Source organism: Ambystoma mexicanum, chromosome 3p, assembly GCF_040938575.1.
Source record: "Ambystoma mexicanum isolate Mex_15411 chromosome 3p, UKY_AmexF1_1, whole genome shotgun sequence".
In the NCBI taxonomy this organism is placed as follows: domain Eukaryota; kingdom Metazoa; phylum Chordata; class Amphibia; order Caudata; family Ambystomatidae; genus Ambystoma; species Ambystoma mexicanum.
This window is the reverse complement of record NC_090925.1, coordinates 584,111,339-585,264,771: the sequence shown is the minus strand read 5'-3', so window position 1 is coordinate 585,264,771 and position 1,153,433 is coordinate 584,111,339. Positions and strand designations below refer to the sequence as shown.

The 1,153,433-nt window shown below is 47.4% G+C and overlaps 1 protein-coding gene across 1 annotated transcript; it reads right to left on the bottom strand.

The window, feature by feature from the left end:
• Positions 1-198,242: 198,242 nt before the first annotated feature.
• Positions 198,243-1,131,143, bottom strand: GDAP1L1 (ganglioside induced differentiation associated protein 1 like 1). The gene is made up of 6 exons (XM_069651319.1): positions 1,130,870-1,131,143; positions 962,128-962,320; positions 592,252-592,425; positions 442,822-442,916; positions 395,723-395,837; positions 198,243-199,591 (listed from the first exon to the last, which is right to left on the bottom strand). Exons 1-6 carry the CDS (start codon positions 1,131,131-1,131,133, stop codon positions 199,248-199,250), a joined length of 1,185 nt encoding a protein of 394 aa, XP_069507420.1. The 5' UTR covers positions 1,131,134-1,131,143; the 3' UTR covers positions 198,243-199,247.
• Between the last annotated feature and the right edge of the window lie 22,290 nt (positions 1,131,144-1,153,433).

Below are 1,153,433 nucleotides of genomic sequence, written 5' to 3'. Positions count from 1 at the left end.
ATCTCTTTCAGAGTTGCTAGAGGAAATCTCCCCCAAACTGGGGTCTGTCCTGATCCAATACTTCTCCAGCATGGGGTCTGGCATGGATTCACATGCTCATGAATATTCCCCATCGTCAGGCTGGGAATCCTCGGTAAAGAAAAAATCAGTATCAGTTTTGATTCTGATCTGTCTTTCTTAGTAGTAACCAATCACTGATCTCTGGGTCATACTGCCCCCAGCCAATGACTGCCCTCTCCCTAAGCCCCGCCCCTGGCAGCCATCCTCAGATTTTTAACGCACGCTCAAGTGTTGGGAGTCCTCGTGCTTTAGCTCTCGAGTTTTTGCTGCGTTTTCACGCTTTTTCAGGAGATTTTCTAATTTTTCCGGTTTAATCGAGCCTCAAGCTCCACCGTTTCTACTTCCGATAACGGGGACCCATTTCGGAATTCTTCTACGCCCCTCAAGGGTGAAGTTTTCGTCGAGTTTACACTTCTTGGAGGATTCCGGAAGATCTGCGGCCTACCTCAATGGACATGGCCCAGGACAAGGGGAGCTCGATGCCTGGATCCAAGCTGTTCAGGAACTGCCCTGGATGTGGATTATATAACGTTTTCGAGGAGGATGAGCATTCGCGATGTCTCTACTGCCTCCATGGGGACAAGACGCACGTGGAGAAGGACTGTGTGTTCTGCAAGAACCTTTCGGAACGAACCAAACAAGATCGTCGTTCCCGCCTCGCCACCTGGCTGGAGAAGGGCACAGCAAGTGAGAAGGCGAAGAAGAAGTCTGAGCGGGCTTCTAAGTCCTTTGAGGCCGCCCCGGCGATGGGGGCCCAACAGAAGGCCAAGCACCGCGAGTCCGCGGGCTCCGGGAGCGCCGAAAGGCCAGGCTCTTCGGTTGCCAAGCAGGGCGCTACTTCCCTGGCACGTTCGACCACGAGCCAGTGCTCTGGTTCGGGGAAGAGGAAGTCCGAGAACCCGGGTAGGCCGCTGGAGCGGACCCGGTCGATCTCGAAGGGGGAGCGAGGCGCTGACACTCCCCCCAAGGCGAAGGCCCAGGACGCACCTAAAGTGGTGAGGACTTTGATCCACCCGGCTAATGCCTCTACCGAAGTGGTCGCCGCGGAGCCGGCTGAGACTACGCCAATGGAAACGGCCTCTGGGGCCAGAGTATCCCTGCCGCCGCGGAGGGAATCCTCTTTCCAGCCCGTTGCTAAGACCCCCGTGAAGCCCCCGGCTGAAAAAGAGGGGGGGCCGGTGGCCATTATAGACTCAGAATCAGCCTCTGAGGAAGAACTGGTGGAGACCGAGAAAGGCCTCAATGAAAGGTCCATAGGCCTCAACGAGAGGTTCATAAACCTCAATGAGAAGTTCGAGAAGGTTCGATCCCAGGGGACGGTCCCTGCTGACGTGATCGAAGATAGCAACGACGACGACGAACAGGGCCCAGTGCAGCGGCCATCCCGTCCGTCGCAGCCATTGCCCGAGCCCCAGGATAGCTCGGCGGCCATTTTGTTGGCAATCTAATCATTATGTACCGAGATAAGGGCGAGATTGCTATGCACCCCGATGGAGGAGCCAGAACCAGGCCCGTCGGGAAGCCCTCTGAACAAGCGGAGGAGAGTCCACCCCGCTCCGCCCTTTGTGCCTGCGAGACCGGTGGACCCCTCATCCCCCTCGCCGGGAGAGGATACGGCAACGGATGATGACGGCGGCAATGACACAGCGGACATCCCATCGTCACCCCCCCCCCGCGGGCGTCCCCAGCTGACCAGTCTGGCTCTTTCCACGCCATGATAACCAGGGCATCCAAGCTCTTCCAGCTCTGCCCTGAAGAACAGAAAAAGGAGGGGTTTCTGTACCGACGACGAGAGGCTAAGAGGAAGTCGGTCCTTGCGGTGCCTTTACTCGACGACATCTGGGACGAGGTGCTTGCTGTCCTCAAGAACCCTGCCACGACACCCGCCAAGAGGGACAGGTACGAGAAGAAGTACCGAGTCCCCGATGCCGCCACCTTGTGCCTCAGGGCCCAGCCTACGCCGGACTCTGTCGTCTCGGCAGCGGCTAAGAAGAAGGCAGCGGGCGTGGCGGCCTCAACTTCCACTTCCCCGCCAGACAGCGAGGGCAAGAAGTTGGACTCTATGGGACAACGAGTCATCTCGTCGGCGGCGACGACGATTAAGGCGGCCAATGCCTTAGCTATCGTGGCCCGCTACGACAGGGAGCTCTGGTTCAAGATAGCTCCACTGCTAGATTTCCTGCCTGATGAAAAAAGGGCAGAGGCCCTAGAAATTCTGCAGGAGGGCTAGGTGGCGTCGGATCAAGCCATAACGGTGGTGACGGACATTGCCGATACTGGATTTCGCCAACTGGGCAACGGAGTTTTCCTCCGATAACGAGGATGGCTCAAGGCGACAGACTTTCGCCAGGATGTCCAGACCAGAGTGTTGGACATGCCGTTCGACGGCAACAACCTCTTTGGTAAGGTGGTGGATGAGTCTCTACAGGCCATCAAGACCGACTCGGAGACGGCCCGGGCCCTTGGGGTGCTGCAGTAGCGACAGCCCTTTCGGAGCCCCGGAGGCAGACAGGGTGCCTCCAATGGATCCAGCGGTGGCTCCTCCACTTACCGCCAGGCGGCCCGCTCCTCTTCCCAGGAGGCCTACAGAGGTCGCGGCAAGCAAGGAGGTTCCCGCCGTCGTCGCCAAGGAGGCCAAGGCGGCAAGGCCGCTTCCAAGCAAGACTGACCCGGCCGGGTTGTCGGGCCCCCACCGAAGCACCCCGGTGGGAGGCCGGCTGACGAAGTTCGTCAGAGTGTGGGAGTCTATCTCCACCGATCGTTGGACACCCTGGCCAACGGGCACTCGCTGGAATTCCTAAAGAAGTGCCCTCGCATTCCTCCCGTGGCCAGGAAGGAGAATCACGTCCCTCAACTGCTGTTGGAAGTAAAGGCGATGCTCAGGAAAGGTGCCATCGAGCTCGTCCCCAGGAGGCTCCGGGGCTCCGGAGTGTACTCAAGGTACTTCCTCGTCAGAAAGAAGACAGGCGGTTGGCGCCCCATCCTGGACCTGCGTCGGTTAAACAAATACATCAAGGCGCAGAAATTCAGGATGGTTACCCTCCAGCACGTGCTGGGACAGCTGGAGGAAGGCGACTTCCTATCGTCGTTGGACCTGAAGGATGCTTACTTCCACATCCCCATTCTAAAAAGGCACAGGAAGTTCCTCAGGTTTGTGGTTCAGGGACGCCACTACCAATTCAGAGCCCTACCGTTCGGATTAAAGTCGGCACCCAGGGTTTTCACCAAGTGCCTGGCACCAGTGGCGGCACAGCTGCACCTGCAGGGGATCCACGTCTACCCCTACCTGGACGACTGGCTAATCCGGGCAAGGTCAAGGGAACTCGCCGTCGATCATACGGCGAGGACCGTCCGGTTGCTCACAGAGCTGCGGTTCGCCATCAACTACCCCAAATCCCACCTGGTTCCGTCACAAGTAGCACTGTTTTTGGGGGTGAAGCTCGATACTGTGGAGCAATTGGCCTCCCCTTCAGAGGAGAGGACCAAGACCATCCTGGGCAAGGTGTGTGCCTATTAGCCACGGACGTGGCCAGGCTGAGGTCCATCAAGTCCCTGCTCGGGATGATGTCCTCATGCATCTACCTTGTGCCCCTTTGCAGACTTCGGATGCGTCCGCTACAGGAGTTCCTCGACGCCCGCTGGCTTCAGGCAAGGGGCTGCTTCGAGGACAGGATCCCCCTCGACGAGGAGTTCCATCGGGCGATCCTATGGTGGGGCACCCGGGCTCACCTCACGACGGGCACGGACTTTCAAACCCCGGCGTTTCAGGAGACGGTGACTACGGACTCCTCTCTGGATGGTTGGGGGGCCCACAACGGAGATCTCCACGCAAGAGGCCTTTGGCTCCCGGAGGAGAGGTCTTTTCACATCAACATCTTGGAGCTCCGAGCAGTGTTCTGGGCGCTCAAGTCGTTCCTCCCGTCCCTCCAGGACAAAGTGGTGAGGATCTTCACCGACAACACCACAACGATGTTCTACATACGGAAGCAGGGGGGCACCAGATCCCCAGCCCTATCCAAGGAGGCCCAGGATCTGTGGCACTGGGCCGTCACCCAGGGGATATTTCTGGTTCCCTTCCACCTGGCAGGAATAAAAAACACCATCGCCGACTCACTCAGCAGGGAGCAGCGCTCGTGCCACAAGTGGGAACTGCACCAGGATCAAGTGGATTGACTCTTCCAATGATGGGGCAAACCCCAGATCGACCTGTTCGCGATGGCAACGAACTCCAAGTGCCAGAGGTTCGCCAGTAGGTTCCCACAGCCGAGGAGCATGGGCGATGCTTTCTCGTTCCCTTGGGACGGCCTGTTTCTATACGCGTTCCCTCCTTTGCCGTTGCTGCTCTGCCTCATCAACCAGCTCAAGAAGTCCAGGTGCAGGATGATACTCGTCGCACTGGCGTTGCTGAGGCAGGTCTGATTCCCGGACCTTCTGGACTTGTCAACGTCCACACCAGTCAGGCTGCGGGCGGACGCAGATCTTCTCTCCAGAGAAGGAGGCGCCATTCTCCACCACGACCCACAGTCGCTGAACTTGCAGGCCTGGCTCCTGCAGCACTAGAGTTTGGAGGGTACGATATCCCGGCTGATTGCAGAGAGGTTCTTGCAAAGGCCAGGGTGTCCTCAACTCTCAAATGTTACGGTCATAAATGTAAGAGGCTCTCTGTCTGGTGCCGTGCACAGAAGAGTAAACCTCTGTGAATTACGGCCCCTCAAGTGCTGCCGTACCTGCTATCGCTGGCCAAGGCTGGACTGGCTCACGCCTCCATCAAAATACATCTGGCTGCCATCTCCCGATATACCAGGACTACGGGACGGGCGTCCTTGTGGTCTCATCGCCTGGTGAAGGAATTTATGAAGGGACTATTCCGATCATTCCCGCCGGTGAAGGCTCCTGCCCCGGCGTGGGAGCTTAATGTGGTGCTGATCAGGCTCATGGGAGCCCCATTCGAGCCTATGCATTCGGTGCCTTTGAAGTTCCTGTCATGGAAGACAGCGTTCCTCGTGGCCATCACCTCTGCACGACGAGTGGGAGAGATGCAGGCAATATCTTGCAAGCCTCCATACCTGACTTTTCATGACACGAGGGTGGTGCTGAGAACGCACCCCTCCTTCATGCCCAAGGTGCCGTCGGACTTCCACCTCAACGAGCCCTTGGTGTTACCAGTTTTCTTCCCGTCGCCTTCAACGCCGGCCGAGAGGACTTTGCACTCGCTGGATGTACCTAGAGGGCTGAAGTTCTACGTGGACCGCACAAAGAGTTTTCGGAAGACGTCACAACTGTTTGTGAACTTTGGGTCTGTGAATCAAGGGAAGGCTCTCTCGAAGACTTCCATTTCCAGATGGCTCTCCGGCTGCATCATGCATTGCCACCGGTTGGCAAACCGACCGCTGCCCGGCCGTCCGAGAGCCCATTCGACCAGAACGATCGCTGCTACCACGGCGTTCCTGTCTGGTGTGCCCCTGCTGGACATCTGCAGGGCTGCTATGTGGAGGTCGACGCACACCTTCACAAGATTCTACTGCGTCGATCGGGATTCCAGGGAGGAGTCCAGGGTCAGCCAAGCAGTGCTGCGCAACCTGTTCGCTTAAGGTGAGCCTGGTGAGGAGGTAAGAGATGCTTAATGTTGAGTTGTTGTATTGCTTAATGTTGAGCCTGTTGCCACCTCCCGTGGTTGTGCATGAGTATACTGCTATGTATTCTTTTATTCATGAGCATGTGATTCCATGCCAGACCCCATGCTGGAGAAGGAATAAGTTACTTACCTGTAACTGTTGTTCTCCAGCATGGGTCTGGCATGGATTCACATGCGAACCCTCCCACCTACTCCTCTGCGGCTCTTCACTTGGTCATACTGCCACTTGGCGTGCTACCAAATCTGAGGATGGCTGCCAGGGGCGGGGCTTAGGGAGAGGGCAGTCATTGGCTGGGGGCAGTATGACCCAGAGATCAGTGATTGGTTACTACTAAGAAAGACAGATCAGAAACGAAACCGATACTGATTTTTTCTTTACTGATGATTCCCAGCCTGACGGCGGGGAATATTCATGAGAATGTGAATCCATGCCAGACCCATGCTGGAGAACAACAGTTATAGGTAAGTAACTTGTTCCATATTGAACGCTGATGCTATAGTTTCGCTTGACTACACTCCAGTGGGATGATAAGGTTCTTTGAAGGCTACTTTTGACTGTAGTAAGGATTTGGACTTGGTAATCAAGGTTGATGAATCCAAAATGATGGCACTGAACCCAGTAGGAGTGTGAAAGGTATAATGGCGACCAAATCATTTAGCTGGTGTATTTTTGGGGAAAAGCTAGAGAAGGTAGACTCATTTAAATGCCTAGGGATGCTCATAACAGCCAAAAATAATAAGAGATCCCAGTCTTCAATCCTTAATTCTCATGTGCAAGTAGCAATAACACAACTGCGGCAATTCGATTTTTGGTTTGGGAAATGCTCTTTATGCCCAGTATTAAAATATTACCAACAGAAAATAGTCCCAAAATGGATTCATGCCGCTGAAACGTATTTAGTTTAAGGGGATTGGGATGAAAAAGAGGCCAAGATTTGGAGGGCAGTCTTGTCATTTCCGCAGGGAGTCCCTTTGCCTGCAGTCAGACATGTCCTTGGTTTACTATCACACCAAGCTTGTATAACTTGGCGCAGTTTGCAATTGTTAAGAGGGTTTTTAGATCAACCATCAGGTCCACTTTTTAAGGTATTTGATCCTGTGTTGAACAATTATTCTTGTTCTGTTCTGACCTCATGGAGAGAGGGTGTGAAATTGACTTTTGCTTGTTCGCCAGAGGAGGAATTGATTTGTCGTCCCCTTGCTACAAAGAAAAAATTGTTTTATATGGATTGGATCAATTTGTTGGCCAAGTTTAATATTTTTAATCATATTTATTATATACAATCTTTTAATGTACTTCAATCCATTTTATCCAAGCACCCTTCTAGATACTAGCTCCAAATTATGTTAAGCCTTAAATTGGACTTATTCCCAGCCTTTGATCTATTGGATGCAAGACTAGCATTTTTTTGAAAAAATGACAGAATATGCAGATAGTGCGTCTTGTCTATAGAAACTCTTGAGCATTCATTCACTGATTGAGTGAGGTTCGAAACTTATTTTTTGATACATTTCTTTATACAATTGATGAAAATATTTCTGTCTATCTGGGTCAGCTTTCATTAGAGAATTCTTTGATCTAATTATGTATAGCTGCCAGTAGGTTTTTACATTGGTTCTTCGGATGATGAATTTTGGGGATAAGGTAATTAATTTTCTATGAATTATGTAATGTTGATAAGATTACTATTGGTTGTCTTTTTAATGTTTCTTCTTTTATGAATGTTTTAAGCTTTTATATTTACTATTTGTTTTGAATGTTCTTTGTGTGAAAAGATTTATATTTGATTTTAAACTGTGTCACACAATAAACAAATAATATATTACATACGAGTGGGAAATCACACCCACAGAACAGAATAATTAAGCTTCAGGATGGGTAAGTGTTGTATGGACTTATTCTTTCTAAACTAGATTGTACAAACCAATCTGAGAATATTTTGCACTAGCCCATGTATCTTCCAAAAGGTGGGATTGTGAGGAATGGAAACCCCTTGACACTGGCAACATACATTGGATGATTGCCAACCTAGGATTATACAGTACAGTCCTTGCACAAGTGGGCCTGCACAGAGAGGTAATATAATCTAAGATTTATCAAACTGACAGTACTAAAGTTGTAGCCAATGGGATTTACATTTTCGGGGGTAGGAGGATAAAGGTTTGCTGGGAGGGTGATCCCATTCAAGTGTATGGAAGGCTTGTTTGGAGGGTGGCATTAGTCAAAGAAAGGTGACATCCTCCAAATGTGGGTGATACAAGAGGTGTGTATCTGAATACCATTGCAGTGCAGCTGTGGTGGTATAACTCGCACTGATTGCTGACTTTACATTTTGATTACCACCATTAGTTACTAGAATCACATAGGATGCTGATTTTATTGGCATGCTTAAGCACATTAACTAATACATAACAGAATTTCCTGTGCCCTGAAATTGCTAAGCAGCCCTGATACTCAGATACATTGCTTTCACCCTGTGCTTAGACATTTTGATATATTTGAAATATGTTATGACTACCCCTTACAGAACCCTAAAAGCATGGGCAAATCCCTCTGTGAAGCATACACTCACGGTGTTCTGAATTTGCCTGATAAAAATGTGGTAACCTTATTCTATAGAACATTACCATTCCTTTTTTTTGTCATTCACGTTAGGCATCAGTGCAGTAAGACGACAAGAGGACAGTTTGGCATCTAAAGGTGATCCTGTTGCCTAATCATGGTCATCAAGATCAGCATAGGTGTAATCGTCCATGCTCGCCTGGCTCTGGGCTGGAATTGGAGGACTACAAGGTCAGTTGTACAGTGTATTTGTTTTGTATTTGTTTGGTGAAGTATTCATTTCTTTATTTTATTCATTTGTAAAGCCCCAACGCCCACGGGCATTAGGGCGCACAAAAAGACTGAAGACAAAACAAAGCACAGGACAAGCGGAGGCAAAGTGACTTAGGGCAGAAATGTTTATATGAGCAAAAACGTCTAGAAACGTTTTTGAAATTAGCATGAGTTACATTTTTGCAGAAGATTCAAAGGCAGAGTGTTCCATGCTTTCAGGGCCAAAGTGATGAAGAATCTCCCATTGTCCAAGGCGTGTCTTGCTTTTGGACATACAAGAAGCCAGGTACCTGAAGATCTTAAAGTTCTACTCGGTTCTTATTTGGCTAAACTGTCCAAGAGGTAGGTGGGCCACTCCGACCCACCTACCTCCTAGGTAGGGGCTCAATGGGAATGAGGAGGATGCTAACAAAGGGCCCGTTAATTACGGGCCCGTTGTTAGCATCCTGTTCTGCTAACGGGTCCCGCTAAGGACGCCTGGTTTTACCAGACGTCTTTAGCGGGGCCCACGAGCAGACCTCAGAATGAGGCGGTAGAGGGTTAACGGCGCCAGCAGCTTTACCGGCACCGTTAACCCTCTACCGCCTGGGTCGTAATGAGGCGCATTGTGTTTCAAAGTGCCCCAGGGCAAGTGGGGAGGGAACATGTGGACAACAAGCAGATAGAAATAAATCTGATGAACAGGAAAGAGGTGGGCCTACTGGGCATTGTGAGCATTCAGAAGGGGTAAGTGCTAGGAGATTCCACAGAGGAGGAAGTGCCATGGAGTCAACCAGTTGCAGGCAACCGGTAAGTGTCTGGCAGAGAACACTTGGTAAGGAGTGCTCACATGCCAATATTAAGTGCAGGCCCAGTATCTTGAACTGTACACAGGCTGCACAGGCAGCCAGTGCAGTTCCTTCCTTATTTCGAGATGAGAGTGTTGCGAGGTATGTTTTTTGCAATGCGAATAAAAAAGGTTTTGTACGACTTAGAATTTCTGAATGCTCCTTTTTTTTTGTCGCGCCTTCCAACAAAGCGTTAAAGTAATCAATTCTGGGAAGAATAATAGCTTGAGCAAGAGAAATTCAATTCTTTTCTGAGGGGAATGGTCCTATTTGTCTCAGCAACTTGAGGTAGTAGTGTATGTTTTTGGAGATGTAATTCACTTGAGCATCGGACTCCAATGATGCGTCTAAGTTGATACCCAAGGTTTTTAATATATTGAGGACTAGAATTACACAGTCCTCAATTGAAAATCTGGAGTAGTTTACATAGAGTTTTGACCTAGATTGATGAGATCCAAATAGGAACAACTATGTTTTGTTGCTTTTGAGGCACATCCAATTAGTAGTCATCCACTGCTTAATAATGCTGTAACTGGACTGTAGATTTGCAGTGTCTGTTTTACATGTCCCCTCCCGCTCAAACAATAGTTGTGTCATTGGCGTAGTTCATAAAGAGTATGCTCATTTTGTCCAATGTCTCACAAAGTGGTTTGATATGTATTATAGTGATAATATCGAAAAAATAATACCGAAAACAAAAAATGTTGAAAAAGAAAATGTCGAATGTGAATATGTCGAAATTACATACATAATATGGGCATAGTCATTTATTCGAGAAAAAAAAGTCGAAAAAAATTTCAAAAACGCAATGCTGAAATATCAATGTAAAATGTCCAAAACAGTAACGTTGTTATGGGAGGGGGTTCCCCCACAAACCCCCCACGGTACCGTCTCGCCCTCCACGATAAATGGGTATATATTACACATTATGAATGACTATGAACAAAGAATTCAACAAATAGTAAAACAGTTTGAACAAGAAGAAAGACAAAACTAGTTGAACTCAATTGCATATAATTTAAAATGTTAATATACTCACAGATTGAAGAATCCTCAATGGGAAATCCAATGTAACCAATGATGCCACTCCACCGCGCCCAACGATTCCAATCAGTCCAACCTAAAATCCAACCAAAATAAAAAAACAAAATCCATTTTCCAATCCATGCTCGAAAAATGAAATCCAGCCAGGAAAAAAACAAAATCCATATCCCAATCCACGGACGAAAAGTCAGATCCAGTGAAAAAAAAAACGTCAGAATCCATGCTCAAAAAGTAAAATCCAGCCGAGAAAAAACAAAATCCATATCCCAATCCACGGACGAAAAGTCAGATCCAGTGAAAAAAGGGTCAAAATCCATGATCCAAAGGAAAAATCCATATGCAAAAAAACAATCCATCAGGTCCAGGAATTCTACGAAAAAAAACAAACAAAAAATCCAAGAAACCGCAGCGAGGAGACCCGACCGGAACGAAAGCGCGTAACAAATGGACTTTATAAATGGCGCTTACGTCGATATAACACATACGTACAGTTACGTCAAGAACTTAAGAAATAACAATACTACATACATTGGAATTTGTTATACAATGGCACCATCTAGTGGTGAAAATAAATAGAAATTAATCTAAGTTACAATTCACAAATACTAAGGTTATTATTTAATAAAATATTTATAGCTACAAATGTTATAATTTAATAAAATATTTATTTAACCAAAGTTACATTTTAATAAAATATGTACTGGACCACTGTTACTTTTTAATAAAATATAAATATAATGTACCAATTTTACTGTTTAATAAAATATATACTATACTACAACACTTAACTTGTATGTAGAATTATTTCGAAAAAATTTGATTTATTGTTTATTCGACATTAATATTTTCAAAATAACATTTTCGACATTTTGACTTTTGAAATTATTACATTCGAAAATATAACTGGATACCGTTTGATATAGATATGAAATAATACTGGTGACAAACTTGCACCCCGAGGAATGCCGTAGTCTATTGGAGCTACGGCTGAGGAAGCATCTCCCCATCGCATGGCTGACCTTCTGTTGCCCAGAAACGACTGAACCCAGCAGATGGCATTCTCTGAGCAATGACCCATGGTAGATAAGGTGGTTAAAAGGCGGTCATGATCCAGTAGGTCAAAGGCTGCCAAGAGGTCCAGTAAGACCAACAATCATGCAATTCCTCTATCCGTGATGTTAAATATGTTAGATTGTAGGTCTAATAGTGTACACTCAGTCCCATGATGTGGGCAGAAACCTGATTGCATTGGATGCACAAGAGTGGCTTCCTCTAGATGTTTTTGAAGTTGTACATAATATAATATGATATGATATGATATGGCATCTATAACGCGTCTATACACAAGGGTTTCAAAGCGCAACGAGGCAAGGGAGGGGGAACAGAGGGAAGACATAGACAACGATCTTACTAGGCCAGGTGACATTGAGATCGCTCAAGTGCAGGGGAGGAGGAAAGGGAAAATGCAGGTTGGGATAGGTGGCAGTGCAATACATAGAATCAAAAGTAAAAAATAAATGGAATAAATAAATACAGTAGGTAAAAGTGGGGCCATCTAGGGGCAACTGTGAGGGTAAGTGCAGACAGCAAGTGTCAAGAGCTGGTGGGGACTGTAGGGATACAGAAACGGCCCCCAAATGCAGGGACTACCCGGGAGGCAGTGCAGGTGTGCAGCTGGTGGGGGAGGGGTCATGGGCCCGAGAACAGAGGGTAGCCACGTGACCAGTGCATTTTCAGTCAGGAGTTCAGCAAGGGAGAGGAGGAGAGAAAGCAGAAGCAAAGAGGAAGGTCTTGAGGTGTTTCCAGAACTGGAGATGGTTCTCAAGTTTCAGGGAGGCAAGAAGGCTGTTCCAGAGGGAGGCCCCATCAGAAGAAAGAGATCTACCACCAACTCGTTGCTTAGAGAAGCGACTGACCCTAAGAGTTGGAGGCGGATGAGCGAAGAGCTCAAGAAAGAAGATATTTAGGAAGAGAGAGTTGGAGGTATTGAGGCCCCAGGCCACAGAATGCAGTCTTATCGATTACCTTCAGTATAAAGTATTAGTGATAGGCCTAAGGTTTACAAATTAACAAGGGAGGTCCTGGGAGTCCCTCTGTAGTCCTGGTTACGAGAGACTTACCCAGAGTCTTTAGCTCACTATCTTTCACAGAGAAGTAGTATCCCAAACATATCAGTCTTTGTCCTGCCCTGGGGCAGTCCAGCACCGAAATGCTAGGCAATTCTCCTCTGAACAAGAGTACCAACAGAAACCCCAGACACGTGTTTCGGTCTGGTTGGACCTCATCAGTAGGGTGGATTTGTGCCTCTCTGAGAATAGTGAGCAAGGGGTCCACGTCTGGATTCCCCTAGTAACTTAGGGTGAGACCCAAAGTTACTTAAATATGCAAATTAACAAGGGAGGTCCTGGGAGTCCCTCTGCCAGACATTAGTCCTGGTTACGAGAGACTTACCCAGAGTCTTTAGCTCACTATCTTTCACAGAGAAGAAGTATCCCAAACATATCAGTCTTTGTCCTGCCCTGGGGCAGTCCAGCACCGAAATGCTAGGCAATTCTCCTCTGAACAAGAGTACCAACAGAAACCCCAGACACGTGTTTCGGTCTGGTTGGACCTCATCAGTAGGGTGGATCTGTGCCTCTCTGAGAATAGTGAGCAAGGGGTCCACGTCTGGATTCCCCTAGTAACTTAGGGTGAGACCCAAAGTTACTTAAATATGCAAATTAACAAGGGAGGTCCTGGGAGTCCCTCTGCCAGACATTAGTCCTGGTTACGAGAGAGACTTACCCAGAGTCTTTAGCTCACTATCTTTCACAGAGAAGAAGTATCCCAAACATATCAGTCTTTGTCCTGCCCTGGGGCAGTTCAGCACCGAAATGCTAGGCAATTCTCCTCTGCACAAGAGTACCAACAGAAACCCCAGACATGTGTTTCGGTCTGGTTGGACCTCATCAGTAGGGTGGATCTGTGCCTCTCTGAGAATAGTGAGCAAGGGGTCCACGTCTGGATTCCCCTAGTAACTTAGGGTGAGACCCAAAGTTATTTAAATATGCAAATTAACAAGGGAGGTCCTGGGAGTCCCTCTGTAGTCCTGGTTACGAGAGACTTACCCAGAGTCTTTAGCTCACTATCTTTCACAGAGAAGTAGTATCCCAAACATATCAGTCTTTGTCCTGCCCTGGGGCAGTCCAGCACCGAAATGCTAGGCAATTCTCCTCTGAACAAGAGTACCAACAGAAACCCCAGACACGTGTTTTGGTCTGGTTGGACCTCATCAGTAGGGTGGATCTGTGCCTCTCTGAGAATAGTGAGCAAGGGGTCCACGTCTGGATTCCCCTAGTAACTTAGGGTGAGTCCTGGTTTCTTAACCAATGGGGGCACTGTAACTTTCTTGATGTTATCAGGCACTCTGGTATGTAAGAATGATGAATTAACAAATCTTGTGTAGACTAGGGACAATATTTTGATGTTGTCCAGAACTAATTTAGTCTGGCTAATGTCCCCAAAACATGAGGTAGGATGACATTTTCTCAAAACATCTTCCATCTGAGTGGAATTAAATTTTTTAGCACCTGGGGAGCTGTTACCCAAGTCGGCAGTTACCTCATCCGTATGTGGAACTGAACTAAAAGCATTGTTTACTTTTTCCGCAAAGGCTTGTTAAGCTGTAGTACAATCCACAATAGATGGAATACATGATTGAACTTGTGCTTTAGGGTTCTCTAATGAATCATAATTCTAAAGAGTGTCTTTGAATTATTCTCTGCATTCATGGGCATTAAAAAAGTTTTCTTTTGCTTTATATGTGGCCATTTCATAAGTTTTTGCAAGGCCCTTCCACGGTGGTTTATTAGCCTCTGCTTTGCTTTTTTCCATGACCTTTTGGCCTGTCATTTTGGCTTTTTAAGAACCCCTAGATCCAGTGTGAACCAACTCTTATGGTTAAGACCATCCCTAACAGTCTTCCATGACAAGGGAGCTAGTTGATCCTATTGGTCAGTCAGGATTGTTCTGTAAGTGGTAGCCAAATTATCTAGAGGGAAGTCTGAGTCCTTGGTGGCTTTCAATACCGCCTCGATGCATTTTGAGAGATCATTAGTTAATAGATCTTGTAGTATATTTATTCTGAAATGTTTTATCCACTGTCTTGGCGAATGCTGCATCTTTCAGAGGCAAACACGCATTGGAAATTCCAATACTGTAGGCATATCTTTGTAAATGTGGATAAGAGGTCAGTGTGCTTATACATTCAAAGCATCTTTGCAGGTATGTTTTATCTGATTCCGGATATAGCAGCACTCACCTTTTTTGTGCTTCACTTTAGATATCTGTGAAATATGGTGTTCATTTCCTTTTAATGTACCCATGCCTTGTTAAAAAAAAAATATGCAGATAAAACGGACTCATCTGCCTACCTAGTATTACCATATAACGATGCTGGCTACACATCACTATCAATGCTCTGGCGAATCCTGCTCCTTTCAGAGACGCTGTATACGTCCTGTACAGTGATGCATCTATAAGAATAAGCATTGGCAAATCAAATACGGTAAATCTGTCTTATTCATATTCATGTACAATCTGATTCAGGTAGAGTAACATTCACTTTGTTGACATTCAATTCACATTTCTGTGCAAGACAGTGTTCATTTTCTATTATAGCCATGTCTTCTTCATTATCCCCATGCTTTGCCCTATGATATGTGACATCAGTAAGAAAACCTAGGATGCCCATAAGAAGGTCTGAATGAAGCTGATGGAAAACTTGGGAATGTGCTATTTAGTACTCTCACCCTCAAAAGATTCCCTGGGATGACATTCAGCAGAAAAGGACACTTTTCAAGTAAACTCGCTCCAAACTATCCAATCAAAGTACATGTCTGGGGCAGCTTCTTTAAATAGAGCTGAAGACCCTTATAATGTTTATGGAGGGCATAATGCACACAGCCTTCTTCAAAGAGGACATCATTGTTCACGGTCTGTTGCCATATGCATGGAGGCATTACCTGGAGTACACCTGCCAATTACGTATCATACAGGAAATAACCACAAATACTCTTCTGCAGCAAGCTCCATGGGGAAACAGATGCATTGGTTTCTAATTCTCTTGGAATCTCCTGACTTAAGTCTTATGTAGTTCATCTGGATACAACTTAAACGCACCCCAAATATGTCTGCAATCCCACCAAAAAGGCAGAACTCTTTGGAGGTTAAGTGACAGGTCTTGACCCCAGATACCTGTTTAAAGAAAATAAACCTCATTAAGAAGGTGCCCTCCCTTCCCCCTCGATGGTCAGGGAGCGGAATGGAGCCACAAAAAATATGGGAATGCTTGTATCATTTTTATATTTTATGTTACCTAACTTTTTACTGTGCCAGTCACCCAAAAAGTACAGTATAATGAATAAGTATATACCACAACCATTGTCAAAGGTTTTTATTTTGGGAGCAAAAACACAAGTGCTGCACAGTATGGTAAAGTGTTAAGACAAAGAGTTGCCTTTTGTACAATGTAATTGTTGAAGGAGGTGAAGGAACAGTCAGTCAGCAGGGTGGGAGGGGTGATGGCTACCAGTGGAAAAGCCACCATGTTCTCAGAGGCTATGGGAAGGAGAGTACACCTGCCACTTATTAATACTCCAAGTGAACATAAAAGGTGGCTCGCACAAAGCACACTTTGAGCAAAGATGGGTACGAGAAGGAACAGCTCTTCCGAGGCTAATCCAAATCAGGCTGTGGAAGGCCAGTGGACTGATCAACAGTGGAGCGGATCAAGAGAAAGCCAGGCAAGATGTCCATGCATTCGGGAGGCCGTGAGCATTCAAAAAGCAAAGCCGAGCAAGCAAAGGAAAGAAACCTTCAAGTTGCCAGAAAGTGGCCCGCGAGCCTCCTGGGTGAACGGCAGAGTTGGGGATGAACAGAAGAGGCATTGGTAACAGCCTTGAGCTGCAGGAAAGAGATGAACAAAATCCAATTAACATAGTTGAAGAGTTATCGAGGGCAACAAAAGTCTGGTTCATGTTAAAGGGAAAGTGACTATAATTAGAAAGTTGAAGGTTGCACGTGTGCTGATAAAATGCAAATGAAGAGAGCAATTATTGAAAGACAAGTATACAAAGTATCAGAGTGGTCCTGCACGATGAAGCCGTACATTTGAAAGTCTCTGTGAAATGTTTTTGGATTTTGAAAGATATTGCAAGCAGAGGTCAAAAGAAACCGTGATAAGGATAGAAAGTAAATAAGAGGAAAGTGACATTTGTGTACTGTGAAATATGCCAATAGGGCAAAAGTAAAATATAACTTTGGAACATTTGTGGACTGTGCAATATGCCAAGAGGGTGAAAGTAAAATATAAGAACTTTGGAAAACGGCCAAGAAGGCAAGTGAAAGAGAATAATAATTACAAGTACCAAGAGGCATTGTTGCTAAAAGAGGAAATTGTGAATTGAAAGATTATTGCAAGAGAGGTCCAAGTGGTCATGCAGAGGCCTATGTAAATTCCTTGCAGTCTCAAAGGTCTTCGACAGAGATAAGATCTATGTGATTAAAACATGGGGAAGGGAACCCCCAGGAAGGAGAGACAGGCTCAAACCCAGTAGAGGGAAGCCTGTGCAGAATTGAGAGAAATTGTGTGATAAAGTGAAACAAGACAGGCTGGAACCCGGAAGAGGGAATCCTGAGTGGAACTGAGAATATATTAACTAAGTATTGATGGCAAGGCGGGCAAAGCCTAAGGAAGTGATTGAACTACCAGGGGTTGAGAGCCTAAGATTGAACTGTTGAATTGTACCAGTAAGCCAAAGTGTGCAAGACTGACAGAACTGTGCCATCCACCTATCCTTTTATTTTGACAGACTCTCTAGAACCCGTGGGGTTGAACCTGGGTAAGGGAGTTGGCGCTGAAGCCATTCTGACATTTTTCTTTTGAGATACCATTTTCATTTTGTATTACCTTAACACATTTGTTATTCTAAGCAGGAGGGCAAGGTTAGGGTTTCTTAGTATGGGCCATTTTATTTTGACCAGATTGACTTGGATGTATTTGTTATTGTTTAATGGTTGAGATTACTCCCATTTTAGAGTTAGGGCCATTTTGGAATTCTATTGTCCCAATCAAAAGTGTAAATAAACGTTTTCGAAACTTGTATCTGTATCTATTATTGATACCATGTCTTCCTTACAGGGGCTAAGGATAGGAGAAGTGGGAAGGATACAGGGGAGAAGGTTGATGACTGCCCTAGGAGAGTAAGTGGAGGTCATGAGAGAGTGGTTACTGTGGAGACATAGTTCTGCCTTTTCATCTGCAAGATTTTGGTTATTCTATTCTTTGAAAGCTGGGTATGATCACAATTGAAATGTGTGTGCTCTGAGGTAAGGATATCGGTCATCAACAACACAGAAGATAATCCTTTGTCTGATCTACCATGCTTTAGTCACTTGCACCACTGCTCATACTACTCGGAGTGACCAAATGTTTGAACAGTATGCCCAGCGTATTGCTTGGGCAGTGCTTATAGGTATTAATAATTACTTGGTCATCATCTGCTGAAATGGTTTTTGGTGCGGAATCAGGGAATGGAGTATGTAGACTCTTCTTTCTTGGAGTCATGGGAATGGGGATGCATGACATGCAGGGCATTAAACAGGTAAAGGGTTGAAATCACTGGTGCTAAAGCAGCCGGTGGGAACTATACGGTTGTGGTTGAAAAGGCAGGGTACATGTATGGGGTTGGAAAGCAAAGGTTGGTATACAGGTTTGGGGAGGATGCAGTGAGGGTTGGGGCACAGGAGGGAAGACAGGTGGAAAAGTGGGAAAGGCCAGAAAGGAGAAGACAGAGGTGCAACCATAGGGGTATATGTGGGGGAAGCGGCAGGTTCAGATGTGAGGCAGATGAGAAGGCATAAGGTACAAGGGTGGGCGAGGAGAATGCAGGGGTACAGGATGAGGGCAGGTGAGAATAAAGTGGCGGGTGCAAGAGTTGGGGTGGGCGAGACGGTGGGCTAAAAGAGTGGTAGTGAGCAAGAAAAAGGAAGTGGTGGGTGCTCCAACATCAACCTATTGATGCTACTCAACAAATTAAAGTTAAATATGGAAGTGGGTAGTAGCTTGCTCTCCGCCAGCATGTTAAAAGTATCCCTCAGTAAGTATACTTTAGAGATGAGATGTCAAAAAAGCATCTGTTGACCCACCAGCTGAGAGAAAATCCACCACATACTGGGTGTTGCTTGTCCGGTGCTGAGTGGCAAAGGCATGGCTTTCGTCCAATCCAAGCTGAATAGTGCAGGCTACATCCTGCATCTTACATAAGGGTTCTATGACTGTATGGTGCAGTCTATCGGCTACTTCTTGAACTGCAGAGCTTCACAATGGAGCTTTTGTTCTAGAAAGTTATATACTAATACCATAGTATTACATTTCAGCACATCAACCCCTGGAATAACACATTGCTGTAAGTTACAAAAGAAAGGGAGAGGGATAGACATAGAGCTAAAGAAAGAAAGAAAGAAAGAAAAAGATTGAAAGAAAGAAAAACGAAAAAGATTAAGGATGGAAGGGAGGCTAGAGAGTGAGAAAGACATGCAGGGTTACAGCACAGAGGGAGAGATAGAGCTAGAAAAAGAGAGAGAGGGGGTGAGATAGCAATGACCAAGTCATCACTATATTAGAAAAAGAGAGGGAAGTCGAAAATAATAGAGAAGGAGAGAGGGTGCAAAAGAGAGAGGGAGGGAGACAAATATGTGTGGTGTGAATCCCAATAACATAATGTAACATAATGAAAATAAACTGTACTATTTACAATGCCTCCAAGCAAAATGATGCAGGGAATGTGCTGCTTTTGACGGCGGATGATCGCCAACTCTTCTGGAAGCCTTTCGTTAACAAAAAATGTATTCTAGTATTATAACATAATATTTTTGCACATCACCCTGCAGCAGAACACCTTGTAGTATTCTAAACAAAAGGCAAGAGAGAGAGACGGACAGACAGAGAGAAAGAGAGAGAGGCAGCAAGAGGGGAGGGATGACCAACACTGCAACACACTGAGAAAGAGAGTGGGAAAGCGACCATGTGATTGGCATTAGAAGCAGTGTGCATTATAAATCCCAGTGACATCCTGTAGCATAACATAATGAATGTACACTTCATGTCGAATATAATGTAGAAAGGTAAAGAGGAAAGGTTGAGACTTTACCAGCCTGACGGTACACTGCCTACTAAGTTCAAGCTCAAGCACCTCCTTCTGATGTGCAGGCTTGGAGGCTGAATTTTCAGGGCTCTTTGGTATGAGAGTACATTTGCACTGAGAGATGGTAGTGTCCTTTTACCTCTTGATGTTCAAAATGGAGATTTTTTGGCAGGTTGTTGGTCTTCAAGAAGGTCTCTGGTTCCAATGTCAGTGAGTAGTCCAATACTAAGAGCAAAAATGACCCATCAGAATATTGGCTGTGCTTTTAAACACACACAGGCCATTGTCAACACCGACCCAAACACATGTGTAAGCTAATTGTGACATCCACTACAGGTGGACCAACCTGAAGGTGAGGTACAAGCAGGTGGGTTGGGGAGTGGTTGGCCCAAAGCGAGGAATGCCTGTGCAGAAATTCTATTCTGCATACCTGTGTCCTGAATTGACTAAGCTATATGGTTAAAAAAGGTTTATATGTACAGTACTTTCCTCATATTCAGAGATTTATGGGCCCCTTCTTTTTCTTTATTTGGGTGACTGAGTATGTGCTAAGGTGAGAACCTACAGGGGCAGAAGAAGCATTGCATTGCATCATATTCTTCTCATCTGATGAAGGACCCACACGCCTCTGGTGTGCCTAAACTATATATGATGGTACAGACTTGCAGGTTGCATGGAGCTTTAGCAATCATTATTAGGTATTGGCAACAACTTGCTTGTTTTAAGATTCTACAAAACACTACATTTGACTTGGAGAGAACTGTTTGATTTTTCTGCACACAGGTATGTCCTAGGATATTACTGTAGCTATGTTTATTGTAGGTTTAGACATTTGTGAGACATGATGTGCTGTTATGCCATTTTCCTCAATCAATATAGAATGCTGTGTATATAACATTTGCATTTGACAGATGTCACCTCAGAATCCCAAAATGGATCCACAGAGACTTGATCAGGAATGCAGTCCCTGATTTAACCCTTTAAGGGCTATGGGTATTTCCCCCCCCACCAGTGCCAGGGCCTTTTCTGGTGATTTTGGTATGTGGCCATTCAATGTCTTGTAACTTTTTTGTTACATGAGGTATCTCGGCCAAATGTGGCTCCTTATTTTCCCACATGTAGGCGGTCGTAACGCCACCCAGGAATCCCAGGTTGCTGTAGGGGGGTGAGAGAAAATAAGCAAAAAGGGGGAAAATCTTGGGTTTTTTTCAAAAAATGCCAATAAAATGATGTACAAAGAAGCCTGTGGTTTTTTTCCTTGTAAGATCTAGGAACGAATGGTTTGCTGTGCTGAATTCTCCAATTTCCTGGCTTTCAAGAACAGGTTGAGTGGAAACAAATAAAAATTATTTTGATGTGGTTATCAACTGTTTAGTGAGAGGTAGGCGACTTTGGCCATTTTTGCCAATTGGACATGCATGGACGGAATGGGAGAAAAGGGTAGGAAAGCCGAATTGGAGGACAGAAATGCATATATTTCTGAAAAGTAGACAAAATTCCAAGTTTACGAAGGGATGATTTGCATAGGTCAGGCAAACATTAGGTAGGGGAAAATGCCATAGATTGGGGGAAAAGCGGGAAAATGACTGGAAAAAAAGGTATGTGTTGGACATGGTTGGCTTGGTACGGCAATGGCTTCTATGAATTTTGAGAAAAGCAATGCTCCGCTACATTCCCCCGACTCTTGCAGTTAGGAAAGCACACATTTTCTATAGTGTTTTACAAAACAAGCAATACCACAAGCTAAACACTGAGCCATGGTACACAGGAGTTTACGCTCACGGCCTGAACAGACGCACTTAGCATGTGTAAATCGGGAAAACCAATGTGTTGAGGAATGGCAAGCACACATTTTTTGAAAGAGCACAGGCAGACCTTTTCAAGGGTAGGTGACTTGTGCAGGTTACAAAAGTGTATGGTGCCTAAAGCAGCGACTAAATGTAGGTCACGTTTGGGAAATGAAAGGGTTGTGTGACAAAGGGCACCAGTAAATGGGTCAAAACGTTATGAAAACCACACAAACACAACAAATGTCATACCTTCACGCATTCCCACAGGTGTGCCGATGGAAACGGTACCTCACACCCCCGCAGAGTCCGAAATGTGGGAAAAAACGCATTTTCTGCACTTTTCACTCGGCGCACCCATCGAAACACGCCGCCAACAACACATGGCCTACCGTCCCGCATTCCCACAGGTGTCCGGATGAAAACGGTACCTCACATGTATGGGTGCACCTACCTGGGCGCCAAGGGGAAAGCCTAAAACGCAGGTAACCCCAAGTCTGTTTCGACACCTGAATTTGACACTTTCTCCAGACAAGCACAACATACAGTTATGGTCCTCGAGTGTGCAAGCCACCAAGGAAAACAGGGAACCCCATGCATTTCCGAAAAGAGGACACCCGTGGGAATCCCAGAGGTATGATTTGCGCGAATCGGCCCAAAATGTATTACCCAGACACCCCCGCAAAGTCCGAAATGTGGGAAAAAAACGCATTTTCCGCACATTTCACCCGGCGCACTCATTGAAACACTCTGCCAAACACACATGGCCTACTGTCCCGCGTTCCCACAGATGTCCCGATGAAAATGGTACCTCACATGTGTGGTTGCACCTACCTGGCCGCCAAGAGGAAAGCATAAAACACAGGTAACACCAAGTCTGTTTCGACACCTGAATTTGACACTTTCTCCAGACTTGCAGAACATAAAGATATGGGCCTCGGGTGTCCAAGCCACCAAGGAAAACAGGGAACCCCATGCATTTCCGAAAAGAGAACAACTGTGTGAATCCGCAGAGGTATGATTTGTGCAAATCGGCCCAGAATTTATTACCCAGACACCCCCGCAAAGTCCGAAATGTGGGGAAAAAAATGCATTTTCTGCACATTTCACTTGGCTCACCCATCGAAACACACCTCCAACAACACATGACCTAACGTCCCGCATTCCCACAGGTGTCCCGATGAAAACGGTACCTCACATGTGTGGGTGCACCTACCTGGGCGCCAAGGGGAAAGCCTAAAACACAGGTAACCCCAAGTCGGTTTCGACACCTGAATTTGACACTTTCTCCAGACAAGCACAACATATAGATATGGGCCTCGGGTATCCAAGCCACCAAGGAAAACAGAGAACCTCATGTATTTCCGAAAAGAGGATACCCGTGGGAATCCGCAGAGATATGATTTGCGCAAATCGGCCCACAATTTATTACCCATAAGCCCCGGCAAAGTCCAAAATGTGCAGAAAAAACCCACATTTTTCATTTTGTCGGGGGTTCTGGGTAAAACATTCTGGTCCGCTCCATGCAAGTTGGACCTCTGTGGATTCCTACTGGTGCCCTATTTTAAGAAATGCATGGGGTTCCCAGTTTTCCTTAGTGGCTTGGACACCCTATACCCAAATCTGTAGGTTATATCCCAAACCCTTTATGGTTACCAGTGGGTTAGCCGTTTCCCTTTGCGGCTAGATTGGTGAACCCACACATGTGAGGTACCGTTTTCGTTGGGACACCTGTTGGAAAGCGGGAAGGTATGACATCTGTTGTTGTCGGCGTGTTTCGGTGGTTGGGCAGAGTGAAATGTCTGGAAATTGTGTTTTTTAGGTTCTGGGTAGTAGATTCTGGGCAGATTTGCGCAAGGCAGACCTCTGTGGATTCCCACGGGTGTCCTCTTTTGGGAAATGCATGGGGTTCCCTGTTTTCCTTGCTGGCTTCGACACCCTAGGCCCAAATCTGTAGGTTGCCCACATGAACAAATTGTGCTGTGGCGAAAGGCTTGGGATTACCAGCGGGTTACCCTTTTCCTTTTGCGCCCCTGGTAGGTGCACCCACACATGTGAGGTACCGTTTTTGCCGGGACACCTGTGGGAACGCGAGAAGGTATGACATCTGTTGTTGGCGACATGTTTCGGTGAGTGGACACAGCGAAATGTCTCTGAAATTGGCTGGAAATGAAGACAATTCTCAGACATTTCGCTCTGGCCACCCACCGAAACACACCGCCAACAACACATGGCCTACCTTCCCGCGTCCCCACACGTGTCCCGATGAAAACGGTACCTCCCGTGTGGGTGCACCTACCGGGGGTGCAAAAGGAAACGGGCAACCCACTGGTAACCCCAAGCCTTTGGCCACTGCCCATTTTGTTCATGTGGGCAACCTACAGATTTGGGCTTAGGGTGTCGAAGCCAGCAAGGAAAACAGGGAACCCTATGCATTTCCCAAAAGAGGACACCCGTGGGAATCCACAGAGGTCTGCCTTGCGCAAATTGCCCCAGTTTTTATTAGCCACAATCCCCGACAAAGTGTTATATTTGGTGGGAAAAAACACAATGTTCACTTTGTCTGGGGTTCTGGGTAATAAATTTGTGGCCGCTTCACGCAAGTCAGACCTGTGTGCATTCCCACGGGTGTCCTCTTTTGGGAAATTCATGGGGTTCCCCGTTTTCCTTGCTGGCTTCCACACCCTAGGCCCAAATCTGTAGGTTGCCCACATGAACAAATTGTGCTGTGGTGAAAGGCTTGGGGTTACCAGCGGGTTACCCTTTTCCTTTTGTGCCCCCGGTAGGTGCACCCACACATGTGAGGTACCTTTTACATCGGGACACCTGTAGGAACACGAGAAGGTATGACATCTGTTGTTCGCGACGTGTTTCGGTGAGTGGACACAGGGAAATGTCTGAAATTGGCTGGAAATGAAGACAATTCTCAGACATTTCGCTCTGGCAACCCACCGAAGTACACCGCCAACAACACATGGCCTACCTTCCCGCGTCCCCACATCTATCCAGATGAAAACGGTACCTCACATGTGTGGGTGCACCTACCGGGGGCGCAAAAGGAAACGGGTAACCCACTGGTAACCCCAAGACTTTCGCCACTGCCCATTTTATTCATGTGGTCAACCTACAGATTTGGGCCTAGTATGTCGAAGCCAGCAAGGAAAACAGGGAACCCCATGCATTTCCCAAAAGAGGACACCCGTGGGAATCCATAGAGGTCTGCCTTGCGCAAATTGCCCCAGTTTTTATTAGCCACAATCCCTGACAAAGTGTGATATTTGGTGGGGAAAAAATACAATGTTGACTTTGTCTGGGGTTCTGGGTAATAAATTCTGGGCAGCTTCGCGCAAGTCAGACTTCTGTGCATTCCCACGGGTATCCTCTTTTGGGAAATGCATGGGGTTCCCTGTTTTCCTTGCTGGCTTCCACACCCTAGGCCCAAATCTGTAGGTTGCCCACATGAACAAATTGTGCTGTGGCGAAAGGCTTGGGGTTACCAGCGGGTTAGCCTTTTCCTTTTGCGCCCCCGGTAGGTGCACCCACACATGTGAGGTACCTTTTTTGTCAGGACAGATGTGGGAACGTGAGAAGGTATGACATCTGTTGTTGGCAACGTGTTTCGATGAGTGGACACAGAGAAATGTCTCTGAAATTGGCTGGAAATTAAGACAATTCTCAGACATTTCGCTCTGGCAATTCACCGAAACACACCGCCAACAACACATGGCCTACCTTCCCATGTCCCCACACGTGTCCCGATGAAAACGGTACATCACATGTGTGGGTGCACCTACCGGGGGAGCAAAAGGAAACAGGAAACCCACTGGTAACCCCAAGCCTTTCGCCACTGCCTATTTTGTTCATGTGAGCAACCTACAGATTTAGGCCTACGGTGTCGAAGCCAGCAAGGAAAACAGGGAACCCCATGCATTTCCCAAACGAGGACACCCGTGGGAATCCACACATGGCCAAATTGGGGGGCGGCCCATCTCATGCAGCCCTCCCCAGGGGCAGATAAGGGGGGGCTGTCCTGCACTCCTCCCTGGGCTCAGGCGTCCGTTCCTAGGAGCAGATATCTGGTCCCAGGGAGGGCTGCATGACATGGCACCCACTCCATTGCGGCTGGGGGTGGGAGGGTTAATGCCCCATCCCATTAGAAAATTCCCAGACCCTTTGGGGTGCCCCACAGCCCCCCCTAAAAAGCGTTCCACCATTTTCACTTTTTTCCTTTGGTAACCCAACTCCCCTTGGTGAAGAGAGGCACATTGATGTGCCAATCTGGCCCCGGGGTGCCCAAACCTTACTGCCCCACCCAATGGGGGGCCTGTCCCACCATTTTCGGGGGTCCTGTCCCCCCACACTCCAAATGGGTGGCAGGGGCACCTCATGCAGTCCTCCCTGGGCCTCCAACAAACAGCTGCGTGAGGTACACCCCCCTCCATATGGGTTGGGGGGAAGAGGGCCCCCAAAAATGGTGGGACAGGCCCCCCAGTGGGTGGGACAGTAGGGTTTGGGCACCCTGGCACCCAATTGGCACACCAATGTGCCCCTCTGCACCAAGGCAGGTATAGTAAACAAAGAAAATAATTCAAAATGGCAGGCTGCCCTTTAGCGGGGGCTGAGGGGCCCCCTACACCACTGTAGAATTTTCTAATGTGAAGGGGGGGCACCTCTCCACCCCCACCCCAATTGGAGGGGTGGCGCATCTCATGTAGCCCTCCCCAGGGGCAGATAGGTTGGGGGGGCTGTCCTGCACTCCTCCCTGGGCTCAGGCGTCCCTTCCTAGTAGCAGATATCTGGTCCCAGGGAGGGCTGCATGACATGGCACCCACTCCATTGCAGGTGGGGGAGACGGGGTCACTACCCCGTCCCATTAGAAAATTCCCCGTCCCTTTGGAGTGCCCCACAGCCCCCCTAACATGCGTTCCACCATTTTCCATTTTTTTCTTTGTTTACGCAACTCCCCTTGGTGAAGAGAGGCACATTGGTGTGCCAGTCTGGGCCCAGGGTGCCCAAACCTTACTGCCCCACCCAATGGGGGGCCTGTCCCACCATTTTCGGGGGTCCTGTCCCCCCACACTCCAAATGGGTGGCAGGGGCACCTCATGCAGTCCTCCCTGGGCCTCCAACAAACAGCTGCGTGAGGTACACCCCCCTCCATATGGGTTGGGGGGAAGAGGGCCCCCAAAAATGGTGGGACAGGCCCCCCAGTGGGTGGGACAGTAGGGTTTGGGCACCCTGGCACCCAATTGGCACACCAATGTGCCCCTCTGCACCAAGGCAGGTATAGTAAACAAAGAAAATAATTCAAAATGGCAGGCTGCCCTTTAGCGGGGGCTGAGGGGCCCCCTACACCACTGTAGAATTTTCTAATGTGAAGGGGGGGCACCTCTCCACCCCCACCCCAATTGGAGGGGTGGCGCATCTCATGTAGCCCTCCCCAGGGGCAGATAGGTTGGGGGGGCTGTCCTGCACTCCTCCCTGGGCTCAGGCATCCCTTCCTAGTAGCAGATATCTGGTCCCAGGGAGGGCTGCATGACATGGCACCCACTCCATTGCAGGTGGGGGAGACGGGGTCACTACCCCGTCCCATTAGAAAATTCCCCGTCCCTTTGGAGTGCCCCACAGCCCCCCTAACATGCGTTCCACCATTTTCCATTTTTTTCTTTGTTTACGCAACTCCCCTTGGTGAAGAGAGGCACATTGGTGTGCCAGTCTGGGCCCAGGGTGCCCAAACCTTACTGCCCCACCCACTGGGGGGACTGTCCCACCATTTTTGGGGGCCCTCTCCCCCTCACCCCAAATGGGTGGCGGGGGCACCTCATGCAGGCCTCCCTGGGCCTCCTACAAACGGCTTTGTGAGGTACACCCCCCCTCCATTTGGAGTGGGGGGGAGAGGGCCCCCTAAAATGGTGGGACAGGCCCCCCCAGTGGGTGGGGCAGTAAGGTTTGGGCACCCCAGAGCCAGACTGGCACACCAATGTGCCCCTCTGCGCCAAGGCAACTTTGGTAAACAAAACAAAAAATGGAAAAGGTACACTGCACTTTAGGGCGGGCTGAGGGGCACCCTAAACCGCTAGGTAATTGTTTAATGTACTGGGGGGTGGCCCTCTACCCCCCACACACCAAATGCAGGGGGGTCATCTCATTCAGCCCTCCCTGGGGACAGATAAGAGGGGGGCATCTCATGCAGCCCTCCCTGGAGTCAAATGCCCCTTCCTAGGAGCAGATATCTGCCCCCAGGGAGGGCTACAAGGGGTGCCCCCATTTCCCCTTGGGGTGAGGGGGAGAGGGCCACCCCCCATTTCTGTAAAATATATCCCTGCTGCCTAGTGCCCCCCCATCCCACCCAAAATTTCCTTTTCTTATTTTCATTATTTTTTTTTGCCATCTGCCCCCAGGGGGGGCTAACCTGCAGGCCCCATCCTTTGGGGGGCCTGCACACTAATTCCTGGTAGCCCTCCCCCAACCCCCAATTGGATGGGGGACCACCTTATGTACTCCTGCCTAGGGCCATAAATCTGCCCCCAGGGAGCGCTACAAGGGGTGGCCCCCCTTTCCACTTGGTGTGGGAGGGGGAGGGCCACCACCATTTCATGGGGGCAAAAAAATCCCAGGCCCCCCACCCCATTCTATTTTCTATTTCTTTAAATACATGTTGCCCCCCCTTCCCTGGGGGCAGCTGATCAGCCATCTGCCCCCATGCTTTAGGGGCTGGGGGGGGAGAGGGCTGCTTACTTGAAGCAGCCCCCATTTCCATGGTTGTCCAGTGGGTTAGATGGTGTCCTTGGAAAGGGGAGAACCTCCCCTTTCCAAGGACACCACTTTTTCCTATATCCCTGGTGGTCTAGTTGTCCCCAGGGCCCCAAACCCCCTCCTACCTCCCCCTTCCCTCGACTTTTATTTATTTATATTTTTTTATTTTTCACCCCTGGGGCAGTGATCATCTGCCCCCCGGGGGTCTCCAGCGCTGTGGCCCCATGCTTTGGGGCCATGGGGGGAAGGGGGGCTGCTTACCTAGTAAGCAGCCCCCTCTACCCCCGCATCACAAACAGATCTGTATTGATCCTGTGACATTGCTGCTCACGGATCGTGCGCCCCGCGTGTCCAATCCGTGAGCAGAAATGCCACATAATGGGTATCGTTGGAAAGGGGAGAATCTCCCCTTTCCATCGATACCCGCCTCAATCTCCGGCTTGAAATACAGCCAGAGAGCGACGCAGAGAAAGAAGGGCTCTTACCTTCTTTCTTCACTGCAGCAGCCGAAAATGGCTGCTGCAGTGATTTTACTTCCAGTTTCATGCCGAAGTGCTTTACGCACGCCGACGTGAAACTGAAGGTAATACAGCCCCCTGGCAGTGAGGGACCTCCCCCTCACATAGCCCGGGGGTTGGATTACAGTTTTTTGTGATCCCTGCTTTGCAGGGATCACACAAAACAAGGTGCCAAAAAGGATGAGCTATCTCGTCCTTGGCACTGCGTATGCACTTCCAAGGACGTCCTTGGCACTAAAGAGGTTAAACTGTACAGTAAGCACAAAGTTGGGCTCTGCAATTTGTGATCCTCAAGATATTTTAGACTACATGACACCTCACCATGCTGTCTAGTGTAAGGAAGGCATAGTATCAACAGCAAGACAGACACAAGTGACCACAGTTCAGTGGTGTTTATTGAATGTGCACAAGTGTGTGATAAACGCCTATCATCTAAACCTAAAACTACAGATGAGCAAGCTAAGGCCATCAAATAATAATACAGTCCTAGTGGAGTCTTTTCAATATAAAAGGGCCTGTACTAAAAAACCTATTGCCAATCCTTACAAATAATGTGGGGTAATGTTCATGAAAAAGAAAGAAGTGTTTACAAAATAATATGTCACGATGCGTGGACCATTGGCCTCTCTTCCCCATGTTTTAAGCGCGGGACATGTGGGTCACTCGAGTAAAGCACACACTCTGGCTTCTGCGGCCCGCGGATACAATTCAATTTTCCCAGTTCAGGACCTTCAGTGTCCATGTCTCTTTACTTTTTGCAAGTCTCTTGACGCAGAGAGCCTCCTGTACCAAAAATAACACACAAATGTTCTTTTCCTTTCACCAATATTCAAATTGGGTGTTCACCCTGGATCCCCCTCAGCCATGCTCAGATCCTTCTCAAAACAAAGTTCAACATTGGATCCTCCTCTTCCGGGCTGAAATCCCTTTCTTTCATTCATTTAGTCTCCCTCAGCCAGGCTCGGACCAATTGTGATGTACATTAAACTATCGAAGACTTTCGAATGTGCACACGGTTTAGCTAGACCCATTGCATGACCACTTTGATATCAATATTTCTTTCTCATGCACTCAGCATCAGTTGGATACCTAACAGAGACTTTCAAATGAGCACCCACGTGGCGCTGGACCACTCTATGTATGGTATTTTTTCTTGGCCTCCCAAAGTTCAATTATGAAATTCAACTACTTCCTTTGTCTTCCAATTGTATTTGCGTCACTCATCCGAAATGCCTCACACATTGTTCTCTTTATAAAATGTTGCCGCTTGCAACCTTGGTTCAAAACGCAAGTTGGTTTGGTATCAGTCACTCCGACTCACCTGCTGTGCTGTCTTTTCTTACGCTGCTTTGTTGTAGGAGCCAAAGACAGTACCACGGCGGGAATCACTCTTCACCACCTTGGTTATTGATGCAAGAGTGCCCCGGATACCTCCGAGACAGTGTGCAGGTTTGATCAGCCTTAGTTCCTGGTCTTCAGTTTCTTACTTTACAAAGCTCACTAAAGTTAGTCTTTACAGGTGAAGGGTACTTCCCTCCTTGCAACCCTCTCTGGTCTCGGCGTCTTTCTCCTTGTACTGAACTACCATCTTGGAACTTCTTTTTCCTTATGTGTTTTGCCTCGCTCCGAGAGTGATTTCACACTCCGCCTTTTATCCATGTGGGGAAGTGTGATGGAAGTCGGGTGTGTGTAATGATCCGTAATTGCCTGACCTTGGCTGACAGGACATGTCTGGTATACGGCTCTGGTATTAGTGCGTTGTCGCTCATGGTGAACTGTCCGTGAGAAAGTGTTTGTGTCGGGAGAGGAGAGGTAGGGGTTGAGTTCCTAGGTATCCTACCTGGTAAAATGGGGTAAAGGTGTTTCTACTTCCACTTCCACTCCCCGAAGACCCCTCATCCAGTTGATCCTCACACACTGGTCCACCACCGAGAAATGGATCCAAAAGAGATGGCTGTGTCCTGGCCATCTGGTTGAAAGATCTCTGGGGACTAGCGGGTGAGACACCTTCAGGTTTCTCACACAAGGGAAGATGGGAGCTGTAATCCAAAACATCTTGAGAGCCAAGAGTTGCAGATCTCTAACACTCGCGTAGTGAAAAGAAAGCCCTTTTCTTATCCCAGGGTATTTTTGTAATGACTTTAAGTATCCTGTTTTATTCTGTGAATGCTGTGGCATGATCATTTCAAGCAGTGTCATATTCAGCTGTGCAGTAAACGTAATCCTGCCCATGGGAGCCACCGTACTCATCTTGTCTTTCGACACAGCAGCTGTCATATTCGTCAAAGCTCAGTTTGGTTATAATTACTGTCTCAGTGGTTTTCAACTTTTAACATTGCATTGTACATACACTACATAGGAATACGTGTTGTATGTATATGGAAATGTTGGCATTGATTAGAGAACGCAGGAATAACAATGCTTTTGGGGCAGTTTAACAATCACTTTGCCTAATATCAGCTGGTGCCAGATGGAAGGGGAAAGGTCTATTGTGCTGGTTCCTCATTTATCCAATAACTAGGGTCCTGTTAAAGGAACATTATTAAAGTAAATGTGCTGCTTTGCTGTAAAGACATTGAGAGGCAGAACGTTGAGAACATTCAAGTGTGGGGGGGGCAGTAAGGTGGATGGCATTTACAAGAGACAAAGGCATTCAATACAGGTATGCCAGGGGAAGCGACAAACCGTTACCGCCGCCTGATATCCCGGAATTACCAGGATGATTTTTGCTGGTGAGGGCCTGATGTACCTCCAGCTCTTGGATGTAGTTTGCCAGTCCTGGAAAAGTGCTGGTCACGGTATTGTCACCAATATTACCAGCATTTTTCCCAGAGCGGCAAACTTGTAGTGAGGGCCAGTATTTGCTACCTCTCCAGTTATTCTATAGTTAGGTACACACAAGAACAGTGCTGAATGCATTGTCAGCAGATGATGTGGAGGTGTACATTGTACTGTAACATGGAGTGCTGAGAGAATGGTGATGCTACTGTAGAGGCACTGGCATCAGTGACCTCACTGAAAGACCTAAAAAACATACCACAAAAAGTTCAAACTACCAAAAGTCTGAACTTTTTGTGGTATGTGTTTAGGTCTTTTGGCTGCAGGAGGGTCTCCCGCAACAGCCTGCTCAACATACTATACAGTATAGTGAACAGAGGTTGCGGGGACACCCCTGCAGCTGACCTGCTCAAAATAAAAAATAAAAAAGCTGGGGGCTGCGAGGGTGTCCCCCGCAACACCCCACTCACTATACTATCCAGTATAGTGAGCAGGGGTTGCGGGGGACACCCCGTAGCTCTCCCGATCAAAAGAAAAAAAAAGGATCCTGCAGCGGTGGTTCCGATCACGGAAGTGATGATCGGAACCAGGGCAGCAGGGACACAGCGCGTTGGAAGGAAAGGTAAGTAAGGGGATTGGGGGGGTGGTGTGGCTGTGTTCAGGGTGGGGGTGTGTTGTGGTGGGGGTGTGTGTTTGTATGGGTTTGGGGTTGTTTTGTAATGGATGTCCCCATGGGAAATGTACGTACGTTTTGTATTCGTGCATTTCCTATGCAAACATTTCCGTCGCAGGTAAATTATCCATAGGGAAAATCACTTAGATCATTTTAAATACTGTCTATTACACATTGTACCCTTATACCCAATGCAAACCCTTTGCCTCAGTGGCCTATTACTGGTTTGTGGCCAAGTTAAGTCCATTCATCTGAAAACTACACTGCCCACTTACAAGGTTTTGGCTGCTGAATGGAGTTTTTGTTACTTTTATAACAGTACAAACAAAACAGACATGCTTGATTGTCAATGAGCCTTGCATACTGTGTTATGGTTCAGTACAATGTGTTGGTCACTTGGTCGTTGGGTACATTGTGCTGAACACTGGTGTTTTGGTGCTTTTATGCATTTCTACATGCTTTATATTCACAACTTAGGTTGTGAAGGGGTGGGAGACTTGACCTTTGATAACAAGAAGTCAGTGGAGCTGTTTTTGACTTTTACCTCCAACAAAGCCTTTTGAAATGAGTTTTTCTTTCATTTATGTTCATGCTTTTGATATCTTCAAACAATTAAAATACAAAAAAGAAAATAAACAAAATAATTAGGTAACAGAAAGACAACACAGCTAGGCCGCTTTTTTTAATTTCTAACCTTTCTCACAGTACCTTTGAATTTTCGGTTTTGGTGGCAGTTTTGACGGTTGTCGGATAAGGGCACACCAGTCACATGGTCACACAAGTCATATGGAGATGTTAACCTTCAGCAGAAGGCTTTGTGGCACTGACTCTTGTCACTTGAATCGCAACTCTTTGTAAAGAGGACCCACAAAAAAATCTGCATCTTGTCCAGCACCCAAGCTCTGGAACTCTATCCCTGTATCGTCTGGAAATGCCCCCACAATTCTCCAGTTTCTCAAATCTCTCAAAACCTGACTTCTTCAACAAACCGTTGACCATGAACTAATGCCAATGGATGCACAGACCCCATTTGCAGCGTACCTGTGGCCAGATACAGTACAAGAATGTGCAGATGCTTGCAGCTACTGAATGAAAAAGAGCCATCTACTTGTGTAAGGGAAGGCATGGTATAACAAGTGTGACACTGACACAAGAGGTAACATTTGAAAAACCTTTATTCAATTTTCGGGGGTTTGGAAAAACTCCTTCTTTGCACTATAGCTATAATGGGAGTAGTCGCTACCATCAAATAATAAGGAAAACACGGTCAGTCTCTGTCAAATCAAAATGGCCTACACCAACAAAACCGAATGCCTGCCCTATCTCTTATACAAAACGTGTATAAAGAGGAATATGTATGCAAAGGAAAATCAGTGTTAGAATATAAAGAATCAATGTAGCTGAGTCAGCTCTCCTCCCCACTATGGACAGCATGGAGAAAGGCGGCCCCAATAGACAGGATGACACACTTTGGCTCAGGTTCTCAAGAAAAAAGGCAGGTCAAAATAGAGATTGAGGCCCGCTTGGCCTTCCATGTTAAAGTCACTTATTCCAGATTTCAAAAGTTCTTTCACAGTTCAACAAAGGTTCACATCGGTCTCCCTTGGTCGGGCTCAGACCTTTTAATCACAGCACTTGCAGTGAATCCCTTTCCCAAGCTTAATTCACCTTCTTTAGGGGCTCCCTTCCCCTAACTTATAACACTTCCGGTCTCCCGCTGTCAGGCTTAGACCTTTTCCTTATGTCGAAGACTTTTGAATGTGCAAGGCTTTTACTATAGTACTCCACAGGACCACTTTGACTTTCCCTTCAGCTCACAATCCTGTGTTATTTGCCCCAGTGTCTCTTGTTCTGGGTAGTTCAGTATCATAAGAACAACAGTTCAACATTCACCTTTTCATTTCCCCTTTCCCCGGGGATAATCTTGACCAATACACATTTTAGATTTCATTCACTTTGTTGCTGCATTATAACAAAACATTTCACCTTTTGCGCCGACTTTTGATCTGGCTACTTCCTTTCGCCGGACCACTCTGCTGCTCAGTATCACTGGCTTCACAGTTATCAGTAATTTAAATTTCACCACAGGTCTGCCTTTGCTCGCATCTCTTCCACACACGTCCAACCTTCAATTGTGAGATATACAGTTGCAACTTCAATCTTTCCTTAACAGACACCAGCCTTTCATGTTGTTTGCCAACTCACCGGCTGTGTGTATTTCTTTCTTTTTTTTGCGGTTTTAATCATGAGTCAACAGGCTTGGTCTCAGCTCCCCAACTCCGTCATTCACCCGGGAGGGTCGCTGGTGCCCTTGAAACAAAATGCAGTGCTCTTGTTTGGGATTTCTCTGCATATCTTTCACGGCTCTTTGGAGGCAACAACTTCCTGCAGGGATCTCCTGGGTTTTTCTACCCTTTGCTCGTGTCCCTCTGTCAGTCGCTCTGCTCCAGTAGGTTAGCCTTCACTGCAGAGGTTCTGCTCCTTTTCGTGTTCCACCTTGCTCAGAGTGTGTCTCTATGTTCCCCCTTTTATCTTTGCGGGGAGAGCTAATGGGTATCAGATGTATGTAATTAAAGTCAAGTGCCTGACTTTGCCTGACCCGATTAGCGGGACAAGTCTTTCCCAGTGCGTACAGTCTGTGTGAAAGCGTTTGTGTAGGAAAGGGGGGGTTGACATCTCAGGATATCCTACCATGTAGGATGGGGCATGGGTACAGGAAAGGGGGGTATACCGTGCCTCACCATCGTTCGTCTCACCCCCACTCCCTGAAGCCCCCCCACCCAGGTAATCCTCCTGCACTGGTTCACCTCCACGGTCTGGATTTAAAGACGATGGCCGTGCCCTGCCACCTGATAGAGAGATCCCCAGGGATTAGTAGGTGAGACACCCTTTGGTTTCTCACAGTGATGAAATGATAAGCAGCATCTTAAGTCGTTGTGTGCGACGAGTATCAAAGGTGCATTGGGGCTGGACTAGCTTCAAGATATGTGGACAATGTGGCCAATTCACCTCATGAAAAAAGAGATTTACAAATGTTGCTGAAAGACACACTACTTTCCTCCTTCTTTACTGAATCACTAGTCATTAGTGGATGATAACCTATCTCTAGGCTCTCCCTTCAGCTGTCTGATGACCTCATGGCCAATCCCCCACAAACTAATTCCTCTCTCAATCTCTGAGAGCTGCAGTCTCTCTGACCTTGTACTTCCAAGGGATATTCAACTACCTTTTGTCCTCTATCCTCCTAATTTCCTCTAGCTTCTCTTCCCATCGTTGATGTTCTCCTATTTCACACTCAGTATCTTTTCATCCTTCTTGATAGTCTTCATTTGCCGCCTGTTGCCTCAGCACCTGATGCTCCACAGGCTTCTTCAGGCCTCTTAGGTCTGTACGCTACTCTACCCCTGGATCTCCCAACTCTACCTGTATCACCAACAACCTGTGCACCTTCAGATATCTCCCCACCTCGTCCATCATCAGCACCTTCACTCCTTTCCACACGCTTACTTTCCAACCCTCTATTCCCTTCTCCCTCCTCCTCTACCTTCTGATCTTTCCACAATGCGTTCTAAACCTTCACTTTCCTCTTTTCCCTCCACTACCTCTTGCACCTTCATCTTCATAACCCTAATCCTACTTCACATTTGCCTCTCTCTGCCCCACATCCTGCTCCTCCTCCTACACCTTCCATTCTCTTTGCTTAAACTACTTCAAATACCAATGCTCATTTCCATCTTCCCTGCATTTATAGAGGCTTCCACACTCCTCTTGGGTTGGGCTTGCACTGTTGGTTGCACCTGGGGTGGGTGATTACAGTAGCACTAGGATTGATGGGAGAGTGAGACATCAGGCATTTCCCCTGTTTGTTTGTTTCTGTCTGTCCTGCTCCCTGGATTGAGCCTTGAATAGCCCAGTCTGTCATTTTATATTCTATCTGCTCTTGCATGCACATTGGAGATTATTGGCAGAGCCTGTCAAGGAGCAGCAGCAGGGCCGGCAATTATATTGTGGTTTGATGCTGGGATGCAACAGCACAGATCAAAACTCCTGCTTTGTCTCTAATCTGGTTACCGTCTTTTCTTCTTTGCACATTGTCTAAGTCCATGGCTCTTCAGAGGAGCGACTACAGAAACTGTTGGTGACATATTTGAGGTGAACTTGAAAGGGAAAGCAGTATAGTCTCAATCCCAGTGGTTTGAGCATTGGGGAACATTGTGTGTGACATGGCTGAAATGGCCAATTCTGCTTTTCACATTTCAGGTAGTTTTTTATATCCCACCATAACTTTGCTGGTGTTTGCTCACCATGCCCGAGTAAAAGGATGAAACATGTATGCAGCAGTTGTCAAATCCTTGTGAGTCGCCTGCCTGGGGTTGAAAAATGCTATATCTAAAATAGCACTGTCCTATATACAAAGACATTTTCCTGGAGCCAAAGGCTTGATATTTGAGCTCCTTTGCCTAGAGGCAATGCATAGCCCTTCTAGCCCAACTGGAGGTGACCTTCCTGTGATCGCTACTAGGTGGCACTGTATGTTATGTGATTTGGCTGAAGTGGCTAATTCTGCGTTCACATTTCAGGTGGAAGAGTTTTTAAAACCATTTAAACCCACCATAATGTTGCTCGTGTTGGATATTGTGACGAATGTGCGGATGTCGTCCCTTCTTCCCTAGGGGGAGATCCTTCCCATGGGGCCAGGGTGGTGCGCCCACAGTACAATAGTCCCCTTGGGGGGGAGGGAGGGAACAGTGGCAAGATCACATGAGGAAGGAAGCATGAGGAAGCAGCTATTCCGGGATGGCAGTTTAAATTGAGGAGAAAGGCAGTGAGACCATAGAGGACGACGAGGAGGGAGTTAGTTACCCTTGCCCTTTTCAAGAAAGGATCGCGACTTTCAGGAAGCCTCAAGGAAAAGAAACATAAGACCCGGAATTATAGCTGACAGGAGGTCTAGTGTGTGTCAAAGGTACACCGGGCCCTCCTGCATTGATAGCCAAGGCAGGGAGAAGCAATTGCCACTGTGGTATGTCCTTGACTCTGACAGCAAAACAACAACATTGTGTTCAGCACAGCCGGTGAGTCGAGAGAAACTGATAACAGACCAGACTGTGTGATGCTCAAGGTTGCAAGCAGCAACATTGTATGAACAAAGAACATATTGTCGATTGAACTTTAAGAAAACCCAGTTCAGTACCAGATACAGAGTGGTCTGGTGCCATGTGGGTGCTCACTCGAAGGTCTATGTTTGGTACCCCCCAGACCATGTGAATATTGAATGGCAAAATCAAGGTTGTCCTGTAACAGGTTAAGTTAAATCCTGGGCACATTCAAAAGGCTTTGATTTTATAGAAACTGAAATTGGTCTGAGCTCGGCTGAGGGGGACTGATTGTTTAAAAGGGGATCTGAGTCTGGAAGAGGGGCTACCGGGGTGAAAAGCAAAACTCACCCACGAAGATATTGTTGTGGCAAATGTGACCCTGACTGAGGGATGCCTGTGAATTAAAGTTGGTCTGAGCCCGGCTGAGGAGGACTAATTGTGAAAGAAGGCTCTGAGCCTGGCTGAGGGGGATCCAGGGTGAAGAGTAAATTGCATGGCTTGATTATTTGGAAGAGGAACTTTTCTTTGTTGTTTACATCAGGTTCTCTGAGGCAAGAGACTTTGCACAAAGAGAATTGGGCGCAGACCCCTGATGTTGGTGAAGGAAACTGTGACCTTGTGTGGAAGAAGCCCAGGAGTGTGCCTTGCTCGAGTGACCCCGCCTTGTCTCGTGCAAATAATGTGGGGAAGGAAGGCCCAGTGCCTAAGCATCCTGACTTATCATTTTGTGAACACTTCTTTCTTTTTGTGAAAATGATCCCACACTATTTTATAGCATAGCGGTAATGGTTGGCAATTGATATTGATAATGATACTTTATTTCTATTGCACTTGTATACAAGTGTTTCAGAGCGTGACAAGATAAGGGATGGGAACAGGGGAGAACAAAACAACGATCTTACTAGGCCCAGTGACATTAAGAACACGCAAGTGCATGGTAGAGGGGGAGGGGAAAAGTGCATGGAAGGTGGAGAAGTGGAAAGTGCGAAGCAAAGGAGAAACAGTTAAATATGAATAAATACATAAATAAATAATAAAGGCAACAAACAGTGGTAGTGCAGCCAGGGTAGGTCTTATAAGTGCAGGAAGAAAAGGGGGAACTGTATGGGTAAATATACAGACCCCAGTGCAAGCAGTGGCCCGGAGGCAGTGCAGGAGGGTGGCATGATGAGCAGGTACCTGGCCCCGGAGGACAGAGGGTGGCCAGGTGCACGGTGCCAAGAGAGAACAGATCAGCAAGGGAGAGGGGAAGCGAGGGCAGAAGCAAGGAGGAAGGTCTTGAGGTGCTTCTGGAACCGGAGATGGTTCTCCTCAAGTTTTAGAGTGGCAGGGAGGCTGTTCCAGAGGGAGGCCCCAGTCGAAGGCAGAGCTCTACCCCCAGCTTGTTTCTTTAAATAAAGACTGACCCTGAGGGAATTAGAGGTAGAGGAGTTTAGAGCTCAAGAGCCGAGGTATTTGTGGAGGGGTATTTTGGACCCAAGCCCAAGAAAGCCTTGTGGACAATGCAGAGGGTTTTGAATTTAATCCTTGCATCCACTGAGAGCCAATGGAGAGATTTCAGAGCTAACATCCACAGCTTTAAATCTCATCTAAAACTACTGCATCCCACAGTTCACCCGTTATTGCGATTATTGCGGAGTGAATAGTTTGCCACAAATGTTCGTTTTGGGAAATTCTGACACGTGTAAAACAGCTTTTGATTGCTTCCAACCTTAAATTTAAGATTTCATATGTTTTCTTGGTATTGAATCATTCCTTGTGTTTATGTACAACTATCCAAAGTGGCTCCCATAAGAATTATAACAATTTCAGCAATTTAGACTATATTTAGTGTTTTTGCCCAGTCAATTCTAAAATAACTTTAAAACCATTCTGACAGCTTGACAGTCAATTCCGTTTTTCTCTTGTGTTTGCTGGGGGGAAAGTGGGATTGATATTCTGTTTGAATTTTTACAACTCCTGAATACCTGTTCCCTCCTCCTATCCTTTTACTTTGTCTATTGAGTGGTTGAGGGGTCTGCAGGGGGAACCTTTAACCACAGTGCTATCCTATCTGATCTGAACACACACACAAAAGTATTATTTCGGTCGATCGCAGAGTCTTTGGGTCTGTGTCTGCTTCAAACTCACTATTGGATTGCCTATTGAAGTGAACAGCATTTCCTGAACTAACTACGAAATTCTAGTCCTCTCTTTACTTCTATTGATCTGGAAACCCACCTTCCACCACTTCAAAAGCCATTTCCTGCCGCGGAGCGGGCCGCAGAGTCATTCGCAGGGTCTTTGGGTCTGTGTCTGCTTCAAACTCACTATTGGATTACCTATTGAAGTGACCAGCATTTCCTGAACTAACTCCGAAATTCTAGTCCTCTCTTTACTTCTATTGATCTGAAAACCCACCTTTCACCACTTCAAAAGCCATTTCCTGCAGCGGAGCGGGCCGCGCAGTCGGTCGCAGAGTCTTTAGGTCTTTTGGCTCTGCGGGACTCCTGCGGCCCGCCGCGCTCATCCTCGCCCCTCTGCATGTTCATCATTTTTCGGCAATTACAGGTGAGCCACGTTATAAACTTTTTTTTCTGATAACACTTGTCCCTACACACTGTGAGAGAATCATTTATTGCTCACAGAATGTTCATATATTTTGACAACATTGGCTCCCAGCCCTTACTTAATGTGTCTTCCACACTGCACCGAGCCTGCCTGCTCTGGTGGACATCTGGCGCACTGTGTCGGATCTTGGGTGGAGCCAAGAGATCAGCGAGCAGGGGGCGGCTGCTTGCGGGAAATTCTGCTGTTCTGTCCCCTCCATCGGACAACCGTCAGCTATTAGTGTCCTTTTGGGGGGCTCTGAGGGGCTGAATTGGATGTGTTGAAGGCTGCGACTCATACATTCTGATTTAGTCCACGAACGCATTTCCGACTGACCTGCTGGTAACTCTGCCCACGCGTGCCACAGCAGGCCACATCTAACTGTTTCCTCTGAAAGAGTTTTACACACGTTTCTCACAAGACTATCTGTCTTCAGATCCCTGACGAAGCACTGCATTGCTAAAAGATTTCCCTTCACCTTCCAACGGGTTGTGAGAGCGAGCAGGGAACTCCACCCGAGAGACTGCAGGGATCTCCCACGCTTCTTCCATTAACGCACATTCAGCACACAAACCCATCAATCTGGTTGCCCCGCCCATACTAAAACTACCGGAGCTAAGAGTGAAAATCCCTCAGCGTGTGAGGGACTGCGGGGTGCTTGCTCCTTGATCTCACATGCCCACCGAGCAACTATTCAACTACCGCAGCTGTGCAAACCACTTGACACACAATAGCTAATTTCGAAAGTGACACCTGTGTGGGGGGATCTGCGAGATAAGGGCCTCTTGTCCCCAACACTTGAGCAGTTATATCTGCTCTCAGCTTGCAAGCGCCTGCTGTGCGAGAGCCTGCGGGGCATCTGCCCTTTGATCCCGCACGTGTTTGTTTCATACACTCTGACCTGTTTTCAGCTTGCAAGCATCTGCCATGCGAGAGCCTGTGGGGCATCTGCCCTTTGATATCGCACGAATTTGCTTCACCTATTCTGACCTGCTATTAGCTTGCAAGAGCGTTCCGTCCGAGAGCCTGCGGGGCATCCGCCCTTTGATCTCGCACGTTTTTGATTCATCTATTCTGACCTGCTTTTAGTTTGCAAGTGCCTGCCGTGCGAGATCTTGCGGGGCATCTGCCCTTTAATCCCGCACGCTTTTGCCCCATCTATCCAGTTATACCACATTTTACACACTAACTAACTGTGCCTTTGTACACAAGAATCAAACCTCAGAACGACTTTTCACCAGTGTGCGAGAAACTGTGGGGCAAGGACCCTTTGATCTCGCAACACAAATTACTACCCTTTTCTACTTTAAGTAGTGCCTGCACTTTGAGACTCTCTCATAATACAGACTCTAGTGCCCCTTGCAAATCTGGCAACCAACAACATGACCTCCAAGACTCCTCAAACCATCTCTGGCCCTAAGACTAGGTTACGCTGTAAATTAGGCTCTGCCTCTCCCGTGCCCCTCCAGAATGAAATAAAACAGCTGACCTTGGAACAAACCATATCCAAGAAACTTAAACGTGTGACATCGAATTACCCTATCTCAGAGTCAACAACTGATTAAGAGCACCATCAAATAAACCCTCGAGACCAAAGTTACAAGGTGAAGGATCATAATAGAGACTCACATCAACATGTGGAACCCGAAATAGCTCATCCTGATCAAGACCCACCACATATCCAAGATACAACCACGGACACACTCCGACGTTTAATACCCCCAACGAAGGTCCAGACCTACGAGACAGAACAAACGCTGATTATTACAGCTATTAACAAAGATGACTTCATAACATCCAGCAACATAGAGCCCGACCTGCTCTCAGTCCTCTCAGCCAGTAAGAAGGAAGGTGTACTTACACCTTGTAATGGAAAAGTGAACCACCAGATCATTCACCAATCCAGTCTCAATGACACTAGAAATCCACACATTAACCTGTCCCCACTTAAATCGCCCCTGCAGCAAATTTTGTGTCAGAGCCAAACACAGAGATGTTAGAGCTGCACATCCCACCAACAACTGAGATCACTCAGAAGAATCCCACCACCCTACCCAAAGAGACTTCGGATGCCATCGAAACGGACTCCCTAGCTATAGCAACTACCCATCAGAGGAATGCTCTAATCAACCTCCATCTATATCCACTCCTATATGTTCTTTACCCCTAAATCCACAGCGAACAACAGCCAAAAAGGAGTAAGCTAGATTAGCAAAATGAAAATGGCTCAGTGCTCATTTTAACATACCACAATCCAAAATCAAAAACACTTACCAACCTTCTTAAGACACTGCCAAAGCGGCTAGACTCTCACTTGACATCACAGAAATTGAGTCCTTAATGAATAGCATGGAGAAACGGAAAGCAATATTTGGTAACACTTCGCTTAGATGTCCAGAAGCTACCTCCACTCCAATGAACAACATATATCCGCCATCATAATAAAGGAAAAGAAACCGCAAGAATCAAAGTCATTTCTACCACAAACCACCGAAACAGCAAACTATCCCACTCAAAGAACGAAACCTGAGGAAAGAAGTCCCCCAACTCATTTTTTGTATGATTTTCAAGAATCCTTTATACACCATTGGCTGATCAAGAAACTCAGAAATTAAGTACGTCAAACCAAACTAAGAAAAACGACAACCCTGATCGGCACACTGAGAATTTGACTCCCGATCAAACAAATCAGCCAAGAATTCCAACAACAATGATGGATCTACAAAACATGCTGATAGCAGTCGTATCACAATCAATGATTCCTTTCCTTAAATTACAAGAAGACTCCAAGGATGCCATTCGTGATCAAGCTACGCTGCTAGCCCTAATTCACACAAAACAGGTATACATCGAGAATGTTCTAACAACACTCGAAAAAAGATTGGACTTGAAGCAGATCATTCGCTGAGATGGCAACAGAGATTATTTGAAATAGCAAGAGGAGACAGAGAAGAGAAAAATAGACTCATGACTAATGTTATGGCTTGGATGCAACCACCACCGCAGCTACAAACATTGACAACGGCCACTACCAGAACGATACCTGACATACAAACACACATACTTAGTATGCCTGCAACATCTAGAGATTTACAAACTCTAGCAGGGGGTATCGATAATTTTTCAATTATGTAACCAACCATAGTACCTTTAAACGCAAATAAAGAAGGAATTCCAAGTGCGGAAATTTTTCATATCTTTACGCCAGGAGCCAAACCTATAAATCCACAGATAGGAAAGCCACCGATAACAACAAAAAAAAATCTGTAAATATCAGACAGAATGGCTCAAGGGCCTTCCTACGTGCAGTAAATCAACCAACAAAACACTCAACCATACCCCTTGTGAGTCGACCAAAGAAACCCAACGCCATACCAGAGGAAAGGAACACTCTAACGCAGCCGCTTGCACCGCCAAATGGCACCGATCAGGACATTTCAATTACGATAGTTGACCTATTAAATCTCACTACGCACACAGACCACCAGGATGAAGCTGATAATGAACACATCTTATTTAACGAATCGAGTCTTATTATCGTGGATGAGTATGTAGCAATTCCATCCCAGAGCCTTGACCTGACATGCGAGGACATATCAGATGATTCAATGCTAGATGAAATTTCCACAGACACAGAACCCTCAACTGATGAAGATCATCCAGACAGCTCACCATCACCCAGACAAATCAGAGAACACTGAAATTCTAACTTGAGGAGCCCGAACGAAATCACGCACGGACCTGACTATGACCAGAAAGCTTGATACAATCAAAGAAAAGCAAAACTCGATGACCAGAGTAGTTATGTAGACTTCATCAATCCAATTCCAGATTGATCCCAATATATGTTGCAGATAGCCAATCAAACAACTAAAAATGAACGACTGATACTGAACCGTACTAACATGCTTTTACTCCTAAAGGCAATACTTGATCTATCTCAACTCGAGACATTAAACTAATAACTTTCCAGGATCACACTCAATTGGATAGAGTGTCACTCGAGCTATGGGATCGGGTGACATTGGAAAAAATACTTGCACAAACTGAAGCACTAGCAACCCTGGGCTTGAGCTGCAACCAAGTAGTAATAGAGACAACACCTGAAATATCACGAAAGTGGAAGAACCAAATTAACCCTCTACCTACTAAGAACCTGGAGAGTGAACGACTGATACACACAAGATGTGACCCCGACTACAGGGTCCCTGGCCACCAAAAACCACAAGAAACGACAGAAATTTCTTTTTACCAAAGCAATGCGAACCAACCGTTCTATCACGACTATACTGAAGATTGTACCATTACTCAAGATCTATCATCTGTATCGTAACCATCAACAACAAATGACTTCCATTGGTCATTATGCAGCTGGAATAAAAGGGGCAATACCCACCTATTTAATCAGACAGCAACGGAATTTGAACTAACAACCATAGTATGCCTACAAGAAACTTGGCTAACTAAATTACTAAGTTGCGACGGCTTTATCACGTTCCTGAATCCTGCAACAAAAGGCATCCTGGGCAGACCAGCATCAGGTCTTCTAACACTAATTTAAATCCTACCACAATGGACAATGGTAACCAGTAACAATATCAACCCATGGATACAAAATACTATTATTCGAATCCAAGCATCCAGCGCTAACAACCGTGATCGAGTCATATCCATCATGAACCTATACTGGAATCCAAAAACCTTAAATGACAGCAAATTTCTAGACGATGTCTTTTTAACTATTGATAACACACTTGTAGAACACCATCACATGGAATTCATCATATGTGGTAATTTAAACTTTCACCTATATAATAAACTGGGCCAACGGATGGAGTACGTTGAATTGTCAATACGCGCAAAAAAATGGTACAAAGAAACTTCCATTAGAAATCTTAAACAAGTTGAGCATCCCACAGATGCCATGGGCAAAACCTTACCTACATGGGATAGCGGGAAGGCAACAGCGATAATAGATTATGTATATCTGACAATAGATCTATTCGAATCCATCACAGAGACACTAACCAACACATCGAAAAAAGCGACCATAATCAACTAATAATCTTCGGCTCCGGACTTGCGCAGTCAAAAAAGATTGATTTCCGCATACAGACAGAAGTCACTGGCAACAATCGTAGCTTGTGATTGAATGAGGAACAATTAAGAGACCTCACAAATCTAATCCAACTAACATCAATGCCTGATATTGACAAACTTAATTACAACGGCCCTCATTACGACCCTGGCGGAGGTCCATGGTGCAATTTGCACCATGGACCATGGCGCAGAGCTGTCAACTCCGCCATGGGGGTTGGCGGACTTACCGCCCCATTCCGACCTTGGCGGGGCGGTAAGTCCCCAATCCCCATTTACCCTTCCCCATTCCCATTTTTGCCCCATAGGGTATAATGGGAGTGGGGAAGGCGTTAATTACGCCACCGTAGAATACGGTGGCGTAATTAACGAGTTGACCCGTAGCGCCATGGATTTTTCCGCCCGGAAAATCCGGGCGTAAAAATCGCCATGGCGCTACGGAAAGTCCTAATCTGGCGGAGAGGTACGCCATGCATTATGCTGGCGTAAACCCCTCTCCGCCAGGGTCGTAATGAGGGCCAACGTCTTTTTGATCCCTTTCCTAAAGCCAAGGAAGAATCAAACAAAACTATATAACCATCATTATAATACTATGGTTGCTCAAAAGAAAAGAGATGCGTAATGACATGCACAAATTAAAACCAGCAAACAGAATTTCAATTCTATCATAGAAGAAAAAAATAAAACAAGCATACACAAATCGGAGGAAATCATATCAGGCAACATTGCTACAAAATGATGCAGAGGCCATGATGAAGGCCTACAAGAACCACAATTCAAGACACCTGTGGAACTTGCTGAATAACAATGACAACCAACAACTTCTGATAGCAAACATGACAATGCAAAAATGGATAGATCATTTTACAAGCATTTATAACGACTCCAACATTACTACACCTCCTGCCTCACAGATTGCGAACAATTTATGGAAAATTTGCTATGACAAGGAAGACCTGATCAAGATCTTTGGCAAACTAAACACCTCACGTGCCCCGGGCCCCGACGGTCTTTCAAATGCAATCTTAAAACAAAATCCGGATCTATGGATTCTTTTCATGATACAACTTATAGAAACCATTAACAAAAAGAATACAATACCACCGTCGTGGAAAACAGCAACAATTGTCCCTATATACAAACAAGGGGCACGAGACAATCCTCAGAATTTTCAGCCAATTGCATTATTAGATCCACTGGGCATGATCTTTGATGCACTACTCCTTAAAAACCTCAAGGAATGGACAACGAATACAAAGCGATTTGCACCAAGACAGACGGGATTCACTCCCAATGTAGGCACAAATGTAAATCTCCTAATAATGAATCTACTTAAGAATGAAGCAATAGAAAAGAAAACACAGATCTGTGCTGCTGCTTTTATAGCTCTGCATATGGCATTCGATTCCATATCAAGAACACAACTATGGGAAAAACTATCGGCGTGGAATTGCCCAAAAGAAATCCTAGAGCCAATAAAATGATTATACTCTAACACCCACATTGCTGTGAGACAGCACAAATACCCCTCTGATAACTACAATGAAAGGATTAAAGCAGGGCTGTCCTTTTGCAGCCACTTTATATAATCTATACACAGGAGATTGCGAAGAACATCTAAATGACATGGCTCTGAATCCTCCGAAATTGAACTCTGTCCCAATTTGACCCCTGTTCTACGCAGAAGACATCATCCTTTTAGATAAAACCATTTCAGGCCTACAACGGAGTTTACACCTTATGGGAACTTATATGAAGACCAACGATCTAAGGATCAATACTACAAAGACCAAAGCTATGGCCTTAGTAAAACTCCCATTTAAGAAACAACCATCACTGAAACTCTCTATTGATAACATCTCCCTACAAGAAGTTTCAACCTTCAAATACCTCGGGATCATGCTAAACCAGTCCAAAATAGAAAAGCAATGGCTCGACACTGTGGAAATAAAAACTCAACCACTCGCCAGACACGGATGTGTTTTACACCGGAAATATGGTAAATTTTCATTTAAACCAATCATAACATTTTATAGACAGAAAGTAATTCCGGTAATCACATACGGCAGCGACGCAATGATCCACTCATTATCCAAAAATTTGATGAAATTTGAAGCAATTTTCTGGAGGAAGATCTGAAGACTACCAGATTCATATCCAATGGCCAGAATTCGCTATGAAGTTGCAACTCAATCACTATCTTTGATACTGATCTGGAAGAACCTTGATCTCCTAAGGAAACTATTGACAAAGGATGAAATACTAACCATAGCAATTCTGAAAAATAATCCAACTGCTTCCCACAACACATGCTTACGGAAATGGAAAGAACAATTATTCCAACAACTAAAAGACAAAGAAATATTGCTCAAAACTCTCATGAACAGACCTCAATACGCAAAGCGCAAATTGGCAATTAACGACTGGATCAGAACCTGCCAGACTATAACCCTATACTCAAGAAATCTCCAAAGCCAATTTGACGTTCGAGGACTAAACAAAACTCCAAAGTACATGGAATTATTTCCCGATGACAAACTCTGTACAGTGTATATGAGCCTTCGCTTGAGCAATCTGCCCACAAGAGACAAACTTGCAATGATAGGACAATTAACTGAAAACTGAAAGACATTGCCGCTTCTGCAAAGATAGTGAAGCACCCGAGAGTATCCATCATCTAGTAATGATCTGTCCAGAATTAATGCCTAAGAGACTGACTTTCGGCAAATTCTTCAATATATCAACCCAACAGATGGACAAAGAGTTGCGCTGGTCATTGCTATTGAATGGACGTGAAAACAAATACATTTTCACGATAGTGCAATTTCTACAACACATTTTGGGATTAGATGCACGAAACCAACTCGAATTGAAGTGAGGACAACAATGAACATTATTCTTTTATTACCTGTATTGTTGTAACATTTCTCTTTTTGTTTACAACCATCAATTTAAAAAAAAAAAATCTCTCTCTCTTCTTTCCCTTTTTATTTTCTTATTTTTCTTAAACCTTCTCAATTCCAATATGCTAAAAATGAAAAGTTTGTAACAAACTAAATCATTTTATTAAATTTTTTTTAAAAAAAGTATTATTTCTGTGCTGAATTGTTTTGCTCACTATTACTCCTTGTGTATTAAATAGATTATCCATTGTTACATCAGCCCATTGGTGATCATTGTGTACCCATTAAAACATACTGTGATTAAAATGTGAATACATAAATAAATATTTTAACTTTGCAAACCAGCCTGATTCCTAGTTCATTGTGACCGGGGGGGTTCCTGGAGAGGGGTGTGATATGAGTGGTATATCGTTCAGAATAAAGAACTTTTAGACACAAAAATAATAAGGATTTCAGTTGTGCATTACACGCTAAGCGTTGACTTGGGTGTGTGCCTGATTGAAAGCACTTACAACCTCTTAAGCAAATTGTAAACTACTTTGCACAATGTTTTCTCTGTGTTCCCATTGTTTCACGTTTGTGTTCATCATTAGTTTTCACACAGTGCAGAATTAATTGGGTACATTGATAAATTAAAATAAAGAACAGTTACTGAGAGACATTTCTGTTATGTTTTCCACACAGCTACATCCTGCCTTTCTGCAAATGTCATCGATTCCAGATACCAATTGATAGCTTCTTTAGCCGGCAGCTACAGATATACTTAAATGGCTGGATAACTATGACGATGTTTTGGGACGATCGCCACGTTCTGATATGCCCTTTTGCGGTACCAGCGATAAGGAGCAACCTGACATTGTTTACGGTGGCCTAGCGCCAAGCAGATGCCGAACCCTTGCGATTCACGATGCGTCCAATGCGCTTTTCATACCCAAAAGGAACACCGTGTGACTCACGATAAACATTTGTGGATCGAGAACTAAGAAAAAAATTACCCATATGGTTGAATATGGCAAGCGCTGATGTTCTCGGAGCGTTTATTGTGAACTAAAAGTACATTACAAATTGGAGAGTGTTGCTCTTTCCTTTTAAAAATATAGTTTTGTATTCAAAATTGGGATGCGCTGTGTTGTGAGATGATGTGTGTTTTGTGTCTACTGACATTAACATGTAGGTGATGATTGGGTGTGTTTGGCTATGCTGCCCAATAACGTCATTGAGATAGGCAGAGAATATCACTAGGTTTGGTGATGTCAGCCTCAGGGGCGGGGGATATGATTTAGTGCCGCCAGGTCAGTTCACCTTAGGGCGATGCAGCAACGTATAAGATTAGAACAAGATGGCCGTGCCCTGCTGCCTGATTTCACATGTGTAAAAGTGAGGAAAACTACAGTAAGGTGCATAGGAAATGTTTGTACAATTGATCAACGTATGCTTAAAAACACATGCCCGAACCCTTGGGACAATAATATTTTTGAGCACACTATTCCTTTAACTACCCAGTCGCAACATTTTGTACACATGACTTTCATCATGGTTAGATTAGGTGTATGTTAGAGAGGAGTTTGTGTACTGGATAACACTGCTGATGTAAAGGCTTCATTTGCAGTTGGAGTTGTTGATGCACTGGTGGATGAAGGTTATATAGGTGGTGCTGATCACCTTCTATGCAAGGAATGGGTCCCAAGCATTTTTCTTTTGTGATGTTCATGTGCTTTACGATAGCCATCATCAACTTCATACCAATGGATTTGCACTAGATGGGTATTCATAATAGATATTAAAAGGCTTTGAAATGGAACATCTGAAGGCCCACAGCATAGAGTTTTATTGCAGAAGGTGCACAGTTCCTACGGTGGCTTTTTTCTGGAGCTGTGTTCTTTCCCTTTGAAGAAGCACCAACTGTCAGCTCTTTTTTTCATTTTTGTGTACTTCTGTCTTGGTGGTGACGGATTGTCGACCCAAATAAGATCTCATGTCCAGACATGTTTGGAATGCCTTAGTAGGAAGGAAAAAGTTAAACTTTCAAAAAGACAAGTGAAAAAAGACAATGCTGCAAAAAATGGAAAAGTAAAAAAAAAAGGAACTGTAGTTTGATAAACTTGATCTGTTTGGTGACTTGTTCTCCAGGTGTACTTGACCTTCTCATAATTTGGGCCTCATCACGAGTTTGGCGGTAACCCTTAAATCCGGCATTCATGCTATTACCGCCAGATTTAAGGGTCTGCCAAATCAGGGCTTCGGCGGATTTCGCCCCAGCTCTGAGCTGGGGGGAATTCCGCTGAAAATTCGTGCTATTACCGCCAGCGGGAAATCCGCTGGCGGTAAGATCGTGAAAATTCCCCATTGAGCCCAACGGGGAATGGGGCATTCCCGAATGGGCTCAGTGGGGAATGGGGAATTCCATTACCGCCAAACCCGTGATCCAGCGCTAATAGCGCCGGGGGGTTTGGCGGTAGGGCTAATACCACCGGCGGTAATACCACAGGTGTTACCGCCCAACTTGTGATGAGGCCCTTTGTCCTGCATACACCTAGTATAATGTACTTTGACCCAGTTTATATATCCCTGTTTGTTTTTTGTATTGGTATTTTCTTATTTTTTTTTATATTGTAGTATGGGTTTTTTGAAGCGAGCTTGGATTTGTTTTCTCCCAATGAGCAAATGATTAATATGCGCAAAGAGAACAACAGTGTACTATGCACTAATGTTGTATCTTTTATGTAGTGCATTTGATGCACGGCATATAAAATATGAGGGTCATAAAAATGTGTGTATTAAATTGTGTTTATTAAATTGCGTGTGTCATTGAACTGATTCTGTTTTCTTTTTTTCAGCTAGAAGGATATTATATATTTTTTTAAACATGGATATATAGCAGCTGATATGATCCAGCCTAATGAGCCATTGGGATTTGGAGATGCGTGTAACTGCAGCAACGACCGGGGGAGTCCTAGGCGCAATTTCAATGACACATACCCGCGACTATAGCTGTAATGTGTGAAAAGTGCATTCTTCAAGTACTCCCTTTTCAGTGTGTCTTTTGTTATTAATATTTTGCATTAAATGTATGGAAACAAAGACATGCAATCACATAGGCACGGTTATAAGATTGGGGTGTAATTGTATTTTTTTTGGTATTTGCTTTTATATTTGTTTTTTGAAAAACAAAATTAAATGTGCATTTTTGTAAAAATATGTATTGAGTGTAGTGTTTGCAAACAGTGTAACATTTGAAATACTTTTTAATCAATAATAATGCGTGTACACACTTCAAAAGGGTAAATAAATATTCAAACACAGTTTGTTGAAAACAGGTTTATTTGGGAGGGGATGTGGTTGTGGGTTTACTTTGTGTTTTACTTCAAACACATGGTATATCTTCTTCCGTAGTCAAATTTTCTGGATTTCTACTGTCCATGATTAGCATTAAATGTTCAATGTCCCTTTTCATTGATTGCATGTCTTTTTGAATATGAATTAATAGTTCTTTTAATTCTGTCAAGGAATCCATAATAAGATCTGTGGGTCCTTGTTGTGGTGCTTCCTTTTGTAATCTTCTAGAGACTTGAATCACTTCTTCATCTGTTTTAAAATATTTGAAATATTTTTAAACAATTGAAGATATAATACACTTTTAAAATATATGTGTTGGTTGTATACAGATTTATAGTTTGATAGTAGGTAGATACATTATATGTGTTTGGTGACTGATATTTGTCCTTTTAATATAATTGTTAGTCGCATTTTACATGAATCTATTGAATGTACTTACACAATCCTGATTATGGTGTATTTTCTTCTGGAGCATTGTTTTGAGCGTCTTCCTATTTTATCTCTTCGTCTGTAGGGTAATTGTCCTCCAGCCATTACATGTACTGTTCCATTTTAGTAGTGGTACAGGGAATCACTTCTTGTGAGTTCCGAGTTAGAATTTGGAATGGAGGAAGATTAATGAGGAGAGAAGGTGGAATGTTTGTGTTTGCTTTGTGATTGATTGTTCATTCTTTGTGTGGTGGGTGGCTGCCAATAGGATTTCAAGTACCTCAGATGCTGTTGAACTGTATAGAGCCTTTGAGAGAATGTAATTATTTTTGAGTGATGTTTATATATGCCAATACAATTGTATTGATATTGATATTTTATTTCTATCGCGCTCATACACAAGTGTTTCAGAGCGCGACAAGGCAAGGGAAGGGGAACAGGGGAGAATAAAAACAACAATCTTACTAGGCCCAGTGACATTGAGAACATGCAAGTGCAGGGTAGAGGGAGAAGGGGGAGAAGTGCATTGAAGGGGGAACAAAAGGAGAGTGCGGAGGGAGAAGGAAAAAACTAAAATAATAATAAAATTATAAATAAAAAGGCAACAAACAATGGGAGTGCAGCCAGCAATTGGCAAGTGCTGGGTTTATGGCAGCAGGCCATGTAGGTCTGAAAGTGCAGGAAGAAAAGGCCAGGGCTGTATGGGTACAGATACAGACCCCAGTGCAGGGGATGGCCCGGAGGCAGTGCGTGAGGGTGGCAAGATGAGCAGGTACCTGGGCCCGGAGGACAGAGGGTGGCCAGGTGCATGGTGCAGAGGGAAATTAGAATCAACAGGGAAGAGGGGAGGAGAAGGCAGAAGCAAAGAGGAAGGTTTTGAGGTGCTTCCATATCCGGAGATGGTTCTCCTCAAGTTTTAGAGTGGCAGGGAGGCTGTACCAGAGGGAGGCCCCAGCCGAAGACAGAGATCTACCCCCAGCTCATTTCTATGAGAAACGACTGACCCTGAGGGAGTTGGAGGTAGAGGAGCGGAGTGCTCGAGATGGGAGGTATTTGCGGAGGGATAGCTGAAGGTATGTTGGACCCAGGCCCCAGAAAGCCTTGTGGACAATGCAGAGGGTTTTGAATTTAATCCTTGCATCCACTGGGAGTCAATGGAGAGATTTCAGAGCTGGAGAGATACGATCCCAGGGCTTGAGGCCAAGGACAAGTCTTGCAGTCCTGTTCTAGATAAGTTGTAAAGGGCAGAGAGTAGAGGCAGGTAGATTAAGAAAGAGGCTGTTGCAATAGTCCAACTTAGAGAGAACCAGAGCTTGGGAGACAGTGAGCTTCTGGGGGAATGAGAGGAAAGGAAGAATACCTCTGAGGAGGTGCAGTAGGATGTTTGACTTTTTTGATACATCAGCGATGTGGGCAGAGATGGAGAGTGTGGAATCAAAGGTGACACCAAGTTTCTTGGCCTCGCAGGTGGGGATAGGAGGAGGGCCAAGGGAGGCCGGCCAGAGATAGATTGTATTATTAGTTTTTGTACATAGTACGTTTTTATTGTTTGAGGGTGAGGTGTGCCCTTAGGAAATAGTGCTGGCTTTAGTGCTGTTTTTGGGGTATATGTATTGTTTCATTTGATATTTGAAACATGGAGTCAATTTCAGAAGGAGAGAAATCTCTTTGCTCAGAAGATTGTGGAAAATGTTTTCAGAACGGGGTTAATTCATATGTTAAGGACATAGGTGATGAGTTCTCAAAGAATTTGGTTACAAGGTTTTTAGTTTGATAATATTATTTTATATGGAGTGTTTGAAATGAGATGTCTATGCTGCGATTGTGGATGAATATTTTTGACAAGGAGCAAAGGTTTTTTCTCTTTGGGAATAGAAAATTAACTAATCATCTAAAGAAAGAGCACAGACAATTTTTTCAAAATGTTTTGAATCATGAAGAATTGAAGAGTATTTCACTGATTGAAAATATATTATTTGGTGATATTTTGGTAAAAGAACCCAAAGGCTCTTTTAAGAGCCACCGAGAGGACTTTTTAAGTGCATTGGAAAAGGAAAATACCTTGGATGCCTTTTTTTATTAAATAGCCGTGGTTACGGTATAAGGCAATGAAATGTTGTGTCCTGTCAGGTGTATTAAAGCCGTGGGTACCAACATCAGGAAAGGTAATAGCTGCTGATATGAGTAAGCAAATGGCACGTTGTGTATTTTTGGCAGGTGCATCCCCGGCTATAACTATCGTACTTTAGCCACGTTTACAACTCTTCCAATTTCTATACATTGATCATGTTGTTCCATTGATTTTACACCACACAATTTCACATGTTTTTCTTGATTCCATGCCCTCATGTGTACCTTTATGTTGTTTGAATTGTTACAGCTTGTCAATATGCCTTTTTGAATCTGTAAAAATGGTACGGGTAGCCACGACTACTGGCGGTTGAAGTGATCCGTGGCTATGAACAGGCCAATCGCATGTCATGCTTTATTTGATAGCCATGGTTCCCAATCGCAAGATGGGCCATAGCCGTGGGTACGAGCAGGCAAATGGCACGTTGTGCATTTTTGGCGGTTGTAGCTGCGGCTATATCTAACACATCTCAGCCGCAGATATAACCATTTGAATTTCTATGCATTGATCATGTTGCTCCATTGATTTTTACTCCACACAATTTCACATGTGTTTCTGATTCCATGGCCTCATGTGTAACTTTATGTTGTTTGAATTGTTACATCTTGTCAATATGTCTTTTTGAATCTGTGAAAATAGTATGGGTAGCCTTGACTGCTGGCAGTTGACACGATCGGGTCATAGCCGTGGGAACGAGCATGCAAATGGCACGTTGTGTATTTTTGGTGGGTGTAGCCACGGCTATAATTATCACGCCTCAGCCGGGGTATAACCATTCCAATTTCTATGCATTGATCATGTTGCTCCATTGATTTTACACCACCCAATTTCACATGTGTTTCTGATTGCATCCCCTCATGTGTACCTTTATGCTGTTTGAATTGTTACAGATTGTCAATGTCTTTTTGAATCTGTAAAAATTTAACAGGTTGCTGCAACTATTGGCGGTCGATGCGATCTGTGGGTATGAACAGTTCACTCACATGTCGTGTTTTTTGGTGGTCTTTGATAGCGATGGGTACTGTACCCACGGCTATAGCTGCTTGTATTTTGGTGTAGTGATCATATTATATTTTGGATGTTTTAGCTCAGATTTGTACATGTGTTTCTGTTTGGATGTTCTCACCTGAAGGCTAATGTGAATTGATTTTGAAATCTTTGTAATGTGTTTTTGAGCGCATTAGAAATGTTTTCATGTAACTGCGTCTATAGGTGGGTTTTCATTGTGTAATCGGGGTTATAGCCGCGGTTATGTTATTGGGAAAAATGTGAAGAAATAAAAGTTGATGTAGTGTGAAAATATTGAATGCAAGGATTGTATTGGGGTTTATTGGTTGATATAGTTTGTAATTGAAATGTGGTTTTCATTTTACTTGTTTGCTTTCTAAAGTCCTCCTTGTGCACTATTGAATTGTGAAAGCTATGAAAGTGACATTTGTGTGAACATTTTACAGTATGATTCGAGAACTCAGAGTGTGCACATGTTCTGTGTTTGGCTATGGTGAAGATCTATTCATTATTTGGAGCAGCTGAAGGTGAGTGATGTGTTTTTATATATTTTATGTACAGTTTCAATTATTGAATTTGTAAGATAACTGAAGTATGTTTAGGTGTTTCATTTGGTCAAGTCTATAAGAATTGTTTGCAAAGTAGGGTTTTCTTTATTTTACTTCAATGTTTTTAGGAGGGTGATGAAGCAGTATGACATGGTAGGCTATGCTTATGTTTGCCAGAAAATATATTTGAAATAAAGGTTGTTTCTCAGTGACATTGGAAGATGTGATATGAATGAGGGTGCAATGGAAACCCTATTGTGAACCAAGCAATATAACAATACCCTTGACAAATATTGTGGCTGTCTGTGTGCTTTGTAGTTGGATATTAAGCTGTTTTATGTGACCCTATATTGGTAATTTTCTACTGTGTTAGAATTGTGGAAGTGTAACATTACAAAGTGAAGAAGGTGAAGTTATACTGGTTAAGTGGGTAGGGTTTCATAGTATATGGGAACATACTGCAGGATTTCCACTGTCATGTAATTGTTGGTAGTAATTTAGAAATAATAATGAACAATAATATTTGACATTTTTCCAATTTACTTGCAAATGGTGTGCTTTGGCAGTACAGGCATCTATTTGGGTTCCATTCTGTGTAATGCAAAATGTTGTTATGCAATGCACTGACATAGAGAGATGTAAAATGAATGGGGGTGCATAGTGTGTTGGGGGAAACAGTAGTATGGATGAGGTTTGCTAACATGGTTTTCTGGGTCTGCTTAGGCCACATGGCCATTGCAGGTTTAGTGCAGTGGTGATGGGCAGTGAAGGGACGACATACATGTTGATATATTTTGTTGATTAGTAGTAGTGATTAGTTTGTAGGTGAAATGTAGGATAGTGGGTTTGGCTGTTGGCCCAATGACAGTTCAATAGATAGAAACAGGCAGGGCGTTTGACTTTACATATTATTGGATGGGGATGACTAAGAAGGACTGATTAAATGGGTGTTAGGAGGATGAAGGTTGTGACAGAGCATATTTATGGGAGTAGCAGTAGACTGAATGTTGTCTATCTGAAGTTGGAGCACAGATATATTAGAGGTTGGCAAAGTTAATGGTAAGTTAATGACATTCTACTTTTTGTAAATTATGTATGAAATATGGGCATATCATACATATAGTTGCATTCACCATTATTTAAGCAGTTAAAGGTGAGGCATAGACAGGACATTTATTTGTACTGCAGGATTGTTGGTAGGAGTGATGGCTTATGACTTAATAAAGGTGTGGGGCATAAATGGGGGTTCTCTGAGTTTAGGAGCATGTATATCCTCCACAATGGGGTCAGAAGGTTCTCCCCAGGAGAACAGTGTTGAAACATAGGGTATAATGTGTGTAATTTGCAGCATAGTTCCACAAAAGCAGTACCCTAAGAGCATTTGTTTTTTGATGCAATAGAGTATTTTAAAGCAAGTTGTACTGCATATGGCTTTTACTAATATGTTGTACAAACAAAAAAATCTTTATACTATATTTGTCAATGTGGAACATGGGTGCGTACGATGGGCATAGCGGCTTTAACCATAAATATCATCCTAAAAAGTTCTTGTTTAATGTGCACTTGCTAATCACAGGCAACTAAGCAGACCATCGTGAAAAATTGATGCCTTTCCCTGGCCATTATTATGGATGGATTGAACTCCTATGATGACTGCCCTCTGAGGTGTTTACTTCAGCAGATGTTGTATTTCTGCTTCCAGTACGAGCATTACTGGAAGCAATGATACATTACTGGTTTTCTCAAATGCAATTTGTTGTGTTTTTACATCCAATAATTACTGTTACTGCATGTGTGGCGGCAAAGGTCTAATCATCAAGTACAACTCTCTTTACCACATATGGTATCAGTATTTACTGGATTGATTTTCTGCAGACATTTTATCACCATCATCTTTGAATAAAGCACTGAGTACATTATTTTCACCACTCTTCATGAACAGGTGACAAAATTCCTGAGAATAATACCACGGTAGTTGAAAGAGTATGAGTAATCAGTAGTCTCCTTGCACTACCCAGAGCCGCACTGCCCTGGCAGTACCTACTCAGAGCAATTTGTGCCCTGTTTTACCCTCTCTCTGCCTTGCACTTCCTCCCTCCTTTTCTCTTTGCACTTTTGTTCCTACACTTGCATGATCTGAATGACAGAAGGCCTAGTAAGATTGTTTGTCTTGTCTTCCCTCTGTCTTCCTTCCCTTTGCTTGTTGCACCTATAAATACTTGTGTACAGGCGTGTTATAAATGACTTATATCATATCATTTGGATGTTCTTGGGGATATATTTGATAATTGTAGGTCATATGATAACTGTCCACCTCCAATCAGACGTGTCCCATCACCCCCACTCTCATAGGCAGTCCCACTTCAGCCCTCCACCTTAAGCAGGCACTCACTCTTGATCCTCTCAGTCACTGCTTTGTCACTCTCTGTTTCACTTACCAATGAGGCATGCCAGTTGTGCTGTGTGGCCATAAATGCATCCAGAGTACTGTTTCACAGTACCATGCAGTCCTGTGTGGACCTAGGGATCCTGGTGAAACAGGGTGTGCAGGTCATGTCTGCATCACATGCAATCTGTACGTTTAGGGTTTGCTATTGTTTACAGTTATGGAAGACATGCTTCCTTCCAATGGGTGACACATATGGCATATCACACCATTGCAGTTGCAGTTCAGGAAACATTGGTGTTTGGGAACTGGTCATTGATGTAAAATCATCTTTTTATATCATCTGTTGCCACTGGGATTTTGGGTAAACATGTGTGCTGTTGCATGGTGTAGGGGAGTTATTACCACCTTTGTCAGTTTGTGTGGACATGTTGGCTGTATCAGGTCATGAACATGCCAGCAGTGTATTGGGAGGAGTCTGTTTAAAACAGTGGCGTGCAGCTAGCAACTTCAAATGGTGTGACATGGCAGTGTGTATATTTCCTTTGCATTCGAGGTGTCTCTCAATGCGTTGGAGTATGTAGATGATGGTGGGCTGGTGCAGCTAATACGGTCTCCTGATTTTCTACTCTGTCCCTGTGGGGACAGTCTGATCCTGGGTATGTGTGACCATCATGCTCCTTACTTTCAGGGCCATCGTTTGCATGAATTTTATTATGCCTTTAATTAGTAGAGACAGCTCCACAAGATACAACAGGGGAGTTCCATCGGGTTGTATGGTACTCTGAGTCTTCTCTGAGATGCAGGTAGGCTTGTGTATGCACTTCTGCTTCCTTTTAGAGCATGTGGCAGTCATACCCACCTCCTTAGTGGTGGAGGTTATTTTGGTGGTTTAACATGCTATATTTGACATTGTAGGTAGACCAAATGGCTGATTTTCCAGGATCTGTTCTGCCAGCTTATCTACATCCTGTTTTTTCCAAATCCTGTTTTCTCTGTTATGGCATGTATTGGGTTTTGACACAGCACACTCTTTTTTTCTGCATGTGGCGTGGATGCTGAATTATTATGGTATGTAAGAAATGGGTAATGTGCTGTATAAGATATCACATTAATGGGGGTGCATAGTGGGTTGGGGGAAACAGCACTATTGATGGGGTTTCTTAAGAAAGTGTTCTGGGGCTGGCTAGGGCATATGGCCATTGAAACCTTTGTAGAGTGAGGATGGACAGTGAAGGGAGGACATACATGCTGATATCTTTTTGCTTATTAGCAGTAGTAGTTATTAGTTTGTAGGTGAAAGGCAGGATAGTGGATTAGGCTATTGTGTTATGCTGAAATGGATGGAATCATATGAGGTAGTTAATTGTGCATGGTTTTTGTTGAGAATGGCTAAGGAGGTGTAATTAAATGGGTGCTGGGAGAAGCAAGGGTGTGGTAGGGCCTAGTTATGTGAACTCTAATATACTTAATGCTGTGTGCTTGGAGTTGTCGTTTATCTGTTAAGTAGAGGTTTGTGAGGCGTTATATGGTGTTATATGGCATTGCTAGGAGACTTAGCTATTCAAACTGTAGTGATATTGGTGATGGGTAGTGGAGGAAGGGTGCACATGTTGATGTTTTGTTGAGTAGTAGTCATTTTATTCTAAAGGTTCCTTTTTAATTATTTTAAAGGTTCCCTTTTTAATTATGGTGGCCAATTTGGAACAGTTTTTTCATGCTTGCTGTCATCTGAAAAGGGAACAGGTGTCTTTTTGATTTAAATCGTGGTGGTATATTTTTTCTTTCTGGTGGGAGGTGTACTCCACTTTAGTATATATCATATCAGGAATGAAACAAAAGAAAATTATCTGCACCCAGGAAAATTCCCAGGGTGCAAATTACCATTACACTTGGACTGACGGGCAGACACAGGCTTTTCTGTTCTGCATCTTTGAGTGAGTGTCTTGTTTCGCTTGGCTTTACATATCCTGGGTTGGCGGGCTGTTAAACTCCATCTCCACCTGTTAGCGTGGGCTTGAAAGTTATATTTTATATTGAACAGATAAAGAAGGGGGTGTGGCTAACTAGCCATGGTGTAGGACGTGTCTTCCTGAGCAGCTCCTGTGGATCCGGCAATGATCCGAGAAACTACGCTTTAAAAACAACTTATATGCCCCAGGATTGGAAGCACAGCCGTGGGAACGTGTGTCCTGCACGAACCACGAACTACAAATAGCAAACGAATCATGTGCAGTACCAGGAAGGAAACTTATCACGAAGAATACGGCTGTGTGGATAAAAAGTAACTAAAATGGCCGACAACAAAGGAATCACAGCCGTGGCAGCGGGAGTGGCTGCATAGATCTGGGTGGCGGAACGAAGGGGCGAATGCTGGCCTCTGGTGGCCGAGTGGAGCCCTGCTGGCTGCATGCCACGCTCCTGATATGAGGAGCGGCGACTGACAACGCGGACATCGGCCATTGTGTGGCAATTTGTTGTGGCGGGTGACTTGGGGCCACGGAAACAACAGCATCGCGAGCGAAATGCAGAAGACCGGAATTTATTGCTCGCGCTTCCCCCAGCCGCACACAGCTGGCGTCCGTGCGGCGCTCGGCTGCAAGTGTATGCAAGCGTTTAGTACCGAACAATAACGTGGATCACTGGGCTGCGTGTGATGGATGATGGTGGCAACGCGCAGTCCATGCTCAAAGGCGGTGGAACTCTGAGCGCTCATCGGATGCTTTGCGTGAACGCAGGAGCATTCACTCACTAACAGCCGAAAGATAGAACAATCTCTGCTATCCATAATTGATGAGAAGCAGGCCGCGCTGCGTGCGATCAGTGAAACACACAGGACGTTTCTTCCGTTCACAGCGGTGTGCGGATGACTGAACAAGACAGCAGTAATAACGCTGCCCTGCTATCCGGATAGGAGGTATATAACTAAGCGCAGCGCTGGTGCATGGAGGGTGCTGGGGCCGGCTGACAGAGTGTTTTTTTCTGACTGGGAGACTTGTGCCCAAGGCCCTAAATCAGAGAACCCATCCCTAAAAGTAAATGGCACTGGTGCAATCAAGGTGGATATGCTGCTAGAAATAAGGAAATATAGGAGGACCTTTGCATTGTAATAACTGGAAGGGGTCAGAACCTAATTTGCCCTGGATGGTCGCTGGATGGCAGAATAATAAGAAGTAAGGAATCAACCAGGCTAAATGCAGATGCTGCGGGAAAGTTCCCTTTAAGGTGGATATATAGCACCTAACTCCAAGGAGGTCAGAGGCACAGTGGTGGTGGCAAGGAGGGTGTGCCTATTGGCCTGCAGGAACAAGCTAATGGAACATTGACTACAGAAGTCAGAGGAGGGACGTGGGAGGACACAGCCCACTCGAAACGCAACCTTTCATGCCACCATATATCGCAACTCTCTGAAATAGACGCTCCAGCGCCTGACTGAACTGGTGGAGGCACGATAACACTGAAGAGCTGGAACCAGACACGCAGGGAAGTTTGCATAATGTCAGTGAAAGGAGTGAGGGCTAAGAGCAAAAAACCTACAATGGAGACCTTCGCAAAGGCACAGCGGACTCCCTTGACCACAGCGCAAAGTGCAGCGATGGCTTCCGTGGAGGGTACCCCAGAATGAGAAAACCATCAGGTCCTAGCAGCCATAACAGAACTGAGCGGGGGACAGCAATGGCAGATCTACGGACGGCCTTGGAGAACAAAATAGATGCAGTAGGAATCAAAGTCACCCTGCTGCGACAGGATGTTAGGGCGCTGGCAGAAAGGACAAGTGGCCTGCAGAGTGCAGTCAAGACTAACACAGATGTCAGTACAAATAATGCGAAAGAGGTCCACATACTAAAACAGCAGGTTGAACCTTGAAAACTGAGTGGAAGAAGCGGAAGGAAGGGCAAGACGGAACAACATCCGGGTGGTTGGCCTGCCGGAGGGAGAAGAGGGCCAAGACCCCAAAGACTATGTGGAGAATATGATTCTGCAAGAGATAGGGGCAGACAAGCTCTCACAAGGGTTCACGGTTGAACCTGCACATCGGGCCCTGATGAAGAAGCCACGGCCTGGGGCCCCACCGTGAGCAATAATTGCGAAAATCCTGAACTATCAGGACAGGGAAAAGATCCTGGAGTAAAGGGGGAATGATAGAAAGAGCATCCACCAAAATCACGGTGTGTCCTGACTATACTATGCTGGTGCAAAGACAGCGGTATAGCTACGTGGCAGTCAAGAGGAGACTGCGTACGGCTGGTATCAAGTGCATGCTCTTGTACCCTGCGAAGCTAAAAGTTTTGCATAAAAGTAGAGTGCTCTTTTTTGATACCCCAGTGGAAGCGGCGACATGGCTGGATTTGCAGGGCTGTCCAGAGTGAGACGAAGAGCAGGATTGCCAGGAGCACGATAAGTGAGGAGAATGTATCGTGCACACTGAGGGGATAAGCGGGAGGGGAGTCCTAGCATGAGACTTCGGAACATTTGAGCTGTATTGTGTAGCTTACGGACTCTATCACCCTGTTGGACTGGAATATAGCGAATAAAATGCGCAAGTGAATTGGGTAGAACTAGGCGTAGTAAATTTTGAATAAACAGGAGCAACAGGATGGAGGCAACCTACCCCCAAGAATTAGTAATAAGGTGGCCATTAGGGCGACTTTACCCTGCTGAGCCGCGAGTACAGGCTTTTGCCAGAAAGGGCTAGATGTGGGGGTGCCTGAGATCCAGGGATGGAGCTGGGCAACAGTTGGGGAGGGTGTTGTTGGGGAAGGGTAGGGAGGTGGGAGGGAGGGAGGCGGAGGGTTTGTTGTGTTTATAGTTAGGGGGAGTTTAAGTTGGGGTACGAGCTTACATAGATGAGTTAAGCAACTGCAGTTGGATTGCATAGGCGGGGGAGGAAGAGGGATTCTGACATGCCATGGGGGATCTTAAAATAATCACTTTGAACATCAGGGGACTCAATAGTTACCTGAAGAGAAATAAGGTTATGCTATACCTACGGAGACAGAAGATAGATATTGCCTGTGGTGGGATCACCATATTCGGCTTACTCTAGGGGTGTGATCATCCGGGTGGCTCCACAAGTCCCGTTTCAGCTGTTACAGACGCTGGTTGAGACGGAGGGGAGGATGTTCGTGGTGAGGGGATTGGTGGAAAATAGGGAAATAAGTGTTGTGAATATGTATGCCCCGAACCAAAATAAAGTGCCATATTTTAAAACGCTGTGAAACAATCTTAGCATGTGTGTGGGGAGTGCAGTGATTTGGGGAGGGGACTTTAATTATGTATTAAACCCTAGGGTAGACAGATCAGATGGAAAAATGGAGAGGCCTGCCCCGTCGGGTAAAGTGTTACAGACGCTGCTGCAAGACTTTGGGTTGGAAGATGTATGGAGGGCGCGCCATCCTCAAGAGAGGCAATACTCACATTATTCTGCCCCTCAACAACTACATACAAGGCTGGATTATGTATTCGTCACTCCAGAGATACTGACAGAGATCACGCAAGTTGAATATAAAGCTAGGGTCCTCTCGGACCACTCGCCTTTGATCCTTAGATGACAATGTTGTCCCCGAGAGCAAGAATCCTGACGTGGCGCCTCAGGGCAGAGGCGCTCAGAGACCCCCTTTTAGAGAGGACATGAGGGAAGAGATTGTTATCTACTTTGAGATGAATACGGGCAGTGTGGATTCGGCAGGCACATTGTGGGAGGCTTTCAAAGTTGTGATGAGAGGAGTGGCTATAGCAAAATCTAGGGGATTGCAGGGAGGGATCCTGGCGGACCTGCAGGAAACCGAGGGAGAACTGGAAAGAGCACTTAAGGGAGAAAACAGTACTAACCAGGACGCTGATCTGATACTAAGACTGCAGCAAAAGTGCGCAGGGCACTGGGAGAGATTGTGTAACCTTAACTATAAAAAGTACATAGAGAGACAGCATGCAGGAGGAGATAAACCAGGAAGTATATTGGCATGGTTATATAACAGTGAAACCCCTAAACCCCCGATTAAATCAATAACAAGGGAAGACGGAAGGGTGGTGGATACCAAAGAGGGAGTTAATCAGGAGTTTGCAAACTATTATGGGCTGCTATATGGGGATGATGGAGAGGATAATCGTGCAATGATAGTAGAAACACTGGAAGACATAGGATTGCCACAGATCAGTGCTGAGGAAAGAGAGGAGCTGGACGCACGATTACCTTAGAGGAGCTAGAAGAGGTGGTGAGACAGTTGCCAACTAGTAAAACCCCGGGGGCTGATGGACTCCCAAGTGAATTTTATAAAATATTTAAGGATGAGGTGCTCTCCTCGCTGTTAGATATGTTGAATGAGGCGTATGAGCTATGCAGACTGCCAGAGTCACTCAGAGAAGCGATTATAATACCACTTCCCAAACCTAACAAGCCAGGGCATAGCTGCAGTTCTTATAGACCCCTGTCGATGTTAAATCAAGGCAGTAAAATTCTGACTGCCGTTTTGGCAAACAGGCTAAGGAAAGTCATAGGCAAATTAATACATCCAGACTAGATGGGCTATGTCCCTAATAGAAACATATCTAATAATCTTAGAAGGCTCCATAGAGTCATTGAATATGGAAACAAAAGCGAGGATGAACTGGCAATTATGTCGCTCGACGCAATAAAGGCCTTTGACTCAGTCAAATGGCCATGGTTGTTGGCGTCCCTGGCTGGCTATGGGATGGGTCCAGGATATCTACAGTGGGCTAAAATGTTATACAGTGAACTGCTGGCCAGAGTTAAAACAGTGTCGGTGATATCAGAAAGGTAGAAACTCCGAAGGGGAACCAGACAAGGCTGTTCATGGTCCCCCATGATCTATATATTGGCTCTGGAACCCCTAGCGATCTATTTAAGGCAACAATATGACACGATAGGCATCCCTGTGGGTGGTGACCGACACTTGATATCATTATATGCTGATGACATACTACTGTATTTGCGGCACCCAGAGGAAAACCTCCAATATATTTTGGAGGTGATGGGAAGATATGCTGGAATGTCTGGTATAGCGGTGAACCCTAAGAAGTCTAGCATGTTCCCATTAGGTGTATATAAAAGGATCCTCCTGAAACAATTATCGGTGTTGCAAGTACCATGGGCAGCTAGTACATTTCACTATCTAGGAATAGATATATACCACACGGTGGAAGAAGAGCAGAAGCGCAATACAGAGGTAGCCAGTAAGAAAATTGAGAATTGCATGCGGTTCTGGGTAAAGCTGCCTTTAGCAATGATGGGACGTGGTGCAATGTTAAAGATGGTGGTCTTGCCTAGGCTCCTGCGTTGTTTCGGGAACATCCCGTATTTGGTACCAAAGACGTTTTTTAGTAGACTGGACAGCATGTGCAGGGACTTCCTGTGGCACGGTACATGAAACAGAGTAGCCCTCTGGAAGCTGCAGAATTTTTACGAGAAGGGGGTATAAAATTGCCTAATTATGAAGTCTATTATGTTGCAAGTCAGCTGCAATATGTGGCTAAATGGCTCTCAGAGGAGGTAACCTCTGAAACCAGGTTGTTCATGCGGGACTGTGCCCCATTTTATCTGAAGGAGATTATGTGGTTGCCCCAAGCAGTAATGGACGGGCGCCAAAAGATGATGGTGCTTGGATGGAAGATGTGGCGCAGGGCTTGTCAATTGATGGAGAACCCATACCTGTGCTCCCCTCAGGTACCACTGGTTGCACTGGCGGGTGGAGAAGAGCAGTTAAGGATGATAATCAGAAACCACTGAGAGCCGGCTGGGATAGCGACAATAGGGGATATTTGGCAGGAGGGGACTATAACAGATTTTGAGGAGCTGAAGGGCGGAAACTGGGCTACACATTGGCCAGTATATCACGTATCATAGACTGGTGCAAAAGATTAAGAGAACGTGGCCCGAACTGGTGCTGGAAGAAGAACCAGACGCTACTATAGACATGAAATATGACATAGCGGAGGGGGGACATGAGATATCTAGAATATATGGGATGATGATGTCTAAAGTGGCAAAGGAGGTGGCGCAACTAAGACTAGAATGGGAGGGGGAAGTAGGAGCCCTGATGGAGGATGGGATGTGGGAACGAGTCCAAGGGTATCACTAGAAGGTGTCGAGGAACGCAAGACTTAGGGCCTCATTACACGGATGGCGGTATTAGCACATGGACCAAGGTGCTATTAGCACCTTGGTCCATGCCGGTAAAATACCGGCACCGCCTTGGTGGAAGGGGGAATTACCGCCCCATTCCAAGGTTGGCAGGGCGGTAATTCCCCCTTCCACCACTGCCCTTCCCCATTCCCATTTTTGCTCCATAGGGCATAATGGGAATGGGGAAGGTGCTAATTACGGCACCGCAATTTTGCGATGCCGTAATTAGCACCAAGGTCCCTTAGCAGGTTGGTTTTTAACGCCTGCAAAAAGCAGGCGTTAAAGCACCAACCCGCTAAGGGACCTCGTAGTAAGGCGGTAATGGTTAACGGTCACCGTTACCATTAACAGTGACCGTTAACCATTACCGCCATCCGTGTAATGAGGCCCTTAAGCAGATGCAATTGTATATTATGCATAGGGCGTATCTGACACCCCAGAGGGTAGCCAAGTTCAAAAATGCAGGACGGCAGGCATGCCCTAAATGTGATGAGGAGAACGCGGGCATGGTGCATATGTTTTGGTCATGCCCGGATATTGAGAGCTTCTGGGGTGAGGTCACACATAAACTAGCAGAAAAGGTTATTAAGATTGTGGTGGATACAGTGTGGGCCTGCCTGTTAGGGGGGTTCCCTAGGCCACGTAAACTTAGGCATGTAAGCAAACTGAAAGATCTGGTATATTGCGCTTGCGAAAAGGAGAATTGCTATGGGATGGAAGACATGCCACAACCCACGATTAGAGGTATGGTGGAAAGATTTACAGAAATGGGCGGAGGCGGAAACCATGGTATGGCAAGAAGCTAGCAGTGCTGAGGGGGAGGAGGAGGCTGAGACCTTGATGGCCTGGAAACTACTGATAGCAGAACTATTTGGGTCAATGCAAGACCCATCCGAACCCACAGAAAGGAATACCCTATCACAAGATGCAGGAATAGAACATTAGTAGAAGTAGGCTCGTAACGGGGGGTGGGATAAGGGAAGCAGTGAACACGATTGAAGAATGTATAATTGAAATGTTATTGTATACACAGCAAGTTTGGCTTGTGTTGTTTGTTTAAATATTTAATAAAAATGATTTTTTTTAAAAACAGATAAGGAAACACAATGCGTGAACTTTATACAGCTTTTTTGGTAATATGCCAACAAGAAAACAACAACATCGAGCTATAAGAAAGAGTTATCTGCAGACTTTAACAATATATATTTTTTAAAGTAGTGTTTTTAAACCTGAACATACACATCCTGAAGATAATGCAACAATGAATAGTATTGAGGATAGTTTTATAAATGTTGAAGTTGAAATAAGAGATATGCCAACACAAAGTTTTACTGAACTGATAATGATTTTATTGAAAGTAAAAAAAGAAAACAAAATCAAATGTGTTATTAGCTATAGGAAAATGTATCATTCCTGAGTTTTTACCAATCTTTGGACACGTGTGAAACCAAAATCTAGATATCTGATAAAACATATCTTTGCAAAAGAAAAAAGTAGAAGCAATCATTAAGAAACATTTTGATATGAAAAGAAAATTGTTAATTTTCATTTTAAACTTAAGAAATTACTTAAGGTGACTACACCATTGTATCCAAATATACTAACAGTTCATGTGCTTACATGCCTGATCAGAAACTTGGGATCGCCAACCTGGTTTGTGACTTTAAGTTGCACTGAGTATGGTTGGGATGATCTTCCACAGAGTGTATTTGGGAAACTAATGTGGAGAAAAGCAGCATGGAACACATAACACCAGGAGAATTGTGTTGTATCGACCTTGTAAGTGTATCACATTTTTTTCATCACAGATTCTTAGCCATGTTACACTTTTTATGTAATAAAGAAAATGGTCCACTAGGCCCTGTACAACGTTTCTTTTGGAGAAAAAAGTACCAAGCACGTGGGGTTCCACATATACATATGCTGTTGTAGATTAAAGATGCTCCTCAGTTTGGTAAGGAAAGTGATGGCTGTGTGCTGGAGTTCATTGAAAAATATGTTACTTGTATTCCAGCTCAGCATGTTAATGTTGATCTATGAAACAAGGTGGAAAGGTTTCAAAAGCATTAATGTGGAAAGTACTGTCAAAGAAAATACAAACATAACGACAAGTACCACACTCAGTGCAGATTTGGCTTTCCAAGGCTTGTGACACCAGTTGCTTGAGTTTTTACCAATCTTTGGACAAGTGTGAAACCAAAATCTAGATATCTGATAAAACGTATATTTGCAAAAGAAAAAAGTAAAAGCAATCATTAAGAAACTTTTGATATGAAAAGAAAATTGTTAATTTTCATTTTAAACTTAAGAAATTACTTAAGGTGACTACACCATTGTATCCAAATATACAAACAGTTCATGTGCTTACACGTGACAACTTTGTGACATCTTTGGTGGAGAGTGGAAACACACTTCTCATACTGAAAGGTTTTTTAATGAGGAGAGTTAAATTCAAGGAAAGAATGTTCCACTAGCTATTGATGAGAGTGGACGTAGCTATGTAGTCTGAAATTATGTGATTTCTAAAAAAGAAGAAATCATACAGTGCAATAATATGGAAATGGAAACTGTAGGTCAGTCAAACATGAGATGAAAGAATGCTTGTGAGGTATGGACTTGCAATTTTTGGTGGAATATTGATACATATTCTTGTAAAGTTTTAAAGCGAATTTTGCAAGTATTGTACAAAAATAATGTTTAAAGACAGATCAAGAGGCTACAAAGAATAGACGACTGTGAAGTTTGTGAAAAAACAGGACTTTTGGGGCACTCTCTAGCTTGTCTTGATAAAAGAAGATGTAAGAGGCAGACGTTGACATTTTGCTTCTAGCACAAAAACTGAGGAAGTCATGGATGTTGTAGTGGAGGTTGTTTTTTCGAGATAGGCGCAAAAATGGAAAGCAGGAATGCACTTTTAAAAGACAAATGGGATTTGTTACACTAGATTATGACTGCACATGAATCTCCACAGTTCCTGGCCTGGGAACCCTTCATGTGGTGGATACGCAATTTCTTTCAGGGGTTCACTTTAGTTACTCACAACACTAATGACTTATGATTTTGGAAAACAAATAAGAGAAATTTAACGCAAGAAAAATTCTGACAATACTATGATTCTGAATTTGCGGATAGGATGAATTGAGATTCGGATGAGACTATGCAAAGTACATATGTTATGTGACACAATTCTATCTATAGATTCTCACTAGATATATTTTTAAACGGAACTGTCAGGATTCTGGTCCATCAAAATTCTGGTCAGGGAAGGGAATCTGGTTCTGGGACAGACAGATGGGCACCTTGGACTGGGTCTGCAATCAGCAAGGCGCTCTGGTCACCGCACGGCAGGACTGGATTGGATCTGCAATGCACTCTGGTTACAGCACGGCACAGGATTGGATTGAACCGCCCTTCTTGGTTCTGAAGATAATTATTTTAGCAGGCAAGCAGTACAACACAGCCCAGCTGTATATGATGCTCCCCTTAGGTGGTGGGATTCTGGTTCTGGAATTTAAGGCATAGCTGAGAATGGTTCAGCTATGCAATGATATAATAATAATGCAAGAATGGACCTTTCTGCTTTGCCAAGTTTCTGGAGTCTGGAGCAAGGAAGATGGAGGCTTCTGCAGCAGGGTGCTCTGCCAGAATCAGGATAGTGGGTGAATCTGTCTGTCTCTCTGAGTCCTGAGCTGTCTCTATTTATGCTATGAAAAAGGGGGTGTGTGTGCTGGTTTATCCTAAGATCGCCCCTTTGGCAGGCGATTGGCCAGAGTCTCCTCTCTGCCTTCATAGGAGGAGAAAAACAGCGTGTCTCCTTTATGGTGTGGGTTTATGAGGCTTAGAGTCCACCCCTTGCCCCTTGAACACAAAATCTACTTTTGGCACAATCCATATTTACACAGGTGCAACCTCCATAACAATCACCTATACAGATTACATATTTTGTGTAGCAGCTACTCCTCAAAACCCCGTGGCTGTGAGATCTTTTGTCTGCTTTCCCAGTATTTTGCCCTTTTCATCAGGAACACAATGTTCACAATGTTCAATTTATCAGCAAATTTCTACTAGTGTGCGCGTATAACATGGGCATAAAGTTTCATACTTCTAGCAAAAATACATTTGGTGTAAAATCACATTTTCTGCCGTTTTCTTCCAGAATATGTCTCAGGATTTTGCTGCCTCTTAAAATGTCCAGCCAAAATTTAGATTCACAATTATGTTATTTTTGTATTTTTAACAATTTTCTCTGGTAAGTTATATGTATTTAAACAACATGTTCTTGGTGAATGTTCAGCCACAGATGGCTGTTGTGGTCCACCTCTTTCTGTCTCCCTGCAGTTCAAAAGCACCCTCCTCCCTGTTGTTCCTGGCAGAGGACATTTACAACCCTTTACACTTAGCATTTCCTTTAGGGGGAGGATGTCCATTGTTTATTTCCCCACTGCAGCCCAGATTCTTCCCCCACCCTATAATTATCGCGTGGGTGTGATTTCCTGGTGGACGGAGAGGCCTTGCCACTGTGAGGAAAGCTGTTAGTCCAGTCTTGTAGCTGTGAGCCAAGCATGCTTTTAATTGTTATTTCTGTTGCATTTTTCCTTAGTTTAAACAAACTTGTGATTTCAAAACAGAAGCTAGCATTCTCATTCAATATTTAAACCATGAGATAAAAAACAGTTACAAGATGGGTTACTATCAGGAACAAGCCTTTTAGATTGTAAGCACTTTATTTCAGTTTATACAAGTTTAAAGTTTAATCAAGCAGGCTTCTGACAGCTGTCATTCAGGCGGCCCAGGGTACTGCACCCATATTTTTGACAGACTCCACAGGCAGGCAATTTTTGCTGTGAGAATCTCCTTATGCCTTCAGCTTTCCAAGACCTGCAAGTGCACAATGATTTTTTAAACCAAGTGAATTGTAGCACCCAGTAAGAATTTTGGATGTTTGATAGTGTTTTGTACTGACATCCTGCAGGTTCAGCACCAAGAAAAAAGGATTTAAAGCAAGATTTTGGAGTTTCCTTTTGCAAAGCACTGCTTTTTACTTCCTTGCTTCATTTTCACTTGTTGTGGAGCCCAGTGATATATTTCAAGATTGAGATCTCTGTTCCACACTGACAACATGTGTGGTAGATTGGGCCACCATCTTTTTGTGCTTTGCAGAGCATGATCTTCAGAGGTTTTGACGCGCATAAGGGTTTTGCAGCCATTTTACTATTTCTGGCACCATCAGAACACAGTGATGCCGCACGGCAGAGCATAAGTGGGTTAAAACACCCCACAAGGTTAGTGCTATGGAGTATGTTTAGCTCGCAATGGGATGCGGAAGCTGACGATAGAATTCGAAGAACACATAGACAGCATTTTAACTACATATTAGCATAGAATTTGGCGTTGGTGGAACTTGGTGGATCCCAGATGTGGACTACATGCATTTCTATGCTGGACTGCCCATGTGCCAGGAACAAAGACAAGTACACACAGGTTGTTTTTCCGTGTCGTTCCAATATGCCACAAACAACAACCCAGTACAATGTAAGCCAGCAATAACAGTCCGAAAATGAAACCTTGACTCATTCGTCTATAAAATTGTCTACAGTAAAACGTACATAATATTTGGCATTTCCATTCTCTCAGCGTAACGCAAAGTGTCAGTTCAGATCAACAAATTTTCATTAAATGAAATTACATGTTCCTTTGTGCAGTTTTGGAATGGTGGACCTTATCATATTTGATGGTATTACCTTCCATCATTCATTCCTTTCGGAATCCTCCCTTTTTCCAAGGTTGAAAAGCAATTGAACCTTATACTGTGTACGGTGCGTGGGTGTGCTCAGCTCACAAGCACCATTCAAAGTTGCTGACCTTCACTCCGAATGGGAGCGAATAGCTCTTCAGACCACATTGGCATTTGAAATATTTTTGAAAAACAAATTGTTTGCTGCCATCCACCAATGGCACGTGAAATTTCTACTGATTTACTTTTTTCTATGAAAACAGTTACAGTTAGTTTACTTCCAAATTCCTTACTTATATGTCCCTCTGGAGAACTTTGCACTCTCCCAGCGACTCCCACAGCCAGCCCACTCCACCTGTCAGCTCAGCCCGTCTCCTGTTCACACGGCAAATCACGTATTCATTTTTCGCAAGGAGTGAGTCTCGAGCACTGACAAAATGTGCTCATACGAGAATGTCAGAGCAAGCCCTGCTGCAACCCCCTCCTGTCAGGCCACGGTCCCCTGAACCCATGAGCCCAGTTCCCTTTGAATGCATCTGGTCGCCAGACCCTAACCCCGCACCACCTCAACCTCACCTCCCATATACCTATTCTGGATTGGTCATATATTCTGGTAACGCTGACACCTACCCCCACTGGGTTTGAAATCGTAAGACGCTGAGGGCTCCAAATCAAAGATCAGCCCCTGTGATAAGGCATCCGATAACAACAACCACTAACACATGCCCCCCTAAAAATATAGGTCAGAATGAACCTATTTCTCACCAACAACCCCCTTTGATGCACTGTTTTGCTTACAGTCAGTAGAGCTTGTGTGCCAAGTATCTTATCTAGTCTAAGTCTCATTTCTTTTTGTGGTACTCGTATTTATTCAGCTATTTGGACACGTGTTTGGTAAGGCAACTGCAGAACCCCAAAGTTGCGTTTATGCTGTTATCCATCTGACCCTCCCCATATCAGTGAAGGACCCCCCAAGAGCTTGACGAAACCGGGAAGTGTGAAAGCACAGTGTTACACTCTTTGGCATCCCCCAGAAGGATACATAAAGACAATTTGGATGCTTTATTTGGACACATTATATAAATATTGTTGAACAAATAAATAGCTGCTAATCATTTGTACCGGGAAGTTAACTGTTCCACGAGGTCTGCTTTCGGTGGACAGGGCAAGTTTGCAATGTTTTGTGGCAATGTATGTGTCCTCAGAACAAAATCATGCGTGATTCCATGTGTATGTATGTCCAACACAGTCAAAATGAGATCTTTCACAAAATCGAATTTGATTTCCTGGTATATTGGCTTCACCGCCCATTTTTTGGTTCTTTTTGTAAAGGCTGTTGTATAATGAAGCATCCCAAAGTTTCCTGCAGTCCTCGATTGTTCATGCACAACGTTCTCATTATGCGCTAAAATGGCTAATAATGCCCTACATTGCATCCTGTCCATGCTGCAATGAAATCTCTTGGGCCTCTACTATAGGCACATATTGTGGAACACCTGCAAACCTCCCGTGTGACAGAATTCTGTGAGTCCCTTCAGATCTCTTGACAGAGTTTTATCAAAAACGATCTTCTCACGAGCTTTGCATGGAGGTGAAGATGGAATCAACCACGTCTTCTTGCGTTCCTGCTCCTCCGACAAAGGTCCTTGTGCACATTGGTGAAAATTTAGGTTTTCTGTCCAAGAGTGAACGTTGGAACACTGATGCATTAGTAAACGTCATTTTTCAAGTAGGATTTTCACAGACCCACCACAACTTTTGGAGTGCCAGCAAAGATGGTTGCTGAAAGACTGGGACCACTGTAAAATATTTTCGTAACCTTTTTTTCCAGCAGCTGAGATTTTTTTATTGATTGATTTGGCAACGTGCCATACATCAAATTGATGGTGAATATTTGGAAACTGCTCTCTCATGTTCCTGGCTATTGAAACATGTCTGTCGGTGGCTATGAGGTCTATTTGCATTCCCCTCGATTTGAGATCTTCCAGGGATTTGATAAAACCATGTTTCTCCATGGCCACTGAGGATTTACATTCAGACACCTGCACAAACACCAAACTCACATTTTCTTTAGTTTTGATGTTCTGAAAGTGGTATGTGCAGTACTTTGCTGAAAATCCGGGGCTGTCACACTGTCCATCGCCAGCTTGTCTGAACCGTTTGTCAGAGAATGTCCTTTAAATTGATATTTGTTCATATTCCAAGCTTCACTAATAGCAGGGAATAAATATTCACGTTGATATTTGTAGTACTGCGTTTTAGAAAGGAACTGGAGTCCCACAAATTGACAGAAACCGGACAATTTACTAAAAGTAGAGCCACTGAAAAGTAAAGCTGCTGCACACAGTAGATTTCCAGCTCGCACTTTCCCCAGCATCGGTTGAGCGGACCATGAAAATTTAGCATGGAGCAGATCACAGGTGGCTTGTATTTTAAGGTTAGTGCCTTGTGATACACAAGTCACATTCAACAATGGCTTCCGGCATACTCTTCCCCCCCTCACTGGATGGATACATTTCAGCATCAGTATAATCTCTACCAGGCAGCTGTCGAATACAATATATTTGGGCTCCTTTATTAGACTATCGTCCTGCGCCAAAATATATTTGGGCTCCTTTATTAGAATATCGTCCTGCGAATGTGGTTTGTGACTGAACTGTGGTGGACATATCAGCCAAACAGGACACACTGAAGTCAAGATCTTTGGCTGGTTCCTCGGTCAACTGCGTTGAGGCTTCAGTCTCTGTTATTTAAGCTTGTGTTATTTGAACACAAATTGAAGAAACCATCAATGTCGATTGTTGGTTGGGTGGCCCTTTGTGCGGGTGTAGATTGTGTCAAGTGGTCTGTTAGTAATTCAAAAGCATCTTCATTATATTCAGTTTCATCTTCATCTTGTGGAGTTCTCACATTGTAGTAATGGTCCAACAACACTTTGCTGGCTTCGCCGGTCGCATTCAATTCATTTTCTGGCCATTGGGCATAAGCATCTCGAGTGCCTGCTTATTGATTGGACCACGCTGCGCCTCAAATAATAGCAACATCTCTGGTTTCATTTCTTGCCTGTGTCATCATACTTCGTTTACTTCTGGGCCTCTAGGAGATGGGTTGTAAAAACATGTTCAATGTAAATCCAGCATACAGTATATAACACTTTAGATTTTTTTAAAAGTAAGTTATGAAGACACCAGCCCAAAACACTTTTTGTAATCAAAATTGTTTGTTAGTTACCCTTTCCTTTCTAGATTTTCTGTGAAACCGTGTTCTTCACTGTAACGACTGCACCAGCAATCTGGAGCGCCACCTCAGATCCACGTGTCTCCTCTTCTATTTCCCGATCTTGTATACATCCCTTGAATAGAATATTCATTAAAAAAAGTCAATCGTATTTGAAATCAAATTCTTTCGTCACACATATGGCTTACATAGATACCCTTGTACACTGTGTACATCATTTAGTCAAAATATACATTTCGGATTTCACCTGATTGATGGCTAGTGTACTCAATCAGAGATCACTGTGCAAAACCTACTGATTGTTATGTTGCACTCAAGCATTTTGCATTCTATTTCGGCATTAGGGTGCAAATTGTAACGTTCAAACTGAAATGGTAAAAGTTTGAAAAGATGCTAGTTTTTAATAGTATCAGATGTAGGATATACTTTCTTTCATTCAAGGGAACTTTCAGTACGCATACCTCAGGCTCTGGATCAGCTCCAAAGGATGATGTAACTGTAGTCGAAGTACCAGCATCACCCTGTAACACATTACTTGTTTTAGTATGGATGAAAAAAATGAAATTGGACACACGCAATGGGATGCAGAAAATGGTACATATCAATAAAAACCCATAAATGAAACATTATGAAAACAAACCATTGGATACGTAAACTATTTCATATTATCTAAAATTCCACGCATAATACAATTCCGGAATTGAAAAAAAACTACCTGCTAGGCGCTCGAAGTTCTTGTTGACTCCGGGAAAGAAAAGGATGCAGGATCTTGCTCCTTCAATTTCAATGCATTGTCATGGAGTTGTAAAGGGAAAATTAGATTTGAATTAGAAATGTGCGAAGATCCAACTCTGAACAATATGAACTTAAAGCAAGTCTGTATGGCTCACCATTGGTATACTGGATGTGTCTGTGATGTTGTCACTACCGTTAGTCTGTGCTTCAGTCAACATGCTAACCTAAAAAAATTGACATGTAAAGCAACCAATTACGAAAAGATTATGCTTATTTGCAAGGGCACTATAGCATAGTTTTCTGTGTCCATAAATGGTTTTCAATGATGCTCCTAAAACCAAAACCAGGGACAGATGTATAGCAAAATGGGGTGTGGTTATAAAGCAATACAATCTGGTCAATATGCAAAATATGATAAGAAACATTTAAACCAAAAACACCAATCCATCCATGTAGTTACCTGTTCAGTACCCCAAGGCCTACAGCTAATTCATGAACCGTGACTCACCTGAGGCAGCGTGTGCATGAATAGAGTCGGAATTACATTTGGAAGCAATTTACGAGATGTTCTGAGTCGATGCTTCTTTGTGTACTGCGATTCGTTGTACATATTAGTGGCAAAGTGTAGGCTGCAGATGCGGAATCAATCTCCCCTCAAGTCCCCCAAGACTTCCTGGACTCGACTTTCAAGCTTGTCTGGTGCAAATCCGCAATACCTGACCAATTCTCTTATCATCAGATCTATATTCCTCAGGAATATATGCGTTATTGTGCCCTTAGGTTTGTTATGGGTCTTAGAACGGCAGCCGAAAACCATACAAGCAGGCATTGTTGAATAATCTGTAAAAACAAAAGTCCACATCGTTAAAAAATGATGTTGCATGTATGCGTGAGAAAGATGGAATTTTATCATACATTTTTCTATGCAATGTTTCTTTTGGTTACAGAGGCAGAACCTGTGTTGCGTAGTCAAATATACACTGGGATCATTTTCTTACAGAATTGATTGATTCAACGAAAATCGCAACATGTTACTCGTCCATTGAATGTACTTTCTTGCATCAAAAGGAAACATGCTTATAGACATGGTCCGCGAAGGATGCAATTCTATCCCAATTGACACTGATGACAATTGCTATATATCGAGAACAGAACAAATTAAACAGAAGTCAATGGTAATGGCAATGAGATGAATGAACATTACACTACTGGGTACATTTGTTCGAAATACATAGAAATTTAGAGATCAGGAAGAGATGATTAGGTGATCTGCCCTTACCTTGACCAACAAACAGTTAGATTCAGTAAACAGTGTAGTTAGTAGCAGGAGAACAGGTAGCGCGATCACGAGTTGACTTGCAGTGCTCACAGATGTTCTAATTATAAATATCAAGGGGCTTTGTAAAGAATTTGAAAAGTGGGTGTGTATGTGAATGAGTGATGTGCATATGGTGTGGTCTTCTGTGGATTGCAGGGATGCGGCCTGATTCAGGGGAGCCTGCCTGGAGACACTGGGTCTGGTTAGGACATGTGTACAATGGCCTCTATGCGGAAGATACCTTTGAAGTGTACACAGTATTTGGCACCTTGGCCATTCCCACCCTGCCAGCTCCCTTGGGAGGGCACGGCCACAAGTGCTTACAGTCATTGATTCTGGATTGGGGATGGAGGGGCATGAGGCATGCAGAAAAAGGGCTGGAACACTGCTGGATGGAGACACACTTGATTCACTGAAAAATTGAAACAACCATTCATAAAGGTTCAGTTGTATTTTATTTTGTTGCTGATGTTGATGGCACAAATGTACTACACATTATATACTTCGGGTTGCAGCACAGTGTGGGAAAATCCCCTGTACTGACCGCTGTCACTGGGGAATGTATCTCTAATGGCACCAATGACACAGGCGGGTATTACTCATCGAACACGGCATCAAAGCCTCCCATTAAGACACCATGTAAACGAACAATAGGCCACCAGCCAGAACCACCTGTGGAAGAGAAAGATACAAACTGTTTTTAAATGAACAAGGTAAGTGTATTAAACCTTAGTTGAAAATGCAATCTTGTATCGTATGGCATTGTTGCCAGTACAAATGTTACTTCACGGATCAATCCACTTGGGCTTTAAAGTGTAGACACATTACAATATTGAACAACTATGCATTCCATTACATTTGGGATACAAAGAAATATTGTTTCATGGTTGTACATGAAATAAACATAAGATGACCACTATGATTTCCCCAAATCACGATTGATGTATAGAATTGCAAGACTACATTCATTTGGCAGTGATAGATCAAAGTTACAACAATATAGGAGACACACATGAAATGTTAGGTGCCTAAGTGACATCGCATCTAGAGTACACTTACTCATTACTTGGATTGTGAGGGCGAAATGTTGTGCGTAGTTCGTGCATAAGCACCATCATCATCCTCAACACAGACCATGTGAGTCAGGCTGCCCTGAAGTCATGCAGTTCGGTAACGCATTGCAGCCGGGTCTCGTGTTCCGATATATAGGATAAGCATCCAGAGTTTTCTTGGCAGCAACAGTTCTCCTCCTCGGTTGGCAGGACCCTTCACCGATTGCAGGTACACCAGGTGGAGACGTCATCCATGCGACTAGGCTCAGGCTCTTGATATGGTTTTTCATCCTCCCAACTGTCGTCCGAAGCCCCATCGTTTCTGCATCTTTCTCTTTCGAGTAATTCCGCCTCGGAATACTCCAGCTCATACTGGTAGGGCTGTATTGTTGCCATTATGCGACAAAATCAAAATAGATAGTAATGATAGTACTAGCATCTGTTTGCATGGACTACAAGCAACGAAAATAGCTGAACAGAGCAGAAACGAGTCCCAGGATACACAAAAAAAGACAGTGAAAAGATTGAAAAAGCAAATCTGATGTTGTCTGATGAGAAGCGGTTTATTTATACTTATTGAGGAAAGAGGCGTCCTGCCATTTCCACAGAGACACGTCATTAGCTGGAGCGCAGAGAACGTTGACACGAGACGTGCATTGGCATTGTGAAATGGGCCCCACTTGTCTAGTGATGTCAGCCTCAGGGGCGGGGGATATGATTTAGTGCCGCCAGGGCAGTTCACCTTAGTGCCTTGCAGCAACGGATAAGATTAGCAAAAGATGGCCATGCCCTGCTGCCTGATTTTGCATGTGTAAAAGTGAGGAAAACTACAGTAAGGTGCATAGGAAATGTTTGTACGGCCGATCAACGTATGCTTAAAAACACATGCCCGAACCCTTGTGACAATAATATTTTTGAGCGCACTATTCCTTTAAGGAAGATGCCACATTTAGCGAATGGCAGAATTATATCGCAGAACACCAGATTACCTCTCATTGCTAGGCCATAAAGACCGCATATGGAAACTAAGGCACAATAACCATATACACTAGTGACATGATAGACACAAGGTTCAATTTCCAAACAAGTCTGGTTTATTTTCTGAGTATCTCAGTCGGCCGACTGGGGTCTCAACGTCTCACAACGTGTGTACCCAGACCTCGTGAGACGCAAGAGAGCGAGCAACGCTCAAGCAACAATATATATATACATAACATGCAATCTTTTGAAAGCAATTCAATCCGCCCATAAATGTATCATTCAGGCTAGGGTTCGGTGATTGACAATCATGACAATTATGACACGTTATGAAAAATCTCTATTCAGTCTAAATATAGTTATTCTAGCAATAGGAGCAGAGACAGCTTTCTGTTATGGGGAACATAGAGCTCTTAGTTTGGCAAGGATATCATGTTCGTAGGAGAGAAACATTCCTTAGCACGTTATCTATGTGTTTTGATTCCTGAACTAAGGGTCAATCAGTTCTGAAGCAGAAAATACCAGTCTCCACGAAGGCGTACCGCTAAAAGAATATAATTCATGCTTTAGCTGCCTTTTACTACAGCGTTTGCAAGACAGGTTGGCACCTGGTCTACAGATTAGATGCAGCTTCTGCTCGCCATCAAGGACTTCATGAGGGAGGAAAACAATGTATTTCTGTTTCGTTTGACATTCCTGTCTGTGTTAGTCTTTCAGCATTCAGGCCTTGGCCTTGCACCGTGTGTGAGTTTGAGGCATAGAATACATTTTGCAAAGCGTTTTGACAGAAAGGAAAAAATGAAATGGCTGACATTTCACAAAATGGATGCCCTCTGGTTACATTGACGATTCTGCAATTGCGATGTTTGTCACATGATGCGATTGGTTTTTGGCCACAGACTATACATACTATAGGGTTGTTTCTGGTCTAACAAACCCTCCTTTTGGCCATAAGCCAAGAGCATCATCCATACATCGCATCTTCATCAGACCAAGTGTCTGATTCTGAACTACCCATACTACTGTAATTATCATCAGAAATATTAATTGCCATGAATTCTTAGATTGTTTCATTTTCGTGATGGGCACCTTCACTTAATATGTGAGGAGGTTTTGTTTTGATTGCGTGTACACACTCATTTGTAATTTGGGAGCAGAGGATTGGCAGACATTGTATGCAACAACAGCAGAACATGAGGATTCCAAATATCATGACCAAAATTGCAATTAGTTTACATCCCCATGATCACACCAGATCTCAAAACCATGAACTTATATTCAGATTCCAACCACCTGTGGGGACATGCATATCAGAACTCAGGACATACAATTTCTTGATTGCTTCAAATATCGTGGGGGAGGATTCACTTACGAATACACAGCACGCTGACCCCAAGATTCTGCATACCCCTCCACGATCAGGCAAAATTATATGAAGTACCATTATATTCTGAAGTGCAATTAATCTAATTGCTCTCTGTTTTAGTGTCATATTATAGAGTATATCTGTAGTTCCATTTATCGTCTTTTCTAACACCCTGGACAATTTCCTTATATTCCATGAATTTGTTGCTTGTCCCCAAAATGGCATGAATGACTTCGCTATATCCCCTGCAATCTGCCCTGCGGTATCATATCGTCGTGGCCTAGATCTGGATAGTTTTGATATTTCAGAGGTTTTGGAAAGAAATACACCAGGAAAAAGTACACCTAAATAACAGGTCCCTTCCCAAGTTCTAGGTTACCATGGACAGTCCTGATCTCCACATACAAAATAAAAAGAACCTCCTATATATAATGATTTCTTTTCTTGCTCAAGTACGGCAGTATTCATGCATCTATTAAACGTTCCCACTGGATATGAACCCTTTTTCCGTAAGCAAAATGGGACAGAACGCGGACTGTGAATAATAGTATAGGAGGGAGGTACAGCATCTTTGTTTCCTACTGGAGCCATGTTAAAAGTGGTTAGGGATTTGTAAGGCATAGAGAGCCTATATACTGGACTCGTTGTTACCGTGTTTATTTTGCTTGTGCTTGTAAATATGGAACAACCCACCGGTTCCAATACCACTCTTTCAAACTCATTTATGTTTGTTCCATCAAACTGACAAGTAACATGGTCGTTCCACTTTCCATAAAATAACACTCTCAATGTTGCATAACATGCGGTCTTAAGAGGCAAAGGATGTAGATACCAACCCATTCCTTTTCCACCATGCTGGGGTAAATGGGAACAGACCCAACAATGGACCTATTCAAGATAGCATGTGTCATATTCATGATCAATAGCAATGCATTATTGTCATAACCTTTTCTATGTTTCACTTCTTGTGAGGGGAGAGTATAAGAGAGCACATGTACTGGGCTGCTCGTAGTAGGAGCATTGGTAGCAGGCAAAAGAAAGTTCAAGGGATGTACAGTTTCCAGATACCAGAATATTGGGATCAGCGTAATCAAAATGCAAAGCGGTATCATAATCATTAGCATATTATTCTTTCTGAACCAAGTTTTTCTAAGAGTAGAATTAGCCTCTATATCTACAATATCAACAGCATTGGTGCAGGAGGGAGCAGGAGTGAGTGTAGGCATTGTCTGTAATGTTTATCTCAGGAAAAGTTTTCAATGTTCGTCGCGGAAAAGTTCTCCACAGCAACACACATTAACATCAAAGTGTTCAAGTAGCAGCAAAGCGTTCAGGCCAGTTCAGGCTAGCCTGCTTAATAAATGACAGCAAGCTGATGTGATTTTGCACAGAGCTCCAAAAAGGCAGGAGGAAGCATCAATTGTGTTGGTACCATATGCCCCCCGCTCGTCCACATGAGGTTGCACTGGTCCTTCACTTTTCAATGGTAGCACCCGGAAACCGTGTGTCAGAGCTTTCAATTTGACGCAGCTTGATACAGCTCATACGCTCCTTTTCCCTAGGCCTCCGTTCCCACTTCATCCATGTTGGGAACAAAGGCAGACCAAAAATGCAGATAACTTCCAATTTTGTGAACGTAGATTGTACCTTATGACTCCAGGTACAGTAAGATCGATGAAAAATGCACTCTCATTTCCAGATGCAAGATCAGTGCCAGTTTACGATGCAATGAGTGATGATGCGGCAGTAGTCGGACAAGGTTGAAGCACCTTTGGCCTTTCAATCTTTGTTGCAATCTCCCCAGGCCCTTTCTCTGGCTTAGGAAGCACTTCTGGCAGAGAACTGGCGATGGTATCTTTTGTGATTAAGTGCAGCTGTATTTCCTTCAATGTCAGGATCAGGCAGCTCTTTCAAAGGAAACGGAATTCTTTTTGTGTGTGTTGCATGGATCCAGGACTTGCAGCCATCCACTCGGACTGCAGTCTGTGTAGCCAGCAGCACCTGGTAGTGCCCCTTCCATCGCGGTGCGAGTGAGGATTTTCTCTCAATATCTTTAATCAGTGTCCAGTCCCCAGGCTGCAGACAATGTCCTGGTCGATATATCTGACAGGAAGAGCCTCCTGCACCTGCTGATGAATTAAACGCAAGTTTTGAGTTAACTGTTTACAATAGCTAATAAGCAATGGGTATTCTATGTCCCTCAGCCGTTTCGGCTGCAGAGCATTCCAAACATTTGCTGGTCTCCATCACTATTTCATAAGGGGAGAGTCCAGTCCTTGCTTGTACAGATGTTCTCATGCATAGCAAAGCTAGCGTAATGCATCATGCCATTTCAAATTGCTCCTCTCATAGATCTTACTCAATTTATTTTTCAAGATACCGTTCTGATGTTTCACCAAACCGGCACTCATCGGGTGTCTGGCCGAATGGAATCGTTTGTCAATTTGGAGGCATGCACAAATTTGTAATATCACAGCTGCACTAAAGTGCGGACCGTTATCTGACCATATGACGAGGGGTAGGCCAAAACGGGAAAAGTACTCTTTTAGCATAACTTTAGCTGTGGACATAGCTGTACAATCTTTCAGGGGATAGGCCTCTACCCATTTGCTAAAGGCGCAGACCACCACGAGGACATACTTATAGTTTTGGCACCTTTCTATTGCTATGAAATCAAAATGGATGACTTCAAATGGCATAGAGGGGGGGGCAAAACTTCCTACTGGCGTCGCTGTTCCTTTTCCAATCTTATGTAGTAAACGGGTCATACCATTTTGGACCAAACTGTCAGCAGTTTTCTAATTTGTGGATTCTGCCATACAGAATCTAGATGTTAAATCATTTTCTTAGCACATATGTGTGTTGGACTGTGGGCCATACTGACCATTGCCATTTCATAGGCATTTGGCAACATCCATCTTTTGTTCTGCTTGTCCACCCAACAACCTTCAGAATATAATTCTGCTGGACCCTCAGACCATGTTTTTATTTCATTTAATCTACAGTAGCTCCTGCTTGCATTTCCTTCACTGTGGCAATCCCATTTTCTATCATGCAGGGTACTTCTTTCATTTTTTCAATGTACATTTTAGTGTGTAAATCAGTGGCAGCTTGTTTCGCAATTTCGGTCTGCAAATGCATTTCCCTTTCCAACATTACATGTTACTTTTTTATGTGCTTCACATTTCATTATTGCTAATCGTTTGGGAAGCGCAAGTGCTGACAACAGTCTCACTATCAAAGTGCCATGTTGGATTTTGGTTCCGTGTAATGTCAGGAAACCATTTCAGCACATAATCGAACAAAATTGTGTACCACCCCAAATGCATACTGACTGTCAGTATATATGTTTACATTAAGGTTTGCAGAAATTTCACATGCTCTGGTTAACACTATTATCTCTGCGGCTTGTGCTGTGTTGTATGGGATTCTTTTGCTTTCTACAATACTTTTCAGTATTGTGATGGCATATGCAGCAGTTGATGCACCATCGGGTAATTTAAAACAAGAACCATCACAAAACAGTTCTGCATCTGGCTCTTTCTGTGGGGTATCAGTTATATCAATTCTTTCTTTTGTCTCTTGTTCAGTAAGCATTAAACAATCATGGGGGAATTCTTTTTCACCCGCTTTGTCATTGGGAGGGGGCATTAACTCGGCGGATTTAAAGCGAAACACCTTCTTATTTGGATATGCGGTGCAAACAGGACAATTTCGTACCTTGTTAATCTGGCTGATGTAAGGTGTTGCGTCTGCGTTTTAATTAAAAGGAACGTCCACTGCGTGGGGTACCATAATGGTTAAGGCGTGACCTAAAACCATTCCCTCAGTTTGTTTTACTGACGCAGCGACTGCAGCAACAACTTGCAAGCAGTGCGGAAAAGCACATGCAACAGCACCCAACGTGGAAGAGAAGTAGCCACATGGTCTATTTTTCCCTCCTTGTCCCTGAGTCAAAACAGCCAAAGCACAACCGTTATTTTCATGCACAAATAGCTTAAAACACTTGTCATAATTTGGTGTGCCCAAAACTGGAGCTGGACATAATGCAGCTTTGAGCAGGTCAAATGCTTCTTGACATTCCATGTTCCATGGCAAAGGTAAAGTAAAATCTTTCCTTGTCAATGTCACTATTGGTTTCACAATCATAGAGAAATTTGCGATCCACTGCCTACAATATGAAACCATGCCAATAAAAGCCCTGCCTTCTTTCTGCGTCTTTGGAATAGGTATATCAGAGATGCTTTCTATTCTTTCTGGTGTCAATCTTCTTCCCTCCTTTGAAAGGAGGTAGCCCAAGTAGGTTACTTCCTTTCAACAATATTGGAATTTCCTTAGCGAAGCTTTGTGTCCATGCGCCGCTAAATGTGTCAATAGTGCAAATGTACTTTCTTTACAAATTTCTTCTGTGTCTGCTGCTATCAATAAATCATCTATATATTGTAACAAAACACAACCTGCTGGTAGTTCTAACATATCTAGTTGTTCCTTTAATGCTCTACTGTAAATACTCTGACTTTCAGTGAAGCCCTCTGGAATTCGTGTGAATGTGAATGAACGTCCTCCTAGAGTAAAAGCAGATAAATATCTGCTATCTGGATGTACTGGAATACTGAAAAAGGCATTCTTCAAATCTACAACACTAAAATACGATGCAGATGCTGGAATCAGTCAAACTTTTAGTCACCTCCGGGACTAACGGAAATTGCGGATCAACAACTTTACTCACTCCACGCAAATCAATTATGAAACGGTACGGTATGTCATTACCTCCTTTCTTGTAAACCAGAAGGATCGGACTATTGCAAGTGCTACCAGAAGTTTCTTCAATTACGTTTCTTTTAATCAAATCTGACAAAATGCATTTCAATGTTTTCTCTCCTCTGGCCGAAATTGTATATTGCGGAATACACAGCAATATAATTCCTTCTTTCAAAACAATTTTCACTGGCTCTACTTTTAAGCAACCAACATCATTGTCGTTCACTGCCTATATACAAGCCAGTACTTTACTCAATTCGGTCGGTAATGGCTTAGATAAAAATTGTGATACACGAGTCTTTTGTGGCGATATCGTCAAATACACTCCATCAGGACAACAATAAATAACGACATTCAATTTCTTCAACAAATTTAATCCCAACAAATTTTCACCGCACTTTTTCATCAAAAGGAATGGGCAAGATTCAGTGAACGGACCTACTGTTATAGGTACTGCATGTGACACTGGACTAATTACTGGTGTACCTGAGAACCCTACTGAGACATTCTCTTGCCCTGACAGTGGTATATCTGGAACCTGCTGATGGTCAATCGAACACTTTTGTGCACCTGTGTCCACTAGAAAAATGTGTTCCCTATTCCCAACCTTCATTTCTACGTAGTGCCCTTTCTGGTCTAGGGGAATAGATACTGGTTCCAACCTCTGTCCTGGGCTGTCCTAGTAAAACAATACATCGTCAGATGTAAAGTCGCCAGTGTAATATGCATTGGACTGATTGTCAAAAATATTTCCATAACTTGTGGTGTTTCACTGTTGGTTCTGATTCTGATTCCGATTGCCCTGGTTATTCTGAAATTGTGGCACTCTTTGGTTTATATTCTGTCCTTGTGTTCCCGGGGGACTTCTATTCTGTCTTCTCGGGAAACTCCCATTTCCATTCTGCATATGCAGGCACTGTGTATGCCAATGGCCTTCTTGTCTACAATAGGCACATTGATTATTCCCTATTGGACCACTTTGCATATTGGAAAATTGGACTCTGGATGGTGCGTTCCCGCCACCTCTATTATTGTTTGCTCCTCCTGCTGCAACAATACCCTTGTTTTCAAATTCCCTTTGTCCCTTATTTCTTTGTCCTTCTCTGAATTTACTCTATTTTCATAACACTGGTCCATGTGTAATACTTCACTTTGTGTTTTTGCTTGGCATGCACTTTCAGATGTCATTATTAAACTTTGAATTTTTGGTAACAACCCTCGCACAAACTTATCAACAATCAACCTCTTCCCGGGTTCAGTACTCAAGTCTTGACCACTAAAATCTGATAATACTTCTTCAAATCGATTACAATAATAAGTTGCTCCTTCTTCTTTGCCCTGTAAACAAGCAGTTAATTTTTTCCAAACTATTCTCTTCTCGGGTACCAAAGTTTTCAATTTCTCTATTATTCGTGATGGTAAAGTCAACATTACTTATATAGCGGCTTTTCTCCAGCCTTTCTCTCACCATCAATTCTAGTCAAATTCTCCCATGTTTCACCTAATATCGGAACGTCATTTATATTTCTATCCTGTTTCCATATGTCTAGAGGAAGAATGACAGGAAACGATAAATCAATGTCACCCAATGTAAAAACAGATGAATTCAAAACAGATTCAATTTCTTTATAGAATCCTGACGGGTTTTTCCTAATATCAGAGATCGTCTGCCTGATATTATTTACCTCTTGCCTAGAAAAAGGGACATGTACAAATTGTGCAATATAATGGGCTTCTATCGTTCGCCCTGGAGATGCTCCAGAAGCGGCAACTTCTACTTTCGGAACAAACATGGGAGGCACTTCCTTAATGGGTAATTGCAAACAAGGTGTTTCTACATGTGTTTGTTTATTAAGCAACAAAGCTAAATCAAGGGAAAAAGCAGTCGTTCCAGTTTCAGGTGAAAATGCTCTTTTGTAAATTACCTGTAATACCTTTCTCTGCATTTCTGGTGTATACTGACTAAATGTATCATGCACTTCCATTGGAGAAATGGCGGCATCTGTAATCCATCTAAGCGCATCTCATGTACAAATTCTCATCTCTTCACTAATAGGTTTCAGCGATGGAAAAAATTGTTGCTGGACATATGACATATGTGGGTTACCTTTCTTCACTGATTCTCTATGCAATCAATCAAGATTGTGCTTAAACACAAATATTCGGCCTACATGTTCTCATACTTTTGTCGCATTATCTCGCAAATGAGAAAGAACAATCAAATCACGCAACTCTTGCGGTGCCAATGTGTCAGTCAAATCACTCCAGATTTTCACAAGATACTTCCCCATGCATTCTAACAATACCTGCTGTTCACCAAGGCCTCTATGATCAGATATGGAACTTTGCACAGCTGCTTCATCGCCACCATCAATAAACGTTTCTGCCCAATCTCTCAGTTCTTCTTTCCTTACTTCACTAACCGTACTACGGGTCACTCTACTGCTTCCTTGCACAGGCCCCATCTCTGTAGAACTGCCTACGAAAGCGGCTAACTCATGCTATGAAGGCAGTGGAGGAAATGCTGTCACAAGCATTGGGTAAGAGGAACTTACTACTGGGGCAGATGGAATAACGGGAATGGTAGGTACATAAGGAGGAGGTGCAACTGAGTCAGTACTTTGATGTTCATTTCTTCGCTCATTCAATATTTTGTTTATTAGCTCATCTGATGTATGCAAATCTTGCTGAGGATATATTTTCTGTACACCTAATTGGAAAGCCCTATCCATGTTCCTTAGGGCTTCTGTCTGTTGATGCTGATCATGCTCTAGCGCTTTCTCTGCATTCGTATTATGTCTGCGTGCGCGTTTCTCTTTAATTCTCAAACGGAGATTAGCTTCCTTCCTCCAGTCTCTCACAACATCGAATGCCGCTGGTCTGGCCTTCTTATGTAGCAATACTGATTTTAAGTGTTCTATGCATGCTAATTCAAAGCTACCATCATTAGGCCACTGTAAGTCTGATACACGTCTGGTCTGCCTATGCCAAATCGCATTAAACACTATTGCCCTTTTATCATATTTTACATACATTTCATTAGCCGGCGACCCTGCGGTTGGCACGACCTGGCCAGTTTCCAAAGATTGTCTACCCGGTGGAAAAATCTAACTAAGCAGGAAGACAACTTCCCTGGCATGGTTAATCCTTACCCTTCTCTTACCCTGGGCGTTTGATTTTGCAAGAGCAACTCTCGACCAATATCAGGACGTTAAAGAAACGTGGCACGACTCACCTGATCAATCAATTCGTCACTCAGGACGCAATTCGTCGATATACAGACGCAACCACGAATCGTCGTGACTGCGTGTCTGGCTCAATCTGCCTCGTTCCAGGAACCTTGCCTCGATGCTCTCTGCTCGTCGATCAAGGATCGGCTGTGTACAGATCTGCAAAGGAGTCTCTCATCACGTCTCTCGTCTCGCAACGTGTGTACCCAGACCTCATGAGACACAAGAGAGCGAGCAACGCTCAAGCAACAATATATATACATAACATGCAATCTTTTGAAGGCAATTCAATCCGCCCATAAATGTATAGTTCAGGCTAGGGTTCGGTGATTGACAATCATGACAATTATGACACGTTATGACAGATCTCTATTCAGTCTAAATATAGTTATTCTAGCAATAGTAGCAGAGACAGCTTCCTGTTATGGAGAACATAGAGCTCTTAGTTCGGCAAGGATATCATGTTCGTGGGAGAGAAACATTCTTTTCCTGAACTAAGGGTCAGAAAGTTCAGAAGCAGAAAATACCAGTCTCTCTGAAGGAGTACCGCTAAAAGAATATAATTCATGCTTTAACTGCCTTTTACTACAGTGTTTGCAAGACAGGCCGGCACCTGGTCTGCAGATTAGATGCAGCTTCTGCTCGCCTTGAAGGACTTCATGAGGAAGGAAAACAATGTATTTCTGTATCGTTTGACATTCCTGTCTGTGTTAGTCTTTCAGCATTCAGGCCGTAGCCTTGCACCGTGTGTGAGTTTGAGGCATAGAATACATTTTGCAAAGCGTTTTGACAGAAAGGAAAAAAGCAAATGGCTGACACTTCACAAAATGGACGCCATCTGGTTACATTGACGATTCTGTGATTATGATGTTTGTTTCATGATGCGATTGGTTTTTGGCCAACCTACTATACATACTATAGGGTTGTGTCTGATCCAATACTCATAGTTATTTTTTTTAAGTGACAATTTATTTTCACCCCTTTTTTTTCTAAACTTCAACAGCAGTATCATAACTAAGTTCGCATTCACCAGGTGCACTGTCTCATAACTCTTGTCAGATTCAGTGATGAAAGTCCTGTGTGGACGATGCATCGAATGGGTAGCCAAGGGAGATGCCGCAATTAAGGAATGGGAGAGATTCCACTCCACGTGAAAAATAATTATAAATACTAGAAAGGTCACTAAGAAAGATTTCCATACATCTCCTGGTTACATCTGCAGCAGTACCACTATCTTTTGAATATAGGTTGACTTTTCACGGGTTTTAACTGTACAACATCTAGTGCAAATCCACTGGGATGATGACAACAATACAGCTACAAAAAATACAAAAATAAGCACATTACAAAAAGGAACTTGCACAACACCAGCAATTGAACTACCTCAAAAACCACTCCAAACACCTACAAGTATTGCCTATGTCAAAATACATTAAATGTACAAGAACAGCAAATGAAGAAAATAACAATGAACACCATCTGATAGCAATAGTCACTACAACTAACACACACAACATTGCAAATAAACCTTCAAATGTGTAAATAAAGATGTACCTTTACTTTCACATCAGCCACACTCCTACCATGTGCACATTTGGAGTTCAGGAAAGAAAAAAGAATAAAACTCCAGAAAATGTTGACTTTTATACTTTCCAAAACAAACACCAAAAAGAGGACTATATACCAATAAAACTACTAAAATAGCTGACACATTTTCAGCACAACTAAGCTATACACAAATGCAAAATGAACAACAACCAATAACAAACAATGAAACTGACACAAACCCATTTTTACCCCACTTAGCATCCTTCATAGCCACAGCTATTTAATGCGGCTACAGATCTTGATTTGTATCTGCGACTACAGGCACATTTTCCTGCAAGCCCCAAATCAAACTAAATTGGCCTTCAAACTTTCAAATCAAATAAGCGAACAACTAAGTACATAAAATAATACAAACAAATTAAATGATATACTATATAATCCACATGAACATTTGATTATTGCCCAGAAAATGTATATTTATAGACACAGCTTTAAAAATACCCGCGGCTCCAGCCACATTGAATGAAATGCAGAAAAGTATTGATGCACCTAAGGACATGCTTTTTATAGACATGGCTATTCAAGAGACCCCCCTGCACATTTGCTGGTAGCCACATCTACGACTACGGCTATTCGCAAGTACTACGAATTCAAAATTGCATTTCCACTCCAAACTCCCAAAACTGTCCCCAACCTACCCGCACCACCTCCACTCCTCATAGTCCTCCTCCACTCCCCTAGTCTCTTACAATCCCCCAAAACACACAATGCATATAAGATGTCCACTCACCCAAAATTTTGGATATCCGCGGCTACCCCACATCCACAAACACACGACGTGTCACTTGCTCGAATATATGCCGCGGCTGCAATGGGGATGTGTGAGGATATACCGGTGATTAGCAATGCTGCATGCTGGTCGGCTGTTAGGTAGTCGCAAATACTAACAACAGTACCATCGACCAATTAGAAAGTACAACACACACCACATCATACATAACCTGCTCATACAAACTACTAGAAATTCAAACTAGGAACTTTTCCTGGAAACAGAGAAATACTGCAGATAGCCTCCCCCGCCCCAAGTGCCCCCTCATCTGTGCCAGCTCCCCCGCACACCCCAGATGGCTTCCTCCCCTCCCTTGCCCACTCCCTTCCCCCCCAACACACTCTGCTTCTATGGCGCAGTTTGCTATGAGATGTTAGCTATTTGCGGCCATAGCCGAGGCTACGGAAAGCTTTGTGTTGCAAACTCGGTTCTATACCTGCTCCAACTCCCAAACTTCACTTAGTGCCCTCTAGCCATCCCCCCACCTCTACCCTGACTACATTTGCATTTTTTTACCCGCAAAAAATAGCTTTTTACTGTGTTTCATTTTACCATAACCTCAGTTACAGCCGAGAATATCTCTCGCATCGAGAGAAAACCAAGATGGCGGTTGTTTCATTTCTGAAAACCATGATCCTGCAATGCACTATGGGAGATATAACTACCCCCCGCGCCCCTTCTCCGTCAAATTTTAAAATAACCACGGCACGGGAATAACCCCAAACCATGCATGGATTGTGAGTCATTGCATCGTGCCCAAGTTGTTTCAGACCTGGTCCAAATCCGTCCAGCGGTTTGGGCTGTGTGCTTTGGCAGAAATTGACCTTTTTTGTTTATGGGAAAATGAATGGGAAGTAGGCTGCACTTTTGGAGAAAATAAAATGTTTTTGACGCTTAATAACTTTTTGTTTTTTTAACGAATCTTTATGAAACTTTGCAGTCTGGGCGTCCTGCGCACTTTTAATCACTTTTGGAATTTTGGCCGAATTTGTTACTCGAATTAAACTTTATTAACAATAGAATTTTGAGGGGTTCCTATGTGTCTCCCACTCTCCTTAGCTATAGGGCGGCGACCGCCGTCCTATAATATACATATCAAACAAACAGCAGGGCTGCTCCTGTTCACAAATACTGACAGCACTCCACTAATTAACCAGACCCCTCAGTCCTCCATAATTTTAAATATTTATTCGGCTACATAGATGGATAAAAGAAGAAAGCAGAAAACCACACCAACGCATTTCACCCACACCTGGGCTTCGTCAGAATGTGCACCATTATGTTATGTGAATACATTTATTCATAGTGTTATCCCTCTTTCATTTTCATTGCCTGCATCAGATCCTGTGTTAATCATTTATTTGCACAGCAGCATCTTTGACCACATGTCACATGCAACTATACTCTGTTGTTACTCTTAGGTATATTACTCATATACACTAAATACAGTGCAAATGCATGAACCATAAAAGAAACCAGAGTTAATGTTGTACACATACCTACCACATAAAATCGTGCTCTCTTGCTTTACTGCGCTGAATCATAACGCGCAAGTGCGTCAAGTAGTATGACGTAGTTCACCATACAAAACAGTAATTTCATGCATTGCTACTGCATTGTTAAAAATGTTCCCCATATCCATACTGTGAAAATATGCCTTCATATCAGTGTTCGAAGTGAGCAGGAGCAGTTGAAAGCGGTGCTCCTCTACTTTTTTAAATAAAGTTTTATCGTTCCTATACTTTTATTTTAAAAAGAAACCGTTCCCGAATGGTTTTGTTTTTAAAATAAAAGTGTAGGAAGAAGTTGAAACTTGCACTTTCACTGCCACACAGAATGTTTCCTTAAACAGCACGTGCATGTGTTTGGGGGTTTGTATTGTGTGTGGGAGGGGGCGTGGTGATGGGGTTTTCGGGGAGTGTGTGCAGGCCCTCAGGGAACATAGTTCCACTACTTCTTTTTGCACACTTCGACCACTGCTGCATATTGTATTGCACTGAATTACTAAAGCATTTCTGTGCTAATTGAACAGTTGAAAAATGTACCTCAAACGCATAGTGGTTACGATCATACAACATAGAATACTAATGCACAGATAAAGTGCAAGTGCTTAGAACTGCTACTTGCATGTAGTTCTAATCCCTAAATAGGTTGACTATATGGTTGAATATAGGACTTCACTGCATTATACGAAAACATACTACACTGTATGATGCATAAAGTGCTACTGCCTGAAAGTATGACATCATTTCACATATTCCACATAGCCAAAACGTTAAAATGCATTACATTATGACATTGCACTAAAATATATCCATTTAAAAGAAGAAATAGAAGCAACCTGGCCAAACCGGTCCTTTTTCAATTACCACCCACTGTGACTACTATGATTCCAGTCTCAGGAGGAGAGGAAGGAGTGGGGACAGAAAACACAACAGACCAGCTCGCCATACAACACCCAAGCAAAAGAATAACCAGGGCCAGCGTGAAAGTGGTGACCAAGAGACACATACGACTAACCGTGTGGTGAATCTGTTGAAGAGAAACATGACCCCTGAGGAGCTATCCATCCTAAATAAGGGTTTCTCATTTGCAGCAAACACGTCATTTGATCCAATTGATCTCCAAAATTGATTTTTTCAAATTCATCCGAAAACCCAAACAAAAAAAGTTATTTTCAACCCAAATGGACACATTTATAATCAACGTATAGGTCAGTCACAAGTGAACTTACCATAGCTGATATTAAAAATACTTTTCTGTTGAGGTCTCTGTATGAAACAGATGATTTTGAAATGAGAAACCTCCTGCAAGAACTACAGATCAGACCAGCCAGCTTTCAAATGCTGGAATACAAACCTCAATTGGAGTTTGTCCCACAAATGCCACAAGATAATCTTATAAATACATCATAGAAGGCAGTAACCAATGACATTAATAAAAGACGATATGTATCCAAAATGAACTATGGTAAGGCTGGTAGTACTGACAACCTATCTCGCAAAGAAATAATGGCCCTCATTCCGAGTAGGGCGGTAAGTATAGGCGATTACCGGCATGGCGTAAAGAGCATTTCCGTGCTGGCACAAGACCGTAAAAATCGGCCTATTCCGACTCCGCGTGTACGCGCTTTGCGCCATGCCGGTAACGCACCTCAGCGCAATGCCGTAAAAGGGCCCCAAAAGCCCTTACCGGCAACAGGCGCACCGTACATAACACTACCGACATAGAGAACTCAGCGGTAACCGTAAATAGCGGTCACCGCTATTTACGGTGACCGTTAAAAAACGGAACCGGAAGAAACTTCACCGCATAGGAACGGGAAGGAGCACGGCGGCCATCTTTAAAATCACAATCCATTGCCATCATTTCCATACAGGACACCTAGCCATACAGTGATCAGAGAAATAGGCTTTGGAGACCAGCATCATGCCCAAAGCATTAAAAAAGGGTGCTGCAGGCATAAGAAAGGAGCGCTTTACCCAGGATGAGCTCTGGGTACTGGTCGACACTCTGCAAGAACATGCAGACACTGTATTCAGCAGTGATATGCGGAGGCCCACCGTCATCAGGAAGAAAGAGATCTGGGCCTTGGTGGCAAAGAGGGTGAGTGCCGTGGGAAACACCCCCCGCACCACCAAGGACTGCAGGAAACGTTGGGATGACCTCCGTCTCAGGGTGCGGGCCATCCTCTCGGCAAACCGAAGTCAGGCTCTGGAGACAGGAGGAGGGCCAGGTTCCCCCATCAAAATGATGCCGTGGGAGGAAACGTGTGCGGCCATGATGGGCACAGAAGCCATAGAAGGTGTTGGAGAAATGGAGTGCGGTGCAGCGTCATCCGCTGATGGAGGTGAGTGTCATGAGTCAAGACAGAACATGCATTCCTAACGTAAGTCACTGCCAAGGGCTGGGCAAGGTGTCACGTCATGGTTGGGCAACCCCCCCCCCCCAATGAAATCATGCTGTAACAAGTGGGACCCAGGCCGATTTCAGGTGCAAGACTGTAACCCATATGGCCCATACCACACAAAGATGCCGAATCTGTGAGGCACACGGGGCAGTGATTGTAAACATTGTGAATGTGAGTCATCACAGTACTCCGCCAACATGAGTGACCCAGACATCTGCATGCATTGACCATCCAAGCACAGATCACTGTCCCACTCACCACCCAAATGTCAACAAACCGCTGCAATCCCATTGTGATACCATAGGCATGTAGAAATGCTGAGCCCCAAATTATTGGTCATGCCGTCTCTCTCTTCCCCCCCACAGAAAGTGAGCATGACAGCGAGGACCAGGAAAGCACCCGGGCCAGTACGTCCAGGGGCAGAGTCAGGGGCCGCCGCATACCTGCAAGTAGGAAGACAACACAGGCAACACCACCTGCTCCAGTAACCCCCATGGAGGGTGCACAACCCCCACCCGCACCCCTACCCATGCCTGCAGTGCCGCTGGACACATGTCCCACGCTGCACTCTGAGGTTTCCAGTGTGGCTGGTGAGATTGCGGCCATCTGCCTCCTCGATGTGCCAGACAGCTCCCCATCAATATCGGGAGCCAACGTGGAGGACAACATTGACATTGGCCATACTCCTGACACACCATCATACAGCCAGGTGGCACACAGCGACTCCGGGGAGAGTGAAACCCCAGGGCTCACAGGGCAAGAAGTACAACCTGCCTGTCCTGTATCTACCTCCCCTGCAGAATCTCTGCTAAGGCCTGCAGGCCCAATACCAAGACTGCCAAGTACATTGTCACATCGGCCATGGATGTAGTGCGCTCCCAGCATCTCACAGGCCTCATTGAGGAGTTCATCAGGGACAATCGCGAATCAAGGGTGGAGTGGCGCAATGACCTTCAGGCTCTGGGCGAGGTGATCACAGCAAACACAAACTGGCTTCTGCGACGTCCTTGGCCGGATCGCAGATGCCCTGGAAGCAGCACACCCCACACCACAGCTCTAGCGGGAGGAGCCACCTTCACAAAGCTCCTCCACCCAGACCAGCCCGGTCCGTCGTTCACTGCGTACATTGCGCCTCCACGACATGGATCCCCCTGGCTCTGGGAGTGCACATTGACCATCCTGGCACACACATGTGGCCTATGTTGCCCCAATTGAACTATTGTGGGGTTGTTGTGGGGGGAGGTGGAGGGGGGTGAGGGTGTGTGTGGGAGTTGTGGGGGAGGGGGAGGGAGAGGGTGTGTGTGGGAGTTGTGGGGAAGGGGAGGGGGGTGAGGGTGTGTGTGGGAGTTGTGGGGGAGGGGGAAGGGGTGAGGGTGTGTGTGGGATTTGGGGGGAGGGGGAGGGGGAGAAGGTGTTTGTGGGAGTTGGGGTGGAGGGGGAGGGGGGTGGTGGTGTAGGTTTTGTTGTAGAACTGTATCATTCAATACACCGGTTGATCATCCAAAAAAAACAGAGCGGACATTGATCATTGTGCATGTGTCTTTTAATGTTCCACAGTGCATGGTGTACATGTATCCCCACACCCAGTGCCTGATGTCCTGTCATCCTCACACCCTCAGCTGACTAGTGAGTCAGAAATATTGTCCGATCAATGATTGCCACACGGCACGTCCCTCCTGTGCATCGGCACCATGATGCTGTCCTGCCATTCCTTCATCCTCCCCCTCATCATCATCTGGGGTAGCAGTTCCACGTCAGGGGGCAGTGGCACGTTCCGACGGATGCACATGTTGTGCAGCATTACACATGACATGGTGATCTTGGACACCTTCTCGTGGCTGTAGATGAGTGCCCCACCCGACCGGCTGAGGCAACGAAATCGTGCCTTCAACAGGCCGAAGGTCTGCTCTATCACCATCCGTGTACGGGTATGGGATCTATTGTAGTCCTCCTCGTGCCCGTTCTGTGGGTTGCGGACAGGGGTCATGAGCCACGGCTTCAAAGGGTAGCCAGCATCACCTTCATAAGAGTGGAATGAAGGTAAGTGTTTGTAAATTCATGGTGGAGAACTGTACTAGTCTTACATGGCAGCAGGTGATAACTGGCCAAACACACATATCCCAGGATGCATTCACCCCATTACTGGCGCCGGCTATGTGTCCTTTGCAATGGAATGATGGAGGGGGTAGCTTCTTCATGATGGGTTATGGTGTGCACTCACGTCTTGTTGCATGTGCATCGTATATGCATGCAGCAGTGTTGGACTGCAGTCATTGATGTGTTGTGCAAGTTTTGGTGACAGGGGGGTTGCCTGTAGTTAGTAGCATACTCATCATTCTGCACTGATCTGTGCCATGGTGACTTGCAGCAATCCTATGGGTGTGCAGGACCAGTCACACGCAGTGGGATCCCTGTTGGACTCACTTCTATGCACTCCCAGGGATGACTGTCCTGTGTGGTGAGATGCAGGAGTCTGCGACATGGTGCTATTGCATTGCATGGTGCAGGATGCGCTTACGGTGTGTAAGGGCCACCGATGAGTAGTGCATTTGTTGTGGTATTTGGGAAGGTTTCCTGTTAGTCATGTTGTGTTAGGTGTCGGCTCTAAATCATCACTGTGTGGTAAGGTAGTCATGTGCCGTGTCACTTGCCTTGGGGCACAGTGTTCTGTGAGGTGCACATCGTGCACTGGCGTGAACATTCCCACACAGGTGAAGTAGGCACCCCCCCTTCCCACCCAGGTGAAGTAGGCAGCCAACATACTCACAGCCCCAATGCACTGCCATGGCCCATTCAGGTTACTCACCAAGCAGCCAGGCACGTCGTCCGGCATGTCGCTCCATGTAGCATGGTAGTGTCGAGCTCCGCAGGACCAAGGAGTCATGAGTTGATCCGGGGTATCGGGCATTGCAATGTGTGTTGGCTTTACTGGCATTACACACCATCTGGACGTTGATGGAGTGGTATTGCTTGCGGTTGCGATACGGCACCTCCATGGCATGCGGGACCACCAATTCAACGTGGGTGCAGTCGAGGGCACCTATGCAATTTGGCATGCCTGCCAGTGCATGGAAGGCAACTTTTGTATAATATATCTCCTGGGGAGTCCGGGGTAGGGATATGTAGTCCGTTGTGTGGTTGAGGAGGGCATCCAGCACTTGGCTGAGTATCTGGGAAAATATGGGCTCTGAAATGCCATGCATGTGTCCGACTGTATGCTGGTAGGTGCCTGTGGCAAGGAAGTGGAGCACAGACACTACCTTCAGTAGAGGGGGGATGGCAGTGCTGTTTTCTATGAGGCTCACTATATCGTCATGTATCAGGTCCACTATGATGGTAATCATCATCTGGGGGTAGCAGTTCCACGTCAGGGGGCAGTGGCACGTTCCGACGGATGCACATGTTGTGCAGCATTACACATGACATGGTGATCTTGGACACCTTCTCGTGGCTGTAGATGAGTGCCCCACCCGACCGGCTGAGGCAACGAAATCGTGCCTTCAACAGGCCGAAGGTCTGCTCTATCACCACCCGTGTACGGGTATGGGATCTATTGTAGTCCTCCTCGTGCCTGTTCTGTGGGTTGCGGACCGGGGTCATGAGCCACGGCTTCAAAGGGTAGCCAGCATCACCTTCATAAGAGTGGAATGAAGGTAAGTGTTTGTAAATTCATGGTGGAGAACTGTACTAGTCTTACATGGCAGCAGGTGATTACTGGCCAAACACACATGTCCCAGGATGCATTCACCCCATTACTGGCGCCGGCTATGTGTCCTTTGCAATGGAATGATGGAGGGGGTAGCTTCTTCATGATGGGTTATGGTGTGCACTCACGTCTTGTTGCATGTGCATCGTATATGCATGCAGCAGTGTTGGACTGCATTCATTGATGTGTTGCGCAAGTTTTGGTGACAGGGGGGTTGCCTGTAGTTAGTAGCATACTCATCATTCTGCACTGATCTGTGCCATGGTGACTTGCAGCAATCCTATGGGTGTGCAGGACCAGTCACACGCTGTGGGATCCCTGTTGGACTCACTTCTATGCACTCCCAGGGATGACTGTCCTGTGTGGTGAGATGCAGGAGTCTGCGACATGGTGCTATTGCATTGCATGGTGCAGGATGCGCTTACGGTGTGTAAGGGCCACCGATGAGTGGTGCATCTGTTGTGGTATTTGGGAAGGTTTCCTGTTAGTCATGTTGTGTTAGATGTCGGCTCTAAATCATCACTGTGTGGTTAGGTAGTCATGTGCCGTGTCACTTGCCTTGGGGCACAGTGTTCTGTGAGGTGCACATCATGCACTGGCGTGAACATTCCCACACAGGTGAAGTAGGCACCCCCCCTTCCCACCCAGGTGAAGTAGGCAGCCAACATACTCACAGCCCCAATGCACTGCCATGGCCCATTCAGGTTACTCACCAAGCAGCCAGGCACGTCGTCCGGCATGTCGCTCCATGTAGCATGGTAGTGTGGAGTTCCGCAGGACCAAGGAGTCATGAGTTGATCCGGGGTATCGGGCATTGCAATGTGTGATGGCTTTACTGGCATTACACACCATCTGGACGTTGATGGAGTGGTATTGCTTGCGGTTGCGATACGGCACCTCCATGGCATGCGGGACCACCAATTCAACGTGGGTGCAGTCGAGGGCACCTATGCAATTTGGCATGCCTGCCAGTGCATGGAAGGCAACTTTTGTATAATATATCTCCTGGGGAGTCCGGGTAGGGATATGTAGTCCGTTGTGTGGTTGAGGAGGGCATCCAGCACTTGGCTGAGTATCTGGGAAAATATGGGCTGTGAAATGCCATGCATGTGTCCGACTGTATGCTGGTAGGTGCCTGTGGCAAGGAAGTGGAGCACAGACACTACCTTCAGTAGAGGGGGGATGGCAGTGCTGTTTTCTATGAGGCTCACTATATCGTCATGTATCAGGTCCACTATGGTGGTAATGGTGTCCCAGTCGAGCCGGTACAGTGTGTGGATCTGCTCTGGTGTGAGGTTGAAAGGGGTGGCTCTGATGCGGGGGATTGGGAGCTGGCGGCGTGGTAATGGTGGCTGCACCGGTAGGGCATGCTGGGCCTGTCTCACCCTCCGTATCCTCCTGTGTTTCCTCTGTGGTGGGGGCTGTGGTTGTTGTTGTTGCTGTTGTTGTAGTTGCTGCATTGCAAGCAGGGCCTCCAGCTGCAGGAATGCTACTACAATTGGTATCATCTTGGTGTGGGAGGGGGTGTGGTGTGTGGGTGTGCTCTTTTTGTGCTGTGCCAGACTCCATTGCCTCCACCTGTGCTGATTCAGTTCACCTGTGCCTCTTGGAAGCACTGCTCATGGTTCTTAACACCTTCTCGGCGATGTTGTTATTTACTCCATGCCGGTAAGGTACTTTGCGACCTTGTGGAGGCCGTTTTTTGCATGTCCGCATTATTTGGGATCAGCTCCAGTTTACGCCATGTCGCTAATTTCGGCATGGAGTGTCGGGCGCGCGCCACTAGACCGCTATTTACGACCTCGTATTTTACGGCGCCGTAAATAACGGTCTGGTAGGGCAGAATAGTCCGTAACGGGAAACGATGACGGTAATCCTTTTCTGCCATCGTTTGCCCCTTACCTCCTAACTCGGAATGACCCCCAATGTCTCTAAACGAATTGAAAAATGACAAATCAATCTTCATCAAAGAAGCGGACCAGTTCTAATGAACAGGAATTATTATATTACTATGGATATGCACCATTTGAACAGCCCAGGCTGTTATAGAACACTCAAATAAAACCCTAGGAAAGATGTTATTAACCAAATAGGAGAACTGATTCTGAAATGGCACAGACAAGGCTTGATCACGGATGGAGGGAAGTCCTTCCTCAGCATAAAAGAACCGGTATTACCAACCATGTATTTCCTCCCTAAGATACACAAAGACTTTGAGCTCATTCCAGAGGCAAGAACCATCTTAAGTGGAATAGGGTGGGCAACTGAACCGATCTCTGAGCATTTTGATTTCATGATTAGACCATGTGTGAGCAAGCTACCAGCCTACCTTAAAGATACAACTAGTGTACTGAACATTCTCACCAAAATAATTTGGGATCATAACTGTCTATTGGTCACACTGGACATTCAGGCTTTGTACAATTTGATCCAATATGATCTAGCTCTCAAGACAATAGAATATACTTTCAAGGTTAGCTCTGCCTCACAGTACCAACCGAGAAACATGCTTATGGAGATTTTGGAAGCAATGTTGCAACATAATAAATGTATCTTTGATGAGAAGTACTACCAACAAACGAAGGGAGTGGCCATGGGCACCAAATATGTGCCAGCTTTGGCAAAATTATTTATGGGCTTATTTGAAGATACCGTAGATCACACAAATTATAACTACCGAGAAGATCTATCAATGTGTACTAGATGTATAGAGGACATTCTACTAATCTGGATGGGAAGCCCGCACCAATTGGAGAAGTTTATAATGGAACTCAACACTAACACTTTTGGAATATCATTCACTGGATCTCATGGTGAGGAGATAAAGTTCTTAGACTTGATTTGTGTATCAGGGAACAAACTACTGACCTGCACCTACAAAAAACCAACGGAAGTCAATTCAACTTTATATGTGACAAGCTGTCACCACTATTGTTATACGCAATATACCGGTTGGTGAGTCTATCAGGGCACAAAGGAATTGGGAGGATGAAACCATTTTTGAGCAAGAGTGTGAACTGTTACAGAAAAGATTTCACCAGAGAGGGTACCCCAAAGCCTGTATACAGGAGGCACAGACAAAGGCGAACCTAACAGCCAGAACGGAAACGCTGAAACTGAAAGACAAGAACACAGATGCAGCGGCAACCAAAGTTAAGTTCATCACTAATTACTGTCAGAACCACCATAGGATTTAGGATATACTTAAGAAGCATTAGCATCTTTTATTATTGGACAATGACCTTGTCAAACATTTGTAAGAGAAACCTATGGTTGTCTTCAAATGAGCAGAAATGCTGAAAAACAAACTGAGCCCTTCTTCTCAACCAAGTACTATCAATGAAAGGACAATGACCTGGCTGCAGCTCTTAAGACCAGATTTTCAAAGATGTGGCACATGTACGATGTGCAGATTTGCACTGAGAATACAGATATGCTTGTAGATTTGAGTGTAACAACATTACATATCAAGGACTATATCAATTGAAAAACGTCTTTTGTTGTATACGCATTAGTATGTGTCTGCAAGAAGGTATATATTGGCAGTACGATCAGGCCAGTAAAACTCAAATTAGGGAACACATGTCCTCTATTAACAGCCAAGACCCTAGACTACCCCGCCACAGCAGTCGCAGAGAGATCATCAGGTGCATAATAAGCATGATCATAGGTTTGAAGAGAATAACATTAAGTAAGAGTGGGGAAACAAGGAACGCTTACTAAGGCAAACCGAGGTGAGAATTATATGTAAGTTTCGTGCAACAGAGCTCGGTTTACACGTGGATAATGAGACGTGTTTGTTTTTTATAAGGCATTGGCATTAAGCTGGTACCCAGTAATTGATCAAATACATTGAGGAATCGATGATACATTAAAGGATGCACATGAATAGAAGGTATTTAAAAAATTGATTGGTTAATTATTAAATGATGCATACCATGAAAGGATTTGCTCGCAACAAAAGGGCTTTTACATTGACTTAATTAAAAAGTTGGTTTTGGAATAACAAGGGATGAGAGGCTAGTATCAATCTTGATACAATTACAAATATTTGTTCTGAATAACTTTTCATAAAGTAAATAAATAAAAAATAAAAATAAATAAACAAAATAATAAATGTGAGTATATGTAGGTTTCCGAGTTATGAATTATGCTGGGAGAAACCCAGATATTTGTCTGTGACATGGAGGAGGATTAACCTTACAGGTATACACTTTAAGAACTTATCAAAGGTGATGCAGCATGTAATGCGGTGGGCGTGGTGATACCCACGCGCTTGTCTATAAAGATGTCCAAAATGGCGACCGCATCTTAAGGCACTGGATGCGATCGCGAGGTGATTCAACTCCGAGATTCAAGGCAAGTGAATATAACTCTGCTAATGTCAATTATTGGCTTTACCTACCGTTTGATTAATGAATCGATCTAAACTATGCGTATGTGCAAGAAGGAATCATCTATGTCATGAAGGGTTTTAAAACAGTTGGGGGTGGATATTAAGACCCTTGAATGTGATTCAGTATAGGACTAAGAAATGTAGAATCGATTTGTTAACCAATGCTGGATAACTTGTGACGCACAATTAATTTGCCAACATTCTGGGCATACTAAAGGGCTATACCACGTAACCTGTAGAAACAGGTGGGGGCGGGACTTAAGAACACAAAGAGGAGTTTGCATTAAGTTACCTAAATGGCAGATGTAATATTGATTCCGTCAATATATGTACACAGAGGAAGTTGATTTAATTTAGGGGAGATGAACCTATCTAATTTTTGATCAAGTATTAAGATTAGTTGGTAGCAAACTAGATTGAAATCACAATGTAAATTGTTTCCATTGTAGAAACAGGGAATTAACCCGGTAACAGAAATGTTCTAAAATCTATGATATTCGTGCAATATGCAAGTAAATTGAATTGGGCGAGTAAGACGTAAGACAAATAATGTAAATGATAGATCTGATATCCCTGAATAGCAATTACATTAGGAAGTCTCAAACATGACTAATGAAATCTGTGATATGTTCCATTATGTTTTGTTTACCCTCAAATCCTACCTTTTGCCAGTCCCTAATTTTCTGTCTAATATTCACACCTGATACATACTATCAACATACCTAGAATAATCATTGTCCGGTTTTGAAAATGTACGATTTTGAAAAAGGATCAAGGCGAAACACGTGTTAACCTAAGGACATTTTTTTCTATAGCATCTACACATATGCAGAATAATATATGCATATACTAATAAATGAGCAAGTAAAACAAAAAATGTTTCCTTGCTAATCTGATTTTGTGCTGTTTGTCCTGGCGCAACTTCACAAGTACCAAGGTCCTTAATAGTTCTGTATGAAGGAGGGAGTAATACTTCCCGGTATTCAACAAGTGCGATGGACTTCAATAACCTCAAGTGTCCAAGGCACTGTGAGGAACTCATAGTGACAATTAAGACTGACACAAGTGATCACAGTTCAGGGGTGTTTATTGAAAAATGAATTTTGTATGCAGGTTGGTGGAAAAACGCCTAAACCTAAATCTAAGCTCGGAGCAAGCATCGACCATCAAATGAAAAGTAAGGCAGTCCTAGTGGTGTTGTGTCAAATCAAAAAGGCCTATACTAAGAATCCTATTGCCAAACCTCACAACTAATATAAAAAGTGGTGTGGGATAGTTCTCAAGAAAAGAAAGAAGTGTTTTTAAATAATATTTCAAGATGCGGTAGCCTGGTTCTCCCTGTTCCACGTTTTGACCACATGGTAGGATGGGAGCTTGGAGCACAGTACAGTATCTGGCTTCTCCAGCACGAGACAACAGTTCCAATGGCAACTTGCAGGACCGTTGATGGCTAAGTCTCATTTCCCTTGAAAGTCTCTGGCCTCCGAGGACCTGGCGTGTTCAGCTAACAAAACAAAAGTTCATTTAACAAATTAAAGTTTGTTTCCAATAATCGTTCAGTGATGGGTTCACCCCTGGGTCCATCCCTCTTCTGGGTGCTGACCTTTCTTGACTTCACATTCACTTTACTCTGAAGTGTTATGGGATTTGCTTCCCTTGCTTTCGCTCAATGCGGTATTCACGTCTTTGCTTACTCTTAATGCAGGATTCACTTCCCCTGCTTTCAAAGTGCTTGCAGATCACAGTCTTTCAATTGCATGGGGATTTTGCTTGACCCTCAATATGACCACTTTCACCTAATTTGCTGGCCTTCCTACAGCCTTCTGGTACTTGTAGTTTCTCTCATATGTGGCTTGACTAGAGTCTCTCGAGTTAGCACCCACGTTTTCCCTTTGTAGCTTGTCTCCCCTTTACACTTCCAACAGTTCACTCAAAGTACATTTAGCTTTGGTTCAAAACTTGCCAATTTGCGATTCTCACTCCTCCATCGGTTCTCTCTTCGACTCACCGGCTGTGATGAACTGCTTGACCTTTGGCTTCTCTGGAGTCAAGGCCAGTACCACGGGCACAGGAGCTTGCCTCGCTCCTGCTTATTGGCATAGAATTGCCCCGTGTACCTATGACATCTGCTGCAGGACACTTGTGCTATTGTTTGCGATCTTAGGTTCTCTTCCGTCAAGGTTAAGCGGGTCTGGAACAAGAATTGCAAGGTCACTTCCTTCCTCGCCACCCTCTCGATTCCAGCCGCCTTCTTCCTTCTTTTGAATTGCTGCATGGTAGCGTCTCGTCGTGCTGTCTGCTGTACTTGCCTCACTCAAACTGTGCTCTCTGGTGTCACCTTTTATCCCTGTGGGGAAGGGAAAGGGTTGTCAGGTGTGTGTGTGTGATTCTTGCCTGACTTTGCCTGACCCTTGTATTGGGACATGTCAGGGAAATGGCTCTGGTGTTAGTATGTTGTCCTTTGTGTTGTGCGAAAGTGTTCCTGTTGGAAAAGGGGGGAAGGGGCAGTGGTTTGGAACATCCTGCAAAAAGTATGGGGAAAACTGTTAAAGGAAGGGGATACCATGTCTTACCCATCCGTGTCCCACTCCCCAAGGACCCCCATCCAGGTGATCCTCCCTCACTGGTCCACCCCCAGTAACTGGATACAATAGCAATGGCCTTGTCCTGGCCACGCAGTTGACAGATCCACAGGAACTAAGTAGGGAGACACCTTCAGGTTTCTCACCGTGCTGACTTTCTTAATACCCCAAACCTTTAAGCTAAAATATATCGTGCCAGTGAGCTAAGGTCGCAGGTTTAAATATACGTGCACCTAAAGTGCTAATTGCATACAGTTCTATTTCATATAATGCCAATGCAATATTACATCATAAGTATACCATATTGGGCAACTGCGCTAGATAAAGTGCAAATGCTTAATACCACTTTTTGATATAGTAAATATGCATATACAATTGAAAGGTACCTCTCTATTATATTGCACTAAGATATACTGTGCATGCGCACGCTATAAAAGTGCCAATACTCAGATATAAAAAAAACATTGCACATATTACACATACTAGCAGCCATCAGATTTGTACCAACCCTTCTTGAAAATACTTGCCGGATACAGTGCAAGTGTTCTTACCAAAAACAAAGATTACAAGATGTATATTTATATTCTTATATCAGCAACAATCATCTCCCAGGATTATATGAACAAAAACCTAAATATGTGGCCCAATACAATGGCATATACTCCAGTATATTTAGTGCTACATATATCCCAATGTAAATCTATTGGTCCATGTTGAGAAAGAGGAAATGTGATCTCATCATTTAAGAATATGAAAAAGAAAATGTGCAACCTTATGTGAAAAATATATTTCAAAGTTAAAATAACCCTTTGTACACAAATATCTCATCAAATTAAAATTTTGGAGGAACAAGCTGCTACTCACCAATAAAGACATGTGACTCCCCGTCTTTATTATGACCAATGGGTGCTTTTCTATCATAATCTATGTTGTATCTTGCCTCAGGTTGTCTTTATTTGTTCTCCATATCTCCCCCTCTCACATGAGTGGTTATGGTATCAATTGCAAAGTATCTAAAAGACGACATGTTATCATTGTGTTTTTCCTTAAAGTGCTTTGCTATGGGATACTCTGCGGCTTTATTCTTTTTTGCTCTTCTATATTGCAAAATCCTTGTAATAACCTCTAATTTGGTACTTCCTATATACCAGAGGTTACACTCACTGTTGAGTACAACAACATATCTGGTGGTGCATGTTAACCAGTTATTTATTTTAACATCATGGCCTGTACGTGGGTGTCGATATTTTTGCATGTTCAACCCAAACCTACAGGCATTACATTTGGAACATTCATAAAATCTTCCCGGCTTTTTCATCAACCAGTCACTATCCAATACAGGATCATTATACTTGTATGTATCGTAAGGTTGCATAAGTAAGGCTCGGACACAATGGTGGCATATTTTTGGGTACAGACATTTATTAATCAAAAAAGGGCTGAAAACATGCATCTCTTTCACTAAAGCTAAGAGGTGTTTCCCTGCCTCAAAGAAAACGAGTGAATTTGCAAGGATGTCCAAAACCAAAATGTCTGTCACTGTCGTGTGTCAAACCCCTACCTCTGTCCCTAACACTAATAACTTAAACCAACTGTACAATATGATCTCTTCCCAAGGTAAAGTGTTCAGGGTGCTTCCAACCAACAGAAAGGTTCACAGTCTCCCAGGTAATCAAAACTGGTGAAATGAACAATGTTCACAAATATATGATTCCAAGGCTAGTGTTGTACTTCTTTCCCCTAAACAACTTCTTATTTTACTTTCCTTCCTTTTGGGCTTCTGACCCCTGTATCCTTTTAGGTAAATGTCACTTGGCAATTCACAAGGATATACTTCTCAGATTCACAGTTCTTCATCCCACCAGCTTGGCACAATTCCCTACCAAGCATAGAATTATATCCTTCTAATTAGTCGTTTCCATTCCAGGGTGCTCAACCCACTTGTTCCCAAACTCTCATTAATTAATCTTCTCCAATTCCCGGGTTCTTCACCCTTTTATTCTCAACCTCTCATGTGGGTGTGGGTCATATTCTTAATGACTTGATTTACTCTCCTGCCAAGCAATTGTCCCCTCATGGACTGTCTCTCTTTCTCTCACAGGTCTCAGACCCTCTTATTCTTCGTTACTTTAGGCTTTGGCTTTTCATATGGGTGTGGATTCCAGACTTGCAATGTAAAGTTGCATCTGCTTTGCTTACTCCCCTGCCAAGCAAACAACTCTTCCTTGTTTGCTTCTTTTACAATCTGGATCCCAGACCCTTATATTCTTAGTTTCTCATATATGGGTGTTTGTCCCAGACTTGCAATCTGTTATCATATCTGTTTGGTTCACTCTCCAGCCAAACATACAATTCCTCCTTCTCTATCTTGGCTGTTCTCAGGGTCCCAGGCCCTTTGATACTTTGACTCTAATTTGTGTGCGGGTTCCCCAATTTGCAATCTCATCTCAAGGTCCAGACCCTCTTCTTCCAGGTTCTGCTTTCACCTGCTTGCATACCCAGACCTCTAACACCTCTCAGGTAACACTGCATACCTGTTTGTTTCTTCCTTGGAGATACCAATGATTCCTGAGCAGCTGCATTGCTTCTCGAGCCTCTGGTAGCGTTCAGGTAACCAGCAGGGTCTGCAGCAGCTCTGCAGATGTCTGACTCTGCCCAGCTGTGCGTCATCTCACTCAGATGCTTTGCCATGGCCTGGGGCATCCAGCGGTTCATCTTTGCAGCAGCCTGAGTTTTCCTTCCATCTTGGACCACGTTCAAGTTCTCCTTCTCTGTTCATGTCTTCCCTTTTTACTCTTGTCTGTTTGCCCGGTACACAGCGCATTCAGTTCCTCCTCGGATGACAGCTTTCCTCTAGCATCCCAGCCGACCTCCTTTTGAACTCCTGTGCTGGATTGGTTTATTCATTTAGACCAACCACCTACGGTGGGAGGCTAGACGACTCACTCTGGTTCACTAGAGTGATCCTCACACTCTTCTTCACCAAACTGATTTGATTTTAAAACCAGATGCAGTGGTATTGCTTGGTATTTTAGTCTTGCCAAGTATATCGGGTTGACTGACTTGACAACAGAACACATTGGTTCCATCTAAAGAAGGGGACGGAGGATTTGGCATTGGAGAATGGGGTGGGTCCATTGAAGTGTGGGCATACCGCATTCTCTGAGAATAGTTCCCGTCAATACTTCAGGGGGCATCCTTCCCCATGTGATCCTCCCTCGGTGCGCCACCCCCAGGGGGATTATTGTACTGTGGATGCACCACCCTGGCCCCATGGGAAAGGTCTCCATAGGGAAGAAGGGACTACTGCATCAGATTCATCACATTCCTTTCCCCTTATGCTGCTGGTTTCCTCATCTCCATGTGGAAAATAGGACAAAAAGTCTACATTGTTCTTCTCCTTACCTTTCCAGTGCTCTACACGAAAGCAATAATATTGGAGATCAAAATACCAGTGCATAATCCTGGGGGGTGTGTCTTTATGGAGACTCATCCAGGTAAGGGGTGAGTGGTTGGTAACTAGCCGAAACTTTTACAGGTGAGATGGTGCTTCAAATACCCCACGATCCATTGTATGGCTAGAGCCGTTCGATTGTTGCATAATTATTTTCTGTAGGGGATAGCTTTCTGCTGATGTACAATACCAAATGCTCTTATCCCTCATACTCCTGGGACAAAACGTCTCCTAGGCCAACTTTTGAAGCGTCTGTTTGAAGAATACATTCTTTGGTGAAATTGGTTACTTTAAATACTGGTGTACTACAAAGCATAGATTTTAAAGTATTAAAGCAGGCCGTATCAGATTTATCCCATTTGATTTTTGGGGGTTCCGCTTTTCTTAGCTTGTCAGTAAGACAGGAGATGATAGAGGTATAAACAGCCTGTAATACCCTACGAATCCAAGAAAGTCTCTTGGATCACATTTAGTTTTGGGTACAAGGGTCTCCTGTACTGCTCTAACATTTTAGGTTTGTGGTTGCAGAAGGCCATTGCCAAAAAAAAAAAACTTAATGGCAGATTGGGCCAAATAGCATTTTTTTGCATTGGCGGTAAGGCCAGTTTCCTCAGGGCCCTAGTAACATCATAGAGGTGAATAAAGTGTTCCTCCCAGGTTCTACTATGAATATTATATCATCCAAGTAGGCCCTGCAAAATCCAGAGAATGGCCAGAAGACCTGATCGATTCATCTCTGAAAGGTCGCGGGTGCCCAGTGGAGACCAAACAGTAGAACTTTAAACTGAAATAGCCCCGTTGGAGTGGAGAAAGCGGTCTTCTCCCTGTCTGATGGATTCATTGGTACCTGCCAATAGCTTTTAGTGAGATCAATCACAGAGAGAAAACTTGCAGATCCCATTCGACCAATAAGGTTGTCTTATCCTGGGCATGGGACAGTTGTCGAACTGGGATAATGCGTTTAACTTCAAAAAGTCAATACACAATCTCCACGACTGATCATATTTTGCTAATAAGACTATTGGCGAGGACAAGGGGCTCGAAATGGTTCTATTATATTGGAAGCCAGCATTTTCTCCACTTCCTGTTGGAGTATTTCTCTAAATTGAATACTTTATCAGGAGGAGTACATGTGTAATGAACAAAACTCTTTTACTCTTCCTGGTTCGCTGTCAAAGACATCTGGGAATGGGTCTAACAGGGTGTGTATGTCCTGTTTCTTTTTGGGTGACAGATCAGCAGGGACTAAATTGATCTCATCTACTTCCTCAACCAGGAGACTTGCTATCAATATAGAAGCTGTTTCAATTGAGTCCTCTCTCCACTACTTTAATAGGCTGACGTGATAAATATATTTTTTGGCACTTCTATCTAGCTGTGACACCTGATAATTATAGGGTCCCATTTGGTCAAGAATGTTATGTGTAAGGAAGCCATGGTATCAAAGTAAGACTGACACAAGTGATCACAGTTCAAGGGTGTTTATTGAACTTGTATCAGTGGTGTGAAACACACCTATCTAAACCTAAATCTAAGATGGGAGCAAGCTATGACCATCAAATAATAATAATAATACAGTCCTAGTCCAGTCAAATGAAAAGGGCCTACACTAAAACAAAAAACGATTGCCCACATCTCTGATGTCTCTAAAAACTTCCTACTGCACCTCCTCACAGGTACTCTGCCTTTCCTCTCCTTCCCCCAGAACTCATGGTCTCCCAATCTCTGGTTCTCTCTCGGTTGGACTATTATAACAGCCTCTTTCTAAATCTACCTGCCTCTACTCTCCACCCCCCTCTACAACTAATCCAGAACAGGACTGTGAGACTTGTCCTTGGCCTTAAGCCCTGGAGTCAATTTCATCATAAACGGATGCTGGCTGCACATCATACTAAAATGAGATATTTTCTATTTAAACTGTATAAGTGCAAAACACCAAGTATGTCTCCTGCAGTTTAAATCAAATACTTTCAACTAGATCTGTAGAACATTTAGTTTCTGCAATGCATATGATAAATAAGATGCATTTAAAAGAGTATGCCTGAGAGTTCGTAGTGCTATATAAGTGCCAAATTATTGTTATTATTATTATTATTATTATTATTATTATTATTATTATTATTATTATTATTATTATTATTATTATGTGTACGTAGATGAAACACTTACAGGAAGTGGAAATGATGATCCTATTCTTTCAAAGGATCCGATTAGTATAAAAGAAGTATTGCAATGTTTGCCTTGCCTTCTACTGAAAGACCTGACATTGTTTGTGTATCTTGTCGAAACAATTGTTATAAATCTCTAGTGCAACTAGTGTATGTTGAGAACAAAATTAAACATACTGCAGAAGATGTTTGGAAAGAACTTTAGCTGTATTTGTTTTTAAAAGAACGATTTCACACAAGTGAGGCACTTTATGTTTGTAGACAATGTGTTGGATTTTATAATCAAACACGTATTCCGCCAAGAAGTGTCTTTAATGATATGGTAGTGCTTGATATCCCTCTTGTGCTTCAAAAATTGAACATGTTTTAAGTGATTGCATTGCAAACTGTTCATCCTTTTCAAGTTATTCAAACAAAGATGTCAAATATGCCTAAGAAGTCATTATTGCAAGGTGTCAGAGGCAAAGTTGTGTATTTACTCCTGAATTTGGAAGAACATATTAATACTCTAGGAGTGAAGCGTGACATTGCAGATTCTTTGTTTTAGTAAATGGTGTTGCCACTAAAGATAGGAGGATTTGGCAACAGCTTATCAATATTGGAAAAGTGAAAAATGCATTGGTGTTTCTATTGGAGCACAATGAATTATACAAAGGCAGTCTGACTTTACCAGACTTGCCCATGCTTGATGTTGAGCCAACATACAAAAGCAGTGAATGTCAGTTTCAGCATCTATCTGTTGCAGAAGCGAATAGTTTCTATTCATACTCTAAACTCACGTGAAGTCATGGCCGACACTTTAGAATTGTATCAAATGAAAGCAATGAAAGGTGCACCAATTAGTATTTGGGAAAAGACATTAGAAGCCTGTTGTTTTTCGATGCTTTTTCCAACTGGTACTGGAGGGAGATTGGATGATCGGAAGGTGATAATCTCTGCTTCAGAATATCGTTGTACAAGAATGTTTTAATATGTTTCACAATTCAGCACCAATGATGAATATATTCGTCACTTATTGTATGAAAGTGAATTTTCAACATTATGTTATGCTGTTGCCCATACACTTCAGACCAGAACTAGATTTCAAAGTCTTTCTGCATGTGAGAGGTCGCAACAGATGGAAGAAAACAATGAATTTTTAGAGGGCAAACTTACGAATATTGTTGCTACAATGAGAGGAGCTAAAGACTATTGGTATAGGAGACACTCCGAGGTTAGATGCCTGATCAGAAACTTGGGATCTCCAACCTGGTTTGTGACTTTAAGTTGCACTGAGTATGGTTGGGATGATCTTCCACAGAGTGTATTTGGGAGACTAATGTGGAGAAAGGCAGCATCAAACACATAACTCCAGGAGAATTGTATTATATCGACCTTGTAAGTGTATCACGTTTTTTTCATCGCAGATTCTTAGCCATGTTACACTTTATATGTAAAAAAGAAAATGGTCCACTAGGCCCTGTAGAACGTTTCTTTTGGAGGAAAGAGTACCAAGCATGTGGGGTTCCACATATACATATGCTGTTGTGGATTAAAGATGCTCCTCAGTTTGGTAAGGAAAGTGATGGCTGTGTGCTTGTGTTTCTTTGAAAAATATGTTACTTGTTGTATTCCAGCTCAGCACGTTAATGTTGATCTACGAAACAAGGTGGAAAGGTTTCAAAAGCATTAATGTGGAAAGTACTGTCAAAGAAAATACAAACATAAAGACAAGTACCACACTCAGTGCAGATTTGGATTTCCAAGGCTTGTGACACCAGTTGCTCGAGTGAATAGTTAAATGTCATCTGTTCGACACCATATTACTGGTAAGTCACAGAGAAATACCTATCATTTGAGAAGAAATAAAGAATGCTAAACTGCTCAACTATGTAATGCAAATACTTATGTGCAGTTTATTGCTGATAATTCAACGGCTGTTGCTCGTTATGTTACAGCATACATAACAAAAGCAGAAAAGAGCAATGCAGCTGAAGTATGGCCAGATTTATCATCAGATAAAAGTCTCAGTCAGAAACTTTTAAGCTTTGATTTGAAGATGTTTTCACATAGAGAGTGTGGTAGCTATGAAGTTGCAGATCGGCTAAATAGTTTGCCTCTGTACAGGCATAGCATTAATGTAGTTTGGTTTAGTCTTGGAACAGCTAGTAATAGAAATCGGGTATTGAAGCCTTTGACTGAAATTGAGCAGTTAGCTGAAGCAGCACCTGACAGTACAGAGATTTTGCGAACCAACTTGATTGATATATATTATCCAAATCGATCTGAAATGTTGGAGGATTTCTGTTTATATTTAGTGGCACAATGCTACTCATATCAAAATATTGAAGCAAACAGGGACCGAACATGGTTTAAAGTACATGGATGTAGTGGTTGTCTAGTGAGACATGAAAAGGCAAGTCTGGAAACTGCCTTGCCAAAGTGTAGAGAAAAGGGAATTATTTTTTATTTTGCAGTTGTTCTTCTCATGGCATGCAGACAGTGATTTACTTGGAAGTTTTGAAACTTTTGAAAAATCATTTTTTGCTAAAAAAATGCTTAATTAAATCCAAACTCTGAACAGTACTTGGAGTCAATGGAGAAAGAACTATGTTGAGAACTTTTGACAGCTGAATTGGCAAAAGAGACTCCTGAGGGCAGTCAGATTCTGCAGCAGGAAGTCAAAATGTTCTTGGTGAGCCAATTATTCAAACTGATGTTGAGCTTGCTATGGAGGAAGTAAAAATTGCAGTGCAACAAAGTAGAGTTGCAGCTGTGAATTGTGATGAAATTATTAGTAAAGTTAATATAGAGCAAAACGTTTGTTATAAAATTAAAGATAGGTTCTTACATGGTTTACTGCATGACACGTGTGAATGCTCTTGTGTGCAATACAAACCTGTATTGTTGCAAGTTAGTGGACAATAAGGAACAGGGACATCTTTTTACTGCAATAAGAGCTATGATACAAAATGTAGCAGATTCCTCTTTGTCATGTATTGTAACTGCTCCAACAGGCTTAGCAGTGTTTAATGTAGGAGGTGTTATTCTACATCGCCTGTTCATATTACCAGTGGAGCATCTCTAAAACTCAAACTAAAACTTCATCTCTAAAACTCAGGACGTCCTGTCCTCTCTCTCCTCCTCTCCCCTTCCTCCCTCTACTCCCTGCTCTTCCTCTGGCCCTTCTTCGGCCACCTCTCCTCCCTTCTTCTCTTCCTTTCCTCTGTTCCCAACAGTCGAGGTTCCTAGACAAGTCTGATCTATGAAAGTCTCACCAAACAGGTTATTCCGTGCTCCTCCAAAACCATCAAGGACCACATTGACTCCCTGGCTCCTGCTCTGTCCGACTTCTGCAATCACCCCTTTGCCACTGGAGTCTTCCCTTCCCCCTGAAGCACTCCCTTGTGCACCCTCTTCTTAAGAAACCTTCTGCCGACCCATCCTGCCCAGCTAATTATCGCCCAAACTCCATCACTCCTTTCCTGGGCAAACTATTGGAAAAGTTGTCCATCTCCCAGCTTAATCTTCACACTGAATCTGTTGGTTGTCTCCATGATCATCAGTCTGGCTTCAGAGCTGCCAGAAGCATGGAAACTGCTCTCCCGAGCATCCGTGAAGACCTGCTCTCCAACTTTGATTCCAACACCCCTGTGTCCTCTTCTTACTTGATCTCTCCTCTGCCTTTGACATGGTCAACCATGCCATCCTGCTCAACTGCCTCCGTGATAACCTGGGTATCACCAGTCAGGTCCTGGCATGGCTGACCTCTTTCCTCTCTGATCGTCCCTCCCAGGTTCAACTTGGGTCCTTTCTCTCCTCTATCTCTATATCTACCTGTGGTGTTCCCCAGGGGCCAAACCTCTCTCCCTGGCTGTTCAACCAATACTTGGCACTTCTCGCCCACCGCATGTTTGCACTCTGCCCCAACTTCCAGTGCTATGTGGATGACACTCGGCTCATTTTCAGGCTACCTTCTGCCACCTTTTCACTCTCTCTCATCTCTGACTGTCTGTCCACCATCGGGGAATGGTGTGGCGCCAATGATCTCTGCCTTAATGACAGTAGGACTGAGATTCTCCTCATCGGCACACCCACTGCTTCTTTTCCTGTCACTCTCTGGCCGGCCTCTCTTGGCCCTCTTCCTGCTCCCACCTGTGAGGTTAAAAACCTCGGGGTCATCTGGTTCTCTCTAGGCTGGACTTTCTAAATCTGCCTTCTTCTGCTCTCCACCCTCTGCACCTCATCCAGAACAGGACTGCGAGACTTGTCCTTGGCCTCAAGCCCAGGGATCATATCTCTCAAAGACTGAAATCTCAGCATTGGCTCCCAGTGGCAGTGAGGATTAAGTTCAAAACCCTCTGCATTGTCCACAAGGCCTTCTGGGGTCGGGGCCTCAATACCATCAACTCTCTCTTCCTAAATATCTTCCTTCACAAGCTATTGGCTTATTTGCCTCCAACTCCCTCAGGGTCAGTCGCTTCTCCAAGAAACAAGTTGCTGTTATATCTCTTTCTTCGGCTGGGGCCTCCCTCTGGAACAGCCTTCCTCCCTCCCTGAAACTCAAGGTGAATCATCTCTGGTTCCGGGAGCCCCTCAAAACCTTTCTCTTTGCTTCTGCTTTTTTTCCTCCTCTCTCCTGCTGACTTCCTGGAAGAAACTGAATACACACTGGTTTCCTGGCACCCATTGTTTTGGGGCCCAGGTCCTATCACCCGCCAGTTGCACACCTACACTGCCCTCTTGGCATCCCCACAGTTGGGTACTGTCTTCCGTATCCCTACAGTCCCACTACCAGCACTTGATACCTGATGTCTGCACTTACCCCTGCACTTGCCATCAGTTGGCCGTACTTTTACTTTGTTATTTATTCTATTATCCCATGTTCTTCACTGTCCCCTCTCCCCTTCCCCCTTCCCATACAATTGCACAATCTGAATGACACCTGGCCTAGTAGGATTGTTGTCTGTCTTCCCTCTATTCCCCCTCCCTTGCATAGTCACACCTTGAAATACTTGCATATAGGCGCGTTATAAATGCCATATCATATCATGACAACAAACTAGAATATCGTAACCTTTTATCAAGTGCAGCAAAAGAACTAGTAAAAGTTCTTAGAAAATTAAATACCTTGATTATAGATGAAGTAAGTGATGCTAGCTTTCATTCACTTGCGAATGCAAGAGGTTTTGAAGACACACTACAACATGTTGTTTGGAGGTAAACATGTACTTGTTTTTGGAGACTTGTTACTATTAAATCCTGTGAAAGGTCAACCAGTTTTTAGAATGCTGCAATCTAAGGATGGTCAAAAAAGTATAGAAAGTATTGGTCATTTTAACCTTTGGAATTGTTATGAATTCCAGGAACATACCATTAATATGAGGCAATCTTGAGACTTAGAGTATGCAGAAATGCTTAATAAGATAGAGTTTGCAGAAATGCTTAATACGATTTGCATAGGTGTTCTTGAGGAAAATGTGAAAGCAGTCTTAAAGGAAAGACTGATTTCTAACATGTTTCATGTAGATTGCAGTCCATCTGATGTTATGATGACACTTAAGGAAAGAAACATGTTTTGTGTTGCTTTGATATGCACACTTGCAGAGTGTAACTCTACAAGGCTACTGTCAGAAAATCAAAATATTGTAGAGATAAAATCATGTGATGTTTTAGATGGTCATGTTATGCCTTTAGAGTTGGATAAGAGAGCAAAAGCTTGATTAGGTCAACTAGAAAATTCATTTTCTAAAACAACAGGTCTGGAAGCAGTTTTAAAACTGTACATCAATGCACAAGTAATGTTAAAGAGGAACTTGAATGCAGAAATTGGTCTAGTCAATGAAGTAATGGGAAGAGTGATTGCATTTCACACTTTTCCTCACAGTACAAGTACTGAACATGTTGAAGTTAAGTTTGATCGTGTAGAAGGAATTCACTTCATTTCTCGGAGCTCTGCACGTTTCATGCTTTTTAAGGATACCTTTGTGAAAAGAGCACAGTTTCCATTGTGCTCTGCTTATGCAATAACTATTTATAAATCACAAGGGTTGACTTTAGAAGCAGCACGTATTGACATTGGTCATATACTGTTTAAAGATGGAATGTCATATGTAGTTTGTCACATTTGATAAATATAGAAGTTTCAATTCTAATATACTTTGATGAAAGTAAAGTAACAGTTGAAATTCCTTGCATTCGAAGAATATAATAGGTTGCATGTACTGTATGCTCCTCACATGAGCCTTATACCCGTACCTGTGAAGCACTCATCCAGGAATTGTAAGGAGTCAGTGAAACTACATTCAAATGAAATCAGTCCTTGTAAAACTAAACATTTACAGAATTTAACAGAGTTGGAGAGTCATTCAACTATAACATACTCTCATTGCAGCTTTAGTAATAAAACAGGAGTTGAATGCTATTGTAATGCAGCTTTGTATATATTGTTTCAAATGACTCCATTGATGCAAGAACTAGCTTCTACAGCAGAGAAGCAGCTATGTATTGAACATTCATTTCTTAAAATCACTGTAGATGAAAATCCACACGGTTTAGATTCAGCGTTGTCAATCCGAAATGTAGTAGCTGTTGCAAGTGGAAATCAAACAGTTTCTCAAATTACACATGAAGATAGTCAAGAATTTGTAATGAATGTATTTGAGAAATTAGTGAAAGAAACTGTTAACGTAGGATAGGTATGTAGGAATTAGTTACAAATGGAATCATGTGTCCAAAATGTAAGAAAGGTTGTTCTACTCCAAATCTTTGTGAAAGATGTGTGTATCTGCATGTGCCTGATCCGAAAAGTGTAAAATGTTCTGATCTAGTAACTAAAGCATTGCATGACAAGCATTGCAGTGATTGTGGTTGTAATTTACAACCAACACTGCAAAATCAAGTTTTTAGTAAGTATGTATTGATTATGTTTCAACAATACAATTTAGATCGTAGGATAATGAGCATGTCAATAATTAATTTTGTAAATAGTAAAGTTTCTGTTAGTAAGAGCACTTTTAAAATATGTGCAATTATTTTTCATGAGGGGGCATTCATTGAATCTGGACATTTCACAAAATGGGTGCATACAGAAGTAGATTGGCTTGTTTGTAATTACTCTATAGTCACACACCAAGCTAGATTGCCAAATGGTTTAAAGAATGCTTACTTAATGTTGTTAGAAGCCAAGTTTTAAAATATATGTGTAGTATTCTTTCTGAATATAAACATGCAAAATACAAATTTGAAATAGAAAAATAGGCTAATGAGTGTTTTATGTAAATTGCGACATGGTTTGTTACAAGGATGTTTTTTAAAAACATTACTAATTAAATGTAGAGGTTGTATTGTGAAGATTATTATAATAGCATTGTGAAGATTATATAATTTAGAAGAGGAAATAGTGGGTTTGTAGTGAAAATGTCGACTGCAAAAATGTCGACTGCAAAAATGTCGACTGCAAAAATTTTGAATATTTTTTTTTTAATATGTTTTTTTAAAAAATAAAATGAATGGCAGGAGCGGGGGCTTGGTCCCGAAATGTGCTTTTGCAAATTTGGTGTAAATCCGTCCAGTAGTTTTTTATAAAATGACCAAAACGTAAGGCAAAAAAATTAGTGATATCTGTGTTCGCTTCGCGGACGTACTTCCCTTTTCGCTCCGCGGACAGCACCCCGATTGGCCCATGGCCTTGCGTCATGTCCGCGGACATGCGACGTGTTCGCTGATTGGACGGCGAGGGGCGTGGAGCGCGTCAGATTTTCTGTGGCGCCCGCCATCTTGCATTCGCGGACGATCGCGGACAGTGCAGTGAAACGTGGATAAAAAATTGTATTTAGTGCCGTGTGTTGGTGTGTAAGAGTGTTTGGGCAAGGTGGGGGAGTATGAGATAGGTTCAATGTTTTGTTTTTTTATGTGCTAGACGTTTTTGTTGTGTTTGATTTGTCCGCAGAGAACACGGCTGTTGTGACAATTTGTAAATAAACTAAATGGTGGGGTGTTTAGAGGACGGAGTATGTGTCATGTGTCGCAAGGAAGGTAAAAATGAGCTATCAACACTCGCGGTGTACTTAATTGTTCGTAAATACACAAACTGGGGGTGTCCTCAGGACGCTGTCCGTATTGTAATCTGTCTAGTTGAATGTGTTCTAAGAACACTAGCGGTGTCCCGAAATGGTTGCAATTACACAAAATGGGGGTGTTCTGAGAACGTTGTTTGTATTGTTCGTTGTCAGGGTGAAAGTGTTTTAAGACCACTCCTTTTGTCCGCTAATAGTACAATTTCCTATGGGCGTCAACCGACTTTTTGTCCAGTAAAGAAACGATAAATCCGGCTGGTGTGCGCCGACATCATGTGATAATCATATGACTGGCGCTATTGACCTGGCTGACTTGCTTTTGCGACACTAAATCATATTTCCCGCCCCTAAGCCTGATATTATCAAAGCATTCATATTCCCCGCCTCTCTGACATTTGTGATGTCATCTTTGATATCCTGGGTGTTAGTGTTAGCAGTGCACAGTGGCGCGAGTTATGGTTGCTTATCTTACCATAACTGCCGAATTTCAGGGGTTTTTCGGTTTTACTTTGAACCATAACGTCCCTTTAACTAAGTTTTTTCACTGAATTTCATAGGTTTTTAGTAGCGCAACTTAACCATAACGTCCCTTTAACAAAGTTTTTTCACTGAATATATATGTATATATTTCTGTTTAAAAAAAGGGGGGGAAATTGCCACTTAAAAAAAGATACTAAGCATGACAGGTAATCTGATGTTCAGCGATTAACTTCAGCCATTGCTCAATTGTGGCATCTCCTTTGACTACCCAGTCGCAGCATTTTGTACACATGACTTTCATCAAGGTTAGATTGAGTGTTGGTAAAAGAGGAGTCAGTGTAGTGCATACCACTGCTGATGTAGAGCTTCATTTCCACTTGGCATTGTTGATGTACTGGTGGATGGAGGTTCTGCAGGAGGTGCTGTTCTTCGTCTATACAAGGAACGGGTCCCATGCATTAATCTTTTGCAATGTTCATGGGCTTTACGACATTCATCAACATCATCCCATTGGACTCTCACCAGATGCTTGATCATTATCGATGTTCCTAGACTTTGAGACAAAATATTAGAAGGCCCACAGAGTCTTATTGCAGAAGGTGCACAGTACCTCCTCCACCTCTTTCCTGGAGCGGTGTTCCTTCACTTTAAAGAAACACCAACTGTCTTCAGTTTGTTTAATTCCTGTGTGCTTCTTCCTTGGTGGTGAAGGATTGTTGACCCAAATGATGACGTCATCCTCACTGCTACCGAATGTCCACCCAGGGAGGAAAATTTAAAGGAATAAAAAGGACAAGACAAAAAAGACAATGCTGCAAAAAATGAAAAAGTAAAAAAGAAAAGAAAAAAAAGTAAAACAAATAATAGACAAACTAAACAAATCACAAGGCAGAGCTAAATTGGATTTTGGGAAAACTGGGTAAAAAGGATGAAGAGATTAAGGGGTAAAGTGGCAAAGTGCTTGCAGTTACTCAGAAGTACAGAAAGCATTGATTGATGTATAGTTATGTTTTTGTGGGTGTGGTGATTATTTGCGGCTACAAACTGCTGCGCCGTCTGATTGGACAGTCTCGTATGCGCGGATGTCATCAAACAGCTTGGGCGTAGCTGCATCGATGCAGCACAACATGTGATTGGTTTGTTCGTTGACCCGTATAAAATTCACATGTAGGCACGGAGCCGTAGTGCGTGCCATGATTGGCTGGTGTATTTTGCGGGAAGAGGAGTAGCCACGTTACAGGGGTTCCACGTCTGATTGGCTTATTCATACGCATGGGTTACTTCAAATGGCATGGGCGTACTCGCGTCCATACTTTGCAATGCGTAATTGGATAATTTTTTGGTGCGTAAAACGTGTATGTGTGGAACCGCAGTGCATGAAACAATTTACTGGCATATTAGGCGTAAAGATGCGTAATGAGTGGAAGGAGGGGGCATTTTGAACCCCCCCATTCCTACACTTCCTGGATAGGCCCATTTGCGGCTACTTTGGGTCCAGTGGCCCGGCCCCAGAGCACTCGTGTGGGAATATACTTAGGAACTGTGGCCCCCCCTTGTAACAAATGTAAGACCAGAGTTGAACGAGACTCTATTTTGTAAGCTACCAACTCCATTTTGTAATGGTAAGATAGTTGTGAAGTTTCAACCTAGGCCGGCAGCTCTCCCAGCCAGGTGCGCACAGAGAGCAAGCTACTCCCCCACCTCCTCCCTCTGCATTTGTTTGGTTCCCATGAGAGAAAAGCTGTGAGAAGGCAACAAACTTTATACTGTATCTTCTGTCTTCCGTCTCACTTCATTGACCCAGATCCAGCCCTGAGCAGGGGCCAGTGCAAAAGCCACCAGTCTCTATAAACCTGCCCCCACACCCAACAGACCCCGGCCATAAAGAACATTGTCCCCATATACCTTAAAACAGGGTCAACAGTTAAAAGTGACCCTGGAGTCTGTTTGATTGTTCATGTCTTAATAAGGACAGAGCCAATGTGCCTTTTTTGCATGCAAGATAATGGCCCTCATTACAACCCCGGCGCTAAACCATGGCGCTATTAGAACCATGGTTGGTGCCAGTGTTGTAACGAGTCCGCCATGGTGGAATGGGGAAATACCGCCCCATTCCAAGGTTGGCGGGGCGGTATTTCCCCATTTCACCATGGCCCTTCCCCATTCCCATTTTCGCCCCATAGGGCTCAATGGGACTAGGGAAGGCGCTAAGTACGGTACCGCAAATTACGGTACCGTACTTAGCTCCGAGGTCCCTTTGCGGCACCCTACTTTAACGGCTGGTAAAACCAGCCGTTAAGGTCGGGTCCCGCAAAGGGACCTCGTAATCAGGCTTTAAGGGTTTAACGGCGCTGACACCTTTTACGGCGCCGTTAAACCCTTAACGCCAGGGTCGTAATGACCCCCAATGTTAAACTAATAATGGGGCAATAAGTATGCTAGTTAACAATATAACATATATTTGTAATTAGAAGTTTTCACGTTAAAGCTTAATTATGAAAGTGTGATGTATATTAACATATGGTATAACGTTGCTCATAGAAATAGATTGCAACAACAAGATGCATAACCAGTATAATACTGTGCATGCCAGCACTAAGCTACCTCATTTTTGTAAGTTCAAATGTAAATATATGTACGATATCGTGTACATGTAATACAGCAACTAATCATTTTTGGCAAGTTACAACATCTGTTAAGGTTGCATGCACAGACCCCGAGCCATGAAATGCTTTTAATGAAAGATGACCACTAATCCAAGTACATGTTTAATTTTTTGATGAGTAACTGTTACAATGAGAATGTTTAGCCAGCTAGAAAATATAGTATATTCTAAATCAGTATAACCTGAATGTAATATAGTAAGCCACGTGTAAAGGCTTGTATGTAAGATCTATTTTTGAAGGCCCTGTTTCTTTGTGCAATGAAGAACTATACCCAAAGAGGTTTTAATTCTCCTCTACCCTTCATGGTGTCAAGATAGATTAGCAGAGATTTAATGATGTTTGGACAACCCACCACTAAACCCCCCACAATGAAATGTATGCCCATGATGGTATGTGCCTCTTGTGACCTATTTGTTCCAGTCATAGATTTAGAGCCCTCTTTGATGTTTATCAGATGGAATTCCCAGATCACACAATGACCCCAAGAGATCTACCCCTTAGTATATTCTGAGTCGCCTGAACAGGTTAAGTGATGCAGTTAATGACTGTATTTTAACCTATGCCCAATAATAAATTAACCTGTAATTGAACCACGTTTTCATAAGTGTTTAAGCCACAAGTCTTTGAGCTCACAGGACAAGCAGATTATGGTAGTGAATGAATGGGAATGTGTGGCCACAAGGACAAATGTCAAATGGTTATTTAACAAAAAAAACATCACAAGTTGCCGATCCTACATGCCAGCTCGATGAGCCCAGCTGATCGATTGACCCAAGACACGTCATCGCCACACCATGTGTTCTCAAGCCAACCAAGCGCCTCCGACCCTATGGCACCTATAGGTGTCCGCTTTTAGTGACCAATCCCAACTGTTCATGTGCCCCCTAGGCCTTCCCTCAGCTTGATGATGAATTTTCTGTTTAATAATTAATGGTAACCTGTTTTCTACAGAGCGCTCTCGGCGTGAGCAGAGTAGATTCTGCTTACCCTATTTAAGATAAAGCCTTTGATATAACCAGCACTTGGTCTTGGTCTCATTCCCTCCTGGGGTGTGTCTTGATTGACTCCGTTGGGAGAATTAACTGTATTTTTTAGGGCCTCTCACTTACATTGGTGACCCCGATGTGATTGCGTTCTTTTCCGTCCTTCTGGCACAAGACGTCCCCCTGTTATGACCCAGAGCGCGCTCCCTCAAGAGCTTCCCACCAAAGGCAACTGGTACACCTAGACGTGCGCACGCACTAGGGGGAAATGGTATGGGATCCCCCTTTACAAAACCCACTGTACCACTCGCCAGAGCCGGGTGTGGTCTTTGAGCGAGGAGCGGTTCTCTGACCAATCGGGCCCAGTGGATCTCAGATCAAGACAGACATGTGAGTATCAAGTGCAGGTGATATTGGAAGGCGGGTGGGAGTCAGATTAGAAGGTTTTGGGACTAATGGCATAATGTGGGTGAAAAAGGTGTGGAGATCTGTAGCACAAGGGGGGAAAGGTCCTGGGGGCCTGGGTCTTTTCTCTATTTTCCGTTCTATTCTCATTCTATCGCATATTGCCATTAGGACAGTGACAGAGCACAAGGTGAAAAGAGGTTAAAAGGTATCCGATCTACGGTGGGGGGTGGAAGGTGGTGCCGCATAGTGCTATCGCGACTAGTACAGGATATATTAGTGTGGGAAAACTGAGGCAAAAGAGGATAATGTAGGGGTCTCAAAGGAAGACTCAGAGTAGTATTTAGAAATGCTTTTTCCAACCTCGTTTTACCTATCTCTTTCTCTCTCCCTCTCGAGTGGACTGGAGCGAAGTGAAGGGAGAGAACTGTTCTAGGGAACTGCAATTAAGCAGGGGTAGAACGGCATTAGGGACGGTGAAGCACAATTTATGTTGTCTATGTTTTCCGTTGTATGTGAAATTTGTTAAGTGTTGGTCTTTTTGTGGAAACATTGTCTTTCGTAAATGAACATTAATGGATTGATCTGACATTGCATGGAAATAGTTGTATTCACATTGATGTGGTTTAGAAGTATTGAAAAGTAAGTGAACAGTTGATTCCTTGTGAGAAGGGTTGCATAACATATTGAGTTGGCCATACAAGAAGTGTACGAGTCTAGATAAGGATTGTCAGTTGAGTAACGCTTGTAGTAAAGTACAATGGGTGCGGAGACACCCCTTGTCCATATTTGTAAGACCCTGCCAGGTTATGCAGAAAAGGTTAGTAAATACCATGACTAGTGGGTCATGGAGCTGAAGCGAGAAGGATTGCCCCAAGTTTGGCCACAGGGAGGGTCTTTTGATAAAGCGGTACTAGATATGGTTGCCACCTGCCTGGGCATTAAATATAAAGGGAAACAGTTGCAAAACAGGAGAGAAATATTGGACCTGTGGCGGCTGTTTGAGGAAGTGCCCCCAGACAAAAGCGGCGAGTGCAATATGTCTCCCCTGACAACAACTGTCAGTGAAGGGCTAATCACACAGAATGAGAAGACGATAGAGGTCACATGAGAATATCCCTTATTGTCAAAACGAGTGCCCGCAGAAGGATATAGTGACCCGGTATATGTAGCACAACCCACATTGCCACCCATACTTAAACCATCTGCCACAGCTCCACCCCCGTATGAGAGTAAAGGAATGACAGGACAGGTGAGTACCCCTACAATCGATATTGATAAGCTTACACAGGATCTAGATTTGCGACTAACAATGGCTCAAACTGATCTGCCCCGTTTATGGGCCATGGGAGGACAAGGGGGGTCACACACCCCCCGGGTAGAATGTGATGAGAAGCCTCAACCGAGTGTAGGGGCGGGGGAAGAATGATGGAAAAAGGGAGAGATACTATTTTGAATAAATGATACCCCCACGCGAATAATAGAAATAAACACAGCTGATAGTGAACACGAGTTAGACGAGGGAGGGGTGACATCAGACAGGGAGAAAGAATATTGGTGTGACATAGAGGAGCAAGAGGAAGAAGAAAGGAGGCTGGGAACTGCCACATGTGGGGCCTCATTTGGGGAGGGGTTTTCTCCCATGGAAGAGTGGAGAGGGAGGTTAAGGAACAGAACTGGGTGCATGGCAGTGGTCGGGAAAAAGGGGAAGAAGGTGAGTACTGAAAAGGGGGAGAATCTACAGCTGCCACTAATACACAGATGGACCGGAAGGCCAAATTACATACCATGGGCCCAAATGGACAATTTATTTCGTAGATGGGTCTGCCTCTATAGCTTGTGAAACAGGCAATAAACATGTAGGAGCAGCAGTAGTTTTGGTGGAGGATGGGGAATTTGAAGTAATTGCACAGAAAAGATTACCTCCGCACTTCTCAGCCCAAGCAGCTGAACTGGTAGCGCTCATAGAGGCATTACACACGGCAAAGGGGTGTGCAGTGACCATCTATACAGATTCTGCCTATATGGCAACAACAGTACATGGAGGGTTAGCGCGATTGGGGAGGAGAGGATTCCGAAGGACAGACAGGTCCCCAGTTCAGCAGGCAACACTTCTAGGGACTTAAGTGATGCGTTAAAAGAACCTACTAATGTGTAGCAGTCGTGAAATGTCAGGCCCACACACAAGGTGATGATGTCATCTCGTTAGGAAATGCGCGGTGGACGCTGCTGCCAAGTAAGCCTCCTATTTACCAAAAACCCCAACATGTGAGTACATACTACAGAAGATAGTGGAGGAAGCACAGCCAGAAGGATTCAACTCATTACCAGTCTCTCAAATCATTGAGCTTCAGCAAGACGCACCCAGCGAGGAGAAGGAGACATGGGTAAAAAGGGGGTGTAGCCAGTCATCCACTGATCTATTATGGAGACAGAATAACACTGGAAAGGTAGTGATGTCAGCAAAACTATTATAGGTAGCATTCAAACAGTTTCACTTCCCAGCTCACAGTGCAAAGCAGCACATTATTGCAGATATACAAGAAAATTGGTTTGCTCCTGGATTACAGGAGCATGTGACAAAGTTAATAATAGAATGCATCACATGCCAAACCTACAACTCTAGCATGACATTACGAACCCTCAGAGGAACATTGCCAAAACCTGAAGGGCCATTCAGAGAATTGCATATAGATTAAGCAGACATGGGCGAGCGGTGTAATGGGGCCAAATACTTGATTGTTGTAGTATGCTCCTTTTCCTGGTGGGTGGAAGCAGGTCCCTGCGCTTATCTAGAGGCACAGTGTTCTTAGTGAGAGAAGTGTTTCCCCACTGGGGCATTTGTGACATCATACGTTCCGACAACGGAACGCACTTTGTGAATGACATGTTCAAGCACATTACTGCACTGCTAGGTATAACTCATAAACTCTTGTTGAAAACATGAATGGACTACTAAAGAGCAGATTGTCAAAACTGTGCCTTACACTCAAGAAGAACTGGGTGTATTGTTTACCCCTGGCGCTTTTTGAAATGAGGATCTAGCCGAACAAGGACCACCACCTGTCAACCCATGAAATTGTGACAGGTAGTAGGATGCACACAGCTCACTCACCCCTGCATAGACAATCCGATGCACACCAACGTGCCACAGTGCTAGGAGAAGAATTCCATGAGTATCTTAGGAATTTGACAAGAGCTGCACAAGCCATAGCCAAACAAATAGCACCACCATTCACACAGGAAAACGCCACTGTTAAAATTACCCAAGACACAGAGAGTCCAGACTGCCATTTGATGACAGGTGACATGGTATATGTGAGGAGTTTTGTGCGTAGGTGGAACGGGGCAAGGTTCCATGGGCCATACAAGGTAATATACTGCACGCCTACAGCCGTCAAGGTACAGGGCCTAAAGTATTGGGTGCACTTGGCAGATGTTCGTAAGGCTCATGGGAGCATGAACTGCACAGGCCACGAAGGTAATAGAGACGAGCAGAGCGCACAAACATAGAAGGGGGGAAAAGTAGGAATACAAGGGCAGGTGTTAGGCATGGAATAAGAGTAAACAAAGGATAAATGAAGACATGTAAATAGATGTATAGCATCAATGAGTACTAGTAATATGTGTGACGGAATAAGATAAAAATCAAATGTCTGCTCTCTCTCTCTTTCTCTCTCTCTCCACCTTTTTCACTTTGATTATGTGATTGAAAATATACGTGACAGTAATGTTTTCCTTCCTCGGTGATGACTCCAACTGATAGTAAATTGTCTCCCTCAGTTCGTCTCCCCCAGACTTGAGGTGTGGGGAAGGGAAATGGAAGGAGGCAAAAAATACTTACCCATATAAGAAATGAAAAGTAATTCAATAGTAAACAGTGTGTAAAACATGAAAGAGTTATATGCATGATTAACAAATGCTTATATTTCATTTATCAGGAGCTACAATGGGCATGGGTGAGGCCCCAGCAACAACAAATTATAGTGTAGATAGGAATAGACAAAGAAGACATGTTTATCCTATATATTCATGTGAATGTGTGTTGTTTGTGTGTGCAGTGGTATTCTTTTCAACATTATTTGGCCTAGTTTTGTATTGGTCAATAATTTATATTTCAATTCATGTGAGCCAGGGGAAAAAAAGGAACCTATCTGATGTGGGATGTGTTAAATTGATATGGGCCCACAGGAGCCATGGGGACGAATATAAAAGCACCACAAATATCACAAATACCACAACCGTTGCAAGCCACCCCACAGTCACCATACATAAATGAATCTGATTTTATTATTTATGCAATGAATGACAGAACTCCTTCAGAGCTCACATTGGTGCAAAATCACCCATACCAAACGACCATGCCAGTTTCAAAAACTGTAACATCAAGAAACATATCCACCAGAGAAGAGAGCAGTTATAACAACCATATGGCTGTCAGCTACTATAATGTATACACAGAATGGGAGGAAAAAGAGGGTGGCAGGCAGGCCATGGGAAATTAGGGTGGTGGACGTAGAAGGAAGAAGAGGGAAACACAACAGGAACAATGGGAAGAGCATTATAAATTTGGCTTAGACACAGTTAATGATCCCCGGCACCCACAACAGACAAATGGTATGCAGACATGAGCAACACGGCAAAACAAACAACTAACAAGAGTTGTTATGTGTGCTCACTTATACCTCATGCCTCGGGCACTCCCAAGGTATTGCTGCCACAACAAATTCCATTTGCAGAGGCTCAGTGTCTCCTACATCTCGCACTATGCCGAATCAAAAATACTTTTCAAGCACACACAGTTTCATTTGAACTATTACAGAATGAGCAGACATGTTACTCCCAGCCACAAGGAGTAATTTGTGTAAAAGAGCCTTTTCTGGTGACAAAAGGGACATTGCACTTGGACAATAAATGGCAAAACGAAGAAATACTGTGCAAAGCAGAAGCACGGCGATGGCTGTCAGAAGAAGAACGTTCATGGGTACAGAGAACATGCTGTCCCATATGGACTGAACACATAACGAAGATCACTTGGGTTACCGCTATCGAGAAACCCTTCAAACTGCAAAAAGACATTTCTTCCGAACTATGCTTCCGTGGGGAAGGGAAAAAGAACATGGGGGAAAACTGCAGCAAAATGTTAATAATACCTGAAATGAAGAAGGGAACGGCTGCAATGATGGACACATACTGGGTTTGCGGCAACATGACGTACCTGCATCTCCCGCAATCATGGAGAGGCACATGCTCCGTGGCAACGCTGCATTCTGCTTAATGGTGATCCCAGAAAGCCACATCCATGGAGTAAGCACACAAGTGGCGGCCCAAGATGAACTGTCACCAATGCCACCTGATGCAGCTCCGGTGTATGCCATAGACGAGGAAGGTGTACGATGCAGAGGAAGAAACGATCATCAAACTATATTTCAGCCAAATCTTCAGACCTCCTGGCCCAAATACCAGATCGATTCCGGTTGTTCAGCTCTGTCGAGACATTTTTTGCATCCCTTGTTCCTGGTATCCAGGCGAGAGCGAATGCCAAGTGGCTCCAGATAACAAGGTGGGAGTTCATCCAACTGGCCAATGACACTGAAGAAGGATTAATGTCATCAAAGTGGAACTCAAAGCCCTGCAATTAATGACCATACAAAACAGGTATGTGCTAGACCTGTTAACAGCAATCGATGGAGGTGTTTGCCGAAAAATCGGGAGCGCATGTTGCACATTTGAACCTTCTGCAGATGCAGAGAATGTTTCCCTCTCACACGTGATAGCAGCAGTGCACAACCTCGGAGAGCGAATGAAGGACGAAGGAGGGGCACACCCCAGCACCTGGTTCGATAATCTCTTTTCCTCGTTACCATCCTGGCTTGAAATGATAGTGAAACTTCTCCTACCACTCATCATCGTTTTTCTCCTCATTTTTTTGCGTGTGCCAATTAGGACTCCAATGCTGCGCAAATGCAATACCTAATGGTGCGCTGATGATGGTAACAATGGGCCGTGCAAATGGAGTGGCGCAAATCAAACATGAGGAGGAGGTTCAAACAGGAGATAATTCAGAGCCCAAATATAGAATGACTACCATATACAACACAGGGCACAGAGTGGATAATTTATATCACACAACCATAAAGCCACCTAGAGAGATACAATGGTACAAAGAAGTATGGGTGGACCTGGAGGGTGAGGGAGGGTGTATTTATATGACCTGCACCCCAGGTGAGTATGCTGGAAGGGGGGGAAGCCTCTGAATCGGATGTACAGCATGGATGCCAATAAAGGGGACACTCGCATGGGATGAAGCAGTGGCAGAGGAAGAAGAACGTAAGAGATTGGGGCAGTTACAATATTCATTACTTAAGTAATGAAAGGGGGGAATGAGTGGAAGGAGGGGCATTTTGAACCCCCCCATTCCTACACTGCCTGGGTAGGCCCAGTTGCGGCTGCTTTGGGTCCAGGGCACCGGCTCCGGAGCACTCGTGCAGGAATATCCTTAGGAACTGTGACCCTCCTTGTAACAAATGTAAGACCAGAGTTGAACAAGACTCCATTTTGTAAGCTACAAACTCCATTTTGTAATGGTAAGATAGTTGTGAAGTTTCAATGCAGGTCTGCAGCTCTCCCAGCCAGGTGCGCACAGTGAGCAAACTACTTCCCCACCTCCTCCCTCTTGCCGTCTCTGCAGTTGTTTGGTTCCCATGAGAGACTAGCTGCGAGAATGCAACAAACTTTAAACTGTATCTTCTGTCTTCCGTCTCACTTCATTGACCCAGATACAGCCCTGAGCAGGGGCCAGTGCAAAAGCCATCCGTCTCTATAAACCTGCCCCCACACCCAACAGACCCTGGCCATAAAGAACATCGTCCCCATATTCCTTAAGACAGGGTCAACAGTTAGAAGTGACCCTAGAGTCTGTTTGATTGTTCATGACTTAATAAGGACAGAGCCAATGTGCCTTTTTTGCATGCAAGATAATGTAAAATTAATATTCGGGCAATAAGTATACTAGCAAACTATATAACATATATTTGTAATTAGACGTTCTCACGTTAAAGCTTAATTATGAACGTGTGATGTATATTAATATATGGTATAACGTTGCTCATAGAAATAGATTGCAACAACAAGATGGACTACCAGTATAATACTGTACACGACAGCACTAAGCTACCTCATTTTCGTAAGTTCAAATGTATATATATGTACAATATCATGTAAACATAATACAGCAACTAATCATCTGTTAAGGTTGCATGCACAGACCCCGAGCCATGAACTGCTTTTAATGAAACACTAATCCAAGTACACGTTTAATTTTTTGATAAGTAACTGTTACAATGAGAATGTTTAGCCAGCTAGAAAATATAGTATATTTTAAATCAGTATAACCTGAATGTAATATAGTAACCCACGTGTAAAGGCTTGTATGTAAGATCTATTTCTGAAGGCCCTGTTTCTTTGTGCAATGAGGAACTATACCACAAAGAGGTTTTAATTCTCCTCTACCCTTCATGGTGTCAAGATAGATTAGCAGAGATTTAATGATGTTTGGACAACCGACCACTAAACCCCCCACAATGAAATGTATGCCCATGATGGTATGTGCCTCTTGTGACCTATTTGTTCCAGTATAGATTTAGAGCCCTCTTTGATGTTTATCAGATGGAATTCCCAGATCACACAATGACCCCAAGAGCTCTACCCCTTAGTATATTCTGAGTCGCCTGAATAGGTCAAGTGATGCATTTAATGACTGTATTTTAACCTATGCCCAATAATAAATTAACCTGTAATTGAACATGTTTTCATAAGTGTTTAAGCCACAAGTCTTTAAGCTCACAGGACAAACAGATTATGGTAGTGAATGAATGGGAATGTGTTGCCACGAGGGCAAATGTCAAATGGTTATTTAACAAAAGAAACATCACAAGTTGCCTATCCTACATGCCAGCTCGATGAGCCCAGCTGACCGATTGACCCAAGACACGTCATCGCCACACCACGTGTTCTCAAGCCTACCAAGCGCCTCCGACCCTATCGCACCTATAGGTGTCCGCGCTTAGTGACCAATCCCAACTGTTTATGTGCCCCGTAGGCCTTCCCTCAGCTTGATGATGAATTTTCTGTATAAAAATGAATTTTAACATGTTTTCTGCAGAGCGCTCTTAGCGTGAGAAGAGTAGATTCTGCTTACCCTTTTTAAGATAAAGCATTTGATATAACCAGCACTTGGTCTTGGTCTCATCCCCTCCTGCGGTGTGTTTTAATGGACTCCATTGGGAGAATTAATTGTATCTTTGGGGGCCTCTCACTTACAGTAGCCATGTCTAAGGATGCAGATGTTATATTGGCTTATTGTTGGCTTAAATGTTTTTGAATGTATATATTCATATATTTATGGGCAGTAGTCTTGTCAATATTTATATTAAAGAATATTGACAGTTACTTTAACATTTTAATAACTATTCATGAACAGAACATACACATGCAAATACTTTAAAAAGTTAAGCACATATTCAAACTCATTTTTGTAACGACAGGTTAATTTGGGGGGAATGTGGTTGTCCAATTGATTTTACTTTCTAGACATAATACAGTGTTTTGATTAGCTGAATCATCTATATTAGTAATGTTAATTATGTATGCAATAACAAAATGCTTGAAATTCAAGGAAAAACTTTTTTTGCGGGGATCAGTGATGTGATCTGTGATGTCATCATTGTGGTCATAGGCTGCGCAACAGGGGGCATGAGAAGTTTAGTTGGCTTTAGCTGAATTTCCAGGGTTTTGTTGCATTAAGTTCTCACCTTAATGTCCCTGCAACTAAACTTTTTCCCCTGAATATATATAATTGGGATGCGCTCATCACCCTATAGTTAAGGTGAGTAGTGGGTTCCCTAGGAAATAGAAAAAATTTATTGCTATTAACCTTTGACTCATGCGACAGATATGGCTGCAATTCTGCAGACTAATCTGTACGCCCCCAAACTCCTGGCTGTTAAGTTTGGAAATGATTTGTTAAAGAATAAAAAAGTTATTAAGAAAACAAAAAAGCACGTTCGGCCAACTTCCCATTCGTTTTTCTATAGACAAAAAATGTACATTTTTGCTCCACCACACAGCCCAAACCGCTGGACGGATTTGGACCAGGTCTGGAACAACTTGGGCACGATGTATTGACTCGCAATCCTTTTGTAGTTTGGTGTTATTCTGTCCAGTAGCTTTTGTATTATTTGACAGAGAAGGGGGTGGCCTTTTCTCCAAAAATTATAGCTATATCCCCATGATGCTTTGCGGCATGAGGCTTTTCAGAAATGGAAAAGCCGGCATATTGTTTTTTCTTGATGCAAGAGATAACCAAGGGTACATACAGAAAAATATACAGTGGGCATGGCCGAAAGCCATCGGCCATGCCCAGTGGCGCTGAAAATTATACAGTGCCCATGAGAAAAAACGATGGTACAACAAAACCCTTGAAATTCAAGGAAACATCTTTGGTTGAAGTACAGTTAAGGTGAGGGAAGTTAACGCAACAAAACCTTTTAAATTGAGCACATTGGGAACCTCAGAACAGCTTTAACTCAGGGTATTGCCATTGCAAAGCCCAAGAACACATATATATATATATATATATATATATATATATATATATATATATATATATATATATATATATATATATATATATATATATATAATCAGACAATTGATTGACAATGCCATACAAAATGTCATAATGGGCGATATGGCATTAGGGGGAAGATCAATGGGAACGCGGCAGGTTAAGCCAGTCCTGAGTTTCCCAATGCACTGAATTTCAAGGCTTTTGTTGCATTAATTTTACTGCACATCAACTAAAGTTCTTTCCTTGTATAAATATATATATATATATATATATATATATATACACATACGTATATATAGTGCGGTGGTCGTCGCAATATGGTTCAGTTGAGTATCAGGCTCCATAGGAAACCCGAAATTGAATTGCTAATAAGTTTTGACTTGTATGACAGGTTTGGCTGATATTTTGCTATGCCCTCTCCGGCACCAATCCCCCAAACCCCCCTTCCTGCCCCCGACTGGACATTTTGGAAATGATTTGTAAGAAAATGAAAAAGGTATTAAGAAAGCAAAAAAATGCTGTTTTTGGCATACTCCCGTTGATTTACCTATAGAGAAAATGTCTGAATTTCTGCAGAGCGCACAGCAAGACCGCTCGATGGAATTGGACCAGGTAAGAAACAACTTGGGCACAAAGCGGTTATTTTACATGTGACACACTTTCAAAAATAACCCTGAATTTGAAAAAAGTACCTTGAATATGTGAAAACCTTCCAGCTCTGAACTTTTTACCCAGCCTCGACCCCCAACTATGTAGGCCACTATACATGTCTTTCAGGCCCGCTTGCCAGGGTTTTGGCCCTGGCCAATGAACATGGCATTTGTGCCACATTGCACCCCTTGACATGTTGCCCAAATAGGTTACCCTATGCCTCACTGTAGCTGCAAAATTACACTTTTTATGTATTAATCTAATTTTTGTCACTTTTTTCTTTTTTAAACCTATTTTCCCATAACCATGTTTATATCAACCATAACCAACAAATAAGCCTGAATATTTCGAAAATATTCTGAGTTATTATACACATGATGCACTTACATGGAAAACTAACCTCGAATATATGAAAACATGTTCAAGCTCTGAACCTGTTCCCCAGCACCCACCCCAACTCCCCAGGTTCACATGGTGTCCTCTTTTCTGATGCCATTTCATCTGTTTTCCTCTTTCAAATTGCATTTGTTCAACTTTTCGTTTTTGGTTAAGTATCTCTCGCATCAGACAAATAAATGGTGGCTTTTCATTTCTGAAAAGTCTTGGTGCTGCAATGCACCATGGGAGATATAGCTATAAATCAGGTTGAAGTGCGCACCACCTATCCGTCAAATATGTTTTAAACTACTGGACACAATAACCCCCAGCTCCCCCCTGGAAATCATGTCAATGTTTGTTGTTTCATACCTGGTTCAATTCCGTTCAATTCCGTTCAATTCCGTTCAGCGGTTTTCGCTGTGCACTAGAGTGTTTTTTGTTTTCTTAATCACTTCTTTATTTTTTAACAGATATTTCCCAATATTTCCAGTAAAGGGGGGGGTGGACTGTGAGTACAAGTTTGTCTGCAAAATGTCTGCCAATTGCTACTTCGTTTTTTTCATCATCACCACAAAGGAATATGCCTGCCAGCTAATGTATTCATCACCATTTGCAGCAGTTACCACCCACCATTTCCCAGTAGGATAAACAGCCATCTTACCAAGCACTGCATCAAGATGGACCCTGAATTATTTGAAAGGATTGTAAGATTCCATCATTGCATTGCAACTAGTCAGATACACCATCCTGCCCACGATTAATGTGATAGTTTCCAAAGGCATGCTACTATGATTGGGCGAAAATGTATGTCAGGTAAAAAATGAATCTACATTTCTGACATTTGTCTAGTATTAAGATCCTAAAATGTAGCTAATATTTGATGATTTCGTGTAGCTTTCCTACGTTTTCCAGGAGGATTAAGTGTGGATCAATGTAATGGGTAAATCATCCCACAATGAATATTTACATTAAATAAAAATAGATTCAATTCTGTAAAATAAAATGAAGTAATTGAAAACAAATTATGATACATTACAGCTGTGGTATAATGGATAATAATAAACACAGTTTAAATCGTGCAATGGTTTTAAGGAAATATACATAAAAATGAGTTCATTAAATAGAGCTAAATGCTGTATAAAAATGTATGTTAGGCAAATTAATTTTCCTGTAATAAAACGGAAATATTTTAATTGGAATGTGTTTAACTAATACATGATGGTACATTATGTTTCCCTTCTGGCTTGTCGCCATGGTGAACTGGTCAAGAACACAGATCCCAGCAGAAAGCTTTTAGCCTTCTGATCTATCTTACTGGTTATAATGTTGTGGAACATTCCTGTTCTTGCCTGCTTCTCCCACACGCTGGCTCACAACTATGATATCATCAGACAAGTATCATCTTCTAATCAAATGATTGCGATAGCTCTAACATAAACAAAAAACACATGTAAAGTATGGCAAATGGACCATTTTATGTAAAAGAAATAGCCCTTTCGAATATCATCTAAACTGGATCAGTCACCCTTATAGGTGCTCACCGTTTACACCATTTAGATTAAACATGTTACCCGTGGCCTTGTGTACACGCAAATGGAAAACCGGCCCACAACTTTAACTGCCCGCTGTGCTCGAACCATAGTTGAATCCGAAGTGAATTTTTTAATTATTTTGTGCAGCTTATGCTCGAGTCCGGTCCAAGAGGATTCTCCCGCTCTTAAGGTTGGCGGTCCTAACAACCACCTTCGAGGCTCTGAAATATTAAAACACTTCAGATACCCTGCCTGGGGGGATAGCTGTTGCTGACACTTTATATTCAGCAACGTTCTGCAGACATACATATGTCAAGAAACTAACTGTAAATAATGTGCTCAATTTGTATGAGTTACCTTGGTTTTATTTTTATAATGCCTTTTTGGACTGTGCTAAAATCTCAGAATCAATTTAAATCTTTTATTAGTCTGTGTGGTTTCGATGTATTATTATGCTGATTGTAATGTTTTATGTTTGCTTTTGTTTTATTTTATTTGCTGTGAAACCTCTATGGCAATCTTTGCCAAATAAAGTTATTTACTTAATTAAATAATGTGTCGCCACTGCATTCCCAATGAACATTGCACTTTTGCAATGACAGTTTAAAAATTGTTTGAAAACGCAACCAAAGAATTCATCACTCGAACATAACAAACACAGACAAATCAATTGTTAATTGTGTTTTATTAATGTAAATAGAATAGAATGAGATAACAGTTCCAATGTTGATAAGGTTATAGGACTAGTAACAGAGGTGGAAGAAGTATTAAGTAAACGGGAAAACCAGGAAATAGTAGGGGCACTGTTCATTGATTTAGACAAGGCATATGATATAATGTGTAAGGAGGGACTACGATATAAGATGAAAGCCATAAGAATAGCAGGTTCTTTGAACGATTGAGACTTTTTATGAGGCAAGAAATGTAAAGTTAAATAAATGCACAATGTTACACCAGAGGGAAGCATAGTGAGACCAATATTATTAAACATAATGTTTAATGATTTAAAGGGATGGTCTAGTAAAAATTTTTATTTAAAAAATAGATAGGCCACATAAAAAAAAATACTAGCATCCTCCGTTTTAAAACTTCCTATGTAAAATTTTGAGCTATTCAAGCTCAAAATTCGAAAAAGCAAGCACAGGGGCGCAGCCATTTTGTGAAATGGAGGCCCTCCTGTGCTGGCCTTTGCTTTTGCGACACTAATGAAGGAAAAGCTAGCCAGCTGTAGTAAACAAAGTCTACCGCTGGGTGGCTTTCCCTTCATTAGTGCCGGGACTCGGAGGACGCGGACCGGAGACCAGAGCAGGGAAGCTGCAGCTGAATCTCGGTAAGTGCTATTTATTTTTTTTACAAAAAATAAGCACTAGCTGCGGTTTTTTTTCTAAGTTTTCCGGGCTGGAGGAGCCCGGAAAACTTAGAAATAAAACCGCAGCTTTAAAAACGTTGTATTTATGTTTGCGGTCGCTTTTGAAGCGACCGCAAACATACAGCCCGGAAAACTTTGAAAAAAAAACGCAGCTAGTGCTTATTTTTTGTAAAAAAAATAAATAGCACTTACCGAGATTCAGCTGCAGCTTTCCTGCGCTGGTCTCCCGTCCGTGTCCTCCGAGTCCCGGCACTAATGAAGGGAAAGCCACCCAGCGGTAGACTTTGTTTACTACAGCTGGCTGGCTTTTCCTTCATTAGTGCCGCAAAAGCAAAAGCCAGCACAGGAGGGCCTCCATTTCACAAAATGGCTGCGCCCCTGTGCTTGCATTTTCGAATTTTGAGCTTGAATAGCTCAAAATTTTACATAGGAAGTTTTAAAACGGAGGATGCTAGTATTTTTTTTTTATGTGGCCTATTTTTTAAATATTTTTTTTTTACTAGACCATCCCTTTAATAAACGAAATACAGAGGAGCCATTGTGTACTGAGTTTTGTCGATGAGGGGGTAATATGGGGCAGAAGCAAATATAGAGTATGCGTACAAGATGCGCTCACAGAGGCCATACATAAAATGGAGCATTCGTCCAACCAGTGGGTTTGCAAGATATCTGTTGGGAAAATAGAGGTTATGTTATTCACATAAAAAAGGAAAAGGGACATTTAGTTTTACATCTAGATAATCGACAGATCAAGAGTGTGTAAAGCTTCACGTATTTGGGGATACAGTTGGACGATCAGTTATCATGGAATAAGCAGGTGGAAAACGTTGACAACAAAAGCAAACAAGATTAAACTTAATGAGAGCAGTGGTTGGAACGGACTGACGTGATGGTGAAAGTTCAATGATAACGGTATACAGAGGAATGATCAGAAGCCTATTCACTATGGACAGCAAATAACAACAAGTTTTAGTTGACTCAAAAGAAAAGGTTGGCGAAGATACATGCTAAGGAACTGAGAATTTGTACGGGAGCAGTGTCATCAACTATCATAGAAGCAATGCAAGTGTTAACAGGGGAAATGTCAGTGGAATTAAGGCAAGAAATGCTAAGTGTCAGATACTGGAGTAGGACAATGTCGCTCATTGATAGACACGTGGTGAAAGAATGTATGCAGGAAAACATGATGCATATATGTTAGGAAAGACAGTGGAAAAAGAAAGGAGGAACGTATGGCTATCATATGAAAAGGGAGGTGCAGCGAATGGCATTAAACAAGGTACAAAGGAGGAAAGATCACAACTTCATTTACCACTATAGAAATATGACTTGCCCAAGGATGCGCGTCATTGCTTAGAGATGTAAGAAAGAAAAAAGATAACAAAGGATGTGGGCAGCTAAAGGGGCAAAATATGCGGTGGGGAAGAACATACAGCTACATGTATACACAGATGAACACAAAAACCCAGAAACAGGAAGGATAGGAATAGCAGAATACGGGAAAAACAAATATGCAAAATAGGAAAAGTATGGGCTGATGTGCACTGCTCAGGAATCATCACCCAGCCCTGTTGTGAACTATTCGATTCAATGATGGTTTCCTTCTGCCACACACCTTCACGGCTGTCACGATCCTTCTCTGTCTACACCTTAATTCATCTCGTCCTGGTGTGAGTGTTCCAATTGTAATTGATGATATCACTGCCTACCTTAAGTTTAGTCTACTTGCTGGCTAAAGGTTTAAGATTGAAAGAAGAGGTGGACTAATGTTCATCATTTTGTGACACTCCTGGCTTTGGCCAACAACCAGGACCATTATAATGTTCACATTGGGCTTTCATTTTGTATCTTTTTGCTTTTCATTATAAATGGTTATGTCTGGATGGTATGCACGCGGTAAGTATATGGATGATAGAAATGTAGAGGGGTTTGCATTGGCACCCATGAATGAGTGCAAGCAGGTTTTTTAATCCAGGTTATAAATATTGATTTATGATTATGAGTTATGATTATGTTATATTGACAATGCATTTCATGTATAAAAGATTGATGAATTAACAGAAATAATACAAACATTTATAAAAGCATTCATAGATGTTTCATGAATTGGTGTATTGACTATTCCTAAAGGGTATTTTGACAGTGTGTTTTGTGGTATTGTTTAATATTATACCCTAGCCTTTTGCAAGCTTTAGCTTTACTTCCTTTCCTTGTTTTTGTTTCTAATTGCTTTTGTATCCACTTTTCCTCCAGAAATGCTAGAATTGGAGGTAGAAGACAACCCCATATGTGCGGTTAAGTTTTATCTGATGAAGGTGCATTCTTCCAATAATACAAAAAGCTCAACTCGGATGTGTGGTCAAGCTTTCTGATGCGTGGCATTGAGAATTTTAAAAACAGCAAGAGATACGCGGAATCCTGAATATCAGCAACTTAAGATTCTTCTCTTCATAGATCTTGCACCAGTAATTGAGAAAAGAAGAAAGAGACTAAACTCACTTGATTGATATTTTATTTCTATCGCACTCATACACAAGTGTTTCAGAGCATGACAAGGCATGGGAGGGGGACAGGAGAGATTGAAACAGCGATCTTACTAGGCCCAGTGACATTGAGAACGCGCAAGTGCATGGGAGAGGGGGGAGGGGGAAAGTGCATGGAAGGGGGAGAGGTGGAAAGTGCGAAGCAGAGGAGAAACAGATAAATAACAATAAATAAATAATAAAGGCAACAAACAGTGGTAATGCATCCAGCAATTTGCAAGTGCTAGGTTTAAGGCAGCAGACAGGGTAGGTATGATAAGTGCAGGAAGAAAAAGGGGGGCTGTATGGGTACAGATACAGACCCCAGTGCAAGGGGTGGCCCGGAGGCAGTGCGGGAGGGTGGCAGGATGAGCAGGTACCTGGGCCCAAAAGACAGAGGGTGGCCAGGTGCACGGTGCCAAGAGAGAACAGATCAGCAGGGGAGAGGGGGAGTGAAGGCAGAAGAAAAGAGGAAGGTCTTGAGGTGCTTCCGGAACCGGAGATGGTTCTCATCAAATTTTAGAGTGGCAGAGGGAGGCCCCAGCCGAAGACAGAGATCTATCCCTAGCTCGTTTCTTAGAAAAACGACTGACCCTGAGTGAGTTGGAGGTAGAGGAGCGAAGAGCTCGAGAGGGGAGGTATTTGTGGAGGGATAGCTGAAGGTATTTTGGACCCAGGCCCCAGAAAGCCTTGTGTACAATGCAGAGGGTTTTGAATTTAATCCTTGCATCCACTGGGAGCCAGTGGAGAGATTTCAGAGCTGGAGAGATACTATCCCAGGGCTTGAGGACAAGGACAAGTTTCGCAGTCCTGTTCTGGATTAGTTGCAGAGGGCGGAGATTAGAGGCAGGTAGATATAGATAGAGGCTGTTACAATAGTCCAAGCTAGAGAGAACCAGAGCTTGAGATACCATGAGCTTCTGGGGGAAGGAGAGGAAAGGCAGAGTACCCCTGAGGAGATAACAAAGAAAAATGTGCTCGCCCGAGGTTAAAATCGGGTATGGTCCAAACAGCTAAAGTAAGTATCACTTGGAAGGACACATAATAAATCTTTTGGGATGCTTTAAGACTGGAAGAGCTTTTAAGATCTATTCCTGAGATGAATCCTGTTGATATAGGCAAGGATTAAATGAAGGTGGTTTTAGTTAATAACTGAGATAGTTGCAAACTAGCACCAGGGAGGTTTAATCACTTAGTATATATTATCTGTTCAAGTAAAAATACGTGAATGCCATTGGAGAACTTACTTTTTTTTAAAAAAACACTCTTTATTGGCATTTTGTAATAACAAACCAGAAACCGGTAACAAACCCCATCCTCCTCCCACCAACTCCCCTAACTCCCCAGTTTCCCCCCCAACACTTTTATTAACTTTTAATAGTATCATCGAGTTCACAACTGCACCGGGCCCCCTCTGCCCTCCCCCTCCCCCCTTCCAGTGTTCAGATTAGCCCTTCAGGCATCCATTCCTTCCATAGGTCACGGCAAGCAATCCTCCATCGTCTATAGTGTCCCTGAAAATCGGGTGGCTCAACCGCCATTCCCATGGTTCATGTCTTCCCTATTTGTCCTTACACCCCCCCCCACCCAGTCACTTTTCATGGCAGCTGTAAATCATTAGCCTTTGACAAGTAATTCAACAGTTGAGTCCAATGTATCGAAATTCCCTCCCCTTCCATTTCAGTATCTGCCTTCTGCAAAATCGTTAGTTCCGCCATGCCCCATCTCCGGACATCCATCCGTCACATATTTATCGCCGGGCCTTGTGGGTGCTTCCATGCTATTGCCATTCAGTGTTTAGCTAGTATCAACAGGAACGGGCCCATATTGTTCCGTATTTTGTGCCTTTTCCCCCCTGGGAGCTTACCCCATATACATATTCTTGGACTCCGTTCACATCTGGTCCCCAACAATCCATTCATGCCTTTAATAACTAGGGCTCAAGTCGAGGGTACACGCGGGGGGATGGAGTCCCCCCACTTTATTCAGATGGTGGACTCAGTCCCCCCCAGCTAAAATGAGAAACATTAAAAGTCCTCTTTAAAATGTATGAATTAAAGTAAACCTCGTGGATCGAACCGCAGTCGTCAGGCTGGACACTTCACCACTGCACTATATAACCTGATGAAGAATAACAAACAACTAAAGGTGAAATGTCCCATTTTGGTACTGCAAGTCTCAGGGAAAACATTTGTATTGGTTCTTGGAGTTTAAAACATGCACACCTTTAAACGATTTCAAAAATACTATTAGAAGAAAATATCCTCTCTTGGTTTTGCGTGTGTGTTTGTGTGTGTTGGTTTTATGAAAGGCAAATGCCATTCGTCCAGTGCAGTTTGGGTGGTTATGCAAACCTAATTTAATGAAATGTGCATATTTCACCTTGTTATGCTAATTTATAGCGACGTCACATCTCATTGTGTTTGTTGATGAGTCCCCCTACTTTAATTTTTAGGACTTGGCCCCTCTTAATAACCTCGTCCCAGTACTCCGCTATTATCCCACACTCCCATATCATGTGCCAGAACCCCGCCTGTGCCGTGCCAAATCTAGGACATTGAACTCACTTACTTAATTGTGAAATCTGAGTCTGGTAAAAAGTCGGAATCACCAACTTCGATCAATGTTAGCAATGGTTCCATAGATAGGTTATTTGTATCAATGTTTTACTTTTGGGTGGCCGCTGACTGAGTTGATACACTCTTTGGGCCTTTGGGGAATTGTGCTGCAGTGCACTGGCGTAACAGGGGCCCCCGCAGCCCCCGCGGTGCGGGGGGGCCCGTGGTGTGGGGGGCCCCACCAGCACATGGCTGGGAGGGGGCCCCAGTAAAAAAAAAGAAGAAAAAAAAAAAAATGAAAATATTTTTTTCTAAAAAAAAAAATGTTTCTTTTGAAATTCACTCTGCATTCATAAAGAACATTTCTGTAACAGAAATAATTTCTTTATGAAGGCAGAGTGACTACAAAAAGAAACTTTCTTTTTGAAGTCTGAGGGCCCCCGTACCCCATGACATGGAAGACCCTAGGCTGGAGGCCTCCATGTCATGGGGTGAGGGGGGGGGGAGAACCCTATGCCTTCAAAAAGAAATTGTTTGTTTTTGAAGCCACTCAGCCATCATAAAGAAATTATTTTGATTATGGTTCGATCCTTAACTGAAATAATTTCTTAATGAAGTTATAGTGACTTAAAAAAGAAACAATGGGGCTCATTCTGACCATGCCGGTCCGGAAACAACGGTGCTGGTAAGCTTACAGGCACTGTTGTTTCCGGACCGGCATATTACAGGTCTGCCTGGTGGGGCTGCCGTGCCCGACAGGTCTGACCCTGCCAGGCACAGCAGCCACGGTAGGCAGACCTGTCACGGAAGCACCGGCACCGTTAACAATGGTGCAGGTGCTTCTGTGTCCCCATTCCCGTGGAGTCTGGGGTTTAACGAAATTACCGGCACCTGATTTCCCATCCGCCGGACTTGAAATAGCACGGTGGCACCGGGAAGTCAGGCCATAGTAATTTTTTATGGGTCTGGCGGCAACCCGCCGGTAGCACCGGCACGGTTACCGCTGGACCCGTAATGAGCCCCAATTTCTTTTTTAAGTAATAGGGCCCCCCCTCAACTCCATGAGGTGTGCGTGTATGAGTCTATGGTGAAAGGGTGCACACTCAAATGTATGGGTGGCTGTGTGGGTGTGCCTGCATGGTGAAAGGGTGCACACTTAAATGTATAGGTGGCTACCTGTGTGAGTGTATGGTGAAAGGGTGCACACTTAAATGTGTGGATGACTGGGTGTGTATAAGGTGAATGGTGTGTGTACTTGTGTACAGGGGCACAAGAAAACCTTCATTTCGGGGGGGCTAACCCTTCAAATGTTGGGAGAGGCGCTAACTTCACATGCGGTGGGGAGGGGGAAACTTATTTGTGTGGGCGCATCCAAATTATTTACGCATTTTAATGAGACTATTCTAGTGCAGATTCAATGTTACAAGCAGTTAACTCTCTCCTATAAGTCTCCTGTTCCCTCTCTACCCTTCCAATCACTCCCCTGGCATGCAAGTACGAAACCCACATCACGATTTCAATCGCCTAAACAATGTGGCATTTGAATGCAGGTACTAACAGTGAAATGCTTTATGTTGGTAATTGCTGGGTTCTTGTTAACAGCAAAAACCAGGTGCCGTTTAAAATCTGTGTCCTGTTCGGTCTGGCAACTGCTCTAAAGGTTAGCCAAGTTGAGTCAATATAGCCCAAAATGTCAGGGGGGGTAGTGCTGAAGCCCAGTCAACTCAATGGTGTTGCGCTACTACTTGTGTTTAATGCCTTGCTTACTCCTAGCCCTATTCTTCCTCGTCCCAGTACTTATATACGAGGCAGTACGTGTGTTTGAGGCACTCTGCCTCATACAAAAGTACTGGGAAGAGGTAGAGGTACATGGAGGTTATGCCTGATTTAGCTACCTGTAATCTTCATCACTCCTAGTCCCACTGTTCCTCATCCCAGTACTTACCTATGAGGCAAGGAGCCTCATACGAAAGCTCTGGGACAAGGAAGAGGGACGCAGAGGTAATTCTGGGCCAAGGAGCTGATTGTGGAGGTTGGGGTTGTGGGTGGGAGGGAGAGTGGATGTGTGGGGGGGCAGGATTGTGTGATAAATCATAATGGTTGTCCATGTCCAGGCTAAGCAGGCATGATATGTGGTATTAGTGGCTAGAGAGGCATTTTGATTTAGCCAGTCTAGTCATTCCTCAGTTTGGTATGACTTTCTTTTAACTGGACATTTCTGATAAAGTAGTCCTGCTAACTTTAATTACCTGGCTAGATTGGCATTTGGGTGCTGCCAGTCTAGCCATTTCTGACTGCGGCATTGTATATTTTTCTGGGCATCTGTGATAAAATGATATGATGTGATTCAAGTCATTTATAATGCGCCTGTACACAAGTGTACACAAGGGAGGGATGATAGAGGGAGGACAAGACAAACGATCTCACTAGGCCTTGTGTCATTGTGAGAACGAGAAGTGCAAGGGAAAAGGGAGCAGGGAAGTGCAAGTGAGAGGGGAGGGGAAAACAGGGCAGCAATGCTCTCAGTAAGTGCAGCCAGGGCAGAGCAGCTATTGGTTGTGCAAGGAGAACAATGGACTGCAGGGTTACAGTTACAGCCCCTAAGTGCATGGTAGGCCCGGAGGCAGTGCAAGGGTGACCAATCAAGAAAGAGCCTGGACTCAGAGAGACTCTGAGGGTAGCCAAGCAGCCAGTCAGTACAGCAGACAGGTAGGTCAGGTAGGTCAGCAGGGGGGGAGAGAGAGCGAAAGCAGCAGAGAAGAGGAAAGCTTTTAGCTGCTTCCGAAACTTCAGGTTGTCCGCCTCAAGTTTGAGAGGGGCAGGGAGGCCATTCCAGTTGGAGGCACCAGCAGAGGAGAGAGGTCTACCCCCACTCTCTGCCTGGAGAAATGTCTAAGCCTTAGAGAGTTGGAGGTAGCTGAGTGAAGGGTTAGAGAAATAAGGTATTTTGGAAGAGAGCATTGGATTTAGTGTTGGCACTGGCCCCAGAAAGCCTTGTGGGCAATGCAAAGGTTCTTGAACTTGATCCTTGCAGCCAGTGGAGAGATTTCAGGGCTGGAGAAATACAATCGCAGGGCTTGAGGCCAAGGCTAAGTCTTGCAGTCCTGTTCTGGATTATTTGCAGATGACGGAGACTAGAGGAAGACAGATTGAGAAAGTGGCTGTTGCAGTAGTCCAGCTTAGAGACAGTGAGCTTCTGGTGGAGAGTGAGAAAGGGAAGAGTCCCTTTGAGGAGGAGCAGCTGGTAGTGGGACTTCTTGGTGATGTCCGAGATGTTAGGAGAGAAAGAGAGTGTGGCGTTGAAGATGACACCAAGGTTTTTTGCCTCGCAGGAAGGCAAAGGAAGAGGGCCCAACGTGGTCTGCTATAGTGAGAGAGGAAACACAGTGGCAAGGGTCCCAATGAGAAGGATCTCTGTCTTACTGGCATTAAGGCAGAGATTGTTGGAGGCGCACCAATCCTGAATCGTGGATAGACAGTCAGGAATGAGCAAGAGAGGAGAGGAGGATGAGGGGAGCCTGAAGGAAAGCTGAGTCATCCGCACAACACTGAAAGTTAGAGGATAAGGTAGAGATCAGGGAGGCCAAAGTGGCCAAGTAGAGGTTGAAAAACCAGCGTGAGAGGATAGAGCCCTGGGGAATGCCACAGGTAGAGAGAGGTGGCGGAGAGAATGGGACCACGATCGACCTGGGAGCGGAGTGGCGGTCCAAGTGGAAGTAGGTCAGTCCCTCTAGGGTCTGATCTGTGATGCCCAGGTTCTCACAGAGTCGATTGATCAGGATGGCGATGTTGACCCTGTCGAAAGCAGAGGAAAGATGAAGGATGAGAATAGAAGGAATGCTGGAATCAAGGTTAGAGAGCAGCACAGGTGTTAAGGAGAGCAGTTTCCATGCCTCTGGCAGCTCTGAAGCCAGACTGATGGTCATGGAGACAACCAACAGATTCAGTGTGGATAGTAAGCTGGGAGATGGCAAGCTTTTCCAAGAGTTTGCTCAGGAAAGGTGGAGATTGAGCGATAGTTTTCCAGCAGGTAGGATCAGAAGACTGCTGCTTGAGGAGTGGGTGCACAAGGGAGTGCTCAAAGGGAGAGGGGAACATTTCAGTGGCGAAAGAGTGATTACAGAAATCGGCCAAGGCTGGAGCGAGGGTGTCAATATGGGCTTTGATGGTTCTGGAGGAGCAGCGGAGCACCTGTTTGGACGACACTTTCATAGATCGGACTTGTCTAGAAACCTCGTCAGGTGTTGTCAGAGAGAAAGAGGAAAAAGGAGGAGGAGAGAAGAGATGGCCAAATTGGGCCGAGAGAGGAAGAGGACATAGAGGACAGGATGTCCTGAGATTTAGCAGAGAAATGAGAGGCCAGAGCTGTACAGAGGGCATGGGAGGGAACAGAAGAGGTATATACCACAACAGGATTGACCAGTTCCTTGCAGATTTTAAAGAGTTTGGCCGTGTTGTTCGAGGCCATGGAGACACATGTTTTATTGTGTGCTCTCTTCTTGATGAGTGTTATTGCTTTGACTGGCATTTTGCTGAAAACAGTCTAGGTATGTCTAAATGTGGCCTGGCATTCTGTACTATAATGTTATTACGTGTTTACACTGGTCTACATTGTGCAGCCAGTTGGAAGCATTAATTTTCCTGTGCACTGTTGGTGACTTGCATGTATTGGATTGTGTTACCCTACAAAACAATTGCAAACACTCTGGCTTTATAGCCAATTTATCCCAGAAAGTGTGCTGTATATTGCATTAAAACACATATTTATATCTTTTTCCTAGTGCAGTGTGCGGCATACCCCTTCAGCAGCACGTTCATGCGTATTGTGCAAGCGTGACAGTCTAGGCCGGCCCAGAGTGTGGCGCAACCCGTGATTTGTTGCCGAGTTGGGGGGCCCCCTCAGCATGGCTCGCAGGGGGGCCCCCACATTTTGTGTTACGCCACTGCTGCAGTGTAGAGGAACAGATGATGAGTTTTGATAGTTTAATCAAACGATGGCTAAGTTAAAAGTACTCAGACATGTACACTAGGAATGTCACTATTTACCTGGAGAAGGAAAATATGAATTAAGGGAATATGTGAAAAGCCCAAAGCACTTAATGATTCGTTTTAATGCGGATCGATACAACCATAATTATTAACGTTGTTGTACATATTGAGATTCGAGATGGGGTCATTTTGTTTCCTGAACTGACACATTTGACCGTTTGTTTTGTGGTATGTTGTTTCTTCTATTGAAGGGGCCCATTGAGGACTCTAACAATGGGACTATTAGCATTTTTACAACCCTACAATGATTGTCGGGACACTCAGAGAAGTCTGGATTTCTACCAAAAACTGTCAGTGCTGCAATTAAAAGACATACAAAAACGTGGAACTTCCAGTGCCAATTACCTACGGCCTTCATTGTTGCCCAACAGAGCAGTGTAACCACTACCATGAAAATAAGGCATCAACATCAATGTAAATATGGTAGTTATAAATTATGGAAGCAAGCCTTGATAGCGTGAAGGCCAATACAGATTTCTGGGAACGAATCATTTGAGCAGAATTCATGATTTACCGTTTTCTAATGGACTACTGAAGCAGCTGCTATACATGGAGGCCGATTCATGCAACAAATGTGGGTCGAAATTTGTTGCGCAAGCGTGAAAAAGCAAGCTCACGCGCATGCGTGTGATTCATGGAAGGCCCTGCGTGTGTTTTTCCCGGGATGTGCGCCAAATCCACAGGTGGCGCACATGGGTGCACACGTCACTGCGACATCCTGAACGCTGTGGGCGATGCGCACAGCGAAAGGCACAACGTGTAGCGCACACACCAAAAAGGGAGCGGAACATGCGGAATGGGGAACTACACGTGAAAATGAGGGCGTAACTGGGGAAGTACTGCTGGGAAATACACGGAACGCCCACACACGCGCGAACAACACGTATTCATGGAATCGAATACGGGAAACCCACGCCCGCCAAAAGACACGCACAGGCGTAAACACGTCCGCCACACAGTATAAAAGTGCGGGCAAACAACAAACACGCATATACAGCTACTATGAATGTCCCATTTCTAGCAGCACTGATCGTGGGACACCGCAGGAGGAGGAGAATAGCCAGGCCCTGCATTTTTTTGCCCAGGACCAGCCTTTTTGGGATGCCTGATGACGAGGTCTATGGCAGGTATAGGTTTCCACCTCGTTTCATCCTAGACCTGGTCACTGAGTGAGAGGATGACCTCACATCACCCACCTTGTGCTCCCAAGCACTGAGCCCCTTCAAAAAGGTGCTCAATATCCTGCATTTTTTGGCCACTGGGTCTTTTCAGCGGATAACTGCCATAGTGGGGGGTGTCTCACAGCCCACACAGTCACGCTGCCTACACCAGGTGTTGGCAATCATGACTGCGCGCCCCTCAGTCCGCAGGCACATATACATGCCCAGAACACCCGCAGAAAGGCAGGCCGTGGTCCAGGACTTTTACAGGGTGGCACACTTGCCCAAAGTGCTTGGTGCCATAGATTGCACCCATGTGGCCCTACGTCCACCTAGGGGCACCGAGCACATCTACCGCAACCGCAAGCACTGGCATTCCCTCAACATACAGATTTTATGCGATGCCCATGGAATCATCACCTCTATCTATGCAAACTATCGTGGGTGTACCCATGACAGTTTCATATACAGAATGTCTGCCTTGAGCGGGGACCTGGAAGCTGGGAAGCATGGCGACACATGGCTTATTGGTGAGTACAAATGTCTGTGCACATGCATGCATGTCACACACAGACAAATACACAAACCCAACTAATGACAACCACCCTCACCTCCCCAGGGGACAGTGCCTACCCTCTGAGCAACCATATGATGACACCAATACGGAACCCCACCACACCACCCCAGGTAAGATACAACACTGCCCATATTGCAACCAGGGGCATAGTGGAGCACACATTCGGAGAGCTCAAGCCAGGCTTCCACTCCCTTGACCGCTCTGGCGGCCAGCTACTATATGCACCCCCAGTAGTGTGCAGGATCATTGTGGCAGTATGTGTCCTGCACAATGTTGCAGCACGGCGGGGCGTACCGGTGGACATGGTGGTGCCCCCACATCCCCAACCACAAGCACAGGCGCTGGTCATGGGAGGGGAAAGGGCACGTGGCGAGGCAGCCCGGACCCAGCTTGTGGGCACATTTTGCACCTAAACTCCCCCCCCCCGCGGAGTGCACACAGGCCTGGCACATACCAGGTGACAATCGATGATGACAAAGAGACAGTCAAGTGTCACAACCTTACCACCCTGAGAATGTTGCCACTGAAGTGCTACATTGTGTGCATCCTTAGGTACTTAAACATAACCAATCCTGCGTGACCAAAAGGAACACATGCAAGGTGCATATCACACCACCCCCTGCAAAACAGGCCATGACAATTGCTGGTATGTCACCCAAACCCTCCCGATCCACATCACCCTTGTCGGCCACAACGTGACATGGCATGCAACAGCAAAAGAGCAAACCAAAAACACAACACATGACCAACTAGTTACGAAGTGACACATGATAAATGGAAAGATGCCTGAGACAATCACACCTGACATGGAATCAGATGAAATGGCTGACCAACAACCTCCCACACATACAAAGTCATACACAAATGCATGCCACCAGTGGTACCATCAACAAAAGACAGAATGCCTGTTGGCATGCACATTTGCCAATTCAAATCCACAAATCCCAAACCCGTGTGCTGTGTGTGTCTCCTGCTACACACCGCTCAGCACACAGTGACCAGCCATTGTGTTGGGGATACACTTTGAGCATCATATAAAAAGTACAAGCAACAAAAATAACCCAGTGATGCATGTACACGATCGCCAAATGGTAAGTGATTGTGCGCTACAGGGCCACAGCATGCCAGAGAAGGCAATCTGTGTGCACGTGTGGGCATGTAAGAGTGGTTGTATGTGTGATGGAGCATTCCGTAAGTTTGTGTGTCAGTAGGGACATGCACTGAATACATGCATGCAAAATAAAGTGACCCTCAGTGTCCTGTACACATCACATGTGAATATTGCCCATGTGTACACCCTAGTATATCAAACCACAACAATCCCCTGACACCTGAAAAGTAAACCCAACACAGGAACAGCCATTGACCAGAAGAACACATCATGTACATAGTACCCCACAATGACAATGTCAGAAAGTGCGCAAACACTGTAGCCCAAGCGTACTGTCCGACAACAAAAGCCCCTCCCTCATTTACTCATCACAATGACCTTCAGAAGAACTGTGTCTGGGGTCCATTGGCTTCTTCCTTCTAGTCTCCCTGGCTTCAGGATCCCCCTTCCCCTTGGTTTCCTTGTTCTTCCTTTCATGTAAATAGGGTCCAGCCCCGTCAGAGGCCACCTTGACTGGTAAAAATACCAAATCGCAGAGAACTCCAAGGAGCCAAACCCCCAAACAAGGGAAAAAGCCTTTAGCCACCAAAAAACCCTGGAAGAGTCTCCAGTAGATGACTTGAAGTCGCTGAATATGGCCAAGCACATGTCCAAGCAGAATGATAGAATAACTCAAGGTAGCACAGTTCAACAATCTTTCAACAGGATGGGTAACAATTTCAGTACACAATAATCAATGAGGATGCCACAACTAATGGGTAGTGTCACAGCTCTGGTCGCCAGGTGCAGGAGTGGCACGAACCAACCACCCCCTCCGCAGTCTGGGCGCCTGCAAGGTAAAACTTACACAGGCCTCCGAGACCCAGACAGGGAAAGAGGGTTAGGGATCTGTTGATTGGATAGGTATCGGTATTTAGGATAACTGGAAAGTGGGTCAGGAAAGGGGAGGTGGATGGTCAAGGGAAAGTAGGGAAAATACAAAATACAACAATTGACAATTACACATACTCAATCAGAGAAACCATGTTCTTCATGCACATTGTACAAAATGGCTCAAAGGCGAGCCAAAGGCAGACTTATCTCTGGGGTGAGTGCTGGCCTCCTGTCTGCACACTCTCAGGTCCGATAACAGGAGCAGTTCAATGCTGCAAAGAGAGCATGAGTTACTATTCTGTGTGTGTTTTCCCCACACACGCAACACCATTCATGCCTCGAACTTAGTGACTCCTCCCCAAACAAGCACTCTTGTCTGCTGCTTCGTTCGTATAGTTTTGCTTGCCCCGTGATGGTTTATACACTGTTAATGCAGTAAGGTAACCGCACGTGGCCCCGCAGTAAACGGAAGACCATGTGTTAAGAATCACACATGATAGAATGGGCCTTTGATGTGCTGCTAGCCGCGTGTGGCGAGGTGCAACTTCAATACAAGTCGCGTTCTGCCAGCCGCAGCTTTCTATAGGCAGCGCATGTGGCTAATTGCATATGCTAATGATATGCACTGCACTTGAGTTTGTGCGTCGCTTGGTGCCCCCCCTTGCGCTGTATTAGTTTGTGGCTAGAAACACTACTGCGCTAATAACTTAGCTTCTCTGAAGCAGGGGGGACTCGAGGATATGGGTGATGCCTCCTGCGTGTGCCCCTGACAACTTGGAAAGCTTCTTGGCATTTGCTGCTTAGCGCGGCTTTGCTGTACTGTGCACGTCTTCCCCAACGCCTGGCTAAGCTCCCCAGCGCAGGCACTACTTAGCTTGCCTGGAGGAAGGGTGCCTGGGGTGTGACCCCTCATGCTGCTCTCATTGCTCAGAGCTCCTGGAAACACGTCTGCTTCTGTCGGACATCCAAGCACAAGACCAGTGCTTCTGTAGTTCTTGGCCCTGTGTCTGCTGGGAAAGGTAGTTTGCAGTCTCCTTTTCCTGCAGAAAGGGCATACAAGCCTTTTATAAGGTTGGAATCTTTTCCGTGTGTGTGTCTTAATGCTGCGTGTTACTGGACCATGTCCGAGACCTACATCTGACCTCCTCCCACACAACCCCAGAGTCTGTACTCTGACAGGTAGAGCTGGAACTTGAGTAGAACATAACCAAGGAGGCTGGCACAACTGGATGGTTGAGCTAAAACCCAATCAATCCTTGATAGCGTGAACAAAGAAAGGCAGAGACAGCACAAGTCTGGAAAGGCACAGTGAATGTGAGATAGCTGGAAACAGCTGACAGCAAGTTAAGAGCCACAACATTTGAATAGCATTGGTAAAAGCCAAAAGTCAACATAAAGGCATGGATGAAATAGATGAAAGACAAGAGGAGCGACAGAGAGATGCTGTTGAACAGAAGTGTACTGAGGCAAACCGAGGCAGTGTAAGAGTATGTGGAAATAACTGCTCGAGAGACGGGTGGATAGATCTGCAACAAGGACAGTAGCAGGAAGAAAGGCACCAGACTGTGAAAAACAAGTAAAAGAGCTGTAGTCCAGTAGGGAAACTGCACCGTCAGGCAGCATCAAAGTCCAAGAGGGAAGACAGATACAATGTGCTGTCCAAACGGAACGGAGCGTAGTAGTAGTATAGGTGGACATCTCAGGTGAGGACTGGACCGTGACTTGTGCTTCTTGGGTCACATTCCTAATGCATCCTCCTTTGCCACAATCCCCAAGGCTGAACTCAACACGTACCAACTTGACATTGTCAACACCCGGCCCCCTCCCACCATCAGTGTGACTTTGACAGCTTAAGGGTACAGGCTATCGTCTACAGCATGAAGTGCATCAAGCACGTATACAGGCAAGAAATGAACATACATCACAATCAACATCAATAAATGGACAGTTCAAAAATGTACTCACCAAAATTGATTGCAGACATGCCATGGAGAAAACATCCATAATCCCCACTAGGGGTGTAAACACAAGTAGTACAGCAGCAGACAGTCCACAGATATGATCAAAGTCCAATGCCCTTGTGTAAATGGTTGTCACACCGAACCATCCTTGTAAGCCCATGGAAAGGGGAAGCAGGAGTGGCATATGTGTAAGGACCCCAAGCCACAAACACAAACATGAGACAAGCTTAAATGGGCCCAGCTGGAACAGACAGTGGATGCTTTCAAAAGCCACAAAGCACCACACCGTCACATGAATGCACAATAGACAAACAATATTAAACTAATTTAACTGATTAAACTAATAATATAAAAAATGGCCACATACGACTCGGGGGGGGGAGGCACCCAGGAGGGGGGAGTTACAGGGTGCACCTCAATACCACATGCGATGATGATAAGATGAAAAAAAACACCTCCATGGGCTCAACGCCTGTACGGCCCAACTTGTGTGGGAGATAAGTCGACATCCTGCTCACCCTCTGGATGGAAAGCAGAAGGTAGACGTGGCACAGTACCCTGACCACGCTTCTGTGCAGCTTGCCCCTCATCGGCAGCAAGTCTGCGGGAATGGTAAGCCTGGTCCTGTGCGAAGGTCAGCATGCAGCACCTCACGTGATACGCGTGCTTCCTCTTGCAAGGTAGCACGTGTAACACAGAGTTCTGCCTGCATGGCCTCGCATGACATCTGGAGCACCTCCCGGCATGCACGTAGCTCAGCCGAGATGGTATTCTCAAGCTGCTGCAACCTCTCCTCTGACCGCTTCCTCTGGGACATGTTGACATGTTGAGCACTCCCAAAGTAGATCTGAAGGATTGATGGTCATGCCTCAGGGCCTTCCTGTGTGCCACTGCGTGAGCAGTAAGTGCTTGACGCAGAGACACCATTTCAGCCCGGCGTGCCCTGTCTGAGGCCGCCATGCCCAGCCTGAACGAGCGGGCCGTGGCCTGTGCTGCCTGCTGCTGGAGATCCACCTGCCTAGCAGGGGGGAGCATGGATTGGGCCACACGTTCCATGCTCTGAGCGTTCTTATCAATAGCTGCCCCCTGTTGTTCTGAATTGGTATACATGGATTGCTCCCACCCAGTATAGCCCGGTGGCGCACGCCTGCCGTGTTGCCGGACTTGACACCCGCAGGGCCCAAGGAGCCGTGGTCCTCGCTGGATTGGCACCGCCCGCGGCTGCAGGACTACATCCCTCTGTTGACATGATGCCCCAGGCACATCAGCAACTGGTGTCGAGTGTGACAGTGCATCCCGATCCACCACAAGCGGAGGTTCCAACAACGTCTGGCCCCTTGGTGCAGGTGTTGCAGACAGAAGATCATCCACATCAGAATCACTCACCGTCGACGAATGGACCTGACGCGCATCCAACTCAACATTGTTGTCAGAGTGATCATCCGAGCTAGACTGATCGCCAGCCCTGGACACGATGGTCTGGAGCACAAGTGGGTTCTCGTGGCCTACGATCCCACAACCCCCACTTTTGCTGGGTTACTGATGTAATAGCAACTCTGTGTCAGGAATGATATCACCATCCTCTGGCTCCATTGCGTCATCGTCTGTAATGTGGAAAAAACAAACATGAATACACATGTTAGATGCACATAACCCACACACACATAGACATCACGTCGACAGCCAACACATGAAGCAGACATATCACACACAAATGAAATTCTGGCATGCATCCAGTGGCATTGATATGCAAACACATCCCAAAAGCAGAAATGGATGTGTGTAAATAGCAAAGCCTACACATGTACTGAATGTAGTATATCACCTCCATCACACACCACCTCTGTCAGGCATATGTCACAGGCAGAAATGACAGATGGCAACAAAGAGATGGAACATATCATAAGCATGTCTGAACTGCCAAATGGCCACAGCTGCAAGTGAATCCAAACACACCATGACAAACGTAATATGCATGTACACATGCATCACTAAACCATCATCACCAATATTGCTTCATCCATCTGCAGCTTGGCCCGTACCAAGTGTCATGGGCCATGTAGACATAGTGAATGTCCCGAGAAAAGCGAAGGCCTGCAACCAGGCATGAGGGACCATAACGCGCAGTACAGTCCGAGCTGTCAGCCATGAAGCCTTCAGAACACCCCTCAGGGCCTGATTGAGCACATTGTGCTATGATTGTGCCCTAAACCATAATTCAGTGTGTCAAATCATCACGGCCAGGCCTCACTAGATTATCTAAGTGGGCCTGGGCGTACACATACTGCATGACAGTGCACCTTCAGGATTGTGCCAGTTGAACATAAAGGGCGCAATGCTGAAATCTCACCAGCATTAATCAACTACATATTAGTCATTCAACAAAAAAGCTGCAGAGGATACATGTGTAAATTAACACTTTCCTACACACATAAGTGAGTAGCCGCAATGTTGCACTGCTCAACGTTGAAGCTGCTTGCATATGTACATGTGAAAGTGTTCAAAAACACCTGTGTCCATATACACCCGTATTGTGATCATGAATAGCATCCTATACAGCGAAGCAAGGAGCTACAACGCTGCTTGCTTTGATGTATGTGAAAGTGTACACATACACACGTGCAGGCAGCTCCACAGTCATTACAACCCGATTGGCAGGCTACAGTCAATCTGCGGCCTATGCCACTTAGTGTAGGCCACAGATTGACCTAACAACTTTGCTAAACACCCACTAGGGTGTTCCAATACTGAGTACATGTGTCACAGGATGCACCTGTGCCCGTGCCTTTCATGACAGTGAAGGGATGACAATCTGACCATACATGCCAGGTCACTTTGACATTGCAGCAGTGAGTAAGCATGTAGAACAGTGTAACATGGTTCAGAAGTGGGTTGGTGCAGTGCAGAGCATGTGTACGTTACCGACTATCTACATCAACAAGTACATTATGATGTCAATCAATAAACAAGAAGGCAGTGTAAGGGCAAGGTCAGGCATCACGTGCAATGTGCATGCAATGGGTTGCATGGCTACAGGCAACCCCCCCTCCCACCCCTTAGTGAAAATGCAGGGAGGCATTGCATGGCAGTGAAAGGTTGACCAGTTAACTGTGTATTGGCAGACAGTGTTGAGTAGTGTCAATTGCATCATCTGAGTCAACTGACAACACAGCAGATGAGAATGGGACAGTAAGCAGGACACATGATGAACCCTTTGTAGTACACCCATTTGTGCAGAAGGCACTACACCAGTTGAACAGAGTCAGGGGGCCTGGAGCAGGGGGAGTCCTGTGCCCCACACAGACTATGACACCCTAAACATGTGCGTGATGCAGGACTGAGCCAGAGTGAGCATGGAATGGATTATCAAATGCCATTAAATGTATGTCAACCTGGACACGTACTACAATGATCATCCTGCCAAGGACACATAGGGGCATGCATGGAATGCACATGGAGCATGAATGGGCACTCATGTCCCTGCGGAGCATTTGCCATCTGCACAGTCCGAATGAGACACCCTGCATCAAGGACAAAGGATGTACCCCACAGTATGTGTCTGGCAGGTTGGCAGGGTAAAGTGTGCATGTACACAGGAGCATTGAACAGGCCATTGCAGTAGTCCAACATGTTACCCACCTTTGCAATGGTGTAATAGTGGTGCAGGGGGGTTGAGGGGCAAGGGAGCATGCCTACGTGGAGTACCCGCATGCAGGCAGAACACACATGCACATCAGTCATGCGATGACATAGTCCGAGTGCTGAGTGGAAAGACACCCCAGGCTACATGCAGAAGGGCCAGTGAGCTGGAACATGGACCGGAGGGGCAGCCGGGTGACTAGCATGTGAGTAGGGTGGAAGTGGGTGATGAGGACAGTCCCTGTCTGCACTACATGTCCAGCATGCTGCACAGTAGGCACGCATCAGTGAAGCATTGCATGACTCGCACATGAGAACCATGTACACATAGCATGTATTGGCAGTCAAGCACAACACATTGCACAAGCAAACCACACATGGGCTGGACAAACACGCAACAACACTCACTGGACGGGGCATCAAAATCCAGCATCTCTCCCACTCCTTCGACCAATTATGCCGGTATGAACTCTGCAGCGATCACCTCATGCAGAGTGAATTCTTCCTCCTCAGGTGGTGGCCCACTGCCAGTCACCTGAGTCATGGCATAATTTGAGGCACGCTTTAGCTTAGCACAGCGTCAGAGGTCATCCCAATGTTTTTTCCACTCCTGAGCTGTGCGCACCTCATGTCCGAATGAACAAACACCCTCCGCAACATGCTTCCAGTGGTCCCAACGCTGGGCAGCCGTAGTGTGACAATTTGGGCCCAATAGCATATCACGGTAGTGTTCCGACACGTAGCCCACAAAGAAGTCCAGTTCTTGCTTGCCGAAAGGCTTCTTCCTCGACGTGCCAGAGGACGGAGCCGTGTCTGGGGTCCCAGCCTCTAGTGCAGGTGCAATCTTCCTCATCTTGGGCAGTGATCAGGATCCTGACTGGCAAATGCTGCCCTGATCAGTAGGGGCAGTGGCGCTGGTGGATTGAACCAAGGGAGTGGCAGGTGGAACTAGGACGGAAGCTCTGACTTGTGTCAGTGGCTGCCGGGTGCTCTTGACTGGACCCAGCGCAGCAACAGCCGATGTGCCATGGTCATTGACCGAGACTGTCCTGGCTGGCAGACTCACAGCCGGGGTGGTGTCGGCTGCATCTGCCCATGCAGTTGCCAACACCCGGCTGCTCGAGGGCAGCAGATGACAAGACTGCCCAACGGACATGTGCCTCGGTCAGAGCATTCCTGCGTGCACTTACCACATGCCTCCTGACCACCTGGAAATCATCCTGGGACTCTTCAGGTGCCAATGCAGCATGCGCTGGCTGACCCTGAGCCTGGGTGGTGGTGGCCACAGCTGCACCTGCACCTGTAGCTACCACTACCCTTGGGCCCGTGGCAGTCGATGAAACGGCTGCTGGGTCCCATGGGCGCCAGTGTCAGATGCAAGAGCTGCATCTCCCGGAACCACAGGGTGTGGTTGCATGACTGCACCAACACGTGGCAAAAATCCTTCTGAAGTGGCCACCCCTGCCTCTTCCCCCTCTGCAGCCACCCTGGAGTCCCCCTACTCCCTGGTCACCCCGGCCACGTCCCTGACCATGCCAACCACGTGGAGGATGCCCAGCTGAGGTGCCCCTTACCTTAATGTGGCCTCCCAACCATGGCACAGATGTAGTAGTGGCAATGGGAGGTGTACACGACAACTGTCCTGGGCAATTGGGGTGAAGGGGGTGGGGTACTAGATGTAAACAGCACCCCTGTGCACCTGCAAGGCTGTATGTGACCCCGGTGATAAAGTGACAGGTCACGCAACGCTCAGGCACCCCAAAACTGTAGTAAAACCGTGCACGCAACCCCCGGTAGCCCACGTGTGAGGAATTAACTTCCCGCAGTACGCGGTGGCACTCGGGGACACGAAAAACACATACGTGTGGGACATGCAGGCTACTATGCCCTAAAAAATGGGTATGCGATACACAGGGGGACCCACAGTGGGAAAAATAGCATGCACGACTCACCGTTTGACTAGCGTGGTAATGAAAAACACGCGTAGCCAATACCCCCGCCAAAAGAAGAGATACGTCCTCCATCTTCTGTGAAGTAGTGATGGCGCGTTAAACAACTAGAAGTAGCAACACACACGTCGGTTTCCATGAAAAGCACATACAGCGAACTGCTGGCCCTGCTCGCCTTTAACCTGTGCCGGGAAACGCCTGCGCGCGTCATGTCACTTACGTGCTTAGGCCCTTTCCTCTAATTACACGTATTAGCACGCGGATGTGCTGTTTTTGTACGTGCGTATTCACTATGCACCCGTGCCGAGGGAAACACCTGCGCGCGTCACGTCACTTGCGCGCTAAGGGCCTTTCCTCGAATTACATGCTGACATGCTTTTTTTTCACGTGCCAAATCACTCTGTATCAAGCTGGCCACGCGACAACACACGGAAGACCATGCTCCTGCCCAGAAGGCCATTTTCCTGCCGCCCAGAGCCCCGAGCCGCCTCCCACGAGCCATCTGCTGCTGCCTGGCTGCCTGCTGGCCACATCACCTGCTATTTGATGCCTGCACATCAACCATCTGCAGGGCTCCAGTTGCTGTGACCACCCCGGCTGGAACAGAAGACTCCCGGCTGCAGTTCCATCGCTCCACAGCACAGCACCAGGACCCAGTTGCCCACCCACACCTGCCTCGGGGGTTGCCATGTCGGGGGAAACAGCATCTGAGACCACTGGCAACCCCCAGCCAGAGAGGCAGAGGGCTGCCAGCTTCACAGCAGGTTGGCATCCTGGTGGAGCAAGTCCTGGTGCATTATGATGCCCTCTTCGGAAGAACACGTGCCGACAAGGATGGACGGAGGAAGATCTGGATGGACATCGTGGTTGCCATCAACGCAGAGGGGTTAACAACCCGTGACCTACCACACGTCCATAAGCGCTGGGAGGACTTCAGGTCCAGGACCATCAGGAAGGCCCGGCGCCTCTTGGACGCAGCGGATGAAGTGGGGTGCCAGGTCCGCCTTACCAAGGACCAGATGAGGGTCTTGGAACGCATACACCCAGCGCTTCACCTTCAGGTCCTCGAGAGGCAGACTCGTCCGGAGTTGAGCGGTAAATGTCCATGCATACTGATTGGACTCAGTGCATGTTGAGGTGTGACAGGAGTGTGCAGCTTGGACATATGTCTGAAAAGGCCCATGTATGGATGTGTATGTGCAGGGACACGAGTCTGCCACATGTGAGTCCAGTCATGTGTGATGCACATCAATGGGGTATGTGTTCCAAAGCATGATGCACAAATGCATGTGGAGATGCACACATGTTAGCATTTCTGTGTATGTACTATTCCATGGTTGGGGTGTGACAGATGGATGCTGGGTCCACCTTAATGTACGTGCACGGTGTACATGTGCATGTGTGTGTGTTTGAAATGTGTGCGACTGTGATACGCCATGGATGCATGTGACACAGACATATAGGAAGCCGATTGACAGATGTGACATAGTTGCCGATGATTGCACTGTGACAGGTGGTGGAGATGTACAGATGCATGTCTTTCTGGTGGCGTGTTTCCATGTCTTTGGCACTCCCCATGTTGCTTGTGACGTCAGGCTAACCTTCGGATGTTCATGCTGGTGTGTGTGTATGGGTGCTGCTGCCGGCTGCACGATTCCTGTTAATGTGTGCATGCATGTGGGTTCTAATGATAGGAGTGTTGGGGAGTGTGATGCCATCTGTGAAGTTTGACACTGCCACTCATGTGCAACTGTGATGTGTGTATCAGACCATTGTACAGTGCCCTGATGCCTGTGTTCTGTCTCTCCCTGACTGCAGCGTTGACTGATGAAGAGGGCGGAGACGGTGCTGTGGAGCACAGAGGCAGGGATCCCACCATCAGCCGGAGACGCAAGGCCCAGCTCCCCTCCCAAGTAGTGATCTCTTCCGGGAGTGAGGAGTCTGGTGCCGCGTCCATGGCCGCAGCTGCCGAGGGACGGTCCAAGAGGCGTAGTTTGGTTTGGAGGTGAACTCCTCAGTAGCAGTAGGGGCAGTTGAGCCCACAGAGGGGCCTATGGAAGTAGGTGGCACAGAGTCATCCAGGTTGGTGGGGTGTTTGGTTGAGGAGGAGGCTGTGGAAGGCCCATGCAATGGGCCTGGAGGGGGGGATTCCACTGGTGCTAGTGGTGCAGTCCAGGGGCAGGGACAGGAGGCTGCACAGGCTGCCGCGGAGGTGCCTGTGTGTAATCCTGTCCCCGATCCTGTGACTGCATCATCCGGCACCAGCAGGGATGCCTCCGTCCAGACCCATTTTCAGGGAGGGGATGCGCATACAACAACTGGCCTTCCTCTCCCTTCGGACGTTTCAATTCATGACCGTATTGAGCCTGTCCTAGCTGGGATGGCGTTGCGCCAACGTGGTATTCGGGATGACGTGCAGGGTTCTCGTCTGGACAATGCACATCATTTCAAATACCTCTTTGGCCGCGTTGACCTACTAGGACAGGTCGTTGACACTGGGTTCATCTGTGTGCTGGAACTTCTTGTGACCCCCTCCTCAACTGAGCCCCCTATGCGCCAGTCGTCCTCCATGCCATCTTCCGGCCCAAGTATCACCTGGGCCCCCTGTGGAGCTGCCCCTGAGCCAGCGGCCAGGCTGGCGGAGGACACATCCCTGCCACAGTCGGGAGTCGGAGGTCCAGCAGGGGTGGCCACCCTACCAACTGGACCCCAGCAAGAGGAGGACATGCAGGCATCAACAGGCAGGCCACGTGCACGGCAGCAGCAGGGTTAGGGTGGGAGCGATCATGGCTCGGGGCCAACAACATCCCAGGGGCAGGCATCGGCCATCAGGCAGGAGGACCCAGGATAGAGAGTGTCTTCCTTGTGGCAGCGGTTGGGCCGGCAAATAGATTCAGAGCGGCGGCGGGCGGAGAGGGCACGGGTTAATGCAGAGAACTCCATGCACCGGGCGTTGAGGCGGGCTGCGTGCCTCGAGGCAACTTGCAGGAAGTTGGAAGAGGCCATGGCTGCATCCTTGCGAGACCTCGAGGCCCGGGAAGAGGCCCGCCTCCGGGACATTGAAGTGGAGTTCGATGATGCCCTGGCCCCGGATACCAATGAGTGAGCCGTCGGACTAGCCCGCTGCCTTTGTAAATAGTTATGTAGGTGTAGGTTTCCTTTTTGTTTGTTTTTTCCTTTAGGGCGCATGGACTATGCCCCACATTTTTGTATATAGTTATTTATTATGTAATATTTTGGTTAGGTTCTTTTTGGATTGTTGGGCTCATGGATCCTTGGATATTCTTTTGTATATAGTTATGGACCTGGATTTACTTTATTTTTTGACCTATGGTGGAATGCTTTGCTTTTTTTGGAACTTTGGGTTTTGTTTTATGGACGGACGCATTGGAGCCATTTTACTTTGGATTTTATTGATTTCAGCCTTTATTTTATTTCCTTATCCAGACGTGTATTTATTATTTGTTTTCTTGTGTGACTTCGTTTCATTCATTCATTTTTGTATTTAATACATATTTTTTGTACTTTATTTGTGTGGTGTTCTCTCATTGTTTTCGTGCATGTCACAATGTGGGTTTTCTCAGTCATGTGTCGGCATTGTGGGTCTCTGATGGACATGTATTCATGGGCATACTGGTTATTTGGTATCTATCATGACATGGGGAATTCAATGTGGAGTGGATGGAATGCTTGGTTGGGTGTTTGGACTGGGGTTGCGTGGTTGCGTGGGGTGGGATTTGGGTGGCCATAAGGGCCATGGGTCTGGATTGTGATGACGTGTTGGGTGGGGGACATGAGTCAGGGTCTGCTGGCAGGTGCCCTCACTGGGGGTGAGGTGGGGGACATGAGTCGGTGCCTGCTGACAGGTGCCCTCACTGGGGGTGGAGGACATGAGTAGGGGCAAGTGCATGGTGCCATGTGGCCTGCCTGTGGGGCATGGTCAGGGGTGATGGGCTGCCTACGGATCATGGTCTGGGTGGATGGGCTGCCTGTGGGGCATGGTCAGGGGTGATGGGCTGCCTGCAGGTCATGGTCTGGGGTGATGGGCTGGCTGAGAGTCATGGTCAGGGTGGATGGGCTGCCTGTGGGCCATGCCCAGGGGTGTAGGGTGGTCCCCTGTGGTGGGGGCTGCCTACGGGTCATGGTCTGGGGTGATGGGCTGCCTGCGGGTCATGGTCAGGGGTGATGGGCTGCCTGCAGGTCATGGTCTTGGGTGATGGGCTGCCTGCAGGGCATGCCCAGGGTGTAGGGTGGTCCCCTGTGGTGTGGGCTGCCTGCGGGGCATGGGGATGAGGGGCGGGGGCCCACACTGCCAAATTGCATGTAAAACACCCCACGCAACCCCGGAATACGTGTACCCCGCTCGCGCCAGGCCAATCCCGCCCGTGCAAACCTCCCTGTGCACCCCTGGAATATGCATACCCCGATCGCGCAAGGCCAATCGCATGTAAAACTCCCTGTGCACCCCCGGAATACGCGTACCCAGCTCGCTCCAGGCCAATCGCGTGTGAAGCTCCACATGCACCCCCGGAATACGCATACCCCACTTGCGCCAGGCCAATCGTATGTAAAACTCCCTGCGCACCCTCTCAATACGCGTACCCCGCTCGCACCAGGCCAATCGCGTGTAAAACTCCTTGCACACCCCCGGAATACACCTACACCGCTCGCGCCAGGCCATGTGAAACTCCATGCGCATCCCCATAAAATACGCGTACCCCATTCGCACCAGGCCAATCGCGTGTAAAACTCCAGGCGCACCCCCGGAATACGCGTACCCTGCTCGCGCCAGGGTGATCGTGTGTACAACTCCCTGCGCACCCCAGGAATATGCGTACCCCGCTTGCGCAAGGCCAATCGTGTGTAAAAATCCACACGCAACCCCGGAATACGCACAGGCAGCAGCCCATCCACCCTCCCCATGCCCCGCAGGCAGCCCATCACCCCTGACCATGACCCGCAGGCAGCCCATCACCCCAGACCATGACCCGTAGGCAGCCCACACCACAGGGGACCACCCTTCACCCCTGGGCATGCCCCGCAGGCAGCCCATCACCCGAGACCATGACCCGCAGGCAGCCCATCCACCCTGACCATGACCCACAGGCAGCCCATCACCCCAGACCATGACCCGCAGGCAGCCCATCCACCTTGACCATGACCCACAGGCAGCCCATCACCCCAGACCATGACCTGCAGGCAGCCCATCCACACTCCCCATGCCCCGCAGGCAGCCCATCACCCCTGACCATGACCCGCAGGCAGCCCATCACCCCAGACCATGACCCGTAGGCAGCCCACACCACAGGGGACCACCATTCACCCCTGTGCATGCCCCACAGGCAGCCCATCACCCCAGACCATGACCCACAGGCAGCCCATCCACCCTGACCATTCCCTGCAGGCAGTCCATCCACCCTGACCAGGCCCGCAGGCAGCCCATCCACCCTCCCCATACCCCGCAGGCAGCCCATCCACCCTCCCCATGCCCTGCAGGCAGCACATCACCCCAGACCATGACCCTCAGGCAGCCCACACCACAGTGGGGACATTTTCCACGCAATTTGCCTGGCACAGGCGGAGTACGCGTATTCAAGGTGGTGCGTGAGTTGATTTCCACACGTTTTGGCTGCCATGAGCGGGGTACACGTATCGAAGGGTGCGCAGAGAGATTTTCACGCATTTTGTCTCCCGCAAGCGGGATACCCGTATTCAAGGGGGTGCGCGAGTGCATTTTCGCGTGTTTTGGCTGCCGTGAGCAGGGTACGCGTAGTTTTTCACACGATTACAGTGTAGCGGACATGTAAGGTGGTCAAGGGTTAGCGCGGCCTTTGCGCCGCATTGGGGATTTCTATGGCTTTTCCTTGTGCAAGGGGCGTTCTTGGGGGCGTAACTGGCGCTGCGAAATGTTCGCTGCGCCACAGCTCAGAATGGCTTGGGAAATCCATGAATATGCGATGCGCCAGAATGCTGTTTAGCGCACATGGCTGGCACATGATTGCGCACGCTCCCTCTCTGCACAAGCTGCGTGTGCTGCTTCTGCGCCGAATTCTATGAATTACCCCCTTAGTGTTTACCTGCAAATGTTCTGCTACATAAAAAAGTTTCATCTTTACTTCAAAATCTCCATTAATATGAGAGTCCGATTTGTGAAATGTAGAAAGACCACACAGTAATAAATATGGATATTAAGGAGGTGGTTGTTTCAGTGTGACAGACCAACATTCTCAGATCACATCACATGTTCTGCTTACATCATCTAGCCCCCCCCTTACAAACTCTCCATGAAGGCTTTGCATCTTTTTTGCCTTTCTTACACCATTTCCAGTCCAAGTGCACCACATACCCCAGTAAGGTGGGAAAGAGAGAGAACATGCAATCTAAAAAGAGAGAAATACTGAGACAGAGTAGGGCAATAAAGAGGAAAAGAAGAAAAGATTGTGTGATTCTTAGGGCAAGGAGAGTGAAAATTGTGACTGGCTTGGAGAAACAGAGACTGACTGGGTGGCTTTCCATGAGAGACTGAGAGAAAGTGAATGAGAGACTCAGACAAGGACTTGGACTGGTTTGAATGGAAGACAAGGACTAGCATAAAGGAAAAAAAGATGAAGACAAGGATGACAGACTAGAATGAAATTGTAGATTTAGAACGAGATATTAGGATTAAGACTAGGACAAGAGACTAGGATCATGACTAAACCAACGATATTAGGAAGAGATAATGGCATGGAGGAGAGATAAAAAGGAGAGGCTACGTCTAGGACAATGATGAGAGACTAGTACTAGGTCTAAAACAAGATACTAGATCTAGGATGAGAGATTAGGACAATGGTCTAGGACATGAGATTAAAAAAGTGACTAGGACAAGGGAATGAGACGTGGGTCCAGAATGTGAGACTAGGATAAGGATCAGAGACTTGGATGAGGTCCTTTGACAAGGGACTAGGCGAAGGGACTACAATTAGAAATGGGTTGAGGGACTACAATGAGGGACACAGTACTACGTACAAGGGACTAGGGTAATGGCCTAAGATTATTACAAGACACCAGGAATTTGGACAGGGGACTATACTAGGGGTGAGGGAAAAGAGCGAGAGACTATGATGAGAGTTTTGAACATGAGAGTAGGATTAGGATGAGGGACTAGGACAAGGGCATGGGATGAGATACTAGGATTAGAATTTGGATGACGATTTGGCATGAGGGACTAGAATGAGACACTATGACGAGGGACTATGTTGAAGCCCTAGAGTGATGGACTAGGGTGAAGCACTAGGTTGATGGATAGAGAAGTAGAGATGGGATGAGGGACTATGATGGGAATGAGAGACTAGGATTAGGATGCCTGACTAATATTAGGATTAGGTGAGGGACTATGATGAGGGACTAGGATTAGAATAAGAGACTAGGATAAGTATGCAAAAGTAGGATAATGTTGATAGACTAGGATGAGATACTATGTTTAGAGTAAAGGGTTAGCATGAGGGACTAGGACTAGGCCTATGGTGAGGGGCTAGGGTGAGAGACTAGGATTACAGTTACAATGATAGACTAGGATGAAAGACTAAGATTAGGACTGGGACAAGTCATTAGGATGAGGGAATGGAATGAGGGACTAGGATGAGGAACTATGATGAAGGACTAGGACTGGTGACTTGCATGAGGGAGGTGGACCAGGAGGGACTAGGGCCTAGGACAAGGGACAGTGCACTAGGTTGTAAGACTACAGTGAGGGGCTAAAACCAGCAATTTGATGATGGACTAGCACCATGGATTTGGACCAGGATAAGAGGCTATGGTGAGTGATTAGGTTGATGTATGAGGACTAGGACGAGCTACTACGACTAAAGATTAGGACTAGGATGAGGTATGTGGAATATTAGGATGAGGGATAAGTATGAGGGTCTAGGTTGCAGGACCAGGACCAAGACAAGTGACTAGAATAGGAAACTAAATACCAGGCAAGCGCCTTTGAATAGGACTAGGATTAAAGGCTCAGGATAGAGGTTAGCATTATCTGAAATATGTGGGTATGACACGAGGATTAATGACAGACTAGGGCTAGAATGAGATAAGAGGGCAAGGCTAGGTTGAGGCACTAGGAAAAGGCACCAAGACTAAGATGCAAGACTAAAACAAGAGACAGGGATTAGAAGCTGGGCGTGGGACTAGGGTAAGAGTCTAGGTGGTGGACTAGTACGAAGGACAATGATGAAGGAATTAGATGAGAGCCTATGATGGACTCTGGCAATGGGCTAGGAACAGATACTAGGATGAGGGGCTAGTATGCAGGACTAGGACCACAATGAGAACATGATACCAGGTTGAGGGACTAGGCCGATGGACCAGGATGAAAGTCCAGTACTAGTACAAGAATGTACGTCAATGAACTAGGATAATGGAGTAGGACAACAAACTAGGACTCAGACAAGAGATTTGCACTATGGCTAGAGCAAGGGAGAGAGACTAGGATGAGAGACTAGAATTAGGATGAGGCACTAAGACTGGAATGAGAGACCAAGACTAAAACAGGAGGGTCCGCACTGCTGTGGGTTTAATTAATAATTAGTTTGAGTAACACGTTATTTGTCAGGGTCTACTACAAAGGTATCACTCAAATTTTTAGGCTGTAACAGACTCTGAAAGCAAACAGGGTAGTCTTATGATTGAAAAACCATAAAAAATATTTATTTATCAAAGAAATAGTTATGTAAATAATACATAAACAACTAAACATAAAGCAATATAACAAACATATAAATGCATTTGTTCGATGGTTAGAAGGTTAATAGTCAAGAGACACCAAACACAAAAACTTAAATGTGGGTTTTTCTTCAAACTTTTGAACAAAGTAGACAAAAGAGAATTCTAAAAGAAACTGGACAACAAACTGCCAACTGTATGGTGGCCTAGATCCCAGCCAATATTCTTATTTATGGCTTGTATTGGGCCACTGCATAAGTTGTTCTCAAAAGAGTTGACAGGAGTAAGATTTGTTCTATGTCCTAGGACATAGCTCTTAATCCCTTTCCTCACCGCTTATGGGATAATTCCCCCCTTTTTCTTTGTGTTGGAATGAGAGACCAAGACAAGAGACTAGGCCAATGGACCGGGACTGGGATTCATATTATAATGAGAAAAAAAGAGAAGAGACTAGGATAAGAGGCTAAAATAGGGAATAGGATTAGGGATTGGGATGAGGAACTAAGGTAAAAAACTCTGACAAATATTCTAGATACTGTCTCTCGTTGCTTTCAATCCCCATTTCCAGGCTATTTTCAATTAAACTCCCGGAGTGATTCCCGCGTGGCATCTCCTTTCTTTTTTGGTTTTCCTGTCCTGCTGCTGTGCAAGGAGTCTGCTCTTGCTGGCAGCTATCCAGAGGGCGGAGCACATTTTCCAAAACCTAATCTTCAGATGCGTAGCTTCACAGAGTATCCCGGAGTGTCTCTGTGACTACCGGGACCGTTGTGATGTTGGGGTATGAGGAGCCATCCACAAAGCTTCAGAGGTGACTGGTAAAACACTCCCGCTCACGGCAAAATTGACACTTGTGTGATTGTCAAGTAACCTCTTCAATACTAGCATGATATATATACACTGCCTATTACTACTCTGCACGCTAGGGAAAATGACTCCTTAAACAATGCCCAATGGCCGAAGAATGCGGCAACAAACTTGATCCTTAGAAAAAGGAAAGCAAGGGTTGATTAAAAATGACACATACCCGATACATTTGACATTAGTGCACTCTGCAAAACCGCAGGAGCCCTTTCCTGAATCAGCAGACAAGTATGGTCAGGCCCTCGAGGAAATTGCTTTGAAAGATGCTAACATGTGGGCAGAAGGCTCAACACTGGGTGTCGAGTGTGCAAGGCTCTCCAGAGCCCTGAAGGCAGAGAAATCACCTTCCATTTTGATTGCACCCCAACTCCCAAGCAAAATCAAGGACGTCACAATTACTGAAACAAGTAAAGAATTTCACCAACTGTCATCAATGCTTGATTCCTCTCATATAAGGAAATACACAAATGACTTGATGGATGCAGAGATCTTATAGACAGATCTTTCACCGATCTTTCCACACCCCTCAATAGCAGCCTACTGGAATCCTGTGGAGTCTACATCTGAGGCCCTACATGGATTTAACAGCGACAAGTGCCCAGCATCTTCTCATGAAATTCTAACAGCAGAGACTATCTCTTACACATAGGGAAACTGGGGCTACTTCTCCTACACCTATGTTGCCTACTGTGGATGCAGAGAGTGTGGGCAGAATAGGTACCTCCTTGGCGCTTGCGGCACATCTGGTCAGAGACATTGCCTGAATAAAGAAGGATCTGGACGATAAGGTCAACGGCAGAAACGTAGACCTTATCAATGAAATCTCTAATAAGTTTTGATTACAATGCAGAAACGTAATGACGCAAGTGGTGGCTGCTCACCCCCACAGTATGGAAGAGAAGATCATCAAGAAAATGAGGAGAAAGAACAGCATCTCGGCAGTGGTTCCTAAAACTCACCCACAGCAAAAAAAGTTGCCACTGCCGTGTTACCACCTATTTCTAAAAAGCAACCATCAACATCTTGTTCTACATCCATCCTAGACGATGACCAATATGTTCACCCAGAACACTTCAGGATCATGCTTACTTGCCCATCTGAAATAATCTTAACATCCAAGGGGAAGTAATGTCAGCAGCATCAATTTCCCTTACGCCGTTCATAAAATTGTATGAGGCAATAAATGAATCCTTTAATGATCAAGCCACGCTCCTAGCAATAATTCATATGAAAATGATTTACAACAAATCATTTGTCACATCACTTCAGTCGAGGGCGGACAATGAGGCAGCTACTTCGATCTATGTACAGAAAAAACTGCGAGAGGCATTGGACTTGTAGCATGCTGATAAAAGAAACAGACTGGATTCTCTCTTGGGGAATTTGCAGGGGGAAAAATGCCAAAGGATTATTCCACTGCCTCCCTCGGAACCCAAGCTTTATCAGCCCTCTTCAACTCATAAACTCTCTAGCAAATTGAAAGAATCTGGGGTAAAGGCTGCATTTGAAACCATGACAGAAAAGAAGGCCTGTATAATCGATTGAATGAGGTACCCTGTCCACTCAAAAGAGGAGAAATGGAACCTCCTCCTGCAACAACCTACCTTCGAGATTAATACATAAAAAATGTATCCTCTGAAAATATTGTCAACTTTTTAAAAAGAAAATGATTTTATTAGTGGATTGACACAATCAAGACAAATATAAAGGTTACATCAACACACATTGTGCGTTTCACAGCCAATTTTTCTCCAACTTTTTTGCCCCTTCTACCTCTCGAACCCTACCAAGCCACCCTCCACCTCTCTTCCCCTTATGGCCTCAGGGCAGCCAATCAAAGTGTCTCTTTGAAGTATTCTATTCCAGCTCTTCCTATCACTGATTCCACCTAGTGGTGAGAGTATTTCTTCCATATTCATTTTTTTATTTCCCCACACACCTTGCCGGGGTCTGATCTAGGGTTCACTTGAACCTTTCATACTTTCTTGTGCCTCTGGCTTGTGTCGCTGCGCTATTCATTACTCATTACCATCTGCACCGTCCTTCATATTCTGTCCCCTTCCCTTGAGACTTTCCACTTTCTATGAGTCCACAATGCTTTCGTCTGGCTGTGACCTCCTTGGGCCATACCTCTCAAGGAAGACTAACCATTCGATTTCCCTCAATGGGGCCAAGCCATGTATCTGCCTAGTCAGCTGTTCCATCATATACATGTCCATGGCTTTCAAGGCCCATTGGTGCTCACCTGGGAGCTTCTCTCTCTTCCATACCTCTGCCAGGCAAGCCCTTGCTGCCAGCAAAAGGTAGTGGGGCATGTAGGGGAGTTTCACCCATTCCCCCTCCACCACCTCCATCCCAAATACTACAAGCAGGGGGTTTATAAGTCTTTCCACCACTTCGAGGGCCTGTATCCATCCCAGTACATCCTTCCACTACTCTTGTACCTTCCCCCATGACCACCTCATATGCCAGTAACTTGTTTTTCGCCCACATTTCCTCGAGCAATGGGGGTCCGTCCCTGGGTACATCCTAGATAGCCTTATTGGATCCCACTGTCATGTAAAGTTTGATTCCATGCAGCTTGTACTGACAAGCAATGGATGTTCGGTGCACATTCTCACATAGCGTTCTCCACTGGTTGGCATCCAACTCTATTTCCACATCCCTATCCCATTTCTTTTTAAATGTTTCTATCTCCCCTCCCTGCACCTCTAGTAGGGCCTGGTACAGTTTGGATATCAACCCCTTCGTTCCCCTCACTGTGCTCAATATCATTTGCGTGCCCGTCAGTTCCCTCTGCAGTTCGTCTTTCCATTTTCCTGACATCAACACTCCCTTAAACTGCAGGTATTTGAATACTGAGATCTTAACTATGCCCATATTCTCCTCCAGTTCTGCCAACTCTATAAAATCGCCTTTCTTGAGGACTTGTCCCACTCTTTCCAAACCCGCCTCACACCAGTCCTGGAGTATGGCATGGTCCGGGATGTGATCACGTATTGGGGCCCATTTTTGACTCAGCAGGGATGTCCAGGTTGTAACTCTACCATTTCTTTCTTGACCCTCCACAGCGGCCAGAGCAGTCCCAGAATTCTATGTGCCTTTACCTTTTTCGGGATCGCCTTCTGCGGTGCTCAGAGCCATTCCCCCAGCGTGACTGGCCTCCATTGGTAGTTTTCGATACCCACACACTGTTTCTGCTGGTCCACCCGCAAGTTGGGGAACAGGGCTCTAAATTGGGCTGCTCTATAATAGGTGCGCATGTCGGCGAGGCCAACTCCACCCTTCTCTGTGGGATGTACCTGCATTCTATAGGCAACCCTCTGTTTCTTTCCTTCCCATTGAAATTTCCCAATTCTCCTTCTCAACTCTGCACATTGTAGATCTGGAAGCTCTATTGGCAACGCTTCATATAGGTACATTACCCGGGGGAGCAGTATCATTTTAACAGCATTTAATCTGCCCAACCAGGAAAGGGTGAACCTTGACCATGTTTCCAGTTCTCCGAAAAGCCTGTGCAGTAATGGGGGGAGGTTCAGCTTGTATAGTCTATCTAGATACTTGGGTATTCTCACCTCTAGGTATTTTATGTGTTCATCTTCTACTGGCATCCTCAGGCCGCCCCATTCCCCTCTTTTCTTCCTAGTTTTCCCCTCAAGGGAAGGAGAACCGACTTGCGTACGCTTACCTTCAATCCCGACACTCTCCCATAGTCCTCCAGTATCTGGAGCACCCCTGGGATCGATGCGGTTACCTCTGAGAGGTACAACAGCATGTCATCTGCATACATACTTATTTTGTCACTCTCCGCTCCGAATCCTCTTGGACCGGATGGCCACTGTGGGGGGCCGCTCTATGGAGGCTATAAACTGGCTTAGGTCATTCCTTGAGGATCGCCACTAGCGAGTTCACTGGGACGACAGTGCATCCGAAGTGGAAATCATGACTTGTGGTGTGCCACAGGGGGTCTGTCTTTCCCCCTGTTATTTAACATTTACATCCTCCCACTGTGCAAAGACCTGGAGTTGCTAGACCTATTCTTCTGCAACTATGCTGAGGACTTCCAACTTATTTTGGAGATCAGCGGGGACCACGAGAAGGACCAATTGATGCTGGACTCAGTGTACCAGACCATCAAGTGCTGGATGTCAACGAACTGGCTTTGCCTGAATGCGTAAGACCGAACTTATGTTGTTCGGTCCCTGGCAAACCAGAGATAGCCTGGGTCATCTGTATGCCAGTTTTGAAATTGATGGCAGTCCGATCATGGTAGTTCATAAGCAATTACCTGGAAGAAGGCCTGGACAGTGATGCCCATGTAGCAGCATCACTAAAAGTACCAACTACCATCTCAAGGTGCTACAGCAAGTGGCCCCAGAAAATTGTACTAAACTTGTCAGAGCGGTGATCCTCCCTCGCGTGGATTATTGCAACACCTTGTTGGGAGGCGCAAATAGGACAGACATTTAAGGACTACAAAAGATCCAAAAATGCCATTCGCATCATATTCTAGATGAAGCGTTTTGAACCGACTTCAGCAGCACGAAAGAAACTGCAATGGTTACCCGTCACGGCGCGGATCCAGTTTAAATTGCTGTCCATCTGCCTTTAGTGTGTTTTCGGAAACGCCCCAGCCTACTGAAAGACAGGGTGAAAGTCTAGCAACCCACAAGAAATCTGTGATCATCTGATGATTGCCTGCTGGAAGTACATTGCGTTAAGCGAGCCCGTTGATACGGCCGTGCCTTTCATGTACAGGGAGCACGTGCCTGGAATGCCTTACCTGCACAGTTGCTCGACACAGAGAATCACTTGGCTTTCAGAAAGCAGTTGAAAACGGTTCTATTCTCACACAAAGAATCATTTTCACTGCCATCTTTCTCTGGTACCCCCTCACCTCTCATTTCTTCTGGTGCCAGAATGACCTCGGGCTTTGGCGCGGTACAAGTACAATAACATAATATAACATAACAGGAAGCCCCATTCAACCCGGTCAAAGGCCTTTTCCGCGGCCGAGTCCCCAGCAACGTGCTCCATGAGGTCCAGGATTTTCTGTATTGCGTCTGGGCCCTGTCTTCCAGCTATAAATCCCATTTGATCTTGGTGGATATTGCGGGCCATCTTCTCTTCAAATCGTGTTGCTAGTATACGTGTGAATATTTTTTCATCCGCGTCTAAGAGTGAAATAGGGTGGCATGATGAGCATTGGTCTGGGTCCCTCCCTTCCTTAGATATTACCATTATTAATGCCCTGCTAAAGGTTGCCAGTGCCTCCCCTGTGTCTAGAATATGATTATAGAGCTTCACCATGTGGTGTGTCAGGACCCCTGCAAATCTCTTATAGAACCCGATGGTGAAACCATCTTCTTCTGGGGCTTTCCCATTTGGGAGGCGAGTAATCACCTCCTGGATCTCTTCTGCGTTTATAGGGCTCTGTAGGTGATTTACTTTTGGGCTTGTGAGCTTAGTCATTTTTACATCTCGCAGGTACTCCACTGCAATGTCCACCCTGGGGCCCTCCGATTTATTAAGATTCTCGTAGTATTGGGCAAAGCCTTCCGCTATTTCTATTGGTGTGCTCCTGTGACCCTCTTTGGGATCTTCCAGAGTGGACACCCATTTTTCCGCTCTCTGCATCCGGAGCCTTGGTGCTAAAAGTGCATCCGCTTTGTCCCCATTTCATAATATTTCTGTTTAAGGTATCTTAGCTTCCCCAGTGTTTCCCCTATTCTAAGCGCTTTCAATTCCGCCTTTGTCACCAATTCCTCCCTCATCTCCCCTGTCCTACCCCCCTGACATGCATCCTTTCCTCCCCTTCAACTATCTCTTTTCGGAGTCTCTCTTCCTGCAGGTATCGTTGCCTTTTCCATCGCGAGCCTTCTCTTATCAGGAGCCCTCTCCAAGTTGCTTTACCCGTATCCCAGACTACCCCTGTGCGCACCTCCCCAGTATCATTTAAATCAAAGTATTCTGCTATACCTTTAGTAGTTGGTCTGCAGAATGTGGGTCTTTCCAGAGTAGTTTGTTGCAATGCCAGCAGCTATATGTTCTAGACAGCCTTTCTATATCTAGGGTCATCTGGACCATATCGTGTTCAGTCCATCCCACTGTTCTGATATCGCAGTTCATCACCCACTTCCCCTGATCCCTGTTCATTAGTAAATAGTCAATCCTGGTGTACGTAATGTGTGGTGCAGAGAAAAAGGTGTAGCCTCTCTTGCGCCGGTGTTGCATTCTCCACACGTCCACTAGGCCGCGTGTCTCTATGGCCTGCCCCAGATGTCCTAATATGTCCTATTCTCCCTGGGTCCATTCCTCTCCCTTTGTTCTTCTATCCCATGTTTCATTCGCCCAGGAATTAAAATCTTCCCATATGATATAAAGCTCTGCTTCCAGCGTTTGTACCGCATCCAATGTTCTTTGTATGAATCCCGCTTGTCCCTGGTTGGGCACAAATATAGTGGCCAGTACCACTCTTGCCCCTTCCAGAGTGCCCTGCAGTATCAACATCTGCCCGCCATTAGTTTGGACACTACACAATCCTGTAGTCTACATTGTTTATGCACGATCATTCCCACGCCCCCTCTTTTGGTCGGCCCAGAGGCCCAGTGAACCTGTCCTATACCCGCTTCTGTCAGAGCCTGCTCTTCCCCCTTTACCTGTCACGTTTTTGCAAAAAAGCACATCTAGGGAGGCATTACGTAATTCCTTTGCCACTAAAATTCTCTTTGTTAGTGAATTTAACCATTTTACATTTGGTGTGCCCATAACCAGACCCCTGTTACCTTAATCTTTCCCCATTTTGTTTACCCCCATTTGTTCACCTTTTTATCCCTTTATGGGTACTGACTCTCCCCCTACCAAATCGCCTTTGCTGTGGAGTCTACTCTTTTCTTGACGGACACATGGCATCATGAAGCCTAACCCGCTACTTAAACCCCCATTAAACTTTTTTACTGTTTGTAACTTTAACCTATTGAATTCTGTAGAAGTCGATGAGATGCCCTCTTTTCTACAGAGGACCACCTTGGAGTGGAATTGGTTCCCTCCCTCCAGCATTTAGCTTTCATACCTTTACACCGCCTGGGATAACCACTGTTCTGTCTTCACCCAGTCTATTCTCATGAATTGCTATTTGCGGCTGCTTTGGTGTCGTGGGCGTCTTGTGTGGCAATGGTCCATTCAGATGTATGTATTTTCCCCCCATGTTTCCTCTTTTCCTTCTCTGTGGGCCTGGGCTAGATCTTGGCTTTTCCCTACTCGTAGTCGGTCCTTCAGGTCCCCTCATTTCAACCTCCATGTCTGCAGTGAGGAGGCACAGGGCTTGTTCTGCCTCGTCTTTCAAAGGTATGCGATAATCCACTGATTCCACTTCAAATTGCAGTGAAAATGGGTACCTCCATCTGTACCTGATGCCTTTTTCTTGCAACCATTTCGTGAGGGTTCTGCAGTCTCTTCACCTGGAGAGTATGAGGTTGGACAGGTCTTGATATTTTGTCACCTTACAGCCTTCGAAGTCCACTTCTGTACGTTGTTTCTCTCTATTCAGCACTTCCATTTTGTCCTTGTACCTTAGGAATTTTGCTGCAATGCAATGATGGCCGCTTCTATATGGTTTCCCGCCTCTGTGCTCTCTTTCTAGCTGTACCACTTTTCCTCCTTCAGCTTCAAAGAGGTGATGTACGAGGGCCTGAACCATCTCCTCTACTTGTCTCAGGATTTCTCTCACTATTTCTTTGAGGCCCAGTATTTGTATATTGTTTCTACTCTCTCTATTTTTCAAATCATCTATTTTTAGCATTACTTCCTCTTCTTGGAGCTCCAGTTCGGTCATCCTGGCCTTTAGCCGCATTTCCACCAAGTCCGCATTGAGCTGATTATGTTCCAGGCTCTCTGCTTTGCTTTCAACGGTGCCCATCCTGCTTCTTAGGTCTGCCAATGAGGACTGCAGATCTCCTCTGAGGGCCTTAATTTCTGCCAGGATATGCCCCGAGTCTTCCTTTGTGGAGAAGAGGGAAATGTCTACCTCTGGCAGCAGCCTCCCCTCTGGGGCCTTCTTTGCTAACCCTCCTTGTTTTCCGGGATGCAGCGCCATTGAGTCCATCCTTTATTGTAGCCTGCAATGCTTCTTCTTCTGCTCTCCTCCTGTTTCTTTCTTTTCATTCTTCCTTCCTTTGCCTTCCTCCCTTCACCCTTCTTCTCTGTGTCCATCCTACGCCGCTGACTCTGCCTTCTGGGTACCCCGTCTGGGCATACGACTGTGGGTCCCCCTCCACTTCACCAGCTCTTTAGTATTACTTCCCTACCTCAGGTTTCTATGGACTCTGTTCCCGCCCTAACTGACGGTGTGCTCGCTGCTCTTCTTATCCAGCCGCTGTGAGGTGCTCCGGGGTCAGGCCCCAGCAGATGGGTAGAAACGTAGCGCATGCTCACTCCCTCCTTATGTCAGTCTTTTGCTACGAGGTGGCTCCCCCTTTCCCTCCTTTGGGTGAACTTTCCCCTCTGTGGGTCTGCTTTATTCAGGGTCTGTACATAAATTAAATGTTAGGTTCCATTTTATTGCGTTGTTTTGGAGGGTATGGGTTGAGTAGTCGGGGCCCAGGTCTGTCACTGGTATGATCGGTCCTGGCTGCGTAGGGACCCCATGGAATGGGGGCTTTTCTCTGGCTTTAATCCACCTTCCAATTGTCCCAGTGATGCATGGAGCTGGGGCGCCACTTCAGCAGGCAGCCTCAGCCACTTCCTGTCGTCTGACTCTCCTCTTGTGTTTTATATCCCCTGCAATGCCTGCTCCTGCGGGATAGCCAACCACCCGAAAGACGGGGAACCCAGAGGGCCCGGCCTGCCCTTCCCCTCTTTATTCTCCAGCATCTGTGTTGGCCTTCGAATATTTGGGGTGTTGTTTTCCTTTCTCTGAGATTTGTATCCTCCTCACAGCTTGAGTGGAGATGTACTGGGATTGGTTCCACTTTGCGGCCATTAGCGGGCCAGTTATAACTCTGCGTCGCAGCTTTATGCCCTTTTGCGGATATGGATTAACTTTACCCCCTTCCCAGGGGACCTACCCCCTTCCCAGGGGGGCGACCACCCCTATGTGTCACATGGCCGCCTCTCCGGACGCTGCCACTGATGGGCCTTTTTTCCATTGGCCTTCTGCCCACTATGGGATTGGAGGGGACTTGTGGGGGGCCAATTCCACAGTTTTTCAACTCTGTAGTCTTTCTCCTGCCGCCCAGTCCCCACCACCCCACTGTGGGTCGCTCTCCCTCACCGCCGCCGCTCCTCTCTCAATTGCAGGCCTCCCTCCTTACTGCAGCAGCTCCTCCTCCTCTGCAGCATTTGGATCTGCCAACTTGCACATCTCCATGGTCCACAGGCATCAGTCCTTCCACTCTTTGGCGTCCCTCACACGCGAACTACTCCTCTGCTGCTGGGCTTCACCCCAGATCTTGTCTCCCCAGCACTCCTCGAGGAATCTTTGGGACACGCCTCTGTCCTTGTATAAACCCCAGCCAGTATCAGAGGCACTGATCATCGCGTACTCCCCACTGCCGGGAGGTCTCATCTGCACCTTCTTTGCCAGACGCAGTGGCAGGTCTCCGTTACCACGTCCGCTTGTGGATTCCAGTCTCACTTAGGGTGTTCTATTACACTTCTCCCACCACTGCATACCAATTTCAGGTCTCTCCTCAGGCTGGGGGTGCTCAATCTCATCACAGTTAGGAGCAGGAGCCGTACACTATGAGGCCATGTTCTCCCACGTCCCCTGATGGTCTCTCAAGACCTTTTCACCTTTAAGGAGAAAAATTGAGCCTGATGTGAATTTGGAACTCCTCAGCAAGGTGCCTGTAATGAAAGTAAATTGCCGCCCGGATTCCCCATTTCCAATTTTCCAGAGTAGGAAAAAAAGAAAAATTGGATAGAAGGCCCAAAGACAGCAACTACACAAAAAAAGTCAAAGAATATATTACATTTAAAATATAAAAAGTCTAATGATGCAAAAAATATCTTTCACAACCTACTATCTTTGACAACTCTGGGCAAAGTAAAACAAATGAGAAATATGTCAGACCAACAGGCAGGCCAAAACACATTGGCATCAGGGGACTCCAAAACATTTAGTCTGGCCAGAAAACAGGGGCTGCAGGAACCATTGATTATGACTTCAAATGCAGCCCATAAAAAAGCTCCCAAAAATGATTACTTGGCTGACCAATTTGACCAACTGGGTCCAAGATCCATAGATCAAGTTACGTAGGGGACGGCAAGAACTGTTTCAGGTCACTAATTGCAACTAGAGCATGTATTAAAGGCCGACGATGGCTTGACAGGTCGAATGTATTGAGACTATTGCACCATATTCCATTACTCGAATCGGTCAATACAAATGACATCAGAATGTTTGAATTGCCGAGGGAAAGGGATTTGGATAAGGTCTTTGTACACCTGACCTCAATCTCGACAAAATAATTCCTGTTGGCAGCAGCCCACTTACTACTCCCATTAGGCTTTGAATTAACAAACCCTATTGCCCATATAAACTCAAAGGGGAATGTGGGTTTTGTAATAAATTCATCTTACAAAAACTCTAATTTTGACAAGGCATTGTTTGAGGCAATATTAAGAAGTCCTTTAAAAACTAATTAAAGGACAGACTATATCACAGAGAACCAGGAGGATGAGGCTAACAAATTTGATGGAACAATAAAAGTCACCTTCAATTGCCAGATTCATTGTCAAGGCTTATTAAAGTTGGGGACAATTCAACCAAACGCAGATTTGCAGGCCAAAAATCCTGTTTGATGCCTGCTGAAGGCATTCAATTTAGAAACAATTAACAGCGAGCACTATGTAAAGAAGTAGGATGGATTTTCGGATCCTGGAATACACAGGGGTTTAAACGTTTGTTCAATGATAGTCAATTGCCTAGTGATAACTTTGATGTGCTGTGCCTCCAAGAAACATGGCTACTTTACTTTTTTAAACCCAGACTATCAGCATCTTAGAGGGAGGCTGGCTAGGGCCTTCTTATTTTAGTGAAAAATAGTTCTGGGTGGTCTGTAGTGGCTGAAGGAGCACCAAGTCCTTTTGTGCAGTCCTTGTGTTGAAATGTGTCCCGTTGGTCTTCAACGTAGAGATGATGATACTTTGTGTGAATCTTTACTGGAACCTGGTTGCCGTTAACATAGATGGACTCATTGACTCGATTTCTGAAATCATTGATGAAACTTATGCCCAATTTGATAATCTCTTGATAGTTTTATGTGGGGATTTGAACATTTTCCGAGGAGATATGTTGGGGGAGGGATCTGATGATATGAATGGAGGTTTATTCAGAAATGATGAGAAAATAAGAAAGTGGACAAATATGATGAGCACAAGAGACATGCAAATGTGGAATGGGTTTATAGCGAGGGACATTCCTAGCAATCCTACCTGGACCAACGGAGCACCACATAGAGTTTTGGACTATGTTTATGTCTCTCATAACTTGGTTGACAAAGTCAAAAACTTAATAATTTCAGAAAAGCTAAACAGTGATCATGCGCTATTGAAACTGGCATGGATTTTGGGTGGAAAGCAACATAGAGACCACTGGCCCCATGTGGTGAATGTCAGACAAGACAGGACCCATTTACACATGGGTTTAGCAGTGGTGATGCATTTCATTCGGGGCTTTAGAGAAAACTTGATAAGTAGCAGCATGCAAACCAATTATGCGCCTCTATTGCTGGAATTCAAGGCCAAGGAGGGAAAAAAGAAAAATCTGAATTTCAATCCTAAGCATGTTTTTGTTCAAAAAGTATTCCTTGAAAAAAAGAAAACCTGGGAAGGGAGCTTCGAGCATTCACCAGATACGGTGTTGCTCGGTATCTCCGTTTAGCCAAAAAAGAAAGCAGAGATATAAGAATTGTCTTTGCTTGCACAAGGCCCAATTATTGCAACATGATTCGAATATAATGTTGCAAGGAATAATGGGAAGAGAATCCAGACAAATTTGGTGTTCAGACATCATCCGAGGCAGCAGTGTTAACTAATGGGATCTCAGACCATGACTGGGTGGAATTTTATGCCGCCCTCTTTTGTGACCCAGAATCAACTCAAAAGCCACTGCCAGAAAAGAGGAGGGGACCCTGGTCAATCCCCTTTGATCAAGGGGAACTTGAATATCTGATCAGTAAAGCGAATTCAGCTGGTGTACCAGGTCCGGTTGGCATTACTTATCAAACCCTAAAGCAGAACCTGGTAGTATGGCTACCTTTTTTGGTTGTTTTATTTGAATGGCTAAATTGACTTGGTGTAATACCGAACACGGGGAAGTCAGCTATAATAGTGCCAATTTATAAGAGAGGCAATAGGGCAGATCCTTCCAACTATCACCTTATTGCCCTCTTGGACATTATAGGCAAACTCTATGCATCATTAATTCTCTCACAGCTACAAAAGTGGGTAGCTGCCACCAATAGATGCAACCCTAGTCAAACATACTTTGTTAAAGGTGTTGGGACTGACCTGAACTTATTTCTATTGAATCTTTTGAAGTAGAAGGCAATAAAACAGCATTCAAAAATGTACCTTCCCTTCATCGATATGACAAAGGCATTCGATAGTGTCAATAGAGAGATTTTGCAGTCCAAATTGGAAGCCTGGAACTGCCCAGAGGATCTTTTCTTGGCGAACATGGCTCTATACACGTCCACAAATGTACGCATAAGGCTTAACCTTCAGGGCGGTTTGACAAAAGAGATTCCAACGTACAAATGCTTGAAGCATGGATGCCCTATGGCTCTGACACTTTTCAATGTATTCTTTTCCGATTTGGCAGATGCTCTAAAAACCTCCTCCAAATATGGGAAAGCAGGAGTTGGGTTGGATGCTCTATGCAGACGACCTTGTCCTGATCGACCGAACCCTTGTAGGACTCCAATGTAGATTGAAAGCACTACATGGATATATGAGGAAAAATGAACTAGAGATAAATACTTCAAAAACTAACATCTTAGTTTTGGGGCTTAGGGGGAGACTTGGCATTAATTTACGGTGCAGGGGGCTTCTTCTGCATTTCACACACATTTTGGTAATCTAGGGAAGGCTCCTTTTGGAGAGCTGTATTAAGGCTACCATGCATAATTCCAACAGTTATAATCAGATAGGAATTTCATTAGCTGCAAGAGTGACTCGGAAAACTCTTTCCCTTTTTTCAGAAGTGTTTTATGCCGGCTATCGCAGGCCCTTATTACATTATAAGAGAGGAAATTGAAAGGGATAACAAGAGCCTGCTGATATACTGGAAATCCGAGTGTCTCCTTATTTTGGAACAGCTTGGAGCAAACTAAGATGCCCTGATGACTAATCCAGAAGGTGTTAAAAAAGGCTGTGGCGACAGGACTGGATCTGCACGTTGGAAGCCAAAAATAACCCTTGTCGGTTTGATGAGTTGAACAAGGAAACAAAATGCCATAGTTGTCTTCCTAAATACTTGATTAAATTCCCATGTCCCAGAGTGAGTTGTGTCTTTCTGAGATTCAGATTAAATTTGTACCCAACAAGGCACATTAAATTGCTTTATGACCAATTAGTGCAGGATAATAGCTGCAGATGCTGTGGCTGCCGGGAAGAGACAGAATCATTGAAACACATCACTCTCTTATGCACTGGCCTCTTAGAACTGAGAACGTTTTACTTGGGAAGCTTCATAGAAAGGGTGAGAACTCACAATGTGGACGACTGGTGGGTTATGCTGATGTCAGGAGAACATTACTCAATGACTTTTGCTCTGGTCAAGTATCTGGAAAGGGTTTTTGCATCTTCTAATTGCTGATTTTAGGTTAGGAGGTTTCATTTGATGTTGTTCTCTGTTGTTTTCTTTCTTTTCTATAGACAAAGGTTTGTAATAAACTAAATGTCTAATATATAAAAAAATTCAAAACAAATAAATAAATAAACTCAAAGTCAGCTGTCAAATCTTTAGTATTACATCTGGATCCTGGGCTTTGCCTAAAACACATATAAACAAGAAAGCACAAAACAGCTCATTCCAATCTATCAGTACTTCAAGAAACTAAGCAATTTTTACTCTCAAGCTGTTTCTGCACTCTTGTTCAATCCCTGGTTCTCTTGCACGTGGATGAAGTGAATGCCTTACTTATGGGAGTCCATGTTTCTGCTTTAAACCCCTGGAAATAGCTTGTCATAGTCCAGCCAAATTGATTGCTGGAGACAGAAAGTTTAATTCAGTAACACCTTTTTTTTAGGTCCCTACATTGGCTTCCCTTTCAGGCTCAGATTCATTTAAATTAGGCTGCCTGACTTTTGAAGGTATTTGTTTAGGCCGCACGACTAATCTTTCTAAACAGTTATCAATTTGAAAAAAATTAATATTAGAGCTTTCAGCATAAAAAAGTACAAACTTTTGCTTTTGATAGAAATGTTCCCACTTTCACAAACACAAGCCAAACACTTCCTCTTTTTCTTTTCCCTTCATCAATTTCAGTCCTGGTTTGGCTATGTGTTTTATTTTTGCCTAGTACCATTCTATTTTAACAGGTCCACTATTTGATTGTTCTTTAGGCTTGGTCCAGTCTCTTTAGCATTATTTCCAGAAACATTCCCAAGCCTCTTGTAGTTTTTCGATTTGGCTCGTCAAACACTGCTGACCACCATAAGTCCGGGTCTAGATCACATGTTGGCGTTAATATTGGTTGTAATAGGCGTCCCCTTTCTGTTCGTAGTTCTGGGCAAAACAGAATGAGGTGTAGTGTTGATTCTTCGTCTTGTCTGCACAGTCGACATCCTTTTTCCTTTACCAGGTCATAGTTTAACAGATTCATTTTCGTTCTTAATATATTCAGGCGAAAGCGCATTACTAGATCTCTATGGTTCTGGTTTGCGCTTTTTTCTAGATATCCTGGTCAGTGGAGCTCTGGTGATCTTAGTTGACAAAGTATGGAAATTCGAAGCTGCTCGCGCACGTTCTGTTTCCGCCAACAGACAACAGGAGTGTTTTCACTTTTTTTGGCTGTTTGCACAGGGCTTCAGTTGTTACACTCATATTTTGCAATATCTCCTTGCATTTTGTCTTCCATTCAACTAGTGGCCACAAAGGCATTTTTTCGGTTTCTCTTTTCAATATTAAGTATTGTCTTGTACAGTTGAACAAAATTAGCTTTCTGAAGGTGGCAAGAGCTTGCCAGACAATTTGGACTTACATTGAATGTAGTCCCAGTTCATGTCGTATTATACTTATTGGTATGCAGGACGGGATTCTCAAGATTTTGCAACAGAATCTGGCCTCAAGTCTGTCCCAGATTATCCATTTTATGCAGAAATGGGCGTTTCCAAAATAAGTCAGTACTTTTTATCCCAAAGGCAAAGAAAAATCAAACAAAAAAACATTCTTGAGTGCAGTCCCAACTTTTTGGAACTCTCTTCCAATTCCTATCTGTAAATCTGATTATTTATTGCATTGTAGGACATTTCTGAAAACCCTGCCTTTTTACTAGAACTTAATGTGTGATTATACTAAGGCTTTTTAGTATTGTATATCTGAAGTCTTCTAGTATTTCTAGTGTTTTTATTGGAATAGTATTTTTAAAACCATATAATCTTTTATATATGATATTTTTCTAATTTTATTTGAATTTTTCATGTTTTTTACAGGAATTGTACTTTCACTTGAACAGTACAATGCTGTTTATGTTATCCGTTGGTAAGGTTCTTAGTTCTGTTCTTTAATTTTGTTGTTCTCACTCTGTTAGATTGCATTTCTTACAATGCTTCGTATATCACTTGTTGATAAAGTTTGTGCTATATATATATATAAATAAAATTAAAATAAAAAATATGGCAGGGGTCTACGAAAGGAAAATATACAAAGATGAGAGTCTAGGGTTGGAGACTAGGGCTAGGATGAGAAACTACAATGAAGATATGGGATTAACTACTAGGACTGGGACCAGGGACATGGCTAAGATACTATGGGCCGCATCACGGGTTGGGCGTAGCGGCAAAAATTGGGCAGTGACACCAAATCCTTTTGGCAATATCGGGCACTCATCTCTAGCTTTGAGCTGGAGGTGTTTTCGCCAACTTTCGAGCCATTTTACGGTGCTATTACTGTCCAGCGGTAATAGCACCGAAAGTAGCACTGGGAGGAATTTGGATGATTGATTTGGATGTGGGGCTAGGAAGAAGGATGTTGGGGCTAGGAAGAAGGGTGTTGGGCTAGGAAGAAGGATGAGGGATTAGGATTATGATGATGGACTAGGATTAGGGAGTAGGTTTAGAACTAAGATAAGGGATACGAGCGTGTGATTGGGGACTAGGTTGAGGAACTAGGCTAAAATACTAGAATTTTAGACTAGGAAGAGGGACTAGAACTAGGACTTGAGATATTGAATTATGACAAACCAGGAGCACTAGGAAGAGAAAATATTATGGAAACTAGAATTAGGACTGGGATGAAGGAATATGACTAGGATGAGAGGAGACGACTTTGATGGGAGACCAGGATAAGGTTTGAGGGACTAGGACAAGGATGAGAAAACAGGATCACGACTAGGATAAAATAAGAAAGAGAGAATAGGATTATGATTTTGATGTGGGTCTAGGATGAGAAATTAGCGCTAGGATGAGGGACTAGACTGATGTGCGAGGATAACAGACAGGGAATAGGATGAAGGACTGGAATGAGACACTTGGATTACGAATTAGGATGAAAGCCTAGGACGATGAACGAGCAGGGACTAGAATGAGACACTTGGATGGATGAGAGAACAGTATTTGTACAAGAGACTAGGACTAGGATGATTGATCAGGATAACATACAAGTACTTAGACTAATGCAAGGGGTTAGGATGAGAGATTATTAGGTAGTAGAATATGGACAGGGAAAAGAAAGGACTAGAAAGAAAGAGTATGATGAGGGACTGGGATGAGAGACTGGTACTAGAATGAGTGGCTAGGACAAAACTAGGATGAGAGATTAGATCTGGGGATTACATCTAGGACTAGGGCCATGGATTAGGATGAGAGACTAGGAGGATGGAAAGGGATGAGTGACTAGGACAAGGGACTAGAACAAAGCACTAGGACATGGTTACTTATTTTGTTGCCCTCCAGATGTTTTGGATTTCACATGCCAAATCCCAACACAGTAAACATCTTCCGAGCCGCAGAAATAGTAGCCATGCACTAGGACATGAGATTATGATTAGGGTGAGAGATTTGGATGAGGGATTAGGACTAGGATTAGGAATATGACTAGGATAAAAGACTACGATGAGAAACTAGGACAAGAAATTAGGATGATGGACTTCCCCAAGAGACAATGATTAGGGCTAAAATGAGGGACTAGGATTTGGTCACATTTCTAGAATTAGCACTAGGACAAGGGACAGGGATAAAAGAATGGGACTGGAAACTCGAATTATGCCATGACGAGGGACAAGGGAAAATGACCCGGATGAGGGAAAGGACAAGGGGAGAGAGAGTAAAACTAAAAGGAGAGAATAGGCTTAGGGATAGGATGAGGAACTACGATGACAGACAAGTGTTAGGACTAGCATGTTGGTATGAACAAGGGAAACGGATGAGAGATTAGGAATAAAATGACCAACTTTATTAAGGAACTCAGATATGTGACTTGGACGAGAGGCAAAGACTAGGATGTGGAACAAGGACCAGGATAAGAGACGAGAGCGCAAGACTATGCCAAAGGGTTAGGGCTGGGACTAAGATGAGCTGCTATGCTAAGAGGCTAGGATTAGTTATTTGGACAATCATGAGCAACTAGGATTTGCACTACAAAGAGGGACAATTATGAGAGAATATGCCTAGAACAAGGGACAGCATGAGTGATGATTGTTTAGAATGCAAGACTAGTTTTAGAACTGGGTAAGGGGTTAGAAGGAGAGACAAGGATAGGGGCGAGTACAAGGTACCAGGACTAGGAGAAGGAACTAGGATGAGAGGCTAGTACTAGGAAGAGATGCTAGGGCTAGGAACTAGGACAAGAAAGTAGGACTCGGACAAGGTACTCGAATGAGACCGGGAGGAGAGATTATGCCAGAAGATTTAGACTAGGACTACAATGGAGGAGTAGGGATGAAACACTAGGATGAGGGATTAGTATGAGTGAGTAGTCCAAGGAACTCGGACTAGGATGAGAATCTACAATGAGTGACTAAAACAAAGGACTAGGCCAAAAACAACGAGGATCAGGGGGCTTTGAAACAGAATTAACTTACTGTACAAGTGCCTAAACAAATGCAAAAAAAAAAATTAAAAATAAATGAGGATACAGGACTGGGCCTATGAAGAGGGACCCAGCTAGGATGAGAGACTAGGATAATAAACTAGGCCACAGAACTAGGGTGGGTACTAGAACAGGAGAATGGGATTATGACTATAATCAGGGATTATGACGAGAGACAATGATTAGCAATAGAACAGGGGGTGAGACTTTAAGATTAGGACTAAAGGGAGCTAAAGGGAGGGATAAGATGAGGGATTAGAACTAGGAGGAGAGACTTGGATAATGAACTAGGATGAGGAACCAAGACTAGGACACGGTACTAGGACAAAGAGGAGGGTCTATGGCCAAGGATTAGGATGTGAGAATAGATCAGGGACTAGGGGAGAAACTCGGGTTAGAGATAGATGATGGAAAAACTGTGGGCTCAAGGTTAACGCCTCTTCATTTGTGAAACCTCTGTGGAACGCTGGTGCTGTTGTGTTTTGGGTAGCAGTTGTACGAGCATGGACAGAATGCAGCAGAGCGATTGTGAGTGGCAGTGGCAGTGACAGCAGTAACATGGAGGAACCCAGTGACCAAACTGCACTTCAATTTGACCCCATACAAGTAAGGGGATTGTGGTGAGGCAAGCACTGTTCTTGCTCTGTTCCCTGGCCCAGGTAAACTTGCAATGAGTGTACTCAACACCCTGCTAGTCTGCAGTTAAGCAGAGCTCACTGGGGGCTGTGGTCTGGCGTGTGGCCCCGGTGACCCTGGAAATTTTGAAAGAAGTTGGTAAGTCTGCCATACAAAGGAGGTCAATTGCTTAGTTTGGTTGAACAGGCTTATATATTTGGTAGTGTAAGGCAGTTTCTGGAATGGCTCCCGGACAGCTGCCTTTGAGTTGTTAGTCCCAGTTGCCAGTTGCGTTGAAGTTGAGAAACTGGTACTGTGCTTCTTTGCCCCTGGACATTAGGACCCATTGTTTGATACTGTGAACCAGTATCGTGAAATTTCTAATTGGCAATTTGAATTTGAGACCACGTATTTGGTGTTGCTATTTGATAGCTTGAATTTACGAACTTGCATAGCGAACAGCACTTTTATTCAGGGAATCCCACACTCTGTTTATGCACATTATATTTGAAACCCAAGAATTGTAGTTTCAACCTGTCAACCGGTATCCTGAAATTGACAGCAACCATACTGAACTGAGAACTTTGTATAGTGGCTCTATTAGCTAGAACTAGTGTTTTTACACAGTGAATCTAAATGGTGTAAGGTGTGAAGTGTAGCGGAAACCGTCCGCTGCTGTTCAGCAAAGGGGCCGGTCAAGGAGACCGTGAATTTGAGCGGGACTTTGTTGCAGCTAGATATCGACTGTGGAAGTAAGACTACAATTTACCGTTGGTTGATGGAAATTTAGTATGCCTGCAGTTAATAAATATATATTGCACAGTAATGTACGCCCCACAAAGAAATAGCTACTGCCTGTTGGCAATAGAATGCAAAAATCCAAGGAGAAAAAAATGCAAAAAAACAATAATATTACAATGGTGTCGAATACACTAATAAATCGTGAGGAAACAAATACAGCCACTAAATGGAAAATCAATGCATTTTGGAAACAATGTGCCTCTATAGAAATTGGAAAGGATTTACGGAAAGCACACTAAAGTAATAAACAACCCATCAATACAATTGCAAGCAGATATCTCTGCCACCAATCTAATTAATAAATCCCTCTGTTTGAACTACCTCTGTTTGAGTCTCCAGAAGGATGCAGTGTCTGTAATGGATTTGGAGTTGACAAATGCTGGTGAAATAGTTGACACTCCAGAAATTTTGTATAATATATCCGACAACCAAGACATAGGGAAAATCGTAGAGAAGGCGCAGGCTTCCTCTCCTTTACTTACTTCCCCATTTACCTCACAGGATATATATGAAGAAACACTGGATAATCAGGCAGAAGTTATGGTCATACTGAAAGCCTTTTTATCGCTTTGTAATACTTTGTATCATGAATGGCAAAGCATTAAGAATGGGCTAGTATGCTTAGTCGACAGCGTATTGGAAGTTAATTCCCCGAAGGTACGCATGGAGGAAGAAGTGGCGAATGCTGAGTTGAAATTGGTGGAAGGAAAGAGAATTCATTTATAAGCATACAGGCAAGGGAAATGGTGCGTGACTGCAGTCTGTCAGAGGCCTTAGGTGAGCAAAATTTGAATGCTTCAAATAAAGACCCGGTCCACAATAAGAGAAATTATAAATCTCAGGTGAAGAGAAACAAACAACGTACAAGTGTCATTAATAAAGTCGGTTGTAAAGCCCATGACCAACATAAAGCCCAAGACAAGCCGATTGCTAAGAAGGAAAAAAAATAAGAAGGCCACAGAAGTACTAATTGTGGTAACAGATCTTTCCTCAGTGTATTTTGAAGCAGGGCTATCTGGAATTAGTGAGTCTCTGTCTCCTCAAAAGACACATAAACTTGCAGTGCCAACTAATATTAGTAAGCAATCAAAATTGCTGGACAAACGGATAAAAAGAGATGGTATAACAACTGTCTTAGTGGGGAATAACGGTAAAGTGATCAAAAGAAAAGAAAGTGTCCAATATCGGCAAGCTAAAAATCAGCCTAAAGAGGGAATGCATGAAGATATGACACATATACCCCAGCCGTGGATGCTTCTGATTTAGTGAAGACGAACAAAATGCATTATACAATAGAGGAACAATGGGGCACTAAGTATTGGACCAAGACAATAAACCTTGAGGAAACACCAGCTTGGAGGGACAGCCCCTTTTTAAATAGAAATAATGTGATATCCTTACTGCATTGTTGTGTGGATTTACATGTTATTACCTCCAAAGACATTGGGCCTCATTCAGACCCTGCCGGTCCGGAAACAAAGGTGCCGGTAAGCTTACTGGCACCCTTGTTTCCAGACCGGCATATTACAGGTCTTCCTGCTGGAGCCGCCGTGCCTGACCGGTCTGATCCTGCCGGGCACATTGGCCCTGGTAGGCAGACCCATCATGGAAGCACCAGCAACATTAAGAACAGTGCCGGTGCTTCCGTGTCCCCATTCCCTGTCAAAGTCGGGAAAGTTATTGACAGACCTACCAACGGATGAACTTAGAATCCTGCGGGTACAGAAAAGGAAATATTTCTACCAATGGAAATCATCCTGTAACTCTGAGGAGAAACAAAGGTACATTACTCCAGCCAAGAACTATACAATTGCATCAATTACTGCAAAAAATACCATTTATAATGCCAGAATGGATCATTCCCAACAGGAACCTAAAGAGATTTTTAGCATCCTTAAAGAGCTTGAGAAACCGAACATCTCTCAAGAGGATAATATTTTGAGAGATGCGTACTGTTGTACCAGTATTCAAAAAGCTTTGTTAGATAAGTTAGAAAAAATTAAGAGCACCATTGATAAAGAGAAAGTCTTAGATCAGACTTCTCTACCGATCTTCGATGCAGGTCCCTCTCACATGACTAACCTCAGAAGCAGAGCTTAGGTTAATGATATCTATGCTTCAACCCTCTGCTTGTAAAGGGGATACATTTCATGCCACGTCAATTAAAGCCCGTTCTGAATCCCTCATAAGCTCTTTGACAAGAATTGTTAATGCATCTCTCAAAAGAAGGGTGTGTTCCCATACGCTTAAAACAAGCATGGGTGAACTCACATTTGAAAAAACAAGGGGGCTGATTCATGGAATTATTTGTGCCGAAAAACGGGTATTTGTGCGCCATTCTGCCCGCAAATCCCCATTTGTTAAACAGGGATTTGCGGGCAGAATGGCGCACAAATCCCTGTTTTTTGGCGCAAATAATTCCATGAATCAGCACAAAGGTCTGAATCCTGTGATTCCCACCAATTACAGACCTATTACAAACTCACCATTTCTTCTCAAACTTTTGGATAAAATTGCATACGAACAAGTTTTAGCTCATCTACAGAATAATTCTATCCTTTCGGCTTCAGCACGGAATCTGCTCTTTTGGATCTTAAATCGAACATGTTGAGAAGAATCAATGAAGGACAAAACACTATGCTTATGGCTTTGGATTTGTCTGCTGCGTTTGATCTGGTGGATCACTCGCTGCTCCGTCAAAGACTTTGCAAAGTTGCTAACTTCAGTGACCATGCTTTAACCTGGATCAAATCTTTTTTGGGTAAAAGAACCTTTAGAGTCTGTAGTAATACGGCAGAAGCCTTTCCTGTTCCTTTTGAAGTACAGTGTCCCGCAGGGGGCCTGTATATCACCTATTTTGTGTAATATCTTTACGACCCCCCTCTTTACCATGCTAGAAAAGAATGACATCTGTTTTTCAAACTATGCCGATGATACACAGTGCCTCATCACTTTGACAGGTAATTAATTACCTGGAGGATGTGAAACGTATTAATAAGATCTATAGTCTGATTAATGGTTGGATGTGTACGAATGGCTTGGCACTCAATTGTAAAAAGACAGAATTTATGATCATAGGTCCCAGCTGTAGACTGAAAAGTCTCATTACTGACTTTTCCCAATTCCTAATAGGAGACTGTGCAATCAAGTTGATAGATAAAATAAAGACTTTTCCTCACAATGAATGCCCAGGTCAGTAGTCTTGTATCGAATTCTGCTTATTATGTCAGATTATTTTGTGCCATATCCATCCCTATCTTTCGGAAAAATCTTGTGAAACTGTAGCAAGGGCCTCCATTGGCTCTAAGATTGACTATTGTGGCAGTCTCTTGGTAGGCATTGGTAAGAAAGCGATAGCTAGACTCCAAATGATTCAGAAAAGTACAGTAAGGGCTATTCTAGGCCCCAAGAAATTTGATCATGTCTCTGATGCTAGGAGAAGTCTGCATTGGCTCCCCATAGATGCAAGAATTGAATTTTGCCTGCTTACGATCACATTTAAATGGCTAGCTAGTCAATTCCCGGCCTATATGGCAGACAACTTGAAGAGTAAGAGAATTATCAGGAATTTGAGATCCAATAATCTCAAACTCTTAGAAGTCCCCATGACCAACCTTGTTTGTGTCAATAAATGTATGTTTTGGGTAGTGGCACCCAAAAAGTGGAATGCCTTGACCTTGGATCTCAGAAGTTGTGCATCCCTTGGTATCTTTAAGAAAAAACTCAAAACGCATGTATTTAGCTAGGAGATTCATCGCTTCTAATTGATAGTGTCTAGGTTAGGTTTGTCCTTCCCTTCTGTGTTTAGGACCTCTGTCCTCGGTGCCCCTATGCCTCCGGTCTGCTTGGTTGTGCCAGAAACGAATGACAAATAATAATTCCCATAGAGTCCTATTGGACTCTATGAGAATGGGGAACAACATTCTGTCGGCGCCTGACTTTCTGGGCAGCCGGAGTTGTAATCCCTTGATGACACCGGGAAGTCAGGCGCCAGTAAATACTTATGGTTCGTCGGCAACCCGCCGGTAGAACCGGCACGGTTACCGCCAGACCCGTAATGAGCCCCATTGATTGGGTGAAATTACCTGAGTCAATGGAAGAAGAAAATTGGGCAATCGTCCACTTAGGTTCCCCCATTATAGTGGAACTGATCATGCTGCATAGATTAATGTTTGAGGAAAAGGGATTTATAGTTGAAAGAATGTTTAAGGTGGTGGAAGAGACCACTCAATTAGAAACCCTAACAGATGCAGGATTTACTGCACAACAAGATATATATCATTTGAATAAACTAGCGGAAAAAATACTAGTTGCAATAAAGCTATATAGACAGGAAAATACTATTTCTTAGATAACAAAGAATTCAACCTGCATTCCAGTCATGTCTTGGAACACGAGAGGATTCAGGTCCTTTACCTCAAATAGTGAGGGCCAGGCCCATGTTTTGGCTGCAGACATATTCCTTTTGCAGGAGATCTGGATGATGGGTTCCTATTCACTAGATGGCTTCCAAATCATACAACGTTTTGCAACTCTGCATAATAAGGGTAGACCCTCAAGAGGTGTGATAGTAGGGGTGACAAACCATATTGGTATGAAGGAATATGCTCTGGCGAAACAGTCTATGTCTTGGCGGTTGTAGTGGACCTCCCTAAAAGGAACAAACAGGAAAGATTCTTCTTATTAATATGTATAGTCCCCCTGACCCTGAAGATTTGAAGAGGATAATAGAAGTGTTGGAGGTCACTATGGTTGAGTGGTACCAGCAAAGGTCGCATGGACAGTGTATCAGTGTATTATTGCTGGGGAAATCAACTATCAGCTGTTATATGGTAAAAACAAGAGTACGCCTGCCTGCTACTCCCCATCAGTAAGTCAGCATAAGGTGAATGGTGTAGAACATGTACTGGAAATGACAGCATGTGGGGTGGAGCAGTGGCATGAATTCTTTGTGACACTAGATTTGCTCCTGCTGATGGAGCCGTTGGAGATTCCAGGCCAATGCCCCTACACCTGGAATAATGGCCATAGATTTTCCTTGATAGATTATGGTTTGTTAACTAAAAATCTATTTAAGAACATCACAAGGTTTTAGACGTTAGACACAGTGCTTAGTGATCATAAGATGTTCTGGTTGGAAATTGACCTGCTAATTATTGGAGCATGGGAGAAGTTGGGAGGTGATTTACAGGTAAACAGCACAGCTAATTTCGCGATATGGACAGAAAAGAACTTACTTACATTTAAAACATGCTGTTTTCAAAGCACTATAGAAGAGAAACTTATATCTACTATTGACATTTTTGAATATGAGAAGGTAAATAGCAACATTATTTATACAATGATTGCGGGCCTGAGGAAAAACTACTATCAAAGACCCAGTGAGGATAGAATTAACGACATGGTGATCGCTAGTAATAAAAACTGTTAAAAAGATCAACCAAAGCTACTAGACAGATGCTAATAACATAACGGGAAAAGGATAGTGAGATGGCTCATTTAAAGACAGTTTATAAGAACTGAATCCAAGAACTTAAGAATTCAGTGATGTCGGCCCGTTGGCTGATCATGTTTAAAGCCATCAGAAGCTGGCATCCAAAGAAAATGTGGGCACTCATAAAACGGGACACGATCCTGGTACTAGCTAAAAGGGAAATTAATCCCATGCAGGAATCTACCTGGGTTACCTATATACGAGCAATGTATTTTAGAGAATTAAGGATTATCGGGTAAAAAATGGCCTCCTGGATATCACAATTGAGGATCTAGAATATAAAATAAACAGTCTTAAACGTTTGAGAGCCCCCATTCCAGATGATTTAGCAAATGTGGTGATAAAAAAAAGACCTGCTGAATTGGGCCACAGTGTTACATAAAATGTCTACTCTGGCAATCAAGACAGGGATTATACCCCCAAGTTGGAAGAAATCTATTTCTATAGCTGTACACAAGAATGGGGACAGAGAAAGCCCTGATAATTATCATATTTTGGCCATGGTGGCCAAGTCTCTCAAATCTTAAAAAAGCTCACAGGAAGACCGCTCAGCGACTTCAGCACACCTCAGAAAAGAAGGGTAATTGGCTATTGAAGCAACAACAAAGGAAGACCCATAAGAACTATATCAAGGAAGTGGAAACAGAGAAGTCCGATATGACAGATGACACTGACGTGGATATTGAGGATGAGATACGTATTGAGGCCAACAGTGTCCTGTTAACAGGGGAAGAACAGACTGTGTGTTAAATCATTCCCGCCGAGGATTGGTTGAAGCCTGAACCTTTATCCACTAGCTCATTTAAAATAACCAGACTCTTTGATGGTGATGCCCTGCCAGTTGACAGAAGTTGTGTTGATATTGATCGGCCGGTGGTAAAAATGAAGACAAATTATGATGGTGATAGTAATAAAGGGCATGTAAAAGTGCCTTGCAGAGATGTTTCCTCTGGCAAAAAATGCATTACAACCTGCGATAGACATAGTTACTAAAACACATTTGGAATGGCTTTCATCCTTTCTTCACAGGCCGCTGTTGAAGTCCTGATCCACGGTTGTAAATTAAGTCATGGAATACCAGGGGACTTGCACATTTGTTTGAGGATAATGCGTCAATGCCACTTCTCTGCCCAGCCGATATAATACTTCTCCAAAAAACTTGGCAAATGGGGATTGCAGATTTTGATGGAGATACATGTGCTTGTAGACCGGCTAAAAGCAGTATTAGAGGTCACCCATACAGTGGGTTGATAACGTGATGTGTGAAGTTAGGTCGACCAATGAAAGTTCAAATGCATTGGCTGTGGAAGTTGTAGCAGGTGAGGACCTGCAAAGGATAGTTATTAACATTAACGTGTATGACCCCCCCCAGTGGGCAGAGTACTGATGCATCTCAAATCATCAGTGCTGACACAATATAACAGATCTTGCAGGAAATAGTCATAAATGTGGAATTTTATTTGGAGGTGATTTGAATGCTGAATGCCTAAACTACACTATTCAGAAGGGTGGGCCAATCCCCAATAGTATTGTGGAAAGTACAAGATCAAAGGCTGCTATGGTGGCCCGGTCATGGGTCAAATGCTTTAATGATCATGAGATTTGAATGTTTAATGTGAAGTGATGAGGGATATTCCACAAACTAAGACATGGAGATATGGGGCCAAGGGGAGTACCATTGATTATGTTTATGGTTGTGGTATGATGCGATATATGGCGGAAGAACAGAGTGGTTGTTTTAAGCAGTCCAGTGATCATGCCATACTTATGGTTACCACTATGTGGGGCAAAAAATTGTAATATGTGGGAGTGGTAGAGGTTAATGAAAGTGCAAGTCCTATAAGATGGACCGACCGTAATGTGGATGTAATGACAAGGTATATGAGTACTCTCGGTGAAAAGTATAAACGGCTTGACTCACCTGTTGAGGTGGTCAAATTGATATCCCAAACGACATCGCGTTAAGGATGTGGTATGGGAAAGGCAGAAGGTAAACACGCTCATCGCTATGACAAGGTAATTAAACAAGAGAAAAGGAAGAAGCGATAAGCCGAGAAGTTTAAATATCCGTATGATGGACGAAAGAGCCAAAAGGATGGAAATTAAAGTATGATTTTTTTTAATGAAACTGGCTTAAATGTTATTAAGTATTTGCTCGAAATAGCGCATGGCAAGAGCTATATGCGGTACTTAATGGTGATGTTAAAAAGCTATGGCGAACATTTCACTTGAGATATAAGATGTGGGGTAAATGTGTCTGCGTGGGGTGATTTCTTGAAGGAATCATTTAGAGAGAAGTGGCCAGCTAAAAAAATTGGGACCCATTCAGATCTGCTTTGAGAGAGTTTATATAAATAAAATCGTACAAAGCCTTAAACTTCCTCATGCCCCAGCCCCCCATGGGGTATCGGAAAAAAACATGCGGGCAACCCCGGCTGTATCGTCTGATATTTCAATTACACTGTTTGAGATGGTAGCAAAACGTGGGGGGATTCCTGATTCCTGGAGACAGGTCTGTTTGATCCCGGTGCATAAGAAGGTTGATGGAAGCGAGACCTGTAATTACAGGCTCCTGTCATTGCTGGATGTGTCGAGCAAAGTGTTTTTGCGACCTACTACTGCAGGATATATTGCCATGGATAAGTGAAGAGCAGGTTCGGACATGGTACTAAGTAGGGTTCCACATAGGGTTCTCCAGGACATATACTATTTTCTTCTTGAACTCTTTCATACAGCGGGCAAGAAAGAAAGATGCCCTTCCCCGTATGTTCTGTTCATCGACTCTGGCATAATTTGTGCAAAAATGTGGGCAAAGTTAGAAAAGATGGGTATGGCTAAAGAACTGCTATATGCATGGCAATTGTTTATTTTGTTTATTTTATTTAGCATTTGTAAGGCGCTTCATACAACAGAATTGTGTTTCATTTAGTTTCATTGTTACATCAGTTCAACGCGGCCCGCTGGTCTCGTTTATCATTTCAAGCTTCAACAGGGATAACAGTGACCCATTCACCTCACACATTATCTTGATATAAAGCTTCCCCCTAATCATATTAATTAATGTTGCCATGGAGGTGAGACTCAGCTTGAGCCAAATAGCTTGTATAGATGTGGCATTTGTCAAACCTAAGATCTTTTGCCATATTACATCTTCCAGTGTATTAGCCCCCTCATCATTAACTCTATACGCTATTTCTAAGGCGTAAGTTACACTAACTATCAATGTTTGCCTACGAATAGAGATCAAACCCACTAGGCTATATGGTCTTTGATCTATGCCTTTTCAGAAGAACATCATCATCTTTCTGAATAGTAATCAATAACAGTTAACATATACAATGCACAGGGTGTATCCTTCAATCCACTCCTCTTTGGACACCCATCTTCATGGAGCTACATAAAGGGAGGCCTTCAGTGAGGTGCTAGCTCATGAACAGAGAACATCCCCACATCTTAGTTTCTCATTTTCACCCTTTTAATAAAACAACCTCTCATTGGATGACATGACTGAAAACCAAATATTCTGCTCCTCAAGAACCATTCTCTTCTCTCACTCTTCTCTCTGTGATTTTCTTTGGCCACAAGGTCAATGTGAAAATCTCCAGGCCATCATTTTAAGTTTAAGCAACAAAACAGATAATTTGTTTTTCAATCTCTCTGTCCTGATTCACAAAGATTTCTGCTGGTTCATATACTTGTGTGATACCTGTGTGCATCTTTGCAATTCCTTTGTTATCATGCCCACTTTGCTACAGATGTTTATTGGACTCATTACGAGTAGGCCGGTCCAGTAAAATTGCCCAAATAAATGCTGGTAATACCGGCTCTGGCATTTTTACTGGACCAGCACACTACGAGTTTGCCAGTAGGGGCAGTGAACAACCGGCATGCCTGACCTGCCGGGAGTTCAGGCCCCTGCCTGCAAATAATTGCTGCAATCACCAGCCCAGTACTACTGGTGCCGGTGATTGTGGCAACCCCATTCCATGGAGGCCGTAATATTCTGCTAACACCCGGATATCGGGCGATGGTAACATTTCAAATGTGTGTACTTGACCAGTTTAGCTGGAATCAGAATATGAAGATTTAAAAAAAATTATGCAGTTGATGATGGTTGGTTGAGAACGCCTGCGATAAAGCTATGCTGTAGATTTCACACCAAACGTTAAGGAATTGCTTTTTGATGTTTATGGTAATAAAAAAGGCAATTTGTTTATGTTAATGATTTTGGTGAGAAATGATTTTGGGGGTTTGTTTGGAAAAAGTGTAGATATGTGTGGGCAGGGGGTAATGTGTTTGAAAAGCAGGGGGCAAGAGACACCTCCACGTCCCTATATAGGGAAAACAGAAAGGGGTCTATTTTACCAACCTGCATTTCTGAAACTATAGGTTGGGCTAATGAAGGTCGAGATGGCCGATTAAAAACACCTTTGAGAAGACTGATCCAATCTCCTTTCGGGAAATGTCTGTCCTTAATAATACATTCATTTACATTTTTTTATTTCCTTTTTATTTTATGTCTGACAGATAGCTGTCTTGGCAAAACAAAGTCTTCAATAATTTATTTACAGAGAGACAGCCCTTGTTCAATGCAATGTACAGTAACCACACAGCACACCTTAGCAATTAATTCCGTATAAAACAGCCTGAGTGTAAATGCACATGGTTGTGATACAGAAGCAGACAGGAGAGGAGGGCTCAAATAGCACGAGCCATTTTGTGGCACTAGCTCTAACAGTCAAGATGCAGGGACCCAAATATGGCTTAGAAAAGGTCTCTGCAACTTTTGGCTCCTTAGAGGATTTGGACTACAACTCCCATCATTCCGAGCCTGCATAGCCAACAAAGAAAACATCTTGAGAGCTGTAGTCCAGAGCAGCAGGATGCAGACTCTTGGCTTAGAACGTTCTAAATGCGTATTCCGAACTTTCATTCCATTTTGTAAGGCTAGGGAGAAAGCGTTGCGTATATCCTATCAATCATGCTCTGTGCATGACATGTTAGGATCTGATATGTTTTTTGGTCGTGCACTAGCTACTGCACAATTTGCTACTGTGATTGGTGCTTCCAGAAAACGACTGTAGAAGAAATGAGCAACATTCATGAAAGAAAGGCTCGACTCGCGTTAAGCCCTTAACGGAGTGCACTGTGCACAAGTTTCAGAATAAAGATAAAACAACCTGAAGCGGTTTTAGAAGTGTAACGTTTTTGTCCCACCAAGCGATTTATTTTGGATAGTTTCGACCTTGCAAGAATTCAAGCAATGTCTTCCCACATGCAAAAGGCACACGAAAGTGTCTTACTCAAAGGTGAATAAATTAACATGAACATATTAAGACAGCATGGTAAACGATTTTAAAATGCAGGGGTGATGCAATCTTTGAATTTGCGCCCTAAATCCGTCACACAATAACATGTACATAAGAGGAAGATTCATTTATGAACCAACATAAATTTACAAAATAGGCAATGAAAACAAATAGTTTAAGAAAATAATGCATAAGGTTACTCCTTAAAATGAAGTCTGCTCTCGGTTGAATAAGAGTTTTTCTTTTAAAAAAGATGAAACCAAATATAAGGCTAGTACATTATAAAACAGTCCAATACAAAATATTCAATTCAATGAAAATAATAGAAAATGTGATCGTTGTTGCGGTATTACTATGAACAAGTGGAATTGCAGCTGCCAGTAACCCGTTGTTGGTGTTCACCATACTTCTATGAAAGGTCCCTGTATTTGTGCTATTGCAGTGTCAGTTTGTTTATAACAATAAACAGTTTATTGAGACAATCCAACTTGCTCTCAATAGTCCTCCAACCTGCTGTGCTGAAACATAGCTCGCAACTTTGTATGTGAGGCGGAGAACAAATGATTGTAGCCTACTTGAGCATGACATAATTTGGAATCATTCAAACAGTGGCACTAATCTCCTTTTTAGAAAATAATGTAACACAAATCATATGTTTCACTCCATTTGTTGTTGGTTAGGGTCATCATATTCTGAATATAATGTAGATCATTCACTGTTCAATTATTTAACCTAAAAAAAAGGCATTTACAAGTTTGAGTATTTTTTCAGTATAAGTCCTACTTCTATGTCGTGGAATGTTTACATTAACAATATAATTATTCATACCATTTTTAACTTGTGTTCACACAGCACAGACACCAAACTAACATCAAACATCCGGCATTAGATGTATTTTTTCTTTAAATACCAATAAGCAAAGTAGCCCATGCCTCCCAGTGATCCCATGAGGAAGGAGGCGCCGAAGAAAGAGGGCGGTTTCCTTTTCACCATGCGGAAGGCATTGGGCAACACCGCAGAGAGAAGGGTGGTGTGTATATCTCCTAACACTTTCCGGAACGCATATCGCTTCAATACTCTGTCGAAAAAAGACTGCAAGTTGGGTCTGCTTCCGTCTTCCCAGTATTTTTTAGAAAGTCCAAGGAATTTAAGTCGATGTAGCGTGGCACCAAGTAAAATATCCGCTAGAGTAAAAACATGTCCACATAGCCATAGTTCACATTTCTGTCCTGCGAAAATAAAAGAAGATATATTCTTTAAAAATCAAGCAAATATAAGCATATGATCTCAAATTTGAATGGTCATATGATTAGCATAGATATATCGATGGTCACACATATGCTATCTATCATACCTGGTCTCATAATTTCAGAGGTAAATTAATGACAATTTACTAGTTTGCTCACAAATCAACTCCTTCAACTTATAGGATAAGCACCTGCATTCTCTGTTGATTGCCATATTGATGTACAAGCCACAGACATTTATCCATACTTGCACACACAATTCATATAAGGCCCTGAAGAAGTGCATTTGGCTAGTTTATCCCTAGGAGTGGGAACAGTGAAAATCGTACCTGTATATTATTTCCAATTTGTATCACTCTTAGATGTCTAATCAAATAAAACATGGGTGCATAGCAGCAATCAAGTATCTGCTCATTCTACTGTACTGAGGAACCAACCTTTCTATGACGCTGTACCTATTTGCAGTTCCTTAGCATTCCATCCAATCATCACTTCTGTTCAATGTTTGTTGAGAAGAATATTCAAATTTAAGCTATAGTGATGGACTCAGATTAGACTGCTTCTGACTGACCTGTCCTAATCCTCCTAACCAGGGCTTGTGCTACAATGAGCCTATTATAGGAGGCAGTCAAGGGAGCAGGAAAGTGGCCCCAGCCGGTGTCATTTTGTCCGATATATTTTAATTCATGTATGGATACTACGACAAGTGGTGTGACAATCCTGCAGATGACGCCACTTCTCCCCAGAGGGGATCCCCTTTCCATGAGGCTATGGAGGTGAGGCCACTAACCAATATCCCCCAAAGGGGTGGTAACATGCAGAAGGTTCTCATAGGGAGGGACTCTCCTCATGGGGACAAGGACGTGGGTCTGGGACATTGCCTCTTTATCTCCCATCGAACCAGGGTAATAACACCCACCCTTTCCTTGTGTATGCTAAAGTCCGAGACTATGGGCCTCATTACGGGTCGGGCGGTCCGGAATTAACAGTGGCGGTAAACCCGCCGCCACTGTTAATTCTGGACCGCACAATCCCGACCACTGCAGGCGAAAGGTGATCTTCCCGCCAGGTCTGACCTGGCGGGTTGAAAACCTCCCGCCTGCAGGCGGACGTGGAAACACCAGCACCATCACGAGATGGTGCCGGTGTTTCCACTTCCCCATTCCCATTGAGTCCTATAGGACTCAATGGGAATTGGGATTTACACCATTCCGCCTCTGTGACTCCTGGGTCACGGGATCTGTAATGCCCTGGTAATTCCGGGAGTCACGGAGGCGGAATGGTAATACGAGTCTGGCGGTAACCAGGTGGTTTTACCGCCGCGGTTACCGCCGGACTTGTAATGAGGCCCTATGTCTTACTGTAATGTGTCAGACAGTTTCACTATGATAGGTACTGGGATGAAGAAGAACCAGAGTACGCTACACTCAATCATGAAGAGTGTTCAACCAACTGTTGCAGTCAAACTGACGTTATAATGTGGCAGTCCTTGCTACTTAAGCTAAACAGTACAGAAGGACAAGGAGACCGACATCAGGAAAAAGAAATTGGAGAGCTAGGAGGCTGCCAAAAACCCAGCAAGTTGGAAACAGCGTGTTCAAATGCTGTATTGAAGCAGCAGTGTGGAGTGGCGAGAACGAACCGAGGGACACCAGGAAAGCGTCTCACCAGTCGGCTGATAGTCGACAAACTTAAATTTCAGAGTCAGTGTGGTGGGTGCACCGCGATGTCCAAGAATTACAATGAGACCATCAACAGTAGCCTACTGTGAAGTGGAGTAGGCGATTGCATGGCAAGTACGAGGAACTGTAGTGGTTGCGTGACCTGTAACGGGTGGACCATCTAGTCCGAAACTTGCACCCATACCGTCAATGGAAATGGACTACAAAGTCAAGTGGGCTGAAGAAGAGCAGAAGAAGAAAAAGAAAGAACAAACCCACAACCTCTGGCGAAACCAGTGAAGAGTTGCCTGAGAGAAGGTAACGGGAACAATAATAAGCTGCCGGGAAAACTTGAGAAGGTGAAACCAGAAGACAAGAGAGAAGTAGATCATTTTGTGAGACAACTTCTGGTCAGTTCTATAAGACTGTGGTATTGAAGCGTCAAGAGATGGGAGTCATACTCCTGGGTTGCGATTATAACTCTTTTGTTAGCTTAGGGATTTGTGTTTAAGTGACAGGGGTAGAATAGGAGTTTTGACTAGGACGCTATTCTTTTGAACACAGCAGACTTCCTGACAGGGTTTTAGTTTCGTTGGGGTGGAGAGACCACCTCTAGTTTTAGGGTTAGATAGGATTACAATTTTTGTTTAATAAAAGTCTGGAGCAACACACATGCCTTCACTTGGCCAGACTCCTCATTCCAGGTCAAAACAAATGGTGTCAGAGTGGGACCCAACTGACATAAACTGGCAGACCCTCAAGTTCACTAAGCTGACCACAAGAGCTTCCAATCCCACAGCAGAAACTCCTGAATCTACTGGATTTGACATAGGGAGCAGTCGGCATATGGTTGTTGGTGCAGGAGAATGCAACTAGTACCAACAGGGTTGATTTTATCTCCTCCAAAAGGCACTTATGTCAGACTTGTGTTGAAAATCCAGATTAGCCTGGCGACATGGTTTGCATGTAGTAGTGCGAGTTATATACCCGGACTCTCAGGGAGGATATAAAAATGTGCCTCCGTAATAATGGGAAAAAGGCCTAACATGAAAAGATCAGGGAGAAAATATCCCAGGGCATATTGGAGAGCACTCTCGTTCCCAAACCTGTGGAGGTATAGGAACATGAGATCACTGAGAGACATACAAAGAGATCTGAGGTAGCTGATGAACATCTCCCAATTGCACCTCAACAGAAAAAAAAATGTGTCTGTCGGTGCTGAAATGCCTGGGCTGGTGGATGAAGACATCAAGTAATCCTGGACCTTGCATTCACACAACAGAACAATCCCATTTTAACAGAAGCTTTCACTGAGGCCATTACAGAATAGGAAGGTGGGAAAAAGGAAGACCCTCCTTTATAAAAAAAAAAGGTCTCCTCTACTGAGCAGATCTAACAACGGATCGAGGACTCAACAGGTGGTTCCCCAGAGTCACTGGCAGATAGTCTTAGAGATGGCACATGCCCATCTGGCCTCCAGACACTTTGGGACCACTAAAGCACTGAAACAGATAGTACCAAGGTTCTACTGGCTGGGTGTACATGCAGACATTAAAAACTTTGTTTCCACATGTGCACTATGTTAGAAGACAGCTAACGCCAATGTGCCAGCCGCCCCATTGCAGACCCTTCCGATCATCGAAATTCTTTTTTCCAGAATAGGCATGAATATTATCGGCCCCTTGCAACCATCCAACCTAGGAAACAAGTATATTTTTGGAATCGTGGATTACACAACCAATTACCAGCGGCGTTTCCCGTGAAGAATAACACCTTGCAACAAATCTTGAAATACTTAATCCCTTTTTTGTCATGGGCGGCTTTTCCAAAATACATTTTAACCGACTAGGGTAGTATATTTATGTCGAAGCTCATGACAGAGGTAAAACAAATCCTCCACATTAAAACACAGTTAACCTTTGTGTACCACGCACAGGTGGATGGACTGGTGGATCAATTTAATCACACTCCCAAGAATATACTCAAGAAGCTGGTCGAGGCCGACGGCCAAAACTGGGATATAATGATACCCTGTGTGCTTTTTGCTGTCTGCAAATGCCCCAAGCTTCTTTAGGTTTTTCCCTTTTTGAGCTCTTGTATGGTCGGGACCCAATGGATGTCCTGGATATGCTCTGGGAAACCTGGGGGGAACGTGAGGAGGCTGTCCTTCCGTTATCACAGGTGAGCCAATGCTTAAAGGAACACATGGCCGTATGTTGAGACCTAGTACATAAACATCTAGAAAAGGCACAGGGAACACAAAAAGCCTAATACGATCAGAAAGCGGTGAAACAATAATTTTCCATAGGTCAAAAGGTTCTGGTATTGTTAGCCACGTCAGAACACAAAATTACTTCAAGATGACATGGTCCATACGAGGTATTAGAATGAACTGGGCCATATAACTACCAAGTGTCCCAACCTGACAGAAAAGCTAAGACTCATTCCTTCCTCTTTCCTTACTCCTCTTGAAACCTTCTCACACTCTATACTGTTGATACACACACAGAATCACTGGCCCAAACCCAACAACACAGCTATCCACCCAAACCTCCACGGATGCTGGCAGCGTTCGCAGCGGCACACTGTGATAAACTCCCCCTGCTCCCAGATGATCGTACATCACTCTCCATCCCACCGTACCCCTCTCCCACTGTTCAGGTTCTCAATCTAGGGAGACCACAGCCGGCAAGACCAACCAATCATATGGAAACTAGGAAAATGACATTGAAGATGAACTCCGTCCAAGTTTAAGGTATGTATACCTTGCACCACATCTGTGGACACAGGCACGGCCACCCATCCATGCACTATAGAATGCAGCTATAACTATGTAAATCTGGTCTAGCAGCTTGCATAGCCGTCTACACTGAAACCCCTGATGTACCTCAACACTTCTGGCAATAGTATATAGCAACAACCTATGAAAAATGTCAGTCTAGCTGGCACACATTGAGTCTCCGGCACTAGCACTCTATACTAAACCACCAACAGCACCCACCCATGTGTCTGACCTAACCGGCAATATCTACACACGCATCTAAAAGGTTAACTCTTAGAATCTACCACACTTGTACTTCGGTCCCTGAGGGTGCTCCAACCACAAAGCACATTGAGGCTATACAAATGGGGAAAGGGCGCTATATAAATGATGAATACAACACAATATAAATGTATTAAAATAGTGGAACGAAAATCCTGTCTAGAGTATGTCAGTGGTCATGGCCGCTCTTTTGTCTGAGGGTACCATAGACTATAATCTAGTACTACCTGATTAGCATCACAAACAACAAAGGGGCCGATTCATGGAACCAACGTGCGCCGAAAATCTAGGCGCAAGCATGCGCAAGCATGCGCAAGCGGAAAAAAACAGGCGCACACGCACGCGTGCGATTCATGGAAGTCCCTGCGCGTGTTCACCGCGGGATGGCGCCAAACCCGTGCATGGCGCACAAGTCACTGCAACATCGCGAAAGGCGTGCGCGACGGCGCGCAACGCGCACAGTGAAAGCGCACAACCTCAGCGCACACAGCAGAAAGTGGGCGGGACATGGGGCGTAACGCGGAATGGGGAACAACACGCGAAAATAAGGGCGTAACTGGGGATGTACTGCACGGAAGCAGAGGGAACGCCCACACGCACTCGAACCACACGTATTCATGGAATGGAATAGGGCAAACCCACGCACAGCCAAAGCCACGCACAAGCTGAAACACGGCCGCCACACGAAGGCAGGCGGTAGAGTCCCAGCGCATCAAAAAAGTGGCGCCGCGGGAAGTAAAATAGGTGATTGAGCGGGGTACGTGTATTCCGGGGGTACGCGGGAAGTGACACACGCGAGAGAGCGGGGTACGTGCATTTCGGGGGTGCGCGGGAAGTCAAATATGCGATTGAGCGAGGTACGTGTATTCCGGGGGTGCGCGGGAAGTTACACACGCGAATGAGCAGGGTACGTGCATTTCGGGGGTGCGCGGGAAGTCAAATATGCGATTGAGCGAGGTACGTGTATTCCCGGGGTGCGCGGGAAGTTCCACACGCGATTGAGCGGGGTACGTGTATTCCGGGGTTGCGCGGGAAGTAACACACGCGAATGAGCGGGGTACGTGTATTTCGTGGGTGCGCGGGAAGTCCCACACGCGATTTGTCCGGGTACGTGGATTTCAGGGGTGCGCGGGAAGTTCCACACGCGATTTGGCCGGGTACGTGGATTTCAGGGGTGCGCGGGAAGTTCCACACGCGATTGAGCGGGGTACGTGTATTCCGGGGGTGCGCGGGAAGTTCCACACGCGATTGAGCGGGGTATATGTATTACAGGGGTGCGCGGGGAGCAGCACACGTGAATTGCACGTGTGGGTCCTCCCAGGTGTACCCTCTACACCCTCCACGGCCCCTGCAGGTGGCTCACACCACAGGGGCCTACCCAGCACATGTCCTGCAGGCACCCCATCCACCATGGCCATGCCCACCAGCCAACCCACATATCAACTAGCACTACTGCCCACCAACGCATGTCCCCCTGCACCCCCAGCCACCAGGGGCAGCCCCCACCAGGCCCCCACCCATGTCTCCCACCACCCCCACCCCCCAGTCACCAGGGGCAGCCTCCACCAGGCCCCCACCCATGTCTCCCACCCCCCCCCACCCCCCAGTCACCAGGGGCAGCCTCCACCAGGCCCCCACCCATGTCTCCCACCCCCCCACCCCCCAGTCACCAGGGGCAGCCTCCACCAGGCCCCCACCCATGTCTCCCACCCCCCCCACCCCCCAGTCACCAGGGGAAGCCTCCACCAGGCCCCCACCCATGTCTCCCACCACCCCCACCCCCCAGCAGTGCAGGGGCAGCCTCCACCAGGCCCCCACCCATGTCTCCCACCACCCCCACACCCCAGCAGTGCAGGGGAAGCCTCCACCAGGCCCCCACCCATGTCTCCCACCACCCCCACCCCCCAGCAGTGCAGGGGCAGCCTCCACCAGGCCCCCACCCATGTCTCCCAACACCCCCACCCCCCAGTCACCAGGGGCAGCCTCCACCAGGCCCCCACCCATGTCTCCCACCACCCCCACCCCCCAGCAGTGCAGGGGCAGCCTCTACCAGGCCCCCACCCATGTCTCCCACCACCCCCACACCCCAGCAGTGCAGGGGCAGCCTCCACCAGGCCCCCACCCATGTCTCCCACCACCCCCACCCCCCAGCCACCAGGGGCAGCCTCCACCAGGCCCCCACTCATGTCTCCCACCACCCCCACCCCCCAGTCACCAGGGGCAGCCTCCACCAGGCCCCCACCCATGTCTCCCACCCCCCCCACCCCCCAGTCACCAGGGGCAGCCTCCACCAGGCCCCCACCCATGTCTCCCACCACCCCCACCCCCCAGCAGTGCAGGGGCAGCCTCCACCAGGCCCCCACCCATGTCTCCCACCACCCCCACACCCCAGCAGTGCAGGGGCAGCCTCCACCAGGCCCCCACCCATGTCTCCCACCACCCCCACCCCCCAGCCACCAGGGGCAGCCTCCACCATGCCCCCACTCATGTCTCCCACCACCCCCACCCCCCAGTCACCAGGGGCAGCCTCCACCAGGCCCCCACCCATGTCTCCCACCCCCCCACCCCCCAGTCACCAGGGGCAGCCTCCACCAGGCCCCCACCCATGTCTCCCACCCCCCCACCCCCCAGCAGTGCAGGGGCAGCCTCCAGCAATCCCCCACCCATGTCTCCCACCACCCCCACCCCCCAGCAGTGCAGGGGCAGCCTCCACCAGGCCCCCACCCATGTCTCCCACCACCCCCACCCCCCAGCAGTGCAGGGGCAGCCTCCACCAGGCCCCCACCCATGTCTCCCACCACCCCCACACCCCAGCAGTGCAGGGGCAGCCTCCACCAGGCCCCCACCCATGTCTCACACCACCCCCACCCCCCAGCCACCAGGGGCAGCCTCCACCAGGCCCCCACTCATGTCTCCCACCACCCCCACCCCCAGTCACCAGGGGCAGCCTCCACCAGGCCCCCACCCATGTCTCCCACCCCCCCACCCCCCAGTCACCAGGGGCAGCCTCCACCAGACCCCCACCCATGTCTCCCACCACCCCCACCCCCCAGCAGTGCAGGGGCAGCCTCCAGCAGGCCCCCACCCATGTCTCCCACCACCCCCACCCCCCAGTCACCAGGGGCAGCCTCCAGCAGGCCCCCACCCATGTCTCCCACCACCCCCACCCCCCAGTCACCAGGGGCAGCCTCCACCAGGCCCCCACCCATGTCTCCCAACACCCCCACCCCCCAGTCATCAGGGGCAGCCTCCACCAGGCCCCCACCCATGTCTCCCACCCCCCCACCCCCCAGTCACCAGGGGCAGCCTCCACCAGGCCCCCACCCATGTCTCCCACCACCCCCACCCCCCAGCAGTGCAGGGGCAGCCTCCACCAGGCCCCCACCCATGTCTCCCACCACCCCCACCCCCCAGCAGTGCAGGGGCAGCCTCCACCAGGCCCCCACCCATGTCTCCCACCACCCCCACCCCCCAGCCACCAGGGGCAGCCTCCACCAGGCCCCCACTCATGTCTCCCACCACCCCCACCCCCCAGTCACCAGGGGCAGCCTCCACCAGGCCCCCACCCATGTCTCCCACCCCCCCACCCCCCAGTCACCAGGGGCAGCCTCCACCAGGCCCCCACCCATGTCTCCCACCACCCCCACCCCCCAGCAGTGCAGGGGCAGCCTCCAGCAGGCCCCCACCCATGTCTCCCACCACCCCCACCCCCCAGTCACCAGGGGCAGCCTCCAGCAGGCTCCCACCCATGTCTCCCACCACCCCCACCCCCCAGTCACCAGGGGCAGCCTCCACCAGGCCCCCACCCATGTCTCCCAACACCCCCACCCCCCAGTCACCAGGGGCAGCCTCCACCAGGCCCCCACCCATGTCTCCCACCCCCCCACCCCCCAGTCACCAGGGGCAGCCTCCACCAGGCCCCCACCCATGTCTCCCACCACCCCCCAGTCACCAGGGGCAGCCCCCACCAGGCCCCATGTGCGCCTCAGTGGCGGACTCCTCCTCCTCTGTGGAAACCACCAACCTGGATGGCACCTTGCCGTCTACCGCCGTAGCAGGCCCCTTTGGGGGCTCACCCACCCCTTCCGCTGCAGCCATGGGGGCATCCCTGCCGCCTTGCTCCACAGCGCCGTCTACACCCTCTCCTTCACTAGCCGCTGTGTAGAGGGAGACATAGAACCCAAGCATCAGGGTACTGTACAATGGTACCCTAGACAGGAAGCAATAGCAGATGAGTGCCACTGTCAAAGTACACTTCCATCATGTCACACCACAACACATGTGTCAGTCCAGGCAAAACACACACAGTGACAGTCATGCTGCGTGCCATGGACATTTCTATGCATGTCCAATGGACTCACGAATCATACAATGTAATGGGACTCACATGCATCATGGGTCATGCCTATCACATGCACACACTTCACCTCAGTCACATCCATCTGGCCCCGTACACCCCAATCACAGTGCATACAGGGATGACTAGGCTGCATCAGTGAATCAGTACATTGTCACAGACATGTGTCATGCATCCATGGCACTCACAAGTCACAGACACGCAGGTCAGGCACACAGACATGGATACCACATATGTATCTGGCATCAGCACCCATCCCTCGCCCCCACCCATGTCCAGGAACAGAGACTGCCATGCTGTCATGTGTGCAATCTGCACAGGGCTCCCCATGTCGCATTCAAACACATGCAACAACCATGCGGTTCACACATTACAGGTCGCACATGCATTACCATGATGTCCCTGCACACATACATGCGTACATGGCCTATGTCACACATGCAGGCAAGTATCAGACAACCAGCACACTGCAACATGCCCTGTCTCACACAGCAATGCTTGGCCACTTACCGCTCAACTCCAGACGGGTCTCCCTCTCAAGGACCTGGCTGTGGAGCGCTGGGTGTGCGCGTTCCAGGACCCTCAACTGGATGGAACTCATGCGGCCCCGGCCCCCCTCCACAAGGCCCCGGGCCTTCATGAGGGTCCTGGACCTCAAGTCCTCCCAGCGCTCCTTGACCTTCTGGATGGTGTGGGTTGCCACCCCCTCCGCGTCCTCTCCTGTCCTTCCCTGTTGGCGCGGGACGATCCGAAGAGGGCATCATACTGCCCCAGGACTTGCTCCTCCAGGACACCAACTTCGGTGGCAGTGAAGCTGGTGCCCCTCTGCCCCTCTGGCCGGGGGTTGCCACTGGTGTCAGATGTGGATGTGCCCGACATGGCAACCCCAGGGGCAGGAGTGGGTGGCCAACTGGGTCCTGGGGCTGGGCTGTGGAGCGATGTCATTTGAGTCGGGACTCTTCTGTACCAGCAGGGGTGGACACAGCAACTGGACCCCTGCAGATGGCTAATGTGCAGGCACCAAATGGCAGGGCACGGTGGCAGCAGGCAGGCAGGCAGGCAGGCAGGCAGGCAGGCAGGCAGCAGCAGATGGCATGTGGGAGGCTGCTTGGGGCACTGGGGGCCAGTGAATTGGCCTTCTGGGCAGGAGCGTGGTCTTCCGTGTGTTTCCGCGTGGGCAGCTTGATACGGAGTGATTAGGCACGTGAAAAATCTGCACGCAGCGTGTAATGCGCGTAAGCGCGCGTGAAACACTGCAAGTCTGCTTGTAATAGGAGGAAAGGGCCCATGCATAAGCGTGCGCGCGTGAAAAACTGCACGTCCGCGTGTAATGCGCGTAATCAAACGTGAAAAAGTGTACGTCCGCATGTGACGTGACGCGCGCGTGCGTTTCCCTCAGCACGGGTTAAAGGTGAGCGGGCCCAGCAGTTCGCTGTACGTGCCTTTCGTGGAGACCGACGTGTGTTGCTGCTTCCAGTTGTTTCGCGCGCCATCTACTTCACAGCTCTCAAGGACGTATCTCTTCTTTTGGCGGGGGTATTGGCTACGCGTGTTTTTCTGCATCGCGCTAGTCAGACGGTGAGTCGCAAACGCTCCTTTTCCCACTGCGGGTGCCCCTGTGTATCGCACCCATTTTCGATGTCATCGTAGCCTGCGTGTCCCACGCGTACGCGTTATTCGTGTTACTGGGTGCCACCGCGTACTGCGGGAGGTTTAATCCACGCACGTAGGCTGCAGGGTTGCGTGCACGGTTTTACTGCAGTTTTGGGGTGCCTGAGCGTTGCGTGACCCGTCAACACATCACCGGGGTCACATACAGCCTTGCAGGTGCAGGGGGGCTGTTAACATCTTGCTTCCCACCCCCTTCACCCCAATTGCCCAGGTCAATTGTGCTGTACACCTCCCATTGGCACCACTCCATCTGTGCCAGCACTATTACATCTGTGCCATGGTAGGGAGGCTACCAAAGGTGAGGGGCGCCTCAGCTGGGCGTCCTCCTCGTGGCGGGCGTGGTCGGGGACGTGGCCGTGGTGACCAGGGAGTAGGGGGACTCCAGGGTGTCCAGGGCAGCCACAGAGGGGGAAGAGGCAGGGGTGCGCCACTTGAGCACAATGTTGTGCCATGTGTTGGTGCAGCCATGCCACCACCCCCTGTGGTTCAGGGGGATGCAGCTCCTGCATCTGGCACTGGCACCCGTATGACCCGGCAGTCCGTTTCATCGACTGCCACGGGCCCAAGGGTAGCGGTAGCTGCAGGTGCAGCTGTGGACACCGCCACCCAGGCTCAGGGTCTGCCAGCGCAGGCTGCGTTGGCACTTGAAGAGCCCTTGGTAGATCTCCAACAGGCCAGGGGGGAAACCATTGGGGCAGGCCGGGCTGCTCAGACCAAGACACGTGTCCCTGGGGCAGTAATGTCATCTGCTGCCCCGAACAGCCGGGTGTTGGCAAGTGCAGGGGCAGATGCACCCAACAGCACCCCGGTTGTGAGTCTGCCAACCAGGACCGTTGCGGTCAATGACCCTGCCACAGCTGATGTTGCTGCGCAGGGTCCATTAGTGGGCACCCAGCTGCCACTGACACAAGTCAGGCCTTTGGTCATCCCTCCACCTGCCACTCCCTCGGCTCAATCCACCCAACCCACTGGCCATACTGGTCAGGGCGGCATTAGCCAGCCAGGGTCTGCGCCACAGTCCAAGAGGAGGAAGGTTGCATCTGCAGCACAGGCTGGGACCCCACACACAGCCACGACCTCCTGCACGTCGAGGAAGAAGCCTTTCTGTAAGCAGGAACTGGACTTCCTCGTGGACTACGTGCGGGGACACAGCCGTGACATGCTAGTGGGTGCCAATAGTCAGACTACGGAAGCCCAACATGACACCCACTGAGTGCCCATTCATGCTCCATGTGCATTGCACGCATGCCCCTATGTGTCCTTGACTGGATGATCACTGTAATATGAGTCCTTGGTTACATACATTGCCTGCCATATTATCAGCCTCCCCATGTCAACTGTGGCTCAGTCCTGCGTTGCACACATGTTTAGGCTCTGACAATCTGTGTGGCTCACAGGCCTCAGCCTGTTCAATGGCCAATGACTCTGTCCAACTCTTGTTGTGTCTTCTTCACACGTGGCCGGCCTCCGGATCTTCCATCATGTGTCCTGCCCACTGTCCCAGCATCATTTGCAGTGTTGTAATTGAAATCACATTAAGCTGTTGATGCCAGTCAACACTGCTTGTCAATACACAGGTGTATGGTCAGCCTTTTGATACCATGCTAGGCATCCCTGCTTTGGTACTGGGGTGGAGGGGTGCTTGCCTTCTAGACATGGTACACATTGAATACACAATGCACGTGATGTCTGATTTTGACATTGCACTGCCTTCACATTTCCTGGCACACACCATGGAGTGCTTGTACATGTAGGTAGTGAGTGGCGTACACATTTTCTGCACTGCATAGACCCACTTCCATGCAAACTGCCACCTTTCAACAGGTCTGATCACAGAAGCTATTCTAAGTAGACCCAGCATGCATGCCAGGTCATATGTTGTGTGTCACATGTCTGCCGGATGCCTTTGCTGTCGGTGTGTGTGTGTGTGTTGTGTGCTTCTGACATGTGTAGTGACCTTTTCCTCTCTATTTTTCAGGTGATGACGCAATGGATGCAGAGGATGGTGTTGTCATGCCAGACACAGGGTTGTTAAGACCACATCAACCCGGCACTAGTGGGGGTCGTGGGGTGGTAGGCCACGAAAACCCCCAAGTGCTGCAGTCCATCCTGTCTCTGGCTGCCTATGAGTCCAGCCTTGATGACGACTCTGACGTCCATGTTGAGTTGGATGAGCATCAAGTCCATGTGTCAGGGGTGAGTGATTCTGATGTGGACACTCCTCTGTCTGCGACACCTGCACTGAGGGATCAGACAGTCTTGGTTCCTCCGCCCGTGGTGGATCGGGACGCAGGGTCACCCTCCACACCAGTCACTGATGTGCCTGGGACATCACGTCGACGGGGGCATGTAGTCGTGCAGCCGCAGGCGGTGCCAACACAGCGAGGACCCCCGGTCCTTGGGTCCCGCAGGGGTCAAGCCCGGCAACGCGGTCGCCGCGCGCAACCGCTGTATACTGAGTGGGAGCAAGACATGACTGCCAATTCAGAACGGCAGGGGGCAGCAATGGAGAACATCGCTGACAGCATGGAGCGTGTGGCCCGATCTGTGCTCCCCCCTGCTAGGCAGGTGCTTCTCCAGCAGCAGGCGGCACGGTCCACGGCCCGCTCACTCAGGCTGGGCATGGCGGCCTCAGACAGGGCACGCCAGGCTGAAATGTCGTCTCTGCGTCAAGCAATTGCTGCTCACGCAGAGGCGCACATGGATGCCCTGAGGGAGGAGTATGCCTCCCTCAGATCCACTCTGGGTGTCCTTATGATGTCCCAGAGGCAGCGGGCAGAGGAGAGGTTTGCACAGCTTGAGCGCACCATCTCGGCTGAGCTACAGGCTTGCCGGGAGGTGCAGCGGTTGTCCAGCCAGGCCTTGCAGGAGGAACTCCGTGTTACACGTGCTACCTTGCAAGAGGAAGCACGTGTATCACGTGAGGTTCTGCATGCAGACCTATGTAACATCGCCACACAGAACCAGGCTCACCTGTCCGGCAGACTTGCTGACGACGAGGGGCAAGCTGCGGCTAGGCGTGGCCAGGCTACTGTGCCACGTCCTCCTTTCCAGGATGAGCCAGACTCGGACGACCATCTATCTCCCACATAGGTCGTGCTGTGAAGGCGTTGAGCCCATGGAGGTATTTTTTTTTGGCTCAGCATCATCGCATGTGGATGTTGAGCAGCACCCTGTACCTCCCCCCTCCTGGGTGCCTCCCCTCCCCCCCGGGTCGTATGTGGCCATTTTTGATTTTTCTTTTAGTTTAGTTAGTTAAGTTTCAGTTTGATAGTTAGTTTAAATAGGTAATGTAGGTTTTCCATCGTTAGTGTAATTAGTTAATAGTTGAGTTAGTTTAAAATTTGTAGTCTATTGTGCTTACATGTGACAGTGCGGTGCCTTGTGGTTTTTGAAGGCATCCACTGTCTGTTCCAGCTGGGCCCTTCATGGTTGTCTTGTGTATGTGTTTGCTGCTTGGGTTCCTTGACTCACATATGCCACTCCTGCCTCCCTTATCCATGGGCTCGCAAGGATGGTTCGGTGTTACAGAATTTTACACAAGGGCTTTGGACTGTCATATCTGTGGCATGTCTGGTGCTTTGTGACTTGTGTTGACACCCCTAGTGGGGATGATTTAGGTGTAATTGTCCACTGTTCAGCTTTTGCTAGATGGGGCGTGTCATGATTAATGTGGACATTGATTGCTATGCATTTTGTATTATGTTGTATATCTTTCCTGTACACGTGCTTGTTGCAAATCATGCTGTAGATAGTGTTCCACACTTTGGAGGTGAAAGACGGACTGATGGTGTGATTTGTGATGTGACTCTCTGACATGGTCAAGTAATGAGATGCCTGAGGAGACACACACAGATCACTTTGATGCATTAATCATGTGTTTCATGCACCTTCTGCAGGGGGATGAGGCACCAGAGCACCTTTGCCAGCAGACATGGCCCATTGGACGACGTAATTCCTGACCCGTTTGTTGGTGCCCACATGCACATGTGTGCACAAGCAGAGCCACAGTGATTGCAGACCCACATCCAAGAACTGCTGACATGTTCCAAGGAACTCCAGGCAAGGTGAGCATCACAGGGGGGCCACGAGACAGCAAAGCTTGCACCAGGCGAGTTGCACATGCAGGCTTAGTCACAGCACTGAGGGTGAGCTTAGACAAATATTGGTGTTGAAGCACACAATGCAGCTCAGATGTGTTTGTGGACTGATGGCTGTTGAAAGTAGGGTTGTCTGGGACACATGCGGGGGCAGTGGCACATACCCTGCGGTACACCAAGGTTCATTGAGGCACTTGTATCAACCATGTAGCCTTCCAAGACATGGAAAGGGGCAGCTCACAGGGACATACAGCAAGGGACATACTCGGGTGCAGTGCATGTCTATTCCACGTACTTCATGATAAATGCACTGGCAACTTTGTTTTGGTCATGGTGGTACGCAACTTGCTCTGTAGTCATGGCTTGCCATATGGGTCTGTCTGCTTACCCAGGGAACATTGCATGTTGTGTGAATTGTGACACATTGGTGTTCCATTTGCCACGCACCCACCAGCGGCTGACTTACTGCATTGACTGTGAATGACCCGTCACAGGGGTGATGTTATATATGGGTACGAAGCATGGAGCACAGATTGTCTGTTTGTAGAGTAGTTTGTTGTTATGGGGCATGTTTTGTGTTGTGTTTTTGTGTAATTGGCACGTACAGGTTGTTGACTGTGTCTCTCTTTGCAGCATTGCAGTGCTCCTGTAACCGGACCTGAGAGTGCGCAGGCAGGAGGCCAGCACTCAAAACCAGAGATAAGTGTCTTGTTGTTTTTCTTACAAACTGCCCTGCATAGGCTTGCTGGGGAGTGTACTGATGCATGGATGTATGTGTGGTCCTATTTGGTATGTTTTTTACCCTAATCACCCGTGATCCTATGCAATTTTGAAACCTGTACCCTCTACCCGGTGTTCCTGCTTCCCATGCCTATCCAAGCAACGTTCCCTGACCCTCTTTCCCCACTGGGGTTGCGGATGCCTGTGTAAGCCCCGAACTTGCAGGCGCCAAAACCCTAGAGGGGGTGGTTGGTTCGTACCGCTCCTGAGCCTGGACTTCAGAAGGCCATGACAATGATGTCCAAGTTTGTTTGGATTGTGCATGTGTTCATGCAGGTTGTACATTTTCGTGCATTCCCTAGTTTCATGTTTCATTCCTACTCCCCTCACCTGCCACGCATTCCAGTCATCCAGTGTGTCTACACCTGTCCCGACTGCATATCCCTGAACCTCATTCCCCACCAGGATCTCAGGAGCCTGTGTGAGTTTGACCTTGCAGGCCCCCGGGACATGGTGTGGGTGGTTGTTTCATGAGACTCCGGCGCCTGTACAGGGGACCTGTGACAGTACACATCCATTCATGGTGCATCATCCTATGTCATGTACCACACATGTCTCACATCCTGTCGTGACATTGTTTTGCTGTGCTACCTTGGTTGTTGCATCATTGTGGTAGTACTTGGCCTTTGAGACGTACTGCTGCGTCAAGTCATCTACTGGAGGGTGTTTGGGTTCCTTTTCATGCCTTGGATTATGTGATTATGGAAATGAGTGTGGATTCTGAGGGTTCAGGCATCTCTTTACACACAAGGTGGGAGATGGACACGAAGGGTAAAGGTGATCCTGTGGCCAGGTGGGAATGAGGGTTGGAGGCTCCATGACCCAGGTGCAGTTGTTCAGTGGGCATGGTCATTTGCGAGGGGGGGGTTGTTGTTGATAGTTGCGTTGCCCTGCAGTGTGATGGGAACTCTGACATTGTAATGTTGTTGTCCTATGTACATGTTGTGTTCTGCTGATCAATGCCTGTTCATGTGTTGTGTTTTCCTTTCAGGTGCGAGGGGATAGTAGTGGTTTGACATGCTGGGGTGTACACATGGTGGATGTTCACATGTGATGTGTAGGGAACACTGATGGTCACTTGAGTGCACATGCATATGTGGAGTGCATGTCCTTGCAGAACCACACACTTGCACTCGGATGCACTCCATGTACTCCCCCCCCCTTGCATATCCACGTGTACACTGTTTGCCTTCTGGTGCCCACTGTGTCCCGGCAGCACATGTTCTGTGACCGATTATGGTTCCAGTACATGCCTAATTTGATGTTTGATGTAGTCTGTCACTTAGATGTGATGCTCAGGGTGTGCATCACACGCAATGGCTGTTCACTGTGCTGTGCGCTGAGCAGTGTGATGCAGGAGTAGGACACTGCACACATGAGTTGCAGTGTTGATTTTGCAATGCATAATGTGCATATAGACAGGCATTCATTGTGATGTTACGTCTACGACTGTTGTAATGCATTTGGAATGGACGTATTTTGGGTGGGACTTTTTGTTGGTCTGTCATTTCATCGGATTCCGGGTCAGGCATCATTGTCCGATGCCACTGTACATTTAGGACATGGCAATGTGTACCTTATCGTTACTGGGTCGGTGTATGGGTATTGCCTGCCATGTCATGTTGATGTTTGGGAGGGTTTGACTGACATGACAGTGATGGCCATGGCCTGTTTTGCAGGTGTGTGTGATGCACACCTTGCATGTCCAGGTCATCCGCTTCTCAGAGCAACTAGCTGGGGGTAGGTTTCTCTCCGCAGCAGGGCCCTCCCCCTCGAACAGACTTCCTGCCTGACTTGAACTTGAGGGGAACCATCTCCAGTTCTGGAAGCACCTCAAGACCTTCCTCTTTGCTTCTGCTTACTCTCTGCCTCTCCCTTGCAGAATTCTTCACTGGAACTGCACAGGAGCTGCAACTGGGACACTCTCACCAACCTCGGTCCCTGGGCCAGCCACTGTCCACTTGCACTGCCACCCTGGCAACCCCTGCACTGCGGGACTGTCTCTCTATCCCTACAGCCCTCCCTTCACAGCACTTGTCTGCACTTACCTTTGCAGTTGCCACCAGGCGACCTATGTATTATTTTTTGGGCCTACTTCCCCTGTACTGGACTCCCCCCCACCCTTCCCCTTGCACTTTTCCCTTCCCCCTACACCTGCACTTGCACAATCTCAATGACACCTGGCCTAGTAGTACCGTTCTCTGTGTTCCCTTGTTCCCCCCCCACTGCCTCATTGTGCCTTGGAATACTTGTGTATGGCTCATGTCATGTCACATGTCATATGTGTGCATTTTGGTTGCACAGGATAGCTTGTGTTTAAGTAGCTAGGGATGCAGACGATGTGGCACTTCCATGGCAACTATCTCAGGGTGGTAGGGTTGTGACAGTTGATTGTCACTTTGTCATCATCGATTGTCACCTGGTATGTGCCAGGCCTGTGTGCACTCCGCAGGGGTGGGAGTTTAGGTGAAAAATGTGGCCACAAGCTGGGTCCGGGCTACCTCGCCACGTGCCCTGTCCCCTCCCATGGGCAGCGCCTGTGCCTGTGGTTGGGGATGTGGGGGCACCACCATGTCCACCGGGACGCCCTGCCGTGTTGCAACATTGTGCAGGACACATGCTGCCACAATGATCCTGCACACAACTGCTGGTGCATAGAGTAGTTGCCCACCAGAGCGGTCAAGGGAGCGGAAACGTGACTTGAGCACTCCGAATGTGCGCTCCACTCTGCCCCTGGTTGCAATATGGGCAGCGTTGTATCTTACCTGGGGTGGTGTGGTGGGGTTCCGGATTGGCGTCATCATGTGGTTGCTCAGAGGGTAGGCACTGTCCCCTGGGGAGGTGATAATTGTTGGGATTATTAGGGTTGGTATATTTGTCTGTGTGTGACTTGCATGCATGTGCAAGGGCATTTGTACTCACCTAGGAGCCATGTGTCGCCATGCTGCCCAGCTTCCAGGGCCCGGCTCAGGGCGGACATTCTGTATATGAAACTGTCATGGGTGGAGCCAGGGTAGTTTGCATAGACAGAGGTGATGATTCCCTTTGCATCGCATACCACCTGTACATTGATGGAATGCCAGTGCTTGCGGTTTCGGTAGATGTGCTCAGTGGCCCTAGGTGGACGTAGGGCCACATGGGTGCAATCTATGGCACCGAGCACTTTGGGGAAGTGTGCCACCCTGAAAAAATCCAGGACAACGGCCTGCCTTTCTGCGGGTGTTCTGGGCATGTATATGTGCCTGCGGACTGAGGGGCGCGCTGTCATGATTGCCAGTACCTGGTGTAGGCAGCGTGACTGCGTGGCCTGTGAGACCCCCCCCACTATGGCAGTGGTCCGCTGAAACGACCCAGTGGCCAAAAAATGCAAGACATTGAGCAGCTTCTCCAAGGGGCTCAATGCTTGGGAGCAAAGGGTGGGGGATGTGAGGTCATCTTCCCACTCCCTGACCAGGTCTAGGATGATATGGGGTGGAAACCTATACCTGCCGTAGACTTGGTCGTCAGGCATCCCAAAAAGGCTTGTCCGTGGTGCAAAAATGCATGCCCTGGCTATTCTCCTCCTCCTGCGGTGTCCCACAATCAGTGCAGCGACAAATGGGGCATTCATCGTCGCTGTATATACGCGTTTGTTGTTTGCGCGCACTTTTATGCTGTGCGCGGGCGCGGGACGCCTCCGTGTGGGCGGACTCGTTGGTTTCCCGTATCCGGGTGTCATCGCGTCTGATCGGAGGGGAGCGAGCGTACACGCGATTGGCCTGGGTACGTGTGTTTCGGGGTGCGCGGGTAGTTCCACACGCGATTGGCCTGGGTACGTGTGTTTTGGGGTGCGCGGGTAGTTCCACACGCCTTTGGCCTGGGTACGTGTGTTTTGGGGTGCGCGGGTAGTTCCACACGCCATTGGCCTGGGTACGTGTGTTCCGGGGTCCCGTGAACTTTCACACGCGATTGGTTGGAATCCACGTGTGTACTGTCATCACGTGCAATGAGGGATACTCCCTCGCACGTCACGTCACAGACGCGCTCACGTGCTGAGGGCCTTTGGTCCAATGAAAATGCGTATGCGTGCAGACGCGCTTACGCGCTAAGGGCCTTTCCTCGAATTACACGCTGACGTGCAGAATTTTCACGTGCCAAATCACTCCGTATCAAGCTGGCCACGCGTAAGCACACGGAAGACCACGCTCCTGCCCAGAAGGCCAAACTACTGCCCCCCAGAGCCCCGAGCACGCTCCCACCTGCCATCTGCTGCTGCCTGACTGCCTGCTGCCCACGTGCCCTGCCATTTGCTGCCTGCACATCAGCCAGGGGTGCTGTTGGTGTGACCACCCCTGCTGGAACCAAAGACTCCCGACTGGGATTCCATCGCTCCACAGCCCAGCCCCAGGACCCAGTTGCCCACCCACTCCTGCCTCTGGGGTTGTCATGTCGGGGCAAACTCCATCTGTGACCACTGACAACCCCCGGCCAGAGAGGCAGAGGGGCACCAGCTTCAGTGGCACCGAAGTTGGTGTCCTGGTGGAGCAAGTCCTGGGGCAGTATGATGCCCTCTTCGGAAGTTCCCGCGCCGACAAGGAAGGACGGACTCGGATCTGGACTGACATCATGACTGCCATCAACGCGGAGGGGGTGGCAGTCCGCGACTTCCAACATGTCAAGAAGCGCTGGGAGGACTTCAGGTCCAGGACCCTGAACAAGGCCCGGCGCCTCTTGAAGGCAGCGGATGCCAAGGGGCGCCGGGGCCACTTGTCGGAAGAACAGATGAGGGTCCTGGAACGCATATCCCCAGCGCTCCACGTCCAGGTACTTGAGAGGCAGACCCGTCTGGAGTCGAGCGGTGAGTGTACATGCATCCTGATTGTGAGCAGTGCGTGTGGTGATTGTTCATTAGTGTGCAGGTTGCACATCTGTTTGTATGGGGTCGAGTATGGGTGCGGGTGTACAGGGCCGTGGGGCTGACACATGCGAGGGCTGTAATGTGTGAGACATGGATGGTGCCTGTGTGTGTGGGCTTGCATGCCAAATGCAGTTGTGTGGGCACACAAGTTTGCATGAATGTGTATGTGAGTAGACATGTCCGTGATGTCACGCATGTATGTTGTTTTCAGCTGCATGTATCAGCGCTGTGTACATGTGCATGTGTGTGTATTTGACAAGGGTGCAACAGTGATGCAACATGGATGCATGTGACAGCTTTAAGTGGAAGCCTGATGGGCAGATGTGACATGGATGCCCGTCTGAACACTGCGACACTTGGCAGAGGTGTACACATGCATGCAAGTGTGGTGGTGTGTGTACATGTGTGGTGCACTTCCTGTGTTGCATGTGATGTCTGGCTCACCTTTGGCTGCTGATGCTGTTGTATGTGTATGGATGGTGTTGGCAGTTGCAATATGGCTGTGGTATGGCTCGTGTGTGCAAGTTGTAATGACATGTGTGTTGGGGATTGTGATGACATGTCTGAGGTTTGCCAATGCCACTCATGTACAACTGTCATGTGTCGATGTGTCCATTGTACAGTGCCCTGATGCGTGTGTTTTGTTTCTCCCTGTCTGCAGCGTCAACTGATGAAGAGGGCGGAGAAGGTGCTGTGGAGCACAGCGGCGGGGATCCCACCGCCAGCCGGAGACACAAGGCCCGGCTCCCCTCCCATGTTGTCATCTCATCGGGGAGTGAGGAGTCCAGTGCCGCGTCCCAGGCCGCAGCTGCCGGGGGGAGGTCCAAGAGGCGGAGGTTGCAGTTGGACTCCTCCGCAGCAGAAGGGGCAGCTGGGACCCCACAGGGCCCAACGGGGGAAGATGGCACAGAGTCATCCAGGTTGGTGGGGGGTTTGGTGGAGGAGGAGGCCGTGCAAGCACCGGAGACGGGGTCTGGGGGTGGGGATCCCACTGGTGCTAGTGGTGCAGTGCAGGACCAGGGACAGGAGGCAGCACAGGCCGCCGCGGAGGTGCCTGTGTGCAATCCTGTCCCTGATCCTGTCCCTGCATCATCTTGCACCAGCAGGGATGCCCATGTCCAGACCAGTTTTCAGGCAGGGGATGAGCTGACGTCAACTGGCCTTCCTCTGCCTGCGGACGTGGCTATCCAGGCCCGGGTTGAGCCTGTCCTGGCTGGTGTGGCGTTGCGTCAATGGGCCATGCGAGGTGACCTGCAGTCTTTTCATGAAGAGACTGCAGGTCATCTCGAATGGCTCGTTGACCACGTCAGCCTGCTGGGACAGGTCACCCAGGCCGGATTCCTCCGTCTGATGGGGCTTGCCACGACCCCCTCCTCAGCTGGACCCCCTACGCGCCAGTCGTCCTCTGTGCCATCTTCCCACCCATCAGTCACCTGGGTGCCCTGTGGAGCTGCCTCTGACGGTGCGGCCAGGCTGGTGGAGGAGGCATCCCTGCCACAGTCGGGAGTCGGACGTCCAGCAGGGGTGGCCACGTCAACGACTGCACCCCAGCCGGCGGAGGATGTGCAGGCAGCAGGAGGCAGTGCAGGGGCAGAGGCACAGCAGCAGCAGCACCATGGTGGGAGCCATGAAGGCTCGGGGCCTTCGACATCGGAGGGGCAGGCATCGGCCGGAGGGCAGGAGGACCCAGGACAAAAAGTGTCTTCCGTGTGGCAGCGGTTGGGCCACGCCATAGATGCGGAGCGGCAGCGGGCGGAAGAGGCACGGCTCTCAATGGTCAGGGCGGAGAACTCCATGCAGAGGGCCCTGAGGCGGGTCGAGTGCCTCGAGGCAATCCGCAGGGCTTTGGAGGTGGACACGTCGACGGCCCTGCGGACCCTCGGGGCCATGGAGGAGGACCGCCTCCGGGACATTGAGGAGGAGTTCGATGATGCCCTGGCCCGGCACATCCAGAAGTGAGCCGTGGAACTAGCCCGCTGCCCTTGTACATAGTTATGTAGGTAGTGTTAGGTTTCATTTTTGTTTTTATTTCATTTGGACCTTTTGGACATTGGCCACATTTTTGTATATAGTTTTTTTAATTAGTTAGTGTAGTTAGATAGGTTTCCTTTATTTTGTTGGGATAATGGACCCTGGCTTCTTGCATTGTACATAGTTGTGGACTTGTACATACTTTCTTTTTTAACATTCTCCATGGATCAATGGCTTATTATTTTTATTTCCCATTGGATTTTGTTTGGTGGACATTGACTTTGTACTACATTACTTTGGATTTCTATATTCTTTATTTTTTTTAAGTTTTGAACGGACATGCTTCTTTTCATTTTTTTCCATTCACATTTCTGTTTCTTCATTTTTGTTTCTATTCATCTTTCCTTTAATACATTATTTTTTTGTTGAACTTCAATGTGTGGTATCTCATTGTTTTCATGCATTTCATGTTATGTGTTTTGAGAATCACTGACACCCATTGGGTGTATGTGAGGGACATGTGTGTGTTTAGGAACTTGCAATTGGTGTTCTGTGATGTAATTGCAAAATATGAGTGGGTGGATGCAATACTCGGGTGGGTGTTTTGCATTTGGGGGCTGACCATAGAGACCAGGGATCTGGACTGTGATGACATGTTGGGTGGGGAACATGAGTTGGACATGGGTGGGCGCCTGTTGGCAGGTGCCCCACAGTGCTGGGGGGTGGGGGTGGTGGGAGACATGAGTTGGACATGGGTTGGGGCCTGCTGGCAGGTGCCCCACAGTGCTGGGGGGTGGGGGTGGTGGGAGACATGAGTTGGACATGGGTGGGGGCCTGCTGGCAGGTGCCCCACAGTGCTGGGGGGTGGGGGTGCTGGGAGACATGAGTTGGACATGGGTGGGGGCCTGCTGGCAGGTGCCCCACAGTGCTGGGGGGTGGGGGTGCTGGGAGACATGAGTTGGACATGGGTTGGGGCCTGCTGGCAGGTGCCCCACAGTGCTGGGGGGTGGGGGTGGTGGGAGACATGAGTTGGACATGGGTGGGGGCCTGCTGGCAGGTGCCCCACAGTGCTGGGGGGTGGGGGTGGTGGGAGACATGAGTTGGACATGGGTTGGGGCCTGCTGGCAGGTGCCCCACAGTGCTGGGGGGTGGGGGTGGTGGGAGACATGAGTTGGACATGGGTGGGGGCCTGCTGGCAGGTGCCCCACAGTGCTGGGGGGTGGGGGTGCTGGGAGACATGAGTTGGACATGGGTGGGGGCCTGCTGGCAGGTGCCCCACAGTGCTGGGGGGTGGGGGTGCTGGGAGACATGAGTTGGACATGGGTTGGGGCCTGCTGGCAGGTGCCCCACAGTGCTGGGGGGTGGGGGTGGTGGGGAACATGAGTTGGACATGGGTGGGGGCCTGCTGGCAGGTGCCCCACAGTGCTGGGGGGTGGGAGACATGAGTTGGACATGGGTGGGGGCCTGCTGGCAGGTGCCCCACAGTGCTGGGGGGTGGGGATGCAAGGGGACATGTGGCTTGGCTGGGGGGCATGGCCATGGTGGATGGGCTGCCTGCGGGACATGACATGGGGTGCAGGGTAGTCCCCTGTGGTGTGGGATGCCTGCAGAGGTCGTGGAGGGGGTAGAGGGGAGACCTGGGAGGACCCACACTGCCAATTCACGTCTTGAACTTCCCGCACACCCACGTAATACACTACCCCACTCGCACAGGCCCTTTCGCGTGTGGAACCACCCGCGAGCCCCTGAAATCCACGTACCCAGGCCAATCGCGTGTAGATTTTCTCGCGCACCCCTGAAATCCACGTACCCAGCCCAATCGCGTGTAGATTTTCTCGCGCACCCCTGAAATCCACGTACCCAGGCCAATCGTGTGTAGAATTTCTCGCGCACCCCTGAAATCCACGTACCCAGGCCAATCGCGTGTGGATTTTCTCGCGCACCCCTGTAATACACGTACCCAGGCCTATCGCGTGTGGGGACACCCGCACACCCCTGAAATCCACGTACCCAGGCCAATCGCGTGTAGAATTTCTCGCGCACCCCTGAAATCCACGTACCCAGGCCAATCGCGTGTAGACTTTCTCGCGCACCCCTGAAATCCACGTACCCAGCCCAATCGCGTGTAGATTTTCTCGCGCACCCCTGAAATCCACGTACCCAGGCCAATCGCGTGTAGAATTTCTCGCGCACCCCTGAAATCCACGTACCCAGGCCAATCGCGTGTGGATTTTCTCGCGCACCCCTGTAATACACGTACCCAGGCCTATCGCGTGTGGGGACACCCGCACACCCCTGAAAACCACGTACCCAGGCCAATCGCGTGTAGAATTTCTCGCGCACCCCTGAAATCCACGTACCCAGGCCAATCGCGTGTAGAATTTCTCGCGCACCCCTGAAATCCACGTACCCAGCCCAATCGCGTGTAGATTTTCTCGCGCACCCCTGAAATCCACGTACCCAGGCCAATCGCGTGTAGAATTTCTCGCGCACCCCTGAAATCCACGTACCCAGGCCAATCGCGTGTGGATTTTCTCACGCACCCCTGTAATACACGTACCCAGGCCTATCGCGTGTGGGGACACCCGCACACCCCTGAAATCCACGTACCCAGGCCAATCGCGTGTAGAATTTCTCGCGCACCCCTGAAATCCACGTACCCAGGCCAATCGTGTGTAGAATTTCTCGCGCACCCCTGAAATCCACGTACCCAGCCCAATCGCGTGTAGATTTTCTCGCGCACCCCTGAAATCCACGTACCCAGGCCAATCGCGTGTAGAATTTCTCGCGCACCCCTGAAATCCACGTACCCAGGCCAATCGCGTGTAGAATTTCTCGCGCACCCCTGAAATCCACGTACCCAGGCCAATCGCGTGTGGATTTTCTCGCGCACCCCTGTAATACACGTACCCAGGCCTATCGCGTGTGGGGACACCCGCACACCCCTGAAATACACGCTCCCCGCTCTGCGTTTGCTGCTGCCCTTTGCGCTGGATTGGGGATTTTGATGGCTTTTCCCTGCGCAAGGGGCGTTCTTGGGGGCGTAACTGACGCTGCTGCAGGGTCGCTGCGCCACTCTGCGCCACGGCTGGTTGTGGATGTTGGAATCCATGAATACGCTGTGCGCCTGAATGTGTTTCGGCGCACGCGGCTGGCGCAGACTACCGCACGCGCACACTGTGCGCCAGCCGCGTGCGCCACTTGTGCGCCGAATTCTATGAATTGGCCCCAAAATATGCAGGATCTGTTGGACCAGTTCCGTGATCTGTTTAATGAGGAGCAGGGAAGAGTTAAAAACTTCCAACATCATATCCGTACGGCCCCTAGAATGGTAGTTAATTAATGAGTATACCGTATTCCCGAGTCTAGAAAGGAAGTAATTCTAAAGGAGGTGGAGAAAATATTGGAGGCGGACATAATAGAGCCATCTGAGAGCCCATGGTCCTTGCCAATAGTCCTAGTCTCTAATCCCAATCAATTGTGGACATTGTGTGTATGTTTCCGAAAATTTAACATATCCCAGTTGGATAAGTACCTGATGCCCAGGATCGATTACCTTATTGACAGGCTGGGATCCGCGTTATTCATTTTCATGATTGATCTGACTAAAGCGCATTGGTAGATGCCATTAAACCCCTCCAACAAAGAAACAAATAACTTCTCCACTCTTAGAGGATTACTCCAATTCAAGGTCCTCCCCTTTGGACTCCATGGCATCCCAGCGACTTTCCACCGACTCATGGATAAGATATCGCAACCCTTTTGCCACTTCGGCGGCACATATCCTGATGATATCTTAGTCCATTGTCAAACCTTGGAAAAACACCTATGCCACCTTTATGAGATCGTAAGAGTCCTAAGGGAGGGGTGACTGACGACCAACCTAAAAAAATGTCATCTGGCTGAGTCGGCCTTGACCTGGGTTTCTTTGTAGGGAATTGCTTGGTGAGACCTCAGCTTGAAAAAGTCACGGCTGTTAGTTAAACACCTACCAGAGGGACTTATGAGCATTCTTGGGCCTTACTAGCTATTATCAGAGTTCATCCCTAGCTATTCTGGTATAACATCTGGCTTGAGCAATAAGCTAAAGAATGCTGAGCCCCAAAAGATACACTGGAAGAAACAAGACTATGCTAGTTTCAACACACTGAAACACATCCTCTGTAACAAACTGGTGCTCAAAGTGCCTAAACTTAGCAAAGAGTTTGTTTTACAGATGGATGCTTCTAAGGTGGGTCTCGGGGCAGTCCCATCACAAGTGAACGATGGGGGTGGAACATCTGGTCCTATACACAAGTAGGAAACTTTTTCCCCCATGAGGAAAAGTATGCCACCATAGAATTTGAGGTCCTTGCCATTAAGTGGGCCATAGTACATCTGCGATATTGCCTAACTAAGTGCAAATTCTAGCTGGTGACAGACCACTCCCCCTTAACCTGGCTAAGCCTGCGCAAAGACACTAACCCACGCATCAGGCACTGGTTTTTAGACTTGCAGCCGTTTTGCTTTCATGAAGAGCATAGGAAGGGGAAGGAGCAGGGAAATGTCAACTTCCATCTTGATTTCCAATCGAAGTGAATGAGGAAGTCAAAGGTTTAAGGGAAAGGGTATGTGACGATCCTCCAGATGAGGTCACTTCTCCTCAGGTGAGAGCTCCTTTCCATAAAGATAGGGAGGTGAGGCAGCTAACCAATAGTCCCCTAGGGGTGGTAACAAGTGGGGTGATCAAATGGGGAGGGACTCACTCTTGGGGACAAGGAGGTGAGTCTGGGACACAGCCCCTTTATCTCCCAACTCCACAGGGTAACAACAACACCCAACCTTTCCTTATGTATGGTAAAGTTTGAGACTATGAGTTACTGCAATGTGTCAGACAGCCTCACTACGATAGGTACTGGGATGGATAAGAACCTGAAAATGCTACAGTCAAGCATGAAGAGTGTTCAACCAACTGTTGTCAATCAAACTGACATAACGCTGGAGCAGTCCAAGCTACTTAAGCTAAAAATTAAAGAAGGACAAGGAGAGCGACATCCAAAAGGAGAGGTTAGCGAGCTAGAAGTTGTAAACAGGGCATTCAAAGGCTGTATCAAACGAGCAGTGATGCCAGCGAGAACGAAGCGAGGAACGCCAGGAAAGCATCTCGCCAGTTGGCTGAGAACTGACAACCTTGAAGCTGAGATTCAGTGTGGTGGTGACATGACCTGTGGTGGGTGGACCGTGCGGTCAAAGGTCTATGCTGAGACCGCCAACACTAGCCTACTGCAGAGACGCATAGGTTATTGCATGGGAAGTACGAGGAACTGTGGTGGTTGCACAATCTGTAATGGGTGGACCGTCTGGTCCTAAACTTTCTCCCAGACCGCCAACAGTAACGGACCGCAAAGTCAAGTGGGCTAAAGAAGAGCAGAAGAAGAAAGAGAAAGAACAAACCCATGACCCCTGGTGAAACCAGTGAAGAGTTCCCTGAGAGAAGGGTACCTGGAACAGTAATAAGTGCAGCAGGCAGGGCGGGAAAACTTGAGAAGGTGAAACCAGAAGACAAGAGAGAAGTAGATCATTTTGTGAGGCAACTCCCCAGTCAGTTCCATAAGACTGTGGCACTGAAGAGTCAAGAAGAACTAGGGGAGCCTCTTCCTCATCCTGGTGGGGACAGTTTGAAGAATATTAGTAAAACATTGAAGAATCAAGGGGAGCACCAGGAGTCTCTCTGCCGTCCCATTGGAGGCAAGTTGAAAGACACTGATCAGCTGGAGATAATACAAAATACATAGAGAGAACTTAAACAATTGATAAAGACTGTAAAATTAAAGTAATTCAAGCAAAACCTGTTCAAAACTGTGTGTAAACTAGGAAAAGTGAGTCATTCACCTAGCCCCGTGATATTTCTGGAACTTTGTGACAACTGAACTTTAAGAGACTTCTACCCAGGAGAAGGGAGTCATATTTTTAGGTTGGGATAAGAACTATTTCTTTAGCATTGTGATTTGTCTTTAAGTGAAAGGAATAGAATAGGAGTTTTGACTAGGACGGTACCTTTTCTTTTGGACACAACAAACGTCGTCCCCAGTTTTAGTTTTGTTGAGGTAGGGAGACCACCTCTAGTTTTAGGGTTCGGTAGGATTAGAGTTTATGTTTAGTAAAAGTTTGTAGCAACAAACATGCCTCCACATGGGCAGACTCTTCATTCCAGGTCACCACAGTGGACATTTTGATATAATGCCCTCTAATTAAACTATCCCATCCCACAATACTGGACAAGACACAGGTGGTTTGATCAAAACACACATTTATTTAAGTAACTTAATTAAAGTTAAAATAAAGTCAAACCTAGCCCCTAGCGTTATGCAGGGGAAGTCATCACAATGTTAAGCAATCACGGACAGCTTGTCTACAAAAACAAAATGGACTTGCCTTCATTTATATCACTATTTTCCACATACAAGCATGTGTTTCCATAATCAATTCTGTATACATACTGATGTCTGAATAACAAAATCTTTCTAATTCTATCTTTGTCGCTTATCGGCCATTGGGTTTAAATGTGCCACATAGAAATCAAATGTGCCACATAGAAATCAGCAGATGGGTAATCACAATAACATGATTCTTCAAAAGCATCTTACTTTCACTAATATGCTAGTAGTGTCTTTAACATGCACATAAAGTTGCACTTGCACATTATACACTGGACCTTTTCTTTGCCCACAATTACCAACCAGTGCTGTTATAAGGGAAGTATTGCATGTCCACCTTTCGTATGTAAATATGGTGCTGATGTTTGCTAGTATGTGTGTGTGTCATTTAAATACGCTCATAGTGAATGACAATAGAGCCATGCATGTTTCAGGTTATGGAAACAGTGTCACTGATTTAGAACACACACAAATTCAGCTCACTCACCCAACCTGGGAGAATGGTTTTTAGATTGCGTTAAACAGATATAAATAACCCTCCTATTTCAATTCACAAATGCATCTCACTGTGCAATTTCGGAAAGGAAGGGTTGCATAGAATTTAAATTTACACAATGTTCTTTTTAGAAATTACTTTTTTAAGCTCACTACATGCCTAAATATGTTTTTTAAATATCTGCAGCTTCCACAGGTAGTAAGTTATAACTAAATTATCTGTTAGGCTATGAAGCACGGGCCTTCGGTTCATAGTCTGAACTGCCAACTACACATGTGGAAAGACGCGGGGGTTCAATTTGATGAGGTTGTAATTTTCAAAGAGTGAAGCACCAATTGCAGAAAATTGCTCTCTGAATCATGGCACTTGCAGTTCAAAATGCATTTTGGTTTGATTTAATATTTTCTATTTAATCAATGTCTTATGATATTCCCTTCCCAAACCACGTCCCTTCTTGTGACTTAACAGGAAAAATAAAAATGGTGGCTGAAGAACAGATATCATTTCATTTGGGGAATTATACTCACTTTAGATCAGTCTTTAAAGGCATGGAACTGACAAAACCCTCAAATGTTCCCAGGGATATCTCAGACAGCAGTCCCCACCAAGTCCCCTGTGGACAGGACTCATTACCTGAAACAGGAACCTTCCTTTCTCCAGTTCTTAAATTGGTCTCTCTTTGATTTATCCATCCGCAATACCTCACATTCGCTATGCCCTCAGTCATAATCATAGATATGTTCACACTCTGTCATCTTGATGTTGCATATTCTAATTGATTAATCCCTTCCAATGGTTTCCTCAAAAGACAGACAATTCAAGATAATACACACCATAATCTTCATTGGATGTTCATATTTCTATATTTATGATCAGAAAAAAAGGTGGGAGCCCAAATTGCTCATGCAAAAGGTATTCTTGTGTGATTCATGGCAGCAACATGCAAACTCAATGAAACCTTGATTACTGTAATCAATCAACATAGACACAGGTCTGGGTTTGCAACATAAATATATTCATCTCCATTCATAATTGGATGCATTTTAATGTTTTTACTAATTATTACAAATCAGAGACAATGCAAATTAGATGTCAAACCGAAGAGGAGAATCTGAGCTTCAAAAAACACTATTTGTGATTTCTCTAAAACATATGTCTACAGAATTATGAGCATACTTGATTTCTCTACGTAAAATATAATATTTGATCATGCCCTGCAGGCTAAGGCCTCATGCTTTTGACATGAATCATTGAAATACACCTTCATATGTGTTTTTTTCCAATGATGAATTTGAGTGAAATGAAAGTTTTTTTTTGTTCTGCTCACATTGGACCAACGCACAGTTGTGGTTTTATGTATGTATCACATTTGTAAATTGCTAACTATGGCTAAGAGGCTTATAGGCACTATGGTAGACTTTAAAGGAGACTGTCCCGAGAGCAATGGGCTTTTATAATCAGTGAGTTTTAAGAGCTTTGCAAAAATAGAGATGGTAAGTACTTTCTCGGAGATGGGGTGGAAGAGAATTCCCCAGAGAAGGGGTGAGGATGTTGAACAAACTTCTTCCAGCTCAAGCTCTGCAGTATCTTGGGATTCTCAGTAAGGTTTGTGAGGCCGAGTTCAAATGTCTGGTGGGATTGTAGAGAGTCATCTTAGATTGAGGATAGTCAGTGCCCGATTTATAGATTGCTCAATGCTTGACACATTAAACTTAATTCAGCTTTTCACCGGAAGCCAGTGGAGTTGTTGTAACAGATGTTGAGAATTGGGGAATCTAGGGTCCCCCAAGGGCAGACGGGTTGGAGAGTTTTGCAGGATCTGCAGATGTTGCATCAGAAAAGCTGGTTGGCCAAGGTAAATTCTGTTACAGTAATCAAGAGATTCCATAATGGATGAAGTCACTAATTTGGTGCAAAACTCAATCGTTTGGAAAGGCAGAGCTTTCGTCAAAATGTTGAGTTTAAAAAATCCTGCATCGCACACAGAAGAAATTTGGGCTTCTCTTGAGCCTGATGGGAGAGGTATAATGCCAAGACTCTTGATTGATTCGCTAGGGGCAGGACACAGAATCCAGCTAGTAATCATTGTTCCAGACTGTGCAGGGGTTGGAGGTACCAATCACAAGGATCTCTGTTTTGTTCTCTTTATTTCAGCCAATTACTTGCCATCCAGTCACCAATCACAGATAGACAGTTTCTCAGTTTGGATGGAGGTTCAGATACAGGTGAATCAAGACGAAAAAGCAACTGAGTGTCATATGCATATGTATAAAAATGCACCTTGTGTTCAGCATTAAGACAGCAGTGGACGAAGATAAAGATTGAAAAGAAGAGGAGAAAGAGAAGATCCCTGAGGATCACAACATGAAAAGCTGCTGGAGCAGATTGAAAAGGAGAGAGGGATACCGTTTGAGTACGTTCTGTAAGAAAAGAGGAGAACCAAGAAAGAGGTTGGCCAGATATTCCAGTCTTTCCAGGGCAACAGAGAAGGATGCCATGATCAATAGTATCAAAGTCTGCAGCGAGGTCGAGGAGAATCAAAACTCTGACCTCAACATGGTCTTGAAGCAAAGCAATATCATCTATCGAAGATGGAGATCATGACAGTCTCTATGCACATAAGTGGTCTGAAGCCAGATTGTAAAGGGTTTAGAAGATACTTAGATTCAAGAAAATGAGAAAATTAAGAATTGACAATAGATTACATGAGCTTCATAAGAATCAGTCGAAGAGATATTGGTTAATAGTTTGCTGCTAAGACTGGATACAGGAGGGTCTTCTTCAAAAGCGGGGTAGCCAAGGCGTGTTTCAAAGGAACAGGAATCCCACCTGTGGTAAAAGAATGATGAAGGGCTGCAGTGAACTAGGGAATATTTTTTAAAGGGAGAGACTGAATAACATGAAGAGGTATTGGGTCAGCAAGGAAAGCAAATTTGAGCTTGCGTAAAGCAGCCAAACCTGCATCATCAATGGCTGCTTCAAACTGAAACAGCTCAGAAGAGTTCATATTCATGGTTTGTGCCAATTGAGCATGGTCTGGGGAGCTCGGGCCACCACTGGCAATCATCTCCACAAAATACATTGTAATAGCATCACACTTGGCTTGTGAGTGAGTAGAATCAACTGCTGGCAGGAGCAGGGCAGAAAGTTCCTTTGCAATTCTGAATAATTCTCATGTAGAGCACAATGCTATGTTGCGAGTTACGAAGAATTGAGATTTTGCTGCTTTAATCGCACCATGATAGTCAGACAGGGCCTGTTTAGGGATCTGCTCAAAATCGGGATCATAGCTAATGTGCCATTTGTATTCTGAGCGATGACACACTTGTTTAAGAGCCCTGAGGTCTGAGGAAAACCAGGGAGCCAGGTTTGGATTGATTGATAATGATCTTAGCAGAAGCAAAAGTATCAGCCACATCTGCCAGAGCATTAAGAAGAGCAGTGCAGAGATCTTGCTTATCTGTCATGGTAAAGTGGTTTGTACTTGCCAAAAGAGTATTCATCAAGGGGGAAGGACACACCTTACCTCAGTGACGGTGACGTTCTAACCTCATTTTGTCATACCCTCGATGTCTATTTTAACTTCTTAATTCTATTTTCTCCTGACACCTCACTTTCTACGTCACTTCCTGCTCCTGACTTTGCAAATGTGTTAATTTCTAAGGTTGCACTATTTCATTACTCCTCTTCTTCTACTAGCAGTGCATCATCTTTCATCCCTCCTCTCCTTCCTTCCCCTCATTTTGTTCTATATCTGAGTCCAATACCACGTTATACCTTGTACGTGCTCACCCAACTGCTTCTCACCTTGATCCATTTCCGTCTCCTCCTATTATTAAGATCTTCCCTCTCCTATTATCTTATCTAAGCCATTTAATTAATATTTTTTTTTTCTGCTACTTTTCCCACTGATTTTAAGATTGTGGTTACACTCCCACTTCTGAAAAAACCCTCATTATTAGACACCTCTTCACCATCAAGCTATCAACCTATTTCTTTGCTTCCTTATCTCTCTAAAATCTTGGGATGCGTTGTTTATACTCAAGTCTCCCCCGGCCTCGATCATAGCTCTCTTCTGTATCTGATTCCATCAGGTTTTTGTCCCTTTCATTCTACTGAAATGGCTCTTCTCTATGTTTCTAACTCCCCTGGCATATCTGCTAGGCACTCTAAACTTTCTTCTATTCTCATTCTTATTGATCTCTCAGTGGCCTTCGATAATGTGGACCAATGTAGGCCACTTTCCACTCTATACTCTCTTGGATTCTCTGGTACTGTTCTCTCTTGGTTTAGGTCCTACCTATCTGACTTCTCTTTCTCTGTTGCAAGGGGCACCTCTAAATCCCCCTCCTTTCCTCTTGCTCCCCCAAAGGCTCAGTCCTAGGTCCTCTTCTTTTCTCGTTGCACACTTCTCCTTTGTCTGCTATTATCTCCAATTTTAGGATGTCATCACACTTCTATGCTGATGACTGACAACTCATTATTTCCTTCTCCTCTTTCTCCAACACTCTTTACACCACCATTTGTGATTGTCTTCTCTCAAATCAAACATGTTATTTACACCTAAACGCCTCTAAGACAGAAATTCTCCTTTTCCCTGCCCCTACCATTCCTCCTCCCATTCCTCCACTTTCCATTAACTTTTCTCCTGGCTTTCTTCCCTTTTTCGTCTTCTACCCATAAATGAGGTGTTCTCTTTGATTCCTCACTCTTCTTTTCTTCACATATCTCTAGGATTCCATAAAATGTGGTCATGTAATGTTCCACTCTTTAATATTTGTAAACATCATCCTTTCCTCACATTCTTATCACTGTTTTAGTCTTCTCTAACCTTGACTACTGTTCTAGTCTCCTTGTTGGTCTTCGTTCTTCCCATATTGCTGCATTGTGCTCCATCTTTACTCAGCAGTTCACAATCTCTGTGGTATTCACCCTCGCTCTTCTATTTTCTCTTATCTTCAATCTTTTCACTAGCTATCTTTTGAATCTCTTCTGCAGTTCTGTTTTATTTGCATTATCTTTAAATGTGTCCATGGGCTTGCTCTGGGTTATCTTTGCTCACTGGTTACTTTGTATACCCATCTCATTCTCTTTGTTCCCAGTTCCAGTTTCTTCGATCCGTTCCCAAGCCCCCCTGTGCCCAATCATGTTTCCTTTCTTCTCTCTTGTCGCTCCCAAGTTCTGGAATGCTTTGCCACTTCACATCGGATCTATTCCCTCCTACTCTCAGTTTCACATGCACCTTTAGGAATCATCTTTATGTGTGTCGCTTTGGTGACAGCGTCTTATAAATAAATAAAATACAAATACTAACTACAGCATGGGTGGGTCTAATAATGGGATTGGCTAAATCTATGGAAAAATGACTGGAACCCACAACCATTCCTGATGTGGTATCTGGGGATAAAATTATGCTTTGTGGGTCATTATTATCAACTGATATTCGTATGGTGTCATCTTTGAGATCTACTTATGGGGTTTGATGTAGAGACAGGTTGTGTTGCTGAAGAATATTATTTACATTTATAAAAGCATTTTCATTAAACAGGGTTTGTCAATTCTAATCTTCATTGGTGACATGCATTGTCAGATGTTTCCTGGAATAGTTTCGTTTTTAATTTAAACTTCAGCAGCATAAGATTGCAATTGAGCCAAACAAAATTTCTTTTTTAGATCTGTGATGAATCCCAAGGTGCCGTCACTGCTTTGGATGGGGAGGCCCCTTTCCATGAGGCCAGCCATGGCATGGAGGTGGGGATGCTACACGATAGTCCCCCTGAAGGTGGTACCCAGCGGGTGAATCTCAGGGGGAGGGAGGACCCCATTGGCAGTAGTGACCACTTCGGGAGAACGCAGTATCCCTTTGACCCTCCCACCATCCCTCAAAAACCTTCTCTTACCCTCTCACAAGATGCCCCAGTGTACTTTTGCTACACATCTCAGGTGGAAACCATTGGGAAGGAAAACATCTGTAAGGTATCCAATGGCAGTACCGGACAAGAAAGAGAACAAGCACAATGAAGATCAATGCTGAGAACCAAGACACGCAGTCTAGTCGTTCCAATCAAACGATTGACCCGCTGTCATTCACAACAGGAGACAGAATGGAATGATGGTGTCTTCTACCTCTCGGCACAGACTGGGAGCTCGGCAGGCTATGTGAAGGATGTCAGACTATAGAAGCAGACAGAGTTGGAGAAATCAGCGCATCCGCGAGGCTCCCCTGAAGTACGCAGGTTCTCGCAGAGGCAGATGTATGCTCGCTAGGAACGGTGACTGACGGGGCACAAGAATCCCACTGTTGGGCTGCTGGAAAGGCTCACGGGACATCAGAGAAGGCTCCAGTTAGCTGGTGTAGAGAAGCCCCTCAAAGCGCACACCAGAAAAATACAACCCATTAGGGAAAAATGCCCAGCACACTTCTTGCAAAGAGAACAAGGTTTATTTCCATAAAAACAAGTATGCAATAGCAATGAACTCTGCTGCCATGCAGCGCTATGGCAAAATCAGTACAAACATTAGGCTTTAAAGGTAGAAGGCATCATAGCACTATACATCAAATAGGTTATAAATCCACATAACTGGTTGGTGCAACCCTATACATAGGCCTCTGCTCCATAGGGGATGCCAGGCCATTGGTTCCAGCATTGTGTGCTCATCTTCTTCCATGTGGGATCCTTCTTCATACATCATCAGGCACTGAGTTCCTTATTGGTCATTATTAAAACAATTCAGCACATCTCCTATCTATGGCCAAATGGGCACCTGGTACTGCAGACATCGGCGTAGAGGCTACTTTCGAGGTCTCCATGACTCTAAACGTCTGCCCAATCCCAGATGCATTGGCGCCTTTCCAAGCCTTCCCACCACAGGCTTACATGTGTTACTTTCCCTCCCTGGCACCTCACAGTACAAATCACAGGAACCCCAGGTGGGGTTAACTGTTTATTCTATGATCTTTCTGATGTATTAGCACACCAACAATTTTATGGTCAGTTGTCTGGGGTTGACCGGTACACTGGAATTCTGGGGTCTTGAGAGAGTGGCATCGGGGACTAAAACTTAAGGTTTGGACTGGTGAAGGTCGGTGGCTCATGCCCTCCTTCTCATGAGATAGTGTTCCACAGGGAGCTCTCGGCCCCCTCATTGCCTTGCAGGGTGCATTCCTTCTAAGATACAAATGCTAACAGTGTGAGACAATGAAAGGTTTATGAGTCTCCACAGAGTTGGTCTTTCTCTCTGCTCCCCAAGCTGCAACCCCACCCTGCGTTTACACATGCATCTCTATGTTTTGCGCCTGAACCTAATGTCAAGTCTGTATCGGAGGGCCAGGCATAGATTTCAACATGGCTGCTATATGCTAAAATGGCATTTCCCTTGTGCAATCTACACCCGCTCACATTGTAACATACCCATATTGCAGCTTCTATCAACACACTCCTTGTCCCTATAACCTTCCCTGGCATTTATAACACGCTCTTAGGCATCCGATGCATCCTAAACCTCTTGGGGGCTTGGACGATAGTCCACCCTTCCCAATATTCCCCCCTTTTGTCAATCCAACATTAACAAACTGCCATGTAAGCAGTGGTCGAAGTGTATGAAAAGAAGTAGTGTAACTATGTTCCGACTAGCCGGCGCCCACTCCCCACAAACTCCATCAGCACGCCCCCTCCCACACACAATGCAAACCCCAAACACATGCACCTGCTGTTTAAGGGAACGTTCAGTGTACTGCACTGAAAGTGAAAGTTTCAACTTCTTCCTACACTTTTATTATAAAACAAAACCATTCCAGAACACTTTCTTTTAAAAATAAAAGTATAGGAACAGTAAAACTTAATTAAAAAGGTAGAGGAGAACCGCTCCCGGCCACTCCCGCTCACTTCGACCACTGCATGTAAGCCTTTCCCTGTCATCCTTCTCTATTTTCTCCCTCTATGCTTCCAAGTATGGCAGTGTCCATGCCTTATAAACAGAACGTAGGCTCTCCCCTGCTTGTTCATACTGTTCAGCGGTATATGTCATATACATGTACACCCCATCTCCTGCTAGGTCCACCCAGTGTTCCACCTTGTTCTTGTGGTCTGGTGGGGGAGTTGTGATAGTGCCTGGGGGCTGAAGGCGTTGCTCCAATCTGACCATGGAAGGCTTGTTAGGGTCATCTGATTGTACCTGACTGTCCTTTGTACCACGAGGTGCGCCCTGCACCTCAATAAAAAACCATCATCATTCCAGCGCTAGGCATCACTTTGGCACAGCATCAATGTTCCATCTGATAGGTACAGAATAATCACCAACACAACCAGCCTCACTTGTACCTGTATCTTCACTATCACCCCCATCCATGATGGCGCCCAGGAGAATAGGTAATCAAACCAGTCATTTTCCTGGATGCCAGCCTCTGTTTGCATGTGCGTGCCGAGGGTGTGCAGGGCCTCTATTATGTGCCTTAGTGATCCATTGTGAGCATCATTTGGAGGTACGTATATGCAGCACAAATTCCTCATTTTTTGGCAAACCCTGCCTTCCATTGCTGTAAGCAACTCCAGCACATAGTGGTTCTGCAACATCATCAGCCGGTTCACTCGCATCTCCATCTTTATGGCATTGAGTCCGAGTTCAATGTCAATCGCCAACTGTACCACCTCCCAGAGCACAATTTGGATCCATTTGGCATTGGCAGCTACTTGTACTCTCGACAGTAATAGAGATGCGAAGAAAGTCTCTTCTTTGTTATACAGTCTGTACCAATCTGGTATTTCCTTGAGCAACTGTGATGAGTCCTGGGACAGATAATTGGATCTTCTCTTTCCCTGCAACTTTTACTTCTTTTCGTTCTCTTGCAGGATATGAAATATTGGCCGCAGCAGTGCAATATGGTAGGGAGATCGATCATAGGTGCTTTTGTTAGGGTGGAGAACCCGCTGGGTCCCACTATCAGGTGCTCTTCAGGGACCATGGGGAGAGCTCAGTGCAATGAGGCCAGTGAGCAAGTGCCCCTCCATAGTGGCAGGAGGTGCAGAAACACCTGCTGGCCGTAAATCAAATAAATGTCCATTACTGCAGCTGTCCCTTTTTTGAGGTATGGAATGTACAATGTCTTGTTGCATTTGCTGTTGGCCCCTACAAAGACACTTACTTCATTGTAAAAGCACAGTTCAAATTCTTCTTGCTTTTGCACTTTCACTGGTTTCTCCATGGCCTCGATTCACATGAGTTATGCCACATGTTTATTCCAATAGTCTCTGCATACTGCATTCACTCTTTTCACTACTTCTTCTCTGAATCCCATATGGCCTCCTGCCAAGCAGCTCATTGTACCCTCTTGCCATCTGTTTGCTACTAATCTCACTCCTTCCAATTTCAGGGTACATAAACTCCAGTCACATGCTTCGTGGCTGTACAATACTTTGCAGCCTGCGTAGTGAGAGATGGACCAAACATTGGGCATCCAAGAGTGAAACCTCTTGTGGCATTAATACCTTGGGAGCCCCCAACATGTGTGGTATCAAGGAAAAAATGTAACAGCTCCCATGAACCCTCTTTTTCCCCACTGAGCTCATGTCTGTATATCAGCTATAACTCAATTCGGGGTGGTGCACATTCAACCCTAATCCTCTATACTCGTCATATTTACCGCTTTTCACGTGTCTTCTAAAACAATTAAATGTACTTGCATTTCCAACTAAGTCACAAAATATATCAGAGATTAATAATGAAACAGCAAGTTTAGGAAAATTCATCATCTCTTTTTGAGCTGCATTTATATTAATACCAGTTGTGTCATGCTTCCCTGTCACATTCAATGGTAATTTATTGACCTTCTGTGAGGTAGAAATGTTAAAATTCAATGATGATGAAATGTTGGCATTGAAATTCCCCTGTGCCCCTGCTTTTATATACCCTCCTAATATAAAACTATACCCCAAATATATTCCTAACAAACACATAGACAAACTAAATAATCCTACTAAACAATGCATCACACAATTATAAAAGGAGAACAATTCATAGGGCTCATGAGAAGGAAGGTGTGGGCGTCCATCAAAACTCATTTATAGGCATTTTTATTTTGATCATAGCAGAAGGGGTAAAGAGATAGGCAAAAGAGGGAACGAGGGATAGGTGGCAGGACAGAGCTGGAGGATGAAAGGGAGGAGAAGCAAGGGAGGAGAAGCGTGGGAGGATTCCTAGAGACTGCAACAGCAATTATATTGGATTCACACGAAAGCGCTAGGAGGAGAACAGCAGTGCAAGAAGGGATTCAACCCTGTGAACATTTTGGCAGCAATTGTGATTTCACCCTGTGAATGTACTGAACACTTTGGGATTTAACCCAGTAACCTTTTTTTCAGGTAATATATTGGCCAGGAACTGGAGTGCACGCCTCACCCCTTCTTGCTGTTTAATACTACAATCAAATACCTTGACCCATTACACTGCTCACCCATATCCGCATAGTCGTTATGGAGCTCTTTGAATGGCCCAGTAGGGCGGCGCAGAGTTCCTCGTTTGGTTCTTAGAGTATGACATGTGCTGTATGTCTGACAAGTTATGCTGTTTATCACCATAGTAGAAATAGCCTCCTGCATGTTCGGAACAAACCAGATCTCCAGCATGTCTGCAGCAATGTGTTGTTTGGAGAAGTGTGCGGGATAGTGCAACTCGTTTGTGCCGCATAACAACTTTTGCCTGTGCTATCTTGCCACTGTAACAATTTGTCAGGGACTGTGTACACCCTCTCTTCTTCCACAACTCTGTCTCCTTCTGTGATTTCTGCGTGTGTAGCTCGATTATCTGAGCAAGGGATGAGTGCAGTTCTGGCAACTGCTCGTGTCTGTGCATCACTGTATATTCTGAGATGAAAGGCACAGGGAGATATGTAGCTAGTTTGGCTGGCGCATCCACAGAGGCATCACAGAGGGAAACTGCATCTGTATCATTGGTATGGGTGGTGCATTTAACCACTAATGTCATTGACGGTTGGGAGAGTGCATCGATCAATGTATGCAATAATGCGATGTGCTGCATTGGGGACCCGTCAGCTCTTCTGAACCATCTCCTTTTCCAATGTGTTAATCCTGAATTTACCATTGTAGTGACATAGGTGGAGTCAGATTAGATGGTAACCCAACACCCCATGGATGCTAGGAGCCCCTCTATGAGCGCTATAAATTCTGCTGCTTGTGCGGAATAATGCACCCCCACCTCACTCTCTCCCTCCACCAGGAGAACTACTGATGTACCAGTGTATCTCAGGCCTGTCCCCAGGTCGATAGTTGCTGACCCATCAATGAAAAGGACCCCCTCCCCCTTTCGAGCGGACTGTCTTTTGCTCTTGGTATGTCTTCCTCCTCCCATTCAAATGTCACACAGTCGTGTTTTGCAATGTTTTCTATAGTACACAACTCTGTTAAAAAGGTAGCAGGGTTCTCTGTCTTACACCTCACTATATGTATGTTTCGGCTGGACAGAATGACCTCATAAGTGGATGCCATCTGAGTGGTCAAGGTTGATTTAGACCGCTCCAGAAAGTGCAAACACTGCATGCTACACATACAGTGTTACAGAGCACCCCATGGTAATCGTGGAGCTCTTTTCATTCACGAATGCAGCAGCGGTAAATGCCTGCTTGCAAGGGAACTGTCCCTGCATCACTGAGTCTAACACTCTGCTGTAATAGGCCGGTGGGTTGTGGCCCATTGTGCTTTTTTGGGTGAGTAATGCCGTCATCATCTGGCCATTGGAATGGGAAAACAAGTAAATCTCTTGTGTGTAGTAAGGGTTGCTAGCACTGAGGCAGTTTATATTACTTCTTTCACGTCATTAAAGCTAGTACTCATTTCCTTTGTCCAAACAATTATATTGTCAGTCTTTTGTGCCTCCTTAAGGCCTTGCAACAATGGCATAGTGTATGCTACGTGATCTAGGATCCAGGTCCTACAGTAGTTGCACAACCTGAGAAACCTTTCTTTAACGTCTTGGGTTGGGGTGTGATACGCACAGATGCAGCACATTCTGGTATGATTTTCTTTCCATGGAATTGGAGGGCACAATAATCCCTTGGTTTAATAGTGCAGTAATGGTGTCTCATATTCATTCCTCTGCCTCTTTGGATAGTGGATATTGCTTCATTCAGGTTAACACTGAGCCCGGTATGAGTGTTATCTTTACGGGTGTTGCTCCCTGTAAGAATCCTACATCATGGGCACTGGTCGTCTATAGTCTCTCAGGGAACTGCTTTAGGTCTGTGTCAGTGAATGAGGGCGGAATGACAAGGGCCATCAAAGAGCATTGCACCTTGCGATATTGCACCATAATCTGTCAGGCTATCGACCAAAAGGGTTGTATCCAGAAGTCCGTACACATGGTTTTCCCAAATTAGGCATATATATAAAATCACAATTCTGGAAATACTGAGGTAGGTGTGCAAGGGATGCAGGGGTGTGGCATCACAAGATCGAATTGCAAAATTTGGCACAGTGGGCCTCCACATTTTTCCATTCGATCTTTTTATCCTACGTTATTTTAACGTACATCCATCTCACAGGGTATTCAGATAGCCAGCACTATTTCTCGACCATCAGCCTGATCCTCAAACAATTCTGCATCTGCTACCTCTTACAGGGGCACTGTCAGCTCAATACCAATACAGTATGCCACTCCCACCTGTCTAACTATGTTCCCACTATGACAATTCTTTTCGCAGAGACCACCAACCCCTGTAGATCCAATGAAAGTAACATCCCTGCTACAAACTCTGGCGTTACAGCAGGCCTGACGATAAAAACAGATGGTATTCGCCAGCAGGCTTTAGCAATTTGGGCACGGCATCAAGAAGAACTGTAATCCCAAACACAAACATATCAGGGTCAACAGGAATGCCACAAACCATCACCTCCCCTCCACGGCCCTGTATTATCACCATCGCCCTCACAGCACACATTCCTGGGGTGGCACATATTATCCCTCGATCTGTGAAGGAGATGGTCATATTCAGTTTACTTAAGAGGCCGCGCCTTAACAAAGTCTCTGAATACAATAAGAGTGCATGCACCACTTTTCCTCCTATTTTGACATCTACCTCTTTTGTGTATTGAACAGTGGTGACAGCCCCAGAGAAGCCTTGTGTGTCAAGAGTTTCACCTGATAGCGTGAAGTTTCCCTCACTGATGCATGATTTAGTGACACCTGTCTCAACCATGAAGATGAATTGTTTGTTGCCTATTTTCAGTCACAGTGGGTAGTCACTGACAAGGCTGAGCTTTCTGTGGGCTGCCCTAACCTAGGTATGTGTTGGTATCTGGAAATGTGAAAGGGTTACCTCTGAGAACACTCACCCCCCACCCCTATAGGGTGTTATTGGCCCGTTTGGGATGGCATTACTTCCAGCTATTGGGCCACTGTATGATTGATTCTGATGTACTGCGTGTACTGGGGTGCTGGGCGGGGCCAGCAGTTGCACCTATGGGGGGCTTGGTGGTAGTTCTGTGAATGCTTGATGCATTTCATATGGGATGGACGTGGGCATGGGTGGTGCGGGGAAGTGCTGTTGTTGTATCAGACATGAGGGGGCATATGGATTGTATCCCATTCCCATTCTGCTTCTACATTCCCAGGAAAAATGACCCCACTTCCTGCATCCCCAGCACTGTACTGGTCCTGCTCCCCCCCTCGACCCCATCACTCCAAATCTAACCTTGTCCTCTCTCCCTACATAGAATTCCCCTCTTGTGCGTTGCTGACCTCCATGAGAACTGTAGTAGCGTAAAACCTCTGATCTTGTCTCCTGAGGTATCCGTTGGTTGACCCTTGACCCTGATCCTCACTGGTGGTCTGCAATGGATAGAATGTCAAGGTATTTCCGCCTAAAGAACCACTCTTTATTTGGAGGACAATGTATTCTCAAAGGCTTTTAGGAAGTCCCTTCACTATTATCCTGTTCTTTCACATATTTGATAGTGATGTCTGAGGCTTGAGTCTTCAGAAAATTAAACACCACTCTGTCAGGATCTGTTTCAATCAAATGGCAGTTGACACTCAAACTGATATAGTCGGCACTTTTCTTCACTTTGATAGCAGCGATTTTGAGTTCAGAGGACCTGGTTCACGCAATCTATCAGAGGCGAAGTCTTGAAAGTAAATAGTTTCCCAGTAAAACGGGAGGGCAGGGGTCTCTGAGGAGACACAGCTATCACTGTATGGGAATGTTTATGTCGCCCTATTTTGTTTTTTACTTTATTAACTCCATCTACTGGAATCTCCTTTCTATCAAAATTATGTAGATCCAAAAGGAGAGGTTGGAAGTTAATACAGTGACTTTTCCCTCTTCCTCGGTTCAGAGTAACAAGTACTTCTTCAGATACCAATGATCACCTGATACCTGTATCTATTAGAGCCAATAAATCACAGTGTTCTTTATTTGGATATGTGAAAAAAACCTTTCATTTTTCATCTCCAGCTTACAGACAAAGTGTGCGTTAGCAGATAATTCTGATTACAACTTGTTGATGTCTGGAATTTCATGAACTTGACCTTGGGCAGTCCCCTCATGGGTAGTCTCCTCAAAATCAACGTCATGTTGATTGGTCAATCACTCTGTAGGAAAAAAATACTTTCAAAAACCAATATTGGCAGAGACAATTCCCCCTTCCATAAGTTCCAGGTGACCACTACTGCTTGGATTTGGATACTTAAAAGAACCTGGCGAGAAAGGAAAATCTTTTGTTCTAATATCTCGACAACCTTCTCTGGAAAGAATTCCTCTTTAGTCTTGTCTCTAGTGATTTCTTTGCTATTCTCTTTTCATTCCAGCTTCTGTTGTACTTCTCTTAACTCGGATTCTGAGCTCTTTTGGAGGAGGCCTTACACTTGGAAAAGAAGGAACAATGGGCCTCATTCCGGGTTTGGAGCTAACCATGGAGTAATTAGCTCCATGGTTGCCTCCGAAACCGTCCCAAATCCAGCATGGTGAATGGAGTAATTACCGGTCCATTCCAGGGTTGGAGGGACCGGTAATTCCCCATTCACCTTTTGCCCTTCCCCATTCCCATTTCTGCCCCATAGGGCTCAATGGGAATGGGGAAGGAGGTAATTATGGCACCGTAAATTACGGTACCGTAATTACCTCTGAGGTACATTTGCGGGTCCCGTACTTAACTCCTGCTAAAAACAGGAGGTAAGGAAGGACCCGCAAAGGGAACTCGGAATACAGAGGTAAGGGATTACTGGCATCGGCACCCTTACCGGTGCCAGTAATCCCTTACCTCCAACCTCGTAATGACCCCAATGGGTTTAATGTGCACAGAGTTCTCCTCTTTTCCAGATGTAATTGTCACATTTTTCTCCTCTTTAAACTTCCCCCTTTCTTCCCCCTAATTTTGTTTCAAGGAATAAAGAGGGTTCACCATTAGCCTTTGCTAATTTTTCAGAAAACTCATTGGCATATCTTTTCTGTCGCATCCCTCCTTTCCTGTTCTCCATTACATTTTTAACTGGAACAATTTCCTCTTGTCATTGTCCACCCTGACCTGTTGTCTCATTCTGGCCAAGGGTCCTGTGAGTATTAGAATTAGGATTGCCCCCGGGAGGGATCCCATGATTTGACCAATGCTCTTTGTCAATTGCTTGACTTGTCACTCAAGTGAGAATTTCTCTCCACTCACAAGACTGCAGGGTGACCTTTGGTGATATTGCTGTTCTTTCCTTGAAGGGTAACTATATTTATTTATTTTATTTTATTTATTTATTAAATTTTATATAGCGCTTTAAACCAAAGTGCTTCAAATAAAACAACATGAATACAATAGAAGCAATAAGTACAAGTTATGAGTTAAGCCATCAAGAACAGTAAGTAGAATAATTTGGAGAGATCATTGGATTAAGGACGTGGGTAGGGGAAAGCAAGGGAGGAAGTAATAAAGGACTGTCAGGAGGGAGGATGAAGTAGGTGGGATTTTAAGGAAGAGTGGAAGGACGAGTATGAAGAGATAGAGTGCATAGGGAGAGGTAAAGAGTTCCAATGGAGAGGGCAAAGGAGCTGGAAATATCGGAAGTGGGAAGGGGCACAAGGAGGGGGTGGGACAATGAGTAGGAAGTGGTCAGCAGAACGGAGGGGGCAAGAGGGAGAGTAGAAAGAGAGGAGGGAGGAAAGGTAAGGAGGGGCAAGATCATGAAGAGATTTAAAGACAAGACAGAGGAAGTTGAATTTGAGTTGGGAGTGAAAGGAAAGCCAACCAGGAGAGGAAAGCGAGGAGGAGATGGAAACATGAGCAGAAAGGGAGCAAAGAGTGCGGATTGCAGAATGGTAGTTGGATTTGAGGGGGGCCAGATGAGAGGCATAGAGGCCAAAGAGGAGACCTGAGCAGTAGAAGAGACAAGAAAAGATAAGGGAAAAAATTAAGAGTTTGGTGGCATGGAAGGTGTGGGAGGAACAGATTTTGTGAACATTGTAGAGATGGAAGTGACAAGCACAGGAGGTAAGAGAGATATGGTGAGTAAAGGAGAGGTTGGGGTCGAAGTGGAGGCCTAAATTGCGGGCAGATGCAGAGAAGTGGAGATGAACAGGAGGAAAGAGGACATAAGGAAGGGGAGAAGGGGGAGGAAGGGAGTTGGCACAAAGGAATAAAACTTCAGTTTTGTCAGTATTTAGGGTGGGAAAGTGGTAGGACATCCAGTTTTTGATAGCAGTGAGACAGGAAGAGAGCTTGAGGTGGATGTCAGGTGTGAAGGAAGAGAAGGAGAGGAAAAGCCAGGTGTTGTCAGCATGGAAATGGTAAGTTATACCAAACAAAGAGATGATTGGGGCTAGAAAAGAGTTATAAAGTTGGGAAAGGAAAGGGCCAAGCACAGAGCCTTGGGGAACACCAAAGTCAAGGGAGTGAGTAGGGGAGGAGGAGCCGCCCCAAGAGACGGCAAAGAAGCTGTTGGAAAGGTAGGAAGAAAACCAGTTGAGGACAAAGGAAGAGAGAGTGTTGAGGAATAAGGGGTGGTCGACGGTGTCAAAGGTGGCAGAGAGGTCAAGGAGAATGTGAATGGAAGAGTGTTTGGAGTAGCCAGCAGTGAGGAGGGAATTGAGAACGGAGATGAGAGCAATATCAGTAGAATGTTTGGGGTGAAATCCAGATTGGGTAGGGGGAGGCAAGAGAGGTTGGAGACAAATGCTGAGAGTTGGGAGTAGACTAGACGTTCCAGGAGCTTGGAGAGGAATGGTAATAGAGAGATGGGGTGATAGTTGGAGGCCAGAAGGGTGTTAGCAGAGGGTTTTTTTCAGGATAGAAATGATAGTAGCGTGTTTGAAAGCTGATGGAAAGGTAGCAGTGGTAAGACAGATGTTGAAGAAAGAGGTGAGGTAAGGTATGAGGAGAGGGTAGATTTTGGGAATGAGAGGTGTCGGAAGTGGGTCAGAGGGGGCAGGAGTGGGGTGAGTTTTAGATAGGAGGAGGGAAACATCAGAGTGAGTGACAGGGGTGAAATTAGACATGCAGGAGGATGGGGTGGAGAGAGATGGGGAAGGAGGAGAGTAAAATGGGGAGTGTAGAATGTTTTGTCATAAGGTGAGTATCTTAGAGGAGAAGAAGTCAGTGAAGTCCGAGGGTGAAAGAGGAGAGGAGGTAGAGTGGTCAGGAGTGGGAGGGGAGAGAAGACGAGTTAGGGTTTGGAAGATACATTGAGGGTGAGAGGATTGAGAGTGGTGAAGGTTAGAGAAGTAGGATCATTTGGCTGAGCTAAGGCAGGAGTCATAAAGGGAGTGGTAAGAGAAGTAGGAGGCGTGGTTAGCTGGTGATATGTAACAGAAGGCATAGCCCTAATAATGTGTGAGGATGTAGAGCTCTAATAGAGTGTACAACAAAAAAGTGGGGGGGGCTCCAACCACATATCAATTGGTTTACACTGCTATCCTATTTGAGTGTCTATTGCGCTGTATCAATTTCATTATGTATTCAAGCTTCAAGAGTAAGCTAAGTATCCCATGGTGGAATAAGACTTTAGTCCATGCAGAAATCTTGACACAGCAATTTCATTCTCAAGGAACTGCTTTATTTAGCAGGTCAAGCCCTATGACTGGGCACACATTTTTCATTCTCATGCTTCATCAAATGAACAAAATGTAAATAGTATAATACTTTGTACAGTATTAAGTCACAAAACCAACGTCTGAATCAATGGTGTGTTAGTACTGTTTGTGTGGTAAATATTGCATCATATTTTGACCATATTGTGAAATAATAAAGAAAAGAATGACAATGTTTATACATAGAGGATACAGTTGTGCGCACAAAGCACACATTCATTGTACACATATTTCCTGGTACTAATTTGAGATAGAAATATGCGTGTGAACTGTATTTGAAGGAGGTTTAAGGCTAGACTATTGCTTGCAAGCTAGCTTTCGAAGCTGGGAGTTGCTAGAGTACCCAGCTTTGAGGTGGGTTAAAATATTCCCACAGAAGACCAAACTGTTAGTCTATGTCAGGGGGAGGAGCCCCCTTGAAAGTTCTGGTGGGTTGAAGAGCAAGGTCTATGCTTAAACCACAGGCGTTTCGGCTCCTTGGTGAAAAGCCTTCATCTGGGCCTCTGGGTTTGTCTCTCTGGAGAGGGGGGCAAGGGGGCAGGCAAAACAAAGAAAAAGGGGGGGGGAAGAGAGACAAAAAGGAGAGGTGAGACTTGACCTTAGTCTCAAAAAATGGATGTGCGCCTTAAAATACTAATTACTGCATGGTATGAGGGCTAATGCAGAGAAAGAGAGACTATAAACATTTCATGACAAACCATGCAAAGTCTGGTTTGTGCAACTGGAACTGGACAAAGACTGACCTACTGGAAGTCCTAGGGGGAGGGCTGGGGCTCAAAATGCCCTTCAGTCATTGTGGCAATATTCGGAGATGTGGAAGTGCTGCTTCAAGGGAGAGCAGGAGGGTAACAAACTTGGCCATCGCTGCGTATGTGGGTGGAATGGTGGGAGGGCTTCTGCCGGCATAAATGCAGTGGCCTCTGTCTCATTCCCGGCTCCAAATGGTGTTTCCCGCAAGGGGAGGGAGAGCGGGCAGGGAAAGAAGTCAACATTGCGACCTGTATCGCATATGGATACAGTTCAGTCCGGATGTTAGAGCGTTCTGAAGTGGCAGCTGCTTACCTCGAGATGAATCAGTGAAACACTCTGCTAGACAAATTGAATCAGGAGCGTAGTGACAGCAGCTCCATCGCTGTGGGTCTGCGTATGAGAGTGAGCTGTGCTGCAGAGCGAAGTGCGCATGTGGATGGGATCAGTGTGTATTGTCCCACGCATGCGTTTTCGGTTCGCTCACGTTAGGTTCTTGTAGCAGCCCAATGATGTTGCTGTGATGACGTGCTGTAGGGCATATGCTCGGAGGAGGGGGGAGGGTGAAACTAGGGGGTGGCAGGACACCATTGGGCGTCAGTAGCTGATCACGATAAACAAGGGGGCCTGTTGCTGCCAAAACGCATTACTGGGTGCGAATGCTGCAAGCAAAGTGCTCCCTGATCTGAAAAAACTCAGATAGTACAAAGAATGTAGCGAAAGTAACTGGGTAGGGGAACGTACGGGTCCCTGCCTCAAAGGCCCAGATGGAGCCTGTGGTTCAGCATAGTGCAGGTAGATGGTGCACGGTAAGGACCATGCTGCACTTATCTGCTGGTGTCACTTGGTTGAAATTGATTCAATGTCACGGTAGCATGGACTTTAGACAAAATGAGTGACTAGTTGTGTATATATTGTTGTAGCAAAAACCCTGTTTGGCTTGACCTGCTAAATAAAGCAGTTCCTTGAGAATGAAATTGTTGCCTCAAGATTTGTGCATGGACTAAAGTCTTATTCCACTATGGGATACTTAGCTTACTCTTGAAGCTTGAATACATAATGAAATTGATACAGCGCAATAGACACTCAAATAGGATAGCAGTGTCAACCAATTGATATGTGATTGGAGCCCCCCCTTTTTTGTAGTACACTTGGTTAGCTGGTAAGCAGTGTTTAAGTCAACGTCTTTCAAGGCATCGGAGAAAGCGGGGTATTGACAGAAGATGAGGGGGAATGCCAGGGTTGGGCTGGTTTGCAGAAGGGGCAAAAGGGGGAGAGAGTGTGTAGCTGGTCATGACTGGAGGAGAGGGAGGAGGATAGAGTGGATAAGACTTCATTAGCAGAGGGAGAAGAAAAGTGAGGGAGAGGAGGTAGGAGGTAAGGTATCATAGAAGTGAGAGGGGTTAAAGTTGCAGAGGTCCCATCGAGAGAAAGAGATGGTGGAAGAGGGAGGAGGGGGTGGAGAGACAGGGGGAGTGAGGGAGAATGAGTAAAGCATGGTCGGAGAGATAGTTGGGGAGGGTGGTGACAGGGGAGGGGGAGAAGGAAGAGACAAAGATAAGATCAAGAGCGGAGCCAGAAGAGTGTGTAGGTGAAGTAGGGAGTGGGGTAAGAAGATAGGAGTCGAGAATAGAGAAAAGAGGGGAGGTTTGGTGGGAGGAGGAGAGATGAAGGTTAAAGTCGCCAAGAACAGTTAGGGGTAAGGGGGTGGGATAGATGAGGGAGAGGAGGTGGTCAATGTCATCATAGAAGGAGGTGAGGGGACCAGGTGGGCGGTAAATAATCTTCTATGAGAGTAATTTCGGTAATTCTGATAACTGCTATGTGTGTTGCATAGTCTCCACTCGCCTTGGCACTGAGATCTATTATCTTGGAACCTATGAGAAGGAGGATTATTTTCTTGGCAATTAGTTCTCAGAGGTGGTGATTGGAGGTGGGCTAAGGAGACGTATGGGAAAAATTCTAACTTGGATTTCCCTGGGATCCCAATCCTGGATTATGACTACTTCTCTTAGGAAGAGGACCATATTTGCAGCTCATGATAAGCCTTGAGCTTAAATACCAAGGGCTAACGTAAGTCTCGAGTTTTGTGGTATCCTCTCTCTTTTCTCTTTCCCATTGCTCATCTGGGTTGTGGGTCTGACATTAGTTATGAGGGGTTAGATAGTATGGTGTGTCTTCATATTGTCCTTGGAAAAGATGTTTTTTTTTTTAAATGCCCTTTCTAGGTTGCATTTTCTGTCTCTCGATGTCAGCCAAACGGCTCAACGTCAGTCAAATGGCCTAAATGGTCTGTTGGTGCATGCGCTTCATTCGTGTTCCCTTAACTCATTTTCATATCTTGATCCAATAATTCTCTGTTTGGGGATGCTCTCATTTCCTCTCCTGAAATACTAAATTGCCAATCCCCTCTACTGTGAATTTCTCTATATTTCTCTGTATCTGACAGAGAAATCGGATCTTCCTGTATATCTGGGTGAGTTTGGGAAGGGGAATTGCTATGTCTGCTGCTTCCTATGTCCTGACTATCACAAGGTGTACCAAAACCACCAGTATGACTCTGGAAAGTTCTGGGCATTAGTGAGTAAATCTCGGGGATTGGGGATAATCTCCCTTCTTCCATTAAATGTATCTATTTGCAAGTTTTAGATTATGATTCAGAACTCAACTGCATATGTTTGATTTCTGGTCTCAACCTGGCATTATGATCTGTTTTAATTATCATCTGCTGTTTACTCTATACCCACTTCTCTCTGGAGTAATTCAGATAAGCATGATTAGTGTCAAAGCTTCAGTTTTGGAAGCCTTTTTCAATGTTGTGTTGCTCTTTCTGCAAAAAATCTTTGTCCTTCTGATAATGACTTTTATATCCTTATATAGCTGATCAGATTCAGAACCATCAAACAATCGCATCTATACAAGCAGCTGCAATTTCAGTTTGGAAGTGTTGATCCTTTAGGAGCTTCAATTCCAGTGGTTAGAAACATTTGGGCCAATTCAAACCCCATTGTTTAGATATTCTAAACTATGATTTGCGCCAGTTCACCCACCCGGAGTATAATCCAAGCCATACACATTGACATGAAAATAAAGGGAGATTGTGGGATCGGGAAAGATTTACAATGGTTAAATATAATGGGACAGATTTTCAAAAATGCACGCAAATAATATAAAGTGCAGAGGATGAGCTTTTTTTCATTTGCGTTCATTTCAGAAATGAGAATTCAAAGGTAGCCTTTCCATTTCAGGGGGGCTCTACAGCAACAGAAACATGCTCCTTGCCTACATTAGTCTCAGGAGCACGTGCTCCCGGGTCCCAGGTGGGTGATGGGAGTGCATTTCACAGTGGCAAGACCTTAAAGAGACTATCACTTGGAAAATCTGAAAAAAAGACAAATGCATTTTTCATCCTTGTTTGAAGGATAGAAATGCAAACAACGATTAGCACCCAGGCGGATGCAAGGGGAGAAATCAGGCAGCCTCCCAGCTGATCAGGAAGCTTGGAAAGGGGGCTTTCACTTATGTTAAAGCCCTAGTTCCAAGCCTCCTCAAAAGAGGGAGGCCATCATTTTCCCCGCTGGATGAAGTTAAGTGCGCACCCTTGCTCCAATGCATCCCTTTAACCCACCCACAATTTTTGCATCACTAACCCACGCCCGCATCACTAACCTGCGGCTTCTTTGTTGCTCCCTGGCATCGCAAACCCTGAGTGTTCTTAGCACATCTCTGCTGACATAATGGCTGCCCTGGAAAGGGAGAAAGGACTACGTGTACTTACCTTTTCCCTTTTCTATGGTGGCCATCTTATTTTGTAGTTTTTTTCATCTTGAGAAATAGCAACCATGCTGTTTTTCAACTTGAAAAAATAAACTATTAGCATCCTTGTTAAATAAGACCTCTGTCTGGTCGCCCTCTGAAACACTTGTGTATGAGCGTGATATAAATAAAATATCATTTCATTTCATTTTGCTTCTTGCCTCTGCCAGTGGTATACACATAATGATTTAGAGTGGACTAGATTGCAGGGCAACAGGGGGCTATTATTTATTACAGCTGTTTGGTTTGGCACATTGGATACAGCACCCGTGTGTGTGTGAGTGGAGAGGAGAGGTCGTTTATATGGGGAGGGGAATCGCTTTCTTTTACATGCAGGGCACGGCCGCTATGGTTCATGTCACCTCCTTTGGCTGGGCAGGAGAGCCGGGCGATGTGGGGATGCCAGCGCTTTTGGGGTCTCTATGCGCATATTGTGGGTTGGGTTGCGCATAATGCGAGTTCTCCTGCTAGGTGTGCATTCTAGCGACTAGAACGTCAGCGGGATTGTGCGCACATTGTGGTGCGCTGGTGTGGCACTCGTCATCTAGAAAGCATCCCTTGTGTGCACGCGTGTGTGTTTGGAATGAACACATGGGCTCTCATATTAGGCACCAGGCCGGAAGGGGCAGGGCTTGTCTGTGGTGGTGTAGGGACATTTTTTGGGGGTGCTGCTGGAATAAGGGGGCAATCTGCATTCAAATAAAAAAGCGCCTTTATATCTGGACAGGTCTGTTATAGGTCTCTCTCATTTACGCTGGCTTTGTCGACATGGTGGCATTGCCCGGGCATAGTTGTGTTTGCGGCGCACTTTTCGGGGTGCGCATTTGAAGACAGGCATTCTTATTTTCAGATAAATTAAGCCCATTTCCGTAACAAAACATAAAGGTTACTTACATCGGACACATCCACATGTTCACAGTCCTTTAAGGAGGAGACCCTCAAGGTTGGCAGTAGTGCCAAAATACTTTGGTGTATGTCTGTGCTTTTTTGGCATTCTTTTTCTGTTTGCGTATTTTTTGTTTGTGTGTCTATGCTGGTCCTTCCAACCAGAGGGCATTTCCCCTTCAAGGCTCTGTGCCGCATTGACGGAGCATGGCACTGCCAATGTGTTTTAAAAATAATTTCAGATGCATTTTATAGGGGGTCGGTGGGGTTTTTATCGAGTGCTTAATTAATTTTTTGAGTAATCGTTTTTCCCATTGTATGTGTCACATCATATGCCTGCTTCGCAAACCATCTATACGCAGTGCAACACGCTGGCCCTGCCACCGTACTCGTTTCATGTTGGGTTGTAATGGTTTTTGAAAATAAATGGCACGGCGTTTGTTTACAGATGCCGTGTCCCATTTACGATGTGGTATTTCTCTTCTAGCCCACCTGCGTATCCTGCAGGGAGCCTGCAGGCTGGCACTGCTGAGTGTGAATAGAATTCACGGCCGAAATATTATGTTTCATCCCCCTACTTTGCCCAAAAGGCCATCAAAATCCCCCAGAGTGTACAAATAAGACATAAAGAGCTTGCACCTTGGCTTCGCCCCTCACTTTTACACCCTAGGACTTTGAAAATGGCCCCCATGGATGGCCTGTTGTGTGCCCCATAGAAAGAAGCCTTCCCATTTCCATGCGTGACACCTCGAGCCAGTGCTGGTTTTCCCACTGCATGATGGTACTTGTATGTCCATACTTGCAATGGGAAAAACGGAACTCCAAGTCCCAGCATGCAAATCAGGCCTGGCTCGAGGTGTCATACACATGGAAACATGGCGGCTGATGTCCAGTTACGCTCTGCAGCTGTCCATGCCTAGAAACACAAATACAAGCCTAAGGATGCAGATTGTAGGGTCCTATGTCTATGTATCCATCGGTCACAGAACGGGCCTAGGGGATATCTGTAACACACTTACAACAATGAGGAGAAGCAGGCAAAATGGCGACGAGAAGGGAGGAGGGCACAGGGTGCACAATGATGAGGCCACAATGGCAAAGATGAGGCCACAATGGCAGGCAGCGCTTCCAACACACGTTCACTATTTGGCGATTCATGGTTTTAGTGGGTGCCTTCAATATAGTGTGTGCCGAGTGCGGTTTCTCTTGAATCTCTCCCAACATTCTTGGGCCAAGCAGGGAGGCAGCTGGCACTACTATCCTGCGGGGGGAATGGCGCTGCTATTTTGCCTCTGTTGTCTGCGGGCTCGGGTCCGGCGAAGCTATTTTGCACATGCCCGTGATATTTCCCTGCCAACCCGTGCCCCTGGCATGTGGAGTACAACGTGCCTGGCTGGCTAGTGGCACCGGATCTTGGCTCACGGGGCATTATGAATAGAGGTTGTTCCTTTTCAATGGGGCCTGCAAATGGCGTTCCAACGGGCATATGAGTGCGTGTTTGTGTTTGGTGTGAAAGAAATGCGAAGGGGTCAGGTGTTTAGAAAGATGCCCCTTCCTACCCTGGCTGGAGTTCATATGAGGGATGCATGTCTCTGCCCGGTGCCCACGTGTGTGTGTGGTGTGGGTGAGATAGACCGTCGGGCGTTGGCCTAGTCATGGGTGGCTGCCATGAGGGATGCGTGCCTCTGCCTGGCCCTAATAAATATCTATAACAGAATTCAATGCACCTTCACAATCTGAACAAAGTGGGAGCTCACTCAGCTCAGCAGACTTGGAAAGGCCGCCCACTCTGGCCACAGGCCACGGTCTTAAGGTCCCACACTCTTCGACTCTTGCCCTCTTGGTGATGCGGGAATAGTGATGCCAGGCACGATGATCTGATTGTGTGTCTGCCCGCCGCCTGCAGCTAGTGCCACAAAGAAGAAGTTAACTGTCTCAGGCAGGCTGCAGATTCACTGTCACTGACTCAGTCAGTCCAGGGGCAAGTGCGGTGCTCCGGCGTTCGTGTTGCCAATGCGCAGGGGCTAAGAATGATGCCAGTGCTTGAGTGAGTGCACTGCCACGCCCATGCGTGACTGTTAACTGACCTCAATAATTTCACGGGGCCTGGTGCCACGCTGCCGCTCCTACAGCCAGCCAGCACGTGCGGCGCTCTGGCGTTCGTGTTGCCATTCATTGCTAATGCATTGCGCAGGTGCTAAAATGCATCATGCCAGTGGTTGAGCGAGCGCTGACCACGCCCAGGCATGGCCGAAACTGATCCCAATCATTTCACGGGGCCTGGCTGGTGCCGCGCTGGCGCTCCTACAGCCAGCCTCAGGCTCGGTCTGCAGGCTGCCTGCAGCCTCGCCTCAGACAGTGTGAACAGGGCGAACAGCAGGGCCGGTGCTATGTGACAGGCAGTGTTAGCGTTTTGCCGCTCTAACATTTGCGAATATAGACAAACGTCTAACCTAGCCTAGTGATAGGACCCTGTCAATGCCATTAGTAAGATGTTTGTCAAGATCTCAGCGTTTTAGAAGGGGTGGCAAGGGGTGGCAAATTGGGGGGAGGGCGTATTTAACAAAGGGGCATGGCATATGTTCTGGGTGTGGTGTAAAGGGGAGGGCACGGGTGGCGTAGGTAAGGGCTTCCTCTGCCAAGCAAGCGCTGGGGTGGGGGCTCTGTATGCAGTTCATTTTGCAGTCACACACATGGCAGCAAGTGCGTTTTATTGCAGACGTCATCATGAGGGTAGAAGAAAGAGGAGACAGCGGTTCTGCTCAGGGACGTCATTTCACCAAAATGCCAGGGGTAGCGGAAGTGACATCACAGTGCCACGCCCCCAAGAGTGACATCACAGAAAGTGAGGTCATTTGGCCACACCCCCACAGGAAGTGATGTCATTAGACCACACCCCACAGGAAGTGGTCATTTGACCACGCCCCCACTATGAGATCACAGAAGTGGCCTCATAAAGCATTATCCCTCAGTGCACTAAGAAAAAAATGGTTACGATATCAGTGTATTGTGACATTTCATACAAGAATGGATCATCATATGTAGAAGAATTCATGGTCAGCAGTGTACACATCTATCAAGATTCGGTCCAGGCTGCCCTAGTTGGGCGCCAAGCATTGAAGCCATTAATGGAGAAATTACAGAAGCAGGCCATTCACTATGAATGTACATACCCATTCGCCTCCTATTCATATTAAATGGAAGGTTCCATGCGCCTGATATTCAAATTAAATGGAAGATTCCATGCGCCTGCTATTCAAATTAAATGGAAGGTTCCATGCCATCTTTTCTCTTGAGAGTGGCTCCGAACCTCTTAATGTTGATGTGGCATCAAGCACAGGTTCATCTTAATTTTTGCAAGAATGATAAAAGTCAGATAAACTCCCGTCTTTATGGTCACTTTGAAGTTTCATAGAGAGGGTGTTATCCACAGTCACCTGCATTCATTTGCTAAACACAAAACTGGATACACAGATATACAAGGATGACAATAGTGATCTTATAAGAGTACATTTCCCCTCCCTCCCAGTAATCAGAATTACTGCAGAGCTTGATGGGCCCAACCTGTAAACAAGGTCTCGACAGTGCACTCCCTTCAAACCACCAAAAACACTTTTTACCTATATCAATGGGCATGCTAACCAGAAAAGCTACTGCAAGTCACTTCCCCCCCAAGTAAATATGAGCCTTCTGGCCCTAAAGTACCCTGTGATGTGTCTAATGGAGCACATAATTCCTTCCACGGGCCTTCTACACTGGCTAAGGTCCCTTAAACCTGCCCTCCCACCAAAGTGCCCAGCGACCTGCTCTCTGCAGCCACCCAGTTTCCCCATCAGAGCTCCAAAGTACCAAGCTTGGCAAACTCCCCAGCCAAGGTTTCAGCTCATTTATATACCAAATGACCATAATTTCGTACCAATTTGGTGTTCATAGCTTCTACTAGTTCCAGAGCTGAATCAAACAAACTTGTGCAGATTATTTTTATAAATAGGTCTCAGTGTTCTGCTTACTGCAGGTTTGTCAAAGCCGTTTTTACATTTTTAAATATTCAGCTGCATGGGATTTTCTTAGGTAACTAATGAATTAATTTAAAATGAACACTGACAAGACATGCTTAATTACCGTGTACTACTTGAAATAGACAGTATCTCACTCCATCTGCAGTGAGAGAGATTGTTGTTGTGTGCAACCAATTGTGAACCAAGGAATCAATGAAATCAGTTTTGCCTCTAAAACGTTAGACGCCAGATTACTTGCTTGTGAAGGGGACCATGTTATGTTTCACTGTTGTTGCTACTTAGCTGAAAAAATAAGCGATGGCCTGACAAACCTGTCCTTTCTCTCAAAGTGCCCTGCATTTGCCTTCTGGTCACCAATTGCCCTGCCCTGATACCGTCCTGCTATCTACCCCCTCTCTTAGAGAGAACAAGTGTCCCAGACACAAAGTACTTATTTTGTTTCATAGGTCTCGTGCACCTACCATTTCTTGAAACCATATGGGGCATAATGGGAGTGGGGAAGGCGTTAATTACGCCACCGTAAATTACGGTGGCGTAATTAACATCAAGGTCCCTTAGCGCCATGGATTTTAGCACCTGCTAAAAGCAGGTGTTAAAACCTCCATGGCGCAAAGGGAACTCGGAGTATGGCGGTAAGGGATTACCGCCACCGCTCTCGTTAGCGGTGGCCGCTATCCCTTACCGCCATACTCGGAATGAGGCCCTATGTGTTCTTTCACACCCAAGGGGAGAGGGGTGATGTGCACACTTGCTTTTTGTTAAGCAGAAAGGTCATGGAAGGTTTTTCATTATGTATGTTTGCGTGCAAGGTAGAGGGTAGGAGTTGGAAGGAGGCATGTGGAGGAGATGGAAAGGGGTGGCACACTGCACTACCGCCTGGTCCCCTGGTGTTTGCATTTTCTTAAAGGGCAAAGCCTTATCGGCAGGGCCGGCCTTAGGGCAGGGTGTAGTCTCACTCAGGGGCACTGAGTATGCGGGTGCTCTGGGGCACGCCGCCCACCCTGCAGGAATGGCCAATTACGTGAAAATCCCCATATGTTGCAATGGGACTTTTTTTGCCACCCCCACCCACAAAACCAAAAGTCTACAGCCCTTGTCTCACTGGCAAATTGTGCTTTGCTTAGGCCCCACCCCAGACAGCACTCAACACCAGTTAGCCCCCCACGAAATGTAGGTTTCGTTGCAACCCTGCCACTCATCAAACCCACTACAGCCCCTTTTGAGCCTTCAGCCACTTCCCTCATACACCAAGCCATCAGCTACCACCTCTCTCATTGTAAACTGAATGCTTTCCCCTTCAACGACCCCCAGTTCCCCATATCTCACTTGCTGCCCAGTACTTTCAATTGTCACTGCCTCCCCACGTCCTTTTCACCATCACTAAGCACCCAAACCTTCTGCCCCTATTCAAAACCCTAATATGCCAGTACTCAACCATCCCTGCATTATTGACCTCCAGAACCCACTTGACGGAATTTTAACGGATTCAGTCCATTGTTGCGGGCTCTCAGAACCCGCCCTTCTCCAACCTTCAAATCCCACTTTCACCACTCAGGCCCCCCTTTGCTGATCATCATCACCAGCCGCTTTCACAGCCCTAAAACCAAAAGTGAAAATCATACTTGACTGACCTCAAAATTCCTCAGCCTTGGCCTCCTCCTACTAACTACAGATCACATATGGTACTCTCGGGTGACGGGTCACACTTACAACCAACACTAGTGCCAAGTGACAAAGCTGTACAGCCCAGGTCATACCTACGGGATCAGCATGTCTCTGCGACTCTGCCGTGGTGGTGGTCGGAAATGTGCCACTGCCCTCGCCTGCGGCGTCGCCGCCGGGTCCTCGCGGCAGGGATGCTTTAAAAACAAAACCACTCAGGCAGCCAGCAGCGCGCACCGCAAGCCGTCGCCGACGGCGGCAGTGCTGCACGCCAGAGGCCCGGCCCCCCCACCGCCCACACACACACACACACACACACAGCGACACCGGGCACCCACTACTCACCAGACTTAGTCACGGCACGGCAGCTGGTCTTCAGGGCACGGGTCACTGGAGCAGCAGCCAGAGTTGATCGGGGAGCAGCTGCCAGCACGTGCAGTTAACCGCAAATGAAATCAAAATGGAGGACCAGGACCACAAGCATCGCAGCACGCTGTGGCCACGCCCCCTCCTCCTCTGATTGGTCAACAGCCAGAGGTCGCAAGAGATTGACAGGGGTCGCTGGCCAATCACCAGCGGTCGCTCTTGCGACCTCTGGCGACCCCCAAATGACGTCCCTGGTTCTGCTCTCTGTGGCTATAATGGAATATTTAAGGAGACCAGGTGGGAAATCAGACTTTAAAAGGGGGCAGCCTGAAGGACCAGCATACCTCCGCCATAGTCACCTAATCTCATTTCTATGTATCTTCAAGAGCCCTGGCAGAGAGCAAAAAAAGAAAGCTTTTGCCCGATATACTTAGGGACGGTAGTAAAGACACGACCACACCCCCTCTCTTTTGCCACACTTTTATGGTGCCAGAGTTGTGGCACACGTCCCTTATCGAGGCATATAAAGAAAGCTTCCCTGTATGAAAATGGTATCCTGTAAAATGCAAAAAAATCAAGTCATTAAAAGTATGCATGCTACAGCCGGCATATCCTTAAGGTAAGGACTGCGTTTGACCATGTAAAAAAATGCAAGCAGCCCCTTCATCAAAAGCAAGATTGAAATTGCAATTCTGAAGCCATTCAGTGTGCTGGAGAGGCAGGCCCAGTTATATCATTCCTTCTGCTGCACCCACCTCTTCTTTTGCTTTTTAACCGCAGCGCCAACCCCTTCACTGATCCCCATGTAATAATTCTCCTCTGTCAAGGCCTCGCCAGGGTACCTTCCAACTGTGGCTTCCCAGATAGTGCATGAGTCAGCCATGTGCTGTTTCTCTCTAGCGCCACCTCCTGGTGTGTGTAAGTTCTGGGTACCACCTCTGAAAAGTTGCCAGATACACCTGAGCAATTATCCAACTCCGGGCCTTGAGGGCCAGAATCCCGATGGGTTTTCGGGATATCTCTGATTAATATTCATGAGGAAAAATGTGCATACATTTGGAATCATTGTATGCAAATGTGTCTCATGAATATTAATTAGGGGTATCATGAAAACCCAGCATAGATCCGGCCCTTGAAGCCTGGATTTGGACAACCCTGTGCTAGAGGAAAGTAAAGCTGTCACAGGTGCTTGCAAACCATTGGTTCTTGTAGAAATAGACTCGATTGTAGGAAATCCTCCTGCTTTCGGGCCCTTGCTGCTGGATGGCTGACAGGGCCTGGAAAGTTAGTTGCATGCAGGGTTGTCTTGTGTGACTGACTCTGCCCAGCCATAGAGACCCTTAAGGGTCAGCCACGGAGTACTTCCCTTCCCTGGAAGACTCCTCAGCACTGTCATTTAATGCCATGCACTCACGCTGCAATAAGAAACATTGGTTTTGATGCATAATGTACTTAGGCCATACAACTTTCGTGCGCTGAGTGCTAGAGTGGCCAACTTTACAGAATGGTTTTGCAGGACACTTTGGACGTGGAGACACAGCAGAAGTAGTTTGTGGTGCACATGGACCACATCATCATCATCATTCCCGCCCCTATTTCTGCAGGATAGACTTTTATGGTAACATGGCATTTTAACAGAAGCATAGCACGCACAGATACAACTGTAGGATTGTTAGGCATGCAGGGTGGGGGGCAGACATATTAGATTTATGTTGATGGCCCATTCGGGGATGTCCAACGCTCTGTGTTGTGCAGCAAAACACCTGTAGAACCCCTAATTTGCAAACATTCGGACATCACAGAAACACATTAAAAGGAGTGTCAATATTAATGCTAACTTTTATTATATATGTAGTAACTCAATATTATAGCAAATAATGGAGGGGGTGTATTTTTAAATTGCAAATACTTCAAACTGCATCAATTTTAGAGGCTCCCAAATTGGCCGATAAGACAGAGAAATATTACATGATTTTACAAGGAGCGCACACTCGGGATAAGGGGTGATACCAGGATTTGGGCCGACTCTGCGATTTAAGCTTTTGACCACACATTTTCCCAGCTATAATTTATATAAGACTTTATTAAGGTTTGAGTTTCAAGAGCTTAAAATAATTTGTTTTTCAATTCAATACCTTGAAAGGAACACACATTACTTAAGCAATTAACCAGACCAAATGTAAATTGTTGTAGATATGTGTCAAGGAAAACGAATACATTTATACATTTATCTTCTCCATCCTGAATGCAACATTACAGTAGCATTCTGCAATCGAATAGAAACTTCAACAAATCTCGTTTTTTTAAAAACGGTATACACGTTGAATATAAAATAACACAGATGACAGCGAATGCAGCCTTACGCTCCCCTCCCATTTATTCGCGAAGCATTCACACCTCCCAGGGGACAATGGTCCTTTCCCAAGCCTTGCAGTGCCTGGCCATAAGCCTCCAATCCTCAAGGCCCCGGGAGAGGGGCTGACCTTCCCTGCGCTGTGAACCATCACACACACATGTGTGAACTCCGTTTTCGAGCCAGGAAGGCTTTGAACTGCTGATAGTAGGCTCAGACAGAAAGTCAGTGCTTTTCGTTGTCCAATGTGGGACACATCCCTTTAAATCAGGAGAGTCCCGCAAAATACGGGACAGCTGGCCACCAGTGCTAAGCCCTGGCGAGCCCTGACTCATGAACACTTTCTGAACACTTCCTGGGCTCTGCCACTAGCTAGCCCCATCCCACTTCAAGCCCTGCAAGAACTGCTTCATGAATGTCTCGCATTTCTCTCAGATAAGGACTGTGAGTGGTCAGGGGCACACTTTTCTGCATTTCATAAACTGAATGGGCCTAATTCATGGAAGAGTGTTACAATGGTAAAACCCCATTGGAAAGTGTTCTGCGAATAAGGGCCATTTATAACTTTTAACCACGTGCTGCGCTTCAGAACAGAGCAATTGTGTTTGCAGCCTACGACCTCCACCTTCACCACTTTAAACAAAACCTTTAAAGGATGAGCTCTAAACAGGAGAACATGAATCTGTGACTGTCTTCCATCCTAGACTGAAAAGTCAATGTTTAAATTTGAACCCCATTTGATCATGAAGCTGGGTAGAGCTTTAACTGTGGAGACACTACGGAAGAGGCCATCATGAGAGAGGATTTGCATAGCGGTGAAATGTGCTTTTGTGTGTGACGATTGTGATGGCAATTAAACAGTATGTCTGGTATCATTGTCGAAAACACCTGTTCCAGACTGTTTTGCAATGTGGTGTTCTTATGATAAATCGGTGCAGACATCAGAGGATGCACTGATCTGCTGTGCCTTCCTGTCACCAATGATTCTTTATTTGCAATTCTGAACTTTCTTTCCATAAATGATTGTCATCCAAATGATTCACTTGGTGTGTGCAAGACCACACCCCCCACCATGCATTCGACTGCTACAGAAAAGTATAGGAATCGGGGAATTGGTCCCCCGTGACGCGGAACCCTCTGATAACCCCAATTCAATATTTCCATTTCTAACGTTGACCGACGAATGATCGGATTGAAGTATGAGAGCAAACATATTAATTCCACTAGGTGGCAGACTAGCCTAAGATTTCAGAAGTCGTCTCAAAAAGAGGAGAGGCACATTTCAGATGCTGAACTGAAGGTGCAAACACATTTAAGCGGCGATGCAGGGAAAATCCGTTTAAGTGTTTCTAAGGGGGGAATATTCTAAGAAATACAAATTGCTTGCAAGGAGCAACAACGTTTGCACGCACATTTGTTGAGTCCCCTGCATGCAATTTTAGGTGGAGTGGAAAACTGAAAAGTGAAACCAGACAAAATCCCCTTTGCGCTTCATTTTTTACTCTCCATTCTTTTTCCGTTTATTGTATGGTGTAAAAAAAAAAATACGACCTCAAAATGATGCTTTGCATTCGGCATTTATTAGTGGGTTCCCATGAAATCCAATGCATTATTTTCCACCTGCATGAAAATGTAATGGAAGCGTAAAGCAAAGTGTACACACAAGATGGCGGCGGCGAGGAGGGCGAGATCTTAATCCTGCTCGAATACCCCTTGCCAGCTTGTCAGGGTTCCAAGGAATTGTAAAACTATTAAGCCTCGCTTTTACACCCCCATTCCAGCAGCACGTATAACATTGGCCTGTACGTGTTCAAACTTTGAAAGCTTTCTACATTAGTTCAAAATCCCAAGTTGGGATCCATCACATTCTCCAAAGCAGTGACTGGTCTTGCAAGTTGAAAAGTTCAACATTTTAATTGGACGCTTTGGCCGTTAGGCCTCTGGTGCATCGGAATTGTAGATATCAGGGCTTTAAACCATGTAACAAACACATAGATGACACAACATGAGAAGATGACCTGCAAGTAAATCTACACAGTAATTAGTATGTCTCTTCCATAGTTATACTATTTCTAATAGGCAAACATATCAAAATACATAACAGCTTAGCTATGTCCGCAATAGGATAATCAATTTGACTTCCAGAATGGTGAGTGCCTTTTTCAGAACAGCTGGAAAAAAGTAAGGGCAGCAGCCTCGCCTCAGCTGAGTTAGCTATGTATACTATAAATGTTAAAACTAATCAATCATAATTTTCAGATTAGATGAGCCATATGCCATATTGTTAGAGATGCTTAGAAAATGGGGGAGATTGCTCTTACCACATGCCACAACAATACAGTCTCGTCTGCCAGAGGGACACCATTCATCCATGTGTAACTTGTCAAGGGATTTCAAGTCATGTGATCTTATGAACCCATGCCCCATCTTCTGGTGCAACCAATCTAGAACATTATTTCTCAAAGCTTCTCCGGGTTCATTTCTCACCGTCTTCTCCACCTTTGTGATAATGATGTTCCTTTTGTGCTGGATCTGTTTGCTTATTTTGCTATTTGCGATCGCTGGCTTTTGGGTTTTCCTTAAGCAGAGATCACTGGGCGTAGAAGTTCTTAGAAGTAGAAGTTCTTTGCTTATGACTAGCAATTCTGTCTAGATTTGCATGAGGCTGTACGCGCCAGCCATATTTGGCAACACTACTAGCGGGGAAGACGGTGATAGAGGTTCTCACTCCCCCCTGCAATTTGCCACCAATTTCTGCTCTGACCACATTTTTGCCCCTGGCTGCTGTTAAAGTAGATAAGGTGGCGGTGCCGTGCCTGTCCGCTGTTCTCTGGGAGGCCTTGGGTTCTCGAGGATTGCCAGTCTCAAGCCAATGCTGAGAATCCTTTAAATGTGCCGTCTGGGTGAGTTTTACACGATCTCTTCAGGATGGCCAATTCTGCAAAATCGTTAAGCTTGGAGCCTGTCATGTGCAAGGTGGAAGTGACATAACAAGGGGGTAGGTGGCCTGTGATCGTGCTCCTACGGCTACCCTCATTGAGGGCTGTGGCGGGGGGGGGGATTCTCTGTTGTTGGAGCAACAACTGGAGTTCCCACTGCTCCTACTGTCACGCTGGCTAATGTGACTCCCTTTTGCTCTTCTTGTTCTTTTGACCCACAAAACTACCAACATTTTCATCACAGATCTCAGGCCTTTTCTTGGCTTTCCAAAATATCTTGATAGACCTGCGATCGGGGGACGCAGTCGTGATCCGCTCCTGGGAATCTATTGCAGCTGCAGACTTTTCTGGGACGATGGTAGGAGGGGTTTTCGAGGACAAAAGAAGACACCTCCTATCTCTTGAATCCCCCTATATCCTCTGAGGCTTGTCTCCACTTTGTCCTTTCCAACGTCATCCAAGTCGCCCACTCTCAGCAGTTCCCTTAGTAATGTTCCACTCCTTGTGCTCCTCTCTAAACCCTTTGAGAGCTGACTTGATTTTGGCGATGAAGGTGTGGAAGAAGGAATATGCTCTAATTGGGGCTGTTTGACTTCTCCGGGATGTTGAGGGAGACCCTTCCCCCATATCAATAGGTCAGTGATCTTGGGCTTGATGGAACGTTTGATTTACACATGTATCAACCTGAATAAATCCCCACTAGTGCTCATCTGGAAATTTTTCTTCCAATCATGAGACCTTGTAGAAGCCATTTGATAGGATAGCCCAATAGAGGAGTAAGAATACAAATGTGAATAATGTGAACAGAGATATAAAAGAGGGGAGGCGCAAAAGGCAAACTCACTCACTCACTTACACACTACAAAGATGCTGTACTGTTGTACTTGCAGTGTTTAAATATTGCAGCATTGTGACGATAACTTGACTGGATAAGGCATATGTAGTGCAACATACCACCTGCCAGGACCTATGGATACCTTCGCTCCAGACCACCTTTGTCTGCTCCCGAGAGAGACGATGGTGCCAGCGAGAGGAACAGCCAATCACCAGCCGAAGAAGGATCCATGGCAACCACTTGGACATCCGGACGCCCGGATATCCGAGAACGACAGGAAGAGAAGGATGCTAGCTGTCAGAGCGGGGCCAGAGAGGAAGATAATGACAGTCATGGCAGATCAGCAAGCCGCACCACGGGTGTGCACGCACGCTGTTATGTGCTTGCTCCATTCACGGCTGCTTCTGCCATCGCGAGGGAGTGGAAGGAGGAGATCTGTGAATGTTCCCAGGTCGAACAAGACTGGTCTTGAAAGATATCAACAATCCATTCTGAATAAACAGAGATTTAAATCCTAAACAGGGTCTTTGCATAAAATGTGTTTTAAAAAAAATAAAAAAATACATTTGTATTCTGTGCCGAAAGCCTGCGGGCATTGGGGCGCAGCATTTACACGTTATGTACATACAAAAAGAGACAGGACAGTCAGATCCGGCAAAGGAAATCAGGGCGCAGTTATGGAGATACTTGAAAAGGCGAGTTTTGAGAACTTTACAAAAGGACTTTAAGTCCACCTCGAGTCTAAGCGCAGAGGGTAATGAGTTCAACCGGTTAGCTGCTTTTACTGGGAATGATCTCCCGAAGCACCTTGAGCGTTTGATAGCCGGACAAAGCACCTGCATTTGGTTAGAGGAGCGTAATGCTCTTACTGGGCTGTAGCAAGGAGTCCATGCTTGAAGGTAGGAGGGAGCTGTTTCAAAAACGCACTGGTGGATGAAAGTGCATGCTTTAAAGTTGATACACTATTGTACTGGAAGCCAGTGAAGGTCCCTCCTATGGTCTGGGTCTGAGATATTGACCCTTCTTGTGATCTTTTTAACAATCCATACAGCGTCATTCTGGAGAACTTGGCATTTTTTGAGGTTGGCGAGTGAGGCTCTGATCAATAACGAGTTACAATAGGCGAGCCTCGACAGAACAGTTGCTTGGGCAATGATTGCACAGTTATTTTCTGTAATGTATGGACAGATGTTTTTCAGCAGGCAAAGGTAGTACTTACAGTTTTGGGTTACCTGGTTGATATATGTATCTACATTCAGTGATGCCTCCAACTGAACACCCAAGCTTTTAACCTTTTTTTTTTTTTTTTAAATATTTTTTATTTTCAAAATAAAACAATACAAACCAAACTTGCAGCATTATACATTACACACTGTAAACATCAATTAATGCCATGTTACTGCACTTCAAACCCTCCCCCCTCCCCCCAAGAGCTTATCAACCTTACAGTTCTGTGTACACTTGGTGGGGCCGGGCGTCGCCCCTCTCGGAAGCAGCAGGGTCCATCTCCGTGCCAAACAGTCCCGTAATTAACATTCTCCAAGCCGCCAGGTTGCCCACTTCTTCCTCCCCACAATTACCACACGCTTCCTGCCATACCACTGTTTCAGCCTCCGCCCACTTCTGCAGGTCCCGCCACCATATCTCTATTCTTGGCCCATGGCGTTGCTTCCAACTCATGGCTATCCTTCTCTTAGCAAGTACATATGCCAGGTCTCTCAGTTTCCCGAGATGTTTGGTGTTCCGTGGTCTAGGGAACCCTCCCAGGAGGCAGGCCCAGGCCGTGTCAATGCGTAGCAGAACACCCTTATCTGCTAATTTCTGTGCCACTTCCCCCCAAAAGCCTTCAATCACTGGGCAGGACCAGAACATATGTGTCATACCTGCGTCTTCTTCATCGCATTTCGGGCATGCTTGTCTACCTGCGCTCGCAAACTTGGCTATTTTCTTCGGGGTCATATATGCTCTGTGCGTGATGTACAGCTGTATTTGCTGCAATCTAGCATTCCTGGACACTTTCTTATGGTATCCCATGGCCCGTTCCCACATCCCATCAGTCATCTGTGCCCCCACTTCCGCTTCCCAATCGAGCCTCAAATCCATCAAGTCCTTCCCCACCCGGGTCATCACCACCTCATATAATCTAGAGATCTCATGCCCGCCCTCTGATATATCATATATCGTTCCGATCAGTGCGTCCGGATCTTTCGCTAGCACCGTCTCCGGCCAAGTCTTGCGGATGATCTGTACCAGCCTTAGATATGTAACATATTGGCCCCCGTGCAGCCCTGTTTCTTCACCCAGGTCTACAAATTCTCTAATGGCCCCATCCTGCCATATGTCTCCCAATGTGGCCAGCCCAACCGTTTCCCAATATGTCCTGATAATTTTCCTGAGCTGGCTGTCCCCCATAGTTAGGGCGGCCAGTGGCACATGCGGGGAACACGGGCACAGGCTCTCAATCAACTGGCACATTCTGCGCCAAATTCTCCACCCCAACAGCAACATACATGGGCGTCCTTGCAAGTCCGACCTAGGGACCCAGACGACCTCCTTTAGATAAAACGGGGCGCAGTCCCTCCCAACCAGCCTAGACTCAGGAGTTTCCTCATCAGAGAGCCATTTGGTCACGTATTGCAGCTGGCTGGCCACATAATAGGCCTCAAAGTTCGGCAGCTTGATGCCTCCCCTATCGTGGAAATTTTGGAGTTTCCACAAGGCTACCCTGTTGCGGATGCCGTGCCACAGGAAGTCCCTGCATACACTATCAAGTTTGACAAAGAACTTCCTGGGTATCAAGTATGGTATATTGCTGAAAAAGTGCAAAAGCCTGGGCAGGACCACCATTTTGAGCATCGCCCCCCGGCCCACCATTGCCAGCGGCAGCTTCTCCCTAAACCGCATACTATCATGGATTTTCTTTACCGCCGCCTCGGTATTGTGCAAGTGTTCTTCCTTCACAGCATGATATACATCAATTCCGAGGTAGCGGAAAGACTCAGTTGCCCAGGGCACAGGAAACACCGGCAACCGTTCCAGAGGGACCCCAATGAAGCTCCCCAGCGGGAACATGCTCGATTTACTGGGATTAACCGCTATGCCGGACAACTCCGCATACTTTTCCATGACCTCTAAAATGTACTGGAGGTTTTCCTCCGGATACTTCAGGTACAACAACAGGTCGTCAGCATATAGGGATATCAAATGGTTCTCTCCTCCCACCTCGATGCCAACCAAGTCATATTGTTGTCTGAGGTACACCGCCAGGGGCTCCAGGGCCAATATGTACAGCATCGGGGACCAGGGGCATCCCTGTCTGGTGCCTCTGCTAAGTCGCCACCTTTTGGATATCACAGATCCCGTGCGCACCCTGGCCAGTGGCTCGCTGTACAGCAGTTTCGCCCACCTCACGTAGCCAGGCCCAAACCCGTACCCCTCCAAGGCCGCCAGCAACCACGGCCACCTCACTGAATCAAATGCCTTAACTGCATCTAGGGACACCACCACCATCTCTTCATCACTTCTGTTCCCCTCTTCAATCACCCGGTGAAGTCGCCTATGATTGTGAGTTATGTTTCTGTTGGGGACATAGCCCGTCTGATCCGGGTGTATCAGTTTACTGATGACCCTTCGTAGCCTGTTGGCCAGGACCACCGTCAGGATCTTGCTGTCCTGGTTCAACATCGACAGCGGCCTATACGATCCACAGCTTTGTCGGGGTTTATTAGGCTTGGGGAGCGGCACTATCAGCGCTTCTCTGAGCGTTTCCGGTAACCGACCCTTCTCGAAAGATTCATTGAACATTTCTAGCATCGGGGGGAGTATCTCTGCCCCATACACTTTATAAAACTCACTCGGGAGTCCGTCCGTGCCCGGAGTCTTACAAGTGGGCAATCCCTTCACTACCTCCTCCAGTTCCTCTAGTGTAATAGGTGCGTCCAGCTCCTCTCTTTCTTCATCACTAATCCTGGGCAGCTCTATGTCTTCCAATGTAGTTCTGATCTCTGCCTGATATTCTCCCCCTTTGTCCTCATACAGTGCTCTATAATAATCAAGGAAGGCTGCATTAACTCCTTCCTGGGTGTCTACCTCCTCTCCGTCCTCTCTAACTATCATCCTGATCGGGGGCCTAGGGGTTTCTCTCTTATATAGCCATGCCAGTAGGCGGCCAGTTTTGTCTCCACCCGCATGCTGCCTCTCAACATATTTCCTATAGTTAAGGTTACAGAGCCTTTCCCAAAGCTCCGAACACCGCTGCTGCAGCTCAAGTACTAGGTCTGCGTCCCCTCCTGCCTCGCTACATTCGCGCTCCAATTGTCTCTCCGCCTTCTCTAGCTCCATCAGAACCCCACCCTGCAGGCCCTTTGACTTGGAAATAGCGTCCCCTCGTAACACAACCTTGAATGCCTCCCAAAGTGTACCAGCCGAATCTACACTGCCCGTGTTAACCTCAAAGTACCGCTGGATCGCCTCCCTGATGTCCTCCCTAAAAACCGTGTCCCTAAGCGCCTCCGCACGGAGGCGCCATGTAGGTATCCGTGCACGAGGGCGGCCATACTGCCAGGTCAACACTAAGGGCGAGTGGTCCGACAGGACCCTCGCTTTATATTCAATTTGAGTGGTCGCCATCACCACTTCTGACGTGGCAAAGAAATAATCCAATCTCGTGTGTAGGCGCTGTGGAGCAGAGTAGTGAGAATACTGCGAGGTATCAGGGTATTTCAGTCGCCAAACGTCCGCCAGCCCAAAGTCGCCCAGCAACGTCTGTAATACTCTGGCCGCCGGGGTGGGCCGATCAATCCTATCATCGGACCTATCTGCCCTTGGGTCGAGAACACAGTTAAAGTCCCCTCCCCAAATGATCGCTCCCCCCACGCATGTGCCCAGACGGGTGCATAGGGTCCTGAAGTATGCAGCAGCATTCTGATTGGGGGCGTATGTGTTAATAATGCAAACCTCTCTATCCTCTACCAGGGCTCTGAGCATAACCAGCCTGCCCTCCGTGTCCACCTCCTGCCACGTGACTCTGAACGGAACGTGCGGTGCTACCCAGATTAGCACTCCCCTGGCATAGGCAGAGTACGGGGAGCCCACCACCATGCCACTCCACTTTTTCTCAACCAGTTCCAACTTGTGCCGGTTCAGGTGTGTTTCTTGCAATAGTGCAATGTCAATCCTCTGCCTTTTGAGGTACAACATAACTTTATTCCTTTTTAAATAACTATTAAGTCCCCTGACATTCCAGGTGACAATCTTAAGGTCTCCCATGGCAAGTACGTTCCTCCCTGCCTCCCATGTAGCGACCCCCAACCGCCCACATGACACAGATAGCGTTTCGGTCCAGTAACTCCTCATATAAGCTCAAACTCCCTTCAACTATATACACAACTAAACCCCAACTTCCCTCCCCTCCCCCCACCCGTGCCTTCCCCAACATCACACACCCCAACTGCTGCCCAGCTCCAGCATCAGAGCTCAGGCACCCCCACATCTAGCTCCGCAAGCACCGGTCGGTGAACGGAGCCCAGTAGGGTGAGGTCACCCTAACGGCCACCCAACTAAAACTATTGTGGGGTAGAGAGTATCGCCCCGTAGGGCTCCCGATCAAATAAACATTCACAGTGTCTTGACAAAATAGTGCAATCATCTGACCTTCTTTACCGAAGGTGTCACACCGACTATATTCAAGTCCCACGAGCCACGCCATCTTGCGACGCCATTTTACGATTCCCGTATCTCTTCCGAGCCCTTTCTGGGCCGAACTTCTGATTCCTGGGGGCATCCTTGCGCATCGAGCCATCCCATAGCATCCTCCGGGGTTTCAAAAAACAAGGTTTTATGTGCATGGAAGACCTTCAATTTTGCAGGATAGAGTAACATATATTTGTGGCCCGCTTCTCTCAGCCTCCGCTTTACAGACCCAAAGTTCATGCGACTACGCTGTACAGTCAGAGTATAATCTGGATAAGCCGTGATGTTTGCCGCTCCTCTCGTGATCGTCCCTCCTTTACGGAAGTATTCCAGTATCCTCTCCCGGTCGCGGTAGTTAAGGATTTTGGCGATCACAGGCCTAGGCGGGTTCCCCGGAGGTGGCCTCCTAGTTAGGGCTCTATGTGCTCTTTCTACTGCAAATCCTTGAGATAGGGCCCCTCCAGGTATCTCCTGTAAGAACATGGATTCGATGAAATCCGTAGGGTCACGGCACTCTATCCCCTCCGGTAGGCCCACGATGCGGATGTTGTTGCGACGGGCTCGTCCCTCAGCCTCCTCCGCTCTGCTCTCCAGGTTGCCCATCCTTTGTGTCAGGGCATGCAAATCGGCCTTATGAGTGGCGCAATCTGCTGTATTCGGGCCAACTTCTTTTTCGAGGGACTCCGTGCGCTCCGCCAGGGCCCTGACATCTTGTCGTAGCAGATTAACGTCCTCTTGGACCTCTCCAACCTTGCGGTCCAGTGCAGTCTTTAGTTCAGTAACGGCCAGTTCCAGCTTTGATTCCCAGGCCGCCCTCAGTTCCACAATCGCCGCCAGGATTTCTTGGTTGGTGCACGAGGACGTCGTGCCACTCCCAGCCAGCGCATCCTTACTTTTGGTAGTGTCCTGGCTCGGGGGAGTTTTAGTGAAATCGTCTAAGGTAGGCTGTTTCACCTTCGGCCGCACCGGCCTGCTCGACATGACTCAGGAAATCGATCGGTTGCTAAAGTAGCAAGTTTGTGTACAGTGCACCTTCACAGCTAGGCCACCGTTCAACTCGCTCCTATTCCAGTCCCGGGCCCTGGTCGGCCATTTTGAGTCGCCCTTTGTTCGCGGAGTCTTTTAACTCGTAGCCACCGATCTCCGTCGCCGTTGATCCTATTCTCTCCAGAAGTTCACAATGCGTGGCCAATACCTTCACACACCATCATGTGTATCGTCGGTGGTCAGCGATCCGTCGTACCGCACATATTTGCCCGAATCGTTGCAGGATCTCGGGAGCTCCTCCAGAACGCGTCCTCCTACATGGTTCTCGTAGCCACGCCCCACCCAAGCTTTTAACCTTGTTTTGCACTTGGATGATACTATTTTCAACTCGGAAGCTTTTTTTTACTCTGCGCTCAGTTTAGCACAGGCCTGCCGAGATCCAAAAGTAAGGAGCTCTGTTTTTCTGCCGTTCAGGCACAGCCAGTTTTTGGACATACATAATTCAATCTCTTCGTAAACATTGGCTAAGGCAGCAGAATCAGAGGTGTAATTACTGCTAATTTCCAGAACAAACTGAGTGTCATCAGCATAGTTTGTGAAGAGCACCTCCAGATCATCCAGAAGCGCGCATAGTGGCCTGATGTAAATATTGAACAGAACAGGCGACAAGCACGCTCCCCGGGGAACCCCACACAGAGTAGGAGCCGTTGGCGAGGAGGCAGAACCCCACTGAATTCACGACTCTCAATTTGCTAGATAAGAGTGAAACCAATGGACAGCCTCTTCAGAGCAATGTCATAGGTGGAATAAGGAGTCTAAGAGGTGGTTGTGGTCCACTAAATCGAAAGCCACGATAAATCTAGTAAGATGAATGTGTTAATTGAATGCAGGAGCCTGAATGCAATATCAAACATTCACAAAGCAGACTATAACAACGAAGTATAAAACCAGTTGAATTTGCCATCACTCCTCATTTTTAGTCTCTGTTCTGTTAAAAATGTAAATGCTGTTTGCCAATTGCACTTTGCAGATAGCATTTACAAAGCTCAGTATGAAAAACTTTGAAGACCACTGCACTAGACCAGTGCTGGATTAAACCCTGTGGAGATCCCTAAGGCAGTTGAAATGTCAGGCCCCCTCTCGCAAATCATCTCCTTAATTTTCTGGCCCGCTTTACTTTGTTCCGTTGTCACGGTGGCCCCTAAAAGAGCGTGGGGCCCTTAGGCCGTTGCCTGCTTGGCCTAATGGGTAATCAGGCACTGCACTAGACAGTGGGTGAGCGTCAGTGTACCAATGGTGTGGCTTGCTGAATCACTGCCCTGTTTGCATCATAGGGACCCTAGAATGTCATCACTGCTGGGGAATCTGAGAGCAGCAGCTGCTTTTGCCTTCCAGCACACCCCACTAATGACTTTGCATGCATTTGCCAGGAGCAATGATGAACCTCAGTCTTAGCCTTCATCAGGCACACACCTTGTTCTCTTTCTTCTGACATAGCTTCCCACTGTTGCTTGGTTTTTGGTTTATTGTTATATGCGTGCAAATGTCAGGAGCAAAGGCAAGCATGTCATTTTTAGAATGGGTGAGGGTTGGACAAGTGATCTGTGTACATGGTCGCAATAAAAAGAAGGGTGAGTCAAAATTAAAGAGGACAAATTATGGGGAGGCAAACGTGAAATACTAGAAAAGCAATTTCCGGGTCTGCCATATGCTCTCCGCTTTGTATTCAGATTTGTGGTGCTATTAGGTGCCCCTGCTAGGAGGGACCCCATCTAGTGCACGTCCATGAGAATGCTAAAGGAAATGTCTTTTACAACCCACTTTCTGCCCATCCTGTCAAATGTCTCCTTTCAAGGTGAACAATGGTGGCTATTGGACTGCCATCTTTAAATGCAAGCAGTCTTCTGAAACACAATTGGTTAACTGCAGCTGTAAATCTACTCCTTGTGTATTAAAAACATCTTAACCGAGTGTGCCTTCATGAGCTTGATTTATAAGCAATGCCTTACTGTGTGTAGTCTCACATTTGTACTTTGCACTGACTTTCTGTTCAGTTTTGGCTCTGAATGGGCACACATAGGCATTTGCCAGGCGCTGCCTATGAGGAATTCGACCATCCACACAGGGGGAAAGTGGAGGTACGCGTGCCTGGGCTTTTCTGAAATTTGAAACAAAATTGAATGATGGTAGGTCATTTCCAGAAAATGTGTCAGGGCAATCTGCACACATTTTCCCATGCTCACTGCATGACATATGCATAGACCCGTGTACCCTGGGTGCAGTTCCCCCTGTCTTATTTAGTTGGGATATGACAGCCACGAGTACACCATGTAATCTCAGAAGTGGGAGGGCCAAACATTCTCTTTGCCATGGACAGACTAATGAACTAACAAAGGCTCCATGGAACTGCCATGTCCTTTTGTTGAGCCATGCAGCTGGTGGCAGCTTCACATACTAATAAGAATTTAATTCAAACAGGCCTACATGCGGCATGGCTGCAGAGTCTAACAAAGTAGACTGGAAACCCCAACACCCTTTCATATGCACTGTGTCAACCTGAGGCCTGCTCCCACCCTCAGCATCAATTGTCAGTGAAATGTCATGCCTGGGACTGTGTGTTTACATACAATAATCATCCTCACAGGGAAACCCCATTCAGAAGGTACAAGTATGTGGATTAACGGCACCAGAAAGTCTGGTCTCGCAGCAGTTTCAAGAGAGACCTGCTGCTTTAATCAGGAACCACAAAGAGCTCAATTAACCAGCGGGATGCTTTGATCCTCAACAGACAGGAAGAAGGGTGGGACTTAGTATTACATGTTTTCACCCTTTACCTTTTCTGTGGCTAACCATTCTATCATCAAGGTAGGCTTTAAAAGAGGGCTGAGCCACTCTTTTGACAGATCATCTGAAGACGTCACAAGGAGTAACAAGAAGAATTCACTATTGGACCCTGGCTGGAGGTACAGTCTGCCTTACATCTTCTGGCATTGAAGGAAGGCCAGGACCTCCAAGAGGGAAGCAAGATCCCTCCCCTAAACATCTCCCAGGGTACATAGGGAAAAAACGAATCCAGAGGACCTTCCAGCAGCTCCAGAACAGGTACCCTGCTAGAACACAGCATTCAGTGCTAGGCTTTGCAGTAAGCTTCCTAGGTGGGAAGTGCCAGAGAGTGTCTGAACCGAATCAAAGGCACAGCAGCTGCCTGCAACACTCTGCTCAGCTTTGGGGCATCCGCCTTAAAGGATGACACAAGCCCAGTGAAGAAACTAGGAGGAGTGCATCGACAAGCATCTAGTGACATATGCCTTAAAGGATATTTACCAGATAGTTGAGCCCCTTGAGCTGCAAACAACTGCACCACTGACTGTTGTTACGCTGCAGTCTCTAAAGCCGTCTGAAGGCCTCAACCAGTGCTTCAGAACCACTGACCAGCACTGAGACAAGGATTCCTGACCACGAGTGGCCGTGTATACCAGCCGACAGCCGTTCATCCAGCTTCGCTCGTCGAATTGCCTGCTGCCTGATACCTGCAGCTGTCTCCCATCTTGTCACAGAAGCTGCAAAGAACCCTGAAACTGACTCGACCCTGTCAAGCACCAACAACTCCTACAGCATAAGGTACATTGTGATTCTCTCCCCCGGTTCCTTCTCCGAATGCCCCTAGTGACATTTTATGACCCATTGCTCCCTTTGTGTTGAAACCAAGTATCCTTGAACTATTGCGATAAATTACTAAACCGACTACCCTCCTGTCAGTCTCCAGAGTGAATCCCCTTTTCTTCTTTGAAACTGTCTGTACTCTGCATTCCTTTGCAGGGTGGGTTGTATTTTGTATTGTGTTAGAACAGTCTGTTTTGATAATAATAAAGTGAATATGTTTATCCAACCTTGACTGGACAGTCCCTTTTATCATTGGGTAATAATTGTATTTTCACTGTGTTGCAACTAATCAACGAATCACAACCTTTCTGAGATAAGCCTGCCATTCTGTCCACGTTATCAAAATTGGACAAGGAGGTTTATAGTTTGCTTGTGTTTCCAATATGTTTGAATCCCTTCTGGTGTACTAGAGGTGTGGGGCTGATTGATGGTTTCAAAACTGATATTCATCCCTCAACCATTGGTGCCCCGGAAGTGTATTCGTCACATTGTCGTCATATGCCCAGACACTCACACCATTTGCCTGCTGTTGCAATCTTATGGCTAGGTCATACTTTTAAGGCAATGCTTGGTGAATATTTACACCACACCTGCACATAAGCCAAACCTATTTTTCCTTAACCTTACTACAACAACCTCAGTTTCTGGGCTCTTTACCAGTAATCCAAAATCTCTGAGACCTTCCTGGGAAGCCCTCGTCCTCAAAAAGCCCAAAGAGCAACCTGAAGTCGTTTAGACCTCAATGCTTTCTCAACAATCAACAATGAACATTTTTCATATAATACAGCATGTAGATGTTACAATAGATGCGAACAAGCTAAGGGTGGTACACAATGTATTAGTTGCAATGCTACTCCTGTTCTCTTATATATTTTCAAACATCTAAAAGGTATTCTTTGGCATCACAACAGTGATAAAATATATGACTTGGTGCTTAAATGACTGAACAAAAGTCATGAACTCATTTGTCATTTCACACAGTGTTGCTGTGTAGCTTACTTTGAATTTCTTTTTTGGAATTGCGGCTTCTTCGACTCAAGGGGGCATCAGGTTTGATCGGCTTTCCAATGGTTCCAGGTTTTCATCAGGGATCTTTATGCTGGATCTCTATCTGAATTGGGGCACTTATCATGGGCTTAGTTTTTGATATTATCAGCACCTACTTTCCAAGACTGCCATCTTCCACTGGCTTTACAATGAGAAGAACTACTTAGGAACGATCTTAGTGAATGTATTATTTTGAACTCTGAACAAAAGCTGAACGTTTTTCTGTCGAGCTCAACTGGACACCAGAGGAGGGCAGTGCACAAGTTGTAAGTGGCAATGCTATTCTTGCTTTCTAATGTACGTCTAACTATCCAAATTATTAATATCACATCAGTGACAAAATATGTGATTTCAGCATTGATGTTCATGCTACGTTTCTTATGTGAATTGAGGCACCTATCATGGGCTTGGTTTCTGATATGTGTACGTATTAGTAGAACGTTTATTTCAGGAATACAAAAAGTTCCCATAAAAACAACTATTGAAAATATAATTACACATCACACAATAAAAAACATTCCACCCTGATAAAAACAATGTAACATTTTAAAATACAAGAACCAACAATTCAGCCAATTTTAATACAAATTTCATCAGAGAAAGGCCATTCTTTAAAAATGATAAAAAAAATCCTAACCCAAGCAAACTGAGTCCACCCATAACAGGTAGCACAGTGCAGGTTCATAGTGAAGGAAGCGGCTTAAACATGTGATCTCTAATTAAAGAGAGAGCTGGACAAAACAATAAAAAATGGGCCAAGTCTTCCTTGGGCACGTCGCAAAAAATACGCGATTGGTTTTCATTGCCATTGGACCAGGCTGCCACCACTGCTCTTAGATGGATACTATTGAAGCGTGCCCTGGCATTGACAACACGCTGAGAAGCATTCTGTGCCCATCGCAAATATTTCTGCAGACCTGGGCTCATAATGGGCTCATAATAATCGGGTGTTTCCTATTAGCGGGCCTCTGGATCTCGGATGACTACCTATTATCCAGAATACGCTGGAATGCCCTTACTCGGGATGATAGCTCACCGGCAACGTGCCTTGGAAGCAAGATGACGCGGAGCAAAACAGGTTCGATCCCAGGTCTGCGCTTAGAAACCTCTGGGTATTAAGTGCGTTTTAAATAACCAATTACAATTGCAATTACTTTTATAGCTCTTAGAACATTGCACAGCATAACATCTCTCAAAACAAAATATTGAGGCATGTCTCCTTCTGGAAACATCCGCTTTACATACCTAAGCCAGGCAATCTTCAGATAAGGGTTCCTAGGAACCAAGTGTTTAATTAGCTCCTGGGTTAAACAGGCTTTGCTGTTCCCCCAGACTTTAAGCCAATGATTTACAGGCTGAGCTGCGATGGAGACACTAATAAACCTACAGCCCAATTCCTGGTGGATTGCAAAATTTGCGGCCGAGCGTGGAAGCCCCAAAACTCATTTCAGAAAAGTGTTCTCCATCACTTGGATGGGCTCAACATTTCTGTATCCCCATAGCTCCATGCCATATGGGCAACAGAAATAGATTTCCCATTATAAACCTTGAACACCACCTCGACCGGGTTAGCCTTAAACATGCCCATAGCTCCTGCCACCCCCTGATTGCCTATTTGAACCTTGCAGTCTGCTTGGTAACCTTGCTACAGCACTGAAGTTTGAAGGAAATCTAACCCCCAGAGAGTCAAAACTAGAGACTCTGGGGATCAAGACCCCCCCTTACTAAACATTGCCTGAAATTTTGGAGGACACTTTTCCCTGCTACAGACCCTGGCTGCCGATTTTTTGGCATTAACCTTTAGATCCAGTGAATCTATCAATGGAGAGTAATTATCGATCAAGCTCTGCAAGGCTCTTGGAGTGCGGGCCAGCAAGACTGTGTCGTCTGCATAAGCCATTAAAGGCACGCGCCGACTTCCCAGCCTGGGGACATCCTGAGTGGAATTAAAGGGATGGTCTAGTAAAAAAATGTATTTAAAAAATAGATAGGCCACACAATAAAAAAATACTAGCATCCTCCGTTTTAAAACTTCCTATGCAAAATTTTGAGCTATTCAAGCTCAAAATTCGAAAAAGCAAGCACAGGGGCGCAGTCATTTTGTGAAATGGAGGCCCTCCTGTGCTGGCTTTTGCTTTTGCGGCACTAATGAAGGAAAAGCCAGCCAGCTGTAGTAAACAAAGTCTACCGCTGGGTGGCTTTCCCTTCATTAGTGCCGGGACTCGGAGGACGCGGACCGGAGACCAGAGCAGGAAAGCTGCAGCTGAATCTCGGTAAGTGCTATTTATTTTTTTTACAAAAAATAAGCATTAGCTGCAGGTTTTTTTCTAAGTTTTCCGGGCTGGAGGAGCCCGGAAAACTTAGAAATAAAACCGCAGCTTTAAAAACGTTGTATTTATGTTTGCGGTCGCTTTTGAAGCGACTGCAAACATAAATACAATGTTATTGTGTTGGAAAACGCTGCGGTTTTAAAACCGCAGCGTTTTCCAACACAACCGCGTGTGTTTCTGCCTGCTGTGGCTATCACTTTGGGTCTCCGGAGACCCAAAGTGATAGCCACAGCAGGCAGAAACACACACGGTTATGTTTACATGCCGCGTAGTGTTTCTACCTGCAGCTAATTTCCCAGTTGGGGCTCTCCGGCTCCCCGTGGGGAGCCCGAGAGCCCCAAGTAGGAAAGCAGATTCAGGCAGACACAACGCGGTTGTTTTCCGCAATGCCGTGTTGTGTCTGCCTGAATCTGCTTTTCCATTTGGGGCTCTCGGGCTCCCCGTGGAGCCCGAGAGCCCCAAATGGTAAAGCAGATTCAGGCAGACACAATGCGGTTGTGTTGGAAAATGCTGCGGTTTTAAAACCGCAGCATTTTCTAACACAATAACGTTGTATTTATGTTTGCGGTCGCTTTTGAAGCGACCGCAAACATAAATACAACGTTTTTAAAGATGCGGTTTTATTTCTAAGTTTTCCGGGCTCCTCCAGCCCGGAAAACCTAGAAAAAAAAATGCAGCTAGTGCTTATTTTTTGTAAAAAAAATAAATAGCACTTACCGAGATTCAGCTGCAGCTTTCCTGCTCTGGTCTCCGGTCCGCGTCCTCCGAGTCCCGGCACTAATGAAGGGAAAGCCACCCAGCGGTAGACTTTGTTTACTACAGCTGGCTGGCTTTTCCTTCATTAGTGCCGCAAAAGCAAAAGCCAGCACAGGAGGGCCTCCATTTCACAAAATGGCTGCGCCCCTGTGCTTGCTTTTTCGAATTTTGAGCTTGAATAGCTCAAAATTTTACATAGGAAGTTTTAAAACGGAGGATGCTAGTATTTTATTTTTTATGTGGCCTATCTATTTTTTAAATAAAAGTTTTTACTAGACCACCCCTTTAAGTAGATGGGCAAAAAGCCTGTTAATGTACAAACAAAAAACCAGGGGGGCCAGCACACAGCCTTGGCACACCCCTTGCTCCACCTGAAAGAAAGCAGTACACCGTCCCTGCACCCCACACTTACACAAGCCACCGTGGATGAATGCAGTCTCTCTAAAAGATCCACCAGCGCAGCTGGACAGTTCATGCATATGAGCATACACCACAGCTTATTACGATTGACCATGTCATAGGCGGGGCTCAGATCCATGAAAGCAAGGGTAATAGGTTAATTCTTGATATACAAAGCGTGAGCCACCACCAAATAAAGGTTCAGGGACTGCTCAGCCATTGCTAGACGTGGTCTAAACCCCAACTGAATGGGGGAAATAATATTGTTACATTCCCCCCAAAACTCCAATCTCCCATGGGGAACCCTTCCCATGATCTTGAACACAGAGTTTAAAAATGAAATAGGCCTATATGACGCTGGTAGTGCCTTCGACCCCATCTTATATATTGGCTGAAATCGGGGCCCAGACATCCAGTTCTGAAAGGAACAAGTCTGCTCAAACATTATCAGAGCCTGGAGCCCTATATCTGGTTTGCCATTTTATGGCTGATAGAATTTCCCCTACTTTAAAAAATGTTTTCCTTCCACTGGGTGTGGCAACTGCTGGGGATCTACGGCCAGCAGTCCTTAAATGGCTGCAACCGCATGACCTGCACTATATAGAGCAGAAAAATGTGCCACCCAGGCCTGATCAGAAACCAAGACATCAGAACCTCTTGACATGAATTTGTAAAAAGGCCCAATATTTACTAGATACCAGAAAAGCTTATCATCATTAGTGGCAGAAGAATTGACCCAGACCTCCCAAGACCCAGCTTCAATTTCAGACTTCCTGACGGTGATAGTCCTTTTAAAAACGGTGCAGGAACTAACTATATCCCTTTTTGAGGACAGTAAGTCTCCAAGGTTTCGAGTAAAATACTCTTAGATTTCATGCAGCCCGGCTTCCTCATTATCAATTGTTTTCTAACCTTCTGCGTGAATGAAGCAAATAGATTGGACAGTATTGATGCAAAATTAGTTAGTATGGCACTCTGATTAGTACCACCTGGGAAGAAGTTGTCTGGCAACTCCTGGCAGTTGTTTGTAACAATGTCCCTCTGCAACCTTTCTCGGTCTGCTGAATGGCATTTTAGTCTACAATTTTGGCCATCAAAGGACACCTCTGGCTGTTATGACAATGCTGGCAGTGCTTACCCTGTATTTTGAGCACAAGCCACATAGGAAAATGGTCGCTACAAATGTCGCCCAGCACACTGACTCGATAACATGGTCCCAGAATTTTACTGGGACACATATGTAATCGTAATCGATCGTTGTGCGACCCAAGGGTGAAGTAAAATTGCCTGTGATATGATCAGCGAAGCGGCCATTAACCGGACACAATCCCCAATCATAGAGAAAATTCCACAGCCAAAGCCCATCTAGAGCAGGGCAGTGCTCAACTTATAAGCTGCAATGCTATACTTGTTTCCTGATATATGTCAACTATCCAAATGATAATTCTGTGGTATCACAACATTGACAAAATATTTGATTTCAGCATGCTACGTTTCTTATGTGGATTGAGGAACCTATCATGGACTTGGTTTCTGATATTTTTACGTAACTTCCAAGTCTGCTAGCACCTACATGTTTTTATTGTGCGAGGAACTACTGATGAACAGTTTCATATCAATATCGTATTTTTTTATGTTTTTCTTGAACGGAAACACATTAGAGAAGCGTTATTGCCACATGCAGATGTGCTGGTAACTGTTTCCATTATGGTGCTTATGATACTTGTGACGTCACACGTCACGTGTGATGCCAACTTGTGTATTTAATTTCCATATAGAAGCATACCTACCTAACCTCAGGGTTTAGCCTGGAGACTCTGAGTTTTAATTCTCTTCTCCGGGTCTCTGCTAAACAGCATGGAGTCTCTGGATTTTCTGCAGACTGGGTTTACACTGTATCGAACACAGCTCTCCAGATGCCGCCATCTTGGATCGGGAACAAGCCTCTAGCCCAAAGGGATGCAATGACATGCAAATCCTCAGCCGAGCCTTGTAAATGAAGGGCGCCCATGCAGAGGACAGATGTCACTTGCAGCAGCCACCGGCCACATGGATTTGAGGCTTATGTTGCTTCAGTGTTCCATCCGACTCCACTTGCTCTGCCTGACCTCGATATGGCAGCCTGCAGTGCACAGCCTTTATCTTTTACCAAAATCAGCCCGGAGATCTTGCTGACAGACATGCAGAATGGGTCTAAGTTGCGACCGGCATAGGCCCCTTCTGTCACAGCCAAGCAAGGATTCTGCCCACATGTGTACAGTTTTAAAGACATTTCTAAACATGTGGGCGGAGCCTTCAGTGTGTTTGGGCGTGGTGTCTGTGACGTCATTCTCTGGGTTTTTTCATTTAAAATGTAGGCAGGTATGTATAGAAGGTATTTTTTCCCCTAGGTTTCCTATGATCCTTTGCCAACATATTGGTACGTGATGTTAGAGTGGTAACTGCATATTGTTTATCTTAACTCTCGTCTAAAAAAACATGGCTTAGTAAAATGCCCTTTTCTATTGTCATTTCTTATTAAGGTTTAACATTGATTGAGAAGAATTTTCTGCCCCGCTGTGGGAGCGCTACTAGAATGTTTCCATTAATAATTTGGTGGTAGGAATAAGCCAATTCTATTGAGGTATGGCCCTGACATGTGATTGTTGCATGGTGGCATTGGCACTCTGAATTCTCTGCTTTGTATTTAATTCCCGGTGTCTTTCAGCAGTATATGTATTTGTTTTCTTGCAGAGTTTACTATTCCACAAATACGACCACTAAGAGGTCATTAATTGATGTTTGGGTAATGAATAATGTTTGGAATTCCCTTTTGGTTAGAGAGACGTGACTAATTGTTTTTCCAGGGTATGAGCACCAGGTTCACAGCGTGGTGGAGTGTTTTTTGTTTTTTGGCACATGTCCACCTGACTCTGATAGTTCTATTTAGCATGCATAGGCTTCCTAGCTAAGAGGCATGAGGTTTTTTGGGAACCTTCACGGTGGCAGTAGCGGTACTTTAATCACCTGTACATTTTGAGTCAAGAGATGAAACGTCTGGGCACTTTTTTATGCAGTGATATGCAGTTTATAGATGGAATTGGACGGGAATATGTGAATTCCAGTCATAAAATGTTGTTTTATCTAACATGATCATACTTTTCTGTTTTTGTCATGCGCCCCTTCTATGTGTGATTGTGGGACCGATGGAGACACGGCCGCCATGGAATTGCTCCATCACGTTAGTCCACAACGCATTGCTGCGGTCTAGTCTTTCTTTCCATCATGGCCGCCGGTGGCTTTTTCGAGGTGCTTCCAGCCAGCGGCGATCGCATTGCAACTGTGTTACTTTTTCCACTTTGTTGCCAGTGCTTGCAGTGATTTACCCTTGGCTCCGCTGAGCCCTGCTGTTCTTCCGTCCTCTGGCCCTCCTCTACAGGTACTGCCTTCTGTTTCTCCTTACCTCTCTCTCCTGGTTTTCCTCCGCAGCTCTCCCTTTCTGGCGTTTCTCTGTTTGCCCTGCTTCTGTCTCATACCTTCCTTTCTGGGCTTCACACCCGTTCGATTCCTTTCCTCTGCTTTCTGATTACCCTTGGACTTTGCACTCCGGTTTTCCTGGAGACATTGCTCTTCTTTCTTCTACACCATACGTTGTTGGAAGTTCCTATTTATCGGACCGGCCACTCATCTGTATATCAGAAGAATCATTGCGTTTGTCCTTTGAAAGGCACTTCAGGGTTTTTTGCCTGAGCAGCTTTTTCCCCTATCAGCAGCTGCGGATCCGGGGCCTCTAGTTTCCGGATATTCCTGGTAGCCATTGTGGCGTCGTTCCGCGGTCGGCCATATCTTCATAAAAAGAAATCTTCAGTCTGAGAAAGAAAGAAGAAGAAGTCACCGAAGACCGAATCCTCAGGGGAGGAAGGGTGTGAGAGATCAGAATCAGACATTGAGGTTGATATACCTGACAATTTTTCTCTTTTTATGTATGTCTTCTTGTCAATGACCTATTATGACAATATTATTTATCATTATTATTGGACCTTTTTTCATAGCTTTTTTGATTTGTGATTTATTATTTGCGTGTGGTTTTCTTTTCTCTGTAACCACATTCTAACAGTAACTCATGTTTTTCAGTAAATGACTTCACTATGTCACAGCCCAGAGGAAGACCTTTTTTGATTGAAACACGAGTTGGCTGAACTGACTGATATAAAAAAAACGTTTGTATAGTAATGCTTTTTAGAGAAAACTCAATCTAAGTAATTTCTTGTATTACATGAGTAATGTCCATTGTGGATTGTTGAGAGCGCTTTGAGGTCTAAACCACTTTTTCACTTCACATTGTTGACTGTGGGCCTAGGGCCGGCACCACCCCAAGGTTTAGGCCTTTATGACTTAGCGGACAGTGGAGCTGGAGCCCTGGCAGGGCCTTACTTTTCTTACAACCTTATTACTTGCCAGCACTCACTCAAACCCTGTATGCATTTGACTATAGCTGGTACAGTGCTTTAGAGATGCGTCACACAACATTGCATCCAGAAGCTTCCGTGGAGCAAAGAGGAGAGCTGATAAATACTTCAGCACTCACGCCACTTATACCCATCAACAACAACTCCAATCATCCAGTTCCTCTTACACGTTTGTATTCATTGATTTATAAAGCTACACCAAAGTGCTAGGCAGACGAAGTAACAACGGTACAATCGTTTTAAAATGCTTATTAATACTTTATTCGGCACAAGGAGCCATTATATTTGCAAATTGAACAATCAGAATATTACAAAAATGTAAAAACTGATAGGGTACACAAATAAAGCATTCTTAAATAATACCATTTTAACAAATTACATGGGAACATTTGTTCTCTCAAACATCTAGGACCATCCTATCAAACACGATAACATCCCAAAAAACAGCAATACAGTTAACATATTTGGCTAACATGCCAAAATAGCTAATGTCACTAACATAAACAGGAAGAAATTCCTCACAGCCCCATTGACTACCAGATCTGTACAACTATAATTACCGTACCATTCTCACTATACATAGACGGGGAGAGATTCCTCACAGCCCTGTGTACGTCCAAGTCTGTAACACCCACGTGGGGGAAAACTCACACCCCTGGAAGCCACATTTGGTATTAGAACCATTCGTCACGCCCAAGCATGTGTCCACTAATATTCCCTCCGTCTCCGGAGCCAGGTCCGATAAATAGGTTAAGGGAGCCAGGTTATCAATACTTTTACAATACCTTAATGCTTCTCCGCCAGTACTCAGACCAGCAATTCTCAGAATTGGTTAGAAATACTGAGTCCTCAAGTCACTAAAGCACAGACAGAAAAATAGAAAGTGGCAAATAGTTTCTTCTTTTTGATTGCATAGAGGGCAGTTACCACAAGCCCCTGCACTCAACGACTTAGTGAATGAGGCCGGCCTAAGGGATCCCATTCTAAAATCGAAGAACAGCATTTGTGCATACAGTGGCTCAATTGAATCCAGATATTTTTCAAATCCAAATTCCAGCTTGATTTCCAAGTAGCCTTGGCCCAATTCGGCGGTTGCAAGATTCCACCGTACTAGGTCTATTCTTTGACTCTAAGACGCAAAGCCATGTCAATTTCCACAGGGCAGAGCCAAAGCTCATGTTCATTCAGAGCATGTAAGGTCTTCCTCACATGCTTACACCATGGGAGTTCCTTTCCCTCATCTAAACTCATTAGATGGGCAAGTGCATCACAATATCATTCTAGGCCTGGCGTGCTCCAGAGACAAATCCAGTACAAAACTGGTCTCAAGAGAAGCAAATCATCAATAGGGCACAAATCAACCTCCGGGTGAATAAGAGCTTTACGCGAGACCTGGGCTAGCAACAGCAGGCTCTTCAGAAATGCATTCTCTGCCTTAAGTTAGACTCGATAGATCTGAACATCCCCTGAGTTCAGCTCCATAGGACGCTGCGGTAACAGCCTACTTTTTGTATAATTCTAAAGCGGGAGTTGTAGCACCTATACCAAGTTGCTTGTAAAAAACCCTGTATCCCACCACCATACTTCTCTAGGGGCACACATGCCCTAGCCACCTGGGACAATAATTATGAATGTGGCAAGAAGAAGCAAGTTATCTATGATAACAAGCATTGGCAATGCCAATAGATTTTTGCGGTTACTGTTGTTCTTTGATCTTTGCATGTATAGGCACCAGGGTGCAAGGAGGAGAGTGCAACGTTTTAAAGGAGGATGCGATAAGGGGTGTAGGTGTGCAATGGAATGAGGAGGGGAATAGAGCAATGGAGGAAGCCATTGATAGAGGGTGCAGATGATGAGCAATAGGAAATATGAGCGCGAATGGGTGAGATAGTAAGAGAAAAAGTGAGTGTGAGAGGAAGGATGAGAGGAAAAACTAAAGGCTGAGAGCAAAGGTGAGAGTTGCAGAAGACGGAATAAGAGGATATCTTCAAGAGTGCCAGAGAGAGAGTGCTTGCGCATATGGGGAGGGAGAGAGTGACAGTGCATGTTGAGAAAGAGAGAGAGAGCGAGAGAGACATTACGCGTGCAGAGAGAGTGACAGTATGTGTGGGGAGAAAGAGCGACAGTGGACACAGGGAGAGAGAGAGTAACAACACGCACAGGGAGAGAGAGAGCGACAGCACGCAGAGAGAGCGACAACGTGCAGAGAGAGAGAGTGCAAAAATATGCGCAGAGAGCACAATTGTTGTAAAAATAGATGATGCAGCAGCAATCAAAGCCTTTATGGCAGCAACATTTAGGAGAGTGCCCGTCATTTGACACTGAACATAAACATGGGATAATTAATATACATTTTTGTCTATAATATTGTTCACACCACATAGCTAAAAAAGCACGGGTGTGCATTTACATACACATCTGTTCTTGCTCTATCATTCTTTGCTGCAATGCATAGGCACAGCAAGGGGTGCTGATAACATGACATCTAATAGTGTGGGAGTGGTGCACGCCAGGCCAAAAGAAGATCCCCCACCCCCTCATCCTACCCGCCTCCTCCCATCCACCCCTAACATAAAACCAAAACGTGCACATTCCTGAGTCCCCAATAGATTTAATGCAGATACATTATTGGAGGTGGACAGGTGTCCCCATTGAGGTTTATGGTGGTCATTGAGCTTGTTCGGAGGGGGACATTAGTTGAAGGCTGATGACAACCTCCAAATAACTAGATGCCAGGCTAATCTGTGGGGGGGGGCTATTGGTAAAATCACTGACATCGAAAGGGAGGGTTGGGGTGAGGAAAACGTGCACATTCCTGAGTCTCCAATAGATGTAATGCAGACGCGTTATTCGAGGTGGTGGAAAGGCGACCCTATTGACGTTTATGGTGGCCATTGAGCTTGTTCAGAGGGTGACATTATTTCAAGGCCTATGACAACATCCAAATAACTTGATGCCAGGCAACTCTGTGGGAAGGGTAAAATCACTTACATCGAAAGGGGTGTTTGGGTTTGAGAGGGCAATGGTGGTCACCCACTCCAGAGTTGGGTGAGTGAACGGGGCAAACATGAGAAGAACATTAGGATGTGGACACATGTCAGGCCTGACAGTGACCGGTCACGGATGCCTATGAGAAAAAACTGATTTCACACTCGCTTAGGCATCTTAACCCTTGCACCCCTTATTTATTCAATCCAAAGTTGAAAAGTGGAGACACTGATGCTCTGAAAAACAAAGCAAACTTGCAACTCACCAAACGTCTAAAGAATAAATGTGAAACATATTAGGCCATTCATCTCTATGGAGAGAAAAGGGAATCCACTTAATTCCAGTTTATTCGGAAATGATGCATCAAACATGAGCATGAACAAAGAAAAACCACAACATTAATACCAATAAGACTAGTGTTAAAACACTCGCAGAAATCAGCACACGGTCAAAATATCATAAACCTACATATACAATAATCACTAAAAAGCACCTTGTCATTTAAAAAATGGCCAATAAAAGTCCATTCAAGTAAGAGTCTCCAGGAAATGTGTTCTTGCTGACCAGGCCCTCTGCAGACAATTGAGGAGGTCTCAGGCCCCCGCCCCCTCCTCCAGCCTACCTCTGTAGGAGTCTGTCTTGATACATTCTGGTTTCACCATCACCGTCTTGTGGCCAATGCTGGATTTGACTTTTATTGACTTCATTGATTCACGGTGTGTCCCCCTTTCTCAACTCTCATGCTGAACTTCCTTTGCATCTTGTACTCATGGTGGCCCTGAATCATGCTGTTCCCATCTTCATCTTGTATCCTGGCTTGCAACATTATGTGTTACTACTGACTTATGCAATTGTATTCGCTCTCTCCTCTTGCCTCTCCACTCTTTTTGACTGCTTACTCTCTATTCTCTCCTCCTCTCCCTTTCTCCCTTTTCCTATCTCCTCCCCTTACTGTCTTATATCCACTTACTCTATCAGAATTGTCCTTGGACCTAGTATGATAGCAACCTCGTCTGTCCCCCCCACCCCCTCTCCAGCACTATCTGAAATGACTTCAGGCCTACTACGATAGTCGCTTGTTTTGTTCCTCCCCTCCCTTTCTGCACCCCTCTCCCTCACCTTTTGTTTTCTCCGGCTCTACCAGAAATGTCGCCAGGCCTAGTACGGTAGTCGTCTGTCTGTTTCCATTTCCTTCCCACTCTCGCCCTTCCTTCCTTATCTATGTTTTAGCGCTTGCACTTTCTGAATTGTCATCAGGCCGAGTATGATAGTTAATTTTACATCCATACTGTTCATGGCCTGTAAGAATGTCATTGTATTTTCCCTTGTTCCCTTCCTTGCCTTGAAGCACTTTGAAACACATTGTGTATAGGCGCTATATAAATAAACTATCATATCATATCATATCACATGGCTCTGCCTGAAGCAAAAACATTAAAGCAGGTCGACACTGGATGAATTTCCACTGTTTCAAAATTAGTAACAAAGTCTGTTTTCTAATGTCGCTATAATAGGGACACAATAACACGCAATAGGTCCTCTCTAGGCGAGCCACATCATGGACACTCTAAAACATAGGAATAACCCTGCCAACTCGATATATTTGCATGGAACAATAGCAAATCAAAACTTGCTCTCACCAAAATCCAGCATTCCCTTGGAATGTTACTATGAATTAAATATGATTGTATGGAGTCCACTTTTGTGACAATAGCATGTTTCCTGTTTGAGACCAAAAGCAGCCCTGCTAATTCACGCCTTTCATTGACCAAAATGCAAAGTTTTTTTTGTAAGCATTGCTCACCTGTCAAGATAGCAAATCTGTTGGTCTAAAAAGGCTGGAAGAATTAATCTTGGTTGTACAATCTCATATGTGCTTCAACCACGGTATCTTTTGCCAAACAGAACCACATAACGGGGCTTTCACTATATTTTGTGTAAGTAGTGCTCTGGGATTTAACCATATTATCAGCCAATGTTCTGTAGGGGCCCGATCGCAACAATCTTTCAAATGTTTAACGCCAAGCTCAGCATGAACTGTATAATTTAGACCCGAATTCAGTAGGCCCAATAGCGTTTTAAAGAACTTGTTTTCTTTGGTCTGCAATATGGCAACATTTTCATGCCCCACAGCGGGCCCCATAATTGGTGGCTGCCTTTGTCTGGCATTCTAACCCTTCAGAATCATTCCTTATGGTTTCCCCTGACACATTTGAATGTAGCGAAATACCCCTCTCATTGCCTGAATCATTTCAGTTCTCTGTCTCAACATATGTGCCACCGCCTGCCAGTTTTCCTCAAATCAAATGCCTAGGTAGTCAAACTCTAGGACCCTTGGGATTAAACCTCCATTGCTGTACATTCGATGCATCCCCATTTTTTTCTTTCCTCTGCCTGCACTAGATGCCATAACAGCTGATTTTGATGTATTAATTTTCAGATCTAAATTTACCACAATATCAATGTAAACATTTATACATTTCTGTAGTGCATTTGGAGTTCGAGTAATAATAACACTATCATCTGTGTAAGCTAAAAGGGGGACAAAATGGCACTGCAGGGTGCACAACATTAGACAGTAACCTACGTGGTTATTCAGGGCCATCTTAAGCAGTTTGGGGGCCCGGGGCACAGACACCTTTGGGGGTCCCCTCCATCAAGTCAAATGAATTAAGGTATCCAGAATGTCTGGTCGTGCCCCCGTCATCGCGATCACAACACATAGCTTGGCATGTTAGCTCGCAGCTATTAAAATAGCCAATGGTATTCCCTTTCAGTCCCCTTAGCCTCTTCATTCTTGCTGTAATAAGGATAAAGAAGTAGCATTTCAAGGCCAACATCAGCAGTCCACGACAAGGCTACTTGCATTCTAGCATAGGTACAGGCCATTTGTCATCATTAGCAGTAACGAGGAAGGTACACCAGTCATAGTATACATGATTCAGGACACAGATTTGTAAAAGGCACACATAATCCAGAATAGACAGACTCAGATTACCTCCCTCACAGAATGCAAAAATGCTCAAGCATGGATACAGGAGACCAATTAGAAGCAAGGAAAAAGATAAACCTACCATAGAATGGATAGTTGATAAAGATTAGAAGCTACCAGGAAGCTACACACATCCAGACAGATTGAGATTAGAAGAGGGACATGGTTTTCAAGTAGGGTTGCCATTACAGAGCAATTAAACAACTGGCTGTGGTGTGCAATATATCAATGCTCACTATTAGTATAGAGGAAGCAACACTATAGCCATGTGTGAAGCTGTTGTGAAGCTCATACCCTGAGAACAAAATCACTCAGAGGGGTTGGTTTAGGGACTGACAATTGTGACACATTGGGCAGTGCAAGATTAAATGAGATGTGCAGGGTTACACGTTGGTTAAAAGGTAAAGCTGGGATTTGCACTTTACCACTTGCTTTGCTAGTACGTACCATGAACTACAAAAATACCATTTTAGAGATCTGACTTAGAAAGTAGACCAATCACATAACCTAAAATGACAATTTTAAAAACAAAATTTTATAGAAGCTCATTATGCAAAATGGGAATTATTCTAGCTTCATTGTCTGGATCATCAAGGAAAGTATATAGGTGTCAACATACCATTTGATGTGATCCTAAAAGATTATCTCTGGGGTTCTCTTTTTTATTTTAATGATTTCAATTGGCTCAAAACACAGGCATGTGAAATTGTTATGTATAAACATACATAAAAACCTTTCAGTTTGTTTTTTTTGTGCCAAATGAGCAGACCTTAAAATATGCTTGCCACAGGCCTGCAATATCTGATTGGCTCTCTTCTGTCTAGGACCCCTTCCGCTGAAAGAACCTACATAAAAAGTCAGATCCGGTAATGAATGGGCTAAACAATACCCCCAACATGTGAGAAGGCAATCTTTTCAAGGAAGACAGTACAGTAATGTCAGTGAAATAAGTTGATTCGTCCAGGATCACTGTATCGTCTGCTGGGGAAGCCAGGATGGAAGCATGAACGCTTTGGTTCCACAGTCTTGAATTTGCATACCTAATCAGTTCTCTAACACTTTATTGGGCCTCATTATAAGTGTGCCGGTCTGGAAACAATGGTGCCGGTAGGCTTACCAGCCGCGTTGTTACCGGACTGGCACACTACGAGTCTGCGGGCGGGTACTGTCCTGCCCGCCAAGGTCAGACCTGGCGGGTGGAATGGCACCCACCCGCAGACTTGCATGGAAGCACCAGCACTGTTGCACACTGTGCCGGTGCTTCCATGCTCCCCATTCCCTTTGAGTCATATGGGACCCAAATGGGAATGGGGGTTTACATTTTCTGGCGCCTGCCTTCACGGACCACCGGGGCTGTAATGCCCCAGTGTTTCCGTAAAGTCAGGCTCCAGAAAAGTCCGGCGGCAACCTGTTGGTTTTGCCAGCACGGTTGCTGCCGGAATTGTAATGAGGCCCATAGTCTTTATTTGAGGTAGCTGCCTAGGTTTTACAAGCCTCCATCTGCAGAAATCAATTTCTAGACCATCACCATAGTGATGCTATATTCGTTTTTTTTTATAGCAACCAGTTATAGGTACACTGCTGAAAATAGCACCTGTTGCACTACAAAACAAAGTACACATACCTGCAGATTTATCAACTTCAAACATAGGAAAGGCTGAGTTGGCCTTGCTGGAATTCAGTATTATAATCTTGCATATGAACACAAATCTCTGCAATGAGGGCTTAACAAACCGAGCTGTCTTCTGAACCAATGCGGCACTTACATTTATCAGTGCGCATTTCAACTTTGGCTATTGCATATGTTCAATATTATTCCCATAGAAAGGTGAGATTGCTACAGGAGCTGTAGTGAACACACAAACTATGTGTGGGACAGTGAACACAGAAAGCATTACAGGATGAATTGATCAGAGCAGAAAGTATTTGTTGCAACAGGCAGGCAATAGGTTCAGAGCCTCAGCAACACGCCATACAATACCTTGCCGTGTGCTATTTAGGTTTTGTAAACAATGATCACTAACTTCTTTAGATTAGACACCCTTGTGGGGGGCCCCCTCCAAAGTGGGGGTCCGGGGTAAGTGCCCCTTTTGCCCTCCCATAAAGACATCACTGTGGCTATTTGGAAATCCTGTCTAGCCAACGCTGGCTGCTACTTGCGTATGCACTAGCAGAAGTGCACCGGGTTCCTAAGAGTGAATGCAATCAAAAATAAACACAGAAATAAACATGTGTCTGTCCAATAACTTTGTGCTCGATCGTCGAAAGGCAAACGCCAGCGGGTGTGCGAACTTTAAAGTCCTGTATTCAGACAAAGGGGGAAATTCATGGATTATTTGCGCTGAAAAAAACGGGATTTGTGCGCCATTCTGCCCGCAAATCCCCATTTGTTAAACAGGGATTTGCGGGCAGAATGGCGCACAAATCCCGTTTTTTTTTTCGGCGCAAATAATCCATGAAATAACCCCATTGTCGTTCAAACCTTTGAAAATTAAAAATAAATGGGGCCATGTATCATCATGTGACCCCACGTACCTCTGGAAGAAACCAAGCCATAGAATTAGTGAGGCGGGTGGCCATTATGGAGCAATAAGACATGTCAAAAACACATGCAAATTGCTTTGTAAAGTCATGAGAGATCATCAAAAAATGACCGGCGGCACAACAGGCACACGTGAATATGGCCATAAGTACTCTCATTGGGGGTGTGTCCGATACTGAAAATAATCTAGTGCATCACGGCGACGACCTGAACAAAGCTGGAAAAAAGGAATTGATCGTTTATTACTATAGAATTGTTAAAATACACAATTATAAAGGTATTAATAAAAGTTGCATGTGACATGCACAAGAATTTAAAAACAGAATGCAGTGCCTGATAGAAGGCTAATGTCTCAGTCGCTAAAAGAGATCACTCCGCTGATCCATCGTTGAAAGTCACACAGGCATGTGACATGTGATAGTACTCTCGATTGGGAGAAAATACTTTCATCAAGCGACTATTGGAGTACATATGTATAGTACAACAGGAATGAACTGCTTAGTGCATTGGCAGGTGTATGCCACAGAATTTCCAGTTGTCATACCAACCCCAAAGATTGCTTCTTGGAACCTTTTTCTTCTTGTAGCAAATATTTCAGCGATATTTGGTGGCATTTGCCACCAAAAAGTGCCAAAACCAAAAAGGATTAAGGTAATTAAGAAATGAGCTTTAAGATGAGAATTAAATAAGGAGAGTTTAGAAGAAGACCTTATTGAAAGAGGCAAAGAATTTTGGTATTAATGAGGCAGTACAGAAAAACAGAGTGAAAGTGGGATTAAGCAACAATTGGAAACATGAGGAGGTTTGGGAGCAACACAAAGGCACTGATTTAGAGAAAGTAAAGTACGAGGGCAATTGTAAATAGAGATAAGAGATGACAAATAAGGTATAGCAAGACTAGCACCCATTTAGGGCCTGTACTATAGTGGTGGGTGAGGCATGGTGCCTGGTGTGGGGCCTCGCTATTGGTGTTGGAGGGAAGGATGCCAGGTATGGGGTCTGGGCGGTAGTGGGTAGGCACAATGCCACATATGGGCCTTGCCTTCAGGCTTCTGGCTGATGAGGAGGCAGGATGCCAGGTGTGGGACTTGCCTTCTGGCCTCTGGCTGTTGAGGAGGCAGGATGCCAGGTGTGGGTCCTGAGCTCTGGTGGTGAGGAGGTAGGATGCTTGCTATGGGACTTGGGTTCTGTAGTTGGGGGGATGCCGGGTATGGTGCTTGGGTTCTGGGTGTTGGGGGAGGATGCCGGGTTTAGGGCTTGCATTCCGCCCGTGGCTGTTGAGGAGGCAGGATGCCAGATATAGGGCCTGTGCTATGGTTGTGGGGAGGCAGGATGCGACATATGGGACATGGGTCTGGGTGTTAGGGGGAAGGATGCCAGGTATAGGGTCTTGGCTCTGGTGGTGGTGAGGCAGGCTGCCAGGCATGGGGCCTGGGCTCTGGTGGTGGGGACGCATGAGGCCAGGAATCAGGTGGTAGGGAGGGTAGGATGCTCAGTATGGTGCCTGATTCTGGTGGTGGTGAGGCAGGATGCCAAGAATAGAAACTGGACTCTGGGTGGTGGTGGGGAAGGATGCCAGGTATGGGCCCGATGTCAATTTGGGAAAGCGTACGAAACACCCTTTTATAGGCAGCCTCCTACCTATGGCTGTGGCCCATTCTGTGCCCCCCCTAAATGTGATTCCTGGAGACGCCACTGTGGAGAGGTGCTGTTCAATCTCACTGGTTGGATCGTGGGCTTGAATCACCAGTATAAACCTGTGCTGCACAGCGGACAGCTTTTGGGCACTAGAGACCCTCCGTCACCCACAACTTAAATTATCAGTCCTGAGTGAGGTCAGTGTTATTAACAAGTGTTAAGGCAAATAAGAGAGGAGCAAGTGGAGGCCTCTTCTCTAGTCCCTGTCCCTTCACCACTGTCCTATTGGAGTAGCAGATGAAGGGCTACCATTGGGAATTCATGCACAAGTTTATATGACATGTCCATACTGTGTCGATTGTACGAAAGACGATATGCACTCAGACAGCCATTCATTGGGAATTAATGCACGAGTTTATGTGACATGTCCATACCACGTTGATTGTACGAAAGATGATATACACTCAGACAGCCATTCAGAAGAAATCCTCACGTTGAGACAATGAAAGGAAATTACCAAGAAAGATGTCAATTGCCTAAATGCCAGGATGCAACTTTGAGAAACATGGATGAACGCTAAACAAAAGTCTGATGACAGCAATATGATGTCATAAAGAAGACATATAAGCCTAAGTCGAAAACAATATAAACATACTTAAGACTGATGATGTAACAGAAGCATTAAGAGAAACATGTAACAAAAGATGAAGTTATCGTGAAAATAAGAAGATGAAGTAACGTGCTGACGAATAACTGTAAACATGCCGTAAAGCAAGGTAGAAGAAGCATATAGAAGCTTGCTAAAAAGAGGTATATATATATATATATATATATATATATATATGTATAAAAACACATGTGTGAATGAAAGTTTGTAACACTTCAAAAAAAACCCAATCACATCATGTAGAAAAAGAACCCTGCACACAAGACCATACCGCTTGCTACAAAAAAACGTCTTTTATTGCATTATAAAGAATCTCGTGCAACCAACACTGCCTAATGGCTTAAAAGGGGCAGACATAATTACCATGCCTCCCATGCTGACAATCAGGTTAAAAAAGGAACACTCACCCCACCAGGGTGGAAACCGCCACGCGTTCCGCTTGATTAACAAGCTTCTTCAGGCTATTTACTTCCCAAATACGTGAAAACACATTACTTTTTTAAACAGGAAACGGGTCAGCATCGGCATTAAGCTCCTCCCATATACTTTTAAGTTCCCGATCATGTGATCGCAGAAGGTTATAATAAATGACTTACAAACTTGGCAGCCATATTTGAAAGAGTTCAAGATGTTTAAATTTCAATGGGCGCTAGACCCATATAAGCAAATGCTATGATGAAAAGTGAATAAAAAGCGTGGATGGAAGCGCATACCAGATGCCAAACCCTATTTCCTGACAAAACAATTAAAAACAACAATGATGTGTTACTAAGCGCCAGTGCGCTAAAATATCATTAAATGGTTTGGTCTCATGCTACATGCTGAAAAACACAAACCATTACACTCCATGGTATGGAGTGACCTAAATTGAAGCCAGAGAAAAGTGCAGCGCCTTCATCTGTACTATAATAGTTTTACAAAAAGCTCAATTGGTTTAGCCTCACATGTGCAGAATACATGCCCAAGTAAACAGCAAACCAGAAGGTGCGTCGTGCATATATAGCAGCAATGACTCCCCTCTTAGAGGACAAATACTCTTAATAAAGTGCCAGTGCATCTTAATGGAGTCAATACATGCCACAAAATACATGTTCAAGTAAACAGCAGTCCGGAAGGTGCGTAATGCATATATAGCAGCAGTAACTCCCCTCTTAAAGGACAAATATTCTCGATAAAGTGTCAGTGCATCATCATGGAATCAAGACATGTCATATAAACATATTTGGTAGCCCAGAACAGCAGTAAAATTATATATATATAAAAAATGATGATAAATATATATATATATATAAAGTCGAAAAGTTGAAAAGTGCATGGTGCATATGCAGCAGCAAATGCTGAATAAACAGATTTTAGTAAAGTGCCAATGCATATTCATAGATTCACACAAGTTACAATAATGTACATGCTAGCATCCATTAATATAAATGCATGAAGATGCAACAGTGTTCCTACAAATATCATAATACGCAGTTGTTATAAAAACACAAACATTTGCTTATATGGGTCTAGCGCCCATTGAAATTTAAACATCTTGAACTCTTTCAAATATGGCTGCCAAGTTTGTAAGTCATTTATTATAACCTTCTGCGATCACATGATCGGGAACTTAAAAGTATATGGGAGGAGCTTAATGCCGATGCTGACCCGTTTCCTGTTTATAAAAGTAATGTGTTTTCACGTATTTGGGAAGTAAATAGCCTGAAGAAGCTTGTTAATCAAGCGGAACGCGTGGCGGTTTCCACCCTGGTGGGGTGAGTGTTCCTTTTTTAACCTGATTGTCAGCAAGGGAGGCATGGTAATTATGTCTGCCCAGGCAGTGTTGGTTGCACGAGATTCTTTATAATGCAATAAAAGACGTTTTTTTGTAGCAAGCGGTATGGTCTTTTGTGCAGGGTTCTTTTTCTACATGATATGATTGGGTTTTTTTTGAAGTGTTACAAACTTTCATTCACACATGTGTTTTTATACATATTTAGAAATCCGGCCAAGATTTCTGTCCCTAGCACCAGCTACGTGTAGGCTGAGCACTATTTTTGGCATATCCATTGTTTTTTTATATATATATATATATATATATAACATTTAGGGTGGCTATTGGAAGAAAATGGACAACAGCCTGTGTTAAAGAATAAACCCAACTACCTCAAAAACGAGCGTAGGATCGCAAATTGAAGAATTGATGAAGAAACTGCTTTCATGTGCAGAATAAGGGAGTACGTGGGCCTGAAGTCAAGGAGGCTATTTCGAGAGATGGGTGCAAGGCACAGAGAGGGCCAAATGAATAGACCACGTGCATGAGACATATTTCTACTAGGGGTTAGGAGGACAAGGACATCTGCTGATGCCAAGTATTGAACAACCACAAAGGCAAAAGCCTATGTGAGGTGGAGTGAGCATGTCTCTAAAGGCCAGAGAGGGTAATAGCACCCTGGTTAATTAAATCAAAAAGCAGAAATTGAGAGGCAGAAATGGACAAAATAGTGGTCTCCTGACATGTGATGAAGAACTCGAAACAAAGGCCAATTATTAGAGCTTTGTGTTAAGATAGTGGTGTGCTCACACTCTTTCGAATGTCCAAGAACAGTGAGCACACTATGAGGTCAGCTACAAACGATAGACTTTGGCAAGAGATCAGGTCAATGACATATGATGGACTAATTGGGAAAACAAAGAACAAGTTGATGCAGCTGGAACATCTAGGTTTCACTTTGTTCACATGCTGCTAAAACAAGCTGACAGTCCAAGGTTGGATAGGGTGGCCAACCAAAAGGCCTGCCATGCACTTTTATATGTAATGTTACAGTTATTAGCCTGCTGCCATATTCTCTGCTATAATCAGTATGTGACGTGCATAGAAGTAGCTCAGAGCGTGTCCTACAGACAAGGGTCAGCCAATGAGATATTAACACTTGTATTTTTCTAAAAGTAGATATCTTCCCTTAATCCACTCCCTCCCGGCATTAGGGTTTTATAAAATGCCAAGGAGGTTGACGACCTCAATGACATATGTAAAAGTATATAAAATCTGTACAAGAAAACTTTGGTGTGATATCCTTTGATAGCTGTATTTCTCCTTGCTTTCTTTCATTAGATTAAAGCAGTATTTTACCATCTTCCTTTGGTCTGTCTGATTATTTGGTCTTTGATAATTTTTGGTAATTCCATCTAGCCAACGAAGACGCTTCCATTTGCTAGAGCACACAATTAATATTTGCTATTCCCTGCAATATTGGGCATTATGGTTATTAGTCATAAAACGGGTTCCTTGAGTGTGTCATGAACACAGCATGCATGCAATCGTTTTATGGATCAAACAGGTTTATCAGTGTGTGACCATTCATGAAAATATATAGAAGCATTGGCAAAGCCAACAGATTTAGCTTTTGCTTCATGCTGCATCCTCAATGCCATGCACAGGTGATTAGAGGCAGCCTCTAAAGTCAGAAGTTGGAGCGGGATGCTACACTCCCAGGCAATGCACAGATTGAATATGGGAGTTGGAGAGGTGATTTTAATAAGATAACCAGCATACTTCAAACAAAGATTTCCGTGAGTGTTTGTGTGTGTGTGCATACGAGTGTGTGTATTTGTGAGTGGCATCTATTCAGTGGTGGGATGGATGGAAACGTGTGTGTGTGTGTGTGTGTGTGTGTGTGTGTATGTATTCAGTGGTTTGTTGGATGAACCAGTCGATGGACAGCTGGGTAATAGAGTTTGTGGCTATGCAGTGCATGGGTCTATTTATGTATCATGTGAAATGATGGGCAGTTGAGTGTGAGCATGGGTGGGATGCCGAATGCACGAGTAGAGGAGTAGGTCAGTGAGTGAGTGAGTGAGTGAAAGGATGGCTAAGTGAGTTTATGGATATGTGGATAGGGGTGTAAATGGGTTGGTGCACAGATTTGAGTGGGTGGATGAATGCGTGATTTGGTTGGTGGGTTCATGAATGGATCGTGAGTGAGTTCTCCGTGGGTCGTGATTCTTGATCCCTGCTTTAAGCTCATGTATTGCCATTCTCTAGAGTCTCTGCTGAGACCAATGACTTCAGGCAGGTGCAGATTCTTGTTAGGGGAGAACAGGTGAGCGCCAATGCCTGTTCAGGCCCATGCCACCCACCTGGCACAGACGGAATAGGGAGGCTGAGAAGGAAAGTATGTGAACACTACATATGGGAGGTGGATACGATCGTATTCTCGAGCTTCATGAATGAAATCTTGAGCAAACTGAAGCAAGACTTTCTGACAAGAGGACAAGAGCAACATCCTCGAGGGCATATGAGACACCACTCGACCAGGACACGGGCAGCGCCGGGGACCCCAGCTAGTCTGAACATAGTCACTTTGAGAACCCATTGATAAAAGTATATTGTATTGTGGCAATAAGTAAATGTTTCAAGGATTTTACGCTTTAAGGTAAAAAAAGAACTGCACTAAGTCACTTTTGGATTAAATTTGAATATACTTGCGGCACATCTACATATGATAAAATGAGTCTAGTTTTATGAATATACTTATTCATGCTTTATTGTGAAGTTCCATAAGGATTGTGTAATGATTGCACGTGTTTTATCTGTTTTTTGTGTGTGTTTAAATGCGCCGCAGAATTCTATCAAAGTGGATTGTGCTGTTGGCTGTGCATGTTTTCAGATTTTCCACAATATAAATGTTATCACAACTATATTGTGGAATCAGGCCTTACACTGTTAACTGATATACTATAAATTTGCTTAATGAAAATAGACCTTGAAGTGCCAACTGGACATGATCCAAACTGACCTTGCAGTTCAAACTGGACATAGAGGAATCTGTCTATGCTGTGTTAAATGGGCAAAAGGTAATGTGGTCATGCTCTGCTAAGTATGCCGTGAAGAGCAAAGAATGAGAGTCGGACACAAGGGCTTCCTAGTTTTGGTCAAAGACTTTTATTAAAATAAAAAGGGGTTGGGAAAGGCCTCTCTGTCCCTGCTCTAGAGGTGTTTCCCTACCTAAAACCAAAACTAAGAGTCTGTCAGTGGTCAGAATGTCCAAAGTAAAGTGTTATGTGTCCAAAGTACTATGCTGGCTCTCACATTCTAAGAAAACAACTCTAAGGTGAAAAGGGATAATGTTTTTGACCATTAGTGGTGAGTAAGTGTTCAAAAAGAAAATACGTAACTGTACCCACAAATGTTGCAAAAGGATAGAGCTCCTGGTTCCAGTGGGTGGCTCGCATTCCTATTTCTAGAGGGTGGTTCCCATCTCCTGGATTTCTCTCCTTCCTTGGTTGTCTTTAGGGATGTCAGTTCCTTGAATCTCTATTGTTCAATAACACAACCAGAACAAAATAACTTGGTTTCAATCTTCGTCTTGTTAGGACGCCTGGTGTACTCTCCTGCCAGGATTTTCCAGTCCTCTCTTGTATTTTCACAAACTTCTCCTGATGTACTTTAATCAGGACTTCTTGGCTTGTCTTTCTCCGAGACAGTGCTCATTTTGACTATGCCTGGTACATCTTCCTGCCAGTGCTTTTCCACATACACATGTTCATAACTTGTATCCACCTGGTACACTCTCCTGAAAAGGTTTTCCTTTATGGACGTACTTGCAATTGCCTGGTATACTATCCTGCCACAGTTGTCCTCTCATATATACTTTTATTAATGTATATTTGCCTGGTGTACTCCCCTGACAGGTCTTTTCATTTAAGCCAACACTTGCAATCTGTATTTGCCAGGTATACTATCCTGTCAGGGCTTTTCTGACGTGGGCTTTGCTCCCACTTCCAAGTTTGATAGTTCATGTTTTCTACTCTTCCATCTGCCCACTATATCATTCTGCCAGGGCTTTTCTTAGCTGTACTTCGTATACATTTACAAACTTGAAAGTTTCTTATTGTAGTTTTGTTTTCTCCTTTAAAATGATTCTTATCAGCTTGCTCGCTTTCGTGTGCTTTATTAACAAATGCCTGTATTCGGTATAACAGTCCATATGCCCTTGTGTCCCCACTTCCCTTAGGAGGGCTCACTGGTTATTCATGGCATTCTCTGTGTTTCCCATGTCTTCTCTTGTGGTCCTTGCTGGGTTTCTCAGTAGCCTCTCTGACATGGTGGAGGCTTCCCTGTACCACCTGCAAATGTCCAGAAGTCTTCTGTTGTCTTCTTGCGTCCCTGCAGCATGTTCTTGCTTCTGGACAGCTCTTCTTCTTCTCCTACATGAGCCGGTTGGCTCCACAGAGTTCTCTCTCATCTCATGGTCCCTCGATCTCGAGAGAGATAGCATTCTCTCGCTGTTTGTGCACTGCAGTCAGCTGTTGCTTTTGTTTAAATCTCCCGGCTACAGGTGAAGTTTCACAATAACTAGAGAATTGCTTGCGCTCGTGGCCTTCATTGTTCCACTGTGCTCGACTCATCTTCCTCGTCTCAGTATTTTGATGTTCATGGGAATGGATGTCCATTCCTGACGATTTTTACACAGAGTGCAGATCAATGTCTTCAATGAGGGTAAGTCAATTCTGGAGGATTTGTAGGTAGAGTCTGAAAATAGGTTTCCTTGAGTTTTAAAGGCGGATTAGATTTTGATGGTTTGCCTTCAGATTTTATAAAGAGGTGTTCAGTACTCTTCATGGGTGGACAAGGAGAAACATGACAATATGCCATGAAGGCAATTGGCATGGACGGGGTATCTCCTGAATAACAAGGGGGATATCATGTCTCATCTGATGATGCCATGATGCTCTCCCGGAGGTTGTTTCTCCCCATGTGATCCTCCCTCATATTGCCACCCCCAGGATCAGACTGTGGCTGCTGTCCGCTGGCCACAAGGGTAGAGGTCACTGCTGGGAAAGGAGTGATGACATCATCGGATTCATCACAATGCTTAATGGAGAACACTGCTATGTTGTGCTACTTGGATCTAATGTAGATCAACCATGATGTGCCTATGACATACTGAACATGCTGTGCTAAAAATGCATAACAAACTGCTGACACAGACAACTTAATATAATCAATGCATTCTGTGCTACCTGGCTCTAAACTAACATAATGAATTTTGGCCCAGATGTGCAAACCGGGCATGATGGATTCTAGCAATGTTAAGATAACGTTGGCAGAATGGAAATTGAAAATAAAGGCCCAACAGGCCATAATGGAAAAAGCTCTTTGTGGTGTTAACTGGGCATAACTGGTGAAATGGCCATATGATGTCAACACGTGGAAGATGGTGTACTTTGCACATGATGCCAGTGAACAAAGTGGAATAATGATGTGGTAGCCAGGCTTTTGAATGAACAATCTAGCAATGGTTTGAATATTTCAACTTGTGATGGCAAACCATGTCAATGTTCTGGGCATATATGAGCAATATATGACATATTACATAAATAAGCATAGCTTGGAAAATGAGAGTTGTATTTGAGCATATAATGGCAAAAAGCTGTTGCATCCTGTGAAGAGCTGCTGATAAGCTGGCAATACCAGAACATGTATATAAAGTGCCTATGAAGATGACAGGCATGAGACTACGGTGATATAACACAGGGTCCAATTTGTGGAGGAGGAACAGACCAGCAATCTCTCTGTAGAGAGGGAAGAGGCGGACTCAGAACCTTTTGTATGAAAACCCCAGGTGAGGCTGTCTATCCATGGCATTCCCTTGCATTGAACATTCATGATGTATCCATGGACTCTCCATGTAATAACATACTAGTAATGATCAGTAAACAATCTTGTTCATGTGCACAGGCAGATTTATCACTCGGACAAGGGACAAATTACAATACGGCCCCCTTGCTCTGCCACCTTCACCTCAAAGGCAAACAATCCAGACTGCACAGGGCCTCCCACTGAGATGTTATTGTTTTAACAGTCTCAGCAAGCCGACCATTTACAATATAAGGTGATTAGTGATGTTAACAGGTAGTGACCATTACTGTGGCACTTTCTCCTTAGAATAATAAGCTTTTAATAAGCTGTGAGTGTTGGGTGATTAGACATTATGGGGGTACAGGACAAGTTACAATCAGTGTGAAACAATTACCCCGTCATGCATTTTATTACACTTTGTATCATGGTCTGCCTGACTTTTATACCTTGTAAAAGTAGGCAGAATGGAATCCATTGTAGATCACTCCCACAATCTACAATATCAGGTGGCATTTACACTTTTCTTTTGTTCATTGTTGGGAGGCAGATGAATACGACAGCCATAGCTTCTGACCCTCCCTCTGCCCAATGCTGCAACTGTGACAAATGCTACTCACGAAGACAATCGTACCGCCTTTATCCCAGGCAGGTACAGCTAGAAATAGACACGATCTAAGCTGAAGATGGCAAAGGTAATCAACTTAATGTTGTGACAATAAATGTGCATGCATTAGACACAAAGCAAAAGTGCACTCAACATGAAGAACATGCAAACTAGGTAATATATGCAATTATATATGAAGAATATTAAGATAGCATTCAAAAGACATGGAAACATACTAACGTAACATAACACTTGAAGGGAGACACTGGGTCATTGGCAATCGGGTATCAAACCCAGAACAACAAAAGGTTATAATTTACAATAAGGAACCCGCCACTTCTTCACTGACTAGAAATATTTGCCCAATATAAGGTTAAATAGGATTAGGCAGGTATGAGATTAAAAGTATTCCTGACTATACTATATCGTAAGAATGCTAATATATGAGATCCAAAGAGAATCGTTACATAAAATAACACTACATGAAATAACACATTTTATTAACAATTGCATTGTATATAATACCACATTTTATTAACAATTTCATTTTAAAATCAATAAAAAACATTTCATGTTTCAATAAAGTGACAGGTGCAATTATTAAAGTGATTCATACAAAATGACTTCACAAAGTGCATACTACTAAAACCTAAAAAATAAACACCAGAGAATTTTTTAGGTAAAAGAATAGTGCCTCTTCATCAGTCACCAAATGACATTTGGGAGCATACATCAATTAGCATCGTGCTCAACCATGTAGGGACTACAAATACCAGGGCTGCTAATATGAAGTTCTTATATACATCAATGTTTAATTAATTTAACTGCTATTCAATACAGTCAAGAAATACCCCAACATGTTTAATTGTACTAAAAAACATTGGTAAAGATATGATAGGTTATTTATAACGCGCCTAACACCCAGAAGTTTCTAAGTGCGGACCCGGGGATCAAACCTGTGTTGCTCTGTGTCGTCTTGCTTCCAAGGCGTGTACTTGCCTCTGAGCTATCTTCCCAGGACTTGGTAGAAGGTAGAACTTCTTCAGAGGTATAAAGGCAGAGTTCTCAAAAGATAATAAAGTAGTAGAAGTACATTCTTAAACTCTTGCAGTGAAGAAATACCATAGACACAGTGGAGAGACAGCTATAATTAGTGCTGATATTAATTATATTGGTTCTGCTCTTGGAATTAATACAAACAAGGAGCACTTACCACCGGTGTACCAAGTGTCTTAATGACAGACATCGCCTTACTGATACAAACAGACAAAACCCAATGTATAAGCTGAATGCAACAAGAACGGCAAACAAATTTAGCTCACTAACATAGAAACGCAAGAGTAATGAGCAGCCATCTTTTTACGAAATGGAAGCTACAGCACGCTTTCAGATAGACAAAGGCCTCAAGGCTTTGAGAGAACACAAAATGCTGAAACCACAGAAATACAGATCTATGCAGAGCCCAGGCAGAAGCTGGCAACCACAGCCAAGGTTACCGTAAATTAGGGGAGAGTCATAACATTGCATAGAAGGCACGAGATAGCAATTCCCAGGATGCAGACGTATACACCCAGCAGGGCACAAAATGTCCACTCACCCCTCGCAATTGGCGAGCGGAATTTGGATTGAGGCGAATAGAAATCCTGAAGGCGGTGCACAGTATTTTTGGTTTTATTTGCCTTCTCCTTCATCTCTGCCTTGCCCTGCCACGTGGGAGGAGGTGCGCTGACTTTTTTTTCTGCACTGTTTTTTCTGTCCCATAGGTCAGAGCGTACTTCTGGCGCTCCCTTTTTCAGCAAAACCCGTGGCTGTGCAGAGCAGCGCCGGCCTACCCCTTCCGGGGCGCACTGACGTCAAATAATTTTCTACAGCTGCCATGCGTGCATGCCTGCTGCTCATTGTGGCCCTACTTTGCGCTCCAGGCTGCTGCTTCTTTGCCGGCTGCATTTGGTCCATTACTTTCCACCCACATCGGTCAAGAAGCACCTTGTTCTTTTCGGTAAATTCCTTTGGGAAACAAATGTCGGACAGATGGTGGGGAGGAGTGGTGTGATTGGGGGTGAAGGGGGAGGGAAGGGTTTGGCAGGTTATGTGTTTCGAGTGGGGATGGGTTCACAAACTTTGCTCAAATTCTTGGATTTCGGTCTAGGTTAAGCAAAAGGAATGTCACTGTGACTTTAATGTGCACATCATGAATTGTAAACTATAAGTCCTAGAATGCAAGGTAACGCCAACCTGAAAAATGTATTTAACCCCACTTTCAGTGATTTAAGACATGTAATGAAAGTTCTGTAATAAACAAAGATCGATATGTTGCAGATTGTTCGTCACAAATCTCCAGCACGTTGTTATTCATGATGTTGAAAACATTTGATTAGTGACTTAAAGCAACTTGATTTGTGTGCATGTCTAGACAGTAGACATGCATAAATGGGTGCTTTTTGTTGCTCGCTTTCACAGAGTTGCAGGGTAATGGGTGCTTTGCAGGGTCTTTCAGCTGGAAATGTTCCATCGCCCATATACCAGGCTCTGCCACTGATAAAAGAAATGTGATTGCCACCTGCAGAGCCACGGACGCATAGATGGGTGCTTGTGTTGCCCACTTTACATACAGAGGTGCAAGGTAACTGGTGCTTTGCGGGGGCTTTCAGCTCCAAATGTTCCATTGCGCATATGGAAGGCTCTGCCAATGTGTTTGCAACCTGAGCACCTTAACGACCTGCAGAGCCACAGACACTGTGTCTGTGTCAGCCTAGCTTAGACCTGGGAAACTGGCAGTGCTTGAATGTCTGGCCTGAGCCAATTCTATATTTGGCTCAGGAGAAAGAGTCAAGGACATGTTCTTGAGCTTTTGAACTAAAGGTAGTCTGTGGCAGAGGTTTTCCCTTTATGTCTATGCACAGTACCTTCTACTTCATCCATGACATCCATCGCTTGTCCCAGTTTTTGACAAGAATTGAATTTCAGATTGGTTGAGGGTGGTACTTTATTTGCCATGCTTTTTGCTAATGCAACACTAGTGCTGAAGTTTTTGCCACACATGGTCTTGCCACACCTCATCCATGACACGTCTTTCACAAATGGGGACGAGTGAATTCTGTGTGTGGCAAGTAGCTCACAACTTGAAATTTTGCTCTCTGCTCCCAGACTAATTAAAGTTCAGAGGCACCACCGACCATTGTTAGCCAGGTGCACACAATTTTAAGCCACGAGAAATCCATGCAGAATAACTCAATAGTGTAATAAAGTAAACCATAACACTCACATTAAAATTGGCTAAAATCCCAATAAATGCAAGGTGAAATAATTCCAAAGATGGTCCCATCCCATGTGACCCATATTCATTTGCATCGAACACAGATAGGACACCTGCCTTACTCCTTACATGTACATTCAGACACGAGATGCCGCATAAGGTCAAATTCAAAGAGATCACCCTGGCTCATGGCCTAAAACTGAGGGGTGGTATCTTTAATTGAAAGGAAAGCAGTCCATGGAACTCTCTCCCCCTACTCCTGTCTGACTCATAACTTGATGACCTGTCAGTTGTCCTGGGTCAGTTAGTGCAAAGACAATCAATAAAACCCCCCAATGTTATGCCGTCCATCAAGTAAGGTGCCAGCCAATTAGCTTTTACAGAGATGGTGTGTTTTTACCTTTATCAATTTAGAGGTGGTCACAGAAGTAGCCATCAGACAAGTGTTGCCCAATTTGAAATGTAACCCAAATAGAATGTATTTGTAATCCCCATCACTATCCAATCCCCGCCCCCGTCCATAGGTTTTTGGTAACTAAGATTACAGTATGATGTCAGTTATGACAAATGTTGAATATATAAACCATTGTTTTTGTAACGAGCAAGAGCTCCAAGAATTCAATGCTGTCCCTGCTTTATTTTGATAGTCATAAAGCTGGGGTTTGCCTTGCACTTTGCCTATTTCCATTATTTAGTCTGGTTTGACTGATTCCAGAACCTCTGTGCAATTTGGGACTTTCCGGGCCCGGACCAATACATAGGGGAAAAGTGAAGAATAATGGTTATCTCCCCGGTGTTTTACTGTTTACTTTTCCACTAGGTGTTGCAGACATTTAAAATTTCATGCAGGGGACAATATGTGTAGAATAAAAACTACACAACATTTATTCTTAGGTGATGAATCATGTGGATTCATCTCTCAGGCTCTTGTTCTGGGTTTGCTTAGCACAGTTGTCGTTTTTCATGCTGTGGCAGTTTTCCTTGTGAGGAAGATAAGAGTGGATAGAAGGTAAGGAGAGTAGTTTCTTAAAGGTGATAGGGATGGGGACAGATGGAGGATGAAGAGATTAGGAAATGATGGAAGAGAAAAGAAGATTTTGAAAGGGGTATAGGAGAGCTTGTGATTTTGGAAGGGATGAGTAGATTTTCCATTTTGAACAAATTGCGCATCCTGGGCAAATCACTTTGTCAGCAAGACCTTGTGATCTAAGTAAGGGTGGGCAAAAATCCTGTCGGCAAACAGAATTGGCGAAATTAGCCAACAATTCCTTTTTACCGGATAGGTCATTTAACACTTTTGTATTGCAATTTTTTGTTTTTGCTGTAAAAAATGTAGTTTTTTTGACAAAATTTCAATTTCAATTTTTATTAATATACAAACAGATAAAAGCTTTCTATTTACCACATAAAACCAACAATGTTTACAATATAAAATGTATAAGGTACATACAGTAATACATAAAAACACATACATACATCCAATAAAAACCAATAACACCAAGTCTATTAGAAATTAAAATCACATCTTATGTTTGGTTTAAAATTGATCAGAGCAGAGGACAACACATTCACAATATAAGAAAGAAACACCATTGGGAGTCATGTATTTCAACGGTCATATATATCAAATATTTCAGTACATTTCCTGTACAATCTAGTCATATAATAGATGAAATTCTCTTCATTCCCGTCAATAAACATTGTTAACAATATTTTTGGGTCATCACAATTAAAACAATTACTATAGGATTTCATCTTTTTATTTCTAATACTGTTTAAACTTTCACATCCTGTCATTATGTGCTCAAGGGATTCAACTGTGTTATCTCCACATAACCGGCAGTTACGCTCATTACAGTGTAGTCCTTTCTTTGCACGCTCACATTCCAATATTTTCCTTTTGTAAAATTTTAGCAACAAGTACTGTCTACCGACCCACGCTTCAGGAAATGCCACAATATACTTTGGCGGGCAATTTCGTGAATTAATGTATTCAATGAAGGGTCCACTATGTGAGTTACACAAGAGTTGTACCATATCATTCTCATGATTATAAGATCTAATCTTCTTTTTTAGCCAGTGTTTTATTCGATTAATGGTATTCAGGAGTATGCCAATTTCACACCCACTCTTCCATTTATTGAAGATAGTGAATATTTTTCCCCAAACACCAATCCGAGTACAATTATCCAGGTGTAGAAAGGCCTTAACCTAATCCCCCGTAACTGTGTTATTATTTAAAGTCATAAGATCCACTGAGCACATAAACGATCTGTTAAACAGGATGGATTGAATAAATGAAAGATCATACTCAAAATAAAAAATGTCAACTGACACAGATTGCAGCATTCAAAACAATTTTCTTAACATTCTGGCTTCACATTTTTTTAGCTGTTTAGTGAAGCAATGTCCCCATATCTCTATCCCATATGTTAGGCCAGGCACTATTTTCATTGTATAAAGTAATAGGACTGTCTTAACCGAGAAGTCACCATTTCGGCCAATAAAAGCATGCAGAGCTTCCACCAACGTCCAACATGATCTTGGTTCTCTCCCAATGAGACTTCCAGTTAAGTTTATTATCAACTAAGTGTAAGACATAACAGACTCTAATTTCTTATTATCTAGGACCCAACTCATGGACACCTGTTTTTTCAGAGTGCCTGCAAATACCATTATTTTGCTTTTTTCAGTATTGATACGTAACCCGTTCAGTTAAGCAAAACTACCTAGGCCATCAAGCACACCTTGGAGTCCCTTTGATGTATAATCTAATAATAATACATCATTCGCATAGCAAAGCCAGTTTATGCGCGGTGTACCAACTTTGACAGAATGTAACAAATTTAAATTGAAGGACGCAGGAAAGTCAGCCAAATATAGATTAAATAAGGTTGCCGCGAGTATGCATCCTTATCGTACCAGTCAAAATAGATGCAGACAGATGGCCGATTGCATTCAATCGCACTTTAACACTTGTATCAGAATGGAGTAGTGTCAACATCTTTAGGGGACCACAAGGGATGTTCCATACCTGCAATTTATGCCAGAGTTTATTGCTGAATACTGTGTCAAAGCGGCACTGAAGTCTATATAGGCAGCATATATTTTGATTTTTCTACAGATCCAGGCATATTCTACAGAAGATACAAGTGTAAGTATGTTATGACTGGTTCGTGATTTCACTCTGAATCCTGTCTGAAACTTACTTAATATTTCATGTTCATCTATTCATGCATTCAAATCGACTAATAATATCCGTGCAAACACCTTAGCAGGGATGTCCAACATGGGCAATGGTTGATAGTTACGGGGATCACAATGATGGCCCTTTTTATATATAGGGAGGCTATGACTCTCTCTCCAAGATAGCGGTACAATACCAGACTTCCCAATATCTACAAATAAGTGCCACAGTGCTTCCGCCTATATTGAGGGACACATTTTCATTAGACCATTATTGATCTCATCGGGGCAACACATTTGAGAACAGTTTAAATGTTCAATTATAGCTTGAATATCTGAGTGTGTCGCTTGACATATCCATGGTGTATCAGAGATGACAATATTTATCTCAGTTTCATCTACAGAACCCAAAGTGTTTGTTATATGATCAGCCCATAGCTCTTGAGGAATGGAATTAATTGGTAATTGGCACTTTTTGCTTGCCCTTATATCATTCCATGTTGCCACTGTATTCTTTGTGGTGGCCAAATGGGCAATGATTAACCATCGCTCATTTTCCCATACTCTTTTGTGTTGCCGTAGCCATCTTCTGTAATGTGATTTGGCCTTTTTAATTTTAATATTTACTGCCTCTGCATCAGTTTGCCATGCTGAGGACAAGAGTAAAGTGGTAATTACGGAACAAAGTTTCTTCTTTTCCTGAGTAATTTTAGGGTCAAAATTATTGCGTTCTTTGGTACCATATTGGTACGTTCCTGGACAGATTTGTATTCACGTGGACAGGCCACCTGGTTTTTAATTTGCGCAATGGATGACGTGAATACCTCACTTATATTCCGACCTCCCCCACTAGCTCTTTGACTAGCTCTTTGACATGCCTCAACAAAGGGGGGCAACAGTTACTCACAGACAATTTTATCCCTTGACAAGATTCGCTGGGTGCCATTGAATGCGAATTCCTTTGTTATTTAAGAAAATATTGCCAGATTTATCATAAGTCTTCTCACAGGGAATTGTATCAAAGGTCTTAAACAGTACACAAAGGGGTAAATTATCACTCTCATCACGCAGTGCGATCCCCATATCCATCACCCTTTCTAGCCCATATGCATGAGTAAACACATAATCAAGGGTGGAAGAGCTTTTTCTGCTAATTTGCGTGAATTCTCTTTGTTTATCACCTGGACACCACCTATTTAGACTCATCAATTTGTTTTCCACAAGCATGTTAACCCAAGGACTAATGCGACTCTCTGGTTTAAACTCTCTATTTGGGCTAGAGCAAAGTTTTACTTCTGTTTCTACAACCGGTAAGATAATGTTTGCATTGAAGTCACCCATCACATACAAAGGGAATTTAGTCCCATATTTCATCACTATGTCTTTTACCACTTTCAAAATGGTTTTTGTTCTTACCCTTGAAGGGGGCTCATATACATCAATTATTATAAGGGTTGTGCTGGGCCTTGATAATTTCCCGACCAGCACAGATGTGGAGTCACAAGGAATCTCCACACAGACCATGGTGGGCTTACTGTAATCAACAAACCGCCTTTATGCCGGCCAAGTTGACCTTTTAGGGCAGCTTTTTGTATGGTTACTCTTCCATCAAACAGCAATTTCTCTATTAACCAGGTTTCCTGTAAGACAATAATACTAAAAAAGTGCATATTGCACCACAGACCATTTTCTCCAAATAAGTGGTTAAACCCTCTAGTATTCCATGTATACAGTATATCAATGTCATTGACTTAGTTGGGACAGGTGAGGTTTTAAAGAGAGTGGTAGCCATTGCCAATACCCTGTTTCTTCAGAATTTTCAGCATTTGTATTTGCATTATTGATTCGATCTGTGGCTCTGCAATTCAAATCACGATGGGTACACTGGGTTAGATTACTGGATGGTACATCCATTATCTTATTCTTATTTAATTGCTGATTAGTGTTGACAATACTGGGAGTCGCTACAGATGGCAGTTTACCAGTAGGTCCTCCCTTATTGGTGATGTTGTTTTTCTCAATGTTAGGATTAGACTTTCTCCGCTTCTCAGGATATATATCCATATATCACAGGAGAAGCCCAAATGGAATATTTCTGTTTCATGTTTCAAGATGTAATCCAATATACAGGTAGAATTAAACCAAACATTAGCAATGCTAATTTTGCAATATTCGACTTGATCTACTATTCTAATCTCATCAGCGCTTATCACTCGCAATCCGACAATAGAATGAAATATTTGCAGGACCGCAGCCATATTAAGAGGTGGATATTTTGTTGCAACTGAGATGGGTGCTAATTGAATGGCTTTATGTACTGCCACATGGTTTTGTGCAGCAACACATTTGGACGCTATCAGGTAATATAATCGCGGCAAAAATGTCACGGTAAAAAAATATTCCGGCAAAAATGCTGCCATTTGACCCAGTAAAAGTGTGCCCCATTATACCATTTAAGGGGAGCAGGGGTTGCGGGGGTGTCCCCCGCTCCCCTTAAATGGTATAATGGGTCCAGGGATTGCGGGGGTGTCCCTCACATGTTTTACCTGGACTGCGGTGCAAAAACAGCTGCATTTTTGCCGCAATATTTTGTTACCACAGCAATTTTTGCCGCGAATATATCACATGGGACCATTTGGACTGGGTTGCCATCCAAAGATCAGATAGTCTCATCTGTTCCGTCAGGTCTATGCTATCCTTTTTCTGCAACACAATACTTCCTTTGGATTGGGACACAGGGAGGACAACATCATTTGATGGCTTAAGGCCATTCGACGATGGGTTTAAAGAGGAGGGCATGCATGGAGACATTTGAGGGATTAATATCTCCTTAGGTGGTGGTACCGGTGTGCCCTGTTGGCTTTCTGGATTCAAAGTTTTTAATAGGTTTGTTACACTTGATAAGGGATCTGATGGCTTAATCAAATTTCCCAGAACATTTTCCATATCCACACAACAGCAGTTATTTTTGGGCTTTGCACGTCTAGCATACATGAATGCCTGTGAGACAGATTTTGTGTTGTTTTTTTTTCTTTTGGATACATTCTTAGATATTGTTGGCAGTTTTACACATCCAGGGATTCTGGCTGCAATGATTGGAGCTGCCGTTTGTGGTTTATTTGCATGGAATGTAAAAATAGTACTAGCTTCTCTTCCCAGAATATCAGTATTAGTGCACTGATCATGTGTAATTTTCCTGTTTTTATTAATACATTTGTGAAGAAGTATAGACTGTGAATCTAGTTTACTTTCGAGTTTCCCACATGTATTTACTAGTGTAGCTAGCAGACACTCGAAAGCTTGAAACATTTCGTTAGATGTCATACTGGATTGGCTACTTTCAGATAACATGGAGATCTTGTTCTGAGACCTGTTCTCCCTCATTCACAGGCTTTCCCATATCCTCAATCTTAGTGCGTTCTGCTGGAGGTGGATCACTAAGAGAGGTTTCAAAAACCATGTGGGGGTCTATGGACATAATGTTCGGGGTAGAAGTGATATCAAATCTATCTCCCATGTATTCTATATCGTCCTTCTGTGGTGCTAAGTCAATATTTTCGTGTAGGTCAATCAGGGAGGAGGTTACTTCATTGTGTATCATCACATCAACTCTAGCAGTTGGAGACAATATAGGCGCAGTGATGACACCTGAGTCCTGGTCCTTATCTAGTATTTTCATAAGTGGGTCCATTATGTGGCATTCACCACTCTGCTTGACTTCACAACTTTCCAGGTAACTATTTCTGCCTAGAGATAAAGCATAGGGTGACAATGGTATTACTAGTTCTGTGTTTGGAGAGGAAACAGGTATTCCAGGATTTTTCTTTTGTAGCATGTCACCAATTAGTTTAGTTCCCAGACAATTTAAAGATACATTCAGTTCGGATGTAATCTCTTGGGTAGCACTTTCCTCATCAACAGCACTCGATGTATTTCTTTTCGGAAAAAATGCTGTCATCTTTTTAGTAGAATGAGTTACTAATTTTGAGCCCAAAATAACTTTTGGGGTGCAAATGCGTGAGAACGTAGCATAGGTCCAGTATTAAGGCTTTCAGGTGACACATTCGTATGTGTGTAAAGGGGTGTCGTTTGTGCACTATCAGGAGAGCTGATGCCACAAGAATCACTGGAAGGCTCGACCTGCTGCATGTTGTCCAGTCACGGATTCCAACAAAGTGCAACAAGGTATAAACAGTGTTAGTTAGTTATTCTAGTATTATATTTTCCCACTTGTTAACAGTACAGAAGAAGCTCAATAGGTACAAACACAGGTACAACCACAGCCGTGTTTTACCTTGTACAAATTACCAATTAACTTTCAAAAACAAGAAAGCACAGTATATTTCCATGTTTTCAGTGTTTTCGGGATGTTTCGAGTGCCTTGCCTTAGAATACAGCAACTTCTGAATACACAGAAGTACACAGGAGTACAAATGTAACTTTTTGTATGGTTCAAAACACACACAAAAATACATTTTCGGCAATAATTCTTTTTTTTCACTGCCCACAATTTCATTTCTTAAAAAATGAAATTTTCGGGAGGGCAAGGCCGCAAACTGCCTATTCCTCACCCTCAGAGAAATTGGTGGATTGGTCAAAATTCGACAGGAATCTGCCAATTTTCAAGCAGAACGGAATTAGGCTTTTTTGAGCACCCCTACTAACCAGGTTGTTTCCAACCATCCGAAACACACATCTCGGATATCAAAAAAACACAAAAGACATTTGACTCTAAAGTTCATCATTTCTGCACTTGTAACAGCCATTAACTCCTCCCACCCTAAATTCCACCTGCCCTAAATCTTCATTTTAATTCAGTGAGTAATTGACTGATTTAATTCAGTGAGTAATTATGTTCACGATGATCCATCAAAAAAAATTAAAAATACATATATTTAGCTTTCCTTACTACAAGCAATAACTGTATGTTTCAAATGAATCTTGATGGACAAAACATATCACTTCCCCCCCACTACAGCTTTACACAGAGGGCAACCAAAATAATCTCTGTCAACAATTGGGCCTAATGCATATTAGTACCCGGAGAAGGGGGTGTGGCAGCCTCCCAGCCAATGAGGAGGCTTGGAACGGGTTCCTTACCACAAAGGGAACAACCCCACTTCAAGCTTCCCCAGAGCGGGAGGCTGCCATCTTCTCACGCTGGGAATCAGTTAAGTGCGCTCCCTGCGCCACCTTTCCCCCACGCCCACCTCACTTACCCACATATTTAAGGGCCCACTTACCTTCTGCTGTGTTGTCCCTCTGTTCATGGCGCATCTCCGTCTCGTGATTAGCCCCATGGAAAGCGAGAAGGGACCATGGGTAGTCCCTTCCCAAGTCCCTTCCCCCTTTTGTTTGTTTACATTTTTTCATTGGCCAAGATGGAAAGGGAGAAGGGATTTAGGGACTACATGTAGTCCCTTCGCCCTTTCCATGGCGCCTATCTTCTTTGTTTATTTTTTCCATTCATTCCAATTGCCACAATGGAAAGGGAGAAGGGACTACATGTAGTCCCTTCTGCCCGATCCATTGCAGCCATTTCTTTTGCTTTTTTTTCTCAAGTTGAGAAACGTTTTCAATGCCATTTCTCAGCTCAAGAAAAAAATTATATTTGTATGACACGCCACGGTACTAATAGCAATAGGACCCTCAGCGGGGGACATTACCAGTCTGGTATGCCCCTGGGGCTAAGTTAAAACCCTTACTTCGCTTGGGCTTGTAACTATCACCCCAGGGGCATTACCAGACTGGTAATACCCCCCTCGTCAGTTTCTATTGCTTCAGAAATGCACATAGTTCTATGCAAGAAGCAGAGACACCATTCACAGAATTGCTAAAGGTAAGCACAATGTTCTTTACAGCTAAGCGCAGCGTTGAGCTGACGATGCTCTGTACTAATTCTGTAAACACAAGGGAAAAGCTCTGCCAGGCGCCTGATGAGGACTGCAGAGGTCAGATGAATTATTGATTATTTTCTTGTACTTTAATATTCACAGGAGAAGAGGAGAGAGCTGATGAAAGAACATCTGTGGACAAAAGGTGCCTAAATATACACATACCATATTTAATTTCATAAAGTATAATCGCCAGTGACACTTTTGACAGTCAGATGCCTAAATAATACAAGTTGCATTTCTAAAAATATTTTCTGGGTTCATAATTTCCTCATCCAATTATATATGGGATAAAATACCCCCCAACATACATTATAAGGATATTGCAAGTCACTGGGGTGTTTCACCGAGTGCCTTTACTTGGCCACACAATGTCAGTCTCTTTAATACCTTGCCTCTTGCATAATATAATGTACAGGACATTTCATATAATTAATACAGAATCTGTTTGTATTTAAAAAAGCAAAAATGCAGCTCCTTCTGTGTTACAGAAAAATAGTTCAAGCAGTGTAATAAAATGTATTGCAATTTTGTTTTCATTTTGTGCTTTAGAAAAAAGTAATAACATGCAGATTCCTGCACACCTGTGTTAAACTCCAGCAGTGCACAAATTACACATTGTACCATGGCCAGTTCTGTGTCAATTAATGGCTCTAAAGTAACACAGAAAACTATTCTTCAAGTAAGGAATTTGATAACATTTTCATAGCCTAAATTAAGTGCTGTAGTGATTGACAGCTGGAATTCTTTCTGCCGGGTCAATCAGCAGACATTGTGACATCACAACTGAAGCGAAATTACTGATTACAGAGTGGTTGTGATGACGTTTTCGTATTACAGGTCAGTTGTGATGTCATGTCACTAGCCTGTAATAAGAACATGAATTCCAGGCTTTTATACAGATATCGCAGGCTGCCATGTATTGTATTGTAAATGTTGTTACCCACCACATATCGGATTGTGACCCTTACACTCTTTTTTCAGTCTTTGAGTTCTGCTATTCTCAATGTTTTTTCTTTCGAAAACACCGCAGCAATTGGTTCCAAACAACGACATTACATTAAACCTGCAATAAAACTCTTTGAATTGGCATTAAGTTGCCTATAGAATTCATTTTAAAATAGCCTTTGGGGTTCTTTGGGAAATCTGCAATATGGCTCCCAGGTACATAAAACCCTAGGTCCTGATTCAAAATGCTGTCAAGAACACCGAGAGGGTTTGTCATGTTTCCCCTCGGTGCAGACATCTATCTGGCCGGCACATTCTCCTGCTCCTGACCTGCACCAGGCCAGACTAGAAGCAGGTGAAGGCTGTCTGGCGGAGGATTTCCATCTGATGCACATGGAATGCGCGCAGTGCATCGCCATACCCGCAACACAGGCATTTCATTATGGCCAAAACACATGTCCAAAGTGATTTCTCCATCAACCAGTAACCATGAAAATTGCCCTACTTCCAAAAACACTGAACTTACCAAGTAGCAGCAATAAGCATTTGTACACCATTACCTACATTTCTTCTTTTATATCTGAGATGGACACACTAAACTAACTTAATCTTGCTTAACATTTTATATAACATGTTTCAAATCACTGTCAGAGACTTCACTCTGCGACAGAGCTATGATTTGGAACAAACTACTACTCACTTTGAAAGGTAATGATATTTTGGAATAGTCCATTGTGGGATTCCCCACCTTCTAAGAAAGGGGTCCTCGACATTTGGCTCTCCAGATGTTTTGCACTGCAACTCCCATCGCACTAGCCAGCATAGCCAATGGTGAGACATCATTGGAGGCATGGTCTAAAACATCTGGGGTGTTGGATGAGCAGATGAATGAACAGAAGTAAATACGTTTAGTACACTTTACCTGGCATGGTTGCTAAGAGACTAATGATTTGGGCACACCTTTTTTTCAATTTAAACTTTATTATGCTGATTAGAAACCAAACACAATCAACCACAATCAATATCAGGCGCGGTCACATGAGCACTGTGAACAGGAATCCAATCTGGTATTTTGCCTCTGATTCCAAGAACAGCATGTGTGTTACAATCCGTATTTAAACGCGCCTTGCACAAAATATACAGTTCTGAAGGTAGACTGCAACATATTCGAACAGATAATGCAGTATATAAAGCAGAAAACAAAAAAGGGGAATAAAAAGAATATTCCAAGATTTAGAATGTGAGGTACAGTGTGCACGACAGTAGGGTAACACAGTCATAATTAGATCTTACAATAGCGAGAACAAAGCCATCTAGTGGGGTTTATGTGAATGCCAGTGTTATAGTTGTTACTCAATGGCCCCCACTCAACTAGGAATTGTGACATCCCCGAGTTAGCGCAGCATCACTTTTACATATAGCGGCCACAAACCACACTCTGGCCCACCATTTCTTCACAACTGGGACCACTGGAGACTTCCAATTCTTTGCCACCACAAATCGTGCAGCCACCAAAATGTGGGTTATCAATTTGGACATTTTACCACCCAGCTTATAAAGTCCCTGTGGGTCTTCATTTCCCAACAGCACTACTTGTGGATCCAGTGCTAAATCTATTCCGCATATCACCTTTATCTAGGCTAAAACCTCTTTCCAGAATATCTGCATAATAACTCTGTGCATCTCCAACAAATTGAGGGAAGAGTATGATCCATTTTGTGCAGGTGTTCCGGGGTAAGGTACCGTCTACACATCAGCGTGTAGCTGTTCTCTTTGAGTTGAACTGATCTGGATGACTAACTGGCCCTAGTCCAGATATTGTACTACGCTATGTCATCTGGGGTTTGGCCAATATCTTCCTCCCATTTAGCCATATAACTGTGTGGGGGTTTGAACCTATTGCAATTTACTACCCTATTTATAGAGGAAACCTTGCCAACTGGGGTATCACCTATGAATCAGTCCTCAAATTGGGTGTTTTCCCTTCTTGCTTGTCTTGCTACTTTCGGGTTAGCTAGCCAGTGTATGAGTTGCATGTAGCCATTTCCATTGGCAACTTCCACTAAAAAGGCCTTTTGGCATTGCACAAAAGTGAGGGGGCTTTGATCCACAACCAACTGACCCAGTCTATGTAACACCCCTTCTATCCACCTGCTGAACCGTCGCTTGTCCTGTCCCGGGGGGAAATCCTGGTTGTCCGAAACTCCTATAACGGGGGGAAGGAAACGTGGTTATACATACCCACAGGCCTCCTTATCCCAATAATCAAACATTGCCCTGGTCAATGGAAGTGCCTTTGCCACTTGCTTCCTCGCACCCGGAGAGTGCCAAAACATTTGGTGTAGGGGGACCCCCAACTATCCTGTTCAATGTCTGCCCAGTGTCTAGAATGTTGCGTGTCCCCCAGACTCCCCAAAAGAGTTGTACGTTGGGCGGTGTATAGATAAGTCTCAATGTCTGGCACTGCCAGACATCCATTTTCCTTCACCTCCATGAGCGTGTGTCTGGCCACCCTAGGGAACATTTTGGCCCAGATACATCGAAAAGTATGGGATTGGAGGTCCTTGACCAAGGTCCGTGGTATACAAGTAGGCAGAGCCTTGAATGTATATAACAGTCTGGGCAGTAGGGTCATATTGACTGCTGTTGCTCTCCCCAGCCAGGATATCTTTGAGCTTCCCCAGCATGACAGGTCCTGTTTAGCTGATGCAAAGAGCGCTGGGACATTGGCTGCATATAAATCAGTGTATCCTGTGGTCAGATAGATCCCAAGGTATTTCAAAGAGTTTGGGGCCCATGCAAACGGAAAAAAAGCGGCATTCAATCGAGTAATTGCCTCCGATGTTTCAGAGACATAAAAAATTGTAGACTTTCTGTAGTTGATTTTAAACCCAGTGACTTCACGGAATTGCTCCAGTAGGGAGACCATGTGGGGCAGAGAATTACGAGAGTCCCACATATAAAACAGGAGATCATCAGCATAGAGTGCCAGTTTATGTTGGTAGCCAGCAATCTCTATGCTATATATGTCATCGGATGCACGGACCAGCAGCTCCATGGGCTCCATAGCTAGGACAAACAAAAGAGGAGAGAACAGGCATCCTTGTCGGGTGCCTCTCTGTAATTCTATTGGGTCTGATAGGACGCCATTTACTTTGATCCGAGTGGATGGGAGCACAAACTTGACTAGCAGCAGTTTAAGAAAAGTGGGGTCTGAACCAAACCTTTCAAATACCTTTGACTGGTAAGCTCAATCCACTCTGTCAAAAGCTTTTTCAGTGTCGATAAAGAGGATGGTCATTCTACGCTTATGCATCTGCGCCTAGGCCAGGACATCAACCGTACAGCTAATATTATCAAACATTTGTCTCCCTGGGATTAAACCCTTTCTGGTCCCTTACTACCACCCTCAGGAGAACAGTAGCAAGGCATATGGCAAGAATTTAATAGTAGACACGGGAATCATAATTAAGGATCGCAATTGGCCTAAAGGAAGAGCAAACGGTGGGATCTTTGCTTGGCTTACTTATTAGTGACAGAGTCAACTCCCCCATGGAAGAAGTGATAGTCCCTGTGCCTGCAAATGAGTTAAATAGGGTCACCAAATGTGGAGAAAGTAAAGCCACAACTTTCTTGTAAAAAGGGATGTAAACCTATCCAGCATGGGCAGTATAGCTCAGGGGCAACCAGCTCGTCTTGGAAGCAAGACGATGCAGAGCAACACCGTTTTGAATCCCGGGTCCATACTTAGAAACCTCCTAGGTATTAAGTGCGTTTTAAAAAAACAATTATAATCTGGGCCTGGACCCTTATTAACCTGGAGAGTGTGAATTACCTGAGAGACTTCCTCCGGCGTTATAAGTGGATACAGCCTTTGTTTGCTATCTTCCCTGATACGAGGGAGGTTCACTGCAGGGGTGACTGTTTCCTGCTGAAATTCATTAGGGTGTTCGGCCATAAACGAAGTTGAGTAGTATTGTGTAAAATGCACATTTTGGAAGGCTCATCAACGTGCAGCATAGAGGCCTCATCCCGCAACCCCCAGGTGGCAGCAATATTTTTCTAAGCCTTCAGTTTGTATGCCAAGAGGTACAATGCTTTATTGGAGGTGCTGTAGTAAAAATGAGATATCATCTACCCATGTTGCTGTCAGCTCTGACCTTGCCACCTGTAACTGCCTATAAATGTTCCTGGACCCCTCCCACTTATAACAGGCTTGCCACTCTTGGACCCTCTACTTAGCCTGTTTCTGTTGTGCCAACAACTATTTCCTGTGCGCTGAGGCTATGCTGGTCAATTTACCCTTTAATGTGGGTTTGAAAGCCTTCCATACGGTTGTCAACGGGACATCCCCGGTCAGGTTTTCCTGGAAGTAGTGCGTGATCTTTTCAGAGATAGTCCCGCAAAAAGCTGTGTCCGCTAGTAGAGAACCATTTAACTTCCATATGTGTGTGACTTCCTACCCCCTAACCCGAAGGCATCAATCCTTAGCGTGACAGGCAAATGATCTGACACTAAAGCAATGTCCATGGCAGCAGAACTGATTCCCTGGAAGAGGGACTGAGATACCAAGAAATAATCTATCCTGGAATAAGTGCGGTGGATGTGTGAAAAATGATAGTCACAGGTATGTGGGTGGAGGTGTGTCCATGCATCCACTAAATGCATGTCCGCCATCACCTTCTTAAGGGAGACAGATTTCAAAGCCTGAGACTGGACCACAGGGCCTGACCGATCCATTTCCTCGTTGAGCACCACATTGGATTTGGTTACATCTTAATCATGACATTTTAAAACACGCAGCCTTGATTTGTTGATCTGTTTGACATTCTTTTATGTTGTTCCAAAAGTACCATTTCAATTGACCTAACAAACACATTGAAAAATTGTAGCGGGAAGTCGATGAATCTGTCCAGACTTAATTTCACAATCGTAATGAGCGGTTTTAAGTGATTTGGCTTTAGTACTGAAAACATGATGACCTATTTATGAGACAGGGGCTGATTCAAAAAGAAGTTACCAGGAGTAATTGTGAACTAATCTTGCAGGCAGACTAATGCATGCACAAAGAGGTTACCAGGGTTAACTCTGAATTAATCTTGGAGACAAACAAGCTACTGGTAGTAACTCTGGCTTACTCTTCTGTTTCAATGAGTAACTAGGGATTAGGTCAGAGTTGTTCCTGTTACATTTACCAGTGACACTGTGACGAATTGTCATCTGACAAGGGTGTAAATGGACTAGCTTTTTTGATTTGTATAAAATAATAAAATAATGCAGGTAATTCCATCTCTGAAAGGACAATCTGTTGTTCGATTCCACTTTCATAGGTTCTATCCCAAACACATAGTGCTATCTGTGACCTGCTGCATTAGTCTCCCGATTTACAGCTCCTGCTCTACCAGTGGCACAGAGCAGGTTCAGAGGCCCATTTGACAGCTGCAGTGATAGCCAAGTATCTGCAGCGCAGGGGATGCGTTTAAGACATGCGCCTTTGTAACAAAACCATAATTACCATAAGTAGCTATGGCGGAGGCTGTGTAAAATGTAAGAATAAAGCTATGCCTGGGTTAAGGTATGGTGCATGGCCCTACTCATAATCATTGCAGCCACATTACATTGTTATTGCACATATGTCAGCCCACTGCGCCCAGCTAAGCTCTGGAAGGGGTATGTGTATTCCCCCAGAAAGGCTAGACCCTGTCGTACTGGCAGGAATGTAGCCCGGTGGAGTTGCCTCGCTTTGTTCCTTTGTAAGGGCAGGTAACACCGTTCTCCCAAGGATAGCCACTTAACAGGATGCTGGCAAGAGAACAGGAATCAAATGGCAGACCTATTCGGAAAGAGCCAGGCCTTCTGCTGGAACAGAACCCGCCTCTCTGCCAGCCACAGCGGTACCCAGGACCTCATTGTGTTTGAGGACCCCTGCAGTTGTGTGCCAACCTCCCCTGTGTTTAGGAGCCTGAAAACAAGGACCCATCTTTCCCTGAGTCCCTGGAGTGGGCAATCTAAGAAGCAACGTTCTGCTGGAGGAAGACCACCTCTCTGCCAGCCAAAGTGGCAGCCAGGACCTCACTGTATGTGCCAGCCTCCCCCGTGTTTGGGAGCATGGGAAAGGCACTCATCTTGTCCCAGAGCCCCTGGATTCGGACTCATAGAGCTGTGATAGCCATGAAAGCTGGGATCCTAGTGTTTTTGCTGTCAAACTGCTTGCAGCATGCTTTAAGAACTGTTGACCACATTTGAACCTGCAGGACCCACCCTTGCTGCCTTTTGCTCTCTACCGATCTTCGTACAACACCAAGAAGTCTGGTTTTGAGTCACTTAGAACCCTTTTTGCTTATAAGTACAAATCCTTTTTCAAGAAGATTGCTGCTTTTGCTTGCCTTTCACCCCAGAATCATTACTCAGATTGCTGCATATACTATCTTTGCTTATTTTGTGCTCTTTCCTCAGGGGTGGATTTTGTTTAGTGCATGTCTTATTAGTTATTATTGTACATGGTGTGCTTACTTTAAGTGTATATGTTTTATAGAACCTTGAATGGGCATTCCTTTAACTTGGACTGTTATACGTCACTGTTTGGGTTGCTACTGAACCACATTCACACCACTCTTAAGATTATAGCCTTCTCGCTGCCCACATTAAGAGAAAATGTGAATTATATCTCTTGACTGTGCCTTTTTTTTACCTTTCTGATTGTGCTGGCTCTTGGTTTGTAGAATTGTGGGTACTGAGTGGGCATATTAGCCTCTACTCATCCTTGTACTCCTACAGGGCAGAAGCCAATTCGTCACAAGCTCTCCAGGAGAAATTCAAGAGTAAGTCAGAGTTACTATCAGTGATGATTTAGTAAATCAGTCACATTGTTTTAAAAGTGTCTTTTGATATCACCTTTTTGGTACTTGTTTTAATAAAAAAATAAACTAGAAGAAGGCCCTCATCCTCAATGAGCCACTGACACAGGAATTCTCCATGGTCTGAAACTGCAGATCACAAACCTGTAAACAGACAGATCAGTGCTCTGTCATCATTGGTAGGCAGGCACCGTCTAGGTTTTTACAAAGTATCAAATAAAAAAAGAATATATCCAGAAAAAAAATGTTGACAAAATGTTTTTGACAAATTTGCATTTTTAAAAAATGCATTCGAGATAATGACTGGATACCCTCTGAACATCTGCTGTTGCCATACAATAATCTATGCAAAAATAGGCCACGGCCAGAAATTACTGATACTGCTAAAGAGAGCAAAGCATTGACTTGCCCCGTGAATCCATCACACAATACCAAAACCATGAAGTGCACGATGGGAAAAAAACAAATGTTTTTATGTCGAAAAAGAGCAATGAAGCAGCTGCGATGCAACATCTGTCTAATGTAAAAGACTTACAATGTTTCCAATCAAAAATGGTAGACCATGTCCCTGTCTCCAAATTCAATCAAATGTAATCAGACTAACTGATCCCCTACAGCCACGAGGAACAATGCAAATCCAGCTTTCAAACCTGTTGAGAGAGTTCATAAATTAACTCAGTTAAGTCTGTTAGGGCGTGATATAGAAAGCCTTTTTCGATGGGCTACCACCATTGTAAAATGCCTCTGTAAATCAGGGCCTTAGAGTCTAGCCATCTGGGGGAAACGATATTCTGAAATTACACACTTGCCATATGGTCGCTACAAATGAGGGAACAATAGTAGCAGATAGCAATCACTCAATTGTAAGAATAATGCGCGTAAGAGCCAACACTGCTGTTAGGGTGGAAGACAGCGAAAGGCAGAATCAGACATCTGAAAAAGATTGTAGACATTACATACATGCTGCTGACATTCCCCTGAAAAGTGACAGGGGAACTTTGATGCACAAGATTAAAGAACATTTTATCAGGAGGAAAAATCGAAACAAAAACACGCCTAAATAGGGTTACAAGGATGGGCCACAGATTGTTATCCTTGTAGGTAATCAAGAAAGGTTCCACAACCTGGTTGACTTTGATAAACGGAAAGGAAACACGTAAATGGGGAAAAAGAGGCACAAGAAGAAAAGTAAAAACATTATTAGATTATTTTGAGCATCATGGCGGAACCCTATAAATAAACAAAAAATGTTGATGCTATATTAACCAACAATACCATAATTTCTTCCCTTGAGGGAAGACCCATGAATGACCCCTAAAACGTAAATGGAATAATTGATAGAAAATCGATAAATTCAGCAGAAGCCGATTATAATAGTGATTAGTTTTCTGAAATGGAGACTTTAGACCTTGAGAAAACGGAACAGTTCAGTAAGCTGTAGTCAACATAGGCTTACAACAAAGCATTTAATAAGGCTAAAAACAACAAAAACCATAGTCTCCAGTATTTTCCTCGAGGCAGAACAAGGTGTTCTTAATCACAGGCTTATTTTGCAGTTATTACATTGAATCTCACAGGTGTGTGCCATCAATAATAGCAATATTGATGTGATTGAAATATTCGACGACCACGCACTACCATAGAATTCTAGACCTCTAAGGTACACTTAAAAACAGTTACTACACAATACATTATGCTATCAGAAGGAGCAGTCTGCAGTGTGCAGCCAGTCCTCATCGTTGTCTTACAGGAGGCAGTTTAAAAACCCAAATACACTGCGAAGCGGTGAGCGGAGCTGGGAGCAGAGGTGAAGGAGCAGCCTGCAGTGTGCAGCCAGTCCTCATCATTGTCTTACAGGAAGCAGTTTAAAAACCTAAATACACCGCGAAGCGGTGAGCGGAGCTGGGAGCAGAGGTGAAGGAGCAGTCTGCAGTGTGCAGCCAGTCCTCATCGTTGTCTTACAGGAAGCAGTTTAAAAACCCAAATACACCGCGAAGCGGTGAGCGGAGCTGGGAGCAGAGGTGAAGGAGCAGTCTGCAGTGTGCAGCCAGTCCTCATCGTTGTCTTACAGGAAGCAGTTTAAAAACCCAAATACACCGCGAAGTGGTGAGCGGAGCTGGGAGCAGAGGTGAAGGAGCAGTCTGCAGTGTGCAGCCAGTCCTCATCGTTGTTTTACAGGAAGCAGTTTAAAAACCCAAATACACCGCGAAGCGGTGAGCGGAGCTGGGAGCAGAGGTGAAGGAGCAGTCTGCAGTGTGCAGCCAGACCTCATCGTTGTCTTACAGGAAGCAGTTTAAAAACCCAAATACACCACGAAGCGGTGAGCGGAGCTGGGAGCAGAGGTGAAGGAGCAGTCTGCAGCAGTCCACTGCAGATCCGCGGCAGAACCCATATGGAGCTTGAAGTACGCCCAAAGGGGAGAACCCAGAAAAAAACAAACGTGCCAAACACGTCCTCCCCGTGCAACAGATCCCCCTGCCCGTCCACTCCACAACCCTTCAGCAAGGTGGAAGAGACGCGCTCATTCAATAACAATGGAGGAAGGAATTTGCGGGGCTCAGGACCGAGCCAAACCGCGTCTAAGCTTAACACAGAATCAAATGGCACAAACCTGCATAATCTCAAAAACAATGAAAACACAAAATGAGAAACAGATCTTATCGGGGCTTCCGCCGAGAGGGTACCAGCAGCATCGGGAGCAGCAGCACCAACTCTGTCGAAACTGCCGTTGACGCCGCTCCCACCGCCGACTTTGCTGGTCCTGGTGGGAGCAGGAGGCATGGCTGGCCTGCTCGAGGGAAGTGAGGGTGAAGCGAGCAGCCTACCCCTCCCCACCGTGTACAGTGCTGTGCCCAAGACCGACACCCGGGACGAAATGGGTCGGTGAGTACCGCCGGCGAAGAGATGACAATCGAGGGATTGCCCTCGGCACCCCCTATATCAGCAAGCAGTCCGCTCGAAGCCCTCGTGGCGGGAGTACCCGGAGCGGGAGCGGACGGAGGTCGGCTCCCTCACAGAACAGGGCAGACTGCAAGCGGAGAAGAGGGGCGGCAACCAGCTGGTAATGAAGCTGAGATACTGATTCAGGAAAACGCCCTCCGGGCGGACACAGAAACAGAAGCGCGCACGACACCGACCGCCACACCTGAAGAGGACGAATTCCCGGACATCGGGCCTCTCCACCCTCCGCCAGCAACAGGGAAGGCGGGGAGAGAGGTGAGCCCCGATTCACCCTGCCTCCATCAGGAGATCACACATGGCCCACAGGATGTCCATCAACAGAATCAAAGTATGGAATTAACAGGGGCACAATGAAAATAAAGGCCATGTTCCACCGCCCAGAAAAGGCAAGCATGGGAAACGCACCACACCCTACGACTGAGAAGCAATGTGGGAAAAAACCTGAGACGCAGAATAAGGGATGTGATACGATCGGGTTCGGAACACACTCATCTTCCATCGTATCCATCGAAGATGATCCCAATTCCACGGGAGAGACACCCAACCTCTCGGACATTTCACACAAAGAATCAGAGGAGGAAGACGGCAAAGAAAACCCAAGAGCACTAAAGGAAAAAAGAATGAAAACAAAAAAAGGAATGAAAACGCTAAACCCAAAAAAAAAATCAACAACCAGACACACAAAACAAACCTCGAACAAACCAAAAACTATCCTAAAAGAGCTAGAGACTGTAAAAGTGATCAAAAGGAGAAGAACCTCCTCGAAACCCCTACCAAACCCTCTATCATGTCCCTTGAAGGCCTTTTTTACACAACAGTATAAAAGGCAGCTGACGGCGGAGATTGACATTTCTGATGCAGAAATGCTAGAAGTTGCCCACGATCACCCTCCAGGACCTAAACAAAGGAAAACCGACTCAATTTGGACCACAGCTCCACATGTAAACCATACAAATGACAATCAACAAATCAGCTTGAACAATACAACTTCGGAGCAAGCAACGGAAAAAACTGAGTCAACAGAGGCAAGCCTGGACAACTGAGGGATATCGTCCCACCAAAACAACAACTAAAGAAGTGGAAGGAATCTCCAAAAAAACAGAAGCATTGACGCATCCGCTTCACCCACAGGGAAAAAAACCCAGAAAGGACATGACAAGGGAAGATACCTCTGACATTGAACTCATAGAAATCGACATAGAGCTAAGACCAGAGGTAAGGGCAAAAGAGGGAAGATACGCATGGACCAAGCCCCATCTGACAACCGGCATTTTGAGGACACCGAGGTCAACCGACAAAGACGAAAGAGAGCTTGAACAGGAGGTGGAAGCACCTACGCAAAGACCGGCACGAGAAAGAGCAATTCCTGAACACCAGCTAAGTGTACTGCTTGCTAAATCCCCACCAAATACAACTTCGCTGAAAAAAAGACCAGAAAAAACACATACTTCACCGAAAAACCAAAGACTAAGCGACATAGCAGCCGGAATGCAGAGAGTTTCCCCAAATAAGAACCCAGACATGATCACAATCATGTCTGCTATGTCAGTTGTACTTGCACCATTCTGCAAACTCTACGAAGCAATAAAAGAAGAAATTCGAGACAACACGGCAATGATGTCTAATATGATTAACAAAATATTGCACGTGGAAAGCAATATAACGGCGATTGAAGATTTGAAATACACACACCAACGACCACAGGCAAACAAAATAGAAGAACTAGAAAAAAAAATCAAAGACCTAGTGTGCCAAAACAACATCCAAAAAGCACCGCAGACCGGGCATCAATTAACGCGCCTCGAAGAGGGCTTGTGGATTACAACTAAAAACGCATCGGCATCGGAAATGAGTACAGAACAAAACCAAATAAAACCACTGCCACCAAATAACAAAACACAGCAAAAGATAAAATTGGCACTTACTGGCCAAATACTCAAAAAACAGGTATCAACAGCGGAAGAGTTAAAAACACCAGCTACAACACACCTGGAGACTTGTCGGATAACAAATTCTCCCAAAACTGCAGAGGATTTTATGGCAGACCCGAATCTAATGAATCTAACACAACACTGGGAAGACCATAACCTCATTACTAATGAGCCCGATAACACGCCTGCCAAAAAGACCAAAGAAAGAAATGGGACACTCGAGGTCAACATACCCCAAAAAAAAGAGGACCAACACGAAAAAGCGGAAACAGAAAGACAAGCAAGCATCCACGAAAACCTGGACGAAAAAAACAAAAGTCGGGCAAATGAAGATAGAGAAAAAACCCCAGCTCCAAAGAACAGATAGAGAAGCAGAGTTGAGCTTGAACAAACAAAAAGAAAAGAAGAAACTCGCCTATTCAAGCTGGAGCAAAATGGTGAAAGGAAAGACTTTCTCATACTAAACCGACCAACTGTCATTCAGATAATGAAAAACACCCAATCTCTCAAGAATTTTAAAAGCAAAAACATAACTCTGGTAGAGCCGTATCATAGCGGGAGAACAGCGAAAGCATACCTACACGTAAAAGCAGAAAGTATTAATCACATTGAAAAAACAGCCTTCAAAGAAGTGGAGCAAACAGGCTTCCTTCTAACCAAAATAAAAAAGCACAAAACAAAAGATAGCCCGATAAGAAAAATTTCCGAGCAGCAACAAAAAGACAATCATCAGCGAACAGAGAGAGAGACAAAGCATAAAAAGGAAAACCCTAGCTGACACCCACGATTCATACCACAAAGAATCGCCCGCCAGACCCATAAGCACAAGCAGGGTCAAGACCCCGAGACAATGGGCTGAGAGAGCGGCAAAGGAAAACACACTTAACCATCAAACACGAACATTCAAGTTAGAGCAACAAGACCCAAGGAAAGATAAGGAGCCACTGAACCGGCCACCAATTCTCCAGATAATAAAGAGATTGAAATACCTGAGACATCTAAGATCGGAAGATATCAAGTTAGTGGAACCGTACCATGACGGTAATCAAGCAAAAGCGTACATTCACATCAAAATTAACGGAATGGAAGGAATTGACCAAGCAGCCTGCAAAGAACTGGAACTGACGAGTCTGCGTTTGACAGAAATAAAGCAATCAGAATCACCAGAAAGACGCCGGCCAGCTGGCACTACAAGAAAAGGGGGATTCCACCCGAGCCAAGAAAACCTAAGACACTGCTCATCCCAAAGTCCGATCACCGACGTACAGCCAGGTAAATCAAGACACGAATCTTCACTGACTCTAGAGACCCCAAAACAAAAGAGCAAGACGGCGGACCAGAGGCAGGCGAAGGGCCCTTGGAACTGGTTGACAGCAACGTGGAACAAAAAATCTGATAAATAGCAACGACCAGGGCCAGATTTCGACCTTAACACAACAGTGAAATTCAAAGAGGTACGGCCCAAACCAAAGAATTTCATCCTAGGATCCTGGAACACCCGGGGCCACGCGCACCTAACGGTAGCAGGAGATGTAAACCTGGGCAGCTTCGACATCTTATGCCTACAGGAAACGTGGCTGATGACTAAACCGGCACTGGACGGCTTTACAGTTGAAATTTCACCAGCCGAGAAAGGCCTTCTAGGAAGACCGTCATCTGGCCTACTAATCGCGATAAAAACAGGTCACGGTTTAACAGAGCCGTGAAAGTGGAAAGAAGCCTACGAACTGCTAGTAGTAGTGTCATCATGGGCCCAACAGGAACCAAAAAAAGGACAAAATCCAAATGTGTTAGCTATAGTCACCTGCTACTGGAACCCCCAGCGTATGTCAACGAAAACATTTTGCGCTAGTATGAGCTCCACGATTGACCAACTCTACGAAAATTTCGAAGACATCGAAATCATAATCTGCGGGGACCTCAACGCAAACTGTAACAATCAAAAACAGACAAACCCATCTGACAACCGGCGTTCTTTAACATCTGATCAAACAAGAGAGCGCGGGAAGGCCTGGAACGACCTCATCGTTACAAGAAATTTACAAAACTTAGATACGCTGTTCCCCAACCAAACTAACTTACCTACATGGGAACGTGGATCCTCAAGCGCCACCTTAGACTACATAAGCATTTCCACAGGCTTAACGCAAGCGATAAAAACTTTTAGAGTGGAAAGAACGCTGAACAGCGATCACAACCTGCTGTCGTGTAATTGGCAGGGTTGGAGACCTACAAAACCCAGGTATCTCCCAATAACGGAGCCAAACAATCAACAAACACGCCTGAGACTAACGGAAGCGAACATTCTGAAAATTAAAAACGATTGGGACCAAAAAATCCAGACCAACAAACTAAACAAAATAGACGAAAGACCAGACTACATACCACTGTTAGCCCCCTACAAAAAAACACTAAAAAAAACTGACGCCTCCGTGACCTATCCAAAACATGCCTTTAACAAAGAGGTGGTTGAACAGAGAAAAATGGGACGATGCCTGAAGGAAACGGCTAAAAAAACAAACACCAGCGAGGATTGGGCAAATTGGCACCAGGAGACAAAAAGGTACCGCAACTGGCTAAAACAACAAAGTGCGACACAATATCAACTGGACGCAGAGGAGATGATGAAGAGACTTTCGTCTAAAAAATCTAGCGAATTCTGGTCTCTAATAAAAACAACATCCGCGAATCAGACCGCGCCGATGATCAACGCAGTTGCGGAAGAAAAATGGACATCGTACCTAACGAAAGAATTCGAAGACCTGAAGGTTGCAAAAGTAGCGAAAGGGAAAAACCCAATTTCAACCTGGGTGAATCTATCCAACCCGGAAGACATTGCAGACAAAATCAAGAAACTGAAAACATTAACAGCCCCCGGGCCCGACAGTCTGACTAAAATGGAACTCAAGAAATTTCCGAATGAGTGGTCGAACGTAATTGGCGGAATTTTTGCAGAATGCGAGGCTAAACAACAGATCCCCGAGTCATGGCTGAAAGCGGTGATCGTACCAATATATTAAAAAAGGAGGGCGTGAATATCCAGAAAATTACAGACCTATCGCCTTGCTCGATATCATAGGCAAATTATACGCATCTCTACTGTTGGACCATCTCAGAAAATGGGAGAAAAACAGACCCTCAAAAGACAGCCTGCAAACAGGTTTCCAGAAAAATGGAAGCACTACAATTAACATCATGATACTTAACATCTTAAAAGCCAAGGTGAAGGAAGGGGCCCCAAAGGTACATCTAGCCTTTGTAGATTTATCTAAAGCCTTTGACAAAATCGATAGAAACATGCTCTGGGAGAAACTACTACTCTGGAACTGCCCACAATCGATACTCGAGCCCATCAAAGCACTACACTCGAACAACACCATAAGAGTGAAATTAAGTCAACACGGTACACTCTCCGAAGAGATCAAGATTTGTAGAGGGGTCAAACAGGGATGCCCCCTAGCCCCAGCTTTGTTTATTGCCTTCTTGAGCAATCTGCAAGCCTCAGAAGCCGAAATAAGGAGCTTCCCACCAAAACTGGGCAAAACTTTCATCCCCAGACTATTATACGCAGATGACGTGATCCTTATCGATCAAACCAAAGTCGGACTACAGCGCAAATTGTCAAACCTAGCTAAATACATCCACACTAACCACCTAGAAATCAACAAAAATAAATCTAAAGTTTTGTCATTCGAGAAAGCAATGAATAAAAAAACTAAAAAAATGGTTTGGCACCATGAAAACGACAACATTGAAACGGTTGAAAACATCAAATATCTAGGGGTCGAAATTGACAGGCCAGGAACTGACATAACCATGCAAAAGACGCTGTGGGAAAAGGCTAAAAGGCTGACATCACAAATGAAAGTGATCGACAGAAAATATGGCAAGTTCTCCCTAATGCCCGCAATTAACTTCTATAAAGGAAAAGCAGTCCCAGTTCTAACGTATGGAACAGAAGTCTCTCTATGCATTCCTTCATCAATATGGACAAAACTGGAAGGACAGATATGGAAGGTAGTGCTGGGACTCCCCAAATCCACTGCTATGAAGGCAATCCGAAGAGAACAAGGTCTGGTATCCCTGGCATCCATGGTAGAGCAAAGCGCCATGAGCTTTTTCCGGAAAGTAATTCTGCCTGAGTCGCTACCAGCCCTCAAAATCATAAAGGAGGAAATAGAAAGTGGCAAATGTGCAGCACTGAACAGATGGGTGGTAAAGAGAAAAGAGAAACTGGAGGAAATAACCTGCACAGAAAAAGAACTGATCGATAACCCAGAACGAATAAAGCAAAAAATGATAACCATGGATTGGATCAACACACTAGAGGCAGCAGCAGCGAATAAACTTCTATCACATCTCCCATCTACTTTTAACAAAGTGAAATCTCCACTGAAATATTGCGTCAAATTTACTGAAAAAAGAAAAAGAACTTTGTTTATGAAAGCTAGATTAAACTTGCTTCTAACTCAAGAAATTTTGTGCATCAGAGGTGCGTCCGAAAATAAGAATGGCGTTTGTGCAAATCGACGGAGGTGACAGAAACTCTGAAACACCTGTCAATAAACTGCCCAAAAACCAAGAAACACAGACTAGTTCACCTACTACCCTTGATCGAAAACCCCTGGATGATATGTGAAAACGGCCTATGGAAGCGCTTGATATCTTGTGAAACCACAAGATGCACGATAGCGTTGGTAAATCAAATTGATGCAATATTTCGACAAATCAAAGAGGAACATCTGTCTACCTAAATGACATCTGGAAACAAATGAACGACTCTGGTCTTAAGAGGCCACTCTGTACCAAGAAAACTTATTAATTGGTACAACAGAAAGAAGAAGTTTGAAAACACGGAAATCAACCAATTTGATACATTTTCTTAGGATAATTCCTAAGAAAAACAGTCAAAAAAAAAAAAAGAAACAGTTACTACACAATACATTATCATATACTTTGGTAAACTACGTAGGTTAGGTACATTTGTATGTCAAGGGTCCCAAACAGCAAATGATTAAGCACATTTACTGCTGTGGCTTAGAAAGAGCTAAGTAACTTGATTTTTTGTATTGAAGATGGGGTCTCGCCTAAGAGGAAACTTGAAAACGATTATAAAAAATAAAGGGGCTGCTGAAAACATGTTGCTTCGATCCCAGCAAGTAATATCCTTAAAATCATGGAAATCTAAAATGTGTGGCTAATTACCATCTATGCTACTGCCCAAACGCCTATTAAGATTCTAACAATATTGGTTAATTAACAAGAGTTTCCAGTAATATGACAATATGCATGCATTATAGGTTGGTAGGCTCACTGTTTAATTTTCCTATGTCCCAAGATAATGGGCCTCATTACTAGTTTGGAGGCAGCCATGCCTTAATAAGGGAATGGATGCCTCCAAACTCGGGTCCAGGTTCAGGTTCCCTGAATGGGGAAATACCGGGCCATTCCGACCTTGGAGGGCCCAGTATTTCCCCATTCAGGGAACCTGGACCCGGTCCATCCCCATTCCCATTTGAGCCCCCATAGGGCTTAATGGTAATGGGGAGCATGCTAACATCGGGCCCGTTAATGACGGGCCCGTTGTTAGCATGCTGGGCTGCTCGCGGGACCCGATAAGGACACCTGGTAAAACTCACGAGCAGACCTAGTAATAGGGCGGGAAGGGGTTAACGGCTCCGGCGCCTTTACTGGCGCTGTTAACCCCTTACTACCCACCTCGTAATGAGGCCCATTATCTCTTTACAAGAAATGAGGACCTTAGAAGAATGGTCAAAATGCTATACATGAAGTTGTTGATGTTAGTACACCTGTACACCATACATATATCGGAACCACTAGAAACTGAATACTCAGAAAGATTGAGAGAGACTATTGAGGACATCATTGTAAGGAGCAAGGCCTTAGCTCCTCATGATACTATTCTAACAGATGGGCATGTAAGCACTAAATGTCTACCCTCTGATGAGGATGATCTTTATAATACATTTGCTGATGGGATGGGAACAAACTGGATTCAATATCGGGAGCCCAGGTATCTAACGGTCATAAAATACAGCTCAACTAATACAAATGAACTTTACAATGAGAGATTTCATATTTACTTTGGGGTGCAACTTCACTGCTACATGTTCAATGGAAATTGTTCAATGACTTGAGCGTGACCATTTTGCATCTTTTTACTGAATGAAACAATTGCAAAGTTGAATGATAGGACAGGAAGCATCAGACTTAATACTCAGGATAACCAAATTAAATGGACAGATGTTAACTTGAGGATGATAGCTGCCAAGCAGAAGCCATACATATCATGTGTCTGGACTAAAATCATTGCAGCATAATACGTAAAGCATATGGAAGGTTGGTTGATATGTTAACACAAATTACCTACTCTCAAATAGTTTCACACAATGATCACATTTTCTGTAGGTTGTATCAATGTATAAACATTGATACAACCCTGCACTAGTGCTTAAAAGAGATGCAAGGAAGAAGACAGGCCATGCATAATGTCTATAGTCTGGCAGGCCAATTGCCGGCCTGTAAAAAGCTCAAACAAGAAAAGGAAAACTGAATTAAACAGTAAAGACGTATTACATACATTAAGAACTGCCCAGGCATCCGAGAGACTTAAAATGATCGGAAAAACTTCTGGTATCTGAGTAATCAACTTTACACTCAGTGAACTTAGGTTAATCCTACCTTTAGTAAAGAATGCAAATTCACATAAAGAACATACATGGTCACCATTGTGATCCGGCACCTAAAAGTCAAAACAAGTCGAGGGCTCCAGTCTATGATGATTTTTGCAACACTCTAATGAACCTTACTACAGATACATGGGGGATTGCATTACATTATATTTAGTTACATGTGAATATGATGGCTGTTAAAGTAACTGGAGCCATACTTTGCTCTTCGAAATATAGTATATTATTCCACTAAATAAAAAGGATGTGCACAAAGAGCCCTGGAACTATCGACTGTTTAATGGACGTGCTAAACCTTTTTCCAGTGTAGTACTTGATGAGCTAAACCAGTAAGTGGAAAATGGTAAAATCTTACTCCTAATCAGACTGGGTTTAGACCCAGTCTCTCCACTGTAGCAAGTGTTATGGCTTTAACAATGATCGCTGGACATGGTAAGAGATATCACAAGCAACCTGCATATGTCACCTTTGTCGACAGTACAGTAGAATCTGACCATATACATCATAGTAAACTATAGTAGAAATTATTAGAATCGGAAATCCCCCTCATGTTACTACATATTATAGCAATGTGTGATTTTACTACAGCTGAGATCAGATTGGTTATAAAAGGTGGTGAAACAGAGCATGTGGCTTAAATAAAACAAGGCTGCCTTCTTGCTTCAACTTTGTTTAATTTATCTCTTGAATATTTGGCTGCCACTTTAGCCCCAAAGGGCTCTTATACATTCAAATTCGGGTCGACATACCTACATTGCTTAGGTTATGTGCGTGATGGTGTCCTTTTGGACTACACACCCATAGGCTTGCAAAGGGCTTTCACCTGCCTTTCTAATCATTCCAAGGAACTTGAAGTAAATACAGCAAAAAATAAATATGTGTTTTAATGCATATGGTATAGGTGGGGATATAAATTACTCCTTAGAGTGCACACCCATAGACGTAGTAAAACTCTATAACTATCTGGCAAATGATAGACTCAGTTGGAATGAACATCAGAAATATATCACCACTAAAGTTGGCCAACCAATATCAGCATTGCAATAGTTTGAAGCTTCTTGTGATGGTGAAACTCTGAAACTTACTATTAAAGGCTAGCAGTTTAAAATAACTCATGTGATCTTTTACACATCTAAACTACAGGTTGTCCAGGAAAAACTGATAAGAAAGGTTGTAAGGTACTTGTTGGTACTTGTTGGAAATAATGTCAAGAAGTCAGATCGAATACATTTAGAATGATTTTTGACTGAAGTCTATAATTGACTGAGTTAAAAGTTTAGCCCTAAATTTATGTATGAAAATCAGTATGTTTAAATCAAACGCCTTGCTAAACATTTCAAAAAGAAGCCCATCAGGCTGGCCTTGGATTTTAAGAGGACTCCAAAATAGAGTCTTTACTACTTTATGTGCTAGGCTGTTTGCTCATTTTTATTTAGGAATTGATAATGAGCTGGACAAGGCTTCTCAGAATATCCGCTCTGCCTCTTTGACTGCTCTTCTGGCTACTCACCCTTACCGTGCTTCCTCTTGCTTCTGCTCTTTCTCTCTTCTTGCTCCATATGCATGGAATTCCATTCCCCCAGACATCCAAAAAACTGTCCACATGGATTTGTTCAAAACCAAACTAAAAGCCTACCTCCTTGCCTCTAGGTTACCCTCTTAATATACCTCTCATCTATCTGCTAGCTAATAAAAATTCCTTGCCTCTAACCTGCCTCTGTTCCCCACTTCCTCTGCCTCCACTTTAGCACTTCACCCATAATGGTCACATCCCGAGCACAGCTGGCCGAACCACTTACCTGCACTTAAAAATGTCCAATGTTGTGTGAGGAGCCAGGAATGAAATTCGGACCCAAGTGAGCCATGATTTTGGTTAAAAACCTTTATTGAAAATAAAATGGGTTGGGAAAATGCCTGTCTGACCCTGTTCTAAGAGGAGTTTCCCTACCTAAACCAAAAACTAAGGATATGTCTGTGTCAGAATGCCCAAAACAAAACTGTCCCGTGTCCAAAGTTCTATTCTGACCTTCACACTATTAACAAAATTCTAAGGTGAAGATGGTAATGTCTTTAGCCTTGATTGGTTTAGAAAAGTGTTCAAAAAGTAAGAATAAATAACCCCAACAAAAAAGTTCTTCAAGGATAAAGATCCTTGCTCCAGAGGGTGGCTCCCTTCCCCTGGATTCCACTTTCAACATAAAGGTTCTTCAAGGATAAAGATCCTTGCATCAGAGGGTGGCTCCCTTCCCCTTGATTCCTCTTTATGATATATTCACAAGTAATAGTTCCCTGTGCCTTTCTTGGCCAGCAACAACACTGACAGACAAAACTGTCTGGTTTGATACTGTTGTCCTTTTCAGGATACCTGGTACACTCTCCTGTCAGGGTTGTGCTCCTTCTCTCCTAGTTAACACAATTCTATTTCTAATCATGAAATTTCTTCTCAGGACCACTTTCACTTTCATACATTTCTTGTAACTGCCTGGTATACTCTCCTGCCAGGCTTCTTGTATTCACCCACTTGTAATTGCCTGGTATACTCTCCTGCCAGGGATTCAGTTCATATGGGCTCTCTGTCCTATCCCAGACTTACACATTTACTTTGTTTGATAATGTATCTCCCATGTACTTGCACTGCAAACATTCACATACTTGTAAGGTTTTTACTCGTAGTTCATTTCCCCTTTTTGACAATAAGCTCTCTTGCTCTTTCTCTCTTGGGTTCGTTATTTACAATTACTTGGCCACTGATACACCTTGGAGTCCCTGCTGTCTCTGGGTGGACTCACTGGTTCTTGTTAGAATTCCTGGTTCCTCCTGCGGCCAGCCAGTGATGGTCTTTCGGTTATTTCCATCTCGTGACCCCTTACTCTTGGCTTCCTCATCTCTCACGGTTTCCGCTGCTGTTGTCTGCTTCGTCCCAGGCTCCGGTGAGTTAGATGCTGCTTTATAACACCTGCGAACGTCCAGGAGTCTCCTTGCATTCCCGCAGCGTGTCCTCTTCGCGCGATAGCTTCTCTCCTGTTAGCTCTCGAGCCCGATGGCTCCACCACAATGCTCTCACCCTTTCAGTTTCTCAATCTGTACGGAGAGGCAGCTCTCTCCCAACAGCAGCTCACATCGACTCTGTGCTTCTGCTCTTTACATTTCCCAGGCACAGGTGTGTGTTTGTAACAACTAGAGAGATCCTTGGGCTTGTGGCCTCCTTCGCGCTGCATTACTTGGTTCCTCTTGGTTCTGGGAAAGGAAGTCCATTCTTGACGAATTGCACGATAAACTTGGTTAAACATTCTTGATGGTTTTCAAGGGCAGGTCAGTCCTGGAAGATTGGTAGGTGGAACTGGAGAAGACATTTGAATAGGTTTTACAGGCAGATCAGAGTTGGACGGTTGGTTTATGGGTCTTGGAAAGGGTTTTCACTACCCTTCATAGGAGGATCAGGAGACATATGACAATAGGCTATGAGGGTGTTAGGCATGGGAGGGTTATCCTCAAGGGAGAATGGGGGATACCCTGTCCCATCTGATGAGGCCATGATATCTCCCCGGAAGTTGTCTCCCCCCATGTGATCTTCCCTCATATGGCCGCCTGAGGGTCAGGATCAGGTAGCGGCTGCCGTCCCCTGGCCACATGGAGGAGGTCACCGCTGAGTAGAGAGGAAATAGGAGTCATCACAGTTGGTTGTCCTTAATCTATATATGTCCACATATGTATTGTCCTCACTGACTGTTCCATTTACTCCCCTCCACAACCTGGCCAGAATGACCCGCAAGCTCACCCCATTGTAAGAAGCTCACTTCTTCCTGTTGAATCTGATTTCTTATCTATTGTACATTCTTTTGTGATCAAAGAGCGTTGTTCCTCCTATATATAAATAAATAAATAAATAAATACATAAAACCTTTGCACAGTCAAAAGGGAGATCAAGCTAAACCTAAGCGAAGCTGAGTACAATAATAATTATTAGCACCTGGTTAAAAGTATAATGGGATGAGGAATGTATACAGGTTTTACCCAAACATCGGTTTAAGACCTTTATATGTGGCTAGATTTAGCTGTCCATAAAAGAGGGACTACATGCATATAAACATTCAATTTAATGGTTACACTCAATGTCACGGGTGCTTGGGAAAAATGGAGAGCGACGTTCAACACTGTCGGTTTTATGGAGAAAAAATTAGACATCTGCTGAGAAATTGTGAAGCTCTTGCTCAGAAGCATACATAGCATATACAAAAAATTGCATTTTTGGGAATACGTATAGTGGATATGTGAATCTGTTATGACACCTCAATGTGTTTGGAGAAATCTAAAACAGTCACTTTATCATAACGCATCACATTGCACTGGGTATAAATGAACATAATATCATAATACAACTCAGATGATTATGCCCTGTCTCAACCCGTTCATGGTATTTGTACATTTAATTGTTTTTCTTAAATTAAATGGTGCTATTGTAAGATTGACATTAATTATGGGATGTTAACTCACTCTCTAGGGTTGATCATGGTATAGACATTATATTAGACTGATGACTAACATAATTGTTTCAAATGTGTTTTTTAAGCATATTATATAAATAGTTAATATGGAATGCGGAATGCCATCTGCAAAGGTGGGGCTTTTTGGTATCTGTGTTACACAAAGCGGTGCTGCTTCTATCCCCCCGATATTGAGCTCTTCTAGCCAGGCGTTACTTTCCAATGCTCAATGATAAAGTGACCAAAAGAAGCTACCTTTGACTCTCTTTGCCGTTTCAGGCTCATTTGCGCTGCAGCACGTGCTCCAAACTCCTTCAAGCTACTGCAAAGATCCAACGGCATGGCCTTTGATATTCTGCACTTCCAACTGCTTTGAGTGCCTTTGAGCAGCACCGACTCTTCTTAGCCTGCCTGACCCGAGCTTCTTCTAGCATCGAGCCATTACTGCTTGTCGAACTGTATCACGTCAAATCAACGCCTCCAGCATCGAGACCCAGTCGAACCTTCGAACCGTGTGTATTTGAACACGGCTGCTTGTCCCAAGCTTCATCAATCCTAGCACGTCACTGCTGGTTGAATTGCACTTCATTGTTGAATCCCAGCGAATTAGCTCAACCGACGCAAGCCTGAGTGTATGCACTGATAAATTCACAGAAAGCCAGCTCAGCGCTTGGGTCTGGAAAGAAAACAATAAGCTGTGCAACATTGAATCACTCCACCAGGCCTGGTTCTACTGCAACCTAATGACATGCATTACCCCACTTTATACCTTAAAAGACATATTATGGAACTTGTTTGACTTTTCTGCAACACTGTTACTTGCAAGTCCCTGTTCTCCATACCCAGGGTGCCTTTTTCAACTAAAGTCTGCATTCACTGTGCATTTCTTTACAATGGCAGGTTGGTTGCATTTTTTTCAATGTGTCTGTCCTTTTAGCTTAATTAAAGTCTTATTATATCGACCCTTGATTGGAAATGTCTTTTATTTTGATACTGGGTGCACCATTGTTGTTTGAATGCTTCCAGAAGGCACTCACGACTCATGCCACCTTAAAGCGGTGAAGGCGGTACACCGTTCATGCTGTGCCTGTTCCAGCTTTGGGATTGAGGTTACCGCTGCTTTGGTAGTTGCCTGGGGACAATTAGGAGTTTAGAAACCACTACTCATCCCTATATTCCTGCAGAGCACTAGTCATTGTGTCACAGAACCGTATAGCAATTTTCTATGGAAAAGCCGGACTGAATGTGCAAGTCCATGGCTGAGAAGAGAGAAGTTAAATCACAGACTGCAAATACAGGACAGAGGACTAACATGCACATGAAAAGGAAAGGACAGGAAAGATGCAGGCAGCAGAGCTATCACGTCTCTGGAAATCACATTAGTGAGCTGGGATCATTACACTAGACTTGTGCACCAACATGGATGAACGAAACATCACTAGAAACTGATGTCAATACATCATGGAAGGAAGCCATACATAGCAACCACTGGAACACAGAATGCCATCACAAAACAAGACACTTGAGCTAAGGTATTTGAAATAGCAACGATTATCACAATATTGATATGATATAAGTCATTTATAATGCGCCTGTAGACAAGTTTTTCTAGGCGCGACAAGACAAAGGAGGGAAGACAGAGGGAGGAAAAGACAAACAATCTCACTAGGCCTTGTATCATTCAGATCGTGCAATGTTACAATACCTAGAGATTGGAAACATAAAGGTAGTTATTGTAGCAATTGGCAGCTCTGCGTTCTGTGGGGGGCTGCGTTGGAGGGCCCAGGGGTTGACGTTCTGAAGTCTTTTCAAGAACCGGTCTCAGACTTGCTGCTTAGAGATCTCAAAGCAACATAGAGAAGTTTAACTGTTTTGTTTCATTGTCAGTATTGCTGGGATCCCGTCATGAGCTTGATCATTTAGTTGTGATGTGAGGCCTGGTAATGGCTAGTGCTGTTATGGTGTGCTTGCGAGACCTGAGTGTTCTGCATGCGTTCCTCTGGTAAGTGACACACGGAACCTTTATCCCAGCACACAGGTAGTTTCCTCCTTCACTTTGGTCCCTGTGGTTGTTTGGAACCGCTTTGTTCAGCTGACGCTTGCAGCCATGCTGTTCTTCTTCTAACGGCTTGGCTGCCCCTCGCAGAAATGTCTCTGTCTGCCCCTCGCAGACCCAAAAGGCTGTTCCCCCAAAACACTGCTGCTAGTTGCCGCACGGCTGACACTCTGCAGCCCCAGCTGATCCTCTGCCCGCCACTTGCAAGGATGTCTTGGCTGCCCCTCACAGACCCTGTTCACCTCTGGTTCCAACACCTGCTAGCCAGGAGCACTGTTGCTCCACTTCGGTGACACAGATTTTGCCAGACTGCTGCTGCTGCTAACTGGACAGAGGGTCTTCTCATTTGGGGCAGGGGCTGGTGGATGTCTCTTCTTCTTGGTGTTCCTGTCTCACACATTCTCTTTGTCCCTTCCTTTCAGCTCCCCCCCCCCCCAGGACAGCCACACAGGCTCTTGAGGCAGCTCCTCACCAATGATATGAAGTGATCACCTGGCACAGATGAGACAGGAGCCTCAGGTAAGTGCAGAAACTCTTGTACTAGTTGCAGGTTACAAGTAGTAAGTTACTGATACACCAGGGAAACAGATAGGACAGCAGAAGACCTCCTCCAGCACATTCTCTCTCAGTCGGGCCTTCTTCAACTGCCGCTCTTGGAACACTCTGCACAAAGCACTCTCACAGGATTCTGTGTTACAGAAAAATAGTTCAAGCAGTGTAATAAAATGTATTGCAATTTTGTTTTCATTTTGTGCTTTAGAAAAAAGTAATAACATGCAGATTCCTGCACACCTGTGTTAAACTCCAGCAGTGCACAAATTACACATTGTACCATGGCCAGTTCTGTGTCAATTAATGGCTCTAAAGTAACACAGAAAACTATTCTTCAAGTAAGGAATTTGATAACATTTTCATAGCCTAAATTAAGTGCTGTAGTGATTGACAGCTGGAATTCTTTCTGCCGGGTCAATCAGCAGACATTGTGACATCACAACTGAAGCGAAATTACTGATTACAGAGTGGTTGTGATGACGTTTTCGTATTACAGGTCAGTTGTGATGTCATGTCACTAGCCTGTAATAAGAACATGAATTCCAGGCTTTTATACAGATATCGCAGGCTGCCATGTATTGTATTGTAAATGTTGTTACCCACCACATATCGGATTGTGACCCTTACACTCTTTTTTCAGTCTTTGAGTTCTGCTATTCTCAATGTTTTTTCTTTCGAAAACACCGCAGCAATTGGTTCCAAACAACGACATTACATTAAACCTGCAATAAAACTCTTTGAATTGGCATTAAGTTGCCTATAGAATCCATTTTAAAATAGCCTTTGGGGTTCTTTGGGAAATCTGCAATATGGCTCCCAGGTACATAAAACCCTAGGTCCTGATTCAAAATGCTGTCAAGAACACCGAGAGGGTTTGTCATGTTTCCCCTCGGTGCAGACATCTATCTGGCCGGCACATTCTCCTGCTCCTGACCTGCACCAGGCCAGACTAGAAGCAGGTGAAGGCTGTCTGGCGGAGGATTTCCATCTGATGCACATGGAATGCGCGCAGTGCATCGCCATACCCGCAACACAGGCATTTCATTATGGCCAAAACACATGTCCAAAGTGATTTCTCCATCAACCAGTAACCATGAAAATTGCCCTACTTCCAAAAACACTGAACTTACCAAGTAGCAGCAATAAGCATTTGTACACCATTACCTACATTTCTTCTTTTATATCTGAGATGGACACACTAAACTAACTTAATCTTGCTTAACATTTTATATAACATGTTTCAAATCACTGTCAGAGACTTCACTCTGCGACAGAGCTATGATTTGGAACAAACTACTACTCACTTTGAAAGGTAATGATATTTTGGAATAGTCCATTGTGGGATTCCCCACCTTCTAAGAAAGGGGTCCTCGACATTTGGCTCTCCAGATGTTTTGCACTGCAACTCCCATCGCACTAGCCAGCATAGCCAATGGTGAGACATCATTGGAGGCATGGTCTAAAACATCTGGGGTGTTGGATGAGCAGATGAATGAACAGAAGTAAATACGTTTAGTACACTTTACCTGGCATGGTTGCTAAGAGACTAATGATTTGGGCACACCTTTTTTTCAATTTAAACTTTATTATGCTGATTAGAAACCAAACACAATCAACCACAATCAATATCAGGCGCGGTCACATGAGCACTGTGAACAGGAATCCAATCTGGTATTTTGCCTCTGATTCCAAGAACAGCATGTGTGTTACAATCCGTATTTAAACGCGCCTTGCACAAAATATACAGTTCTGAAGGTAGACTGCAACATATTCGAACAGATAATGCAGTATATAAAGCAGAAAACAAAAAAGGGGAATAAAAAGAATATTCCAAGATTTAGAATGTGAGGTACAGTGTGCACGACAGTAGGGTAACACAGTCATAATTAGATCTTACAATAGCGAGAACAAAGCCATCTAGTGGGGTTTATGTGAATGCCAGTGTTATAGTTGTTACTCAATGGCCCCCACTCAACTAGGAATTGTGACATCCCCGAGTTAGCGCAGCATCACTTTTACATATAGCGGCCACAAACCACACTCTGGCCCACCATTTCTTCACAACTGGGACCACTGGAGACTTCCAATTCTTTGCCACCACAAATCGTGCAGCCACCAAAATGTGGGTTATCAATTTGGACATTTTACCACCCAGCTTATAAAGTCCCTGTGGGTCTTCATTTCCCAACAGCACTACTTGTGGATCCAGTGCTAAATCTATTCCGCATATCACCTTTATCTAGGCTAAAACCTCTTTCCAGAATATCTGCATAATAACTCTGTGCATCTCCAACAAATTGAGGGAAGAGTATGATCCATTTTGTGCAGGTGTTCCGGGGTAAGGTACCGTCTACACATCAGCGTGTAGCTGTTCTCTTTGAGTTGAACTGATCTGGATGACTAACTGGCCCTAGTCCAGATATTGTACTACGCTATGTCATCTGGGGTTTGGCCAATATCTTCCTCCCATTTAGCCATATAACTGTGTGGGGGTTTGAACCTATTGCAATTTACTACCCTATTTATAGAGGAAACCTTGCCAACTGGGGTATCACCTATGAATCAGTCCTCAAATTGGGTGTTTTCCCTTCTTGCTTGTCTTGCTACTTTCGGGTTAGCTAGCCAGTGTATGAGTTGCATGTAGCCATTTCCATTGGCAACTTCCACTAAAAAGGCCTTTTGGCATTGCACAAAAGTGAGGGGGCTTTGATCCACAACCAACTGACCCAGTCTATGTAACACCCCTTCTATCCACCTGCTGAACCGTCGCTTGTCCTGTCCCGGGGGGAAATCCTGGTTGTCCGAAACTCCTATAACGGGGGGAAGGAAACGTGGTTATACATACCCACAGGCCTCCTTATCCCAATAATCAAACATTGCCCTGGTCAATGGAAGTGCCTTTGCCACTTGCTTCCTCGCACCCGGAGAGTGCCAAAACATTTGGTGTAGGGGGACCCCCAACTATCCTGTTCAATGTCTGCCCAGTGTCTAGAATGTTGCGTGTCCCCCAGACTCCCCAAAAGAGTTGTACGTTGGGCGGTGTATAGATAAGTCTCAATGTCTGGCACTGCCAGACATCCATTTTCCTTCACCTCCATGAGCGTGTGTCTGGCCACCCTAGGGAACATTTTGGCCCAGATACATCGAAAAGTATGGGATTGGAGGTCCTTGACCAAGGTCCGTGGTATACAAGTAGGCAGAGCCTTGAATGTATATAACAGTCTGGGCAGTAGGGTCATATTGACTGCTGTTGCTCTCCCCAGCCAGGATATCTTTGAGCTTCCCCAGCATGACAGGTCCTGTTTAGCTGATGCAAAGAGCGCTGGGACATTGGCTGCATATAAATCAGTGTATCCTGTGGTCAGATAGATCCCAAGGTATTTCAAAGAGTTTGGGGCCCATGCAAACGGAAAAAAAGCGGCATTCAATCGAGTAATTGCCTCCGATGTTTCAGAGACATAAAAAATTGTAGACTTTCTGTAGTTGATTTTAAACCCAGTGACTTCACGGAATTGCTCCAGTAGGGAGACCATGTGGGGCAGAGAATTACGAGAGTCCCACATATAAAACAGGAGATCATCAGCATAGAGTGCCAGTTTATGTTGGTAGCCAGCAATCTCTATGCTATATATGTCATCGGATGCACGGACCAGCAGCTCCATGGGCTCCATAGCTAGGACAAACAAAAGAGGAGAGAACAGGCATCCTTGTCGGGTGCCTCTCTGTAATTCTATTGGGTCTGATAGGACGCCATTTACTTTGATCCGAGTGGATGGGAGCACAAACTTGACTAGCAGCAGTTTAAGAAAAGTGGGGTCTGAACCAAACCTTTCAAATACCTTTGACTGGTAAGCTCAATCCACTCTGTCAAAAGCTTTTTCAGTGTCGATAAAGAGGATGGTCATTCTACGCTTATGCATCTGCGCCTAGGCCAGGACATCAACCGTACAGCTAATATTATCAAACATTTGTCTCCCTGGGATTAAACCCTTTCTGGTCCCTTACTACCACCCTCAGGAGAACAGTAGCAAGGCATATGGCAAGAATTTAATAGTAGACACGGGAATCATAATTAAGGATCGCAATTGGCCTAAAGGAAGAGCAAACGGTGGGATCTTTGCTTGGCTTACTTATTAGTGACAGAGTCAACTCCCCCATGGAAGAAGTGATAGTCCCTGTGCCTGCAAATGAGTTAAATAGGGTCACCAAATGTGGAGAAAGTAAAGCCACAACTTTCTTGTAAAAAGGGATGTAAACCTATCCAGCATGGGCAGTATAGCTCAGGGGCAACCAGCTCGTCTTGGAAGCAAGACGATGCAGAGCAACACCGTTTTGAATCCCGGGTCCATACTTAGAAACCTCCTAGGTATTAAGTGCGTTTTAAAAAAACAATTATAATCTGGGCCTGGACCCTTATTAACCTGGAGAGTGTGAATTACCTGAGAGACTTCCTCCGGCGTTATAAGTGGATACAGCCTTTGTTTGCTATCTTCCCTGATACGAGGGAGGTTCACTGCAGGGGTGACTGTTTCCTGCTGAAATTCATTAGGGTGTTCGGCCATAAACGAAGTTGAGTAGTATTGTGTAAAATGCACATTTTGGAAGGCTCATCAACGTGCAGCATAGAGGCCTCATCCCGCAACCCCCAGGTGGCAGCAATATTTTTCTAAGCCTTCAGTTTGTATGCCAAGAGGTACAATGCTTTATTGGAGGTGCTGTAGTAAAAATGAGATATCATCTACCCATGTTGCTGTCAGCTCTGACCTTGCCACCTGTAACTGCCTATAAATGTTCCTGGACCCCTCCCACTTATAACAGGCTTGCCACTCTTGGACCCTCTACTTAGCCTGTTTCTGTTGTGCCAACAACTATTTCCTGTGCGCTGAGGCTATGCTGGTCAATTTACCCTTTAATGTGGGTTTGAAAGCCTTCCATACGGTTGTCAACGGGACATCCCCGGTCAGGTTTTCCTGGAAGTAGTGCGTGATCTTTTCAGAGATAGTCCCGCAAAAAGCTGTGTCCGCTAGTAGAGAACCATTTAACTTCCATATGTGTGTGACTTCCTACCCCCTAACCCGAAGGCATCAATCCTTAGCGTGACAGGCAAATGATCTGACACTAAAGCAATGTCCATGGCAGCAGAACTGATTCCCTGGAAGAGGGACTGAGATACCAAGAAATAATCTATCCTGGAATAAGTGCGGTGGATGTGTGAAAAATGATAGTCACAGGTATGTGGGTGGAGGTGTGTCCATGCGTCCACTAAATGCATGTCCGCCATCACCTTCTTAAGGGAGACAGATTTCAAAGCCTGAGACTGGACCACAGGGCCTGACCGATCCATTTCCTCGTTGAGCACCACATTGGATTTGGTTACATCTTAATCATGACATTTTAAAACACGCAGCCTTGATTTGTTGATCTGTTTGACATTCTTTTATGTTGTTCCAAAAGTACCATTTCAATTGACCTAACAAACACATTGAAAAATTGTAGCGGGAAGTCGATGAATCTGTCCAGACTTAATTTCACAATCGTAATGAGCGGTTTTAAGTGATTTGGCTTTAGTACTGAAAACATGATGACCTATTTATGAGACAGGGGCTGATTCAAAAAGAAGTTACCAGGAGTAATTGTGAACTAATCTTGCAGGCAGACTAATGCATGCACAAAGAGGTTACCAGGGTTAACTCTGAATTAATCTTGGAGACAAACAAGCTACTGGTAGTAACTCTGGCTTACTCTTCTGTTTCAATGAGTAACTAGGGATTAGGTCAGAGTTGTTCCTGTTACATTTACCAGTGACACTGTGACGAATTGTCATCTGACAAGGGTGTAAATGGACTAGCTTTTTTGATTTGTATAAAATAATAAAATAATGCAGGTAATTCCATCTCTGAAAGGACAATCTGTTGTTCGATTCCACTTTCATAGGTTCTATCCCAAACACATAGTGCTATCTGTGACCTGCTGCATTAGTCTCCCGATTTACAGCTCCTGCTCTACCAGTGGCACAGAGCAGGTTCAGAGGCCCATTTGACAGCTGCAGTGATAGCCAAGTATCTGCAGCGCAGGGGATGCGTTTAAGACATGCGCCTTTGTAACAAAACCATAATTACCATAAGTAGCTATGGCGGAGGCTGTGTAAGATGTAAGAATAAAGCTATGCCTGGGTTAAGGTATGGTGCATGGCCCTACTCATAATCATTGCAGCCACATTACATTGTTATTGCACATATGTCAGCCCACTGCGCCCAGCTAAGCTCTGGAAGGGGTATGTGTATTCCCCCAGAAAGGCTAGACCCTGTCGTACTGGCAGGAATGTAGCCCGGTGGAGTTGCCTCGCTTTGTTCCTTTGTAAGGGCAGGTAACACCGTTCTCCCAAGGATAGCCACTTAACAGGATGCTGGCAAGAGAACAGGAATCAAATGGCAGACCTATTCGGAAAGAGCCAGGCCTTCTGCTGGAACAGAACCCGCCTCTCTGCCAGCCACAGCGGTACCCAGGACCTCATTGTGTTTGAGGACCCCTGCAGTTGTGTGCCAACCTCCCCTGTGTTTAGGAGCCTGAAAACAAGGACCCATCTTTCCCTGAGTCCCTGGAGTGGGCAATCTAAGAAGCAACGTTCTGCTGGAGGAAGACCACCTCTCTGCCAGCCAAAGTGGCAGCCAGGACCTCACTCTATGTGCCAGCCTCCCCCGTGTTTGGGAGCATGGGAAAGGCACTCATCTTGTCCCAGAGCCCCTGGATTCGGACTCATAGAGCTGTGATAGCCATGAAAGCTGGGATCCTAGTGTTTTTGCTGTCAAACTGCTTGCAGCATGCTTTAAGAACTGTTGACCACATTTGAACCTGCAGGACCCACCCTTGCTGCCTTTTGCTCTCTACCGATCTTCGTACAACACCAAGAAGTCTGGTTTTGAGTCACTTAGAACCCTTTTTGCTTATAAGTACAAATCCTTTTTCAAGAAGATTGCTGCTTTTGCTTGCCTTTCACCCCAGAATCATTACTCAGATTGCTGCATATACTATCTTTGCTTATTTTGTGCTCTTTCCTCAGGGGTGGATTTTGTTTAGTGCATGTCTTATTAGTTATTATTGTACATGGTGTGCTTACTTTAAGTGTATATGTTTTATAGAACCTTGAATGGGCATTCCTTTAACTTGGACTGTTATACGTCACTGTTTGGGTTGCTACTGAACCACATTCACACCACTCTTAAGATTATAGCCTTCTCGCTGCCCACATTAAGAGAAAATGTGAATTATATCTCTTGACTGTGCCTTTTTTTTACCTTTCTGATTGTGCTGGCTCTTGGTTTGTAGAATTGTGGGTACTGAGTGGGCATATTAGCCTCTACTCATCCTTGTACTCCTACAGGGCAGAAGCCAATTCGTCACAAGCTCTCCAGGAGAAATTCAAGAGTAAGTCAGAGTTACTATCAGTGATGATTTAGTAAATCAGTCACATTGTTTTAAAAGTGTCTTTTGATATCACCTTTTTGGTACTTGTTTTAATAAAAAAATAAACTAGAAGAAGGCCCTCATCCTCAATGAGCCACTGACACAGGAATTCTCCATGGTCTGAAACTGCAGATCACAAACCTGTAAACAGACAGATCAGTGCTCTGTCATCATTGGTAGGCAGGCACCGTCTAGGTTTTTACAAAGTATCAAATAAAAAAAGAATATATCCAGAAAAAAAATGTTGACAAAATGTTTTTGACAAATTTGCATTTTTAAAAAATGCATTCGAGATAATGACTGGATACCCTCTGAACATCTGCTGTTGCCATACAATAATCTATGCAAAAATAGGCCACGGCCAGAAATTACTGATACTGCTAAAGAGAGCAAAGCATTGACTTGCCCCGTGAATCCATCACACAATACCAAAACCATGAAGTGCACGATGGGAAAAAAACAAATGTTTTTATGTCGAAAAAGAGCAATGAAGCAGCTGCGATGCAACATCTGTCTAATGTAAAAGACTTACAATGTTTCCAATCAAAAATGGTAGACCATGTCCCTGTCTCCAAATTCAATCAAATGTAATCAGACTAACTGATCCCCTACAGCCACGAGGAACAATGCAAATCCAGCTTTCAAACCTGTTGAGAGAGTTCATAAATTAACTCAGTTAAGTCTGTTAGGGCGTGATATAGAAAGCCTTTTTCGATGGGCTACCACCATTGTAAAATGCCTCTGTAAATCAGGGCCTTAGAGTCTAGCCATCTGGGGGAAACGATATTCTGAAATTACACACTTGCCATATGGTCGCTACAAATGAGGGAACAATAGTAGCAGATAGCAATCACTCAATTGTAAGAATAATGCGCGTAAGAGCCAACACTGCTGTTAGGGTGGAAGACAGCGAAAGGCAGAATCAGACATCTGAAAAAGATTGTAGACATTACATACATGCTGCTGACATTCCCCTGAAAAGTGACAGGGGAACTTTGATGCACAAGATTAAAGAACATTTTATCAGGAGGAAAAATCGAAACAAAAACACGCCTAAATAGGGTTACAAGGATGGGCCACAGATTGTTATCCTTGTAGGTAATCAAGAAAGGTTCCACAACCTGGTTGACTTTGATAAACGGAAAGGAAACACGTAAATGGGGAAAAAGAGGCACAAGAAGAAAAGTAAAAACATTATTAGATTATTTTGAGCATCATGGCGGAACCCTATAAATAAACAAAAAATGCTGATGCTATATTAACCAACAATACCATAATTTCTTCCCTTGAGGGAAGACCCATGAATGACCCCTAAAACGTAAATGGAATAATTGATAGAAAATCGATAAATTCAGCAGAAGCCGATTATAATAGTGATTAGTTTTCTGAAATGGAGACTTTAGACCTTGAGAAAACGGAACAGTTCAGTAAGCTGTAGTCAACATAGGCTTACAACAAAGCATTTAATAAGGCTAAAAACAACAAAAACCATAGTCTCCAGTATTTTCCTCGAGGCAGAACAAGGTGTTCTTAATCACAGGCTTATTTTGCAGTTATTACATTGAATCTCACAGGTGTGTGCCATCAATAATAGCAATATTGATGTGATTGAAATATTCGACGACCACGCACTACCATAGAATTCTAGACCTCTAAGGTACACTTAAAAACAGTTACTACACAATACATTATGCTATCAGAAGGAGCAGTCTGCAGTGTGCAGCCAGTCCTCATCGTTGTCTTACAGGAGGCAGTTTAAAAACCCAAATACACTGCGAAGCGGTGAGCGGAGCTGGGAGCAGAGGTGAAGGAGCAGCCTGCAGTGTGCAGCCAGTCCTCATCATTGTCTTACAGGAAGCAGTTTAAAAACCTAAATACACCGCGAAGCGGTGAGCGGAGCTGGGAGCAGAGGTGAAGGAGCAGTCTGCAGTGTGCAGCCAGTCCTCATCGTTGTCTTACAGGAAGCAGTTTAAAAACCCAAATACACCGCGAAGCGGTGAGCGGAGCTGGGAGCAGAGGTGAAGGAGCAGTCTGCAGTGTGCAGCCAGTCCTCATCGTTGTCTTACAGGAAGCAGTTTAAAAACCCAAATACACCGCGAAGTGGTGAGCGGAGCTGGGAGCAGAGGTGAAGGAGCAGTCTGCAGTGTGCAGCCAGTCCTCATCGTTGTTTTACAGGAAGCAGTTTAAAAACCCAAATACACCGCGAAGCGGTGAGCGGAGCTGGGAGCAGAGGTGAAGGAGCAGTCTGCAGTGTGCAGCCAGACCTCATCGTTGTCTTACAGGAAGCAGTTTAAAAACCCAAATACACCACGAAGCGGTGAGCGGAGCTGGGAGCAGAGGTGAAGGAGCAGTCTGCAGCAGTCCACTGCAGATCCGCGGCAGAACCCATATGGAGCTTGAAGTACGCCCAAAGGGGAGAACCCAGAAAAAAACAAACGTGCCAAACACGTCCTCCCCGTGCAACAGATCCCCCTGCCCGTCCACTCCACAACCCTTCAGCAAGGTGGAAGAGACGCGCTCATTCAATAACAATGGAGGAAGGAATTTGCGGGGCTCAGGACCGAGCCAAACCGCGTCTAAGCTTAACACAGAATCAAATGGCACAAACCTGCATAATCTCAAAAACAATGAAAACACAAAATGAGAAACAGATCTTATCGGGGCTTCCGCCGAGAGGGTACCAGCAGCATCGGGAGCAGCAGCACCAACTCTGTCGAAACTGCCGTTGACGCCGCTCCCACCGCCGACTTTGCTGGTCCTGGTGGGAGCAGGAGGCATGGCTGGCCTGCTCGAGGGAAGTGAGGGTGAAGCGAGCAGCCTACCCCTCCCCACCGTGTACAGTGCTGTGCCCAAGACCGACACCCGGGACGAAATGGGTCGGTGAGTACCGCCGGCGAAGAGATGACAATCGAGGGATTGCCCTCGGCACCCCCTATATCAGCAAGCAGTCCGCTCGAAGCCCTCGTGGCGGGAGTACCCGGAGCGGGAGCGGACGGAGGTCGGCTCCCTCACAGAACAGGGCAGACTGCAAGCGGAGAAGAGGGGCGGCAACCAGCTGGTAATGAAGCTGAGATACTGATTCAGGAAAACGCCCTCCGGGCGGACACAGAAACAGAAGCGCGCACGACACCGACCGCCACACCTGAAGAGGACGAATTCCCGGACATCGGGCCTCTCCACCCTCCGCCAGCAACAGGGAAGGCGGGGAGAGAGGTGAGCCCCGATTCACCCTGCCTCCATCAGGAGATCACACATGGCCCACAGGATGTCCATCAACAGAATCAAAGTATGGAATTAACAGGGGCACAATGAAAATAAAGGCCATGTTCCACCGCCCAGAAAAGGCAAGCATGGGAAACGCACCACACCCTACGACTGAGAAGCAATGTGGGAAAAAACCTGAGACGCAGAATAAGGGATGTGATACGATCGGGTTCGGAACACACTCATCTTCCATCGTATCCATCGAAGATGATCCCAATTCCACGGGAGAGACACCCAACCTCTCGGACATTTCACACAAAGAATCAGAGGAGGAAGACGGCAAAGAAAACCCAAGAGCACTAAAGGAAAAAAGAATGAAAACAAAAAAAGGAATGAAAACGCTAAACCCAAAAAAAAAATCAACAACCAGACACACAAAACAAACCTCGAACAAACCAAAAACTATCCTAAAAGAGCTAGAGACTGTAAAAGTGATCAAAAGGAGAAGAACCTCCTCGAAACCCCTACCAAACCCTCTATCATGTCCCTTGAAGGCCTTTTTTACACAACAGTATAAAAGGCAGCTGACGGCGGAGATTGACATTTCTGATGCAGAAATGCTAGAAGTTGCCCACGATCACCCTCCAGGACCTAAACAAAGGAAAACCGACTCAATTTGGACCACAGCTCCACATGTAAACCATACAAATGACAATCAACAAATCAGCTTGAACAATACAACTTCGGAGCAAGCAACGGAAAAAACTGAGTCAACAGAGGCAAGCCTGGACAACTGAGGGATATCGTCCCACCAAAACAACAACTAAAGAAGTGGAAGGAATCTCCAAAAAAACAGAAGCATTGACGCATCCGCTTCACCCACAGGGAAAAAAACCCAGAAAGGACACGACAAGGGAAGATACCTCTGACATTGAACTCATAGAAATCGACATAGAGCTAAGACCAGAGGTAAGGGCAAAAGAGGGAAGATACGCATGGACCAAGCCCCATCTGACAACCGGCATTTTGAGGACACCGAGGTCAACCGACAAAGACGAAAGAGAGCTTGAACAGGAGGTGGAAGCACCTACGCAAAGACCGGCACGAGAAAGAGCAATTCCTGAACACCAGCTAAGTGTACTGCTTGCTAAATCCCCACCAAATACAACTTCGCTGAAAAAAAGACCAGAAAAAACACATACTTCACCGAAAAACCAAAGACTAAGCGACATAGCAGCCGGAATGCAGAGAGTTTCCCCAAATAAGAACCCAGACATGATCACAATCATGTCTGCTATGTCAGTTGTACTTGCACCATTCTGCAAACTCTACGAAGCAATAAAAGAAGAAATTCGAGACAACACGGCAATGATGTCTAATATGATTAACAAAATATTGCACGTGGAAAGCAATATAACGGCGATTGAAGATTTGAAATACACACACCAACGACCACAGGCAAACAAAATAGAAGAACTAGAAAAAAAAATCAAAGACCTAGTGTGCCAAAACAACATCCAAAAAGCACCGCAGACCGGGCATCAATTAACGCGCCTCGAAGAGGGCTTGTGGATTACAACTAAAAACGCATCGGCATCGGAAATGAGTACAGAACAAAACCAAATAAAACCACTGCCACCAAATAACAAAACACAGCAAAAGATAAAATTGGCACTTACTGGCCAAATACTCAAAAAACAGGTATCAACAGCGGAAGAGTTAAAAACACCAGCTACAACACACCTGGAGACTTGTCGGATAACAAATTCTCCCAAAACTGCAGAGGATTTTATGGCAGACCCGAATCTAATGAATCTAACACAACACTGGGAAGACCATAACCTCATTACTAATGAGCCCGATAACACGCCTGCCAAAAAGACCAAAGAAAGAAATGGGACACTCGAGGTCAACATACCCCAAAAAAAAGAGGACCAACACGAAAAAGCGGAAACAGAAAGACAAGCAAGCATCCACGAAAACCTGGACGAAAAAAACAAAAGTCGGGCAAATGAAGATAGAGAAAAAACCCCAGCTCCAAAGAACAGATAGAGAAGCAGAGTTGAGCTTGAACAAACAAAAAGAAAAGAAGAAACTCGCCTATTCAAGCTGGAGCAAAATGGTGAAAGGAAAGACTTTCTCATACTAAACCGACCAACTGTCATTCAGATAATGAAAAACACCCAATCTCTCAAGAATTTTAAAAGCAAAAACATAACTCTGGTAGAGCCGTATCATAGCGGGAGAACAGCGAAAGCATACCTACACGTAAAAGCAGAAAGTATTAATCACATTGAAAAAACAGCCTTCAAAGAAGTGGAGCAAACAGGCTTCCTTCTAACCAAAATAAAAAAGCACAAAACAAAAGATAGCCCGATAAGAAAAATTTCCGAGCAGCAACAAAAAGACAATCATCAGCGAACAGAGAGAGAGACAAAGCATAAAAAGGAAAACCCTAGCTGACACCCACGATTCATACCACAAAGAATCGCCCGCCAGACCCATAAGCACAAGCAGGGTCAAGACCCCGAGACAATGGGCTGAGAGAGCGGCAAAGGAAAACACACTTAACCATCAAACACGAACATTCAAGTTAGAGCAACAAGACCCAAGGAAAGATAAGGAGCCACTGAACCGGCCACCAATTCTCCAGATAATAAAGAGATTGAAATACCTGAGACATCTAAGATCGGAAGATATCAAGTTAGTGGAACCGTACCATGACGGTAATCAAGCAAAAGCGTACATTCACATCAAAATTAACGGAATGGAAGGAATTGACCAAGCAGCCTGCAAAGAACTGGAACTGACGAGTCTGCGTTTGACAGAAATAAAGCAATCAGAATCACCAGAAAGACGCCGTCCAGCTGGCACTACAAGAAAAGGGGGATTCCACCCGAGCCAAGAAAACCTAAGACACTGCTCATCCCAAAGTCCGATCACCGACGTACAGCCAGGTAAATCAAGACACGAATCTTCACTGACTCTAGAGACCCCAAAACAAAAGAGCAAGACGGCGGACCAGAGGCAGGCGAAGGGCCCTTGGAACTGGTTGACAGCAACGTGGAACAAAAAATCTGATAAATAGCAACGACCAGGGCCAGATTTCGACCTTAACACAACAGTGAAATTCAAAGAGGTACGGCCCAAACCAAAGAATTTCATCCTAGGATCCTGGAACACCCGGGGCCACGCGCACCTAACGGTAGCAGGAGATGTAAACCTGGGCAGCTTCGACATCTTATGCCTACAGGAAACGTGGCTGATGACTAAACCGGCACTGGACGGCTTTACAGTTGAAATTTCACCAGCCGAGAAAGGCCTTCTAGGAAGACCGTCATCTGGCCTACTAATCGCGATAAAAACAGGTCACGGTTTAACAGAGCCGTGAAAGTGGAAAGAAGCCTACGAACTGCTAGTAGTAGTGTCATCATGGGCCCAACAGGAACCAAAAAAAGGACAAAATCCAAATGTGTTAGCTATAGTCACCTGCTACTGGAACCCCCAGCGTATGTCAACGAAAACATTTTGCGCTAGTATGAGCTCCACGATTGACCAACTCTACGAAAATTTCGAAGACATCGAAATCATAATCTGCGGGGACCTCAACGCAAACTGTAACAATCAAAAACAGACAAACCCATCTGACAACCGGCGTTCTTTAACATCTGATCAAACAAGAGAGCGCGGGAAGGCCTGGAACGACCTCATCGTTACAAGAAATTTACAAAACTTAGATACGCTGTTCCCCAACCAAACTAACTTACCTACATGGGAACGTGGATCCTCAAGCGCCACCTTAGACTACATAAGCATTTCCACAGGCTTAACGCAAGCGATAAAAACTTTTAGAGTGGAAAGAACGCTGAACAGCGATCACAACCTGCTGTCGTGTAATTGGCAGGGTTGGAGACCTACAAAACCCAGGTATCTCCCAATAACGGAGCCAAACAATCAACAAACACGCCTGAGACTAACGGAAGCGAACATTCTGAAAATTAAAAACGATTGGGACCAAAAAATCCAGACCAACAAACTAAACAAAATAGACGAAAGACCAGACTACATACCACTGTTAGCCCCCTACAAAAAAACACTAAAAAAAACTGACGCCTCCGTGACCTATCCAAAACATGCCTTTAACAAAGAGGTGGTTGAACAGAGAAAAATGGGACGATGCCTGAAGGAAACGGCTAAAAAAACAAACACCAGCGAGGATTGGGCAAATTGGCACCAGGAGACAAAAAGGTACCGCAACTGGCTAAAACAACAAAGTGCGACACAATATCAACTGGACGCAGAGGAGATGATGAAGAGACTTTCGTCTAAAAAATCTAGCGAATTCTGGTCTCTAATAAAAACAACATCCGCGAATCAGACCGCGCCGATGATCAACGCAGTTGCGGAAGAAAAATGGACATCGTACCTAACGAAAGAATTCGAAGACCTGAAGGTTGCAAAAGTAGCGAAAGGGAAAAACCCAATTTCAACCTGGGTGAATCTATCCAACCCGGAAGACATTGCAGACAAAATCAAGAAACTGAAAACATTAACAGCCCCCGGGCCCGACAGTCTGACTAAAATGGAACTCAAGAAATTTCCGAATGAGTGGTCGAACGTAATTGGCGGAATTTTTGCAGAATGCGAGGCTAAACAACAGATCCCCGAGTCATGGCTGAAAGCGGTGATCGTACCAATATATTAAAAAAGGAGGGCGTGAATATCCAGAAAATTACAGACCTATCGCCTTGCTCGATATCATAGGCAAATTATACGCATCTCTACTGTTGGACCATCTCAGAAAATGGGAGAAAAACAGACCCTCAAAAGACAGCCTGCAAACAGGTTTCCAGAAAAATGGAAGCACTACAATTAACATCATGATACTTAACATCTTAAAAGCCAAGGTGAAGGAAGGGGCCCCAAAGGTACATCTAGCCTTTGTAGATTTATCTAAAGCCTTTGACAAAATCGATAGAAACATGCTCTTGGAGAAACTACTACTCTGGAACTGCCCACAATCGATACTCGAGCCCATCAAAGCACTACACTCGAACAACACCATAAGAGTGAAATTAAGTCAACACGGTACACTCTCCGAAGAGATCAAGATTTGTAGAGGGGTCAAACAGGGATGCCCCCTAGCCCCAGCTTTGTTTATTGCCTTCTTGAGCAATCTGCAAGCCTCAGAAGCCGAAATAAGGAGCTTCCCACCAAAACTGGGCAAAACTTTCATCCCCAGACTATTATACGCAGATGACGTGATCCTTATCGATCAAACCAAAGTCGGACTACAGCGCAAATTGTCAAACCTAGCTAAATACATCCACACTAACCACCTAGAAATCAACAAAAATAAATCTAAAGTTTTGTCATTCGAGAAAGCAATGAATAAAAAAACTAAAAAAATGGTTTGGCACCATGAAAACGACAACATTGAAACGGTTGAAAACATCAAATATCTAGGGGTCGAAATTGACAGGCCAGGAACTGACATAACCATGCAAAAGACGCTGTGGGAAAAGGCTAAAAGGCTGACATCACAAATGAAAGTGATCGACAGAAAATATGGCAAGTTCTCCCTAATGCCCGCAATTAACTTCTATAAAGGAAAAGCAGTCCCAGTTCTAACGTATGGAACAGAAGTCTCTCTATGCATTCCTTCATCAATATGGACAAAACTGGAAGGACAGATATGGAAGGTAGTGCTGGGACTCCCCAAATCCACTGCTATGAAGGCAATCCGAAGAGAACAAGGTCTGGTATCCCTGGCATCCATGGTAGAGCAAAGCGCCATGAGCTTTTTCCGGAAAGTAATTCTGCCTGAGTCGCTACCAGCCCTCAAAATCATAAAGGAGGAAATAGAAAGTGGCAAATGTGCAGCACTGAACAGATGGGTGGTAAAGAGAAAAGAGAAACTGGAGGAAATAACCTGCACAGAAAAAGAACTGATCGATAACCCAGAACGAATAAAGCAAAAAATGATAACCATGGATTGGATCAACACACTAGAGGCAGCAGCAGCGAATAAACTTCTATCACATCTCCCATCTACTTTTAACAAAGTGAAATCTCCACTGAAATATTGCGTCAAATTTACTGAAAAAAGAAAAAGAACTTTGTTTATGAAAGCTAGATTAAACTTGCTTCTAACTCAAGAAATTTTGTGCATCAGAGGTGCGTCCGAAAATAAGAATGGCGTTTGTGCAAATCGACGGAGGTGACAGAAACTCTGAAACACCTGTCAATAAACTGCCCAAAAACCAAGAAACACAGACTAGTTCACCTACTACCCTTGATCGAAAACCCCTGGATGATATGTGAAAACGGCCTATGGAAGCGCTTGATATCTTGTGAAACCACAAGATGCACGATAGCGTTGGTAAATCAAATTGATGCAATATTTCGACAAATCAAAGAGGAACATCTGTCTACCTAAATGACATCTGGAAACAAATGAACGACTCTGGTCTTAAGAGGCCACTCTGTACCAAGAAAACTTATTAATTGGTACAACAGAAAGAAGAAGTTTGAAAACACGGAAATCAACCAATTTGATACATTTTCTTAGGATAATTCCTAAGAAAAACAGTCAAAAAAAAAAAAAGAAACAGTTACTACACAATACATTATCATATACTTTGGTAAACTACGTAGGTTAGGTACATTTGTATGTCAAGGGTCCCAAACAGCAAATGATTAAGCACATTTACTGCTGTGGCTTAGAAAGAGCTAAGTAACTTGATTTTTTGTATTGAAGATGGGGTCTCGCCTAAGAGGAAACTTGAAAACGATTATAAAAAATAAAGGGGCTGCTGAAAACATGTTGCTTCGATCCCAGCAAGTAATATCCTTAAAATCATGGAAATCTAAAATGTGTGGCTAATTACCATCTATGCTACTGCCCAAACGCCTATTAAGATTCTAACAATATTGGTTAATTAACAAGAGTTTCCAGTAATATGACAATATGCATGCATTATAGGTTGGTAGGCTCACTGTTTAATTTTCCTATGTCCCAAGATAATGGGCCTCATTACTAGTTTGGAGGCAGCCATGCCTTAATAAGGGAATGGATGCCTCCAAACTCGGGTCCAGGTTCAGGTTCCCTGAATGGAGAAATACCGGGCCATTCCGACCTTGGAGGGCCCAGTATTTCCCCATTCAGGGAACCTGGACCCGGTCCATCCCCATTCCCATTTGAGCCCCCATAGGGCTTAATGGTAATGGGGAGCATGCTAACATCGGGCCCGTTAATGACGGGCCCGTTGTTAGCATGCTGGGCTGCTCGCGGGACCCGATAAGGACACCTGGTAAAACTCACGAGCAGACCTAGTAATAGGGCGGGAAGGGGTTAACGGCTCCGGCGCCTTTACTGGCGCTGTTAACCCCTTACTACCCACCTCGTAATGAGGCCCATTATCTCTTTACAAGAAATGAGGACCTTAGAAGAATGGTCAAAATGCTATACATGAAGTTGTTGATGTTAGTACACCTGTACACCATACATATATCGGAACCACTAGAAACTGAATACTCAGAAAGATTGAGAGAGACTATTGAGGACATCATTGTAAGGAGCAAGGCCTTAGCTCCTCATGATACTATTCTAACAGATGGGCATGTAAGCACTAAATGTCTACCCTCTGATGAGGATGATCTTTATAATACATTTGCTGATGGGATGGGAACAAACTGGATTCAATATCGGGAGCCCAGGTATCTAACGGTCATAAAATACAGCTCAACTAATACAAATGAACTTTACAATGAGAGATTTCATATTTACTTTGGGGTGCAACTTCACTGCTACATGTTCAATGGAAATTGTTCAATGACTTGAGCGTGACCATTTTGCATCTTTTTACTGAATGAAACAATTGCAAAGTTGAATGATAGGACAGGAAGCATCAGACTTAATACTCAGGATAACCAAATTAAATGGACAGATGTTAACTTGAGGATGATAGCTGCCAAGCAGAAGCCATACATATCATGTGTCTGGACTAAAATCATTGCAGCATAATACGTAAAGCATATGGAAGGTTGGTTGATATGTTAACACAAATTACCTACTCTCAAATAGTTTCACACAATGATCACATTTTCTGTAGGTTGTATCAATGTATAAACATTGATACAACCCTGCACTAGTGCTTAAAAGAGATGCAAGGAAGAAGACAGGCCATGCATAATGTCTATAGTCTGGCAGGCCAATTGCCGGCCTGTAAAAAGCTCAAACAAGAAAAGGAAAACTGAATTAAACAGTAAAGACGTATTACATACATTAAGAACTGCCCAGGCATCCGAGAGACTTAAAATGATCGGAAAAACTTCTGGTATCTGAGTAATCAACTTTACACTCAGTGAACTTAGGTTAATCCTACCTTTAGTAAAGAATGCAAATTCACATAAAGAACATACATGGTCACCATTGTGATCCGGCACCTAAAAGTCAAAACAAGTCGAGGGCTCCAGTCTATGATGATTTTTGCAACACTCTAATGAACCTTACTACAGATACATGGGGGATTGCATTACATTATATTTAGTTACATGTGAATATGATGGCTGTTAAAGTAACTGGAGCCATACTTTGCTCTTCGAAATATAGTATATTATTCCACTAAATAAAAAGGATGTGCACAAAGAGCCCTGGAACTATCGACTGTTTAATGGACGTGCTAAACCTTTTTCCAGTGTAGTACTTGATGAGCTAAACCAGTAAGTGGAAAATGGTAAAATCTTACTCCTAATCAGACTGGGTTTAGACCCAGTCTCTCCACTGTAGCAAGTGTTATGGCTTTAACAATGATCGCTGGACATGGTAAGAGATATCACAAGCAACCTGCATATGTCACCTTTGTCGACAGTACAGTAGAATCTGACCATATACATCATAGTAAACTATAGTAGAAATTATTAGAATCGGAAATCCCCCTCATGTTACTACATATTATAGCAATGTGTGATTTTACTACAGCTGAGATCAGATTGGTTATAAAAGGTGGTGAAACAGAGCATGTGGCTTAAATAAAACAAGGCTGCCTTCTTGCTTCAACTTTGTTTAATTTATCTCTTGAATATTTGGCTGCCACTTTAGCCCCAAAGGGCTCTTATACATTCAAATTCGGGTCGACATACCTACATTGCTTAGGTTATGTGCGTGATGGTGTCCTTTTGGACTACACACCCATAGGCTTGCAAAGGGCTTTCACCTGCCTTTCTAATCATTCCAAGGAACTTGAAGTAAATACAGCAAAAAATAAATATGTGTTTTAATGCATATGGTATAGGTGGGGATATAAATTACTCCTTAGAGTGCACACCCATAGACGTAGTAAAACTCTATAACTATCTGGCAAATGATAGACTCAGTTGGAATGAACATCAGAAATATATCACCACTAAAGTTGGCCAACCAATATCAGCATTGCAATAGTTTGAAGCTTCTTGTGATGGTGAAACTCTGAAACTTACTATTAAAGGCTAGCAGTTTAAAATAACTCATGTGATCTTTTACACATCTAAACTACAGGTTGTCCAGGAAAAACTGATAAGAAAGGTTGTAAGGTACTTGTTGGTACTTGTTGGAAATAATGTCAAGAAGTCAGATCGAATACATTTAGAATGATTTTTGACTGAAGTCTATAATTGACTGAGTTAAAAGTTTAGCCCTAAATTTATGTATGAAAATCAGTATGTTTAAATCAAACGCCTTGCTAAACATTTCAAAAAGAAGCCCATCAGGCTGGCCTTGGATTTTAAGAGGACTCCAAAATAGAGTCTTTACTACTTTATGTGCTAGGCTGTTTGCTCATTTTTATTTAGGAATTGATAATGAGCTGGACAAGGCTTCTCAGAATATCCGCTCTGCCTCTTTGACTGCTCTTCTGGCTACTCACCCTTACCGTGCTTCCTCTTGCTTCTGCTCTTTCTCTCTTCTTGCTCCATATGCATGGAATTCCATTCCCCCAGACATCCAAAAAACTGTCCACATGGATTTGTTCAAAACCAAACTAAAAGCCTACCTCCTTGCCTCTAGGTTACCCTCTTAATATACCTCTCATCTATCTGCTAGCTAATAAAAATTCCTTGCCTCTAACCTGCCTCTGTTCCCCACTTCCTCTGCCTCCACTTTAGCACTTCACCCATAATGGTCACATCCCGAGCACAGCTGGCCGAACTACTTACCTGCACTTAAAAATGTCCAATGTTGTGTGAGGAGCCAGGAATGAAATTCGGACCCAAGTGAGCCATGATTTTGGTTAAAAACCTTTATTGAAAATAAAATGGGTTGGGAAAATGCCTGTCTGACCCTGTTCTAAGAGGAGTTTCCCTACCTAAACCAAAAACTAAGGATATGTCTGTGTCAGAATGCCCAAAACAAAACTGTCCCGTGTCCAAAGTTCTATTCTGACCTTCACACTATTAACAAAATTCTAAGGTGAAGATGGTAATGTCTTTAGCCTTGATTGGTTTAGAAAAGTGTTCAAAAAGTAAGAATAAATAACCCCAACAAAAAAGTTCTTCAAGGATAAAGATCCTTGCTCCAGAGGGTGGCTCCCTTCCCCTGGATTCCACTTTCAACATAAAGGTTCTTCAAGGATAAAGATCCTTGCATCAGAGGGTGGCTCCCTTCCCCTTGATTCCTCTTTATGATATATTCACAAGTAATAGTTCCCTGTGCCTTTCTTGGCCAGCAACAACACTGACAGACAAAACTGTCTGGTTTGATACTGTTGTCCTTTTCAGGATACCTGGTACACTCTCCTGTCAGGGTTGTGCTCCTTCTCTCCTAGTTAACACAATTCTATTTCTAATCATGAAATTTCTTCTCAGGACCACTTTAACTTTCATACATTTCTTGTAACTGCCTGGTATACTCTCCTGCCAGGCTTCTTGTATTCACCCACTTGTAATTGCCTGGTATACTCTCCTGCCAGGGATTCAGTTCATATGGGCTCTCTGTCCTATCCCAGACTTACACATTTACTTTGTTTGATAATGTATCTCCCATGTACTTGCACTGCAAACATTCACATACTTGTAAGGTTTTTACTCGTAGTTCATTTCCCCTTTTTGACAATAAGCTCTCTTGCTCTTTCTCTCTTGGGTTCGTTATTTACAATTACTTGGCCACTGATACACCTTGGAGTCCCTGCTGTCTCTGGGTGGACTCACTGGTTCTTGTTAGAATTCCTGGTTCCTCCTGCGGCCAGCCAGTGATGGTCTTTCGGTTATTTCCATCTCGTGACCCCTTACTCTTGGCTTCCTCATCTCTCACGGTTTCCGCTGCTGTTGTCTGCTTCGTCCCAGGCTCCGGTGAGTTAGATGCTGCTTTATAACACCTGCGAACGTCCAGGAGTCTCCTTGCATTCCCGCAGCGTGTCCTCTTCGCGCGATAGCTTCTCTCCTGTTAGCTCTCGAGCCCGATGGCTCCACCACAATGCTCTCACCCTTTCAGTTTCTCAATCTGTACGGAGAGGCAGCTCTCTCCCAACAGCAGCTCACATCGACTCTGTGCTTCTGCTCTTTACATTTCCCAGGCACAGGTGTGTGTTTGTAACAACTAGAGAGATCCTTGGGCTTGTGGCCTCCTTCGCGCTGCATTACTTGGTTCCTCTTGGTTCTGGGAAAGGAAGTCCATTCTTGACGAATTGCACGATAAACTTGGTTAAACATTCTTGATGGTTTTCAAGGGCAGGTCAGTCCTGGAAGATTGGTAGGTGGAACTGGAGAAGACATTTGAATAGGTTTTACAGGCAGATCAGAGTTGGACGGTTGGTTTATGGGTCTTGGAAAGGGTTTTCACTACCCTTCATAGGAGGATCAGGAGACATATGACAATAGGCTATGAGGGTGTTAGGCATGGGAGGGTTATCCTCAAGGGAGAATGGGGGATACCCTGTCCCATCTGATGAGGCCATGATATCTCCCCGGAAGTTGTCTCCCCCCATGTGATCTTCCCTCATATGGCCGCCTGAGGGTCAGGATCAGGTAGCGGCTGCCGTCCCCTGGCCACATGGAGGAGGTCACCGCTGAGTAGAGAGGAAATAGGAGTCATCACAGTTGGTTGTCCTTAATCTATATATGTCCACATATGTATTGTCCTCACTGACTGTTCCATTTACTCCCCTCCACAACCTGGCCAGAATGACCCGCAAGCTCACCCCATTGTAAGAAGCTCACTTCTTCCTGTTGAATCTGATTTCTTATCTATTGTACATTCTTTTGTGATCAAAGAGCGTTGTTCCTCCTATATATAAATAAATAAATAAATAAATACATAAAACCTTTGCACAGTCAAAAGGGAGATCAAGCTAAACCTAAGCGAAGCTGAGTACAATAATAATTATTAGCACCTGGTTAAAAGTATAATGGGATGAGGAATGTATACAGGTTTTACCCAAACATCGGTTTAAGACCTTTATATGTGGCTAGATTTAGCTGTCCATAAAAGAGGGACTACATGCATATAAACATTCAATTTAATGGTTACACTCAATGTCACGGGTGCTTGGGAAAAATGGAGAGCGACGTTCAACACTGTCGGTTTTATGGAGAAAAAATTAGACATCTGCTGAGAAATTGTGAAGCTCTTGCTCAGAAGCATACATAGCATATACAAAAAATTGCATTTTTGGGAATACGTATAGTGGATATGTGAATCTGTTATGACACCTCAATGTGTTTGGAGAAATCTAAAACAGTCACTTTATCATAACGCATCACATTGCACTGGGTATAAATGAACATAATATCATAATACAACTCAGATGATTATGCCCTGTCTCAACCCGTTCATGGTATTTGTACATTTAATTGTTTTTCTTAAATTAAATGGTGCTATTGTAAGATTGACATTAATTATGGGATGTTAACTCACTCTCTAGGGTTGATCATGGTATAGACATTATATTAGACTGATGACTAACATAATTGTTTCAAATGTGTTTTTTAAGCATATTATATAAATAGTTAATATGGAATGCGGAATGCCATCTGCAAAGGTGGGGCTTTTTGGTATCTGTGTTACACAAAGCGGTGCTGCTTCTATCCCCCCGATATTGAGCTCTTCTAGCCAGGCGTTACTTTCCAATGCTCAATGATAAAGTGACCAAAAGAAGCTACCTTTGACTCTCTTTGCCGTTTCAGGCTCATTTGCGCTGCAGCACGTGCTCCAAACTCCTTCAAGCTACTGCAAAGATCCAACGGCATGGCCTTTGATATTCTGCACTTCCAACTGCTTTGAGTGCCTTTGAGCAGCACCGACTCTTCTTAGCCTGCCTGACCCGAGCTTCTTCTAGCATCGAGCCATTACTGCTTGTCGAACTGTATCACGTCAAATCAACGCCTCCAGCATCGAGACCCAGTCGAACCTTCGAACCGTGTGTATTTGAACACGGCTGCTTGTCCCAAGCTTCATCAATCCTAGCACGTCACTGCTGGTTGAATTGCACTTCATTGTTGAATCCCAGCGAATTAGCTCAACCGACGCAAGCCTGAGTGTATGCACTGATAAATTCACAGAAAGCCAGCTCAGCGCTTGGGTCTGGAAAGAAAACAATAAGCTGTGCAACATTGAATCACTCCACCAGGCCTGGTTCTACTGCAACCTAATGACATGCATTACCCCACTTTATACCTTAAAAGACATATTATGGAACTTGTTTGACTTTTCTGCAACACTGTTACTTGCAAGTCCCTGTTCTCCATACCCAGGGTGCCTTTTTCAACTAAAGTCTGCATTCACTGTGCATTTCTTTACAATGGCAGGTTGGTTGCATTTTTTTCAATGTGTCTGTCCTTTTAGCTTAATTAAAGTCTTATTATATCGACCCTTGATTGGAAATGTCTTTTATTTTGATACTGGGTGCACCATTGTTGTTTGAATGCTTCCAGAAGGCACTCACGACTCATGCCACCTTAAAGCGGTGAAGGCGGTACACCGTTCATGCTGTGCCTGTTCCAGCTTTGGGATTGAGGTTACCGCTGCTTTGGTAGTTGCCTGGGGACAATTAGGAGTTTAGAAACCACTACTCATCCCTATATTCCTGCAGAGCACTAGTCATTGTGTCACAGAACCGTATAGCAATTTTCTATGGAAAAGCCGGACTGAATGTGCAAGTCCATGGCTGAGAAGAGAGAAGTTAAATCACAGACTGCAAATACAGGACAGAGGACTAACATGCACATGAAAAGGAAAGGACAGGAAAGATGCAGGCAGCAGAGCTATCACGTCTCTGGAAATCACATTAGTGAGCTGGGATCATTACACTAGACTTGTGCACCAACATGGATGAACGAAACATCACTAGAAACTGATGTCAATACATCATGGAAGGAAGCCATACATAGCAACCACTGGAACACAGAATGCCATCACAAAACAAGACACTTGAGCTAAGGTATTTGAAATAGCAACGATTATCACAATATTGATATGATATAAGTCATTTATAATGCGCCTGTAGACAAGTTTTTCTAGGCGCGACAAGACAAAGGAGGGAAGACAGAGGGAGGAAAAGACAAACAATCTCACTAGGCCTTGTATCATTCAGATCGTGCAATGTTACAATACCTAGAGATTGGAAACATAAAGGTAGTTATTGTAGCAATTGGCAGCTCTGCGTTCTGTGGGGGGCTGCGTTGGAGGGCCCAGGGGTTGATGTTCTGAAGTCTTTTCAAGAACCGGTCTCAGACTTGCTGCTTAGAGATCTCAAAGCAACATAGAGAAGTTTAACTGTTTTGTTTCATTGTCAGTATTGCTGGGATCCCGTCATGAGCTTGATCATTTAGTTGTGATGTGAGGCCTGGTAATGGCTAGTGCTGTTATGGTGTGCTTGCGAGACCTGAGTGTTCTGCATGCGTTCCTCTGGTAAGTGACACACGGAACCTTTATCCCAGCACACAGGTAGTTTCCTCCTTCACTTTGGTCCCTGTGGTTGTTTGGAACCGCTTTGTTCAGCTGACGCTTGCAGCCATGCTGTTCTTCTTCTAACGGCTTGGCTGCCCCTCGCAGAAATGTCTCTGTCTGCCCCTCGCAGACCCAAAAGGCTGTTCCCCCAAAACACTGCTGCTAGTTGCCGCACGGCTGACACTCTGCAGCCCCAGCTGATCCTCTGCCCGCCACTTGCAAGGATGTCTTGGCTGCCCCTCACAGACCCTGTTCACCTCTGGTTCCAACACCTGCTAGCCAGGAGCACTGTTGCTCCACTTCGGTGACACAGATTTTGCCAGACTGCTGCTGCTGCTAACTGGACAGAGGGTCTTCTCATTTGGGGCAGGGGCTGGTGGATGTCTCTTCTTCTTGGTGTTCCTGTCTCACACATTCTCTTTGTCCCTTCCTTTCAGCTCCCCCCCCCCCAGGACAGCCACACAGGTTCTTGAGGCAGCTCCTCACCAATGATATGAAGTGATCACCTGGCACAGATGAGACAGGAGCCTCAGGTAAGTGCAGAAACTCTTGTACTAGTTGCAGGTTACAAGTAGTAAGTTACTGATACACCAGGGAAACAGATAGGACAGCAGAAGACCTCCTCCAGCACATTCTCTCTCAGTCGGGCCTTCTTCAACTGCCGCTCTTGGAACACTCTGCACAAAGCACTCTCACAGGATTCCACATGCAGCAATCATCAATCATAACATTCTAACATGCATAGCAACAGGAGGGATGGTACATCCAAGTCACAGGAGTAGTGCTACATTTAAGGCCAAAGATCACACAATGATCAATATGTCACAAACAGGTTTTAGATAGAAACACGGAGCTTTCAAGCCAGGTTTCAAGCTGGAAACAGTGAGCTTGCCAAGTCGGGCTCCAAACTAGAAAACAGGGAGCTTGCAAGCAAAGCTCTCCTAATAGTATACAAACTGGAACAAGCAAAGTGTCAGCCAGGGTCAGGATCTGGTTTAGAAGTAGGTATGGCTGTTGCTGGAACTCTGAGTTCCAAGCGCAGAAGTTTTATGAAGGGGGGCATGCAGGTAAGAGCAGCTTGCAGTTTACGCAAATCAACCTTCTGAACATTGACTTCGCATTTTCCGGGGACAACGGCAAGGTTGCAAAAACCAACATGTGTTATGAAATGGACTTGGTTGCTGTAATTTATAAGGCATGTTGACAAGTGCCAAAGTGAAGGGGCGTAATAAGCTGAAGTGGGAACCAAGTATAGCCCTTGAACATCACAGTGAGAAGGAACACAATGTACCATTAGTCAGTGGAAGATCCTGAGCTGGATTCAGGAATGGAGTCAATTGCTGAATTCATGGTGAAGGTTTGTATATCATTAGCTGGATACTTGACCAGTACAAGATCAAAGAAGATGGACATCCGGACCCTACATTGTCTTCAAGAGCATACCCTCTTGACAGGTTAGCAGGACTTTAACAGCAGGGCACAGCGAAGGTGCTGAATGTGGTAGTGAAAATGTCGCCAGGGCTGGTGCAGCCAACGTGCCCAGTGATGGTTCTATTCATCGATGCACTGGTGCCACCTATGTTCAAAGTGTCGCTGCTTAAACAATGATAATAAGCCCAAGTACTGCTGCCTAAGCGCTGCAGGGTGTATGTCAAGTGTATCATGTACACAGCAGTGCTGCCTTTATGCTCAAGGGCTCACCACAGGTGTGTGGTCCCTGCCCACGGAGCTCAGGGTTCTGCTCATGGGTCACTCAAGTCTTCAGTCTCACTCACAGGGACATGCTGTGGCTTGCTGGCTAATATGGTGGTCTTAATCATAATGCATCTTTTTGATTTTGCAAAATGCTTGTGCTTCCAGTGGCTGTCGTTATCTTCATCTGAATTGTTCTGTGGTTAATAATACCGAGCTTCTCATTGGATGCAGGGGATCGTAAAAGCATGATAATGCTGCCAGTCCAAATGCCATCTGTTCTATTTAAAACCAGAGCACTCCTTAAAAGCCAGTAAAAGCACACATGACCTACTGTTCGCAATGCTCCTGATTACACCTTTCACCACATTGAGATGTTCCTGTTTATTGATGTAAAATTAGCGATAAACTTGGCAAATGGATTTGTCTGATGGGTCAGGGAGAGGAAAACAAAAAAGTAGGACTTGCACGCAACCTGTGACGAAGCTCCCTGCTTCACTTGGCTGGTGGATGGTGGGGTCACCCATGAGCCTAGGTGCTGGCACAAGCCAGGGGATGAAAGGCCCGGAGTTGGCGTAGTGAGTATCTCGTAGTCTGTGATTGAAGTGAGCAGGAGCATTTGAGAGCCGTGCTCCTCTACTTTTTCCATTTCATTTTACTGTTCCTATACTTTTATTTTAAAAAGAAACCGTTCCGCAATGGTTTTGTTTTCAAATAAACGTGTAGGAAGCAGTTGAAACTTGCATTTACAGTACTGCACTTCACTTAACATTGCCATAAACAGCGTGCGCATTTGTTTGGGGGCTTGTATTGTGTGTGGGAGGGGGCATGGTGACAGGGTTTGTGGGGAGTTGGCCAGGTCAGCATGGGAACATAGTTCCACTACTTCTTTTCATACACTTCAACCACTGCTCCTAGCGACCCACACCATGCTATGCGTGAAGGCAGGAGTTGGCTGACACAAATGCTCTTATCCTCATAAGGGACTGCAAACCTCCCACAGTGTTGAAACATCATGCACTGTCGTAAAGACTATCACCAGATCCGCAGGGAGTGAGCAGAGAAAAAGCAGGCATCTGCAAGCCCATGCTCACAGAGAGCCGCCGTCTCGCTGTGGTCATAGGCAGTCCTCTCTAATCAGACACGGAGTGCCCACTCCTTCTCACACAGGAGGGAGTCCTCACTCGTGTACTGCCTGACTCTCGGTTCCAGAAAGCAGAACGTTGCTAAGATATCTCAGCCCATGGGCTTCCCCCCCAACCCCCTCCAGCAAAATCTGAAATGTCACCAGGCCTAGTACGATAGTTGCTTGTTTTGTTCCTCCACTCCCTTTCTGCTCCCCTGTTCCTCACCTTTTGTTTTTCTCTGGCTCTACCAAAAATGTCGTCAGGCTTGGTATGTTAGTCACCTGTTTGTTTCTATTTCCTTCCCTCTCTCCCTCTCCCTTCCTTATCTATGTTTTAGCTCTTGCACTATCTGAAATGTCGTCAGGCCGAGCACGATAGTTAATTTCACATCCTTACTGTTCATGGCCTGTAAGAATGTCATTGTATTTTCCCTTGTTCCCTCCCTTGCCTTGAAGCGCTTTGAAACACATTGTGTATAGGTGCAATACAAATATGTTATCATATCATATCATGGATGAGCAAGGAGCAGGACCAAATTCGACCCAGGGGCAGGAGACCTGTCCATGCAAAGAGACCTCTAGCTACATGCTCAGGGTGAGATGGTGAGGAGGAGAGGGTGCTTGCATTGGGGAACAATAGACCTAGGACCTCGGAGAGGAAGGCAGAGAGTGAGTCAGGGGAAACCCCACAGGCAGCCTAGGAGGGCCCCTGCTATTCATATGGTCACAGGCCATGGCTTCAGGTCAGCTCCAATGTGACACCACCTACCGAATATTAATCAAGCCCTGGTGCAGACATGCCACCTGGTAGAAGGCGGCCTCCACAACTCCTCTAGTTGCGCAAGAGCATTGCCAAAGAGGCTACAAACACCAGAGACGTTGCTTTACAGTCTCAAGTGTTAAAATCATGAGGACATTTATTTTTAAATTCTTTTCCCCTTGTCTGGACATGAGCACGACCCCCTCATTTGATTCTGTTTGTTAGAGCAGCCTTCAGAAGAACCGAAACAGCAATGAGTGTGGACCTTCAGTACCTTCCTGAGAGACCCTTACATACACTTTAGTGCAGGACCACCCCAACCATATTTGAGATACTTTCTGGAACATTGTGAACCTTAAAGAATTGATCTATCGTAACAAGTGAAACATTGAGAATGATCATTTCTTTTTCAGATGTCTATGACGTCAATGTGGGAAGAATATCTTCCCCTACGTGTGGGAGCATCATTGATGACTGCGTCTGTGTTGGAAATGCTGCGAGTTTGGGTGAAGCTTTAAAAACAAAGGAATCTAACAAAATAGGGCAATGACCATTTCTCAATCAATGTAGCACTAAATTACATTTCTGAGAAATATCTGTCGCTTTTTAATGTTAAAATAAGCAAATTGGCCTGTTCTGGGTTTTGCTAATTTGTACAAAAGGGTGCAGGCATGGCATTTCTATTGCCTGATAGCCACTGACATGTCATTCATGCAAAGAGTAGCAGGAGCAACGATCTGTTAACTATTCAATGCAGATCTCTGATACTTATGGAAAAATCAAACACTTTTGCTTTTAGAATCTATCATCTGACTCAACTTTGACTCATTTAGTCCAGTCCAAATCCAAAATAAGCCTGAAACCTAACAATAGAGGCCATGATACAGAGCAATTGTACACGTCACCAAATCCTGAAATAGCCCCTGCGTTTCAGCAAAACACACAATCAAAACTCAAGTCTCCTAATTGCCTGGGGTTATATTTTTAGACATGGCACCTGATAGATATTACATAGATACTATAGCCCAATAAACCACATCTATGTTTTCCTTGGCTATAGGATTCTTGTATTCTATGGAGGTGGGCCACAGTTCACCTCTATGAATTCCAAACATTAAACCCCAAAATATCTCCAGGGAAACTCATCAGCAGGGTCCAACGCACAATGGAAACTCTATGTACAGCCAGTTTCTGCGCCTAAATTAATATTATTTTGTAATTAAGCATTGGTTGCAATCAATGCCTACAGTGTATTTAAACATGTTGTAAATATCAAGATCAAAACCAGTAGTAGAACAAAAAAAACGGCTTGATATGCAGAAAACCAGTATTGTGCATACATAACCACCCACTATGTTTATTTAAAGTCCCACCACATCCTCGTTATTAAAGAATTCCCTTCTGCTCTTCACATACAATGCTTCTGGATCTCAGTGACCCTTTCCAGCTGGGAATCCAGAACTAACAAACCCGTGTTTTGAGGCTGCGCTACAGTTCATTCTCAGAGTCTCCTTTTTTAAGCAATGTTACCTTCGTCAGATAAAGGGACAGAGACGCAAACACTCAACATCCTGTTTATCCTTTAGGTCCACACCCAATTCAATAGCAGTGGGCATTGGCCACACCTCTATTTTAGGCCCTTCCTCTTCCTATATACTGCCTCTCTGCATCATCATGTTGTTAAGCGGCTTCACTTCAACACTACAGCTAAGTCAATGCCTAGTCTGGGATGCTGAGGGAAACCCTTATAGATATATTTTTAGGTCCAGTTCATGTACTCTGGATGACAACCCTTATATAACACCCCTCTCTTAGAATCCCCCTGACCCCACTGAGCCAAGAAGTAGGTCTGTTTTGCAAATTTAAAAGGTTTATTTGGAAACTGAAACTATATATATATATATATATATATATATATATATATATATATATATCACACTTCTATAAATAAATTGATAATGGATAGTACACTTGTGAATATGAGCAGTAATCAGCAATAGGTAATCCTACAGTAGCACAGTTCTTTAAATCAATGAGGAGTTAGTATAAGATGGATAAGGTAGCAAAATACTTTTATGGTTTCAAGGGAAAAGCAATGAGGAATAAAATGCAGTACAGAAATACTTGATATGATTTTAGCACAAGATAAGATAATCACTTTTTCTCTGGCAATTCACCCCCTTATCCCCCATGCAATGTAAGACATGGAAGGAGATGGAAAGAGGAGCACACAGTTCTCAGGAATACAATCAAATACAATATGAAATTCAGTTCCCCCCAGCAAGCTTAGAGGAAACAGGTAGAAGTTTGAAACACAGGCCCAAAAATGCTTTTAAATGTGATGGCAACGGATGGGAAAATGTGCTAACTGATTTTAATTCCCTCTAGAGATTCAGGGTGAGTGAAAGATGCTTGTTGGTATTAGTTCAGGCTCACTTTAGCAATGCTCTATGAGTTATTACCAGGTTGCAAACGGATTTCAACAAAGGAAAGAATGGAGCTGCTATTTTGACAAGTGGAGAAATTGAGCCAAATCGCAAATCGCGGTAAATTTCGCAAGTGCGTAAATCGCGACTGCGGAAAAAGTATAGGGAGTACGAAGTCGGTTCTAGGTTCGTTGGAGCTTAGATTCTAGGCTTTCAGAGGAAAGTTAAATCTCGTTCCTAGCACAAACGGTTCAAGAGATACGGACGATTTAATAAAGGTAGTTTTTCGGATTTAAAGTAAACTCAAAATGACAGGTGACAGCTTGCAGCTGCAGAATTGACAGGTGACAGTTGTGCAGCTTTAAAAATGACAGATGACACGATTTCTAGGAGGCTGTTCTAATTAGGTTAAAATAGTTTGGATTAGATTATTTTAATTAAGAGATTGGGTTCTGCACAGTTCTGGCGGATACTCACTCCTAATTTTGAAATGAATGGGCCTCGTCACGGATCTGGTCAACACGTCCAGCGGCGGTTCTCTCTGCTCGGTGGGTCAATCAGGCACCGGTTCTGCTCACAGCGGTCCGGATCTCTGGTTCTGCTCACAGCGGTCTGGATCTGGTCTGCGGTTCCAGCACAAGTTCTTGGCAAAGAATTCAAACAGCTCGCCCGGCTGTTGAATAGTTTGGTTAGGTTTCCTGGATTCTGAAGGCCTGCTGAGAATACTTTTGCTTGCATTGGGCTTTCTTGGTTCAAAGTTCTGTAGTCTCTGTTTAGCTTGGAAGTCTAAATGTTGGATCTCTGGATGTGAAGTCGTCGGTCAGCACGCTCCGCAGCAAATGGAATTGAATGTCTCTACCTGTCCCAGCAGTCTCTTTTTATGTGTTTTGGAAGTGGGTGTGTGCGTGGCATAACTGAGCCTGCCCCTCTCTACTTGTCATTGGCCCAATTCTCTCCTCTCCCATGATTGGGGGAAGGAAATGGATTGTCATCATGATGAAGTCTGTTTATGGGTCAGAGGATCCTCCCCTGGTCAATTTGCCCAGAAATCTATATTTGATTCAAATACATATTTCCCAGATACACAATTTGTTGAAATGACATGTACACATTATATATTCCTTATGGTCCATGCTTGTCCGCCTCTGATCTTCCTGGGGGCTTGCATTCAAAAATGACAACATTTTGCGCTTTTTGACAGGTTTACCAATATCGGACATTTACCAAAAATTACACACTTGTGCGCAAGGAGTATGGACATTAATTGATGAAGTGTCAGATTTTTAACATGCAGACATTTGGAGTGAGACCCTATTTTTCGCTAGCAACCCCCCAGAATACACCACAGGGTCCTAACACCTCTTAAAACGTGCACAGAAAAATCACAAGAATAATGACATTACTTATATAATTTTGACCAGTCCGCACTATGAGTTATCTATCTTTTTAACTTATGCCCTGGTCAAAAAGGGGTGTGGCTTCCCACATCACATGGTGGAAGAACTGGTTTATCCACTTCCCCCAAGCTCAGCTGGCTCTCACAGGCACTTCTCCTCCCACTTCTCCCAAGAGGAAGCCACTTTACGCCCCCCCCAATATAACATTTGCCTGAGTCCATTGTTCAGTTTCCTGCAGTCCCCAGGTAATTCAATCAGAGAGGTGTCACCTCCTTTTTGTGGGGGCAGCAGAATGCAGCCAGGCCTGGGAACACAGCTGTTGATCCAGTTTCAACTCCTGTCGGGGGTAGTTGTCAGGCAGAATCCAGTTTCATTAAGCCAGGTTTCAGCTAAATGTCACTTTTTGTTCCCAGTTTTCTACATTCAAATCAAACTAACAATTTTTACACATGCAGCTAGAATGCTGATTCTAAGTTCAAAACTATGACATTTCAACAGTTACAAACTATGTGACACTCAAAAGTAGGTCCCTCATTTAATTTAAACATTTCGATTTTAGTGGTTTTCAGTTCAGTTTAACTTAAGCTGCTGACCTCCACAACTCAGCCAGTTTTGTTATGAACATTGTTTTGGGCTCTTTTTCTTTCCAGATTTTGTATGCACACAAAACTTCATTCTGCCAAATGTCTGCTGGTGTTCAGTGAGATTTTTGAATATCCTGCAATGTTTGAAATAGGCATTTTGAGCTTGCATTCAGAGAAACCAAGGTGATTTCAAAGGGCTTTTTAAGCTAACGGGCACTGCTGTTTTTCCTTTGGCACACATTCCACTCATGGCACCCCTGACCCATCACGCTCGCACTGGTGGGTGGAAGGTTAGGCGACCATTTTGGTGTGCGCACAAACTGCGCGGTTCTCCTGGATTCTGGCGCACATGTGGGCTTTTTGGCCATCTTGGATTTTCTAAGCCCACAGCACCAAATGTTGCAGCTTAATGACTCAAACGTGGGTCAATACACCTGACAATGCCCCCTCTCGGTTTCTACTCCATTGCTTTGATGGGGTCACTGAAAGATTCTTCTCCTTCTCATCCGATGCAAACATATTTCAAGTGGCTGTGAGCCGCAGCCTTCTACTGTGCAATACTAGCTCGTGACACTACGCTTAATGCTCAACAGTGGCGAGGTTGAAATTATCCTCTAAACTGATCCAAACCATTCCATATTCCATCTCCTTCCGAAATGACTAGCCTCCCTTCCCTTGGCCATCGGGTTCACTTCCGCAGAGAAACTAGTCTCTCAACCATCATCACCTCAGTCAATCGCCACCTGGGTGATGCCTATTTCATAAGCATTATAGACACTAATGGCTAGGAGACAGACTATGTTTTGCTTTGTCTGATTGCATTATCTTGAAAAAACAGCGACGTGTATATGATTTTCTCTGCAGGAATCTCCCAGGAATTAACCTGCAAATATCTGAAGCGCTCCCTTTACATTTTGCGACAACGTACTTGCAAGTTTTCACAGGTCAATTAATATCAATTCAGAATCCTAGCACACATTTACTCAACGGTATTCTGGAAAATCCCATCCTGTATCCCTCATCTGAACATGTGTCATGTTTTATGTGTGTAAAACCCAATGGTAGAGGACAGGCCCTTTCAGAATAGTGCACCATTTTGTAAATAAATCTCAGGCCCTATGGCTAATGGACGGTCCAAGCCGGGCTGCGCGGTTAGGATTGTATTTCCATGAACTACTCCCTGACCTGTGCTATGGACAAAGTCAAATCATGACAACCTTCCCCTATGCCTATATGTCAACATAGAAAACTATCTTCACAAATCTTTGCTATAGACATAGCAGAAGCTGATCCTTCGAATATGCTCAGAGTGGAAGATATCTCTCTTTCTATTATCCTTACACAGCTTCATTACTCATATTTAATAGCTATTCCTAATGCTAAATAATCCCAACTTCATATCTCATCACAAGCGTCCTCTCCTACATGGCTTCTTACCATGCTGAAAACATTTGAACCCCTTCTTCCGTCGACCCATTATCCAAATCTTCACTAAATTTGGGAGATTTTGCCCCTTTCTTAATTTCGAAATTGAAAAATATTAGGAATTATTTTTTACAACTGCTATAACCGATTATAGTGCAGTAGCAATGTCACAACTGGCCTGTAATAAGAAATATTTACAGTCTTTAATTACAGGTTGACGCGCATTGTGATGTAATAATGTAATTTTGAATATTTGTACAATACTCCTCTTTAGTTTGAAGAGCTTGAATACATGGAATAATGTTATGTTTATAAGTCGCCTTTTTCTTATATATTTAATGCCAATTTGTTCACATCCTCATAAGGTGGCTCACCACACGTTCTCAGCTTTGCGCAATTGCACAAGCACCCATCTGGGGAGTGCCTCCGCATTTGTAAATGTGCTATTGTAAGTAATTTGTGATTTACAGTTCTGTTCATTAGTGATCCCCGTGTCATTTGCAAATTTGCATTGCTTTCTGAAAGCCCTGTCATCTGTTCTGCCTGGTCTTTCGCCACGGCAGTAGACTTAAGAATGGTCTGAGAATTGTAGACCAAGTGCTGGAAATGAGATGGGGAATACCTTAACAGACTTTGTTGTGATCATATTGCAATCAATAACATATGGCCAGACTTTTTAGGTGGACAAGTGTCTTTTAGAGAATCAATGATTTCAGCCACATTTCGACATTTCTTTGCTTAAGCGGCCAATGCTCCTCAAAATGAATGTAAATGCTGTCCTATTAGCCTGTAGTGGGAGGACTGACTTTACAATGTTGCCTCTCATGGAGCACTGCTCTGGCTGTCAGCATATTCTCTGAAACCTTGACTGTCAGTCCCTTTAAGAACAAGTGCTCCAAATACATTGAGATATACAAATACTCCAGGGCATAGATACGTTTGCATGGCTATATTGGGATGTGTGGGGTTGAGTAGTTATCTCATCAGACTGGTGAGGATAAGTCACTACTTGAATACTTTCATATTCAGGTACCGATATATTAACTAGGGCTTCACTTGCTAACCCAATGAATAGTAAAAAGCAAGTTAGGGTTCCCGGTTATCCACAATACATTTAATTTCAAATTAATCTTAAAAGAGATAGCTTGCCTATTGTTCTGCCCATCTTCAAAACCCGAGAGTTATTACTTTTTGGGAGTGAGGGTCAACAATCTCAGGCCTAATACCAATGTACCAAGTTAAATGCTTTTCTACCCATGTGCCCAGCCACGTGGGACATAAGTGATCCAAGCAAGAGCACGTTTAATATCAGAGAAGCAGGAAAAGACAGAACTTCCTTAGAGGAAAGGCACACAGAAACAAACAGATCCGGTGGCTTCTCTCTTAGGGAGTGCTTCGTTCAGGAGCTGGTCTGTGGGTGCAAGGATAATGGGGTCCTGGTGGGAGCAGCCGTTAAAAAAGAATTAGCTATGGAGAGTTTCATTAGCCATGTATAACTCTGCTCTGTGGGGGAGAGGTTGTAATGAATACATGTTAAGGGGTCTCAGTAATCAAAGACTGCTCATGAAAGGATTGTGTTTCCATTGACGATTAGGAGGTGGGAAAGAATAGCAAGGCGTCACTCGTCAACTTGTGGCTCCCCCAAACCAACTCTGATTGAAGTGTCGAACAATAGGTTCCAGGGCCAAGGTCCAGTGAACAAAATAAGATGTTCAACCAAATATATCCTGAAGTTGTCAGGAACTTTAACCCTTCTCTCAGTGACCACAGATGACGTGTACAACTCTGCTCCTCTAACTTCAGTGCATTGCATGCATGTAATCATTACTATTAAAAATGTGTTTTACAAAGTAAGCTAGAAAAATAACTTAGGAAAAATAATTTGTCCAATATCTTTTATGATGGGATATAAAAATAAAACTCTTCAAAATGTGTTAAAGAATAGATTCATTTTCCTATGCGTGAGTGATGACAATATTATACAGATGTGCGGGTTACCGAGGCATTCCAATAACAGATGACTAGTCTTGGGAATAAACAATCACACACTGAAAGGATCCTGTTAATTTCACATCCAATGCTTTGTCTGGAACCATGTGAATGGGACATAGGAGTAGCCCTAGGGTGTGTCTTGGTACTAGAATGGCAAATGATCTGAGCTATATTCTATGAATGATGAACTTGCACAGGGAATGATCAGGGAAAACTTGAAAAAATAATGCACTCTCCCTTTAGCCTTTACAGGTAGGACCTATTTAAAATATATATATATATGTATTTATTTATAATGGAAGGAACAATGCTTTTTGATCTTAAAGGCATGGTCTAGTAAAACATTTTATTGTCCCTACGGGTCGGCCATGTTTTTTTAAGCCTAAGTGGCTCGATTTTAGAAAACTTTCCTATGGACCTTACCCGAGTTTTCGTCTATTAAACGCATGCGAAAACAAGCACCAGGGAGCCGCCATTTTCTGATAATCCTATCGTTTCCCTGATCGCCCTGGCTGACCTGCTTTTGCGGCACTAAATCAATTCCCCCGCCCCTGAGCCTGTCATCAGCAGACTCGTACCGCCCATTTCCCAATGCCAAAGCACGTCTCGTGTCAACATTCGCTGCGCTTCAGCTAATGACGTGTCGCCATGGAAATGGCAGGACGCCTCTCTCCTCAATAAGTATAAACAGACCGTTTCACAACACACAGCAGCCGATTCCATTCCTCTCTCTGTGTTACTTTGAGTATTCTGTGACTCGTTTCTGTGGTCTGGTCAGCTACCTTCGCCGCTTGTAGCCCGTGTGAACAGATACCAGTACCACACAATGGCTACAATAATGCCCTACATGTATGAGCCCGAGTATACCGAGGAGGAACTACTGGAAAGGGAAGCACGCGAAAACGATGGGGATTCGGACGGCAGTTGGCAGGACGAATAAACAGATGAAGAGCCTGGGCCTAGTCGAATGGACGGCGTCTCCACCTGGTGCACATGCAATCGGTGCGAGCTAATGCCAACTGAGGACGAGAACTGCTGCTGCCGAGAAAACTCGGGATGCCTGGCCTACATTTCGGAAGGCGAGCCACGACCGCAATGCATCACCGAGCTGCCAGACTTCAGGACAGCCTGCCTCACACGGGCCGTGTTGAGAATAATGATGGTGCTTATGCACGAACTTCGGGCAACTGTTCGTCCTCGTAATCCGAGTAACGAGTAAGTATACTCTGCTTGTCATGCCACTCCTATTTCATGGTCTTCTACTATATCCAAAATTACATCTACATATCATTGTAACACATGTAAGTCGTTGAATAGTGTGCATTCTCTAGATAGCATTTGTCCGTGTAAAATGCCATTAGTTACAAGAATTGTCATTGACAACAAACGTTTATTAAACTTATCTTGGTCATTTAAAAACAGTTTGTTTCATTCCTTTTCACAGGTGGTACAGGCTGGTGGCCTATCGTTCCTTTACATGGTGGCTTCACGGGAGGCTTGGACACCGCGTTCGAAGAGTGATACCTGCCTGTGCCGTTCGTTCCATTAGAGAAACGTTCCCGAGTGACAGCGGTCAGTACAGGGGATTTTCACCCGCTGTGCTGCAACCTGACCTGTATAATCTTTAAAGTCTTGTATTTTTGTGCCATGAAAATAAGATACAAAATAAAACACCACATATATTTTAACAACGCTTGTCTCGATTTTTTAAATGAATGAAGTGTGTCTCCATTCAAGGATGGACGTCAGACATCTGTGCTCCGAATGGGTGAAGGTCTGGTTGCTGTGAAGCAGGGTGGTCACTATCTATCTAAGCTAACATAACATATTATCGATAATGCATGCACTAAAACACACTTGTTCAAAATCTTTCAGTAGGTTATGTCTCTATAAAAGTCACACATATATCTATACAAACATTTACCATTCGATTATACAGTCTAGACCACTATAATACACTGGTTGAAGTGTGGGTCTGTGCTCACAAGATTCTCCGGTATGTGGCATTTGTTATTGATAAGCAACGATATACTATCATTGATATAAAGGCGATATACTGTATGTTGATATAAAGGCGGTTCGCGCCGGTGGATGCGCGCTGGCATGGGGGGCTGTGATGGGCGCAAACGGCCAAGGTGCCAAACTACATGTACACTTCAAAAGGTGTCCCACGCCAAGGGGCCATTGTTCACATGGCCTCCTCAGACCCTGTGTCTCCAGGCAGGCCTCCCCTGAGGCAGGCCGCCCCCCTGCAATCCACATAAGTGTGTCTCCATTCAGCAGTCTTCCTGTGCCTTATCTGCACGCCCCAGGGCCATCCATCCCACCCCCCTGTATCAAAGGCGGTTCGCGCCAGTGGATGCGCGCTGGCATGGGGGGCTGTGACGGGCACAAACGGCCAAGGTGCCAAACTACATGTACACTTCAAAAGGTGTCCCACGCCAAGGAGCCATCGGTCACATGGCCTCCTCCGACCCCGTGTCTCCAGCCAGGCCTCCCCTTGAAGCAGGCCGCCCCCCTAATACCACGACATACATACGTCATTCATTCACAAACACACCCCAGTTTCTAATACTTTATAAACCACTCGATATGTCTCATGAGAACATCTTTGTGCTTTGCAAGTCAACTCCTGAACGTGCTACCTGGGAACCACTGAGATCTATGCTAATCTGCTCGTCGTCCTGCTATCCGTGAACTTCTGTGACCGCTTCGAGCATACCCATCAGTGCGCTACCTGTGGCCATCCACCTATTCTCCCGCAACATACTGCTCTGCTTGCTGAATCCAACTGTTTGTTGGTCAAGGTAAGGCCATGTATCCTGGTCATATTTCGCAGATTTTTAAATTTCTATCTATTTGCGATTAGAGTACCCAATAGTGCTATGTTCATTGGTCTCATTGCTATTGACTTGAATTTCAATTGCTGTGCTATCAATAGATCTATTTATTTTCATCTTTGTCTATTGTCATTGAATTGCATCCTTCGGGGGTCCAGTCTATAATGTAAGCATGTTTCCTTCTCGTGCAAGACAGAACATCCAAGGGACGAGTCACATGTTCAGATTTCAGTCACATCAATTATACATTTCTGCAACTTATGCAAATACTAAGCCGCACATAATGAACTGGTATAGTTCCTGCGACCAAAACAAACCTTGCATTGATCATTGTATGATTCATTTACTTTTGTATCAAATCTTTATTCTTGAAGATTGTATAATAATGGCGATATTTACTTTTCAGATTTATCAACAATACCTGCCTGTTCGATTAGCGGTTTCCCTTTCGAAGACCCATTCGAAATCTGAAGGAACTACAATGCATGTATTCCCGAAAACTGTTGATCGAATAAGAGAATGGGTCAGACATTGCGGATATCCACTGGATGAGCTGGAAAGTAGAGTCCAACAAGTCTTAGAGGACAAGAGGGGTGATCGATACCGCATCTGCAGCCGGCACTTTTCCTTTGACATGTACACAACTTCTTGGGTAACAAAGAAGAATAAACGGCGAACGACACAGAAATTGCGCGAAAACGCTATTCCCACTCTATTCGTCCACATTCCGCCACCGGTGAGTCAAGTGTCCGGATTTAGCTTTCGGCCTTGCGGTAGTGTGTACCCGAATGGATTAATTGATATTGTAGGCGTTCTATCCCTTGTAATAATTTCGATATTGATATGAGTGTATAGTTTTTTGAATAATGACATTTCTCAATATATTCTTTTTCGATTTCATAACCCACAAACGCAATGTATATATATATGGGGACAGGGAACTGTGCTGTATAGAGCATTTTTCAAGTATTCTGTCGGCTTACATGGCTATTTTTAATATTGGCATTTCATTATCAATCATTAATTGACCTTTACAACTTCTTGACTATCCCTTGAATCTGAAGCAAGAACATTCTACATCCTTGACGTGGTCGCAGTTATCAACCCCTTCTAGCGCGTATCAGGTAATCTTACTAGGCTAATCCGCTACATACTTGTTTTATGCATGTCAAGTAATAGTTTTATTCTATCGTGTAATTATTTTACCGAATGTTTGGTTACTGCTTTCCAATTGATATACACCTTAGTTATCGTCCACTGGTGTTTGTTTTCAGTTATAATTAGTGTTATCCATACTAATGCAAGTACTGTCTTTCTGGGAGATGCTGAAGCGTCCACCACATCTACAACATTTCTAGATGTTTTTCAACATCAGGAGGTATGGATACTGACAGCTCCATCGAGCATCATCATCAGAGCTGGAATTCTTGTCGTTTGATTGTTCTACACAATGTTTCATTCGTGGTTAGCCGTTGATATATACCTGTGCTGTCGACCCCAGGTGTGTGTTATGTTTTCACAATTGTAAACCTCACTAATGCAAGTACTATGTTTCAGGCAGTTGATGGAGCGTCAACCCCTGCACTTGATGCAGAGCCTGACATTCAAGTATACGAATCGGCGCAACAGCTTTCGGAAGTGCGCACTACATTTGCAACATCCATAGATATTCTTCAGCAGCACGAGGTATGGATAATGACAGCTCCATCATGCGTGATCATATAACGTGATTCCATTTGCTATACTTTCTTCCCTATTATCGCAAGTACTGTGTTTCAGGGAGACGACGGAGCTTCCACCACAATCACAACATCTCATTTAGATGATGCAGATGTAAAGGAATCGTTGAAATAAGTCGATGAAATGTGATCATATTTGGATTTTCCTTGATTCTTTTGGACAATGCATCTTTCACGGTTATCTCTTTATATGTACCTGTGCGTTCGACCCCAAGTGTGTGTTATGTTTCCAATATTGAAAACCATACTAATCCAAGTACTGTGTTTCAGGGAGACGACGGAGCTTCCACCACAATCACAACATCTCATTTAGATGATGCAGATGTAAAGGAATCGTTGAAATAAGTCGATGAAATGTGATCATATTTGGATGTTCCTTGATTCTTTTGGACAATGCATCATTTGCGGTTATCTCTTTATATGTGTTGTGTTTCCAATATTGAAAAGCATACTAATGCAAGTACTGTGTTTCAGGGAGATGCGGATGCCTACTCTCCAATACAACCATTCATGGCAGTCCATGCCGAGCCAGAGGTATGGATACTGACAGTTCCATCGAAATAGATCATCACTGGTCGAATACTTGTCGTTTGATTGTTGCACACAATGTTTAAATCGTATTTGGCTATTGAGATGTACCTGTGTGTTCGTCCTCACGTGTGTTTTATGCTAACAATATTTTGATACATAGTAATGAAAGTACTATGTTTCAGGGAGACGATGGAGCCTCATTCCGTGCTGTCTATGCGGATACAGAAAATATAGTCGTTGCAGCGCAAGAGGAAGGGAGGACATGCGGAAAGGAATCGGAGCTACAGCGTGCAGATGTTGAAGGTCGAGTCAAAAAAGTTGCAAACAAAAAAAAACAAAAAAAGGTTAGTTACAAACAGTTCATAACTTTAAAAAAATGTTTGTGCTGGGGACTATTTTATGTTTTTTTCCAGTCAATTCTACTACACTCCATCTTGTGTTTAAACTGAACATCCCTTTTCCAATCTCTCTTCCAGTTACCCGTGGGTGTCAGAACTATACACACACAGACAGTGAAGCGAATTAGAGATGTGGCTTGCCAGACCGTGTACACTATGGAGGAACTATTAATTGAGGCGAGGCGTGTTCAGGCTCGAGATGCTCATGTCCAATGGCCAGAACATGAATTAATTGTGTTTGGAGACTACAGCAAAGTTGTATTGGACCATAGCTACAGTGCGACCGCACCACCACAAGAAGATGTTATTGAATGTATTGAAGATAGCTCTGAAGTAGTTGCAGATCAATTTACACAATCTACACCCGCCAAAAATTTGCCACCAAAAAACCTGTCGACATTGTTGTGTTCTCCGATCAATGTTGAAGTAATAGATGTTGAAATGACAGTGAATGAACCAGCCGCAGCATCCATAGACGCATCAGAACTTGATATCAGCGATATTACTTTCCAATGTGTTGAAATCTCCACAATGTCAAAGGCCGAAACAACGTTGACGCAGGATGACAGTCTAATGAAAGAGAGCAAATACATTGTATTCGACAGTTGTTTGATGGAAATTATAAGTATGCTGAAATGTGTGCATTCCATTAGAGGGAAAGTATGTGGGAAGCCATTGATTAATGTGACTCGTCAAATAAAAGGCAGTAATGTCAAAATAAATGCCGCCTGTAGATTAAATCATAGGTTCTCATGGTCTGCACAACCAATGCTGGGGAAACTGCCAGCAGGCAATCTACTGTGTGCAGGTGCATCACTTTTTAGTGGCTCCAGTTTTAGAAAGTTAAAGGCTTTCTTTCAGTTTTTGGGACTCCATTTCATTTCTAAAGCGCTGTACTACACATACCAACGTGATTATCTGTTTCCGGCCATTAGTGATGCCTGGAAAATTGAACAATTGTTTCTAGCAAGTACATTCGAAGGCAAACGATTCAGGCTAGCCGGCGATGGACAGTGCGACAGCCCTGGATTTTCTGCCAAGTACTGCACCTACCACTTTCAGAACATGGATAGTAAGAAAATTGTGAGTTTGGTGGTCGTGCAGGTAACACAATGCACATCCTCAGCGGCCATGGAGAAACTAGGTTTTATAAAATCAGTGGAATATCTACAATCGAGGGGAATGCACATCGACCTCATAGCCACGGATAGGCACGTTTCAATTGCCAAGACAATGAGAGAGCAGTTCCCACATATTAAACATCAATTTGATGTATGGCATCTTGCTAAATCAATCAATAAGAAAATCTCGGCTGCAGGGAAAAAAAAGGTTTTGAAAGTATTTTGCAGTGGTCACATTCTATCACCAACCATCTTTGGTGGAGCTCAAAAACTTGTGAGGGGTCAGTGGAAATACTACTTGAAAAATGGCGGTCACTGATGCACCACTGTACCAACGTTCACCGTTGGACAGCAAATGAACATTTCCACCAATGTGAACATGGCCCTTTGTCCCCAGAGGAGGCACGGAAGAAGAAGTGGTTGATTCCATCTTCACCGACACACAAAGCCATTGAGAAGATTGTTTTCGACAAAACTCTATCAAGAGATTTGAGAGGACTGACAGAATTCTGTCACACAGGAGATTTGGAGGTGTTCCACAATATGTGCCTAAAGTACAGGCCAAAGCGCTTGCATTTTAGCTTTCGGGGCATGAAACATTGCACTCTACTAGCGGTCTTGGCCCATAACAGCAATGTCGGGCGTGAACAATCTAGAACTAGGGGTAAAGTAAGGATGCCTCGCTACACTAAGGTGTTTTCAAAACGAAGTAAGCAATGGATGATCAAACCAGTCTATGATGAAATGCAGTTCGACTTTGTGAAAGGCCTTATTGTTGCTGTGTTAGAGAAGCACAGATATGGAATTTTGGACGTTTCTGTGCAGAGCAGTGATCCATTGCCACCGAACATTGCGACTGTGCCATGCCCACCCGATGCACAGCTGATTGTGAAGTACAAATCCCGGTTTAAATAATTGCAATACGATTGTCTTTTTGTAAATAAATGTTATTGTACAGTGTACCTGTAAACCTAACCCCTACCTTCACCATCATGGGTGGCGAACAAGCTGGGTGTCATCTTTGAATTCTCTCTATTCACCTCACATATGTGTATGTATATATTTTTCTCATGTCTCATCTCATGTAAATGTAATGCTGCACACTGCTAATGGAGTGGAGGCTTGCGTATTGCAAATAATAAAACAAACAAACAAACAATAAATCTCACTTTTAACTCAACTCCTGTGGTACTTTATACTTTCCCTGACGTTCCACCAAAAATTAAATGTCTCAATTTGGGCTGCAAAGCTCGCAGACAACGGGGCCAAAATTGGGGCACTTAGAACGCGCCAGCCAAGCGGGCCGTGGCATTTGGGAGAGAAGCCAGTTCGCATTTGCACATTGAGGCGCACTACATCGACGGATTCTAAACTTCAAGTTCTCATAGATGCCTATACTACGTGATGTTGCAAATAAAGAATGCGAAGGACAGCGCCCAGATGAGGCCCACAAGTCGCACTGGAAGTATAAGGGTCTATTGTTTTTGACCTTGAGACAGGGACCATGCCGAAAGAACTACATTTGAAGGGAGTGCGCAATAACGTAAGAGACGATAAGGCAGAAAATTCAGAAACTAGACCGAGTTTCAGTTTTAGGTCAGTATACGAAAAATCATTGTCAAGAGCACGGTCCGTTTTACAGACTGCATTACGAAGAGACACAATGGAAATTTCAAATATAATGTAAGTAAATCTTTACACGCTTTTATACCGGAATGAAGATTTAATGAATGGATGCATGAATAAATGAATGAATGAAGAGCTAGGAAAAGCAAGTAAAACTGTTCGTAGTGGGCACATGGGCATGCAGGTGCACTGGTCTCACCGATCTCGCTCCTTGGCCCAGCCACTTTTCCCTGCACTACGGGACTGTCTCTGTATCCTTCAGCAGCTTCTCCCAGCATTTACCTTGCACTTGCCACCAGCTGGCCCTATTATTTAATTTGTATTCAACTAACCTTGTACAGCCCATCCCCATGCGCGATCAGAAAGACACCTGGCCTAGTAGGATCGTTGTCTGTCTGCCCTTGTTCCCCACCTCCCTCGTCACGCCTAGAAACACTTGAGTATAGGCGCGTTACAAATGCCATATCATATATCATATCATTCCTCACGCATGTAGACTGTCGTTTATCATTGTGTGTTGGCCTCGATTTATCTCGTTACTTTTCGCATTGATTTTAGAGACGAACATACTCCATTGAACTACCCTTGCAAGCAAATAGTTTCTGATCAGCCGTAATAAATAAAATGAGTAATATTAATGAAGTTCGGCTAGCGAGACTAATTATCATTTTTTTTGTTTTCATAACAGGTATTTGATCCCTTACTGCCACTGCCATCTGTTTGAGACACCGGTGGATGGATTCTTCAGCAGACACCTGCAGCTTCGTGTCAACAACTGGAGCATGATCACCATATTATGGGACGATCGCCAAGGGCCCACATGCCCTTACGCTGTACTAGTGGCTAGAAGCAACATATCAACCTTTAGGCTGGACTAGTGCCTAGTTGATGGAACAGCCTTGCAGTTCACCGTGCTTCCAAAGTGATTCTTTTTACGAAAATGAACACCCTGTGTACCATAAAGGAACAGCGCGTGACTCAAGATGAAACGGAACAGTTATTGCGGATACAGATATAAGAAAATAAATGGCTTCCAGAGTTCATATGTCAATTGCTGAATATTCTCTAAACATTTAATGTCAAATAAATGTACTTTACCAAATGTACCGTGTTGCTGTTTCATTTTAAAGTACAGTTTCATATTCCGAATTGTGGCGCGCTGTGTTGTGAGTTGATCTGTGTTGGTTTCCGGGTTCTGTGTGGTGTCGCGCAGAAGACGACTGGGCGCGTTTGCCTACGCAGCACAGTAACATCACGGGGAGAGGCGGGGAATATGAATGTTTTGATAATGTCAGGCTCAGGGGCGGGGGAATTGATTTAGTGCCGCAAAAGCAGGTCAGCCACGGCGATCGGGGAAAAGATAGGATTATCAGAAAATGGCGGCTCCCTGGTGCTTGTTTTCGCGTGCGTTTAATGGATGAGAACTCGGGTAAGGTCCATAGGAAAGTTTTCTAAAATCGAGCCACTTAGGCTTAAAAAAACATGGCCGACTCGTAGGGACAATAACATTTTTTACTAGACCATGCCTTTAAAACAACATACAATAGATAAGAAATCGTATTTAACTGGAAGCTGTGAGCTTCTTACAATTGGGTGAGTTTTGGTGACATTCTGACCAGGTTGTGCAGGGGAGTAAATGGGACATTCACCGGGGACAATATATAAGTGGGTATACATAGATTAAGGACAACCAACATTGGACATTATTAAGTTCAGGTAGGCGGTATTGCCAGCTGGGCTCGGGATGCGACTATGATGGGGGAAGTGCTAGAGTGGAGGCAGAGAAAGTGAGGGACAGAGGCAAGGGAAACATTTTAGCGAGAAAATATATGGGAGGTGGGTTAAGAGGGTAACTCAGGGGCGGGAAGATAGGCTTTTAGTTAGTTTTGGAACAAATTCATGTGGGCCGTTTTTTGGATGTCTGTAGAGAATTCCATGCAAGTGGAGCAAGAAGAGAGAAAGACCGGAAGCGATAGGAGGCACAGGCAGGGTGAGGAGCCACAAGGGTACAGAGCTACGAGAAGGCTTGTAGAATTGGATAGAGGAAGATGGATACAGTGGTGCCTTGCCATGGATAGATTTGTGAACCAGGAGAAGAAATTTAAATCTGTCCCTGTTTTGCATCATCAGCCATCCAGCCTGGTGATGGTACGAGGAAGTAGGTGTGTAGTGAGGGAGTTCAAAGAGAGTCCTGTTAGCGAAGTTAATGAACTTGTCGAGAGGACAGAAAGCATAGTTGGGTAGAACAAAGAGGATGCTGGCACAGTAGTACAGTATAGAGACAAGAGTGTTTAAGAGATGCTTGATGGTGGTGAAAGTGTTGAAGGAGGTGCCTGATTTTCCTAATATTTAAGAGGTTGAGGCGAGCTGCTGTTGCAGTTTTAGAGATGAAAGTAGAGAAGGTGTGAGAAGAGTCATATATAATGCCAATATTTCTCGCTGAAGAAGAGTAGTGGCGAGTGTCAGGTGGGAATTGGATAGGCAGAGGAAGAGATGAGAGAGAGAATTTGACGGGGAAAAAGAGAACCTTTGTTTTGGTAGAGTTTAACATCAGAGAGTGCAAAGCCATCCAATATTTAATGGCAGAGACACAGTTGGAAAATTTGATAGAGAGAGCAGAGGAGAGTTCAGGAAAACTGAAGAAGATTTAGGTGTCATCCACAAATAGTTTTCAGGAGAACCCAAAGAAGGAGATTAGTGTCCCAAGAGTAGAGGTGTACAGTGTAAAGGGGAGCGTATCCAAACAGAGCCTTGTGGAACACCACATTTAGAGGAGTGAGTTAAGAGGTGCTGTTGTTCTAGGAGGAAGGGAATGGGCGAGGTGCAAGGTAGGGTTCAATCCAGGCAAGGACTTAATTGTGAATCCCAATAAGAAAGAGAGTATTAAGGAGATTAGAGTGATCTACAGTGTCAAAGGCAGCAGACAGGTCAAGTAGAGTTAGGATAGAGGATAGGTTGGAGTGCTTAGCAGAGGCAATGAAGTTGGACATATTCATGAGAGCAGATTCAGTGGAGTGACAGGAGCAGAAACCTGCTTGTAGGTGGTCTCGAAGGTTGTGGATGTCTAAGAAATGTGTACAATGGTTGAACACAACCCTTTCGAGCACCTTAGAGTAGTGCTTTTTTAGGATTGTAGGGGAGTATCAGAACATGGACACATTTATGCAACGTCCCAAACCTGCACAAAAGTATAAAGTCACTGTAAAAAAGGGCACTGTGATGACACAAGCAGCCCCATTTAGTAAAAAGGCTTCATGCTTAGACTTGCAGAGCACCAGTAGTCATGCTTTAATTAGGCAACAACACACACACGCACAAACACACACACATATATTATGAATAAACATAACCATGTCCCTCTTAGCTAGGCCAAGAATAATTTTGCTTTATTGCTGAATACATGATCACCATTATTTTACATTAGCTTAATGCACTACGCAGCACACTGCAGAATACAGCATTCAGACTTTCGCTCAAAGGCACACATTACAAAGTTGCAACATTTTACACGGCCAGAGGCTACGCAGGAACTGATTACAGTTAAGGGGAAGCAAAAAAGCTTTACCAGAATGCAGTTTGCATAGTGAGATGAAAGAGCAACATAAAAGTACACTAGACTCCGGAGGTTTAAAGACAAGACATTGTACTCTGCTTGATCAGACTACGTAAGGTTTGCTGACGTTCCCAGAGCCATGTCCCAGAGAAAATATGACAATTTTAACTTAATGAAGTTCGCACTTTGGCAGGGGTCGAGCAGAAAACACAATACAAAGTATATTTCTAGAGATAGAATGATTGCAGCAAAACACTGCCACCTGCATGGCAAATTACACTTGCAGAGCTCTCTTTGGCAAACAAACAGTTATGCAAAAACCAATATTCATTGCTCAGCCCTAATTAAGAAATAGAAAACAACACAGACATTTACACATAGCCCACTACATGAATGCAGCAGTAATGCAGACTGCTCATCTGCATAAGCACCTTTGACTATATAATAGAATTACATAAGAACTAATGAGTTGCTATAGCTGCCCACACCCATGTTACTCTGCCTGCATGCATTAGCAAAATAGAGACACTTTTATGGCAGTATGCACTGCACAAACACATTCACATTTGTGCCATTATGAATGAGCAATGTTTGTCAGCAGCAAGGTCCCGGCACATAAGGTCAGAAGGCGAACAAGGTGAACACATGCAGGAAGGACATGTGAGTAAACTTTCCACCGAGCAAAGTTACAACATGAACTGATAATGCACAGTTTATAACGGTGATAACAGTATTCTGGTGCCAAATCGCTTAGATCATTTACGACGGAACTTGGATCTTATAATTCTTTGTCACAATGTCACAAACTCACATTCTAATTGGCTGAGAATTCTCTGCTTGCTCACTCCACATTTACTCCTCCTGGAACAGCCAATAATGAACCAAAACAGTCTGCTACATGTTTCAATCTCTCACAATCCAATCACTGACCATGAGAATGAAGGTGACTTCATTAGAAATGAGCTCACTTGCATAAACATCACTATTACCACATGTTTAGAATAGGCCAATGAAAATGAGCAATGTACAAAATCATGCATACTGCAACTCTTGCCAGCCAATCACTGATGTAGAATTTTAAAACTAATTTTTGCTTTTTGCTTTCTGTAACCACAATATAATCATGCCCTCACTCTACTACAATTTGAATGTCTGTCGGATGTTTTCCAGCCTAGGCAGTTATTGCAATATATTTGTTTTTCCTGTATCTTGTGGATTGCATTTTTGGCTCTTTGGATTATGTTACTGGCATCAGAAGGGACTTGCCATACAAGATGACTGTGGCTGTTTTGAAAATAGAGGGAAAGCAAGCAGTGTTGAAAGGTAGGTAGAAGAGTTCAGCGAGGTGAGAGGCGGCAAAATGGGCAATAGGCTTGACTAGCTGAGGAGCAAGATGGTCTGATGGGGCACAAGAGGGGTTAGCTTTCATTGGTAAAGATAGACTTCTTCAGTTTTAGTGTGACTAAAGTGGGAGATAGAGGCAGAGGAGGATAGTAGAGTAAGCAGAGCGGAAAATGTAGGTGGAGAGAGTGTGAGGAAGGTCAGGAGAGAGTCTCTAATTTTGGGAATTTTTGCAGCAAAGTATTCAGCTAGGTCACTAGCTGTGAGAGTGGTGTTGATAGTCATAGATGAAGGAGGAGTGAGGATTGAGTTTAGGGTGCCCTATAGGTGGTGAGGATGGTTGGAGTGAGAGTCAATGGGGTTTAGGTAGAATTCCCTTTTTTCTCTATCAAAAGAGGACTTGAGAGAGTTCAGGGCAGAGAGGTAGAGTTACAGGTCCTCCTGCGAGTGGGTACGCCTCCATTTGTGCAGCAGCCAACGCATGTATGTGCGGAAAGTGAGTATGAATGGGGTGACCACTTGTCACTTTTTATTGAAATATGTTAATTTTCTGCAAGTTCTGTTTTTCCAAACTATTCAAGTAATATTGTACCACCGGTTTTGTTTCTGAAATTGAACCAGATGATGAACTGAGACGCATCGGCAATCTTATCAGCAGGGGAAACTCCATGGATAGTCGGAAGAAATTAAATAAATAATCTAATTGAGCCTCCTGGACATTCACATGCATTATTGGCCAGCAGTCTTCCAGCATCTGAGTAGATGAATGAATCTGTGGGGAGGCCAAGTTTACAATCTTACCATCATTGGACAAGTGATTATTCCATAAAAACTAGGAGTATTGTTCACTAAGTTACTTATCATTAGGCAAAGGTGTGGTGTCAAATATAAACTCCTTTCATACTTAACAACTATCTAGGCATACATTATTGGCATTTTAGCATGTAAATATTACCCAAAAACTAAATTTAGAATAGTTTTGAGGCCACAGAAAATGTGTAACAATACATACAGAAGAATGGCGAGCAGCTGGCTTTAAGTAATGGGGCAGGTATCTGATTCCAAATAAATAAATAGTTTCTGCTATTTCAGAATAATTGTAGAACATGTACTGTTATTGATGCAACAGAAGATCATCTTTTGATGACTATGATGTGTATAGAGAAAGGGGCTGCAGGGATAGTGGCAAGGAGGTAAACATGTGTGACCTCTTCTTACAAAGATAATATCCATACAATATAGATGGGTGATATATATATATAGCACTGATGCAACCTGCTTAATAATTTAAAGTGAGTGTTGTGAAGCAGTAGTTTGAGTTAGGGCTTAATTTGTAGTGCGCGGGAGTAAATAATTCTGAAATATTGACTTTCCACTGAGTGTTTGTAGTAAGCTTGCTTTGGCCTTCCTTAAAATTACAGTCTTTAACTTTGATTCAGTGGTAGAGCTAGCAGGGGCTAAAGGATGGCAGTCAATCCTCAGGCTCCTCTTCCATGCCCGGTGAGCCCCCTTGTGGTCCAGAATGGCCCACTCTTGCCCATTAAATGTACTTAATTTTGTTTTTTCAACTTGTGTGTGGGGTGTGGCATGCGCTGACCAGAGGTTGCTTAACAACCAACACAAGTTGATCAGTAAGCAATAGCACTTGGCATGCCCTGCATGCTCAGGTCCTTCTGGGGCATGCTGGTGCTTCCTGAATTTGTTCCTGGCATCCCGTTCAATGCCAGGGCGCTTGCATGATGTCCCCCAGTCAAAAGAGGAAATTAGTATTGGCAGCTAGCAGAAGACCTTAGGTAAGTGTTCAATTGTATTTGTACGTGCATGCATGTTTGATGAAATGCTTGAAGTGTGCTTGTGTATGTGCATGCAAGAGTTTTGTGCAGGTCTGTGCATGTGTGTCTGTGTGTATATGTGTACATGTGTGTGTGTGTGCACACGTGAAAGTGTGGGTGCTTTTGTCTACCTGAGTGTGAGCCATGAGAGCATGAACGAAGAGCATGTGCGTATTTGTATGGCGAGGGAGGGGAGAGGAGCTTGGAGCTGGTGATTGTATTTCTGCGATCAGCTCGGTTGATTTGTGTTTTGGAGTAGTCGAGCTTGCCATGGACGCGACTTGAGCATCGACCCTCTCGAAGATTCGAGCGAGTTCACTGACCTCTGGAATGGTTAGGGGCTTTTTAAGCAATTGTTTTTTGAGAGATGGTGAGAGGCAGCCCTCGATGATGTGTAGTCTTATGGCTTCATCGAGGGAGAAAGCATCAAACTGACAGTGGGCACCTTTTATTCTTAGATGGGTTATGTATTCATCTACCGTCTCCTGTGGCTTCTGTGAGCACTGGTTGAAGAGGTATCTTTCATAGTCTCTGTTGGGTTCAATTATGAGCAGTTTGTCAAGAGCCTTCATCAGGGAGGCAAAATCTGGTCGGCTGTCGGTATTGTTTTGACGATCATTTTTACTTCGCTCCATACCAGGTTGAGAAATAAATCGCATAGATGGGGCGAGTCGCCATCGCCAGACCCCCTGACAAAATGGTGGAACTCTTCCATCCACTCTGTCCATCACAGACCTTTAGTGGCCTGTGGCGTTGTGGAAAATGGTAGCGACATGTGCAGCTGTATGGACTGTATGCTGCCGGAGGGCTGGGGTGAGGGTGGGTTGCTCGGGTTGCTCATAGCGGCGATGCGTGTGCCACACACTGACTGTGATTGCTATGGCGGTGGCGGTGGCAATAGGGTGCCCCCGGCGTGACTGTCACTTGGAAGCAGGTGAGGGACCTCCCTTCGGTCTGCTGGAGGTCTGGAATATTTGTTGGACATGGGTGCAGGTGGCCCCCTTAATGGGCCTGTGTCTGTGGGGTAATTGTCCCGTTGTTAGTTCAAGCAGGATATGGCTGTTGTGGGTGCCTGCCTTTTGGGGATGGAGGACATGCTGAACCTTGGCTTGGTGTCTTCCTCGGCGGGTTAGCAGGAGCGGCTGGGGTGGATGGGCTCCTGTGTCACTGCTGTGTTGGAGTTCACTGTTGTGGGATTCACGTGTCCCTGGAGCGTGGAGGAGCGCTCTTCGTTGCGCTGCAGTCTTTGTTGGGCATCCTGCCCTCTAGCTGGAGCCTTGGTAATGGCCCAGCATGCCTGGCTGCAGTGGGAAGGCGTGTGTCAGGCCTGTAGGAGGATGAGGGGCCCGGTGGGATCACTGGCCGCAGGAGAAGGCGTGTAGGCGTGTGGCAGGTTTGCAGGAGGATGAGGGGCCCGATGGAATCACCGGCCAAAGGAGGAGGCATGTAGCGGGCTCGCGTGAGGAGGGCGGGGTTAAGTGACGTGGGGGTTGAGGGAAGTGTTTGGTGCCTTTTGCGTCAGTTGCTACTAGGACACAAATAAAGAAAGTTGTATAAGCTCCTCCGGCTCTGTGTCCTTTAATTGAAAAAGATATACGCTCAGTCCGGGCTACACTGCCACAGACATCATTCGTTCATGTATCAAAGCGAATGCATTTTACATTGAAGACTGCTTCCCACTCACTCAGCGTTGATAAAATGATTAGATATTAAACTAAAAGGAAACAAAAACAAGTGGATATTATATTACTAAAACAAGTACTGCTGGAACAAAACAGTGCTTTCTCTTTCAATGTACCTTATTAGATAAATTCAAAATTGTGGCACAGAATCCAGCATACCTTCATACTCCAATTTTCTCTTCTCCAGCTCTGCTTCAATTTGGTCTAATACCATGCCCAGTTCACCGAGGATTTTGGTTAAGTAGTTCACGTTGTCATGTTCGAGTATTTTGTCCTGTTGGAAATTAGAACACATTGATACATTTTCATATTCTATGGAACTCTCATTGACATATTCCAGATCCGCACATGACAAAAATTGACTTTTAATATCGGTTAGAACTCAGAATAAAAAGTGTGCACATGTAAAATAAGGAGAAAGGTCTCTCTTAACATACCACATTAATACATGCAAATTGCTGCGTGAAACCTTTTGTTGCTTTAAAAGGAATACCAGTTGTATTCACTGTAACAAAGAATGTCACGTTGTGTTTCAGCATCATGCGGGCACCTGTATGGAATCGTTCCACCAAGTGCAGCAAATAACATTGCCTTTTGGTTTGGTGTCAGGAGTGCACACGGCAATAGATATATGTCGGAGTACACACTGTTGTTTTGGGGCGACTCGGGAGGTAAAACTTAGCATGTAACAGAAACAGGGCATACCAAGATGATCTTTGTGGCGACGGGTCACAAGTTTCCATAAAGTCACAGTCACAAGAACTGTAGGTGCAGGAGTGGGCTGAAAGTAAAGTGACACCGAGAAAAAGAGAAGGCAGGCAATATACTGGGTAAACGGATTGATCAGAATAAAGGGTGTACTGGGATATGATAAGGGGTCTCTATCAGATTAGGTAAAGCTCTTGGGATCGGTACCAGCAGATTATTCTTAACAACAATCATGCAGCAACATCATGGGTAAGACATGCTGATGAGATGGTTGCACTCAGCGAAAGGGTAAAGCTGGAGACAATATACTGAGACAGGTAAGATTTGAACGAACTAGACTAAGGCAACCAAAGTCTTTTCCTTATCTGATCTTAATGGAGACTAACCTCGCAGTCACACTCTGTATGGATACAGAGCTTAGACACAACAGTGGACCAATTTGTAATCAATGCGGAAAAGCAGAGTGGATAGAAATAACCAAGTACAGGATAGGTGGAGAAAAGAAGCAAAGAGCAGAAACTGTAGACAGAGGCTGTAGGAGGGAACTTAGACAAGGAAGGTTTCCATACATAAACTTGGAAATCTACCGTTTTAGGAATATCATGAAACATAAAGCTTTTGTCACAGGAAAAGTAGTCGGTCACTGCCGACTCAGTGAATAGATGGCTCAAGAAACTCAGTGCACTAATTATAGACAAGAGAACAAGCGAAAGGGCCGCTGCCAACCCAGCGAATACGTGGTTCATGAAACTCAGTGCACTAATAACAGACAAGACAAGACATTGCTGCAAACATGTGGTTCAGAAAACGAAGTAAACTAAAAAGCCGATACTTAAATTATGGACAAAGGTCTTAGCAAGTAAAGCATGAAACTTAGATTGTAAAGCAACATGGGTAAGGGGCAGCTTGCCATAAACAAGGTGAGCCTGTGAGCTGAGGGGGTGGAATCTGCTCAAAGCAAATCAAGGTTTGGGAAAAGGAAAAAAGGCAGGACAAAATCCTTTCAGAAAAAGGATTAGCTTCAACAGCAAACAAGACAGAAACTGGAAAACAGCTATAGCAGGTAGGATTTATTAACCAAAGCTTGATAACATGAAAGGCTCAAACACCACATGAAGCAGGAACTCCAGGTAAAGGCAGTTAATAGAACACTGGGTACACCTCAGAGTGAGTTTATAAAGCCCTCCCAGCCCACAGTCCAACAAGGTGCAGCTGATTGCAGCCTGAGGCAGCTGTGTCCAATTAAGTGCAATCCAGGCTTCAGTAGTTTGCAGCAGTGGATTGCAATTAAAGCCTCACCCTCTTTTGGTAGCCTAGCCTGCAGGAGCTTGTAAAATGTGAATGCAATCAGGGTTTCTCCAACTTGTAGCAGCGTGTTGCAAGTGAATGTATTTAGTATGCCTCCCCGAGCCCTTTGCCTTCTGGACAGCATACATCCAGCAGAATGCATTAGGAGCTTTACCCCAAAACCCACACTGGAACATGAAAGTTGTTTTGTCCCAACCTGCAGCAGTAAAACAGAATGCCATGGCAGTTTGTGGGTTTTAACATCAGAGTTATAGCTACGAACAATGTCTATGAATGGGTGCATACAGTGGTACTGGGTAGCAGGTGGGCAGATTCCTAACACTGGGTTCCACCATCAAAAGATTAGAGTTAAATACTTCCAGATTTCAGGAATGTGCTGATGTAACAACTCAAGTGTCAGTTTGTACCACACACTGGCCACAGTTGACTCTTGGCTGATGGTCCCTAAGGCTGGGGATCTCAAATATGTTACAAGAACAGTTGAGTTTGCATTTGTGTTTATAAGAGAGATATCAGAAACACGTTCCAATACAGAAGGAAAGTAGATGTCAAATGTATTGATGAAGGGGAAGACGTTTACGAGGATAACTTCTTACAACTGGAAAGGGTGAAGCATCCGAACGTATGAAATTAGAATATAAAACTGAAGGACCCAGAAAGGAAAACAGTTGCCAGCTACTGTAAGGAACTCATGGTGGCAACAGTAAAGACAGACACAAGTGATAACAGTTCAAGGGTGTTTATTGAACTTTATAATGGGTGAGATAAACCTAAATCTAAGATGGGAGCAAGATACGACCATCAAATAATAATAATAAGGCAGTCCTAGTGCCGTCTTGTCAAACAAAAAGGGCCTATACTAAAAAAAACTATTGCCAATACTTACGACTAAATTACAAAAATAGTGTAGGATAATGTTCACCAGAAAAGAAAGAAGTGTTCACAAAATGATAAGTCAGGATGGTGTGGCTGGGTTTCCCTTACCCACGTTAGAAGCACGGGACAAAACGAGACTCTCGAGCAAAGCGCACTCTTTGGCCTCGTCAGCATGAGTTTCACAGTTCCAGTTCAATGCTATCAAAACTTTCAGAGGCTAAGTCTCTTTCCTGAAAAAGTCTCTTGCTGTAGAAGGCGTGCTGATTCAAAGTAACAAGAAAACAAACAAAAGGTTCCTTCGGTACTCTTGTACCCTGGGCGATTACTCTTGGCCCCTTGGATCTCCCTCCGTCATGCTCAGATCCCTCTTACAACTTGGACTTCCCTCTGTCATGTTCACTATGGCCTTCCAAACATTGCTTATGATATTCAAATGTCCTTTTAAACAATACCCCACTGTGGACACCCCTCGACTAGGTTCACTCTTGTCAACACAATGTTTACAGGTGTATTACTTATTACGATTGCCTTTCACCCCTAGGATTTCCCTCTGTCGGGCTCGGATCCGCCTTGCAAAAATGGGCCTCCCTACGTCGGGTTCAGTACGGCCTTCTTTAACAAAGTTTATGTATTTTTAACACGGTTCATGTATTGCTTCTTTACAGCAGAAAACAGTGTTTTTTCCTTCTCCTAGCTTTCTTTCGGCATCCCTCTGTCGGGTTCACACTTGACTTATTCCACAGTTCACAATCCTATTGGAAAGCGGGGTTCCCTTCCCCTAGTCTTCCTCTGGCAATGGGTCAGAGACTTTCGATTGTATAAGGGATTTGATTTAACCCTTATAGGACCACTCTGACGCCTTACGCCACCCTTTCCTAGGGTCTTCTGGTCCTTGTAGTTTCATAAACAGGTCCCTGTCAGAGTCTTCCGAATGAGCGCCCATGTGGCGCTGGAACCCTCTGCACCTGGACCTCAACTGGGCTTTCTTTAAAGTTCAAACACAGTTCTCTTTCCTGTTCCTTGTGTTCAAAATGTTGCTACTTGCAACCTTGGGCTCAATGCAGTTCGGTTTGCTATCAGCTGCCTCTCACTCACCGGCTGTACTGAACCCGTTGGCTTCTCCGTTCTCTGGAGTCAAGGATAGTACCACAGTAGCCATCTTGCCTCTACACATGCGTTATCAAAGGGGGAGACCCCCGTGTACCATTGACATCTGCTGATCCGCACACCAGCTGTAACTCCCAGTCTTATGCTTTACCTTTCAGAGGCATTGCAGGTCTGAGTTGAAAAGGGCAAGTGCAATTCCCCCTCTGCCGTCCTTCCAGGTCTCACTGCCTTTCTTCTCCATTTGAACTGTGGGTTTGGTGTAGCTGTCTCCTCGTGCATTCGGCCTTGCGCGAAGTGTGCTTTCATGCTCCGCCTTTTATGCCTGTGGGGAAGGTAAAGGGCCTTCAGGTGTGTGTGGTTATTGTCAATTGTCTGAGTCTGCCTGACCTGTGTGTTGGGACATGTCAGGTAAATGGCTCTGGTGTTATTCTGTTGTCTGTTACAGTGTGAGCAAGTGTTCCTGTGGGAAAGGGGGGGGGCAGAGCTTCTAAATATCTTCCAGGGTAGGATGGAGAAAAGGTGTTACAAGGAAGGGGATACCCACGTCTCAACCCTTGGAGTCCCACTTCCACTCCCCAGTGATCCTCACCCAGGGGTCTACCCCCAAGAACTGGATCCAATAGGCCGTGCCCTGGCCACTTGGATGACAGATCCCCGGGACTAGTAAGTGAGACACCTTCCGGTTCCTCACACTACCCACAAGAGAATAATGTCCAAATCAACAGCAGGGCATGATATACCATGAAGCCACACCAGACCCCTCATGCAAATAAGAGGTTTGGTGTATCAAAACAAAAAGTGGGAAAAAGGGATGGTCCATGTCATGCAGGGATTGGTGGGTTTGAAGAAAGGATTGTGAAAAGGGTAAATGCAGATTGTGGGGAGATATGTAACAGTAATATATATGCCTTAACCTGTATAGATGAAAACCACCACCCCATTAACATAAAACCACTTAGACAGTATAATTTATGTTTCAGAGCAAATGGAAAAGTGGCTCTGGGCACGAACACCAGCTGTGAGAGGGTGATGAGCGTTGCAGCATTGGAGAGAGGGACCGCTGCAGTGATGGACATCTGGTGCGTCTGTGGAACAAACGCATATGCCCAGCTGCCACCTTATTGGGGTGGAGTGTGTGCAATGGTGACCTTACACAGCCCGCATTGGTGGTGCCTCATGCAGACATGGCACCATTTGGTAACGTGTTGGCACAAAAAAGAAAGAAGGGGAATAGTAGGCCTCGAGAGACACTAGAGGAGTGGCCCAAGAGAACAAGGAGAAAGAGGGCCAGCTACTGCATCTCAGCTGAGTCCACCCAAAGTTTGAATGCTATCCCACCACATTTTAGACTCTTCAGCAAGGCATATGTGTTCTTCAACTCCCTCCTGATGCACGCAGTGCAAACTGCCACTAATGCAATATGGATCCAGATTACCAGATACGAGTTGCTTCAATTGGCTAATGCAACAGAACAGGGACTAAATGCAGTCTGAGAGGAGCTTCGAGCTTTGCGTCTGATGACCGTCCAAAATGGATTCATACTTGACCTATTGACGGCAATGGAATGGGACATGTGCCACAAGGTTGGCAGTACCTGTTGCATCGCCAGACCTGAAAATTATTCAGCAAATGGAACACTCACACAGGCTGTTGAGGAAATACAAACAATACACAAAGGAATGATGAAGAAAACACAGTATACTACATCACACACCTGGTTGGAGAGCCTACTTGCATGGGTACTGGACTGGTTGGCAGCAATGTTAAAAATAATTGTCACCCTCCTCGTCATGATACTGGTCACCATCTGCATCGGCCGGTGGGTCATCTGCACAATGGTCCTGCTGGCACAGAGAGTCCGGGAGAGGAACAAGGCCATCTTTGCACTAGCAGAGTCCCTCACCCTTACCAGGCGGCCCTAGAGTGCAGTGATACAGCTGGTTCTGACCCCCTCCCATATCATCACCATGCCTGCCAGCTCCCAACAGAGCAGCACAAGGATGGGTAAGTCCGGTGAGAAGAGGCCACAGAAGTGACCCTGAACAACAGTTCATGTGACACAACTGTGTCCTTGGGGGTGTGTTGGGGAGGGTGTGTTGGGCAGGGGTTTGGGGAGGATTGGTTGGGGAGGAGGTGGTGGGGAGGGTTAGTTGGGGAGGGGGTGGTGGGTCACACATTTTGTGATGAATGTTTACTTTTTTTTAATTTTTTTTAATTTTTTTATTGTGTTTATTTGAACAAGTCAACTTTACAATATTTTCATTCTTAATATGCAATTCCATTTGAACATACAAGAGAAAAGAAAAGAAACATAAAACAATAAAACAATTTCAAAACATCTGGATCAGGAAGAGAGACAGAAAATTGATATCATTGAGGATAATAGCATCACATCCAGGAAATATAATAAAAAGTAGGGATTAAAAAGGCTGGTCTGTTCAGCTCTATTCGTAAGCAGAGTCAAGAATATTTTCAATGGCATATCGGTGAACTGACTTTGTAAGTTCAAGTTCTGTCTCCCATATAGTTTTTTAACTCAGGGATGCTACTCAGAAAGCGAATAGTGCCAATTCTGAATGATACTAAAAGCCCCGACATAATCATAAGCCATAATGTTTCTTTCGATACATCACTATGTTCTTTCAATGGGGGTTTTAAATATAACAGTCTCTTGTCTCGTAGAGCAGTACATTGAGTTAGTATATGCTTTAAGGTTTCGGCTTCTAAGGTACTCTTACAAAATCTACAGAGAATAACTTGTGGGGAGATGATTTTCTGTTTGATTTGTACCTCTATTGTTGACCAAAGGTTAAATCTTATTCTCAGGAAATTAGATCTATGATTCCTTGAAGGGGACTTTATCAAATAAGGTTCTGGGAGTCTATATTTTTTGTGTGTAAAGACCCTTTCGTCAAAGTCCTTGTATTTTAAGCAAGTAAGTCGGTTTCTGGCCCAGTCCCATTGGAACAGCTTAGTTTTTACTCGGGTAGGGTTTTGTAACAATAATTCAATTGAAGCATCAGCATAGGAAATTGCATTAATAACCTCTTGTCGCCATTTTTTAGGGAAGGTATTGTCAGAATTAAGAAGATGATGTGCAAGAGTCCCCAATAACGTATTTGAGTTATATGCTACAAGGCATTTACGAAACAGGCTTATTAGTTGCCACAAATAGCGGCTATACAAGGATGTCAAGCCAAGTTCGTTGCGGATGACGGCAATCAGTATACAATTTGGTAAACATAAACTACGTCTCCAAAACTTTGCCTCAAATTTTTCCCAAACCATTTCTGACACAATCGGTAAAGTTTCTGCACCATATAAGAGAATTGGAGTAACTTTTTGTCTAAAGAATGTCAGAACTGGTATGATCGAAAACTTCCCGAATTTTGCTTGTATTATCGTAGATTGCGAGATCATTGTATTCAGCTAAGATTTCCATTTAGTCATTTGTACTTTACCCATGTCAACAGAGATCGTTATACCCAGGTAAATATATTCATCAACTTTGTCAAGATGTTTATCATTTAGTGACCATTTGTAATGTTTACTTTTTGAAGATCTGGTAGAGTTGCACAACATTACTTTTGTTTTTTCAAGATTGATTTTTAACATGTTATTGTCGACATACTCAGTGCATTCAAAAGATTTTGTAGTCCACCTGGAGTCTTAGAAATTAGAATCAGGTCATCTGCGTACATTAGGGCTGGTATTTTCCGTGATTCTAATTTTGGGGCATCAGATTCATTTGCTGCAAAGATTTTGTGCATGTCAGCTATAAAAAAAAGTAAATAATGTGGCAGCTAGAGTACACCCTTGGCGTAATCCTCTTTTGGTACTTATCTCATTTGACAGAAGCCCTTCTAGATTCAGCCTTACACAAAGAGTTGTTTTATTGTGCAAGGCATAAATAAGGGCAATAATGTATGCTGAACAATTATCTCTTGCAAGTTTTTTAATGAGAAGTTTTCGCGAAACCGAATCAAATGCAGCTCTTAAGTCCACGAACACCATATAAAGTGGTTGTTTCTTGTCCGCATTAAGGTTTATAATAGCTGTTAATGTGGTCAAATTTATTGATGTACCTGTTTGACATGGGTCTCTTAGGGAAGACAGGTTCAACCACTTGTTTAGATCTCTTAAAATAAAACGTGCAAAAATGTTCCCTGTGACATCTAAAAGGGCGATCGGTCTGTAATTTGCTGGATTAGACCTGACGCCCTTTTTAAAGATTGGTATAATTACAGATCTGAGCCATGATGATGGAATGGTGTTGGTGGCAAGGACCTGCAAAAATATATTGTACAAAGTTTTTGACCAAAGTAAAGGATGTTGTTTAAGAGTAAAGTTGCTCAGCCCATCTGGGCCAGGAGCTCTGGAATTATTTGATCGATTAATGAAGTATAGAATGTCTTCTTCTAAAACTTGCAGTTGATTTGTGTCCAGACTTAGTTTTTGAACATCATATTCATCCAATGGGGTATTCGCGTAGAGGGTTGTAAAGTACCTTGTCCAATCTGCTTCAAGAACTCCATTTATTTGAATTGGATATTGTGTAATTTTATTCGCTATATTCAAAAGAGCCCACGTTTGAGCAGAGTTTTTAGATCTGATTGTGTTTAGCATTGTTTCTCCATTTTGTTGGTAAAGCCAGATTTGATGGCCTTTTAACCAATTTCTGTATTTGTTCTTCAAAAATCTGAGACTTTCGTATTTTTGAGGACTTGGTAATTGTAAGGCAATTTTTTTATCTTTGCGTAGTTGTGTCTTACGTTGCTGAATTTGTTCGTCATAGCGGTCTCGTGAATTCGTATTTTTTTCTGTTATAACATTAGTATTTGTCTTGTAGTAGTGCATAGTTGTAATATATGTTTTGTCTTCCCAGTTGCAGTTCCTTTTTATTTCCACAAGTTCTTTATGGAAGCTCTCTAATTTTTTGGTATTCCAGCGGAATCAGATTTTACTGTTATTAATAGAGAGTTCGCCATTATAGCGCATAGTATGTGGTCTGCCAATGTTTTTGTTCAATTGGCAGCATGCTCTAAGTATTTCATGGTCGCTATACTTGGAGTGGATTACTTCAAATTGGGAGACTAAGTTGAAAGTTACTGGGTCGGGTCAACGTAGATATAATCGATAGTGGATGAGTTTAGACCTCTTTTCCATGTACTCTGAGCCGGAATATCATTTTTTATTGAACCATTTAACATTAAGAGGTCAAAACTCTGCATTATCTCTTCCCATTTTTTATATGAATTATTTTTTTTGTCTGCTGAAGATGTTATACAGTGGAGGTTCAAATCACCTATAATGATGATGTTTGTGATTTCCACAGCTAATTTGATGGTATTTAGAAGTTTTTCTAGCTCCAGAAAGAAGCTCTTATCGGACAGACCCATGGGATTTCGGTATATGTTTAGAAGCGCAATTATATGGCCTTGTGTAGTTATTTTCACTAGTTGTAAAACGGGGTTAGGTTGTGCCCATGCTTCTAATTGGACTGCAACCATTAGGCCAGAGGTAGGTCTTCCTTTGGTACCCTTCGTAGCAGGTGCTAAGATCATTTCATACCCGTTCCAAACTGGAACAGACGTGAACCATGTTTCTTGCAGTGCTATTATATTGTATGCCTTTAAGTGCGTATTGTCTTCTAACAGGTGGGAATGACCACAAGTGTTCCAACTTACAATTACCAAGTCCACATCATTTTCTCTTAAGCTTAGTTATGAATGGTAATCGCTGATGTTTGATGTGGGATAACTTGCTTGAGGGAATCAGTCTGTAGCTTCATTTTGGGAACGTTTATTATTTGCATTATACAATTTCAGTTCTTGTGATCTTGTAAATGGAGTGTTTTCAGTATCATGTGTTTTATTTTTACAGTTCTCAATAGGATCAATTGCCAAAATAAAACCATTTGCAAACAAGTCCATACGAGCTTGCCACAGTACATTCCGTACCATATTTGAACTTAACCACAGCCTCACAATAGACAAAGATACATCACTTATAAATTCAACCTGGGCAATGTCGTTTGATGTGATATCACTCAAGGCAGGAATGTCCTCAAAAATGGCCAGCACACTCGCTCGACACAAGTCATATGTGCCGAATGGTGCATCCCGCCATTTTAATATGAAGCGGTGGTTATCATTTTGATCGAGCATATGCCTAGACATACTGTTGGGAGCGATCACTTCATTTGGGTTTCCTGACTTTTTGCATTCAGAGGTGTACTCCTGAGATTTTTTGTCTACAATTCCTCTTGTTCGTAAAGGGCTTCTATCATATCTATTTTCAATGTTATTTGATAGGGTATCTTCCATTTTTTTAAAATTAAACTTGAAATAATCATCCATCGCCTGGTATATTTCTGATCTAATATTCACACTAGGATTTTCTTTCTCTCTGCAATTTCTCTGATCTGTAATATCTGCTTGCTGAGGTAGGTTTGTTACCACTGAGTCCTGCGATGTTGCGTCTCGTGCCTGAAGTATTTCTTCTTTATTTTGAGTATCTTCTAAGGTATTTAAAGGCAGTGTTTTGGGAAGCACAATCTGTTTGGTAACCACAACCACGTCACGCTGACTTACAGCAGAATTCGCTTCTTTGAATTGTTTATATTCATCTAGCGTTCTGTGTATTTCAGCCTGGATGTCTTTCAGAATTTCGTTCAAAAAGCTAGACTTGTTTGTACATATTTCTAGGTTGTTTTCATTTCTCAGTTGACATAATGGTAAATTATTTGTTTCTTCCGTTGTTTTAGTTGTCAATTGTACGGGTTGGCTCACAGTATCATTCTTTGTGTTAGAGAGAAGGGCATTCGTATGAGCATCAGAGGGACATTTCCCAACCGTTACGTTTGATTTTGGTATATCTGCTGTCTGTATCAGTGTATTTGTCTGTTCAGTAATTTCCAAGACAGGGGTTGCAATCATTGCAACTAGATCATTTAAGGGCTCGTAGGCAGGTGCAGGACAGCTTTTTTGCTTCAAAGCTTTACACTTGTTTTGTAAAGTCCTCCTTATAATAGATTTAGCGCTTTTTACCGAAGTCAGACGTTGACCAAACTGCTTCATATTTGAAGAGCCAAAGACGTGTTGAGTTTTTTGATTTTTGTTTTTTTTTTAAAGCATTTGTACCAATGATAGGATTATTCTCATCTTTATCATTTTTCTTTGCGAAATTGTCAAACAGGTTGTAGATTACGCCTGACTTCAGAGCAGATGGTGGTGATAAAACAGTATTTAGATTTGGCAAATTACCCTCCTCCTGAATCTTTATATCTTTATCACCAATCTCCTTTATGATTTTATCAAAGGTTGGCAGAGGGCAATCTTTAGGGAATACAAGAGGTTTTGTTGATTTTTGAGTTGTCTTTATAATTTGAATTTTATGTCTCTCAGAGATCTCATCATTTGCTAAGGAGAGATTTTCGTTCGTAATATCCACAATCTGTTTCCCTTTCATTCTTTTGTCCCTTTCACCCATCCATTTAGCAATTTTGTCAATTTTCTTAGATTGATGTATAACCTTTGTCTCTAATGATTCAAAAAGCTTAACTAGGGAGTTGATAGTATTGTTCATTGCATGTAATGTTATTTCAATTAACTGGTTTTGATTTCCTACTGTTTCAGGTTTTTTGACAGGAGATAGAGTATTATTACTACCTGTCTGCCTTTTCCTTGGCGTCGGATGTACATATGAAATTGGGCTCCCAGAAATGGAATCATTCGAGTTATTGAATAGGCTTGGTGACTGATATAAGGTTATTTCATCCTCCTTAGAAAAGGATGATGTTAATGGAGTTAACTTAGTATTAGATGGAATAAATGATTCATTAAGTTGGGGATTGCTTATATGTACACTTATCACAGAACTGTTATTTTCAGCCTCAAATTTGTTTTCCCCATTTTGATCTATCTCGTTTGGGGGCGAACAGGGACTTTTTTGAATGTTTACTTCAATGTACATATAGTTGTGCATTTACGTCTGGACATTCATTTTGTGAAGTGGTCTGCTTCATTGTGCCATGAGTTCTGTGCAGTGGATGGGTGCTCAAAAGAAATTCTCTATGAGATCCTGGCAGGCTGCACACCCATCCCTGATATCCCTGTATTGGTGTCATTGCATGTCTACAGCTGTATCCTTGTCACCATCGTCATTAGCGTACGCTGGAGGCATATCCATGTCCGGGGGCAGGGGTATGTTCCACCTGATGCACATATTGTGTAACATTGTACAGGCCAGGACTAATTTTCCCACCTTCACTGGCCTGTACATTAGTGCCCCACCTCAACGGTGAAGGCACCAAAAACATGCCCTCATTGGTCCAAATGTTTGCTCGATTGTCGTCCGTGTTTCGGATGCGAGCGCGATTGTATGCTATTTCCTGTTGAGTCTGGGGATCTCTCACAGGGGTCATCAGCCGTGGTAGTAAAGGATAACCGGAATCACCTGCAAGGAAAGGGACACAGAGAGGGCCATTACATTGAAGTGACTGAACAGTGCATACATCTAGGGATGTGAGTGTGTGACACATGCATCTGGGTCTCTGCCCTTGCAGGCCCTCATTCGCCCTGATGCACCCTGAGAAAGGAATTGCTAGTCAGGCCGTGTGTAGGGTCTGTGTCCCAAGGATTGTTTGATGGGGTTAGTGGGGCTGACTCGGGATGTGCTGTGTATTGTGACATGGCATTGATGCATTCTGATACCTTTAGTGCCTGTTTCATGTGTCTGTCCATCCGTGCTCATATTGTGATGGTGTGTCCATCGGTTGACACATGTGGTAGATGCCAGTCGTGGCCACCCAATTTTGCATGCCAATTGTGTCCATGCATTGGCATAGTGGTTTTGGGGCATGCACTGGTGCTAGACAACGACCCCCCCCCCTATTACCTGGTTCCCATCTTAAGTCAGTATCCTTATGGTTCTTTTTGCTGAAGTGTTCTACCAGGGGCTTATCCGCTATCTTGTTCCTAATGCAGGAACGGTGTTCTGAAATGCGCATCTTAATGGGGCGGATGGTTTTTCCCACATAAAGGAGTCCACAAGGGCATTGTATGATGTAAATCACACCTTTCGTGTTACAGTTCATGTGGTCCTTCATTGTCCACTTGATTTTTTTGTGTTCAAAAGTTTTCTTCTGTAGTGTGAGAGCACAGGCTATGCATTTACCGCACTTGTAGTGTCCCACGATGGGCGGGAGATTCCAACACATGTTGTTGACTCGTGGTGGTGGTTCCAAAAACGTGTGTACAAGGGAGTCTTTTAAATTCTTGTTTTTCTTGAATGCAAAACAGGGTACTTTGCTCAAAGTTCCTACCTGTTTGACCAGATGCCAATTTTTCTTTATAGTTTTTTGTACCAGATTGCTAAGGGGACTAAAAATAGTGACACAAACCAGTCTACCCAGTTCTTTCTTGGGCTTATTTTCAAGGCAGATCTCTCTAGGGGTATAAGTCGCCCTTTTTCGTTACTTTCTCCACTGCCATTGGAGCGCCATTTCCAAAATAGATATGAAGTGCCCCTTCCCGAATTAATCATTATTTGGCCACCACCGCACATACGGCCCTTTCTTTTAAAGAACCATGCCTGCATCCCATTGACTGCAATATCAACCATTGATACAGCCCACGCCGGTAGTTGCCATGGCAACGATCCGACACATGCAGTATTTTGTGACCACAATACATAACCCCCTTAGGGCATCTACTTATGTTTTAGTACCCCTTTGAGGCAATTAACTTAGATATTCACGATACGATGTAGCGCACTGTTCTAGATGGCCACCGGTATTTATACACTTGCAACCTAGCAACAGCGTTAGCAAAGCTGCTTTACGTGGTCCGCGAGCAAAATACAAGCCGGCTCCATGATCGCGCCTTAGACCGTGACTCAGCACTACATCCTGGGCACATCACACGCTGCTTACAGCAGGTGTACAGAAGGACGCCTGCAGATGTACTCTTGCCACTACACACTATAACATTCAAGTACGCTAGTTTTCAACCAAATACCACCGATTCCACTAATTATGTGCCCTCTTCTAGGACGCATTGACGTGGGTCCTTCCCAATTATGCATATACTGCATCCTGAAGTCCTCAGCTACCCACGTCGAGGTAAGCTGACGTATGTACGCTGTTATGACTCGCTTGTACACAATTCATATGTGCTACACGTATGAATAGATAATGAGGAGACAATACTTATGTCACCTATACTTTATTCAACAACAGGAGTCCACTGTGACCTTGACTGGTGAGAATTTTCCCATCAGAACATCTGTGGCCATTTCTTTCCCACAGGTAAGCGGTGTTCAACAATTATATCTGACACACGCAGTGATTTCATCACCTTGTTTAAAATAAATTGAGCTCAGCACTCCCCTGACTATACTTCCTTTCACTCTTTACAGCACCTTCTGAACATCCCGATCATACAGTCCCCCGTCCTGATGAAAGCCGTATCAGATATAAGGCATATCCAGCCACTATAGACGGCTGAAACACCTTGGTGTAGACAAACTTTTAACCACAGTGTTTCCAATGTTTCTACACTGCTCTGTATACAAAGTTTTTCTCGTATTCTTGTTCTAAATGTTCACTTTTTGATACTTGTCGCCATATATCGACAGTAGGGAATTGTACTCTGTTTGCTGCACAAGTAATTTGTTGATCAATTGTCTTGTGATTTTTTGTATGATCAAATTCGGAACTTTGTGATGTTTTACTGCGTACCTAACATTATCCAAATATATGTTATTACATAAAAACTAGAATTTACCATACCCAGGTACAATATTCAAAGTGTCTTTTCTTTGTTTATGGTGACTGAATAAAAGGGGAGTGCAACCCATTCACTTGGATCCTTGTTTCCCTAACACATAGTCTACCATCCCTCCATGAGGCTAGGTTTACCTCTTAGCATGTACGATGGTGGGACCAGTCATTCTCATTGTTCTCACGTTTATTCACCAACAGCTTTCTTACAGTAAACTAGTAAGCTCCCATAATGCAATGGAGCAGGGAAATATTTACCTTTAGGGATATTATGCAAATAATACCCAATACATAGGGTCATCTACATCAGTGATGTTTGTTTTCCAGCTGACGTTAAACATCCCCTACCATTACATGTGCCTTCCACAAACATGTAAACTTCTACAGAACTCCTGTAGAAGATCCCTCGATTCTTATATTGCCTCACATTTCAAGCTGCCTGCTTGAGGAGTGGTGCAGGGGTCAGGGTAGTGGGAGTTACATAGAACTCTAGGTGTGTTTTTATGTCAATTAAACATAAATAGGGAGGGGAGTGGTCATTTGATGGTTAATATTCAAATGTGATATCTCTGTGTACCCCACTCTATGAAACCTAAATCGAGCCCTAGCACCTAAGGCACTTTCTCTGCATTCAATATCTGATCAGATGGTGCTTAGAATTTCCTTGAGATTTCTATGTCACCGTTCTATTTTAGATTCAAAAGTATAGTTAGGATTCAACTCAGAAATTTAGAATGGCTGGCCCCATTGCCTCCTTTTGGTTATTGAGAACCACACAGCTAAATCAATCTCAGCACAGTCTGGAATGGTATCTACTTGAGCAACAATCAGCACACAATGGAACACAATGAGGGTGACTCTGTCAGTCCTGCTCAAGGAGCAGTAGACTACAACTAGATGGCATTTCATAGCCATGCCTCGGAGATGGGCAGCTACAAACAAAACAGCGTCAGTCTGGGTGCTGTGTTGACAACAGTGGTTGGCAAACTCCTGTGCATTTGCTCAACAAAAATGTTGGGGAAATTAGAGGACATTCGCCCACATTGAAGAATTTCACCCTGGAGAAAAAATGCATTTCCCTCGTGATATATTCTCACTTTTGCAGTAATTTCACAGCCTATACAATCACAATTATTTCACTGGATAGACGCCATTATTTTGGGGTTTTCGTTCCTTGGTTTTGGTTTACATAATCCTTTTTTCACAAAAGGGGAGAAGCAACATGTATTTCTGCTTCATTCTTTCTAATTTGACCCACCCTTACTTAACAATATTTACTTAAATGTAGGTAACATTTTTTTTTAATTTTATTTATTTGTCACCTAGTAAACCTTGTCAAAACGGCATTTTCGGATTCAGTAATTGTTAAATCTACCTGTCTTTGCTGCTCCGTGATCTTTGTCTCTCAGTGAGAGCACATCACCCTTCGGGTGGCCAGCCCTCTTTCCTTTGTTCCCTCAAGTTTAAACCTTGCACTAATGTTGGCAGCTTTCATGAGACTCTGACTGAAGCCAAAAATGCAGACCATGTTCGTTTCTTGCAGTGTCAGTGGTGGTGTTGCCATTGCAAGAAATGACTTCTACCAATGAATCATAACATAAAACTGTACACTGCTGACACTGGGAGAGAAGGAAAAAGGAGCCCTGTTTTGCTTCACACCCATTCTCAGTAATGCTGCTGCCATTAGGATGTTCAGGGTTTTCACCATAGTTCAGCAATTACAGTGTTTTACACCACAATAGACAAACTATGTCACAATGGTAGTATTGAGCGCTTTTGAATTTGAATGCGTTATTAATTTACCTTTTCACTGTTATGTTCCCAACATATGACTGACTGCACATTAAGCCAATGGTGGTAAATTCTTACATGACAGAAAGTATTGTGGGCCTCACATTCTTTCAGGTTTTAGGAATGAGTGGAATGTTCTATCATCAACCTACTCCTTGACCACCATTGAAATATAAAGCCAGCCTGATGTGTCAAAAGGTTCTCATTTTTAAGGTAATTTCTTTTCCAAATGTTTCTTTTTTTAAAATTACCTTTGGTTTGAAATGTTCACTAGAGATGAGGGTGTGTGACATGTCCTTAGGATTGAGCACTTCTTAACCTAATTCATAAGCAACTGACAAAGTGTACTTAACAGACAATAACAATGACATTGCTGATGTAGGAACCCACAGCTCATTAACAAATAATCCAACAGGGAGGCAACCAGCAAAGGCAGAGAAAGGGCTTCATTCCATGCAGCGGTGCCGAAATGCTTCAGGAATCCGGGATAGTAGCTATGTGTCAAACATTATGGCTACGGAGAACAGTTTTTTTATGATTCTTTACATAGAGAAAAGACAGTGTGATGCTTGTATTATGTCACATTAGCAATGGACTTCCTAACAGTACATCCTAGGGCGTAGGTATACAGGGCTGCCTGAGTTCGATGAAATATCGCCCCGTCCACCCATTTGATGCAGACCACCCCTCTTTGAGAGCTTTGCATCGCACCTAATGGTACTAAAACTGCTGGCTCAGCAGTCACATGGTCATTATTCCAGTTTTCAGGCAACCAAACCCAGCTTCATGATTTAACGTGAAGCGTGCTCACAGGCATACCTCTGCCCCAGATGGTGACATATGCCATCCTCTTACAGCCTGGTGGGCACCATGTGCTTGTGAACTAATTAGTAGTTGATCTGTGTCGCCACTCTTTAGCGTGGCTGCAGTTCCTACGTCAATGCCGCAGTGTTAGCTGTTGTTCTGCAGCATCAAAGGCTCATGTATCCAAAGTACAGTGCCACTGGTTTCCACACTATCAAGCATATTTCCAAGGAGGTGAAAGGCAGCTATCAAACAAAATCGAACTACTGCAGAAATCTGTATCCTCAGAAATGTGATAAGTCACAAAGAAATCAAATAAATATGCCATAAATATACATATGAATCCTGTGAATAAATCCACTGTAATCGTGTAATTAAAACTTTACGACAGCCTCGGGCACCTTCTAAATCCCAACAGCTCTGTCTCAGTCTTTCATACTTCGAGGGTTGAAAAATGAGCGCTATTAAATGAATCTAATGGCAAAACCTACTATTAGAGCACCCTAGCGGTGTTTCCACAATCCTCATTGGTCAATCTGCGGGCTATACAAACTGGTATAGCCCGCAGATTGAATATAGCCGGGTGTTTAATTGATCCTGGTTACCGCCTTGCATTCAATGAAAGTGTTTCTCTTCATGAAGCTGCTTCCCATTCCGAAACTTAAACAGTGAAAGTTCGGGTTGCAGTATTGCTGAGGAAAAGTGAACTCCAAAAATACTTTCATTTTCGTCCATCAATGCGAGCATGACTGATGTTGCCCCCTCACGGAAGGTACGGAAATGAAAGCTTAATGTTTAAGCTAATAATGTATGTGCCACGCTGCCGGGTGAGCAGACAAAACATAGCTCAGCCCCTTCACGAACGTTAACAAAATGAAAGGTTTCCTTTAAACTACATTAACACTCTCTGCCGCATTGCTGTCTCAGCATATAACGTGTCCTCTCAACGAAACTCAGTAAAGGAAATCTTTCTTTTAGGTTCCATAACAGTGCAATACAAGCGCTCCAAAGAAGGAAACAGAAACATCTACAAACCAAAGTTAGCAATCATTGCATAGTGCCCACCAGCTGAATGTTAATTACACACTCGATTTTGTGATATATGGCTCAATTTTATATTTACATTTAAAACAACTAACTTTGTCCCTGCAATGCTCTGCCAGATTTTAAAAAAAAAACTACTCACGCATGCAGTTGCTTTCCATATTTAATCACTCCACCCCCAATGACAATTACCTCCCACTACCCTATAAAAAACACACAACCATTCATTAGTCTATCTTTTTTCTAATTTAATTAAACACAGAAGGTGTTCTAATAGCTTTATAGACCTGCAGCTTGGGTCGCACCGGGCATTATGCTCTCTCATACCTCCTTAAAGGCCTGAGCGAAAAACTCGGTCTTCAGGGCCCAGAACGCCCGAAACGGCCCTCGCTGCAGATCTATAAAGCTATATTAACAGTGCTTAGAAGCAAGATAATCTAGTACGAAAGAACCATAACATTTGATATGTTATATTGTATATGTACACTGCTATGTTTCAGCTTCCACCATACTCGTAGCCTGTAATAAAGTTGATTTCTCAGTCCATGCATGGATGATAATTCTTGGATTACTTATTGCTAATCTTCGTTACACCTGGTCTTTACCTTTCTCATCACAATCCTTACAACTAAGAGGTGTATTCACACCCAGGTCTCCCAAAATAAGTCATTATCATTTTTTGAAAATGACTAACTTACCTGGAATTTATAAGACAAAGGCCCTCATTCCGAGTTTGGAGGTAGCCATGGCGCTACTAGTGCCATGGCTGCCTCCAAAATCGGTCCAACTCTGGTATGGTGAAGGGAGTAATTACCAGTCCAGTCCGAGGTCAGCGGGACCGGTGATTTCCCATTCACCAGAGCCATTCCCCATTCCCATTTGAGCCCCCATAGGCCTCAATGGGAAGGGGGAAGGTGGCAATAACGGTACAGCAAAATGCGATACCGTTATTGACCCCGGTGTCCCTTTGCGGGTCCCGTCCATAACGCCTGGTAAAACCAGGCTTTAAGGGAGGGACCCGCAAAGGGACCTCGGAATAGGGCACAAAGGGATTACCGGCACCAGTGTCATTACCGGTGCCCGGTATCCCTTTGCACCCAGATCGTAATGACCCCCAAAGCGTTGCCCCGTCATTTCCTGTACAGCGCTTAAGGGTTCCATGTAATAATGACCCCGGCAAAAATTGTCTCCTATATTTTGCATAGACATTATTACATTGAACAAGCGGGCGACACCCAGCAACCGTCATTTTTTTTTTTTTACATGTGGAGCAGGGGACATCCCTACAACCGGCTCCCATACATAATGTCACCATACATAATGTCGCCAATGGCTTTTCCCGGAGACATTTTGGCCCTCATTCCGAGGTTGGTGCTAGTCATGGCGCTATTAGCGCCATGATTAGCACCAATACCGGTACCGCCACCAACTTGGTAGTATGGGGACTTACCGGTCCAATCCCCATTTGTAAAGCCATTCCCCAATGCCATTTGAGCCCCCATAGGGCTCAATGGGAAGGGGGAAGGCGTCAATAATGGTACCGCAAATTGCAGTACCGTTATTGACCCCAGTATCCCTTTGCAGGTCCCGTCCTTAACGCCTGGTAACCCTTTGCGCCCACCTTGTCATGAGGACCTATGTATTGGGACATTGGCCCTCATTCCGAGGTTGGTGCTAGTCATGCGCTATTAGCGCCATGACTAGCACCATTACCGGTACCGTGTCCGCCCTCGTTCAATGGGGATTTAGCGGTCTAGTCTGACCTTTGCAGGACCGGTAAATCCCCATTGAAAATACCATTCCCCATTCCCATTTCAGCCCCCATAGGGCTCAATGGGAATGGGGAAGGTGCAAATAACGGTACCGTAAATTATGGTACCGTTATTTGCTCCCTGGACCCTTTGTGGCTCCCGCTAAGGGACCTCGTAGTAGAGCGCAAAGGGTTTACCGGCACTGATGTCCTTAACGATGCCCAGTATCCCTTTGCGCCCTACTCGGAATGACCCCCATGATGTATCGGGACATTATTACCCGATAACTTTCTTAAGCAGTAAATGACAGGAAGGTTAAAGTTGCAACAGTAGGGTTGGGAAGAATGACAGTAACAAAGAAAGAAGGACCAGATTAGGCAATGCAAGCGGCACCACAATGGATTTAAGCAGTCCTGTCATCAAAATGAAGATACTGCAGCAAACTGTCGTTTTCATAAATTGCACACACAGAGAAGAGACTTATTCAATAAAACCACAAATGCTGTGTGAATATCATTAGTGATATTTTGCTCAGTGGGGGGGGTCAAAAATACATTCTTTAAGAGACTAAGATGTGGTGAGTGGGAGGATGGATATCTTGAAGTGGAATCCAAGCAAGCTACGGGCTACTTCAGACTAGGGGTAGACAAAACAGACAGAAATTGCTCTGTGGAAAAATGTGCGAATTCTGGGAAATATTTACCTGCTTCTCCATTTTGGCCCGAAGAGCACACTCGGCCATTTCGGTCATTATAGTGCATGAAGTTTTCATTGTGGGGGTGGGGGACAACATTTCAGCAGTATGGGAGCTGCAAAATGTTTTCATATTTCATAAAAAAAGACTCCAAAAATGATATTTCAGCCCAAAAAGCGAAATTCGCACAAAATTTGGTTCACATTTCACTTTGCTGGGGCTAATTTCAGCCATCTCTACTCCAGAAATCATAAGCCCATTACAGTGAAAAGATAAAGATGAGGATTCTCCTCACTGAAAGGAATCAGGAGAGAGAGGAAATGGGAAGGGAAGGGAGGGAAAGTACCCGCATCATAGCAGGAGTATCAGCAGAACCTCTTCCTATCTAGAAAAACAATGGACAGAAAAAAGATGGTCTACTAAGCTGCCTGAAAAATGAAAAAAAAAACTGTCTCCCTTCTGACCTGAAGAAAATATTGAAAAATTGACAAAGGGGACACAGAGGGAGAAAATAACCTACAGATCATGCATGTCAGCTGTGAAGACAAGGGAGTATTGTAAGCTCTGAACCCTAATGGCACAAACCTTGATGAGTGAAGACAAAGGGGCCACTTTCTAGGAACCTCTGGCTAGTCAAAAACAAAATTGGACAAAAGAAAAGGTCCCTGGGTTCTCCTTCCCTCCATATAGCTGTTTAGCCAGGCACACTCTTGAAGGGGTCCAAGTCAGTTTTATTCCAACATTAAGGTTGGAGATTTAAGGGGACTGACTTTAATTTCACGCTTGCTGGCTAGCCTTTTGACCCCCCAAATGCCTCGCTTTTTTTGGGGTAATCTCGCTAGATCTCTAAATGATTCCTGTCCCTCAATAACAGCCCCTCCCACTGGTTTTCTGAAGGACAGATTCTCTTACAAAAATCCTCACAAAAGTGACAAGCAGTTGTCTTGATCTCCCAGTGTTCATTTCCCTGCTCTGAACACTATATCATTCTCACCATTGCACAAACTATTCTTCCTCTGGCAATACTCAGATAACTAGGCCATTTAGGCTGTGATTCAGGGACTCCAAGGAGGCAGAGTTTATTAATCCCACACTTAATTGTCAGATTGGAGTTCCTTATTTGCAATTTGTTCATTCCCTCCCTTTTCTATCCTCCTTCCAACCTTACTTCCAACAGCCTTTGCGGTCACTTGCACCCTTCGCCCCCGTGCCTGAGAATCTACGCTCGTACAACATCTTACTGGTATATAACACCAGCCCGGGCTTCATGTTCAGTGCCTCACTACCGGGCATATTGATGTCACAAAGCCCGGGACACATGATGAATCTGCAACTGCAGGGAAACAGGAAATTCAGGGAACTAATGTTCTTTATGGATCAACTTCCTACCCTCCTTTCTTGAATGTAGGGACATTACAACCTGGACATTGAATGGGCAAAAGAAAGATGCCCGTACTCTGCCTCCATGGATCTTAAGTACACTTGTATTGTATTGTTCCTACTGTCATGATTTAAGGGGGAGGAGAGTATACATATTCCAAACATGTTCCCTGATAATGTTTGAGGAGACTGGTGTTGGGTGTTCTTCTTTTGTATAATGTGGTACAATATTGTATGCACTGTTCCTATATGTTTCATAGTTGTCAATCCTTGGTGGGGCGTAAGTGGATGGTACTTGCTACGTTGAATCCTTTTTATTTCTATATTTCTCTTGTGGTTCTTCATTAGTGGAAAAACAGAAAAGAGCAGGGAAACTCTATACTCTGGACCAGAGTATTATTGTACCACAGAAATCCGGAAAAATGTGTCCAGACAACAAGAGTGTGTTGCTTACAAGTTATATCAATTTCATTTAGTCATGATACAGGAATTTGAAAAAATTATCAATTAATGACACAGTGCTTTAACGAACATATTATTCCATATCACAACAATAGGAGTACATCTAAAACATGGCTAAAATCAGTCCATCATTCAAACCATTCATAGTGCAGCATTCAACCCATACAACGTTCAACGTGACAATCATCCAGACAACAATAGCTAAAAATAACAAAGTTAATTCATGATGGGGAGCGAGCACAATCCTCACAGCCCAGTTAATAATTTTAATATGTTTTTTTTTGTTTTACAGAAGCAGAAAAACACACAATAGAAAAAATTATTAAAACAATCTATCACAAGGGCAGATCTAGAAATGAGCATGTAGTGTAGATCACCTCCCTTGGGGACTAAACTCAACTGGTTTCGACGTGGTATGTCTATTGCACTACGTCTTCATTAGTGGTACATCCGAATTTGATTGCTACCAGGTTTTCCTTTATTGGTTGCTGGGTAATACTTATACTAAAGCCCCCTTTTTAGCGATCCTACATCGGTGGTACACCCAACTATGACTGCTAAGTCTTTCTGGTGTTCTTCATTCCCCTCTGTGCTGATTAGGTATACCCTCTGCACTTATTTGGGGTCCTCTTTTTTGGGGGATATTTGGATATCATTATTTCCGTGAATAGGCTTGGGTGATGAGAGCAAGTAGTGTGGGGCCCTACCTTGAACTTCTATTAGCCTACAGATGCACTCTCCATATGGCAATCTCAAATCCTACTTCTCTTATTAGACACCTCAAGCTGGTCTCATGGAGTGTCAACATGTTAAACAATTCTGTTAAGCATACTAAGATCTTATCCTGTTGGAAGTCAATGTCCTGTGACATCGCTCTACTCTACGAGACTCCTCAAGGATAACCTTGGCTTCCTTTGCTCTATGGATTTCCCGTTGCTTTTTCGCTCCCTTACTGGAATCAGGTTGTCACATCTGTGTGTCTATCATATGATGGTATTTTTCTTGTTATGTGTTATCTGCCTGCGTCCTTAAGCCCCCGGGTCACTGGTGCGCATTATAAATTGAAAGTAAAGTTACTGATGTAGAAGCCCAAAAGCTGAAACGTGAATGTGTGGGACAGACATTCTATTCTACATTTAATGCCAGAGTGAGGGCAGTGTCCATCCTGTTCTGGTGATATCAAGCTCTACAGCTGCTGAGGGCAGAATTATCTCATTTAAGGCCTGAATAAAAGTGTTGGTATGTTGAGTCTATACACCCACTTCCGATGACCCTCACATTTTCCATCAGTTGGCACACCACATTCAAAGCTACTGCATGAATTCTATCATCCTTGGTGACGACTTCAACAACAGTTCTGGACCCAATGTTAGATCACACTAACTCTCTTGGAACTTGGTGAATAGCAGGCAGCGCTGCAAAGCTTGATCAAGAAATTCTATCGCCGGAGCACCTGGAGGCTGGTACACTTACCTGGAAGAGAATATAGCTTTCACTCTACATGCCACAAGGTCTTCCCTCTATTCAATTTCTTCTGGACATCGGACTGTGTAACCCCAGGTTGCCATGATTCAGAGATAGGCATGATAGTAGTAATGGATCACGCACCGGTATGTACCTCTTTTACTATCATGCATATGCTAATTAAATCCGTCATTTTGAGGATGACTACACTTATAATACAAAACGAGATGACTAAAGAAGAAATTATAAAGGAAATTGACAACCTTGAGTGTAACCAGATAGGAAGTATGTCTAGATCAATAATGTGGGTCACACTGAAATGCTACAAGAGGGGGGTGTTGATTAATATTATTGGGCATTACAGGAGAACAAAAGAGAAAGGGCCTCTTATCGAGTCGGGCTTTAGGTAGACCTTAAATCCGGTGGTAACAGTATTAGCGCCACCAATACAGCTCTGCTGGATCACGAGTTGTCTCAAATACTACCAGACCCAAAAGGTACCATCGCGACTACCGCCGGCTCTATTACTAACAGCGCCAACAACACAAAGCACAAATACAGCCGTATCAGAAGTGCATTCTCTGCAGTATTAGCACTGAAAAACAATGCTAATACATCAGAGAATTACCCCAAGCTAGAGGTAAATGAACGCAGGTGCCAGGAATCAAGCCACAGGTGAACACAATGCACATCAGAGGGCTGCATAAGACCCACCCAGGCTCAAAACACTGTTTCCAACACCATGCTGCTATTATTTGATGCAAGCTGGGACCAGCAGCTGGTCAGGCTGCGCCTGGACCTTCTGATCCCTTCAACCAGGCCAGGGCACAGGAAGTAGAGGGGGTGGCATGAGGAGGAGGGGGAGGGGGAGAGCAGCTCCAGCAAGGCGGGACCCTATCCCCAGGGTCAGGCCATCATCCTGGACTCTCAGTGACACCAGTTGGTACCCAGTACCCAGTACCAACTGGTGTCACGCTGATAGAGAGTACCGCCTGGATAGAGAGACCATCACTGAATTGCTGGCCACAATACATGAAGAAATTAGGAGCAGTATTAACATCCACACAGCCATGCCCCCATTGGTGAAGTTGGATGCAGTCCTGCAGCTCCTGGGGACAGTCACTTTCCAGCACTCCGTGGCCATGATGCATTACATGGCATGCCATGGTCAACATTCTGTGGAGTCCTTGGCCAGGTGCTGGATGGCCTTCTGCTCCATGTCAACCAACATATTGCACTGCCCACCATCCAGGCTCAGGTGAATGACATGAAGGTACGCTTTTATGCCACTGCACAACTGCCCAATGTGATATCAGCCATCGACTGTTCTGTTGGTGGCATCCAAGGCCCATGAGGTAATCTACAGGAACCGCAAGCAGTACCATTCCATGAATGAGCAGGTGACCTGTGACCCTGACCTCATCATAACCCACTGCTGTGGCCGCTACCCAGTATCCACCCATGACTGCATGGTCCTACACAACAGCACACTGCTGGGATACACAGAGAGGCACAGAGGGCAATGGACCTGGATAGTGGGTGAGTACAAACTCTGCCACATATTCACGTTGAAGCACAATAAATAAAGTGGGGATAGCCACAGGAAGCATTGTATGTTAAGAGGAGGCACAGGTAGCACCCGTGCAGCCCCTGCAACATCGATGGGGCATACAAGAGTGCATGCATATGTTTGACACCCCTGGACACAATGGTGATGGACACACCACTGCCATCACAATGACACATCAGATCACATATACCACAATGCATCTTGAATGTAGCACTGCACAGATCCACACAGCAACACCCAACAGCATGTCCACCCGTGCCACAGCTGACTGTCCATCTGCAGTCAACCCAGACATGCCACAGAACACATGCCACAAAATCACTGTGTGCATGTACAGGACAATAATTAATGGCATAATATAGAAATTATGCACACCCATCACACATACACATTGCATGGCCGGATGCACACACAAATGCTCACAGCTAACAATTGCCAGATACATTGAGACTGCAGGCCCATGCATAAGACAAATGACTGATGTCCGTATTACACCCCATGCAGGTGACTCTGGATATCCACAGCTGGCGTGACTGATGACCCCTGTGCGTGACCCACATGAGACCACCTACAACCATGCCAACAGCCGGACTTGCATTTGCATAGAGCGCATATTTGGCATCCCCAAGGCACGATTTTCAGGTGCCTAGATCACACTGGAGGGAGCAGGAGCCAGGGTAGACACACACAGGGATGAAGTGAGGGAAGGGAGAGTGGCTCGACATGCCCTAATAGACAATTACTTTTAATGTGTGGACCTGACCCAGTACAGAACCTGCACAATGTGAATAAAGAGCACAAGAACACAATCAACACCAACACCCCAGCACACCATCCTCCCTCCCTCCACCCACCACCGACACCCCAGCACACGTTCCCCTCTCCCCCACCCATCAACAACACCCCAGCACACTATCCCACCTCCCCGCATCCACCACCAACACCCCAGCACCCTATCCCCCACCCCTCACCCACCTCTAACACCCCAGCACACTATCCCCACTTCCCCACCAACCACCAACACCCCAGCACACTATCCCCCTGGCTCCACCAACCAATGTATCTACATGAAGGCCACTCAGCCCAACCATAGTCATGCCATTCATGATTGCCGTGCCCTCTTTACTTGACCCGCAGCATCCAGGGAGCGTGAGCACCTCTTAGGGACCTCTGCCTAGGGGTGCTTTGTTGTGATATTTCCATGGGGTGATGGAGGTGAATTGAATAGAAGCTGCAACCTGCAGTTGCTGGCGTTGGATGGCCTCGCTCTCCCTCAAATGCTCAGCTAGGGCAGAGACACCCTCGCTGGAGCCATAGGAGCTGGTGTCAGTGTCTGGTTCTGGGGTCCGTGCGTGCCCCCGGCGTGCTAGGCCCAGTGGCCTTGGGGTGCGCTCAATTTCCTGAACTTGTGGTGCTGATGGTGGGGCGGGATGTCGGACATGTAGATGGCCCTGCTGCATCCTTGTCCCCTGATGCCTCTGGTGATGCGTGTTTGCCTTTAGGGGACATAGGGGATGGTGTTAGGACACATTCTGTCAGTTATTGGATGTTGAGGGTTGTGGCATGGGGCTGTTGGACAGATGCACAGGCATGGAATGTTTGCGTCCGGTTGTGGTTTGCCAACGATTGGGGTCACGTGCTGGGGGCACTTGGGGGATTGCAATTGATGTGGTGTCCTAGCTGTTGCTAGACTTGCATGTATCTGATCCCCATGACCTACTTGGCTGGTGCACATGATGATTGGGGGGGGCTGGTACTTGTCACTGCCAGGTCCCAATGGGGCATTGCTATGCCACCACCATGGTTGTGTGGTGCATGGCGTTTGGATCTGACCCCTGGATTCCCACCCTACTGATTTGGCTCACAGGGGTGCCCTTGGTGCACTGGCACATGGGTGCTGACATAGGTGCCTGTAGTGGCTCCCATGCACTGCCCCCAGTCACAGTGCCCGGCTCATGGGTAGTCCCACTGGGGGATGCTGAGCTGTTATAGTAACATGCAAAGTGGGTGGAGTTTGACTAATCTTCAACCTCACGGCTGCCAGTGCCCACCTGATTCTCAAACACCCTCAATCCCCTCCATGTGGATCACAATGCTACATTTTTCCTCCCAGGGCCTCAGGTCCAGTACAGGTGGTGATCCTCCACCTGTGGCCATGCTGTCCTGTTGATGGTGTGACTGAATTCCCTGGACCCACAGGTAATTCCAACGCTTTTGGCAGTTTTCCCCCATCCCGAGGGAAACACAGCCGACTGCTGACACCTTCCAGCTCACCACCTGCCAGATCTGAGTGCGGCGCTGGGAGGATGTCTTCTTCTGCCTTGCTCCATATAGCTTGGTATGGTAGGCCACAACCTCATCCACCGGACAATGAATTCTGCCTTTGTAAACTTAGGTTTTCTCATACAATCTTGGGCTGCCTTGCTTCTTGCCCTCTCCTGAGACATGTTGGATGGTCTGGAAGTGTGGACGGCTGCCAAGGGCTATGATTTTGGATGGATTGTGATTTCCGAAATGGCCACTGCAGTGTTTCCCGTTCCGGGGGTGATGCATTTCCCAACGGTGTAAATATCGCGTGCTAATTGTGCTGGTGCTTGGCGGTAGCACTATTAGCTTTCAGATGCTGCTTCTGGCAGGTGCAATTAGCGTTACCGCTGGGGCCTTGTGCGCGTGCACGCATGCTTGTGATGCAGCGCTATTTGCGCCACAGGTCCTGGCGATAACGCTATATCCACTCGGCGGAAATAGCACCCGCATAAGGCCCAACTCATAATGAGACGCAGAGAGATAAAAAAAATATTTAAGGAAGACCATTGAAAACTTTTATGAGGCTACTAAGAATCAGACTCTCCAGACAGAACTTAGGATGAACAAATATGAATTGAACAAGATTGTGATGGGCAAGGTGGGATACACAATGTTCAGAAAATGGGTGAACTAGGAGGAGAAGCGAGGAGGCCTCTTCACACATAGGCTTAAAGTTCAGGAGAGCAAAAGGGCCTTTACAGCAAGCAGAGACAACATGGGGGCTCTAAACATGACCCCTGAAGCCATCAATGGAGAATCCAAGAGTTTCTGTGAGAGCCTATACTGTTCAGAGGCTAGATGTGAAGTTCTGGAAATAGACTTCCTCCTATCTCAGATTGACTTGCAACAACTGGAGAGAATGATTGAAGCATTTTAGAAGATATGATTTGTATGGAATAAATTAGTTAATCCTCAATCTAAATACAAACAAAACACATAGAATGGATGGCCTAACAGTAGAATTCTACCACCTTCCACCTAATTCTGCCATATAGCAATTGCATAACATTTTCTTTGAATCTCTCCGATCAGACATTTTACCAAACACTCTTAGACACAACTTAATCACAGCCATCTTGAAAAAGGATACATCACCCGTGCTAATTACAGACCAATAGGCCTGATCAACACTGATAGTAAAACTCTGGCCAAAATCCTGCCTAAAGGAATGGGAAAGTTGATACCTCTGCTAATCCATGAAAATCGATACGGCTTCGTCCAAGCAAGGCACATTGCGGAAACAAATTGCTACTGACTTTGGAACAAGGACAGAGTACCACACACCCTGTAGCTGCTGTGTCTCTTCATGCTAAGGAAGCATTAGGGAGTATCAAATTGGGGTAACTTTTCATGACCCTGCGAAGACTGGATTTGGACCGATATTCTTGTGATGGGTAAACCTCCTTTACACAGACCCTTCAGCCAGCATCATAACGAATGGCCTAATCTCGGGAACGTTCACTCTTCAAAGAGGTAATAGACACAGCTGTCCCCTGTTTTAGCCACTCTTATTCATTGTCACAATGGAACCCATGGCTAACATGCTGAGACACAACATAGACATCCAAAGACATGGGTATGGGGGAGAATCATGGAAGATTTGGCTATATGTATATGACCTTCTGGAGGTGCTGCAAAACCTTGATGTAAGCATGGCGTTCCCAATGGATGTGATGAAAGCCTTCATAAAGGTCTCCAGGTGCAAAGTTAAATGGAGCAAATTAAAGATAATGCCAATGTCTCCATCCTGCATGAAATACCTGTTTGATCAGTGGGAATTCACAGGGTTTTCCACTAAGATGAAGTACTTGGGAATATGGATATCCCCATTAGGGGAGGGATATATTACTGATGAAATTTGAGATGCTACTGCCGAAGACTAAAGCCAGTCATTGAGAGGTGGTAACTCTTGCATCTGTCTATATGGGGGAAGAACAACAGTATCAAAATGAATATTGCTCCCCAGATCAACTACGTCCTTTACATGCTCCCTCTTCAGCCACCAAAAGGACTCTCTATGAATATCAATATTATGATACAGAGATATCTATGGGATGGCAAACAACTGAAGCTAGGACTGTGAAAACTGCAGTTACCAACTTGCCTAGGGGATATGAATAGCTCTAATTCTCAAACTACCATTTAAAATTCTCTGTGAGACACATGCACAAAATGACAAATCCTGCTATTGATATATGGACACAGACTGAATCGAACCAGTCATCACAATTGGAACCAGGTGCCTTATTTACCACTAAATCCAGGAGCACACTTGAGAAGAAACCTCTCACAGAGTTTCAACAAAAAAGCTGGCATTCCATATCCTATTCATTTGGTGTGGACCCTTATGTCTTCTTAGCGTTGTCGATTTGGCTAAATCATGGCTTCAAAGTCCATGAAAAGATCAGATTCTCGCCCAATTGGTATTTGAGTGGCATACACTATGTTAAAGACACATATGAGGATGGGAAACGGATCCCTAAAAGCATGTTGTGTGAATGGCATAACCTGCAAGATTGCACCCACAGAATACCAACAATTGAAAGGAATATTAACAGAAAGCATTGATAACATGTCTAGTTTTCCATGCTGTTACTGTGGACCTGGAAAACTGAAGACCTGAAACCAGCAGGTTGGATGAGGTGCTGTCCCAATGTACGACTGGCATTGTTGGATTGTAATCTGAAAGCCTGTCATATCCAACTTCTACATCAGATATACTGGACACTTGAGTAGATCTATAAGAGGAAATTAATTGACGATGATGAGGCATGCTGGAAATGTAAGAAAGCCCCAGGAACATTGAGCCACTTAATTTGATTCTGCCACAAGACTAACACATTTTGGAAGGAGGTGTCTGAGAGAATAAACCTTGTTCTAGAAACAGACATCTAGATGAAAGCCTCCCTGTTTATTCGGGCCGATGACAAAATGGTACATGACCTGCCCAAAGCAAGCAAAACCTGGCCGTTCAGAGGGTGCACGCAAGCAAAGAAATGTATCTTATGTGCTTGAAAAATTTACCAAATGTCTGAGCACCAAAGATTGGATCCACGACTTATATGCTCTTTGGCCTTTCCCCTGGTCTCTGTGACCTGGGAATTCCTTATTTGGGCATGCATTTGCCAGTGAAAGCCTCTCCTTTCGCAGGCTCCTGCAGGTCACGTGTGTGGGTACCCAGGAAGTGGGTTAGGATTGTCTGGTCCCAATCCACACTACTTGTGCCAGGATGTCTGGTGTGCACAAGGGCATGAGTGCTGCAGTGGTCTCTGATTGGACTGCTGCTGGCGTGCATGAGTGGTGCAGATCTTCTCACTGGACGGCAGGGTGCAAGCACTCACCAGACTTGTGAATATGAAAAGGGGTCCTGACTGCAGACCCACAGATCAGCAACAGGTCTGAATTGACCTGTATATAGAGCCCAGTATCCAGACGAGCCGAGCAGATCCAAAGACTATCTGGAACCCTGCTGTGGGTTGTTGGCACTCTGAGCCTGCTGTTATCCCAGTAGAGCCCTGCTTTGCACTCAATCTCAGAAGACCTGCAAAGGTGCTTAAAACCTTTGAGTGGTGGGACTTATCACTCTCAACACCACCTGGTTAACCTGCAAAAGAGATTGTTTGGAATAGGCCCATCCAGTGGACTATCCAGCTCAAACCTTGGCCACCGTGAAACAGCGTCACCATGTCAAGTTTTGATTCAAACCTTGGGGGAATTCTAGCTTGCACTCTGTGGCACCTTTTCACTAGATTTCGTTGTCACAGCTGTTTTGTGCCATGAGAGAGAAGGCTGCATCAGATTGTGAGAGTTGGGTGCCCCTGCGTCACTGTGTGACAGTGATGGTCACTGAAGGAAGGTTTCCTACATTCCTTCTTGTGGCCTGAGAGCAGCTGCATCAGTGTTTCCTTCTTCAATTTAATTGACAGATACAGCTCCTATTGCAAACCGGACTCGCACCTGCACCTGCAGTGCCTGTGCATTCGGAGGCTAATCTGAGGGCGGGAAATAGAACCTCTGACAACCCTTTACAGACCTGCAAAGTTTGGACCAAACCCGAGCTAAGGGCGCTGAGCACTAAAACCGCTTACCAGTTGCACCTTGTTCATCCATAACGTTTTACGCACGAAGTATCCCTTGTGGTCCTCTCTTTGCTCGGGTAGCCCCTGCCTCCTAAAGTCCTCCGAAAGGTGGGAATAGATTTGGTCATCACAGCAGATCCTCCCCATACTCTTGTTTTTACCCTCCAGAATCCTGCCCCTAACTTTGCCAGCTTCCTAGAAATGTGATTTGTGTCTTTTACGCATGTCTGCAGGCTTTTACGTGCAGCTCAAGGTTACACTCATCGTAGGGTTGGACTTATAATGTTAGGGTTTTCCATTTCTGAAGATTGTCTATGCTTTAACGATTCTGCCTTTTTCCTTTGCAGTTATTGGTTGAGCTTCTAACTTTATCGCATTGACTCCAGTGACTGTATATATTTTACATAGTGTGTGGCGTGTGTGGTATTTTGCTATTGCTTTTCATTGTTATCTTTGGTTTATTCTTGGGCCTAATATATTATATATTTTCATACATGACTGTCTAATGATAATTCTTGGTGTTTCACTGTGTGTGCTCAAACGACCTATGATCACCCCCACTCCTACTTTGACTTAGCCTTGACTGCTCTCCAAGCTACATGAATTGGTCTGGCTACCTTCCCAGAAGTGTCCCTTGTTTCACTTTCAAGGGGGGCCTCCTAAACATCTGTCCATCAGGCCAGATTTTTTACCTCTATTCTAACATCAACATAGAGCCCATATCAGCTATGGAAGAAAGAATACCTTCGAATGGATTGTGTCCTCCAACATTTTCCTCATCTTTAAGATATCTTCCCTTCCAACTTTAGATGCTTCGGAAAATAAAGTTTTGTCAGAGGGCGTTGTACTTCAATACAGTCGACTCGATGTCCCTGGAGGGCTTCCATCTCGGGGTCAATGTCATTGCAGGTATATATGGCATGCACAGCACCTGTTAGCTTCAGTTTCATTTTTCTGCGATAGCTAACGCTTTGAGAATTACAGCGCACTTTGTTTTTTCCTGAAAAACTGTGACATACTCGAGTACGATGGTCTCGTCATCCACAACATCAACCCCAAAGACTAGGTTAAAAAAATATCACGACTGCAGCACCAAGATGTCTCTCACAGATCCTGATCGAGTGTGTCTGTGGTGCCTTGGTGTGGAGCATAGGACTGCAGACTGTGGGGCTTGTCAGTCCATGACTGGTAAGGCTCTGAAAGAGCATAAGGGGAAATTAGTGGCGGGTAGGACCCCTACAAAATCCCCCTCGATGACCCCATTGAAAAATTGCTCATCCGAAGAGTCGAGAGGCGACTCTCCTCCTCGGAAAAGATCTAAAAATCACTCACACTCCAGGAGTGGGTCGCACCACTCCTCGTCTTCATCCAAGAAGATGAAGAAAAGGTGCTATCGAACGCCTTCTGCTTCCTTCGATTCCCCTCCAGAAAGAAAAATAACCTGCCCAACCAAGTCCTAGACTGAATGGAAGGTATTCAGACAGGAAATACTTAAAATTTCGAGAAGGAGGCCCCGAGCCCCTCAAAACGAAAAGCAAAAAGCCATGCTCCTGTCACGCCGTGAAAAGCAGACAAGGAAAGGGCTAAGGCTAAATCCTGCACTCCCTTGAGCCTGAGATGAGATGTAGGCTAGAGACCCCTCGAGAACCGTCAAGATCTTGACTCAACAAAAAGCCACCAAAGACTCCACTGAGTCGAGAGTCAAGCCCTTTGAGGGCTCAGTCGATACCAAAATCGCCGTAAACATCGATACCATTGGTGTCGAAGCCATTGACGCCATCGGGTTTGAAGCCATCAATGTCATCGGGCTCAAAGCCATCAATGCCTTTACCTACTAAAGAGGTAGAAAAATCCTATAAACCTTTACCATGGAAGGATTTTTTCAAATCGTTATCCTCCATTTATGAGGAGCACGAACCATCGGATGAAGACACGCCACTATTTGGTTTGGCATTCGGCACACCCAATGTCCCAGATTTCCTTATTTCAGAAGAGTCCAGGACAAAGGACCTATATGAAAACCTTCAGTATGCAAGTGGTATAGACACGTCACCAGAGCTTTTGTTGGGCAAACCAGACCCAGCAGAGCATGCAGATGCCTCTTACAGGCAGTTTATGACCAGAGTAGTAGATTTTTTAGGATGGGTAGGCTTGCTCCTCCTTTCAAGCAAGACAACCTTACAGATATGCTTGACAAAGGTCCACAGAAGGAACCTGTACTTCCATGTCATATCATCCTAAAAAAAGGGTAAAGGCAAATTGGGAGGCTCCAGAAACAGGTCCAGCAGTAAATAAGAACCTCACCAAGAAGTACAGGCCTTCAAGCAGCAATCCTGACTACTTATCAAAACATCCAACACCAGAGAGCATGGTAGTTCAAGCAGCAACATCTACATCGAAACAGATATCATCTCCAACCATCCCACTAGACAGGGGCCCTCATTCCGAGGTTGGTGCTAGTCATGGCGCTATTAGCGCCATGACTAGCACCAATACCGGTACCGCCACCAACGTGGTGGTATGGGTACTTACCGGTCCATTACTCCCTTTGCAGGACCGGTAAGTCCCCATTTGAAATGCCATTCCCCATTCCCATTTGAGCCCCCATAGGGCTCAATGGGAAGGGGGAAGGCGGCAATAACGGTACCGCAAATTGTGGTACCGTTATTGACCCCGGTATCCCTTTGCGGGTTCCGTCCTTAACGCCTGCTGAAACCAGACGTTAAGGGAAGGACCTGCAAAGGGACCTCAGAATAGGGTGCAAAGGGATTACTGGCACTGGTGTCATTACCGGTGCCCGGTATCCCTTTGCGCCCGGGTCGTAATGACCCCCAGGGAAAGTAAGCATTTCGACGCTTGGGCAAGAAAAGTTTTTTCTGGCAGGAGCATGGCTCTAAAATCTGCAAATGCCACTTGTGCTTTAGCAAAGTTTTCATTCACCCTGTGGGACTGTATAGCCATGGTGGCTGGGCATGTTCCTGAAGGGGAAGAAAGAGACAGCTTCCTGAATATTGTAAGAGATGGAAAAGAGCAAATGTGTGAGTCTTCAGTCAGGACTGAATTCTGCTGAAGGTATCAGCCAAGACATGGCGGCAAGCACAATAATAAGCAGGTTTGTGCGGTTGAGGAAGTCAGGTTTTGCACCTGATTTGCCATCCAGACTCCTCAACATGCCCTTTGATGGCACTCTGCTGTTTGTCAGCAAGGGTGACGAAAGCCTGGAGAAGCTGCAGACCTCAAAGGCAGCAGCCAAGTCACTTAGCGTTGCTACCAGACAGCCACAGCCATCTCACCCCAGTGGATCAGCTTAAAGTGGTAGGCTCTATCTTTTCAATTTCTCATTTAGTAGAGCAAGAGGACTGGTTACTCAAAGGGGACAAAGAAGATTCCCTCGTGGTGGACTTGGGAGGGGTGCCAAGTCCACTCAGGTAACAGCTACTTTACCATCAGCCACTGCTTCAGCCGCCTCAAAACCTCTAGGAGGCCTTAACCCACAAAATCCCGGTGTGAGGAAGACTCTTACAGCATCTGCAAGAATGATGGAGAATGACTTCAGATGTGTGGGCATTGGAAATAGTAGGACAGGGTTACTGCTTCCCCTTTCTAAAAAGGCCCCAAGATCATCCACCAGGGAGCCACTCATTCAAGTTCCAGATCTTTTCCTTGTGCAGGAGATTTTGAGCCTGCTAGAGAAAGGTGCTATAGAAATCGTACCTGTAATGGAGAGGAACACGGGTGGCACTCTTCCTATTCCTCAGGAAGGACAAGTTCAAGATGGTTACACTTTCTCAGATCCTTCAGGCCCTCCAGCTCCAGGATTGGATGGTGTCATTGAGCCTTCAGGATGTTTAGTTTCATGTGCCTACCCATCACAAGCACAGAAAGTACCTGAGGTTCGCCATTGGCAGTTCTGACTGTCAGTTTTGAGTTCTGCCATTAGGGCTGACCTCCGGCTGAGGGTTTTCAACAAGTTAATGGCAGTAGTGGCAGCGATTCTCAGCAGAGGGGGGGATTCACATCTACCCCTACCTGGATGATTGGCAGATCAGGGCTTGGATTTGCGAACAGGCTCTGGAACATCTCAGCATAACTTGCCACTCTCTCCACAGGCTGGGCATCTCCCTCAATTTCAAGAAGTCACACATGATACCAATCCAAAGACTCCAATTCCTCTGAGCAGTCCTGGATGATGCATCCTTTGGAAAAGACCTACCACCCGAGGTAAGGGCTTAATACATTCTACAGATGGTCATCAAATTCCAGAGTGCCCTGCGTCTTCTGGCCTTCGGCTGATTGAGGTTGCTCGGCCTCATGACATCCTGCATTTTGCTGGTGCCAGAGGCTCGTCAGAGAATGAGATCCCCCCAATGGGTTTTCAGGACACAGTGGTCTCAGTTCTTGGACAAGATGTCAGATCTGCTTCAGGTTCCAATCAGGGTCACACAAGATCTCCTGTGATGGGCCTGTGAAGACAACATCTTAAAGGGAGAATGGGGTGGGGAGCCCATGCCAACGATCTAACAGTCAGCGGCCGTTGGTCTCCATCTGACTCCAAACTAAACATCAATCTTAGGGCAATCAGACTTGTGCTGTAAGCCTTTCTGACCTCTCTAAGGGGAAAGAATGTCCTGATAATGACGGACAACACCGTGGCAATGTACTACCTCAACAAGAGAGGAGGTGTAGCATCACTTCTATTGTGCAGAGAGGCAATGCATCTCTGGTTCTGGGCAATTCAAGAAATAATCTCTCTATCAGCAGTTCACCTAGCCGGAGAGGAGAACGTGGTGGTGGATGCTCTGGGCAGGAAGAGCACAGTCTCCCACTAGTGGGAACTAGCTCAAGAAGTCCTTCAAGAGATCTTCACCCTTTGGGGAACCCCTCAAGTAGATCTATTTGTAACCAGTATCAATCAAACATGTGAAATGTTCTGCTTCAAGGAATTTCCCACAAGAGGAGCTCTAGGGGACGTGTTCATAGTGGACTGGGAGTTTCCACTCTTGTATGTTTTTCCTCCAGTCCCAGTGATACCTCAAGTCATCAGGAGTTTGAGAAAGTTCAGGAGATCCATGATCCTAATTGCTTCAGACCAGGCCAGGAGGATGTTGTACCCGGACCTTCCAAACATGTCCATCTGCCCTCCAATGCTTCTTCCACAAAGAGTGAAGCTTCTCTTGTGACCGGAGGGTCAAGTTCACCATCTAGAGGGCAAGACACTCAACCTTCACGCATGGTTTCTGAGAGGTTGAGATATAAGGATTGGGACCTTCCGGAAGACGTAATGGAGATGTTGCTTTCGGACAGAAGGCCCGCAACAAAATCTTTGTACTGCTGCCTTTGGAGCAGATTCTGCAGCTGATGCAGGGAAAATAATGTGGACCCTTTTCAGTGCAATACACATATGGTGTTAACCTTTTTTATTACACTTGGCAAATCTGGGGCTCCAGATGGGAACTATGCAAGGGTATTTGCAGGTGCTTTCAATCTTAAAGTGCACATCATAAGAGGTATATTTCAGGATGCCGTCGATCATACAATTTCTTAAAGGGCTCACTAACGGGTTCCCTCCTACACCTTTTCTAGTACCTATTTGGGATCTGAATCGCATGTTGAAATTCCTAATGTGCCACTCCATTCATGTCCATTGAGACTACTAACATTAAAGACCATTTTTGTTAGTAGCATTAACATCAGCCCACAGGGTGAGTGAGTTGCAGGCCCTATCTAGTAAACCTCCATTTACAATCTTCTACAAGGAGAAGGTTGTTCTTGGAGTTAAACCTTCTTTTCTACAAAAAATGTTTTTGGATTTTCATTTATCCCAAAAAATAGTGTTACCAACATTTTATCCGCCCCCTCCTCCTGGCAAAGAAGAGGAAAGGCTACATAGGCTTGATCCTAGAAGGGCTATTAGCTTTTATGCTTCACAGATGGCAAAAATACGACAAGATGACGAACCTTTCATAGGGTATACTGGCCGCAAACTGGGACTAGCAGTTACAAAACAAACATTGTCCCGATGGATGATACAGGCCATTACGCAATGCTACAAATTGGCTGAGAAAGATCTCCCAGAAGACCTTCTTCTGCTCTGCAAAGAGGGGTGCTGATAAAGGACATTTGTGCGACAGCCACTTGGTCTACCATTCACAAAGCATTACTGCCTGGATTCATCCTCAGGCCATGAAGGAGGATTTGGGAAAGCAGTCCTACTTTCGGTCCATGACAAATCTTAAATCTGAAAATTCTTACTCCCTCCTCCAAAACCCAACAATGCTTTGGGATTCTATCTAAAGATGAGGAATACGTGGGAGGACACAATCCATTCGAAGAACAAGTTACTTATTCCTGGTAACGTTGTTTTGACTGGATGTTCCTCCCAAGTATTCCTCATCGCCCCTCCCAACCTACCCCGCAGTAGAATTTTGTGCATTGTGCTCTTTCAAGGTCTGATACTGTCTAGGACCCACTGATTCCGGCAATTCTGCAAGAGAAAGATGTAAAAACAAAACTGATGCTAACAAGCGCACGCTATATATACCTGCGATTACATCGACCACGAGATGGAAGCCCTCGAGGGACACGAGTCGACGGCATCGAAGCATAGCAGCCTCTGCCTAAATATTATTCTGAAGGAGCTAAAGCTGGAATGGAAGATATCTAAACATGAGGAATATGTGGGAGTAACATCCAGTCAAAAGAACGTTACCAGGGGTTAGTAACTTGTTCTGCTCTGTGGTGTAACTTGGAGAAAGGGGGTACAATAAATAGTGGCATATGGTTTTAAACAGCTGCTGGAAGACCGTAGTAGTGCTAGAGGGTTCAGAGAAGCTCATAGCCGTCTGAATACCGTCCTTTTGCTCGCAGGTTTAGACCATGCAAGCAAGCTATATTTCTTTGTATGGTTAATCTTGTAAAACTTGTTTTCCACTATTTCTGTATATGTGTTTAACTGGGAAGTATGCTATGCCAAATATGTTGTGACTTACTACATAATGAAGTGTAGAAATGTGTAGTATTCTTTGTAATCGTTTTCAAAGTTATTTATAGCTCTACGTTTATTTAGCAATCAAAACGAAAGCAGCGTACAATGACATGCTCTTGTATTATCATGTAGAGACTAGAGACTAAGGGCGTCATTACGAGGTAGGAGGTAGCCATGGTGCTATCAGCACCATGGCTACCCCCTTACCGCATTCCGGGTCCGGGTTCCCGAAATAGGGATTTACCAGGTCATTCCAGCCTTGGAGGACCCGGTAAATCCCCATTCCGGGAACCATTCCCTATTCCCATTCGAGCCCCCATAGGGCTCAATGGGAATGGGGAAGGAGCTAATAACGGTACTGCAATTTGCGGTACCGTTATTAGCTCTGAAGTCCCTTAACGGGTCCCTTCCATAAAGCCTGGTAAAACCAGGCGTTAAGGAAGGGACCCGCTAAGTGACCTCGGAATAGGGTGGTAAGGGATTACCGGCACCGGTGTCCTTACCGGTGCCGGTAATCCCTTACCACCTACCTCGTAATGAGGCCCTAAATGTCCAAAAGCGAAAACCTTAATCATGCAGGTTGAAAAGGTAATGAATAAGATATATTGCTTCACATACTACCTGCTGTTTAATGAGTCTGGCACTCACCGTGAATTAAGTGTTAAAGATTCAAATGGCCTGTGCATTTGGCAGAAATACATCACAATTAGTTACATACATTGCAAGCGCCATATCACGTGCTACTGTGCAGCTCTGTCTCTCCAAATCCCACTGTATTCCAGGTAAATTCCACATTTCAGCAGTGAAGCGGTCACCTGCTCAGCCCTGAAGCCGTCACTACTTTTGAAGAACAGTGACAAGACTTCAATTGTCTCCTGTTCTCCAGGCAACTATCCCGAGTCTATGCGGGTCCTTATGGTAACCTACAGAGTGTGGAACATAATAGTCTTCTTTTCTATATGTATGGTTTGGAATGTACCCTTGGACAGGAGTCTCTTCGGTTGTATTCTCGCTCCTGGCCACCCCACATGCGCACTGTGAGCGGATGAGCTATGTGCAGAGACTCCGGATGGGGTGGCTCGGGGTGTGAATGCTCCACGCAGCGGCAGTGTACATCATTATATTGTGTTCCAATGGCAGTCCCTCTTACTCCTCCCTGTAAATATGCTATTCACTGTCCTTTGACATCTCTGTGCAGTTAAATATATTAGCAACGGTAACCTGTAGATGCACAGCTGGAAGGAAGCCCCATCCCTAAGTATCAGGTGCACCAGTCTGATATTTGCTTTTGTTTGGGTTCCAGCATTCATGTGGATAGACAGCTGGGATATTCTGACCTGGGTGTTAGTGTTGTAGCTCCAGGCCGCCCATTCACACACGGACCTACAGTGAATGAGACGCAGACATGTCCGTATGCTTCAGGGTCCCGGCGGTTAATACTACCTTTGAGTTCTGCTTTATTTAACCTGCATGCGCGAGCCGGAACGAGGCTTGCGCATGTGTACAAACATGCGTTTCACTACGCAACATTCCTCCTTTTATTTAAATGAAAAACAGAACATCAATACAACATATTGCAACAACTCAACGTCGGTCAACTATCACCATCCCTGCCTTTCAGGGATCAGTGTCCATTATAAAGTCCTGGAATCAGGCTGGACACTTCCTCGCCTCCCTGCTCGGGTATCTCCTGATGGCGCCCTCGGCGGGATGTGGAGAGTCCACTGGTGGAGGGTCTCCTCCACCATCGCCATCTTCCTTTGTCGGGCTGGTGCTTGTTTCCTCTGGCTCATTGTCCCATTGGCCTCCAATGGATGGACGGGCCTCGATCTTCTTGAAATACGACACGTTACATGTCACAGTTCCATGTCCATCTGCTGCAGTTATCATGGATCCCTTGACATTGGTTACATCCATGGGTTGGGGCTTGTATGTAAGGGACATTTTACCCTCTGGATGTCGGTTGCGCACCAGCACTGTGTCTCCTACTGAAATTATAGGCTTTTGTAGATTTCTCAGGGCGCTCGCCCTCTCGTTCCGTGCCTGCCGCTCTTCTCATACTTGGTCATTGTCAATTGTTCCTGGTCTCTTCCCTCCACCTCAGGTATGAGACCTCTGGGGCATCGTTTGAACAGTGCTTCCGCAGGCGCCACTCCGGTGGACTAATGTGGAGTTGCCCTGTACTCCCGGACCAATTCAAACAGATTCTTTCGTAGCTCACCCCCTCCATTCAGAGATATCCAGAACACTTTGTTCAATGTACACATGAACCTTTCAGCCTCACCAATGGCCCTTGGCCAGAGGCAAGTCACTTTTCGATGTTGTATTTGGCCCTGAAAAAGGGGACCATTGTCCGAGCACAACTCATATGGAAACCCATGGGTTGCAAAGATTTTCTCCAGAGCCAGTATGGTGTGGTCGCATGTCGTTGATTGCACCAGCTTAACTTCAGGGTACCGGGACCACTGGTCCACCACCGCCAGGAAATATGTGCCCAACTTGTGGATCTGAAGTCTGCGTGCACTGTGACCCACGGTTGTTCACTCCTTTCCATGGATTGTATTTGAGGCCCCCTCTCTGCCGGACTGGCTGCTTGACATGGAATCCACTGATGCACTGATGCACATACTCTTCCAACCGGTTATCTAGGTTCGGGAACCTCACCTTGGCCCGTAAGCGCACCTTAGTTTTAGCCGTGCCCTTGTGTCCCTTGTGGGCAAGGTCCAACATTTTTGACACCAGTGCGCGAGGTATGACAATCTGGCACCCTCTCAGCATCAGCCCTTCTTCTGACCTTGAGAGATCATTCCGTGCCCCCCACAATGCTTGCATGTCTTGTTGGGCACCCTTCTCTCTTCTGGTGTTATTGCCCAGTACCCCCTTTCCAGTCTCCGCTGTCCATGGATGCTTCAATGACCTGAAAAACCTTAGCGGTTCTGGATACATCTACCAGCTCCTGGATTGTTAGCGCCACAGGCATTGCCGCCTCCGCCACAATGGCGGACCATTTTGACACATTCGATCACTTCAGCTTCTCTTTTGTCCGGCCTGAACCTGGGTGGCGAGACAAATAGTCTACAGGGTTGTTGGTACCTGGCCTATATTGTAGTTTCACCCCATATTCGATTAGGGACAGCATCCACCCCTCTATCCGGGGGGGGGCTTGGACGATCCACCAGCCATGATGGGGATCAGCGGCTTGTGGTCGGTGACGACAACCACTGGCTTTCCCAGAATATATAGGCAGAAGTTTTTACATCCCCATAGGATGGCCAGCACCTCTCTTTCAATTTGCGAGCATCGCTTTTCTGTGTCAGATAACGCCTTACTGGCATACACAAGTGGATGTATCTGTCCATGTGTGTCCACCTGTAGCAGCACCGTGCCCAATCCTACCGGGCTAGCATCTACCACAATTTCTGACTCCTTCTCGGGATCAAAGTAGGCCATTGTCTCACTGCCCGTCAGCGTTGCCTTGATGTCGTCAAACGCCTGTTGCTCCCTGGTGGACCATTCCCAGACGCCATCATTCCGAGTGAGGGCTCTCAATGGCTCTGACAAAGATCCCAGATCACGGATGAACCACCCACAATAGTTCACCATCCCCAGAAAGCTCCTGACCTCTGACGGTGACTCTGGAGGAGATGTTTTTCGGATGTCCTGCACTTTCTCCGGGTCAGGGGAAATGCCACCGGCATGGAAAATAAATCCGAAAAACTCAATTTAGTCTTTAAAGAATTCACATTTTCCTTTATGTAACGTAAGTCCCAGGCTCTTGACTCTATCTAGTGTTCTTTCCAGCCTTTCATATGTTCTGCCTCGGATAAAGCGAACACCAAAATGTCGTCGCTTAAATTTATCACAACTTTTAGGCCAGCGAGGGCGCCCCGAATCACATTCTGGAAGACGTCGGCAGCTGACGAGATGCCGAAGCTTAGTCTTTTGAACTTGTAGCTCATGCTCAACTTGTGCCCTCAGGTGGAATGGGATCCTCCTGTGCTTCAATGCCTCACCGACTCGTCGATATGGAGGCGTATGGGTTCCCCTTTGAGTTTACCTATGCTTCTGAAAACGTCTGCATATTGCTCCATAATGTGTCTAATGTCCAATGTCTTTCAGATACACTGACAACATAGCGAAGTGTACAATGTCGAGCACCTCTGAGGCCACACAGCTGAGTAATGAATGGGGGCTCACTTCCGTGACAAAAAATCTGGCTTTAATGGAATTTTGTCCGTGAATGACTGTTGATACAAATGCCCCTCTTAGTGGTAGAGGCGTGTCCCCTCCAAAGGTGTATATTTTGGCCTTTGTTTCCTCAAGCACCGGTGGGCCTGATAGAGCTTCATAATGCCCCGCGGCTAGGACACCCACTGATGCTCCAGTGTCTATCAGTACCAGCGTTGGCGTTGCTGCGATGCTGACCACACAGGTGGGTTGACGTCGCTTCCTTATGCTGGACGCTATGTTGGAGATGAAAAACACTTCTTCCTCCTCCTCCACTTCTTCAGCGATGTCCAGTTCCTGTAGGCCTTGCTATATTGCAGCGACATTCTTTGATTTTCTCGGGGTGCCACTGCCGACTCTTGCTGGACCTCTGGATGCAACAACCGGTACCGCCGCCCTGCAAACCCTTGGGTAGTGTCCTGATACCCCGCATCGACCACATACTCTTGCTTTTGCTGGGCATTCACCCGCATGAGGGAGATCGTAACCACAATATTGACAGGCATGCGGGTGATCCGATTTCTGAAACCCTTCCGGTTTCTTTGGAGCCCTCTGTTGTTTTTGGGTCGTTGAGCGTCCTATTGCAAAGGCTTCTTCACTTCTCCCTGGGCGGAATGCTGCGCCCATGTGGGCCCCTCTACTCTCCGCCAGTTCATACGCTCGCCCCATGTCCAAAATTTGAGCCAGCATCAAGCCAGGCTCGCAGAGTACCTGTCTTCTCAGCTTCCCAGAGCTGCATTCTTGAAGAAGTTGGTTGCGTACCATGCCCTCTTCATTTTCCCACCTGCATGTGCTAGCCAACTGTCTTAGCCTACCACCAGAACTGGTCCAATGTCTCTTTGCCAAACTGTTTCTCCGCACACATGACAAACCTGTCGTAGTCCATATATGCCAGGGGTAGAAAGTGATCCTGTAGGGCATTCTTGACTGCTGAATATGTTGTCGCCTGTGAGTTCAATGACTCAAAGATGCGGTGCACCTTCGATCCTGCCGAGTACAGCATGGTCGCCACCTTGGCACTGTCCTCAGTTTCGCCAGTGGCTCTAAAGAACATTTCCAATTTCTTCATTCATAATAACCATTTGGGGCCCAGCTTGGATGGGGGCCCAGACTGGTCAAATTCCAGCATGGGTGCTAATGTTCCTTGCTGTCTTCGTGGCAATGGCGCTGGGGCAACAGCAGCATCCTCTTGTTCGCCCATGTTGTCAGACCTCACCTTAGAGTATGAGGCCGCATGTCTGTCACTCTCTTCACACAGCTGCACACTCAGGCTGTAGATGTGCTGTATAGTCGTCCCCAACAGCTCTTAGGAACACCCACTCACAGCATTGGTTCACTGCTGGGCCCAAAACTATGTACTGGAATGACCAGTGTCCTGGACAGTGTCCAGTGTCTTTGTATCTTCTTTCCTTTTTCTAGCCACAGCAATCCATGCAGGGACAGCTGTGGAGTTTCCAAAAATTGTCCAATAATGCTTCGGACCGGTTCACGAGCACCTGTGAGTGCCGCAACCGTCATAGCAAAATCCAAAATGGCAGCCGCGAGAGCCGCGTAGGGATCGGCACTGTGTGGGCGTCAGATAGATTCTCTATTAATTAGGGTTGTCAGCCCAAGAATCCACCTCCCCCTCTCCGGTGTCTCCCTCGTCGCCAATGTTAGTTTTGTAGCCCCAGGCCACCCATTCACACACGCATCTAAAGTGAATGAGACGCAGACACATCGTACGCTTCAGGGTCCCGGCGGCTAATACTGCCTCTGGGTTCCGCTTTATTTAACCCGTATGCGCGAGCCAGAACGAGGCTCGCACATGCGTACAAACATGCGTTTCACTACGCAACACTGGGTATGTCCCAGTCCACACATGCTGAGAGCCCAACAACCTCTGATGGGCCCCTCGTGATGAACTAATGACATTTCAGTTTCTAGCAAATGAGTTTATCTGCATTTGGAATAGCAGCCACACATGCTGTGATGTCCCAAGTCACAACAATGCACAGAAGATTGAGAAATGACCTGTTGTGCCTTGCACTTTCCATTAGTACGAATGTGCTCACCTTAGTGAGTGCCCGACATGCATGAGTTGCACTCACAAATGCGAGGCCACACTCTCACTCAGCACAGCTTTGTGTAATTGGGAATTTTTGAAAAAAGGTCATGTAAATGTGCTCATTTTGAAGTTCCTTGGGCTTAAGTAATTGTGAATCTTTGTGCCATTTCTTTCCATTCATGAGCAAGCAAAAGTAAAACCACATTTATGAAAATACACTTTAGTTTGTAATTTGTAAACAGTGCAGATTAAGCCAATGGGCCTATTAGACTTGAACGCCAATTGCTGTTATCGGTGACGTACAACAACGGGAAAATGGATGGGTCACTGACATTACAATCTAATCGTACTGGTATTCATTTTATTTTCCTTGCAAGGACAAAGCCTTGATTGCGAGCATCGGGATTTTAACCGTTGACTTGAAGTTTCTAGAAAAATGTCTGCAGCAAGTGCTTATTCACAAATGACATCTCAGTGCATGCATCTTAGATGCACATTTGCAGAGGCCCTTTTTTGCCCCCTTTGCACATTTGTGCAAATTCAGTGGCGTTTTTCCTCATTTAAGAACGCATCCTGAATTCACACATAGGGTGTGCTTTTAAATGGACAGAAATTGGACACATTTCCCTGCATCTGTTCGTTAATTTCAGAATTTGTTATGCATTGTCAAAACCGCGACTCTCGCACTTGCATTTCTATTCCTCAAACAGGGAGAGAAATGCTTTTTTCCCTTTAGTTCACATTTTACTGGGAACGGTGAAATCTGCTGGGAGCTTGTAAAATGCTCCAGACACCAATGCATTCAAGGGGGCTGGCCGGAGCATCATTTACACTACAGATCAGCCACCTGTAAATGCACAAGTTACCTTTGAGAACAAGATTACCTGAGCCTATCCTAACATGGTGCATCTACAAACAGTACTTCCGATGTGCTATTTTTAGATGACCCATTTCTTTTTTTTGGGAGGATTCACTCCCTATTCTTAACGAAATGTGACATGGAGTTGATGTGAACAAGAACAGCGGGACATTCAATCTCAATCTTGAACTCATCTTCCCAATATTCGAACATGCAAGCAATCTGCTTTACCGTACAAAGGTTTCTCATTTTTATGTTGTTTCTCAATAATATATTTGTGGATTTTGTTTCATGATGGCAGAACAGACTAGTAGACATTTTATCACAAAGTACACATGGGTTTGCAAAATGTGTATCTCCATATGTTTTGGACCAAGACTACCATCAGACCTAGCCAGCAAAGCCAATGGCAAGAGATCATGGGAGTCATGGGAAAACCATGCGGGGGGCCACAGGATGCAGACTTCTGCTCTAGACGTACAAGAAGTAGTGTGGCATGCCAGAGATAAACCTCGCTAAGGGATCGCAAATGGATGAGGTTCTTGGGCTATGAAGAATAGGTATTACCGGAATTGACCGATCACAATTGACCTTTTGACCTAATTGACCGAATTACAGTGGTCCTAATTAATCTTCTTTACAGTTGACCTTTGAATTATTATATATATATATATATATATATATATATATATATATATATATATATATATATATATATATATATAGGGTTGGGTTTGGTTTATAATAATATAAGGGGATTGGGTGGGGGGTTGTGGTGGGTTTGGCTTGGGTGGGGAGATAGCGGGCAGGGTTCCCCCGCATATATGTCCTAATTGACGTTTTAAATTCGGTCAATTGTCAATTCGGTCAATTGTAAAAAAGGTCAATAGTGAAACAGCCAATTCGTATACAACTGAAGAATAGAGTAGTTCAGTCTTCCTCAGGTGAACTCATTTTTTGTCAAACCAACCCCACCAGAGCAGGGATGCAAATAAACACTGGAAGAGCCTACCATGAGCTTCTTCTGTTTGGAAAGATATGGCTCTGTTAGCTGCGGTTCTTCATGGTCCAGCTTCATGAGTTCTGTGGAAGCATTTTCTAAGTGTCCTAAGAAGAGATTAAAGACAGCTATTGAAATGTCACAACATGGAGTACAAAGCAGGCTTGGCAAATTTGCCATCATATAATAATCCTACAAGAAATTGAAACCTTACATGAAAATGGACGCGCGTGTGTGCATGTAGTATAACATGGGTAGATGATTATACATTTGTGTCGATGTGCAGTGAATCTCTACATTTCTATTTCAGCAATCTGATTCGCCATCTCCCATGATACATTAAAGGGTCTCTTTGTGACAGAGCGGGGGTCTGTAGCCTTTGGCCCTCCAGATGTTTTGTATTGCAACAACCCTTCACAGCATAGCCATTGTTGAGAGATCATGGACGTCACAGACCAGAACATCTGGACAACCACAGGTTGCAGACCACAGTGATAGAGCATGATAGAGCATGTGAAAGGTTATGTCTCCTTCACACATCGAAAATGATCCCATTGATTAGCATTTCTGATTGTGGGTTTGGGCCTTGAAAGCAAAAAAAATAAAACAATAAAAAAAAGTACCACTCATTGAACCTTATGGACCAAGCAGTCGTTATTGCAGGATACCTGCCCACCCCAAGTAATGGCTCAGGAGTACACAAAAGTCACAAGTTGGAAAAAGGAACACGTGTTCTAGGTGATTGGGTTCATGCCCATTTCTACCACTATACAGTATGTCAGTGGGCCTTTTAGAAGCCAATGATAGCAACTCACGAGTGGTTCCGGGCACAGAGACGCCCCTGACAGTTGTCCCTCCCCTTTATCACACAAACCAAAGAAAGGAAGAGCAAAGAGGAGAGGCTGTGCTCTACGATCGAGCATTTTACAAAGCTAAACGACAAACAGGAGAGAGAGAAAAAGAGAGAGAGAGAGAGAGAGAGGGAGAGAAAAGAACAGAGACATACTCGCTGCATCCTGTTTTCTTTTCTCCCTGCATGCAACTGGTCACAACAGCAAAACGCTACTCCACTCATACATGTCATATTGAACCCTCTCCTTCTGGGTACTAACAGCTGAGATCAGTAAAAAGCACAGGGCGAGTGCTGAGGCTTATATGACTAGAGTGACATCTTGTCATCATGACAGGAGGCCATGCAAGAATTTCCAGAAGGCAGCCATTAGGCACGATTAGCATCAAATCTGTCATCTAAACATCGCACAGCGGATGTGTTTCTGTTATATGTCCAATCTTTGGAAACAAGCTGTTCACCTTCAGGCTTCGACTGGCCTATAGGGAATAGGCCCATGGCCGAACCAAAAACGCCAAATTCTGGCGTGGGACAGTTTTTTTGGTCAATGTGGGCCAATGTGATGGGTTAATTCACTCTGCAGCTAGTAGTTTTGACCAGTGTTGCTGAATAAATATTCTTTGACATGCACAATTTGCATCATATTTGATTAAAAAAACTCCCCCTTGGGTACTATTCAAACAGTGTCACAAAAGGAATGAATAGCCATTTGCTACTGCGGGCCACTTTTTTATTGGTGCCAGAGACAATTTTAAGGCCCAGTCCGACTCTGTTCACCTTATTCGCAAGGGTCACGTGCGCTTTTCCCAGATGCTGTGTGCCAGTGCAAAGCATACAGCTTGCCAGCCCTCTTGCATACATTGCGTCGGGAGTGCAGAAAACGTTCTGAGAAACAGGCCCAATGTGTGGAGGTGTGGACTGCCTTCAAGGTGTTTCATTAGATAAAGCGCTTTCATTATCACACACAATGTTCTGATATCCATATTGTCTCTTTCTGATTGCATAGGTTTGCAGCTTTAGTTTAAGGAGGCCGCATCCCTGCCAATGCATACCGAAGCCACCACTAGTGCTTTAAAGAAGTTGATCTGTTTCCACAGCACTACTCCAGTGGCTTTTATCCTCTCGGAAAATGCAGACAAGTGGTTCCCCAGTCTGGAGAGTTGCTCCCCATTTTCTATTGTAGATGAATGTGGGACGGTCTATTGTCTTACGAGTGGAGCGTTTCACTGAGTTTTTCCAATGTGCCTTGCGATTCTCTGATTTACATCATGACCCCAGGCCACAGTTCCTGGTTCTGGAAAGACAGCCAACCCTGGATCCCACAGTTCTTACATAAATGACACCCTTATCCCACTTCACACGATGGAGTGGGATAGCAGGATGCTTTCCATACGCAGCTCATAGATTGGCTCGGGCCCAGGCTTGCTGGACCATGTGTTATCATTGCGACATGCTTACATCGATACATTATTGCGCAAAGCCCACGGAGACTCTAAAGGTCTAGTGTTGTAAACCGGGTGATTGATGCATTGAACGCATTTACCTAGAAACTGACTTCTCATTTCCTTCCTCTGCATGAGCTTAATATATTCAGTTTTATTCTTGGTCTTGCAGAAAGATGCCAGACATGTCAATCATGCCAAGTGCACCATGTTTAAAATATTTACACATGCTTTGTTAGTAATGCGTGTTAAAGACCTAGGCTTGTAATCTTGAAAATGAGAATGATTGCAGCATTCAAACTAGTGAACTAAAACGAACACACATCACCTGTCAGGTTCCTTCCCCCAATACACATAGAGCTTCTTCCATGCACCCTAGCCCTGCCAAAGAGGGGCTTTGGTGACTGGCGTTTCTGGAACCGGGTGTACGAGATCCTTTCTTTCTAGTTTCAACTTCTCCAACCCACTCACGTTGAGTTTGTGGGAGTCATCTCCAGGTTCTGGCACCCTTTTAGTCACCATATTACACAATGGATCGGTGGCTCTAGTGGACTCTACTTACTGATAAGACCTGATTCACAGAAGCATTTTATAATGGCGCTATCCCATTGAAAAATGCTCTGGGATTCAGGCCCTTTCACTGGCAGATGGCTTGATTTGTGTCGGTAGATGGAAGATTTGGAGGAAGGTATGGCTGGCTTCTGGAATTGGGCCTTCTCTACCCTGACATTTCATGGGATTGCTGATATAATTTGCCCATTTCCTTTTTTCTGTTTATTGATATATTTAGTCACCTGAAATCCATAGATAGTTCTGAAAAAGAACTACAATGGCACAAAGAAAGTTACTGTAAATGTTCACACCAGACAGTTATTTACAAAGAACTCATGGATGACAACTCCAATTATGGTTTGCGCCAATCCAGAGTTGTACCATAACACTGCCCAGTCCTAATTTACTCTTTTTCAGTTTTTCACATTTCCGAGTTGTGGGGTGAAATAGCACCGGATGCCATAAATAGAAGGCCAGAGTCATTGGGGGCCTAAAAATCTAAAGACACTAAAACATGCAAACTGCCTTTCATGAAGGAACAAAAATACACATGGGCCTAATGTGTTAACCAACCTAAATATGTGGTTGACGAAGGAACAAAAACACACATGGACATAATATGTTAATACATCTATGGAGAGCTGTGCTAATATTTCCAGGAATCGTAGTGCACAGAACCTGAAATGAAAATGCCAAGAATGTGTTTCAAGCCATCGCAGTGAAACAAAGCTTTTTACTATGAAATAAACAAATGCATGTAATTTCGTTTTTTTCCCTTTAAACTAAAACTAATAATATGCAAAGCAAAATGCTTGTCAGACTTTCAGAACGTGAACAGGGTTTCTGCTGTGCACAAACTCATAAAATGGACAATGTTCAAATAACTTGCATAGTTTTAAATGGTATCTTTTTAAGATGTCATTTTAAATGTATTTAGGTCTGCTGCTAGCCATTTCTTCAGAGGTTAAACCAAGCTCCAGGGCCTTCCCTTTGCTGTACTGAAGGCAGGCCTGGGGTGTCATCATCAATCAGGACTATGTCCTTAAAAACACAACTTTAAAATACTTTTGAGATGGGAGGCACAGGATGGACCAGATAAGAGTGGGTCTGTTCTCCAGCAAAGGTGACCTCCAGGTCAAAAGCCTCAATAAAAAAGTGCATTAGTGGTCATTATCTCTTGAATGGATAGGCTAATCTAAGCACAGACCTCTCTGCTGATGTCATATGCTCCAGGAGCATGGGGGTCTAGCCAATGAGGAGTGAGATTGCACATTGACTACAATGGGAGAAATGTGTTTTATCATGTAAAATTGACAATATTCATTGCACCACCGTCATTTTAGGATTTTTGGAAAGATGACAGTAAACCCCTCCTGATCATCCAAAAAAGGAGTTTGGTAGGAGAAACACAACTGAAGTTATTCATGAAAATGTGATTTGGGCCTCCTAGTGTTTACCAGTGATATGAAAAATTGATAAAGCATGTAAATTATGATTAGTATGACGCACATAAAGGGCCATGTTTGTCAATGATATGGCTCTGGAGTAAATGGAGAAAAACTGCAGCTCTGCACAGGAATGACATACAGACTTCTGATTAGTGTCATTTGACTCGCAGTGAAATAGAATTGTCAAATATGCATTCATACATGTAAAGTTTTGGAAGTTAACGGTACTTACAAGGTAGTGAGATTTTAAGTGCAAAAATATGACCGAGCCCCCCTGTCAAAGTGAGATGATGAAGATCTCTTCTCCCCTAGCCAGTCCAAAGCACTCTACCCATCCCTGGTCCTGTCAGCACACAGGTAGGAGTGGAGTAGTGACACTCAACCAATCCCTTCTGCAGGAATCATGACAAGTTAGTGATGTCATTTGCACTATAACTAAGTCAGCCCGCCTCAGAGCTGGACTCTTGCCACTAATCCCATGAGGTGACCTGCTGTCGAAGTCTGGTGTGAACATCTCAGCAGAGAGAGGCCTAATCTTGCAGAGAAGCCAGGAGACCTCGAAGCTGACAGGGGACCCCTTGGAGGACTCAGCAGAAACCTTGACTGAACCCCTTTTGCTGTCCCAGCAGTGCCCTGACGCTCCCCCTGATGTCCAGTCCAAACCTCTCCTGTAAGTAGAACTAAACCCCAAAATCCACAGAGTGTGTAGGCCCTGTATTCTTTCAGCATTGTCTTAGTCATTTCCTCATTGAAAAATCCAGTTTACCTGTGTATCTAGTTATTACCCCATTGAAAAATCCTTCATTTGCCTGTGTATATCCTAAGCATATTTCTCAAAGTAAATCAATTAATTTCGCCATTTATTTCACGGGATCAGTATTGTTGGCATTCAAACCCAACCATCTTTTCCCAGTGTATTGTGAGACGGTACAATCATAAAGAGTTATTATATATTATATATATATTGTATAAAATTGGAAGTGCATAGTCTGGTGTTAGCTCTGTGGTGGTACTCTACTAAAAAGGATATTTTGTCTTTGTGTTGCCACAACATTGGTGGCTGCTGCAATCTGATGGTTCTAATTTGCTTAAATAAATAAATTAGTAAATATATTATTAATACACACCAGCCTGGTTCCTAGTCCATTGTGGCAATGGGTGTTTGTTGAGGTTGTGTGTGAGACGGGTTGGGGGCCTCACCACAGTGATCCAAATAAAAACTCAGAGCGATTTGTTTTGTGCCACATTCATTGTAGAGGAAGGAGCTCCCTGACTTGATTGTGATCGTACAATAAACCACAACAGAGTGCTCTTTCTACAAGCTGCCCAATGTATAGCCCTCTCCCCTCCTTCCATCATTCAAATCTATGCATACTCTTTCACCCTTGGCAAGCGATTTTCCCCACAATGAATGAATAAATAAATGAAATATCATTTTGTATGTTCAAACATACCAAGAAAAAACTCAACCTCAAGGCACGCACACCACATAAAGCCAACATAGCACAATTAAATACACATGTCTAACAAGCCACCAAAACTCGCCCATCCCCAGCTGGATCATGATTCATCATTATAGCAGGGGACAGGCATGAATCATAGGGCCAGATTTATGGAATTTTTAGCGTGGTTGCACTGCCAGCAAACACCCTGATTCACAGAGCGGTGCAACGCGTACTTTTGCAGTGCAAAGTCACTTTTCACTGCAAAAATCCACTTTGCACCACTCTGTGAATCAGGGTTTTTGTTGGCAGTGCAATGTCACTTTGCGCGGTGCTAAAAATTCCATGAATCAGGCCCCATAATCTTGCCCAATTTAAATGATTGTACTTTCACCTGTTATAAAATCCTATTGTGAAAAGGCTCATGGTGCAGATCCATTCCATTCCCTCACTCCGCAAGCTTGAAGACATTCCGCTCCTTATTTCTAGGTTGTACCTTCACAGGTATATATTATGCCTGTTTTGTTTTTTCTAGTAGAACAGGGACACAATCATGCTTTGCTCGGTCCTTCTAATGGAGCAGACCGGCGGCCCGATCAGCCTCCATAGGGTAGAACACGCCCTTAGCTTGATCTGCTTTGCTCCAGGGAGCCAGCCAAGTCTCTTCCTATACTGTGCCGAGGTATCCCCCACTCCCAAAAATGTCAACTGGCTCTATTCCAGAGCATGCAGTGTTTATTATGGATTGAATTCGATGAGAGGGGCTGAGCATATACATCCTCTGCTGATTAATCATCTTCACTCTCAATTATTGAAAGGATCTCTTCATTGTGCATCTTCACAAGAACCAGAACCGATTTACACCACCTTCCACCCATATCATGTGGAGTTTGGCGCTGCAATGGCAAAAACGCTCTTGTGCAAAATGCGTTGCTCCAATGCATGTTCGCACCAGGGCACTGTTTTGCCCAACCGCTAATACTGTGCCTTTTTAGCACCAGGGCAGAGATTTCCCTGCTACAAAAAGGCAGTGAAAGAATGTGTTTTCACCACTAACGCAATGTTTGGCCTAGTGCAAATTCAGTGCACTTTCCCCAGTGCCAAGTTTCTGTAACGAGGCGCTAGTTTTGCTGATTGTGTAATGCGGCATGGAGCAGCCAGGAGATGGTTGTACGGCTCCCATAATGACGCAGATAGATGTTTATACTTTGTTAACCATGTGACGTGAAAACAGAAACAGACATTTTCTTAAACACGTCGTGCCTTTGAGGTTTGGAAAAATGTAGAAACATTATTTTCTTTCATCCATTATCAGCTACATAAGCAATGGAAAAGCAGTTTTGTACTCAGTTTTCTTGAATTGGTTTAAGATATGTATCAGGGACTTATGTAAATTAGGAGCAGGCCATATTTGTTTTAATCATCGTTGCATTAACAGTAACACTGGCCCAAACCATTTAAATCTTTTAAAAACATCTGTGTGTAGTCGATAGTAGGGAAACACCCGTTTGCTTCATTCCGTGTTACACTAGCAGCAAAGCTGGTGCTAACTGCATTCGATTCAATGCCCCTACACCAGTGCAAAGATTCCTCAAAATGGGCCCAAGTGTGCTCTTCCTGTTCATGAGTTCAATAAAGTTACATATCAAAAGAGACATGTAGACAGAAGGCTAAAATAGCCACCCTGTACAGCAAAACAATAACATTGATTCTGAAGCTAATTTATCCAATCATTTGACAGATTGTTTAGAACATGCACATACCCCAGCTGAGCACACTTCCTCATCCAATGCAACATTCCTAGTTATTACAGTCATGCAAGGCCTGTATATAAATATAATAATAACTTGTTTCAATATAGCGCTTTACATAGTATTCGGTTGGGTGATATACAGGCCGATTCATGGAATAATTAGCGCGGCGCAAGTGGCCAAAAACGTGCGATTCGCAGTGGAATAGCGAAAATCGCAGTGCAAGTGCAAAAATCGCACGAAAAGCAGCGCACATCAATTCATGGAAGGCCGTGCGCGAGAAAACCATCGGATGTGCGCTAAAAAAGTGCACGGCGCACGTTGTCGCACAGGCCATCTAACGGCGTGCGCCAGGTCACAGCGAAAATCGCACAGGCCACAGCGAAAATCGCACATAGCGCGGCGCACACAACAAAAGTAGGCGGAACACGGGGCGGAACACTCAGAATGGGGAACAACTTGCCAAAATGTGGGCGTCACGGGGGAAGTACAGGGTGCAAGTGTGCGGAACGCCCACACGCTCGCCTACAACACGTATTCATGGAATCGAATAGGGCAAAAAAGCGCACGGTCAAACCAGCGCATAGGCACAAACACGACGGCCACAAGAAAGCAGGCGGTAGCGTCTCAGCGCCTGTAATAAATGTGCGCCAAAAGGTGCGCCAACAAATAGCACCTATATACAGCCATGATGAATGTCCTATACTGTGGCCCTCCAGGACAAATGACGTGCAAAGGGGTACCCACAAACACGGACACCCGCTGACTGAAAAATAACGTGTGTGTGTATTCCGGGGTGCGCGGGAACTTTCACACGCGATTTGGCTGGGTACGTGGATCTCAGGGGTGCGCGGGAAGTCCCACACGCGATTTGGCTGGGTACGTGGATCTCAGGGGTGCGCGGGAAGTCCCACATGCGATTTGGCTGGGTACGTGGATCTCAGGGGTGCGCGGGAAGTCTCACACGCGATTTGGCAGGGTACGTGGATTTCAGGGGTGCGCGGGAAGTTCCACACGCGATTTGGCTGGGTACGTGCGCGGGAATTTACACACGCGATTTGGCTGGGTACGTGGATCTCAGGGGTGCGCGGGAAGTCCCACACGAGATTTGGCTGGGTACGTGGATCTTAGGGGTGCGCGGGAAGTCTCACACGCGATTTGGCAGGGTACGTGGATTTCAGGGGTGCGCGGGAAGTCCCACACACGATTTGGCTGGGTATGTGGATCTCAGGGGTGCGCGGGAAACTCACACGCGATTTGGCTGGGTACGTGGATCTCAGGGGTGCGCGGGAAGTCTCACACGCGATTTGGCAGGGTACGTGCGCGGGAATTCACACACGCGACTTGGCTGGGTAAGTGGATCTCAGGGGTGCACGGGAAGTCCCACACGCGATTTGACAGGGTACATGGATTTCAGGGGTGCGCGGGAAGTCTCACACGCGATTTGGCTGGGTACGCGTATTTCAGGGGTACGCAGGCAATTCTACACGCGATTTGGCTGTGTACTCTCAGGTATTCCCTGTACACCCTCCACGGCCCCTGCAGGCAGCCGACACCACAGGGGACTACCCTGCACACCTGCTCATGTCAACCAGCACCCCCACCCCCCAGCAGTGCAGGGGCAGCCTCCACCAGGCCCCCACTCATGGCCCCTATCACCCCCACCCCCCAGCAGTGCAGGGGCAGCCTCCACCAGGCCCCCACCCATGTCTCCCACCACCCCCACCCCCCAGCCACAATGGGCATCACCCACCAGGCCCCCACTCATGTCCCCCTGCACCCCCATCCCCCAGCATCCAGGGGCACCCTCCACCAGGCCCCCACTTATGGCCCCTATCACCCCCACCCCCCAGCAGTGCAGGGGCAGCCTCCACCAGGCCCCCACCCATGTCTACCACCCCCCACCCCCCAGCCACCATGGGCATCCCCCACCAGGCCCCCACTCATGTCTCCCACCCACCCCCACCCCCAGCCACCATGGGCAGCCCCCACCAGGCCCCCACTCATGTCTCCCACCACCCCCACCCCCCAGCAGTGTGGGGCACCCTCCACCAGGCCACCACCCATGTCTCCCACCACCCCCACCCCCCCAGCCACCATGGGCAGCCCCCACTCATGTCTCCCACCACCCCCACCCCCCAGCAGTGCAGGGGCAGCACCACCAGGCCCCCACTCATGTCCAACTCATGTCTCCCACCACCCCCACCCCCCCAGCCACCATGGGCATCCCAAACCAGGCCCCCACTCATGTCCCCCTGCACCCCCTCCCCCCAGCATCCAGGGGCACCTTCCACCAGGCCCCCACTCATGGCCCCTATCACCCCCACCCCCCAGCAGTGCAGGGGCAGCCTCCACCAGGCCCCCACTCATGTCTCCCACCACCCCCACCCCCCAGCCACCATGGGCATCCCCCACCAGGCCCCCACTCATGTCTCCCACCCACCCCCACCCCCCAGCCACCATGGGCAGCCCCCACCAGGCCCCCACTTATGTCTCCCACCACCCCCACCCCCCCCAGCAGTGTGGGGCACCCTCCACCAGGCCACCACCCATGTCTCCCACCACCCCCACCCCCACCCCCCCAGCCACCATGGGCAGCCCCACTCATGTCTCCCACCACCCCCACCCCCCAGCAGTGCAGGGGCAGCACCACCAGGCCCCCACTCATGTCCAACTCATGTCACCCACCACCCCCACCCCCCCAGCCACCATGGGCATCCCCCACCAGGCCCCCACTCATGTCCCCCTGCACCCCCATCCCCCAGCATCCAGGGGCACCCTCCACCAGGCCCCCACTCATGGCCCCTATCACCCCCACCCCCCAGCATCCAGGGGCAGCCTCCACCAGGCCCCCACTCATGGCCCCTATCACCCCCACCCCCCAGCATCCAGGGGCAGCCTCCACCAGGCCCCCACTCATGGCCCCTATCACCCCCACCCCCCAGCAGTGCAGGGGCAGCCTCCACCAGGCCCCACACTCATGGCCCCTATCACCCCCACCCCCCAGCAGTGCAGGGGCAGCCTCCACCAGGCCCCCACCCATGTCTCCCACCACCCCCACCCCCCAGCCACCATGGGGATCCCCCACCAGGCCCCCACTCATGTCCCCCTGCACCCAGGTCCTCACAATCCCCAATCATGTGCGTTATGGTCAGCCTCCACAGCCAAAAGGCCCTACCAAGTAACCCATTTACCCACATGGAAATGGAAATTACATGTTACACCCCCAATGTTCATAAAGCAAATGAACCCATGTGGGTCACACACAATGGTTGCAATTGAATGGGAAAACACCCAACATGACATGCATGAAACCAATGAGATGATACCACACAGTGAAGTATGAAAACAAAATTGTATTAAAAAAAATTGAATGCAAATGAAATGAAACAAACTACAATGGCAATGAAAAAAAGATAAGCTGCATGTCCGTCCAAAAAAATCAAAACTACAAATCCAAATCCAAAAAAATGTTGTTCAAAGTCACATTAAAAATAAAATCAATCCGAGAGAGAAAAATAAATGCAAAGACCATTGCTCCATGGAGAATAAATAAAAAATAAAAAAATAAAACAATCCAATGAAGAACTATGTACAAAACATCCAAGGGTCCATGAGCACAACTGAACAAAGGAAACCTACAAAAAACCCTAACTAAAATCCAACTATATACAAAAAGTGGAGCAGTGTCCGTCGACTCCAAATCATAAGAAGAAACAAAGGAAACCTAATACTAAAGAACTATATACAAAGGCGGCGGGCAAGTCCAGCGGCTCACTCCGTGGTGTTCCGGGCCAGGGCATCATCAAACTCCTCGTCTATGTCCCGGAGGCGGTCCTGTTCCATGGCCCCGAGGGTCCACAGGGACGACGCCATCTGCTCCTCCAACCCCCTGCGGATTGCCTCGAGGCACTCGGCCCGCCTCAGTGCCCTCTGCATGGAGTTCTCCGCCCTGACCATCGTGAGCCGCGCCTCTTCCGCCCGCCGCCGCTCCGCACCTATCTGCTGGCCCAACTGCAGCCACACGGAAGACACTTCCTGTCCTGGGTCCTCCTGCCCTCCGGCCGATGCCTGCCCCTCCGATGTTGATGGCCCCGAGCCATGATGCCTCCCACGTTGACTCTGCTGCTGCCTCCGACGCAACTGCCTCTGCCAGCACGACGGCATCCAGGCTGATGGAATCCACCAACGCCGTTGTGCACGTGCCCTGCCTGATGATGCCGGCACATCCTCCATCTGCTGGGGTACAGTTGCTGTGGTGTCCACCCCTGCTGGACCTCCGACTCCCGACTGTGGCAGGGATGGGATCCCCACCGAGCTGGCTGCATTGGTCAGGGCAGGTCCACAGAGGGCCCTGGTGGCATCTGGGCCGGAAGACGGCAAGGAGAACGACCGGCGTATAGCCTCCACAGAGGAGGAGAGGGCCGCCAGATTGGCAGACACATGCAGGAAACCCCCGAACCAGGAAGATCCCAATTGTGCCACGTCGGCACGGTGCTCTTCGTGATGATGTGCGTGCTCCTCCCGGGAAGCACGCACGTCATCACGAATTGCACCCGCGCGCATCGCGACCCCAATCAGGACCTTCTCCATACGGACACGGGTCCCCTCGTCCGCAGGTGGAGGGGAGTCAGGTGACATGGACATCCCCTCTACCTGCGGACGGGCCTGGGACGGGGCATCCCTGCTGGTGCATGGTGGTGCACTCACAGGGTCAGGGACAGCGACATGCACAGGCCCCTCCACGGTGACCTGTGCTGCCTCCTGCCCCTGCCCCTGGACTGCACCACTTGCACGAGCAGGGATGCCCCCACCAGGCCCCATGTGTGCCTCATTGGCGGCCTCCTCCTCCTCTCTGGAAACAACCAACCTGGATGGCTCCTCACCGTCTTCCGCCGTAGCAGGCCCCTGTGGGGGCTCACCCACCCCTTCCGCTGCAGCCGTGGGGGCATCCCCGCCGCCTTGCTCCACAGCGCCGTCTCCGCCCTCTTCTTCACTAGCCGCTGCGTAGAGGGAGATATAGAACACAAGCATCAGGGTACTGTTCAATGGTCCCCTAGACAGGAAGCAATAGCAGATGAGTACCACTGTCAAAGTACACTTCCATCATGTCCCTCCACAACACATGGGTCAGTCCAGGCAAAACACACACAGTAACAGGCATGGTGCATGCCATGGACATTTCCATAAATGTCCAATGGACTCTTGAAACATACAATGATATGGAACTCACATGCATCATGGGTCATGCCTATCACATGCACACACTTCACCTCAGTCACATCCATCTGGCCTCATACACCCCAAACACAGCGGATACAAGGGTAACTAGGCTGCATCAGTGAATCTGTGCATTGTCACACACATGTGTCATGCATCCATGGCATCCACAAGTCACAGACACGCAGGTCAGGCACACAGACATGGATACCTTATATGTACCCGGCATCAGCACACATCCCTCACCCCCACCCATGTCCAGGAACAGAAACTGGCATGCTCTCATGTGTAAAATCTGCATAGGGCTCCCCATTTCACATTTAAACACATGCAACAACCATGTGGTTCACACATCACTGTTCGCACATGCATTACCATGATGTCCCTGCACACATACATGCATACATGGCCTATGTCACACATACAGGCAAGTATCAGACAACCAGCACACCGCAACATGCCCTGTCTCACACAGCAATGCTTGGACACTTACCGCTCAACTCCAGACGGGTCTCCCTCTCAAGGATCTGGGCGTGGAGCGCTGGGCGTACGCGTTCCAGGACCCTCATCTGGATGGAACTCATGCGGCCCCGGCCCCCCTCCACGAGGCGCCGGGCCTTCACGAGGTTCCTGGACCTCAAGTCTTCCCAGCGCTTCTTGATCTTCTGGACGTCGCGGGTTGCCACCCCCTCCGCGTTGATGGCAACCACACAGTCGGCCCAGATCCTCTCCCATCCTTCCTTGCTGGCGCAGGACGATCCAAAGAGGGCATCATACTGCCCCAGGACATGCTCCACCAGGACACCAACTTCGGTGGCAGTGAAGCTGGTGCCCCTCTGCCCCTCTGGCCTGGGGTTGCCACTGTTGCCAGATGTGGAAGTGCCCGACATGGCAACCCCAGAGGCAGGAGTGGGTGGGAAACTGGGTCCTGGGGCTGGGCTGTGGAACGATGTAATCCCAGTCGGGAGTCTTCTGTTCCAGCAGGGGTGGACACAGCAACTGGACCCCTGCAGATGGCTGATGTGCAGGCACCAAATGGCAGGGCACGGTGGCAGCAGGCAGGCAGGCAGGCAGGCAGGCAGCAGCAGCAGATGGCACGTGGGAGGCTGCTCGGGGCACTGGGGGGCAGTAATTCGGCCTTCTGGGCAGGATCGTGGTCTTCCGTGTGTTTTCGCGTGGCCAGCTTGTTACGGAGTGATTTGGCACGTGAAAATCCTGCACGTCAGCGTGAAATTCGAGGAAAGGCCCTTAGCGCATAAGCGCGTCAGCACGCATACGCGATTCTATTGGACCAAAGGCCCTCAGCGCGTAAGCGCGTCTGTGACGTGACCCGCACGGGTGTTTCCCTCATAGCACGTGATGACGGAGCACACGTGGAAAGACTGCACGTCAGAGTGTCATCGCGTGTAATTGGACAAAAGTGCGCGTACACGCGATTGGCCTATGTACGTGTATTTCAGGGGTGCGCGGGCACTTACACACGCGAGTACATCAGCGCACGTGTATACCGGGGTGCGCAGGAATTTCCACACGCTATTGGCCTGGGCACTGGATTTCAGGGGTGCGCGGGAAGTTTCACACGCTCGCCTACAACACGCGCAAAGAAACACGTACGCCAGTAGGAAGCAGGCATACATCGACCTGCGACGCATAAATTTGCGCGCAAATAAAATAACAAGCTCAGACGCCAGGATGAATATACCGTTCCTAGCAGCAGTGGCCGTGGGCTACCAAAGGAGGAGGAGGAGGAGGATAGTCAGGGCCAGAATATTCACACCCAGAACCAGCCTTTTCGGGATGCCTGATGACCAGGTGTATGGGAGGTACAGGTTTCCACTAAACATAATACTGGACCTGGTGAGTGAGTGGGAGGATGACCTCACATCACCCACCCTGTGCTCCCAAGCACTCAGCCCCCTGGAGAAGGTCCTCAATGTACTGCACTTCTTAGCCACTGGATCATTTCAGCGGACAAGTGCCATAGTGGGTGGGGTGTCACAGGCCACGCAGTCACGCTACCTACACCAGGTCTTGAACATCATCACTGCACGCCCATCAGTCCGCAGGCACATATACCTGCCCAGAACACCTTCAGAAAGGCATGCTGCCGCCCTGGATTTTTACGGTGTGGCACGATTCCCCAAAGTGCTAGGTGCCATCGACTGCACCCATGTGGCTCTACGTCCCCCCAGGGCATCTGAGCACATCTATAGGAACCGCAAGCACTGGCATTCCATCAACGTGCAGGTAGTATGTAATGCCAAGGGAATCATCACCTCAGTATATGCCAACTATCCCGGGTCCACCCACGACAGCTTCATTTACCGAATGTCCACCCTAAGCCGGGACCTAGAAGCTGGGCGGCATGGCGATACATGGCTGCTTGATGAGTATGAATGCCACTGCACATGCATGCATGTCAGACACTGAGCAAGGTCACAACCCCACCAATGATACCAATCACCACCTCCACAGAAGACAGTGCCTACCCTCTCAGCCCCCACATGATGACGCCAATTCGGAACCCCACCACGCCACCCGAGGTAAGATATAACACAGCCCACATTGCAACATGGGGCATAGTGGAGCGCACATTCGGAGTGCTTAAGTCACGCTTTCGCTCCCTTGACCGTTCTGGCGGGCAGCTGTTATACGCTCCCCCAGTAGTGTGCAGGATCATAGTGGCAGCATGTGTCCTGCACAACGTTGCAACAGGCCGGGCCTGGCCGTGGACATGGTGGTGGCCCCACATCCCCAACCACATGCACGGCCGCTGCGCATGGGAGGGGAAAGGGCACGGGGGGAGGCAGCCCGTACACAGCTAGTGGCTAATTACTTCACATAGAAATCACACCCCTGTGGAGTGCACACTGCCCTGGCACATACCATCTGACAATCAATGATGACTCAACCTGACAATGATCCTGAATGTCTGGAGAATCAACCGTCCAAACCATATCAGCCTGAGATTGTTCACCTGGAAGTGTTACAATGTGTGGATCCCTACCTACACAGACACCACCAATGCAGTTTCGTGAAAAAACACATTCATGCAGCTAAAATGAATACCCACTTGCTAAATGCAACATGAGGACAGTGCCATGTCACCCAACCCATCCCCAGCACCGCCACACGACACACCGTGCCATGTCATGCTATGTGCAGGTAAACAAAGTAATCCCCACAACATGACACAAGTGTCACAATGTACAGTGTCCCTAATTGAAACTCGCGACACCTGAAAGGCTCACAGTAATACAGGACCAACAACACACTTGAGCAGGTATTTAGCAATAACACTTATCAGCCACTGACCCTCTAAACTACCATTAACATGACATCACGAATGTAAGGAATTAGTAGTCTCACCACCTCGAAATGCCTGCACTCCCACCACTTCCAACTGTACAGTGTTGCCGCCATGTAGAGTTGTAGGTGCACTGCTGCCAACATGGACCCCATCTCCAAAGTACAGGGCCTTGTGTAGACATGAGGAAAGGACCTGCAAATTAGGAGGTAGACACGGATGATGAGTTACACATCAATGCAACATGCAGTGTACAACACAACAGCAATATGCACTAGGAATGTATACACAGTATTGACTAGACTGCCCACACATGTAGTGGGAGTCCAATGTCAGCATGTACGTCAATGTCTCTTGGGCACACCCTTTGCAAGCCCATGGAAACGGGAAGCAGGAGGGGTGTGTGTGACAAAAACCCAAGCATCTGAACCAAATACATGACAAGCCTGCATGTGCCCAGCCACAATGCAGCGTATGCCCACAGGAGCCACAGAAGGCAACACATTGGGCCTCATTACACGGTAGGCGGTGAGCCATGGCGCTATTAGCGCCATGGCTCATGCCGGTAAAATACCGGCACCGCCTTGGCGGAAAGGGGATTTACCGCCCCATTCCAAGGTTGGAGGGGCGGTAAATCCCCTTTCCGCCATTGCCCTTCCCCATTCCCATTTCTGCCCCATAGGGCTCTATGGGACTGGGGAAGGCGCTAATTACGCCACCGCAATTTTGCGGTGCCGTAATTAGCTCCGAGGTCCCTTAGCGGGTTGGATTTTAACGCCTGCAAGAAGCAGGCGTTAAATCCTCCAACCCGCAAAGGGACCTCGTAGTACGGCGGTAAGGGTTAACGGTCACCGTTGCCATTAACGGTGACTGTTAACCCTTACCGCCGTCCGTGTAATGAGGCCCATTGTCCCAAAAAAAAAAAATGTAAAGAAAAAAAAAAATAAATAAATAAAAATCAAAAATGGCAATTAATGGGCCCGGGGGGGTTGGGGAGCCCACCCAGGAGGTCTGAGGACAGGGTGCACACCAAAACCCACCTGTTGGGATCTTGCGAAAAAAAAACACCTCCATGGGCTCCTGGCCCACACGGCTACCCTATTGTGGGAGTATCACTGCTGTTGCTATTATCACCCTGTGCAGCTGCATCCGGAGGTGGTTGCACTATGGGAGGCAGCCCACGCAAGGCCCTAGTCTGTTCCTCCATGGCTGCAAGCATGCGGGTGTGGTAGGTCTCGTTCTGGAGGATGAGTGTGCGGAGGTCCCCATGCAACAACTCACGGGATGCCCGGACCTCCGCCCTAGTTGCCTGCATCTCAGCTGAGAGCGTAGGGGTGAGACGCTCCAGCCGCTGTTCTGTCCTTCGGTTTGTTGAAACCTCAAGCTCAACAAGAGTCGTCCTGAGGTGAAGGAGCTCCAGCCTCAGGGCTTCCCTGTGGCCCTGGGACTCTATGGAGATGGCTTCCTGCAGAGTCGCCAGTGCCGCCCGCCTGTCCCTGTTGGACGCCAACATGTCCTCCCTGTGTGACTGGCAGATGGAGTCAGTTGCCTGCTGTAGTCCCACCATCAGCCTTTTGGGGGGGACAATGGAAGTGGCCACCCTATCCATGGCCTGAGCCATCATCTCTGATGATGCTGCCTGTTGGGTTGCCATACCGTAAATGGATTGCTCCCATGCAGTATTGCCAGGTGGCGTACGGCCACCACGTCGGCGGGCACCACACCTGTCTGGGGCAAGGCGAACTGCGCCTTGCTGTGCCGGCACTGCCTGAGGCTGCAGGACTGCATTCCCCCTCTGATCTGCTGGCCCAGGAACAGGATCAGATGTCGCGGAGTGTGACCCTCCATCCGTAACCACCAAAGGCGTAGCTGGCAACACTGACATCCCCATTGAGGGTTCTGACCCTGGTGCAGGTGGGTGGGACAGAACAGAATCCCTCCCAGGAACACTCACCTGCGACGGCACGTAGGTCTCATCATCCGAATCAACACCTGAGTACAGCTCGGGGGAGGTGCAGCCAGAGACACCCCTTGAGAGCACGACCTGCAGCACTTGTGGGTTCTCACCCACCACCACACCACGTCCCTCACTGGTGGTCGGTCGGCCCTCGGACCCCTCCTGGGTCTGCACCATCTCCACAACCCCAGCAGTATCAAGTGCGTCTTCCCCTGCAAAGACATAAAAGCAAACAAATGGAAACAGGCATCAGCACCATGGCACACAATGAGGGCTGAGAAGCAACAGAACCAGTACTTGATTGACACATGTCCCACATGACTAAAACCCTCCCATGCATGCACCCTCACTGCGTATGAAGGGCAGGCAAATGGCACACACTGATGACACCAAGATGGAAGATGAACACATTTTCTGCATGCTGCCTGGCAGTGGCATCACACATTAGCCTGTGATTGCCAGGTGAAATACACATGCTATCACACAGATGGCATGTACCATTGCTATTGAGTGAAGATGGAGAGGAGGGCAGCACTTATTCATTCAGTCCAGTTCCCTCATGTAATAGCTTTTCTAATTCAAACAGGTCTGATTTTTCACCTGGAGCTGCCAGTCCAAAATGGTCCGATTGCACAGGGACATGTGTGAACAAATGATATCCAGGTAACAAAGTCACTCCACTTTACCATAGCCATGTCAGACATGTGACTAGAGGACTGAGAAATGCCTAGTAAAAGTGGTGGAATGCAAACGATCTGCCTGAATGAACAGAGAAAAATAAGCAACAATGTTGTGGCAAGGTGACACTTCAAGGGCAACTGCCGTGCTGTTGGGCTAGATGTCTACTGTTGGCAGAAGGGATACTGCTATGGCCAAATGCTGCTGCGCAGAATGTATTGCATGAAGCACATGGGTGACCCAAACGACTCAGGCGCACACACCCTCACCTGCCACACAAACAGAAGCCCTCACACACACACCATGCACATGGATGACACACACATGCATGTGCACTCACCGGACAATGCCTCATAATCAGGCAGATCGCCAACGCCTTGGATCTGTTCCTCCGTGACGTAGGTCCCAGCGACTGACTCATGTGGAGTGAGTTCCATGTCTTCTACTGGAGACCCACCTCCAGTCACTAGAGTTGCGGCATGACTTGAGGCCAGCTTATTCTTTGCCCTGCGCTTTAGGTCATTCCAGCGCTTATAGCAATCATTGGCTGTGCGCCTAACGATTCCAAGGGCACTTACGATGTCCGCAACAGTCTGCCAGTGTGCCTGGCGTTGTGCAGGTGTGGTCTTGGATCCTGCAACAATGACCATCTCGTTATCATGTGCGGACACATACTCGACAAGTGCATTCAGTTCGGCATCCGTGAAGCTGGGCTTCCTCGACGGGCCGGACTGTGTAGCCGTGTCTGGGGCATCAACCTGTGCCGGACGAGCACTCTTCCTCTTCCGCTTGGAAGGTGGTGGTGATCCTGAGTGTCCTGCGCCGCTCTGGACACTAGGGGCAGGAGCCCTGGTGGACTCTGTATCAAGAGTGTGGGATTGCACACTCAGCATGGGAGTTGGTGCAGGCATTGGCTCAAGTGTAATGGTGTCAGGGGGAATGTCAGCAGGATGGACTAGGACCGACACTGTCCTGGCTGGGTGTGTGAGAGCTGGGGTGGATGGAGCCGCAGCTGCCCCTGCAGCCTCTCCACCCTGCCTACTTGGGGCAGCAGATGACCTTGCTGCCCCTGATCCACGTGGCCTGATGACATCAACGTGCACCAGCGCACGTGTCATAGGCCTGCTGACCTGGAAGTCAGCCATGGAGTCAGCCAGGTCTGGTGCCACAATGGGCTGGTCCAACAAGGGCTGAGCATGGATGGTGTCAGCCACATCAGCCTCAACCAGGGGGGGGGGATTATGGGTGCCCTTGACTGGTCCTCCACACATGGGGGGACAGGGTCACCCTGCAAGTAACGACCACGTCCCCTACCGGATCCACCATGGCCACCACTTGTGGCTCGTCCACCTTTGCCACCCTTACGGAATCCTCGCCTCCCAACCATGGCACTGATGTTAATGTGTGTATGGGAGTGGCTGTAAACTATTGTCCTGGGCAATTGGGGGTCAAAGGGGTTGGGTACCAGATGGTAATTGTACCCTAGTGCTCTAGCAAGGCTGAATGTGACCCCTGGGGAAAGATGACGGGTCACGCAACGCACAGGAAGCCCAAAAAAGGGAGATGACGTGCACGCAACCCCTCCTAGACCACGTGTGCGGAAAAAAAACCTGCACTACGCTGTGGCACCCAGTAACACAAGAATGAACGTATGCATGTCACACGCTGCCTAGAATGACCTCTGAAGGGGTAGGCTACACACGGGGCAAGCACAGATGTTAGATACGTGCGTGACTCACCGTCTGCCAGGAAAAAGAGCGTGAAAAAGAAGCGCGTTTGGTTGGCAACACCCCCGCCAAAAGAAGATTTGTACGCTGTCTGAGGAGACAGGACAACAGTAGAAGGGAACACTGTTTGAGGGAACAGGCCCAGGAAAACCAGAAAAAGAGAAAAAAGAGAAAAAGCTGTCAGACGTAACAGGGAGTACGAACTTGAAACGCTGTGAAGTAAATCGCGTGTGAAATGACAAGAAGTACAGAATTCACCCACTCGCTCTCCACGAAAAGCACGTACAAGGAAATGGTGTTCTACACGTACCTTTTATGCAGGCCCACACGTCCAGCGTCACTTACGCGTGTACGCGCTAGGGCCATTTCCACCAATTACAGCCGTGTCACTTCCGCGTGTACCCGCTGTATCCACCAATTACACGCTTTGTCACTTCCGCGGGTACGCGCTGTTTCCACCAATTACACGCTTTGTCACTTCCGCGTGTATGCGCTTTTTCCACCATTTACACGCTTTGCCACTTCCGCGTGTACGCGCTATTTCCACCAATTACACGCTTTGACACTGGGACGTGTCTTTCATTTTTTTAACATGCAACATTTCAAACGTGTGCCATATTCAACGTGCACGTGACTTCATAGACCTGCATACGCTGGTGGCCTTTGGGCCAATGAATGTACAGACGTGTGCTGACGAACTACGCGATAAGGGCCTTTCCTCGAATTACACGCAGACGTGCAGGATTTTCACTTGCAAATTCACTCCGTATCAAGCTGGCCACGCGTTATGATATGATATGATATGATATGGTATTTGTAACGCGCCTATACACAAGTGTTTCAAGGCGCGTTCACACACGGAAGACCACGCTCCTGCCCAGAAGGCCGAATTACTGCCCCCCAGAGCCCTGAGCACGCTCCCACCTGCCATCTGCTGCTGCCTGACTGCCTGCTGCCGACGTGCCCTGCCATTTGCTGCCTGCACATCAGCCAGGGGTGCTGTTGCTGTGACCACCCCTGCTGGAACCGAAGACTCCTGACTGCTTTTCCATCGCCCCACAGGCCAGCCCCAGGACCCAGTTGCCCACCCACTCCTGCCTCTGGGGTTGCCATGTCGGGCACTGCAAAATCGGGCACCAGTGGCAACCCCCGGCCAAGGAGGCAGAGGGGCACCAGCTTCACTGCCACCGAAGTTGGTGTCCTGGTGGAGCATGTCCTGGGGCACTATGAAGCCCTCTTCGGAAGGTTGCGCGCCGACAAGGAAGGACGGACTCGGATCTGGATGGACTTTGTGACTGCCATCAACGCGGAGGAGGTGGTAGTCCGCGACAACGAACGTGTCAGGAAGCGCTGGGAGGACTTCAGGTCCAGGACCCTCAACAAGGCCCGGCGCCTCCTGAGGGCAGCGGATGCTAAGGGGCGCCGGGGCCACTTGTCGGAAGATCAGATGAGGGTCCTGGAACGCATATCCCCAGCGCTCCACGTCCAGGTCCTTGAGAGGCAGACCCGTCTGGAGTCGAGCGGTAAGTGTACATGCATACTGATTGTAAGCTGTGCGTGTGGTGTGCCAGGAGTGTGCAGGTTGAACATGTATTTTTATGTGGGCAAGTAGGGGGGGGTGTACAGGGCCGTGAGGGTGACACATGCGAGGGGTCTCATGTGTGACACATGGATGGTGCTTGTGTGTGTGGGCTTGCATGGCACAGGATGTGGAGGAATGATTGTCAGGTGTGACATGGATGTCGATCGGAACACTGCGACAGTTGGCGGAGGTGTACACATGCATGCAAGTTTGGTGGTGTGTGTGCATGTGTATTGTACTCCCTATGTTGCATGTGATGTGTGGATGACCTTTGGCTGCTCATGCTGTTGTATGTGAATGGATGGTGCTGGCTGTTGCAATATGCCTGTGGTATGGCTCATGTGTGCAAGTTGAAATGACATGTGTGTTGGGGATTGTGATGCCATGTCTGAGGTTTACCAATGCCACTCATGTATGACTGTCATGTGTGTATGAGTCCATTGGACAGTGCCCTGATGCCTGTGTTTTCTTTCTCCCTGTCTGCAGCGTCAACTGATGAAGAGGGCGGAGAAGGTGCTGTGGAGCACAGCGGCAGGGGTCGCACCACCAGCCGGAGACGCAAGGCCCGGATCCCCTCCCAGGTTCTGATCTCGTCGGGGAGTGAGGAGTCCGGTGCCGTGTCCCAGGCCGCAGCTGCCGAGGGGAGGTCCAAGAGGTGGAGGTTGGAGTTGGACTCCTCGGCAGCAGAAGGGGCAGCTGGGACCCCACAGGGCCCAACGGAGGAAGATGGCATGGAGTCATCCAGGTTGGTGGGGGGTTTGGAGGAGGAGCAGGCCATGCAAGCGACAGAGACAGGGTCTGGAGGTGGGGATTCCACTGGTGCTAGTGGTGCAGTGCAGGATCTGGGACAGGAGGCAGCACAGGCCGCCGCGGAGGTGCCTGTGTGCAATCCTGTCCCTGCTCCTGTCACTGCATCATCTTGCACCAGCGGGGACAGAGACAGGGTCTGGAGGTGGGGATTCCACTGGTGCTAGTGGTGCAGTGCAGGATCTGGGACAGGAGGCAGCACAGGCCGCCGCGGAGGTGCCTGTGTGCAATCCTGTCCCTGCTCCTGTCACTGCATCATCTTGCACCAGCGGGGATGCCTACCTCCAGACCCGTTCTCAGGGAGGGGATTGGCTTACAACACCTGGCCTTCCTCTCCCTGCGGATGTGGCTATCCTGCACCAGGTTGAGCCTGTCCAGGGTGGGGTGGCGTTGCGTCAACGGGCCATGCGAGCTGACCTGCAGTCTTTTCATGATGAGTCTGCACGTCTTCTTGCATGGCTCGTTGACTGCGTTGACCCACTGGGACAGCTCACCAGGGCTGGATTCCTCCGTTTCCTGGACCTTGTTCCGACCCCCTCCTCCACGGAACCCCCTATGCCCCAGTCATCCTCCATGCCATCTTCCCAACCATGTGTCACCTGGGTGCCCTGTGGAGCTGCCTCCGACCGTGCGGCCAGGCTGGTGGACAACAGATCCCTGCCACAGTCGGGAGTCGGACGTCCAGCAGGGGTGGCCTCATCAACGACTGCACCCCAACTGGAGGAGGATGTGCAGGCACCATCGGACAGGGCACATGGACAGCAGCAGCTGCAGCAGCAGGAGGCTGTAGGTGGGAGCCACGATAGCTCGGGGCCTTCAACATCGGAGGGGCAGGCTTTGGCCGGAGGGCAGGAGGACCCTGGACGGGAAGTGTCTTCCGTGTCGCAGCGGTTGGGCCACGCCATAGATGCGGAGCGGCAGCGGGCGGAAGAGGCGCGGCTCATGATGGTCAGGGCGGAGAACTCCATGCGGAGGGCCCTGAGGCGGGCCGAGTGCCTCGAGGCAATCCGCAGGGAGTTGGAGGTGAACATGTCGGCCTCCCTGCGGACCCTCGAGTCCATTGGAACAGGACCGCCTCCGGGACATAGACGAGGAGTTCGATGATGCCCCTGGCCCGGTACACCACTAAGTGAGCCGCCATTGTATATAGTTATTTAGTGATAGGTTTCCTTTATAGTTTATTTTTATTTGGAGTCGACGGACACTGCTCCACCTTTTGTATATATTTCCAATACTTTCTACATACTTGGACTTTGGATTTGGATATTTTTTTTACTATGGATATTTTTTTCCATGGAGCAATGGTTTTCATTTTCTTTTTTCCCTTCATTTCCTTTTTATGGACTTGAACTTTGGAAGAAACTTTTTAGGATTATCATTTATTGATTTTAATTTGAAAAGGGACAGCCAGCTTGATTTTGCTATTTTTTTTACTTGTGTATTTTGTTTCATTTTGATTGCCATTACTGTTGTTATTAATACATTATTTGGATTGTTTCATTCTTCAATGTGTGGTTTCATCTCATTGTTTTCATGCATGTCATGATATGGGTTTTCAGGTTCACTTGCAACCATTCTGTGTGTGTGCGGCAATGTGTTGATTTACATTGTTTCCATTGGAGTAGTATCATGGGTGCATGTAATACTTGGTTGTGTCTTTGGGCTGTGGTGGCTGGCCATGAGGCCCATGCTTGAGGATTGTCAAGGCCTGTGGGCAGGGGGACATGGGTGGGAGCCTGGTGGAGGGTGCCCCACACTGCTGGGGGGGTGGGGGTGGTGGGAGACATGAGTGGGGGCCTGGTGGGGGATGCCCATGGTGGCTGGGGGGTGGGGGTGGTGGGAGACATGAGTGGGGGCCTGGTGGTGCTGCCCCTGCACTGCTGGGGGGTGGGGTGGTGGGAGACATGAGTGGGGGCCTGGTGGAGGCTGCCCATGGTGGCTGGGGGGTGGGGGTGGTGGGAGACATGGGTGGGGGCCTGGTGGAGGCTGCCCCTGCACTGCTGGGGGGTGGGGTGGTGGGAGACATGGGTGGGGGCCTGGTGGAGGCTGCCCCTGCACTGCTGGGGGCGTGGGGGTGGTGGGAGACATGAGTGGGGGCCTGGTGGCGGATGCCCATGGTGGCTGGGGGGTGGGGGTGTTGGGAGACATGAGTGGGGGCCTGGTGGGGGATGCCCATGGTGGCTGGGGGGGTGGGGGTGGTGAGAGACATGAGTTGGACATGAGTGGGGGCCTGGTGGTGCTGCCCCTGCACTGCTGGGGGTTGGGGGTGGTGGGAGACATGAGTGGGGGCCTGGTGGAGGCTGTCCATGGTGGCTGGGGGGTGGGGGTGGTGGGAGACATGGGTGGGGGCCTGGTGGAGGCTGCCCCTGCACTGCTGGGGGTGGGGGTGGTGGGAGACATGAGTGGGGGCCTGGTGGGGGATGCCCATGGTGGCTGGGGGGTGGGGGTGGTGGGAGACATGAGTGGGGGCCTGGTGGGGGATGCCCATGGTGGCTGGGGGGGGTGGGGGTGGTGGGAGACATGAGTTGGACATGAGTGGGGGCCTGGTGGTGCTGGCCCTGCACTGCTGGGGGGTGGGGGTGGTGGGAGACATGAGTGGGGGCCTGGTGGGGGATGCCCATGGTGGCTGGGGGGTGGGGGTGGTGGGAGACATGAGTGGGGGCCTGGTGGTGCTGGCCCTGCACTGCTGGGGGGTGGGGGTGGTGGGAGACATGAGTGGGGGCCTGGTGGGGGCTGCCCATGGTGGCTGGGGGGTGGGGGTGGTGGGAGACATGAGTGGGGGCCTGGTGGGGGCTGCCCATGGTGGCTTGGGGTGGGGGTGGTGGGAGACATGAGTGGGGGCCTGGAGGAGGGGGACCCACACTCCTGGGGGGTTGGGGTGGTGGGAGACATGAGTGGGGGCCTGGTGGGGGATGCCCATGGTGGCTGGGGGGGTGGGGGTGGTGGGAGACATGAGTTGGACATGAGTGGGGGCCTGGTGGTGCTGGCCCTGCACTGCTGGGGGTGGGGGTGGTGGGAGACATGAGTGGGGGCCTGGTGGGGGATGCCCATGGTGGCTGTGGGGTGGGGGTGGTGGGCGACATGAGTGGGGGCCTGGTGGTGCTGGCCCTGCACTGCTGGGGGGTGGTGGTGGTGGGAGACATGAGTGGGGGCCTGGTGGGGGCTGCCCATGGTGGCTGGGGGTTGGGGGTGGTGGGAGACATGAGTGGGGGCCTGGTGGGGGATGCCCATGGTGGCTGGGGGGTGGGGGTGGTGGGAGACATGAGTGGGGGCCTGGTGGGGGATGCCCATGGTGGCTGGGGGGGTGGGGGTGGTGGGAGACATGAGTTGGACATGAGTGGGGGCCTGGTGGTGCTGCCCCTGCACTGCTGGGGGGTGGGGGTGGTGGGAGACATTAGTGGGGGCCTGGTGGAGGCTGCCCATGGTGGCTGGGGGGTGGGGGTGGTGGGAGACATGGGTGGGGGCCTGGTGGAGGCTACCCCTGCACTGCTGGGGGGTGGGGGTGGTGGGAGACATGAGTGGGGGCCTGGTGGGGGATGCCCATGGTGGCTGGGGGGTGGGGGTGGTGGGAGACATGGGTGGGGGCCTGGTGGAGGCTGCCCCTGCACTGCTGGAGGGGTGGGGGTGGTGGGAGACATGAGTGGGGGCCTGGTGGGGGCTGCCCATGGTGGCTGGGGGGTGGGGGTGGTGGGAGACATGAGTGGGGGCCTGGTGGGGGATGCCCATGGTGGCTGGGGGGGTGAGGGTGGTGGGAGACATGAGTGGGGGCCTGGTGGAGGGTGCCCCACACTGCTGGGGGGTGGGGGTGGTGGGAGACATGAGTGGGGGCCTGGTGGGGGATGCCCATGGTGGCTGGGGGTGGGGGTGGTGGGAGACATGAGTGGGGGCCTGGTGGTGCTGCCCCTGCACTGCTGGGGTTGGGGATGGTGGGAGACATGAGTGGGGGCCTGGTGGAGGCTGCCCATGGTGGCTGGGGGGTGGGGGTGGTGGGAGACATGGGTGGGGGCCTGGTGGAGGCTGCCCCTGCACTGCTGGGGGGTGGGGGTGGTGGGAGACATGAGTGGGGGCCTGGTGGGGGATGCCCATGGTGGCTGGGGGGTGGGGGTGGTGGGAGACATGAGTGGGGGCCTAGTGGGGGATGCCCATGGTGGCTGGGGTGTGGGGGTGGTGGGAGACATGAGTGGGGGCCTGGTGGGGGATGCCCATGGTGGCTGGGGGGTGGGGGTGGTGGGAGACATGAGTTGGACATGAATGGGGGCCTGGTGGTGCTGGCCCTGCACTGCTGGGGGGTGGGGGTGGTGGGAGACTTGAGTGGGGGCCTGGTGGGGGATGCCCATGGTGGCTGGGGTGTGGGGGTGGTGGGAGACATGAGTGGGGGCCTGGTGGGGGATGCCCATGGTGGCTGGGGGGGTGGGGGTGGTGGGAGACATGAGTTGGACATGAGTGGGGGCCTGGTGGTGCTGCCCCAGCACTGCTGGGGGGTGGGGGTGGTGGGAGACATGAGTGGGGGCCTGGTGGGGGCTCCCCATGGTGGCTGGGGGGTGGGGGTGGTGGGAGACATGAGTGGGGGCCTGGTGGGGGATGCCCATGGTGGGCCTGGTGGAGGGTGCCCCACACTGCTGGGGGGGTGGGGGTGGTGGGAGACATGAGCAGGTGTGCAGGGTAGTCCCCTGTTTTGTGGGCTGCCTGCAGGGGCCGTGGAGGGTGTACAGGGTACACCTGTGAGGACCCACCCAGCCTAATCGCGTGTGATTATTCCCGCACACCCCTGTAATACACGTACCCAGCCAAATCGCGTGTGATAATTCCCGCGCACCCCTGTAATACACGTACCCAGCCAAATCGCGTGTGATTATTCCCGCGCACCTCTGTAATACACGTACCCTGGCTAATCGCGTGTAGAACTTCACGCGTACCCCTGTCATACACGTACCCAGCCAAATCGCGTGTGAAAATTCCCGCGTACCCCTGTAATACACGTACCCTGGCTAATCGCGTGTTTAACTTCATGCGTACCCCTGTCATACACGTACCATGGCTAATCGCATGTAAAACTTCCCGCATACCCCTGATATGCACGTTACCCGCTTTGCGTTCCTTGTTTGGCAGCCCTATCAACTGGTCCAGGGTTAGCGCAGCCCTTTGCGATGATTGAGCGATTTTGATGGCTTTTCCTTGCGCGAGGGCGTTCTTGGGGGCGTTACTGGTGCTGCTGCAGGGTCGCTGCGATACTCTGCGCCACGGCTGGTTTAGGAGCCTAAAATCCATGAATACACTGTGCGCGGAAATCGGTTTTGGTGCACGCGCCTGGCGCAGACAATCGCACGCGGACACTCTGCGCCAGCCGCTTGCGACACTTTTCTGCGAAATTCTATGAATTACCCTGATTGTATGTAAATAGGTGCTCTGTAAAGCGCTATATAAATAACACATCATTATTATTACATAGGACATGTTTACATGCATTAGTATTATTACCCAATTGAAATTGGTACTCATGTATCAACCTCGGATGGATGAGTTTGTTGGCCTTGCTAGGATTTGAACCTGCGACCTGCAAATCAAGCACAGATCACAGCAACGAGCGTTTAACCCCATGAGCTATCTTACCTGCTAAACATAAATAATTACAGAGCACACACACCTCTTGCTCTTAAGTCATGGAGCTAAGGGGGCTTACTTCTTCGGGAACTGCAAGTCCAGTTATGTATTCAGAAAATAGTACTGTGGTTTCACCCGCCAGCCTTCTAATGATGAGTTTATTTTGTTTTCAATGTGAGCACTTACACTAACCTCGGAAATGATACCAGTTACGATTAGAGAAGTCATGTATTCATGCTCGGACTAGCCTATAGGGCAATAGGCCCATGGCCGAACCAAAAACACAAAATGCTGGTGTGGGCCCGTTTTTGGGGTCAAAGTGGGCCACTTTTTTTGGCCAATGTTGACCAGTTTATGAGTTACTTCACTATGTGGCTAATAGTTTTGACTTGTGTTGCTGAATAAATATTCCTTAAAATGCGCAATTTGCATCACATTGCATCAACAAACTCGCCCATGGGTAATATTCAAACAGTGCCACAAAAGGAATGAATAGCCATTTGCAACTGTGGAGCACCTTTTCATTGGTGCCCGAGACAATGTTATGGCCCAGTCCGACCCTGCATGTATTTGATGCACTGGACTCACGAGCCGTTCTATTGACTGTTCTTTCGTAGGAATGTGCATTAATCACCGAGCATGAGCAACCTCGTAGCTCATGAACACGAATCCCATTTCTCAAGGCAGAGAACAGATGACCTTTCCCTGCCCTCTGGCATGCGGGAGCAAGGGAATCCAATCACACAATCGGTTCAAAGGCCTGCTAATCCCAGAGCAATGTATCCGCGAATTCACCTGAGAATCTCGCAAACGCCCATTACTCTAACCAAGAAAAAGTTCACAGGTCATTAGTACAGTTTCATTGCTTTCCCGTGAGTGCCTTGAGTGACTTTTCGATCAGGCGAGCGAAATGCATGTAAACACAGGTCAAAGGCGACCAATCATTTCTAATTGCGACTCTTTGATCATTGCAACTGTGTAAACATCAATAGCCATATGTTCTCAGTTGTAATCAAACATGTAAACAGCCATTAAAAAGATGAATAGACTTTTCATACCATTAATGTCATTAATACGTACCGTGATGCTGAAGCAATCGAGATTTGTGGTCAGTGTTCACGAGCACAAAAAACACTGTCGTAAAAGAACGCATTGGAGGACTGGAAGACGCCCGAGACAAAGACCCGTAACCAGTGAAAGTCAACAAACACCAACACATCTTGGCTTTAATGACATTCATGATCATCGGTCGAGTGCAGTCTCACTTACATACGTTGACAGTCAACTAGCAAAATGATGACCAAGTGGTTTTTATCTGTCTGACAAGATCAAACAGTCATGGAGGTACTTAATGTTCACACGTACAACTGGAAATCCTTTCTAGCCAGTCATTATATTTTCAAACCCTCACACACAGTTCATGGGATTACTTCATACTTAGGTTGGGTTTGCTTTCTCAAATCACACAGAGATATTCATGTTTACAACCAGTGCTTTGAGTGGCCGGGTCCAGCTGGGGCCAGGCCCCGCCAGTCTCCAAAAGGTGAGGCTGAGCCAGGCCCTGCCGGTGCCCTCTGATCCCACCACAACATTGGCAGGACACATTATCCCGCCGCGGCTGCAGCCGAGACGGGAGATGCGTCCGCCATTACAGGCAAGCTGACAGAGTGTCAGCCAGCCACAGCGACACTCTTCTGTCAGTCACTGTAAATTCCTCTGGTGACCCCTTGCATAAGGGGTCACCAGAGGAAGTCACTGTGCCTTTGTTTCCCCAGGTCGCCGATGCGTCTTTAACCCTTGGGGAACCTGGGATTCCTTGACATATTTCGAGGTTTATAAAAGATGGCTTGAAAAGTATATAATTCAAGCCATCTTTTATAAAGCTTTGCCGATGGACAAAGAGGCCTCAGGATTTGTCCGTCGTCAAAGCTTTATAAAAGATGGATTGAATTGTGTACTTTTCAAGCCATCTTATATAAACCTCAAAATGTTTAGAAAAGATAGCTTGAAAAGTATGTAGACCATACGGTATGCACACAAATATATACATTTTATATATTTGTGTGCCTACCTTACTATGGTTTGCGTACTTTTCAAGCCATCTTGAAGTACACACACCATAGTAAAACACGCAAACAAATATATAAATGTAAGAATTTATATATTTCTGTGCGTACCTTACTGTGTATTTTTCGAGCCATCTTTTATAAACATAGAAATATGTTACATATTTCTGTTTATAAAAGATGGCTTGCCTACTACACAAACCATAGTAAGGTACACATACAAATATATACATGCTTACATGCATTTATATATTTGTTTGCATACCTGACTATGGTTTGTGTACTTTTTTAGGGCACGCCCATCCCACAAGTTAAGCCCCCAAATGAGGCCCCCCCCCCTTGAGTTCTTACCACACTTAAAGTTCTGGTTACAACTGGGCGTACCCCTCCTCATGAGCCATGGCTGCATGTAAGTCAGTGTTTAGGGGTAAAGCTTAAGTGTGCCCATGACCTTCGTGAAGCAATTGGGAAGATATCTGACCTCAAGACGATGCCAATGTGAGACCTCAAATATTTGTGCTTTTAAAAGCGACAACACTTTTCAAAACGGATTCTATTTCTACATCTTTTCCCTGTAGTGGGGGTTTAATCTTGTAAAAAGCCCAGAATCAATAAAGAGGGTCATTCATGAAATAATTGTGCACCGAAATTTGTGGCACAAGCTGGCGCAAGCGTGAAAAAGCTAGCGCACGTGTGCGATTCGCATGCGTGCGATTCATGGAAGGCCCTGCACGTATTTTTCCCAGGATGTGCGTCAAATCCGCGCTTACCTTATACGTCACTGCGACTTCCCAAAAACGTGCGCACACCTAAAAATGGGGTGGAACACAGGGAATGGGTAACAACGTGTGAAAATGTAGGCGTAATGTGGGAAGCACCACTGGGAAACACACACAACGCCCACACGCTAGTGAACAACACATATTCATGGAATGAATAGGGAAAACCTGGGCATGTCAAAACACAGGCACAGGCACAAATACGTCCGCCACACCAAAGCAGGCGGAAGCGCCCCCACGCAGCATAAAAGTGCACGCAAACAACAAACAAGCATATACAGCTACGATGAATATCCCATTCCTCGCAGCAGAGATCATGGGCCCCCGCAGGAGAAGGAGAATAGCCAGGCCCCACATTTTTTTGCCCAGGACCAGCCTTTTTGGGATGCCTAATGACGAGGTCTATGGCAGGTATAGGTTTCCACCTCATATTCGGATAGAGCTGGTCACTGAGTGGGAGGATTAACCCACATCACCCACCCTGTGCTCCCAAGCATTGAGCCCCTTGGAGAAGGTGCTCAATGTACTGCATTTTTTAGCCACTGGGTCATTTCAATGAACAACTGCCACAGTGGGGGGCGTCTCACAGCCCACGCAGTCACGTTACCTACACCAGGTGTTGGCAATCATCACAGCGCGTCCCTCAGTGCGCAGGCACATATACATGCCCAGAACACCTGCAGAAAGGCAGACCGTGGTCGAGGTATAGACTCAGAGTTCAATGATGCCCTGGCCAAGACTCTTGGTAAGAACAGTGAGCCGTAGGACTAGCCCACCGCCATTGTAAATAGTTAATTAGGCTTAGGTTTCCTTTCATTTTATTTGTAGTTTGGAGTCCATGGACATTGCTCCACTTTTTTTATATAGTTGTATTTTATTATTTGATTGTGGGATCGTGGACCCTGAGAACTTTCATTATTAATATTTCTGGAACTGTGGACTTTATTATTTAGATTTTTTAACACACATGATGGAATGTTTTTTTTTTTTTATTTACCCTTTCGAATCTGCATTTTGTTTTCTGGACATGGACCACTGGGAGCTTTTCCTTTCCTTTTGTTTTGATCACATTTTTATTTTTATTTTGCATTTCAGTTCAGTTCACAATCATTTATTTTTCCTTGTCAAGATTGTTTTTCGTTTGGAAGATTGGTTTTTTAATACATTTTCTTCAATTCACATATTCATGTTGTATGCTCTCATTGGTTTGGTCCATGTGTCAGTTGTCATTGCCTCAGTCATGTGTCGCTGCTGTGGGGCCATGTTGGGCATGTCTTTGGGTGCATGCATCTGTGCTTCTGTGCATGACATTCCATAGGGCCTGTACTGGGAAGTGGGGACAATAGATGGGTGTGGAGTTGCACTATGGGGGGGCAGCGTGGGGTGGGATTTGGGTGGACATTTGCTACATGCATGTATGTTGTGACAAAGTGTTGGTTGGGTGGACATGGGTCGGGGCCTGCTGGCAGGTTGCCGTCACTGGGGGGGGTGGGTTCATGAGTCGGGGCCTGCTGGTAGGTTGCCATCACTGGGGGGGACCTGAGTCAGGGCCTGCTAGCAGGTTGCCATCACTGGAGGGGTGGGGGACTTGAGTCGGGGCCTGCTGGCAGGTTGCCGTCACTGGGGGAGGGGCATGAGTCAAGGCCTGCTGGCAGGTTGCCGTCACTGGGGGGGACATGTGTCGGGGCCTGCTGGCAGGTTGCTGTCACTGGGGGTAGGGGATGGCATGTGTTGGGGCTCCCAAGTGCATGGTGCCATGTGGCCTGCCTGCAGGGCATGGTCAGGGGTTGTAGGGGAGTCCCCAGTGGTGTGGGCTGCCTGCGGGGTATGGGGAGGGGGGAGGGCACACCCGGGAGGGCCCACACTGGCAAATTGCATGCGAAAGTCCTCGCGCACCCCAGAATATACGTACCCCACTCGCGTCAGCGGAATCGCGTGAAAAGCATACTCACGTACTCCCATATTCGCACACCCATGTGGTGAGGGGCCACATGCACCCCCTGCAGGCAGCCCACACCACAGGGGAGCCCCCTACAACCCTGGACATGTCCCATAGACAGCCCATCCACCCTCCCCAAGCCCCGCAGACAGCCCATCCACCCTCCCTATGCCTGGCAGGCACCCCATCCACCCTGACCATGCCCCGCAGGCAGCCCATCCACCCTGACCATGCCCTGCAGACAGCCCATCCACCCTGACCATGCCCCGCAGCCAGCCTACACCACAGGGGGGACTTTTCCCACGCAATTTGCCTGGCGCGAGCAGGGTACGTGTATTCCGAGGGGTGCACGGGGAGTTTTCCACGCGATTGGCCTGGTGCGAGCGGGGTATGCGTATTCTGAGGGGTGCGTGGGGAGTTTTCCACACGATTGGCCTGGCGTGAGCTTGGGTACACGTATTCCAAGGGGTGCACAGGGAGTTTTAAATACAATTTGCCTGGCGCGAGCGGGCTATGTGTATTCCGAGGGATACGCGGGGAGTTTTCCACGCGATTGGCCTGGAGCGAGTGGGGTACGCGTATTCTGAGGGGTGCGCGCAGAGTTTTCCACGCGATTGGCGGGGTACGCGTATTCCGAGGGGTGCACGGGGAGTTTTCCACGCGATTGGTCAGGCGCGAGCGGGGTACACGTATTCCGAGGGGTGCGCAGGTAGTTTTACACGCAATTTGCCTGGCGCGAGCGGGGTACGCATATTCCGAGGGGTGCGTGGGGAGTTTTACACGCGATTAGCGTGGCACGAGTGGGGTACGCGTATTCCGAGGGGTGTGTGGGGAGTTTTACAAACAATTGGGTTGTCGCGTGAGGGCTGAGTGGCGTTTTTAGCGCGAATTTGTGGTTGGGGGGCTGTATGCTGGTCCTTTGTTATTTGCACCAATTTTGGAGGATTTGTGCGGATGTTTTTGGCGCACGGGGCGGGTTGGGGGCGTAACTGCTGCTGCTGCAGGGTCGCTGCACCATGCTCCGCTTCGGCTGGTTATGGATGTTTGAATCCATGAATACGCGGTACCCGTGTGCGCTGAATCTGCGCTCAATTCTATGAATTACCCGCAAAATATGTTACGGTCTCTCTACTCTGTAATTACTCCAGCAAGCGCTACTCTTGATATATCAGCAAGGAAGGCACCATAGGAATTAAATACCTCTTATTAGCACATGGAAATCGTTAATGACCTATTCTCAGCCAATCACGATGTTTAGCATGCAGTCAATAACTACTGGTATGGCCCTTGGCTTCGTCTCAGGGCATAACTTGGTATCTGCGATAATGACCCCTCCCTCAATCTATAAGGTGTTATTTTGAAAGTTTATGCACATTTGGGAGACTCCTAATTTCTAAACTGAAAATTGGAAGTTAACTGTGGCATTTTAAAAATATTTGTATTGCTTCAGTTGGCCAAGTAAAAGCATCATAAAGCAACAGGAGGACAATGTCACATGCCTCTATTCGTTTCAGGACACTTTTTGGTTAATAGTTTGGTAGCCACTGATGGCCAAAAAGAACACTGAGAATGACACCTGCGGCCCCTTTTGTCTGATAGATCAATGACTAGGCTTGTGCATGGGGTATGAGCTCACCCCCCATTCCCCCCAGCCATTGTTTAACCATGATTAATGGCAGAACAAACGTGTATGTAATTTTGATAGGTTAATGACCAGTCTAGGGGTATTTTACAACACCATATCGATGATGAGCCATAATGGTCAGTCTGCTGAGAGAATTAGATGCAGTCATGGATAATGTGTCAGCAGTGCCCAAAACATTCTGAACATTAATGCTAATGTGACAGCAGGGAGATACCTGAAGCTCAAAATGCAGTGACACACCAACGCTAAGGTGCCCACATGACTGGAATTACCAGAAATGAAAATAACATTTTTGGGGGGCTTGTGGCAAAATGGTACAGGACATGGATAAAAATCACAACGCCAGAGCTATTAACTAATTTCATTAAAGCACGGCACCGGTCAAGGTAGGACAGATGAGAACAGGAGGTCAGAGGCATAGATCGGAAGGGGAGGGTGGGGGGATGAGAGACCCATTCACAGTCATCTGTAAAGTTTGTTCACATCAGTTGACATACATGTTTAAAAATGATGACCATGTTTTTCTGATATTTGTCAAAGTTGCCCTCTTGTCTAAAGGAGAGGTTTTTCCAGCGTTGCCAGGATTTCAAGGTACTCCAGCCATGTGTCAACCTGGTGTGGCCAAACACGCTTTCACTCACCCAGGTCTTCTCCCTTTGCACCTGTCACAGAATGGCATTTGAATTAAGGCTCTCATTCATGTAGGTTGGCCCATCGAAACCGTAAGTGCAACCAGAGTGAGTGGGGAGACAATAATTTGTATTTATTTATTGGATATTTATAAGGCGCTTATACAGCAAGACAGTGTTTCAAAGTGCCACAAGGCAAAAAGGGAAGGGGACAAGGAGCAATAAACATTGGAAAATTCAGAATGAATAAAAAGAAACAAAAAGCGGCCTTACTAGGCCTTGTGACATTCAGAGCATGCAATTGCAGTGAAAAGAAGAAAAAAAAAGAAGACAAAAAAGGGGAGTGGGGTAAGTGCTATTATGGTCCCCAGGGGTGGTGGGAGGAAGTGCCAGGTTTGCATGTTGGGAAGGAAACAGGTAAGTGCATGGGTGGAGACGTTCCAAACAAAGAGGGAGAGTTTACCGCCCAGCAGGTAAGTGCAGGATGGAGGCAAAACACCTGACGGGCAGTGCATGGGGGATGGAGGTGATTGGGGATGGTCAGATCCTGTTTGTACTCTTGAGGGACCAGGCCAACAATCTCAGCAACAGAGGGGATGGTTAGCATGGGAGGGGCAGAGTGGAGGAGGGCGAAAAGAGAAAGGTCTTGAGTTGTTTGCAGAACTTGAGGTGGTCTGGTTCAAGATGGAGAGAGAGAGGGAGACTTCCAGAGGAGGAAGCCAGCTGAAGAGAGCTATCTGCCCCCAGCTCTCTGCTTGGAGAAGCGTTTGACCACAAGAGAGTTGGAGCAAGAGGATTGAAGGGATCTTGACGGAGAGGATTTAGTAAGAGAGAGCTGCAGGTAGTGTGGTCCCAGGCCGCAGACAGCCATGCGGATGAAACAAAGGTTTTTGAATTTGATCCTTGCAGCAACCAGGAGCCAGTGGAGGGATTTTAGGGCTGGAGAGATACGGTACCTGGGCTTGAGGCCAAGGATAAGTCAAATTGCTTCCTCATGATAGTAATAATCTGATTCTTCTGCATAACTAAAACATGTGCAATAGGTCACCTACCCCTGAGGAGCAATTCCAAAGGTTGTTTGGGTTCACAAGTCCTAGCCTGTGTTTCTTTTCAGGAGCCCAGTGCAGCCTAATCAGAAAGCTATGCTTCATCCATCTGATTTTGAGATCTCTGAAACATATACAAACAATACAATACAATACAATCTCCTGAGGTTTCCCAGACTGTCACTCCACCTAGATGATGGTGACATGGATCCCAATTCCACCTGCCATCTTTTCTCTAGCAGTGCTGATGGAGATTCAGGCGCGTTGAGCAGTAGATGATACTCACTTGACATTTTCAAGTTTGTAGGGCCAGTAGTATCAATGAGATCTTTCGTCAGCAGGGAGATGCTGGATGAGGGTGAGCGGATCAGATCCACCACCTTATTCACCCCACTGTGCAAGGCTCTTTCTTGCTCTGACAGGCCTCTCTCCATTTCAAATTTCTCAAACCACATTGTTTGATTGGCTGGCAATATATATTTATGATTTTTCCATTCAAGGGGGATTCGTGTTAACCACCTCCATGCACTGCCATGCACATTTTCTTATTTTGATGCAAGAGTTGCCAAGAAGGGCAGCATCTCATGGCTCCAGGGATCAAGATGCAATGAGCTTGCATGAGCTATTGTTGGGATACATGTTCGCCTCCATGGACTACATTTCCCATGTAGGATTGGATGAGTTCCAACAGTGTCCATATCATTCCTTTCTAGCCTGGCCCAGGTTGACGCTTTGTTGCCTTCTTTTTCCCAGCTGCTTTCCTGCTGTAGAGCAACTGCATGTTAATATTGAGAGAGTAAAGCCCCCCATTTACTCACGAGTCTCTGAAGATTCACCAGAGACACAAGCAGCCCCCTACTAACACCCATAGGAATTACTTAGCATTACCTCAATTTTCTTCCTGTACTGTGCTGGAAAAATTATAGGTAGGGCATACAGCTAGTAGAGAAGAGGAAGTAGGAAGTTCACTTTTATGCAGAATATCTGATTAGGTTGGCCAGAAAAATATCTACAGTTCGTCAGTAAATATAAAAAATTCATCCAATGGTTTCCCAATTTATCATATGCATGGTCAAGGACGTCATTTTACCAAAATCTCAGTGGTAGCAGAATACCATCACACGACCCTTGACCTCTGAGGACATTACAGGAAGTGATGTCATTTGACCCCCGTTCACATCACAGGAAGCGATGGAACACAATCTTTCAACCCTTGACAAAACAGCATTGTTTCTAAGTACACGAAAAATATGGTTATGATATCACTGTAAACTGGTGATATACATTTCACACAAGAATGGATCACCATAGGCATCATTAATGTCAGCGTGTATAGGCCCATTTACCAAATTACTGTGAATGCAAACAGAAGTCCAAGGCCAAACGATAATGATGTGTTATTATATTGCACTTATGCGTAAGCGCTTCATATAGACCAAATATACATAAAATGTCACCTAACCTGTGTTGGTACTCATTTATCAACCTCAGCAGGATGAAAAGCCAAGTTGACCTTGCTGGGAGCTGAACCTGCAACATGCAGAGCACATGCACATTGCAGCAGTGAGCACTCAACCCACTGAGCTATCTTACTGGCTATAGCTATCAGAAAACGTTCCCAGACAGTTCTTCAGCTACTGAGAGGGTGGCCAACCACTCTCCAGTCCTAAGATGACTGTATAAGGGGCTCCTAACACAAGCTCCACTGCTTGCAAAACCACACACTTGACATGACTGGGAAGCAGTGGGGACAATAGGCCATGTAGTTGAAGGCTCAAAGGCTGCCAGTTCGAGGTCTCCATAGGAGGTAAAGTTAGGCCATTCCAGAGAAGCCAGGATAAGGCAAAGACTTTTTAGTTTTTGATAGTAGCAACATGGGAGGACCCCTCACCAGCATCTTACAGGAGCAGATGTTGGACTGAGCGAGGATTGGGACAGCAGCCTCTCAGGTGCACAGCGATTGGACCTTGGGTCTAACAAGCCTTTCCTCAAGATAAGGAGTGACGGCAGCAGAAGATTGTCAAGGCCCAGTAGAGCAGTGTGGATGCCAGAAATGTTTCCAGTGATGAGGCAAGAAAGAGCACATGCAAAGATGCAGCCCAGTCCCATTCGTTTGCAAGCCAAATGCAGACTCAGCCACGATGGGAACCTCAGGGATGAAACCGATAAACATACACTGACGGAAAGGAAATCAGTGGGGACAACAGAACGCACAGAAGGCTTTGTTGGTGAAGGCTCACGGGATGCGAGTTTGAGGTACCCACTGATGACTATATCAGGCCTTCCGCAGGGACCACAGGACAGTGTGAAGACTTTGTATGTTTGGTACCCGCAGAAAAGGAGGAACCCTCAAGACCAACACACAGTATCATTCATGGGTGTGACCTACGACACGGCCTTACGTCACTCGTGAGAAATGCAAGTGGACTTCAATTCCAGCAGGCCCTTGCTCCTGGTGAGATTTGGGAACAAAAGGTTAGCAAGGTCCCAGCAGCAGTGATGATGCCAGAAAAGCTTTAAGCAATGAAGCACCGTGCAGTCCTTCCCGGTGGTTGCAGTCCCAGTGACAATTCCAACCTCACTGATGCGATGACTGCAGAGCAGGGCTTCTGAGTGGTTGGTGCTACCAGTCCTGAGGAGGAGGTCACCTTGTTCAAGATTTTCATGTCAAGTAGCCGGCAGAGATCCACTATGCAGTAGTTAGCTTTGCCAAGGCTGATAACTGCACCAGTCCTCTGGCAGGACCCCTGGTTGTCCTTTGGTGTCAGATCCTTGGATCTTGTGATTAATCTCAAATGTTTCTGGACTACTCTCCTTTTATCCAGATTTGTTGCTCAGGTGACCCCATTCGACCAATGGAAGGGACCTGTAACATTCATACAGGTGGGAGCTATCAGGTTATAGGCAACCTGCCACCTCATAACATGCCCAGCAACAGCACGCACCCTGGCTGAGTGTGGATTGGAACCAGACAATCCAAAACCCTGTTTCACCCAGTTCACACACAATACACTGAGCGTCAGTGTGTAGTCCGACTACAGCCAAAGTGCATTCCCTCACATAGCACCTTCCAACCTGGAGGAGAAGGTTGATGGCCAACAATGAAGATGGCATAAAGAACAATGCTTGAACTACGAGCAGCAGCTACTTTGAGCATTCCTTACAAACAAGGCATTATTGCAGTAAAAAGAGGCATGGCTGTGCACTAGGAAAAGAAATACATCAGTTCAGTACCATTAGCCTGCTCAGTGCACATCACACAAGTAACTTGAGAAGCTGCAAGTAACTTGAGAAGTTGCACAGGAAATAGAAAACATTGACCACTCGACTAAAAGTGGCGTCTGCTATAATGTAAAAGCAAAGGTTAAAAATAATGGGAAACACAATTCCTGTACTGCACCACAGACAATGGCCAGTGCACCCCAAACGAAAGGAGTGAAGTAGGTGAGTGTGGCAAAGGGCTGCACTCATCCCATTGGATGAACGTTACAAGGGGAAAACGTTCTGATCTGATATCACTGTGTAGCATCTAACACAGTGACTTTTGAAACTTTGCCAACCCTTTCAAGGTCGTATTTACTAGCATCGATAAGGGACTAAAATATGTGCATTAATTTGGTAACAGTCTGCTCTTAGCATAATATGTAATTATACTTATGTTTATAGCCATTATCGATCAATTGAAATTAATAATGACTTTGGATGTCCTTAAACAAGAGAACAAATCAAAGATGAGTCTGCCAGCTGCTTCTATTAAATGATGATGATTCATTCCAAAAGAAAAGTTCAATAAATACTTGTGGTGATGAAGTGGTGAACCACGACTCCAATCCCAATGCACATGACACCCAACCTGACCCACCTTACCTACCTAAAATACATGTATTGCTGGTGTTATTTTAAAGCGGTCGAATATAAATGCGCTTCTGCTTGGTGTGTTTATAAATTGCAAACAAGTGTTTGTAGGGGTTTTCCCCAATCAAGTTTTTAAGCTAATGGGACAAAATAGCAAATGTCATAGGCACGAATTTCAGAAAAACGGGGTAAAAAGCTTTATCATTTGCTATCAGAGTTTTAGACGAAGGCATGAAATGCTCCAATAGATGGCAGGGGACCAAATGTATACGAGAACATTTCGCAAAATAATTTCGTGTTGTCTGTGCCTAAAGAAAACCATGGGGTATATCTGACACAGGCATCACCAGTGTAATTCTGACTATGCCAAAGGAAACTCGTGAGGTCCTACCTTAAGAATACATGCCAGCATTGCCACTTTGAAATAATCATGTATAACTTTATCCGGCCATTGTCCATCAAAGTACATCCTAATATGATACAAAAGCTAATACATTATTTAACAACCAAGGAATAAGCAATTCAAGAGAACACAAGAACCCCCCTTCAAAGTGGCTTGAACAGTAGAAGACACTCCAACTATTTGCCAAACCGGTGACCCATAGATCTAAAGCCCAATGAGATAAAGTTTGCACCCAAGAGAACAGAATTGTAGGAGTTGTAGTCAGGGAGGGAAATGTTACTATAAGCAGGGGTAGGGCTGACGGAAATCTTGCTAGGATTGTTCCGGGTGTAGCCCACATTTCTCTCCATTACCCTATTTGCCATTCTCCAATCCCTGAATTGTAGTTTCATAATGTCACCAGAGGCATCGTCCTCATCATGCAGTCTTTGGCAGCTCAATATGGCGTCTTGTGTTACAATGGATAGCCTCTCATTACAATGAACCAGTGAACACATTTGTTCAGAATCGTGTCCCTGGGTTCTCGTTGGGTACGGTGCAGCTTGGGTACCCCATGCAAGAATACAGTGCCCCTTCCTTGCCTCTCAATATTGTTGCTGTTAAACGGGCCATCCCAGGGTTCCACACGAGAAACACTATGATGGACTAGGGTACAGCCATGGGAGGAGCCAAAACGTATTCCATTTTTGGAGGCTTTATGGGTCCTATTTGCATGTGGTACATTGGTCTTCCGGACTTGTTGGTTTCGTTTGCAACGGGATGCCAAACAGATTGCTGCCCGGGATTCCTTGTTTTTGGGGATGGTACGTGTGGCTCATACTGGAAAACGCCCTGGGGTGCATTCCTGTCGGTAAGGGAGTAAGGCCAGCTATGTTTCCGGTGTTACGGGGTTCTGTGTTGGTCCGTGATTCAGGTTCCTCGTGGGGATTACAGGGTCCTGCAGCTGGAGCTATTCCATTGCTAGAAATTAGGCCTCACGTTATTCCCATATCGCCGCTTCCTCCAGATACGATTAAAGCTAATACAAGTCTTTTTATAACTGCCAGCTCATCCAGGATTTGCTTACACCTGCAGCCATGGGATGGACCCGAGTCCTTAAGAAAAAGACTGCAAAAGTCGATGGCTTCACCAATGGAAAGCAGGGTGGGGAGCTTGTTGCTGGACTTAGGTCCACCAGGTCCAGCTGATTCTTGCCTGCCCCAAAACCTGTCAGCATTGATGACAGCACGTCCTGCTACAGGCGTGGCCTCAGCCATGGTCGCAGGTCCCAATAGCTCCACAAGTTCTGGGGCTCCATTATGATCTGTAAGCAAAGGGTCCTTTGTGATCTCATGTGCAGGCAACTCCCCTCCTAGAGACCTGGGGAGGGATACGAGTGTGGTTAGACTATCATCGATGGTGCTCTGGTGGTAAAGAGTGGGGGAATTGGGGGTTGTGCCATCTCCAAGGGTGTCGTTGCTGAGTGCTGGGAGACAATGTGTGTAGTAGTTCTCTTCGGGATCTAACACTGGGGTGGGGATGGAGATGGAAGGGGGACGACGACACAAGGGGTGTGGTGTGAACAAGCATTTGATCTAAGTCTCCCGTAATGGTTTTGCCTTGTCCTTCCTTCCTTCGGCAGGCAGATCCAGCAGGGGTCCTCGACCAACGATACTGCTAACAGCAGTAACTAAACCAAATACCCCACCATTCTCACCAACAGGCACCGTCATCTCATGAGTCCCACCTTTGTAATGCTAAGACTTGAGGGTCACAGGGAAATAGGCGGAGGGATCGATTTACCCCCAGTGCCCAGCACACTGACCAGGAAAATACTCATTCCTCTTGTTCAGTTTGTATGCTTCGCCTGTGATCATTGGAGGGTGGCGTGGTGGTCATGCTTCAGCCAAGCTAGGGGTGGGCAGTGGCCGTGTTTTCAGCCTGCACTTAAGTAAGAGGATTGTCCTCCTGTGTCCCACAGATCAAGCTCAGGCTCAGACTTGAGCTTAAACTCAGGGGAGGGTTTCGAAAATGGAAAGGGTAATAAAGGGGGAGAAACAACCCTGTCCGTGGTATAGGTTTCTTCCATCTTCCTGCAGCCACCAGCTATCACTGAGCACCACGAGATGGCCGCTGGATTGAGACTCGTGGATTAGGGCTCGTGGAGGGGGGGGCGGGGCTAGAGGGGAGTCAGCTGTAGAGGGACGTAAAGTCATGTCAAAAGCAAAGCAGCATGGGTCTGGGTGACGTGGCACAATTCCCCCTCTGCCCCCCCTGGCCTCCCCGTTGCAGCTCCTCACCTTACCGTGAAAAATCGGATGCGGTCTGATGGCTATGCGTTAGTGAGTTCTATCCTCCGCAGGCGCCTAACACCCCGGGGGTGCGCAAGACCTCCACCGCCCTTAGCCAGCAGACTTCACCCTGAGGGGTGTGTCTACAGGTCTTGTAGTAAAGGGGGCTTGGCCAACAAACATGGAAACAGGAGCAGTAGAGAGCCAGCAGGTCCCCCTGGGTGCCCAACATCCCCAGTGCCCTTAGCCAGCAAATAATGTTCATACTGTATGTACCATAGGGAAACCTTAAGAAGCTGTATCAACACTATAGGCTCCTATTTCCTCTGTAAAACACATTTTCCTGATGTGTTTGCCCAAAGAATACCATGTGGCTTAGCAATATATGACAGCATTACTCCTTTTTTCTGCTGACTGCGCACAAAGAAAATCAAAAAACTCTCAACACAATGGGCAGCATGGCAGCTGCAAGCAACATATTTAATGCTATGTTTGCCCAAAGAAAATCACTTGGTACATATATGTCAGCATTGCCATCCCCTTCATACTGGTTGTGCACAAAAAATGTGGTCTGTCACAACAGAATGTGCTGTGTCAGAGCCTTTATTTTGCTGGGAGTGCCAAGGAAATTAATGGACCTATATGCTGGGAACAAACTAGAGTTGTAACAATTTGATTGTTCTGTTTTGAAAGAACCAATAATAAAACTGCATTTAACATACCCACCCAGTTGGTATGAACCTTCTCAGTGATTGGATTTTCGTGCAGCCTCTGTTGTTTTGGGGACTATATGGAATTAGCCTGAAGCTGTGCTTAGAAAGGAAATGCTTAATGAGGTACATACTCGCACTTGCAAAATGAGAACGCGCTGGCTGATATACATAAGAAAACATCTGAGAGATATGGGTCTGGAACACAACTCTTCAAACCAGGATTATATTTTCCCAGGCATTTAGAAGCACATTGAACTGTTGTTCTTTGACAGCTTAAGAATAGAACAAGAGTGTCTGCCAAGTCATGAAGTAAGCGTGAGAACATACTTGCCTACGGCACAGACAACATGGCTGGCGAGGTACTTAAAAAGTTTTACATCTAAGTCCCACAATACAGTCAGCCTAATTGTACAGAAAGCCCCTCCACCCTTTCCTTCTCATGTCTTCCTGGGGATCTTCTCTATCCCTCGCCCTCTTCCCAACTATCTACCCGACTTTGCTCCTCCCTACCACTACTGCATCTTTTAGCATACTCTCCCTTTGCCCCTCTGACAGGCAAAGCGCTTTGATACCATAACCTATAACCTGTGACAGTGGGTGCTATACAAATGAAAATAACATAAGTTTATTCTCCAACAGCTCAAAATGGAGCCTGCTGTTTAGTTGAATGCAAGCTGGCAACTGGCAGTGAAATGATATGAGCGGGATGAAGGATAATGCTTTTCTGCAGGAAGGACTTTGAGTCTCTTATGCACTTTATGATCATTTGCACGTTATGCAGACATATCAGGAGTAAAACATGTATACAGGTATGGGAGAAGTCTCAAATTAGAAAGTATATATTTGTATTTTTATTCTTTTATCAATCCCTGATCTATTCACTTGCTTTAGAATTGCACTGAAGAGAAGAACACCAGTCACCAGAGAAATTACTTTTGTTCTTCTTGAAAATTACTATGCCTGAAGTGTTCATTTAATGTATCCTTCTATTGTGAGATATGCTTACACTTGAACAATGTTTATGATCAGTATACATTGTTTCGTCACGTAAAATTTATTTTATTTTACTTTTGTTGATGAACCATGATTATATGAAGATTGTCTTATTTGTTGTTAATGACATTTTTATTTTTTTTAAATGTATTATGTGCTTTAATGGATTGTTTCAATCTAAAATAAAGTTACTTGACTGATGGATTGACTTGCTTTTCTCTCAAACTAATATTGTTTCAAGACTGCCTAGTTTTTCTGATCTTTGAATGCATCAAATAAGTACTTTACAAAATAGTGTGCTCTCCATGGTGTCTAAGTATTCACTTTCTAGAACGTGTTTTTCTCATACCACAATAGTTTTCTGCCTTTTTGTTTGAGATCAGGACACGCGCCTTCGTTGACTTTCTGGGAGTAAGGGTAACCCTCCTTGCCAGGCCCAGGCAAGCTCCCTTTTTGGTCTGTGTCTCTCCCAGTATCCTCGGCATGATTTAGTGCCCCCTTCATCTTGTTTTGCCCTACCTTTTGTAAATGTGTCGTTCCCCCAGCACGCTGCTGGGTGCCCATTTTCTATCCCATTTCAAAATGCCATAATCTATGCATGCTCCTTGCCTACCTTTATTTCATCCTAGCCCCATTTCTTTCATTTCATAATTTGCATTGCTCCTTGTTAAAGGGAATGTACTGCATGACAGTGCAGTAGTCGCTTGTGTGATTCCCCACAATGCTATTCCCTTTACATGTAATGTCTCATTACTCTTTTGTATGGGCACAAACTTCAGTGCTCACCGTGCAATTTTCTTTACATACACACTATTTTATTTTGAGGTTAATTAATTTAGCAATTCCCTTGGTAGGCCTGCTGTCTTCTCGCAGCACACCTCGCTGCTTTCCAAATATCCCTCACGTGTTTCCAGTTCTCACAGGAACTTTCATAACTACTGGGTTCTACAGCGGCTTCTACTACTTATGTGATGTTGTCCCCTGGATACAGATTCCCATGTCTCAAAACCCCACCACAAAAATAGGGTTCACTTCTGAAGTTCTCCAGCTGAGTCCAATCGCAGTAAAGTCACAGCACCTCCTCTTCACAGCACTCTCTGGGCCAACTTTCCAATAGGAGTCTGGAGTTTCTGTTTAATCTCTTCTAGCTCGTCACAGCTTCTGCATCTCTCTTGTGTCCCTTTCTTTTCAGGAAGCCCTGTGAGGATATGTTATCCGGTAAGGATGTAAAAGCCCGGGCTTTTTAAATGTTTATTAAATATTAAAATAAAGTGGGTAATTCCATTTCAGAAAGGGTGGTCTGAAAACCAGACTCACTTTAATAAAACTCCATGCCAAACGCATTGTTCCCTGCTGCATCAGTATCCCCGATCTGCTGCTCCTGCTCTCCAGTGGCACAGAGCAGTTTCAGGGACCACAGGTGCCCTTTTTGACAGCTGTTGTGACAGCAAATTCCCTGCAGTGCAGAGGTTTCAAAACCATAATCATTATTCTAAACTATATTCTGGTGGGGGCGTGGCCTGATGCTCAGTGTGTGAGGACGCTGTTCCCTTGAGCTCCGGCCGAGCCGCGCAGTCCGATCCTGTTTTGGGTACCGAAAATCCATCCATATAACCCATCCTTCGGTGCAGCTGTACATCAGGCGATTAGCTACACCCGCTGACTTGTTCCGACAAAAATCGGAGACCAGGGAACATCTGTGGGGCTTCGGCCCGGCCCCCCCCTGTCCCCGGAGGGAGGCGCACGGGAACTGGCCGAGCCGCGCAGTCGCATCCCGTTTCGGCTGGTGTGGGCTCACCTGTATTATCCAGCCTTTGGTGCAGTCGTACATCAGGCGATTGACTGCACCCAGCGATTTGTTTTGACGAAAATCGGAGGTCAGGGGCCCGTTGGGAAGCTCCGGTCCGGCTCCCCCTGTCCCCCGTGAGAGACACCCAAGATGGCGGCCATGCCGATCTGACGATTCCAGAGCGGCCAGAGAGCGGACGAGGAGTGTACACCCCGAAGGAGCCTGACCCCGGCCGCCCAGACACCTCTCCCATTGTTCTCTGCTGCCCGGAGGTGCGGGGTGCCGGTGGGCCCCATCGATACACTGGCTGGGGACCATGTCAGAGCGCCGGGTGCTGGTGCTGGCGCTCCTGCATCAACGGAGCTGGAGCGCGACTGGAGGGAGACCACCGAGGACTCTCTGGGCCACCTGCTACGACCCCGGTCCGAGGCGCCTAGGGCGGATCTCCCACATCCCGGGGAGCGGAGCTTCCCGCCCGCGTGGACCTGCTCATCTCGACCTGGACATGGACCGGCGGCTGGCTCCTGATCCACCTTAACCACTACTCTCACAGGTGAGATCTTCCCCCTCTTAAGAACAGACCTCACTACATTGCTCGGGCTGGGCCATATCTTGCAAGCTGGGCCCGACAACCTACCTACCAGATTCCAGGACCGCGCCTGCCCACCCCGAGCAACACAAAAAGGCCACACTGCGCCGCTCCCCCTGACCTCCCTGCTCCTGCATCCCCCCACCCCACCATACTTCATCAGGGGATCAGACCAGATATGCAGGCAACGGTGTCACCCTGAGCGACCCAGGCCTCAATTTCTCCTCTCCTACTAAAGCGGGGCGACTGCATCCTCTGAGCGCCCGGACCCCAGACCACATAAAGCCTGGTAGCCCTGCACTTCTACGTGCTGCCTCAGTCAAGCCGGAAAAGACGAGCGCAGCGGCTTGCCCCGACAGGGACCCCGGAATCCTCTGTGCTACCGACCAGGATCGAGACAATCCATCATGGCCGCAGCAAGAAGCAAAGCCAAAAATGCCACTTTAGATCCTTTAGTCACGGCGAAATCTCACCCCACCGCCCAGATCACACCCGATGACCCGGCAGCACGGGATAGTCCGGACACCAGACACAATCAGCTGCTAGGGGCGATTGAGGCCCTAAAATCATTCATAGACACGAAGATCGGCGAAGTAAAAGCCGACATCCAGCTGATAAGGCAAGATGCCCGTAACCTAACGGAACGTGTCACCATTGTGGAGTCCTCTCAGGAGGACATGGCAAGTGAATCGGCAGCCCTGAAATCCGAAGTCGCAGACCTTAAACACAAGGTAGCCCTGCTGGAGGCAAGGCCTGAGGAGGCGGAGAGCCATGCTAGACGCAGTAACATTAGGATACTGGGCGTACCGGAGGGGACGGAGACTACTGACCCGACGGCCTTCGTGGAATCCTTAATTCAACAAGAGTTCGGGGTGGCAAACCTCTCACAGGGCTTCGCCATAGAGAGAGCTCACAGATCGCTCCAGAAGAAACCCCCCCCAGGCTCCTACCCTCGCCCCATCATAGCTAAGGTCCTCAACTTCCGGGACCGGGAGGTGATCCTGAAATTCTCGAGGGAGGGCGGAGAAATAGAGCGAGGCAACTCAAGAATCACGATATACCCCGATTACACACAGTCGGTCCAGAGAGCGAGGAACTCTTTTGTCCCAGTTAAGGCCAGGCTAAGGAAACTAAACCTAAAATATATGCTGCTCTATCCCTCCAGGCTGAAGGTAATTTATAAAGGAAAAGCAATATTTCTCGAGACACCAGCCGCGGCTAACATGTGGATGGAACACAATAACCTGGCCGAGGTTCCTATCGAATCCTTCCAAGAGAAACTTAATGAAGGTACCCAAGGATGCCCCGACATAGGTGCTTGCACCCTTCCACAAAATACCCGAGAGCTCAGGAAATTCCCATCTCCGAAGCAAAACTACAATGTGAGAAGCTAAATGACTGCGGGGCTCACCCGATCTCCCAAGCATGGACACAGACCACGACCCCACGAAAGACCAGTGCAGGCTAGTTGCCAGCACACACCTACTCGCGCCAGACACCCGGATTGGGACAGGCAGCGCGAGAGCACCTGAGCACTCCACCTTGGTGTCAGTTGCTGGGTGCACCAGTTATAATTGTTCCACACAAGTTGTTATTGTTCTGACTGCCCTAACTCTGAGGACCTTTGACCAAACGGAAACAAACCCAATACTAACCATTGGAGTTGACCACTCCGCACAACCAGAACCAAACATGGCTCACAATAACACACGATCAAGCCCCAGAGAGGACATAGACCCCTCCGCGACAATTAATGCAACCATGCAATGGCATCAAAACTTAAGGTAATCACATGGAACGTCAGAGGGATGGGGTCCTACCTCCGGAGAAACCGAATACACTCTTACCTGAAGAGGAGGAAGGTAACAGTTGCCCTCCTACAAGAAACACACCTCTCCGCTGACTCTGCAGATAAGTTATCAAATTACTGGGGGGGTCAAGGTAACGGCTCATCCTACTCGAAGTACGCAAGAGGAGTGTACACATGGGTGAGCCCAGACACACCATTTCAACAGCTGGGGGTAGAATCGGATAATGAAGGCAGGTACTTGCTGGTGCGGGGAATGCTGCAGAGCACTCGGATATGCATAATGAACTCATACTTCCCACAACATGGCATACCTTCCTACCTCAAGAAGCTATGTGCCAAAGTCATGCTCCACAGGAATTACACCCTGTTGTGGGGAGGCGATTTCAATTGCGTCATGAATGTGGAAATGGACAGATCCACCACACCACGAATACACAATAACCTCCCCGCTCTGGCCCTCCATAGGGCAACCGAGGACTTGCATTTAGTCGACATCTGGCGAGACCTCCACCCCACTGATAGATCCTATTCATTCTACTCGGCCCCTCACAACCTGCACACCAGGATAGATTTCCTCTTTATAAATGATGAGCTAACCCCTCAGGTCGAGTCTGCAGATTACCTGGGCAGATCAATTTCAGATCATTCCCCACTAATAATACAACTCTGCCTGCGACCCCCCCTACCTCCTATCCCAATGTGGCGTATGCCAGTGGAGACATTAACGGACCCCGCATTCAGGGAGTCCCTGGCCGAGAAACTAGAAGAGTATATAGAGATCAATAAGGGATCAGTTGAAAAATGGAGCACTCTCTGGGAAGCAATGACGGTGGTAACAAGGGGAGAGGTGATTGCCGAGGCAGGTGGATTCAGGAAGCAATTGAGAAAGGAACTAGAGGCCGAGGAGGAAAAGATCAGGCACCTCGAAAACAATTTCCCTCCCACAATTGAGACAGAAACCAAGCTGAGGGAGATCAGGGAGGAATGCAGAACCGCATGGGAGAGGCTCTCGAAATTTGACTTCTCTACTCGCACCATGAAAGCTCATAAAGAAGCGGATAAACCAGGCAGGATACTAGCCTGGCTGTGCAGGAAGGAACAACCGAAGCGGGCCCTCACGGCGATCAGAGACGATAACGGCATAGTCCACAGAACACAACAAGCAATAAATGATGTCTTCTCCGACTTCTATGCGGAACTATATGCCCATAGCGACCAAATTCCCGAAGCAGACATAAGAGACATCCTGGCAGAAGTTGGCCTACCTAAACTGAACCAGGAGCAAAGAAATATGCTGGGAGAGAACATCACGATCGAAGACATTACCGAGGCGATTAGATCACTCTCCACGAGTAAGACCCCTGGAACCGACGGCCTTACCCCAGAGTTTTACAAGGCATACGAAGAGATCCTCTCCCCCATACTGCATGAAGTCTACGCGGAGGCATTCGAGACTGGCACGCTGCCAGGCACCATGAAAGAAACCCTCAGAGTGCCAATGCTCAAGCCTGGCAAACCACCTGAAAAATGTGACTCGTATCGCCCGCTAGCGCTTCTGAACTACGATAGCAAAATACTTACAACCATATTGGCTAAGAGGCCCTCAAAGGTGATAGGTTGCCTGGTACACGTAGACCAGTGCGGCTTTGTCCCCGGACGCAAACCACTACAGCCAATCTGAGAAGGCTCCAGCACATAATGGCACAAACAGAGGAATGCAAAGAAGAACTAGCGGTACTCTCGCTCGATGCCATCAAGGCTTTTGATTCAATTTTCTGGGAGTGGCTGATCGAAACCTTGAGAGAGTTTGGAATGGGCGAATACTTTATCCGATGGGTCAAGGTACTCTATAATAACCCAGTGGCAAGAGTTAAGACAGGGGGCTTGGTGTCAGGGGCATGGGCTATTCAGAGGGGGACCAGACAGGGATGCCCGCTCTCACCAATGTTATATATCCTAGGTCTGGAACCAGTAGCAATTTATTTCAGGAAACAGCTTTTTGACGCAGGCATAAGTATTGGTGGTACAGACAATATCATCTCCCTGTATGCAGATGATGTTCTTTTATATCTTCGTGATCCCCAGGAGAATGCCCCGACAGCTCTAGACATCCTAGATAACTTTTTGAAATACTCAGGCATAAAGTTCAGTCGGCAGAAATCATCCGCCTTCCCTCTGGCTGGTCTCAGGGGAAGAAGCACAGAAGAACTCACCGAGATTGGGATTCAATGGCAAGTGGAGGCCTTCCGCTACCTGGGCATTACCATCAAGCACACACCAATCTCCACCCATGAGTGCAACACTGAGGCCGCATTATCGGGGGTACGAAGATCCATTAAATTTTGGTCGAAACTACCGCTTTCGATGATGGGCAGAGCTGCAATATCTAAAATGATAATATTACCTAGATTCCTCTATTACTTCATCAATATAACATTCTACATTCCCCCATCCTTCTTCAGGAAGCTGGAATCCTTGATCAGAGACTTTCTTTGGGGACGAGCCAGGCACAGGCTCACACTGAACATCCTCACACTCCCCTACTCTACAGGTGGTATCCAGCTACCCGATTTACAAAGCTACTATCTAGCGGCACAATTAACACATGTCGCCAAGTGGCTGTGCGACGAGCCCTCAGCCGAGACGAATCTTCTCTGCCAACTAACCTCACCCTTGCATCCTAAAGAACTAATATGGAACACCAGATTGGGGCCCCCTGACCCGCCCATAATCGTGCAGGTGGGTCGACAGGTATGGAAAAAGGTTAGCTCTATGCTGGGGCTGCAGCACCCGTACTCACCTGAGATTCCCATCTTAGCAGATGTATGTAAAGTCCCCGGCGACTTACCAATAATGAGGAGATGGGAGAACTTTGGCATCTACATGTGGGGAGATATATTTGATGAAGGGCTATTCAGAGACTTTGAATCACTGCAAGGGAAAGACGGGCTCACCCCGAACCACTTCTTATGGTATCAAAAGGTGAAACTTATCGCCAAGGAGAAATGGAATGTGTGGCCCGAGGAGCCTGACACACACCCCCTGGTACAGGAGATATACAGAGTTAGCGATGGTTGGAAACCGACATCAAGGTTATACACCCAAATAAATGACAGGCCCAACCCAAGAAGTGCACGTTTGAAAGAGAGATGGGAGTCCGACTTGGGGACCGAAATCACAGAGGGAGAATGGTCGAGAGCTCTAGCATACCCGAAGGAGGTATCTAGGAACGCTAGATTCAGGCTAATAAAACTCAATGTCCTTTATAGGACCTACATGTCCCCACATAGAGTATCCACCTTCAACGATAGCGTCAGCCCGACATGCCCATGGTGCCCCTCTGACCATGCCGACATGATCCACATGTTTTGGACTTGCCCTAAGTGTCAGAAACTATGGTTCACCGCTGAACAGACCTGCAGGAAAGCTGGCCTGGAGGTATATGAATGGACACCGAAAGAGTGCCTCCTAGGCACCTACCCGAGGCTGAGCAAAATCAAGCACTTGGTGAAGCTAATGGACATAGCATGTGTGCTTACAAAAAGAGCGATCGCAATGGCCTGGAAATCCTCAGCAGGCCCCAGGTACGAACCTTGGATCAAGGAGATGGAAAGATGGACGGCAGCAGAAACTAGAGCATGGGAGGAAGGGAATAACCGGGGTGGGGAAGACTCGAGAACCACACTGGAGGCCTGGAAGACCCTTCTGGGAGACATGATCTTCTCAACGAGCTACAAACCCCCCTGAATCAACCCCTCGCACTTTGCATAATGGCCTAATCCATGTACTGCAACATCCATCCTACACACACTCCCCCCCCCCACGTTCCATGAAGACCAGACAGAGCCCAATGGAGTAGAGGCTGGGGTTCGACTACGAAAACAAGGATCGCAATAACTCAGAGCCTAAAGGACAGTCACTGTTACCACTGTTACTTGTTTATTTGTTTATTGTTGAATGTTATCCATGCCCTATAAGACATAAGTGATTTGTAACTCAAGCATTGACGCAAACCATGACTGTAATGGTTCGAAGTATAACTGTAAATGCCAAATGCCAATAAAAACATTTTAAAATAAACTAAACTATATTCTGGTGGCGCGATAATCTTAAAATATAAGCCATATGCAGCTTTGTATGGTGACTGGAAGTTCATAAAAATATTAATGCTATATCTGATTTGTAACACAGTGTCGACCATGTGAATTCAGATCAGCTATGAGAGGCTATATGGACTATAGGCAGCCTGACTGTCTTAATTCCAATGAAGGAGACAGAAAACAGGACCTGTGCCTCTGTTGACTTTCTGGGAGGAAGGGTAACTTCTCCATGCCAGGCCCAGTAGCTCCTTCAAGGGGATCATCTAAGAGCTTGGCTTCAAAGAGGCACTTCTATGTTAAAAGCCTGTCTCACACTGAGCTGAGATATGGGCACAGTTAGGTCAGTCAGAGACCAAAAGTGGGCTTGGGGAAGGATTCCATTATCTTGCTTTCCTTTGGGCTTCTCCTTCCTTCTGCTCCCTCCTCTTTCTTTGGACAAGACATTCTTGTTTTGATATCAGGAGGCAAGTGCCACCTGCCTCAAGGATAGGGTTTGGACCCCTTAAAGAAGGCGTGCTTTCATTCAATCCCCTTTGGCATTTTACATTCTCTTTTATTCTCTTTACATTCGCTTTTTTCTTGCTGCACTTCTGCATTGAGCAGAACAGCTTTTTTTTGCTGCCTCTGCGGTGCATATCTGCTGCCGGCCCTCTTTTAGACCAGGTGAGTGTTTGAGGCCATAAACCTCCATTTTCTGCTCCTTTCCCACCCCCCGCCCTCCCTCGCTTCATCCCCCGGCCCGAACCCCGACCTGCTATTGGTTGCTGGAGCTGGGTCAACACACCCTCTGCAAGCTCCTTATCATAGACGCCCCTAGGGCAGCCTTGCCCGGGCAGCTGGCCAAGGGCCACGGTGAAGGGTACCTCTCAATGGCACCTCCCCTCGCCTGTTTGCCCTGGGAGCCATAAAAAGCTGTTCTACAGCAAGAATAAGATAAGGTGACAGGATGCTGTGACACAGCCAGTGCAGTACTTTGGTAATCGTGCCATTACTTTAATGTTTACCATTCAACCTTGCTGCCATTGTGTTGAATCCAGGTTTTCACTGAAGCTTGATATCTGCTTTAAGTCTTGCTGTGTTCAGAAGCTAAGCGCAGCAATGAAATCCAGGGTCCCTCTAAAGTTTGATAACTGCTTTAAATCTTGCTTAGCTCAGAAGTTAGATATTGTGATTACCACTGTCTTAAATCTTGCGGCACTCTGAAGGTAGACATTGGGGGTCATTACGAGTGAGGCGGTAAGGGGTTAATGGCGCCGGTAAAGGGGCCGGAGCCGTCAACCCCTTACCGCCTCATTACGAGTCTGCTCGTGGGAACCCGCTAAGGACGCCTGGTTTTACCAGGCACCCTTAGCGGGTCCCACGAGCAGACCAGAGTTCTAACAACGGGCTCGTTATTAACGGGCCCATTGTTAGCACCCTCCCCATTCCATTGAGCCCTATGGCCCGGTAATTCCTCATTCAAGGAACCCGGACCCAGTACCCGGTAATAGCGGCATGGCTACCACCTACCTCGTAATGACCCCCATTGTGTTGAGGCCAAGTGCCCTCTGAAGTTTAATATATTCTTAAATCTTGCTGCGCTCCGAAGGTAGACATGTCTCCCACTTTAAATCTTGCTGCATTGAGAAGTTACACATTGTGTGGGGTCCGGCTGCCCTCAGAAGTTGGTTACCTGCTTTAAATCTTGCTGCACTCAGAAGATAGATTCTGAGTTGAATCCGGGTGCACGCTGAAGCGCGCCACTGCTTTAAAACATGTTGCTCTCTGCAATTTGATATCTGCTTTAAATCTCGCTGTGCTCTGAAGTTAGACATTGCTATTGCCACTGCTTTAAATCTTGCTACATTGAGAAGTTGGACATTGTTTTGAATCCAGCTGCCCCCTCTAGGGTTTTCCACTTCTTTGAATCTTGCTGCACCCTGAGATTGGCCGCTGTGTTGAATTCAGGTGCCATGTGAAACTGCCACTGATTTCAATTATCTTGCGCTAAGGCGCACAAGGGTACTGCATCCTGCTGTCTCAAGAACTCTGCAGTTGCTTAAAATCCTGCTGTGCTCGGAGGCTGCCCACTGCGCTGAACCCATCTGTCCTGTGAAGTCTGTCCCTGCGCTTCCCTCCATTCCCTCTCCCAGCCCATCTCCCTGCTCCACTCCCCTCTAACCCTTTCCTGACTGGCTCATTGTAACAGGAAACATCACCACTAGTGAGTCCCAGGGCAGCCTGCCTGGCCGGCTGGCTTGGAGGAGTGGCAAGGGCACCTCACCCCATCAGGGCACCTCTATAGCCTGCCTGTGTGTCCCCCCTGCTCCCCACCTCTGCAAAGTATAGCTTTTGCCGTCTGCAGTGACACACAAGTAAGGGACTTCATCACAGCGGGAAGGTTGCATTGTGAATTTAGATAATATTGTGTTCCACCACAGTACATTCTTCACCCACAACTACTAAATCGGGCTTGCTTTTATTTGACTTTAGTTGTGTTACACCACACTGTATTCCATCCCACAGTTCAGTCCTAAAGTAAGGTTGGCTACATTTTGCAGCCTCCTAGAATTAGACCACCATAGGCAGACTTTCGCCACTGTGAACACGATACAACTACAAAATCCCACCAACCTGAAGCTTGCAAGCCCCATGAGACTGAGTCTGAAATACAATCACCACAGAGAGGCCTTTGCCACGGTGAAGCTGAAAACTAAACAAGACCCCAAAAGGGAAAATCAAACTGTAGGGAGAATAAAACCAATCTAAGTCTCTCATTAATACAAGGGGACTTAGAGCCATAACTCTAAAACAACAGTGAAACAGATGTCACTGCAGAATACAGAATCACCGACCTAATACCATCCTCGAGAAAGCAAGCAACTCCAGGGGGGGACCCGCCCTTAAAATATATCACAAACCAGGACGACAAAGCTAGCCACCACAATTCGACACAAGGTGAGTTCACGTGGGATTTTCGTGCCCCAGAGAACCCATAATGCTGCATAAATCAGGACCCACCTAATCAAAACAAAACACCAAAATACAATAGCGAGACATGACTGCAGAGAAAGACAAACCACCACAACCCCTGACATCACTGGGCCAAAACACACTGAATTAACCCAAGACGAGGAAAGCAACAAATTCAAGGAGGGCACACCTCTAGGAATACACACACAGATACATCTCAATACATCACAATTCTGAAACCCAAAACATAGACAAAAAATAACAATCGCAGGGGGGCAGACACCACTGTGTGCCGGAGCACACCAACTTAATCCAGAGACCAGGAAAATAACCAACCTAGGAGGGCAGTTGACCCTGCAATTTCCACAAATATACCTCAAAACCGAATCACAACACAACAACCACAGCGAGGCAGACTCCACTGTGTTGAAGCACACAGATTTTAACCCAAAATCAGGAGGGCACCTGGTCCTGGAATATATATATATATATATATATATATAGATATTTAAATATATCACAAACCCAAACCCAAACAGAGGCACAACACAACAATCGCAGCAAGGTAGACGCCACTGTATTCCAGGCACACCAATTTAAACTGAAACCAGAAAGGTGTTGAAACACACCAATCTAACTGGAGACCACAAAATAACCAACCCAGGAGGGCACCTGCCTCTGGAATATACTACAATATACTACAATATATCACAAGCCAACTCTGTACCAAAACAGAGGCTACAATTTACAGCCACAGCGAGGCAGATGGCACTGTATACAACAACAGACTTTCCCTCACCTAACTCGAAAAGAGAAAAACACCCAGGAGGGCACCTGCTCCTGGAATCTACCGCAAATCTAAACCTTAGAACAATAGACATAGACCACAAGCATGCCAAGATATAAGAAGGACAAAGAAACAAGAAAGGAAGACAGAAATAGGAAGGAAACTATCCCTGCAGAATGGAAGCCACCTACCAGAATGTGCAACATCCCAAAACCCTCATCGACCACCACTAAACAGACAAAGAATACTAACCAAGACAGGAACAAAAGCAGAGTGCATCTCCCACTATCTCTCCACCTACAATCCTACCTCAACGGAAAACAAACAACCCACAAGTAAGAACCCAAGCAAACCTGGACCCCAACAGGATGTCAAATCTCAAACCACAGCACCCAGAAGACAGCAACTCAAAAGACATTTTTGGAAAGACCACAACAAGATTCAGAGCCAAGCTTGGATCCCTAACCATCCACACCCATTGCATAACCAAAGACGGGTAATAAAACCACACATACAAACAAACAAACCACCACTCTGAACAAGAACAAAGAAACCCATCCGTCATTTTAATTTTGCTCCTCAACGTAGAAACAGAGGCCCAAACCACAATATCAGCGAACAACAGCCTCATCCGTGAGAGACCCTCAAGAAAAGAAAACCCAACAAACACCACATAGACCGAGATGCAAGAAAGGATAGGCAACAATAAACAAGGAAAAAAACACACACTACACTGCAGCCTGCTGAATGTAAGATCAATGGCCAAACACAAAACCGAAATGTATGACCTCCTAAATCAGGGTGGTACTGATGCACTCTTTTTCACGGAAACATGGCAATTGCACAATTACAAAACAATCATCCATGAAGCCATACCCCACATTCAAACTAATACATGCCAACAGAGAAAACTGAAAGAGGAGGTGTAATCGCAAAGGCGCACAAAGACCACATCTGCACCACACCACTCCTACAAGTGACATAGAAGACTGCAAATCTCTCACTGATCAACATTAAGCTCAAAAGCCAAGCCTACTTACTGTTGCTTTTGATCTACAGACCACTATCCTACAACTTGAATTTTGCAACAAAGCTCACTGACTGCATTGCCAACCTTTTGACTTAGAATGATAACATAATTGTCCAGGGGGACTTAAACATCTGGTTTGAAAAACAAAACAAAACCACAGCAAACACATTCAGTGCCCTAATGGAAACACTCCACTTCAAACAAATAGTGAACAGACCCACCAATGGTTCTGGGCACACCATAGACACATTTTTCTGTAGTACTGATCATATGGAGTGATTACCACTTGATCCCATTCACTGTCGAAATCCCAAAACGCAAATTGCCCGGAAACACAATACAGCAAGCTACTAACAAAAGAAACTGGAAGAGTCTTGACCTGGAATTCCTGACAGAACTGACGGAATCAAGCAATCCAAACATCTCCCAGCTAAATCGAAAGACTTGACACTTGGATAACAGAGGCCCTAGACCAATTAGCACCAGCAAAACACTTCAAAGCCACTTCAAAAGAAATCGCAGCAAGATGATTCCGAGAAGATCTGAGTGAACTTAGAAAAATAAAATGCAAACTGGAAAAACTATGGAGAAAACATTACAACCAAGTGGACAAAAAGAAATATCAGCAACAACTCAGAATGTACAAATCAGCAGTCCTTAAAGCAAGAAAAGCATACTCCGCCACAAGAATCAAATCGGAAACAAACCCACAACAAGAACTATTTAAAATCATCAAAGAAATCAAAAACCAAACTTCCAACAAATGCTTCATATCATCGCAATTCCTATGTAAAAAGATCACTAACAATCTAAGAACAAACATAGAAACTATTCAACAGAACATTGTCGCAAGCCACACAACAATAAACACAAATCTGCAACCACCAAAAATGAGCACACCACCAACCACCGCTACACTCGACTGATTTGAACCAATAGATGACGAAGCTTTCAACAAACTAATAAAAGACACCAACCTCGCTGGATCCCCCAGTGACCCGTGCCCATCAGGCATTTTCAAAGAAATCCTCAACTACAGAACCACAGTATCTTACTTTTCACTACTGATGAACCTATCCCTGAAGGAATAGCACTTAAAGCCTTCAAGCCAGCACATACCAAGCCCCTTCTAAAAATCAAAACAAGAAGTGTGGACGATCTAACCAACTATATAGAATCTTCCCTACCCAGCGAAACTATTGGAAACCCACATATGCATAATTCTACTCAACCACGTAGAAACCAATAGAACACTCGACCACTCCAAAGTCAGCTTCAGACCCATGAGAGGAACGTAATCATCCCTTTTATCCATATGGGACGACCTAAAAATAAATGCAGACAATAGCACCAGATTTGCCCTCATACTACTAGACAGATCTGCCACCTTTGACACAATCAGACACACAACACTAATCCAGAGACTGGAAGAATGAGGCATAAAAGACTCCACTCTACAATGGCTAAAATCGTTCTTCACTAACCGAACTGAAATAACTTTCCTATACCCATTTACTTCCAACCCCAAAAATATCTCCTGTGGCGCACCACAAGGTTTTAACCTCACGTCACTCCTCTTCAACCTCTACATACCTCCTTATTGAAAATCATTCCAAGTTACGGACTGACCGCGTACAAGTATGCAGATGATACCCAACTCATCTTCAAGATAACCTCAACCCGAGACCCAATCAACACAATCAACAAATGCCTCACAGACATATACACCTGGGTGACAATCAACCATCTCAAACTTAACCTGAACAAAACAGATATAATGATCTATCAGCTTAACAGATTCTAGTCAGACATATATATTAGCCCCTGCATTGAGATTTTGGAACCCGTATAGAATTGTTGTGTTTGGAAACATTTTTAGTGATCTTAATATTGCTTTCATTTGTCTTCACTCGTGATAATTTTAACTTTTAAAATTGCTTGTGTGACAGCTTTTACGCTTCGTGTGGAGATTATTGTAATTTTGACTTTAAACCACTGCGAGTAAAAGTAGCGAGCTAGTCACTGGATGCACAGGAACTACAACTCCCTGACTGTTTGTAGTTTCTCTCCGCCCATTTCCCTACTAACCCTGTATGAACGCGCAGGTGCAGATGGGCAGTCTGTTGCCCTTATTTAAGGAAAGGGAAGAGTATTCTCACAGTTAGTCAGACATAAATATTAGCCCCTGCATTTAGCTTTAGGAACCCGTATACATTTGTTGTGTTTGGAAACATTTTTACTGATCTTAATATCGCTTTTATTTGTCTTCACTCGTGACAATTTTAACTTTTAAAATTGATTGTGTTGTGACAGCTTTTCTGCTTTGTGTGGAGCTTATTGTAATTATTTGACCTTTAAACGACAGCAAGTAAAAGTAGCAGGCTAGTTGCTGCACGCACATGGATTTTCTTCAATAAACTACAACTCCCTGACTGTTTGTAGTTTCTCAGTGTCCATTTCCCTACTAACCCTGCGCAAACGTGCAGGCGCTGGTGGGCAGTCTGTTGCAGTCTGTGGAAGGAAAAGAAAGAGCGAAAAACATACTAACGCAAAAAATTCGATCGTGCAAGTATGGGTATTAAAGAGGTGCTCGAGGCCATCTCTGAAGCTAAAGGTGAGTCGCACGTCCGACTGGCAACCAAAGAAACAACTAAGCAATGCCCAGTCGGATAAAATAAAATGCTAAATTAAGTAAGGTGAACATCCCAGTGGTGCATAAGGTCGCAGAAGTGAACCAACGCACTGCGGAGACCCTGACCCGGGTACATTGCAGCCATGTAAACAAGGGAAAGAAGGAGGGGGTGGATGGACAAAAGATCTCTACACCAATGGAGGCATCAGATCAAGTGAGAGACGGGAGCATCACTCCGATTACACCATAAAAAACACTTAAAGTAGGCCTACTGAATACACGATCCATGAGTAAACATGCCTACAATATCCATGATTCGATCATGGAGAAAAAATTAGATCTGATGTGTATCACGGAAATATGGCTAAAAGACTCTATTGGCCCCGTTTGCGAGAATGCAGCACCAGAAGGATATATAGTATATAATAAAAACAGGAATTGTGGGACAGATGGAGGAGTGGCTGTTATAGCGAGAGATTCTATCAAGCTATTTAAAGCCAAGCTAACATGCAGTGGCTGTGAAACTCTACATCTGAAATTCACACACACACACCCAATGACTGCCTTAATATCATAGTCATCTAAAGACTTCCATCTCTTGTATCAGAGTTTTGTAATGAGCTTACCCCTCAATTAAATCATCTAAAATCTACAAATACTTCCACTTTGCTGGTGGGAGATATTAATAGATGGAGAGGGAACATAGCAGATAAGGATGCCATCCTGCTGGAGAAAATTATGAAAAACATAGATTTTACAGTGATAAATAATGAACCCACAACCCCACAAGGTAACCAGTTAGACTGGGTCATAACACAGAATTTGAAGACCCAGAAAGTTATTACCGAGCTTTGCCTCTGGACAGACCATTTTCTGGTCACCTTTGAGGTACTGTTAAATAATTCAGCCAAACACGTAAACAACCCCCATTTTAAGGTGTCAAGCAGAAATGTTAAAAATCTGGGCCCAGAGCAATTAAAACCTTGCCTATCAAGGATCATAGATACTTTTCAAGACAAAGATCTCTTTAAGAACATGTTACAGGAATATATCACACATATGCGTGATCTGGTGGAACACGTTGCTCCCCTGAAAGCGAAACTGGTGAGGAAAAACAAAAACCATCACAAATGGTATAATGAGGAGATTAATAAACTAAAATTGGAACAATTAGCCATGGAAAGGAAATGGACACAAAATCCCACATCTGAAAATAAAGACAACTGGAAATGTTCAAATTATAAATATAGGAAAGGCATAAGAGAAGCGAAGGCAAAGTATTTCAATAAGGAAATAGCAGCAGCTCCCAATGCCACTAGAAACATTTTCACAATCCTTTTAGACACAGAAAAACCCAAGTTGCTTTTGCAGCCAAGATACAGAAGACTAGATATAATATTATCATCTCTAGAGAAGCTCCTGGCAAGACAATGCATCTAGTGGACCTACCCAAGTTAGGATAAATAGCCAGTTTCAATTTCTCACCAGTTTCAGAGGAAGAGATGTCCTCAGTGCTGGTGTCCAGTCATAATATCGAATACAAAATTTCGAATGTCAAAAAAGTCGAATCAAAAATGTCGAAAAAAAAAATGTCGAATTATTTTTTTTTTCGATATTTTTTTTTGGGCTCTAGTTTATATGAAAAAAATAGGTAAAAACAAAAAAAAAAAGAAAAAACGGGGGTTGGGGGGGGAACCCCCCCATTTCGAAAAAAAAACCGTCATAAAAAATAAATTCGACATTATTTTTTTCGACATTTTTTTTTCGACTTTTTGACTTTCGAAATTTTTGATTTCGAAATTATGTCTATAAACCCTCAGTACTGACTAAAATGAAACCAACGTTGTGCGCAGAGAACATCTTGCTGAAAAAAGTCATTTTAGACAATAAAGAATGATTCTCTCCAGTTTTGACCATGCTTGTAAACGCCTTGTTTAAAGAGGGCACAGTGCCTAGGGAAATCAAAGACTTGACCATTAAACCTTTGGTCAAAAAGGCTGGCCTGGATCTGAAAGACCCAGGTAACATACGCCCTATCACGAATTCTAATTTCATTCTGAAGATTCTTGACAAGATAGCGACAAATCAACTCCAGAAGCATATTGAAGCCAAGGGATCTCTTCACAAGCAGCAATCAGGTTTCTGGGCAGCTCTTAGTACTAAAACCGCTATGTTAGATTTACAGAATCATAAGCTTGAAATAGTAGATAGAGGCAAAGTAGGGATCCTGATGCTGCTTGATCTGATGCAGAACAGAAGTAATTTCCTCACAAGCCTCACAGTCAGTTCTTGCCAGACTTATTTATTTTGTACTGGCTTCTGTCACCATCTGGAACCCGAGCATTCCCTTTGTTTGTCAAATTGTCACATGACCTGAGAGGGGGAGGTAATTAAATCTCATGCCGTCATCTTGGTTTTCATTTCCCATGTGCTTTGGAGCTTCATGGTCAGAGGTGACTGCTCTCTGATCCGTTGTGTAGGTCAATTGGATCTTTGCCCTCACACATGGGCTGAATGAAAGATATGAGGCCACGGTCACAGGTATTTCAGGTGTGAAAGGGAGTTTGTTGTGTGCTTGTAAAGTGTTTGCAAGCATGTTTTCACCTTACCCTTGATTCTGCTTGCAATATGGCAAGCAAATTATCTTCTCTTACCTGGGAAAATGGGTTTTTAATCCATCTTCGCCTTCGTTTTTACATATGCAATATTTGTTTCTTTTGGAGGAAACAAGACTGGACTTTGATCAGTCGGTCAAGATACGACCTATTTTTAACGTGTATTGTTGTGGCATTGTCAGGCACATCTCACATACTTTAAATTGTCACTCATTTATCTTCAAGGAAACTATATTTAAAGTTTCCATTAATTGTAAAAGAACTTGTGTAACAGGGATGATTAAGTCGATTTTTGTCACAATCAAAATTAGTTGATCAACAGTGTAAGCAATATTTTTAATGCTGCTGATAGTTGATTGTCTCTAAAGCATTAAATACATGACATAGCATGTTATGTTATGTGAAGTTGTTTTATGGTGCGCACCGTTACCATTGGCATAGTCTCTAGGCGCTCACGTGGTTCTGCAAGAAAGTGGATACGGGGAGTTAGTGAGGGGAGAAGGATAGGGGTTGAGCTTTTCTGTTGGTCCTTGTAAAACCAGGAAGAACTGGCGCCTAGTGCGGGCCTGCTTTTTAGGTGCGTTTGGGTTGTGCGCCCTGGGGCTATTTTGTCCGTATGGGCACCGTCCAGTGGTTGGGCGTTTGTTTGCGGCAGTTCGTTTTGCGGTGGATGTGTGTGTTGCGTGTTTCAGGGGAATTAGAATGGTCAGGGGGATCGTGTGAGGTAAGCGCGGGCATATGTATCATCTAAAGCCAGAAGCATGTGCCATCAGTGTTTGAGGTTGGGATGTGTGGGAATCATAAGACAATTGAGAGGAAAGGGTTATTTGCAGGAAAGGGTGAAGATCAATAAGACCTAACAAGAAATATGACTCCAATAGAAATGTCTGTTTGAAGTGCCTGTAGTGCTGGCTCCAATGCACTGATGTGAAGTGGGCAGTGTGGGGCAAGATGTTCCAATGGATTACATGCAATGTCTGCACTGTGAATAGCTTTTGAAATTCTGTATGTCTTCAGGTTTAGGCTATGAGAGCAAATTTAAAGCAGCAACAGGCAATGCAATGAGCATGTTAGATGGATGCGGCCCAAACCTGCCAGCAAAATCCAGTGAACCTGTCCTTTTTCTATCTTTTCGTGCCACTAAACTTCTAATCCCTGCTTTCATCTTTTCTCGTCTCCATTATTTCTAGGTCGGTTTTCCTTCCTGCCTATCATTTAGCCCATCTTCACTGAATCTAGAACTCTGCTGTCCATGCTCTCCTTCTTCTCTCTGCTCGTGACGTCATTTCTCCACTTTGATTTGCATTTCTCGGCTTTCTTTTGATGTGTGTCTTCTCTTTCATTTTCTATGCATCCTTTTCAAGTATGTCCACGGTCTAGCTCCCGTTTATATTTCCTCTCTTGTTTCTATTTACACGCCTCCATGCTCCATTCATTCTCAAAATCGTATTCTTCTCCCTGTGCTTGATCTCGTTTCCATTCCTTCTCTCCTCTTGTTCACAAGCAGTGCAAGTCTCACATCTGTCCTTAAGGTCCATGTCCACATCAAATCCTTTTCTGACTTTAAGATGTTTCCCTCCATTGTTAACTCATTCTTGCTCCTAATCCTGCATACTGCTTTGGCAAAAGCACTTCATAGATTCAATAAAATTGAAATACAATTTATTGATATGTTTTTTTTTATCTAAGAGCAAAACCCATCAGGAGACTAGGTAGAGCAAATTACATTGCAGCAGGTCTAGAAATGAAAATACTATGCTTTGGTGAATCCTTACTTTTTCAAATGTTTAATTAGCTACCAATCTGTAGTACAATTCGTAGTACATTCTTAAGTAAATGTAAAGCCAGAGCTGTAGACTAAGTAGAGTGGATGATGGTGTTGACATGGCAAGTGAGTAGTTGGTTGTGATTGTTTGCTACTGTACATCATGGGTAGTCAACCAGTAACCCTCTGGATGACTATGCCTACCACTCCCATCAGCCCCAACCAGCATAGTCAGTGGCGGGAGATGCAGGATAAAACATTTGGAGGCTGCCCAATTGGCTACCCCTGGCATTACATAGTTTAAAGAGCAATCACTGAGCTGATGATGCATCCCAGTAAAATATCCCAGTTGATGAAGCACCTCTTCAGAGTTCTTTAAAACCTGAAGATCACAGAAGCAAAGCACTGTGAGACTGCAATGAGTGCTTGAACCACTGGAATGAGACTCATGCGTTGATAATAACTGGTTTCGTATAGAGCATACAATCAGACAAGTCTCAGAGTGCTATACTAACATGCCTAGCATGTCTTCCTATTGCTCTATTTAATGCTGTTAATTCTATCTACATCAGGGGCCAGATTACAGAAACTTTGCACTGGTGCAAGTGCAAAGTTTGCACAGTATTAGCACTAGGGCAAAGTTTGCCCTGTTTTTAAAAACACTGGGACACATTAAAAAACCATTGCACCTCCACAAGTGCAGTTTGACATATTAAAAGCGCCAGGGCTTAAATTGCCCTAGTGCTAAAAAGATACATGTTTGATGAATTTTGGTATCAAGGCAAAGTTTGCCCTAGTGCTAATACCATTCCGTATTAGCACTAGGGCAAACTTTGCCCTGGTGAAATTTTTTTGTGAAAATGCATCTTTTTTGCACTAGGGCAATTTTAGCCCCGGTGCTTTTAAAATGCCAAACTGCACTTGTCGAGGGGCAATGGTTTTTTAATGTGTCCTAGTGTTTTTAGAAAATAGGGCAACTTTGCCCTAATGCTAATACCTTGCAAACGTTGCACTTGCACAGGTGCAATGTTTCTGTAATCTGGTCACAGAGGGATAAGAGGCTGAGCTGCCAGGGTCTTATTTAGACAGGGATCTCTGTAGGGAATGCCCTGGCCCACTCGGCTATCTTAAAGATTATCATTTTGTATGACATCTATTGAACAGTGGCTGCAGTCATTCATATCCATTCACAAACGAAGGGGCAAAAAACTAGCTGTGAACTAGGAAGGACATACAGTTCTATAGCAGGCATGGAAATGAGAAAACTAAACAGGGCGGCTTACACTTACTTCCTAAACATGTATTGTTACCATTGCATACATAATAGATAGTACTTATACATAATAGTCAATAAGGAGCTGGAGACTAAGTAGCGTGCATTATGGTTTTGCAGGCAAGGGAGTGAGAACATTATGTGAGTATTCATCAGGGTAATCAAAGGTTTCTACCATTGCAAACCATATGTTCCCTTCCCATGGCCATTAAGGGAAACGAGCCAAACCTAAACTTACAGCGAAATTCAACACATAACATGGCCAAGTACATATAATGGGAAAGCATCTGCATTTGTAGGAATGTTCTTTCATGAATCACTCTTAAGCATGCTTAACAAAAGCACCAGTCATTTGCACCATCGCTATAATGCATTAACATGTTTTTGCACCAGGACACTGTTTGCCCTAGTCTAAATTGCATGTGCACTGATTCGATGTTTCTGTCATATGGCCATATATGTTAATTGGAACTTCTAACATTGTTTTGAAGGTCCTGCATTGTGGGGAAGACCCTCTGGGGTCTATGTAACTTTTTTTCAGGGCTCTCCCTTCCCCTGCAGCAGCCCATGGTTTCAGACTGCACTTGGTTTAATGTTGACCCCTATGAAGCAATATTATATGTATCATAAATTGTCAGGATTTTTTTCTACCCCCACGGACCTACAACTTACATATGTGATATGTTATGTAATGTTAAGTTGACTTATAATACGGCTCACTGTTACCATTTGCATGGTCTCCAGGCACTCAAGTGGCTCTGTAAGAAAGTGGGTTGGGTAGGTTAGTGAGGGAAGAGGGAATAGGATAGACAGTGTGCTCTTCTGTTGGTGCTTGTAGAACCTGGAGCAACTGGTGTCTCTGCATGTCTGTTTTCTAAGTGTGTTTGACTTGTGCGCACTGGGGTTATTGTGTCCGAAAGAGCAACGTCCAGTGACAGGGTTGTTTGTTCGCGGCAGTTGGTTCTTTTGGCGGATGTGTGGGTTGTGTGTATGAGCGATGTGGGACTGGCACGTTTGTGTGAAGTATGTGTGGGTATGCTGGAGCGGAGGAGTATCGGGGATCGTTAGTGGTTAGTACGACATGTTAGTTTTATTGCAGATACCAGAATCCGTACTATCATTTGGTTGTCTCAGATTGCCCAGTGATATTGCTGGCAGTGTCTGCTCTAAGCTAATCACAATGAGTTGAATAGCCAGGTTTTCAGTCATTTTATGAAGGTGAGGTGGTCTTCTGTCAGTCTTATTTCCCTCGGAATTGAGTTTCATAGATTGGCAATTAGACGTGAGACTGTGATTCTTCCGAATTTCCTTTTTTCGGAAGGTTTTGTTTTGGAGGTCATCGCTTGTTCCAAGGATTCTTCCTGATTGGTAGAGGTTGATGTTGGCTTGGAGGAATTCGGCTCCTTGTCCGTGCAATGATTTGTGGATGATGCAGAGGGCTTTGAAGTTAATGCGTTTTATTACTGGAAGCCAGGGCTCATATATTGGGCTCTTATTTCAAATAGCCAGTGCAGGCTTCTCAGGGCCAGTGTGATGTCGTCTCTTCGATTTATGGCAGGACTATCCTTGATGCAGCATTTTGGATGCTTTGGAGTTTTTTAGTTAGTTGTGTTGGCAATCCAAGGTAGCAGCTGTTTGCGTAGTGGATTCTCGATAAGGCTAAGGAGATGATTGCAAGGGATCTGTGTGGGAACGAGAGGTAGAGGAGGATCCCTGTGACATGGACATCAAGGCATTATAGGGGCATTTAAGACTGCAGAGAATGTACAATGGCAGGGCTTGCATATGTGAGGAGATAACTTATCATATGGTGTATACAGCAGGCATAAAATGCCATTATTGGGGCATATGATCAAGCATGTCACACTCGACATCCGAAACCTATTAGATGCGCTAAGGCTTCTTATTAGCATTGAACTGGCAATGCCAACATAAAGAATTGTGCCTCTGACGCGCCTATGGGAGAAAAACAACAGGATTGGGCAGAACTCTTCACTTTCACCCTTTCAGAGAGAGACTGCTGAAAAGTACTTTAAGGTCAGCACTTCGGTCTGACACAGAGCAGACTCGATCTTCCCCCACCAGAAAGGGAGCCGAGGGCTGCATGCGAAATGATGCTCGTAGTGGGGAGCGGGGGAGGGAGGCTGCACATCCAGGTGCCATGATTATTTTGATTTATTTATTTGCATTTTTAAAGCGCTGACACAGCCAGGGGGCACCGAGGCGCTGTTACAGGAATATGTCTCTTAGTTGCGTATTTATAAGGCGCCTAATTACTTGCCTGTATAGTCATGCATGTTTATGAAAAGCAGACAGCCAATTTCAAATCAACTTGAGTCGATTGGATAAAACCCCATAGACTCAGTAAACCACAAACACAAAGATTGCACGAATGTAACAAGTCCCTTAAAATGGTGTGCAGGTGTCTTTTCAAGGGATCCTCTCTTAATAGCATGGATGCTAATGTGCGGTGTTCTGGATGGCTCAGCTGAAATGCACTCTGTCATTTTTATGAGGGCCCATGGGGGCAGAAGGTCAGGGCAGAGTTCACAGTACATGGGCCCTTCGCCAATCCCCTGCCAGATCAATGAGCTTGAGCAGCGCAGGACAAGGACGCTGCAAGGCACGCAGGCTCCTGTGGGGTGGCGAAGGCCGGGCTTACTAATGCATGCACACACACACATGTGAAGCCGACAGGCCACTCGTTATTACATTAGTTATTGGACACCTCTTGGAAAGTTCACCTCTACAGGCGGTGATCGTTATCTACGAGGAAGCGTGAGGAAAATGGCCCGTTTTTCTCCAGGGAACCGACAATTTGCTGTTTTCGTGGTATCTCCCTGTTGGGATACATTTAAATGTCCTTGACGGGAAATCGATACATCACACAGCTGTCTCCAGGACGAAATAAAACAGACAGGGGTGGGGTGGGGTGAGCGAGAGAGAGAGAAAAGAGAGACGGAGAGAGAGAGAGAGAGAGAGAGAGAGAGAGAGAGAGAGAGAGAGAGAAAAGAGAGAGAGAGATGGGGTGGGTGAGGGGACGAGGCGGAGAGAGAACGATTGGGTTGGTTGGGGGCATTCTGAAGGAGAGAGCGAGATTGAGAGAGAGAAAGACAGGTGTGGTGTAGCAGAGAGAGAGAGAGAGAGATGGCGAGGAGGAAGAGGGGGGGGAGACAGAGAGGGAGGAAAAGAGAAATGGACAGGGAGAGAGAGAGAAAGAGAGAAGGGAGAGAGAAAGACAGAGGTGGGGTGTAGGAGAGAGAGCGAGAGAGGGGGAGAGAAAGGCAAGTGGTGTGTAGCAGAGAGAGAGAGGTGGGGTGTAGCAGAGATAGAGAGAGGAGAGAGAGAGAGAAGGGAGAGAGAGAAAGACAGAGGTGGGGTGTAGGAGAGAGAGCGAGAGAGGGGGAGAGAAAGGCAAGTGGTGTGTAGCAGAGAGAGGTGGGGTGTAGCAGAGATAGAGAGAGGAGAGAGGAGAGAGAGAGGGGGGCAGTGAAATTACAAGAGGGGAAGGAGCACAAGTGGTGGAAGTGGAAGAAGCAGAACGATTACAAGTAGGGAAGATAAGACAGACATAAAGGCAAAAAATAACATATGCGGAAGGAGGGCAAGAGACAGAGAGAAGATGGGCGCTAGAGAAACAGGGAGTGGGATAGCTATGAGAGAAGGAAACGGCTTGCCAAAATGCACCCCATTCTTTCCATGTACCAAAGCACAGCACCCCACGCACGTTTTTCAACTGTGCCAAGATTTGACCCTCGGTTGCAACAACTTTACAGAGGTGCAATGCAATTTTGCTCCGCCTTTTTGCTGCAAATCACAAAATCACATAGTGTGGCAGTGCATCTTGGTGAAATCGCAGCAGTACAAAGTGTGCGTGACGTCAGCCATCTACCTCTACTGGTGACATTGACCCGTCTCATCATTATAGAAAAACAAGTATGCACGCAGGAGTAGATAGAAATCAGATCGATTTGCAGCAGCCATCTTTGACAAGTTGTTATTCAGCGCCTACCAGTTGCTCTGACCCTAAAAATAAAACTATGGAGAAAGGTAGAGACAACGGGCCTGATTTACAAACGCGTTTTACAATGGTGCAATCCCATTGAAAAACGCTTTGTAAATCTGTCCCAAAATATAATGCTAGCATCCCAAAAACAAAGACTGCATTTACTTCGAAGCTATTTTTACAACGAAGACAAATGGATGATGTTGCTGCCTTGAAGGACACGGAGTGCAGAGAAGGGGACAGACGGGGCGTCGCCCTGGTGCAGCACGGAGCTGCTGAAGGGCGAAGCGGCAAGATTTGCTCTCGTCCAAAGTGACTTTTTCGTGCAAGTTGATGTGTGTTGCAGGCTGGACTGAGAACCAAACGTGGATCTGCAAAAACATTTCAATACGGCCAATTATACCCCCCCCCCCCCAGCCAGCGAAAATAGCAAGCCCCACCTTTCTAAGGAAAGTTTGGGGAGAAACCTTTGAATACATATGTCCACATGTTCCATTGTAAAACACCGGTTTCTCTCTCTCTCTCTCTCTCTCTCTCTCTCTCTCTCTCTCTATATATATATATATATATATATATTTGTGTGTGTTGTGATCTGCATTGCCCCAGGACACCCGCTTGTAGGCCTTGTTCCACCCATTCCTGAAAGAAACACACAGACACAGGTTCTCCTCACATATCGGGCTCCCGGCGTGCACTGGCGTGTTGCAGGACCGCCCCCTTTATTTGTTACAATGCGCAATGGCAAAATGTTGCCGTTAAGCCACGTAACTACATCACATTCCTCCTTTTTCATAACGATGGAAATACAGCTTTTTAGAATCTAGTCATTGTAAACAGGACAAACTTAAACATGGGAAAACATGGTAACATACCAAGCTGGGTTAGGCCCAACATGGGGCAACATCAGGTGGCTTGATTTGGCACGGGTCCTTTCAAACCTAGTCACCCATTATATCGTCTCGGAATCGTGCAGTGCTTCCTCCGGCTGCTTTCTCCATGGCATCTCCTTCGGCCCTGCCTTGTGTTGGCACTGCATCATCTGCACCGCCTTCTGGTGTTAGCTCCATACCGGTGGCTCCTGGCAGGTGACCTTCTCCCTCCGGGTCTCTTAGTCCCTCTTTATCACCAAACTTTTTTTTAAAAACTGGAATTACGAGTCACTTTTCCCCTTCGATCATCGGCAGTCACCATCGAGCCTTTGACCTGGACCACCGCCATAGGGGAGGGCTCGTAGGTGAGGGATAACTTCCCTTCAGGGTGACGATTACGCACCAGTACGGTGTCCCCTACAACTATGTCCAGTGGCTTGTGATGCCGTCAGAGGTTTTCCTCGTCGTTATGTATCCTCCGATCCTCAGACGTTCGAAAAAGTGCCTCTGCAGGGGCCACACCCGTGGACTGGTGAGGTCTTGCTCTGTATTCTCTCAGGAATTGGTATAAACTTCTCCTTAGTTTGTTTCCTTGGCCCTGTGCTATGCGGAACACTTTATTAAGTGTTCTCATAACAGGTGTGACTCTCCGGTGTGTGATCCCACAGTCCGCCATGAACCCAACGAAGTTCTTCCCTTGATACGGTGGACCCTTGTCCCAGCATATGATCCTGGGGAAGCCATGTGTTGCAAACATGTTCTCCATGACTTACACCACTTAGTCAAATGACGTGGACTCCACTAGCTCGATCTCCGGGTATCGAGACCATTGGTCTATCATCACAAGGAAGTGTATCCCCCTGCCCGTGGACCCAAAGTCTGCATGGACAATGTCCCACGGCTGGTCACTGCGTGGCATGGACTCTATCCTCGGCTCTTTGTTAACTGGGGCAGTTGCTTGACACCAGATGCAGTTGGTGACATGTTTGTCCACTTTCGCCTCTAGGCCCAGATACCAGACCTTTAGTCGCAGCCTTGACTTTGTCTTGGCTGTTTCCTGATGGCCGCAGTGTTCCAGCTCCATCGCTCTTCCCACCAGTGCTTATGGGATCACTTACTGGTGTCCTCTTAAGATTAATCCTTCATCCATTGCTGAAAGTTCATGTCTCACCCGCTACAGCTGCTCCTGGTCCTGTTGCGTCTTTCGACTCCTGTGGTTGGGGTTGGACAGGACGTTCTTCCATTCGCCACTAATCATGGCCACACAGATCACGTGAAAACATTTTTATTTTTTTATTTTATTTGTTTTGGTTTATTATAAACCTTTACAAAAATGTTAAGAACTACAATGTTATTAGTTACAGAAATTTAAGAAAATACACAATTATTTACGTGTTTATACGAAATACAAGAAAAAGAAAATTAAAGCATACAAAGAAGAAACTATGTTTAAACATTTTTTTCAAATTGTTCCAGAATAAAAAAGTGCTAACAAGAGTCATAAAACATTGCTCACTAAAGCATTGAATTATTTCCAATACCCAACTTAGGCCACAATACGATTAAAACATAAACAAAAGAGTCATAGCTAACAAGTGAGTAACTAATGTAAGTCAAACATTTCTCAGAAAGGAGGTTACCCATATATTTAAATTGACAGTGTTCTCATGCATCATTCTATTCCAGATAAATTCTCTGTTTACATCTTGGGTAGAGCGTACATATTGCACAAAATACTTAATCCTATGGGTTTTAAGTGCAGGACATACAAGAAGAATATGCTGCAATGATTCCACTACCCCCTCTATTTTACAAAATCTGCACCATCACCAATCATTGGAATTACAGTTTCTAATGCTCTTAATTTGATTGGTTAAGATCACATTGAATCTAAAGCGCATAAAGTTGTTGCATACTCTCTTACAGGGGTATTTCTTTAGATACCTTTCCATAACAGGATACCATTTACATGTTGAGCATGCATGTTTGTACTATTTAGATTCTGAAATTCTATTCCTAGTTTTCTGCCAGTCAAAACCCATAAGCCTTTCTTTGATTTTTCTGGGTTGGTTGAGCAGAGAGAAGACAGACATGCCTAACTCGCTGAGGCATTGCATCGTCTCTAAATTTAGAGTATGTATGAAAGGATTACTAGATTCCCTGCCAGCACATGCATACAAGTCACCCTAAGCCGCCTTTTTACATTTTTGCCATAAACACATTCTTTTCCAGTTTGCATGCATCGAAAGAGATTGTAAATCAAATTTGTATTTTATCAATTCAAACGGAATACTGTTGGGTAGAAAATATAACACCGACCTCCAAATGTTGCCTTCTAAGTACTTCAAGAACTCCTTCAATTCGTTTGAGAACAATTCCGTACCGTACACTAATCGGGTATGACTTTTCTGAGATAAAGTTCCCTAAGGGGTACCATAGAAAATTTCCCAAATTTGGTTTTGATAGCGCGCATTTGCCTAATTGCAATTTCCGCTTTTAGTTTGAGTTGACTTTTAATTAGGGCAGTAGTACCAACCCCTGAGAAATAGTAACCCAAATATTTAAAAGCAGGTTGTGTTTTAATCAAATTGTTTCCACACAGCCAAGAGAATGCACTTTCCCTCTTATTCGATCTCCCAAAGTGAACAATTATTGTTTTAGTTGCATTTATTTTGAGTGATAAACCAAGTACAAAACCCTCAAACACTTTTAATAGTCTTTGGAGGCCAAACTTGGTGTTATCCATCAATAAAAAGTCATCCGCATAGGCCATCCATGACAGACAAACACTGCTCAATCTAGGGGAGACTAAACCCTTATTAGTCAGGACAGTGTCTGCACCACTCACATATAAGTTATATATGGTTGGGGCCAACATGCAGCCTTGGCGGAGGCCATTGGGAATTTTGAGCTCATTAGAGAGAAGACCCTCAGAGTTTAGTCTAACCCTCAACCTGGTGTCCGAATACAGAGCCATGACAATATGCAAAAGATGGATAGGCATGTCAAGGTCTCTTAGCACATTCCATAAAGTTTTTCTATCGACCAGGTCAAAGGCCGAACTCAGATCCATGGACAAAACACATGTAGGCCCTGCTCCTGTTTTCATTGAATTAGCCATTATGCACTTTAAAATGAAACCACCGCAGTCAGTGCCGATGTTATTTTTGAATCCTATTTGTTTAGGATCTAGAATCTGCTTTCCCGAGATCCATTTTTGTATATCCTGGAGGACCAAGGAGGCAAACAATTTGGACTCCAGATTAGCTATAGCTATGGCAATCGGCCTATAACTAAAGGGACACTGACGGGATCCTTTTTTAAAGATTGGTATGACGATCGAGACCCTCCATGATTGTGGAATATGTTTACAAATTAAGATATTTTTAAATAGAAAAAACAAGATTTTAGCCCAGATGTCTGGGTCTAGCTTCAATAGTTTATTGGATAAATTGTTGGGGCCCGGAGCACCTGAGTTTTTTTATCTTTTAATAAGACACACAATGTCTTCCATAGTGTATTCCAATAACCAAGTTGGTCTCACCGTAGTCTTTATTACATCATTCGATCCATTATTAGTATAAAGTTTAGAAAAGTGTCCCAGCCAAGTGCCTTCATTTATAGGATTCAAGACTGTATCTTTCTGAGGTCTTTCTAGTTCCAATAATTGGAGGAGTTAGGGCCACGTAAGGACTTTAACGTTGCTTTTCCATCGAGCTGGGATCGAGAACCTCTATGATGTGTTATCCAATTTTTATATCTTTTCTTTTTCAGAATCAAGATGCTGCATACAGGAAGCCCCGATTTGGTTATCAATCTGTGTTCTTTCCTGAGCAAACATTTACGATCATGTACTTCAATGTCAGTTTGATGTTTCTGTGTTTTTTTTGGGCTTAACTATTGACCTGAAAACATTTGTCCCCATTCGAAGCATCTGCCACTTCCTGAATGGTAAGTGTAACTGGTTTGGCTGCCTCCACCGCCAAGCGAACTTGTGCCTCGGCCGCTACTGGTGCTGTGTCTTTCTGCTCCTCACCGCTCCTTGGATGACGCAGGTGGTAGTCAGCTGGGTTGTGGGCTCTGGGTCTGTATGTCAGTACCACTCAATACTCCATCAGGGCCAGCATCCATTGTTCGATCCTTGGGGGTGGCTTGGACGAGGACCCCGCCATGATGGGAAGTAGTGGTTTGTGGTCAGTCACTGCCGTAATGGGTTTGCCCAAAATGTAGATTTGAAAATGTCAGCATCTCCATAGGATGGCCAGGGCTTCTCTCTCGAACTGGGAGTAGCGTCATTCAGTGTCAGTGAGCGCCTTGCTGGCATACGCAATCAGTCTCTTCTGTCCTTGTGCATCCTGTTGCGACAGGACTGCTGCAAGCCCGACCGGGCTGGTGTCAACGATGATCTTGGATGGAAAAACACCATTGATTCCTTCCCTGTGAGTGCCCTTTTGATGGTTTCGAAGGCATCCTGCTCATTGGCGGTCCAGTCCCAAACTTTGTCCTTTCTCGTCAGTATCCTGAGGGCTCAAAGAGGGTCACCAGGTTTGGTATAAAGTGACCACAATACGTCATCATCCCCAAGAAGCTCCTGACTTCAGACACGTTCCCTGGTGGTTTCGCCTCTTGAATGTTGCACATTTTCTGCGGGCCCGAGGAAATGCCCTTCTCATGGAAAATGAATCCGAAGAATTCTATGCTATCCTTCAGGAACTTGCACTTCTCATGATGTAAGGTGAGCCCAAGGGTCTGAATTCTTTCCAGTGTCTTCTCGAGGTGAGCCATGTGCTCAGCCTCTGATGTGGCGTAGACCAGAATGTCATAGCTGAGATTGATGATCCCTTCGAGACCTGCCAAGGCTCCCTGTATAACATTCTGAAATACTTCAGCTATGGAGGAGACCCCAAAGATTAAACATGTGTATTGGTACAGTTGGTGGGTTGTGACAGTGGTGATCTAATGCAAGTCTGGGTGGAGCTCCAGCTGATGGTACCCACACTGCAGATCTAACTTCAAAAATACCTTTGCACCTTGCAGTTCCCCCAGCACATCATCAAGAGTCAGGGTGATGTGTCTTTCGTGCTCAATGGCCAGATTAGGATGCCTCATGTCAACACAAATACGTACCGACCGTGGTTGCTTCGGCTTGACCGCCACAACGATGGGGGACACCCATTGGGTGGGATCCTCCACTTTTTCTATAATGTCCATCTCCACCAGGTTCTGCAATTCAAGTTCTACCTGTTGTCGGAGATGAAAAGGGATTCAACAGTGTTTCATTGCAGTCAGGCATACCGTCTCGTTGATGTGCAGCTTGATGGGTTCACCCCTTAGTTTGCCAATGCCCTCAAACACCAACCTAAACCTCTCAAGGACCTTATTTGTGTGTTCGGCATAAACACTGAACTGTACTATTCAAAGGGCCTCTGCTGCCGCACAGCTCTGTAGAGAGTGAGTGCTCATGTCTGTGACAAAGAATTTCACACTAATCTCCTTTCCTTCGTGGGACACCCTGGTAATGAACATGCCTCTGAGAGGTATCAGTTGGGTGCCACCAAATGTGAAGATTTTTGCCCAGGCTTTCAAAAGCATTGGCGGCCCCAGGAGTGCTTCATCATGACGGGTCGCCAACACCTACACTGATACTCCAGTGTCTGCAAGTACTGGTGTCTTTGTTCCATCCACGGATGCCATGCACATGGGTTGTCTCCTCTTCTTCTTCATGGAGTCTATACTTGAGATGAAAAATATCTCTTCTTCCTTTTCTTCCTCTTCTGCCAGATCATACCCGGTGCAACCTGCTCAACAACCGCAACCTGCCTCTGTCACTGTACGGTGTCACTGGGTGACTTGCTGGGCCCTCTGGGAATAGTCACTGGTGTGGGGGCTTTGCACATCCATGTGAAATGACCTGCTGCTCCGCAGCATCCGCACACTTTCCCTTTTGCTGGGCACTCGCCTGCGTGTGGAAGGTCATTTGGGACAGGGCAGCAGTGTTTCAGTTCTCCTCATGGTCCATCTAGGCCTTGACGGACCAGCACTTTGCGGGCGCCCTATCGCACATGCGTCCTTCACTTTCAGCGCATAAATCGCAGTGTCCATCTTAGTTGTGTGGCTCTCCGCTAGTCATATGATCTGCCCATTTCCAAAATGCGATCTAACAAAAGACCAGGCTCACGCAGCACTTGTTGGCACAGCTTCCCTGAAGCACACCCTTGTATCAATTGGTTTCTCACCATACCGTCCTCATTCTCCCATGCACACCTACTTGCTAAGTGATTGAGCCTGCCATAGAACTGGTCCAGGGATTCCTCCTCCTCTGTTTCTCACTACACATAACAAACCTTTCATAGGGCCTCATTACGACCCAGGCGTTAACCATGGCGCTACTAGCGCCATGGCTGACGCCGGTACCTTACCGATTCGCCATGGTGAATGGTGAAATTACCGCCCCATTCCAAGGTTGGCAGGGCGGTAATTCCCCATTCACCATTGGCCCTTCCCCATTCCCATTTTTGCCCCCATAGGGCTCAATGGAAATGGGGAAGGTGGTAATTACGGTACCGTAATTACCTCCAAGGTCCCTTTGCGGGTCCCGTCCTTAACAGCTGGTAAAACCAGCCGTTAAGGGAGGACCCGCAAATGGACCTTGGAATTGGGCGGTAAGGGATTACCGGCACTAGTGCCCTTACCGGTACCAGTAATCCCTCACCGCCCGGGTCGTAATGAGGCCCATAGTCTTGATTACCCAGTGGCAAGAATTGTTCTTTGAGGCTGTCATTTGCTGCCTGGTAGAAGTTGTCGATGGGAGTGAGGGGCTTGAAAATTCTGTGAACCTCTGACCCAGCCAAGTATATGAGGACTGCGATTTTGGCCTCCTCATCTGTTTCACCGGTCGCTCTGCTCCTTCCAGGAGACCACACCCTGATGTGATGCACGTCAGCCCTTTTAAATGACAATTCAGTGTGACTTAAAAATTGTTGATTGCAGACAAAAGGGAAGAAAGAAGAGAAGAATGCAAATTCTCTCTCTTTGTTTGTTGTTGAAAGGGCCTTTGTGGCCTTGCTTCTCGTTTGTGGCCCTTGTGGGTCCCAAAAATTGCCCACATGGCACACAAGCCCTCCACGTGTAGAGCCGCTGCTGTTGGGACTTCAAAATGGTGGTGATTGCCTTACCGCAATGATCGATGCACCTGACAGGCGTCGGATTATGTTGCCAGAGATGTAATCAGAGCATCAGAGCACCTTCCCCCTGCCCAGCTGCATCCTTGTTGCCAATGTTGAGATCTGCATTGCCCCAGGACAACCGCTTGTAGGCCTTGTCCCACCCGTCCCTGAAAAGAACACACAGACACAGGTCCTCACATATCGGGCTTCTGGCGTGGGACCACCCCCTTTATTTGTTACAACGCGTGACAGCAGAAAGTTGCTGTTGTGCCACCTGACTCCAACACATTATGCAGGGATTGAAAAGTAGTACAATTTAACAAAAATAGAATATAAAAATCAACACTAGAGCAATACATTCTCACTAGAGCAAAAGACTCTTATAATGCTTTTGTGCACCAAGGTGAAGGACTGGGGCAAACATTGCCTGTTTTCACACTAGACTAATGTTTCCTCTAGTGTTCATTTCACTCGCACAGGTGCAAAGTTTCTGTTATACAGTACTATTTGCTATGCTTCAGGAAAAATATGCTAAAAGCTTTATAAAAATTGTTTACTTTAAAGGGCTGTAAGGAGGACGAGAGGAAACAGGAGCATGGCCACTGGGAGACGGGGTCAGAGGAGCAAAAAACACAAGAGAATCAATTACAGTTGGCTGATGTATAAATTAGGAGTGTCCAGAGGAGGCTTTACGATTCTAGCACAGAACAGAGAGTAGAGGGGATTGAAGTGGCTGCTTAAATGTACTCATGACTATTGGGTTACGGTGAAAGAGCATTCACACGTGTTGTTAACGGGGATGGAAGGCAGATTCGAAGTGCCTGCTACTCCTGATTTGCTGCTGTGTATTGCTACACAAATAGGTTGCTCCTAGTAGTGCCCCACTCACAGCCACCAGCTATCTCCCTTGGCCCACTTTCATTTAAGTACCATGCCAGGGCTTGAACATTGTGAGGAAGCATCAGTGCCGCCCACCTCGCGTTTTAAAAAAAAAAAAAACATGTAGCTCTCTGCGTACCCTGGCCGATGCAGCGTATGCAGAGTTCTGTTTGCTGTTTTTAACATCGTCATTGTGCAAGTACAATGAAACAATGTAAAACAATGCAGAGTATCATTGCGCTGATAGTCACTGGAAAATCCCTCTCCATCCCTGTTGGCCGCTCTGCCGATGTTGACTTTTAAGAAAAATATGTATTTTAAATACATGAATGTGTATTCAAATGTATCTACGTCCCTACTTCATGACGCTCTAAAAAACAAGTTTTGAAAGCGCCAACATTTTGGGCTTTTGTGTAGACACTTGCCAGGCACTGCCGTAGTAGTATTAACTGGCCATTGAAGGTAGTGGGTGCAAAATGGTGCGAGTACCTGGGCATCTAATAGCAGTGTCTGGCAAATGACTAATACTTACACACAAGCCAAAACTGTTGGCTTTGCCAAAGCTTGTTTTTAACAGGACTTCAGTGAAGGACAGGCATAGTGCTTCTGAATCGAGTGGCTGAAGGCAAACTTGATTAAGATATTTTAATTACACTAGTATCATGTTTAGTCAATTAGTCAATAAGTCAATGAGTCAATAACTCTCAGAAGACTGCTTTAAGAAAATACTTGCAGGCACTTCAAGCGCAAAGTGTGATGGTAAGGCTTGATTGAATAAAGCAAGCTCAAAGAGTTCCCATGGGGAGTTGTTTTGGGTGAGGAGGGGCAGGAACTTGGTGGGAATGGCCGTAGCTATTAGCATGGGTGGACAAATAATCAAACACCTGCAAGCTTTGTGTCCCTCCTCATATACCGTTTCTCCCGAGCTGTACACTAATGCAATAGTTTCAGCTTATAGGTGGTGCAAGCACTGAACCGCTTCTGAGCTACACAGACCCGAACATGACCTGCCTGTCCCACACTTCTTTGTGAGATGTGCCGCTGCTACTTAGACCGCACCGCTTGTTGGAACCAGTTGACCAGCTGACCAGCCCAATGCCGAATCACCACCTCAGGAAGATCCTAGAAGCCTGGCTCGATGCTGTAAGGTCCTGTGAATATACCCTTTCCCTGTGGTCCACTTCTGGGAGCAATAGTGACGTTTAAGCCCCATCCCTGCCTTTTTCATCAAAGGCATTTCTTTTGAAAGATGACATTGCTGCAATTGCTTGCCTCATCACCCCTGCTCAAGTATTCAGATGCTCCTCTAAACCAGTCCTTCATTTTCTGTGTTGTCTGCACAGAAGAGGGGTAGTTGTTTGCATTTCGGATGGTTTAATTACAGTATGTATATTTTTATAGACCTTGATAGAACTTTTCTTTATTTTGGAGTCTTTGCAGTATTGCATTTTGGGTTGCTACTCTTATCACTTTACAACCCTCCTCAACGTATAGCCTACCCTCGGTTCACATTCCCACAAAAGGCAAAGGCGGTATATGCATCGGCTGTGTCTGTTGTACCTGTATGATGGGATCACTGCTGGTTTAGTAATAGTGTGGGTCTCAGAAGCCAATACTGAACCCTGTAATCCTGCAGGGAAGTAGTCATTTAATCACAGTTACACTCTAAAATAAGGCGTTTTAACACTTTAAATAATACATTTGATTTTATTCATTAAACATTGTTTGACACGTAAAAAAACAAGATAGTGTTTTCAAATTCAATAAAATAGCATCTTAAAGTCCAAATTCCATAAATAAAACCAAGCTAATAACAAACAGAAATGTAATGTTAAATATGTGGGCAATCGATATGGGGATGGCACTCACAATATGAATATTCCTAAATTTCAATATAACATATAGACCAGTAGTGCATTTATGGAGGTGCTTACTGTCAAATGGTTTCAGCCCTTCATAGAACCTATAGAAATCACTAATGAAAGTCCAGACAGAAAGTACCTGGAGCCCAGCAGCACACGGAAAAAGGAACCGAACAGTTCTAATGTTTCGGCACTTCAACATGTAAAGTTCAACATATTATACATACAATAAAAACATCAACTTAAATAATAGGTGGAGTAAATCCTCTCTACAATGGAACTGCTCAACAACGGGAACACGTATATAACCACAAATATGTAATTGTCATGGAGTTAAAAAATCTATCCCAATGAATTCTAGTAGGATAAAGTTCATTAAATGCTCAGTGAAAATACATACTCAAAGGTTTGATAGTCCATAAAAACAAGTGTAGAAAATTGATCAATGTTGAGTAGTTTCTGCTCATGCAAATTCTTAGTTGTAACGTGGATACAGTTAAATGTAGGGATGTAAAGTGAAGTGGGCAGTTGGAATTAGACAGGTTAATTGACAGTATGAAAGACATCTGGATAATTTTCCAGGGTCTTTAAAATAATCTTGAAGAAAAGTCTGTGCTTACTCTCAACATCATCTATGGCCCACATATTTAATATAAGCAATCGTTGGAGTAAATCATCTCTACAATAGAACTGCTCAACAATGTGAAAACATATATAACCACAAACATTAAATTGTGATGTGGTTAAAAAGTCAATCCCAATAACATGCAGCTCACTGTTTTCTTTGCTAACACAGAGTTGCATGGCCTAATTCACAGAAGCATTTTATAATGGGAAAGCCCCATTGGAAAATGCTCTGTGAATTAGGCCCACAGTCTTCTTCTTCAGAAGAGTCTGGGGACTTTATCTAGTTTAAACCAAAAGCTACCTTCCACCCGACTGTAACTAGAAGATCCATCGAGGGTTTTGAACAGATGATCCTTCAGGACCTGAAGTCTATAAAGTTCTGACCTGGCAGCAGAGACAATTTGACTATTAATCAAAGACACATTTTGAAAGATTTAGCTAATAATCCAGCTCTGACTTTCAAACTGGCCGATAAAGGGGGTGCCCTTGTCGGGATGAGCATTTCTGACTATATCAAAGAGTGTCAGAAGTTAATGAGTGATAAAGATACTTACATGCCTCTACCTAATGATCCATCCGGTGAGTTACAAGCTTTAATTAAAAATGTACTAGATCAAGCAGAAAGTGCCAGACTTATCTCAACCACAACTAGGAGATTAACAAACAGTCATCCATTGACCCCCCATCTTCTACACTGTACCAACAATTAATTTCACTTGTAAATCCTCCAGGCCGCCAATAATGGCAACCACTAATAGCATATTGTAACCTTTATCTCAATACATCAACCGAATTGTACAGCCTTTAGTTATGGCAACATCAACATACCTCAAGGACAAAGGATGTTGGAGCTTAAAAACGTTCCTGTTAACACTCTTAAAACTCATTCTGAACAATATTTTCTTTTCGTTTCAGGGATGATATCTTACATATCACCAGGACCTCCATGGGGGCAATTATGCCCCCTGCTATGCTAAAATCTTTATGTACCATTTTGAACAACATAAGATTTTGACCACTGACGCTGCAAGATCTTGTTTGGCATTTTATAAATGATATATTAATGAAATATTTGGAGTATAGATGAGGACGGAGCCTGAACTTCTACTGTTGCTTGAGAGCTTTAATTTGATGCATGATCAAATCAAAATTACGCAGAATATGGATATTAGGTCCATCCATTTCGTAGACACACATATTGACTACCTTAATGGAGTATTGATTACATTGCTATTTACTAAGCCTACCGATAGGAACAGTCTCCTACAAGCAAAGGGATTTCACCCACGGAGTACCACGAGGAGTCTTCCCTATAGTCAAGTGATCAGATAATGACGTATTGTGTCAGACACTGTGGAATATAACAGACAATGGCTATAAGACCCTCGGCGGCAGGCCAATACCTCCCACAGTAATGCCACCGGCTAAGTTAAGTAACTACAGCCCCGGGGGCATTACCTTTGGCGGTATTGGCCCGCCACCTCAGGTCTTATTGCCACAGTATTAGAGGCAGCTAAAGAAAGATCAGCAGTGGTAGAATGCACAACATTACTACAGGAGAGCCCAAAACATCCACAGACCAGGTTGGTGTATGCATGCACTCATTCACGCCAGAGTAGAAGAATTAAGAGTATTATTGCTAAACACTTGAATATATCACAACATGATAGTGCCATTGTTGATTTATTTCCTAACTTGCCCATGTTTGTCTATAGGAACAAATCATCTTTGCAAAATGTTCTAGTACATACAGAATGTGGCAGTACAGCAAAGTCTAAACCTTCCAAGGTTGACACCTACCCGTCCCATGCTTGTCAACAATGCAATAATGTGTTCAAAGGATCTACTATCAACCACCCTTACACTGGCAAGAAAATCAACTTGAAATTGTTTTGTACCTGAGATACATCGAATGTTGTGTATGCATTGAGGTGCCCATGTGGGGTCTACTATGTGGGCTTAACTACTCAGAAAGCGAAACAAGGAGGGACAGAAGTCAAATCTCAGATTCGTAGACAAAACCAAAAATTCCCAGTGGCAATTGACTATACGGAGAAAAGACATTCCGTTGAACAACTCAAATGTGTTATTTTGGAACAAGTTGTCTGGCCTAGAAGAGGAGGTGACGTGATGAAGTTACTTCACCAATGTAGCATCTATTAGATAGATTCACTTCCAGCACAATACTCCAAAGGCATGACCTAAACAGCTTTCCCTAATCTAGCTGCACACATTAAGTGTTGTCTGATCATCTTCTATATTCATGAAGAGTGTTTCCTTTATTTGATGGAAGGGCAGAGTTATGTCTTTATTACCTACCTTAGTGCGTGTCGGAAGGTCAAGCCTTACCAATCATTGGTTCACACTGGTTGCGAGCATATTCTTATTTTTAACTTAATAACTCACATTTTTAGTTTTATGCTTTCTTTTTTCTTTGTTTTATTTAATATACTCGGTTTACTGTTCTCAACCTGCTTGACCTCGACTTTCTGTAAATACTTTTCACGCTCTTGATATATTTTGCTTTGGTAGTGTTAGAGAATTATTAAGTTACTCTTTTCTTATGTACTTTTATGGGTCCTGTGACCTACCTGACCGGATTGCTAACATATGTCTGCTGTTTTTTTCTTTTAATTATTTTCATTTAAAGATCTTTCACCTTTGACTTTTAGTGGGTGGACTTTGGCATTATGAAATGGTCTTTAGTAGGACTGGGCAACAGGCTATGCGTGTTTCTGGTTCTCGAGATATTCAAATATTGCGCTCTGTTTTCACCATATTACACACTTACCCCTTGCGTGCCTCGCGGATACGTCATGACTGGGCGTCCGCCGATCATATTAAGGGACGACCTCCCAGCGTGGCTGCGAGTGACGGCTGCTAGACTGGGTTGTCGGTTTCTCTATTCTTCAGTCACAATAAGCAACCCTGCAATGGCGGGGGTCCGACTAGCATTTTTATCCGATTGGCGTGCATTTACAACCATATTCTTTTTCTTGGTTGCAGTTTTTTCAAGATATCTTGATCGTTACTGGTCTTTGTTTGGTTGTAAGCTTCAGTTAGGTACATTATGGCTTTACCCTGTTTCGTTGGGTGCATTTGGTGTTTGTTATCTTTACAGCCTCCTTCAAACAGGTTTTTCTTGTTATGTTTTGCAGATTACTGACACTTTACTTCCTGCAGAGATCTTTGATCATGTTTTTACACCTTGTATTTCCGCACTTGAGACTGATTCAGAAAATCATTTGATTGATTGCTCAAGGTATGTTGAGACTACTAAGGAATGCTTCCAAAATAATGTATACCATTGATATATTTTCTCACTGATTAGATTTTGATGATACCTTTGGCCCTCATTACGTCTACCAGCACCGTTGTTACCGGACCGGCACAGTACGACTCTGTGGGTGGGTGTCCTCCCGCTCGCCAGGGTCTGACCTGGCGGGTGGAACGGCACCCGCCCAAAGAGTTTCACGAAAGCACCGGCACCGTTATTAAAGGAGCTGGTGCTTCCGTGGTCACCATTCCCATTGAGTCCTATGGGACTCAAATCAGAATGGGGATTTACAATTACCGACTTCCCAGAATGCTGGGGTTGTAATCCCTGGTGTTTCCGCAAGCCAGGCACTGGTAGATATTACCGCAGACTTGTAATGAGGCCCTGTTTCTATTGTAGTCAGAAATGAGGGTTTATCCCTGAAGATGGGACACAAGTCATGAAATTCTTAGGATTATCTGATCTCAACCCTCATACGTTATGTGGTGAATTGTTTAACCACAACACATTACTTTGTGTATATAATGGACTTTACTAGAATTCAATGGGACAAATGATTGTGGTTATATACAGTTTTACATTGTTGATCAGTTCTATTGTAGAGATTATTTACTCCACCTAATGTTTATATTACATTTTTGTGAAATAGATGTTGAGAGCAAGCACAGACCTTTCTTCAAGATTATTTTAAAGGCCCTAGAAAATTATCCAGAAATCTTTCATATTGTCAATTAACCTGTCTAATTCCAATTGCCCACATCACGCAACCATTTACATCACTACATTTAAATGTATTCACGTTAAAACTAAGAATTTGTCACCAGCAGATAGTACTCAACAGTGATCACGTTTCTACACTTGTGTTTATGGAATATCAACATGTTGAATCTGTATTTTGAAAGAGCACTGACTTGCACAGCGAAACGTTGTTGCCACTCTCTGAGTGTAGACATTTGTTGCACCCTAAACATCAAATTCACTCAGAATATAGAATGTGCTGAATTCAGGTTATTACCTCAGAGGTTCGAAGGGTCTGCGACTATCTATTTCTAAGCAGGCTAATATTGCTACATCACCTCCATTACAAAGAAATCAAAGTAGGACACATATTTCCTAATAACATATGTGAATTTCCAAATGTACAGTTCATAAATACAATTGGGTAACATGTAGAATCAGTCAATCAGAATAGATACATGGCAGAAAGTTCAAATATCGCCAATTGCAGCTTTATATTATGTACTCTTGCACTGTAAGAAAAGTCTGTGGAATGGGTGTGCATGGGGGGAAGAGTTTTAGGGGGACTCACATCAACAGGTTAACATTTTTGGATTGCTCAGGAAAATCCCATAAGAAAGATTCCAACTATCTGGCATTGCCAAACCTCTAGGTCTTGTACTGCTAGGACTGCGTTATTATTGCACACTTTCCTTTTAGTACATGTGTGTGCCTGGTCTAGGTTTCCAGACAAACATTCATCATAATACTATATTTTCAACGATAGGGCAGGAAAGGCTATGCGTAGTACCGCAGAGAAATCTACTTGCTTATACCACACTGCAGTGATTGGCAGCAGCAAGTGCCTAATGCCAAACAATCTGTCCCGCAGTGAAAATCAACATTCACCCGCCCTTTTCATTGTGGTGCTCTTCTGTGTGCCCAAAGGTAGTAAACAAGGCTACCTTTTGATTGTGATTTCTTACGAACATCTCACAATTGCTCTCTTCTTCCATTAGACCCAATGGGCCTCATTACGAGCATGGCGGTAGCCATGTCTGTATGGCAGGCACGGCTACCGCCATTCTCGCTACTGGCACCACCTCCCGCGATTGGGCAATAACCTGCCCATTACGACATGAGTGGGCTGGTAATTGCCAATTCGCGGGTGGCGGTAATGCCGGTCTCTCGATCCCCATTCTGCCCCATAGGACAGAATGGGGATGGGGAGCATGGTTGCACCGGCACCGTTGATAACGGTGCCGGTGCAATCACGAGTTCTGCTCGCCAGTGCCACAGGAACCCGCCAGGTGAGACCTGGCGGGCTGTCAGGAACCCGCGAGCAGAACTCGTAATGTGGCAGCCTGGTATGAATGGTGCTGGTGCCTTACCGGCACTGTTCATACCATTGCCGCCACCCTTATAATGAGACCCAATGTGTTTCAATCCAAATTGACTCTAAGTCAAGACTTTTATCTGAGGCCTATGCAACAATTTTATCAAAATGATTGACCAGAAAGCAGAAAAAGAGATCAGGTTACGACATTACTACATGCATTGACGGAGAAAGATGCATTTTGAAAATTAATAGCAAACTATGGGCCTGAAACAAACCTCCCCCACACTTGGAGGCAAATGGCTGAGCACTACGGGAGCTTCTCAGCATCAGCTGCCTCCATTCTGAGAGCCTATTAAGTTATAAATGCTGTAGAAAGAAACACATGTCTGCTTTACCAAACCTTGTATTTGATTTTCTCAGGGCTCTTGAGGCCACGTGCCTCTTCTAGTCCTTCTCGTCAACCTGATGCTCGTTGTGAATATGGCAGTAACAGTAAAAAGATGTGGTATTTAAAATACTGCCTATTTCCATAAGCCATGTTTACCCCACGGTGTAAAGTTTATGTATTCAGCACATACATTTCCCATGGAGTCCCACTCATAATTCAGTGTTATTTTAAAAATAGGAAGTATATAAGAAATAGCACTAGTGCTTGGTTACCACCATATGCAAAAAGAGGCGCTTAGCAGTGGCTATCAAATAGCAATTACATGCTATACCAATAGATGGAAAACAACAACTGTATGCCCCATGGGCTATAGTTATTAAATCAAATCCCAGTTTACGGAATTCTGAAATTGCAAACGTCCATTATGAAGTGGTAGTTGCTAAAACGTGCATTAATCTTCGTCTCTATACAGCATTTGATCATTAAAATCGACAAGGTCCTTTTACTAATATGAATACATATCTCGATCTATGATCAGCCGCCTCCTGTGACTTAATCCATAAATATGTCAATGCCTAATCAATATTTCAGCCCATTACACAGAGTTTAGTTCAGAGAACCACAAGAGATCTTTGCCTGGAGCTCATGTACCATGCAAGACTGGCAGGCACCAATTAAGTGATTCAAGGCGTACATTTGTAATTGTCATTGCTGCCGGCTCAATGAAAACTCAATCCAGTTGAAAGGTCGTGCGTTTATGAAATGAGCTGTCAATGAACATGTTGTTCTTATGATTTCTGCATTTAAATCTTTTTATTTATACAAACACAAAAATGAATTTCTGTCTAATATTTGGTCACATTGATCATGTTTTCCGATTTTGTTTTGCCAACAGTATGCCAGAAAAGTGCACCTTTCACGCAAATCATATTTAATATATTGCCTGAGAAAGTAAAAGGAAATTATACGCGCATAACGTAGCATGTGCGCTGTAAGATTTAAAAACAGACAACAGTTCCTATGACAATATTGCTCTTGTTTAAAGTTCAGCAACTCCCTAATGGATGTTTAGGTTCCTTAATGAACTTGTGTTATCTGTACTAAAATTGAAATTCAGAAACTCAATTTCTTATATGTGATCGATATCCTGTGATTTATCGGCACATTAATAAATAACAAGAATTGGAGCAAACACGTGTTTCGACCCACATGGATCTTTCCCAAGGCCTCTGACTGATGACACTTCCTATATAGGAATGTGATTTTGAGAACATGCATCCCAGATCCTTAGGTTACTGTTAATTTCCTTAACAGGATCCGTGAAAAAAATGGTATAACTTGGATCAATCCAGTAGGTTGCGCTTCCTCATATATGAATTAATCCTATAAAATGCCAATGCATTTTGCTGTGATCGGCATTACGAAGTGTGCCGCATGGAGAACCCGAGAACTCACATCCTATATTAATTAAACTGAACCTTCATTAGGGACTTTCTAAATTTTAAACAAACACGATATTGCCATGGTAACTGTTGTCTGTCTCATGTATCTATGGGACATGCCAGAGCACTCTTCCCCCACTTCCTAGGCAAACGCAGCTGTGTTTTTTTCAATTCTAACAATCAGGCGCAATTTGAGAGGAATGTTGTAGTGCTCTCATTATTGACTAGAATATTTAAAAACACTTTGGATTTGGTTAGAAGAGGGAGCATTGATTTTATAAGTGGACCTTTATGATGGGTTGGACAAAATTAGTTAACCGAAATGGGCAAAGAGTATATCAACACTTAGCGATAGTTTATGGCCTCCTCTACAGTTATGAGTTGTGGCAAAGTACCACGGGAAGAGCCTGTGTGGAAGAACAGATATAGAGAAACCAGTCTGAAAATCTGAAAGGCTTTCCACGCAAGAGGCCCCTCAGAGAAGCGGAAGGGCCCCAGACTAAGAGGGCCTATGGCTGGAGGAGTAGTGCTATTGGGATTCAGCTTTGATATTGATATTGATATTTTATTTCTATCGCGCTTGTACACAAGCTGATTAAGTCAGTGAGCAGGTGACCAAACCGAGAAGTTGGTGGAGAAGGAACAGGGCCAACGGTAACTGGCCTACGCCAGACACAGACTTTCTATCGAAAACCTTGGACTGGAGAGCAGGCACCTAGGGAGAACGCCAAAGAAGGATGCAAGCTATTAGATGTCCCTGAAGTTATAGCCAACTACTGCTGATCGAGAGTGAAGAAAACTTCCTAAGTGGTACCAGACGCCGAAGAGGAAACTGAGCGAGGAAGAAACCTGGAAGTGAAGAACGACTACAGCGACACCATGTCATGGTGAGAACAGGGTTGACAAGAGGCCCAGAAGGAGGCAGACACGTTGGATGCAGAGGCAGGAGCTTGCAAACCCAGTCTGTGAAATAAGTCCCGAATAAGGTGGGAAAGGCCTTGTACATCCCAGCAGTGAAACTGGGACGAGTCCAAAAGGAGGCTAGTAGAACCAGCTGGTAGAGGGAACAGCAGAGTCTGAGGCAACATCAACAGTCAAGAGCTTATTTGGGGGAAGTTCCTAGATATGTTTATTTAAGAGGTTTCATTAAACCTCTAAAAGGTTTTCTTCTTGATCTTAATCAACTGTGATATATGTGAAATATTTGATTTTATTATGTTTTTTTTTGTATTGATGTTACATTGATATGTATTAATGGTTCTATGCATATTAAACTAATAAAAATGTAAATACAAAAAAAGAGTCAAGAGCAGGAAGGCAAGCAACCGTTCACCCCAAGAAGGCAAGTGAGCAACCTGGGATCAAGGTGGAACCAGTGCCGCCTCCCAGGAGAGCGCTCCAGTACCGGAGTGTCACCCATGTGAGAGAAGAAAGAGGCACACGAAGCGTGGAAAGTCATATAATGGAGCAGTGCTCTTTGGGACATGACCATTGCATCACCATCGCAGGGATTACTACTAGTTTCTCAGTATACACATCAGGAATATGTCATGTAGTATTTAGCATTGCCGTGCTTATCCTGAACCTCGCACCCGAGCAATATGACCCGAGCGGCAGGGGCATTACCGACTCAGGTAATGCCCCGGGGCCCATAGTTATAGGCCCGAGCAAAGTGAGAGTCTTAACGAAGGCCCCAGGGCCTTACCTGAGTCGGTAATGCCCCCGCCGTGAGGGTCATATTGCTTTTAGTACCCCAGCCCGCAAGATGTGCGTGACTGGGGCATTAAAAGCATTTTTGGCAGAAATAAAAACGACCAAGAAAATGGCCGCCGGGAAAGGGAAACAGAGTCCATTTTCCCTTTCCATGGCGGCCATCGGGAGTGGACACACTGGAAACAGAAGTGTTCCCAGCGCGTCCACTCCTGAAAAAAAAGGAGAAGAAGGTAAGTGGGGTTGGGATAGAGGAAGGGAGGGAAAAAAAAAACGTACCTGCGTCCTCGGCGTGGGACGATGGAAGCCTCCAGCTGTGTGGAGGCGCGGAGCAGGGATAGCCCTGCTCCGACCCTCCACACGGCTGGAGGCTACTATCGTCCCCCACTGGGGACAAAGGAAGCAGAACGTAAGTGGGGTGGGGAGGTCAGGGAGGAGGGAGGAAAGGGAAAACCTCCCAAAAAAGCCTTACCTGAGTCCCCGGCGGGGGGCCAAGTCAGCCTCTAAGTCGTGGGGAGGCCCGGAGCGGGGATGGCCCCACTTCGAGCCTCCTCATTGGCTGAGGGGCTGCCACGCCCCCCGCCGGGGACAATGGCCGTGGAATCCCGGCCGAAGGATTCCCGGCCGGGTAATGCCTCGGCGAGGGCCAATCAGAATGGTTGTTTAATTTTGATTGAGCCCTCGCCAGGTACTAATGATTAATACATAACTGGCACTAGTGCCAGATTATCAGACGTTGCCCTTCTGTGAAATATGGATCTGATGAATTTAGCATAATTTTTGCTGCTTAGATAATACGGAATTAAGCAAACAGGGGTCGGCCCAGTCCAGATTATCGAGAAAATAACTCACTAGGGAAAATGTGAAGCAAACTATTTTATTTACTATGTTGGCTATGCAATATATAACAAATGTAGGCAGCAAAGATAGTTTAAAAACAGATCCTGATTCGTTTTTGGCTCTAGTGCATAGTTTTTTTTTAGACAATACGGATTGTGACAAAACCAGTTTACTCAATTCTTTATTATCTAAGCATTTACTAAATATTTAGCACTGATGCTAAAATTAGACAATCTGGTCCCAGGATGGTAAAAAGTCCTGTTAGGCATGCAGTATTTCAAAAGGACAGTATGCAGAAGTTCTAAAAGAAGCAACGCCCTTTTGTGTTGATAATTAGAAACTAAATATCCAGCCAGAAAAAATCCATGTCCTTGTTTATGCAGAATTAAAAGCAGTGCAGTTCCAATCCAAAAATGCATTTCCAATCCAAAAATGTGTATGGTAAAGAAGCAGCTCACACTGCTGCTATCCCATTAAATAAATGCAGAAGCGGGTGACCACAGGGTGTGCAGCCATGGAATGGGAAAGCTGACGTCAAAGAAGCTCTGAAGGCTTTGAGGCAATATGAGGTTTGAATGATGAGGACATGCATAGACAGACACAAGCACATGTTTGACGATTGTTGAAAGAATTTCCTTTTTTTAATTTATATATTCATAATAAAAATGCAATTTTTTGCCAATAATAAGGAAAATACATCACAAGAAAATACACAGCTATCCTCCAACTCACCATTGCAACACTGGTAGCCAGAGTAAGCCCACATGTACCTGCACTGGCCCCGCAATGACCTGCCTAATGGGGTCCTCCTGAATTGTGGGAGTGATTGTAGATGGTATTAAGCAGCACCACGTGGACAAACGAATGGTAGAATCAATATGTTGCTGCCTCGTTGGGTCGAGAACTCTGGATAGGAAAAACCCTGGCTGACAACTATGGAACAATTTGGAGAGGATGTTGAAATACATCTACAGTTGTTCAGGTCGTGATGGTTACATGGAGACAAAAGAACTCATCCCTGCCACTGATACCTTATTTGACCATATTAAAGATAAGATCTTGGTGATATTGACTGCATGCAGATACGGCCACCATGATGATGGGCCAAGTGCCCAAGAATAGATCCTTTAGTGCATTGATACTGGTCCTTTAAATGGAAATACTGCACGCAGCGGATTTTAAAGTGCCCGTAGTAGCCTTAAGAGAACATGCCGGTATGTTGTAAGACACCAAAACAAACAAACTGTTTCTAGCACCGTTTTTAGAGTCCCTATTTGTGAGCATTGTGGGATGAGATAGTCATCAACATCTGTGCAATCTGGCGTGAGGAATAAAGAATGCTACAGCCTATCACCCACACCTTACTTTTCCAATAACACTATGGACACTGGCAAATAGCAAAGGCCAATTTGTGAAGCAGTAAGAAGGGACAGTGTCAAACCCTTGCACATTTGGGGTGCTACATTTACACCTAGAGGGCACAATTCTCCAGGCCCTCTGAAACCCCAGTTACAAGGTGTTGTGACAGGATTAACATTGCTAGTTATGGCTCCTGAAAGACAGCTTAACCTATGCAAGCGGGTTGCAATGACCCAAAGCCTGAGTCCTTGTCATTGTTGACGCATGCCTCTTTTTCCATTGTATAGGCTATTTCAAGCTAATACCCTCACTTAGGGGGCGTGGCCGGAGCTCATGGAGTGAGGCAACAGCAGAGCTGAGCTCCCGTCCTGATTCTTACATTGATCCTTGAAATTGCTTCCACAGGCAATAATTTCTGGCAAATAATCACTACACCAGTTAGAACAGGCGCTGCTGTGCCTTTCCGGTGAAGACCCAAAGAAAACCGGAGCCTGCATACCCCGAAACGAGGTTTGCGAACGGGCCCCGGGGGTCCCACTGTAATGGCAGCCCAGCAGGAGAGGAGCTTATTCGGACGCTGTGTGGCCTGGAGAACGCCAGAGACTGCCACGGGCCAGATCCGAGGACCGCCGATGCCGAGAGACTGAGGAGGGCGCAGCGGCCCTCCGAAATAGCTACACGTTGAAGCCGCCACACATTGAGCCTGTTTCGGCCCACCCCAACCGGCTGCACAGCAGTTGGAGACGTGCTACGTGCTACGGACCTGCTTAAGTACCCCCCCAGCTGCCGCACCGAGTGAGGAGACCATCGGCAACGCAGATATACCGCCGGGGTAAGGACCGACTCACCATCTTCCCCCTGCAGCATCCGCGCATTCTGTTGGTTTCCCGCGCGGACGAAGATCGGGACCATGACAAGGTCTCCATATCACGAGTGAGATACGTGGAATAGCAGGGTTCCCTGCCAGGGCGCACACTCAACAGAACACTAACGCTGGAGCCCAGATTCACTTGCAGGCGAAACCCGTGAAGGCCTGAGGGTGTGCCGTGAAAGCACAGATAGAGCTTTGGACAGCAGCACTGTTTGCGCCCTCAAGAAAGGCTCCCCACTCGAGGGGCCTCATATACTGGGCCGCAGGGGTCCCAAGGACAATATCAGACCCAGGTGTTCCCCACCGCGCAAAGATACTGTCTGACAGAGTGCAGCCCACCCTTTCTTCCGCGGCCGGTGGGCGGTTTGGCGGGAAGTCCCAGTGAAGTGCGGTGCCCGGGGAGAGCTTGGAAGCACTGGTGGACACAAGTCACTGGCATCCAGGTAACACAAGGCCTGACACCAGGGCGAAGGATTAACGCCATTACGAGGGAGTGAGGGCCCATCACGACACGCTAAGGGCCACTTTGCACCACAGCGAGCTAGAACCTGCTGGAATAACCTGCGCAACACAGCGCAAGATGTCCGCCTCACGACACAAGAATAAGTCGGCTACAATTATGGACTCCTTTTCCGGGACAGGACCCAAACAGCAACTCCAACATGAAATTACCACGCAAACGGAGCCACCCCCACTCGAGGACAACCCTAAAAACACTCCGGTACTGCCGGCTATTGCGGCACTTCAGACACTTATTGAGACCAAAATAGGCAAATTCAAGGCCGACGTGCAGCTGATACACCAAGATGCCCGCAATCTTACAGATAGGGTGAGCAAAGCGGAGGTGAACTTGCAGGACACCACAGATACCTCCACATACTTGAATACCAAGGTAACTGAACTAGAAAGGCAGGTTGCACGACTAGAGGCGAGATCGGAGGAGGCAGAGGGGAGGGCTTGCCGCAACAATATATGTATTCTTGGAATTCCGGAAGAAATGGAGGGAACCGACCCAACAGAATACGTAGAGACCATGATACTTCAGGAGATTGGGCCCGGCAAGCTCACACAGGGATTCTCAGTCGAGAGAGCTCATCGATCCCTTCAAAAAAGACCCCCACCTGCATCACACCCACACCCGATGATTGCGAAGATTTTGAATTTCCGTGACAGAGAGACGATATTTAAATTCGAGAGAGAGAGAGAGAGAGAGAGAGAGAGAGAGAGAGAGAGGGAGGCGAGATCAAACGGAATGGCGCCAAGATCGTCATGTATCCTGATTATACCCTCAATGTGCAGCGAGCCAGGAATTCATTCATACCAATTAAAGCCAGATTACGCAAACTCAATCTCAAATACATGCTCCTATACCCCTCACGCCTCAAGATACTTTACAAAGGGAAGGCGGTTTTCATGGAAACCCCGACTGCAGCCAACATGTGGCTGGAGCATAATAACCTAGCCGAAGGTGACAAACGCACTTTAGGGGCCAAAGGTCTAAGCAGGAATCAGGAATCCTACGAATGAAACCTCATCATGTTACGAGACCTGAACATTGCATCTAAAAGGTGATCCTCTGTTGAGAAGTCAAAATGTGCTCCTACGGACGGGAGCTCAGACGATCACACATGGACTCTGTCACAACCCACCCCGTCGCAACCAGTGGCGGCCTGTTGCCAGCGCCACATCCGCATCTCACGACCTGGATAGGCCAACGGGAAGCGGAAGCCCCGAGTGTTGCCCTCCCAAAGCAGCTGCTGGGGGCAGTTCACAGTTGTTCCATGTTGTTAATCCACCTCTTCGTGTGGAAGTTGAAAACGTTAACAAATCTCCACTTTCTAAAGCAATTCAGTCACCAAAGACACGGGAGGGAATGGACTATCCACCAATACTGATCAGCCATGAGGGGAGGCGTCCAAAATACAAAGCCAACAGGAGGGTGACCCGGTTCAGCCGGAAGCGAGCATTCAAACTTTTCCTTGTGCTAACATGGCCACACCCATCAAGGTTGTAACCTGGAACATGAGGGGTCTGGGTACCTACCTTCGTCGCAAGAGGATTCAATCCTACCTCCACAGGAAGAAGGTGGGACTGGCCCTCCTACAGGAAACCCACCTAACGAAGGAGTCCATCGCAATGCTTCAAACACACTGGGGAGGGCAGGGGTTTGGATCACATACTCCAGATATGCCAGAGGGGTGTTCACATGGATTAGCCCCCAAATCCCCTTCCAACTCAACAGAGCTGAAACAGATCCAGAAGGAAGGTATGTGATATTGTGGGGCCACATAGAGCAAACTGAAATATGAATTGTTAATTCGTACCTCCCCAACAGCAACATACCAGCACATTTAGATCTGATGTATGCCAAGGTCACACAGTATAGGAACGGATTCTTTATTTGGGGGGGAGATTTCAACTGTGTCAGCAACCCAGGACTCGACAGGTCCACCCCTCTCCCGGGGGCCCATCGGCATCCACCGCGGCACTGAATGCCACGCTGAATCGCCTAGACTTCGTGGACATCTGGCGGGAGAAACATCCAAGAGACCGGGGCTACTCCTTTTACTCGTCCCCACATAACCTCCACACCAGTATTGACTACATTTTCACTGGCAGAGAAACCCTACCCCAGATCGATACGGCGCGATACTTGGGCCGGACCATCTCCGATCACTCGCCCTTAACAATAGAATGGAGCACCGCAGGGCCCAGATCTCCAATACCCACATGGAGGATGCCCACTGAAGCGCTAAAAGATCCAGCATTCTGAGACGACCTCAGGGAGTCCCTGGAGAACTACATAAAGGAAAACACGAATAGCGTTGACTACCTAAGCACATTATGCGAAGCCCTGAAAGTAGTTACACGAGGGGAAATCATAGCAAAGGCAGGGTGAGTCAGGAAGCACCTATGAACCGAACTGGAGCGATGGGAAACTGAAATTGAACAGCTTGAATCCGGCACCCGATTTCCCAGCAAGTAGAGGATGAGCTCAAGCAATTTAGAACTGAAAGCAGAAAGGCTTGGGACAGGCTAGCCAAGTTTGATTATACTACCAGGACCAACAGGGCACACACACAGGCAGACAAACCCGGCAGACTACTAGCCTGGTTGTGCAGGAATGAGCACCCCAGATACCCGACCACATCCTTGAAAGGTGCAGACGGCACACTACACCAGACCCAACAGGGCATCAATGACACTTTTATGCAATTCTATGCCCAGCTGCACTCCCATGATGCCCAGGTGCCCTTGTGCGAGATCTCGGACACCTTGGAGGAAATAGGCCTGCCTGAACTGCCGCTTGCACAAAAAAAAAGCCCTAGATGCAGACATCACCAAGGACGATATAACCGAGATGATCAAGTCCCTGGCCACGTGCAAAGCCCCGGGCAGCGATGGGCTGCCCACTGAATTTTACAAGACTTATGAACCTGAGTTAACCCCCCTGCTGCATGAGGTTTTTCAGGAGGCTTATGAACTGGGAATCCTACCTGAGAGTATGGGTGAAACGCTGGTGATTCCAATGCTTAAACCCAACAAATCTGCTGAAGATTGTGACTTTTACCGCCCACTTGCAATGCTCAATTACGACGTCAAGATTCTGACAACGATCCTAACCAAGCGGCTTTACAGGGTAATTGGAGGGGTGGTGCATCCTGACCAAAATGGCTTTGCACCAGGCCGCAACACCACCGCCAACCTCCGTAGGCTCCAACATGTTTTGTCTCAAACCAACCTAGACAGGGGTTCCTGCGCTCTGCTCTCCTTGGATGCCATCAAGGCATTTGACTCCATCTTCTGGGAGTGGCTGCTGGCGGTGCTCCGGGAATTCGGCTTTGGAGAGTAATTCATAAGGTGGGTCAAGGTCCTTTATACTAAACCAAGGGCATGAGTGAAATCCAAACGGCTTATCTCTGCAGCCTGGGACATACAAAGGGGCACTAGGCAGGGTTGCCCACTCTCCCCCATGCTCTACATACTTGGGCTCGAACCTATTGCCATCTATTTCAGAAAACAGTTTTTTGATGCCGGCATACGGCTGGACGGGACAGATCATATAATATCTCTGTACGGGGACGATGTCCTCCTCTATATAAGAGACCCGCACCTGAACGTCCCGACCATGCTGGAGGTCCTGGGCAACTTCGCCAAAGTATCGGGCATACAATTTAGCAGAAGTAAATCCTGCCTCTTCCCATTGGGATGCCTCAAAAGTAAACACATGGACGACCTGCCTTCATTGGAAGTGAATTGGCGCCTCACCACATTCCGCTACCTTGGAGTCAACATTTACCACACGCCTGAACTCATGCATGAAAATAACACAGCGTCAGCGCTGCCCCCTCTACGCAAGTCGATAGGGTTCTGGTCCCGACTCCCCCTGTCCATGATGGGAAGGGCTTCCATCATCAAAATGATTGTTCTCCCGAGATTTCTCTATGGATTTCAAAAAGGGTTCTACTATATTAAAGCTCCCTTTTTCCGACTACTAGATGCATTACTTAAAGACTTCTTATGGGGGAAAGGCATACACAAATTGGCACTATCCACGTTAACCCTTCCGTACAGAAAGGGTGGCATTCAACTCCCTGACCTGGAGAAGTATTATTTGGCAGCCCAGCTCAGCTTTGTAGCTAAATGGCTGGCTGATGATGTTACTCCTGAAACGGCACTACTGCAGCACTCAATCGCTCCAATCCGGCTAAATGAACTCATTTGGGCTCCCCAACACCTCACTGGCGGGACCCCCTTTTTTGACGCCCTAGGAAAACAAATATGGCTCAGAACAAAATCGCTTTTCCACCTGAAGCACGCATATACCCCGGACATTCCGCTCCTTTCCGACTTGTGCCAGAACAGTGTCGATCTAGCGACCATTAGATATTGGGAACGGCTGGGAGTGTACACCTGGGGGGACTTATATAACAAAGGCTCCTTCCGAGGCTTCTCCTCCTTACAATCTGAAGATGACATACCCAGTGGCCAGTTCCTTTGGTACCTAAAGATCCGGAAACTAGCACAAACCAAATGGGATACTTGGCCTGAAGAGCCAGAGTCCAACCCCTTCGTAACACTCCTGTACAGTCTGGGAGAGGGGTGGAGACCAGTGTCTCAAACATACTGTCACCCCATAGACAGGCCTAATCCCCACAGCCTTGAACTAAAACTCAAATGGGACAGAGACCTGGGGTGAGAAATGACCGATGGAGAATGGGAGAGAGCACTGGCGTTCCCTAAAGAGGTTTCTTGGAATTCCAGATTCAGATTGATCCAGCTCAAGGTACTGTATTGCTCGTACCTAACACCGCACAGAATAGCGAAGATCTACGAGCAACCCCAGCATAACTGTCCATGGTGCAACAGAGATAAAGCGGACCTAATGCACATGTTTTGGGAGTGCGTCAAGGCCCGACAACTCTGGGCCGAAGTTGAGCGAACCTGTAGGAGAGCTGGCATGACCAGGTATGAGTGGACCCCCGGAGAGTGCCTTCTAGGGACTTACCCCAGAGTAGCTAAAATCAAGCACACAGTAAAGCTCATGGACCTGGCGTGCATCCTCGCCAAAAGGACTATTGCCATGGCGGAGATTTCGGCCTGGGAGGAAGGTATTGCCAGGTCTTCTGAAGATGGGAGTCAGGCACTTGATGCTTGGAAGGCCCTCACAAGGGCTCTGTTCCACCCCTCCAATGATGACAAACCCTATGCTTAACGACCTATTCATCACAAGATACCTGAATGGACCACCGTCTGAATATACCTGGGCCCCCCTCCTTTTGGACTCCTTCCTTTCCCTTCCCGTGTTGACCCTCTCAAAATGAACTATTTACCGACCACTTGGAGACAGTTACTGTTATTGTTAAATGCTTCATGTTGAAGTTGTTTATTGTTCATTAAATGACTGGTTTATATGGAGAAAGTTATTCTATGCCGCAGTTGTCACCCACTGCCACACTGCTGTTGTACCGATTACAAATGCGAATAAAGAAATTTAAAAATAAAATACCCTCACTTAGGCCAGTGATATTCAAACCTTTTCATACTGAGCCCCCCACCACTCCCCCCACAGCGCCCCTTAGTTAAATTATTGTTTATGGAGCCCCCCTCAAGCTTTCATTGATTGCATTTTCGATTAAATGTTTATATTTTCTATTAAAAGCAGTCACCATGAAGAGTTTTGCAAGGAGTGGGTCATTATTAGAGTTGAGACATGGGCTTATCAGTGTGTTTGCCTGTCGTTGCAATAAGCCCCCACATACATCAAATGCAAGTGCACTATTAGCGCACACAACAACACCAGGCTGCAGGCAATGTCGCTCCTGCAGAAATGCAGCCAGTGTAGAGCACGCTCCATTCAGGCTATTACATGCAATCTCTTCAATTATAAAAAAAGAACCAATTAAAACCATTCTTCCCGCCAAAAAACAACCGCATGAGGCAGAGTGCAGGTGCTTGTTAGTCCACACATGCAAGAAGCAGCTCCGGAGTTTGAGGTGGGTTATTCCTTTCTGAACAGGCTCCTTTTGTAACCGTGCAGCACCTCTAGAGATGATGGCATGCTGCTCAGCAGCGTCCTCAGTGGATTAGACTCATAACCCAGCAAAATCTGTTACAGTTTTAGCATTTGTGTTTTGTTCACTCTTAACACCAGGGGAAATGACATTTCCTGTTATTTCAGGCCCATTGCCCCTTCGCGCCTCTGCTAGAATTACTGCACAGAAAAATAGCCATTGTCATTTCAGTAGCAGTTGCTTTTTTTAACCAGGATGTAACCGGATACCCTCTGAGTCGCAGTACCCACTTCATTGACAAGATGACAATGATAGGGCAGTGCCAAGTGTCACCTGGCATTGTTAAGGATCTATTCTATGTTCGTTCACCGACAGTGTTTTTTTGCAATGGGGGTTTTGCTGAAACAACTCACTGAAAAATGTTTATTTTTATTTTTGGGGGGGTTCCCGACCAACCCCCGTCCCCTATTCATTTTACATTATTTCCTATGCCCCACCCTTTATGTACCCTTACCCACAACCCTCTATATTTTTCAATGAGTTTTGCCCAAAAGAATTCGGCAAAAAATCCAGCGGAAAAAACACCATCGGCGAATAAGCGGCGTACCATTGTTAACAGTTGCCTAAAAGACAGAACACTGCTCCAAATGAAGCTTCCAAATTAAAGTACTAATATTAGTAGATGCTTTTAAAGAAATCCAAAACAATGCTTGTGTGCTCTTAACATTAACAATGCCTTGGCCTCCTCTCTAAGCAGACAATGTCCTGTTGAAAAGCCTCTGAACCTGTAGGAAGGGGTTACTCATCTACTGCACTGCAGAATACTGTGGGTGCCCTGAGAAAGACAAGTTCATGCTTATCCAGAAGCAACACAGGCCTCCTTCCAGGGTTACACCAGCGTTCAGTTAAGGAATATGAAAATCTCACTTAACAGCATCAAGAACATGAATGCGGTCATGTGTGCTGCATGAAAAGTGGAATAGAGATTGTATATTGATGTATGATTAATAATTGCACTGATGGTTTGCGAAACCAGCCAGGGCACTCTCTGTTAAACAGGGGGTAGAGCGAAGAACCAGCCAGTTTAGGAAGGTTTACCACGATTTAATGCGTTGGTTTGTTGGAAAGAGATCAGACACCTTTCCAATGCCCTCACTGTATCTTGAAATTAGCCCTTTTACTAATCCCTGTAGATCTGCCTTAATCAGAACGACGAAATGAATCTGCAAACGGTGCAACCATCTTAATTTTACAATGTCTCGCTATTACCATTGCTCAGTCCAATCGCATTAGTAAAATATAGTCAGTATCTGTCTATATTGCCTTTATCTTTTCCATTGCATGTCTTTCGAGAACCTTACTGATAGATAAACAAATATTTGTGTCCTGGATTGCTAGCCCACTGGATACATACTCGCCGCTGCTCTACAGACACGTAGGCTGCAGCCTGAATTTAACAAGTACTAATCCTGTGGCATGGCAGACTCAGCCCTTCATCCTCATGAGGTCAAAACATGTGTGTCATTAAATAAGGTAATAATCAGACCCTCTAGGATATTGCAGCATGCAACGGAACATTTTGCGGCATAAAAAGGCAGAATTTTAGCAGAAATTGTTTTGTTGACTGGAGCGCGCTAAAGAGCCAGGGTGATAAAAAAAAGACAGTGGCCCGAACCATGGAAAAGTGCGCGTTTCGTCCCGCAATTGCTGTGCACCGAGAACAGCATTGCGCGATCCTGCATGCAGAATAAAAAATGTGTGTCCCGCATATTCATGGAAGGTACTGCACAAAGTAACCGTATTCGCATGTCGCTCCCGGAACGCCCCTGACATGCCTCCATGCAAAGCATAAACAGCCAGAACAACTACCTTTGCGTGCTCCCCGAGCGCGAATACACGCACCCTTCAAACAGAGCGTGGGGTCCCCCACAAAAAGGGCCCCGTAACTGTTGCCAGCACCCTGACAACATGCGTATGAAAATTCGTAACTTGGGTTAAACTCAGAAAATCTGTGTGCGAAGAACCCCCGTAAATCATTTCTGCACCCTGCTACACTGCTTACATGCACCCTTAAGGTAGATCAGAATCCTGTTTGCATACACGCACCCTTAAATCCAACATGCAAACCTACCTTTGTGCTGTGATTCCTATGCACAAGTGTCTTTACACCTGCCTTCATAGAGATCAAGGGATTTGCGTAGCCATTTCTATGCAGAGAGACTGGGTGGGTGGTTCCACGAATACATGTCGTTTGGCGCAATTGTGGGTGCTCAAGGGACTGTCTGCGGGCCGTTCCTCGGAACGCCCACTTTTTCACAGGTTCTTCCCCATTTTCTGTGTTCCGTCCTCTTCTCAGCCCCCTGCGCAAGCCACTCCCAATCTGCAGTTTGTTCATCTTTCTGGCCCACTGCTTGCTCCCTTTCTGCTTTCTTGCCCACTGTTCCCCCCAGTGCCTCACTGCTCGCTTTCAGGCCCATCGTTTCTTATCTTGCCCAATGCTCACCCCTCTGGCCGACTGCTCCCCCCCTCTCTTCTTGTGATCCTTAAATTGTGTCTATTTTTTTATTTGTTTTAAAATGCAGATTTTGTGTTTACATATAAAAAAACACCAGTTTTTGCAAAAATGGCCAAATTCCTTGGTGTTTTTGCAAAAATGGCTGGTTTCACTGTCTTCATAGTGATTGAAAAAATCACTCTTTCTCAACCTGCCCTCTTCTGCCCTCCGTCCTCTTCAACTCATCCAGAACAGAACCGCAAGACTTATCCTTGGCCCCAATTTATGGCCTGAGGTGACTTACCCCTCCTTCCATCTGTAACATTACTTTATGTGCTTCCAGACATCGAGGTGGGAACCCACATTTTATAAAGGCAGGCAGTGTTTCCTTCCCATTTGTCCACAGTTGCCATCAGCTGAGGCATTCCTAGCGGGGTCATGCGCATGTCAGCATCCTAGCTCGCATCCTGGGTGTAATCTTTGTTCGGGTGAGTACATTTTGTGCCACCACATTGTTATCCGCAGATAACTTTGTCAAGAAGAACAGTGCAGCTTCCAATAAATCTGTGGCGAAGGGGGTGGACGCTAGTGCAATCTCTTTTTTACCACTGTCGAAATAGAAAGTATATCGTGCCTCCTATTGTAATGAATATATTAATATTGGCGTACGCCAAGCTGCTCGAAAGTCGCTTGCGGAAGAAATCTGTGTTGCAAGGTCCTGACCTTAAATCCATGTAAGCTGCCATTTTAGGTCAAACCGCCATTTTAGGATTAGTTGTGTAAAAGTCACCCTGTGAGCTAAAATGGTGGACAATGTCATTGCAGAATACAACATGGCCGTCTTGACCTCTGTACATAGCTAATGTGTAATCTGCCTGCAGGCCACTTGTTGAGGTCGTGAACTGAGACCCTGTGCTTCGTTGACCTATGTGTAGAAGGATTACTCGTGCAACAAAACTAATCCACGAGCATATGTTGAGACAATGTATTCAAATACTGAATGAAGAACATCTGTTTAACTACATTGTATTAATGTTTAAGAAGGCCTGCATAGAAAACTTTAGAATACACAGTTATTGCATACACTTGTTGATACATGTATTAAAGGCAAACCAGTTATATGCGGTTATTTGAGCCTTGGCACGAACCCTAGATCGGTGATGTATTAAAAGGAATATTAACCCGAAGTGGGGCTGGACATCGCGCCCACCAAATGTATAAAAAGCAAATGCATTCTAATGTACAGGGTCTCTCACTGAACACACTGAACCATGCTGGAGTTCATTGTGTTGTACTGAGGGCCGATAGCTATCTGATTTTGCTCTGTTTTTGTAACTGGATTCAGTATAAAATAAAGTACTTTGTATGTTCCTTTGTAACACGTGTTCGGTGTATTTCCTTTTGGGGTACTCAGCCTCAATATTTTATTTCTGTTTTCACCACAATGGTCTCTGTTGGTTTTCCCATTGCTTTCGTTCTTATCGTCTGGATCATTTGCATAAATGCAAAGCACAGAAAGCATCATTGGAAAAAATAGCATCGTATTCTGAAATCTCCCCTTCTATTTTAACATATGTGCAATAAGACCCCCCTACAAAGTTTACTCACTATACCAGCCTGACAATCGGGGTGCATCAAAAGAGTTCCAATCCCCACAAGCACAGAGAATAACTGATGGTGGGAAAAACAGCTGAAAATATGAAAAGCAAAAACTGTACCAGTGAATGTCTCACACGCAAAAAGCTCGTAAAAGTGCATTGCGTTCCAAGCCTGTGACCATTTGGGTGGGTGGGTGGCTGCTGCCACTGGCGAGAGCAATTGATTAAACCGTCATTAGCTAACTACACCCCAGCACTCCAATCAATAATTAATTACATTTAGCAAAGTAATCATTACAGTTCTGCCCACACACAGGTCTGCTGCATGGGTCTAAACATGCAATATTCAGATGTTATATAATGTCACCATAGCAACTACCACACATTAAGCTATTTTTTATGGGACAAATGTATTCATGTATGTATGCATTGTGTGTTGTTAAACGCTAGACTAACCGGGAAGGAACAAAGCACTTTAAGGCGATGGGATACAGGAGTAGGATTCATCAATAGGAATGCCATTAGCAGGATAGTACTTGAAGGGCACAGTTAGAAGGATATACCAAGAGGGGCTACAGAGGGAGGAGAGGGATCTAGATGAAGAGGGCAGGGGAGAGCATATTGTGACGCTGTAAGTTTCCAATGGTGTGGCCCTCATAGCTGCCTTAAAGCCCTATTTTTATTTATTTATTTTGCATTTTTAAAGTGCTCACACAGCCCAGGGGCATCGGCGCTTTTACAGGGATATGTCTCTTAGTTGTGTATTTATAAGCGCTTAATACCCAAACATTTTAAGAGCGGACCAGGGATCGAACCTGTGTTGCTTCATGTCGTCTTGTTTCCAAGGCGAGCACGTTGCTGCTGGGGCTGAGCTATCCTCCCGGGAATGTCCCTGGCTCTACTTTAGTTATTCCCTCCCCTGCCCTTCTCCAAAATGAAAAGTGCTTGTTTGGACCGCGCTGGAAGATCACAATCACGTCAAGGCACGTGCATGAGAAGGAGTATTCACATGTTATATGAATATTAAGGTCAAGTGGAGAGGGAAAAACAGGGCGCTGTTATGCTCAATAAAATGCTGCTCTGTCTTGTTGCATAATGCAACAATACGATATCCCATGAAGTGGTGGTTTATTCAATAAAAAGGCTCATTTTGGATTGTAACTCACACTTTCTTTTGGTGGCGGAGGGAGGACATTGAAACCAGGTAAGGGAGCTGCAATTATTCAAGATAAAATGTGAAAGTTTTAGGAACATAAATCTGTGTTCTTGTTATGGTTCTCTCAAGTAGACAAGGCAGGGCCTCCCAGGTCTACAGGCAGAAAGCGCCCCTCTTGACTGGCATTGGGATCTGGAAATAGCAACCCAGACCACATAGAGAAAGAAGCTGACAAAGCCCAGTCATCCAGATGCTAAAGCACACACCAGGGCCAATTGCCAGCCATGAGAGGTTTCATTCAGGTGTACCTCCAACCACAAAGCCTCATACCGAGATAGTAACTCAGAGGGCCTTCTATGCCGAAATAGTAACTAACCGGGGGAGATGGTACAAATCAGTTCTGGGGAATGTGTAGGGTACCACCAGCTAGAGACACCAAAAGGCACCAGATAAGTGCTTTGAGCAAAGAAATTAACCCACCACATGTATATGAGGCTGCAAAGATCCTGGCCATGCCGACAATTAGGTCACACCTGGGCACCTTCTCCAATTCACTTTTTCCTTGGTGTTGCCGAGAACCCAGAAGAAAATACATTTGGTGCTTTTCAAAATACAACAAATAAATAGTATTCAATTTCCTATTCCTTCATGAGGAAACATAATAGGTATGTGAAGGGAGTGTCAGGATCAATAAAGGATAAAAATTGCAATGAAGTAGAGGACTCTCATACCTACTTTCAGGCAACTCCAACAAACAGTGCAATGTTTATTATTATTATTATTATTATTATTATTAGGGTGGTTATGTTCATCGATGAGATTCAGCAATTAATCGTTTTTTCAATTATGAGTTGTGTTATTTATTTGTATGGTTTGTCCCAGGCCCAGTGGGATAGTAGCGCCGACGAGAACATAAAACGGTACATCCCAAACATCACATAAAACCTATAGTCAGAGGTGCCATATCATAGGCCTGAGCAAAACCCCAGGTCCCCGGCACATCAAGGTGTTTATTCCCTGTTGAAACGTAAAAGATGCTGGCATATTGAATCCATATTCCGACGTGCCACCTCAGAACCTGAGCTGGACTGAAGGTCAGCAGAGAATCAGTGTTATTAGTTCATGTTTCAACTTTAAGAAACACTGGCACCATTTCAAATCAGGAGGCAGAAGATTCCAGCTTAGGGGTAGTGTAAACAAAAGATCCCTGAGTGACAACATCAAGCTTGGCCCAGGGGGCCTTTAGGAGTCCCAGATTGTTTGACCTACGCGTCCTTCATGCCGGTAACCAGGCAAGGCGATTAGAGAGATATGCTAGGCTCATTCCGAATGGGCACTTGTGCGCAATACATAGGAGGTGGAATATCACTCTACTGGCTGTAGGTAGCCGGAGTAGCGCCCCCTTCTGGCTTCTGAGATATGCCCATTCCTCCTTAGGCCGTTCACAACCATGACAGAGTTTTTTGGGAATACCTGGAGTCGCATGATTTCTCCCTTGCCTGTGTCCTGCAACATACTAGTGCCATAGTCTAGCTTTGCACCGATAATTGCCCTTGCAATAGTATCACTGTTTCATTGAGTCAAGAAAGGCCTCAACTGTGCAAGCAGTTTTAGATGATATGAGGTGGACAAGACAAAGTAGCTTATGTGAGACTTCATGCTGAGCTCTTGGTAATTCACCATACCCAGAGCCTGATTCATGCAAGTGTTTTATATTGGTGCAATACCATAGGAAAACGTTCCATGAATAAGTCCTCCAGAGTCTTGGCTTTTGAGAGGGTGGTGATAACACAATCAAAAAAGATATGCACCTCTTTGTATTTCAGACTTAGTTTCCTTAGTCGTGCGACTGTGCCCACAATCATAATCTGCGTTTTTGCATCGTTAAGTGCCAGATAATTCTCTATCATCCACAACTGAATTAGAGAACAGGCCATGTTGGTGGACTCAGTGTCCCTACTGTAATCTCCAAAAAGTGGGCTGAGACACTGAGTATCATCAGCATAGTTGTTCTATAGCTCCCCTTGTTTGGCGTCCAGTGGTTTGAATAGAGGCAGGGTAAACAGGTTGAACAAAACAGGCGACAAGCATGAGCCCTGAGGGACTCTGCAGGGCACCATAAATTCATCAGCCCTGTGATTGTCTGCAAAAACCCTGGCGGTGCGGTCAGTCAGGAAGGATTCTACCCATTTTGCGGCTGCTGATGAGAAGCTGTCGGAGTGCATCGGTCTGGAGATCAACAAGGCGTGATCCACCAAATCAAATGCCACTGAAAGATCAATCAACATAAGGAGAAATGTTCTATGAAATGGATTGTAATGAATCATATTTAATTATGGATACTAGTGTATTTAACGCAAATCAGTGCATTTAATATAATTAAGGGTAGAAGAATCCGAAACTGAGAGAAAGGGATTTAATTAGTTGGAACAGAATATTTTTATCAGCAATTGTATGATTAGTATAACACTTTAGGCTTTATGAGTACACATTTTAAGCTCAAAACTGGTAACCAAAGGAAAAAAACCTGGATATAATAATCTTGAAAACATTTATTCTGATCTTTTATCACTTAATGTCTGAAAATAATACATGGGTATGGAAAGGGGGCTTTGTGTACCCTGTTCACAGAATTGTAAAACCTTCCTGTGAGAAATTGCAATCTGGCAAGTATGTAGAAGCCCTAACTTTTTTGATTTTCATTAGATAATGAAATTATGTGGGCAATTCTATCTCATAACCCCCTTTCAGTAAGCTCCGTGTCACAAAAACATAGTTTGTACCTGTGCCCTGCTGCATCAGTAACTTTATCTGCATCGCCTGCTCTTCAGTGGCACAGAGCCGGTTCAGAGGTCACAGGTGCCACTTTCACAGCTGCTGTGATAGCCAAATCACTCCAGGGCAGAGGCTGCATTTCAAATCTACACTTCTCTTCCAAAGCTACATAATTATGATGAACTACCCTCCTGATGGCAAATTAATCTGTAAACATAAGCTATACCTGAGTTTTGTGTATAGTGCTGGTAATTTGCATCATTATCAAAGCCACATCTGATCTGCATCATACATATGTCCACAATGTGAATCCAGGCCAGTCATGGACAGACTGTGTGCATTCTCTGTCTCTGTTGCAACTAGCAGGACAATAGCCAGTGGAAGCTACATCTCTTTTGATCCTTTTTGAGGTCGGGAAACACCTCTCTCCGGCAGAATAGCCCTCAGAAAGAGCTGTCCTAGGAAAAATAAAAATAAAGAGCACACACTAAACAAAGGGACAAGCTCCACACCAAGGTGTTGCATACCAAAGGTCTGAGAAGGGGCAGAGTAAGTGTAGCCTGAGGGAGCTCATCATAGTTGGGGAATAATTCCACCATCTTGCTTGTATCTACACTTCCTGTCTTTTACACAGTGATTTGATCCCTTAAAGCAGACTTGCTGACCTTGAATCCCCTGCAGACTTTTGCCTATGAAAAAGGAAGTCTCCCAACCTGTCTCTGATTCTCTTTTGGTCCAACTGAGACTTAAGAAAGTATTAATCTGGACCTCTTTTGGGAGAATTGATCTTTCCAAAGACCTCAGACATTGAGGTAAAGGGGTGCCCTAATGTAGGGGCAGGTTCTGCTCTCTAACCACTCCCAGAGGCCATCGAGAGGGTCCTTTGCTAAGGATCAGGATCTGCCACTCTGCTTGCAAATCTTCATTGGAATCGAGAGGAAAACCTGTAAGGAATCACCCTTTGCAGCATAATGAGGGCCAGAACTTCCAGCATTCCTTCTTATCCTCATTGAACCGATGAAATGGCATTCGAGTTGTGTGCTCTGCATGTGAACTAGAAGGATTTGCCAATGCTGCTGTTGCTGATATGTTGAACATGATCACTGCTGCATATTAACAGGTAGGGAATGACACCTGTTCAGCTCGAACCACCAGTTCACTGTTGCAGACAAACTCAAACCACCGACGCTGGTACATCGCACTGGACCATCAGAGTCACAGCTTTGAACCACCGGACATCGAATTGAACTGCAGGACCATCACCTAACACGTTGATCTGAACCAACGGTTACCAATGTCTCAAACTGGCTCGAATTTTGAACCAATCCTGGTGAGCCATTAGATCTGTATCGCTGGACTACCTCCTTTGAACTGCAGCAGTCATCCAATTCAAACCGATGCTAGCTTGACGCTTGGACTGATACGGATTGTTGCATCTGCATCTGTTTTGACCCGCAGCCGCAACACCTCAGAGCTTGGTTCAACACCATCGATCTGCATAAACCTAGAATTTGGGACTTTCAATTAACACTGTCCCCCTGGCCCACCTTGTGGGGCCCAGGGGACATTGTTAAGTCCCTTCTGCATTATTTTCCGGCAGGACATATCCTTTTTGAATTCCTTGTTTCATTATTTAGCTGTTCTTTCTCCTTGCTCATTATCCAGAGCGCTACGTCATAACATCCTGAATTTCTCTGGGTTCCTTTTACAGGGGTGTGTTTTTATAGTGCTTTTATTAGTTAAGTGTACAATTGATTTCTGTAAATTAAAGAGTATATTTTTATAGAACCTTGATTAGACTTTTTTCTACTTTGGAACTGTGTACAATTGTTGTTTGGGGTGCTACTGGATCACCTCCCCACCCCATTCTGAGAGTGTAGCCTTCCCTCTGCATATGTTACCACAAAATGCAAAGAGGGATACCATTTATTCGTGACTGTGTTACCTTTATGATTGGGATCGCTGTTGGTTTGTGGAAGTGTGAGGGCTGAGAAGGCAGTTTAGTCAACCCGAACATTCCTGCAGAAAATGTTTCTTTTTGTCACACTTCCATTCCTTTTGTAACGTGGTACAGAGGGATTTGGAAATCCCACTAGTAACATCTTGTAGGTTTTCATGATAAATAATTTTAAAAAATCAGATTGGATTTTACTTGATTGCAGCCTGTGTGATAGTGCCTGGATGAAGAGAAGATCGTTTATGAAAATTAAGTGCAAATAGGAAGAAATAAGAAGAAATATTGCCGTAGTCTATTGCCATCCAGCCGTACCACAATGTTCACAACCCGCATAACAAGATCACACTGCAAATGCAATGTACTGACATTACGTTCTCGGTATACAAACATACAGCCCTGTGCACGGTCTACTGACAAAGAGCACTGGAAGATGGCCACCAGCAAAACATTGGGCGACTCTGAGGTGTATGGACACTTTTTAAATCAGTAGCTCAAGTCTGAGACCCCAGAGTAAGGATATAGAAAGGAGACTAAACAGAGCAAAGCGGGATGACAGTGGGACACCAAGGGACGGTAGAGAAAGAAAGACATGGGAAGACATAAGTAGTACAGCACTGCAGGAAGCAAAAGAGCAGCAGGTCATCGTGTGACTGTTACACTGAGACAACTTGCACATCTTTAAGGCCTCCTGTCACAAGTGTTGTGCAAAGCCATTGTCATCCTTAGAAATTGCAGCCATACAACACGAGGTATAGTACGAACTCCAAAGATATGACTGGCTGATATTAACCCTCATTTCCTTTCAGAGGATAATGTCGACAGGTTGAAGAGCCCAACCTTTTCATATCTATATTGTGTTGATGGTGTGAGTACCACCTTTTGTGTGTGGAGTGGGTGTTTAAATACACATGGCTCTTTCACTCACTCACTACCTTCTTCAGGGTCACGTGCTTCATCCGTACTCTCACATTCTTGCGTAGACAGCATTAAAATGTTGCCCAAGAAAGACTGCTCTCGCTGTATTCCCAGATACCTTTGTCATATACAACCGAATTGACAGACCAGACAGAGGGGGCAGTCTAGCAGGCATACTCATGACTGCAATCCTAGATATACCCTTACACCTTGCTTAAGGTGTATGCATACATCCCATTTACCATAGGAAATCATTGAAGCCGCAGCAGTGAAAGGGTTAAAACAACATTTCTCCTTGATCTGCTGGTGGTAATAATTACTCTTCCCCATTCTGTTTCAAAATCTATCAAATGGGAATCTTTCCAAAGGGCTTCAAGGATCCCCGCCCCTCCCCCACGCCTCGACATCTTGCACAGCTTAAGGACGCAGCTTTCTGCCAGTTTGCTGCTGGTAAAAATAGGCCTAATTATCACACACGGGCCAGCCTTCTTTTAAAAATCCTCCTGGACTGATCGTTATTTTTTGCTCAGGTCTCGTCCTCTGAACGGTTTGTTCGTTTGATAGCGTAACCCCTTTTGCCGCCACCAGCTATCTCTGTGCACTTGACAGCGCGTTGTGATCCTCTTTCTTTTCTCTAAGTCGCTGGAGGACCATTTCCTTTTCTGCTGCCGCAGAACGTGGCAATTTCAAAAACTTCCATTTGTTCTGCGACACGCGGCTATTAACAGAATTTGAGACTGAGAAAAGCCCAACAATTACAGATGTACTTGTGTTTGACAGTCTGTGTAGGCTTGAATAGTGTCTCTTGCATTGTTCCTTATCGCTTGTTAGGCTGCACTCCTTCGCTTACAGCAGTAATAGCCTCCAGAAAATAGGTACGGGCCTTTCTCCAGGTGCAAATCACTCGTTTCTACCTCTCTCGCTCGCCGTGGGATGACGGATGAGGCCTCCTGGTGAATGTGGCCATAGGCTAAGTAGTGTAGGCTAAGTAGTGTAGGCTAAGTAGTGTAGGCGCCCGTGCTCTCCTTCATACTAACTAACTAACTAGTAATAACAACTACATATCATTCTGTGTGGAAAATGCTGTTTTTTCGCACCTTTCCTTTTTTGCTATCCCCCCCATCCAGCTGTTTGTTGTCATGTTGCCATGACAATTTCTGGTGACGGCACATTGCGCTGTGCGAGCCTCTCTGCCTATGCCCTGCGCCTAAATCCCCTGGCCCTCTATCGTCCGCCCCTATATGTCTGTCGGGGGCCTGTGGCATTAGCAGCAGTGTGCTATAGCAGTAAGGTCGGCACGCGTGATGGGTTGCTCTTTAGCTCGTTTGTTAAGCGGTTGGAATGTAAGGTGCAATCCATGATGTCCTGGTACTGGCACATGGTGCTCTGAACACGGGGACGAATCTGAGAGGACAGCAGAAATAGCCAGCAGCAGTAAAAACGCATGGTTGCTGTAGACTGAGCAAGCAGATGGCAGTACTACTAGACCAAAGGCTGGGTCAGGCGGCCTGGAGCAGGACAGGAAGGTAGTGACAGCTGGAGCTATAGAACGAAGGCGGGGGACAGAAGGAGTGGAGGAGCCGAGGGGAAAGGGAGGGAGCACTAAGGACTGGAACAAGAAGGGGGCAGAGAAAGAGCTAAGCACTGGAGGAGCGGAAACCACAGAGAACAGTGAGGGCTCAATGGAGAAGATATCAAGTAGTGTGATGCTCTGAGCCATAGGGGGAGCAGCTGCTTTAACTGTGAACATCAACTCTTCCAAAACACGGAGCAGGACGATTTGGCACGGTCAGTTCGGCGCGGGCCGATTTGCCGTGACCGCTTCGACGCAAGAGACATTTGGGCGTGCCCATTTTGTCATGCCTAGTTCGGCGCTGGAACGTTTCGCCGCAGGGCTCTTTTGGCGTGTGGGAGTGGGCAAATTAGCCCAAAATGAGGTCTGCGCAAGTTTGTGAATTCAGTCCGCCGCACCATAGTATGGCCCAGTAGTAAAAAAATATTCCATAATGTTTTATATAGCGCTACATACCAGAAATGATAGCTTCAGAGTGCTTGGTAACAGATATGGAACCCGTGTCTGTGTGGCAGCTCCCCCTTTTGGGAGATGCACTTGCTCTTTATAGATCTATCTGCTCACCCACTGAATCCACGTTAAAGGGGTTTTGTATTGCGCACAGATGTCATTAGTACGAATTTGCAGCGCTGCATTCTGGTCTGAATTTGGAATCCATGCACAGCTCAAGCGCTGTTGGGTTGCATACTGTCTACATGTGGTGGCGATGGAAGGGTGCTCCGCACCGGGGCTGGAAACGTGGCCTCTGCCAGACTGCGATGAGGCAGGCTGGGAGGAGAGCAGTGCGGCACGGACCATTCTGCGGACCTTGGGTTCTTCGGTCCAGCTGTGCACGGCTGCACCCAGCCTGACTGGTGGTGTCCTACATCTAGCGGATGGCGGCGATGTGCTGCATGAGCCCTGCAGTCTCCAGAGTGAGGGCATCCGGTCACAGTGTGGAAGGCCTGCCCTCTGTGTTAGGCTGAGTAGTGTGGGTTCACTTTGCTTCTCTTACCAGATCCGTATCTAAGTAATAAATCACAGACAACTTATGTGTATGGAAAAGTTGTAGGCCGTAGGCATTTAATTTTCTTACAGAAAATACAACACAACAAAATAAATACACTGCCATATGCTTTTGGGCACCTTGTGTCCAGTCCCGAAGTTGCCCAAGGCTCCTCCTGAGTCCTTGTTATCCCTGGGCCTTCGTTCCTGGGCACATGCCGCCTACGACATGTCTTGGACCGTGTACCGAAAGAGTACTCGGCGTTCCTTCTTCTGCCTGCTCCTTCTTTTCTTGGACCGTGTACCGAAAGAGTATTCAGCGTTCTTACTTCTGCTTGCTCCTTCTTTTTTGGACCGTGTACCGAGAGAGTACTCAGCGTACCGGCTCCTGCCTGCACCCCTCTTCTTCCGTTACTATTGTAGGGTGGGTTGGGTGGCAAACGTTTTTCCTTCCCCTTATCCAGGCACTAAGAGCCTACCCGAGAGAGGTGAGCTCTTACCTGGTTTGAGCCGCCTCTCCTTTTCCAGGCTTACTTATACCCCCCGGCCTTTTGTTCCTTCCTGGGGGCGGCCGGGTTACCCCCCTGACCCCTTGCTGTTACAATTCGCACCTTCCCAGGTGCTGTTTCCTGCCCTTCCTGGGCTTTTGTTTCTTGTGGCGCCATTCGGATGCCCCTCCCTACGCTTTCGCGCCATTTTCCCCCACCCCGCGCCTAAACTCCCAGTCCCTCTATCGCCCCTCATTTCATGCGGCCCGGGGCCTGGGTCATAGGCTGAGTAGTGTGGGTTCACTTTGCTTCTCTTACCAGATCCCTACTTAAGTAATAAATCACAGACAACTTATGTGTATGGAAAAGTTGTAGGCCGTAGGCATTTTATTTTCTTACAGAAAATACAACACAACAAAATAAATACACTGCCATATGCTTTTGGGCACCTTGTGTCCAGGTCCGAAGTTGCCCAAGGCTCCTCCTGAGTCCTTGTTATCCCTGGGCCTTCGTTCCTGGGCACATGCCGCCACACCTGGGTGGGTGTTCTTTACGCCCGCTCAGGTCCCCCCAAAAGCACCCTACAACCTCGTTCTTGGAGTGCCCTAAAAATGTTGTTGGCAAAAACCCCCATCCCTTTCCTTGATAGGTGTACCCCATCCTGGTGAAACATGCCCGGATTGCTCCGGTGTAAGCCATGTTTTATGAAGTGCAGACCTGTGTTCCTGCAGTACTTTACTACTGATTTATTCAGTTTCTTTCTGGCTATTTCGATTGCATGCCTCTCCTGTGCCCCATACCAGACCCTTTTTGGTATTATTTCTGACATGAAAATCTCGGTTTTCCACCAGCTGCGGGCTATGCTATGCAGCGACTCGCAAATGTTCCTTTGTAATTTACCCCTGTTTGTGCTCACCAGGTCGTTCCCTCCGAGATGTATAACTAGGTACTCGGGCGGGGTCCCTGAAACCTATCAGGTCCGACAGCCTGTCGTGGATGTCCTCCCAGTGCATCCCCGGGAGGCCCCACCAGGACGTAATTGTGTTCCTGAAATGTAGTCCTTGCTTCTCCTCTTCCAGCCACCTGCCTGCCCGGGTCACGAAAGAGTGCCCCACTATCCATGCCGATTTGTAGGGTCCAGCCTCTATGGAAACGGGGGAGATAAGTGTCATATCAGTTCCTCCCTTAAGTATTTTTTCAAACATTGCGACTTCCATCCGCCAATTCTTCTCACCCCCTTTGCTCCCAGGCCCCCCACCCACGTAGAGGTCGCTGTTCCTATACTGAAAGAGTGTGTCCCAAATTCGGCTGGATCCCATCCTGCTTTTGCCACCGCCTGTTTCAATACTGCCTGAAACTGGTACCTGCTGAGTGCGCTGCCGTCCCTATGTATTAATAACTGTCCGTCGACCTCTGGTCGCAGATCTAGGAATTCTTGGGTGATGCATCTGGGACAGTGGTCCTTCTCTCTGATGCAATTGAGATCTATTGATCTCCCCTTCCCCGTTTGGTCTGTTTTAGATTTCTTTAGCATTATAGACATCCCCTTGTTTCCCATACTAATGTCTTTCCTTGCCAGGCCGTCTCCTGCCACCGTATTCCTGGCCACCAGTTTCCCTACTCTGAAAGCCCCATAGTATGCTAGCGCAAATGCTGCCCTGAACAGCGCGGTTTCGTACGTGCTGCTGCATGTGTCTCGCAGCACTTTTAACAGAATTATCAACTTCCCAAAATTTACCGGCCTTCTGTTATCTGGTTTCTTCCCCTCCAACTTCGCCCATCCTCTCATAGCATATTTTATTTTAGCGCTGTCGGTCGGGTCCGGTATGCCCGCCACTTTTGTGGTATATGCCACCGCCGCTAGGTGCGCTGCTGCCCAGCTTTTCTTCTTCCCTTTGGCAAATGCCCCTTCGAGAAATTCACAAATTTTTTCAGTTGAATTTTTTTTCATCTCTTTTACACCTGTTTCCACCAACACATCTTTTACATACTTTTTGTACTGCTTACCCGCTTTGTACGTTAGGGCGTTCCTGGTCAGCTTGTTGATGACCCTTTCTTTTCTCCGTTCTTCTCCCACTTCTTTTGAGTCGACCTTGTGGCCAACCGTGCTTTCCTTTCTAGTGCCTCCAACAGGACCCATGCCTTCCGCGGCGTGGACGTCCTTTCCTTGTCAGCGTCCGGTCTCAGCTCCCTGAATTTCTTCCACTGAAAGCGAGAGATTGCATCAGCCACCACATTTTCTTCCCCAGCGATATGCCTCGCCTTTATGCATGTATTCATTTTTAGGCTTTCCAGTGTGATTGCCCTAATTAATTCCAACACTATCATGCATGACGCACTTCCTTTGTTTAACACGTGCACCACCGCCATGTTATCTGACCATACTGCCAACTCCTTGTTTCCTAGCTCTTCCCCCCATGCGCATAATGCGACCCATATCGGAAAGAGCTCCAGCAGCGTTATGTTTTTTGTCCATTCCGCCACTTGCCATGTTTTTGGCCACTTGCCTGTACACCATTATTTCCCCAGTATTGCGCCAAAACCAAGGCCACCTGCTGCATCGGTGAACTACACCCTTTTACCTTCCTTGTTCACCGGTGAGCGCCATATCACCGACCCCTTGAAGTATTTCAGAAATTCTGCCCACACTTCCAGATCTCTCTTGATTCCTCCCCCTAGCCTGACTCTGTGGTGCCCCTTGGTAGCACCTCTTTTTTTCAGCTCAATACTTCTCTGGAACACCCTCCCCTGTGGTATGACTCTTCCTGCGAAGTTCAGCTTTCCTGCCAGCGCTTGCAATTCTCTCACTGTCGCTATGTTTTTTCCCTGTAGTTCCTTTATTGTCTTCAGCAGATTCGTCACCTTGTCCTCCGGGATTCGACACCTTCCTTTGTTTGAACCAATTTCTATACCTAGGAATTGTATAATATGCATTGGGCCCATCGTTTTCTCCTCCGCCAGAGAAAAACCCCACTTGTTTGTTATTTCCACAAATTTGTCCAGGGTTGCCCTGCATAGCTCCGAACCTTTGGGCCCGAAGAATAAAAAATCATCCAGGTAATGTACCATCATGGACTCCCTCATCTCTTGCGTTACTGCCCATTGTAAAAATGAACTTACCCTCTCAAAATATGCGCATGAGATGGCGCACCCCATCGGGAGGCATTTGTCGATGAAGTATTCCCCCTCCCAATGCATACATAATCATCTTTGTGATCCGCTGTTGACTGGCAAAAGGCGGAATGCCGATTTAATGTCTGCTTTCGCCATCCATGCCCCTTTTCCCGCTTTCCTGACCAGTTCTACTGCCTCCTCGAAGTCTGAATATGATACTGTTGCATCGCTCTGGGCGATGCCGTCGTTCACCAAGGCCCCCGGGGGGTAGGATAGGTGGTGTAACAGCCTGTATTCCCCTTTGTCTTTTTTCGGCACCAGCCCTAGTGGAGAGCATATAAATTCTTCGAATGGTAAGGCCGTAAAGGGGCCCTCCAACCTCCCCAGTTCTACTTCTTTTTAAATTCCTAGGAATGTCTTGCAATCCCTGCCCGGTAAACGGGATGTTAAAACCTTCTCTAAAGCCTTGTCTGATCTGTTCAGCCGTTTCTTGGTCCGGGTATTCCTGGAGCCACCTTTCCATCCTCTCGATTTTTACTGGCGTGGCCCCTTTCCCTCCCCAGTTCTTATTTCCACGTCACGTCGCTTCTGCCACTTGGAGCTGCGGCTCTTGTGCACTTGGAGCTGCTGTGGTCACCCTTACATCTTTTGCACTTGTGGCTGAACTTGCACCTCCATCCCCAGCTACAGGGTACCCCCCTTTCAAAACTCGTGTTGTCCCCGTGCTCCCACTGCCCCCCCCCTCTGTGTTGTCAGGGGCAGACTGCTCTGCCACCCTCTCTGTGACCCATAATTTCTGCTCCGAAAACTCTGGTCTCTATTTCATCATAGCTGGATTCGTACTTTCTGCTATTGTATCTATAATCGGCTTTGTGATTATTCTGCCAATACTGCCTTCTCTGCTGTCCCCCTGTGCTCCGATCCTTGGAATACCATTTCTCCTTTACCTCATTAAATATGTAGAGATTAAAGTTTTCTTCATCTCAGCCCATATGCGGAAAGCAGTCCATCTCCTTTCTGAAATCGTGGTCATATTCCAGCCATGCGTCACCTCCAAACGCTGTGTGTACCTTCAGCACCCTCTGTTGATGCGCAAGTAATGCTACCCCGTCTTCCGGGAATTTTTGTAGTGTAATTGTAGACATTATGGTGAAGGCCGACATCCAGTTGTCAAAACTCCTTATTACTGGCCCCTTTTTTAGTAAACTTTTCTTGTCCTCCTTCATGTCCTCTAGGGCCACATTCATCCCCCTCTTTTGACAATCTAACAATGTAAAGATATCGATCAATTCCTTCCTCCATATTTTTTCCTTTACTTTGTCATTTATGTACCAAGCCATCGCTTTCATTGACCTTCCCTGTGCGTCTTTACCCATTGTTGGCCTGCCATATTTCGTCATGAGTGGCCCCCCATCTTCTGCCGCTGGCACTGTCGGTGCTGCCCCCGTTGGTGTTTCCCCTGCCACTACGTTTGGCCCTGCCGGTGCACCTTGCGGTGCCAGGATTATTGGTGCCCCTTGCAGCACCGGAACTACCGGTGCCCCTTGTGGTGCCGGGACCGGGGATTCCCTGGGTTCTACAGGTGCCCCTTGTGGTTCTGGAAGCAGGGTTCCCTGGGTTCTGCCCCTGCCCCACCCGCCCCCTCCCCTCTCTGTTTTTCCGTGCTCACCACTCCTCTCCATTTTACCCAAGCCCTTAGATGATCCCTTTCTTCGTCATCACAGGAACTCCCCTGCTGCACCTCCCTGGATCCCTTCCCCAGTCTGCTCTATTTGCCATTGGTTCTGGGCGACTTACCCGAAACCGTGACGCAATTTTTAAACATTTTTACGATTTTATTCCCCACATTATTATTCACAGTACCTTTCTTTTTATCTTTTTTCTTTCTCTTGGTCGGTGCCTCTGTCTGTTCCTCTGATCTCTTCGACTCCGCTCTTCCCTTTTTCTGTCCTTGCGGTACCTCGTCTTCTCCTTCGCTGCTGCTGGGCTCTATGAACAGCAGAGGTGACGTTGCCTTTGCCCTTTCTTCTTTCTGCATTACCTCCAGCACCCATTGTGCCCCATATTCCTTCTCTGCCTTCCTCGCCCATTCTGAGAATTCTTGGGCCCTTTTTGCTCTTCCTTCTGCCATCCTTCTCGTCTGAATTCTGTCGGCCATGCTTCTCGTTTGACCACGTGAAAGTTCTTTGTTCGCTCGCAGCTGGTGCTTCTGAGTCGCTCCTGCTCCGGCACCATTGGACGACTCGTAGCCACCGCGTTTAGATAGAAACGAACTCAGAGAGGTAGAAAAAACGTTTTCCTTCCCCTTATCCAGGCACTAAGAGCCTACCCGAGAGAGGTGAGCTCTTACCTGGTTTGTGCCGCCTCTCCTTTTCCAAGCTTACTTATACCCCCCCCCGGCCTTTTGTTCCTTCTTGGGGGCGGCCAGGTTACCCCCTGGCCCGTTGCTGTTACATTTCGCACCTTCCCAGGTGCTGTTTCCTGCCCTTCCTGGGTTTTTGTTTCTTGTGGCGCCGTTCGGACGCCCCTCCCTACGCTTTCGTGCGGTTTTCCCCCACCCCGCGCTTAAACTCCCAGACCCTCTATCGTCCCGCATTTCATGCGGCCCGGGGCCTGTGTCAGAAGTCACTACTGGAAGGGCAGGGCTTGTGTTATTGAATAGTAGGGCAGTGCCCAGTGGGATGCTCACGTACTAAAGGCCGGCCCTTTTTATAAGACTGCACTCATTTAGGGACCAATTCTGGTATCAAGTCACTGGAGCTGCAGCACCTGCCAGTGTATCATACCTAAAATAAATGAGCACTCCCAGTGTGCTTGCTGTTGCTGCAATAACAGTGTAAAGGCGTGTCACCGTGAGGTCACTGCGGTAAGGTCATCTCCCATTCTGATGTCATATCTAGGATGGCATCCCTCAATCTGATACCAGACCTGACACGGCTACTCCAACTCTGATGGCACTGTAATAAGGAAAACACAGCTTGGCGTCACAGTAGTGCGGGCAGCTTCACTGGGAGGTGACTGCAGTAAGGGCAACCCCATATTCTGATATCAGATCTAGGAAATCCCCTCCCATCGTGATGTCCTTTTACTATGGACGGGTTCATTGTGAGGTCACTGGAGTAAGGGCGACTCCCATTTCGATGGCATGCCTATGAAGATAGCTCTCACTGTAATAAGTAAACACACAGCATGATGTCACTACAGTTCGGGAAACGTCCGTTGTGATGTCACGCCTATGAAAGCAGTTCTCATTTTCAAGTCATTTCGTTCCAAGCAAGACACTGATTTCACATTTAATAAGGGGGTCCCACGAGAATGAAGTCAGGTGGACATGACGGCACACTGGCCGATCGCCTAATGTCAGTTATTTTAAGAATCACGTAGGAATTCTATGGAACGGCGTGTGGTACAGGGGAAAATGTGCACACGCATGAAGCAGAAACAAAGCATAATTGCACTTGCACGCACTACACCCGCACTACACCCGCACTACACCGAGAGCTTTTTCCCCAGGAGCTTATGGTGTGCACATTTTAACAGGCGTGCAGTGCACACATTCGGCCAGGTGTTGTCCCAAAAATACTCAACAACCACAGACGCTCTTGTGCTCCTGTGGGGTTCATCGGGTGATACAGTCATCTTTGTACATAGCCATGGACTTCTGGCAGTTGGCTGGCAGTCCTAGATTATAGCTTTGGGGTTATGTCAAGTGTATACATAGTGCTTGGTAGCAGTACCTGTGCCGTTTCACGGCGCTTTATGAAAGTGGGTAGGGCAGTCACTTTGAAAGTTGGCGAGTGAGGTGGGTGCCAGGGCAGCTAAGGTGCCCCTCACCTCCTGCTTGTATCAATTGCCAGAAGCACAGGTGGCAATGGGCCACGACCCTCCACTGCTCGCCCCAGAGTTAGGCCATGCATGTGGGCAGCACATGGAGGGCAGGTCCTGGCAATTGGCAAATCCATGATCCTGCCTCTACTGTTGGAGCCCCAAAGGCAGTGAGGAATTTTACGGGGGGCGGAGTCAGGCTGCCTGGGTCTCGGCACGGTGGCGAATTAACAGGCTCATCGCAGTGCCGCAGGCAAGGTGGTGAAGTCACCCCCAAACAGTCCCCCCTCCATAGCAGACAGGGGACCTAGCTGTCTCATCCTGGTCGTCACTGGAGCAGGGTGAAGTGCCCTGGTGGCAGCCAGCAGCGCTCTAGCTTACTTGTTCTGCAAGTAATTCATTTCCATTTGGCGTGAGGGCGTTTAGACGTGGCTGCAATGTCAGCCACGTCCAAACGTCCCTCGCGTCAAATCGACGGCGCCAGAAAGGCTTCTGCACCCAAATGGTCACGCCGAACAGGCCGCCGCGCCAAAGCAGTCGCGCCAAACCGGCCCGCGCCAAATTGGCGGCGCCAAAAAGGGGAGCACCATCCAAAACACAACTCATCAGCTTCAGCAACCCACCCATGTTGGTGATTGCACCAAGCCTTTCATCGTTCATCACTGATCCTATGCAAACCGGTCTACTGCAACAGCATGATTGCTACAGGCACTCCTGGGGAAATTGCCAAATCCCCAGGAACCCAAAACTGGGCAGCCCGCCTCATCATTTTAGGCCTAATCACAATAGCCCCTTGCACCTTACATTGGCTTCCAATCAAACAAATAATACATTTCAAAGTTCAATGCATTTTTTCCTAAAACTACCTGATCGCAAGGCCCAAAATACTTTCCCTACAAGTTACGTAAATATGCACCAAGAGGACTTGTTTTTGTTATTGTACATATAATCAGATGACGTTATACAATTCTTAACATTATCCACTCACAACAATTTCATAATTCATAACATCCATATCAAAAGGTTAATAGCACATGTTACTTCTCATACTTCTCATTTCATTCTGTCAACTCCTCTAAAATCTCAAATTATTTGCAATAACATTTCTTACTCTAAGACTTTTTGAACTTCAGGCCATGAAAAGCTCAGGCTCCCAAAGATTACGAAAGGCAGGAAGCAGACGCCTGGTTGCTGTTGCATCCGCCCTGCGTCCGCTACGCGGTGACGCAGGGCGTGCCAAATAAAAGCCCCGCCCCCGAGATCGGGTGGCAGTTCCGGGGCAGATCAGCTACGTGTGTGCAGCGTATTCTTTCAGCTCCTGCTGGAGCTGCGCCACAGGCCGCGTGGCCTGTCTCTACCAAGTGCCGGCCCCACGTGTGCGGGGCCGAAGGGTTCTGACACAACAATGGCGACGAGGTGGAGCTCGTTACAACACGCGCTCTGCACATAACGACACGCAGATGGCCCGCAACCATCGCAGTGACATTTTTGGACACCCGGTGGGGGGGGATCGCACACGTGACCCCACCCACCCACAAAATGTTTTCCTTGGGGATGCCATCCATTCATCAGGAGAAGATGCAACCCTCCCACATGCCACAAGTACAACGTGGAAGCACCTGAGTCAGCAGACACCTCTCTAGGTACCCGGAATCACAGCAAACTCCGAGGAAGGCCCCACGTGCCCCATCCTTAAGGAACATCTGAGGGGTGCATCGGATCTTGGCTACCACAGTGCAGTGGCACTATCTGGAGGACTCATACTAAGACAGTATGTGCGCATGACAACGTGGCGGCCGCAACATCCACTCTTGGGCCCAGCACGCCGTCAAGAATCGCGGCAAACTTGTCAATGGCATCACCACGGCCTCGCCCACAAGGTGGCTCATCAGCACTGGTCCAACCATTTGACCCCTTCACAGACCCATCATCAAGTGGACCCAGATGGCAGTTATGGATCCAAAAGTTCGAAATGGCGATGGAGTGCAAGGACATAACAACGGCCAGGAAGATGAAGGCGCACCTGCTGCTCAGTGTGGGCGATGAGGTACTACACATTTTCAACTCCCTAAGTGTTGACGACGGCCAAGATGCATATGTGAGTGCAAAGGATGCCTTAACGGCACACTTCCTCCCACAACTGAACCCGGACTATGAGACATTCATTTTTTGCACCACCATCCAGACAGTGGATGAAACTCTGGATGCCTACCACACTCGGTTAGGAAGTTAGCCATGTCCTGTGAATTCACAAATGTCGAGAGAGCGATCCGGAGGCAAATTATTAATGGCATCCACTCAGAAAAGCTGAGGCGGCTGATACTTAGCGAGAAAGGAATTCACCTACAACGGATCCTAGAATTGGGACGACAAAGGGAACTGGCACACACCAGGGCTGCCAACATGGTGGCCACACTACACAAACTGCAACCCGCCCTCACTACAGCCATGGTGTCCCAAATCACCAACAGACAATTCACAAGGGATGAGGTCAGTGGGAGCTATGCTCAAAACAGGTGGCAACCACGCATCCCGGGGTCCACAGAATGCGGTTGGTGTGGTGGACCGCGACATGGCCGATGAAACTGCCCCGCGCAAGGCACCACATGCGGAGCATGCGGTAGGAAGGATCACTATGCGAAGGTATGCAGGTCAGTAGGCACGACGACGCAGCCCTCGCAGAATCCTCAGGAAAAGAACGCAACCAAAAAGAAAAAGCAGGTCAGCGCAAGGAGGGTTGAGGCTGCCAACTCCTCAATGGAGGAAGATGGTGATGATGTCTCGGGCATGCAACGCGACCCCGGTAAGGAAAGTGACAGAAAAGGGAGGAAGGTCTACCTGGTGTCTGCACTGAACCAGGGTCAAGCACCGCTGAGAAAACTCGTCCGAAGGCGCAAGTGCGTGGTCACCATCCAAAACCAGCAAGTGGTGATGACCATCGACACGGGTGCCTCGGTGAACGTCATGCCCACAAGCGTATTCCAGACACTAAACCCACAACCGGATCTGAAGAGAACAGACACGCTGTTGTTTACGTACGGCAGCCAGAAGCCCCTACCAGTCGTTGGCAGGTTCCGTACCACTCTGGTCCATGGTGAAAACAGGCTATGGTCAAAAGTCTATGTCGTGAAGGCAGGGATCGAAAGGCTTCTGAGTGGGGACGCAGCGAAAGATCTGGGTGTGGTCAAATTCATCTGCCATGTCGATGAGGTCACAGAAGTCGAAAACATCTTAAGTCAATACCCCAAGCTGCAAGACGGAATAGGGTGTTTGAAAGGCAAAACCATCAGACTGCACATTGATGAATCGGTACAACCACGAGCAGTAAGGCACAGGAGAACACCTTTCCACATGCGGGAACAAGTGGAGAAAGAACTCAAAGCACTGGAAGACGCCGGCATCATAGAGGAGGTCACAGGGCCCACGCCATGGGTTTCTCCAATGGTGGTAACAAGGAAGCCAAAACAGCCCGGAAAAGTCTGAATTTGCATTGACATGCGTCTCCCGAACACTGCCATTAAAAGGGAACGCCACATCACACCGACGATCGACAAAATTGTGGCCGACCTCACGGGGTCTTGTGTGTTCTCCAAAGTTGATCTGAAGGCAGGGTACCATCAGCTAAACTTCACAGGGACTCTCGCTACATCACAACCTTTTCAACGCACCTAGGGCTGCGAAGGTACAAGCGCCTAAGCTTCGGGATATCGTCAGCGGCCAAAGTTTTTCAGCAAACTATCCAAGAGGTCATCAGGGGCATACCTGGTGTACTGAACGTCAGTGATGACATCTTAATCCACGCTCCTGACAGGGAAGAGCACCTCAAAAGACTCCAGACCCTACTGAGCAGGTTAGAAGATGCTGGTTTGACCATACACAGGGAGAAGTGCGAATTCCTCAGACCTGAAATCACTTTCTTCGGTTACAAATTCGGCAGCACTGGCATCTCCCCTGACCCCCAGAAGGTTGCAGACATTCAGGCTGCGAGCCCGCCAATGACTCCCACGGAAGTGCGCAGTTTCCTTGGCATGGCCACCTACTGTGGTAGGTTTATCCGAAACCTGGCCACTCTTTCGGAGCCTCTACGCGGCCTGACCAAAACTAACACAAAATGGGATTGGGGGCAGAAGTGCCAGGAGGCCTTTGAGAAGATCAAGGAGTCGCTATCTGTCGACACAAAGATGGCGTACTACAACACCGAACTCCCTACAGAACTGTTTGTGGATGCGAGCCCGGTGGGCCTCGGAGCTATCCTGATGCAAGTTACGAAAGAAGGGGAAAAAAGACCCATTGCATATGCTTCGAGAGCCCTCACGGCAACAGAGCAGAGATACTCTCATATTGAAAAGGAGGCCATCGCCGTGCTCTGGGGGTGTCGGCATTTTCATTTATACCTATATGGGCGCCGTTTCACGACAATCACTGACCACAAACCCCTTCTGCCTATCTTCATGGGTACGTCATCACACCCGCCGGCAAGGATCACAAAATGGCTGCTCCATCTTCAGCAGTACAACTTTGAACTGGTTTACCAACCGGGCAGCGGAAATCCGGCAGACTTCCTGTCAAGGCATCCTCGAGCAGCAACCCCACAAGACGTCCAAGTGGCGGAAGAGACAGAGGAGCACATATGCCAGGTGGTACGCGCCATGAGGCCCAAGGCCGTCAGCATTGAGGACATTGAATCGGAGACGCACAGGGATCCTTGTTGTGACTTAGTAAAAGATGCCATCCTCTGAGGCGATTGGAAGACATTCATGAAACACACACATAACAGAACGGTGGAGGCGAAGGGTTTTCTATCCGGCATGTTCACGGTACGACAAGATCTCTCAATTACCGAGAGCGGACTGCTGCTAAGAGGCAACCGCATCGTCATCCCATTGAGCCTACAAGACAGGATAGTGGCATTGGCTCATGAAGGACATCAAGGGATAGCACGAACAAAGGCACGGATCAGACACAGGGTCTGGTTCCCACAGATTGATGACCAGGTTGAAACACTCATAAGCACGTGCCTCCCGTGCCAGATCACGGGAGCCCCACTCGAACCAGAACCCATTTTGTCACCAGAACGTGGTCGCGCCCGATGGGACGCCATCAGCATTGACTTTTGCAAACTAAGTGAAGGACTTTACCTCTTGGTGGCAATCGACGACCATTCTCGCTACCCAGAAGTCGAAATAGTCGAATCCACGGCAGCGGAGGTGGTTATCCCTGCCATAGAGAAAATGTTCGCAACCCATGGGCTCCCATCCTCCATCAAAAGTGACAATGGGCCCCTCTTCACCGGGGTAGAATTCAAGCAGTATCTGCATGACCTCAACATAAAATATCATCACATCATGCCAAGGTGGCCACAGGCAAATGGGGATGTCGAACGATTTATGAGAACGTTAAACAAGGTGCTAAGAGTGGCGAGGGCGAATGCAAGCCCGTGGAAAATTGACCTGTACCGTTTTCTGCGGAACTATCGAGTCACCCCACACAGCACCACAGGCGTGCCGCCTGCCGACCTCATGTTTGGCACAGTCATCAAATCTTCGATTCCGCATCATCCAAGTAGGACCCCGGAGGAGGTCAACGAAGAACGCACAGAAAGGAGGAGAAGAAGCACCAATGCCCACATGAGTGACAAGAGGAGAGCGTGGCCGTCCAACCACCAAGTGGGTGACCAAGTGGTCATGCTACGTAACCCAACAAAGGCAAAATTGGATACCAGATATGAAGAGCTTCCATGGACTGTCAGTGGCAAGCAAGGAACCATGGTGACGGTGACAAGAGGACGTCGCCAGGTGACGAGGAATGCGTCGTGGTTCAAGGCGGTGCCATGGAATCTGTGGAACGATGGTGAGTGTCACCAGGAAGATGAAGACGCTCAGCCCAGCGAAGAAGAGCCCGTGTCCATCCCGGACGAGGCAGGAGCGGGTGATAGAACTTGGGAACAGTTGAGAGAGCCGGACCTGGGGGACCCGGACAGTGAAGGTGAGCCACCCCTTGGGCCGGCGGGGATGAGTCCTCGAGCGGGGCGGTACGGTTTGAGAACCGCTATTAAGCCGCCCGCCCGGCTAAATGACTATGTGTGGTAGTTAGCCCACGCAGATTATGAACAATAGGGCTGGGTGGTGTTTCCCGACATTTTGGACAGTTGTTGAAAGTTTCAGTTTAATGCATTTGTGTTAATGTTTGTTTTGTTTGAAATAAAGGAGGAATGTTGCATCCGCCCTGCGTCCCGCTACGCGGTGACGCAGGGCGTGCCAAATAAAAGCCCCGCCCCCGAGATCGGGTGGCTGTTCCGGGGCAGATCAGCTACGTGTGTGCAGCGTATTCTTTCAGCTCCTGCTGGAGCTGCGCCACAGGCCACGCAGCCTTTCTCTACCAAGTGCCGGCCCCACGTGCACGGGGCCGCAGGGTTCCGACACAACAACTCTGGAACAATGTCGTATTGGATCTCCATGGTAACCAGACCACCTCAAATTCCACCAAGGTCTCAATCTATTCTTTTCCATCAAACCTTTAGCGCTGGGGCCTGCTAGCCCTTTTCCTTGGAGAACACTTCCATCAAGTTTTTCTCATTGAGATCAAAACACCCTTTTATCTCTTCATGAGCGCAGCACATTTTTGCTCGCTCAGCGACTCATCCACGGAAAGCTATTTTGTTTCCTTGGTGCCCCAGGTCCTGCGGTTCGACAATGCCATGTTTCAATAAAAAACATTTAAATGCATGCTTTTACCGGTTGTAGGGAGCCTTGAGCCTGGCACTCTTAGCCTGAAAATGGACCTTTCTATTCACTCGCCCTCCTCTCTGTCGGTGCTCTGAAACATTTAGCATTTCTTTGGTGCATTAAAAGACACCAAGTAAGTAGTAATTGTGACCTGGAAGTACAACTGGCAGTCATCTTGCAACAGGCATATTCCAACTGGTTCTAAGAAACAGGTGTCTGAGGCCCTAATATACCATGGCGCTCTACGATAACAATGCAGTTCTGATCAGGGAGGGCTTACTAGAGCTTCGGCCATGGATGGAGACATGCCCACTAAGTTTCTACAGAAGGCACTGTTAGAGGTAAGCAAAAGACCCCAAACACCATGTCTCCCGCCCATGAAAGGCGAGATCGTGCCACATTGAGTGTTTGCGATTTGTGGATGGGGGCCAGTGGGTGCTAGTGGAAGGAACATCTGACCTGCAGGGTAAGGGATAGGGTGGCTTCAGTAGATTGCCAGGTGCTGCTGTGACAAAATCTGATTTGGCATGCTCCATTGGCGCAGGTGATGAACAAGGCCAAAGATGGTGGCAGCTCACAATTGACTACTCTGAATGTTCTCACCATTCAACAAGCAAAGTGGGTTTCAAATAGGTCTGTGATCTTCACTGTCAGAGGACATATATCCCAAGATCCTGTCTGATATGTGCTTCACCAGCATAGACCTATGTACTGCATCTTGCCAGAGAATGGTGATAATAGAAGCATGGCAGACAAATCCCATCGATAACTTTGAATGATACTTTCATATCAAATGACGATCTAGTCCTGAGCAGGGGCGTTGCGGGAGGAGGGTTCTAGGGGGGGGGCTAAGGCGGCTATAGCCCCTGATCTTTTGGTTGCAGCCCGGGAAAGAATCTCAGGAGCTACAGCCAAAAGACTAGCTAGCCCCCAGTCCCAACAGTTCTGAAATCAGCTTAGCCCCAGGTCTTTTCCAGACCTAGCAACTCCCCTGGTCCTGAGGTTTGGACCATCTCCAAATAGAGCACAGTAGATTCGAATGTTCTGTAAGGACATCCCAGTTTTCCTAAGCACAATATAGGCCATCATAATCTGAAATACAATATGACATTCTGCCAGTATTCTGTGAACCTTTTGATTTTAAATTTGTATTCTACTTTTCCATTAACCAGTCAGATAGCACAACGCTTGCCTTGACAAGGATGCAGAGCCTGCCGACGCAGGTTCGAATCCCGGCAGGACCAAACTCAGCCTTTCATCCTTCCGAGGTCGGTAAATGAACACCACACACCGTGGGTAATAATAAGCAGTGTTCAGATGCCTGAGGGTTCATAGCACTATATGAATGTGAATTATTACTAATATTATTATTAAAGTACCCCAGGGTGGCAGCAGGATGTCATTTATCACGTATTGATCAATACAATACAGTTGTCGATGTTCAGAAAAGTTAAGATAATTCGTATTCTTAAATAAACACATCAATGATTAATTTTCCTTTGCAGAATAAAAGGCAGATGTACAACTCGGGTACATCTGACACGATGTGTGATAAGGACATTGGTACATGCAGAGAGGCTGCATACGGTCGCAGGACTATGAGGCATTACAATTGTTTGTCTTTTTACATAAAGTGATGGCTACTTTGCTGTTTTAATAAAATGATACCAATCAGCCTGCCCAACCCTTTCAATACTTGGTCCTTCGGTAAATTTGGAGTATCTACCGGTATTCGGAGTGCAGAGGTAAAAAAGTAGCCTATCCCAGTGCCAGGAGAGCACCACATTTTGTAAGGGGTGGCCAACTGGAGAGGACATGTTCCCAACATGTTGGTGTGCACATGCACGTTCCACTTGGGTGCACAAGCAATATTAGACTTGTATCATCCATGTTTCACTGTGTTCTGTGCTCGTGGTGGGTTGTGCTTCTGTCACAGATGGCACACAAATTACTCCAATCTTCAGAGACGGTTCAATTATTGATTTATCAAAGGGCCCTATGGCCGTCACTCTTGTTTTACAAAGCTCCTCCTCCCTAATGCAGGGATCCCTTGCGCAGGTTAAAAGATAGCAATTATTGACCCTACTGTCTAAGATCTGACTTAGACTGAATGTGAGAACCTAATGACAATGAAACCGTGCTTGAGTCAATCTCTTTCCTTTGACACAAACACTCCTCTCTCCTTATCCTCCCTTTTCTTCTCCTACCCAACTCCTCCCTCCTCTATTTGCTTCTCCAACCCCTCTTCTGTCCCTAGCATCTCTCACTCCTTCTGGCCCTCATCTCCACCCTTGGATATTACTACCTATTCTCTGATCTCAGGTCTCCCTCCTACTTACTCCCAATTCCTCCTCCATGCTACTATTCACTCCTCCGCACTGCAACGCTCCCCATCCTCCTCCTTCTCCACACTACTTCTCCCTCATCCATACCACTACTTCCTCCTTTCTGGGTTGCAACTCTGTCTCCAACCAATCTGACTGTCTTTCTGACGCGGGCTGTGTTGTGTATTGTCAAGATTACAAAATGGGGGCTAAGCTCCACCCACTTTTGCTGTGCAGGTCAATTGCAGAAAAACAATGGTGGCTCAAAGGCTGAATGTCCAACTTGTGTTTGGGGGTTTTGTTCTTACTGCCCCAATGGTAAATTCCATGGTTAGTGTGACTTTGTATACACGATTTTAGTCTCTGGTGGTTGTCATTTTGTACAATATTGGTTCGAAAACAACCAGAAAGATCCTTTGATGTGGGAAGCATGGTTTGATACAATTGTGGACTGCATGGGGCATGAATCAGGCCCTCACAACTGCTACTGTCCACCACAGGGGTAGGACTGGCCCTTGACTTCTTCGATCTCTGTTCCTTTTGGAGGGCCCTCTATTCCCAATTGACAAGGCTACAATACCGGCCTTGTCGCATATCTCACAAAACCCTGATAGCACCATCAAATGAAAGATGGCCTGTGAGTTTGTCTACATTTAGATCTTCACAAGAAGGAGTGTTTTTTCTGGTGTATGTTACATGATGCAAGGAGCCATGAAACTTCAAGAATGAATTCGCCATTATAGAAGAGTCTGCACAGCCCTTTGTTTAATCGTATCCTGGTCATGGACAATCCATTACAAATGGAAATTTGCACTGTTTTGCTTGTGGAGACCATTGCATGCAATTGGGCTGCTGATGTCATGCTCAAACTGATGTAAAATGTAAATTGTTCTCGTATAGCCCAACCTCTGCAATTTCTGCCACTTCTTGTTGATAATGAGGTCTGCTGAAAAGTTCTGAATTTCTTGATGGGTTCAATTTTAACCTCTGGTATTGTCGCAGGAGTTCGCAGAAACACTCTTGACTGGTCTCAATCGACCTCTTTTGAAAAAACAACCATAGACCCAGATGACCTGGCCAACTATCGTCCCATTACAAACCTCATGTTACTTTAGAAATCTTGGAAAAAGTAGTCGCCACACAACTACTCACCAGAATCAAACAACTACACCACCTAAACGTCTGTCAGTTGGAGTTACACCTCAAGTGTAGCATCAAGAGACCTAGCTCCAGCTCTTTGCCGGTTGGATCTCAGAAAAATGATGTCATGTTTATGGGGTGATTTTTACAGTGTCCAGAAACCTCCCAGAGTTACTGGAACTAAAATCTAATTTTACCACAAACACATATTTACACAATTGCAACCTTTTATTAAATCAGATACACAGGTTACATATTTTTTCCTCACATTTCAATCCAGTCCGTGAGGCTTGGTTTCACTCCTCTGACAGTTTTTCGCGCTTTTCAATGGGAGAACGAAAACGGCTAAATTACCTGTTCTTTGGGATGGTACCCACTCAAGAGTTTGCAGCCACACCTGTGATAATTGGGTTGTGTTTCTAAGGCGTATTTAGAAAATTGTACTTTGGGGTGCAATATTGGATGCATGATGGGCTTGGAAATGGGATGCAGCAATCCTGGAGGTTTATTGGTTTATAAGCCTATACACCCCTATATGTTGTACCAAATGTCACACTCCAGAAGTGCAAATGACAGACATATGATGGGAGTGTATATTTAAAGTGGAGATGGGTAAGCAGGTAGTCGGCGCGGGAGAGTAATGTGAGAGTAGATATGCATGGTGGCTCTCCAGATCGTTTACACATTCCACCACCCCCAGCCAGCATGGACAATGATGAGAGATTCTGAGTGTTGCAATCCAAAACATATGGAGAGACAAAGGTTGCAGACCCCAGGGATGATCCTTCAAGCTCCAGCTTTAGTACAGATGTAAGAGTGTAGTGAAAACCGAACAGAAGACCTGCTTGCTAAACCTTTCACCCAGGAGTGACTGCACAACCAGCCTTCCTTGTTTGTCTGAAAGACAGGGGAATGAGAGGGGCACAACGCAGCCTCCTGAATTGGCTGCGCCATTATATGAGTAATTTGTGCCATACTGAATCTCTGACTGCTGCACTTATCAACCAGGTGTAGAAATGTAGGGAAAGTAGCCTAGAGGTTCTTATGTCTGTATAGAGGCTGGTGATTGAGTGGTTACACATATGGCTTTGAGTGGGCCTGGTGGTTCCAGGTCATGGACTGGCAAAGCTACAAAATGTCCTGAAGATGGATGCCGTTCTGGTCACAATTTCAGCAGAGGTTCGCCCTGGTAGTCACAGGCAGAACTCTCCTTTTAACTTTATTCCAGTTCCATGATATGCCCCTGCTGCTTACTTTCCAGTGTTGGCACAGGCATTGATTTGGGGGATTTATTAGGCTGTGGCTAGTGGGCCACATGCTTAGTTCCTCCCACATCTTCAGAGGTGCAGGCCCCCTGCTAATGGTATGAATCTGCAAATGTGCAAAGCTGAAACCGTCACTGTGAACAAAACTGCACTACAGTGTCTTTTCAAAGTAATAATGTTTCATTATTTTCTAGTGCATTATTTGGTTACATATATTGATATGCAGAGGTATGGTTTGTTTATTCAACTTTTCGGCTTCTCAGATGTTTTTTTTACAGTGGTTTTCCTTCCCATCACTTGATATTGTGCTGTGGAGAACAGCACAGATGCCCTTTTAGTCGACATGGCTTTCTGCTGTGTCTTTTGCAGATAAGCATCATCTTGTGAGCTTTTATTCTTTCTCAGTGAATCATATTTTTCACCTGTTTGCCATGAAATGCAGTGCTGTGCAAGTCTACTTCTAATGGATTCCTTGTCACCACAGATTCCTCATCTTTTGAAATTGCATTCAAACTTGTCCGGAAATGTTAAATAGCCACTAGAAGGTGTGTCACGGCTCCGCACCAACTTTGTCATGTCGTCAGTGGCACCCAGGAAACCTGGAAACTTAAAACCTGGCTCCTCTCTCTACCACCACCGTGTACTCAGTGTTTTGAATCAATCAATCTACATACTGTATATATGGTATCTAACTGTATTCTTAATGGTTATAACACTATATAACATCATATATCGCATAACCTATACTTGAAACTGTTACTGCTTTACTTGTTTTCTGTACCCAGTGCCCAGATAGCTATGGGTTTGGCGCGCTCTACAAATGATAAATAAATAAAGTGACATTTTAAGTTTATAAACACACTGAGACCTATGATATCTATTCCATTGGGACTTCTATAAGCTGGAACTATTGCATTAGAGTACAGATAGGGAGAAATGGCATAAGAGGGACACACAACTTGTAGGTGTTATTTGCCCGCCCATTGACTCCCCATGGACATGCTAATCCCTATGGCCATTCCCACCGAGTTCCTGCGAATCCCTACCCAAAACTCCCTGCTCATGGGAACTCTTTGAGCTCGCGTTACTCAAGCTTTACCATCAAACCTTGTGCTCCAAGTGCCTGCCAGTATTTGTGCAAAGCAGTGTTCTGAGATTTCATGACTTAATTGGAGTTGCAACCCACAACTGGGTAATAAAAATGTCTTAACAGGTCTGACTTCAGCCTCTCGATTTAGAAGGCCTCTGCGTGTCCTTCACTGAAGTCCTGGTAAATACAATCATTGCCAGAGCCACTAGTTTTGGTGTGTGTATAAGTATTGGTCACTTGCCAGGAACTAATATGCGATGCCCAGGTACTCGCATCATTTTGCAACTGCTACCATCCATGGCCAGTTAATAACACTACGTCCCTGGTGGCAAATGCCTTTCCCATGCCTACACACAAGCTCAAACTGTTGGCATTGCCAATGCGTGTATAGTAATGTGTCCCACATCATGTCACATTCAGAGTAGAGACGCAGTATAATGCTTACAATTTGGGTGACAAGAATTTTTTTTTGTATAAGGCTCCAACTTCAATACCCAGAATGTCATCCAAAACTGCAACAAGGGTAAGCGGTGCTGTAGCAGGTTGGTCTAGCAGGGATTGTTGAACACCGAAGAAAACAGACAGATCCAACTTGGTATATGCTGTGTGCTAATTCCTGTGCCTCTTGGACACCCAGGCAGAATTTGAGGAAGAGCGCCAGAAAGCTGGTGCCCTTCAAAGGCAGCGGGACGACCTGGCGGCACAGAGGCAGGCTCTTACTCAGGAAAGGGACACCTTAGGCCATGAAGACTGCCACTTAAAAAGGAAACTGGAAGAAAATCACCTAGCCCTCCCGGGACTGGGTGACCTCCAAAAAGAGCATCAAAACTTGTCAGAGCACACCAGGATGGTGGAAGATGCTCTGGCAAGAAAGGAACAGGCCAGTAGGGACGGGACTCAGGAGGTAACCCTCCTGCAGTAAAGACTGGCCCAGTACTCCAGGACCAACCAGGAAGCACAGAGAGAAAATGAGGCTTTCTGTCAGCACAATGATAGACTCCAGCAACAGGTAGCCATGCAGGAGAGACTGATAGAGTCTAGTAAGGCCTTGATAGAAGAACTGAAAGCACAGACTCTTGCATGGCAACATGGAGCAGGGTCTGATAGAGATGAGGTTCGCTGGGAATGGGAAATAGCTGAGCATAACCTCAGGAGCCCTAGTACCAGAGGCCTCCATCTCTCCCAGTCCCTGGACTCTGCCACCCCCATGTCCCCTGGCGCACATGAGCGCAGGGCCACAGGGATGGCAGATTACTATCCAGCCAGAAGTATGGGGCTCATAGGCCAGTACCTCCCAGGAATGAATGGGTGGGCATCCGGGTATGGACACCCAAGTACTGTGAAGTTTAGTGGGGCACCCCAGGAGAGTAGGCCCACTAAGGGCATCCTGAAAACCTCTGCCCAGTTAGGTCAGTGGGGTGGGTACCATTCAAATCCTGGGAGCATGGAGGAATCAGAAGACTCCTCTGAGCGTCCCAGGACACAGGAGACTAGGTCCCCACATTCTGCCAGCCATTCCCAGCCTTGCAGAATCTTGGGAAACCTGGAAGATCAGACGGGCACCTCTGGGAGCAGTGCTTCTGAGTCAGAGGATGAATGGACCAGGGTTACCCGAACCAAGAAGGCCAATAAGGCAAAAAAGGCCTTGCTTAAGGACCCCTTAAAACAGATCACAGCAATAAGGAGCGTCATCACTCCTTACCATAAGAACTCCAAGTATTCTGTTTGGGAACACTTGGAGCTCTTTGAGCAAATGATGGAATATAGACAGCAGTAGCTGCATTCAGTACGTAAAATGGACATTCTCCCCAGAATACTCCAGTTTCTTTGTGGGGCTGGAGGACCAAAACCATTCAAGATGGTCCACATATAGAACGCCCATCTTAAAGCACTTTTCTGTTCATAGAAAACCCCAAGAGGCTTGCAAGGCAGCCTACAATTTGCAATGTGGGGAGGATCAGGCCCCACAAGAATGTGTGCAAGACTTGAAGCATGCCTTTGCGCAGACTACCAAAAGGGTGCGCACAGAGAGTAAAGAATTTGTAAATAAGTTTTTCCATGCCTTACCCAAATACATCATGACCCAGCTAGTGAGAGATTTTCATGAGAAAAGGTCACTAGACTGGGTCATTGAACAGGCAACCCGAATCTATGAGGTGCAGAAGCCCATAGAAAATAAAAATAATGCTCAGAAAAAACCCAAACCGACCAGCACCCCTGCGGCTGCCAAGGTGGAAGAAGTAAAGGTTGCCCCCATTTTGGATTTGGAGATGGGGGGCCTAAAAGCTTGCCTGCACAGAAGAATTCCAAGCCCAGAAGGCCCTCGGGCCAGTCACAGACAGGGAGTCAAGGAGGTGACTATGTAAGTCCTCGCTGCAAGGGAAACCAACCCATCCTGGATTATGTGTGGACTCCTCCAGCCCAAGGGGGGGGGAATCCAACCAAGCACCTAATGCAGGGAACTTCCCTCCTAACCTCCCCCCGGGAGGGCAGAAATTCACCAAATCCTGGGCAGAACTTTTTCCCCAGGTATCCACAAAATTTCCAACCCCAAAATCATCCATCCTTCTTTCCCCACTTCCCTGAGCCCAGACCACCTAATCCGGGAGAGGGGAGGCCAAGGTGGAGGGGTACCCAAGTCTTCCCAATCTGGGGTACCTCCAGAGAAGGGATAGCTACCCTTCCTGGGATCAGCCCAGGGGAGAAAACAGAAGCCCGTATCAGCCTGAGCGGGTTTCACAGTTAGAGCGCCAGGTCCAAAATATGGCACAGGATCTGGGTCGCATGCTGAGGGCTCAGCAGAACCCTCAGATGGGCATGTCGGCGCAGAATGCCTCAAACTCTGGACCTGGTGCTCCAGAACAATGACGGGGGCAGCACCCCTACAACCCACCGGTTCCCAGGGAGGAGGCACAAGAGGAAGCTTCCTTCCCCACTTGTAAACAGCCCCTGGAAACCCAGGAACCGGAAACAAAATCTCCTACCCCTGAAAGTCTGCCACCTAAGGAGCAGAGAGGAGGTAGGAGAAACAAATGACCCAAACAGACCCACTTTGATGAGGAGGTATCCTCAGAGGATACTGGGAAAAGAATCTTCTCCTTCAGTCCAAGGGATTCACATCCAGACTGGGTAGATGTGGGGATTGAGCTAGCGCCGCCCATCATCCCATCCCAGAACCAACAACATCAAAATCCCCTGGTTCAAACCCATCCTGGTGACTGCCTCCAAAAAAAGGGGGGGGCAGCCCATAACCGGAACCAGGGGAACTCAAAACTTCTACTATCTCCAGTTGCCAACTTTTTCTTTCAGATTCCCAAGACTCTCCGCAGAATTCTGCCCAAATCTCTTCTCTCTCCATGTCCAAAACCAGAAAATTAGGCCACCACTTGTCCAAAAATGTGCATGATCTGTGCCCCTCGGATTTAGACATTAAAATTGGGCAACACAAGGTCAAAACACCCGGTCATAGTAGTGACTCCAGAGGGCACCCCTTGTTTACTAGGGAATGACCTCCTGAGAAGGTTGCCACCCCTAATAGACTGTGTAAACAAGGTCCTCTGGACCCAGACTAGCCGACCAATAAAGTTAAAACAGACTGTCAACCATGTTAGTTTCAATGGCACATGCCACATGGTTGAACAAAAATCTGACCAAGTAGAATTTCACTTCCAGAACAACCAAATTCCACATGTGACAGTAATAGCAGTAGGACAACAGACTGGTGATGGGGGGTCTATTTCTGAAAATCAACCTTACTTCCAATTTAAGGTGGTACTCCACACTGGAAGGAAACACTCTGAAATTCTTTACCAATCCACAATCAGACATTCCCACTCCTATAGTCCAGAAAGATGAGAAATCAGCTCAGAGCCTGACTGATATTCAGCAAATTGGAGAGCAGTTGTTCATCCCTGTTCAGTTAAATGATGGGAAGGACTCTGTTCTCGCCCGAGTGTGTGTGAACAACGGTAAGAGCTTCATCAGCGAAGCCATGTTCCGCCAACCCCCGAAAGATCCAGCCATTCCCACATTCAAACTGATAGACAAATGGGAAATGGATCTGGAAGCACCCAATTCCAAAATCTCCTACCAAGCAGGTGTATGCTAAAAATCTCCATAGGCAACAAGAGCATAGTTCATAATTGTTGGGTCGTGCGAGACGTCACTGCTGCCTTTTAATTAGGCAGTGACATTCTCAATCGATTTGTCATTAGTTTGGACCTAATAAACTTCAAAGCTTGGTCCCGATTAGCGGATAATCCCATGGGCTTTGATAACCAAGAGAAAGCATTTAGGTCAGCTCAACTGCTGCTTTATGCAGTTGAAATTCAGATTGGAGAGGAAGTCACCATCCCAGAAAGGACCCGACAATTCTCCCTGGAAGTGAAAGTTAAAAGAGGACAGAAATTGAAAAACCCTGATGCTTATATTCATCTAAATGCTTCTCTCCAACAGCAAGGGTTGGGGGTAAATCCAACACCATTAGTCAATATAGAACATGACACCATTTCAATAGAGGTGGATAACAGCGACTTAAAGAGTATCACTCTAGCCGCAGCCACCATTATTGGAATGGGTTGATGACTGACATTTTTCCATTGATTTAGGGAATGAACTGTTAGGACCAATCCCCAAGGACTGTTTTGACAGTGACAGTGATGACAATACAACACCAGACAGGATCTTTACCCGGCATGGGGGGAGCTTCCTGGTGTATACTTCCTGCCCTTATGGTAAGGAAGATGTGACTTGTGACTTCAGGAGGGATGAGGTGATTTTCCAGGTCCATGAGGGCTGCCTTTCCCACCTGAAGCCACCAGTCCAAATCAGAACTCTGACCAGGGACTTCTCCACCCAGCTGGAGGAGGCCGCTGAGATAGCGAAACCAGAAGTCTTTCCAGGCTTCAGGCAGATGGTTGAAGAGAGAGTCAACCTAGCTGATGCCTGTGTGACTTTGGAGCAGAAACAAAAGCTGAAACAAGTTTACTTGGATTTTCAAGATCTCTTTGCGGTGGACTCATATGACTGGTCGCACCGACATCCACACAACAACAATTCCAATGGACCCTAGCATGACTCCATTGTTTGTGAAGCAATATCGCTTGCCTCTCACATCAATGGAGTCCCTTACTGAAATAATTAAGAACCTTGAGTCCCACGGGATAATCCGTCCAGTCCACAGCACCTTCAATAATCCGGTGCTGGGGATATTTAAGCCAAACGGCCAGTGGAGACTCTGCGCCAACCTTAGGGAACTCAACAAACGGGTCCATACTTCCCGATGGCCTCTTCCCTACATTGACCAAGGGCTGGCCCAGATCCAGGGGTCACAGGTTTCACTGCAATAGACCTGACCAATGGATACTGGACTGTGCCTGTCAGTAGGGAGGACCAATACAAGCTGGCTTTTACCTTTGGGGGCCAGTAGTACACATGAACACGGACTCCCTTCGGATACCTCAACTCCGGCAATGAGATCAACATTTTCCTACATAAGGCCATGCCCGACCTGGGTGAAAGGGGTAACCTGGCCTATGTAGATGATGTCCTCATCAAAAGCTCAACTGTTGAGGAACACATAGCGGAGATCCGTTATGTTCTGACACAGTTGAGGGCCGCCGGAGCAAAACTTTCCTTTCAGAAAGCACAGTGGTGTAGAACCCGTGTTAATTTCTTGGGGCATGAGATTACTCCTCACGGTCTGTGTCCCCAGGAAAAGAAAGGGGAAGCACTCCAGAAACTGAAGGATCCCACAACTCTGCGGGAACTAAGGAGCCTCCTTGGACTGACTAATTACAGCAGAACGTTCATTGAGGGCTACGCAGAGATCACCAAACCCCTGATTCATCTTTTGAAGGGGGGGTCAAGTGGGAATGCGGTCCAGAACAGTCCGAGGCAGTAAGACAGCTCAAAAGAAGCCTCTCACAAGCACATTGCCTAGCTTACCCTGTCAGAAACAAGGAGTTCTTCTTGGAGACAGGGTTCTCTAATACATGCTTGACTGCAGTATTATACCAAAAGCATGACAAGATCAATAAAGTAATCTCATATGCAAGTAAAACTTTATCCTCTGTGGAGGAAAAATTCAACGACTGTGAGAAGGCACTCCTGGCAACGGTGTGGGCATTGAATAATTACCGCCTGTTTATCCAGGGGGAACACATCATAGTGCAGACCCCACACCAGCCTCTGCAATATCTCCAAAGTGACAGAATCCGGTCCGGAAATGTGAGTGATTCCCGAATTACTTCCTGGATTCTGTCAATGCAAGGCTTTCCTGTGGAGGTCAGATATGGCCAAAACAAGAAGAGTCCCCTCGCGCAAGGTCTCGCTGACTTGCATGATTGTGCCAGAGAAAACTGTCTCGAGGACGAAAGTCTAAAAATCAAGGACAACATGGAGGCACACCTCAATTCCCCACACAAAGTCTTTGAAGAAGACAAGTGTGAGGGAATGCCCACTGTCTATGTGGATGGATGCTCTTACCATGTTGATAACAACGGGGAAAAAGAACTTGTGGCCGGCGTAGGGAAAGCATGGGTGAATGATTCCCCAGAACCCTCCGCTGGGTACAAGATTGGTCCCCGAAGTAGTCAAGTGGAAGAGTTGATGGCTGTGCATCAAGCCATCCTCACTGCTGTCCAACATCAACTCCACAAACTGGTCATAATCACAGATTCGGATTATGTACGGAACGGGTTTGTGGAGAACCTGGTTACTGGAAAACCAGAGGCATGCTATGTGCTAACAACAAACCCTTGAAACATGGGAAGTTAATTCAAAATATTGATGATCTGGTCACCTCGAATGGGATGACCACCTACTGGAAAAATATCAAGGGTCATTCCAAAGTAGAGGGACCCGACATAACTGGAAATGACTTAGCTGATCAGCTGGCCAAAACCGGGGCCATCCAAGGGGATCTAATTGAGATCGAGTCCCTGTTGGGGGATATCCAGGTCACTGCTATCACTAGGTCCTAGACAAATGCTCACAATGATCTTTCAACTGCACAATGGAGTAAGGAGATCCCAGATGCTGATTTGATTACGGCTCAAAAAGGGGATTGAATAATTGGCAAGTTTTATCAACACATTGAGGACCCTGAGAACTTTCCCCTGACGGATACTGATTACATAGGGAAAGAGGACCTCAGAGTGTTGATGAAATGTCCAAAAATGTTCCGAATCCAAGACGGTTTGTTGGTAAGGAAATCCCTAGCTGGCCATGATCAGTGGGTGGTTCCTACCTCACTCCGAAGCGTGATGTTAAGTCACGCCCATGATGCGGCCACAGCCGGTCATAGGGGGTTTCATACAACACTTGAGATCTTAAGAGAGGTTGCATACTGGCCACACATGGGGCAGGACCTCGACCAATACTTGAAGGGGTGTCTTGTGTGTGCACAATTTCAGCCAACATCCCTCACACACCGTGCACCTCTCCAAAAGAGGGGGGTGATACTGCCATGGTCAGATTTGCAAGTCAACTTTATCGGGCCCGTGATTCGTTCCTCTAGGGGGAATAAGTACATGTTGATCGTGACATGCTTATTTACTAAATGGGTGGAATGTCCCCCGGCCCCAAACTGCAAGGCAGAAACAGCAGCTGCCCTGATGACCAATCACATCTTTTCGCGTTTTAGACTACCCCAAAGGATTGAGTCAGACAGAGGTAGCCATTTCACCAGCGAAGTAATGACAAAGATTTGGGAGATACTTCGGGTTAAAAGGAAGCTACACATTGCTTACCAGCTATCCTCTAGTGGTGCAGTAGAACGTTACAACAAAATCCTTGTGACCATCTTAAAAAAGTTTGTGGCAGATTCTGGGCCAAGTTGGGATATCTGATTACCTCTTGTCCTAATGGCCATCAGATCTACCCCTTCATTTGCAACTAAAATGTCACCGTTTGAGCTGATGACTGCACGCACGATGGTGCTTCCCCAGCATCTGCTTTATAGGACCCAAGAGCAGGCATTGATCAATGCCTCCACAACTCATGAGTATATTGAAAATTTAAGAAAACACCTTCAACATGCTTTTGCCTATGCTCAGCGAAATCTAGAAAGATCAGCCGATAGCATGAAAACCCACTATGACTTGAAGACTACCAGGAAAGAATACAATGTAGGAGACCAGGACTATCTATACAATTTCCAAAGGAACCAGGCTAAACAGTGTACATTTCTGCCTACCTGGAAGGGACCTTTTGAAATTGTACACAAGATCTCACCAGTCGCCTACAAGATCAGCATCCCCAAAGGCAGTTTGGCGGAGGGGGAAGATAAGTGGGTCCATATTAATCAGCTAAAGTGTTGCCATCCCAGGCACACTCTGCAGCAACTGGAGGAGTCCTCTGGAACCCCAGAGGCGGCCACTCCAGATCAATCAAATTCCAACTCTAAAACCATTCCACACATAGTCTAGAAAATACAATAATAAGAATGCAAATGAATGCTGATTTACAAAATGTATGTGCCCGCCCCACTACATTAATAGTGGTGGGGAAATGTCTATGAATATGTTGTTGCCTTTTTGCTTTGTCATCCTAGGAGAGAGAAACCATGGAGACTGGCCAAGGAGGACCACCCGGGGACCGGCAGCAAAGATCCGAGGGGCCCGGTGTATCGCTCAATACTCCCAGCAGGACTGGCGAGGAGAACCGATCGATCCACCCCTGATGGAGGAAAAGATGCTGAACTTTGCCATTTGTGGAATCCAGAGAGATGATGCGGACATCCCAGTCTTGCGAAGTTCCATTGATGAAAGGTCAATGGCCATCGCAAGAGGGGGGATTGTGGGATGCATCAACCCACTCATCCAAGCCCTGCAACATCAGTGGGCATTGCTGGCAGCAGAAACATCAGAATGGCCACTGGAATGCATACTGCTCGCTCAAAATCACCATAAAATGCGCAATGAAAACCTGAAAAACAGGCCACCATCCACCTTTGCCTATCTTAGTGAGCACGGGAGACCACTGCCGAAAACCACCATTGGGCTACCCACAAAGTATCCTGAAACCACTTGGAAATAGCAATGCTGATTGCAAAAGAAACAGAGATAGTTTCCAAAAAAATCTGTTTTCTTGATCTTCAAAAATTGCTAAAATCATGGCTCACAAAACCACCAAAAAGATCCAACCTTCTTGTTGGGTGTTCCACATTACTCTACTGCAAGAATCCACATCAATAAAATATCAGCAAAAATCATATGCTATTAGAGCAAAATCCCCTTTTAAAGATACTGATGGAAAGAAAGCTGTCAAAAATGGGTGTAGTACCGTTGCTCACCTCTACTAGAAAGCCGGCGTTTTAAAACCAGTTCTTTGTAAAGTTGAACATGGAACCCCAAACTATGCCAAAGAAAGACTTGCTCAGGGGTGGAGACAATGTAAAACTATATTCTGAAATGACTTGAAGGAAGCCATTGTTTAATGTATGTATAAAAAATGTGTGTTATATTATAAAAAAATAAAACAATTTGTAGACATTGGTTGCAGAGTTAAAAAGTTTCCCACACTGGGATCAAACAGATTCCACACCTTTTCCCTGGACAAAAGAAGTTTCCTTCTGTCCTTGGCCAAGAGATTGACAGACTGGTGTGAACAGGAACTATCCAAGGCACCCTGGCATGTTGCTCTCAGTCAAGAAAATGGGGGCTTTGGGATGAATAGGAATATGCTGATTTGGGTGTGACTGGTCAACAACTTGTTGTATTGTGCCTGTCTCTGGTGATGTAGCTGGTGATGGCATGTGGAATGTTTGTGTGTGGATGATAGAATATTCTTGGTGAGTGTTCTATTCAGTGACAGTTACTGCTGGCTGGCCCTGGGTGATGGGAGCCGGTGTCTGTCCACTATCTATGTCCTTAATGTCTTCATGTGGAACTGTAACTGTTAAGCTGGAATAAACTTACATGAATGAAATCCTAAAAAGCCTAGAACCTGCTTTATAACAATGGCGACGAGGATGGGATACGAACCCACGCGTGCATAGCACAACTGCTCTGGGAGAAACAAGACATGTGACCCTCTGAGTCAGCCAGCTCTGGGGGCGGAATCTGTGGATTCAGGTAGCCCAGCAAATATATGTTTTATAAAATTGCGTATAACAAAGTGTACCAAGTTGACAAAAATATGAAACTTTGGGATTCTTAAAATGAAAAATTCACACACAATTTAAGACTAAGGTGGACGCTGTGTGATGTTCTGAGACCAAACCCTGGAATTGATTAATATCGCAGCTGCAGTGTTGTTGCTATGAACATAAGAACTTACAGTAATTTGCCAGGGAGGATCTGCATGCATGTATCAAATTTGGTGCAGAACCAATATTGGGAAACCCACCAAAAGCACGAATAAGTTGTCATTTCTGAACTAAAGCTCTTAGGAAAATCAGAGTTGGACAAGAATGTACCTTAAGTAATTTGTGATGTGTATATGTATTATGGACAAGTTGTGCACCTTGTAAATATGTTTGTTATGAAAAATTGATTTTCTAAGTAAAAGCAAAGGGGAGTTTCTTCCCTAGATGGTAAATGGCAGCATCATGATGACACCTCATGACACGCTGATCCTTTCTCCAGTCAGGGGACAGGGAATCCACTAACCTATCAAATCCTTAGAGGGTTGGGTATAGAGAATCAACCTACCCACCCACTTTGGAAACACATAAATAGATACTCCTTAGTAAAGATAGGAGACTCTCTTTTTCCACTACTCACCAATTCCTGCGAAGCACTCTGCCAGACCAGATCCAGACAATATCCAGACAGAGACTCCAGACTCCAGATCTAGATCCAGAGACCAGAACTCTAGAACCCAAACTCTAGAACATTGAAGCAGAGAGGCCTAAACCAAAAGCTGAATCCTTTTCAGCAGGCTTCAGAATATTTTGCAAACCTGATTCTCACATTCAACAGCCGGGCTGAGCTGTCTGCTTCTAGCTAAGAACCCTGTGCTAGAACCAAGGTCCCGACCCAGAAAGTAGTGCTGTAATCCAAGACCCGTCAGATCCAGTTCAAGAGGCCACAGACCGCCGTGCAGTGCTGAACGCAGAACCCAGAGGGCCTGAGACCTGTCCGGTGGCGAGAGTGAAGCCAAACCCCTTGACCAGATCTTTGACGAGGCCCATTCCATTCCAAAGCTAGGAGTGAGTATCTAGTCTAGAACTGTCCTTAACCAAGCTCTTAGTTTAAAGTAATCCTCTTCCATCCATTTCAACCTGTCCAGAACTGCATTATGGAATCTTGTGTCCATCCTGTTGATTCCAAATCTGTAACGCGCAATCTGTCATTTGAAATCTTGACTTTATTTCTGAAAATCTACCTTCACAAAAACCTCTGTAACTTTCGAACCGCACGTCCTAGAAGCGAAAACTGTCATTTTAAAGCTAAGATCCTAAGCTTTCCAACAAACCCAAAACGACATTCCAATTCATTATAGTTTTTCCGTAATCGCGATTTACGGACGCGGAAAAAATGCCATGAATTGCAATTTGGCTCAATTTCATTTTCTGTCAAAATAGCTGTTTCTTGTTCTCAATTGCTGAAATTCGTTTCCAATCTGATAATCATTCATGAATCATTGCTAGTGTTGACCTGAACCAATCCAAAGTAACTATCACTTATCCTGCATCTCCCTTAGTGAATTAAAATCATTTTAGCATATTTTTCACCTTCATTGCAATCACATTCAAAAGTAGTTTTGCCATTTTAAAATCATTCCTGTGTCTCTCTAAGCTTGCTGGGGAACTGGGATTGAACTGCATTATTGATTGTCTTTCTGAAACCTGTGTGCCCTCATTTCCATCTCTTCATATTGCATACTGGGGGAGTGAGTAGTCACAGGGGAAAAACTGATTATCTTGTCTTTTGATTGAAACCATATCAAGTTTATTTCTGTGTTGCATTTTTGCACATTATTGCATTTCCTTGAATCCATATAAAGTATTCTCTGATACAGTATCCTTCCTATTCCTACTCCTTACTGATTAAAGAGATTGTTGAGACTGTAATGTTATCCATTGCTGATTACCGTTCATATTCATAAGTGTGCAATACCGATATTATTTTATTCATAAAAGTGTGATATATATATTGTTTAATTCATCAAATAAACCGTTTAATTTGCAAAACAAACCTACTTCTTGGCTCAGTGAAGTCAGGGGGATTCCAAGAGAGGGGCGTTAAATAAGGGTTCATCATCCAGATTTAAAGAACTTTGACATGAAAATATCTAATAAGGGCTTCCATTGGGCATCCCATACTAAGCATTGAATTAGTTGTAGTGCTGGATTGAAGTCACTTAAATTGGTAAATAATATTATTCCTTCATTATGGTCTGATGATATGGGAAAATAAGATTCATAAGATTGATTTTGGTATGTTCTAAGATTGCTGCCATGCAGGCCACTCTGTGCTACAACACTTTGGGAGTGTAATCGTATAGAGGAAGGACTAAACACAGTTGTGTATAGGTGTGTTTACCTAGTTCCCTGTACGTGATCAAGCGCTTAGTGTAGCACAAAACGCGTTATGGTGTAGGACTTGCCCCATGGCGTCCTGCTGTTGTTGTGTTTTTTTGCTGCTATCATCTTTTTCTTGTAAAGAATAAACTTGTGTGTATTACCATGTTAGTTCTTTATTTTTTCAGGGCTTACTGTGGAGATGGCCATTTGCCATGCCAGGAGTGCGGTTCTGCTTTTCCTGTTGATATATATATATATATATTCCTCGTTGGGCAACTAATGCTGGATGGTATTGGATTTCGAAATTGGATGGGAGTGCAGCATCTTAGAAAACAAGACTCTGCGGTTTTTGTTAGCTTTTGTTTCAATATATATATATATATATTTATTTCTCCTGCAAGCACTGTAATATTTATCCTTTGTCAATAAAGGAGCTAGGGGGTAACCTATGGAATAGATTTGAAAAGAGCGAAAGGTTATTTGTTGGCCTCCTGTGGAGAAATAAAAACGGTGTATTGCTGCTATAACTATTTTGATATCTTTAGGGTAGGGGCTGTTAACGCTATGCCTATGTATTTATCTATTTAATGATTTATTGTATTTATGGAATATTTGTGAGTATACATTTCACCCCAATCAGGGTTGTGACTCCCATTTTTGCATGGGTCAGAGTCTTAATGCATAAACTGATCGGAACAACTGCCAATATTGTATTTCCTTTCCCCGGAAGCTCTGAAATGCGCATGTGCAGCAAGGTGTACAAGTCCACTCGCAAGTTAACTAACAGGACGCCGAATCAACATACTTTCCCCCAGGTGCTCCTCATACCTTACTGATATAGGACAGATAAACCTGACACACAAAATATCAGATATCGCAAAAGGGTAATAATATTAATGAGACAAAGAAAGCCTTACATGGCCTCCCTCACTAATCATGGACATATTCTCTCTGTACTGTGGGATGTGCTGTGGATGAAGGCAATCATAGTGTGCATGAACAGTGCTGGTTTGTCCAAGGAAATGCTCTACATTAGCCTGAGGCCATTAAAATGTAATAATGTCCATTGACAAAGCAAGATAATGACCCCTCCCACGCCCTTTCCCACATGCTGCAGGTTTGGGGCAGAATGCTTACTGCATCCCAGGCTGTGAAAGGGATAGAGGAAGAGTGAAGGAAGGGACTATTTTCATAATCCATCCTCTTCTGGGCAGGGATTGCATTCTTGCACTTTGCATAAACAGCAATTCTGGGTACATTTTGGCACTTTGTTCATGGGTACGGGTATATATTGTGAGGCATTATGAAAATGTGTTTTACAGTGGCAATGTTGGTATACATGGTGGGCAAAGGCATCATGAAAATCTGTTTTACAGTGGCGATCGTAGCATATATTATGTGCACAGGCTTCACGAAAATGTTTTTTCAAGTGGCAAAGATTCCTTGTAGTTATGGTACCAGCCTTATATAAATGTGTTGCAAAATGTTGCTGCGTGCTGTCTCCGTGCTGTTCATAAACTGCCATCGATCGGTGTATTCAATGTGTTTAACCGCCAGAAATTATGAATACGTGTTTGGGTTTTTAATCATTTTTTTCTGCACTGTTTGCTTTTACATTCATAATTCTAACCATATGCGTAAAACAATGCTTGGGGGAAAACACCCTGCACCACTCAGGGTGCCCACTCGGGCAATTAGGGGAAAACATTTCCACCCCATTACTGTCAGAATTCACAATCTTCCTCTCTAAAATTGTACCTCCATGGCAATAAAATGTGAAAACCAAAAAAATGCTACCTCATAGGCTAAGGCAAATTCACTTCAGCAGTGCCAGTAATAGCAGAATTGTAGCTTGAATGTGCACACATCTGCATCATGTAAGATAATGTGAAGGGCACCACACTCCAGACACATCTGCAACACTTTCTTCAAATAATCTTTAGGTGACTTTTGCTTGTTTCGATTCTGGAGCGAAAGTCAACATTGTAATACACTTAACAGAGGAGGCAACATCACCGTTTAACATTGGTCTTTCCCTAAGAGCCTGGAATGGAAATGTGAAATCACTAACATTTTGCTTTATATAAAAGTCAATCACTTGCAGCAGTCAGTGCTAACGCTCTGCCAGGATCTATGAATCCCATCCAAAAGAACTGCGTTCCTTTTCCATTGACCAGATGCAGTAATATGCGAGCAGTAGGAGTGGAGACTTGTCTCTTGAAAAGAAAACGCTCTGGGTTGTTGCACTAGAATCTATATGAAGGTGTCCACGCCACACTTTGAAAGGGTTATATCCTGAAATACTGTCTAACAACAATCTGAAAACGGCAACGTGTCCAACTCTCAAAAGTGCAGCCCATATATTTGTGTCCCCTAAACATCTTCAAAATGTCCTCTGTTTAACAACAAAATAGCCCATTTTCTGCAACAAGAACATATGGGTAGAGCAGCAGAGACAAATGCAATACAACAGCTCAGAAAAAAACAAGGCAAACTAGTGAGTGCTCATCCAATATGCCATATATTTACTGTTGATTTTGGAGTTAAATTTGCATTTAAAACATAAAAAGCCTCAAATTTAGATATTTAGAAACATTGCTATGGACTTCTAAGTGCATTTAGCATCATTGTGCGTCATAGCTAATTGCAACCTGCTGTTGTCGGTGCTAGTCCTTTCTTCTTAAGAGGTTTAATTGTGTGAGCTCACCGAGTGCAAGAATAATGTTATATTGTTTAATATCTTATACTGGTGCCTCACGCCTGATTTACAAAGCGATTTTTCAATGGGGTTGTTCCATGGTTCCACACCTTTGTAAATCACGCCCTATGTCGCTTTGCAGCACATTGTTGTGTGGAGGAGCGCAGCGTGTGAGTAAAGTTGACACTTTGCACCACAATTAAAATCTCAGCTTTCAGTGGGAAATTAAAGACATGAACCATAGACAGAAGTGGGTCTAAGTTGTATTGTCTACTACACCTGGGCATTGATGATGCAGACTAATGTAACTCCTAGCTAAGCATAGGATTTCATCATTTGCAAGGGGCACTTGTGGGTTAATGTTGCCTTGGCTCTAAATGAAATCAGATGTATAAGCAGGCAGAGACAAGCTCTCTGTGTTTAGGTTCCATGCTTTTGTGCATGAAGTGGGGGTACGAGCATGAACTCCACTCGGCCTGTTTCCAAGTCTCCATGCAGGAAAACCACCAGCATCTCCACCTACATCTAATTTTGATAAGGCTAGTGGAGCTTTAATATCCATGGATTATGCCTGCTTTTTACATACCATGGAAGTTTATTGTAATGCTGGCTTCCATGCACATGCTGACAAACATGGCAACCAGCATTACCATTTCTTTCCTGGCTGGGATGTAAAAGGGCATGGGAATTCGGGATTGCTAGATTGCTGGACCTTCTTTACAGCCCAACTGGAAATGCATCACACATTCTACAGAGAAAGGCCATGAACGTATTAGTGGGTGGAGTCCTGGGATTTGCCTCCCACTTCAGAGGAACCCCTGGGTGTTTGCTCTGGCCTAATTATCACACCTGTAAACCTAGACCACCACGACCGAGCTAGTTCGTTCTTCACTCATGACTGCTCCTGGATAAAGAGCCACACAGCATAGCACACTTACGGCGGATCTCAGCGGTGGCATACTTTGGAATCATAGAATCTGTCGTAAGCTCCGGGTGTAGGATGCACCCGTGAGTGTAAGCGTCCATAGGCAGCGTGTCCAGCAGCTCCCGGTACTGCAGCACTCGGGAATGAATAAGGCTTCCGTCTTCTGGGATCAACTGTGGAATGAGTTCTGAAATGTAAAGGGAAAAGCTCTGTAAAAGGGGCATCCATTAAGATAAGTATCATCTCTTGTATAATAAAACCCAAGACAGTAATTCTAGTATTAAAATATTTTTAAACATATGATATAAATATATGTCATACAGTACCCCCTCTGAACTACACAAGTATAGTGCAAGTCATTGAGGCATTTTGTGACCAAATCGAAGAATGAGGCCGAAGGCTTAGTTCCTTTATAAGTTCACAGAACTCCCAGGTGACGTGCAATATCCTTTTTATGTATGGTAGGGGGTATTGTATTCCTTGTAATACATGGCCACACACTCCCATTCCCTGTAATACCAGGTTTCTTGCTTAATATAATGTAAGAGGTCTTCCACTTGCTGATCCATATAATCAATTTAGATTTTGTTTGGATTTTAAAAAGCTAAAATACAGCTCCTAGTGTGCTGCAGAAAAAATAGTTCAATCAGTTTAATAAAATGTATTGAAAAAAACGTTCATTTTGTGCTTTAAAATAAGTAATACCATGCAGATTCTTGCTCACATGCGTTAATCTCCTTCAATGCAAACATTAGGCACTCTACTGTAAACAGTTCCTTGTCAATTACCAGCTTCAATGTGCCAAAGAAAACTACTCTGCAAGCAAGGAAATTGAAAAGCTTTAATTAAGTGCTGCAGTTACTGCCGCAATTCTCTCTCCTGGCTCAAGCGGGAGTCATTTTGATGTCACAGCTGAAGCATAATAACTGATTACACAGTGGTTGGGATGTCACAACTAGCCTGTAATAAGAACATTATTTACAGGCTTCTAAACAGATATTGCAGGCTGCCATGTGTTATACTATTCTTAATATGAGTGGTCAGATACATCCTAGAATCCCTACCATTGCACATTGATCACGTCTTGCGATTGTAGGGTGATCAAATCCAATGACCTGAAATAGGATTTAGCAAATGTAGCACTTTTCAAAGTCTTCTATTGAATATTTGCCAAAAGGCAGTAACGTTTCATCCTCATTGGGGAGGACAGTTTATCCCTTGTCATCCAAGTCTGGATCCCTGTGAGTAAGGCTTGCACTGCAGTCCTGATGCTCTTCATTGACCTCTTCAGTTTGGGGTTGTTTGACTGCTCCATCCCATGCAGTTCTTTCTCTATGCAAGTGAAACTTATACTGTTGTGACCCACAATTGACCTTGTCCAAGTGTGGTGATCTTGTATTGTTGAGACTGGCTCTCAATGTTCCTGTTCTATGTGAAGAAAGCATGATCTACAGGGAAGTGTGCACTACTTAAGGCTTTCGTACACCTGCTTGATGTGAGAGGAGCTTCTGCAGAGAAACACTCCTGATCTTCTACCCTTGCTTTACACCTTGCACTGATCCACCCCACCTGTTCACATGATTAAAGCTTGCATTGGGGTTGCCCCGAGTCACCTTTTCTGTTTGTATGGGGAAAGACTGCATGGTTCCTGTGGAAGCTGATCTCCATTGTGTGATTGAAGCGTTAACAAGCTTAAACTTCTATTGTATCCTTTCTGTATATGCAAGTGATACTCTTGGCCTGATTCAGAGATGCGTTTTGCGATTGCGCATTCCCATTGGAAAACATTCTGTGAATCAGGCCCATAAAGTGTTAGTGTTCCATTTGTGAGAGGGTGTTTGTGCCACCGCACCGTGTGCTTTATTTTTTAATTGTGAGAGAAACCTGATTTTCTGTCACAATGCAGAAAGCCGCTGCATGGTATTGATTTCCATACAGTTGTAACTCTTTGCACACGTCGGGTGGATGTCACATACTTTTTACTCTCTTGCAAGAGAAACTCATTTTTACTCTCTTGACATCTGCGTTACTCGCAAAGTTTAAAAATAAGGAGTGAAATACTCCCACCTGCAAATCTTATCTGGAGCACTGCCTACTCAGCTTAGTTAATAGTTTCATTTTCTTCAGAGTGGGGTGAATGCTTTACTATGCCCACCAGTGCACTAGATAATCTTTCACACAAGCTTAGCTTTTCCCTGTAACTGAGGCAGCAGCCGTCAGGATTATTGGTGGCATAGGCGAGCCAGTACTGCACATCAATATAGTAGATCACAATTGTATGCTTCAGGCTCGTTTACCAATAGGTTGGCCCTGGTAAATATGAATCACATTTGGGAAAATTGATAGAGAGCACCACCAAACACACGTTTGTATATGTGAAAGTGTTGCACTTACAATATGAGTTCTATTAACATGTAAGTGCAAAATACAAAGACCTGAAAAAAAAATATCTTTGTATGACAACATTAAAATAATCTTTTTGAAATTCCAAAAGGTAATACTGCTTTGTCGGCAACTTAAAAAAAACAGCAATCCTTACATATATGTTTAAAATGTATGCTAAATCTGATCATAGCATTTGCTAAATGAGGATGCTTGGGTGGTGCTAATGACAGAAGACGCATTGTGGACAAGCAGTGTGCCTATAGCCCATATTGGGAAGAGAACATTATTATTATTTTCTTTTTTTTAATTAACCCTTTAAGTGCCATGGGTATTTCTCCCCAGTGCCAGAGCCTTTTTTGGTGATTTTGGTATGTGGCCATTCAATGGCTTGTAACTTTTTTGTTACATGAGATATCTCGGCCAAATTTAGCTCCTTTTCTTCCCACATGTAGGCGGTCGTAACGCCACCCAGGAATCCCAGGTTGCTGTAGGGGGGTGAGAGAAAATAAGGAAAATGTGCGAAAATTTTGGGTTTTTTCAAAAAATGCCAATAAAATGATGCACAAAGAAGCCTGTGGTTTTTTCCTTGTAAGAGCTAGGAACAAATGGTTTGCTGTGCTGAGTTCCCCAATGTGTTGGCTTTCAGGAACAGGTTGAGTGGAAATGGAAAAAAATTATTTTGATGGGGATATCAACCGTTTTGTGAGAGGTAGGCGATTTTTGCCATTTTTGCCAATTGGACATGCATGGACGGAATGGAAGAAAAGGGCAGGAAAGCCAAATTGGAGGACAGAAAGGCATATATTTCTGAAAAGTAGACAAAATTCCAAGTTTAGGAAGGGGTGATTTGTATAGGTCAGGCAACAACTAGGTAGGGGAAACTGCCATCGAATGGGGGAAAAGCGGGAAAATGACTGAAAAAAAAGGTATGTGTTGGACATGGTTGGCTTGGTACGGCAATGGCTTCTATGAATTTTGAGAAAAGCAATGCTCCGCTACATTCCCCCGACTCTTGCAGTTAGGAGAGCATACCATTTTTGTAGTGTTTGTACAAAACAAGCAATACCACAAGCCAAACACTGAGCCATGGTACACAGGAGTTTTACATTCTCACGGCCTGACCAGACGCACTTAGCATGTGTAAATTGGGAAAACCAATGTGGTGAGGAACGGCAGCCATACATTTTTTGAAAGAGCACAGGCAGACCTTTTCAAGGGTAGGTGACTTGTGCAGGTTACAAAAGTGTATGGTGGCTAAAGCAGCGACTAAATGTAGGTCACATTTGGGAAAAGAAAGGGTTGTGAGACAAAGGGCTCCAGCAAATGGGTCAAAACGTTATGAAAACCACACAAACACAACACATGGCCTACCGTCCCGCGTTCCCACAGGTGTCCCGATGAAAACGGTACCTCACATGTGTGGGTGCACCTACCTGGCCGCCAAGGGGAAAGCCCAAAACACAAGTAACCCCAAGTCTGTTTTCACACCGGAAATGTCACACTCTCCCATCATACAGATATGGGCCTCGGGTGTCCAAGCCACCGAGGAAAACAGGGAACCTCATGCATTTCCGAAAAGAGGACACCCGTGGGAATCCGCAGAGGTATGATATGCCCAAATTGCCCCAGAATTTATTACCCAGACACCCCTGCAAAGTCCGAAATGTGGGGAAAAAAACGCTTTTTCCGCACATTTCGCTCGACGCACACAACGAAACACGCCCCCAACAACACATGGCCTACCGTCCCGCGTTCCCACAGGTGTCCCGATGAAAACAGTACCTCACATGTGTGGGTGCACCTACCTGGCCGCCAAGGGGAAAGCCTAAAACACAAGTAACCCCAAGTCTGTTTTCACACCGGAAATGTCACACTCTCACATCATACAGATATGGGCCTCGGGTGTCCAAGCCACCAAGGAAAACAGAGAACCCCATGCATTTCCGGAAAGAGGACACCCGTGGGAATCCGCAGAGGTATGATATGCCCAAATCGCCCCAGAATTTATTACCCAGACACCCCCGCAAAGTCCGAAATGTGGGAAAAAATACGCATTTTCCTCACATTTCGCTCGACTCACCCATCGAAACACGCCCCCAACAACACATGGCCTACCGTCCCGCGTTCCCACAGGTGTCCCGATGAAAACGGTACCTCACATGTGTGGGTGCACCTACCTGGCCGCCAAGGGGAAAGCCTAAAACACAAGTAACCCCAAGTCTGTTTTCAGAGGGAAAACTCAGACATTCTGCCGACCGGCACAATGTACAGATATGGGCCTCGGGTGTCCAAGCCACCGAGGAAAACAGGGAACCCCATGCATTTCCGAAAAGAGGACACCCGTGGGAATCCGCAGAGGTATGATATGCCCAAATTGCCCCAGAATTTATTACCCAGACACCCCTGCATTGTCCGAAATGTGGGGAAAAAAACGCTTTTTCCGCACATTTCGCTCGACGCACCCATCGAAACACGCCCCCAACAACACATGGCCTACCGTCACGCGTTCCCACAGGTGTCCCTATGAAAACGGTACCTCACATGTGTGGGTGCACCTACCTGGCCGCCAAGGGGAAAGCCTAAAACACAAGTAACCCCAAGTCTGTTTTCACACCGGAAATGTCACACTCTCACATCATACAGATATGGGCCTCGGGTGTCCAAGCCACCAAGGAAAACAGGGAACCCCATGCATTTCCGGAAAGAGGACACCCGTGGGAATCCGCAGAGGTATGATATGCCCAAATCGCCCCAGAATTTATTACCCAGACACCCCCGCAAAGTCCGAAATGTGGGAAAAAATACGCATTTTCCTCACATTTCGCTCAACTCACCCATCGAAACACGCCCCCAACAACACATGGCCTACCGTCCCGCGTTCCCACAGGTGTCCCGATGAAAACGGTACCTCACATGTGTGGGTGCACCTACCTGGCCGCCAAGGGGAAAGCCTAAAACACAAGTAACCCCAAGTCTGTTTTCAGAGGGAAAACTCAGACATTCTGCCGACCGGCACAATGTACAGATATGGGCCTCGGGTGTCCAAGCCACCGAGGAAAACAGGGAACCCCATGCATTTCCGAAAAGAGGACACCCGTGGGAATCCGCAGAGGTATGATATGCCCAAATTGCCCCAGAATTTATTACCCAGACACCCCTGCAAAGTCCGAAATGTGGGGAAAAAAACGCTTTTTCCGCACATTTCGCTCGACGCACCCATCGAAACACGCCCCCCACAACACATGGCCTACTGTCACGCGTTCCCACAGGTGTCCCGATGAAAACGGTACCTCACATGTGTGGGTGCACCTACCTGGCCGCCAAGGGGAAAGCCTAAAACACAAGTAACCCCAAGTCTGTTTTCACACCGGAAATGTCACACTCTCACATCATACAGATATGGGCCTCGGGTGTCCAAGCCACCAAGGAAAACAGGGAACCCCATGCATTTCCGGAAAGAGGACACCCGTGGGAATCCGCAGAGGTATGATATGCCCAAATCGCCCCAGAATTTATTACCCAGACACCCCCGCAAAGTCCGAAATGTGGGAAAAAATACGCATTTTCCTCACATTTCGCTCGACTCACCCATCGAAACACGCCCCCAACAACACATGGCCTACCGTCCCGCGTTCCCACAGGTGTTCCGATGAAAACGGTACCTCACATGTGTGGGTGCACCTACCTGGCCGCCAAGGGGAAAGCCTAAAACACAAGTAACCCCAAGTCTGTTTTCAGAGGGAAAACTCAGACATTCTGCCGACCGGCACAATGTACAGATATGGGCCTCGGGTGTCCAAGCCACCGAGGAAAACAGGGAACCCCATGCATTTCCGAAAAGAGGACACCCGTGGGAATCCGCAGAGGTATGATATGCCCAAATTGCCCCAGAATTTATTACCCAGACACCCCTGCAAAGTCCGAAATGTGGGGAAAAAAACGCTTTTTCCGCACATTTCGCTCGACGCACCCATCGAAACACGCCCCCAACAACACATGGCCTACCGTCACGCGTTCCCACAGGTGTCCCGATGAAAACGGTACCTCACATGTGTGGGTGCACCTACCTGGCCGCCAAGGGGAAAGCCTAAAACACAAGTAACCCCAAGTCTGTTTTCACACCGGAAATGTCACACTCTCACATCATACAGATATGGGCCTTGGGTGTCCAAGCCACCAAGGAAAACAGGGAACCCCATGCATTTCCGGAAAGAGGACACCCGTGGGAATCCGCAGAGGTATGATATGCCCAAATCGCCCCAGAATTTATTACCCAGACACCCCCGCAAAGTCCGAAATGTGGGAAAAAATACGCATTTTCCTCACATTTCGCTCGACTCACCCATCGAAACACGCCCCCAACAACACATGGCCTACCGTCCCGCGTTCCCACAGGTGTCCCGATGAAAACGGTACCTCACATGTGTGGGTGCACCTACCTGGCCGCCAAGAGGAAAGCCTAAAACACAAGTAACCCCAAGTCTGTTTTCAGAGGGAAAACTCAGACATTCTGCCGACCGGCACAATGTACAGATATGGGCCTCGGGTGTCCAAGCCACCGAGGAAAACAGGGAACCCCATGCATTTCCGAAAAGAGGACACCCGTGGGAATCCGCAGAGGTATGATATGCCCAAATTGCCCCAGAATTTATTACCCAGACACCCCTGCAAAGTCCGAAATGTGGGGAAAAAAACGCTTTTTCCGCACATTTCGCTCGACGCACCCATCGAAACACGCCCCCCACAACACATGGCCTACCGTCACGCGTTCCCACAGGTGTCCCGATGAAAACGGTACCTCACATGTGTGGGTGCACCTACCTGGCCGCCAAGGGGAAAGCCTAAAACACAAGTAACCCCAAGTCTGTTTTCAGAGGGAAAACTCAGACATTCTGCCGACCGGCACAATGTACAGATATGGGCCTCGGGTGTCCAAGCCATCGAGGAAAACAGGGAACCCCATGCATTTCCGAAAAGAGGACACCCGTGGGAATCCGCAGAGGTATGATATGCCCAAATTGCCCCAGAATTTATTACCCAGACACCCCTGCAAAGTCCGAAATGTGGGGAAAAAAATGCTTTTTCCGCACATTTCGCTCGACGCACCCATCGAAACACGCCCCCAACAACACATGGCCTACCGTCACGTGTTCCCACAGGTGTCCCGATGAAAACGGTACCTCACATGTGTGGGTGCACCTACCTGGCCGCCAAGGGGAAAGCCTAAAACACAAGTAACCCCAAGTCTGTTTTCACACCGGAAATGTCACACTCTCACATCATACAGATATGGGCCTCGGGTGTCCAAGCCACCAAGGAAAACAGGGAACCCCATGCATTTCCGGAAAGAGGACACCCGTGGGAATCCGCAGAGGTATGATATGCCCAAATCGCCCCAGAATTTATTACCCAGACACCCCCGCAAAGTCCGAAATGTGGGAAAAAATACGCATTTTCCTCACATTTCGCTCGACTCACCCATTGAAACACGCCCCCAACAACACATGGCCTACCGTCCCGCGTTCCCACAGGTGTCCCGATGAAAACGGTACCTCACATGTGTGGGTGCACCTACCTGGCCGCCAAGGGGAAAGCCTAAAACACAAGTAACCCCAAGTCTGTTGTCAGAGGGAAATCTCAGACATTCTGCCGACCGGCGCAACTTACAGATATGGGCCTCGGGTGTCCAAGCCACCGAGGAAAACAGGGAACCCCATGCATTTTCGAAAAGAGGACACCCGTGGGAATCCGCAGAGGTGTGATTTGCGCCCATCGCCCCAGATTTTTTTACCCAGACAGCCCTGCAAAGTCGGAAATGTGGGGGAAAAAACGCTTTTTCCGCACATTTCGCTCACCGCACCCATCGAAACACGCCCCCCACAACACATGGCCTACCGTCCCGCGTTCCCACAGGTGTCCCGATGAAAACGGTACCTCACATGTGTGGGTGCACCTACCTGGCCGCCAAGGGGAAAGCCTAAAACACAAGTAACCCCAAGTCTGTTGTCAGAGGGAAATCTCCGACATTCTGCCGACCGGCGCAACTTACAGATATGGGCCTCGGGTGTCCAAGCCACCGAGGAAAACAGGGAACCCCATGCATTTTCGAAAAGAGGACACCCGTGGGAATCCGCAGAGGTGTGATTTACGCCCATCGCCCCAGATTTTTTTACCCAGACAGCCCTGCAAAGTCGGAAATGTGGGGAAAAAAACGCTTTTTCCGCACATTTCGCTCGCCGCACCCATCGAAACACGCCCCCCACAACACATGGCCTACCGTCCCGCGTTCCCACAGGTGTCCCGATGAAAACGGTACCTCACATGTGTGGGTGCACCTACCTGGCCGCCAAGGGGAAAGCCTAAAACACAAGTAACCCCAAGTCTGTTGTCAGAGGGAAATCTCAGACATTCTGCCGACCGGCGCAACTTACAGATATGGGCCTTGGGTGTCCAAGCCAGGGAGGAAAACAGGGAACCCCATGCATTTTCGAAAAGAGGACGCCCGTGGCAATCCGCAGAGGTGTGATTTGCGCCCATCGCCCCAGATTTTTTTACCCAGACAGCCCTGCAAAGTCGGAAATGTGGGGAAAAAAACGCTTTTTCCGCACATTTCGCTCGCAGCACCCATCGAAACACGCCCCCCACAACACATGGCCTACCGTCCCGCGTTCCCACAGGCGTCCCGATGAAAACGGTACCTCACATGTGTGGGTGCACCTACCTGGCCGCCAAGGGGAAAGCCTAAAACACAAGTAACCCCAAGTCTGTTGTCAGAGGGAAATCTCAGACATTCTGCCGACCGGCGCAACTTACAGATATGGGCCTCGGGTGTCCAAGCCACCGAGGAAAACAGGGAACCCCATGCATTTTCGAAAAGAGGACACCCGTGGGAATCCGCAGAGGTGTGATTTGCGCCCATCGCCCCAGATTTTTGTACCCAGACAGCCCTGCAAAGTCGGAAATGTGGGGAAAAAAACGCTTTTTCCGCACATTTCGCTCGCCGCACCCATCGAAACACGCCCCCCACAACACATGGCCTACCGTCCCGCGTTCCCACAGGTGTCCCGATGAAAACGGTACCTCACATGTGTGGGTGCACCTACCTGGCCGCCAAGGGGAAAGCCTAAAACACAAGTAACCCCAAGTCTGTTGTCAGAGGGAAATCTCCGACATTCTGCCGACCGGCGCAACTTACAGATATGGGCCTCGGGTGTCCAAGCCACCGAGGAAAACAGGGAACCCCATGCATTTTCGAAAAGAGGACACCCGTGGGAATCCGCAGAGGTGTGATTTGCGCCCATCGCCCCAGATTTTTTTACCCAGACAGCCCTGCAAAGTCGGAAATGTGGGGAAAAAAACGCTTTTTCCGCACATTTTGCTCGCCGCACCCATCGAAACACGCCCCCCACAACACATGGCCTACCGTCCCGCGTTCCCACAGGTGTCCCGATGAAAACGGTACCTCACATGTGTGGGTGCACCTACCTGGCCGCCAAGGGGAAAGCCTAAGACACAAGTAACCCCAAGTCTGTTGTCCATTCTGCCGACCGGCGCAACTTACAGATATGGGCCTCGGGTGTCCAAGCCACCGAGGAAAACAGGGAACCCCATGCATTTTCGAAAAGAGGACACCCGTGGGAATCCGCAGAGGTGTGATTTGCGCCAATCGCCCCAGATTTTTGTACCCAGACAGCCCTGCAAAGTCGGAAATGTGGGGAAAAAAACGCTTTTTCCGCACATTTTGCTCGCCGCACCCATCGAAACACGCCCCCCACAACACATGGCCTACCGTCCCGCGTTCCCACAGGTGTCCCGATGAAAACGGTACCTCACATGTGTGGGTGCACCTACCTGGCCGCCAAGGGGAAAGCCTAAAACACAAGTAACCCCAAGTCTGTTGTCCATTCTGCCGACCGGCGCAACTTACAGATATGGGCCTCGGGTGTCCAAGCCACCGAGGAAAACAGGGAACCCCATGCATTTTCGAAAAGAGGACACCCGTGGGAATCTGCAGAGGTGTGATTTGCGCCCATCGCCCCAGATTTTTTTACCCAGACAGCCCTGCAAAGTCGGAAATGTGGGGAAAAAAACGCTTTTTCCGCACATTTCGCTCGCCGCACCCATCGAAACACGCCCCCCACAACACATGGCCTACCGTCCCGCGTTCCCACAGGTGTCCCGATGAAAACGGTACCTCACATGTGTGGGTGCACCTACCTGGCCGCCAAGGGGAAAGCCTAAAACACAAGTAACCCCAAGTCTGTTGTCAGAGGGAAATCTCCGACATTCTGGCGACCGGCGCAACTTACAGATATGGGCCTCGGGTGTCCAAGCCACCGAGGAAAACAGGGAACCCCATGCATTTTCGAAAAGAGGACACCCGTGGGAATCCGCAGAGGTGTGATTTGCGCCCATCGCCCCAGATTTTTTTACCCAGACAGCCCTGCAAAGTTGGAAATGTGGGGAAAAAAACGCTTTTTCCGCACATTTCGCTCGCCGCACCCATCGAAACACGCCCCCCACAACACATGGCCTACCGTCCCGCGTTCCCACAGGTGTCCCGATGAAAACGGTACCTCACATGTGTGGGTGCACCTACCTGGCCGCCAAGGGGAAAGCCTAAAACACAAGTAACCCCAAGTCTGTTGTCAGAGGGAAATCTCCGACATTCTGCCGACCGGCGCAACTTACAGATATGGGCCTCGGGTGTCCAAGCCACCGAGGAAAACAGGGAACCCCATGCATTTTCGAAAAGAGGACACCCGTGGGAATCCGCAGAGGTGTGAATTGCGCCCATCGCCCCAGATTTTTTTACCCAGACAGCCCTGCAAAGTCGGAAATGTGGGGAAAAAAACGCCTTTTCCGCACATTTTGCTCGCCGCACCCATCGAAACACGCCCCCCACAACACATGGACTACCGTCCCGCGTTCCCACAGGTGTCCCGATGAAAACGGTACCTCACATGTGTGGGTGCACCTACCTGGCCGCCAAGGGGAAAGCCTAAAACACAAGTAACCCCAAGTCTGTTGTCCATTCTGCCGACCGGCGCAACTTACAGATATGGGCCTCGGGTGTCCAAGCCACCGAGGAAAACAGGGAACCCCATGCATTTTCGAAAAGAGGACACCCGTGGGAATCCGCAGAGGTGTGATTTGCGCCCATCGCCCCAGATTTTTGTACCCAGACAGCCCTGCAAAGTCGGAAATGTGGGGAAAAAAACGCTTTTTCCGCACATTTTGCTCGCCGCACCCATCGAAACACGCCCCCCACAACACATGGCCTACCGTCCCGCGTTCCCACAGGTGTCCCGATGAAAACGGTACCTCACATGTGTGGGTGCACCTACCTGGCCGCCAAGGGGAAAGCCTAAAACACAAGTAACCCCAAGTCTGTTGTCCATTCTGCCGACCGGCGCAACTTACAGATATGGGCCTCGGGTGTCCAAGCCACCGAGGAAAACAGGGAACCCCATGCATTTTCGAAAAGAGGACACCCGTGGGAATCCGCAGAGGTGTGATTTGCGCCCATCGCCCCAGATTTTTTTACCCAGACAGCCCTGCAAAGTCGGAAATGTGGGGAAAAAACTGCTTTTTCCGCACATTTCGCTCGCCGCACCCATCGAAACACGCCCCCCACAACACATGGCCTACCGTCCCGCGTTCCCACAGGTGTCCCGATGAAAACGGTACCTCACATGTGTGGGTGCACCTACCTGGCCGCCAAGGGGAAAGCCTAAAACACAAGTAACCCCAAGTCTGTTGTCAGAGGGAAATCTCAGACATTCTGCCGACCGGCGCAACTTACAGATATGGGCCTCGGGTGTCCAAGCCACCGAGGAAAACAGGGAACCCCATGCATTTTCGAAAAGAGGACACCCGTGGGAATCCGCAGAGGTGTGATTTGCGCCCATCGCCCCAGATTTTTTTACCCAGACAGCCCTGCAAAGTCGGAAATGTGGGGAAAAAACGCTTTTTCCGCACATTTCGCTCGCCGCACCCATTGAAACACGCCCCCCACAACACATGGCCTACCGTCCCGCGTTCCCACAGGTGTCCCGATGAAAACGGTACCTCACATGTGTGGGTGCACCTACCTGGCCGCCAAGGGGAAAGCCTAAAACACAAGTAACCCCAAGTCTATTGTCAGAGGGAAATCTCCGACATTCTGCCGACCGGCGCAACTTACAGATATGGGCCTCGGGTGTCCAAGCCACCGAGGAAAACAGGGAACCCCATGCATTTTCGAAAAGAGGACACCCGTGGGAATCCGCAGAGGTGTGATTTGCGCCCATCGCCCCAGATTTTTTTACCTAGACAGCCCTGCAAAGTTGGAAATGTGGGGAAAAAAAAGATTTTTCCGCACATTTCGCTCGCCGCACCCATCGAAACACGCCCCCCACAACACATGGCCTACCGTCCCGCGTTCCCACAGGTGTCCCGATGAAAACGGTACCTCACATGTGTGGGTGCACCTACCTGGCCGCCAAGGGGAAAGCCTAAAACACAAGTAACCCCAAGTCTGTTGTCAGAGGGAAATCTCCGACATTCTGCCGACCGGCGCAACTTACAGATATGGGCCTCGGGTGTCCAAGCCACCGAGGAAAACAGGGAACCCCATGCATTTTCGAAAAGAGGACACCCGTGGGAATCCGCAGAGGTGTGATTTGCGCCCATCGCCCCAGATTTTTTTACCCAGACAGCCCTGCAAAGTCGGAAATGTGGGGAAAAAAACGCCTTTTCCGCACATTTTGCTCGCCGCACCCATCGAAACACGCCCCCCACAACACATGGCCTACCGTCCCGCGTTCCCACAGGTGTCCCGATGAAAACGGTACCTCACATGTGTGGGTGCACCTACCTGGCCGCCAAGGGGAAAGCCTAAAACACAAGTTACCCCAAGTCTGTTGTCCATTCTGCCGACCGGCGCAACTTACAGATATGGGCCTCGGGTGTCCAAGCCACCGAGGAAAACAGGGAACCCCATGCATTTTCGAAAAGAGGACACCCGTGGGAATCCGCAGAGGTGTGATTTGCGCCCATCGCCCCAGATTTTTTTACCCAGACAGCCCTGCAAAGTCGGAAATGTGGGGAAAAAACTGCTTTTTCCGCACATTTCGCTCGCCGCACCCATCGAAACACGCCCCCCACAACACATGGCCTACCGTCCCGCGTTCCCACAGGTGTCCCGATGAAAACGGTACCTCACATGTGTGGGTGCACCTACCTGGCCGCCAAGGGGAAAGCCTAAAACACAAGTAACCCCAAGTCTGTTGTCCATTCTGCCGACCGGCGCAACTTACAGATATGGGCCTCGGGTGTCCAAGCCACCGAGGAAAACAGGGAACCCCATGCATTTTCGAAAAGAGGACACCCGTGGGAATCCGCAGAGGTGTGATTTGCGCCCATCGCCCCAGATTTTTGTACCCAGACAGCCCTGCAAAGTCGGAAATGTGGGGAAAAAAACGCTTTTTCCGCACATTTTGCTCGCCGCACCCATCGAAACACGCCCCCCACAACACATGGCCTACCGTCCCGCGTTCCCACAGGTGTCCCGATGAAAACGGTACCTCACATGTGTGGGTGCACCTACCTGGCCGCCAAGGGGAAAGCCTAAAACACAAGTAACCCCAAGTCTGTTGTCCATTCTGCCGACCGGCGCAACTTACAGATATGGGCCTCGGGTGTCCAAGCCACCGAGGAAAACAGGGAACCCCATGCATTTTCGAAAAGAGGACACCCGTGGGAATCCGCAGAGGTGTGATTTGCGCCCATCGCCCCAGATTTTTTTACCCAGACAGCCCTGCAAAGTCGGAAATGTGGGGAAAAAAACGCTTTTTCCGCACATTTCGCTCGCCGCACCCATCGAAACACGCCCCCCACAACACATGGCCTACCGTCCCGCGTTCCCACAGGTGTCCCGATGAAAACGGTACCTCACATGTGTGGGTGCACCTACCTTGCCGCCAAGGGGAAAGCCTAAAACACAAGTAACCCCAAGTCTGTTGTCAGAGGGAAATCTCCGACATTCTGCCGACCGGCGCAACTTACAGATATGGGCCTCGGGTGTCCAAGCCACCGAGGAAAACAGGGAACCCCATGCATTTTCGAAAAGAGGACACCCGTGGGAATCCGCAGAGGTGTGATTTGCACCCATCGCCCCAGATTTTTTTACCCAGACAGCCCTGCAAAGTCGGAAATGTGGGGAAAAAAACGCTTTTTCCGCACATTTCGCTCGCCGCACCCATCGAAACACGCCCCCCACAACACATGGCCTACCGTCCCGCGTTCCCACAGGTGTCCCGATGAAAACGGTACCTCACATGTGTGGGTGCACCTACCTGGCCGCCAAGGGGAAAGCCTAAAACACAAGTAACCCCAAGTCTGTTGTCCATTCTGCCGACCGGCGCAACTTACAGATATGGGCCTCGGGTGTCCAAGCCACCGAGGAAAACAGGGAACCCCATGCATTTTCGAAAAGAGGACACCCGTGGGAATCCGCAGAGGTGTGATTTGCGCCCATCGCCCCAGATTTTTTTACCCAGACAGCCCTGCAAAGTCGGAAATGTGGGGAAAAAAACGCTTTTTCCGCACATTTCGCTCGCCGCACCCATCGAAACACGCCCCCCACAACACATGGCCTACCGTCCCGCGTTCCCACAGGTGTCCCGATGAAAACGGTACCTCACATGTGTGGGTGCACCTACCTGGCCGCCAAGGGGAAAGCCTAAAACACAAGTAACCCCAAGTCTGTTGTCAGAGGGAAATCTCAGACATTCTGCCGACCGGCGCAACTTACAGATATGGGCCTCGGGTGTCCAAGCCACCGAGGAAAACAGGGAACCCCATGCATTTTCGAAAAGAGGACACCCGTGGGAATCCGCAGAGGTGTGAATTCCGCCCATCGCCCCAGATTTTTTTACCCAGACAGCCCTGCAAAGTCGGAAATGTGGGGAAAAAAACGCTTTTTCCGCACATTTCGCTCGCCGCACCCATCGAAACGCGCCCCCCACAACACATGGCCTACCGTCCCGCGTTCCCACAGGTGTCCCGATGAAAACGGTACCTCACATGTGTGGGTGCACCTACCTGGCCGCCAAGGGGAAAGCCTAAAACACAAGTAACCCCAAGTCTGTTGTCCATTCTGCCGACCGGCGCAACTTACAGATATGGGCCTCGGGTGTCCAAGCCACCGAGGAAAACAGGGAACCCCATGCATTTTCGAAAAGAGGACACCCGTGGGAATCCGCAGAGGTGTGATTTGCGCCCATCGCCCCAGATTTTTTTACCCAGACAGCCCTGCAAAGTCGGAAATGTGGGGAAAAAAACGCTTTTTCCGCACATTTCGCTCGCCGCACCCATCGAAACACGCCCCCCCACAACACATGGCCTACCGTCCCGCGTTCCCACAGGTGTCCCGATGAAAACGGTACCTCACATGTGTGGGTGCACCTACCTGGCTGCCAAAGGGAAAGCCTAAAACACAAGTAACCCCAAGTCTGTTGTCAGAGGGAAATCTCCGACATTCTGCCGACCGGCGCAACTTACAGATATGGGCCTCGGGTGTCCAAGCCACTGAGGAAAACAGGGAACCCCATGCATTTTCCAAAAGAGGACACCCGTGGGAATCCGCAGAGGTGTGATTTGCGCCCATCGCCCCAGATTTTTTTACCCAGACAGCCCTGCAAAGTCGGAAATGTGGGGAAAAAAACGCTTTTTCCGCACATTTCGCTCGCCGCACCCATCGAAACACGCCCCCCACAACACATGGCCTACCGTCCCGCGTTCCCACAGGTGTCCCGATGAAAACGGTACCTCACATGTGTGGGTGCACCTACCTGGCCGCCAAGGGGAAAGCCTAAAACACAAGTAACCCCAAGTCTGTTGTCAGAGGGAAATCTCTGACATTCTGCCGACCGGCGCAACTTACAGATATGGGCCTCGGGTGTCCAAGCCACCGAGGAAAACAGGGAACCCCATGCATTTTCGAAAAGAGGACACCCGTGGGAAACTGCAGAGGTGTGATTTGCGCCCATCGCCCCAGATTTTTTTACCCAGACAGCCCTGCAAAGTCGGAAATGTGGGGAAAAAAATGCTTTTTCCGCACATTTCGCTCGCCGCACCCATCGAAACACGCCCCCCACAACACATGGCCTACCGTCCCGCGTTCCCACAGGTGTCCCGATGAAAACGGTACCTCACATGTGTGGGTGCACCTACCTGGCCGCCAAGGGGAAAGCCTAAAACACAAGTAACCCCAAGTCTGTTGTCAGAGGGAAATCTCCGACATTCTGGCGACCGGCGCAACTTACAGATATGGGCCTCGGGTGTCCAAGCCACCGAGGAAAACAGGGAACCCCATGCATTTTCGAAAAGAGGACACCCGTGGGAATCCGCAGAGGTGTGATTTGCGCCCATCGCCCCAGATTTTTTTACCCAGACAGCCCTGCAAAGTCGGAAATGTGGGGAAAAAAACGCTTTTTCCGCACATTTCGCTCGCCGCACCCATCGAAACACGCCCCCCACAACACATGGCCTACCGTCCCGCGTTCCCACAGGTGTCCCGATGAAAACGGTACCTCACATGTGTGGGTGCACCTACCTGGCCGCCAAGGGGAAAGCCTAAAACACAAGTAACCCCAAGTCTGTTGTCAGAGGGAAATCTCCGACATTCTGCCGACCGGCGCAACTTACAGATATGGGCCTCGGGTGTCCAAGCCGGCGAGGAAAACAGGGAACCCCATGCATTTTCGAAAAGAGGACACCCGTGGGAATCCGCAGAGGTGTGATTTGCGCCCATCGCCCCAGATTTTTTTACCCAGACAGCCCTGCAAAGTCGGAAATGTGGGGAAAAAAACGCTTTTTCCGCACATTTCGCTCGCCGCACCCATCGAAACACGCCCCCCACAACACATGGCCTACCGTCCCGCGTTCCCACAGGTGTCCCGATGAAAACGGTACCTCACATGTGTGGGTGCACCTACCTGGCCGCCAAGGGGAAAGCCTAAAACACAAGTAACCCCAAGTCTGTTGTCCATTCTGCGGACCGGCGCAACTTACAGATATGGGCCTCGGGTGTCCAAGCCACCGAGGAAAACAGGGAACCCCATGCATTTTCGAAAAGAGGACACCCGTGGGAATCCGCAGAGGTGTGATTTGCGCCCATCGCCCCAGATTTTTTTACCCAGACAGCCCTGCAAAGTCGGAAATGTGGGGAAAAAAACGCTTTTTCCGCACATTTCGCTCGCCGCACCCATCAAAACACGCCCCCCACAACACATGGCCTACCGTCCCGCGTTCCCACAGGTGTCCCGATGAAAACGGTACCTCACATGTGTGGGTGCACCTACCTGGCCGCCAAGGGGAAAGCCTAAAACACAAGTAACCCCAAGTCTGTTGTCAGAGGGAAATCTCCGACATTCTGCCGACCGGCGCAACTTACAGATATGGGCCTCGGGTGTCCAAGCCACCGAGGAAAACAGGGAACCCCATGCATTTTCGAAAAGAGGACACCCGTGGGAATCTGCAGAGGTGTGATTTGCGCCCATCGCCCCAGATTTTTTTACCCAGACAGCCCTGCAAAGTCGGAAATGTGGGGAAAAAAACGCTTTTTCCGCACATTTCGCTAGCCGCACCCATCGAAACACGCCCCCCACAACACATGGCCTACCGTCCCGCGTTCCCACAGGTGTCCCGATGAAAACGGTACCTCACATGTGTGGGTGCACCTACCTGGCCGCCAAGGGGAAAGCCTAAAACACAAGTAACCCCAAGTCTGTTGTCCATTCTGCCGACCAGCGCAACTTACAGATATGGGCCTCGGGTGTCCAAGCCACCGAGGAAAACAGGGAACCCCATGCATTTTCGAAAAGAGGACACCCGTGGGAATCCGCAGAGGTGTGATTTGCGCCCATCGCCCCAGATTTTTTTACCCAGACAGCCCTGCAAAGTCGGAAATGTGGGGAAAAAAACGCTTTTTCCGCACATTTCGCTCGCCGCACCCATCGAAACACGCCCCCCACAACACATGGCCTACCGTCCCGCGTTCCCACAGGTGTCCCGATGAAAACGGTACCTCACATGTGTGGGTGCACCTACCTGGCCGCCAAGGGGAAAGCCTAAAACACAAGTAACCCCAAGTCTGTTGTCAGAGGGAAATCTCAGACATTCTGCCGACCGGCGCAACTTACAGATATGGGCCTCGGGTGTCCAAGCCACCGAGGAAAACAGGGAACCCCATGCATTTTCGAAAAGAGGACACCCGTGGGAATCCGCAGAGGTGTGATTTGCGCCCATCGCCCCAGATTTTTTTACCCAGACAGCCCTGCAAAGTCGGAAATGTGGGGAAAAAACGCTTTTTCCGCACATTTCGCTCGCCGCACCCATTGAAACACGCCCCCCACAACACATGGCCTACCGTCCCGCGTTCCCACAGGTGTCCCGATGAAAACGGTACCTCACATGTGTGGGTGCACCTACCTGGCCGCCAAGGGGAAAGCCTAAAACACAAGTAACCCCAAGTCTATTGTCAGAGGGAAATCTCCGACATTCTGCCGACCGGCGCAACTTACAGATATGGGCCTCGGGTGTCCAAGCCACCGAGGAAAACAGGGAACCCCATGCATTTTCGAAAAGAGGACACCCGTGGGAATCCGCAGAGGTGTGATTTGCGCCCATCGCCCCAGATTTTTTTACCTAGACAGCCCTGCAAAGTTGGAAATGTGGGGAAAAAAAAGATTTTTCCGCACATTTCGCTCGCCGCACCCATCGAAACACGCCCCCCACAACACATGGCCTACCGTCCCGCGTTCCCACAGGTGTCCCGATGAAAACGGTACCTCACATGTGTGGGTGCACCTACCTGGCCGCCAAGGGGAAAGCCTAAAACACAAGTAACCCCAAGTCTGTTGTCAGAGGGAAATCTCCGACATTCTGCCGACCGGCGCAACTTACAGATATGGGCCTCGGGTGTCCAAGCCACCGAGGAAAACAGGGAACCCCATGCATTTTCGAAAAGAGGACACCCGTGGGAATCCGCAGAGGTGTGATTTGCGCCCATCGCCCCAGATTTTTTTACCCAGACAGCCCTGCAAAGTCGGAAATGTGGGGAAAAAAACGCCTTTTCCGCACATTTTGCTCGCCGCACCCATCGAAACACGCCCCCCACAACACATGGCCTACCGTCCCGCGTTCCCACAGGTGTCCCGATGAAAACGGTACCTCACATGTGTGGGTGCACCTACCTGGCCGCCAAGGGGAAAGCCTAAAACACAAGTTACCCCAAGTCTGTTGTCCATTCTGCCGACCGGCGCAACTTACAGATATGGGCCTCGGGTGTCCAAGCCACCGAGGAAAACAGGGAACCCCATGCATTTTCGAAAAGAGGACACCCGTGGGAATCCGCAGAGGTGTGATTTGCGCCCATCGCCCCAGATTTTTTTACCCAGACAGCCCTGCAAAGTCGGAAATGTGGGGAAAAAACTGCTTTTTCCGCACATTTCGCTCGCCGCACCCATCGAAACACGCCCCCCACAACACATGGCCTACCGTCCCGCGTTCCCACAGGTGTCCCGATGAAAACGGTACCTCACATGTGTGGGTGCACCTACCTGGCCGCCAAGGGGAAAGCCTAAAACACAAGTAACCCCAAGTCTGTTGTCCATTCTGCCGACCGGCGCAACTTACAGATATGGGCCTCGGGTGTCCAAGCCACCGAGGAAAACAGGGAACCCCATGCATTTTCGAAAAGAGGACACCCGTGGGAATCCGCAGAGGTGTGATTTGCGCCCATCGCCCCAGATTTTTGTACCCAGACAGCCCTGCAAAGTCGGAAATGTGGGGAAAAAAACGCTTTTTCCGCACATTTTGCTCGCCGCACCCATCGAAACACGCCCCCCACAACACATGGCCTACCGTCCCGCGTTCCCACAGGTGTCCCGATAAAAACGGTACCTCACATGTGTGGGTGCACCTACCTGGCCGCCAAGGGGAAAGCCTAAAACACAAGTAACCCCAAGTCTGTTGTCCATTCTGCCGACCGGCGCAACTTACAGATATGGGCCTCGGGTGTCCAAGCCACCGAGGAAAACAGGGAACCCCATGCATTTTCGAAAAGAGGACACCCGTGGGAATCCGCAGAGGTGTGATTTGCGCCCATCGCCCCAGATTTTTTTACCCAGACAGCCCTGCAAAGTCGGAAATGTGGGGAAAAAAACGCTTTTTCCGCACATTTCGCTCGCCGCACCCATCGAAACACGCCCCCCACAACACATGGCCTACCGTCCCGCGTTCCCACAGGTGTCCCGATGAAAACGGTACCTCACATGTGTGGGTGCACCTACCTTGCCGCCAAGGGGAAAGCCTAAAACACAAGTAACCCCAAGTCTGTTGTCAGAGGGAAATCTCCGACATTCTGCCGACCGGCGCAACTTACAGATATGGGCCTCGGGTGTCCAAGCCACCGAGGAAAACAGGGAACCCCATGCATTTTCGAAAAGAGGACACCCGTGGGAATCCGCAGAGGTGTGATTTGCACCCATCGCCCCAGATTTTTTTACCCAGACAGCCCTGCAAAGTCGGAAATGTGGGGAAAAAAACGCTTTTTCCGCACATTTCGCTCGCCGCACCCATCGAAACACGCCCCCCACAACACATGGCCTACCGTCCCGCGTTCCCACAGGTGTCCCGATGAAAACGGTACCTCACATGTGTGGGTGCACCTACCTGGCCGCCAAGGGGAAAGCCTAAAACACAAGTAACCCCAAGTCTGTTGTCCATTCTGCCGACCGGCGCAACTTACAGATATGGGCCTCGGGTGTCCAAGCCACCGAGGAAAACAGGGAACCCCATGCATTTTCGAAAAGAGGACACCCGTGGGAATCCGCAGAGGTGTGATTTGCGCCCATCGCCCCAGATTTTTTTACCCAGACAGCCCTGCAAAGTCGGAAATGTGGGGAAAAAAACGCTTTTTCCGCACATTTCGCTCGCCGCACCCATCGAAACACGCCCCCCACAACACATGGCCTACCGTCCCGCGTTCCCACAGGTGTCCCGATGAAAACGGTACCTCACATGTGTGGGTGCACCTACCTGGCCGCCAAGGGGAAAGCCTAAAACACAAGTAACCCCAAGTCTGTTGTCAGAGGGAAATCTCAGACATTCTGCCGACCGGCGCAACTTACAGATATGGGCCTCGGGTGTCCAAGCCACCGAGGAAAACAGGGAACCCCATGCATTTTCGAAAAGAGGACACCCGTGGGAATCCGCAGAGGTGTGAATTCCGCCCATCGCCCCAGATTTTTTTACCCAGACAGCCCTGCAAAGTCGGAAATGTGGGGAAAAAAACGCTTTTTCCGCACATTTCGCTCGCCGCACCCATCGAAACGCGCCCCCCACAACACATGGCCTACCGTCCCGCGTTCCCACAGGTGTCCCGATGAAAACGGTACCTCACATGTGTGGGTGCACCTACCTGGCCGCCAAGGGGAAAGCCTAAAACACAAGTAACCCCAAGTCTGTTGTCCATTCTGCCGACCGGCGCAACTTACAGATATGGGCCTCGGGTGTCCAAGCCACCGAGGAAAACAGGGAACCCCATGCATTTTCGAAAAGAGGACACCCGTGGGAATCCGCAGAGGTGTGATTTGCGCCCATCGCCCCAGATTTTTTTACCCAGACAGCCCTGCAAAGTCGGAAATGTGGGGAAAAAAACGCTTTTTCCGCACATTTCGCTCGCCGCACCCATCGAAACACGCCCCCCCACAACACATGGCCTACCGTCCCGCGTTCCCACAGGTGTCCCGATGAAAACGGTACGTCACATGTGTGGGTGCACCTACCTGGCTGCCAAAGGGAAAGCCTAAAACACAAGTAACCCCAAGTCTGTTGTCAGAGGGAAATCTCCGACATTCTGCCGACCGGCGCAACTTACAGATATGGGCCTCGGGTGTCCAAGCCACTGAGGAAAACAGGGAACCCCATGCATTTTCCAAAAGAGGACACCCGTGGGAATCCGCAGAGGTGTGATTTGCGCCCATCGCCCCAGATTTTTTTACCCAGACAGCCCTGCAAAGTCGGAAATGTGGGGAAAAAAACGCTTTTTCCGCACATTTCGCTCGCCGCACCCATCGAAACACGCCCCCCACAACACATGGCCTACCGTCCCGCGTTCCCACAGGTGTCCCGATGAAAACGGTACCTCACATGTGTGGGTGCACCTACCTGGCCGCCAAGGGGAAAGCCTAAAACACAAGTAACCCCAAGTCTGTTGTCAGAGGGAAATCTCTGACATTCTGCCGACCGGCGCAACTTACAGATATGGGCCTCGGGTGTCCAAGCCACCGAGGAAAACAGGGAACCCCATGCATTTTCGAAAAGAGGACACCCGTGGGAAACTGCAGAGGTGTGATTTGCGCCCATCGCCCCAGATTTTTTTACCCAGACAGCCCTGCAAAGTCGGAAATGTGGGGAAAAAAATGCTTTTTCCGCACATTTCGCTCGCCGCACCCATCGAAACACGCCCCCCACAACACATGGCCTACCGTCCCGCGTTCCCACAGGTGTCCCGATGAAAACGGTACCTCACATGTGTGGGTGCACCTACCTGGCCGCCAAGGGGAAAGCCTAAAACACAAGTAACCCCAAGTCTGTTGTCAGAGGGAAATCTCCGACATTCTGGCGACCGGCGCAACTTACAGATATGGGCCTCGGGTGTCCAAGCCACCGAGGAAAACAGGGAACCCCATGCATTTTCGAAAAGAGGACACCCGTGGGAATCCGCAGAGGTGTGATTTGCGCCCATCGCCCCAGATTTTTTTACCCAGACAGCCCTGCAAAGTCGGAAATGTGGGGAAAAAAACGCTTTTTCCGCACATTTCGCTCGCCGCACCCATCGAAACACGCCCCCCACAACACATGGCCTACCGTCCCGCGTTCCCACAGGTGTCCCGATGAAAACGGTACCTCACATGTGTGGGTGCACCTACCTGGCCGCCAAGGGGAAAGCCTAAAACACAAGTAACCCCAAGTCTGTTGTCAGAGGGAAATCTCCGACATTCTGCCGACCGGCGCAACTTACAGATATGGGCCTCGGGTGTCCAAGCCGGCGAGGAAAACAGGGAACCCCATGCATTTTCGAAAAGAGGACACCCGTGGGAATCCGCAGAGGTGTGATTTGCGCCCATCGCCCCAGATTTTTTTACCCAGACAGCCCTGCAAAGTCGGAAATGTGGGGAAAAAAACGCTTTTTCCGCACATTTCGCTCGCCGCACCCATCGAAACACGCCCCCCACAACACATGGCCTACCGTCCCGCGTTCCCACAGGTGTCCCGATGAAAACGGTACCTCACATGTGTGGGTGCACCTACCTGGCCGCCAAGGGGAAAGCCTAAAACACAAGTAACCCCAAGTCTGTTGTCCATTCTGCGGACCGGCGCAACTTACAGATATGGGCCTCGGGTGTCCAAGCCACCGAGGAAAACAGGGAACCCCATGCATTTTCGAAAAGAGGACACCCGTGGGAATCCGCAGAGGTGTGATTTGCGCCCATCGCCCCAGATTTTTTTACCCAGACAGCCCTGCAAAGTCGGAAATGTGGGGAAAAAAACGCTTTTTCCGCACATTTCGCTCGCCGCACCCATCAAAACACGCCCCCCACAACACATGGCCTACCGTCCCGCGTTCCCACAGGTGTCCCGATGAAAACGGTACCTCACATGTGTGGGTGCACCTACCTGGCCGCCAAGGGGAAAGCCTAAAACACAAGTAACCCCAAGTCTGTTGTCAGAGGGAAATCTCCGACATTCTGCCGACCGGCGCAACTTACAGATATGGGCCTCGGGTGTCCAAGCCACCGAGGAAAACAGGGAACCCCATGCATTTTCGAAAAGAGGACACCCGTGGGAATCTGCAGAGGTGTGATTTGCGCCCATCGCCCCAGATTTTTTTACCCAGACAGCCCTGCAAAGTCGGAAATGTGGGGAAAAAAACGCTTTTTCCGCACATTTCGCTAGCCGCACCCATCGAAACACGCCCCCCACAACACATGGCCTACCGTCCCGCGTTCCCACAGGTGTCCCGATGAAAACGGTACCTCACATGTGTGGGTGCACCTACCTGGCCGCCAAGGGGAAAGCCTAAAACACAAGTAACCCCAAGTCTGTTGTCCATTCTGCCGACCAGCGCAACTTACAGATATGGGCCTCGGGTGTCCAAGCCACCGAGGAAAACAGGGAACCCCATGCATTTTCGAAAAGAGGACACCCGTGGGAATCCGCAGAGGTGTGATTTGCGCCCATCGCCCCAGATTTTTTTACCCAGACAGCCCTGCAAAGTCGGAAATGTGGGGAAAAAAACGCTTTTTCCGCACATTTCGCTCGCCGCACCCATCGAAACACGCCCCCCACAACACATGGCCTACCGTCCCGCGTTCCCACAGGTGTCCCGATGAAAACGGTACCTCACATGTGTGGGTGCACCTACCTGGCCGCCAAGGGGAAAGCCTAAAACACAAGTAACCCCAAGTCTGTTGTCAGAGGGAAATCTCAGACATTCTGCCGACCGGCGCAACTTACAGATATGGGCCTCGGGTGTCCAAGCCACCGAGGAAAACAGGGAACCCCATGCATTTTCGAAAAGAGGACACCCGTGGGAATCCGCAGAGGTGTGAATTCCGCCCATCGCCCCAGATTTTTTTACCCAGACAGCCCTGCAAAGTCGGAAATGTGGGGAAAAAAACGCTTTTTCCGCACATTTCGCTCGCCGCACCCATCGAAACGCGCCCCCCACAACACATGGCCTACCGTCCCGCGTTCCCACAGGTGTCCCGATGAAAACGGTACCTCACATGTGTGGGTGCACCTACCTGGCCGCCAAGGGGAAAGCCTAAAACACAAGTAACCCCAAGTCTGTTGTCCATTCTGCCGACCGGCGCAACTTACAGATATGGGCCTCGGGTGTCCAAGCCACCGAGGAAAACAGGGAACCCCATGCATTTTCGAAAAGAGGACACCCGTGGGAATCCGCAGAGGTGTGATTTGCGCCCATCGCCCCAGATTTTTTTACCCAGACAGCCCTGCAAAGTCGGAAATGTGGGGAAAAAAACGCTTTTTCCGCACATTTCGCTCGCCGCACCCATCGAAACACGCCCCCCCCACAACACATGGCCTACCGTCCCGCGTTCCCACAGGTGTCCCGATGAAAACGGTACCTCACATGTGTGGGTGCACCTACCTGGCTGCCAAAGGGAAAGCCTAAAACACAAGTAACCCCAAGTCTGTTGTCAGAGGGAAATCTCCGACATTCTGCCGACCGGCGCAACTTACAGATATGGGCCTCGGGTGTCCAAGCCACCGAGGAAAACAGGGAACCCCATGCATTTTCGAAAAGAGGACACCCGTGGGAATCCGCAGAGGTGTGATTTGCGCCCATCGCCCCAGATTTTTTTACCCAGACAGCCCTGCAAAGTCGGAAATGTGGGGAAAGAAACGCTTTTTCCGCACATTTCGCTCGCCGCACCCATCGAAACACGCCCCCCACAACACATGGCCTACCGTCCCGCGTTCCCACAGGTGTCCCGATGAAAACGGTACCTCACATGTGTGGGTGCACCTACCTGGCCGCCAAGGGGAAAGCCTAAAACACAAGTAACCCCAAGTCTGTTGTCAGAGGGAAATCTCCGACATTCTGCCGACCGGCGCAACTTACAGATATGGGCCTCGGGTGTCCAAGCCACCGAGGAAAACAGGGAACCCCATGCATTTTCGAAAAGAGGACACCCGTGGGAATCCGCAGAGGTGTGATTTGCGCCCATCGCCCCAGATTTTTTTACCCAGACAGCCCTGCAAAGTCGGAAATGTGGGGAAAAAAACGCTTTTTCCGCGCATTTCGCTCGCCGCACCCATCGAAACACGCCCCCCACAACACATGGCCTATCGTCCCGCGTTCCCACAGGTGTCCCGATGAAAACGGTACCTCACATGTGTGGGTGCAACTACCTGGCCGCCAAGGGGAAAGCCTAAAACACAAGTAACCCCAATTCTGTTGTCAGTGGGAAATCTCCGACATTCTGCCGACCGGCGCAACTTACAGATATGGGCCTCGGGTGTCCAAGCCACTGAGGAAAACAGGGAACCCCATGCATTTTCGAAAAGAGGACACCCGTGGGAATCCGTGATTTGCGCCCATCGCCCCAGATTTTTTTACCCAGACAGCCCTGCAAAGTCGGAAATGTGGGGAAAAAAACGCTTTTTCCGCACATTTCGCTCGCCGCACCCATCGAAACACGCCCCCCACAACACATGGCCTACCGTCCCGCGTTCCCACAGGTGTCCCGATGAAAACGGTACCTCACATGTGTGGGTGCACCTACCTGGCCGCCAAGGGGAAAGCCTAAAACACAAGTAACCCCAAGTCTGTTGTCAGAGGGAAATCTCCGACATTCTGCCGACCGGCGCAACTTACAGATATGGGCCTCGGGTGTCCAAGCCACCGAGGATAACAGGGAACCCCATGCATTTTCGAAAAGAGGACACCCGTGGGAATCCGCAGAGGTGTGATTTGCGCCCATCGCCCCAGATTTTTTTACCCAGACAGCCCTGCAAAGTCGGAAATGTGGGGAAAAAAACGCTTTTTCCGCACATTTCGCTCGCCGCACCCATCGAAACACGCCCCCCACAACACATGGCCTACCGTCCCGCGTTCCCACAGGTGTCCCGATGAAAACGGTACCTCACATGTGTGGGTGCACCTACCTGGCCGCCAAGGGGAAAGCCTAAAACACAAGTAACCCCAAGTCTGTTGTCAGAGGGAAATCTCCGACATTCTGGCGACCGGCGCAACTTACAGATATGGGCCTCGGGTGTCCAAGCCACCGAGGAAAACAGGGAACCCCATGCATTTTCGAAAAGAGGACACCCGTGGGAATCCGCAGAGGTGTGATTTGCGCCCATCGCCCCAGATTTTTTTACCCAGACAGCCCTGCAAAGTCGGAAATGTGGGGAAAAAAACGCTTTTTCCGCACATTTCGCTCGCCGCACCCATCGAAACACGCCCCCCACAACACATGGCCTACCGTCCTGCGTTCCCACAGGTGTCCCGATGAAAACGGTACCTCACATGTGTGGGTGCACCTACCTGGCCGCCAAGGGGAAAGCCTAAAACACAAGTAACCCCAAGTCTGTTGTCAGAGGGAAATCTCCGACATTCTGGCGACCGGCGCAACTTACAGATATGGGCCTCGGGTGTCCAAGCCGGCGAGGAAAACAGGGAACCCCATGCATTTTCGAAAAGAGGACACCCGTGGGAATCCGCAGAGGTGTGATTTGCGCCCATCGCCCCAGATTTTTTTACCCAGACAGCCCTGCAAAGTCGGAAATGTGGGGAAAAAAACGCTTTTTCCGCACATTTCGCTCGCCGCACCCATCGAAACACGCCCCCCACAACACATGGCCTACTGTCCCGCGTTCCCACAGGTGTCCCGATGAAAACGGTACCTCACATGTGTGGGTGCACCTACCTGGCCGCCAAGGGGAAAGCCTAAAACACAAGTAACCCCAAGTCGGTTGTCAGAGGGAAATCTCCGACATTCTGCCGACCGGCGCAACTTACAGATATGGGCCTCGGGTGTCCAAGCCACCGAGGAAAACAGGGAACCCCATGCATTTTCGAAAAGAGGACACCCGTGGGAATCCGCAGAGGTGTGATTTGCGCCCATCGCCCCAGATTTTTTTACCCAGACAGCCCTGCAAAGTCGGAAATGTGGGGAAAAAAACGCTTTTTCCGCGCATTTCGCTCGCCGCACCCATCGAAACACGCCCCCCACAACACATGGCCTATCGTCCCGCGTTCCCACAGGTGTCCCGATGAAAACGGTACCTCACATGTGTGGGTGCACCTACCTGGCCGCCAAGGGGAAAGCCTAAAACACAAGTAACCCCAATTCTGTTGTCAGAGGGAAATCTCCGACATTCTGCCGACCGGCGCAACTTACAGATATGGGCCTCGGGTGTCCAAGCCACTGAGGAAAACAGGGAACCCCATGCATTTTCGAAAAGAGGACACCCGTGGGAATCCGTGATTTGCGCCCATCGCCCCAGATTTTTTTACCCAGACAGCCCTGCAAAGTCGGAAATGTGGGGAAAAAAACGCTTTTTCCGCACATTTCGCTCGCCGCACCCATCGAAACACGCCCCCCACAACACATGGCCTACCGTCCCGCGTTCCCACAGGTGTCCCGATGAAAACGGTACCTCACATGTGTGGGTGCACCTACCTGGCCGCCAAGGGGAAAGCCTAAAACACAAGTAACCCCAAGTCTGTTGTCAGAGGGAAATCTCCGACATTCTGGCGACCGGCGCAACTTACAGATATGGGCCTCGGGTGTCCAAGCCACCGAGGAAAACAGGGAACCCCATGCATTTTCGAAAAGAGGACACCCGTGGGAATCCGCAGAGGTGTGATTTGTGCCCATCGCCCCAGATTTTTTTACCCAGACAGCCCTGCAAAGTCGGAAATGTGGGGAAAAAAACGCTTTTTCCGCACATTTCGCTCGCCGCACCCATCGAAACACGCCCCCCACAACACATGGCCTACCGTCCCGCGTTCCCACAGGTGTCCCGATGAAAACGGTACCTCACATGTGTGGGTGCACCTACCTGGCCGCCAAGGGGAAAGCCTAAAACACAAGTAACCCCAAGTCTGTTGTCAGAGGGAAATCTCCGACATTCTGCCGACCGGCGCAACTTACAGATATGGGCCTCGGGTGTCCAAGCCGGCGAGGAAAACAGGGAACCCCATGCATTTTCGAAAAGAGGACACCCGTGGGAATCCGCAGAGGTGTGATTTGCGCCCATCGCCCCAGATTTTTTTACCCAGACAGCCCTGCAAAGTCGGAAATGTGGGGAAAAAAACGCTTTTTCCGCACATTTCGCTCGCCGCACCCATCGAAACACGCCCCCCCACAACACATGGCCTACCGTCCCGCGTTCCCACAGGTGTCCCGATGAAAACGGTACCTCACATGTGTGGGTGCACCTACCTGGCTGCCAAAGGGAAAGCCTAAAACACAAGTAACCCCAAGTCTGTTGTCAGAGGGAAATCTCCGACATTCTGCCGACCGGCGCAACTTACAGATATGGGCCTCGGGTGTCCAAGCCACCGAGGAAAACAGGGAACCCCATGCATTTTCGAAAAGAGGACACCCGTGGGAATCCGCAGAGGTGTGATTTGCGCCCATCGCCCCAGATTTTTTTACCCAGACAGCCCTGCAAAGTTGGAAATGTGGGGAAAGAAACGCTTTTTCCGCACATTTCGCTCGCCGCACCCATCGAAACACGCCCCCCACAACACATGGCCTACCGTCCCGCGTTCCCACAGGTGTCCCGATGAAAACGGTACCTCACATGTGTGGGTGCACCTACCTGGCCGCCAAGGGGAAAGCCTAAAACACAAGTAACCCCAAGTCTGTTGTCAGAGGGAAATCTCCGACATTCTGCCGACCGGCGCAACTTACAGATATGGGCCTCGGGTGTCCAAGCCACCGAGGAAAACAGGGAACCCCATGCATTTTCGAAAAGAGGACACCCGTGGGAATCCGCAGAGGTGTGATTTGCGCCCATCGCCCCAGATTTTTTTACCCAGACAGCCCTGCAAAGTCGGAAATGTGGGGAAAAAAACGCTTTTTCCGCGCATTTCGCTCGCCGCACCCATCGAAACACGCCCCCCACAACACATGGCCTATCGTCCCGCGTTCCCACAGGTGTCCCGATGAAAACGGTACCTCACATGTGTGGGTGCACCTACCTGGCCGCCAAGGGGAAAGCCTAAAACACAAGTAACCCCAATTCTGTTGTCAGAGGGAAATCTCCGACATTCTGCCGACCGGCGCAACTTACAGATATGGGCCTCGGGTGTCCAAGCCACTGAGGAAAACAGGGAACCCCATGCATTTTCGAAAAGAGGACACCCGTGGGAATCCGTGATTTGCGCCCATCGCCCCAGATTTTTTTACCCAGACAGCCCTGCAAAGTCGGAAATGTGGGGAAAAAAACGCTTTTTCCGCACATTTCGCTCGCCGCACCCATCGAAACACGCCCCCCACAACACATGGCCTACCGTCCCGCGTTCCCACAGGTGTCCCGATGAAAACGGTACCTCACATGTGTGGGTGCACCTACCTGGCCGCCAAGGGGAAAGCCTAAAACACAAGTAACCCCAAGTCTGTTGTCAGAGGGAAATCTCCGACATTCTGGCGACCGGCGCAACTTACAGATATGGGCCTCGGGTGTCCAAGCCACCGAGGAAAACAGGGAACCCCATGCATTTTCGAAAAGAGGACACCCGTGGGAATCCGCAGAGGTGTGATTTGCGCCCATCGCCCCAGATTTTTTTACCCAGACAGCCCTGCAAAGTCGGAAATGTGGGGAAAAAAACGCTTTTTCCGCACATTTCGCTCGCCGCACCCATCGAAACACGCCCCCCACAACACATGGCCTACCGTCCTGCGTTCCCACAGGTGTCCCGATGAAAACGGTACCTCACATGTGTGGGTGCACCTACCTGGCCGCCAAGGGGAAAGCCTAAAACACAAGTAACCCCAAGTCTGTTGTCAGAGGGAAATCTCCGACATTCTGCCGACCGGCGCAACTTACAGATATGGGCCTCGGGTGTCCAAGCCGGCGAGGAAAACAGGGAACCCCATGCATTTTCGAAAAGAGGACACCCGTGGGAATCCGCAGAGGTGTGATTTGCGCCCATCGCCCCAGATTTTTTTACCCAGACAGCCCTGCAAAGTCGGAAATGTGGGGAAAAAAACGCTTTTTCCGCACATTTCGCTCGCCGCACCCATCGAAACACGCCCCCCACAACACATGGCCTACCGTCCCGCGTTCCCACAGGTGTCCCGATGAAAACGGTACCTCACATGTGTGGGTGCACCTACCTGGCCGCCAAGGGGAAAGCCTAAAACACAAGTAACCCCAAGTCTGTTGTCCATTCTGCGGACCGGCGCAACTTACAGATATGGGCCTCGGGTGTCCAAGCCACCGAGGAAAACAGGGAACCCCATGCATTTTCGAAAAGAGGACACCCGTGGGAATCTGCAGAGGTGTGATTTGCGCCCATCGCCCCAGATTTTTTTACCCAGACAGCCCTGCAAAGTCGGAAATGTGGGGAAAAAAACGCTTTTTCCGCACATTTCGCTCGCCGCACCCATCGAAACACGCCCCCCACAACACATGGCCTACTGTCCCGCGTTCCCACAGGTGTCCCGATGAAAACGGTACCTCACATGTGTGGGTGCACCTACCTGGCCGCCAAGGGGAAAGCCTAAAACACAAGTAACCCCAAGTCTGTTGTCAGAGGGAAATCTCCGACATTCTGCCGACCGGCGCAACTTACAGATATGGGCCTCGGGTGTCCAAGCCACCGAGGAAAACAGGGAACCCCATGCATTTTCGAAAAGAGGACACCCGTGGGAATCCGCAGAGGTGTGATTTGCGCCCATCGCCCCAGATTTTTTTACCCAGACAGCCCTGCAAAGTCGGAAATGTGGGGAAAAAAATGCTTTTTCCGCGCATTTCGCTCGCCGCACCCATCGAAACACGCCCCCCACAACACATGGCCTATCGTCCCGCGTTCCCACAGGTGTCCCGATGAAAACGGTACCTCACATGTGTGGGTGCACCTACCTGGCCGCCAAGGGGAAAGCCTAAAACACAAGTAACCCCAATTCTGTTGTCAGAGGGAAATCTCCGACATTCTGCCGACCGGCGCAACTTACAGATATGGGCCTCGGGTGTCCAAGCCACTGAGGAAAACAGGGAACCCCATGCATTTTCGAAAAGAGGACACCCGTGGGAATCCGTGATTTGCGCCCATCGCCCCAGATTTTTTTACCCAGACAGCCCTGCAAAGTCGGAAATGTGGGGAAAAAAACGCTTTTTCCGCACATTTCGCTCGCCGCACCCATCGAAACACGCCCCCCACAACACATGGCCTACCGTCCCGCGTTCCCACAGGTGTCCCAATGAAAACGGTACCTCACATGTGTGGGTGCACCTACCTGGCCGCCAAGGGGAAAGCCTAAAACACAAGTAACCCCAAGTCTGTTGTCAGAGGGAAATCTCCGACATTCTGGCGACCGGCGCAACTTACAGATATGGGCCTCGGGTGTCCAAGCCACCGAGGAAAACAGGGAACCCCATGCATTTTCGAAAAGAGGACACCCGTGGGAATCCGCAGAGGTGTGATTTGCGCCCATCGCCCCAGATTTTTTTACCCAGACAGCCCTGCAAAGTCGGAAATGTGGGGAAAAAAACGCTTTTTCCGCACATTTCGCTCGCCGCACCCATCGAAACACGCCCCCCACAACACATGGCCTACCGTCCCGCGTTCCCACAGGTGTCCCGATGAAAACGGTACCTCACATGTGTGGGTGCACCTACCTGGCCGCCAAGGGGAAAGCCTAAAACACAAGTAACCCCAAGTCTGTTGTCAGAGGGAAATCTCCGACATTCTGCCGACCGGCGCAACTTACAGATATGGGCCTCGGGTGTCCAAGCCGGCGAGGAAAACAGGGAACCCCATGCATTTTCGAAAAGAGGACACCCGTGGGAATCCGCAGAGGTGTGATTTGCGCCCATCGCCCCAGATTTTTTTACCCAGACAGCCCTGCAAAGTCGGAAATGTGGGGAAAAAAACGCTTTTTCCGCACATTTCGCTCGCCGCACCCATCGAAACACGCCCCCCACAACACATGGCCTACCGTCCCGCGTTCCCACAGGTGTCCCGATGAAAACGGTACCTCACATGTGTGGGTGCACCTACCTGGCCGCCAAGGGGAAAGCCTAAAACACAAGTAACCCCAAGTCTGTTGTCCATTCTGCGGACCGGCGCAACTTACAGATATGGGCCTCGGGTGTCCAAGCCACCGAGGAAAACAGGGAACCCCATGCATTTTCGAAAAGAGGACACCCGTGGGAATCCACAGAGGTGTGATTTGCGCCCATCGCCCCAGATTTTTTTACCCAGACAGCCCTGCAAAGTCGGAAATGTGGGGAAAAAAACGCTTTTTCCGCACATTTCGCTCGCCGCACCCATCGAAACACGCCCCCCACAACACATGGCCTACCGTCCCGCGTTCCCACAGGTGTCCCGATGAAAACGGTACCTCACATGTGTGGGTGCACCTACCTGGCCGCCAAGGGGAAAGCCTAAAACACAAGTAACCCCAAGTCTGTTGTCAGAGGGAAATCTCCGACATTCTGCCGACCGGCGCAACTTACAGATATGGGCCTCGGGTGTCCAAGCCACCGAGGAAAACAGGGAACCCCATGCATTTTCGAAAAGAGGACACCCGTGGGAATCCGCAGAGGTGTGATTTGCGCCCATCGCCCCAGATTTTTTTACCCAGACAGCCCTGCAAAGTCGGAAATGTGGGGAAAAAAACGCTTTTTCCGCACATTTCGCTCGCCGCACCCATCGAAACACGCCCCCCACAACACATGGCCTACCGTCCCGCGTTCCCACAGGTGTCCCGATGAAAACGGTACCTCACATGTGTGGGTGCACCTACCTGGCCGCCAAGGGGAAAGCCTAAAACACAAGTAACCCCAAGTCTGTTGTCAGAGGGAAATCTCCGACATTCTGCCGACCGGCGCAACTTACAGATATGGGCCTCGGGTGTCCAAGCCACCGAGGAAAACAGGGAACCCCATGCATTTTCGAAAAGAGGACACCCGTGGGAATCCGCAGAGGTGTGATTTGCGCCCATCGCCCCAGATTTTTTTACCCAGACAGCCCTGCAAAGTCGGAAATGTGGGGAAAAAAATGCTTTTTCCGCACATTTCGCTCGCCGCACCCATCGAAACACGCCCCACACAACACATGGCCTACCGTCCCGCGTTCCCACAGGTGTCCCGATGAAAACGGTACCTCACATGTGTGGGTGCACCTACCTGGCCGCCAAGGGGAAAGCCTAAAACACAAGTAACCCCAAGTCTGTTGTCAGAGGGAAATCTCCGACATTCTGGCGACCGGCGCAACTTACAGATATGGGCCTCGGGTGTCCAAGCCACCGAGGAAAACAGGGAACCCCATGCATTTTCGAAAAGAGGACACCCGTGGGAATCCGCAGAGGTGTGATTTGCGCCCATCGCCCCAGATTTTTTTACCCAGACAGCCCTGCAAAGTCGGAAATGTGGGGAAAAAAACGCTTTTTCCGCACATTTCGCTCGCCGCACCCATCGAAACACGCCCCCCACAACACATGGCCTACCGTCCCGCGTTCCCACAGGTGTCCCGATGAAAACGGTACCTCACATGTGTGGGTGCACCTACCTGGCCGCCAAGGGGAAAGCCTAAAACACAAGTAACCCCAAGTCTGTTGTCAGAGGGAAATCTCCGACATTCTGCCGACCGGCGCAACTTACAGATATGGGCCTCGGGTGTCCAAGCCGGCGAGGAAAACAGGGAACCCCATGCATTTTCGAAAAGAGGACACCCGTGGGAATCCGTGATTTGCGCCCATCGCCCCAGATTTTTTTACCCAGACAGCCCTGCAAAGTCGGAAATGTGGGGAAAAAAACGCTTTTTCCGCACATTTCGCTCGCCGCACCCATCGAAACACGCCCCCCACAACACATGGCCTACCGTCCCGCGTTCCCACAGGTGTCCCGATGAAAACGGTACCTCACATGTGTGGGTGCACCTACCTGGCCGCCAAGGGGAAAGCCTAAAACACAAGTAACCCCAAGTCTGTTGTCAGAGGGAAATCTCCGACATTCTGCCGACCGGCGCAACTTACAGATATGGGCCTCGGGTGTCCAAGCCGGCGAGGAAAACAGGGAACCCCATGCATTTTCGAAAAGAGGACACCCGTGGGAATCCGCAGAGGTGTGATTTGCGCCCATCGCCCCAGATTTTTTTACCCAGACAGCCCTGCAAAGTCGGAAATGTGGGGAAAAAAACGCTTTTTCCGCACATTTCGCTCGCCGCACCCATCGAAACACGCCCCCCACAACACATGGCCTACCGTCCCGCGTTCCCACAGGTGTCCCGATGAAAACGGTACCTCACATGTGTGGGTGCACCTACCTGGCCGCCAAGGGGAAAGCCTAAAACACAAGTAACCCCAAGTCTGTTGTCCATTCTGCGGACCGGCGCAACTTACAGATATGGGCCTCGGGTGTCCAAGCCACCGAGGAAAACAGGGAACCCCATGCATTTTCGAAAAGAGGACACCCGTGGGAATCCACAGAGGTGTGATTTGCGCCCATCGCCCCAGATTTTTTTACCCAGACAGCCCTGCAAAGTCGGAAATGTGGGGAAAAAAACGCTTTTTCCGCACATTTCGCTCGCCGCACCCATCGAAACACGCCCCCCACAACACATGGCCTACCGTCCCGCGTTCCCACAGGTGTCCCGATGAAAACGGTACCTCACATGTGTGGGTGCACCTACCTGGCCGCCAAGGGGAAAGCCTAAAACACAAGTAACCCCAAGTCTGTTGTCAGAGGGAAATCTCCGACATTCTGCCGACCGGCGCAACTTACAGATATGGGCCTCGGGTGTCCAAGCCACCGAGGAAAACAGGGAACCCCATGCATTTTCGAAAAGAGGACACCCGTGGGAATCCGCAGAGGTGTGATTTGCGCCCATCGCCCCAGATTTTTTTACCCAGACAGCCCTGCAAAGTCGGAAATGTGGGGAAAAAAACGCTTTTTCCGCACATTTCGCTCGCCGCACCCATCGAAACACGCCCCCCACAACACATGGCCTACCGTCCCGCGTTCCCACAGGTGTCCCGATGAAAACGGTACCTCACATGTGTGGGTGCACCTACCTGGCCGCCAAGGGGAAAGCCTAAAACACAAGTAACCCCAAGTCTGTTGTCAGAGGGAAATCTCCGACATTCTGCCGACCGGCGCAACTTACAGATATGGGCCTCGGGTGTCCAAGCCACCGAGGAAAACAGGGAACCCCATGCATTTTCGAAAAGAGGACACCCGTGGGAATCCGCAGAGGTGTGATTTGCGCCCATCGCCCCAGATTTTTTTACCCAGACAGCCCTGCAAAGTCGGAAATGTGGGGAAAAAAATGCTTTTTCCGCACATTTCGCTCGCCGCACCCATCGAAACACGCCCCACACAACACATGGCCTACCGTCCCGCGTTCCCACAGGTGTCCCGATGAAAACGGTACCTCACATGTGTGGGTGCACCTACCTGGCCGCCAAGGGGAAAGCCTAAAACACAAGTAACCCCAAGTCTGTTGTCAGAGGGAAATCTCCGACATTCTGGCGACCGGCGCAACTTACAGATATGGGCCTCGGGTGTCCAAGCCACCGAGGAAAACAGGGAACCCCATGCATTTTCGAAAAGAGGACACCCGTGGGAATCCGCAGAGGTGTGATTTGCGCCCATCGCCCCAGATTTTTTTACCCAGACAGCCCTGCAAAGTCGGAAATGTGGGGAAAAAAACGCTTTTTCCGCACATTTCGCTCGCCGCACCCATCGAAACACGCCCCCCACAACACATGGCCTACCGTCCCGCGTTCCCACAGGTGTCCCGATGAAAACGGTACCTCACATGTGTGGGTGCACCTACCTGGCCGCCAAGGGGAAAGCCTAAAACACAAGTAACCCCAAGTCTGTTGTCAGAGGGAAATCTCCGACATTCTGCCGACCGGCGCAACTTACAGATATGGGCCTCGGGTGTCCAAGCCGGCGAGGAAAACAGGGAACCCCATGCATTTTCGAAAAGAGGACACCCGTGGGAATCCGCAGAGGTGTGATTTGCGCCCATCGCCCCAGATTTTTTTACCCAGACAGCCCTGCAAAGTCGGAAATGTGGGGAAAAAAACGCTTTTTCCGCACATTTCGCTCGCCGCACCCATCGAAACACGCCCCCCACAACACATGGCCTACCGTCCCGCGTTCCCACAGGTGTCCCGATGAAAACGGTACCTCACATGTGTGGGTGCACCTACCTGGCCGCCAAGGGGAAAGCCTAAAACACAAGTAACCCCAAGTCTGTTGTCCATTCTGCGGACCGGCGCAACTTACAGATATGGGCCTCGGGTGTCCAAGCCACCGAGGAAAACAGGGAACCCCATGCATTTTCGAAAAGAGGACACCCGTGGGAATCCGCAGAGGTGTGATTTGCGCCCATCGCCCCAGATTTTTTTACCCAGACAGCCCTGCAAAGTCGGAAATGTGGGGAAAAAAACGCTTTTTCCGCACATTTCGCTCGCCGCACCCATCGAAACACGCCCCCCACAACACATGGCCTACCGTCCCGCGTTCCCACAGGTGTCCCGATGAAAACGGTACCTCACATGTGTGGGTGCACCTACCTGGCCGCCAAGGGGAAAGCCTAAAACACAAGTAACCCCAAGTCTGTTGTCAGAGGGAAATCTCCGACATTCTGCCGACCGGCGCAACTTACAGATATGGGCCTCGGGTGTCCAAGCCACCGAGGAAAACAGGGAACCCCATGCATTTTCGAAAAGAGGACACCCGTAGGAATCTGCAGAGGTGTGATTTGCGCCCATCGCCCCAGATTTTTTTACCCAGACAGCCCTGCAAAGTCGGAAATGTGGGGAAAAAAACGCTTTTTCCGCACATTTCGCTCGCCGCACCCATCGAAACACGCCCCCCACAACACATGGCCTACCGTCCCGCGTTCCCACAGGTGTCCCGATGAAAACGGTACCTCACATGTGTGGGTGCACCTACCTGGCCGCCAAGGGGAAAGCCTAAAACACAAGTAACCCCAAGTCTGTTGTCCATTCTGCCGACCAGCGCAACTTACAGATATGGGCCTCGGGTGTCCAAGCCACCGAGGAAAACAGGGAACCCCATGCATTTTCGAAAAGAGGACACCCGTGGGAATCCACAGAGGTGTGATTTGCGCCCATCGCCCCAGATTTTTTTACCCAGACAGCCCTGCAAAGTCGGAAATGTGGGGAAAAAAACGCTTTTTCCGCACATTTCGCTCGCCGCACCCATCGAAACACGCCCCCCACAACACATGGCCTAGCGTCCCGCGTTCCCACAGGTGTCCCGATGAAAACGGTACCTCACATGTGTGGGTGCACCTACCTGGCCGCCAAGGGGAAAGCCTAAAACACAAGTAACCCCAAGTCTGTTGTCAGAGGGAAATCTCAGACATTCTGCCGACCGGCGCAACTTACAGATATGGGCCTCGGGTGTCCAAGCCACCGAGGAAAACAGGGAACCCCATGCATTTTCGAAAAGAGGACACCCGTGGGAATCCGCAGAGGTGTGAATTCCGCCCATCGCCCCAGATTTTTTTACCCAGACAGCCCTGCAAAGTCGGAAATGTGGGGAAAAAAACGCTTTTTCCGCACATTTCGCTCGCCGCACCCATCGAAACGCGCCCCCCACAACACATGGCCTACCGTCCCGCGTTCCCACAGGTGTCCCGATGAAAACGGTACCTCACATGTGTGGGTGCACCTACCTGGCCGCTAAGGGGAAAGCCTAAAACACAAGTAACCCCAAGTCTGTTGTCCATTCTGCCGACCGGCGCAACTTACAGATATGGGCCTCGGGTGTCCAAGCCACCGAGGAAAACAGGGAACCCCATGCATTTTCGAAAAGAGGACACCCGTGGGAATCCGCAGAGGTGTGATTTGCGCCCATCGCCCCAGATTTTTTTACCCAGACAGCCCTGCAAAGTCGGAAATGTGGGGAAAAAAACGCTTTTTCCGCACATTTCGCTCGCCGCACCCATCGAAACACGCCCCCCCACAACACATGGCCTACCGTCCCGCGTTCCCACAGGTGTCCCGATGAAAACGGTACCTCACATGTGTGGGTGCACCTACCTGGCTGCCAAAGGGAAAGCCTAAAACACAAGTAACCCCAAGTCTGTTGTCAGAGGGAAATCTCCGACATTCTGCCGACCGGCGCAACTTACAGATATGGGCCTCGGGTGTCCAAGCCACCGAGGAAAACAGGGAACCCCATGCATTTTCGAAAAGAGGACACCCGTGGGAATCCGCAGAGGTGTGATTTGCGCCCATCGCCCCAGATTTTTTTACCCAGACAGCCCTGCAAAGTCGGAAATGTGGGGAAAGAAACGCTTTTTCCGCACATTTCACTCGCCGCACCCATCGAAACACGCCCCCCACAACACATGGCCTACCGTCCCGCGTTCCCACAGGTGTCCCGATGAAAACGGTACCTCACATGTGTGGGTGCACCTACCTGGCCGCCAAGGGGAAAGCCTAAAACACAAGTAACCCCAAGTCTGTTGTCAGAGGGAAATCTCCGACATTCTGCCGACCGGCGCAACTTACAGATATGGGCCTCGGGTGTCCAAGCCACCGAGGAAAACAGGGAACCCCATGCATTTTCGAAAAGAGGACACCCGTGGGAATCCGCAGAGGTGTGATTTGCGCCCATCGCCCCAGATTTTTTTACCCAGACAGCCCTGCAAAGTCGGAAATGTGGGGAAAAAAACGCTTTTTCCGCGCATTTCGCTCGCCGCACCCATCGAAACACGCCCCCCACAACACATGGCCTATCGTCCCGCGTTCCCACAGGTGTCCCGATGAAAACGGTACCTCACATGTGTGGGTGCACCTACCTGGCCGCCAAGGGGAAAGCCTAAAACACAAGTAACCCCAATTCTGTTGTCAGAGGGAAATCTCCGACATTCTGCCGACCGGCGCAACTTACAGATATGGGCCTCGGGTGTCCAAGCCACTGAGGAAAACAGGGAACCCCATGCATTTTCGAAAAGAGGACACCCGTGGGAATCCGTGATTTGCGCCCATCGCCCCAGATTTTTTTACCCAGACAGCCCTGCAAAGTCGGAAATGTGGGGAAAAAAACGCTTTTTCCGCACATTTCGCTCGCCGCACCCATCGAAACACGCCCCCCACAACACATGGCCTACCGTCCCGCGTTCCCACAGGTGTCCCGATGAAAACGGTGCCTCACATGTGTGGGTGCACCTACCTGGCCGCCAAGGGGAAAGCCTAAAACACAAGTAACCCCAAGTCTGTTGTCAGAGGGAAATCTCCGACATTCTGCCGACCGGCGCAACTTACAGATATGGGCCTCGGGTGTCCAAGCCACCGAGGAAAACAGGGAACCCCATGCATTTTCGAAAAGAGGACGCCCGTGGGAATCCGCAGAGGTGTGATTTGCGCCCATCGCCCCAGATTTTTTTACCCAGACAGCCCTGCAAAGTCGGAAATGTGGGGAAAAAAACGCTTTTTCCGCACATTTCGCTCGCCGCACCCATCGAAACACGCCCCCCACAACACATGGCCTACCGTCCCGCGTTCCCACAGGTGTCCCGATGAAAACGGTACCTCACATGTGTGGGTGCACCTACCTGGCCGCCAAGGGAAAAGCCTAAAACACAAGTAACCCCAAGTCTGTTGTCAGAGGGAAATCTCCGACATTCTGGCGACCGGCGCAACTTACAGATATGGGCCTCGGGTGTCCAAGCCACCGAGGAAAACAGGGAACCCCATGCATTTTCGAAAAGAGGACACCCGTGGGAATCCGCAGAGGTGTGATTTGCGCCCATCGCCCCAGATTTTTTTACCCAGACAGCCCTGCAAAGTCGGAAATGTGGGGAAAAAAAAGCTTTTTCCGCACATTTCGCTCGCCGCACCCATCGAAACACGCCCCCCACAACACATGGCCTACCGTCCCGCGTTCCCACAGGTGTCCCGATGAAAACGGTACCTCACATGTGTGGGTGCACCTACCTGGCCGCCAAGGGGAAAGCCTAAAACACAAGTAACCCCAAGTCTGTTGTCACAGGGAAATCTCCGACATTCTGCCGACCGGCGCAACTTACAGATATGGGCCTCGGGTGTCCAAGCCGGCGAGGAAAACAGGGAACCCCATGCATTTTCGAAAAGAGGACACCGTGGGAATCCGCAGAGGTGTGATTTGCGCCCATCGCCCCAGATTTTTTTACCCAGACAGCCCTGCAAAGTCGGAAATGTGGGGAAAAAAACGCTTTTTCCGCACATTTCGCTCGCCGCACCCATCGAAACACGCCCCCCACAACACATGGCCTACCGTCCCGCGTTCCCACAGGTGTCCCGATGAAAACGGTACCTCACATGTGTGGGTGCACCTACCTGGCCGCCAAGGGGAAAGCCTAAAACACAAGTAACCCCAAGTCTGTTGTCCATTCTGCGGACCGGCGCAACTTACAGATATGGGCCTCGGGTGTCCAAGCCACCGAGGAAAACAGGGAACCCCATGCATTTTCGAAAAGAGGACACCCGTGGGAATCCGCAGAGGTGTGATTTGCGCCCATCGCCCCAGATTTTTTTACCCAGACAGCCCTGCAAAGTCGGAAATGTGGGGAAAAAAACGCTTTTTCCGCACATTTCGCTCGCCGCACCCATCGAAACACGCCCCCCACAACACATGGCCTACCGTCCCGCGTTCCCACAGGTGTCCCGATGAAAACGGTACCTCACATGTGTGGGTGCACCTACCTGGCCGCCAAGGGGAAAGCCTAAAACACAAGTAACCCCAAGTCTGTTGTCAGAGGGAAATCTCCGACATTCTGCCGACCGGCGCAACTTACAGATATGGGCCTCGGGTGTCCAAGCCACCGAGGAAAACAGGGAACCCCATGCATTTTCGAAAAGAGGACACCCGTGGGAATCCGCAGAGGTGTGATTTGCGCCCATCGCCCCAGATTTTTTTACCCAGACAGCCCTGCAAAGTCGGAAATGTGGGGAAAAAACGCTTTTTCCGCACATTTCGCTCGCCCCACCCATCGAAACACGCCCCCCACAACACATGGCCTACCGTCCCGCGTTCCCACAGGTGTCCCGATGAAAACGGTACCTCACATGTGTGGGTGCACCTACCTGGCCGCCAAGGGGAAAGCCTAAAACACAAGTAACCCCAAGTCTGTTGTCAGAGGGAAATCTCCGACATTCTGCCGACCGGCGCAACTTACAGATATGGGCCTCGGGTGTCCAAGCCACCGAGGAAAACAGGGAACCCCATGCATTTTCGAAAAGAGGACACCCGTGGGAATCCGCAGAGGTGTGATTTGCGCCCATCGCCCCAGATTTTTTTACCCAGACAGCCCTGCAAAGTCGGAAATGTGGGGAAAAAAACGCTTTTTCCGCGCATTTCGCTCGCCGCACCCATCGAAACACGCCCCCCACAACACATGGCCTATCGTCCCGCGTTCCCACAGGTGTCCCGATGAAAACGGTACCTCACATGTGTGGGTGCACCTACCTGGCCGCCAAGGGGAAAGCCTAAAACACAAGTAACCCCAATTCTGTTGTCAGAGGGAAATCTCCGACATTCTGCCGACCGGCGCAACTTACAGATATGGGCCTCGGGTGTCCAAGCCACTGAGGAAAACAGGGAACCCCATGCATTTTCGAAAAGAGGACACCCGTGGGAATCCGTGATTTGCGCCCATCGCCCCAGATTTTTTTACCCAGACAGCCCTGCAAAGTCGGAAATGTGGGGAAAAAAACGCTTTTTCCGCACATTTCGCTCGCCGCACCCATCGAAACACGCCCCCCACAACACATGGCCTACCGTCCCGCGTTCCCACAGGTGTCCCGATGAAAACGGTACCTCACATGTGTGGGTGCACCTACCTGGCCGCCAAGGGGAAAGCCTAAAACACAAGTAACCCCAAGTCTGTTGTCAGAGGGAAATCTCCGACATTCTGCCGACCGGCGCAACTTACAGATATGGGCCTCGGGTGTCCAAGCCACCGAGGAAAACAGGGAACCCCATGCATTTTCGAAAAGAGGACACCCGTGGGAATCCGCAGAGGTGTGATTTGTGCCCATCGCCCCAGATTTTTTTACCCAGACAGCCCTGCAAAGTCGGAAATGTGGGGAAAAAAACGCTTTTTCCGCACATTTCGCTCGCCGCACCCATCGAAACACGCCCCCCACAACACATGGCCTACCGTCCCGCGTTCCCACAGGTGTCCCGATGAAAACGGTACCTCACATGTGTGGGTGCACCTACCTGGCCGCCAAGGGGAAAGCCTAAAACACAAGTAACCCCAAGTCTGTTGTCAGAGGGAAATCTCCGACATTCTGGCGACCGGCGCAACTTACAGATATGGGCCTCGGGTGTCCAAGCCACCGAGGAAAACAGGGAACCCCATGCATTTTCGAAAAGAGGACACCCGTGGGAATCCGCAGAGGTGTGATTTGCGCCCATCGCCCCAGATTTTTTTACCCAGACAGCCCTGCAAAGTCGGAAATGTGGGGAAAAAAAAGCTTTTTCCGCACATTTCGCTCGCCGCACCCATCGAAACACGCCCCCCACAACACATGGCCTACCGTCCCGCGTTCCCACAGGTGTCCCGATGAAAACGGTACCTCACATGTGTGGGTGCACCTACCTGGCCGCCAAGGGGAAAGCCTAAAACACAAGTAACCCCAAGTCTGTTGTCACAGGGAAATCTCCGACATTCTGCCGACCGGCGCAACTTACAGATATGGGCCTCGGGTGTCCAAGCCGGCGAGGAAAACAGGGAACCCCATGCATTTTCGAAAAGAGGACACCCGTGGGAATCCGCAGAGGTGTGATTTGCGCCCATCGCCCCAGATTTTTTTACCCAGACAGCCCTGCAAAGTCGGAAATGTGGGGAAAAAAACGCTTTTTCCGCACATTTCGCTCGCCGCACCCATCGAAACACGCCCCCCACAACACATGGCCTACCGTCCCGCGTTCCCACAGGTGTCCCGATGAAAACGGTACCTCACATGTGTGGGTGCACCTACCTGGCCGCCAAGGGGAAAGCCTAAAACACAAGTAACCCCAAGTCTGTTGTCCATTCTGCGGACCGGCGCAACTTACAGATATGGGCCTCGGGTGTCCAAGCCACCGAGGAAAACAGGGAACCCCATGCATTTTCGAAAAGAGGACACCCGTGGGAATCCGCAGAGGTGTGATTTGCGCCCATCGCCCCAGATTTTTTTACCCAGACAGCCCTGCAAAGTCGGAAATGTGGGGAAAAAAACGCTTTTTCCGCACATTTCGCTCGCCGCACCCATCGAAACACGCCCCCCACAACACATGGCCTACCGTCCCGCGTTCCCACAGGTGTCCCGATGAAAACGGTACCTCACATGTGTGGGTGCACCTACCTGGCCGCCAAGGGGAAAGCCTAAAACACAAGTAACCCCAAGTCTGTTGTCAGAGGGAAATCTCCGACATTCTGCCGACCGGCGCAACTTACAGATATGGGCCTCGGGTGTCCAAGCCACCGAGGAAAACAGGGAACCCCATGCATTTTCGAAAAGAGGACACCCGTGGGAATCCGCAGAGGTGTGATTTGCGCCCATCGCCCCAGATTTTTTTACCCAGACAGCCCTGCAAAGTCGGAAATGTGGGGAAAAAACGCTTTTTCCGCACATTTCGCTCGCCGCACCCATCGAAACACGCCCCCCACAACACATGGCCTACCGTCCCGCGTTCCCACAGGTGTCCCGATGAAAACGGTACCTCACATGTGTGGGTGCACCTACCTGGCCGCCAAGGGGAAAGCCTAAAACACAAGTAACCCCAAGTCTGTTGTCCATTCTGCCGACCGGCGCAACTTACAGATATGGGCCTCGGGTGTCCAAGCCACCGAGGAAAACAGGGAACCCCATGCATTTTCGAAAAGAGGACACCCGTGGGAATCCGCAGAGGTGTGATTTGCGCCCATCGCCCCAGATTTTTTTACCCAGACAGCCCTGCAAAGTCGGAAATGTGGGGAAAAAAACGCTTTTTCCGCACATTTCGCTCGCCGCACCCATCGAAACACGCCCCCCACAACACATGGCCTACCGTCCCGCGTTCCCACAGGTGTCCCGATGAAAACGGTACCTCACATGTGTGGGTGCACCTACCTGGCCGCCAAGGGGAAAGCCTAAAACACAAGTAACCCCAAGTCTGTTGTCAGAGGGAAATCTCCGACATTCTGGCGACCGGCGCAACTTACAGATATGGGCCTCGGGTGTCCAAGCCACCGAGGAAAACAGGGAACCCCATGCATTTTCGAAAAGAGGACACCCGTGGGAATCCGCAGAGGTGTGATTTGCGCCCATCGCCCCAGATTTTTTTACCCAGACAGCCCTGCAAAGTCGGAAATGTGGGGAAAAAAACGCTTTTTCCGCACATTTCGCTCGCCGCACCCATCGAAACACGCCCCCCACAACACATGGCCTACCGTCCCGCGTTCCCACAGGTGTCCCGATGAAAACGGTACCTCACATGTGTGGGTGCACCTACCTGGCCGCCAAGGGGAAAGCCTAAAACACAAGTAACCCCAAGTCTGTTGTCAGAGGGAAATCTCCGACATTCTGCCGACCGGCGCAACTTACAGATATGGGCCTCGGGTGTCCAAGCCGGCGAGGAAAACAGGGAACCCCATGCATTTTCGAAAAGAGGACACCCGTGGGAATCCGCAGAGGTGTGATTTGCGCCCATCGCCCCAGATTTTTTTACCCAGACAGCCCTGCAAAGTCGGAAATGTGGGGAAAAAAACGCTTTTTCCGCACATTTCGCTCGCCGCACCCATCGAAACACGCCCCCCACAACACATGGCCTACCGTCCCGCGTTCCCACAGGTGTCCCGATGAAAACGGTACCTCACATGTGTGGGTGCACCTACCTGGCCGCCAAGGGGAAAGCCTAAAACACAAGTAACCCCAAGTCTGTTGTCCATTCTGCGGACCGGCGCAACTTACAGATATGGGCCTCGGGTGTCCAAGCCACCGAGGAAAACAGGGAACCCCATGCATTTTCGAAAAGAGGACACCCGTGGGAATCCGCAGAGGTGTGATTTGCGCCCATCGCCCCAGATTTTTTTACCCAGACAGCCCTGCAAAGTCGGAAATGTGGGGAAAAAAACGCTTTTTCCGCACATTTTGCTCGCCGCACCCATCGAAACACGCCCCCCACAACACATGGCCTACCGTCCCGCGTTCCCACAGGTGTCCCGATGAAAACGGTACCTCACATGTGTGGGTGCACCTACCTGGCCGCCAAGGGGAAAGCCTAAAACACAAGTAACCCCAAGTCTGTTGTCAGAGGGAAATCTCCGACATTCTGCCGACCGGCGCAACTTACAGATATGGGCCTCGGGTGTCCAAGCCACCGAGGAAAACAGGGAACCCCATGCATTTTCGAAAAGAGGACACCCGTGGGAATCCGCAGAGGTGTGATTTGCGCCCATCGCCCCAGATTTTTTTACCCAGACAGCCCTGCAAAGTCGGAAATGTGGGGAAAAAAACGCTTTTTCCGCACATTTCGCTCGCCGCACCCATCGAAACACGCCCCCCACAACACATGGCCTACCGTCCCGCGTTCCCACAGGTGTCCCGATGAAAACGGTACCTCACATGTGTGGGTGCACCTACCTGGCCGCCAAGGGGAAAGCCTAAAACACAAGTAACCCCAAGTCTGTTGTCAGAGGGAAATCTCCGACATTCTGCCGACCGGCGCAACTTACAGATATGGGCCTCGGGTGTCCAAGCCACCGAGGAAAACAGGGAACCCCATGCATTTTCGAAAAGAGGACACCCGTGGGAATCCGCAGAGGTGTGATTTGCGCCCATCGCCCCAGATTTTTTTACCCAGACAGCCCTGCAAAGTCGGAAATGTGGGGAAAAAAACGCTTTTTCCGCACATTTCGCTCGCCGCACCCATCGAAACACGCCCCCCACAACACATGGCCTACCGTCCCGCGTTCCCACAGGTGTCCCGATGAAAACGGTACCTCACATGTGTGGGTGCACCTACCTGGCCGCCAAGGGGAAAGCCTAAAACACAAGTAACCCCAAGTCTGTTGTCCATTCTGCCGACCGGCGCGACTTACAGATATGGGCCTCGGGTGTCCAAGCCACCGAGGAAAACAGGGAACCCCATGCATTTTCGAAAAGAGGACACCCGTGGGAATCCGCAGAGGTGTGATTTGCGCCCATCGCCCCAGATTTTTTTACCCAGACAGCCCTGCAAAGTCGGAAATGTGGGGAAAAAACCGCTTTTTCCGCACATTTCGCTCGCCGCACCCATCGAAACACGCCCCCCACAACACATGGCCTACCGTCCCGTGTTCCCACAGGTGTCCCGATGAAAACGGTACCTCACATGTGTGGGTGCACCTACCTGGCCGCCAAGGGGAAAGCCTAAAACACAAGTAACCCCAAGTCTGTTGTCAGAGGGAAATCTCAGACATTCTGCCGACCGGCGCAACTTACAGATATGGGCCTCGGGTGTCCAAGCCACCGAGGAAAACAGGGAACCCCATGCATTTTCGAAAAGAGGACACCCGTGGGAATCCGCAGAGGTGTGATTTGCGCCCATCGCCCCAGATTTTTTTACCCAGACAGCCCTGCAAAGTCGGAAATGTGGGGAAAAAAACGCTTTTTCCGCGCATTTCGCTCGCCGCACCCATCGAAACACGCCCCCCACAACACATGGCCTATCGTCCCGCGTTCCCACAGGTGTCCCGATGAAAACGGTACCTCACATGTGTGGGTGCACCTACCTGGCCTCCAAGGGGAAAGCCTAAAACACAAGTAACCCCAATTCTGTTGTCAGAGGGAAATCTCCGACATTCTGCCGACCGGCGCAACTTACAGATATGGGCCTTGGGTGTCCAAGCCACTGAGGAAAACAGGGAACCCCATGCATTTTCGAAAAGAGGACACCCGTGGGAATCCGTGATTTGCGCCCATCGCCCCAGATTTTTTTACCCAGACAGCCCTGCAAAGTCGGAAATGTGGGGAAAAAAACGCTTTTTCCGCACATTTCGCTCGCCGCACCCATCGAAACACGCCCCCCACAACACATGGCCTACCGTCCCGCGTTCCCACAGGTGTCCCGATGAAAACGGTACCTCACATGTGTGGGTGCACCTACCTGGCCGCCAAGGGGAAAGCCTAAAACACAAGTAACCCCAAGTCTGTTGTCAGAGGGAAATCTCCGACATTCTGCCGACCGGCGCAACTTACAGATATGGGCCTCGGGTGTCCAAGCCACCGAGGAAAACAGGGAACCCCATGCATTTTCGAAAAGAGGACACCCGTGGGAATCCGCAGAGGTGTGATTTGCGCCCATCGCCCCAGATTTTTTTACCCAGACAGCCCTGCAAAGTCGGAAATGTGGGGAAAAAACGCTTTTTCCGCACATTTCGCTCGCCGCACCCATCGAAACACGCCCCCCACAACACATGGCCTACCGTCCCGCGTTCCCACAGGTGTCCCGATGAAAACGGTACCTCACATGTGTGGGTGCACCTACCTGGCCGCCAAGGGGAAAGCCTAAAACACAAGTAACCCCAAGTCTGTTGTCAGAGGGAAATCTCCGACATTCTGGCGACCGGCGCAACTTACAGATATGGGCCTCGGGTGTCCAAGCCACCGAGGAAAACAGGGAACCCCATGCATTTTCGAAAAGAGGACACCCGTGGGAATCCGCAGAGGTGTGATTTGCGCCCATCGCCCCAGATTTTTTTACCCAGACAGCCCTGCAAAGTCGGAAATGTGGGGAAAAAAACGCTTTTTCCGCACATTTCGCTCGCCGCACCCATCGAAACACGCCCCCCACAACACATGGCCTACCGTCCCGCGCTCCACAGGTGTCCCGATGAAAACGGTACCTCACATGTGTGGGTGCACCTACCTGGCCGCCAAGGGGAAAGCCTAAAACACAAGTAACCCCAAGTCTGTTGTCAGAGGGAAATCTCCGACATTCTGCCGACCGGCGCAACTTACAGATATGGGCCTCGGGTGTCCAAGCCACCGAGGAAAACAGGGAACCCCATGCATTTTCGAAAAGAGGACACCCGTGGGAATCCGCAGAGGTGTGATTTGCGCCCATCGCCCCAGATTTTTTTACCCAGACAGCCCTGCAAAGTCGGAAATGTGGGGAAAAAACGCTTTTTCCGCACATTTCGCTCGCCGCACCCATCGAAACACGCCCCCCACAACACATGGCCTACCGTCCCGCGTTCCCACAGGTGTCCCGATGAAAACGGTACCTCACATGTGTGGGTGCACCTACCTGGCCGCCAAGGGGAAAGCCTAAAACACAAGTAACCCCAAGTCTGTTGTCCATTCTGCCGACCGGCGCAACTTACAGATATGGGCCTCGGGTGTCCAAGCCACCGAGGAAAACAGGGAACCCCATGCATTTTCGAAAAGAGGACACCCGTGGGAATCCGCAGAGGTGTGATTTGCGCCCATCGCCCCAGATTTTTTTACCCAGACAGCCCTGCAAAGTCGGAAATGTGGGGAAAAAAACGCTTTTTCCGCACATTTCGCTCGCCGCACCCATCGAAACACGCCCCCCACAACACATGGCCTACCGTCCCGCGTTCCCACAGGTGTCCCGATGAAAACGGTACCTCACATGTGTGGGTGCACCTACCTGGCCGCCAAGGGGAAAGCCTAAAACACAAGTAACCCCAAGTCTGTTGTCAGAGGGAAATCTCCGACATTCTGGCGACCGGCGCAACTTACAGATATGGGCCTCGGGTGTCCAAGCCACCGAGGAAAACAGGGAACCCCATGCATTTTCGAAAAGAGGACACCCGTGGGAATCCGCAGAGGTGTGATTTGCGCCCATCGCCCCAGATTTTTTTACCCAGACAGCCCTGCAAAGTCGGAAATGTGGGGAAAAAAACGCTTTTTCCGCACATTTCGCTCGCCGCACCCATCGAAACACGCCCCCCACAACACATGGCCTACCGTCCCGCGTTCCCACAGGTGTCCCGATGAAAACGGTACCTCACATGTGTGGGTGCACCTACCTGGCCGCCAAGGGGAAAGCCTAAAACACAAGTAACCCCAAGTCTGTTGTCAGAGGGAAATCTCCGACATTCTGCCGACCGGCGCAACTTACAGATATGGGCCTCGGGTGTCCAAGCCGGCGAGGAAAACAGGGAACCCCATGCATTTTCGAAAAGAGGACACCCGTGGGAATCCGCAGAGGTGTGATTTGCGCCCATCGCCCCAGATTTTTTTACCCAGACAGCCCTGCAAAGTCGGAAATGTGGGGAAAAAAACGCTTTTTCCGCACATTTCGCTCGCCGCACCCATCGAAACACGCCCCCCACAACACATGGCCTACCGTCCCGCGTTCCCACAGGTGTCCCGATGAAAACGGTACCTCACATGTGTGGGTGCACCTACCTGGCCGCCAAGGGGAAAGCCTAAAACACAAGTAACCCCAAGTCTGTTGTCCATTCTGCGGACCGGCGCAACTTACAGATATGGGCCTCGGGTGTCCAAGCCACCGAGGAAAACAGGGAACCCCATGCATTTTCGAAAAGAGGACACCCGTGGGAATCCGCAGAGGTGTGATTTGCGCCCATCGCCCCAGATTTTTTTACCCAGACAGCCCTGCAAAGTCGGAAATGTGGGGAAAAAAACGCTTTTTCCGCACATTTCGCTCGCCGCACCCATCGAAACACGCCCCCCACAACACATGGCCTACCGTCCCGCGTTCCCACAGGTGTCCCGATGAAAACGGTACCTCACATGTGTGGGTGCACCTACCTGGCCGCCAAGGGGAAAGCCTAAAACACAAGTAACCCCAAGTCTGTTGTCAGAGGGAAATCTCCGACATTCTGCCGACCGGCGCAACTTACAGATATGGGCCTCGGGTGTCCAAGCCACCGAGGAAAACAGGGAACCCCATGCATTTTCGAAAAGAGGACACCCGTGGGAATCCGCAGAGGTGTGATTTGCGCCCATCGCCCCAGATTTTTTTACCCAGACAGCCCTGCAAAGTCGGAAATGTGGGGAAAAAAACGCTTTTTCCGCACATTTCGCTCGCCGCACCCATCGAAACACGCCCCCACAACACATGGCCTACCGTCCCGCGTTCCCACAGGTGTCCCGATGAAAACGGTACCTCACATGTGTGGGTGCACCTACCTGGCCGCCAAGGGGAAAGCCTAAAACACAAGTAACCCCAAGTCTGTTGTCCATTCTGCCGACCGGCGCGACTTACAGATATGGGCCTCGGGTGTCCAAGCCACCGAGGAAAACAGGGAACCCCATGCATTTTCGAAAAGAGGACACCCGTGGGAATCCGCAGAGGTGTGATTTGCGCCCATCCCCCCAGATTTTTTTACCCAGACAGCCCTGCAAAGTCGGAAATGTGAGGAAAAAAACGCTTTTTCCGCACATTTCGCTCGCCGCACCCATCGAAACACGCCCCCCACAACACATGGCCTACCGTCCCGCGTTCCCACAGGTGTCCCGATGAAAACGGTACCTCACATGTGTGGGTGCACCTACCTGGCCGCCAAGGGGAAAGCCTAAAACACAAGTAACCCCAAGTCTGTTGTCCATTCTGCCGACCGGCGCGACTTACAGATATGGGCCTCGGGTGTCCAAGCCACCGAGGAAAACAGGGAACCCCATGCATTTTCGAAAAGAGGACACGCGTGGGAATCCGCAGAGGTGTGATTTGCGCCCATCGCCCCAGATTTTTTTACCCAGACAGCCCTGCAAAGTCGGAAATGTGGGGAAAAAAATGCTTTTTCCGCACATTTCGCTCGCCGCACCCATCGAAACACGCCCCCCACAACACATGGCCTACCGTCCCGCGTTCCCACAGGTGTCCCGATGAAAACGGTACCTCACATGTGTGGGTGCACCTACCTGGCCGCCAAGGGGAAAGCCTAAAACACAAGTAACCCCAAGTCTGTTGTCAGAGGGAAATCTCCGACATTCTGCCGACCGGCGCAACTTACAGATATGGGCCTCGGGTGTCCAAGCCACCGAGGAAAACAGGGAACCCCATGCATTTTCGAAAAGAGGACACCCGTGGGAATCCGCAGAGGTGTGATTTGCGCCCATCGCCCCAGATTTTTTTACCCAGACAGCCCTGCAAAGTCGGAAATGTGGGGAAAAAAACGCTTTTTCCGCACATTTCGCTCGCCGCACCCATCGAAACACGCCCCCCACAACACATGGCCTACCGTCCTGCGTTCCCACAGGTGTCCCGATGAAAACGGTACCTCACATGTGTGGGTGCACCTACCTGGCCGCCAAGGGGAAAGCCTAAAACACAAGTAACCCCAAGTCTGTTGTCCATTCTGCCGACCGGCGCAACTTACAGATATGGGCCTCGGGTGTCCAAGCCACCGAGGAAAACAGGGAACCCCATGCATTTTCGAAAAGAGGACACCCGTGGGAATCCGCAGAGGTGTGATTTGCGCCCATCGCCCCAGATTTTTTTACCCAGACAGCCCTGCAAAGTCGGAAATGTGGGGAAAAAACCGCTTTTTCCGCACATTTCGCTCGCCGCACCCATCGAAACACGCCCCCCACAACACATGGCCTACCGTCCCGCGTTCCCACAGGTGTCCCGATGAAAACGGTACCTCACATGTGTGGGTGCACCTACCTGGCCGCCAAGGGGAAAGCCTAAAACACAAGTAACCCCAAGTCTGTTGTCAGAGGGAAATCTCAGACATTCTGCCGACCGGCTGTAAAGACTGGTAGGGGGGTCTGTACTTCCGCTCTCTATATGGTAGAGGGGAGGCACAGAGGACCCCAGCCAAGATTCTCTAATATGGTAACGATGGACGAGCAATCAAGGCTTAGCTTCTCAGGAGGTGATGCAGGCTGGTTCTTAAGTACAGTGTATCCCCAAGCCCCCACAAAGGAATGTCCACACACTGTATTACTGAAAACACAGTCTTTATATAATTAATATTCAAGGGTTATGTACACTTATCACAATAACGCACTTTGTGCTCAGGAAAATCAGCAATGGTAAATATCTACAATTCTAAAGTGGTACCACTAATATTAGACCTCATTAAAGTGCATTCACAATACTGTTAAAATGGCACACAGATCAATAAGAAGGAAACCAGCAATAGAGAGAGGAGAGATAACAGAGGGTTGAAACAATAGGCAGAATACTGGCCCCTACCACTGGACACAGTTCTGTGTGGAGATCCCCCCACCTGGGCAACCTGTAAAATAAAGAGATATAACACCAGCCCAGTCCATATATTGTTCAATAGTCTATTTCTCTCCTATAATGTTTTTACCCCCCCAATGTACCTGGTGGAGTCGAGTTCTTCGAAGAGGCGTCGACAGATCCTTCTTGAATGACCCCCTTTAAAGCAGGAGTCCCGGATCGTCGAGAGGCGTCGAGAAGCGTCGAGGAACTCGGTGTTCGGTGTCGGGGAATCGACGGCCCTTCTTGAATGCCTTCCCTTTCAAGCGGGAGACACGGGGCGTCGAACGTCCGACAACAAACAAGGTAGAACGGCGTCGATGAGGCGGCAGGCTTCGATCCGAGCGGTGCTCGTCGGCGTCGAGATGTCGGCGTCCTGCGAGGAAGAGGCGTGCGGGGCACCTCGGCGACACTAGTTCTGGACCGCAAAGATTGTGGGTGACGGTGGCCCAGCAAGGGCGTCGAGTCGCTCGAGTCTTTGGGGTCGTGAGGTGGCGGGAAACCCACCGGCGGATTCTCCTCGGCGCGTTGGTCGTCCTCGACTTTCTCCGGCGGGACAAAGCGGCCGACGATGCGGACGAGGGAGTCCTTCAAGGCAAATGTTCTTAGGCAAGGAGCGGACGGCTCCGGTCGTCGGCGGCACGGCGTCAAGTGGTTCCCACGGCGGGGCAACACAACTTCGACGGGCCTCCAGCGGTTACACAGACCTGCGAACCCTGGTCGACGGCAATGGACTTCGACAGCGTCGATGTCCGGGTGCTTCACTTCGATCTCCTCGGCGGTCCCGTCTCGGGTCGGCAGCCTTTCGAGGGTCTGACTTCCAGGGCGCTTCGGCGAAGATTCAGCGGTGCTCGATGGTCCCTCGGAGCACGGGAAGAGGGCGCCTAGCCAGGTCCTCTCTCGGGTCAGTCCTCGACGATTTCGACAACCTTCAGTTCCGTCGAAGCAAATGCCACAGCAAGTCTTCTTCTTCCAGCTGGACGTCGAGGATCAGCAAATCCAGTTACTCTTGAGTGGAGACTCAGCTTCTGAATGCTTCTGAACAATTTCCAGTGGTGAGAGGTCCCCAGATATACTATCCTGTCTCTCATCCACACTGCTGGCACACACACAGCAGCCAATCACACAGAAGGGCATTCATGCAGTCAGTCAGCCAATCAGGCACACAGTGCATTCAGGCCACACTCCTCCCTTTCAGACACTCACAACAAGGAATGTGGATTGGGACAAGTACCCAGCCATTCAACACTACACACTGCATTCAGGCCAGTTTCGGGCAGGGCTGTCTCAGTCTTTGTCTCACATGCCAGAAACCAGACAACCACAACAAGAAGTGTATATTGGTCACACACTCCATTCACCCAGGTCCCACCCACAGGAGGTACCCACAACATACAGTCAAAGGGAAGGCTCCAGTCAGTCTAGCTGGGCCTTCACAACAACACCATATATGGAACTTCCACCCAACAGCCAGTCAGGGGGAAGGGACAGAGTCAGGGCTTCCCAGGACTTTGGGAAAAACAAGACAACAGGCAATAGAAAGCAAGAGGCCACAGGGGCCATCTTGTTTTCTATCAGGAATCAACTGATCCCAATGGCAGGGCCTGGGTATCCCAAAATGGAGGACGCCCAGAGCACCTGTCTAATTCAGCATGGAGCTGCCACCAGCCCATACCCTGCTCTGTGGGCCACCCACAGGTGCCAAAAAACATACACTAGGGGCACAGGGTTGTACCCCTACCCATGGGTGCCATAAGGGTATCCCATGGGTCTGTTCACCAAACCAAAAGAGAGAGCTGCACTGCCAGGAGTCCCAAATGGACTCCTGGGCAGAAAACATAACAGAACACACGATAAAAGGCAGAAAAGGACAAGGATTCAGAGGCCCTGTCCCTCTGATGCATTTCCAGCATCACACCGGCGCAACTTACAGATATGGGCCTCGGGTGTCCAAGCCACCGAGGAAAACAGGGAACCCCATGCATTTTCGAAAAGAGGACACCCGTGGGAATCCGCAGAGGTGTGAATTCCGCCCATCGCCCCAGATTTTTTTACCCAGACAGCCCGGCAAAGTCGGAAATGTGGGGAAAAAAACGCTTTTTCCGCACATTTCGCTCGCCGCACCCATCGAAACGCGCCCCCCACAACACATGGCCTACCGTCCCGCGTTCCCACAGGTGTCCCGATGAAAACGGTACCTCACATGTGTGGGTGCACCTACCTGGCCGCCAAGGGGAAAGCCTAAAACACAAGTAACCCCAAGTATGTTGTCCATTCTGCCGACCGGCGCAACTTACAGATATGGGCCTCGGGTGTCCAAGCCACCGAGGAAAACAGGGAACCCCATGCATTTTCGAAAAGAGGACACCCGTGGGAATCCGCAGAGGTGTGATTTGAGCCCATCGCCCCAGATTTTTTTACCCAGACAGCCCTGCAAAGTCGGAAATGTGGGGAAAAAACGCTTTTTCCGCACATTTCGCTCGCCGCACCCATCGAAACACGCCCCCCCACAACACATGGCCTACCGTCCCGCGTTCCCACAGGTGTCCCGATGAAAACGGTACCTCACATGTGTGGGTGCACCTACCTGGCTGCCAAAGGGAAAGCCTAAAACACAAGTAACCCCAAGTCTGTTGTCAGAGGGAAATCTCCGACATTCTGCCGACCGGCGCAACTTACAGATATGGGCCTCGGGTGTCCAAGCCACCGAGGAAAACAGGGAACCCCATGCATTTTCGAAAAGAGGACACCCGTGGGAATCCGCAGAGGTGTGATTTGCGCCCATCGCCCCAGATTTTTTTACCCAGACAGCCCTGCAAAGTCGGAAATGTGGGGAAAAAAACGCTTTTTCCGCACATTTCGCTCGCCGCACCCATCGAAACACGCCCCCCACAACACATGGCCTACCGTCCCGCGTTCCCACAGGTGTCCCGATGAAAACGGTACCTCACATGTGTGGGTGCACCTACCTGGCCGCCAAGGGGAAAGCCTAAAACACAAGTAACCCCAAGTCTGTTGTCAGAGGGAAATCTCCGACATTCTGCCGACCGGCGCAACTTACAGATATGGGCCTCGGGTCTCCAAGCCACCGAGGAAAACAGGGAACCCCATGCATTTTCGAAAAGAGGACACCCGTGGGAATCCGCAGAGGTGTGATTTGCGCCCATCGCCCCAGATTTTTTTACCCAGACAGCCCTGCAAAGTCGGAAATGTGGGGAAAAAAACGCTTTTTCCGCGCATTTCGCTCGCCGCACCCATCGAAACACGCCCCCCACAACACATGGCCTATCGTCCCGCGTTCCCACAGGTGTCCCGATGAAAACGGTACCTCACATGTGTGGGTGCACCTACCTGGCCGCCAAGGGGAAAGCCTAAAACACAAGTAACCCCAATTCTGTTGTCAGAGGGAAATCTCCGACATTCTGCCGACCGGCGCAACTTACAGATATGGGCCTCGGGTGTCCAAGCCACTGAGGAAAACAGGGAACCCCATGCATTTTCGAAAAGAGGACACCCGTGGGAATCCGTGATTTGCGCCCATCGCCCCAGATTTTTTTACCCAGACAGCCCTGCAAAGTCGGAAATGTGGGGAAAAAAACGCTTTTTCCGCACATTTCGCTCGCCGCACCCATCAAAACACGCCCCCCACAACACATGGCCTACCGTCCCGCGTTCCCACAGGTGTCCCGATGAAAACGGTACCTCACATGTGTGGGTGCACCTACCTGGCCGCCAAGGGGAAAGCCTAAAACTCAAGTAACCCCAAGTCTGTTGTCAGAGGGAAATCTCCGACATTCTGCCGACCGGCGCAACTTACAGATATGGGCCTCGGGTGTCCAAGCCACCGAGGAAAACAGGGAACCCCATGCATTTTCGAAAAGAGGACACCCGTGGGAATCCGCAGAGGTGTGATTTGCGCCCATCGCCCCAGATTTTTTTACCCAGACAGCCCTGCAAAGTCGGAAATGTGGGGAAAAAAACGCTTTTTCCGCACATTTCGCTCGCCGCACCCATCGAAACACGCCCCCCACAACACATGGCCTACCGTCCCGCGTTCCCACAGGTGTCCCGATGAAAACGGTACCTCACATGTGTGGGTGCACCTACCTGGCCGCCAAGGGGAAAGCCTAAAACACAAGTAACCCCAAGTCTGTTGTCAGAGGGAAATCTCCGACATTCTGCCGACCGGCGCAACTTACAGATATGGGCCTCGGGTGTCCAAGCCACCGAGGAAAACAGGGAACCCCATGCATTTTCGAAAAGAGGACACCCGTGGGAATCCGCAGAGGTGTGATTTGCGCCCATCGCCCCAGATTTTTTTACCCAGACAGCCCTGCAAAGTCGGAAATGTGGGGAAAAAAACGCTTTTTCCGCACATTTCGCTCGCCGCACCCATCGAAACACGCCCCCCACAACACATGGCCTACCGTCCCGCGTTCCCACAGGTGTCCCGATGAAAACGGTACCTCACATGTGTGGGTGCACCTACCTGGCCGCCAAGGGGAAAGCCTAAAACACAAGTAACCCCAAGTCTGTTGTCAGAGGGAAATCTCCGACATTCTGCCGACCGGCGCAACTTACAGATATGGGCCTCGGGTGTCCAAGCCGGCGAGGAAAACAGGGAACCCCATGCATTTTCGAAAAGAGGACACCCGTGGGAATCCGCAGAGGTGTGATTTGCGCCCATCGCCCCAGATTTTTTTACCCAGACAGCCCTGCAAAGTCGGAAATGTGGGGAAAAAAACGCTTTTTCCGCACATTTCGCTCGCCGCACCCATCGAAACACGCCCCCCACAACACATGGCCTACCGTCCCGCGTTCCCACAGGTGTCCCGATGAAAACGGTACCTCACATGTGTGGGTGCACCTACCTGGCCGCCAAGGGGAAAGCCTAAAACACAAGTAACCCCAAGTCTGTTGTCCATTCTGCGGACCGGCGCAACTTACAGATATGGGCCTCGGGTGTCCAAGCCACCGAGGAAAACAGGGAACCCCATGCATTTTCGAAAAGAGGACACCCGTGGGAATCCGCAGAGGTGTGATTTGCGCCCATCGCCCCAGATTTTTTTACCCAGACAGCCCTGCAAAGTCGGAAATGTGGGGAAAAAAACGCTTTTTCCGCACATTTCGCTCGCCGCACCCATCGAAACACGCCCCCCACAACACATGGCCTACCGTCCCGCGTTCCCACAGGTGTCCCGATGAAAACGGTACCTCACATGTGTGGGTGCACCTACCTGGCCGCCAAGGGGAAAGCCTAAAACATAAGTAACCCCAAGTCTGTTGTCAGAGGGAAATCTCCGACATTCTGCCGACCGGCGCAACTTACAGATATGGGCCTCGGGTGTCCAAGCCACCGAGGAAAACAGGGAACCCCATGCATTTTCGAAAAGAGGACACCCGTGGGAATCCGCAGAGGTGTGATTTGCGCCCATCGCCCCAGATGTTTTTACCCAGACAGCCCTGCAAAGTCGGAAATGTGGGGAAAAAAATGCTTTTTCCGCACATTTCGCTCGCCGCACCCATCGAAACACGCCCCCCACAACACATGGCCTACCGTCCCGCGTTCCCACAGGTGTCCCGATGAAAACGGTACCTCACATGTGTGGGTGCACCTACCTGGCCGCCAAGGGGAAAGCCTAAAACACAAGTAACCCCAAGTCTGTTGTCCATTCTGCCGACCGGCGCAACTTACAGATATGGGCCTCGGGTGTCCAAGCCACCGAGGAAAACAGGGAACCCCATGCATTTTCGAAAAGAGGACACCCGTGGGAATCCGCAGAGGTGTGATTTGCGCCCATCGCCCCAGATTTTTTTACCCAGACAGCCCTGCAAAGTCGGAAATGTGGGGAAAAAACCGCTTTTTCCGCACATTTCGCTCGCCGCACCCATCGAAACACGCCCCCCACAACACATGGCCTACCGTCCCGCGTTCCCACAGGTGTCCCGATGAAAACGGTACCTCACATGTGTGGGTGCACCTACCTGGCCGCCAAGGGGAAAGCCTAAAACACAAGTAACCCCAAGTCTGTTGTCAGAGGGAAATCTCAGACATTCTGCCGACCGGCGCAACTTACAGATATGGGCCTCGGGTGTCCAAGCCACCGAGGAAAACAGGGAACCCCATGCATTTTCGAAAAGAGGACACCCGTGGGAATCCGCAGAGGTGTGAATTCCGCCCATCGCCCCAGATTTTTTTACCCAGACAGCCCTGCAAAGTCGGAAATGTGGGGAAAAAAACGCTTTTTCCGCACATTTCGCTCGCCGCACCCATCGAAACGCGCCCCCCACAACACATGGCCTACCGTCCCGCGTTCCCACAGGTGTCCCGATGAAAACGGTACCTCACATGTGTGGGTGAACCTACCTGGCCGCCAAGGGGAAAGCCTAAAACACAAGTAACCCCAAGTCTGTTGTCCATTCTGCCGACCGGCGCAACTTACAGATATGGGCCTCGGGTGTCCAAGCCACCGAGGAAAACAGGGAACCCCATGCATTTTCGAAAAGAGGACACCCGTGGGAATCCGCAGAGGTGTGATTTGCGCCCATCGCCCCAGATTTTTTTACCCAGACAGCCCTGCAAAGTCGGAAATGTGGGGAAAAAAACGCTTTTTCCGCACATTTCGCTCGCCGCACCCATCGAAACACGCCCCCCCACAACACATGGCCTACCGTCCCGTGTTCCCACAGGTGTCCCGATGAAAACGGTACCTCACATGTGTGGGTGCACCTACCTGGCTGCCAAAGGGAAAGCCTAAAACACAAGTAACCCCAAGTCTGTTGTCAGAGGGAAATCTCCGACATTCTGCCGACCGGCGCAACTTACAGATATGGGCCTCGGGTGTCCAAGCCACCGAGGAAAACAGGGAACCCCATGCATTTTCGAAAAGAGGACACCCGTGGGAATCCGCAGAGGTGTGATTTGCGCCCATCGCCCCAGATTTTTTTACCCAGACAGCCCTGCAAAGTCGGAAATGTGGGGAAAAAAACGCTTTTTCCGCACATTTCGCTCGCCGCACCCATCGAAACACGCCCCCCACAACACATGGCCTACCGTCCCGCGTTCCCACAGGTGTCCCGATGAAAACGGTACCTCACATGTGTGGGTGCACCTACCTGGCCGCCAAGGGGAAAGCCTAAAACACAAGTAACCCCAAGTCTGTTGTCAGAGGGAAATCTCCGACATTCTGCCGACCGGCGCAACTTACAGATATGGGCCTCGGGTGTCCAAGCCACCGAGGAAAACAGGGAACCCCATGCATTTTCGAAAAGAGGACACCCGTGGGAATCCGCAGAGGTGTGATTTGCGCCCATCGCCCCAGATTTTTTTACCCAGACAGCCCTGCAAAGTCGGAAATGTGGGGAAAAAAACGCTTTTTCCGCGCATTTCGCTCGCCGCACCCATCGAAACACGCCCCCCACAACACATGGCCTATCGTCCCGCGTTCCCACAGGTGTCCCGATGAAAACGGTACCTCACATGTGTGGGTGCACCTACCTGGCCGCCAAGGGGAAAGCCTAAAACACAAGTAACCCCAATTCTGTTGTCAGAGGGAAATCTCCGACATTCTGCCGACCGGCGCAACTTACAGATATGGGCCTCGGGTGTCCAAGCCACTGAGGAAAACAGGGAACCCCATGCATTTTCGAAAAGAGGACACCCGTGGGAATCCGTGATTTGCGCCCATCGCCCCAGATTTTTTTACCCAGACAGCCCTGCAAAGTCGGAAATGTGGGGAAAAAAACGCTTTTTCCGCACATTTCGCTCGCCGCACCCATTGAAACACGCCCCCCACAACACATGGCCTACCGTCCCGCGTTCCCACAGGTGTCCCGATGAAAACGGTACCTCACATGTGTGGGTGCACCTACCTGGCCGCCAAGGGGAAAGCCTAAAACACAAGTAACCCCAAGTCTGTTGTCAGAGGGAAATCTCCGACATTCTGCCGACCGGCGCAACTTACAGATATGGGCCTCGGGTGTCCAAGCCACCGAGGAAAACAGGGAACCCCATGCATTTTCGAAAAGAGGACACCCGTGGGAATCCGCAGAGGTGTGATTTGCGCCCATCGCCCCAGATTTTTTTACCCAGACAGCCCTGCAAAGTCGGAAATGTGGGGAAAAAAATGCTTTTTCCGCACATTTCGCTCGCCGCACCCATCGAAACACGCCCCCCACAACACATGGCCTACCGTCCCGCGTTCCCACAGGTGTCCCGATGAAAACGGTACCTCACATGTGTGGGTGCACCTACCTGGCCGCCAAGGGGAAAGCCTAAAACACAAGTAACCCCAAGTCTGTTGTCAGAGGGAAATCTCCGACATTCTGGCGACCGGCGCAACTTACAGATATGGGCCTCGGGTGTCCAAGCCACCGAGGAAAACAGGGAACCCCATGCATTTTCGAAAAGAGGACACCCGTGGGAATCCGCAGAGGTGTGATTTGCGCCCATCGCCCCAGATTTTTTTACCCAGACAGCCCTGCAAAGTCGGAAATGTGGGGAAAAAAACGCTTTTTCCGCACATTTCGTTCGCCGCACCCATCGAAACACGCCCCCCACAACACATGGCCTACCGTCCCACGTTCCCACAGGTGTCCCGATGAAAACGGTACCTCACATGTGTGGGTGCACCTACCTGGCCGCCAAGGGGAAAGCCTAAAACACAAGTAACCCCAAGTCTGTTGTCAGAGGGAAATCTCCGACATTCTGCCGACCGGCGCAACTTACAGATATGGGCCTCGGGTGTCCAAGCCACCGAGGAAAACAGGGAACCCCATGCATTTTCGAAAAGAGGACACCCGTGGGAATCCGCAGAGGTGTGATTTGCGCCCATCGCCCCAGATTTTTTTACCCAGACAGCCCTGCAAAGTCGGAAATGTGGGGAAAAAAACGCTTTTTCCGCGCATTTCGCTCGCCGCACCCATCGAAACACGCCCCCCACAACACATGGCCTATCGTCCCGCGTTCCCACAGGTGTCCCGATGAAAACGGTACCTCACATGTGTGGGTGCACCTACCTGGCCGCCAAGGGGAAAGCCTAAAACACAAGTAACCCCAATTCTGTTGTCAGAGGGAAATCTCCGACATTCTGCCGACCGGCGCAACTTACAGATATGGGCCTCGGGTGTCCAAGCCACTGAGGAAAACAGGGAACCCCATGCATTTTCGAAAAGAGGACACCCGTGGGAATCCGTGATTTGCGCCCATCGCCCCAGATTTTTTTACCCAGACAGCCCTGCAAAGTCGGAAATGTGGGGAAAAAAACGCTTTTTCCGCACATTTCGCTCGCCGCACCCATCGAAACACGCCCCCCACAACACATGGCCTACCGTCCCGCGTTCCCACAGGTGTCCCGATGAAAACGGTACCTCACATGTGTGGGTGCACCTACCTGGCCGCCAAGGGGAAAGCCTAAAACACAAGTAACCCCAAGTCTGTTGTCAGAGGGAAATCTCCGACATTCTGCCGACCGGCGCAACTTACAGATATGGGCCTCGGGTGTCCAAGCCACCGAGGAAAACAGGGAACCCCATGCATTTTCGAAAAGAGGACACCCGTGGGAATCCGCAGAGGTGTGATTTGCGCCCATCGCCCCAGATTTTTTTACCCAGACAGCCCTGCAAAGTCGGAAATGTGGGGAAAAAAACGCTTTTTCCGCACATTTCGCTCGCCGCACCCATCGAAACACGCCCCCCACAACACATGGCCTACCGTCCCGCGTTCCCACAGGTGTCCCGATGAAAACGGTACCTCACATGTGTGGGTGCACCTACCTGGCCGCCAAGGGGAAAGCCTAAAACACAAGTAACCCCAAGTCTGTTGTCAGAGGGAAATCTCCGACATTCTGCCGACCGGCGCAACTTACAGATATGGGCCTCGGGTGTCCAAGCCGGCGAGGAAAACAGGGAACCCCATGCATTTTCGAAAAGAGGACACCCGTGGGAATCCGCAGAGGTGTGATTTGCGCCCATCGCCCCAGATTTTTTTACCCAGACAGCCCTGCAAAGTCGGAAATGTGGGGAAAAAAACGCTTTTTCCGCACATTTCGCTCGCCGCACCCATCGAAACACGCCCCCCACAACACATGGCCTACCGTCCCGCGTTCCCACAGGTGTCCCGATGAAAACGGTACCTCACATGTGTGGGTGCACCTACCTGGCCGCCAAGGGGAAAGCCTAAAACACAAGTAACCCCAAGTCTGTTGTCAGAGGGAAATCTCCGACATTCTGCCGACCGGCGCAACTTACAGATATGGGCCTCGGGTGTCCAAGCCACCGAGGAAAACAGGGAACCCCATGCATTTTCGAAAAGAGGACACCCGTGGGAATCCGCAGAGGTGTGATTTGCGCCCATCGCCCCAGATTTTTTTACCCAGACAGCCCTGCAAAGTCGGAAATGTGGGGAAAAAAACGCTTTTTCCGCACATTTCGTTCGCCGCACCCATCGAAACACGCCCCCCACAACACATGGCCTACCGTCCCACGTTCCCACAGGTGTCCCGATGAAAACGGTACCTCACATGTGTGGGTGCACCTACCTGGCCGCCAAGGGGAAAGCCTAAAACACAAGTAACCCCAAGTCTGTTGTCAGAGGGAAATCTCCGACATTCTGCCGACCGGCGCAACTTACAGATATGGGCCTCGGGTGTCCAAGCCACCGAGGAAAACAGGGAACCCCATGCATTTTCGAAAAGAGGACACCCGTGGGAATTCGCAGAGGTGTGATTTGCGCCCATCGCCCCAGATTTTTTTACCCAGACAGCCCTGCAAAGTCGGAAATGTGGGGAAAAAAACGCTTTTTCCGCGCATTTCGCTCGCCGCACCCATCGAAACACGCCCCCCACAACACATGGCCTATCGTCCCGCGTTCCCACAGGTGTCCCGATGAAAACGGTACCTCACATGTGTGGGTGCACCTACCTGGCCGCCAAGGGGAAAGCCTAAAACACAAGTAACCCCAATTCTGTTGTCAGAGGGAAATCTCCGACATTCTGCCGACCGGCGCAACTTACAGATATGGGCCTCGGGTGTCCAAGCCACTGAGGAAAACAGGGAACCCCATGCATTTTCGAAAAGAGGACACCCGTGGGAATCCGTGATTTGCGCCCATCGCCCCAGATTTTTTTACCCAGACAGCCCTGCAAAGTCGGAAATGTGGGGAAAAAAACGCTTTTTCCGCACATTTCGCTCGCCGCACCCATCGAAACACGCCCCCCACAACACATGGCCTACCGTCCCGCGTTCCCACAGGTGTCCCGATGAAAACGGTACCTCACATGTGTGGGTGCACCTACCTGGCCGCCAAGGGGAAAGCCTAAAACACAAGTAACCCCAAGTCTGTTGTCAGAGGGAAATCTCCGACATTCTGCCGACCGGCGCAACTTACAGATATGGGCCTCGGGTGTCCAAGCCGGCGAGGAAAACAGGGAACCCCATGCATTTTCGAAAAGAGGACACCCGTGGGAATCCGCAGAGGTGTGATTTGCGCCCATCGCCCCAGATTTTTTTACCCAGACAGCCCTGCAAAGTCGGAAATGTGGGGAAAAAAACGCTTTTTCCGCACATTTCGCTCGCCGCACCCATCGAAACACGCCCCCCACAACACATGGCCTACCGTCCCGCGTTCCCACAGGTGTCCCGATGAAAACGGTACCTCACATGTGTGGGTGCACCTACCTGGCCGCCAAGGGGAAAGCCTAAAACACAAGTAACCCCAAGTCTGTTGTCAGAGGGAAATCTCCGACATTCTGCCGACCGGCGCAACTTACAGATATGGGCCTCGGGTGTCCAAGCCACCGAGGAAAACAGGGAACCCCATGCATTTTCGAAAAGAGGATACCCGTGGGAATCCGCAGAGGTGTGATTTGCGCCCATCGCCCCAGATTTTTTTACCCAGGCAGCCCTGCAAAGTCGGAAATGTGGGGAAAAAAACGCTTTTTCCGCACATTTCGCTCGCCGCACCCATCGAAACACGCCCCCCACAACACATGGCCTACCGTCCCGCGTTCCCACAGGTGTCCCGATGAAAACGGTACCTCACATGTGTGGGTGCACCTACCTGGCCGCCAAGGGGAAAGCCTAAAACACAAGTAACCCCAAGTCTGTTGTCAGAGGGAAATCTCCGACATTCTGGCAACCGGCGCAACTTACAGATATGGGCCTCGGGTGTCCAAGCCACCGAGGAAAACAGGGAACCCCATGCATTTTCGAAAAGAGGACACCCGTGGGAATCCGCAGAGGTGTGATTTGCGCCCATCGCCCCAGATTTTTTTACCCAGACAGCCCTGCAAAGTCGGAAATGTGGGGAAAAAAACGCTTTTTCCGCACATTTCGCTCGCCGCACCCATCGAAACACGCCCCCCACAACACATGGCCTACCGTCCCGCGTTCCCACAGGTGTCCCGATGAAAACGGTACCTCACATGTGTGGGTGCACCTACCTGGCCGCCAAGGGGAAAGCCTAAAACACAAGTAACCCCAAGTCTGTTGTCAGAGGGAAATCTCCGACATTCTGCCGACCGGCGCAACTTACAGATATGGGCCTCGGGTGTCCAAGCCGGCGAGGAAAACAGGGAACCCCATGCATTTTCGAAAAGAGGACACCCGTGGGAATCCGCAGAGGTGTGATTTGCGCCCATCGCCCCAGATTTTTTTACCCAGACAGCCCTGCAAAGTCGGAAATGTGGGGAAAAAAACGCTTTTTCCGCACATTTCGCTCGCCGCACCCATCGAAACACGCCCCCCACAACACATGGCCTACCGTCCCGCGTTCCCACAGGTGTCCCGATGAAAACGGTACCTCACATGTGTGGGTGCACCTACCTGGCCGCCAAGGGGAAAGCCTAAAACACAAGTAACCCCAAGTCTGTTGTCCATTCTGCGGACCGGCGCAACTTACAGATATGGGCCTCGGGTGTCCAAGCCACCGAGGAAAACAGGGAACCCCATGCATTTTCGAAAAGAGGACACCCGTGGGAATCCGCAGAGGTGTGATTTGCGCCCATCGCCCCAGATTTTTTTACCCAGACAGCCCTGCAAAGTCGGAAATGTGGGGAAAAAAACGCTTTTTCCGCACATTTCGCTCGCTGCACCCATCGAAACACGCCCCCCACAACACATGGCCTACCGTCCCGCGTTCCCACAGGTGTCCCGATGAAAACGGTACCTCACATGTGTGGGTGCACCTACCTGGCCGCCAAGGGGAAAGCCTAAAACACAAGTAACCCCAAGTCTGTTGTCAGAGGGAAATCTCCGACATTCTGCCGACCGGCGCAACTTACAGATATGGGCCTCGGGTGTCCAAGCCACCGAGGAAAACAGGGAACCCCATGCATTTTCGAAAAGAGGACACCCGTGGGAATCCGCAGAGGTGTGATTTGCGCCCATCGCCCCAGATTTTTTTACCCAGACATCCCTGCAAAGTCGGAAATGTGGGGAAAAAAACGCTTTTTCCGCACATTTCGCTCGCCGCACCCATCGAAACACGCCCCCCACAACACATGGCCTACCGTCCCGCGTTCCCACAGGTGTCCCGATGAAAACGGTACCTCACATGTGTGGGTGCACCTACCTGGCCGCCAAGGGGAAAGCCTAAAACACAAGTAACCCCAAGTCTGTTGTCCATTCTGCCGACCGGCGCAACTTACAGATATGGGCCTCGGGTGTCCAAGCCACCGAGGAAAACAGGGAACCCCATGCATTTTCGAAAAGAGGACACCCGTGGGAATCCGCAGAGGTGTGATTTGCGCCCATCGCCCCAGATTTTTTTACCCAGACAGCCCTGCAAAGTCGGAAATGTGGGGAAAAAACCGCTTTTTCCGCACATTTCGCTCGCCGCACCCATCGAAACACGCCCCCCACAACACATGGCCTACCGTCCCGCGTTCCCACAGGTGTCCCGATGAAAACGGTACCTCACATGTGTGGGTGCACCTACCTGGCCGCCAAGGGGAAAGCCTAAAACACAAGTAACCCCAAGTCTGTTGTCAGAGGGAAATCTCAGACATTCTGCCGACCGGCGCAACTTACAGATATGGGCCTCGGGTGTCCAAGCCACCGAGGAAAACAGGGAACCCCATGCATTTTCGAAAAGAGGACACCCGTGGGAATCCGCAGAGGTGTGAATTCCGCCCATCGCCCCAGATTTTTTTACCCAGACAGCCCTGCAAAGTCGGAAATGTGGGGAAAAAAACGCTTTTTCCGCACATTTCGCTCGCCGCACCCATCGAAACGCGCCCCCCACAACACATGGCCTACCGTCCCGCGTTCCCACAGGTGTCCCGATGAAAACTGTACCTCACATGTGTGGGTGTACCTACCTGGCCGCCAAGGGGAAAGCCTAAAACACAAGTAACCCCAAGTCTGTTGTCCATTCTGCCGACCGGCGCAACTTACAGATATGGGCCTCGGGTGTCCAAGCCACCGAGGAAAACAGGGAACCCCATGCATTTTCGAAAAGAGGACACCCGTGGGAATCCGCAGAGGTGTGAATTCCGCCCATCGCCCCAGATTTTTTTACCCAGACAGCCCTGCAAAGTCGGAAATGTGGGGAAAAAAACGCTTTTTCCGCACATTTCGCTCGCCGCACCCATCGAAACGCGCCCCCCACAACACATGGCCTACCGTCCCGCGTTTCCACAGGTGTCCCGATGAAAACGGTACCTCACATGTGTGGGTGCACCTACCTGGCCGCCAAGGGGAAAGCCTAAAACACAAGTAACCCCAAGTCTGTTGTCCATTCTGCCGACCGGCGCAACTTACAGATATGGGCCTCGGGTGTCCAAGCCACCGAGGAAAACAGGGAACCCCATGCATTTTCGAAAAGAGGACACCCGTGGGAATCCGCAGAGGTGTGATTTGCGCCCATCGCCCCAGATTTTTTTACCCAGACAGCCCTGCAAAGTCGGAAATGTGGGGAAAAAAACGCTTTTTCCGCACATTTCGCTCGCCGCACCCATCGAAACACGCCCCCCCACAACACATGGCCTACCGTCCCGCGTTCCCACAGGTGTCCCGATGAAAACGGTACCTCACATGTGTGGGTGCACCTACCTGGCTGCCAAAGGGAAAGCCTAAAACACAAGTAACCCCAAGTCTGTTGTCAGAGGGAAATCTCCGACATTCTGCCGACCGGTGCAACTTACAGATATGGGCCTCGGGTGTCCAAGCCACCGAGGAAAACAGGGAACCCCATGCATTTTCGAAAAGAGGACACCCGTGGGAATCCGCAGAGGTGTGATTTGCGCCCATCGCCCCAGATTTTTTTACCCAGACAGCCCTGCAAAGTCGGAAATGTGGGGAAAAAAACGCTTTTTCCGCACATTTCGCTCGCCGCACCCATCGAAACACGCCCCCCACAACACATGGCCTACCGTCCCGCGTTCCCACAGGTGTCCCGATGAAAACGGTACCTCACATGTGTGGGTGCACCTACCTGGCCGCCAAGGGGAAAGCCTAAAACACAAGTAACCCCAAGTCTGTTGTCAGAGGGAAATCTCCGACATTCTGCCGACCGGCGCAACTTACAGATATGGGCCTCGGGTGTCCAAGCCACCGAGGAAAACAGGGAACCCCATGCATTTTCGAAAAGAGGACACCCGTGGGAATCCGCAGAGGTGTGATTTGCGCCCATCGCCCCAGATTTTTTTACCCAGACAGCCCTGCAAAGTCGGAAATGTGGGGAAAAAAACGCTTTTTCCGCGCATTTCGCTCGCCGCCCCCATCGAAACACGCCCCCCACAACACATGGCCTATCGTCCCGGGTTCCCACAGGTGTCCCGATGAAAATGGTACCTCACATGTGTGGGTGCACCTACCTGGCCGCCAAGGGGAAAGCCTAAAACACAAGTAACCCCAATTCTGTTGTCAGAGGGAAATCTCCGACATTCTGCCGACCGGCGCAACTTACAGATATGGGCCTCGGGTGTCCAAGCCACTGAGGAAAACAGGGAACCCCATGCATTTTCGAAAAGAGGACACCCGTGGGAATCCGTGATTTGCGCCCATCGCCCCAGATTTTTTTACCCAGACAGCCCTGCAAAGTCGGAAATGTGGGGAAAAAAACGCTTTTTCCGCACATTTCGCTCGCCGCACCCATCGAAACACGCCCCCCACAACACATGGCCTACCGTCCCGCGTTCCCACAGGTGTCCCGATGAAAACGGTACCTCACATGTGTGGGTGCACCTACCTGGCCGCCAAGGGGAAAGCCTAAAACACAAGTAACCCCAAGTCTGTTGTCAGAGGGAAATCTCCGACATTCTGCCGACCGGCGCAACTTACAGATATGGGCCTCGGGTGTCCAAGCCACCGAGGAAAACAGGGAACCCCATGCATTTTCGAAAAGAGGACACCCGTGGGAATCCGCAGAGGTGTGATTTGCGCCCATCGCCCCAGATTTTTTTACCCAGACAGCCCTGCAAAGTCGGAAATGTGGGGAAAAAAACGCTTTTTCCGCACATTTCGCTCGCCGCACCCATCGAAACACGCCCCCCACAACACATGGCCTACCGTCCCGCGTTCCCACAGGTGTCCCGATGAAAACGGTACCTCACATGTGTGGGTGCACCTACCTGGCCGCCAAGGGGAAAGCCTAAAACACAAGTAACCCCAAGTCTGTTGTCAGAGGGAAATCTCCGACATTCTGCCGACCGGCGCAACTTACAGATATGGGCCTCGGGTGTCCAAGCCACCGAGGAAAACAGGGAACCCCATGCATTTTCGAAAAGAGGACACCCGTGGGAATCCGCAGAGGTGTGATTTGCGCCCATCGCCCCAGATTTTTTTACCCAGACAGCCCTGCAAAGTCGGAAATGTGGGGAAAAAAACGCTTTTTCCGCGCATTTTGCTCGCCGCACCCATCGAAACACGCCCCCCACAACACATGGCCTATCGTCCCGCGTTCCCACAGGTGTCCCGATGAAAACGGTACCTCACATGTGTGGGTGCACCTACCTGGCCGCCAAGGGGAAAGCCTAAAACACAAGTAACCCCAATTCTGTTGTCAGAGGGAAATCTCCGACATTCTGCCGACCGGCGCAACTTACAGATATGGGCCTCGGGTGTCCAAGCCACTGAGGAAAACAGGGAACCCCATGCATTTTCGAAAAGAGGACACCCGTGGGAATCCGTGATTTGCGCCCATCGCCCCAGATTTTTTTACCCAGACAGCCCTGCAAAGTCGGAAATGTGGGGAAAAAAACGCTTTTTCCGCACATTTCGCTCGCCGCACCCATCGAAACACGCCCCCCACAACACATGGCCTACCGTCCCGCGTTCCCACAGGTGTCCCGATGAAAACGGTACCTCACATGTGTGGGTGCACCTACCTGGCCGCCAAGGGGAAAGCCTAAAACACAAGTAACCCCAAGTCTGTTGTCAGAGGGAAATCTCCGACATTCTGCCGACCGGCGCAACTTACAGATATGGGCCTCGGGTGTCCAAGCCACCGAGGAAAACAGGGAACCCCATGCATTTTCGAAAAGAGGACACCCGTGGGAATCCGCAGAGGTGTGATTTGCGCCCATCGCCCCAGATTTTTTTACCCAGACAGCCCTGCAAAGTCGGAAATGTGGGGAAAAAAACGCTTTTTCCGCACATTTCGCTCGCCGCACCCATCGAAACACGCCCCCCACAACACATGGCCTACCGTCCCGCGTTCCCACAGGTGTCCCGATGAAAACGGTACCTCACATGTGTGGGTGCACCTACCTGGCCGCCAAGGGGAAAGCCTAAAACACAAGTAACCCCAAGTCTGTTGTCAGAGGGAAATCTCCGACATTCTGGCGACCGGCGCAACTTACAGATATGGGCCTCGGGTGTCCAAGCCACCGAGGAAAACAGGGAACCCCATGCATTTTCGAAAAGAGGACACCCGTGGGAATCCGCAGAGGTGTGATTTGCGCCCATCGCCCCAGATTTTTTTACCCAGACAGCCCTGCAAAGTCGGAAATGTGGGGAAAAAAACGCTTTTTCCGCACATTTCGCTCGCCGCACCCATCGAAACACGCCCCCCACAACACATGGCCTACCGTCCCGCGTTCCCACAGGTGTCCCGATGAAAACGGTACCTCACATGTGTGGGTGCACCTACCTGGCCGCCAAGGGGAAAGCCTAAAACACAAGTAACCCCAAGTCTGTTGTCAGAGGGAAATCTCCGACATTCTGCCGACCGGCGCAACTTACAGATATGGGCCTCGGGTGTCCAAGCCGGCGAGGAAAACAGGGAACCCCATGCATTTTCGAAAAGAGGACACCCGTGGGAATCCGCAGAGGTGTGATTTGCGCCCATCGCCCCAGATTTTTTTACCCAGACAGCCCTGCAAAGTCGGAAATGTGGGGAAAAAAACGCTTTTTCCGCACATTTCGCTCGCCGCACCCATCGAAACACGCCCCCCACAACACATGGCCTACCGTCCCGCGTTCCCACAGGTGTCCCGATGAAAACGGTACCTCACATGTGTGGGTGCACCTACCTGGCCGCCAAGGGGAAAGCCTAAAACACAAGTAACCCCAAGTCTGTTGTCCATTCTGCGGACCGGCGCAACTTACAGATATGGGCCTCGGGTGTCCAAGCCACCGAGGAAAACAGGGAACCCCATGCATTTTCGAAAAGAGGACACCCGTGGGAATCCGCAGAGGTGTGATTTGCGCCCATCGCCCCAGATGTTTTTACCCAGACAGCCCTGCAAAGTCGGAAATGTGGGGAAAAAAATGCTTTTTCCGCACATTTCGCTCGCCGCACCCATCGAAACACGCCCCCCACAACACATGGCCTACCGTCCCGCGTTCCCACAGGTGTCCCGATGAAAACGGTACCTCACATGTGTGGGTGCACCTACCTGGCCGCCAAGGGGAAAGCCTAAAACACAAGTAACCCCAAGTCTGTTGTCCATTCTGCCGACCGGCGCAACTTACAGATATGGGCCTCGGGTGTCCAAGCCACCGAGGAAAACAGGGAACCCCATGCATTTTCGAAAAGAGGACACCCGTGGGAATCCGCAGAGGTGTGATTTGCGCCCATCGCCCCAGATTTTTTTACCCAGACAGCCCTGCAAAGTCGGAAATGTGGGGAAAAAACCGCTTTTTCCGCACATTTCGCTCGCCGCACCCATCGAAACACGCCCCCCACAACACATGGCCTACCGTCCCGCGTTCCCACAGGTGTCCCGATGAAAACGGTACCTCACATGTGTGGGTGCACCTACCTGGCCGCCAAGGGGAAAGCCTAAAACACAAGTAACCCCAAGTCTGTTGTCAGAGGGAAATCTCAGACATTCTGCCGACCGGCGCAACTTACAGATATGGGCCTCGGGTGTCCAAGCCACCGAGGAAAACAGGGAACCCCATGCATTTTCGAAAAGAGGACACCCGTGGGAATCCGCAGAGGTGTGAATTCCGCCCATCGCCCCAGATTTTTTTACCCAGACAGCCCTGCAAAGTCGGAAATGTGGGGAAAAAAACGCTTTTTCCGCACATTTCGCTCGCCGCACCCATCGAAACGCGCCCCCCACAACACATGGCCTACCGTCCCGCGTTCCCACAGGTGTCCCGATGAAAACGGTACCTCACATGTGTGGGTGAACCTACCTGGCCGCCAAGGGGAAAGCCTAAAACACAAGTAACCCCAAGTCTGTTGTCCATTCTGCCGACCGGCGCAACTTACAGATATGGGCCTCGGGTGTCCAAGCCACCGAGGAAAACAGGGAACCCCATGCATTTTCGAAAAGAGGACACCCGTGGGAATCGGCAGAGGTGTGAATTCCGCCCATCGCCCCAGATTTTTTTACCCAGACAGCCCTGCAAAGTCGGAAATGTGGGGAAAAAAACGCTTTTTCCGCACATTTCGCTCGCCGCACCCATCGAAACGCGCCCCCCACAACACATGGCCTACCGTCCCGCGTTCCCACAGGTGTCCCGATGAAAACGGTACCTCACATGTGTGGGTGCACCTACCTGGCCGCCAAGGGGAAAGCCTAAAACACAAGTAACCCCAAGTCTGTTGTCCATTCTGCCGACCGGCGCAACTTACAGATATGGGCCTCGGGTGTCCAAGCCACCGAGGAAAACAGGGAACCCCATGCATTTTCGAAAAGAGGACACCCGTGGGAATCCGCAGAGGTGTGATTTGCGCCCATCGCCCCAGATTTTTTTACCCAGACAGCCCTGCAAAGTCGGAAATGTGGGGAAAAAAACGCTTTTTCCGCACATTTCGCTCGCCGCACCCATCGAAACACGCCCCCCCACAACACATGGCCTACCGTCCCGTGTTCCCACAGGTGTCCCGATGAAAACGGTACCTCACATGTGTGGGTGCACCTACCTGGCTGCCAAAGGGAAAGCCTAAAACACAAGTAACCCCAAGTCTGTTGTCAGAGGGAAATCTCCGACATTCTGCCGACCGGCGCAACTTACAGATATGGGCCTCGGGTGTCCAAGCCACCGAGGAAAACAGGGAACCCCATGCATTTTCGAAAAGAGGACACCCGTGGGAATCCGCAGAGGTGTGATTTGCGCCCATCGCCCCAGATTTTTTTACCCAGACAGCCCTGCAAAGTCGGAAATGTGGGGAAAAAAACGCTTTTTCCGCACATTTCGCTCGCCGCACCCATCGAAACACGCCCCCCACAACACATGGCCTACCGTCCCGCGTTCCCACAGGTGTCCCGATGAAAACGGTACCTCACATGTGTGGGTGCACCTACCTGGCCGCCAAGGGGAAAGCCTAAAACACAAGTAACCCCAAGTCTGTTGTCAGAGGGAAATCTCCGACATTCTGCCGACCGGCGCAACTTACAGATATGGGCCTCGGGTGTCCAAGCCACCGAGGAAAACAGGGAACCCCATGCATTTTCGAAAAGAGGACACCCGTGGGAATCCGCAGAGGTGTGATTTGCGCCCATCGCCCCAGATTTTTTTACCCAGACAGCCCTGCAAAGTCGGAAATGTGGGGAAAAAAACGCTTTTTCCGCGCATTTCGCTCGCCGCACCCATCGAAACACGCCCCCCACAACACATGGCCTATCGTCCCGCGTTCCCACAGGTGTCCCGATGAAAACGGTACCTCACATGTGTGGGTGCACCTACCTGGCCGCCAAGGGGAAAGCCTAAAACACAAGTAACCCCAATTCTGTTGTCAGAGGGAAATCTCCGACATTCTGCCGACCGGCGCAACTTACAGATATGGGCCTCGGGTGTCCAAGCCACTGAGGAAAACAGGGAACCCCATGCATTTTTGAAAAGAGGACACCCGTGGGAATCCGTGATTTGCGCCCATCGCCCCAGATTTTTTTACCCAGACAGCCCTGCAAAGTCGGAAATGTGGGGAAAAAAACGCTTTTTCCGCACATTTCGCTCGCCACACCCATTGAAACACGCCCCCCACAACACATGGCCTACCGTCCCGCGTTCCCACAGGTGTCCCGATGAAAACGGTACCTCACATGTGTGGGTGCACCTACCTGGCCGCCAAGGGGAAAGCCTAAAACACAAGTAACCCCAAGTCTGTTGTCAGAGGGAAATCTCCGACATTCTGCCGACCGGCGCAACTTACAGATATGGGCCTCGGGTGTCCAAGCCACCGAGGAAAACAGGGAACCCCATGCATTTTCGAAAAGAGGACACCCGTGGGAATCCGCAGAGGTGTGATTTGCGCCCATCGCCCCAGATTTTTTTACCCAGACAGCCCTGCAAAGTCGGAAATGTGGGGAAAAAAATGCTTTTTCCGCACATTTCGCTCGCCGCACCCATCGAAACACGCCCCCCACAACACATGGCCTACCGTCCCGCGTTCCCACAGGTGTCCCGATGAAAATGGTACCTCACATGTGTGGGTGCACCTACCTGGCCGCCAAGGGGAAAGCCTAAAACACAAGTAACCCCAAGTCTGTTGTCAGAGGGAAATCTCCGACATTCTGGCGACCGGCGCAACTTACAGATATGGGCCTCGGGTGTCCAAGCCACCGAGGAAAACAGGGAACCCCATGCATTTTCGAAAAGAGGACACCCGTGGGAATCCGCAGAGGTGTGATTTGCGCCCATCGCCCCAGATTTTTTTACCCAGACAGCCCTGCAAAGTCGGAAATGTGGGGAAAAAACGCTTTTTCCGCACATTTCGTTCGCCGCACCCATCGAAACACGCCCCCCACAACACATGGCCTACCGTCCCACGTTCCCACAGGTGTCCCGATGAAAACGGTACCTCACATGTGTGGGTGCACCTACCTGGCCGCCAAGGGGAAAGCCTAAAACACAAGTAACCCCAAGTCTGTTGTCAGAGGGAAATCTCCGACATTCTGCCGACCGGCGCAACTTACAGATATGGGCCTCGGGTGTCCAAGCCACCGAGGAAAACAGGGAACCCCATGCATTTTCGAAAAGAGGACACCCGTGGGAATCCGCAGAGGTGTGATTTGCGCCCATCTCCCCAGATTTTTTTACCCAGACAGCCCTGCAAAGTCGGAAATGTGGGGAAAAAAACGCTTTTTCCGCGCATTTCGCTCGCCGCACCCATCGAAACACGCCCCCCACAACACAGGGCCTATCGTCCCGCGTTCCCACAGGTGTCCCGATGAAAACGGTACCTCACATGTGTGGGTGCACCTACCTGGCCGCCAAGGGGAAAGCCTAAAACACAAGTAACCCCAATTCTGTTGTCAGAGGGAAATCTCCGACATTCTGCCGACCGGCGCAACTTACAGATATGGGCCTCGGGTGTCCAAGCCACTGAGGAAAACAGGGAACCCCATGCATTTTCGAAAAGAGGACACCCGTGGGAATCCGTGATTTGCGCCCATCGCCCCAGATTTTTTTACCCAGACAGCCCTGCAAAGTCGGAAATGTGGGGAAAAAAACGCTTTTTCCGCACATTTCGCTCGCCGCACCCATCGAAACACGCCCCCCACAACACATGGCCTACCGTCCCGCGTTCCCACAGGTGTCCCGATGAAAACGGTACCTCACATGTGTGGGTGCACCTACCTGGCCGCCAAGGGGAAAGCCTAAAACACAAGTAACCCCAAGTCTGTTGTCAGAGGGAAATCTCCGACATTCTGCCGACCGGCGCAACTTACAGATATGGGCCTCGGGTGTCCAAGCCACCGAGGAAAACAGGGAACCCCATGCATTTTCGAAAAGAGGACACCCGTGGGAATCCGCAGAGGTGTGATTTGCGCCCATCGCCCCAGATTTTTTTACCCAGACAGCCCTGCAAAGTCGGAAATGTGGGGAAAAAAACGCTTTTTCCGCACATTTCGCTCGCCGCACCCATCGAAACACGCCCCCCACAACACATGGCCTACCGTCCCGCGTTCCCACAGGTGTCCCGATGAAAACGGTACCTCACATGTGTGGGTGCACCTACCTGGCCGCCAAGGGGAAAGCCTAAAACACAAGTAACCCCAAGTCTGTTGTCAGAGGGAAATCTCCGACATTCTGCCGACCGGCGCAACTTACAGATATGGGCCTCGGGTGTCCAAGCCACCGAGGAAAACAGGGAACCCCATGCATTTTCGAAAAGAGGACACCCGTGGGAATCCGCAGAGGTGTGATTTGCGCCCATCGCCCCAGATTTTTTTACCCAGACAGCCCTGCAAAGTCGGAAATGTGGGGAAAAAAACGCTTTTTCCGCACATTTCGCTCGCCGCACCCATCGAAACACGCCCCCCACAACACATGGCCTACCGTCCCGCGTTCCCACAGGTGTCCCGATGAAAACGGTACCTCACATGTGTGGGTGCACCTACCTGGCCGCCAAGGGGAAAGCCTAAAACACAAGTAACCCCAAGTCTGTTGTCAGAGGGAAATCTCCGACATTCTGCCGACCGGCGCAACTTACAGATATGGGCCTCGGGTGTCCAAGCCACCGAGGAAAACAGGGAACCCCATGCATTTTCGAAAAGAGGACACCCGTGGGAATCCGCAGAGGTGTGATTTGCGCCCATCGCCCCAGATTTTTTTACCCAGACAGCCCTGCAAAGTCGGAAATGTGGGGAAAAAAACGCTTTTTCCGCACATTTCGCTCGCCGCACCCATCGAAACACGCCCCCCACAACACATGGCCTACCGTCCCGCGTTCCCACAGGTGTCCCGATGAAAACGGTACCTCACATGTGTGGGTGCACCTACCTGGCCGCCAAGGGGAAAGCCTAAAACACAAGTAACCCCAAGTCTGTTGTCAGAGGGAAATCTCCGACATTCTGCCGACCGGCGCAACTTACAGATATGGGCCTCGGGTGTCCAAGCCGGCGAGGAAAACAGGGAACCCCATGCATTTTCGAAAAGAGGACACCCGTGGGAATCCGCAGAGGTGTGATTTGCGCCCATCGCCCCAGATTTTTTTACCCAGACAGCCCTGCAAAGTCGGAAATGTGGGGAAAAAAACGCTTTTTCCGCACATTTCGCTCGCCGCACCCATCGAAACACGCCCCCCACAACACATGGCCTACCGTCCCGCGTTCCCACAGGTGTCCCGATGAAAACGGTACCTCACATGTGTGGGTGCACCTACCTGGCCGCCAAGGGGAAAGCCTAAAACACAAGTAACCCCAAGTCTGTTGTCAGAGGGAAATCTCCGACATTCTGCCGACCGGCGCAACTTACAGATATGGGCCTCGGGTGTCCAAGCCACCGAGGAAAACAGGGAACCCCATGCATTTTCGAAAAGAGGACACCCGTGGGAATCCGCAGAGGTGTGATTTGCGCCCATCGCCCCAGATTTTTTTACCCAGACAGCCCTGCAAAGTCGGAAATGTGGGGAAAAAAACGCTTTTTCCGCACATTTCGTTCGCCGCACCCATCGAAACACGCCCCCCACAACACATGGCCTACCGTCCCACGTTCCCACAGGTGTCCCGATGAAAACGGTACCTCACATGTGTGGGTGCACCTACCTGGCCGCCAAGGGGAAAGCCTAAAACACAAGTAACCCCAAGTCTGTTGTCAGAGGGAAATCTCCGACATTCTGCCGACCGGCGCAACTTACAGATATGGGCCTCGGGTGTCCAAGCCACCGAGGAAAACAGGGAACCCCATGCATTTTCGAAAAGAGGACACCCGTGGGAATCCGCAGAGGTGTGATTTGCGCCCATCGCCCCAGATTTTTTTACCCAGACAGCCCTGCAAAGTCGGAAATGTGGGGAAAAAAACGCTTTTTCCGCGCATTTCGCTCGCCGCACCCATCGAAACACGCCCCCCACAACACATGGCCTATCGTCCCGCGTTCCCACAGGTGTCCCGATGAAAACGGTACCTCACATGTGTGGGTGCACCTACCTGGCCGCCAAGGGGAAAGCCTAAAACACAAGTAACCCCAATTCTGTTGTCAGAGGGAAATCTCCGACATTCTGCCGACCGGCGCAACTTACAGATATGGGCCTCGGGTGTCCAAGCCACTGAGGAAAACAGGGAACCCCATGCATTTTCGAAAAGAGGACACCCGTGGGAATCCGTGATTTGCGCCCATCGCCCCAGATTTTTTTACCCAGACAGCCCTGCAAAGTCAGAAATGTGGGGAAAAAAACGCTTTTTCCGCACATTTCGCTCGCCGCACCCATCGAAACACGCCCCCCACAACACATGGCCTACCGTCCCGCGTTCCCACAGGTGTCCCGATGAAAACGGTACCTCACATGTGTGGGTGCACCTACCTGGCCGCCAAGGGGAAAGCCTAAAACACAAGTAACCCCAAGTCTGTTGTCAGAGGGAAATCTCCGACATTCTGCCGACCGGCGCAACTTACAGATATGGGCCTCGGGTGTCCAAGCCACCGAGGAAAACAGGGAACCCCATGCATTTTCGAAAAGAGGACACCCGTGGGAATCCGCAGAGGTGTGATTTGCGCCCATCGCCCCAGATTTTTTTACCCAGACAGCCCTGCAAAGTCGGAAATGTGGGGAAAAAAATGCTTTTTCCGCACATTTCGCTCGCCGCACCCATCGAAACACGCCCCCCACAACACATGGCCTACCGTCCCGCGTTCCCACAGGTGTCCCGATGAAAACGGTACCTCACATGTGTGGGTGCACCTACCTGGCCGCCAAGGGGAAAGCCTAAAACACAAGTAACCCCAAGTCTGTTGTCAGAGGGAAATCTCCGACATTCTGCCGACCGGCGCAACTTACAGATATGGGCCTCGGGTGTCCAAGCCGGCGAGGAAAACAGGGAACCCCATGCATTTTCGAAAAGAGGACACCCGTGGGAATCCGCAGAGGTGTGATTTGCGCCCATCGCCCCAGATTTTTTTACCCAGACAGCCCTGCAAAGTCGGAAATGTGGGGAAAAAAACGCTTTTTCCGCACATTTCGCTCACCGCACCCATCGAAACACGCCCCCCACAACACATGGCCTACCGTCCCGCGTTCCCACAGGTGTCCCGATGAAAACGGTACCTCACATGTGTGGGTGCACCTACCTGGCCGCCAAGGGGAAAGCCTAAAACACAAGTAACCCCAAGTCTGTTGTCAGAGGGAAATCTCCGACATTCTGCCGACCGGCGCAACTTACAGATATGGGCCTCGGGTGTCCAAGCCACCGAGGAAAACAGGGAACCCCATGCATTTTCGAAAAGAGGACACCCGTGGGAATCCGCAGAGGTGTGATTTGCGCCCATCGCCCCAGATTTTTTTACCCAGGCAGCCCTGCAAAGTCGGAAATGTGGGGAAAAAAACGCTTTTTCCGCACATTTCGCTCGCCGCACCCATCGAAACACGCCCCCCACAACACATGGCCTACCGTCCCGCGTTCCCACAGGTGTCCCGATGAAAACGGTACCTCACATGTGTGGGTGCACCTACCTGGCCGCCAAGGGGAAAGCCTAAAACACAAGTAACCCCAAGTCTGTTGTCAGAGGGAAATCTCCGACATTCTGGCAACCGGCGCAACTTACAGATATGGGCCTCGGGTGTCCAAGCCACCGAGGAAAACAGGGAACCCCATGCATTTTCGAAAAGAGGACACCCGTGGGAATCCGCAGAGGTGTGATTTGCGCCCATCGCCCCAGATTTTTTTACCCAGACAGCCCTGCAAAGTCGGAAATGTGGGGAAAAAAACGCTTTTTCCGCACATTTCGCTCGCCGCACCCATCGAAACACGCCCCCCACAACACATGGCCTACCGTCCCGCGTTCCCACAGGTGTCCCGATGAAAACGGTACCTCACATGTGTGGGTGCACCTACCTGGCCGCCAAGGGGAAAGCCTAAAACACAAGTAACCCCAAGTCTGTTGTCAGAGGGAAATCTCCGACATTCTGCCGACCGGCGCAACTTACAGATATGGGCCTCGGGTGTCCAAGCCGGCGAGGAAAACAGGGAACCCCATGCATTTTCGAAAAGAGGACACCCGTGGGAATCCGCAGAGGTGTGATTTGCGCCCATCGCCCCAGATTTTTTTACCCAGACAGCCCTGCAAAGTCGGAAATGTGGGGAAAAAAACGCTTTTTCCGCACATTTCGCTCGCCGCACCCATCGAAACACGCCCCCCACAACACATGGCCTACCGTCCCGCGTTCCCACAGGTGTCCCGATGAAAACGGTACCTCACATGTGTGGGTGCACCTACCTGGCCGCCAAGGGGAAAGCCTAAAACACAAGTAACCCCAAGTCTGTTGTCCATTCTGCGGACCGGCGCAACTTACAGATATGGGCCTCGGGTGTCCAAGCCACCGAGGAAAACAGGGAACCCCATGCATTTTCGAAAAGAGGACACCCGTGGGAATCCGCAGAGGTGTGATTTGCGCCCATCGCCCCAGATTTTTTTACCCAGACAGCCCTGCAAAGTCGGAAATGTGGGGAAAAAAACGCTTTTTCCGCACATTTCGCTCGCCGCACCCATCGAAACACGCCCCCCACAACACATGGCCTACCGTCCCGCGTTCCCACAGGTGTCCCGATGAAAACGGTACCTCACATGTGTGGGTGCACCTACCTGGCCGCCAAGGGGAAAGCCTAAAACACAAGTAACCCCAAGTCTGTTGTCAGAGGGAAATCTCCGACATTCTGCCGACCGGCGCAACTTACAGATATGGGCCTCGGGTGTCCAAGCCACCGAGGAAAACAGGGAACCCCATGCATTTTCGAAAAGAGGACACCCGTGGGAATCCGCAGAGGTGTGATTTGCGCCCATCGCCCCAGATTTTTTTACCCAGACAGCCCTGCAAAGTCGGAAATGTGGGGAAAAAAACGCTTTTTCCGCACATTTCGCTCGCCGCACCCATCGAAACACGCCCCCCACAACACATGGCCTACCGTCCCGCGTTCCCACAGGTGTCCCGATGAAAACGGTACCTCACATGTGTGGGTGCACCTACCTGGCCGCCAAGGGGAAAGCCTAAAACACAAGTAACCCCAAGTCTGTTGTCCATTCTGCCGACCGGCGCAACTTACAGATATGGGCCTCGGGTGTCCAAGCCACCGAGGAAAACAGGGAACCCCATGCATTTTCGAAAAGAGGACACCCGTGGGAATCCGCAGAGGTGTGATTTGCGCCCATCGCCCCAGATTTTTTTACCCAGACAGCCCTGCAAAGTCGGAAATGTGGGGAAAAAACCGCTTTTTCCGCACATTTCGCTCGCCGCACCCATCGAAACACGCCCCCCACAACACATGGCCTACCGTCCCGCGTTCCCACAGGTGTCCCGATGAAAACGGTACCTCACATGTGTGGGTGCACCTACCTGGCCGCCAAGGGGAAAGCCTAAAACACAAGTAACCCCAAGTCTGTTGTCAGAGGGAAATCTCAGACATTCTGCCGACCGGCGCAACTTACAGATATGGGCCTCGGGTGTCCAAGCCACCGAGGAAAACAGGGAACCCCATGCATTTTCGAAAAGAGGACACCCGTGGGAATCCGCAGAGGTGTGAATTCCGCCCATCGCCCCAGATTTTTTTACCCAGACAGCCCTGCAAAGTCGGAAATGTGGGGAAAAAAACGCTTTTTCCGCACATTTCGCTCGCCGCACCCATCGAAACGCGCCCCCCACAACACATGGCCTACCGTCCCGCGTTCCCACAGGTGTCCCGATGAAAACTGTACCTCACATGTGTGGGTGTACCTACCTGGCCGCCAAGGGGAAAGCCTAAAACACAAGTAACCCCAAGTCTGTTGTCCATTCTGCCGACCGGCGCAACTTACAGATATGGGCCTCGGGTGTCCAAGCCACCGAGGAAAACAGGGAACCCCATGCATTTTCGAAAAGAGGACACCCGTGGGAATCCGCAGAGGTGTGAATTCCGCCCATCGCCCCAGATTTTTTTACCCAGACAGCCCTGCAAAGTCGGAAATGTGGGGAAAAAAACGCTTTTTCCGCACATTTCGCTCGCCGCACCCATCGAAACGCGCCCCCCACAACACATGGCCTACCGTCCCGCGTTCCCACAGGTGTCCCGATGAAAACGGTACCTCACATGTGTGGGTGCACCTACCTGGCCGCCAAGGGGAAAGCCTAAAACACAAGTAACCCCAAGTCTGTTGTCCATTCTGCCGACCGGCGCAACTTACAGATATGGGCCTCGGGTGTCCAAGCCACCGAGGAAAACAGGGAACCCCATGCATTTTCGAAAAGAGGACACCCGTGGGAATCCGCAGAGGTGTGATTTGCGCCCATCGCCCCAGATGTTTTTACCCAGACAGCCCTGCAAAGTCGGAAATGTGGGGAAAAAAATGCTTTTTCCGCACATTTCGCTCGCCGCACCCATCGAAACACGCCCCCCACAACACATGGCCTACCGTCCCGCGTTCCCACAGGTGTCCCGATGAAAACGGTACCTCACATGTGTGGGTGCACCTACCTGGCCGCCAAGGGGAAAGCCTAAAACACAAGTAACCCCAAGTCTGTTGTCCATTCTGCCGACCGGCGCAACTTACAGATATGGGCCTCGGGTGTCCAAGCCACCGAGGAAAACAGGGAACCCCATGCATTTTCGAAAAGAGGACACCCGTGGGAATCCGCAGAGGTGTGATTTGCGCCCATCGCCCCAGATTTTTTTACCCAGACAGCCCTGCAAAGTCGGAAATGTGGGGAAAAAACCGCTTTTTCCGCACATTTCGCTCGCCGCACCCATCGAAACACGCCCCCCACAACACATGGCCTACCGTCCCGCGTTCCCACAGGTGTCCCGATGAAAACGGTACCTCACATGTGTGGGTGCACCTACCTGGCCGCCAAGGGGAAAGCCTAAAACACAAGTAACCCCAAGTCTGTTGTCAGAGGGAAATCTCAGACATTCTGCCGACCGGCGCAACTTACAGATATGGGCCTCGGGTGTCCAAGCCACCGAGGAAAACAGGGAACCCCATGCATTTTCGAAAAGAGGACACCCGTGGGAATCCGCAGAGGTGTGAATTCCGCCCATCGCCCCAGATTTTTTTACCCAGACAGCCCTGCAAAGTCGGAAATGTGGGGAAAAAAACGCTTTTTCCGCACATTTCGCTCGCCGCACCCATCGAAACGCGCCCCCCACAACACATGGCCTACCGTCCCGCGTTCCCACAGGTGTCCCGATGAAAACGGTACCTCACATGTGTGGGTGAACCTACCTGGCCGCCAAGGGGAAAGCCTAAAACACAAGTAACCCCAAGTCTGTTGTCCATTCTGCCGACCGGCGCAACTTACAGATATGGGCCTCGGGTGTCCAAGCCACCGAGGAAAACAGGGAACCCCATGCATTTTCGAAAAGAGGACACCCGTGGGAATCGGCAGAGGTGTGAATTCCGCCCATCGCCCCAGATTTTTTTACCCAGACAGCCCTGCAAAGTCGGAAATGTGGGGAAAAAAACGCTTTTTCCGCACATTTCGCTCGCCGCACCCATCGAAACGCGCCCCCCACAACACATGGCCTACCGTCCCGCGTTCCCACAGGTGTCCCGATGAAAACGGTACCTCACATGTGTGGGTGCACCTACCTGGCCGCCAAGGGGAAAGCCTAAAACACAAGTAACCCCAAGTCTGTTGTCCATTCTGCCGACCGGCGCAACTTACAGATATGGGCCTCGGGTGTCCAAGCCACCGAGGAAAACAGGGAACCCCATGCATTTTCGAAAAGAGGACACCCGTGGGAATCCGCAGAGGTGTGATTTGCGCCCATCGCCCCAGATTTTTTTACCCAGACAGCCCTGCAAAGTCGGAAATGTGGGGAAAAAAACGCTTTTTCCGCACATTTCGCTCGCCGCACCCATCGAAACACGCCCCCCCACAACACATGGCCTACCGTCCCGTGTTCCCACAGGTGTCCCGATGAAAACGGTACCTCACATGTGTGGGTGCACCTACCTGGCTGCCAAAGGGAAAGCCTAAAACACAAGTAACCCCAAGTCTGTTGTCAGAGGGAAATCTCCGACATTCTGCCGACCGGCGCAACTTACAGATATGGGCCTCGGGTGTCCAAGCCACCGAGGAAAACAGGGAACCCCATGCATTTTCGAAAAGAGGACACCCGTGGGAATCCACAGAGGTGTGATTTGCGCCCATCGCCCCAGATTTTTTTACCCAGACAGCCCTGCAAAGTCGGAAATGTGGGGAAAAAAACGCTTTTTCCGCACATTTCGCTCGCCGCACCCATCGAAACACGCCCCCCACAACACATGGCCTACCGTCCCGCGTTCCCACAGGTGTCCCGATGAAAACGGTACCTCACATGTGTGGGTGCACCTACCTGGCCGCCAAGGGGAAAGCCTAAAACACAAGTAACCCCAAGTCTGTTGTCAGAGGGAAATCTCCGACATTCTGCCGACCGGCGCAACTTACAGATATGGGCCTCGGGTGTCCAAGCCACCGAGGAAAACAGGGAACCCCATGCATTTTCGAAAAGAGGACACCCGTGGGAATCCGCAGAGGTGTGATTTGCGCCCATCGCCCCAGATTTTTTTACCCAGACAGCCCTGCAAAGTCGGAAATGTGGGGAAAAAAACGCTTTTTCCGCGCATTTCGCTCGCCGCACCCATCGAAACACGCCCCCCACAACACATGGCCTATCGTCCCGCGTTCCCACAGGTGTCCCGATGAAAACGGTACCTCACATGTGTGGGTGCACCTACCTGGCCGCCAAGGGGAAAGCCTAAAACACAAGTAACCCCAATTCTGTTGTCAGAGGGAAATCTCCGACATTCTGCCGACCGGCGCAACTTACAGATATGGGCCTCGGGTGTCCAAGCCACTGAGGAAAACAGGGAACCCCATGCATTTTTGAAAAGAGGACACCCGTGGGAATCCGTGATTTGCGCCCATCGCCCCAGATTTTTTTACCCAGACAGCCCTGCAAAGTCGGAAATGTGGGGAAAAAAACGCTTTTTCCGCACATTTCGCTCGCCACACCCATTGAAACACGCCCCCCACAACACATGGCCTACCGTCCCGCGTTCCCACAGGTGTCCCGATGAAAACGGTACCTCACATGTGTGGGTGCACCTACCTGGCCGCCAAGGGGAAAGCCTAAAACACAAGTAACCCCAAGTCTGTTGTCAGAGGGAAATCTCCGACATTCTGCCGACCGGCGCAACTTACAGATATGGGCCTCGGGTGTCCAAGCCACCGAGGAAAACAGGGAACCCCATGCATTTTCGAAAAGAGGACACCCGTGGGAATCCGCAGAGGTGTGATTTGCGCCCATCGCCCCAGATTTTTTTACCCAGACAGCCCTGCAAAGTCGGAAATGTGGGGAAAAAAATGCTTTTTCCGCACATTTCGCTCGCCGCACCCATCGAAACACGCCCCCCACAACACATGGCCTACCGTCCCGCGTTCCCACAGGTGTCCCGATGAAAATGGTACCTCACATGTGTGGGTGCACCTACCTGGCCGCCAAGGGGAAAGCCTAAAACACAAGTAACCCCAAGTCTGTTGTCAGAGGGAAATCTCCGACATTCTGGCGACCGGCGCAACTTACAGATATGGGCCTCGGGTGTCCAAGCCACCGAGGAAAACAGGGAACCCCATGCATTTTCGAAAAGAGGACACCCGTGGGAATCCGCAGAGGTGTGATTTGCGCCCATCGCCCCAGATTTTTTTACCCAGACAGCCCTGCAAAGTCGGAAATGTGGGGAAAAAACGCTTTTTCCGCACATTTCGTTCGCCGCACCCATCGAAACACGCCCCCCACAACACATGGCCTACCGTCCCACGTTCCCACAGGTGTCCCGATGAAAACGGTACCTCACATGTGTGGGTGCACCTACCTGGCCGCCAAGGGGAAAGCCTAAAACACAAGTAACCCCAAGTCTGTTGTCAGAGGGAAATCTCCGACATTCTGCCGACCGGCGCAACTTACAGATATGGGCCTCGGGTGTCCAAGCCACCGAGGAAAACAGGGAACCCCATGCATTTTCGAAAAGAGGACACCCGTGGGAATCCGCAGAGGTGTGATTTGCGCCCATCTCCCCAGATTTTTTTACCCAGACAGCCCTGCAAAGTCGGAAATGTGGGGAAAAAAACGCTTTTTCCGCGCATTTCGCTCGCCGCACCCATCGAAACACGCCCCCCACAACACAGGGCCTATCGTCCCGCGTTCCCACAGGTGTCCCGATGAAAACGGTACCTCACATGTGTGGGTGCACCTACCTGGCCGCCAAGGGGAAAGCCTAAAACACAAGTAACCCCAATTCTGTTGTCAGAGGGAAATCTCCGACATTCTGCCGACCGGCGCAACTTACAGATATGGGCCTCGGGTGTCCAAGCCACTGAGGAAAACAGGGAACCCCATGCATTTTCGAAAAGAGGACACCCGTGGGAATCCGTGATTTGCGCCCATCGCCCCAGATTTTTTTACCCAGACAGCCCTGCAAAGTCGGAAATGTGGGGAAAAAAACGCTTTTTCCGCACATTTCGCTCGCCGCACCCATCGAAACACGCCCCCCACAACACATGGCCTACCGTCCCGCGTTCCCACAGGTGTCCCGATGAAAACGGTACCTCACATGTGTGGGTGCACCTACCTGGCCGCCAAGGGGAAAGCCTAAAACACAAGTAACCCCAAGTCTGTTGTCAGAGGGAAATCTCCGACATTCTGCCGACCGGCGCAACTTACAGATATGGGCCTCGGGTGTCCAAGCCACCGAGGAAAACAGGGAACCCCATGCATTTTCGAAAAGAGGACACCCGTGGGAATCCGCAGAGGTGTGATTTGCGCCCATCGCCCCAGATTTTTTTACCCAGACAGCCCTGCAAAGTCGGAAATGTGGGGAAAAAAACGCTTTTTCCGCACATTTCGCTCGCCGCACCCATCGAAACACGCCCCCCACAACACATGGCCTACCGTCCCGCGTTCCCACAGGTGTCCCGATGAAAACGGTACCTCACATGTGTGGGTGCACCTACCTGGCCGCCAAGGGGAAAGCCTAAAACACAAGTAACCCCAAGTCTGTTGTCAGAGGGAAATCTCCGACATTCTGCCGACCGGCGCAACTTACAGATATGGGCCTCGGGTGTCCAAGCCACCGAGGAAAACAGGGAACCCCATGCATTTTCGAAAAGAGGACACCCGTGGGAATCCGCAGAGGTGTGATTTGCGCCCATCGCCCCAGATTTTTTTACCCAGACAGCCCTGCAAAGTCGGAAATGTGGGGAAAAAAACGCTTTTTCCGCACATTTCGCTCGCCGCACCCATCGAAACACGCCCCCCACAACACATGGCCTACCGTCCCGCGTTCCCACAGGTGTCCCGATGAAAACGGTACCTCACATGTGTGGGTGCACCTACCTGGCCGCCAAGGGGAAAGCCTAAAACACAAGTAACCCCAAGTCTGTTGTCAGAGGGAAATCTCCGACATTCTGCCGACCGGCGCAACTTACAGATATGGGCCTCGGGTGTCCAAGCCACCGAGGAAAACAGGGAACCCCATGCATTTTCGAAAAGAGGACACCCGTGGGAATCCGCAGAGGTGTGATTTGCGCCCATCGCCCCAGATTTTTTTACCCAGACAGCCCTGCAAAGTCGGAAATGTGGGGAAAAAAACGCTTTTTCCGCACATTTCGCTCGCCGCACCCATCGAAACACGCCCCCCACAACACATGGCCTACTGTCCCGCGTTCCCACAGGTGTCCCGATGAAAACGGTACCTCACATGTGTGGGTGCACCTACCTGGCCGCCAAGGGGAAAGCCTAAAACACAAGTAACCCCAAGTCTGTTGTCAGAGGGAAATCTCCGACATTCTGCCGACCGGCGCAACTTACAGATATGGGCCTCGGGTGTCCAAGCCGGCGAGGAAAACAGGGAACCCCATGCATTTTCGAAAAGAGGACACCCGTGGGAATCCGCAGAGGTGTGATTTGCGCCCATCGCCCCAGATTTTTTTACCCAGACAGCCCTGCAAAGTCGGAAATGTGGGGAAAAAAACGCTTTTTCCGCACATTTCGCTCGCCGCACCCATCGAAACACGCCCCCCACAACACATGGCCTACCGTCCCGCGTTCCCACAGGTGTCCCGATGAAAACGGTACCTCACATGTGTGGGTGCACCTACCTGGCCGCCAAGGGGAAAGCCTAAAACACAAGTAACCCCAAGTCTGTTGTCAGAGGGAAATCTCCGACATTCTGCCGACCGGCGCAACTTACAGATATGGGCCTCGGGTGTCCAAGCCACCGAGGAAAACAGGGAACCCCATGCATTTTCGAAAAGAGGACACCCGTGGGAATCCGCAGAGGTGTGATTTGCGCCCATCGCCCCAGATTTTTTTACCCAGACAGCCCTGCAAAGTCGGAAATGTGGGGAAAAAAACGCTTTTTCCGCACATTTCGTTCGCCGCACCCATCGAAACACGCCCCCCACAACACATGGCCTACCGTCCCACGTTCCCACAGGTGTCCCGATGAAAACGGTACCTCACATGTGTGGGTGCACCTACCTGGCCGCCAAGGGGAAAGCCTAAAACACAAGTAACCCCAAGTCTGTTGTCAGAGGGAAATCTCCGACATTCTGCCGACCGGCGCAACTTACAGATATGGGCCTCGGGTGTCCAAGCCACCGAGGAAAACAGGGAACCCCATGCATTTTCGAAAAGAGGACACCCGTGGGAATCCGCAGAGGTGTGATTTGCGCCCATCGCCCCAGATTTTTTTACCCAGACAGCCCTGCAAAGTCGGAAATGTGGGGAAAAAAACGCTTTTTCCGCGCATTTCGCTCGCCGCACCCATCGAAACACGCCCCCCACAACACATGGCCTATCGTCCCGCGTTCCCACAGGTGTCCCGATGAAAACGGTACCTCACATGTGTGGGTGCACTGTTAGGGAGAATTCTCTGTTTAGGCTGAATTTCCCTACCTAGTGAGTCCCCCAGCAGCTTTGCTGGATTTCTGGGGTTTAATTTTTTCTCCTGCCAAGAGTGAGACTCTTTTACCCTCACTCTTGGACATGTTGAAGTGTGTTTTCTTGGTTAAACCTTGTGTTGAATGGGCTATGGGGTCTTTTACTCCATAGGGCCTCATGTATTTTTGTGATGTGGGTCACACAGCACCCTCTGTGCCGTGACCCAGGGGTGTCCTAGGGACTCCCCAACATAGACTCCATACCCTGGGACTGACTACTGTCTCCCAGGGCATGTAAAGTCACCAAAGACTTTGCTAGTCTTGAATCCTGAACAGAACCAGTACAAACCATCATATTGTGGACGTACTGGCTGGGGCAATTCGATTGCCCCAGGGTCTGTTAGTCGAGGGGGCACGTCTCCGTCCCCCCTGATCGAGTTTTGGCTGGTGGCAGTGGAAACTACTTTTTATATTCGACCGCGAATATTTTCCTATGGGATTTCCCATTGTTTTAGGCTAACACATTTAATTATTTATTTACGGTAGCCTTAAACATACCGCCGGTTTATATATTTATTTTTATAACTCCGGTTGGGACTTTTTGCCAAAACTTGATTCTAAAATGGCGTTGGTGTTCGCCTCTGTAACTCTGACCCAAAGTGGAGCCCTTTGTTCCACTTTTGGCGGGCTTCTCCACAGAAGCCCTCCAAAGTGGTGCCACTCTGTCTGGGGTACTTAGGAGGGGTGGAGGGGGATTTAGGCACCCTGGACTGAGTTACCTTGGTAACTCAAGTCGCACTCCGTCCTGATTGGCCCAAGTGGTGAGCCGCCCGGCTCACCACTTAGCATGTTTGAGTGACAGCTAGGCTGGGTGAATGGGGGCTTGTTGCATAAAAGCAGGGCTTTGGGGACTGGGACTTCAGAAGTCGCCACAGGACCAAGAATCCGACGAGGGAAGAGCTGAGCCGACCTGCTTCGACGACACCACCCGGTGGAGCCCTGCTGAACCGTCTCACCACTTTTTCCCGACGACCGAGGAGAACTCTTAACGGAGTGGCTCCTTCCCTTGACTGGTGGGGACAACCAGTTTTCGCCTTCTTTCCGTTCTTTTGAGGTATCTCGTGGCCGCCTTGCCTGGGCCAAGCACCCCGGCATCCGGAATACCACACTTTACCCCCATACCGCGAAAGTCGGTACCAACCCTTTAACCGGAGGACTCCGCGGCTGGTTTCTTCCCGGGCAGTGCTACGACCTTTCTCTTCTGCTCTTCAGCGAGATATTCTTCTCCCCTGACCGACGTCGAGCCTTGCTGTCACTGCCTGGAACAACTGCCCCCGCTGGAGGATCCTTTCCGCTTAAGGTACTGTGTTCCGCCTGGCTTCCCTTGCTACCGACTGTACGGGGTAGATTTAGTCCCCGGCTTTCGAACCTGGGAGTGCCTGGGACACTTTGGCTAAACTTTCTGAGCCACTCTAAACTCTTTTTGACTCTTTGCAAGACTTTGAATCTCTAAACTAACAGTGTGATCTTGGGCACATTTTCGCTCCGGCTACTCTAAGAGTGGGCCCTGCCTAGTGACTTTTGCTCACCTGTGACTTTATTCTTCTTTAAGCCTATTGCAAGTGTTCTGGACCTTAGAGTGGTGTGTCTAACCTATTTCTGCTTTTTCTCTCCCTTTCTTGGAAACTACTAGAGTGTCATCTAACGTTAAGCACTCACCTCTGTTTTAATTAAGTGGTGTTAACCTAGAGTTGTCTAGATAGGAGAAAGGATTGAATTTACTTTCATTATAACTGTGTTGGAGTGTTTTTACCATATTCGTTGTTAGAGTGTTTTTACTTATGTGTGTTTTTAAATAAATAACTATATTCTTTTGAAACCAAGCTCTGGTCAGTGTTTGCTTGTGCTATTGTGTTTTGGTACATATTGTGTATACTTTGCATACTGCCTAACTCTTCTTGAGAGAAGTCTGACTGCTCAGCCACAGCTACCAGGTAAATCTGGGTGGTGCGGACTGCTACCAAAGGGGTTTACTGCTCTACCTGTGGTCTTAAATCTTTTGCAGTGTTCCCCAAGGGAACTGCACAGGTTTCTGCCTAACACTGGTGTACAGCGGTGGGATTTGTATTGAGTATACATTTTATTGTGCTTTAGATACCTTAGTGCAACTAACCACAAAGCTTAGCACTGAAAAAGTAAAACCTCTAACATGTCAGTTATAGAAAGCTATAGTCAAGAGTCCCTTGCAGCCAAAACTGCTGATTGTTTAAGAGTGCTCTGTAAACATAAGGATCTCCTGACTAAGGGCAAGAAAATGGAGCTGATTGAAAGATTGTTAGCTAACCAAAGTCTGGGTGATGGTTCAGAGGAGCCTACCACTCCAGCAACTGTAGATGACAGTATTGAAGTTAACATGGAGCAAAATGTTGATGATTCTGAGGAAGAGTCAGAAGAGGAGGGTGAGGCTGTTGTAACTGTCCCCCCTAGGCCTCTGCCTGCTCTACCTGCTGTGCCTACTGGACCTTTACCAGGTCCCACATTTAGTCCTCAGTACTTTGAACTGGAGAAAATGAAGCTAGAATTGGAGTATAAGAAACTTAATGCTCAAACTGACAAAGAACTAAGGCTAAGGGAAATGGAGCTCAAGTATGACTTAGAAATGAAGAAATTATCTGTTGAGAATGTTTCTCTCTCTGGCTCCTCTAGAAGTTCCAGTCCTAAAAGACCCCGGATGCCTAAAGAATTGGTTGGTATGTATGAGCCTAAGTTGGATGTGTTGGATTGGTTGTCTCTGTTTGAATATAATCATGGGCTCCAGAACATCACAGGAAATGACTTACTCACCTGGTTGTTCTCTAGGCTTCCCCCTGTTGCAACTGATGTGGTAATGGAGATGGGGGAGGAGGATAGGAAGGACTATGAATGTGTGAAACTAGCTTTGATAGCTAGGTTTGGGAAGACCCCTTCCCAGTATCTTAAGAGGTTTAGGAACCTCAAAAAGCATGATGGTACCCCTTGGGCTACCTGGGTGAGTGAATGTTTGAAAAACTTAGAGGGATGGATTAAGGGTTACAAGGTGAACACTTATGAAGGTATGAAGAATTTGTTTATGTTGGAGACTATTTATGATGCCTGCTCTCCTGAGCTCAGACAACACTTGGCTGATTCCAGGGAATTAGATTCCCGGAAACTAGCTAAGGCTGCTGACTTGTGGGTTGCCAACAGGGCCACTCACAAGGATTCTGGGGTAACTCAGAAGAAGGATGGGGAGAAACAGCCTAAAAAAGACTCCAAAGAGAATTCTAATAATTCCTATCCCAAAGAGGGCCCCAACCCACAAAATAACCAGGGTAAGCCACATGGGAAACCTAGTCAGGCTACTGTACCTTCTGGCCACAAGCCAGAAGGAGGTCAGAACAAGCCACCCTTCCAGAGAGCATTTGGACAATGCTATGTCTGTCAGGGTACTGACCATATCAAAGGAGATCCCAAGTGCAAGGGTAAACCTGCAGGGATCAGCACAGTCTCCTTAGCCTTCACTCCTGAGGATGAAGTACAGATGGCTAGTGCCCACTTTGAACTCTTTGCTGAAGAACCCTTGGGTCTTCAAGCAACTGTAAACTTAGAGCCTATGGGTCTGGTTAGTCCCCAGAATAGGGTTGTGTATAACTCCCTACCTGTTAACTCTAAGGTGTATTATGTGGACAGTGTTCTTGTCAATGGCCAGGATACTCCTGCCAGGAGAGACACTGGGGCCAGCAGAACAGTAGTGGATGAAAGCTTCTTTCAACCTGAGGATGTGGCCAAAGCACCCAAAGGTCCCACTAAAATGTCTGGAGGCCCTGCCCAAATGGTTCCTATTCTACCAGCCCTCATTCAGTGTAACAACATGACAGTGAGGATCCCTGTCAGTGTTCAGACTGAGGTACCTGGGAAGGTCCTGTTGGGGAATGACCTAAGAACTCTAGGAGTAGTGTCACATACCCCCAGGCCTCCCAGTATGGAGAAGCAGAACTTAACCAAATTGGCTAGACAGGCTACCTTGAAGGACCCTTCTAAGCCTGTGGGACCCTCTACTGAGAACCCCACTACAAGCCCTGGTGTTAGTAAGTTGACCTCTAACCCAGGCACATTTCAGGATAGTATGCTAGGAACATGGGAGCCCCAACCAAGCTCCACCCTTGTTCCCCTAGTTTCCGAGTCTCTGACCCCCCCTGCTTCTGAGGAAGAGGTGGATAGACCAACTAGGCCCCTATCTGGACCTGAGAGAACTGGTAATTCTCAGTGCTGGTGGAAAACCAGAAAAGAAAAGTCTAAGGCCAAAAACCTTCGGACTGTTGGACCTTCTACTGAAGACCCCAACTCCAATCCTAATATTAGGGGGGAAACTCCTAAAATAGGTAAAGGTAGATCTAAGAGGAAGGGGAAGCAGGTACATTGCCTAACCCCAACCCCTCCAACCAAGAGGCCTAAGACCCAACCTGCTCCCACAAGAGAGGTGGTGAGGAACCTTGGAGGCCCCTCTAGATCTAAGGGAATCCTTTATAAGGACCCCTTCAAAAAGCCTAACATAGGTTCAGAAGTTGTACCAACTTCTGAGGGACTGGTCAACCAGATCCCCTATAACAAAAAGACTGATGTTCCTCAAAGGGTTTGTAGGTCCTTTAGCTTGCAAAAGAAAACCTTTGAGTTCTCCCTTAAGCATAGGTCAAGGTGTCACCATCAAAATGCTGATGGACTCTCTAGGATGTATATCATCGACTAGAGGTATGAGGTTCATCCAGGAGTGGATTAAATCCTCCTGTCCCTTAGTCTGGGGGGGGCGAGTGTTAGGGAGAATTCTCTGTTTAGGCTGAATTTCCCTACCTAGTGAGTCCCCCAGCAGCTTTGCTGGATTTCTGGGGTTTAATTTTTTCTCCTGCCAAGAGTGAGACTCTTTTACCCTCACTCTTGGACATGTTGAAGTGTGTTTTCTTGGTTAAACCTTGTGTTGAATGGGCTATGGGGTCTTTTACTCCATAGGGCCTCATGTATTTTTGTGATGTGGGTCACACAGCACCCTCTGTGCCGTGACCCAGGGGTGTCCTAGGGACTCCCCAACATAGACTCCATACCCTGGGACTGACTACTGTCTCCCAGGGCATGTAAAGTCACCAAAGACTTTGCTAGTCTTGAATCCTGAACAGAACCAGTACAAACCATCATATTGTGGACGTACTGGCTGGGGCAATTCGATTGCCCCAGGGTCTGTTAGTCGAGGGGGCACGTCTCCGTCCCCCCTGATCGAGTTTTGGCTGGTGGCAGTGGAAACTACTTTTTATATTCGACCGCGAATATTTTCCTATGGGATTTCCCATTGTTTTAGGCTAACACATTTAATTATTTATTTACGGTAGCCTTAAACATACCGCCGGTTTATATATTTATTTTTATAACTCCGGTTGGGACTTTTTGCCAAAACTTGATTCTAAAATGGCGTTGGTGTTCGCCTCTGTAACTCTGACCCAAAGTGGAGCCCTTTGTTCCACTTTTGGCGGGCTTCTCCACAGAAGCCCTCCAAAGTGGTGCCACTCTGTCTGGGGTACTTAGGAGGGGTGGAGGGGGATTTAGGCACCCTGGACTGAGTTACCTTGGTAACTCAAGTCGCACTCCGTCCTGATTGGCCCAAGTGGTGAGCCGCCCGGCTCACCACTTAGCATGTTTGAGTGACAGCTAGGCTGGGTGAATGGGGGCTTGTTGCATAAAAGCAGGGCTTTGGGGACTGGGACTTCAGAAGTCGCCACAGGACCAAGAATCCGACGAGGGAAGAGCTGAGCCGACCTGCTTCGACGACACCACCCGGTGGAGCCCTGCTGAACCGTCTCACCACTTTTTCCCGACGACCGAGGAGAACTCTTAACGGAGTGGCTCCTTCCCTTGACTGGTGGGGACAACCAGTTTTCGCCTTCTTTCCGTTCTTTTGAGGTATCTCGTGGCCGCCTTGCCTGGGCCAAGCACCCCGGCATCCGGAATACCACACTTTACCCCCATACCGCGAAAGTCGGTACCAACCCTTTAACCGGAGGACTCCGCGGCTGGTTTCTTCCCGGGCAGTGCTACGACCTTTCTCTTCTGCTCTTCAGCGAGATATTCTTCTCCCCTGACCGACGTCGAGCCTTGCTGTCACTGCCTGGAACAACTGCCCCCGCTGGAGGATCCTTTCCGCTTAAGGTACTGTGTTCCGCCTGGCTTCCCTTGCTACCGACTGTACGGGGTAGATTTAGTCCCCGGCTTTCGAACCTGGGAGTGCCTGGGACACTTTGGCTAAACTTTCTGAGCCACTCTAAACTCTTTTTGACTCTTTGCAAGACTTTGAATCTCTAAACTAACAGTGTGATCTTGGGCACATTTTCGCTCCGGCTACTCTAAGAGTGGGCCCTGCCTAGTGACTTTTGCTCACCTGTGACTTTATTCTTCTTTAAGCCTATTGCAAGTGTTCTGGACCTTAGAGTGGTGTGTCTAACCTATTTCTGCTTTTTCTCTCCCTTTCTTGGAAACTACTAGAGTGTCATCTAACGTTAAGCACTCACCTCTGTTTTAATTAAGTGGTGTTAACCTAGAGTTGTCTAGATAGGAGAAAGGATTGAATTTACTTTCATTATAACTGTGTTGGAGTGTTTTTACCATATTCGTTGTTAGAGTGTTTTTACTTATGTGTGTTTTTAAATAAATAACTATATTCTTTTGAAACCAAGCTCTGGTCAGTGTTTGCTTGTGCTATTGTGTTTTGGTACATATTGTGTATACTTTGCATACTGCCTAACTCTTCTTGAGAGAAGTCTGACTGCTCAGCCACAGCTACCAGGTAAATCTGGGTGGTGCGGACTGCTACCAAAGGGGTTTACTGCTCTACCTGTGGTCTTAAATCTTTTGCAGTGTTCCCCAAGGGAACTGCACAGGTTTCTGCCTAACATGCACCTACCTGGCCGCCAAGGGGAAAGCCTAAAACACAAGTAACCCCAATTCTGTTGTCAGAGGGAAATCTCCGACATTCTGCCGACCGGCGCAACTTACAGATATGGGCCTCGGGTGTCCAAGCCACTGAGGAAAACAGGGAACCCCATGCATTTTCGAAAAGAGGACACCCGTGGGAATCCGTGATTTGCGCCCATCGCCCCAGATTTTTTTACCCAGACAGCCCTGCAAAGTCAGAAATGTGGGGAAAAAAACGCTTTTTCCGCACATTTCGCTCGCCGCACCCATCGAAACACGCCCCCCACAACACATGGCCTACCGTCCCGCGTTCCCACAGGTGTCCCGATGAAAACGGTACCTCACATGTGTGGGTGCACCTACCTGGCCGCCAAGGGGAAAGCCTAAAACACAAGTAACCCCAAGTCTGTTGTCAGAGGGAAATCTCCGACATTCTGCCGACCGGCGCAACTTACAGATATGGGCCTCGGGTGTCCAAGCCACCGAGGAAAACAGGGAACCCCATGCATTTTCGAAAAGAGGACACCCGTGGGAATCCGCAGAGGTGTGATTTGCGCCCATCGCCCCAGATTTTTTTACCCAGACAGCCCTGCAAAGTCGGAAATGTGGGGAAAAAAATGCTTTTTCCGCACATTTCGCTCGCCGCACCCATCGAAACACGCCCCCCACAACACATGGCCTACCGTCCCGCGTTCCCACAGGTGTCCCGATGAAAACGGTACCTCACATGTGTGGGTGCACCTACCTGGCCGCCAAGGGGAAAGCCTAAAACACAAGTAACCCCAAGTCTGTTGTCAGAGGGAAATCTCCGACATTCTGCCGACCGGCGCAACTTACAGATATGGGCCTCGGGTGTCCAAGCCGGCGAGGAAAACAGGGAACCCCATGCATTTTCGAAAAGAGGACACCCGTGGGAATCCGCAGAGGTGTGATTTGCGCCCATCGCCCCAGATTTTTTTACCCAGACAGCCCTGCAAAGTCGGAAATGTGGGGAAAAAAACGCTTTTTCCGCACATTTCGCTCGCCGCACCCATCGAAACACGCCCCCCACAACACATGGCCTACCGTCCCGCGTTCCCACAGGTGTCCCGATGAAAACGGTACCTCACATGTGTGGGTGCACCTACCTGGCCGCCAAGGGGAAAGCCTAAAACACAAGTAACCCCAAGTCTGTTGTCAGAGGGAAATCTCCGACATTCTGCCGACCGGCGCAACTTACAGATATGGGCCTCGGGTGTCCAAGCCACCGAGGAAAACAGGGAACCCCATGCATTTTCGAAAAGAGGACACCCGTGGGAATCCGCAGAGGTGTGATTTGCGCCCATCGCCCCAGATTTTTTTACCCAGGCAGCCCTGCAAAGTCGGAAATGTGGGGAAAAAAACGCTTTTTCCGCACATTTCGCTCGCCGCACCCATCGAAACACGCCCCCCACAACACATGGCCTACCGTCCCGCGTTCCCACAGGTGTCCCGATGAAAACGGTACCTCACATGTGTGGGTGCACCTACCTGGCCGCCAAGGGGAAAGCCTAAAACACAAGTAACCCCAAGTCTGTTGTCAGAGGGAAATCTCCGACATTCTGGCAACCGGCGCAACTTACAGATATGGGCCTCGGGTGTCCAAGCCACCGAGGAAAACAGGGAACCCCATGCATTTTCGAAAAGAGGACACCCGTGGGAATCCGCAGAGGTGTGATTTGCGCCCATCGCCCCAGATTTTTTTACCCAGACAGCCCTGCAAAGTCGGAAATGTGGGGAAAAAAACGCTTTTTCCGCACATTTCGCTCGCCGCACCCATCGAAACACGCCCCCCACAACACATGGCCTACCGTCCCGCGTTCCCACAGGTGTCCCGATGAAAACGGTACCTCACATGTGTGGGTGCACCTACCTGGCCGCCAAGGGGAAAGCCTAAAACACAAGTAACCCCAAGTCTGTTGTCAGAGGGAAATCTCCGACATTCTGCCGACCGGCGCAACTTACAGATATGGGCCTCGGGTGTCCAAGCCGGCGAGGAAAACAGGGAACCCCATGCATTTTCGAAAAGAGGACACCCGTGGGAATCCGCAGAGGTGTGATTTGCGCCCATCGCCCCAGATTTTTTTACCCAGACAGCCCTGCAAAGTCGGAAATGTGGGGAAAAAAACGCTTTTTCCGCACATTTCGCTCGCCGCACCCATCGAAACACGCCCCCCACAACACATGGCCTACCGTCCCGCGTTCCCACAGGTGTCCCGATGAAAACGGTACCTCACATGTGTGGGTGCACCTACCTGGCCGCCAAGGGGAAAGCCTAAAACACAAGTAACCCCAAGTCTGTTGTCCATTCTGCGGACCGGCGCAACTTACAGATATGGGCCTCGGGTGTCCAAGCCACCGAGGAAAACAGGGAACCCCATGCATTTTCGAAAAGAGGACACCCGTGGGAATCCGCAGAGGTGTGATTTGCGCCCATCGCCCCAGATTTTTTTACCCAGACAGCCCTGCAAAGTCGGAAATGTGGGGAAAAAAACGCTTTTTCCGCACATTTCGCTCGCCGCACCCATCGAAACACGCCCCCCACAACACATGGCCTACCGTCCCGCGTTCCCACAGGTGTCCCGATGAAAACGGTACCTCACATGTGTGGGTGCACCTACCTGGCCGCCAAGGGGAAAGCCTAAAACACAAGTAACCCCAAGTCTGTTGTCAGAGGGAAATCTCCGACATTCTGCCGACCGGCGCAACTTACAGATATGGGCCTCGGGTGTCCAAGCCACCGAGGAAAACAGGGAACCCCATGCATTTTCGAAAAGAGGACACCCGTGGGAATCCGCAGAGGTGTGATTTGCGCCCATCGCCCCAGATTTTTTTACCCAGACAGCCCTGCAAAGTCGGAAATGTGGGGAAAAAAACGCTTTTTCCGCACATTTCGCTCGCCGCACCCATCGAAACACGCCCCCCACAACACATGGCCTACCGTCCCGCGTTCCCACAGGTGTCCCGATGAAAACGGTACCTCACATGTGTGGGTGCACCTACCTGGCCGCCAAGGGGAAAGCCTAAAACACAAGTAACCCCAAGTCTGTTGTCCATTCTGCCGACCGGCGCAACTTACAGATATGGGCCTCGGGTGTCCAAGCCACCGAGGAAAACAGGGAACCCCATGCATTTTCGAAAAGAGGACACCCGTGGGAATCCGCAGAGGTGTGATTTGCGCCCATCGCCCCAGATTTTTTTACCCAGACAGCCCTGCAAAGTCGGAAATGTGGGGAAAAAACCGCTTTTTCCGCACATTTCGCTCGCCGCACCCATCGAAACACGCCCCCCACAACACATGGCCTACCGTCCCGCGTTCCCACAGGTGTCCCGATGAAAACGGTACCTCACATGTGTGGGTGCACCTACCTGGCCGCCAAGGGGAAAGCCTAAAACACAAGTAACCCCAAGTCTGTTGTCAGAGGGAAATCTCAGACATTCTGCCGACCGGCGCAACTTACAGATATGGGCCTCGGGTGTCCAAGCCACCGAGGAAAACAGGGAACCCCATGCATTTTCGAAAAGAGGACACCCGTGGGAATCCGCAGAGGTGTGAATTCCGCCCATCGCCCCAGATTTTTTTACCCAGACAGCCCTGCAAAGTCGGAAATGTGGGGAAAAAAACGCTTTTTCCGCACATTTCGCTCGCCGCACCCATCGAAACGCGCCCCCCACAACACATGGCCTACCGTCCCGCGTTCCCACAGGTGTCCCGATGAAAACTGTACCTCACATGTGTGGGTGTACCTACCTGGCCGCCAAGGGGAAAGCCTAAAACACAAGTAACCCCAAGTCTGTTGTCCATTCTGCCGACCGGCGCAACTTACAGATATGGGCCTCGGGTGTCCAAGCCACCGAGGAAAACAGGGAACCCCATGCATTTTCGAAAAGAGGACACCCGTGGGAATCCGCAGAGGTGTGAATTCCGCCCATCGCCCCAGATTTTTTTACCCAGACAGCCCTGCAAAGTCGGAAATGTGGGGAAAAAAACGCTTTTTCCGCACATTTCGCTCGCCGCACCCATCGAAACGCGCCCCCCACAACACATGGCCTACCGTCCCGCGTTCCCACAGGTGTCCCGATGAAAACGGTACCTCACATGTGTGGGTGCACCTACCTGGCCGCCAAGGGGAAAGCCTAAAACACAAGTAACCCCAAGTCTGTTGTCCATTCTGCCGACCGGCGCAACTTACAGATATGGGCCTCGGGTGTCCAAGCCACCGAGGAAAACAGGGAACCCCATGCATTTTCGAAAAGAGGACACCCGTGGGAATCCGCAGAGGTGTGATTTGCGCCCATCGCCCCAGATTTTTTTACCCAGACAGCCCTGCAAAGTCGGAAATGTGGGGAAAAAAACGCTTTTTCCGCACATTTCGCTCGCCGCACCCATCGAAACACGCCCCCCCACAACACATGGCCTACCGTCCCGCGTTCCCACAGGTGTCCCGATGAAAAAGGTACCTCACATGTGTGGGTGCACCTACCTGGCTGCCAAAGGGAAAGACTAAAACACAAGTAACCCCAAGTCTGTTGTCAGAGGGAAATCTCCGACATTCTGCCGACCGGTGCAACTTACAGATATGGGCCTCGGGTGTCCAAGCCACCGAGGAAAACAGGGAACCCCATGCATTTTCGAAAAGAGGACACCCGTGGGAATCCGCAGAGGTGTGATTTGCGCCCATCGCCCCAGATTTTTTTACCCAGACAGCCCTGCAAAGTCGGAAATGTGGGGAAAAAAACGCTTTTTCCGCACATTTCGCTCGCCGCACCCATCGAAACACGCCCCCCACAACACATGGCCTACCGTCCCGCGTTCCCACAGGTGTCCCGATGAAAACGGTACCTCACATGTGTGGGTGCACCTACCTGGCCGCCAAGGGGAAAGCCTAAAACACAAGTAACCCCAAGTCTGTTGTCAGAGGGAAATCTCCGACATTCTGCCGACCGGCGCAACTTACAGATATGGGCCTCGGGTGTCCAAGCCACCGAGGAAAACAGGGAACCCCATGCATTTTCGAAAAGAGGACACCCGTGGGAATCCGCAGAGGTGTGATTTGCGCCCATCGCCCCAGATTTTTTTACCCAGACAGCCCTGCAAAGTCGGAAATGTGGGGAAAAAAACGCTTTTTCCGCGCATTTCGCTCGCCGCCCCCATCGAAACACGCCCCCCACAACACATGGCCTATCGTCCCGGGTTCCCACAGGTGTCCCGATGAAAACGGTACCTCACATGTGTGGGTGCACCTACCTGGCCGCCAAGGGGAAAGCCTAAAACACAAGTAACCCCAATTCTGTTGTCAGAGGGAAATCTCCGACATTCTGCCGACCGGCGCAACTTACAGATATGGGCCTCGGGTGTCCAAGCCACTGAGGAAAACAGGGAACCCCATGCATTTTCGAAAAGAGGACACCCGTGGGAATCCGTGATTTGCGCCCATCGCCCCAGATTTTTTTACCCAGACAGCCCTGCAAAGTCGGAAATGTGGGGAAAAAAACGCTTTTTCCGCACATTTCGCTCGCCGCACCCATCGAAACACGCCCCCCACAACACATGGCCTACCGTCCCGCGTTCCCACAGGTGTCCCGATGAAAACGGTACCTCACATGTGTGGGTGCACCTACCTGGCCGCCAAGGGGAAAGCCTAAAACACAAGTAACCCCAAGTCTGTTGTCAGAGGGAAATCTCCGACATTCTGCCGACCGGCGCAACTTACAGATATGGGCCTCGGGTGTCCAAGCCACCGAGGAAAACAGGGAACCCCATGCATTTTCGAAAAGAGGACACCCGTGGGAATCCGCAGAGGTGTGATTTGCGCCCATCGCCCCAGATTTTTTTACCCAGACAGCCCTGCAAAGTCGGAAATGTGGGGAAAAAAACGCTTTTTCCGCACATTTCGCTCGCCGCACCCATCGAAACACGCCCCCCACAACACATGGCCTACCGTCCCGCGTTCCCACAGGTGTCCCGATAAAAACGGTACCTCACATGTGTGGGTGCACCTACCTGGCCGCCAAGGGGAAAGCCTAAAACACAAGTAACCCCAAGTCTGTTGTCCATTCTGCCGACCGGCGCAACTTACAGATATGGGCCTCGGGTGTCCAAGCCGGCGAGGAAAACAGGGAACCCCATGCATTTTCGAAAAGAGGACACCCGTGGGAATCCGCAGAGGTGTGATTTGCGCCCATCGCCCCAGATTTTTTTACCCAGACAGCCCTGCAAAGTCGGAAATGTGGGGAAAAAAACGCTTTTTCCGCACATTTCGCTCGCCGCACCCATCGAAACACGCCCCCCCACAACACATGGCCTACCGTCCCGCGTTCCCACAGGTGTCCCGATGAAAACGGTACCTCACATGTGTGGGTGCACCTACCTGGCTGCCAAAGGGAAAGCCTAAAACACAAGTAACCCCAAGTCTGTTGTCAGAGGGAAATCTCCGACATTCTGCCGACCGGTGCAACTTACAGATATGGGCCTCGGGTGTCCAAGCCACCGAGGAAAACAGGGAACCCCATGCATTTTCGAAAAGAGGACACCCGTGGGAATCCGCAGAGGTGTGATTTGCGCCCATCGCCCCAGATTTTTTTACCCAGACAGCCCTGCAAAGTCGGAAATGTGGGGAAAAAAACGCTTTTTCCGCACATTTCGCTCGCCGCACCCATCGAAACACGCCCCCCACAACACATGGCCTACCGTCCCGCGTTCCCACAGGTGTCCCGATGAAAACGGTACCTCACATGTGTGGGTGCACCTACCTGGCCGCCAAGGGGAAAGCCTAAAACACAAGTAACCCCAAGTCTGTTGTCAGAGGGAAATCTCCGACATTCTGCCGACCGGCGCAACTTACAGATATGGGCCTCGGGTGTCCAAGCCACCGAGGAAACCAGGGAACCCCATGCATTTTCGAAAAGAGGACACCCGTGGGAATCCGCAGAGGTGTGATTTGCGCCCATCGCCCCAGATTTTTTTACCCAGACAGCCCTGCAAAGTCGGAAATGTGGGGAAAAAAACGCTTTTTCCGCGCATTTCGCTCGCCGCCCCCATCGAAACACGCCCCCCACAACACATGGCCTATTGTCCCGGGTTCCCACAGGTGTCCCGATGAAAACGGTACCTCACATGTGTGGGTGCACCTACCTGGCCGCCAAGGGGAAAGCCTAAAACACAAGTAACCCCAATTCTGTTGTCAGAGGGAAATCTCCGACATTCTGCCGACCGGCGCAACTTACAGATATGGGCCTCGGGTGTCCAAGCCACTGAGGAAAACAGGGAACCCCATGCATTTTCGAAAAGAGGACACCCGTGGGAATCCGTGATTTGCGCCCATCGCCCCAGATTTTTTTACCCAGACAGCCCTGCAAAGTCGGAAATGTGGGGAAAAAAACGCTTTTTCCGCACATTTCGCTCGCCGCACCCATCGAAACACGCCCCCCACAACACATGGCCTACCGTCCCGCGTTCCCACAGGTGTCCCGATGAAAACGGTACCTCACATGTGTGGGTGCACCTACCTGGCCGCCAAGGGGAAAGCCTAAAACACAAGTAACCCCAAGTCTGTTGTCAGAGGGAAATCTCCGACATTCTGCCGACCGGCGCAACTTACAGATATGGGCCTCGGGTGTCCAAGCCACCGAGGAAAACAGGGAACCCCATGCATTTTCGAAAAGAGGACACCCGTGGGAATCCGCAGAGGTGTGATTTGCGCCCATCGCCCCAGATTTTTTTACCCAGACAGCCCTGCAAAGTCGGAAATGTGGGGAAAAAAACGCTTTTTCCGCACATTTCGCTCGCCGCACCCATCGAAACACGCCCCCCACAACACATGGCCTACCGTCCCGCGTTCCCACAGGTGTCCCGATGAAAACGGTACCTCACATGTGTGGGTGCACCTACCTGGCCGCCAAGGGGAAAGCCTAAAACACAAGTAACCCCAAGTCTGTTGTCCATTCTGCCGACCGGCGCAACTTACAGATATGGGCCTCGGGTGTCCAAGCCACCGAGGAAAACAGGGAACCCCATGCATTTTCGAAAAGAGGACACCCGTGGGAATCCGCAGAGGTGTGATTTGCGCCCATCGCCCCAGATTTTTTTACCCAGACAGCCCTGCAAAGTCGGAAATGTGGGGAAAAAAACGCTTTTTCCGCACATTTCGCTCGCCGCACCCATCGAAACACGCCCCCCACAACACATGGCCTACCGTCCCGCGTTTCCACAGGTGTCCCGATGAAAACGGTACCTCACATGTGTGGGTGCACCTACCTGGCCGCCAAGGGGAAAGCCTAAAACACAAGTAACCCCAAGTCTGTTGTCAGAGGGAAATCTCCGACATTCTGCCGACCGGCGCAACTTACAGATATGGGCCTCGGGTGTCCAAGCCGGCGAGGAAAACAGGGAACCCCATGCATTTTCGAAAAGAGGACACCCGTGGGAATCCGCAGAGGTGTGATTTGCGCCCATCGCCCCAGATTTTTTTACCCAGACAGCCCTGCAAAGTCGGAAATGTGGGGAAAAAAACGCTTTTTCCGCACATTTCGCTCGCCGCACCCATCGAAACACGCCCCCCACAACACATGGCCTACCGTCCCGCGTTCCCACAGGTGTCCCGATGAAAACGGTACCTCACATGTGTGGGTGCACCTACCTGGCCGCCAAGGGGAAAGCCTAAAACACAAGTAACCCCAAGTCTGTTGTCCATTCTGCGGACCGGCGCAACTTACAGATATGGGCCTCGGGTGTCCAAGCCACCGAGGAAAACAGGGAACCCCATGCATTTTCGAAAAGAGGACACCCGTGGGAATCCGCAGAGGTGTGATTTGCGCCCATCGCCCCAGATGTTTTTACCCAGACAGCCCTGCAAAGTCGGAAATGTGGGGAAAAAAATGCTTTTTCCGCACATTTCGCTCGCCGCACCCATCGAAACACGCCCCCCACAACACATGGCCTACCGTCCCGCGTTCCCACAGGTGTCCCGATGAAAACGGTACCTCACATGTGTGGGTGCACCTACCTGGCCGCCAAGGGGAAAGCCTAAAACACAAGTAACCCCAAGTCTGTTGTCCATTCTGCCGACCGGCGCAACTTACAGATATGGGCCTCGGGTGTCCAAGCCACCGAGGAAAACAGGGAACCCCATGCATTTTCGAAAAGAGGACACCCGTGGGAATCCGCAGAGGTGTGATTTGCGCCCATCGCCCCAGATTTTTTTACCCAGACAGCCCTGCAAAGTCGGAAATGTGGGGAAAAAACCGCTTTTTCCGCACATTTCGCTCGCCGCACCCATCGAAACACGCCCCCCACAACACATGGCCTACCGTCCCGCGTTCCCACAGGTGTCCCGATGAAAACGGTACCTCACATGTGTGGGTGCACCTACCTGGCCGCCAAGGGGAAAGCCTAAAACACAAGTAACCCCAAGTCTGTTGTCAGAGGGAAATCTCAGACATTCTGCCGACCGGCGCAACTTACAGATATGGGCCTCGGGTGTCCAAGCCACCGAGGAAAACAGGGAACCCCATGCATTTTCGAAAAGAGGACACCCGTGGGAATCCGCAGAGGTGTGAATTCCGCCCATCGCCCCAGATTTTTTTACCCAGACAGCCCTGCAAAGTCGGAAATGTGGGGAAAAAAACGCTTTTTCCGCACATTTCGCTCGCCGCACCCATCGAAACGCGCCCCCCACAACACATGGCCTACCGTCCCGCGTTCCCACAGGTGTCCCGATGAAAACGGTACCTCACATGTGTGGGTGCACCTACCTGGCCGCCAAGGGGAAAGCCTAAAACACAAGTAACCCCAAGTCTGTTGTCCATTCTGCCGACCGGCGCAACTTACAGATATGGGCCTCGGGTGTCCAAGCCACCGAGGAAAACAGGGAACCCCATGCATTTTCGAAAAGAGGACACCCGTGGGAATCCGCAGAGGTGTGATTTGCGCCCATCGCCCCAGATTTTTTTACCCAGACAGCCCTGCAAAGTCGGAAATGTGGGGAAAAAAACGCTTTTTCCGCACATTTCGCTCGCCGCACCCATCGAAACACGCCCCCCCACAACACATGGCCTACCGTCCCGTGTTCCCACAGGTGTCCCGATGAAAACGGTACCTCACATGTGTGGGTGCACCTACCTGGCTGCCAAAGGGAAAGCCTAAAACACAAGTAACCCCAAGTCTGTTGTCAGAGGGAAATCTCCGACATTCTGCCGACCGGCGCAACTTACAGATATGGGCCTCGGGTGTCCAAGCCACCGAGGAAAACAGGGAACCCCATGCATTTTCGAAAAGAGGACACCCGTGGGAATCCGCAGAGGTGTGATTTGCGCCCATCGCCCCAGATTTTTTTACCCAGACAGCCCTGCAAAGTCGGAAATGTGGGGAAAAAAACGCTTTTTCCGCACATTTCGCTCGCCGCACCCATCGAAACACGCCCCCCACAACACATGGCCTACCGTCCCGCGTTCCCACAGGTGTCCCGATGAAAACGGTACCTCACATGTGTGGGTGCACCTACCTGGCCGCCAAGGGGAAAGCCTAAAACACAAGTAACCCCAAGTCTGTTGTCAGAGGGAAATCTCCGACATTCTGCCGACCGGCGCAACTTACAGATATGGGCCTCGGGTGTCCAAGCCACCGAGGAAAACAGGGAACCCCATGCATTTTCGAAAAGAGGACACCCGTGGGAATCCGCAGAGGTGTGATTTGCGCCCATCGCCCCAGATTTTTTTACCCAGACAGCCCTGCAAAGTCGGAAATGTGGGGAAAAAAACGCTTTTTCCGCGCATTTCGCTCGCCGCACCCATCGAAACACGCCCCCCACAACACATGGCCTATCGTCCCGCGTTCCCACAGGTGTCCCGATGAAAACGGTACCTCACATGTGTGGGTGCACCTACCTGGCCGCCAAGGGGAAAGCCTAAAACACAAGTAACCCCAATTCTGTTGTCAGAGGGAAATCTCCGACATTCTGCCGACCGGCGCAACTTACAGATATGGGCCTCGGGTGTCCAAGCCACTGAGGAAAACAGGGAACCCCATGCATTTTTGAAAAGAGGACACCCGTGGGAATCCGTGATTTGCGCCCATCGCCCCAGATTTTTTTACCCAGACAGCCCTGCAAAGTCGGAAATGTGGGGAAAAAAACGCTTTTTCCGCACATTTCGCTCGCCGCACCCATTGAAACACGCCCCCCACAACACATGGCCTACCGTCCCGCGTTCCCACAGGTGTCCCGATGAAAACGGTACCTCACATGTGTGGGTGCACCTACCTGGCCGCCAAGGGGAAAGCCTAAAACACAAGTAACCCCAATTCTGTTGTCAGAGGGAAATCTCCGACATTCTGCCGACCGGCGCAACTTACAGATATGGGCCTCGGGTGTCCAAGCCACTGAGGAAAACAGGGAACCCCATGCATTTTCGAAAAGAGGACACCCGTGGGAATCCGTGATTTGCGCCCATCGCCCCAGATTTTTTTACCCAGACAGCCCTGCAAAGTCGGAAATGTGGGGAAAAAAACGCTTTTTCCGCACATTTCGCTCGCCGCACCCATCGAAACACGCCCCCCACAACACATGGCCTACCGTCCCGCGTTCCCACAGGTGTCCCGATGAAAACGGTACCTCACATGTGTGGGTGCACCTACCTGGCCGCCAAGGGGAAAGCCTAAAACACAAGTAACCCCAAGTCTGTTGTCAGAGGGAAATCTCCGACATTCTGCCGACCGGCGCAACTTACAGATATGGGCCTCGGGTGTCCAAGCCACCGAGGAAAACAGGGAACCCCATGCATTTTCGAAAAGAGGACACCCGTGGGAATCCGCAGAGGTGTGATTTGCGCCCATCGCCCCAGATTTTTTTACCCAGACAGCCCTGCAAAGTCGGAAATGTGGGGAAAAAAACGCTTTTTCCGCACATTTCGCTCGCCGCACCCATCGAAACACGCCCCCCACAACACATGGCCTACCGTCCCGCGTTCCCACAGGTGTCCCGATGAAAACGGTACCTCACATGTGTGGGTGCACCTACCTGGCCGCCAAGGGGAAAGCCTAAAACACAAGTAACCCCAAGTCTGTTGTCCATTCTGCCGACCGGCGCAACTTACAGATATGGGCCTCGGGTGTCCAAGCCACCGAGGAAAACAGGGAACCCCATGCATTTTCGAAAAGAGGACACCCGTGGGAATCCGCAGAGGTGTGATTTGCGCCCATCGCCCCAGATTTTTTTACCCAGACAGCCCTGCAAAGTCGGAAATGTGGGGAAAAAAACGCTTTTTCCGCACATTTCGCTCGCCGCACCCATCGAAACACGCCCCCCACAACACATGGCCTACCGTCCCGCGTTCCCACAGGTGTCCCGATGAAAACGGTACCTCACATGTGTGGGTGCACCTACCTGGCCGCCAAGGGGAAAGCCTAAAACACAAGTAACCCCAAGTCTGTTGTCAGAGGGAAATCTCCGACATTCTGCCGACCGGCGCAACTTACAGATATGGGCCTCGGGTGTCCAAGCCGGCGAGGAAAACAGGGAACCCCATGCATTTTCGAAAAGAGGACACCCGTGGGAATCCGCAGAGGTGTGATTTGCGCCCATCGCCCCAGATTTTTTTACCCAGACAGCCCTGCAAAGTCGGAAATGTGGGGAAAAAAACGCTTTTTCCGCACATTTTGCTCGCCGCACCCTTCGAAACACGCCCCCCACAACACATGGCCTACCGTCCCGCGTTCCCACAGGTGTCCCGATGAAAACGGTACCTCACATGTGTGGGTGCACCTACCTGGCCGCCAAGGGGAAAGCCTAAAACACAAGTAACCCCAAGTCTGTTGTCAGAGGGAAATCTCCGACATTCTGCCGACCGGCGCAACTTACAGATATGGGCCTCGGGTGTCCAAGCCACCGAGGAAAACAGGGAACCCCATGCATTTTCGAAAAGAGGACACCCGTGGGAATCCGCAGAGGTGTGATTTGCGCCCATCGCCCCAGATTTTTTTACCCAGACAGCCCTGCAAAGTCGGAAATGTGGGGAAAAAACGCTTTTTCCGCACATTTCGCTCGCCGCACCCATCGAAACACGCCCCCCACAACACATGGCCTACCGTCCCGCGTTCCCACAGGTGTCCCGATGAAAACGGTACCTCACATGTGTGGGTGCACCTACCTGGCCGCCAAGGGGAAAGCCTAAAACACAAGTAACCCCAAGTCTGTTGTCAGAGGGAAATCTCCGACATTCTGCCGACCGGCGCAACTTACAGATATGGGCCTCGGGTGTCCAAGCCACCGAGGAAAACAGGGAACCCCATGCATTTTCAAAAAGAGGACACCCGTGGGAATCCGCAGAGGTGTGATTTGCGCCCATCGCCCCAGATTTTTTTACCCAGACAGCCCTGCAAAGTCGGAAATGTGGGGAAAAAAACGCTTTTTCCGCACATTTCGCTCGCCGCACCCATCGAAACACGCCCCCCACAACACATGGCCTACCGTCCCGCGTTCCCACAGGTGTCCCGATGAAAACGATACCTCACATGTGTGGGTGCACCTACCTGGCCGCCAAGGGGAAAGCCTAAAACACAAGTAACCCCAAGTCTGTTGTCAGAGGGAAATCTCAGACATTCTGCCGACCGGCGCAACTTACAGATATGGGCCTCGGGTGTCCAAGCCACCGAGGAAAACAGGGAACCCCATGCATTTTCGAAAAGAGGACACCCGTGGGAATCCGCAGAGGTGTGAATTCCGCCCATCGCCCCAGATTTTTTTACCCAGACAGCCCTGCAAAGTCGGAAATGTGGGGAAAAAAACGCTTTTTCCGCACATTTCGCTCGCCGCACCCATCGAAACGCGCCCCCCACAACACATGGCCTACCGTCCCGGGTTCCCACAGGTGTCCCGATGAAAACGGTACCTCACATGTGTGGGTGCACCTACCTGGCCGCCAAGGGGAAAGCCTAAAACACAAGTAACCCCAAGTCTGTTGTCCATTCTGCCGACCGGCGCAACTTACAGATATGGGCCTCGGGTGTCCAAGCCACCGAGGAAAACAGGGAACCCCATGCATTTTCGAAAAGAGGACACCCGTGGGAATCCGCAGAGGTGTGATTTGCGCCCATCGCCCCAGATTTTTTTACCCAGACAGCCCTGCAAAGTCGGAAATGTGGGGAAAAAAACGCTTTTTCCGCACATTTCGCTCGCCGCACCCATCGAAACACGCCCCCCACAACACATGGCCTACCGTCCCGCGTTCCCACAGGTGTCCCGATGAAAACGGTACCTCACATGTGTGGGTGCACCTACCTGGCTGCCAAAGGGAAAGCCTAAAACACAAGTAACCCCAAGTCTGTTGTCAGAGGGAAATCTCCGACATTCTGCCGACCGGCGCAACTTACAGATATGGGCCTCGGGTGTCCAAGCCACCGAGGAAAACAGGGAACCCCATGCATTTTCGAAAAGAGGACACCCGTGGGAATCCGCAGAGGTGTGATTTGCGCCCATCGCCCCAGATTTTTTTACCCAGACAGCCCTGCAAAGTCGGAAATGTGGGGAAAAAACGCTTTTTCCGCACATTTCGCTCGCCGCACCCATCGAAACACGCCCCCCACAACACATGGCCTACTGTCCCGCGTTCCCACAGGTGTCCCGATGAAAACGGTACCTCACATGTGTGGGTGCACCTACCTGGCCGCCAAGGGGAAAGCCTAAAACACAAGTAACCCCAAGTCTGTTGTCAGAGGGAAATCTCCGACATTCTGCCGACCGGCGCAACTTACAGATATGGGCCTCGGGTGTCCAAGCCACCGAGGAAAACAGGGAACCCCATGCATTTTCGAAAAGAGGACACCCGTGGGAATCCGCAGAGGTGTGATTTGCGCCCATCGCCCCAGATTTTTTTACCCAGACAGCCCTGCAAAGTCGGAAATGTGGGGAAAAAAACGCTTTTTCCGCGCATTTCGCTCGCCGCACCCATCGAAACACGCCCCCCACAACACATGGCCTATCGTCCCCCGTTCCCACAGGTGTCCCGATGAAAACGGTACCTCACATGTGTGGGTGCACCTACCTGGCCGCCAAGGGGAAAGCCTAAAACACAAGTAACCCCAATTCTGTTGTCAGAGGGAAATCTCCGACATTCTGCCGACCGGCGCAACTTACAGATATGGGCCTCGGGTGTCCAAGCCACTGAGGAAAACAGGGAACCCCATGCATTTTCGAAAAGAGGACACCCGTGGGAATCCGTGATTTGCGCCCATCGCCCCAGATTTTTTTACCCAGACAGCCCTGCAAAGTCGGAAATGTGGGGAAAAAAACGCTTTTTCCGCACATTTCGCTCGCCGCACCCATCGAAACACGCCCCCCACAACACATGGCCTACCGTCCCGCGTTCCCACAGGTGTCCCGATGAAAACGGTACCTCACATGTGTGGGTGCACCTACCTGGCCGCCAAGGGGAAAGCCTAAAACACAAGTAACCCCAAGTCTGTTGTCAGAGGGAAATCTCCGACATTCTGCCGACCGGCGCAACTTACAGATATGGGCCTCGGGTGTCCAAGCCACCGAGGAAAACAGGGAACCCCATGCATTTTCGAAAAGAGGACACCCGTGGGAATCCGCAGAGGTGTGATTTGCGCCCATCGCCCCAGATTTTTTTACCCAGACAGCCCTGCAAAGTCGGAAATGTGGGGAAAAAAACGCTTTTTCCGCACATTTCGCTCGCCGCACCCATCGAAACACGCCCCCCACAACACATGGCCTACCGTCCCGCGTTCCCACAGGTGTCCCGATGAAAACGGTACCTCACATGTGTGGGTGCACCTACCTGGCCGCCAAGGGGAAAGCCTAAAACACAAGTAACCCCAAGTCTGTTGTCAGAGGGAAATCTCCGACATTCTGGCGACCGGCGCAACTTACAGATATGGGCCTCGGGTGTCCAAGCCACCGAGGAAAACAGGGAACCCCATGCATTTTCGAAAAGAGGACACCCGTGGGAATCCGCAGAGGTGTGATTTGCGCCCATCGCCCCAGATTTTTTTACCCAGACAGCCCTGCAAAGTCGGAAATGTGGGGAAAAAAACGCTTTTTCCGCACATTTCGCTCGCCGCACCCATCGAAACACGCCCCCCACAACACATGGCCTACCGTCCCGCGTTCCCACAGGTGTCCCGATGAAAACGGTACCTCACATGTGTGGGTGCACCTACCTGGCCGCCAAGGGGAAAGCCTAAAACACAAGTAACCCCAAGTCTGTTGTCAGAGGGAAATCTCCGACATTCTGCCGACCGGCGCAACTTACAGATATGGGCCTCGGGTGTCCAAGCCGGCGAGGAAAACAGGGAACCCCATGCATTTTCGAAAAGAGGACACCCGTGGGAATCCGCAGAGGTGTGATTTGCGCCCATCGCCCCAGATTTTTTTACCCAGACAGCCCTGCAAAGTCGGAAATGTGGGGAAAAAAACGCTTTTTCCGCACATTTCGCTCGCCGCACCCATCGAAACACGCCCCCCACAACACATGGCCTACCGTCCCGCGTTCCCACAGGTGTCCCGATGAAAACGGTACCTCACATGTGTGGGTGCACCTACCTGGCCGCCAAGGGGAAAGCCTAAAACACAAGTAACCCCAAGTCTGTTGTCCATTCTGCGGACCGGCGCAACTTACAGATATGGGCCTCGGGTGTCCAAGCCACCAAGGAAAACAGGGAACCCCATGCATTTTCGAAAAGAGGACACCCGTGGGAATCCGCAGAGGTGTGATTTGCGCCCATCGCCCCAGATTTTTTTACCCAGACAGCCCTGCAAAGTCGGAAATGTGGGGAAAAAAACGCTTTTTCCGCACATTTTGCTCGCCGCACCCATCGAAACACGCCCCCCACAACACATGGCCTACCGTCCCGTGTTCCCACAGGTGTCCCGATGAAAACGGTACCTCACATGTGTGGGTGCACCTACCTGGCCGCCAAGGGGAAAGCCTAAAACACAAGTAACCCCAAGTCTGTTGTCAGAGGGAAATCTCCGACATTCTGCCGACCGGCGCAACTTACAGATATGGGCCTCGGGTGTCCAAGCCACCGAGGAAAACAGGGAACCCCATGCATTTTCGAAAAGAGGACACCCGTGGGAATCCGCAGAGGTGTGATTTGCGCCCATCGCCCCAGATTTTTTTACCCAGACAGCCCTGCAAAGTCGGAAATGTGGGGAAAAAAACGCTTTTTCCGCACATTTCGCTCGCCGCACCCATCGAAACACGCCCCCCACAACACATGGCCTACCGTCCCGCGTTCCCACAGGTGTCCCGATGAAAACGGTACCTCACATGTGTGGGTGCACCTACCTGGCCGCCAAGGGGAAAGCCTAAAACACAAGTAACCCCAAGTCTGTTGTCCATTCTGCCGACCGGCGCAACTTACAGATATGGGCCTCGGGTGTCCAAGCCACCGAGGAAAACAGGGAACCCCATGCATTTTCGAAAAGAGGACACCCGTGGGAATCCGCAGAGGTGTGATTTGCGCCCATCGCCCCAGATTTTTTTACCCAGACAGCCCTGCAAAGTCGGAAATGTGGGGAAAAAACCGCTTTTTCCGCACATTTCGCTCGCCGCACCCATCGAAACACGCCCCCCACAACACATGGCCTACCGTCCCGCGTTCCCACTGGTGTCCCGATGAAAACGGTACCTCACATGTGTGGGTGCACCTACCTGGCCGCCATGGGGAAAGCCTAAAACACAAGTAACCCCAAGTCTGTTGTCAGAGGGAAATCTCAGACATTCTGCCGACCGGCGCAACTTACAGATATGGGCCTCGGGTGTCCAAGCCACCGAGGAAAACAGGGAACCCCATGCATTTTCGAAAAGAGGGCACCCGTGGGAATCCGCAGAGGTGTGAATTCCGCCCATCGCCCCAGATTTTTTTACCCAGACAGCCCTGCAAAGTCGGAAATGTGGGGATAAAAACGCTTTTTCCGCGCATTTCGCTCGCCGCACCCATCGAAACGCGCCCCCCACAACACATGGCCTACCGTCCCGCGTTCCCACAGGTGTCCCGATGAAAACGGTACCTCACATGTGTGGGTGCACCTACCTGGCCGCCAAGGGGAAAGCCTAAAACACAAGTAACCCCAAGTCTGTTGTCCATTCTGCCGACCGGCGCAACTTACAGATATGGGCCTCGGGTGTCCAAGCCACCGAGGAAAACAGGGAACCCCATGCATTTTCGAAAAGAGGACACCCGTGGGAATCCGCAGAGGTGTGATTTGCGCCCATCGGCCCAGATTTTTTTACCCAGACAGCCCTGCAAAGTCGGAAATGTGGGGAAAAAAACGCTTTTTCCGCACATTTCGCTCGCCGCACCCATCGAAACACGCCCCCCCACAACACATGGCCTACCGTCCCGCGTTCCCACAGGTGTCCCGATGAAAACGGTACCTCACATGTGTGGGTGCCCCTACCTGGCTGCCAAAGGGAAAGCCTAAAACACAAGTAACCCCAAGTCTGTTGTCAGAGGGAAATCTCCGACATTCTGCCGACCGGCGCAACTTACAGATATGGGCCTCGGGTGTCCAAGCCACCGAGGAAAACAGGGAACCCCATGCATTTTCGAAAAGAGGACACCCGTGGGAATCCGCAGAGGTGTGATTTGCGCCCATCGCCCCAGATTTTTTTACCCAGACAGCCCTGCAAAGTCGGAAATGTGGGGAAAAAAACGCTTTTTCCGCACATTTCGCTCGCCGCACCCATCGAAACACGCCCCCCACAACACATGGCCTACCGTCCCGCGTTCCCACAGGTGTCCCGATGAAAACGGTACCTCACATGTGTGGGTGCACCTACCTGGCCGCCAAGGGGAAAGCCTAAAACACAAGTAACCCCAAGTCTGTTGTCAGAGGGAAATCTCCGACATTCTGCCGACCGGCGCAACTTACAGATATGGGCCTCGGGTGTCCAAGCCACCGAGGAAAACAGGGAACCCCATGCATTTTCGAAAAGAGGACACCCGTGGGAATCCGCAGAGGTGTGATTTGCGCCCATCGCCCCAGATTTTTTTACCCAGACAGCCCTGCAAAGTCGGAAATGTGGGGAAAAAAACGCTTTTTCCGCGCATTTCGCTCGCCGCACCCATCGAAACACGCCCCCCACAACACATGGCCTATCGTCCCGCGTTCCCACAGGTGTCCCGATGAAAACGGTACCTCACATGTGTGGGTGCACCTACCTGGCCGCCAAGGGGAAAGCCTAAAACACAAGTAACCCCAATTCTGTTGTCAGAGGGAAATCTCCGACATTCTGCCGACCGGCGCAACTTACAGATATGGGCCTCGGGTGTCCAAGCCACTGAGGAAAACAGGGAACCCCATGCATTTTCGAAAAGAGGACACCCGTGGGAATCCGTGATTTGCGCCCATCGCCCCAGATTTTTTTACCCAGACAGCCCTGCAAAGTCGGAAATGTGGGGAAAAAAACGCTTTTTCCGCACATTTCGCTCGCCGCACCCATCGAAACACGCCCCCCACAACACATGGCCTACCGTCCCGCGTTCCCACAGGTGTCCCGATGAAAACGGTACCTCACATGTGTGGGTGCACCTACCTGGCCGCCAAGGGGAAAGCCTAAAACACAAGTAACCCCAAGTCTGTTGTCAGAGGGAAATCTCCGACATTCTGCCGACCGGCGCAACTTACAGATATGGGCCTCGGGTGTCCAAGCCACCGAGGAAAACAGGGAACCCCATGCATTTTCGAAAAGAGGACACCCGTGGGAATCCGCAGAGGTGTGATTTGCGCCCATCGCCCCAGATTTTTTTACCCAGACAGCCCTGCAAAGTCGGAAATGTGGGGAAAAAAACGCTTTTTCCGCACATTTCGCTCGCCGCACCCATCGAAACACGCCCCCCACAACACATGGCCTACCGTCCCGCGTTCCCACAGGTGTCCCGATGAAAACGGTACCTCACATGTGTGGGTGCACCTACCTGGCCGCCATGGGGAAAGCCTAAAACACAAGTAACCCCAAGTCTGTTGTCAGAGGGAAATCTCCGACATTCTGGCGACCGGCGCAACTTACAGATATGGGCCTCGGGTGTCCAAGCCACCGAGGAAAACAGGGAACCCCATGCATTTTCGAAAAGAGGACACCCGTGGGAATCCGCAGAGGTGTGATTTGCGCCCATCGCCCCAGATTTTTTTACCCAGACAGCCCTGCAAAGTCGGAAATGTGGGGAAAAAAACGCTTTTTCCGCACATTTCGCTCGCCGCACCCATCGAAACACGCCCCCCACAACACATGGCCTACCGTCCCGCGTTCCCACAGGTGTCCCGATGAAAACGGTACCTCACATGTGTGGGTGCACCTACCTGGCCGCCAAGGGGAAAGCCTAAAACACAAGTAACCCCAAGTCTGTTGTCAGAGGGAAATCTCCGACATTCTGCCGACCGGCGCAACTTACAGATATGGGCCTCGGGTGTCCAAGCCGGCGAGGAAAACAGGGAACCCCATGCATTTTCGAAAAAAGGACACCCGTGGGAATCCGCAGAGGTGTGATTTGCGCCCATCGCCCCAGATTTTTTTACCCAGACAGCCCTGCAAAGTCGGAAATGTGGGGAAAAAAACGCTTTTTCTGCACATTTCGCTCGCCGCACCCATCGAAACATGCCCCCCACAACACATGGCCTACCGTCCCGCGTTCCCACAGGTGTCCCGATGAAAACGGTACCTCACATGTGTGGGTGCACCTACCTGGCCGCCAAGGGGAAAGCCTAAAACACAAGTAACCCCAAGTCTGTTGTCCATTCTGCGGACTGGCGCAACTTACAGATATGGGCCTCGGGTGTCCAAGCCACCGAGGAAAACAGGGAACCCCATGCATTTTCGAAAAGAGGACACCCGTGGGAATCCGCAGAGGTGTGATTTGCGCCCATCGCCCCAGATTTTTTTACCCAGACAGCCCTGCAAAGTCGGAAATGTGGGGAAAAAAACGCTTTTTCCGCACATTTCGCTCGCCGCACCCATCGAAACACGCCCCCCACAACACATGGCCTACCGTCCCGCGTTCCCACAGGTGTCCCGATGAAAACGGTACCTCACATGTGTGGGTGCACCTACCTGGCCGCCAAGGGGAAAGCCTAAAACACAAGTAACCCCAAGTCTGTTGTCAGAGGGAAATCTCCGACATTCTGCCGACCGGCGCAACTTACAGATATGGGCCTCGGGTGTCCAAGCCACCGAGGAAAACAGGGAACCCCATGCATTTTCGAAAAGAGGACACCCGTGGGAATCCGCAGAGGTGTGATTTGCGCCCATCGCCCCAGATTTTTTTACCCAGACAGCCCTGCAAAATCGGAAATGTGGGGAAAAAAACGCTTTTTCCGCACATTTCGCTCGCCGCACCCATCGAAACACGCCCCCCACAACACATGGCCTACCGTCCCGCGTTCCCACAGGTGTCCCGATGAAAACGGTACCTCACATGTGTGGGTGCACCTACCTGGCCGCCAAGGGGAAAGCCTAAAACACAAGTAACCCCAAGTCTGTTGTCCATTCTGCCGACCGGCGCAACTTACAGATATGGGCCTCGGGTGTCCAAGCCACCGAGGAAAACAGGGAACCCCATGCATTTTCGAAAAGAGGACACCCGTGGGAATCCGCAGAGGTGTGATTTGCGCCCATCGCCCCAGATTTTTTTACCCAGACAGCCCTGCAAAGTCGGAAATGTGGGGAAAAAACCGCTTTTTCCGCACATTTCGCTCGCCGCACCCATCGAAACACGCCCCCCACAACACATGGCCTACCGTCCCGCGTTCCCACAGGTGTCCCGATGAAAACGGTACCTCACGTGTGTGGGTGCACCTACCTGGCCGCCAAGGGGAAAGCCTAAAACACAAGTAACCCCAAGTCTGTTGTCAGAGGGAAATCTCAGACATTCTGCCGACCGGCGCAACTTACAGATATGGGCCTCGGGTGTCCAAGCCACTGAGGAAAACAGGGAACCCCATGCATTTTCGAAAAGAGGACACCCGTGGGAATCCGTGATTTGCGCCCATCGCCCCAGATTTTTTTACCCAGACAGCCCTGCAAAGTCGGAAATGTGGGGAAAAAAACGCTTTTTCCGCACATTTCGCTCGCCGCACCCATCGAAACACGCCCCCCACAACACATGGCCTACCGTCCCGCGTTCCCACAGGTGTCCCGATGAAAACGGTACCTCACATGTGTGGGTGCACCTACCTGGCCGCCAAGGGGAAAGCCTAAAACACAAGTAACCCCAAGTCTGTTGTCAGAGGGAAATCTCCGACATTCTGCCGACCGGCGCAACTTACAGATATGGGCCTCGGGTGTCCAAGCCACCGAGGAAAACAGGGAACCCCATGCATTTTCGAAAAGAGGACACCCGTGGGAATCCGCAGAGGTGTGATTTGCGCCCATCGCCCCAGATTTTTTTACCCAGACAGCCCTGCAAAGTCGGAAATGTGGGGAAAAAAACGCTTTTTCCGCACATTTCGCTCGCCGCACCCATCGAAACACGCCCCCCACAACACATGGCCTACCGTCCCGCGTTCCCACAGGTGTCCCGATGAAAACGGTACCTCACATGTGTGGGTGCACCTACCTGGCCGCCAAGGGGAAAGCCTAAAACACAAGTAACCCCAAGTCTGTTGTCCATTCTGCCGACCGGCGCAACTTACAGATATGGGCCTCGGGTGTCCAAGCCACCGAGGAAAACAGGGAACCCCATGCATTTTCGAAAAGAGGACACCCGTGGGAATCCGCAGAGGTGTGATTTGCGCCCATCGCCCCAGATTTTTTTACCCAGACAGCCCTGCAAAGTCGGAAATGTGGGGAAAAAAACGCTTTTTCCGCACATTTCGCTCGCCGCACCCATCGAAACACGCCCCCACAACACATGGCCTACCGTCCCGCGTTCCCACAGGTGTCCCGATGAAAACGGTACCTCACATGTGTGGGTGCACCTACCTGGCCGCCAAGGGGAAAGCCTAAAACACAAGTAACCCCAAGTCTGTTGTCAGAGGGAAATCTCCGACATTCTGCCGACCGGCGCAACTTACAGATATGGGCCTCGGGTGTCCAAGCCGGCGAGGAAAACAGGGAACCCCATGCATTTTCGAAAAGAGGACACCCGTGGGAATCCGCAGAGGTGTGATTTGCGCCCATCGCCCCAGATTTTTTTACCCAGACAGCCCTGCAAAGTCGGAAATGTGGGGAAAAAAACGCTTTTTCCGCACATTTCGCTCGCCGCACCCATCGAAACACGCCCCCCACAACACATGGCCTACCGTCCCGCGTTCCCACAGGTGTCCCGATGAAAACGGTACCTCACATGTGTGGGTGCACCTACCTGGCCGCCAAGGGGAAAGCCTAAAACACAAGTAACCCCAAGTCTGTTGTCAGAGGGAAATCTCCGACATTCTGCCGACCGGCGCAACTTACAGATATGGGCCTCGGGTGTCCAAGCCACCGAGGAAAACAGGGAACCCCATGCATTTTCGAAAAGAGGACACCCGTGGGAATCCGCAGAGGTGTGATTTGCGCCCATCGCCCCAGATTTTTTTACCCAGACAGCCCTGCAAAGTCGGAAATGTGGGGAAAAAACGCTTTTTCCGCACATTTCGCTCGCCGCACCCATCGAAACACGCCCCCCACAACACATGGCCTACCGTCCCGCGTTCCCACAGGTGTCCCGATGAAAACGGTACCTCACATGTGTGGGTGCACCTACCTGGCCGCCAAGGGGAAAGCCTAAAACACAAGTAACCCCAAGTCTGTTGTCAGAGGGAAATCTCCGACATTCTGCCGACCGGCGCAACTTACAGATATGGGCCTCGGGTGTCCAAGCCACCGAGGAAAACAGGGAACCCCATGCATTTTCAAAAAGAGGACACCCGTGGGAATCCGCAGAGGTGTGATTTGCGCCCATCGCCCCAGATTTTTTTACCCAGACAGCCCTGCAAAGTCGGAAATGTGGGGAAAAAACCGCTTTTTCCGCACATTTCGCTCGCCGCACCCATCGAAACACGCCCCCCACAACACATGGCCTACCGTCCCGCGTTCCCACAGGTGTCCCGATGAAAACGATACCTCACATGTGTGGGTGCACCTACCTGGCCGCCAAGGGGAAAGCCTAAAACACAAGTAACCCCAAGTCTGTTGTCAGAGGGAAATCTCAGACATTCTGCCGACCGGCGCAACTTACAGATATGGGCCTCGGGTGTCCAAGCCACCGAGGAAAACAGGGAACCCCATGCATTTTCGAAAAGAGGACACCCGTGGGAATCCGCAGAGGTGTGAATTCCGCCCATCGCCCCAGATTTTTTTACCCAGACAGCCCTGCAAAGTCGGAAATGTGGGGAAAAAAACGCTTTTTCCGCACATTTCGCTCGCCGCACCCATCGAAACGCGCCCCCCACAACACATGGCCTACCGTCCCGGGTTCCCACAGGTGTCCCGATGAAAACGGTACCTCACATGTGTGGGTGCACCTACCTGGCCGCCAAGGGGAAAGCCTAAAACACAAGTAACCCCAAGTCTGTTGTCCATTCTGCCGACCGGCGCAACTTACAGATATGGGCCTCGGGTGTCCAAGCCACCGAGGAAAACAGGGAACCCCATGCATTTTCGAAAAGAGGACACCCGTGGGAATCCGCAGAGGTGTGATTTGCGCCCATCGCCCCAGATTTTTTTACCCAGACAGCCCTGCAAAGTCGGAAATGTGGGGAAAAAAACGCTTTTTCCGCACATTTCGCTCGCCGCACCCATCGAAACACGCCCCCCACAACACATGGCCTACCGTCCCGCGTTCCCACAGGTGTCCCGATGAAAACGGTACCTCACATGTGTGGGTGCACCTACCTGGCTGCCAAAGGGAAAGCCTAAAACACAAGTAACCCCAAGTCTGTTGTCAGAGGGAAATCTCCGACATTCTGCCGACCGGCGCAACTTACAGATATGGGCCTCGGGTGTCCAAGCCACCGAGGAAAACAGGGAACCCCATGCATTTTCGAAAAGAGGACACCCGTGGGAATCCGCAGAGGTGTGATTTGCGCCCATCGCCCCAGATTTTTTTACCCAGACAGCCCTGCAAAGTCGGAAATGTGGGGAAAAAACGCTTTTTCCGCACATTTCGCTCGCCGCACCCATCGAAACACGCCCCCCACAACACATGGCCTACTGTCCCGCGTTCCCACAGGTGTCCCGATGAAAACGGTACCTCACATGTGTGGGTGCACCTACCTGGCCGCCAAGGGGAAAGCCTAAAACACAAGTAACCCCAAGTCTGTTGTCAGAGGGAAATCTCCGACATTCTGCCGACCGGCGCAACTTACAGATATGGGCCTCGGGTGTCCAAGCCACCGAGGAAAACAGGGAACCCCATGCATTTTCGAAAAGAGGACACCCGTGGGAATCCGCAGAGGTGTGATTTGCGCCCATCGCCCCAGATTTTTTTACCCAGACAGCCCTGCAAAGTCGGAAATGTGGGGAAAAAAACGCTTTTTCCGCGCATTTCGCTCGCCGCACCCATCGAAACACGCCCCCCACAACACATGGCCTATCGTCCCCCGTTCCCACAGGTGTCCCGATGAAAACGGTACCTCACATGTGTGGGTGCACCTACCTGGCCGCCAAGGGGAAAGCCTAAAACACAAGTAACCCCAATTCTGTTGTCAGAGGGAAATCTCCGACATTCTGCCGACCGGCGCAACTTACAGATATGGGCCTCGGGTGTCCAAGCCACTGAGGAAAACAGGGAACCCCATGCATTTTCGAAAAGAGGACACCCGTGGGAATCCGTGATTTGCGCCCATCGCCCCAGATTTTTTTACCCAGACAGCCCTGCAAAGTCGGAAATGTGGGGAAAAAAACGCTTTTTCCGCACATTTCGCTCGCCGCACCCATCGAAACACGCCCCCCACAACACATGGCCTACCGTCCCGCGTTCCCACAGGTGTCCCGATGAAAACGGTACCTCACATGTGTGGGTGCACCTACCTGGCCGCCAAGGGGAAAGCCTAAAACACAAGTAACCCCAAGTCTGTTGTCAGAGGGAAATCTCCGACATTCTGCCGACCGGCGCAACTTACAGATATGGGCCTCGGGTGTCCAAGCCACCGAGGAAAACAGGGAACCCCATGCATTTTCGAAAAGAGGACACCCGTGGGAATCCGCAGAGGTGTGATTTGCGCCCATCGCCCCAGATTTTTTTACCCAGACAGCCCTGCAAAGTCGGAAATGTGGGGAAAAAAACGCTTTTTCCGCACATTTCGCTCGCCGCACCCATCGAAACACGCCCCCCACAACACATGGCCTACCGTCCCGCGTTCCCACAGGTGTCCCGATGAAAACGGTACCTCACATGTGTGGGTGCACCTACCTGGCCGCCAAGGGGAAAGCCTAAAACACAAGTAACCCCAAGTCTGTTGTCAGAGGGAAATCTCCGACATTCTGGCGACCGGCGCAACTTACAGATATGGGCCTCGGGTGTCCAAGCCACCGAGGAAAACAGGGAACCCCATGCATTTTCGAAAAGAGGACACCCGTGGGAATCCGCAGAGGTGTGATTTGCGCCCATCGCCCCAGATTTTTTTACCCAGACAGCCCTGCAAAGTCGGAAATGTGGGGAAAAAAACGCTTTTTCCGCACATTTCGCTCGCCGCACCCATCGAAACACGCCCCCCACAACACATGGCCTACCGTCCCGCGTTCCCACAGGTGTCCCGATGAAAACGGTACCTCATATGTGTGGGTGCACCTACCTGGCCGCCAAGGGGAAAGCCTAAAACACAAGTAACCCCAAGTCTGTTGTCAGAGGGAAATCTCCGACATTCTGCCGACCGGCGCAACTTACAGATATGGGCCTCGGGTGTCCAAGCCGGCGAGGAAAACAGGGAACCCCATGCATTTTCGAAAAGAGGACACCCGTGGGAATCCGCAGAGGTGTGATTTGCGCCCATCGCCCCAGATTTTTTTACCCAGACAGCCCTGCAAAGTCGGAAATGTGGGGAAAAAAACGCTTTTTCCGCACATTTCGCTCGCCGCACCCATCGAAACACGCCCCCCACAACACATGGCCTACCGTCCCGCGTTCCCACAGGTGTCCCGATGAAAACGGTACCTCACATGTGTGGGTGCACCTACCTGGCCGCCAAGGGGAAAGCCTAAAACACAAGTAACCCCAAGTCTGTTGTCCATTCTGCGGACCGGCGCAACTTACAGATATGGGCCTCGGGTGTCCAAGCCACCGAGGAAAACAGGGAACCCCATGCATTTTCGAAAAGAGGACACCCGTGGGAATCCGCAGAGGTGTGATTTGCGCCCATCGCCCCAGATTTTTTTACCCAGACAGCCCTGCAAAGTCGGAAATGTGGGGAAAAAAACGCTTTTTCCGCACATTTCGCTCGCCGCACCCATCGAAACACGCCCCCCACAACACATGGCCTACCGTCCCGCGTTCCCACAGGTGTCCCGATGAAAACGGTACCTCACATGTGTGGGTGCACCTACCTGGCCGCCAAGGGGAAAGCCTAAAACACAAGTAACCCCAAGTCTGTTGTCAGAGGGAAATCTCCGACATTCTGCCGACCGGCGCAACTTACAGATATGGGCCTCGGGTGTCCAAGCCACCGAGGAAAACAGGGAACCCCATGCATTTTCGAAAAGAGGACACCCGTGGGAATCCGCAGAGGTGTGATTTGCGCCCATCGCCCCAGATTTTTTTACCCAGACAGCCCTGCAAAGTCGGAAATGTGGGGAAAAAAACGCTTTTTCCGCACATTTCGCTCGCCGCACCCATCGAAACACGCCCCCCACAACACATGGCCTACCGTCCCGCGTTCCCACAGGTGTCCCGATGAAAACGGTACCTCACATGTGTGGGTGCACCTACCTGGCCGCCAAGGGGAAAGCCTAAAACACAAGTAACCCCAAGTCTGTTGTCCATTCTGCCGACCGGCGCAACTTACAGATATGGGCCTCGGGTGTCCAAGCCACCGAGGAAAACAGGGAACCCCATGCATTTTCGAAAAGAGGACACCCGTGGGAATCCGCAGAGGTGTGATTTGCGCCCATCGCCCCAGATTTTTTTACCCAGACAGCCCTGCAAAGTCGGAAATGTGGGGAAAAAACCGCTTTTTCCGCACATTTCGCTCGCCGCACCCATCGAAACACGCCCCCCACAACACATGGCCTACCGTCCCGCGTTCCCACTGGTGTCCCGATGAAAACGGTACCTCACATGTGTGGGTGCACCTACCTGGCCGCCATGGGGAAAGCCTAAAACACAAGTAACCCCAAGTCTGTTGTCAGAGGGAAATCTCAGACATTCTGCCGACCGGCGCAACTTACAGATATGGGCCTCGGGTGTCCAAGCCACCGAGGAAAACAGGGAACCCCATGCATTTTCGAAAAGAGGACACCCGTGGGAATCCGCAGAGGTGTGAATTCCGCCCATCGCCCCAGATTTTTTTACCCAGACAGCCCTGCAAAGTCGGAAATGTGGGGATAAAAACGCTTTTTCCGCGCATTTCGCTCGCCGCACCCATCGAAACGCGCCCCCCACAACACATGGCCTACCGTCCCGCATTCCCACAGGTGTCCCGATGAAAACGGTACCTCACATGTGTGGGTGCACCTACCTGGCCGCCAAGGGGAAAGCCTAAAACACAAGTAACCCCAAGTCTGTTGTCCATTCTGCCGACCGGCGCAACTTACAGATATGGGCCTCGGGTGTCCAAGCCACCGAGGAAAACAGGGAACCCCATGCATTTTCGAAAAGAGGACACCCGTGGGAATCCGCAGAGGTGTGATTTGCGCCCATCGGCCCAGATTTTTTTACCCAGACAGCCCTGCAAAGTCGGAAATGTGGGGAAAAAAACGCTTTTTCCGCACATTTCGCTCGCCGCACCCATCGAAACACGCCCCCCCACAACACATGGCCTACCGTCCCGCGTTCCCACAGGTGTCCCGATGAAAACGGTACCTCACATGTGTGGGTGCCCCTACCTGGCTGCCAAAGGGAAAGCCTAAAACACAAGTAACCCCAAGTCTGTTGTCAGAGGGAAATCTCCGACATTCTGCCGACCGGCGCAACTTACAGATATGGGCCTCGGGTGTCCAAGCCACCGAGGAAAACAGGGAACCCCATGCATTTTCGAAAAGAGGACACCCGTGGGAATCCGCAGAGGTGTGATTTGCGCCCATCGCCCCAGATTTTTTTACCCAGACAGCCCTGCAAAGTCGGAAATGTGGGGAAAAAAACGCTTTTTCCGCACATTTCGCTCGCCGCACCCATCGAAACACGCCCCCCACAACACATGGCCTACCGTCCCGCGTTCCCACAGGTGTCCCGATGAAAACGGTACCTCACATGTGTGGGTGCACCTACCTGGCCGCCAAGGGGAAAGCCTAAAACACAAGTAACCCCAAGTCTGTTGTCAGAGGGAAATCTCCGACATTCTGCCGACCGGCGCAACTTACAGATATGGGCCTCGGGTGTCCAAGCCACCGAGGAAAACAGGGAACCCCATGCATTTTCGAAAAGAGGACACCCGTGGGAATCCGCAGAGGTGTGATTTGCGCCCATCGCCCCAGATTTTTTTACCCAGACAGCCCTGCAAAGTCGGAAATGTGGGGAAAAAAACGCTTTTTCCGCGCATTTCGCTCGCCGCACCCATCGAAACACGCCCCCCACAACACATGGCCTATCGTCCCGCGTTCCCACAGGTGTCCCGATGAAAACGGTACCTCACATGTGTGGGTGCACCTACCTGGCCGCCAAGGGGAAAGCCTAAAACACAAGTAACCCCAATTCTGTTGTCAGAGGGAAATCTCCGACATTCTGCCGACCGGCGCAACTTACAGATATGGGCCTCGGGTGTCCAAGCCACTGAGGAAAACAGGGAACCCCATGCATTTTCGAAAAGAGGACACCCGTGGGAATCCGTGATTTGCGCCCATCGCCCCAGATTTTTTTACCCAGACAGCCCTGCAAAGTCGGAAATGTGGGGAAAAAAACGCTTTTTCCGCACATTTCGCTCGCCGCACCCATCGAAACACGCCCCCCACAACACATGGCCTACCGTCCCGCGTTCCCACAGGTGTCCCGATGAAAACGGTACCTCACATGTGTGGGTGCACCTACCTGGCCGCCAAGGGGAAAGCCTAAAACACAAGTAACCCCAAGTCTGTTGTCAGAGGGAAATCTCCGACATTCTGCCGACCGGCGCAACTTACAGATATGGGCCTCGGGTGTCCAAGCCACCGAGGAAAACAGGGAACCCCATGCATTTTCGAAAAGAGGACACCCGTGGGAATCTGCAGAGGTGTGATTTGCGCCCATCGCCCCAGATTTTTTTACCCAGACAGCCCTGCAAAGTCGGAAATGTGGGGAAAAAAACGCTTTTTCCGCGCATTTCGCTCGCCGCACCCATCGAAACACGCCCCCCACAACACATGGCCTACCGTCCCGCGTTCCCACAGGTGTCCCGATGAAAACGGTACCTCACATGTGTGGGTGCACCTACCTGGCCGCCAAGGGGAAAGCCTAAAACACAAGTAACCCCAAGTCTGTTGTCAGAGGGAAATCTCCGACATTCTGCCGACCGGCGCAACTTACAGATATGGGCCTCGGGTGTCCAAGCCACCGAGGAAAACAGGGAACCCCATGCATTTTCGAAAAGAGGACACCCGTGGGAATCCGCAGAGGTGTGATTTGCGCCCATCGCCCCAGATTTTTTTACCCAGACAGCCCTGCAAAGTCGGAAATGTGGGGAAAAAAACGCTTTTTCCGCGCATTTCGCTCGCCGCACCCATCGAAACACGCCCCCCACAACACATGGCCTACCGTCCCGCGTTCCCACAGGTGTCCCGATGAAAACGGTACCTCACATGTGTGGGTGCACCTACCTGGCCGCCAAGGGGAAAGCCTAAAACACAAGTAACCCCAAGTCTGTTGTCAGAGGGAAATCTCCGACATTCTGCCGACCGGCGCAACTTACAGATATGGGCCTCGGGTGTCCAAGCCACCGAGGAAAACAGGGAACCCCATGCATTTTCGAAAAGAGGACACCCGTGGGAATCCGCAGAGGTGTGATTTGCGCCCATCGCCCCAGATTTTTTTACCCAGACAGCCCTGCAAAGTCGGAAATGTGGGGAAAAAAATGCTTTTTCCGCACATTTCGCTCGCCGCACCCATCGAAACACGCCCCCCACAACACATGGCCTACCGTCCCGCGTTCCCACAGGTGTCCCGATGAAAACGGTACCTCACATGTGTGGGTGCACCTACCTGGCCGCCAAGGGGAAAGCCTAAAACACAAGTAACCCCAAGTCTGTTGTCAGAGGGAAATCTCCGACATTCTGGCGACCGGCGCAACTTACAGATATGGGCCTCGGGTGTCCAAGCCACCGAGGAAAACAGGGAACCCCATGCATTTTCGAAAAGAGGACACCCGTGGGAATCCGCAGAGGTGTGATTTGCGCCCATCGCCCCAGATTTTTTTACCCAGACAGCCCTGCAAAGTCGGAAATGTGGGGAAAAAAACGCTTTTTCCGCACATTTCGCTCGCCGCACCCATCGAAACACGCCCCCCACAACACATGGCCTACCGTCCCGCGTTCCCACAGGTGTCCCGATGAAAACGGTACCTCACATGTGTGGGTGCACCTACCTGGCCGCCAAGGGGAAAGCCTAAAACACAAGTAACCCCAAGTCTGTTGTCAGAGGGAAATCTCCGACATTCTGCCGACCGGCGCAACTTACAGATATGGGCCTCGGGTGTCCAAGCCGGCGAGGAAAACAGGGAACCCCATGCATTTTCGAAAAGAGGACACCCGTGGGAATCCGCAGAGGTGTGATTTGCGCCCATCGCCCCAGATTTTTTTACCCAGACAGCCCTGCAAAGTCGGAAATGTGGGGAAAAAAACGCTTTTTCCGCACATTTCGCTCGCCGCACCCATTGAAACACGCCCCCCAGAACACATGGCCTACCGTCCCGCGTTCCCACAGGTGTCCCGATGAAAACAGTACCTCACATGTGTGGGTGCACCTACCTGGCCGCCAAGGGGAAAGCCTAAAACACAAGTAACCCCAAGTCTGTTGTCCATTCTGCGGACCGGCGCAACTTACAGATATGGGCCTCGGGTGTCCAAGCCACCGAGGAAAACAGGGAACCCCATGCATTTTCGAAAAGAGGACACCCGTGGGAATCCGCAGAGGTGTGAGTTGCGCCCATCGCCCCAGATTTTTTTACCCAGACAGCCCTGCAAAGTCGGAAATGTGGGGAAAAAAACGCTTTTTCCGCACATTTCGCTCGCCGCACCCATCGAAACACGCCCCCCACAACACATGGCCTACCGTCCCGCGTTCCCACAGGTGTCCCGATGAAAACGGTACCTCACATGTGTGGGTGCACCTACCTGGCCGCCAAGGGGAAAGCCTAAAACACAAGTAACCCCAAGTCTGTTGTCAGAGGGAAATCTCCGACATTCTGCCGACCGGCGCAACTTACAGATATGGGCCTCGGGTGTCCAAGCCACCGAGGAAAACAGGGAACCCCATGCATTTTCGAAAAGAGGACACCCGTGGGAATCCGCAGAGGTGTGATTTGCGCCCATCGCCCCAGATTTTTTTACCCAGACAGCCCTGCAAAGTCGGAAATGTGGGGAAAAAAACACTTTTTCCGCACATTTCGCTCGCCGCACCCATCGAAACACGCCCCCCACAACACATGGCCTACCGTCCCGCATTCCCACAGGTGTCCCGATGAAAACGGTACCTCACATGTGTGGGTGCACCTACCTGGCCGCCAAGGGGAAAGCCTAAAACACAAGTAACCCCAAGTCTGTTGTCCATTCTGCCGACCGGCGCAACTTACAGATATGGGCCTCGGGTGTCCAAGCCACCGAGGAAAACAGGGAACCCCATGCATTTTCGAAAAGAGGACACCCGTGGGAATCCGCAGAGGTGTGATTTGCGCCCATCGCCCCAGATTTTTTTACCCAGACAGCCCTGCAAAGTCGGAAATGTGGGGAAAAAACCGCTTTTTCCGCACATTTCGCTCGCCGCACCCATCGAAACACGCCCCCCACAACACATGGCCTACCGTCCCGCGTTCCCACAGGTGTCCCGATGAAAACGGTACCTCACATGTGTGGGTGCACCTACCTGGCCGCCAAGGGGAAAGCCTAAAACACAAGTAACCCCAAGTCTGTTGTCAGAGGGAAATCTCAGACATTCTGCCGACCGGCGCAACTTACAGATATGGGCCTCGGGTGTCCAAGCCACCGAGGAAAACAGGGAACCCCATGCATTTTCGAAAAGAGGACACCCGTGGGAATCCGCAGAGGTGTGAATTCCGCCCATCGCCCCAGATTTTTTTACCCAGACAGCCCTGCAAAGTCGGAAATGTGGGGAAAAAAACGCTTTTTCCGCACATTTCGCTCGCCGCACCCATCGAAACACGCCCCCCACAACACATGGCCTACCGTCCCGCGTTCCCACAGGTGTCCCGATGAAAATGGTACCTCACATGTGTGGGTGCACCTACCTGGCCGCCAAGGGGAAAGCCTAAAACACAAGTAACCCCAAGTCTGTTGTCCATTCTGCCGACCGGCGCAACTTACAGATATGGGCCTCGGGTGTCCAAGCCACCGAGGAAAACAGGGAACCCCATGCATTTTCGAAAAGAGGACACCCGTGGGAATCCGCAGAGGTGTGATTTGCGCCCATCGCCCCAGATTTTTTTACCCAGACAGCCCTGCAAAGTCGGAAATGTGGGGAAAAAAACGCTTTTTCCGCACATTTCGCTCGCCGCACCCATCGAAACACGCCCCCCCACAACACATGGCCTACCGTCCCGCGTTCCCACAGGTGTCCCGATGAAAACGGTACCTCACATGTGTGGGTGCACCTACCTGGCTGCCAAAGGGAAAGCCTAAAACACAAGTAACCCCAAGTCTGTTGTCAGAGGGAAATCTCCGACATTCTGCCGACCGGCGCAACTTACAGATATGGGCCTCGGGTGTCCAAGCCACCGAGGAAAACAGGGAACCCCATGCATTTTCGAAAAGAGGACACCCGTGGGAATCCGCAGAGGTGTGATTTGCGCCCATCGCCCCAGATTTTTTTACCCAGACAGCCCTGCAAAGTCGGAAATGTGGGGAAAAAAACGCTTTTTCCGCACATTTCGCTCGCCGCACCCATCGAAACACGCCCCCCACAACACATGGCCTACCGTCCCGCGTTCCCACAGGTGTCCCGATGAAAACGGTACCTCACATGTGTGGGTGCACCTACCTGGCCGCCAAGGGGAAAGCCTAAAACACAAGTAACCCCAAGTCTGTTGTCAGAGGGAAATCTCCGACATTCTGCCGACCGGCGCAACTTACAGATATGGGCCTCGGGTGTCCAAGCCACCGAGGAAAACAGGGAACCCCATGCATTTTCGAAAAGAGGACACCCGTGGGAATCCGCAGAGGTGTGATTTGCGCCCATCGCCCCAGATTTTTTTACCCAGACAGCCCTGCAAAGTCGGAAATGTGGGGAAAAAAACGCTTTTTCCGCGCATTTCGCTCGCCGCACCCATCGAAACACGCCCCCCACAACACATGGCCTACCGTCCCGCGTTCCCACAGGTGTCCCGATGAAAACGGTACCTCACATGTGTGGGTGCACCTACCTGGCCGCCAAGGGGAAAGCCTAAAACACAAGTAACCCCAAGTCTGTTGTCAGAGGGAAATCTCCGACATTCTGCCGACCGGCGCAACTTACAGATATGGGCCTCGGGTGTCCAAGCCACTGAGGAAAACAGGGAACCCCATGCATTTTCGAAAAGAGGACACCCGTGGGAATCCGTGATTTGCGCCCATCGCCCCAGATTTTTTTACCCAGACAGCCCTGCAAAGTCGGAAATGTGGGGAAAAAAACGCTTTTTCCGCACATTTCGCTCGCCGCACCCATCGAAACACGCCCCCCACAACACATGGCCTACCGTCCCGCGTTCCCACAGGTGTCCCGATGAAAACGGTACCTCACATGTGTGGGTGCACCTACCTGGCCGCCAAGGGGAAAGCCTAAAACACAAGTAACCCCAAGTCTGTTGTCAGAGGGAAATCTCCGACATTCTGCCGACCGGCGCAACTTACAGATATGGGCCTCGGGTGTCCAAGCCACCGAGGAAAACAGGGAACCCCATGCATTTTCGAAAAGAGGACACCCGTGGGAATCCGCAGAGGTGTGAATTCCGCCCATCGCCCCAGATTTTTTTACCCAGACAGCCCTGCAAAGTCGGAAATGTGGGGAAAAAAACGCTTTTTCCGCACATTTCGCTCGCCGCACCCATCGAAACGCGCCCCCCACAACACATGGCCTACCGTCCCGCGTTCCCACAGGTGTCCCGATGAAAACGGTACCTCACATGTGTGGGTGCACCTACCTGGCCGCCAAGGGGAAAGCCTAAAACACAAGTAACCCCAAGTCTGTTGTCCATTCTGCCGACCGGCGCAACTTACAGATATGGGCCTCGGGTGTCCAAGCCACCGAGGAAAACAGGGAACCCCATGCATTTTCGAAAAGAGGACACCCGTGGGAATCCGCAGAGGTGTGATTTCCGCCCATCGCCCCAGATTTTTTTACCCAGACAGCCCTGCAAAGTCGGAAATGTGGGGAAAAAAGCGCTTTTTCCGCACATTTCGCTCGCCGCACCCATCGAAACACGCCCCCCACAACACATGGCCTACCGTCCCGCGTTCCCACAGGTGTCCCGATGAAAACGGTACCTCACATGTGTGGGTGCACCTACCTGGCCGCCAAGGGGAAAGCCTAAAACACAAGTAACCCCAAGTCTGTTGTCAGAGGGAAATCTCCGACATTCTGCCGACCGGCGCAACTTACAGATATGGGCCTCGGGTGTCCAAGCCGGCGAGGAAAACAGGGAACCCCATGCATTTTCGAAAAGAGGACACCCGTGGGAATCCGCAGAGGTGTGATTTGCGCCCATCGCCCCAGATTTTTTTACCCAGACAGCCCTGCAAAGTCGGAAATGTGGGGAAAAAAACGCTTTTTCCGCACATTTCGCTCGCCGCACCCATCGAAACACGCCCCCCACAACACATGGCCTACCGTCCCGCGTTCCCACAGGTGTCCCGATGAAAACGGTACCTCACATGTGTGGGTGCACCTACCTGGCCGCCAAGGGGAAAGCCTAAAACACAAGTAACCCCAAGTCTGTTGTCCATTCTGCGGACCGGCGCAACTTACAGATATGGGCCTCGGGTGTCCAAGCCACCGAGGAAAACAGGGAACCCCATGCATTTTCGAAAAGAGGACACCCGTGGGAATCCGCAGAGGTGTGATTTGCGCCCATCGCCCCAGATTTTTTTACCCAGACAGCCCTGCAAAGTCGGAAATGTGGGGAAAAAAATGCTTTTTCCGCACATTTCGCTCGCCGCACCCATCGAAACACGCCCCCCACAACACATGGCCTACCGTCCCGCGTTCCCACAGGTGTCCCGATGAAAACGGTACCTCACATGTGTGGGTGCACCTACCTGGCCGCCAAGGGGAAAGCCTAAAACACAAGTAACCCCAAGTCTGTTGTCAGAGGGAAATCTCCGACATTCTGCCGACCGGCGCAACTTACAGATATGGGCCTCGGGTGTCCAAGCCACCGAGGAAAACAGGGAACCCCATGCATTTTCGAAAAGAGGACACCCGTGGGAATCCGCAGAGGTGTGATTTGCGCCCATCGCCCCAGATTTTTTTACCCAGACAGCCCTGCAAAGTCGGAAATGTGGGGAAAAAAACGCTTTTTCCGCACATTTCGCTCGCCGCACCCATCGAAACACGCCCCCCACAACACATGGCCTACCGTCCCGCGTTCCCACAGGTGTCCCGATGAAAACGGTACCTCACATGTGTGGGTGCACCTACCTGGCCGCCAAGGGGAAAGCCTAAAACACAAGTAACCCCAAGTCTGTTGTCCATTCTGCCGACCGGCGCAACTTACAGATATGGGCCTCGGGTGTCCAAGCCACCGAGGAAAACAGGGAACCCCATGCATTTTCGAAAAGAGGACACCCGTGGGAATCCGCAGAGGTGTGATTTGCGCCCATCGCCCCAGATTTTTTTACCCAGACAGCCCTGCAAAGTCGGAAATGTGGGGAAAAAACCGCTTTTTCCGCACATTTCGCTCGCCGCACCCATCGAAACACGCCCCCCACAACACATGGCCTACCGTCCCGCGTTCCCACAGGTGTCCCGATGAAAACGGTACCTCACATGTGTGGGTGCACCTACCTGGCCGCCAAGGGGAAAGCCTAAAACACAAGTAACCCCAAGTCTGTTGTCAGAGGGAAATCTCAGACATTCTGCCGACCGGCGCAACTTACAGATATGGGCCTCGGGTGTCCAAGCTACTGAGGAAAACAGGGAACCCCATGCATTTTCGAAAAGAGGACACCCGTGGGAATCCGCAGAGGTGTGAATTCCGCCCATCGCCCCAGATTTTTTTACCCAGACAGCCCTGCAAAGTCGGAAATGTGGGGAAAAAAACGCTTTTTCCGCACATTTCGCTCGCCGCACCCACCGAAACGCGCCCCCCACAACACATGGCCTACCGTCCCGCGTTCCCACAGGTGTCCCGATGAAAACGGTACCTCACATGTGTGGGTGCACTGTGATGCTGGAAATGCATCAGAGGGACAGGGCCTCTGAATCCTTGTCCTTTTCTGCCTTTTATCGTGTGTTCTGTTATGTTTTCTGCCCAGGAATCCATTTGGGACTCCTGGCAGTGCAGCTCTCTCTTTTGGTTTGGTGAACAGACCCATGGGATACCCTTATGGCACCCATGGGTAGGGGTACAACCCTGTGCCCCTAGTGTATGTTTTTTGGCACCTGTGGGTGGCCCACAGAGCAGGGTATGGGCTGGTGGCAGCTCCATGCTGAATTAGACAGGTGCTCTGGGCGTCCTCCTTTTTGGGATACCCAGGCCCTGCCATTGGGATCAGTTGATTCCTGATAGAAAACAAGATGGCCCCTGTGGCCTCTTGCTTTCTATTGCCTGTTGTCCTGTTTTTCCCAAAGTCCTGGGAAGCCCTGACTCTGTCCCTTCCCCCTGACTGGCTGTTGGGTGGAAGTTTCATATATGGTGTTGTTGTGAAGGCCCAGCTAGACTGACTGGAGCCTTCCCTTTGACTGTATGTTGTGGGTACCTCCTGTGGGTGGGACCTGGGTGAATGGAGTGTGTGACCAATATACACTTCTTGTTGTGGTTGTCTGGTTTCTGGCATGTGAGACAAAGACTGAGACAGCCCTGCCCGAAACTGGCCTGAATGCAGTGTGTAGTGTTGAATGGCTGGGTACTTGTCCCAATCCACATTCCTTGTTGTGAGTGTCTGAAAGGGAGGAGTGTGGCCTGAATGCACTGTGTGCCTGATTGGCTGACTGACTGCATGAATGCCCTTCTGCGTGATTGGCTGCTGTGTGTGTGCCAGCAGTGTGGATGAGAGACAGGATAGTATATCTGGGGACCTCTCACCACTGGAAATTGTTCAGAAGCATTCAGAAGCTGAGTCTCCACTCAAGAGTAACTGGATTTGCTGATCCTCGACGTCCAGCTGGAAGAAGAAGACTTGCTGTGGCATTTGCTTCGACGGAACTGAAGGTTGTCGAAATCGTCGAGGACTGACCCGAGAGAGGACCTGGCTAGGCGCCCTCTTCCCGTGCTCCGAGGGACCATCGAGCACCGCTGAATCTTCGCCGAAGCGCCCTGGAAGTCAGACCCTCGAAAGGCTGCCGACCCGAGACGGGACCGCCGAGGAGATCGAAGTGAAGCACCCGGACATCGACGCTGTCGAAGTCCATTGCCGTCGACCAGGGTTCGCAGGTCTGTGTAACCGCTGGAGGCCCGTCGAAGTTGTGTTGCCCCGCCGTGGGAACCACTTGACGCCGTGCCGCCGACGACCGGAGCCGTCCGCTCCTTGCCTAAGAACATTTGCCTTGAAGGACTCCCTCGTCCGCATCGTCGGCCGCTTTGTCCCGCCGGAGAAAGTCGAGGACGACCAACGCGCCGAGGAGAATCCGCCGGTGGGTTTCCCGCCACCTCACGATCCCAAAGACTCGAGCGACTCGACGCCCTTGCTGGGCTCCCGTCTCTACAATCTTTGCGGTCCAGAACTATTGTCATCGAGGTGCCCCGCACACCTCCGCCTTGCAGGACGCCGACGCCCCGACGCCGACGAGCACCGCTCGGACGAAGCTGCCGCCTCTTCGACATCGTTCTACCTCGTTTGTCGACGGACGTTCGACGCCCCGTGCCTCCCGCTTGAAAGGGAAGGCATTCAAGAAGGGCCGTCGATTCCCCGTCGCCGAACCCCGAGGTCTTCGACGTTTCTCGACGCCTCTCGACGATCCGTGACTCCTGCTTTAAAGGGGGTCATTCAAGAAGGATCTTGTTAGGCAGAAACCTGTGCAGTTCCCTTGGGGAACACTGCAAAAGATTTAAGACTACAGGTAGAGCAGTAAACCCCTTTGGTAGCAGTCTGTACCACCCAGATTTACCTGGTAGCTGTGGCTGAGCAGTCAGACCTCTCTCAAGAAGAGTTAGGCAGTATGTAAAGTATACACAATATGTACCAAAACACAATAGCACAAGCAAACACTGACCAGAGCTTGGTTTCAAAAGTATATAGTTATTTATTTAAAATACACATAAGTTAAAAACACTCTAGCAAAAATATAGTAAAAGCACTTCAACACAGTTATAATGAAAGTAGATTCAATCCTTTCTCCTATCTAGACAACTCTAAGTAAACACCACTTAATTAAAACAGAGGTGAGTGCTTAACGTTAGATGACACTCTAGTAGTTTCCAAGAAAGGGAGAGAAAAAGCAGAAATGGGTTAGACACACCACTCTAAGGTCCAGAGCACTTGCAATAGGCTTAAAGAAGAATAAAGTCACAGGTGAGCAAAAGTCACTAGGCAGGGCCCACTCTTAGAGTAGCCGGAGCGAAAATGTGCCCAAGATCACACTGTTAGTTAGAGATTCAAAGTCTTGCAAAGAGTCAAAAAGAGGTTAGAGTGGCTCAGAAAGTTTAGCCAAAGTGTCCCAGGCACTCCCAGGTTCGAAAGCCGGGGACTAAATCTACCCCGTACAGTCGGTAGCAAGGGAAGCCAGGCAGAACACAGTACCTTAAGCGGAAAGGATCCTCCAGCGGTGGCAGTTGTTCCAGGCAGTGGCAGCAGGGCTCGACGTCGGTCAGGGGAGAAGAAGTTCTCGCTGAAGAGCAGAAGAAGAGGGTCGTTGCACTGCCCGGGAAGAAACCAGCCGCGGAGTCCTCCGGTTAAAGGGTTGGTGCCGACTTTCGCGGTATGGGGGTAAAGTGTGGTATTCCGGTTGCCGGGGTGCTTGGCACAGGCAAGGCGGCCACGAGATACCTCAAAGAACGGAAAGAAGGCGAAAACTGGTTGTCCCCACCAGTCAAGGGAAGGAGCCACTCCGTTAAGAGTTCTCCTCGGTCGTCGGGAAAAAGTGGTGAGACGGTTCAGCAGGGCTCCACCGGGTGGTGTCGTCGAAGCAGGTCGGCTCAGCTCTTCCCTCGTCGGATTCTTGGTCCTGTGGCGACTTCTGAAATCCCAGTCCCCAAAGCCCTGCTTTTATGCAGCAAACCCCCATTCACCCAGCCTAGCTGTCACTCAACCATGCTAAGTGGTGAGCCGGGCGGCTCACCACTTGGGCCAATCAGGACGGAGTGCGACTTGAGTTACCAAGGTAACTCAGTCCAGGGTGCCTAAATCCCCCTCCACCCCTCCTAAGTACCCCAGACAGAGTGGCACCACTTTGGAGGGCTTCTGTGGAGAAGCCCGCCAAAAGTGGAACAAAGGGCTCCACTTTGGGTCAGAGTTACAGAGGCGAACACCAACGCCATTTTAGAATCAAGTTTTGGCAAAAAGTCCCAACCGGAGTTATAAAAATAAATATATAAACCGGCGGTATGTTTAAGGCTACCGTAAATAAATAATTAAATGTGTTAGCCTAAAACAATGGGAAATCCCATAGGGAAATATTCGCGGTCGAATATAAAAAGTAGTTTCCACTGCCACCAGCCAAAACTCGATCAGGGGGGACGGAGACGTGCCCCCTCGACTAACAGACCCTGGGGCAATCGAATTGCCCCAGCCAGTACGTCCACAATACGATGGTTTGTACTGGTTCTGTTCAGGATTCAAGACTAGCAAAGTCTTTGGTGACTTTACATGCCCTGGGAGACAGTAGTCAGTCCCAGGGTATGGAGTCTATGTTGGGGAGTCCCTAGGACACCCCTGGGTCACGGCACAGAGGGTGCTGTGTGACCCACATCACAAAAATACATGAGGCCCTATGGAGTAAAAGACCCCATAGCCCATTCAACACAAGGTTTAACCAAGAAAACACACTTCAACATGTCCAAGAGTGAGGGTAAAAGAGTCTCACTCTTGGCAGGAGAAAAAAATTAAACCCCAGAAATCCAGCAAAGCCGCTGGGGGACTCACTAGGTAGGGAAATTCAGCCTAAACAGAGAATTCTCCCTAACACTCGCCCCCCCCAGACTAAGGGACAGGAGGATTTAATCCACTCCTGGATGAACCTCATACCTCTAGTCGATGATATACATCCTAGAGAGTCCATCAGCATTTTGATGGTGACACCCTGACCTGTGCTCAATGGTGAACTCAAAGGTTTTCTTTTGTAAGCTAACGGACCTACAGACCCTTTGAGGAACATCAGTCTTTTTGTTATAGGGGATCTGGTTGACCAGTCCCTCAGAAGTTGGTACAACTTCTGAACCTATGTTAGGCTTTTTCAAGGGGTCCTTATAAAGGATTCCCTTAGATCTAGAGGGGCCTCCAAGGTTCCTCACCACCTCTCTTGTGGGAGCAGGTTGGGTCTTAGGCCTCTTGGTTGGAGGGGTTGGGGTTAGGCAATGTACCTGCTTCCCCTTCCTCTTAGATCTACCCTTACCTATTTTAGGAGTTCCCCCCCTAATATTAGGATTTGAGTTGGGGTCTTCAGTAGAAGGTCCAACAGTCTGAAGGTTTTTGGCCTTAGACTTTTCTTTTCTGGTTTTCCACCAGCACTGAGAATTACCAGTTCTCTCGGGTCCAGATAGGGGCCTAGTTGGTCTATCCACCTCTTCCTCAGAAGCAGGGGGAGTCAGAGACTCTGAGACTAGGGGAACAATGATGGAGCTTGGTTGGGGCTCCCATGTTCCTAGCATACTATCCGGAAAGGTGCCTGGGTCAGAGGTCAACTTACTAAACCCAGGGCTTGTAGTGGGGTTCTCAGTAGAGGGTCCCACAGGCTTAGAAGGGTCCTTCAAGGTAGCCTTTCTAGCCAATTTGGTTAAGTTCTGCTTCTCCATACTGGGAGGCCTGGGGGTATGTGACACTACTCCTAGAGTTCTTAGGTCATTCCCTAACAGGACCTTCCCAGGTACCTCAGCCTGAACACTGACAGGGATCCTTACTGTCATGTTGTTACATTGAATGAGGGCTGGTAGAATAGGAACCATTTGGACAGGGCCTCCAGACATCCTAGTGGGACCTTTGGGTGCTTTGGCCACATCCTCAGGTTGAAAGAAGCTTTCATCCACTACTGTTCTGCTGGCCCCAGTGTCTCTCCTGGCAGGAGTATCCTGGCCATTGACAAGAACACTGTCCACATAATACACCTTAGAGTTAACAGGTAGGGAGTTATACACAACCCTATTCTGGGGACTAACCAGACCCATAGGCTCTAAGTGTACAGTTGCTTGAAGACCCAAGGGTTCTTCAGCAAAGAGTTCAAAGTGGGCACTAGCCATCTGTACTTCATCCTCAGGAGTGAAGGCTAAGGAGACTGTGCTGATCCCTGCAGGTTTACCCTTGCACTTGGGATCTCCTTTGATATGGTCAGTACCCTGACAGACATAGCATTGTCCAAATGCTCTCTGGAAGGGTGGCTTGTTCTGACCTCCTTCTGGCTTGTGGCCAGAAGGTACAGTAGCCTGACTAGGTTTCCCATGTGGCTTACCCTGGTTATTTTGTGGTTTGGGGCCCTCTTTGGGATAGGAATTATTAGAATTCTCTTTGGAGTCTTTTTTAGGCTGTTTCTCCCCATCCTTCTTCTGAGTTACCCCAGAATCCTTGTGAGTGGCCCTGTTGGCAACCCACAAGTCAGCAGCCTTAGCTAGTTTCCGGGAATCTAATTCCTTGGAATCAGCCAAGTGTTGTCTGAGCTCAGGAGAGCAGGCATCATAAATAGTCTCCAACATAAACAAATTCTGCATACCTTCATAAGTGTTCACCTTGTAACCCTTAATCCATCCCTCTAAGTTTTTCAAACATTCACTCACCCAGGTAGCCCAAGGGGTACCATCATGCTTTTTGAGGTTCCTAAACCTCTTAAGATACTGGGAAGGGGTCTTCCCAAACCTAGCTATCAAAGCTAGTTTCACACATTCATAGTCCTTCCTATCCTCCTCCCCCATCTCCATTACCACATCAGTTGCAACAGGGGGAAGCCTAGAGAACAACCAGGTGAGTAAGTCATTTCCTGTGATGTTCTGGAGCCCATGATTATATTCAAACAGAGACAACCAATCCAACACATCCAACTTAGGCTCATACATACCAACCAATTCTTTAGGCATCCGGGGTCTTTTAGGACTGGAACTTCTAGAGGAGCCAGAGAGAGAAACATTCTCAACAGATAATTTCTTCATTTCTAAGTCATACTTGAGCTCCATTTCCCTTAGCCTTAGTTCTTTGTCAGTTTGAGCATTAAGTTTCTTATACTCCAATTCTAGCTTCATTTTCTCCAGTTCAAAGTACTGAGGACTAAATGTGGGACCTGGTAAAGGTCCAGTAGGTACAGCAGGTAGAGCAGGCAGAGGCCTAGGGGGGACAGTTACAACAGCCTCACCCTCCTCTTCTGACTCTTCCTCAGAAACATCAACATTTTGCTCCATGTTAACTTCAACACTGTCATCTACAGTCGCTGGAGTGGTAGGTTCCTCTGAACCATCACCCAGACTTTGGTTAGCTAACAATCTTTCAATCAGCTCCATTTTCTTGCCCTTAGTCAGGAGATCCTTATGTTTACAGAGCACTCTTAAACAATCAGCAGTTTTGGCTGCAAGGGACTCTTGACTATAGCTTTCTATAACTGACATGTTAGAGGTTTTACTTTTTCAGTGCTAAGCTTTGTGGTTAGTTGCACTAAGGTATCTAAAGCACAATAAAATGTATACTCAATACAAATCCCACCGCTGTACACCAGTGTTAGGCAGAAACCTGTGCAGTTCCCTTGGGGAACACTGCAAAAGATTTAAGACTACAGGTAGAGCAGTAAACCCCTTTGGTAGCAGTCTGTACCACCCAGATTTACCTGGTAGCTGTGGCTGAGCAGTCAGACCTCTCTCAAGAAGAGTTAGGCAGTATGTAAAGTATACACAATATGTACCAAAACACAATAGCACAAGCAAACACTGACCAGAGCTTGGTTTCAAAAGTATATAGTTATTTATTTAAAATACACATAAGTTAAAAACACTCTAGCAAAAATATAGTAAAAGCACTTCAACACAGTTATAATGAAAGTAGATTCAATCCTTTCTCCTATCTAGACAACTCTAAGTAAACACCACTTAATTAAAACAGAGGTGAGTGCTTAACGTTAGATGACACTCTAGTAGTTTCCAAGAAAGGGAGAGAAAAAGCAGAAATGGGTTAGACACACCACTCTAAGGTCCAGAGCACTTGCAATAGGCTTAAAGAAGAATAAAGTCACAGGTGAGCAAAAGTCACTAGGCAGGGCCCACTCTTAGAGTAGCCGGAGCGAAAATGTGCCCAAGATCACACTGTTAGTTAGAGATTCAAAGTCTTGCAAAGAGTCAAAAAGAGGTTAGAGTGGCTCAGAAAGTTTAGCCAAAGTGTCCCAGGCACTCCCAGGTTCGAAAGCCGGGGACTAAATCTACCCCGTACAGTCGGTAGCAAGGGAAGCCAGGCAGAACACAGTACCTTAAGCGGAAAGGATCCTCCAGCGGTGGCAGTTGTTCCAGGCAGTGGCAGCAGGGCTCGACGTCGGTCAGGGGAGAAGAAGTTCTCGCTGAAGAGCAGAAGAAGAGGGTCGTTGCACTGCCCGGGAAGAAACCAGCCGCGGAGTCCTCCGGTTAAAGGGTTGGTGCCGACTTTCGCGGTATGGGGGTAAAGTGTGGTATTCCGGTTGCCGGGGTGCTTGGCACAGGCAAGGCGGCCACGAGATACCTCAAAGAACGGAAAGAAGGCGAAAACTGGTTGTCCCCACCAGTCAAGGGAAGGAGCCACTCCGTTAAGAGTTCTCCTCGGTCGTCGGGAAAAAGTGGTGAGACGGTTCAGCAGGGCTCCACCGGGTGGTGTCGTCGAAGCAGGTCGGCTCAGCTCTTCCCTCGTCGGATTCTTGGTCCTGTGGCGACTTCTGAAATCCCAGTCCCCAAAGCCCTGCTTTTATGCAGCAAACCCCCATTCACCCAGCCTAGCTGTCACTCAACCATGCTAAGTGGTGAGCCGGGCGGCTCACCACTTGGGCCAATCAGGACGGAGTGCGACTTGAGTTACCAAGGTAACTCAGTCCAGGGTGCCTAAATCCCCCTCCACCCCTCCTAAGTACCCCAGACAGAGTGGCACCACTTTGGAGGGCTTCTGTGGAGAAGCCCGCCAAAAGTGGAACAAAGGGCTCCACTTTGGGTCAGAGTTACAGAGGCGAACACCAACGCCATTTTAGAATCAAGTTTTGGCAAAAAGTCCCAACCGGAGTTATAAAAATAAATATATAAACCGGCGGTATGTTTAAGGCTACCGTAAATAAATAATTAAATGTGTTAGCCTAAAACAATGGGAAATCCCATAGGGAAATATTCGCGGTCGAATATAAAAAGTAGTTTCCACTGCCACCAGCCAAAACTCGATCAGGGGGGACGGAGACGTGCCCCCTCGACTAACAGACCCTGGGGCAATCGAATTGCCCCAGCCAGTACGTCCACAATACGATGGTTTGTACTGGTTCTGTTCAGGATTCAAGACTAGCAAAGTCTTTGGTGACTTTACATGCCCTGGGAGACAGTAGTCAGTCCCAGGGTATGGAGTCTATGTTGGGGAGTCCCTAGGACACCCCTGGGTCACGGCACAGAGGGTGCTGTGTGACCCACATCACAAAAATACATGAGGCCCTATGGAGTAAAAGACCCCATAGCCCATTCAACACAAGGTTTAACCAAGAAAACACACTTCAACATGTCCAAGAGTGAGGGTAAAAGAGTCTCACTCTTGGCAGGAGAAAAAAATTAAACCCCAGAAATCCAGCAAAGCCGCTGGGGGACTCACTAGGTAGGGAAATTCAGCCTAAACAGAGAATTCTCCCTAACAGATCTGTCGACGCCTCTTCGAAGAACTCGACTCCACCAGGTACATTGGGGGGGTAAAAACATTATAGGAGAGAAATAGACTATTGAACAATATATGGACTGGGCTGGTGTTATATCTCTTTATTTTACAGGTTGCCCAGGTGGGGGGATCTCCACACAGAACTGTGTCCAGTGGTAGGGGCCAGTATTCTGCCTATTGTTTCAACCCTCTGTTATCTCTCCTCTCTCTATTGCTGGTTTCCTTCTTATTGATCTGTGTGCCATTTTAACAGTATTGTGAATGCACTTTAATGAGGTCTAATATTAGTGGTACCACTTTAGAATTGTAGATATTTACCATTGCTGATTTTCCTGAGCACAAAGTGCGTTATTGTGATAAGTGTACATAACCCTTGAATATTAATTATATAAAGACTGTGTTTTCAGTAATACAGTGTGTGGACATTCCTTTGTGGGGGCTTGGGGATACACTGTACTTAAGAACCAGCCTGCATCACCTCCTGAGAAGCTAGGCCTTGATTGCTCGTCCATCGTTACCATATTAGAGAATCTTGGCTGGGGTCCTCTGTGCCTCCCCTCTACCATATAGAGAGCGGAAGTACAGACCCCCCTACCAGTCTTTACAGCTGGTGGCAGCGGTGGGATGCTTATGGTTTTAAGACTCAGTGTATAACCGTGCCACTTACAAAATATCCGCACTTTTGTTAGATTAAGGTTCGGGTGTGTTCCAAATAACTGCATTACAAGCAATGGAGTCCATTGCAAATGGTAAATTGACTCGGATGAGCTTAGAGGCTCTCCAGAGTGCTTGTGAAGCCAGGGAGTTAGACTTTGTGGATAAGTCTAGGGCTGAGCTGATAGCTGCCCTGGTGGATTACCAGACTGATGGTGAAACTCTTGAGGAAGGGGGGGATGCAACCAGTGAGGACTCTGCCCCTGGGGTTGTCGCTGAATCTGTTTCTGGGAATGCCACCATTCCTGCTGCCTCTGTTCCAAACCCCAGCAATTCCATGGAACTTGAGTTATTAAGGATGAAGTTAGCCTTTGAATATCGCAAGTTGGAAATAGAAGCTGAGCTTAAGAAAGAGGAGCTGGCACAGCAAGTGGAACTCAAGAATAGGGATCTTGCGCTCAAAGAAAAGGACACTGAATGTCAGAGAATCCAGTTAGAGAAAGCTCGAGTGGAGACTTCAGCTAGACCAATTGAGAGTGGCAGGTCCCCAGCCACCAAGTTTATGAAAGATTTGGTTGGTGTGTTTGTGGAGGGTTCAGATATCCTCCAATGGATTGAAGCGTTTGAAATGGCTTGTGCAATTCATGATGTAGATAAAAGAGATTGGGCTAAGTGTTTGTTAAGCAGAGTGCCTCAAACTGGATATGACTGTATTCTGAAGCTGAGTGTGGAAGAAAGGGGTCAGTATGAGTGTATGAAGTCTGCTTTGATTGCCAAGTTTGGCAAGACACCTGCCCAATACCTTAAAAGGTTCAGGGAATTTAAGAAAAGAGAGAATGTGTCTTGGGTTGACTGGGTGAGTACTGCGCACATGAACATGATGGGGTGGATTGATGGATACAAGGTGAAAACTTTTGTTGAGTTGTCCCACCTCTTGTTTTTTGAGCATTTTTCTGAAGCCTGTTCACCAGAGCTGCGTCAGTATGTGGCTGACCAGAACATTTTGGACCCCTTTAAGCTGGCTAGGTTGGCTGACAAGTGGGTCTCCCATCGGGTGTCCCCTAAGGACCCCAGTGGGAAGGACAAGGACAAAGAAAAGGGGGCCTCTCAGAAAGCTGAGGAGTCCCGAAAGCAGTCACAGTCGGGTAAACCAAAACCTTCCTCTCCTAAGACCCAAAAATCTAGTGGGGATAAGTCCTCTGTGGGTGGGAATAAGAGTAGTGGTCCACCTGCTGCAAAGCAGGTTCCCAGTGGTTCCAGTACCGTACCCCGCACTCCTGGCACTTGTTGGGACTGTGGGGCTCTGGATCACAAAAGGGGTGACCCCAAGTGTAAAGGTAAGGCACTTGGAGTACAGGCTGTCAGCCTGACCTACCCTTACCCCGTGTCTGAGGTGGAGGCCACTGTCCTCCCCTCCTCTACCGGAATCACCTTTGGTGCTCCGGTAGAGATTTCCTTAGTGTCCCTTGGGGCCTGGGACCAGTACGCAGAAGTACTGGCGACTATCCCACAGAACACCCGTAGGTTTTTGAGAAGTGTCCTCTTGAATGGCCAGCCTTCTACTGGTTTGAGAGACACTGGGGCAAGCATGACAGTGGTGGACAGGACCCTGCTCAAGCCAGAGGACTATGAAGGTGCTCCTCTGCAAACCACCAGATTAGCTGGTGGGCCTCCCAAATTATCACCTGTAGCCTTAGTCACACTCATGATTGGAGACAAGACAGCAAAGCTTCCTGTCCTGGTTCAGGACAATGTCCCTGCTAACATTCTGTTAGGTAATGATCTAGTGGAGTTGGGGTTGATCTCGGATGGTCTTCCCCTGACTGCTGCTGCGGTCACTAGGTCACAGGTGACACCGGGTCTGGCTGTGAGTCAGGTACCCGAGCCAAAGGCGAGGCCTAAGGCAAGAAGAAGGAAGACCAAGAAGGCCACCTCTGTGGAGGGAACACCTTCTCTTCCTGCTGTTCCGACAGCACCCATTGGGATCCATACTCCGGACGGGCTGGGTCCAGTGGAAAACCCAAACTCAACTCCTGTGGGAGAAGAGACAGAAGACTCTCCTGTGGGAGAGGTTCTCAACCCAGAGGAGCACCCCGACCTTCAATGCTTGTTAGCTGAAGGGGGACCCTCCCGGGCAGACTTCTGTAAAGGACAGAGAGAGTGCCACTCTCTCGAGGGTCTGAGGAAACAGGCCCTGTCCCAGGCACAAGGTGAAGTGCCTAGGACATTCAAGGTTTATTGGGAGGGTGAGCTCCTTGTTAGTGAGCCCACTAAGCCTGAACCTGGTGCCCGCAAGAGGTTGGTGGTACCCCAGGTTTACAGGCCCTTCCTACTGCAGTTGGCGCATGAGGTGCCCTTGGCTGGTCATCTTGGGACTAAGAAGACTAAGCAGAGGCTCTCTGCCCATTTCTACTGGCCAAGGATGGGGGTAGAAGTGGAGTCCCACTGCAGGACCTGCCCCACTTGTCAGTTGTCTGGCAAGACTGGAGGCAGGATCATTGCCCCACTGCAGCCATTACCAGTGGTTGGCACACCATTTGAGAGGGTGGGCATCGACATCGTCGGTCCCCTTGACCCTCCCACTTCAGGTGGACATCGGTTCATCCTGGTCTTGGTAGATCATGCCACCAGGTACCCTGAGGCAATACCCCTTCGGACTGTTACTGCCAAGGTGGTTGCCAGGGCTCTCCTGGGCATTTTCACCCGTGTTGGATTCCCCAAGGAGGTTGTCTCTGACAGAGGATCCAACTTCATGTCTAGTTACATGAAAACCATGTGGAAAGAGTGCGGGGTAACCTACAAGTTCTCCACCTCTTACCACCCCCAGACCAATGGTCTGGTTGAGAGATTTAACAAAACTCTCAAGGGCATGCTAGGTGCTTTGGAAGAGCCCCTAAGGAGGAAATGGGATCTCCTCCTGCCATGCCTGCTGTTTGCTTACAGGGAGGTACCTCAAGAGGGTGTTGGTTTCAGCCCCTTTGAGTTACTCTTTGGACATCCCGTGAGGGGGCCCCTCGCCTTGATCCGAGAAGGCTTGGAAGCCACCCCTCCAGGTCCCGCCAAGCAAGTGGGGGACTATGTGTTAGGCCTCAGGCGGAGGATGACACAAATGATGGGTCAGGCAACAGCAAATCTCAAGGCCAGCCAGGAATTGAACAAGTACTGGCATGACCTTAAAGCTTCGCAAGTGGATTGGACTCCGGGACAGGAAATCCTTGTGATGGAGCCTACCAAGCCTAGAGCTTTGGCAGACAAGTGGACTGGACCCTTCAGGATCATCTCCAAGATGGGCGAAGTCAATTATCTGGTTGACATGGGAGCCTCTGGGGTAGCCCCCCAGGTATTCCATGTCAACAGGCTCAAGCCTTTCCACAGACGAGCGGAGGTCTCATGTCTCTTGCTAGCTTCAGGGCAAGAAGAGGATGAGAGTGAGCCCCTTCCTGATTTGCTGCATAGCAACCCTCAGGATGGCTCAGTGGAGGGAGTACAACTCTCTCCCGATTTGACAACGGAGCAGCAGAGGGCCTGCAGGGCTTTGCTCCAGCAGTATGCCTCTCTGTTTTCACTGACACCGGGCCTTACACCGTGGTGTAAGCACGAAATTGACACTGGTGACAGCGTGCCTGTCAAGAGCAGGAGCTATCGTATGTCAGATACCGTCAAAAACCACATCCAGGCTGAGGTCGCCAAGATGTTGGATCTGGGTGTTATTGAACCCTCAACCAGTCCCTGGTCCAGTCCAGTGGTCCTTGTCCCCAAGGCAAGTTCCCAGGCGGGTACCAAGGATTGGAGGTTCTGTGTGGACTACCGAGGAGTCAATGCCGTCACCAAAACTGACGCGCACCCATTGCCCAGGGCTGATGAGCTCGTGGACACCATAGGTGCTGCCAAATTTGTGAGCACCTTTGACCTTACCTCAGGCTATTGGCAAATAGCTCTGACGGACCATGCCAAGGAAAAGACGGCCTTCTCAACACCTGAGGGACTCTACCAGTTTAGGGTCATGCCCTTTGGGTTGAAGAATGCCCCTGCCACCTTCCAGAGATTGGTCAACCATGCGCTCAGTGGGCTGGAAGCCTTTTGTGTGGCTTACTTAGACGACATTGCCGTCTACAGTTCCACCTGGGAAGAGCATTTGACACATCTGGATAGGGTGTTGCAGGCCTTGAAAAGGGCTAACCTCACTATCAAGGCCACCAAGTGCCAGATAGCTCAGGGGAAAGTTACCTATCTTGGTCATGAGGTAGGAGGGGGTCAAATCCAACCTCTCTCCAGTAAAGTACAGGACGTACAGAACTGGGAGACTCCCACTACTCAAACCCAGGTGAGAGCCTTTTTGGGCCTCACTGGGTACTATCGCAATTTCATGGCAGACTATGGAACCATAGCTGCACCCCTGACAGCTCTAACTTCGCCCAAACAACCTAGGAAGGTTAATTGGACTGAAGACTGTCAGAGGGCCTTTGATGGCTTGAAAGAAAGTCTGTGTAGGGCACCTGTGTTGTGTGCGCCTGACTACAGCCGACCCTTTATCGTCCAGACGGATGCCTGCGACACCGGAATTGGAGCTGTCTTGTCCCAGTTAGATGACAAAGGGAGAGAACACCCTATCATATTCATCAGTAGACAACTCAAGGGTAGAGAACTTAGGTGGGCTACTGTTGAAAAGGAGTGTTTTAGCATAGTTTGGAGCCTTAGGCGTTTTAGGCCCTACCTTACGGGGTCTACCTTCAAGGTCCAAACAGATCATAAGCCCCTGAAGTGGCTTATGCAGATGAAGGGTGAGAACCCGAAATTGCTCAGGTGGTCCATTAGCCTGCAAGGGCTAGACTTCACCATAGAGCACAGACCAGGGAAGAGTCACGATAATGCGGATGGCCTTTCCAGAAGGTATGTTGACCGTCTGGATGAGGGTGTCTATCCCGTGGGAGATTAGACACCCTCCACCTCAGTCTGGGGGGGGCGACTGTGATGCTGGAAATGCATCAGAGGGACAGGGCCTCTGAATCCTTGTCCTTTTCTGCCTTTTATCGTGTGTTCTGTTATGTTTTCTGCCCAGGAATCCATTTGGGACTCCTGGCAGTGCAGCTCTCTCTTTTGGTTTGGTGAACAGACCCATGGGATACCCTTATGGCACCCATGGGTAGGGGTACAACCCTGTGCCCCTAGTGTATGTTTTTTGGCACCTGTGGGTGGCCCACAGAGCAGGGTATGGGCTGGTGGCAGCTCCATGCTGAATTAGACAGGTGCTCTGGGCGTCCTCCTTTTTGGGATACCCAGGCCCTGCCATTGGGATCAGTTGATTCCTGATAGAAAACAAGATGGCCCCTGTGGCCTCTTGCTTTCTATTGCCTGTTGTCCTGTTTTTCCCAAAGTCCTGGGAAGCCCTGACTCTGTCCCTTCCCCCTGACTGGCTGTTGGGTGGAAGTTCCATATATGGTGTTGTTGTGAAGGCCCAGCTAGACTGACTGGAGCCTCCCCTTTGACTGTATGTTGTGGGTACCTCCTGTGGGTGGGACCTGGGTGAATGGAGTGTGTGACCAATATACACTTCTTGTTGTGGTTGTCTGGTTTCTGGCATGTGAGACAAAGACTGAGACAGCCCTGCCCGAAACTGGCCTGAATGCAGTGTGTAGTGTTGAATGGCTGGGTACTTGTCCCAATCCACATTCCTTGTTGTGAGTGTCTGAAAGGGAGGAGTGTGGCCTGAATGCACTGTGTGCCTGATTGGCTGACTGACTGCATGAATGCCCTTCTGCGTGATTGGCTGCTGTGTGTGTGCCAGCAGTGTGGATGAGAGACAGGATAGTATATCTGGGGACCTCTCACCACTGGAAATTGTTCAGAAGCATTCAGAAGCTGAGTCTCCACTCAAGAGTAACTGGATTTGCTGATCCTCGACGTCCAGCTGGAAGAAGAAGACTTGCTGTGGCATTTGCTTCGACGGAACTGAAGGTTGTCGAAATCGTCGAGGACTGACCCGAGAGAGGACCTGGCTAGGCGCCCTCTTCCCGTGCTCCGAGGGACCATCGAGCACCGCTGAATCTTCGCCGAAGCGCCCTGGAAGTCAGACCCTCGAAAGGCTGCCGACCCGAGACGGGACCGCCGAGGAGATCGAAGTGAAGCACCCGGACATAGACGCTGTCGAAGTCCATTGCCGTCGACCAGGGTTCGCAGGTCTGTGTAACCGCTGGAGGCCCGTCGAAGTTGTGTTGCCCCGCCGTGGGAACCACTTGACGCCGTGCCGCCGACGACCGGAGCCGTCCGCTCCTTGCCTAAGAACATTTGCCTTGAAGGACTCCCTCGTCCGCATCGTCGGCCGCTTTGTCCCGCCGGAGAAAGTCGAGGACGACCAACGCGCCGAGGAGAATCCGCTGGTGGGTTTCCCGCCACCTCACGATCCCAAAGACTCGAGCGACTCGACGCCCTTGCTGGGCTCCCGTCTCTACAATCTTTGCGGTCCAGAACTATTGTCATCGAGGTGCCCCGCACACCTCCGCCTTGCAGGACGCCGACGCCCCGACGCCGACGAGCACCGCTCGGACGAAGCTGCCGCCTCTTCGACATCGTTCTACCTCGTTTGTCGACGGACGTTCGACGCCCCGTGCCTCCCGCTTGAAAGGGAAGGCATTCAAGAAGGGCCGTCGATTCCCCGTCGCCGAACCCCGAGGTCTTCGACGTTTCTCGACGCCTCTCGACGATCCGTGACTCCTGCTTTAAAGGGGGTCATTCAAGAAGGATCTGTCGACGCCTCTTCGAAGAACTCGACTCCACCAGGTACATTGGGGGGGTAAAAACATTATAGGAGAGAAATAGACTATTGAACAATATATGGACTGGGCTGGTGTTATATCTCTTTATTTTACAGGTTGCCCAGGTGGGGGGATCTCCACACAGAACTGTGTCCAGTGGTAGGGGCCAGTATTCTGCCTATTGTTTCAACCCTCTGTTATCTCTCCTCTCTCTATTGCTGGTTTCCTTCTTATTGATCTGTGTGCCATTTTAACAGTATTGTGAATGCACTTTAATGAGGTCTAATATTAGTGGTACCACTTTAGAATTGTAGATATTTACCATTGCTGATTTTCCTGAGCACAAAGTGCGTTATTGTGATAAGTGTACATAACCCTTGAATATTAATTATATAAAGACTGTGTTTTCAGTAATACAGTGTGTGGACATTCCTTTGTGGGGGCTTGGGGATACACTGTACTTAAGAACCAGCCTGCATCACCTCCTGAGAAGCTAGGCCTTGATTGCTCGTCCATCGTTACCATATTAGAGAATCTTGGCTGGGGTCCTCTGTGCCTCCCCTCTACCATATAGAGAGCGGAAGTACAGACCCCCCTACCAGTCTTTACATGCACCTACCTGGCCGCCAAGGGGAAAGCCTAAAACACAAGTAACCCCAAGTCTGTTGTCCATTCTGCCGACCGGCGCAACTTACAGATATGGGCCTCGGGTGTCCAAGCCACCGAGGAAAACAGGGAACCCCATGCATTTTCGAAAAGAGGACACCCGTGGGAATCCGCAGAGGTGTGATTTGCGCCCATCGCCCCAGATTTTTTTACCCAGACAGCCCTGCAAAGTCGGAAATGTGGGGAAAAAAACGCTTTTTCCGCACATTTCGCTCGCCGCACCCATCGAAACACGCCCCCCCACAACACATGGCCTACCGTCCCGCGTTCCCACAGGTGTCCCGATGAAAACGGTACCTCACATGTGTGGGTGCACCTACCTGGCTGCCAAAGGGAAAGCCTAAAACACAAGTAACCCCAAGTCTGTTGTCAGAGGGAAATCTCCGACATTCTGCCGACCGGCGCAACTTACAGATATGGGCCTCGGGTGTCCAAGCCACCGAGGAAAACAGGGAACCCCATGCATTTTCGAAAAGAGGACACCCGTGGGAATCCGCAGAGGTGTGATTTGCGCCCATCGCCCCAGATTTTTTTACCCAGACAGCCCTGCAAAGTCAGAAATGTGGGGAAAAAAACGCTTTTTCCGCACATTTCGCTCGCCGCACCCATCGAAACACGCCCCCCACAACACATGGCCTACCGTCCCGCGTTCCCACAGGTGTCCTGATGAAAACGGTACCTCACATGTGTGGGTGCACCTACCGGGCCGCCAAGGGGAAAGCCTAAAACACAAGTAACCCCAAGTCTGTTGTCAGAGGGAAATCTCCGACATTCTGCCGACCGGCGCAACTTACAGATATGGGCCTCGGGTGTCCAAGCCACCGAGGAAAACAGGGAACCCCATGCATTTTCGAAAAGAGGACACCCGTGGGAATCCGCAGAGGTGTGATTTGCGCCCATCGCCCCAGATTTTTTTACCCAGACAGCCCTGCAAAGTCGGAAATGTGGGGAAAAAAAAGCTTTTTCCGCGCATTTCGCTCGCCGCACCCATCGAAACACGCCCCCCACAACACATGGCCTATCGTCCCGCGTTCCCACAGGTGTCCCGATGAAAACGGTACCTCACATGTGTGGGTGCACCTACCTGGCCGCCAAGGGGAAAGCCTAAAACACAAGTAACCCCAATTCTGTTGTCAGAGGGAAATCTCCGACATTCTGCCGACCGGCGCAACTTACAGATATGGGCCTCGGGTGTCCAAGCCACTGAGGAAAACAGGGAACCCCATGCATTTTCGAAAAGAGGACACCCGTGGGAATCCGTGATTTGCGCCCATCGCCCCAGATTTTTTTACCCAGACAGCCCTGCAAAGTCGGAAATGTGGGGAAAAAAACGCTTTTTCCGCACATTTCGCTCGCCGCACCCATCGAAACACGCCCCCCACAACACATGGCCTACCGTCCCGCGTTCCCACAGGTGTCCCGATGAAAACGGTACCTCACATGTGTGGGTGCACCTACCTGGCCGCCAAGGGGAAAGCCTAAAACACAAGTAACCCCAAGTCTGTTGTCAGAGGGAAATCTCCGACATTCTGCCGACCGGCGCAACTTACAGATATAGGCCTCGGGTGTCCAAGCCACCGAGGAAAACAGGGAACCCCATGCATTTTCGAAAAGAGGACACCCGTGGGAATCCGCAGAGGTGTGATTTCCGCCCATCGCCCCAGATTTTTTTACCCAGACAGCCCTGCAAAGTCGGAAATGTGGGGAAAAAAATGCTTTTTCCGCACATTTCGCTCGCCGCACCCATCGAAACACGCCCCCCACAACACATGGCCTACCGTCCCGCGTTCCCACAGGTGTCCCGATGAAAACGGTACCTCACATGTGTGGGTGCACCTACCTGGCCGCCAAGGGGAAAGCCTAAAACACAAGTAACCCCAAGTCTGTTGTCAGAGGGAAATCTCCGACATTCTGGCGACCGGCGCAACTTACAGATATGGGCCTCGGGTGTCCAAGCCACCGAGGAAAACAGGGAACCCCATGCATTTTCGAAAAGAGGACACCCGTGGGAATCCGCAGAGGTGTGATTTGCGCCCATCGCCCCAGATTTTTTTACCCAGACAGCCCTGCAAAGTCGGAAATGTGGGGAAAAAAACGCTTTTTCCGCACATTTCGCTCGCCGCACCCATCGAAACACGCCCCCCACAACACATGGCCTACCGTCCCGCGTTCCCACAGGTGTCCCGATGAAAACGGTACCTCACATGTGTGGGTGCACCTACCTGGCCGCCAAGGGGAAAGCCTAAAACACAAGTAACCCCAAGTCTGTTGTCAGAGGGAAATCTCCGACATTCTGCCGGCCGGCGCAACTTACAGATATGGGCCTCGGGTGTCCAAGCCGGCGAGGAAAACAGGGAACCCCATGCATTTTCGAAAAGAGGACACCCGTGGGAATCCGCAGAGGTGTGATTTGCGCCCATCGCCCCAGATTTTTTTACCCAGACAGCCCTGCAAAGTCGGAAATGTGGGGAAAAAAACGCTTTTACCGCACATTTCGCTCGCCGCACCCATTGAAACACGCCCCCCACAACACATGGCCTACCGTCCCGCGTTCCCACAGGTGTCCCGATGAAAACGGTACCTCACATGTGTGGGTGCACCTACCTGGCCGCCAAGGGGAAAGCCTAAAACACAAGTAACCCCAAGTCTGTTGTCCATTCTGCGGACCGGCGCAACTTACAGATATGGGCCTCGGGTGTCCAAGCCACCGAGGAAAACAGGGAACCCCATGCATTTTCGAAAAGAGGACACCCGTGGGAATCCGCAGAGGTGTGAGTTGCGCCCATCGCCCCAGATTTTTTTACCCAGACAGCCCTGCAAAGTCGGAAATGTGGGGAAAAAAACGCTTTTTCCGCACATTTCGCTCGCCGCACCCATCGAAACACGCCCCCCACAACACATGGCCTACCGTCCCGCGTTCCCACAGGTGTCCCGATGAAAACGGTACCTCACATGTGTGGGTGCACCTACCTGGCCGCCAAGGGGAAAGCCTAAAACACAAGTAACCCCAAGTCTGTTGTCCATTCTGCGGACCGGCGCAACTTACAGATATGGGCCTCGGGTGTCCAAGCCACCGAGGAAAACAGGGAACCCCATGCATTTTCGAAAAGAGGACACCCGTGGGAATCCGCAGAGGTGTGAGTTGCGCCCATCGCCCCAGATTTTTTTACCCAGACAGCCCTGCAAAGTCGGAAATGTGGGGAAAAAAACGCTTTTTCCGCACATTTCGCTCACCGCACCCATCGAAACACGCCCCCCACAACACATGGCCTACCGTCCCGCGTTCCCACAGGTGTCCCGATGAAAACGGTACCTCACATGTGTGGGTGCACCTACCTGGCCGCCAAGGGGAAAGCCTAAAACACAAGTAACCCCAAGTCTGTTGTCAGAGGGAAATCTCCGACATTCTGCCGACCGGCGCAACTTACAGATATGGGCCTCGGGTGTCCAAGCCACCGAGGAAAACAGGGAACCCCATGCATTTTCGAAAAGAGGACACCCGTGGGAATCCGCAGAGGTGTGATTTGCGCCCATCGCCCCAGATTTTTTTACCCAGACAGCCCTGCAAAGTCGGAAATGTGGGGAAAAAAACACTTTTTCCGCACATTTCGCTCGCCGCACCCATCGAAACACGCCCCCCACAACACATGGCCTACCGTCCCGCATTCCCACAGGTGTCCCGATGAAAACGGTACCTCACATGTGTGGGTGCACCTACCTGGCCGCCAAGGGGAAAGCCTAAAACACAAGTAACCCCAAGTCTGTTGTCCATTCTGCCGACCGGCGCAACTTACAGATATGGGCCTCGGGTGTCCAAGCCACCGAGGAAAACAGGGAACCCCATGCATTTTCGAAAAGAGGACACCCGTGGGAATCCGCAGAGGTGTGATTTGCGCCCATCGCCCCAGATTTTTTTACCCAGACAGCCCTGCAAAGTCGGAAATGTGGGGAAAAAACCGCTTTTTCCGCACATTTCGCTCGCCGCACCCATCGAAACACGCCCCCCACAACACATGGCCTACCGTCCCGCGTTCCCACAGGTGTCCCGATGAAAACGGTACCTCACATGTGTGGGTGCACCTACCTGGCCGCCAAGGGGAAAGCCTAAAACACAAGTAACCCCAAGTCTGTTGTCAGAGGGAAATCTCAGACATTCTGCCGACCGGCGCAACTTACAGATATGGGCCTCGGGTGTCCAAGCCACCGAGGAAAACAGGGAACCCCATGCATTTTCGAAAAGAGGACACCCGTGGGAATCCGCAGAGGTGTGAATTCCGCCCATCGCCCCAGATTATTTTACCCAGACAGCCCTGCAAAGTCGGAAATGTGGGGAAAAAAACGCTTTTTCCGCACATTTCGCTCGCCGCACCCATCAAAACACGCCCCCCACAACACATGGCCTACCGTCCCGCGTTCCCACAGGTGTCCCGATGAAAACGGTACCTCACATGTGTGGGTGCACCTACCTGGCCGCCAAGGGGAAAGCCTAAAACACAAGTAACCCCAAGTCTGTTGTCCATTCTGCCGACCGGCGCAACTTACAGATATGGGCCTCGGGTGTCCAAGCCACCGAGGAAAACAGGGAACCCCATGCATTTTCGAAAAGAGGACACCCGTGGGAATCCGCAGAGGTGTGATTTGCGCCCATCGCCCCAGATTTTTTTACCCAGACAGCCCTGCAAAGTCGGAAATGTGGGGAAAAAAACGCTTTTTCCGCACATTTCGCTCGCCGCACCCATCGAAACACGCCCCCCCACAACACATGGCCTACCGTCCCGCGTTCCCACAGGTGTCCCGATGAAAACGGTACCTCACATGTGTGGGTGCACCTACCTGGCTGCCAAAGGGAAAGCCTAAAACACAAGTAACCCCAAGTCTGTTGTCAGAGGGAAATCTCCGACATTCTGCCGACCGGCGCAACTTACAGATATGGGCCTCGGGTGTCCAAGCCACCGAGGAAAACAGGGAACCCCATGCATTTTCGAAAAGAGGACACCCGTGGGAATCCGCAGAGGTGTGATTTGCGCCCATCGCCCCAGATTTTTTTACCCAGACAGCCCTGCAAATTCGGAAATGTGGGGAAAAAAACACTTTTTCCGCGCATTTCGCTCGCCGCACCCATCGAAACACGCCCCCCACAACACATGGCCTACCGTCCCGCGTTCCCACAGGTGTCCCGATGAAAACGGTACCTCACATGTGTGGGTGCACCTACCTGGCCGCCAAGGGGAAAGCCTAAAACACAAGTAACCCCAAGTCTGTTGTCAGAGGGAAATCTCCGACATTCTGCCGACCGGCGCAACTTACAGATATGGGCCTCGGGTGTCCAAGCCACTGAGGAAAACAGGGAACCCCATGCATTTTCGAAAAGAGGACACCCGTGGGAATCCGTGATTTGCGCCCATCGCCCCAGATTTTTTTACCCAGACAGCCCTGCAAAGTCGGAAATGTGGGGAAAAAAACGCTTTTTCCGCACATTTCGCTCACCGCACCCATCGAAACACGCCCCCCACAACACATGGCCTACCGTCCCGCGTTCCCACAGGTGTCCCGATGAAAACGGTACCTCACATGTGTGGGTGCACCTACCTGGCCGCCAAGGGGAAAGCCTAAAACACAAGTAACCCCAAGTCTGTTGTCAGAGGGAAATCTCCGACATTCTGCCGACCGGCGCAACTTACAGATATGGGCCTCGGGTGTCCAAGCCACCGAGGAAAACAGGGAACCCCATGCATTTTCGAAAAGAGGACACCCGTGGGAATCCGCAGAGGTGTGATTTGCGCCCATCGCCCCAGATTTTTTTACCCAGACAGCCCAGCAAAGTCGGAAATGTGGGGAAAAAAACGCTTTTTCCGCACATTTCGCTCGCCGCACCCATCGAAACACGCCCCCCACAACACATGGCCTACCGTCCCGCGTTCCCACAGGTGTCCCGATGAAAACGGTACCTCACATGTGTGGGTGCACCTACCTGGCCGCCAAGGGGAAAGCCTAAAACACAAGTAACCCCAAGTCTGTTGTCAGAGGGAAATCTCCGACATTCTGCCGACCGGCGCAACTTACAGATATGGGCCTCGGGTGTCCAAGCCACTGAGGAAAACAGGGAACCCCATGCATTTTCGAAAAGAGGACACCCGTGGGAATCCGTGATTTGCGCCCATCGCCCCAGATTTTTTTACCCAGACAGCCCTGCAAAGTCGGAAATGTGGGGAAAAAAACGCTTTTTCCGCACATTTCGCTCACCGCACCCATCGAAACACGCCCCCCACAACACATGGCCTACCGTCCCGCGTTCCCACAGGTGTCCCGATGAAAACGGTACCTCACATGTGTGGGTGCACCTACCTGGCCGCCAAGGGGAAAGCCTAAAACACAAGTAACCCCAAGTCTGTTGTCAGAGGGAAATCTCAGACATTCTGCCGACCGGCGCAACTTACAGATATGGGCCTCGGGTGTCCAAGCCACCGAGGAAAACAGGGAACCCCATGCATTTTCGAAAAGAGGACACCCGTGGGAATCCGCAGAGGTGTGAATTCCGCCCATCGCCCCAGATTTTTTTACCCAGACAGCCCTGCAAAGTCGGAAATGTGGGGAAAAAAACGCTTTTTCCGCACATTTCGCTCGCCGCACCCATCGAAACGCGCCCCCCACAACACATGGCCTACCGTCCCGCGTTCCCACAGGTGTCCCGATGAAAACGGTACCTCACATGTGTGGGTGCACCTACCTGGCCGCCAAGGGGAAAGCCTAAAACACAAGTAACCCCAAGTCTGTTGTCCATTCTGCCGACCGGCGCAACTTACAGATATGGGCCTCGGGTGTCCAAGCCACCGAGGAAAACAGGGAACCCCATGCATTTTCGAAAAGAGGACACCCGTGGGAATCCGCAGAGGTGTGATTTGCGCCCATCGCCCCAGATTTTTTTACCCAGACAGCCCTGCAAAGTCGGAAATGTGGGGAAAAAAACGCTTTTTCCGCACATTTCGCTCGCCGCACCCATCGAAACACGCCCCCCATAACACATGGCCTACCGTCCCGCGTTCCCACAGGTGTCCCGATGAAAACGGTACCTCACATGTGTGGGTGCACCTACCTGGCCGCCAAGGGGAAAGCCTAAAACACAAGTAACCCCAAGTCTGTTGTCCTTTCTGCGGACCGGCGCAACTTACAGATATGGGCCTCGGGTGTCCAAGCCACCGAGGAAAACAGGGAACCCCATGCATTTTCGAAAAGAGGACACCCGTGGGAATCCGCAGAGGTGTGATTTGTGCCCATCGCCCCAGATTTTTTTACCCAGACAGCCCTGCAAAGTCGGAAATGTGGGGAAAAAAACGCTTTTTCCGCACATTTCGCTCGCCGCACTCATCGAAACACGCCCCCCACAACACATGGCCTACCGTCCCGCGTTCCCACAGGTGTCCCGATGAAAACGGTACCTCACATGTGTGGGTGCACCTACCTGGCCGCCAAGGGGAAAGCCTAAAACACAAGTAACCCCAAGTCTGTTGTCAGAGGGAAATCTCCGACATTCTGCCGACCGGCGCAACTTACAGATATGGGCCTCGGGTGTCCAAGCCACCGAGGAAAACAGGGAACCCCATGCATTTTCGAAAAGAGGACACCCGTGGGAATCCGCAGAGGTGTGATTTGCGCCCATCGCCCCAGATTTTTTTACCCAGACAGCCCTGCAAAGTCGGAAATGTGGGGAAAAAAACGCTTTTTCCGCACATTTCGCTCGCCGCACCCATCGAAACACGCCCCCCACAACACATGGCCTACCGTCCCGCGTTCCCACAGGTGTCCCGATGAAAACGGTACCTCACATGTGTGGGTGCACCTACCTGGCCGCCAAGGGGAAAGCCTAAAACACAAGTAACCCCAAGTCTGTTGTCCATTCTGCCGACCGGCGCAACTTACAGATATGGGCCTCGGGTGTCCAAGCCACCGAGGAAAACAGGGAACCCCATGCATTTTCGAAAAGAGGACACCCGTGGGAATCCGCAGAGGTGTGATTTGCGCCCATCGCCCCAGATTTTTTTACCCAGACAGCCCTGCAAAGTCGGAAATGTGGGGAAAAAAACGCTTTTTCCGCACATTTCGCTCGCCGCACCCATCGAAACACGCCCCCCACAACACATGGCCTACCGTCCCGCGTTCCCACAGGTGTCCCGATGAAAACGGTACCTCACATGTGTGGGTGCACCTACCTGGCCGCCAAGGGGAAAGCCTAAAACACAAGTAACCCCAAGTCTGTTGTCAGAGGGAAATCTCAGACATTCTGCCGACCGGCGCAACTTACAGATATGGGCCTCGGGTGTCCAAGCCACCGAGGAAAACAGGGAACCCCATGCATTTTCGAAAAGAGGACACCTGTGGGAATCCGCAGAGGTGTGAATTCCGCCCATCGCCCCAGATTTTTTTACCCAGACAGCCCTGCAAAGTCGGAAATGTGGGGAAAAAAACGCTTTTTCCGCACATTTCGCTCGCCGCACCCATCGAAACGCGCCCCCCACAACACATGGCCTACCGTCCCGCGTTCCCACACGTGTCCCGATGAAAACGGTACCTCACATGTGTGGGTGCACCTACCTGGCCGCCAAGGGGAAAGCCTAAAACACAAGTAACCCCAAGTCTGTTGTCCATTCTGCCGACCGGCGCAACTTACAGATATGGGCCTCGGGTGTCCAAGCCACCGAGGAAAACAGGGAACCCCATGCATTTTCGAAAAGAGGACACCCGTGGGAATCCGCAGAGGTGTGATTTGCGCCCATCGCCCCAGATTTTTTTACCCAGACAGCCCTGCAAAGTCGGAAATGTGGGGAAAAAAACGCTTTTTCCGCACATTTCGCTCGCCGCACCCATCGAAACACGCCCCCCCACAACACATGGCCTACCGTCCCGCGTTCCCACAGGTGTCCCGATGAAAACGGTACCTCACATGTGTGGGTGCACCTACCTGGCTGCCAAAGGGAAAGCCTAAAACACAAGTAACCCCAAGTCTGTTGTCAGAGGGAAATCTCCGACATTCTGCCGACCGGCGCAACTTACAGATATGGGCCTCGGGTGTCCAAGCCACCGAGGAAAACAGGGAACCCCATGCATTTTCGAAAAGAGGACACCCGTGGGAATCCGCAGAGGTGTGATTTGCGCCCATCGCCCCAGATTTTTTTACCCAGACAGCCCTGCAAAGTCGAAATGTGGGGAAAAAAACGCTTTTTCCGCACATTTCGCTCGCCGCACCCATCGAAACACGCCCCCCACAACACATGGCCTACCGTCACGCGTTCCCACAGGTGTCCCGATGAAAACGGTACCTCACATGTGTGGGTGCACCTACCTGGCCGCCAAGGGGAAAGCCTAAAACACAAGTAACCCCAAGTCTGTTGTCAGAGGGAAATCTCTGACATTCTGCCGACCGGCGCAACTTACAGATATGGGCCTCGGGTGTCCAAGCCACCGAGGAAAACAGGGAACCCCATGCATTTTCGAAAAGAGGACACCCGTGGGAATCCGCAGAGGTGTGATTTGCGCCCATCGCCCCAGATTTTTTTACCCAGACAGCCCTGCAAAGTCGGAAATGTGGGGAAAAAAACGCTTTTTCCGCGCATTTCGCTCGCCGCACCCATCGAAACACGCCCCCCACAACACATGGCCTATCGTCCCGCGTTCCCACAGGTGTCCCGATGAAAACGGTACCTCACATGTGTGGGTGCACCTACCTGGCCGCCAAGGGGAAAGCCTAAAACACAAGTAACCCCAATTCTGTTGTCAGAGGGAAATCTCCGACATTCTGCCGACCGGCGCAACTTACAGATATGGGCCTCGGGTGTCCAAGCCACTGAGGAAAACAGGGAACCCCATGCATTTTCGAAAAGAGGACACCCGTGGGAATCCGTGATTTGCGCCCATCGCCCCAGATTTTTTTACCCAGACAGCCCTGCAAAGTCGGAAATGTGGGGAAAAAAACGCTTTTTCCGCACATTTCGCTCGCCGCACCCATCGAAACACGCCCCCCACAACACATGGCCTACCGTCCCGCGTTCCCACAGGTGTCCCGATGAAAACGGTACCTCACATGTGTGGGTGCACCTACCTGGCCGCCAAGGGGAAAGCCTAAAACACAAGTAACCCCAAGTCTGTTGTCAGAGGGAAATCTCCGACATTCTGCCGACCGGCGCAACTTACAGATATGGGCCTCGGGTGTCCAAGCCACCGAGGAAAACAGGGAACCCCATGCATTTTCGAAAAGAGGACACCCGTGGGAATCCGCAGAGGTGTGATTTGCGCCCATCGCCCCAGATTTTTTTACCCAGACAGCCCTGCAAAGTCGGAAATGTGGGGAAAAAAACGCTTTTTCCGCACATTTCGCTCGCCGCACCCATCGAAACACGCCCCCCACAACACATGGCCTACCGTCCCGCGTTCCCACAGGTGTCCCGATGAAAACGGTACCTCACATGTGTGGGTGCACCTACCTGGCCGCCAAGGGGAAAGCCTAAAACACAAGTAACCCCAAGTCTGTTGTCAGAGGGAAATCTCCGACATTCTGGCGACCGGCGCAACTTACAGATATGGGCCTCGGGTGTCCAAGCCACCGAGGAAAACAAGGAACCCCATGCATTTTCGAAAAGAGGACACCCGTGGGAATCCGCAGAGGTGTGATTTGCGCCCATCGCCCCAGATTTTTTTACCCAGACAGCCCTGCAAAGTCGGAAATGTGGGGAAAAAAACACTTTTTCCGCACATTTCGCTCGCCGCACCCATCGAAACACGCCCCCCACAACACATGGCCTACCGTCCCGCGTTCCCACAGGTGTCCCGATGAAAACGGTACCTCACATGTGTGGGTGCACCTACCTGGCCGCCAAGGGGAAAGCCTAAAACACAAGTAACCCCAAGTCTGTTGTCAGAGGGAAATCTCCGACATTCTGCCGACCGGCGCAACTTACAGATATGGGCCTCGGGTGTCCAAGCCGGCGAGGAAAACAGGGAACCCCATGCATTTTCGAAAAGAGGACACCCGTGGGAATCCGCAGAGGTGTGATTTGCGCCCATCGCCCCAGATTTTTTTACCCAGACAGCCCTGCAAAGTCGGAAATGTGGGGAAAAAAACGCTTTTTCCGCACATTTCGCTCGCCGCACCCATCGAAACACGCCCCCCACAACACATGGCCTACCGTCCCGCGTTCCCACAGGTGTCCCGATGAAAACGGTACCTCACATGTGTGGGTGCACCTACCTGGCCGCCAAGGGGAAAGCCTAAAACACAAGTAACCCCAAGTCTGTTGTCCATTCTGCGGACCGGCGCAACTTACAGATATGGGCCTCGGGTGTCCAAGCCACCGAGGAAAACAGGGAACCCCATGCATTTTCGAAAAGAGGACACCCGTGGGAATCCGCAGAGGTGTGATTTGCGCCCATCGCCCCAGATTTTTTTACCCAGACAGCCCTGCAAAGTCGGAAATGTGGGGAAAAAAATGCTTTTTCCGCACATTTCGCTCGCCGCACCCATCGAAACACGCCCCCCACAACACATGGCCTACCGTCCCGCGTTCCCACAGGTGTCCCGATGAAAACGGTACCTCACATGTGTGGGTGCACCTACCTGGCCGCCAAGGGGAAAGCCTAAAACACAAGTAACCCCAAGTCTGTTGTCAGAGGGAAATCTCAGACATTCTGCCGACCGGCGCAACTTACAGATATGGGCCTCGGGTGTCCAAGCCACCGAGGAAAACAGGGAACCCCATGCATTTTCGAAAGAGGACACCCGTGGGAATCCGCAGAGGTGTGAATTCCGCCCATCGCCCCAGATTTTTTTACCCAGACAGCCCTGCAAAGTCGGAAATGTGGGGAAAAAAACGCTTTTTCCGCACATTTCGCTCGCCGCACCCATCGAAACGCGCCCCCCACAACACATGGCCTACCGTCCCGCGTTCCCACAGGTGTCCCAATGAAAACGGTACCTCACATGTGTGGGTGCACCTACCTGGCCGCCAAGGGGAAAGCCTAAAACACAAGTAACCCCAAGTCTGTTGTCCATTCTGCCGACCGGCGCAACTTACAGATATGGGCCTCGGGTGTCCAAGCCACCGAGGAAAACAGGGAACCCCATGCATTTTCGAAAAGAGGACACCCGTGGGAATCCGCAGAGGTGTGATTTGCGCCCATCGCCCCAGATTTTTTTACCCAGACAGCCCTGCAAAGTCGGAAATGTGGGGAAAAAAACGCTTTTTCCGCACATTTCGCTCGCCGCACCCATCGAAACACGCCCCCCCACAACACATGGCCTACCGTCCCGCGTTCCCACAGGTGTCCCGATGAAAACGGTACCTCACATGTGTGGGTGCACCTACCTGGCTGCCAAAGGGAAAGCCTAAAACACAAGTAACCCCAAGTCTGTTGTCAGAGGGAAATCTCCGACATTCTGCCGACCGGCGCAACTTACAGATATGGGCCTCGGGTGTCCAAGCCACCGAGGAAAACAGGGAACCCCATGCATTTTCGAAAAGAGGACACCCGTGGGAATCCGCAGAGGTGTGATTTGCGCCCATCGCCCCAGATTTTTTTACCCAGACAGCCCTGCAAAGTCGGAAATGTGGGGAAAAAAACGCTTTTTCCGCACATTTCGCTCGCCGCACCCATCGAAACACGCCCCCCACAACACATGGCCTACCGTCACGCGTTCCCACAGGTGTCCCGATGAAAACGGTACCTCACATGTGTGGGTGCACCTACCTGGCCGCCAAGGGGAAAGCCTAAAACACAAGTAACCCCAAGTCTGTTGTCAGAGGGAAATCTCCGACATTCTGCCGACCGGCGCAACTTACAGATATGGGCCTCGGGTGTCCAAGCCACCGAGGAAAACAGGGAACCCCATGCATTTTCGAAAAGAGGACACCCGTGGGAATCCGCAGAGGTGTGATTTGCGCCCATCGCCCCAGATTTTTTTACCCAGACAGCCCTGCAAAGTCGGAAATGTGGGGAAAAAAACGCTTTTTCCGCGCATTTCGCTCGCCGCACCCATCGAAACACGCCCCCCACAACACATGGCCTATCGTCCCGCGTTCCCACAGGTGTCCCGATGAAAACGGTACCTCACATGTGTGGGTGCACCTACCTGGCCGCCAAGGGGAAAGCCTAAAACACAAGTAACCCCAATTCTGTTGTCAGAGGGAAATCTCCGACATTCTGCCGACCGGCGCAACTTACAGATATGGGCCTCGGGTGTCCAAGCCACTGAGGAAAACAGGGAACCCCATGCATTTTCGAAAAGAGGACACCCGTGGGAATCCGTGATTTGCGCCCATCGCCCCAGATTTTTTTACCCAGACAGCCCTGCAAAGTCGGAAATGTGGGGAAAAAAACGCTTTTTCCGCACATTTCGCTCGCCGCACCCATCGAAACACGCCCCCCACAACACATGGCCTACCGTCCCGCGTTCCCACAGGTGTCCCGATGAAAACGGTACCTCACATGTGTGGGTGCACCTACCTGGCCGCCAAGGGGAAAGCCTAAAACACAAGTAACCCCAAGTCTGTTGTCAGAGGGAAATCTCCGACATTCTGCCGACCGGCGCAACTTACAGATATGGGCCTCGGGTGTCCAAGCCACCGAGGAAAACAGGGAACCCCATGCATTTTCGAAAAGAGGACACCCGTGGGAATCCGCAGAGGTGTGATTTGCGCCCATCGCCCCAGATTTTTTTACCCAGACAGCCCTGCAAAGTCGGAAATGTGGGGAAAAAAACGCTTTTTCCGCACATTTCGCTCGCCGCACCCATCGAAACACGCCCCCCACAACACATGGCCTACCGTCCCGCGTTCCCACAGGTGTCCCGATGAAAACGGTACCTCACATGTGTGGGTGCACCTACCTGGCCGCCAAGGGGAAAGCCTAAAACACAAGTAACCCCAAGTCTGTTGTCAGAGGGAAATCTCCGACATTCTGGCGACCGGCGCAACTTACAGATATGGGCCTCGGGTGTCCAAGCCACCGAGGAAAACAAGGAACCCCATGCATTTTCGAAAAGAGGACACCCGTGGGAATCCGCAGAGGTGTGATTTGCGCCCATCGCCCCAGATTTTTTTACCCAGACAGCCCTGCAAAGTCGGAAATGTGGGGAAAAAAACACTTTTTCCGCACATTTCGCTCGCCGCACCCATCGAAACACGCCCCCCACAACACATGGCCTACCGTCCCGCGTTCCCACAGGTGTCCCGATGAAAACGGTACCTCACATGTGTGGGTGCACCTACCTGGCCGCCAAGGGGAAAGCCTAAAACACAAGTAACCCCAAGTCTGTTGTCAGAGGGAAATCTCCGACATTCTGCCGACCGGCGCAACTTACAGATATGGGCCTCGGGTGTCCAAGCCGGCGAGGAAAACAGGGAACCCCATGCATTTTCGAAAAGAGGACACCCGTGGGAATCCGCAGAGGTGTGATTTGCGCCCATCGCCCCAGATTTTTTTACCCAGACAGCCCTGCAAAGTCGGAAATGTGGGGAAAAAAACGCTTTTTCCGCACATTTCGCTCGCCGCACCCATCGAAACACGCCCCCCACAACACATGGCCTACCGTCCCGCGTTCCCACAGGTGTCCCGATGAAAACGGTACCTCACATGTGTGGGTGCACCTACCTGGCCGCCAAGGGGAAAGCCTAAAACACAAGTAACCCCAAGTCTGTTGTCCATTCTGCGGACCGGCGCAACTTACAGATATGGGCCTCGGGTGTCCAAGCCACCGAGGAAAACAGGGAACCCCATGCATTTTCGAAAAGAGGACACCCGTGGGAATCCGCAGAGGTGTGATTTGCGCCCATCGCCCCAGATTTTTTTACCCAGACAGCCCTGCAAAGTCGGAAATGTGGGGAAAAAAACGCTTTTTCCGCACATTTCGCTCGCCGCACCCATCGAAACACGCCCCCCACAACACATGGCCTACCGTCCCGCGTTCCCACAGGTGTCCCGATGAAAACGGTACCTCACATGTGTGGGTGCACCTACCTGGCCGCCAAGGGGAAAGCCTAAAACACAAGTAACCCCAAGTCTGTTGTCAGAGGGAAATCTCCGACATTCTGCCGACCGGCGCAACTTACAGATATGGGCCTCGGGTGTCCAAGCCACCGAGGAAAACAGGGAACCCCATGCATTTTCGAAAAGAGGACACCCGTGGGAATCCGCAGAGGTGTGATTTGCGCCCATCGCCCCAGATTTTTTTACCCAGACAGCCCTGCAAAGTCGGAAATGTGGGGAAAAAAACGCTTTTTCCGCACATTTCGCTCGCCGCACCCATCGAAACACGCCCCCCACAACACATGGCCTACCGTCCCGCGTTCCCACAGGTGTCCCGATGAAAACGGTACCTCACATGTGTGGGTGCACCTACCTGGCCGCCAAGGGGAAAGCCTAAAACACAAGTAACCCCAAGTCTGTTGTCCATTCTGCCGACCGGCGCAACTTACAGATATGGGCCTCGGGTGTCCAAGCCACCGAGGAAAACAGGGAACCCCATGCATTTTCGAAAAGAGGACACCCATGGGAATCCGCAGAGGTGTGATTTGCGCCCATCGCCCCAGATTTTTTTACCCAGACAGCCCTGCAAAGTCGGAAATGTGGGGAAAAAAACGCTTTTTCCGCACATTTCGCTCGCCGCACCCATCGAAACACGCCCCCCACAACACATGGCCTACCGTCCCGCGTTCCCACAGGTGTCCCGATGAAAACGGTACCTCACATGTGTGGGTGCACCTACCTGGCCGCCAAGGGGAAAGCCTAAAACACAAGTAACCCCAAGTCTGTTGTCAGAGGGAAATCTCAGACATTCTGCCGACCGGCGCAACTTACAGATATGGGCCTCGGGTATCCAAGCCACCGAGGAAAACAGGGAACCCCATGCATTTTCGAAAAGAGGACACCCGTGGGAATCCGCAGAGGTGTGAATTCCGCCCATCGCCCCAGATTTTTTTACCCAGACAGCCCTGCAAAGTCGGAAATGTGGGGAAAAAAACGCTTTTTCCGCACATTTCGCTCGCCGCACCCATCGAAACGAGCCCCCCACAACACATGGCCTACCGTCCCGCGTTCCCACAGGTGTCCCGATGAAAATGGTACCTCACATGTGTGGGTGCACCTACCTGGCCGCCAAGGGGAAAGCCTAAAACACAATAAAACCCCAAGTCTGTTGTCCATTCTGCCGACCGGCGCAACTTACAGATATGGGCCTCGGGTGTCCAAGCCACCGAGGAAAACAGGGAACCCCATGCATTTTCGAAAAGAGGACACCCGTGGGAATCTGCAGAGGTGTGATTTGCGCCCATCGCCCCAGATTTTTTTACCCAGAAAGCCCTGCAAAGTCGGAAATGTGGGGAAAAAAATGCTTTTTCCGCACATTTCGCTCGCCGCACCCATCGAAACACGCCCCCCCCAAGACACATGGCCTACCGTCCCACGTTCCCACAGGTGTCCCGATGAAAACGGTACCTCACATGTGTGGGTGCACCTACCTGGCTGCCAAAGGGAAAGCCTAAAACACAAGTAACCCCAAGTCTGTTGTCAGAGGGAAATCTCCGACATTCTGCCGACCGGCGCAACTTACAGACATGGCCCTCGGGTGTCCAAGCCACCGAGGAAAACAGGGAACCCCATGCATTTTCGAAAAGAGGACACCCGTGGGAATCCGCAGAGGTGTGATTTGCGCCCATCGCCCCAGATTTTTTTACCCAGACAGCCCTGCAAAGTCGGAAATGTGGGGAAAAAAACACTTTTTCCGCACATTTCGCTCGCCGCACCCATCGAAACACGCCCCCCACAACACATGGCCTACCGTCCCGCGTTCCCACAGGTGTCCCGATGAAAACGGTACCTCACATGTGTGGGTGCACCTACCTGGCCGCCAAGGGGAAAGCCTAAAACACAAGTAACCCCAAGTCTGTTGTCAGAGGGAAATCTCCGACATTCTGCCGACCGGCGCAACTTACAGATATGGGCCTCGGGTGTCCAAGCCACCGAGGAAAACAGGGAACCCCATGCATTTTCGAAAAGAGGACACCCGTGGGAATCCGCAGAGGTGTGATTTGCGCCCATCGCCCCAGATTTTTTTACCCAGACAGCCCTGCAAAGTCGGAAATGTGGGGAAAAAACCGCTTTTTCCGCACATTTCGCTCGCCGCACCCATCGAAACACGCCCCCCACAACACATGGCCTATCGTCCCGCGTTCCCACAGGTGTCCCGATGAAAACGGTACCTCACATGTGTGGGTGCACCTACCTGGCCGCCAAGGGGAAAGCCTAAAACACAAGTAACCCCAATTCTGTTGTCAGAGGGAAATCTCCGACATTCTGCCGACCGGCGCAACTTACAGATATGGGCCTCGGGTGTCCAAGCCACTGAGGAAAACAGGGAACCCCATGCATTTTCGAAAAGAGGACACCCGTGGGAATCCGTGATTTGCGCCCATCGCCCCAGATTTTTTTACCCAGACAGCCCTGCAAAGTCGGAAATGTGGGGAAAAAAACGCTTTTTCCGCACATTTCGCTCGCCGCACCCATCGAAACACGCCCCCCACAACACATGGCCTACCGTCCCGCGTTCCCACAGGTGTCCCGATGAAAACGGTACCTCACATGTGTGGGTGCACCTACCTGGCCGCCAAGGGGAAAGCCTAAAACACAAGTAACCCCAAGTCTGTTGTCAGAGGGAAATCTCCGACATTCTGCCGACCGGCGCAACTTACAGATATGGGCCTCGGGTGTCCAAGCCACCGAGGAAAACAGGGAACCCCATGCATTTTCGAAAAGAGGACACCCGTGGGAATCCGCAGAGGTGTGATTTGCGCCCATCGCCCCAGATTTTTTTACCCAGACAGCCCTGCAAAGTCGGAAATGTGGGGAAAAAAACGCTTTTTCCGCACATTTCGCTCGCCGCACCCATCGAAACACGCCCCCCACAACACATGGCCTACCGTCCCGCGTTCCCACAGGTGTCCCGATGAAAACGGTACCTCACATGTGTGGGTGCACCTACCTGGCCGCCAAGGGGAAAGCCTAAAACACAAGTAACCCCAAGTCTGTTGTCAGAGGGAAATCTCCGACATTCTGGCGACCGGCGCAACTTACAGATATGGGCCTCGGGTGTCCAAGCCACCGAGGAAAACAAGGAACCCCATGCATTTTCGAAAAGAGGACACCCGTGGGAATCCGCAGAGGTGTGATTTGCGCCCATCGCCCCAGATTTTTTTACCCAGACAGCCCTGCAAAGTCGGAAATGTGGGGAAAAAAACACTTTTTCCGCACATTTCGCTCGCCGCACCCATCGAAACACGCCCCCCACAACACATGGCCTACCGTCCCGCGTTCCCACAGGTGTCCCGATGAAAACGGTACCTCACATGTGTGGGTGCACCTACCTGGCCGCCAAGGGGAAAGCCTAAAACACAAGTAACCCCAAGTCTGTTGTCAGAGGGAAATCTCCGACATTCTGCCGACCGGCGCAACTTACAGATATGGGCCTCGGGTGTCCAAGCCGGCGAGGAAAACAGGGAACCCCATGCATTTTCGAAAAGAGGACACCCGTGGGAATCCGCAGAGGTGTGATTTGCGCCCATCGCCCCAGATTTTTTTACCCAGACAGCCCTGCAAAGTCGGAAATGTGGGGAAAAAAACGCTTTTTCCGCACATTTCGCTCGCCGCACCCATCGAAACACGCCCCCCACAACACATGGCCTACCGTCCCGCGTTCCCACAGGTGTCCCGATGAAAACGGTACCTCACATGTGTGGGTGCACCTACCTGGCCGCCAAGGGGAAAGCCTAAAACACAAGTAACCCCAAGTCTGTTGTCCATTCTGCGGACCGGCGCAACTTACAGATATGGGCCTCGGGTGTCCAAGCCACCGAGGAAAACAGGGAACCCCATGCATTTTCGAAAAGAGGACACCCGTGGGAATCCGCAGAGGTGTGATTTGCGCCCATCGCCCCAGATTTTTTTACCCAGACAGCCCTGCAAAGTCGGAAATGTGGGGAAAAAAACGCTTTTTCCGCACATTTCGCTCGCCGCACCCATCGAAACACGCCCCCCACAACACATGGCCTACCGTCCCGCGTTCCCACAGGTGTCCCGATGAAAACGGTACCTCACATGTGTGGGTGCACCTACCTGGCCGCCAAGGGGAAAGCCTAAAACACAAGTAACCCCAAGTCTGTTGTCAGAGGGAAATCTCCGACATTCTGCCGACCGGCGCAACTTACAGATATGGGCCTCGGGTGTCCAAGCCACCGAGGAAAACAGGGAACCCCATGCATTTTCGAAAAGAGGACACCCGTGGGAATCCGCAGAGGTGTGATTTGCGCCCATCGCCCCAGATTTTTTTACCCAGACAGCCCTGCAAAGTCGGAAATGTGGGGAAAAAAACGCTTTTTCCGCACATTTCGCTCGCCGCACCCATCGAAACACGCCCCCCACAACACATGGCCTACCGTCCCGCGTTCCCACAGGTGTCCCGATGAAAACGGTACCTCACATGTGTGGGTGCACCTACCTGGCCGCCAAGGGGAAAGCCTAAAACACAAGTAACCCCAAGTCTGTTGTCCATTCTGCCGACCGGCGCAACTTACAGATATGGGCCTCGGGTGTCCAAGCCACCGAGGAAAACAGGGAACCCCATGCATTTTCGAAAAGAGGACACCCGTGGGAATCCGCAGAGGTGTGATTTGCGCCCATCGCCCCAGATTTTTTTACCCAGACAGCCCTGCAAAGTCGGAAATGTGGGGAAAAAAACGCTTTTTCCGCACATTTCGCTCGCCGCACCCATCGAAACACGCCCCCCACAACACATGGCCTACCGTCCCGCGTTCCCACAGGTGTCCCGATGAAAACAGTACCTCACATGTGTGGGTGCACCTACCTGGCCGCCAAGGGGAAAGCCTAAAACACAAGTAACCCCAAGTCTGTTGTCAGAGGGAAATCTCAGACATTCTGCCGACCGGCGCAACTTACAGATATGGGCCTCGGGTATCCAAGCCACCGAGGAAAACAGGGAACCCCATGCATTTTCGAAAAGAGGACACCCGTGGGAATCCGCAGAGGTGTGAATTCCGCCCATCGCCCCAGATTTTTTTACCCAGACAGCCCTGCAAAGTCGGAAATGTGGGGAAAAAAACGCTTTTTCCGCACATTTCGCTCGCCGCACCCATCGAAACGAGCCCCCCACAACACATGGCCTACCGTCCCGCGTTCCCACAGGTGTCCCGATGAAAACGGTACCTCACATGTGTGGGTGCACCTACCTGGCCGCCAAGGGGAAAGCCTAAAACACAATAAAACCCCAAGTCTGTTGTCCATTCTGCCGACCGGCGCAACTTACAGATATGGGCCTCGGGTGTCCAAGCCACCGAGGAAAACAGGGAACCCCATGCATTTTCGAAAAGAGGACACCCGTGGGAATCTGCAGAGGTGTGATTTGCGCCCATCGCCCCAGATTTTTTTACCCAGAAAGCCCTGCAAAGTCGGAAATGTGGGGAAAAAAATGCTTTTTCCGCACATTTCGCTCGCCGCACCCATCGAAACACGCCCCCCCCAAGACACATGGCCTACCGTCCCACGTTCCCACAGGTGTCCCGATGAAAACGGTACCTCACATGTGTGGGTGCACCTACCTGGCTGCCAAAGGGAAAGCCTAAAACACAAGTAACCCCAAGTCTGTTGTCAGAGGGAAATCTCCGACATTCTGCCGACCGGCGCAACTTACAGACATGGCCCTCGGGTGTCCAAGCCACCGAGGAAAACAGGGAACCCCATGCATTTTCGAAAAGAGGACACCCGTGGGAATCCGCAGAGGTGTGATTTGCGCCCATCGCCCCAGATTTTTTTACCCAGACAGCCCTGCAAAGTCGGAAATGTGGGGAAAAAAACACTTTTTCCGCACATTTCGCTCGCCGCACCCATCGAAACACGCCCCCCACAACACATGGCCTACCGTCCCGCGTTCCCACAGGTGTCCCGATGAAAACGGTACCTCACATGTGTGGGTGCACCTACCTGGCCGCCAAGGGGAAAGCCTAAAACACAAGTAACCCCAAGTCTGTTGTCAGAGGGAAATCTCCGACATTCTGCCGACCGGCGCAACTTACAGATATGGGCCTCGGGTGTCCAAGCCACCGAGGAAAACAGGGAACCCCATGCATTTTCGAAAAGAGGACACCCGTGGGAATCCGCAGAGGTGTGATTTGCGCCCATCGCCCCAGATTTTTTTACCCAGACAGCCCTGCAAAGTCGGAAATGTGGGGAAAAAACCGCTTTTTCCGCACATTTCGCTCGCCGCACCCATCGAAACACGCCCCCCACAACACATGGCCTATCGTCCCGCGTTCCCACAGGTGTCCCGATGAAAACGGTACCTCACATGTGTGGGTGCACCTACCTGGCCGCCAAGGGGAAAGCCTAAAACACAAGTAACCCCAATTCTGTTGTCAGAGGGAAATCTCCGACATTCTGCCGACCGGCGCAACTTACAGATATGGGCCTCGGGTGTCCAAGCCACTGAGGAAAACAGGGAACCCCATGCATTTTCGAAAAGAGGACACCCGTGGGAATCCGTGATTTGCGCCCATCGCCCCAGATTTTTTTACCCAGACAGCCCTGCAAAGTCGGAAATGTGGGGAAAAAAACGCTTTTTCCGCACATTTCGCTCGCCGCACCCATCGAAACACGCCCCCCACAACACATGGCCTACCGTCCCGCGTTCCCACAGGTGTCCCGATGAAAACGGTACCTCACATGTGTGGGTGCACCTACCTGGCCGCCAAGGGGAAAGCCTAAAACACAAGTAACCCCAAGTCTGTTGTCAGAGGGAAATCTCCGACATTCTGCCGACCGGCGCAACTTACAGATATGGGCCTCGGGTGTCCAAGCCACCGAGGAAAACAGGGAACCCCATGCATTTTCGAAAAGAGGACACCCGTGGGAATCCGCAGAGGTGTGATTTGCGCCCATCGCCCCAGATTTTTTTACCCAGACAGCCCTGCAAAGTCGGAAATGTGGGGAAAAAAACGCTTTTTCCGCACATTTCGCTCGCCGCACCCATCGAAACACGCCCCCCACAACACATGGCCTACCGTCCCGCGTTCCCACAGGTGTCCCGATGAAAACGGTACCTCACATGTGTGGGTGCACCTACCTGGCCGCCAAGGGGAAAGCCTAAAACACAAGTAACCCCAAGTCTGTTGTCAGAGGTAAATCTCCGACATTCTGGCGACCGGCGCAACTTACAGATATGGGCCTCGGGTGTCCAAGCCACCGAGGAAAACAGGGAACCCCATGCATTTTCGAAAAGAGGACACCCGTGGGAATCCGCAGAGGTGTGATTTGCGCCCATCGCCCCAGATTTTTTTACCCAGACAGCCCTGCAAAGTCGGAAATGTGGGGAAAAAAACGCTTTTTCCGCACATTTCGCTCGCCGCACCCATCGAAACACGCCCCCCACAACACATGGCCTACCGTCCCGCGTTCCCACAGGTGTCCCGATGAAAACGGTACCTCACATGTGTGGGTGCACCTACCTGGCCGCCAAGGGGAAAGCCTAAAACACAATTAACCCCAAGTCTGTTGTCAGAGGGAAATCTCCGACATTCTGCCGACCGGCGCAACTTACAGATATGGCCCTCGGGTGTCCAAGCCGGCGAGGAAAACAGGGAACCCCATGCATTTTCGAAAAGAGGACACCCGTGGGAATCCGCAGAGGTGTGATTTGCGCCCATCGCCCCAGATTTTTTTACCCAGACAGCCCTGCAAAGTCGGAAATGTGGGGAAAAAAACGCTTTTTCCGCACATTTCGCTCGCCGCACCCATCGAAACACGCCCCCCACAACACATGGCCTACCGTCCCGCGTTCCCACAGGTGTCCCGATGAAAACGGTACCTCACATGTGTGGGTGCACCTACCTGGCCGCCAAGGGGAAAGCCTAAAACACAAGTAACCCCAAGTCTGTTGTCCATTCTGCGGACCGGCGCAACTTACAGATATGGGCCTCGGGTGTCCAAGCCACCGAGGAAAACAGGGAACCCCATGCATTTTCGAAAAGAGGACACCCGTGGGAATCCGCAGAGGTGTGATTTGCGCCCATCGCCCCAGATTTTTTTACCCAGACAGCCCTGCAAAGTCGGAAATGTGGGGAAAAAAACGCTTTTTCCGCACATTTCGCTCACCGCACCCATCGAAACACGCCCCCCACAACACATGGCCTACCGTCCCGCGTTCCCACAGGTGTCCCGATGAAAACGGTACCTCACATGTGTGGGTGCACCTACCTGGCCGCCAAGGGGAAAGCCTAAAACACAAGTAACCCCAAGTCTGTTGTCAGAGGGAAATCTCCGACATTCTGCCGACCGGCGCAACTTACAGATATGGGCCTCGGGTGTCGAAGCCACCGAGGAAAACAGGGAACCCCATGCATTTTCGAAAAGAGGACACCCGTGGGAATCCGCAGAGGTGTGATTTGCGCCCATCGCCCCAGATTTTTTTACCCAGACAGCCCTGCAAAGTCGGAAATGTGGGGAAAAAAACGCTTTTTCCGCACATTTCGCTCGCCGCACCCATCGAAACACGCCCCCCACAACACATGGCCTACCGTCCCGCGTTCCCACAGGTGTCCCGATGAAAACGGTACCTCACATGTGTGGGTGCACCTACCTGGCCGCCAAGGGGAAAGCCTAAAACACAAGTAACCCCAAGTCTGTTGTCCATTCTGCCGACCGGCGCAACTTACAGATATGGGCCTCGGGTGTCCAAGCCACCGAGGAAAACAGGGAACCCCATGCATTTTCGAAAAGAGGACACCCGTGGGAATCCGCAGAGGTGTGATTTGCGCCCATCGCCCCAGATTTTTTTACCCAGACAGCCCTGCAAAGTCGGAAATGTGGGGAAAAAACCGCTTTTTCCGCACATTTCGCTCGCCGCACCCATCGAAACACGCCCCCCACAACACATGGCCTACCGTCCCGCGTTCCCACAGGTGTCCCGATGAAAACGGTACCTCACATGTGTGGGTGCACCTACCTGGCCGCCAAGGGGAAAGCCTAAAACACAAGTAACCCCAAGTCTGTTGTCAGAGGGAAATCTCAGACATTCTGCCGACCGGCGCAACTTACAGATATGGGCCTCGGGTGTCCAAGCCACCGAGGAAAACAGGGATCCCCATGCATTTTCGAAAAGAGGACACCCGTGGGAATCCGCAGAGGTGTGAATTCCGCCCATCGCCCCAGATTTTTTTACCCAGACAGCCCTGCAAAGTCGGAAATGTGGGGAAAAAAACGCTTTTTCCGCACATTTCGCTCGCCGCACCCATCGAAACGCGCCCCCCACAACACATGGCCTACCGTCCCGCGTTCCCACAGGTGTCCCGATGAAAACGGTACCTCACATGTGTGGGTGCACCTACCTGGCCGCCAAGGGGAAAGCCTAAAACACAAGTAACCCCAAGTCTGTTGTCCATTCTGCCGACCGGCGCAACTTACAGATATGGGCCTCGGGTGTCCAAGCCACCGAGGAAAAAAGGGAACCCCATGCATTTTCGAAAAGAGGACACCCGTGGGAATCCGCAGAGGTGTGATTTGCGCCCATCGCCCCAGATTTTTTTACCCAGACAGCCCTGCAAAGTCGGAAATGTGGGGAAAAAAACGCTTTTTCCGCACATTTTGCTCGCCGCACCCATCGAAACACGCCCCCCCACAACACATGGCCTACCGTCCCGCAGGTGTCCCGATGAAAACGGTACCTCACATGTGTGGGTGCACCTACCTGGCTGCCAAAGGGAAAGCCTAAAACACAAGTAACCCCAAGTCTGTTGTCAGAGGGAAATCTCCGACATTCTGCCGACCGGCGCAACTTACAGATATGGGCCTCGGGTGTCCAAGCCACCGAGGAAAACAGGGAACCCCATGCATTTTCGAAAAGAGGACACCCGTGGGAATCCGCAGAGGTGTGATTTGCGCCCATCGCCCCAGATTTTTTTACCCAGACAGCCCTGCAAAGTCGGAAATGTGGGGAAAAAAACGCTTTTTCCGCACATTTTGCTCGCCGCACCCATCGAAACACGCCCCCCACAACACATGGCCTACCGTCCCGCGTTCCCACAGGTGTCCCGATGAAAACGGTACCTCACATGTGTGGGTGCACCTACCTGGCCGCCAAGGGGAAAGCCTAAAACACAAGTAACCCCAAGTCTGTTGTCAGAGGGAAATCTCCGACATTCTGCCGACCGGCGCAACTTACAGATATGGGCCTCGGGTGTCCAAGCCACTGAGGAAAACAGGGAACCCCATGCATTTTCGAAAAGAGGACACCCGTGGGAATCCGCAGAGGTGTGATTTGCGCCCATCGCCCCAGATTTTTTTACCCAGACAGCCCTGCAAAGTCGGAAATGTGGGGAAAAAAACGCTTTTTCCGCGCATTTCGCTCGCCGCACCCATCGAAACACGCCCCCCACAACACATGGCCTATCGTCCCGCGTTCCCACAGGTGTCCCGATGAAAACGGTACCTCACATGTGTGGATGCACCTACCTGGCCGCCAAGGGGAAAGCCTAAAACACAAGTAACCCCAATTCTGTTGTCAGAGGGAAATCTCCGACATTCTGCCGACCGGCGCAACTTACAGATATGGGCCTCGGGTGTCCAAGCCACTGAGGAAAACAGGGAACCCCATGCATTTTCGAAAAGAGGACACCCGTGGGAATCCGTGATTTGCGCCCATCGCCCCAGATTTTTTTACCCAGACAGCCCTGCAAAGTCGGAAATGTGGGGAAAAAAACGCTTTTTCCGCACATTTCGCTCGCCGCACCCATCGAAACACGCCCCCCACAACACATGGCCTACCGTCCCGCGTTCCCACAGGTGTCCCGATGAAAACGGTACCTCACATGTGTGGGTGCACCTACCTGGCCGCCAAGGGGAAAGCCTAAAACACAAGTAACCCCAAGTCTGTTGTCAGAGGGAAATCTCCGACATTCTGCCGACCGGCGCAACTTACAGATATGGGCCTCGGGTGTCCAAGCCACCGAGGAAAACAGGGAACCCCATGCATTTTCGAAAAGAGGACACCCGTGGGAATCCGCAGAGGTGTGATTTGCGCCCATCGCCCCAGATTTTTTTACCCAGACAGCCCTGCAAAGTCGGAAATGTGGGGAAAAAAACGCTTTTTCCGCGTATTTCGCTCGCCGCACCCATCGAAACACGCCCCCCACAACACATGGCCTATCGTCCCGCGTTCCCACAGGTGTCCCGATGAAAACGGTACCTCACATGTGTGGGTGCACCTACCTGGCCGCCAAGGGGAAAGCCTAAAACACAAGTAACCCCAATTCTGTTGTCAGAGGGAAATCTCCGACATTCTGCCGACCGGCGCAACTTACAGATATGGGCCTCGGGTGTCCAAGCCACTGAGGAAAACAGGGAACCCCATGCATTTTCGAAAAGAGGACACCCGTGGGAATCCGTGATTTGCGCCCATCGCCCCAGATTTTTTTACCCAGACAGCCCTGCAAAGTCGGAAATGTGGGGAAAAAAACGCTTTTTCCGCACATTTCGCTCGCCGCACCCATCGAAACACGCCCCCCACAACACATGGCCTACCGTCCCGCGTTCCCACAGGTGTCCCGATGAAAACGGTACCTCACATGTGTGGGTGCACCTACCTGGCCGCCAAGGGGAAAGCCTAAAACACAAGTAACCCCAAGTCTGTTGTCAGAGGGAAATCTCCGACATTCTGGCGACCGGCGCAACTTACAGATATGGGCCTCGGGTGTCCAAGCCACCGAGGAAAACAGGGAACCCCATGCATTTTCGAAAAGAGGACACCCGTGGGAATCCGCAGAGGTGTGATTTGCGCCCATCGCCCCAGATTTTTTTACCCAGACAGCCCTGCAAAGTCGGAAATGTGGGGAAAAAAACGCTTTTTCCGCACATTTCGCTCGCCGCACCCATCGAAACACGCCCCCCACAACACATGGCCTACCGTCCCGCGTTCCCACAGGTGTCCCGATGAAAACGGTACCTCACATGTGTGGGTGCACCTACCTGGCCGCCAAGGGGAAAGCCTAAAACACAAGTAACCCCAAGTCTGTTGTCAGAGGGAAATCTCCGACATTCTGCCGACCGGCGCAACTTACAGATATGGGCCTCGGGTGTCCAAGCCGGCGAGGAAAACAGGGAACCCCATGCATTTTCGAAAAGAGGACACCCGTGGGAATCCGCAGAGGTGTGATTTGCGCCCATCGCCCCAGATTTTTTTACCCAGACAGCCCTGCAAAGTCGGAAATGTGGGGAAAAAAACGCTTTTTCCGCACATTTCGCTCGCCGCACCCATCGAAACACGCCCCCCACAACACATGGCCTACCGTCCCGCGTTCCCACAGGTGTCCCGATGAAAACGGTACCTCACATGTGTGGGTGCACCTACCTGGCCGCCAAGGGGAAAGCCTAAAACACAAGTAACCCCAAGTCTGTTGTCCATTCTGCGGACCGGCGCAACTTACAGATATGGGCCTCGGGTGTCCAAGCCACCGAGGAAAACAGGGAACCCCATGCATTTTCGAAAAGAGGACACCCGTGGGAATCCGCAGAGGTGTGATTTGCGCCCATCGCCCCAGATTTCTTTACCCAGACAGCCCTGCAAAGTCGGAAATGTGGGGAAAAAAACGCTTTTTCCGCACATTTCGCTCGCCGCACCCATCGAAACACGCCCCCCACAACACATGGCCTACCGTCCCGCGTTCCCACAGGTGTCCCGATGAAAACGGTACCTCACATGTGTGGGTGCACCTACCTGGCCGCCAAGGGGAAAGCCTAAAACACAAGTAACCCCAAGTCTGTTGTCAGAGGGAAATCTCCGACATTCTGCCGACCGGCGCAACTTACAGATATGGGCCTCGGGTGTCCAAGCCACCGAGGAAAACAGGGAACCCCATGCATTTTCGAAAAGAGGACACCCGTGGGAATCCACAGAGGTGTGATTTGCGCCCATCGCCCCAGATTTTTTTACCCAGACAGCCCTGCAAAGTCGGAAATGTGGGGAAAAAAACGCTTTTTCCGCACATTTCGCTCGCCGCACCCATCGAAACACGCCCCCCACAACACATGGCCTACCGTCCCGCGTTCCCACAGGTGTCCCGATGAAAATGGTACCTCACATGTGTGGGTGCACCTACCTGGCCGCCAAGGGGAAAGCCTAAAACACAAGTAACCCCAAGTCTGTTGTCCATTCTGCCGACCGGCGCAACTTACAGATATGGGCCTCGGGTGTCCAAGCCACCGAGGAAAACAGGGAACCCCATGCATTTTCGAAAAGAGGACACCCGTGGGAATCCGCAGAGGTGTGATTTGCGCCCATCGCCCCAGATTTTTTTACCCAGACAGCCCTGCAAAGTCGGAAATGTGGGGAAAAAAACGCTTTTTCCGCACATTTCGCTCGCCGCACCCATCGAAACACGCCCCCCACAACACATGGCCTACCGTCCCGCGTTCCCACAGGTGTCCCGATGAAAACGGTACCTCACATGTGTGGGTGCACCTACCTGGCCGCCAAGGGGAAAGCCTAAAACACAAGTAACCCCAATTCTGTTGTCAGAGGGAAATCTCCGACATTCTGCCGACCGGCGCAACTTACAGATATGGGCCTCGGGTGTCCAAGCCACTGAGGAAAACAGGGAACCCCATGCATTTTCGAAAAGAGGACACCCGTGGGAATCCGTGATTTGCGCCCATCGCCCCAGATTTTTTTACCCAGACAGCCCTGCAAAGTCGGAAATGTGGGGAAAAAAACGCTTTTTCCGCACATTTCGCTCGCCGCACCCATCGAAACACGCCCCCCACAACACATGGCCTACCGTCCCGCGTTCCCACAGGTGTCCCGATGAAAACGGTACCTCACATGTGTGGGTGCACCTACCTGGCCGCCAAGGGGAAAGCCTAAAACACAAGTAACCCCAAGTCTGTTGTCAGAGGGAAATCTCCGACATTCTGGCGACCGGCGCAACTTACAGATATGGGCCTCGGGTGTCCAAGCCACCGAGGAAAACAGGGAACCCCATGCATTTTCGAAAAGAGGACACCCGTGGGAATCCGCAGAGGTGTGATTTGCGCCCATCGCCCCAGATTTTTTTACCCAGACAGCCCTGCAAAGTCGGAAATGTGGGGAAAAAAACGCTTTTTCCGCACATTTCGCTCGCCGCACCCATCGAAACACGCCCCCCACAACACATGGCCTACCGTCCCGCGTTCCCACAGGTGTCCCGATGAAAACGGTACCTCACATGTGTGGGTGCACCTACCTGGCCGCCAAGGGGAAAGCCTAAAACACAAGTAACCCCAAGTCTGTTGTCAGAGGGAAATCTCCGACATTCTGCCGACCGGCGCAACTTACAGATATGGGCCTCGGGTGTCCAAGCCGGCGAGGAAAACAGGGAACCCCATGCATTTTCGAAAAGAGGACACCCGTGGGAATCCGCAGAGGTGTGATTTGCGCCCATCGCCCCAGATTTTTTTACCCAGACAGCCCTGCAAAGTCGGAAATGTGGGGAAAAAAACGCTTTTTCCGCACATTTCGCTCGCCGCACCCATCGAAACACGCCCCCCACAACACATGGCCTACCGTCCCGCGTTCCCACAGGTGTCCCGATGAAAACGGTACCTCACATGTGTGGGTGCACCTACCTGGCCGCCAAGGGGAAAGCCTAAAACACAAGTAACCCCAAGTCTGTTGTCCATTCTGCGGACCGGCGCAACTTACAGATATGGGCCTCGGGTGTCCAAGCCACCGAGGAAAACAGGGAACCCCATGCATTTTCAAAAAGAGGACACCCGTGGGAATCCGCAGAGGTGTGATTTGCGCCCATCGCCCCAGATTTCTTTACCCAGACAGCCCTGCAAAGTCGGAAATGTGGGGAAAAAAACGCTTTTTCGGCACATTTCGCTCGCCGCACCCATCGAAACACGCCCCCCACAACACATGGCCTACCGTCCCACGTTCCCACAGGTGTCCCGATGAAAACGGTACCTCACATGTGTGGGTGCACCTACCTGGCCGCCAAGGGGAAAGCCTAAAACACAAGTAACCCCAAGTCTGTTGTCAGAGGGAAATCTCCGACATTCTGCCGACCGGCGCAACTTACAGATATGGGCCTCGGGTGTCCAAGCCACCGAGGAAAACAGGGAACCCCATGCATTTTCGAAAAGAGGACACCCGTGGTAATCCGCAGAGGTGTGATTTGCGCCCATCGCCCCAGATTTTTTTACCCAGACAGCCCTGCAAAGTCGGAAATGTGGGGAAAAAAACGCTTTTTCCGCACATTTCGCTCGCCGCACCCATCGAAACACGCCCCCCACAACACATGGCCTACCGTCCTGCGTTCCCACAGGTGTCCCGATGAAAATGGTACCTCACATGTGTGGGTGCACCTACCTGGCCGCCAAGGGGAAAGCCTAAAACACAAGTAACCCCAAGTCTGTTGTCCATTCTGCCGACCGGCGCAACTTACAGATATGGGCCTCGGGTGTCCAAGCCACCGAGGAAAACAGGGAACCCCATGCATTTTCGAAAAGAGGACACCCGTGGGAATCCGCAGAGGTGTGATTTGCGCCCATCGCCCCAGATTTTTTTACCCAGACAGCCCTGCAAAGTCGGAAATGTGGGGAAAAAAACGCTTTTTCCGCACATTTCGCTCGCCGCACCCATCGAAACACGCCCCCCACAACACATGGCCTACCGTCCCGCGTTCCCACAGGTGTCCCGATGAAAACGGTACCTCACATGTGTGGGTGCACCTACCTGGCCGCCAAGGGGAAAGCCTAAAACACAAGTAACCCCAAGTCTGTTGTCAGAGGGAAATCTCCGACATTCTGCCGACCGGCGCAACTTACAGATATGGGCCTCGGGTGTCCAAGCCGGCGAGGAAAACAGGGAACCCCATGCATTTTCGAAAAGAGGACACCCGTGGGGATCCGCAGAGGTGTGATTTGCGCCCATCGCCCCAGATTTTTTTACCCAGACAGCCCTGCAAAGTCGGAAATGTAGGGAAAAAAACGCTTTTTCCGCACATTTCGCTCGCCGCACCCATCGAAACACGCCCCCCACAACACATGGCCTACCGTCCCGCGTTCCCACAGGTGTCCCGATGAAAACGGTACCTCACATGTGTGGGTGCACCTACCTGGCCGCCAAGGGGAAAGCCTAAAACACAAGTAACCCCAAGTCTGTTGTCCATTCTGCGGACCGGCGCAACTTACAGATATGGGCCTCGGGTGTCCAAGCCACCGAGGAAAACAGGGAACCCCATGCATTTTCGAAAAGAGGACACCCGTGGGAATCCGCAGAGGTGTGATTTGCGCCCATCGCCCCAGATTTCTTTACCCAGACAGCCCTGCAAAGTCGGAAATGTGGGGAAAAAAACGCTTTATCCGCACATTTCGCTCGCCGCACCCATCGAAACACGCCCCCCACAACACATGGCCTACCGTCCCGCGTTCCCACAGGTGTCCCGATGAAAACGGTACCTCACATGTGTGGGTGCACCTACCTGGCCGCCAAGGGGAAAGCCTAAAACACAAGTAACCCCAAGTCTGTTGTCAGAGGGAAATCTCCGACATTCTGCCGACCGGCGCAACTTACAGATATGGGCCTCGGGTGTCCAAGCCACCGAGGAAAACAGGGAACCCCATGCATTTTCGAAAAGAGGACACCCGTGGGAATCCGCAGAGGTGTGATTTGCGCCCATCGCCCCAGATTTTTTTACCCAGACAGCCCTGCAAAGTCGGAAATGTGGGGAAAAAAACGCTTTTTCCGCACATTTCGCTCGCCGCACCCATCGAAACACGCCCCCCACAACACATGGCCTACCGTCCCGCGTTCCCACAGGTGTCCCGATGAAAATGGTACCTCAAATGTGTGGGTGCACCTACCTGGCCGCCAAGGGGAAAGCCTAAAACACAAGTAACCCCAAGTCTGTTGTCCATTCTGCCGACCGGCGCAACTTACAGATATGGGCCTCGGGTGTCCAAGCCACCGAGGAAAACAGGGAACCCCATGCATTTTCGAAAAGAGGACACCCGTGGGAATCCGCAGAGGTGTGATTTGCGCCCATCGCCCCAGATTTTTTTACCCAGACAGCCCTGCAAAGTCGGAAATGTGGGGAAAAAAACGCTTTTTCCGCACATTTCGCTCGCCGCACCCATCGAAACACGCCCCCCACAACACATGGCCTACCGTCCCGCGTTCCCACAGGTGTCCCGATGAAAACGGTACCTCACATGTGTGGGTGCACCTACCTGGCCGCCAAGGGGAAAGCCTAAAACACAAGTAACCCCAAGTCTGTTGTCAGAGGGAAATCTCCGACATTCTGCCGACCGGCGCAACTTACAGATATGGGCCTCGGGTGTCCAAGCCGGCGAGGAAAACAGGGAACCCCATGCATTTTCGAAAAGAGGACACCCGTGGGAATCCGCAGAGGTGTGATTTGCGCCCATCGCCCCAGATTTTTTTACCCAGACAGCCCTGCAAAGTCGGAAATGTGGGGAAAAAAACGCTTTTTCCGCACATTTCGCTCGCCGCACCCATCGAAACACGCCCCCCACAACACATGGCCTACCGTCCCGCGTTCCCACAGGTGTCCCGATGAAAACGGTACCTCACATGTGTGGGTGCACCTACCTGGCCGCCAAGGGGAAAGCCTAAAACACAAGTAACCCCAATTCTGTTGTCAGAGGGAAATCTCCGACATTCTGCCGACCGGCGCAACTTACAGATATGGGCCTCGGGTGTCCAAGCCACTGAGGAAAACAGGGAACCCCATGCATTTTCGAAAAGAGGACACCCGTGGGAATCCGTGATTTGCGCCCATCGCCCCAGATTTTTTTACCCAGACAGCCCTGCAAAGTCGGAAATGTGGGGAAAAAAACGCTTTTTCCGCACATTTCGCTCGCCGCACCCATCGAAACACGCCCCCCACAACACATGGCCTACCGTCCCGCGTTCCCACAGGTGTCCCGATGAAAACGGTACCTCACATGTGTGGGTGCACCTACCTGGCCGCCAAGGGGAAAGCCTAAAACACAAGTAACCCCAAGTCTGTTGTCAGAGGGAAATCTCCGACATTCTGGCGACCGGCGCAACTTACAGATATGGGCCTCGGGTGTCCAAGCCACCGAGGAAAACAGGGAACCCCATGCATTTTCGAAAAGAGGACACCCGTGGGAATCCGCAGAGGTGTGATTTGCGCCCATCGCCCCAGATTTTTTTACCCAGACAGCCCTGCAAAGTCGGAAATGTGGGGAAAAAAACGCTTTTTCCGCACATTTCGCTCGCCGCACCCATCGAAACACGCCCCCCACAACACATGGCCTACCGTCCCGCGTTCCCACAGGTGTCCCGATGAAAACGGTACCTCACATGTGTGGGTGCACCTACCTGGCCGCCAAGGGGAAAGCCTAAAACACAAGTAACCCCAAGTCTGTTGTCAGAGGGAAATCTCCGACATTCTGCCGACCGGCGCAACTTACAGATATGGGCCTCGGGTGTCCAAGCCGGCGAGGAAAACAGGGAACCCCATGCATTTTCGAAAAGAGGACACCCGTGGGAATCCGCAGAGGTGTGATTTGCGCCCATCGCCCCAGATTTTTTTACCCAGACAGCCCTGCAAAGTCGGAAATGTGGGGAAAAAAACGCTTTTTCCGCACATTTCGCTCGCCGCACCCATCGAAACACGCCCCCCACAACACATGGCCTACCGTCCCGCGTTCCCACAGGTGTCCCGATGAAAACGGTACCTCACATGTGTGGGTGCACCTACCTGGCCGCCAAGGGGAAAGCCTAAAACACAAGTAACCCCAAGTCTGTTGTCCATTCTGCGGACCGGCGCAACTTACAGATATGGGCCTCGGGTGTCCAAGCCACCGAGGAAAACAGGGAACCCCATGCATTTTCGAAAAGAGGACACCCGTGGGAATCCGCAGAGGTGTGATTTGCGCCCATCGCCCCAGATTTCTTTACCCAGACAGCCCTGCAAAGTCGGAAATGTGGGGAAAAAAACGCTTTTTCCGCACATTTCGCTCGCCGCACCCATCGAAACACGCCCCCCACAACACATGGCCTACCGTCCCGCGTTCCCACAGGTGTCCCGATGAAAACGGTACCTCACATGTGTGGGTGCACCTACCTGGCCGCCAAGGGGAAAGCCTAAAACACAAGTAACCCCAAGTCTGTTGTCAGAGGGAAATCTCCGACATTCTGCCGACCGGCGCAACTTACAGATATGGGCCTCGGGTGTCCAAGCCACCGAGGAAAACAGGGAACCCCATGCATTTTCGAAAAGAGGACACCCGTGGGAATCCACAGAGGTGTGATTTGCGCCCATCGCCCCAGATTTTTTTACCCAGACAGCCCTGCAAAGTCGGAAATGTGGGGAAAAAAACGCTTTTTCCGCACATTTCGCTCGCCGCACCCATCGAAACACGCCCCCCACAACACATGGCCTACCGTCCCGCGTTCCCACAGGTGTCCCGATGAAAATGGTACCTCACATGTGTGGGTGCACCTACCTGGCCGCCAAGGGGAAAGCCTAAAACACAAGTAACCCCAAGTCTGTTGTCCATTCTGCCGACCGGCGCAACTTACAGATATGGGCCTCGGGTGTCCAAGCCACCGAGGAAAACAGGGAACCCCATGCATTTTCGAAAAGAGGACACCCGTGGGAATCCGCAGAGGTGTGATTTGCGCCCATCGCCCCAGATTTTTTTACCCAGACAGCCCTGCAAAGTCGGAAATGTGGGGAAAAAAACGCTTTTTCCGCACATTTCGCTCGCCGCACCCATCGAAACACGCCCCCCACAACACATGGCCTACCGTCCCGCGTTCCCACAGGTGTCCCGATGAAAACGGTACCTCACATGTGTGGGTGCACCTACCTGGCCGCCAAGGGGAAAGCCTAAAACACAAGTAACCCCAATTCTGTTGTCAGAGGGAAATCTCCGACATTCTGCCGACCGGCGCAACTTACAGATATGGGCCTCGGGTGTCCAAGCCACTGAGGAAAACAGGGAACCCCATGCATTTTCGAAAAGAGGACACCCGTGGGAATCCGTGATTTGCGCCCATCGCCCCAGATTTTTTTACCCAGACAGCCCTGCAAAGTCGGAAATGTGGGGAAAAAAACGCTTTTTCCGCACATTTCGCTCGCCGCACCCATCGAAACACGCCCCCCACAACACATGGCCTACCGTCCCGCGTTCCCACAGGTGTCCCGATGAAAACGGTACCTCACATGTGTGGGTGCACCTACCTGGCCGCCAAGGGGAAAGCCTAAAACACAAGTAACCCCAAGTCTGTTGTCAGAGGGAAATCTCCGACATTCTGGCGACCGGCGCAACTTACAGATATGGGCCTCGGGTGTCCAAGCCACCGAGGAAAACAGGGAACCCCATGCATTTTCGAAAAGAGGACACCCGTGGGAATCCGCAGAGGTGTGATTTGCGCCCATCGCCCCAGATTTTTTTACCCAGACAGCCCTGCAAAGTCGGAAATGTGGGGAAAAAAACGCTTTTTCCGCACATTTCGCTCGCCGCACCCATCGAAACACGCCCCCCACAACACATGGCCTACCGTCCCGCGTTCCCACAGGTGTCCCGATGAAAACGGTACCTCACATGTGTGGGTGCACCTACCTGGCCGCCAAGGGGAAAGCCTAAAACACAAGTAACCCCAAGTCTGTTGTCAGAGGGAAATCTCCGACATTCTGCCGACCGGCGCAACTTACAGATATGGGCCTCGGGTGTCCAAGCCGGCGAGGAAAACAGGGAACCCCATGCATTTTCGAAAAGAGGACACCCGTGGGAATCCGCAGAGGTGTGATTTGCGCCCATCGCCCCAGATTTTTTTACCCAGACAGCCCTGCAAAGTCGGAAATGTGGGGAAAAAAACGCTTTTTCCGCACATTTCGCTCGCCGCACCCATCGAAACACGCCCCCCACAACACATGGCCTACCGTCCCGCGTTCCCACAGGTGTCCCGATGAAAACGGTACCTCACATGTGTGGGTGCACCTACCTGGCCGCCAAGGGGAAAGCCTAAAACACAAGTAACCCCAAGTCTGTTGTCCATTCTGCGGACCGGCGCAACTTACAGATATGGGCCTCGGGTGTCCAAGCCACCGAGGAAAACAGGGAACCCCATGCATTTTCAAAAAGAGGACACCCGTGGGAATCCGCAGAGGTGTGATTTGCGCCCATCGCCCCAGATTTCTTTACCCAGACAGCCCTGCAAAGTCGGAAATGTGGGGAAAAAAACGCTTTTTCGGCACATTTCGCTCGCCGCACCCATCGAAACACGCCCCCCACAACACATGGCCTACCGTCCCACGTTCCCACAGGTGTCCCGATGAAAACGGTACCTCACATGTGTGGGTGCACCTACCTGGCCGCCAAGGGGAAAGCCTAAAACACAAGTAACCCCAAGTCTGTTGTCAGAGGGAAATCTCCGACATTCTGCCGACCGGCGCAACTTACAGATATGGGCCTCGGGTGTCCAAGCCACCGAGGAAAACAGGGAACCCCATGCATTTTCGAAAAGAGGACACCCGTGGTAATCCGCAGAGGTGTGATTTGCGCCCATCGCCCCAGATTTTTTTACCCAGACAGCCCTGCAAAGTCGGAAATGTGGGGAAAAAAACGCTTTTTCCGCACATTTCGCTCGCCGCACCCATCGAAACACGCCCCCCACAACACATGGCCTACCGTCCTGCGTTCCCACAGGTGTCCCGATGAAAATGGTACCTCACATGTGTGGGTGCACCTACCTGGCCGCCAAGGGGAAAGCCTAAAACACAAGTAACCCCAAGTCTGTTGTCCATTCTGCCGACCGGCGCAACTTACAGATATGGGCCTCGGGTGTCCAAGCCACCGAGGAAAACAGGGAACCCCATGCATTTTCGAAAAGAGGACACCCGTGGGAATCCGCAGAGGTGTGATTTGCGCCCATCGCCCCAGATTTTTTTACCCAGACAGCCCTGCAAAGTCGGAAATGTGGGGAAAAAAACGCTTTTTCCGCACATTTCGCTCGCCGCACCCATCGAAACACGCCCCCCACAACACATGGCCTACCGTCCCGCGTTCCCACAGGTGTCCCGATGAAAACGGTACCTCACATGTGTGGGTGCACCTACCTGGCCGCCAAGGGGAAAGCCTAAAACACAAGTAACCCCAAGTCTGTTGTCAGAGGGAAATCTCCGACATTCTGCCGACCGGCGCAACTTACAGATATGGGCCTCGGGTGTCCAAGCCGGCGAGGAAAACAGGGAACCCCATGCATTTTCGAAAAGAGGACACCCGTGGGGATCCGCAGAGGTGTGATTTGCGCCCATCGCCCCAGATTTTTTTACCCAGACAGCCCTGCAAAGTCGGAAATGTAGGGAAAAAAACGCTTTTTCCGCACATTTCGCTCGCCGCACCCATCGAAACACGCCCCCCACAACACATGGCCTACCGTCCCGCGTTCCCACAGGTGTCCCGATGAAAACGGTACCTCACATGTGTGGGTGCACCTACCTGGCCGCCAAGGGGAAAGCCTAAAACACAAGTAACCCCAAGTCTGTTGTCCATTCTGCGGACCGGCGCAACTTACAGATATGGGCCTCGGGTGTCCAAGCCACCGAGGAAAACAGGGAACCCCATGCATTTTCGAAAAGAGGACACCCGTGGGAATCCGCAGAGGTGTGATTTGCGCCCATCGCCCCAGATTTCTTTACCCAGACAGCCCTGCAAAGTCGGAAATGTGGGGAAAAAAACGCTTTATCCGCACATTTCGCTCGCCGCACCCATCGAAACACGCCCCCCACAACACATGGCCTACCGTCCCGCGTTCCCACAGGTGTCCCGATGAAAACGGTACCTCACATGTGTGGGTGCACCTACCTGGCCGCCAAGGGGAAAGCCTAAAACACAAGTAACCCCAAGTCTGTTGTCAGAGGGAAATCTCCGACATTCTGCCGACCGGCGCAACTTACAGATATGGGCCTCGGGTGTCCAAGCCACCGAGGAAAACAGGGAACCCCATGCATTTTCGAAAAGAGGACACCCGTGGGAATCCGCAGAGGTGTGATTTGCGCCCATCGCCCCAGATTTTTTTACCCAGACAGCCCTGCAAAGTCGGAAATGTGGGGAAAAAAACGCTTTTTCCGCACATTTCGCTCGCCGCACCCATCGAAACACGCCCCCCACAACACATGGCCTACCGTCCCGCGTTCCCACAGGTGTCCCGATGAAAATGGTACCTCAAATGTGTGGGTGCACCTACCTGGCCGCCAAGGGGAAAGCCTAAAACACAAGTAACCCCAAGTCTGTTGTCCATTCTGCCGACCGGCGCAACTTACAGATATGGGCCTCGGGTGTCCAAGCCACCGAGGAAAACAGGGAACCCCATGCATTTTCGAAAAGAGGACACCCGTGGGAATCCGCAGAGGTGTGATTTGCGCCCATCGCCCCAGATTTTTTTACCCAGACAGCCCTGCAAAGTCGGAAATGTGGGGAAAAAAACGCTTTTTCCGCACATTTCGCTCGCCGCACCCATCGAAACACGCCCCCCACAACACATGGCCTACCGTCCCGCGTTCCCACAGGTGTCCCGATGAAAACGGTACCTCACATGTGTGGGTGCACCTACCTGGCCGCCAAGGGGAAAGCCTAAAACACAAGTAACCCCAAGTCTGTTGTCAGAGGGAAATCTCCGACATTCTGCCGACCGGCGCAACTTACAGATATGGGCCTCGGGTGTCCAAGCCGGCGAGGAAAACAGGGAACCCCATGCATTTTCGAAAAGAGGACACCCGTGGGAATCCGCAGAGGTGTGATTTGCGCCCATCGCCCCAGATTTTTTTACCCAGACAGCCCTGCAAAGTCGGAAATGTGGGGAAAAAAACGCTTTTTCCGCACATTTCGCTCGCCGCACCCATCGAAACACGCCCCCCACAACACATGGCCTACCGTCCCGCGTTCCCACAGGTGTCCCGATGAAAACGGTACCTCACATGTGTGGGTGCACCTACCTGGCCGCCAAGGGGAAAGCCTAAAACACAAGTAACCCCAAGTCTGTTGTCCATTCTGCGGACCGGCGCAACTTACAGATATGGGCCTCGGGTGTCCAAGCCACCGAGGAAAACAGGGAACCCCATGCATTTTCGAAAAGAGGACACCCGTGGGAATCCGCAGAGGTGTGATTTGCGCCCATCGCCCCAGATTTTTTTACCCAGACAGCCCTGCAAAGTCGGAAATGTGGGGAAAAAAACGCTTTTTCCGCACATTTCGCTCGCCGCACCCATCGAAACACGCCCCCCACAACACATGGCCTACCGTCCCGCGTTCCCACAGGTGTCCCGATGAAAACGGTACCTCACATGTGTGGGTGCACCTACCTGGCCGCCAAGGGGAAAGCCTAAAACACAAGTAACCCCAAGTCTGTTGTCAGAGGGAAATCTCCGACATTCTGCCGACCGGCGCAACTTACAGATATGGGCCTCGGGTGTCCAAGCCACCGAGGAAAACAGGGAACCCCATGCATTTTCGAAAAGAGGACACCCGTGGGAATCCGCAGAGGTGTGATTTGCGCCCATCGCCCCAGATTTTTTTACCCAGACAGCCCTGCAAAGTCGGAAATGTGGGGAAAAAAACGCTTTTTCCGCACATTTCGCTCGCCGCACCCATCGAAACACGCCCCCCACAACACATGGCCTACCGTCCCGCGTTCCCACAGGTGTCCCGATGAAAACGGTACCTCACATGCGTGGGTGCACCTACCTGGCCGCCAAGGGGAAAGCCTAAAACACAAGTAACCCCAAGTCTGTTGTCCATTCTGCCGACCGGCGCAACTTACAGATATGGGCCTCGGGTGTCCAAGCCACCGAGGAAAACAGGGAACCCCATGCATTTTCGAAAAGAGGACACCCGTGGGAATCCGCAGAGGTGTGATTTGCGCCCATCGCCCCAGATTTTTTTACCCAGACAGCCCTGCAAAGTCGGAAATGTGGGGAAAAAACCGCTTTTTCCGCACATTTCGCTCGCCGCACCCATCGAAACACGCCCCCCACAACACATGGCCTACCGTCCCGCGTTCCCACAGGTGTCCCGATGAAAACGGTACCTCACATGTGTGGGTGCACCTACCTGGCCGCCAAGGGGAAAGCCTAAAACACAAGTAACCCCAAGTCTGTTGTCAGAGGGAAATCTCAGACATTCTGCCGACCGGCGCAACTTACAGATATGGGCCTCGGGTGTCCAAGCCACCGAGGAAAACAGGGAACCCCATGCATTTTCGAAAAGAGGACACCCGTGGGAATCCGCAGAGGTGTGAATTCCGCCCATCGCCCCAGATTTTTTTACCCAGACAGCCCTGCAAAGTCGGAAATGTGGGGAAAAAAACGCTTTTTCCGCACATTTCGCTCGCCGCACCCATCGAAACGCGCCCCCCACAACACATGGCCTACCGTCCCGCGTTCCCACAGGTGTCCCGATGAAAACGGTACCTCACATGTGTGGGTGCACCTACCTGGCCGCCAAGGGGAAAGCCTAAAACACAAGTAACCCCAAGTCTGTTGTCCATTCTGCCGACCGGCGCAACTTACAGATATGGGCCTCGGGTGTCCAAGCCACCGAGGAAAACAGGGAACCCCATGCATTTTCGAAAAGAGGACACCCGTGGGAATCCGCAGAGGTGTGATTTGCGCCCATCGCCCCAGATTTTTTTACCCAGACAGCCCTGCAAAGTCGGAAATGTGGGGAAAAAAACGCTTTTTCCGCACATTTCGCTCGCCGCACCCATCGAAACACGCCCCCCCACAACACATGGCCTACCGTCCCGCGTTCCCACAGGTGTCCCGATGAAAACGGTACCTCACATGTGTGGGTGCACCTACCTGGCTGCCAAAGGGAAAGCCTAAAACACAAGTAACCCCAAGTCTGTTGTCAGAGGGAAATCTCCGACATTCTGCCGACCGGCGCAACTTACAGATATGGGCCTCGGGTGTCCAAGCCACCGAGGAAAACAGGGAAACCCATGCATTTTCGAAAAGAGGACACCCGTGGGAATCCGCAGAGGTGTGATTTGCGCCCATCGCCCCAGATTTTTTTACCCAGACAGCCCTGCAAAGTCGGAAATGTGGGGAAAAAAACGCTTTTTCCGCACATTTCGCTCGCCGCACCCATCGAAACACGCCCCCCACAACACATGGCCTACCGTCCCGCGTTCCCACAGGTGTCCCGATGAAAACGGTACCTCACATGTGTGGGTGCACCTACCTGGCCGCCAAGGGGAAAGCCTAAAACACAAGTAACCCCAAGTCTGTTGTCAGAGGGAAATCTCCGACATTCTGCCGACCGGCGCAACTTACAGATATGGGCCTCGGGTGTCCAAGCCACCGAGGAAAACAGGGAACCCCATGCATTTTCGAAAAGAGGACACCCGTGGGAATCCGCAGAGGTGTGATTTGCGCCCATCGCCCCAGATTCTTTTACCCAGACAGCCCTGCAAAGTCGGAAATGTGGGGAAAAAAACGCTTTTTCCGCGCATTTCGCTTGCCGCACCCATCGAAACACGCCCCCCACAACACATGGCCTATCGTCCCGCGTTCCCACAGGTGTCCCGATGAAAACGGTACCTCACATGTGTGGGTGCACCTACCTGGCCGCCAAGGGGAAAGCCTAAAACACAAGTAACCCCAATTCTGTTGTCAGAGGGAAATCTCCGACATTCTGCCGACCGGCGCAACTTACAGATATGGGCCTCGGGTGTCCAAGCCACTGAGGAAAACAGGGAACCCCATGCATTTTCGAAAAGAGGACACCCGTGGGAATCCGTGATTTGCGCCCATCGCCCCAGATTTTTTTACCCAGACAGCCCTGCAAAGTCGGAAATGTGGGGAAAAAAACGCTTTTTCCGCACATTTCGCTCGCCGCACCCATCGAAACACGCCCCCCACAACACATGGCCTACCGTCCCGCGTTCCCACAGGTGTCCCGATGAAAACGGTACCTCACATGTGTGGGTGCACTGTGATGCCGGAAATGCATCTGAGGGACAGGGCCTCTGAATCCTTGTCCTTTTTCTGTTTTTACCGTGTGTTCTGTCATGTTTTCTGCCCAGGAGTCCATGAGGGACTCCTGGCAGTGCAGCTCTCTTTTGGTTTGGTGAACAGACCCATGGGATACCCTTATGGCACCCATGGGTAGGGGTACAACCCTGTGCCCCTAGTGTATGTTTTTGGGCACCTGTGGGTGGCCCACAGAGCAGGGTATGGGCTGGTGGCAGCTCCATGCTAAACTTGACAGGTGCTCTGGGTGTCCTCCATTTTGGGATACCCAGGCCCTGCCATTGGGATCAGTTGATTCCTGATAGAAACAAGATGGCCCCTGTGGCCTCTTGCTTTCTATTGCCTGTTGTCTTGTTTTTCCCAAAGTCCTGGGAAGCCCTGGCTCTGTCCCTTCCCCCTGGCTGGCTGTTGGGTGGAAGTTCCATATATGGTGTTGTTGTGAAGGCCCAGCTAGACTGACTGGAGCCTTCCCAGTGACTGTATGTTATGGGTACCTCCTGTGGGTGGGACCTGGGTGAATGGAGTGTGTGACCAATATACACTCCTTGTTGTGGTTGTCTGGTTTCTGGCATGAGAGACAAAGACTGAGACAGCCCTGCCCGAAACTGGCCTGAATGCAGTGTGTAGTGTTGAATGGCTGGGTACTTGTCCCAATCCACATTCCTTGTTGTGAGTGTCTGAAAGGGAGGAGTGTGGCCTGAATGCACTGTGTGCCTGATTGGCTGACTGACTGCATGAATGCCCTTCTGTGTGATTGGCTGCTGTGTGTGTGCCAGCAGTGTGGATGAGAGACAGAATAGTATATCTGGGGACCTCTCACCACTGGAAATTGTTCAGAAGCATTCAGAAGCTGAGTCTCCACTCAAGAGTAACTGGATTTGCTGATCCTCGACGTCCAGCTGGAAGAAGAAGACTTGCTGTGGCATTTGCTTCGACGGAACTGAAGGTTGTCGAAATCGTCGAGGACTGACCCGAGAGAGGACCTGGCTAGGCGCCCTCTTCCCGTGCTCCGAGGGACCATCGAGCACCGCTGAATCTTCGCCGAAGCTCCCTGGACGCCAGACCATCGAAAGGCTGCCGACCGGAGAAGGGGACTGCCGAGGAGACCGAAGTAAAGCACCCGGACATCGACGCTGTCGAAGTCCATTGCCGTCGACCAGGGTTCGCAGGTCTGTGCAACCGCTGGAGGCCCGTCGAAGTTGTGTTGCCCAGCCGTGGGAACCACTTGACGCCGAGCCGCCGACGACCGGAGCCGTCCGCTCCTTGCCTAAGAACATTTGACTCGAAGGACTCCCTCGTCCGCACCGTCGACCGCTTTTGTCCTGCCGGAGAAAGTCGAGGACGACCAACGCGCCGAGGAGAATCCGCCGGTGGGTTTCCCGCCACCTCACGACCCCAAAGACTCGAGCGACTCGACGCCCTTGCTGGGCTCCCGTCTCTACAATCTTTGCGGTCCAGAACTATTGTCATCGAGGTGCCCCGCACACCTCCGCCTTGCAGGACGCCGACGCCCCGATGCCGACGAGCACCGCTCGGACGAAGCTGCCGCCTCTTCGACATCGTTCTACCTCGTTTGTCGACGGACGTTCGACGCCCCGTGCCTCCCGCTTGAAAGGGAAGGCATTCAAGAAGGGCCGTCGATTCCCCGTCGCCGAACCCCGAGGTCTTCGACGTTTCTCGACGCCTCTCGACGATCCGTGACTCCTGCTTTAAAGGGGGTCATTCAAGAAGGATCTGTCGACGCCTCTTCGAAGAACTCGACTCCACCAGGTACATTGGGGGGGTAAAAACATTGTAGGAGAGAATAAGACTGTTGAACAATATATGGACTGGGCTTGTGTTATATCTCTTTATTTTACAGGTTGCCCAGGTGGGGGGATCTCCACACAGAACTGTGTCCAGTAGCAAGGGCCAGTCTTCTGCCTATTGTTTCAACCCTCTGGTATCTCTCCTCTCTCTATTGCTGGTTTCCTTCTTATTGATCCGCGTGCCATTGCTACAGTATTGTGAATGCACTGTTATGAGGTCTAATATTAGTGGTACCACTTTAGAATTGTAGATATTTATCATTATTGGTTTTCCTGAGCACAAAGTGCGTTGTTGTGATAAGTGTACATAACCCTTGAATATTAATTATATAAAGACTGTGTTTTCAGTAATACAGTGTGTGGACATTCCTTTGTGGGGGCTTGGGGATACACTGTACTTAAGAACCAGCCTGCATCACCTCCTGAGAAGCTAGGCCTTGATTGCTCGTCCATTGCTACCACAATCGAGAATCTTGGCTGGGGTCCTCTGTGCCTCTCCTCTACCATATAGAGAGCGGAAGTACAGACCCCCCCACCGGTCTTGACAAGCTGGTGGCAGCGGTGGGATGCTTATGGTTTTAAGACTCAGTGTATAACCGTGCCACTTACAAAATATCCGCACTTTATTAGATTAAGGTTTGGGTGTGTACCAAATAACTGCATTACAGGCAATGGAGCCCATTGCAAATGGTAAATTGACTCGGATGAGCTTAGAGGCTCTCCAGAGTGCTTGTGAAGCCAGGGAGTTAGACTTTGTGGATAAGTCTAGGGCTGAGCTGATAGCTGCCCTGGTGGACTACCAGACTGATGGTGAAACCCTTGATGAAGGGGGGGATGCAACCAGTGAGGACTCTGCCCCTGGGGTTGTCGCTGAATCTGTTTCTGGGAATGCCACCCTTCCTGCTGCCTCTGTTCCAAACCCCAGAAATTCCATGGAACTTGAGTTATTAAGGATGAAATTGGCCTTTGAATATCGCAAGTTGGAAATAGAAGCTGAGCTTAAGAAAGAGGAGCTGGCACAGCAAGTGGAACTCAAGAATAGGGATCTTGCGCTCAAAGACAAGGACACTGAATGTCAGAGAATCCAGCTAGAGAGAGCTAGAGTGGAGACTTCAGCTAGACCAATTGAGAGTGGCAGGTCCCCAGCCACCAAGTTTATGAAAGATTTGGTTGGTGTGTTTGTGGAGGGTTCAGATATCCTCCAATGGATTGAAGCGTTTGAAATGGCTTGTGCAATTCATGATGTAGATAAAAGAGATTGGGCTAAGTGTTTGTTAAGCAGAGTGCCTCAAACTGGATATGACTGTATTCTGAAGCTGAGTGTGGAAGAAAGGGGTCAGTATGAGTGTATGAAGTCTGCTTTGATTGCCAAGTTTGGCAAGACACCTACCCAATACCTTAAAAGGTTCAGGGATTTTAAGAAAAGAGAGAATGTGTCTTGGGTTGACTGGGTGAGTACTGCGCACATGAACATGATGGGGTGGATTGACGGTTACAAGGACGGTTACAAGGACGGTTACAAGGACGGTTGAGTTGTCCCACCTCTTGTTTTTTGAGCATTTTTCTGAAGCCTGTTCACCAGAGCTGCGTCAGTATGTGGCTGACCAGAACATTTTGGACCCCTTTAAGCTGGCTAGGTTGGCTGACAAGTGGGTCTCCCACCGGGTGTCCCCTAAGGACTCCAGTGGGAAGGACAAGGACAAAGAAAAGGGGACCTCTCAGAAAGCTGAGGAGTCCCAAAAGCAATCACAGTCGGGTAAACCAAAACCTTCCTCTCCTAAGACCCAAAAATCTAGTGGGGATAAGTCCTCTGTGGGTGGGAATAAGAGTAGTGGTCCACCTGCTGCAAAGCAGGTTCCCAGTGGTTCCAGTACCGTACCCCGCACTCCTGGCACTTGTTGGGATTGTGGGGCTCTGGATCACAAAAGGGGTGACCCCAAGTGTAAAGGTAAGGCACTTGGAGTACAGGCTGTCAGCCTGACCTACCCTTACCCCGTGGCTGAGGTGGAGGCCACTGTCCTCCCCTCCTCTACAGGAATCACATTTGGTGCTCCGGTAGAGATTTCCTTAGTGTCCCTTGGGGCCTGGGACCAGTACGCAGAAGTACTGGCAACTATCCCGCAGAACACCCGTAGGTTTTTGAGAAGTGTCCTCTTGAATGGCCAGCCTTCTACTGGTTTGAGAGACACTGGGGCAAGCATGACAGTGGTGGACAGGACCCTGCTCAAGCCAGAGGACTATGTAGGTGCTCCTCTGAGAACCACCAGGTTAGCTGGTGGGCCTCCCAAATTATCGCCTGTAGCCCTAGTCACACTCATGATTGGAGACAAGACAGCAAAGCTTCCTGTCCTGGTTCAGGACAATGTCCCTGCTAACATTCTGTTAGGAAATGATCTAGTAGAGTTGGGGTTGATCTCGGATGGTCTTCCCATGACTGCTGCTGCAGTCACTAGGTCACAGGTGACACCGGGTCTGGCTGTGAGTCAGGTACCCGAGCCAAAGGCGAGGCCTAAGGCAAGAAGAAGGAAGACCAAGAAGGCCACCTCTGTGGAGGGAACACCTTCTCTTCCTGCTGTTCCGACAGCACCCATTGGGATCCATGCTCCGGACGGGCTGGGTCCAGTGGAAAACCCAAACTCAACTCCTGTGGGAGAAGAGACAGAAGACTCTCCTGTGGGAGAGGTTCTCAACCCGGAGGATCATCCCGACCTTCAATGCTTGTTAGCTGAAGGGGGACCCTCCCGGGCAGACTTCTGTAAGGGACAGAGAGAGTGCCACTCTCTCGAGGGCCTGAGGAAACAGGCCCTGTCCCAGGCACAAGGTGAAGTGCCTAGGACATTCAAGATTTATTGGGAGGGTGAGCTCCTTGTTAGTGAGCCCACTAAGCCCGAACCTGGTGCCCGCAAGAGGTTGGTGGTACCCCAGGTTTACAGGCCCTTCCTACTGCAGTTGGCGCATGAGGTGCCCTTGGCTGGTCATCTTGGGACCAAGAAGACTAAGCAGAGGCTCTCTGCCCATTTCTACTGGCCACGGATGGGAGTAGAGGTGGAGTCCCACTGCAGGACCTGCCCAACTTGTCAGTTGTCTGGCAAGACTGGAGGCAGGGTCATTGCCCCACTGCAGCCATTACCAGTGGTTGGCACACCATTTGAGAGGGTGGGCATCGACATCGTCGGTCCCCTTGACCCTCCCACTTCAGGTGGACATCGGTTCATCCTGGTCTTGGTAGATCATGCCACCAGGTACCCTGAGGCAATACCCCTTCGGACTGTTACTGCCAAGGTGGTTGCCAGGGCTCTCCTGGGCATTTTCACCCGTGTTGGATTCCCCAAGGAGGTTGTCTCTGACCGAGGATCCAACTTCATGTCTAGTTACATGAAAACCATGTGGAAAGAGTGCGGGGTAACCTACAAGTTCTCCACCTCTTACCACCCCCAGACCAATGGTCTGGTTGAGAGATTTAACAAAACTCTCAAGGGCATGCTAGGTGCTTTGGAAGAGCCCCTAAGGAGGAAATGGGATCTCCTCCTGCCATGCCTGCTGTTTGCTTACAGAGAGGTACCTCAAGAGGGTGTTGGTTTCAGCCCCTTTGAGTTACTCTTTGGACATCCCGTGAGGGGGCCCCTCGCCTTGATCCGAGAAGGCTTGGAAGCCACCCCTCCAGGTCCCGCCAAGCAAGTGGGGGACTATGTGTTAGGCCTCAGGCGGAGGATGACACAAATGATGGGTCAGGCAACAGCAAATCTCAAGGCCAGCCAGGAATTGAATAAGTACTGGCATGACCTGAAAGCTTCGCAAGTGGATTGGACTCCGGGACAGGAAATCCTTGTGATGGAGCCTACCAAGCCTAGAGCTTTGGCAGACAAGTGGACTGGACCCTTCAGGATCATCTCCAAGATGGGCGAAGTCAATTATCTGGTGGACATGGGAGCCTCTGGGGTAGCCCCCCAGGTATTCCATGTCAACAGGCTCAAGCCTTTCCACAGGCGAGCAGAGGTCTCATGTCTCTTGCTAGCTTCAGGGCAAGAAGAGGATGAGAGTGAGCCCCTTCCTGATTTGCTGCATAGCAACCCTCAGGATGGCTCAGTGGAGGGAGTACAACTCTCTCCAGATTTGACAACAGAGCAGCAGAGGGCCTGCCGGGCTTTGCTCCAGCAGTATGCCCCTCTGTTTTCACTGACACCGGGCCTTACACCGTGGTGTAAGCACGAAATTGACACTGGTGACAGTGTGCCTGTCAAAAGCAGGAGCTATCGTATGTCAGATACCGTCAAAAACCACATCCAGGCTGAGGTCGCCAAGATGTTGGATCTGGGTGTTATTGAACCCTCCACCAGTCCCTGGTCCAGTCCAGTGGTCCTTGTCCCCAAGGCAAGTTCCCCGGCGGGTACCAAGGATTGGAGGTTCTGTGTGGACTACCGAGGAGTCAATGCCGTCACCAAAACTGACGCGCACCCATTGCCCAGGGCTGATGAGCTCGTGGACACTATAGGTGCTGCCAAATTTGTGAGCACCTTTGACCTTACCTCAGGCTATTGGCAAATAGCTCTGACGGACCATGCCAAGGAAAAGACGGCATTCTCCACACCTGAGGGACTCTACCAGTTTAGGGTCATGCCCTTTGGGTTGAAGAATGCCCCTGCCACCTTCCAGAGATTGGTCAACCATGCGCTCAGTGGGCTGGAAGCCTTTTGTGTGGCTTACTTAGACGACATTGCCGTCTACAGTTCCACCTGGGAAGAGCATTTGACACATCTGGATAAGGTGTTGCAGGCCTTGAAAAGGGCTAACCTCACTATCAAGGCCACCAAGTGCCAGATAGCTCAGGGGAAAGTTACCTATCTTGGTCATGAGGTAGGAGGGGGTCAAATCCAACCTCTCTCCAGTAAAGTACAGGACGTACAGAACTGGGAGACTCCCACTACTCAAACCCAGGTGAGAGCCTTTTTGGGCCTCACTGGGTACTATCGCAATTTCATGGCAGACTATGGAACCATAGCTGCACCCCTGACAGCTCTAACTTCACCCAAACAGCCTAGGAAGGTTAATTGGACTGAAGACTGTCAGAGGGCCTTTGATGGCTTGAAAGAAAGTCTGTGTAGGGCACCTGTGTTGAGTGCGCCTGACTACAGCCGACCCTTTATCGTCCAGACGGATGCCTGCGACACCGGAATTGGAGCTGTCTTGTCCCAGTTAGATGACAAAGGGAGAGAACATCCTATCATATTCATCAGTAGACAACTCAAGGGTAGAGAACTTAGGTGGGCTACTGTTGAAAAGGAATGTTTTAGTATAGTTTGGAGCCTTAGGCGTTTTAGGCCCTACCTTACGGGGTCCACCTTCAAGGTCCAAACAGATCATAAGCCCCTGAAGTGGCTTATGCAGATGAAGGGTGAGAATCCGAAATTGCTCAGGTGGTCGATTAGCCTACAAGGGCTAGACTTCACCATAGAGCACAGACCAGGGAAGAGTCACGATAATGCAGACGGCCTTTCCAGAAGGTATGTTGACCGTCTGGATGAGGGTGTCTATCCCGTGGGAGATTAGGCACCCTCCACCTCAGTCTGGGGGGGGCGACTGTGATGCCGGAAATGCATCTGAGGGACAGGGCCTCTGAATCCTTGTCCTTTTTCTGTTTTTACCGTGTGTTCTGTCATGTTTTCTGCCCAGGAGTCCATGAGGGACTCCTGGCAGTGCGGCTCTCTTTTGGTTTGGTGAACAGACCCATGGGATACCCTTATGGCACCCATGGGTAGGGGTACAACCCTGTGCCCCTAGTGTATGTTTTTGGGCACCTGTGGGTGGCCCACAGAGCAGGGTATGGGCTGGTGGCAGCTCCATGCTAAACTTGACAGGTGCTCTGGGTGTCCTCCATTTTGGGATACCCAGGCCCTGCCATTGGGATCAGTTGATTCCTGATAGAAACAAGATGGCCCCTGTGGCCTCTTGCTTTCTATTGCCTGTTGTCTTGTTTTTCCCAAAGTCCTGGGAAGCCCTGGCTCTGTCCCTTCCCCCTGGCTGGCTGTTGGGTGGAAGTTCCATATATGGTGTTGTTGTGAAGGCCCAGCTAGACTGACTGGAGCCTTCCCAGTGACTGTATGTTATGGGTACCTCCTGTGGGTGGGACCTGGGTGAATGGAGTGTGTGACCAATATACACTCCTTGTTGTGGTTGTCTGGTTTCTGGCATGAGAGACAAAGACTGAGACAGCCCTGCCCGAAACTGGCCTGAATGCACTGTGTAGTGTTGAATGGCTGGGTACTTGTCCCAATCCACATTCCTTGTTGTGAGTGTCTGAAAGGGAGGAGTGTGGCCTGAATGCACTGTGTGCCTGATTGGCTGACTGACTGCATGAATGCCCTTCTGTGTGATTGGCTGCTGTGTGTGTGCCAGCAGTGTGGATGAGAGACAGAATAGTATATCTGGGGACCTCTCACCACTGGAAATTGTTCAGAAGCATTCAGAAGCTGAGTCTCCACTCAAGAGTAACTGGATTTGCTGATCCTCGACGTCCAGCTGGAAGAAGAAGACTTGCTGTGGCATTTGCTTCGACGGAACTGAAGGTTGTCGAAATCGTCGAGGACTGACCCGAGAGAGGACCTGGCTAGGCGCCCTCTTCCCGTGCTCCGAGGGACCATCGAGCACCGCTGAATCTTCGCCGAAGCTCCCTGGACGCCAGACCATCGAAAGGCTGCCGACCGGAGAAGGGGACTGCCGAGGAGACCGAAGTAAAGCACCCGGACATCGACGCTGTCGAAGTCCATTGCCGTCGACCAGGGTTCGCAGGTCTGTGCAACCGCTGGAGGCCCGTCGAAGTTGTGTTGCCCAGCCGTGGGAACCACTTGACGCCGAGCCGCCGACGACCGGAGCCGTCCGCTCCTTGCCTAAGAACATTTGACTCGAAGGACTCCCTCGTCCGCACCGTCGACCGCTTTTGTCCTGCCGGAGAAAGTCGAGGACGACCAACGCGCCGAGGAGAATCCACCGGTGGGTTTCCCGCCACCTCACGACCCCAAAGACTCGAGCGACTCGACGCCCTTGCTGGGCTCCCGTCTCTACAATCTTTGCGGTCCAGAACTATTGTCATCGAGGTGCCCCGCACACCTCCGCCTTGCAGGACGCCGACGCCCCGACGCCGACGAGCACCGCTCGGACGAAGCTGCCGCCTCTTCGACATCGTTCTACCTCGTTTGTCGACGGACGTTCGACGCCCCGTGCCTCCCGCTTGAAAGGGAAGGCATTCAAGAAGGGCCGTCGATTCCCCGTCGCCGAACCCCGAGGTCTTCGACGTTTCTCGACGCCTCTCGACGATCCGTGACTCCTGCTTTAAAGGGGGTCATTCAAGAAGGATCTGTCGACGCCTCTTCGAAGAACTCGACTCCACCAGGTACATTGGGGGGGTAAAAACATTGTAGGAGAGAATAAGACTGTTGAACAATATATGGACTGGGCTTGTGTTATATCTCTTTATTTTACAGGTTGCCCAGGTGGGGGGATCTCCACACAGAACTGTGTCCAGTAGCAAGGGCCAGTCTTCTGCCTATTGTTTCAACCCTCTGGTATCTCTCCTCTCTCTATTGCTGGTTTCCTTCTTATTGATCCGCGTGCCATTGCTACAGTATTGTGAATGCACTGTTATGAGGTCTAATATTAGTGGTACCACTTTAGAATTGTAGATATTTATCATTATTGGTTTTCCTGAGCACAAAGTGCGTTGTTGTGATAAGTGTACATAACCCTTGAATATTAATTATATAAAGACTGTGTTTTCAGTAATACAGTGTGTGGACATTCCTTTGTGGGGGCTTGGGGATACACTGTACTTAAGAACCAGCCTGCATCACCTCCTGAGAAGCTAGGCCTTGATTGCTCGTCCATTGCTACCACAATCGAGAATCTTGGCTGGGGTCCTCTGTGCCTCTCCTCTACCATATAGAGAGCGGAAGTACAGACCCCCCCACCGGTCTTGACATGCACCTACCTGGCCGCCAAGGGGAAAGCCTAAAACACAAGTAACCCCAAGTCTGTTGTCAGAGGGAAATCTCCGACATTCTGCCGACCGGCGCAACTTACAGATATGGGCCTCGGGTGTCCAAGCCACCGAGGAAAACAGGGAACCCCATGCATTTTCGAAAAGAGGACACCCGTGGGAATCCGCAGAGGTGTGATTTGCGCCCATCGCCCCAGATTTTTTTACCCAGACAGCCCTGCAAAGTCGGAAATGTGGGGAAAAAAACGCTTTTTCCGCACATTTCGCTCGCCGCACCCATCGAAACACGCCCCCACAACACATGGCCTACCGTCCCGCGTTCCCACAGGTGTCCCGATGAAAACGGTACCTCACATGTGTGGGTGCACCTACCTGGCCGCCAAGGGGAAAGCCTAAAACACAAGTAACCCCAAGTCTGTTGTCAGAGGGAAATCTCCGACATTCTGGCGACCGGCGCAACTTACAGATATGGGCCTCGGGTGTCCAAGCCACCGAGGAAAACAGGGAACCCCATGCATTTTCGAAAAGAGGACACCCGTGGGAATCCGCAGAGGTGTGATTTGCGCCCATCGCCCCAGATTTTTTTACCCAGACAGCCCTGCAAAGTCGGAAATGTGGGGAAAAAAACGCTTTTTCCGCACATTTCGCTCATCGCACCCATCGAAACACGCCCCCCACAACACATGGCCTACCGTCCCGCGTTCCCACAGGTGTCCCGATGAAAACGGTACCTCACATGTGTGGGTGCACCTACCTGGCCGCCAAGGGGAAAGCCTAAAACACAAGTAACCCCAAGTCAGTTGTCAGAGGGAAATCTCTGACATTCTGCCGACCGGCGCAACTTACAGATATGGGCCTCGGGTGTCCAAGCCGGCGAGGAAAACAGGGAACCCCATGCATTTTCGAAAAGAGGACACCCGTGGGAATCCGCAGAGGTGTGATTTGCGCCCATCGCCCCAGATTTTTTTACCCAGACAGCCCTGCAAAGTCAGAAATGTGGGGAAAAAAACGCTTTTTCCGCACATTTCGCTCGCCGCACCCATCGAAACACGCCCCCCACAACACATGGCCTACCGTCCCGCATTCCCACAGGTGTCCCGATGAAAACGGTACCTCACATGTGTGGGTGCACCTACCTGGCCGCCAAGGGGAAAGCCTAAAACACAAGTAACCCCAAGTCTGTTGTCCATTCTGCGGACCGGCGCAACTTACAGATATGGGCCTCGGGTGTCCAAGCCACCGAGGAAAACAGGGAACCCCATGCATTTTCGAAAAGAGGACACCCGTGGGAATCCGCAGAGGTGTGATTTGCGCCCATCGCCCCAGATTTTTTTACCCAGACAGCCCTGCAAAGTCGGAAATGTGGGGAAAAAAACGCTTTTTCCGCACATTTCGCTCATCGCACCCATCGAAACACGCCCCCCACAACACATGGCCTACCATCCCGCGTTCCCACAGGTGTCCCGATGAAAACGGTACCTCACATGTGTGGGTGCACCTACCTGGCCGCCAAGGGGAAAGCCTAAAACACAAGTAACCCCAAGTCAGTTGTCAGAGGGAAATCTCCGACATTCTGCCGACCGGCGCAACTTACAGATATGGGCCTCGGGTGTCCAAGCCGGCGAGGAAAACAGGGAACCCCATGCATTTTCGAAAAGAGGACACCCGTGGGAATCCGCAGAGGTGTGATTTGCGCCCATCGCCCCAGATTTTTTTACCCAGACAGCCCTGCAAAGTCAGAAATGTGGGGAAAAAAACGCTTTTTCCGCACATTTCGCTCGCCGCACCCATCGAAACACGCCCCCCACAACACATGGCCTACCGTCCCGCGTTCCCACAGGTGTCCCGATGAAAACGGTACCTCACATGTGTGGGTGCACCTACCTGGCCGCCAAGGGGAAAGCCTAAAACACAAGTAACCCCAAGTCTGTTGTCCATTCTGCGGACCGGCGCAACTTACAGATATGGGCCTCGGGTGTCCAAGCCACCGAGGAAAACAGGGAACCCCATGCATTTTCGAAAAGAGGACACCCGTGGGAATCCGCAGGGTGTGATTTGCGCCCATCGCCCCAGATTTTTTTACCCAGACAGCCCTGCAAAGTCGGAAATGTGGGGAAAAAAACGCTTTTTCCGCACATTTCGCTCGCCGCACCCATCGAAACACGCCCCCCACAACACATGGCCTACCGTCCCGCGTTCCCACAGGTGTCCCGATGAAAACGGTACCTCACATGTGTGGGTGCACCTACCTGGCCGCCAAGGGGAAAGCCTAAAACACAAGTAACCCCAAGTCTGTTGTCAGAGGGAAATCTCCGACATTCTGCCGACCGGCGCAACTTACAGATATGGGCCTCGGGTGTCCAAGCCACCGAGGAAAACAGGGAACCCCATGCATTTTCGAAAAGAGGACACCCGTGGGAATCCGCAGAGGTGTGATTTGCGCCCATCGCCCCAGATTTTTTTACCCAGACAGCCCTGCAAAGTCGGAAATGTGGGGAAAAAAACGCTTTTTCCGCACATTTCGCTCGCCGCACCCATCGAAACACGCCCCCCACAACACATGGCCTACCGTCCCGCGTTCCCACAGGTGTCCCGATGAAAACGGTACCTCACATGTGTGGGTGCACCTACCTGGCCGCCAAGGGGAAAGCCTAAAACACAAGTAACCCCAAGTCTGTTGTCCATTCTGCCGACCGGCGCAACTTACAGATATGGGCCTCGGGTGTCCAAGCCACCGAGGAAAACAGGGAACCCCATGCATTTTCGAAAAGAGGACACCCGTGGGAATCCGCAGAGGTGTGATTTGCGCCCATCGCCCCAGATTTTTTTACCCAGACAGCCCTGCAAAGTCAGAAATGTGGGGAAAAAACCGCTTTTTCCGCACATTTCGCTCGCCGCACCCATCGAAACACGCCCCCCACAACACATGGCCTACCGTCCCGCGTTCCCACAGGTGTCCCGATGAAAACGGTACCTCACATGTGTGGGTGCACCTACCTGGCCGCCAAGGGGAAAGCCTAAAACACAAGTAACCCCAAGTCTGTTGTCAGAGGGAAATCTCAGACATTCTGCCGACCGGCGCAACTTACAGATATGGGCCTCGGGTGTCCAAGCCACCGAGGAAAACAGGGAACCCCATGCATTTTCGAAAAGAGGACACCCGTGGGAATCCGCAGAGGTGTGAATTCCGCCCATCGCCCCAGATTTTTTTACCCAGACAGCCCTGCAAAGTCGGAAATGTGGGGAAAAAAACGCTTTTTCCGCACATTTCGCTCGCCGCACCCATCGAAACGCGCCCCCCACAACACATGGCCTACCGTCCCGCGTTCCCACAGGTGTCCCGATGAAAACAGTACCTCACATGTGTGGGTGCACCTACCTGGCCGCCAAGGGGAAAGCCTAAAACACAAGTAACCCCAAGTCTGTTGTCCATTCTGCCGACCGGCGCAACTTACAGATATGGGCCTCGGGTGTCCAAGCCACCGAGGAAAACAGGGAACCCCATGCATTTTCGAAAAGAGGACACCCGTGGGAATCCGCAGAGGTGTGATTTGCGCCCATCGCCCCAGATTTTTTTACCCAGACAGCCCTGCAAAGTCGTTAATGTGGGGAAAGAAACGCTTTTTCCGCACATTTCGCTCGCCGCACCCATCGAAACACGCCCCCCCACAACACATGGCCTACCGTCCCGCGTTCCCACAGGTGTCCCGATGAAAACGGTACCTCACATGTGTGGGTGCACCTACCTGGCTGCCAAAGGGAAAGCCTAAAACACAAGTAACCCCAAGTCTGTTGTCAGAGGGAAATCTCCGACATTCTGCCGACCGGCGCAACTTACAGATATGGGCCTCGGGTGTCCAAGCCACCGAGGAAAACAGGGAACCCCATGCATTTTCGAAAAGAGGACACCCGTGGGAATCCGCAGAGGTGTGATTGGCGCCCATCGCCCCAGATATTTTTACCCAGACAGCCCTGCAAAGTCGGAAATGTGGGGAAAAAAACGCTTTTTCCGCACATTTCGCTCGCCGCACCCATCGAAACACGCCCCCCACAACACATGGCCTACCGTCCCGCGTTCCCACAGGTGTCCCGATGAAAACGGTACCTCACATGTGTGGGTGCACCTACCTGGCCGCCAAGGGGAAAGCCTAAAACACAAGTAACCCCAAGTCTGTTGTCAGAGGGAAATCTCCGACATTCTGCCGACCGGCGCAACTTACAGATATGGGCCTCGGGTGTCCAAGCCACCGAGGAAAACAGGGAACCCCATGCATTTTCGAAAAGAGGACACCCGTGGGAATCCGCAGAGGTGTGATTTGCGCCCATCGCCCCAGATTTTTTTACCCAGACAGCCCTGCAAAGTCGGAAATGTGGGGAAAAAAACGCTTTTTCCGCGCATTTCGCTCGCCGCACCCATCGAAACACGCCCCCCACAACACATGGCCTATCGTCCCGCGTTCCCACAGGTGTCCCGATGAAAACGGTACCTCACATGTGTGGGTGCACCTACCTGGCCGCCAAGGGGAAAGCCTAAAACACAAGTAACCCCAATTCTGTTGTCAGAGGGAAATCTCCGACATTCTGCCGACCGGCGCAACTTACAGATATGGGCCTCGGGTGTCCAAGCCACTGAGGAAAACAGGGAACCCCATGCATTTTCGAAAAGAGGACACCCGTGGGAATCCGTGATTTGCGCCCATCGCCCCAGATTTTTTTACCCAGACAGCCCTGCAAAGTCGGAAATGTGGGGAAAAAAACGCTTTTTCCGCACATTTTGCTCGCCGCACCCATCGAAACACGCCCCCCACAACACATGGCCTACCGTCCCGCGTTCCCACAGGTGTCCCGATGAAAACGGTACCTCACATGTGTGGGTGCACCTACCTGGCCGCCAAGGGGAAAGCCTAAAACACAAGTAACCCCAAGTCTGTTGTCAGAGGGAAATCTCCGACATTCTGCCGACCGGCGCAACTTACAGATATGGGCCTCGGGTGTCCAAGCCACCGAGGAAAACAGGGAACCCCATGCATTTTTGAAAAGAGGACACCCGTGGGAATCCGCAGAGGTGTGATTTGCGCCCATCGCCCCAGATTTTTTTACCCAGACAGCCCTGCAAAGTCGGAAATGTGGGGAAAAAAACGCTTTTTCCGCACATTTCGCTCGCCGCACCCATCGAAACACGCCCCCCACAACACATGGCCTACCGTCCCGCGTTCCCACAGGTGTCCCGATGAAAACGGTACCTCACATGTGTGGGTGCACCTACCTGGCCGCCAAGGGGAAAGCCTAAAACACAAGTAACCCCAAGTCTGTTGTCAGAGGGAAATCTCTGACATTCTGGCGACCGGCGCAACTTACAGATATGGGCCTCGGGTGTCCAAGCCACCGAGGAAAACAGGGAACCCCATGCATTTTCGAAAAGAGGACACCCGTGGGAATCCGCAGAGGTGTGATTTGCGCCCATCGCCCCAGATTTTTTTACCCAGACAGCCCTGCAAAGTCGGAAATGTGGGGAAAAAAACGCTTTTTCCGCACATTTCGCTCGCCGCACCCATCGAAACACGCCCCCCACAACACATGGCCTACCGTCCCGCGTTCCCACAGGTGTCCCGATGAAAACGGTACCTCACATGTGTGGGTGCACCTACCTGGCCGCCAAGGGGAAAGCCTAAAACACAAGTAACCCCAAGTCTGTTGTCAGAGGGAAATCTCCGACATTCTGCCGACCGGCGCAACTTACAGATATGGGCCTCGGGTGTCCAAGCCGGCGAGGAAAACAGGGAACCCCATGCATTTTCGAAAAGAGGACACCCGTGGGAATCCGCAGAGGTGTGATTTGCGCCCATCGCCCCAGATTTTTTTACCCAGACAGCCCTGCAAAGTCGGAAATGTGGGGAAAAAAACGCTTTTTCCGCACATTTCGCTCGCCGCACCCATCGAAACACGCCCCCCACAACACATGGCCTACCGTCCCGCGTTCCCACAGGTGTCCCGATGAAAACGGTACCTCACATGTGTGGGTGCACCTACCTGGCCGCCAAGGGGAAAGCCTAAAACACAAGTAACCCCAAGTCTGTTGTCCATTCTGCGGACCGGCGCAACTTACAGATATGGGCCTCGGGTGTCCAAGCCACCGAGGAAAACAGGGAACCCCATGCATTTTCGAAAAGAGGACACCCGTGGGAATCCGCAGAGGTGTGATTTGCGCCCATCGCCCCAGATTTTTTTACCCAGACAGCCCTGCAAAGTCGGAAATGTGGGGAAAAAAACGCTTTTTCCGCACATTTCGCTCGCCGCACCCATCGAAACACGCCCCCCACAACACATGGCCTATCGTCCCGCGTTCCCACAGGTGTCCCGATGAAAACGGTACCTCACATGTGTGGGTGCACCTACCTGGCCGCCAAGGGGAAAGCCTAAAACACAAGTAACCCCAAGTCTGTTGTCAGAGGGAAATCTCCGACATTCTGCCGACCGGCGCAACTTACAGATATGGGCCTCGGGTGTCCAAGCCACCGAGGAAAACAGGGAACCCCATGCATTTTTGAAAAGAGGACACCCGTGGGAATCCGCAGAGGTGTGATTTGCGCCCATCGCCCCAGATTTTTTTACCCAGACAGCCCTGCAAAGTCGGAAATGTGGGGAAAAAAACGCTTTTTCCGCACATTTCGCTCGCCGCACCCATCGAAACACGCCCCCCACAACACATGGCCTACCGTCCCGCGTTCCCACAGGTGTCCCGATGAAAACGGTACCTCACATGTGTGGGTGCACCTACCTGGCCGCCAAGGGGAAAGCCTAAAACACAAGTAACCCCAAGTCTGTTGTCCATTCTGCCGACCGGCGCAACTTACAGATATGGGCCTCGGGTGTCCAAGCCACCGAGGAAAACAGGGAACCCCATGCATTTTCGAAAAGAGGACACCCGTGGGAATCCGCAGAGGTGTGATTTGCGCCCATCGCCCCAGATTTTTTTACCCAGACAGCCCTGCAAAGTCGGAAATGTGGGGAAAAAACTGCTTTTTCCGCACATTTCGCTCGCCGCACCCATCGAAACACGCCCCCCACAACACATGGCCTACCGTCCCGCGTTCCCACAGGTGTCCTGATGAAAACGGTACCTCACATGTGTGGGTGCACCTACCTGGCCGCCAAGGGGAAAGCCTAAAACACAAGTAACCCCAAGTCTGTTGTCAGAGGGAAATCTCAGACATTCTGCCGACCGGCGCAACTTACAGATATGGGCCTCGGGTGTCCAAGCCACCGAGGAAAACAGGGAACCCCATGCATTTTCGAAAAGAGGACACCCGTGGGAATCCGCAGAGGTGTGAATTCCGCCCATCGACCCAGATTTTTTTACCCAGACAGCCCTGCAAAGTCGGAAATGTGGGGAAAAAAACGCTTTTTCCGCACATTTCGCTCGCCGCACCCATCGAAACGCGCCCCCCACAACACATGGCCTACCGTCCCGCGTTCCCACAGGTGTCCCGATGAAAACGGTACCTCACATGTGTGGGTGCACCTACCTGGCCGCCAAGGGGAAAGCCTAAAACACAAGTAACCCCAAGTCTGTTGTCCATTCTGCCGACCGGCGCAACTTACAGATATGGGCCTCGGGTGTCCAAGCCACCGAGGAAAACAGGGAACCCCATGCATTTTCGAAAAGAGGACACCCGTGGGAATCCGCAGAGGTGTGATTTGCGCCCATCGCCCCAGATTTTTTTACCCAGACAGCCCTGCAAAGTCGGAAATGTGGGGAAAAAAACGCTTTTTCCGCACATTTCGCTCGCCGCACCCATCGAAACACGCCCCCCCACAACACATGGCCTACCGTCCCGCGTTCCCACAGGTGTCCCGATGAAAACGGTACCTCACATGTGTGGGTGCACCTACCTGGCTGCCAAAGGGAAAGCCTAAAACACAAGTAACCCCAAGTCTGTTGTCAGAGGGAAATCTCCGACATTCTGCCGACCAGCGCAACTTACAGATATGGGCCTCGGGTGTCCAAGCCACCGAGGAAAACAGGGAACCCCATGCATTTTCGAAAAGAGGACACCCGTGGGAATCCGCAGAGGTGTGATTTGCGCCCATCGCCCCAGATTTTTTTACCCAGACAGCCCTGCAAAGTCGGAAATGTGGGGGAAAAAAACGCTTTTTCCGCACATTTCGCTCGCCGCACCCATCGAAACACGCCCCCCACAACACATGGCCTACCGTCCCGCGTTCCCACAGGTGTCCCGATGAAAACGGTACCTCACATGTGTGGGTGCACCTACCTGGCCGCCAAGGGGAAAGCCTAAAACACAAGTAACCCCAAGTCTGTTGTCAGAGGGAAATCTCAGACATTCTGCCGACCGGCGCAACTTACAGATATGGGCCTCGGGTGTCCAAGCCACCGAGGAAAACAGGGAACCCCATGCATTTTCGAAAAGAGGACACCCGTGGGAATCCGCAGAGGTGTGATTTGCGCCCATCGCCCCAGATTTTTTTACCCAGACAGCCCTGCAAAGTCCGAAATGTGGGGAAAAAAACGCTTTTTCCGCGCATTTCGCTCGCCGCACCCATCGAAACACGCCCCCCACAACACATGGCCTATCGTCCCGCGTTCCCACAGGTGTCCCGATGAAAACGGTACCTCACATGTGTGGGTGCACCTACCTGGCCGCCAAGGGGAAAGCCTAAAACACAAGTAACCCCAATTCTGTTGTCAGAGGGAAATCTCCGACATTCTGCCGACCGGCGCAACTTACAGATATGGGCCTCGGGTGTCCAAGCCACTGAGGAAAACAGGGAACCCCATGCATTTTCGAAAAGAGGACACCCGTGGGAATCCGTGATTTGCGCCCATCGCCCCAGATTTTTTTACCCAGACAGCCCTGCAAAGTCGGAAATGTGGGGAAAAAAACACTTTTTCCGCACATTTCGCTCGCCGCACCCATCGAAACACGCCCCCCACAACACATGGCCTACCAACCCGCGTTCCCACAGGTGTCCCGATGAAAACGGTACCTCACATGTGTGGGTGCACCTACCTGGCCGCCAAGGGGAAAGCCTAAAACACAAGTAACCCCAAGTCTGTTGTCAGAGGGAAATCTCCGACATTCTGCCGACCGGCGCAACTTACAGATATGGGCCTCGGGTGTCCAAGCCACCGAGGAAAACAGGGAACCCCATGCATTTTCGAAAAGAGGACACCCGTGGGAATCCGCAGAGGTGTGATTTGCGCCCATCGCCCCAGATTTTTTTACCCAGACAGCCCTGCAAAGTCGGAAATGTGGGGAAAAAAACGCTTTTTCCGCACATTTCGCTCGCCGCACCCATCGAAACACGCCCCCCACAACACATGGCCTACCGTCCCGCGTTCCCACAGGTGTCCCGATGAAAACGGTACCTCACATGTGTGGGTGCACCTACCTGGCCGCCAAGGGGAAAGCCTAAAACACAAGTAACCCCAAGTCTGTTGTCAGAGGGAAATCTCTGACATTCTGGCGACCGGCGCAACTTACAGATATGGGCCTCGGGTGTCCAAGCCACCGAGGAAAACAGGGAACCCCATGCATTTTCGAAAAGAGGACACCCGTGGGAATCCGCAGAGGTGTGATTTGCGCCCATCGCCCCAGATTTTTTTACCCAGACAGCCCTGCAAAGTCGGAAATGTGGGGAAAAAAACGCTTTTTCCGCACATTTCGCTCGCCGCACCCATCGAAACACGCCCCCCACAACACATGGCCTACCGTCCCGCGTTCCCACAGGTGTCCCGATGAAAACGGTACCTCACATGTGTGGGTGCACCTACCTGGCCGCCAAGGGGAAAGCCTAAAACACAAGTAACCCCAAGTCTGTTGTCAGAGGGAAATCTCCGACATTCTGCCGACCGGCGCAACTTACAGATATGGGCCTCGGGTGTCCAAGCCGGCGAGGAAAACAGGGAACCCCATGCATTTTCGAAAAGAGGACACCCGTGGGAATCCGCAGAGGTGTGATTTGCGCCCATCGCCCCAGATTTTTTTACCCAGACAGCCCTGCAAAGTCGGAAATGTGGGGAAAAAAACGCTTTTTCCGCACATTTCGCTCGCCGCACCCATCGAAACACGCCCCCCACAACACATGGCCTACCGTCCCGCGTTCCCACAGGTGTCCCGATGAAAACGGTACCTCACATGTGTGGGTGCACCTACCTGGCCGCCAAGGGGAAAGCCTAAAACACAAGTAACCCCAAGTCTGTTGTCCATTCTGCGGACCGGCGCAACTTACAGATATGGGCCTCGGGTGTCCAAGCCACCGAGGAAAACAGGGAACCCCATGCATTTTCGAAAAGAGGACACCCGTGGGAATCCGCAGAGGTGTGATTTGCGCCCATCGCCCCAGATTTTTTTACCCAGACAGCCCTGCAAAGTCGGAAATGTGGGGAAAAAAACGCTTTTTCCGCACATTTTGCTCGCCGCACCCATCGAAACACGCCCCCCACAACACATGGCCTACCGTCCCGCGTTCCCACAGGTGTCCCGATGAAAACGGTACCTCACATGTGTGGGTGCACCTACCTGGCCGCCAAGGGGAAAGCCTAAAACACAAGTAACCCCAAGTCTGTTGTCAGAGGGAAATCTCCGACATTCTGCCGACCGGCGCAACTTAAGGATATGGGCCTCGGGTGTCCAAGCCACCGAGGAAAACGGGGAACCCCATGCATTTTCGAAAAGAGGACACCCGTGGGAATCCGCAGAGGTGTGATTTGCGCCCATCGCCCCAGATTTTTTTACCCAGACAGCCCTGCAAAGTCGGAAATGTGGGGAAAAAAACGCTTTTTCCGCACATTTCGCTCGCCGCACCCATCGAAACACACCCCCCACAACACATGGCCTACCGTCCCGCGTTCCCACAGGTGTCCCGATGAAAACGGTACCTCACATGTGTGGGTGCACCTACCTGGCCGCCAAGGGGAAAGCCTAAAACACAAGTAACCCCAAGTCTGTTGTCCATTCTGCCGACCGGCGCAACTTACAGATATGGGCCTCGGGTGTCCAAGCCACCGAGGAAAACAGGGAACCCCATGCATTTTCGAAAAGAGGACACCCGTGGGAATCCGCAGAGGTGTGATTTGCGCCCATCGCCCCAGATTTTTTTACCCAGACAGCCCTGCAAAGTCGGAAATGTGGGGAAAAAAACGCTTTTTCCGCACATTTCGCTCGCCGCACCCATCGAAACACGCCCCCCACAACACATGGCCTACCGTCCCGCGTTCCCACAGGTGTCCCGATGAAAACGGTACCTCACATGTGTGGGTGCACCTACCTGGCCGCCAAGGGGAAAGCCTAAAACACAAGTAACCCCAAGTCTGTTGTCAGAGGGAAATCTCCGACATTCTGCCGACCGGCGCAACTTACAGATATGGGCCTCGGGTGTCCAAGCCACCGAGGAAAACAGGGAACCCCATGCATTTTCGAAAAGAGGACACCCTTGGGAATCTGCAGAGGTGTGATTTGCGCCCATCGCCCCAGATTTTTTTACCCAGACAGCCCTGCAAAGTCGGAAATGTGGGGAAAAAAACGCTTTTTCCGCACATTTTGCTCGCCGCGCCCATCGAAACACGCCCCCCACAACACATGGCCTACCGTCCCGCGTTCCCACAGGTGTCCCGATGAAAACGCTACCTCACATGTGTGGGTGCACCTACCTGGCCGCCAAGGGGAAAGCCTAAAACACAAGTAACCCCAAGTCTGTTGTCCATTCTGCCGACCGGCGCAACTTACAGATATGGGCCTCGGGTGTCCAAGCCACCGAGGAAAACAGGGAACCCCATGCTTTTTCGAAAAGAGGACACCCGTGGGAATCCGCAGAGGTGTGATTTGCGCCCATCGCCCCAGATTTTTTTACCCAGACAGCCCTGCAAAGTCGGAAATGTGGGGAAAAAAACGCTTTTTCCGCACATTTCGCTCGCCGCACCCATCGAAACACGCCCCCCACAACACATGGCCTACCGTCCCGCGTTCCCACAGGTGTCCCAATGAAAACGGTACCTCACAAGTGTGGGTGCACCTACCTGGCCGCCAAGGGGAAAGCCTAAAACACAAGTAACCCCAAGTCTGTTGTCAGAGGGAAATCTCAGACATTCTGCCGACCGGCGCAACTTACAGATATGGGCCTCGGGTGTCCAAGCCACCGAGGAAAACAGGGAACCCCATGCATTTTCGAAAAGAGGACACCCGTGGGAATCCGCAGAGGTGTGATTTGCGCCCATCGCCCCAGATTTTTTTACCCAGACAGCCCTGCAAAGTCGGAAATGTGGGGAAAAAAACGCTTTTTCCGCACATTTCGCTCGCCGCACCCATCGAAACACGCCCCCCACAACACATGGCCTACCGTCCCGCGTTCCCACAGGTGTCCCGATGAAAACGGTACCTCACATGTGTGGGTGCACCTACCTGGCCGCCAAGGGGAAAGCCTAAAACACAAGTAACCCCAAGTCTGTTGTCAGAGGGAAATCTCCGACATTCTGCCGACCGGCGCAACTTACAGATATGGGCCTCGGGTGTCCAAGCCACCGAGGAAAACAGGGAACCCCATGCATTTTCGAAAAGAGGACACCCGTGGGAATCCGCAGAGGTGTGATTTGCGCCCATCGCCCCAGATTTTTTTACCCAGACAGCCCTGCAAAGTCGGAAATGTGGGGAAAAAAACGCTTTTTCCGCACATTTCGCTCGCCGCACCCATCGAAACACGCCCCCCACAACACATGGCCTACCGTCCCGCGTTCCCACAGGTGTCCCGATGAAAACGTTACCTCACATGTGTGGTTGCACCTACCTGGCCGCCAAGGGGAAAGCCTAAAACACAAGTAACCCCAAGTCTGTTGTCCATTCTGCCGACCGGCGCAACTTACAGATATGGGCCTCGGGTGTCCAAGCCACCGAGGAAAACAGGGAACCCCATGCATTTTCGAAAAGAGGACACCCGTGGGAATCCGCAGAGGTGTGATTTGCGCCCATCGCCCCAGATTTTTTTACCCAGACAGCCCTGCAAAGTCGGAAATGTGGGGAAAAAAACGCTTTTTCCGCACATTTCGCTCGCCACACCCATCGAAACACGCCCCCCACAACACATGGCCTACCGTCCCGCGTTCCCACAGGTGTCCCGATGAAAACAGTACCTCACATGTGTGGGTGCACCTACCTGGCCGCCAAGGGGAAAGCCTAAAACACAAGTAACCCCAAGTCTGTTGTCAGAGGGAAATCTCCGACATTCTGCCGACCGGCGCAACTTACAGATATGGGCCTCGGGTGTCCAAGCCACCGAGGAAAACAGGGAACCCCATGCATTTTCGAAAATAGGACACCCGTGGGAATCCGCAGAGGTGTGATTTGCGCCCATCGCCCCAGATTTTTTTACCCAGACAGCCCTGCAAAGTCTGAAATGTGGGGAAAAAAAAGCTTTTTCCGCACATTTCGCTCGCCGCACCCATCGAAACACGCCCCACACAACACATGGCCTACCGTCCCGCGTTCCCACAGGTGTCCCGATGAAAACGGTACCTCACATGTGTGGGTGCACCTACCTGGCCGCCAAGGGGAAAGCCTAAAACACAAGTAACCCCAAGTCTGTTGTCAGAGGGAAATCTCCGACATTCTGCCGACCGGCGCAACTTACAGATATGGGCCTCGGGTGTCCAAGCCACCGAGGAAAACAGGGAACCCCATGCATTTTCGAAAAGAGGACACCCGTGGGAATCCGCAGAGGTGTGATTTGCGCCCATCGCCCCAGATTTTTTTACCCAGACAGCCCTGCAAAGTCTGAAATGTGGGGAAAAAAACGCTTTTTCCGCACATTTCGCTCGCCGCACCCATCGAAACACGCCCCCCACAACACATGGCCTACCGTCCCACGTTCCCACAGGTGTCCCGATGAAAACGGTACCTCACATGTGTGGGTGCACCTACCTGGCCGCCAAGGGGAAAGCCTAAAACACAAGTAACCCCAAGTCTGTTGTCAGAGGGAAATCTCCGACATTCTGCCGACCGGCGCAACTTACAGATATGGGCCTCGGGTGTCCAAGCCACCGAGGAAAACAGGGAACCCCATGCATTTTCGAAAATAGGACACCCGTGGGAATCCGCAGAGGTGTGATTTGCGCCCATCGCCCCAGATTTTTTTACCCAGACAGCCCTGCAAAGTCTGAAATGTGGGGAAAAAAACGCTTTTTCCGCACATTTCGCTCGCCGCACCCATCGAAACACGCCCCCCACAACACATGGCCTACCGTCCCGCGTTCCCACAGGTGTCCCGATGAAAACGGTACCTCACATGTGTGGGTGCACCTACCTGGCCGCCAAGGGGAAAGCCTAAAACACAAGTAACCCCAAGTCTGTTGTCAGAGGGAAATCTCCGACATTCTGCCGACCGCTGCAACTTACAGATATGGGCCTCGGGTGTCCAAGCCACCGAGGAAAACAGGGAACCCCATGCATTTTCGAAAAGAGGACACCCGTGGGAATCCGCAGAGGTGTGATTTGCGCCCATCGCCCCAGATTTTTTTACCCAGACAGCCCTGCAAAGTCGGAAATGTGGGGAAAAAAACGCTTTTTCCGCACATTTTGCTCGCCGCACCCATCGAAACACGCCCCCCACAACACATGGCCTACCGTCCCGCGTTCCCACAGGTGTCCCGATGAAAACGGTACCTCACATGTGTGGGTGCACCTACCTGGCCGCCAAGGGGAAAGCCTAAAACACAAGTAACCCCAAGTCTGTTGTCAGAGGGAAATCTCCGACATTCTGCCGACCGGCGCAACTTACAGATATGGGCCTCGGGTGTCCAAGCCACCTAGGAAAACAGGGAACCCCATGCATTTTCGAAAAGAGGACACCCGTGGGAATCCGCAGAGGTGTGATTTGCGCCCATCGCCCCAGATTTTTTTACCCAGACAGCCCTGCAAAGTCGGAAATGTGGGGAAAAAAACGCTTTTTCCGCACATTTCGCTCGCCGCACCCATCGAAACACGCCCCCCACAACACATGGCCTACCGTCCCGCGTTCCCACAGGTGTCCCGATGAAAACGGTACCTCACATGTGTGGGTGCACCTACCTGGCCGCCAAGGGGAAAGCCTAAAACACAAGTAACCCCAAGTCTGTTGTCAGAGGGAAATCTCCGACATTCTGCCGACCGGCGCAACTTACAGATATGGGCCTCGGGTGTCCAAGCCACCGAGGAAAACAGGGAACCCCATGCATTTTCGAAAAGAGGACACCCGTGGGAATCCGCAGAGGTGTGATTTGCGCCCATCGCCCCAGATTTTTTTACCCAGACAGCCCTGCAAAGTCGGAAATGTGGGGAAAAAAACGCTTTTTCCACACATTTCGCTCGCCGCACCCATCGAAACACGCCCCCCACAACACATGGCCTACCGTCCCGCGTTCCCACAGGTGTCCCGATGAAAACGGTACCTCACATGTGTGGGTGCACCTACCTGGCCGCCAAGGGGAAAGCCTAAAACACAAGTAACCCCAAGTCTGTTGTCAGAGGGAAATCTCAGACATTCTGCCGACCGGCGCAACTTACAGATATGGGCCTCGGGTGTCCAAGCCACCGAGGAAAACAGGGAACCCCATGCATTTTCGAAAAGAGGACACCCGTGGGAATCCGCAGAGGTGTGATTTGCGCCCATCGCCCCAGATTTTTTTACCCAGACAGCCCTGCAAAGTCATAAATGTGGGGAAAAAAACGCTTTTTCCGCACATTTCGCTCGCCGCACCCATCGAAACACGCCCCCCACAACACATGGCCTACCGTCCCGCGTTCCCACAGGTGTCCCGATGAAAACGGTACCTCACATGTGTGGGTGCACCTACCTGGCCGCCAAGGGGAAAGCCTAAAACACAAGTAACCCCAAGTCTGTTGTCCATTCTGCCGACCGGCGCAACTTACAGATATGGGCCTCGGGTGTCCAAGCCACCGAGGAAAACAGGGAACCCCATGCATTTTCGAAAAGAGGACACCCGTGGGAATCCGCAGAGGTGTGATTTGCGCCCATCGCCCCAGATTTTTTTACCCAGACAGCCCTGCAAAGTCGGAAATGTGGGGAAAAAAACACTTTTTCCGCACATTTCGCTCGCCGCACCCATCGAAACGCGCCCCCCACAACACATGGCCTACCGTCCCGCGTTCCCACAGGTGTCCCGATGAAAACGGTACCTCACATGTGTGGGTGCACCTACCTGGCCGCCAAGGGGAAAGCCTAAAACACAAGTAACCCCAAGTCTGTTGTCAGAGGGAAATCTCCGACATTCTGCCGACCGGCGCAACTTACAGATATGGGCCTCGGGTGTCCAAGCCACCGAGGAAAACGGGGAACCCTATGCATTTTCGAAAAGAGGACACCCGTGGGAATCCGCAGAGGTGTGATTTGCGCCCATCGCCCCAGATTTTTTTACCCAGACAGCCCTGCAAAGTCGGAAATGTGGGGAAAAAAACGCTTTTTCCGCACATTTCGCTCGCCGCACCCATCGAAACACGCCCCCCACAACACATGGCCTACCGTCCCGCGTTCCCACAGGTGTCCCGATGAAAACGGTACCTCACATGTGTGGGTGCACCTACCTGGCCGCCAAGGGGAAAGCCTAAAACACAAGTAACCCCAAGTCTGTTGTCCATTCTGCCGACCGGCGCAACTTACAGATATGGGCCTCGGGTGTCCAAGCCAATGAGGAAAACAGGGAACCCCATGCATTTTCAAAAAGAGGACACCCGTGGGAATCCGCAGAGGTGTGATTTGCGCCCATCGCCCCAGATTTTTTTACCCAGACAGCCCTGCAAAGTCCGAAATGTGGGGGAAAAAACGCTTTTTCCGCACATTTCGCTCGCCGCACCCATCGAAACACGCCCCCCACAACACATGGCCTACCGTCCCGCGTTCCCACAGGTGTCCCGATGAAAACGGTACCTCACATGTGTGGGTGCACCTACCTGGCCGCCAAGGGGAAAGCCTAAAACACAAGTAACCCCAAGTCTGTTGTCAGAGGGAAATCTCCGACATTCTGCCGACCGGCGCACCTTACAGATATGGGCCTCGGGTGTCCAAGCCACCGAGGAAAACAGGGAACCCCATGCATTTTCGAAAAGAGGACACCCGTGGGAATCCGCAGAGGTGTGATTTGCGCCCATCGCCCCAGATTTTTTTACCCAGACAGCCCTGCAAAGTCGGAAATGTGGGGAAAAAAACGCTTTTTCCGCACATTTCGCTCGCCGCACCCATCGAAACACGCCCCCCACAACACATGGCCTACCGTCCCGCGTTCCCACAGGTGTCCCGATGAAAACGGTACCTCACATGTGTGGGTGCACCTACCTGGCCGCCAAGGGGAAAGCCTAAAACACAAGTAACCCCAAGTCTGTTGTCAGAGGGAAATCTCCGACATTCTGCCGACCGGCGCAACTTACAGATATGGGCCTCGGGTGTCCAAGCCACCGAGGAAAACAGGGAACCCCATGCATTTTCGAAAAGAGGACACCCGTGGGAATCCGCAGAGGTGTGATTTGCGCCCATCGCCCCAGATTTTTTTACCCAGACAGCCCTGCAAAGTCGGAAATGTGGGGAAAAAAACGCTTTTTCCGCACATTTCGCTCGCCGCACCCATCGAAACACGCCCCCCACAACACATGGCCTACCGTCCCGCGTTCCCACAGGTGTCCCGATGAAAACAGTACCTCACATGTGTGGGTGCACTGTTAGGGAGAATTCTCTGGTTAGGCTGAATTTCCCTACCTAGTGAGTCCCCCAGCAGCTTTGCTGGATTTCTGGGGTTTAATTTTTTTCTCCTGCCAAGAGTGAGACTCTTTTACCCTCACTCTTGGACATGTTGAAGTGTGTTTTCTTGGTTAAACCTTGTGTTGAATGGGCTATGGGGTCTCTTACTCCATAGGGCCTCATGTATTTTTGTGATGTGGGTCACACAGCACCCTCTGTGCCGTGACCCAGGGGTGTCCTAGGGACTCCCCAACATAGACTCCATACCCTGGGACTGACTACTGTCTCCCAGGGCATGTAAAGTCACCAAAGACTTTGCTAGTCTTGAATCCTGAACAGAACCAGTACAAACCATCATATTGTGGACGTACTGGCTGGGGCAATTCGATTGCCCCAGGGTCTGTTAGTCGAGGGGGCACGTCTCCGTCCCCCCTGATCGAGTTTTGGCTGGTGGCAGTGGAAACTACTTTTTATATTCGACCGCGAATATTTCCCTATGGGATTTCCCATTGTTTTAGGCTAACACATTTAATTATTTATTTACGGTAGCCTTAAACATACCGCCGGTTTATATATTTATTTTTATAACTCCGGTTGGGACTTTTTGCCAAAACTTGATTCTAAAATGGCGTTGGTGTTCGCCTCTGTAACTCTGACCCAAAGTGGAGCCCTTTGTTCCACTTTTGGCGGGCTTCTCCACAGAAGCCCTCCAAAGTGGTGCCACTCTGTCTGGGGTACTTAGGAGGGGTGGAGGGGGATTTAGGCACCCTGGACTGAGTTACCTTGGTAACTCAAGTCGCACTCCGTCCTGATTGGCCCAAGTGGTGAGCCGCCCGGCTCACCACTTAGCATGTTTGAGTGACAGCTAGGCTGGGTGAATGGGGGTTTGCTGCATAAAAGCAGGGCTTTGGGGACTGGGACTTGAGAAGTCGCCACAGGACCAAGAATCCGACGAGGGAAGAGCTGAGCCGACCTGCTTCGACGACACCACCCGGTGGAGCCCTGCTGAACCGTCTCACCACTTTTTCCCGACGACCGAGGAGAACTCTTAACGGAGTGGCTCCTTCCCTTGACTGGTGGGGACAACCAGTTTTCGCCTTCTTTCCGTCCTTTTGAGGTATCTCGTGGCCGCCTTGCCTGTGCCAAGCACCCCGGCATCCGGAATACCACACTTTACCCCCATACCGCGAAAGTCGGTACCAACCCTTTAACCGGAGGACTCCGCGGCTGGTTTCTTCCCGGGCAGTGCTACGACCTTTCTCTTCTGCTCTTCAGCGAGATATTCTTCTCCCCTGACCGACGTCGAGCCTTGCTGTCGCTGCCTGGAACAACTGCCCCCGCTGGAGGATCCTTTCCGCTTAAGGTACTGTGTTCCGCCTGGCTTCCCTTGCTACCGACTGTACGGGGTAGATTTAGTCCCCGGCTTTCGAACCTGGGAGTGCCTGGGACACTTTGGCTAAACTTTCTGAGCCACTCTAAACTCTTTTTGACTCTTTGCAAGACTTTGAATCTCTAACTAACAGTGTGATCTTGGGCACATTTTCGCTCCGGCTACTCTAAGAGTGGGCCCTGCCTAGTGACTTTTGCTCACCTGTGACTTTATTCTTCTTTAAGCCTATTGCAAGTGTTCTGGACCTTAGAGTGGTGTGTCTAACCTATTTCTGCTTTTTCTCTCCCTTTCTTGGAAACTACTAGAGTGTCATCTAACGTTAAGCACTCACCTCTGTTTTAATTAAGTGGTGTTAACCTAGAGTTGTCTAGATAGGAGAAAGGATTGAATTTACTTTCAGTATAACTGTGTTGAAGTGCTTTTACTATATTTTTACTAGAGTGTTTTTAACTTATGTGTATTTTAAATAAATAACTATATTCTTTTGAAACCAAGCTCTGGTCAGTGTTTGCTTGTGCTATTGTGTTTTGGTACATATTGTGTATACTTTACATACTGCCTAACTCTTCTTGAGAGAAGTCTGACTGCTCAGCCACAGCTACCAGGTAAATCTGGGTGGTACAGACTGCTACCAAAGGGGTTTACTGCTCTACCTGTAGTCTTAAATCTTTTGCAGTGTTCCCCAAGGGAACTGCACAGGTTTCTGCCTAACACTGGTGGCAGCGGTGGGATTTGTATTGAGTATACATTTTATTGTGCTTTAGATACCTTAGTGCAACTAACCACAAAGCTTAGCACTGAAAAAGTAAAACCTCTAACATGTCAGTTATAGAAAGCTATAGTCAAGAGTCCCTTGCAGCCAAAACTGCTGATTGTTTAAGAGTGCTCTGTAAACATAAGGATCTCCTGACTAAGGGCAAGAAAATGGAGCTGATTGAAAGATTGTTAGCTAACCAAAGTCTGGGTGATGGTTCAGAGGAACCTACCACTCCAGCAACTGTAGATGACAGTGTTGAAGTTAACATGGAGCAAAATGTTGATGTTTCTGAGGAAGAGTCAGAAGAGGAGGGTGAGGCTGTTGTAACTGTCCCCCCTAGGCCTCTGCCTGCTCTACCTGCTGTGCCTACTGGACCTTTACCAGGTCCCACATTTAGTCCTCAGTACTTTGAACTGGAGAAAATGAAGCTAGAATTGGAGTATAAGAAACTTAATGCTCAAACTGACAAAGAACTAAGGCTAAGGGAAATGGAGCTCAAGTATGACTTAGAAATGAAGAAATTATCTGTTGAGAATGTTTCTCTCTCTGGCTCCTCTAGAAGTTCCAGTCCTAAAAGACCCCGGATGCCTAAAGAATTGGTTGGTATGTATGAGCCTAAGTTGGATGTGTTGGATTGGTTGTCTCTGTTTGAATATAATCATGGGCTCCAGAACATCACAGGAAATGACTTACTCACCTGGTTGTTCTCTAGGCTTCCCCCTGTTGCAACTGATGTGGTAATGGAGATGGGGGAGGAGGATAGGAAGGACTATGAATGTGTGAAACTAGCTTTGATAGCTAGGTTTGGGAAGACCCCTTCCCAGTATCTTAAGAGGTTTAGGAGCCTCAAAAAGCATGATGGTACCCCTTGGGCTACCTGGGTGAATGAATGTTTAAAAAACTTAGAGGGATGGATTAAGGGTTACAAGGTGAACACTTATGAAGGTATGAAGAATTTGTTTATGTTGGAGACTATTTATGATGCCTGCTCTCCTGAGCTCAGACAACACTTGGCTGATTCCAGGGAATTAGATTCCCGGAAGCTAGCTAAGGCTGCTGACTTGTGGGTTGCCAACAGGGCCACTCACAAGGATTCTGGGGTAACTCAGAAGAAGGATGGGGAAAAACAGTCTAAGAAGGACTCCAAAGAGAATTCTAATACTACAAATTCCAAAGAGGGCCCCAAACAAAACTATAAGGGTAAGCCACAAGGGAAACCAAATCAGGCTAGTGTACCTTCTGGTCCCAGACCAGAAGGAGGTCAGAACAAGCCTCCATTCCAGCGAGCCTTTGGCTCATGCTTTGTTTGTAAGGCTACTGACCATGTGAAAGGAGATCCCAGATGTAAGGGTAAACCTTCAGGGGTCCAGCTTGCCTCCTTAGCCTTCGCTCCAGAAGAGGAAGTACATATGGCAAGTGGAAACTTTCTATTACTAGCTGATGAACCCACTGGAGTCTCAGCTAGTGTTTCTTTAGTCTCTCTGGGGTTGTGGGAGCAACAGAATTTAGATGTCTATAACTCTATCCCAGATAATACTAAAGAGTATTATAAGGACAGTGTCCAGGTGAATGGTCAGGAGACTCCTGCCATTAGGGACACTGGAGCCAGCATAACTGTGGTGGATGAATCATTTTTCAAGGCAGAGGATGTTGCTAAGGCACCCAAATGCCTCACCAAGTTAGCTGGTGGACCTGTGCAGATGTGTCCCCAGTTACCAGTTCTCATCCAATGTAATGATATGGCTGTAAAAATACCTGTCAGTGTACAATGTGAAGTGCCAGGTAGGGTTCTGTTGGGTAATGACCTCAAAGCTCTTGGAGTTGTATCTCATACCCCCAGACCTCCTAGCAAAAGGTTTCAGGAACTCACAAAACCTGCAAGGGAGAAAACCCTGAGAGGGTTATCTCAGGAGATGATGACAGAAATCACTCCTCTACCACTGGAGCAACTTACTGCAGTAACTACCAGATCAGGAGCAAAGGGGCAACCCAAGACTCCTAGGAAAAAGCCAGCAGCAAGCACTCCAGTGCCTCCAACAAGGACTTCCCCTAGGTTGTCCAAAGTTACACCTGTAACTCCCCCTCCAGCTGAGGCTGAGAGAGAGGTACAACCCTGTGTGGTTGAGCTAGACTCTGAGGAAGAGCTAGAAGGAGGCCCCAACCTTATTGGAGATTTGGACCCTGAGGACCATCCTGAGCTGCAGTCTTTACTGGCAGAAGGTGGGCCTAGCAGGGCAGCTTTTCGTAAGGGGCAAAGAGAATGTCCAACTCTGGAGGGTCTCCGCCACCAGGCAGCTTCTCAAGCTGATGGGCAAGAGCCTGGGAAGTATAGGTTGCACTGGGAAGATGGCCTCTTCTACAGTGAACCCACTGAGTCTGAACCTGGAGACTACAAACGCCTTGTAGTCCCACAAGAAAACAGACAACAGTTCTTACAACTAGCCCATGAGATACCTTTGGCTGGCCACTTGAGTTTCAAGAAGACCAAGGAAAGGCTCTCACTCTACTTTTATTGGCCAAAGATGGGGGCTGAAGTAGATAGATATTGTAAGAGCTGCCATACCTGCCAGACTTCTGGTAAGGTTGGTTCCAAGAATGTGGCACCTTTAGTGCCTCTCCCAGTTGTGGGAGTCCCATTTGAGAGGGTAGGGATTGACATTGTTGGTCCCCTTGATCCTCCAACCTCCTCAGGCAACAGGTTTATCCTTGTTGTAGTAGACCATGCTACTAGATACCCTGAGGCCATTCCTATGAGGACTGTTACAGCTCCGGCTGTGGCTAAGGCCCTCCTTGGTATTTTTACCAGGGTTGGGTTTCCTAAGGAGGTAATCTCTGACAGGGGGTCAAACTTTATGTCCCACTACATGAAGGCCATGTGGAAAACCTGTGGAGTTACCTACAAGTTCTCAACCGCCTACCACCCTCAGACAAACGGGTTGGTTGAAAGGTTTAACAGAACCATGAAGAGCATGATAGGTGCTTTAGAAGAACCCCTTAAGAAAAAGTGGGACCTTCTACTGCCATGCCTTCTCTTTGCTTATAGAGAAGTCCCTCAGGAGGGAGTAGGTTATTCTCCCTTTGAGCTTCTCTATGGCCATCCAGTCAGAGGTCCATTGGCCCTGATTAAGGAGGGGTTGGAAGGTGCTCCTCCCCTCAAGCCAGTCAGAGTGACTGACTATGTGATAGGTCTCCGGAGGAGAATGTCACACATGATGGCAGAAGCAAGTGACAACTTGAAAGCTGGTCAAGCCCTGGTCAAACATTGGCACGACCAGAAGGCTAACATGGTTGAGTTTACTCAAGACCAGCTAGTTCTAGTTATGCTCCCAACAAGGCAGAGGGCCTTGCAAGACAAATGGATGGGACCCTTCAAGGTTGTGGGAAAACTTGGAGAGGTCAACTATCTGGTGGATCTGGGCAGACCCAGGGAAGCTCCTAGAGTCTTCCACACCAACCGACTAAAAGCCTACATCTCCAGACCTGATGTAGGAGCCTTGCTCCTAGCTTCAGCTGCAGAGGAGGAAGAGAGTGAATCTCTCCCTGATCTCCTCAGAGGTGTACCTTTAGATGAAAAAGTTGAAGGAGTCAATCTCTCTTCAGACCTGACACCTGAGCAACAAGAGGAGTGCAAATCTATGTTAAATCAGTTTGCCTCCCTGTTCTCACTGTCACCAGGCTTGACCCCTTGGGGCCAGCATGAGATACTCACTGGTGACTGTCTGCCAGTCAAAAGCAGAGGATACAGAATGTCGGAACATATCAGAGCCCACATCAAAGGAGAGGTCAAGAAGATGCTTGATCTCGGGGTAATAGAGCCCTCTACTAGTCCATGGTCTAGCCCAGTTGTGTTAGTACCAAAGGCAGGATCCAAAGACTTGAGATTCTGTGTGGACTATAGAGCTCTAAATGCAGTCACCAAGACTGATGCCCACCCTTTGCCCAGGACAGATGAGTTGGTGGATAACCTTGGTGCAGCCAAGTACCTCAGCACATTTGACCTGACGTCAGGCTATTGGCAAATAGCCCTGACAGACCATGCCAAGGAGAAAACTGCATTTTCGACCCCAGTTGGCTTGTACCAGTTTAAGGTCATGCCTTTTGGACTAAAAAATGCACCTGCCACATTCCAAAGGATGGTGAACCAGGTTCTGGCTGGGATGGAAGATTTCTGCCTGGCATACTTGGATGACATTGCAGTCTTCAGCCACTCCTGGGAAGAACATGTGAACCACCTAGGACATGTGTTGCAGGCTCTGAAACAGGCCCATTTGACAATCAAAGCCAGTAAGTGCCAGATTGGTCAAAGTAAAGTGGTCTACCTTGGACATGAGGTAGGAGGTGGAGAAATAAGGCCTTTGCCCAGCAAGATTGAAGCTGTGCAAAATTGGACAACACCAACTACTCAAACCCAAGTGAGAGCTTTTCTAGGCCTCACTGGGTATTACAGGAATTTCATTGAGAACTATGGGACCATAGCTTCTCCACTGAATGTAATCTCCTCTCCCAAATTCCCTAAGAAGGTAAAATGGAATGAGGAGTGCAATCAGGCCTTTGAAAAACTGAAGAGAGCTCTTTGCCAGGCTCCAGTATTGAGAGCTCCTGACTACCACCAACCTTTCATTGTACAAACTGATGCTTCCAATGTAGGTATAGGTGCAGTTCTAAGCCAACTGGATGAGAAGGGTAGGGAGCACCCCATTTGCTTCATCAGTAGGAAACTGAAGGATCCTGAGACAAGGTGGGCAACTATCGAAAGAGAATGCTTTGCTATTGTGTGGGCACTGAAGAAGTTTAGGCCATACTTGTATGGTTCTACTTTTGTTATTCAGACTGACCACCAACCCTTGAGATGGTTAATGCAAATGAAAGGGGAAAATCCAAAACTATTGAGATGGTCAATCTGCCTGCAAGGGTTTGATTTCACCATTGAGCACAGGTCAGGGTGTCACCATCAAAATGCTGATGGACTCTCTAGGATGTATATCATCGACTAGAGGTATGAGGTTCATCCAGGAGTGGATTAAATCCTCCTGTCCCTTAGTCTGGGGGGGGCGAGTGTTAGGGAGAATTCTCTGGTTAGGCTGAATTTCCCTACCTAGTGAGTCCCCCAGCAGCTTTGCTGGATTTCTGGGGTTTAATTTTTTTCTCCTGCCAAGAGTGAGACTCTTTTACCCTCACTCTTGGACATGTTGAAGTGTGTTTTCTTGGTTAAACCTTGTGTTGAATGGGCTATGGGGTCTCTTACTCCATAGGGCCTCATGTATTTTTGTGATGTGGGTCACACAGCACCCTCTGTGCCGTGACCCAGGGGTGTCCTAGGGACTCCCCAACATAGACTCCATACCCTGGGACTGACTACTGTCTCCCAGGGCATGTAAAGTCACCAAAGACTTTGCTAGTCTTGAATCCTGAACAGAACCAGTACAAACCATCATATTGTGGACGTACTGGCTGGGGCAATTCGATTGCCCCAGGGTCTGTTAGTCGAGGGGGCACGTCTCCGTCCCCCCTGATCGAGTTTTGGCTGGTGGCAGTGGAAACTACTTTTTATATTCGACCGCGAATATTTCCCTATGGGATTTCCCATTGTTTTAGGCTAACACATTTAATTATTTATTTACGGTAGCCTTAAACATACCGCCGGTTTATATATTTATTTTTATAACTCCGGTTGGGACTTTTTGCCAAAACTTGATTCTAAAATGGCGTTGGTGTTCGCCTCTGTAACTCTGACCCAAAGTGGAGCCCTTTGTTCCACTTTTGGCGGGCTTCTCCACAGAAGCCCTCCAAAGTGGTGCCACTCTGTCTGGGGTACTTAGGAGGGGTGGAGGGGGATTTAGGCACCCTGGACTGAGTTACCTTGGTAACTCAAGTCGCACTCCGTCCTGATTGGCCCAAGTGGTGAGCCGCCCGGCTCACCACTTAGCATGTTTGAGTGACAGCTAGGCTGGGTGAATGGGGGTTTGCTGCATAAAAGCAGGGCTTTGGGGACTGGGACTTGAGAAGTCGCCACAGGACCAAGAATCCGACGAGGGAAGAGCTGAGCCGACCTGCTTCGACGACACCACCCGGTGGAGCCCTGCTGAACCGTCTCACCACTTTTTCCCGACGACCGAGGAGAACTCTTAACGGAGTGGCTCCTTCCCTTGACTGGTGGGGACAACCAGTTTTCGCCTTCTTTCCGTCCTTTTGAGGTATCTCGTGGCCGCCTTGCCTGTGCCAAGCACCCCGGCATCCGGAATACCACACTTTACCCCCATACCGCGAAAGTCGGTACCAACCCTTTAACCGGAGGACTCCGCGGCTGGTTTCTTCCCGGGCAGTGCTACGACCTTTCTCTTCTGCTCTTCAGCGAGATATTCTTCTCCCCTGACCGACGTCGAGCCTTGCTGTCGCTGCCTGGAACAACTGCCCCCGCTGGAGGATCCTTTCCGCTTAAGGTACTGTGTTCCGCCTGGCTTCCCTTGCTACCGACTGTACGGGGTAGATTTAGTCCCCGGCTTTCGAACCTGGGAGTGCCTGGGACACTTTGGCTAAACTTTCTGAGCCACTCTAAACTCTTTTTGACTCTTTGCAAGACTTTGAATCTCTAACTAACAGTGTGATCTTGGGCACATTTTCGCTCCGGCTACTCTAAGAGTGGGCCCTGCCTAGTGACTTTTGCTCACCTGTGACTTTATTCTTCTTTAAGCCTATTGCAAGTGTTCTGGACCTTAGAGTGGTGTGTCTAACCTATTTCTGCTTTTTCTCTCCCTTTCTTGGAAACTACTAGAGTGTCATCTAACGTTAAGCACTCACCTCTGTTTTAATTAAGTGGTGTTAACCTAGAGTTGTCTAGATAGGAGAAAGGATTGAATTTACTTTCAGTATAACTGTGTTGAAGTGCTTTTACTATATTTTTACTAGAGTGTTTTTAACTTATGTGTATTTTAAATAAATAACTATATTCTTTTGAAACCAAGCTCTGGTCAGTGTTTGCTTGTGCTATTGTGTTTTGGTACATATTGTGTATACTTTACATACTGCCTAACTCTTCTTGAGAGAAGTCTGACTGCTCAGCCACAGCTACCAGGTAAATCTGGGTGGTACAGACTGCTACCAAAGGGGTTTACTGCTCTACCTGTAGTCTTAAATCTTTTGCAGTGTTCCCCAAGGGAACTGCACAGGTTTCTGCCTAACATGCACCTACCTGGCCGCCAAGGGGAAAGCCTAAAACACAAGTAACCCCAAGTCTGTTGTCAGAGGGAAATCTCCGACATTCTGCCGACCGGCGCAACTTACAGATATGGGCCTCGGGTGTCCAAGCCACCGAGGAAAACAGGGAACCCCATGCATTTTCGAAAAGAGGACACCCGTGGGAATCCGCAGAGGTGTGATTTGCGCCCATCGCCCCAGATTTTTTTACCCAGACAGCCCTGCAAAGTCGGAAATGTGGGGAAAAAAACGCTTTTTCCGCACATTTCGCTCGCCGCTCCCATCGAAACACGCCCCCCACAACACATGGCTTACCGTCCCGCGTTCCCACAGGTGTCCCGATGAAAACGGTACCTCACATGTGTGGGTGCACCTACCTGGCCGCCAAGGGGAAAGCCTAAAACACAAGTAACCCCAAGTCTGTTGTCAGAGGGAAATCTCCGACATTCTGCCGACCGGCGCAACTTACAGATATGGGCCTCGGGTGTCCAAGCCACCGAGGAAAACAGGGAACCCCATGCATTTTCGAAAAGAGGACACCCGTGGGAATCCGCAGAGGTGTGATTTGCGCCCATCGCCCCAGATTTTTTTACCCAGACAGCCCTGCAAAGTCGGAAATGTGGGGAAAAAATGCTTTTTCCGCACATTTCGCTCGCCGCACCCATCGAAACACGCCCCCCACAACACATGGCCTACCGTCCCGCGTTCCAACAGGTGTCCCGATGAAAACGGTACCTCACATGTGTGGGTGCACCTACCTGGCCGCCAAGGGGAAAGCCTAAAACACAAGTAACCCCAAGTCTGTTGTCAGAGGGAAATCTCCGACATTCTGCCGACCGGCGCAACTTACAGATATGGGCCTCGGGTGTCCAAGCCACCGAGGAAAACAGGGAACCCCATGCATTTTCGAAAAGAGGACACCCGTGGGAATCCGCAGAGGTGTGATTTGCGCCCATCGCCCCAGATTTTTTTACCCAGACAGCCCTGCAAAGTCGGAAATGTGGGGAAAAAAACGCTTTTTCCGCACATTTCGCTCGCCGCACCCATCGAAACACGCCCCCCACAACACATGGCCTACCGTCCCGCGTTCCCACAGGTGTCCCGATGAAAACGGTACCTCACATGTGTGGGTGCACCTACCTGGCCGCCAAGGGGAAAGCCTAAAACACAAGTAACCCCAAGTCTGTTGTCAGAGGGAAATCTCAGACATTCTGCCGACCGGCGCAACTTACAGATATGGGCCTCGGGTGTCCAAGCCACCGAGGAAAACAGGGAACCCCATGCATTTTCGAAAAGAGGACACCCGTGGGAATCCGCAGAGGTGTGATTTGCGCCCATCGCCCCAGATTTTTTTACCCAGACAGCCCTGCAAAGTCGGAAATGTGGGGAAAAAAACGCTTTTTCCGCACATTTCGCTCGCCGCACCCATCGAAACACGCCCCCCACAACACATGGCCTACCGTCCCGCGTTCCCACAGGTGTCCCGATGAAAACGGTACCTCACATGTGTGGGTGCACCTACCTGGCCGCCAAGGGGAAAGCCTAAAACACAAGTAACCCCAAGTCTGTTGTCAGAGGGAAATCTCAGACATTCTGCCGACCGGCGCAACTTACAGATATGGGCCTCGGGTGTCCAAGCCACCGAGGAAAACAGGGAACCCCATGCATTTTCGAAAAGAGGACACCCGTGGGAATCCGCAGAGGTGTGATTTGCGCCCATCGCCCCAGATTTTTTTACCCAGACAGCCCTGCAAAGTCGGAAATGTGGGGAAAAAAATGCTTTTTCCGCACATTTCGCTCGCCGCACCCATCGAAACACGCCCCCCACAACACATGGCCTACCGTCCCGCGTTCCAACAGGTGTCCCGATGAAAACGGTACCTCACATGTGTGGGTGCACCTACCTGGCCGCCAAGGGGAAAGCCTAAAACACAAGTAACCCCAAGTCTGTTGTCAGAGGGAAATCTCCGACATTCTGCCGACCGGCGCAACTTACAGATATGGGCCTCGGGTGTCCAAGCCACCGAGGAAAACAGGGAACCCCATGCATTTTCGAAAAGAGGACACCCGTGGGAATCCGCAGAGGTGTGATTTGCGCCCATCGCCCCAGATTTTTTTACCCAGACAGCCCTGCAAAGTCGGAAATGTGGGGAAAAAAACGCTTTTTCTGCACATTTCGCTCGCCGCACCCATCGAAACACGCCCCCCACAACACATGGCCTACCGTCCCGCGTTCCCACAGGTGTCCCGATGAAAACGGTACCTCACATGTGTGGGTGCACCTACCTGGCCGCCAAGGGGAAAGCCTAAAACACAAGTAACCCCAAGTCTGTTGTCAGAGGGAAATCTCTGACATTCTGCCGACCGGCGCAACTTACAGATATGGGCCTCGGGTGTCCAAGCCACCGAGGAAAACAGGGAACCCCATGCATTTTCGAAAAGAGGACACCCGTGGGAATCCGCAGAGGTGTGATTTGCGCCCATCGCCCCAGATTTTTTTACCCAGACAGCCCTGCAAAGTCGGAAATGTGGGGAAAAAAACGCTTTTTCCGCACATTTCGCTCGCCGCACCCATCGAAACACGCCCCCCACAACACATGGCCTACCGTCCCGCGTTCCCACAGGTGTCCCGATGAAAACGGTACCTCACATGTGTGGGTGCACCTACCTGGCCGCCAAGGGGAAAGCCTAAAACACAAGTAACCCCAAGTCTGTTGTCAGAGGGAAATCTCCGACATTCTGCCGACCGGCGCAACTTACAGATATGGGCCTCGGGTGTCCAAGCCACCGAGGAAAACGGGGAACCCCATGCATTTTCGAAAAGAGGACACCCGTGGGAATCCGCAGAGGTGTGATTTGCGCCCATCGCCCCAGATTTTTTTACCCAGACAGCCCTGCAAAGTCGGAAATGTGGGGAAAAAAACGCTTTTTCCGCACATTTCGCTCGCCGCACCCATCGAAACACGCCCCCCACAACACATGGCCTACCGTCCCGCGTTCCCACAGGTGTCCCGATGAAAACGGTACCTCACATGTGTGGGTGCACCTACCTGGCCGCCAAGGGGAAAGCCTAAAACACAAGTAACCCCAAGTCTGTTGTCCATTCTGCCGACCGGCGCAACTTACAGATATGGGCCTCGGGTGTCCAAGCCACCGAGGAAAACAGGGAACCCCATGCATTTTCGAAAAGAGGACACCCGTGGGAATCCGCAGAGGTGTGATTTGCGCCCATCGCCCCAGATTTTTTTACCCAGACAGCCCTGCAAAGTCGGAAATGTGGGGAAAAAAACGCTTTTTCCGCACATTTCGCTCGCCGCACCCATCGAAACACGCCCCCCACAACACATGGCCTACCGTCCCGCGTTCCCACAGGTGTCCCGATGAAAACGGTACCTCACATGTGTGGGTGCACCTACCTGGCCGCCAAGGGGAAAGCCTAAAACACAAGTAACCCCAAGTCTGTTGTCAGAGGGAAATCTCCGACATTCTGCCGACCGGCGCAACTTACAGATATGGGCCTCGGGTGTCCAAGCCACCGAGGAAAACAGGGAACCCCATGCATTTTCGAAAAGAGGACACCCTTGGGAATCCGCAGAGGTGTGATTTGCGCCCATCGCCCCAGATTTTTTTACCCAGACAGCCCTGCAAAGTCGGAAATGTGGGGAAAAAAACGCTTTTTCCGCACATTTTGCTCGCCGCGCCCATCGAAACACGCCCCCCACAACACATGGCCTACCGTCCCCCGTTCCCACAGGTGTCCCGATGAAAACGGTACCTCACATGTGTGGGTGCACCTACCTGGCCGCCAAGGGGAAAGCCTAAAACACAAGTAACCCCAAGTCTGTTGTCCATTCTGCCGACCGGCGCAACTTACAGATATGGGCCTCGGGTGTCCAAGCCACCGAGGAAAACAGGGAACCTCATGCATTTTCGAAAAGAGGACACCCGTGGGAATCTGCAGAGGTGTGATTTGCGCCCATCGCCCCAGATTTTTTTACCCAGACAGCCCTGCAAAGTCGGAAATGTGGGGAAAAAACCGCTTTTTCCGCACATTTCGCTCGCCGCACCCATCGAAACACGCCCCCCACAACACATGGCCTACCGTCCCGCGTTCCCACAGGTGTCCCGATGAAAACGGTACCTCACATGTGTGGGTGCACCTACCTGGCCGCCAAGGGGAAAGCCTAAAACACAAGTAACCCCAAGTCTGTTGTCAGAGGGAAATCTCAGACATTCTGCCGACCGGCGCAACTTACAGATATGGGCCTCGGGTGTCCAAGCCACCGAGGAAAACAGGGAACCCCATGCATTTTCGAAAAGAGGACACCCGTGGGAATCCGCAGAGGTGTGATTTGCGCCCATCGCCCCAGATTTTTTTACCCAGACAGCCCTGCAAAGTCGGAAATGTGGGGGAAAAAACGCTTTTTCCGCACATTTCGCTCGCCGCACCCATCGAAACACGCCCCCCACAACACATGGCCTACCGTCCCGCGTTCCCACAGGTGTCCCGATGAAAACGGTACCTCACATGTGTGGGTGCACCTACCTGGCCGCCAAGGGGAAAGCCTAAAACACAAGTAACCCCAAGTCTGTTGTCAGAGGGAAATCTCCGACATTCTGCCGACCGGCGCAACTTACAGATATGGGCCTCGGGTGTCCAAGCCACCGAGGAAAACAGGGAACCCCATGCATTTTCGAAAAGAGGACACCCGTGGGAATCCGCAGAGGTGTGATTTGCGCCCATCGCCCCAGATTTTTTTACCCAGACAGCCCTGCAAAGTCGGAAATGTGGGGAAAAAAACGCTTTTTCCGCACATTTCGCTCGCCGCACCCATCGAAACACGCCCCCCACAACACATGGCCTACCGTCCCGCGTTCCCACAGGTGTCCCGATGAAAACGTTACCTCACATGTGTGGTTGCACCTACCTGGCCGCCAAGGGGAAAGCCTAAAACACAAGTAACCCCAAGTCTGTTGTCCATTCTGCCGACCGGCGCAACTTACAGATATGGGCCTCGGGTGTCCAAGCCACCGAGGAAAACAGGGAACCCCATGCATTTTCGAAAAGAGGACACCCGTGGGAATCCGCAGAGGTGTGATTTGCGCCCATCGCCCCAGATTTTTTTACCCAGACAGCCCTGCAAAGTCGGAAATGTGGGGAAAAAAACGCTTTTTCCGCACATTTCGCTCGCCGCACCCATCGAAACACGCCCCCCACAACACATGGCCTACCGTCCCGCGTTCCCACAGGTGTCCCGATGAAAACGGTACCTCACATGTGTGGGTGCACCTACCTGGCCGCCAAGGGGAAAGCCTAAAACACAAGTAACCCCAAGTCTGTTGTCAGAGGGAAATCTCCGACATTCTGCCGACCGGCGCAACTTACAGATATGGGCCTCGGGTGTCCAAGCCACCGAGGAAAACAGGGAACCCCATGCATTTCGAAAAGAGGACACCCGTGGGAATCCGCAGAGGTGTGATTTGCGCCCATCGCCCCAGATTTTTTTACCCAGACAATCCTGCAAAGTCGGAAATGTGGGGAAAAAAACGCTTTTTCCGCACATTTTGCTCGCCGCACCCATCGAAACACGCCCCCCACAACACATGGCCTACCGTCCCGCGTTCCCACAGGTGTCCCCATGAAAACGGTACCTCACATGTGTGGGTGCACCTTCCTGGCCGCCAAGGGGAAAGCCTAAAACACAAGTAACCCCAAGTCTGTTGTCAGAGGGAAATCTCCGACATTCTGCCGACCGGCGCAACTTACAGATATGGGCCTCGGGTGTCCAAGCCACCGAGGAAAACAGGGAACCCCATGCATTTTCGAAAAGAGGACACCCGTGGGAATCCGCAGAGGTGTGATTTGCGCCCATCGCCCCAGATTTTTTTACCCAGACAGCCCTGCAAAGTCGGAAATGTGGGGAAAAAAATGCTTTTTCCGCACATTTTGCTCGCCGCACCCATCGAAACACGCCCCCCACAACACATGGCCTACCGTCCCGCGTTCCCACAGGTGTCCCGATGAAAACGGTACCTCACATGTGTGGGTGCACCTACCTGGCCGCCAAGGGGAAAGCCTAAAACACAAGTAACCCCAAGTCTGTTGTCAGAGGGAAATCTCAGACATTCTGCCGACCGGCGCAACTTACAGATATGGGCCTCGGGTGTCCAAGCCACCGAGGAAAACAGGGAACCCCATGCATTTTCGAAAAGAGGACACCCGTGGGAATCCGCAGAGGTGTGATTTGCGCCCATCGCCCCAGATTTTTTTACCCAGACAGCCCTGCAAAGTCGTAAATGTGGGGAAAAAAACGCTTTTTCCGCACATTTCGCTCGCCGCACCCATCGAAACACGCCCCCCACAACACATGGCCTACCGTCCCGCGTTCCCACAGGTGTCCCGATGAAAACGGTACCTCACATGTGTGGGTGCACCTACCTGGCCGCCAAGGGGAAAGCCTAAAACACAAGTAACCCCAAGTCTGTTGTCCATTCTGCCGACCGGCGCAACTTACAGATATGGGCCTCGGGTGTCCAAGCCACCGAGGAAAACAGGGAACCCCATGCATTTTCGAAAAGAGGACACCCGTGGGAATCCGCAGAGGTGTGATTTGCGCCCATCGCCCCAGATTTTTTTACCCAGACAGCCCTGCAAAGTCGGAAATGTGGGGAAAAAAACGCTTTTTCCGCACATTTCGCTCGCCGCACCCATCGAAACGCGCCCCCCACAACACATGGCCTACCGTCCCGCGTTCCCACAGGTGTCCCGATGAAAACGGTACCTCACATGTGTGGGTGCACCTACCTGGCCGCCAAGGGGAAAGCCTAAAACACAAGTAACCCCAAGTCTGTTGTCAGAGGGAAATCTCCGACATTCTGCCGACCGGCGCAACTTACAGATATGGGCCTCGGGTGTCCAAGCCACCGAGGAAAACGGGGAACCCTATGCATTTTCGAAAAGAGGACACCCGTGGGAATCCGCAGAGGTGTGATTTGCGCCCATCGCCCCAGATTTTTTTACCCAGACAGCCCTGCAAAGTCGGAAATGTGGGGGAAAAAACGCTTTTTCCGCACATTTCGCTCGCCGCACCCATCGAAACACGCCCCCCACAACACATGGCCTACCGTCCCGCGTTCCCACAGGTGTCCCGATGAAAACGGTACCTCACATGTGTGGGTGCACCTACCTGGCCGCCAAGGGGAAAGCCTAAAACACAAGTAACCCCAAGACTGTTGTCAGAGGGAAATCTCCGACATTCTGCCGACCGGCGCAACTTACAGATATGGGCCTCGGGTGTCCAAGCCACCGAGGAAAACAGGGAACCCCATGCATTTTCGAAAAGAGGACACCCGTGGGAATCCGCAGAGGTGTGATTTGCGCCCATCGCCCCATATTTTTTTACCCAGACAGCCCTGCAAAGTCGGAAATGTGGGAAAAAAAACGCTTTTTCCGCACATTTCGCTCGCCGCACCCATCGAAACACGCCCCCCACAACACAGGGCCTACCGTCCCGCGTTCCCACAGGTGTCCCGATGAAAACGGTACCTCACATGTGTGGGTGCACCTACCTGGCCGCCAAGGGGAAAGCCTAAAACACAAGTAACCCCAAGTCTTTTGTCCATTCTGCCGACCGGCGCAACTTACAGATATGGGCCTCGGGTGTCCAAGCCACCGAGGAAAACAGGAAACCCCATGCATTTTCGAAAAGAGGACACCCGTGGGAATCCGCAGAGGTGTGATTTGCGCCCATCGCCCCAGATTTTTTTACCCAGACAGCCCTGCAAAGTCGGAAATGTGGGGAAAAAAACGCTTTTTCCGCACATTTCGCTCGCCGCACCCATCGAAACACGCCCCCCACAACACATGGCCTACCGTCCCGCGTTCCCACAGGTGTCCCGATGAAAACGGTACCTCACATGTGTGGGTGCACCTACCTGGCCGCCAAGGGGAAAGCCTAAAACACAAGTAACCCCAAGTCTGTTGTCAGAGGGAAATCTCCGACATTCTGCCGACCGGCGCAACTTACAGATATGGGCCTCGGGTGTCCAAGCCACCGAGGAAAACAGGAAACCCCATGCATTTTCGAAAAGAGGACACCCGTGGGAATCCGCAGAGGTGTGATTTGCGCCCATCGCCCCAGATTTTTTTACCCAGACAGCCCTGCAAAGTCGGAAATGTGGGGAAAAAAACGCTTTTTCCGCACATTTCGCTCGCCGCACCCATCGAAACACGCCCCCCACAACACATGGCCTACCGTCCCGCGTTCCCACAGGTGTCCCGATGAAAACGGTACCTCACATGTGTGGGTGCACCTACCTGGCCGCCAAGGGGAAAGCCTAAAACACAAGTAACCCCAAGTCTGTTGTCAGAGGGAAATCTCCGACATTCTGCCGACCGGCGCAACTTACAGATATGGGCCTCGGGTGTCCAAGCCACCGAGGAAAACAGGGAACCCCATGCATTTTCGAAAACAGGACACCCGTGGGAATCAGCAGAGGTGTGATTTGCGCCCATCGCCCCAGATTTTTTTACCCAGACAGCCCTGCAAAGTCGGAAATGTGGGGAAAAAAACGCTTTTTCCGCACATTTCGCTCGCCGCACCCATCGAAACACGCCCCCGTGTTAGGCAGAAACCTGTGCAGTTCCCTTGGGGAACACTGCAAAAGATTTAAGACTACAGGTAGAGCAGTAAACCCCTTTGGTAGCAGTCTGTACCACCCAGATTTACCTGGTAGCTGTGGCTGAGCAGTCAGACTTCTCTCAAGAAGAGTTAGGCAGTATGTAAAGTATACACAATATGTACCAAAACACAATAGCACAAGCAAACACTGACCAGAGCTTGGTTTCAAAAGTATATAGTTATTTATTTAAAATACACATAAGTTAAAAACACTCTAGCAAAAATATAGTAAAAGCACTTCAACACAGTTATAATGAAAGTAGATTCAATCCTTTCTCCTATCTAGACAACTCTAAGTAAACACCACTTAATTAAAACAGAGGTGAGTGCTTAACGTTAGATGACACTCTAGTAGTTTCCAAGAAAGGGGGAGAAAAAGCAGAAATGGGTTAGACACACCACTCTAAGGTCCAGAGCACTTGCAATAGGCTTAAAGAAGAATAAAGTCACAGGTGAGCAAAAGTCACTAGGCAGGGCCCACTCTTAGAGTAGCCGGAGCGAAAATGTGCCCAAGATCACACTGTTAGTTAGAGATTCAAAGTCTTGCAAAGAGTCAAAAAGAGGTTAGAGTGGCTCAGAAAGTTTAGCCAAAGTGTCCCAGGCACTCCCAGGTTCGAAAGCCGGGGACTAAATCTACCCCGTACAGTCGGTAGCAAGGGAAGCCAGGCAGAACACAGTACCTTAAGCGGAAAGGATCCTCCAGCGGTGGCAGTTGTTCCAGGCAGTGGCAGCAGGGCTCGACGTCGGTCAGGGGAGAAGAAGTTCTCGCTGAAGAGCAGAAGAAGAGGGTCGTTGCACTGCCCGGGAAGAAACCAGCCGCGGAGTCCTCCGGTTAAAGGGTTGGTGCCGACTTTCGCGGTATGGGGGTAAAGTGTGGTATTCCGGTTGCCGGGGTGCTTGGCACAGGCAAGGCGGCCACGAGATACCTCAAAGAACGGAAAGAAGGCGAAAACTGGTTGTCCCCACCAGTCAAGGGAAGGAGCCACTCCGTTAAGAGTTCTCCTCGGTCGTCGGGAAAAAGTGGTGAGACGGTTCAGCAGGGCTCCACCGGGTGGTGTCGTCGAAGCAGGTCGGCTCAGCTCTTCCCTCGTCGGATTCTTGGTCCTGTGGCGACTTCTGAAGTCCCAGTCCCCAAAGCCCTGCTTTTATGCAGCAAACCCCCATTCACCCAGCCTAGCTGTCACTCAACCATGCTAAGTGGTGAGCCGGGCGGCTCACCACTTGGGCCAATCAGGACGGAGTGCGACTTGAGTTACCAAGGTAACTCAGTCCAGGGTGCCTAAATCCCCCTCCACCCCTCCTAAGTACCCCAGACAGAGTGGCACCACTTTGGAGGGCTTCTGTGGAGAAGCCCGCCAAAAGTGGAACAAAGGGCTCCACTTTGGGTCAGAGTTACAGAGGCGAACACCAACGCCATTTTAGAATCAAGTTTTGGCAAAAAGTCCCAACCGGAGTTATAAAAATAAATATATAAACCGGCGGTATGTTTAAGGCTACCGTAAATAAATAATTAAATGTGTTAGCCTAAAACAATGGGAAATCCCATAGGGAAATATTCGCGGTCGAATATAAAAAGTAGTTTCCACTGCCACCAGCCAAAACTCGATCAGGGGGGACGGAGACGTGCCCCCTCGACTAACAGACCCTGGGGCAATCGAATTGCCCCAGCCAGTACGTCCACAATATGATGGTTTGTACTGGTTCTGTTCAGGATTCAAGACTAGCAAAGTCTTTGGTGACTTTACATGCCCTGGGAGACAGTAGTCAGTCCCAGGGTATGGAGTCTATGTTGGGGAGTCCCTAGGACACCCCTGGGTCACGGCACAGAGGGTGCTGTGTGACCCACATCACAAAAATACATGAGGCCCTATGGAGTAAGAGACCCCATAGCCCATTCAACACAAGGTTTAACCAAGAAAACACACTTCAACATGTCCAAGAGTGAGGGTAAAAGAGTCTCACTCTTGGCAGGAGAAAAAAATTAAACCCCAGAAATCCAGCAAAGCTGCTGGGGGACTCACTAGGTAGGGAAATTCAGCCTAAACAGAGAATTCTCCCTAACACTCGCCCCCCCCAGACTAAGGGACAGGAGGATTTAATCCACTCCTGGATGAACCTCATACCTCTAGTCGATGATATACATCCTAGAGAGTCCATCAGCATTTTGATGGTGACACCCTGACCTTTGCTTAAGGGAGAACTCAAAGGTTTTCTTTTGCAAGCTAAAGGACCTACAAACCCTTTGAGGAACATCAGTCTTTTTGTTATAGGGGATCTGGTTGACCAGTCCCTCAGAAGTTGGTACAACTTCTGAACCTATGTTAGGCTTTTTGAAGGGGCCCTTATAAAGGATTCCCTTAGATCTAGAGGGGCCTCCAAGGTTCCTCACCACCTCTCTTGTGGGAGCAGGTTGGGTCTTAGGCCTCTTGGTTGGAGGGGTTGGGGTTAGGCAATGTACCTGCTTCCCCTTCCTCTTAGATCTACCCTTACCTATTTTAGGAGTTTCCCCCCTAATATTAGGATTTGAGTTGGGGTCTTCAGTAGAAGGTCCAACAGTCTGAAGGTTTTTGGCCTTAGACTTTTCTTTTCTGGTTTTCCACCAGCACTGAGAATTACCAGTTCTCTCGGGTCTAGATAGGGGCCTAGTTGGTCTATCCACCTCTTCCTCAGAAGCAGGGGGAGTCAGAGACTCTGAGACTAGGGGAACAATGTTGGAGCTTGGTTGGGGCGCCCATGTTCCTAGCATACTATCCTGAAATGTGCCTGGGTTAGAGGTCAACTTACTAACACCAGGGCTTGTAGTGGGGTTCTCAGTAGAGGGTCCCACAGGCTTAGAAGGGTCCTTCAAGGTAGCCTTCCTAGCCAATTTGGTTAAGTTCTGCTTCTCCATACTGGGAGGCCTGGGGGTATGTGACACTACTCCTAGAGTTCTTAGGTCATTCCCTAACAGGACCTTCCCAGGTACCTCAGTCTGAACACTGACAGGGATCCTTACTGTCATGTTGTTACATTGAATGAGGGCTGGTAGAATAGGAACCATTTGGACAGGGCCTCCAGACATCTTAGTGGGACCTTTGGGTGCTTTGGCCACATCCTCAGGTTGAAAGAAGCTTTCATCCACTACTGTTCTGCTGGCCCCAGTGTCTCTCCTGGCAGGAGTATCCTGGCCATTGACAAGAACACTGTCCACATAATACACCTTAGAGTTAACAGGTAGGGAGTTATACACAACCCTATTCTGGGGACTAACCAGACCCATAGGCTCTAAGTTTACAGTTGCTTGAAGACCCAAGGGTTCTTCAGCAAAGAGTTCAAAGTGGGCACTAGCCATCTGTACTTCATCCTCAGGAGTGAAGGCTAAGGAGACTGTGCTGATCCCTGCAGGTTTACCCTTGCACTTGGGATCTCCTTTGATATGGTCAGTACCCTGACAGACATAGCATTGTCCAAATGCTCTCTGGAAGGGTGGCTTGTTCTGACCTCCTTCTGGCTTGTGGCCAGAAGGTACACTAGCCTGATTCGGTTTACCCTGGGGCTTACCCTGGTTATTTGGTTGTTTGTGGCCCTCTTGGGTATGGGAGGTATTAGAATTCTCTTTGGGGTCCTTTTTAGGCTGTTTCTCCCCATCCTTCTTCTGAGTTACCCCAGAATCCTTGTGAGTGGCCCTGTTGGCAACCCACAAGTCAGCAGCCTTAGCTAGCTTCCTAGGATCCAATTCCTGTGAATCAGCCAAGTGCTGTCTGAGCTCAGGAGAGCAGGCATCATAAATTGACTCCAACATAAAGAGATTTCTCATCCCCTCATAAGTGTTCACCTTGTAACCCTTAATCCATCCCTCTAAGTTTTTCAAACATTCACTCACCCAGGTAGCCCAAGGGGTACCATCATGCTTTTTGAGGCTCCTAAACCTCTTAAGATACTGGGAAGGGGTCTTCCCAAACCTAGCTATCAAAGCTAGTTTCACACATTCATAGTCCTTCCTATCCTCCTCCCCCATCTCCATTACCACATCAGTTGCAACAGGGGGAAGCCTAGAGAACAACCAGGTGAGTAAGTCATTTCCTGTGATGTTCTGGAGCCCATGATTATATTCAAACAGAGACAACCAATCCAACACATCCAACTTAGGCTCATACATACCAACCAATTCTTTAGGCATCCGGGGTCTTTTAGGACTGGAACTTCTAGAGGAGCCAGAGAGAGAAACATTCTCAACAGATAATTTCTTCATTTCTAAGTCATACTTGAGCTCCATTTCCCTTAGCCTTAGTTCTTTGTCAGTTTGAGCATTCAGTTTCTTATACTCCAATTCTAGCTTCATTTTCTCTAGTTCAAAGTACTGAGGACTAAATGTGGGACCTGGTAAAGGTCCAGTAGGTACAGCAGGTAGAGCAGGCAGAGGCCTAGGGGGGACAGTTACAACAGCCTCACCCTCCTCTTCTGACTCTTCCTCAGAAACATCAACATTTTGCTCCATGTTAACTTCAACACTGTCATCTACAGTCGCTGGAGTGGTAGGTTCCTCTGAACCATCACCCAGACTTTGGTTAGCTAACAATCTTTCAATCAGCTCCATTTTCTTGCCCTTAGTCAGGAGATCCTTATGTTTACAGAGCACTCTTAAACAATCAGCAGTTTTGGCTGCAAGGGACTCTTGACTATAGCTTTCTATAACTGACATGTTAGAGGTTTTACTTTTTCAGTGCTAAGCTTTGTGGTTAGTTGCACTAAGGTATCTAAAGCACAATAAAATGTATACTCAATACAAATCCCACCGCTGTACACCAGTGTTAGGCAGAAACCTGTGCAGTTCCCTTGGGGAACACTGCAAAAGATTTAAGACTACAGGTAGAGCAGTAAACCCCTTTGGTAGCAGTCTGTACCACCCAGATTTACCTGGTAGCTGTGGCTGAGCAGTCAGACTTCTCTCAAGAAGAGTTAGGCAGTATGTAAAGTATACACAATATGTACCAAAACACAATAGCACAAGCAAACACTGACCAGAGCTTGGTTTCAAAAGTATATAGTTATTTATTTAAAATACACATAAGTTAAAAACACTCTAGCAAAAATATAGTAAAAGCACTTCAACACAGTTATAATGAAAGTAGATTCAATCCTTTCTCCTATCTAGACAACTCTAAGTAAACACCACTTAATTAAAACAGAGGTGAGTGCTTAACGTTAGATGACACTCTAGTAGTTTCCAAGAAAGGGGGAGAAAAAGCAGAAATGGGTTAGACACACCACTCTAAGGTCCAGAGCACTTGCAATAGGCTTAAAGAAGAATAAAGTCACAGGTGAGCAAAAGTCACTAGGCAGGGCCCACTCTTAGAGTAGCCGGAGCGAAAATGTGCCCAAGATCACACTGTTAGTTAGAGATTCAAAGTCTTGCAAAGAGTCAAAAAGAGGTTAGAGTGGCTCAGAAAGTTTAGCCAAAGTGTCCCAGGCACTCCCAGGTTCGAAAGCCGGGGACTAAATCTACCCCGTACAGTCGGTAGCAAGGGAAGCCAGGCAGAACACAGTACCTTAAGCGGAAAGGATCCTCCAGCGGTGGCAGTTGTTCCAGGCAGTGGCAGCAGGGCTCGACGTCGGTCAGGGGAGAAGAAGTTCTCGCTGAAGAGCAGAAGAAGAGGGTCGTTGCACTGCCCGGGAAGAAACCAGCCGCGGAGTCCTCCGGTTAAAGGGTTGGTGCCGACTTTCGCGGTATGGGGGTAAAGTGTGGTATTCCGGTTGCCGGGGTGCTTGGCACAGGCAAGGCGGCCACGAGATACCTCAAAGAACGGAAAGAAGGCGAAAACTGGTTGTCCCCACCAGTCAAGGGAAGGAGCCACTCCGTTAAGAGTTCTCCTCGGTCGTCGGGAAAAAGTGGTGAGACGGTTCAGCAGGGCTCCACCGGGTGGTGTCGTCGAAGCAGGTCGGCTCAGCTCTTCCCTCGTCGGATTCTTGGTCCTGTGGCGACTTCTGAAGTCCCAGTCCCCAAAGCCCTGCTTTTATGCAGCAAACCCCCATTCACCCAGCCTAGCTGTCACTCAACCATGCTAAGTGGTGAGCCGGGCGGCTCACCACTTGGGCCAATCAGGACGGAGTGCGACTTGAGTTACCAAGGTAACTCAGTCCAGGGTGCCTAAATCCCCCTCCACCCCTCCTAAGTACCCCAGACAGAGTGGCACCACTTTGGAGGGCTTCTGTGGAGAAGCCCGCCAAAAGTGGAACAAAGGGCTCCACTTTGGGTCAGAGTTACAGAGGCGAACACCAACGCCATTTTAGAATCAAGTTTTGGCAAAAAGTCCCAACCGGAGTTATAAAAATAAATATATAAACCGGCGGTATGTTTAAGGCTACCGTAAATAAATAATTAAATGTGTTAGCCTAAAACAATGGGAAATCCCATAGGGAAATATTCGCGGTCGAATATAAAAAGTAGTTTCCACTGCCACCAGCCAAAACTCGATCAGGGGGGACGGAGACGTGCCCCCTCGACTAACAGACCCTGGGGCAATCGAATTGCCCCAGCCAGTACGTCCACAATATGATGGTTTGTACTGGTTCTGTTCAGGATTCAAGACTAGCAAAGTCTTTGGTGACTTTACATGCCCTGGGAGACAGTAGTCAGTCCCAGGGTATGGAGTCTATGTTGGGGAGTCCCTAGGACACCCCTGGGTCACGGCACAGAGGGTGCTGTGTGACCCACATCACAAAAATACATGAGGCCCTATGGAGTAAGAGACCCCATAGCCCATTCAACACAAGGTTTAACCAAGAAAACACACTTCAACATGTCCAAGAGTGAGGGTAAAAGAGTCTCACTCTTGGCAGGAGAAAAAAATTAAACCCCAGAAATCCAGCAAAGCTGCTGGGGGACTCACTAGGTAGGGAAATTCAGCCTAAACAGAGAATTCTCCCTAACACCCCCACAACACATGGCCTACCGTCCCGCGTTCCCACAGGTGTCCCGATGAAAACGGTACCTCACATGTGTGGGTGCACCTACCTGGCCGCCAAGGGGAAAGCCTAAAACACAAGTAACCCCAAGTCTGTTGTCAGAGGGAAATCTCAGACATTCTGCCGACCGGCGCAACTTACAGATATGGGCCTCGGGTGTCCAAGCCACCGAGGAAAACAGGGAACCCCATGCATTTTCGAAAAGAGGACACCCGTGGGAATCCGCAGAGGTGTGATTTGCTCCCATCGCCCCAGATTTTTTTACCCAGACAGCCCTGCAGTCGGAAATGTGGGGAAAAAAAACGCTTTTTCCGCACATTTCGCTCGCCGCACCCATCGAAACACGCCCCCCACGACACATGGCCTACCGTCCCGCATTCCCACAGGTGTCCCGATGAAAACGGTACCTCACATGTGTGGGTGCACCTACCTGGCCGCCAAGGGGAAAGCCTAAAACACAAGTAACCCCAAGTCTGTTGTCCATTCTGCCGACCGGCGCAACTTACAGATATGGGCCTCGGGTGTCCAAGCCACCGAGGAAAACAGGGAACCCCATGCATTTTCGAAAAGAGGACACCCGTGGGAATCCGCAGAGGTGTGATTTGCGCCCATCGCCCCAGATTTTTTTACCCAGACAGCCCTGCAAAGTCGGAAATGTGGGGAAAAAAACGCTTTTTCCGCACATTTCGCTCGCCGCACCCATCGAAACACGCCCCCCCACAACACATGGCCTACCGTCCCGCGTTCCCACAGGTGTCCCGATGAAAACGGTACCTCACATGTGTGGGTGCACCTACCGGGGGCGCAAAAGGAAAAGGGTAACCGACTGGGAACCCCAAGCCATTCGCCACTGCCCATTTTGTTCATGTGGGCAACCTACAGATTTGGGCCTAGGGTGTCCCAGCCAGCAAGGGAAACAGGGAACCCCATGCATTTCCCAAAAGAGGACACCCGTGGGAATCCACAGATTAGATGGGGCAGTAGGGTTTGGGCACCCTGGGGGCAGATAGCCACACTAGTGTGGCCATCTGCACCAAGCAAAGTTGGGTAAACAAAAAAAAATATACAAAACCACAGGCTGCTTTTTAGGGGGGGCTGAGGGCCACCCTAAATTGCCAGCGCATGATGTACCGCAACGGGGGGTGGCCCTCAACCCCCCCCACCCCAAACGGAGAGCCCCACCTCATGCAACCCTCCCCGGGGGCAGATATCTGCTCCTAGGAAGGGGCATCTGACCCCAGGGAGGGATGCATGAGGTGAGGCCCCCCCTATCTGCGCCCAGGGAGGGTTGCATGAGGTGGGGCCCTCCATTTGGGGTGGGGGGGGGGTTGAGGGCCACCCCCCGTTGCGGTACATCATGAGCTGCCAATTCAGGGTGGCCCTCAGCCCCCCCTAAAAAGCAGCCTGTGATTTTGTATATTTTTTTTTGTTTACCCAACTTGGCTTGGTGCAGATGGGCCCATTAGTGTGGCTATCTGCCCCCAGGGTGCCCAAACCCTACTGCCCCATCTATTGGGGGTCCTGCCCCACCTTTTGGGGTGCCCCCCACCCCACCCCACCCCCAATGGCTGGGGGACACACCTCATGCAGGCCTCCCTGGGCCTCCTCCAAACGGCTGCGTGAGGTACACCCCACCTCCATTTGGGGTGAGGGGGGAGAGAGCCACCCCAAAAGGTAGGGCAGGACCCCCAATAGATGGGGCAGTAGGGTTTGGGCACCCTGGGGGCAGATAGCCACACTAATGTGGCCATCTGCACCAAGCAAAGTTGGGTAAACAAAAAAAAATATACAAAACCACAGGCTGCTTTTTAGGGGGGGCTGAGGGCCACCCTAAATTGCCAGCGCATGATGTACCGCAACGGGGGGTGGCCCTCAACCCCCCCCACCCTAAACGGAGGGCCCCACCTCATGCAACCCTCCCTGGGGGCAGATATCTGCTCCTAGGAAGGGGCATCTGACCCCAGGGAGGGATGCATGAGGTGAGGCCCCCCCTATCTGCGCCCAGGGAGGGTTGCATGAGATGGGGCCCTCCATTTGGGGTGGGGGGGGGTTGAGGGCCACCCCCCGTTGCGGTACATCATGCGCTGCCAATTCAGGGTGGCCCTCAGCCCCCCCTAAAAAGCAGCCTGTGATTTTGTATATTTTTTTTTGTTTACCCAACTTGGCTTGGTGCAGATGGGCCCATTAGTGTGGCTATCTGCCCCCAGGGTGCCCAAACCCTACTGCCCCATCTATTGGGGGTCCTGCCCCACCTTTTGGGGTGCCCCCCCCACCCCACCCCCAATGGCTGGGGGACACACCTCATGCAGGCCTCCCTGGGCCTCCTCCAAACGGCTGCGTGAGGTACACCCCACCTCCATTTGGGGTGAGGGGGGAGAGGGCCACCCCAAAAGGTAGGGCAGGACCCCCAATAGATGGGGCAGTAAGGTTTGGGCACCCTGGGGGCAGATAGCCACACTAATGTGGCCATCTACACCAAGCAAAGTTGGGTAAACAAAAAAAAATATACAAAACCACAGGCTGCTTTTTAGGGGGTGCTGAGGGCCACCCTAAATTGGCAGCGCATGATGTACCGCAACGGGGGGTGGCCCTCAACCCCCCCCACCCCAAATGGAGGGCCCCACCTCATGCAACCCTCCCTGGGGGCAGATAGGGGGGGGCCCACCTCATGCATCCCTCCCTGGGGTCAGATGGCCCTTCCTAGGAACAGATATCTGCCCCCAGGGAGGGTTACAAGGGGTGCCCCCTTTCTACTTTGGTTGGGGGGGCACCCCCCCCCTATGGGGGGACATACCCTCCCTTTCATTCAGTAAAAAATCCATGGTGGCTAGTGGCCCCCACCCCTTCCCCCAACCCTGTTTCCCATCATTTCATTTTTATTTTTTATTTTACATTCCCTTGGGGCAGATGGTCAGCCATCTGCCCCAGGGTTCACATACACGTGCCCCCATGCTTTGGGGTCGGGAGGGGGGAGAGGGCTGCTTACTTGAAGCAGCCCCCTTCCCACCCCCCACCTCACAAAGAGATCCATGGTGGTCTAGTGGGTTGCTGGTCACGGATCGAGCGCTCTGCGCCGATCCGTGACCAGCAATGCCTCATATGTGGTGTCCTTGGAAAGGGGAGAAAGTCCCCTTTCCAGGGACACCACTTTCTGCTCAATCCCTGGTGGCCTAGTGGGCCCCAGGACCCCAAACCCCCTCCCACCTCCCCCCATCCCTCGGATTATTTTCACGTTTTCTTTTATACATTTCCCTGGGGGCAGATGGTCAGCCATCTGCCCCCAGGGTTCATTTTCATGTGTCCCCATGCTTTGCTGACCGGGGGGGGGAGAGGGCTGCTTACCTGAAGCAGCACCCCTCCCCCCAACTCACAAACAGATCCATGGTGGTTCAGTGGGTTGCTGGTCACGGATCGAGCGCTCTGCGCTGATCCGTGACCAGCAATGCGGCATATGAGTGGTGTCCCTGGAAAGGGGAGAAAGTCCCCTTTCCAGGGACACCACTTTTAGGTCAATCGCTGGTGGCCCAGTGGGCCCCAGGGCCCAAAACCCCCTCCCACCTCCCTCCTTCCCTCGATTTTTTTTTTTTTTTTTTTCCCCCACCCCTGGGGGCAGTGATCATCTGCCCCCAGGGGTCCCTGGCGCTGTGGCCCCATGCTTTGGGGCCACGGGGGAAGGGGGCCGCTTACCTAGTAAGCAGCCCCCCCTCCCCCACGCGTCACAAAAGGATCTTCTTTGATCCGTGACGTTGCTGCCCGCGGATCGAGGCGCCCTGCGCCCGATCCGCGGGCAGCAAAGCCACACAATGGGTACCGTTGGAAAGGGGAGAATCTCCCCTTTCCAACGGTACCCGCCTCGATCTCCGGCTTGAAATACAGCCGGAGATCGAGGCGGAAGAAGAAGGGGACTCACCTTCTCTCTCCAACGCAGCAGCCGAAAATGGCTGCTGCGTTGGAATTACTTTCAGTTTCACGCCGACGTGCGTCACGCACGTCGGCGTGAAACTGAAGGAAATCCAACCCCCGGGCAGTGAGGGGGGACCTCCCCCTCACATAGCCCGGGGGTTGGATTACAGTTTTGAGCGATCCCTGCTTTGCAGGGATCGCTCAAAACAAGGTGCCAAAAAGGACGAGCTATCTCGTCCTTGGCACTGCGTGTGCACTTCCAAGGACGAGATACCTCGTCCTTGGCACTTAAAGGGTTAATATACTCAGCCAAAAATGGCTTTATATATAGTTACATATTGTCGGGTGTCCTGACCCACGTTTGAGCTATCATGCTGCAACATTTGGTGCTGTGGCCTTAGAAAATCCAAGATGGCCAAAAAGCCCACAAGTGCGCCAGAATCCAGGAGAACCACGCAGTTTGTGCGCACACCAAAATGGTTACCTAACTTGCCACCCACCAGAGTAAAGAAAGATCTTTGTTAACAAAATCCACTGTTACTGATGTCAAAAAGTTGCTAAAATCGTGGCTCACCAGACCACTTTAAAGATTCAACCCTTTTGTGGGGTTCCACATAACCATTTTACTGTAAGGAGCCCCATCAAAACAATGTTAAGCAAGGATTTACTACCATGTAAGAACCATTCCTGTTTGGAATGCATTAATCCAAGAAAAATCCCCAAAATGGTTGCATTACCAGTACTCACCACTATCAGAAAGCCGGCGTTTTAAAACCACCAGACTTTGTGTAAAACTGAATAAATGAACCCAAAGCAGGCCAAAGAAAGACTTACTGAGAGGTGGATACAATGTAAAGTTATATTCTGAAGTGACTTGAAGGTTTATAACAAGACTGGCTAAGCTGTGGATTTCAGCAGTTTAAGTAAATTTGGACTGAAAGACACTAAAAATCTAAATGTTTAAAAGAAATGAGTGACCTACTTTTGAGTGTCACATAGGTTGCAATTGTTTAAATGTCATAGTTTTAAACTTAGAATCAGCATTCTAGCTTCATATGTAAAAATGTTTAGTTTTATTTGAATGCAGAAAACTGGGTAACTAAAAGTGACATTAGCTGGGGCCTGGCTTAAGGAACTGAATTCTGCCCACCAGCTACCCCCGACAGGAGATGAGACTTGCACAACAGCTGTGTTCCCAGGCCGAGCTGCCTTTTGCTGCTCCCACCAAAAGGGATATGACACTTCTCTGATTGAATTACCTGGGCTCTGCAGGAAATTGAACAAAGCCCTCTCCTGACTCAGGCAAATGTTTTATTATGGGGGCCGTAAAAGTGGCTTCCTCCTGGGAGGAAAGGGGAGGAGCACTGCCTGTGAGAGCAAGCTGGCTTGGCAGAACTGGAAAAACCAGAAATTCAACCTTGTGCTGGAGGGAAACCACACCCCTGTAGCCAGAATATGGTTTTAGAAAAAGATGAATAACTCATAGTACGGACTTGTCATAATTATTTAAATGATACCATAATTCTTGTGATTTTTCTGCCCACATTTTAAGAGGTTTTTAGAACCGGTGGTATGATCTGGGGGCAAGCTAGCAGTTAAGAGGGTATTACTTCAAATGTATGCATGTTAAAAATCTGACACTTCATCAAGTAATGTCCATACTCCTTGCGCACATGTGTATAAATTTGGGGTAATGTCCGATATTACGAAACCAGTTAAAAAGTGCAAATGTTGCCATTTCTGAATGCAAGCTCCCAGGAAGAGCAGATTTGGACAGGGTATACATCCTGTGATATGTGATGGGTGCATGTAATTTTAAACAAATGTGTACCTGTGCAAATATGTCTTTTGGGTCAAAATATAGATTGTGTGCAATTTGACAGGGGTGGGTTCTCTGTACCATAAACAGACCTCATCATGATGACACTTCATTTCATTCCCCCAATCAAGGGGAAGAGGATGAAGTGGCCAATGACAAATGGAGAGGGGTAGGGCCTAGGAAGCTAGCCTCTCCACCCATTTTCAAAACACATAAAAGAAGACAGTCAGGACAGATAGGGACATTCAATTCCATCTGCTGCGGGACGCTCTGCCGGGAAAATCCATACTTTACCTCCATCAACCTCCAGAGAGCCAACATAGAGACTTCAATCTATCCACCTTCAGAGACCAAGACTTTACTTCAGAATTTGTAGCAGAGAGGTCAACTACAAGCTAAATCCCTCTTTAGCAGGCCTCAAATCATTGCCACTATTCACAGCCAGGCGAGTTGTTTGAATTCTTTGCAAGAACCCTTGCCATTTGCCAGAGAGCAGTGTTGTATCCAGAGAGAGACCAGCTGAACCGGAGACCGCTGTATCCGGACCCACAGACCTGATCAGAACCAGAGACCCAGACCAGACCAGCAGAGTAGAGCTGACCCAGACGCTGTGCGCAGAGACCGTCCGTGGCGAGTGAAGAAAACCTGACCAGATCCGTGGCGAGGCCCATTTATTTCAAAAATATATTGTGAGTACCTAGCAGAACTGTGCAGAACCAATCTCTTAGTTAAAATAATATAATTCAATCTATTTTAATCTAACCAGAACTGTCTCCTAACTGTCACCCGTCATTTGCAAAGCTGTGACCTGTCATTTTCTAGTTGCTAGCTGTCACTTGTCACTTTGAACTTTTAAAACTTCAAATCTGAAAAACGACCTTTACCATATCGCTCATATCTCCGTGACCGTTTGTCTTAGAGACTTGCAGTAACTTTCCTCTGAAAGCTGGGAATCTTGGCTTTTCAACGAACCTATAACCGCATTCCTACCCCCGATACTTTTGCCGCAATCACGAAAAACGCACTCGCGAATTTTACCGCGATTTGCAAATTTCTCCACGTGTGAAAACAGCAGCTTCCTTGCTTTCCTTGCTAAAAATTCGTTTGCCTCTTAAGAACCATCCCTGAATCATTGCTAGAGTGAGCCTGGACTAATATTAACTAGATACCACTCACCCTGAACCTCTAGAGGGAATTAAAAGCATTTTAGCAAATCTTTCACTTCATTGCCAGCACATATAAAAGCATTTTGGACCTGTGTTTCAAACTTCTGTAGTCTAAGCTTGCTGGGGTGAACTGAATTACATTTGATTGCATTTCTGAGAACTGTGTGCTTTCCTTCCATTTCCTTGCATTGCATAAAAGGGGGGGTGAATTGCCAGAGAAAAGTGATTACATTGTTTTGTTGAAATCATATTGAGTATTTTCTGTATTGCATTTTTCATTCAACATTACATCCATCTGAACTTATATAAAGTATCCTCTACCACCTTATTCTTCTGTTCCTATTCACAAGTGTGCTAGTGCCAGACTATCCATTATTGATTACTGCTCAGATTCAGTGTGATATTCAATTATTAATTTATTATAAAGCGTGATATATATATATATTGTTTAAATTATCAAATAAACCTTTTAAACTTGCAAAACAGAACTGCTTCTTGGCTCAGTGGGGTCAGGGGGATTCCAAGAGAGGGGTGTTATATAGGGGTAGTCATCCAGAACGCAAGAACTGGACATAAAGATATATCAATAAGGGTTTCCATTCAGTATCCCAGACTAGGCATTGACTTAGCTGTAGTGTTGAATTGAATCCTCTTACAATATCATTTAACATGTCCATTTAAAACAGAGGCATACAAGTCATGTTGCATCTATTTCACAATTTCACAATTTACATGGGTCAAATTCAGTTGTACTCTCTTTACATATCAACTGTAGGTACAAAATCATTTAAAATCAATCTAAAATACCCTGTGTTAAATCACCTAAAATGTCATTACATTTCTGATAAAATATAGAAAATCCATGTCATTGCCTTCCATAAACGTCTGCCACATAGAGGACTTATCAGTACAATCCATTGTATTATTATACAATTTCACATAATTATTTCTAATTTTATTTAGGCTCACACAATGGATCATAACGTGTTCTAATGTTTCGATCGTATTTTCCTCACATAGGCGACACCTACGGTCTAATCTTACAAGACCGATTCTCGCACCTATAATTTCTAAAACTTGGCTGACATTAACAATCAGTATTTGTCTAACAATGAAACTATTTGGATATGCCAAGACAAATTTGGGCACAACATTCTGTATTGAATGTAGGGGCCACTATTTACATTAGTAGACAATTTCACTACATTGTTCTCATAACTGCAGTTCCTTCGTTTTTACTTCAACAAGCATTTACATGCCCTTAAATTTATTCCATTGTTCCTATTTACAAATCCTTCAAACCATTTACTGTGCAATGCCAATAGTGTTCCCAATATTCCCAATCACACGTATCCATCCAATCTAACAAAAGCTAGAAAATAGCTAACCATAATGATGCCATTATCAAGATGCAACAGTTTTTTGAATAGCACATAGCCACTATACTAATGAACTCTACTAAGATGCATTTAAGGTCGAACTCTAAATGAATACACTCGACTGATAACATCTTTGGCATTCTGAGTGGGAGTCGCAATATTTTGGCATCAAATCTGTTCAATGCATCTGTTAGATTGTGACCCCACACTTCTACACTGTGCAACATTACTCAGATGATTTTTGCCGTATAAAACAAAGTACTGTCTGCAACGAGCAGAGCACCCACTATTTCTCCCAATGAAGGAGCTTATGGTATGTATGATGTTCATACATTTGCTCTTATTCTCATCCCAGTGTAGATTCCATTTTAAGTTGTTGTCAATGATCACACCTAAGTATTTATAACACCTAACACGTTCAACTCGGTTATTGTCAAGTTTCCAAACACATTTTGAATGGGTTGTTGTTATTTTCCCTGTAAGTGCCATTATCTTAGTTGTTTAATTATTAATACAAAGCCTGTTGAGTTTTTGCGTATGTTGCTAGAGCTTCAAACATATTTTTCAGACCCTTTGGTGTATGATCTAGTAATAGTAAATCATCAGTATAACCTATCGAAATGATTTTCTTAGTGCCCACTTTTACAGGACAACATGCTAGGTCATCCAAAGCGGTTACTAAGTCAGCAAGATAGAGACTGAAGAGCATAGCTGCCAATATCCACCCTTGTTTTACGCCCCAGCTAGTTGGAAATGATGCTGACAACTTTCCCTGATCATCCAAACGGATCCTCATACTTTTTTATTTTTTTATTCTTTTTTATTTTTCATTTGTAGCTTAACAGTTTACACGGCATAAAAACATTTCTGTTTCTGTTTGATGTAACATACATAGTGTGTAACCATATATAGGAGCTTGTCTAACTTCCCCAACTACCCTCCTCCCTATCCCAACAAGTAACAATTAACAACAGCCCTGCCTCCTCACATACCCAGTCAATTACATAAGTCCCTTTACTGGTATTCAGGTCTAGCATGCATTACTCTGTGGTTGACAAAGTTGTTTCCACCGTGGGAGTCACATTATTTGGTGTACTGTAGTACATCCGACGTGTACCGTAGTTGCAAACACATCTGGTAACAATATTCTCCAAGATTCAATATCAAAACCTCCCTCTGCCCAGCCCCAATGGGTTGCTTTCTGCCAGAACCAGGTCTCAATCATTGACCATTTTTGCAAATCTCCCCACCATTGTTCCACACTTTGCCCTTTTTGAGATGTGCAACCCATTGTTATTTTGCGTTTTTGCCAATACATAAGCCAATTCCGTCAATTTACAAACATGTTTAGCTCTACTCAGCCGTGTGAATACTCCCAGGAAACAAGCAGAGGGAGATTGGACATTTAACATCACGTCCCGTGCTACGGCTTCCCAATACTGTTGCAGTTTATGGCAGGACCGAAACATGTGTACCATGCCAGCATTTTCCTGCATGCATTTTGGGCAACACTGTACATTTGAGTTTTGGAACTTTGCAACTTTTTGGGGCGTTAAGTACACTGTCTGTGTAATAAATAACTGTAAAAGCTGTAGTTTCGCTTTTCTTTATACCTATTTATGGAATGAAAGCATCTGCAGCCAAACAGCGTCTGTGAAGGATTCTCCCAGGTTTTTTCCTACGTTTGCCATATATCCCACTCTGAGGCCAAATGCTGGGTTAGAAACAGTTTATATAGGCTGGACACAGCATGACCTCCTGCAGCTACATTATACAAGGTTTCAACCATATCATTTGGGTCAATCTGGTCGTCAAGTTCTGGACAATTTTGTTTGAGTATACAAAGCAATGTATTATGCATTATGTATGGGCCTTTACGTATTCCTGTTTGGTTTATTAGAGTTGAGAAATCTATTGGTGTGCCCTCATAAAACAAGTCACTAACAATTGCCACTCCGCTGGGTTCCCAGTACTTGCGTATTATTAATCGAACTTGTTTATTATCTGTTGTTAGTGATACCGATGGGATTTGTGGGGACAATGGGGTCGTTATCCTGAGTAACTTACAGGCTCTGTACCACAATTGTTTGCCTAATACCAATAGGCGCGGAAAATGTCATAAAGGAGAGTTGTGCAACCAAAATATCTCCTTCAAGAAAAAGGGTTCATTCGCGGGTTGTAAAAGTGAAGTGTCCTGTGTCGATTAATCGCACAACCATCCCGTAACAAATTGCAATTGACCAGCTAAGAAGTATAGTTCAAAGTTCAGCACCCTGATTCCCCCATCCTCCTATGGTCTCAACGGATCCTCACACTTGTTTGCTTGTGTACCATCATAATCAAATTCAACAGGCTACGAGGAATGGTCCATGCACTAAATTTACTCCACAGTCGATTCCTCATGACAGTGTCAAATGCCGCACTGAAGTCAATATATGGGCCATATACAGGTTATTTTATTTGTTTATTTTATTCGGATTTGTAAATATGCGCAGCAGCCCAGGGGCATTGTGGCGCTTGTTACATACATAGCTTAGTTACATATACATGATAATACATAGGGTTACAGGTAAAGTGATAATGTACATATTTACAGGACTGGTTCGAATATAGTTACATTTTTACTGTGCAAGGAGTGAGATCTTTAGTTTCCTACGAAATGCAGGGAGTGAGATTTCAGCTCTGATGTCTGTGGGTAGTGCGTTCCAGGATTTGGCAGCAATATACGGGAAGAATAGGCCACCAGCTTTAGCTCTATTGATCCGTGGGATGTGGAGTTGGTTAGTGTATTGTGTCCTTGTGGGACAGGTAGAGGAGGATTTGGAGATAGTTTCAGATAGGTATGATGGTGCAGAGAGAGTAAGGCATTTGAGTGTGAGGGTGAGGATTTTGATTGTGATACGCTCTTTGACCGGGAGCCAGTGAGATGGGAGCCAGCAAGCTGATTGCCTTGCCTGGGAGATATGCTCTCTTCTAGGGATGCTTAGGGCTGCACAGAGAGCATTGTTCTGAGTGACTTGTAGGCTGTTTAAATTTTTTGCCGATGTACCTGCCAGGAGGGCATTGCAATAGTCTAGTTTGGCTCCAATGGTTGCTCTAGCTATTGATAGGCAGTTGGGTTTGGATAGGTAAGGTTTTATGGCGTTGATTAGTTTGGTGGTATGCACGGAGGAGGACGTGATCATGCTAACTTGCCTGGTCATGGTTAATGAGGAGTCTAGGTATACTCCCAGTGTCTTGATGGCTGTGGATACTGGGATAATAGAGTTGTCAATGGTAAAGTTGCCGTATAATGTATCAAGTTTGGCTAAGCTGTTCTTTTGGCCTAGTATCATGATTTCTGTCTTGTCCCCATTGAGGCAGAGGCCATTTACTGCCATCGAAGCCTGGATGGTGGAGTAGATCTTATGGAGTGTCTTAGCATCTTCGTAGTAAGAGACTGAGAGAGGTATGAGTACTTGTGTATCGTCAGTGTAATTCGTAGTGTCGTGCTCGAGTTCATCCTAAACACAATTTGAATGAGCGATAATATGTCTGTAATCCATTGGGTTCAACTCAACCAACAAGACCTTAATAATGGCTTAATAATCCTAGTTCAATGTGAAAAACCGAAGTATCAAGGGGAATGTGCAATTTTGCCAATCATCTATTCAGGGCCTTGACAGAGCTTCACAGCCCGAAATAGAAATGCTCCTGCTTGGTGTGAGTGTTTCATTCTTGGTTAAATGTTTACTTCCAAGGTTTAAATGTAAGAGCTGCATTGTAAAAGTCGGCTCTTTAAGGCCCATCACTGCTAAAGCGCTCCCCGATCCACATTCGATCAGTGATCCATTGCATAGCAACAAGTCAAGGGCTTACCCAACACATAGTCATGGAAGAGGGGCTTGCTGCGGGTTGCTTCCATCAGCCGCCACCTCTCCTGCAAACACCCACATCTCCCTGATATGAATCTGTGACTTGTGCAATAGGATATCTGGGCACAGGGCTGCTGGGGAACACAATAGCACCTGCATTCTGCTCCCGAGTTACTTAGTGAATTGACCCTTATTTCTTCACAGGTCTTTGAAAGGAACCTGGTCCGCAACGTTCTGCAGACATGCCAGTCATTCCGAATGTATGTGATCACTGTGCACCTGAAAATACTGCAAACGGAGATTCCAAATGCAAAAATGTAGTCGCATAGTGATCATATAGATATCACATACATTGTGCAATGGCACAATCCTGGCCTGATGACAGGAATTCAACATTTTTGTTTACTGCGAATGCACAGTAAATGTATCTTCCCTGTTTCCCCCTTTATTTTGTAGAGATACTGTGATTCTCACCTCATGCCATTTCCATAGACTTCATCAAGCTGTACTCATTCTCATTATCTAAAAATAAAAATATGGATTCTTAGTTATTCACTGACATCCTCTGCTTGCTTTGCAGCGGACCCGTTTTCACCCCCTTGGTTAACAATGTGGGACCCTGTGTCAGAGGACTTTTGTTGTGACACATGCCATGTGTTGTGAGTCAACATGGTGTTGGGAGGGGGATGCGAGTAACTGCGATGAACTGGCCATGCTAAACCAAAACGGAATCTTTGTCTGTTCTATAGTGATTTTCTCCTTGAAATTTGATTAGTGAGGACTTACAAGAGCCATACCAGGAAGATGCATGGATTTGTGGGATTTATAAAGTTCAAAACCTAGTTGGGAGGGAGCACTGTTTAAATAGGCGACTCAGGCGGTTGCAGGGAGAGTCCGGCGGAAACATCAGTCACAGGGATGAGGAGGCGTGCAGGAGTAGGAGCTCTAGGAGCGGGAGCATTTTTTAGTGGCACACTCGATATTGCTTGAAAAAAACGAATTGAAAAATAACAAGGCCAACACCTCATTTTATAATCAAATGTGTCCACTTTTTTGCACATTCTTTCTCAATAAATATATAGTAAGTTGGGTTAGGGAATATAATCAGGTGAGGGGATGTGGGAGGGGCTGCAGGGTTCTCCCTCCGCATTACATTTCGAAGAAACAAAAACAAAACAAATAAATGTTGGGCAATCCAATTAAAAAAAATTGGTGTTTTCAGCATCGTTATTTTTTTGGTATTTTAACATAGTTTGGCACTCTCAGCAACTGGTGAGATGTTCATTGAAAGGTAACATCTCAAGGTCCCTCCTGAAGTGTTGTATTGAGGGGAGGTCCCTTTTATTGGTCAAAAAGCAAACTATTGCAATTTTTAAGCACATAATTAGAATGTCTAGCTCTAATTCCTTAGGTACTGAAGAATTGTATTTAAATGTAGTCAAACACTCAAATGTGTATTAATGTGTAAAGTAATATCACATCAAAAATGACAAATAAATTGACAAGTTAGCTTTCAAATTATGCAGAACAAAAGCTAAATAATAAAGCATTAGACACTAGGGGAGGTGTGAAGTTGTGATGGTAATGTAAAACATGTTAGTTTCATCTCGAGTAAAGTACACAAAATGTGTTAGAAAATTACATGTGGATATTACTTCTAACATTTAAATATCTAGGTTCCCTTTATAAGGTAAGCATTTTAATTATAAACTTGATTGAACTGGAACCATTTTAGCACGAGTTTGCTTTAGGTGCAATGTTAAAGTGAACGTTTTCTTTACAGAAGTGAAAACATTGTTCCATCTCTTAGCTTTCACCTTTTGCTAAATTAGGTTGGAATTTCTTGTTAAATTAAATATTTCTGGGAAAATGCATTGATGTTTCTTGAATGCAGAGACATTCTTTGTTTTTCCCCTGTCTGCTTCTGAAGTAGAAATGTTTGGAATGCAGTCAATACCAGTGTTATTGACTGCATTCTAAACATTCTGATTGGCAGAGAGGAGGTCAGTAATGAATTCCAATGACGAATACAGCCTTGTGGAATGAGGCAAGGGTGAGTATCATGGTCCGCTCCCAATTTATGGCCCAAGGCAAAGCTTAGTCCTATTAGTTGGGAAAGAGTTTATTATCCCAAGTGATAATGCCCCATCCCGATGTCTATAGCTCTATTAGCACACAACGCTAGAAGCAGTAACATTTTGGGAGTTATGGTGGTGAAGTAGCACAACTTAAATCACTAAGGAGTTAACCACACAAAAGGTTAGTAAATTAAATGTGGTTTTGTTTTGTTATCTATATTTATAAAATGCTTAGGTATGTTTCCGTACTCAGCTGATGCAATTCATCAGTGTTAGGTTGCCCTCTGCTGTCCAAATGGCAAAGTCCACTTCAACAACAGCTATAATTTGCTATCATGCCGCCAATGATCTTTCTCTGAATGCCAGCAAGATGGAGATCCTCCTCATCGGCACACCTTCACCATCCTTTCCCCTCACTCTCTAGCCGGCCTCCGTTGGCCCTCCTCCTACCCCCACCTACGAGGCTAAGAACCTCGGGGTCATCCTTGACTCCACCCTTTCCTTCTCCGCCCACGTCTCGGAGGTCTCTAAAAAGTCATATTTCCTACTGCACCTCCTCAGAGGTACTCTGCCTTTCTTCTCCTTACCCCAGAAGCTCATGGTAACCCAAGCACTGGTTCTCTCTAGCTCGGACTAAATCTACCTGCCTCTACTCCCTGCCCTCTGCAACTAATCCTAACAGGTCTGCGAGACTTGTCCTTGGCCTCAAGCCCTGGGATCGTATCTCTCCAGCTCTGAAATCTCTCCATTGGCTTCCAGTGGATGCAATGATTAAATTCAAAACCCTCTGCATTGTCAACAAGGCTTTCTGGGGCCTGGGTCCAAAATACCTTCAGCTATCCCTCCGCAAATACCTCCCCTCTCAAGCTCTTCGCTCCTCTACCTCCAACTCCCTCAGGTTCAGTCTTTTTTCAAAGAAACGAGCTGGGGGTAGATCTCGGACTTTGGCTGGGTCCTCCCTCTGGAGCAACCTCCCTGCCACTCTAAAACTTGAGGAGAACCATCTGTGGTTCCGGAAACACCTCAAGACCTTCCTCTTTTCTTCTGCCTTCGCTCCCCCTATCCCCTGCTGATCTGTTCTCTCTTGGTACTGTGCACCTGGCCACCCTCTGTCCTCCGGGCCCAGGTACCTGCTCACCCTAGCACCCTCCCGCACTGCCTCCGGGCCACCCCTTTCACTGGGGTCTGTATATGTACCCATAGAACCCCCCCTTTTTTCTTCCTGCACTTATCAGACCTACCGTGTCTGCTGCCTTAAACCAAGGACTTGCAAATTGCTGGCTGCCCTAAAACTGTTTGTTGCCTTTATTATTTATTTATTGTTATTTATCTGTTTCTCCTCTGCTTCGCACTTTCCACTTCCCCCCTTCCATGCACTTTTCTCCTCACCCTCTCCCATGCACTTGCGTGTTCTCAATGTCACTGGGCCCAGTAAGATTGCTGTTTTGTTCTCCCCTGTTCCCCTCCCTTGCCTTGTCACACTCTGAAACACTTGTCTATGAGCGCGATAGAAATAAAATATCAATATCAATTTTAAAAAACAGAAAGCACAGTTCTACATGGTCACCTTCCTCTTCCACTTGCGCAAACATTCAGAATAATGTCAAGTTACTTATTTCCACCCCAACTCCTCTTCACACAGGGCACAGCATTTCCATTGTCAATGAACAGTTAATTACCAGCTCAACATTTCAGTCACCAAAGAGTGAAACACTGCAGGATGAATGCCTCCTCACGAGCTAAAACTGAAAGTAGGTTCTGTAATTATGCTACTATGCAATTTCATGCCATCACAGGGATTCTGCAATAGAACATCTACAAAGACAAATAATAAAGGCCTTTGTAATCAGTAGAGCTTAGATACTGTTCTTATACTGCGCATACCTCTCATTCCATCGGATACAAATACGCCTTTCAAATTCAAAAGAATAAAGTGACCTATACGGTTAGCCTTTTCAATTACCATTAATAAGTCACAAGGACCTATGCCCCCTTCCTGAAAGCGAACAGTGGTAGTTCTGATATTTAACAAGGGGGTTAGATGTGACCCTATGAATTATCGACCGATATTGACCTTTAAGACCTGCTAAAACGGTGTATGTTACACCAGGAACGGCTGGTATTTATATAACTCGGTTGTCATTATGAGGTAAGCATTTTAATTGCAAACTCGGTTGAGCTGGAAAAGTTTTAGAGTGAGCTGGGTTTAGCTGCAATGTTAAAGCGAACGTTTTTTCATTACAAAAGTGAAAGCATTGTTCCATGTTTCAGCTTCCCCTTTGTTATGTTCAAAGAGGTTGATGTGTCTTGGTGAAACAAATCTTGCTGGGAAATGGCATTGCTTTTTCTTAAAGGCAGGAAAAAGCTTTTGTTACACTGGTGGCTCCTGAAGTCAGAATGTCTGGAATTTAGTCAATACCAGTATTTATTGACTGCATACCGAACATTTCGATTGGCTTGGAAGAGGTCAATAATGGCTTCTATGTGCTCGTATCCGTGCAATGGATTAAGAATTTAATGGAGGTTTAAGCTCTCTTCCTTCTGAGTTTCATAAAATGAGAACCATTGAGTTTAGGGATAGTAAATAACACCTGTTACGTACAGTGCTCTCAAGCGGCAACAAGTGTGATAGCAAGAATACGAATAAAGCACATGTTTTATCATTAAGAAAAAATCAGACTAACTGCCACAGTTAATAGGACTAAAAGCTAATGGCGAATACCTTCACCTATGTTTAAAAAATAGAGAAAGTAACAGCTGGCTTCTCATAAACAAAAACAAAACAGAAGGTAAAAGGGGTGAAAGAATTCTTACAAACAATAACTAAATGATAAATATGGACATATGGGAGCAGCATAAGGAGGGAGGGGGAGGGTGTACGAGCATGACATGGTTACCTGACAAACAGATTTCTGGGGTAAAGTGAGAAACAACCCAAATGGAAGAGTTAATAATTTAAACGGCAGAGCTTTCATTTAATGGAGAAAAGAGTCTCTGAGACCACATTCTTTTTCAACATGTCTACGGGGTGTTAATAAAGCTGGTTTGAAATATCTTACAGGGGTCCCCCAATCGACAATAAATTGGGCAGATGGAGTCAGTGAAGCCAATGATAAAGACACAATGGATAGCTTCCCGCAATGACAGTACATTAGCCAACTAAAATGCCTATTACAGGTGTCGTTTTCCCTCTGTTCACGAAGCATATCCTAGCGTGACACCTAGAGTTAGTCTTGACTTGCAGTTTGTATTCTGGGACTTGTAGTTTTGTTTTCCCATAGTACAGTATGTATGGGCCAACACGTCACTGCACAAACGTGGATCCAAGTGTGAGACAAGACATGGGAGCACATGACTGCCATGAAAAGTGCATTTCTGTGCTCAATCCAACATACTATCTACAGCCGAACAATAACACAATATAGAGAGGATTATTCCAATAGTAGCACTGTCGCACCATTTAAAAAAAAATGAATGCCAATATATGTTTGTTTTTGCTAGTGCTTTTATAGCCATAGGCATGGGAACACCATTTACTCAAAGTAACATGATCTAGAAAAATGTAATACAGTCAGATGTTTAGCACTGCAGAGTTCCTTGAAGTTCTTCTGTTTCCTTGGTAAAGGGTTCAGCAAGCAGGAGTTTGTGATTCAAATATTCCTAGATGAAAATACGCTGGTGGCTTGTGTGTCAGGGCACAATTTCCACAGCTCCCTTGTTTTTACACTAGGTGAAAAGATGCAAGTTAAGATTCAGTTTCTAAATGTACATCTCTTATCATGCAATTAAGAAAAAAAAACTGAAGCAGCTGGGGCGAATTATGCTGCACATTTCTTTCTTTAGTTGTTGTAACAAGCCCGGGGGATGGGGGCTGTGAAGTGCCTTTACGCACTTTCAGAATGCAGAACTCCTTCCCCTGATTATGGATCGGACTTTGCCTGTATTTCCACGACTGCACAGGTCTGTCATGTCTTTGCATGCATGCAGTCGAGCGTTTTGCGTGGCAAAGTGTGGGATGGGCCTACGCAAAGAAATAAATAGGGGGCGGAAAATGCATGTTACCTATTGTGTCAGAAAAATGAGGAAGAACAAAGAATAATATGGACGTGTTGAGGGACGGGGCACAGCAATTGCACGCCCAGTCAAGCGCAAACCCAACCAAATTCATGGATTTTGACACACAACTTCACATGGAGAAAAGTCACACACAAACCTTATGAACTCACTGCCACATGATAGGTGGCGCAAAGCACTATGCGCAAAGGATCCAATGCGCAAAGCTAACATTTACATAGCAATTTAAGGGTGACAGCACATAGTTGAGGTACCGCTTGGAGTTAGGGGTGATCATATGCAGATTTAGCGGGTTGCTGCCTTGAATGACGCAGGTTCGCACACAGGTTTACCGGCCGCTACCTTGAGTTACTTGAAATGGTACACAGATTATCAGGTGCCGTTTTTTGGGTTACAGGGTTTTGTACACAGCATCGCTGTGGTGCTGGCTTGGTTGGGGGGGATGGCCCGCAGTATTGCCGGGGTGCTTGATGGTGGGGATAAGGCATGTGCAAAGGTTGGTATATGTTGCTGGTTTTGGTTTGCGTGGGGGGGTGTCATGGGTGTTCCGAGCGGTACTGTTTTCTTTGCACCTAGGGTTACTTTGCAGTAATAATTCCATGAATTTGCGGAAGACGCAAAACATACTTTTGCGTGCAGGTCGGCACAACTTTGTTTAACGCTCAGAGTACTTTCCAGGGACTATGCACTTTCTCTATGAATAAGGCCCTGGATGTCTTAGGGTGCAATTGTTACTAGCTGGTACTCGATGTCCAGCTTGACCATCTCTCAATCCCTGCGCAAATAGCTTATATGGTCTCCACTGGATTGACAAGAGGAGACCACTGACAGAGGCAGGAGGGGCCACCGTGGTAAACTGCACATGGTGGTTGGGAACTGATGCCGCGTGAGTAGGTATGAAAACTTTACATATGTATCGAATGTATGTCTTGAGGTTATGTCTGTGTCGATGTGTGAATGTACGAAAGTGGATGTCTGTGTGTGTGTGTGTGAGTGTGCGCATGGGAATCTGTGTGTGACTGTTTCATTTTGTGAATGTGTGCACGTGTGTGTTGATGTAAGCAAGCGTGCACGTGCAATGTATGTGGGAGGGCGAGAAGCAATGACGATTGTGGTGGGTAGGGGTCTAGTGTGGGGGAAACAAGATGCCAAATTTACTTAGAAGCCATAATGGTTATTTCTTCTGACTGTACTGTGTGGCAAATATTAGTGTTATGAGCACAATCTGCTTAACTGCATCCTTGGGTGGGAATCCTGGCATAGATTGGCATCCATTCAGATCATTTTTGTTACACTGCCATTCGTGCAAAGCCAACATGAATGTGTCATTATGTGAGAATACTGGCATGTAGTGGCATAGCCAGTCTGGACACGTTTTCATAGACTATTATGGGCAAAAGCAAAATGAGCGTGTCCTTAGTAGGAATACTGGCATATATTGGTGAACCAAACCGTGATATGTTTTTTTACACTGGCGATACTACCTTATAAGCAAAACAAACATCGCTGAGCATGTCCTTCTTTGGCAAAACTTGCATATCTTGGCACAGCCAGCATATACATGTTTTACCTACACTGGCATTGCTGTATTATAGTTGTTTTTCTGCCATATATTGGTGCAGCCAGCCCAGACATGTTTTCTTCCACTCAGATTGTGGCATGTTTCGTAAAACCAATTTGAGTGTTTCCTTAGGTAGGAACATTGACATATGTATATCGGGGAAGCCAGCCTGGACATGTGTTCTAACCCGACGTTACTGGATTATTAGCAAATCAAACATGACTGCATGTGCCTTAGGTGTCAATACTGGCATATATTCCCACAGCTAGAATGAACATGTCATTTTACACTGACATATCTTGTGGGCAATGGCACCAAGAAAATGTGTTGAAAAATGCTCCAGTGACTTGTCAGTGATTCAATTTTGCATGTGTTACTATGCAAAACCACTTGCAAATTGAATGAGGTTTTTCAAATTAACTCATTATTTTCAAATATTTCCTGGGGGTGGAACCACTTTTATGACCCCTCTCTCCCCTGCACTCCCTTGGCTGTTTGATGCCCCTTCTCTGTGCTCAGTCACTCAAGCACAGCACATTTGTGGGAAACATTTAAACCCCTCCAATGAAATAATGCACCGGCCACCATTGGATACTTCACAGTCGTTCCGTTACTAGCCCACTCTCTTTTCTGCACTTCCAAAGCAAAGGGCTAACGGCACCCTTTTCAAGGAGATAGAATTACTTCAGGTCATGACAAAGTGTCAGCATCACCTCTTTTCAAATGCCTTTGCTGTAATTAAATGGTGTTTCAGCAAATAAGTACTGATAAGCATGGGCATGGCGAGGCATTAGTTTTATTTTCTCCAAATGGCACACAAATGATTAATTAATGATATAATTCTCTCAAAATCTTTAATTTTGTAAGGTACTGGTTTGTATCCCAGATTACCATGCACAACTCGCAGCCCGGAAACTTATTCCCACTAACTAAGCCGCAGGGTTCTGCAACCTGTGGCTCTCCAGATGTTTTTGACTACGACTCCCATGATCCCTTGCCATTGACTATGCTGGCTAGGGCTGATGGGATGTGTATTCCAAAATATCTGGCGAGCCAAAGGTTGCAGACCCCTGAACTAAGGCATTCTGACTCGGGATCCTCAGCACCGAATAACACATGCTGCATTCTGTAATGGCGTCCCTGTGAGCTGGGACCAATGGGGTTGCCATGGGTAGTTAACATCAAACACCGAGTACCGGTTAGATGTGGGCAATGCTATTATGTACAGGGTAGCATATACCATTCTACTGTAGATGCACTGGGGATGCAGTGATGTGTGCTTATTGGCTGAAGGTGATGAATTACAGAATAGTTGAAGCCCGAACACAGCTCACAGTGTGTCAGAGCATTGCACAATAAAAAGAAAAATAAGTTTGGTCAAGCATTCCTTTGCACTTTGTCATTTACCTTACTCATTTTGTATTTTGCCAATTTAGCTGACGGTGTGTCCATGACCTGCTCCTGAATAAACCAATTAAACAGTATGAGAGAATCAAAAGATCCTTATGTGTTTTCATCATAACTATCTCTCACTGCCCAAGAGGCAGTCACTGATCAATGCTGAGAATAAATAGGGATTCACCTACAGGAGAGACAGACCAAGCCACAGGTCAATACATCCTGAAGTCATTTAGCCAATGATGATTGATGGTTAAGATGTCTGACCCGCACACAACTACTTTGCCGTGTCAGTTGACAGACCACAGTAGCAAGTGCATGCAGCCGGTGGTGGTGATTGATGAGAAGGATGGATACACATTTCAGAATGTTGTCAGTGTTAGAGAGGGATGAGCACACACAAATCACTTCAGGGTGGTCAAAAGGTTTTCTAAGTATTGAATATAGATTTCAGGAAATTGAACCAACTGATGATTTGTGAATAAGGGGGTGCAAAGATGGAGTACCGTGACGAAACGAACAAAGACACGAAAAAATCTGTTAGTGTGGTAGCTGAAGTGGTGATGCTGATTTTGCTAACGTAGTGAAGGATGAGTCTTTCAGAAACATAGTGATTCTGATGAACGTGCTGCAAATAGTGGCACACTGAGAAAGTGCCCGGTGAATTGGGTGCCAATCTATAAGGTGAACCGTGTGACTGTTCAGTTTTGGCGCTTTTTGGGTAAGCCAAAATATCGGCAACACCATTGCTACCGTAATAAAGAGTTCCAAGTAGCAGTGTTCGTGGTCGGCATGACAACAGGAAATGCTTTGCCATGATATGGCCGATGCACTAAGTGTACATTTCTTTTGTACTACGAGGATGCAATCCAATAGTGGCTTGTTTAACGTCTTTTGCCCCAATCAGGAGTACTGTCACATGTCAGGTGTCTGTGTGACTTGAGGCCGCAGAGTGATCTGTTTGCAAGACACGCTCTTTCTCCTCGTCAACCCTGCTGCTGCTGGTCAAGCTGGCACCAATATGGCCAACACAATGAGACTGCACGCCCTGCACAATGTAAAAAATAGTGTGACTTAACAAGGTGTCTCGTGACATCCAGTGCACTAGTTGGTCACAGGTCTCGTGGTTTTATTGGCAACATAACCAGTGATGTTGGGTCTCCCTTGACTTGGTGTTTCTTGGTTGGCTAATGCTCGCTCCAGGTGAGCGGTTGACAGTTGAGGCGTTGGTCAGGCCTGCCCTACTCTAAGTCGGATGAAGGATGGTGGCAGCTGGATGGCCCGTGGGGCTTATGCTGCACATAACGCGAGCAGAAGCTTCAACCTTGTGAGGTTCCTTCGACAGCCACATTCATGAATGGTGCAGGTGCATCCGTCATGGTCTGCGAGCGGGTGCCGTTCCACCTGCCAGGTCAGACCTGGCGGGCTGACAGGCACCCGCTAGCAGACTCGTAGTTTGCCGGTTAGGTAACAACGGTGCCGGTAGTTTACCGGCACCATTGTTACCGGACCGGCAAACTTGTAATGATGTCCAGTGTGTTGAAATGGGCCCTCACACATCTTAAGCCAGACCTACACTCATAACTCAGCAGGACAATGTTAACCCTGGTGTGGCATTCCACATGCTGTCGCTCTCTCTCTCCATGCACACTGCCACTCTCTCACTCTCTCTCTCTCTCTCTCTCTCTCTCTCTCTCTCTCTCTCTCTCTCTCTCTCTCTCTCCGCATGCGCGGTCACTCTCTTTCTGGCACTCTTGAAAATACCCCCTTAATCCATCTTTTCCAACTCTCACCTTTGCTTTCAGCTCTTACTTTTTCTCTCATCCTTCCTTTCACTTTTTCTCATACTCTCTCACCCTTTCCCGCTCATATTTCCTCTTGCTCATCATCTGCATTCTCTATTAATGATATGATATGATAAGTCATTTATAACGCGCCTGTACACAAGTGTTTCTAGACGCGACAAGGGAGGGAAGACAGAGGTAGGACAAGACAAACGATCTTACTAGGCCTTGTGTCATTCATATCATGCAAGTGCGAGAACAAGAAGTTCAACAGAAAAAGAAGGGGGGAAGGGCAAGGGAGAGGGGAGGGGAAAACAGGGCAGCAATGCTCTGAGTAAGTGCAGCCAGGGCAGAGCGGCTCTGGGCAGTGCAAGGAGAACAAAGGACTGTACGGTTACGGGGACAGCCTGTAAGTGCGAGATAGGCCCGGAGTCCGTGCAAGGGTGACTGATCAAGGAAGAGACTGGTACCCAGTGAGACTCTGAGGGTAGGCAAGCAACCAGTCGGTACAGCAGACAGGTAGGTCAGCAGGGGAGGGAGAGAGGTAAGCAAAGGAAAAGAAGAATGTTTTGAGCTGCTTCCGTAACTTCAGGTGGTCCGGCTGAAGTTTGAGAGGGGCAGGGAGGTCATTCCAGAGGCAGGTACCTGCAGAGGAGACAGATCTACACCCCACTCTCTGCCTGGAGAAGCGTTTAAACCTTCTCTGTTGCTCTATTCCCCTTCTTGTTCCATTGCACACCTGCCCCTCTTATCGCATCCTCCTACAAAATGTTGCACCCTGGTGCCTATAAATGCAAAATGCAAAGAACAACAGTAAACACCAAAACTATTGGCATTGTCAATGCTTGTTTTGATTTAGGATGAATTTACATCTGTGAGATGTACCCTTCCCAGTTTTTGCAGAGAGGAAGTTAAAATGTATACTGCCGGAAAGTATGCTTTGCCTAGCGAATCCATTTACTACATATGCACCGTATTTGAAATAGTGTTCCCCACACAATAACTGCGCCACACTGTTTGTTAGATTCTTTTTCCAGAAAATCAACTGAAGGGCACTACAATATTTTCTTCTTATTCTTTCAAATCAATGCAAAATACAGATTTTCTGGAAAAAGAATCTAACAAACATTAGTCCCCGGCTCGCGCTGTCCATGGGAAATACTACACGTGGATTGGCACTTTTCCGGACCATACCACACGGTATTCCCGTGGACGCACGTATGTGCCTGCTTTTGTTCCCGGCGGGGGGCATGACAGCCCCTTAGCCAATGAGGAGGCTCAAAACAGGGCAATTCCCGCTCCGTGCCTCCCCAAGGTAAGTTTTTTTCCTCCACCCCCATCCCCTGCAAACTATCCCCTCCCTGCCCTCCTAACCCCACTTACCTTATTTTTTCTTTTTCTCAGGAGCGAACGCGCTGGGAACACTTCTGTTCCCAGCGCGTCCGCTCCTGATGGCCGCCATGGAAAGGGAAAATGGACTACGTTTTCCCTTTTCTGGCAGCCATTTTATTAGATTTTTTTTTTCTATTTCGAACCGCGGCAGCCTTTCAGAACAGAAAAAAATGCCATTAGTACCCCGGTCTAATGGCCCGGGGTATTAATGGATGTAAGACCCTCAGCAGTGGGCCAATACCGCCCACAGTAATGCCCTCAGGGCCTCGTTAAGGCCCTCGTCAGTAACTAGGGGCCCGGGAGATTACCTGGGGTGGTATTGGCCTGCCGCCTAGGGTCTTATTGCCACAGTGTTGCGCAGTTATTTTGTGGGGAAAACTATTCTCTTACTTTTTCAACCACGGAGGTAGGGGTGTTGGTTCCTCCGTATTACCCCCACATCAACGCGACACGTACCAATGGAAATAATATTAGGTCGCAGGCAGAAGAAGTTGGACCCCGGCCTGACCCCTCAATTTTTCATAACAAATACCTGTATTTGAAATATGGTGTCCGTGGTTACACCAGGGATTTCTTCTGGGGTCTCGCCACTAAATCACTGACATCTATACATTAGATACATGTAAACAGCTGTGCGTAATCCAAAAAGCACAAGCAGCTGGATGATGAAATGGTACCCTTCCAGACACTGTCAAATCTTCTGGAAAGGGTTGTTCTGGGGATAATTGGAGTGTGGTTTAATAAAGACAATGGGTAAAACAGGGGGTAGTGCTTGTCAAGGGCAGACAGAGGTGTTGTTAATGGACTCCTCTTGGCCCTTGGAAGGACTGGGAGTACTTATTTTGTTGTGTCCGTGTTCAAGATTTATTTGCAATATTTGACAACTATTAATAAGAAACATGTCCTTTGTAGTGTTTTCAGGAAGTAGCGACACCCTATTCCAAGATGGAGTGACTTGCAAAGACTTATCACTTGCCCCCAATATCTATGCAGCCTTGGTCACTTTTAATTATTCTTAGCTGGCTTTCTTTAAGTAACTGCTTGAGTCAAGACCTGTTTACCACCCTGCCACTCTTTTGGTAGCTTCCACAACACCTTTCTTTTTAGAGCCCATTGACATTATGAAGATGGTTTAATATTATACAGATAGCTAATGGTACACTGACCTTATCAGTACCAAAAGACAGTGGTCAGAAAAAGTATAGTTCATTAATCGGGATACCTCCTGGGCCCAAATCAATGCATGGAAGCATTGGGAGCTAACACTAAAGTGTCATGTAAAAACATAACTGGTATTTCCAACGTTCCCTCTTACCAGGTGTCAATCGATTATCATTCTCAATTTGTATAGTAGGTGCTCTTAAATATAAAGTTACATGTTATCAAAGGAATGTGTTCTTGAATTAAAATAAATGAAGCTATGTGCATTTGAATTTTGACATACATTGGACCTCATTTACAAAAGTGTTTTTTAATGGCGCAACCCCATGATATGATATGGCATTTATAATGCGTCTGTACACTAGTGTTCTAGGCGTGACAAGACAAGGAGGGGGAAACTAAAGGGGGACAAAACGACGATCTAGGCCTTGTGCCATTCAGATCGTGCAAGTGCGGGGAAAGGTATGGGAAGAAGTGCCGAGGGGAGCAGAAGGGAGAAGTGCAGGTAAATTAATAGGTTCAGCCAGCAGGTGGCTCATAAGTGCAGTGAGAAGGGACTGCTGGGTTGCAGGAACAGACCCTTAAATGCTGGGGGAGCCCAAAGGCAGTGCAAGGGCAACTGAGCATGCATGTGCCTGGGCTCGAGTTCAGAGGGTATCCTGGTGACCAGTGCGCGTAGGAGTCGGTTACATCAGCAGGGGAGAGGAAGAGAGAAAGCAGAAACAAAAAGGAAGGTCTTGAGTTGCTTCCGGGACAGGAGGTGGTTATGCTCAAGTTTGAGAGAGGCAGGGAGGCTGTTCCAGTCGGGAGTCCCCAGCCAAGGAGAGAGATCTGCCCCCAACTCTCTGCTTGGCGAAGTGTCTGACCCTCAGAGAATTGGAGGTGGATGAGCGGAGAGCTCGAGAAGGGAGATGTTTTGGAAGAGAAAGTTGGAGGTAGAGCAGTCCCAGGCCCCAAAAAGCCTTGTGGACGATGCGGAGAGCTGGATTCTTGCAGCCACGGGGAGCCAGTGAAGAGATTTCAGTGATGGAGAAATACGATCCCTGGACTTCAGGCCAAGGACAAGTCTTGCAGTCCTGTTCTGGATAAGTTGTAAAGGTCGAAGAGTAGAGGCAGGGAGATTTAGAAAGAGGATGTTGCAATAGTCCAGCCTAGAGAGGACCAGAGCTCTGGAGACAGTGAGCTTCTGGCGAAAGTGAGAAACAAACCAGAATCACATCCCTCTCATCATCTCCACTACCTCTAGCCACTAATGCAGAGGTGCACCTTAGTCTTATGTTTATTCAGGAATTCTTTCAGACAATGTGTAATTCCATTTCCTTTTGCAGTCTGCACTCCCTGTATGATTCTGAGTTGTTACATTGCATTAAAATGGGATGACAATGTATTTGGCTGGAACCGAATAGTAAGAAATTATTCGGCTGAAGCCAAATAGCTTTTTTCAGCCAGATTTTGATGAATACTTACTCAAAGCAGATGTTCGATACACCCCTACCCATAACCTCTCTCATGCCTCCAACTCCTTACAATTAGGATGTGGTTTGCATAAACTCCTATAGGAACCTGGGGATTGTCTACGTGTGAATGGGGTATATTCCTTCGGACTGTCCTGAATCAACAATGGCAGGTTGGAACAAATCAGAAAGTGTTCTTCCCATGGGGATACTGGTCTCCCTCTGGGTCGCTAAGTACAAAACAGTCTCAGGGATATAATGCCCAGTTATCACAGGAGTGTAGTGTCCAGCAGCTTCTCGGATCACAATGATATGGCACCTAACCACAGGTGCTATTCACAGGTAAATGGTTCCCCATTTGCTCTTTTCAATCCACTCCAGAAGGATAAAGCCTGCTTCACTGCTTCCTGGTCCAGGGTTGCATTGCCTGTGGTGATTAAGAGAAGCTCCACATCCTTTGGTATAAGGGGGTGTGATGAAATGACTACTGCTCTGCAGGTGCACAGGGATAAATAGTGGCAAAAGCACCTACTCAGCTCAACACTACTTTTAAACCAGCACTGGTCACAATTATAAAGGTGAAACAGGTTCAGCCTGACAAGCATACCTCATTCACCTCTTTTGGTAATGCAGGCCAAGGGTTGGCTATACTCTTAAGAAGGGTTGTTAGCTGGCACATATGAAACACAAACAACCAAGTATAATGGTACTAAAATAAAGAAATGTCCAACCAAGGTTCTATACAACTAGGAACTCGCAAATGACTAATTAAAAACACTAAAGACCCACATCATTTAAAGGAAAACACAGAGAATGTAGACGTTGTGTGCAAAGAGAACACTCTGGGTGAAGCCAGCAATCCATGACATTGATTTGTGCAGCAAATATCGAAAAGTACTTGAAAGTGTAAAGAGTGGGGTCTTACACGTCTCTAGGGCCCTTTAAGGTAGACTAGAGGGAAAAGACCCATCATGTACCTTTATTACTTTTGTTGGTAGCTCAACAGCACTGAGCTCGGCTTCTTGGTGCGTTTATGCCATCGAGCAGTTGCTGAGACGGTTGAGTCATGCTGTTACAGTGGTGATCCAGTGTTGCAGTGGCTTCAGAATGGGGCTCTATGTGGAACGAGTCGCCATTCAAGATGAGTCAAGTCGATGATTGCCAACTGGTCTAGTCAGTGGTCAAGCCGAGATTGTGCCACTAATATAATTGACCATGTATTACTTTACCACTGGGATGCTTCCAACTTCGATACTTTGACACTGGGATATTTGGCTACTCGGATACTTTACCACTTCAATAATGTACCACTGTGATATTGTTCAGCTAATTTAATCTACCATTTGTTAATTTACCACTGGGATACTTCAAACTTTAATACCTTGCCACTGGGATTTCTGGCCACAGGGATATCTGGCCACAGGGATATCTGGCTACTTGAATACTTTGTCACTTTGATAATTTGTCACTCCAGTAATTTGGCATTGTGATACCTTTGATAGCTTTTCTGCAGAAATACACCTCGACCCCAGTAATCCCTCTATTCCAATGCCCACTCCCTGAACTCCCCTATTCCTCTAGAGCATTGATAAATGCTCCCTGACTCTTCCATTGGAATATGAATTCACTGTTGACAAGTGAAAGGGCCACACAAATTGCTACAACTACTGTACTACCCTCAACTCACCCTCCAATGAAGTATAATCAGTTCCCAGTAACCAACTTAATCACAAGGCACTCATAAGATAAATTGACAGGCACCCTATGACCTATCTGTATGGAGCTCATCTCCCTAAAAGCCAATCACAGAAACAATTCCAAAATGTATTGCTCACAGAAATAATGCCAGACATGAACTACATATAAAGGCTCAAGAACTAGTGAATAAAGCTTAAGAACTCGACCAACTACTTTATGGAACCTCAATACATCTGGAAACCTCATGCAGAACCTCCCTAAAGAACAGAGCCTTTTCATGACATTTCAACCAAAACCACTTTGTCTCATTGTACCTATCCACTTACAAAGGCTCACAACTGGCCAACCTATGAAGTTACAACCACATCCGGAGAGAAGTTGCAACCTCCACCTACAGAGCAAGAAATGCCAAAAGGAGGAAAAGAGAAGGGACCCACCTGCACACACTTTTTATCACCAAGAACTACTGGCACAACAGAATACTAACTCACACAATCACACATGCATCTGCGAAAGCGACATTTACCCTACAAGAAACCTACTCAACCTTCTCAATGAAGAACCAGAAACAACAAAGATCTCCCCCCCACTCAACCCTCATATTAAAGTCAATCAATAGATCAAATAACAAGAGGAACACAGGGGTAATCACTCTATTGAAGCAACCCCTAATGGTTAAATAGCACCCAGAAAACAAGAAGATTCTCTGCAATCTGATCAACACCAGATCCATGTCGAAACATAGCACACAGATACACAAACTCCTCAGCGAACAGGGAACAAACATGCTTTTTCTCACAGAAACCTGGATAATGTAGGACCTTAAGGTTAGTGCAAATGATTCCCTCCCTAGCAACTTCAAACTTAGGCACGCCAACCAAGAAGGCAAAAGAGGCAGAGACCTACCCATAGCTTCCAAAGAATGCCTAATAATCATAGTGACACCATTGCTAATACCTCCAGAGCTTCCTCCACCTGGTACTAGATCGTCAAACTAATCTTTCCTTCCTACTTATTTACAGACCACCCACATACATCCCAACCTTCACAGAGAAATGTCCAAAAAGAGAAACCAGCATCACAATACAACACACGCAACTGATCAAACTAGGAGACTTAGATATCTGGTTCAAAGAGGAGAATAGAAACTCTACCAAATCATGAGCCTCCCACCTATCCAGCATGCACCTGCAACACATGCTGCTAGACACACATTGGATGCAATTTTCTGCAAATAAAGTCTAACTGCAGCTGCTCCCCCAGTTCACAGTCTTTGGAGCGACCACCTTATGATACCTTTTATGATTCATGCTCCTGTGTGAGTACACGCCGCACACAAAAATCTAGCTCCAATTGAGAAAAGAAACTGGAAATCCCTCAACACAGAGGAACTCAACACCATATTAGAATGCACACAACCACACAACTCTATCCTGGAAACATTCCCACCACAGGAAATAATGTAAATGCCCTAAAACTGGATCACAGAAGCCCTAGACTTCTAAGCACCAAACAAGCTCTTCACACCCTCCCGAAAGAAATTGTTTGCATGATGGTTTACCCCACCTCCAAGCTTGAAGAAAGCAAACTGGAAGGAGGAAACATAAACAACAGGACAGAATTGCATTCCAAAAATAGAAATGGCTCCATAAAGCAGAAATCCTGAAGTCAAATAAAATCTCAAAAACAAGCAAAACACAAAAAGGAATGTTCAGCATCATTAACTAGGTATGAACCCCAACATCATACAGTAACATCCTCACTCCATTGTAGAAACTCTCCGATGGCATTGCACACCACTTTAAAAACAAACTCATAAACATTCAGCAATCATTAGCGCTATAACCATGGACATAGGCAACAATATTGCCAGAAGCAACCCCAATGCTGAACTGTTTTGCAGCAATCTTCACAGAAGACTTTACTACACTGGTGAAGGAAAGCAGAAAAGCTGGCTCCCCAGCTGACCCATGTCCAACATACATCTACAAGAACATCCTCAGCAAGGAAACATCTCAACAATACTTCTGCAAGCTAATGATCCATTCGCTGAAAACAGGAACCATCCCCAGAAGCTTCAAACATGCCTACATTAAACCCTTTTTAAAGATCCCACAGGAAGCACAGACAACCCCACTAACTACTTGCCAATATCAAACATCCCTTACCTGGTCAAACTCCTAAAATAATACCTATATGAACTAATCCTAACACACATGGAAACCAAACATATATTGGACTAGGTACAAGTCAGTTTCAGATCTATGAGAGGGACCACATAAGTACTATTATGCAACTGGGATGACCTAAAAATGAACTCAGACTGCAACACTACCTCCACACTGATAGCATTAGACCTATGAGAAGATTTTAACATAGTCATTCATGCAACCTTCATTAAAAGAATAGAAGACACAGGGGTAAACAACATTGTGCCATAATGAATGACATCCTTCCTGACCGAAAGAACAGAAACCACCTGGTTCCCCCTTTTAGCTCAACACTCACATGTGGTTTTCCACAATACTCATCCTTATCAACACTACATTGCTCCTCTCGTGAAACTTATCAAACAACACAGACTTACATTCTGCAACTATGCAGTTGACACTCAAATGCCTCTAAATGATGAATGCATCAATGAGCAATAACAACCTTGATGATCACGCCCAACACTCCTTCTATTCAACCACCAATACCATGACCTATGTAATGGGAACTAGACCAGAAGCCTCCAAAGTGGTTAAGAATCTGAGAATCCGGATAAGAAATGAGCTAAAACTGGTACCTTCAAGTTAACACAGCAGTAACAAAATGCTTCTTCCGCCTGCAATCTGTTAGATGGATATTACCCTTTCTCACTTTTCCACAAAGAGCATTTGCCATTATCTGACTTGTCATGTCAAGAATGCCCGACTACTTGACCAAACAATTACAACAAATCCAGAAATTGGCAGCAAGACTCCTTCTAAGACTCAACAAGAGAGAACACATCACAACAGCACTAAGATCACTACACTGACGGCCAGTCAAGAAAACAACCTATTTCAAAACACTCTGACTTCTTCACAGAGCAAATAATGGCCAAGGAGCAGAATTCCTGCCAGAAAAAATCTCCATCTACAGAACAAACAGAACCCTGAGGTCTTGCAATGACATACACCTTGAAATTAAAGATTATTTGAAAATGAAATATAGTATCTCAGCATTTCAAGCATCTGAGCAAAGATCCGCACCTCCCTCCTTAAGGGAATACACACAATAGAGGAACACCTGGCCTTCAGGAAAGCAGTAAGAACATGGCTGTTTAATATGCTGAGCTAACTCACAAGCCATAGACTATTGTCAAAGAGAGACCAAACATTACTGACCATTTGCACACTGGGTTTCAGTTACTCAACAAGTACTCTTTCCCCCACTAATTCATACTAAAAGCCTCCATACTCCTGCAAACATACCACACGTAAACCAACTACGCCATGCACACACAACACCTACATCACCTCCCCTCACATTGACACCATACAACAGAACACAACACCTCCTCAATATAACTCACACAATCTCGACACAGCCAATGCATTCTTACACCACGGAAACACAAGGCCTCTCATGTGAATGCAAACACCTTGCATGCCCACCAACCCAGACCACCTTGCAGCAAGCCCACCTACAGTGATCAGTTTTTTCCCAACTGAAACGACCAAAACCATAACGAAAGCACTTGTGCACTCTCCCTCGCCTCCCACTAACAAACCCACCCTTCTCTTATTTTCAGATCCACCAAGGCACCTCGAGATCATGCAAATGGCAACAGTGCGCAGTTTAAATGCCACTAACATAACATTACATACCGTATTTGTCTGCTATATTTGTATTTAAGGGTAGTAATACTGTCAGGGGTTGTACTGGATCTGGACGAGGAGTGCAGGGTTTCTAAATCTGTACTGCTTCTTTTCCCAGGGAATCTACTTTGTTTTCATTGTCTTATATTTATGCACAGAGATCCCAATGAACACACTTCAAACACAGCCTTTCATAGCACCGCCAATAATGGGAGTTCGAGTCATGCTGCTTTCATTTCCAATGCTACAGATGCTTTGGGCCATCTAGTATGTCATAAATCAAGCACCTTGATTTCTTTGTTAAGGAGGACTGTTGGAGCTAAGCGAGAAATGGATGCAAACATGGTCAGAGATAGAGATTGCAATATGATAATATGATATGATAAGGTATTTATAACGCGCCCGTACACAAGTGTTTCTAGGCTCTATGGACGGGTGAGAGCTTGGATAGAGGTAAGGGTGTTGATTTAAACTTTGTCTGTTCTTTAGTAACAATCGTGAGGGAATGAACGGAGGGCACATTGTCTTCAGTGTCATTTCTAAAAATAATGCAGAATTGTATTAATAGTTCCGGAATTCCTACCAAAGGGGTACACATAGGGCCTCATTCCGAGTCTGGCGCTAACCAATGGCGCTATTAGCGCCTTGGTCGGCGCCGGACCCGTACCGGCACCGCCCTGGTGGAATGGGAAATTACCGCCCTATTCCGAGTTGACCAGGGCAATAATTTCCCATTCCCCAGGGCTCTTCCCATTCCCAAATGAGCCCCCATAGGGCTCAATGGGAATGGGGAAATTGCAAATAACGGTGACCGTACTTTACGGTCACCGTTATTGGCTTAAAAGCCCCTTTGCGCCCTCGTTCCTAATGCCTGCTAAAAGCTAAAAGCAGGCGTTAAGGACGAGGGCGCAAAGGGAACTCGGAATGTGGCGGTAAGGGATTACCGGCACCGGTCTCGTTAACGGTGACCGGTATCCCTTACCGCCATACTCGGAATGAGGCCCATAGTCAAAAAGTATCTCTCTCTCATCTCATCTCATCACATTCTCTCATGTTCACCCACCCAAACACAGACAAACACACACGTGCACACTCTCTCTAGTCCATGCACCTTCACATTCTCCCGAAAGAACTTCTCTTCCCATTTTCTAGCTTTCATTTTTCTCTCTCTGACACTCCTTCTCTATCACTCGCTCTCTATCTCTCCTGTCTCTGATTCTTTCTCTCGTGTACCAACACACAGACAGTGAACCGCACAACACTCCCCCCCAACACAGAAACAGACACATCTGACAAGCTTGTTACATGCGTTTGGCTTACATCCCAGTTACAGTCTCGACCTTTCAGACCCTACATTTCAGTGTTCTGCATTTCTTCACTTTTGTGGTTGTGGTTTTCTTTGATCTGAGCCTGGGCTAAAAGCAATGCTTCAGTTGCTTTCATCAGATGAATTGGATTAAATAAACGTCAAATTAAATGTGCTGTAATTGGATCAGAAACAGTACTTGTCTTCTGTGTCACCGCTTCAAATTCAATTTACCTAATTGCCAACTGCTTTGTAATTGTTGCAATGATTTTTATGAAACACAAACAGTAATCATCTGTTGTTCCTCTCAGACATGCATATCGATGACTAATATTATTGGAAGAATCGATTTTTTTGTTGTGTTTTTAGTATTTTAGCTGAAGATGCTTCCCTGGATTCGGAATGAAATGTGTCAAATGTATTAATGCTTGAACCAGGTGAGGTTTGTGGTGTGCAGTTGAAGAGACACCCTTTTCTGAACTCTGCTTATCACCAGTGGGGACATCACATGTTTTCAGTGCTTCAAGAACAAATTGCTTTTAGTATATCATGATATTCATTTCGTAGAAAGAACGAACGTAGAAGTAGGGACAAACAACTCTCGGTGACTATTATACTATAGGAAGCACTACTAGCGAAACAATGATCTCCTTCGATTCCCTGCAGCAATTGCCTCCACCCCTATATTGGACCACTAATGGGCCTGTTCATAAACCATCCAAGGTAATCATTGCTCACAGTTCTAAATCATGCCTGTGTGCATGACACATGCTCCACTCTGCCAAAGGGATGGACGCTCTCAAACTCAACGATTCTCAGACTGAGGGAGGAATACTAGGATCAAAACATCTCCTATAACAAGTATTTACTTTCGGTGCCACCCCACAGTTTTTGGGGAGAAAGTGCCAAACATACGAAAAGGGGTAAACTCAGAGTCATGTGTGACATGGATCTCTGCTTTATAACAGTGAATGTGAGATTCCAGGTTTGATTAAAATAAGTTAGAGTACAGAAACATCCGAAAAACAAAAGTGAGAACAAGTAACAAATCAAGCAATCAGTACAGATATTAAGGGCAAATAGGTGCAGTGGTTTCAGGGTGGAGCAGAGGGCTATCAACTACTTTATGTTAAAGGTAAAACGTATTTAAAAAGGAAAGAAAAATACTTGACTTGCAAATAACTTGACTGAATCAAATTAAGAAATACCCACGAGCATCTCAGATGTGCACCTGCTACTTTCATCTCAAAACTTAAAACTGAAGGAAATCTGGAAAGAGCTGGAGCGTCTCTGAGGTGCCCTTGAGCAAACCCTTGCACATCGTTTCTGCAGGCAAGCATCCGAAAGATTTCCTGTCCTAGTCACATTATCCCCAGTTCCACACTGCGAGAATTGGGGATCGGAAGCAAGTGCAAACATCAGAGATGCTCAATGGACTCTGCTCATTTTTGCCAGGTCAAATCTTTTCAGAATCAGGCAGAAAGTGTTGGTAAAAAGACAAGGAATGGTTAGCAGGGGAAAAGGGGAATATACCCCAATATTACATTAAAAATAATAACCTCACAGTGGGGAACATGAAGTAGAAGACAGAAGGGAGGGTGGGACAGTGTGATTCTAGCAGTGAAGCAAATGGAAAGCTCATTAGACATACGAGTAACACATTAAATGCATCAAGAAAATACATACTTTCAAACTTAACTATGCGAGTATGCTCAAAGGTGTATCAAAATCATACAAAAATACTTGGGTTCAAATTTATTTTAAGAGATTTCATTTTCAAATGTTATTTAGTCAAACTTTAAGTTTTGACAGAAATTGCCTACACTCCTTGCTCTAAGGCACATATTCTCAAAGTACCAAATTGAATATTCCTGTTCAAGCCCAGAGAGAAAGATAATGGCAATGGTGGCCAAGGTTTATGTGAAATTCATATATGGACTAAAGCCATACGCATGGTATCAGAGTGACACCAACTACAAAAAGAGCAAAAAAAAGACCCTTCCTAATATGCCAAAGAAGAACACTGTTGCCCTAGCACCTGGATATTGTCAAAACAAAATGCAAAGATGCCATACCCGCTACAATGAGAGGATACTGATTCTCTGAAATCCCCTATTAAATGCTCATCTGTTGGAGACAAGCAACTTGAATGATTGTGTGCAGTTCTGAGGGAAGTTACACACCAGCATATTATAACACTCGGCTGGCACGCACTATAGAAAATATGAAACAGTGCATATGTCATTGAATAGCCACCTCCACTAACTATGGCTGATGCTAATCCATATCTGTCATATAAATTAAAAAAAACATAACTTAATTAGAACTCAATGATTTGGAAGATCTTAATGAGGACTCCCCAACTCACCACTACATTCCACAGTGCTGTCCACCAGTGTTCTGTAGAATTTCCTTACCTTGAATTGATCAGTTTTATATTAGGCAACCTCTAAGTTCATTCTTACCTATGGTGATATTTTACTATTTGTCTTAATGACCAAAGGAGAACCAATTCATTTTACACATCTATACCCATTTTTCATACTTGGACAATCTATCCTTGCAAATTACTTCTGGCCTTTCTCTGTCAGGCATATAAGTTACCAGCATACACATGACAGCGAAGCAATGTGCGATCACACTTCAGTGGGGGAATCCCATCCTTCCTGAGTCTAAGAATGTTATTGTCCCTTCTGCTCGTGTAGATAGAATGAGGGTGAGGATGTGTGCCAAACCAAACCTCCCACTTAACCAAGTGCAGTCTAGTTACTCTCTAAGGTGATAGCCAGCTACCTATAATTCTACCTGGCAGCTACCAAAGGACATGACTAGGCAGGTGTAGGATGTAACACCTGAATAAGAACACCTCTAGATTGTGTTTCTTTTTTTAGCTATAGCGTAACCTTTATTGGAACAACCGGGAATGTGTAACATACAATCCAGTGCCAAAAAATATAGCACAGGAGTGAGAAAAGGCACAACAAATTCACATCTCTTACATCATGTCCCTAACATAATCACTCATATAATAGCCATATTAATTGAATTATTAATATATTTTAATACACAATTTATTATCTAACAAATACTAAAATGGTTAACACCCCAAACGAAATAGAAAAAAATAGGCAGTGAATCCAAATGGAAAATTAAGATTTAGATTTAATGGGGGGGTACCAAGAATTGAGCAAGGATGTGGGAAGGAAATGGTTCAATAGTCCTTTTTAGGCAATTCTTCATGATGACAAAAACAGCACCTTTTCCTGCCTAATGGAAATGCATGCTGTGGTGTCTCTACGTGAATTTAGGGTTATATGTGATCTTACCAACCACAATTACAGAGTGGTAAATTTAATCGCGGACAAAACACTGAAAAACACTGTTTAAAAAAAAAATATTCCCCCAAACCCTCTGTTTTTTTTACCTTTTAACACCACCCCAACCCCATCCTGACCCATTTGAATCCCTTTTCCCACTACCATTTATTCATTTTATTGATGTTTGTACTGATTTTCTGTGTTTTTGTCCACTCTGAAATGTACTACTCTGTTTTGTTTGCAATAAAAAAAACTGGATACCGAATTTAGATGTTGGAGAATGTCTATGTATGGCAGTTTTCCAGGGGCTTTTGCCATTGGGATGCTGACTTAAAATCCTTTTGCTCCACGTTCAAAATGATAGGATAGTGATCAGGATGCTCAAACTGGAAACACTATCACTGCACTCACCCAATCCCTTAGCCAATCATGATTTAGTGTTGGACCTGAATTTGTTCTTGAGGATTCGGCCGGTAAGAAAAATCACTGATCTTGACTGTATATCGGGTAAGGTTCGCCAATAACTGGAACAGGACTCATGTCAGTGCCGCTGATGTATGCATAGCATAACAACCAGGCAGCTTTCTAGAGCATGATGAATGCCCATTCTCTTCATAAGTGGGAACAACTTGGCAAAGGGAGCAAGCGTATGGCAAATGATTAAAATGGCTAAATCGTAGTTTCAGCGTATAGAAGTGCAGGCTTGCTGAAGCCAATCAGCTCTGCCGTTACACTTTCTTTGCTATCAAAAGGTCAAATTATCTCTTACTGAAGAGTGGCTGGAAAACCTGTCACGTGTGAATTGCATACAAACATTAATGCAAGCTTAATCCCCCTAAGGGTCCAATTACAGACTCCAAACTTGCACTATTTTGTATGTGTATTCATTCGAAGAAAAGGGGTGCCAATTCTGATCAGAAATGACTTACAGTAACACATCCGCAAATGGGGAGGCAACCCCGAAAGGGTGCCTCCACAATAGCTCACAGGTGAAAACAGCTTTTAGAATAGTTTATGAGTGTGTGGTCAAATTGGGGCATAGAGCAAGGACAAAACAAAACAAAACAAAAAACTAAATTAGGGGGCAAATGAAGGAGTATTGTACACATTTACTCCAGCCAAGTTTTTTTCATTTTGCAGTCAATTCGGCTTTGGTCAGAAAGGATCCTTCACATATGCCTTTTCTTTTACTTTCCTTGCTTTTCTGAGAAATGTGTCTGTTACTGGTGTCATCTTTGGTAGTTGGTGACTAAGCAGATGTACTGTCTCTGAACTATCTAATCTGTGGTGACAATAGCCTACGACAGTTGTCTCATTTCGAAACATGAAGAGTGAAGGGAAGATTGATGATACAGTCATGATTCGGAATGTGTATTACTGTATAAACTGCTGTAAGTAATTGTCGATGAACCATCACCATTTTAGCGACTTTGCATCCATCATATTCATCCTCGTTAACACACATGCACTATGCTCCCCCAGAATATATGCTTGAGAAAAGCCAAACACACAGGTCTCCAGAGGAGATATGCTATGGCACTTAATTTGGTTTCTATAAGTTCTTTGTGTATTCAAATATCTTCCACATGTTCATAGTTTCATGTGTAGCCCCGCCATAATGCTATATGGTGGGCACAAGTACCTATTTCAAGGGTGCATGTGCCTGCATTTGGTCAACTCCTCTCAAATGAAGTAAGAAAATGAGGAACAGCTATGTATTATGTACAGTACTTATTTCAACAAACACATACCACCATTATGTTGGTTGTTATGGCTGTCTAGGAGGAGGACATCCCACTACTTTGAATCAGTTTGGAGACAGAAGAACCTTTTGGTAGTCAATTGGGACTTTCAAAGAGTGATTATGTCGAAAGCGGGAATAGGAGAATCCTTTTTTCATGCAATGAGAAATTGGTAAAGACAGCCCAATATGAGTATTGTCAACCATAATATCATATTCCAATCAATACGTCTCAGTATATGAGCTTGTCAGGTGTGAGCCCATTCATGTTCATGTGTTTTAGTAATACAGCCATTAGGTATGTTATTGAGACAGGGCAGATAGATTAGGACCTTTGAATATAAGGAAAGGGTAATGTCATTTGCCTATATGTTGATGACCTCATTATATTCTCACAGGATATGACAAATAATGTCAGAGGATAATGGAATATATAGCAAAATACAACACATTATATGCACATAAAGGAGTGTACCAACCAGCCCAGTTAACATAATATTCACAGAGCAAGACATATTAGATGTTTGGGGATTTAATCGATAGCAAAATATGTATATGTATTTAAGAAAAATCATTTGAAATTATTTACTTAGCTCATGTGGAGTCGATAAAATTAGATAAATTGCCTTTAAATATTTTGGGGAGAATCAGCTTGATCAAAATAATGATCTTGCCCAGATATGTATATTTTTCAGTCACCGTTGATTATGTCTTGCCTTGTCAAGATACAATAAAACATATATCAAGGCATTTGGCATAATAAAAACCCAGGGTAATGTGTAAAATATTGTGCTGACCCAAAACGAAAGTGGTAGACTCCCCCAGAAATCACATGACCTCATGTTCTGCCATCGTGAAAAGGCACAGTATGTTTACATATCTATTGTAGGAACTAAACATGGAGCCCGACATTTAAGAGATGCAAATTAGTATGGCAAATGAGGATCAGTGTATATCCGTAGGGTTAATCGAAATATATTACAAAATCAAATAAAAACATTCCAATTTAATACAGCAAAATGTTGTGACAACAATAGTTGTCTGTCTTTGCCATAAATGAATACTGTAGATGCAACCATGTGCGGGATCATGCCATTGCAATGTCATTAGTTTAGTCTCTTAATCAAGGGAACACAATCATGATTAAAGCCCCTATTTTGGCAGTTATTAGAAACAAAGAAAAGAAAAATAACTGCATTTGAATAGGTTTAGAAAGAATTTTCAACAAAACATAATATTTGTTGGCGATATCTGGGAAGTAACCATTTTATTTAACACATTAAATTGAAAGATAAAAAGATGTAAAAGTTAATACAAGAAAATTTTACTTTTCAATGAATCAAATTATCCAGTTCTACAAATTTCAGTATACTGCACCAGATGACTTTTTTGGGTGAAAACATCATCTGCTTGCGTGCATTGGGAAAGTCAAGGCATGTACTGAGAAAGACCTGGGTCAGAGGGTTGGCTTTTTTTTAGATCTTTTTTAATAAGCAAATTAGAAAACATACACAGAAATGTAAATATATGATGGAATCATTCATATTTGTTTATTTTGTTATCAGAAATCAGTTGTGTTTATTTTGTTATTGCATTATATACTGTTTAAAAAAAACATAGTTTGTAAAAGTGTGTGCAAAATATAAAACAGCCCCAAAACTCTTTGCCTTGTATCATTAAAATTCCATTTCTTCCAAAGAATTATGAAAATTATAACTTCATCAATAATCTTTTCTCTGTAGACATCTCTCGAACTTCTTGCGTTTAACATCTTTTTCCATGTAGTGACTGGGTAAGGATCCAGAAGTAAGACTCTGACATGGAGCGGTCATCATGGTTGTGACAGACTTTTATTAATGTGAGAAAATGATAAGAAAACCAAACCCTATTTTGCCCTAACTCTAGGAGTGGCATCGCTGCGTCAACAAAAAAAGTACTAATGTCTTTGTCAAGATGTCCAAAAGCAAAGGTCCACAGTCTAATGTCAGAATCCTAACACTCCCTCCCACTCTATGTTAAAACAAATCAAATGGGTAACTTCCTAGTCCAGATAAATTATTCCCTTGCCCTGGATGAAAGGTAATTATGGGTTTCAAAGTTCTTAAAGTTCAGTATCAACTGGTGATAAAAATGTCTCTCTTTCCTTATCCATTCATATTATAATTATTGTTCTTTTACAATTATAACTATAATTGTTCTTTTATAATGCACTTAATACCAAAGACTGGCTTCTAAGCGCGGGACCGGGATTCATAGCTCTTTTCACCTCTCGCCCAGGTACTTTGATGAAGAAGAGTGGTTTGGATGCTCCTCCAAACTGTGATGGCTCCCTGACCCTGGTTTGCAGACCTGGTTCTCTTCTCTACCAGGTACTGTGATGAAGAAGAGTGGTTTGGATGTTCATCCACTCTACTGTGGTGGGTCCCTTAAACTGGTTGGCTGAGCTGGTTCCCTTCTCTCCCAGGTCTCTTTGTTTCAAACACAGTCTTGGTTTACTTGCCTGCCAAATTCTGTTTTCATATGTATTACTCTCAGTTCTCTTCACAGTGTCCTAATCTCATATGCAAATCAGGTTTCCTCTCCTGCCACGTCCTGTGTCCAAAGGAATTACTCTCACAGCTTTCTTCACGTTGCCCTCTGATATTTGGCAGTCCTGGGTTGTCTTACCCCCAAGTACTGTCATGAGGAAGATTAGGTATCATTGTTACGTGATATGTCCTTTGTCAGGAATGGTGGTATGGTGGGGGTAGTTGGGGGCCTCTGCGGTCAGAGTCGTGTTCCGGACTGCGAGGGAACTACATGCCCCATGATTCTTTAGGGCGTGTCACATCACGTGTGATGTTGTGCCCTACAGCCGTTAAGTGCTCCTCCATCGCACGTACTTGGTGGTAGTAATTGAAGTTAATTTGTGAGCACAGCAAGTGAAGGGTTTGAAGAGCAGCGTTTGGTGATTCCTCTGAGACAGCTGAATGCGGGCGAATGGATGCCCAATTCGAATGCCAGTTATCACTGTCAGACAGAACTCAGTCTTGTTGAGACCTCATCTACTTGCTGGCAGCAACGAGCTCTGGAAGTCATCAAGTGGCCTCCCGGGCTTCGGATAAGTGCTTCCTGGAATAATGATTGTAATTCCTTTTGATTTGGCACTCGAGGGGGTCTTGACTCAGCCCTCCCTGTAATGGCAAGACCTGAGCTCGCATTTCACGGACTTGCCAATGGGTAGCAGTAGACGCCTGTGAGGAAAAATGGGTCCTGAGCATGATTGTTGCAACTGTGATACTGACATGAGTGGAGTAAGGGAGATACGTTAGTCTTTATGTGCTTATGTCACCATTTCATGCACCCATGTCTTTATGTTCTTCATTTCATGCCATTTAAGAGTCAATCATGTTAATGTTTTCCATGTGTGCTATGCCAGTCACGTTGTTTCCTGTGCATGTACTTATGTGTTGCATGTGGTGTTCTTATTGAATAGTCGCCAGTACATATAGTGTGACTCAGCGGCATTCCAGGACAGAAGGAAGAGCTGTGCATTACAAGGTGAATGCAAGACAGAATAAAGACTATAGACTTATGGTAATCAGGTGCACTTATTTAGAGTGCTTTTGCGGTTTATCCTGTGTTTCCCCCTTCTTATCCACTCAAGTTCACTAACCCTCATTCCTTCTTCCCTAATTCCCCCTTCCTATCCACAACCTCTCTCTAGCCCTCTTGCCCCAATTGGCTGCCACGTGGAGCCCTGCTCATACAAACAGGAACCTGTGCCAATCACGGTGAGAGAGGTCATGTTTAATTCGCCTTCTATGGTTAGGGAGAGGTTATGTGACACCCTTCAGTCTTGACATCCTTCTCCAGTAAGGGTCCCAGACCCTATTCTCCTTGGTATTTTGTCTTGATAAGTTTTATCTTAATGTCCCTTAGGGGTTATCTTCTTTCCCCCGCTTGGCATGCACTGTTGTATTTAGAGTTATTTTTAGTCTCTGTGGACTCCCAACCATAGGCTCAGCCATACAAATATTTTTAAGGTCTTGGATGCAGCCCTCTGGTCAGTCGTGTCTCTCGTTGGCTCGCTGGTGCTGTGGAGCTCTCTCCGGCTTGTTGCAGCAACTCTGCAGCTCCTGACCCTGTTCGGCTTGTCTTTTTCCATCAGAGGCCTCGGGTAAAACATTTGGTGAGGCCCCCATATGATTTATTTGCATTGTGCCAGCGGCGGCACCTCCGCAAAGAGGAGACTCGAGAAATGTCCCATTGAGTTTGTGTGGAAGAACGTGAATATGGTTTATTAACACAACTGCAAATCAACTACAGCAAAGTTCGATTTCTCTACTGAAGAAAGGTTTATGCTAGACTAACTTTTGTATCATATGCATAAATATTGATTGGATGGCATGACGGCATGTGGTGCGTGATGCCAGCATTAAGGAGCACCCTGCGCCTCGGTGCACATTGAAACACACATTACACACAGTGACAGATAGATGATGTTCAGTGGAGGCTGGTGAATTTCTGAACTGAAGTGGCTCACATGTTTGCGCCAATTATGCAGGTTCGACAGAGCACAGTGAGGGAGCCCAAACCAAACAAGGGTTGCTTGAGGGGCTTTCTTACTCCCAAGAAAATGTTTGAAACATTGGGTTAAAATTATGCATTTTACAGCGCTTTCTTTGCAAAATTGGTTAGAAATCCATACAGTTTCCAATTAGTTTTGTATGGAAGCACATGGAAAAACCCAATAGTTGCAAGCCACCAACCGTGCACAGGAACATTTTCCAATGCATTTCATGCTGCCTTTGCACACACCATATGCTAGTATAAAAATATATTCATGCTGGTTGTTCCCATGTAGGCCCATGCAGGCTGCACCAACAAATGCCAATTATTACCATGTACGGACTCCCAGCCAGTAAAAATGGCATGCTACAGAAAGTATGTCCAGGGTGACTGTGCACCTTAAGTGGTTATCAGGTATTATCCCCATAAATAATGTTGCCATACATATAGTCGCTGGGAAACAACATAGGCAACATTATTTATGGGGACAATATATGGGGTAAATGGGAGCCGGGGTTGCAGGGGTGTCTTTAATAAAAATGTTGGGGTTGCGTGGGTGTCCCCCACAGGCTCCATATGGTAATATTGCTGCAAAAAACGGTGCCATTCTTGTATGGCGACATTTTTGCGGGGATATTATCACATGGAACCCATACGTGTTATTACTGGCTAGATTGCACTAAATTCAATGTGGGCCAATGTAGCCAAGCAGTGTGTTTGCTTTAACCTTGATGCATAGTCTTGTGAATCAAGAGTGAAGCAAAACAAGCATTGGCAATGCTAACAATTTGAGCTTTCGTGTAGGCATGGGAAAGGCACTGCTGTATTGGTATTAACTGGCCATTGATGGTAGCAGGTACAAAATGGTTTGAGTACCTGTGCATCTAATAGCAGTGTCTAGCAAATGCCTAATACTTATGCACAAGCCAAAACTGTTGGCTTTGCCAATTTCTTTTTTAACAGGACTTCAGTGAAAGACACGGAGGGTGCTTTTAAATTGAGTGGCTGAAGGCAGACCTGCATAGAAATGTTTATGACACCAGTACCATGTTTACAACTCCAATTAAGTCATTAACTCTCAGACGACTCCTTTGAGAAAACACTCACAGGCACTTTGAGGGCAAAGTTTGATGTCAAGGGTTGATTAAAGCTAGCTCAATGAGTTCCAATGAGGCAGTGTTTTGGGTGAGGAGGGCAGGAACTGGGTGAGAATTGCCATAGGATTAGCATGGCCATAAGAAGTCAATGGGCGGGTAAATAAGTAAACAACATCTACAAGCTGTGTGTCCCTCCTCATATGCCATGTCTCCCTATCTGTACTCAATCCTGTCATTGGGATGGATCTTCCCAGATCTGGGATCCGGAAAAAAATGTCTCACCGGATCTCAGATCCAGCTCCACAATCCTGGGAAATCTATGGGCACTATAAGTTTATTTTAGAATGCTGTTGTGAGTTTGTGTTTTAAACTATGTTGGGCAGGGATTTGAACTGTGGTTGCTAGGTTCCGAAGTAGGACCCTCCCCCACAAGACCACTTGAGGGTCTGAGCAGGAGCCCTGCGAAATCCCTTGTCAATGTTGCACTGTACTGGAAATATTGATATGCATTTTTTAGGTTTAAAAGGGGTGCAGATTTTGAACTTTGTGGATGGTAGATCTTCTGAGGGGAAGAGGCAAATGTTCATGGGGGGGGTCTAAAATACCTGCCCTACACCCTCCTAATCCTCCCGTTGCTGGAACCGGACCCTTTCACTGCAGACCCAGCCTCTTCCATTGAGCAGATCGGGCTCTAGCCTCCTCCCAAAATGTTTGGCTTTGTTGACTCGACCTGGCTGCATGGGTAGCACCTACCCAGGTCTAGGGAGAGCTGAAGCCCTCGCACTTTGGGCAGAAGGCTTCTTTCGATGTGTCACCAGCCCATAGCACTCGTTATGGAGCGGTAGCAGCATCGGTACAACGGCCTTTCATCACAGGATGTTTTTTCGCAGGGTTTTTTACTGCAAATTTTCTTTTCAAAAAACCCATCACATTTTTTAGAAAATGGGGGGTATGAGGAGGAACCTACCCAAAAATAATTCGATGGGTTTTTTTGAGAAACCCCGCGAAAAAACAAACCGCGATGAAATGACATGGAACCTCAGCATCAAACATGAAGAGCATAGAAGCCTATCCATGTGATATCAACAGACTCACTCTGATAAAGCCAAAGTCTTAACTTCTGGTCTCAGCTTTTAGATGGCCCACCTCTCCAGAGATTAGCATAGCATTATGAAAGTAAACAGTCTCTGAATTGTGGTGAAAGGTACGAATAGTGGCCAAAGGGAAGGTGATATAGCTTTTCAGATTCCTAGCTGGGCTCAGGGGATTGGGAGGGAGGTGGGAGCAGGGCTGGCTGAAGATGTTTCAGGGCTGGTGGGGATCCTTTTTTTATGTTTGGGGGCACCCCTTGCCTTACAGATGGCAAAAATAGGCCAAGCCACATGTGGAGTGCTTAAATCAATAATGAAGTCAAAGTAATGCAGCAAGGTGTTTAAAAGCTGCAGGTTTCTGCGTCATAAGACTGCCAACATGGGCGATGCTGCTTGGGAGCCCATTTCAACTTTAAAAGCTGAAAGCCCGAGATGCCATTCCTCAGGGGGGAAACCGACAGAGCAATGGGTTTATTGGCCAGACATTGACCCCATTCCCCATCTGCTTTCAAAACTGTCATGCAGCCCCTGCCTGGCTGACCAACAGAGCCGTGGCCAGAAAGAACAGGACACAGACGTTAAACGGTGCCTGGGCTTCGCTGTTAACAAAGGCCCTGCAATTACAAACATAAAACATTTCACTGTTAGCACCTGCATTCATATGCATACATTTTTAGGTAATTGAAATTGTGATGTGGTGTTAGTACTTGCATGCCAGGGGAGTGATTAGAAGGGAAGTGGTGACATGACACATATCATTCTCACAGCAGTCCTTAAGTGTGACATTTCAGAAATGAGGGAGTTAGCTGCTTGTAACATTAAAGCTTCAACAGAATAGTCTCATTCGAACGTGGAAAGATGTTAAATGTGCACACACAAGTAAGCTTGCCCCTCCCCAACAGCCTCTAAAGTTAGCACCTCTCCCAACATTTGAAGTGTTAGTTCCACCCCCTGACCCTGAAATGTTAGCCTAGGTGCACCTTTGATGCCATGACCCCACCCCTTAATTAAGTGGCCACACAGGGCTGATAAATGTAGGGGTGGGGGCTGGCCCACACACTCACATACAATACTTTCACCCATGCATTCATCCACCAGTCACACAACTCCTTGCATGCACGCATACATAAAACCAAACACAGCATTGACACAAACATAAACACCAACATGTATGCATGCATTCATACACATATACATACTCATTTAATTTAAATGCACATTTAATTTAAAATGAAAAACACCTTTCCTCCATGCACAATTCAAAAGCACCCGTGCAGCCATGGGAGGACCAGATGTCCCTCCCTTCACTCCGACACATAAACATGCTGCCTGACAGGAGAGAACTCCTCTTCTATCAATCAGCATGTTCATGCTGAGCAACATGAACACAATGATTGACAGGAGCGGAGTCCTCTCTTGTCATTCAGCATGTCTACGTTGTCAGATGAATAATGAGAGGCAACAGAGCTCACTTCTGAGCTCTGCTGCCTCTCATTATTTTGCCATTTTTTGTGGAGCCAAACGGCTTTGTAACAAACAGCAAAATCAGTCCAGGGGCAGAGAGCAGACAGCACAGCCCCTGGTGTGAATAAAGAACAGGGGTGGACTGTGCTGCCTTCTATTAAGGAGACGGTGCTGCGAGGCAACCCGCAAGTGCGAGGCCCATGGCAGTTTGCCCCTCCTGCCCCCCCTCATGATGGCCCTGACTGTGTGGTCCCGCAGTGCTGTGCTTCCAGTGCTCTCCCCTGCCACCCTCTCAGTTCTCAGTCTCTTGGTGTATCCCCTGGACACCGTTCTTCTCACCTTCCAGTGCTCCCGTCGTCCCCCTCCTATTCTCTGCAGTGAGCGTCCACCATTCTCTCAGTTTTTACAGGGAGGACCTGCTTCTCGGGTGAGTCCGTTGTCAGTTTCTTTGTCAGCATCCAGTATGGTCTGTAGTTGGAGACTAGACTGTTCATCCAAGTTCGTCTTATTGACCCCTGTGGATCTGCACCTCTTCCTCGTCAGTTTCTTGGCTTGGACTTTCATAATACCTACCCCTATTCTTCTTGTCTCAGTCCTTCCTACTTCTTGAGTCATATAGAAGTACATGGGATTGGAAGGTAGGGATCGAGAGAGTGGCCGTTTTGAGGTGTTGGTGTTAGGCGGATATCACTGCCTCCGACAATAGTCGTCACTGGTCCCATCCGAGGCTTCCCCTCCTACGAGATCCACTCACTGAGTACCACCCCAAGGGGGATTATCTGGTAGCGGCCTCACCTCCCTGGCCTCATGGGAAGGGGCTCCCCTACAGAAGCAGCGTCGACAACCTGGGATTCATCACATGATATAGATAATCTCAAACTCCGGTCACTAATTTGGAGCTCTTTTCTTTAATCAAGAGTCACCATATGCCTGTCTAAGGGAAAGGAGGGGTAGTTAATGATCCAGAAAAGTAATCAGAGCCAAAACTGAACAGCTGAATCATAAGACACCCCAAATAGATGTTTTTAGAGAAAGTGAAAGTGTGTTTCCTGAGTCCAGAACCATCCTTTTGGACTTTCACACACATCCCAAATAAAATAAAGACAGGAAGAATGTATGTAGTGGATAGGATGTGGCAAGTTGTTTTAATTATTTAGTCTTAGGGGCTATTACAGAAGGCCTTTATCATTGACCAAAAATATGGTGATTTATTTAGAGATTGCCTACTCATGTTTGCTAGTGCTTTGAATTTCAGTAAATTAGTCACGATATAAAGGAGAATCTGACTCTGTCCTATTTTGACAAATTATCCTGGGTCATGACAGTTAAGCATAAGAATTTCTTTGCTGTTTTGAACAAGAGAAAAATCCTGGACATCGGTACCGAAAATAATATGAACACAATTTATATTGACTAAAGTTTACAGAATTTTAGATACTGCAACACGAATTTTAAGGCAGTTTTGCAGATGAGCTGTATAGTTTCCTAACATATCTTCCAGTAAGAGAGTCTTCCGCCACACGGGATCAAGTGCCTGTTTCATGCATTTCTGCATCAGGCCAGTTGTTGTTTTTGTGTCGTGGTTTTTGCCTGATACTGATGATACGAGCCAAGAGGTCAAGGGTTCAAGTGATCTCACTGTTCAAATTGGAGCAAACATCCTCTAAAAGGCCCGGCACAACACCTGGTGAGCATCCTTTGAGGATGGATACATTTCCTAATAATCTCATACGTGTAACATAAATGCAAGACGGATTTTGATATAGAAGTAGTGTTGTTTTGTTTGAATTATTAATTATAACTTTTAGTTCTTCTTGAGTCCATGAAACATTTCAATGCAAGTTTCTGCAATGTTGCTCGACAGAAGAGGAGTACAGATATTAATAGTCAGGGCAGTTAGATGCTCGTGTGGGCGAGATATAGCGTGAAACCTTGATGAAGAAGTACTTAAACATGACATTAACAGTTAGATTTGAATCTTCTGATGTAAAGTGCAGTCATTTAATGGTACGGTACCCCAGATTTACCAAATCTTAAATTAGCTTGAACAGCAACAACTTAATTTAGAGAAGGTGTGAAAAAGGATCAGGGTCATGTTTCAACAGAACCCTTTTCTGCAGACCATGGCTCTGTTTTATTTTCCCCATCTCACCTGTCCCCAGTCCTACCACCACTATCTGCTCCCCCTCCATGCCCCCACTCCCTTTCTGCCTCTATTCGTTTTTTCCTAGCGATACATACATAACATGGAGGAATAAGGGCAACGCCTCTTCCTGCTTTGTTCGCTCTATTTTAAGATGGATTTTGTAGCCTGCAAGCAACACGGAATCCACCATGTGGATGCAACTACGAGCAAGCAACTTTTCTGTTACTTCAAGAAATCGATGTCCTAGTCTTCGAGTGTATCAGCTGAGTAGTTCTGATTGGACATTTAGATTACCAATGTAAAAAAGGACATAGGAGCGATTGCATTTTTGGGAGGTAGTCAGAAAGCAGCTCCATAGAGAAGAGGGCCTGGTCTGTGGAATAAGCAGGCTGGATCATGCCATTTCTCTGAAGAAGGTTCATAGTGGTCCTAGGAAGCATCCCTGATACAACCAGTGCTTCTGAACTCTTACCTTGGATGGGCACTGGTTGGACAAGACTAGGGTGGATGAAGTAAGATGTAACAAGGTTCTGCCAGTTCCCCTTCATAATAATGGCACCATTTTAAAATGCGATGACTAGTTTCATGCATGCACGAGATGCAGTCTTAATGCTCCAGTAAGTGCCCTAATGTGTGTCTGTCATAGATAAAGTACACTTAGCATATTGGAATAGTAACCTAAGGGTCAAGAGGGAAGAGCACAATGGCTGCTACCAAATTCCCTAGATGAAAGATTCTTACATGTGTCAGCAATTGGTAATCCAGGCTTGCATCTGAGTGTTTGGTTTTGAAGTTTTCTCACTGGTTTCTCACTAGTCTAGAAACAAGGTAGATAGATAGATAGATAGATAGATAGATAGATAGATAGATAGATAGATAGATAGATAGAGATCATGAGAAGTTACGCTTCTGCAATTATGTCTGCAAGGGGAGGAGCCCCTAGCAATAGAAGTCAGTTGGCAAATTAATAACCACCCAGAGGCTGAAACATTGCAACTGGATTTTGCCTAGAATTTACTATGGGGCAGACTGTGAGGAAAGAGGATTATAGAAGGGTGCATGCACACATTGAGCAACCCCCCTCATAAATCAACATCTACAAGGCAGTATAACATAAATTAAAAATTACCCTAGAGTCATGTATAGGAGTGTGCAAAAAGGGAGAATAGGGTGCATATTGAGGGTGAGCAATTGGCACATCTGGCAAGGGTGTGGAAGCCCTAGCCTTTTTTTTAAATTGTTTATCAATTAATAAAAGGATGCAGGTAATTCCATATCAGAAAGAGTAATCTGCCAATGTGATTCCCCTTTCATATGTTCCATGCAAAAAGCATAATGTGAACCTATGGCCTGCTACATCAATAGACTGATCTGCAGTGTCTGCTCCCTAGTGGCACAGAGCAGCTTCAGGGGTCACAGGTGCCCTCTTGACAACTGCAGTGAGCCAGGTTTCTGCAGCACAGGGACTGCATTTAAGAATTGCACACCTGTTGTAAAAAATACGTAATACCGAGGGTGTTGTTCTGGTGTCATGTTAAACTGTAAATATAAGCGATACCTGAACTAGTGTATGGTGGCCAACATCTCTCATAGTTATCTAAGCCATGTTAAATTGACATTACACATGTGTCACTCCTGTGGGCACGGTTCAGTGGTTCAATGGGTTATGTGTATTCATTCCAGACAAGGACATTCCTGCCAACTGGCAGGGCTATAGCATTGGGGGATTATCTCTTTGCGTTCCTTTGTAGAGGCAGGTAACACCCTTTCCCAGGGACAGCGACTCCATAGAAAGATGGCCTGAGAACAGAAATCAAAGGGAACCCCATTCACAAAAGGCTTGGCCCCACACCAGGTTTTTGCATATCTAAAGGACTTTGATTCTATAGAGAAGGGAAGGGGGTGGTTGGTGTAGACTGGGGGAGCCCTGCACAGCTGTGGAAGGTTCACCTGTCTTGTTTCTCGCTGCCTCTATCTCTCTTTCCTGTCCCCTCACCTTCTTTTAGTACACAGAACTTTGGATATGATGTCAGAAGGCAAAGTCCACTTATTTCAAAATCAGAGATTGGGCCTCTGTTAAGATGGATTTCGGAACGCTGACCTGGTAGGCAGAGGTTCAGAAGGCCAACCTAGTTTCTTGGAACAGGGTATCCTTCTGGACAAGCCAGACTAATCCTAATCAAGGTAGCATTGGTGGCAGTCAAGACTAGGTCTCAGGAGGGATGAGGGTGATCGAAAGTACACAATGAGCGCACACAGTAAATTACACCACAAATTACTCTCAGTCAGGTGTATATATCAAAAATACATATACATTTATTAAAGGCCTTTTAACTCACGCAAGATGAAACCACAGCAATATTAACAATACTAACACAACACTATACTGGGAAACATATATACAGTAACTATTGGCCTAAAGTAATATTCAACAAGGAGAGATCCACAACCTGAAACAGAAGGGGGTCAGACAGTGCAAATATGCTTTAGGCAGTCCTTCAACAACTCAAACCCTAAGTAATAGGCAGTCCAATTCCTATGAAGTCAGGAGCCTTTTGCTCAAAAGTACGTTCGGCACGAGAGCTCTCGATCGTGCGGTTAAGTACAAAATATGTCTCTTCAAGAGGCTGTAGTGGCTCGGGAAGGTGGGTGAGGTGATGAAGAATAAAGTTCCACTATTCAAGCAGGCTCTACACAAGAGGGCAGAGCAATTTCCAGGAATAGGGAATAGGATGGTAGCACAGGCTACCCTAATAAAGGAGAGTGGCCCTTCGGGGGACACTCATGCATAAATGTTTACGGATGCAGCATGGGCCACCGGTAACTGTTGCAAGTACTCACCGACCGACAAAGCACTCTGGGCCAAACTTTGCCACTCAAGTCCAGTTCGCTTGCAGGTTCGAGTCCAGAAGTTGCGTGTCTCTCCAGCTTTCAGGGGCTGCGTTCCTGGACCTCAGTCCATGGCAGGAAAGTGGTGCTTTCTCCACTTCTGGGGAAGGGATTGGGCCAGTTCCACTGCAGCTCATCTTAGGGCATAGGGGGGCACAGCAGCAATGCACCCAGGAAGCTCATCACCACAGTGGGGCGGCACGGGTACCATGTAGGTTAGGGTTCAGGCGGACTCTCCTAATTCCGGACCTAGGAATTCTAGGTGCTCAAAACCTGGTGGGAGAGTGCTTTCTACCAAGTGCTTACGGTTTCCAAAATCTTAAGTCGAAACTCACGATGGCAGCGGTTCCAAGGCAACGGTCTCGTATGAGCTGGTCAGTTCCCTTGGCATTCCAGGAACACTTCTGAAGAGGCTCGTTTGCTGGCTAAGCAGGAGGTGCCGAGAGTAGTTAGCCCCACTACTCTAACGGGTCGAATTACCCTTGCAGGCCTTCAGTGATCGATGAGAAACATGGACTCTGATGAGACAACAGCGGGGTCAGGGTGCCAAACCTTCCAGCGCGTCACCAGCAGTTCCACGGATCTGCTTCTTCAGTTCATGATACTTGGCTCCTTTACTAAGTTCGGTGTGAACTGAGAAGATCGTCCTGGAATAGATCTAGAGTGTTTTCTCTTATACAGCCAGAATCTCCTTTGCGCCAAAACAAAGTGAAACCAATAGGAGATCTGCTCACATTCAACCATTCCAGATGTGGCCCAATTATGGACCATGGTGGTCCCATTCATCCTAGCACACCAGACATTCTGGCATTCAGGATGTGTATTGGAACTAGACAGCTCAGGCCCACATCCTGGGCGCACACACACAAGACATGCAGGAGCCCACGAGAGCTTCAGTTTTCACGGGGGTCTGCATGACCAAATAAGGTATTTCCCAGGTCTGCTTGACCTGGGGAAGGAAAGGGACAAAATGGCCAAAGGACAGAACAAAGGACCTCGTGGCATGACCATTTTAGGCGCTGGCCACTGTTGTGGGCCAGACGTGGTAAACGCGGTTTGGACCAATGAAGAGTCAAAAATGCATTGCAAGTAATTGCTGCCACCAGCTCTGTCTTGGGCACACTTGTACATTCTCCAAAATCCCTTTGAGGATGTCTAGGGTGTTGAAAATGAAAAAGAGACTTCAGCGGACTGTACTGGAAGGTACGTTGTGCACTGATAAAATGTTGCCAAGAAATGGCAACAAAGTGAAAAACTAAGGGAAACAAAGTCTCCCAGTACTTACAGTCTGAAGAGCATGTCAGTTTTCCCTTAACAAGATGAGCAAAAGTTCAGCGGAGTACAGCAGAAGGCTGTAATCCACTGGTAAAAGTCAGGCTAGGATGGTCAGACAAAAGCAACAAGTTGGGGGGTTTATAACTGGAGGGAAAATTACCCATAAATGGAAATCTTTCCTAACAACCCCAAAAGCAGGCTAGCTTTAGTCCAATCACCTGTGTACATTTACCTCTTAAAGAAGTGGTCTTGACCAATTCTTGGAATCATCATTTGAACTTTAATCCTTGAAGATTTTTTCAGAACCTGTTGGGAGGGTGAAGCTAAGTGGTCCTTGACAGAGGCAAGCTCTGTCCCCTAACCATCCCAGGAACCATTCAAGTTGAACCTACTGCTGGAACAAGACCTGCCTCACTGCCAGGACCTCACAGTGTTGAAGGACCCCTACAGTTGTGTGCTAGCCCAGTTACCCTAGGATTCGGCTGCGCTCTACAAATAAACAAACTAAACTAAACTATACTGTCCCATGTTTGGGAGGCTGAGAACAAGGACCGAGCTTGCATCCGAGTCCCTGAAGTGGGACTCAAAGCAACCTGAGCAGTGACCTGCTGCTGGAGCAAGACCTATCTCTGTGCTAGCCACAGTGGTTCCCAGGACCTCACTGTTTTGAAGGACTCATGCAGGTCTGTGCTAGCATCCCCATGTTTGTGAGCATGGGAAAATGCCTCATCCTGTCCCTGAGCCCCTGGATTGAGACTCACAGCACCACAAGAGTCAGGATACTAGTAATGTCTGCCACTGAACTGCTTGGAGCCATGTTTCAAGTGCTGTTTGACACATATGAACCACCAGGACCCTGCAGTACATGCTTTTGCACTCTCACTATCTTTGAATCACTCGCACAGCACCAATAAGTCTGGTTCAGGGCTGCGGGACCACCAAGAACAGCAATAAAGTACTGTTAACTGCTAATTGCCCCCTAGTTCATTTTTGGGTCCTAAAGACTGGTTGGGTAACATGTATCCCTTTGCACCCAAGAACATATCCTTTTAAAGTACACTGTAGTTATTACCTGCATTACCGAGAGTGCTGCTTCTTGCTAGCTTTGCTTATTCTATGTTCTTTCCTAAGGGGTGGGTTTATACAGTGTTTTTAAGTTAATTGTTATTGTACAAGGTGGGATTAATTTAAGTAGATATATTTTTACAGAAACTTGATTGGACATTCCTTTATTTTGGACTGTTATACTTCGCTGTCTGGGTTGCTACGGAACCACACTAACACCCCTCTTGAGAGTATAGCCTTCCCTTGGCCCACGTTACCACAAAAGGCGGAGGAGGTATATCTCTTAACTGTGCCTGTTTTACCTTTCTGATGGTGTTGGCTGCCCGTTTATAGAAGTGTGAGGGCTGAGTAGGCACTTTAGCCTCTGTTCACCCTTGTATTCCCAAAGGGCAGAAGTCAGTTTGTCACAATCTTTGCCTCCTATTATAACCAAAAACACAAACCAGGTGTGTGAGGTATGTTATAAACACTGTCAGTGATGGGGGCATGATTCCTAAAACATGGTTGGGTGCGTATATCGTTCTGCTTTATAAAAGAAAGGGTCACTGAGGTGGCCTTGCCATTTATAGGCATATTTTCATTAGATTCAATGCACAGATCTTTAATCACATTTTCCTCGATTGCCTTAACATATTGAAGATGATATCACCTTCTTTCTAATACACAATTAGACTTTAGGAAGTGAGTGGTTATGCCCCACACTGTATTCCATTCCACTGAAGCATGCTGTTTGAAAAAGACTCATGGTGTGTTGTTTAGATTCGAAGTTAAGGCTGAAACTTAAAAAGGTTGTCACGGGTGTAGGTGTTTGCAGAAATCTAGTAGGTCTGTTTAAGTCATATTTGGAACAGGGGGAGATCATGCTCTTTACTTACCAGTCGAAACAGAGGTATTTCAATGCTGCATGTTTGCCTCTCTTCGCAATCTGATGCAATAGCAGTAATACAATACCATATCAGTACACCAACACATTTCAGTACTATCGTGCCATAAGCAACCTGACTGTTCAAATAGCAAACCCAGACTTCTGGCAAAAAATGAGAAAAGGGCACAGACAGTCCTATAGCAAGCGGGTCTATTATGGTCTGCGATTTAGGGCACAGTGGCATCGGCCTCTGCAAGTACATAGATAGATTGCATGAATCCATAATTCCTCAATAGTTCATTGTTTTTCACAAAGACTGGGAGAGAGCAATCTATGCCTGCTTTATACTAGACAAAGCTTCAATCTGAAGCCCTAAATCAAGTTGATGTATGGGGCTTTTGGTAATTGCCCAGCCCTGGATTAAAGGAAAGCGTCTTCACTTCATTGCTGATAACCCCCCAAATGTTCTGCATGATTGTGCTGATGTAGTGTACGATGGTGGGATTCAGAGGGATCTACTACAAAGCATGTTTTTGTAGGCTAGATTATGGACTGGAAACCATGTAAGAAATAAAGTCCCCTTTGATGAGAGATGCCAACACTGGGGCATAAATGCTTCACCCTATTACTGCCTACCAACTGACCAAATATTTGTCTTCTGAAAAAATCTTGCCTATGTTCTGCCAACCTGAAAATACCTGGACAATTATCTTATTGATATTCTAACCTTTTAGAATCTATTTTCTGGGGGATGTGTGTAGAACCAGGTAATTGTTGATGAATGTTAGCTATCCAAAAGAAAAGATACCAGCCTTTGCAAATAGGTGTATGCAGGAGGCAGGCCAATGCTCAGACTTTCACAAAAAAAACATTCACTTCTCTAGTCTCCTCTCTTCGGGTCTAGTCATTACCTGACCGTTTCTTTCCATTCTCGAGGCCCTCATTTGAAGGATGGAAGAATTGACAATTTTATTATGTGGCCAGTCCTACCTCAAGTCTCAAAAACGATGCTGTAATCACATTATCATGCCTATCCCTCTGCCACATGCTCAGTTAATATGCACCATGTAGATTGTCAATTTTTGCTCAGTCAATATGCACCATGTAGATTGTATAGTAATATCAGGGAGTTGACTCAGAGCTTTCGAATCAGGCATCAGCGTTACTTTTTCCCATCTCATTCCACCTCGGACTGAACTTCAACCTGAATTTCGTTTTTTTGTGTATTTAGAGTGCCTGCATCAAAAACCGATTTTAGATGACCTTACATTACGTGTCTGTGTGTTTAGAGTGCCTGCATCAAAAATTGCCTTTAGGTCACCTTTCATCTGTACTGCTAATTTCGTTTTTGTGTGTTTAGAATGCTTCCATAAAAAAACAAATTTAGGTGAACTTACATCTGTACTGCTAATTCGTTTTTGTGTGTTTAGAGTGCATGCATCAAAAAACGATTTTAGGTGACCTTTCATCTGTACTGCTAATTTCATTCTGTGTATTTAGAGTGCCATGCATCAATATTGAATTTGGGTGCTCTACATAGGTTTTGAGTGATGTTATTGCTATTCCAGTGCATCTGTTTCTTGCTTCCTTTGCCTACTAGGAGGCCTGGTGAGTTTGTGCAGCCCCTCCTCTTTCCTCCTCCTCACCCCAACACTGCGGCACTCACCATTTCCCCCATCTTTTTGTGCCTGCTATACTTCCCCTATCCTCCGTCTCTCACAAAGTCTGGAAGAAAAAAGCTTTAGAAAGATATCCTGAACACCAATCCTGGCCTACCTATTGCCGACACCTATGTCACCGCAACATCAAGACAGATCTTTACTGAAATCCTTTTCTCTGTCCCCTCTCCAGGTCGATGGACTCCTCATCTCATCTCTACTCTCCCTCCTCTTACATCCTCACCCATTAATGGTGGCACTAAATGGGAAGTCCTCTTGGTTGGCTTCCCATCATCCAGGTGTAACATTAATGTCAATCACTCTGGCACTATCTTGGTTCAGAGTCCTCAACCCAACCTCCTCCTCTTTGACAGGCGCTTGCCGTCCCGCATTAACTTCCTCCTCACTCCTCCTACTCCTTCTTCCTCTCTCTCTGCCTCTCCTCCACTGGCGTACCGCGTCCCTGTACGCCTCCTCGGAAAACCTTAAAAGGTGGAGATCTCCTGCATCTTGCCACGCTTAATGCTTGTTGTGCCATCAAACACTCCTCCAATATCTGCCTCCTTCTTGAAGACCTTGACCTCAATATCCTTGCTCTTACCGAGATGTGGTTCAAGGCCAGCTCAGTCACTGCTTTTGACACCCTTCTCCCTGATATCTATAAGATCATCTCCAAGCCTCGCCCTGACCATACAGGTGGTGGGGTTGCTCTTATCTTCCCTAAGTGGGTCCCTTCTTCCCTCATACCCACCCAGCCTAACTCCTCCCTTGAGAACCTGGTTTGCAAGTTGGTCTTCTCTCCCATATCCTCACTGAGGATTGCCACCATCTACAGGCCACCTGGCTCTTTCACCCTGTTCCTATCTTAATGGGCTGATTTCTCCTCCTCTCTCCTCACCACCACCACCACCACCACTAAACTCCTTCTCATGGGCGATTTTAACATCCACCTGGACTCCTCAATCATGGCCTCCACTCTCTTCCACAACCTCTGCACCCCATTCTCCCTCTCCATTCTCCCTTCTGGTCCTACCCACTCGGCTGGACACACTCTGGATGCCTTCATCCACACTGATCTTTAACTCTCCTCCCCACTAACCACTCCACTTTTCTGGTCAGACCACTCTATTCTCCCCTCGCACCTGGGTCCTCTTGGCCCTTTCAACACGCCTCCCTCAGCAATGCCAACCTCATTCACGAACATCCATCTGATAAAATGAGTGTCAGTTGCTGCCTTCGCATCTACCTTCATCAACCCTCTGTCCTGGATGTATGTGATTATTGCGACTGCCGAAGATGCTGACTTTTTTTTAAGCACCTTTACACCACATATATATGCAGGGGAGACCCCCCTACACCTCCATATTAATATTATATTCTATACCCCCCACATATATATGTGGTGTAAGGGGGGGTCAAAAAAGAAAAGTCGTCATTTTCAGACGTAATTGTGAGGTCGACATTTTGGTACGATTCCCTTTGTCCCCACTACAGACTCGACCTCTGACTCCGCTCTCAGCAAACCTCCATCTTGCCATTAATAATACCCTTGACATTCTTGCTTCAGTCATGAGGATTCGCCTGAAACCTGCCTCTAAGCATGACACTTGTTATGATCTGAACCCTCAGCCCTGAAATGCAAGTGCAGAGCTCTGGAACGGAAGTGGTAATCCTCAGGCTCAACCTCTGACAAATAGGCCGGTAGCCTGCTCCAAAGGCAACACAGACTCTCTATCCACACCAAGAAAAGAGCCCAGATCCAGGCCCACATCTCTAATGCATCCAACAACACAGCTGAACTCTTTAAAATCTGCAGGGAACTAGCCAATCCCTCTGCAGTCTCTTTCTCACCACTTCCCTACCAGGCCCTTTGCAATGCACTAGCCGCAAACTTCACTGTAAAAACTCAGGACATCCAGAGTACTATTGTGTCCCCATCACCCTACCTTCCCCTTCACATATCCCCTTTCCTCCTATGGCCTCCCTTCCTCCCTCTACTTCTCTCTCCTCCTTGTCTCCTATCACACCTGAGGAGGTCACCAGAGTTGTCCTGTCCATGAAGGTCTCCTCCGAACAGGTTTGCCCCCTGCTCCTCCAGAACCATTAAGGACAATATTGGCTCCCTTGCCCATGCACTCGCTGATTTCTGCAACCACTCTTTTGATACTGGACCTTTCCCCTCCTCCCTCAAGCACTCCCTTTTGCACCCTCTCCTGATAGAACCTTCTGCAGACCCGACTTGTGCAGCCAACTGCTGCCCCATATCTATCAGTCCCTTCAATGGGAAACTCCTGGAGATGCTAATCTTCCCCCAACTGACCGAGCGCACTGAACTAATTGGTTGCCACCACCAATCTGGATTCCGAGCATCCAGTGGCATGGAAACTGCTCTTCTGAACATCCGTTAGGAACTGCTCGCATCTCTTGATTCCAACTCTCCAGCTGTTCACATTCTACTTGATTTCTGCTCTTCATTCGATACGGTCACCCACTCCATCCTCATAAAATTACTCCACGATACCCTTGGTATCTCGGAGCGGGCACTGGACTGGCAGACGTCCATCCCAGGTTGTTCTGGGATCTTTTTCATCCCCCACCTCTTTCTCCACCTGTGGTGCCCCCCAGTGCTCCAATCTTTCCTCCTGGCTGTTTAACAACAACCTCGCTCCACTTGCACACCTCATTAAGACCTTCTCTCCAAACTTCCAGTCTTATGCAGATGACACACAACTCTTCTTCAAACTTCCCTCTGATCCTCTTCTTACTTCCTCCATCATTCCAGACTGCCTATCTGCCATCCAGTCCTGGTGTTCTTCCAATGATCTCTGCCTCAACGCCAGCAAAAATGAGATGCTTCCTATCGGGATTCATGCTCCCTCTTTCTGTCCCTAACTCTGGCCATCTTCGATTGGCTCTCCCCCTTCTCCTTCATCTGAAGCCAGAAACCTTGGAGTCATCTTCGACTCCTCTCTTTCCTTCATCCCTCACATTCACGACCTTGCCAAGAAGTCCCATTTTCAACTCCACCTCCTAAAAAGAATTCTTCCTTTCCTCACATTCCCCCAGAAACTCAATGGGCCTCATTACGAGAATGGAGGTAATGAAAATTGGAAGGCGGAATGGTATTACCGGCCTTGTTAATGGGTCCGGGCCTTTATGACCCGACAACCCGCCAATACCGCCACAGCCCGTACTGTGCCCCTTAATACCAGCTTGCACGCGTACACACGCCTATTCGCAGAGTAAATACCGGGGTGCCGGTAATAGGAGGACATCACAACTCACGCGGGCATGCATTTACCGGCATCCCAAAGGCGGTAATTGGGGCATGCACCATGGCGGCCAAACAGTAAATAGCAACCTGCAGACAAAGCAACTGCCACAGGTGCACACAATCACCACAGGTGGAGTCAATGGAGCCTGTCCCAGTATAAAAGGAGTACACCCACACACCACACCCCTTCCTACACCAAAATGATACCACTAGCTGTTGCAATCATGGGGCTGGAGGACATGTCTATACTGCTACAACTACAGCAACAATACCAACTACAACAACTACAGCTATAGCAACAGGCAGCACAGAGGAGACGCAGGAGGAGAAGGAGGGTGAGACAGGCCCAGTAATTACCACCAGTGCAGCCAGTAGCACCTCATAGGCAGCCACCAATCCCTTGCATCAGACCCAGTCCATTCAATCTAACCCCTGAGCAAATCCACACCCTGTACCGGTTGGACCGGGACACCATCACCTCCATTGTGGACATGATACATGACAACATCGTCAGCCTCATTGAAATACGCACTGCCATCCCCCTGCTACTAAATGTGGTGTCTGTGCTCCACTTCCTGGCCACAGGCACCTACCAGCACACAGTGGGCCAGCTGCATGGCATATCACAACCACTCTTTCACACATGCTGACCCAAGTGCTGGATGCCCTCCTGAAGCACCCTAGCACCCACATATCCCTACCACGGACTGACCAGGAGATTGCCGACACCAAATTAGGCTTCCATGCATTGTCAGGCATGCCCAATTGCGTTGGTACCCTCGACTGCACCCATGTCGAATTGGTAGTCCCCCATGCCCTAGAGGCGGTTTACCGCAATCTCAAGCAATACCACTCCATCAATGTGCAGATGGTATGTGACTCCAGCAAGATCATCACACATTGTTGCGCCTGATATCCCGGATCTACACATGATGCCCTGGTGCTGCGTAACTCGATGCTACCCCATCACATGGAGCGACATGCTGGACGACGTGCCTGGCTGCTTGGTGAGTTGCCTGACTGGCCCATGGCAGGGCATCGGGGTCGTGAGGTGGGGGGATGCATACTTCACCAGGGTTGGAATGGGTGGTGAGTGGAGAATGCACACAGAGCTAAACACTCCTGACCTGAACCTCCCAACCCGAACATGACACATCACCGCCACACATTGGGCCAATGCCGTATATCAATGGCAACATGTAAGGCGCACAACCTGGCCACCATGGGTATGTCAAGATATGCATGACCAAACATGATTGCTACTGTGCCAATGTGGCTAGTGCGATCATGCACAGAGTAGTATACACAGCAATCATGGGACGCAAGACATCGTCCTGCATCCACAGTACATCCGCATCAGCATGCAAGTAATCACTCTGCATCATCCGTTCAACGCCATCCAGACTAGCACACCATATTGCAGTATACAATGCATCTAATTAATATTTGTCAGACGCACAGGGCTGGAGGGTGCAGAGGAAGCGGGTGTGGAGGATGGGGTGGATGCACGGCTGGCACGGGTTGTTGCTTCTGCATGTGCTGCAGTATTGAGGTCAGGACCTGAGTAACATCCCCCAGACTGTCACGCATCATCACTGCAGAAGCATTTATGGCGGCAGTGTTCCCTGCGATGGCCTGCGCTATCTCCCGTCTTGTATCCTCTCCCTCCGCCACATACTGTCGAACAAGTCCAGCATAGAGTCCTGTCTTGCCTCCACCCTTGCTAGCCTTGCCTCAAGGTCGGTGGGAGCAGCAGTGGTTGAGGGTGCTGCGACCAGGCGTGCATTTGCAGGGCTGGCCTCGGGGGTGGTGCTGAGGTCTGAACTGTGGAGTGCAGGATCCGCAATGGTGCTGGTGGGTGTGGCCTGAGTGTGGGGTTGGGGGTTTGAAAGGGGGCTTGGGGTGTGTGGACATGCCACATGTATTAGGCCTTCCACGTCCACATACTCCTCCGCCCCAATTTCGATGTCGCTCAGTGGGGCTGTGGCTGCTGCCTCGCCCACGGAACTTGTTTCTGCATAATCGGTGCCACTGGCCTCACCTTCCGCTGGTGTTGCCAGCTTTGTCGTTCTGGTCTCAGGCGTAGCTGTGGGGCCCTCATTTGTGGGCATGGCCTGGGCACTCTCCCTGGGTTTTGGTGTGGGCTGCGAGGCTGCCCTGGAGGTTATTTCGCCTGTGGCAGTTGTTTTGGCCTGGGACGTGGATGCCCTTGTGGGTGGTTCTTCACTGGCATCTTCTCCATCGGTGCCTGGGGGGGGTAGAAGAGATGCAGGGCATCAGTGATGGTGTTACATGCAAGATGCATTATATGGTGCTGTGAAGATTTTCATTTATCATGCATTCATCTCTTACAGGTGTGTCACACAGGGTAGTTTGGAGGGGGGATATTGGCATTTGCCATGACGTCTCAATTCAGGAATGCTGCATGGCAGGTGGCATGCCGTTGTATTGGGGTTTGTGTGATGTATGACATGGGAATGGTCCGTGTGTTTTGGCTGTCTGTTGGGAATGGGATTGGCACTCAGCATACATTTCAGTGTGGCAGGGTTTGGGCCTCCAACTGGACATGGATATGTTGATGTGTGTGTGTTGGGACATGCATTGCCTTGCCTAGACTCTATTCCAGATCACTTGTGCTACGTCATGGTTTCCCCTACTGGGGTCTGCAGGGTCACTCACCTCCATCGCAGGATATTACAGTACCCATCTCCATCTCCCTGAAGCCCTCGATGGACTCCATCTGGATAAAGGTACTACAGATCTCCTCCCAGCGCATTTGTTTTGTCGGGGAGTGGGCACCCCCACCTGTGGCCATGGCCTCTCTCCGATTGCTGGCCAGGATGTTGCATACCCTGAGGCGGAAGTCATCCCACCGTTTCTTGCAGTCTTTGACTGTCTGTGGGGTGGTGCCGACTGCAGATACCTTGCGGGCTACCTCCTCCCAAATCTCCTTTTTCCTAGGCTGCACCTCCCTTTTGAGGTTATGGGTGTTTATGTCCTCAGCATGGGCAGCAAGGGTATCCGCCAACATGTTGAGTTCCTTATCGGAAAAACGCTTCTTGCGCAGGCGCGGGTTTGATTTTCTGGTTGCCTTGGACATGTTGATTTGGGAGGCCCTGAATTCTCCTGTGCAACACTGGTGGTTTGCGAGGATTGCAATGGATTGTGTTTTTAAAGACGGCCGCCGGCACATTTCCTGTTCCGACGCAATGACGTTACTTCCGGTTCCGGTATTACGAGCCCGGTATTAGCATGATGTTATTACCGGGTCGGTATTAAGGGGTGCCTCCTAGGCAGAGACGGTATCAGCGGGTTCCGTGATGGCACTATCGGGGGTTGGAGGGCCTTTAGCGACATGACGGTATGGCCATTACCGGCACAGGGGTTTGCGCTTGCTCCTGCACTCGTAATCAGCCGCTATTAGCGGCGTCAAACGAACATGGAACCGCTAATTCCTCCATGCCGGTAATGACCCCGTTTTTACTGCACTTCTCGTAATGAGGCCCAATGTCTCTAGAGTTTTGGTTCTCTCTTGTCTAGACTACTGCAATAGCCTTTTCCTTAATCTTCCCTCTTCTTCTCTGCAACCACTCCAGCTAATCCAGAATAGGGCTGCAAGACTTATCCTTGGCCTCAAGCTCAGGGACTGCATCTCTCCAGCCCCAAAAACTCTTCACTGGCTTCCGGTTGCTGGAAGGATCAACTTCAAATCCCTCTGCATCATCCACACGGCTGTCTGGGGCCAGGGACCATGCTACTTACAACTTATTCTTACTAATTACTCTCCCTCCAAATCTTTACGTTCCTCCAGCACCACTCTTTTTGTGTTAAGCGCTTGGCTATACAGCGAGCTGGTAGCCGATCTCTTTCCTGAGCAAGCTCCCTCGTATGGAATAGCATCTCCCTTCCTCTTCATCCTCAGCATGATATCCTCAAATTCCGGAAACTCCTCAAGACTTTCCTTTTCACCTCCTCCTTCCCTTCCTCCCTCCTCTGTTAAATACCACAGTTGCTGAGATTGGTGTCCAGGGCCCTTACGTGTCCTCCCAGGTCCTGGCCATCCACACCCAATCACCTACAGCCTGCACCCCTCTCAACACTTTTCCTTGGCACCCACTGGCCAATGAAACTGCAGGCATGCACTTATCTAATTTTGGTGGCTGAACACTCCCCCTATGCACTTACATTTACTAACTCCCTAGCACTTCCCTCTTGATACACCTAGCACTTACCCCCCATTCCCTCATCCCTTTTCTCCTTCTGCGCTTGCACGTTCTGAATGCTCACAAGGCTTAGTAGGCCCACCTCTATCTTTCATTGTTGTATTTGTTCTTCATTCCCATGTCCCTTCCCTGTTGCCCTTTGGGCGATTTGAAACACAATTTACTTGCTGTATAAGCTCATTACAAATGCACAATAAAATAAAATAACTACAATCCAGGTGGCTTCCAGATGGCATCCCTTCCTACGTATATGCTAATTATACTGAATTGCTCATCATTGTGTCATGAAGCATGCAGTGAAAGCAATGTTACAATTCTTCCTTGTCACACCAGCCTTTCCATAGGGGGAATCTTTTTTTACATGTATTTATAATCTTTTAATTAAAATTTTGAATGATTAGGAGTATACATTTATATGATTTTTTAGGAGTTTACCTAGGCAACATTCTTTACTTAGCGTAGCGGATTTTCCGGAATCTTGAATTTAGCATTAAGCCATTTCCCAATTTATCTCCATAGAATGGGCCAGAAAATATGCAAGATATATTATATTTAAATATTTAAATATTGTCAATAGAATGGAGGAATTAGCACATGATTGAAAAGGCTAACTCGTCCACTTTTGCAAATGAATTGCTTCTGTGGTAGGACGTGTGAGTGTGCAAAAGGTTGAGAAAACAGAAGTTTTTAAAGTTCTCCCTAGAGTGAAAATGGTCACCAGAGGCACGGTAATTAGATGAGGCCTTTGGACTGCAAAGTGGCTAATTCCTTTTAAAATTAAGCTTTTCTGCAGACTTAGAAAAGGTTCTTATTGGCTGAGCGTGGGGCAGATCCTGGGATGTAGCATTGTTTTTTCCTTTATGAAACATTTAGTGTGCTGTATGTTTGGATACAGCATTGGTTTGGTTTGGGATGTTTCGGAGGGTAGTTCAGTTTCGTTTCAGCGATTTTCAAGAAACTCCTTGCAAACAATGACTACATTACAAACAGCCAGGGTCCTAAGGCCTGATATTTGGTTTAATTATTTGGTGATACATGGCCAGAGTTTAATATCATCAGCACAAGTGGTAGAATACTTTCCGGCTACCCAAGTAGTGAGTCAAGCCATCAAAGAAATACATTGCGAGTAAAAAACAGACAACAGTGGTTCCTCCAAGCCATGGTGGATAGACTTAGGCCTGAAAGCAGCCAAATCAAAGAAACACAGGGAGAAAAGTAAGAGGGGAGCGTAGGAGAAGCTGGTTGGTGGAACCGTAGGCCCAACCGCCAAGATCAGGAACCACCATGAGAAATTCAAGGCCAAGACTGCTAGAAGAGGCATGGTCAGATGGGAGGAGCCAAGGATTGTTAGCCCATAGCCTGGATGAATCTGATGAGCAAGGACGCAGATGAAATTACAAAGCAGAGAGTGACAATGTCATGCAGGAAGAAGATACCAGACACAGGCACAAACCCCACTGCTGAGAGGCCACAGAGGATAGGGCTTGAGCCGAGTTTCAGAGATGAATCTGGAACGCTGGGGAAAGCGTCATGAGGAAACAGTGCTGGCAGACCAGTTACAGTATGTGAAGTGACAATCGGTCCTACACAGTGGTCGAAGTATACGAAAAGAAGTAGTGGAACTATGTTCTCGACTGGCCTGCACCACTCACCACAAACCCCATCGCCATGCCCTCTCCCACTCACAATACAAACCCCAAAACGCAGGTGCCTGCAGTTTAAGGGAACGTCCAGTGCAGTGCACTGACAGTGCAAGTTTCAACTTCTTCCTACACTTTTATTTTAAAACGAAACAATTCCGGAATGTTTTCTTTTTAAAATAAAAGTATAGGAACGGTCAAACTTAATTAAAAGAAGTATAGAAGCACCGCTCCTGACGGTTCCCGCCCACTTCGACCACTGGTCCTACACTAAGAAATCACTGATGGGATTATTGGGAAGTCAGGTGGAATGCTATGAGTGTCCCCATCAATGGCCAGGTCAACGAATTCCTAAAGGTAAAGATCATACAAGAGAGAATCTGATGTGAAGGCACAATACAGAGAACAAGTAAGGTGGGGAACCTGTGCAAGAACTCAAAGGTGGCTCCCCAGAATTCCGAGCTTGATGCCTAAAGAATTCAGGAGTTAACCCATGATATGATAGGTTATTTACAACACGCTTAATGCCCAGAGGTTTCTAAGCTCGCCCCAGGGATCAAACCTGTGTTACTCCATGTCGTCTTGCTTCCAAGGCAAGCACGTTGCCGCTGAGCTTATCCTCCCGAGACCAGAAGACCGAGAATATAGAAAATAGTGTTAAACGCTGCATTTTGGGACCTGCGGTTAGAAATCCTTTGGTCTCACACACACTAACAAGGACAATTGACAAAAAATAGTGAAACGCAGTGTTATGGAAACTGTAGTAAGCCATCCCGCGTATCCCAAAGTATCAAAGATGACCTTCAAGAGAAGTCTAGTGGGTGGCACTGTGGGAGGTCTGGCTCATTTAATGAAAATGCCTATTCAATCAAAATAAAACCGAGCATCTTGTGCTTTTAGCTCCCACTCTGCCGACCCCGGGGAACACATTGCTGGCGCTCGTTCTGAAGAAGGCGCTCAATCTGAGAATGGCTGTGCAATGCTAGAATGCATATCCCTCGGCACTGTCTTTGCCTTGCAGCTGACAGGACGCTGGCAAGTGTTGCGGGCCTCTGTGCTTCCTTTGAAATGCTGGTGGAATGCTGTCTCAGATTTAACCCTGAAGCCCCAGGCTGGCAATGCCCAAGTCTAAAACCAAGCGTATATTTGCCCAGCTCAATAAAAATACCAAGGAAACCCCTGTAATTTTTGCAATTATGGATGATTTTATTTGAAATAAAAACATCACCTATAGCCAAAGATGAATGAATGCCACTCTCTGTAAGAATGTGGAAGCTCCTTTGTTTCCGGGATTAATGGCTTAACTTGCCTTATTCAGACACAATCTGCTGGGCCTGGATCCATCGACTTGCCATGAAAACCATTGGAGTCATTTATAGGGACAACGAGCCAGGCCGAAAGCTTTCTTTTCTGATTGTCCTGGGAAATCGCATGGATGCTGGTGTCAAAAAACAAGCTTCTCTCATTTTGTGAGACGTGGACTCCCTGCTCACTGTGCTCAGAGAGGCACAGCTTCACCTCACTGATGAGGCCCAACAAGGCTGAAACACGTGTATGGGGTAGGCCGTTGGTACGCTTCTTCAGAGAGGAATTGCCATAGAATTTCAGTGCGGGACTGCCCAAGTGGGCGGGACAAAGACTGATATGCAAATAGTTATTTCCCATCTGTGAAAGGTACAGTGAGCAAAAAGCAAATGGCTGCGAACTCTCATCTCAGAACAGGTTATCATGCTATGTTCTTTCTGGAGAGGAGCGCCTGCTACCTTTTTTTAAACTCTCATTTTGTGAGTATAAACGGCACCTTGGATTTTATAAAATGAAATGTTATTTCCTAGTCTAATTAAATCACTCTTTTAGGGAAGAATAGTACTACTCATAAACATGAATGGATGTTGCTACTAACAGCTGTATATTGCACAATGCCAAATCTTTATGTGTGATGTGTTTTCCTTTGAGAAAACTCCAAACGTTTGTTGCTGAGAACAAACGATATATCCAGATAAATGTCAGTGAATTCTGACATTTATCTGGAGCCGAGAGTGGGTGGGTAATTCATAACCATTGTTTGGGAAGTTGCGCATTCGAGGGAACGTCACAGAGAACGTTACCTTGCCTTTTGTGATGTCATAAACCTGGGATATTTTGATTCCTTATCAGGCTCTTTGTCTTGCTTTTAGAGCCAATCTATATCCACAGAATACCGGCCTTCAGAAAAATCTAATTATTGACAAATGCGCTTAGGCTATAAAATAGCATTCTTGGTTCGCATCAGGAGTAATATATCTAAATGTGTCTCACCAGCCGGAGTCCCAAACACATGTCTCCAAACACCATGCACAAGCATATGTATATGTATGTTCCAATCCTTCTGGCAGTGGGGAAAGGCAAATGGGATAAACACATCTTCAGACGCTTACAGCAGCAGGTATGATTTGATATGATAGGTTATTTATAATGTGCTTAATACCCGGAGGTTTCTAAGCACAGACCAGAGGATTGAACCTGCGGTGCTTCGTGTCCTCTTGATTCCAAGCAACGTTGCCCCTGAGCTATCCACCCAAGACAGGTAGTCAAGCAGCAGGTGATACAGGTCACTAACAAAGTGTACTCCTACAAAGCAAGGGATCCCAGGAGAGGGCAAGCAGACCAGCAGGAGGTAGCAGCAAACAAAGTGACACCACGTGAGTCAAGGAATAGGCCGGGTTAAGGAGAAAGCGACCATGCAAGAGGCACTGGGACGCAATGGTAGTAAGAAAAAAAACCTGAAAAGCAGGAAGGCACCAGGAAAACTGAACCCAACGGCACACAGCACCTACTTGAAGCCATGTGTAGATTGAATCGGCCACAGCAAATTCTAGCTTTTTTTATAGGCTTTTTGATTTATATCACAGAAGCAAAGTGGTTGTTGGAGCAGCCATCTTGGAAGAGGACCCACATACTGGAATGGGAAACACCTGCTGACAAAAGGTGAGATCATTGCACCAGACTCCCCGGGACATCAATATGTTAATAAAGCGCGATGCTACAGCATAAGGTAAACTCAGGTCTAGGAAGCCTGGAGTCCCGGAGATGGGAGTGCCAGGACCCCGGAATCGAACATTGGACATGTTAATTTGTAAAGATATACTTTTATTTCATATGAATGAAAATAAACAGTGGTATGTTTCAGATTTCGTGGGTCTTAACCATGTGATGCATAAAGGTTTAATGCTACACGAGGACTATTGCCGTTGCATCATGTGTTTTTTTCTGCTATTAGTGTGATGAATACTAACAACATATACCCTCATTACGAGTATGGTGGAGCGGTAAAAAAGTGCCAGTAATGGAATTACCGCTCCACCATATTCCGAGTTTTGTCATGGAGTGGAAGATTTACCTTCAGCATCATGCTGGAGGCAAATCCTCCAACTTTCCGGAGAAAAAGTGGCAAAATCAGCAGAATTACTGCTTTTGGTGATTTTGCCGAAATCCCCAATCAAGCCCTATGGACCCCAAAAAATGGGGACCAACTCCACTTACCACTACTTGTAATCTGATGGTAATTCCACCAGATGAAGTGGGGTAACGATAATTCCATTTGGTGGTATTCCAGCAGATTTCCCGCCGGAATTCCACCAAACTCATAATGAGGGTGACTGATGGTTTTCAAGCTGAAGTATATATTCATAAATATAGACAATGCATATTTTAGTTGTGTAGCACAATTACACATGTAAAGATGTTGTGCTTATTTGTGAAAACACAACAAATCCAATATGCATACAACAATTTCACTGATCAACATATTCTCCCCTTTCACATGAGCTACTGAAAACCCTCATTAGGAGTTTGAAGGTAACCATGGCGCTATTAGCACCATGGCTGCCTCCAACTCCTTACCGACTCCGCCCTGGTGAATGGAGCTATTACCGCCCCATTCCAAGGTTGGCGGGGGCGGCAATTCCCCATTCACCAGGGCCCTTCCCCATTCCCATTTGAGCCCCCATAAGGCTCAATGGGAATGGGGAAGGCGCTAATAAGGGTACCGCAAATTGCGGTACTGTTATTAGCATCAAAGTGCCTTTGCGGGTCCCGTCCTTAACGCCTGGTTTTTCCAGGCGTTAAGGGAGGACCCGCAAAGGGAACTCGTAATAGGGCGGTAACGGATTACCGGTACCGGTGCCCTTACCGGTACCGGTAATCCCTTACCACCCACCTCGTAATGAGGCCCATTATATGTAGAGCATAACTCCAAGCTTGCCTCTAGCCTGTCAGGGAGTATAGTGTTCCCAAAAGTGCTGCATTTGCGGCACATTTTCAAGTAGGGTGCTCTTTAGTTCTGTTTTTTGGCACACCTGCACTGACCGGCATTAATTCCTTTTCAAGACCATTTACTGGAGACAGACCATGGGCCTGTTGGACTCTGTCAATTTGATGGAAGCTCTTGAGTTCATTCTCTTGGATGGCCAATCCTGACTGGCGCCAAAATATTGATGTAATATTTATATTTGAAACACTCATTTCCTCCAGCTTCAAGCTTCCGATAAACCAGCTGACTCGCAAATTTCCACTGAGCCATTATGTTAAGAGTTGCAATTAAATGCACAAAGATGATAGGTTGTGCATCTTGGTTTTTGGCAAGGTAGTAGACAATTAGTACATCAATCAATGGACGTATTTTCAATCTAATTGACGTAATATTAATCGGAAAATATCTTCCACATACCTTTGAAATAATAATCCTTAATTTAAAGAAGGCATTCTATACTCAAAAAATAAGTACATCTATAATTTCTACACTACGATTAATTTAAATTAATTAAGTGTAAATCCCATTGGTTATAACTACAGACAACAAACTAACAGCACTTCCATATTTAAAACTTCAGGGTAAAATATTTCGATATGAGCCAATATACCTATATACGACATATAAAAACTGATAAGTACAAAGGTGTAACTTACACCCGAACATTTGGTGAAAGGTAAAAGTGTCAACCTTATTTTCCGACAACACCCCAAACAATGCCAGTAAACAGGTGAAAACCCTGTTGTCAGAAGAAGGGTTATGTATACTCCTGGAAAAGGACAGTGAGCACAGACAGTGCAGGGGGCATCAGAGTAGGAGGCAGTTTGGGGGAGAGAAGTGGGGAGGAGGACACCATTTTCGGCCGCTTTATGCGTTTAGCTTCATCCTTTTTTCCCCCTCTTGTGAGGGAGTGTCACATACACTTACAAGATAACCTCCATCAGTAGAACCTTAGAGTGACCGTGTGTCTCTCAAAGAAAGGGGTACAGCACGGTGGTCCTCAATGTAGACCATTAAGTGCACACATCCCTAAACTAAATCTAGCTCTACTTATGTCCTTCTGTCCTTCTGGCTGTGACTGTTTATCACATTGGATAAATACAAAAATCTTGTCCAGAATGGAGGCAGGGGCTTTTCATAAAATAAACTATTTACGTGATCACCCAACAAGAAGTAGGAATGTGAAATAAGAATCTCTACAAAGAATTAGGATGTACCCTTCACCACCACTATAATGGCAGCCATGGATACACAAACTTGAGTATCCTCACAGACAATCTACCAACTATACTCTTCATGTGTCCTTTTGTAAACGTTGAAAATGAGAAGAATGCTCGGAAGAAGTACTCGGTTTTTCAGAGGTTTGTGTTGAATCTTTTGGCAACTTGTGCTGAAGCTGCAATGAAAACTATGCATCAATAAGAGGAACAAAGAGACGAGACTATCCTGAAAAGGCTGCAGGGTTGTTTGTTGGTCTTTTCCTATTCCAAGATGGTGGTTAAAATGTCCTCTTACCTCTTCCCGTCACATGGGGTTATGGCAGAATACTTTTTGGTTTTGGCGAATATTTGTAGTGCTTGCCTAATGACCCCATTGCCCAATGAGAAGTTCCCTAACAATGTTTGCTCCAATTAGCTGCTTTGTAAGAAGCAAATCGGGTGCCGGACTTTCAGTTTCCCAGCTTTGCAGTGCTTTTATATTAGGCTATTATCACAGACAATTGGGCCATTTTGGGCAACTTTTGATGGCAGGTCTGTTTTTTGTCTTCCTGAGGCTGCTTTTCTACACACGCCCGCTCTCTCTACCTCCACCCCTACTCTCTCTACTCCCACCCACTCCATCCCATGACGGGTGCTGGTTGGGGTTTGTTTGGACTATTTTGGGCTACTTTTGACAATTCCTCCTGAGGCTGCTTTGTTCTTCATGCTTTTTGCCCCCAACCAACTACCATCACGCACCCCACCCCCACCCTCCCTAACCCCACCCACTCACCCACCACTACCCACTCTACTGCCAACCTCTCACCCTACTCCCTCTCTCTCCACCCCCACACACCACTTCCACACCCTCTTTACCCTCACCAACCCAATCACCACCCTATCTACCCCAACCAACCCACCCCAAACCTCACCCTGTATATCTCCACTGACCCTACTCCACCCTCTCTACCCCTACCTACCCTATTCCCAATTTCTCTTCCATGACCCACCCTACGGCCACTCTCTCTACCCCAACCCACCCACCCAACCCCCACTGTCTCTAACTTGCCCACCCATCCTACCCCCACTCTCGACCCCCCGCCCACACACCCTACCCTGACTCCCTCTACACCACCCACTTTACCTCCACCCACTCTGCCCCACCTTGTCTACCACCACCTACACACCCTACCGCCACACTCTCTACCTCCACCTACCCAACCCCCACTCTCTCCAACCCACCCACCGTACCCCCATCTCTGCCCCAACCACCCTATCTCCACTCTCTCTACCCCAACTCACACACCATACCCACTGCTCTCTCTATACATCCACCCACCCTACCCCTACTTTCTCTACAAGAACCACCATTCTCTCTACCCCATCCTACCCAATCCCATTCTCTCTACCCTCACCCTCCCACCTTAACATACCCCCACTCTCTCTACCATAGCCCACTCTCTCTAACACCACTCACCCTACCCCCACTCTCTCTACCCCACCCACCCCCACTCTCCCACCCAACAACTCTACCCCATGTTCTCCAACCCAAACCACTCACCCTACCCCCACTCTCTCTACTCCAACACACCCACCCTACCCCATCTCACTCTCGATACAAACCAGCCAACCACCCTACTTTCCCTCACTCTCTCTACCCTCACTGACCCACCCAGACCTATCCACTCTCTCTAATACCACTCACCCTACCCCCATTCTCCCTACCACCACCCACCCTAGCCCCACAACCTCTACCCACCCTACCCACTCTCTCTAACCCCACTCTACCAAACCCCACTCTCTCTACCACCACCCACCCACCCTATCCCCACTCTCTCTACCCCAACCCACCCACCCTATCCCCACTCTCTCTACCCCACCACTCAACCAACCTCCACTCTCTCCACTCTCTCCACTCCACCCATCCATCCTACCCCTTTGCTTGACCCCTGACCCACAATCCCTAGCCCCACTCCCTCTACTCCACCCACCTTATGTCCACCCCTTCTGCCCCACCCTGTCTACCATCACCTACCCACCTTACCCACATGCTCTCTACTTCCACCCACCCAACCGCCACTCTCTCCACAACCACCCAATATGCACTCTCTCTACCTCAACTCACACACCATATCCACTGCTCTCTCTACCCCATCATACCGTACCTCCACTCCCTCTACTCTCACCCACCCACCCTAACCTACCACCACTCTCTCTACCAAAGCCCCACTCTCTCTAACACCACTCACCCTAGTACCACCCTCTCTACTGTTTCCCCACCCACCCAACCTAGCCTCACTATCGCTACACCAACCCTACCCCCACTCTCGCTACCCTTGTACTCCCACCCTACCCCACTCTCTCTACCCCAGCCCACCCACCCTATCCCCACTCTCGCTACCCCAGCCCATCCACCCTACCCACACTCTCTCTACCCCTGCCCACCCGCCCTACCCCCACTCCCTCTACCCCTGCCCACCCGCCCTACCCCCACTCCCTCTACCCCAGTTCACCCACCCAACCCCCACTCTCCCTACCCCAGCCGACCCACCCTACCCCCAGTCTCTCTACCCAAACTCACACACCCTACCCACCACTACATTCACCCATCGTACCACCACTCTCTCTACAAACCAGCCAGCCAGCCACCTTACCCTCACCCATTCTCTCTACCCTCACTGACCCACCCAAACCTACCCTCTCTCTAATACCACTCACTCTACCCCACTCTCCCTATCCCCACCCATCCGAGCACCACTACCTCTACTCTACCCACCCTACACACACTCTCTCCACCCACCCTACCCCCACTCTCTCTACCCCTACCCACCCAATCCCCACTCTTCCAATCCCCAGTGTCTCTACCCCCACCCATCCACCCTACTCCCACTCTTTATATGGCCACCCACCCAATCCTCCCTTATCTCTCTACCCACCCACTCTACTGCCACTCTCTCTACACCCATCCTACCTTCACTCTCTCTACCTTCACCCCTTCACCTTACTGCCACTGTCTCTACCCCCACGTCCACTCTCTCTACCCCATCCACCCACCCTACCAACACTCTCTCTAACCTCACCCACCTAGACCCCTTCTCTTTACCCCACTGATGCACCCTACCTCCACTCTCTCTACCCCATCCACCCTTCCCCCACTCTCTCCACCCAACCCCACCCACTGCACCCCCTCTCTAACCCCACCCACCCTACCCCCACACTCTCTGCCCCAACTCACCCACCCTAGCTTCCGCTCTCACTACATCTACCCATCCTCCCCCCACTATCTCTACAAACCACCCACCCTACCACCACTCTCTCTACGCCCACAAACCCACCCTATCCTCCCCCACTCTCTCTACTATAGCTCCACTCTAACACCACTCACCCGACCCCCACTCTCTCTCATACGCCAACCCACCTTGTCTCCGAAGGATAGCTCAGCAGCAACATGCCCACCTTGGAAGCCAGAGGACACAGAGCAACACAGTTTCGATCCCCAGGTCCATGCCTAGAAACCGCTGGGAATTAAGCGTGTTATAAATAACCTATCATATCATACCTTTACCCCACTCACCCACCCTGCCCTCAGTCTCTCTAAACCCACCCACTCACCCTACCAAAATTCTCTCTACACCCATCCACCCCCTCACCCACACTCTCTCTACCCATACCCACCCACCCTACCATCTCTCTCTCTCTCTAACCCCACTCACATTTCCACTATCTCTCTAACCCCACCCACCCTATCCTACCCCATCTCTCTGCTCCATCCACCCACCCTACCTCAACTCTCTCTACCTGCAAACACCCACCCTTCCTCCACTATCTATATCCTCACACACCCACCCTACCCCCAAGAGCTCTATCTGCCCACCCACCTTACCCCCACTCTCTGTACCACATCCACTGACCCTTCCCCCACTCCCTCTACGTTCACCCACCCTACCTCCATTCCATCTACCCCACCCCTACCTCAACCCACCTATCATATGTCCACTATCTCTACCCCCACCCACCCTACACTAATTCTCTCTACCCACACCCACCCACCCTACTTAAACTCTCTCGATCCCCACCCATCCTACCTCCACTGTCTCTACCCCACCCACCCAGCCTCCACCCTCTCTATCGCCACCCATGCACCCTACTTCCACTCTTGCTACCCCAACCACCCTTCCCCCAATTTCTCCACTAGCACTCACCCACCCTTTTCTACTCCCACCCACCATAACCCCACTCTCTCTAAACCCACCCACCCAACCCCCACTCTCTCTATCCTACCCACCCACTTTAACCTACCCCACTCTCTCTACCATAACTCCACTCTTTAAAACGCCACTCGTCCTACCCACACTCTCTCTACCCCCACCCAGACTTCCCCCACTCTCTCTACCCCCACCCGCACTTGCCCCACTCAATCTACCCACCCACCTTACCCCTACTCTCTATACCCCTACCCACCCTACCCCCACTATCTCTACCCCTAATCCAAAACTCTCTATCCACCCACACTACCCCCACTCTCTCTACCCACACCCAAATATCCACTATCTACCGCCAACTACCCTACCCTAGCCCATCTCTATGATCCACCCACCCTACCTCCACTCTCTCTACCTACACACACCCACCCTTCCTCCACTCTCTATATCCTCACCCACCCAGCCTACCCCCAATCTCTCTATCCTCACCACCCTACCCCCAATCTCTACTACCTGCCCACCCACATACCTTACCCACACTCTCTCTACCCCATCCACTGATCCTTCCTCCACGTCCTCTACTCGCACCCAGCCTACCTCCACTCCTTCTACCCCACCCCCTATATCCATGCACCCATCCTAACTCCACTCTCCCTACCCCCACTGTAAGGGAGGCATGGTATCACAAGTATGACACTGACACAAGAGGTACAAGCTGGAAAACCTTTATTAAATTCTTGGGGTTTGGAAAAAAATCATACTTTGCCCTATATCAATGAAGGGAGTTGTCTTTACCATCAAATAATAGAGAAAACAAAACACAGCCCTAGTCAGTCTATGTTCATTCAAAATGGCCTATACTAAAAAAATCCTAATGTCTGCCCTATCTCTTATACAAAAAGTGTGTAACGGGAAATGTGTATGCAAAGGAAAGTCACTGGTATAAAATAAAGAATCGAGTCAGCTCTCCTCCCCACGTTGGACAGCGTGGAGTAAGGCAGCCCCTGTAGACAGGATGACACACTCTGGCCCAGGTTATCACAAAAGGTAGTTCAAAAGGTAGGTCGAGGCCCACTTGGCCTGCCACGTTAAAGTCACTTAAGTTCAGAAAAAAGTTCTTTCACGATTCAACAAAATTCAAGTAGCTCTCCCTCTCTCGGGGCTCGGACCTCTAGAGGCATCAATAGTTCACGTAAGTCTCCCTCAGTCGGGCTCGGAACTCTCAAGAAAAGTACCTGATTTCACATAGATCTCCCACATTCAGGCTCAGACCTCACCATCACAACACTTGCAGGGGTTCCCTTAACTAAGCTTAATTCACATTCAACAAAAGCACCTTCTAGGTCTCCCTCAATTGGGCTCAGACCTTTCACTGATGTCGAAGACTTTCGAAAGTGCAAGTCTTGTGCACAAACCCAAGCAGGACCACTTCGACTTTCACTTCAACTCTTCCTTATGATATTTGCCCTAGTGTCTTTTGGTCTTGGTAGTCCAAAAAGTTCAAAGAAGTCTTTCTCTTAAAGCAATCACCTTTTAACTTCCCCTTTCATCTGGGTTAATCTTGACTATCACGTATTTCAAAGATCATTCACTTTGTTACTTTATAACAAACATCGAACATTTTGCAGAGACATTTGAGTGGGCTGGTTCCTTTCGCCAGACCACTCTGCTACTCTTTATCACTTGCTTCACAGTTACCACTGATTTTGAAGTTCACTACAGGTTTGCTTTCTTTAGCCTCTTATCAGCACACGTGCAACTTTCAATTGTGAGATACACTGTTGCGGATTCAATCTTTCCTTGTCGCAAACCAGATTTTCATGTCTTTCGCTAACCCACCATTTGTGTGCATTCTTTTCTGCTCTCTCTGGCTTTGATTCACGAGTCAAGGTTAATACCAAAGGTTTGGCCTCGCCTCTCCAACTCTGCCATTCACCAGGGAGGGTTGCTGCAGTCGTTGAAACACAATGCAGGCTTCTTCTTGTCTGAGTTCTGACCTTCTCCGCATATCACAAAAAAGGGAAAGCAGACTTTGTGGTGGCGAGGGACATCCTATTCACCATGGATGTTACCTCCCTATACACTAATATTGTCCACGAAGCAGGTCTGGAAGCAATAGAATGGTAACTATTAAGATCACAACAGTGTCTAGGAGACAGGCTGTTTGTACTTACCTTGCTCAAACTTGTTGTAATGAACAATTTCTTCAGATTTCAGGATGAATAGTCTCTTCAGATATCAGGCACTAGTATGGGAGCCGCAATGGCACCCACATATGCAAATGCATATATGTTCTATTTGGAACACAAACATTTTCTTACTTCACCACAATAAATGAGACATCTTTCGATGTACGTACGGTACATCGATGATGTATTTCGTATTTGGACGGGCCCACCCGATGAGCTGCAGGAATTCTTTGGGATGATGAAACTCATGCACCCTAGAATCAAATTTACCACCGAAACAAGTATAAAGTCAATACATTTCCTGGATGTGGAGATTTATGTTAAAGACAATGCTGTGGCAACGAAGATCCAAACCAAACCCACGGATTAAAACAGCTTACTGCTAGCAACAAGCTTTCATCCCAGACGAACTGTTGAGAGTGTTCCTCTCAGTCAATTCCTCCGGTACAGTCGCCACATTTCTGACATTGACGAATATAGAAATCAATCTAATATCCTTCAGCAGAAGTTTAAGGATCGAGGATACAAACAAGACCTCTTATCAAGCGTTGCAGACAGAGTTGAAAAGATGGAGAGAGAGACCCTCCTGACACCAAAACCACCCAAACAACAGGACACACTAGTCTATTTTATGACTCATTCAGTCCAGAGTCCCATCATTAAGAAAATCATTAAAAAGAACTGGCCTATGCTACAAATGGACCCACAACTTCAGCCACTTTTTCGTCAATTACCCACAGTCGCATATCATGGCTTTACATAGTAGTCTCGTTAAAGCGTGAATTACGACAGAAAATAGGGAGAACAATCAGAAATACAAAGGCACGCAGCCATTCCATAACTGCCAGCATTCCAATAACATTCTACAAGGCAACAGTATTCCACATCCTCATTCCGGCAAAGCACTACTTTTGAAACACTCTGCCACATGTGATTCAATGAATGTGGTGTATGTACTCAAATGCCCCTGTGGCTTTTATTATGTTGGGATAACTTCAAGGAAAGCGAAGGTACGGTGGACCGAACATAAGTCCAACATTCGGACACCTAATCTAAAATCATCAGTGGCAATGCATTTCATTGAAGCTAGGCACACGATAGCCCAGCTCAAGGGTGTTATCCTGGAGCAGGTTAAGCTAGGCCCCAGGGGAGGTGATCTTCACAGAAAACTGTTACAAAGTGAGGTATTATCGATAGAATTAGTATACTCCATTCACCCTAGGGGTATGAACACAGAGATGGACCTAATGTGCTTTGTGTAACAGATTGATGTAATGTCTATTTTATGTAGAGTCTCTTGGTTTGTTCCCCGAATTATTCTATATATGATTGTAGAACCATTGGATGCATAGGCACTAGTTTCTGTGTAATCCCCAATGTATATTTTAATGAGGGAACTGAAGAGGGAAAATCGAGACCAAACCCAGGCCCCCTCACCCCAAGCGCATACATAGAAGAACAGCAGGAAGAACAAGGAGCGCACTTATCATTTGAACCAGACCCCAGCAAATATGCTGAAACACACCCACTTCACCAACAGTGCAACTTCCATGCTACATTACAATCAATGCTGCAATATCAGAATCTACAAGCACAAAAATCCCTGTTTAAAGGCTTGCAAATGCCTATATGAATTAACATGGTCTAAATGCACAGTGTAAAGCCATGTTTCAGGAAAATTACAGCCAAGTTAATTTCACTCACTGAACACTGGCTGCGGGAGCCTCATCAACATTCCTCGCAAAACATCCGAACTGCCAAGGCCGCACATTCAAGATAAAATTGCTTTCTGCAGACAGACATTTTTTAATTATCCACAAATGCGAATAAATCACAGCAACCCAGTGTGTTTTTTTTCTTTCCGGGAAAGAAAGACATTTTCTCAAGGACTCGCACAACATTGAAACATGAATTGTAACAACAATGGCGCAGCCCAGCGCCCAGAGCCCAGGTGCGAACTGCTTGTTCAGCTAAAAAGTTATGGTAACAAAGTCACATTGCAACAAGTTAGAATTAGGTAATGGGGGCTGGCACAGCTAAATCAACCCACTGACGCAAGAGGTTAATATCCAATTATCAGGCTCTCTATAAGGGCTACATAGGTAACCTACCACTTTGCAGCCAATAGCAGGAGGAGATAGGTTTCTGGGAGCTGATCCAATTCTGTGAGGTCAGCCTGCAGTGTGATTATAAAGCTGACTTGCAAGCCAGCCCCGGGGGAGACGGCGCCTGAACTCGCGATGCACGATGCTCTGTGCTTTTTTTTTCTTTTTTCTTTGCCTAGAAATAAATGCAGTTTGAAACATGCTGCTGCCTGCTTGGGACTCTGTTGCATTTCTGGGGGCCATATGGGAGGTGTTGGGGCCTCCCATAGCTGGTGAGGGTATGGCTGCTGGCCCCCCACTGCCCTGGGGGGGGGTCCAGTTTCTCCCCAACAAGTTGGTGCCCTCTGTGAGGCTCATTGCTCATTGTAACATGGGTAAATGAGCTCTGCCTGCGCAAGCCCTGCGGTGGACTGAGCTCCCTGCTGCCGACTCAAGGAAGCTGTGGGACCCTCGCCTGCACCTGAAGACCACCGGAAAACGGGTAACCGGCTAAAGGCTTTGGGGGCCACTTGGAAATACCCTGCTTGAGGGCAGGTGAGAGCCCTGCAGGAGAAGGGGTCCGGTGAAGCGCATTGAGGGGGTGTCCAGCAGCGGTGCAACTGCCAGTGCAGCATAGGAAAATGTAAGTCAACCAGCAACATGGGCTTTGAGGGGGGGAAATGTTTAAAGTATTATGATGCATTGTTGATCAGTATGTTGCAGAAATGTTAAGTTCTTTTGTTTGGGTAGAAACTGAGGGAGGGATTGTAAATTGGGTGGTGGGTGATTGTACATTGTCACAAAATTCAGCGCATTGGTGGTGATCGGCACGTGAATTGTAGTTGGGACTGGGGTGGTGGCAGTGGTCCCTTCTTGTGTTTTTGAGCATATTGGGTGGGGTAGTGACTCCCTACATATAGAACAGGAGTGCCGCGCTGATTGGTCTGGATGGTGATTTCATGTACGGGGTCTGGATTTCCTATGAATTGACGATATAGATCAATGAGTAGATGAGGTTCCCTGCTAATTGAGCGTTTTAGTTCAGTGAGTGGATGATGTTTTCCCGCAGGAGGTAGCTAGATTGTTCCCGAGTGCGGAAGATAGTTGGCTGGTTAAGGTCCCCTGGTGAGGAGCGTATCACACGTGAGGCGAAGCAGCGTGTGCAGTCCAATTATAAGAGTTTTATTGTGGTTTACCTTGTTCCAGTTGAGACAGGAAGACAGCTGTGGGGATTGTGGGGTTTTATTTTGGGATTTTTGTGGGGTTAGGAGAAATGGGTTATTGTTCTGTGTAAGCACATTTGTCTTTTCATTTGCACTGTGTTTTTAGTTTGGTGACGTCACCTTCAGATTGATGCATAGGACACAAAGTTTTGATGGTGAGGAGATAGTGGTGGTGTTTTGGATTTGGCAAATATGTGACCCAGAGGCGGTGTGTGGAAGACACATAAGCAAGATTGTGGGGGTGTGCCGGAGAAGGCAATGGTTTGGTGAAGATGGGCTGCACGTGGAGTGCACTGGCTAAGGTGCGGAGCCAAGAAGGCTCACAGAAGTTGAGAAATGTTCAAATATCTTCTAACTTTTGCTCCCTGAACAGCGGACTATCGAAATTCTCGAATTGAATAGAGGTAAAATGTATCACACAATACAGAAATGACTCCCCTTCACCTGTTGTGTAGCACACAGCTTCCATGCCGAAATAAGTCAGTAAAACATAGTGTGCAAAGATTCAAAAGTACTGAAGGTAAATTAAAAAGACCATGGCTGCTAATAGGCGGCTTCTCCAGAAGCGTGCAGCAATCGCTAAGGACACACATACACAGCACTTACACGGGAATAGCTTTGAAAGCACATGGCTACAGTTGAACTGTGTGCACGAAGGAAAGGGAAAATGCGAGGGGTCAGCTGATGCTGAACCAGCACGAGCAGAGGGAAGAGGGGACTCACCCTTCTGAACCTCCGGGAGTGTAATATTTGATGACACAGGGGCAGAGAAAGGCAGATGAGGACAAGTAGGCACAAAATAAATCATTCAAGCATGCGATGGGAGGGGCAGTTAAAAACAGCTTCAACACACACGCACAAGAATCACAATAGCAGTGTCAACAATCACCACAATATGCACCGCCCATGTGGGGAGGATACATGGGGCAGGATGGGATCATTTCAGCAGACACCACAAGCACCAACGCAGGTACTGTCACCACTACATGTACAGACACAACAAATGACAGCACCACTACCCCAGGACTGACTAGAATAACAACACAGGGGCACTGCACAGCAGCCAGCACCCATACAGAACACTGACACAATAGCAATGGTACCGGTTGCATGACTGGGAGGGGTCTTCCTGATGGTGTAACAAACCTTTCAAAGGACATAGATTGACATTATACCGCTAATAGGACAGCCCAAGACAAACTTGATTTGACTCACTCTGCCACACACACTCATGCTCCACCTCCCCGACAGAGCGGGCGAGACGCGCGCCGACACACACACTCACGCACACTCAATAATGCAGAGGACAATTGCATAGGGGTGGTGATAGGTATCAAAACATTTTCTTTTCTGGGTGACAGTGGGGCGACTAGACCATGCATTAAGGAAGAGACATTTGTGACATCATGAGCGATGTGGATATGACCACCTTATTAACAGAGAAATCCATAACTTGTTAAACACCAGGCATACACATGTTGAAAGTAAGGAAGATTGTTTAAGAATAATGGGGTGCACGGTACAGAGGGGGGTGCATAATGATAGCGCATCACAAGAGAGTACATTTAGCTACATTTTGAGTACACATCTTTCAGTGAGGAGACTGGGCTCATGAATACACGATTAACACAGAACAATTAAATGAGACACACAAGGGGGAAGAAGGTGCACTTGAGGGGGGAGGCCTACATTTCATTGACAGTTCACCACAGGAGGAGAGAAATAGGGGTAAAGGGTGGATGATCCATGTTCCAAACAGAATTAATTTGGCGACAAAATAACTGCAAGTGGTGATGCCACTAGCGCTTTTGAAAATAGCACTGGCACAAATGCATTAGCCAACACACATAGGGAAAGAGGTCATTGCTGCACGAACTGGAGAATAATGGTTGTATTAAAATTTGAGAGCAGATATTGGGGGGAGAAATATATATTGTTTAAATGTAACAGTAATTACAGTAGTGGAGTAATAAAATACTAGACTAAATGAGTAATTAACAGAGTAGGTAGGCTTTAAAAAGTGGACATGGGGTGGGATAGAGAGAATGGGAGTAAATTGTGAGGGTTGGGTTTGAAAGAAAAGAGGAAATAAATAAATAAATAAATACAAAAGAGGGGGGAGGGACAGGTAGCGAATAATTGGTAGCGGACTTCATTAGTACCAGCTTAAAGTGCCTGCAGTTCACTGCGAGGCACGCCCTGAGAAGTGAGAGAGGAGCCATAGGAAAAAAAAAAAGATTTAAAAACCCTGCGATTATCTTAACTAAGTAACATGGTGCACTTAATTTAGAAACACAGCCACCCTATATGACAAATTTACCACCCTGATGTTTCCCTATTTAGCTTGTCAGTGCCTGATGCCCCACGGGACAAAAGAACGCACTATAAATAACTTATAACAAAAGCACAGTAAATATAATGATCCAAAGGCCCATTTGTACACTAGCACCCAAATTGCATATATATGATTAAAGTGTGTAATGAGTATCTTCACATAAATTAAGTGCCTACCCATTTTCTGAGTACATTTCGAATTGTGTAACAATTTACAGTCAGACCGCCATTGAACGCCACCAGGTGGTGACAGGATGGTGCATAGGTGTACCATTGGCTCCTCCCACTAGGACACTGAATAGTGTGAGAGTAGTGCAGAGAGGTTAGGTCAAGAAATTGAAGAATATGTAAATTCTCAGGTCTCAAGCGCTTCCATTTCATTTCTCGCCAGATATAAAGGACCCAGGGCAGGCCTGAAGACAACGGACAACCAACACCCAATGGCTATGGACCACAGTGGGACATTTTCCCCTCCTGACAGACTTTGTTAGAAGTGTAAGGCGTCAAGCCCTACAAAGCGGTGGCCACCCTGGCAACGAGGGAGCAACGATCAACAGGGCCAACGCAAGAGATTTTCATGAACTGCAAAATAGCACGAACACTCCCGAGTTAGGGAAACATGGCCATCCTATGGTCCAACGCACACTAGCAACTAGAATAGGGACACACGCATTTCCAAAGTTTAATTGCGGTTCATATTACATTTTGTGCACCTACAGCTGTAACACTGTTCTGTTTCTTCTCTTTTCCCCGCACATGCAGGTTGTTGCGTATGTATGCTGTTAGAAATGTGTAGGAAATTTCCTTAATGTTATCTTCAATTAGAAATTGTGAGGTCTACTGAGTAAAACATTGTGAAGCATTCCCCACTCAATTGCCCACCCTATCAAGAACCTCAGACCCCTTAGAGCATGTTTCCCTGAAGTATATTTCCTTGCTTCCATTGAATAAACAGCCCAAGATTTTCCCTACCCATATTGAGAAATTTTGAAAACACGAAATGTCCAGGGGGAGGTTTGATTTTTGCCCTTAGTGATTGTTTAGTTCGCGGAGCTTGAGGTTACTAACAAGTACTAACGTATTAACGCCTTTCTGGCGATTTTCAGGCGGGCAACTTTATCATCTCATCAGCTGCAAGGACCCAGCAGCGTAAGTGGTTATGGGCACGCAAATAAGGACTTTTACCTTCACGATGGGACTATTAATAATGAACGAAATTATGGGGGTGGTACTTTGAAAATTATATGTAATAGTGAGCACTACCGCTGTATCCCCTGCTAACATTCCCTAACCTAAGCAGGAAGAGTTACGGCGTCAGTGGGTAAGGAAAAGCTGCTGCTAAAGTAAAGAGAGTTAAGGGCAGACACAAAGGGAGTAAAACATACACATAACACACATAGCAGAAGTGACCAACAACATGCACACATGTAAAAAATTGGTAGGGACACCACTGGAGAAAGCTGTCCTGACTGTTCTTTAACATATGCCGGAAGAGAATTGATTACAACAGAAATTACTATAGCAGAGCACGACGCCCATGTATCCCAAGGTGTGAAGAAGATTGCAAGGGAAGACAGCAACATCGAGATTGAAAATAAATAAATAAATAAATAAATAAATAAATAATAAAAGAAGAAAGAAAAACAAAAAGAGAGAAGAAAAAATAAAATGAAAAAGACAAAAATATGATAAGTGCCTAACAGAGTGAGAGAAAAGAGCAAAGATGGTCACTGAAGAAGGACATATACTGTTAAGGTACCAACGTTATGTTACCAGCACAACAGTGACAAGAAGTGGACAATCATTCTGGATGCGAGAAGGTTGAGAGAAGTTGCGAGATGAGAGCAGGAACATCACTGCTTATGGACTACTATTGAGCACATGCATCTAAAGATCAAGAGAAACTACCACTGAATTGGGGAGGAGAGTGTTCATTGGTGCGCATCAGCATGCCCTTGTTGGTGATGACCAAGGAAGATGTGAAGAGTGACACATTCACAAAGATGGAAAACAACGGAAGAAGAGAAACAGACAGAGGAGTAAAAAGAGGGGGGAATTACTTCTCGAGCGAGACAGAAGAATGATTGGGTGCAGTACCAGCATACTAAAGAATGATCAGCAAAAAAATGCATCTGAAAAGAGAAAGCAAAGAACTAGGTAGTGCTTGCATGGTAATGGATGACATCATGACTGCCTGGTTGATTGAAGGTGATAACGGAAGGACGAGTACCGAGCACAGCACCATTGTGCAAGATAGAGATACATTGCAAGAGAACAACAGAAGAAGTTATCGGAATGCAAATAAGAGACATGGTGAAAGGAAGAGCCGGACTAAGATAGCGGTGTGCAACATGGTTCCAGCAGTAATAAAGGTGGCCACTCCCTGTGATCAGAGGAAGTACGAAGGGAAGTGAGTGTGGTGGAACACAGAAGGAGAACACTCATATATGTAGTGTTCATCAACAACAATGCAGAAAATTATGGACACTTCAAGGAATTGACAAAGATATGCAGACCGGAAGGAGGTGAATGTTGCTTGGTGGTGTGAGGGGGGACTGAAGAGGGAAAATCGAGACCAAACCCATGCCCCCTCACCCCAAGCGCATACATAGAAGAACAGCAGGAAGAACAAGGAGCGCACTTATCATTTGAACCAGGCCCCAGCGCACCCATGGGTGACAAATATGCTGAAACACACCCCTTCACCAACAGTGCAACTTCCATGCTATATTACAATCAATGCTGCAATATCAGAATCTACAAGCACAAAAATCCCTGTTTAAAGGCTTGCAAATGCCTATATGAATTAACATGGTCTAAATGCACAGTGTAAAGCCATGTTTCAGGAAAATTACAGCCAAGTTCATTTCACTCACTGAACACTGGCTGCGGGAGCCTCATCAGCATTCCTCGCAAAACATCTGAACTGCCAAGGCCGCACATTCAAGATAAAATTGCTTTCTGCAGACAGACATTTTTTAATTATCCACAAATGCAAATAAATCACGGCAACCCAGTGTGTTTTTTTTTCTTTCCGGGAAAGAAAGACATTTTCTCAAGGACTCGCACAACATTGAAACATGAATTGTAACAACAATGGCGCAGCCCAGCGCCCAGAGCCCAGGTGCGAACTGCTTGTTCAGCTAAAAAGTTATGGGAACAAAGTCACATTGCAACAAGTTAGAATTAGGTAATGGGGGCTGGCACAGCTAAATCAACCCACTGACGCAAGAGGTTAATATCCAATTATCAGGCTCTCTATAAGGGCTACATAGGTAACCTACCACTTTGCAGCCAATAGCAGGAGGAGATAGGTTTCTGGGAGCTGATCCAATTCTGTGAGGTCAGTCTGCAGTGTGATTATAAAGCTGACTTGCAAGCCAGCCCCGGGGGAGACGGCGCCTGAACTCGCGATGCACTATGCTCTGTGCTTTTTTTTCTTTTTTCTTTGCCTTGAAATAAATGCAGTTTGAAACATGCTTCTGCCTGCTTGGGACTCTGTTGCATTTCTGGGGGCCATATGGGAGGTGTTGGGGCCTCTCATAGCTGGTGAGGGTATGGCTGCTGGCCCCCCACTGCCCTGGGGGGGTGGGGGGGGTCCAGTTTCTCCCCAACAGAACGGTACACAAGGGTTAGCTAATTGTAGTGATTCTGAGTGATATGTATCAACCTGACTGTACAGTACATCTACACACCTGCACTGTAGAATCATCATATTTGTAAATGTAAATTTCATTTTGAGGCCTCAGAACCCACTGCCGTTATATAGAACTTTCATGAGGCAGATCACCTGCTCCAAAGTATTAATTCACTGTCCCCATTGCCATCTCTTTAGGAGCTCTAATGTCTTATACTACTTACAACTACAATATTTTGGTTAGGGGTTCTCGGGGCACCCGACCAGACTTTGTTCTGGATATGTTGCTCCTCCCCCTTCCTTGGCATTTAGGGAGCGTACTTGTCCCTTGAGTTCTCTGTTTAACTAGGTGGACCACAACCCTTTAGCCACATCATTCCTACATTTTCCTCTTTTAGTACATCTTATTACCAATTACGTTTGGTTCAACATCTACACGGCAGGACCCGCTCCTTATGACACAACGTGATTTAGGGTATCGCGTTGCTCTGGCAACACAGACCTACGTTGCCCACACCAAGATGGCTGGTGTTTGCTTAGAGACACACTGTGCATGCGCCAGCATCCCTAGGCGATGACAGAAACAGTACGGGGTCAGATCGAGCAGCGATCCGACCCTGTCCCCTGGACCTTACTGCATCTACGCATTAGGTAAGCAGAATCTCATATGGAATTGGCGGCACACATTAAGCCTCTGTTCTTTATAGGTATTTATTTAAATACCCCGCAGGTTTTTTGACGCATTAGCTTATGACACAATCGCCACTTTTGGACAGTTGTGAATTCGGTTCAGACCCAATACATGTAATTTACTCGCTCATCTTCCCCTCCACAGTGATCTGAGTTCAGCTATCTCTGCAGACACATTTTTTCCTTTTTCCCTCGCCACCGACCACATGTCGGGAAAGTGTTTTCTTGTTTCTTTTCATCTCACAAGTTCTCTTTATGGTAGCATGACACACCAATTGAGCACTATACCTTGTACCTTTATGTAGCCGCAGACCCAGAGTGATGTCTGGAGAGTTACTAAGAGATGGCAATGAGGTTAGTTCTAACTTCAGTTAGCTCCTTTTTTTTAAGTTAGTAGTAACATAGTGAGCCCTACACTGATACATGTTTTTTGTATTGTCTTGTAGATACATTGTCAAAATATTTTTTGTCACGCCTAGGTAGGTATGTACCCCAAAGCACTGAAGAAGGATTTTATTGTTATCTGAAACGCGTTGTATCATCGGTGGAGTGTATTACGAGATACATACATATGTGATTGAATTATTCATGTACAAGTGTCTTGAAGAAGGATTTTATTGTTATCTGAAACGCGTTGTATCATCGGTGGAGTGTATTACGAGATACATACATATGTGATTGAATTATTCATGTACAAGTGTCTTGAAAATACAGAATTGTATGTGGATGTGCAACACAATCATTTGCTCTGTTTAACCTATCATTTGTGAAGGAACAAATTATATTTTTCCTTTTGCATTGTCTGTTTTTGATGTAAATTATGGTATGGCACTGAGCCTCCAGAGCTACACTTTATTATATATGTTTTTTTGAAACATGGATCTGTGTGTGGTATTTGTTGCATGCACGGACACCTGTATACAACTGTGAAACACTTTGATACCGAGTTTGAGGTATATGTGACTTTTTCATTCATTTTTTTTCTGTGAAGCTCTTATGTAAAGGATTTGTACAGTTAAGGAAACCTGTGTCCTTCAAACACACCCACACTATTGATGGCATAACTTATCACATTACTTGAAAATTTACTCAAACGTTTGGGGCTTTTACACATCAGTAGTTCCCTGCCTCTAGTAATACTAAGGACATTGTCAGGATGTCAGTCTAAAGCAAAGAGTCCACCATCCTGTGTCAAAAGCCTAATTCCATCCCTTACACTATAAACTAAGAAAGAGGGGTGGGTTTTTGTATGTGGATGTGCAACACAATCATTTGCTCTGTTTAACCTATCATTTGTGAAGGAACAAATTATATTTTTCCTTTTGCATTGTCTGTTTTTGATGTAAATTATGGTATGGCACTGAGCCTCCAGAGCTACACTTTATTATATATGTTTTTTTGAAACATGGATCTGTGTGTGGTATTTGTTGCATGCACGGACACCTGTATACAACTGTGAAACACTTTGATACCGAGTTTGAGGTATATGTGACTTTTTCATTCATTTTTTTTCTGTGAAGCTCTTATGTAAAGGATTTGTACAGTTAAGGAAACCTGTGTCCTTCAAACACACCCACACTATTGATGGCATAACTTATCACATTACTTGAAAATTTACTCAAACGTTTGGGGCTTTTACACATCAGTAGTTCCCTGCCTCTAGTAATACTAAGGACATTGTCAGGATGTCAGTCTAAAGCAAAGAGTCCACCATCCTGTGTCAAAAGCCTAATTCCATCCCTTACACTATAAACTAAGAAAGAGGGGTGGGTTTTTTTTTGGTCCAGAAGAATGGCACCCTTATTCTGGACAATAATCCAGAGTTCACTTCTGAGTGAGGCAAACCAAATTGTTCTTCTCCTGGAATGTAAATCAAAAGTCTCAAAAAGGTTGCTTGAGTATATTCCAGCACAAACACACAAAAGTCTTGTATCTTCATAGCATTAGGGGGATGGCTCTCTCCCCCTGACCTTTCTTTGGTTTCTCAATGGTTCTCACATTAGAAAAGTGTCTTTCTTCTCCAGGGTTTTAACAGATGTTTCACAAAGCCAAGAGGGCCTTCCCTCCTCTTGGTTCTTTCCACAATGTTCATCAAGACCAGGGGTATGTCTCCCTTCCCCAGGTCTTTCTCAAAGCTCCTCAGAATGCCAAAAGAATGGCTGCTTTCTCTTGGCTGGTTCAACAATGTTCGCAATGCCAAGGGATATGCCTCCCTTCCGCTGGCCTTTTCAAACTGTTAAGGATGGCAAGAGAATAACTTCCTTCTCTTGGCTGGTTTAACATTGTTTATAAGACCTTGGGGTATATCTCTCTTTCCCTGGCCTTTCTTAAGCTCCTCAGGATGCCATGAGAATAACTTCCTTCTCTTGGCTGATTCAACAGTGTTCATAAGACCAAGGGTAATGTCTCCCTCCCCTTGGCCTTTCTCAAGCTCCTCACAATGCCAAGGGAGTAACGTTTTTCCTGTGGCTGGTTCAACAATGTTCATAAGACCAAAGGGTGTCTCTCCTTTCACCTGGCCTTTCTCATGCACATCAGGATGCCAAGAGAATAACTTTCTTCTCTTGGCTGGTTCACCAATGTTCATATGACCAAGGGGTATGCCTCCCTCCGTTACTCTGGACTTTCTCAAAGTGCTCTTCGGGATCTCCAGTGTTCACTGTGTTCACAGACTACCTGGTTCACTACCCTGCCAGGTACTGTGACTATGATGATGATCCCGGGGGCAATTTGTCATTGGCCGTAGGTCCCAGATCCTTCTCAGTTCCTCTTGTTCCTCAGTAATTACACCCTGTTCACTATCCTCCCAGGCATTCCCCCGGGTCAGGTCTCAGATACCCCTTATTAGCTTCTTTCTTCGGCGTGGGTCCCAAACCCCTTTTTGTATTGGTGCCCTTCTCTACTTTGGGTCCTACACCCTTTTGGTATAGGCTTCTCTCTCTCTTGGGTTGCAGACCTTTGTTGTACTTGACCCTTTGGGTCACAGACCCTTTTGGCAAAGGTTTCTCACGGTTGCGTAAACGCTTCGATTCCCATCTCTGGTGTCTCCTGATCCTTCCAGGGACTGCAGCAGTTCTGCGGCAGTTCCCAGTGCCCTCCTGGCCTCCTCAGATTGTTCCATGGACTGCAGCGGTTCCGCAGTGGCTCCCTGCTGCTAGGCTGCACGGCCCAGGTGGTTCTGCATTATAACATAGAAGCATAAGTATTATGTAGGCACTATGTGATTGTATCAGTAAGGTGGAGCGATTGTCTGAATTGCAAATAGTACATAATCTGCCATGGTGTGCATTCTGTACAAGTTGCTGAAATGGAACAGATTCACAATTAGGTATGTAAACATACACAAATAGCTCATTCGGGATTTGTTCCTGTATCACATTGCTACAGAGAGTGCATGTATGTTTCCACATGTACGAAATGTGGTAGATTTCATTTACAGGTATGCTTTTGTTTTTCAATACTAGTAGTAAGTACATTAGAAATTCTTGTGGATCTTCTTGTGACTTTATAGTGAATCTCACCATTCTAGCACAGTGGTCCAATTCTTGCCTTATTCCATGCACACTGTACGTGTTGTCAGGATTATTTGTTGCATTTCTATGAAGCACTAACATTTGCAAACATAATTGGTCTGTACTGCGTAAGTAAATATTGTTAACAATTGGTGGCAATTGAAAAAGAATATTCATTGCGACATTTGCATAATAATTTACCCCAGTTTCATTTGCAAATTTGAATGGACCAGCTAGTTCTGCATCTGAGTGCATTTTTTGGAGTTTCTGTTCCTTCTTTGAAGACGTACCTGGTTCACATTCCCTAATAGGTTCTTCTTTGTTTGTGGTAATTGATGAAGCTTTAGCTTGTTTTGTTTTCTTTGAGGGATTTGCTGTTGGATTCTGTTGCATTTCTGTTTGATTTAGTTTTCTTTTACCACGTTTTACTTTATCTGGAACAGGATATTTTTTCAGATGGGGGTGTACTGTGAACGCTATCTATTGTATTCTAGAATGCAAGGAATATCAGCTTTGACTTTACTTGCATCAAAGTTCATTAGCAATAGACCGTCAAGCGTACGTAAGCATGATAATGCTACATAGTTCACGCCTTCTTTAAAGACTGTGTTTCCTATATCTATCAATGCTTTGTCTAGGGTAATAGCTTGGGATTTATGAATGGAAACTGCATATGCAAGAGTTAGAGAAAATTGCTCTCTACGTACATACATGTCTTTGAAGAGAAGGAATCGAGCAATTGAGCACCCTATCCTTTTCACTTCTGAAAGTTTATCAAAGCGAATATTGTCAAACTGAATATTGCTATCACGTGGGTATGATTGAAAGCCAACAACTGTACCCAGTGCTCCATTAACTAGCCCTTGCTCGACGTCAAGATTACGTTCAAGCATTACTCTACAATTTAAGGATAGTTTTAATATTTTTTCCAACCCAGCTGTGTTGGAGATTGAATTTTCTAAACTATTTAGTGTTGTTGTGGCTTGCTCATACATGGGTACTGTCATACCATGTACGTCTAGTTTGTCTGTAGCCCTAATTTCCATTATTGGTTGCATTTCTTTATTTAACATTGTTTCATTGAATTTGAAACAGCTTGCAAGAGTTGGCATTAAGGCCATACAATTGACATTGTGGTGCGCTAATTGTTCCATAACATCAGTTGCACATGCATTATTGCCATAAAGTGCATGAATGTGCCAGTTTTTCAATACTACTTGTGCTTCTTGCGATAGTACACCAACTCTGATACTTTTTAAAATGTTGGCATAAGTGAGATCTGCAGATTGCCTCATGTTCTCAGTTAATTCTCTGTATTGGAAATGTTGCCAAAGGTTGACATTTCCTATTATGCCAACAGTTTTACGGCAGAGTTTGTGGCCTAAGGTTTCAAAAATAGGTTCACCTTTCACTGGTGCCAATTGTAGAAGATCTCCAAAAACGATAATGTGTTTCCCTGCAAAGAGTTCTTTGTTGTTATTTATAAGTACTTCCTGCAATCAGAGGTGAATCAAAGCCAACATTAGGTTGGAGACCATGCTCACTTCATCTATTAGTAGCATTTTCATTTGTTTCCATACTCTGCGTAGTTCCATTGCAGCTTCTGCAGAAAGTTTGTAATAGTCTAATTTATTTTGATGCCCTACTGGAAGCAGTAGTTATCGGTGTAAAGTGACACCGCCTACGTTGTAGGCAGCTAAACCTGTGGGGGCCATTACAACAGCTGACAGTTTGTTGTTTGTCAATTGTTGTAGAAACTTGCTGATGATTTTGATCAAGAATGTTTTTCCTGATCCAGCTTCACCACTCACGTACAGCAGTATAGGTTTGTAATTTTGGCAGTTACATTCTTTATTTTTCTGTTGTACACCATGTACAATTTGTTTTGTTACGTCTTCAAAAATGGTGCGCTGATCTTTGTTAAGTTTTGCTTGTTGTACATTTAAGTCTTCTGTATCTTCTTGATACTGATACATGGTGTTTTCTACTTCTGCCATAGTTTCTTCTGCCTCATCTGCTATTAGTGGTTGTCCTAGTGGTTCTTGACTTCCTGTTACAGAAGGTTGACTACTGTCGGAAGAGTCCTTATCTAGTTGGGCCTGAAGTTCTTCTTCCTGTTGCTGCTCATTGTGCAACATTGTTTTGTACTGCGTAAAGTTCACATCTGTGATAGCGCTTTCATTTGCTTTGAAAGCATCTTTATAGCAGTCATAGTTATCTAGTATGTCTTCCTCTTTTCTCCATGGTTTAAAAAGTTGTAACAGAGACATGTAATATAGTTCTTTCTGTTGAGGAGTTTTTAATGACAATTTTACATGATTAATTAAGCTTCGTTCGGTAAGTTTCACTAAGCTACCTTCACAATCGGTCACTCTATATCTACGTTTGCTTTCATCAGGTTTTATATTATTTTTGTATGCAAAGTTTTGAGCTATGTGGTATGGACGCATGCATTCCAAAGTGCTACTCCTGTTCGGATAGTATGGGTCCAGTAAATTGTTTTTTAAAATGTCTTGGCTGTTGGGATCATTTCTGGCAATTGTTTCTATGTCCTCATATGATTTCAGCACTCTTTTCCTAGATTTAGCAGTACCGGTTAAATGATCTGCTGCTTCATAGGCGCAACATTCTCTATGAGAGAGCATTTTTATGCCTAGGCTGTACAATTTCTGTCATAGTGTTTTGTCTGATGCTAGGTCATTCCTACTTTTGTTAAGTAGTCTGTAACATATTGTGCAACAGCAGTAGAATTGTCTGCAATGTACTGCACATCTGTGTTTGCATTCCATAAGAGGGCAATGATTGCATTGTAATCATTGATATATTTTGATTCTTCTGTTCTTTTTATGTAATACGTGTTCTTGGGTGATTTACCTTTAACACTATGTCGAACTGAAGACATGAAGTTGTTTACTTCACCTGTTTCTGTAACTGGTCTAGGGAAACCAAAGCGGCATTTGGTGTAGTGTTTACCTTTGTTTTTGTATTTGCTGCAACAATATTTGCCACATTTGTGTCTTTGAAATTGTAAAATCATCTGCCCATGCAACTCTCTATGGTTCTGTTGTGAAGGGATTTCACAAGTAACATATTTTTGGATAAACTGCAAAACAGTGCTATCACTGTTGTGACCAAATTTAGGTGCACCTTTGACCCATAACAGCATGTGAATATGTGGTGCTCCTCTTGCTTGATATTCTTTTCTCCAAAAGAAGTGTTGCACTTCTCCAAGGGGAGGAACAGTTTTATTGCAAATAAAGTGTAGCATGGCAATGAAACGATGATGGAAATATCTTGACACATTCACTGGATCTAGAGAGCAAAGTTCTCCAGGTGTTAATATATCTATGTTGTTTTTGTTGCTGTTTGCTATTCGTAGGAACTCATGTAAATCTTCCCATGCATATTCTGCACAACTTAGTGTAAAAAACCTAGTCGGTGGTCCATGGTTTCTGATCATACAAGGCACGTCTCCATGCCGTCGGAACCAGTATTCCTTTGTACCATGCATATTTGCAAACAAATTTGTTATACTTGATTGTAAAACCTCATCTTTTTCCTGTACTTTTTGCATTAACTGCGTAGGTGACATGTTTTGAAAGTGGGTTCCAGATTTAAAAATGTAAGTATTTGGGTGTACCATGCAGAAGAGTATTATTTAAATTGCCTAATTCTGAAGCTGGACTTTTTGCATAGTATATTTTATACAGTAGATTTCTTAGATTTGAATGATGCACTGATATCCTTTTGATATCATGGAAGGTGCTTTTGCAAATAGGCCCAGAAATGCAGGCTAGTGAATGTCCTTGTAGTCCTGTGTATTTGCGCACTGGACAAATATCCATATTTTGCAGCACTTTCATTTTACTTTTGTCTTTACCTTTACATACTGATTGAGGAACTGACGTAAAGATTTGAAAGATTTGTTTGGAATGGCACACATTGATGTGCACGGCCATTTATATACTGGACGGTGTGGTTCTGTCAAATCGAGAGGTAATTCTGAGTTTTCAGGGGATACTTTTGTAAGCAGTGTTTCTTGTTCCATGATGGTATTATTGATTTTTTCATACCCTCGTCCACTGCTATGGATGGCAATTGTGTTTGTTCGATTTTGTTTGTATGCTTCTCATTAAAATATGGTTCTGTGGTTGTCGTATGACTCTATTCACCTCCACAAACATTTAAGAAATTATTTTTGTTTGCATTCCGTTTATTGCTGAGTTTCTTTTGTAGTTTGGTACTTAGTTTTGTTAGTGCTTTCATCATACTTAACACTAATATGAACAACTTCCTTTTGAGAAGGATTGCACTGTCCACGAGAGCTTGTAGGATTAATTTTCTACGGTAGGTTTTAAGGGTTCAGGGTGATTTCGGACCTCTTCTTATTAGATTCTGAAGGACTCTGTGGTTAAACTTTTTGTTAAAATACATTTTTTTTACTGTGGGTTCTTGTTACTATATCAGGATTATTAGGAGCTTTGCTAGCTGTACTGGTAGCCGATTGTTTGCCAACAGTTTTGTGTTTTGTGACACATTTTGATGGAGGAGGTAAAGTTTCGGTAGTTGACGCTTCCTTTGTTCTGCTAAACGACTGTATTAGCTGGTTTGTTCCTACGTTCTCTACAAACTCTACTACAGAGGGATTGGACACTTTTCTTTTTATTTGCTCTAATTCTGCGTTCCTTTCTACGGACTTGCTTTTTGGTAGGCATTCTTTGGTGTCTGTTGAAAAAAGAAGACATGCTTTGGTCTGTTGTACAATGTATGTGTGTTGTGTGCATGGATGCATGATTTTGATGGGTAAGCTGTTTGTCGTGGTGTGTGAATGTGCATTGGACTCTTACAATGATTTGGGAAGGCTATTTTTCTATTTATATAGCTCTAGAATGCGCTTCAGATGACAGTACAAAGTGGCCTAGTGGTGACGAGAAGCATTATTTGTAAACGAAATGGCATAAAATTGAAACAGCTATTTCTTTCCTAGTACTAACATTCTAATGATTACGTATGTTTGAGTCCCAAACACACAGGGATTTGTGAGCCATTCTGCCTGTTATTCTTTGTTTAACAAATGGTGATTTGTGAGTAGAATGGTGCAGAAATCAATGTTTGCTTTGGTGCCCAAAGTTAACAAATAACCCACGCACCCTCATTGAGGAATAATTAGAATATAAAGGTAGTACTGTACTCACTTTTTTTTGTAAAAGACCAGGTTTCTTCAGATATGTCGTTTGCAGTGTAGATGCATTTGCTTCCCAGGAGAGTAGTCTTCACAGTGATTGAGAAGAAAAAAAATGTGTTCACTTTGTGTGTTTAAAGCAGTGATGATACTGTACACGTTAATTGTGCATCATTTGTCAGAGTATTCTCCTTTCGTATTGCAACACAGTGCATGTGTGCATTTCACTTCACTATGTGTTGTCTTTGTATGTTTTTTGCAGTATGTTACTTGAAAGTCCTTCAGAAATGAGAACAATTTTAAGGTTGTGAAAATGCCTTGATTTTTTAAAGCTATTTTATCTATAGGAGAGAGGTTTGTAAGTGATAGGACATTATAGTAGATGGGAAAAAATGTTCTACTTTCAAATTATAAGTACGATGCCGAAAGATCGGGAGACCCTCAGAGGGAGATGTCATCACAGCAATCGGGAGCGCTTATTTTTCCCATACGATTGCATTGCAAGTAGCATTACTGTAGGCCGTACACAGTACACAACTTTTGTAATGTAAACTCGAGTTTTGCGCTAAATAGGCATACCTGTAACGTATGCATAGGTTATGCGGGCGACAATAAGACGTAGTGCGGTTTGCCAATGACAAATCGGACATCTTGCACTTAAAATGGGTAGCGTTGATATGTATTGCCTATGCAGATTGGGCAGCATTCATTTGTTTAAATGAAATCATAAGGGTTGCACATCTTCTTTGATTAAAATATGCATACATGTACTCTATACTCATGCATGTGCGCATGCATGGAGGTGTACGTAGAAATCTGCGACACTTGCACAGTCGTTTGTGAGGTAGGTGCTTTACAATGATACGCGACTTCCATTCAGAGTCATCGATAGTACATTTGAAGTGTGCAATGTTGCTGACGGAGTTAGATTTAGCGATGTTTAATGTGATTGGTGGATGGTTGTGTGACTGCTTAGTTGTGTCCAATGAGGGACTGGATTTGCGACTGATGTGGAAAGGGTAGAAGGACTGGGTAAGAGTTACGTGTTGCACGTAGACAGCGCTTGTCCATGGGTAGGGCGTGTCACATACAGGTTTCTAGAGCAAATCCAGCATGGAAAGGGGACTGTAGGCATTAGCCAATCAGACATTCACATTGCTCTTTTGTGTCGAAAGACGGTGCGTATACTGAAGATGGCAGATGTGGAGAGGGTCAGGCCTTTGGTGCTTCGAGATTTTTTGTCCATGGCTTACAGGACTATGCCGAGAGTAGGCATGTGGAACACCATTTCGATGTGAGAGGAGTGGAGGTGGTGTGGAGTGCTGAGGCTGATGCCGATGTTGCATCAATTCTGTAAGTTTGCAGACAAATGCGTACCATGTCCTCTCCTCATGTGGTACTTTTGCACTACGGTGCTTGCCATTTGGGGTACGTGAGTTCACATACTTTGTTGGAAGATTTAAGAGAGTTGGTTCAAGCACTCATGGACATCTTTCCAACTGCGTAAGTAATTTTTTCCGGTTTACTCCCTAGAGGAAAATGGGACAACGGGTCTGTTTTCTGTCCAGATCAAAGTATTGGGAGGTGTAACATCAATCGCGGCTTGCATGCTTTCATGTTACGAGCTGGTATGTTTTTCTGCAGCCACGACAAAATTGATCCCAGTAATGGGATTATTTTGCAGCAGAAGGTGTTGCACTGTCTTCTTTGGGAAATGCCATGTTCTTTTGGAATGTACGGCTCGCTTTAGAGAATGTTCTGTAATGGTTGTAGGAGGAAAGTAAGAACAAAAAATAAAATAAAATCCACAAAATAACAGGTGTCTGTAAGGCATCTTCCCAAAAATAAAAAACGGCTCTTTTCAGAGCCCACCTTCAAGGGGAAAAGGGGATTATTACTTAACTGTACAGTCGTCACGCTCTGATCCTGTACTTGTTCACAGACATGGCGGTAGTTTGCAGGCAGCGCATATTACCAATGGGGATTCTGGGGTGGAGACACATGCAAATGAGAATGAGTGCAGCTAGGGATTGGTCAATACAGTTCAGTAGGTGTGTTCTGAACAGAGAGATTTAGTGAGACCGTCCTCTCCCTGACAGGAGACCACTCAGCTATGGCTCTGTGTGTGCTCGAAAGCAGATTATCTGGATTTTGGGAGACTCATGGATACATTGGTTGAAGGTGCATGCAGAAAGTTGCCGTCTTTCTACAGATCTTGGATTGCCTCATGCGGAAGTGCACTGGCATGGCGTGCTTGGAATGAGGTGGCTGGAATTGGTACCTCTCTGTGTTACTTTACTGACAGAGCGTCCTCCTGATATACTTATCATTCATTGCGGAGGAAACAGTTTAGGCCACGTGTCTGGAATTTCTTTGCAATTTGCAATGAAGGAAGGACTTGCGCAGATCATGGACATGTTCCCCAATTGCCACATATTTTTTCCCGTATTGTACAATGACAAAAATGGCTGCGTTCTTCTGCATTTGGTCCACAAATGGAGACAGCGAGACGCAATGTCAATAAGGCTGTTTGTGCTTTTCTAAGAGATGTTGGCATGTCCTCATTCCACAATGAAAACATGTTCTTTCGGAGCTCTTTCATTTTTCGCCGAGGTGGCGTCCATCTCACATACGCTGGCAACCAAATTTTTCTTCACAATGTACAAAATACATTGCACCCTTTTTTGGAATCACCCTAACCTATTTGCCATTCTGTTTTTCCCAATGTACAGTTTTTGAAGCAGACACACCACCAAAGGCTCTTTTCATAGCCACCACTTACTCGCAGCTTAAAGTCCATTGGTTTTACTCCGCATGCACCCTCCATTTCTGTGTCCTACGACTGTCCGTGGACTTTTTCAAAAATGCCCGGGGGCCTACAACGGTCACTTGCTAATTCTACTGTTAAACTGAGAAAGGCGGCTCTGAAAAGAGCCGTTTGTTTAAAGTTTTTATTGTTTTCCACTTTCCTGCTTTTGGGCACACAACACACTAGGAGAGGAGGGCAAAGGAGGGTAAGGATTGGACACCAACCACAGGGATAAGAATGGGCAGGTGGAGAGAATAAGTTATAGGGTGATCTTTACTTGGGTAGGAAGCAGTTATTCTGATGCTCCGTGACCGTAGCCTCAAAAGCACTTTGAAAACTCTCCCCCCTGCAGAGTACTGCGTCACAATACATAGACACTATTGTCACCTTTGAAAGAAAAGGGTCAATAGCATTTCGAATGGCTTGTGAGGCAGCTGAAGGGAGGCACTCTCCACAGGAGTGTCTCTTGTGGTGAGAGGATCGGACACGGAGGATGCTGTGGAGGAACTTAATCTACTACGTTCTTCACATGGCACCACCTTGCGAACGCCTGCACTGTGGAACAAAGTTAGGTGGCGCTTCATGGTTGTAGTACCAAAGCTGTACACACCAGGTCTCCCGCGACTCAGCAGCAACTGGCACTGGTTACACCTGACCCTGTTTGCACTTGCTTTTGGTACGTTCCCACAAACGGAAAACAACCGCCACACCCACGACTCCCGGCCAGTGGTTGTAGTGCGCCATTCCTCCACCTCATTCTCTTCTTCCTCCTCTTCCTCGATCTCCACATCCTCACCCGTATATCCCTCTGCAGGCCCTTGGGGAGGTGGTGGTGGTGGAGGGTTTGTGGGTGTTGCTGAGGCTAATGAAGCGACAGTAGCCATGGATGCCAGAACAATTAGTTTTCCTATTGGTCACTACAGCAGTAAAGGCGGCACAACTCAATCTGCTATAACCAGAAGCACAATGAAGACGCACTCGAGGGTGTGGCCATTTATAGGGGTGGAGGGAGGCGCCTCATCACCATCTTCATCACTAAAAAACGTTCCGAAAATGTTACACACCATGTCCACAGATAAGCTATTGTCTGCGATATGTGAAATGATATTTTTATTCTGTACAATAATTTGCCTTGTGTGTATAAGTTCTTTTTTACTGTTGCGGAAGCACACAAACTGCGCAAATTAGTCCAGGGTGCAGTCACATGATGACGTCCTGACCACATCCGCGACCGAAATGGGTGTCCTCTGAACAGCAAATGCAGACTAACAAACGTGCGCATGCGCGCAAGTGTCCTACGGACAGTGTTCGGGTTCTCAAACTAATTCAAAGGGCGACACAAGTGAGACGGACAGTTAGGGACAGGCGCGATGTTCGCTGTACTTATGGTTGTACTGCGCATGTGCGTACAAGATATGCTCACTGTACGGACATGTCCAGTGTCCGTAGGACAACTCCATTTTGTTTGGCTACGAACATGCCGGCCACCGCGCCTGTTCTACAGACGGTACCATCTTGGCTGCAGATGATACGGACAGGTATAGTGTCCTTAACATGCTCCCATTTTGCTCATTTACAGACATCCCAGACACCTGGTGTGTTCTACGAACATGTTTTATGTCGTTTGTAAGCGGTGCGGCAAGATATAAAGTCCTTAGGACGCCGCTTTCTGTTTCTTTACGCACAACTTGCACAGATGGTGCTTTCAAACATCAATTCCAACTTAGTTCACATTAGTATGGGTAGGTGTACTGCCATTATAACATCCTCATTCCATTCCTTATGGATAGGTCGAACAGGCGTGCTGTTCGCAAACATTTTAAGTCTTTTTAAAAACAAATGTATTACTCAAACTCTTTAACTACAACTACTATACAAAAACATTCCAAACACGCAAACACACTTCATTCCAAAGAAATACCGGGGGAAGCAGATACTGAAACAAATATAGGGGAATTAGGATTCAACACGGGCTGTTTGTGAGGGGAAGAAGGGATGGATGTTTCGTCAAAACTTCTATTTTCTACTTGAAGGTTTTGGAATGGTTCACTAGGGAATGGAGAAGGGGGGCAGGTACAGGAGGGACAGTGGTTTCATCTCACACATTCCTCCACAAATTCCCTTAAACTTTTAAAATTCTCATTCAGTGTCTCTATTTTCAGTTCAATCCTTTTCAGCCTGTCTTCTTCTGTGTCTTTTGTTGCCATTTCTTCTTTTCTTTCCTGGTCTGTAAAAAATAAGTATATATCTATTAAATGTCCACAAAATACTGGCCATTACTTTGCATACGCAGAGTGCTGTGTACCATTGTTATCGCTACCTTCCGACATTTCCCCATGTGGAAAGTACTCTTCCAACCACTCCAAAGTATGCGTCATTTCTGTGTCAAAACAACAAAAAGGCATTATTATTTCTGCACCACATGCCAAAAAAAGTACATACAGATATGCCTTCACTTACTATTTTGATGTTATTTCCCTTCATCCTACTGCGTGCGTCCACTGTCAGTCTAGGCTGCAGAGTTTCTGTGAAGTAATTACGATGGAGGCATCCTTTTTTATGGTACTATCCATTTCATTCTACATGGTTATTAAATGTGTCATTTCCATTTCACACGTTTAGGTTTCCATATTTATTTATTAATACTTATAATGTCTTTGTGTCCTTTTTCTACGTTGAACATTTTTTGTGTACGAGAATAGTACATTTTCAAATACTCCCTGCCTCTTTGGGTACTATTGACCTCGTCCGCCCCCGTCCGCAAACAGGCGCTCAGTCCGTCCCTTTCTAATATCAATAGGGAGGGGGTTCTGTATGTTGTATGTTACATGTATATCAAGTACGTCCATTATACTACATATCTCCCAAAATCACATGATGACAGTGTATATTCAGAACATCAACTTCATTAACACAATGTTATGATTAAGTTCCCCTTCCAAAAACCTGTACAATTCACTACAAAAAAAACTTTGTTAAGGGGACGTTATGGTTAAGTTGCCCTCCCAAAAACCTGTAAAATTCACTACAAAAAAAACTTTGTTAAGGGGACGTTATGGTTAAGTTGCCCTACCAAAAACCTGTGCACTTCACTAAAAAAAAACTTTTCCACTTCCCATTATAGTTCAAATTAAAACCGAAAAACCCCTGAAATTCGCCAGTTATGGTGAACTAAGCCACCATACCTACCATCACCACTGTGCACTGCTAACACTAACACCTAGAACATGAATGATGGCATCACAAATGTCAATGATGACCTCACTGACGACATCACATGTTCAGCCCCTTTGTTTTCGTTCACTGCCATACATATATATATATGTCCATTCAGTAAAAAAACTTTGTTAAAAGGATGTTACACTTCACATTGAAACCAAAAAACACTGCACATTCACCTAACACCCAGGACATCAAAGATGACATCACAAATGTCATTGATGACATCACTGATTTTAAACTATAACAGACAATAAATAAAAATATATATTTATTATATGTAATCTATACAGTATACTAGATATTCATATATTTATATGGATGCCTGAATTGCAGGTGTGTCTGTGCATGTTGTGCCCTCTCAGTCACATCTACTCTAAAACTTTGCAAAGTTCCCAGTTATGGGGAGAAGACACATCCCTTCTGGACAGAAGACACAAGGCGGCCCTCAAACCCTGTGACAGAATCTGCAGCCATTGTATCCCTGCATCCAAATCCCGAGGCTGTTCAAAAGAGTATGGTTCATGGAAACAAATACTTTAATGTTCGCGAGCGGTGTGCCCAATGAAACGAGCCTCAGGCCCAGTGTTCCTTAAGCACTGAGTCATGATTACTCCAAACTACTGCAACGAAAAAGTCTTGTGCTCAATTTCAAGACGTGACAAACACTTTCTATATATGTGCATGCGTGCATACTAATATAAGTAATACATCAAGTCTGTATGAAAGAGGAACATATTTGTCACTATCAAAAAATACGAAAGAACATCTTTTAGAAAGTAGTGCATGCTCCAAAGTGAACTCCCATGTACAGCATGAGCTGTTACTTTTGGCAACAAATTCACTGGATAAAATGTCAGTTTGACAGTGATATATACTGGCAACTTTGTACTATGGGGCAGAAATCATAACCTTTGAAACTTTAATTGGTGGTTACATTCCTCAGCTGGATTTTTGTTTTGCTCTCCTGACAACTGATACAGTGTCTGAAGATGGCAAAAGCAAACACCGCAAGGTTGAGTGGTTTTGATGTTTTCCTTTCAATGTAGTTCAGCATTTTCAAAGCTTTTTACTAGCAGGCAAGTGATTGACAGTTCCATCACCTTCTGCATACATTCTGTCAGTCAAGCAATTGGTCCATTTGGCAGTGGAGCGCACCCACTCCTCCTGGCCTGATGTGAACCAAACAAAGACCAGTGATATTTACTTTACAATGGCCTCAGGTCTGTGGATTTTACTCAACAAACACGTGTGTGCCATGACTGACTCATCAAGTACAGCCTGCATGAGTTTTTCACAACGAACCAACACATTTAAAGAGAAGCATTGGCAAAGCCAATAGGTTTTGCATGTCATATGTAAGAGTGTGCCTCAAAAACCCAATAATTAGTTTTCTATGCCTCGTATAGTCACAAAAGCTAAGGTATAGCCTCACAGGTTGCAAGTATAGTTTTGAATACCCCAATAATGCCTACATATATCTGGTACAGTCACCATTTGTAAGGTGACTCTCAGAGACAGGTACTCTGGGCAGTGGAATAACTTTGATGAAAATTGTTGGGGGGGGGGGAGTTGACATGACATCTTAAGAAAAGGTGCCTCAGCCAAATGAATGAGGATAAAATGGTGCGCCATGAAAGTTGGGGGGACAAACAGCCCTGTCACCCCCCTCCCGCCCCTCTAAAATTATGCCCATGACTGTGGGAAGAGGATAGCACAGCTTGATGTCACGCAATGTCTTTGGGTACTTTCCTCTAACTAGTGAGAGAGCCACGTGTTCATTTAAGCATCCTGCAACTTCCCACTGGCCTTGATGGATGGGAGAGAGGCGCAGTAATGAGAGGCTAACACTATGAGATGGAGACTTAATTGCTTTGTATTCTAATGTGAAAAGTCAAAATATCAGCTAAACGCAACATATATATATTGATTTTAAAGGCAGAGACTCCTGGTGCCGGTGAAGGCTTACTGCTGTTCCTGCCCTACACCACATGCTGAGATGCTCGGATATCATCGTTTCTTCTGTAACATATAATGTCTACTCCCCCTTACTCTCCCCACTTTGTTGTTATATTGCTTTATCTCTATATTTGCAATATGTTCACCTCATCTAAGGCTGTTTGTTATTAATTGTTGTCATCACGTGTTGTTCTTCTTAATTCACTCATACACCAATCCTAGATCCATCCCCACTGAAGCTACCAAGTCACTGTTTGTAAACATTTGAAACCTCGTGCATCCTAAAGCTGGGTTGAGCCCAGCAGCAGCCACTAGGAGATCGATAGAGGCATAGTGAGATAATTAAAGCAAAAGGTGGGCCCGGGTGAGTAAAAGATAAGCATTCTGCTGCCTGTGTGTTAGGAAAAAAGGAAAAAGAGGCAAGTAAACCCTAATTGCAACTTAAGAGGAAAAAACAGTTTGTGGCTGCAAAGGAGTGAGGGGAACCACTGGAGAGGGTCAGCAAGGATTATTCGGAATGCCTGGTAACTATGAAATCATGCTTATAACGATAAGGAGTGTAAGGGGAGATTACATTGCAATATGCCCCAAATCAGCAATGTTGCAGTATTACTGCTCGAGATAGAAAAGCTTGGGAAGCAAATAGGTGATTGCCAAGTTTCTTACCCATTCAGATGGGAACTTAGAGCGAGGAGAGACAATCGTAGAAACCGGATCTATGTGTTATTAACGAAAAATGTAATACCAAAAACCTTTTTAATGAATAGAAAATACCGAAAAAATACCCAATTCTTTTGATTTTTTATTTGGGGGCTCCCCACCGATCCCCTTCTTTCCCCATGATAATATCCACATCCCAACCCCCTCCATACCCTTTTCAATCACTTACCCCATCCCATATATATTTATATAAAATGCAGTGTTTGCAGTGTTTTTTCAGTATTTTCTATTGGTTCAAAAAGTTATTAGTTATTTTATATTTGTTAATATCACTGGATACAATAGAAACCAACATGGTGGAAATCCAAGACTTCACAGCCTAATAATCAAGAATCCACAACAGCCAGAACGCCATCTCAGTGTACCCCGCTCATCATGAGAAACAACATCGTGCAGAAACCACCGACGTAAAAACACTTAATGACTGACTTGTGGTGGGACATGGCAAACGTTTAGAAAGATGGGACACTGTGTGCCAAACAACTCCACATTATGAGTCTAACAAATGACTTCCTTAAAGGAATCTTTAGACAAGGCTCTTGTGCTGATTAATTCTCTGCCGACAAAGGTGAAAGCAATAGAAGGGAGGATTAGAACAACAAGCAGGGGAGCCTCAGATAGTAGAGACTATAACATTGTTAATCCTGGCAATCCTGACAAGGGCATTAGGCGGGAGGATGTGGGGCACCTGTGGTACTTTCTGAAAAAGGCATAGGCATGCCATTGTGGGGTGTTGTTAAGCAGGCTAATCCAATGGCGCCTTCTGATGAGGTTCATTGGAATCGTATTACCACAGTAGTTCACCAGTGCAGCATGGACCAGAGGAAAGCAGGTGCTAGTATGGAACAGAAAGGAGCAAAACAACAAATCATTCCTGCTTCTCGTTTGAGAAGACAGGACAAACTCCAGGAATCTTACAAGGGGAGCTTTGGTCATCCATCCAAAACTAATAGGAGGCAAACTCTCCACCTGACACCAGAAGCAACCCAATTACTGCTGGTCATGACGGGAACACCGCCCTTACAAGGTGCGGGTCAGGAAAAGGCATACTCATTGATGAGCAAGGCGAAATACCAGAAGACTCAGGGGGTCACTGAATCCCCAGGATCTATTAATGGCAAGAAGGTTTGACTGGTTGGGTACTAAAGCAAACAAAGGGTTAAGGCGATTGTGTGGTCATTTCATTGCGACATGGAAACTTCAAGTAGCAATCTTAAGTAATTAACATAAATAATGGGGAAAAATCACTTTATTATGACCACTTGAGTACTTCTATCCAACAAATTGTTGAGGATGTGCCCCCTGCCCCGCTACAGAGTGGTAGTCAGGATTAATGGCAAAGGAAGTTGGGTGTTTCAGTTTACAACAGACATGCTATCACCGCATACCTCCCTAAATCGTCACCTGTGATTAAATGGAAACATTGGGCTGGCCAATAACTTCGAAGTGCTGAGCTTGCTAAAGGAAATTCAGTCACAACTAGACAGAACAGCATGGGAGACCTCCTCACAGGCATATGCAAGTATTATGCCCCCCCCCCACCCCCACAGAATATGTTACATTGGAGGAAGCAGTAGCCCTAGCTGAAGCTGCTCTGCCTCTGGCACCTAAGGAGTAAGACTAACTGGAGACCACATGCTCCAAATGCTTAACCAAGAGTGACATATGACAGAGGTGAGGCCGAACTAACCCGAGAGGGGGATGTTTCTACACCTGGAACCACGTCAATGAAGACCTCAGAAAATGGCATTCTAATTATTTCATGGATTAAGGACTAGATTAGCAAACAAGATGTCATTGCTTTCCAGAAAACTTGGCACTAGGAACCCTTAGTCCTGTATGGTTTTGCTGTCTTTGAAAATTTCGAGTAGCGGAATAAGGGATGTTGTCTATAACAAGGGGTAGTTATATGTGTTTTAGCCCTATTGTCATGGTCCTGAATGGAAATATCTGTGGATTTGCAGGATATAGTATGAGTATAGAGAAGGGGTCCTTTACAATCCAATCTTCTGCTCGCTTGCTTTCATAATGTAGCGATTAATGAAAAGTGAAATTCTCAGGGATAATTGGGGTGACTTGAACCAACAACTGGAGAGTATAGATTCAATCATAGATTATGCAATAAAGCTTACACCTTTACTTATGGAAGATTTCAATGCAAACATTATCTGATAGTGAGGAAGTCCTTTTCGCGGGAACAGTACTGGGAAACAAAGGAAATTAAGACCTCCAGGATAATTCAGAGGGTGTAATGTGGGACATCTTTTATAGAACTAGGCTTAGGGCCTTGAATGGCCAAAATCTGATTGTCCAGAAGTGCACACTTTTTCCTACCTCATGGGGAGGCCGTTATTGATTATATATATATTAATGTATAATCTTGGAGCTGTGTGTTAAGGATTTCACCTTTATACGGAGGGTTGAGAGCACCCACCATCCACATTGAACTGTAGAAAACAACAAGAACATAATCACATAGCACAAGGAACGGTGTCAGATCCCATAGAATGAGTGGGGAACAAGAAATCCAATAGAAGCAAGCAATCAACAAAGATTATAGAATTAATATGGTCCAAAGTAGAATGCATATTGGTGCTTGCAGAGGTCCAGTGCCTGTATTGCCTACTTACTACAATCTGGCCTCCCTGATAGAGGGTGAGTGCTCTAAACTGATTACAACTAATATTGATAAAATGAAAGATCATCAAAAGGGTCGGTTCGGCAAAACATGTAGGGTGGCCAAGAGGGAACTATTGGAAGCCCTGAGAAAGATGGGCAATAAGCAGATCGTGGAAGAGAAAGGTACAAGTATAAGACAGTTTTGACCAGAGGAAAACACTGTTTACGAAGAAAGTATGGGAATCTCTCCATTAGACAGTGCTAGAAAAAAATCAGAAGCGCATCTGTGCACTTATGGTGAACCTGGACAATGCGAGTACATGCTCAGAGTAAGAGCAATCCAGAGATACAATCAATGCGTAACCCTTCACCAACCCATACACAAATGCCTCATAAGATTCTTATAAGTAGCTTTTAAGAACTTGTGAGAAACTAATGGGTTTTTGAGAAAGTATATGAAATCCAAATACCTTTTGCATCCATATAAAATCTTAAAAGTTTGGAAAAGGATTTATGTAAATCTTTTAAGGTTCTGATAAGATACTTATAAGAAAATAAAAAAGAATTGTGTGCATGGGCAGAAATGACCCGGACAGATAAGCAACGACATATGGGTCTCACACTCCGCCAGGGGGAAGATGTGTTGTCTCTTCTAGCGCTCGGCGAAATTGTGAAATTCTATTCCAACAGCTGCAGAAGCGAAATCTGTATGATTTTTATCCGTTTTGCCATAATCCGTCGTTCCGCCAACCCTGCACATCGAAAAGAGCGGTGCAAAGTTTATCGTAATGCTGTGTGGACCTAGCACAGTTTGAAAAAAATTGAAACGTTTCTCATGCCGCAATGCAAAAATAGTATGGATCTAAACTTAGCCTGTGAATATTTGTCGTGTTGCTGTGCGAAACCAGCATGGCTCATGGTAAACCGGTGACGTTTCTTGTGCTGTGGAAGAAAAAGATCTGCACAAAGTTTCTCTAGCCACTGCAAAAAACTAGTATGGATCAAAAAAGATCTGCACAAAGTTTCTCTAGCCACTGCAAAAAACTAGTATGGATCAAAAAAGATCTGCACAAAGTTTCTCTAGCCACTGCAAAAAACTAGTATGGATCAAAAAAAGACTTGTACAAAGTTCCTTGTGTCGCTGCATGAACCTATCACAAATCAAAAAAGCTATGCAAAGTATCTCGTGGCACTGCGCAAAACTAGTACGGTGTGGTGAAACCTGCACAAAGCTTCTTGTGTTGCTACACGAAACTAACATGGCAATGAAACATCACTCTCCACGTGAAACCGCACAAAACCAGGCGACATTTCAGTGACAGTGGCACGGTAACGCTGAACCAAACAATATTATTTCCCTGTGCCAACTAGTTTTCCAAATAGGAAAATAAATCATTTTGTATTTGTATTTATTTGGCATTTGTTGAGCGCTTTATACATACAAGTTTACAGTACAATAAAATAAAGATTGATTCAGTTACAAAACATTTTCAGGTAAAGAATTAGGACTGAAGAAGATAGTTCCTTAGAGAACTGCGGAAAGAAGGGTAAGAATTAGTAGAACGGATGGGGAAAGGGAAAGAGTTACAGTCATAAGGGGCAAGAAGAGAAAATGAACAGGATCCGAATTGGGCAAAAGGGGGACGAGGGACAGTAAGTAGGAACTGGCATTGCATTATATGTTTGCTTGCCGTTAAGTCAGTTGGCTGAGGAACATGGAAATAGCTTTGCCAGAGCTCGGCTTGATCCAGTGGTTCGATGATCCTGCATTAATAAAGGAAAAAGCAAGTGGAACTATAAAACAGGATCTAAAAGCATAGGCGAATCAATGCTGGGGAAAGATACTTCTAAAGTGCTCTGTGAGAGCATACTTGATTTATATTTACAGTGTTCTGGTGTATCTGGATCCTCTTATTAAAGAGCTGTTTAGGCATCGCTACATGTAAGCAAGATTAAGCATGCTTCTGTTAAGGGCAAATAAATACCTCATCGATCGTTGATGATATAAAAGGAGGGTCATACCGATTTTAATGGACATGGGAAAAAGACACTATATGACGCCTTTGCTAAGATCATGATCCTTGACCAAAAATGTAATTTGCATAGAATAGTTACTTATATAAGGTTAGGCCTGCATCACAACAGAAATTAACTTATTCTACATGTTTTGCCACTAAAAAGATATAAATAGAAACCTGCAGAGGGCGCAGACCAGCATGGCTGCCTGAAGCAGATGCTCCGACATCCCCGACGAAGACCCCCTCACCCATGAATTACATGCCGGTGGGGGAATGAAGTAAGGAGACAGTGCAGTCCTAAAAAGACAGCTCCATCGAGTGGGCAAGCCATAACAAGCACAATAAAGCCACGGTGGTTGCAATCGTATCACGGAGCAGCAAGGCCTTGGCTGCAGAGGGTGCTCCTATGGCGCAGCTCGTTAGGCAATGCGGGTGGAGAGGACAGGGTGAAAGTCACCTCACACACAAAATAGATGGCTGTGTTATATTACGCAGGTCCGCCAGTGGAGCTACAGATGACCAGCATCACCAGGTGGGCACACTGCACCAGGTGAGGTGAGACAAATTTGGTTGTGGATGCCTTGCAGAATCGGAACTGCGGGCAGCACTTTGCTGATGCAATCCGGCAGGTGCTGCGGGTGGAGGGGCCAACACTGCTGCAGGTGTGGGGCTCTGACCACGGCACTACCTGAGGCAAGAAGCAAGTGGAAGAAGTGACTGGCCACCCTGGTCCTGGAGATAGCCTCGTTGGAGTCGCGAAAGTGACAGGGAGTGGCCTAGAGGCGGAAGGGGTCTTGCGGGGGGCCCAGAGAAGGAGATATTAAAATTGAGGATTTATTATGCGCATATCCTTGCGGAACCAAGCAGCAGGCACTGCATCTAGGCGCTGATGATAACTTAACATGCTGAAGTAGTCACTTTAGCGGTTCTAGATTTAATCGAACAAATATGTTTTTAGCTTAGAGCGAAACACAGCAAAGGAGGTAATATGTTGCAAGTCAGCTGGGAGTAGATTCCATAAGCATGGGCCCTGGATGGAAAAACAGTGGTCCCCCCGGGTAACACAGTGGGATGAGGGGACAAGCAACACGTTTTTACCAGATGATCGCAGAGTTCGAGGTGGCTGGTAGGGTTGAATTTTTGATGCCAGATACCTGGGCACTAAGCACGGAATACATTTATGTACCAGACACGGTGTTCGAAACTCAATCCTTCTCTTCACCAGAGGCCAATGCAATCTTCTTTGATGAACAGAAATGGGATCTCTCTCAGGTAAAATAAAAATCAATCGGATGGTTGCTTTCTGGGCCCCTGGAGATGATGTATTTGAGTCTCTGGGGCTCCCAGAAGCTGAATGCCAGCATAATCAAACCTGGAATTCACCATTGTCCCTACAACTCCTGTGCATTCATTTCTAGGTATAAATGGCAAAATGGGTTTCAGAAGTATAAGCTGATAAAAGACCCCTTTCACTACTTCTGAAACCTGAGCTTTATAATCCAATGAGGCTTGCCATATACAACCAAGATTTCACTTTACTAGAAAAAGGGGTATCTGTGTCAAATATTTTCAGACAAACATTGGAGTCTATATAATTCTTGAGAAGATGTTTTGGGCCAATCACCATAACCTCATTTTTTTGGATTAAGCTGTAGCTTGCTTTCAGTCATCCAGCTTTTAATCGCATTGAAACATGCAATAATTTGGTCAGTCGCTTCAGCCGCACATTTTAATCTAATGTTAATTTGTGTGTCATCAGCATCGGAATAATATTGCAGACCAAATTTTAAGAAAATGTCCTTTAGAGGTCGGAGATACACATTAATTAATATTGGGGACAATGATGACCCCTGCGGTACTCCACATTGAACAGGACTTGAGTCCTATGCTGTAATAAAATGAAGAAAACCATTTCAATGCACCTTCTGAGCCCTGAGCAACCTCCAACAATCTATTCAATAGTAAGTCAAAGTCCACCGTGGCAAAGGCCGCTGACAGATCGAGCATGATCAACATGCTCAGATCATCATCATCAGCGGCCCGTAAAATATCGTCCCAAAATGTCACCAAAGCAGTTTTAGTCCCATGACCGGGTCTGAAACATGAATGATACCTATCCAGAATAAAATGATCCTTCAAATGATCTTGTAACTGTGTCGCAACTATCTTTTCCAGGATCTTCATGGTCCATGGTAACCCTGCAATAGGTCGATAGTTTTCCAGTGCATGGTGATTCAGAGGTTTTATCAGTAAAGGCGTAAGAACAGACTTTTTTAAATTGCAGGGCACTATACCCTGAGTCAGGGGGGCATTCACAAAATTGGTTAAAAATGATTTAAGGGATGATGCTGATTGTGCCGCCAGGGATAAAGTCATAAAGCCATAATCAAAGTTGGTTTGGTTCAATTTCTGAGTTAAGCTTTAAATATCGTCTGAATTTACCAGTGAAAAAGATAATTCTGATGGCTTAGAGGTAGATACAATTGCACAATTTTGAGGTGCGTAAATAGGGGTAGAGGAGGGATAATAGAGGGATAATAAAGGTGGAGGAGCATGAGGAAGAAAGTCCAGGGAGTGAGAACATTAAGAAATACTTCATCAGCTGCGCCTTCGGGTCATAGATGACACCTGTGCCGAGAGACTGGTTTGTAAGACTGACGAAAAGTGCAGCCAACTCTGAATGTAAGGGGCCTGAACTCTGCCCAGAAGTGGTCTTTGGTGGCAAGGGAATTTGTGAAACAACAGTTCACTATGTTATTTGTGCTGGAAACCCATTTCAAAAGGGAACAGGAGTGCACCTACTTTGGGAGAGGGGTGGGCCAAACATTAAGAGCCTTGGAAAAAAGAAAGGAAGAAGAGGGGAGTAGGTATGATAATGGCAAGACCCTTCCAGCTGAAGGAGCTGCAACTGAAGAGTGTTCTGGAAGGGCGGCTGTTGATGGTCAAGGGATGCTGTGAGAAACAGATGATCTCGTTAATAGGTGCTTATGCCTAAACTCCACACACATTTCCTTCATACAGACAGGCTTCAAATAGACTTCTGGGCAGAGTTGGAATTCCGGGTGGTGATCTCAACTTAATAATGGGCTCTGCCTTAGATTGGAAACCCAGTAACCCTATGGGGTGAGGAAGATACAGAAAGAGCATATCCTCTAAAAGCCCACTCGTGGTGTGACGTGTGGAGGAAAGACAACGTAGGACTTGGACGGTACACTTTGTTCTCAGAACCCTAGAACCCATAGACTAGGATTGATTACATTCTGGTGGGGAAAGCAATTGAGCTCATATTTTAGGCTCCACCACATATTCCGTCCCATGGTTAGACCATGACATAGGGCCTCATTCCGAGTAGGGCGGTAAGGGATACCGGGCACCGGTAAGGAGACCGGTGCCGGTAATCCCTTACTGCCCTACTACAAGGTCCCTTAGCGGGTCCCTCCAGTAACGCCTGGTATGACCAGGCGTTATGGACGGGACCCGCAAAGGGACCAGGGCACAAATAACAGGCTTGACATGTGCGAGCCCGTTATTTGCGCCCTCCCCATTTATTTGCGCCCTCCCCGTTTGGTGATTGGGGATTTACCGGTCCCGCCAAAGTTGGACTAGATCGGTAAGTCCCCAGTGCACCAATCCAGACACAGTACCATTATTGGTGGCAGTCATGGCGCAAATAGGGCCATGACTACCACCAAACTCGGAATGAGGGCCATAGTTATGAATAGATTGGACCTGGGTCCCTCTCAGCCCCATAGGGGTAGGTGAAATTATAATGACTTATTTTTGACAGACACAGCGTTTAGAGAGTTTCTGGGGAAGGAAATTGAGCATTTTTTCCATACGAATGATACAGGTGAAATTCCTTTGTACTCAGTCTGGAGACATTTATGGTGACTATCAGGCTGCTAATTATTGCAGAAGGTGCTAGGCAGCCAAGAGAAAGGGAGCGTGGGCTACGGAAAGAATTCAAACTCATTGAGGCTGAGATGAAGCAGGCCGTCACCGGCATGCAGGGTCTGACCACTACACTGGGGGGAAAGAGGTGAGAGCTGCCTCTTAATTTACTCATACACCAATCCTAGATCCATCCCCATTGCAGCAATCAAGGCATTGTTTGTATAGTCTGTCCTGGTGGCAGGCAGGAAACATATTGATACCTCATACATCCCAAAGCTTGGGGTACCCCATTGGAAGTTGAAAATAGTTTGTTAAAGTATTTTGAAAAGGGGTAAAAGATACACCTTGCTAGCAAATAGACCCAGGACCATGAAAGTGGAGAGGACGGTGGGGGAAATTAGAACTGTAACTGGAAAAATTAAAACCTTCCCCAGAAGGGATAACCAATGAATTTGCTTCATTCTACTGCAAGCTCTACAAAGCTGAGGATGTTACCTCAACTGAGGAGATGGGAATATATTTGCGAGACTCACCCCCAAGAGCTTTTAAGCCTGTGGAAAGGCAGGGCCAAGAAACAAACATTAAGGTGGAAGAGATCAGGTCAGCATGGGACTCATGATTTGGGGAAGGCCCGGAGGAGATGGCTTCACCTCTGCATCCTTCACCTCTGCATCCTATAAAATGTTTGTGGATAACAAGCCCTCCTTTTTGCTGTCATTTGTAATAGCATAGCGGGCATGGATACCATTCCCAAATCCTTTCTTGAGGCTGTGATTGTGGTCATCCCCAAGGAGGAAAAGGGCAAATTGAAATGCTCATTTTACAGGCTCAACTCTTTATTGAATCTCAATGTGAATATCTTTGTGAGGGTATTAGCATCCAGGGTGGGACAAAGTGGGTTTTGTGAGGAATGGATATGGAGCAGATAGTATGCGGAAGACCTTGCATTTTATGACAGCCCCATAAATCGCCTCTCTGGAGTGGTGGTTTTGTTATTAGATGCAGAAAAGGCATTTGACCGAGTGGGCTTGGCGTTCTTGTTCAAAGTCTTGGAGAGGCTGGGAATGGGACAGAGATGGATGGGATGGATGGAAGCCTTATATTTGTGCCTGTGGGCAAGGGTCCCTGTGAATGGGATCAGCTTGGAAATCTTCAGTCTGTACAGGAGAACAAGACAGGGTTGCACCCTGTCCCCACTACTTTATGTACTGGCAATGGAACCGTGGGTGGCCAACATTAGGGCTGATCCCAATATACACAGAATAACAATCTGGGACAAGGACTATTAGGTGGATGATGTATTGCTTTACGTCTTGGACCTGCAGGGGTTGCTCCCATATATAGAATAATCCATTAAGCTATACAGGAGGTATTCCCATTTCAAGGTCAACTGTGATAAATCCATTGTCCTCCTCAAAAGTACTTCATCACTTCGGGGGATGCAGTTTCTATCAACGCGATCCTTCAGCATCCAGAAGGAAGAGATTAGATATTTGGGGAATTGTATTCCTAGTGATCTCTCAGACCTTTTGATAGAAAGTTATTGCCTTTGTGTGATAAGGATCAAAGAGGACCTGTCTGGATTGGGGATGCTATGTCTCTCTTGGATGGCAAGACTGAATTCCATCAAAATGAGTGTGTTGCTCACCCACATCTTTTTATTTCTGATGCTGCCGGTACGCATCCGACCCATTTCCTGCAAATGGTGCAAACATCACACTTAGGATTCCTATGGTCTCGAGCTAGACCCAGAGTAGCAAAGGACATGTTGACCCTTTCTAAAGAGGCAGGGTGAGTAGGTTTTCTGGATTTACAATCTTATTATAAAGCTGCACAGCGAAGAGTGTTAGTCGACCAATTGGACCCCACTTCGACGAAGCAATGGGTGACCTGGACAATGCATTACTGGATCCCGTCATGTTGGGGGAGTGGTTGTGAGGCCCCCAATCCAGGATCCCATGTAGTATTCTTTCCAATTCACGAACCTCTGAACTTTCAGGGATGGTACGAGATGGGACTGGAGAAGGCTGGGCAGATGTGGCTGAGGGAAGAGTACCGATATATAGAGCAATTGGAGGAAAAGTTGGGGATTGGTCCAATACTGGTGTTCCCCTATATACAACTGAAGGGTCTCTTAATGGATATAAAATGGGGGGGGAATATTAATAGGGACATTCCAGAAGCTGATAATATCGAAGAAGGAAACGGGGGGCCTGATAGGATGCCTGTGTAGGGAATTGTTTGTGGTGAAGCCCAGGGACCGACTGGTGGTCAGAACACAGTGGGGTAAGAATTTGGGTAAGGACCTCTAAGATAAGTAATGGGCCCGGATTTGCCACACAAATCTATCTCCTTACAACATAAACGGCAAAAGATGAAGTTATTACACAATTAGCATTTCTCCCGACACCAACTGTCACAAATGTACCTCAGAGTGAACTGAGCATGTTGGAAATTTGGTCAATCGAAAGCTGACTTCTGGCACATGTGGTGGTGTGCAAAGAAATCTATATGTAGGGGAAAGAAGTATTTTCATGGATTCAGGAGGTGCAGGGAGTTCTGTGACCACTGTCGCCTGATCAATTATTGCTTGGTCTGACATGGGGAGAAGTAGGAGGAGCCTTAATGGGGCATATGGATTGTAATCTTCCAGAGCCTCACAAGCCCGGCATCATGCTTAGCATCCTCTCACCCAAGAAGCCTGGTTCTACACACTGCCTGACTTCTACCACAGCTGTCCCCAGATCACCTAGGATGCCCTACCTCTACCCTAGCCTAACTGTTAACCCCCTGCCCAATATAAGGGGACCATTCCCGATCACTACAGATGGAGCTCTACCCTCAGTAGCTACTGGCTCAAGAACAGCATTCGGAACGCAAATGGCCTAGACCCAAGCCACCTCCACTCTTACCAATCTACCCCTTGCTATTCCCATGTCGGGTCCACCAGACACCCATTTCACCAGCCTGCTGCCCACCCCGCAGCTCCCGCACTAGTTGCCGCTCTCTACTGTCTACCAGTGAGGTGCAACAGTCCCTTTTCCCTCCCGGCTCCCAGCCTCCAGCAAAACAGTTAGGAGTTCTGAATTGTGCACTAATTAACGTACGCTCTCTAGGAGCACATGCTATTGATCTTCACGACTTCATACTGGACCACCACCTTGATACCCTAGGCACCACAGAATCCTGGATTCATAATGCCTCAGGCCCACTGCGCTCCCTAGCCATCCCGCCCAACTATACCATCTTTAGGGCAGACCGCCTTAGGAGGAGGTGTTGCCCTCAACGCCAAATCCTCTCTACAGATCAGATCCACACCCATCCCCACCATTCCTGTGTGTGAAATGTTGCTTCTTAAGCTTACTACAAATCCCCAATCCACGTTCAATCTGCTTTTGCTTTACTGACAACCCAACGGCTCTAGCCGCCCAGACCTCAACATCACCCTCCTGATCACCCCGCTCATAAAAACCAACAACTAAATTAATTGTTCTAGGCGACCTCAACCTCTGATTTAATGACGCTTCTGACCCAAAAGCTACAGCGTTAGTACTAGCATTAGAAGACACGAACTTCACCCAATTTATCGACTTACCTACCAATACCAAAGGTTGCAACCTTGACTGGATCGTCACTGCCAATGCCATCATTGATATCTCCTCTATTAGTACAGTACTGTGGTTAGACCACTTCCTCCTACAGTTTAGTCTCTCCCTCGCCAAACCACCCCTAGCTTACTCACCCGCATTGATCCCAATACTGCTCTGCAATACCCGCAAATGTGCGCATGAGACAGTGAAGCCCACTCTCCTGGCATCGCTCAACAAATACCCTCTACCCAATAATAAGAATCCACATGACCTGACTAATATCTACCATGCGTGTCTCCTCCATACAATGGACATGCATGCTCTGATCAAAGCCAAAACACCCAAACCCCACAAACCAAACAACATCTGGTTTACAGAGGCTATTGTTACCTTGTGAAGGAACAAACAAGCCCTTGAACACCTGTGCAAAAAGCACCCCTCCCCAAGCAACTGCAAATCTCTTGCCACCGCCTCCCTTCTACTCTTACAAGAAAGCGTTAGTCAACCTCAAATCTAACTCCTATAATGCTAGAATCTCCAATGCAGGTTCCAATACTAAAGAATTATTCTCAATCCGGAGAAAACTTGAAACCCACATTCCCAAATCTCCCCGATCCGCACGGACAAAGCCTGGTGTACTACTATACAAGATGCATAAAATCGAAATACTTCATGACAAAATCAGAGCTACAAAAGCTTTTCTTGCGGCAGGCCAGGATATATGTGATTTTACCGTGGCAAGACATTTCGAATTCGAAACTACCAAATTCAAAATGCCCACCGCAGTGAAATCACACATGATTTCCAGCGCATCCCCTTACCCGCTCCCCCATCCCCAGCCTATTTATCTGTTGGGGGCACACCTCGTTGTGTGCTGCCAACTCCCCCATCTCTCTGCAAATGCGGTTCCCTTCACTTATGTGGATGCGAACCGGCAACGCAGGGTCCTTTTTTCTTTTTTTAAACTTTATTATACAGGAGGCGGGGGACAACCCCACATGCCATCGTAGCAAACAAGGCAGTCAGGGGACACCCCTGCAAGCCCCATTTCACCTTGTTCACTACAATGGTACCGTATGACAAATTTGTTCAAAATGTTCGGCTGTATGAAACCATCTTTAGGGCAGACCGCCTTAGGGGGAGGTGTTGCCCTCATCGCCAAATCCTCTCTACAGATCAGATCCACACCCATCCCCACCACTCCTGTGTGTGAAATGTTGCTTCTTAAGCTTACTACAAATCCCCAATCCACGTTCAATCTGCTTTTGCTTTACTGACAACCCAACGGCTCTAGCCGCCCAGACCTCAACATCACCCTCCTGATCACCCCGCTCATAAAAACCAACAACTAAATTAATTGTTCTAGGCGACCTCAACCTCTGATTTAATGACGCTTCTGACCCAAAAGCTACAGCGTTAGTACTAGCATTAGAAGACATGAACTTCACCCAATTTATCGACTTACCTACCAATACCAAAGGTCGCAACCTTGACTGGATCGTCACTGCCAATGCCATCATTGATATCTCCTCTATTAGTACAGTACTGTGGTTAGACCACTTCCTCCTACGGTTTAGTCTCTCCCTCGCCAAACCACCCCAAGCTTACTCACCCGCATTGATCCCAATACTGCTCTGCAATACCCGCAAATGTGCGCATGAGACAGTGAAGCCCACTCTCCTGGCATCGCTCAACAAATACCCTCTACCCAATAATAAGAATCCACATGACCTGACTAATATCTACCATGCGTGTCTCCTCCATACAATGGACATGCATGCTCTGATCAAAGCCAAAACACCCAAACCCCACAAACCAAACAACATCTGGTTTACAGAGGCTATTGTTACCTTGTGAAGGAACAAACAAGCCCTTGAACACCTGTGCAAAAAGCACCCCTCCCCAAGCAACTGCAAATCTCTTGCCACCGCCTCCCTTCTACTCTTGCAAGAAAGCGTTAGTCAACCTCAAATCTAACTCCTATAATGCTAGAATCTCCAATGCAGGTTCCAATACTAAAGAATTATTCTCAATCCGGAGAAAACTTGAAACCCACATTCCCAAATCTCCCCGATCCGCACGGACAAAGCCTGGTGTACTACTATACAAGATGCATAAAATCGAAATACTTCATTACAAAATCAGAGCTACAAAAGCTTTTCTTGCGGCAGGCCAGGATATATGTGATTTTACCGTGGCAAGACATTTCGAATTCGAAAATACCAAATTCAAAATGCCCACCGCAGTGAAATCACACATGATTTCAAGCACATCCCCTTACCCGCTCCCCCACCCCCAGCCTATTTACCTGTTGGGGGCACACCTCGTTGTGTGCTGCCAACTCCCCCATCTCTCTGCAAATCCGGTTCCCTTCACTAATGTGGATGCGAACCGGCAACGCAGGGTCCTTTTTTCTTTTTTTAAACTTTATTATACAGGAGGCGGGGGACAACCCCACATGCCATCGTAGCAAACAAGGCGGTCAGGGGACACCCCTGCAAGCCCCATTTCACCTTGTTCACTACAATGGTACCCTATGACAAATTTGTTCAAAATGTTCGGCTGTATGAAATTTTCATACAGACGAAATTCAAACAAATATACCATACAGTTTTTTCCCCCTGTTATTTTATATGGATACCAGCGGGAAATACTAGGACACCCCCTAGTGGTTCATGCACCCTCTCTCTCCCTTCATACATGTTCAGCCAAGTGTCTCAAGAACAGGTCCTAGCTACTATCCTTTTACATTTTACATTTATTTATTTGTAAAATGCAAAAACCAAAAAAGGCCCAGAGGCATACGGGCGATGTAAGATGTTATAAGAAAAGAGCCAGACACACAAACATAAACGAAGCATCAGCACTGACCTAAGATCAGTGACAGGGAGGTACGTCTATCTGAAAAGGTAGGTCTTTATTTTTATTTTTTTTTACTAATTAAGGGTTTTAATTTCTCTGAAATCAGGTGGAATGGAGTTCCATGCTGTAGGGGCTACTATAAAAAAAAAGGCCCCTTTACTGATTGTGGTGAGCTTGAATCTAGGCACAACCAGCAGATACATATTCTTGGTTATTGGATACGAGGGATTTCAGGACAGGTTTCCAGGCCAACCTTTCCAAGATATTATATCCATTTAAGAATTTGAACATGATTACCAAGAGGTAACTTCTACAGGCAGCCAGTGGAGCTTGTGTCTTGCCTTTCAGATATGATCTGATTATTTTCAGTCCCGTCACTGCCCATCCTATTACTAGAGCCCTCCAATTGCAAGGGTGATACCTTCCTTGCACATATACCGAAGCTCTGTCCACCTAACTTGGTACACATTATCACTGACTTTCGATGCCGGCCCTAGGATTTTGCCAGGCCAAGTGCAGCAAATTAAGCACGAGCCCTTTAATTTGCATGTGATAACATCACAGGAAGTGACATCACACGATAATGACCACTACATATATAGGCAGCAAAAAAAACATTTTAATCCGAGAGGAACATTTCCAATAACTACACTTGCAAAGTATAAACGATGGCCACCTTTTAATCCCAACAATGTATAATGAAATATTCAAAAGAAAACAAAATCCAAACATGAGACGTGTGCTTTAATGGCACTTTTATGTGTTCTTGTGGGTAAGCGTCTGCATTGAAAACATGACAACCTGGTGTGAAATCCTAGTAGCTGAACACTTGAGCAAGCACATTAATGCTGGCCTCAAAAACACAGAACCGGGGTTACGTCCACCTGTTGAAAAAAGTGGTCTGACTCTGTCCACCCACATGTATCGACTTGTGCCCTGAAAATCAGTGCAGTGGCAGAACCAGAGAAAATATCCCCTCCAGTCTTCAGGATGACACCCTCTCTTGTCACATCCTTGGTAAAAATTCATGGCTCACTTACATGCTTCATATATAACGTGAGGAAAATGTTACATTCTACTTAAACATTTTTTTGCTTGGGAAATATAAACATGTGGAAATAAGGCAAATAGCTAAAACGGTTTTGGGCAATATGTTTGCTGGAGGAAGACACAGATTTTAGGCAGCTAACTGCTGCTTTGCAGGAGGTTGACAGGTGACAAGTTGCCTCCTCAGAAGAAACAAAAAGGAGCTAAACCTTGAGGGACAGCAGTCGCTTTTGAAAAAGATATTCCGGCTAGCTTCCCTGTCATCATGCAGGCTGCATAGTGTCCAGCCTGTGTCCAGAGAGTGGACTGCAGGCTGCAGGAAGCTGCCCACATCTAGCACCGGCCCTGCCGACTTTTCTAACACATCTTTCCTGTCACACGATCTCCCTACTAGTATAAAAGCAGGGTGGATATACCACTCCTAAGAAAAACTCTCTAGATCCCTCCATTCCACAAACTCCTGCCCCATCACCACAGACCCTTTTCTGCTCAAAATACTGGACAGTCTAGCATACACACAAGTTCAACAGTTCCTAGAGCAAAACCACCTACTCGGAATGAGACAATCAGCCTTATGCCCAGAACATAGCACAGAAACAGCCCTTCTTGACCTGAACATCCAAATGTATAATATCGGTGACTCAGGTAACCTAGCCATCCTCCTCCTATTGGATCTTTTCGCAGTGTTCGACCTAGTAGACCATAACACCCTTTGTCAACACCTCAGCAGTCACTTTAATTTTTCACCTGAGGCTACAATGTGAATCAAATCATTCCTCAGTGAACTCACTACTAGAGTATTCATTGGCAATGCTGCTGCTGACCACATCTCTGCTCCACTAGGTGTCCCACAAGTCTCTTGTCTTTCACCCACACTGTACAACACTTACACCAAGCCGTTATTCTACCTCCTTGACTCCCTGGGAATCATCTACACCAACATTGCAGATGACACGGAAATTCTCATCCCTATCTCAGGCAACTACTCTTGTGACACTGCCACAATAAACAAAGTATACAGCAGTATACAAAACTGTATGGGCACCCACAACCTCTGCCTAAACGATGATAAAACTGAGCTCCTCATTGTTGGCTCCCCCCACTGGCTCAAAAACCTTGACACCTCCTTTGCAACCTTCTGCATTAATGGTACTATAATCCCTGTCCTGGAACAGGCCAAAACATTGTGTGTCCATTTGGAAGCAGAGCTAATCATGACCAGGCATTTAAATGATTTAGCATCTGCCACTGCCTTTACATCTATGCAAATTTCCCTGAGTAGGCAATGACTCTCTCCAAGCAACTGCCTCACTCGCACAGAAGCACTTATCCTTACTAAATTGGACTATTGCAACATTTTCCTCATGGGCGCCCCAGCATCGAACCTGGCCAAACTACAACTTCTGCAGAACAAAGTCATACGCGCTCCCCTAGGCCTACAACAATCTGACCACATCTCAGCAAACAGACGAGAGGCCCATTGGATACCCAGCAAAGCTTGTATTGACTTTAAAACTCTGATTATTACCCATCGGTGCATTTACAAAGATGCTCCCCTCTACCTCAACAACAGCATTAATCAGAAACACCCAGTGCGATCGTTAAGATCCAGCTCTAGCATTTCACTGCTCACCCCTCTCTTTAAGAACAAAAGAGCACCCATAAAATAACAGAGACTATTTAAAGTCTTAAAATGTATGGCTATAAAACGTTCTTTTGAAGCGTACTGAATTAGCCAATAGAGTGCTGGCAGAATCATTCATTGGGCCTCATTACGACCCTGGCGGTAAGGCAACAACGGCGCCGGTAGTGCTACCGGCGCCGTTGTTCCCTCGCTGCCTCATTACGAGTTCTGCTCGCGGGGCTGCCCTGTATGCCTGGTCAGACCAGACGTGCAGAGCGGCACCCGCTAGCAGAACAGGATGCTAACAATAGTCCCGTCATTAATGTGACAGTTGTTAGCATCCTCCCCATTCCCATTGAGCCCTGTAGGGGCTCAAATGGGAACGGTGATGTACCGGGTCCAGGTCCCACAAATGGGAATCACCGTGCCTGCAAAGGTCGGAATGGCTCTGTAATTCCCATTTTTCAGGACCCGGACCCGTGTTTGAGGGTAGCCATGCCGCTAAAAACGGCATGGCTACCTCCAAACTCGTAATGAGGCCCATTATCTTTAAAGAAACAAAATTGGGTGCCCACTCTGTTTTTTTGCTGGGCTATTTAAAGTACATATATTCAACCAATCAAATCTTGAACAGCTTCAACTTTCTATTTTTTCTAATATGCTTGCCTGAAATTCATATATATAAACATATATATTAAATGACATTGTCACGTGCACAATACCACCATGTTCTTTGTCAATATATTTCTTCAAACACATGCAAACACAAAATATAAATGTGCACGCCAGAATCATGACATATTGAGAACTACGGGGATGATATTATGAAAGTTACAATTGTAAAAATGTTGAAATGCGATAATGGCATTTGGCTATGAAACATTCAGTCCCAAGAGACTTGGATCCCCATTGGACTTGCTATACCCAATATTTCTAAGAAGGAGACAAGTGAAAACAAATTTAAATTGACAAGAGCACTTCAAATTGATGACATAGGAGAAAGTTCTACTTAACAAACAAAAGAACCAACAGCCTCCGTGATCCAGACAGACAGACGTTGTTTCCTCTTTCACAGGGCAATTTCTTTTCACTCATAATCTGTTTTTGAATTTTGACCCTTTTTTAATCTATAAAATAAATTACCTCCTACAAAGTTCTTCTCCACGTAGTCAATGATCTGGTTGTAGTCACTGATGATGTTGTCCTCGTGGATAAGGACTGGCACCTCTTCTCCAAGGTTAAGGCGCATAAACCAGGGCTCTTTGTGCTCTGAGAGGGGCATGCTGACATCTCGCTCATTGCAAGGGAGTCCCTTCTCTGAAATGACCAAGCGAATCTGGAAAAAACACAGATGATCCTGTCATCGGTAATAGGTGACATTTACCACAGTGAACGGGGCTTAAGACCATATTCAGAGAGAAGGGAGAGAAGGGAGAGAAGGGAGAGAAGGGAGGGAAGGAAGGGAGGGAAGGAAGGAAGGAAGGAAGGAAGGAAGGAAGGAAGGAAGGAAGGAAGGAAGGAAGGAAGGAAGGAAGGAAGGAAGGAAGGAAGGAAGGAAGGAAGGAAGGAAGGAAGGAAGGAAGGAAGGAAGGAAGGAAGGAAGGAAGGAAGGAAGGAAGGAAGGAAGGAAGGAAGGAAGGAAGGAAGGAAGGAAGGAAGGAAGGAAGGAAGGAAGGAAGGAAGGAAGGAAGGAAGGAAGGAAGGAGATTGAGAAGTAGGGGGACAAAAGAAGCAGAGGGTGAATGCTGTCCTTCACTGGTATGATGGATGGTGTGGGTTCCTAACTAGATTAAAATACCTTATGAACATAACTGAAGTACAAAGTGGGTATGAGAGAGTGAGTGAGAGAGAGAGAGAGAGAGACCGAGAAAGAGAAATGGGAAGATGTATGTCTCTAAATATGTTCAAATGCCATATGAACAAGGATAAAGGAAAGAATGAGAGAAATAGAGATGGGGGGAAGATAGGAGCATATGTATGGCCCTAATTGGATTAAAATGCCTTGTGAACATTTCTGAAGAATAAAATGAGAGAGAGGCATGTTTGCAAGAGGTATGTCCCTAACTAGATTCAAAGTCCTTATGAATAAAGAAGAGAGCAAAAGAGAGAGAGAGAGAGAGAGAGAGAGAGAGAGAGAGGGAGAGAGACAGAGACAGAGACAGAGACAGAGAGACAGAGACAGAGAGAAGGCTTCATATATTTTTTAAGGAATTTGAGACTATATCATATTTCCACCCAAAATGTTGGACTACAAAATCCCTTCAGAGTTACGGTCAGCCATGTGCATGCAGAGATTGGGAAGAACCTTCCCTGAGAGCAATTAGCAGGAAACACAAACATGCTCTTACATCACCTGAGGCATCAAGACAAGCAGACAGTGCTGAACGCTTACTGGTTTATAAACGCCCCCCCAAACTAATCACCTTACCGATCCCACTGGCTAACAACACTATTATATGCCATACCATTTCTATATTTAGGGTCCACCCTGCCTGACGGCACCGAAAAGGAATCATGTAAGGGTGGGTTCATGAGGACCCAACACTCCTGCCATGACCACTCTTCTCGATTCCCCACAGAACCAAAATAGTACATTCCTATATGTAGGAATTGGGTAGGACCTATGCATACCACGCCATCCTGCCGGATAGAAGTTACACACATGTGCATGCATCACCACACCAAACCCATGCATTTAGAAGATGGAGAATGCCTATACGAATTCACCCAACAGCCCCCCTCCCGAAAATTCATCTCACTGACCCCACAGAGACCCATCCGTGACAGCATTACCACAGTCCAGTGCATGAGTGCTCACAATATACGTTTTCCAATCCATTATTTGCAACAAAATTGACCAGAAACACCCCTATGTTCTGGATAGTAATGATTTGTAATGTGTGATTGTGGGTCACTTTTTCATTGGTGCCTGAACCGATTTCATGCCCCAGACCGACCCTTGTTGTAGCAATGCCCATTACTGAATCACAAGCGATGAGGCAATGAAGAAAAGTGGAGAAATAAATTAAAGTTACAAGCTGTGCCCCTTAAGTAAAATAATTAGAAACAAAAGAAATAATGCACAGCAGCACACTGGCATGTGTGCAAAGGGTTCTGACTTCTTAATCACAATGCCGCAAATATTACAAGTGCGAGAGCTCAAGGCGGTAGAGGAAGGCACAGCGATGCACACTGATAAGTCATTCATGGAGGCATATTTCCTCTTGAATATGGAGATCGCTTATGCCCACCACTGGATGCTATAAGTAACCTTTGAATCCACTGTATCTGTACACCCACCCACACCCACACAATCACCATCAGGCTCGGACGCACCCATAGGGCAAAAGGGCAATTGCGAAAAGGCCGACCAAACTGACTAGTGTTGGCCTGATTTATGGACCAATGTGGGCCAATGGAACGGCTTAGTGCAACTTGCAGACTGGTCTTTTACACACAGTTATTGTTGTAATGCCCTTTTAAATTAAGCATTTCCCACACATGCTTCTCAGAAATGTGCCTCAGATACTAAGCCATGGCTTGCGATTGATAAATGTGGGACACCTTTTATTGCTGCCCTGGATATTTTTTGCCCAATTCTGATTCCTTCTGTAAAAGTGATCAGTGATGGTTATTTTCTGAAGGTCACATTTTCTTATTTTAAAATATGAATCTACCATTAGTGGATTGGGTTGGAACAAGATGGGGGACTTTTGAAGGCCACCCTTTGTATAGATGGATATCTACAGGAACCCGCTGACCAGCGCATGGGTTCACTGCAGCAATCCCCCAAGATGATGACCAATCCCCACTAATGTATATTAAAACAATAGCATCAGGGAATTATATATCATTCACCCTATATTCCTCCCGATCCTTGGCGCTTTAATAATAAAGCTTAAATCAGATCAGCTTCAATTCAATGTTGTAAAGTGCAGGCTTGTCCCTGGTCACAGGTAAGCCCTTTATCAGTGAACTATCCACCTGGTCAAGTGAACTATGAGAAAGAAGTTGTGTGCAGCTTCTCCCTATGCATCGGGACCCCATAGGTGCACAGACCCTGCTGTGTTTATACCAATACCACACTGGAGCAGCCACCTAGCCTGGCTTGCACACATGTGTACTTACTGTCTCTTTGATTTAGATAATATATCACATCGATCGTCCACTTTAAGTTTACAATATGAAATTGTATCTGAATATGTATGATAACAATGGCATGCAGCGAGAATACCCCTCTCTTTAGATAGCAGGGATACGTGGAAGGCTAATTCAGGGACAGTGAGGGCCTGCTTTACAAAAATGCTCTAACATGGGAAAGTCCCATTGAAATCGTGTTTGAAATTCCGGCCCTGAGGGTATTACTTCAAAATCCGGCTCCAGGTTTTAGATCAAAGGTTATGATCTGTAGTGTTTAGAGAGGGTCAGTCATGAGATGTGATAACTCTGGCATTTCCCTTTCCCATTCCAGGGTCTTTCATTGTTTTGCCAAAAATGAATTTGGCGTCTACAAACATGTATATGAAGGGGAATATGCATTTTGTATTATTTGTATTAATAGATTCTGTATTGTTTAATATTGTAATATTGTTCTGTTCTGAATACTGTCACATGCGCCTCTAACCCTCATTCCTTTGGTGTTTTAAAGCTGTTATATTTTGTATATTACAGAATAGACGTTTTAAGCTGTTTTAGCGCTATTTTGATGTTGACGGTAGCTATCAAACCTGCACAGCTTGATACTGGAAAATAAAGGTTGGAGAACTAAAAAGAATACAAAATAACAAAAAAGAAAGCTGTAAATTAGTTTTTATAACAAACATAATTTTCAAACGCTAGTTGATGCAGTGGTCGGAGTCGGGAAATGTCCGTGTGGGATATGGAGGACTGGGGTGTGGCGCATGCGTTTCCAGGATCTGCGCTATAGGGTTAATGATATCAGACGAAGAATGCTGGAGCAGGGTTATCTTGGGGTCTCCCCGTAGCCCAACAGAGCTACACGTTTGATCGCCACAATTGTGAAAAAGAAACGCTTGTTGTCGAGAATCAGCCCCACATCCTAAAATTGTGAGGTTTAGGCAATCCAACAAAATACAATGAGCTATTTCCGTGTATACGTAGACGTGCATTGTTGGTGACTGATGTGTACTGTGCATCACATTAAACATAATACAAACAGCACTGTCGCAAATGGATTTAAAACTTGGAAAGACAGCAGGGATTTCCTAAAACTGTTTTTCTTCTGGTAAAATGGCAGCTGTCAGCCATCCAGGACAGGCAACGTTTTCTAGCAGTGATGGGAACGTGTCTCCCAGCCGTCATGTCTCCAATAGTCTCACTCAGTGCATGCAGGAAACTGATCAAATGAAGAATCGATATGCACTCATACATAAAAGCACTTAAAACACGTAGGTGGCATTCCTTCATTTTATAGAGAAGTGCTCTATCGGTCCATTATGTTGTATATATCTAAAAATGTTTCCTACAAATTCGAGCAATGTGACTTCACACCGTATGAGGCAGGTCAAGGGTCACAAAATGAAGAAGTCAGTAACATAGGTGCACTTATTAGAGTAGCACCATACAGGAGAAGGTTCCACTTGAAGGGAAATTTAACATATATATTAAGGAAAAGGCAGCAAAAAAAACGGATTGGCTCAGAAACTTATAAGGAGAAACGAGAAATCCTTGCATAGACCTCTTTGCTACTGTTTTTCACACAAAAAATAAGGATAATATTGAATAAGTGGGCAGGCCGTAATGACCAAAAGCACATTTTCAAACTCTAGAAAAATATGAATTATTTTCTGATTGTAGGTTATGATTCCAAAATGGACAGGCTGGTACACTCCTCATGTGTTCTTTCAAAATGTCCTCAACAAAAAGGGGACATTTATAAATAGCACAAACAGAGGTTCCTGGCTGCTTTGCATAAAATCAAAGCACATTTTGGAAACATAGGAATGATGACAAATCATTTTGTTTGACAAATATGTACATGGTAAAAGAGTTGTATACTTGAATCACTAATTACACACTGGGCTTAGTGATCATTTGATTTTTCACTACTCCCCATTTATCATTCAAGTATTGGCAACCATTAATCATACATACTTAAACAGCTTCAGAATTTGGATGTGTGGATGCAATGGCTGCAATATCTGTTATTCCATTGAGGTCCGAGGGCTACTCTGCTCCTCCTTTACAAATTTGGCAAGTGAAAAGAGCCTGACTGGGTTTGAGAGCCTTACAGAATTTTACATCAGGTAGGCTTGAGAGGGGCAGAGGGGTCTCAGGCTAAGGATGTCTGTTTGTGTGGGATGTGTGCTTGCTTAGTTCCCAATGCACAGGCATCCTTTAAGAAATATATATATATATATATATATATATATATTCATATTCAATGAAAAAAAACATTAGTTAATGATCAGTTAAGGAAAAAAAACTATCGCAGTAAAACCCTGGAAATTCTCCTAAAGCCAACTTAACTTCGCGCCCCCTGTTGCGCAGCCTATGACCACAATGATGACATCACATCACTGTCCTTTTTAAATCACTACCAGTCCACTAGCCATGGCCTTTGGTCATGGCCAGTGGGCACAGTCTTTGGCCATGCCCACGCTATATTTCTAAACACTTGCACGTTCCCATTGATCTCCCTTATAATACTATATTCCCCATAATACCATTTTCTATAGCATTGTGAATCCCTTATTTTCTAATAAATATGTCCACTTGGGCTTTGCAATGGGAATGCAACGAGTTAAGCTGTTCCTGAGTTCCCCAACGCATTGAATATCAGGGGTTTTGTAGCAATCATTTTCTTGCCTTAACTGATCATTAACTATTTTTTTTTTAAATTGCATTTCAAGGGTTTCGTTATTCCATAGATGTTTTCTGCACCATTGTCCATGTCCTTCAGCCGTGGCCCCCAAGAAAGTTCACAAGACAACACAATTTAAAAAAAAGTAATGAACATCAGAAGAAAACGTGAGTGAGGACATTTTACAATAAATATGCTGGCAAAGTATTAAAGGTGCTCACCTTTTAAACCCAGCAATTGGTACTGAAATATTACTTTGAAAACAACATTCCAATATGAGACAAGTGTTTGTGGTATTGTGGGTAAGTGGCTTTACTGGGAACATGGCAACCTGAGAAAAATCAAGCTGGCCAAATACCTCAGAAAAGCCAAACGGTTGCGTCCGCCCTCAGAAAAAAAAAAGTTACGCTGTCCACCCACATATGTCGTTTACTTGTGCACTGAAAAGCAGCCACAATCAGGGGGAAATAATTGCACACCGGTGCCCAGGATTGCAACCTCTTGCCACATTGTGGGCAACTAACCATGACATGCTTGCCCTCTCACCATTTCCTCTCCTCACACCCATGCCTGGCTTTCAACAATACTAACAGGGTAATTCATAGAATTTCGCACAAAAGTGGTGCACGCGGCTGGCGCACAGTGTGCGCATGCGAATGTCTGCGCCAGCCGCGTGCGCTAAAATCGATTACCGCGCACAGCGTATTCATGGATTTTAGCCTCCAAAACCAGCGACCCTGCAGCAGCGCCAGTTACGCCCCCAAGAACGCCCTCGCGCAAGGAAAAGCCATCAAAATTCCCAATTCAGTGCAAAGGGCTGCGCTAACCCTGGACCAGTTTACAGGGCTGCCAAATAGCAAACGCCAAGCGGGGAACGTGTATTACTGGGGTGCGCGTGAAGTTTCACACGCGAAAGGGCCTGTGCGAGTGGGGTACGTGTATTACTGGGGTTCGCAGGAAGTTTCACATGCGATTTCAGCAGGGTATGTGTATTACGGGGGTGCGCGGGAAGTTTCACACGCGATTGGGCCTGGGTACGTGTATTTCAGGGGTGCGCGGGAAGTTTCACACGCGATTGGGCTTGGTACGTGTATTTCAGGGGTGCGCGGGAACTTTCACACGCGATTGGCCTGGGTATGTGTATTTCGAGGGTGCACAGGAAGTTTCACAGGCGATTGGGCTTGGTAGTGTATTTCAGGGGTGCACGGGAAGTTTCACACGCGGTTGGGTTGGCTACATGTATTTCAGGGGTGCGCGGGAAGTTTCACACGCGAATGGCCTGGGTACGTGTATTTCAGGGGTGCGCGGGAAGTTTCACATGCGATTGGCCTGTGTACGTATATTTCAGGGGTGCGCGGGAAGTTTCACACGCGATTGGCCTGGGTACGTGTATTTCGGGGGTGCGCAGGAAGTTTCACACGCTATTGGGCCTGGGTACGTGTATTTCAGGGGTGCGCGGGAAGTTTCACATGTGATTGGGCTTGGTACGTGTATTTCAGGGGTGCGCAGGAAGTTTCACACGTGATTGGCCTGGGTACTTGTATTTCAGGGGTGCGCGGGAAGTTTCACACGCGATTGGCCTGGGTATGTGTATTTCGGGGGTGCACAGGAGGTTTCACACGCGATTGGGCTTGGTAGTGTATTTCAGGGGTGCACGGGAAGTTTCACACGCGGTTGGGCTGGCTACGTGTATTTCAGGGGTGCGCGGGAAGTTTCACACGCGAATGGCCTGGGTACGTGTATTTCAGGGGTGCGTGGGAAGTTTCACATGCGATTGGCCTGTGTACGTGTATTTCAGGGGTGCGTGGGAAGTTTCACACGTGATTGGCCTGGGTACGTGTATTTCAGGGGTGCGCGGGAAGTTTCACACGCGATTGGGCCTGGGTACGTGTATTTCAGGGGTGCGCAGGAAGTTTCACATGCGATTGGGCTTGGTACGTGTATTTCAGGGGTGCGCAGGAAGTTTCACACATGATTGGCCTGGGTATGTGTATTTCAGGGGTGCGCGGGAAGTTTCACACGCGATTGGGCTTGGTAGTGTATTTTAGGGGTGCGCGGGAAGTTTCACACGCGATTGGGCTGGGTACGTGTATTTCAGGGGTGCGCGGGAAGTTTCACCCGCGATTGGCCTGGGTACGTGTATTTCAGGGGTGCGCGGGAAGTTTCACACGCGATTGGCCTGGGTACGTGTATTTCAGGGGTGCGTGGGAAGTTTCACACGCGATTGGCCTGGGTACGTGTATTTCAAGGGGTGCGCGGGAATTTTCACACGCGATTGGCCTGGGTACGTGTATTCCAGGGGTGCGCGGGAAGTTTCACACATGATTGGAGTAGGGTACGTGTATTACTGGGCTGCGCATGAAGTTTCACAAGCGATTTTGCTGTCAGAGCGGGGAACGTGTATTTCGGGGGTGCGCGGGAAGTCCTACACGTGAATTGGCAGTGTGGGTCCTCCCAGGTGTCCCCTCTACCCCCTCCACGGCCCCTGCAGGCAGGCCACACCACAGGAGACTACCCCACACCCCTAGTCATGTCCCGCAGGCAGACCATCCACCATGGGCATGCCCCCCAGCCAAGCCACATGTCACGTTGCAATATGATCACCAACTCATGTCTCCCAGCACCCCCACACCCCAGCAGTGCAGGGCACCAGCCAGCAGGCCCCCACACATGTCCCCCAGCACCCCCACCCCCCAGCAGTCAGGGGCACCTGCCAGCAGGCCCCCACACATGTCCCCCAGCACCACCACCCCAGCAGTCAGGGGCACCTGCCAGCAGGCCCCCACACATGTCCCCCTGCACCCTCACCCCCCAGCAGTCAGGGGCACCTGCCAGCAGGCCCCCACACATGTCCCCCTGCACCCCCACCCCCCAGCAGTGAGGGTCACCTGCCAGCAGGCCCCCACACATGTCCCACACATGTCCCCCTGCACCCTCACCCCCCAGCAGTCAGGGGCACCTGCCAGCAGGCCCCCACACATGTCCCCCAGCACCCCCACCCCCCAGCAGTCAGGGGCACCTGCCAGCAGGCCCCCGCACATGTCCCACACATGTCCCCCTGCACCCCCACCCCCCAGCAGTCAGGGGCACCTGCCAGCAGGCCCCCACACATATCCCCCTGCACCCCCAACCCCCAGCAGTCAGGGGCACCTGCCAGCGGGCCCCCACTCATGTCCCACACATGTCCCCCTGCACCCCCACCCCCTCATCGATGACAGGCACCTGCCAGCAGGCCTTGACACATGTCCCCCAGCCAACACGTCATCACAATCCAGATCCCTGGCTCTTATGGCCACACAAATCCCACCCCACAGCACCCCAGTCCAAACACCCAACCAAGCTTTACATCCACTCCAAATTGAAATCCCCATTACATGATAGATCACAAATAAGCAGTATGCGCATGAGTACAAGTCTGTCCGACCCACACAATGGCAACACATGACTGAGAAAACCCACATTGTGACATGCATGAAACCAATGAGAGAAGACCACACATTGAAGTAAGAAACAAAAATGTAATCAAGTCAAAATGAAGGGAATGAAATAAAAACACACAATAATGCCAATAATAATGAAAATGCAGCATGTCCCAAAAAATGATAAATAAAAAAAATGAGAATCCAAATTAATCCAAATGAAAATGTGTCCAAAGTCACCATCCAACAAAGCAAATCCAAAGGGAAAGAAAAGCATAATATCCATTGCTCCATGGTGAAGAAAAATAAACATGAAGGAGAAAAATCCACTGTAAAACTATGTACAATAGCAAATCCAGGGTCCATGAGCCCAACGACATAAATGAAACCTACAATGAAACCTACCTAATTACTAACTATATACAAAAATGTGGGGCTTAGTCCATGCGCCCCAAATGAAATAAAAAAGAAATGAAACTTAACACTAATGAACTATATAATTGGCGGCGGGCAAGTCCAACGGCTCACTTGTTGATGTCATGGGCCAGTGCATCATCGAACTCCTGTTCAATGTCTTGGAGGCGGGCCTGTTCTCTGGCCCCGAGGTCTCGCAGAGATAACGCCATGTCCACCTCCAACTCCCTGCGAATTCTCTCGAGGCACTCAGCCCGCCTCAGCACCCTGTGCATGGAGTTCTCCGCCCTGACCATCGTGAGCAGTGCCTCCTCCGCCCGCCGCCGCTCCGCACCTATCTGCTGGCCAAACCGCTGCCACACGGAAGACACTCCCATTCCAGGGTCCTCCTCCCCTCCGGCCGATGCCTGCCCCTCTGATGTAGATTGGCCCGAGCCATGATGCCTCCCACATTGAGCCTGCCGCTGCCTCCGACGCAACTGCCTCTGCCAGCACAACGGCATCCAGGCTGATGGAATCCACCGACGCCGTTGTGCACGAGCCCTGCTCGATGATGCCGGCACATCCTCCATCTGCTGGGGTCCAGTTGCTGTGGTGTCCACCCCTGCTGGACCTCCGACTCCCGACTGTGGCAGGGATGGGATCCCCACCGAGCTGGCTGCGTTGGTCAGGGCAGGTCCACAGGGTGCCCTGGTGGCATCTGGGCCGGAAGACGACATGGAGAATGACTGGCGCATAGTCTCCACAGAGGAGGAGAGGGCCGCCAGAGTGGCCGACACATGTACAAAACCCCCGACCATGGACACTCCCAACTGGGCCACGTTGGCACGCTGCTCTTCGTGATGATGTGCGTGCTCCCTCCGGGAAGCACGCACGTCATCACGAATGTCACGCGTGCGCAACGCGACACCAATCAGGACCTTCTCCATACAGCCAGGGGTCCCCACGTCTGCAGGTAGAGGAGTGTCAGATGACATGGACATCCCCCCTACCTGCGGACGGGCCTGGGATGGGGCATCCCTGCTGGTGCATGGTGGTGCTGTCACAGGGTCAGGGACAGCGACATGCACAGGCCCCTCCACGGTGACCTGTGCTGCCTCCTGCCCCTGGCCCTGGACTGCACCACTTGCACCAGTGGTACCAGTGGTACCACCCCCACCAGGCCCCATGTGCGGCTCAGTAGCGGCCTCCTCCTCCTCTGTGGAAACCACTAACCTGGATGACTCCACACCGTCTTCCGCCGTTGCAAGCCCCTGTGGGGGCTCACCCACCCCTTCCGCTGCAGCCGTAGTGGCAGACGCAGCACCAGTCCCCTCACTCCCGGACGATGGTAAATTCTGGGAGGGTGACTGGGCCTTGCGTCGCCGACCGGTACTCCACAGCGCCGTCTCCGCCCTCTTCATCACTTGCCGCTGTGTAGAGGGAGACATAGAACACAAGCATCAGGGTACTGTACAATGGTCCCCTAGACAGGAAGCAATAGCAGATGAGTGGCACTGTCAAACATCACTTCCATCATGTCCCTCCACAACACATGGGTCAGTGCAGGCAAAAAAAATGCAGTAACAGGCATGGCGCATGCTATGAACATTAGCATACATGTCCAAGGGACTCTTCAAACATACAATACTGGTTTGAAACTCACATGCATCATGGGTCATGCCCATCACATGCACACACTTCACCCTAGTTTCATGCATCTGGCCTCGTACACCCCAGACACAGTGGATACAAGGATGAGTAGGCTGCGTCAGTGAATCTGAACATTGTCACAGACATGTGTCATGCATCCATGGCATTTCCAAGTCACAGACACGCAAGTCAGACACACAGACATGGACACCATACATGTCCATGACAGCAGCACCCATCTCTCACACCCCATCCATGTCCAATAACAGAGACAGGCATGCATTAATGTGTGCATTCCCCATGCTGCTCTGCATGTTGCATTGTAACACATGCATCAACCATGTGTTTCACACATTACTGGTCTCACATGCATGACCATGATGTCCCTGCACACACACATACATACATGGCCTATGTCACACATACAGGCAAGTATCAGACAACTAACACCCTGCAACATGCCCTGTCTCACACAGCAATGCTTGGCCACTTACCGCTCAACTCCGGACGGGTCTGCCTCCGAAGGATCTGGGCGTGGAGCGCTGGGCCTACGCGTTCCAGGACCCTCATCTGGATGGTACTCATGCTGCCCCGTTGAGGGTCCTGGACCTCAAGTCCTCCCAGCGCTTCTTGACATGTTGGGAGTTGCTGGTTGCCACCCCCTCCGCGTTGATGGCAACCACTGCGTCATCCTAGATCCTCTCCCGTCCTTCCTTGTTGGCGGGTCTTGTTCCGAAGAGGGCATCATAATGCCCCAGGACATGCTCCACCAGGACACCAACTTCGGTGGCAGTGAAGCTGGTGGCCCTCTGCCTCTCTGGCTGGGGGTTGCCAGTGGTGCCAGATGGAGATGTGCCCGACATGGCAACCCCAGAGGCAGGAGTGGGTGGGCAACTGGGTCGTGGGGCTGGGCTGTGGAGCGATGGAATCCCAGTCGGGAGTCTTCTGTTCCAGCAGGGGTGGACACAGCAACTGCACCCCTGCAGATGGCTGACGTGCAGGTACCAAATAGCAGGGCACGTGGGCAGCAGGCAGGCAGGCAGCAGCAGATGGCTGGTGGGAGCGTGCTCGGGGCTCTTGGGGGCAGGAAAATGGCCTTCAGGGCAGGAGCGTGGTCTTCCGTGTGTGTACGCGTGGCCGGCTTGATACGGAGTGATTTGGCACGTGAAAATCTTGCACGTCAGCGTGTAATTCGAGGAAAGGCCCATAGCGCGTAAGCGCGTCAGCACTCGTACGGGATATCATTGGACCAAAGGCCCTTAGCGCATAAGCGCGTCTGTGACGTATTGTGCACGGGCATTGCCCTTTCACGTGTAAAACCTGCCGTGCACCCCTGAAATACACGTACTCCGCTCGAACAGGGCCCTTTCGCGTGTGAAACTTCACGCGAACCCCGTAATACACGTACCCTGCTGAAATCGCGGGTGAAACTTCACGTGAACCCCAGGAATACACGTACCCTGCTGAAATCGTGGGTGAAACTTCCCGCGAAGCCCAGAATACACGTACCCTGCTGAAATCGCGGGTGAAACTTAGCGCGACCCCCAGGAATACACGTACTCCGCTCAACAGGGCCCTTTTGTGTGTAAAACTTCACGCTGTACCTCAGAACTACACGTACCCTGCTCGCTCGCACAGGGCCAATATTTCTGGGGTTCGCGTGAAGTTTCACACGCGATAGGCCCTGTGCAAGTGGGGTACGTGTATTTCTGGGGTGCGCGGGATGTTTCACATGCAATTTCAGCAGGGTACGTGTATTTGTGGGCTTTAAGGGAAGTTTCACACGCGACTCCAGCAGGGTACGTGTATTTCTGGGGTTCGCGGGAAGTTTCACACGCGATAGTCCCTGTGCGAGTGGGGTACGTGTATTTCTGGGGTGCACGGGAAGTTTCACACGCAATTTCAGCAGGGTACTTGTATTTCTGGGGTTCGCGGGAAGTTTCACACGCGATAGGCCCTGTGCGAGTGGGGTACGTGTATATCTGGTGTGCGCTGAAAGTTTCACACGTGATTTCAGCAGGGTACGTGTATTTCTGGGGTGCGCATGAACTTTCACACGTGATAGGCCCTGTGCGAGTGGGGTACATGCATTTCGGGGGGTGCAGGGGAGTCCTACACATGAATTGGCAGTGTGGGTCCTCCCAGGTGTTCCCTCTACACTCTCCACGGCCCCTGCAGGCAGCCCACACCAGAGGGGACTACCCTGCACCCCTGGTCATGTCCCGCAGGCAGCCCATCCACCATGGGCATGCCCCCCAGCCAAGCCACATGTCACCTTGCACTAGTGATCACCAATGCATTACCCCCTTAAACCCCCACCCCGCAGCAGTGCAGGGCACCTGCCAGCAGGCCCCCACTCATGTCCCACTCATTTCCCTTGCACCCCCACCCCCCAGCAGTGCAGGGCACCTGCCAACAGGCCCCCACTCATGTCCCCTTGCACCCCCACACTCCAGCAGTCAGGGGCACCTGCCAGCAGGCCCCCACTCATGTCCCACTCATGTCCCCTTGCACCCCCACCCCCCAGCAGTCAGGGCCACCTGCCAGCAGACCCCCACTCATGTCCCACTCATGTCCCCAGCACCCCCACCCCGCAGCAGTGCAGGGCACCTGCCAGCAGGCCCCCACTCATGTCCCCTTGCACCCCCACCCCCCAGCAGTGCAGGGCACCTGCCAGTAGGCCCCCACTCATGTCCCACTCATATCCCTTTGCACCCCCACCCCCCAGCAGTGCAGGGCACCTGCCAGCAGGCCCCCACTCATGTCCCCTTGCACCCCCACCCCCCAGCAGTCAGGGGCACCTGCCAGCAGGCCCTCACTCATATCCCACTCATGTCCCCTTGCACCCCACCCCCAGCAGTGCAGGGCACCTGCCAGCAGGCCCCCACTCATGTCCCACTCATGTCCCCTTGCACCCCCACCCCCAGCAGTACAGGGCACCTGCCAGCAGGCCCCCACTCATGTCCCCTTGCACCCCCAGCCCCCAGCAGTCAGGGGCACCTGCCAGCAGGCCCCCACGCATGTCCCCCAGCACCCCCACCCCCAGCACTGAGGGGCACCTGCCAGCAGGCCCCCACTCATGTCCCACTCATGTTCCCTTGCACTCCCACCCCCCAGCAGTGCAGGGCACCTGCCAGCAGGCCCCACTCATGTCCCACTCATGTCCCCTTGCACCACCACCCCACAGCAGTTCAGGGCACCTGCCAGCAGGCCCCCACTCATGTCCCCTTGCACACCCACCCCCCAGCAGTGCAGGGCACCTGCCAGCAGGCCCCCACTCATGTCCCCTTGCACCCCCAGCCCCCAGCAGTGCAGGGCACCCGCAGCGGGCCCCCACTCATGTCCCCTTGCACCCCCAGCAGTGCAGGGCACCTGCCAGCAGGCCCCCACTCATGTCCCCCTGCCCCCAGGTCATGACGATCCTCAATCATGACCCTTATGGCCATCCTCCCCAGCCCAAAGACCCAACCAAGTATTGCATCCACCCACATAGAAAAGGCAATTACATGATACAACCCCAATGGCAAGTATGTAAATGAACACATGTCCGTCACACACACACAATGGTTGCAAGTGAATGTGAAAACCCATATCATGACATGCATGAAACCAATGAGATAATACCACACATCGAAGTATGAAGAAAAAAATGTATTAAACGCAACATGAATGGAATTAAAATCAAACAAACAACAATGGGAATAAAAAAAGAAAAGCTGCATGTCCGTAAAATAATGAAAAACAAGAAATCATAATCCAAAGGAAAGGTGTCCAAAGTCACAGTCCAACAAAGCAAATCCAAGGGAAAAACAAAAGTGAAAACCATTGCTCCATGGGGAAATCCAAAAAAAAGAGATTAATCCAATAGTGAACTATATACAGATGAACAATCCAGGGTCCATGATCCCAACTGAAGAAATGAAACCTATCAAAAATACTACCTAATGAAAAACTATATACAGAAACGTGGTGCATTGTCCAAGCGCAACCAAAATAAAGAAAAAACCAAAGGCAACCTAATACTATCTAACTATTTACAAGGGCAGCGGGCTAGTCTGACGGCTCACTTTTGGATGTCCCGGGCCAGGGCATCATCGAACTCCTGCTCAATGTCCCGGAGGCGGTCCTCTTCCATGGCCCCGAGGGTTCGCAGGGACGACGACATGTTCTCCTCCAACTCCCTGCGAATTGCCTCGAAGGCACTCGGCCCGCCTCAGGGCCCTCCACATGGAGTTCTCCGCCCTGACCATCGTGAGCCGTGCCTCTTCTGCCCACTGCCGCTCCGCATCTATGGCATGGCCTAACCACTGCCACACAGAAGACACTTCCCGTCCTGGGTCCTCCTGCCCTCTGGCCGATGCCTGCCCCTCCGATGACTAAGGCCCCGAGCCATCATGGCTCCCACCTTGTTGCTGCTGCTGCTGTGCCTCTGCCCTTGCCCTGGCTCTTGCTGCCTGCACATCCTCCTCCGGATGGGGTGCAGTTGTTGAGGTGGCCACCCCTGCTGGACGTCCGACTCCCGACTGTGGCAGGGATGTGTCCTCCACCAGTCTGGCCGCAGGGTCATAGGCAGCTCCACAGGGCACCCAGGTGACACATGGGTGGGAAGATGGCATGGAGTACGACTGGCGCATAGGGGGTTCAGTTGAGGAGAGGGTCGGAACAAAGCCCAGCAAACGGAGGAATCCGGCCCTGGTGACCTGTCCCAGTAGGTCGACGTGGTCAACGAGCCATTCAAGACGACATGCAGTCTCCCCATGAAAAGACTGCATTTCGCCTCCCATGGCCCGTTGACGCAACGCCACACCACCCAGGACAGGCGCAACCCGGTCCCGGATAGCCATGTCCGCAGGCAGAGGAAGGCCAGTTGTCGTAAGCTCATCCCCTGCCTGAAAACGGGTCTGGACATAGGTATCCCTGCTGGTGCAGGATGATGCAGTCACAGGATCGGGGACAGGATTACACACAGGCACCTCCGCGCGGCCTGTGCTGCCTCCTGTCCCTGCCCCTGCACTGCACCACTAGCACCAGTGGAATCCCCACCTCCAGACCCCATCTCTGTCCCTTGCACGGCCTCCTCCACCACCAAACCCCCCACCAACCTGGATGACTCCGTGCCATCTTCCTCTGTCGGGCCCTGTGGGGCTCAGCTGCCCCTTCTGCTGCCGAGGAGTCCAACTCCGACCTCCGCCTCTTGGACCTCCCCTCGGCAGCTGCGGCCTGGGACACGGCACCGGATTACTCACTCCCCGACGAGATGAAAACCTGGGAGGGGAGCCGGGCCTTGCGTCTCCGGCTGGCGGTGCGATCCCTGCCGCTGTGCTCCATAGCACCCTCTCCGCCCTCTTCATCAGTCGACGCTGCAGACAGGGAGAGATAGGACACAGGCATCAGGGCACTGTACAATGGACTCATACACACATGACAGTTGCACACGAGTGTCATTGTCAAACTTCAGACATGGCATCACAATCCCCAACACACATGTCATTTCAAATCACACACATGAGCTATTCCACAGCCATATCGCAACAGCCAGCACCATCCATACACATACAACAGCATGAGCAGGCAAAGGTGAGCCAGACATCACATGAGACACAGGGAGTGCACTAGACATGCACACACACCACCACACTTACATGCATGTGTACACCTCCACCAAGTGTCGCAGTGATGAGATTGGCATCCATGTCACATCTGGCAATCAGTCTTCTACATATCAGTCTCACATGCATCCATGTTGCATGACAGTTGCACACTTGTCAGATACACATACATGCACATGTACACAGTGCAGATACATGCAGCTGGAACCAACATCCATGTGTGACACCACAACCTTGACAACTGACATACACAGTCATTCAAACATGTGTGCTCACACATCTGCATTTGGCCTGCATGCTTACCCACAAATACACCATCCATGTGTCTCACACATGAAAGGACTCGCATGTGTCAGCCTCACGGCCCTGTACATACACATCCATACATGGCCCTACAAAACCACATGTGCAACCTGCACACTACCGGCACACCACCACATGCACAGCTTCCAATCAGTATGCATGTACACTTACCGCTCGACTCCAGACGGGTGTGCCTCTCAAGGACCTTGACGTGGAGCGCTGGGCATACACGTTCCAGGACCCTCATTTGGTCTTCCGACAGGTGGCCCCGGTGCCCCTTAGCATCCGCTGCCTTCAAGAGGCGCCGGGCCTTGTTGAGGGTCCTGGACCTGAAGTCCTCCCAGCGCTTCTTGACATGATGGAATTCGCGGACTGCCACCCCCTCCGCGTTGATGGCAGTCACGATGTCCGTCCAGTTCCTGGTCCGTCCTTCCTTGACGGCGCGCGATCTTCTGAAGAGGGCATCATACTGCCCCATGACTTGCTCCACCAGGACACCAACTTCGGTGGCAGTGAAGCTGGTGGCCCTCTGCCACTCTGGCTGGGGGTTGCCAGTGCCGCCAGATGGTGTAGTGCTGGACATGGCAACCCCAGAGGCAGGAGTGGGTGGGCAACTGGGTCCTGGGGCTGGGCTGTGGAGCGATGGAATCCCAGTCGGGAGTCTTCGGTTCCAGCAGGGGTGGTCACAGCAACAGCACCCCTGGCTGACGTGCAGGCAGCAAATGGGAGGGCACGTGGGCAGCAGGCAATCAGGCAGCAGCAGATGGCAGGTGGGGGCGTGCTCGGGACTCTGGGGGGCAGTAATTCAGCCTTCTGGGCAGGAGCGTGGTCTTCCGTGTGTGAACGCGTGGCCAGCTTGATACGGAGTGATTTGGCACGTGAAAATCTTGCACGTCAGCGTGTAATTCGATGAAAGGCCCTTAGCGCCTAAGCGCGTCAGCGCACGTATGCGATTTCATTGGACCAAAGGCCCTTAGCGCGTAAGCGCGTCTGTGACGTGACGCGCGCGGGTGTTTCCCTCATAGCACGTGATGACAGAGCACACGTGGAAAAGGTGCACGTCCGAGTGTCAGCGCGTGTAATTGGAGGAAAGGGCGCATACATGCCTAAGTGACGTGTACGTGTGGGCCGGTTTAAAAGGTACGTGTAGGACGCCATTTCCTTGTACGTGCTTTTTGTGGAGAGCGAGTGGGTGGATTCTGTACTTCTTGTCAGTTCACACGCGATTACTTCACAGCGTTTCAAGATCATACTCCCTGTTACCTCTGACAGCTTTCATTTTTCTACTTTTTTTGGGCCTGTTTCCTCAAACAGTGTTCACTTCTCCTTTTGTCCTGTCTCCTCAGACAGCGTACAATTCTTCTTTTGGCAGGGGTGTTGCCAATGCGCACACGCGCGTATTTTTCACGTTCCTTTTCCAGGCAGACGGTGAGTTCCGCACATACTTAGCAACTGTGCTTGCCCCGTGTGTCCCGTACCCCTTTAGAGGTCCTTGTAGGCTGCGTGTATCACGCGTACGCTTATTTTTGTGTTTCTGGGTACCACAGCGTAGTGCGGGTTCATTTTTCCATGCAAGTGGTCTACGAGGGGTTGCGTGCACGTTTATTTTTGTTTTTGGGCTGCCTGTGCGTTGCGTGACCCGTCATCTTCCCCTAGGGATCACAGACAGCCTTGTTAGAGCACTAGGGTACGAATTCCATCTAGTACCCTACCCCTTTGACCCCCAATTGCCCAGGACAACAGTTTACTGCTCCTCCCATACGCATAACAACATCAGTGCCATGGTTGCGAGGCGACCAAGCGGTAAGTGAGGCAAAGGTGACCGACCTTCAAAAGGTGGACGTGGTGGGCGCGGTAGGGGATGTGGACGGGATTTGCAGGGTGCCTCTATGCCCCCATGTGTGGAGGACCAATCAGGGACACCCATGCCCCCCCATGGTTGAGGGAAACGTGGCTGAGACCATCCCAGCTCAGCCCTTGTTGGACCAGCCCATTGTGGCACCTGACCTGGCACAGGATGACTCTCTGGCTGACTTCCAGGTCAGCAAGTCTAAGCCACGTGTGGCGGTGCAAGTTGTCACCAAGCCACGTGGATCTGGGGAAGCTATGTCATCTGCTGCCCCAAGTATGCCGGGTGGTGAGGCTGCAGGGGCAGCTGCAGCTCCATCCGCCCCAGCTCTGACTCCCCCAGCCAGGACAGTGTCGGTCCTGGTCCATCATACTGATGTTCCCCCTGCCAACATCACACTTCAGACAATGCCTGCACCAAGTCCTATGGTCAATGTTCATTCGCACACTCCAACAACCCAGTCCACCGGTGATTCTGCCGCTACTGACCAGAGCGGCGTTAGCCACTCTGGCTCCGCTCCGCCTTCTAAAAAGAGGAAGAAGGGTGCTCTGGCACGACAGGCTGAGACCCCAGGCACAGCTACACAGTCTGGTACCTCAAGGAAGCCTTGCTTCAATGATTCGGAACTTGATGCACTTGTGAGCTATGTGTTGGCACATAGCCACCCAATGGTGGTGACTGCAGGGTCCAAGACCACACCTGGTCAACGTAAGGCACACTGGCAGACCATCGCCGACCACATAAGTGCCCTTGGATTTGTGAGGCGCTCAGCTGATGATTGCTACAAGCGGTGGAACGACCTGTAACACAGAGCAAAGAACAAGCTGGCCTCAAATCATGCCGCTACTCTGATGACTGGCGGTGGGTCTCCACAAGAGGACAACAAACTCACTGAACATGATTCTGTTACTGGGACCTTCGTCACAGAGGAACAGATCCGAGGTGTGGGAGAACTACCCGATTATGACACATTGTGCGGTGAGTGCCCATGCGTGTGTGTGTAATGCATGTGTATGTTGTTTGGGTGACGGGTTCTGATTGAGTGGCAGGTGAGGGTGTATGTGACTGAGTAGTATGGGTCACCCATGTGCTTCTCCAAAACATTCTGCGGCCTTGAATTTGGGTGTGACAGTTTCCCTTCTGCCCACAGTAGTAATTTAGCGCAACATTACGGCAGTTGCCCTTGAGGTGGCCTCATGCAACAACATTGTTTGTATTTGTCAGTGTTCTTTCAGGCTGATTGTTTCAATTCTCCCACTTGTGCAACACATTCCTCAGCCCTATTGTGACATATGTGACATGCTTCTGTCATTGAAGAACCCCACATTGGCCCACATGTGTCACCTTGGTAGTTGAATGATTTGACCATTCAGGCTGAATAAGTATTGTCCTGATCACATGATGTTTTTGGGCCTGTTTGAATGTGGAACATGCTAATTGTTTCCTGTCATGTTGAAGTGCACAACCATTGATGTGTACATGGCCCTGCAATCACTGTATTTTTGTACACTGGATGTGTTGCAGTGTGTGGCACATGGAGTATCTTTTCACACTATGTGGCATTTTTCATCTCTTCATGCCCATCTCATATGGATGGGTGACAGTACTCATTCACTGACATATGGATGTACTTGTGGAATGTACCATGGCTATGGTACATGCCATCTGTGTGATGGCATGTGTCATTTATGTGTATAGGACATGCCACTCACAGGCCAATGTGTGATGGCAGTGCTACCCAGCATGCAGCAAATGTGTTGCTCTTCCATCTTGGTGTCATCAGTGTCTGACTTTTGCCTCCCCTTCCAACTCTGTGACAGTGCATGCATGGGAGGGTTATAGTCATGTGGGACATGTGTAAATCATGTACTGGTTCTGTAGCTTGTCAGGCCTATTTGTGTGCTATGGTGCTAATGCCTGTTTCCATTTTTTGTCTTTCATGTTTTTGCAGGGTATGACACACTTGATGCTGTTGAGGTTGAGGAGATGGTGCAGACCCAGGAGGAATCTGAGGCACAACCGGCCACCAGTGGGGGACGTGGTGTGGTGGTGGGTGAGAACCCACTCTTGCTGCAGACGATTCTGTCAAGGGGTGTCTCTGGGTGCACCTCCCCAGACCTCTATTCAGGTGTTGATTCGGATGATGAGACCTATGTGGCGTCGCAGGTAAGTGTTTCTGGAAGGGGTTCTGTTCTGTCCACCCCACCTGCACCAGGGGTAGAACCCTCTATGGGGATGTCAGTGTTGGTTAGTTAGCCTATGGAGGTTACGGGTGCAGGGTCACACTCCACAACATCTGATCCTGTTCCTGGGCCAGCAGATCAGAGGGGGAATGCAGTCCTGCAGCCTCAGGCAGTGCCGGCACAGCAAGGCGCAGATCGCCTTGCCCCAAACAGGTGTGGTGCCCACCGACGTGGTGGCCGTATGCCACAAGGCAATACCGCATGGGAACAATCCATGTACGGTATGGCAACCCAACAGGCAGCATCAGTTGAGATGATGGCTCAAGCAATGGAGAGGGTGGTCACTTCCATTGTCCCCCCTGAAAGGCAGATGGAGCAACTACAGCAGGCAACAGACTCCATTTGCCAATCACACAGGGAGGACATGTTGGCATCCAACAGGGACAGACGGGAGGCACTGGAGACTCTACGCCAATCGATATCAATAGAGTCCCAGGGCCACAGGGAAGCCCTGAGGGTAGAACTCCATCACCTCAGGGAGACTCTTGTTGACCTTGAGACTTCCACTAACTTGAGGACAGAACAGCAGCTGGAGCGGTTCACACGTTCGCTCTCAGCTGAGATGCAGGCAACTCGGGAGGAGATCCGAGCATCACGTCAGGTGCTGCATGGGGATCTCTGCACTATAATCCTCCAGAACGAGACCTTCCACACCCGCATGCTTGCTGCCATGGAGGACCATACCAGGGCTTTGCGTGGGCTGCCTCCCATAGCACCACCACCTCCTGTGGCAGCAGCAGAGGGTGTTCAGAGCGACAGCAGCAGTTCTCCCACATTGGCATAGCCGTGCAGGCCATGAGCCCATGGAGGTGTTTTTTTTTCCCAACAACCACACAGGCGGCTGTTGGTGCGTACCTTGTGCTCGGACCTCCTGGGTGGCCTCCCCACCTCCCCTGGCCCCCACATGGCCATTTTTGATTTTTGATTTTTTGATTTTTGATTTTTTTTGGGGGATTATTTTTTGACAGTGTGTTGCCTTGTGTGGCTCCCGTGGGCATCCACTGTATTCCGGCTGGGCACATGCAGGCTTGTCCTGAGTTTGTGTTCAATGCGTGGGTTCGTGAGACACACACCCCTCCTGCTTCCCATTTCCATGGGCTTGCAAAGGGTGTGACCAAGTGACAGTGATGTACACAGTGATGTAGGGCTCCCATGAGCTGTGTGGGCAGTCTGTAGTCAATACTGTGTAGACATTCCTTGTGTATATTGTTGTTGTATTGTACACTGCATGTTGTAATTATGTATGCTTCTGCTTTCATGTCTCCCTCTAAATTTGCAGGTTCATTCCTCATGTCTTCACAAGGCCGTATACTTTGGAGATGGAGTTCATGTTGTATGCAGTACACAGACAAGTTTTGAAGCCTGCAATACTACAGTTGGAAGTGGCGATGTGGTGGCATATTCAGGTTGTAAGACTACGACTACTTTAACTTAGTACTGTCATGTTTTAGTTATGTTGGAGCTTGTGTAGCTGCATTGTATTGTTGGTAAGTATTTGGTCATGTGTGTTGTTAGTTCAACATTACTGGGAGCATATTGTGTGTGGCCAGTTTCCATTAGGGACACTGTACTTTGTGACACTTGTGTCAGGTTTTTGGGATTGCTTTGTTTGCTCTCACATAGCATGACATGCCATGGTGTGTTGGGTGGCAGTCCTGGGGATGGGTTGGGTGACATGGCACTGTTCTCATGTTGTATTTTGCAAGGGGGTAATGCATTTAGCAGCATATGTGTCTTTTGATGACACAGCATTGGTGGTGTTTCTGTAGGTAGGGATGCACACATTGTGACACTTCCAGGTGACCAATCTCAGGCTAGTATGGTTGTGACAGTTGACTGTCACTTATATCATCATTGATTGTCAGCTGGTATGTGGCAGGGCTGTGTGCACTCCACAGTGGTGTGATTCTAAGTGAAGTAATTAGCCACCAGCTGCGTTCGGGCTGCCTCACCCCGTGCCCTTTCCCCTCCCATGCTCAGCAGGCGTGCATGTGGTTGGGGATGTGGGGGCACCACCATGTCCACCGGCAGGCCCCGGCATGTTGCAACGTTGTGCAGGACCCATGCTGCCACTATAATCCTGCACACTACTGGGGGAGCGTATAACAGCTGCCCGCCAGACGGTCAAGGGAGCGAAAGCGTGACTTGAGCACTCCGAATGTGCGCTCCACTATGCCCCGGGTTGCAATATGGGCTGTGTTGTATCTTACCTCGGGTGGCGTGGTGGGGTTCTGAATTGGCGTCATCATGTGGGTGCTCAGAGGGTAGGCACTGTCCCCTGGGGAGGTGGTGATGGGTATCATTAGTAGGGTTGTGACATTACTCAGTATCTGGCATGCATGCATGTGCTGTGGCATTTATACTCACCAAGCAGCCATGCATCGCCATGCCGCCCAGCTTCTAGGTCCCGGTTTAGGGGTGACATTCTGTAAATGAAACTGTTGTGGGTGGACCCTGGATAGTTGGCATATACTGAGGTGATGATTCCCTTGGCATCACATACTACCTGCACGTTGATGGAATGCCAGTGCTTGCGGTTTCTATAGATGTGTTCTGATGCCCTGGGGGGACGTAGAGCCACATGGGTGCAATCAATGGCACCTAGGACTTTGGGGAATTGTGCCACCCCATAGAAATCCTGGATGGCAGCCTGCCTTTCTGCAGGTGTTCTGGGCAGGTATATGTGCCTGCGGACTGATGGGTGTGCAGTCATGATGGCCAAGACCTGGTGTAGGCAGCGTGACTGCATGGCCTGTGACACCCCCCGCACTATGGCACTTGTCCGCTGAAATGATCCGGTGGCCAAAAAGTGCAGTACATTGAGGACCTTCTCCAGGGGGCTGAGTGCTTGGGAGCAGAGGGTGGGTGATGTGAGGTCCTCCTCCCACTCACTGAGCAGGTCGAGTATTATGTGAGGTGGAAACCTGTACCTCCCATACACCTGGTCATCAGGCATCCCAAAAAGGCTGGTTCTGGGTGTGAAAATTCTGGGCCTGACTATCCTCCTCCTCCTCCTGCGGTATCCCACAACCACTGCTGCTAGGAATGGTATGTTCATCCTGGCGTCTGAGCTTGCTTGTTGTTTGCGCGCACATTTATGCTGCGCGGGTCCACGTACGCCTGCTTCCTGCTGGCGTACGTGTTTCCGGATTAGCGCATCTTTTTTGGCACGTGCGTGTGGGCGTTCCGCGCATTTGCCTCCTGTACTTTCCCGCCCACCCCAGTAATACACCTACCCCGCTCGCCCAGGCCCAATCGCGTGTAAAACTTCCCGCGAGCCCCTGAAATACACATACCCCGCTCGCCCAGGCCCAATCGCGTGTAAAACTTCTCGCGAGCCCCTGAAATACACGTACCCCACTTGCCCAGGCCCAATCGCGTGTAAAACTTCCTGCGAGCCCCTGAAATACACGTACCCGCTCGCCCAGGCCCAATCGCGTGTAAAACTTCCTGCGAGCCCCTGAAATACACATACCCCGCTCGCCCAGGCCCAATCGCGTGTTAAACTCCTCGCGCACCCCTGAAATACATGCTATTTTTGACACAGCGGGTGTCCGTGTTTGTCACGTACCCCTTTGCACGTCAATTGTCCTAGAGGGCCACAGTATGGGACATTCATCAGAGCTGTATATACATGCTTTTTGTTAGCGCACTTTTTGTTAATGTGCAGGGACGCTACCGCCTGCCTTCGTATGGCGGACATGTGTTGATGTACATAGTTGACTTTTGGTTTATGTCATGAGATCACCATTTCACTGCTGGGTGGTGGGGGTGCAAGGGGACATGAGTGGGACATGAGTGGGGGCCTGCTGGCAGGTGCCCCTGACTGCTGGGGGGTGGGGGTGCTGGGGGCCATGTGTGGGACATGAGTGGGGGCCTGCTGGCAGGTGCCCTGCACTGCTGGGGGGTGGGGGTGCTGGGGGACATGAGTGGGGGCCTGCTGGCAGGTGCCCTGCACTGCTGGGGGGTGGGGGTGCTGGGGGACATGAGTGGGGGCCTGCTGGCCGGTGCCCTGCACTGCTGGGGGGTGGGGGTGCTGGGGGACATGAGCGGGGGCCTGCTGGCAGGTGCCCCTGACTGCTGGGGGGTGGGGGTGCTGGGGGACATGAGTGGGGGCCTGCTGGCAGGTGCCCTCCACTGCTGGGGGGTGGGGGTGCAGGGGGACATGAGTGGGGGCCTGCTGGCAGCTGCTCTGCACTGCTGGAGGGTGGGGGTGCTGAGGGACATGTGTGGGACATGAGTGGGGGCCTGCTGGCAGGTGCCCCTGACTGCTGGGGGACATGAGTGGGGGCCTGCTGGCAGGTGCCCTGCACTGCAGGGGGTGGGGGTGCTGGGGGACCTGAGTGGGGACCTGCTGGCAGGTGCCCTGCACTGCTGGGGGGTGGGGGTGCTGGGGGACATGTGTGGGACATGAGTGGGGGCCTGCTGGCAGGTGCCCCTGACTGCTGGGGGGTGGGGGTGCTGGGGGACATGAGTGGGGGCCTGCTGGCAGGTGCCCTGCACTGCTGGGGGGTGGGGGTGCTGGGGGACATGAGTGGGGGCCTGCTGGCAGGTGCCCTGCACTGCTGGGGGGTGGGGGTGCAAGGGGACATGAGTGGGACATGAGTGGGGGCCTGCTGGCAGGTGCCCTGCACTGCTGGGGGGTGGGGGTGCTGGGGGACATGTGTGAGACATGAGTGGGGGCCTGCTGGCAGGTGCCCTGCACTGCTGGGGGTGGGGTGCTGGGGGACATGAGTGGGGTCTGCTGGCAGGTGCCCTGCACTGCTGGGGGGTGGGGGTGCAAGGGGACATGAGTGGGACATGAGTGGGGGCCTGCTGGCAGGTACCCTGCACTGCTGGGGAGTGTGGGTGCTGGGGGACATGTGTGGGACATGAGTGGGGGCCTGCTGGCAGGTGCCCTGCACTGCTGGGGGGTGGGGGTGCTGGGGGAGATGAGTGGGGCACTGCTGGCAGGTGCCCTGCACTGCTGGGGGGCGGGGGTGCAAGGGGACATGAGAGGGACATGAGTGGGGGCCTGCTGGCAGGTGCCCTGCCTTGCTGGGGGGTGGGGGTGCTGGAGGACATGTGTGAGACATGAGTGGGGGCCTGCTGGCAGGTGCCCTGCACTGCTGGGGGTGGGGTGCTGGGGGACATGAGTGGGGTCTGCTGGCAGGTGCCCTGCACTGCTGGGGGGTGGGGGTGCAAGGGGACATGAGTGGGACATGAGTGGGGGCCTGCTGGCAGGTACCCTGCACTGCTGGGGAGTGTGGGTGCTGGGGGACATGTGTGGGACATGAGTGGGGGCCTGCTGGCAGGTGCCCTGCACTGCTGGGGGGTGGGGGTGCTGGGGGAGATGAGTGGGGCACTGCTGGCAGGTGCCCTGCACTGCTGGGGGGCGGGGGTGCAAGGGGACATGAGAGGGACATGAGTGGGGGCCTGCTGGCAGGTGCCCTGCCTTGCTGGGGGGTGGGGGTGCTGGAGGACATGTGTGGGACATGAGTGGGGGCCTGCTGGCAGGTGCCCCTGACTGCTGGGGGGGTGGGGGTGCTGGGGGACATGAGTGGGGGCCTGCCGGCAGGTGCCCTGCTGGGGGGTGGGGGTGCTGGGGGACATGAGTGGGGGCCTGCTGGCAGGTGCCCCTCTGTGCTGGGGGGTGGGGATGCTGGCGGACATGAGTGGGGGCCTGCTGGCAGGTGCCCCTCAGTGCTGGGGGGTGGGAGTGGAGGAGGTCATGCGCTGGTGATCAGTAGTGCAAGCTGACATGTGGCTTGCCTGGGGGGCATGCCCATGGTGGATGGGCTGCCTGCGGGACATGACCAGGGGTGCAGGGTAGTCCCCTGTGGTGTGGGCTGCCTGCAGGGGCCGTGGAGGGTGTAGAGCGAATACCTGGGAGGAGCCACACTGCCAATTGACGTGTAGGACTCCACGGCACCCCCGAAATACACGTACCCTGCTGAAATCGCGTGTGAGACTTCCCGCAAACCCCAGATTTACACGTACCCAGGGCAATCGCGTGTGAAACTTCACGCGAAACTCAGGAATACAAGCACCCCACTCGCACAGGGCCTATCGTGTGTGAAACTTCCCACGAACCCCAGATTTACAAGTACCCCGCTCGCCCAAGGCCAATCATGTGTGAAACTTCCCATGCACCCCTGAAATACACGCACACGCTATTTTTGACACAGCGGGTGTCCGTGTTTGTTGCGTACCCCTTTGCACGTCATTTGTCCGAGAGGGCCACAGTATGGGACATTCATCAGAGCTGTATATACGTGCTTTTTGTTAGCGCACATTTTGGCGCACATTTTTTTCATGCGCAGGGACGCTACCGCCTGCCTTTGTGTGGCGGACGTGTTTAGTCCAGTGCGCGTCTTCGCCCGTGCGCTGGTTTGCCCTATTCGATTCCATGCATACGTGTTGTAGGCGAGCGTGTGGGCGTTCCGCGCACTTGCCTCTTGTACTTCCCCCGTGACGTCCACATTTTCACACGTTGTTTCCCCATTCCGCATGTCACACCCCGTGTTACGCATACTTTTGTTATGTGCGCCACGCTATGTGCGCTTTCTCTGTGGCCATAGCGCACGCCGTTAGATGACCTGTGCGCTGGCGTGCGCCACGCAGATTTTCAGCGCACATCCCAGATTTTACTTGCGCACGGACTTCCATGAATCGATGTGCGCAGGTTTTGCTGCGATTTTCGCACTTGCACTGCGATTTTTGCACTTGCACTGCGATTCGCACAGTTTCGCACGCTTGCGCAGGAATTTTCAGCGCACATTAATTCCATGAATCGGCTGTATACTTTATAAAGATAACTGGAAAAGTACAGATACCATAGTGTCACTCAAATCAATAAATCCTAAAGATCAAAAGAACATAGAAGATCTTTAAACCATATTGTGGCATAATATTTCAAAAGGTTATTCTAGTATTCTAGTTTGCCTCCCACGTCCAAGCTGGATTTGCAATACTCCATGTATTAGCAGCTCGTTACCCAGAGATAGCTGCTCTTTTTATGTGGGCCTCATGGCAGCTTGACCTTCCAGTGCAATTCCTTCAAGGACTGAAAGTAGCACTGTTTAAATAAAATAATGCAGATGCTGTGTGCTTTCTTAGTGTGTTACAAGATATTTAAAACTAAGAAAGCACATGACATCCAGGACTGTGTACTGTCTTCCATCAGTGCAGTAACCGGGAATGACCCTGCTTAGCTTCAAAGCTAGGAAGGTGCTGACCCCTCCCCAGGCCATGCTGCTCTAAGCGGTCTTGTAACTTGTGCTAATTTATTAGGCAACATGGCCTGAGGGTGGGGGAGAGATCCTTCCTCGCTTTGAAGCTAATTAGGGTGCATGGATGGGAGTCTCAGATGCCTATCATGGCCTTGGCCAAAGCCAGTGATTTTTCACCACCGACATCACTGTAGCTGTAACAATGCATATATTGTTTCTATAATTGTGGCTTTGAACTTCAAATACCTGTGGTTATTATGTTGTAGTCCTTATAGCTGCAGTTATTTTGAAAAACTACAGACAAATAATACTTCCCTGCCCTCCCAGGCCCTCACCAAGTGCCCTTCCACATCTGTGCCAGCTCCCCCCACGCCTCTGATGGCCTCCTCACCTCTCCGCCCTCTCATATTCCCCCCTCAAAGAACTTGGCACCAAGCGCTTGTACTCCCTGTGAGTTTAGTCAGGCCAAACCAGAGCTTCATCTTTGCCCACTCAAAAATGTTCAGTAGCTGTGTGTAGGGGAGGACGGGTCTTGTAGACCCCTCTCGCCTGCATCTCCTCCCCAGGTGAGGGCTGTGGCTCATTGGTCGTCCCCTCCTGCCACCCGGGCCCAGGTGGTGGAGGGTTCACCCACTGGAGACATTGCCCACACGAATCAATTACACATATTAATTGCCCACATGTATTAGAAAAATAGTCAGGCCTAGAAACCATCTTGTTTAGTAAAGATGGCGTGAGCTCAGCGCACTGTAGCGCGGCCCCCACCTTTGGAGGATCTTCATGTATCCCTGTCGCCGCAGCACCCTGGCAGATCCGCTGTGAGCACGTTCCCACGAATGCGATGGACATGAGCTAGCACAAAAAAAGCTAACACTGTAACACTTCACCGTCCACAATGTAATACTGCTCCCCGTGTGACCCAGCCAGCAAGGCCAGGGAAACGGGGCGAACTGTAACATAGCCATCTAATGAAAGCAGGAAAGAATCCAAGTATGATTGTTGAAGAACCACTTCTCTTAAAAAGAACCTGTAAAATTGTGTATTGATAATAGAAGTGCATGCTTATATAATACCAGTAATGAGAGGCCCACGCCCCACGGCCCGCCAACATAAACTGAACTAACGATGCTAAGATTACAGAGAAGGGTGCACACAATTATGCAGTAAGACTATGATATAGGTATGCACATATCCTAGTCGTGTGTACACATCTCAGCCCTCATATGTCTTCCCAGTCACCCACAGTGGCTGACATCATTCTCTGTGCCTCACAACCACGTGCTACCTCACATGATGCAAATGTATATAAATAATCAAATACTGTAGTGAATAGAATGCTTTACAGTTATAAGGTACTCAGATTGACTGTGTCCAACAAACGTGTAATGAAGTCGAAATATATGTGTTTTAATCGCTTAAACAATTACCATAAGAGTGTTCAAATGTTATTAATGTACTTCGCCTAATAGTCGACAACGCACAAGGAAAATACCTTTGTGAATATGTGCAAGGCCATTCTCCCTCCCACCCTGCGAAGCCTGCGCTGCGCTGCCCCACCTCCCCCAATTAAGCTGGAGCCGCTTCAAAGATTTGTAGGTCCCGCTGCAGCATCCAAGGCCACAGCCCGCCACCTGCGGTATTTACAGCATGGCAGTAAACCTCTGTAGACATTCACAGGTCCACCAGCACCCCCTCGTAAACCCCACAATCTCCCAGACCATCTTAATAATTATGGCCCCGTACAAACGAGACCCCCAACACTGGAGTGAATCACAGCGGCCCATTCATAACAAACTTCTGACAAACAGAACAACGCACGCTACCCGTCCCGTGCCCCAGAGCCCAGCCCCTCGACCTAAAATACCGGTCAACAGGACACCGATAGTTATGCCCTGACAAACGGCCACCAGACCCTTCACAAGGTGCATTCCTCCTGTGTTGCGTTTATCTATAAGATAACCTATTGAAAGATTTACTCTAGAAACAAACATGTCAGTAATTCAATAACTGCAATGTGCATGGCCCAGGGCAAATAAGTCAGGGAAGGTATTCATCTTTGTCACAGGCTGCCCCAGCATACCAACACCGCCTGGATGAACTCAAGCCGGCATGCCAGGCCCAGCCCAACACGTGAGGCTGACCAGTGACGTCTTCCTGCCAAGACCAACCACGCTGCTGCAACACCTATAGCTAGTCGTCGTTACCCAATCCCAATGAGTTTGTGCCCCCTATAGCATGAAGGGTTTTTGTGACGTTTTCTGTAGTAGATATACGCCTGTCTTTGCTATTGTCAGACAGAGCGCTCTCGGAGTTTTGCAGAGTTCTTTGCATGCCCTATTCTGATTGATAAACTCCCACTTACGATCACCCGCACTCTGTTTTGGCCTTATTCCCATCTTGGGAGAGTCCTTTATTGTCTCTCATTGCGGGGAGAATTGTGCTGTTTTGGGGACGCTTGCCTTCAGTGGTGACCCCGATAGCGTGATTTTCCTTATTTAGTTCTTCCCAAATTCCTTATAACAGTCCCCTTTTGGCACGAGAATCTCCGGTCGAAAAGGGATACGCACGGTGAGCCGGTTCCGGGAAGCAGCCCGCCAACGGCGACTGGTACACTAAGAAGTGCGCACTCAACAGAAAGAGGGTACGGGATCCCCGTTGAAAAATCCCCTTTGCGTACCGCTCGCCGGAGCCGGGGGCTGACTGTTGAGCAGACGGTAACACTGCCTGGACGGACCCAGTTTCGGAGACTATCGGTACAAGACGGGCACGTGAGTACTGAGTGCGAGCGATCATAAGGGGAGTGTGAGAGGGAACTCAGGATAGAAAACTTGTGCGGGTAGGAACGGGAAACACAGGGGTCTACTAAAGACAGGCTTTAAACTTTCTCTGCCTTTATTCTTTGCATATGGCCATTAGGATTAAGAAGTGAATAAGAGATAAAAGTGACGGAAACCTAGCTCCGAAAGGGGGTGGAAGGCGGCGCCGCATAGTGCTATCTTGTCTAGTACTGGGAATATATGGAGAAGTGAAAAATAAGTTAAAGGTGTCCGGCAAAAGGGGGACACGGAAAAATATATTAGTAACTGCTGCTCATTCTATTCTTTTTCTTCAGGGTTAGGGGTGAGGGCTAAAAGAGAGCCTAGTTTGAAAATCTCATATTTTTATACGAAACAGCAGATCCCACTGTAAGAGTGAGGACCTAATAGTTGAAAAATATCTTTCTAAATACGAATACCTGAGCAAGACGATAGGGACAGCCGGCCAGGGAGGAAAGGGAGGGCAGAGTGAGTCATAAGTGGAATGATACTGCGAGGTGTGCGCACATCGTGTGGGTGTTGAAGAATTAGGTTAACGGTGCAGGTGTGTAAGGAGTTGTCACGTATGACTATTGGATGGCCATGATGAGTGTGATTGCATGAAGGTCCACTGAAACAAGAATAAAAGAAGGTGTGGTGAGTGCAAAATTATTCGATTATTGAGTTAACTTGGCCGATATTACTGACGGTTTGCTCTTGTCTGTGCTATAAAATATATATATATATTTATATTGACTAAAAAGATTGGGTGCGATCACTGTTAGTGGTCCAAAGCATGGGGGCAGAAACTCCCTTATCACATATCTGTACGAACCTACCGGGGTACACAGAGCGGATTAAAAAATATCATGACCAATGGGTAACTGAGCTAAAGGGGGAGGGGTTGCCCCAGATATGGCCCGAGGGGGGGTCTTTTGACAAAAGCGTTCTGGATATGGTAGCGTCATATATTTTCATAAAATACAAAGGAAAGCAGTTGCACAACAGGAGGGAAATATTAGACCTCTGGAGATTATTTGAAGAAATACCGCCACCCAAGGCTCCGGCAACTAACACTGACCTACCATCCACCACTGACAACCCGCTCATGATACCGAGAGAGGAAAAGGAACTGCTACATGTGGAACCACCCGTGGAGGTGATAAGTTTGTATCCGATATTAAATAAGCCCGTTCCCGCATCAGGATACAGTGACCCCACCTATGTGCCTCCCCCGTTCACTACTACACCCCAGAGGCCAACAGCACCCCCGCCATACGAAAGTACTAGGGAGCGAATGCCGGCAAGTACACAAAGGGTAGATATAGAAAAGCTAACGAATGATTTGGAGTCGAGGCTTTCAATAGCGAAGGATGAGCTTTCGAGAATAAAAGATATATGCGAACGCACAGCATGTACTCCAGCAAGATCAGGACGCACCTCCAGGGCGTCGAGTGAGAGCAGACAAATTGAAGATGGGTGGAAGAAAGGTGAAATATTGTTCAGAATTGAGGAAGAGCCAACTCGGATAATAGAAGTGGGAGGGGTAGAAGGAAGTGCTAGCGATCTAGAACGACCAACAGGGATCAGAGAGGAACTACTATGTGATATCAGGGGCTGTATGGAGGAGAGTGACAGGTTGAGTATGGCGGTAGGAGGGGAAAGTGAGGAGTTGGAGGGTGCATGTTCGCCGGGAACAATAGATGATGAGTGGATGGGACGGTTAAGAAATCGGGTGGGGAAAATGGCGTCATTAGGATCAACAGCGACCAAATTAGACGCAGGTGAAACCACGAAAGGGAAGCTACAACTCCCGCTGATACATAGGGGAGGAGGGAGGCCAAATTACATCCCATGGGCTCAGATGGACAAGGCCAATTTGCTGAAGTTATTGCCCCCGCTGTCAGGAGGGGCGAGCAAGTGGATATATGCATTTGAAAAACATACTGCTGGGGTACCCCTAGCAGTAGGCGATGTGAAGAGCTTACTTGTGTCAGCAGTGGGGGACCAGGCCGATAGAGTATGGGCAAAAGCCGGTTTCCCAGGAGTAACGTTAGATTGTGACCGCCATGATGGGGCTTCCTTTAACACCGTGCGTGCAAGAGTGTGGGATGCCCTGCGAGAAACGTTCCCAGATACTCCAGACTTACAATCAGTAATGCAATGTACTATGAATGACGGGGAGGATGCTATGGATTACATTTTTAGGGTCCAGGAGATGTGGAGAGTAGAAACGGGCACACCGTGGCATCAATCCACATCATTATTTTATTTCATTATCAAAAGAGGGCTCCCAAAAGAAGTACAGAAGGCACTTGATAAGATAGCGGGATAGCGGGCATTGAGGCAAAGGGGTGGCCCGAGATCCAGAGTATAATTGTGCACCATTGCAAGAGAATAAAGGAAAGAGAGAGGGAGGTGGCCCAGAAAAGATTGGCAGACGAAGCAAAGTTAGTACAGACAAAGTTGGTGAAGGTCGCGGCAGCAGTAGCCGCGCTCCCACTCATTAGGGAGGGGGATGAAGAGGAGGAGGGGCAGGTTGTAATACAAGGAAGGATGGCAGCTAACTGGGCTGGAACAGGACAGCGACAGTGGAACGAGCAAGAGCAGAACGGAGGTCCAACGTGGCAAGAGTGGGCCCCACGAGGGGGAAGAGGTGGGTACAGGGGCCGAAGAGGCGGACAGGGATACGGTGGAGCGGGCGGCAATGGATGGCAGGGTCCCAGAGGCCCACAGGGGAGCTGCTGGAATTGCGGAAAGTGGGGACATTACTCAAGGGAGTGCAGGAACAGGCCAAACAATGGGTTCCAGGAGGTAGAACAGTATGGTCATCCCCACCCAGGGAGCCCATATGGTCTCCCAATGGGACAACAGCAGCAACAAGGGAACGTAGGACAAAGGAGCAATGTGCAGCTACAAGGGCATCAGTATACAACACAGAACCACCCACAGAACAATGATAGCATACAGTACACGACAGGTAACCCCTTCGCTGTAGCGCCAAATGGAGCCCCCGCCCCCGCACCCTACAGTGGTGTCTCAGTTGTTTCAGGGAGCATTTTTGATCAAGGGGGGGCAATGAGACACCCTGCATAGGACAGCCCACAGAGAACACTTGCGTGTCCAATCCTATCTACCACCTACGATGCATCAGAGGAACCATTGGTAGGAGCACAGATAGGAGACAAGCAATTTATATTCATGGTGGATTCGGGAGCGGAGAAATCATGCATTAAAGAGGGCCGGTTCCCGTTATCTAACCGGAAGTTAGAGACGCAGGGGTTCTCTGGGGCTGTAATTGAAGTTCCTTACACAGAAGCATTGGATGTAACAGTGGGGGGTAAAACGGTAAAAACACCCTTACTGTATTACGAACACTCACCAATAAATTTGCTAGGAAGGGATCTCCTGAGTAAACTAAACATGACCATATCTTTCACTGAGCGAGGCATAGTGTGTTCAACACCTGGAATATGCCCATTACGCGCAATGTTGGTAGTGCAGGCCCTCACAACCACACAGGAAATACGAGGATTGCCCGCCAATGAGGAAATGTTCATTGAAGGGCTAAGGACGCTGGCCCTCATAATTCCAGAGTTGAGGAGAATGGACTGGAGGTTCCCGGCGGAGTTCCTCTTCCGCCCCATAGTGTGCCCCGATACAGCGCCAGAGTCAGTGCTTTCGTTAGATTTACACGCTGTACAGGTATCAGCGAAAAGGATCTGTGTGATTGGGATCGACATGGATGGATGTGAGTGGCGGACAGTACTATGTACGAATGCAAACATCGCCCTAAGGGATGTAATAGATGAGGATCTCTTCTCAGATGTAGAGGGGGATGGCGAAATAGTGATGGAAATTGCAATGCCTTGTGACATAATGATTCAAGCAAGGGAAATACCCGTTCAACTAATGGCGGTGGTGGGAGCACCACCGTCATTCTCAGATGATGACATGAGGCTCATACCAAATAATTTGTGGACAACAGGCCCCCATGATGTAGGACTGTTGCATGGAGTACAGCCTGTGATAATTAAATTGAAAGAGGGAGCAATTCTACCCCGAGTGAAACAGTACCCCTTATCCCGTGAAGCTGAAGAAGGGATAAAAGAGACAATAAACGCCCTACTAGCACAAGGGATCATAGTGCCTTCAAATTCACCATGCAACACCTGCATTTACCCAATTAAGAAAGCAAAGGGTGGGTCTTGGAGGATGATACAGGATTTACGTCCCTTAAATGATGTAATACAGAAAGAGTTCCCATTAGTCCCGAATCCTGCATCAATATTATGCAGCATCCCACAGCAAGCATCGCATTTTACGGTGGTTGACTTGAAGAATGCATTTTTCTCCATCCCCTTGGCTGAAGAAAGTAGATATTTGACAGCATTCACGCTAGGGGGAAAAAGATACGAACATTGTAGATTACCACAGGGATACTGTGAGAGTCCAAGCATCTTCAACCGCGTATTGCATGAAGACCTAGGAAACCTGTCAGTTGAGAGCACCATAATTCAGTACGTAGACGATTTACTAGTCTGTGCACAAAACGAAGAGACATGCAGGAAAGATTCCATAACACTCCTGACTCTACTAGCCAACAAGGGTTACAAAGTGGACAAGGGAAAGTTACAATACTGCCTGACAGAGGTCCTATACCTGGGGCAGCTAATTTCAAAAGATGGGAAGAGAATAATACCCGACAGAGTAGAAGCCATAAGATCAGTAGGAGAGCCCACAACAGTAAAAGACATGCAGAAATTCTTGGGAATGTGCAACTACTGCCGAGCATGGATATTAGCTTATGCGGCATACACAAGGCCCTTACTACAAGCGCTGAAGGAGGCCCAGCAGGGGAATAGACACATAGAATGGACAGAAGATATGAGCACATCGTTCAATTCATTGAAAGAGCTAATATCGAGCGCTCCAGTTCTGGCAAACCCAGATTATGGACGCGAGTTTTACCTGTTCTCACACTGCAAAGGAACACTGATGACAGCAGTACTGACACAAAAGACATCTTTGGGTCACAAACCCCTGGCTTACTATAGCGGCACTCTGGACGCGGTGATGCAAGGACATTTCGCGTGCGAGCAATCACTGGCTGCGGCCGCGTTCGCAATTGAGAAAAGTGCCACGATAGTAATGGGATGCCCGGTTACATTGTTTGTGGAACACTCATTATTCGCAATACTAGAAAGGTCAAAAAGTACACTGACAACACAACGGGCAACCGCTTATGAAATAATACTATCCAGTGCCAATGTCCATGTGGTAAGATGCAAAACAGTGAACCCGGCCACATTCATCACAGAAGCTTGCACAATAACAGACATGCAGGAACATGACTGTGCAACATACACCGGTAACAAAGGAGAAGACACAGTGGTGTGCGAGAATGCTCTGAGTGAAGGGGAGGTGTACTTCGTAGATGGGTCAGCATCAATCGACACGAACACAGGAGAGAAACATGTGGGGATGGCAGTAGTGAGGTTAGAAGAGGGTGAATATGAAACCTTAGTACAATACCGCCTCCCATCACACTACTCAGCACAAGCAGCAGAACTGATTGCACTAATAGAAGCACTACATGCAGCAAAGGGATGTGCAGTAACAATATACACAGACTCAGCTTACATGACGACCACTGTACACGGTGGCCTGGCCAGATGGGGGCGTAGAGGGTTTCGGCGAGCAGACGGAACACCTGTCCAACACGCCGAATTGTTGAGAGAATTAATTGAGGCACTACGAGACCCCACATCAGTGGCAATAGTAAAATGTCAAGCCCATACATCCAATACAGATATCGTGTCTTTGGGAAACGCGGCAGCAGACGCCGCCGCCAAGGAAGCCTCGTACTTTCAGAAAAGCGAGGTAGGGGAATACATGCTACAACACACTACGAGTGAAGATGTCCCTACAGGATACAATATGATGCCTACTCAAGAAATAGTAGAGCTACAGGAGGGAGCTAGTGCAGAAGAAAAATTGCTATGGACAAAGAGAGGATGCAGTAAATCGCCCACAGATCTATTATGGTGGCAGGAGAACTCAGGGAAAGCAGTAATGCCAATAAAATTGTTGGAAGTTGCATTTCAACAGCTACACTTCCCTGCATACAATACAAAGCAGCACATAGTAGCAGACATACAAGAGAGTTGGTTTGTGCCCTATCTCCAGGAACACATAGCCCGGATGGCATTAGAATGCACGACATGTCAAATATACAACTCAGGAATGACACTACGCACGCTCAGAGGTACAATTCCAAAACCCATTGGGCCATTCAGAGAGCTCCACATTGATTATGTCGATATGGGAGAAAGGTGTAATGGGGCACGTTACATGATCGTGGTTGTGTGTCCATTTTCAAGGTGGGTGGAGGCAGGACCCTGCGCCCGACCAGACGCCAAAAGCGCTGCAAAGTTCTTAGTGAGGGAAGTGTTCCCGCGCTGGGGAATTTGTGACGTAGTTTGCTCAGACAACGGCACTCATTTTGTCAATGAACTATTCAAGGAAGTGACTACATTACTGGGAATAAAACACAAATTGTGCTCGATTTATCATCCCCAAAGTAACGGCGTAGTGGAAAAGATGAACGGACTGTTAAAAGGACGCTTATCGAAATTATGTTTCACACTAAAAAAGAACTGGATTTACTGCCTACCCCTTGCACTGTTTGAACTAAGAAATCAGCCAAGCAAAGATCACCATTTGTCCCCACACGAGATCGTCACTGGGAGGCGAATGCATACAGCTCATTCGCCTCTCCGCAAACGGTCAGATGCACACAGGAGCGCTGCGATATTGGGTGAGGAGTTTACAGAGTACTTAAAGAAATTAACACAGGCGGCGCGCGTAATAGCAAAACAGCTTGCCCCGCCCTTCACAAGCGAGGAAGGGAATACTACAGAAGTGGTGACACAGCCTGAGAAATTGCCACAGTTTATGCCAGGCGAGTTTATATATGTGAGAAGTTTTGTGCGAAGGTGGAATGCACCACGGTTCCATGGCCCCTATGAAGTAGTGCTTTGTACGCCCACGGCGGTAAAAGTGAAGGGCCTTAGGTACTGGGTGCATTTGACAGATGTACGAAGGGCTTATAGCTCTGTGCAAGCTGAGGTGGAAGAAACGCAGGGGGAGGCACAGACAACAGCAACCATAGGTGTGGAGGAATGAATGTCTGAATATCAGCTTATGCGAACAACTGTGATGAACGGGAATGAAAAAGTAACTGACAAAATATATTTGGGTTACAAAAAAAAAAAAAAAAAAAAATGAAACTGATAATGTATTTTTGAGAAATAATTTCCTTTTTTATGTGAATGTATATGTAATATCTGATGTACCTAAATGTACAACCGGTTCACTACCTTGTCTGTCAATGCCCCTCCCTGAAACCCTACCCACTTCCATTCCCCGTCAAAATATACTTGGCACTAGTAGTGCCAACAAATTGTTTACATCAATGCTCTTAATGCACTTTTATATCTCGAACAGGAGCTTCCATGGCATCTAATGGGCAGCCTGCAACGGATAGATTTTCTAAGATTAGAATGTGGTTAACTGAGAAATGCATATATTCGTACGAATGTGGACTCTCTGCGTGTATTATATTGTTTTTTACATTAATGTTTGGCCTGGGTACATACTGGTTGATAGCGTTCATCTCTATCGAGATGAGCGAGGGGGGAGGGAGCAACAGAACTACTGGCAAAAATACAACTTCAAGTGTCAATGTAAATACAATGGAAGGTGGTTTTTTGATTTGGGATGGAACTAAACTTGTATTAGATAATGATACTACACCACCTAATGCTGTCATCGCACGAAATAAATGGCCAGAGGGTGAAATGGAAAATAGCTCACTAACTCCATCTAAAATGCCTAACTACAATGCTCGCAGCTTAAATGACCGCAACCCCTCTGCCATATCCTGGCTGTATAACACCCCTACCAGCCAATCTGCCCCCATTGCCGTAGACACATCATCAGACAAAAGAATGGAAGAAAATAAAAGTATGAAAGCCACATATGAAATATTATATGATGAATGGGTGAAGGGGGGCGGGAAGGTGGAAGGGGGGTCTGTTCTGTCTTTTGTCGAGGAGGTTGGGAAGCGCAAAATAAATAAGATTAACAGACGGAGAAGGGAAGCAGGGAGGAGGAAGTATGACGAATATTATGGGCTGGGGCTAGATAAGATGGAAGACCCTCGACACCCCCACCAAGCAAATAAGTGGTATGCAGACATGAGTGCAACAGCCAAACAGACAACAAACGAGAGCTGCTATGTCTGCTCCCTCATCCCCCATGCTTCAGGCACACCTAAAATATTGTTGCCCAAAGAATTGCCCATTGTGGATGCCCAATGTCTCCTTCATCTCACACTGTGCAGAATTAAAAACACCTTCCAAGCAAATGACGTCACCTTCAGAATGATACAGAATGAGAAAACCTGCTACCCAAAGCCAGCAGGAGTGGTATGTCTTAAAGAACCGTTTTTTGTTATACAAGGGACATTATTTTCTGATAATAAGTGGAAGGATGAAGAAATAATGTGTAAAGCTGAAGCGCTGAGGGGAGTGGAACAAGGAAAATTGCAATGGATAGAAGAAACGTGCACACCGGTATGGAGGGAACACATTTCCAAGCTAACATGGGTAACAGCGATAGAAAAACCCATCAAGTTGCAGAATGAAATAAACAATGGACTGTGTTTCAAAGGAGAGGGGAAAGTGGCACTGGGGATCAACAAAAACTGCAACAAAACTCTCACTATCCCAGATATGAAGAAAGGGACAGCAGCACTTATGGACACATACTGGGTATGCGGCAACCAGGCATACCTGCACCTTCCCCAGTCATGGAGGGGCAGCTGCTCTATGGCCACTCTGCACTCGGCCCTGATGGTGATCCCAGAAAGCCACGTCGACATGAACAAAAGAACACATGGGAGTGGGCACCAGGGTGAGGCCCCACCAACTACAGAATCAAGTATCTATGTTCTGTCCTCTGAGGGCAAGGAAGAAGTACTATCCCGAAGCAGAAGAGCATCAAACTACATATCAAAGACATCATCCGATTTGTTGGCACAAATCCCAGACAGGTACCGACTGTTCAGCTCTGTAGAAACATTCTTTGCCTCACTCATTTCAAGTGTCCAAGCAAGAGCAAACGCAAAATGGCTCCAGATAACACGCTGGGAACTGATTCAACTGGCCAATGACACTGAAGAAGGGTTCAACATAATAAAAGTGGAATTGCGAGCTTTACGACTGATGACCATGCAGAACAGGTATGTCTTGGACCTGTTGACGGCGATGGATGGAGGTGTTTGCCGAAAAATTGGAAGTGCCTGCTGCACTTTCGTACCTTCTGAAGACGCAGAAAATGGCTCCCTGTCTCATGTGATCGAAGCAGTACACAACCTGGGTGAAAAAATGAAGATGGAAGGTGGAGCAGAAAACAGCACGTGGTTCGATAACCTCTTCTCCTGGGTCCCCTCATGGCTTGGAATGACCATGAAATTTTTGGTGCCAGCTGTGGTGTTTCTCCTCGTCGCGTTTTGCCTGTGCCAGGTGGGCCTTCGATGTTGTGCTAATGCAGTCCCTAACGGTGCAATGATGATGGTGACAATGGGCAACTCCGGTGGTACAATTAAAGCAACACAAGAAGTACATGTACAGACAGGAACAGATAACACTCCCAAATACCAGCTAGTGCCTATGTACCACGACAAGAATATAGTAGACAAATTATGGCACACCACCATCAAGGAACCCCGTGTACTGGAATGGTATGAGGAGGTCTGGGTAGATTTGGAAGAAACTGGTGACTGCATATACTTAACATGTACACCAGATGAATATGCTAGGAGAGGTGAAAGTTTAAGGGGGGTTTGCAGAGCATGGATGCCCATAAAGGGAACCCCTGCATGGGATGAGGCGGTGATGGATGAAGCAGAATGTAGAAGGGTAGAAGATTTAAAGAATTCGTTACTTAAGTAACGAAAGGGGGGAAATGTAGGGGAGGACGGGTCTTGGAGACCCCTCTCGCCTGCATCTCCTCCCCAGGTGAGGGCTGTGGCTCATTGGTCGTCCCCTCCTGCCACCCGGGCCCAGGTGGTGGAGGGTTCACCCACTGGAGACATTGCCCACACGAATCAATTACACATATTAATTGCCCACATGTATTAGAAAAATAGTCAGGCCTAGAAACCATCTTGTTTAGTAAAGATGGCGTGAGCTCAGCGCACTGTAGCGCGGCCCCCACCTTTGGAGGATCTTCATGTATCCCTGTCGCCGCAGCAACCTGGCAGATCCGCTGTGAGCACGTTCCCACGAATGCGATGGACATGAGCTAGCACAAAAAAAGCTAACACTGTAACACTTCACCGTCCACAATGTAATACTGCTCCCCGTGTGACCCAGCCAGCAAGGCCAGGGAAACGGGGCAAACTGTAACATAGCCATCTAATGAAAGCAGGAAAGAATCCAAGTATGATTGTTGAAGAACCACTTCTCTTAAAAAGAACCTGTAAAATTGTGTATTGATAATAGAAGTGCATGCTTATATAATACCAGTAATGAGAGGCCCACGCCCCACGGCCCGCCAACATAAACTGAACTAACGATGCTAAGATTACAGAGAAGGGTGCACACAATTATGCAGTAAGACTATGATATAGGTATGCACATATCCTAGTCGTGTGTACACATCTCAGCCCTCATATGTCTTCCCAGTCACCCACAGTGCCTCACAACCACGTGCTACCTCACATGATGCAAATGTATATAAATAATCAAATACTGTAGTGAATAGAATGCTTTACAGTTATAAGGTACTCAGATTGACTGTGTCCAACAAACGTGTAATGAAGTCGAAATATATGTGTTTTAATCGCTTAAACAATTACCATAAGAGTGTTCAAATGTTATTAATGTACTTCGCCTAATAGTCGACAACGCACAAGGAAAATACCTTTGTGAATATGTGCAAGGCCATTCTCCCTCCCACCCTGCGAAGCCTGCGCCGCGCTGCCCCACCTCCCCCAATTAAGCTGGAGCCGCTTCAAAGATTTGTAGGTCCCGCTGCAGCATCCAAGGCCACAGCCCGCCACCTGCGGTATTTACAGCATGGCAGTAAACCTCTGTAGACATTCACAGGTCCACCAGCACCCCCTCGTAAACCCCACAATCTCCCAGACCATCTTAATAATTATGGCCCCGTACAAACGAGACCCCCAACACTGGAGTGAATCACAGCGGCCCATTCATAACAAACTTCTGACAAACAGAACAACGCGCGCTACCCGTCCCGTGCCCCAGAGCCCAGCCCCTCGACCTAAAATACCGGTCAACAGGACACCGATAGTTATGCCCTGACAAACGGCCACCAGACCCTTCACAAGGTGCATTCCTCCTGTGTTGCGTTTATCTATAAGATAACCTATTGAAAGATTTACTCTAGAAACGAACATGTCAGTAATTCAATAACTGCAATGTGCATGGCCCAGGGCAAATAAGTCAGGGAAGGTATTCATCTTTGTCACAGGCTGCCCCAGCATACCAACACCGCCTGGATGAACTCAAGCCGGCATGCCAGGCCCAGCCCAACACGTGAGGCTGACCAGTGACGTCTTCCTGCCAAGACCAACCACGCTGCTGCAACACCTATAGCTAGTCGTCGTTACCCAATCCCAATGAGTTTGTGCCCCCTATAGCATGTAGGGTTTTTGTGACGTTTTCTGTAGTAGATATACGCCTGTCTTTGCTATTGTCAGACAGAGCGCTCTCGGAGTTTTGCAGAGTTCTTTGCATGCCCTATTCTCATTGATAAACTCCCACTTACGATCACCCGCACTCTGTTTTGGCCTTATTCCCATCTTGGGAGAGTCCTTTATTGTCTCTCATTGCGGGGAGAATTGTGCTGTTTTGGGGACGCTTGCCTTCATGTGTAATACACAATGGGCCTCATTACGAACTTGGTGGCCGCGGTATGAACGGTGCCAGTAAGGTAACGGCACGGTTCATAACGGGCCGCCACATTACGAGTTTTCTCTCGGGTGGCGGTATGCGCCAGACATGCATACTGGCATCCGCGATCAGACCAGGATGCCAACAACGGACCCGTCATTAACGGGTCCATTGTTAGCATCCTCCCCATTCCCATTGAGCCCTATGGTGACTCAAATGGGAATGGGGACGTACCGGGTCTGGGTCCCGAAAATGGGAATTACTGGGCCCGCAAAAGTCGGAATGGCCCGGTAATTCCCTTTTTTCTGGACCCAGACACGTGTTTGGAGGTAGCCATGTCGGTAATGACGGCATGGCTACCTCCAAACTCGTAATAAGGCCCAATGTCATTAAATAACCATAATGATTTCAATTTATTTACAGAAGTGCCCTCTGTGATATCTTTTTCAGGTTTCTCCCAATGCAACCAAAGTTTGGCCAGGTGAAAGATTTGGATGGTATGCTCACGCTTAAGTCTTGATAGTCCATGCAGCCTATACACAACCCTAGATGAATTACTAACATCGGAATATTTTTAGTCAACGTCATGGCCCTACGCCAGAAGCTAGCCTCAAATATTTTTTGTTGTTGGGAAAGTGTTCAATAAAATAGGAACAACCCTAGCTCTATACAAATTAATCAAGAATGTAAGTGAATGGCTGTTATGTTGTCAATAATGGTCTTACATCGGTGTCATTGCAGCGGTGAACAAATGCACTGATGCAATTACATTGTCAAGGAAACTGTAATAGTGTGCAGATGCACAGGAACAGAACGATCATCAGTGGTCAAGTGATTTGGAGTGACCAAATGATGGGCAATAGGATGAGAAAGTCACAACCAGGTGAGTACTGGAGGAGAGGTAAAAAAGGTACACAGACAGAAGTGCTTAACGGCAGAACAGAAATGGCGGCAGACCAAAGCATGCAGACTACGCGAGGCAGGTGAGCCGTGAGGAGGACTGTGGTTGAAGGGGCTGTGGAGCGGATGGGCTCAATGGGAATGGGGAGGGCGCAAATAACGTCCCGGCGTATGTCAAGGCTGTTATTTGTGCCCTGGTCCCCAAACGGGACCCGTAAGGTACGTTTGGCCCAACCAAACGGACCTTACGGGTCCCGTTGGGGGACCTCGGAATAGGACGCAAAGGGATTACCGCCACCAGTGTCCTTACCAGTGCCGGTAATCCCTTTGCGCCCACCTCAGAATGAGACCCTGTGCCACAAAAACTCACCTGAGGCAATACTCTTCAATGAAAATGGGTAAGCATCAGGCAATTCAGTTAGCAAAGGCCAAAGGTGTAGCCAAGTTAATTCTTTGTTTTTTCGACAACATGATAACATTATTATGGTATACATAGGCCTTTCTTAGGTGCAAGGCTTGATTTGGTCGCCCATATACTCTTTTTGAGGTTGTATAAATATTAGGCGTTTCGCCTACTTCTCAAAACCATCAGGGCTATGGATAAACGGCTCAACCACAAAGAACGGACAAACATTGGTGATGCAACAATCCCTAGCACAGAGCAATGCTATATTTCTTAAAGGAGAGGGTAGTTTACACTGGAGGTCATGGGATTTATTGGCTGAAAGGTGTTTGAGTAGGAAATTACCCGTTCGGAGACAGCAGTCCATATAAAGCCTCACCAGAGTCTGGCTGTTTGTACAACCAACGTATGCCACTATCCCAAAATACTGCATGGACAGGCTTGAAGGTGATCAGCCTATGGCTGGTAGAATCCAATGTGTAAAAACCTGAGTGTTTTCTCTGGGGTAAAGAGTATGTTAGAACCTGTATGCTCTAAGTTGAAAATGCCATGCTGTCAAAATACATTTAAGAGAGCAGAGCTAACAATAGACAAAATAAATCATCCCCACTCAACACACAGCCCGGGTATTGTATATTATTGATGAACTATGTGCCTACGTAGATACATGTGTTTGCACGCTAAAAGCTTATTTGAGGGCGTACTAACTTGCCATTTCATAAGATTACAAATGAAATGATTATGTATGCTTTAGTCTTCATAATAAACAGTATTCGTAGTTCCAGCTGCAAAAGTTCCTTCCGTCATCCACTGCCACACTATCTTTATGAGTGTTTGTGAAAGACTGTCATCTGCAAGGATGTGAAAGCCCTATTTGTAATTTTATTAACCTACAATTATACAGGTATTTTTGTTTGCATCAGGGAGACCTGCTAATCAGACTCCTTTTCATAAATGATATATGTAAACATTATAGTGCTAACATGTGCCCCAGCCCTAGCTCTGCAGTGGCACTAAGCATGTTCAAATGTTACATGTGCATTCCTTACTGCTGTTGTAAAAATGGTTCCTTTAGCTAGAGGTGGATTTTTTATATTCGATATTAGAAGAATTGTATGCCTTAGTAAGTCTGTTGGCATGTACATCTTTAAATGTAAGCCAGGTTTGGTTGGGGCACGGCGACTGCTAGGGAACACACAATTATTTCAGCTTCAGTATTACTAGGACTGATGTGTATTAATATCTACTCCTATATCCACGTGGAACAATAGCCATGCTGCTGAACCTTTAATTCACTTTCAAGAAGGGAGGCACCATAGCCATGGCATAGAAACTTCCCTAGGCTAGGAGGTCTCCTGCGAACCTGTGTTTCAGAGACAGCACTGACATAACAAAGTCACTCTCAAAGTCACTCTCATGCCATGGTGCTGATCACTGGAATCTCTTTAAAGTCAGCAGGAATTGCAAATGGGCAGAGTTAGAGTAGCCAGAGAGGACAGGTGGGCTGAAAGAAGGGACCAACCACCTTGGTTTTTGTTATAGATCTCTTTTTGTTTTCCTGTCCTCTACATTTTCTGCAGGCAAGATACTATGGGTGTGATGTCACAAGGCAAAGGGCACTTGTTACAACTACCTGTGTTGGACCCTTCTAAAACAGACTTGCTTTCAATCAACCCCCTGCAACATTTTGCTTTCAGAAATAGAGGGCCACACCCTCATTCTTTGATTTAACTCTGGACAAGGACTAGAAGAGGTTGTGTGGGCCTCTGTCGTGGAGGCCCAACACAATGCATCCAATGCAGAGAGAGTTCTATCCCTTAACCACCAACATGGAACAGTTGAGGGCTGCTATTGAACAAAGGCTTATGTACTGGCTGCAGTGGAACCAGGCCCCTGGTCACTTGGGGTGAAGGATCCCCTGAAGGTACAAGCCAACCTCCATTGAGTGGAAATGCAGAACTCACCTTGGCCTGGAGCACCTGGTTTGTGACCCCCAGTAACCACAGAACTAAGGACCTGTATCCCTCCCTGCATCTCCAAACCACACTGACGCTACTTTGGGCACGTTCGATGCAGTCACAGTTGCTGCACGTGAGTCCTCTACAACCTTGTTGCCCATCAGCCTCCACACCTCTGAGTTTACCTTCGAGCCAATGCTGAAGTTCTGCTGTTTTTCTATCTGAGACACGTCAAGTCTTATAGTGTTTCCAGTTTGATTAACCCACCAGGTCACCTGCCCGATTCTTGTAGATCCAAGCCAATGTTCAGCAGTACCCTGATGCTGTATTTAGCCCGCCAAGCCCAATCACTGCCAAATGCCAGTCTCAGCTTTCCAGACCCGAGGCCGCCAAGTCTTCCAGCGCCACTGCCCAGGAATCACCTGTCGTCCCCAGCAATTTCGACTCACAAGCAATCCCCACTGCTGAATAGCACTGCATAATTGGACCGAGATAAGTCATTCCTAGACTCAACACCGGGCTAGTGCCAAAAGCACCCAGACTCCCGGTTTGATGCTTGAAAGCTTGGCTCAATGCAGTTGAGCCCCAACAACAAAAACATTAAGTATTGCAAAGAGGACCTTTCCTCTGGTTCACTTTTGGCACCAAAGTGACTTTAAAGTCCCCTTCTCTACCTTATTCTTAAAAGCGTACCCTTTGAACGGTCACATTAATAATTGTGTGCCTCAACACCCCTGCTCATCTACCCAGAGTGTCCTTCAATAAAAAGTCTGCTTTATCTGTGATCTTTTACAGAGATGGGTTTTCTTAGTGGTTTCTGATTGGTTTTTTGCATTTATTGTTTGATTAAAAATCTTTATTTTTATCGAACCTTGATTTGACATTCTCTTATTTTGGAACCATTGTACTTACCTTGTTTGTGTTGCAACTGTTATCAGCTCAGACCCCTACCAACGTCGAAGGAGGTATATCTGTCAGGCTGAGTCTGTTTCACCTTTATGATTGGGGTCACTGATGGTCTGATAGTAATGTGAATAGGCAGTTTAGCGGCTACTCATGCCTGTACTCCTGCAGAACAGTAGTCAATTAGGATCTATGTGATTATTGCGACCCCATAATTAAAACGGCCGAAAATGCCAACTTTTTTTTAAACCCCTTTACAACACATACATATGCGGGGGGAGACCCTCCACAACCCCCCATATTACCATTATAACACATACCCCCCACACATATATAGGGTGTAAGGAGGTCTTAAAAAAAAAAAGTCTGCATTTTCGGCCGTCGTCATTTTGAGGGTGACATTTTGAGCCATTACTGTCAATTCTTCACAGTGCTAGCCATAAATGACTCTTCTGTGCTCTCTCCCTAATCACCTCCGTACTTGTGGACGTCTGCCAATAACTCTAACACTTAAGTTATGTGGCTCCTCATCGCTCCCTCCAACATTCATCCCACTTTGCTGCGTGGCTCCACTCGGTCTGCGTATCTGAAATATCTTCCCTGCCACTTAATTTGAACCCATAGCTGCTCTGTGGCATCCTTCCAACAACATATGGGTGCGTGCATTGTCTCATTCTTTTTTTCATTTTAATAATTTTTATTAAAGTATATAGTATACAATAGTAAAGTCATAGTATCCGAAATATTATGCAGTGAACTGTTACATGAATTAAGAATAAACTATGGTAAAATAGAAGTGATCCAGAAGAGCAATTAATAGAGTGCACTATATACAATTTGAGGTTGAGCATTTGAAGAACAAATTACTTTTATAATTGAAAACATAAACAAAACGACTATAGCACAGTGTTGTGCACAGCTTAGTGTAAAACAATTTCTGTATTATGATGTCTTAAGTTGGGGGAGGACAAACACAAGACTGACATTTGACAAACACGAAATATAAGTAAAGGGGGAAGCGGGGGGGAGTTATAGAAGTGAGGCACTTTAGCATATAATAAAATAAATATTCAATAAAGTGTCAGGATTAAAATTCATACATAAAAAATCTTGGGAGCATCAAAGGAGTGTGATATATTAAAAGATGTCACATTCCGTGCGTGGTAACATTAAAGTGATCCAGATAGCGAATGAAAAATGACCACTTAGCATTGAACTTGGGTATAGAATTAAGATTATTTGCCATACACATTTCCATCTTTTGCGTGAGACAAATGTTATTCCACCAGCTTCTTATGCACAAGGAATGAGAGTATTTCCAATTGTCAGTTATACTCTTCATAGCCAAACAAATAAAGAGATCATAGAGTTTGGATGTTCCAGATGGCCAGTGGGTGGTAACAGCCAGGCTTCCCAAAACAATATTCATGAATGAAAGTGGGATGTCAGTGAAAAAAATAGAGTTAAGGTATTTCCATACTTGTTGCCAAAATCTGAGAGTATAGGGACACAGGAAGAACATGTGCTCATACGATGCAGGGGTGGCTCCACATGTCCAACAATTATCATTGTTATTAATATTAGATAAAAATAGTTTAGCTGGTGTTATGAATGCTCTGTGTATAAAGAAGAAAAAATGTTGGGAGATATTTGCTGATGTAGAGATATACTTGATTCTAGAGAAAAGCTTAGACCATGTATAATCATTTAAAATGTGGCCAAAATCTTCTTCCCATTTGTGGCGTATCGTACAAATCTTAAGGGATGATATGAGAATGCCATAGAATTTTGAAGCCTTAGTGTCAGTGGGCATTGTAAGGTGCAGCAGTCTAGAGACGTCAGGAGTCAGAACATCATTGGAGAAGCTGTGGAGAGCATCAAAGCAAGAATTAACTAATTTATTATAGAAATTGTATTCTGTATTGAGAATTGATTTTTGAGCTGCTGAAAAGAAAAAGGATTTGTTTATGATTTGTTGTATAAATCGAATACCCTTTTTCTTCCAGGATTTTCTGTTTAAGGTTTTATTATCAATCGTTATCTTACTGTTATGCCATAAGAAAGGTGAAAGGCGTTTTTTTGGGGAGTTAGTCTGTGTGAATAAAAAGAGTTGGAGGGCTGATATTGTGGCTCTGATAGGGTCTGATATAGCCGTTGAGGAATGCTTAAATACATAAATGAGGTCGGTGATTTCTACAGGAAACACTAACTGCTTCTCTATGGTACACCATGTGGCAATATCTGACATTATGTGACAGGCAAACCAATATCTAGCTTGCTTCAAAACAAAGGCAGTATGGTATGCTTTGAAATCAGGAAACTTGACCCCTCCCTTGTTATAGGGTGCCTTCAATTTAGTTAGAGCTATTCTTTTGCTTTTGCCCTCCCCCAAAGGAAGTTTAGTAGAATAGAGTAGGTTGATTTGTAAAAGGAGGGAGATATCGGAACACATAGGAGTTGTAGATAATATAAAATTATTGGTGATAGCATCATCTTGATCGTATCTAAACGTCCCCACCAAGAAAGATATAAAGGGGACCATCTCGATGTTAGTTCCTTTAGTCTATCTAATAATGATTGTGTATTAAGCTTAATGGTGTCCTGGAAAGTAGGAGCGAATCTAAGGTCTAGGTATTTAATAGAGGAACTGCACCATTTAAAACCAAAGGGGTCAATGTCATGTTTAGGGCAGTAGGGATTGAGGGGCATAATTTCTGATTTATCTTTATTAAGTATGTAACCTGAAACTGAGCTGAATTGAGATAGTAGTTAGAGTAAATGTGGGAGGTGTGTTTTCGGGTTTTTGATGAGAATAAGGATGTCATCAGCATAAGCAGCTGTTTTAATATGGGATGAGCGGCTTGCTATACCTGGAATATTTTTATTAGATCTGATTAGTTCTAATAACGGCTCTAAGGAGAGGATGTATAAGATAGGTGAGAGGTGACACCCTGTATAGTGCCTCTTATGAGGGAAAAAAATGGGGAGGTAAGACCGTTAATACAAATTGAAGATTTTGGGGAAGAGTAAAGTAAACTGACTAGGGATATGAACTTGTCGCTACAACCGTGCCAGCGGAGGGATTGAAACATGAAGTCCCAGTTGACACGATCAAAGGCTTTTTCTGCATCTAGTGCTATAACCGCTGCGCCCTGCTTATCTTTTTTATTTTTGTTAGATAAGTGGATAGCATTTAGAAGGAGTCTGGCATTGGAAGAGATGTTGCGCCCTTTAACATAGCCAACTTGAGCAGGCTTGACAAGAGAAAGAAGAGAGGATCCAATCCTATTGGTTAAGATTTTTGCAAAGATTTTGTTTTCAACGTTTATTAAAGAAATAGGCCAATAATTTCCTGGTAATGACGGATCCTTATCGGGTTTGGGGAAGAGAATAAGTAAGGCTTCTGAAAAGGAACCAGAGGACGCTTCTTGGGAGATAAAGTATGAAAATAGATTTTGAAACTTGGGAATGAGGGATCGAGATAAGCTATCAAAGAATTCTGTGGAAAGGCCATCTGGGCCAGGAGCTTTGTTTTTACCTAATCCTTGAATTGCTTTGGACATTTCTGGAAGAGTAATAACAATGTCTAAATGGGATAAATCTAATTGGGGGTAGGAGGATCTATTAATATTATCAAAAAAGGATGTGATGTTGTTATGGGGAATAGAAATCTCGGGAATATATAGTTTGGTATAGAAGTCTCTGAAGCAATTTAGTATATCTTTGGGATGGTGATTAACAGTGCCAGAAGGATCTTTAATGTGGGATATGAAAAATGTCTCCTTTTTGGTTTTTAAGTAAGAGGCCAGTGCTTTCCCAGCTTTATTGGATGTTTGATATATTTTTGTTTTGTATTTAAGAATCTTCCCTGCAGCAAGATCTGTGATCTCCTTATTGATTGAGAAGCGTAAAGTCAGTACTTTGTGGAGATTGGTAGGGTTGGAGACACTGTAATAATGTTGTTCAGCTATAGTTAGCTGAGAATATAGGTCATCCAAGTGTTTTTTGCGTAGAGCTTTCATTTTGCCTGAGTATGCCATGATGACCTCTCAAGGCCGCTTTAAAAGTATCCCATTGTTCACTACCGAAGTGTCACAGTCTAGATTATCCGTATAGAATTGTTGAACAAAAGACTCTACGGATAGGATGAATTGAGGGTCTTGTAAAAGAAAATTGTTAAGCTTCCACCGAGATGACGGTTTACGAACATCAGAAAGACTGAAAGAGGTACAAACAGGGGCATGATCGGAAATAATGATGTTTTCTATTTTGGAATCTATAATGGTACCTGTGAGGTTTTTAGTAGAGAAAATATAGTCAAGATGGGAGAGAGTGTTATGTGGGGAAGAGTGGAAAGTGTAGTCAAATTGAGTGGGATGAGATATTCTCCATGTATCAATAAGACCAGTTTCGGCTAAACATCTTAAAAAGGATTTGTGTGATTTGTTGTTTTTGAACAAACAGCTAGATTTTTTGTCCAGAAAGGCAACAAGGACTTGATTCACATCTCCACACATAATCAAATTGGTAAAGTTTTTTTGAAGTATCAATTGTTTAATGGTAGTCCAAAACTTGGGGTCTGGATTAGTGGGACCATAAATATTCAGAATGGTAACATCAGTAGATTCTATTTTTAGTTTAGCCCAAACCCATCTGCCATCCGTATCAGCACCTTGATCAAGAACTTTATATGATAATGTCTTGCTGATTAAAATAGCTACTCCATTTTTTTTAGCAACAGCAGGACTAGAAATGATTTCCTTGATCCATCGGGAGTTCAGTTTCAATGTTTCTCTATTAGATACATGTGTTTCTTGTATACATGCAATGGAAGGTTTGAGTTTGTTAAGATGAGATATGACCTTACACCTTTTGATGGGATCTTTGCAGCCTTTGATGTTCCATGTGACACATTTAAAAATCATAATAACATTTCAAATATTATGATAGCATAGCTATAACATAAGACCATGTACATGCAAATATTAGGTGCCCAAGAACAGTATCTTAAGTAGCATTTGGTGAGAGTAGGGCACATAAGGAAGACACATAAGGTAATGGGGAAAGGGTTGTGGAGTCTAATCATAGACAATCTGCAAGGGGTTGAAACGTGAAAGATAGAACACAGATTAGACAGGAAAAAGGAAGGTAAGGGGAGAGTAAAATTGAACAGAAGGGTGACACCCACTGAGTCGTCTACTTAGAAAATAACAACTCAGGATGGAAGATGGACGCAGCGAGGCTACCCATCCTACTTTTTATACATAAGGTATATTCAAGGCATTATATATTGAGATAGTAAGGAGACTAAGAAGATAACACATTCAAGTAATAAAGGAAGTGGAGGTACTTGCAGGAGTCGATGTGTCCATGCCATGAGATTTAATGGACCGTATAAAAGCTCTTAAGACAGTTGGTTCTTCAAACATTATTGTACGGCCTTCATGTGTTTTTTTAAAAGAACATGGATGGTATAGACCATAGCGTATGTTTAACTGTTTCAAGGCTGGGCGGAAGGATAAAAATACTTTCCTGCGCTGAGCCATACTCTTGGCAACATCTTGTGAGATGTAGATCTTACTGCCATTCCATATGAGAGATTTACGTTCCTTTGCAGCAGATATGATGAGCTGGAGTTGAGAGTATTTCAGAAGATAGAAAATCAAAGTTCTGGCCATAGGTCGAGGAGTGGTGGAGGAAGACGCTTGGCCAATTCTATGAGCTCGTTGTATGTTGAGTATTAAGTCTGAAGGTAGGTGAAGCAGAGCTGATAGACATTTCTGCAAGAAGGCAATAGTATCAGTTCCTTCTGAGCCCTCTGGTAGACCTGAAATTCAGAGGTTGTTACATCTGCTGCGATTTTCTAAATCTTCGTTGTGTTTTTGAAGATCTTTTATTGATTTTTCAAATTGTGCTAGCTTAGGGGTAATATCTTCCACTAGCGCAACTCTTTTCTCAACCTCTTCCATTCTGTTTTCAAAACCTTTCCATCTGTTATCCAACTATTCTAGTTTTAGGTTAGTAGTCTCTATGAAGGGTTTGAGTGATCTAATTTCTGATAAAATGACATCAATAGCAGGATCGGAAATGCTTAACGGAGGAGGTGAGTCACTTTTGGGTCTCTTGAGGTTGGAAGCGGGGATGTTAGCTTCTTTAGTATTAGAGGTATTGTTTTTTTTGCTTGCCGCCATGTTGTTAAATTTGATATTGCGTAATGCACTGCCAGATATATTGATGTTGGAGGGCAGAAAGATGTTGAAGATTGCGATGGGTAATGTAATAACAGGTTCTTCTTTGGATGGGAACTGTTTTGAAGAGGTCTTATGGTCGTAGGCTATGGTAGTTGGCTAGGAACCATAGAAACACTCAGCGAGTGGTCTTTATAACCCCAGGTTTACAATTCTTATATCCATATTATATCCCTTTATATGAGTCTTTACAACCCCAAGTTTACAATTCTTATATCCATATTATACATGTAGTGCTGCTCCCAAAAGTGGATGTTAATAAAGCACAATTGAATAATAAGGCATAAACTTAGGCGTAAATTGGAGGTGTTGCCAACTTTATACCCATCAAAAGCAACAAACTGCTATAGGTATTTATTAACAGATGGTTATAGCGAAGAGTTATTATGATATGCAGTTCTAAGTATATTCCACCGATATGAGGTAAACATATATTTATCAGCCGCACCCGTAAAAAGAAGAACCAAAATAGGTAGGATTGTGTCGCTTTGGTAGCAATATTTAGGAAATATCCTGTAGGATGCTGCTGTGTTCCTTTCTATATATTAACTCATAGAAGACTCTGCTTTTTTTTCTTTATAAACGTGGTGCCAGTTAAGATAAACGCAAGTTTTCCTTTTTTTTTTTTAATTTAATCTTTCCTCTCGAATGTTATATTGCCTCTTCACCAGAGGTGGTGAAATGCCGTGAGAGGGACGGCCGAACAGGCCGAGGCCGGCGCGTCACTGTAGGCGTGGCGCCGGCACTTACTTCATGCGAGGCGGGCAGCTGATGGCGGCTGCAGCGGTCGCCGAGGCAGGGATTCAGGAGCTTGCGGCCCCGCAAGGAAAACCACGGAACAGCTCCGAATTTCAGGTAGCAGCTTCAGGATGCGGTCCAGTCCTCAACGCTGTGAGAAGCAGGTGAGTAAAATATGTGGAAATATGTATTATGCCTTATTTGTTTTATTTAGTGGGACGGAGCAACCGGGCTAAGCGGCCATCTTCTTTGGCACCAAGCCATGCCCCCCCATTGTCTCATTCCTACTGGTGCTGATGGGCCTGTATCCGACTGTTACTGATTCGGCACCTCTATGTCCACCCTCTGGGATTCTTCACAGCTTTCCCTGTAATTCTTGTGTTGCAGCACAGGAAGGACTTCCTTCTCCTTGCACATCCGGCTGTTTCTGACTTGTCCAGCTTGTATTGTCCCTGTAGTGCCATGGGATGTATCACGTGGTCACAGAGGAAATTCTGTTTATTCCTCTGATTGTTCTTGGTTCAGAATTGTACTTCACCTCAACAGATGCAGGCATGCTTCCTCAAATTCTCATAATCTCAGTACTCCCCCTCACACACACTTACACTCACACACTCACACATTACATATGTATAACCACTGAAACGTAGATATCCTGGCTAGCAATGGCGATCAACGATATAGTGTCTTGGCATCCCTCACACCCAATGTGCTTCAGCCAAGGAAATGTCCACTATGCAAGAGAGTAAACGGACTGACAAACCAACAACAGTTAGGATGAATTGCCGTGTGTCAGGAGTGGCAGATGAGCAGATGGGTGAGTGGATTGGTGGATAAGTGACAGGATGAGTAGCTGAGTGAGTGGTTTGATAGATGAGTTAGAGGATGTCTGGGTGGTGATGTGATTGAGAGATGTAAGTGGATGGTGCAATTCAGCAAGTATATTAATGGATGGAATGTTCCCACCTAGAATTTCCATCGTATCCCCAACTCCTGCTCAACAGGTACTCAAGGGAGCCACACATTCTAGGTAATAGAAGGATGGCCACATGGTACTATAAACAGGAGGGCTTTGAGGTATCTATGTGCATACCCTTATTATTATTGGGGTATTTATTGAGTGCAGACCTAGCATCAGGAAGCAACAAAATGCTTTAAAGATACACTGGCCCTCATTACAATACTGGCGGTAACCCATGGCGCCATTAGCACCATGGGTGCTTCCGGTATTGTAACGAGTCCGCCAATGTTCAATGGGGAATTACCACCCCATTCCAAGGTTGGCAGGGCAGTAATTCCCCATTGAACATTGGCCGTTCCCCATTCCCATTTTTGCCCCATATGGCTCAATGGGACTGGGGAAGGTGGTAATTACGGTACCGCAAATTCCAGTACGGTAATTACCTCGAGAGTCCCTTTGCGGGTCCCTACTTTAACGGCTGGTCCAGACCAGCCGTTAAGGTCGAGTCCCGCAAAGGGACCTCGTAATTAGGCGCTAAGGGGTTAACGGCGCCGCAGCCTTTTACAGCGCCGTTAACCCCTTAGCGCCAGGTTCGTAATGACCCCCCCTGTGAGGGAAACAGATACAAGGGAGATGGGAGCTAACAATGTAGTAGGGGCAGGGTGGGCAATTCAGCAGCAAGGGGTCTACAAGCAGCCAGGGGACGAACCAGGAGGGAGCAGATAAGCTAGTCTCAGGTTAGGGTGGTGGTGGGTGTGTGGACTTGGGAGGGTTATGCTCTGTTAGCTAATTCCTATAGCAGAACATTCTGTGTGCAATTTAGAGTTAAAGTGCTTTGCAAATAGCACAGTCCAGCGAAACTCCGCCTACGAAACCCCATCGTCTTGCCTCTGGGATTCTCCACAACTTCCCTGTGTTTCACCTTTATCCTCCAACACCTCATTCTCCCTGAATTTACCAGATGTATGCATGCGCCCTCTTCAGAGGCCGAATATCATAGTCACAGAAGAAAAATGATCTGTTCCTCCATTGGCTCATGTTTGAAATGACACCTAACGACAAGACCTACAGACTTGCATTCTCAACCAAACATGGGCTAACATCTGCTTCAATACCACAGCCCTCCCTACACACACACCCGCACACGCTCTCTTACTGAAGCATTCTCACAAAGTTATGGCGTTATCTTCTCATCAGTGCATGCTGCTGCAAGATCTACCACATCTCATGTGAACCTCTGCTAAAAGATCAGCACCCTAGATTGTACAGAGATGCATACACGGTGCAATGTCCATGCTCCAATCAGAAAGAAAAAGTGCACTTGGCCAATATGAGAGCAAGGCAAGGTGCATTTGACACACCAGAGTATAGAAACAGAGCCCATGTGTGATTCGTAAGAATAATCCTACACGAAAGCGGAAGTGGTATCTATCTGAACCTTGAAATATAGTTACAAATGAAGGACCAATGAAAGAGGGCATTTCCAGAGAACAAGGTCTCTCTGAAGGGTTGTAATACATTAGAGTGTTTGCTATAATTCGATATCCTGAATCAATGTGGCTGCTCTGAATGATACAAATGGCCGACAGTGACTGATTGCAATTGCAAAAAACAATGAATTAGAGAACAGTAATAATCTGATTATTGTAAGGTCAGCTCAGACTACCTCCAGGGCCTGAGACAACTCAAGGATAAACTGGTCTACCATCATCACTGAAACGCAGCAGTGACTGAAAACCAAGGAGAAAAAACATCATTCATTTAGAAGTATGGGATAACGTCGGCTCTTAAACATCACTCGAGGAGATTGCAGAATTTTGTATTGTAAAGAAAATGTTGCATATTCATATTTGATGATTTTTTGCATGGGGGAACTCTCATAACTTTTATACTTTGAGTTCAGTACTAAATACATCATCATAAAGGCACAAACGGAAGTACTGATGAATATTTGTCCAATTATAACAAATACACCTTACCAAGAAACATCCACAGGTTAATGGGCAAAAACACCCACACACTGAAGTCATCAGGACACTTGCTTAAGTAATCTTTCAGCAAGGGAGCATCAATATTTACTGGTGAACATAGCTCTAAAGGAGAGATTATTATTGTGACACATATATTATGCAGCACAGAGGCTGTGATTTCTAATTGGCACCTTGGAGGCATGATTGTACTTGTAGGCGGGGCTACACTTAAGCCCAGATACGTCATCTTAAGTCTAAAAAAAGCCATAAAAAGTCCAGTAAATCGGATCAGGATGTCAAAGGCCTCTATAGGTTGCACAGTATTGAAAATACGACTTCCGGTTGTGAATCCTAGAGGTTTTCTTCAACATTCTGAGAGTGTTTTTATTTTCCTCAAACGTTTTCAGGAGTCCCTCCCTCTACCTATAATGGCCAGATTGGAACTTTTACAAATCAAATTAATGTGATCTCGTCTTTTTTTTGCAGAGAGAAGAAATGTAGATGCATTTTGTTCGGGAAGTCGTGTGCTCACGGAATTTTGTGCATGAACTTTTTTTGATTTAAATATTTGTGCTAATTTCTACATTTTATAGTCTCAGAATTGTATGAACCTCTCCATCAAAACATTTACTGAAAACAGTTTCTATGGCATTAATCCCCAGTTCCAAGGGTTAGGACGTGGGTTAACGGCCCAGCAGCTTAATTTATTGGCCCGAGAGAAGCACAGGTTGAAACCGTGGGCTCTGGGCCATTAACCCACATTCAAGTCCTTGGAACATGGGATTAAGGCGTTTAGCACCCCGGGTTGTCAAAGCAGTAACCCAGGTGCTAAAAAAAGGATTTTCCCTCGTTCCACAGGGCGCCATGCACGTCCGGTTGAACGAAGGACGAAGGAAAATACTTTACAAAGATAGCCACCATGGAAAGGCAAGGTGGTGCCCTGTATGGCGTCCCACTTCCCTTTCCATGGTGGCCTGTGGGAGTAGAGCAGAAAGTGCTGCTGCAGTGGCAAGTGCCGCCATAGCCAAAAAAAGGTAAGTTGGGGGGAGGAATAAAAAAGATAAAAATAAATGGGGACAGAAGGTGGGGGAAGATGGTGGCGGAGGTAGCCGACCGTCAGGCAGCATGCAAAGCAGGCTTTAACCGGCAGTTCAAGCCACCATTCCTAGCTACCTGATTGGCTGGCATGCCCTGCCAAGGTGCTAATGGCTGTTAAAATTACCTGCTTTTGAAGAGAAAACCTTTCGTGTAATATCATTTCTTTTTGCAATTTATTTTTGTTGATAGACTATCTGAATCATGTTAAAAGCCGAGCCCCCAAAGAGCCTTCTCCCAATCCCCTAGAACTGGTATTATTTAATAACCTAAGACCAGTTCTAAAATATTTGAGGAAATTGTTGGACGGCTATAAAACTAATTTTGCTTTGGAAACGATGTGTTTTAGATGCACTGAAATCACAGGCAAGGCATATCACAGCACTTCATTGGACAGTTTTATGGTGTGATTGGCCGAGTTTCAGATGTGACATTTTAATGCTGATATTAACAAAGAGCTACTTTAATTTGCATGCAGTGGTGCAATACATGGCCTTCAGTCGGAGGGCTAAATATGAAACATTTGTTTTCCAATGCATCTATTGGTAGATGGCTAAGTTCTTACTGCCCCTGAAAGGATATGTAAATATTCCTGGACCACGCCTTTAAACATTCCATGCCCCACAAATATTCAAGTAGCAACCATGCAGACACACTCATCAACCACTACACCACCTTTAGTCCCCTCGTCGGGAAGTGTGGTGCTGTGTGCCCATTGCCATTTCTTTATGTCTAGTAGCTGCGTCAAAAATAAAAAAGAAACATATTGTATTCTGTTTCTCTCAATTTACATCCCACTCTCTCTACCTCTCTCTCTTTCTTCTTCTTCCTCTGTCTCCTTTTCTCTCTGTTTTGCTGTTTTATTATCCCTCCCTCACTGTATCTCTTTATCTGTGTGTGTCACTTGTTCTCCTAGCGCGCTCTCTCTCTCTCTCTCTCTCTCTCTCTCTCTCTCTCTCTCTCTCTCTCTCTCTCTCTCTCTCTCTCTCTCTCTCTCTCTCTCTCTCTCTCTCTCTCTCTCTCTCTCTCTCTCTCTCTCTCTCTCTCTCTCTCTCTCTCTCTCTCTCTCTCTCTCTCTCTCTCTCTCTCTCTCTCTCTCTCTCTCTCTCTCTCTCTCTCTCTCTCTCTCTCTCTCTCTCTCTCTCTCTCTCTCTCTCTCTCTCTCTCTCTCTCTCTCTCTCTCTCTCTCTCTCTCATTATATCCCTGGATCTATCTCTCCATCCATCTCTATCTCCCTCTCCATCTGCATCTCTTTCTCTCTCTCTCTCTCTCTCATTCTCCTTATTGCTTCCCCTCCCTCTGTCCACGCTTTATTGCAAGAGCATTGATGGGATCCCCATAAAGGCTGAGAGGGGAGCATGGCGGCAGCTGTCTGGAAAGCCACGCTGAATTGTAGTAAGCATTTGCAGAATGGAATGCACGTGAACAAGCCCTACTGACTATTACAAAAGAGAGTCTGAGAGAGGGAGCCAGGGCTGGGTATGTAGGGTAACCAGATATCAAAATCAAAAACTGTGATAGATCACAAACATAAAAGAAGGGCAGTGAGTACCAACACACAAGTAGGAATACATGTCAGTGGTGTGGAAGGGTGAGGTCGGGCATAGGATGTTCTTTAGTTTGAAATGTCACTATTTCGGCAGTGATCGCATCATCTGAAATGCTAATCAAGGTCACTTGAATTTGTTCAACTGCAAGTCATGCCATCAAAGCATCATTGCAACATAAAATGTGCTTTGCGTACAATTATTTCACCCTGTTAGTTGGAGAGATGAGCAGGCAGAGAGCCACATGCAAGCAGTAATCCAAAGTGGCAGCTCTACTGTTGGGAAGGAGAGATGGTCTTCCCAACCCCCTAGGCAATGCTGAATGAGAATTAAACACTAAGATAGCACGTCCAGGCAGCAGGGTGAGGGGGTGCACCCAAGGGGGGGCGCGATCACATTAGTGCATGTACTGTAAGCCCTTCTGCCCCCAGCGATCTCTGAATGAGAAATACAGCGTTGCCATGCTTTCATCGCATGATTGACCCCCGACATGCCACAGTACCATCCGTGCCCAGACCACCGGCCATAAACCTTTACACCCCTTGATCAATCACTAAGATCCAAAGGGAAGGCTTTTGCGCCTTCAGGAATTGGTCATGTGATTTGCGCAGCGAGGAGCAGGGCGGCATCAGAAATATAGCTGAAAATGAAGGCGAAGGATCTTGGGAGTTGCTGATCTGTCTGGGAGTGAGTGAAGTGTGAGTGAGTTAGTATGGCCTTTGTTCTCCCACAAGCCCATCCCTGCATCGGCCAGGTGTCTTGTTACAATGATAAAATAACACTGTGCATTAGAGTAATTAATTAATTGTTAGGTTAGCTCATTGCGAATGACGAGCCCAGCAGCACCCACGTGAACGAAGATGGACAGATGCAGACAGACCAATGGCCTGGCATCCCATATGGAGCACGTCCGACATCTATAGCCCTCCAACAATCCCTATTGTAGAATTGTACTGTATACAATTGCATCATCAGTAACGCTGCTAGTTCTTATAATCTACTGCACATGCCGATGTACCTCAGAGCGTTCTGCAGCAGCAGAGTTCTTTGCTGATGTGTCCCTATTTTTGTAGAAATACAATACTTGTTATCCTTGCAAGAGTGTCGTGGCCCTTTTTCCCTAGCCGGCTGTGTTTTTTTTGGTGACAGTATTCAGGGGCGTGCCTTCACTATTCAGGGTTCATTGGGACAGCAGTGGTTTCTGCCGTCTCTCTGCTTCACATTCTCTCCATTCCCCAAAACATTACTTGCCCACTCTCTTAGCTAGAGGTGCCCGGTCATTGCTGACAGCAGCACAACCAGAGAAAAGAAAAATAACTTAAAGGGTGAGCAAGGTTGGGGTTCTGTTTTTTTATGTTTAAAAGTACATGGGAAAAGCAGGATAGATGCATAGTGGGGACCGGCTTAGTGGGTGGAGATGTACACTGTCATCACGTGCGTTACGTGTTTTCTGCAGGCATGTCACCATCACACTGTGTGTGCATTAGCTATATGCATATGCATCATACGAGATGAGGTCAAGGTGCATGAATAGACTGCAGTGGGGTGCTTGGGTTCTGATAGACCTTTTAAGGGACCAGGTCACCAGGTTGCACTGTATACAATGGGGTTTGTTATTTTATATTTTTTGTTTATTATTAGTGTTGTGCAAAGTCTAACAAGTATGAAGGGTCAGCATTACTACCAGCCAATCAGTGGCAAACAGAAATAAACATTATCTGGTGCTCAGAGAAGAAACATATCATTTTAGTTATCTGAGGGTAGTGTATCGAAGAAGGAAGAAGATTGTGAGAGATAAAATGTGTATTCTCGGCAAAAGAAATGATAAAAAATGACATTATGTAATTGCACCAACATTGTAAACAGGGTCTTTTTTAACTTTTAAATGTGTTGATTTGTAATGGGCACTTCAGCTTTATGTCATAGTAGAACATCATGAGTGACTTACTGATCAAAGCACATTGTCAAATTCTAGAATGGCCATACAAGTTATTTTCTGATGTGAGTTGTGTAACATTGACTTTATTTGGCCTTCTTGAGAAATGGGGAAAGTTATCATTTCAGACAGAAAGGAGAGTATTGTACGTTCGTATTGTTCTCTTTGAAAACACCTCTGTGAGAAAAGAAACGTATGCCTCCAATTCGGGTTCCTGGCACTGTGCATAAAATCAAAGACCATTGGGGAACATGAGAATGAGCACAGATCTATATATTTGACAAATAATCTGCCTTATATAGAAGTGTTGTATGATTGAATCCCTAAGCACATCCTAGATAGCCATGAAGCACCATACTCATTCTGACATGCTGAGGATTTAGATGTCAGCATACAACAGATGCACCATCTGTCCCTCCATTGGGGTCCGAGGGCCAGTCAGCTTCTGTTTCCCGGGACCATTGTGTCTTTCTGGGTTTGGGAGGCTTGCTGAATTTGAGAGGAGATGGGGCTGAGAGGGAAATTCTGGTTTCAGTACCTGCCCAGTCCCTAATACAGAGACAGCCGTAGAGAATTATACATATACAATGGAGGTTTTCAAATGTAGGACACATTAAAGATTTCCCCCGTTTGATAGGAATCCCAGGTATACATAGGAGGTCCTGTGCACAATGTATTTTTTCAATATCATATCGCCAATGAGAGTGTTCATATGATTGGTATTCTTTGCCATGCTCTTGCATATGCTATATTTCTTTTCCCTTTACATATGTTACATATTTCGTTTGATGTGTTTTACCATGTGTTATGTTATTCTTGTATGACATCAAGAATACAAATTGTCTTGCAATGGGACCCCTGTATACTAATGCCATTTTTTCCTTCATATTGTATGCTAATCCTTTGGACCTTTGCATACAAATGGATGCAGGCCCTTGGTTATTTTACTTAGAAAGACACTGCACAACTTTATGGACTTATTGGAAATCAGAGGGCTTAATGAATTAGATATACTTGATAACCCATTGCGGAGCCTTGGCTTTCAATCTTTCCTTTTATATCAAACAACTATTTCTTTCAGTGCATTGCTGGTTCAAAAAGCAACATCTGCACAAAGGTGGTCGACACATTTATGTATGTATTTATTTATTTATTTTTTAACATTTGTATAGCGCACCTGACCCTGAGGCATCTAGACGCTTTTGCTTAAGGAGGTTGGTTACATTGGTGTTTTTCTCATGTTACAGGCATTGCTTATATGGGTTACAGAGGATAGTTACATTCATAGAATAGTTCATTACAATAACTTACAATTCCGGTGCTCTAGAGATCTATGTAGGGTACTGACAATGCACACTAGGGTTGTTTGTGTATGGGTACCAGTGTGTCGGTACTAATTAGGTGTCTTGGCTAAAAAGCCAGGTTTTGAGGCTTTTGCGGAAGGACCAGAGGGAGGGGTCTGATCTCAATGCTAGGGGCATGGTGTTCCCCTGTTTGGCTGCAATCACAGGGAAACTGCATCCTCCCACTTTTTGCTGTTTGAATCTCGGGATGGCCAGGTGGCAGGAGTAGGCAGAGCAGGTAGGTCTGATGGACTGGGCTTTGGATATTTGTTTTACAAGTTGGATAGGCATTTGTGGGTTAGGGATAGGGTTTTGAATTTGATTTGATCCTGAACCGGCAGCCAGTGGATGTTTCGGCTGACTGAGGAGATAAGTTCTTTTTTTGGGATGTTGAGAGCGGCTCATGCTATCTGAAGTTTGCTGATGTTTGTCTGGAACATCCTGATTCTTTACACACATATATATATTGGCCACACCACCTTCAGTCTATTCACTACGTATAGCCAGCCTACGTATATCCAGCCTCATGATTACTTTGTCTACTTGCGTTGCAGCATCTGTACAATTATAAAGCAACTTTGAATTGTCTTCAATGCTTCTCTGCACGTGCAATCTTCATTTGCTCCCAAAATGTTGCTTGATTCTCTACTTCGCCATCAAATTCTATAAGGTGTATTCACCTTCTTCATTGTCATCTCTTTTTGGTGCGTCATTTCTGCTTCATGTGACGTCACCAGTCTTCTCTTTCATTCATCTTCACACTCCCTCCGAAACTTCCTTCAGAAGACCATCATTTCTTCGGGGATGTATGTAGGGTTTTCTCAGTGGATACCTTGTTTCAAGGACTCTTTGCGGTATAGGTACCATTACTGGCTTTGCGCATGTCACAATTGCCGGCTGCCAACATATAAGCAGAATGGGGGTGGTACTTCTGGTAGAGGTACTTGGCTCCTCCTCTACATTGTCAAAATACAAAAATTGGATCGTCTATGCCAAAAAACACTACTTTACTAACCGCCTCACAACAGCACCTAACAGTGCAAAATAACTTTTCAAGATTAGCGATGACCTCTGAGGCTCCAATGATTTGTGTAACACAATTGAACCATGCAAAGAAGTATGCAGCAACTTAGAAACATTATTTCCACACAAAAACAGCAATATTTGGCAATTCTTCATCACCATCACCCAGACCATGATTTGGATGCCAGCACGCAAATCGCCGAGCTACTTTCTCTCCCCAGATCCTATTGTCCGTCACCTCCTTACAATCAAGGAACCTTTGTAAACCTATTGAATTCATTCCAAACTACAGGCTTTCCCAGCGAATTCTGCCCACCCAAACTCATCAAACCTCTCACCGACTCATTCAAGAATATCTCCACTCAATTGTTACATATTCTTGAGTGAGTCGGGTGAGAGGTTTGATGAGAACTTAAATATGCAGTAGTGTACCCCTTCCTAAATAAAGACATCCACAATCCCTCAGATGCAGGAAACCTCAGCTCAATCTTGCCGATTCCTTTTACCTGTCAACACCCACATAATTTCTCTAGCCAAAAACTACCTTTTCCCTTCAGATCATTAATTCACATCATCAATCTGTTCATAACCAATCATAACATAAACATTGTGAAGGATTTCATCTCACAGCACCTCCATTAATGCAAAGGGTTTCTGGCTGCCCTCCCAAACCCCAAATTCACAGGCTCCAACTAATCCAGAACGTAGCTGCTTGCCTCATCTTTGTCATTTTGATTCCATGGCCATGTCTCACCTGTAATAGGAATTCTCCATTGGCGCCCCTTCCCCCAAGAATCAAATTGCACTGTGCATCATTCACTTTCATGTGAATAAAAGAACTCAAATTAAGTTTCCTCAAATCTCCATTATAGACTGAATAATGTAAAAGATAAGACCAATCACTTAGGAGAAGGAATAGTCGCGTTTTTGAATGATTCATGTCTACTACACCATCATACCCAAGGTCATCTTCGAGACAGCATGCAAAGGAAGTCCCTCCTGCGTCCACACTCCTGTTCCTTTTTCCTTATTCCCTAATTACTGTAGCACTCTGGGACCAGCATGCATCACGGCGGCAGTGAACGCTATATATGACCAGTGAATAAAAGAACTCAAATTAAGTTTCCTCAAATCTCCATTATAGACTGAATAATGTAAAAGATAAGACCAATCACTTAGGAGAAGGAATAGTCGCGTTTTTGAATGATTCATGTCTACTACACCATCATACCCAAGGTCATCTTCGAGACATTTCTGAAACACACACAATCAAGCTCACTGAGATTGTCTAACGAAAGACTCCTTGTCCCTCCCAAAAACTAACCTTACAGGAAAAGGAGGCTGTGCCATCTCAGCTCAAGCCAGCAATCTTAGGGACTATCTTCTCAATCACATATGTGATTTAGAAACAATGGGTCTTCAAGAAGGCACTAAAACCTGTCTGCAGCCACCTTCAATATTATCTTCGCCAATTCCCTCACCACCTGTGCACCTTATCACACAATCCTCGCTTGTGTCAAGATAGGCTAGGGTTAATATCATGCTTTAAAATAACTGAAATAAATAAATAATACATGACTGCAGAAGAGCTGTGTATCATCAAATATCACGAGCAGATAAACTGTAATTTGAGAATTTGACTCTGTTCTTATCTGAATCTCAGGTGATGAACATTTTCTGCAAGATATTGCCATTGTTGCACAAAAGGCCCTCATTACGAGTTGGGAAGGAGTGGTAAAAAGTGGCAGTAACAGAATTACAGCCACTTTTACTGCTCCACTGAATTACAAGATACAGAAACTGGCGGGAAATGCTCTGGAGTTAACTCTGCCAGATGGAATTACCACCAGTGGAATTAGTAGTAAAACCGGAAGTAATTCTACCAGCATTCATTCCTTTAGAGCAATTGCCACCAATAAATATAGTATTAATTGCACCACTTTACAAGGCAAAATATAGCTGAAATGCCACTAAAAACCAGTGCTAATTCCAACATAAAATAGGCGTAGTTACCAACACCAAACAGGTGGCAGTAAATGAAGCGAGGTGAAGAAAAATGAACCCACAGGTGCACCCAGTGGTCTCTAACCACTTATCTAAGGATCACACTCCAAACAGACTGCCAAGCACCAGGCAGCACTGGCAGATACCAATATTGATATACACGGACTGATACTTTGCCTTGACCTAGACAGGAAAACGCAGTACCAGCAACAAAGGAACCCACCAGGGCCAAGGCGGAGGAGACGTGTGGCCAGGAGGGAGCCCATTCCCTGAGTTAGAACATCTACATGTGCACTGACAGATGCACAGTTGATTACATTATGGCCTAAAACAGCAGACCTCACCCTCATTCAGTGTGACATTAAGATAGCAATTAATATATATAAACAGCCATGCCACTGGTGCTGAAGTTGGTATCGGTCCTGCACTTTTGTGCCACAGGCACATATCAGCAAACCATTGTCATACTGCATTACATGTCACAGCCACCATTTTCCTGACTGTTGGTAAAAAGTCTGGATGCACTACTGAAACGTGCACCAACACATATTACTGTCGAGCAGAGCATGCCACAAAGGTCATATTGTATACCACTGTCCATGTCCCCAATGTAGTAGCAGCTTTGGACTGCACATATGTGGCATTGGTGGCATCCCAGGCATCAGAGTATGTTTTTCACAATATTGTGCATTCATAGACAACTTTCTATGAATGTACAATTTACATGTGACACAGACTTCACAGTTATCCACTGCTGCACCTGCCTCTCTGCTTAAAGTCGTGAACAATGGTATTATGCAGCAGTCCACTGCATGTGTACATGGACATGCACAGAGGAGAGCATACTTGGATTCACAAAGGTAAATGTGTAAGTCCTGGGGCATGATCCACATGGCCTCGCTAACACCTCATGCCCCCTCCATAATGGAGCAATGCCCAGAATGCATAGAATGGCATAACTGAAATGGCATCCTCTTACTAGAACTCCTCCTCTACCATCTCTTGAAATTTGATAAATGGCCAGGTGGTTACACATTGGCGCTGAAAGGAAAGCACCCCACCACTCGTAGTAGTACACAACTGTCTGGAGGCATACAATATGCCAATCTAACACACTGCCCTATGGACACAAAAATACACCACAATAACCAAGAAAAAGCTAGCACAGGCTGCAATATGCCAAGTAACCTCTGGAAGCTGCAGGGAGGTTCGGGGATGCAGAATAAGCAGAGCAGGATGGCCACGACCCCATTGGCACTTGACTGTACTCAGTTTTCTTTATGGAAATCAAATGTCATCACTACTTGGTCAGGATGGATGAGTGCAACCTATACCTATAGGCAAGTGACCCAATGTCAATATGTTTGCAAGTCAGTCTAGCTAGCCACAACTACCATGGCACATGGCCTTGATAATCATAGGACAACACAGGAGATTGCCGCCAACGAGGCACACAGAAAGACCGGGGTGTACATAGAATGCACATTTGGACTCCTGAATGGGAGGTTCGGGTGCCTCCTCCACTGGATGGGTGGGGGTTATGTACAGTCCAGAGAAGGATGGGATGATCTTCCTTGTGTGTGTGATGCTGCATAATATGTGCATCAGGAGGAATCTTCCACTGCCTGCTGAGGAGGATGTGACACTGGCTGACTCACAGGAGAATGACAATACACAGGCTGCCAGACCAGCACAGAGAACGGCCATGCAAAGGAAGTCCCTCCTGCGTCCACACTCCTGTTCCTTTTTCCTTATTCCCTAATTACTGTAGCACTCTGGGACCAGCATGCATCACGGCGGCAGTGAACGCTATATATGACCAGTGAATAAAAGAACTCAAATTAAGTTTCCTCAAATCTCCATTATAGACTGAATAATGTAAAAGATAAGACCAATCACTTAGGAGAAGGAATAGTCGCGTTTTTAAAGTTATTAGTGAACTTATACAGCAAATGTTTTACTTCCAGAAAAGTGGCAGGGGTAGTGGTTCATATTGTTTTCACAAAGAACATGAATATTACAAAAGATAATAGAATATATTAAATAGATACAAAGGTATAAATATTCTAATTGCGCTATAATTTGCATAGGTTATACATTTGGAAGAAAGATTTAGAGGAAACACGCAAACTGCTTTTAAAGCAGATGGAGAGCGGGTGCAAGTGGATCTAGGTCTCCTGGCCTAAGCCCCGCCCACCCGGTGCCTTCCTGGTTGCCGCTCTTTTTCCCCACTTAGCAAGCCCCGCCCAACTGGTGCCTTCTTGGTTGCCGCTCTTTTTCCCCACTTAAGGAGCTCTCCCGCCTCTTTTCCTTTGCAGATGGGGAGTAGGTGCAAGTGGATCTTGGTCACCTGGCCTAAGCCCCACCCACCTGGGCCCATCGTCATCTTGAATCCTTGCTCACATTGTCTGTTCTCTGCAACATTATGTGTTACTACTGACTTCTGCAACTGTATTCGCTCTCACCTCTGCTTCTCTGCTCTTTCTCACTGTTCTCTTTTCTCTCCTCCTCTCCCCTTTTCCCTTCTCCCTCTCTCCTCCCACCCTCCGTTTACATTTTTCTATGCACTTACTCTATCAGAATAGTCGTTGGACCTAGTATGATAGCAACAATTGTTTGTCTCCTCCCCCTTCCCTTACTTGTTCGCCCCCCTCCCCCTCCAACACTATCTGGAAAATTATATAGATTTTGTTCTTGGAATAACAGTGATTACATAAGATATTTTGCAGGTCAGGATGGGTAAACTCTGTGATGTCATCTCATGTGTGAATGTAATTGCAAAAGAGCTGGCGAGGGATTCATATTCTTCAGCAGGCAATATTATCATGCAGCAGACTGCACATGGCACACATATATTCCTAGCTGACATGTTCGATTGCATTTGTAGATGTTCACATGAATTGCGTTGGAGGAGTGAAGGTTTCCTATAGTTTGATTTAAGAAAAATACTGACCCCGACGGAACAGCGAGGTGCATTAAAGTACTTGATGCCTGACAGCGTGTCAATAAACAACAGAAGATTGATCTGAGTACAGATGCAAAGGTGTGTTAACAGTGATGTTCTAAAGGAACTCCAACATTATACACGTGGTGCAATGTGAGCTTGGAGGCCTGGGAATCACTTGCCATGCACCTAGAACAACAATGGTGATAAAATGAATAATAGCAATAATAATAATCAGTATGTGTCTTCATATAGCGCTTCATGTCAGACTCCACCACCTTGTAAGCGCTGTAAAAACAGGTGTCACTGTCGTTTTGTCGGGTGATTTTTAAGAGGCTCTTTCAACTCTTCTGGGATTGAGTCAACTTTGTAGTTTCCACTGACATTCCGAATCTCTGCCAATTGGTCATGTTCTATTTTTCCCTGTAACACTGCCTGCATATATTTAAGTACCTTCCTTAAATGTATGATTTTTCAATTCGTTGTTCCTTTAACATTCTAATCATATAATTACCCAGATGGTATCAGTGGTCCCCAAGGGTGTGGTGTCACCCCGGGTGTGGTGTCAAACTAAAATGCACCTGCATGTCAACGATTTTAGACAATCTCAAAGATGGGTTCCATTTCCGTGGGAACGCTAGACTACATATTTTACTTGGTAATTTAGCAACAGCATTAATGCAAAAAGGTGTGGGAGCCCTTGTTATGCACTCTTTATTGTGGAGTGCAGTGACTCCTCCCCTTGTCAAGCATCTGGGTTTGGGCACTTGTTACATGTAGTCTGCTCCTGATTTCATCCTACTTGCAGTAGGCAGTCTGTTCATCTGATAAAGGTAACCATGGATCTTTAGTTGAACACATTTGTGAAAATACATGGGCCTCATTACAGGTTTGGCAGTGTGGAAAAATGTGGTGGTAATTCTGTTACCACTACTTTTTTTGGCAGTAATAGAGTTGCAGCTGTTTTTAACACACCACCAAACTACAAGATTGGCCAGGAATTTGAGGATTCAATCCTCCACTTTCACAGCAAAAATCAGCAGATTTGGTGTAGCAAAATTACCACTCATGGTATATATGCCAAAATCCCATGGAGTTTCATGGATTCCAAAAACAGGGGCTAACACCACCATTGCACCAGTAGGAATCTTGCAGTAAATCCATGGGACCAAGTGGCAGTAATGGTAACCAATTTTGGTGGTAATTCAGTAGGAAAAATGATTTGTTTTATCACAAATATAGATTAATGGTATTGTGTAATGCCTTGCTTAGAGTTCAGTGTGCCAATGTCAATGTTTTCATCCTTCACTTTTTCGCCCAAAGGCAGTCATTTATGTTTAGTCCATTAATTTCAAGTGGCAGTGTGCCTAGCTTTTAAGTGCTTTCAAGGAGAAATGTGATTAGTTATATCCATAACTACAGTAACACGAATAGTCTGTTTTTCAGCTACTTTATGATCATGGACATTTGATATGATTGTGGGACATAAGGCCAGAAAACGTCTTTGTTTAATCATTTTTTATGACAAAAGCCCTTTTGTATCTGCAAAGTGTCAAAATGATGAACAGCATTAACGTGTTCTGGATTTTATTCAGAGGTCGATAGCTATGATGGCTCTATCGCTTCCCACATATAAGGTTGGATAGAGAATGTGCCCTCCTGTGGAATTACCTGGTCAGTTAATCTTGCTAGTTCTGGCTTTGCAACTAGGGTTTTTTCTATTTTACTATCTAGAAATGTAGACCTTACAGAAATATGAAGTGATTCGTTGTTTTGGGAAACCGAGTTCATGTGTTCACTCAAAAATGTGTTTAATAATGCATTTTGGGAAACTGTCATTGTCTTCACTTTTTTGGGTACATTTCCAACCACCATGTTTCAAACTTTTCTGTATTCGTTTGTTTACAATTGCTCTATAACTGTTTGCAATATAGTTGTTGCAATTAGAATTCAAACCTCTTCCTACGCCCAAGTCCAGAATTCAGTTGAAACAACATTTTCTAAGAAATAGCATTTTTGATGCATTTCTGACAATTTCAAAATTGTATATCCATAATGCACAGACCGCAGAATATCAACATATGCTCTCAGGATCTTGGCCTCAATCACAAAAAAGATAAAGCCTATTGCCTATTATCCACCAATGAATGTCCTTAATTGATGTGCCTGGTAAAGTATTAGCAAAACCCATGTTGGTATCACTCACTGCTTGGGTAGAGACGAGGAACATTGTACCTATTTGTGAGAAACGTGAGGGTGTTCTCATTCCAACTCCCCTTGGATCCTCTGTGCAGGTGACTGTGGAAAGGCATCAGTCTTAGATCCTGACCCTGGAGAAGCTAGGGAGGATCGCCTGGGTGGAGGGTCATTGAGGATTGGGAGTGAAGTACCCTTTGGCGAGACACGGTATATCACTTTCCCTATTGATGACAAACTAACCCTCCCACAACCTTTATGGGCTATTATAAGCCAGTTCCCCCATTTTTCCACATGTAACACTTAACAGTACTGGGATGAAGGAGAGACAACTAAGAATGATGAAGATTACACATTTTCACCACTTTGGTAGTGGGATGAAGAAGATGCCTGCAAGGAGCAGTGAAGGTCAGACAGGTCCTTTCAATTATAGGCAGGCAAGGCTAGGTAAGCATCCACACCTGCAGCCTGTCAAGGGGCTGCAGGTGTATAAAGAGAGACCAACCCAGCAGGGTAGAGAGCAACAGGGAGACCTTGTTGTGGAGGAGCAGCATGAGACCATTGTAAGTAGGCAGCTGTGGTGGCCGAGGAGAAAGAGCTAGGACACCGGCACAAGACCCAAAGGACTTGTGGGACCCGATGTAACTGGGTTGCGTATTTCCCACAAGCCTGGGAGCATCCAAAGCCCAGCGTGAGCAGCAGGAGCTGCTGGACAGCCCAGAACACAGAGGACGCTGTCCACGTCCAGGAACAAGCATTGGACACACCAGTGTGTTTCCCAGCTTCAGGAGGTGAGAGGAGGTTGTGTGAACCACCGGGAAGACGCAGACAAGGCTGGTGAGTGCCAGGGAGGCGTACCAGCACCGGGGCGATCCTAAAGGCCTGCACGTGGGTAACAGTCTGTGAAAGTAAGCAATTAAGTACAAATTGAATATTGGACTAAATAAAAACTTAACATTGAAATAAAACCAATGCATACTGAATACCAAACTAAATGGAAGCTTAATCTTGAAACAAAACCAAAGCATATGAATACCAAACTAACTGGAAACATAACATTGAAGTAAACCAATGTATATTGAGTACAACATTAAATGGAAATTTAACATTGAAACAAACAAAGGCACATTGACTACCAAACATAATTAAGCAACAAGAGTGCACATGGAACGCTGAACTGAAAATAACTGATATTAAATGTACGTTGCACAGCAACTTAACATAAACCTTGATGTCAAGTACATTAAAGACTAAAGGGAGCCAAAAGGTGAACTTTAATGAGCAAATGCAGTGTGGCAAGGCCATAGTTTGGAACAAGGTATGTGACACGTGGTGGCAGAGCACCAGGCTATCATGGCGAAACCAGAGGAGTGCAAGATTACATCTTAAACCAAGAGACCAACATAAGGAGTTAAGTGAAGGTGACTTGATACAGAGGAGCAAGCAACCTGTGTGGGACTGAGGAGACAAGGGATCCTGGTTGTGCAACCTGTGATGGGTGGACCGTGTGGAATGACAACTGCGCCTAGACTGGAGAACCCTGAATGGTGAAAGACAAAGACACCGTGAAACAGCCCAAATATCCATGCAAATAAGGGTCAGGTTGACCAGGTGCTTTGTTAAGACTTTTTGAAAGACTGAAACAAGTGTAAGTTTTGAAGTCTTGGGAAAGGGAACCCTGGGACTTAAAGGTTCACACTTTTGTCTCAAGACCCTTTTATTTTGGAGTGTGTTGCTTGAAACTTGGGGAAGGGAACCCCAAGGATTTGTTCTGAACTATATCACCTTGAACTGGAGGAAGGTAAACTTTGAGACTTTTCCATAGGACTCCATGGCTGGTATTACCAGAACTGGTAATAGTGGCTGTTTCTGCTGGTGGGGGGGCCTAGCTTACCTCCAGCTCTTGGCTGGAGGTAAATCAGGTCACCCTACCAGCAAATTTGTACTTTGGTTGTGCACGAAAAGTGGCAGGAACTGAATTAATGCCCCTTTTTTCCAGGATCACCAAACTTGTAATGAGGCCCAAATATTATGTTCATTATGTAAATTAGGCAAATCTGGAAATCTGCACAAAGAAATGGCACAAAGCAGTGATTTATTTATCCTAGTGTACATGCTTGCAAGACTGTAATTCTGAGATGGAATTGGAATTTTTTGTGTAAAAGTAAAAAGCCAACATTTGTAACAGACCCACCATAGATTGTGCCTAGAGGGAAATCACATTATTTGATTTACCTTGGTGAGAGTAATTTGATGGACCGATGAGTAACATGCTTACATTTGAGAAATAAAATGTTTTCGAAAGCTTGATGACATCACATCAAATGGGAGCGAAACTGGGTGTAGAAGTTCCTCCCATTAGACTGCACTCTTCATTGACCAATTAGATTAGAGAAATTCTTCACACCTCTAAAAGGAGTGTTTTTGTCTCTATAAAGGTCCAAACCCAAAGATTCTGGGGAAAGATGCACTATCTGACTCACTCACTGATGGAGGGGAAGAATGAGAGAAAGGATAAGGGATCAAAAGAGAAAGTAGAATTGAATTGATTGCTTTCCTTTAGACTAATTTTGGGATTAACAACAGAACACTGTAAGGGAGGCCTACCTGAATTTAAAGTCCCAGGCCTTCTTCGGTGGGAAAGTCATCAGACAGGACCGAATACAGAAAGAAGGGAAACACCGACAGTGGAGGGAAGCTGTGACTGCCTTTCTGACTGATGCCCACCTGTTCCAGAGAGTGTGAGAGTTAAACCAGTCCTTAAAGGGGTGCCCGTCTGTCTGTGAGCCAGCCAAAAGAAATTTGCATGTCAGTATAATATTAAGAGGAAATAATCCTGAAGGAAGGGATAGATTAAATCCTGACCCCTGTAATTTGTGTAAGTACTGAGGAATGGGGGTATATAAATTAACTGTACAAGTTAGGGAATATTACCGAAGTGTATGTCCTTCTGGAATTACAGATTTGATAGAATAGTTCCGATTGTGTGTATACCGTAAGATCTCCTGGCTCCTTCTATGTTTAATGATTTGATTTGATTTTGAACTTACATAGCACAAATTCACAACAAATCAGGCAGAGACTGCACCAGGGCGCGGTATCCAGTTAAAATATCGAAAACATTTTTTCGAATGCAATAATGTCGAAAAAAATAATGCAGAAAAAAAAATTCAAATGTGTTTTTTTATTTGTATGTTTTTTTGGTTTAGCTAGTACAAATACATTGTAAATTTAAAAAATGGAGGTTGGGGGACCCCCCCATTAAAAAAAAAAGAAATGAAAAAATAGAAATAATTTTTTTCTGCATTTATTTTTTGACATTATGGCATTCGAAAAAATTTCATTCGACATATTCACTATAAACCCCAGGGCGCAGATGTTACATCAAGAGCTAACTAACTGAAAATAATAATCACAGACTGTCATTGAAAAATAAAATGTTTCAATCGCTTTCTGAACTGTGAGAATGATTCAATTTCATGAAGGTCAGCAGGTAACTGATTCCATGTGCATGGGCCTGCTGTAGGAAACATCTGTCACCCCAATATGCATATTTGGACGGGGCACCATCTGCAAATTACCATTCATCGAACAAAGAGTATGAGTTGATTGGAAACCAACATTTTTGATGAAAGATAACAGCGGGCAATCTTGTGAACACATTTGAAAATGAGACAGACAGGCCGATTCATGGAAATACAGTCAAAAGTATCGCACGCGGCTGGCGCAGAGTGTTCCCGTGCGAATGTCTGCGGCAGCCGCGTGCGATAAAATCCATTTCAGCGCACATTGTATTCATGGATTAATCCTCCAAAACAAGCCGTGGCGCAGAGTATCGCAGCGACCCTGCAGCAGCGCCAGTTACGCCCCCAAGAACGCCCTCGCGCAAGGAAAAGCCATCAAGATCGCAAAACCATCGCAAAGGGCTGCGCCAACCCTGTACCAGTGCGAGAAGCAACACACGCGACCTGGGGGAGCGTGTGCGTGTAATTCAGGGGTGCGCGAGAAGTACCACACGCGATTGGCCTGGGCGCGTGTATGTCAGGGGCTCGCGGGTGCTTCCACACGCGATCGGGCCTGGGGGGAGCGTGTGCGTGTAATTCAGGGGTGCACGAGAAGTTCCACATGCGATTGGCCTGGGCGCGTGTATTTCAGGGGCTCGCGGGTGCTTCCACACGCGATCGGGCCTGGGGGGAGCGTGTGCGTGTATTCCAGGGGTGCGCGAGGAGTATTACACGCGTTAGGGCTGGGTGCGTGTATTGCAGGGGTGCGCAAGAAGTGTCACACGCGTTAGGGCTGGGCGCGTGTATTACAGGGGATCGCGAGTAATACTACACGCGAATGGGCCTGGGGGGAGCGTGTGCGTGTATTCCAGGGGTGCGCGAGGAGTATTACACACGTTAGGGCTGCGTGCGTGTATTTCAGGGGTGCGCGGGAAGTTCCACACGCGATTGGCCTGGGCGCGTGTATTGCAGGGGCTCGCGGGTGGATTCACATGCGATTGGGCTGCGTGCGTGTAATTCAGGGGTGCGCGGGAAGTTCCACACGCGATTGGCCTGGGCGCATGTATTCCAGGGGCTCGCGGGTGTTTTCACACGCGATTGGCCTGGGCGCGTGTATTTCAGGGGTGCGCAGGAAGTTCCACACTCGATTGGGCTGCGTGCGTGTATTCCAGGGGCTCGCGGGTGGATTCACACGCGATTGGGCTGCGTGCGTGTATTCCAGGTGCTCGCGGGTGGATTCACACGCGATTGGGCTGCGTGCGTGTATTTCAGGGGTGCCGGGGAGTCCTACATGTGATTTGCCAGTGTGGGTCCTCCCAGGTGTTCCCTGTACACCCTCCACGGCCCCTGCAGGCAGCCCACACCACATGGGACTACCCTGCATCCCTGGTCATGTCCCGCAGGCAGCCCACCCAACATGGGCATGCCCCCCAGCAAAGGCACATGTCTCCTTGCACAAATAATCACCAACTCATGTTCCCCACCACCCCCACCCCCCAGCAGTGCAGGGGCACCCACCACCAGGCCCCCACCCATGTTCCCCACCACCCCCACCCCCCAGCACTGTGGGGCACCTGCAGCAGGCCCCCACCCATGTCCAACTCATGTCCCCCACCACCCCCACCCCCCAGCACTGTGGGGCACCTGCCAGCAGGCCCCCACCCATGTCCAACTCATGTTCCCCACCACCCCCACCCCCCAGCACTGTGGGGCACCTGCCAGCAGGCCCCCACCCATGTCCAACTCATGTCCCCCACCACCCCCACCCCCCAGCACTGTGGGGCACCTGCCAGCAGGCCCCCACCCATGTCCAACTCATGTTCCCCACCACCCCCACCCCCCAGCACTGTGGGGCACCTGCCAGCAGGCCCCCACCCATGTCCAACTCATGTCCCCCACCACCCCCACCCCCCAGCACTGTGGGGCACCTGCCAGCAGGCCCCCACCCATGTCCAACACATGTCTCCCACCACCCCCACCCCCCAGCACTGTGGGGCACCTGCCAGCAGGCCCCCAACCATGTCCCCCTGCCCCCAGGTCCTGACGATACACAATCATGGCAGTAATGGGCAGCATACCCAGCACAAACACCCAGCCAAGGATTGCATCCACCCACATAGCAAATGCAATTACATGATACAACCCCAATGGCAAGTATGTAAATGAACACATGTCCGTCACACACACATACACAATGGGTGCAAGTGAATGTCAAAACCTATATCATGACATGCATGAAACCAATGAGAAAATACCACAAAAGAAAGTTATAAAAACATGTATTCTCGAAGAAAATGAAGTAAACTAATCAAACATACAACAATGGGGATAACAAAATAAATAGTCCATGTCCGAAAAGTAATGTAAAAATCCAAAAAACAAAGGAAACCAAAAACTAATGTTGTCCAAAGCAAAATCATGGTGAAAAAAAATAAGGAAAAACCATTGCCTCATGGTGAACACAAATATGAATAAAAAAAATGTATTTTAAAAAATCCAACTATACACAAGAATATTCCAGGGTCCATGAGCCCAACACTATAAATGAAACCTACTACTACCTAATAATAAAACTATATACAGAAAAGTGGCCATTGTCCGAGCGGTCCAGAAAAATCTCAAAAAATAAAGGAAACCTAACACTAACTAACTAAAGAACTATATACAATGGCAGCGGGCAAGTCCTGCGGCTCACTCTGTGATGTTGCCGGCCAGGGCATCATCGAACTCCATGTCGATGTCCTGGAGGCGGGACTCTGTCCTGGCCCCGAGGTCTCGCAGGGATAACCCCATGTTCACCTCAAACTCCCTGCGAGCTTCCTCGAGGCACTCAGCCCGCCTCAACGCCCGACGCATGGAGAACTCCGCCCTGACCATGGTGAGCCGCTCCTCTTCCGCCCGCTGCCGCTCCGCACCTATCCGCTGGACCAACTGCTCCCACACGGAAGACACTACCATCCCAGGGTTCTCCTGCCCTCCGGCCGATGCCTGCCCCTCTGATCTTGATGGCCCCGAGCCATGATGCCTCCCACGTCGAGCCTGCTGCTGCCTCCAACGCCACTGCCTCTGCCAGCACGACGGCATCCAGGCTGATGGAAACCACCGACGCCGTCGTGCACGTGCCCTGCCCGATGATGCCGTCACATCCTCCATCTGCTGGGGTCCAGTTGCTGTGTTGTCCACCCCTGCTGGACCTCTGACTCCCGACTGTGGCAGGGATGGGATCCCCACCGAGCTGGCTGCATTGGTCAGGGCAAGTCCACAGGGGGCCCTGGTGGCATCTGGGCCGGAAGACGGCAAGGAGAACGACTGGCGTATAGTCTCCACAGAGGAGGAGAGGGCTGCCAGATCGGCCGACACATGCAGGAAACCCCCGAACCTGGCCGATCCCAATTGGGCCACGTCGGCACGGTGCTCTTCGTGATGACGTGCGTGCTCCTCCTGGAAAGCACGCACGGCATCACGAATCACAGCCGTGCGCATCGCAACCCCAATCAGGACCTTCTCCACACGGCCAGGGGTCCCCTCGTCCGCAGGTGGAGGGGAGTCAGATGACATGGACATCCCCTCTGCCTGCGGACGGGCCTGGGATGGGGCATCCCTGCTGGTGCAAGGTGTTGCACCCACAGGTTCAGGGACAGCGACATGCACAGGCCCCTCCACGGTGACCTGTGCTGCCTCCTGCCCCTGCCCCTGGACTGCACCACTTTCACCAGCAGGGATGCCCCCACCAGGCCCCATGTGCGCCTCAGTGGCGGCCTCCTCCTCCTCTGTGGAAACCACCAACCCGGATGGCTCCTCGCCGTCTACCGCCGTAGCAGGCCCCTGTGGGGGCTCACCCACCCCTTCCGCTGCAGCCGTGGGGGCATCCCCGCCGCCTTGCTCCACAGGGCCGTCTCCGCCCTCTCCTTCACTAGCCGCTGCGTAGAGGGAGACATAGAAAACAAGCATCAGGGTACTGTACAATGGTCCCCTAGACAGGAAGCAATAGCAGATGAGTGCCACTGTCAAAGTACACTTCCATCATGTCACGCCACAACACATGTGTCAGTCCAGGCAAAACACACACAGTGACAGTCATGGTGCGTGCCATGGACATTTAAATACATGTCCAATGGACTCTCGGATCATACAATGTAATGGGACTCACATGCATCATGGGTCATGCCTATCACATGCACACACTTCACCTCAGTCACATCCATCTGGCCCTGTACACCCCAATCACAGTGCATTCAAGGATGACTAGGCTGCATCAGTGAATCTGTACATTGTCACAGACATGTGTCATGCATCCATGGCACTCACAAGTCACAGAAACGCAGGTCAGGCACACAGACATGGATACCACATATGTATCTGGCATCGGCACCCATCCCTCGCCCCCACCCATGTCCAGGAACAGAGACTGCCATGCTCTCATGTGTGCAATCTGCACATGGCTCCCCATGTCGCATTCAAACACATGCAACAACCGTGCGGTTCACACATTACAGGTCGCACATGCATTCCCATGATGTCCCTGCACACATACATGTGTACATGGCCTATGTCACACATGCAGGCAAGTATCAGACTACCAGCACACTGCAACATGCCCTGTCTCACACAGCAATGCTTGGCCACTTACCGCTCAACTCCAGACGGGTCTCCCTCTCAAGGACCTGGGCGTGGAGCGCTGGGTGTATGCGTTCCAGGACCCTCAACTGGATGGAACTCATGCGGCCCCGGCTCCCCTCCACGAGGTGCCGGGCCTTAATGAGGGTCCTGGACCTCAAGTCCTCCCAGCGCTTCTTGACCTTCTGGATGGTGCGGGTTGCCACCCCCTCCGCGTTGATGGCAACCACACAGTCGGCCCAGGTCCTCTCCCGTCCTTCCCTGTTGGCGCGGGACGATCCGAAGAGGGCATCATACTGCCCCAGGACTTGCTCCACCAGGACACCAACTTCGGTGGCAGTGAAGCTGGTGCCCCTCTGCCCCTCTGGCCGGGGGTTGCCACTGGTGTCAGATGTAGATGTGCCCGACATGGCAACCCCAGGGGCAGGAGTGGGTGGGCAACTGGGTCCTGGGGCTGGGCTGTGGAGCGATGTTATTCGAGTCGGGAGTCTTCTGTACCAGCAGGGGTGGACACAGCAACTGGACCCCTGCAGATGGCTGATGTGCAGGCACCAAATGGCAGGGCACGGTGGCAGCAGGCAGGCAGGCAGGCAGCAGCAGGTGGCACGTGGGAGGCTGCTCGGGGCACTGGGGGGCAGTGATTCGGCCTTCTGGGCAGGAGCGTGGTCTTCCGTGTGTTTTCGCGTGGCCAGCTTGATACGGAGTGATTTGGCACGTGAAAATCCTGCACGTCAGCGTGAAATTCGAGGAAAGGGCCCTAGCGCGTAAGCGCGTCAGCACGCGTACGCGATTTAATTGGACCAATGGCCCTTACAGCGTAAGCGCGTCTGTGACATATCGCGCACGGGCGTTACCCTAGCAGGGCTTGGAGATCCCACGTGGATTTCCATTTCTCTGTACGTGCCTTTCGGGGGGTGCGGTGCGTGTGTTTTCCAGCCGTTGGGGTTTGCACGCTATTGCTTCACAGCGGGTGGGTGTTGGCTACGCGTTCTTAAGGCAGACGGTGAGTGGTACCCCGCTCCCCCAGGCCCGGGCCCGATCGCGTGTGAAACCACCAGCAGGCCCCTGGAATACACGCGCCCCGCTCCCCCAGGCCCGATCGCGTGTGAAACCACCCGCAGGCCCCTGGAATACACGCGCCCCGCTCCCCCAGGCCCCATCGCGTGTGAAACCACCCGCCGGCCGCTGAAATACACGCACCCGCTCCCCCAGGCCCCATCGCGTATGAAACCACCCGCAGGCCCCTGAAATACACGCCCCCGCTCCCCCAGGCCCCATCGCGTGTGTAACCACCCGCAGGCCCCTGAAATACACGCACCCCGCTCCCCCAGGCCCCATCGCGTGTGTAACTTCTTGCGCACCCCTGATGTACACGCACCCAGCCATAACGCGTGTGAAACTTCTCGCGCATCCCTGATATACACGCACCCAGCTAAAACGCGTGTGAAACTTCTCGCGCACCCCTGATATACACGCACCCAGCCAAAACGCGTGTGAAACTTCTTGCGCACCCCTGATGTACACGCACCCAGCCAATACGCGTGTGGAACTTCACGCGCACCCCTGAAAGACACCCACACGCTCCCCCCAGGCCCGATCGCGTGTGGAAGCACCCGCGAGCCCCTGGAATACACGCGCCCAGGCCAATCGCGTGTGGAACTTCTCGCGCACCCCTGAATTACACGCACACGCTCCCCCCAGGCACGATCGCGTGTGGAAGCACCCGCGAGCCCCTGGAATACACGCGCCCAGGCCAATCGCTTGTGGAACTTCTCACGCACCCCTGAAAGACACGCACACGCTCCCCCAGGCCCGATCGCGTGTGAAACCACCCGCAGGCCCCTGAAATACACGCACCCGCTCCCCCAGGCCCCATCGCGTGTGTAACCACCCGCAGGCCCCTGAAATACACGCACCCCGCTCCCCCAGGCCCCATCGCGTGTGTAACTTCTTGCGCACCCCTGATGTACACGCACCCAGCCAAAACGCGTGTGAAACTTCTTGCGCACCCCTGATGTACACGCACCCAGCCAATACGCGTGTGGAACTTCACGCGCACCCCTGAAAGACATGCACACGCTCCCCCAGGCCCGATCGCGTGTGGGCCTTCTTGCTCGTGTAGGACTTTGGCGCACATTTTTTTCCTGCGCAGGGACGCTACCGCCTGCTTTCGTGTGGCGGACATGTATGGGCCTGTGCGCGTCTTTGGCCGTGCGCTGTTTTTCCCTATTCGATTCCATGAATACGTGTTGTAGGCGAGCGTGTGGGCGTTCTGCGCACTTGCCTCCTGTACTTCCCCCGTGACGCCCACATTTTCACGAGTTGTTCCCCATTCTGCGTGTGACGCCCCGTGTTACGCCTACTTTTGTTCTGTGCGCCGCGCTGTGTGCGAATTCGCTGTGGCCTTATCGCACGGCGTTCGATGGCCTGTGCGCCAGCGTGCGCCAGCGTGCGCCGCGCACTTTCTCAGCGCACATCCCACATTTCGCGCGTGACCGTGCTTCCATGAATGGATGTGCGCTGTTTTCTGTGCGATTTTCTGCGATTTTCTCTGTGCCACTGCGAATCGCACGTTTTTGCACGCGTGCGCCGGTTTTTCCGCGCACATTAATTCCATGAATCGGCCTGAGAGTGTTTTGAATAAAATCCTCTGCTGCACTGGAACCCAGTGAAGACTTCTGCGAGCCTTGGATATGGTTATGTATCTCGGCAGGGAAAAAAGCCTAACGGCCGCATTCTGCGCTACCTGAAGGCACTGTATAAGATAGATGGGAATGCCCATATAAAGAGAGTTATAATAATTTAATTTGGCATTGACCAATGCCCTGACCACAGAAGGGGTTTCAACAGTTTGGGGTGATAGTCCACTGATTTAATAGTTTTGCTAAGCTGGAGATGGCTACTCAAGTTTGCTTGTCAAATACATCCAAGGATTTTCACCTTGTGGGAAAAGGGAGGAGGAATGTCAAAAAGTGCTGAGCAGGGGACGCTTAAGTGCAAATTGGCAGATTTTTCCTTAGGTCCAAGCACCATAATCTCAATCTTGGATGGATTTAATTGGAGTTTATTCAACAGCATCCAGTTTGGTATGTTGCTAGCAGAGGCTAACACTCTATCTATTGCTTCCCTTGCTTGTTTTAGTCAGAATTATATTTGGGTGTTGTCAGCGTACAAGTGATAATGCAAGTCAAACTGGGAGAAAATGCTCAGTAGGGGGCAGATGTAGACATTAAACAGCAATAGAGGCAAAGAAGATAACTGGGGTACACCATGCCAAACTGATAGAAATTCAGAACAGTATGAGCCCATTTTCACTTGCTCACTACGTTCCTGTAAACATGAGATGAACCATTTCAGGGAATCCTTGTAGCCCTGTGCCACTATAGTCAGTCTGGAAATGAGGAGTTCAAAATCTGCAGTATCGAAAAGTGGCCGACAAATCTAGCATAATTAGCATGCTGATGTCACCATCGTCGGCAGCCTGCAAAATGTTATCCCATTCAATCATTAGTGCTGTATCAGTACCATGTCTAGATCTGAACCCAGACTGGTACCTATCAAGAATCCCTTTTTCTTCCAGATGATTCTGGAGTTGCATGGTAGCAATTGTATCCAACATCTTAGATGGTCAAGGGAGTCCAGAAATAGGTTGATGACTGGACAGCACCTAATAGTCCAATGTGGTCTTCTTAAGCAGCAGGATGAGGTATGATTTTTTAAGATCCATTGGTATGCAATTCTGTACCAAAGATGTATTGACAAACGTCTTCATAAACCCACAATCCAGGTGCATGTTGTTTAGCCAAATATGCCAATATAGGATCTTAGTAAAAAAAGAGTGGGTTTAACTTTGGAGATGAGATTGGAGACAAAATCTTGGCTAACAGGTGAAAATAGAAAGCAGAAGGGAATGGAATCAGTTGCCATTAGTGTCTCTGGAACTTATGCAAGTTAATTCTGATTGATCAGCTGATTAGCCAGAATGGAGTCCATTTTTGAGCACAGAATAAGTATTCGGTGAGCTAAAAGGACATCTCACTGTATGGATACCTAGTAAAATAAGGTAATTGAAGTCCATTCCGGGTTAAACCTCCAAGATGTGGAAAGGGTGATTAATCGATACCCATTTTCCTGCCTTTATGTCGCATATTGAAAATTAGAAATGCACATGTTTACACATTTATACAATAGAAACACCACTTTGTGGAGTTTAGCAAAACATGCACTGTCATTTTGAAGTGATTCACAGGCGGGAATGTTAAGTAGCTTGTCTTGGAATTGAGTTTTCTAGAATGCTGTTTGATATCTGAGTAGGGGGGTGTTTATATGCAATTTATGGGAGACGGGGTACACAGGGAGGAGTGGAATCCATAGGAACTATGCAGCAGTAGGTACCAAGATAACAGGGCCGAGTTGAAGCCAAAGGGAGCAAGAAGCTGCATGTACTGAGTAGACTGTGGGTGAAAATAGGTCCTGAGTGAACTTCATGGTAGTTTTTCTGAAAAAGGACAGAGTCATGGTGGGGTCCCTAAAAACAAGTGAGCATGCTACAAGGTCAGGTTGCAAAATGTAGGAGCTAGTCACACAAATTACATTGGGCATCAGAGAGGAAAATCATAGTAAGCAAATGCATTGATAATATGGAATTCAACAAAGGCGTTTTGTCACAATCCACATTATCTAAAAATATTTGCTGCATAACCTATTAAGACATGTTAACTAAACTCATTTTTTAGTCATGCAGCAAACATAGAAAATTAAGCAGTCAACTTCAATTTTGCCTTAATATTAAAATGTTTAGATGGTACAGATTGGGGCTAAACCTCTTTGTTCTATTCCTTACTATTTAAGCAGCAACATTGGTGCTAATCTCATTTGCTCCCTTTTTTTTGAAAAATGGAGTTTTCATAACCTGAACAATCCACAGTGGGACTCCAGGGGCCAGATTATTTAACATTAGTACCCGGCACGCGCTGCACACCGGGAATACAACGTGTGGATTGGCTCTTTTCCGAGCCATACCACACGGTAGTCCTGTGTACACCGTGCGTGCCGGGTACTCTGTTCCCGTCGAGGGTTGTGGCGGCCCCTTAGTCAATGAGGAGGTTTGAAATGGGGCAATCCCCGCTCCGAGCCTCCCCATGGCTGGAGGCTGCCTTCGTCCCCCGCCGGGGACTCAGGTTAGTTTTTTTCCCCCTTCAGCCCCTCCCCTGCAAACTATCCCCTCCCCACCCTCCCAACCCCACTTACCTTCTTTTTTCTTCTTTTCTTGGAGCGAACGTGCTAGAAACACTTCTGTTCCCAGCGCGTCCACTCCCGATGGCCGCCAGGGAAAGGGAAAACAGACTATGTTTTCCCTTTCCCAGATGCCATTTTTTAAAAACATTTTGTTTTTGTTTCGAAACACGGCAGCGTTTCAAAACAGAAAAAAATGCCATTAGTACCCCGGTATAACAGGCTGGGTACTAATGGCTATAAGACCCTCGGAGGCGGGCCAATACCACCCACGATAATGCCCCAGGGCTTCGTTAAGTCCCTCGCTATGCTCGGGCCTGTAACTATGGCCCCGGGGGCATTACCTGGGGCGGTATTGGGTCTTATTGCCACACTATGTAACATTTGCGCCACTGGTAAAAATTTAGCAGTTGCCTAGATAACAAGAAATAGGGTTTTGTTACAATATATATTATCTCAAAAGGTTTGCAATATGGTAAAAAATAATCAGACTGTTTTTATACTATCTTTGCTGCATAACATAACATAATGATAAATGTGTTTACTACATTACTATTACTTTTATGTAGCAAACATAATAAATGAAACTGATTGCTTGATTTTTGCCCTACTGAATACATTTTAGATAATCCGGATTGGGACCAAACTTGGTTGTTTCTTTAAGTGTTATCTGAGTAGCGAAATTGGTGCTAAATTCATTTGCTCAATTATTTTGCACAAAGGCAACGTTTTGATAATCTGGGCCCAGGAAACAAAACTTCAGGGCAAAATTGTAGTGGGACACACAGAACCAAAATAACAGTGGGACAAATGGGAGAGCATGCCTGTGGGCAGAATCCCAGGGGGCACCTGAGGGAAGTGCAGTATAGGGTAGAAATCTGAATATTTAGTAGTTTATCTAAGGCTGTAAACAATCAAGCCCCACAAAACAAGACATATCATGCCCTTTCTAAACTAAACCAGGAATGGGTATCTATGCTACTGGATGGCACAAATTACTTGATTTGATGTGTTTCCTTATGTTTGTGGAACCTCTATTTTCATTTTATATCGAATTTATGTCCATTAAATAAGTGAATCTTTGTATATGATTGCTAATTGTATATGTATGTATGGTTTTATAGCACAAGTGATTCTATTCTACAAAATAAATGCCTTAATGTGCTGTTCGATTGACATCATAGACATGTATGTGAAATGTTTTTGCAATGAAGTCAGGTGTATTATATAATTTATAATGGACATATATTGAATTTGACATTTTAATTCTAAATGTTCAGCCCATTTTCAGAATATGCCATCATCAGATTCAATTTGGTTAGCATGTGAATGTGATCATATTCTCATACCTGCACTGTATTAGTGATTTATTTAGTAAGAATTATATTATAGAGCCAAAATATCCCTTTTATTTTTGTCATACGATGCGTGTGACAAAAGCATTTAATCATTTCATAATGTAAAAATGTCTCCTTGCTATGATAGTCTAGCTTAAAAATAGTTTCTTTCGGTATCACATTGCCTAACAATTACCCCATGATCGGAAATAATATTACATTCCAATGTTAGAAAAACTTCGATATCTGGAGATTCGACATAGTAGTTAAATGACGCACGATTAAAATTGGTAAATAAAGTATATTTTAAAAGCACTCAAATGGTCAAACTAAGCTTGTTTAAAAAGTAGATATGCAAACATATATTATGCAAACATATATTATTTGATGTGATCATGTGCAGAAGACATACAAGTGTGTAATATGTTATGTTTAAAATACCCCTCTATGGCATTTATTTAGATGTTTCATTAGAGAGGCCCTACAATACATTGTAAATAAAAGACGCTCCATCCCGCCTTTAAGTTGTCTTTGGGAAATTGTCATTTTGAAATTCAGGTTGAGTTGTTACAGTATACAAATTCTTTAATCACTTTTTTAGCTTTGAATTAGAATCAGTGGAGAACTTCTAAAGTAGGAGTGTTATAATAAGAGTAGACATCATGGTGACATATTCATCTTAGTATAATAATGTTTTCAAAACTGGTAAAAGCAATCAGCTTCAATGTGCTGCCTTGAGATATGAGTGCACTACAATCATATGTTCCCTAAATCCCAAATATCAAAATGTGATGTTATCAAAGCTCTTAATAATTTCCATATTTGAGTCTTATTTTTGTGAAGTTTAATTCTGACCATTGTGTTAAAATTCCAAAATGTGGGCTCAAGCACTGGGGTGACCAAATGAATATATTAGATATTTTACAGTGAATGCTTAATGTTTTAATTCTTATGAATATGTAACACAAATGTCCGGACATCAATGTCAGAGGTAGTAATAAGCCTTGTCTGTTCTGCCATTTTACCCATTCAGTTTCAAAATTAGCTGATGCCTCTCTCTTTTTAATGTCCTAAGGTATTTGTATTTTGTATTTGTTTGTTTATTATTTGTATCACGCACCTAACCCTAAGGTACCTGGGCGCAGGAAAACTTAGTACATGTTACACAATAGGAAATAAACATGACAGACCTAAATAAGCAATTGTTCTAATGGGTAGACCCGGGTTACAGAATGGTCTGGGCATCACAGTGAATACAAATAGAATATACAAACAGAATATACGCATGGGCGTACCAGTGGGCTCAGAAGTAGAAGGTCGGAGGCACTGGAGCCGAGAGGGCATCTTATTATATCAGTTATTGATCTTGCTGGAGAGCCAGAGTTTAACGCTGGTTTTGAAGGCATTGAAGGAGGGTTCCAGTCTGATTGTAGGGGCTAAGGCATTCCAGAGGTTGGCGGCTTGTACGGGGAAGCTGGCTCCACCTGCCATTGTGAGGTTGTACCTAGGCACTGAGCGTAGGTGAGTTTGGGATGATCTGGTGGGCCGTGGAGCTTGGTGTAATGAGAACTTGTCTGAGAGGTATTTTGGTGCAACGTTGGAAATGCATTTGTGGGTGATTAGTGTGCGGAGCAATATTCTGTCGCACACTGGAAGCCAGTTAAATTTTTGTCTATGGCTAGAGATATGATTGGATCTGGGGATGTTTAGTGCAACTCTTAGTAAGTTATTTCGTAAAACTTGTAGTCTGTTGAGGGTCTGTTCAGTGTTTCCTAGGAAGAGAGTGTTGCAGTAGTCTAATTTAGAGAGCGCTAGAGCTCTTGCTAGCGTCATGCAACTGGTGGGGGATAGGCAAGTCTTTCAGGCATTGATAAGTTTGTTTGTGTAGGCTGTTGATGAAGCAATGGAGCTAACTTGTTTTTTTAGTGATAAGGTCGAGTCAAGGTTCACAACCAGAGTTTTTATCACCTTTGCAGCTTTGATTGAATTTCCATCAATGTTGAAGGACATATACTGTGGGTCTAGCTTGTTGAGGCAGGCCTGGGTGCCGACGATTAAGAGCTCTGTTTTTTCGTCATTGAGGCAGAGGCAATGCATAGCCATCCATGCCTGAATTTCTGAGTAGATGTCATTAATTATTATTAATTATTTGGGAATCATTCATGTAGCATCCTGACAAGGTAATGAGAACTTGGGTGTCATCTGTGTAATTCGTGTAGATGACACCCAAGTTATCAAGACAGTCGAATAGGAGCTTTGGGAAGATATTGTATAGAGTTGGGGATATACAGGAGCCTTGGGGTATCCCATGGTGGACTGCGATCAGGGCTGCAGAGGCAGAAGGCGAGAAGACTCTGGTGGTGCGGTTGGATAAAAAAGATTTTATCCAGATGGAGGTGTTCGTGGAGAAGGCTGCTGCAGTGGTTAGATGTTCAGTGAGGATTTGGTGGTCAACCAAATCAAAAGCAGCCGAAAGGTCTAGTAAGAGGAGCATGGCTAGCTTACCTTTATCTTTCGTTTCGTCCATCTGTATTTTCTGGTCCAAGAGGGCAGTTTCTGTGCCATGCCTAATCTACACCAGCACCTCCCCTTACCAATCAAAAATCCTTCAAATGTATATTTTTTGAAGTGGATCAGCAGGTTGGCACATGCCTGAAATGATTTCATATTCGCACACTATCCCCACACCCCCAAGTAGAATGAATACATACATTCATTAGCAGTAAAACCAAGTTATTTCACTTACTCCATTTTGTTTTGCCAGATTGTGGAAATGTATCCCGAGATACACAAAATTAGGACCCAGTTACAGTAGACGCTTTCTTGGGGAATAAATCTGACAGTAGTCTGTCTTATACTCTAGTTATCCATATAATTATACTGCCGCACTAGAGTTTTTATGTAAGGTGTGTGGACAATACATAATACATTTCAAATTACAAACTAGTCCAGGCACACTTTTTTATTAATTTGCTTTTTATTTCAGAATTATTTTTTCTCCTTCTATCCCTCACCTAGATAGGCAGCCCACCTATTAACTAGGCTTAAGGCACCCACTCCAAGGGACAGTTAGAGTCTTTTGTAGGGACCTGTACCTAGGATTTCAGGTCACAAATAACTGGTATTTTCCTCCCTTTTTATGTGCTCATATTACGCATTGGGCCTTAGAGAGGAATGGCTTTCTGCTCAATAGGGCTTATGTGCCAAACATTGTTTTCATATTCATCAGCAGACCAACTGTCATTTCATCACATATACAATTCAATAGTACAGACATCACCTCACGAGACCTAGGGCCTAATTCACAGAAGCATTTTATAATGGCAATCCCCCTTTGGAAAACGCTCTGTGAACAAGGGCCCTAGAGTCATAGAGTGTGTCCATAGTGGCAGCATAGAGGTGCAGGCAGAGGTAAAAGTGTAGCAGAAGATCGACTATGGTGCTGGCACAGAGGAGGCAGGACCGTGAAGCAACATGGTGATGGGGCACGGAGGGAAGGCGCCCAAGTGGTTGGCAAAAGAAGGAGAATATCTTGCATTGTTTATTTTCATTGTGTTTTCCTGTGTCACAACAGAATCCAGATTGGATACACCTGTGATGAAGGTTTGGGGAACTTTTCCTCCTTCAATTTCCAGAAATTCCAGAAATTGTTATGAGGGGTGGGTTTTAGATTGCTTGTGTGCAGCCAACACTAGTATGATATTGTATATTGTTGCCCAACAGAACCACACGCAAACAATAGATTAGATGTAAAATGAAAAGACAGACAGTGGTGCAGTAACATCTATGTTTCCCAAAACTAAATTCAAAGGCAGGAGGCACAGTCCTGGCATTCAAATCTAATGTAATCATTTTGTCAGCTGTGCCCTCATTTTCTGTGTAGGCTCTGGGAGATGCTCATAAGGAGCCCAAAGAGGTACGGGGGTGGTTGTGTTTATGTGAACAATAAATGTCCACGCCTCTGAGTCATCATATGGAATGGAGACACATACATGAATACCAACATTATCTAAATGATGATATAAAAAATAAACTATTCTTTTTGTCCATCAAAGTTATGTCATGGATTTTAAGATGATTAAGTAGATGCATAAAATGGTGACTGCGTGCTTCTCCATTATTACACATGCTTACCAAAATGTAAAGAAAGCAGAACTTATCAAGGTCTTGCAAAATGTTTTACCACTTAGCTCAGCTGTGGTCTAGGTGAAGTGATTAACTTCTTCAAGCCTATCAAGTAAATTGTAAAGTTCTACTTTCACTGCAATAGTTGCAGAATATAATGTTATGTTATTTATTATACCACGCACCGCTACCACCCAAGGGCAGTCTCCAGGCGCTCATGTGGCTCTGCAAGAGAAGAGGGTGGGATGTGTTAGTGAGGGTAAGGAAGGAACTGGTGTCTGTGTGCAATGTCTTGTGTGTGGGAGTTGGTTCGCGAGGTCCTGCTTATAACCGTATGGGTAGGACTCAGTGCCACGGAAGTGTGCTAGATTTTGTGTTGGGTGTGTGGGTCATATGAGGTGAGAGGGGGGTTGCGGGCATGCGGTCATGCGTATTGGTTAGTTGTATCCATAAGGGGGTGCAGAGTCGCGAATGACTGTTCAGTGTTTAATTGTTTTGTGTTGGTTTGGACTGTGTGCAAGGTTACTTCCAGAGTTTCAGAGAGTTGGTTGAGTGTAAGGATTAGATTAGTTCTCGGTGTGTCTATGTGTACTGTGTCTAGGCCCTGGTCATTTATAGTGGCGTTGGTTATGTTGGAGGAAGGGGGAATTGGTAAGTACATTGGTTGGTTTAACAGTGCCTCTGAAGTGTGTCTTTGGTTGCTGCTCAATGGTACGTTCTCACGTTCTTGGTTGCAGTCTGTTGGCCAGCCCCGCCTCCTCTCCAACCGGTTGTGCGTTTAGCTGCTAAATTAGTGCACAACTAGAATAATAAAAAATGTGAGGAAGTGCTGATCTACCGGGAGACCCTAGTGATATGTGGGCGAGCAATTGGAAGGGTGATTCTTCGATTGGAAATGGTTGAGAAAAGTCGTGGAACCATTAGCAGTAAATAATAAAGGAGTGGAACCCAATTCTGGTTAGTATCGGCCAACTTCAACTTATGGATGCAGGCAAAGTGGTTTTTTTGTGTGATTTTACAGATTGTTTCATTCTGTCGAACTCCCTGAAGATTAGTGTTTCTATTACCTATTTTGTTACCTTTTTTTGTAAATGGGAGCGTTTCACCTTCCATAGCCACTCTTCTCTAACCTTTCCCTTGCCTCTCCTGTTTTAAAACAACACTTGATGTTTCCCTTTGCCTCACAATTTATTCCGTTTTTCTAACTTTTCTCTGTCAATTTATGCACCTGTGATGCATCTGTGTTTGGTATTTCATTTTGTCAAACAAACAAAAAGGTCATCAAAATGAGTCATCAATGTTATTTTCAGCAACAATAAGGGCATATGGCATGAAAGGGGCCCAGTTGTCTTATCCAAGACACTCATTAAGCTAAATGCTCATTGTTCACTGCAGCCACCTTAATGCAAACTCTAAACCTCCAACATGTATTACACCCACATACTGTCCTGCTACGGAACCCCATGCAAAAACTCCAGATACGATTTCTGAATTACATGTCTATGCATACTGTGATAATCTATCACTATTTGGAGATGTTATTCAACCTATGGCATTATTCCCCCCTAAGCCACACTAGAATATCCGACATCAAATAACTCAAATAGTTAAGACAGCAACAACTAGACATAGGCCACCCAGATACACACAGAATTTACAGAACAACACACAAGACTGATGATATGAGCAGAGAATGTTTGGATGGGCAGGATCCATTGTCAGCTCAGGCTATTTTTACAGTATGTAAGTCCGGTTGAGAAAACAGGACAAAATGGAGGACAGAATGCAATATTAATTGTATGTCTATATATGCACTTATATTTCTCATGCATTGTTAGATACCAGTCTACCAAACCCAGAACTGTGCAGTGCTGCAGACCGGGACAGCCCATGGTGCCATGAGTCCATAAAAATGGCTGATTTGCACAATGCAAATAGCAAGGAAAAGAAGCAATCTCCTCATGAACATGTCTGCATCTTTTCATGAGAACACCTCCCTGTATGACCCCTTGATCGTTTTTCAACACTCTGCCCACTATAAACAAATCCCCATGTGCACTATGGCAACTCCCCTGGTGACCGTATAACAGCTCTCCACTTGACCCTATGAACTTCTCCCACCTGCCCCAATCAATGCCTCTCCATAGTTTCTCTGTCCATTGAGAGCTTTTCCACCGTGGCAAACTCACTCACTTTTCCACACTGATCAGTCACTTCTGCCGTTTCACTCTCTCGGCACAAGAAGAACTCTCTCCCCCAACAAGCTTTTTGCACAAAGAGAATTTGGTTGGTCCTGAAAACACACTGCACGAGAGATCCTAACCGCTCCTGCAAACTCTGAAAAGCAAGTGCTCTGCTTCCTCTGTGGACTTTCCACAGAGGGGCAGGTAAGAGGAATGGGCTGTATGGGTTTGTGCCTGTCATGGAAAGTGAGGCGGCGGTGAGAGGGGCCTGCATCTAGTCGGGGCCATGCCAACTCTTCACAGAACCAATCTGTGCTCAGCACATCCAGCCACTATATCTAGCTAATTCGACAGATCTGCACATTCATCCCTCATAGGACAAGCAGGAACTACCACGAAATGTCACATTCACTAAAACAATCGCTTTTGCCTTATTTTGTCAAAACACCAAAAGCTCCTTACTTTATGTTCCCTAAAATCTTCAAGCCAGGCTGGTCCGTGCATAGAAAATAGTTATCCACAATCGATCAGTGCAGTAAATCCTGCAGTAAATCCAGTCGCTCGTCCCCAATGTGTTCCTCACCTATTTGACCCCTTGGACCTAAAGTATTCTATGGGAATGGTCACAAATACCATGCCACCTAAATATAATCCATTCCTGCCACTCCATGCCCTCATGCAACCAAAACCTACTATTGATGCCCTCAATATACTACAGTTAAATAGAGGTTCGATGATTTGTAGTCCAAGGATGAGGTTAGTTTCCCCTCTACACTGAGACAAATGACCTTGCCATCAGGAAAGGTTTTGATATCGGCCAACAAAGCTGATGGCGCACTCCCAATCAGCGAGGTGGTAGAAGTTAAAATTCTCCTTGTGGGAAATGGTAATGTGGCTATAGACCTTAGAAGGAATTTTGTTTTACATTGATACAAATCTGATCACCAGAGGGATTACTGTCAAGGTAAAGAAAGGAGTAAATAGTAAGTGCAGAGGCATGAGATACAGTAAACAAATCGGTGCTGTTCCACTGAATATTTTTTTTTTATCCTGTTCTTAGAATGTACCCCTCTTTTTCTTCTAGTTTATGCAGGGGAACCCCCACTCATACCTCACGTGTCCCAACGTCCCAGTGTAGTTATGCCTTTCCCCGCTTAACCCTCTCTATTTTTAGGCACTTGCAAAACATCCTACTAGGGTATATATTTTTTCTCAATGGGCCAGATATGATGAAAGAACATACTTAAGGAGTACGCCTAACTGGGATATGTATTGTATCGGCTCCCGGGGCGGGTGCGGCAGCTAAACAGATTTCTCAGAGTGTGGACTGAATCTCACGAACCAAGCCTGTGTTCCAAGTAAGCTGAGAGCTGCTTGCACCATCTTCCCCCTACCTCCCACTCCCTCCAGTCGCCACCTCTGCCTCCGTCAGTCCCCCTAACCACTTAGCTTTTTTTTCCATTGCAGCAGACACTTCCGCCTAACCGCTTCAGCATCTCACGCCACTGTAGAAGTGATTCCTTTTCAATGGTGGCCATCTTGGAAGAAGATATTTTTTAAGGAACAGGTCATGGCGAGTGTGTGACCCGCTAATTCAAACAAATACCTTGCTATCAGCACCCCGGTTTAAAAACCTGAGATGCTAATAGCAATAATAACGTCCCGCTATGGGGGCTGGTAACAACAGAGGGCGCCCAATGTTAAGGCCCTTGCTTCGCTCAGGCATTTACCTGCCCGTCAAGCATGTGCAGGGAGATATAATTGCTGTATTACACATCAGAAGTGTCAGCTTCCAGCACACTTCCCAAAGACCAAAACACAACTTTTTTGAATGATCATATAAACAGGGACCAAGGGATAGTGGAAAAATGTCGTTTAACATAATACAAACCCCAAAATAATAAACCGTATCCAACTGAAAGCAGAACAACAGGCTCCTTTAACAAAGTGTGTACATGAATGAGATAGGTCTGCGCCTTTGCACTTTAGCCTGCATGTGTGGAACAAGAAAATTAAGATTGGAGCGGGGTCCTCCAACATAATCATTGGGAAGAAAAAGGTCTCAAAACTCTGTTAGGTGAGGTGTGGAGCAATCATGGGATGTACTTAGCCGTTTTTAAGTGTACAAATTAAATAAAAACAATGCTGTAGATTCTTAGAGCTTAGGCATGGTATGATGGAAGGTATAAAAAAAAGAGTAAAATGACCTGTAAGCTACCTTATATAATATTTCATATATTTTTGTATTACGTTGCACAACGTATGCATTGCCACTCTAAGTAGGGTATGCACAAAAGAAAACAGTGCATTTTACCCAAAAGCTTCTTGAAGGACGCCACTTTAAAATGTTGACTACTTCAAATCGGGGTTGAAAGCCTGCCAGATCCCCAGCCCTGTGCTTTAATAAATAAGAAGATGGTGGTGTTTCGAAGTCTAAGTGATGGAAACAATGGGAGGTCTAATATGCACATTTAACATCTAACGTCACATCCTACAATTACCATGGATGGATAACCCAAACAGTTACCATCTTCACAGTAGCATTTCAGGTTAGCATATGGCAAGGTTATGGTTTCCATAGTTCAGTTCGGATACCACAGGCAACCCTTTCATGCAACATCAATTGCCCTTTCATACACATCCACCATTCATGCTATTTGTATATAGCAACCAACCATATCACAGCATCAGCCTGACCCAGCCAGCACCACTTACAACAATAGCCATCCTCACGTTCTTGGTTGGCACAAGCATCCCTTTACGGCACTTTCAGGAGAAACCAGCCTCAGAGGAACTGATTTCAATTAGCTTTGGTTCAGAGCACATCTTGGACCCTCCACATTTCACTTTATTCTGAATCTATGCTACCTTTTCACCTCACCATGAACTACTGGTTTAAGCTGTTGTGGATCCATTGTGTCGCTCCTTACAAGGTATAGCTCCTCTTCAGAGGTATGACGCCCTCCCCTCCTTCTGTCAATCCCAAATCCCTGTACAGCCTTCCCATTGCTTGAAATAGGAATGACAGGATGATTATTTGACCTAAAATAAATGAGACTGGGTATTTCCCAGACATTACATCCTTGAATTTCTCCTCAGGAAAGGTTTGCAGGCTGCTTCGTACTCCATATCTTCAACAGGGTTCTATGTGGTTTCGTCCAAACAATTTTGTTTATGGTAATTTAGTGTGACCTATTTTTAGTAGTTCGACTTTTTGTCTTTTAATGGTCGATCTAAATTGTTTAAATGAAGCTGCAGATTACCCTTCCACTGGTATGTAACCCCTGGTAAATGATGGCTGCCATATCCACATTGACCTCTGCAGTAGTCTCAAAGGAACTGAAAGAATGCAGTGGAAAGGATGTCCTCCTTTGCCTTATGTCTTCTGTTCACTGCCAGCTCTGCGATTGTCATATGAGTGGATCCTTTGTGCCACCTGTGCACTTCCAGGGATTATCCTACATGGCTACCACTGCCCCAGACAGTGGCTGCAGTCTCCATTTGCACTGCAGACCTCATGCACTTTCTTCACTTGCTTTCAATCCCTGTATTAGCTTCGTTAGGACATAGTTATCTCTGATGTGGAGGGCTCTTCGTAGGCGAACTCGGCTAGATGCCTTCAACAGCCAAATGTAACAATCTCTATCTTCTCCTCTGGCTATTATCCTGGAACAAAAAGGAATGGGCCTCTTTATATTTAACTCATCTAAGACATCACCCAATGAAGCATTGAGGTGATCACCAAATTATCTGCAGATTCTCCCAACATTGTACACACATTTGGACTAACCTCTCTTCGAAAGAATAGTAGGAGGAACTCCCAAATTCAAACCCGCTCAGACCTCTGCAGAAAGATGTTTCCCTGCGGCTCAAGTTAGCACTGCACCCACTTAAGCAATATGCTTCACTTGGGCCTATAACTATGGGCCTTGGGCATGACCGGACTCGGTAAAGCCCCCGCCGTGAGGGGCATATTGCTATTAGTACCCGGGCCAAGACCGGGGTACTAAAAGCTTTTTTTCTGTCCCGAAACGCTGAGGTGTTTCGGGACAGAAAAAAAAATGGCACCGAAAATGCCCGCTGGGAAGGGAAAACGGAGTCTGTTTTTCCTTTCCATGGCGGCCATCGGGAGCAGACACGATGGGAACAGAAGTGTTCCCAGTGCGTTCACTCCTGAAAGTCGACAGAAAACAAGATAAGTGGGGTTGGGAGGGAGGGAAAATATATATATTTTTTTAAACGTACCTGAATTCCTGGCGGGGGGATGATGGCAGCCTCCAGCCATGTGGAGGCTCGCAGCGGGGATGGTCCTGCTTTGAGCCATCTCATTGGCTGAGGGGCTGCCATGCCCCCCGCCGTGGACAAAGCAGCTGGAATCCCGGCCGAGAATCGAGGGATTCTCGCCAGGGTAACGACCCGGCGAGAGCCTATCAGAATGTGTGTTACATTCTGCTTGACTCTCGCCTGGTACTAATAAGCTATGTTCACTTATCCAGAGTATAGAAGGCTCGTTACATGGGCATTAATGCATGCATATTTACCTTGTTTATTGAACTTTAGTACTGAAAGTGTTTGGTAGAAGTGGTGGGAAGCATGGTCCCTGAAATAACATAAGAGGAAAGAAAGTTGGCTATATGAGCCACAATGTTGACTGAGAAGACGCTAGCAGACTTTTATCCATTGCAATTATCCACATCTATCATTGGCCATCACCATATACGTTTTGAAATGCAGGACTCGAGAGGTGTGCCCGGTTTTGGAGCTGCTCAGTTGTTAAGCAATAATTAGCTAAAGTTAGGATCTATGTATGAAACTCCTTTTGAATCATGAGTAATGCCAACATTCATCTTCTGGAACAGAAAAAGATGTATTATTGTTTAACAAAAAGGCATTGCATTGCAACTGTAATTCTTTCTGTTTAAAAACATTTTTTTTTAATTTTATTTTGTATTTCTTGTATGTTTTCCCTAGAGGCAAGAGCATAGTTGTATGATCACAGGTGGCATATCCAGTGGCATCCCAAAGACAAGGGCTAACTTTGCTCAAAGACACCCCAGAAAGAAAATGTGTTAAGGGTGGGCACTGCATATATTTTCTGAACTACCACAACTTGAATTTGCAATAACTTTCTAAATATATTCAAATTAATGTTACTTCGATTAGAGTTCAAAACGCTCGACCGAGTCCATACCCACTATAATATGTTAAAAAATCAAACAGTGATCAATTGTCTTCTTAAGCAGGGCTCATTTTTAATGATTTTTTGGTTTGTAGCATAGTTACACTTCATGCCACTAAGAATACATGCTGCTGCTTTTCCTAAGAACAGTTCTGAATTCGTGGACCCTCCACATGTATTTAGAAGTTCTAGACTCAAAAGTAAGGAGGATTCCCTTCAAAGCAGAACACATAAAATGCTGGCTGAGCAGTAGACGTTATAGTCCAGATTATCCATGCTCTCACATTAAATCTTCAAAATCAACTCTGCAATGATCTAGTAGCATTTGGGAATGAATGCAACTAAATTATCAGACAGACTTTAAGCAAGCCTCTTTAATAGCATGACCCCATTAATAGCTGTTTATTATAAACATGAAGGTGACAAAAGGCTTTGATGATCTTTCAAGGTTTTATTCTCCGTACTCCTGGAGAAAGACTAATCGATTCACAGAAATGTTACTGGTAGTAACTTGACTTACTCCTGACTTACTCTTCGCATCATATCCTTACAAGGGGTAAGTCAGAGCTTCTCCTGTCACTCCATATGCACAGACATCCTTACCCAGAGACCCAGCTACCCCTCTCAACAGCTCTACACCTGTATAAAATTCGCCAAGCCTGCCAAACCAAGGCATCTTGTCTCGATTTGAGGCAGAGGAAACATTATCTCTTTGTAGGAAATGTGAGATATCCCTCAAACTCCAAGGTAGTGACAAATGCTGCAGCTATTTCATCTTCAAATCTAAATCCAGAGCATTAGTGAATGAGTATAGAGGCTTTGTGGTAATGTGCACTTTACTGTTAGGGTGAGTGTTGTGAAAAGTGAAATATATAGAATATGTAACATCAAGGGTTTTGAGGAAACTATCAAGCACTTAATATTACAGTGTCCAGGCCTAGTTTGCAGTCGGTTTATGGGGAAAGCAAATTATATGGTACTCATTAGTGAAGGGGGATGATCAATCAGTTATTTGTATAATCATCAAAATGTGTTATGAAATAAGGAAAATGTTGGAAGTGTGAAAGAGCTTTATACATTTGGTGGCTGCACTTCTCCTCGTCACAAGGGAGCTGAGACTGTGTGCGTTATACATTTTAAATTTTTCTATGTAGTGCATTAAGATCATGTTGATTGAATATATGATAAAAAATATAAATGATCTGAAACGCGCACCAAGCTTGGTATGCAGTCTGTGATTAAAGCATAAAACACTTTCATCACAGGCATGTTTGTCAAATATACAGATACGTGGTTAATCTTATGTTTCCAAACCCTTCTTTGATTTAATGTAAAGCAGCCATGAAGCATCATTGGTGCTATTGATCCCCTTCATCTTTTACTTAAGGGTATATTTAAAGAGTATAAAAAGAGTGTACCAGGGGATCCAGTTTGGAATGATAACCTTAACATAGAGATAGAGAGACACATGCACAGAGGGAAAGATGGATAGAGGGATAGAGAGGGAAAATAGAATGAGAGAGTCAAAGGTAGAGGGGCCGAGTGAGAGAGATAAAAGGTAGAGAAATATACAGAGGGAGAAAAAGTGCAGTGGAAATAGAGAGAGAGAAAGAAATAAAAAAGAGAGTGAGAGAGAGAGAGAGAGAGAGAGAGCAAGAGAGAGAGAGAGAGACAGAGGGAGAGAGAGAGAGAAGAGAGAGAGAGAGAGAGAGAGAGAGACCCTCGGAGGGACAGGCATAGGGAGGATAGGGAGAGAGAAAATCTGACTGTACTTTCAGACAGTGCATGGATGTTCTCGACGGCAAGAACACAGTAAGAGTGATAAAACATAGTGTACAAGAACACAGTGGCACGAGAAGAAAGTAAAAAATAGAGAGAAAGAGCAAGATCCCATTGACACAGACAAAGAGGGGGAAAAATACCACCCAACAGAAAGAGACAGAAAAAGCATACAAGACAGCAGAGACAGAGAGATGACATAGAATGCATCCCTAACAATGATACTCTCAACGACAAAGAGACCCAAAGTGAAAAAGAGACATAGAAGAAGAGAGATATAAAGTTGAGAGGGATAGAGAGAGCAAGAGAAAGAGAAAGAGAGACAGAGCAAGAGGGGGGACGAGAGATGCCAGATACAGCTAGTATAATTTAGTCTCTTGGTGTAGCACATTGACATTAATGTTATTCATGTGCCATTTCATGTTAATGACACTGCCAACAACATGACATTTACACTGACCAGCTGACAATGACCTTCATTTCGCTTTTTTTTATAAATTGGAAGAAATTACACAAACTGTAGCTAAAACCTTTTAAAATGCATTGTGGTTTGAAGTGGACATATCCTGCTCCACGTCTGATATTCTCATATTGCAGCACATTGGAAGTGGAATCCTCAGGGGGAGATATCACCTAGACAAAATGTACTTTTGAGTAACACATTTCTGTGCAGGTATTTCGTAAAGAAACCTGAGACTAAGCACCATGCAGCAGTCAGCCATTTCTCACTCGTAAGGTCACTGGCAGTAGAAGGACGCCCAACTATGAAACTGTTTTTAAAAAAAGGAAAACAATACTCTTCTCCCCAACAGCCTGAATTGGGTTTACAATTGTTAACTTCTGGATAGATCAACATATGTTTGCACATAATCCACATGCCCCAACACACTTAAAATGGGAAAACAGAACTACAAATGCCAGCATGCAAAGGTAAAATCCAGGACTGGTTCAAAGGTGCACGCATGAATTCAGCCCACTTAGTATCCATGTGTTTGATGATCACATTTTATAAATGAACATACAAAGAACTTTATATACACTTGCCAGTTAGGCTTCTATTTTTACTTTCTTTCTTTTGGCTCCCTGTTCTAATTTTTAATATGTCACACACACTCACATTCCTTCTTGTTGACATTAAATCAATGTTTTGCTTTGAAGAAATGTGGTTATGGTAAAGAGGTGGTGTGGAAAGAAACTATTAACTTCATCATGATGACAAATTGTTATATATGTTTTATAAAAAAAATACATTTTCTGTGCTGCCCTGACAAAGGTATTTCACTAGAAGAAGAATTGTGATATTCTTATAACCACTTTAACACTTTGTGGAAGAAACAGGTGCTATGGTTTTGAACAAGTGTTTTCTGGAAGAGACATTTCCTTCAAGTGTTTTGTGAAATAGACATTTACTTTACCAAGTTGAAAGATGTATTGGATGGAAAATACATTTTGCATTGAACTGAATATAACTTCATTGAATCAGAACTTTTTCAAAGGTCTTTCTAAACTGATTCAAGGGAAGGGAACTAAACCCTGGTCACAAGAAGTGCTTTGTGAGACTTTTTTTTATTATTGTTTGATCAAAATGTGATTTTACAATACTGAAACTTTGTAGTAAACTACAATAAACATGTCTTTGTGTTTTCTGTTTTGGAGGCTTATTCTTTACTGTTCGCTGTTAACATTTAGTAGATTCGAGTCAATGTGTTCTAGCATTTTTGCAGTTGCTATTTGCCACGTTGTTTTATCTCCCCCAATGAGTCTGCACCAACACAATTGCTCTTCTGGCAGTGTGCTGAAACCCGGTATCATTGGCAGATAGCACTGTCTAAGTGCTGCAGTCGCTGTACATGCCATAAGTAAATGTCTTATTGTCTCCTTTGGAGGTTGTGTGTCGTTGGAACAGAATCTGCAGGTGTTTGACTGTGCTTGTCCTCGAACATATCTTATTTCATTTGTTTTGAACAGGTTGAGCCTAGCTCGTAGAATTAGGTTCTGTGCTTGCCTATTTGGAAATTGCTTTATGTAGTTTTGCAGTTCATTTCTTTTTACAGTGAAACTTGGTAAATGAGCGATGAGTTTTAATGTCGCGGTATCGTCAATCGTTTTGGCCCAGTCCATATCTTTTATTTTCTTTAGCACTTTACATGGATTTGTGATGAGTTTGTCTTCATCTGAGATGATTGCATCTAATACTTTTTGATTTTGCTTTTGCCAGTTGGTTATCATATCACAAGTATTGTTGTTCATTTCTTGTTTAATGATGCTGAAGATTTTGTTTTTGCTGTCCATTCTGCATTTGTGGTATAACATGATGGCATTGCAAGTTGCGGCACATTCTAGAGATTGTAAACTTAATTTGCGTCGTATTGCTACCCCAGGAGTCGAATTTGGTAGTTTAAGAACTTTGCGCCAGAAATGTGCTTCTAATTTGCACCAAACTTTCTGTGAAATCGTCGGCATGGCTTCTATGCCATATATGATGGTGGGTACGACCTTCATCTTGTAGAAGTTTATTATTGGTTTCAGGGAGAATTTTCCAAATTTGCTGTCAATTTTTTTTGCTTGAGCTGCTAGTTTACTCATTTTTGTATGTAGTTCCTGCTGCATTGTGGTTTCATGGAGGGAACTATCCATGTAGACTCCTAGATATTTAAAGTTTGAGACCGCTTCAATTTTGGTCTTGCCCAAATGCCACTGAAAGTTTTCCTTTTTTGGGTGACATTGGAAAATCATGATTTTTGTTTTATTGATATTGATTTCCAAATGATTTCTGTTGGCGTAGATTAGAAGGGCGTCAAGTTTGCGCTGCAGCCCAATTTGGGTCTGGTCAAAAATTGTTAGGTCATCAGCATAAAGTAGGTGTCCGATTTGCGTTTTCCCCATTGTTGGTGGGAAGACTCGTGTTTGACTTCCCATATTTTGAATGTCGCCGATATAGGTGATAAAGAGTGCTGATGCCAGTGGACAACCCTGTTTGACTCCTCGTGTGGTGTTTATTTCGGCTGATAGGTCTCCTTCACGGCTGAGTCTGACTCTTATGGATGTGTCATGATGCAATGCTTGAATTGGCTCTAACAGAGCGTGGGGACATTTCCATGCTTCAAGTTTGTTCCACAAGAGGGATCTTTCAACTCTGTCAAAGGCTTGAGAGAAGTCAATATAAGCTGCAAACAGACGGTGCTTCTTTTCTAGGGTTTTTGCTTTTAGTATACTGCACACTAGTATATTGCATGTTGTACCTGTGTGTTTCTTGAACCCTGTTTGCATTTCATCATTACATTCTGCAGAGGCCGCCCATCTTTGAAATCTCGTCAAGAGTAATGAGGTGTATACTTTCCCCATGACATCTAGTAGGGCGATTGGTCGAAAGTTCGTTGGATCCGTGAGGTTGCCTTTTTTATAAATCGGTACCACGATTGCTTTGGTCCATGATTGTGGCACTGATCTCGTTTCAGTGCATCGCTTGAAGATGACGCTTAGCAAGGTAGCCCATTCTTCTGGATGACTTTTTAGTTCTGCATTACTGATGCCATCTGGGCCTGGTGCACGCGAGTTTTTCAATGTTTTGATGATGTCGATAATATCCCCTTTTCTATCTAGGTTCGACCATTGTACAGCTTTTAGTTGTTGCGCCTGTGGTTTTACATTTAAATCAGATTTGAAGACTTTGCTGAAGTGACTTTCCCAAGTGTGCTGACTGATGTTGTTTAAAATTTGATTGTCCTGGGATTGTTCAACGTTATGTATTAAGGACCAGAAATTCCTACTGTTGTTGTTGATAAGCGCTTTTGTTATTTGTTCGGCGTCCTCTTGGTACAGTTTATGTCTATATGATCTTACCCAGGCTTTGTATTTTGTTTTGATACTTTGAATCTCTGATGTACCATCTGTGGTAATTTGCTTGGAGGCTGTTTGAAGAGCTCTTCTATGCTCGCGCCTTTTATCAATTAGAACTTTATTGTATGCGTGTTTAGTATTTCTGTTTGTTGCGTTTCCTTTTCTTTTTGTTGTTTGTATATACGGCAACAGTAAAGGTCGGTAGTCGATGCTGGGGCATGTCACTGAGGTGGTGATAGCCTTGTATTTTGCTGTGATTTTGAGAATTTCAGCAGTACTTAGTTTGATTCTGGTGCCTTTCGCGTTTGCCTCAATTTGTGTGTTCATTTGACAGTTTTCGTTGGTTTTGAGGTTTCATGCGGTTTCAAGCAGGTTGTGGTCGCTTGTTGAAGTGTGCCGCACTTTAAAAAGTTGTAGGCAGTGCAACATGGATTTGGATACATAGATGTAATGGATCGTGGAGGCCGAGGATGCTCGCTCCCAAGTTGCTATCTGTCTGTTTCCACGAACACTTCATCCAAGTTGTATAGCTCACGCGAGTCGGTGAACTTTCGTCAAATTGTGCCACGGTGTGCGGACGCCTTTTGTAGTTCCGTTGCATTCATACTAGTTGTTTGGGTGAAGTGCTTTGTGAGAATTATATGTTTGAACTTTTGCACAGTTTTGTTGAACTGAAACTAGATACATTTATCTTATGCACGTTGGTTATATATGTAAGTGCAAGGGTCATACATATTTGGAAACAAGGTCATCTGTCTTTAGTTTTAGTTAGCTCGTTAGGAACATTCTCAATGATATTGCCAGAACACAGAGGGTCTGACAGTTCACTGAAGTCCTGTCCTCTTTGATGCAACAATGCAGCATCCAGGAGTGACGCGGGACCTGGTTAGTTGGCCTGAAGAAAGAGGCAAGCCTGGGGTGCTCTGAGCAGAACATTATCACTAAAACACACTTTTGAATACCAGACAAGTAGAAAAGAAAGGCAAAAATGCTGCAATTCTCCTTCCACAAGATAGCTTGGGAAAACATGTTACCGAATTCTACTTTCATGAGATATCAGCTTGGGGAAACCTGTAACCCACATTGCCAACAGGCCAGAGATTATAAAGAAGAGAGAAAGGGGAAACACTCCTCTTGTGAGATATCAGTTTGGGAAAACCTGTAACCCACATTGCCAACAGTCAAGAGACTATAAAGACAGGCAAACATTGTACAATCCTCCTCACACTGGATATTGGAGTGGACAAGCTTCGAACAAATATTGCCACTAGCAGAAAAGACCATATACAAGTGTAGGAGTTTTTTTTTCTTCCTTACGGTTGAGTAAACCAGGAAAGGGACAAGTTGTAATTATTCCTGGCAGGTGAGTAAACTGTTAACGATAAATTGTTGCTTTGAAGAAATGTGATTGTGGTAAACAAAGGTGTTGTGGAAAGAAACTATTAACTTCATCATATTCATAAACTGTTATATAACAAAAGACATTTGCTGTGCTGTCCTGACAAAAGTATTTCACCAGAAAAATAATTGTGATAATCTTATAACCACTTTACATCTTAGCAAGAATACTTTGTAGAAGAAACAGTTGCTTTGGTTTTGAACAAGTGTTTTGCGGAAGAGACATTTACTTCAAGTGTTTTGTGAAATACATCTACTTTACTAAGTTGAAAGATGTATTGGATGTAAAAGACATTTTGCATTGAACTGAATAGAACTTCAATGAATCAGAACTTTATCAAAGGTCTTTCTAAACTGATTCAGGGGAAGGGAACCAAACCCTGGTCACAAGGAGTGTGTAATGAGAATTATAAGTTTGAACTTTTGCACAGTTTTGTTGAACTGAAACTAGATACATGTATCTTATGCACGTTGGTTATATATGTAAGTGCAAGGGTCAGATACATTTGGACACAAAGTCAGCTGTCTTTAGTTTTAGTTTGCTAGGTAGGAACATTCTTGCCAGGATAGGGACAGATAGGCGTTTATCTCACCACTTTCTACTCTTAATAAACATGTGTCTGTTTCTCATTTCTGACCCCACACTTTTCCCCCAGGATGTATTTGCAGCAGGTAAGTTACCTGTGTTGGTGACTGTTCAAAGGAAAAGATGCAACAAAGTTACTAGGTAAGTAAAAATGATTTCTTATCTTCCAGGATTTCCTAGTTAGGTACAATGTCCAAAAAGCAGTGCAATGGACGGATACAAAGAAACGTGTTCTCAATGTGATCCTATGATGGCCAGGGGGAGACACATGCTTTACCTCTACATACCTCCCTGACTTTAATGTTCCCAAATAATGGGATAGGTCAACTGGGGGTTGCTGGAGGTTGGTTTCCTGCTGTTTGATCTGGTTCGAGGTGCCAAGGAGCTGTGGGTGCAAGGATTCTTCCGGCCAGGTCCAGGAGCAGAGTGCAACCCTGGACAATGGAGAAATTCAGGATGCACCAATGCAGCGCCATCTTCAGGACAGTTTACAGGACAGGACAAGTTGATTACCAGTGACGGCCATCACACACAGATGACGGCATTCATCCTTCCGCATGCAGTTGTAGAAGTCCTTGAACGATTTGTACATAAGATGGAATGGTTGAGCACTGAAGACTTCTGGCAAAGATTGTCCACGGGTCCTGAAACATTTTTAAGTATGGAAGTTTTGACATTTTTGAGTGATTTAGGTTTTACTATCTTGAACAATTGTATAAATTAAGATGATCCGAGGACTGGTTAGGATGATTGATAATAGATCTGCATTTTATTGTCTCTTTGTATATATGTGAAAGGTTATATCTTTGACTGATGCACATGATTAATTTAAAAAAAAGTCCTCCAAACAAGATCCCTTGAAGCTGGAAGGCTGAAATTTGGCAGGAAAGCGACGTATACCACAAGCTGGTGACCTTGTTTTTTTAGGCTTAGCATCAAACTCAGTACAACAGAGTGACAGAACCTTCCTTAGAGCAGACTCGTCTTGCTTGTCCACACCAGAGCCCACCGGATTTGCAGTTCTCACCAAGCTCAGCGTGTCATTAACAGTTATCACACTTTCACACCCCTGTAGATAATGCTTCTCTTTTGACACAGCTTTATTTGCTGCAAACAGAATTTTGCATGGAAACTTCTGTGATCTTTTATTCATGGGTTTGGATCCAATTTCCGTATTCTTAGATTTTTTTTGTTACAAAAGTTTGAAATTGGGTGATTATTCTCAGGTTGATCAACCACTATTACCACATCTAACTACATGTCTTTGGTCGTTACATTTCCACCTTATTTTTTATTTACATTTTATAAAGCGCTCACACAGCCCGCAGGCATCGAGGCGCTGTTACAGAATTGTTAGTTTTTCTTAGTTGTGTAATTGTGTTTTTTCTTTGTCTTAGTTACGTATTTATAACGCGCTTAAACACTCGGAGGTTTCTAAGCGCGGACCCGGGGATCGAACCTGTTGTTGCTTTGTGTCGTCTTGCTTCCAAGACGCGCACGCTGCCGCTGTGCTATCCTCCCGGGACCTTGCACTGACTCTTTGGGTTGATCTGCCTCTGTTGATTTAAAGCCAGGGAGGTTGGACATCTGGAGGTCACAGTCACACCTACATGGCTGATTTCCCTTCAGGAACAGTGTTCTTATCTCATTTAGTGGAACAGAGTTCATTCTGACTTTGTGAGCCACTCTATCATAAAAGCGAATAAATGATTGCAGAACTGAGTTTAGTGCTGCCAGTGAATTTACGCCAGTCTCTGAGTTATCATGGGTGTTACAGTCATCCCCTATGAACGGTAAGAAATGTGCTCGCTAGTTGAAAAACTGTCATTTGGAATACAAGTTACAGGTATTAATGTGTCCGGGATAACCTCATCAGATAAGGCTTAAGCTCGGAATATACCCGGCAACACACTCAAACGGTCTTGTATACTCTTAATAGCTTGAATTTCATTTTCCAGACTCACGCAGCCATCAAAGGTGGAAGTATTTGTGTCGTGTTCTGCTTGTGACAGAACAGGACCACATATGTCGCATTCCGCAGTACTCACGTTAGCTGCTCTCACCAGAGTATTGTCCGACATCATGCCCACCACTTGCGCAGCATGAGAGTATGTCTTCCGTGATTTCGTCGAAAAAAATGAAGAGATTTTCCCCTTCTCTGTACTAGCCGTGGCCGGCTCCTGTTGTCGTGCAATTGAGGTAGTAGCGAGTTCTGATGGGGTGGAATCTTCGCTCCTAAGTGATATCTTTTAATTTTTCCTCACAGTGTCATCAAGGTTTGCCTGCCCGTACGGATCAATGGGACTTTCCCCCGCAGTCTCCAGGAATACTGGGCAATTTGATACTGGTAATTCTCGAGAAAACCCTGCCTAGCTTAAACACTGTATGCATGGGGGAACCTGATGGAGCGCGAGGCTAGCACAGCTATGCAGCAGTTAACAATATCCAATGTTGCGCTCACCGTCCTCGTAAACACCATCAAAGCAAATAAAACAAAAAGGTCTCCTACCATTGGGTAAATTCCTGACAATACATTATTCATAGTATGTCCACTTTAATTTTTAGAAAAATCAAAACGTAGCTTTACAAATTAGCTAGATGTCCCCAAACTTTGTTGTTAGTGGGAGGACTCAATCCATACAATTATTATCAAGCAAAAATGTACTCATAACACAGCTTTATTTAGTTTGCTGGTGTCTTGTCTATTTTTTCGACCATTTATATTTGATAGCATCAATGCATAGTTCGTAACAAAATTAATACAAAACACAGTGCACAAAAAGTTATATACAAAACAGTGTATGCATTGTTGCAATCATACAAGAGATACAAAATAAATCAAACAAATATTACAGCATATTTGTCATTTACATATAAGTTCAAACGTAAATTCAGTTTCTAGAGATTAGGGCTCAAGTGATTCTACAGCACTTATAATCAATCAGTGCCTTGGTCCTAACCACCAAGTAACAAAAGAGCTGAGAAAACGGGAGTGACCATACAAAGGGTCAGGCCTAGCAGCTAATAGAAGAGCAAGAGGGTCAAACCGTAGGTCTACGCCTGGGGGTAGAAACCCCCAAAGGGTGATGGACAAAGCAGCAGAAAAATTACTGGCTCCTAGGGCGTTTCAGCTCCTAGTAGGTAAGCCTTCTTCCGGGTCTCTGGGATAGTCTCTCTGTGTTGTATCAAGGGTACGTGTTGGGGAAACAGTCTTGCACAGCGTGAAGGTGATATCCCCCTTTATACTGCATCGTTGAATGCACCTACCTTGTGTAGTTACTGGTCTTGGGACGCCGGAGCGCAACAGTGGCGGTATTGCCAGGCAGATATAAGTCTGGTATCGTTGAGCTCTGGGTCAGGCAAATCCTTTCCAAATGAGTTGAAGCTGATAGTCAGGAGGCCGATGGTCGTGCAAAAGGGTATTGGCCTTGTTATGTGAGGCTCGCCAGCAGCTTGTTGCTTCTGTATGCTGTCTGTGGTGGATTTATCTACTTAATGAGGATGGAACGTTGTAAATTGCCTCTACCAGTGTGAAGTTCTAAAGAGTTCATTAGAACTTCATACCGGTAGACACACGTTCCGCGGCTCCAAAGATGACACAATTTGCAACGTTCCATATTACTCTTTCAACCCTTCATCCTCCCACACAGAGGGATATCCCTTTTGTTACCTAGCTCAAAAGCAAATAGCAGCATAGATCGTGCGATACAGAAGCAGCTCCCTGCGCTGCCCAGACTGTTTCACTCAGCTCGCTTTGCAGACATTCTGGGTTTTTGAAGGAGAGTCCGTCTCCAATGGCCAGCAAAGACAGACCAACAAAGCCACATGGCAAGGCAAACCCTCTCGACTGCACAGACTGCTTCACTCATCTCACTCATAGAATGCAAGGTATAGATCTGGGTTGTATTTACAATCAAAATATTCCAAAAAGAATACCTCCGATTGAAATGGACTTTTGAGGTCACGCCTGCACTTGGCCAGGGATCTTCGGATACTCCTCATTCTGCTGTAGCCCCCTGACAACCTTTGCCACATACACAAGTGTCTACATAGAAAAAGGCACTCTAATGCTAGGCCTCACATATATTGATTCAAATCCTCATCTCATACTTCGCTCATGAGAAATTAGGCACACTCTCTTTAGTAGCACCCTGAGCGGACATCCCTTTTACTTTTGCCGCCGTGTTACGGTCAGATTCTTTATTAAGAGTCGGATGCCCGCGTGCCTAGTTGTATGGATGTGATACAAGTGTGCGTTTGTACGGGTGCCTAGTTGTATGGACTTTTGTATATTAAGAGTGGGATACGCGCGTGCCTAGTTGGATGGACTGGTTCGGCTTTACATCATATCCCTGGGACCCGGTTGGCAGCGAGACCATTTGTCAGAGTGAATTTTTCCCAGACGAGCACAAATAAACACGCGCGCGTACATAACGTAATTTAGTGTTCATTTTCATCATCTTCTGACACATTGGCGATTCATCAAATACACCCCAAGAGAAGACAATCCATCTATTAGAAGCATTTATTCTTTAGTTACCAAAATAATAGCTTCTATCACTAACGGGCGGCGGCATCAGGGATTTAAGCGGGCTAACGATGCATCACATTTTAGGCACCAGTTCAGTGTAATTTGATTTAATTTTAATAGATGTTCGTTTACAGTAATTATAAGGACACAATTGGAGCCATGCTCGTATATTTTCATGACCCATGGGACGTTGCCATATTACCATGGCGTAGTATATATGCATTCCTGCTTCACAATGGCAAGGGGGTAGGAGGAGTGGGCGGGGGCGGGGTGTGGTGAAACTGCATGTCTAGAACGGGACAATGGACAATGGAATGAATTTTCCAACGGCATTTGCAGAGCTGCTTCAACCCTGGCATCAGAGGATCTGGTTTGCTGATCGTTGAAACATTGTTTTTTTTAGTTTTCTTTGTTTTTTTTTGTGCATAGTGTTACTATACAGTATACTGTGTAAGCTCATATACACTGTGAACAATGTCATGGCGCATATTGTGCACAGTGCCATCTCACAAAGTGTGTGCAGAGCCACTGCACGCTGAATGTCTGGTGTCACACCCACAGGGTTTTTCAGTGTTAGTGTTATATTTATAGTGTGCCGTGTCATCTGACTCGAAAAAGGTAGCACCATGATACACATCGTGCATAGTGTCACCTCACGTGGCTTCTGCGTGACATCTATGATATATGATGCAGCATTTATAACGCGCCTGTATACAAGAGTTTCTAGGCGCGACAAGACAAGGAGGGGGAAACAAGGGAGGACAAAATAACGATCTTACGAGGCCTTGTGTCATTCAGATCATGCAAGTGCGGGGAAGATGGTAGGTGGAAAGTGCCAGGGGGAGGGGAAAGGGGAAGTGCAGTCAACTCACAAGTGCAGCCAGCGGGTGGCTCATAAGTGCAGAGAGAAGGGACGGTAGGGTTGCAGATGCAGACCCTTAAGTGCTCAGGAGCCCAGAGGCAGTGCGAGGGCAACTGGACATGAAGGAGCCGGGGCCTGAGTTCAGAGGGTGACCAGTACGTGGAGCAGTCCGATGCATCAGCAGGGGAGAGGAAGAGAGAAAGCAGAAGCGAAAAGGAAGGGCTTGAGTTGCTTCCAGAACCTTTGTGGTTCTGCTCAAGTTTGAGAGAGGCAAGGAGGCTGTTACATTGAATTTAAATGAAAGATCTAGACAAATTAAAATTCTGAACAGAGTTTATTGAAGCCCCAAAAGAATGATGAAACGGGGAATGTCTGATTCTGATGATTGCTGGGAATGTTTAAGTGATGTAGGTACACTAGAACACATGCTATGGCATTGTTCAAGAATTCAGGGATTTTGGACAGATATTTGTCGTATGTGCCTATGTGTTCTGGGAACGGACATTGATCTGGACTTTAAGACAAGAATTTTGGGAAGCAATGATTAATTGGATGATCTTACAATGTCACAAAACAAAATCTTGTTCAGAGGGGCATTAATAGGAAAAAAGATGATACTTCGCAATTGGACGTCATAAACTATGCCATTGTTATCTGATTGAATCTCTGAGATGCACTTTCTTGCAGATATGGAAAATGTAATTTTCAGGGGACAGAAGAAATTGAACATTTTTGAGAAAATATGTAGACAGTTTCTGGATGTATACTAGGTCTCACTGTATTTTTTCTATTTATATGGGGTTATTGAGTTCATTTTTAGATTGTATTATTTAATTAGGTTTTCATTGTTTGTTAGTCTATCTTTTAAGATTGATTGATTTGTTTGTTTGAAAGTTGTTTATTTTTGAATAAATAAAGAATAAAAAAACCCTTGGGTCAAGTTTTACAAAAGCAGATGATTAAAATGCACCAACAATTACAGTTAACTAAATGCTTTCACATGGGTCTTTTTAAGTGTATTTCCTCGTAAGAGGAAATTTCTGTGCAGGAGACAGATATTGGCAAAAATCATGCGCTCATCAGAACAATTTAAATAATCCCTTTTAAATAAGAAGCAAAGTCAAATAACTCTCTTAAGAAGAGAAAAGAACGGAGAGGAAATTTGATATTGATATTAATATTTTATTTCTATCGCGGTCGTACACAAGTGTTTTAGAGCATGACAAGGCAAGGGAGGGGAACAGGGGAGAACAAAACAGCGATCTTACTAGGCCCAGTGACATTGAGAACGCGCAAGTTCATGGGAGAGGGGGAGGGGAAAAGTGCATGGAAGGGGTGAGAAGTGGAAAGTGCGAAGCAGAGGAGAAACAGATAAATAATAATAAATAAATAAATAATAGAGGCAACAAACAGTGGTAGTGCAGCCAGCAATGTGCACGTGCTAGGTTTAAGGCAGCAGACAGGGTAGGTCAGATAAGTGCAGGAAGAAAAAGGGGACTGTATGGGTACAGATACAGACCCCAGTGCAAGGGGTGGCCTGGAGGCAGTGCGGGAGGGTGGCAGGGTGAGCAGGTACCTGGGCCCGGAGGACAGAGGGTTGCCAGTTGCACGGTGAAAAGAGAGAACAGATCAGCAGGGGACAGGGGGAGTGAAGGCAGAAGAAAAGAGGAAGGTCTTGAGGTGCTTCCGGAACCGGAGATGGCTTTCCTCAAGGATTAGAATGGCAGGGAGGCTGTTCCAGAGGGAGGCCCCAGCCAAAGATAGAGATCTGCCCCCAGCGTGTTTCTTTGTAAAACAAGCTCAGTACAAAAATGGCAAGGATGCAACAAGGAGAAAGGTTTAATCAGTGAGTGTGTAATTGACGTATGTAGAAAAACATACTCACAACAGCATAACAATGAATACCTGTGCGGAGTGGGAAAATCGAGATGGCGCTTTCAATGTGCAGAATGCCAAGAGGTTTAGGACTATGAGGACCAAAGGCACAAGTACAGAATGATTATTAGGAAAAGGTAAAATATCTGATGGCACTAGGACTATGTTAGTTCAAATTCCCCAAGTAGATTAACAAAGCTTGTCACAAATGATCCAAAAAGAGTAAGAAAAAGCTCTTAGGGCGAGGTCTAAGTCAATTTCGTATGTCAAGCCCAAAACCTTAAACAATAGCTAAGGTAGATCTAAATGATGTGTGCTACAATGCAGGCCAAGGATGAAGCAGAGCACAACCCATACCTAGGAAAGGAGAGAAGGGTCCAGGGATAATGATATGTGGGACCACAGGGTGGTCCTAATGAGAAACAGAAGGGGAGAGGAAGATAATCAAACAAATGAATACCAAACAGGTCTGTAGATAGCAAAACAAAGAGCCAAAACACAAGCAGCAGATGAGTTGACAATGCAACTCTGTATGAAACTGGAGACTCATTGGGGAGTGGTGGCCAGTATATGTGACTTACTGATATAAGTGTGCATCATGCATGAATGGCGCACTCTTGGTGCATTCTTGGTGTACTGGGGGTTGTGTTTTTTTTCCTGGTGTGCATAATGTCACTGAAACCTTTGATACAGTCTCCAATGCCTCCTCCCATACAGAGTTGGTCTGATTCCATATGGCGTTATCTGCCAAGTGAGCAAATGAGCCAGATGGCTGACAGTACCCCACTTCCATGTCCTCATAGGGCAATGGCGATTGGGGTGTTGTGAAATGCACATTGATAGCTGGTTCCCGGGATTCATACTCAGTCCCATAGCTTTTCCAATCCACCATATACTCTATTCATTTATTTTTGTTCTTCTCTGTTTTCTTCTCTACCAGATACTGTAGTTTATTACAGACCCAATAACAGCCCAGGATGCCAGAAACCTCATACTCCTGTTTGGCTTCTATGGAAACCAGTGGGGGGTTTCCCTGCAAACTAGTATCTCCACTATAAATCTTGAGAAAGGAAACTTGACATAGCGGTTGGATATGCCAACATGCGGGACGCTGCTAGGTGTAGTCTACTGGATGGAGTAACTTAGTGATGTGATCAGGGGAGATGAGGCCCAGCAGCAGTTTATAATGACCAGGAATTTAAAAGTAGCTTTTGAGCAGAAGCATTTCCCGACTCCTTAGCAGGTTTTGTAGACTTTCCTAACTAAATTGTCCAGGTTTGCTGCTATAACGACACAACCCAGCACTTTGCTGCTTTTCCCATTCCTCCAATGTTAGGGAACCTCTCACTCCTCAAATATGTATGTGATCGGTGGAGTGGTCCCCATTCCTGGGCCTAGTCAGCCCCTGCCCAGTTTCAGCAGATACACCAAGGGAAGTTGCTGGATGTTAGGCTGATGTCATTCGCCACAGGATTCAGCCATCCATTGTTCAGACTACAGAACAAGGTCCAAGAACTCTGGAAATGTTGAGGGCAAAGAAGGCACCATGAAGCGGACTTCCTTCAATTCTTCTTTCAAACTTCTAGTAAAAACAAACTGCATATTTATTTATTTCCAGCCAGGAAGTAGATGTCGCTAATTGATTAAACTTGGCTTTATATATTGGAACACATCTTTATTTCTGTGATGGAGATCAAGGCGATCCAGATCGGAAGCTTCTGAATGGTAACAAGAATTGAGAAATGTGGATAGGGACTCAGAGTGTTGAAATATTAAAGAAGCAGACTGCTGCCTACCAGTAGAAGGTTTGCCTTTTCTGTGGCTCTGTTGCCTAGGTAAGTGGCTTATGTTTAAAGATTAAACTGCCACTGGGATAGTAATTGCTCATATTTATGTGGGTTTGGGGAAAAGCTGAATGATTTAAATGCAGCCTTTGTGCTGAAGTGGCTTGGTTGTCACAGCAGCTGTCAAACATACACCTGTGACCACTGAACCTGCTCTAAGCCAATGGAGAGCAGGTGCTGCACATCAGGAGACTGATGAATAAGGGCACATGAGTCACTATGGTTTTGGTGTGGAGCTTTATGGATGGGAGGGTCGGGTTAGCAGAGCACCCATTCTGAGATGGAACTACTTGCATCATGTTAGTATTTAATCAAAGTAATTAAAAAAAAACAGGCTACTCCACCCTTGTCAGAGGGCAATTCCTCACAATAGGATAGGAGAAAAGCTGCCTTTGAAGCTGAATCATGAACAGCAGTAGGAGGGATGATTAAGGGCCCAATTCATGGATTTCTTTTCACAGAAAATAGGGACTTTGCAGGCCATTCTGCGCGCAAAAACCCCTATGTCGATTGATCAAATCGACTATTCTGTACTTCTCCAAACTTTGCAGAGACTCCACGCAGATCTGGCATGGCTTTGGGAGCAGTCGAGCGCCTTGCGCGAGACTCCACGCAGAGTGTGGGCTGGGCCTGGGAAGAGATTTGAATAGGGGCACAACATACATATTCACCACTCTCCACGCAAAATGAGGAAGAGCAAGGCATTAGGTTGGCGTGTCGAGGATTCAATGAACCTCAAGACCACCCTCAAGACTGCAGGTAGAAAAAAGGTTAAATCAGTGATTGTTCAATTAACCTACTGAGGTAAGCACGCCCACAGTACCATACCATACAATATCTTTGGAGAGCCAGATGGACTCTCTGAAGAAGAAGTGATGAAACTTTGGATGGGAAGAACTCCAGGTGGTGCAGGTCTCTGAGCCCTGAGAGCACAGGTACAGAATGAGTATTCTGAGAAGAAAACAACCCTGATGGCATGAGGACACTTTAAGTCCAATTTCACCAAGCAGAGAACCAAAGTCTGTCGGAGGTGATCCAATAGTGGGCCAGGTCAAATCCAAGTGCTCCAAAATGAGCCTTGGATGATAAAAAAGCAGATTCATTCAAAGCAGGCCACGGTCAAGCACAAGTAGTATGCAAGGTACAGAGAGAAAGATCCAGTGACGGGATGTGGGAACACAGGTTGGCTGGAATGATGAACAGGAGAAGGATGGGAAGAAGGGTGGGAAGAAGCGGTGAAGGAGACAAAAAACAACATCAAGCAGGTCTTAAGACAGCAAAACAAAGAACCAAAAAACAGCAGTGGACAATTCTGTAATTCAACTCCATCTGAAGCAGGAGAATTGAGCAGAAGCGGGTGCTGTGCGCAACTTCCTGATATCAGTAGTTATAATGTATTCACGGTTCACAACAAGTATGCTCGGGTTGTGGTTTCTTCAAGGTCACTTAATTTGGTTGTGCCCTTTTAATGGAGTCTTCACTCTTTCCTCCCTTACAGAGCAGGTTTGACTCCATATGGCATGATCCACCAAAGGGGCTAACAAGTAAGATGATTGCCAGTATAGATTAATCCATTTTCTGAGCGAAACAACCGTTTTTTTATATCAAGCAAATGGATGCTCTTGATGATTAGGCTTCAGAGCCCTTGCAAGTCTTTGAACACTGTCAAGCTATATGCCAGGTCATCGGACTTCCCAAGTATCTAAAAGCTTTTGTAAATTGATTGCATACTACTTCATTGAAAATACTGAGAAAATCCAAAAGACCATGAAGCATCTACCACAAAGAAGAACAGATGCTTTTGTACAGTCCACAAATTTGAAATGTTGTTTAATTCCATATGGGCCCCTTAAGTTAAAGATAGTGTCCAAAACGATTAGGAAACTAAAGCCAAGCTCTTTATGCAATGGCCTGCATCCAACAACATTAGTTCAAAATGGTTTGGTCACAGTGACCCTTGATATAGTGATGCTGACTAAAACCTGCCTCCTTAAGTGAGTAGTAACTCACTCATTAAAAAAGAATGGTTAACACCTATTTTGAAAAAAAGCCTAATTGCCAAATGCAGCAAGGTTATCAGATTATCAACCGATCTCCCAACTCTGGTACTTAAAGAGAATCAAGATACATATTTTAACTGTTCAAATCCAGACATTGGTGACGACGAAGGAAGAATCCACGGGTACGTCCGTCCTCCAAACATCCATAGTTGACCCGGCATTCTGCTGTTCTAGAAGACACCACACAGTGCCCTGCCTGTGGCGGTGCCTGTTTCCCCACTGCCCACCCTCTTCCTGTGCTCCCTCATCGGCACCATCTGGCATCCTCCTGGGTTTTTCTGTGGTGGCAACAGATGGGCCGCCATGTCACAAACAGCAACGGGGGTCTGCCTGCACCCATTTTTGGTGTCTCCGCAACACTGGGGTCAGCCTACTCCTACCCACCATCCACCCTTACCCTGGACTTCTCTGTTGGCTGCAGGCAGGACACAGTGGCAGGAAGAGCTACTGGAGCCCGCCCACTACTATTCCGGCACCACTACAATACCATGACAAGAGGATTTTCCAGAGGGGGTGGGGCCATCTATCCAGACGACACACATGCAGTAGGGCAATCCAATAGCCATGCCGGCACCTCCTTAAGGGAAACAAAGCCCTACCAATGCCTAGCCCTCCAAAGACAATATTGCACACGAAGTATAGGTGTGCTCCATGCCCACAAGCTGGGAGTTAAAAGCTTAGATAACAAGTCCATGCCCAGAAGCCGGCCTCACTAATCAGGCCATCTCTACAAAAAAAACCTTGTGACATGGATCTAAGGTGAATGCAGAAAAAAAATGAAAGAGGACAGCAGTCACGTGACTTTTAAAAAACATACTGAGTACATGCCAAGGTTATGGGAGAAAGGGGGAGTCCTCCACACACAATTATGACACACAAGAGTACATGGAGGCGGTCATGCTGTGTTCCTGAGGAAACCATCACTGTTTGAGTTAACGGCACAAGCAGATCAAAGCTACAACTGGTCGGAATGGGTGGAGGATTTTGACGACTTTATCAAAGATGCAGCTGACAAGATAGACATATTCACAAACCTAGAGGGAAGAGAAGTGAAATAAATCATCAAAACACTCCAACAAATATAGAAGCGCGATAACCCTACAGTAATAACAACACAACCAAAAATGTGTTGCACAGCAAAATAGAGGTTACGAGAGATTCACATTCAATCATTGTAGCCAAAGGGCTCAAGAAATGATGGATGAGTGTGTCCTCCACCTACAAAAACAGGTGATGCACTGTCAATTTGGCATTTTTTCAGAAGAGGCAATTAGACTATGCCTTATCGAAGGCTGTACATCATCCACATTCCAGAAACAACTGCTATAGAAACCACTTCGATTGGCAGAGATTCTTGACCTAGCTAGAGTACATGAAAGGGTAGACTCACAATTTATTGTCATGGAAGCTCTAAAATCGACAGCTGGTGTAACAGCAATGATGCCAACACAATATAACTTATGCTGATGCGGTCTGCAGGAAACATGAGAGATAACTCATACCCGCGTCCCACGATACTGATGCGACCCATGGAGCACATATCCATATGTCCTTCATGCAATTTCAGGCCCGCCATTCAAAGAGGGACACGGCTCTACTACAGATGTGGGTTCCGGTTCCCACAAGTCATCCCGTGTCCAGCTTTGACCCAACAATGCACCAATTGTGGCCAGATAGGCCATTTGCAAACAGTATGCATAGATGGTCACCTGTTGCCAACCCAACAACCATATGACTCAGACCAATGCAGACACGTAATACATCACCTGGCGACTGAAGAACCTCAAGGCGAATATTAGAACACAACTTTTGAACAATTTCAAATCCTACATTAACATGACAAATATGTTCACCTCATGGCAGAGGATGGGGACGAAGAAACATCTCCAAGAATTACACTCCACATGCTGAGGCAAGACGTCAATTTGTGATTGACACCGAAGCTACTGTAAATATGATAGATGATTGCCAATTTTGCCTTTTTTAAGGTAACTCAAAAGTTATCGCCATCCACCGCTCGTATCTTCCAATGGGGGGGCCCAAGACCCACTCCTGTGTGTAGGACAATTCTCATATATTCTTTGCTATGGTGACAGTACAATTCCTACAATGTTCCACATCCTTCTGACACCTGCACGTAGCAGATGGTTACTCTGTTTCAAGAAAGCCAAATGTCTGGGCCTCATCGAAATCACATGGCACATGGATATGCAAGGGCTGCTGACACCACCTCCAAGTCTGATGTCTAAAGATACAATCCAAAGGCTGTTCCTAAAATTGGTGACAGGACTGGGGGTGCTAAAAGGCATCCCAGTTAACCCAATTCACTCAGTGCCTCAATATCTGCGACGTGTCACATTTCACCTACAACACATGGTAATGGGAGAACTGAACTGACTCCTCAAAGCTAACATCATTGAACGTGCGATGGGCCCCACGGCCTGGTTCTCACCAGTTTTGTTTGTACCCAAAGAAGGAGGGAACATCACACTCTGTTGACATGTGGGTCCCCAGCACCACAATGAATGCAAAAGACATCCAGGTCCAAATATGGAGGGCGTCATCATCTGACTGAACAGTACCACAATGTTCACAAAATAAGACCTCAATCAGGGAATCCTCAGCATCCCCTCCATCCATCCTCCAGATATATTAAGATGTTTGCCATCCATGAGGGACTGTATAGATACAAGCAGCTACATTTCGGAATCTCAACGACTGTTGAGATTTTTCATGACACTATCAGGCACAATCTACTCCTATTTCACCAGTTTTTTAATTATAGCAATGACATACTAATATTTGGGCGCACCCAGGTGGAACATGACCGGACCCCTATGAAGGTATGTCAGGTTCTTTTGGAGGCGGGACTGACCCTACATTTGGACAAATACAAGATTAACAAACATTTCCCCAAGCTTTATTCACCTTCATTAGGAGTTCCCTTCCCCTAACTTATCACACTTAACTTCCGGTCTCCTTCAGTCGGGCTCAGACCTTTTCCTGATGTCGAAGACTTTCGAATGTGCAAGGAATTTACTGTAGAGCTCTGCAGAAACACTTCGACTTTCCCATCAACTCACACTCTTATTTCCCCGAGTATTTCTTGGTCTCTGTAGTTCATTCTCATAAACACAAGAGTTCAATATTCACCCTCTACTTCCCCTTTTACATGGGTTAATCTTGATCGCCACGCTCTTTAAAGTTCATTCACTTCATTACTTTATAATAAAACATTTCACCCTTTTGCGGACACTTTCGAGTGGGCTACTTCCTTTCGCCGGACCACTCCGCTACTCTATATCACTGCTTACACAGTTATCAGAATTTAAAAAGTTCACCTTAGGTCTGCCTTTCTACGCGTCTCATCCAACCGCGTGCAGCCTTCAATTGTGCGATATACTTTTACAACTTCAATCTTCCCTTAACACACACCAGTCTTTCATGTTGCTCACCATCTCACCGGCTGCATGCATTACTTTCTTGTATTTGTCTTTTAATTCATGTGTCAAGGTTAATACCACAGGCTTGGCCTCACATCCCCAACTCTGTCGTTCACCCGAGAGGGTCACAGGCACCTTTGAAAAACAGTGCAGTCTTCTTGTCTGGAATTTGGCATTCTCGATGTATCTCTTACGATTCCTTGGATTCAACGACCTCCTGCCGGGAACTCCTGGGTTCTTTTACCCTTGGTTCTCATCCCTCGATCTGTCGCTCTGCACCAGTAGGTTTGCCTTTGTGCCGGAAGTTCTGCTGCTTTTCGTGTACCACCTTGCTCAGAGTGTGTCTTTATTATCCCCCTTTTATCCGTGTGGTGAGAGCTAATGGGTATCAGATGTATGTGGTTAAAGTCAAGTGCCTGACTTTTCCTGACTGGATTATTGGGACATGTCCAATGGGATGTGTATGGGTTAGCCTTGTTACTCTCAGTCACCCTCTTCCTCAGTCCAGTGTTTGTGTGAAAAAGGGGGGGAGTTGGAACATCAGAGAATCCGATAAAATAGGAGGGGTCATGGGTAGAGGAAAGCGAGGAATACCATGTCTCGCCATCGGTCACCTCACCCCCACTACCCAAAGACCCCTCACCCAAGTGATCCTTCTGCACTCGTCCACCGCCATGGTCTGGATCCAAATGCGATGGCCGTGCCCTGGCCACCTGAGAGAGAGATTGCCTGGGACTAGTAGGTGACACACACTTTGGTTTCTCACACTCCGCACTTACCTTTTGCTTACTTTCTGCTGCATTGTCCCTCGCTTGAGCTGGGAACAGGACTGTTCCCGGCACATCACCATCCCCTGATTAGCCACCATGGAAAGTGAGAAGGGACTACGTGCAGTCCCTTCCCCCTTTCTATGACGGTCATTTTGTTTGTTTACATTTTTTCATTGCCTGCCATGGAAAGGGAGGAGGGACTACACCCCTCTCCCTTTCCATGGTGGGCATTTTCTTTGTTTTTTTTCTCCATTAAGTTCAATGGCCACCGTGGAAAGGGAGAAGGGACTACGTGAAGTCCCTTCTGCCCGATCACTGGTGGCCATTTTTTTTCTTTTTTTTTCTCGAGTCAGGAAATGGTTTCAATGCCGTTTCTCTGCTTGAGAAAAACATGATATTAGTACCCTGGTACGATGTGCTGTGGTACTAATAGCAATAGAACCCTCGAAGGGGGGCAATACCTGTCTAGTAATGCCTCTGGGGCTATGTTAATACCCTTACTTTGGTGAGGGGAAGCACTCGAAAGAAGCATGAATTTAGTGCCGTAGCGACCTACATTCAGCTGCTCTAAAGTATGACACCTTTCAGGTGGGATCCCTATTCTTTCATTACAACATATTCTGTAATCTAGAATACCCCAGATCATTTTCAAAGAGACATGCAAACACAATTGATAATTATTTCATATGCCTATGCAATTTATTAAAATGGCAATATAAGTCATCCATTAAGGGTAATAGGTTTTCAAAGTTCAGTCATTGTTTACTTCCTTTACTTGGTGTATCAATGTATTACCAAAGATTATTATTCAAGAATGATAACAATGACAATGATAAACAACAATAGTCGAATCTTCTGCCATTGTATTCATGGTTAACAGAGCTAGATTATGAAAAATAGCTTATTGATACATTCTGTAAGAAAACATATCTTCAAATCAAAAAACCTACTGAAAAACAGTTTGTTGAGAAATCTTGAATCTACGGCACAATTTACAAAACAAATGTTTAATTTGAGTTTTCACTCGTGCAAACATGTACTGTACTCAAAATGGTCACCTCTGATGTGCAGATGCAGATATGCATTTGTTAACTTTTTCAAACGTTTGCAAATATGGGCATGTAGTGTAGGACAAAGTCATATATTTTTGGGAGCATCCTTTATTCACGCACTGATCAGATAGCAAACAAGACTTGGCTTTCTCCTAAACCTTTTTGAAAAGGTGCTGGGTAATTTGGAATTCACAGAAGTGTTATTCCTGACCGTTTTAAGGATTGCCATACTTCTGTAAAGCAATGGTAGGAGCCTTTTTCTGTTCAGTATACAATAATACCCATATGTTAGGAGTAAAAATGTATAGTTTTCAAATATGAAATTCCACATGATTAGCCTGCTATAGCAATTATCCAGAATATTACTGTAAGAATTGGAGGACTTGAGCCTGCTGTCATCAGCGACTGCAATCTTTCAACCAAATGAATGATGGCAGACCATGAACACCCGAGTTTGCGACATGTACAGGTGGCAATGCTCAGTTATTCATTGATGCCACACTTTGTATTGCTTGTGCTTTCAAAAGTGGCCACTGATCTTGGTGAATAAGTTGGTTTTCACATGCCCTGCATTTGTGCAAGTCTGCACAAAGAAACATGTGTTGCATGTAGAAATCTGTGTGGAGTTGGGCAGCTGTCAATCAATTAGGCATATCAGACCGTGTGGAGACGTCGCAAGATCGCGGGCAGGCGATCTTGCGAGATCTCGTCTCCCCGCGAGAAGCGCGAGGACCCGCGATCTCCAGATGAGAACAGGGCGGCAGAGAAGGAGCGACCGCACCGCCCCAGCGCTGCTCCTACTATGAGAAGCCTAGTGACGTAGGGTTCTCTCCACAAAGAACCCAACTTCCAGGAGCATAATTCCAAGGCCATAGGAGGCCACCTGGGTGCCCTGGAAGCCTGCTGTGTGCCCTCTTATCTGCACACCCTGCCCCCAGTGAAGCAACTGGGAGGCACATGAACTGAACAGTGAGTACAGCCTATCCTTCCCCATGGACAGCAGTTCACCTCCCTCACTGTAACTGTCCCAATAAATACAGTTGGCAGCATTACTGGGGTCCTGTCTTCCCTCAGACCACTACATATTTGGCGACGAGGACACTAAGGACCCACGGCCCCCATGCAAGACGCCACACCGCCCCTCACATTCCTCCCTTCACCAGGGACCCCGGTTATCCCTTGGCTACAATGGGAGCCCCTTTTCTCCACGTACTTGTAGGCAGCAGGTGGCATGGGATACGCACCTGCCAGAAAGAGGGCAATGTTACTGAACGCAATGGGGGTCGAAGACCAGCGCATCTTTGCCAGTCTGAAGGCCATTCCTGTGGAAGGCGATGATGATGATGTCTATAAAGAGGCGATCTGCTGCATCGTGAAGAGATTCACTAGGCTGAGGTTCTACACCTGCAAGCAAGAGGGGAACGAGCCCGTGGATGATTACATTATCAGGATGAGGGAGCTAACGTCCCTGTGTGGCTTTGGCGAAAATGCAGAGCAAGTCATCTGCAACATGCTGGTAGTTCACACAAACTCCAGGAAAGTGCAGGACATATTCATCCAAGAAAAGGAAGTGAACCTAGACAAGGCCATCCAAATTGCCAGAGCAGAAGAAGAAACCTCCAGCAGGCACAAAGAAGCAGGAACCCACTCCCCAGTTCCCGAACTAACGACACTGCAGTGGAGAGGATGCAGGGATAAACAGACGCGTGACAACCCCAGAGACAAAGGTTCCAAGCCAAAAGATGCACCGAAATGCTACAGGTGTGCCAGCACCAAACACAAATGATCGTGACTGCCCCGCCAGGAACAAGGAGTGCTCCAAGTGCAGACGCATAGGTCACGTGGCTGCGGCCTGCATGTGGCGTGAAAGGCGCCATCACCCGTATCGATGGGGACCGCAAGTCGAGTGAAGAGGACGACCAACAAGACAGGCCCATGGTCATCATGGTAAACGCCCCCCATGCCAGGAGAGAAAGGCCCCACCGCACCATTAAAGTGGACGGCATGGAGACATGCGTCATGGTTGACTCAGGCTCAGACCTCACCATCCTTCTCATCAACACATACAAGGATATGTTGGGACAAGACAGAGTGGAAATCATGACCACCAGGCAAAAGCCGACTATGGTCGGAGGTGCAACCGTCAATCTACTCGGCTACATCAGAGCACAAGTTCAGTTCAAAGGCAGATCCATCACCACCAGGGAGTACTTCTCACATAAAGGCCCGCCGTGCTCGGATGGGACGATCAACATAGACTCAGTATAAAACTGGACCCCAACACCCAGGAACAGGTACCCAAGGTCTCGTCAGGAGCAGCACCGAGTTTCAGAGAAGCTTTTCCAGACCTGTTTTCTGAAAGCCCGGGGAAAGTGAATAACTATGTCCATAAAATCCACTTCAAACTGAATGCAGTGCCGGTGAAGCACAAAGTCAGACCAGTACCTGCTACGGCAAGACCGACGCTAGAAGCCCACCTCCGGAAGATGGTCGAGGAAAGAACCATCGAGATAGTAGAATCATCGGAGTGGTTGAGCCCAGTGGTTCTAGTTAAAAAGATATCTGGCAATGACCTCAGAATTTGCATTGACTTAAGAAGCCTGAACTTAGAGGTTGTTACCGACAGTTTCCCGCTCCGCAGCATCAACGAAATTGGGCTTATGATGAAAGAAGCGGCGATCTTCTCAAGGTTGGACATGCGTGACGCTTACCACCAGATTCCACTGCATAAAACCTCCCGCCCCCTAACGTCATTCATCACCCCATTTGGCACGTTCCAGTATACCCGCATGCCATTTGGTCTATCTTCAGCAGCGTCAGCTTTCCAGAGAATGAGCTCACTTTTAAAGGGAGTCACCAACGTTTCCTACTTTCAAGATGACATCCTTGTATATGCCTAGGACACCGTAACACATGATAAAGCACTCACTGCAGTCTTGAGCAAGCTTCAAGAAGCAGGCATCCATCTACGCCACGAGAAATGTGCCTTTGGCGTGAGTGAAGTGGAATATCTTTGGTACCGCATTTCAAAGCAAGGGGTAAGCCCCAAGAAGAACCTTCTGGAAGCCATAAAAGATGCCCCGGCCCCGATGTCCAAAATGAATTACGCTCGTTCCTAGGCCTCGCGGAGTACTACGCCAAGTTCATCCCATTGTTCTCCGAAACCACATCCCCCATGAGGGAACTCTTAAAGAAAGGCACAACCTACACATGGGGGCCCCAGCAAGAGGAAGCCTTTAATGAGATCAAAAGACGGATCCTGCATGCACCGTGTTTGAAGCCGTTCAATCCTGAATGGGACGCCTGCATCACAACGGATGCCAGCGCGTACGGCTTAGGGGTCACACTGACCCAGAAGAAGGGTGAGACAGAAAACATTGTAGCATTTGCGTCGAAAGCCTTGTCTTCGGCAGAAATAAATTACTGCACTGTCGAAAAAGAGATGCTGGCATGTGCCTGGGCCGTTGACTACTTCAGATCATACTTTTGGGGCACAAAGTTTTGGTTGGTCACCGACCAAAAACCTCTCATCCACATGCTAAGCACAGGTGGCACCAAAACGGCTACCCCCAGGCTGGCCAAAATCACTGCAAAGTTTCAGGAGTACACTTATGAGATAGCCCACATTGCCAGCTGGAAGAATGCACAAGCGGACTGCATGTCCAGGCTCCTCAATCAAAACACCCCCGGGACCCCATTCCTTGAGGATGAATGTGCCGTGGCTCCCATAGGTGACGTGAGGAACGGCGAATACATGGACCTGAGCGAGCGCCACTTGCAGGAGGAGTACGAGCATGACAATGCCCTACGATGCATAGCAGCATGGGTCCGCGAAGGGTGGCCCGATGAGAGAGCCATCCCTGAAGGTCTGCGTCCCTACTGGATAGTGAGTGATGAAATCACTGAGATAGTTAATCCGATTGTTGAATTTCTAGATGTTGAAATTACACCAAGCAACAGTAGTAAATCCACTAATATTTTTCAAAGACGACCGACAGAAACAACCTTGCGCATGAATTGAGTTTTCATCCTACATCATTGATTCGGAATTAATCATGCTACCAATTACTAAGCGTAAAAAGAATTGCTAGTAATGAAGAACAATGTATACAGCAGTTTGAAATTATGTCTAAAATGTTTCTACACCAGGGATACTCAACAGATGAAGTCAGTGCATCTGTGACAAAGGTGCATGTTTGGAAGCATATGGATTTACTTTAACACAGAAATGTTAAAGAAAAACTGTTGTTGGTTTATGCTTCGAACAAATTAAGAAATGCTTTCTGAAACATTGGGTCATCCTAACATGTGACCCAAAACTAAAAGGTCTTTTACAATAGAATCCTGTTTTTGTTCATACACGCAGTTCCAACTTGAGAGACCATTTAGTCAAGAGATGGACCCGGATAAAAAATATAAATGAATCACTTCTATGTGAAAATGTCACCAGGTAAAGGTTGCCAGTAATTCTCCAAGGGTTTCTAGTATATATTAACGAAATTGACCCGCAAATTCAATGTACCACTGAGATAGTTAATCCGATTGTTGAATTTCTAGATGTTGAAATTACACCAAGCAACAGAAGTAAATCCACTAATATTTTTCAAAGACGACCGACAGAAACAACCTTGCGCATGAATTGAGTTTTCATCCTACATCATTGATTCGGAATTAATCATGCCGCCAATTACTAAGCGTAAAAAGAATTGCTAGTAATGAAGAACAATGTATAGAGCAGTTTGAAATTATGTCTAAAATGTTTCTACACCAGGGATACTCAACAGATGAAGTCAGTGCATCTGTGGCAAAGGTGCATGTTTGGAAGCATATGGATTTACTTTAACACAGGAATGTTAAAGAAAAACTGTTGTTGGTTTATGCTTCGAACAAATTAAGAAACGCTTTCTGAAACATTGGCTCATCCTAACATGTGACCCAAAACTAAAAGGTCTTTTACAATAGAATCCTGTTTTTGTTCATACACGCAGTTCCAACTTGAGAGACCATTTAGTCAAGAGATGGGCCCGGATAAAAAATATAAATGAATCACTTCTATGTGAAAATGTCACCAGGTAAAGGTTGCCAGTAATACGTTTTTCTCGTGATCCCTATAAAGCCTTCCCCAACATATTCTAGGACTGGTGTTCTTTACTCTTTTAAACTTCAGTCCTAGAATATCTGGGGATAGAGCTTGATTTCCTGCAGGCTGCAAATTTGGTTAAATGTCTCCCCCCTGGCAACTTTTTACTTGCCAAAACTATCACTGACTACCGATAAATCTATCAAGAAAGCTGGTCGCGTTCCATGCATGCACCGTGCAAATTGTGAATTTATTACAAAAGGAAATATTGTCTATAATCCTAGATCTGGTGAAAAAATGCCACTCATGATACTAAGTATGCTATTTATGCTTTACGTTGTCCATGTGGTATATATTATGTAGGATAATCCATGCGCCCTTGTAAGCTGTGCTGGAAAGAGCATAGGTCCAACATAGGAACTTGCAAACCGAATTCATCAGTAGCAACAGACTTCGCTAAAAAGAGACATCAACTAATACAGATTTGCTTCTGAATTTTATAAGTAGTAAAGAAGTTCGGACCACACGATGACTTCCAAAACAGATTGGATCGGAGTGAGACATTTCAGACAGATAGACTGGTTGCAGTCTACGCAGGAGAAATGAATGAGGAATGGAACTTTGCATGTTGTTTTTAACCATATTACCCTGGAGTTTGGAACATACTGCATATAGATCGTTAGCTGAATATACTATGGCCAAAGATCTGTGTTCTAATTCTTTTTTTTTATTTTTTATTAAATGCATGTGGCTTGTCACACAAGCCTTTCACGCTATACATACATTGTAAATAAACATTAAAACAAAACACACATGTCTCGCAAAATACATAGTAAAACAATTCCAGCCATTTCATATCAAAATTAAAAATATGTCACAGACATTATGGGGCTGATTCATGGAATTATTTGCGCCGAAAAACTGGATTTTTGCGCCATTCTGCCCACAAATCCCCATTTGTTAAACGGGGATTTGCGGGCACAATGGCGCACAAATCCCTGTTTTCCGGCGCAAATAATTCCATGAATCAGCCCCTAGAACTATTTCATGTCAACACAGAGACAAAAGGTAAAATGTTTCTTAAGATTCAACCAAACGTGATATGCTGCAGCAGTAATTACTAATGACTCAGCCCCATAAATTGCCGACCAGAGACTCGATCAATGTTGATATGCTCTACTTTATTCTACAGCCAGGGGCAAGGAACCCGTCAGAACAATTTCAATTTCAATTTCTTTATTTGTAAAGTGCGCCTTGCCCTCGGGCATCTGGGCGCATATTTTATGGTTACAGCAGACATATAAATGGCAGCATTGAGTACATCATATAAAGGAAAGTATAGTCTCTATTGACAATATTCACAATATTTACAGAGGTAAGTATATACACGTCAAATGCAGGGTGGCTAAGTTAGCAATGCAGAGATGGAGCAGGAAACGGTGCTAGTTGTCACTGTTCTGGAGCCACAATTTAGTATTGCGTTTGAAGGCATACGGGGAGGGTTCGGACCTGAGTGTGGGAGGCAGTGTGTTCCAAAGTTTGGTTGCTAGAACAGGCAAGCTGCAGCCGCCCGATTTCTGTCGCTTGAATTTGGGGAGGGTCAGACAATTGGCTTGTACAGATCTCTGCGGTCGAATGAAAGTGCGAGGTGCAAATCGATTGTAGAGATATGTTGGAGCCTGGTTGGAGAGACACTTGTGGGTAAGTGTCAGGGTTTTGAGGGAGATTCTTTGGGTTACTGAGCGCCAACCCATGTTGCGTCTGGTGGCTGAGATGTGGTTGTTTCTAGGAATGTTGAGAGCTGCTCTGATGGCGTTGTTCTGGGTGACCTGGAGCTTATTTAGGTTCCTTTGGCTGGTACACAGGTAAAGCGCGTTGCAGTAGTCGATCTTGGACATGACAAGGGTTCTGGCTAAAATGATGCAGTTAGCCGTGGAGAGAAAGGGGCGACACGCAGTGATCAGTTTGCATGTGTAGGCAGAGGCAGATGTAACTGATTTATTTTGTCTAGAGAGGTACAGGGTGGAGACAAGGTAGATCCCAAGGGATTTGGTGTCTTTAGAAACCTTGATGATGTTGCCGTCAATGTTGAAAGACTTGAAAGCAGGATCCAGTTTACTGAGGTGGTAGTGTGACCCGAGGATGAGGAGCTCAGTCTTATCATCATTAAGACATAGCTCATGTTGAGCCATCCATGCTTGTATGACCAGGTAGACATCATTCAATGATTTGGTGTCAGCCAAGTAGTCTCCAGTGATAGGGATGAGTATCTGGGTGTCATCTGCATAATTTGTGCCCAGGTAGTCAAGAATATCAAAGAGAGGTTTGGTGAACATGTTGTATAGTGTAGGGGCTACGCAGGAGCCCTGAGGCACGTTGCAGGGGACAGGTGAAGGTTCAGCGGTTCTGATGTGGAGAAGACTCGCATTGATCTATTGTCAAGGAATAATCTGATCCGAGAGGTGGCAGCATCTGAGAAGTTGGCGGTTGATGAGAGGTGCTGACAAAGGATGCAGAGGTTAACAAGGTCGAAGGCTGCGGATAGGTCTAATAGTAGCAGCATTGCGAGTTTCCGTTTGTCTTTGAGGTCCTCAATGTGTGTTTCCAGATCAATGAGGGCCGTTTCTGTTCCGTGCCTGGGTCTGAAACCTGATTGCCTGAGGCCAAGGAGTTTATTGGATTCGAGGTATTCCTGGATCTGAAGGTAAGTGGCAAGATGAAGGATTTTAAGCAAGAAGGGGACCGTGTTAATGGGCCTGTAGTTGGTGGGTGTGCTCGGGTCGAGAGTGGGTTTTTTAAGTAGGGGTATGACCCATGCATCTTTTAGATTGTTAGGGACAGTGCCAGTTTTAAAGGATGTGTTGATGAAGGTGGTGATGAAGGGGGCTAGTTCGTGTGCCGCATCCTTGGTGGTTGAGGCGGGGAATAGGTCACCTTGGCAGTTGGTTGGCTTAAGCTTGTTGATGATGTTTTCAACTTCAGATGTACTGAGAGCTGTGAAGCTGAAAGGCTTGTGAGTAGAGCCGGGGGAGATGATGCAAGTGGGATGGGGTTGGGTGTCGGTTTGGAGGCACGATTGTTTGGTGTTAATTTTGGCTTGGAGCGTGGTGATTTTACCCAAAATGCCATCTTAAATGTTTGTATACCACAAGCTGTTTTTGATACATGTATCTGGGGGGGTTGCGGGAGATTCAAGTTCCTTGAGGATCTTGAAGAGCTCTTCAGTGTTTGGCTTCCATGATGTGGCCGTTGTATGTGTCTTTCTTTGCCTGGAAGATGGCTTCTTTGTAGTTAAGTGAGGCAATGGTAAGGTGGTCTTTGTTGGTGTCGGAGGGGTGATTTTTTCAGCGAGATTCAACCGTGCATTTGGCTTTGTGGAGTTCTCTTAGGTGAGGGGTGAACCACGAGTTAAGGTGGGCTCGGGGTTTGGGTCTCCTCAATTTGATGGGGGCAATAGCGTTCAGAGCTTTAAGCATGGACTGGTTGTATGTGTCAACTAGTACTGTGGGATCTGTGCATGTGAGGGAAATTTTGTTTAAAAGCGGGAGGATGAGTGTGAGAGGTTTATCCTTGGTGATGTCTCTTTTGTTTCTGGTCTGGTTGGCAGGGGCAGGTTCTTGTTTGGGGCAGAGGTTAGTGGTTTTGATTTGGAAGTGGATTGTGTGATGGTCTGACCATGCGCAAGGAGTGTTGTCCTTGAGGTTGATGCAACAGTTAGATTCAGCTAGCCAGTCGAGGGTTTGCCCTTTGGAATGGGTGGGTTCTGTGATGTGATGGGTGAAGCCTTGCTCAGTTAATGTGTTAGCCAGATCTAGAGCTGAAGGGTCATTAGGGTCTTGGAATCCAAGATTGAAGTCACCAAGTACGATGATATGTGATTTGGTTTTGGCTTTATCGGCTATGATGGACATGATGCCATCTGAGAATGTGGATATGGGTCCGGGTGGTCGATATATGAGGTGCAGTGTGGCCGTTTGATTGGGGGAGATGGGGAGTTTGACAGTGAGAAGTTCTGCAGAGGGGATTTGTTGGCTTTTAATGCTTCTGATATCGATGGAGATTTTATGGATGAATGCGACACCACTGCCTTTAGATTGGTTGGTGTTGCAGTCGCATCTGATAATAGTGTAACCGGCGTGAATGGTGAGCGCAAGTAGAGGTCCTGAGGCGCTATGTAGCCAGGTTTAGGTTATGGCCACGAAATCAAGGTCATGGGTTGTAATAAGATCAGCAATGTCTAGGGCGTGCGCAAGGAGTGACCTGGCATTAATCAAGGCACCTTTGATTAGAAGTGCTTTGGGTGGGTTGTTCGGTGTTGGTGAATGTGAGATGATGCTGCTGCGGGGGGTTGTGTAGATGGAGGGCTCTGAGGTGGGTGAGGGAGCTTCTGGGAGCACGGGTGTGGCGCGGTAATCTTGAGCCCAATCTTGCATTCCTGAGGGCCACTGAGCAAGGTTGGTTGGGTGTTGGCCTAGTGGCGAAATGTTCCGGCCACAGCGCAGGTGAGTTCAAATAGGGATTAAGTGGGGACAGGGGGTGAGTCGGTGTGTTGGCAGGGTGTGCCATGAAGAGCATGGTATGTGTTGGGTGGGGGGGCTGCATACGCTGGTGATGGCTATGGTTGTGATTAGAGGAAGTAGCCAGGTGTGGTTATATGGTAGAAAGAACAGGCACATAATGAATGGCACGCTGGGTTTTGGCTGTATTCCTAGGTAGTTGCAGGGTGCAAGTGGATAGCAGTTGCTAGATTTGAGTTGGGCACAATGGCTGCAAATGCTGGGTATAAGCACAATAGGCTGCAAATGCTAACAATAGGCAGCACAATGGCTAGATGTAGACAACACAATGGATAAATATAGGCAACATAGTGGCTAGGTGTAGGCAACACAGGGCTACACATGCTAAGCATAGGCAACACATTGGCTAAGTATAGGCAACACAATTGCTAGGTGTAGGCAACACAATGGCTAGGTGTAGGCAACACAGGGCTACACAGGGCTACACATGCTAAGTATAGGCAACAATGGCTAGGTGTAGGCAACACAATGGCTAGGTGTAGGCAACACATGGCTACACATGCTAAGCATAGGCAACACAATGGCTAGGTATAGGCAACACAATGACTAGGTGTAGGCAACAGAGGGCTACACATGCTAAGTATAGGCAACAATGGCTAGGTGTAGGCAACACAATGGCTAGGTGTAGGCAACACATGGCTACACATGCTAAGCATAGGCAACACAATGGCTAGGTATAGGCAACAATGGCTAGGTGTAGGCAACACAGGGCCACATATGCTAAGCATAGGCAACACAATGGCTAAGTATAGGCAACACAATTGCTAGGTGTAGGCAACACAATGGCTAGGTGTAGGCAACACAGGGCTACACATGCTAAGTATAGGCAACAATGGCTAGGTGTAGGCAACACAATGGCTAGATGTAGGCAACACATGGCTACACATGCTAAGCATAGGCAACACAATGGCTAGCTATAGGCAACACAATGGCTAGGTGTAGGCAACACAGTCGCTAGGTGTAGGCAACACAGGGCTACACATGCTGAGTATAGGCAACACAATGGTTAGGTGTATGCAACACAATGGCTAAGTATAGGCAACATAATGGCTAGCTGTAGGCAACACAGGGCTACACATGCTGAGTATAGGCACCACAATGGCTAGGTGTAGGCATCACAATGGCTAGGTGTAGGCAACACAATGGCTAGGTGTAGGCAACACAGTGGCTAGGTGTAGGCAACACAGAGCTACACATGCTACGTATAGGCAACAATGGCTAGGTGTAGGCAACACAATGGCTAGGTGGAGGCAACACAATGGCAAAGTATAGGCAACACAGTGGCTAGGTGGAGGAAACACAGGGCTACACATGCTAAGTATAGGCAACAATGGCTAGGTGTAGGCAACACAATGGCTAGGTGTAGGCAACACAGGGCTACACATGCTAAGCATAGGCAACACAATGGCTAAGTATAGGCAACCCAATGGCTAGGTGTAGGCAACACAATGGCTAGGCGTAGGCAACACAATGGCTAAGTAAAGGCAACACAATGGCTAGGTGTAGGCAACCCACGGCTACACTTGTAAGAGATGCTCTGAAGATATGCACGATTGACTAATAAGTGCAGGAAGTTCCAGGTAAGGGTAGCATGTGAGGCTCTAGCAGTTCGAGGTATGGGAGTTCAGTCCCTGTTTGGTACAATCCTTAGGTGCCAAAGTGAGTATAGGTTGAATGCAACCCGCCCATGGTAAGTCAAATACAGGGTAATACAGTAAACGGGTGATAAGAAGAAACTTAGTGACACACTTAGAATTATGTAACAACAGGTGGTTTCCCAGTTTACAACGTAGGTCGCTACAGGCGATAGTCTTATGGCGGCACTCCAAAGTAAGATGAGGGTGAGGGTGCAGGGCTAAATGCAGGTAGTATACGTACTGTGGCACAGGTCACAGACCTAAAGGCAACACCATGTGAAGTCGGTCACATGTATATAACATGTTGTGGCGCAGGGACGAGTAGCAGCTCGGAAGGGCATTCCAGAGCAATGTAGGCCACACGTAGTGATACAGTGTGATTGGCCGTAGAGGGCTTAGGCACGCCGGAACATGAAATGTTTGATTCCAAAGCGGTAGTTGCCGCAAGCTGAACTGGGACTCGGCAATGGAGAGGATCAAGCGTGAGTTACATGAAGTAACGATAGTTGAGGGGGCGGGGCTTTGCGTTCACAGTACCTTATAGGGGTGACATCCGAAAGGTGTCTAGTGGTTTCAATACTACCCCTACAAAGGCCACTAGCTGCTCTGGGAATACCACTCCCAGCACCGATATACTCCTTCACAGGGAGAAAGGCAAGGCACAAACAAACTATAAATTGGATCAAAGATGGATTCTGTGATTTAATTGGTGATGTGGTAAAAGAGCCTTGGCTTGCATACTGCATATATCTTTTCTTTTCTGCAAGTTTAGTCAGTGATTGTGAACGGTCCCACTCTAATGTCTTATCTTTCAACTCGTGTAAAAAAGTGGCAACTTCACTGTTCAAAGGCAAGGCCATCCTCATAGCCTTAAGATGTGCATTTACCGTAGCTAAGAGTTCCCTATAAGCAGTATTACTGGGCTTAAGCTTGGCATGCTCAACTGTGAGGCCAAGTAACGATGAATCAGAAACAGCAGACAAGGACATTTTTAACACTTATTTGCACCTTGCCATTTTCCATAAGGAAAAAAAGAAAAGGCAGCCCTGATTCCAACCTCAATGCCTCCACAGGATTAGCAGCAGGCTATCTTACCATAAACATTCTCAAGCCAGTTTACATGACCTGCAGGCATGGGTGTAATTTTAGGGGGGCAGGGGTGTCTGTCCCCCCCAACTTTCATGGCACACCATTTTGCCCCCATTCATTTGGCTGGGGCACCTTTTCTTCAGATGTCATGCCCCCCCCCCAACATTTTCAGCAAAGTTACTCCACTGCCTGCAGGTAATACCACTGGGGCATATTGAATCCCAGGCATAATACATTTGCGATAAACTTCTAGCATTCCTTCAATGGAATAACCCCCTTGGTTATGGATGGTAGACTTAATTGCCTGTCATTTGAGAACTGACTTTGGCGGTAACACCTCAGCATAAAATGCAAGGGAATGGGAATTCATCACTGGCAAGCCCAGATAATTATAGGAGTTCACATCCTCTAAACGCTCGCCACCCATACACCAGGGAAATGAAGATCTACAGGTCACCCTCCTTCCAACCATCATAACTTTGGTTTTAGCCAAGTTAATGTTCAACTTGTCAGATGACACATGCAAATATGAGGCATCCGATGAATGCTGCATTCCAATGGGTGTTTTCTCTAACAAGACTGTGTTGTCGCCGTACGAGAGCCATATAATGCTCTGACCGCCCAACTTCGGTGGAACATTTCAAGCAGTCTGCAGAGCCTTGACCATATTGGCAACATAAAGATTGAAGAGGAGAGGTGCTAGCATACAGCCTTGTTTGAGGCGGCATGAGTAGCAAATGATACAGATGTGCTACCCTCCTGCGTCAATCTAACCATCACTGAAGTTTCAGAGTAGAGCAATTTCATATAATACAACAATATGGAGCTGATCCCCCAATGCTGCAGCTTATCCCAAGGTTTGACTTATAATACACTGTCAAACGCTGCTTTGTAATCTATATGGCAGAGATATACGCTAGAATCAGTGCTACAGAGGGCGTCTGACATAAGTGAGTGCAACACCACGATGCTATGTGAGGTGCTACAAACTTTTCTGAAGCTGACCTGGGGGGGTTTATGCAAATTCATAGTCTCCATCCACCTAGCACGTTGTTTCAATAGTAGGGCTGCAACGATCTTCCCGCTGGAATCCAGCATAGCCAGCAACTGAAAATTGTTGGGATCTGAGCACAGCCCCTTTTTGTGCAGCGGAATTATAAATGATTCTTGTCAACTCCTCGATATCTTATCAGTTTTTTACGAACAAAATCAAACAGCTCATAGGAAAGACAAGCCCATAAATGGGGATTTCTTTTAATGTTATGTTATGTTAAAGGGTCTTATATCACGCACTGTTGCCACCAGCATGATTTCTTGGGGCTCTTAATGATGGCGTTTGCAAGCCCGTCAGGACCGAGTGCCATCGAAGCCTTAATCCTTGTGATAACCGAAAAGATCTATGTAAAAACCAACAAGCTCATACGTATCTAGCAAATTGGACCTATGCGAAGTTCCAAGCAGCAATGTATCATCCCAATACGCACTTACAAAATGGCCTTTCCATGCCTCTTCAGATACTGCGCAAACCTCATTTGCGGAATCACCTGACATAAAGGATCGGAAATACAAAATTATTTTCCGAATCATGTGTTCTTAACAGCACCTGTATCATTTTCCAATTAGAGTAATTGATATTAGGTTTATAGTCGCGCACCCAATTTTTATTTCGAGTGCGCTGAGTAGTAATCTGTCCTCTTTTGGCTACCTCTGCCAAAAACATATCCCTATTGATCTTACGAATGGCAGTTTGCAACCATTTATTTCTCTTTTGTATGACAAGATCAAATAAGGAAGCATGAGCATTAGAACATTTACAAACAGTCATATTCCTGTACTGTCGAGGCAAGCAATTATTAATAATTTCCTTTAAATCTAATTGGGTATAATACAACAGCTCTACGGTGGAGTAACCACAAGTTGCCAGTGAGCAGTGTATGCATGTTATATTGGCCTTAGACCAAATAATTCTATTTCCATGCAAGTTAATGGCAACATTCACTTGAGGGGTCTTCTTTATAGATGTAATATTTAGATGCAGGACAACATGAAATTATCACTCAGTGATGTGGGTAGGATGGCAAGTTCCAAAACGCAAGTGCAAATGATGTTCACAAATATATAATCCATACAAGAAGACAACCTGCCATTGCTCCGGGTTAAAAAAGAAGAATAAGGGCCTCCTCTAATGCTAAGAAGCGACAGATTGAATTCAAATAATGCGTCCAACCACAATTGATCTCTTCATTAAGAACCTATGTGAACATCTTTCTCTTTTGCAAGCACGCTATCAGGTACGTAGGCTACCCTCCCCCCAATTGAGCAATAAAGGCATTGAAGTCGCCAGCCAATATTATGCCCCCACGTGATGTTTGTGAGCTTCAATCAGGTGGGTCATACAATGCAACTACCAGTTGTGTTATTACTGGGGGTAGGAACATTTGGAAGGACAGCACAGAGTAGATTAGTATGAATAGTGTCTCAAGAAAAGCTGAGACCTGGCCCCAATACACAAGCCCCCCTTCAGGCAACCCTCCTGATAAGGCAGTGCCGAACGTAAGATTTCACCATATTCATCAAAAGTTAAATCAGACAGCAACCAGGTTACTTGCAAGAAAAACAAATTGGCATCTCATGACGCATTCAAGCCTGTTGGAACGATCAAAGTGGAACGAAAACCGTGGCTATTCCAAGAGAGGATACCAAAGGCCTCTACAGCGTGCCTCATAGAACAAGGCATTTCCACCGTTTCTCAACAATAAACGGACAGACAAACGTAGCCAACACCCAATTAGTAGTGCTGAACAACTCTGGGAGCTCAACACATTCAATGTCAATGGAGGATATTATTCTAAGATCTGGAATTTGATGTAAAGGTTCCAGTGTCCTAGAGTGGTTAAGGAAAGGACTTGCAGTTGTGGGAAGTTGCTCAGTTATCTTAAGTCATTTTCACATGAGATCCACATTGATCAGTTGAGTGAGACACCACTTGAGGGTGCAAACTTACCTTTGGGGCTGGGACAGTATGTTTGCTTACTGCTGGCACAAAAGAAGTAAAGTTATTTCCCAATAAGCATGAAGCAACATTACACTGTGTTCCGATGCTGCTCTTAATGGCCTTCAGGTGACTGCCAGCCAGGTCTCTCCATTAAGCTGTGCAAGCTGATGAGCAAAAGGAAGCGCAATGGGATGCAGGCCACCCTGCGCGGCTTTCTCAGGCACCTGAAGCCACTTGTCCGAAGTTCCAGAAGAAATGTTCTGGGTAGTAGTCTGTGTGTGAGACTTGCAAATAGTGTGAGGATGGTGAATGTCCAGAGGGACGCCAACCTCTTCTACAGGGGGCACAGCTACACAGGTCACAAGGATCTGTTTATGTGGTGATATAGATGAAATAGCCACAGAAGTGCTAGCCTTCTTTCTTCCTTTCCCTTTGTGCTTCCTTGGCTCTGCCCTAATTAGAGATGGTAATGAACACACAAAGGATGGTCCACTGTGAACTGGGGCTCAGCCCCCCTAACTGTAGGAGCGGGTATTTCCCCCCTGGCAATCAGGAGCATAGGGCTAGGCCGCAGAGGAGAAGGCGATGGAAAATCATTTTGAGTACTTTCATTTATCACAGGTGAGTAGGAACTCACACCGTTCATGTCAGAGTCCAGAGTCAAATGCCCCACAAACTCACTATTGCTTAGACTTATATCAACTGCCTGTGACAATATTAGCTTCACATTAGTCTGCTCCTGTATCAACCTAAAGCAGAGGCCAAATACTGCATATACAGTCACGGATATAAATTTAAGCATGGGATTAAAAGGGGATTCCTCTGGAGGGGAGTATAAAGAACTAATTGATAAGCTGGAACAGTCAAGTCGCTCAACTGGACTAAGAGTTGAGACTGAGGCAATACGTACAATGTCTGGAGAGGGAAACAAGTTGGAACAAATTATGTTATTATCCTCACCCTTGATGCACCCAGAAGGGGGACGGGCACCATGACCTCCTGCTAGTTACGCCGCAGATTTAAGCAAAGGTTTAAAAGAGAGTTATCATTATCAAACCCTACAGATATTGAAGGCAAGCTTGCAACTAGATGAATAGGTGTTTACCCTACACCGGTCCTAGTGACCACAGCATTCGTGGGAAAACAAAGAGTGATTTTGGACTGTTCCGACATCTCAAATGAAGTGCGAGTGTTTTGTCTTTTATGACAAGCTTTGGCTTGGGGATGCCCATGCTTAACAGGAGGCAGGCCCCATGCTAAACGTGAGGAGGAGCAACTTCATAAGGCACACGAGCGAGGAAGCAGAGGCTTTGTTAGTTTTGACTTAATAGTGCGAGCCATGCCGACAGTCATTACAATGCTAAAACAGCAGAAAATGAAAAGGAGTATGTTTCACAGATGTTCTTTAGCAGAGCCACGGTACTCACAGGATGCAGAGGGATCATGCCGCCACACTCCGTCCGCCTCCTGACCAACAACTGCACGCCAACTGCGCTTTGGAAGCGCTTCACTGGTGCTTGCTGGGCTGGGTGTTTTAAGTGAGTAGCTCCTCCTCCAAGTTGAGCCTATCGCGGGTTTCCCAAAGCGAAAGCAGCAAATAATCGCTCCAGCAAACCAGACAAAGGCCAGCCTCTCTGCACGCAACTACGCTTTGCAAGTGTTATGATAGTTTTTGCTGTTAAAAGATAGGGCGAATGTTAAAGAATGATTTTGTTTTCTGTAAAAAATCTTTTGCACTGAGATAGGTGGTCTACTTAACATTTAGGTAGGCTGGTTAACTTAACACTACGTTTCAAGGACCTTACTTGCGGCACACATTAATGATTTTACGTGTATCAGAGAGATAATACACTTTTTAATGTAATGGTTTTCCAAGAACATAAGAGTTGAGTGTACAGTTACATTGAGTTGTGGCTTTTGCCCATTACACACGAGTACCGTTTTATTTTCTGTTTATGTTCCTAAGCGGGTTGCCATGTTTATTTAGGTTATCTAAGAAACTTGAGGGTATCCTCTCTCCTACTCTCCTGGGAACCTCTGCTCAGGTGGCCAGGGAAAGACCATCACTCTTGGATCCCGACCCTGGGGGTGGTGAAGCGAGGGAGGATCACTTGGGTGGAGGGTCCTTGGGGATTGAGAATTGGGTGCCCACATGCAAGACATGGTATCCCCCTTTTCCTATTGACGACCAACCTAACCTTTCCCCAGCCTTTATGGGTTCCTGCAAAACAGCTACCCTCATTTCCGCATATTTGACCTCTGAAAGTAATGGGACGGGGAAGTAGCGACTAAGAGTAATGAACACTAAAACTTCAGTTCACCACTTTGGTACTGGAACGAAGAAGATGCCTGCAGAGTGCTTTGAAAGTGAGGCATGTCCCTTTAACTATGGTCAGGCAAGCCCAATTGGGAATCCACACCTGCAACCTGTCAAATGGTTGCAGGTGTATAAAGGGAGACCAGTAAAACATCACAGGGAGCAGCAGACAGACCTGCGTGGGAGAGCGCAGCAGAGAGTCCTGTATACGAGAGACCAGCAGGTAACCCGTGTCATGAGGAAATAGCCATGGTGGGACCTGAGAGGAAGCCAGGATGCCGTCTGATGGCCCAGACAACCTGCGGAGCCCAAGGCAAGTCGAGCCAGGAGGCTGCCACAGGTGTGGGACCCTCTGTTACCCAGAGACAGCAGCTGGTGCTGCGAGTAAGGAACAAGAGAGAGGCGACACAGTCAGTGTCCATGGAGTCATGTTATAGAGCTGCCAGCATGTGCGCTGAAGCACCGGGAATATGAGCAGGGCTCAAGGAGATCAGCCTGCTCGCCTGTGTAGCGGAATAGAAGCGGGAGGCACCCAGAGAGTGAGCAGAGAGCCTGGAGCCCGGCCTGCTCACCTGTGAAGTTCAATAGAAGCTGCGTAGCAGCCGGAGGAGGAACACTGAGTACTGGTAAGTGGAAAGAGGTGTCACTCAAGGCCAGGAGGCGCTCTTATGGGCTATGCATGAATACTAAAGTGCTGTATAACCAATATTGAATTCCCAAATTAATGAAATCTTGAACAAGAGTTAGATTCTGCATGTTAAATCACAAACTGAATGAAAACTCGAAGAAGAGATAAATTATGCACATTTAATACCAAACTGAATGAAATCTTGAAACAAAGTGAAATTACATACGTTGAATATTGAATGGAATGAAATTTCACTGGCAAAAACTGATAGTTGATGAAAGCTAAAGGAGAAAGTGCCCTTTTTGAAAGCAACCCACGGAAAAGAGCACTAGTGCGACAGAAAGGTGGGGAATACATAAAACCACCACAAAGCAAACTTTTATGAATGAATACAGTGCAGCAAGGCCAAAGACTGACAAGAGGTGTGTGACACATAATGGCAAAGCCAAGAGGCTAAACAGGAGATGAAATGAGAGTGTGAACATTCGCAGAAAGCCAAGAGGCCCACAAAGAGAAGCAAAGTAAAGGTGAATTGGGAGAAAGGGACAAATACAGAAGAACCTGTGAGGGCCGAGGAGCCTAGGGTTCCTGGTTGCGGGACCTGTGATGAGTGGACTGTGTGGTCTGACAACTGTGCCTAGACCATGAAGCCCAGCATTGTGAAAGCCAAAGGCATTGTGAAATATAACAAGAAGGAGCACTAGAGGTGAGATGGTGATGAAAACCAGAAGGAGGGTCAAGTTGGCCTGGAGTTGTGTTGAACTTTTAAACCCTGAAACAAATATTAGTTGCTATATTGAAGTCTTGGGGAATGGAATCCTGAGACTTGATGAACTGCAAACTGTGTCTTGAGGATGGAACCTCAAGACCCCTTTTCCTTTTAAACTGTGTTGCTTGGAACTTGGATAAGGTAACCCCAAAGACTTGTGAAACTCTCTTGAACTTGAGAAAGGTAATCTTTAGACTTTTGTGGAACTTTCTTGAACTTGGGGAAGGGGAGCTGAGAAGGAAGCTAAGAGCAAGAAGAAACACAGAACTTTGTGTTGATCACCATTTCTTTGATTATTGACATCCTTACATGTTGGTTCATAAGTTAAATTAACCCCTACAGTGCCAAGGACGAGATATCTCATGGGGGTAGGGGTGCCTGGGATTTGAGCCCTCCCCCTCCCACACCAAGTGGAAAGGGGGGCCACCCCTTGTAGCCCTCCCTGGAGGCAGATTTATGCCCCCAGGCAGGAGTACATGAGGTGGCCCCCCATCCAATTGGGCGCTGGGGGGAGGGCCACCAGGAAATAGTGTGCAGGCCCCCCCAAAGGATGGGGCCTGCAGGTTAGGGCCCCCCTGGGGGCAGATGGCTGATCATGTGCCCCCAGGGAAAGGGGCAAAAAACAAAAACAAAAAATAATAATAATAATAACAAAAGGGAATTTTGGGTGGGATTGGGGGGGCCACTAGCCACCAGGGATATATCTGACAGAAAAGGGGGGTGGCCCTCTCCCCCTCACCCCAAGGGGAAATGGGGGCACCCCTTGTAGCCCTCCATGGGGGCAGGTATCTGCTCCTAGGAAGGAGCATCTGACCCCAGGGAGGGCTGAATGAGATCCCCCCCTGAATTTGGTGTGGGGGGGTAGAGGGTCACCCCCCGTACATTAGAAAATTACCTGGCGGTTTAGGGTGCCCCTCAGCCCACCCTAAAGTGTAGTGTACCTTTTCCATTTTTTTCTTTGTTTACGAAAGTTGCCTTGGCACAGAGGGGCACATTGGTGTGCCAATCTGGCACCAGGGTGCCAAAACCTTACTGCCCCACCCACTGGGGGGCCTGTCCCACCATTTTTGGTGGCCCTCTCCCCCACCCCAAATGGAGGGGGGTGTACCTCACGCAGCCGTTTGTAGGAGGCCCAGGGAGGCCTGCATGAGGTGCCCCCGCCACCCATTTGCGGTGAGGGGGGAGAGGGTACCCAAAAATGGTGGGACAGGCCCCCCAGTGGGTGGGGCAGTAAGGTCTGGGCACCCCAGGGCCAGATTGGCACATCAATGTGCTTCTCTGCACCAAGGGGAGTTGGGTTACCAAAGGAAAAAAATTAAAATGGTGGAACGCTTTTTTGGGGGGGCTGTGGGGCACCCCAAAAGGACGGGGAATTTTCTAATGGGATGGGGTGTTGACCCCTCCCCCCCACCTGCAACGGAGTGGGTGCCATGTCATGAAGCCCTCACTAGGACCAGATATCTGCTCCTAGAAAGGGACGCCTGAGCCCAGGGAGGAGTGCAGGACAGCCCCCCCCGTATCTGCCCCCAGGGAGGGCTAGATGTGATGCGCTGCCCCTCCAATTGGGGTGGGGGTGGAGAGGTGCAACCCCCTTCACATGTGAACATTCCACAGTGGTTTAGGGGGCCCATCAGCCCCCGCTAAAGGGCAGCCTGCCCTTTTGAATTATTTTCTCTGTTTACTATACCTGCCTTGGTGCAGAGGGGCACATTGGTGTGCCATTCTGGTGCTGGGGTGCCCAAACCTTCCTTTCCCACCCACTGCAGGGGCCTGTCCCACCATTTTTGGGGGCCCTCACGCCCCACCCCAAATGGAGGGGGGTGTACCTCACGCAGCTGTTTGTAGGAGACCCATGGAGGTCTGCATGAGGTGCCCCTGCCACCCATTTGGGGTGAGGGGGGAGAGGTCCCTCAAAAATGGTGGGACAAGCCCCCCAGTGGGTGGGGCAGTAAGGTTTGGGCACCCCGGGGCCAGATTGGCACATCAATGTGCCTCTCTGCACCAAGGGGAGTTGGGTTACCAAAGGAAAAAAGTGAAAATGGTGGAATGCTTTTTAGGGGGGCTGTGGGGCACCCCAAAGGGTCTGGGAATGTTCTAATGGGATGGGGCATTGACCCTCTCCCCCCCAGCTGCAATGGAGTGGGTGCCATGTCATGCAGCCCTCCCTGGGACCAGATATCTGCTCCTAGGAACGGACGCCTGAGCCCAGGGAGGAGTGCAGGACAGCCCCCCCCCTTATCTGCCCCTGGGGAGGGCTACATGAGATGGGCCGCCCCTCCAATTCGGCCATGTGTGGATTCCCATGGGTGTCCTCTTTTGGGAAAAGCATGGGGTTCCCTGTTTTCCATGCTGGCTTCGACACCCTAGGCCTAAACCTGTAGGTTGCCCACATGAACAAAATGGGCAGTGGCGAAAGGCTTGGGGTTCCCAGTGGGTTACCCTTTTCCTTTTGCGCCCCCTGTAGGTGCACTCACACATGTGAGGTACCGTTTTCATCAGGACACGTGTGGGGATGCGGGAAGGTGGTGTGAAGAGGACACCCGTGGGAATGCACAGAGGTCTGACTTGCGCGAAGCGGCCCAGAATTTATTACCCCCAACCCCAGACAAAGTGAACATTGTGTTTTTCTTCCCACCAAATATCACACTTTGTCGGGGTTGTGGCTAATAAAAACTGGGGCAATTTGCGCAAGGCAGACCTCTGTGGATTCCCACAGGTGTCCTCTTTTGGGAAATGCATGGGGTACCCCGTTTCCCTTGCTGGCTTCGACACCCTAGGCCCAAATCTGTAGGTTGCCCACATGAACAAAATGGGCAGTGGCGAAAGGCTTGGGGTTCCCACTGGGTTACCCTTTTCCTTTTGGGCCCCCTGTATGTGAACCCACACATGTGAGGTACCGTTTTCATCGGGCACGTGTGGGGACGCGGGAAGGTAGGCCATGTGTTGTTGGCGGTGTGTTTCGGTGGGTGGCCAGAGTGAAATGTCTGAGAATTGTCTTCATTTCCAGCCAATTTCAGAGACATTTCCCTGTGTCCACCCACCGAAACACGTCGCCAACAACAGATGTCATACCTTCTCGTGTTCCCACAGGTGTCCCGATGAAAAAGGTACCTCACATGTGTGGGTGCACCTACTGGCGGTGCAAAAGGAAAAGGGTAACCCTCTGGTAACCCCAAGCCTTTCGCCACAGCACAATTTGTTCATGTGGGCAACCTACAGATTTGGGCTTAGGGTGTCGAAGCCAGCAAGGAAAACAGGGAAGCCCATGCATTTCCGTAAAGAGGACACCCGTGGGAATGCACAAAGGTCTGAATTGCGCAAAGCGGCCCAGAATCTACTACCCAGACCCCCCGTCAAATTCCAAATTTGGGGGTAAAAAACACAATTTCCAGACATTTCACTCTGCTCAACCACCGAAACACGCTGCCAACATCAGATGTCATACCTTCCCGCGTTCCCACAGGTGTCCCAACAAAAACAGTACCTCACATGTGTGGGTTCACCAATCTAGCCGCAAAGGGAAAAGGCTAACCCACTGATAACCACAAGAGGGTTTGGGGAGATAACCTACAGATTTGGGCATAGGGTGTCCAAGCCACCAAGAAAAACAGGGATCCCCATGCATTTCCCAAAAGAGGACACCCGTGTGAATGCACAGAGGTCCAACTTGCGCAAAGCGGACTAGAATGTTTTACCCAGAACCCCCGACAAAGTGAAAAATGTGGGTTTTTTCTGCACATTTCAGACTTTGCAGGGGCTTCTTGGTAATAAATTCTGGGCCGAGTTGCGCAAATCATACCTCTGCGTATTCCCATGGGTGTCCTCTTTTCGGAAATGCATGTGGTTCCCTGTTTTCCTCGGTGGCTTGGACACCCGAGGCCCATATCTGTATGTTGTGCGTGTCTGGAGAAAGTGTCAAATTCAGGTGTCGAAACAGACTTGGTGTTACCTGTGTTTTAGGCTTTCCCCTTGGTGCCCAGGTAGGTGCACCCACACATGTGAGGTACCGTTTTCATCGGAACACCTGTGGGAACGCAGGAAGGTATAACATTTGTTGTGTTTGTGTGGTTTTCATAACGTTTTGACCCATTTGCCGGTGCCCTTTGTCACACAACCCTTTCATTTCCCAAATGTGACCTACATTAAGTCGCTGCTTTAGGCACCATACACTTTTGTAACCTGCACAAGTCACCTACCCTTGAAAAGGTCTGCCTGTGCTCTTTCAAAAATGGATTCTTGCCGTTCCTCACCACATTGGTTTTCCCGATTTACACATGCTAAATGCGTCTGTTCAGGCTGTAAGCATAAACCTCGTGTGTACCATGGCTCAGTGTTTGGCTTGTGGTATTGCTTATTTTGTAAAACACTACAAAAAATGTGTGCTTTCCTAACTGCAAGAGTCGGGGGAATGTAGTGGAGCATTGTTTTTCTCAAAATTCAGAGAAGCCATTGCCGTACCAAGCCAACCATGTCCAACACATACCTTTTTTTCTGTCAATTTCCCGCTTTTGACCCAATCTATGGCATTTCCCCCTACCTAGTTGTTGCCTGACCTACGCAAATCACCTCTTCCTAAACTTGGAATTTTGTCTACTTTTCAGAAATATATGCCTTTCTGTCCTCCAGTTCGGCTTTACTACCCTTTTCTTTCATTCCATCCATGCATGTCCAATTGACAAAAATGGCCAAAATCGCCTACCTCTCACAAAACAGTTGATAGCCACATCAAAATATTTTCTTTTCGTTTCCACTCAACCTGTTCTTTAAAGCCAGGAAATTGAGAAATTCAGCAGAGTAAACCATTTGTTCCTAGCTCTTACAAGGAAAAAACCACAGCCTTCTTTGTACATCATTTTATTGTCTTATTTTGAAAAAACCCAAAATCTTCGCCCTTTTTGCTTATTTTCTCTCACCCACCTACAGCAACATAGGATTCCTGGGTGGCGTTACGAAAAAAGGAGCCAAATTTGGTCGAGATATCTCATGTACCAAAAAGGTTACAAGGCTTTGAATGGCCACTTACCGAAATCACCAAAAAAGGCCTTGGCACTGGGGGGGAAATACCCAAGGCAGTTAAAGGGTTAAGATAGGTAAATCCCACCTTAGCAGAGGGCAAGATAGGCCGTCTACCATCCTGACATTTGATTTAATGAACCATTTTGTTCTGAACTTTGAATCTTTTGTCTGTGTCTTGATTCATGATGCCTTCACAGTAATTACGTCACATACCCGGTACTGGAACCAGTGAATTCTATGACCTTATATTTACAAAGTGAATAATGTTACTGCATATCATTAGTGTGATGTTGTCACATTCCCTGTAGTGTCATGGAGCTACTAATGTACACACAGTTTACCACGTTTAATAGGAACACCTCAGGAGAGTAAATCCACAAGAGGTGTCTTTTTGCACTATGGAGGTACCAGATTGTTGGTAAGCTAGTTTCTTACATGAACTTAAATCTTTGAAGGGACACACAATTTGAAGAGTGTTGGGTTTTAGGGTTTGCTTTTTCCTGGTACAACTAGATTTCTTCATGGTCAGTTTAGTTGATGTTTGCATCACTCAGGTTGACTGTATTAATATATGATTCTGGACATTCTCTATATATATGGTTGTACTTGAGGCTTTTTTATTACCATTTTTTAGATTTCCATTCTTTAGATTACCATTTTTTAGATTACGCACGTGCACATACAAGAACCCAGGTATGGTACTAATAATTGTTTTGATGTCTTTGGATAATGAATTTAATGTAACTGGGCATGATTAATTGTTTCTTTTTTTTTACGTTTCCCTTCTTTTTTTCTTGTTGTTTGTTCAAATGTTCAAACGATTTTTGTCCATTGTCTGAACATAGACATAGTGTGACCTCATCCCCTTTCCCTGTTTAAAAGAAGACAATTTCCTGTTCTTGTTGGTGAATCAGGGCACAAGGTTAAAGACATTCCAAAAGGAGCTGGGGCAGCGGGGCACAACCCTGCTGTGCAAACCTGGAAGAACTGAATGTAAACTTGCAGTCTTATCGAACATTGCGTTCATGGTAACAGGCATGTATTCTTTCAATGAAGACCCAGAAGAAGCAAACGTTGCCATTATTGCCCAAAGCAATCTCCACCTCACTCAATTGAATAGTTTTTTGGCATCTGTAAAGGTACATAAGATCTGGATGTTGACTGCAGCTGTGACATCGATCAACACTTATGCCAAATTAGTGTGGTACACAACCCCTCTACCAGACATAAATCCATGTTGATCATTTGAAATGGTACTGTCTACCAGCATGGCTATTCCCAATGCTTGCATTTATGTGTAAATTGTGTCTACTTTAAGTGGCGGCACTGGTTTATTGGATAACATTACTGTAAGAGCATTGCTTTTGAATCCCTCCATGACCCAGAGGTTTGGGACCCTAGTTCAATGACCTGAATTACTTTCATCGGTCCTGCTACAAGGTGTAATACACTTCTAAGGGTATCCAATCTGGCCTTGTACCTTTGCCATCTGGCACTGATGACTTTGCATTTCAATGTCCACCCTGGTTACCGAACAGGCTAGTATATTACCCTAGTAAGCGGTGAAAATCTTTAATGTAACTGTATCACAATATTCTCTAATTTAACTACTTGGTAGGTAAGCTATCCTGACTACAAAGTTGTGCAAAAAATCAACAACCTCCTTAATTACTGCCTCTTGCATGTATACAGAGTCCTCTCTAGCATTTTTAATTCCTATCAGTTGGCAACTCCCATCTCCCTCTTTAACTCGACTGGCCAATACCGCACCCACCATCTTACTTGCAACATTCCTAGTATTTATTTATTTATTTATTTAGTTAGTTAGTTAGTTGAGCATGTGTTAGGCCTCTATACAACAAGATGGTGTTTCCAGGCGCCACAAGGCAAAGTGGGAAGGGAACAAGGGGAGAAAAAAGTAATGCATAAACCGTCAATATACAATTGTGGCCCTATAGGCTCTGTGACATTCAGACGCACAAGTGCAGTGAAGAGAAATGCAGGAGATGGTGGAACAATGGGGGAGCAGGAATGGGCAGTGCTGGTGGGATCCCGGGAGGGCGTTTGACTTTGCATTTCTGGAGAACACCTTTGGATCAGCGTGTTGCTGGGTAATATGGGATGCTAGCACCTAGGAGGAGAACATCTGGCTGTGGAGGACTGGTAACTTTTGGCCTGTGGGAAAAAGTACAATTAAGTGGCCCATGGTGCAAGGCCATTCAAAATGTTGAAGGTGATTTGCCAAGGGTCACAACATTATGGTCCTGTGGGGAAGCTGGGCTTCTAATCCAAGACAAATAAAAACACATTCTACACCTCTTTCTACAATGTTTTTAGACAAAAATGAAATTACTGGAGCAAGAAAACTCAATACCAGCCTCTTCCAACATCCACTCTTCATGAAATATATATTGTTCACTGGGTAGTGGGATGAATCCTACGGAGTCATCACCAAACCCCAGCCTAAAGTCTCCTCCCATGTGGCCAGGGGAAGGAAGGCGGTACCTGATCCTAACCCTGCAGATGTTATCAGGAGTAAGGATCACATGGGAGGAGATGGCTATCAAGGGGAAGTGGTGACTCCGATAGGAGAGACACAGTATTCATCTTCCTCTAAGGATGACAATGAAATCATTCCCAAATACTTAATGACATGTTATCAATGTGCTAGTCCCTCTATTATTAATGTTAAAAGAGCATACTATAAACAGTTAGACAAAATGACAGACTGTTACACAAAATGAGGTTGGTGTCTCAAAGGTCCAGGAATTGAATATGAAAACCTTGAATTGTCATACTTCTTCTTTTTTGAGAACTTCTCATTCTAATGTGGAATTAGAAACTCCTTCCACAATCGCCCCTTATTCTAATAACTCTCAATTCATAGAACAGCCTTACTTAATAAAAAATAACATGAAACAAATGAATGTTAAACATTCTTCTATGGACTGCAGTGCCCAGAATGCTAAAAGTACTGGAACGAAGAAGAGGAGCTCAGAGGCAATGGAAATTCAGAATGGTGAAAACTCAAAGGTGCTGTCTAGTTTATGTCATTCAAAGCACCTGAGCTGGATAAAATCCCAAGATGAGGACCAGCTGGAGGGATTTGTGGTTGAAGCTGATGTGGAAGAAGAGAACAAAAGTACAGCAAAAGAAGAAGGCTGAGGAGCAGGTAAAATCAGTGCGGGAGGCGTAGCTGAGAAAGCTGAAGTTGTCTGAGGTGCAGAAGCAGCCATGGAGACAAGCCCGCCAACAGGAGTCACCCTGAAAGGTGAAGTCCAGCAGAACTGCAGTATATGCACAGCAGATATCGGCATACTAATAAGAAGCCCATATGAGGAGAAGAAGTGTTCTCAAAGCAGCGTGTGGCAAGCAAAAGCCACCCCAAAAGGTGAAGCCCAGCTGACCTGCAGAAAACTAGCAGTAGAAAGCGGCATACTTCAAAGAATCCCAGTTAAGGAAGAGAAGTGTTCCCAAAGCAGCGTGAAGCAGACCAGTAACGCTGCAGAAGATCAACAGAGCTGTCAAAGCTCCCAAAGACTTATGCGCAACTTACCTGAGGCTCGCAGAGACAGAGAAGAAAGCGGACCGGATGCTGAAGGACTGATGCGAAGCCCAGCAGCAAATCTGAGCCACCGCAGAGAAACAGTGAGTTGCCAGAGAGGGAATGCTAACAAGGGGGCACTCTGTATACAAAAGCTGTTAAAAATAAGTCATTTTGAATACCAAACAATTGATAAAGCAAAGCAAAACTCTTTTATTGAATGCAGAACAATTAAAGAAAACAAGGCTAAGTGGCAGAGAATAAAGCTCTCTTGTAGGAAACAAAAAGAAGGGAAAGACAATAAAAGGCACTACCTGCAGGCAAGGGGCTGTCAAAAGACTTTGGAAAAACAACAAGAGGGGAACGTTTATGACCAATACTACCTACAGCCAAGAGGCTGTCAAAAGACTTTGGAAAACAACCAGTGGAGAAAACCTCTTACCAATACTACTCACAGCCCAGAGGCTATGGGCATTTTATATCAAGGCAACCCCTTGGACAAGCTCAAAACCAGCTGTACCCTCAGCTAAAAAGTTGTCAGAAAATCTTAACAAAGCAACCAGCAACTAAAGCATACATTCCCTTTTCAGAGATATAATTTTGGGAAAGCTTGTATCTCATATTGCCAACAGCCCAATGATCGTGAAACAATAGTAAAGCGACAAGTGCGCAACTCTTCCTTTTTGGGATTTCAACTGGAGGAAAATTGTAACCCAAACTGCTATAAGTCAAAAGGCTGTCAAGAAGTCGTAGAAAGATCAATTGAGAATAATTCTTGCACATTCCGTTCTCAGTTTAGGGAAAACTGGAATCCAAAATGTCAATAGTCAAAACACTAAGAAAAGGCAGCTGTTCGCCAGACCTCGATCCAAGGGAACTGGTGTAGAGAATATTGGAATGAAGATTGCCACCAAGTTTGAAATTAGTTGTAGGAGTTATAGGACCCATACTAGTTAGTCCTGGCAGGTGAGTGGACCAGGAAAGAAGATGGTAATTTGACATCTCTGTGGAAGAAAGATATTTGAAAATAACCTTTGTTGAATTAATAGAAGTCATGTTCTGTAGAATGTGGTTGACAAGCAGTAGCACTAGTGAGACATGTGTTTTGTTATTCAGATAAATGTGTTTGTCACAAAGTATTCAGAAACATTGAAGTGCTATCTTAGCAAGAAGCAGTTTCTTTGAAGAAAGTGTTATGTGGCAACAGAATAATTGCATTTGGCTCTGAACCTGTGGTTGAGAAGAAGGTTGATCATCCTTTCAAGGAAGATATTGTGGAAGACATTAACTTGTTTTGAATTATCAACCAACTGTGATGAAAAGGACAATTGCGATACCTATGAGAAAGACGCATGTTTGAAAAAGACGTTTATATTTCTTTGCACTGAACTTTGTTGAATCAGAACTGTAAATTAAATATTCCTGAATTGATCCAGGGGAAGGGAATGCAACCCTGGTCACAAGGAGTACTTCCAGGAACATTTGAGCTGGAATTACAAAGGTTATTTTTGTTGAACCAAATGTCTGCCATATGTATCCTGTATGATTTGATTGTATGTATAAGTGTGAGGGCCAGAGATATTTTGGACACTATGTTTTCTTTAGTTTTAGTTGGCTATGCATGGACCTCTATGTTAGGTTAGGAAAGGTTAGGCTTTTATCAGAACCCTTTTACTTTGAATAAATGGCAAACTTTGAGAAAACTTTACATTTGTGTCCATCTCACCTTTTCGGACCCCTCATAGTAGGCATGACTTTGCTTATTAAATGTGAGTACAGATTGAAACGTATCTTTGATATTTTTGTTGTCTCTTGATGATCCAGCGCCCAAGAAAGCACCACCACATATTAAATGTTGTAGCAGAGTGGGTCAGTTTTGCATCATAAGATAGGTCAAAGTGACCTTCAAACTACTTTTTGAAACATATGATTATGTTTGGTGTGAGTGTGGTGCTGCATTACAGTCTTGAATCCAAAGGTGAGACTCTATTAAGTACGTAGTTGCTTGGGGATTCTGGGGAAACACAGTGGCATTCACCACACAATCATTTGGGTCCATAAACAGCAGAAAGCAAAACCCTATTGGGCTAAGAATGTCAATTACACGAGAGTTCTCTTGGTTGAAATGGGTTCCCATCCTGGTATATATTTTCCAGGAATTCACATGTTGGCCGCAGGCTGTCCATGTGTCCTAATAACCTCTGCTAGGTGGGCCATCACCAAAAAGACTGGTATGGCACCATGAAAGCCAGCTGCTCACTACCCACCAGCCGCAACCAATCTTATATCACAATGTATCCCCTGTATAAACAATCAAACGGTTCCTAGAGTATTATGTTACCGCAGCTCAAGCAATAATCTCCAATCAGCTTCCAGACCTTGGAAAAAATGCAGGAAGTGCAAAACATATGTCAGCTTTGTTATACTGAAAATAAACTGTTCTTGTAAACTATTGCACCAATATGGAAGCCCACTGCATCTAAGAGAACTCTTCTACTAGACATCCAAACCCTATCGCCCCCCCACTCCTCTTTCCCTTGTACTTCATCCATCTCTCGCTATCCACATTCAGACTCTAGTTCCCCTTTGCGCCATCCCTTATCCTTAATCTTAAACCCCTGCTATTACCGCACACTCAACCCATTCCATTTCTTATGTCCTTCATACCCCCATCTCATTGCCACTCTCCCCCTTCTGTTGCCCATCACACCAAGCACACTCCTTGCCCCTCATATCATTCTATTGCCTTCACACAAATACCATTTGTGACAAAGACACCTGCCATTCTCTTCAGACTGCTGGGATAGAGGCTCACAGGCCATCTTCCACCCCAAGCAAGCGAATGTTGGTTCAGTGGGCGGAATAGGGAGGATCCTGGGGTCTCTTTGTGGGATTTGCATCTCTTGGTAGGTGTCAGTCACTAGCATGCCAGCACATGGCCAGCCCAATGTGAGCCAAACTTTAGTGGGCCCCTTCCCTCACCAATCCCACAGAACCACCTACTCACGGCCCTAAACAAAATGGGCAGGTGCCAAATCAGTCCCCCATGGCTCCATATGACTGTAAATGCAATTTTTGTGCGTTCTCATATCCATCTGCAGACACGTTCAGATTCATGTACTTGCAGAGAAAGTCCACAAATCTGTGAACATGAAAATAAATCACGAACAACACAACAAACACAGGAATAGTCTGGGGAAATACAGTCCTCCCAAGGTGTGCTTATGTCACCAATATTACAAACCAGGCTCGTGCCAGGCACAGGCAGATCTCTGACTTGCTCTGTACAATAACTAACTCCAAAATGCCTGCTATGATTTATATAGACTTAGACCACCCCAAGGCCTCATTCTGACCCACATGAAACCAGGAGCCACAAACAATCTTTCATCCCTGGCTCGAGGGTGCAGGTGCCCCAGGCTTCATCCGTTGCCATCGGTGGTGTGGCCTGTGGGGTTTGTACTTAATTGATATTTTTCAACTGCTTGCTCTCAGAGCACTGCAGACTTTGTTTCCCTGTTCCTCTTCCTCCTTCCTCCTTTTTCCCACCTCACTAACCACCCTCCCCCCCGATTAGCCAATAGTCCTTCTTTACTCCACTCTACAGCGCAGCCCATCTGCCCATGCAGCCCCTCCGGCTAAGGACCCAGAAGCAAAGGGCAGCTCTCACAGTTGTAGCTCCAGAGGGTGTCAGCCAGTGTTTGCTGTGGGAGCATGCAGTGCAGCCGTCAACTAGCAGCGACTAACAAGGTAAGAAAGGTACAGGAAGGGGGAACAACCATTACTGATCCTTATTTAGCTGTCCCGCCACTCTTATTACTTCTATTATCTAATTCTGCAGTCTGCTGCACTTGGAAGTTATATGTTATCCTTATCTGGCATTGGTGACTTGTCATAATTGCCTGGCGGTCTTTCCCCCTTCTAGGAAAGTCGAATCTGGGTGTTCTTGCATTGCTGAAGTGTTTAAAAATTAGCCTTTTCCCCTGTTTTCTAGGAAAGTGGAATCTGTTTGTTCTTCCATTTGCTGCAGTGTTTAAGTATTGGGCATTTTCCCTCTTTTCTAGGAAAGTCGAGTCTGTGTGTTCTTGCATTTGCTGCTGTGTTTAAAATTAGGCTTTTTCCCTCCTTTCTAGGAAAGTCAAATCTGTGTGTTCTTACATTTGCTGCTGTGTTTAAAAATAAGGCTTTTTCCCTCTTTCTAGGAAAGACGACCTGGGTGTTCTTGCATTTGCTGCTGTGTTTAAAAATTAGGCTTTTTTCCCACCATCCAGGTTCTTCTCTCTGTTCCTGTTAACACGCTTCCAGGTAGCATGCTCTCCCTCTCTCCCTCCTTCCCCTTTCCTTCTCTCCGCACTCTCCCTCAATGGTGCTCTCAATCTCCCCTATCTTCTCTAATTGCTATTCTATCACCTAGCCCATCCCTCTGACGAAGTCTGTAAAGGAAAAGTACAAGAAGGATCTCCTGGTCTCCATCCAGGCCTACCCATCGTTGACACCTATGTCAACGCTTCTTCCAGGTAGACTTTCACCAGCATCCTCTTTGTCGCTCCTTCTCCGGACCTATGAATTCCCCATATGGTCTCTGTGCTCTCCCCTTTCTCTTCCTCTCCCATTAATGGTGGAACGCATTGGGAGATACTTTTGGCATCCTTTCTGTCTTCTAGGGTCATCATTAATGTCTACCTAAATGGCACTGTCATGGTCCAGGTCTCTCTGCCCAACCTCCTCCTTCTTGATAGGCATCTTCCATCACTCATCAACCTCCTCCCCTCTACAGCCATTCCTCTTTCTGCCACCTCTGTGGCCCCTCTGTTACCTCCGACGGGTGTACCACACTCCTGTACCCCTCATCAGAAGGCCTTCAAAAGTGGCAACCTCTTCACTTAGCTACCCTCAACTCTTGCTCTGCCCTCAAACACTCCTTTGACATCTGCCACCTCCCTGAAGACCTCGACCTAGACATCCTCGCTCTCTCTGAGATGTGGTTCACTGCCAGCTCTGTCACAGGTTTTTACACCCTCCACCCTGTAGGGTACAATATCCTCTCTAAGCCCAGGCCTAACTGGCCTGGGGGAGGCATTGCCCTGATCTTCCCTGAGTGGGTCCCTGCTACTATCATACCCACTCAGGCCTACCCTCTTTTGAATTCCTTGTCTGTAGGCTTACTGTCTCTCCTAGCCTCTCTCTGACTCTGCCCGGTTTATACTCAAAATCTCGAAAAGTAAAATCTCGAAAAAAAAAGCATGAATTAAAAATCTCGAAAAAAAAAATATCGAATTTTTTTTTCAATGCGTTTTTTTTCAAAATGAGGGGGTTCCCCCCAACCCCCCCTTTTTTCATTTTTTTTATGTTACCCCTTTTTTTTACTTACCTGACCCCAAAAACACATATAAATAAATAAATAAAAAATTCGATATTTTTTTTTTCGAGATTTTTATTTCGTGCTTTTTGTAATTCGAGATTTTAATTTCGGTATTTTGACCGACCACCGACTCTGCCCACCATCTAAAGGCCCCCTGGTGAGGTCTCTCACTTCCTCTCAGAATGGGCTGACCTCAACTCTCCTCTACTGGCCTCCTTCTCCAAGCTCTTCCTCTTCTGAGACTACAATAGTCACCCTGACTGCCCTGATGCAGCCTCTGGGCTCTTCTTCAACCTCTGTGACTCTCTTTCCCTCTCCGTCCAGACACACCGTGGATGCTCTCATCTCTTCAGACAGCCCCATTTCCAACCCTCTCATTACTCTTCTCTCCTGGTCTGATCATACTCTCCTGTCCTCTCACATGGACCTCCTGGGTCCCCCTGGTAAGCCCCTACTTGCACTGCTAGCCTCCTTCTCCCTCATTCAAACTATGAAGCGAGTGTCAGTTGCGGCTTTTGCCACCAACTTCACTCCCCCACCTACTCCTGCCACTGACTCTCACTCTGACACTGCCTTTACTAACCTTCAACTCTCCATCTCCAACACTCTGAACATCCTTTCCCCTGTCACGAGGATCCGCATGAAACCTGCCTCCAAGTGCAACTCCTGGTATGACTCCGACCTGGCCGCTCTGAAACGCAAGTGCAGAGCAGCTGAGCAGAAGTGGCAGGCTTCAAGCACATCCTCTGACAAACTGGCCTGCTCCAAAGGCAATACAGACTCTCCATCTGCTTGAAGGAGGGGGCCTATATCCAAGCCTGCATCTCTGCAGCCACTAACAACACAGCTGAACTTTTCAAAATCTACAAGGAACTCGCCAACCCTACTGCAGTCTCCACTTCTCCTTTGCCTTCTATGGCCCTCTGCACTTCTCTGGCCTCTCACTTAATTTCTAAAACTCAGGACATCTTGTCCTCACTCTTCTCTGCTCCTCCCCATTCTCTCTCACCCTCTTTCAGGCATCCTTTGGCTCCCCTCCCTGCTCCGATCCTACTCTTCTCTTCCATAACACCAGATGAGGTTTCTCAACAAATCTGCTCTATGAAAGTCTCATCTAAACAGCTGCTCCCCTGCTCCTCCAGAACTATCAAGGACAACACTGTCTCCCTTGCTCCAGCATTGGTTGTTTTCGGCAATCACTTCTTTGCCACTGGATCCTTGCCCTCACTCCTCAAGCACTCATTTGTGCACCCTTTACTCAAAAGGACTTCTGTCGACCCTTCTTGTCCGGCAAGCTGCCCTATCTCCATTACGCCGTTCCTGAGCAAACTCTTGGAAAATCTGCCAATCTCCCAGTTTATCCACCACACTGAATATATTGGTTGTCTCCACGACTACCAGTCTAGCTTCAGAGCTGCCGGAAGCATGGAAACTGCTCTCCTGAACACCTGTGAAGACTTGCTCTCTAATCTCTATTCCAGCTCTCCTTCTGTTCTCATCCTTCTCACCTTTCCTCTGCCTTTGACACGGTCAATCATGCCACCCTGATAAATCAGCTCTATGATACCCTTGGCAGCACAAACCTGGCTCTTGACTAGTTGACCTCCTTCCTCTCAGACCGACCTTCCCTGGTGCAACTGGGCTCTTTTCTCTCCACCATCTCACTCTCCACCTGCGGCGGTGTCCCTCAGGGTTCTATCCTCTCGCCTTGACTTTTCAACATCTATCTGGCCACTCTAGCCCATTTAATCTCCACCTTTTCTCCAAACTTCAAGTGTCATGCCGCTGACACATAGTTCTCCTTCAGGCTTCTCTCCTCTTCCTCCTCCTCTTCCTCTCTCATTCATGACTACCTGTCTGCTATTCAGGCATGGTGCACTGCTAATGATCTCTGCCTTAATGCCAGTAAAATAGAGATAATTTTCATTGGGACCCATGCTCCATCCCATGCTCTGGCTGCCCTAAATGGGCCCCTTCCCCTAACTCTCCTCTGAGGCAAAAAACCTTGATGTCATCTTCGACTCCTCTCTCTCCTCTCCTCACATCACTGACCTTGCCAAGAAGGCCCACTTTCAGCTGAACCTCCTGGGAGGCATTCTCCCTTTCCTCACCTTCCCTCAGAAACTAAATGTCTCCAGAGCTCTGGTTCTCTCCAGTGGTATCAGGTAATAATATCACCATATATATGGTTGCCGTAAATAATATTGCCGGGAAAATGTTGTGGCGATATTATTTGGGTGACCATATATATGGGGACAGGGGCGCAAAAAAAATGTAGAAAAAAAAAAAAGTTTAGGAGTTGCGGGGGTGTCCCCCACATGTTCCATGCAATAATGTCGCCACAAAAAATAGCCATTTTTCGGCAATATTTTTCCATGGCGAGATTTTTGTGGCGACATTATTACATGGAACCTCTCCAGGCTGAACTACTGCAACAGCCTCTTTTTCAATCCGTCTAACTCCTCCCTTTGCCACCTTCAACTAATCCAGAACAGGACTGCAAACCTTGTCTTTGGCTTCAAGCACAGGGACTGCATCTCTCCACAGGCTCCCGGTTGCTGCAAGGATCAAGTTCAAGACCCTCTGCATCATCCACAAAGCTTTCTGGGGCCTGGGACCCCTCTATATCCAACTCTCTCCCCCTAAATACCTCCCTGCTAGAGTCCTTCAGTCATCTAGCTATAACTCTCTGCAGATCAGACGCTTTTCGAAGAAGAGAGTGGGGGTAGATCTCTCTCCTATGCAGGTGCCTGCCTCTAGAATGGCCTCCCTGCCCCTCTCAGACTTGAGCCATCTCTCGTTACGTTCTGGAAGCTTCTCATCTTCCTTTCCTCTCCCCCTCCCCTGCTAATGACACTGTCTGCCTCTTAACTGGCGTCCTGGTTCCTTCAGAGTCTTACAGGGCACCAGGCCCCCTTAATCCAGTCTACGCCTACAGTTGGTCTCCCCTGATGCCCCCTCAACCTGCACTGCTCTTCCGGGACCCTCACCCCGCACTAGCCTGACTGGGCCTGCACCCTGTAGCCCTTCCAGCCCCTTACCGCACACTTAGCTTGTGAACCTTCCTTCGCCTGCACTCTCTGCTCGTCCCTGGCTCTGTCCACCTGGCATCCCCTGGCACTCGTGTTTTTTCTCACAGGCCTCTCCGCCCAGACCGACACTACCCCCCTCCCTCTTTACTGCACTTGCACGATCCGAATGTCACTAGGCCTAGTAGGATTGTTTTGTTTTTGTCCTTTGTTCCCACACTCTCTTGTCTTGTTGCGCCTTGAAACAGATTGTGTATAGGCACATTATAAATACCCAATAATAAAATGAAATAAAATAAATCACAGATCCACCCCGGCACAAGAACACAACTGCAGACTTTAAGCCAAAGTCCAACCCAGGGCAAGGGGGATCACCCTATGTATGCCAGGCAGCCACATCAGCAGTGTGGTTTGCAGGAGGCTAGAGGTTGATGCAGGCTTGAGGTTAGAGAGTGACTAAGATGGATGTGGTTGGAGAGGTGTAAAAAGCTGGGGAGGTGGCAGCAGAAGAAAGGATGAGGTGACATCTACAGGAGAGAAGGAGTTGGTGAGATTAAAGGGAAAGGGGGTGGTGAGATCAGAAGGATCGATGGTGGCAGTAAGAGGAGTGGCAGAGGTGGTATGCCATAAAGAGAATGTGGTTAGGTAGGTGGTAAGTCTAGAGTGGAAGACGGAGGTGAGATAAGAAGAGAAAGAGGTGGCGGCAGCGGCAGACATGAAGGAAGTGGTGACACCTAACTAGGGGTGGTAAAGAAAGTGATAATGGAGGCCAGAGGAGTGCCTATGTGTTGGAGGGAGATGGAGCACATGGATAACTCAAGGTGGTACAGACAAGTTGGTGCCAAGACGAGCAGAGTAAGGTTGTAGATAGGAGGTGGTGGCAAAATGATCAGCAAAAGGTGGTAGGAAGGAGGTGGCAGTGAGTAGAACAGTTCAAAGTGTTAGTGAGTGGATGGTGGAGGTCATTTAGGAGGCAGTGATGACAGAAACATTGGTGTTTTGGACTGAAGAATATCAAAGTGATGAGGAAGAGTATTATAGTGAGGACACTGGGAGGAGGAAGAAGAGATTGTGGAGGAAGATCTAGCTTTCATTGATGATAGGAGCAGGAGGAAGTAGAAGGCCTTCAAATTAAGAGGCCAGGCCTTTATTGAAAAGCTGATGAGTGAGCTCCTTGAAGAGTGCAGTCGGGCTAAGCGGGAAGGTTCTGGAGTACCAGGTCAGGCAGTATGCAGGTACAGGTACTGGGAAGCTGGTCCATCTGGGGGTCTGGGAGCGTAGAGGTAGTTCAGGAAGGAGCTAGAAAGGGGACTGCAGATTATCAGGGAGTGATTCGTCCTCCTATCGCCTGACTAATGCCTATAGAATCTTACAGGGGTCCTGTGGGATGGTGCAAGATCTCAAGGACTGGATTAGCCATGGGATATGGCACAATAGAAACCCTGTATCTATGTTCTCTTGAGCATAAGAGCCAGGTTTGTGTAACCCTTGAGCCCACAATGCCACGGGGGGTGAGGTAACCCAATCTGGGACTTTTGGAAATGAACATTTGGGTAACTGTAGATACCGGAACTGTTGTTACAGATACCGGAATGTCCAAGTATTCCTGTGGAGCATGAGTTTGGGAGACAGCAAGAGAGGCATTTAGAAAAGGCCTTCCTGATTTTTGTCTCTTTGCAAAAGTCCCCTGGTTATACTTTTGAGTTTGCCCCAATTCGTGGACACTTTCTTTAGAAAAGTGTTGAACTCAGAGTGTTTGCTGTTGATGTCTTTCTTAATCCTAGGTGTCCACAATGTGACACACTTTAATTGTTCCCTTCTACCCTACACCCACAGCTTCCCTTTTCATGGGCCTGAATGGGGCTTGATATCTCTCTCCTGCTCTGTTTAGTGTTTTCATGTACAGATCAGATTCAGTTCTGAGAAATGGAGAGAGAAGAACAGAATTCACAACCCTTACTAGGCTCACCGGAGTGCCATCTTCATCTGTGCCAGCCACAGCCTGTGGGCCTTTTGTGGCACTTAAGAGCCCAGGATATATTTCTCCATGGCATTGCTCATTAAATCTGATTGAGAACATAGTTGTGCGTCCTTGGGTTTCTAGTTCTTCCCCTTAGGTGTTTACTAACCACACTTTGAGGCCAGTGGAACATAGAGATACAATGTCTCAATTTTTCACAAGAGCAAGGCAACAATACAGCTCACTCGGGTTCCAGCGGCAGAGACATGGGAAAATGCATCTGCAAATAGGTGAAGAGACTGCCCTGAGATGGGGTAGAGGGAAGCATAGAGAACCTCAATCAACCGAGGGATTGCATGGAGACAGGAGGGAAAGCATTTCAAGACAGAAGGAGAGACCATCCATTAACCAAAGAGAGCTTTTACAGAAACAGAGGCAAGAGTGTCCAAGGACAAGGGAGGGCCATAAAATGGTAACAGTATCAACCAACAGAGGAATGAGGGTGTGCAGAAGCAGGTCCGGCCACATGCAGGGAAGACAGGGTGCATAGACTGGGCCGGGAGGCTTCTACCATCAAAAGACAGAGATGAGAGTGCCCATAGGCTGGTAAGAATGTACACAGAGAGGTGAGAGTATATGCAGACAGAGGATTCGAGTATTCATAGATAGGAGGGGGGATTGTCTAGACACAGGACAGAAAGCAACCATAAACAGGTCAGAATTTCCTGGGCAAGGGACATTCCAGAAACAGGAATGGCAGCGTCTTTAGACAAGGGAGTGATTCCATTCAGAGAAAGAATGAGAGTCTTTCCAATGGAAGCAGAAGTCATCCAGGGGCAGAGTTTAGAATTTCCAGGGGCAAAGTTGATAGAATGCCCGCAGATGGAGTAAGACCATGCCAAATAGAGTGGAGGAATACCTGCCTCTGTGACAGGGGAGAAAGAGATGGCATTTGTTTGCTATATAAATTGTGAATACTTGTATTGCTGACTATTATATGCACTCTCAAACCGAGGCAGCAGTAAATCCACCAGTAATGCCCCACAGCTGGACCCTTGGAAGTAGTTTCTAGTGTGATTATTCCTAAGCAAAATGCTCTATTTACTGGTGGGGAATAAAGAGGAACAGGAGTGCTGATGAGGGGGCACCCATGTTTCCTAATTTTTACATGGTGAGCCCTCCCACTGGCCCCTGAACACAACAAACTGAACTGTGCAGACCTGGAGGGGGAGACACTAAAAATACCATTACACCTTGACCTCCCCCGTTTCTGTTAAACTTCTGTATCTTCACCCTTGAACCGAGCCCAGGAAAACTGCATGCTCTTATGGGGTGGTAGTGTGCTCCACTGTATTTTCAGCCCAGCACATTATCTGAAACTGAACTAGCACTGTTACAGTTTCACTTACTTGTTTTAAGTTTGTTAGCAGAACCAGTACAGGTTCCCAGACCTACATGATAACACATAAAAGGTGTATACTACAAAGTGACACCTGGTGCTCCTTTCACTTTTAGGCTCACCAACCCAGTCCAGACCTGCCCTAGCAGCCAGGGGGCAAATGCCACAATGCCAAAGTCCAGTCCGTCCCTGACTTCTGGTCACTTAGGCCAATGTGCTGTTACTGGCCCTCTCCCCCCCCCTCAAGAGTACAGTTTATCACTATACTATGAAGGCATATTGTCGTGGCCCGGTTATATATTAGGGCTTATCAAAGGAATGAGGAGGCAAAAAGAAAGTGTACTAAAAAAGTGAAGGAATTAGAACTGCAATCCTCAGCTCAATAATCTCAAAGAAAGGATGCAGCCAGAGTAAAAGAACCTTTGGCAGCAAGGGCAAACCTATACATGATTTATCGGTGGGTGGTATCCTCCATTTTTATTCAGCTTGGTTTTTATTAGAATGCAGGGTGTGGGGATGTGGGGTCTGGAAAATATCAGCCAATCTCTGAGCGTGTCCCAAGTCAGGTGTCAGTAGCTAAACCAGTCCTCTTTTTTATAGTTTGTTGCATTCTGGTACGTGTAGGCTTGCTTTTGAATAGAGAAATACCCGCTGCAGAATGCAGTGAAATAGCTAGCATTGGAAATTCTGCTTACACCTGATATGGAACCACTTAATAGCTCTGAAAGGCAACATAGGGTTGCGCGCAACGTCCTCCCGCTGCTCCATACCTCATCATGACGCACACCGCTCATGACGCGGAAAGGAGGCACAAGTGGGGAGCGGAGGGAGAGGGCATGTTATGACAGAGGCAACATTGAAACAGGCTGCTCCCATGCTATTCACCCCTGGGAAGAACTATAAAGTAAATAAAGAGCGTTACGCTCATCAGCCAGGTATCAGCAAGGAGAGTACGTGTAATATCTAGACTGGTTGTCTGCACTGGGTGCACTCTGTGCAGATAGTGGAATGTCATTAGGTCATCTAGAATCTTAGTGTCATCAAGGTTCTGAATCCTACAGTTTGGATCTTCGGGATGGGAGAGCTTACTGACTGGATGAGCTAGCTCCTGTCCCAATCATCTAAGCTTACCCTGTAGCTAATAATAAAGCTCATCTACTTATACAAATCAGTCTCCAGCATCTTACCTGATCTCCAGTAATGCAGATAATACAGTACTTTATGAAAGTAAATCAAGTAACTTTAACATATACGTCTAGCCTACGATTATTAATTTATCTATCTGGGCCATCATTGGGCAAAGGCACATCTTTACAATGGCGACGAGGGTGGGATTCCAAGAGTGATACAACATCACACGTTCTAACACCGACACCTGGTGAAGTGGAATAAGAAAGGGAAAAGCAAGTGTTCCACCAACACTTCAAGACAGCATGCACGGAATCACGCCACCACCAACATTTCTTCAGACTCCAGGTGAGCCGTCAGTCCCTTGGAACCAATGGAAATCCCAATTCCAGATATACTTCGAAGCAGCTGATGGAACAGAGTTTATGCCTGAGAGGAAATCCGCACTACAGAGGAATGCTCTAGCAGACATATCAAGGAAACCAGACAGATCAGCCAACAACAATGTGTATGAAGAGGCGATGGCCATTCTTGAGTCCCATTTCGGGAGGGTCTCCAATATAGTGCTTGAACATCAAAAGTTTTACACTAGGCTTCAAACTTCCTCAGAATCAGTTGATGACTTGGTACCTACACTAAAGGAGCTCTGAGCACATGTGCCTTTAGCAACATGAACGACCAACTAATCTGGGACCAACTCATCGTGCATTGACGTGACCCCAAAACACAAGCCGAGATCCCAAACTGGAACAATTGATCACTATCGCCAAAACAGTTGAACGATCAATATGCTCCATAAGAGAAATGAGTCAAGCAGGCGTTAAGGCAGAGGTGTGCAGAGTGAGAAGGCGACCCACAAGACAAGAGCAAGAAAGAAGATCGCCCACCGAAGATAGACCAGGAGATAACTCTCAAAGGAGACGTTCACCAAACAAAAAGCGTCCAGGGAAAAGTGCTGAATGTTTCAGATGAAGTGATCGAAATCATCTAGCCAATGATAAATCATGCCCAACAGCCGGCAGGGAATGTTTGGAGTGTTACAAGATTGGTCACTTCGCTGCCATGTGCAACACCAGAAGACGGTGTACAGTAATGTATATGCAGGACAATTTGGATGGCGATGAACCCAGTGAACAGCTCCAGCAGATCCTACTTAGAATCGAGAATAAAGGGGCTGGGAGCAGGAACCCCTATTACATGATTATTATTTATAAAACCAACACCAATATGTTGATGGATTCTGGTTCTGATTACACCATACTACCAAATGATATGTACTTTCAACTCTTTCTAAAGCGCAAAGGTCATCTACATGCTCCAGATGTTAACCCAGGTGCATAAGAGGGCACAAAATTGAGCTGATTGGGTTCAGGAGAAACACAGTATCATTCAAGGACTGCACCACAGTTATCAAGGTCTATCTGTCAGTGAAAGGCCCAGTAGTCCTAGGTTGGGATGGCCAGAGAAGACAGGAAATCAAATTTGACCCATGCTTACCCCAACAGGTATTCATTGTCCACCAACGTTCCACATTGAACTTACTTGATGCCCAGAGGGACATATTTCGGGACGAACTGGATATGGTAAAACAGAATGTGCACTTGATAATACTACAAAAAGGCGCCAGGCAGGTCAAACAGAAGGTCAGACCTGTTCCTCTGATGGTGCACAAAGAACTCAAGTCACTCCTTGCTGAGCTTCTCGACCAGGGCATCATCGAGCAAGTGAAGGCCACAGAGTGGTTAAGCCCAATTGTCCTCATGAAGAAGCAAGGCAGCACAAAATTGCGGATGTTTGTGGACCTCTGCAGCCTAAACATGAGCATTATAGGGAACTCCTACCCATTACCAAACATCACTTAATTACTGTTGCTGGTCCAAGATGCAAGAATATTCACAAAACTGGATATGAAGAACGATACCAACAAAATCGTCTTCATGTTGTATCCAAACACCTCCCGGATTTCGTGATGTCGGAAGGCACCTTTCATTACACACAAATGCCATTCGGTCTCTCTTCGGTGTTCGCAGTGTTCCAGCGCCTTGATACCAGCCTCCCCAGGTACATTCCCAACATGGCGTTTTTCCAGGAGGACATGGCAGTTTATGTGAGGAAGAATCACACAACAATACCCTAGCACAAGTGATGAGCACATTGGAACTCAGCGGACTAACGTTGCACAAAGAAAAATGTATGTTCCAAAGGTCTGAATAGCTATGCTGCACGATTTCAGCGGCTGGCAGGGGTGTTGCTAGGTCTGGAAAAGACCCGGGGCTATGCTGCTGTCGGAAATGTCGGGACTGGGGGCTAGCTAGCCTTTTGTTTGTAGCTCCTGAGATTCTATCCGGGGTTACAACCAAAAGACCAGGGGGTATATCCCCCTTACCACCCCCCTAGCAATGCCTCTGGCTACTGGTACATGCCCCAATGTTTTGTTAGTCGAAGCAATCATGAAGGCTTCCAGGCTGACCACGAAAGAGCTCTACGCCAAGTTCATGGAAAATATTTCAGCAAAAACCAAACCTCTCAGGCTCATTCCAACTAGAAAATGCCTCTTTCGAGTGGTTCGCAGAGTTGCCAAGTTGCGTCCAATACCATTAAATACAGCATCTTAAGTGCTCACACTCTCTGTCCTTTTGTTGCAGACAAACACATGATGATCAAGTCTGGAGTAGGAGCGACCATGATGAAAAAGGTGAGAGAAAGCCATTCTGGTGTAGCTTTTGCCTCTCGTGCTCTCACAGAGTACAAGCAAAATTACTCGGGCATAGAGAAGGAGATGCTTGCGTGCACATGGGCCCATGGAACACTTCAGAAATGATATATGGAGAAAAGGATCTTTTCCATATTCATGCTCGGCAAGGATCACAAGCCCCTCTTTCATATCTTAACACCTGGAGGCACGAGCAGAGTCACTTCGAGGCTGGAAGCATGTGCAGCATGCAAGGAAGGGGACAAACGTCTTCTCACACGCATTCCGTAAGTGAGATCGGTTGAATGGAACTGGCATCCCTGGCGTAAAGTGGGCATAGATTTCATTGGTCCCATGGAACACATGCCCTCAGAACACAAATGCGCTTTCATATTGATGGATTACACCTCCAAGTGGGTGGAAGCGAAATTCATGGGTGAGATAACCACAGGTTCAACTATTCAGGCTCTCATGAGGGTCTTCAGGAGGGAAGGATGTCCAGAGGAAGCATTCTCAGATAATGGAGCACAATTTGTATCAACAGAAATTATCAACTTCCTCTCCAGGAATGCTATAAAGCACATCAGGGCCTCCCTCTAACATCCAAGAGGTAATGGACAAGTAAAGCAATCAAATCGCATGATCAAGGAAGCAATTCAGCAAGCAAGGCATGCAGTGCAAATTGCCATGAAGCAGCGCAAAGAACAATTTCAGCCCACAGAGTTACAGTAAATTTCACACAGAAGTTACACCACTCCAGCTAATGAGAGGACAAAAAGCTAAAACGAAGCTGAACCCAGCATGGACGCACCAGGAGAACCACGAGAAGACCATAGACATTTCAAAGATCATGAGAAGGGTGGCAAGTCATCCTGAACACCAGAGAGAAAACTTTGATGCACGCAACGCAACGCATGCCAGAGAAATACAGGTGGGAGACGTAGTGAAAATATGTATGCCTCAGAAGGACAAGGACACATCGTCCAAAGACAGTCGACCATTGACTGTGATGGAAACACACCACAACACCATTAAAGTCAAAAGAGGAAAGTAGTGGAACATGGCCACGGTAGCAATCTCCCAGAAGAAGAGAAGAAGTGAAGCACTTAACGTGACAAGATAAGCAAAGAGCTCAATGCATCAACTAGCAAAGAGCCAACACTGCATAGCAGAAGGGAGAAAAAGAGAAGAGATGAAGATGACATTGAACTGCATGAAGGAGACACATTGCATGAAGAGGGCACACACCTACATTCAGGTGAAAAGAGACCCAGACGAAAAAGACGAGTTCCCGAGAGGTTCAGTCAGTATGAATTTTATTGACAATTGCTCTGGTGAATTGTATGAGAACAATTGGGGATGATGTAGAGACTGATCTGCACCATCTTGCTGCATGCTCCATTCCATGTCACAACGCACGCTGCTCGTGACGCAGGGCAAAGGCGGGAGGGGGCGAGGGGGCAAGAGGGAGAGAGTGAGGAACGACAGAGGGTGACCCAGAGACAGGCTGCTCTTGCCCCATTCTCCCACATGGAGAACAATAAAGTAAATAAAGAGTGTTACGCTCATCAGCCAGTGTCGACAAGGAGAGTACTTTATTAAAGTAAATAAAGTAACTTTCACATATACGTCCAACCTACGATTATTCATTTATGTATCTAGGCGTCAGTATCTGAACCAGTCCTCTTTTTATTGTTCTTTGCATCCTAGTATGTGTAGAGAGTTGCTTTTGAATAGAGAATTACAAGCTGCAGCATACAGTGAAAAATCTAGCACCGGATAAGCTGTTTATGGCTGACAACTTTAAAGATCTGAAAGTCAGCATAACTTATGTGGTAAAAGAATGAGTCAGGCCCTATTACAGTTGAATTTAAAACCGATTCAGATAACAGGTTTGCACCTTTCATTAAACAATAAAAATGCCGAGAGTTGTCAAAGGGGGTTAAGGTAATCAAATCTCAAATATACACATATGCAAACGAAATACAACAACCTTGTTGGCTTGTCTAGCTAAGGGGCCGGTTGCAACATTCCCATAAACAGTGCAGCCAGATTTTAAATGCTGTAAAAATACATTTCGTGTTTCGTTCTAGCGGGCTAAGTAAGACAACTGGAGGCCAATTATATGTGTTTCTACAATGCAGTGTAATTATTGTAAAGCGAACTCGAGTATAACTCTGAATCGTGCGACTGTGTGCTCCTTTCAATTGGCCGATGTGTAAAAGGCACAGCAGGCATGAATCCGTGGAGCTCAGGCTGAGAGGGATGGGAGCAAATCGTATTCTGTGGCAATTAACTGTTCCATCGCCAGCATTGACAAATGTATGAGGGAGAGAAACGAGAGGATGTTGTGGGGGGGCGAACACGCGAGAGAACGAGAAAAAGTGGCAAAGTAGAAGAACTAGAAGGTTGGATGAGAGAACTGAGACTGAGAAAACGAATAGGAGGAGAGAACTAGTGGTAGAGGTAGATTTACAGAGACAGACAGGCTGGCAAGCCTGGCACACGAGATGATACAGCGGTTTCCAAGGAGAGGAGACATGAAGGTGGGAAGGGCATATAGAGGTAACCCGCGAATTGGGAGAAATCGAGACAGAGTATTAGAAGGGAGTGCGTGGAGAGAGTGGATCAGCCATACACAGAGAGTGAGACAGATACGAATATTAAATGAGGAGAAAGAGACAGCCATACACAGAGCGTGAGAGAAACAGATACACATATTAGAAGATGGAAAGAAGGAGAGAGCGCCAGCCATATCCAGAGATTGAAAAGAGTATTAGAGTGGGCGACCGAGAGGGGGAGACCCAGACAGCCATGCATTGAGAGTGGAAGAGACAGACACTGTGAGGGGATAGAGGGAGGCAGCTCAGGTCCCAGGCAAGGACACGCCGCTTTCTGACAGGAACCGGCAGGCGGTGAAGGAGCTCGCGCTCGCCTAATGCACAGCGTGTGGCCGTGTGTGGAAAGCGGGGCTAAATGCACGAGCCAGCTAATAATGGATGGAAGGCATTTCAGGAAATGAGCCGAGGCCACCCGGCTGCATAGCGTGCGCACGGGCAATAAGGCACGCCGCCCCCTGTTCATGTGGTGCGCCAGTGCTGGGCTGCTCCTCAAATTCGGCTGGCTGGCCTGTGCATGCCCGGGAACGCCATCGACCCAGGCAACAAAGAGTCACACAGATGAAAAGGGGATTTTACAGGAATTGCTAAATCTTCAGTAAACCGTGGGATACTGTTAGCCAGAACAATTCATGTGTGATAACGGGATCACATACTTTGCAAACATATGTTGTTTTTAATGCACACGTGTCATATGGGTTGGCTCTATTGACTGATAGTAGGCATGCGACTATCCGTTTGCACCCGGACATGTCATGGGTCGAAAGTGGTGCTTTGCTGCATTATCTTAAGGGGAATGCCACTTCGCGCAGCGCTGGCGTGATTTCCTGTGCAGTGCACTGAACGTGGAAAGATGCTTTTGAAATACAGACCCCCTCCCCACCCCACCCACATTACTCCTCCATCTCCCCGTTCAATTCACACACAAACACCGTCTGTACCCCCGGGAACGTCGCAGCTGCAACACGCAGACAGCTCTCCCCTCTTAGTGTTATTCCATTTTAAACGCAAGTGTCAGTGTAACACGGCAAATGAGCAGTTTCAAGCGCGCGCTGAAACCCGAGCCGCAGACGCCTTAAACAATCGCAATTTACACCGACAGCATTTAAAAGAAGCAGGTCGTGCTGCATTGCAAAACAGACCCTCCCCATCTTGAACAGGCTTGAATGGAATAAGAACTCCAATGCAATCCTTGCCATTTCCAATCTGTCCATTTCATCTTCCTCTACAAACCGCAGAGTCCCACCACAACCCTGCAAAACGCGCCCTTTGCCAAGCCTCTACTGCATCCGTCCCCAGCACGCGAAGCGACCGGGCGGCGTGTGCGGGTGGATGCGGTGCACATCCGTGTGCTTGCCGGCTCGGAATTACCTTCTGAGAGCTGAAAGACTGAGTCCAGTGATACAAAACAAGGCGCTCCCTGGATCTGGGGCTCGGATCTGCGGGCTCGGGGATCTCCTCGTCGTCCGTGGATTTCCCTGCATCATTTTCAAGAGAGGAAATGGGCCACCAGCTGCAGTTGGTGGGAGTAACATTGTTGGGAGTCGCCATGACAGCCTGGATTGGAAGAAAGGAGGCGAGAACGGAGCAGCTGCACTGCCTGAGAATCACATGGCCACATAGAAGCATCATCATCCCCAGCCAGACCGAATCCCGTTACTCATCACATATTCCGAGGAGAAATTCAGTTTAGTCAAGGGGCATGCCATGTCATTACCTGGCATAATACATCTAACATATAGCAACCCTAGTATGCATGGTGATGCTATATATATTATATATAGTGTACACGCACACACAGAAATATATATATATATATTTTTTATAATTATTTTTTTATTATTTGGTTGAAACAAATTATCAATTTTTCTATAAAACTTTAGTTTACAATTAACAATTAACATGTGCCATTCAATGTTAAACATTCAATAAGAAAGAAATTTAATAGAACAAGAGTTTGGACAACCTAACACACTGTAGAACAGAAAGGAAGATCAGAAAGTGGGTGATAACACAACTCATGGAACGTGATTGACTTACCACAGCCGGCATCCTGGACCACTCATTCCATTCCTAAGGACTCCAGATGTTGCACAGCTGCCAGGGTTACTGCTATTCATAGGCCGCTAAGGCTCACCAACCACAAGGCTTCAGGTGTCAACATATGATGATCCTTAAACAGATGCTGGAGAACCCGTTTTCTTTGAGCTAATAACACTGGCCAGAATACTAATAGGAGTTGTAATGTTTCAATTCGTGAGACATCATCACAATATTGACAAGCCTTCTCCCCCTTGGTTAACTTATATCTAATTCACTGGAACTCTCGTGTTGGCCATACATTTAATCGAAAGCTGAGGAACATATTTCTATATATAGGCACTGGCAACCTGATTAAATACAATTCAGGAGGGTAAAAAGGACTTTATCTTAAAATGTCGAGTTTTAGCATGCGTATATCCCATGCACAGGTCCCAAGTCTGGCATCAATCATATAGTCACAGATTCTTACTATTTCTTTGTTTTTATTTATTTGTTTCTGGTTATAAACATAACCTTTACAAAATCAATGATTCATAATACAATGAATACACAAAACACTACATTGTTACACATATTCAACATCAAAAGCAACTTAAGAGCAAACACAGAGACTAATTTAAAACAACATTAAAATGTGTTCCAGTCTCACTGTGCCAATGAAAAAAGTATCAAGAACTGCTTGGAATGCAAAATTGTTTAATAAGGACATATGCAGCCTGACACGTGTTTCGAGCAATCTTTGCTCTTCCTCTGAGGCTTATGTTTGAAATAGGTCTGGTATGGTTGATCATATAGTTGTTATTGGCTGTTGTAACTTCAATTCTTCACAAGAGCGGAATGTGCATTACCAGTGGTCTGCTACGTGCAAAACTGTGGGGTCGGGATTAGTTTTGCACGTAGCAGACCACCGGTAAGGCGCATTCCGCATTTGCGAAGAATTGAAGTTACAACAGCCAATAACAACTATATGATCAACCATACCAGACCTATTTCAAACATAAGCCTCAGAGGAAGAGCAAGGATTGCTCGAAACACGTGCAGGCTGCATATGTTCCTATTAAACAATTCTGCAATCCAAGCAGTTCTTGATACTTTTTTCATTGGCGCGGTGAGACTGGAACACATTTTAATTTTGCTATTCCCATGGTGTACTTGGGCAACGTACCCACAATCTCCAGCAACCTGCTGCCTCTGCTATGTTAACGCATTTTGCAAGCAGAGTCCCACTGGGCTTCTCTGCCCTACCTATTTGTTTGCTTAACTTAAAACAACAAATTAAAAGCTCTACATATTTAAACAATGCTTTTCATTCAGCACCACTTCCACTTAATTCAAGTTCTTTTCCCAATTTACATACATTTTCTAAAAATCTAACAATTGCCAACTGTCGTGGCTCGGCTTTCCCATGCAGCATTTTCCACCACAGTGTATCCAGATTGACCAGTCCGGTGGTAGCAACACATTTACTGAAATACTGTATCCATGCATTTCTCAGTCCATGACAATCTATCATAAGATGTTCCAATGTTTCAATAACTCCTGGAGCGTTACAGTATCTACAAGTTTGCGTACTCTCCAACTCTGACCTCGGAGCATATAGTACTTCTCGAGTTGGAAGTGCGTTAAATCTGAAACAAATATATTTCTGCCTAACACATTTGTCTGGGAACACAATCAAGTATCGTTCAGGAGTCCCCACCTGTTTGATATGGGATACCATATGGTTATAAAAACATGTAGCAACACGTTTGTTGGTCGTAATGTCCCAATCCCACCATTCAAAACTTTTTTTACTTTCACAGGGTTAAACATTAAGAGTTCAAGTGATATGCCCAATTGTTTCAAATAATTCAAGCATTATTTTTTAAAATCATGTAGATAGACCGAAGAGATATTGTCGGCTCAAAAGCCCAAACCCACAAGGTCATATAATGTACCCTTCAGGGTTGTAATCAGTTTCCTAAATAATGTGAGCTTTTTCCAAATTACCATGCTAGCAATTGATGTTAACCCAAGTTCATATCGTATTGCGGCCAACGGTACGCACTTCCGTAAACACATGAAGATGGCCCTTAAAAAATGTGTTTCATATTTGGATAATTCCACCAATATCCAAGTTGGAAATAACTCAAGTCCATAGCAAAAATGTGGCAAGAGCTTCTGTTTATAAAAGCGAAGAGTGGGTATAAAAGAAAACTTTCCATATTTACTATCGATTTTTTTTAGTTGAATGATTAGTGCCACAACTTTCGCTTCCAAATACTCCCTATAAGGGATTTCTGCTTATTTCCATCAATAGGGTAGCCAAGATAACGCACATTAGGTCTTACCACAAGTTTTATATGGCTCAAGAACTATGAAAACTGTTTTACATATGGTCTTAAATGTAAGCGTACAATAACTGTTTTGCTTTCATTTATCGTCAGGTGGTTAGACTCAGTATAGTCCAGAAATGTGTACAGCAGACGCTGTAGTCCAATTGGCGTGTGATCAAAGAGCATAAAATCGTCTGCATAGGCAGTCCAGCTTATTTTAACTCCTTCTACCACCGGAGGTGCAAAGGCACCTTCTTCCAACTCCTCTTTAGCATCAGAGACATAAAGATTGAATATAGTTGGTGCAAACACACACCCCTGTCGCAAACCATTTGGAGCATCAATGGAAGTAGAAAGACAGCCCTGGTTATTTAAACGAACCTGAAGTTTTGACCCCTCGTGTAGGTGTATTAGTATGGAGAGGAGGGCCGGAGGCATACCCAGACGATTTATCTTTCCCCAAAGTATTGTTCTCTCCACCCTATCAAAAGCCATTGACAAATCGATGGAGGCAATATAGATGGGTGCTGCCTCCTTCCTCCAGGCTTTCCCTTGCATAACATTCAACAATAGGCCCACCAACATCCATCCTCACACTTTTTCTAAAACCAAATTGAAATCTGGACAGAATGTTACTAGTATCAATCCAAGTTTGTATATAGTTCAGGATAATTCCTGAGAAGTTTTTGAGTCTGCGTCCAATAGGGTGATCGGCCTATAGTTTTGTGGACAGGACTGATCACCTTTCTTATATATAGGGTCAACATACAAAATATGCCAAGATGAAGGGATTTTGTGAGTCTTAACAATGTCCTTGAACAAAACATAGACAGGCCGATTCATGGAATTAATGTGCGCCGCGCAAGCGTGCGAAAGCGTGCGAATCGCAGCGCAAGTGCGAAAATCGCAGTGCAAGCATGTGAAATCCACGTACATCGATTCATGGAAGTCCGTACGCGTGTAAATTCTGGGATGTGCGCTACAATTCTGCGTGGCGCACGCGGGCGCACACGTCATCAAACAGCGTGCGGTACGCGTACAGCGAAAGCGCACATAGCGCGGCGCACACAACAAAAGTAGGCGGAACACGGGGCGTAACACGTGGAATGGGGAACAACACGTGAAAATGTGGGCGTTACGGGGGAAGTACAGGAGGCAAATGTGCGGAACGCCCACACACGCGCCTACAACACGTATTCATGGAATCGAACAGGGCAAACACGTGCGCCAAAAAAGACACGCTAATCCGGAAACACGTACGCCAGCAGGAAGCAGGCGTACGTGGACCCGCGCAGCATAAAAGTGCGCGCAAACAACAAACAAGCTCAGACGCTACGATGAATATACCGTTCCTCGCAGCAGTGGTCGTGGGACACCGCAGGAGGAGGAGGATAGTCAGGGCCAGAATTTTTACACCCAGGACCAGCCTTTTTGGGATGCCTGATGACCAGGTGTATGGGAGATACAGGTTTCCACCTCACATAATACTCGACCTGGTGAGTGAGTGGGAGGATGACCTCACATCACCCACCCTGTGCTCCCAAGCACTGAGTCCCTTGGAAAAGGTGCTCAATGTACCGCACTTCTTGGCCACTGGTTCATTTCAGCGGACAAGTGCCATAGCGGGGGGGGGTGTCACAGGCCACGCAGTCATGCTGCATGGACAAGGTGTTGGCCATCATGACTGCACACCCATCAGTCCGCAGGCACATATACCTGCCCAGAACACCTGCAGAAAGGCAGGCTGCCGTCCAGGATTTTTACGGAGTGGCATTGATTGCACCCATGTGGCTCTACGTCCTCCCAGGGCAACTGAGCACATCTATAGAAACCGCAAGCACTGGCATTCCATCAACGTGCAGGTAGTATGTGATGCCAAGGGAATCATCACCTCAGTATATGCCAACTATCCAGGGTCCACCCATGACAGTTTCATCTACAGAATGTCAACCCTAAACTGGGACCTAGAAGCTGGGCGGCATGGCGATACATGGCTGCTTGGTGAGTATAAATGCTGCTGCACATGCATGCATGTCAGATACTGAGTAATGTCACAACCCCACTAATGATACCCATAATCACCTCCCCAGGGGACAGTGCCTACCCTCTGAGCACCCACATGATGACGCCAATTCGGAACCCCACCACACCACCCGAGGTAAGATACAACACAGCCCATATTGCAACCCAGGACATAGTGGAGCGCACATTCGGAGTGCTCAAGTCACACTTTCGCTCCCTTGACCGCTCTGGTGGGCAGCTGCTATACGCGCCCCCAGTAGTGTGCAGGATCATAGTGGCAGCATGTGTCCTTCACAACGTTGCAACACGCCGGGGCCTGCCGGTGGACATGGTGGTGCCCCCAAATCCCCAACCACATGCACGGCCGCTGCGCATGGGAGGGGAAAGGGCATGTGGTGAGGCAGCCCGTACGCAGCTGGTGGCTAATTACTTCACCTAAAATCACACCCCTGTGGAGTGCACACAGCCATGGCACATACCAGCCGACAATCAATGATGATGACATAAGGGACAGTCAACTGTCACAACCCTACCAGCCTGAGATTGGTCACCTGGAAGTGTTACATTGTGTGCATCCCTACCTACTGAAAGACAACCAATGCTGTGTCACAAAAAGACACACATTTATGCTGCATGAATGACTACCCCCTTGCAAAATAAAACATGAAAATGGTGCCATGTCACCCAACCCCTCCCCATCTCCGCCACTCAACACACCATGGCATGTCATGCAATGTGAAAGCAAACAAAGGAATGCACAACACATGACACAAGTGTCACAAAGTGCACTGTCCCAAATGGAAAGAGGCCACAGACAATATGCTCCCAGTAATCAATAACAAACAGCACACATGACCAAATACTTACCAGCAACACAATACAGCAACACAGCATGAAACATTGCCAAAATATGACAGTACAAACTCAAAGTAGTGCAAGTCTTACAACCTGAATAATCCAGCACATCCACCCCTTCCAACTGCAGAGTGTTGCTGTCAGGCAAATGTGTCAGTGTACTGCATACAACATGAACTGCATCTGCAAAGGAGACGGCCTTGTGAAGACATGAAGAAGGTACCTGCGAATAAGGAGAAAGACATGGATGCACAAACACATATCAATACACCATGCAGTGTGCAATACAAAAACAAACCCCACTAGGGATGTCCACACAGTTATGACTACAGACTGCCCACACAGCTCATGGGAGACCAATGTCACTGTGTAAGTCACTGCCACTTGGTCACACCCTTTGCAAGCCCATGGAAACGAGAAGCAGGAGGGATGTGTGTGTCAGGAACCCAAGCATCAAACCCAAACACAGGACAAGCCTGCATGTACCCAGCCAGAATACACAGTGGATGCCCACGGGAGCCACACAAGGCAACACACTGGTAAAAAAAAAAAAAAAAAAAAAAATGGCCATGTGGGAGTCAGGAGGGGGCACCCAGGAGGTTCGAGGACAGGGTGCACACCAACAGCCACCTGCGTGGATGTTGCGGAAAAAAATACCTCCATGGGCTCATGGCCTGCACGGCTACATTAGTGTGGGAGGAGTACTGCTGTCGCTCTCATCACCCTCTGCTGCTGCATCAGGAGGTGGTGGTGCTATGGGAGGCAGCCCACGCAAAGACCTGGTATGGTCCTTCATGGCAGCAAGCATGCGGGTGTGGAAGGTCTCGTTCTGGAGGATGATAGTACGGAGATCCCCATGCAGCACCTGACGGGTTGACTGCATTTCTGCACGCATGGCCTCCCGTGATGCCCGGATCTCCTCCCGAGTTGCCTGCAGCTCAGCTGAGAGTGAACGTGTGAGCTGCTCCAGCTGCTGTTCTGACCTTAAATTTCAGGAAGCCTCAAGTTCACCCAGAGTCTCCCTGAGGTTATGGAGTTCTACCCTCAGGGCTTCTCTGTGGCTCTGTGACTCTATAGATATGGCTTCGTGCAGAGTCTCCAGTGCCGCCCGTCGGTCCCTGTTGGACGCCAGCATGTCTTCCCTGTGTGATTGGCAAATGGAGTCTGTTGCCTGCTATTGTTGCTCCATCTGCCTTCAGGGGGGAGAATGGAAGTAGCCACCCTCTCCATTGCCTGAGCCATCATTTCAACCGATGCTCCCTGTTGGGCTGCTATACTGTAAATGGAGTTTTCCCACACAGTATTGCCTGGTGGCGCACGGCCACCGCGTTGGCGGGCACCACACCTGTTCGGGGCAAGGCGATCTGCACCTTGCTGTTCTTGTCACTGCATGAGGCTGCAGGACTGCATTCCCCCTCTGATCTGCTGGCCCGGGAACAGGATCAGATGTTGTGGAGTGTGACCCTGCATCCGTAACCGCCAAAGACGGACTTACCAACACTGACATCCCCATAGAGGGTTCTACCCCTGGTGCAGGTGGGTTGGACAGAACAGAATCCCTGCCAGAAACACTCACCTGCGACAGCACATAAGTCTCATCATCCAACTCAGCACCTGAATAGAGGTCTGGGGAGGTGCACCCAGAGACACCCCTGGACAGTATGGTCTGCAGTAAGATAGGGTTTTCACCCACCACCACATCACGTCGCCCACTGTTGCCCGGTCGTGCCTGAGATTCCTCCGGGGTCTGCACCATCTCCTCAACCTCAACAGCATCAAGTGCGGCATCACCTGCAAAAATATGAAAGACAAAAAATGGAAACAGGCATGAGCACCATAGCACACACATAGGCCTGACAAGCCAGAGATCCAGTACATGATTTACACATGTCCCACATGACTATAACCCTGGCATGCATGCACTGTCAATGAGTTGGAAGGAGAGGCAAAAAGCAGACACTGAGGACACCAAGATGGAAAAGCAACACATTTGCTGCATGCTGAGTAGCACTGGCATCACACATTAGCCTGTGAGTGGCATGTCCAATACACATACATGACACATGCCAGCACACAGATGGCATGTAGCATGGCCATGGTACATTTGAGAAGTACAGCCATATGTCAGTGAATGAGTACTGTCACCCATCCATGTGAGATGGACATGATGAGATGAAAAATGCTACATAGTGTGACAAAATACGCATGTGCCACACACTGCAACATATCCAGTGTACAATAATACAGTGATGGCAGGCAGATGTACACATCAATGGTTGGTCACTTCAACATGACAGGAAACAACTATCATGTACCACATTCAAACAGGCCCCTAAAATTTATGTGAGCAGGCCAATACTCAATCAGCCTGAATGGTCTAATCATTCACATAACAAGGTAACAAATGTGGGCTAATGTGGGGTGTAATCAATGACAGAAGCATGTCACATATGTGGCATTAGGGCTTATAAATGCATTGCAAAAATGGGAGAATTGAAACAATCAGCCTGAATGAACCCTGAAAAAATCTGAACAATGTTGTTGCAAGATGACAGTTCAAGGGCAACTGCAGTAATGTTGCGCTAATTGGCTACTGTGGGCAGAAGGGATACTGTCATACCCAAATTCAAGGCCGGTGAATGTTTTGGAGGAATCACATGGGTGACCCATACCACTCAGGAGTACACACCCTCACCTGGCACTCAATCAGAACCCATCACCCAAACAACATACACATGGATTACACACACATGCATGGGCACTGACCGGACAATGCATCGTAATCCGGTAGGTCTCCCACACCTTGGATCTGTTCCTCTGTGACGAAAGTTCCAGCAACAGACTCATGTTCAGTGAGTTGGTTGTCCTCTGGTGGAGACCCACCGCCAGTCACCAGAGTAGAGGCATGATTTGAGGCCAGCTTGTTCTTTGCTTTGTGTTTCAGGTAATTCCACCGCTTGTAGCAATCATCAGCTGTGCGCCTCACAAATCCAAGGGCACTAATGATGTCCGCGATGGTCTGCCAGTGTGCCTTACGTTGACCAGGTGTGGTCTTGCACCCTGCAGTCACCACCATTTCGCAGCCATGTGCCGACACATAGGCCACAAGTGCATCAAGTTCGGCGCTATTAAAGCTAGGCTTCCTTGACGTGCCGGAGTGTGTAGCCGTGTCTGGGGTCTCAGCCTGTAGTGCCAGAGCACCCTTCTTCTTCTTTTTCAAAGGTGGTGCGGATCCTGAGTGGCTTACGCCACTCTGGTCAGTAGGGGCAGAAGCGCCGGTGGACTGGGTACTAGCAGTGTGCGAATGCACAATGACCATAGGTCTTGGTGCAGGCATTGGCTGCAGGGTGATGTTGGCAGGGCCAACGTCGGTTTGATGGACCTGGACCAACACTGTCCCAGCTGGGAGACTCAGAGCTGGGGTGGATAGAGGTGCAACTGCCCCTGCAGCCTCCCCACCCTGCCTACTTGGGGCAGCAGATGACATTGCTGCCCCAGATCCACATGGCCTGGTGACAGCAACTTGCACCGCCACACGTGGCTTAGACTTGCTGACCTGGAAGTCAGCCTGTGCCGGTTCAGGTGCCAAAATGGGCTGGTCCAACAAGGGCTGAGCTGGGATGGTGTCAGCTACGTTTCCCACAACCATGGGGGGGGCATGGGTGTCCCTGATTGGTCCTCCACACACGGGGGTCTAGGGGCACTCTGCAAATCCTGGCCACGTCCCCTACCGCGCCCACTACGCCCACCTTTTGGAGGTCAGCCACCTTTGCCTCCCTTACCGCTTGGTCACCTCCCAACCATGGCACTGATGTTTTTGTGCGTATGGGAGTAGCAGTAAACTATTGTCCTGGGCAATTGGGGGTGAAAGGGGTAGGGTACTAGATGGAATTCGTACCCTAGTGCTCTAGCAAGGCTGTCTGTGACCCCTCGGGGAAGATGACGGGTTACGCAATGCACAGGCACCCCGAAAACAAAAATGAACGTGCACGCATCCCCTCGTAGACCACGTGCGTGGAAAAATGAACCCGCACTACGCTGTGGCACCCACAAACACAAACATAAGCGTACGCGTAATACACGCAGCCTACAATGACCTCTGAAGGGGTATGCGACACACGGGGCAAGCACAGTTGGTAAATACGTGTGCGACTCACCGTATGCCTGGAAAAAGAACGTGAAAAAGGGGCGCATTTGCGCGTTGGTAACACCCCCTCCAAAAGAAGAATTGTACGCTGTCTGAGGAAATAGGACAAAAGAAGAAGTGAACGCTGTTTGAGGAAACAGGCCAAAATAAGAATTGAACGCTGTCAGAGGTAACAGGGAGTACGAACTTGAACCGTTGCGAAGTAATCGCGTGTGAACCGACTAGAAGTACAAAATTCACACACTCGCTCTCCACGAAAAGCACGTACAAGAAAATGGTGTCCTACACGCACCTTTTCAACCGGCCCACACGTACAACGTCACTTACGCGTGTACGCACTAAGGCCCTTTCCTCCAATTACACGAGCTGACCTCGGACGTGCAGTTTTTGCACGTGTACAATGAACATGCACCCGTGTTGAGGGAAACGCCCTTGCGCGTCACGTCACAGACGCGCTTACGCGCTAAGGGCCTTTGGTCCAATGAATTCACGTGCGTGCTGTGTCTTCACGTGCTGATTCACTATGCACCCGTCACGAGGGAAACACCCGCGCGCGTAACGTCACAGACGCGCTTACGCGCTAAGGGCCTTTCCAAATCACTCCGTATGAAGCTGGCCACGCAACAACACACGGAAGACAAAGCTCCTGCCCAGAAGGCTGAATTACTGCCCCCAAGAGCCCCGAGCGCGCTCCCACCTGCCATCTGTTGCTGCCTGCCTGCCTGCTGTCCACGTGCCCTGCTATTTGCTGCCTGCACGTCAGCCAGGGGTGCAGTTGCTGTGACCACCCCTGCTCGGACCGAAGACTCCCGACTGGGATACCATCGCTCCACAGCCCAGCCCCAGGACCCAGTTGCCCACCCACACCTGCCTCTGGGGTTGCCATGTCCGGCACAACACAATCTGGCACCACTGGCAACCCCCAGCCAGAGTGGCAGAGGGCCACCAGCTTCAGTGCCAGGGAAGTTGGTGTCCTGGTGGAGCAAGTCCTGGGGCAGTATGATGCCCTCTTTGGAAGTTTGCGCGCCGACAATGAAGGACAGACCAGGATCTGGATGGACATTGTGACTGCCATCAACGAGGAGGGTGTGGCAGTCCGCGACATCAAACATGTCCGGAAGCGCTGAGAGGACTTCAGGTCCAGGACCCTCGACAAGGCCCAGCGCCTCTTGAAGGCAGCGGATACCAAGGGGCGCCGGGGCCAGCGGTCAGACCACCAAATGAGGGTCCTGGAACGCATACGCCCAGCGCTCCACGTCCAGGTCCTTAAGAGGCAGACCCGTCTGGAGTCGAGCGGTAAGTGTACATGCATACTGATTGGACGCTGTGCGTGTTGTGGTGTGCCAGTAGTGTGCAGGTTATGCATGTGTTTTTGTTGGGCCATCTATGGATGTGTATGTACAGGGGCATGAGGCTGACACATGTGAGTCCTCTCATGTGTGAGACACATGGATGGTGTATGTGTTGGTAAGCATGCAGGCCAAATGCAGGTGTGGGAGCACACAAGTTTGCATTGCTGTGTATGTACATTGGCATGGTTGTGGTGTCACACATGGATGGTGCTTCCAGCTGCATGTATCTGCACTGTGTGCATGTGTGTGTATTTGACAAGTGTGCAACTGTGATGCAACATGGATGCATGTGGCACTGACATGTAGAAGGCTGAATGCCAGAAGTGACATGGATGGCAATCTCATCACTGTGACAGTTGGTGGACATGTACATGTAAGTGTGTTGGTGTGTGTGCTTGTGTTGTGCACTCCCCGTGTTTCATGTGACGTCAGGCTCACCTTCGGATGCTGATGCTGTTGTATGTGTATGGATGGTGCTGCCTGGTGCAATATTGCTGTGGAATTGCTCATGTGTGTGAGTAGAAATGACATGTGTGTTAGGGAGTGTGATGCCATGTCTGAAGTTTGACACTGCCACTCATGTACAACTGTCATGTGTGTATCAGTCCATTGTACAGTGCCCTGATGCCTGTGTTCTATCTCTCCCTGTCTGCAGCGTCAACTAATGAAGAGGGCGGAGAGGGTGCTGTGGAGCAAAGCGGCAGGGATCGCACCACCAGCCGGAGACGCAAGGCCCGGCTCCCCTCCCAGATTGTCATCTCTTCGGGGAGTGAGGAGTCTGGTGCCGCGTCCCAGGCTGCAGCTGCCGAGGGTAGGTCCAAGAGGCGGTGGTCGGAGATGGACTCCTCAGCAGCAGAAGGGGCAGCTGAGACCCCACAGGGTCCGACGGAGGAAGATGTCATGGAGTCATCCAGGTTGGTGGGGGGTTTGGTGGAGGAGGAGGCCGTGGAAGGGACACACACGGGGTCTAGAGATGGGGATTCCACTGGTGCTAGTGGTGCAGTGCAGGGGCAGGGACAGGAGGCAGCACAGGCCGCCGCAGAGGTGCCTTTGAGTAATCCTGTCCCTGATCCTGTGACTGCATCATCCGGCACCAACAGGGATGCCTACGTCCAGACCCGTTTTCAGGGAGGGGATGGGCGCACAACAACTGGCCTTCCTCTCCCTGCGGACGTGGCTATCCGGGACCGGGTTGAGCCTGTCCTGGCTGGGATAGCGTTGCGTCAACGGGGCATGTGAGGTGACCTGCGGTGTTTTCGTGAAGACACTGCACGTCATCTCGGATGCCTCTTTGACCGTGTTGACCTACTGGGATGGGTCACCAGTGCTGGATTCCTCCGTGTGCTGGACCTTCTTGCGACTCCCTCCTCACCTGAACCCCCTACGCGCCAGTCATCCTCCATGCCATCTTCCCACCCATGTACCACCTAGGTACCCTGTGGAACTGCCTCTCACCCAGCGGCCAGGCTGGTGGAGGACACATCCCTGTCACAGTCGGGAGTCGGACGTCCATCAGGGGTGGCCACCATGACAACTGCACCCCAGCCGGAGGAGGACGTGCAGGCAGCAAGAGCCAGGGCGCAGGCACAGGCACAGCAGAAGCAGCAGCAACATGGTGGGAGCAATGATGGCTCGGGGCCTTCAACATCGGAGGGGCAGGCATCGGCCAGAGGGCAGGAGGACCCAGGATTACAAGTGTCTTCCGTGTGGCAGCGGTTGGGCCACGCCATAGATGCGGAGCGGCAGCGGGCGGAAAAGGCACGGCTCACAATGGTCAGGGCGGAGAACTCCATGCGGAGGGCACTGAGGCGGGCCGAGTGCCTCATGGCAATTCGCAGGGAGTTGGAGGTCAACATGTCATCGTCCCTGCGAACCCTCGGGGCCATGGAAGAGGACCGCCTCTGGGACATTGAGCGGGAGTTCGATGATGCCCTCTCCTGGGACATCAAAAAGTGAGCCGTCGGACTAGCCCGCTGCCATTGTAAATAGTTAGTTAGTTAATGTTAGGTTTCATTTTTATTTTCATTTTTTTTTTGGGGCACTTGGACAATACCCCACATTTTTTTAATATAGTTCTTCATTAGTTAGTGTATTTTTGTAGGTTTCATTTGGACAGTTGGGCTCATGGACCCAGGATTTCATCCTTGTAAAGAGTGTGGATTTGTCGGCATTTTCTTTTTTCATTTCTGTTTGGATTTGGTTTGCTGGAGGGAGACTTTGGAGACATTTTTAATTTCATATATTTTGGATTCTGATTTCCTTTCTTTATCATTATGTGACATTCTGCATTGTTTTCCTTATGTCCATTGTTTGGTGTTTGAATTTGTTTCACCACATTTTTTGTTCAATACATTTTTTCCAGTACTTCAATGTGTGGCATTCTCTCATTGGTTTCATGCATGTCACGATGTGGGTTTTCACATTCACTGGCACCCATTGTGTGTGTGTGAGACGGACATGTGTTGATGTACATACATGCCATTTGGGTTGTTTCATGTAATGGCCATTTCAATGTGGGGTGTATGTTATGCTTGGTTGGTTATTTGGGCAGGGGTGGCGTGTGGTGGGATTTGGGTGGCCATGAGGGCCATGATTGTGGGTCATGTTGACGTGTTGGGGGGGGACATGAGTGGGGGCCTGCTGGCAGGTGGCCCTCACTGCTGAGTGGGTGGGTGGGTGGGGGACATGAGTTGGGACCTGCTCGCAGGTGCCTTTCACTGCTGGGGGGTGGGGTACATGAGTGGGACATGAGTGGGGGCCTGCTGGCAGGTGCCCTTCACTGGTGGGGGGTGGGGTGCTGGGGGACATGAGTGGGGGCCTGCTGGCAGGTGGCCCTCACTGCTTTGGGGGGACATGAGTGGGGGCCTGCTGACAGGTGCCCTTCACTGCTGGGGGGTGGGGTACATGAGTGGGACATGAGTGGGGGCCTGCTGGCAGGTGCCCTTCACTGCTGGGGGGTGGGGCGCTGGGGGACATGAGTGGGGGCCTGCTGGCAGGTGGCCCTCACTGCTGGGGGGTGGGTGACTAGGGTAACATGTGTAGGGGCCTGCTGGCAGGTGCCCCTCACTGCTGGGGTGTGGGGGTGCTGGGGGACATGAGTTGGTGATCACTAGTGCAAGGTGACATGTGGCCTGGCTGGGGGGCATACCCATGGTGGATGGGCTATCTGGGTGACATGACCAGGGTTGCAGGGTAGTCCCCTGTGGTGTGGGCTGCCTGCAGGGGCCGTGGAGGGGGTAGAGGGCACACCTGGGAGGCGCCACACTGCCAATTCATGTGTGAAACTTCCTGCGCACCCCAGTATTACACGTACCCCATACACGTACCCCGCTCGCACAGGGCCAATCGCGTTTGAAACATCCCGCACACCCCCGAAATCCACGTACCACGCTCGCACAGGGCCAATCTTGTGCGAAACTTCCTGCGCACCCCCGAAATCCACATACCCCGTTCGCACAGGGCCAATCGCGATTGAAACTTCCCGCGCACCCCCGAAATCCACGTACCCCGCTCGCACAGGGCCAATCGCGTGTGAAACTTCCCGCGCACCCCCGAAATCCACTTACCCTGCTCACACAGGGCCAATCTCATGTGAAACTTCCTGCGCACCCCCGAAATCCATGTACCCCGTTCGCACAGGGCCAATCGCGTGTGAAACTTCCCGCGCACCCCCGAAATCCACGTACCCCACTCGCACAGGGCCAATCGCGTGTTAAACTTCCCACGCAGCGGGGTACGTGTATCCGAAGGGGTGCGTGGGGAGTTTTAAAGGCGTTTTTGCAGTTGGGAGCCTGTGCGCCATGTACGGGATTTGTGCGCTGTACATGGCGCACGGAGAGGGGTTGGGGCGTAACTGGCGATGCTGCAGGGTCGCTGCGCCACTCTGCGCCACGGCTGGTTTTGGATGTTAAAATCCATGAATACGCTGTGCACAGAAATGGATTTTGGCGCACGCGGCTGGCGAAGAAAGTCGCACGCGCACACTGTGCGTCAGCCGTGTGCGCCACTTGTGCGCTGAATTCTATGAATTACCCCCTGAATATTTTTGTACACAGTTGTTTATTCTGTTTAAAGATAACATTTGCGAGACCATTAGGTCCCGCTGCTCTAGACATGGAGGCCCTATATATCAATATTTCAATGTCCTCCTGTAAAATTGGACATTGCCATTCAACATCTCGCATACACTCAGGAGATAACTGGTTACACTGCCCAGATTTATACAAAGTCCCAAAATGCCCAATCCATTGTTGTTCAGAAATAGCAGAAGAGAGGCCCTCACAATTCAATGTTAGTTTGTCATTCTCCAAAGACCAAAAAGATCTTGACGTATTATCTTTCAAGGAACAAAGGATACTTTCTCCATCTGTCTAATACATGGCTGCTCGTTGTGCCTTGATCTTATTTTTCCATCTGTTATTAATCTTCTTTCTTGATGCCAGTTCCTCCCACAGTGAGAGATCAGTTTTAGCTAACAATCTTAGTTCCCTTGATCTCTTACTTTTAATAGTTCTTATCACCAGATCATAAATATGAGGATGTTTTTACCTATCCCTGCCTTGGTAAGATGTGCTTGCTGTGCATCGAATAACATTCCCGACATAATGGAAAAAGGTGTCTTTAGTATATAGTAAATGTTTTTCCCATAGCTGGAGGCATTAAAATGAGAAAGAAAAACTGCGTTCGTCTTCTCCACGTTGCCCTTATGCCAGACTATTCTTGATTTTGCCATATTTATCTGTAGATTGGTTTGGCAGAAGGGTTCGGCAGTCCTTCCCCAAGACCCTGCAGATTTCATGGCAGTCCTTCCCCAAGACCCTGCAGATTTCATTTGCAGGATCTTATGGTCGCTACACTCTACCCTCAGTACCTTGTAATCCCCTGCCAAGTCCATGATTAAGTCAGAGGCAAAGATGTGATCAATAGCGCTAGTTTGGGCCCCTCTAAACCAAGTTGTATATTCCTCCTTACTGTTCAGAAGTCCCCTAGCATTAAGTAAACCCCATGAGTCTAAAAAGTTCCCCCAAAGACAACCATACATATCTTTCTTCCCCCAATCGGGTGCTTCTATCCCCAATCTGCCACCTTAGGGCGATCAGGTTGTATCTCTGGGGATTTCGACATTGAAATCACCTGCAATCAAAATCATCATATTTGCAGATAGTTCTTGACATTTTAACATACAATCCCCCAACTGTTTTAGTGCTTCTTGAATATTCAACTTCAGACTCCAATATGTATTTATTATCAGAGGTTGCACTGTCAAATAAAAAGACTGCATTCAATCTGGATCAATAATAACAGGCACCAGTCAGGTATCATAAACATTTTTATGATGATGGGGCCAATATTCGTTTCCACTGCAGTTAATAGGCCCCCCCATGGATGCCCCATCGGGCCCTTTTTAGGAAGAATTGAATGCACAATAAATCCATCCAGTACATAATGTGTGGTAAACCATGTCTCCTGTAAGCAAATGATAGAGCACCTGTTTAGAATTGAACATACATCTGGTGAGTTTCTCAGAAACCAGTTGCACCTTGAATTCCAGTTTACAAGAGACAGGTTGGTCATTCTATTAACTATTGGGGTTCAAACCCTACAGTTGTGTGATGGAATCCTGCAGTGTTAATGCCAACCATCCAAGATTAGGTTCACCAAATCTACCACCAGCTTTGTTCTGAGTATTCAGGGGGATAGAGTTATCCACATTCACCCCCCTACATTCTTGTATGTTGGCCCCCCTGTCCATTGCGACATCCTCCAAATCATACCCAATTTATGAAATACACCAATTTCTTTTAGAACTGCATCTACAATTGTACGTGAATAATAAAACAGCCGTACATAGTCATATCTAGTGGGGTGAACAAAGTCAATAAGTTTTATATCACCCATAGTAATTAGGGATAGACTAGGAATTTCCCCAAACAAGGCCAAAACCGTGGGTCGATTTAAAGACACCGGCCCACCATGAGAGAAGAGATAGTGCATCAGTATACAAGAATTTTCGGAGCACCGACAAGGCCGAAAATTAATCTCTTTGTGCCCAGTGGCATAGTGGCCATTCATAGACTTCCCTGTCAGATGACCCAAATGATGGGGTTCTATCTCCAAATCGGTCCCCACAGCTTGCACATCTGCTGTATCTTTATGCTCAACCACTGTGTGGTCACTACTACCCTTGGGGTCCCTAGTTTGGTCACTCATAGATACCTTTGCATCTTTACACTGTTCATTCGTTACCAAATTCTGCACCAAATTTTGCAGTCCTTTCCTTTGACACAGAGTCCTCATTGGTTAGATGTACATTCTCATGTTCATCCAACATCAATTTGATTACCCTTCTTGTGACCTGCTCCATCATCAGGCCTCCCTCCTGATTACTCTTAACAGACTCTTTGATTACCTTGCCATGTGAAGGGGCACAAACTTGGGTATCCATATCACCCCCGATGTATTGGGGATTCAAAAGTCTTTTTCGCCTGGGACCATTCAATTGTAGACTTTCTCCACAGCCTAATGTCTCCCCTAGGGGTGGAACGTGTTGTGGGAAGGTACTACAATTTGAGGGTCCTCCAGAACCTGTTTCATTTTCTGGTAACTGTCCCATCTCCACCACCTGTGCTGCCCCCATCCCCGTAGGTAGAGTAAAGAGCTTTCCTTGTTTTCCCCCAGTTGTCAAGACAATACTTTTATTTAATTCAGGGATGCCGTCCTGTTCAGAACTTTATCTTTTGTTTTTTTTTGTAAAGAACTTTAAAAGGCTCCCCTTTGCTGATAGATCTGGTTTCAGGGCACCCACTATTGTGCTAGCATTATCTCTCGGGGCCCCTTAACGCCCTTGTTTTTTAAATTCTCACTCATGGTATCCAGGGCCAAAGAACCACCTGTCCCTCTACACACAATCACATCTTCCCCATCTACTTCATCATTGGTTTCAGATTCTGAGGATGCAATCTCTTCTCTCAGTAACTTTCGCCAATTATTCCTGGGTACTTTCTCAATTTTCCATTTATATCCGAGAGCATTCTTTTTCTTCTGCAGGATCTTTTTTTTCTATTATTTTTATTTTTACTTGGTTTTGTCTGCTTCGGGGGCCACCATTCAATTTCAGTCAGTTTAGAATTTTCAATCCCTTTATCGGGATTGTTGGGTACTAGTTCATCACACCGATCAACACCCAAAAGCTCCTGTGATGTTTGAGGAGATATAGCAATACCTGTCATTGCTGCCCAAATCGCACCCATAGGCACTAACGGGGCAATAGCGGGCTCCAATAGGTTAGTATTTGCCATTGTCATGGTCATGAAGTCAGGGGCACAGGCATGCAGGGGTCGCATGCACAGGAGACCTGGGTGGACACTGTCCTGGAGCCTTTGCCGCCAGGCTCATGAATAAAAGTAAACAAGAACATCCATTTAACACCAAAACGCTTTTATTATGGACATAGATGCATTAACCTTGAACATTCCATCCATTAAGCAGCACCAAGTGTATTCTTGGGTGTGGCTGCTAATAGATTGCCTTTGCATGCGCTCTCTATCTAGGAGTGGCAGGGTGTGGCTGGTAAGCCGGCCCTAATGGGCATGCCCACGATCTCAGCTATATAAACGGCCCCGATCCTCAAGACAGACGCTTTGCGTTATTCTGCACTTGCAAGCAGCGTAACGCTCACCGTCGCCTGAGGTCAGACTTACCTTTGAAGATCCTGCTTCCTGGACATCCTGCTTCCTGCCAGAATACTTACCAACTGGGGGAAGCTGTTCTTACCTGTCCATCTCTTTGGCGAACCAACTATTCATCTTTACACTTTCCGGAACGCCGAAATCTTCATCTTGGCACCGCAGCACGACACGCTCCATCGTCGACAGCAGCACCTGCAAGGAAAAACAGAAAACAAGGTTAAGACATCGAAAAAAGAGTCAGTTTAAGGTTGCGCTTTGCCATACTTTGCACTTTTCCTTAAACCATCACTTACCTGCTGTCGAACATTGCGTTAGCATCCATCTTCAATCCGGCCACGTCTCGCGTCTCACAGCTGCATTGAGGCCGCATTTCCATCTAAGGGAAGAAAACAGAAGAGAGACATTATTGTGGGCATAAATAGGAGCAACATATAAAGACATTAAACAGAATGAACAGCATCACAAGAGCTCAAGACAGACTTACCAATCATAAGGAGAAGCATAGTCGCAGCTGGACTGGACTAATCCTTATCAGGGATCAGTGAAGGAACTAGATCCCATTCGACTCTCGTATTTAGGAGGTAGTGCAGCGGAATGGTCTATACCTTTGGTAAATCAAGATGACCCTTTACTCCGGAACTTTGGGAATTTCCAACATGAGATGGAGAAATTGTTTGCCTGTCATTCTCAAGGACAAGCTCTGGACAACGAGTTGTTGTCACTCAGACAAGGGAGTCAAGATCTATTAACCTATATTGCAACCTTCAATCGTCTCATAGCCCAGACCAACTGGCCAGAAGAGAAGAGGACTACACTCTTTTACCGAGGGTTATGTGGAGAACTTAAAGATGTGTTGGCGCAAGTGGTGAATCCCCCTGAGAGGTGTGCGGACTACATAGACCTGACGGTGCAACTCAATCATAGGTTGCAGAATCGGAAAATGAATCGAGCTAGATCAGAGGGGCGGTGAGTTTACGTACAAACTCAGGAGAATCAGCCTAAACCACATGAACAGTCTGAGCCAATGCAAATTGGTGGATTACGAAGTCCCCTTACCAAAGCAGGAAGGGAAAAAAGAAGACAACAACAGCTTTGCTTATATTGTGGACAAGCAGGTCACTTCCTCCATGACTGCCCAGTTAAACCACCCAAGAAAACGTTTGGGGCAACAGACAAAACTGATGAAGAAGAAGAACAGAACTTGGGAAACTCCAATGCCCGGCAAGTGTAGGAGTCCGCTTGTCGAGCATGAAAAAGGAATCTGTACAGACCTCACATCTAGTCCTTCCAGTGCTTTTGGTGAATCACAAGCAACCATCAAAAATACATGCCTTGGAGGCATATATTGATTGTGGAGCTGTGGGTAGCTACATTGACCAAGATTTGGCTCTCCGAATAGGACTTCCTCTCCGACAGAAGCAGAAATCGGAAATCATCACTGCTGTGGATGGTTCTCAACTCTCATCCCGCCTGGTGACACAATACACTGAGAAAGTCAACCTTCTGTGTCAGGGCGGCATCAAGAGGACATAACTTTCGATCTCATCGGTGCTCCTCAGTTCCAGATGATATTGGGAATGCTCTGGCTGGAGACCCACAATCCTAGGATTGACTGGCGAAAACGCGTTCTGACATTTCCTCATGATTGCACCGTTACAAAAAAGATGACACCAATCTGAAACCGAAGAAAGGAATCGTGTTGGGCCTCATCAGCTCCTTACCGCTTGAATACCAAGATTACCAGGATATCTTCAAAAAGAGCAAGCCAACTTTCTGCCCCCACACAGACCCTATGATTGTCAAATAGATCTTGTACCCAGAGCCCAGATCCCTTGCAGCCGAATGTACACTCTGAAAGAAAAGGAAAATCAGCATCTTAAAACTTACCTGGATCAGTACCTGGCGAACGGTTTAATTTGCCCGTCCAAGTCAACTGCCTCCTCGCCCTTATTCTTCATGCCTAAAAAGGAGGGGGACTTAAGAACTTGCATCGACTATAGAGCCATCAATCAGATCACAGTAAAAAATCGATATCCTTTACCACTTATACCACAGCTCCTGGACCAAGTGAAACATGCTCAAATCTACACAAAACTGGATTTAAGAGGAGCATACCATCTTCTAAGAGTAAAAGAGGGAGACGAGTGGAAAAAGGCCTTCCGCACAAAGTACGGCCTCTTTGAATACCAGGTCATGCCCTTCGGGCTATGCAATGCCCCTGCGGCGTTCCAATTTTTTATGAACGATGTACTCTGTGAACTTCTGGACGTTTGCAATCTTGTTTACATTTACGACATTCTTATATGCTCAAATTCCATGGAAGAACATGTAGGCCATGTCCGGGCAGTCTTAGAGAAGCTTCGACAACACAAATTGTATGCCCTGATGGAAAAATGTTTTTTCCATGTAACCGAGGTCGAGTTTTTCGGTTTCATGCTCACACCACAATGCATACATATGGATACACGAAAGGTGGATTCAATCCTCCAATGACCCTCACCAACATCCACGAAAGGAGTGCAAAGCGTGCTCGGATTCGCCAACCTTTACCATCGGATCATACTTGGGTTTTCACAAATTGTACATCCAATTACCTCCTTGTTAAAGAAAAATCAAAAGTTCCATTGGTCGACAGAAGCTGAAGAAGCCTTCCAGAAGTTGAAACTACAGCACCAGTCCTTCGACACCCACGACCAGACCTACCTTACATAGTTGAGACAGATGCTTCAAAAATAGCCATGGGAGCAGTATTGTCACAATGAGACCCTGAAACAGGACAACTACACCCCGTCGCATTCTGGTCCTGCAAATTTTCAGCCCCTGAGTTGAACTACGCAATCGCAGATAAGGAATTGCTGGCAATTAAAGCAGCATTCAAGGCCTGGAGACATTATCTTCTTGGGGCGAGATATACGGTCACTGTCATCACGGACCACCGTAACTTGCAATACTTGAAAACCACCAAAGCACAATCCTCGCGTCAATTTCGCTGGGCTCTCTTTTTCACGGAATCCGATTTTATTATCACTTATAGACCTGCAGTACGCAATGGGAAAGCAGATGCATAAGTGAAGAAAAAGAGGCTTTTACAGCATCCGACCCCGTGGCCCTAATTCCTGAGGAAAGGATTCAAACCAGAATAGCTGCCACAACGTGTGTGGTTGACCAAAGAACCAGTTTGCAATCCCCGATGGATCAATCAACACAACAGGAATGGCTGTTAAAAGGTGACCAGTACACCATCAAAGACAATCTACCGTATTTCCAAGGATGATTGTATGTCCAAGACCAGGAACTGCAAAAGCAGATCATCACAAATTACCACGATTCATTAGTGGAAGTACACCCAGGAATAGCCAAAACTCAGGCTAAGGTAAAACAAAACTACTGGTGGCCAACCTGACGAAAAGACATTGCCCAATTTATTGAAACCTGCGGTGTGTGTGCACAACACAAGTCTCAGAAACAGAACCCCGCTGGCTTACAACATCCCCTAACAGTACCGCCAGCACC

Coding starts and splice junctions, on each gene's coding strand:
- GDAP1L1 (XM_069651319.1), bottom strand. CDS start 1,131,133: ATGATGATGCTTCTATGTGGCCATGTGATTCTCAGGCAGTGCAGCTGC. Junction 592,426..962,127: donor GGAGAAGAACTTTGTAGGAG/GTAATTTATTTT, acceptor TTTACATTTCAG/AACTCATTCCACAGTTGATC. Junction 199,592..395,722: donor GAGAAAATTGGAGTATGAAG/GTATGCTGGATT, acceptor TTATTTTCGCAG/GACAGAAATGTGAACTATGG.